This window comes from Eretmochelys imbricata, chromosome 9 (genome assembly GCF_965152235.1).
Source record: "Eretmochelys imbricata isolate rEreImb1 chromosome 9, rEreImb1.hap1, whole genome shotgun sequence".
NCBI lineage: Eukaryota > Metazoa > Chordata > Testudines > Cheloniidae > Eretmochelys > Eretmochelys imbricata.
The window spans coordinates 33,694-1,004,846 of NC_135580.1; the positions used below are offsets into that span (position 1 = coordinate 33,694).

Sequence of the window (971,153 nt, forward strand, 5' to 3'; positions counted from 1 at the left end):
AATCCAAGGACAAAGGGTGGAATATTTTGTACCTTGGGGAACTTTTTGACCTAAGCTGGTAAAGATAAGCTTAGGAGGTTTTCATGCAGGTCCCCACATCTGTACCCTAGCGTTCAGAGTGGGGGAGGAACCTTGACATCCTCATTCTGTCATCTGCTACCACTGAGAACAGTCGAGATCCATCCTCTTTGGAACCCCCTTTCAGGTAGTTGAAGGCAGCTATCAAATCCCCCCTCATTCTTCTCTTCCGCAGACTAAACAATCCCAGTTCCCTCAGCCTCTCCTCATAACTCATGTGTTCCAGTCCCCTAATCATTTTTGTTGCCGTCCACTGGACACTTTCCAATTTTTTCACATCCTTCTTGTAGTGTGGGGCCCACAGTACTCCAGATGAGGCCTCACCAATGTCGAATAGAGGGGAACGATCACGTCCCTCGATCTGCTGGCAATGCCCCTACTTATACAGCCCAAAATGCCATTGGCCTTCTTGGCAACAAGGGCAAACTGTTGACTCATATCCAGCTTCTCATCCACTGTAACCCCTAGGTCCTTTTCTGCAGAACTGCTGCCAACCCATTCGGTCCCTAGTCTGTAGTGGTGCATGGAATGCTTCCGTCCTAAGTGCAGGACTCTGCACTTGTCCTTGCTGAACCTCATCAGATTTCTTTTGGCCCAATCCTTCAATTTGTCTACGGCACTCTGTATCCTATCCCTACCATCCAGTGTATCTACCTCTCCTCCCAGTTTAGTGTCATCTGCAAACTTGTTGACCGCGCAATCCACGCCATCCTCCAGATCATTAATGAAGATATTGAACAAAACTGGCCCCAGGACCGACCCTTGGGGCAGTCCACTTGATACCAGCTGCCAACTAGACATGGAGCCATTGATCACTACCTGTTGAGCCCTACGATCTAGTCAGCTTTCTATCCACCTTATAGTCAATTCATCAAGCCCATTCTTCGTTAATTTGCTGGCAAGAATACTGTGGGAGACCGTGTCAAAAGCTTTGCTAAAGTCAAGGAATAACACGTCCACTGCTTTCCCCTCATCCACAGAGCCAGTTATCTTGTCATAGAAGGCAATTAGATTAGTCAGGAAAGACTAATTTAAGCCCATTGCTTCTTGTCCTATCCTCAGAGATTAAGAAGAACAATTTTTCTCCCTCCTCCTTGTAACAACCTTTTATGTACTTGAAAATTATCATGTCCCCTCTCAGTCTTCTGTTTTCCAGACTAAACAAATCCAATTTTTTCAATCTTCCCTCAAAAATCATTTTTCTATAGATCTTTACTCATTTTTGTTGCTCTTCTCTGAATTTTCTCCAATTTGTCCACATCTTTCCTGAAATGTGGCACCCAGAACTGGACACAATACTCCAGTTGAAGCCTAATCAGTGCGAAGTAGAGTAAAAGAATTACTTCTCATGTCTTGCTTACACCACTCCTGCTAATACATCCCAGAATGATGTTTGCTTTTTTTGCAACAGTGTTAAACTTTTGACTCATATTTAGCTTGTGATCCACTATGACCCCCAGATCCCTTTCCATTGTACTCCTTCCTAGGCAGTCATTCCCCATTTTGTACATGTGCAACTGATTGTTCCTTCCTAAGTGGAGTACTTTGCATTTGTCCTCATTGAACTCATCCTATTTACTACAGACCATTTCTCCAGGTTGTCCCTATCATTTGAATTATAATCCTATCCTCCAAATCACTTGTAATCCCTCCCATCTTGGTATCATCTGCAAACTTTATAAGTGTACTCTCTATGCCATTATCTAAATCATTGATGAAGATATTGAACAGAACTAGACACAGACCCAATCCCTATGGGAGCCCACTCGTTATGCCCTTCCAGCATGACTGTGAACCACAGCTAACTAGTCTCTTGGAACAGTTTTCCAACCATTTATGCACTCACCTTATAGTAGCTCCATCTCAGTTGCATTTCCCTAGTTTGTTTATGAGAAGGTCATGCGAGACAATATCAAAAGCTTTACTAAAATCAAGATATACCATGTCTACCACTTCCTCCCTATCCACAAGGCTTGTTACCCTCTCAAAGAAAGCTCTCAGGTTGGTTTGATACAATTTGTTCTTGACAAATCCATGCTGACTGTTATTTATCAGCTTATTGTCTTCTAGATTTTTGCAAATTGATTGCTTAATTATTTGCTCCATTATCTTTCTGGGTACAGAAGTTAAGCTGAATGGTTTGTAATTCCCTGGGTTGTCCTTATTTCCCTTTTTATAGATTGGCACTATATTTGCCCTTTTCCAGCCTTCTGGAATCTCTCCCATCTTCCATGACTTTCCAAAGATAATTGTTCAAATATCTCCCCAGTCATCTCAGGATGCATTTCATCAGGCCCTGGTGACTTGAAGACATCTAACTTAGCTAAGTAATTTTTAACTTGTTCTTTCCCTATTTTAGCCTCTGATCCTACCTCATATTCAGTGACATTCACTATGTTAGGCGTCCAGTCACCACTAACCTTCTTGGTGAAAACTGAAACAAAGAAGTCATTAAGCACCTCTGCCATTTCCACATTTTCTGTTATTGTTTTTCCCCCCCCATTGAGTAACAGGCCTACCCTGTCCTTGGTCTTCCTCTTGCTTCTAATGTATTTGTAGAATGTTTTCTTGTTTCCCTTTATGTCTCTAGCTAGTTTGATCTCGTTTTGTGCCTTGGCCTTTCTAATTTTGTCCCTACATATTTGTGTTATTTGTTTATATTCATCCTTTGTCATTTGACCTAGTTTCCACTTTTTGTAGGACTCTTTTTTGATTTTTAGATAATTGAAGATGTCCTGGTTAAGCCGGGGTGGTCTCTTGCCAAACTTCCTATCTTTCCTACGCAGTGGATAGTTTGCTCTTGTGCTCTTAATAATGTCTCTGAAAAACTGCCAACTGTCTTTAATTGTTTTTCCCCTTAGACTTGCTTCCCATGGGATTTTAGCTACCAACTCCTTGAGTTTGCTAAAGTCTGCCTTCTTGAAATCTATCCCTGGTCTACAATACAGGGTCAGGTCGAATTTAGCCACGTTAGGTAGATTTTAAAATGAATGCGTCTACAAAACCGACCCCATTCCGTTGACCTAAAGGGCTCTTAAAATCGACTTCTGTACTCCTCCCTGGCGAGGGGAGTAGCACTAAAATCGACCTTGATGGGTCGAATTTGGGTTAGTGCAGACACAATTCAACAGTACTGGCCTCCAGGAGCTATCCCAGAGTGCTCCAATGTGACAGCTCTGGACAGCACTTTGAACTCCGATGCACTAGCCAGGTACACAGGAAAAGCCCCAGGAAATTTTGAATTCCATTTCCTGTTTGGTCAGCGTGGGGAGCTCAGCAGCACAGGTAATCATGCAGTCCCCCCAGAATTGCAAACGAGCCCCAGCATGGACCGAAAGGGAAACACTGGATCTGATTGCTGTATGGGGAGAAGAATCTGTGCAGGCCAAACTCCGATCAAAAAGAAGAAATGCTAATATATATGCCAAAATCACACAGAGCATGGTGGAGACAGGCTACAACAGGGACACACAGCAGTGCCGCATAAAAGTTAAGGAGCTGAGGCAAGCCTACCAAAAGACAAAGGAGGCAAATGGTCGCTCTGGTTCAGAGACCCATACATGCCACTTCTGTGATCGGCTGCATGGCATTCAAGGGTGGGACCCTACCACTATCCCACCACTGTCTGTGAACACCTGCAAGGAGGGAGTCTCATGCAACAGGGAGGACGATTTTGTGGATGAGGAGGAGGAGGAGAATGTGCAGCAGGCAAGTGGTGAATCTGTTCTTCCCGGCAGCCAGGACCTTTTCATCAACCTGGAGCCAATATCCTCCCAAGGTGGGACTCCCGACCCTGAAGCTGGAGAAGGCAGCTCTGGTTAGTGCACATCTGTAAGTACAGTACAGGGTTTAAAAGCAATAGTGTTTAATGTTTGATTTGCCCTGTAGACTTGGAATGCATTCACGGCCAATACAGCTACTGGAAAAGTCTGTTCACATCTCTGGAGATGGAGAGGGAATCCTCCAGGGACATCTCCATGAAGCTCTCCTGGAGGTACTCGGAAAGCCTTTGCAGAAGGTTTTTGGGGAGGGCTGCCTTATTTTATCCTCCACCGTAGGACACTTTACCATGCCAAGCCAGTAGCAAGCAGTCTGGAATCATTGCAGCACAAAGCATGGCAGCGAATGGTCCTGGGTTTTGGTCACATTCAAGGAACATTTGGTCTATATCTTTCTGTGTTAGCCTCAGGAGAGTGATATAATTCATGGTCACCTTGTTGAAATAGGAGAAATTTTGTAAGGAAACAGTAAAAGGACCCCATTCATGCTGGTTGTTTGCGTTTGGCTAAAAGGAATCATCCTGGAGAATAGCCACACGTCGGGGGGAGGGGTGAAGGGATCATCCCTGAGAATAGCCACGTGGTGGGGTGGGGGGAGGTGTGTGCTGCACATCCACCCGAAAACCACAGCCCCTCCTTTTAAATGCGAAACCCAACCGGCATTGCTTGCTATGGGAAAGGATGGCCCTGCAGTTTAAAACCATTCGCACATGTTATGAAAGCGGAAGAAGCCAACCCCGCTTACCATGGCTGCTTGGAAATCGAATTCTGTTTCCCAGCCGTCCCTGAGGTTATCACAGATTAGGAGGCGAAAAAAACGCACTCACGATGACATGTTTCCCGAGCTCATGAAGTCCTCCTGCACTGATAGGGCACAGCTTAATGCATGGAGGCATTCAGTGGCAGAGGCCAGGAAAGCATTAAGTGAGTGCGAAGAGCAGAGGCAGGAGGTGATGCTGAGGCTAATGGGGGAGCAAACGGACATGATGAAGCATCTGTTGGAGCCGCAGAAAAGCCAACAAGAGCACAGACCCCCGCTGCATCCATTGTATAACCTCCTGCCCTCCTCCCCAAGTTCCATATCCTCTTCACCCAGAAGCCCAAGAACGCGGGGGGGAGGCTCCGGGCACCCAGCCACTCCACTCCAGAGGATGGTCCAAACAACAGAAGGCTGTCATTCAAACAGTTTTGATTTGTAGTGTGGCTACAATAAGCAATGTGGCCTTGTCCTTCCCTCCTCCTGCACCCCACCCCACCCGGGCTACGTTGTCAGTTATCTCACTTTTTTTTTAATTAATAAAGAAAGAATGCATGGTTTCAAAACAATAGTTACTTTATTTCCTCTGCCAGCTGTGATCGAAGAGGGGAGCATGGTTGGCTTACAGGGAATTAAAATCAACAAAGGGAGCGAGTTTGCAGCAAGCAGAAACACACATAACTGTCACACTGTAGCCTGGCCAGTCATGAAACTGGTTTTCAAAGTCTCTCTGATGCGCAGTGTGCCTAGCTGTACTCTTCTAATCGCCCTGGTGTCTGGCTGCTCAAAGTCGGCTGCCAGGCGATTTGCCTCAACCTCCCATCCTGCCATAAAAGTCTCCCCCTTACTCTCACAGATATTATGGAGCACACAGCAAGCAGTAATAACAATGGGAATGTTGGTTGCGCTGAGATCTAACCTAGTCAGCAAAGAGTGCCAGCGAGCTTTTAAGGCACATTCTACCACCATTCTGCACTTGCTCAGCCTATAGTTGAATTGCTCCTTACTGCTGTCCAGGCTGCCTGTGTACGGCTTCATAAGCCATGGGAGCAAGGGGTAGGCTGGGTCCCCAAGGATAACTATTGGCATTTCAACATCCCAAATGATAATTTTCTGGTCTGGAAAGTAAGTCCCTTCTTGCAACTGCTCGAACAGCTCAGAGTTCCTAAAGATGTGAGCGTCATGCACCTTTCCCGGCCATCCCATGTTGCTGTCGGTGAAACGTCCCTTGTGATCCACCAGTGCTTGCAGCACCATTGAGAAGTACACCTTGCGGTTTAGGTACTGGTTGGCAAGGTGGTCCGGTGCCAAGAAAGGGATATGCATTCTGTCTATCACCCCACCACAGTTAGGGAAACCCAATGCAGCAAAGCCATCCACTATGACCTGCACATTTCCCAGAGTCTCTACCCTTGATAACAGAACATCGGTGATTGCATTGGCTACTTGGATCACAGCAGTCCCCACAGTAGACTTGCCCACTCCAAATTGATTCTGGACTGACTGGTACCAGTCAAGCGTTGCATGCTTCCACAGGGCTAACGCCACTCGCTTCTCAACTGTCAGGGCAGCTCTAGTCTTGGTATTCCTGTGCTTCAGGGCAGGGGAAAGCAACTCACAAAGCTCCATGCAAGTGGTCTTACACATGCAAAAGTTTCGCAGCCACCGTGAATCATCCCATACCTGCAACATTATGCGGTTCCACCAGTCTGAGCTTGTTTGCCGGTCCTAGAATTGGCGTTCCACTGTATCAACCAGCCCCACTGCCGTCATGATGTCCCAATTGCCACAGCCCGTGCTTTCAGGAACGTCTGTGTCCATGTCCTCATCACAATTGTCCTCATGCTGGCATCTCTTAGCCCAGTTCTGCACATACTCCAGGATAATGCGCAAGGTGTTTACAATGCTCACAACAGCCGCGGTGAGCCGAGCGGGCTCCATGCTTGCCATGGTATGGCGTCTGCATGGGTAACCCAGGAAAAAATGTGCAAAACGATTGTCTGCCGTTGCTTCCACGGAGGGATGGAGGGATGGAAGGGCGACTGACGACATGTACCCAAAACCACCTGAGACAATGGGTTTTTGCCCCGTCAGGCATTGGGAGCTTAACCCAGAATTCCAATGGGCAGTGGAGACTGTGGGAACTGTGGGATAGCTACCCACAGTGCACCGCTCCATAAGTCGATGCTAGCCACGGTATTGAGGACGCACTCCGCCGACTTAATGCGCTTAGTGGGGACATACACAATCGACTGTATAAAACCTTTTTCTAAAAATCGACTTCTATAAAATCGACCTAATTTCGTAGTGTAGACATACCCTTATTCTCTTAATTTTGCTGTCCTCACTCCTACCATTCCTTAGAATCGTAAACACTACCATTTCATGATCACTTTCACCCAAGGTGCCTTCCACTTACAAATTCTTAACCAGTTCCTCCCTATGCATAGAATGATACCCCAGATAAAGATAATACAGTGTTGCGGTTATCTTGTTATGTGGCTTGGATCTTTTCTAGCTTTATCCATTATTTTAATAAATGTATCTAAGGTTTTACTTTGCCCTCAGTGTGCATGTCCTTGTCATCCACCCTGATACTCCCCATAAAATATTGAACTCCATAATGTGAATTCTGTGTAGCCTGATTCTGGGGGAAGAACCCTATCACACTCAGATCAATTGGCCATCAACCCAAACATTACTGACCTTCATAAAAGGTCAGGCAACTATCTGTGAGCAACTAAGACAATTTGCCCTGAATTTGTTGGAACAGGGTTCTTTTCCAAATATTTCCTTGTTCCCAAAAGAAGCAATGTCTGATGGCTGATTTTTAGATCTTAGGAATCTGAACACCTATGTCCTACTGCAGCACTTCAAGATGGTAATGCTAGCTTCCGTAATCCCATCTCTAGATTCAGGGAACTGGTTTGTTGCCCTTGACCTCCAAGACACATACTTTCATGTGGCTATGCATCCCTCCCACAAGCACTTTCTATGCTTTATTATACGCTCAGACCATTACCAATGCCATGTCCTCCCCTTTGGGCTCTCCACAACCCCAAGGTCTTTACAAAGCTTTGCTCAGCAGTAGTGGCTGACCTGTATCAGTGCAGGCATCACAGTCTGTCCATATCTGGATGTGTGGCTCCTCAGGAGCTGCTCTGCCTAAGAGGCCCAGTCAGATAACCTCTAAGACCCTAGCCCTATTTTAGTCCCTGGGCTTGTGCATCAATCTAAAAAAGCCTACATTAACACCAACAGATAGACTTCACTGGAGCCATGCTAGACTCCCTAACTACCAGGGTGTACCTACCCAAGGAAAGATTTTCCACTATGTCCAGCCTGATCTCTACAGTACAGCCGCCAAACAACAGGACAGGCCTGCTTACAACTTCTAGGCTACATGTCAGCATCTATGTTTGTTACACCACATAAAAGATTGCTCCTCAGAGGTCTTTAGGCTTTGCTAAGGACTATATACGCATCAAACAGATTCAATCTTTCCAAATGAAACACTGTGCCCCTGCAAGTACTAGACTCTCAAGTGGTGGAAAGACCCAATGAAAGTCTGCATGGGAACCCCATTCTCATGTCCACCACAGTCAAAAATCTTCATGACAGACGCCTCTCTCCTGGGCTGAAGGTAGGGTTAGGGTGTGCATCTACAAGGGGCCAAAGTACAGGGCAAATGATCCCCACAAGAGATATTGGTCCACAACAACATCCTGGAACTATGGACAGTATGCTGTGTGTGTCAGCACTTCCTTTATGACACAGAGGGACACTCTGTTAGGTAATGTTGGACAACAGGGAGACTATGTACTGCATAAACCAACAATGGGGAGCAAGATCCCAGTCCTTATGTGCAGAATTTCTGAGACTGTGGAAAATGGTGCATTTCCTATCACATAGAAATCTCCCTGGTTTACCTACCAGACCTTCAGAACACAGTTGCACACATCCTGAGCAGGAATTTCCATCAGGATCATGAGAGGGCATTCAACTGTTCTGTCTTCCACAGCATCTGTCAAATCTGGGGCCTCCAGAAGGTGGACCTCTTTGCAACTCCAACCAATGCCAAATGTCACCTTTTCTGCTCCAAGAGACAATATGGCTGTAACTCCTTGGGAGATGCCCTGCTAATATGTTGGCCCAGCATCCTGCTCTACGCTTACCTGCTTGTACCTCTAATTCGCAGAATCTCACTCAGATTGAGACAAGAAGGAGCAAGAGCTATCCGGATAGTGCCCTCATAGCTGAGACAAGTGTGGTATTCAGATCTACATCTCTCTCTCTGTGATTATGCCACTCTGCCTTCCCCTCAGAGAGGATCACCTGTCACAGAGCTCTGGTGCTCCGACCCATCCCAGCCCTTCATCTCTGAACCTGAAGGCTTGGCTCGTTAGTGGTTCTCAGGCACAGAGTTAAATTTATTAGCCAATGTTAAGTCACATATTTTGTCTAGTAGAAAAGCTATTACTCACAACATTTACCTGAAGAACTGGAAACATTTCCATACCTGGTGCTCTCACCACTCTTTGTAAACTTCAGAAGCTTCACATTCAAGGATTTTGGATTACTTTTGGATTTAAAGACACAAGGTCTGTCAATGATCTCAGTCAGAGTACACTTAGTACTATCATGGTCTTCCATTCACCTAAAGAAGGGGTTTAATGTTTGGCCCACCCAAATATGATAAAACCCCTTGTACAATATATTTCCCCCAGTCTGGAACTATGCTCCACCATGGAATCTGAATCTGGTTGTCCAGCCTTAAGAAAACCCCATTTGAACCAATGCCTACCTATTCTTTCTCCCACCTCTCCCTTATGACCATTTCTAATAGCCATCATCTCGTCCAGAAGAATGGGAGAACTCGGGGTGCTCATGGAAGACTCACCATACCCTACTTTCTACCATGATAGTATCACACTATGCCCACATCTTTGCTTCCTCTCTAAAGTCTTGTCAGCATTTCATATCAACCAAGAGATTTGTTTACCAGTATTTCATCTGAAGCCTAATACCTCAAGAGAGGAAGCTAGTCTCCACATATTAGAGGAGCCCTTGCCTTCTACCTTGACAGGACTAAGACTTTTAGCGCTTCTCTCAGACTCTTTGTATCCTTTGCTGAAAGGATGACATTTTCCACTCAAAAGATTTTCAATGTGGGTTTTAGGTTGTATCTTTACATGCTACAAAGTGGCTGAGATACATCCCCCTGGTAGAGTGACAGCTCACTGTACAAGGTCTCAGTCCACTTCCATAGCTCTCCTCCAGGACATCCCCTTAGTGGAAATCTGCAGGACTGCAGCTTGAACCTCAGTTCACGTTTATCAAACATTGTACCATCATACCTGCATCCAGAGTTGATAGTACCTTTGGTGATGCAGTCCTCCAGACTCTCTTGGATTTCCTGCCTCAGCACCCACCTCCATGTTGAGATAGTGCTTGGGAGTCTCCTGTGGTGGAACACTCATAGGGACATATACTCGAAGAAGTTAACCAAGGGACATATACTCGAAGAAGTTAATCAAGTTCCACCACTTGATTTCAAGATATTCTGTCCCTATGGGTGCTCCACCTGCCGCTCTCCTTAACCTGTGCTGAGACGTCTTCAGGCTTTATGGTTAAGAAGGAACTGGAATGGCGGCAGGTCCATGCCTCATTATATGCCATTGCGTGAAAGCACCAGGTGCTGCTCTACACAGGCATAGACCTGAGGACCCTGCTAATTGCAATATCCAGTCAAGAGTGCATTGTCGCACACAGATCCTATGGTGGAGGCACATAGGAGCAAAACATCCCAAGGAACTCAAGTTACAGGTAAGTACAGGTAAGTAACCTCTCCGTCTGTTGTTCAGTTCTGAGGAGCTGCTGTAGACAAAACAGAAGGGAGAGAAGTGATAGGATAGTTAAGATGGAAAAAGACTACTTTTATTGATGTTCTCAGGATAAAGGGCAGCTAGTTAGTCATGGACAGATAAGAACATAAGAACGGCTATACTGGGTCAGACCAAAGTTCCATCTAGCCCAGTAGCCTGTCTTCCAACAGTGGCCAATGCTAAGTGCCCCAGAGGGAATGAACAGAACAGGTAATCATGAAGTGATCCATCCGCTGTTGCCCATTCCCAGCTTTTGGCAAACAGAGGCTAGGGACACCATCCCTGCCCATCCTGGCTAATAGCCATTGATGGACCTATCCTGCTTTGGGCTGACAGGTTGGCCACAACATCTGTTGATTTGGATCCTGACTCACCTCTCCAGAGACATCATCTGGTTGGTCTGGTTAGGTCCTTCTTCACTGGTCCTTCTCAACTGAGCAAAGCTGGATAGGCTGTTTCATCTTGCCAGGCTGGTGCCGTGTAGTTTTCAGGCTCAGGTGAAAAGCCAAGAGAGAGAGATATAGGACAGCCATGGTTAAAAAAAAAAGTTCCCTTTTTCTCTCCCAAAGTCTCTTTTTAAAGGCTGCAAAAAGGCAATGTGCAGAATGGTCCATCCACTTACATTGCCAGCCAACTAGGCCTAATGTCTGGTTCTTACCTCTTCTTGTTTACTAGTCATAATCCTAACATAGTCCTTGAGTGGTATCAGTAAACCCTTTATGTTTAAATTAATTCAGCCTTTCTGTCACCTTTTTACATCTTTTCTTAAACAATTTTATATAACAGCTCATTATGACAATTCATGAACCTTTACCCACTTTTTGCCAGTTAGGCTAACAATTAAAGTAGGCCAGCTAGGGCTCGGCCCCAATTATTACACCACCATCAATGCATGGGGGAAAAAAAATCTGTAAAAATTGACAAAGCTGTCACCTGATCCTTTAAATCCCTCCTTAAAACCTAACTTTACTTACAAATCATTCCCATCTAGTATTAGTTAGGCAAATGACATCTTCCCAACTACCCACACCCTGTTTGTCCATATGTCACATTCTGTTTGACACCTAAACTACAAGCTTTCTAGGGTAGGACCTATATTGTTTGTCATCTTTCTATATGCTGTCTAGCAAAATGGAGACCTGATTCCTCTTTGGTGTTCTAAGGCATTAAATAAATAATAACTCAAAGATCTTGATATGCACACAGAAATCACTATAACATTCATTTTTATTGAAGCAGAAAAGTCACACCTTTCATCTAGACTTCAGGATGACTACAGTCACTTGACGTCACCTGCCTTGTGCTGGAAAAATTGTGACACATCTCTGGTTTAATGCAGTCTGGTCACATTGCTTATTGACACCCCAGTAGAGTGTTAGAGGACTGCTTTATAAAGTGATTCCCTAGAAAAATGAAAATAAAAAAACTGTCCACAAGGAAAACTGCACTAGAAATCTGCTAGTAATAAATGTGTTTAAACATGGTAATAGCTTTCATAGTATTCATCCTAGCCTGGGAAGGGCCTGTAAATGTTAGACTCAAGCAACATGCAGCCCCATAGCCTTAAAACAGAGTGAATAGTAGGCATTACTTTACTCTTTGAATTGTGTCAGTTTATATAATTTGGTTATTATTTTCACTCACTGCACATTTCTTGTCTTTTAAGAGATTTTTTAAGCTTCCATCTCAAGAAGATTAATTCTATTTTTTTCTAGTTTTCCTATTACCCTCATCACCATAGTCTCGGAGCACCTTGGGCTGCTGTTCAAGTCCAGTTTAATTTTAGTAGCAGAATAATTACCTATTTCATACTAATGTCCATTTAAGACCAAATCCTGCAGGCTTAACCAAGTCCAAGCTTCCAGTTAAGTCCTGTTGAGTTCTGAGTAGCTATGTCTGAATTTGTTCCTTAGACAAAGAGATTCATTTTGACACATTCTTAGATGTGAATGGGTTTTTAGTAACACAGAGAAATACAAGTGAAAAAGTTTACTGGTGAATATACCTGTGACGTTGCACTCCATATGTTTATGGAAATAGGCTTATGAGTGTAAATATAATGTAACTGGAATATGCTTTCTGCAAAAGGTCTCTTGTAAGGTATCGTTACAAAGACTATAATCTACTGAGTGCGTTCATCCTATTTGTATGTATGTATCATTCCTGTATCTAAAACTAGAAATATGAAGTTAACTCTGAGATCCTATTGTAATTATGCAAAGTGTGGGCCATTAATGGTGGTTTAGAATCTTGATGGCACCCATTGACTAGGACAATTGGCTGTAGATGGTTTATTTACCTGCAAGCCTTCTTGCGGACATGGGGGCCAGCCTGTGGGTAATGAAGAATGAGGTCTTACAGTGACAAGTGATCATGTCACCTGGAACTGGAATCCATCTTAAACCTGGTGCTTTTCCATTTAGGAGGGGTGGGAACCCTGAGAGACAAAAGATTCCTGCCTTATGCCAAAGATATTAAAGGAGGTGGAACAGAACAAAGGTGGCCAGTCATGAGAAATCCCCTAGTTACCACCTGAGCTGGAACAAGGACTGTACCAGGGGAAAGGATTGGGCCTAGACTAGGAAGGAGTCTAGTCTGTGAAAGAAGCTTATTGGAACATCTCTGAGGGTAAGATTTACCTGTATTCAGTTTCTTAATGTATAGGCTTAGACTTGCGTGTTTTATTTTGCTTGGCAACTTACTTTGTTCTGTCTGTTATTACTTGAAACCACTTAAATCCTACTTTTTCATACTTAATAAAAGCACTTTTGTTTATTAACAAACCCAGAGTAAGTGATTAATACCTGCGGGAGCAAACAGCTGTGCATATCTCTCTATCAGTGTTATAGAGGGCGGACAATTCATGAGTTTACCATGTATAAGCTTTCTACAGAGTAAAATGGATTTATTTGGGGGTTGGATCCCATTGGGAGCTGGGTGTCTGGGTGTTGGAGAGAGGTGACCTCCTGAGTAGTTTTTGGTTAAACTCTGCAGCTTTGGGGGCATGGACCAGACCTGGGTCTGTGTTGCAGCCTGCTAACATGCCTGGCTTAACAAGGCAGGGTTCTGGAGTTCCAAGCTGGCAGGGCGGCTCAGAGGTAGTTTCAGCACATCAGGTGACAGTCCCAAGGGGGTCTCTGTGACCGAACCTGTACAATACCTTTTTTCCTTCCTCTCAAATATGCAAAACATGCTTGGGGTAACATTGTGCTAGATTCTAGATAGACATCTAGTAAAAGACAGTCCTGCCCCAATGACATAAATAACAGTGTATTTTGAAAGTTGTAAAATGTGCCCATTGCACAGTCTTCCAGAATATGTGTTGGAATTATCAATAATATCTGCAATTATTAATAATATGGGAGACCATCAGACATTAATTTAACCATAATTCCTTTATTAAGTCCAAAGGCCAAATGGTATTTTATACAATTGCTCTAAACATGCCTAACAACCTAAAAATAAGCAGTCACTACATCCCAGTACAGTAACAAAGTAGTTGTAAGCATCTGATCAGTATACTTACTTACAGACAGACCAGACCTAAGTAAAAACCCTCTAATCCTAGTGTGCTCCAGCATGATCAGACAGTGTCTCACAACCTTCAGATTCATGGCTCTCTTTATATCCTTCAGCTAATTTTCTATCTTGAGCAAAAATCCCATTTGAAGCAGTATATCCTTGCTATTTTCCTTCCTCCAAGGGCTTCCCTTCTTATCTCCTCCCCATTCCTTGCTTATCAGCAGAACGGTGGGAAGGTTCATGCTTGTTTCTTTTAAGACCGTTTTTGTTTGTTTGTTACTGTAGCTCTTTATTTTATTGGTTATTTTTTGAACCAAACATCCTTCCCACACTACAGGCAATAAGTAATACTACTTATTATTCTCATGGCCTTCTTTTACTTGCTGACTGGGGCCTTTTCCTTACTAGCCACAAACATAAAGCAAATATACTATTTTCTTAACCAGACTTAAGCTAACTTTAATTCTTTTATTTTCATAATTATCCCCACATTATGCAGGAAAGCGTAAAATAAGATATGCAATTTATTGGCAGAATGCAACTGTACTTTCCCCACAATCATAACCTTCAGGCACAAGACTGAGCAGGTTATGCTGTGCCATATCCAGTTCACAGTATAAGAACATAAATAGGGCAGAATTTTCCTCTCAGTTATCCTACATTGAACTTAATTGAGCAGTTCCTGCTTTATTTTCTGAAGAAGCATGTGTCACCATTCAGGGCAACTGTACCTGTACCTCCCTTCTGTGGCACCCAATCTAAGCTTGTGACTCCTGAGCTATCACCTCTCTTGGGCAGAGAACTGTATTTTTCTCCCTCCTGACCAGGGTTTTTTCCAGGTTGCACAGTTCCCCTGCATACACTGTGATATTCTCAGCAAGCCAGACTGCCTAAATAGGCCAGTGTCTGCGCTTTGCTTTCTCTTTGAAAGCTATGAACAGCTGTAATTGCCAGTAGTTATGCATTACCATGCAGCCCTTTACAAGCAAGCACATTTATTCATAAGTTGAAAGCATTACAGAGAAAACATATTAAAAACAATAAAAGGTCCTATATGCATGCTAAAAGCTTAGCAAATGTCCTCCATCAGTCTTATAGAACCTAAGTATACCAAAGATCTTCCAACCCTCCCAGGAAGGATTCGGGATCCTCTGGGACAGAGGATCCTATCAGTTTGTTGGATCAGAAAGAAGGCCCTGAGTCAGTTTAAATTCAGGCTATTTATCTAAAAGTCCACTTTTTGTCTGTTGGTCTCTAGAGAATCCAGCTTGAAACAGTATGTAGGAGCCTCTCCTAGTGGTGGTAACTCTGGAGAGGTTACAACCTGAGTAAATTTTCCAAATCACCCCCACTGTTCTTAGTTCCTGGAGAAGCTGTGTTCGCCCACCCCCATGGAATTACATACAGTGCCTTGCCCACAACGTTACATATTGTGACAAAGCGCTGTCCTTGTCTCCGTGGGTCCCACATTTCCTGGCAGATTTGGCTAGCCTCAGGGGCTCACTGTGACCCTCCAGGAAGCCCTTCTCTCTCTCTAGAGGCAAGGGTCACAGCTTACTAAGCCATTTTCATCATAAGCCAGCAAGGGCGGTGAGGAGAAGCAACCCCCCCTCGCACAGTCTCTGTTGTCTCCCAGTCTCAGTGATTAATCAAGGAAGGGAGGGGGGAGCCCTCTACTCTGGGCTCCAGCCCAGGGACCCTAATAGTAGAAGCTATGGTAACTGACTTTTTGGAAATAGGATGTGTAAAATTCCCTAGGCCACTTCCCCACAGCAGCCCCCACTCAATATCTCCTTCACCGTTACCTCAGGGCTTCCTTCCCTGCGCCTGATATGGATTTGTACTGCTTAGTTCCTCCAACAGCACAGCTTCCCTCCTACAGCTTCTGTCACGCACGCTTCACTGACTAACTGGGAGGCTTTTAACTAGTTCCAGCTAGCCCTTGATTGGGTTCAGGTGTCCCAAGGTACCAGGGATTTGTTTAGCCTGGGGCCAACATACCTGTTCCTCACTACTTTACTATAGTCATCTGGCCTTGCCCCGTCACAATATACTTAAAACAGCAAGATCTCTCAAAGATATTGTAGTAAATTGCAATACCTGTCACAGCAGGCATCTTATGTACAACAGTAATACTTTGCATTTATGGTGCCCCTTTCATCTGAAGATCTCAAAGAACTTTACAATTGGTGTGGTGGCTGTGGTGGGGGCAGAAAGAAACTTCAGTATTAAAATAGCTCTCAGAATGTGCTATTTGAAAGAATTATATAAAATGGTTACTATCTTAATGGGCAATACATCATAATACAGAGGTATATTAACCTCATTTCCCCCCAGGCAGTTTCAGTTGGATATGGTATTTCTCACTGCTTGTTTTTAATTTGTGTAATGTTGCTGTGTGCTGAAGAGTAATCATGGTCCATTACAGTAGCAGCTGAATTTCCTGTGTATACACATAATTTGTGTATCATTTTGTATGCTTGAGATGAAGAATGCTATTGAAATGATAAGATTAAATCTGACACACATAGAGGCTCGTAGTGCATCCTTTGCACACCTAAAAACTCCACTTGATGTCAGTAGGCATTTTAGGTATCCAAAGAATGGAGAATTGGAGGAAAGATGGGTTTGAAATTAAGGAGATGGACTAGCACTCAGGAGAGCCAGGTTCTGTTCTTGGATCTGCCACAGACTGCCTCTGTGACCATAGAAAAGCCACATGATCTCAGTGTACTATAGAGAATAATAGTTCACTACATCAGTGAGAGTTATAAGGCTTTCAGTTATTACAGTGATGGAGGTTATATACACTCCAAGATATAGAAAAGAAGTACAATTCTTTACGAAGAGACTTCACTAAATTTTGCTATGAACACCAAGGAAGGTCTGAAATATTAAACATGGTTCTGAAAAGTCAGTACAACACTCCCCGCTCCATGATACAAAATGTATGGAACAAGATTCTTTCCAGAAATATGTAGCAGCATAGAAAACAAGATAATTAACCTGAAAAATACATTTGGTACAGTATCAAGGTGTTTTCATAACTTCTTTTAATGTTACATAAAACAGCAAAGCAAACACTAGAAAATAAACACACATAACCTACATGCATTTCCACAATTAGGAAAAACAACTTTTCCCCCTAGCATAAAGTGCTTTGCCGAGAACAAAAACTATTTACATTGATCAGAATGCCAAGTCTGGACATAGTCTTCTGTGAAATTTCTGTGAAATTTGGCAAACGATAAATTCTTCATACTGGGACTTGGTCTTGATTTCCCTTTATAACTTGGCCCCATAAACTAACTTCATAGTCTATTATTTGGTCTGCTTGTAAAATTGGCATTTAAGACTTGCAACTTTATGTACCATGCCCATCGTGTAGTATGACCGGCATTTGAACAGGTCCCATTTATCATTGGCAGGTTCATCTGAAAGAGACAGGCTTGACATATAAGGTTTGAATCAGGATTAATATTTCCCCAAAGTCTGGAAGTGTTTGTCCATAATGGCCAGAACCAAACTCCTATATCCAAAGGGGTCACCAGTGAAATTTCTATCCAGATCTTGGTTCAACTTCTGCAATTCCCCACTGTAGTTCAGGGATCTGTGAATCCAGGTTCAGATCCACTCCAAATAGAAAGGCAATTTAAAATATACTGTTTCCACAAATAAATAGCCTTGTAGCAGGAAAAGCTAAATGAACATTAAGACTAAGCAGTGGCTAGTTTTGGGATTGAACCTGGGTCTTCCATTCCTAGGATCTGACTTGCTAGTGATAAAACATTAGACATTACTAGACAATGAAACTAATCCCACTCCCTTTTCAAAGAAAACGATACAATCCCTTGAGAGGATATATCTGATCATGCACCATCCTGTAACTGAGGTGCTTGTAAAGATGAATTGTATATCATGACTGGAGCCTGCTGTAACTACTAGGAGGAGACCCTGAATGCTTAGCTGCAGCATTAATACATATAAATAAAGTATAATCCAAAAGAGACACAATAAAAAAAATCAAAAAAACAAAACAATACACCTGACACGAGAAGAACTGATCCAAAACTATCTGGAAAGTTTTGTGGAGAGAACTTCAGCCTTTTTTCTCTGATTTTCTCCTCTCTCAGCAGCAAACAATGTTAAAACGATGCTGGAGATCGAACGAGCTCACACTTAGATAGCATCCATCCAGAACAGGGCTGAGGAACACCGGTGAAGGTAATAGTGGGGGGACAATATGGGGAAGTTTGCACTCCCACTGTTTGTGCTGTACTTGTGTCTGTGAATAAAGTGAGAGAGTGTCAATCTCCAGAACTGTTGATCCAGCAACTTTCACCAGAACTAAATAAAATTAAAAAGTGAAACATAACTAAAACTAATAACTAAAATAACTAAAAGCTCTGATCATTTCTGTCTATCTGAAGGATGTATAGTCCTAACTGACTTCTCCATTTTTCACTGAATAGAAAGGATATTTGTGGTGGATCTTCCATTGTCAAGTGTGGAAATATTAATGTCTCATTCTTGAACAAAACCCCACATTTTTGTATTGTTGTTCTAACTGTACCGGGGGTTATAACAAAAAAATTACAAGTTCTTTCTTTATCAGTCTCTCTAGTCCCACAAGCAATGTTGTTTGCTAATTGTCCCAGCGTTTGGCAGAGGGTGTTTTCTTCAGTTCCAGCCATATCAATTATTTCTACTAGTGGGTCTCTCTTATTGATACTGAGCAGAAACCTGGGAGGCATATAGGTATGAGCAAAGAGTAGAGTATAGTGTGTTGGATGGTTCAGGGATTCTGGAGAATGTATGAGCTGTTCTAAATGAGACAGGCATGGGATCAGCCCTCCCTGGTGTAAGCACCCAAATAAAAGGGCACCAAGAACATTGAAAATAATAATGATGGGTTTCCACTTCAGGGTTCTATTCTGCTGTGTGATCAATAGAACTAGTGGTAAAATAAGAGGAATGAGGAATCGAGGTTCTTGGTGGCTGAACAGGGAAAGGAATGCCAAAGGAACAAAATAGAATGATAATAATGTTGGATTGCCCTTGGCAAGCACCAACATTGTAGGTGGCCTATGATTATGTAGTCTGATCCATGATAATTGACGGATGTTTATTTTCAGCATTTCTAAACCAACACTGATGGCCAGAATGTGTAGGATCCCAAAGAGCATTATCCCATTGACTACAAAATGAGTAAATCGTGGATGAATCCCATGCTGTGCAAGATTATGGGGATTAAGGTTATAGCGGAGAAAATTAAAAGGGGTCACTATTACTTTCTGATTTATTTGAGCTATGGTGCTTAACAGGCCATTCTTTTTAATGCTGTATAGGCTAATCTCTGATCCAATGGAGGTAAAATATAACGTGTCAGCTGCTGTGAAGATGATGGCAGTGAAAGCTGTGCTTGAAACAAGCTTCAAGAGGTGGTTTGCAATAGTTTTAATGCTGTGCTGAGAAGCGGCATTTAAAACTGCCCAGTAAAGCAGTGGCATTAAAGCAAATGCCAGAAAAGTTGGCCTGTTGAAAAACCCAGCAACTGTTATAATCCCTATGAGACTGCTACTGGTAGGTTTCACCTGGCTGATGTCTGACTTAGGTGCTGTTCCATAACCAACTGCTTTTGGAGATACTAGTACCATCAGCAGGGCAAACAGAAGTCCTTCAAGTGTGTTGGTAAATGTTCTTGTGTAAAATACTAGTGTGACATAGGACCCAGCAAGCAGAACCAGGGCATTCCACTGATCTGCACCCCAGAAAGGAGCTAGCCGATACACGCTATAGTCTAGTATGAAAGAAAAGGTGGTGAGGAGAAGACGAGGTGACACAAGAAGGGTGTAGCTGTTGATGCCATTTGGCCACATGCCCAGCTGTTGCAAAGACTTGATCATCCAGTAGGTAAAGCCAGATGTAATTAATGGGAACACAACGGTTCTACAAGGAGAACTGGAAAGGAATTCCCAGGGATAATAGACTTGTAGGTCTAAAATATCTCCTGTGGAGGGAGAAGAAAAGCAGATGACACATTTTGGTAAATTGACCAGTATATGTGTATTAAAAATACAGTTTAGTGTGAGAAGCAGCATGGTTTAGCGGACAATAATACTGTAACAAAACTATAACCATCTAGGACTTCAGAGTAGTTATTATGTTGTCCATCATGGCTATTTAGAACTTCACGGTGAGAACAGAAAGAGAAATCAGATCTTCCTGTTCCCAAAATAAAAACTTCTACCATCTGAGCTGCTCCAGCCCTGGCAGCTGCTCCGGTTATGGGGGCTCCTTCAGGCGAGGGCCTGCTCCGGCCAGGGGAGATGCTCCAGCCCCAGCTGCTGCTCCAGCCCTGGGGACTGACTCAGCCCTGATCGCCCGGGGTGCTCCAATCCTGGCTACTGCTCTGGCCCTGGAGAGTGCTCCAGCCCCCTGCATCTGCTCCAGCTGGAAGGACTGCCACTGTTCCAGCCCTGGCTGCTGTTCCTGCAGCCAGGGAAGAAGCTCAAGAACTCACAGGGGTCTGTTAAAGTCACAGAATCCATGACCTCCATGAAAAAATCATATCCTTAATTATAATATATACAGAACCCACCTTACATGGGGGTTGTGAGGATTCGTTAGTACTTGTATAGTGCTTTTTGTAGATGAAAAATATTATGAAGGCTAAGTATTATTAATCTAAAAATGTTCAAATGGAGAGTTCAGCTATCAAAATATTTTCAAACAACCTGCCCATTTTATATAAATATACTAGACATAGGTTTGTTATTAATCAATTATAATTCCTAGATAATAGAATTAGGGTCCAATGCTACAGCCACCCAGCATGCAGAATATCCATTATCTTCAATAGGTGTTTTGCATACAGAGAGCCTGAAGAATTCAGAGACTTTAAGGCCAGAAGGGACCACTGTGATCACCTAACCTGACCACTTGCTTAACAAAGCATATAGAATTTCAGTCAATATTTGCTGCATCAAGCCCAATAGCTGTGCATTGTGTGAAGCATTACTTCCTTTTGTTTGTTTTATACCTCCTGCCTATTAATTTTATTAGGTTATTGTGTTATGTGAAGAGGTAAATAACACTTCCTTATTCACTTTCTCTAGACCATTCACAATTCTGTGAACCTCTACCAACCACCGCCCCCCCGAAATCTTCTCTTTTCCCAGCTGAATAGTCGCAATCTTTTTAATCTCTCTGGCAAGCTGTTCCATACGCCTAATCATTTTTGTTGCTCTTCTCTGCCCCTTATCCATTTCTAAGATATCTTTTTTGAGATATGGGGGGAACCAGAACAGCACACTGTATTTAAGGTGTGGGCATAAATGTATTTATATAGTGGCATTATGATATTTTCTATCTTATTATCCATCCCTTTCCTAATGGTTCCTAACATTCTGTTAGCTTTTTAGACTTCCATGGCACATTAAGCGGATGTTTTCAGAGAACTATCCACAATGACTCCAAGATCTCTTTCTTGAGTGGTAACTGCTAATTTAGACCACACCATTTTGTATTTACAGTTGGGATTATACTTTCCAATGTGCATTACTCTGCATTTATCAAACTTGAATTTCATCTGCCATTTTGTTACCCATATACCCAGTTTTGTGAGATCCCCATTGTTACTCTTTGCAGTTTGCTTTAGACTTAACTATACTGTATCGTCTGCAATCTTTGCCACCTCACTGTTTACTCCTTTTTCCAGATAATTTATGAATATGTTGAACAGCACTAGTCCCAGTACAGATCCCTGGAGGACACTGCTATTTACCGCTCTCCATTCTGAAAATTGACCATTTATTCCTATGCTTTGTTTCCTGTCTTTTAATCAGTTACTGATCCATGAGATGACTTTCCCTCTTTTCCCCATGACTGCTTACTTTGCTTAACAGTGTTTGGTGAAGGATCTTCTCAAAGGCTTTCTGAACGTCCAAATACACTATATCTATTGCATCACCCTTTTCCATATGTTTGTTGAACCCCTCAAAGAATTCTAATAGATTGGTGAGGCACGATTTCCCTTACATAAGCCATATTGACCCATTCCCAATAAACTGTGTTCCTCTATGCATCTGATAATTCTGTTCTTCACTATAGTTTCAACCAATTTGCCTGATACTGAAGTTAGGTTAACCAGTCTGTAATGGTCAGGATCGCCTTTGGGGCCTTTTTTAAAAATTGGCATCACATTGGCTATCCTCCAGTCACCTGATACAGAAGCTGATTTAAGCAGTTGGTTTACATACCACAGTTAGTAGTTCCGCAATTACATATATGAGATCGTTCAGAACTCTTGAATGAATACCATCTGGTCCTGGTTACTTATTAATGTTTAATTTATCCATTTGTTCCAAAACCTCCTCTATCAACACCTCAATCTGGGAGAGTTCCTCAGATCTTTCACCTAAAAAGAATGGCTCAGGTGTGGGAATCTCTCCCACACCCTCTGCAGTTGAGAGACTGATGCAGAGAAGCTAAATTTTGCAATTTTGCAAATCTTTGCAATGGCCATATCTTCCTTAAGTGCTCCTTTAGCACCTGGATTATCCAGTGGCCCCACTGATTGTTTGGCAGGCTTCCTGCTTGTGATGTATTTAATTTTTTTTTTTTGACTGTTAGTTTATGTCTTTTGCTAATTGCCCTTCAAATTCTTTTTTGGCCTGTGTAATTACACTTTTACACTTGACTTGCCCGAGTTTGTGCTCCTTTCTATTTTCCTCAGTAGGATTTTACTTTCAATTTTTAAGGGATGCCTTTTTGACTTTAACTGCCTCTTTTATTCTGTTGTTTGGCCATGCTAGCATTTTTTTCTGGACCTCTTTTTTTTTTTTTAATTTAGAGTATACATTTAATTTGAGCCCCTCTTATGGTGTTTTTAAAGAGTTTCCATGCAGCTTGCTGGAATTTCATTCTTGTGACTATTCCTTTTGACTTCTGTTTAACTAGCTTCCTCCTTTTTATGCAGTTCCCCTTTTTGAAGTTAAATGATACAGTGGTGGGCTTCTTTAGTATTTTGTCCCCCACAAGAATGTTAAATTAAATTACATTATGGTCACTATTATCAAGCAGTTCAGCTGTATTTACCTCTTGGACCAGATCCTGTGTTTTAGGAGCAACAGGCAGATTTGCTGTTTATAGATTGAAGACCAGTACAGGGGGCCATCTGTGGACTGTTGTGTTTGTAACCATTCTCACATAATCAGAATAGCACAATAATCCAATCAGAATCCAGCTGTACAATTACATACTTTACAAACATTGATGATTTTAGCCTCAGAGTATATTGACCTAGTGAGGTAGCAAGTACTATATTATTCTAATGTTACAGATGGAAAAACTGAAGCAGAGAGGTTCAGTTACCTGCTCAGAGTCACACTGCCTGTCAAAGGGACAGCCACTTGCTCAACAATGCTGCCTTTTTACGTCTGATAATGTGAATAATGTAATGTTTCCTGCTTAAACCACTAGAATGTAGAGTTCTAAATGTGGGTTTCTAAAAATAACCGTGCACAAATGCAGGAAAATTTACCTGCCATGACCTCAGGTGATTGGAAGAATTCATCAGGATGAAGGTAACCTGTCTGAGGAAGAAGGCACCAGAAAATTCGGAGCAGAGCAAGAATCCCCCAGAAAGTCTTGGCTGACATCCTAAGTTCACTCCGCTTGCCAGAACTGAATGCTGTCTGGGCGAAGTCACAGACTTGGACTATTAGAAACATCAGTTGCCATGGGATCATTAACTTTGACCCTGAAATGGACAAAAAGTTTATTACAGGAACAAATCTTGCCCATCAAAGAGAGAAAAACATTGTCAATCATTCCTAAAAACTATAAAGCAAAGGTACATGGAAGTATGAATGAAAACTAATTAGGGATAAAGTCTCCCCTCTGATGTACAGGTTTATGGCTAATATTGGCCTTGAATGGGTGAAGGCCTTGCACAGCCTTTACGGACACATTCTCACAGCTGGGCCCACAGGATGAATACACCCTATCACATCTTTTCCCTTAAAAACATGAAGTAACTGTAGGCCCCAGTATCCATTTGCAAGCTCATTTTACTCAATTTTCATGCTCAGAGAATGTATCTGCATTTTTACAGACTTATCTACTGCACTCAGCTGGGAAAATAGATTACTTCCTAATAAAATTAACACAACCCACTTAAAACTATGAGAGCATGTACAGTATGAGTATAGCATGTACACTATGAGAGCATGTACAGTATGAGTATAGCATGTACAGTATCAGTACAGCCCAACAGGAACGAATGGACAGCATTTATTTCTTTCAGAATAGCTAGATTAGATTAAATGTTTATTGATGTTCATTAAGAAACAGGTTTCAGAGTAGCAGTCGTGATAGTCTGTATCCGCAAAAAGAACAGGAGTACTTGTGGCACCTTAGAGACGAACAAATTTATTAGAGCATAAGCTTTTGTGGGCTACAGCCCACTTCATCGGATGCATAGAATGGAACATATAGTAAGAAGAGATATAGATACAGACAGAGAAGTTGGAAGTTTCCATATAACTGTAAGAGGCTAATTAGTTAAGATGAGCTATTATCAGCAGGAGAAAAAAAACCAAACAAAAACAAAAAACTCTGTAGTGCTAATCAAGATGGCCATTTAGACAGTTGACAAGAAGGTGTGAGGATACTTAACTTAGGGAAATAAATTCAATATGGGTCACATTTTATATATATATATATATATATATAAAATCTTCTTACTAGATGTTCCATTCTATACAGCCGATGAAGTGGGCTGTAGCCCACGAAAGCTTATGCTCTAATAAATTTGTTAGGGTATGTCTACACTACGAAATTAGGTCGAATTTATAGAATTCGGTTTTTTTAGAAATCGGTTTTATATATTCGAGTGCGTGTGTCCCCACAGAAAATGTGCTAAGTGCATTAAGTGCATTAACTCGGCGGAGTGCTTCCACAGTACCGAGGCTAGAGTCGACTTTCGGAGTGTTGCACTGTGGGTAGCTATCCCACAGTTCCCGCAGTCTCTGCTGCCCACTGGAATTCTGGGTTGAGATCCCAATGCCTGATGGGGCTAAAACATTGTTGCGGGTGGTTCTGGGTACATATCATAAGGCCCCCGTTCCCTCCCTCCCTCCGTGAAAGTAAGGGCAGACAATCGTTTCACACCTTTTTTCCTGAGTTACCTGTGTAGACGCCATACCACGGCAAGCATGGAGCCCGCTCAGCTCACTGTCACCGTATGTCTCCTAGGTGCTGGCAGACGCGGTACTGCGTTGCTACACAGCAGCAGCAACCCCTTGCCTTGTGGCAGCAGATGGTGCAATAGGACTGGTAGCCGTCATCGTCATGTCCGAGGTGCTCCTGGTCGCCTGTGTGAGGTCGATCAGGAGTGCCTGGGCAGACATTGCCGCAGAGACTAAAGTTGGAGTGACTTGATCAAGTCATTCTCTTTAGTCCTGCAGTCAGTCCCATTGAACCATCTTATGGTGAGCAGGCAGGCAATACGGATTGCTAGCAGTCCTATTGCATCATCTTCTGCCGAGCAGCCATGAGATGTGGATGGCATGCAGTCCTTCTGCACCATCTGCTGCCAGCCAAAGATGTAAACGATAGATGGAGTGGATCAAAACAAGAAATAGACCAGATTTGTTTTGTACTCATTTGCAAACCCGCCCCCCGTCTAGGGAACTCATTCCTCTAGGTCACACTGCAGTCACTCACAGAGAAGGTGCAGCGAGGTAAATCTAGCCATGTATCAATCAGAGGCCAGACTAACCTCCTTGTTCCAATAAGAACAATAACTTAGGTGCACCATTTCTTATTGGAACCCTCCGTGAAGTCCTGCCTGAAATACTCATTGATGTAAAGCCACCCCCTTTGTTGATTTTAGCTCCCTGAAGCCAACCCTGTAAGCCATGTCATCAGTCGCCTCTCCCTGCGTCAGAGCAACGGCAAACAATCGTGCATCTGAGTTGAGAGTGCTGTCCAGAGCAGTCACAATGGAGCACTCTGATGGGGCTAAAACATTGTCGTGGGTGGTTCTGGGTACATATCGTCAGGCCCCCGTTCTCTCCCTCCCTCCGTGAAAGCAAGGGCAGACAATCGTTTCACACCTTTTTTCCTGAGTTACCTGTGCAGACGCCATACCATGGCAAGCATGGAGCCCGCTCAGGTAACCGTCACCGTATGTCTCCTGGGTGCTGGCAGACGTGGTACTGCATTGCTACACAGCAGCATCAACCCATTGCCTTGTGGCAGCAGACGGTACAGTACGACTGGTAGCCGTCATCATCATGTCCGAGGTGCTCCCGGCCACATCGGCCAGGAGCGCCTGAGCAGACGGGTGCAGGAACTAAAGTTGGAGAGACTTGATCAGGTCATTCTCTTTAGTCCTGAAGTCAGTCCTATTGAACCATCTTATGGTGAGCAGGCAGGCGATACGGATTGCTAGCAGTCCTACCGTACCATCTTCTGCCAGGCAGGCAAGAGATGAGGATGGCTAGCAGTGCTACTGCACCGTCCTCTGCCGAGCAGCCATGAGATGTGGATGGCTTGCAGTCCTTCTGCACCGTCTCCTGCCAGCCAAAGATGTAAAAGATAGCTGGAGTGGGTCAAAACAAGAAATAGACCAGATTTGTTTTGTACTCATTTGCTTCCCCCCCTCCCCCGTCTAGGGGACTCATTCCTCTAGGTCACACTGCAGTCACTCACAGAGAAGGTGCAGCGAGGTAAATCTAGCCATGTATCAATCAGAGGCCAGACCAACCTGCTTGTTCCAATAAGAACAATTACTTAGGTGCACCATTTCTTATTGGAACCCTCCGTGAAGTCCTGCCTGAAATACTCATTGATGTAAAGCCACCCCCTTTGTTGATTTTAATTCCCTGTAAGCCAACCCTGTAAGCCATGTCGTCAGTCGCCCCTCCCTCCGTCAGAGCAATGGCAGACAATCGTTCCGCACCTTTTTTCTGTGCGGACGCCATACCAAGGCAAGCATGGAGGCCGCTCAGTTCACTTTGGCAATTAGGAGCACATTAAACACCACACACATTATCCAGCAGCACCAGAACCTGGCAGAGTGATACCGGGCGAGTAGGTGACATCAGCGCGGTCGCATGAGTGATCAGGACATGGACACAGATTTCTCTGAAAGCATGGGCCCTGGCAATGCATGCATCATGGTGCTAATGGGGCAGGTTCATGTTGTGGAACGCCAATTCTGGGCTCGGGAAACAAGCACAGACTGGTGGGACCGCATAGTGTTGCACGTCTGGGACGATTCCCAGTGGCTGCGAAACTTTCGCATGCGTAAGGGCACTTTCATGGAACTTTGTGACTTGCTTTCCCCTGCCCTGAAGTGCATGAATACCAAGATGAGAGCAGCCCTCACAGCTGAGAAGCGAGTGGCGATAGCTCTGTGGAAGCTTGCAACACCAGACAGCTACCCGTCAGTTGGGAATCAATTTGGAGTTTCCACAGTATGCATCCGATGAAGTGAGCTGTAGCTCACGAAAGCTTATGCTCAAATAAATTGGTTAGTCTCTAAGGTGCCACAAGTACTCCTTTTCTTTTTGCGAATACAGACTAACATGGCTGTTACTCTGAAACCTGAAATTTGGAGTGGGCAAATCTACTGTGGGGCTGCTGTGATGCAAGTAGCCCACGCAATCAAAGATCTGCTGATATCAAGGGTAGTGACCCTGGGAAATGTGCAGGTCATAGTGGATGGCTTTACTGCAATGGGATTCCCTAACTGTGGTGGGGCCATAGACGGAACCCATATCCCTATCTTGGCACCGGAGCACCAAGCCTGCGAGTACATAAACCGCAAGGGGTATTTTTCAATAGTGCCGCAAGCTCTGGTGGATCACAAGGGATGTTTCACCAACATCAACGTGGGATGGCCGGGAAAGGTACAGGACGCTCACATCTTCAGGAACTCTGGTCTGTTTCAAAAGCTGCAGGAAGGGACTTTATTCCCAGACCAGAAAATAATTGTTGGGGATGTTGAAATGCCTATAGTTATCCTTGGGGACCCAGCCTACCCCTTAATGCCATGGCTCATGAAGCCGTACACAGGCAGCCTGGACAGCAGTCAGAAGCTGTTCAACTACAGGCTGAGCAAGTGCAGAATGGTGGTAGAATGTGGATTTGGACGTTTAAAGGCGCGCTGGCGCAGTTTACTGACTTGCTTAGACCTCAGCGAAACCAATATTCCCACTGTTATTACTGCTTGCTGTGTGCTCCATAATATCTGTGAGAGTAAGTGGGAGACGTTTATGGCGGAGTGGGAGGTTGAGGCAAATCGCCTGGCTGTTGGTTACGCGCAGCCAGACACCAGGGCGGTTAGAAAAGCACAGGAGGGCATGGTACGCATCAGAAAAGCTTTGAAAACCTGTTTCATGACTGGCCAGGCTACGGTGTGAAAGTTCTCTTTGTTTCTCCTTGATGAAACCCCCCGCCCCTTGGTTCACTCTACTTCCCTGTAACCTAACCACCCTCCCCTCCTCCCTTCGATCACCGCTTGCAGAGGCAATAAAGTCATTGTTGCTTCACATTCATGCATTCTTTATTCATTCATCACACAAATAGGGGGATGACTACCAAGGTAGCCCAGTAGGGGTGGAGGAGGAGGGAAGGAAAATGCCACACAGCACTTTAAAAGTTTACAACTTTAAAATTTATTGAATGCCAGTCTTCTTTTTTTTGGGCAATCCTCTGTGGCGGAGTGGCTGGTTGGCCGGTGGCCCCCCCACCGCGTTCTTGGGCGTCTGGGTGTGGAGGCTATGGAACTTGGGGAGGAGGGCGGTTGGTTACACAGGGGCTGTAGTGGCAGTCTGTGCTCCAGCTGCCTTTGCTGCAGCACAACCATACACTGGAGCATACTGGTTTGATCCTCCAGCAGCCTCAGCATTGAATCCTGCCTCCTCTCATCATGCTGCCGCCACATTTGAGCTTCAGCCCTCTCTTCAGCCCGCCACTTACTCTCTTCAGCCCGTCACCTCTCCTCCCGGTCATTTTGTGCTTTCCTGCACTCTGACATTATTTGCCTCCATGTATTTGTCTGTGCTCTGTCAGTGTGGGAGGACAGCATGAGCTCAGAGAACATTTCATCAGGAGTGTGTTTTTTTTTTTCTTTCTAATCTTCACTAGCCTCTGGGAAGGAGAATATCCTGTGATCATTGAAACACATGCAGCTGGTGGAGAAAAAAAAAGGGACAGCGGTATTTAAAAAGACATTTTATAAAACAGTTGCTACACTCTTTCAGGGTAAACCTTGCTGTTAACATTACATACATAGCACATGTGCTTTCGTTACAAGGTCGCATTTTGCCTCCCCCCATCGTGTGGCTACCCCCTCAACCATCCCCTCTCCCCGTGGCTAACAGCGCGGAACATTTCTGTTCAGCCACAGGCAAACAGCCCAGCAGGAACGGGCTCCTCTGAGTGTCCCCTGAAGAAAAGCACCCTATTTCAACCAGGTGACCATGAATGATATCTCACTCTCCTGAGGATGACACAGAGAGATTAAGAACAGATGTTGTTTGAAAGCCAGCAAACATACACTGCAATGCATTGTTGTACAATGATTCCCGAGTACGTGTGACTGGCCTGGGGTGGTAAAGTGTCCTACCATGAAGGACGCAATAAGGCTGCCCTCCCCAGAAACCTTTTGCAAAGGCTTTGGGAGTACATCCAGGAGAGCCGCGAATGCCAGAGCAAATTAATCCTTTCACATGCTTGCTTTTAAACAATGTATAGTATTTTAAAAGGTACACTCACCGGAGGTCCCTTCTCCGCCTGCCGGGTCCAGGAGGCAGCCTGGGGTGGGTTCGGGGGTTACTGGCTCCAGGTCCAGGGTGAGAAACAGTTCCTGGCTGTCGGGAAAACCGGTTTCTCCGCTTGCTTGCTGTGAGCTATCTTCTTTGTCCCCAAAACCTGCTTCCGTGTTGCCTCCATCTCCATTGAAGGAGTCAAACTACATGGCTGGGGTAGTGGTGGCTGAACCCCCTAAAATGGCATGCAGCTCATCATAGAAGCGGCATGTTTGGGGCTCTGACTCGGAGTGGCCGTTCGCCTCTCTGGTTTTCTGGTAGGCTTGCCTCAGCTCCTTAAGTTTCACACGGCACTGCTTCGGGTCCCTGTTATGGCCTCTGTCCTTTATGCCCAGGGAGATTTTGACAAAGGTTTTGGCATTTCGAAAACTGGAACGGAGTTCTGATAGCACGGATTCCTTTCCCCGTATAGCGATCAGATCCCGTACCTCCCGTTCAGTCCATGCTGGAGTTCTTTTGCGATTCTGGGACTCCATCATGGTCACCTCTGCTGATGAGCTCTGCATGGTCACCTGCAGCTTGCCAAACAGGAAATGAGATTCAAAAGTTCGCAGTTCTTTTCCTGTCTACCTGGCCAGTGCATCTGAGTTGAGAGTGCTGTCCAGAGCGGTCACATTGGAGCACTCTGGGATAGCTCCCGGAGGCCAATACCGTCAAATTGTGTCCACAGTACCCCAAATTCGACCCGGCAAGGCCGATTTAAGTGCTAATCCACTTGTCAGGGGTGGAGTAAAGAAATCGATTTTAAGAGCCCTTTAAGTCGAAATAAAGGCCTTCACTGTGTGGACGGGTGCAGGTTTACATTGATTTAACGCTGCTAAATTCGACCTAAAGTCCTAGTGTAGACCAGGGCTGAGTCTCTAAGGTGCCACAAGTACTCCTGTTCTTTTCTCATAAAGAAACAGACAATGAAAAGTACAAAAAGGTAAATGACTTACATCTTGTATGTTTCCAAATACAGTTTATATTTCTTAAGGTACAGTGACACTTTAATACTCTTAGACCTTGCCTATATAAGAGCGAAGTACAGCTCTAAGACCCATTTGGGCCTCCTAGTATACATGTAAAATACCTTGAGTCCACAGACAAAAGTACTCGAACAGTATACATACATGTGGATAAGCCACAAATTAAAGACATCTCAGCCTGCAACATTTTAGTGATGGTGTGATCAGAAGTTGTCATAAACACAGAGCTAAGGGTAGCCTAGAATTCCTCCTTACCCGTAAGGGGTTAAGAAACTCAAATAGCCTGGTTGGCACCTGGCTAACAGGACCAATGGGGAAAGAAGATACTTTCAGATCTTGGGGGCGGGGGGGGGAAGGTTTTGTTTGTGCTCTTTGTTTCGTGTGGGGATTCTCTCTTGGGACTGAGAGGGGCAAGACTGAAATCCATCTTCTCCAACCCATCCCAATCCAAGTTTCCAATATTGCAACCAGTATAGGTAAGCCAGGCAGGGCGGATTAGTCTATCCTTTGTTTTATGTGAATTTTCCCTGTGTTAAGGAGGTTTATTCCTGTTTTCTGTAACTTTAAGGTTTTGCCCAGAGGGGGATCCTTTGTGTTTTGAATCTGAATACCCTGTAAAGTATTTTCCATCCTGATTTTACAGGGATGATTTTTACTTTTCTTTTTCTTTTTTTTTTTTTTTAAATAAAATCCTTCTTTTAAGAACAGGTTTCAGAGTAACAGCCGTGTTAGTCTGTATTCGCAAAAAGAAAAGGAGTCCTTGTGGGTACAAGGAGAATGTGCGCCTGGGGAGTTTTTAAACCTAAGCTGGTAGAAATAAGCGTAGGGGGTCTTTCATGCGGGTCCCCACGTCTGTACCCTAGAGTTCACAGTGAGGAGGGAACCCTGACAGAAGTCATTACCCTAATAGCAGAAAGGCCCTTATATAAAAAGTGACACCCCACCCCACATTGAGATTTTAGAATGCAAAGACTTTACTCTGACTGAGTTAAAGTCTAATGTTTCATCTACATTATATGCGAAAATAATGCTGGTGAAAATTGAGTAGATTAAGGGGGGACAATGATTGTGCATTGTTAGTTCATCATTGTTAGTGTGATACATGAAGGGACGGGGGAGTAGCTCCCTTTGATGGACACCCAGCCAGCCAGTTAGCTGTAAAATCCCTCTTGGTCTGTTCTCTGCTTGCTTTACCTGTAAAGTGTTAACACAGGTAAAAGAAAAGGAGTTGGCACCTGACCAAAAGAGCCAATGGAAAGGTAGAACTTTTTAAAATGGGGAGAGAAACTTTTCCTTTGTCTGTTGTGTTCTCTGGGCTGCAAGGATGGAGCAGCGATGCTGTGTAAGGCTTCAACCAGGTATGAAAATTCATCATCCATACCTAGAAGAAATTATTTGGATAGGGAATGTTTAGACAGACACAATCAGGTTTATTTTGGCTTGCGGATCTCCTCTGTGCTAACCCTAGATGCTTTTGTTTGCTTGTAACCTTTAAGCTGAGCACCCAAGAAGCTATTTTGGGTGCTTGATTTTGGAATTGCTCTTTTAAAAATCTAGCAAAAGCCTAAGTTCCAAATGTAATTTTTTTTCCTTTTTGTTTTTAATAAAATTTACCTTTAAGAACAGGATTGGATTTTTGGTGTCCTAAGAGGTTTGTGCATGTTGTTTGATTAGCTGGTAGCTACAGCTAATTTCCTTTGTTTTCTTTCTCAGCTCTTCCCTGGGGGGCGGGGGGTGCGCGCGCGCCCGGAAAGGGCTTGAGGGTACCCCACAGGGAAGAATTCCCAAGAGCGCCTTCCTGCGTTCAAAGGTTGGGTTTTTTGCATTTGGGTGGTGGCAGCGTTTACCAAGCCAAGGTCAGAGAAAAGCTGTAACCTTGGGAGTGTAATACAAGCCTGGAGTGGCAAGTATTAATTTTTAAAATCCTTATGGGCCCCCACTTCTGCACTCGGAGTGACAGAGTGGGGATTCAGCCTTGACAGTTAGTTTTAAGTAAATTCTATGTTAGCTTTTATAGTATTTCTGTAGCTTTTAGCTCTAGCTTCTTCTAAGTCCTAGAGGCCAAATTTAGGCTGCTAGGTAAGAGCTTCAGAGTAGCAGCCGTGTTAGTTTGTATCCTCAAAAAGAAAAGGAGGACTTTTGCATCCGATGAAGTGAGCTGTAGCTCACAAAAGCTTATGCTCAAATAAATCTGTTAGTCTCTAAGATGCCACAAGTCCTCCTTTTCTTTTTAGGTAAGAGCTTGAAGTCCAGGACCTCCACGGTAGCATTCTCTGAAATGCTTCCAGTTCCAAGCGCAGGGCCAGTTAGACAGGCAGAACAGCAGGGTCTCAATGCATGGATGAGATGATGGTGTAGGGAGGAGGGGTTTAGATTTATTAGGAACTGGGGAAACTTTTGGGAAAGGGGGAGCCTATACAGGAAGAATGGGCTCCACCCAAACCAAAATGGAACCAGATTGCTGGCACTTAAAGTAAAAAGGTCATAGAGCATTTTTTAAACTAAGGGCTAGGGGAAAGCCAACAGTGCAGAGGAGCACATGGGTCGGACAGAGACATCCCTTTGGGGAGGATCTACTAATGGACATTCTCTGTGTCCTGGTAAGAAGGAGAGTATGGAAGATAATAAAATACAGGTAGGATCTGATGAGAAAAAGTCAAATGAAAAAAAAGTCTCATTCAATTACATCATCTAATGGGAGACAGCTAAAAAGTGACAAGTTTTTAAAGTGCTCATATACCAATGCTAGAAGTCTAAATAATAAGATGGGTGAACTAGAGTGCCTCGTATTAAATGAGGATATTGATATAATAGTCATTGGTGGAATGAGGATAATGAATGGGACACAGTAATACCAGGTGTAACATTCTATACCTTGGGGGAGCATGCTGTAACCCCTGTATTCCTCATTTTCATATAATTGTGATCTTACGTATAAAGCATGCCTTGTAAGGTATCAGGAGAAAGGTTACGATCTGCTGAAAGTCATTTATCTGTCCATATATGTATATCATTAATGCATATGAAGTTATGAGAATTGTGTAGTATGGTTGTCACTAAAACATGCTGTAAGTTGGGGAATCAGCCAGATATTAGCTCCCCAGAGGCAACAGCAAGGAAAGTAACCAACACCCAGGCAGGGTGTCAATCAACCCATCAACAGCCATTGTCCAGCAAGGGAGCTACAATGCGATGACTCACCCGCATGAGGCCACACCAGGGGAATTGCTCAACCTTGTTTGGAGAGACTCAGTCATGCTCACCTGACTCTGAAGGGGGGTAAGCAAAGCCAAGATGGAAGAAAGGACAGGAGAGACATTTGCCATGCTGGCTCTCTCTCTTCACCTACATCTACAGACACCACCAAGCACGGTGACAGGTTTCAGGGTGGTAGCCGTGTTAGTCTGTAACAGCAAAAACAACGAGGAGTACTTGTGGCACTTTAGAGATTAACTCATTTATTTGGGCATGTCAAGGTTCCTCCCCCACTCTGAACTCTAGGGTACAGATGTGGGGACCTGCATGAAAACCTCCTAAGCTTACTTTTACCAGCTTAGGTTAAAACTTCCCCAAGGTACAAATTAATTCTACCCTTTGCCCTTGGAATTTCCACTGCCACCACCAAACTTTAACTGGGTTTACTGGGAAACTTAGTTTGGACACGTCTTTCCCCCCAAAATCCTCCCAACCCTTGCACCCCACTTCCTGGGGAAGGTTTGGTAAAAATCCTCACCAATTTGCATATGTGACCATAGACCAAGTCCTTGGATCTTAGAACAACGAAAAAGCATTCAGTTTTCTTACAAGAAGACTTTTAATAGAAGTAAAGGAATCAGCTCTGTAAGATCAGGATGGTAGATACCTTACAGGGTAATTAGATTCAAAACATAGAGAATCCCTCTAGGCAAAACCTTAAGTTACAACAAAGACACACAGACAGGGATAGTCATTCTATTCAGCACAGTTCTTTTCTCAGCCATTTAAAGAAATCATAATCTAACGCATACCTAGCTAGATTACTTACTAAAAGTTCTAAGACTCCATTTCTGTTCTGTCCCTGGCAAAAGCAGCATACAGACAGACACAGACCCTTTGTTTCTCTCCCTCCTCCCAGCTTTTGAGAGTATCTTGTCTCCTCATTGGTCATTTTGGTCAGGTGCCAGCGAGGTTACCTTTAGCTTCTTAACCCTTTACAGGTAAGAGGAGTTTTCCTCTGGCCAGGAGGGATTTTAAAGGGGTTTACCCTTCCCTTTATATTTATGACAGGGCATAAGCTTTTGTGGGCTAAAACCCACTTCATCAGATGCATAGAGTGGAAAATACAATAGGAAGAGAATTATATATACACACACAGAGTACATGAAAAGATGGGGGCTGGTAAGGGCTACTAGGATGATCTGAGGAATGGAAAACCTGTCTTATGAAAGGAGACTTAAGGAGCTTGGCTTGTTTAGCCTAACTAAAAGAAGGTTGAGGGGAGATAGGATTGCTCTCTATAAATATATCAGAGGGATAGGAATTATTTAAGTTCAGTACCAATGTGGACACAAGAACAAATGGATATAAACTGGTCATTGGGAAGTTTAAACTTGAAATTAGATGAAGATTTCTAACCATCAAAGGAGTGAAGTTTTGGAATAGCCTTCCAAGGGAAGCAGTGGGGGCAAAAGACCTATCTGGCTTTAAGATTAAACTCGATAAGTTTATGGAGGCGATGGTATGATGGGATAACATGATTTTGGCAATTAATTGATCTTTAAATATTCATGGTAAATAGGCCCAATGGCCTGTGATGGGATGTTAGATGGGGTGGGATCTGAGTTACTACAGAGAATTCTTTCCTGGGTATCTGGCTGGTGAATCTTGTCCATATGCTCAGGGTTTAGCTGATTGCCATATTTGGGATCAGGAAGGAATTTTCCTCCAGGGCATATTGGAAGAGGCCCTGGAGGTTTTTCGCCTTCCTCTGTAGCATGGGGCATGGGTCACTTGCTGCAGGATTCCCTGCTCCTTGAAGTCTTTAAATCACGATTTGAGGACTTCAATAGCTCAGACATAGGTGAGAGGTTTTTTGCAGGAGTAGGTGGGTGAGATTCTGTGGCCTGCGTTGTGCAGGTCAGACTAGATGATCATAATGGTCCCTTCTGACCTTGATATCTATGAATCTTTTCATGTACTCTGTGTGTGTATATATATATATATATATCTATCTTCCTACTGTATTTTCCACTCCATGCATCTGATGAAGTGCGTTTTAGCCCATGAAAGCTTATGCCCAAATAAATTTGTTAGTCTCTAAGGTGCCACAAGTACTCCTCTTTGTTTTCACCACCACCACCACCACCAAGTGACTGAAGCACTGTTCAAAGGGGAGAGCCTGGCTGAAGAGCAGCCAGCCTGTGGTGAGAAGCATCTAATTTCTAAGGACATTGAAAGTGTTAAGATCAGTTTAGAATGCATTTTGCTTTTATTTCATTTGACCAAATCTGACTTGTTCTGTTTTGACTTATAATCACTAAAATCTATCTTTATAGTTAATAAATCTGTTTGTTTATTCTACCTGAAGCAGTGCGTTTGGTTTGAAGTGTGTCAGAGACTCCCCTTGAGATAACAAGCCAGGTACATATCAATTTCTTTGTTAAATTGATGAACTTATATAAGCTTGCAGCGTCCAGCAGGTATAATTGGACACTACAAGATGGAGGTTCTTAGGGCCGTGTCTGGGACCGGAGATATTGGCTCGTATCATTCGGTTGCAAATAGCTAGGAGCAGCTTACATGCCAGAAGCTGTGCGTGAGCAGCCCAGCAGTAGGGGGTTCTCACAGCAGTGCATGGTAAGGCTGGGTCCCAGAGTCAAGCATTGGAGTGACCTAGCAGATCACTGGTCCAGATAACACCAGAGGGAAACGTCACACTAGGGTACAAAATATGCTGGAAGGTCAGAACACGTCGTGCTAGTGGGGGAGTGGCACTATATGTGAAAGAAAGTGTAGACTCAAATGAAGTAAAAATCTTACATGAAGCAAACTGTACCATAGCATCTCTATGGATACTAATTCCATGCTCTAATAATAAGAATATAGCAGTAGGGATATATTACCGACCACCTGACCGGAATGGTGATAGTGACTGTGAAATGCTCAGGGAGATTAGAGAGGCTCTTATAATAAAAATAAAAAATAATAATGGGGGATTTCAACTATCCCCATATTGACTGGGTACATATCACCTCAGGACAGGATGCAGACAGGGACGGCCCACAACATTTTTGGCACCTGAGGCGGGAAGCTCAAATGACAGCCCATGTCCCCTTGCTTGGGACAAAACTTTGAAAGGTCTCAATTCTGCCTTCTTCCTGTTCTACTCCTCTCATGGTATTGCTCTGCTACCTACCCCAATAAAGGGGAACTAACAACTTAAAATGCCTTGTTCAAAAATTTTAAACACTTAACTTTCAAATGCCTGAACAGCAAATGTAACTTTTCTTGTCTGCATAGTAAACTCTGGCATTTTTATCTGTTTGAATTAATCAAAGTGGTACTTCCCGTGCCTTCTTGGTTGCAGAGATTTGAACTGCTTCCTGAAGGTCCAAAGTCTGGGCCAGCTCATGCTCTATTGAGATGGTTGCAAGGCCGACCAGCCTCTCCTGTGGCATTGTGGAGCGTAGATGTGTTTTATTAACTTCAGCTTGGAGAAGCTGCATTCTCCACTGGCAACTGTTACAGGAAGTGTTAGAAGTATGCACAGAGCAACAAAAGCATTTGGAAACAGGGTGGTCATCTTATCTGTGCACATATATTCCAGAACAGCCTCTGGAGTTGATCCTGCTGAACTGTACCTTGAAAGGGCTTTCAGTTCATCACCTAAATCACTCGCATGTCACCATGTGTCAACACTGTCTCTAGTGCCCTGCATTGCTGGTGTAGGTCTTTTTCAGGTATAGTGAGGAGTTTTGGAATATCATAACATCCCAAATATACTGCTGTGTTCCTTGGGCTGCATGAAACATTCTTCAACTGACTGTATTGCACAATCAAGCACCTGGGTAAAGAATTCAACTTTGAATTGTTGTTTGGGGTCTCTTATGGGATTATCCCGTGCCTCGTAATCAAAATGTCATCTTCTTCAGTCACTCTTGTTTTCTTGAATGGGTGGCAAAATAGCTTGCACAGAATAGCATGCACAGAAGTTCCTCTGCCAACTTCTGTGCATGCTTCAGAATGTTTTGAAATCCCTCATCTGACCGGTAAGACTGTACGTATGACTTTGCTTTGTCCAATTGTTCCACTGCTCCAGATATATCAAGATCGAACACCTTGGAATCTCTTGCTTACAACATTTATTTCAAACAGCATGTCATGCCACACCACTAAGCCACACAGAAATTTGAAGTTATGTATGTTTCTGGTGATTCCATTTCCCTCTGCTACTGTTCTCCTAAGAACAGTTCCTGTCATAGCATTATCCTCCATAATGGCAACTATGGCATCATCTATCTTCCCAATTTGGTGTTTGATAGGCTTTATCGCCTTCACTTGACTTTTCCATTGTGTGGCACTCAGGGGTTTCAGTGTCAGAGAGGATGTTCCCAGATGTTGCTTTAAAATTTGCCATCGATGAGTTGATGCAGAGAAAAATACATAGATGCTTTGAATTACATTAAAAAGATTCAGCAGTCTCACTAGAAGCTGATGCTGCATCACTGACCACCAAGTTCAATGAATGAGAACTGCATGGGACAAAAAAAAGCTTGAGGGTTTAACTCTCTGATCCGTGTCTGCACACCTCTGTTCTTTCCTCTCATGTTGGCATCATCATCATAGCCCTGATGTCTCATGTCAGCTATAGCAATTCCCGTATCTTTCAGCTTTTTAAGCAGCACATTTGTCATACCAGCTCCTGTCAATGTCAATAAATTCTAGAAAATGCTCTGACAGTAACCATTGCTGGGACATTTTCAGTAGGTTCTGCTGTTATTACAAAATGCACCATTAAAGCCATTTGTTCCGTATGGCTGATGTCAGGTGTGCAGTCCAGAACAACAGAGTAATATCTTGCTGACTTCAGATCTGTCACAATCCTCTGTTTGACTTTTGTTGCCCGTAACTGTATGATTTCATTTTGAATTGTTTTCCCAAGGTAGTGGTGTGTGTACATTTCTTGGGTGGCGACTCTTCTTAGATGCTCCTGGAGTACAGCAGCAAACAGCCATCAACTCCACAATTTTAAGGAAGTTTCCATTGTTTGGCACATACAGCTGATCTTAAGTGCCACGCAGTGCTAGGTTTTGGATAGCAAGCATTCTCACAATGGCAATGAGCCTTTTCAGAAAATTTTGCCAGTAAAGAGACTCTGATGCAATCTTCTCTTGATGCTGAACATCCATGGTGGCCTTTAATCTTAGTCCCATCTCAAGCTCTTTCTATGGAATGCTCTCCGGTGATTTGCTGCTTTCTCATGGCATGCCAAATTTCTAGCCAGATTTTTCCAGTCCTTTGTTCCTGTAGAACCCAATGTGGCTGGAACATTAGACTGGCAGAGTTTGCAACAAAAACAGTATGCAGCATTCTGGGTTTTTGATTGAGTACATAAGCCATGGCCTCTCCACTTTGTCACCACTGGGGATTTCATGCCAGTAATGTGTTGGATGGAAACTTCTATTTTCATTGTCTTTGGGGAACATGAAGTTTTTCACTTGCTGTGGCCCATGCAGTACAAGGAAGCCCCTCAGGCTACTGCTCAAGTGCGTCCACCGTCCTGGATCATCTAGACTTAAGGAACTAAACTCAACAGCAGCAGTTTCTTCACCACACTCTTCTCTGATCTACACTTTTCTTCAGGAATGTGCATGGTTACATCCATTTGAGATGGAGATATGGATGCTGCAGTGGCTGCCAGGTCACCTGCACTCTGACTACCTGGAAGATCAGGCATTTCCTCTCTACTCACATCTTAACTGGGGCCAGAAGCCTCACTGTGAACATTTGTGTCTATGCATCTCAGAAGAGCTCCTTCCCGCTTAGATAGAAAAGCTTCCTTTGCTTTCTTTCTTTTTCTAAATGCTGCCCCAGAGGGACGTTTTCTTCTTTCACTCATGACTGCTGTTCTGTGCCAGCTATAGTGGCTCTCAACACTCAATTGAAGGAGACAAATAAGCAGGCTGGTAGCAGGGCCTGAGTGAGGGAAGATATCAGCGTCTTAAGGGCCTAACTCGTTCCTACTACTTCAGTTGACTGCCTGTTCTCCTCAAGTGGGTTCAGGGAAGCAGCAGGAAACAGGAAGCTCCCTGAGAAGCTGGTGTTAATCAGTCCAGGCTCCTGTGGGTGCTAGAAAGTTACATAATAGGCTCCTCCTCCACTCTCCCCCTGCAGCTCCTGTTGCTTTCTGTTATTCCCTCTCACCTTTTCTCCTGCTTGCCTATGTCTCTTGTGCCCTCCTTCCTCCAGCACAGCACTCCACCCTCTCTGTGCATCTAGAGCAGAGAGAATACATATGCACCAGCAGCAGACACAATTTTCTAAACTCTGGGTCCTAGTGGTGCCCCCCCACAGTCTGGCACCTGAGGCAACCTCTTCAGTTTACCTCATGGTAAGGCCAGCCCTGGATGCAGAGATAAAGTTTCTTGATACCTTAAGTTACTGCTTCTTGGAGTAGCTAGTCCTGGAACCCACAAGAGGAAAGGCAATTCTTGATTTAGTTCTGAGTGGAGCAGAGGATCAGGTCAAAGAGGTGAATATAGCTGGACTGCTTGGTAATAGTGACCATAATATAATTAAAGTTAACACCCCTGTGGCGGGGAAAAAAAATCACAATGGCCCAACACTGTAGCATTTAATTTCAAAAAGGGGAACTACACAAGAATGAGGAGGTTAGTTAAACAGAAATTAAAAGGTACAGCACCAAAAGTTAAATCCCTGCAAGCTGCATAAAAACTTTTTAAAGACACTATAATAGAGGCTCAACTTAAATGTATACCCCAAATTAAAAAGCATAGTAAGAAAACCAAAAAAGAGCCACAGTGGCTGCCAGGGTTCCTTCCCCACTCTGAACTCTAGGGTACAGATGTGGGGACCCACATGAAAGACCCCCTAAGCTTATTCTTACCAGCTTAGGTTAAAAACTTCCAAGGTACATGTTAGGATATAGATATTCAGACCTGTCTGTAAAGGCCTATACTCTAAGAATTTAGCTGTATTCTTTATCACTTGGCTAGTTAGAGGTATAAAAGAAAGAATAAAAATCACTGTCTGCCAATGTAAGGTCCTTCTCTTACTGTGACAGTCTGAGGCCCTGTTCTTAGGCTAAGGCCTTTGGCTAAGCAACAGAGGCAGCCATAAGCTGGGAAGTGACCAGTCACCTCCTCACATTCCAAACTAGTCACATTGAAATAAGGTGCTATTGGGCTGTTAGGAATACAATCCTGTCCTGATAATGCCTGTCACCTCCAGAGAAAGGGAAGTGCCTAGAAGATGTAAAAGGAAACTTAGTTTGATAGCATCCTGTCTGGCAAGAACTCACTTATCAATAGCTGGGATGTGAAATCCTCACTTCTGTATTGTTTTGTCATTATAGTTCCCACTTTGCTATTGTCTGTATAATCTCTGTCTGGTTCTGTGATTGTTCCTGTCTGCTGCATAATTAATTTTGCTGGGTGTAAACTAATTAAGGTGGTGGGCTATAATTGGTTACATAATCATGTTACAATATGTTAGGATTGGTTTGCTAAATTTCAGGAAAATGATTGGTTAAGGTACAGCTAAGCAGAATTCAAGTTTTACTATATAGTCTGCAGTCAATCAGGGAGTGGGTGGGTGGGGGATGGGGAAATTGGAATCATTTTTGGCTAAGGGCAGGAATGGGAACAGGGACACAGGTGTAAGGCTCTGTGGTGTCAGAGCTAGGAAGGGGGATACTAAGGAAGGAAACTGGAACCATGCTTGCTGGAAGTTCACCCCAATAAACATCGAATTGTTTGCACCTTTGGACTTCGGGTATTGTTGCTCTCTGTTCATGCGAGAAGGACCAGGGAAGTGGGAGAGTGAAGGAATAAGCCCCCTAACAGTACAAACTTTGCCTTCTCCTTGAACAGTATGCTGCCACCACCAAGCGTTTTAAACAAAGAATAGGGAAAGAGACCACTTGGAGACATCTTCCCCCAAAATATCCCCCCAAGCCCTACATACCCCCTTTCCTAGGGAGGCTTGAGAATAATATCCTAACCAATTGGTTACAAAATCATCAAAGACCCAAACCCCTGGATCTTGGAACAATGGAAAAACCAGTCTAGTTCTTAAAAGGACGGATTTTATTAAAAAAAGAAAGGTAAAAATCATCGCTGTAAAATCAGGATGGAAAATACTTTACAGGGTATTCAGATTCAAAGCACAGAGGATCCCCCTCTGGGCAAAACCTTAAAGTTACAAAAAACAGGAATAAACCTCTCTCTTAACACAGGGAAAATTCACATAAAACAAAAGATAAACTTATCCGCCTTGCCTGGCTTACCTATACTGGTTGCAATATTGGAGACTTGGATTAGGATGGGTTGGAGAAGATGGATTTCTGTCTGGCCTCTCTCACTCCCAAGAGAGAACAACCACGTAAACAAAGAACACAAAACAAAAGCCTTCCTTCCCCCAAGATTTGAAAGTATCTTGTCCCCTTATTGGTCCTTTGGGTCAGGTGCCCGCCAGGTTAGCTGAGCTTCTTAACCCTTTACAGGTAACAGGATGTTGCCTCTGGCCAGGAGGGATTTTATAGCACTGTATACAGAAAGGTGGTTACCCTTCCCTTTATATTTATGACAGTGGCTAAACAAAGTAAAAAGAGCAGTGAGAGGCAAAAAGGCATTCTTTAAAAAAGGAAATTAAATCCTAGTGAGGAAAATAGAAAGGAGCATAAATGCTGGCAAATGAAGAGTAAAAATATAATTAGGAAGGCCAAAAAAGAATTTGAACAGCTAGCCAAAGACTCAAAAAGTAATAGCAAAATTTTTTTAAAATACATCAGAAGCAGGAAGCCTGCTAAAGAATCAGTGGGGCCACTGGATGATCGAGATGCTAAAGGAGCATTCACGGACGATAAGGCCATTGTGGAGAAACTAACTAATTCTTTGTAATGGTCTTCACTGTTGAGGATGTGAGGGAGATTCCCAAACCTGAGCCATTCTTTTTAGGTGACAAATCTGAGGAACTGTCCCAGATTGAGGTGTCATTAGAGGAGATTTTGGAACAAATTGATAAACTAAACAGTAATAAGCCACCAGGACCAGATGGTATTCACCCAAGAGTTCTGAAGTGGAGAGACTGATGCAAAGAATTAATTTAGCTTCTCTACAACGGTCTAGTCTTCTCTGAGTGCTCCTTTAGCACTTTCATTGTCCAGTGGATCCACTGACTGAATAGCAGGCTTCCTCCTTTCTGATGTACTTAAAAAATTGTTTGTGTTTTTTGCTAGTTGCTCTTCAAATTGTATATTGGGCTACCTAATCATATTTTTACGTTTGACTTGCCAGAGTTTATGGTCATTTCTATTTTCCTCAGTACTATTTGACTTCCATTTTTTAAAGGATGCCTTTTTGTCTCCAATCACCTCTTTCACTCTGCTGTTCACTCTGAGTTTTTTGTCCTTTAACTATTTTTTTATTATTATTATTAGTATTATCATTATTATTTGGGGTATTATATTTATTTTGAGCCTCTGTTATGATTTTTAACGAGTTTCCATGCAGCTTGCAGGCATTTCACTCCTGTGACTGTTCCTTTTAATTTTAATTTAACTAGCTCTCTTGTTTTTGTGCTATTCCCCTTTTTGAGTTTAACTCTTCTTTGGTGGGGTTTCTTTGATATTTCCCTCCCCCCGCTGCAAAGATGGTAAATTTAACTACACTGTGGTCACTATTATCGAGTGGTGCAGCTATTGCCACCTCTTGGACGAGACCCTGTGTTCCATTTAGGACTAAATTCAGAATTGTCTCACCCAGTGTGGGTTCCAGCAATACATGATCCAAGAAGAAGTAATTAATGGTGTCCAGAAATTTTATCTCTGCATGCATCCCATCTTGAGATGACATGTACCCAGTCAATATGGGGATAGTTTAAAGCCCCCATTATTATTGGGTTCTCTGTTTTTGTAGCCTCTCTAATCTCCTGAGCATTTCACTAGCATCATCACTATCCTGATCAGTAGTATATTCTTATTGCTACAAGCATGCCATTTCTATCCACAGAGATTCTGTGGTAAACTTTGCTTCATTTAAGATTTTTTACTATATTTGACTCCATGCTTTCTTTCACATATAGCACAACTTCCCCACCAGGGCAACCTACTCTGTCATTCCTATGTATTTTGTATTCTGGTATTACCATGTCCCATTGATTATCATCAGTCCATCAAGTTTCTGTGGTGCCTGTTATATCTTTATCTCACACTGTTGCCATTGTTAACAATTACCATGTTAACTGGGACTAATTATATTCTCATCCTTTAATTCTTTATTGATTGAATCCCATACCATCTTTTCCATTATTTGGGCTGGGATTTTAATCAGAGTAGTTGACTAAATTACCCAGATCATGCTGATTGTCTTTTTGGAATATTGGCATAGCATTAGCATTCTTCCAGTCTTATAGAATTTCCCCAGTATTCCAAGATTGAGTAAAAATTAACTTCAACAGGGCAACAACCACCTCAGAAAGCTCTTTTAGGACTCATGTGTGCATGTTATTCAAACCTGCTAATTTAAAAAATGTTAAGCCCTAGAAGATATTGTTTAACATCTTCCATAGTTACTAATGGACTGAGAAGTACTTCCTCGTGCCCAAGTGATGTGAGTAAAATATCCTGCTTCTTTCTATATCGAGAAATATTTATTGAATTTTACTATCTTAATTTATCAGTGGGTCTACACCTTATTACAGGGGTTCCCAAACTTGGTTCATGGCTTGTTCAAACAAAACGCTTTGTTTACCTGAGCGTCCGCAGGTACAGCCGCTCACAGCTCCCAGTGTCTGCGGTTTGCCATTCCTGGACAATGGGAGCTGTGGGAAGTGGCACGGGCCAGGCCACTGCTTCCCACAGCTCCCATTGGCTGGGAACAGCAAACTGCGGCCACTGGGAGCTGCAAGCGGCCGTACCTGAGGACGTTCAGGTAAACAAAGTGTCTCACGGCCCGCCAGGAGCTTACCCTGAACAAGCCACAAACCCCTGCCTTATTTGGATTTCTTCTGTTCCTGGTGTGGTTAGAAACATCTAGTTATTATCCTTAGCCCTGCCAGCCATGGATTTTTCCGATACCTTTAGCCTTCATAATCAATATTCTACCCGCCATAATTTCTAGTTTATACTGATTGCGAGCTACTTCCCCTTTTTCCATACTATATAGAATGTTTCTCCTTTCTAACTGCTGCCTTTGTAACACTGACAGACCCCAGTTGTCAGTGGGCGGGATCAAACCTGGGACCTTTGGAACTAAATGCATTAGCTGAAAGCCATATGGCTGTTAGCTAAGGTTGTAGAGCAGACTCATTAATCTCTCTCTTTAAGTGGCCTTCGTGCCACTAGATGGGACAGAACGCCACCACACCCAGGAAGTGTGTGGGTTTCATACTTCCGTTAGCTGAGAAAGCCCACCCCGAACTTCAGAGCCTTCCCAGTTGAAATCCCGGACAAGCCCTCTGTAGGGGAACTCAGCCAGGGCTCATCCCTTGGCGGCGTGGTGGGGCACCACACCGCCTCACTACACTCTTTGCTAGGTTGGGGAATACCCAGTCCATGGCCCAGTCCTTCAGGCTGGGTCCCGCAAGCAGTTCAATATAAGCCCAGGCTCTGGGTCAGGGCGGGGCAGCAAACAAACAGTCAGGGGCTCAGGCAGGGACTGAGCCAAATAGTTCAGTAGAAGCCCAGGCTCCTAGCTTTAGCAACCAGGGGGAGGGGGGAGACTGCCACCCGCGAGGTGGGTGGCAGGGGGGACGCAGGCCCACCCACTCCACTGCGTCCCAGCCCGGGGCCCTAGCAGCGGCCAAAGACCCGCTGCTGTGTCAGTGGGGATCCTGGCCACAATACATTGACATTGGCTCTGGCAGTGCTGCAGCCAGACTGGGGTTGGCTGCCCCCAGGCTGCTTCTAGACTCCCCCTCGTAGGGTACCTGGGTCAGGGTGGCATCCTCGGAGGGTTCCAGCACCATGGGCTCCTCTGGGTAGCTGGCAAGGGGTAGGCTCGGTAGCTCCTCTGGGTGTCGGTCAGCATCAGGCATTGGCCAGTCCGGGTTGGCCGCGGCTTGCTGGGATCTCCCAAGCCGGAGCCAGGCCACAGGCGTCTGGCCCCTCCTGCTGTCGCCCAACTGAGCTCCAGGGTTGGGCTTTTCTACTTCCTGTCCTGCGCCTTGACCGCCGGGGGGCGGGCGCAGGATCCACTGGCTCCGCCCACTCTGATGTCTGGGGAGGTTCTTCCCTCTGCAGGGTGGTGGGGCACCACACCACCTAACCACACCCCCATTGTAGCACTGACAGACCCCAGTTGTTGGGGGGGGGCAGGATCAAACCCGGGGTCTCTGGAGCATCTCTCTCTCTCTAAGTGGTCTCAGTGCCACTAGATGGGACAGAACACACACCCAGGAGGTGTGGGGATTACACCCTCACATTGCTTTTTAACCACTATGGGCTTTTAACCAAAGTTGGCCTGATTTGGAATTGTGGCTTTTTGACCATCTCAGTGGTGCTGGAACTAAGGGTGCTACCGCACCCCCTGGCTTGAAGTAGTCATAACAAACACCAAATACATTGTTTCCATCAGCATCCCCCCCCCCCATAAAAACTGTTCCAGCACCCCAAGGACCCCTACTTAACCTACTCCCAATTTTCATCAAATTTGCTATATGATTTTTTTTTACCAATTTCACTCATAATTTTCCTCAGCGTTGGGCAGTTAGCCCATCTGAAGCACCATACACAAATCGGTTTTCACTGTTCAAAGTCACGAGGTGACGGAGAGAGGAGGCAATTGCTAATGGAAGGCAGACTTGAGCAACAGCAATATATAATGCCACTGCACCCAAACGCCCAGCTCAGGGGCCCTGCCTGCACACGGGGCTATGCACCCGCCATGCCAGCCCCCTGCAGCCAGGGCAGGTGCCTTCCGGAGGCTCAGCTGCTCCCCGTGCCTATCAGCAACTGGCTGCCCTAAGGCAGGCGCGCGGCTGCGGCTCTGAGAGATGCGTCTAACCGGTGGGGCGTGTCCACGGGGCGGGGCTACCTCAGAGAGGCGTCGTGCCACACACCTGGGAGCCAGTCAGGCGCTGAGGGCACTCGGCCTGTGCCCATGTCAATGAGCTGCGGGGTGGTTGGACGCCGCCGGTGGCATGGGGCTGCTCCGGACAGGGCTGTGCCCACGTGTGCGGTCGCCGCCTCTTGACTCCGAGGAGCTAGGCTCGCTCCCCCTCCCGCCACAGAGCCGGCGCGAGTATCTGGTCCTCCCAGGCCAGCGAGGCAGCCGGAACCGCAGGCCAGACAAGCCATTGGGAGCAGCCATAGAGCGCGGGGCCTCCGCCATCAGGGAGATGAGCCGAGAGCGGGCGGTTGGGTCTTTCCCCATCCCCGAACCCCCCCTTTCCACCCCGCGCCGCCTTCGGCTCCCCTGCCCTTGAGCGCCCTCTGCTGCCTCGGCTGGAGCCTCCGCCCAGCCGCTACCGCTCCGCCAACCCGCTGGGCCGGGCTTTCCGCGGCTCTGGGGCGCGCGGAGCGTTCACCGCCCCGGCTGCGTCCTGTACAGGCGCTTGCGACGTGCTGCCGCGAAGCGGACCTGGCCGCGCCGGCCCGGCCTGCAGCCGTAGAGGGTGGCGAACAGCGCTGGCGTTTACGTTGCCGTGCGGTTGCAGAGCCAACAGCCCTAGGGCGAGGAACGGGACCGCAGATCGCTGCATCACGTATCCTCAGCTCGCGTTTGATGGCGGTTGTGGGTTTCTTGCAACCTGAAGCGCGGGAGACCATTTCTTTTACAGGGGTAGCTGAGATTTTGGAGTACAAGGAAGCAGCTTCCATTCAATAGTGCTGAACTCCTGCCCCATGATCAGCAAGGTCACTACATATCTACATATACATATGAGGGTACCAAAACAAAGCATGCGTTCCTGTATCTTTCTGAACGTGTGTAGAGCTGATTACTGCGGCACTCTCTTCTTCAGCATCACCAATATCTGCTTCACCTCTCTCAAATTGATCCAAAATATGCCTGATAATTCCTTGTCCTTCAATCTAACAAGTTACTCACCTCTTTGCATCTATCTACTGGTTTCCTCTTGCCCACTGCATCAAGTTTAAAATTATTTTCACCTTCAAGGCCCTGCAACACTCAACCCTGGATCACATCTCAAACCCTCTGTCTTAGATCAATACTGCACCAACAATGTCAGTCTCCACATCCTACAAGTCTACTGTTCACTTACATCTTTTTTTTTTTTTCTACGCATGGAATGCCCTCCCCATCCCTATTTTTCCTAGTTACAACCCTTTCCTCATTCCAGTCCTAAGGACTCATTTCTTCTACAATGCTCATAACTCACAAGTAAATCAAATAATTCAAAAGCCTCTCTAAATTATTACTACTTCCATTTCCTAGTGAGTTTTGTCACATCTAAATCTTCCCAACAGCAACCTCTCAAAGCGAGGGCCTCTCTATTTTACCATCTGATACTTGTCCATGGATGTGAAATTAGTCTGAAACTAGTGCCTAGTGGACATTTATTCACATTACAAAAACTAAGAGTTAGCACCTGTGGTTGAATAAATAACTCCGCTCTCTGTTTCTCATCACACATGTGGGGAAGTTTGCTAAGGTTTATCATCATCTGCTCTGCCATGTCTTATTGTGGCCACAGAGTGATGCAATAGATCACAAAATCATGTATCCGAGCTTCTGTCCTGAAAGCTGACTTTCTGTACAAACTTAAGCAGGTGTGTCTCAATCTCTCTGACACAATGAAGCAAACAGAAGGCAGAATCTTTGTGGGATAAGCTCTACTTGTGGAGAAAAGTACACCTAAAATGGCAGACATGCTAGTGATTCTAAGCCACTGGCTACAGTTATTATCAGGCCCCCATTTATACTCTCTAGTGCAAGACAGGAGAATTCTGAAACTAATGTGCTAATATGAGGTGAAGAAACATAAGGAATCTTAAATAAGGTTGGAACAGCTCAATGCAGGGAACATTGTTTGGAAGAGGAAAACAAGTTCTCTCTCATTTTCAACTCCCAATCAGTTTATTAATTTTAAATTAACTAGTCATTGAACTGAACCAGTTGAATAAATTGAAATGAAGAAAATATTCTCTCTGCCCCTGCAGAAGAAGCTATTGCTGTGAAAAGCTTGTCTAGCATTTCAACAAATTCTGGTTCCAGGTGTTTAACCAGTGACTTCCACCAGGTCAGTGGTTTGACTTTCTTTAAAACTTCAGCAGAAAACGTACTGCTTAATTTTTTTTTCATTTAATTGAGATTATTTTAATAAAGTAAATTTAGGTCATTTCAAATTTAGTAGTACCTGTAGAGGGGCAGCGCTTGAACCTCGTGGCCATAGCCCCTCCCCTGGCCACATGAGGTGGCATCACCCTGACCCCCCCTCAATTCCTGCACACCTAATGCCCTTGAGATCAGACTCTGATGCAGAGGGGACAGAGGGTGGGTCATGGAATATATGTCTGCATCACATCTCGAACAACCACCGATCCAGTAAATAACCATTTCTTTCCCAAGTAGATATACTTGTGTATTCTACTTGGGTGACTTATAAGCAGTACCTTTCTTAGGAGGCGGGGCTCAGAGTCTACCTAAATAAGGATTGCAGGACTGCCCTTTCAAGGCTTGCATCTGCTCTAGTAAATGTAGTAATGGCATAATGCTTCATAAATGTATAGATGGATGACCATGTAGTAGCCCTGCAAATGTCCAATATGGAAATGCCACTGAGGAATGCTATTGACGTTGCTTGTGCTCTTGTTGAATGAGCTCACACCCATGGAGGGGGTGTAGCCAAAGCTATCTCATATGCAGTCTTGATACAGGATGTTATCCATTTACAGACGATCTGTGAAAAGACTGCTTGACCCTTCATGAGATCTCATATGTCACCTTGTGTCTTTGGAGAACTGAGTATGTATGTCCTACTATTTATAGCACCTGAGACATAAGCAGTTCTGGATTTGTACATTAGTGGTAAAGAAAATCCTGTGAATTAAGCTTTGAAATGCCTGTTCCTCATTTCTGACAAGGACACACACATGCTGCAAGAGTGCAATGCACATTCTAGACCAGTGGTTCTCAACCAGGGGTACGCATACCTCTGGAGGTACACGGTGGTACATCGACACATCTAGATAGTTGCCTAGTTTTATTCTGGGCTACATAAAAAGCACTAATGAAGTCAGTACAAACTAAAATTTCATACAGACAATGACTTGTTTATACTGCTATTCCAAATTTATTTATTTTATAATTATATGGTAAAAATGAGGAAAGTAAGCATTTTTTTCAGTAATAGAGTGGCTGTGATACTTTTGTATTTTTATGTCTGAATTTGTAAGCAAGTAGTTTTTAAGTGAGGTGACACTTGGTGGTACGCAAAACAAATCAGACTCCTGAAAGGGGGTACAGTAGTCTGGAAAGGTGGAGAGCCACTGTTCTAGACCAGTGGTTCTCAACCTTCTTTCATTTGTGGACCCCTACAAAAATTCAAATGGAGGTGTGGACTCCTTTGGAAATTTTGAATGGATGTGCTGATCTTTTTGGAAATCTATTGTCTGTATATATAGTAGACTTCTGTTCAGTCAGTTTTCAGTCTAAGTCTTTTGCAGACCCCTTAGACATAGGCTAAGTCATGGGGGTCCGTGGACCACAGGTTGAGGACCACTGTTCTAGACAGTCCCTCCCAAATCATGTGCTTTTATGTTTAACCAATTAGCTTTTCGAAATAAAGGCTCTGCTTAGATAAGTGATTACTCTTCATCTGCAATTTAGCATGATATAAAATTCACAAGTACGGGGAGCAGGGCTTGAATTGTTGGTGCAGGGTTCAGTATAACTACAACTCTTCTAAACTGCCCTTTTGTGCTCCAGAATCTGCATTTTCATTTTACAAACATTTCTAGTCCTTATGGTTATGAAGATAACTTTAAAAATATGATACACATCAATAACCAATGCGGTGATGGCTGCCTAAAGTCTGCAGAGAGTCTGAAAGAATGCCCTTGAGATGGGTCAAATACCCTTGTGCATTTCAGATTAAGCACCTGTAAAAATCAGGACCAGATTCTGTGCTGCATCTCCTGAGACTTTATGTCACCTTTCTGCCATCCAGATCCTGGGCTGCTATGGAGAATGAAATTACTTCCAGCATAGGATAGAGGCCGAGTGCTGAGAGCATGCCATCACACACCCAATTTGTTTTACTTTATTTTATATTATTTTATTTTTAACTGCTGCCTTCACCTCAGAACAGCACCTATGCTAGGGTCTCAGGTGTAGCGGGGGAGGGAAGGGAAGATACAAGGTCAGTCTCATAGACTCTATGCTGATCCTACACTGAGGAACTTCTCCCCCTACCCGTTGCAACCCCTTTACATACTCTATAAGGTGCCAGATTGGCATATGGGGACAGGTGTGGAGGCCAGAATCTGGCTCCATGATTATAAATCCTTTGAGATCCTGGGTTAGTAGGTGTGATAGAAGGGCAAGGGCATAACAACGGTGTGTCTGGTAGAATTTTATCACTATCACACCAAAATTCTGACAAAATTAAAAACAACCCAAAATGTCCTCAGTTTTCCTCAGCAAAATGTAAGGTTCCTGCTTGCAAAAACTGCATCTTGTTTTCATGAAAAATTCAAGGCAAACGAACATGAACTGATAAAAATTTGACTTTTTTTGTTCCTGAGGGTGAGAATTCCCCTGGACTGTAATTTATGCTGATAACCAAATGCAATACATTCATTCCTTGTATTGAAGTGGGGCTACTCATGCAAGAATGTAGTGTGTTAATTGTGAGTAGGTTACAGTTTAAAATGAATTAATTTTATTAATTTGAGTTTATTCTAGTTAATTAATACAAGTCTAACACCACCAAATAACATCTGCCTGTATAATACCTATTTGGAGATCATTAATACTATATAACTCTAAGGCCATAGATCAAAGAGAGACTTTATGGAAAGTGTAGGGGAAGTTACATTTCCAGTTACACATACATTATCTTCAACTCCTACCTGTCTGAGTGTTCAATGCAAAGCTGATATAATGAACTGAGGCTCAAGGGATTGGTGATGGCATTTCACCATTAGATAATTCAAATCAAGCCCGGGGTCAGTGGTAACTAAAGGGTGTTACAAGTGGATAGCTATTTGGTGGCCTATATGAAGAGTCCCAGTTTTTAGTGGCCTAATGTCTTCATCCCCCAACCCCCACATAATTGGTATATAACAGTTCTAGCCACCTACCTGATTATTTGGCCTCCATCCCCATAGTATCTGAGTGCCTCTCAAAGTGAAAAGAAAGAAAAGAAAAGAAATAATAATATAAAGTTACCACAGAGAGGCCAACGATTAAGTTGGTTGTGGATACCAAACTAATATCCCACACTTAGAGGTGATTCCATGAAAACATGGGCGAGGCATATTGTGGGGTAGCTTTCATTGCCTCTTCCTGTATTGTACCTGGTCTGTGAGTATAAGGATGACTTCACTGACTTGGCCTGTGTGTCTGGAGCACTAAATTTACAAAGACAATTTACTTTTGAAAGAAAGTATTAACATGAAATTATTAATAGTGCTGTTCCTTCATACAGTAAAAAAAGGTAACCTTTCTGCCCACATGTTGTCTGCGGCAAGAAGGACCGGTTTCAATTTTCTAGGAGTTCTTTCTGAATGCTTACACCTGCTTAAGCCTCCACCACCCAAAAAACATCGTAAACTATATTTAACCCTGGATGACCTTGATGGTCAATATTTCCCACTAACAAGCACTGAGTCTAAAGATTTAAAACAATGAGAACTTTATTAGGGTTAGGGGAGACAACAGAATGAATTTCGGAAAGCTAGGAATTAATAAATTAACAATATCTATTAAGTAAGATTCCCCTCCCTTTTGTGTTTTTTAATAATAGTCCCAACCTCAGTCCATCTCTTGCAGTTGTGAGTGGCTAATGCATTTTAGTCACTTCCCTCATCCCCAATTTCCCAACTCACAGTTTGTTGGCCAAGATTGGTGGAGTCCAAGAATTCTGGGAGGTCATTCTCTAGACGCAGAGAGAAGAGCTGGCTAGTGTTCTTCAGGGGTCTCTACCACCCAGCCCAGCTGAAGTTATTTCAGCTTTGATTGCTGGGTATGAAGACCTGCACCAGAATCTCTGCTCATTACAGCTTCAGTCCAAGGTACCTCAGCACCATCATCTGCTTCAGCTCTGGTTGTTGCCTTGAAGCCATCCGCTCTTTTGAGCCTAACTCTGTGCTGAGCCTTCAGAAAAGGATCAGTAGTATATAGAACCCTTAACAGAGTCCTCATCATCAGAGAGACACTCCCCATGGAAGATAGAAATCTATCTTTTCTGTCAGGTCTGTCCAGGCTCCCTTCCCTATGGGTGCCTGACTATGGTCTAGTCAGGGTGACCCCTTGCCCCAGGCATATTTCATGCAGTTCTTCCATTTTCCACCAAGAATAATAGTATTTTATTTCCCCAAACGCAAAACTTAACTGTATTTTTACTAAAATGCCCCAAATTGTCACATAACCAAAATGTGAATGAGGCTGGCCTATTCATTTGGTGTTCTAAAGAATCTCTGGGGCACTCTTCTCCTTATTCACCAATTGGTGTCAATAGTAAAGTCCCCACTCTCTAGGGCTTCAGACATGAGGCTTACACCTGGAAGGATATAGGCAGCAAAGCCAATAGTATTAGGTGTGACTTGGGGAAGCCAGGGAGAGAACAGCCTTAGAAAAGGGAGTGAGAACCTGCAAAAGTACCCTGAGATCTTAAAAGGATTATCCACAAGCAAAGGGGAAACAGCAAAACATTTAAAGCCAATATTCATGTCCCTTACAAACACCATCAATGCGGAATGATGGAGACATAGATAGAGAATTCTCCTCTCTGATGTGTGTTTAAAAACATTCTTTATTATTATTCTTTATTATTGCTGAAATAGGGGATCCCTTAAGAAGCAGGCACACTGACCTGGCAACTAAATATTAGTTACACAAATGCATATACATATTGCAGTTGTCTGATTTCTTGTACAGAAAGACATGCAGACCACAAGAAGCAGGGGATCTCCCAATGAAATTAATAGGCAACAGGTTTAAAACAAACAAAAGGAAGCACTTCTTCACACAACACACAGTCAATCTGTGGAACTTGTTGCCAGGGATGTTGTGAAGGCCAATACTACAACAGGCTTCAAAAAAGAATTAGATAAGTTTATGGAGGATAGGTCCATCAATGGCTATATGCCATGATTGTCAGGGATGCAACCTTGTGTTCCTACACCTCTGGCTTACAGATGCTGGGAGTGGACAACAGGGGGTGGATCATTTGATACTTGCCCTGTTCTGTTCATTCCCTCTGACGCATCTGGCATTGATCACTGTTAGAGGACAGGATACTTGGCTAGATGGACCATTGGTCTGACCCAGTAAGGTCATTCTTACTGTAATCTTAGCAGCTGTATGTGTCCCATTGTGACTCAGCTTGACACTGAAGCAGGCCATTAATGTTCCCGATATACTCTTTTATAGGGACTTTATATAGTTGTTTGTGTGTCAAGCTCCGTGTCACTAAAAAAGTGAAAAAAGTTGTATTGAGAAAAAAGTGTGTTTAAAAAAAACACTCAAAAGTTTTAGTCTTGAGTGAGCCCAGCGTGAGTGACAGTGCTATGCTGGGACTCAGAGTCTGACTCCTAATCTCTTCAATCAGGACTTGGGAGCACTAAAGGGTGGCAACTCAGCACTTTGTGGCCTGGGGGGACACTTTGGCGATGGAAGAGTCGCAAGGAACTCTTCATGGCTTAAGGAACAGAAATCATAACTCAGGTCATTTGAAAGTGGGAGGAAAGCAAGTGGTAGAATGGTTTTAAAAAAAGTAGATATACTAACCTAATCAAAACTTCACATTCCCCAAATGAGAAGTGGGTAAGCTGAATTTATCCTGAACTACACTACAAGAAGAGAGTAAGTAATGGGATGGTGAGAAGAGAAGAGGAAACCTTACAAAGGAAGATGCTTATCCATGAAGCTCCTATTCGTAAGTATTTCAACTGAAATTTAGTTCTTCAGAGAACAATACAAAAATGGTGTGTGTGATTCAAGGCCATATACAGAAATTATGCCCACTTCAGGTACTCCTCTGTGACAATGAGAATGACAAATGGGAGAGTGCTACCAGAGGCCTTTAATCTCTTCCATCAGGAAATGTTAAATGTACAACTTGAAAAAGTTTGGATTAAATTCTGAGGGCACCTTTTAAAAAAAAACATGACCAAAAATTATCCGTAGTTGTGGGTATCAGAAACCTGAGTTTATTTTCAGGACATGCAACAGCAGGATTGTATTTGGAGCCTATTTCCTTTGGTATCAAAGTGCCATGGCTGGGAACAGCATCCGTAAAACAAATGGAAAGGGTAAGAGAGGCAGGGAAGCAAAGGGAAGGAAGCCAGGATGAGGCTGCAAACTGCATCCTTCTCCCACCCTCCCAGATCTCCCATTACCTTTATGGATATATAGAGCATCAGGGAATGGTCTGGATAATTCTCCTGCTCTTCACATGCGTCTCTCATTCATTTTACATGTTTTATTTCATCTTATTTATATTATTATTTACCAGTATTTCAGTTTATTATGCTGAATATCTGTTAATCCAAGGAACGGCCTAATGATCACAAGTAGAATCTAATCAGAAGGACACTAGCTGCTGGCAGCACAACGATGTTCATGGATATTGCAGCTACGAATAAAAATACAAATTGAACACTGAGAGTTAGAAGTTGATTTGACTGCTAGCTGATTGTGAAATAGTTATACAGGAGCAGGCTAATCCATTTAATCGGCTCCAAATACAGTTTTTAGCTCCTCAGAGGCATTGACCACACCATGCAGAAAGGTTCTAGAGCCAGATCACACCCAAATGATCACCCAAATCACTCCTGGTGAAGGCTGCGCCAATTTAAATATCACAGAGCAAAATGACATCTTTCGCTAAGCAGGGAACAGTGACACTGAGGTGCAAATATATGCTGATTATTCAAATATAAACAAATTCAGTGAACACATGTACTTGACTCATCTGCTCCTGAGCTCTCCTTCCCAGCTGCAAAACATAACCCCTGCAATCTCCCTAGTTTTCCTCAGCCCCCAGTGAATGCTGGGATTTAGTTGGGGATTGGTCCTGCTTTGAGCAGGGGGTTGGACAAGATGACCTCCTGAGGTCCCTTCCAACCCTGATATTCTATGATTCTATGATCCCTTGCTTCCTTCCAGTGGGTGAAGAGCCTCGCTGAATACCTCTTCCCAGCCACCAGCATCTGCATGATGCAAGAAGCTACTCTGGATTCCACACTTTATCCTCTGTCCACAGCCTGCTCTCCCAGCATACACTCATCCCCTGCTGATTCCCAACTTCTGCCTGAAGTCAGCAACCACACAAGGGGAGGAAGGGGATAAACCAGAACAGAGCCAGTGAGAGTAGGACCATTCCCATCAAGATGGCCAGACTGGATTCACTAGCCAGGAGTCCCAACACTGCTCTGTCTCCCAAGGTCCAAAAACTGTCCCTCCTGCACAGCACAGAAACCCAGTGTCCATGTCATGGAACCTGGGAATTGTCCAGTCCATAAGGATCAGACAGCACCTTACAATTAATACGAAAGAGGAAGAGATAGAGAAAATCATAATCTCACATACACCAAAAAATGCTGGCTCACCTGCCCCAGAGCACTGGGGTGATTGCATCCCTTCAAGAGAATCTACGTATTCACTCCCCAGCCATTCTGCATAGGTTGTTTTCTCTCCTACTGGTACAATCTTAACGGTGGAATCTTTAAAGATCAAATCTGTTCCTAGGAAATCTGAGGAATCAAACATTTTGAATCCATTTCCATTGCTGTCATTTCCAAAGAAATCCTGAAAGCAATGCAGTTTCCATTAGTACCAGAGTTTGTATTATATAGCCAGTGTTATATTCACCTTTAGCAACATACATAACACAGTGGAAACTCACCCTCTCCATTTCTCAGAAGCTCACAGACAAACAATTCTAACTTCAAATTATTTGCCCTTTATATTGTCATAAGTTTTTAAAATCAATTTGGAGTAACATTTTGTGTTAGTTAAAGGAGCGCAATAGAATATTCCAATTAAGGGTGAAAAGCTTCTTCAGTGTCAAGCCCATTCAGTTCAGGGCCAGTCTGCTGAGACTTCCAGTATTGGAGCCAATTAGCAAGGTATTTTCTGTGATCGTTATGGCATAACTTGAACCTTTTTTCTATCTGGAACTCCCACCATAGTTGGCTTTCACATCCATCCATCTATTTAAAATGTAATACATAAGGGCCAAATTCTGCTCCCTGGTTCTGTGTCAAAGTGAAGGCAGCGGTTAAAAATAAAATAAAATAAAACAAATGGGGAAAAAGGAATATAGATAGCAATCACTATAAATTGGAAGTTATGAAGTGTAGAAATTTGCTAAAGAAAGCTAAAAACATCAGAAAAAACCCATGGCCAGCAGTGACAACAAAAACAAGGAATTTTTAAAGAATATTAGGAACAAAAGAAATCCCAACAATGTTATAGGACCATTACTAGTATCTTAGTATTAGATAAGGCACAATTGTTAAAAATGATGAATTCAAATCAACTTCTTCCTCCTTCTCTTCCTCCTCTGTGCTTCCAGGGTGCTAACAGGGGGAGCATGGAGAGTCCAGGAGACAGTCTCCATATTCTTAGTTCCTGCGTGGGGCATCTCAGCCGCCCTCGATAGCCAGTATCAGGGAAAGCCCTGCTCAGCTACTGCATCCCTGCTATGGCACATGTTCAGTGGAGACAGAATCGTCAGAGAATTTAGCTGCCAAACTAACATACCACTACAGAGTACGTGCACACTCAGATTTTCATAAGCTTGTAACTCAGCCATAGTTGGACAGATTTCCAGGGGGCTGGCAAAAGGCACATCCCTGACTATAGACACATCCCTTCCAAATTTCAAGTCCCTGCTCCAAAGCATGAAGTCATTAGCGGTCAACAAAATGGTGTTCTATTAACATGAGCAAAACAATGTATTTTCCTCTAATCTTGTGCTCAGAGAGAGTTGAACCATTTAGTTGAAACTTTCTCAAAACATTCATCTTGAAGCAGACACACAGCATGGAAAATTTTAGTCCCACTTGTTTAAGTTTAGTAAAGTTATAAGCAACTGAAAATAGAGTCTTATAATGGACAGTGTTGGGCAGCCTTAAGTTTAGGTGTCAGTACCTGCACCACCTATAATAAACTGAATAGTTTGAGGGGTTGTTGTTGTTTTGGAGAGTCTGCTACTAAGCCCTGGAGGCATTATGCTTTCAAAAGTCTTCTATGTAATTACAATAATTTATCATACATGCTCTTTTCTCATGTAACTGTTGCATTTCTATTCATGAGTTTAGGAAGATTTCAGGATAAACAAGTATTCTGGTTGTGCACATTTTCTTTTATATTTTTAAATTATGAAATTAGGAGCATTCCTTAGGCTTTTGGAAATTTGCCGTTGCAGCCTGTGATTGGGCCAAGTTTGGATACCCCTGCTCATGATGATCTGAGAACGGCCTGCGTTGACTTCTTATATAGTGCCTAACTACCTCATCAGGTGAACTAATTGTAAATTATACCTGAGCTTTGTCCAGTAGTCCATATACAGCAAAAATGTTGGTGTCCGGGTGGACCATGACAACCTGAGCAGGCACCTGAGCCAAGTGACACTGAGCAAACTGATTGATTTCAGCACGGGCTCCATTTGGACACAGTAACTGGAAATCACTGGACTGCAAGTGAAGAGCCCAGGAATCAGCATTGTTACCTGAAAAAGGAAACTTGCCATTATGACTCACTGAATGCTTTAGAATAAAGACGACAACAAAAATAATGAGTTGTAATAAAAAGTTATATAAAACTAAATACCATCAGTGTTCTCAAAAACTGTTGAGTGCTTGACAAAGGCCACATCACCAGAATCCTCCACCAGACACCTTAAAATAAATAAGACAGATAAAATTCAATGCAATACAATGCAATGACATACAAACTCAATACAGTGCAATGTCATGAATGCATCTTTAGTTTGTATAGTATCTTTCATAAAAACTGTCTACCAAAATACTTCATAAGATTAGGATCTGATATGCCATCATGTGCCAGCAATGCCTCTCTGCCATGTACATTGGCCAAACCGGAGAGTCTCTACGCGAAAGAATAAATGGACACAAATCTGACATCAGGAATTACAACATTCAGAAACCAGTAGGAGAACACTTCAATCTCTCTGTTCACTTGATTACAGACCTAAAAGTTGCAATTCTTCAACAAAAAAACTTCAAAAACAGACTTCAGCGAGAGACTGTTGAATTGGAATTAATTTTCAAACTGGATACAATTAACTTAGGCTTGAATGGAGACTGGGAGTGGATGGGTCATTACACAAAGTAAAACTATTTCCCCATGTTTATTCCCCCTCTTCACCCCACACTGTTCCTCAGACGTTCTTGTCAACTGCTGGAAATGGCCCACCTTGATTATCACTACAAAAGGTCCCCCCTCTTCCCCCCACCGCTCTCCTGCTGGTAATAGCTCACCTTAAGTGATCACTCTCCTTACAGTGTGTATGGTAACACCCATTGTTTCATGTTCTCTACGTATATAAATCTCCACACTGTATTTTCCACTGAATGCATCCGATGAAGTGAGCTGTAGCTCACGAAAGCTTATGCTCAAATAAATTTGTTAGTCTCTAAGGTGCCACAAGTACTCCTTTTCTTTTTGCGAATACAGACTAACACGGCTGCCACTCTGATACCTGCTACTGTATTTTCTACTCCATGCACCTGATGAAGTTGGTTTTAGCCCATGAAAGCTTATGCCCAAATACATTTGTTAGTCTCTCAGGTGCCACAAGAACCTCATTGTTTTTGCTGAGACACATTAACACGGCTACCCATCTGAAACCTTACTGACTTCACTACTTATGTTCTTCTTGTACATGGTAGGTTGCAGGGCTGCTATTAGCAGGTCAGGCTGCTGTATAAGTTATGGACTGAGACAAGCCCTTCTTCCTCAGAGGGATACACACCAGATGTGTTCACTGTAAGATCCGTTAATGTTCTGCCAAGTATGACTGAGAGTCACTTAAATAAAATGTTACACATAGCACCACCTACTGGCTGAACAGAAGAATACAGTTTAGCAATCCGTTTCATCTCCTTTAACTTCTATGTTCTTACCATATATAAAATTTACACTATCATATTGTCTTTGAAGTTCAGTCTGTAACATGTCTCTAAATCATACTGGTTTTCTAACTACACAACTCAAACACATAACAACTTGGTCATCTAGTTGTCGGTGGTTTGTAAGTCTTGAGTCATCGTCTTCTTACTCTGCATCCCCCATCTTCAGAGTTTGCTCTGTTGACTGTATTTTCTGAAGAACAAACTGTAGATGTTGATAGTTTCTATTAAATTTTCCCATGTTGATCGGTGCTGAATTCTTTTCCTTTATGACAGCTGGACATAGGTGGTGTGTGACTCTTTCATTTGGGGAGGCTTATGTGAGCGACAGCAGCTCCCTCTGCCCTGAGGCCCTGCCCCTGCGTGGCCTGTTCCCCTGAGGCCTGCCCCCAAGCCACCTCTTTCCAACCTGCCTCTTCCCCCGAGGCCCTGTCCTCGCTCCACCTCTTCCCGCCCCCCACTCCACCTCTTCCCCGAAAGCCCCACCCACCCACCACTCGATCCTTTGCATCCCCTCTCCCGCCATCACTCACCCTTAAGGCAGGAAAAAAGTGGGAGGGCATAGCCCATCACTTTTAAATGCGGGACGACTAAGCGCTCCCACCTTTTTCCTGCCTTAACAATGAGCAACAGGGGGAAGGGGTGGAGAGGAGCAAGTGGCAGGTGGGGGAATCTTGGGGGAAGAGGCAGGGTGGTGGAAGGTAGAGGCAGAGCAAAAGAGAGGCTTTCAGGGAGAAGAGGCAGGGTGGGGGTGGGGCTTCGGGGGGAAGAGGCTGAGCAGCAGCAGGGTCTCGGGGAGGACCGGGGTGGAGCACAGGCAGGGACACGGTCCAGGCACCGGTGCCCCGCCTACTTCTACGGCTCTTCTGGTGGCAGTGCTCCAAAGGCAATGGGCCAGCACGCCTCCAAAGGGAGGTGACCTGTGCTACAGCTGGCATTTCTTGCCCCCCTGCACGGCCAGCCTTTTTTGGGGGAGGCTAAACCTCCCAGCCTCTTATATGTGCCGCCCATGCAGCTGGAATTGTCCAAACTTCTTCTTCATCCAATTTGATACAAATGGAGACACCAGGTTCTAAACACTGCAATTTTCTAACTGAGTGTCTGTCATCTCTTGTAAAAGCATTCGTAAGCTCTTTTTGCCTTTCATCCAGTATGGCTACTTTCTTCATATCTGTCCACTTGGAGATAGATTCTTTTGCAAATGTGGAACTGTACTTCTGAGCTGTTTTACCCTCAGGAGCTGTGCTGGTCTACATTGACCAATATATGCTAGTTAGCATATCTATATCTATATAAAACAATCAATATTTATATCTGTCTATCTCAGGGGTCGGCAACCTTTCAGAAGTGGTGTGCCAAGTCTTCATTTATTCACTTTAATTTAAGGTTTCACATGCCAGTAATACATTTTGACATTTTTTAGAAGGTCTCTGTAAGTCTCTATATTATATAACTAAACTGTTGTCATATGTAAAGTAAACAAGGTTTTCAAAATGTTTAAGAAGCTTCATTTAAAATTAAATTAAAATGATGATCTTAGGCCGCCAGCCCGCGGTTCCATTCACCTAGGCTGGCAGCAGGCTGAGCGGGGCCTGTGGCCGGGACCCTGGCTGGCAAGGGGCTGGCAGCCAGAATCCCAGACCAGCAGCGGGCTGAGCGGGACCATACACACACAAACTCACTCTCCTGCTGGTAATACTTGGAGAGTGGTCAGTTTGGATGAGCTATTACCAGCAGGAGAGTGAGTTTGTGTGTGTATGGGGGTGGGTTTTTGGAGGGGGGTGAGGGAGTGAGAGAACCTGGATTTGTGCAGGAAATGGCCTAACTTGATTATCCTGCACAATGTGTAAAGAGTTGTCACTTTGGATGGGCTATCACCAGCAGGAGAGTGAATTTGTGTGGGGGGGTGGAGGGTGAGAAAACCTGGATTTGTGCTGGAAATGGCCTAACCTGATGATTACTTTAGATAAGCTATTACCAGCAGGACAGTGGGGTGGGAGGAGGTATTGTTTCATATTCTCTGTGTATATATAAAGTCTGCTGCAGTTTCCACGGTATGCATCTGATGAAGTGAGCTGTAGCTCACGAAAGCTCATGCTCAAATAAATTGGTTAGTCTCTAAGGTGCCACAAGTACTCCTTTTCTTTTTGCGAATACAGACTAACACGGCTGTTACTCTGAAGCATGAAGAAAGGCATTGTAAGCTGTGTACAGCCTTCCTGCCCTAAAAAAGTCCTGATAGGTTAGGGGTGGGGCACATACCACACCCTGGCTTTTTGCCGTTGGCCTGCCTCCCATTGTGGGGGTGGTATAGTAGCTGGAGATTGGCTACTGACCACCTGATCAGCGATCCCCCATTGAAGGGGAGGAATTGAAGGGGAGCAACTGTGGAGAGTCATGCAAGGGGCAGCAGCATTCAGCACCCCAAGCTCCCAATGCAGCCCAGCATCTGTGACTTCAGCAAAGCGCCAGTTGGTACCCGGGATGGGACAAAGCACTCTGGGTCAGTCTTCTTGGGCTTTAAATTGGGTTAGAGAGCATTAAGCATTGGGGGCTGTGCATACTGTACTATTGCTAGGAAATGTGTATATGTAGAGAGGGCTATACTCCTGGAATTTGCCTTGATACTGAGTGAGATTTGCCCTGCTTAGATACGAGTTGTTTTATTATTGAGAGAAGTGTTGGTCCTGGGATTAACTCCTGCTTCTCCAAGGGTGTGTGTGTGTGTGCGTGCGTGCAGGGGTTTGGATAGGAACAAGGGGAGATAGTATTCCCAGACTCATGGTCTAGGATCTAACAGTTAGCCTGGAGTCCAACCCCCACCATCTCAATCAGAAAGGCATGGACAGAAGCAACTTCTTTCAGCAAGATGTGCTGCCCAAGGTTATGATGGGTGCACACAAAGAGAGATGCTTACTGTACCAAAGAGGAGGTGTGTCAACAGAGACGTGGATGACATAAAGTGGCAGCTTTTTGGTATATTTTTATTGCTGGACTTCTGAGAGAGATTTGTGGGACAAGTGCCATCTTAAACTTATTAGACAAGGTGGGTGAGGTAATATCTTTTACTGGCCCTCACCCACCTTGTCTCTAATATCCTGGGACCAACATGGCTACAATTACATTGAATACAATAATGCCTCATCATCTTTTGCAAAATAAGCATCCACATTGCACAATAATTATGTTTGTTCATTACCTGAAGGCTCCACTGTAGCTATAATAACGTTCCTGGGTACTTGCATCACATTTATTGTTTCCACTGTTATCTCCGATGCAAAGCTCACAGAGTTTTAATGGGTAATTGTCCATCTTGGCTGCAGGCACACAGCTAGCGGAGAAAAAGTCACTCACAGCTGAAAAAAGAAAGATGTGCCAACAAAAAGCATGGATAGGTGAGTGTCAGCCATTCACAAAACACCTAGATTACAATATCATTTAATTATATGGCAATGCAGGTTTCACTGAAAAGCCAGCAACATGCATATTATATTAGGCTTACTGGGACTGACTAATTATATCTTTCAAAACATCTTCAAAATTCAGTCTAGATTGTTAGCTGGCGAGATAGGCTGAAGGATAGATTGGATCAGATTCTCCAAGAGCACATGCTAAGCTTATAGTTGGTTAACAGGGGGTACAAACTGCTTTGATTACAATAGACACTTCAGCTGCATTTCTGAAAGTTGGTGTAAGATTTTGCATGTCCATTTTGTTAAAACAAGCAAATCAATTAATTCAGTGCAAAAATGTGCCCCCTATGTAGAAAATACACTTGCACATTTAAAGAAGGCTACGTATAATACTGGGCCTGCCCACTTCTTTGTTCATTAATTTGCACACACATTATTGATTAAAAATGCAATTGCAGGGGTAAAACTCTACTTCGAGAACTACTCATTCTGGGCCAGAAGCCTGCAGACCTTGTTTAATCTTTACTCCAATAAGGTCTTGATGAAATAGAAAGTTTTCAGGATTTGGCCCATGCACAATCTGTACACCCAATTAAGCCACAACTTTTCAAATATTTAGCCCAGAAGTCTGTTCTTGCTCAGTAAACATAGGTTGGAAAATACACCAGAACTGTGGGCCAAATTCTCCACTGACTTCCAGTAAATCCTGTCTGATCATATTGTCTTCATTGGGGTTACACAGAATTTGGCTCTGTGTTTCTTCTTCATTTGGGACTTCCATACAAAGTATCACAAAAAGCCTAATCCTGCAAGCCTTACTTACACAAGCAGCCCATTGACAGCAATTATCTCCAGAGATTCACACTGAGGTATAGCGAGTTCATGACACTGTGTAACCCACACACCTCTTGGGTGTGGTGTTCTGTCCCATTTAGTGGTACCAAGTAGAGAGGGAGATTAATGAGTCTGTTCTGCACCTTAGCTAACAGCTATATGGCTTTTGTCTCATGCAGTAGAGGCTCATGCACTAAGTTCCAGAGGCCCCAGATTCAATGCCGCCCACCGATGACCGAGGTCTGTCAGCATTACAACTGCTTCTGTAAGGACTGCTTGCAGGAGAGGAAGGGCTGAAGGACTGGGCCCATATTGTTTTGCAGTGAGTTAACCATAAGATGAAATGGAAAAAAAGGTTTTTCTACTCTACAAGAGGAATTTCTCATGCATTACTCCCATGAGTCTTCCCAGGTGTAACAGACCTAATCCTCAGGCATAAAGATAAGCATTTAATACCAATATGAAACACACACAGAGCTAGGAAACTTCTCTTGGGACTTTTCTTCCCTGAATAAAAAAGGCACAACCAACCTGTCATTGCATCTTCTGATGTGCAGAACCCTTACCTTGAGGAATATTGCAGTCTGTGAGCCTAATAAAGCCCCTTTTAATTAGAACACCAATAGGGATGTTCCATCCAGCCATTCTCCCATATCCTGTGTGGCAGGACTTTTTCCCTTTCAGATCATTGATGGTGAAAGCATTGGAGGTGTTCCGTTTCACTAATGCCACAGCATAGTACATGTTGCTGTTGTCATCAGCTTGTTGGGAAGAAAAAAAAAATTATGCCTTTTCCTGAGTGGCCTTATTGTTTCATGAAAACCTGATTGATATGGCAGATCAATTATATCTCATTTGCTGCTAAATTCCTAACTCATCCTACATGAAAGAGATTGCACCAACAATTCCAGGTTATGGAACGTCATTTTTCCTCCTTTCATTATAAATACATAATTCTTAATTAGCTGTTTTACACTAACAATCTGACATTCATGTGGAGCCTTTCATTTATATAGATGCCTTTACTGCTGTCTTAATATAGAGATGGGTCTGAATTGCTTTTTCAAATGCCATGAAAATATTTCTATAAGTTTTAGTTTTTAGGAATTACCCCCCATCTTTTTTCCCCTTTTCATTTTGCAAAATCCTCCATTTGGGTCCTAAGCTACATGACTAAGCTGCTTTAAAAAGCACATTGCTCATATGTAACTTTTACAGATTTGGAGGAAAAGCTCTAAACATTTTGCAGATTTCTATAGGCTCACCTTGATGACAAACACCACCACTAGTCAGCCTTTTATCACTCTACTTTTGAAAAGTATCAGTGAGGGGAAGAATTTGATCTCAGCTAGAACTTAAAATGTAAATTACCGTATTATTTTCTTCTGTGAAAGTTCTTTCATTCATCCCCTGGGTGAAAAATGATGTTTGACATAGACAACAAAAGCTATGAACTAACACCATAAAATTCCAGAAACCTTCACATCTTTGCAGAACTGGTGAAAAGACAAAAAGTCACCAGTAACATTTTGGATAAACAATGTTACTCAGCCCTTTATTTGCACCTCATTGCTAAAGCACAAAATATTTGTTGTGGGTGGGTGCACAGAAAGGGCAGTAAGACATGCATGAGGTCAGATCATCAAAGAATAAGCACATAGAGCAGCCAGGGTCTGCCACTGACTTGTTGTGAGGCCTCCCCCCTCTGTGCCTCACTTTCCCTATTTGTAAAATGAGGATAACGATATTTACCCTCCTTTTTAAAGTGCTCTGACATGTATTGATGAAAAATGCTACATAAATACTGTCAAGGTTCCTTCCCCACTCTGAACGCTAGGGTACAGATGTGGGGACCTGCATGAAAACCTCCTAAGCTTACTTTTACCAGCTTAGGTTAAAACTTCCCCAAGGTACAAACTATTTTACCCTTTGCCCTTGGACTTTCGCTGCCACCACCAAGTGTCTAACACCGGTATTATTATTATTAGGAAAAAGTTCGTTTGGAAACGTCTTTCCCCCCAAAATCCTCCCAAATCTTATCCCCTTTTTTCTGGGGAAGGTTTGATAAAAATCCTCACCAATTTGCATAGGTGACCACAGACCCAAACCCTTGGATCTTAAGAACAATGAAAAAAACATTCAGTTTCTTAAAAGAAGAATTTTAATAGAAGAAAAAATAAAAAAGAATCACCTCTGTAAAAACAGGATGGTAAATACCTTACAGGGTAATTAGATTCAAAAAGTAGAGAATCCCTCTAGGCAAAACTTTAAGTTACAAAAAGACACAAAAACAGGAATATTCATTCTATTCAGCACAGCTTATTTTCTCAGCCATTTAAAGAAATCAGAATCTAACGCATACCAAGCTAGATTACTTACTAAGTTCTAAAACTCCATTCCTGTTCTGTCCCCGGCAAAAGCATCACACAGACAGACCCAGACCCTTTGTTTCTCCCCCCTCCAGCTTTGAAAGTATCTTGTCTTCTCATTGGTCATTGTGGTCAGGTGCCAGCAATGTTATCCTAGCTTCTTAACCCTTTATAGATGAAAGGGTTTTTCCTCTGGCCAGGAGGGATTTTAAAGGTGTTTACCCTTCCCTTTATATTTATGACAAATACTAAGTATGATTATTGTGCAGCCCAAGTAGTAAGCAGGCAAAGTCCATTGACTTCTAAGGAGATGTGCACACACTTAAGCAGTGGTGAATATGGCTATGTAAAATATGCCATTGACAAATGCGAAGTTCTAAATGTGGGAGAGACTAATTGGAACTATTCATACACCATACTGGGGGTGTCAGCTAAGGAAAAGAATGTGGGAATCATTGTAGACAGCTCACTGAAGACCTCTGGTCAATATACATCTGCGGTTAAAAAACTAACAAAAATTAGCAATGGAATAGAGAATAATACAGAAAATATTATAATGCCATTATATAAATCAATGGACTGCCTCCACTAGAATACTGTGTGCAGTAATGGCCACCCCAGCTCAAAATGGCTATTGCAGAAATATATGGGTGTGTCAAAAATGGGTTACAAGAATGTTTGGGGCCTGGAGAGACTTTCATATGAAAAGAGACTGAAAAGGCAGGAACTGCTTAATAGATTATAAGGCCAGAAAAGGACCATTGTGATCATCTAGTCTGACCTCCTGTATATCACAGGCTGAATAAGATTTCCTGAATTAATTCCTGGTTGAACTAGAGCAGATCACTTAGAAAAAACATCCAATCTTGATTTAAAAATTGCTAGTGATGAAGACTCCACAACGACCCTTGGTAAATTGTTCAAATTGTTAATTACCCTTTCTGTTAAAAATTTGTAACTTATTTCCAGTCTGAATTTGTCTAGCTTCATCTTCCAGTCATTGTATGTTGCTATACCTTTGTCTGCTAGACTGAAAAGCCCTCTATTATTAACTTTCTGGTCCTCGTGTAGGTACTTGTACACTGTGATCAAGTCACCTCGTAACCTTCTTTATTTTGGTAAGCTAAATAGATTGGGTTCCTTGAGCCTTTCACTATAAGCATGTTTTCCAAGGCTTTAATCATTCTTGTGGCTCTTCTTTGAACCCCCTCCAATTTATCAAAATTTTTCTTGAATTATGAACACCAGAAGTGGACACACCAGCAGCAATCACATGAATGCCAAATGCAGAAGTAATATAACCTCATATAGGCACCAAATTTCTAATCTGCTGGGGGGTGCTCCCACCAGCTCCACCCAGGCCCCTTCCCCACTCCACCCCTTCCCCCAGTGTCCCCCCCACCCTGAATCTTCCCACCCCACTCCGCCCCTGCCCTGCCTCTTCCCGCCCCCACCCCACCTCTTCCCTGCCCAGTCCCTCCCTAGGGTGACCAGATAGCAAGTGTGAAAAATCAGGACAGGGGGTGGAGGGGTAATAGGAGCCCATATAAAAAACAGCTCCAAATATCAGGACTGTCCCTATAAAATCAGGACATCTAGTCACCTTAGTCCCTCCCCCTGCATCCTCACACCTCCTGACACCGCGAAACAGCTGATCCATGGCAGGCAGTAGGCACTGGGAGGGAGGGAGAGGCGCTGATCAGTAGGGCCTGCCGGTGGCAGGAGGCACTGGAGGGAGGGAGAGGCCTTGATAGCAGGGCTGCTAGTGGGGTTTGAGCACCCACCATTTTTTCCCCGTGGGTACTCCAGCCCCAAAGCCCTCATGGAGTTGGTGCCTATGTAACCTCCTTATGTCTACCTGAGAGTCACAGAATCATAGGTCTAGAAGGGACCTGTAGAGCTCATCTAGTTCAGTCCCCTGTCATGGCAGGATTAAGTATTATCTAGCCCATCCCTGACAGGTGTTTGTCTAACCTGCTCTTAAAAAGCTCCAGTGATGGAGTTTCCCCAGCCTCCCTAAGCAATTTATTCCAGTGGTTAACTACGCTGACAGTTAGGAAGTTTTTCCTAATGTCCAACATAAACCACCCTTGCTGCAATTTAAGACCATTGCTTCTTGTTCTATCCTCAGAAGTTAGGAGTAATTTTTTTCTCCCTACTCCTTGTAACAACCTTTTATGTACTTGAAAATTGTTATCATGGCCCCTCTCAATCTTCTCTTCTTCAGACTAAACAAACCCAATTTTTTCAATCTTCCCTCATCGCTCATGTTTTCAATAATTTTTATTACTCTATTCTGGACTTTCTCCAATTTGTCCACATCTTTCCTGAAATGTGGCACCCAGAACTGGACAAAATACTCCAGTTGAGGCCTAATCGTTCTGGAGTAGAGCAGAAGAATAACACTCCTGCATCCGACGAAGTGAGCTGTAGCTCACGAAAGCTTATGCTCTAATAAATTTGTTAGTCTCTAAGGTGCCACAAGTACTCCTTTTCTTTTTACTCCTGCTAATACATCCAGAATTACGTTTGGTTTTTTTGTGTGCAAGTGTTACACTGTTGACTCATATTTAGCTTGTGATCTGCTATGATCCTTGCTAGGCAATCATTTTCCATTTTGTACATGTGCAACTGATTGTTCCTTCCTAAATGGAGTACTTTGCATTTTTCTTTATTGAATTTCATCCTATTTGCTTCAGACCATTTCTTCAGTTTGTCCAGAACATTCTGAATTTTAATCCTATCCCCCAAAGCACTTGCAATCCCTCCCAACTTGGTATCATCCGCAAACTTTATAAGTGTACTCTCTATGCCATTATCTAAATAATTGATGAAGATATTGAACAGAACTGGAGCCAGAACTGATCCCTGCAAGGCCCCACTTGTTATGCCTTTCCAGATTGACTGTGAACCGCTGATAACTACTCTCTGGGAATGGTTTTCCAACCAGTTGTGCACCCATCATCTAGTAGTTCCATCTAGGTTGTATTTCCCTAGTTTGTTTATGAGAAGGTTATGCAAGACAGCATCAAAAGCCTTACTAAAGTCAAGATATACCCCACCTATCGCTTTCCCCCTATTTGTCAGACTTGTTATCCTGTCAACAAAAGTTATCAGGTTGCTTTTACATGATTTGTTCTTGACAGATCCAAGCTGACTGTTACTTATCACCTTATTTTCTTCTAGCTGTTTGCAAACTGATTGCTTAATAATGTGCTCCATTTTCTTTCCAGGTATTGAAATTAAGCTGACCGGTCTAATTCGCCAGACTGTCCTTATCCCCTTTTTATATATTGGCACTATATTTGCTTTTTTCCAGTCCTCTGGAATCTCTCCTGTCTTCCATGACTTTTCAAAGATAATCACTAATGACTCAGATATCTCCTCAGGCAGCTCTTGAATATTCTAGGATGTATTTCATCAGGCTCTGGTGACTTGAAGACATCTAAGTAGTTTTTTATTTGTTCTTTCCCTATTTTAGGCCTGGTCTACACTATGGGGTTAGGTCGAATTTAGCCATATTAGGTCGATTTTAAAATGAATGCGTCCACACAACCAACCCCACTCTGTCGACCTAAAGGGCTCTTAAAATCAACTTCTGTACTCTTCCCCGGCAAGGGGAGTAGCACTAAAATCGACCTTGTTGGGTCAAATTTGGGGTAGTGTGGATGCAAATCAATGGTATTGGTCTCCAGGAGCTACCCCAGAGTGCTCCATTGTGACTGCTCTGGACAGTACTTTGAACTCCGATGCACTAGCCAGGTACACAGGAAAAGCCCCGGGAACTTTTGAATTTCATTTCCTGTTTGGTCAGCGTGGCGAACTCAGCAGCACAGGTGACCATGCAGTCTCCGCAGAATCGCAAACGAACTCCAGCATGGACAGAAAGGGAGACACTGGATCTGATTGCTGTACGGGGAGAAGCATCTGTGCAGGTAGAACTCTGATCAAAAAGAAGAAATGCAAATATATTTGCCAAAATCTCCCAGGGCATGTTGGAGAGAGGCTACAACAGGGACACACAGCAGTGCCGCATGAAAGTTAAGGAGCTGAGGCAAGCCTACCAAAAGACAAAGGAGGCAAACAGTCACTCCAGGTCAGAGACCCATACATGCTGCTTCTATGATCAGCTGCATGCCATGCTAGGAGGGGACCCTACCACTACCCCACCACTGTCCGTGGACACCTGCAAGGGGGGAGTCTCATGCAACAGGGAGGACGATTTTGTGGATGAGGAAGAGGAGGAGGAGAATACACAGCAGGCAAGCGGTGAATCTGTTCTCCCTGGCAGCCAGTACCTTTTCATCACCCTAGAGCCAATACCCTCAAAGGCAGGATCACCGACCCTGAAGGCAGAGAAGGCACCTCTGATGAGTGCACATCTGTAAGTACAGTACAGGGTTTAAAAGCAATAGTGTTTAATGTTTGATTTGCCCTGAAGAATTGGGATGCATTCGCGGCCAATACAGCTACTGGAAAAGTCTGTTCACATGTCTGGGGATGGAGTGGGAATCCTCCAGGGACATCTCCATGAAGCTGTCCTGGAGGTACTCTGAAAGTATTCTGGAATCATTTCAGCACAAAGCATGGCAATGAATGGTCCTGGGTTTTGGTCGCATTCAAGCAACATTTGGTCTAAATCTTTCTGTGTTAGCCTCAGAAGAGTGATATCATTCATGGTCACCTGGTTGAAATAGGGGAATTTTTGTAAGGGAACAGTAAAAGGACCCCGTTCATGCTGGGCTGTTTGCGCTTGGCTAAAAGGGATCATCCCGGAGAATACATCCAATGAAGTGAGCTGTAGCTCACGAAAGCTTTTGCTCAAATAAATTGGATAGTCTCTAAGGTGCCACAAGTACTCCTTTTCTTTTTGCGAATACAGACTAACATGGCTGTTACTCTGGATCCTGGAGAATAGCCACTCGGTAGGGTGGGGGGAGGTGTGTGCTGCACATCCACCTGAAAACCGCAGCCCCTCCTTTTAAATGTGAAACCCAACCCATTGCTTGCTAAGGGAAAGGATGGTGCTGCAGTTTGAAACCATTCCCACATATTATGCGTAAAAAGCCAACCCCACATACCCTTTGCCTTACCATGGCTGCATGGAAACTGAATTCTGTTGCCCAGACGTGTGTGATGTGTCACCATACCAGCAGGCGCTCAATATAAAAGGCAAAATGCGACCTTGTACCTAAAGCACATGTGCTGTCTGCTGTGAATTGCTTGATTCACTGTGAAAGAGTCTCCCTTTTGTTCTCAGAAGTGTAACATCTAAAATTTTACTTTCCCTTGTTATCTCCCTCCATATCATCTCCGTCCCTGAGGTTATCACAGATTAGAAAGCAAAAAAAAAACGCACTTGCGATGACATGTTTTCCGAGCTCATGCAGTCCTCCTGCACTGATAGGGCACAGCTTTATGCATGGAGGCATTCAGTGTTAGAGGCTAGGAAAGCATTGAGTATGAAGAGCAGGGGCACGAGTGCGAAGAGCGGAGGCAAGAGGTGATGCGAAGGCTAATGGGGGAGCAAATGGACATGCACCACTTTGTATAATTAAGTATTCATTGGGCCAGAAAGAGAGACAGAGGAAGACATGAGAGATTGATTGGAGTTTGAGGCACAAGTGGTCTTCTCGTCCATCCTCCCCATGGAAGGAAAAGGCCTAGGTAGAGACTGTCAAATCGTAGAAGTCAATGAATGGCTACGCAGGTAGTGTCGGAGAGAAGGCTTTGGATTCTTTGACCATGGGATGGTGTTCCAAGAAGGAGGAGTGCTAGGCAGAGACGGGCTCCACCTAACGAAGAGAGGGAAGAGCATCTTCGCAAGCAGGCTGGCTAACCTAGTGAGGAGTGCTTTAAACTAGGTTCACCAGGGGAAGGAGACCAAAGCCCTGAGGTAAGTGGGGAAGTGGGATACCGGGAGGAAGCATGAGCAGGAGCGTGCAAGAGGGCAGGGGTCCTGCCTCATACTGAGAAAGAGGGACGATCAGCAAGTTTTCTCAAGTGCCTATACACAAATGCAAGAAGCTTGGGAAACAAGCAGGAGAACTGGAAGTCCTGGCACAGTCAAGGAATTATGATGTGATTGGAATGACAGAGACTTGGTGGGATAACTCACATGTCATGGATGGATATAAGCTGTTCAGGAAGGACAGGCAGGGCAGAAAAGGTGGGGAAGTTGCATTGTATGTAAGGGAGCAGTATGACTGCTCAGAGCTCAAGTATGAAACTGCAGAAAAACCTGAGTGTCTCTGGATTAAGTTTAGAAGTGTGAGCAACAAGGGTGATGTCGTGGTGGGAGTCTGCTATAGACCACTGGACCAGGGGGATGAGGTGGACGAGGCTTTTTTCCGGCAACTCACGGAAGTTACTAGATCGCAGGCCGTGGTTCTCATGGGAGACTTCAATCACCCTGATATCTGCTTGGAGAGCAATACAGCAGTGCACAAACCAGGAAGTTTTTGGAAAGGGTAGGGGACAATTTCCTGGTGCAAGTGCTGGAGGAACCAACTGGGGCAGAGCTCTTCTTGACCTGCTGCTCACAAACCGGGAAGAATTAGTAGGGGAAGCAAAAATGGATGGGAACCTGGGAGGTAGTGACCATGAGATGGTCGAGTTCAGGATCCTGACACAGGGAAGAAAGAAGAGCAGCAGAATACGGACCCTGGACTTCAGAAAAGCAGACTTTGACTCCCTCAGGGAACTGATGGGCAAGACCCCCTAGGAGAATAACATGACGGGGAAAGGAGTCCAGGAGAGCTGGCTGTATTTTAAAGAATCCTTATTGAGGTTACAGGGATAAACCATCCCGATGTGTAGAAAGAACAGTAAATATGGCAGGCAACCAGCTTGGCTTCACAGTGAAATCCTTGCTGATCTTAAACACAAAAAAGAAGCTTGCAAGAAGTGGAAGATTGGACAAATGACCAGGGAAGAGTATAAAAATATTGCTCGGGGATGCAGGAGTGAAATCAGGACGGCCAAATCACACCTGGAGTTACAGCTAGCAAGAGATGTTAAGAGTAACAAGAAGGGTTTCTTCAGGTATGTTAGCAACAAGAAGAAAGCCAAGGAAAGTGTGGGCCCCTTACTGAATGAGGGAGGCAACCTAGTGACAGAGGATGTGGAAAAAGCTAATGTACTCAATGCTTTTTTTGCCTCTGTCTTCATGAACAAGGTCAGCTCCCAGACTACTGCACTGGGCAGCACAGCATGGGGAGGAGGTGACCAGCCCTCTGTGGAGAAAGTGGTGGTTCAGGACTATTTAGAAAAGCTGGACGAGCACAAGTCCATGGGGCCAGATGCGTTGCATCCGAGAGTGCTAAAGGAGTTGGCGGATGTGATTGCAGAGCCATTGGCCATTATCTTTGAAAACTCATGGCGATCTGGGGAAGTCCCAGAAGACTGGAAAAAGGCTAATGTAGTGCTCATCTTTAAAAAAGGGAAGGAGGAGGATCCTGGGAACTACAGGCCAGTCAGCCTCACCTCAGTCCCTGGAAAAATCATGGAGCAGGTCCTCAAGGAATCAATTCTGAAGCACTTAGAGGAGAGGAAAGTGATCAGGAACAGTCAGCATGGATTCACCAAGGGCAAGTCATGCCTGACTAATCTAATTGCCTTCTATGACGAGATAACAGGTTCTGTGGATGAGGGGAAAGCGGTGGATGTGTTGTTCCTTGACTTTAGCAAAGCTTTTGATACAATCTCCCACAGTATTCTTGCCAGCAAGTTAAAGAAGTATGGGCTGGATGAATGGACTATAAGGTGGACAGAAAGCTGGCTAGATTGTCGGGCTCAACGGGTAGTGATCAGTGGCTCCATGTCTAGTTGGCAGCCGGTATCAACTGGAGTGCCCAAAGGGTCGGTCCTCGGGCCGGTTTTGTTCAATATCTTCATAAATGATCTGGAGGATGGTGTGGATTGCACCCTCAGAAAGTTTGCAGGTGATACTAAACTGGGAGGAGAGGTAGATATGCTGGGTAGGGATAGGATACAGAGGGACATAGACAAATTAGAGGATTGGGCCAAAAGAAATCTGATGAGGTTCAACAAGGACAAGTGCACAGTCCTGCACTTAGGACGGAAGAATCCCATGCACCGCTACAGGCTAGGGACTGAATGGCTCGGCAGTAGTTCTGCAGAAAAGGACCTAGGTGTTACAGTGGACGAGAAGCTGGATATGAGTCAACAGTGTGCTGTTGTTGCCAAGAAGGCCAATTGCATTTTGGGCTGTATAAGTAGGGGCATTGCCAGCAGATCGAGGGACGTGATCGTTCCCCTCTAGTTGACATTGGTGAGGCCTCATCTGGAGTACTGCGTCTAGTTTTGGGCCCCACACTACAAGAAGGATGTGGAAAAATTGGAAAACGTCCAGCGGAGAGCAACAAAAATGATTAGGGGCCTGAAACACGTGACTTATGAGGAGAGACTGAGGGAACTGGGATTGTTTAGTCTGCGGAAGAGAAGAATGATGGGGGATTTGATAGCTGCTTTCAACTACCTGAAAGGGGGTTCCAAAGAGGATGGATCTAGACTGTTCTCAGTGGTAGCTGACGACAGAACAAGGAGTAATGATCTCAAGTTGTAGTCTGGGAGGTTTATCTTGGATATTAGGAAAAACTTTTCCACTAGGAGGGTGGTGAAACACTGGAATGCGTTACCTAGGGAGGTGGTGGAATCTCCTTCCTTAGATATTTTTAAGGTCAGGCTTGACAAAGCCCTGGCTGGGATGATTTAGTTGGATATTGGTCCTGCTCTGAGCAGAGGTTGGACTAGCTGACCTCCTGAGGTCCCTTCCAACCCTGATATTCTATGATTCTATGATTGATTCTATAGCCTAGTGGTTAGGGCACTCAGTTCAATCCCTGCTCCTAATCAGAGATTAAACCTGGGTCTCCCACATCCCAGGTGAGTGCCCTAACACCGGGTAGACTGGGACATACACATGTACAGTTAGCAGCCCAAAATCCTGACCTGCTTCTCCTGGCTGTCTTCTGTGCAGTTTAGGCCTGACAGCATGCATACTGGATTGAGCCAGGCAGCTGAAATAGGCTGGGGATTGCCTAGTTTGAGAATCCTGCTGGGTTTTAGGTGTGAGCTAGGGTGCCAAGCAACTTGGTGCCCTCAGGACTTAGGCAACTTTGCACATGTTATAGGGTGATGTGGCAGCTGAGTGATGGTTTTGTGAAGGTCAGTGGTGCCTAAATGTTGATACCTTTGTGCTTTTAGCCCTTTGTTACTAAATGTTGCATCTGACACTATTAGAATGAATGTGGCTAAAATAAGTCTGCCTTATCAAGCAATCCATATTGCTCTGAATAACTGACCTGCCTCCACCGTTAGTTACCACTCTACGAAATTTTTTTGTCATCTGCAAATCTTACTCACAATGATCTAATATTTTTTCCAGATCATTGATAAGATATTGAATAGCATTGGGCCAAGAATACATTGTTGTGTGACTGTGATGCTCTGTACCTCGGGGGAACACCCAGTACCCCCATGTTCATTCTTGTAAAATGATTGTGTGGTAACCAATGCAAAGTTTGTCATGTCGGGTGTCTTCAGAAGGCTCATGATGCACTGAGCATTGTTGTTATAGTTATGTTATGAGTTATAATTTCATGTATATAGTTATGAGGCTGAAAATGTAGCCTCATGGCTTAAAGCAAGCCCAGACAAAAACTCTCCAAGAGCAGAGAGGCAGTTCACACCTCATCAGGGCAGGTATGGGACAAGCCAAGCTCAGCTTCACAGGAACAAAAGACACTGGCTTAGGCAGCAACAAAAGAATCTGTTAGACTCTCCAGGGAGTCACCCCCTTCCTTTGGTCAGTTTGGAATTGTGATGAGGTAATGCTCACCTGACTCTGAAGGGGGGAGGGCAAAGCCAAGAGGGAAGAAAGAACACTATAAAAGGGAGAGAAATATGCCATGCTCTGTCTCTCTCTCTCTTCCACTAACATGTACAGACATCACCACCAAGCGACTGAAGCACTGATCAAAGGGGAGAGCCTGGCTGAAGAGCAACCAGCCAGCCTGTGGTGAGAAGCATCTAAGGGCTTGTCTACACTGGCAATTTACAGCGCTGCAACTTGCTTGCTCAGGGGGTGAGAAAACACCCCCGAGCGCAGCAAGTTTCAGCGCTGTAAAGCTCCAGTGTAGATAGTGCACCAGCGCTGGGATGATACTGTACTAGAGAGATGATACTGGACTAGACACTGGACATGATACTGGACTAGATAGATCACTTGGTCTGACTCAGTATGGCAGTGCCTATGACCCTGTGACTTTAACAAGATCACTCTTTAATAGCACAGGCTCTTTCATGGTGAAGTAAGGTTACAGCTGAATTGTGAGGCTCCCAAGCATGGGCAGCATGTGAACCGCTGGCTGGGGAGGCCAGCTCCAGCCCCGCCCCTTCCACCTGAGGTCTTGCCCCTTACCCCTTCCAGAATCCCCCCCACCCCAGGTTAGCCCATGCAGCCCCAGCCCTGGAGCACCTGGCTGGGACCGCCGCACTGGGGGAGCCGCAGAGGCAGGCCTGGGGTCAGAACTTTGGCAGGGCCATGCCTAGCTGTTTGGGGAGGCACAGCCTCCCCCAACCTATGATACCCGCCACCCATGCTCCCAAGTTATAGCCTAATTAAGGAAGAGTTCATATTGTATTATAAAATGCTAAAACTCTATTACAATTTATCATAATTTCAATAAATATAACAAATAAACATGTTACATAGGGAAAGGTGCACCATAGTGCAGATTAGTTCTCTACACAGTCCTGTACCCTTCCTCCACCAATGACTAATGCCAAAGGGTCAGAGAGAGAGAGAGAGACATAAACTTTCTATAATGCACCTAGTTGTGCAAGACTGCATGTTTTACTGTGACAGTATATTGTAAGATGTCCTAACTGGTCAGAAAGGAGATGGATATTATTGACGTTCATGCTCAGTACATGATGTAAACCTCATTCCCACCTGATTATCTCAGTTAACAGACTACCAGGGCAACCCAGTTCTATCAACACAGAGTCATGTAAGTTCAAGGTGTGGTTTAGCTTCTGTCTGAAAAATGATTTTCCAGACAGGTCCACTGACCTCAAACTACGTTTCTAGAGTGTTTTCAAACAGCCTGGAAATAGAAACCCTATGTTCTCTGCTCTTCTTACCAGAGTAACTTTCCCCAGCAGCTGGCACTAGGCCATACATCTTTCCAGCTATGTAAATATCAACTCCATCCACACTTACAGCATCACTTTCTTTTTTCTGAAAGGCAATGAAATTAATGAGTTGTGTGAAAAGAAATCTTTCCTAGACACAGTGATGACACACATCTAGTTGAAGCATCTCTCAGAGCAAGGATCCAGGAGGCACAATATCAGCTGCCTCATCCTCTATCATCCTAAAAATGAGTCCTGGCCCAGTAAAAATAATACTCCCAGGTTTTACTCCACAGTCCAATCAACTTTAATCAGATTCTTCAGCTGGTTGTGGATAAGCTGAAGTGATTTTTCTGTCAAATCATACCCATAAATTTCAGAATAAAACCTAATAACCAAACAGATGCAAAAATGCAGACATGCAATCTCAGCAGCAACAGATTTAACCCTTAGGACACACTGGCCAGTGTTAAGGAGTTAAGAAGGTTAGATAACTGGAGTCATTGGTGATGCTGTGGTGGGAAGGCTTTTGGCCACTGAAGGTATGTTTACACGGCAAAAATCCCCTGTGGTAGTCAGGTCTCAGAGCCCAGGTCTATAGATTTAGGCTTCTGGGACTCACACCATGGCACGAAAAATAGCTGTGTAGATGTTTGGGCTGGACCTGAAGCTTGGGTTCTGAATCTCATGCCCCTATCCGTACTTCAGTGCTCAAGCTTGAACATCTACAAGACTGTTTAGTTGATTTAGTTGGGGATTGGTCCTGCTCTGAGCAGGGGGTTGGACTAGACCTCCTGAGGTCCCTTCCAACCCTGACATTCTATGATTTTTAGCACTGTAGTGCTATCCTGTAGACCTGGGTTCTGAGACTCACTGCCGCAGAGTTTTTTGGTCACGTAGACATACCTTGGAAGACCCAGTCAGATTATGATTTTTGCTAAAGTGAGTTTCAACAAGTCCCATATCCTTTTGACAGAAACTCCTCTCCTCCATGGCATTCCTCTTCCATTTTCCCACCACTAGTCCTGGCCACATTCTCATGCTAGGATCCAGCCCTTGGATGGTGGATCACAGGGAGCCCAAAGCAGACCTGTGTTCTGACATGGAGGTGAGAATTAACTGGGAAGACATAGAGCTTGTTTTCACTGCAACAGTTAGCTTCAGTTAGCACACTCGAGTCACTGTACTTGAGCTAGCCTCGCTCAAGTGAGAATGACCACACTTCAAAACAGCACTGGAGTTACACATAGTGATTGGATTAGCTGCTTCTGAGTTGTTGTAACTCAAGCTGTTGCATCCTTTCTGCATTACTAGCTCCAGCATCAGCACTGCCTGAGAGCTTCAGCCCCTCCACCCTTGCCACATGGGCCAATTAGTTCACGTTTAGAGCACCATTTAACTTGAGCTCGGGATTTTTGCATGTGGATAGGAGTCGAGTTAGGGGTAACACTTGAGTTACAACTCATGGTAACTGTGCTATAAAGATACATCCTTAGCTGTCTTATTGGGTCATGGGACATGTCTCAGCCTCAACAGGAACAGGACACGGTGGACCTCAGTTTTATTATTGATGTTTTAGCAAGTTTCCTCTAAAATGGACAAATACAATAAGACTGAACTCAAATTCAACTTCAGATTGCTGAAGAATTTATACAGAGGCCATTATTACTTATTTAACTGTAAAATAAATTCTGCCCCATGGATAGTTTCATTGAATTTCTGTGTGTAATCTAGTGGCATTCTTCTCCCTTCAAAGCAGCACAGTGGCCATAGTCATGGTAGCTGCAATTTAATATTGGATGATAGAGGGAGATGCATCTTTTTAAATAAAGTGAGTACATAACTAATCTTGTTTGTAAGTGGCACCGATGGATTTCAGCTGATAAAGGATCTGTGGATACATAATATTGTAACAAATCTATAGCCACCTAGGGCTTCACAGCTATCACAATTCTGCACCTCAGAATTATTCAGAACTTTACAGTGGTAATAGGGATAAAACTCAGATATTCAAGTCTTTCCCATAGCTCTTAAGCTAAATAAATTTCCAAATTTTTTCTTGTAAAACAAATTGTGTAATCCTCATGTAAGATTGCATGATCTTAGACTAATAGCATATATTATACAAGTCACAACTGCATTTGATGCTTACCAGCATGATAGACTGGGATATGACTATCAAATTGTGAAGACTATTTTGTACCTGTATTTAAAATACTGGCATTGTGGCTATGTTAGTTTGGATCTACCATGGAGCAGCCTGTTATGTAATATTCCAGACAGCCACCTTGCCCACAAAAGGCATTTGACACCTTGCTGAAGGACCACCACAGAGCCATCAAGGTTAAAAATCTATTGACTTTGACTCTCAGCTACTCGCATGGAGCAACGGAATTTCTACACAGAGGCCTACAGAGTGAAAGCGGGACAGGCAAGCACACTGGTGTATTTGGAACTTCAGCTGGCACAAAAACAGAGGATCTAGTTAAGAGCAGGGTTCTGCTCTGTATAGGGGGGCCAAACATTGCCACATGTAAGCAGGACTGCAGGAGAGGAGCGCAGGAGGGCTCTGCACAGCCTGAAATACTGACAAACCATGGACTGTACAGACAAGGTAAGCCCAGACTAGAGAGGGTGTGCCTTGGGACTTTTGTTATTTAAAAAAACCCTGTAACTTTCAAGCGCTTTAAGAGTAAAGTCACTGTGGCATAGGTATTGGAACCAGGGGTGCAGCCACGCCCTGGCTGGAAATGGTTTCCATTATAGACAGGGTTTACAGTTTAGTTCAATGGCTCTCAGCACCCGCACTATAAAAATTGTTCCAGCACTCCTGCACAGTTGTTAGGAAATTCTTTTTCTAAGCCTCTGTTCTTTGCTGTCCTGCCATGTTGATCCCAAAAGGGTTAAACAAGTATGCCCATAGCCTAAGTAGAACTGGGGGGTGAGGAGGCACATATAAGCAACTGGCGTGCTCAGGAGGTCTCAGAATCTGATTCTGGATTATAGGGCAGCTGGACAGCAGTACCCATGTTAAAAGAAAGGCATCAGACAAGAGGTCTGAGCCCAGGAGTATGCGCTAGACTGCCAGAGCTAGAAATAGTTACTTGACTCTCCCCAGATCCACTTGGTTTGAAGCACATGGGATCATGCCATTGGGGCCACTTACAACAGACTGGGGATTTTACAGTGTGTTACTGGGCCATTTTTTAACAAGAAATGTATTGACTGGTAAATGATAACATTAATCTATGTAGTGTCACAGAAGGTCTGAAGTCTGCCAGTAATCTACATCCCATGGCAAAGAAAAATTGTGAACAAATTAAAAAAAAAAAAAAAAAAAAGGAGTCTGGATGAGTTGGATAAAGCCAGACAAAATTATCCATGAACTGCTGTACCTGTTGTCAGCAGGTAAGCATTTGAAAGGCAGCTATTAATCACTGTTAAAGGACTTTCTTTCTCTCAGTGTCAGACCACCTGTTGGAGGGTGGAAAGGCAATTGTTTGCCAGCCTCAGTGTTTGTGTATTTATCTTTAAAATACTTTGAGAAAATAGAAGTGCAACAGAAATCAGAGGTTAAGAAATAGGAAACAGATATCTCTCTGGACACAGTAGCATGAGATACTCACCCAAAATCTCAGGCCTCTACCACAAGACCTCCAGAGAATCCTGTATAATCTCCTGGATTTACCAGCCAGTGCCTGCTGCTTACATACAGAACCAATGTCACACAATTGAGTAGTTCTGATTCTATCCAGCAGAGGACAGTTGTCAATATACTCATTAACTAATGCATTACAATATATTTCATAGTCAAGAATCAGTATGGTTCATACAAATCATGGTAATAAACTCACCTGGATCATTTCCATACACTGTTCTGTTGTCTTGGCTGAAACACACTGGATCTCTGGTTTCAAGTTCTTTTCTTTAAAGGCAACAGCCATTTCACTACATTTCCAGATCTCCTCAGTGAGCACAACGCACCATCGCAGGCTTTCTGGTAACCCTGCATTAAATTTGAAAAAAAATAATAGGGATTAAATGTAATAGATGTAAACATGTATATATTCTGCTCATTACCATACACCTGGGCCCTTCACCTTATTAAAAATGCACACTTAGAAATGAACACAATGGTAGTAAACCTCACAGTACACAATAAAGAGGGCTGGGGTGTAATGAACATGAAGACGATTCTTTACTGATACTTATGGCACAGACAGACCGCATGGTTCTCTCTAGCTCCTACACTGAGAAAGCCCTGCCCGTGCTGCTTAATGGTTCCACACAGGGTCTCCCTAACCACTGGGCTAGACTTAGCAGCCACGGAAGGAACTGCTGACTACACTACAAGTCCACTCGCAGAGGGTGGATAAATGACTCCTGCTACTGTCGCCCTACCCAGTGTGCTACTGTGATGCCGACAGACCCCGGTCGTCAGTGGATGGAATCGAACTGGGACCTCTGAAGCTTAGTGCATGGGCCTCTACTGCATGAGCTAAAAGCCAGCTGGCTGGTAGCTAAGGCTGTAGAGCAGACTTATTTTATCTCTCTCTCTAAGTGGTCTTGGTACCACTAGATGGGACAGAACACTGCACCCAGGAGGTGTATGGATTACACTATCTCAAAAGGTAAACCATAGGCCAACCTGAACAGATGCATCTGGTGTGTTCTCAAGGTCAACTAATTCTGGAAAACCAGCAAAGCAGACAAGTTCTGTAGGCAAAGGCTCCCTTACTGAAGATGTTCTGGGTTCTGAGAAGTGAAAGCAAACATGGTATCAGGTGGTCCAAGCTGCCAGGAAAGTTCATTTTCTAGTATAGGGATTTAAAGAATATTCTGTATCATAGGCACTGACTCTGGCTGGAGCACCCATAGAGAAAAAATGGTGGGTGCTGATCACCCACCAGCAGCCCCCCTATCAGAACCTCCACCTCCCCCGAGGGCCTCCAGCCCGTCAGCTGGCCCTGCCAATCAGCACCTCCCCTCCCTCCCAGTGCCTCCTGCCCGCTGCAATCAGCTGTTTCGCAGTGTTCAGGAGGCTGTGCGGGGAGGAAGGAGGAGCGAGGATGTGGCGCGCTTGGGGGAGGAGGCGGACTGGGGCAGGAAGAGGTGGAGTGGGGGTGGGAAGAGGCGGGGTGGGGCAGGACAGGGACGGGGGGGCAAGCCCTTGGGGGAAGGTGCAGCGGAGCCAGGGGCAGAGCTAGGGGTCAAGCAGCCACCAGCACATTGGAAAGTCAGTGCCTGTGTTCTGTATTATAATTAAGGCTGCGACTCTGTCATGGAGGTCATAGAATATCAGGGTTGGAAGGGACCTCAGGAGGTCATCTAGTCCAACCCCCTGCTCAAAGCAGGACCAGTCCCCAACTAAATCATCCCAGCCAGGGCTTTGTCAAGCCTGACCTTAAAAATATCTAAGGAAGGAGATTCTACCACCTCCCTAGGTAACCCATTCCAGTGCTTCACCACCCTCCTAGTGAAAAAGTTTTTCCTAACATCCAAACTAAACCTCCCGCGCTGCAACTTGAGACCATTACTCCTTGTTCTGTGATCTGCTACCACTGAGAACAGTCTCGATCAATCCTCTTTGGAACCCCCTTTCAGGTAGTTGAAAGCAGCTACCAAATCCCCCTTCATTCTTCTCTTCCACAGACTAAACAATCCCAGTTCCCTCAGCCTCTCCTTGTAAGTCATGTGTTCCAGTCCCCTAATCATTTTTGTTGCCCTGTGCTGGACTCTCTCCAATTTTTCCACATCCTTCTTGTAGTGTGGGGCTCAAAACTGGACACAGTACTCCAGATGAGGCCTCACCAATGTTGAATAGAGGGGAACGATCACATCCCTCGATCTGCTGGCAATGCCCCTACTTATACAGCCCAAAATGCAATTGGCCTTCTTGGCAACAACAGCACACTGTTGACTCATATCTAGCTTCTCGTCCACTGTAACCCCAAGGTCCTTTTCTGCAGAACTGCTGCCGAGCCAGTCGGTCCCTAGTCTGTAGCGGTGCATGGGATTCTTCCGTCCTAAGTGCAGGACTGTGCACTTGTCCTTGTTGAACCTCATCAGATTTCTTTTGGCCCAATCCTCTAATTTGTCTGGGACCCTCTGTATCCTATCCCTACCCAGCGTATCCACCTCTCCTCCCAGTTTAGTGTCATCTGCAAACGTGCTGAGGGTGTAATCCACACCATCCTCCAGATCATTAATGAAGATATTGAACAAAACCGGACACAGGCCCAACCCTTTGGGCACTCCAGTTGATACCGGCTGCCAACTAGACATGGAGCCATTGATCACTACCCGTTGAGCCTGACAATCTAGCTTTCTATCCACCTTATAGTCCATTCATCCAGCCCATACTTCTTTAACTTGCTGGCTGGAATACAGTGGGAGACCATATCAAAAGCTTTGTTAAAGTCAAGGAATAACATATCCACTGGTTTCCCCTCATCCACAGAGCCAGTTATCTCCTCATGGAAGGCAATTAGGTTAGTCAGGCATGACTTGCCCTTGGTGAATCCATGCTGACTGTTACTGATCACTTTCCTTTCCTCTAAGTGCTTCAGAATTGATTCCTTGAGGACCTGCTCCATGATTTTTCCAAGGGCTGGGTAGCCTCTGGGCCAGCAGCAGCAGTTTGGGTGCATGGGAGGGGGTAGAGGAAGGGGGGTGCAGGGAGTTTGGGGTGGGGGGCTCCCCAGCTCCCACTGGCATGGCTCTGCAGCTCCTAGGCAGAGGTGCCAGGGGGCTCCATGCGCCCCCACGCAGCTCCCATTGGCTGCGGTAACCGGCCAATGGGAGTTGCACAGCTAGTGCTTGTGGCTAGAGTAGCCCCCTGGCTCCTCTGCCACCTTGGAGCTTCAGAGACATGTGGAGCCTGGTAGGCAGCCCCTGCCAGCCCCACCAACCGGCCCCCCACAGCACCAGCAGGGGTCCTGGGCCACACACTGATGCCCACCCCCCCAGCACCAGCGGGGGTCCCGGGCCACCTCCCCCAGCACCTGCAGTGCCCCCAGACCACCCTCCCCCTCCCGCTACAGCACCTGCGGTCTCCCACCCAAGTTTTAGGTAGGAGTATGTAGTAAAGTCATGGACAGGTAACAGGCCGTGAATTTTTGTTTACTGGTCGTGACCTGTTTATGACTTTTACTAAAAATACCAATGACTAAAATGTAGCCTTAATTATAATCTATAGTCTGAGACAGGAGTGGCAGAAGGCTCCTAAAAAGTGAGAGGGCCACCAGCATCGGAAACATGGCCCCCACACCCACCCCTTCCCCTGAGGCCCTACTCTCGTGCTGTCCCTTTCCCCGAGGCCCCGTCCCCACCTTGCCCCTTCCCCCAAGACTCCACCCCCCTGCTCACTCCTTTCCACCCCTCCTGCCCCCCCTCGCTCACCCTTATGGCCGACAAAAAATGATGGGGCCATGGCCCGCTGGCCACCCCTATTCCAGAGCTCCTGGTCTGAGGCCCAGAGCCTTGGTCCCACTATTGTTAATGTATTTTCCTCACAACACTGGTAGGAAAGTGCTATGAAATACCCATTTAACAGATGGGGAACAGAAGCACAGAGTGGCTAAGTCTCTTGCTCAAGGTCGCACAGGAGTTCAATGGTGGACTTAGTGTAGGACATGAAGCCAAGCCCTACGCTGGTGTTGTAACCACCTCCATCCTCTCTTTATATATAAGCCAGCTCTATACCACCCATTCTCTGCCTCTTCGTTGTAGGCAATAAACTGTGGATGGGACAGCGCATGGTCAAAGTACACTTCAGTCTGGAGATCCCTGGTTGATTTAAGGGCTGTGTGTGGTTGTTACAAACCAGCACAATTTAGAACAGTCCTGAGGCTGCTCATTCAGTCTGGATTAAGGTTTCAGCATTCTAGGCTTATGCCTAGGGCCCTAGTTCATAAAGTCAGATTCTGGGATCAGAATCTCAGCTCTCATTAGAAAAAATAATATTTTTAGGATGCATGGATGCAAAGAAAAGCTTGACAAATCTGAAGGTAACTAATGCCTACCAAAGTGTGCTAGAACAATGGCTTCAACAGGTGTGAGCTGCTTCATTCCTCTTACTCTGGAACCTGCTGCCACTCCAAGAGTGACTGAGCCATGGTGTTGGGTCAGGGCCCTAGTGAGCCCATGCTAAGTGTGCCCAGGGCTCCAAATTGCCTTAATTTGGCCCTGGCTGTTCCAAATTAGCCTAGGAGCTGAACCACTTTCCTGGCCAGCCACTGAAGAGAAGGGAAAGAATGGAAATGTGAGACACACACACAAAGGGCAAAGAGCACTGCTACAAAACACCTGAGTCCTGAAAATGCATTAAAACATCTCATGCATTTGGAAAAGGAGCTTCTTTGTTTCTGCAGCTGGGGGGAAGTCTTCTAGAAAGAAATAAATTAGTTTCTGTCAACCAATTAAAAAAATGAACCATGATTAATTGTGCAATTTAAAAAATTAATCATGATTAATCACGTGATTAATCACACTGTTAAACAATAATAAAATACTATTTATGTAAATATTTTTGGATGTTTTCTACATTTGCAAATATATTGATTTCAATTACAACACAGAATACAAAGTGTACAGTGCTCACTTTATTTTTGATTACAAGTTTTTGCACTGTAAAAAAACAAAAATAAATAGTATTTTTCAGTTCACCTAATACAAGTACTATAATGCAATCTCTTCATCATGAAAGTTGAACTTACAAATGTAGAATTATCTACAAAAGCCTGCATTCAAAAATAAAACAATGTAAAATTTTAGAGCCGTCTAGTCCACCCAGTCGTACTTCTTGTTCAGCCAATCCCTCAGACAAACAAGTTTGTTTACATTTGCAGGAACTAATGCTACCCTCTTCTTGTTTACAATGTCACCTGAAAGTGACAACAGGTGTTCTTATGGCACTGTGGTAGCCGGCATCACAGGATATTTTCGCGCCAGATGTGCTAAAGATTCATATGTCCCTTCATGCTTCAACCACCATTCCAGCAGACATGCATCCATGTTGATGACGGTTCTGTTCAATAACAATTCAAAGCAGTATGGACACATGTTCATTTTCATTATCTGAGTCAGATGCCACCAGAGGAAGGTTGATTTTCTTTTTTGGTGGTTTGGGTTCTGTAGTTTCTGCATCGGAGGGTTGCTCTTTTAAGACTTCGGAAAGCATGCTCCACACCTTGTCCCTCTCAGATTTTGGAAGGTACTTCAGATTCTTAAACCTTCGGCTGAGTGCTGTAGCTATCTTTAGAAATTTCACATTGGTACCTTCTTTGTGTTTTGTCAAATCTGCAGTGAAAGTGTTCTTAAAAAGAACAACATGTGCTGGGTCATCATCTGAGACTGCTATAACATGAAATATGTGGCAGAATGCGGGTAAAACAGAGCCAGAAGACATACAATTCTCCCCCAAGGAGTTCAGTCACAAATTTAATTAACTCATTATTTTTTAATGAGCATCATCAGCATGGAAGCATGTCCTCTAGAATGGTGGCCGAAGCATGAAGGGGCATACGAATGTTTGCACGTAAATACCTTGCAATGCTGGCTACAAAATTCCCATGCGAATGCCTGTTCTCACTTTCTGGTGACACTGTGACTAAGAAGAGCATTATCTCCTGTAAATGTAAACAAACTTGTTTGTCTTAGCGATTGGCTGAACAAGAAGTAGGACTGAGTGGACTTGCAGGCTCTAAAATTTTACATTGTTTTATTTTAGAATGCAGTTATGTAACACATAATAAAAAACCAACATTTGTAAGTTGCACTTTCACAACAAAGAGATTGCACTACAGTACTTGAATGAGGTGAATTGAAAAATACTATTTCTTTTGTTTATCCTTTTTACAGTGCAAATATTTGTAATAAAAATAATATACACTTTGATTTCAATTACAACACAGAATACAATATATATGAAAATGTAGAAAAACATCCAAAATATTTAATAAATCTCAATTGGTATTCTATTGTTTAACAGTGTGATTAAAACTCCGATTAATTGAGATAATTTCTTTTAATTGTGATTAATTTTTTGAGTTAATTGCGTGAGTTAATTGCGATTAATCAACAGCCCTAGAATAAATTTTCAAGCACTGAAGGAATAAACCTGCTAACAGAACATAACGTAGTGGAACCAAACAGTAGGACAAATCCTGCCATTCTTACTTAATCTTTATTCAAGCAAAAGGCCCACCAAAACAATGAGAACCCATCCCATTAGTTTGCCTAAAGGACAGCAGAATTTGGAGCTGTATGTTTCACATGTTTCTGGCTACAGTATGATACTTAACTGACTGAAATGTGGGCACTCAGCATATCAAAATTATACAAAACAAACCCTAAGTGGTCCAGGAAAAAGAAAAGGAGGAGAAGCTGTAAATGAGGGAGTCTTTTCAGGCAACAATACCAATTTACCAGACTAAAACCCCTCCCACTCATATGGGCAAGATGGGTCTACTTTTCATGCAGTTTGCAATGAAGCTCTGCTGGTCCAAATTGCAGTTTGGGGATTTTTAATATGAGTTTGTGGTTCAACACAGAGGCTACAATCATTAATGTGGAGAAGGAAGACTGTCGTGACAGGTGCTCAGGTACCACTGAGAGGGGCATGCTGCAAGAATCAAGATAGAATAGGAAAGAAACATTGAGATCTCATCACCAGTCAGTGTACATTTCAGGACTTGGGAACTACTGATGTAGTTAACACAACACAAATCGGCACATTTGTGCTGCCCCACTTGCAAGTATTGTGCATTCTCAGGGCAGTGCAAGGAGGTTTCATGCCCTAGGCGAAACTTCTACCTTGCGCTGCCCCCCCCGCAGCAGCTCCCTGCCCCACCCCTACCCTGAGGTGCCCTCCCCGCCACCCCCTTCCACGGCCCGGGCAGCCCCCCTGTGGCAGCTCCCCGCCGCCCTCTCCCTCTGCCCGGGGAGCCCCTCCTGCGGCAGCTCCCCACCGCCCCCTCCCTCTGCCTGGGGAGCCCCTCCTGCGGCAGCTCCCCACCGCCCCCTCCCTCGGCCCGGGGAGCCCCCGCTGCGGCAGCTCCCCACCCCAGCTCACCTCCACTCTGCCTCCTCCCCGAGCACGCCGCCACTTTTCCCTCCTCCCAGGCTTGCAGCACCAATCAGCTGTTTGGCGCGCAAGCCTGGGAGGGAGAGAAGCAGAGCGGAGTGGTGCCCGCCCACCCCCCACCCCCCGTTACTTGTTGCAGGAGGCCCTCCCCGCTCCCTCCTGCCCCAGCTCATCTCTGCCCCCAACCACTTGGCACCCCAGGCAACCGCCTAGTTCACCTAGTGGTTGCACCGGCCCTGTGCATTCTGTCTCAGGGCCAAGGATAGATTACAATTAAACGGAGCATCAGTCTAATATTCAAGGGTCCTGTCTCTTTGGTCTCCCTCTGGTCTTTGTACTGAGCTCAGTGATCAGCATTCTGCTTTCTATGCCCACCCTGTGGAAGAGGAGCCACGTCCTGATCAGTTCGCTCAGCACAGCGAGCTCCTATACCATGGCAGGTGGATCCTTGAAGCAGTGTTTCATGGTCCCAAATTCAGAGTGGTCTCCTCTCCCACTGCAGTGTGATGTTTGGGTCTTCATGCTCCAAGGATTCTCCAAAAGGTCAGGATGCAAACATGAATTCAAACAAAATAAAGGTGGTCTCTCTTGTAAGAGCACCTCTACTTGTGATTACAGAGGCAAATCCAAAGGCCCAACTTACTGCTGAGATCGCAGCTCAAGCCTTGCATGGCATGCATATATTCGTCACCCAGCCAAGCCTGGTAGTTCTGATTTGTGATTTGAACCAATTCTGTGGTGGTGTCTTTGAAGAGAAGATTCTTTGCATTGTAAGCAGCAGAATCAAACATCTGAAATCTTTGCTGTAACATTAAGGAAAGAGAAAGTGTCTATAAGGCAAACACACCTTTATCTAATGCTTGGTCTATACTTAAAAAGTTAGATTGACATGGCTCCCTTAGTGAGGTGTGTTTAAAAAAACATACCCCTGACTGACATAGCTCTACTGACCGAAACCCCAGTGGAGATGCAGCTATGTTGATTGGCAATGCTTCCATTGATACAGCTACTGCTGTTCGGGGAGGTGGCATCTTTACCCTGATGGTAAAACTTCTTCTGTTGGCATAGGCTGCATCTACACTATGGGGTTATACCTGCATAGGTACGCCAACATGGCTATACTGATATAATCTTTGTATTATAGACATAGGTCCTGTCTACACAACTGCAGCACAGCTACCAGGCTGCTACTATATTACTGTAGTGCCACAGAGTAGATAGTTCCTACATCAATGGAAGAGGTTTTTCCACTGATGTAGGTAATCCATCTCTCTGAGAAGCAGTAGCCCAGTTGATGGAAGAATCTTTCCGTCAATCTAGCTGCATCTACACTAGGGGTTAGGTCAAACTAACTATGGGGCTTAGGGTGCAAAATTTTTCACAGCCCTGAACGAGTTGCTAAGTCAAACTAAGTTGTAGGTGTACACCAGGCCATAGCCTAAGTAATGTTTAAGTCTGGGGTGAAAAGATCCATGTAGTTGGAAATCTTGGCATTAAGGGCACTATCTCACTTGTACCTTCCCAAGCCATAAACAGTTGCCCCTCAAGAAGTTCAAGTCTTTTTCAGTCTCTTCATATCTGGGGGCAAAGATAGTGGTGTGAGACCACCAGCCACATTTTGTGGCTGAAATCCATCTTTAGGCCTGATCTTCCCAGCTGCTGAGTGCCCTCCACTCCCATTTAATTCTCACTGAGCTGAAGGTGGTCAGCATCCCACAGGATCAAGCCCGGTGGGTGGAAGGGCAACTAAAAAAACAGTACAACAGACACCAAAAAACGTAATCCACCTGCCCCTGCTTAAGCATCTGGAAGATGAGTGACCCATCGGTGTCAGGTCTGACAACAACAGCATGAGCTGGGACTCGGGCCAGGTGGCATTTCCTCCAGTCTGTAACCTCAGCTGTGCTGCCATCGCGGCAGAGAAGTTGGAAGTCCCTGGAGTGAAGCTCTTGGGCCCATGAGGAAGGAGTCTGGCCTGAAATCAAATAGAACACAGTTATGATACAGCTTTCAGAATCACACTGATGGACAAAGAGCTGCTGATGCATCTGTCTCCCTCTGACCCTGCTCTACACATCCAGCCACACTATTTCTAAGGTACCTAATCATATGAGCAGCAATTCTCCACTACATTCTGCCTGATTTTCCCAACAGCTGCATAAAGCAGGAGGAAAGCTGGCTTAACTGGCTACCCAAGAATTCCCCCTGTCTAAGGGTGCTCTCTAAGAGGTGAAAAACCACCAGAGCGGCTGTAGGCCACCCTATCACCTCGTATTCCCCAATGTATGGTTGGGGGGAAATATATTATGGTTGAAGCTATTCCTTTGGCTTCAGATATAACCCTATGAGACTGTAGGCAGTTAAACATAAATTAGAACAGCGTTCAGACAGCTCTGAATTATGCTGGGGACCACAGCAGTGCTGAGATGGTCCTAAAATCCAGGGGCCACAAGGGTGGCCCAGAACAAACTTTTACACCCACACACCCTGGTGTCCTGCACTAAATGGAGCTCCACTGGACTTAAAAATCAGGACCTTGATATCTAAGTGGTATATACTCACAGGTATACTCAATAAGTGCCATGGGTATAAGGGAGGTTGCATTGATTAGTGGTACTACAAACTAAGTTCCCTTCTGCCTGTTTCTGCAGAGATTCCTGCATAGAGAGGAGCCTAAGCCACAATTATTTGTATTCAACTTTTAAAATATACCAAAGACCAAGACTGTTTGGATCCAGGATTTTGGTTCAGGTCAATCTCTGCTTCTAGACTGTAATTAAAGATCCCACTTTACTTTTTGCTGAAATCGCCAGTTGATTTGAAAATGTCTGACTTGGGGGCATTTTTCTTTCCCTTGTGTTCACACAGTGTTCTGGCTTTATTGCTTTATTCCTTGCATCAGAATAAATTCTGAACATATGACATCACTCTGATTGTTGGGGTCACCAGATTTGCAATGCTTTAGAGACTACAGCTGGACTTTCAGTTGAGAGATGAACCCTTACATTACTCACCATCTGTGTTTTCAGACACTGTGCTGTGCTTCACAAAGGCGACATCTCCAGCTCCTTCAGCCAAACACCTACCATAAATCAGACTATATTTATACACTATTAATCGTAAGTATGGAATACTGCTTGGTGACAACAGTAGGCCTGTGCAGTGCAATATACCCAAAGACCACCAGTAGGAAGATGCTGAACTATGCTATTTTTATGCTGTGTGTAAGGATCAAGGCAGAGGCTAATGCAGGGGTGGGCAAACTAGGGCCCACGGGCCAGATCTGGCCTGTCAGGGCTTTGGATCCGGCCTGCGGGACTGCCAGCCCCATGCTGCTCCCGGAAGTGGCTGGCACCATGTCCCTGTGGCCCCTGAAGGAGTGGGGGGACAGAGGGCTCTGTGCGCTGTCTCGCCTGCAGGCACCCCCCACCCCTGCAGCTCCCATTGGCTGGGAACAGGGAACCGCGGCCAATGGGAACTTCGGGGGAGATACCCACAGGCGAGGGCAGCGCACAGAGCCCTCTGCCCCCCACCTCTCCCAGGGACTTGGTGCCGGCCACTTCCGGAAGCCTTAGCCCCGCTGTGCACCACTGCCATCCTGGAGCCACTCAAGGTAAGCAGTGCCAGGCCGGAGCCTGCACCCCAACCCCCTGCCCTGAGCCTCCTCCTGCACTCTGCACCCCCTCCTGCATCCCAGCCCCCTGCCCTGAGACCCCTCCCACACTCCGCACCCCCTCCTGCACCCCAACCTCCTGCCCCAGCCCTACATTCATGGCGCTGCATGCAATTTTTCCACCCAGATGTGGCCCTCGGGCCAAAATGTTTGCCCACCCTGGGCTAATGGCTAGTAGGGCAGGTGATGACAATGCTTGGTGCTATACAAGAGATACATGTCAAATGATTTCCTGAAAAGTCTACAGTCTCGGACAGACACAAGGCGCATTGGAAAATCTGGAATGAGGTGTCACTGTTTAAAATAAAATTATACAGATTTTTAAATTTGTGACATCTGTGGGGGCCTAGTCCAGGCCACGGGGATTGGGAAGGTTGGACACCCACACCCACATGCACACACAGAAGAGAATAAGGCATGCACAGAGGAGTGAGAAAAATAGAGGAAGGAGGTATTGAAGTTGGCATTGGCAAAGTGGAGGAGGGGAGCACAATAAGAGATAAGAGAACTAATTGCACTTGAAATGGGAAGCTTCAGATTTACCAAATAGCTGGCTAAGCCCAATGTTCAGGTGTGAAAACTGTCAGGGTCCATCAGTTCTTGCTAAGATGGCATCAAATCCAAGCATGTTAAGCACTTACGGATCTGTGCTCAGGTGAATATCAAGATTTATTTTCCCATGAGGTGAATATTGATGAAGACAAAAGTAACATCAATGGGATTTCCATGCACAAAACAAGTTATCCCCGATAATGTCACGGCTAACCTGGTGGCTGAACTTTGTGACTTTGTCCTTACCCATAACTATTTCACATTTGGGGACAATGTATACCTTCAGATCAGCGGCACTGCTATGGGTACCCGCATGGCCCCACAGTATGCCAACATTTTTATGGCTGATTTAGAACAACGCTTCCTCAGCTCTCGTCCCCTAAAGCCCCTACTCTACTTGCGCTATATTGATGACATCTTCATCATCTGGACCCATGGAAAAGAAGCCCTTGAGGAATTCCACCATGATTTCAACAATTTCCATCCCACCATCAACCTCAGCCTGGTCCAGTCCACACAAGAGATCCACTTCCTGGACACTACAGTGCTAATAAACAATGGTCACATAAACACCACCCTATACCGGAAACCTACTGACCGCTATTCCTACCTGCATGCCTCCAGCTTTCACCCTGACCACACCACACGATCCATCGTCTACAGCCAAGCTCTGCGATACAACCGCGTTTGCTCCAACCCCTCAGACAGAGACAAACACCTACAAGATCTCTGTCAAGCTTTCTTACAACTACAATACCCACCTGCGGAAGTAAAGAAACAGATTGATAGAGCCAGAAGAGTTCCCAGAAGTTACCTACTACAGGACAGGCCTAACAAAGAAAATAACAGAACGCCACTAGCCGTCACCTTCAGCCCCCAACTAAAACCCCTCCAACGCATTATTAAGGATCTACAACCTATCCTAAAGGATGACCCAACACACTCACAAATCTTGGGAGACAGGCCAGTCCTTGCCTACAGACAGCCCCGCAACCTGAAGCAAATACTCACCAACAACCACATACCACACAACAGAACCACTAACCCAGGAACTTATCCTTGCAACAAAGCCCGTTGCCAATTGTGCCCACATATCTATTCAGGGGACACCATCACAGGGCCTAATAACATCAGCCACACTATCAGAGGCTCGTTCACCTGCACATCCACCAATGTGATTTATGCCATCATGTGCCAGCAATGCCCCTCTGCCATGTACATTGGTCAAACTGGACAGTCTCTACGTAAAAGAATAAATGGACACAAATCAGATGTCAAGAATTATAACATTCATAAACCAGTCGGAGAACACTTCAATCTCTCTGGTCACGCAATCACAGACATGAAGGTCGCTATCTTAAAACAAAAAAACTTCAAATCCAGACTCCAGCGAGAAACTGCTGAATTGGAATTCATTTGCAAATTGGATACTATTAATTTAGGCTTAAATAGAGACTGGGAGTGGCTAAGTCATTATGCAAGGTAGCCTATTTCCTCTTGTTTTTTCCTCCCCCCCCCCCACCCAGATGTTCTGGTTTAACTTGGATTTAAACTTGGAGAGTGGTCAGTTTGGACGAGCTATTACCAGCAGGAGAGTGAGTCTGTGTGTGTATGGGGGTGGGTTTCTGGAGGGGGGTGAGGGAGTGAGAGAACCTGGATTTGTGCAGGAAATGGCCTAACTTCATTATCATGCACATTGTGTAAAGAGTTGTCACCTTGGATGGGCTATCACCAGCAGGAGAGTGAATTTGTGTGGGGGGGTGGAGGGTGAGAAAACCTGGATTTGTGCTGGAAATGGCCTAACCTGACGATTACTTTAGATAAGCTATTACCAGCAGGACAGTGGGGTGGGAGGAGGTATTGTTTCATATTCTCTGTGTATATATAAAGTCTGCTGCAGTTTCCACGGTATGTATCTGATGAAGTGAGCTGTAGCTCACGAAAGCTCATGCTCAAATAAATTGGTTAGTCTCTAAGGTGCCACAAGTACTCCTTTTCTTTTTGCAAATACAGACTAACACGGCTGTTACTCTAAAACAAGTTATGTGAGCTAGAGTTTGTATAGAAGAACAGATATGCCTTTGGCCTTAGTATCTAGTGAAATTATTTTAAGATTACCTCAAATTATAAATTCACTTAGTTTTATGTTTTAACAGATTTTCTACTAGCATTATTCATTGGCTCTCTGAAATTCTGCTGAAAGTCAATTGGGGGTCAGATATCTTGCCAATTGGCACAGCATATACAGACAAATGTTAAAAATTAAACACCAAGACTTTACCTGAAAGCCCCGCTGTAGTCATAATATTGCTCTTTTGAATTTCTTTCACATTTGTTCTGCCCAGATGCATCCCCTTTACAGAGCTGACAGAGGGATTTTGGGTAATTTACATTATTGGCTCCAGGAACACAGCTTGCACTGAAATATTCACTAACAGCTATAAGTAAAATTAAGGTAACAATATTTTAGCAACTAAAACCAAAACCAAAAATGGCAAAAACACATTTTAACAAACCTTAATTATACATTTCTATACATTAAAAAAGTGATAATAGCTTCTATGTATAAACTGTTTTTAAAAGCCAGCAAATACAGTAGGCTAAATTCTGATCTGAGCTGCTTCAGGTCAATTCTCAGTTAGAATGAGCAACAAAAGAAGGGGGAAAAAATCAGCTAGAAGCCAAGGTTCTTGTCCCTGTGAGTGCTTCCGCTATCCAGGAAGCCCATATTCATGCCAGTAGTCAGTGACAGGGACTCTCTGGAAAGCAGGTTACATCCCAGCAGCCCTTACCTTTTGGAACATTGCATCCCATCACTGACATGCGACCACTATCAATGAGGTAGCCAACAGGAACATTCCAGCCAACTGTTCTGTTGATGCCTGTGTGGCATGACCTTACGCCCTTCAAACTGTTGATGCTAATGAAGGATTTTTTTCTGACAACAGCCACTGCATAGTATGAAGTGCCAATTTCTGCATAGGAACAAAAAGGGATCAAAATTAAACTAATGTAGAAGCAGTATTACGATAAGAGACATTGACCTGACACCTTTTCATAATCTTCCACATCCATATTCAAAGGGCACAAAGCTCACACCCCTGGTATGACACCACTGACCTCAGTAATAAATTCTGCCTGTTGTTTCTTCCTTGTGTAAATGTTTTTTGTAAATAAAGCCATATTTAGACTTTAATTTGTAAAAGAAATCCCCCATAATTACCTTCTAATTTAATAATTTTTATTTTATAGCATCAGAGCCCATTAGCACCAAGAGTATGAAGGGGCAAACATTATTTTCACCAGTTTATGGCTGATGTGATTCACAAATTCATAAAGCTTAATGCCACAATGGACCATTAGATCATCTAATTCGACTCCTGTGTATCACTGGCCATTACATTTCATCCAGTTACTTTTATATTGAGCCAAATAATTTGTGTTTGACTAAAGATAACTTGCATTTGACTGAAGCATACCTTCCAGAAAAGCATCCAGTCTTGATCTGAAGACATCAAGGAGAATCCACCACTTCCCTTTGTAGTTTGGTTAATCATGCACACTGTTAAAACTTTGTGCCTAATTTCTAATCTGAAATGTACCTTTTTGTGAATCTTAATCTGGAAAACTCCTGAATGCTAACTGCACAAGTCCCATTATCTTACTCTCTGAGGACTTCAGGATGTCACCTACGGCTTGTCTACACTCACAGTTCTCTTCACGTTTCTCTCCCAACACCCAGCTGCACTAGCAGTTCCACCAGTGGTATTGATGGCAATGGGGGGAGCACTAGTGTAGACCAACTAGCTACCGTTTAACCAGCATCATTAAAGAGCTGCTTTTAGCTGGGTCAGAGGAAATGGAGGTTAAAATGCTGGTGGACTACCTACACTAGTACTTCCATCATGTTATCACTTGGATGGCTGCATCCGTGACAATGGGAAAATTGAAGGAAAATGCTAATGTCTGAGTTCCCTCTTAGTGAAATAGGGTCAGAAGGCTGTACTTATGTTAGTCCCGCTAAATGCCAGGAGAATGATCCTGCTTCCATTGAAATAAATGGCAAACCTCATGTTGACTTTAATGGGAGCAGGATCAGGCCCTGTGGGACTGTTCACGTGAGTGACACATCTAAGACTGGGCCCAAGCATTCTTTCATTAACATATATTAACTTATTTGTTCATTTTTGCGTAGTGTTTGGAATATAGAAAGCACTAATGGCTAAGTATAATTAATATAACCAGCTTCGGATTAATACTGGACCCGTGCTCAGGGGCTCTGGCCAATTTGGGCGCCCCTATAGGAGCACCAGAACCTGTGTAGAAGTGTTGGGGGAGGGCTCTCCGGCGCCAGAACTGTGGCTCTGCCCCCTGCTCCTCCTTTTTCCCCTGAGGCCCCACCCTCTGGCCAGGCCAGAAGCCAGAGGCAGGCCATGGTAATAGCCACCCAGGGAGCCTGTGCCAGTATGGGGAGCTCCAGACCCTCCACCTGCCCTGGGTGGGCAGGGGAAGAGTGCCCAAGAGCAGCCCCTGGCTCATGTCTCTGCCCCTCGGGCCATTCCACCCAGGGCAGGTGAAGAGTCTGGGGCTCCCCACAGTGGCCCGGGCTCCCTGGGTGGCTCTTACCATGGCCTGGCTCCAGCTTCTGACCCAGCCAGGGCCTCAGGGGGAAAAGGAAGAGCAGGGGGCAGGGGCAGCCCATCCATATAGGCAAACTAGGTGGTCGTCTAGGGTGCCAAGTTAAATGGGGCACCAAATTCGAGGAAAAAAAATCAAATTTAAAAAAAAAGAAAAAGATGAAAATAAAATAAAACAACAAAGATGTCATTATTTCAATTCCTGTGCGCGTATCGTGGGAATATGAATTATAATTCTGAGAATTTTTTAATATGTCAAATCTTTTATTTACTGCAAAATAAATAATATTTTAGCAATTTTTTTTTATTTAGGGTCAAGATTACCCACTCCACAATTTTGATAAGCAATAACTCAGCCACAAAGAAACACATTCGCCAGCAGCAAAAGCTGCAATGCTAGTGACACCTAACTCGAATATACGTCAAGGCTGCATAGCCGGAAATTCATGTATAGCAGAGATATTGCGAGTTGATACATGTCAAACGGTCATTTGAACACACGTCGCAGGTAGATGGTTAAGAATCGAGCAAATACTGTGGAAAATTGTGTTTCTTGGTGCCAAAGAATAAAGAATAACATCTTTCAGCATTATAAATCCAAAATGTGAGTATCTTTAAGCATTATTAAACCTTAGCGTTTTTATTGGGCTCTATAATTATGAACTTTTCTTTGTTATAACTGGTTCACATGTAATAAATAAGGTCCATAACAGAAAAGTAACAGCATTAACGCTTAACAGACTACGAAAGTGATGATGTCACACTCCAAGCAAGTAACCGTGAGGAAGCGGATTACTTTCCAAACAATCGGTGTTGGGTTATAACAGGGGTGGTCAACCCGTGGCTTCGGAGCCACATGCGGCTCTTCAGAAGTTAATCTGCAGCTCCTGGTATAGGCACCGACACTGGGACTGGAGCTACAGGTGCCAACTTTCCAATGTGCTGGGGGGGGGGAGGGGGAGCGGTGCCCATTGTTCAACCCCTGGCTCTGCCACAGGCCCTGCTCCCACTCCACCCCTTCCCGCCTCCTTCCTGAGCCTCCCATGTCCTCACTCCTCCCCCTCCCCACAGAGTCTCCTGCATGCCATGAAACAGCTGATCAGGAGGTGTGGGGAGGGAGGGGGAGGCGCAGATCGGCAGGACTGCTGGTGGGTGGAAGGCGCTGGGAGCGGCCGGGGGGAGGGAAGTGGAGCTGATGGGGGCTGCTGATGTATCACTGTGGCTCCTTGGAAATGTACATTGGTAAATTCTGCCTCCTTCTCGGGCTCAGGTTGGCCACCCCTGGGTTATAACGTCAAAAAAGGTTATTTTGTTTCCATGTAAATGCTGTAACTAACTGTTTTAATAGGTAAGTGAGTGCATGTTACTAATCACTGAAACTTTAAGCAGTGAAAAGATGTGTTGGGATGGCTGCAAAGTGGTTTAAATCACCAACCATGTGGTGGGTGTGTCAGCCATCCTTAATGCTATAATGCTTGCAGTCAGGAGCACAGTATATAACAATATTCAAATGCCCCTTAGCAGAAAGAGGAAAAAGAAAACCCTCAGGAGCTCAGTATTGTAAATGAAAGGCTGAGAAGGAAAAGGACTAAGCAAAACTGCCGGGATCCTTCCTGAAATATCTTCTCTTTAATCCAAATAAAGATGGAAGCAGTTCACAGCATCCAGATTAAGAAACTGTACTTGGAGAGGTGGTTAGCTCACATCTGTGTGGAAGCAGTCTAGAACATCAAGATAAAGGTATATTACTTCGAGATGAGGGTAGCTCGTATCCACAAAAACGGAGTTTGGAAACTCAAGATGATCATAGAATATCAGGGTTGGAAGGGACCTCAGGAGGTCATCTAGTCTAATCCCCTGCTCAAAGCAGGACCAATCCCCAACTAAATCATCCCAGCCAGGGCTTTGTCAAGCCTGACTTTAAAAACTTCTAAGGAAGGAGATTCCTCCACCTCCCTAGGTAACGCATTCCAGTGTTTCACCACCCTCCTAGTGAAAAAGGTTTTCCTAATATCCAACCTAAACCTCCCCCACTGCAACTTGAGACCATTACTCCTTGTTCTGTCATCTGCTACCACTGAGAACAGTCTAGATCCATCCTCTCTGGAACCCCCTTTCAGGTAGTTGAAAGCAGCTATCAAATCCCCCCTCATTCTTCTCTTCCACAGACTAAACAATCCCAGTTCCCTCAGCCTCTTCTCATAAGTCATGTGTTCTAGTCCCCTAATCATTTTTGTTGCCCTCCGCTGGACTCTTTCCAATTTTTCTACATCCTTCTTGTAGTATGGGGCCCAAAACTGGACACAGTACTCCAGATGAGGCCTCACCAATGTCATATAGAGGGGAACAATCATGTCCCTCGATCTGCTGGCAATGCCCCTACTTATACAGCCCAAAATGCAATTGGCCTTCTTGGCAACAACAGCACACTGTTGACTCATATCCAGCTTCTCGTCCACTGTAACCCCAAGGTCCTTTTCTGCAGAACTGCTGCCTAGCCATTCAGTTCCTAGTGTAGCGGTGTATGGGATTCTTCTCTCCTAAGTGCAGGACTCTGCACTTGTCCTTGTTGAACCTCATCAGATTTCTTTTGGCCCTATCCTCTAATTTGTTTAGGTCCCTCTGTATCCTATCCCTACCATCCAGTGTATCTACCTCTCCTCCCAGTTAGTGTCATCTGCAAACGTGCTGAGGGTGCAATCCACACCATCCTCCAGATCATTAATGACAGGTTTCAGAGTAACAGCCGTGTTAGTCTGCATTCGCAAAAAGAAAAGGAGTACTTGTGGCACCTTAGAGACTAACCAATTTATTTGAGCATGAGATTTCGTGAGCTATGCATCCGATGAAGTGAGCTGTAGCTCACGAAAGCTTATGCTCAAATAAATTGGTTAGTCTCTAAGGTGCCACAAGTACTCCTTTTCTTTTTGCAGATCATTAATGAAGATATTGAACAAAATCATGGAAACTTACTTCTAGACGAAGCCAGCTCACAGCATCAGGCTGATATGGAAGTGGAGAAAATTTATTCACCTTCAGAGAGACATGCAGAAATTGAAGTAAATGAAGTAGAAGGAACAAAGGATGAGGAAGTTACGAACAAATTACAGTATGGGGACCCAGGTTCATGGCCCAGATGTAATGACAGTGTGCGGCAAATTCTCATGGAACATGAACCCGAACAAGTTCATGAATTTCCCTTTCCTAAGGATGGAAATAAAAGAAAATTCTCTGCTCAGTATTACAAGACAAAACTCATTAATGGGGAAGAAATTAATCAAAACTGGTTACAATATTCAGTGCTGAAGGACTCTGTGTTTTGCTTTTGCTGCAAGTTGTTTAGAAATCAAGCAACTGGTACATCACTTACTGAAAATGGTTTGAAGGACTGGGAAAACATATCTTCAATTCTCTCTTCACATGAAAGAAGTGCAGAACATTTGGAATGTTTTCAAAATTGGAAAGAACTTGAATTACGATTGAAAAAAGGAAAAACTATTGATGAAGAAAATTTAGGTGTGATCAAGGAAAAAGAAGAATATTGGCAACAAATATTAGAGTGACTGATTACTTTAGTGAGAGTTCTCGGTGGGCAAAATTTAGCATTTCGCAGCCGCGGTAGAAATGAAAAATTATATGCTCCAGGTAATGGAAACTTTTAAAAATTTGTTGAATACCTAGCTTTGTTTGATCCAGTCATGAAGGAGCAGCTACGTAAAATAACTGATCATGAAACACAGGTTCATTACTTAGGAAAAAATAAGCAGAATGAACTGATTCAAATCCTAGCAAATGCCATTAAAAAGAAAATTGTAAAAGCTGCCCATTCTGCAAAATACTTTTCAATAATACTGGGCTGTACACCAGATGTGAGTCATGTTGAAGAAGTGACAATGATCATTCGTTTTGTGGATATGGAAAAGTCTGAAGATAATGTTGAAGTGCTCATAAAGAAACACTTTTGGGGTTTCGTACCACTGAAGGAGACGACTGGTGCATTTATGACTGAAACTATTCTACAAGCGCTTGAAACAATGTCATTATCTGTTGAAAACTTACGTGGCCAACGCTATGATAATTGGAGTAATATGAAGGGTAAAGACAATGGTGTGCAAAGGAGAATGATGGAAATCAATCCTAGGGCCTTTTTTGTTCCTTGCAGTGCACATTCTCTGAATTTGGTTGTCAATGATGCTGCTAGATGCTGTTTGGAGGCAAGCAGTTTCTCTGACCTGGTGAAACATGTTTGTGTGTTTTTCTCAGGCTCAACATGCCGTTGGGAGATTCCCTCCCCTCCCCCTCCTCAGACATTCTTGTTAAACCCTGGATTTGTGCTGGAAATAGCCTACCTTGATTATCATACACATTGTAAGGAGATGGTCACTTTAGATAAGCTATTACCAGCAGGAGAGAGAGTTTGTGGGGGGGGGTGGGGGGGGTGAGAAAACCTGGATTTGTGCTGGAAATGGCCCAGCTTGATTATCATACACATTGTAAGGAGAGTGATCACTTTAGATAAGCTATTACCAGCAGGAGAGTGGGGTGGGAGGAGGTATTTTTTCATGCTTTGTGTGTATATAAAAAGATCTTCTACACTTTCCACAGTATACATCCGATGAAGTGAGCTGTAGCTCACAAAAGCTTATGCTCAAATAAATTGGTTAGTCTCTAAGGTGCCACAAGTACTCCTTTTCTTTTTGCGAATACAGACTAACACGGCTGTTACTCTGAAACCTGACTCACCATGTGAATTCTCTGTGAAACCACTTAGTCAGACAAGATGGGAGAGTCACATTAATGCTTTGAAGCCTCTTTGCTATGAATTTGGAAACATTTATGATGCCCTAATTGAAATTTCTGATGATACTACCTTTACTGGATCATCTGCCAATAAGGCACATCCAGATGCAGAAGCTCTTGCAAATGGCCTTTCCAAGTTCAAATTTGTGACTTCACTCATTTTGTGGTATAATATCCTTTTTCTGATTAACCTCACTAGGAAATGTATGTTCAGGAAAAAAACCAGAACCTGAACATACATTCTGCAGTTCAAAAACTGCAACAAATTAAAAATATTCTGGAGGAATTCAGAAGTGATGAAGGGTTCGAAAGAACACTGGCAGATTCTCTCGAGCTTGCTGAAGAAATAGACCTTCTGACAGAATTTGAACCAGAGCCAGTTCGCATGCGGCAAAAGAAACAGCAGTTTTTGTATGAAGGCCGAGACACACTCATTCAGAACCCAAAACAGGTTCAAAGTGAATTTCTACTTTGCAGTCCTTGATACTGCTATTCACTCGGTTAACGAAATATTTCAACAGATGCAGCAGCTAGAGTCAGTATTTGGCTTTTCTATCCACAGCTTGCAAAAGAAAACAGCAAAACAGATACGAGAACTTTGTATAAAACTGGAGTCAGCACTGACTCATGAAAATTCAAAAGACATTGATGCTACAGATTTGTGTAGTGAGCTTCAGGCTTTTTCAGGACGACTTAAGAAACATTACACTCCTGAAGAAGTACTGAGGTTTGTTTGTGAAAATAAATGCACAGTTTTCCAAACATTTTTATAGCTCTACGCATTCCTTTAACTTTGCCAGTTTCCGTAGCTAGTGGGGAACTAGGTGGACTCCTCCTGAAGGTTGAGACAGCAGACTGGACTTCTACATAGAGTGCTTCCGCCAACGTGCATGGGCTGAAATTGTGGAAAAGCAGCATCACTTGCCCCACAACCTCAGCCATGCAGAACGCAATGCCATCCACAGCCTCAGAAACAACTCTGACATCATAATCAAAAAGGCTGACAAAGGAGGTGCTGTTGTCATCATGAATAGGTCGGAATATGAACAAGAGGCTGCTCGGCAGCTCTCAAACACTACTTTCTACAAACCATTACTCTCTGATCCCACTGAGAGTTACCAAAAGAAACTACAGCATTTGCTCAAGAAACTCCCTGAAAAAGCACAAGATCAAATCCGCACAGACACACCCCTGGAACCCCAACCTGGTATATTCTATCTACTACCCAAGATCCATAAACCTGGAAATCCTGGGCGCCCCATCATCTCAGGCATTGGCACCCTGACAGCAGGATTGTCTGGCTATGTAGACTCCCTCCTCAGGCCCTACGCTACCAGCACTCCCAGCTACTTTCGAGACACCACTGACTTCTTGAGGAAACTACAATCCATTGGTGATCTTCCTGATAACACCATCCTGGCCACTATGGATGTAGAAGCCCTCTACAGCAACATTCCACACAAAGATGGACTACAAGCCGTCAAGAACACTATCCCCAATAATGTCACGGCAAACCTGGTGGCTGAACTTTGTGACTTTGTCCTCACCCATAACTGTCTCACATTTGGGGACAATGTATACCTTCAAATCAGCGGCACTGCTATGGGTACCCGCATGGCCCCACAGTATGCCAACATTTTTATGGCTGACTTAGAACAACACTTCCTCAGCTCTCGTCCCCTAACGCCCCTACTCTACTTGCGCTATATTGATGACATCGTCATCATCTGGACCCATGGAAAAGAAGCCCTTGAGGAATTCCACCATGATTTCAACAATTTCCAACCCACCATCAGCCTCAGCCTGGACCAGTCCACACAAGAGATCTGCTTCCTGGACACTACAGTGCTAATAAGCGATGGTCACATAAACACCACCCTATACCGGAAACCTACTGACCGCTATTCCTATCTACATGCCTCCAGCTTTCACCCTGACCACACCAGACGATCCATTGTCCACAGCCAAGCTATACGATACAACCGCATTTGCTCCAACCCCTCAGACAGAGACAAACACCTACAAGATCTCTATCAAGCATTCTTACAACTACAATACCCACCTGCAGAAGTGAAGAAACAGATTGATAGAGCCAGAAGAGTTCCCAGAAGTCACCTACTACAGGACAGGCCTAACAAAGAAAATAACAGAACGCCACTAGCCGTCACCTTCAGCCCCCAACGCATTATCAAGGATCTACAACCTATCCTGAAGGATGACCCAACACTCTCACAAATCTTGGGAGACAGGCCAGTCCTTGCCTACAGACAGCCCCCCTCAACCTGAAGCGAATACTCACCAGCAACCACATACCACACAACAGAACCACTAACCCAGGAACCTATCCTTACAACAAAGCCCGTTGCCAACTTTGCCCACATATCTATTCAGAGGACACCATCACAGGGCCTAATAACATCAGTCACACTATCAGAGGCTCGTTCACCTGCACATCCACCAATGTGATATATGCCATCATGTGCCAGCAATGCCCCTCTGCCATGTACATTGGTGAAACTGGACAGTCTCTACGTAAAAGAATAAATGGACACAAATCAGATGTCAAGAATTATAACATTCATAAACCAGTTGGAGAACACTTCAATCTCTCTGGTCACGCGAGTACAGACATGAAAGTTGCGATATTACAACAGAAAAACTTCAAATCCAGACTCCAGCGAGAGACTGCTGAATTGGAATTCATTTGCAAATTTGATACAATTAACCTGGGCTTGAATAGAGACTGGGAGTGGCAAAGTCATTATGCAAGGTAACCTATTTCCCCTTGTTTTCCTTATCCCCTCTCCCCCTCAGATGTTCTTGTTAAACTTTGGATTTGTGCTGGAAATGGCCCACCTTAATTATCATACACATTGTAAGGAGAGTGATCACTTTAGATAAGCTATTATCAACAGGAGAGTGGGTGTTTTTGGGGAGCGTATGGGGGGGGGGTGAGAAAACCTGAATTTGTCCTGGAAATGGCCCACCTTGATTATCATACACGTTGTAAGGAGAGTTATCACTTTACTTAAGCTATTACCAGCAGGAGAGTGGGGTGGGGGGAGAGAAAGCCTTTTGTAGTGATAAACACCATTTTTTCATGATTTGTGTGTATAAAAACAAACATCTTCTGTATTTTCCACAGTATGCATCTGATGAAGTGAGCTGTAGCTCACAAAAGCTTATGCTCAAATAAATTGGTTAGTCTCTAAGGAGCCACAAGTACTCCTTTTTGCGAATACAGACTAACACGGCTGTTACTCTGAAACCTAGTGGGGAACGTAGCTTCTCAAAGTTAAAATTGATAAAAACATATCTGCGTTCAACAATGGTGCAGGAGAGACTTGTTGGACTTGCCAAAATGTCAATAGAGCATGAAATAGCTGGAAAACTGGATCTAAAAGAACCAGCTAGTGAATGAATTTTCAAAGCTTAAAGCAAGAAAAGTGATGTTTTAAGAGCACAGAGTGTTTTTTATTTGGAGTGTTTTGTAAATACAGGTTAAAATTCATTGAAGAGTTTTCTTATTTCTTTCTGTATTGGATGTGGTGGTAATGGCAGTTAAAGCAGGATAGCGTAATGGATGATTTTGGATTTGTAATAATAAAAATTATAATTAACATTTTAAATGCATTTTTATTTGAAATCGGACTGAAATATCATCTAGCTGTCATGTACAAATCTGATTTGAAAATTTCATGTCTCTATTTTATCTGATCTCAGAAACATTGGTTGGACGGATGGACAAACCAAATAACTAAGCCTCTATTTAAAAAAAAACAAAAAACACTTAAAAACAATAAAAGGAAAAAAGGGGCAAAATGTTTCCCAATTTACCGAAAACCTCAGTCTAGATCTGCCCTTGGAGTTTGGAGGTGGGGGGCGGGGAGTGCGATAGCATGGTTCACCTAGGGCGCCAGTTGCTGGCAGCTAGTCTAGGGCCACCCCTGGCAGGGGGCGGGGCTGTGACCCACCTCAGCCTTTCACCACCACTGGGAAGAGACTGGCGCCACTAGTAGGGGCTTCACTTCACTGCAGGAGAGCTGATCATCTCACCACAAAGTGCAGCCCCTCCTACCATCACTCCACACCTTCATCCACGTTAAAAAGTGGGGGGGCATGGTCCCTCTTCCCCCTCCAGTTCTAGTGCCCCTGATTGTGTGGAGCCCAAATGTTCTTTGTGCCCAGGGCCCGAAAACATCTTAATCCACCTCCGCATATAACAAATCATGTTGTAGGGATGGGGAGCCAGACATAGGAGAGACTAGACTTGAGGAAAGACACATTTTTAATGGAATTTGTAAAAAGCCCTTTGACAACGTCCAGGTACCTGGGAGGAGTGTGGAGAATAGGGGGCAAATAAATTAATAGATTTTAAGACCAGAAGGGTCCCTTGTGATCATTTCCTATAACCGCCTGGATAATACAGGCCATAGGACTTCCCTGAATTAATTCCTGCTTCATGTCCAATAGCTGTGGCTGAATTACAGCATGTCTTTTAGAAAAGCATCCAATCTTGATTTTAAAATTGCCAGTGATGGACAATCCAGTACAACCCTTAATGAATTGTTCAGATGGTTAATTGCCCTGCCTGTTAAAAATGTGCATCTTATTTCTTGTCTGAATTTGTCTATCAATTTCTAGACATTGAAACTTGTTATAACTTTGTCCACTAGATTGATAAATTTCTGTTTGCACTTAGGTGCTTGTAGACTGTGATCAAATCACTCCTCAACTTTCCCTTTGATAAGATAAATAGATTAAGCTCCTGGAGTTTCTAATTACAAGGTATGTTCCGATCTAATAATCATTCTAATGGCTCTTCTCTGAATCACTCCAATTTTTCAATATCCTTTTTCAAGAGTTTACACCAGACCCGGACACAGTTTTTTAGTAGTTGGGGGCATCAGTGCCAAATAGAGAAGTAATATAACTTCCCTACCCCTCCTCTATATTGCCTTGTTCAGACATCACATAGACCTTTTGGCCCCAGCATCACACTGGGAGTTCAGGTTCAGCTTATTATTCAGTGTGACCCCCAAGTCTTTTTCAGAGTCACTGCTTCCCAGGATGAACAAGTGTCGGACTCTTTTTCAGCCTCTTATAATTTCATAGTGTTTAAGTCCAGAAAGGACAATTAGATCATCTATTCTGATCTCATGTATATCAAAGGTCATAATTTTTCAACCAGCTATCCCTATATTAAGACCAGAAACATTAGTTAAACTAAAGTATTTCAGTCCTCAGGAAAGGTAAACTGTGTGCCACATGGATAGAATGGGACAGACCGAAGTGTCACCAATGTACAAGGCCCCTGCAATGGCAGGAAATTGATTAGGTGAGATATACCCAAGTGATCCCAGCAGGTGAACGTATTAAGTAAAATGACTTAAAAAAACCCTAGCCCCCCTCCCCACACATTTCACCCAATTCTCAGGAATCTCTGGATCCTATATCTGGGCATTTTCCGTTCCTCTCTGGCTTGAGGAAATGAGGTGATGGGTTGTTTTAGGAAAAAATACAGTTTCTCCTTTGATGAAAGGACAAGGTTTCCTTTCCCTTAGATATCATCATATTGTGACCTTCCTTAATTTATTATCATTAATTACATTGCTGTAGCACCCAAAATATTCTGGGCACTGCATAAACAGGTAGGAAGACACAGTCTTCACCCCAGAGATTACACAGTACACCTTATTAATTCTTTTGTGTGTATATACCTTGATCATATACTTCTCCAACCACAGGTTTCAGATTATGTTCCTTTCCAGCTTGATAAATGGTGCCACCATCCAATGTCACTGCATCTGCCAAATTGTTCTGTGTAAAAACAAAGTCAGAATTTATATTTCATCACAGTTATTAACATCCCTTCACCAGCTGAGGGCAGAGCCTTCATAAATTCAATAAACCCTTTATGTACATAGTAGATATTAATCTCTAGCTGCCAGGGTTCTCTCTCATAGTCTTCTATGGCAATCAGATTATTAATATACTGACAGAGAATATGTGTCACCAAAAATTTGTATAGTCGGATTTGGGTCTTTAATTTAAAAACAGTGGTGAGGCGGTTCCTACTGCTGCTGAATAGCACAGGACTGTGGTGACCCCCGTGGTTTGTGTACTCCTCATTTTCAGAAAGGTCCCTGCATTTTGCCGGTGTGCCTCCCACCCCCAAGTATTTGTGAGTGAGTTTGTGGCCCCACCATTTTTGATCAGTTGGGCCCACTTTTAGCTTTCCATTCACCTCTAGGTAATCCTCTCAAACTGGAAGGTAGGGATAAGGATAAGGGACCATATTTTTAAGTTAACGAGCTGAGCACTTTTGTGGCAACATTTTGTAGGGATCAAAAATATTGATACCAAAGACAACTGTGCTCTATTTAAAAAAAAAAAAAAAAGTATGCTGGTATAAAATGTAAAAAAAACAAAAAAAAAAACGTCAGCAGAGACCTGGGTATAGTTCTTGGAGAGGAGGGTTTTTCCCCTCGTAACTTTGTATCTGAATGAGTTCATCGTGAAACTTGGAACAAGTGCCATTCATATTCACTTCAAAGAAAACAACAGCTCAGAGTGTCTGCACTCATTTAATTTTTCTCTTCACTCCAAACACTGTTTATCATACTGAACATTTGTTCCATTAGACTGTTTGTTCCTAATAAACAACAAATTTTACTTAGTATAGAAATACTCTTGCACAAATACTTTGGAGTTTGACTAATGAAATAAAAAACTGAGACGTTGTATCTGCCCTAAAGATGATCTTGGACCATTAGGACTTCATATGAAAAACCGGCACTGCCTAGAAAAATACCAGGACATATGCTTCCTTTAGAGAGGGAGGTTTTCTGCTATGGGTTTGGGGTAGGGTTGCCAACTTAATGACCGAACAAAACCGAACACCCTTGCCCCATCCCGCTCCCTCCCTCCCTTGCTGTTTCCCACCCTCACTCACTCACACATTTTCACCGGGCTGGAGAGGGTCCCTTTTTGACTGGGTGTTCGGTTGAAAATTGGACACCTGGAAACCCTAGTCTGGGGCTAAGCACCAATGGATAGACTAATCACTGTGTACGTCAAGGAAATTATGTTACCAATCAGCTAAGAATATACATTCTCTGTCTGATAACAGTTATAGGGCCAATGTGGATAAATTGGAGAGAGTCCAGCGGAGGGCAACAAAAATGATTAGGGGTCTAGAACACATGACTTATGAGGAGAGGCTGAGGGAGCTGGGATTGTTTAGCCTGCAGAAGAGAAGAATGAGGGGGGATTTGATAGCTGCTTTCAACTACCTGAAAGGGGGTTCCAAAGAGGATGGTTCTAGACTGTTCTCAATGGTAGCAGATAACAGAACGAGGAGTAATGGTCTCAAGTTGCAGTGGGGGAGGTTTAGATTGGATATTAGGAAAAACTTTTTCACTAAGAGGGTGGTGAAACACTGGAATGCGTTACCTAGGGAGGTGGTAGAATCTCCTTCCTTAGAGGTTTTTAAGGTCAGGCTTGACAAAGCCCTGGCTGGGATGATTTAACTGGGAATTGGTCCTGCTTCAAGCAGGGGGTTGGACTAGATGACCTTCTGGGGTCCCTTCCAACCCTGATATTCTATGATTCTATGATTAGTCTATTTTATATCTCAAGCAAGTTTGGTTAATGCCTATAGTACTTGTGACCTAAGATGAAGTAAAAGAGGAAGTAGGAGGAGCAAGAGGTTCTGTTATGGCAGATTGTGTTTGGCCTGATGGTGGAGCAGAGACACCTTAAATTTTATCAGTGCCCTATATGCAGTCGTTTCAAGAGCCCTGATTTCTGGGGCTCAACCCACAACTTGCAGTTGTTGCTACATTTTTATTCACTCTACAGTTTGGCCATTATCAGATGAGATGTTTATGTATATGCTGTACCCCCAGGAAGCTCATCCAAGGATATTTTTATTTGCTGTATTCTGAAACTTTTTATCAGCCCTAATTTCTTTTCTGACCCAGATTATATCCACATAATAAATGCTGGTTGCAGTACTGCCTTATGTATTGTTGATGTCAGTGATACTTTTGTGGGAGACATCTAGGGAAAAACATCCATGGAAGTATTTCACATCAGAGTTTTGATAAATATATTAGCAGGGCACTACTTTATCATGTTTACTGTTTTCAGAGAAACCCTGTCTGTCTGTCCCACGGTATTTGTAAAGTTCCCATCACAGTATCTATCTGCCCACTCTCAATGCTGATTCTGTTTTAGTTGGATATTAGTTAGGAACAAAAGGATGGAGCATTTAGCAAATGCTTTTGAAATAGCTTAGGCTATTGATGGAAATTATGTTGTACTTTACCCTTAGTATGAAGCATGTTGGTGGAACTAAGTCCAGGTAACGTGGCACTATAAAACAGCAGACCTCTATCCACAACCCTTACCTACAACACTAGCCCTTCCCTCCCCTCCTCAGAGAGCAGAGTTCAGTATATCTGCAGGCTCAGAGATCACATGCAGTCCTATATGTAGCACAGCAATGAGCAAATGTTTAGTAGATCATTAGCACAGGGAAAAAAAAGAAAAAAAAAACAAACAAACAGCCTCAAGGACAGAGCTGCGCCTAAGGCATAACTGTGCTAAGTTTCCTTGTATCAAAAAGCTATCTATTTGTGTCAACTCTCTGCAGGATTCTGATGAAGTGAGCTGTAGCTCACGAAAGCTCATGCTCAAATAAACTGGTTAGTCTCTAAGGTGCCACAAGTACTCCTTTTCAGTTGATCCAGTAAGCAGGAGGGAAACTTCTGAGTTGATCCAGTAAACAGGAGGTTTAGTTGTGCTCTGAGCATGTTTACCAGATTGTGAATCATGCCAGGGTTTAGGCATGGATTAGGTGCTAAACTGCCTGGCAATGCAGGATTTAGGCAGCTCAGCTTCCAAACTTTAGGTAACTAGCTAATTTAGTCACCTACAGGGTCTGCAGGAGAATGGTACTCGAGGGGAACCAGCATGGGGGCTGAGTGCTCTATACTGGAGAGGGGGAAAGACTTAAAGGCAGCCCAGACAGATGATGAGAACAGGGCCCAGAAGGCAGACTGAAGAAAAGCCCATGAAACGTGGAAGACCTTTTTGTTTGTTGAGACTTTTTTAGTTGGTTTGTGACGTGGCTGGAGGGCCAACCCCCATCTCCAGCACTGGCCCATACTTGTGGAGTTTATTAAGGAGTCCAGAGAAGTTGAGGCACGGTGCTGCAGAGCCACCTCTGGCCCCAAGGGGGTGCTTGGGAGATGGCTGACCCTGTCACATGGCAGTTAGATGCCTAAATCTCCCTTGTGAATACCACCCCAAGAGAATTAGATCTGCTGAGCTTAATTTGTGGAAACTTCACATCTCAGTGTATGAACCTGGGGTAGTCTGCTTCCTAAATCTTTTCTCTATCAGATACCACAATGTCACAGCTCTGCGATTACTCTGGTTTATTGTTGCTCCAGATAAGTGGAAATAACGAATGCCATGAAGAGGGTATCTACATACCAACCCAGAACCTGATACTCTCAATCTCATATCATGATCCTTCTCAGCTCGGTTGTTGTAGCCTTTGTGTTGGAAGTGCAAAGGAATTGCTAGACCACTGCAGTTCGTGTTTATCCGTCCGCAACAAAATCTCTTAGAAATTGCATGACAGAATTTTTTTCCCTGGGCATGTGCTGATCGGGATCCACTTGGGTTATTACATTCAGCACATGAGTTAGATCTTGCATTCTTTTCCCCTTGCATCACAGAAGCAGCTGCATTTTATTGCTGGGTAAAGTGTCTTCTATTTTTATAAGATCAAATCCCAAGGTTCTTCTTTCAATTTTAGTCAGCCCCAGGAATTTGAGTATGGCTTTAGTAAAATTTGAGTAGGCTTCAAGATTTAGCTCAGGATTAATATTTTGCATTTATTTAGCAGCTTGCATATCAGGATATCAAAAAAAATTATAAGCATGTATTAATTAAGCCTCACTATGTGGTAAGGAAGTATAATTATCCCTCTTCTGCAGATGGGGCACAGAAATGACCTGCTCCCTCCCAAGGTCACAAATAATGTATGTGAATGAAGTATTATCTGTTCCACTGAGGCTGAGCAATATGACCAAGCCCTCTGGACTAACCCCCATTAATGCTGCCTACCAAGCCTTTTTGCTGTTTGTGCATATACATGTACTGTAGGGTATTAATAACACTTAGCTCTACTCTAGCACTTTCTCTGTTCCTAGTGCTTTACGCATATTTATTAATTGACCGAGAGAAGCAAGACACGACACTCAACTTGATGGCATTTCTCTGTCTGATAACTTCTGAACACCAAAGCTAATCAATGCCAAAATTTCATGGAATGTTCTAGGCATCAAAAGGCAGACATCTATTGATTTTTGTTGAAAATCTGAAAACGCAAAGATAGACAGAGACAAGCTCAGCTCCCCACACAGCAAGAGCAGCTCCTCCTCACTCAGGGTACTACATGGCACCCTGGACACTTCCACCTCTGCGCAGGAAGGAATCAGGCCAACCCTGTGGAGAAATATACTTCATTGCTTATGACAGGTTTCAGAGTAACAGCCATGTTAGTCTGTATTCGCAAAAAGAAAAGGAGTACTTGTGGCACCTTAGAGACTAACCAATTTATTTGAGCATAAGCTTTCGTGAGCTACAGCTCACTTCATCAGATGCATACTACATGCCTCCAGCTTTCATACCACAGGATTGTGTGGTGTGGTCGGGGTGAAAGCTGGAGGCATGTAGTATGCATCCAATGAAGTGAGCTGTAGCTCACGAAAGCTCATGCTCAAATAAATTGGTTAGTCTCTAAGGTGCCACAAGTACTCCTTTTCATTGCTTATGTAAGCTGAGCTGTAGATCCCTGCTTCATCTTTACACACACCCATGGCTCCAGGTTTCTGCTTCCCCCTCCCTGACCCCCATTCCATTCCAGGTCCCTGCTTCCCCACTCCACACAACTTCCCTTCCCTCTGGGTCCCTTCTTCTTCTCCACTTCCATTCCCCCACTTTCCAGATCCCTGCTTCCCAAATCAGTCACCCCACCCCAACCCTTCCACTCCCTCACCTTCCGGGTCTCTGATTTCTCTTCCCTACTCTGCTGTCCCTACCCCAACTTTCCTCCCCAAATCCTCCCTCTAATGCTTTCAGTTGGGGATGGGTGGAACCAGGGACCCAAACAGGGGTGGGCGCACAGTATGGAGAGGAAAGCAAGGGCCCAAAAGGAAAGGGAAGCAGGGACCTGGAATTGGGGGGAATTCAGCTTAGCCTATAAAAGCAATGAAGTGTGTGACCCTCTAGAAAAAAGGACACATACACACACAGAACCCGTGGCATAGAGGGAAAATGGGGGGTACACAGAGTTCCTGGCATGGGGGGGGGGGGGCTGGAGGAATGAGACGGGAGAGGTTGCAGGGAGTCCCTGAAATGGAGCGGGGTGGGAAGGTGGCACACACAGAGCTTTGGGGGGAGAATGGAGGGATGCAAGAAGCTCATGTTGTGCACAATGAGCTCTGCTGACAGAAGCAACAAAGATTACAACCCTCTAGTTAAATTTCACAGCAACCTTATGTGGTAAGTAGTTAGAATTATCCCTGTTTTACAGATAAGGATGCTGAGGCAGAGAGGTTAAGTGACATGTCTGTAGCCACAGAGGCAGTCTATGCCAGAATTAAAGATTTCCTAATTTCCAATACTGTGGTTCTAAGCTCTTGCCCCTTCACTACCCCTCCACAACTACCTTCCAAGGAGGGTGTTATACAATTGCCTGAATTAGAGGATCTTTCTTTTAAAGGGAAGATTTAAGGTTCTTGTTCATATCCCCAGTGACTGGGTCACAAAATTTCTGTCTGAACAGAAAAGACAGGACCATTTTTTGTTTTAAACCTCAGTCTTATCTACTGAATGCAAAAATAAATAAACAAAAAAACAAACAAACAAACTCCCAAGGCAGGGGATCTTTAAAAGTATAAACACCTGTACAAGAATACTCTTCTGCTTGATTTTATCAGAAACTCAATGTAGAACAGTCAACTTTAGTGACTGGAACAACTGTTTTCGCTCTGTTGCTTATCTTCCAGTAAAGAAAGACCAGGTGGGTGAGGTAATAGCTTTTAGTGGACCAACTTCTGTTGATGAAAGAGACAAGCTTTCAAGCTACACAGAGCTCTTCTTTAGGTCTGGGAAAGGTACCCTAAGTGTCACAGCTAAATGCAAGATGTGACAAAGTAGGAATGTTCTTAATGTTTTCTCTGAATACTGTGTGGGCGCCTCAGGCGGTGGGATAAGCTGTGTGATTGTTGCAGAGCCCTAGAGGGCCAGTGTGATGCTGTCCGCACAGAGAATGGTCGACACCTGGTCTCCTGGCAACTGGTGGCCTGGGCCCCTCCTCTGCAAAGGTGCCAACTGAAGGTGTTAGAGAACAAAGAGATCAGGTGACCTCCTGGCCTGGGAAAGAGACAAAGGCCAGAGGAGGGGTGAGGGAGTTTCAGTTTGGAGCTGGCTGGGGAAATGGAGGGAGGCCCAGATGGGGCTCTGGCCTCCCTGCCCCCACAAGACCGACCTGACTGAGTGGTCCTGTTCTCTGTACCTACAAGCTCTGTTTTAGACCGTGTTCCTGTCGTCTAATAAACCTTCTGTTTTACTGGCTGGCTGAGAGTCACGTCTGACTGTGGAATTGGGGCGCAGGGCCCTCTGGCTTCCCCAGGAGCCCTGCCTGTGCGGACTCACTGTGGGAAGCACACGGTGTGAAAAGGAGATGCTGAATACTCCAAGGTCAAACCCAGGAAGTTCAAAGCTGTGTAAGCTTCTTGCCCTGGAGACAGTCTGGCCACAGAGAGGAGGCTCCCCCAGAGTCCTGACTGGCTTCGTATGGAGTAGTTCCAGAGCATCGCCCAGAGACTCCGTGACACAAGGTCGAACAGATCATGTAGCATAAGTACTTAGTACATATTCTAAGTGACCATGCAAGATGAAGTGGCCTTATAAGGCATAGCAAGAAGCTATATCGACACTAATGTAATGACTTCAAACTCACCTTGATCATATGGATGCAGTTAATGGCTGAGCCGCCATTAACACACAATACGTTGGGAAAGATGTTGGCATCAGTGAAGGCTGCACTCATGTCATTACACTTGGCCTGTTCTTGTTCAGAGACAGTGCACCACCTCATATGCTGCAGGCTCAGAGCTGAAACAAAGCACCAAGGGAAAACTCTGTTAACAAACAATGCCTTTATAACTGCGCTCCCTGCATACTGATTACAGAAGAGCCAGACCACAGAAATTCATGGCCTGTTCAAAGCTATGGCCTTAGGGCCCACTCCTGTTTTCATTCAAATCAATGAGAGTTTTGCCATTGACGTAAATGGGAGCAGGATTGGGTCCATCTCTCATATTGTCACATGCTGATATAGGCGCTGCATGCACGACAAAGCAAATAAGTGCATACAAAGAACCCACACCACCTATGAAAATGGTACAACCTTGATTCCTCTGTATTTTATTTATTCAATCTCCACAGTTCCCTTAGTTGTGTGGCAAAAAGTTGAGCTTTGATGTAGCTAGCACTGTCCTACTCTGAGTACCTTCTAGGATTTGTTAACCTGAAATTGCTAGAGATATTGTAAATTATCAGCAGTAAAATCCAGTCACTTAAGACATGGTGTCTTGGGTTTATCCAACTTTTTATTATCATGAAGAAAAGAAATATCTATTTAAACTACATACATAGCAAGAGTAGTAATATTTAGAGTGAAGCATTTGACCTGAGAGCTGTTGAATTCATCTGTCTGTAGAATCACTGTGAATCTGGGGCACACTCAGAAGGTTTTATCCGCAACCTTAAGAGCTGGAATAATTGTTTAAAATTACACTGTGCAGCAAATGGCTCCTATAGAGAAGTCCCAATCTAGCATAGCACTACGTACTGGCTTGGGTCAAGCCCAGTTCCTTTAGCAGCTTAAACAAGCAAACAAACAAACAAACAATCCCTGGTGCTCAGAGACCATGGCATAAGAATTGGAAGAGAGTAGAAGAGAAAAGTTGCCGACATGATACTGGACCGAAAGAGGTCCTCCCCCCAGTCACTCAATGAGATATACAAATAAATACATGGGAACAGGTCAGACATGGTAGATTTCAGTTACCAACGAAGGAAACTGATCTGGCTATCTAAACTGTACCTGCTAGCTAAACTGTAACACTTGTTTGGGTAAACAGATATTTGCATATGTAACTTGGGTAACTGTACATACAAACGAGCATATCAACTAATCAGTAGCTACAACCAGGTTTTGTACATGTAGCTGGCCTATGTGCCTTATTCACAAATGAAAATTCAATACACACTTTTACAATTTTGACTTTTTATGGACCCGGGTCAGGATTTGCTCTTATTCGCTTGCTACTTGAGGCTTCCTCCCTTTTAGCCTCTCTCCAAACCTAATATAGCTTGTACTCATCCACAGTGGCTGTATGGTTTATAGTCTGTATCAGACTTTGCTGCCTTTGTTGAGACTATTCCACCAGCACTCAACAGGCCAGGGCTATGACAAATTTTCCAGTTTGAAAAACTCTGGGTGCTGCAAATCTAACGACCTCACTAATCCTATAAACTTTGCTATGCACTGCACCAGTTACTAAGACAGAGAGCCTGATGTTACTTACACCACTGTAACTCAGGAATAACTCTAGTGATGTCAGTAGTCTAAAACCAGTGATGACAGTGATTTTACTAAAAAGAAAAGGAGTACTTGTGGCACCTTAGAGACTAACCAATTTATTTGAGCATAAGCTTTCATGAGCTACAGCTCACTTCATCGGATGCATAAACTGGAAAATACAGTGAGGACATTTTTATACACACAGACCATGAGGAAAAAAAAAGTGAGGATGTTATTATATACACAGACCATGAAAAAATGGGTGTTTATCACTACAAAAGGTTTTCTCTCCCCCCAACCCACTTTCCTGCTGCTACTAGCTTATCTAAAGTGATCACTCTCCTTACAATGTGTATGATAATCAAGGTCGGCCATTTCCAGCACAAATCCAGGGTTTAACAAGAACATCTGAGGAACGGGGCGGGGAGGGAGGAATAAACATGGGGAAATAGGTTACTTTTTATAATGACTCAACCACTCCCAGTCTCTATTCAAGCCTAAGTTAATTGTATCCAATTTGCAAATTAATTCCAATTCAGCAGTCTCTCGTTGGAGTCTGTTTCTGAAGTTTTTCTGTTGTAATATCGCAACTTTCATGTCTGTAATCGCGTGACCAGAGAGATTGAAGTGTTCTCCGACTGGTTTATGAATGTTATAATTCTTGACATCTGATTTGTGTCCATTTATTCTTTTACGTAGAGACTGTCCAGTTCGACCAATGTACATGGCAAAAGGGCATTGCTGGCACATGATGGCATATATCACATTGGTAGATGTGCAGGTGAACAAGCCTCTGATAGTGTGACTGATGTTATTAGGCCCTGTGATGGTGTCCCCTGAATAGATATGTGGGCACAGTTAGCAACGGGCTTTGTTGCCAGGATAGGTTCCTGGGTTAGTGGTTCTGTTGTGTGGTATGTGGTTGCTGGTGAGTATTTGCTTCAGGTTGAGGGGGGCTGTCTGTAGGCAAGGACTGGCCTGTCTCCCAAGATTTGTGAGAGTGATGGGTCATCCTTCAGGATAGGTTGTAGATCCTTGATAATGCGTTGGAGGGGTTTTAGTTGGGGGCTGAAGGTGACAGCTAGTGGCGTTCTGTTATTTTCTTTGTTAGGCCTGTCCTGCAGTAGGTGATTTCTGGGAACTCTTCTGGCTCTATCAATCTGTTTCTTCACTTCCGCAGGTAGGTATTGTAGTTGTAAGAATGCTTGATAGAGTTCTTGTAGGTATTTGTCTCTGTCTGAGGGGTTGGAGCAAATGCGGTTGTATCGTAGAGCTTGACTGTAGACAATGGATCGTGTGGTGTGGTCAGGGTGAAAGCTGGAGGCATGTAGGTAGGAATAGCAGTCAGTAGGTTTCCGGTATAGGGTGGGGTTTATGTGACCATCGCTTATTAGCACTGTAGTGTCCAGGAAGCGGATCTCTTGTGTGGACTAGTCCAGGCTGAGGTTGATGGTGGGATGGAAATTGTTGAAATCATGGTGGAATTCCTCAAGGGCTTCTTTTCCATGGGTCCAGATGATGAAGATGTCATCAATATAGTGCAAGTAGAGTGGGGGCGTTAGGGGACGAGAGCTGAGGAAGCGTTGTTCTAAGTCAGCCATAAAAATGTTGGCATACTGTGGGGCCATGCGGGTACCCATAGCAGTGCCGCTGATTTGAAGGTATACATTGTCCCCAAATGTTAAATAGTTATGGGTGAGAACAAAGTCATAAAGTTCAGCCTCCAGGTTTGCTGTGACATTATTGGGGATAGTGTTCCTGATGGCTTGTAGTCCATCTTTGTGTGGAATGTTGATGTAGAGGGCTTCTACATCCATAGTGGCCAGGATCGTGTTTTCAGGAAGATCACTGATGGATTGTAGTTTCCTCAGGAAGTCAGTGGTGTCTCGAAGGTAGCTGGGAGTGCTGATAGCGTAGGGCCTGAGGAGGGAGTCTACATAGCCAGACAATCCTGCTGTCAGGGTGCCAATGCCTGAGATGATGGGGCGCCCAGGATTTCCAGGTTTATGGATCTTGGGTAGTAGACAGAATATCCCAGGTCGGGATTCTAGGGGTGTGTCTGTGCGGATTTGATCTTGTGCTTTTTCAGGGAGTTTCTTGAGCTAATGCTGTAGTTTCTTTTGGTAACCCTCAATGGGATCAGAGGGTAATGGTTTGTAGAAAGTGGTGTTGGAGAGCTGCCGAGCAGCCTCTTGTTCATATTCCGACCTATTCATGATGACAACAGCACCTTCTTTGTCAGCCTTTTTGATTATGATGTCAGAGTTGTTTCTGAGGCTGTGGATGGCATTGTGTTCTGCACGGCTGAGGTTGTGGGGCAAGTGATGCTGTTTTTCCATAATTTCAGCCCGTGCACGTCGGCGGAAGCACTCTATGTAGAAGTCCAGTCTGCTGTCTCGACCTTCAGGAGGAGTCCACCTAGAATCCTTCTTTTTGTAGTGTTGGTAGGGAGGTCTCTGTGGATTAGTATGTTGTTCAGAGGTGTGTTGGAAATATTCCTTGAGTCGGAGACGTCGAAAATAGGATTCTAGGTCACCACAGAACTGTGTCATGTTCGTGGGGGTCACGCGATTACAGCCATGAAGTTGCGATATTACAACAGAAAAACTTCAGAAACAGACTCCAACGAGAGACTGCTGAATTGGAATTAATTTGCAAATTGGATACAATTAACTTAGGCTTGAATAGAGATTGGGAGTGGTTGAATTATTATAAAAAGTAACCTGTTTCCCCTTGTTTATTCCTTCCCCCCCGTTCCTCAGACGTTCTTGTTAAACCCTGGATTTGTGCTGGAAATGGCCCAACTTGATTATCATACACATGGTAAGGAGAGTGATCCCTTTAGATAAGCTAGTACCAGCAGGATAGTGGGGTGGGGGGAGAGAAAACCTCTTGTAGTGATAAACACCCATTTTTTCATGGTCTGTGTGTATAATAACATCCTCACTTTTTTTTTTCCTCATGGTCTGTGTGTATAAAAACATCCTCACTGTATTTTCCAGTTTATGCATCCGATGAAGTGAGCTGTAGCTCACGAAAGCTTATGCTCAAATAAATTGGTTAGTCTCTAAGGTGCCACAAGTACTCCTTTTCTTTTTGCGACTAGAGACTAAAACGGCTGTTACTCTGAAACCAGTGATTTTACTAAGTCACTAGAAAAAAAGACCCAGAAACTTGACATTTCTCAACCAATTTTCAGACCAACATGCATTACTGAAGAGAGAAGCAAGCTTCTCACTAGGCCACTAAGCTATAGGAGGTCTGAGACCCTAAGAACATAAGAATGGCCATATTGGGTCAGACCAACAGTCCATCTAGACCAGTAGCCTGTTTTCTGACCATGGCCAATGCCAGGTGCTTCAGAGGAAATGAACAGAAGACTTAGTAGAAAAGATAAGGCGTCCTGTAGTGGGACAGTTTGGTTTGTGTTAGGTGATCAGGCAGTTCATGGATGCTCAGGGATACATATTGTCTTCTTTATTATTCCATTTACAAGTTCACAATAATAATTTTCTTTCTAGAAGGACTTCTTAGACCCAGGAAAAAGGATTCCTTATCCTTAAAAACTTCTAAGGAAGGAGATTCCACCACCTCCCTAGGTAACGCATTCCAGTGTTTCACCACCCTCCTAGTGAAAAAGGTTTTCCTAATATACAACCTAAATCTCCCCCACTGCAACTTGAGACCATTACTTCTTGTCCTGTCATCCGCTACCACGGAGAATAGTCTAGATCCATTCTCTTTGAAACCCCCTTTCAGGTAGTTGAAAGCAGCTATCAAATCTCCCCTCATTCTTCTCTTCTGTAGACTAAACAATCCCAGTTCCCTCAGCCTCTTCTCGTAAGTCATGTGTTCCAGTCCCCTAATCTTTTTTGTTGCCCTCCGCTGGACTCTCTCCAATTTTTCCACATCCTTCTTGTAGTGTGGGGCTCAAAACTGGACACAGTACTCCAGATGAGGCCTCACCAATGTCGAATAGAGGGGAATGATCACATCCCTCAATCTGCTGGCAGTGCCCCTACTTATACATCCCAAAATGCCATTGGCCTTCTTGGCAACAAGGGCACACTGTTGACTCATATCCAGCTTCTCGTCCACTGTAACCCCTAGGTCCTTTTCTGCAGAACTGCTGCCGAGCCATTCGGTCCCTAGTCTGTAGAGGTGCATTGGATTCTTCCGTCCTAAGTGCAGGACTCTGCACTTGTCCCTGTTGAACCTCATCAGATTTCTTTTGGCCCAATCCTCCAATTTGTCTAGGTCCCTCTGTACCCTATCCCTACCCTCCAGCGTATCTACCACTCCTCCCAGTTTAGTGTCATCTGCAGACTTGGTGAGGGCGCAATCCACACCATCCTCCAGATCATTAATGAAGATATTGAATAAAACCGCCCCCAGGACCGACCCTTTGGGCACTCTGCTTGATACAGGCTGCCAACTAGACATGGAGCCATTGATCACTACCCGTTGAGCCCGACAATCTAGCCAATTTTCTACCCACCTTATAATGCATTCATCCAACCCATACTTCTTTAACTTGCTGACAAGAATACTGTGGGAGACAGTGTCAAAAGCTTTGCTAAAGTCAAGGAACAGCACGTCCACCGCTTTCCCTTCATCCACAGAACCAGTTATCTCGTCATGGAAGGCAATTAGATTAGTCAGGCATGACTTGCCCTTGGTGAATCCATGCTGACTGTTCCTGATCACTTTCCTCTCCTCTAAGTGCTTCAGAATTGATTCCTTGAGGACCTGCTCCATGATTTTTCCAAGGACTGCGGTGAGGCTGACTGGCCTGTAGTTCCCAGGATCCTCCTTCTTCCCTTTTTTAAAGATGGGCACTACATTAGCCTTTTTCCAGTCATCCGGGACTTCCCCGGATCGCCATGAGTTTTCAAAGATAATGGCCAACGGCTCTGCAATCACATCCGCCAACTCCTTTAGCACTCTTGGATGCAACGCACCTAGCACCCATGGACTTGTGCTCGTCCAGCTTTTCTAAATAGTCCCGAACCACTTCTTTCTGCACAGAGGGCTGGTCATCTCCTCCCCATGCTGTGCTGCCCAGTGCAGTAGTCTGGGAGCTGACCTTGTTCGTGAAGACAGAGGCAAAAAAAGCATTGAGTACATTAGCTTTTTCCACATCCTCTGTCACTAGGTTGCCTCCCTCGTTCAGGGGGCCCACACTTTCCTTGACTTTCTTGTAGTTGCCAACATACCTGAAGAAACCCTTCTTGTTACTCTTAACATCTCTTGCTAGCTGCAACTCCAGGTGTGATTTGGCTTTCCTGATTTCACTCCTGCATGCCCGAGCAATATTTTTATACTCATCCCTGGTCATTTGTCCAATCTTCCACTTCTTGTAAGCTTCTTTTTTGTGTTTAAGATCAGCAAGGATTTCACTGTGAAGCCAAGCTGGCCGCCTGCCATATTTACTATTCTTTCTACACATCGGGATGGTTTGCCCCTGTAACCTCAATAAGGATTCTTTAAAATACAGCCAGCTCTCCTGGACTCCTTTCCCCCTCATGTTATTCTCCCGGGGGATCTTGCCCATCAGTTCTCTGCGGGAGTTAAAGTCTGCTTTTCTGAAGTCCAGGGTCTGTATTTTGCTGCTTTCCTTTCCTCCTTGTGTCAGGATCCTGAACTCGACCATCTCATGGTCACTGCCTCCCAGGTTCCCATCCACTTTTGCTTCCCCTACTAATTCTTCCCGGTTTGTGAGCAGCAGGTCAAGAAGAGCTCTGCCCCTAGTTGGTTCCTCCAGCACTTGCACCAGGAAATTGTCCCCTACCCTTTCCAAAAACTTCTCTGGATTGTCTTTGCACCGCTGTATTACACATAAACAGAGCAGCAGATATCAGGGTGATTGAAGTCTCCCATGAGAACCAGGGCCTGCGATCTAGTAACTTCTGCGAGTTGCCGGAAGAAAGCCTCATCCACCTCATCCCCCTGGTCTGGTGGTCTATAGCAGACTCGCACCACAACATCACGCTTGTTGCTCACACTTCTAAACTTAATCCAGAGACACTCAGGTTTTTCTGCAGTTTCATACCGGAGCTCTGAGCAGTCATACTGCTCCCTTACATACAGTGCTACTCCCCCACCTTTTCTGCCCTGCCTGTCTTCCTGAACAGCTTATATCCGTCCATGACAGTACTCCAGTCACATATCCAATCCCTGTGTCTGACACAAGGGTCTGTGAAGATAAGGGTGCATTGGGCAAGGTGTATGATTACCTCTTACATTAATCTGTGAGATGAAAGATAAAAGGCCCCTGCCTAGCTCCACATTCTTCTAGCATGTGTAATCATAGAATCATCAAATATCAGGGTTGGAAGAGACCTCAGGAGGTCATCTAGTCCAACCCCCTGCTCAAAGGAGGACCAGCACCCACTAAATCATGCCAGCCAGGGCTTTGTCAAGCCAGGCCTTAAAAACCTCTAAGGAAGGAGATTCCACCACCTGCGTAGGTAGCGCATTCCAGTGCTTCACCACGCTCCTAGTGAAATAATGAAATAGCATGAATCCACCTCTTTCTTCCTCACTCTGTTTACAGGGGCTTAACTGAAGTTTCTCTCTTGCCAAACTGCAGCTTTTCTCCCAGCATCTGGCCAGGTGCCTACTTGTAACAGAGGATGCCTTTTAGTCTGCCAGTGGGAGTTAACCTATTTGAGGTGGGGCTAGAAACATAGAGATGACTTGTGGTTTGAGTCCTCTGCTACAGCTGGCCAAGCATGCATTAAAACAGCAAGCTAGTCTCTGAACCCAAGTTTACTCAGTTTTCTGGTCTTCCACAGAAGTACAGTAACTATGAGGTGGTGGGGGCTAGTAACTTCTATTTGAAATACATTCCTGGGCCCTATGTTAGACAGACAGGTAAACAGCCGATTAACTCCTTTAGCAACAAAACAATACTAGGTTTGTGCAGTAGTGGTGCAATATACTGCAACTTACACGGTGTCAGGAGAATGTCTGGGACCATTGATATTCTGTGGGACTTTCAACAGGAGCCATCTCAAAGAGGACTAAAACAAGAGTATTTTACACATAAACAGAGCATCTTTCTTTCTGAAAGATTTCAAAGTGCTTGAGAAATAGCCATCCAGTAGGCATAAGAACAGTCAATGCACCTTTGAGCCCCTGAACATTCCAAGCAAAACTGTTTTTCTGCCCTGTGCTCATTGGCTGTTTGCTCCAACCCTACCTCTCCCTCTCCCCTCCCCTCCAATCTCTTTACCACAAATTCACTCCACATTTTCCCCCTCCCATCACCCTCCCCTTCAGCTGATCCCCTCCTAAGTAAACCCACACACTCCTTCAAAAAAGAAAACAAAATTGTGGATGTAACATGGCATTTGCCACTACCTCATGTTCACTCTGTTTGTGTGTTCTACCCCTTCCTGCACCCTGTATCTGTCCTGTCTATTTAGACAATATTGTCTCTTTGTACTCTACCTCCTGTTTGTAGCCATCTGTTGCTGTTTCTTGTTTTATACTTAGATTGTAAGCTCTCTGGAGCAGGGACTGTATTTTTTTTCCTGTGTTTGTACAGCACCTAGCACAACGTGGCCCTGGTCCACAACTGGGGCTCCTAGGTACTACAATGACAAAAATAATAATAAAAAATGCAATCACCTCAGGGGTGAAGGAAAGGCAACACAAAGCATAGTACATAACAGAAAAGGTTGGGGATATTAGGGTATCATGGATCCACAGAATCTATGCTATGCCCCAGCTTTTAAACAGACCTTTGGAGGAAAAGTGTGCCAGATCCCCAAGGGGGTCCCACTTGTTCTTAAGTGTAGGTCAAGGGGTTTGCAACACCTCTGCAACTGAGCCTCTTGGTGCTAGCACTCCTGTTTCACACCCATGAGCTCTGCCCAGCAAGTCCAACTGAGATAGTCTCTGACCAAGACTCTTTTCACTCTTCAGGGAACAATACATCTCAGCAAGTATTGGCAGACACCAGGTAGCCTTTTTAAAACAGAGTAGAATTTATTAGTCAACTGGCATTTATTAGCATAGCGCAATAAAGGTTAAGACATAGTCCATTCTGACCAAGCCAGTATTCCACCTGGCCAAGCTACCATGGAATCCATTTTTGGCCCTTTCCATCTTTGTCAGTCCCACCTGAGAACTGCTGTCTCTTTCCAAAAGCCAACTCTAATCCCAGCCACCTGACACATTTCAGTCCATTGTCCAACACCTGCAGAACCATGCTGAATTCACATATTACACCTGGCAGAGATTTCCGTGGGTACGTATCAGTTGTTCACTCGTTGGGTTTCCCATTGTCTTTGCGGTCCCTCCACTAATATGGGTCTATTTTAGCCAGTTTTTTAACAATCCATTCATTCCACTCTAAACACTTACATAACACAACACCTCATGTTTCCTGCTCTTCCTCACGAGCAGCTTTTTAACGCTTCTGAACTCACTGAGTAGCAATGAGAAGTACAGAGGGAATCCAAGGCACATAACTCAGCTGCCTGTTTTCCCACCATATCCCTCCTTCCTTCAGAAATAAAGTGATTCTGAAATTATTTTAATTCTCTTTGTGCTGTATCATCTCACAGACTAGTCAACCCCAGACGTACCAAGTGGCCCAGTGAACTCTTCCCTCGAGATTACCAGGCACTTACCAGTGTGAAAGAAACAGAGACGACAAAATATGCCCTGGAAGTTCATGATGAGAGCTGCGTGTTCTCTGCTCCGTCTCCAGCCTTCAGAATTCCAGCGATCAATGCTTTTATAGTTTATTCTGGTCAGTCTGCTCTTCTTCAGACCACTCCCTGTTGGAAATCAAGTCCCTCACACTGCATAACAATTACTCTTTGTTACTCCAGCACATTCTAAAGGGAGAGGGAAAAAACTGCATCCGTTTACATTAACTTCAGTCTTGAAAAGGAAATGCAAACTACAAATGCAAAATTCCTGGGACACTGAAACAAATTATGACTTAAGCACCACCTGCTGGGTCAAATGGGTAATAACATGTCGATCATGGGTGTAGAGTGAGATTGCGAAATAAAGTGTCCAGGAATTTTTTTGTTTTGTTTTGAGCAGGTGCTATCAAGCTTTTTCCACATGGAGATCAGGAAGTGCACATTGATACTGTTATGCCTTTCACTCAATATCACAGGCATAGTGGGCATGATTCACAAAATAACTTATGCCTACCTGCCACTTCAGGTGCCTAAATCCCAGAAGCAGGTCCCACTGGGATTCACAAAAACCCCACTAAGCTGCCGCCAAAAGCTCTAGCTACTTAAGCTCCCTTGAGGCCTAAGTTTTTGCTTCTGTGCATGTGCACTGCTGCTCCCATCTAGGCATCCAGATGTCTAAGCCCCATTGTGATGCACAAACCCGAAGATTGCCATTCCTCTATGGGGTCTGATCGGATATGTATGTGCAGAGCTTGACTAATGGATTAGGCCCTATATGAGTGTGCACACAAAACAGCTGGGGCAGGGGCTCAGAAGGAGAATGACCTCCCTCATAAGTTTTACCCCGCGTGGCTGGGGTACTCACCTGGGAGACCCCCCCAGTTTAAGTCCCCCCTCCAGCAGAAAGGGAGCAGGTATTTGAACAGGGACCTACTATCCCTTAGGAGGCCACTCTAACCACTGGGCTATGGGATATTCTGAGGTGGTACTTCCTCAGTATCTCCTGTTGAAGCAGTTCCACTGTGGCATTAAATAATTAGAGAGCCATTGGGCCAGAATAACTCTGTGAAGTGTGGTTAGAGAACTTAGCTATGTGGTGGGAGACCAAGGATCCAGGCCCCGCTTCCCGCGTTCTCATGACTCTTTAAATTATTTATCAGCAGTGGAACAGCTTCAACAGGAGAGATTGAGGGAGCCCCACATCAGCATAGCCTATAGCTCAGTGATTAGTGTATGCTCCTGAGATGTGGCAAATCCTTGTTCAACTCCTTTCTTCCCTCTTCTAGTAAGATGAGGGCCTGAAACATAAGCCTTGTATCAGAGGCCCGGTATGAGGCCAGAACTACAGTAATGGTCAAGACTTTGCTAACCTAAAGGAAAGTTAAGCTGTGAGCCAGAGGCAGGCCTTGCTCACAGAAGTTGGCAAGAAGAAGGCTGCTAATTAGACATATACACATGCCTAAAGGTATCGAGTTCTAGTAAGATGAACATGTGCCAGGATGGCACCAGAACATCCCAGTACAAACACATTCCACAGAGATAATAAGGAACATGCTGACCCATCCTAATGACAGGGACAAAAGGATAATATGATGGATAGAGTTGTTTGTTCAAACCAACATGTACCAGGAAAGAGAGAGCATCCTAACACGTACAGGGGTTGTACCTTAATGGGTCAGGAGCGATGTGTAACTTGTTTGTACCTGTGTATAAAAATGCATCCCTGAGTGGATATCTTTGTCTGGTCTAGGGGGCAGTGGTAAGACCCACCACTGACTGAGCCGGTCCATTGTCAGGGGGCACATATTCGTAGTATGTCCTGTACAGTCTGCGGGAAACTATTACTCTGCTTCATTTGGCAACAAACCTGTCCAGGTGCCTTCATACCTTATTAGAGTCTGTGGTCCTTGGGGTTTCTCTCAGGGTCTGCTGTGTCAGATATCTGCGCAGAGCTGGGGCAGCACACGGAGGGAACACATGCACGCATCCGACTGTTATCAACATTGGACAGAGCAGAGCACCACACTGGTGACGTCTGACAACACTGGTGACCCCGACCGCTGATCTAGTAAGTAAGCGAGCTGTCCGCTGTAGGAATTGTGATCTAACATGACAGAAAACCACGAGCTAGGGAATCCCCTTATCCCCTCCCATCAAACCTCCACAGAGTTTGATAACTCATGGCCCACTGGGTTGCTAGCAAAAGAGGTCCATGTGAATTACAAAAAATATAGTGGGGAAGAAACATGTAATGAAATTTGTAAGGCTAGGGCAGAAACTGTAGCCTTGGAATGTAGAATACTGCAAACTATAACCCATGGCTGTTAAATGGTTAAGACAAAATGCCACAAAATTGATGGGGCAAGTAACAGAAACAAAGAAAGTGTTAAAAGAATCAGAAGATGCTACAAAGCCCTGGACTATTTTCACTCTCCTTGTGGGGTAGTAAGCAGTCCACAGACAGCAAGCACAGGAACATAATAAAACATTGAAAACAGCTGTAAGAAACCTGCAAAAAAGAGATGTGCTGTCCCCGGTTATAAATATTTGTGGTCAACAACAGGCTTCAGGTAGCTACCCTGAGCCTGAAGAATAGGCATAGAAATGGAAAAAGGTGGCCCTAGCAAAATTAAAAGATGAAACGGTGTCCACTGCATTGCAACCACCACTGTATGATAAAAGCCAGGTTCTGGTAAAACCTAAACCTAGATTGGTGCCTGTCAGAACGGGACAAGTAAGTGCACAAGAGGGGAAAGTAGCAAACAATACTGTCACTGAATTGGTAAATCAGATGAAGTTAAAAATGGAATGGTTCACAGAGCACATTAGGAGACAGGAGCTGGGATTCAATGGCAGGGTAGTAAATAAAAAAGAATTTCAAAGTGAAAAACCAAGATTAAGCAGGTTCCCTCCTATAATTAATATATTAACACATGGAGCTGCCCAAAAAACAGTTAACTGCAGCAAAAAAGGGCACTCCTGCAATCCATTTGGCATGCACACAAAAGCAACAGACACTGGGGGAACAAATTCAGGTTTTACAAGAGCAGGTAAACCCCCTCTCTCCTCTCAAAGCCAGGAGAAAAAACAGGGGCGTGGTTCTCAACTGCTTTGACCCACAGAACCACACTCGCACTCATATCTAAAAATAATAACCTTCTTTCTTAAATATTTTTACATACTGCTTAAGTTTTTTCCTTTATATGCTTTCTCAGTTTGCTAAAGTCGCTGCTGCTGCTGTCTGTACTTTCAAATACCTTGATAGAGTTAATCTCTCTTGGCTCAGGTCTCGCTACCTTCCTAGGTTGCTCTTCACCCTCCCCCCTCACTTCCACTCTCTCTCTGTTTTAGAAGTTAAAAGTTATAGTTTTTACAGAAACCTCCAAAAGATAAAGGAATTGAAAACAGAACAACAACAACAAACAGAGAAAACAAGGTAAAAACTTTTACTTTAAATAAATCCAGTAGATTATTTTAACCCTTCAGGAATGCAACAGCTGGAATTACTCCTAACTTTTTTGAAAATATGGTTGCCAAGCAACAGAAATGCAGACTCTGCTTCTAATCCTAACCACTTGTTAGGATATAGATATTCAGGCCTGTCTGTAAAGGCCTATACTCTAAGAATTTAGGTGTAGTCTTATCACTTGGCTAATCAGAGGTATAAAAAAGAAAGAATCAAAATCACTGTCTGCCAGTGTAAGGTCCTTCTCTTACTGTGACAGTCTGAGGCCCTGTTCTTAGGCTAAGGCCTTTGGCTAAGCAGCAGAGGCAACCATAAACTGGGAAGCGACCCATCACATCTTCACATTGCAAACTAGTCACATTGAAAGAAGGTGCTATTTGGCTGTTAGGAATACAATCCTGTCCTGATAATGCCTATCACCTCCAGAGAAAGGGAAGTGCATAGAAGATGTAAAAGGAAATTTAGGTTGATAGTTTTTTCTGTCTGGTAAGAACTCACTTATCAATAGACACAGCTGGGAAACCCTTATGTCTTTATAGATGTAGTTGTGAAATCCTCACTTCTGTATTGTTTTGTCATTATAGTTCCCACTTTGCTGTTGTTTATCAGCATGGTCTCTGTCTGGTTCTGTGATTGTTTCTGTCTGCTGTATAATTAATTTTGCTGGGTGTAAACTAATTAAGGTGGTGGGATATAATTGGTTAGCTAATCATGTTACAATATGTTAGGATTGGTTAGTTAAATTTCAGTAGAATGACTGGTTAAGGTATAGCTAAGAATATTAGCAAAAAGAAAAGGAGTACTTGTGGCATCTTAGAGACTAACCAATTTATTTGAGCATAAGCTTTCGTGAGCTACAGCTCACTTCATCGGATGCATACTGTGGAAAATACAGAAGATGTTTTTATACACACAGACCATGAAAAAATGGGTGTTTATCACTACAAAAGGTTTTCTCTCCCCCCCTCCCCCTACTCTCCTGCTGGTAATAGCTTATCTAAAGTGATCACTCTCCTTACAATAAGAAAAGGAGTACTTGTGGTACCTTAGAGACTAACCAATTTATTTGAGCATAAGCTGTAGCTCACGAAAGCTTATGCTCAAATAAACTGGTTAGTCTCTAAGGTGCCACAAGTACACCTTTTCTTTTTGCGAATACAGACTTACATGGCTGTTACTCTGAAACCTCTCCTTACAATGCGTATGATAATCAAGGTGGGCCATTTCCAGCACAAATCCAGGGTTTCTCCCCCCGTCCCAGCCAACAAACCCACTCTAACTAGCTAACACAGCTGTTACTCTGAAACCTAAGAATATCACTATATAAATTAGGGGCAAACAGGAAGTAAGTTGGGATTCGAAAATAAGGAAAAAGGAACTTGGATTTAAGCTTGCTGGAAGTTCACCCCAATAAACATTGAATTGTTTGCACCTTCGGACTTCGGGTATTGTTGCTCTCTGTTCATGCGAGAAGGACCAGGGAAGTGGGAGAGTGAAGAAATAAGCTCTCTAACACCACCGATTAAGATTTGAAACATGGGCTTTCCTTATTTCCAGATAGCTGAGTTTTAAAATAAAGTTTGATATAAAGTAATAAAAATGCCTTACGTTACTAAATTAATACAAGAAATTTGGCAAATAACTTACTATCAATTTTTATTAAAACTTTTAAATAAAAAGGTAACATCTTTATTTATATGTTTAACCTTTTATTTATTTTTATTTTTTATTTTTGTTTGCCTTATGTTGTATAGTTATAAATAGAATTCTGGCACCATTTGTTTTTAATTGTAAGTTTGTCCTGTATGTTGGCCTGTGTTGTATGTTGTGAGTGTCATGTGACTACTTTCTATTATTTTTATTTTGTTGCAAAGAGTCAAGTTTATACTATTTTTTTTAAAAAAAAAAAGTGGTACCACACTATTTTAAGATTATGGTTGGGTATAACCCTCATATTATTACCATTTTTTTTTCAAAGTTCAAAAAGGTCTCAGTTATAAATATATGTATATATATCTCTGCCTCAACAAATAATGCAATTGCAAACAAAAATAATTTTCTTTTATTAATCTCAGTTTTGTTTTTCATTTTTTTTATTCAAAAAGAAGAAAAATGTAAGGGGAAACCTCAACATTAAGGTTAAGGTAATATTGACAAAACGTTAATTTCTTGTTTGGGTTTTTATAAACTTGCTTGCACTTCTAAATATAGTGATAAAAATGTCATAGCAAAAATGTTTAAACATGATTTATGCATAAAGCTAACCAAACAATTTCAATAGGTTTCCACCTTTCCAACACGCTTCCACCTTTGTCTCACAAACACAACCAAGTGTCAGAAAACTTTAATACCTTCAAATCATTTTCATCTACCTGTATTTAAAGTTCATTTTGGTTTAATTTTTATTCTCTTTTAAGTTATGTTAAAGAGAAGTAGTGGTTGCTAACGTTTGTGCTTCTAAACAGTTAACAAAAGTGAAATTGATATCACAAGCAAATTAACTCTAAAAAGCTTGTTAAAATTACGTTACTAACTCTTTTGCTAAAACAAAGTGTTCAGCAAAGGAAAGCAATACACCTTCTCCTGGAAGATTGTGAGCATCTATTTTAGCGGTTAAGCATTTTATTTAGTATAAAATATTAGTAATGCACCTCAAGTGAAAATGAACGTCTATACAACAATTGCAAAAGTACAGCTTGAGTTATAAAAGACTTGGTCTCCATCACATCGTAAACAAACTACGTTAATCAACTGTATTAGATTTGGATTACTGAAAACAAGAAGAGATGTAAAACAAACAAAAAACTGTGTTATGTTAACTAACTAGCTATTTAAGGCTGAATCCCACAGACCAAAGACACCAGAAATATCACACCACAAAAACACCAGGTGATATCAGTATACAGTGAAGACACCTCCCAAGCATTAAGAAAAGAAAAATGAAGTGCTTTATAAATAAGAGACTGATCATACACCTCTGTCTCCCATATATGGACAATTAAGTTGGCAATCAGCTAGAAATCCCTGTCAGTTAATTTGAATTTGGCTATTGTGTAAAAACAACCATTATTGCTGTATTACTGTATTAGTGTTGTATTATTGCTGTATTACTGTATTATTGTTGTAGTGTTGTATTATTGCTGTATTACTGTATTATTGTTGTAGTGTTGTCTTACTGTATTATTGCTCTATATCATTTACAATGTGCACTAAACCGTTTAACCAACACACAGGTAAAAAACAACAAACGAATGGCAGCAAACAACATGAAGGCAAGGAAAAAACAAAAGTGGTAAAAAAAAAAAAAAGTTACATAGTAACTACAAATTGGGTAAACAAATTGCCTGTTAGTCCCAGTCATAATTTGGGTCAGTGACACTGAAACCCAACTGAGGCACATGTTACTCAGAACAATCTGGATACCAACCCTAAATCCTGACGCAGCAATACCTGATAAATTGGTTACTGTCCATTCAGTAGGTTGTCTGAAAGACGGCATCCATAAACAACAACTGGATCTACGTCAACTATTGGAACAGAGAAGCTAGCAGTTCCTGTTTCCTGCCCAGCAAAGCTTACCAGAGCGTGACAACCAGTGGTAAGGGTAACCTAGAACATAAATGGGCAGTACTGTGTAGTAGCTAATTACAAGACATTTATATATAAAGGCCTCATTTGTAGTGTCATTACTCCAAATTTCTGTTTTACTTCTCATATACATAATACTGAGGAATACACAGAGGGAACACATGCATGCGGCCGACTGTTATCAACATTGGACAGAGCAGAGCACCACACCGGTGACGTCTGACAACACCTCTCAGGTGGAAGGGGACTTGAACTGGGGGATCTCCCACAGCTAGGTGAGTACCCTAACAACTGGGCTAAAACTTGCTCCTCCACCAGGCTTCTTGCAAAAATAGCCTACGTGCCAACTCTAAGAAAGGGGAATCTCAAGCAAATGGAGCAGCCCCACCTTAGGTGCCAAACTGCCCGAGGGACTGGGCTTAGGCCACAGTCCTCACCTTGGCATCTCCCATTGGCTGGGTTAGGCAGGGCGTCACCTAGCATACTGGCTTTTGTGAATCCAACTCTCAGGCAATAACTCTCCCCCTTCATTGTATAGAGTGCCTAACTCAAGCTTTGTGAATCCCAGTGATTTTCTAGATGCCTAAATCCCTTTTTAAATCTAGTCCAGTGTTGTTACAATTCACACGATCCTATTAAGAATAAACACAACTAATAAGCAAACTTTACCATGATGAAAAGTGATGGGTCTTTAAGCACTCTATACGTGGCATACAGTGTGTGGAGGAAGTGTCCCATGAAATTTAATAGCAAATTATAACATTTTGATTAAGAAAATTAGTAGAGAATTATATCCCTCCTGCAAGATGATTATAGAAAGTATCTCATTCACTATGAAATTCTAGGGGCTATTAGTGTAATTTCTATAGAACACTATTGATTTAATCCACATTAATGTAACCCTTCGGAGATGTATTGTCAGCAGCAAAAAGGGTCAGTTTAAGGGTTTTGGGGTTCCAAACACCAGCTCAAGCTCCTACCCAGAAACCTGGGAAACTAGATAGACCACCTTTTGCACCCTTGGTAGCTATACTTCCCCACTTGTAAGAACTGATTCCAGGGGGTTAAAACAAAACGTTACTAAAGGGGAGACAACAGAACAAACTTGGGAAAACCAGCAATTATTAAATTAACAATATTAAGTAAGACTCACCCTCCCCTAAATGTCTTAACAACGGTTCCAACTTCCATCCTCCTCTTGCAGTTGTGAGTGGCTAATGCATTCTAGCTACTTTCCTCTTCTTCCCCTCATAGTATGTTGTCCTGGTTTGGTGGAATCCAAGGATTCTGGCAAGTCAGTGCTGTCTGGGGCTTTACCATTTGAACCAGCTGAGGTGATTTTAGCTTTGATTGTTGGGTAGGGAGGCCCACACCAAAGTCCTTCAAATAGGCTGCTGCTTACTGTGGCTTCAGCCCAAGGTAAATCAGTGCCACTCTGCACCACCCATCCCTTCAAAGCCACCTTAGCTCTACACCACCATCCATTGCCTCAAAGCCACCTCAGCTCTGCACCATCCAGTGGCTTGAAAGCACTTCAGCTCAGTTCTTTAGAGAGGAATCAGTACCATACATGACCCTTAATAGAGTTCTTACCACCACAGAAGCCCTGCTGTATTAATTTAGATGGAATAAATGGGTCAAAGGTGTTTACATGACCTGTCATTGTTCAACATTAAAGTCTATTAAAGAAGTTTTGGCGTTTGGTATATAAAAAGTTCAGCCTGCTAAGTACCATTGCAAACACACCATTAAATTTTTATTAAAAATAAATACATAAAAACAGTTAAAACATTTGAGATGTTAAAGTAACATTAGGCTTACATTCCCCCCCCCCCCCACCCCAAGTTCCCTTTTCTTTAGCTAGAGAGAGTTTTTAGAAGGAAAAAACCCACAACCTTGTTTGGCAGTCTCTTAGATGGCATCAAACATGGCAATAAGTATCTTCTGGAGAAAAGACAAGGATTTATTTGAGATCGGCTGGAGATGTTGTTGCTGTTGTTGTTAAAGATTGACCCCATTTCATCTTAGGTGGTGTTCGGGATTCAGCTGGAGCCAGTAGAGGTAATGATGTTGTCTGGGTCCCTCTCTGACCTGGTCAGGACATCTCTCAGGATCAGGGTGACAAAGGCCTGTGGTCCCAGGAGCTGGTGGTGGAAGTAGCCATGATGGTGAAGCTCACTCCGGTAACCAATTTTTCTCCCTAAGGTCTCTTTTTTTAAGGACCCACAAAGAGAGTGGTGAGCAGAATAGCCCATCCCCTTGTTATTTTGTTCACCAACTAGCCCTCATTTCTGATACACTAAATTTGGTACACTTATTTCTGATTCCACATTTTCTTATCAGACATCATCTTAACACAGACCTTGAGTTATAGCAGTAGGACTTTTTCTGTGGACTAATTCAGTCTGTCTCCCTTCATACTTCCCCCATCATTCGTTATCATGACATCTTATGAACTTTCAAATTTTTTTTTTTACAGTTGAACTCATAGTTAGGATACAACAGCACTCCTAACAAATGATATGTAGGTGAATAGATCAGAGTCAGCACCAACATTCCCTCTAATTTTTTCCATCCATGTGTGGAATAAATTTTGTTATGTGCACCTAGGTATATGCCTATGTGTGCCACCAGCAGAAACAAAAAACCTAGTTATATCTTTTTTTGAAGTTGCCATAGGGATAATTACTCCAGCCAGGACAGGCTAGGCATTTTAGAACTCACTACTCAAAGAATTAAATTTAAGTATAAGAGAAATAAAAATTATGGAATGCATAAACCAGTCAAAACACTAAAATAACATTTTGAAAGAATAAAATTACAGAGACTATATGTGCATTGCAGGAAGTACCAAGAAGTAACAACAACAATAATACACGTATGTGTTGGGAGGTGAATGTGAGAGTGTGTGCGTGTGTGTGTGTGAGAGAGAGAGCTCTCCTGCTCTGTCTTGAGCCCTGTAGTCTCCCCTCCCCTGCTCTGCGGAGATGAGGTACATGGGGAGGGGGAGACTGAGAGAGTATGCGTGTGTATGTGTGTGTGTGTGTGAGTGAGTGTGTGCTGGCTGCTGGGGAAATCTCAGCAATGGTGCACTGTCTCTTTAAGAAAGGCACTCAGACACTCACCATTCTAACTGCAGCAGCTCCCAGTGCTCCTAAGCCAGGCTGTCCCTTCTGCCCTGCGGAGATGGGCACCGGCTGGGGGGAGGGGAATACCCTAACCTCAACTCCCTCCTCCCCCCCGGCCCCACTCTGCACAGCCAGCAGCAGGGCCCTGGGAGCAGCTGCAGGATGGAGCAACGTGGGGGGAGGGGCACCTGACCACACGATGGGGACTGTGCCCGTACCCGCTCTGCGATCAGCTGGGTGGCACGTACATCTCTCCTGTGTGGCAGGCCATGTGCACAGCTTACAGGGACACAGGTCAGCTCTGGGTGCACCTCTCACCAGTCCTGTCCAGGCTCCCTTACCTGATTGCGGACTTTAGTCAGGTTGACCCCCCGCCCTGCCCCAGGTACATTTGATGTAGGTCTCTTGTCCTTTCATGTCACAATAGGGACAACAGTATTTTATGCCTCCCCCCAAAACACAACTGTATTATAACCAAAAGGCCCCAAACTTTCACAATGCAAATAAAGCCTCGTTCAGTCATATTCTCTTGCTCATCAGCACATGCTGGCAGAGAGCTCACTTTCATATGGAGTTCTCAAGCAGCTCGTGATCGCTCTTCTCTCTATTCACCAATAGATGTCAATAGTGAGCTCCCTACTTTACAGGACTTCAGGCCATATGGCTAGGGCCCTACCAAATTCATGGTCCATTTTGTCAATTTCATGGTCATAGGATTTTAAAAATAAATGTCATGATTTCAGCTATTTAAATCTGAAATTTCACAGTGTTGTAATTGTCGGGGTCCTGACCCAGAAAGGAATTGTGGGGGAGTCGCAGGGTGATTGCAGGGGGGTTGTGGTACTGCCACCCTCACTTCCGTGCTGCTGCTGACGGCAGCGCTGCCTTCAGAGCTGGGTGGCCAGAGAGCGGCGGCTGCTGGCTGGGAGCTCAGCTCTGAAGACAGTGTCACCACCAGCAGCCGCGCAGAACTAAGGATGGCCTGGTGTGGTGTTGCCACCCTTCCTTCTCCACTTCTTCCTGCAGAGCTGGGCTCTCAGTCAGCAGCCGCCGCTCTCCGGCCGCCCCGCTCTGAAGGCAGCCGCGCAGAACTAAGTGTGGCATGGTCTGGTATTGCCACCCTTCCTTCTTTGCGGCTGCTGCTGGCGGGGCGCTGCCTTCAGAGCTGGGTGCCTGTCCAACAGCGGCCGCTCTCCGGCCGCCCAGCTCTGAAGGCAGCCGCGCAGAACTAAGTGTGGCATGGTCTGGTATTGCCACCCTTCCGTCTTTGCGGCTGCTGCTGGCGGGGCGCTGCCTTCAGAGCTGGGTGCCTGTCCAGCAGCCGCCGCTCTCCGGCCGCCCCGCTCTGAAGGCAGCACAGAAGTCAGGGTGCAGTACCACAACTGCCCTAAAATAACCCTGTGAGCCCCCTGCGACCGCCTTTTGGGTCAGGGCCCCCAGTTTGAGAAATGCTGGTCTCTCCCGTGAAATCTGTTTAGTATAGGGTTAAAGCACACAAAAGACCAGATTTCACGTGTTTTTCATGGCCGTGAATTTGGTAGGGCCCGACACATGGCATATGTTAAATTATGTAGCACATTTTCATTAGGATTGCCAGACACTGAAACGCAGCCATCCTTGGGACTGATAGCACAGCCGTTTTATGCCAGCAACAGTATGTAACTGCTTTGAGGAGAGGACAGAAACAATGTTTTCATCTGAATTACAGAGAGGAATTTAGTTGAGCAGAATGTAGTTACTTGTGTTGGAATTTGAACAGAATACTGGGATTAATACCCTTTCTCTTGTGAACAGTGCCATAGGAGTTTTGATCGGAAGTAGGCTGGGCCTGTGTTTTGTCTCATGTGACACACAACACCCTATAGTAGCATAGTACAGCTCAACACCATGCTGAAGCATTATGGATTCATAGATATTATGGCCAGAAGGTGCCTTTGTGATCATCTAGTTGAACCTCCTGCAAAACGTAGGCTGTAGGAATTCCCTGAATTAATTCCTACCTCAAGTCAATAGCTGTGGCAGAACTAGAGCATACCTATCTTTATTTAAGGATTTCCAGTGATGGAGAATCCACCATAACCCTTGGTGAGTTTTTCCAATGCTTAATTACTCTCACTGTTAATAATCTTTGGCTTGTTTCTAGTCTGAATTTATCTAGCCTCAACTTTCAGCCATTGGATCTTGTTATACCTTTGTTTGCTAGACTGAAGAACCCTCTACTATCAAATTTATGTTCTACATGTAGACACTTAGAGAGTGTGATCAAATGACCCTGTGACATACTATACCTTGGGGGAGCGTCTTTTAACCCCCATATTCCTCATCTGTATATAACTGTGATATTAAGCATACAAAGCATGCCTCGTAAGATATCAGGGGAAAGGTTATGATCTGCTGAAGGTCATTTCTCTATCCATACATGTATATCATTGATGCATATGAAGTTATGAGAACTGTGTTGTACGGGTGTCACTAAAACATGCTGTAAGTTGGGGAATCAGCCAGATAGTAGCTCCCCAGAGGCAACAGCAAGGAAAGTAACCAACGCCCAGGCAGGGTGTCAAACAACCCATCTACAACCACTGTCCAGCAAGGGAGCTACAATTCAATAACTCACCTCTGGTGCCAAGGGACCAGACTCAAAGAAACCTGCCTATGAGGCTGAGGTGACAGTGTCACACTCAGAGCGGATGCAGAAGAGTGGCCAAACTCTGACCACACTCCACTGGGCTCCCTGGGCTAGACTCTCTTCAGAGTCAGGGAACATCCCTTCTCGGTCCGCTGCTTCTTATGATTTTTCTTTGGCACTGGTGAAGGAGAATCGTGCCGAGAATCTCTCATGATGGGAGGAGCACTCCTCACCGAAGATGAGGTACTGGATGCAGAATCAGACCACCTCAGCTCCAATGAGGGATGGAGCGCCACCTCCATCAGGTGGAACGTCAACCTGTCCTCCCTATCCTTCTCTGTATGGGGCTCGAAATCCTGACAGATCTGGCAGCAGTCCCTGATATGAGGCACGTAAGACAACAGGAGAGCAGGACACTCTTAGGCACGGATTTGCTGCAGGAGGCACAGGGCTTGAGACCCAGGGACCAAGGCATGCCCCGGCACTGGGAGTGGACAAAAAACTCTGCTAACAGTGCGAAAAGCGCCAACTAACTATATACAACTAATCTACAACAGTCCAAACCAGAAAATTAAAGAACTGGGATAGGGAAACAAGGGAAAAGGACTAAACTAAGGTCACCGAGTAAGGGTTTGTCTACACTGGCACTTTCGTCGCTAACACTTTTGTCGCTCAGGGGTATGAATGACAAAAGCGTTAGTGACGAAAAGTGTTGGTGTGAACAGCACTTCGCTGGCGGGACCCGTGCTCCGGTGATAAGCTACGGCTCCTCAGAGGTAGTTTTATTTTGTCGCCGGGAGAGCTCTCTCCCGGGGATAGTGGCCATGCAGCACACCATACAACAGTGCAGCTGCACCGTCGTAAGGTGTGCAGTGCAGACGTAGCCGAAGAGTTTGCCAAAGTAAGAGCAGCTGTTCCAGCGACTGTCACGGGTGGTAAGAAGGAACTGAGATGGTGCGGAGCCAGCCGGGCCCCTTATAAGCACATGGCACTAAAGGGTGCTAGAGCTGGCCCCTGGATGCCACGGAGGGAAAAATTCGCTGGTGACTGTGCATGCAGCGCGTGTGCATCTAACGTGGAGTGGACGTGAGCAAGCGCTCGAAGAAGAAGAGGCCTGAACAATTGAGAGGGAAAGGGATTAGCTCCTGGTTGTTTAAAACAATTAACACCTGACAAACAAACGGGAGAAAAGCTCCATGAAATTGAATTAAACACCCCTATCCTTTCAAATGAAAGTGGAGAGACCTCCATCTCTAGTTCTTCCATCTTGCCAAAACTCCTCCAGCAAAAACAAAGAAGAGAACACATGCCACTCCTGATGGGTAAAAAGGAAGCACAAAAACATTTAAAAAAACAATAAAGAAAAGGCAGTAAGAGACAAAAGCTTTTTTCTTTTGTAAGAAAAACGTACCATCTAAAAGCCTCACTAAGTGACACCTCCAAAAGTGACTAGTGATTTTGAGGGGTCTCAATTTTTAGGTACCCAAACTGAGATACCTTAAAGTAGCCTGATTTTCAGAAATTACTGAGCATCTAAAAGTCACATCCTTTTAACGCGTTTCAAGTTGCGTACCTCAAATCACTTGTTATTTCTTAAAATTTAGGCCACTGGTGCTTTCAGAGCTTTAGCTAGAAGGCTTTAATTTTGATTCATGCTAGTTAGTATCTGATGACAATCTCAGAACACTTTATAATTCCAGCAACAGGCAGAGAAACCCATAAAAATACAGCAAGAATGCACTCTCTTTACTAATCCAGTATACAGCCAAGATGGATTTTTTCACAATCACTGCACATTAGGCTGTACATTTACAGGATTCCCAATCTACCAATATTTTGCAGTACTTTGTTCTCTCACACATGCTTATTACTTTTAACTCCTTGCCCCAAGATCTAACCTGAATTTAATTTAACTACACTGAACTTCTTTGGCCCACATATTAGTTTTTCAATGCTCCTCTATCACATAGTTGCTCATTATTTACTGTTCCTGCCAATTTATTGTTTGCGAGCTTAATTTCTTAATTCTACATCACCTGTATTTCAGATTATCTAATTAAAGACACACAAAAATATGTTGTACAATAAACTTTATTAGCTGTTCTCCTCTTTCTGACAAATGGAATGAATAATATTGATAGGTTCTTTTAAACCATAGGTAATTTGGTTGAGAAACTGCAATGAGGCTGTCAGAAGCACATCTTTTTTTAATAAACAATTGACTCCAAAAGAACCATGAGCAAGTACCAAACAATGTTATTAATAACTGGAGTATTTTTCACCACTGATGTTAGTTCTATATTTTGCAGAAATATATTTATAATTGCTCAGCTCAGAGGCCTGTGTCTCTCCAGTGCAGGGCCACCACGGAAGATATGACACAGATGCAATCTGAGATGTACATGAAAACTGACTGTTGACTCTGAAATCTCCCATTGGTTAAAACATGCACATCACATGGAAAAGAAAAAAATCCCAAAACCAAACATCTGAGATTGTTTGTAGAAAAGAGGAGAACTTGCCCATATTTTTTTCTTGTAGCTAATATCCCCCAGATGTTTTACCCAGCCACCATACCCCATTTCATTTCACATGATTAAGGAAGATAAATTCTAATTTATATTTATTCTCAAAAAAAACAAACAAAAAAAGCTAGGAGTAGGTGGGAAAAGAAAAATATATATATTTTATATATATGTGTGTGCAACTATGTAAAGAAAATAATTCCCATAGGTACAAGTTTATAGTTAAAGAAAGTTTTATAACAAAATAGGCAATTATTGTGAGTAAAATATTCATTTAAATCTGACACCCCTAAGGAGAGACACTATTTTAAACTACAAATCTGACTCTTTTCCTATTGCCTTAATGATCATCCATCACTGCAAGTGTTTTCTGTTTTGTTGCCAAAGAAAATTTGCTATTCATTTGTAAAATATAAGCTTCCCTAGCACCTAAACATGTTTTCGACTCAGAAAAGAGTGAACTTTTGTAAGATACTGTAAATAGTGTTGCATGAGTAAGATTAAAAACATTAAATATCTTTATCCCTAGCAACTGTATATGCAAAAAATGAATAAAAATAGACAATAAGAATATCATTATGAAATTTTGAAAATGAATATCCTTTGTGAATTAATGGAAGTTAATGAATACATTAATTTGGAAATTAAACAAAAGTTACATTAACTGCCTATAAAGAAAAATATTTGCTGTGACAACAGAAAGTCAACCCACAAACTAAAACTTGAAATTAAATGCCTTGACCAACCCATGCTATTATAATTAAAGCGTGCAAAGTTGCTCACGATTTACATCATTGGGTAAGATGCCTTTTCTTTCATATGTGATGCAATTTTAAAAGAATGTATGTAAATCTTTTCTGAAAATCTCTGAAACTTACTTTCCCTTAAACATTAAGGATTTTACCATACAATTCCCCACCCCTATCTTAATAGCTGGTCAGGCCATTTGACCTTCATGTTTGAAAAATGTCAAATGAACGCTACCACACAATAACACAAATTATTCAAACTAAAAGAGACACCAAATGTAAAAAAAATATGGGAACTGCAGAATGTGATGTTTAGTGTGTGACCCACACTGGAAAGAGCTAGAGGCAGGCTCAACTGAAAAGGGTTACAAGTTGTCAATGAGTAAGTGATGTCCGTTAGAAAATGAAAACCAAAAATCTCTCAATTTTCATAATTTTTCCTTTGCTGGTACCCAGATGTAAGGCCCAGACTGTTCTTCTATGATCTGCTTCACCTGGTTGTATATCTCTTCCAGTGTGTCTCCTTGGACAATAGCTGCAAAACATAGTATTACAGTGAGCAAGCATTTTTTACTAGCTTTCACCTTGCGTGCAGACATTCTCAGCCCCCTTCCCAGGGTGGGGATTTAACCAGACTGGAGAAGTAACAGACAACACTGGGATAGTGGTTTATTGTGAGCTAAAGGTGCGTGACTGTTCGGGGGTGTAGGGCTTCCCCAAGGCCTTTGAACTAGCCAGTGTACAGTGTATAGCGTCCTGGGGTCAAGAAGGAATTTTCCCACACTGTAGATTGGCATGTGCAGCTGGGTTTTTTTTGTTTTTTTGTTTTTGTTTTTTGCCTTCCTCAGATACCTCCAAGGATTGGTTTGGGGGTGATTTGTTATTTTCTGATTTTCGTTTTCTTCTAGTCCCAACTTTTGTGCAGGTATTCAGGACAGGAGGGTAAAAGAGCAGGGCTAGTTAATAATCCTAATCCAGACAAATAAATCATTGAGACTTGTAGCAAGTGAAATGGTGGTGTGAGCTTCCATGTAATGTAGATTTAGGAACTGGTCATCTGGATCACGAACCAGGACATGAAAAATAGGTCATCTGGTAGATTCTGGTTGCTAGCAGTGTCCATGATTTGGGATGGAAGGAAGGGGTTGACACATGCATTTCTCTAATCCTCTACATCTGAGGCTTGCTTTAGAAACAGTTAATAAAGTTACAATCTACACTCAGACCATACAGATTGTATATATTATCACTGAGGCTAGAGAAGCACTATAAATGAATTGAGGTGGGGTGTGTTCTGACCCAAATCAGATTAAAGTATGGTCTGATTTGAATCAGGACTAGGGTTCTTGCAACACTTTGGATCCAAATCACAAAAATCTTGATTGCAGCTTCGTCTTAACTGGGGTCTTCACCTCCAGGCTGAGAACCCACTTAATAGAGTTCAATAGGAAAAAAATGTATAATGCTGCTGTTTGGGGCAGGACACTGTATTCCTGTGTTTGTGTTAATACACACCACACTAGTACGATTACTGAGCTCTCATTACATGCTAACAGTTGCCTCTTACTCAGCTTCCTAACTCCCAAAACATTTAAAATCTATGACAGCATTTTATTTTACATTCAATGGTAACAAAGCTTCCTTAATGGCTGTTCTAATTCAATTTACTTGTCAAACCTCTTAGAAGATTCTTATTCATTTTACAATTAAAAATTTATGCCTTCTTTGTAAACACACATACATGCATTCTACATCATACCACTACCAAACATCGTTATTTCTGTTACTTGGCAAAATATTTTATCAATAGTCACTATTCAGAGCATCCCCTGTCGATATGGTGTTATAGGAACCATAGTAGTTTAAAATTATTTCTGATACTTGCATGATCATGTACACTACACATTGTACATGCTAGGTAGTATTATTAGATAAAGGTGAATTATAGGAGCTCTACTAGCTACCGGTATAATTATCAATACTGCAATAGTGCCCAAAAGTACCAATCAGAATCTCCCCAGCTCCTCAACATGTTGGTCCTTCGCTGAAGCTTGCCTCTCTATAGGGAGGATTGTTGAGAAGAGGCAATCAGGCTGTGCTAGACAGGAGACAAGGCAGAGGCAGTGAGGAGACCAACATGCAGCCAGTGTGTTTTGTGGCCAGGGCAATCATTGCCAAAGAGCCCCAGGTATTGAAGGAGAAAAGCTGGGCTATTGCAGATGGGGGTGCTGAGAAATTATTTTTTTTAAAACCAAGGGAATTAAATGTCCCAAAACTTTAAAGTTGTCCAATGCTGCCTTGTGCGCTTTTAGAATGTGGAGAGTGGCTAAATATATACCTCTGAAAACTAGGGAAGAGTTAAGGTATTACAAACTTAAAACTTCTGAAAACTAGGAATACAGAGTTAAGATACATGCCAACTTAACCTCTTTGAGTGATGCCCCAGGTCAGCTTTAACACACATGTTAGCATTCCATGTTTTCAGATAGTGCAGAGCACTCAGGGAATAGGGCACATGATCACTGTAGAGCAGTGTCTAACACTTTATCTTTACTGACACAAAACTTTTGACTTATGTTTAGGTAAGATGTACTGAACAGAAGCTACCTACTCTTGGCTTAGGCTCAAATAGAGTTTGCTCCATAGAAACAACCCCCACTTGCTAAATTTTACAACCCTTCATTCTCTTATACCAAGCCCCCTTCATTCTTATACATAGGGTTCCATTTAACATTAAACTTTCAGGTTTCAGAGTAGCAGCCGTTAGTCTGTATCTGCAAAAAGAAAAGGAGGACTTGTGGCACCTTAGAGACTAACAAATTTATTTGAGCACAAGCTTTCGTGAAATGAGCTGTAGCTCATGAAAGCTTGTGCTCAAATAAATCTGTCTCTAAGGTGCCACAAGTCCTCCTTTTCATTAAACTTTCACTTACCTTTTATTAAATCCACAGACCACTCTCATATCCCACCTCACTGATGATAATCCTATAGCAAGACCACCCCTATGGACTGCTACTGACACAACCGAGAGAACTAGGCACTGACTTGAGGCATAAGGGATCCCTCAAGGTACACATGCAGCCATTTTCTTTGATCACACACAGGGGAGAGGGCACGGAGAAGGGCAAGGCTGCCACAGACCACCTCATGTCACAATCACTGCTCTGCCAAGCTGTTCCAGCTAATCCCTCTACCATTCAAGACAGCTAAACCTATCAGTGAACACAGCTGGAGTGAATGTAGATAATCCCCAATGGCTATTGCCTGCTCCATGGGGGCAGAGTTACGGCTGCCTTAGTGTGTACCTTAACTCTGTATTTCCTTGTTCTCAGACGTTTAAGTTTGCATTACTGTAACTCTTAATTTTCTGGTTTTCAGAGGTTTAGCCACCCTTCACATTCTGGAAAGGCATAAGACACCAGTTGGTGACCTTTACGTTAAAAGTTTCCAGACTTTTAATATATAAATAAGACTAACGTTTCTAGTTTCAACAGCTAGCAAAAAGCGAAAAGTTCTCATGCTCTAAAGTATAAACTGGCACCAGCTTAAGTAAAGAAGAAATTTCGTCTCAATGTTAAACAGTGAATTGATACAAATATTTAATGAACAGTTGCAGTGCATTATGATGGTTTTACATGTTCTAAAACGTTCATCATAGACCAGTATTGGAGACAAGATATATAACTGAAGTTTATGGGCTCAGTCAGTTGTGACAATTCTTATGGTCCAGAAAACACAATTCCACGCTTTGAAGGGAACTGTAATGAGGGATACAAACCTGTGAAATGTTCAGTAAATTCTTGCTCCAGTTTCATGGCTCTCTCAAAGGTCTTCCTGGCTTGCTCCTCTGTTAAACGTTTGTTCATTTCCCTGAGATGAAATACATTATAAAATAATAAGCAGTTACCAAATACTGCTGATTCTTTTGAAATAAGGTTATTAAACTGCCCTCTGAATACGAATCCTAGAAAAAAACCAGCCCCATCCTGTTCCTGAATCTGAGATTTATTAAACTCTTGAAGGGAGACTTAAGTAAAGGGAGATAGTGGGAGTGCTGTAGACTAGCCTTCCATTTCTTGGCATCTGGAAAAGATGCTGGGGTTAACACTGAAACCCACTAAGCAACCTCAATATAAAATTAGAGGTTACCTGCCTGTAACTGGAAGTTCTTCGAGATGCATGGCCCTTGTCTGTATTCCACATGTGGGTAACGCACGTGCACCATGCGTCTTGAGTCTGGAAATTCTAACAAGCAATGTCCATTTTACACATATGTGCAGTAGCTTGCTTCGTGCTCCAGAGAGAGGGCATAAAGCATGATGCCAAAGATTCAAATGGAGGTGTGGTGATCAGTGACAGGACAAGATAGATGTCCCATTGAGGTACAGGCTTGAGAATTGGTGGAAAGGTCCTGATTAGGCCCTTCATTAATCTAACCACTGTAGGGTGAATGAGTGAAAATGGATTACCTGTCTACTGGAGGAAGAAAGGCACTGACTGTTTCAAGATGTACCCGTAGTGAGTTAATGAAGAGACCCGTGTTATTTTAATAACAGGAGATAATCTAAAATGACTGGGATATCAGCAGAGTTTGAGGAAGACTGATGATGTTGAGCCCAAGCACAAAAATGTTTCGATTCAGGTTGGTAGCAGCTCCTAGTTTAATCTTTGCAACTTTGAATAAGAATGGCTTGGATGGCTGTTGAGCAAGAGAGTTCTGATGCTCATCCAAACACCAGGCCATGAGGTGAAGTGGGTATGGATTGGGATATCTGATTTAGCTTCCTTCCAAGTAAGGGGAGCCGAGAAGAGATAGATCCTAACAGGAGGATGGACTGACAGTCTCAGAAGTTCTGGGAACCAAAACTCTTTAGGTCAGTTGAGTGCTAGTGTTGGGATTTTTTTCAAGCCCTTTTTTTACTTGGCTTCCTAAGAACTTAGTTCGACTCCAGCTTTCATCACTCAGGTATTTTTATTTGGCATACAGCAGTGCTATACTGAGTTGATCAGACTCAAACACAGTGGGGATGGATGCAGGATGTATCACAGCTCCAAAATTACACAGAAACCCTCTCCATTTATGTACATTATATTTCTCATTGCATTTACTATACATTGCATTACTCATTTTTGGATTGGCTTGGTTACTTTGCAGGAACCAATTCCTGTGCACGCACTGTCCATACTTCAAATTCATTTTTACCTCATCTTTACATTTACATTTGTCCCTTGTTATATAGTTCAAAGTAATTAGTTCCTCGGGTGTTCTCCCTCTTATCTTAGTTGGCTTAGACATTTTGTAGTCTTAACCTAGTGACCTATCTTATTTAGCACAAACATTTTGTTTTCAACCTGATGAGTCATTTACATCCCTAATTCTATCTTCCAGAAAATGAGGCCACTCTCTATGTGTTAATTACTCACATCGGGCCAGGCCTCAGCTACATTGCTCTGCTTCTGTCTTTCTTTTTATATTAGCATTTGTTTTATTTGCATTACACATTATATATATATATATTTTTTTTTTGTATTACACCATTATATATATATTTATTGCCCAGCAGCACATTTCTAAGGACCACTGTGGCAGCTATTATTTGAATCACCATTAACATTGAGCTTAAAGTACAAACCAGGAGGTGCAAACTCACTTCCTCTAGTATAGCCCATCACAGTGTTTTCTCTGTCCAAACAATATTATTTCTAATTGCTTGCTGCTTGGCTATTAGTTGGGCAATAGGCCCCAACTGCTTGAGTCTCCTTTGCACCAAACTAGTGGTTGTAGTAGGAAGAGGGCCTGAAACATAAACTTATGTATCAGAGGCCTGGTATGAGGCCTGAGGCCTGGGCTAAAGTAGTCAAAATTTTGCTGATATAAAGCAAAGTTAAGTTGTGAGCAGAGGCAGGCCCTGCTCACTGAATCTGGCGAGAACAGGGCTGATACTGCAGAAACACACATTCCTAAGAGGTGCTAGGCACAAGAATATATATGCAAACATATTCCAGAAAGGGGGTACCAGAACATCTCGATACCAAACACATTCCCCAAAGATAACAGGAACATGCTGACCCATCTTAAGGATAAGGTCAGGATGACAGCATGATGAATAGAATCATAGAATCATAGAATATCAGGGTTGGAAGGGACCCCTGAAGGTCATCTAGTCCAACCCCCGATAGAGATGATTTGATCGAACCAACATGTACAAGGCAATGGGTGGTGCTCTAATATGTCAGAGGGCGGCACCCTGATACATCAGAGGCAATACGTAACTTGTTTGTGTTGGTGTATAAAGATGTATCTCAGAGAGGGTGTCTTTGGCCAGCTGAGTGGGAAATGGAAAGTCCCGCCATTCACTGAGCTGCATCCATTGTCACAGGCATACATGTGTTAGTATAACTGTAGACATTGATCTGGGGAGTTAGGACTGTGCTTCGTTGACAATAAACCTGGCTAGCTCCCTTTGAACCTTAATGGATCTTTTGGTCATTGGGCGGTTCGCTCGATGTCTGCTGTGTCAGCTGTCTGCGCAGAGCTGGGACGACATACAGAGGGAACACACACGTATCCAAACATCTGACGACAGCGGTGTTAATGGACAAGGGAGGTACAAGTGCAAAGAGATTGGTCACCGGTGACTCCAAGTCAGTGTTGTCTGTCACATCCTTTGTCACGTTCTCCTTCATCTGCACACTAGGCCATAGGGCATGGGTTCCCATCTGAGTCAGAGAAGTGAGGTTTAGACAAAACCTATCCAGCCTCCCCAGGCACGGTGCTGTCCCCCCTGAGAAGCTGTGGTCTCCCAGAGCACATACTGTGTACCCGAGCTGTACCACCTCTTTAACTCTCCTTTTAATGACTAGTCAGGTGCAACCTCCTTCGCTTGTGGTCAGGTTTATATAGGCTGACCACTCAAAGAACCATCTGTGCCTGATTCATTTACAGCAGGCTGTGTTTATTTCATCTCCTTATGTTGCCATTTTATACTGGAATAGTGCTGTTTATAGGTCCCATTATCTACTGTACACTGTTAACATATACTAATTCTTTAGGATTCCCTGTTCATCTAGGAACAGCAATTATAATTGGCACACTTGAATTACTAATTTTATGTGGTGCCCAGGTCCAGCACCTTTTAGCCTTGCAAATTTTCTTTCCCAATATTATGAATTCCTTCTTCCACTAATGTGGTCCAGGTAAGTGTGCTGTCTAACAACCTTGATTACTCCCCTTGCTTTATCTTTTCTATTCCCTCCATTAAATGCATAACAAGCAGAGCTCTTAGCAGCAGAAACCACGCACCCTCAACCCTGCTGGGCATGCTCTAACTGCTGCGGCAGTATAAAAGGGAGCAGCCTAGCTCAGTCTGGGCTGACAACCGAGGAGGAAGGATACACCTCGCTGGCTCCAGCTGAGGAGCAGCCAGGTACCTGGACTGAGGGAGCAGGAGACGCTGAGGCCCAGGCACCTGTGGATGCTCTAGGGAGATTGCAGCCGCCACCTGAGGCACCCTGAGACCCCGAAGACACCCTGACTTCAGCTACAAGAGTCACGGTAGGAAGTAGCCCCAGGAGGGACTACCCAGGGTCCTGGCAACAGTCGGCGTGTTGCAGTGGATTCCATGCCGAGTTAGTGGCGAACTGCATCGCCACTACCAGGGCCCCGGGCTGGGACCCGGTGGAGCAGGGAGGGCTTGGGTCCCCCAACCTGGCTGCCCCTCCCTTTTGGGAGGGGGGCGTTTCCCATCAATCCCTGCTGCTATGGACTTTGGCCACTGGGCCTTGCTTCCCTGCCACCAAGGGGGGTCCTATCAATTTTGGCCATTAGGCTTTGCTTCTCTGCCATCAAGGGGAGCCCTATTGACTCTGGCCAGTAGGCCGCACTCCCCTGCCGCCCCTGGGGCACCCTACTGACTCCAGCCATTAGGCCACACTCCCCCGCAGATGAGGGGAGCCCTAGTGGTGCCAGCCATTGGATCACACAGGCCTGAAGCTGAGTCCAGTCATATTGACTTAACCGAGGGGCTACCACAACCTCACCCCCCTGTTCCATGTGACAGGGGTGGGAGGTACTGGCCCTGCAACAGAGACCCAAACTCCCGTGCCTCCCAGTATGGTTGCCACAGTGTCCCTTCTGGCTTTATACTTTTTGTGGAACACTTTTTAAAAAACATTTTATGGTAGATCACCATATTTGGGATCAAGAGGAATTTTTCCCTGGGTCAGATTGGCAGAGACCCTCGGGGTTTTTCACCTTCCTCTGCAGCATGGAGCACAGGTCACTTGCAGGTTTAAACTAGTGTAAATGGTAAATTCTCTGTAACTTGAAGTCTTTAAACCATGATTTGAAGACTTCAGTAACTCAGCCAGAGGTCATGGGTCTTTTTCAGGTATGGGTGGGAGAGGTTCTGTGGCCTGCAATGTGCAGGAGGTCAGACTACATGATCATGATGGTCCTGTCTGACCTTAAAATTATGAGTTTGGAGGTGCTAACTTTGGGCTGGGGCAGGGTGTAAAAAATTGTTCTTCTTAACCGCTGAGGATAGCACAAGATTCAGTGGGCTTAAATTGCAGCAACAGAGGTTTAGGTTGGACATCAGGAAAAATTTCCTGACTTGTCAGGGTGCTTAAGAACTGGAATAAATTGCCTAGGGAAGTTGTGGAATCTCCATCATTGGAGATTTTTAAAAGCGGGTTAGACAAACACCTGTCAGGGATGGTCTAGATAATACTTAGTCCTGCCATGAGTGCAGGAGACTGGAGTAGATGACCTCTCAAGGTCCCTTCCAGTCCTATGATTCTATCATTTGTTACTTGCCATTAAAACAGCTGGATTTTATTTACATACATGTTTGTTAATTATTCTGAGCCTGCTAAAGTACAATTGTTTTGCCTTAGAAAAAACCCAGACTTTTTTATATGCCACAACATTCAGCACCTTTTAAAAGTGTCTATTTGGAACATATTAGACCCATAAACTCTCAAACCATACAATACCTTCCCCAGTTGTCCATTTGGGCCCACAGATACCATTCAAATGCACCCCTTGTACTTCTTCAATAGCCTCAGGTACTACCCCAGTGTCCAAAGACAACACATTTTTCAGAAAGGTAGATTGATTTTGTTTAGTTCCAGATGGTGGTTTGTAGACTTTCTTTTTGTTTATTTTTATGGTGCAACTGGAGCCTGTTGTACTTCTGTGATGGTCTTAGGACTGATGCATTACCAACTGGACTGTTTCTAACCCTTGGGACCAAGTCCACACCCTTCACATTAGGGCACACAATGTTGTAAGCCTCCATCACTTCATGGCTGCAAATTTGTAAGACAAAGGGAAGAAAGCATTTCTCACTTCTTTCTTTCCTTACTTAAGTGAGTTTTGAGTTGGGTTATTTGAACCCAACTCTACCCTTTACTTCTCAGGTCTACCAAGCATACAGAGGGACCAAGCTGATTCAACACCAAGCATGAAGTGTACCACTTTGACTTTGGGAAAGGGTGGTAGGGAGCTTGATCCTGGATTATTGCTTTTAGATTCCATTTGATGCTTGGTTAGGTCTCCTTTGGCACTGAACTGCACCTTGGACTTCTGTACTTCCACCTTGTTGGTTGACACATTCTTCTTTCTCTGGTCTTATTACAAATGGCATTTTCCCCCCCAATCTGAACCAGGTGAGTTGCTCCAGTAACTTCCTCAATAAAGATGTTGAGATTTCAAGGTCCAAAATTGGTGTCTTCCATCTATCTTTTTTGGGGCTAACATATAAAAGGAATAGAAGCCTCTCCCTTGATATTGAGGTGGCACTTGATATTGTCCCTCTTCAGAGGAGAGAGTCTGCCTCCTGCTGAAGAATCAATTCATCAAAGTGGTCCCTAAAGTGGAGTCAGGAATGGGATTTGTGGGGAGGGAAGGAGAGAAATTGGATGGTGTAACCTTGATGGACGATTTCTAAAACCCAATCGTGTGTTGTGAGAGAGTCCCAATTATGGGCAAAAAGTGAGAGACAGCTCCCAAAGACAAGGAGGGTAGAAGTGGGTGGCTTCAATAACTGTGAGCACTTGTCATCAGAAGCAGCCCTTGGCCTCTGAACCCTGTGTCTTTTAGGTGGAGGTTTAACTGGACGCTGGTGGTAGAATGTTTGAGGAGGAGGCGGCCTTGACTGTACACCTGTAGTTCGTGTTTTTGTCTTCGGGACTGGAGTATAAATTCCCAGGAAATGGAGGCTCAATCTAGACTCTTTCAATGAGTGTAGGGCCTCATGCGTTTTCTTGATAAACAAATCTGACTTGTCAAAAGGTACGTCCTGTATGATGATCTTGACCTCTCTGGGGAACCCCGAAGAGTGAAAGACTCACACCTCATAGCTATGCCAGTGGCTAAGCTTGTAAGGATGTTTCTGACACTATCTTGCCTTTCTTGATAGAAGGATTGAAATTGGGTTCCACTCTTTTTGAGATGGCCTTTCCCATTTCCAAGATGCTTGGAGGCAGATCACTGCATACAAGTGGATCACAGAGGTCTTAACATCAGGCTACATCATTCACTTTAGGTCTCTCCCTCCTTTCCCTGACCCTCTCCTGGGAGCCCTCTCATGAGCTTTTACTGAGACAAGAAATAGACTCGTTCCTTCGATTAGGAGTGATAGAGCCAGTCCCAGCTCCTCACAAAGGAAAGGGGTTCTATTTGAGGTATTTCCTTGTGCCAAAGAAGGATGGAAGGTGCAGACACATTTTGGATCTAGGGCTACTAAACAACTTTGTAAAGTCTCAAAAGTTCAGGATGGTGACTCTGGCAGCTATAATCCTTTCAGTAGAGGCAGGAGATTGGTTTTTGGCCCTCCACCTACAAGATGCTTATATCCATATAGCCATACACCCACAGTTCTCCTTCACATAAAGAACTCCCTTGACTGGTGGAAAAATCAACTCAACGTTGGTGCAGGCATTCCTTTCGTTTACCCAACTCTAGCAACAACTGTGACAACATATGCATCCCTATTGGATTGGGGAGCTTACCTCGATACACTCATGGCTCAGGATAGATGGTCACCTCAGGAAACCACTCTCCACATGAACCTGTTAGAACTCAGGGAAGTCTGGACTGCTTGCCTTCATTTTCTATCCCTCATCAGGGGAAAATCAATCAGGATCACGATAGACAACGTGGCCTGCATTTTCTAGATCAACAAAAAAGGAGGAGCACGATCTCCCTCCATGTGCACAGAAGCAATAGAGTATAGCCCAACAGATCCAAATTTCAGCCATCTCTCTCAGTAGTGTTCAGAACACCACTCCACTGCCTATACTATAAGCAGGCATTTCTCCCAGGACTGTGAATGGGAACTGGAGTCTCAGTTTCTCCATGGTATATTCCAAAATTGGTGATTTCCAGAGGTGGGACCTCTTTGTTACCTCCAGGGGACCACTTGTACCCAATGCCATGGGCTCCCCTCAGCCACTTGGCCCCTCCTTTTGGCTCTGCTGAGGCTTATGGGACTCCTATTGCAGATGCCACAACTCCATTTTTGAGGCACACCACACATTGCCTACCCAGCATCCACTGGATCCATCAAAATACAAGGAGGAGGATGTTGATCTGCATCCTCAGGTACTGATGGTACTAACAGAATCTCATCCTCATCTCTGGATGAAGCAGTCACTCTATCCTCACCATCTCCACCAGGCAACCAGAGACAGTACTAGGAGCTACCTCAGAAGATAGCCAATAACCTTGAGATCTCATTAGCGAAGGTCCAGGACCCACAACACTGACTCCTGGATATTCTGCAGCCTACAGGTCCTAGCAAGATGGCACTCTCAGTTAATGAGTCCATCTTGGAGCCAGCTAGAGTGGACTGGTATACCCCAGCCTCTTGCACTGCCATACACAAAGGGTTGAGAGATAATATTTCATGCCCACCATGGGAGCCAAATTTCTTTTCTCCCTCCAGCACTCAACTCTCTGGTGGTACAAGCAGCGATGGAGAGAAAAAGGTCACAACATCAGAAGACCACTCCACCTGACAAGGGTTCAAAGAGGTTGGACCTTTTGGGAAGAAAGGGGTGTTTTGTTTTGTTTTCCTCTGGAACCCTGCAGTTCTGTGTCACTATCAGGCCTTTGTTAGCAAAATATGATTTTAACAATTACTCCAGACTCGCAGACTTTAAGACAAGCTTCCCCATCAGGATAGATCCCCATGAGTGGGCTGTGAAGAGGAACAACATTAATCCTCTCGATACTTATCTACTAACTAGCTAGCTCACAACTATCTCATACACACTAGTACTGAACTATAAACAAGAAGCTAGCCAAGGCATGCTCAAGGCAGACACAGTAGGGTTCCATCTCCGGCTGAGGGGTTGAGAAGGATCTAAGGACAGTTCACCTGTGCAGGCCTATAAAGTCTGCAAGTCTGGGTTCTTCGGTGGTGTGTGGCACAAGGAGGTATAGGACATATGTAGGCCAAATTGATTCTGCTAACAGAAAATCTCCAATCAAGGGCTCGAGAAGTGCATGTGCACATGAAGGGACTAGAGTGGAGCACCCCTAGATACACTACTCAAAGAAGAAAAGATGGTTCCTGTCTCACTGAAGTAGTCTCATCTTCCAGTGTGGCAATGTCCCTGGAAGGATCAGGCTAGAGAAGAGAGGGTGACTGGGGGAGAGGGAGATAGATATCCTCCAGGGAAGTGTAAGTGTCCATCCATTCTGGTGTTTGGGGTGTTCCGATGAATGGGACTGACAGTTCCGATGTGTCCCAAAAGATTGCAGTTGGGTGGCCCTTTGAGAGACGGGCCAGTACCGCGAAAGAGTCAGGTCCTGCACTCTTAGATGGAGCCAGCAGATGTCAGTCCTTGTGCTTAGGAGTCAGAGCCACTGATGGATCCTTTTTCTTTTGCACTTTACCCTCCTGACTCGGGGTTTTCAGTGTTCCTGAGCCCTTAGGATCTACATGTGAAGGCTTACCCGACCTGATCAAGAAGGGATCTCATCTTTTATGAACAGATCTGGATGGGGATCTGTCCTTGTGACTGTGAGAGTGCAGCCTACTTTCACTGGAAGCATTGCATGAGGAGTCCTTGAGCTTAGCAGCAGTAGTCTCAGCTCCCAAGCTCGTGCTTGGAGGGACGCTGTTTGCCTCTTGAGGCCAGTGTAGAGTGCAAGCATCCTGCCTCGCATCAGAGTGTGGTCTCAGCCTTTTCCGTAAGGTGTTTCTTCAGTTGAAGCTCAGAAGCTTTGCGTGTTCACGGAGGAAAGGAAAGACAGATACTGCACTTTGCAGATACCCAAATGGTAGAGGCAGCTTTGGTGTTCGTTGTTCACAGTGAAGGAGCAAGGGCAAGAGAGAAACTTCCTGAAATCCAGGAGACTGGGCATAGTCCCAGACTCTGGAGAGGGACTCCCCAGTATGGGAAAAGAATTATACTAACTATACTATATTAAGTAAAACTATTTACTATATCTATTTATAGGCTATAAAGAGAAAACTGGAGAAATCTGTGGACACAGGGATTCTGACTCAGGTCATGCAGCTGTAAGAAGGAACTGGGGAGGATTTAGCTTGCACTGCCTCCTATGCCCACAGTCTGGAGCAAAAGGAGAACTACTGTGCATGTTTGGGCCAATGGATGCAGCTTGTTAGAATTTCCAGTCTCTGGTGGATGGCAAGTATGAGTACCCAACTGTGAAATACATATAGGAACTAGGAATTGAAGAACCACCCAGCCGTAAAATCCCCCTGGGAATTCAATATAGAAAGTTACATACACAAAACAATTTTTTTTAAAAGTGGGTTTTATATTATCTTTCAAATGATTTATAGATATGTTTTAAAAAACCTTCACCATCTTCGAAACAATTGAGCTTCAGGTACATTGTTTTTACTCACATGATGTTTTCCACTGATTTGGGTTTAATAAAAATGGAGATTGGGTACAGCTGGGCTATCTGCAACCTCTTGATCGCATTGCCAGAGACATCAAGAATGCAGTGTTTCCCCTAAAGCAGAAGGGGGCGGGGGAGAAGAAGGGAAGAGCGAAAAAAGTAAAGTCCTCAAGTTACACATGTGCATATTACATGCAATTTAGAAGTGAAAGCCTGGCCCCAATGAAATCAGTGGGAGTTTTGCCATTGACGTCAATGGAATCAGGATTTCATCATCCTAACAGTTTCCAGTTGCTGTCAAATTTATTTCAGTAGTACCCACTGATTAAAAAAATTATATTTAAGGATAAGGCATTATTCCAGTCAAAACTCCAGCCTTTAGAGTTGTGTTGGCCTTAACTAATTCTAATTGAATACGGGTTGATAACACTTTGCTTTATAACTGGAAGTGACACTGGCCTAGCTGTACAATGCCCTATTTTTCACATATCTGTCACATATGTAATGCAGTGTCAGTATTTCAAGAAATTACCTTGCCTTTTAATATTGGTTGGGGATTTTATTCTCTCAGTTTTAAATATACTAGAGAGTTGCACATTTTGTTCCTTCTAAGCATACTAGGCTTAGTGAATAGCACATACCAGGTGCTCCTTGCATTCCTCCATTCGTCCCACAAACTCCATAGGTGTCACCCACCTTTCTCCCTCTATTTCAGGGAAGTCTGTCCCAATGTAATCACCTTCACTGTTAAAATTTGTGCCTTATTTCTAATCTGAATTTGTCTTCGATTTCCAGTCATTAATTCTTCTTATGCCTTTCTCCACTGGATTAAATAGCCCTTTAGTACCTGGTATTTTTTCCACATAAAGGTATTAATACACTAATCAAATTACTGCTCAATTTTTTTTGCATTTCATTTTGCATGTAGTCCTTTAAATCTCACACAGTAAGGCTTTTTTTTGCAGCTTCTGAATAATTTTTGTTTTCCTTCCATACACTCTCCAATTTTTCAGCATCCTTTTTAGGATGTGGACACCAGAACTGTATGTAGTATTCCAGTATTGATCTTTCCTATTCTGTATACAGAGGTGAAATCACTTCCTTACTTTTGCTCACAATGCTCCCGTGTTTATATAGCCAAAGATTGGATTTGCTCGTTTTGCTACAGCATTGTATTGGAAGCTTATGTTGTTTGTTTACTATGATCCCTAAATCGTTTTCATGCATTTGGCTTTATTAAAAACACATTTTGTTTGCATGGACGCAGGTTATCAAGCACTTCAGACAGTTCTGTATATTACTGCCCTGTCTTCATCATTATTTACCATTCCATCAGTCTCTATCATCTGCAAATTTTATGTGCATTGATTTTACATTTATTTGCAGTGAAAAATATTGAATAATGTCAGGCCTATCAACAATCTCCATGGAACTCCATTAGGAACACCCCCATTCGATGATAGCTGCCTTCTGACTACTATTTTTTGATATCTATCAGCTAGTTCTTAATCCAGTTACCGTGTACTTTACTGAAATTGTATAGTGCTTAGTTTTTAATCAGAATGTCATGCGGTACTAAGTCAAGTGCCATTCAAAGCTCTAAGTATATCACATCTCTGCAGTTACCTTTTTCAACCAAACGTGCAGAATGCAAGTTTGAAGAAGATGGAGTACATGTTGCTTTTTGGTATTTATTAGAGATGGGGGGATTACGAAGTGTTAGGAGCGTGTTACTGACAGCACTGTAGGCAATATGAACATTGAAAGGAATGCCAGGGGTCTTTCCCCTTAACTTCTTATTTCCATTCTTTTAAGGTTTTGGGTGGATGAGGTGTATCCTGATGTAACTTTAACTGTCATTAAATGCACTTTTTGTTTGTGAATAGACAAGGTCTTAGTAATATGAGATGTCACTGTATCACTCTGCTGTTAAATCCTTGCTAGAGAAAATAGATCTTTGTGTGTGAAGGAGCAAGGTTTTTCTGTACATAATCGTATTAAAATAGTGGATAGAGTTGGTTGTGTGTATATGTATGTGTGTGTGTGTGTATGTATATATATATAGTATTCCTATTCTCTGTTTATAATTCTATGTATTTATGCTATTTATTATGCATGTTCAGAGGAGCAAGGTATATAAATGAGGACCTACCCATATAGCTGTGAAACTTGAAAATATAAATTCAAAAAATAGAAGTCAGACACTAGCACTAGATTTACCTTTTCTGCTACTTCCCGCACTGACTGGACACTTGTTCCATAAAGGTGATTGTTGTACTGGCCAGCCTCAATGAATTTGTGATCCTGAATATCCTTCTCCATTTGCTCTCGAGAGGTGACAAAGTGGTAATCCCGTCCATCCACCTCATAATCTCGTTTTGGTCTGGTAGTATCTTTAAAGATGAGTAAAAAGCTCTCTAACAAAGCTACAACTTTTACCACAAATTAAATGTTTTCTACAATACTTGGTGGCAAATATTTCCAGAGAATGTCTTCCATTTATACTTTAAAATTGTTAAATGAGAAATGGATACAAATTTCACACTTAAATAATTCTAGGAGGTAAAGACATGTCACAATATAAAAATTATTGAACTCAACACAGAGAGGTCACAGTAGGACTATGACAGAGCTTATTTGATTAAATTCGCTATGGTATTTGCTGGGACTTACGTGGAACGCATGATCCAAATTTGTCTGGAAATTCTGAGATTAAATCATCATTTATTCTGTCTTTCATGGGTCCCAAAACAATCACTGGCCGAGTGTAATTGACTGTTAAAGATAGATTGATAATGTTTCTTCATTATAGTCTGATCATTAAAACACCTTCAAATTTCACCAAAACAAGCTTTATTATAATTCTGATTATAGATTAGTTATATTATATTATACCATTAAGATACAGTTAAAACAGACAAAATTTATTCCTGGTGGGAGAAATTATTGAAGGTTGTAGGCCAATTTATACTCCTGGGGGAATTCTGTGTCACTGCGTGTACAAAGAATTCATATCCCCTGCAGATTTCTTTGCTTCTCCACATAAAAAATGACTTTCTGACAGGGTAGCAAAGGGAAGCTGCAAGAGCAGTCATGCACCACTCCCTAGCAGCGCAGGTACATCGTTTCAGGCAGCTGGCAGAGAGATAAATCACCGCAGGGCTGGGGACACCCCAGCCAGTGGCTTCTATCCTGAACCAGGATCAGCTACTAATCCCAGCTGGGCTGGAGGCAGGAGAGGACAGGACTTCCTTTTCCCCCGCAAGGAGTTGCTTGCGCTGTGTCAGACCCACCTCCAGAAACCTCCCCCAGCTGCAGGAAGCTCAGCATCCTCCCCTGCTTCCTGCCCCCATCTCTTCTCAGCTGTGGGGCGAGGGGTCACTGTACAGGGAGCTGCTCCCCCATCCACCTAACCCCCCCGTTCATCTGGACCTCCCATACCCAGACACCCTTGCCAAGCCTCAGCTGGTACATCCAGAACCTCCCTAGCCCTCCATACCTAAACTTCACCCCACTGAATCTCAACCCCTGCACCCAGATCCCCTACCACCCAACCCTGCACCCAAACCACCCCCCACAGAGCTCCCTGCAATCAAACCCCACCCTGATGAGCCGTACCCCTTGCACCACCCTGAGCCCCCACATGCAGAACCCCACACCACTGAACCCAACTAGCTGCACCCAGACCCCCACCAAACCCAACTTCCCCAGCACTGAGACCCCCACACCCAGACCCCCCTGCTGAGCCTCAACCACCTTCACCTGGAAGCCCCTTGCAGAGTCCCATTGCCCCTGCACCTGGAACCCGCAATGACCCTCTGCGCATCCAGATCTCCCCACATCTAGACCCTGCACTCAGTTGCCTGCACCCAGATTGTCCCACACAGAATCCTTTCACCTCACACCTGGATCTCCCAAAACTGAGCCTGCCTGCTCCACACCTGGTGTGCCTGGCACAGAGGGGCAGGGCCCGAGGGTGTGTCTGGGGCAAGCCCAGGTCTTGTGCTGTGTCAGCGTTGGGTGAAGCCTCACCGCTGAGTCCGTACCCTGGGGATGCGGGGGCTGCAGGGTTATTTTTATTATTTTTGTTATTTAGTAACAAATAAAACTAGCAGAATTTTAAAATATTATGCACAGAATTTTTAATTTTTTGGCACAGAATGCCCTCACGAGTAAATCTATACTGAAGTCAATGTGAGCTGCTGAGTGCTCCACAGCTTAGAAAAATTTATCACTTATTTACATGGTAAAGGGCAAGATTTTCAAAAGAGCTCATCATCCATCAGCTACATTTATGAATCTAAATATAGTTGCTGTATTTTCAGACTTGCTATTCTGAGAACAATGGGACCTGCAAGATGCTGAGTCTGACAAACATTGCAAATATCTTTGGGGACCAAATTGTATTACGTGTATGAACGGTTTATGTATGCAGCTCTGCGATGGCGGGGAGAGTTGCCAGAGCTTTACCAGGAACTATGAACAGTGGGGGATGATTAAGGTGAATCCCTTAGTCTTAAATACCTCCAGAGAGGTACCATTCCCTGGGGAGGCTTGCATATACTGGTTCAAACCAGATTTTGCAGACACCAACAGAAAAAGAAAGGGCTTTTGATTTAAAGCCAGATTTAAACTGACTCAGTGCCTTCTTTCTGATCCAGCAAATGGACAGGACCCTCTTGTCCAAGGGCCCCCAACTCCTGCGGAAGGCTTGGAAAGACTTTGGCCTATTAGGGCCCTGTAAGAGAGATGGGTAACCTCTCATAAGCTTTTAGCATGTGTATCAGAACTTTTTTTTTTTTTTAAAAATTCTCTTTAATGATTTTACCCTAAGAATAAAGATTCTTGCTTAGAAAGAGCTGTGTAGTAACTTGTAACTGCTGGCAATGCCCTCATAGCCCTCGAAGAGAGAAAGCAAAGCATAAGTGCTGGCCTAGAGGCAAACTGGCTCGCTGGGGATATTGCAGTGTAAGGCAGGGAGCTGTGCAGCCTTAAAACACCAGTTAGAAGGGAGAGAGATATGGGTCTCCACACAAGAGAGGTAATGGCCAGGAGTCAGAAACCTTAAGTGGGTGCCATTGAGGGACCATGGAGGGAGAATTCAGGTGCAGTTATCTTGACACTGAGCATGATGCTGATTCTGAGAAATCTTAGGTACTCTGAAGACTCCCCCTGAAGATCTCTGAGGATCAGGATAATTTTTAAAAGTACAAAAGCTTTATCTTGCTATAACTTTAAAGTGGACACTTTATTTCTGATGTACTTTACAAATGCTATTTTAATTATATACTGCACATGCAGAGTATTCTGAACAGACAGCCCTTTTACTTTCAGATTACAAATATCTGGTATAGATCCCGAACAACTCAACACCCAGTACCTCAGAAAATCAGTTCACAAATCTATAGCTATTTGCCTTTGTTCTGACCCCTTTCTAAGTCTGCAAAGAATGAAATGGTGGTTGCACCTAGACATAACTTAAAAATGTTAAAAAGCTGAGCAGGAATTTTGGCCAGTTCAAAATTAACTGTTATCCTATTAAGTTTTACAACATTTTGACCCCCCCCCCATTTTCAGACACATTTTTGAAGCAAATGAAAGTGGTCATGCAAAAATGCTGGGGTGGAAAGGGATATTTAGAGTAGGAACAAATAGCCTCCTTTTTTCACTAAAAGTTTTCAAAAACCAAAACATTTAAAATATTTAAATGTTTCTGTGAAAAGTTCAATTTTTGAAAAATAGTCAAATTCAGTAGAAAAAAATATTTTTACCAGCTACAGCTGGAACTTTAAACAGGTCAATAATTCAGTGAAATATTACTTTTTTTTGCTGTTCTGGAACCGGGAAATGGAATTAGAGCAGATTGGAAGATATTAGAATATTTAAAAATAGGTAATCAAGCTCTAGGATCTGATAGGATTCAAATTCAGATAAAAGTCTTAAAAATAAATTATCCCTGTGTAAAGTCAGTGGTGTATAGATATTACTAGCGACTAGCACTCATTAGTATTAGTGCCATTATAATGTATGTACTGGAATAATATTGTAATTCATATACTGTATAATAGATTTTTGGGGTGTTAAGTGTAATGTCAGTGTCTAGGGCAAGGGTGGGCAATCTTTTTGGCCCGAGGGCCACATCTGGGTGGGGAAATTGCATGCAGGCTGGGGTGGGGGTTGAGGTACAGGATGTGTGGGATGGGGGGAGTGCAGTGTGCAGGAAGGGGCTCAGAGCAAGAGGTTGGGGCAGAGGAGGGGTGCGTGGTGTATGAGGGGGCTCAGGGAAGGGGGTTGGGGTGCAGAGTGCAGAAGGGGGCTTAGGGCAGGGAGTTTGGGGTGCAGGGTGCAGCAGGGAGTTGGGGTGCAGGAGGGGTTTGGGCTCCAGCCCAGCACCTCTTACCAGGAGCGGCTTTGGCGTGGCAGCGGCGTGCATCGGTGCTAGGGCAGGCTCCCTGCCTGCCTGCCCTAGCCCTGCACTGCTCCCGGAAGTGGCCAGCACCACGTCCCTGCAGCACCTGGTGGAGTGGGGCAGAGGGGTCCGCATGCTGCCCTTGCCTGTGGGTGCCTCCCCTGAAGCTCCCATTGGCTGTTGTTCCCCGTTCCTGGCCAATGGGAGCTGCGGGGGGCGGTGCTGGCTGCTTTTGGGAGCAGTGCGGGGCCTGCGGTGCCATGGGGTGGCAATCCTGTGGTCTGGATCCAAAGCCCCGAGGGGCCAGATCCGGCCCATGGGCCGTAGTCTGCCCACCCCTGCTCTAGGGACACTTGGAACATTTTGATATCTCAACAAATATATATATTTTTTAAATTTAATAGGTTCTACAAACCTTCCTGTTGGCTGACTGGTTCGTAAGACAGGACGTATTCTTCTTGTCCACCTAAAAATTTAAACATATACGTAAGGAAATTTGCTGAAGTGGTAAGTAGCTTTTGTTTTAAAAAATTTGGCATACATGTAAAAAATTTTAGTCCTTTAATGAAAGAAAATTAGATCAGAAAATCCTCAACAAAATATATGTCATGATAATACTGATGAAGGAAGTTCTCTATAGAGTGATACATCAGAAAAATCACAAAGATAATCCAAACAAAAATTTCATAATAAAATGGACATACCCGTTTTATTAAATACATAAAGTGTGAATAACCTTATTTACAGCATGAAGATTTTTATGGGAAATGCTGTAAATTTACATGAAGCATGAGATAAGAGAAGTTTTAGGCGCTATTAAATGCTCTTGCAAATGTTTTACTGAACACAATGCATGCATGCTGTCATTCATTGCTAGATGCAGAAGCACTTGCATTGAGATCCTTTCTACACTAGAAGGGCCAGCATTTAGACTGTAGATTTTCTTGTTTTATATTTAAACAAAAAATGCCCAAAACTTGTATACAAATGTCTTAAACTGTTGCATAAGCTTTTTCATAAATTGATATTTAGCCAAAATATCTTTATATAGTACAGTTCTTAATTAAGAAAAGGCATTTTTATACTGTATATGCAAAATAATGCTTATCAACACATTTTATTTGTGACAAAAGAATTTTAAATTTGAACTAGGAAAGATGTAAATACTGAAACTGTTCTCAGCTCCAGAAAGCACATCAGCAGTGAATGAGATAAAAACATAACTTAATACTGACCTTCAACAGCTGCAAGCTTTTAAAATGTCAAATGCAAGGATCTGAAATATACTTCAGCTGCCATCACTGCACTATTAAAAAGTTTAGTGTTCAACATGATGAAAAGCTCTCACAACAAAATTTTATTAAAATCTATTAATCAAGTCAACTAATTGACAGACTATAAAATTAAAAATTTAAAAGCTAGAAATTCAGATTACACATTAATTATTCTTTAAACAAGATATCCTTTTGAATGTTCAACTAATACAACTAATTTGCTTGGCTAATTTTTGGAGAATTCACTGAAGTTCACCAGACACATTTATGTGTAATAAGTGATCCTAATGCTGCTACAATGCAATTGTATATCAATGGATGACATCTGAAGGTCTTTCTAAATTCATATATTGCTATAAATATTCCCCTACCCTCTTTTATTTCAAAGCAAAGAGCATGCTTTTTTAAAAAAAACGAAGTTTGTAATCTCAGAGGAAATGGACATTACTTACCTCCCACTGGAGGTTCTTCAAGATGTGTGGTCCTATCTGTATTTCACATGTGGGTATGTATGGACACCAGGCACCTGAGTCTGGAAATTCTAGCAAATAGGGTCCATTGGTCCACACATGTGCCACAGATTGTCTTGTGCTCTGAACCGAGGGCATGAAGGGCAGCACAGACTGACACCTGTCCAGTTCCTTTTCTTAGCGCAAATCTAGACATGATCCACAGCAGAGGGGGCAGAAGGGACAGATGGCAGATAGAGGACCACACATCTTGAAGAACCACCATTCCAGTTATAAGTAACCAACCTTCATTTCTTCTTCAAGTGATGTCCTCTATGTGTATTCCACACGTGGAAGATTAGTAGGCAGTATTCAAGGAGGAAATGATGGGATGCAGATGTTATGGCTTTCTGCAAGATTGCTGTCCTCACAGCTGTATCTGTAGTAGAAGACTGGACCAAAGCAGTGTATTGTAAAAGCCTGTAAGGAGCTCCAGGTAGCTGCCCTATATTTTTCTACTAAAGGTATGTCTCACAAAGATGCTGTAGAGGTTGCTTGTACTCTGGTGAAATGGGCTGTCACTAGGGCATCACTTGGGATCTCAAGCAGGTGGCTGTGAAGTATAAAAAATTTACCTCATGTTTCCCGAAATTTTCTAACTAAAACAGCAATTCTGCAGCAGATTGGAGTGTCTTGTTCTGTGGGGTGGGGTGGGGGGGTGACTAGAATCCACACCTGCTATGGAGGCCATGCAGGCAGGAGGTGGAGTTTAGGGGCTGGGGGTGTAGAGTAGGATGAAGAGACTTGGCAGGGGGGAGGTAGATCCCAGCAGAGGGATAATGTTGGGGTAGACACCCTGAGATTGGGTCGTGGGTATAGAGGATGGAGTTGGGTGAGCCAAGAGGGGTAGGGGACGGGCCTTAACAGATGTAATAGGATTGGTGGTTTTCTGTGCCATCCCCCCACCCCATGGTAGCATCCTCTGGTGGCCAGGCTGGCCCTTCACTCCAGCCAAATGCCTGGGACTAAGCCAGCCCAGCCCTGCCCCATGCTGCCTCAGGCATTACTAGGAGATGGCAGCAGAGTCCTGGGTGGCACCTGCACAGGCTGTGCAATAAAAAAAGGCCTGGCAACCCTGTTCCCCAGGCCATCACCCCAGTACCCCTTTCCCAGAGCCCGCTCCAAGTCTTCGCGTTACCTCTTCTCTACGGACAGCATGCAGGGAAACCTAGAAAGGCAGCACCACCCCTGCTGATCATTAGTAGTAGCAGCCCGAGCGCCTCTGCCACTGCCGGGGGAAAGGAGGGAAAGGGAGCCTTACCTGCTCCGCACTGCCCTGCCTCTGAGGCCACCCCAGCAGCAGAACTACCAGTCTGGGGACACTGTTCTACCAAGTCTGCCAGGAGTGAGTGTTGGGGGAGGGCTTCACCCCCCTCCACTCCCTGCGGTGGCACTCAGACTCTCACGGCCTCTGCGGGAGGGAAGGGGAGAATGCGAGAGTTGATAGCAAAGGGTAATGCAGGCTGAAATCCATTTAGAGAGCCTCAGGGCAGATACAGCTTGACTCTCTACCTCTCTGTTCTGGTAATAAAAAGCCTGGGTGTTTTTCTAATTGCTTTTGTTTTTTGCAGATAAAAGGCCAGTGCCTGTCTGATGTTTTAGGAGTGAAGACTTCACTCCTCACTGGAGGCCTGCAGCTTTGGAAAAAATATCAGTAAGTAGTTAGTTTGACTGATAAGAAACTCTGTAATTACTTTAGGGGAGAATTTTTGGGAGAAGGCAAAGAAAGACCTTTGCTTTATGAAAAGTAGTAAATAGTGGATCTGCCATGAGTGCTCCCAGCTTGCTCACCCTTCTGGTTCATGTGATGGGGCCTAGGAAGGCAACTTGCATCCTGTGATGGGTGGCTAATAATTTGAAAGGAAGTTTAGTAAGAGCTGACAGAAGGAGGTTGAGGGCCCACTGAAACATTGGCCTTACCAATTGTGGAAAAGATCTAACAAGTCCTTAAAGGAATCTAGTTGTCAGAGGATGAGTGAAAATAGTGTGATCCTCAATAGGAGGCTGAACAGCACTGATTACTGTCCGATGGATCCAAAGCTAACAGAGAGAGACCTGACATCTTAAGAGTAAGTAGGTAATTTAGGATAGCAGGGATCCCAGCGGACTCTGGAGATAACTGGTGTTGTGATGACCAAGAGGAGAAATGTTTCCATTTGGCTTAATAACTTTTTATAGTCGAATCCTTTCTGCTCTGGTTGAGGATGGACTGAACCGCTATTGAGCATGAAAGCTCTACATGTGATGTCTATCCAAATACAATACCAGGCCTTGTGTTGCACTGGCACTGGTTTGGGATGCCTTATTGTGCCATTGTATTAAATCAACAGATCCAGAAATGGTCAGATGTCGATGGGTGGACAGGTCAAAATTCTCAGGAGGTCTGAGAATCAGCCCTGACTTGTCCAACTGAGCTCAATAAGGATGACCTGAGCTCTGTCATGACAGATCTTTTGCAGGACTTGTGGTATCAGAGGGACCGGATAGGAGGTCCCTTCAGGGTAATAGAAGGGAGCTGCCCTTTGAGCCTAAGCGCAGAGCATTCTGGAGTAGTAAAAAAGACGTTTTCTGTTCTCTTTTGAGGCAAGCAGATCTCATGACAGTGTTTTCCCTACTGGCTGAAGATGAAGAGAACAAAATTGTGAATCTCCCACTCGTGGTCTGTTGAAATATATCTGCTGAGTGTCTGCTAGGGAGTTCTACATGCCTAGTAGATACACCGCTAAGAGAGCGATGTGATGTCTGATAGTCAACGTCAAGTTGGTGTATCTCCACATGGAGAGGGAGTGATCTTGTTTCTCCCCTGCTTGTTTACACAGAAGACAGTTGACATATTATCTGATATTACTTGCATGTGACAGGATCAGGAGCAGAAGGAATGTAATGCAGGTCCAACGGACTGCCCTTAGTTCCAGTAAGCTGATGTACATCCCAGCCTCTTGATGGGTCCAAATCCTGGTGTGGTATGATTGTTTGTTTGTAAGAGCTCCCCAACCCAATAGGGAGGCATCCGACTATAGTTGCCTCTGATATAGGAGTCAGGAAAGGAAATCCCATCCCAACTTTCTCCAGCTTTGTCCACCAGGTGAGAGAGACCAAAACCTTGTCTGGAACTGTTACTTTGGCACTGACTTTGTCTTTTTCTGGTGAGTAGATGGATTGAAGCCAAGTCTGTAAACAGCAGAGTTGGAGCCTGGCAATTGGTGTAATGTGGATTCATGAGTCCATGTGGCCAAGGAGGGACAGGCAAGCCCCGACAGTGGTATGAGGTTTGAGGGTGATGTGACATTCTCCACTCCAAGTACCCGATACTTACCATATTGATGTAATTATATGTTTTGTACAAAGTATGCCTTGTGAGGTATCATTCTAAAAGTCTTGATCTGCTAAACATTAATATATCATTGGATTGTATGTGCTGTCATAGTATGCGAAGTTATAAATTTTGGCTATGCATGTGTTATTGAAAGATGTTGTGAAGTTGGAAACACCCAGAACTAGCCTTTCAGGTATCTAGACAGTGCTAGTGGCCCATCAACAAAGACAGTGGACCATAGAAGAGCATATTCTCAGACAGCCTATGGATAATGGATGCTGTGACTCAGCAAGGCATGCAAGGGCATGTGACCAGACCACATGACACTGAACTCCATTTTGGTACCTGTATTTTTCCACAAAGGGGCTGGTAACTTGGCTTAGAACAAAGGGGAGAGTCTTGCCATATGGAGAGACTATGAAAGATGGGGAGCGACATCATTTTGGAGGCTCACTCCCCCCACAAGAGAACACCTGGAAACACCTGAAGAACAAAGACTGAACTGGGAGAAGTGCTGGTCCCAGGCTAAAGTGATTTCTAGACTGTGTATAGAAGCTTGGTGGACTGCTTGTATCATCAGTCAGGGTGAGATATTGCTGATTCAAATCCTATCTAGTATATTAGGCTTAGATTGCAGTTTTGTTTATTTGCTAGCTAATCCACTTTGATCTCATAGAATCATAGAATATCAGGGTTGGAAGGGACCCCTGAAGGTCATCTAGTCCAACCCCCTGCTCGAAGCAGGACCAATTCCCAGTTAAATCATCCCAGCCAGGGCTTTGTCAAGCCTGACCTTAAAAACTTCCAAGGAAGGAGATTCCACCACCTCCCTAGGCAACGCATTCCAGTGTTTCACCACCCTCTTAGTGAAAAAGTTTTTCCTAATATCCAATCTAAACCTCCCCCACTGCAACTTGAGACCATTACTCCTCGTTCTGTCATCTGCTACCATTGAGAACAGTCTAGAGCCATCCTCTTTGGAACCCCCTTTCAGGTAGTTGAAAGCAGCTATCAAATCCCACCTCATTCTTCTCTTCTGCAGGCTAAACAATCCCAGCTCCCTCAGCCTCTCCTCATAAGTCATGTGTTCTAGACCCCTAATCATTTTTGTTGCCCTTCGCTGGACTCTCTCCAATTTATCCACATCCTTCTTGTAGTGTGGGGCCCAATACTGGACACAGTACTCCAGATGAGGCCTCACGAATGTCGAATAGAGGGGGACGATCACGTCCCTCGATCTGCTCGCTATGCCCCTACTTATACATCCCAAAATGCCATTGGCCTTCTTGGCAACAAGGGCACACTGCTGACTCATATCCAGCTTCTCGTCCACTGTCACCCCTAGGTCCTTTTCCGCAGAACTGCTGCCTAGCCATTCGGTCCCTAGTCTGTAGCGGTGCATTGGATTCTTCCGTCCTAAGTGCAGGACCCTGCACTTATCCTTATTGAAACTCATCAGATTTCTTTTGGCCCAATCCTCCAATTTGTCTAGGTCCTTCTGTATCCTATCCCTCCCCTCCAGCGTATCTACCACTCCTCCCAGTTTAGTATCGTCCGCAAATTTGCTGAGAGTGCAATTCACACCATCCTCCAGATCATTTATGAAGATATTGAACAAAACCGGCCCCAGGACCGACCCCTGGGGCACTCCACTTGACACCGGCTGCCAACTAGACATGGAGCCATTGATCACTACCCGTTGAGCCCGACAATCTAGCCAGCTTTCTACCCACCTAATAGTGCATTCATCCAGCCCATACTTCCTTAACTTGCTGACAAGAATACTGTGGGAGACCGTGTCAAAAGCTTTGCTAAAGTCAAGAAACAATACATCCACTGCTTTCCCTTCATCCACAGAACCAGTAATCTCATGATAAAAGGCGATTAGATTAGTCAGGCATGACCTTCCCTTGGTGAATCCATGCTGGCTGTTCCTGATCACTTTCCTCTCATGCAAGTACTTCAGGATTGATTCTTTGAGGACCTGCTCCATGATTTTTCCAGGGACTGAGGTGAGGCTGACTGGCCTGTAGTTCCCAGGATCCTCCTTCTTCCCTTTTTTAAAGATTGGCACTACATTAGCCTTTTTCCAGTCATCCGGGACTTCCCCGGTTCGCCACGAGTTTTCAAAGATAATGGCCAATGGCTCTGCAATCACAGCCGCCAATTCCTTCAGCACTCTTGGATGCAACTCGTCCGGCCCCATGGACTTGTGCACGTCCAGCTTTTCTAAATAGTCCCTAACCACCTCTATCTCCACAGAGGGCTGGCCATCTCTTCCCCATTTTGTGATGCCCAGTGCAGCAGTCTGGGAGCTGACCTTGTTAGTGAAAACAGAGGCAAAAAAAGCATTGAGTACATTAGCTTTTTCCGCATCCTCTGTCACTAGGTTGCCTCCCTCATTCATTAAGGGGCCTACACTTTCCTTGGCTTTCTTCTTGTTGCCAACATACCTGAAGAAACCCTTCTTGTTACTCTTGACATCTCTCGCTAGCTGCAGCTCCAGGTGCGATTTGGCCCTCCTAATTTCATTCCTACATGCCCGAGCTATATTTTTATACTCTTCCCTGGTCATATGTCCAACCTTCCACTTCTTGTAAGCTTCTTTTTTATGTTTAAGATCCGTTAGGATTTCACCGTTAAGCCAAGCTGGTCGCCTGCCATATTTACTATTCTTTCGACTCATTGGGATGGTTTGTCCCTGTAACCTCAACAGGGATTCCTTGAAATACAGCCAGCTCTCCTGGACTCCTTTCCCCTTCAAGTTAGTCCCCCAGGGGATCCTGGCCATCCGTTCCCTGAGGGAGTCGAAGTCTGCTTTCCTGAAGTCCAGGGTCCGTATCCTGCTGCTTACCTTTCTTCCCTGCGTCAGGATCCTGAACTCAACCAACTCATGGTCACTGCCTCCCAGGTTCCCATCCACTTTTGCTTCCCCCACTAATTCTACCCGGTTTGTGAGCAGCAGGTCAAGAAAAGCGCCCCCCCTAGTTGGCTCCTCTAGCACTTGCGCCAGGAAATTGTCCCCTACGCTTTCCAAAAACTTCCTGGATTGTCTATGCACCGCAGTATTGCTCTCCCAGCAGATATCAGGAAAATTAAAGTCACCCATGAGAATCAGGGCATGCGATCTAGTAGCTTCCGTGAGCTGCCGGAAGAAAGCCTCATCCACCTCATCGCCTGGTCCGGTGGTCCATAGCAGACTCCCACCACTACATCACTCTTGTTGCACACACTTCTAAACTTAATCCAGAGACACTCAGGTTTTTCTACAGTTTCGTACCGGAGCTCTGAGCAGTCATACTGCTCCCTTACATACAGTGCTACTCCCACACCTTTTCTGCCCTGCCTGTCCTTCCTGAACAGTTTATAACCATCCATGACAGTACTCCAGTCATGTGAGTTATCCCACCAAGTCTCTGTGATTCCAATCACATCATAGTTCCTTGACATCACCAGGACCTTAAGTGATCTGTTCGCTATCACTTAATTAACTACAGAAAGATAGATTTTAACTTGTTTTGTTTTATCTTAACCAGTGTGTTTTTGAGTGAAGTGTTTGGGAAAAATCTCAGCTCAGTTAACAAAGGCGTTGTGCATATTCCTCTCCACGTAGAGGGAGAGGCGAACTGGGTAATACATTCATACTGGTCAGGTTTTTGACCAGGGCAGGACGGTACAGCTCTGAGGTCCTAGGCTGGGGATTTGGGGGTATTAGAGAGGGTAATAGCCTCCTATTGTTGATTCATGCAGTGGCTGGACAGAGCCGGCATGCAACTGCAGCTGGGTATGTCCCTGCCTGTGTGACTGCTGGTGGGAGTGTAGGACTAGGAGTGGTCTGCAGCTTGTCACAGCAGCACAGTGCGAGAGGAAACCCAGGCTGGTAAGTCAGAGGGGCACAGTGGTACCCCAGTTCCAGTCGCACTCTCGGGGTGACTCGTCACCATGGTAAATATGGGCTACTTTGGAGTGCAGAATGTCAAGGTGATGTGTTTTATTAGATTGCTCATGATGTGGAATCTCTCAGTGGGAAGATAGGCTCTTGCTGCAGTCAAATCCATGGTTGCTCCTATGAAGCCCAAGGTCCTCATAGGCGTCAGAGTAGACTTTTTGTAGTGATGGAAATTCCCAGGGAAGATGGAGTAGGAATGCTGTTGCTGACTAGCCTTCTGTGATGGACCTGTCTGTCGGAAGCCAGTTACTGAGATACAGAATGATAGTAAAACTATTTCATCTCATCCAAGCTGCTACTACCGAAAGAACATTTGTGAAGACTCTGAGTGATGCAGCTAGTGTGAATAGAAGGACTCTGAATTGGAAATGGTCCTGCCCAATGAAGAATCTAGGAAATCTTCTGTGAGAAAGGTGAATATCTGTATGAAAATGAACATCCTTCACGTTGAGGGCTGCAAACTAAGTGCCCTCTTCCAGAAAGGGGATTATTGATGCCAGTGTGACTGTGAGGAATTTCCAGATGAATACATTCAGTTGGCATAAGTCGAGAATCAGTCTCCTTCCATTGGATTTTCTTGGGACCAAGAAATATGGCGAGTAGAACCCAGTCCCTTGATACTGAGGAGGCACTGGTTCTAAAGCCTCTTTCTGAAGAAGAGAGTTTACCTCTTGACGCAGAATTTCCTCCTGAGCGTGGTCCCTGAGAAGGGGCCCGAAAGGTGGTTTGTGGTGGGCAGGCAAGATAAACTCAATTGCACAGTGTTGGTGGTTATGATGTTTAGTACTCACCTGTCTATAGTTATTTCTGCCCAGTTGAGAGCAAAGTAGTAAGGTGACCACCAAAGGCAGGGGGAGTAATGATGCATGGCATCAATGTCAGCATGCTGTCCTCAACCGTATCATCTAAAGAACCCTTTGGTTATTGGGTGGTGGTTGTAGAGGTAGAAGCAGCCATATATCTAGGTCTTTGAGTCCTTTGCTTCTTACATGGAGGTTCATGTGACTGATGATAGAACACCTAAGGAGGTGGTCTGGGTGTATAGTGTTGCTTATGATGATTCCTCTTGGGGGCTGGGGTGTAAATGTCCAGGGAGTATAAGTTTGTTCTAGGGACTTTTAGAGTGCGCAAAGACTTCTCAGTCTTTGCATTTAAAAAGGCTAGACTCACCAAAGGAAAGGTTCTTGATGGTATTCTGGACATCCTTGGGGAACCCTGAAGATTGCAACCATAACTCCTTAGGACTACAACTGTGTTGATGGCTCTAGAGATAGTATCAGCTGTGTCAACTGCCCCTTGAAGTGATGTTTTGGTCATCAGCCTGCCTCTGACAATGAGGGCTTGGAACTGGGCTCTGTCTTGCTAGGGAAGTTTGCCTTTAAATTCTGTACGTTTGGCATAATTAAGGAAATTATATTTTGCATCATTGCCTGGTAGTCAGCAGCTCTGAATTAGAGACTAGCTGAAGAGAATACCTTCCTACCCCAAAGGAAGAGGCATTTAGTGACCTTATTAGTTGTGGGATTATTGGAATACTGAGCCCTGGACTTCTCTGTAGCTGATTGCACAGGTGTTGAGTACTGGATGGGTAAATATGGATTTAGCCCCTTTTGCTGGTACAAAATACCATTTCTCAGCTCTCTTTGGGGTAGGGCAACAAAAGGCAGGGGTGTGCCACAGTGATCTGGTGAATTTCATGATGGCTTGGTTAACTGGAAGGGCCACCCTCGAAAGGCCAGAGGGCTGGAAGGTGTCCAGTAGGCCCTGTTGTGTGTCTTGAATCTCTCTGATGTATCTGCAGCTCAGCTGCTACCCTTTGCAACAACTCCTGGTACAATTTGTGAACATCAGGTGGACAGTGGGATGAAGGGGCAACTGGCTCATCCAGTGAGGAGGATGATATACCATACAGACCAGACTTGATGTCTTCTTCCTCCACAAATTCTGATGGAGCCAGTTGTTATTGGCCAGGAGAGGATTCCTGCACACATCCCAGGCCTCTGTTGTTCGGCTCCTACAAGCCCCAATAAGACAAGCAGAGATCATCCAGAGGGGGAGGAACCAATGGCATCAGGAACCAGTAGTCCCCTGGAAAACCATATTTGGAAGGAGGCGGGAGATTCCAATACCTTTTTTGATCTCTGACTAACCATCCTCCCCTTTTGGGGGTGGGTGGAGGAGCCTCATCAGGAGCATCAGATTCACTTGACATGATAGGCACCTGTCCTACTGGCAGCATCGATGGAACCAGTGGGAGGACGTTAGTTATAGACATCATAGGGGCTGATATTCCTTCCCTCAGGGTGGTTTCCCTGGGTGCAGGAATGTCTCTACAAAGAGCTGGATCTGATAGCAAGGGAGATTGTGGGCAGGACTAAGTGAAGATACCTTCCAGCGAGGTGAAGTTTTCAGTCCTCCTTGGTACCTGGGGGGCTCCTGAGGAAGGTACCTGTGGATCAAAGTCATCCATAGGTCTAATGTTTGGGGGATCCTGCATGGAGAACATTGGAGCTGTTGGATGGGATCCCAGCATTGAAAGCCCAGACAGACGCATTGAGTTCCACTCCTCAAGTTTGTAGGATGGATCCAAAGCCAGAACCAACAACATCAGATCCTTCTCCTTTCATGCCTTTCGTTCTTGGACAGAAGATTTAGGGCTCACTGACTTTGACTGAGATGGAGAGGGGTCCTCTCTGAGACATATCTGGACAGAAATATGACTATGTTCATGACCTGTAGTCTCTTGGGAGAGTTTGTTAGGCTTAAGAGTTTTTGCCTCAACTCTGGAGCTTGCGCTCAGAGGGGTACTGCTCATTATTTGAGGTTGTTGTATGGGGTGGAGATGGGGTGTCTCCCTGGCCTGAATCTGAATGGGGTTTCAGAGCCTGCTCCATGAGGTGCTTCCACAGATGGAGCTCTCATCCGTCCTGAGTTCAGGGAGGGAAAGAATGGCAGATACTGCACTTTGTGGCAATATCCCAGCGCCAGTGGTCATCTCTGATGGAGAAGGAATGGGAACAGGGGAGACAGTTCTTGAACCCTGGAACTCTTGGCGTAATCCTCCTTCAGAAGGAGAAGCATCCCAAAGTGGGGAGTAACTAAAAACTAACTGTAAACTATAAAATATTAAAATACTAACTACTAAACTATTTACAAATTGTATTATAGTTTCACAAAAAAAGGAAGACTGAAATGGACATGGGATTCCAACTCAGGTCTTATGGCAGTAATGAGGAACTGGAGAGACGTTAATTCGCACTGCCCCTTCATGTCCTCAATTTGGAGCACAAGGAGATCTATTGTGCATGTGTAGATACTGCTCATTCGAATTTCTGGACTCAGATTCATAGATACCCATGTGTGGAATACACATAGGGACCATCACTTGAAGAAGAACTGTCTTTTATTTTATTTACTTTGTGGTCCGAGTCTATTATAGCAATAGATGAGTGCACATCAGTTTGAATTTTTTTCTTAGTAGTTAAGACAAGAAACATGCAACTTGGATAACTGAACACCTCAAAAAATAACTCATGCAAATGGACTTAGAGAAAGACAGTATATACTTTCAGAACCTCTTTTAGGCTAGAGAGAGAAACAAAGTCACTCAACTATCAACTCAGCTATAAGGGACTCCAGCTAATATGTAATGAAATACTTTTTGAAAGAAATCACTTTGCTATAAAGTCAAAAATCAGTTAAGCAAAACATTAAACAGAAACAGAAATAGCAAATATAAACAACCCACTGGTTGAGGGCAAAAAGTATATATTGTCAATACTGTTGAACACTTTAGAAAAACAGATATTAATAGAATGGACCTTTTGAACAACCATACTCATCTGTAATCAAGATAACTTTCATATTAGACAGCAGAAAGAAGAAATTAAAGAGGTAACTTTAATAAAAATAATCATTGCTTAGAATTACACATTCTGTTAAATTCCACAGAACATTTATACTGTGCATAAAGTTTTTGCCAATGAAGAATAAAGCCCAAATATCATCACCTATAATGAATCACCGATCATAATAGAAGCAGCACTGATGAAGTGACTGGAAAACTTAAGAAAACAGCAGCTTTCAAGAGACACTGGCAGGTTAATAAAACCCAGTTTTTTAAGAGTAAATTTACCTATGTGGCTAACATTACCAATTAGTTAACTTTTCTTCATCCTTGCTGTTTCTATTTTGTGTTACTCTGTTTCTACAATACACAGTTTTCTACAATACACAGTTTCGCTTTTGTTAATAGTTTCTTATCAATTTCACTTTCATTTTCTCAAGAGTGCAGCAATATCAGGGTTGCAAACACAGAGAATACTTGTTTGCTTAAAATATTTTCTATTAATAATATTTCTATTAGTAAAATTTTGTTTTGTACCAAAATTGACTTGGCAGTGTCCATTTAAAAGGATGCAGAGCTCCCAAACTCATTTACCTGTTGACCCATTCCCCTACCGTCTGTCCAAACTCTATAACAACAGTTACTAAAATATCTTTCAGGAATTTATACTTGGCAAACAGACAACAGGTGGTGAGCCGTGACTAAAACTCACAGTGCAAAGGTATGCCTGTCTGTTTTCTTCTTCAGCTCTATCTAATTTCCTGTATGTTTCATCTATCTGTTCTATTGTACCCTATGTCTTAATCCCCAAAATCACTGTGTTTGGGACAGTCCTGTGCCTGCTTGGAGCCTTAGTAATTTTGTTGGGTGGGGGTCTGGCCATATGAAATAAATTTCAGGATCGAAGCCCTGAATAGTAATCACTTTGGGAAAGGGACTATCTTTTTAACACTACTTTGTTCAGTGCCTAGCACAATGGGGCCCTAAATCCCTGTGTGGGCCTTAAGGTTCTACTGTAATAAAAACAACAATACTTAAACTCAGTCTAGTCTTTAAAATGTATCATGCAATTAGAATGAGACAGTCCAGGGGTTTCATTTAACAACATTAATTCTGGTGCTAAATACCAGTAATCCATTGTATAGCCTTTGAAGACAACTCAAAATAAGCAGCCCTATTTCACAAAACTACTAAGTAAAAGCTCGAAGAGAAGTAGAAATGAACGCTGACTTACCCTCACTTTCATTTAAAATATTTATATATTACACTTTTAAAAAAACAAGTATTCCATATTTAAGCATGCCATGACACACTGAATTTATCAGCTTACATTGTTAGTACAAAACTTACTAAGTGCTTGTCTACAGAAGAAAGCTGCACCAGTTTAACCAAATGTGATATTTTAAACTGATTTAGTTAAACTAGTACAAAAGATCAAGTGGACCCTCTTACTTCAGTTTAAACCAGGCTGATCTTGATTCGGTTTAAGTCAATTAGTCACTCTTATATCAAAATAAGAATGTCCACAAAGGGTTTGCACCAGTTCAACTAAATCTATTAGTAACAATCTATTTAAGTAAAAATGGTGCAACTTTGTGTTGACAAGGCCTAAGTACACTCAGTTATATAAACAGAAAAATTCTCAGCAACTCATCTGAGCAGATAAAATAAGACCACCTGATCAGCTCCAACTGCAATCCATGTTTATGTATCACGTGAATATCTGGAAAAAAATACCCAGACAAACCCAAACTTAAAGGTAGTAACAAGGATTCAAAATAAAGAAGGAACTTATAACACTTACGGTAACTACTTTCACTATCGCTGGCATTAGAAGTTACATGTTCTGAAATTGCAACAGAATGGAAAAATAATGAAAACACACTAAATGATGGGGGTTCAAAAGAAAAACTGACAAACATAATCAAGATGAAAGACAATACTGACACTGATCAAGGATATGAGACCCATAGATAATGCATAAAGTCTTAAGGTATTTCTGATCGCTCTAATCATTTAGCTCAATATTACACAAAAAGAACTGTAGTAATAAAAAGGAAACCATTAAACATTTTTCACATAAAAGTAAGACTATGAAAAAAATATAAATCCACGTTTCATGCCCAGTCCTGCAATCCTTGTGCATTTACCTCATGAGGAATTTTTGCTGTGCAAAAGCTGAAGGACCCCATCTTTAAGGTATGTTATTGTCCAAGCTTGTTACTAATGTAGGATGCACTCTAGAGACATGTCACTAATCTGCACGGAGAGTCTAGCAGCAGAAAATAATAGACTATATACTGAATATAGCAATTAGTTCAGTAGTAGATACTTTACTTTTTATGCTATGTTAATTAACCATTTATAATTTATCTGAGGTGCACTGCAGAATTAAGATCTACTTTGTTTTCTCTTTTGCTTTGAAGAACGTAACAGTCTTGTGCTGAGTATCAATGTGGAACTCACGCTTTTCACATAATAACCAACCCATTTTATGGGTTGTTTATCTTAATAAAAATGTGTTGTGTGGTTTATCTTAATTAAAAATGACTGATTTACCAGATGTGAAAGTTTCTATGCTATATGTTGTTTAAAAGTGAAATATACTTTGCTTTCCATTTTAGAGACTTAAGCACAGCAACAGTTTATTAACACAGGTGAAGGATGTACTGAAATATTAAACTGACATTTAACTTAGATGAATATTTACCTTTATTTTGTTGACAACTTTTGCAATTACTTATAATGATCACAATATTAAAATGCTTGCCATTTAGAGAATGCATAAAGGGTATATAAATCAGCTTTTGATACACTTTCAGATCAAAACAGAAGATGGAAGTTTACATGGGTAGGCTTTTTCTGTGTTCTCTTTATGTCTTAAAGAATAATATACATGTTTTAATAAGAATTTTCTCATTCCCTTCCCAGCTCAGCTTCTCATCCTACAGTGAATTACTAAGCCTGTACTTGCAAGCTTGTTGTCATGGAGAGTATTTGTGATCTCACAAATGCAGCATGGCTCCTTCACTCCAAGATCATAAAGAAAGTGGATTATGAAGGAGGGAATCCATGGTTGAAATATAAATAAGCTTTCAGTGATTTAGCAAATATAATAAAAGTAAGTTATGCACAGCATGACAGATAACCTGATTAATGTTTTCAATATAGCATCTGACCTAGAGGATTGAGTGATAGCATAGTGTTTTGCAAACGTATGCTCTGAGGCCCATATCTATCACAGGAATATTGTTCAAGAAGGCTATAGATGTAGCAATGGCATGTGCAGAGTGGGATCAGATCCCTGGTAGGTGTTCCTTGTTATGCAGTTGACAGCAGAGTTGGATACAAATAGAGGTCCATTTAGATAGTCTCTGGGTTGATATTGCACATCCCTTGGAGCATTCTGTTGTGGAAATAAATAGTCTTGAAGATTTCCAGAAGGGTTTGGTTCTTCCTAAGTAAAATGCTAAGGCTCGTCTGACATTGAGTCTATGTAGGATGACCTCTTGTGAGGTCCCATGTGGTTTTGGGTAAAACAAGGGAAGGTGTATGGGTTGGCTTAAACAGAAAGATGTTGATACCTTAGGCAAAAAATTTGGATGTCATCGCAGCGTGACCTTATCTTTAGTGAACACAGAGTAAGGGGGTTCTGCTATCAGTGCACCAATTTTGCTGGTGAAGTACCAGGTTCAAGTCCCATGGGGTTGTAGGTTGTTGGACTTCTCAGTACATGTTTTGTACACCAGTAAGGAAGTGTCTGTGATTGGGTGAGCAAAGACTGATGTTCCCTCCACCTTGTGGTGAAAACAAATGAGGAGTCCTTGTGGCACCTTAGACTAACAAACTTATTTGGGCATAAGCTTTCGTGGGCTACAGCCCACTTCATCAGATGCATGGAGTGGAAAATACAGTAGCAGGTATATTTATACATAGTACATGAAAAGATGGGCGTTGCCTTACCAGGTGCAGGGTCAGTCTAACGAGACAATTCAATTAATAGTAGAATACCAAGGGAGGAAAAATTACCACTACAAAAATGATGAGGGTGGCCCATTTCTAATAGTTGACAAGAAGGTGTGAGTAACAGTAGGGGGAAATTAGTATTGGGAAAATAGGTTTTGTAATGACTCATCCACTCCCAGTCTTTATTCAGGCCTAATTTGATGGTGTCCTGTTTGCAAATTAATTCCAGTTCTGCAGTTTCACGTTGGAGTCTGTTTTTGAAGTTTTTTTGTTGAAGAATTGCCACTTTTAAGTCTCTTATTGAGTGACCAGGGAGGTTGAAGTGTTCTCCTACTGGTTTTTGAATGTAATTCCTGATGTTAGATTTGTGTTGATTTATTCTTTTGCGTAGAGAGCGGTGGATCATCTGCTATTTAAGAATATGTTTCACTCATTCTGTACATGCTAATTTGTCATGTTGGAACCACGTAGGAGCCATGGGATGATTTAGTTGGGGATCGGTCCTGCTTTGAGCAGGGGGTTGGACTAGATGATCTCCTGAGGTCCCTTCCAACCCTGATATTCTATGATTCTATGCTTTGAGGTGAAGTTTCTCTGGATTTGGGTGGAGAGTCCGATCTCCGTTCTGTGAGAGGAGATCCACCAGCAGGGGAAGAGCTCATAGAGCACATACTTCCAGGTGCAACAGGAACCTAGTTTGTAAGGGAACCTAGTTTGTCTTGGCCACGTTGGAACAATCAGTATGACATGGGCCCTGTAGTTCCTTATCTTGTGAATGAATCATAGAATATCAGGGTTGGAAGGGACCTCAGGAGGTCATCTAGTCCAACCTCCTGCTCAAAAGCAGGACCCATACCCAATTAAATCATCCCAGCCAGGGCTTTGTCAAGCCTGACCTTAAAAACTTCTAAGGAAGGAGATTCCACCACCTCCCTAGGCAACGCATTCCAGTGTTTCACCACCCTCCTAGTGAAAAAATTTTTCCTAATATCCAACCTGAACCTCCCCCACTGCAACTTGAGACCATTACTCCTTCTCCTGTCCTCTTCCACCATTGAGAATAGTCTAGAACCATCCTCTCTGGAACTACCTCTCAGGTAGTTGAAAGCAGTTATCAAATCCCCCCTCATTCTTCTCTTCTGCAGACTAAACAATCCCAGTTCCCTCAGCCTCTCCTCATAACTCATGTGTTCCAGACCCCTAATCATTTTTGTTGCCCTTCGCTGGACTCTCTCCAATTTATCCACATCCTTCTTGTAGTGTGGGGCCCAAAACTGGACACAGTACTCCAGATGAGGCCTCACCAATGTCAAATAGAGGGGGACGATCACATCCCTCGATCTGCTCGCTATTCCTCTACTTATACATCCCAAAATGCCATTGGCCTTCTTGGCAAGAAGGGCACACTGCTGGCTCATATCCAGCTTCTTGTCCACTGTCACCCCTAGGTCCTTTTCCGCAGAACTGCTGCCTAGCCATTCGGTCCCTAGTCTGTAGCTGTGCATTGGATTCTTCCGTCCTAAGTGCAGGACCCTGCACTTATCCTTATTGAAACTCATCAGATTTCTTTTGGCCCAATCCTCCAATTTGTCTAGGTCCCTCTGTATCCTATCCCTGCCCTCCAGCATATCTACCACTCCTCCCAGTTTAGTATCAACCGCAAATTTGCTGAGAGTGCAATCCACACCACCCTCCAGATCATTTATGAAGATATTGAACAAAACCGGCCCCAGGACCGACCCCTGGGGCACTCCACTTGACACCGGCTGCCAACTAGACATGGAGCCATTGATCACTACCCGTTGAGCCCGACAATCTAGCCAACTTTCTACCCACCTTATGGTGCATTCATCCAGCCCATACTTCCTTAACTTGCTGACAAGAATACTGTGGGAGACCGTGTCAAAAGCTTTGCTAAAGTCAAGATACAATACATCCACTGCTTTCCCTTCATCCACAGAACCAGTAATCTCATCATAGAAGGCTATTAGATTAGTCAGGCATGACCTTCCCTTGGTGAATCCATGCTGACTGTTCCTGATCACTTTCCTCTCATGTAAGTGCTTCAGGATTGATTCTTTGAGGACCTGCTCCATGATTTTTCCGGGGACTGAAGTGAGGCTGACTGGCCTGTAGTTCCCAGGATCCTCCTTCTTCCCTTTTTTAAAGATTGGCACTACATTAGCCTTTTTCCAGTCATCCGGGACTTCCCCCGTTCGCTACGAGTTTTCAAAGATAATGGCCAATGGCTCTGCAATCACAGCCGCCAGTTCCTTTAGCACTCTCGGATGCAACTCATCCGGCCCCATGGACTTGTGCATGTCCAGTTTTTCTAAATAGTCCCTAACCACCTCTTTCTCCACAGAGGGCTGGCCATCTATTCCCCATGTTGTGATGCCCAGCACAGCAGTCTGGGAGCTGACCTTGTTAGTGAAGACAGAGAAAAAAAAAAGCATTGAGTACATTAGCTTTTTCCACATCCTCCGTCACTAGGTTGCCTCCCTCATTCATTAAGGGGCCCACACTTTCCTTGGCTTTCTTCTTGTTGCCAACATACCTGAAGAAACCCTTCTTGTTACTCTTAACATCTCTCGCTAGCTGCAGCTCCAGGTGCGATTTGGCCCTCCTAATTTCATTCCTACATGCCCGGGCAATATTTTTATACTCCTCCCTGGTCATATGTCCAACCTTCCACTTCTTGTAAGCTTCTTTTTTATGCTTAAGATCCGCTAGGATTTCACCGTTAAGCCAAGCTGGTCGCCTGCCATATTTACTATTCTTTCGACTCATCGGGATGGTTTGTCCCTGTAACCTCAACAGGGATTCCTTGAAATACAGCCAGCTCTTCTGGACTCCTTTCCCCTTCATGTTAGTCCCCCAGGGGATCCTACCCATCCGTTCCCTGAGGGAGTCGAAGTCTGCTTTTCTGAAGTCCAGGGTCCGTATCCTGCTGCTTACCTTTCTTCCCTGTGTCAGGATCCTGAACTCAACCAACTCATGGTCACTGCCTCTCAGATTCCCATCCACTTTTGCTTCCCCTACTAATTCTTCCCGGTTTGTGAGCAGCAGGTAAAGAAAAGCTCCCCCCCTAGTTGGCTCCTTTAGCACTTGCCCCAGGAAATTGTCCCCTCCGCTTTCCAAAAACTTCCTGGATCGTCTATGCACCGCTGTACTGCTCTCCCAGCAGATATCAGGAAAATTAAAGTCACCCATGAGAACCAGGGCATGCGATCTAGTAGCTTCTGCGAGCTGCCGGAAGAAAGCCTCATCCACCTCATCCCCCTGGTCTGGTGGTCTATAGCAGACTCCCACCACTACATCACTCCTGTTGCTCACACTTCTAAACTTAATCCAGAGACACTCAGGTTTTTCTGCAGTATCGTACCAGAGCTCTGAGCAGTCATACTGCTCCCTTACGTACAGTGCTACTCCCCCACCCCACAATGACTTGTGAAATTAGAGTTATCGGTGGGAATGCATACATGAGTGATGTGTCCCATGAGATAAGGAAGGCATCCCCTAGTGACTTGGGTGCTAGTCCTGCCCTGGAGTAGAAAAGTGGGCATTTGTGGTTTGTTGCTGATGCAAACTGGTCTACAGATGGATAGCCCCATTATTGGAATGTCCATTTGAGGACACTGTCATGTATTTCCCATTCTTGTTCCTTGGAGAAGTGTCTGCTTAACATGTCTGCTGTCATATTCTGACACCCCGGAAGCTAAGATGGTTATGTAGTAGTGAAAGTTCCACAATTTCAGGGCCTTGGTGCAGAGTGAATGGGAGCGAGCTCCACCTTGGCGATTGATATAGAACATGCATGCTATGTTGTGGGTCAGTATGCAGATCGATTCATTCTGTATGATTGGAAGGAAGTGCCTGCACACACTGCATGCCACTCAGAGCTCCAGAAGATTGATGTGGAGCTGAGTTTCCATCGCTGACCACTTTCCTTGTATGGTGTGCTTGTTTAAGAGAGCACCCCAGCCTATCAACGACACGTCGGTCGTGATGATTAGTGACAGAGGATCCAGTTGGAAAGGGATCCTTGTGCAGATGTTTTCTGGTTTTGTCCACCACTTTAGTGACACAATGACCTTTGAGGGTACTGTCACTCTTTTGTTTAGACAATGTTTGCTGGGAGTGTACACAGTGCTCAGCCAGCTATGTAGGCAATGCATATGTAATATCATGTGTCTGACTACGAACGTCGTAGCTGCCATATGACCTAATAGTTGTAGGTAGGTTCTGGCAGATATTTGAGGGCTGCTGGTGACTGTTGCAACAGTGCCCTCTCCTATGTGGAATCAAGATAGGACCTGATGAATTCCAGTTGTTACACCGGGATTAGTGTAGTTTTCTGTATATTTATCTGCAACCCTAGTGTCTGGAACAGTTCAATGACTGTCTGCACCATGTGTGTCGCTTCTTCCTGAGTTGTACCTTTCAGTAGACAATTGTCTAGGTATGGGAAGATCATCACTCCTCTCCTTCATATGTGGGCCACCATTACTGTGAGGGTTTTTGAAAAAACTGGAAGGGCAGTGGAAAGGCGAAAAGGTAGTATTCTGTATTAGTAATGGTTAAGCCCTACCGCAAATCTTAAAAATTGCCTGTAATATGAAAATAAGCATTTTGGAGGTCGAGGGCTGAAAACCAGTCCTGCTTATCTAGCGCTGGAATAATTGTGGCCAGTGTGACAATTTTGAATCTCTCTGATTCTGCACAAATTTGTTGAGTTTCCAAAGATCTAAGAGGGCCTCCATCTGTCATTTTTCTTTGTGATGAGAAAATAATGGGAGTAAAAACCCTTCCCTTTTTATTGAGTTGGAACTTGCTCCACGGCACCCAATTGTAGGACATGGTTCATTTCCTGTTGTAAAAGGTGCTCGTGAGAAGGGTCCCTGAAGAGGGACGGAGAAGGTGATAGGGTAGGGGGTAAGGAGAGGAAGGAGATGGTACAACTCTATTTTATAATCTCCAGTACCCATTGGTTCATTGTTATTGGTGCCCAAGCATGGTAAAACAGGTGCAGGTGGTGGCCAAAAGGTTTGGTAGGAGTATTTGACAGCACAGTATTGTGGGGGATGTCATTCAGACCCTCACCGAAGACTTTAAAATTGTGGCTTGGTAGTAGATGGTTGTGAGGACAAGGACTGAGTTTGAGGGACCCTACGTCTTTGTGAGCGTTGTTTATTTCTATTCTGGTCAAATTACTGTTGTTGTGGGCAATGGAAAGAGGTGTCTCTGCCCTTTTGATATGGTGTGTACCAGCGTTGCTTATCAGGTCACTTATTAGGCCTGAAGTGTGCAGGGTGGCCTGAGAATCCTGTACAATGTGAAGGACGTCGTCCATTTTTGCAGAGAAGAGCTTCTCCTGATTGAAAGGGAGATCCTCCACCTTGAGTTTTAGCTCTTTTGGAATATTGGATGACTGTAACCATGAGTCCCTCCGCATTACGATAGCTGTGGCCGTCATTCTTGCAGCAGTGTCTGCTATACCCATCGAGACCTGTAAAGCAGTACGGGCAATTAATTGTCCCTTGTTCATGATGGCAGCGAACTGGGGGCGTTTTCCTTTGATAGAACCTCAAGGAATTCCTGTAGTTTACTGTAGTTGTCAAAGTCGTACCTTGCAAAAAGGGCTGAGAAATTGGTGACCCAGAATTGGAGTGTTGTCGATGAGTACATGAACCAAAAAGGTCTAAGCATTTGTGTTTTGTCTTGGTGAGTGGACCAGAATTCGGGTTGTTTGCTGTGATGGTTGGCAGCTTCCACCACCAGAGAGCTAGGGTGAAGAGAAAGTCCATCTCTGTAGCTGGTACAAAGTAGTTCCTGTCAGCTCTTTCCCTTGTAGGTGGTATGGTTGTGGGGGTCTGCCTAATATTTTTCTGCTGGCTAGATTATGGTATCATTGATGGGGAGTGCAATTTTGGATGAAGAGGAAGTTACTCAACTTGTGCAGTAACGATGTTTTTTTGAGATGGGTGTCCCTATGGGTGGCTCCACAGTAGGTGTCTGTGTGCCCCGGCACCTCTAATTGGAGACTTTTGATAGCAGTGTCCCATTGAGCCCACACATGTGCTCTCCCCCCCTCATGGTCTGCCTCGAGGCTATTTAGCACTGCACAGGCGAACCCCCCTCACTTCCTTCTCTACCACAGAGCCCTATAGAGAACTTCGAAGTAGAGGGGAGGAGGGCGGGTTGTGGAGCATCCATAGGGACACACATCTCGAAGAACCGTCGTTACTGTACAAGGTGAGTAACTTCCTCTTCTTCTTCAAGTAGTGTCCCTGTGGGTGCTCCACAGTAGGTGACTCCTGAGCAGTACCCACCACTGAAGGCTGGGACTTCGGAGAGGAGTCTTTTACTACAGAAAGTACTGTGGAGTCGAAGATGGTGTCAGCAGCCAAATCTTCAGGGATCACATAATGTTCTGTGAAAGTATGGTCAGAGGCCCAAGTCGTTGCTCTATAGATTGCTGAGGTAGGAGTATCCCTACAGAATGTGATTGAGGTAGAAACTGATCTCGTGGAGTGCGTATGGACTCTGGACAGAAGCAAGTTGCGCCCTTGATAAGTGATTAATGCAACTAGAGACCCATGTGGATAGTCTCTGAGCCGATATCACAGAGCTTTTGGATCTTTTTGTGGACGAAAGGAAGAGTTTAGGGGATTTCCTGAAGTCCTTAGTCCCGTCCAAGTAGAATGTTAATGTCTTCTAATATCTAACATATGCACAATTGTCTCCCAGTTGCTACAATGTGGTTTTGGGAAAAAACAGGGAGATAGATCTGTTAATATGGAAAGTGCAGAGAAAGTAGGGAGAAACTTGGGATATGGCCTTAGAGTTACTTTGTCTAGGGAAAATAAAAAAGGCTGTGAATGAAAAGGCCTGGGTAGAGACCGTCGAATCATTGAAGTCAACAAATGGCTACGCAGGTGGTGTCGGAGAGAAGGCTTTGGATTCTTTGACCATGGGATGGTGTTCCAAGAAGGAGGAGTGCTAGGCACAGATGGGTTCCACCTAATGAAGAGAGGGAAGAGCATCTTCACAAGCAGGCTGGCTAACTTAGTGAGGAGAGCTTTAAACTAGGTTCACCGGGGGAAGGAGACCAAAGCCCTGAGGTAAGTGGGGAAGTGGGATACCGGGAGGAAGCACGAGCAGGAGCGTGCGAGAGGGCAGGGGTCCTGCCTCATACTGAGAAAGAGGGACAATCAGCAAGTTATCTCAAGTGCCTATACACAAATGCAAGAAGCTTGGGAAACAAGCAGGGAGAACTGGAAGTTCTGGCACAGTCAAGGAATTATGATGTGATTGGAATAACAGAGACTTGGTGGGATAACTCACATGACTGGAATACTGTCATGGATGGATATAAACTGTTCAGGAAGGACAGGCAGGGCAGAAAAGGTGGGGGAGTTGCACTGTATGTAAGGGAGCAGTATGACTGCTCAGAGCTCAAGTATGAAACTGCAGAAAAACCTGAGTGTCTCCGGATTAAGTTTAGAAGTGTGAGCAACAAGGGTAATGTTGTGGTGGGAGTCTGTTATAGACCACCAGACCAGGGGGATGAGGTGGATGAGGCTTTCTCCCGGCAACTCATGGAAGTTACTAGATCGCAGGCCCTGGTTCTCATGGGAGACTTCAGTCACCCTGACATCTGCTGGGAGAGCACTACAGCGGTGCACAGACAATCCAGGAAGTTTTTGGAAACGGTAGGAGACAATTTCCTGGTGCAAGTGCTGGAGGAACCAACTCGGGGCAGAGCTCTTCTTGACCTGCTGCTCATAAACTGGGAAGAATTAGTAGGGGAAGCAAAAGTGGATGGGAACCTGGGAGGCAGTGACCATAAGATGGTCGAGTTCAGGATCCTGACACAAGGAGGAAAGGAAAGCAGCAAAATACGGACCCTGGACTTCAGAAAAGCAGACTTTGACTCCCGCAGGGAACTGATGGGCAAGACCCCCTAGGAGAATAAAATGACGGGGAAAGGAGTCCAGGAGAGCTGGCTGTATTTTAAAGAATCCTTATTGAGGTTACAGGGACAAACCATCCCGATGTGTGGAAAGAATAGTAAATATGGCAGGCGACCAGCTTGGCTTCACAGTGAAATCCTTGCTGATCTTAAACACAAAAAAGAAGCTTGCAAGAAGTGGAAGATTGGACAAATGACCAGGGAAGAGTATAAAAATATTGCTCGGGGATGCAGGAGTGAAATCAGGAAGGCCAAATCACACCTGGAGTTGCAGCTAGCAAGAGATGTTAAGAGTAACAAGAAGGGTTTCTTCAGGTATCTTGGCAACTACAAGAAAGTCAAGGAAAGTGTGGGCCCCTTAATGAATGAGGGAGGCAACCTAGTGACAGAGGATGTGGAAAAAGCTAATGTACTCAATGCTTTTTTTGCCTCTGTCTTCACGAACAAGGTCAGCTCCCAGACTACTGCACTGGGCAGCACAGCATGGGGAGGAGATGACCAGCCCTCTGTGGCGAAAGAAGTGGTTCAGGACTATTTAGAAAAACTGGACGAGCACAAGTCCATGGGGCCGGATGCGCTGCATCCGAGAGCGCTAAAGGAGTTGGTGGATTTGATTGCAGAGCCATTGGCCATTATCTTTGAAAACTCATGGCGATCCGGGGAAGTCCCAGACGACTGGAAAAAGGTTAATGTAGTGCCCATCTTTAAAAAAGGGAAGAAGGAGGATCCTGGGAACTACAGGCCAGTCAGCCTCACCTCAGTCCCTGGAAAAATCATGGAGCAGGTCCTCAAGGAATCAATTCTGAATCACTTAGAGGAGAGGAAAGTGATCAGGAACAGTCAGCATGGATTCACCAAGGGCAAGTCGTGCCTGACTAATCTAATTGCCTTCTATGACGAGATAACTGGCTCTGTGGATGAGGGGAAAGCGGTGGACGTGTTGTTCCTTGACTTTACCAGCTGAGCGGCGGCGAACCAGCTGAGCAGCGGGGGACAGCACAGCAGCACACAGCAGGAGTTTGCCTGGGATTGGTGAGTATCCGAGTGCCTGTTTGCTGAGTAAGTATCCGAGCGTGTGTTTGCTGGGAGGGCAGCGTGAGAGCCTGAGCGAGTGTCTGATTGGCTGGTAGCCTGCAGGGGGCGGGCAGTGGGGCGGTCTGTTTGTTTGTTTGTTTCAGGGGAGCCTGGCTGTTTAAAAATAGCCAGAGCTTCGCGAACCAGCTGAGCGGCGGCGAAGCAGCTGAGCAGCGGGGGACAGCAGAGCAGCACACAGCAGGAGTTTGCCTGGGAGTTCGCCTGGAGTGAGCCCAGTGAGGCTTACATCTTGCCAACTTCTCTGAGGAAGCTCATAGAAAGAAGGTGATATGGAAGGGAGGGGTTCAGCTATTGTGACCTGCACTGGATGTGCCATGTTTGTCTTTCTTCCACAGGACAGAAGCGACTTTGTGTGTACAAAGTGCAAGCTGGTCTCCATACTGGAAGAGAAGATTGAAGGTCTGGAGCAACAGATAACGACCCTGCGTTGCATACGAGAAACGGAGGATTTTCTGGACAAAAGTCAGGATATGCTTCTACGGGCACAAAGCTCTAAAGATTTAGAGCAGGTTGCACAGCGGAGCCAAGAGGCCAGTGAAGAAGCTTGGCAACATGTGACCTCCAGAAGAAGAAGGGAGAATGTCCGGGTTCCAGCAACACAGACACAGGTAACTAACCGCTTTCATGTTCTCTCCACAGGTACCGTTGCGGAGAGTGGACCAGATGATATGTCTGGGGGGAGAAAGCAGAAGGAGACTCCGCTGGTTGGAAGGCATGAGATGCGCTGTCCTGAGATGGGGGGTTCCACGACCACCACTCCCAAGAGAAGGAGGCGGGTGGTGGTGGTCGGAGACTCTCTACTCCGGGGGACTGAGTCATCTATCTGCCGCCCTGACCAGGAAAACCGAGAAGTCTGCTGCTTGCCGGGGTCTAAGATTCGCGATGTGACGGAGAGACTGCCGAGATTCATCAAGCCCTCAGATCGCTACCCCTTCCTGCTTCTCCACATGGGCACCAATGATACTGCCAAGAATGACCTTGAGCAGATCACTGCGGACTATGTGGCTCTGGGAAGAAGGATAAAGGAGTTTGAGGCGCAGGTGGTGTTCTCGTCCATCCTCCCCGTGGAAGGAAAAGGCCTGGGTAGGGACCGTCGAATAGTGGAAGTCAACGAATGGCTACGCAGGTGGTGTCGGAGAGAAGGCTTTGGATTCCTTGACCATGAGATGGTGTTCCATGAAGGAGGAGTGCTGGGCAGAGACGGGCTCCACCTTACGAAGAGAGGGAAGAGCATCTTTGTGAGCAGGCTGGCTAACCTAGTGAGGAGGGCTTTAAACTAGGTTCACCGGGGGAAGGAGACCAAAGCCCTGAGGTAAGTGGGAAAGCGGGATACCGGGAGGAAGCACAGGCAGGAATGTCTGTGAGGGGAGGGCTCCTGCCTCATACTGAGAATGAGGGGCGATCAGCAGGTTATCTCAAGTGCTTATATACGAATGCACAAAACCTTGGAAACAAGCAGGGAGAACTGGAGGTTCTGGTGACGTCAAGGAATTATGACGTGATTGGAATAACAGAGACTTGGTGGGATAACTCACATGACTGGAGTACTGTCATGGATGGTTATAAACTGTTCAGGAAGGACAGCAGGGCAGAAAAGGTGGGGGAGTAGCACTGTATGTAAGGGAGCAGTATGACTGCTCAGAGCTCCGGTATGATACTGCAGAAAAACCTGAGTGTCTCTGGATTAAGTTTAGAAGTGTGAGCAACAGGAGTGATGTAGTGGTGGGAGTCTGCTATAGACCACCGGACCAGGGGGATGAGGTGGATGAGGCTTTCTTCCGGCAGCTCGCGGAAGCTACTAGATCGCATGCCCTGGTTCTCATGGGTGACTTTAATTTTCCTGATATCTGCTGGGAGAGCAGTACAGCGGTGCATAGACAATCCAGGAAGTTTTTGGAAAGCGGAGGGGACAATTTCCTGGTGCAAGTGCTAGAGGAGCCAACTGTGGGGGAGCTTTTCTTTACCTGCTGCTCACAAACCGGGAAGAATTAGTAGGGGAAGCAAAAGTGGATGGGAATCTGAGAGGCAGTGACCATGAGTTGGTTGAGTTCAGGATCCTGACACAGGGAAGAAAGGTAAGCAGCAGGATACGGACCCTGGACTTCAGGAAAGCAGACTTCGACTCCCTCAGGGAACGGACGGGTAGGATCCCCTGGGGGACTAACATGAAGGGGAAAGGAGTCCAGGAGAGCTGGCTGTATTTCAAGGAATCCCTGTTGAGGTTACAGGGACAAACCATCCCGATGTGTCGAAAGAATAGTAAGTATGGCAGGCGACCAGCTTGGCTTAACGGTGAAATCCTAGCGGATCTTAAGCATAAAAAAGAAGCTTACAAGAAGTGGAAGGTTGGACAAAAGACCAGGGAGGAGTATAAAAATATTGCCCGGGCATGTAGGAATGAAATTAGGAGGGCCAAATCACACCTGGAGCTGCAGCTAGCGAGAGATGTTAAGAGTAACAAGAAGGGTTTCTTCAGGTATGTTGGCAACAAGAAGAAAGCTAAGGAAAGTGTGGGCCCCTTAATGAATGAGGGAGGCAACCTAGTGACGGAGGATGTGGAAAAAGCTAATGTACTCAATGCTTTTTTTGCCTCTGTCTTCACTAACAAGGTCAGCTCCCAGACTGCTGTGCTGGGCATCACAACATGGGGAATAGATGGCCAGCCCTCTGTGGAGAAAGAGGTGGTTAGGGACTATTTAGAAAAACTGGACGTGCACAAGTCCATGGGGCCGGATGAGTTGCATCCGAGAGTGCTAAAGGAACTGGCGGCTGTGATTGTGATTCCGCTGGTTGGAAGGCATGAGATGCGATGTCCTGAGGTTGGGGGTTCCACGACCACCACTCCCAAGAGGAGAAGGCGGGTGGTGGTGGTCGGGGACTCTCTCCTCCGGGGGACTGAGTCATCTATCTGCCGCCCTGACCGGGAAAACCGAGAAGTCTGCTGCTTGCCGGGGGCTAAGATTCGCGATGTGACGGAGAGACTGCCGAGACTCATCAAGCCCTCGGATCACTACCCCTTCCTGCTTCTCCACGTGGGCACCAATGATACTGCCAAGAATGACCTTGAGCGGATCACTGCAGACTACGTGGCTCTGGGAAGAAGGATAAAGGAGTTTGAGGCGCAAGTGGTGTTCTCGTCCATCCTCCCCGTGGAAGGAAAAGGCCTGGGTAGGGACCGTCGAATCGTGGAAGTCAACGAATGGCTACGCAGGTGGTGTCGGAGAGAAGGCTTTGGATTCTTTGACCATGGGATGGTGTTCCATGAAGGAGGAGTGCTGGGCAGAGACGGGCTCCATCTTACGAAGAGAGGGAAGAGCATCTTTGCCAGCAGGCTGGCTAACCTAGTGAGGAGGGCTTTAAACTAGGTTCACCGGGGGAAGGAGACCAAAGCCCTGAGGTAAGTGGGAAAGAGGGATACCGGGAGGAAGCACAGGCAGAAATGTCTGTGAGGGGAGGGCTCCTGCCTCATACTGGGAATGAGGGGCGATCAACAGGTTATCTCAAGTGCTTATAAACGAATGCACAAAGCCTTGGAAACAAGCAGGGAGAACTGAAGGTCCTGGTGATGTCAAGGAACTATGATGTGATTGGAATCACAGAGACTTGGTGGGATAACTCACATGACTGGAGTACTGTCATGGATGGTTATAAACTGTTCAGGAAGGACAGGCAGGGCAGAAAAGGTGGAGGAGTAGCACTGTATGTAAGGGAGCAGTATGACTGCTCAGAGCTCCGGTACGAAACTATAGAAAAACCTGAGTGTCTCTGGATTAAGTTTAGAAGTGTGTGCAACAAGAGTGATGTAGTGGTGGGAGTCTGCTATAGACCACCGGACCAGGGGGATGAGGTGGATGAGGCTTTCTTCCGGCAGCTCACGGAAGCTACTAGATCGCATGCCCTGATTCTCATGGGTGACTTTAATTTTCCTGATATCTGCTGGGAGAGCAATACTGCGGTGCATAGACAATCCAGGAAGTTTTTGGAAAGCGTAGGGGACAATTTCCTGGTGCAAGTGCTAGAGGAGCCAACTAGGGGGGGCGCTTTTCTTGACCTGCTGCTCACAAACTGGGTAGAATTAGTGGGGGAAGCAAAAGTGGATGGGAATCTGGGAGGCAGTGACCATGAGTTGGTTGAGTTCAGGATCCTGACACAGGGAAGAAAGGTAAGCAGCAGGATACGGACCCTGGACTTCAGGAAAGCAGACTTCGACTCCCTCAGGGAACGGATGGCCAGGATCCCCTGGGGGACTAACTTGAAGGGGAAAGGAGTCCAGGGGAGCTGGCTGTATTTCAAGGAATCCCTGTTGAGGTTACAGGGACAAACCATCCCGATGAGTCGAAAGAATAGTAAATATGGCAGGCGACCGGCTTGGCTTAACGGTGAAATCCTAGCGGATCTTAAACATAAAAAAGAAGCTTACAAGAAGTGGAAGGTTGGACATATGACCAGGGAAGAGTATAAAAATATTGCTCGGGCATGTAGGAATGAAATCAGGAGGGCCAAATCGCACCTGGAGCTGCAGCTAGCGAGAGATGTCAAGAGTAACAAGAAGGGTTTCTTCAGGTATGTTGGCAACAAGAAGAAAGCCAAGGAAAGTGTGGGCCCCTTACTGAATGAGGGAGGCAACCTAGTGACAGAGGATGTGGAAAAAGCTAATGTACTCAATGCTTTTTTTGCCTCTGTTTTCACTAACAAGGTCAGCTCCCAGACTGCTGCACTGGGCATCACAAAATGGGGAAGAGATGGCCAGCCCTCTGTGGAGATAGAGGTGGTTAGGGACTATTTAGAAAAGCTGGACGTGCACAAGTCCATGGGGCCGGACGAGTTGCATCCGAGAGTGCTGAAGGAATTGGCGGCTGTGATTGCAGAGCCATTGGCCATTATCTTTGAAAACTCGTGGCGAACCGGGGAAGTCCCGGATGACTGGAAAAAGGCTAATGTAGTGCCAATCTTTAAAAAAGGGAAGAAGGAGGATCCTGGGAACTACAGGCCAGTCAGCCTCACCTCAGTCCCTGGAAAAATCATGGAGCAGGTCCTCAAAGAATCAATCTTGAAGTACTTGCATGAGAGGAAAGTGATCAGGAACAGCCAGCATGGATTCACCAAGGGAAGGTCATGCCTGACTAATCTAATCACCTTTTATGATGAGATTACTGGTTCTGTGGATGAAGGGAAAGCAGTGGATGTATTGTTTCTTGACTTTAGCAAAGCTTTTGACACGGTCTCCCACAGTATTCTTGTCAGCAAGTTAAGGAAGTATGGGCTGGATGAATGCACTATAGGGTGGGTAGAAAGCTGGCTAGATTGTCGGGCTCAACGGGTAGTGATCAATGGCTCCATGTCTAGTTGGCAGCCGGTGTCAAGTGGAGTGCCCCAGGGGTCGGTCCTGGGGCCGGTTTTGTTCAATATCTTCATAAATGATCTGGAGGATGGTGTGGATTGCACTCTCAGCAAATTTGCGGACGATACTAAACTGGGAGGAGTGGTAGATACGCTGGAGGGGAGGGATAGGATACAGAAGGACCTAGACAAATTGGAGGATTGGGCCAAAAGAAATCTGATGAGGTTCAATAAGGATAAGTGCAGGGTCCTGCACTTAGGACGGAAGAATCCAATGCACCGCTACAGACTAGGGACCGAATGGCTAGGCAGCAGTTCTGCGGAAAAGGACCTAGGGGTGACAGTGGACGAGAAGCTGGATATGAGTCAGCAGTGTGCCCTTGTTGCCAAGAAGGCCAATGGCATTTTGGGATGTATACGTAGGGGCATAGCGAGCAGATCGAGGGACGTGATCGTCCCCCTCTATTCGACATTGGTGAGGCCTCATCTGGAGTACTGTGTCCAGTTTTGGGCCCCACACTACAAGAAGGATGTGGATAAATTGGAGAGAGTCCAGCGAAGGGCAACAAAAATGATTAGGGGTCTAGAACACATGACTTATGAGGAGAGGCTAAGGGAGCTGGGATTGTTTAGCCTGCAGAAGAGAAGAATGAGGGGGGATTTGATAGCTGCTTTCAACTACCTGAAAGGGGGTTCCAAAGAGGATGGCTCTAGACTGTTCTCAATGGTAGCAGATGACAGAACGAGGAGTAATGGTCTCAAGTTGCAGTGGGGGAGGTTTAGATTGGATATTAGGAAAAACTTTTTCACTAAGAGGGTGGTGAAACACTGGAATGCGTTGCCTAGGGAGGTGGTGTAATCTCCTTCCTTGGAAGTTTTTAAGGTCAGGCTTGACAAAGCCCTGGCTGGGATGATTTAACTGGGAATTGGTCCTGCTTCAAGCAGGGGGTTGGACTAGATGACCTTCAGAGGTCCCTTCCAACCCTGATATTCTATGATTCTATGATTGCAGAGCCATTGGCCATTATCTTTGAAAACTCGTGGCGAACGGGGGAAGTCCCGGATGACTGGAAAAAGGCTAATGTAGTGCCAATCTTTAAAAAAGGGAAGAAGGAGGATCCTGGGAACTACAGGCCAGTCAGCCTCACTTCAGTCCCCGGAAAAATCATGGAGCAGGTCCTCAAAGAATCAATCCTGAAGCACTTACATGAGAGGAAAGTGATCAGGAACAGTCAGCATGGATTCACCAAGGGAAAGTCATGCCTGACTAATCTAATAGCCTTCTATGATGAGATTACTGGTTCTGTGGATGAAGGGAAAGCAGTGGATGTATTGTATCTTGACTTTAGCAAAGCTTTTGACACGGTCTCCCACAGAATTCTTGTCAGCAAGTTAAGGAAGTATGGGCTGAATGAATGCACTATAAGGTGGGTAGAAAGTTGGCTAGATTGTCGGGCTCAACGGGTAGTGATCAATGGCTCCATGTCTAGTTGGCAGCCGGTGTCAAGTGGAGTGCCCCAGGGGTCGGTCCTGGGGCCGGTTTTGTTCAATATCTTCATAAATGATCTGGAGGATGGTGTGGATTGCACTCTCAGCAAATTTGCGGATGATACTAAACTGGGAGGAGTGGTAGATATGCTGGAGGGCAGGGATAGGATACAGAGGGACCTAGACAAATTGGAGGATTGGGCCAAAAGAAATCTGATGAGGTTCAATAAGGATAAGTGCAGGGTCCTGCACTTAGGACGGAAGAATCCAATGCACAGCTACAGACTAGGGACCGAATGGCTAGGCATCAGTTCTGTGGAAAAGGACCTAGGGGTGACAGTGGACGAGAAGCTAGATATGAGCCAGCAGTGTGCCCTTGTTGCGAAGAAGGCCAATGGCATTTTGGGATGTATAAGTAGGGGCATAGCGAGCAGATCGAGGGATGTGATCGTCCCTCTCTATTCGACATTGGTGAGGCCTCATCTGGAGTACTGTGTCCAGTTTTGGGCCCCACACTACAAGGATGTGGATAAATTGGAGAGAGTCCAGCGAAGGGCAACAAAAATTATTAGGGGTCTGGAACACATGAGTTGTGAGGAGAGGCTGAGGGAACTGGGATTGTTTAGTCTGCAGAAGAGAAGAATGAGGGGGGATTTGATAACTGCTTTCAACTACCTGAGAGGTAGTTCCAGAGAGGATGGTTCTAGACTATTCTCAGTGGTGGAAGAGGACAGGACAAGGAGTAATGGTCTCAAGTTGCAGTGGGGGAGGTTTAGGTTGGATATTAGGAAAAACTTTTTCACTAGGAGGGTGGTGAAACACTGGAATGCGTTGCTAGGGAGGTGGTGGAATCTCCTTCCTTAGAAGTTTTTAAGGTCAGGCTTGACAAAGCCCTGGCTGGGATGATTTAATTGGGTCTGGGTCCTGCTTTTGAGCAGGGGGTTGGACTAGATGACCTCCTGAGGTCCCTTCCAACCCTGATATTCTATGATTCTATGATTTAGCAAAGCTTTTGACACTGTCTCCCACAGTATTCTTGCCAGCAAGTTAAAGTAGTATGAGCTGGATGAATGGCCTATAAAGTGGATAGAAAGTTGGCTAGATTGTCGGGCTCAACGGGTAGTGATCAATGGCTCCATGTCTAGTTGGCAGCCGGTATCAAGTGGAGTGCCCCAAGGGTCGGTCCTGGGGCTGGTTTTGTTCAATATCTTCATTAATGATCTGGAGGATGGTGTGGATTGCACCCTCAGCAAGTTTGCAGATGACACTAAACTGGGAGGAGAGGTAGATACGCTGGAGGGTAGGGATAGGATAGAGGGCCATAGACAAATTAGAGGATTGGGCCAAAAGAAATCTGGGAGGTTTAACAAGGACAAGTGCAGAGTCCTGCTCTTAGGATGGAAGAATCCCAAGCACCGCTACAGACTGGGGACCGAATAGCTAGGCAGCAGTTCTGCAGAAAAGGACCTAGGGGTTACAGTGGATGAGAAGCTGGATATGAGTCAACAGTGTGCCCTTGTTGCCAAGAATTCAATTGCATTTTGGGATGTATAAGTACGGGCATTGCCAGCAGATCGAGGGACATGATCGTTCCCCTCACTTCGACATTGGTGAGGCCTCATCTGGAGTACTGTGTCCAGTTTTGGGCCCCCCGACTACAGAAAGAATGTGGAAAGAGCCCAGCAGAGGGCAACAAAAATGATTAGGTGACTGGAACACATGAGTTATGAGGAGAGGCTGAGGGAACTGGGATTGTTTAGTCTGTGGAAGAGAAGAATGAAGGGGGATTTGATAGCTGCTTTCAACTACCTGAAAGGGGGTTCCAAAGAGGATGGATCTAGACTGTTCTCAGTGTTAGCTGATGACAGAACAAGGAGTAATGGTCTCAAGTTGCAGTCGGGGAGGTTTAGGTTAGATATTAGGAAAAACTTTTTCACAAGGAGGGTAGTGAAACACTGGAATGCGTTACCTAGGGAGGTGGTGGAATCTCCTTCCTTAGAAGTTTTTAAGGTCAGGCTTGACAAAGCCCTGGCTGGAATGATTTAGTTGGGGATTGGTCCTGCTTTGAGCAGGGGGTTGGACTAGATGACCTCCTGAGGTCCCTTCCAACCCTGATATTCTATGATTCTATGATGGATGTGCCATCAGGGCCGCTATTTCTCCTATGTGCCTAGCTGAGGTGATGGCAATTAGAAATGCTGTCTTCATGGACAGGTGTAAGAGAACAACTTGTCCTGGACTCGAGGGAGGTCTAGTCAAAGCCCTGAGAATTAGGTTAAAGTCCCAGGCTGGAGCGGGTGGTGTCACATGCAGAAAGAGATTCCCAATGCCCTTGAAGAATCTACCCATTAGTGGGGAGCAAACACCAAGTGGGAAGCCGTTTTTGCCAATAGATGTACCTTAAGGGAACTGAGTGAGTATTTAAAATGTAGTGCAGAATCAGAGGGAGGAAAGATGAGGTTGGGTCTGTGTGTTTGGAATGACACAAACTTGGAGTCCTTTCCATTTTGTAGATAAGTATGTCGAGTGGTCAACTTTTGGTTGTGTTGCAACACGTTCAGCTTGTCAGAGCATTCTGCCTCTAAGCCTTGGGACTAAGAAGGAACCAAACCTGGAGGCAGAGGACCCGCGGGTTGGGGTGAATGGTCAGCCCATTGCTTTGAGAGAGCGGGTGAGGAATGGGCTGAAGAGAAACAGAAGGGCATATTGCCATCTGTGTCAGGTAAGGGAGCCATACTTATCATGGTCAAGAAGGGCAATCAGAATAACTCTCGCTTTGTCTCGTTGAATTTTCAACAGAATCTTGGACAGAGTAGGAAACTTGGAAATGACATACAAGTGGCCCCTGTCCCATGGGAATATTAGGGCAACTGCCAGGGAATGTTTCCCCAGGCCGGCACTGGAGCAGTAACAAGGACCTTTATTGTTCCATTAAGTAGTGAAGAAATCCATAGTCAGGGTTCCCCATAGGGCGGATACCTTGAAGCATCTTTGAATTCAGTACACACTTGTTGTGAGAAAATTCCAACTGAGACTGTTGGTTGTCATGTTCTGTATCATTGGTAGATAGACAGCTGAGATGAGCACATTGTGATGGGTGCATCAATTCCAAAGTTTGAGTGCTGTCTTGTACAGGGAGGGAGATCTGGCAGGTCCTTGGCAGTTTATACAAAACATACAGGTCACATTAAGTCCTTCATGACTTTGTGTGTTGTTTTTGATGAAAGGCAGAGAGTATGCACAGGCACTCCTAACAGCCCTTAGCCCCAAAAGGGTGATATGGAAGGTAATTTCTGTGGAAGACCATTTGTTTTGAACCTTGTGGTTGTGTAGATGAGCTCCCCAGCATATTAGGGTGGTGAATGTGGGGTAGTGAGAGGAACGCTCTTGCTTGTACTGCATCAAGTTGGTGCTGATAAAGTCCAGTCACTGTACCGGGGTTAGTATGCCACTACAATGAAGAGAACCTTGGAGAATACCCTGTGTGGAGCAGTCTGTACTGATAATGATCCTGCTCCAAAGGTAAGCAGTAGGAAATCTCCTGTACAATGATTGTATCAAGATATGGAACTAGGCACCCTGTAGGTTCAGGGCTAGAAATCAATCTCTTTGCTCTCGAGCTGGTCTTAATTGCTGTGAAGTAGGGTAAGGTGACTTCTGAATGGCGTGACCGGGTATATAGATTGCCGCTGATGCTGTAAGGTATCATTCTTCAGGCCCTCGACCAGCTCACCAAAAGTACGTATAAGAGGCAGTTTGAGAGGTCATGGACTGGGGTGCAGACTGTTCCCACTTTTGAGCCCTGGCCCTCTTACACTGTGGCTCATAACAGCACTGAGATGGTGGGTATTGAGAAGATTGTGATCTGTTGTGCGGTTGAGAGGTATATCTTCTCTTCTGGCCCACAGTATAGATTCCTAAGGAGTGTAACATGGTCTGAGAATCCTTCAGGATGTGGAGAGAAAATCTGAATTCTCCGCAAAGAATTTGGCCCTTCAAACTGGAAGTCTGTAACTCTTTGAGCAATCTAGAGAGGTGTAGCCAACAAAAAAAAAAAAAAAAAAAAAAAGTGTAGGATTTGTAGCAGCTTGTCCTGGATTTCTTGCACCTCCTTAATGGAATGTCTTGGCTGGCGGCTACTCTTTTAAAGAGTTCTTGAAATTGTTTCAGGTCGTCCACTGTAGTTGGAGGCGGTGGTATGACGGCTTCATCAGGGGAGGAAGATGAATTCTGAGCTGGTGAAAAGCCTTCCTGGTCCAAGCCTTCTTCCTCTTCATCTTCCATGCCTTTGGATACTTCCGATGTGTCCCTACTCTGGGAAGGTGGAGGAGACTGAATTTCCCCTCAGCCTGGAGTCAAGGGTCTAGTATATTGGGCCCTATGTGCCGCCCAGGGATCCTGGGGGGGGAGCACTACAGAGGGAAAGGCATCGGAGGGCAAGTCCAGGACTGCCTGTACCATTGTTGCATCTCTCGAGTTTGGTGGGATGTGGTCTTAACAGCCTTACTTGGAGGTCTCCTCTCCATGGGTGAAGAGTGCTGGCTCCCACATATGTCCTCTTCATCGCTGGAGAGAGGCTGGGGAGCAGGTGAAGTGGTTAGCTGCTCCATTAGTTGGCCTGGCGATCCCTTGGTGCTGAGCAAAGGCAACTGTGGTACCAAAGAAACCACTATGTCTTTCTGGTGTAGGAACTGTTGCGGAGCTGTGTGCTTCCCTGGTGGTGCAGTTGCTGCCGATGCGGTCAGAGCTGTCCTTAGCCTGTCCGTCAGTGCTGATGGGGATGGCACTGCCTGTGGTACTGCTCTCAGTGCCAACTCTGAAATCTGATGAGGTTCAACAAGGACAAGTGCAGAGTCCTGCACTTAGGACAGAAGAATCCCATGCACGGCTACAGGCTGGGGACCGAATGGCTAAGCAGCAGTTCTGCAGAAAAGGACACGGGGATTACAGTGGATGAGAAGCTGGATGTGAGTCAGCAGTGTGCCCTTGTTGCCAAGAAGGCCAATGGCATATTGGGTTATATTATTAGGAACATTGCCAGCAGATTGAGGGAAGTGATTATTCCCCTCTATTCGGCACTGGTGAGGCCACACCTGGAGTATTGAGTTTTGGTCCCCCCACTACAGAAGGGATGTTGACAAATTGGAAAGAGGGCAATGAAAATGATTAGAGGGCTGGGGCACATGACTTACAAGGAGAGGCTGAGGGAACTGGGGTAATTTAGTCAGCAGAAAAGAAGAGTGAGGGGGGATTTGATAGCAGCCTTCAACTACCTGAAGGGGGGTTCCAAAGAGGATGGAGGTAGGCTGTTCTCAGTAGTGGCAGATGACAGAACAAGAAGCAATGGTCTCAAGTTGCAGTGGGGGAGGTCTAGGTTGGATATTAAGAAACACTATTTCACTAGGAGGGTGGTGAAGCACTGGAATGCGTTACCTAGGGAGGTGGTGGAATCTCCATCCTTAGAGGTTTTTAAGACCCGGCTTGGCAAAGCCCTGGCTGGGATGATTTAGTTGGTGTTGGTCCTGCTTTGAGCAGGGGATTGGACTAGATGACCTCCTGAAGTCTCTTCCAACCCTAATATTCTATGATTCTATGACTCCCACACCAGGGTGGTCGGTGCCATACAGGAGGAGTGTCTTGACTCCATTCCGGAGCGGCGGGGCTCAGCAGAGGTCCACAGAGGGACAGTGCCAGAGGTGCCTGGAACCTCAAAGATGCTCACTCTACTCGAGCTCGGTACTGAGGATAACGACCTCGCCAGGCACCTTTTCTTTCTCTGCCTGTCCCTATTAGGGGAGGTTGCAGCTCGCTTCCTGGATGATTTGGAAGACTGAGCACTCCAATTAGCAGAGGTTTTGTTCAGGGAACCATTTGCTGCTGTCGATTTTTGTCCCTAAAGAGGAGGCTGAAGGGACTTTTCCATCAAAATCATCTTGAGGCGGAGATCTTGATCACGCCCAGCCCTGGCTTTAAGGTTGTGGCAATGGGCACATTTTTGAGGGATATGGGTCTCCCCAAACAACGTACACACGAGTGGCTGTCTGAGATGGGTTTCACCTCACGACAAGAGTCACATCATTTAAACCCAGGCAAGCCAGGCATCGTGGGCGTTAAAGTTTCCCAACTGGGAAAGTGTGGGAAAAATAGCAATTAAAAGAAAATATCTATAGTAATTTTTTTTTAAAAGAATAACTAACTAACCAAACTAGACTTACTAAGCTACAGCTAATCTATTTCTATAGAGAGAAAAATAAAGAGGCAGCATGGCCACTGAGTTCCATCTGCATCCCAGGATGGTTGAGAAGGAACTGAATGGGTTGGGTTGTGTGTGCACTACATGAGGTGCCAATGGCACCACAAGATGACTATTGCACACGCACGCCCTGACCGAGCATTGCTACAGAAAATCTCCGATCTGTGGCGCAGGAATGCATCAACACCTAAAGCGGAGCACCCACAGGGACACTACTTGAAGAAGAAAATAGAGAGACAAAAGTCTACCTATAGAGCATGGAAGAAATGCATCCTGCGAAGGACACACCAAGCAGTATGCACCTTGGAGACACCATTTCATCAGTTTATTAGACTAACCAGTAGTGTATGCAGTGTTATGGCTGTGTTGGTCCCAGGATATTAGAGAGACAAGGTGGGTGAAGTAATATCTTTTATTGGACCAACTTTTATCGGTGAGAGAAGCTTTTGAGCTTACACAGAACTCAGGGGTCAAGAAGATCTCTGTGTAAGTTTAAAAGCTTGTCTCTCTCACCAACAGAAGTTGGTCCAACAAAAGAGATTACCTCACCCACCCTGTCTCTCTAATAACCAGTAATATGACACTATAGTAATGGGCACGAGTTGTAAAGGTGTAGGACTGCAGGGCTTAATATCAGCCATGAGAAGAGAAGGAGATCCAACTAGCAAAGACTGCAGCAAAAGCTTTTTGGGAACTATAATGGGATACAAGAAATCTGGTTGGGCTCCTCTGACCCAAGAACCTCTTAATATCAACTGGCAAGGGGGGTGCAGAAGGGTTCAAGCATCTCCTGATTATGATATGCACATTCTGGGTCACCGAAGAATGTCCTTTGAGGTCTCAAATGAAAGCCATCAATATCATTGTGAAAAGTATCTACATGTACTATGCAAAGAGTTATATGTATTAGAAAATTATGTTCTTAAGCATGTAAGTTAAAAGCAGTTCACCAAAAGATGACACTTAGAAAGATTCCTCCAGACAGGAGATAAACACGTATCTCTCTGTTGGAATATAAATTAAGCATTTTAGGCTAACACAATGGATGCTCATTTACTAATGAAGTCAAACACTTACGAAGCGATATGAATTCAACAGGGGTTTAGCTTTTTTATGAGTAAAGACAATGAACATTGGAGGTATTTCTAGAAGGCAAAGAGGGCACTGTGGCATCCTGCACCTACAAACTAAACGGACTGTGTGTTTGCTTTCATAAAAGGAAAGTCTCAGCCAACCCTGGTTGAAAACAATGAACAGGACTTTGGGCGAGAGAAAATGTTTTAGACAGGAGGTTAACCGGTTTTAAGTTTTGTCTCTAGATAGTGTGTTATGATTTTGTTTTATATGTAACCATTTGTTTCCAATATCCTTACTCACTCTTCACGTGAATCACTAGTCTTTGATAATAAAACTTATTCTTGTTTTCACTGCCAGTGTATCTAAGTACTTTGCGTTAAACAAAGTGCTGGTCTTGAGTTGAATCTTACAACCTGGTGCGTACTGTTGCTTTGAGAATATCAGGCCCAGTGCATGAGTGTTCAGTGGTTCTCGAACTTTTGTAGTGGTGACCCCTTTCACACAGCAAGCCTCTGAGTGTGACCCCCCTTATAAATTAAATACTTTAAAAATATTTAACACTATTATAAATATTGGAGGCAAAGTGGAGTTTGGGGTGGAGGCTGACAGCTTGCGACCCCCCAGCTAATAACCTCATGATCCCCTGAGGAGTCACGACCTCAGCTTGAGAACCCCCGGTCTGGACACAGAAAATGCTCCAAGTATTCAGGGGTTGGTGTGTGCATCTTGATACCTGTACAGAGAGTGAGGTCTATGGAGGCCTGGAAGGTAGCACTATGCTGCCAGAAGCTCTTCATTTCAGGAAGCGGTTCCACAGCAAGCACACACAAGACTCCTTGTGTTATGTGAAGGAGTAAGTAACACTTTGCTATTCACTTTTCCACACTATTCATGTTTTATAGACCTCTATCATACCCAACCCCCACCTTAGTCATCTTCTAAACTGAAAAGTTCCAGTTTTTCTAATCTCTCCTCATATGGAAGCTGTTTCATACTTCTAAACATTTTTGTTACTGTTCTCTATATTTTTTCCAATTCTAATATATCTTTTTGGAGATTGGGCAACCAGAACTGCAAACAGTATTCAAAGAGTGGGCGTACCATGGATTTATATAGTGACATTATTATTCTTATTATCTATCCCTTTCCTAATGGTTCCTAACATTCTGGTAGCTTTTTTGACTGCTGCTGCACATAGAACTATCCACAATGACTACAAGATCTCTTTCTTGCGTGGTAACAGCTATTTTAGATCCCATCATTTTGTACTTATAGTTGGGATTATGTTTTCCAATGTGCATTACTTTGCATTTTTCAACATTGAATTTCATCTGTCATTCTGTCGACCAGTCACCCACAGTCAGCTTTGGACTTAACTATCTTTACTAATAGTATCATCTGCAAACTCTACCACCTCACTGTTTACCCCCTTTTTCAGATCATTTATGAATCAGCCTAAAATTTAGTCATGGGTATTTTTGGTAAGTCATGGACAGGTCACAGGCAATAAGTAAAAATTCACGGCCTGTGACCTGTCCATGACTCTAACCAAAAATACTCCGGACTAAATCTCTACTTCTGGGGTCCTGCTGCTCCAGAGACCCCCTGCTCCAGGGGACCACTCTCCGGCCGGCCTCCAGGTGCCCCATGCTGCTGCCCCAGAACCGCTATTTTGGCGGTCCCCAGGGCACCCCCAGAACCGCTGCTCTGGTGTTCCCCAGAGCCAGCCACACCAGCTGCAGTTCTGGTAGTCCCTGGAGTCAGTTGCCTGGGGCCACCCAAGCAGCGGCCAGTGTGGTTGCCCCGGGGACTGCTGCTAAGATGCTTCCCGGGGCTGCTGCTTGGGCGGTCCCCAGGACCAGCTGCACCCTCGGCTGCTCAGGTGGCCCTGAAGTCAGCCGCACTAGCCACTGTGGAAGTCACGGAGGTCGCAGAAAGTCACAGAATTCATGACTTCTGCAACCTCTGTGAAAGGATTGCAGCCTTATTCATGAATATGTTGAACAATACTGGTGCAAGTACAAATCCTTGGGGACTTGGCTATTTACCTCTTGCCACTCTGAAAACTGACCATTTATTCCTATCTTTTAACCAGTTAATGATCCAAGAGAGCACCTTCCCTCTTATCCCATGACTGCTTACTTTGCTTAAGAGCGTTTGGTGAAGAATCTTGTTAAAGGCTTTCTGAATGTCCAAGTACACTATATCCACTGGATCACCCTTGTCCACATGTTTGTTGACCCCCCTCAAAGAATTCTAATAGGCTGGTAGAATAGAAAGTTAGTACTCACCAGAATGTTTTGTCTGTGGCCTCAGAGCCTTACCAATCCAGAAGTATGAGATAATTTGTGTGTCTTGATCACCAATATTTTAAAACTAAGCTACTAAATTTTAACTTTACCTGCAAATTTTATCCTTTGCTGGATTATCATGATAATGCTGCCTGAACACCCAGACAATTATACACAGATAGGTCTACTAAAGTAATTGGTAGTTTTTAAAGCTTGCTGTAATTTAAATTACAAACTAAATTTTTCAAAACATGGCTATTACTAATCCAGCATTACTTATTTAGCATCCCCAGTGCTATTATGCTTCATGTAATAAAACAGATATGGTTTTGTAGGAACTGAAAGTGATACTTATACAGGACATGTGCTTAATAATGACCTCCTTACTATATGATCAGTATTCTTATGTGAGTACCACATAAGAGACAAAATAGATCAGATAGAACCTCCTCCCCATCTTATCTCTGCCAGAATGCATTTTCCATCATGTAAGAGAAAATGAAGCTATTTTTACTGCTGCTAATTTTAAAATATGTAAAGGCATTTTAGTAGTAGCAGCCATTAAAAATACGATATTCTACAATAATAATTAAAAACTGAAGCAAATAAGCATTATTGCAATGGTGTGGCTCATAACTGTAGAATACTGTATTTCTTAAAAAAATTTATGGTAAAACCAATATAAAAATGACGTACTAGAAAAGATACATTAACTAGTTCAGAGAGAGCAGTCGTTATCTGTGACATACAGTATCTTTGCGTAAGCTTCTAAACCAAAAATAAAAAGTGATTGTCACCTGAATTAAATGAAGTTGGAAGATCTTAAAAGATAAAACCCAAGAATGTTACAAATTAAGAAAATTCTATAGAATACTTTGAAATAATTAACCTCCTTACGTCCGCAGAGCAATACCACCAGTCTTAAAATGGATCTATAAAAATTAAGTTTACAGATGGAGGTTAAATATAACTTGGGCGTATTTTGATCACTTACTCAGGCCTTTTGATCCCATGTCGTCAGGGATCTCCTGTAGAGTAGTCCCCAGAGGGCAAGCAATAAAAAGATAATCACAAAAAAAAAAAAAAATAACTGTCAGTAATGTATAAAACTGGCGCTACGGTAAGAGACAGTTTCAAGAACATTACAGGGAGACATAGATCTACAGAAAGTTTTTTCACAGTCAGCTCCTAGGATTTAAAATGGCTAGCAGCTGACGTGTTATCACTGATGCAAAGGCAGAGGGATCTTATAGTAGGTAAGATCTGAAAAATCAACTTTATTTTTATTGTAAAAATAAGATTTCTGTTTCAAAAATACTTTTTTCCAATGAAGGCAATAAAGTATTAAAGAAACACCCTTAAAATTAGGACAGTATTAAAATTAAAGATTAAAATAGAACAAATTTCAAAGAATGAGTCTAAAGTGACTGGTTATAGTTCATTTATAATCTAACAGTTTTAAAGCAGTGCACTCTCTTTATGAAGTTATTGATAAGGTACAATTAACAGAGTAACAGAACTTAGTTATCACCTCCAATTACACACATAATCATCATCCCACAGTCCCATCCAGTTCACTATGAACAAGGCTGCTCTTGGATTCCAAGAACAGTTAGGATGCACTGTAACAGCACATGGATCAATTTATTGATTTAAAAGGCTGTTTTGTCATTCACTTTGTTTGAGTTCCATTAACCTGTTGCAGCTCTTGAAACTGTCTCCAAGGTAACACCCTACTGGAAGCTAGCAGGCCCTTCGGTGTGTGTATGTTTTTCTCTCCACTGGATTCCACGTACTTACGGTCAATATCACTGGTTTCTTGCTCACTCTGGTCCTTGTTCTTGTAGAAGGGAAATTTTCGGGAAAAGAGGTTCTTTTTACGCTTGTCATTGAATGACTGCTGAAGAAGAGAAGGAGGGGCAAAACAAAGGGTGTCTAATGTCTGTGTGTACAAAGGCCCAGCCCCAGCAGCTTTGTGGAAGCTGACTCCTATAACCACATAATGCAGTTTATATTTTAATTTAACATCATCACCCCAGCTCATCAGAAATAGAGTGGGCTTTTGGTTATGCTCAAACCCTCCATATTTTGCAATTGGAAAAGAATTGGAAAGCTGGTATCCATGGTTTATCATCTGTGGCCTTATGCTTCACAATTCAGATCCTTTGCGAAGAGAAAAAAGTGAGAGCCAGTAGGCTGCTAAAACCATCAAAAGTAAAAACCATTTGATAAACAGAATGGAGGAAGTCACAGATATTAGCTAGTACAGGGGTAACCAGGTATTCACAGCATTATCTGCTTGCAAAGGCACAACTAAATATTTGAACGACAGCCAATGTATATGAAAGCAAAATAATTAAATGCTGATACTACTTCCAGAAAAAAGAGTAGTGAAAACAACAATTTTACAAAAAACAATAGTTTTGCTCAGTTAAAACATTCATCATCACTTTAAAAAAAAAATCTCTGCATTTTCCTTAATTCTTCTGCATCAGCAATTCCTCACAAATTCATGGCAAGAAATGAACATTGCAGTGGGAAAGTCCACATCCCAGTGCCAAGGTCCATTCTTAACACTTACTTATTTCATTGTTCAGATTGTTAATTTTTCTTCAGCATTGTGGGGATGGGGCATAGGGGTGGAACTGTCATTTTAGAAATCAGACACTGCAAAGCTCAGGATGGTATTCAGCAAGAATTAGGAATTCTGGTATTGATGCTGAAGGATTTGTACAGCTCAGATGCTTTATCCTGATTTAGTGAGGATTTTTTTTATCACAATTTTTTTCCATTTGAGCTCAAGCTATTATTACAATCCTAGGCTACTTTAGAAATGAGATGAATATACACCTTTATGTACACTGTATGTGGAAGATGGCAACACAGATTTAACTAAAATTGGTGATGTCCACTGCTGAAAATATGATGAAAACCTCCCATCCTTACAGCATAGTTCTATTCTGGAAAGTGGCTATATTAAAATGGAACCTTCTTACTGTGCACAACTGCTCCCTGTATCATTAAGTGACCTGTTTAATAATCAGTCAGTGTGCTTCATCTGGCCTGCAGAACTTCTGTTACTGGTGATGATGTGAAAGGAGTGGCTGAGTTTGCAGAGTTTATTTCTAAATTAAAAACATGTGATATGGACACTGTGCCAGAAGCATGGAGCAACACAATGCCATTTCTATAGAGCCATTTTTCAAAGTAAATTCTTCAAAAGAAAGTACTGATTTTCAGTTCTTGCTATAAGGATTCTATTAATAGTTATTTCTAGAATCTATAGCATAACTGCAATATGCTTTGTCCATCATATTTTATCCAGTTGGACCTTACCCTCCCTTAATCACAATGTGATCCAGATGAAGGTAAGTCTTATGGGAAGAAACATGTACAAAGTGCTTTTTTCTTCCCTTCCGTTACTCCATGTGGAAGGAGATATAGCAGCAATTAGGGGGTCAGGCAGCGCTGTGCTTCTTTGACTTGCTGAGCTCTTTTTTCAGGGCTAGTGCACAACCAGAACAATGATAAGCTTGGCATTTATTCAGTGAATGCCTGCAGAGTATCATGTAGTTTGCACTCTACTACAATGTTCACAGCCTTTCCGGCCATCTGCTTTAACACAGACTTGTTTAGCAATGACAGATGCTGGAGGATGAACTGATGTCATCACTGCCACTGTTAAAATAATGTATTTTGTTGTTTAAATATTACCAGGTGCAAAAAAGGCATATGGTACCAGTGGAGCACACTGAGGCCTGCCAGAGAAGGGAGAGTTCTGGAAAAAAAGCACTAAAAATATTAATTAGGAAGTTCATAAAACCTCTTAACTGGTTGGCATCAGTGACTAGCAAAACTGGTATTCAGCTGTGAAAAGTATTATCCAGACATATGGGCACGAGAACTGGCACCTAACCAATCGTATGTTTGCATGAACTACAGGTGGTATGGGCAGGATTCTGGGCTAAGGTACTGAAGCTCAGGAGGACCAAAGCTGATGGCAGCAAGTCATTGCTACTTCAGCATAGAGGTCTATCAATCATTCTTAAAATTGAAATTAATCCTAGATCTCACAACCACGTACACCAAGCATGTAACATGGATTTCCATAATCGGAGGTTTCACATAACAAATGCAACTGCAGCACAAGGGCAAAGGCCACCATGGAGCATAAGTCAGACAAAATGTTTCAACTTCAAAAGAAGAACGTTATGGAAAGCTCTGACAAAATTTTGGTGCAAGTCAAATAAGGAAGAAAGATTTAGCTATCTTTGACAATTAGAACAACGCAGTGGTGCTTTTAATGCACTTCTGGCAGAATACTCATTTTTGTTTAGATACCTTTTAAAAATATTTGATAAAACTAATCTTTGATTTGACTTCCTCTATAGTAAATTTTATTGATTTAAAACCATTTAATAATAATTTCATATACTGCATATGTAATGGTCAGAGTCAGTTTCATTGCAAAATAAATAGTAATAATGTACCGATTTTAAATAAAACATTAGCCAAAAGATGATTTTTTTAAAAAAGATATGATTATAAAGGCTAGAGAGAATTGCTTATTAATTGTAGACACATTAATTTTATAAATATTTCATAAACCCAATGCAAATGATGGATAGTTTACACAAAAAAGAATTTGTTAAAAACAGAAGCAGCGCAAGCAAAATGAGATAAATGTGTATATTAAAAGAATAGAGAAGAAAAATGATAATCATGCATGCTCCAGTTTCTCAGTTTTCCTTAGAATAAATGAATTGGCATTTTAATGTTTTCTCTCAATATTATATTTAGGGCTGCAATATTTACTTTATCATTACATAAAATCCTTTAAGTAAGGATTCTTGATACGTGATATTTGAAAACGTCAAAGAAGTATAATATAATACATATGTAAAATACTGCAGGTAGATATCTTTCATGCAGTTACATTGGGGGAAAATACCCACATGACAATTAGGCTAAGTCTTCACTATCCGCCAGATCGGCGGGTAGTGATCGATATATTGGGGATTGATTTATCGCGTCTTGTCTAGACGCGATAAATCGATCTCCGAATTGACACCTATACTCCACCTTGGCAGGAGGAGTAAGCGGAGTTGACGGGGGAGCTGCTGTGGTTGACTCGCCGCCGTGAGGACGGTCAGGTAAGTCAAACTAAGATACTTTGACTTCAGCTACACGAATAGTGTAGCCCAGACCTTACAGTGAGATACTAAGGGTATTTTAAAGAGAAACTGAAATATTAAAATTTGCAGCTGAAGCAAAAGACTATGAACAGCTTAAGATTAATGAGTGCTTGGAACAGGAAATGTTATTATAGAGAAAGAAATGCAGTTCTCTATCAATGGCAAGCGTAGTTTGTTTTTCCACTCAGTATTTCATGCATATTTTTGGTGCTGTGTTAGTACACAGTGACTGTGTACAAACTTTGTTACAGTCAACATACAAGACTATGATTTAAATACATAGTTAATTCAGTTAACTGTTTACAATTTTATGGTAGACAAGTTACAAAAACATGCGATTATCTTCTCAAGGAATATGCTGTATGGTAATGTTTTGCAAAATTATTCTAATTTAATTAAAAACAATCACAACAAATATTTAAATGTCTAAGAATATTCCTTTTGCGACTATCTCAGGTTGAGGATGTCAGTTACAAGTAACGTGAAAAACCTGAAGATTAATGTATAACTTTATCACTGTAAGAAAAGTAACCTGCTCAATGGTAAAATGTTAAATGCTATAAAATTAAACAGTAAATTCAAAATATATAAAAATTACTACACCCTCAGTTGGCATGGTATAATATTCCAATATGTAATTTTGCATGTACAAACTGAAAAGATATAAACAATGATCCGAGTAAGTCTCAAGGCAGTATTAAATTTGGCTGTCAGAAAGTCACTACAGGTATTTGTTTCCATCTAAAACAGATTATGTGCAAAAATGCAGATACACATTCAGGTGAATTTTACTATTAATACAACTAATTAAAACTTTCAATATGTAACATGGGCATAGCATGCATTATCTAGTAAGCAGGTACCCAAACAGGCACTGTTTAAACTGCTCTTTTGAAAGCGCTGATTAAACAAAATTCTTTTGAGGTTGCTCAGTTGAAGGTATGCCTAACGGTACACCAAGCTATCTTACAAATACCCATGAAAGGCACATTGCATTTGCTGACAGGAACCATGTAATAAAAGAAAGCAGAAGTTGGTCCAAGAAAAGATAAGTCTTACTTTATCAGGACTATATATTCATATTCTTATTACCTCGTCCCTTCAATTTGATTCTGTGTATTTATAGAAACCATATAAAGGAAATGATTATATCTAATTTACTAAGTAAACACAATTAAAAAGAAATCTTTGGGATCTATAGCAGTAGCCTACTCTGGATATTACTGCATTAGCTCTCTCCACTTTTAAAATGATTAAAGTGTATTTATTTGAACTAGTGTATTTATTTCCAAAAATTATGAAGCATATTTTGGCTAAAATGTCAACAGATTAGTAATTTAGATAAGTCCTTAAACTGAAAATGTATTTTAGCTATGCTTATTAGCATATCAGTAGTTGTAGAAGATCTGGAAACATCTGTTACAATCCCTATTTTACGGGATTTGATTTGACTGTAAAACTGGAGTATTTAGGGAAGATGTGGACAAGTTGGAGAAAGTCCAGAGAAGAACAACAAAAATGATTAAAGGTCTAGAAAACATGATCAGTGAGGAAAGATTGAAAAAGTAGGGTTTGTTTAGTCTCAAGAAGAGGAGACTGAGAGGGGCCATGATAACAGTTTTCAAGTACATAAAAGGTTTTTACAAGGAGGAGGGAGGAAAAATTGTTGTTCTTAACCTCTGAGGATAGGACAAGAAGCAATGGGTTTAAATTGCAGCAAGGGCAGTTTAGGTTGGACGTTAGGAAAAACTTCCTGTCAGGGTAGTTAAGCATTGGAATAAATTGTCTAGGAAGGCGGTGGAATCTCCATCATTGGAGGTTTTTAAGAGCAGGTTAGACAACCACCTGTCAGGGATGGTCCAGATAATGCTTAGTCCTGCCATGAGTGCAGGGGACTGGACTAGATGACCTCTTGTAGTTCCTTCCAGTTTTACGATTCTATGAGAATCATAATCATGGCAGAATATAATTATATTCTAAAATTTGAAAAATGGTTAGGCTATTTTAAAAATAGTAGTAACAGATTCTTCCTGAGACTATTATGCATTATAATTCTGTTTTCTGAGCATTTGTAATAATTTGGTGAAACATTAGTTTCCTAAATATTACCTCAGGGTGAATTTTTATCATTTTTTCCTCTAAAACAACAGTCTTTGACATGCATAAACTACCCTTCAGTTTCTGATGAACCAATAACAAAAACTCTAGGTTAACATTTAACTGACAGTGAGAATCTCTCTCACATAGTCCTTAAGTGACTCAAAATGTAGGTTTATTATCCTCAGACAGACCTACTGACAAAAAATGTTTAGACTTCTTCATTATTAAAAAAGTACTGTATAGGGTAGCCATTTTTTAAAATGAAGGAGCAAAGTCACTCTCTCCCCCAAAAGAGACCATTAAGGCTCTGGTCCACATTAATGACCCATAACTTTCAAATACTACACAAATTGTTTTTTGGCATTAATTTATCACCATATAGGACCATTTCCATTTATGGCTTTCTCTGTATATTATATTATTAGCAAAAACATTCACTCCTAACTCAAAAAAAGTAATTGCGATAAAAAAATTAATTAATCGTGATTAATCGCATATTTTGGATGTATTTCTACATTTTCATATATATTGTATTCTGTGTTTTAATTGAAATCAAAGCGTGTATTATTTTTGCTTACAAATATTTGCATTGTAAAGATGATGAAAGAAATAGTATTTTTTAATTCACCTCATACAAGTACTGTAGTGCAATCTTTTTGTCATGAAAGTGCAACTTACAAAGGCAGATTTATGTAAAACTTCGCAGCCTACAAGTCCACTCACTCCTACTTCTTGTTCAGCCAATCGCTAAGACAAATAAGTTTGTTTACATTTACAGGAGATAATGCTGCCCTCTTCTTATTTACAATGTCACCCGAAAGTGAGAACAGGCATTTGGCATGGCACTTTTGTAGCAAGGTATTTACGTGCCAGATATACTAAACATTTGTATGCCGCTTCATGCTTCAGCCACCATTCCAGAGGACATGCTTCCACGCTGATGACGCTCATTAAAAAAATAACCATTAATTACATTTCTGACTGAACTCCTTGGGGCAGAATTGTGTGTCCCCTGCTCTGTTTTACCTGCATTCTGCTATATATTTCCTGTTACAGACATCTCGGATGATGACGCAGCACATGTTGTTCATTTTAAGAACACTTTCACTGGAGATATGACAAAATGCAAAGAACGTACCAATGTGAGATTTCTAAAGATAGCTACAGCACTCGCCCCAAGGTTCAAGAATCTGAAATGTCTTCCAAAATCTGAGAGGGACTAGGTATGGAGCTTGCTTTCAGAAGTCTTAAAAGAGCAACACTCCAATGTGGAAACTACACAACCTGAACCACCAAAAAAGAAAATCAACCTTCCTCTGGTGGCATCTGACTCAGATAACGAAAATGAACATGCGTCGGTCCGCGCTGCTTTGGTTTCTTATCAAGTAGAACTTGTCATCAGCATGGACGCATATCTTCTGGAATGGTGGTTGAAGCACGAAGGAACATGTGAATCTTTAGAGCATCTGGCACGTAAATATCTTGCGACACCGGCTAGAACAGTGCCACGAGAATCCTGTCCTCACTTTCAGGTGACATTGTAAACAAGAAGCGGGCAGTATTATCTCCTGCAATTGTAAACAAACTTGTTTGTCTGAGGGATTGGCTGAATAAGAAGTACAACTGAGTGGACTTGCAGGCTCTAAAATTTTACATTGTTTTATTTTTGAATGCAAGTTTTTTTGTACATAATTCTACATTTGTAAGTTCAACTTTCATGATAAAGAGATTGCATTACAGTACTTGTATTAGGTGAATTGAAAAATATTATTTCTTTTGTTTTTTTACAGTGCAAATACTGGTAATCAAAAATAAATATAAAGTGAGCACTGTACACTTTGTATTCTGTGTTGTAATTGAAATCAATATATTTGAAAATGGAGAAAACATCCAAGAACATTTAAATAAATGGTATTCTATTATTGTTTAACAATGCAATTAGTCCCACGATTAAGTTTTTTAATTGTGTGATTAATCACGATAACATTTTTTTAATTGCTTGACAGCCCTAAAAATTACCATTTGTTAAATAATAACTTTTAGAATAAACTGGTTTTGTCTGACAGATGTTTTAGTTTTTAACTGTTATCATTAAATAAGGAAAGTTAAATCCACATACATAAGCCACTCAAACATGTTACCACCCATGTTAATGAAAAAAGTAATTAACATTTCATAAACTCACCCCTTTATCTCCTCTCATTTTGGAATTAAATTTCACTGTCTTTAAGCGGGCTCGCTCTTTCTTCTCAACCCTAAAAGAAAAATGCAAAAGGAAAAAACGTTACTCTCTCAACATGATCCTTATACCGCCAATCCTAATGCTATAAAATACTACAGCTTTCATATTCTAATAATCTGTTGAAGATGTGCTTGCAGCATGATGGTATGAGGTGTGCACAAATACACATATTCAGTCTGCACAGGCCAATATGAGAAAAATTGATTTTAATTCTCAAACAATAAACTGTAGATTCTGAATGGCAGAGATCCAATAAGGACAGAGACAAATTAGAATCTTTTGGCTATGAGGCCACAACTTTCTTATTATTCTTTAGTTTAAACCAAAGAAACTCCTTAAGGCACTCTGTCTAGGCAACAGAGCTAAATGAAGGTAAGCAACAGCTATGCTGAGCTGTCACTTTCCTTCCTTCACTTTTGATGCCCAAATTTAGAGCATCCTGTCACTTCCCATGACTAACCCAGGCCTGTAGCCAGGGTGGATAAAAATCAATGATTTAAAAAAAAACAACCAGATTTTATTTTTAAAATCGGATTTGTTTAATAAAATCTTTTTGAGGAAAAAAACCTATCTAAAGATAGTTTTAATTAAGATACATTATTGCTCAAAGATATCTCATCATGGAACAGGGATTATAAATTCTAATTCTATAGTATGAGACACTATATTCATGTAATGTTTAAGAAAAGTTTTGTAAGCGAGTTCCAATAGTTAATGGATTAGGGACCCAATTTTATAGGGTTCTAGGGGCTTCTGTATAGATTATTTAGGTTAATCTTTCTATCTACCCAATAGGACTTAGTGCTCAGTCTAGAAGATACCATCAGAGATGCTTAGTTTTGCAGTTCTCAAACTGTGGATTTGTGTCTCCAGAGATAACATGCTCGTTAACAGCAAAAATGTTTTAAAATAAATAATATATAGAGGTGAGAAATAACAGACCTCAACCCTATTGTCCCTCTGCAAATTTGTGTACACAGAGTCAATCCCTCACCTCTCTCTAAAAGTGACAAGTTTCAAAAAGTTCAGTGAAGATTGTTGGGGGCGGAATAGATCTGGACAAGGAGAAGAAGCCTGGAGATAAATGTGAGAAGAGAGGGACAGGCAGTAGAAACAAAAGTGAAACTGTTTGAGCAGCATATTCCAGAAGCCTTGAAGTCTTTCTGAGTGTAGCTAGCCTTCATTGATTTGAAATCTACCATACCATTCTCTCACTAGAAGGGAAAATCTATAATAGCAGCAGGCTGTTAAAGAGACCCAGTTTGGGAATATTTTAATGAAGTTCCTCTATCTCTGGGTAAGACAGGCATGTGTGCAAAATGCAAACAGTGCAACAAAGAAATGCAAGGCCCAGTTGCCCGAATGAAACAACATCATGAGACGTGTTCCTTCTCAGCAGGGAGCTGCGTTGAAGATGATGAAAGGAACATGTCTGAACATGCAGGATCTTCAGGTTGGTAAACTTTTTTATTTCATAGATCTTTCTTAAGGACTGCCTGTCTTCCTTCTGGACTACTCTTGAATTCTCATGTTTGAGCAAAAAAATGTAGTTGTTACTCTATGGTACTGTCATTTTAGATGCAGTTGTGATAAAAAATAAATAGCTGAAATAAGCAGAACTTCCTTTTTCAGTTTCACCTTTAAAGTAGTACTGAGTGTCAGTGAATGCAATGAGTAATACTAAATGAGCAGTATGGTAATAATGATTAAATAACTGCATTGACTTATTTTGTTTAGGAGACTCCATCCCCAATCCCTTCAGGATTCCAAAGACCATCCACCTTCAAGATCACCATCATTTTCTATAGTTTCAGAGTTATCTGCCAATGATAGTTTTTCAGTCACACCATATATGTCATATAGCCACAGTATATCACCTAGCAAAAAGAAAAAAAAATCTTCATCATCCAGGAACAACCATAGATAAGTTTGTGATAAGAACTAGCAGATTACAAAAAGAGAGGTAATTGATGAAAAAATTGCCCGGTTTGTTTATGCAACGAACTCTCCTTTCCGTATGATTGAGAACCCACACTTCATTAACATGGTTCAGTCATTAAGACCAGGATACAGTCCAATGTTGCAGGCAAATTGCTGGACAAAGTGTATGAAAGAGAAATTGAGCAGTGTGCCAAAGGTCTAGAGGGTGAAATTGTTAACTTGAGTCTCAATGGGTGGAGCAATGTCCACAATGATCCTGTTGTATGTGCTTGTGTGACCACAGAAGAAGGGAATGTCTTCCTTACAGAAACAATTGATACACCAGGAAATGCTCACACGGCAAAATACTTCTAAAGAAGTTGCAGTAAAAGCTATAACAAACCGTGGAAAAAAAATTCAAATGTCTAGTACGCAGCTTGGTCACAGACTATGCCGCAAATGTATCCTAGATGAGAAGAATTTTTTTTAGAAGAGAGTCCCAAGCTAATAACATATGGTTGCAGTGCTCATTTGATGCACCTCCTAGCCAAAGACTTCAGTGTTCCAGAAATAAAGACTAATGTTGTTGAAATTGCAAAAATACTTCCATAACAAACACTTTGCAGCAGCTGCTCTGAAAAAAGTGGGAGGAACCAAGCTAACGCTCCCACAAGACGTGCGATGGAACTCAGTAGTGGACTGTTCTGAGCACTGTATCAAGAACTGGTCTAATCTGATGATAGTTTGGGAACAAAATCGTGAAAAAATAGATGGCACTGTCACAGCCAAAGTTCTCAACATTGGGCTTAAGAGAAACGTTGAACACATGCGAGTACCCTGAAGCCTATTTCTGTAGCCTTGAACAAATGCAGGGAAATAGCTGTTTTATTGCTGATGCCATTGAAATTTGGAAGGAACCGAGTGAGAGCTCAAAAAGAGAAATCTGCAATGACAGAATTAAACTACAAGCATTAAAAAAACGAATGGGACAAGCACTATCTCCAGCTCATTTTCTTGCAAATATTCTCAATACTCGGTACCAGGGTCAAACTTTAACTGCTGAAGAAGAGGAGTTGGCTATGACATGGACATCCAGCAATCATCCCTCCATAACGCCAACTATAATAAACTTCAGAGCTAAGGGTGAACCATTCAAGAAATATATGTTTGCTGATGATGTTTTAAAGACAGTCTCATCAGTGAACTGGTGAAAACTTAAGTACTTGGATTCAGAGACCGTTGAAGTGATAATCTCACTTTGAACAGCAGTAGCTTCTTCTGCCGGTGTAGAAAGAATATTTTCTTCCTTTGGACTAATTCATTCCAAATTGAGAAATCATTTGGAACCTGAAAAAGCAGGAAAGCTTGTTTTTCTTTTCCAGATTATGAACAAACAGGAAAATGATGATGAAGGCGACTGAGTTAGCTGCAGAAGCCAATATTTTAAGTTTCTCATGTTTACCTGGCTGAAATAGTCCATTTAATTTTTTTTTAATATTTAATTTAACTATTTTAATTAAAAACAATTTGAACAAAAACAAACCTGATTTTAAAGAACTGGAATGTTTAACTAAATTCAAAAATTCATACACTTGTTTTGTTAAAATATTATGTGTTTACTGTTGAAGAAAAAAAATCCAGAATATATAACGTTGTTGTTTTAGTTAAATAAAACAATTTAAATGTCTGTCTGGTAGTGATCTCCTCCTAAAAGAGCATGGCAAGAAAATCCTCCAAACATTAATGATTAACCTGTTGAATTGGAGATAGTTCACCTCCCAATGACTTCATAAATATCTGCTTCAATTACCTTTGGTAAATGAAATAACCAATCATTCATTTTGTGATATAGCTGTAAAACTAATCTGAAAAGTTTTCAAAATAAATCACTTTAAAAATGTATTGTGTGTACCTTCTAAAAATGAAACCTACATCTATCCCTGAGTTGTGAAGAATATGTATTGAAGTTATAACAACCAACAAGAATGCGCTTTTATGTACAAATGCATGATTAAATCGTGTCTTCCTGACTAGCGATTTAAATCAAATCCACACTGCCTGTAGCTGTTCAAATTATTAGCAAAGGGGGTAGCAAGGGTGGGATGGAGCAGGAAGAGGCCTGCTCTGCCCCATACTGCATTTTACAGGCCTCCTACGGTGCCTGCTGGCCAATCCCACTCTTTGCCATTGCTTGTCTTCCAACAAGGAAAAGTTGCCAGTGGTTGACAGGTACAGTGATTCCAAATGGGATGTGGCTTATTTTCCCTGCCCCACAATTTGGGCTGGCTTCTTTTTTCTTTCTTTCTTTCAGTAAGACCATGTAAGATCACACTTCCATAACAGACTGATAAATTTGTTATAAATCTCCAACCTACTTAGAAGCTGTGAAACAGAATAAAGACCCAATCTTACAACGGAACCAACATGAATTCAACAGCAGGACTAAGGCCCAAATTTCTAATTCAGTAAAAATGACAGTTCATACACAGAAGTTATATATTGTAATAGGTAGATACCAACATCAGGAATGACGAAAGACTGGACTGTGAAACACCTACACAGCAATATAGGTTTTGCCATACTGGATCAGAACCATGGTTCATCTGTCCACTATCCTACCTCTAACAGTACCCAGCACCAGAGGGGTGCAAGAAACCTCACTTTACGCAAATGTGAGATAATCTGAAGTCTGTATTAGATCTGCTAATCCCGTTAGTTAAATATTGTCTTAAATCCTAAAGGCTGAGATTTAACACCTCTTCCAAAATCTACATTAGCATTGATAACAACAACTTTGGATATTCTTTTTAATCATACAAATGTCAAATGTATTTTGCACCTGTATTTTGGTGTGGAAGGCCATTATTTACAGATTATAATTCTTTAATTACAAATGTGTGCTACAGGATGTTTTCTTATAGTGTGAATTAAATAAACCAGTTGTTTTAAAATAGAAAACTTGAAAATCAATGTCACCTGCAACCACAATTCCCTGCACTTGAGCCATCAGCAAGCTCTGCTTTGTGGACCTTGACATCCCCACTTCAGGTCTCTAGCATTTGAGCTACAGGAGCAATTGCTAGTCTGTATTTAGTTCAGCCATCAGAGGAGAGAAGGCGTGATACACAGATTCCAACTGGGTAACACAACTGCTTGGGAGACAGTATAGCATACTATAGAACCCTGGTTTCTAGCCTTAGCTCTGGGAGAAGATAGTAGGTTAGTGGTCAGAAATAGGATAATCTGAAAAGGAGTTTGGCCTAAGAGAAAAGATTTGTGTCTACCATATTAGATGCCTCTCATGGAATCCTGGCCATATGAGGGCCAATGGGAATGTTGTTGCGGATTTCAATATGGACAGGATTTCCACCCTTGGCTTCTAATCTTGACTGTGCGTACAGCAACTCTATGTAACCTCTCTCAATGGGGTGACACAATGGCTTTCTAGGATTGGGGTTAAGGATCTTGGAAATAATAAGACCAATGAGGTGCATGGGAAAAAAAACACTGTCAGAGATTTTGAACTCATGGGCGCCTGTTTCCCAGCTCAATGAACTTTCCTTCAGACATCTCTTTCCCTCTCAAAGTGGATACGTTACATCATCACTGCTAAATTTAGCAGGTGCAGCTTGATTTCTTTTCAGTTATTGAGAAAAAGTTAAAACTCATGTCACAGATAAACACCTTCAATATAAATTATATTGTACTATTCAGCACACAAGGCGCAACATGTTGAGCGATGCATAGATATCAGAGCGATAGATTTCTTGCAAAGGATATCTTCCCCTCCTCCCCAACCCCCCCAAAAACAAATCCTGTGAAAAACTTTAAAAAAGGGTCAATTTAGAATTACTATTTTTTCTGTATCATCCCATTTTCATCAAACCACAATGAAAAATTAAAATAGTACACAAAGTTTACTACGTTTCATTTTTTGTCATTTTATTGAAATTTTCACAAAATAAAGTTTTAAAGCTCCTGTTAAATTGAAAACTTCTGACTCGACTAACTTTGAAGCCATGACCAACAACTCCATAAGAAACAGTATTACTTTCTACTTCTTAATTTGTAGATGTCAAAGCAGTTAAGGGAAATGAAAAATGATTAAACCCACTTTTAACAGAGGCACAAGAGGTTAAGTGACATTCACAAAGTGAGAGTTGGGAATGGAACCCAGGTCTCCTGTCTTCAGCCATGTGCTCTAACCCAGAGGCTGCAAATGCCTCTTACTAATATGTAATAATCTAGTGTAGTGCTGACTGGCATACTCTTCCAGTTTCTCACAAAAACACTTTGGAGGAGCAGATGAGGGACAATTAAATTGAGAAGACACATTACTTAATTTGTGCATGAATAGAACCACTATTTCAATGGCAAGAACTCAGACTAAACAAATACCATGAAATATACCTCCGTTTGCTCGGAATCACTCCAGTTTCATCACTTTCTCCATCTGGTGTCACCTGCCGTGCCTGCCACCACTCATCATCAGAGGCATTGATGACATGGAGGATGTCGCCAAATCTGAAGTTCAGTCCCTGACTGGGAAGGCCACTGTCTTTAGTCTTGTCGTAGTCAAAGAGAGCTCTAAATTCAGAAAAAAATCATTAAGTATAGAGGACTGGCAGGAACAAAACAGACGAGCCTGAAGAAACCTATATTTTCCAATAAACAAATCACTCAGAAGAATCCATTTTAAATTACTTTTTTGGTTTTGAGTATCTTTAAAACATAGGACTACTGAATTATTGTCATTTTTTACTGAATGCAGAATGCTTGGCTCGCCCTATACTGAGTCATAGTAGTTGCTCTCAAAGAAGTCAATTAAGAAAGATATGGAAAGAACAGCTTAATCACAAGTCTCATTATGGTTGGTGTTTTATTTAAAGCCACAACCCTGGAGTCAAGTGAGTAAGTGAAAAACTTTAGCTTTCGCTACAAAGAAAAGTAATTTCCTAGAACTTGTGACTGTGGAGGAAAAGGTTGAAAATATGACCTGAGTACAACCTAAAGGCTCAAACACCAAAAACCAAATTAGAATACCACAATATTTGTCTTAAATCTCATTATTTTTAAAGCTAATCTCTCAATTTTCTGAAGCCTGACTCACGATTTTTGAATGCATGGGGTTGGCAATTTTGGCTCATGGTCTATCTGGGGGAGTCTTATTACCTCTCTGGTGGCACTTCACATAAATTCATGCATTTTAAGGCTAGAAGGGATTATGATCAACCAGTCTAAGTTCCTTCATTACACTGGGCAAAAAAATCTCACTCAGTGATTTTTAAAGTAAGTTCATAACTTTTTTTTGAGCTATAGCATATCTTTTAATAAAATATCCAATCCTGATTTAAAGACTTCAAGTGATGGAGAATCCATAACATCTCTACGTAAGTGTGACCCAGGGACTTCTAGGTGATAACAGGCAAAGGCTCAGGGGTGCATAGGGTTTTGCATAGATCACTAGGGTCTGATATCCTCATAGCAGTTCACAAAAGGGTGGCATATGAGATCTCTACCAAGAGCCAGTAGCCCACAGGTTGTCATAATTATTGCAAGATGTTTCTATGGGAAATAGTTTAAGAGAGATGTAAAATATTAGGTTCCAACCCTGTTGAGGTAAAGCTTGTCACCTGAGTCAAGGCAAGCCTCATGGCTAACTCAGTCAGTGTACTGAAACATCGACATCCATGGAGACAGGCTATGTTTACTAACTGGATGGTTTACAAAGACAAAGGAACTCCAAGATAAGTCTTGGAAGAGGGGATCTCCTGGGTTAAGAGACAATAGCCTGTAACTGCATAAAAAAAGTGGACAGGGGACAAGATTTTATCCTTCACCCAGGAGGCAAGCTAACAGTGTGGCTGTCCCATGAATAAAAGGGTCAGAGACAGCCTTTTATTTTATAGATAACCATTTGTTTCCAATACCTCTACCTGCAATTACCTGAATCTCTATGCTTCGTTAAATAAACCTGTATTAAGCAAACCAAAGTGCTCTGTGTTAAGCAGAGCAGTTATCTGAGGTGGAACAGGTAAGCTGGGGTATACTGTCTCTTTGGAAGCAGCGAATCTGAGAGTGTCCAGTGGATCAGGGACTGGACACTCCAGGTTGATGCTCAGACAGCTCGGGGGTTGGAGTGTGCCTGCTGCTAACTTGTAGCGAGACAGCAGGGCCTGTGTCGCCTAGAGGGGAATGCTCGTGTTGCCAGTCGCTGGTGCAGATGGAGAGCTGAACCCTAGCAGGCACAGAGAAGGCTTCCTCACACTAAGGGCAGATGCTAGTAGGGTGCTTCATAATCCTGGGTACCCCTTGGGAAGCATCCCTGTAAGTTGATGAGAAGGTCCATTATATCTTATTTCTAGTCTGAATTTTTCAGCTTCAGCTTCCAACCACTGGATCACATAATGCCTTTTTCTGCTACATCAAAGGGGTCATAGTTACCACATTGCATGTTCAATTGGTTATCTGCTGTGACCCAAGTCCTTTTCACAGTCACTGTTTACAAGGGTACATTCCCATAAGTGTGACCTACATTCTTTGCTCCTGGACTTACATTTGGCTTTGTTAAAATGCATGTTGTTCAAATAAGCCCCTTACTAATTGATTCAGGTTGGTCTGTATAATGACTTGGCCCCCATCAATATTTACCTCTCTACCCATGTTTGTATTATCTACAGATTTTACCAGCACTGATTTTATATTTTCTTCCAGATCACTGATAAAAATATTAAATATCATTGGGGCAAGAACAAATACCTCTAGGACCCCACAACAAACATCATCACTGGATGACTGATCTCATAAACTAATTATAAATGGAGAGTAATCAGTTAACAAATTTAAAATCTATTTAATATAATACAAAATCATTGTAGTGCATGCTCATTGTTTTATATATTTTTATACGTAGATATATATATATATAAATAAAAGAATGTCATGGAGGACAAAGTCAAATGCCTTACAGAAGTATAAGTATATTATGTCCCTAAAGAGCGTGCTTTCCATAAACCCATGTTGATTGCCATTGGTATTCATCAATGTTGTATTAATATTACTATCTTTTAATTCTGTACTGACAGCACGCCATACTAGTCTTTCCACGATTTTGCCCAGGACCGAAGGCAGGCTAACCAGACTAAAAGAAAAGGAGTACTTGTGACGATTACTTTAGATAAGCTATTACCAGCAGGACAGTGGGGTGGGAGGAGGTATTGTTTCATATTCTCTGTGTATATATAAAGTCTGCTGCAGTTTCCACGGTATGCATCTGATGAAGTGAGCTGTAGCTCACGAAAGCTCATGCTCAAATAAATTGGTTAGTCTCTAAGGTGCCACAAATACTCCTTTTCTTTTTGCGAATACAGACTAACACGGCTGTTACTCTGTAACCAGACTAAAAGTTTCTTGGATCATCCCACTTTCCCTGTTAAATACTGGCACAACACTGGCTTTTATTCAATCTTCCAGAACTTTGTGATTATTCTAAGATTTGTAAAAAAAAATCAACCTCAATTGTTCAGAGAGCTCCTCAGCCAATTTTCTTAATAATTATCAGCATAAGTTATCTAGTCTTACGGATTTAAAAATGTTTAACTGTAACAGTTACTTTATTATTATTTATTGTTTGTATTACCATAGTGCATAAGAGCCCAATCATGGACCAGGAAACCCCTGTGCCATGTAGTGTACAAATATAGAATAAAAAAGACAATCCCCTGCCTCAAAGAGCTTACAATCTAAGTTTAATATCGTCCTTAATGACTGACAGAATAGAAAGCATTTCCTTATCACTAAAAGATATGAACACATCCTCCTTCTTCTGAGCTCAGAAAAGAAATATTTGTTGAATAATTCTGCATTTTTTGCATCAGGATTGAGTCTAGTATCAGACTTATACCACTGCTAGGATTTTGTTTGTTCCCAATCTATGTAAATAATTCCTTCTTATTGTCGTTAATCCTACTGGCCACTGATTTTTCACTGATATCTTTAGCTTCCCTTATTATCTGTAAGCATTTCTAACTGCTGATTTGTACTCACTGCTATCAGCATCCTCATTTTCCCATGTGTTATATATATAATTTTTTTAAAATTTATTGTTGCTGCCCTGACATCCCATCTCAATCAGGATTTATTTTTTAACCACAGGACTTAAGAACTGTGGAGCTTTTGGGTATTTAATAAAACATTTTTAATTTCTAATTATCATTCACATTTTTATGTTTAAATATTTCCTCTCATTGAATTTTGCTCATAATTGATTTCACCTGTGGAAATTTGGACTTAAGCACCAAATGTAGATATTACTGGTCAGGACTACATTCTGTTTGCTTGCAGAAAATGAAATTAGATTGTGATCACTTGCACCTAGGAACCATCCATTTTTCATTTAGAGATCAATTTATCTTTATCCAACAGAATAACCATGTTGACTGTACACATTTTCTTTACTGGAAAAGATATATAACTCAGCGCTATCAGCTATAAAGAAAAATGTGCACATATTGTTATGGTTTATATATTTGTAAATATTTACTGTGCTATTATATTTCATGTCCATGTTTCTAATATTTAATATTAAACTGAGGCTTTAAGCTTCAAATGAGTTTTCAGCCTTAAAGTTTTCTTGAAATGCAGGCAGTTTTAGAACAAGATCTTTCACTTATATATCCAAAGCTACACTGAGGAATTAAACTCAAGACATCTCAAATTAAAGCAAATTCTTTTGCCAAAAGACGCTATAAATATTTGCAACAGTTGAACAAGTCCGATTCTTAATTCTGAAATAGCTCAGTGACTGCACAAATAACTTTTGAAAATAATAGATTATGTAATTCTAAACCTACACATTCATTCCTCAAACTCTACTTTGCATAACTTTGTTGTTAGAGAAGAACACTGCACACATGTTGATCTTTTACTGTTTCACTGCCTTAAAATTAAATTTCCCCTATTCCATTATGACAGATTTATTTTACTTGTATTTTGACATGACTATTTTAATGCATGATGAAAAACTACTTAGTGTGTAAAAGTTCCTGTTAGTGTTAGCCATAATTTCTACCAGCACTTCTTTTTACTTCTAAGCTTTAGCTTTATTACACAATTATGCTCTCTACCAGCCCTGAGCTGGGCATTACTCCATATGGTCACTTCCCAAGAAGATAACAGGATTAAAGAGGAGTAAAATGTCAAGAGACAGTAAACAATCAAACAGGGACAGATAAAGTCAGCCAACCAGTAAATAAGAACAAAGAGAAAGCTTCTTTCTACCCATTCTTTGCATGTGAGAACATACATCAAACTTTCCCCAAAATCCCTATAAAAGAACTGGCTTTTGCAGAAAGTTTGGGCTATTTCAGACTAAGGACTAAGAGTCTCTTTACAAGAGCAAGCATAATTTATCCAAATTTTTAGTAAAGTTTTCAATTGTAAAGTGTATATTGGAAAGCTGCAAGTGGATGGTGTCGATTTTCTTAAATACCCATTTCATTTACCTAGTTCCATTCCTTTTCAGTATTGCAGGTTTCCTCTCCTTAAGGATTGCTTCTTTTAGACTATATTTGCTGACCGGAACAATCAGTGGGAGCCTATTTTCTGAGTCCTGCATTAGCTGGGAGAAAGTGACTATGTGCCTTCTCTCATTAAATAAGAATCCAACTTATCCTTAGGGACTACATGGTTAGACCCAGCTATGTGGGGGCATGCAACTATACCTGGGAAGGAATTGTAGGGCCCTTCCATGCATACCTCCCCACCTGTTAGTGCCAGGATTCCTTCCCCACCAGATTTAGCTAGTATTTCTCATTACTATTTCAAAGTTGCAACCTTTCCTACCACTCTGAAATGTAACTATTGTCTGCTCTCATTCAAGTATGCTTCAGACCAGTGGTTTTCAAACTTTTTCCATTTGTGAACGCCTAAAAATTTTTGAATGCAGTTGCAGACCCTTTTGGAAGTCTTAGACATAGTTGGTGGACCCATGGGTTCGTGACCCACAGGTTGTAAACCACTGCTGTAGATAAACCTGCATTTTTTAATGATGATCAGGCTTTCCTTTTCCAAAGGCTGATGGATAGGTAATATAATGCAAGCTAATGTGACTGTGGTAAAAAGTTGTGTACTTCTTTGGGAAGAGGAGGTTACTCACTCTGCGCAGTAACTGACGTTCTTCAAGATGAATCACAGAATATCAGGGTTGGAAGGGACCTCAGGAGGTCATCTGCTCAAAGCAGGACCAATCCCCAACTAAATCATCCCAGCCAGGGCTTTGTCATGCCTGACCTTAAAAACCTCTAAGGAAGCAGATTCCACCACCTCCCTAGGTAACCCATTCCAGTGCTTCACCACCCTCCTAGTGAAAAAGTTTTTTCCTAATATCCAACCTAAACCTCTCCCACTGCAACTTGAGACCATTACTCCTCGTTCTGTCATCTGCTACCACTGAGAACAGTCTAGATCCATCCTCTTTGGAACCCCCTTTCAGGTAGTTGAAAGCAGCTATCATATCCCCCCTCATTCTTCTCTTCCACAGACTAAACAATCCCAGTTCCCTCAGCCTCTTCTCATAACTCATGTGTTCCAGCCCCCTAATTATTTTTGTTGCCCTTCGCTGGACGTTTTCCAATTTTTCCACATCCTTCTTGTAGTGTGGGGCCCAAAACTGGACACAGTACTCCAGATGAGGCTTCACCAATGCCGAATAGAGGGGAACGATCACGTCCCTTGATCTGCTGGCTGTGCTCCTACTTATACACCCCAAAATGCCATTGGCCTTCTTGGCAACAAGGGCACACTGCTGATGAGTGTCCCTGTGGGTGCACCACTTCAGGTCAGGGTGCATCCCAGTGCCTTCGACTGGAGATTTCTACAGCAGCACCCCTACAGGCCGTGCACGCGTTGTGCCTGCCTCACAAGCTGTCAATGTTTGAATAGCGCGTGCATGGCCCGGGCTCCTCCGCTCCTTCTCTACAACCGAGGAGAGCAGGTAGTGGAGCAACCACAGGGACACTCATCTCGAAGAACTTCAGTTACCGCATAGGGTGAGTAACCTCCTCCTCTTCTTCTTCTTCGAGAGAGATGTACCTGTGGGTGCTCCACTTCAGGTGACTCAAAAGCAGCATCTCTTATGATGGTTGGGACTTCAGATCAGATAAGATCAGATAAGAAGGCTGCTGACAAGACAGCTCTACCCATCTTGGTGTCAGACGCTGCAGTGTGCATGACAGCATAATGACTGGCGAAGGTAAGTTTCGATGCCCAGGTAGCTGCCTTGCATATGTCAGAAGTATGACCGTATCATAGAAGAACATGGTATACGGAGGTTCCGCCATGAGTGCTCCCATTTCTCCTACTCATCTGGCAGACGTGATTGCTATCAGGAATCTTCATGGATAGGTGGAGAAGGGAGCAGGTAGCCATTGGCTCAAAGGGTTTATCCACCAGGGCTTTGAGGACTAGGTGGAGGTCCCAGGGCGCAGCCGGTGGATTTACATCTGGATATAATGTTTGGATACCCTTCAAGAACCTTTTGGTTACTGGATGGGCAAAGACCGTAGTGTTGTCGAGCTTATGCTGAAATATGGTGATTGCTGCGAGATGGACCTTGAGGGAACTCGCAGAGAGACCTGATGTTTTAAGGTCTAGCAGGTAATCCAGTATCAGTGGGAGCGGGGCGGAAACTGGGGAGGTCTGTTTGGCCATACACCCAGATGTGAACCTGTTCCATTTATGTAGGTAAGTAGTGCGCATGGTGTGTGTCCTGCTGTGTAGTAGGACTGACCAGACTTGTTCAGAACATGCTAACTCCTCATTAGAGAACCATTGATTAGTCAGGCACTCAGGTGGTGTCGCTGAACGTTGGGGTGAAATAGTTGGCCCCTGTGTTGTGATAGGAGGTTGCTGGGGGAGGGGGGAAGAGGAATCGGTGGCTTGACCAACATCCGCATGAGGAAGGGATACCATGGTTGTCTGGGCCACGATGGGGCTATCAGAATGATGTTGGATCTGTCTGTTCTTTTCTTCTGTATTACTCTGTTCAACAGAGATATTGGTGGAAACACATACATGAGAGTGTCGGTCCATGGGAGCATGAAGGCGTCTCCTCAAGAGTATTTCCCCAGGCTGGTTCTGGAGCAGAATGTTGGGCATTTTTTGTTTATTTTTTTGTTTATTGCCATGGCAAATAGATCTAGTTGGGGATAACCCCAGGTCTGGAAAATGGTGGATAGAATGGCGTCGTAAAGTTCCCACTCGTGCTGTATGGGGGGGTTCGACTGAGCTCATCTGCAGTGGTGTTCTGAGAACTGGGCAGGTATGAGGCGGAGATATGGGTATTGTGTTGAAGGCACCAATTCCATAGTTTTACTGCCTCTTTGCAGAGGGAGTGGGACCAGGCTCCCTCCTGTCTGTTCACATAAAACATGCATGCGATGTTGTCTGTCATGATCCAAATTCTGTAGTTTTGGATAATGGGAAGAAAATGGAGGCAGGCATTGCATACGGCTCTGAGCTCTAGTAGATTTATATGAAGCTTGGTTTCCGTAGAGGACCAGAGGCCCTGAGTGGTGAGGTGCCTCATGTGCACTCCCCATCCTGTGAGGGATGCATCTGTAGTGATGGTCAGTGAAGTGGGTTCTTGTCAGCATGGAATCCTGGCACAGATGTTGATAGGAGAGGTTCACCAGAGGAGCGAGTCCTTGACTTTTGGAGGCATAGTTAGCAATTTGTTTAATATGTGGATATTTAGTTTGTATACTGTAGCTAACCACCCCTGAAGGCATCGCATACACAGGCAGGCATTTGGGACCATGAACATGGAAGCAGCCATGTGCCCTAACAGCTGCAGGGAATCTCAGACTGTAACCCGCAGGTAGGCACGTATCTGGGTAATTAGGGTACCCGTTGTGTGGAATCTGTCCTAGGGAAGAGAGGCAAGACCCGCGGTGAAATCGAGGTGTGCCCCGATGAAGTCGATTTGTTGGGTAGGTTGTAAGCTAGTTTTGTTTCTGTTTATTGCAGACCCAGGGTGTGGAAGCAGTGCACAGTTGCAGAAGTTGCTCAGATTGCCTCCAAGCGAGTGGGGGACTTGAGACAATAGTCCAGATAAGGAAAAATGAGGACCCCTTTCTTTTGGAGATGTGCTATTACGACTGCTAGCACTTTTGAGAAGACACGTGGGGCAGTGGAAAGGCCAAAGGGGAGGACCCTGTATTAATAGTGTTCCATTCCCATGGCAAATCTGAGAAAACGTTGATGGGAAGAGTGGATAGTGACAGGGAAATATTGTCACACCCCAATGGCCTCAGGGAGTCTCCGGGGAAGATCAGCATTGTATGTGGCTAACACTGTTGCAAGCATCTCAAAACATTTTGGGGAGGGTCACAGGTGTGTGAGTGAAGAGTGGAAGTTTCCTTTGCAGAATACGAGAGGCTGGGGGGGGGGGGGGGAGAGGGGGGAAGAAGAAGAGCAGAGAATGGGTTAACTCAACACTTCAGCTAGCTCTGTGTGAAGATAAGATGCTGGCCCCAGCCCAAGGTCATGGGCTTGACGAGAAATCAGCAGCTGCCCAGCCGTGAGAAGAGGAGAACCAAGTTGAGCAGAGCTGCAGAGATAGCAGCGAGAACAGTGAGAGCAAATGAGATGGCAACAGCAAAGGACAACAGAAGGGAAAACAAAGTCTCCGGAGCCAGGATGTTTCAGGAAACCGAGGAGGCCACAGCAGGCCGTTTGGACTGGCACAAAAGGCACCAGAAGCAGAGGTCCCTGAGTGGAATGCCCCCCTCCCGCACCCCAAGGAGCCCAGGACTTAAAACCCTCCTGAGAGCTGGAGCAATTCGGAGATCAACAGCGGATCCTCGGACGACCTGGGCACAGAACACCACTCCCATCCACCCTTCCCCCACTCTTCTTCTGACGTTAAACCCAGGCCTGGCCAGTCTTGAGTAATGTGTGTGTGAGTATGAAAGTGGGTTAGGGCTTGGGGCACTAACACTTTTTCCCCCCTGAGTGACGTGGGAGCGTTCCCAGCATGCTCTGCTGTTATTTTATTATTTTATCAATAAAGCTTTAAAACTTAAGACACTTGATGTGTTCCGTACCTCCTCCCCAAACGATCCTGCGGCATCAGCCTGATCACCTGACGTCCCAGGCAGATTGGTAACGAAAATCTGTCACAGTATAAGTCTTGGAGGTTGAGGGTTGAAAACCCATCTCCCTGCTCCAGTGTCGGAATTATCGTTGATAGAGTAACTATCCGGAATTTCTGTTTCTTGACTAAGTTGTTTAGACGTTGAAGGTTGAGGATAGGGCGCCATCCACTGTTTTTCTTTTCTGTCAAGAAGTACTGCGAGTAAAACCCTTTCCCCCTGTTTTGGGCTGGCACCCGCTCTATCACTCCTAGTTGTATGAGGTGTTGTACCTCTTGAATGAGCAACTGTTCACGAGAGGGGTCCCTGAAGAGGGACTGGGTAGGAGGGTGGGTGGGGCGTACGGAGAGCAAGGGGATGGCATAACCCGATCTGATAATTTCCAGGACACACCTTTCCATAGTGATGGCTTCCCACTTGGCAAGGAATGGGTGCAGACGGTGTTCAAAGAAATGGATGGTTCAAATCAACGCTGAAAAGGGTGGGAGGTTTTCTATACCCTCGACCAAGACTTCAAATTTGTTTGTTTGAGGTAGGAGGGTGGGTCGCCGTTGATTGTGGAGGGTGATGTTGTTGGGTTCTGGGTCTATGGCATTGTTGTTGCTGCGTATCATATTGTCTGAAATGTTGATTTTGCACAATAGCATGGTAGAGTGGCTGTTGGTATGGCTGATATCTGTACTGCCTCTTTTTTTGTGGCAGGTGGCTGGATGCCCAAATATCTGAGTGTAGCATGTGATTATTTCATGGAATGGAGGACCTCATTGGTCACAGAGGTGAAGAGCTTGTCCCCATCGAAGGGAAGATCTTCGACAGTTCTCTGTATCTCCTTGGGAAAGGAGGAAGAAGTACGTCATGTGACATGCCTCATGGTTACGGCCATGGATCTGGTGGCTGCATCCGCAGCATCGAGGGCGGCCTGAAGTGCTGTGTGGGAGATCAATTGGCCCTCAGACACCACCGCTTTGAATTGTTGTTGTTTTGTCTTCTGACACATTATCAATAAATTGCATTACTTTAGAATAATTTTAGTGGTCATATTTTGCTAAGAGTGCCGTGTAATTCGCTACTCGAATTTGCAAAGTGGAAGATGAATACAGTGGAGAACACTTCAAACTCTTTGGTCACTCGATTACAGACGTAAAAGTCGCAATATTACAACAAAAAAACAATGGAAATGATTAGGGGGCGGGGCACATGACTTACAAGGAAAGGCTGAGGGAACTAGGGTAATTTAGTCAGCAGAAAAGAAGAGTGAGGGGGGATTTGATAGCAGCCTTCAAATACCTGAAGGGGGGCTCCAAAGAAGATGGACAACAAAAAAACTTCAAAAACAGACTCCAACGAGAGACTGCTGAATTGGAATTAATCTCCAAACTGGACATCATTAACTTAGGCTTGAATAAAGACTGGGAGTGGATGGGTCATTACACAAAGTAAAACTATTTCCCCATGTTTATTTCCTCCCCTACTGTTCTTGTTAACTGCTGGAAATGGCCCACCTTGATTATCACTACGAAAGGTTTTTTTCTCTCCTGCTGGTAATAGCTCACCTTACCTGATCACTCTTGTTACAGTGTGTATGGTAACACCCATTGTTTCATATTCTCTGTGTATATAAAATCCCCCTACTGTATTTTCCACTGAATGCATCCCATGAAGTGAGCTGTAGCTCACGAAAGCTTATTCTCAAATAAATTGGTTAGTCTCTAAGGTGCCACAAGTACTCCTTTTCTTTTTGTGGATACAGTCTAACATGGCTGCTACTCTGAAATATTTCGTAGTTGTATTAGTACAGATTCTAGTGTGGATGCAGTTATACTGGTATAAAGGTGATCCTTGGATGTATAAACAGGGGAATCTGAAGTAGAAGTAGGGAGAGGTTATATTACCGCTGTATTTGGCATTGGTGTGACTGCTACTGGAATAATGTATTCAGTTCCGGTGTCCACAATTCAGAATTGATGTTGATAAATTGGAGAGCCATGAGAATGATTAAAGTATTGGAAAACATGCCTTGCTGTGAAAGACGAGAGGACCTCAATCTGTTTAGTTTAATGAAGATAAGGTTGAGGGTGACTTGATCAGACTTGAACAGATGTATAAGTATCTACATGGGGAAAAGAAATTTTATAATGAGGGGTTCTTCAGTCTATCTGACAAAGGTATAATAGGATCCAATGTCTGGAAGTTGAACCTAGACATATTCAGACTAGAAATAACTTGCAGATTTTTGAGAGAGGATCAATTAACTATTTTCAAAACTGGATGTTTTTCAAAATACATCCTTTAGTTCAAACAGTAATTAATTTAGGAAAGTCCTATATGGCCTGTGCTATGCAGGTCAGACTATATGATCGTAGCGGTCCCCATTGGCCATAATATCTAGCAACCTATAAATAGAGAGGGGTTTTGAAGACATGGGAAACAAACAGTGTCGCTCTGCTGCAAGACAGTGGGAAAGGAAAGAAGGGTGGTAGGAGTCCTTGCAGAAGGTCCTCATTTCCTGGGTACCACGGAGATGTACTCTGCAAAGACTTCATCAGCAGCACTGATGAAGCAGAGATATGAGATCTGGAAGGGTTGATAGACCCAAGACTGCATGGAGTCATCAGAGATTTTTGCCCCATCAAAGAGTAACAGAGCATAAATGGCACTATTGCTGTGAACGGGCTCTCATGCTGCTCCAAAGCCTGAGAAAGAGGATTTATTTTCTCAAACATGGTGGAAGTAAAAGACATCTTGGAATTTTCAGTTACATATTTCTTTATTATTCTGAACTTATAAATCCAAGTCAATTGTCAAAACAATTGGTCGTAGTGAATTTGGACTTGTGTAAGATTTTCTTTTATTAAGGTACCTTTTCTGAGACAATTTAGGGACACAGCTGTTCTGGAATCAAAGATTTAGAAAACCTCATTCTTCATCCCAAACCCTACCTTGTCTGTTAACTCAGCTCTGCTTACTAGTCTTAGTACTTTATGTAGCTCCATCCAATTTTACATTTAAAGCCTGAATTTCATAAACAAATTTAACATACCCTCTAAAACAGTGGCTCTCAGCCTTTCCAGATTACTGTACCCCTTCCAGGAGTCTGTTTTGTCTTGTGCACCCCCCAAGTTTTACCTCAGTTAAAAAGTATTTGCTTACAAAATCAGACATAAAATACAAAAGTGTCACAGCACACTACTACAGAAAAATTGCTTACTTCCTCACTTTTACCATACAACTATAAAATAAATGAATTGGAATATAAATATTGTACTTACATTTCAGTGTATAGTATACAGAACAGCATAAACAAATCATTGTATGAATTTTTGGTTTGTACAGACTTTGCTAGTGCTTTTTATGTAGCCTCTTGTAAAACTAGGAAACTATCTAGATGAGTTGATGTACCCTCTGGAAGACCGCTGCGTACCCCCAGGAGTACACGTACGCCTGGTTAAGAACCACTGCTCTAAAAGAACTATTTTCTCAAAAAAGTCTGATTGGATAAAGAGAGAACAATTTAGTGAAGAATTGGGAAGGATGAACTAGACAGAAGGAACGGCTGGGCAATGGGTAGATACAATACCAGAAAACAAAAAAGCAGCAGTTAGAATAACACTAATGTTTTGTCAGTTAGCCTTACTTATCTAATGTTGTAGTAGTTCAGCCTTGCAAAAGAGTCATGAAATTTTGCTAGTACAAACACAAAATGTACTTGCCTATCCTTCATAACCGTTATTGATAATAATGAAAAACTGGCTATATTTTATTCACCTGTTTTAAGTAAAATTACCCTGGGCAACCAGAAATTTGCTGTACTAGTCTAATATTGATATATCACCCTTTACAAAATGAACAGGTCAAATAAAGTCTGATTTGTTTTTAGCACATGCTTTTGTAACCAAAGTCTATAATTTGAATGTCACTGTGTATGGTAAGCTGCTATGACAGTTCACAGTTGCATATTAAGAATCTGCATTTCAGCAAAAAACCCACACATTTCCTAATAATTTGAAACTCTTTTCATGGTTCTATTTTCTTTTTGCATTTTTTGTGCTTCCTGTTCCATGTGTACAAATTTACTGAAGATATTAGTGCTTGTAAAATAGCTTACTACCTTCAGTGCATTGGCTTCTTCTCCTGATTGCTATGGAAATGATTATGATACAACCAACTGTGAAACCACTAATGGAGAATTAAGATTTCTAAATATAAACTTAAGATATAATTGAATCAGGCTGAAGGAACTATGTTACACAAAAAGTGATTCTGAATGAGTTTGTATTCACATAACATCATAAGGAAAACAGTATTTTCAAAATATTCTCAATATGTAAGGTAAATAGTGAAATTATACTCCCCCCGCCCCCCCCGCCCCCGCAATAGGCAGCTGAGAAGGTGAAAACTACCATAGTTTTGCAAAGTACAACAAATTTGCTTGATTCATATGGTTACTTTTTTTTTGCAGGTATATTTCATTTTCTGCAAATCAATTTTCACTGAAGCCCTTGTACATCTGCATTTTGTGCAATTTAATGAATAAATGGAACACTAGAATGCACACTTGAATTCAGAAACAAAAGTATTTAAGCTTAAAGGCATGTGTGTGAAATTTGGGGAGGAAAATGCTTACCTGACATATAGGGACCTCTTCTGGCTGGTCCGCAGAGATCCTGATCCTGAGCTAATGCTACTGTTCATCATCTGCTCCCGTAAGTCATGTATCTTAGCTTCAAAACGACTGTACTCTGTAACGTGGGGAAAAAAATCAAAGAACCATTTATTTCCCTAAATATCAGCAATTAAGTTATTTGGTAAGATGTTGAGAGATTTATTTTTATCAAATTTTAAAATATAAGTAAACCTCTTTAAATAAAATAACTAAAATGCTATTTTAATTACTAGTAGTTTTGTGCTATGAAAATGATATGTTACACACATTTGCATTAATAGGCATTCTTTGAAATATAAAAAGAAATAATGAAAAATTCTTTCAATAAGAAAAATATTTATGCTTTTCTGACTAATTGTGATGTCATCAATTTAACAGAATTTGGATTCCAGAATTCAGAAAAAAAACCAAATACATCTAAATATTCAGCTTACATACAGATTACATGGGTGGTTTCAATGCACAGTAATTCACTATAATGTATGTGGAATTTTGCTGTAAAGACAACTGTTTTTATTTAAAACAAAAGAAAACAATTAACCATGTTAAATACAAAAATCACTTTTTGCATTAACAAAAAAAGTTTAATTAATCCACATAAACTTTACCCCATAACCAAAAGAAAACCTCACATTATATTATTATTGTGTTTAAAAGACTATTGAACAAAAGATTATCTTTTAAACCTAATAAAAGGTCTGTCTTAGTAACATGAAGTCACTTCTTAAATAAATGGTAGTTTTTAAATGAAAATAGCATTGGATAGGTATTATGTGGAGTTATTGTGTTCCAAATCATATAACGCATTCAGCAGTAGAAGTGAGCAATATATAAAACAAATTTCCTAAAGTGACGTTCAAGAGGGAAAATAATAATGTAAAAGACAAGAAAAAAAACTATCTAGGAATTTTGCTACAAATTCTTGATCCACTTGTAATTCTTATTAGAACCAGACTCCATTTACATAATTATGCACAATGCTAATCCTACTATAAACGGATTGTGTTCTTAAGCAGCACTGTGTGTTAATATAACTGTGCTAAATGCATTTGATTTTACCTACAAATAGAGACAGTAAAATAATAGGATCCTCTTCATTATCAACATCTTCTGAAGTGCTGTACTTACATGTTATCAGCATAAAATGTCCAGTCATAACAAGGCAATTTTTCTTTCAGTTGACTAGTTTGCACTTCAGTATCTGCAGATCACTTCTAAAACCTTTCTGATAAAAAGAAACGTTCCACAGCAACACAAGTCCACCTTGCCTAAAACACCACGTGACTTAAGATTAAGGCAAGTCTACAGTGGGAGAGCTATGATATGCTGGCACAGTCACTGAGCTGAATTTTTTTTTTTTTTTTTTTTACTTCTCTCCTCCCTCATCACAATGGAAATCAAATTTGCCCTGGGAAATATAAGAATAATAAAGAGCTCTTCCTCAATGTAGAAATCATAAGCTTTTCTTTTTTTCCCCTATAACACAATGTTTCTTCAACAACCACATTAAACACTATGTTAGTGATCTCATTACAATTCTACAGAATTTTTTCATAACATTCATCTTTACAAAAATACAGTCATGAATAACCAAGATATTTAGTGTAACTATAGACAGGAGAAAAATCATTTCAAAATCTATGAACAGGCAGCATGGAATATTTTACAAGAGAAAATTCAATGATCTAGGCTTTTTCTATAGCATATTGACCTTGTTAGCCAAAGTAGGAAATAGCTTTCTATTAGTCTAATCAACCAATATGCTAACCATAATGATATCAGAAATACAAGGTGGGTGAGGTAATATCTTATTGAACCAACTTCTGTTACACCTTGTCTCTTTAGTATCCTGGAATCAACATGGCTACAACAACACTGCATACAACAATAATGATAGACAAATGGTTTCCTAAACTATTCTGATGATCCTTAGAAGTGGTCAGTAGCTTTTTTTAAATGGTATGGATGATGTACAGATTTGAATAGTTCTCCAACCCTAATTCAGATGCAGAAGTAGTTCTGCAATAAAATGAACAAAATCCTATAAACAGCAGTTATTCCTGTAATTGTTCAAAGCTGTCCATGTTCAAAGTAATACAGTTCAAAATACTGGGGAGGGGGAATTAAACATTAAGGAAGCAGCATTGTGTAGTGGAAAGACCATTGGACTGCAATTTAGGACGGCTGGGTTCTATTCCCAGCTAGTTACTGATGTACTGTGAGATCCTGTGCAAATCTCTTCCTTCAATGTACCTTCCCCCCCTCACACTGTGTGTCCTGTCTATTTAGAATGAAAGCTCTTTGGGGCTGTCTCCTATATGCACAATGGGGTCTCAATCTAATTAGAGCCTTTAGGCATAATTAATAAAATTATTAATAATAATTCAATAAAATTATAGTCTCTTTTTATAATAGGAGAAAGATACATAACCATAACTTAAACTAAAATTCATTTGGTGTTAAATCACCATCTTGAACATGAGAAGTCATAGACACAAAACATCTTTACAATTAATGGGTTTAAGTGTCTTGGATAGTTTTCTTCTATCAATATCAACACTGCTTATAATAAATTCTCCTTATAGATTTTGCAGCATATAGTCTTGTACCTTTAGTTGGTGTTGGTCCTCCTTTGAGCAGGGGATTGGACTGGATGACCTCCTGAGGTCTCTTGCAACCCTAATATTCTATGAATTTATAAACAGTTTTTCACTTGAGTTTGTCTTTGCTAAATTGGATTTGTTTTGTAGTTTATAAGAGAAAGAACTGTCAAAGAGAAATCAGTGAGTTTTTGAGAGCAAGGATAGTCCTGGGATTAGGGAATTAGTCTAGGACTTGTGAGACATGGGTTTAACTTCCTGTGTGAGCAACTAGAGCGATGTAGTGGTGGGAGTCTGCTATAGACCACCGGACCAGGGGGATGAGGTGGATGAGGCTTTCTTCTGGAAGCTCGCAGAAGCTACCAGATCGCACGCCCTGGTTCTCATGGGTGACTTTAATTTTCCTGATATCTGCTGGGAGAGCAATACAGCGGTGCATAGACAATCCAGGAAGTTTTTGGAAAGCGTAGGGGACAATTTCCTGGTGCAAGTGCTAGAGGAGCCAACTAGGGGGAGAGCTTTTCTTGACCTGCTGCTCACAAACCGGGAAGAATTAGTAGGGGAAGCAAAAGTGGATGGGAATCTGGGAGGCAGTGACCATGAGTTGGTTGAGTTCAGGATCCTGACACAGGGAAGAAAGGTAAGCAGCAGGATACGGACCCTGGACTTCATAGAATCATAGAATATCAGGGTTGGAAGGGACCCCTGAAGGTCATCTAGTCCAACCCCCTGCTCGAAGCAGGACCAATTCCCAGTTAAATCATCCCAGCCAGGGCTTTGTCAAGCCTGACCTTAAAAACTTCCAAGGAAGGAGATTCCACCACCTCCCTAGGCAACGCATTCCAGTGTTTCACCACCCTCTTAGTGAAAAAGTTTTTCCTAATATCCAATCTAAACCTCCCCCACTGCAACTTGAGGCCATTACTCCTCGTTCTGTCATCTGCTACCATTGAGAACAGTCTAGAGCCATCCTCTTTGGAACCCCCTTTCAGGTAGTTGAAAGCAGCTATCAAATCCCACCTCATTCTTCTCTTCTGCAGGCTAAACAATCCCAGCTCCCTCAGCCTCTCCTCATAAGTCATGTGTTCTAGACCCCTAATCATTTTTGTTGCCCTTCGCTGGACTCTCTCCAATTTATCCACATCCTTCTTGTAGTGTGGGGCCCAAAACTGGACACAGTAATCCAGATGAGGCCTCACCAATGTCGAATAGAGGGGGACGATCACGTCCCTCGATCTGCTCGCTATGCCCCTACTTATACATCCCAAAATGCCATTGGCCTTCTTGGCAACAAGGGCACACTGCTGACTCATATCCAGCTTCTCGTCCACTGTCACCCCTAGGTCCTTTTCCGCAGAACTGCTGCCTAGCCATTCGGTCCCTAGTCTGTAGCGGTGCATTGGATTCTTCCGTCCTAAGTGAAGGACCCTGCACTTATCCTTATTGAACCTCATCAGATTTCTTTTGGCCCAATCCTCCAATTTGTCTAGGTCCTTCTGTATCCTATCCCTCCCCTCCAGCGTATCTACCACTCCTCCCAGTTTAGTATCGTCCGCAAATTTGCTGAGAGTGCAATCCACACCATCCTCCAGATCATTTATGAAGATATTGAACAAAACCGGCCCCAGGACCGACCCCTGGGGCACTCCACTTGACACCGGCTGCCAACTAGACATGGAGCCATTGATCACTACCCGTTGAGCCCGACAATCTAGCCAGCTTTCTACCCACCCTATAGTGCATTCATCCAGCCCATACTTCCTTAACTTGCTGACAAGAATACTGTGGGAGACCGTGTCAAAAGCTTTGCTAACGTCAAGAAACAATACATCCACTGCTTTCCCTTCATCCACAGAACCAGTAATCTCATGATAAAAGGTGATTAGATTAGTCAGGCATGACCTTCCTTTGGTGAATCCATGCTGGCTGTTCCTGATCACTTTCCTCTCATGCAAGTACTTCAAGATTGATTCTTTGAGGACCTGCTCCATGATTTTTCCAGGGACTGAGGTGAGGCTGACTGGCCTGTAGTTCCCAGGATCCTCCTTCTTCCCTTTTTTAAAGATTGGCACTACATTAGCCTTTTTCCAGTCATCCGGGAAAGCAGACTTCGACTCCCTCAGGGAACGGATGGGTAGGATCCCCTGGGGGACTAACATGAAGGGGAAAGGAGTCCAGGAGAGCTGGCTGTATTTCAAGGAATCCCTGTTGAGGTTAGAGGGACAAACCATCCCGATGTGTCGAAAGAATAGTAAGTATGGCAGGCGACCAGCTTGGCTTAACGGTGAAATCCTAGCGGATCTTAAACATAAAAAAGAAGCTTACAAGAAGTGGAAGGTTGGACATATGACCAGGGAAGAGTATAAAAATATTGCTCGGGCATGTAGGAATGAAATCAGGAGGGCCAGTTCGCACCTGGAGCTGCAGCTAGCGAGAGATGTTAAGAGTAACAAGAAGGGTTTCTTCAGGTATGTTGGCAACACGAAGAAAACCAAGGAAAGTGTGGGCCCTTACTGAATGAGGGAGGCAACCCAGTGACAGAGGATGCGGAAAAAGCTAATGTACTCAATGCTTTTTTTGCCTCTGTCTTCACGAACAAGGTCAGCTCCCAGACTGCTGCGCTGGGCATCACAACATGGGGAATAGATGGCCAGCCCTCTGTGGAGAAAGAGGTGGTTAGGGACTATTTAGAAAAGCTGGACGTGCACAAGTCCATGGGGCCGGACAAGTTGCATCCGAGAGTGCTAAAGGAACTGGCGGCTGTGATTGCAGAGCCATTGGCCATTATCTTTGAAAACCCGTGGCGAACGGGGGAAGTCCCGGATGACTGGAAAAAGGCTAATGTAGTGCCAATCTTTAAAAAAGGGAAGAAGGAGGATCCTGGGAACTACAGGCCAGTCAGCCTCACTTCAGTCCCTGGAAAAATCATGGAGCAGGTCCTCAAAGAATCAATCCTGAAGCACTTACATGAGAGGAAAGTGATCAGGAACAGTCAGCATGGATTCACCAAGGGAAGGTCATGCCTGACTAATCTAATCGCCTTCTATGATGAGATTACTGGTTCTGTGGATGAAGGGAAAGCAGTGGATGTATTGTTTCTTGACTTTAGCAAAGCTTTTGACACGGTCTCCCACAGTATTCTTGTCAGCAAGTTAAAGAAGTACGGGCTGGATGAATGCACTATAAGGTGGGTAGAAAGTTGGCTAGATTGTCGGGCTCAACGGGTAGTGATCAATGGCTCCATGTCTAGTTGGCAGCCGGTGTCAAGTGGAGTGCCCCAGGGGTCGGTCCTGGGGCCGGTTTTGTTCAATATCTTCATAAATGATCTGGAGGATGGTGTGGATTGCACTCTCAGCAAATTTGCGGATGATACTAAACTGGGAGGAGTGGTAGATACGCTGGAGGGCAGGGATAGGATACAGAGGGACCTAGACAAATTGGAGGATTGGGCCAAAAGAAATCTGATGAGGTTCAATAAGGATAAGTGCAGGGTCCTGCACTTAGGACGGAAGAACCCAATGCACAGTTACAGACTAGGGACCGAATGGCTAGGCAGCAGTTCTGTGGAAAAGGACCTAGGGGTGACAGTGGACGAGAAGCTGAATATGAGTCAGCAGTGTGCCCTTGTTGCCAAGAAGGCCAATGGCATTTTGGGATGTATAAGTAGGGGCATAGCGAGCAGATCGAGGGACGTGATCGTCCCCCTCTATTCGACATTGGTGAGGCCTCATCTGGAGTACTGTGTCCAGTTTTGGACCCCACACTACAAGAAGGATGTGGATAAATTGGAGAGAGTCCAGTGAAGGGCAACAAAAATGATTACGGGTCTGGAACACATGAGTTATGAGGAGAGGCTGAGGGAACTGGGATTGTTTAGTCTGCAGAAGAGAAGAATGAGGGGGGATTTGATAGCTGCTTTCAACTACCTGAGAGGTAGTTCCAGAGAGGATGGTTCTAGACTATTCTCAGTGGTGGAAGAGGACAAGACAAGGAAATGGTCTCAAGTTGCAGTGGGGGAGGTTCAGGTTGGATACTAGGAAAAACTTTTTCACTATCAGGGTGGTGAAACGCTGGAATGCGTTGCCTAGGGAGGTGGTGGAATCTCCTTCCTTAGAAGTTTTTAAGGTCAGGCTTGACAAAGCCCTGGCTGGGATGATTTAATTGGGTATGGGTCCTGCTTTTGAGCAGGGGCTTGGACTAGATGACCTCCTGAGGTCCCTTCCAACCCTGATATTCTATGATTCTATGATCTTCTTCCGGTCCTCCTTGGTGACGATGATGTCTGGTTGCAGTTGGCTATCTGTTCCGGGGATGACGGAGTTTACGATAACCTTCCCCACAGGGGGCGGGATGGCTGTGGCCAGGAGATCTTGGAATGCGTTGTGTCACAGCTGCCAAGCTCTCGAAAGGGACGCATTGAGCCAGGCACTGCGGATGAACCTCCAGTTGGCAAATAGGGTGAAACTGCTACCAGAGAGGAAGTGGTTGCTGGCTTCCCACTTGCACGTCACCTCAAACGCCTTGCCCTGGTCTGGCTTCCATTTCAGGTTTTCCACGTATTGTCAGCGGATGGCACCCTTCAGGGTCCTCTCCAGAATGGTTCGAGCTCTCAGAGTGATGATAGTGTGATTTGTATTCTTCACCTGTGGCACCAGGACTCCCAGCTCCTGGCGTTCCTTGCACCACGTCCAGTGACAGTCAATACAAGAAACCACATCCAGTGGCAGCCGCAACAAGAAAAAGGTCAGGGAAAGTGTGGGACCTAGTGACAGATGATGTGGAAAAAGCTAAAGTAGTCAATGGTTTTTTTGCTTGGGTCTTCACAGACAAGGTCAGCTCCTACACTGCTCTCCTGGGCAACACAGTATGAGGAGGAGGTAAGCAGCCCTCAGTGGTGAAAGAACAGGCTAAGGACTATTTAGAAAAGCTGGACATGCACAAGTCTATGGGTCCAGATCGAATGCATCTGAGGGTGCTGAGGGAATTGGCTGATGTGATTGCAGAGCTATTGGCCATTATCTTTGAAAATTCATGGCAAGCGGAGGAGGTCCTGGATGATTGGAAAAAGACAAATACAGTGCCCATCTTGAAAAAAAGGGAAGAAGGAGAACCCAGGGAACTACAGACCAGTCAGCCTCATCTCAGTCCCTGGAAAAATCATTGAGCAGGTCTTCAAGGAAACCATTTTGAAGCACTTGGAGGAGAGGAAGGTGAGCAGGAACAGTCAACATGGATTCACCAAGGGCAAGTCATGCCTGACCAACTGGATTGCTTTCTATAATGAGATAACTGGCTCTGTGAATATGGGGAAAGTGGTGGATGTGATATATCTTAACTTTAACAAAGCTTTTGATACGGTCTCCCACAGTATTCTTGCCAGCAAGTTAAAAAAGCATGGATTGGATGAATGGACTAAAAGGTGGATAGAAAGCTGGCTAGATTGTCGGGCTCAATGGGTAGTGATCAATGGCTTGATGTCTAGTTGGCAGCCAATATCAAGTGGAGTGCCCCAGGGGTTGGTCCTGGGTCCGGTTTTGTTCAACATCTTTATCGATGATCTGGATGATGGGATAGATTGCACCCTCAAAAAGTTCGCGGATGACACTAAACTGGGGGGAGAGGTAGATACGATGGAGGGTAGCGATAGGGTCCAGAGTGACCTACACAAATTGGAGGATTGGGCCAAAAGAAATCTGATGAGGTTCAACAAGGACAAGTGCAGAGTCCTGCACTTAGGATGGAAGAATCCCATGCACGGTCACAGGCTGGGGACCGACGTGCTAAGCGGCAGTTCTGCAGAAAAGGACCTGAGGATTACAGTGGATGAGAAGCTAGATATGAGTCAACAGTGTGCCCTTATTGCCAAGAAGGCTAACGGCATATTGGGCTGCATTAGTAGAAGCACTGCTAGCAGATCGAGGGAAGTGATTATTCCCTTGTATTCGGCACTGGTGAGGCCACATCTAGAGTACTGTGTCCAGTTTTGGGCCCCCCCACTACAGAAAGGATGTGGACAAATCGGAGAGAGTCCAGCACAGGGAAACGAAAATGATCAGGGGATTGGGGCACATGACTTACGAGGAGATGCTGAGGGAACTGGGATTGTTTAGTCTGTGGAAGAGAAGAATGAGGGGGGATTTGATAGCTGCTTTCAACTACCTGAAAGGGGGTTCCAAAGAGGATGGATCTAGACTGTTCTCAGTGGTAGCTGATGACAGAACAAGGAGTAATGGTCTCAAGTTGCAGTGGGGGAGGTTTAGGTTGGATATTAGGAAAAACTTTTTCACTAGGAGGGTGGTGAAACACTGGAATGTGTTACCTAGGGAGGTGGTGGAATCTCCTTCCCTAGATATTTTTAAGGTTAGGCTTGACAAAGCCCTGGCTGGGACGATTTAGTTGCGGATTGGTCCTGCTTTGAGCAGGGGGTTGGACTAGCTGACCTCCTGAGGTCCCTTCCAACCCTGATATTCTGTGATTCTATGAACCTGGCTTGTTTAGTCTGCAGAAGAGAAGAGTGAGGGGGGATTTGATAGCAGCCTTCAACTACCTGAAGGGGGGTTCCAAAGAGATTGGAGCTCAGCTGTTCTCAGTGGTGGCAGATGACAGAACAAGGAGTAATGGTCTCAAGTTGCACTGGCGGAGGTCTAGGTTGGATATTCAGAAACACTATTTCACTAGGAGGGTGGTGAAGCACTAGAGTGGGTTACCTAGGGTGCTGGTGAAATCTCCATCCTTAAAGGTTTTTAAGGCCCAGCTTGACAAACCCCTGGCTGTGATGATTTGATGTTGGTCCTGCTTTGAGCAGGGGATTGGACTGGATGAACACCTGAGGTCTCTTCCAACCCTAATCTTCTATGATACACTTCTCCAGTTGTCACGTAGTGTTGTGGGCATGAGTCCAGAGCGGAGATGTTGGCACGCTTGCCCGTCCTCAAGGAAGATCATGGGTTCACCCTGCATCTGAAATGGCGTCGCCTGTACCGAATCCCTTCTACTGCCATCGATATACAAGGAGGCACACTTCCTGGCACTGAAGCGGAGTCCCATCCAGCTGGCTGCTGGAGACTCTCAGGGGTGTCTGCCATCAGGACCAGATGGTCCACTACTAGGCAAAGTTCTCCAGCTTTGGTGCACTGTGTGTATGCACACCTGAGTGGACTACATGTCTGCAACCTCTGAAATAAGAACTTTAAATGTCAACTACTATTGCATTGTCCAAGCCTCAGGACATGAGACTGAGGTGGAGAAATCCTATGTGTGGAGGAGTGCAAACTTTCAAGTGGCAAGATGTGGTATGTTTCTTTTTTCTATTGTTTTTTCTGTTATCTGGGGTTATGGCCTCTGTCACATGTGTACAGGTCTTTCCAAGCATATACTGAGCAAAGTTTAAAATGTTTATACAATGACCTACTACTGATTTCAGAGATGGATTGTGGATGTGGAGTGTGCAGAGGAGGAACAGTAGGAATAAATGGTAAATTTTCAGAATGGAGAGGGGTAACTAGTGGTGTTCCCCAAGGTCAGTCCTAGACTAATCCTGTTCAACTTATTCATAAATGATCTGGAGAAAGGGGTAAACAGTGAGGTGGCAAAGTTTGCAGATGATACTAAATTGCTCAAGATAGTTAAGACCAAAGCAGACTGTGAAGAACTTCAAAAAGATCTCATAAAACTAAGTGATTGGGCAACAAAACGGAAAATGAAATTTAACGTGGATAAATGTAAAGTAATGCATATTGGAAAAAATAACCCCAACTATACATACAACATGATGGGGGCTAATTTATCTACAACTAATCAAGAAAGATCTCTTGGAGTCATCGTGGCTAGTTCTCTGAAGACATCCACGCAGTGTGCAGTGGCAGTCAAAAAGCAAACAGGATGTTAGGAATCATTAAAAAAGGGACAGAGAATAAGATGGAGAATATTTTATTTATTTATATAAATCTATGGTATGCCCACATCTTGAATACTGTGTACAGATGGAAAAGGAGTACTTGTGTCACCTTAGAGACTAACCAATTTATTTGAGCATAAGCTTTACAGCTTTACATAAGCTGTAGCTCACGAAAGCTTATGCTCAAATAAATTGGTTAGTCTCTAAGGTGCCACAAGTACTCCTTTTCTTTTTGCGAATACAGACTAACACGGCTGTTACTCCGAAACCTGTGTACAGATGTGATCTCCTCATCTCAAAAGAGATATACTGGCACTAGAAAAGGTTCAGAGAAGGGCAACAAAATGATTAGGGGTTTGGAATGGGTCCCATATGAGGAGAGATTAAAGAGGCTGGGACTTTTCAGCTTGGAAAAGAGGAGACTAAGGGGGGATAGGATAGAGGTCTAAAAGCTTCCCCCCTTCTTTTTCCTTCTCCTTTTCTCCAAGTTCCTCAGCCTTTCCTAAAGTCTTAGTGTCTTAAATACCCCACTTTAATGGACATCATTAGATCTGTCAGAACAGGGATCCTTTGCTGTGAATCTTATATGCCAAACAGATTTAAACTTCTGATGTTTATTTGGGCTGAGGGGGCAGGGAGGTAGAGGATAATTCACCATGAAAAATGTTTTAAAAAAGTTGAGAATCCGACCCCACCAACAGAAATATAAAAGTTTATTCAAAAGTCAAAATAAATTATTAGGTGATTATAAAATCACCAAGAGATCCATTTACAATACTCTCTTACTAGTTATCCATTTTCATTGTTGTGCATATTTTACAAATTTAGGGGGCACTGTTAGATTTGCATGGAAGTGTAAATTGGGTTAGGTGAGAGCGAGTGGTAAAGGATTATATGGTAAAATGGATCACTTCAGTGTTCTTTTCCAGATATTCTAAAGTTTGTTTTTCGTTCTAAGGTGTATAATTTTTGTAAAGTCAGTCATATTGGTTGGGAGCTTTTACTGTACTTCTCTGAAACCTACTTTCGCTATTAACTATTTTTTTACAATCTTTTTTGTTTGCAAATTTTAGTTTAGTGTCAGGAAGGTTTTTAATGCGGGTACTGCTTAGGGAGGTATATTTTCATAAAAATAAATAACTCCTACTTTAATATTCTTAGATAATATTTGCTAATTAAGGACTAGTATATATGAATACAACCTTTAACCTACACAGTATCTGGATACCACAGGAGGTATTTTACAACTACCCAGACAAAATTACTTTTAAAAATATTTGTGGATCAGTTCAAAAACAAGTTTTACTGTAATTTTCTAGGAGCAATTAATTTCTTTGCATGGATACTTAGTGCTTCTATATTAACACATCAAATGAACATAAGAGACAACTATAGATTCCACATACACAGGAGACTTGTTAGTATGCATGAAAGCTGCAAACTGCACCTACTGAGGTTACAATAAGTGATTAGAAAGGCTGGGCCACTAGGTTCGGAACAGATTATGAGAATGACATTTTCATCTTCTCAGGAAGCGTTTCCAAGCACCTTTCCGTTTCAAACTGAGAAGAGATACTTGTACACTGCTAAAATGAGCAATACCATCTGTGACACCTTTATGTTTACTACACTTTTTCATAACTGCATTTATACTTTGTTAAAGGCCAAAATGTATTTAAAAATAAGGAAACTAACAAATTAAAAAAATAGTGTAGAAAATGACATTTGAAAAGGTTAAAACATAGTAAGCCTTCTTATACCTTTGTCTGGGAGGACTATTTTTAACAGAACCCTCTCTCTATTCTTGAAGTACCTTTCGAATCTGTCTCACTAATTGACTAATCTGGATTACTCAAAAATTAACAGAAACAGGTATAATAAACAGGAAAATAATGGGAAACTGCGAATTGCGTACCTAAGAGCTGTGTAAACTGCAACATTGTAGAGAATGTGTTTCAGTTAGTGAACATGTCAGTCTTTCCATCTAGTTTTAATTGTTAAGAATTAACAGTTTCATAACCTAAAGTGAGTGAAGTTAAATCATTTGATGTAAAACAAATACTTGGATCTCCTTAATTTTGCTAAAGTGCTATTGGCTTTGTGCTGCTTTGATTAGCGTCTTAAGGAGTGTACGCAAGATATTTCACAGCCTCTGCATATGAAACAACTCTAGGAAATTCACATATGAATTAAATACTAATTTCCAGAGAACAGGGTTCAGTTGTTTCATTTAACTACGTACATAAGACAATGCCGGGACCAAATTTCAAAGGCAATAGTATTTTTTTTTAAACGAGCACGCGCGTGTACACATGAATTCGGTAAAATCCGACAGAATCGAGCTAATGCCCAATAAAATATAATACCCAATAATAGTGACCCGTCCTCTTCATGAAGCATTTGGCAAGGTAAGGTAGGCATGAAACATATGAAGTTAATTATTTTAAAATGATAATAAGATATAGCACAGATTTAGCAGATGTGCATCTTCTCTCAAACGTTGCTCACTACAATGCAGACTTTAGGATACAGATACCCTTCTGGCTGGTGCCTGGTGTCTGGCTATGTGACAATTTTATCTAATTCTGCAGGAAAAAAAACCAGAATATCTGTCTTCATCAGCAACATTGTGAATTGAATCAGTCAGTGATTTTGACTAAACACTTAAACTGGACTCTGAATACATTCTGCATTGAATACAGAGAGATAAAAAATCCAAAAGAGAAATGTTGTCCAGCTATGTGAATAACACAATTTTAAATGCAGTTTTACAATACAACACCTTCCAATCTCCTCTCTAGCACTTTGATCCATCTTCTCTTAATCACACACTGATCCATCAAGCACCTAAGAATGTTCAACTAATCAGATCACTTAACAGTCTTATTTTCTCTTTTAGAAATGAGGTCGACCTGTTCAGTAGAACTGCAAACAGAAAAACACTTTTACATGAACACTGTGTAATAGGTACCTGATGACAGCTCTTTCGCTATTGGAGTATTACTACATTCTTACTTTGGCCAGTAGCTCTGCTTAGACTTGGGGCCTTTGGGCCTTACCCAAAAAGCACATGCAATAACTCACTAATCGTAATAGCTATATTATGCACATGTATTTAGTACAGAGGTGGGCAAACTACACCCCATGGGGCCATCCTGCCCGACCCTTGAGCTCCTGGCCGGGGAGGCTAGTCCCCGGCCCCTCCCCCGCTGTCCCCCCCCCCCTGCAGCCTCAGCGCTCTGCGAGCGCTCTGGCCCACCACTCCTGCCGGACAGCATGGCAGCATGGCTGGCTCCGGCACGATAAGGGGGCGGGGAGCAAGGGGTCCCGGAAGGCAGTCAGGGGACAGGGAGCAGTTGGATGGGGCGGAGGTTCTGGGGTGGGCAGTCAGGGAATGGGGAACAGGGGCGGCTGGATAGGCGTGGGAGTCCTGGGGGGCCTGTTGGGGGCAGGGGTGTGGATAGGGGTTGGGGCAGTCAGGGGACAGGGAGTGGGTGGGGGGGTTGGATGGAGCAGATGTTCTTGGGGGGCGGTCAGGGAACGGGGGTGTTGGATAGGCGTAGGAGTCTGAGGGGGCCTGTCAGGGGGCAGGGGTGTGGAGAGGGGGCGGAGCAGTCAGGGAACAGGGAGAAGGGGAGGTTGGTTAGGGGGTGGGGTCCCGGGAGGGGGCGGTCAGGGGACAAGTAGCGGGGGGGAGCTGGATGGGTCGGGGGTTCTGAGGGGGGCAGTCAGGGGGTGGGAAGTGGGAGGGGGTGGATGGAGGCGGCGACCTGGTTGTTTGGGGAGACACCGCCTTCCCTACCCGGCCCTCCATATAGTTTTGCAACCCTGATATGGCCCTCAGGCCAAAAAGTTTGCCCAATCCTGATTTAGTAAGAACAGTAGCAACAACTCTAGTTAATATGTGGTCTCTGCATTTCCACCTTCATCCTGTTTTTAGTTACTCAGAACTTTCATCTATCTGGCTTAATTTTCAGGGTTTAGTCCTTGCATGAAGGTGAGTTTTTGGAACATTTCAGCCAAATTGGTCCAGTGGAATGAAGAAGCCAATTTTGCCCATTTAAATAATTCTTGTAGCATTTTCAGGAACAGCAGTACTCCTGAAGCGGCTGGGTACAGAAAGTGGGGAAAGAGGCCTCAGTGAGAAGGTGCTTTTGAGCATTCACGTGAAAACTGGTATTGCTTTAACAGCGTAATCTTACTTTTGCATGCGGGTGTGACTAAATCACATGTATATTGCAAGGCAGGACCATATCCTACTTTTTTGCAGGTTTTAGTATCAGACAATAATAGGATGGTGTGTGGCCTTCCCGGAGCCAACAGAAGAGATGTCACGCTAAGACTAGACAGCTTGTGAAGTGGATGGGGAATGATCCATTGATGACGGTTAAGGCTGTGAGTTTGTCACGGAAGTCACAGATTAAGTGACTTTCTGTGACCTCAGTGACTTCTGCAGCGGCTTGTGCGCCTGGCCCGGACCAGCTCAGGAAGCCCCTGCGCCAGTCGCACTGGCCGCTGCTGGGGCAGTCTCGGGCCACTGCCCACAGCCCAGCAGCAGCAGAGTTTGGGTGTGGGAGGGGGCAGGGGGTTGGGGCACGGGACAGGGTGAGGAAGGCTCTGGGCAGTGCTTATCTGGGGGCTCCCCAGAAGCGCAGAGGCGTGGCCAGGCAGCTCTGCGCACTGCCTCCGCCTACAGGCATCACCCCCGCAGCTCCTGTGGTTTCCAGCCAATGGGAGCTGCCAAAGCCGCTACTCTGGGCGTGCCTCCGCCTAGGAGATGAGCGAGGGGGATGTCACCACTTTCTGAGAGACACGGAGTCAGGTAGGGAGCCTGCTGGCCCTGCCAACCCCCCGCCTCTCCCCCAGCACCAGTGGGGGTCCCAGGCCTTGTGCTGCTGCCCCCCGAACCTCTGCAACGCCCCCCCCCCCGAGCACCTGTGGTGACCCCGGGCTGCCCCCACCCCCCCAATTTATTCAGGGATATATAGTAGAGGTCATGGACAGGTCATGGGCTGTGAATTTTTGTTTACTGCCAATGACCTGTCTGTGACTTTTACTAAAAATACCCGTGACTAAAACGTAGCCTTAGTGATGATTCATATCAGCACTAATGACATTGCATCGCAGAATATCTCACAAATAATAGATGACTTCAGGGACTTGGAAGTGAGCTGAACAAGAAAAATGTCCAACCAATCTTCTTTGAGAGCTTTCCTGTTCCACAAGTGAAGGAAGACAAAAAGCAGAAGATTCTGGAAGCGAATCTCTGGCTAGGTAAGTGGTATAGGATGTAGGATTTTGGCTTTGTAGAACATTGCTCCACCTTTTATAGGGTAAGGGGTCTGTATAGTTTGGATGGCCTCCACAGTGCTCCACCTCAGCAGAAGGGGAACTGATCTCAGGAGAGGCTGGCTAGAAGAGTCAGGAGGGTGTGAAACTAATAATAAAACGGGAGGGTAAAAATAGGGACGATATGAACACTCATTTAGTACAGAATCAAGAACAAAATTCACCAAGGAACCAAAGGACATGAAGAGAAGAAACTCTTGACCTCAAAGAATCAATCTTGAAGTACTTGCATGAGAGGAAAGTGATCAGGAACAGCCAGCATGGATTCACCAAGGGAAGGTCATGCCTGACTAATCTAATCGCCTTTTATCATGAGATTACTGGTTCTGTGGATGAAGGGAAAGCAGTGGATGTATTGTTTCTTGACTTTAGCAAAGCTTTTGACACGGTCTCCCACAGTATTCTTGTCAGCAAGTTAAAGAAGTATGGGCTGGATGAATGCACTATAGGGTGGGTAGAAAGCTGGCTAGATTGTCGGGCTCAACGGGTAGTGATCAATGGCTCCATGTCTAGTTGGCAGCCGGTGTCAAGTGGAGTGCCCCAGGGGTCGGTCCTGGGGCCGGTTTTGTTCAATATCTTCATAAATGATCTGGAGGATGGTGTGGATTGCACTCTCAGCAAATTTGCGGACGATACTAAACTGGGAGGAGTGGTAGATACGCTGGAGGGGAGGGATAGGATACAGAAGGACCTAGACAAATTGGAGGATTGGGCCAAAAGAAATCTGATGAGGTTCAATAAGGATAAGTGCAGGGTCCTGCACTTAGGACGGAAGAATCCAATGCACCGCTACAGACTAGGGACCGAATGGCTAGGCAGCAGTTCTGCGGAAAAGGACCTAGGGGTGACAGTGGACGAGAAGCTGGATATGAGTCAGCAGTGTGCCCTTGTTGCCAAGAAGGCCAATGGCATTTTGGGATGTATACGTAGGGGCATAGCGAGCAGATCGAGGGACGTGATCGTCCCCCTCTATTCAACATTGGTGAGGCCTCATCTGGAGTACTGTGTCCAGTTTTGGGCCCCACACTACAAGAAGGATGTGGATAAATTGGAGAGAGTCCAGCGAAGGGCAACAAAAATGATTAGGGGTCTAGAACACATGACTTATGAGGAGAGGCTGAGGGAGCTGGGATTGTTTAGCCTGCAGAAGAGAAGAATGAGGGGGGATTTGATAGCTGCTTTCAACTACCTGAAAGGGGGTTCCAAAGAGGATGGCTATAGACTGTTCTCAATGGTAGCAGATGACAGAACGAGGAGTAATGGCCTCAAGTTGCAGTGGGGGAGGTTTAGATTGGATATTAGGAAAAACTTTTTCACTAAGAGGGTGGTGAAACACTGGAATGCGTTGCCTAGGGAGGTGGTGGAATCTCCTTCCTTGGAAGTTTTTAAGGTCAGGCTTGACAAAGCCCTGGCTGGGATGATTTAACTGGGAATTGGTCCTGCTTCGAGCAGGGGGTTGGACTAGATGACCTTCAGGGGTCCCTTCCAACCCTGATATTCTATGATTCTATGATTCTATGATTGAGTTGCTTATACACTAGTGCTAAGAGCCTAGGAAGCAAACAAGAGGATCGGGAATTGCATTTATGAGCATAAATTTGATCTAGTTGGCCTTACTGAAACGTGGTGGGATGATGCACAATTGGAATGTTAAAATCAGTGGTTATAACCTATCTTTAGGAAGGATGTAGTGGGAATGGCGCTCTATATCAAAAATAGCATTAAGAGTTTCTGCGTCACTGATAGAAGAAAATCTTCTTGAATGCTTATGGATCATTGTTCTAACAGATAAAGCACAAGTAGGGGTTTTAGCTGGTGTCTGCTACAGACCACCAAATCACCCTAGGGACCAGGATGACCATCTCTTTATGTACCTACATATGATGTGTAGGAAAGTTAGCTGTGTGATCATGGGGGGACTTCACAGGGATTAATGCCCGTAGCGACCACTTGATCTAGTTTGACCTGTATATCACAGGCCACCAACACCACCCAAAACCGCACACTAAACCTAACAACAATGGAAATGAGACAAAAGTAAATGAGACCCACAGGAGACTATATTGTCATGTACCATAAGCAGAGACTAGGAGGGACAGAGGTGTACCAGTACTTGAGGCATCTGCACTGGCAAAGAAATGATTACATGAGTTATACCCAGATAATCCTGGCAAGTGACCAACCCTCACACTTCAATTTGAGTGACATGCTGGAGGTCCAGACCTCAGTGGGGACGGGGGACTCAGGGCTCTGCGCCGGGGCTCAGGCATAGGTGTAGTTTGACTTCTATTTTGGGTGGACAGGAGCCAGCGGGGCTTGAGCCAGCTCCACACGGCGGGGTCCGGGGAGGGAGCGCCACCTCCACCTCCTGACTCACCTCAGCAGGCCACCCACCTGTCTGGGTTGGGGTGGGGGCACAATCAAAATTATAACTCAAAGGTGGGGGCTCAGCTAAAAAAGTCTGAAAACAGCTCAGGGTGAGGGTTAGCTAGGGGCTGTGTGCAGGCAGGAGAGCAGCTCAGGATGCAGGGAGAGGGGTTGCTAGGGGCTGTGTGCGGGCAGGGGAGTAGCTCAAGGTGCAGAGAGAGAGATACTGTGGGCTGTGTGCAGGCACAGGGATAGCTCAGGGAGCAGTAAGAGGGGTTGCTAGGGGCTGTGTGCGAGCAGAGGGGTAGCTCAGGTTGCATGGAGAAGGATAGCTAGGGGCTGTGTGCAGGCACAGGGGTAGCTCAGTGTGCAGGGAGGGCTCACCTGCAGTTCCTGTTACAGAGACAGCCACAGAGCTGGTTCCCCCTGTCCAGGCAGCTCTTATTGGCTGTGTGAGCAAAAGGGGCTGCTTCAACCCCCTGCACCAGCAGGAGACGAGGGAACACCGTAGCTGCCTGCTCCATGGCACCACCCAGAGCAGCAGCTGCCTGCACTGCCCGGCTCTGGATTCCTGACTCCAATCTGGCCAGGGGGTGGGAAGAGAAAGAGATGGGGGGATGAGTGGAGCTGCCCCAGGACTGCCTGGCTCCTGCACTATAGTTTCGGGGGGACGACGACACGCACATGGCCCCCCAACTCTTCCTATGGGCTCAGGGCTTCTGCCCCCTGGGGAGCACCAGAGCTCGGAGCTCCAGAATTCAGCCCTGCTGCTCTTGGCTTCAGCCTCGTGGGAGATGCTGGGGCTCAGGCTCTGGGTTTTAGCTGCGGGGCACCGTGGCCCCCCTGTTGAGAACCACTGTTTTAGAGCACTTAAAACAGTCTCCTTTTAAACAGAAAGTGACACTCAACCTTTATAGTAGAAGTGGCGCTCTAGTGTAACAAAGGTGGTTTTGCAACTAGGAAAGCATCTTGGGCTCTATTACTTTCCTTGATGACTTTCAGCCACTCTCAATACCGCACTGAATAACTGTAATGTTTGTTAAAAATTAATTTTGAAAGTGAGGGAAATTGCACACTGACTCCACAGAGACAAATTAAGGCATGCTTGTTAGAAATAGGCGTGCGTGCTTGCCACATGCACTAGTGCTGGAAGTTTTCCCCCTAGCAGTACCCCTCGTGACCGCTGGAGTGGCTCCTGCCTGGCACGGTAAAAGGGGAGCTGTGCGCTCCCCCAACCCTCAGTTCCTTTTTGCCAGACAACTCTGACAGAGGGGAAGGAGAGCAGGATGTGGAATAGACATGAGCAACACATCTTGAAGAACACCAGTTACGGAAAAGGTAACTGTCTTTTCTTCTTCGAGTGATTGCTCATGTGTATTCCACAATAGGTGATTCCAAGCTATATCTGTTGGAGGTGGGTAGGAGTTCACAAGTTCCTAGGACGGAGGACAGCCCTGCCGAACTCGGCGTCATCCCTGGTTTGGGAAATGATCACATAGTGTGAGGTGAACGTGTGAACTGAAGACCAAGTGGCGGCCCTACAGATGTCCTGGATGGGGACGTTGGCCACGAAGGCAGCCACGAGGCCTGCGCCCGAGTTGAGTGTGCCCTCACAATGGGTGGCGGGGGGACACCTGCCAGCTCATAACAGGAGCGGATGCACGAAGTGATCCGATTGGAAAGCTGCTGAGTGGAAATCGGCTGGCCCCTCGCGCGCTCGGCCAAGGCGACAAACAGTTGCGAGGACTTTCTGAACGGCTTGGCCCGCTCGAGGTAGAAAGCCAGAGCCCACCGCACATCAAGCATGTGGAGACGGCACTCTTCACTGGACGCGTGAGGCTTGGGGCAGAGGACTGGTAGAAAAATGTCCTGACCCATGTGGTAGGCAGTGACCACCTTCGGGAGGAACGCGGGGTGTGGGCGGAGCTGGAACTTGTCCTTATGAAAGACCGTGTATGGCGGCTCGGTGGTCAGGGCCCTGAGCTCCGAGACTCGCCTGGCCGACGTGATTGCAACCAGGAAGGCCACCTTTCATGAGAGGTGAAACCAGGAGCACCTGGCCAGTGGTTCAAACGGGGCCCCATGAGAGGCGTCAACACCAGGTTTAGGTCCCACTGTGGGACCGGGGGTCTAGAATACGGAAAAAGACGGTCCAAACCCTTAAGGAACCGGCCAGTCATAGCATGGGAAAGTACCGTGTGCCCTTGCACCGGTGGATGGAAGGCCGATATGGCTGCCAGGTGCACCTTGACTGATGAGGGCGCCAGACCCTGAGCCCTCAGATGGAGGAAGTAATCAAGGATAAGCTGGATCAGGGTGGCCACTGGGAAGACACCCTGGTCCGCCGCCCACCTAGAGAAATGGCACCTCTTTGCCAAATAAGCGCGGCGAGTGCAGGGCCACCTACTTTCAAGGAGGACACGCTGAACCTGTTCTGAGCACATCCTTTCCTTTTCACCTAACCACTGAGCAGCCATGCCGTGAGCTAAAGCGCTGCTAGGTTGGGATGGAGGTGGTGGCCCCGGTCCTGGAGCAGAACCGGGGGCATTGCTGGTTTTGCTGAATCATGAATATGTCCACCTGGGGAGTTCCCCACCTTCAGAAGAGCCAGTGGGCCACTTCTGGGTGGAGGGACCACTCGTGTTGCAAGAAAAAGTCCCTGCTCAAGCAATCTGCCCTCTTGTTCCGGGCGCCCGGCAGGTGGAAGGCCTTCAAGTGGATGTCATGGGCAATACAGAAGACCCACAGCCTGAGGGCTTCACGGCAGAGGGCAGAGGATTGGGCCCCACCTTGCCTGTTGATATAGAACATCGAGGCCGTGTTGTCCATGAGGACCCTGACTACCTTGCCCTCCAGGTGCGAGCAGAAGGCCATGCACGCCAGCCACACTGCCCTGAGCTCCTTGACATTTATATGTAGGATCAGGTCTTGAGCCGACCACAGGCCTTGGGTCTGAAAGTTCCCCACATGGGCCCCCCAACCCAGGTCTGACGCATCGGACACCAGCTCCAACGACAGGGACCTGTCCCTGAACCAGACCCCTTGGAGTATGTTGTTTGGGGCGGACCACCACCGTAGGGAGGTGATCACAGAGTCAGGCATGTTGAGGACCTTGTCCATCCTGTCCATGGCCTGGGAAAACTTTGAGGCCAACCAGAGCTGGAGGGGCCTCATCCTGAATCTGGCATGACGGACCACGTATGTGCACGCCAACATGTGACCCAAGAGTTGCAGGTAAACCTGGCTGTTGTCACCAGGAACCTTGTGACAAAGTCGATGAGACCTTTTAGGGTCTCAAATCTGTCTGGCGGGAGAGAGGCCCTGGCCGACCCTGTGTCTAGCAGCGCCCTGATAAACTCTATGCACTGGACTGGAACTAATGTGGACTTGGTGTTGTTTACCAACAGGCCCAAGGTGGTGCACATGGACAGGAGGAGCGCCACGTGATTCCCCACCTGCGACCAGGAGGTGCCCTTCACAAGCCAATCATCCAGATAGGGAAATATCTGGACCCCCCGCCATCTGAGGTAGGCTGCTACCGCCGACATGCATTTTGTAAACACGCTAGGGGCAGTAGACAGACCAAATGGGAGGACTGTGAATTGGTAATGATTCTGTCCCACCACGAAACGGAGGAAGCACCTGTGCCCCTCGAATATGTGGATGTGGAAGTACGCATCCTGTAGATCGAGGGCAGCATACCAGTCCCTGGGATCAAGGAAGGGGATGATGGAGGCCAGGGAGAGCATGCGGAACTTGAGTTTCACCATGTACTGGTTCAGACCTTGCAGGTCCAGAATGGGCCTGAGCACCCCTTTGGCCTTCGGGATAAGGAAATAACGGGAGTAATACCCCTTGCCCAGGAACTCCTTGGGCACTGCCTTTATCGCTCCTAGTCCTAGGAGCCGGCCCATCTCCTGCTCGAGCAGAGCTTCATGTGAGGGGTCCCCCAAGAGGGAGAGGGGTGGGAAGGGGGGGTTGGGCGGGGTGGAAGTAAACTGGAAGGTGTAACCCCAGGAGATGGTGTTGAGGACCCATCGGTCCGAGGTTAGCCTCGACCATTCTGGGAGGAAAGTACGCAACCGGTTGGAGAAGGGTAGCTTTATTGGATCCCCGGTGAGGACAGGCGAGGTGCCCCCAAACACCCCGTCAAAAACGCCTTTCCCCCACCTGCTTGCTCTTGGGAGGACACAGGCTGGGGGGGACAGACCGAGACTGCCTCTGAGGGAGTCTCTTATGGTCCCGCAGCTTCTTATGGACTGCCTCATACTTCGGGAGGGCAGCCTGGGCGAGAGTCTGCTGCGACTTGAACTTAGGTTTTGTTGGAGCCAGGACATAGAGGCCCTGAGTCTGGAGGGTCGTGTGGGAGTCTTTCATGCCATGCAGCCTTGTATCTGTTTCCTCCGCAAACAGAGCTTTCCCGTCAAACGGGAGATCCTGCATGGAAGACTGCGCCTTGCTGGACAGCCCAGAGAGCAGGAGCCATGACACCCGTCTCATGCACACCGTGGAGGCCATTGATCGTGTGGCCGTGTCCGCAGCATCAGAGGCTGCCTGCAGGGACGCCCTAGCTGCTGCCCTTTCCTCCACTAGCGCTTTGAACTCCTTCCTATTGCGCTCCTGGAGGGAGTCCTCAAACTTGGGCAGGGAGCCCCACAGAATGAATTAGTACCGGCCCAGGAGAGTCTGATGGTTTTCCACTTGTAACTGGAAGCTCGAAGACTAATACATTTTCCTTCCGAAAGAGTCCAGTCTCCGAGAGTCTTTGTTCTTTGGGGTCGGGGCTGGCTGACCCTGCCATTCCCTGTGGGTGGGTATACAAGTACTCATGCCCTTCAGTGGGTACAAAGTACTTGCGTTCCACCTTTTTAGAGATGGGGGCCAACGAGGCCGGTGTTTGTGTCTATTACGACACAGAATACAAAGTGTACAGTGCTCACTTTATATTATTATTTTGATTACAAATACTTGTACTGTAAAAACAATACACAAAAGAAATACTATTTTTCAATTCACCTCATACAAGTACTGTAGTGCTATGTCTTTACTGTGAAAGTGTAACTTACAAATGTAGATATTTTTGTTTGTTACATAACTGCACTCAAAAACAAAACAATGTAAAAATGTATCCTTCCCCCAAAGCGTTAGTGGGTATCTACAGAAGTGGGGTAAGCCTATTCACCTACAGAGACTGCACTAAAATGGGGGGTGATGCTGATTAACTGGAATAGGGCGAATTGCTGGACAGATTAAAATGGCAGCCCAGAATGAAAGCAGTGGATGGAAACCTTACAATCTCCTTAGGCCAGCTGAATGCACACAGTCAGTGCCTCAGATAAGGGTGGCATTTAGACTCCCCACTCCTTTGCAATGGAGTTGAAATATTCAACTTTACACTGAGCCAGTTGACTCAATGGGGATCAAAGTATGACCCTAAAACAGACTACACAGTACTCGTGGGAGAATTTTGCGCCGCTGCGTGTACAGAGAATTCTCGTTTCCTGCAGATTTTCTTCCCCGCCACAGAAAACACGTTCTGCTGCAGAAGCTCCGGGGGCTGCTGTGGTGCCAGAACAGAGGAAGCTGGCACACTGCTCACCAGCCATAGCAGGCAGCAGCCCATAGGAAGAGAGTAGCGCCTGCATTCCTCACAGCACCCGGCCTGCAGGGCCAGGTGAGGAGGCACGGGGGTGTGGGGACAGACAGAGCAGGGCACGCAGGGCTGTGTGGGGGGTGTCACGTAGACTGGGGTTCAGAAGGGCTAGTTGGGGGGTGCAGACGGGAGTGGAGGGTGAATGGGAGTGGGTTGCAGGGACTAGGGTTGCCAGGCATCTTGTTTTCCACTGAAACGTCTGGTTGAAAAGGGAAACTGGCAGCATCCGGTCAGCACAGCTGACCAGACACTAAAAGTCTGGTTACCTGCAGTAACCAGCCTCCACCACCAGCGTGATGGAGAGCACCAGCTGCTACTGAACCCTGGACGAGCAGCTCTGCTAAGCAACTGCTGCTCTTCCCTTCCCTCAGCCTCATGGAGAGAACGGGCTGGCTCCCGGACTTGGCTTCAAAGTAGGTACCGGCAACATCCAGGATGTGTGTGTGTCCCCATCCTGTCTGCCCCACACCCCAGTCCCTCGCTCCAGAGACTTCCCTGCTCCGCTGTGCCCTGATTTCCCCTTCCCAGCCCCTCGCTCCAGGGACTGAGCCTGCTCCTGTGCCCCCATTTCCCCACCCGGACCCTCGCTCCTGAGACAGACCCCCCCCATGCTGCTGTGCTCTGACCCCTCGCTCCAGGGACTGACCCTCCTGCCCCATGCTCCAGGGACTGCATCCCCCACTCCATTGTGCCCTGATTTCCCAACCTCAGCCCCTTACACTGGAGACTGACCCCTGCCGTGCCCCGCTTGGGCAGGCTCCACATCAGCCCCTTCCACCCTGGCTCTGCAGGTGGTGGATGAGTCCCGGAGGATGGGGGAATGAGTAAAAGGGGCACGGGTAGGGGTTGGGTGGACCAGATGGGGCAGGACCTCAGAGGAAGAGGGCGGGGTTTCTGGGGAAGGGATAGGGTAGGGGTGTTCAGTTTTTAGGGATTAGAAAGTTGGCAACCCTAGCAGGGACACACAGGTACAGGGGGGTGGCTGAGTGGGGGTGCAGTGACACATGACGATGGGGTGGCTGGATGGGGATGGGGAAGGATGTGCCTGACTGATTGGGAGAGGCTAGGGGTCAGCCAGGTCTGCATGGAGGAGGATCTCCAACTGCCTAACAATCTCTCGCACACCCCTCCACCCCTTCAAAAACCTGTTCCATACTTCTCCCGGCCCACACCCAACAACCCTCCAGGTTCACTCCCAGGCTCTTTCCCAGCAATTTCTTCCCTGTCCCTCAGCTCCTCCATTACCCGACTCCTGTATTTCCCGCACCCCTCAGAAGCAGTGCAAAGGTTTAATCAAACCTCTGCACTGCTTCTGAGGGGTGCGGGAAATACGTTTCTGTATTGTAATTTAAATGAATTATTACTCAAAGTTCTGTATTAATATGAAGAGTAAGGAATCTATTAGTGAAAAAACATTTTTGAATCTTTTTTAGTTGTCTGTAGTGTTACAATCATTCTTGTTGAACTGGTATTTTGAAATAAATTACCAAAATAATTGAAACTGGGATGATTATATTGTGTTATTTTGACAAAATACGCAGAATTTTAAAATACTGTGCACTGAATTTTTAAATTTTTTGGCACAGAATTCCCTCAGGAGTAATAGATCAATGACAATTACATTTATTTCTCTCCTTCCCTCAAAGCAGGTCTAAGTTTTCTTGTAAAAACTTTGACATCCATAGAAAGTTAATTTTTAAAACCTTTATGCTACACAGATGTAATATGAATAGGAAGAATTCTCTTGCCTTCTGGACGGTATTGTGCAACAATGGTTACGGCTTGGCCTGCATTCTTCAAGGCTGCTGCTGCTTGTTCATGGGTTGCAGCTTTAAGGTCTACACCATTTACCTACAAATAAAATGTAAACATCTATTTATCAGAGTAAACAATAATGCTAATTGAAATTTATCACAGAACATTGTTTTAATATACAAGTGGGTGAAAATTCATATGAAGCAAATAGGGCTGTCAAGTGATTAAAAAAATTAATCACGATTAATTGCACTGTAAAACAATAATAGAATACAATATAATTTAAATATTTTTGGATGTTTTCTACATTTTCAAATATATTGATTTCAGTTACAACAAAGAATACAAAGTGTACAGTGCTCACTTTATGTTTATTTTTGATTACAAGTATTTGCACTGTAAAAAAACAAAAGAAATAGTATTTTTCAATGCACCTGAACTTAAAATGTATAAGTTTCAGACTTTTTAATGGATGAAAACTCAGGTTCCATCCACTGGTATAAATTCAAGTTTGCATTATACTTTTTGAGACTCTTATTCATTTGTTGTTTAGGTAGTTCATAATTTGCACATTCTTAATGGTCATAGGATATCAAGACTACAGTGTAACTTTTGGTGCTGCACATATCCCGTGAAGCTGCCAATGTTCTGCAGAAACAACTTGACCGATTTTCATCTATCCTTATATTTCAAAATAGTTAAAAGGCATTAATCTACATTATGAACTAATGACCTCCAAAACTTCAATTTAAACATGAAGTCATTTGACATGCAGTACAAAATACAGTACAAATTTAATAAAGCAGCCAAAGCAGATTTATAAATTATCAGAAAAAAAAAAAAAGCTTCAAGCTCTATAATCATAGAATCATAGAATATCAGGGTTGGAAGGGACCTCAGGAGGTCATCTAGTCCAACCCCCTGCTCAAAAGCAGGACCAATCCCCAATTAAATCATCCCAGCCAGGGCTTTGTCAAGTATGACCTTAAAAACTTCTAAGGAAGGAGATTCTACCACCTCCCTAGGTAACGCATTCCAGTGTTTCACCACGCTCCTAGTGAAAAAGTTTTTCTTAATATCCAACCTAAACCTCCCCCACTGCAACTTGAGACCATTACTCCTTGTCCTGTCCTCTTCTACCACTGAGAATAGTCTAGAACCATCCTCTCTGGAACCACCTCTCAGGTAGTTGAAAGCAGCTATCAAATCCCCCCTCATTCTTCCCTCTACAGACTAAACAATCCCAGTTCCCTCAGCCTTTCCTCATAAGTCATGTGTTCCAGACCCCTAATCATTTTTGTTGTCCTTCGCTGGACTCTCTCCAATTTATCCACATCCTTCCTGTAGTGTGGGGCCCAATACTGGACACAGTACTCCAGATGAGGCCTCACCAATGTCGAATAGAGGGGGACGATCACATCCCTCGATCTGCTCGCTATGCCCCTACTTATACATCCCAAAATGCCATTGGCCTTCTTGGCAATAAGGGCACACTGCTGACTCATATTCAGCTTCTCGTCCACTGTCACCCCTAGGTCCTTTTCCGCAGAACTGCTGCTGAGCCATTCGGTCCCTAGTCTGTAGCAATGCATTGGGTTCTTCCGTCCTAAGTGCAGGACCCTGCACTTATCCTTATTGAACCTCATCAGATTTCTTTTGGCCCAATCCTCCAATTTGTCTAGGTCCCTCTGTATCCTATCCCTGCCCTCCAGCGTATCTACCACTCCTCCCAGTTTAGTATCGTCCGCAAATTTGCTGAGAGTGCAATCCACACCATCCTCCAGATCATTTATGAAGATATTGAACAAAACCGGCCCCAGGACCGACCCCTGGGGCACTCCACTTGACACCGGCTGCCAACTAGACATGGAGTCATTGATCACTACCCGTTGAGCCCGACAATCTAGCCAACTTTCTACCCACCTTATAGTGCATTCATCCAGCCCATATTTCTTTAACTTGCTGACAAGAATTCGGTGGGAGACCGTGTCAAAAGCTTTGCTAAAGTCAAGAAACAATACATCCACTGCTTTCCCTTCATCCACAGAACCAGTAATCTCATCATAGAAGGCAATTAGATTAGTCAGGCATGACCTTCCCTTGGTGAATCCATGCTGACTGTTCCTGATCACTTTCCTCTCATGTAAGTGCTTCAGGATTGATTCTTTGAGGACCTGCTCCATGATTTTTCCGGGGACTGAGGTGAGGCTGACCGGACTGTAGTTCCCAGGATCCTCCTTCTTCCCTTTTTTAAAGATGGGCACTACATTAGCCTTTTTCCAGTCATCTGGGACTTCCCCCGTTCGCCACGAGTTTTCAAAGATAATGGCCAATAGCTCTGCAATCACAGCCGCCAATTCCTTTAGCACTCTCGGATGCAACGCGTCCGGCCCCATGGACTTGTGCACGTCCAGCTTTTCTAAATAGTCCCTAACCACCTCTTTCTCCACAGAGGGCTGGCCATCTACTCCCCATGTTGTGATGCCCAGCACAGCAGTCTGGGAGCTGACCTTGTTCGTGAAGACAGAGGCAAAAAAAGCATTGAGTACATTAGCTTTTTCCACATCCTCTGTCACTGGGTTGCCTCCCTCATTCAGTAAGGGGCCCACACTTTCCTTGGCTTTCTTCTTGTTGCCAACATACCTGAAGAAACCCTTCTTGTTACTCTTGACATCTCTTGCTAGCTGCAGCTCCAGGTGCGATTTGGCCCTCCTGATTTCATTCCTACATGCCCGAGCAATATTTTTATACTCTTCCCTGGTCATATGTCCAACCTTCCACTTCTTGTAAGCTTCTTTTTTATGTTTAAGATCCGCTAGGATTTCACCGTTAAGCCAAGCTGGTCGCCTGCCATATTTACTATTCTTTCGACACATCGGGATGGTTTGTCCCTGTAACCTCAACAGGGATTCCTTAAAATACAGCCTAGATTTTCTATGCCACACTGTAATAGTCCAAAGGCACTTTTTACAGCTGCTATGACCCTCTTAAAAAAAGGAATATATAATGGAAAAGCTGACACTAACTTAAGTATATAAGTCCTTCTTTAATTACAATTTTTTACATAACTATCATTTTACAATATAACTGTCCCCTGCAACTAATTCAATAAATTAAGGGTGAATATTAATTTTCAGAGAAAAGGTACAAAAACCTTAGGTCCTTCAATAGAATCATAGAATATCAGGGTTGGAAGAGACCTCAGGAGGTCATCTAGTCCAACCCCCTGCTCAAAGCAGGACCAATCCCCAATTAAATCATCCCAGCCAGGGCTTTGTCAAGCCTGACCTTATAAACTTCTAAGGAAGGAGATTCTACCACCTCCCATTATTAATAAAATGAAAAGACTTTCAGATTAGAAGAATGTAAAACTTATAAAAAGCAATAGATCGTGGTGTGAAAATTAGCAAGGAATTTTATTTTCTATTTTAGTTACTATATTCCAACCACAATACTAACTTCCCCCAAAATCCTCCCAAGCAAAAAAGAATAATCCAAATCATCTCCATTATGTCACCAATGGAATAAAATCAGTCTATATACTCTGCACTAAAACAGTAATTTTTAAATATAAAAAGTAGGGCTGTACATTAATTGCAGTTAACTCACACGATTAACTCAAAAAAATTAACTGCGATTAAAAAAATTAAACGTGATTAATTACACTGTTAAGAAATAAAATACCAACAGAAATTTATTAAATATTTTTGGATGTTTTTCTACATTTTCAAATATATTGATTTCTATAACAACACAGAATACGAAGTGTACAGTGCTCACTTTATATTATTATTTTGATTACAAATATTTGCACTGTAAAAACAATGAACAAAAGAAATACTATTTTTCAATTCACCTCATACAAGTACTGTAGTGCTATCTCTTTACTGTGAAAGTGTAACTTACAAATGTAGATATTTTTGGTTGTTACATAACTGCACTCAAAAACAAAACAATGTAAAACTTTAGAGCCTACAAGTCCACTCAGTCCTACTTCTCGTTCAGCCAATTGCTAAAACAAACAAGTTTGTTTACATTTATGGGAGATACTGCTGACTGCTTATTTACAATGTCACCTGAAAGTGAAAACAGGCATTCGCATGGCACTTTTGTAGCTGGTGTTGCAAGATATTTAAGTGCCAGATATGCTAAACATTCATATGCCCCTTCATGCTTCCATGCTGATATTTGTTAAAAAAAATAGTGCATTAATTAAATTTGTGACTGAACTCCTTGGGGGAGAATTGTATGCCCCCTGCTCTGTTTTACCCGCATTCTGCCACATATTTCATGTTATAGCAGTCTTGGATGATGACCCAGCACACGTTCATTTTAAGAACACTTTCAGAGCAGATTTGACAAAACGCAAAGAACATACCAATGTGAGATTTCTAAGGATAGATACAGCACTCGACCCAAGGTTTAAGAATCTGAAGTGCCTTCCAAAATCTGAGAGGGACAAGGTGTGGAGAATGTTTTCAGAAGTCTTAAAAGAGCAACATTCCAATGCGGAAACTACAGAACCCAAACCACCAAAAAAGAAAACCAACCTTCCTCTGGCGGCATCTGACTCCAATAACGAAAATGAACATGCGTCAGTCCGCACTGTTTTGGACTGTTATCGAGTGGAACTTGTCGTCAGCATGGATGCATATCTTCTGGAACGGTGGTTGAAGCACGAAGGCCCATATGAATCTTTAGCGCATCTGGCACGTAAAAATCTTGCGATGCTGGCTACAATGGTGCCATGTGAAAGCCTGTTCTCACTTTCAGGTGACATTGTAAACAAGATGTGGGCAGCATTATCTCCTGCAAATTGTAACCAAACTTGTTTGTCTGAGTGATTGGCTGAAGTAGGACTGAGTGGACCTCTAGGTTCTAAAGTTTTACATTGTTTTATTTTTGAATGCAGTTATTTTTTGTACATAATTCTACATTTGTAAATTCAACTTTCATTATAAAGAGATTGCACTACAATACTTGTATTACGTTGTAATCAAAAATAAATATAAAATGAGCACAGCACACTTTATATTCTGTGTTCTAATAGAAATCAATATGTTGGAAAATGTAGAAAACAGCCAAAAATATTCAAATAAATGGTATTCTATTATTGTTTAAAAGTACGATTAATTGCGATTAATTTTTTTAATCGCTTGACAGTCCTAAAAAAAGAGAAGGTTTGCTAAGTTATCTGGTACCATCAAATGGTACTGCTACACAACACAGGGGGATCCTGAGAGTCGAGTCGAGGAGGTGTACCGCTTTCCAGTGAGCCACTTTGTTGGGTATATGGAGTGTTTTGACTGTCTTGGAGGTAGCTGTATCCAGCTTTCTTCTGGCAGATGGAACATGATGAATGATATTTGAGGGATGAGGGGTAGGGTGTTCTACTAACAGTTGCAGGATCCATTCTGGGGAGATGCTATGATCTCCTCAAAGACTGGTTCCAGACTGCGATTGTCATGCTTTCTGGGGCTTCCGCTAGATATCATGTTCATTACACAGACATTTTTGGAGCATTATTGCTACGCCTCTCCACCTCTAGAAACAGCCTGTTAAGCAAGCCAGCACTGCTGGGTTGTAAAGATCTGTCCTGCAGTTTGTCATAAGTCTCTGTCTTTCTCTTCTTTCATACTTCTATGGCTCCCATTACTGGAGCCTTACAATCTTAAACGTATCCTCACAACATCCCCATAAGGTAGGGGAGAGCCATTATTCCCATGTTACTGATAGGGAACTAAGGCACTAAAGGTATGTCTCTTACACTAAGCCTGGATCTGTAGGAGCCAGGCGTGTGGACTTCGTGTTTCTAAGCCCGTGCTTGAGCATCCACAGTGTATCGTAAACCTGGGTTTACGACTGTTGGATCCTCACAGCTGTGCTAACATGTCCATACTACACTATGCAGGCCTTCTGCTTGATCTGCATCCAAACTGCAAAATGATGGGGCTTGGACGTCAGCCACAGTAGGACTTGGGCTCTGAGCCATCCCACCTAGCAGGGTTCTAGGATCCAGATTATGAGTGCTTGCTGACCAATGTACATTTATACAGGGATAAAACCCCCATGTCATGGCCCTGTGGTTTGGAGGCCCTCCCACATCACAGGGTTCCACAGCACAGGCTACTTAAGTGGTTCAGGACTATTTAGAAAAGCTGGATGAGCACAAGTCCATGGGGCCGGATGCGCTGCATCCGAGAGTGCTAAAGGAGTTGGTAGATGTGATTGCAGAGCCACTGGCCATTATCTTTGAAAACTCATGGCGATCGGGGGAAGTCCCGGATGACTGGAAAAAGGTTAATGTAGTGCCCATCTTTAAAAAAGGGAAGGAGGAAGATCCTGTGAACTACAGGCCAGTCAGCCTCACCTCAGTCCCTGGAAAAATCATGGAGCAGGTCCTCAAGGAATCAATTCTGAAGCATTTAGATGAGAGGAAAGTGATCCGGAACAGTCAGCATGGATTCACCAAGGGCAAGTCATACCTGACTAATGTAACTGCCTTCTATGACGAGATAACTGGCTCTGTGGATGAGGGGAAAGCAGTGGACGTGTTGTTCCTTGACTTTAGCAAAGCTTTTGACACGGTCTCCCACAGTATTCTTGCCAGCAAGTTAAAGAAGTATGGGCTGGATGAATGGACTATCAGGTGGACAGAAAGTTGGCTAGATTGTCGGGCTCAACGGGCAGTGATCAATGGCTCCATGTCTAGTTGGCAGCCCGTATTAAGTAGAGTGCCCCAAGGGTTGGTCCTCGAGCCGGTTTTGTTCAGTATCTTCATAAATGATCTGGAGGAAGGTGTGGATTGCACCCTCAGCAAGTTTGCAGATGACACTAAACTGGGAGGAGTGGCAGATACACTGGAGGGTAGCGATAGGATACAGAGGGCCGTAGACAAATTGGAGGATTGGGCCAAAAGAAATCTGATGAGGTTCAACAAGGACAAGTGCAGAGTCTTGCACTTAGGACGGAAGAATCCCATGCACTGCTACAGACTAGGGACCAAATGGCTAGGCAGCAGTTCTGCAGAAAAGGACCTAGGGGTTACAGTGGATGGGAAGCTGGATATGAGTCAACAGTGTGCCCTTGTTGCCAAGAAGGCCAATGGCTTTTGGGATGTATAAGTAGGGGCACTGCCAGCAGATCGAGGGACGTGATTGTTCCCCTCTATTCGACATTGGTGAGGCCTCATCTGGAGTACTGTGTCCAGTTTTGGGCCCCACACTACAAGAAGGATGTGGATACATTGGAGAGAGTCCAGCAAAGGGCAACAAAAATGATTAGGGGTCTGGAACACATGACTTATGAGGAGAGGCTGAGGGAACTGGGATAGTTTAGTCTGCGGAAGAGAAGAATGAGGGGGGATTTGATAGCTGCTTTCAACTACCTGAAAGGGGGTTCCAAAGAGGATGGATCTAGACTGTTCTCAGTGGTAGCAGATGACAGAGCAAGGAGTAATGGTCTTAAGTTGCAGTGGGGGAGGTTTAGGTTGGATATTAGGAAAAACTTTTTCACTAGGAGGGTGGTGAAACACTGGAATGCGTTACCTAGGGAGGTGGTGGAATCTCCTTCCTTAGATATTTTTAAGGTCAGGTTTGACAAAGCCCTGGCTGGGATGATTTAATTGGGGATTGGTCCTGCTTTGAGCAGGGGGTTGGACTAGATGACTTCCTGAGGTCCCTTCCAACCCTGATATTCTATGATTCTATGTCTAACAGAAATTTTTCTACCCCTGGAGCTTGAGCCCCGCAAGCCCAAGTTGTAAGCTGTCTGGGCCAGCTGTAGGTTTTCTATCCCCATGTAGAGATACTGTAGTAACTGCTAAAGATCACACGGGAAGTCTGTGGCAGAGCAGGGAACAATACCCATGCCTCCAACGTCCCACTTTAGTGCCGTAACCAGTGCACCATCCTTCCTCTCTGTACACCCACAGGCAGAGCAGACTTGTGTGGCCTGTACACTTACCCATTTTATTTTTATGAATCCAAAAAATTGATTTTCCCCTAATTTTAAACACAGTAATTTTTTTACAAAAACAGGTGGTATCAAGGTTTGTCAGTTGTGGTGTGCATTACACCACCTCCCCACAGAATGTTTGGCTTTTAAATCAGGTCTCTAAATCAGATAACATGAAGCAGAATACTTACTCCTTGTCCCACATTCTCAAAATTAGTCCAACTAGTTCACTAGGTTCCCTTGTAATGAGCCATATAAGCCAACAAAGTAAAACAGACTAAGAGGAGGAAATACATGTTTTTAAATTTAATGAATCCTACCGAAATTATACGATCTCCTTTCCTGAGCTCACCACTCAGATCAGCAGGCCCTCCTGCGAGAATGAAAGAGATGAAAATTCCTTCTCCATCTTCCCCTCCCACAATGTTGAAACCAAGTCCTGTTGATCCACGATGTAGTACAACTTTTCTAGGTTCTCTAAAAGACAGAAAGCAATGATGAGATCCTGGTCATTATTCATGAATCAGTGTCAGAGAATCAGTGTAAGGTTTTCTATTAAAACAACCTTTTTAATAAAATAAAAATGGCTGAAGATTGTCAGATAGCACACTCATTTTAAGGAGCCGTGCACATTTTTTTCTTGAATGCTTACATAAAATACCCACCTTCTGTTACATGTGTACACTCATATTAGTTTTTACAGTGTATAAATCTGTTGACATTCTATTAACTATTTATTAATATACGATATGCATTCTAAATTTAACACAATCCTACACTTCTACTCGCCACTACACTGAGTCACGGATCAGGGCCCCATTGTGCTAGGCACTATACAAACACAACTCCCTGCCTCAAGGAGTTTATAATCTAAGTATAAGACAAAAACCAGCATGTAGATACAACAAACAGAGAGGGAAGCATACTAGTCATCTTAATAAGCAGAGGGCACTGATGTAATAATTGCAGACTAACAGCCCTATCCCAAGTATAAGCTTAACTGTGGGAAACTGGAACATTTAATACCTTTTTTATCCAGTCATCTATAACAAATGTTAATGGGAAAGGCACAAAAGACTGGGCTATGCCAAACAAAAAGGCCTATTGGTATAACTCAGGGACAGTGTTAATGTAAGGGGACTATTGCCCCCTTATTAACATTCAGTGGGGTGTTTTAGTTGCTAGCTGTCAGTACTAAAAAGGGGGAAGGGTTGATGGAGAATCAGGACCCTGAGACTGACAGCCCCCAGGAACAATGGGGAGAGGCTAATGCTACAGGTCAGCCTGAATGACAGGGCGGGCAGGCTAATCAGAGAGGAGGCCAGGGAGGTCCTGTCCTCCATGTGAGCTGTAATTGCCTGGGTGAGACAGAGTGGGGCCGAGCTAAGGAGAAAGCTGGGGCCCAAGCTAAGCCAGGGAGCAGAGCTGTGCCAGATCCAGAGGGACCAGAAAAGCAGCCCAGAGAGAGCAGACCCTGTCCTGGGAGCAGAGCTGCAGCAACCAGAGCCAGAGGGGCCAGAAAAGCAGCCCAGGAAGCAGCTCAGTGCTGGGAGCAGAGTCACAGAAGCCTACAGAGCAGACCTGTCTTGGGAGCAGAGCTGTAGCAACCAGAGCCAGAGGGGCCAAAGAAGCAGCCCAGGGAGCTGGAGGCAGAGCAGCAGCAGCAGCCGTGTTGAGACAGAGTGGTGGAGCTGGGGCTGGAGCAGTCCGGAGCTGGGTGCAGTGAGCAGCTGGGGAGGGTGAGGGGGACCCTGGGCAGTGGGCCCAGCACAGGCAGACGCCTCAGCCAAGACTCTCTGCAGGCCACGATTGGATCGTAACCCCGCCAGGGCGGGGGCGACACTGGGAAGAAGGGTTCTTACCACTTAGAGCCTGAGAGCGTGAGGCCACCACCAGAGCAAATGTCCTGGGACTTACAAGGAACAGACTGTGAACTGCCCTGACATTCCAGAGACACTGTTTGTGATGTTACCTACCACAGAGCGGGTTGATGTGTTTCCTTTAACCTTTCCCATTTTTCCTTATTCTTTTTAAAATTAATTGTTGATTAAATAACTTGCATTTGCTTTAAATTGTATGTAATGGTCAGTGGGTCAGAGAAGTGCCCAGTGCAGAGAGAGAACCTCAGATCCTATCGCTAGCCCATTTCACCGGGGTGATGCAGAAGCCAGGAAAGTTCCCCACAATAGTGGGACTATTCCCCCGCTTACATTAATATCATGTCTGGTAAATGAGAGGAGTGTGGGACCTGAGATCAATGTACCAAAAGTGGTGTGTTGGACATTAGACATACTGGTGGACTATGAGGGAATGGGCTATTCAACCAATCATTCCCTTTTAGGGTCCTTAAAAAAAAGAGACTTCAGGAGAAGGATCAAATAAGTTAAGCAGTTGGGCTAGAAGATAGGTGAACTGGAAGGTGCAAGCTTTACCATCTCTTGGGACCCCAGGATGCACCTGTCACTGTCACCTTCATAGAATATCAAGAATCATAGAATATCAAGGTTGGAAGGGACCTCAGGAGGTCATCTAGTCCAACCCCCTGCTCAAAGCAGGACCAATCCCCAATTAAATCATCCCAGCCAGGGCTTTGTCAAGCCTCACCTTAAAAACTTCTAAGGAAGGAGATTCTACCACCTCCCTAGGTAACGCATTCCAGTGTTTCACCACCCTCCTAGTGAAAAAGTTTTTCCTAATATCCAACCTAAACCTCCCCCACTGCAACTTGAGACCATTACTCCTTGTCCTGTCCTCTTCTACCACTGAGAATAGTCTAGAACCATCCTCTCTGGAACCACCTCTCAGGTAGTTGAAAGCAGCTATCAAATCCCCCCCTCATTCTTCTCTTCTGCAGACTAAACAATCCCAGTTCCCTCAGCCTCTCCTCATAAGTCATGTGTTCCAGACCCCTAATCATTTTTGTTGCCCTTCGCTGGACTCTCTCCAATGTATCCACATCCTTCTTGTAGTGTGGGGCCCAAAACTGGACACAGTACTCCAGATGAGGCCTCACCAATGTCGAATAGAGGGGAACGATCACATCCCTCGATCTGCTCACTATGCCCCTACTTATACATCCCAAAATGCCATTGGCCTTCTTGGCAACAAGGGCACACTGCTGACTCATATCCAGCTTCTCGTCCACTGTCACCCCTAGGTCCTTTTCTGCAGAACTGCTGCCTAGCCATTCGGTCCCTAGTCTGTAGCGGTGCATTGGGTTCTTCCATCCTAAGTGCAGGACCCTGCACTTATCCTTATTGAACCTCATCAGATTTCTTTTGGCCCAATCCTCCAATTTGTCTAGGTCCCTCTGTATCCTATCCCTGCCCTCCAGTGTATCTACCACTCCTCCCAGTTTAGTATCATCCGCAAATTTGCTGAGAGTGTAATCCACACCATCCTCCAGATCATTTATGAAGATATTGAATAAAACCGGCCCCAGGACCGACCCCTGGGGCACTCCACTTGACACCGGCTGCCAACTAGACATGGAGCCATTGATCACTACCCCTTGAGCCCGACAATCTAGCCAGCTTTCTACCCACCTTATAGTGCATTCATCCAGCCCATACTTCTTTAACTTGCTGACAAGAATACTGTGGGAGACCGTGTCAAAAGCTTTGCTAAAGTCAAGAAACAATACATCCACTGCTTCCCCTTCATCCACAGAACCAGTAATCTCATCATAGAAGGCGATTAGATTAGTCAGGCATGACCTTCCCTTGGTGAATCCATGCTGACTGTTCCTGATCACTTTCCTCTCATGTAAGTGCTTCAGGATTGATTCCTTGAGGACCTGCTCCATGATTTTTCCGGGGACTGAGGTGAGGCTGACCGGACTGTAGTTCCCAGGATCCTCCTTCTTCCCTTTTTTAAAGATTGGCACTACATTAGCCTTTTTCCAGTCATCCGGGACTTCCCCCGTTCGCCACGAGTTTTCAAAGATAATGGCCAATGGCTCTGCAATCACAGCCGCCTCCAGTGTAGCACCTCCCTACATGCCCCCTTGACATTCCAGACCACATCCCTACCCCTCTGACTCCACCCTGGGGATGTCATGGACGACTACAGCTTCATATACCCTGTGAGAGGCACGGTCGATGCATGTGTAGCTAAAATGGACATGACTATTCCATCCCCTTCATTAAGATCTAGCCCAGTAATTTATTAAGGTTTTAATATATTTGCTTTTAATTTGCAGAGTATTTAGAGTAAGTGTTTTTGTTACTCAATAAAACTCTATTGTTTGGATAATAATTCCACTTTATTACTTCCCAGCCTATGCTGCAGACCGGCTGGTGGTATGGAAAGCGCCCACTTACTGTTGTTGTGCCCTGTGACACAACTCACAACCTTCCTGAGCCTCAGAGATGTCCTGACTAGAACAAGCCAGAAAGAAGGTCCTTAACGACATCAACACCTCCACTGGTTCTGTCTCAATCCCAATCATCACCTGGAATGTGAAATTTAGGTTTCTGCTGTCACCGCTTCTGTCATACATCATTTTCCATCCCCATGTTATTTTTTCTCTTTCCTATTGCTCTTTTCTCTTCTGTGTAGTAAGAGTCTGGCTTAGCTGGCCAAAACTACACATTTTGTAACACTGCTGAGAACCCGTGCCCTGTGAGGTAGCTAAAAGCAATGTCCTAAACAGCCTGATTCTGGTACAAATTTGCCACATCTTGGAGTGACTGATAAAAGTATGTGTTGTGTCTGTGTTTCTCCAATAGGGAGGATGCAAGTAAATGTCACCACCAAAGACAGAAGCTGGATTTTGTATTTTTGCTGTTCTTTTCTGTCTCCTTTTGTGTGTGTGTGTCTTGTTTTGCCTTCAAGAAAGCAAGACTGGACTCTAACAGCAGCAGCAGCTCCAACCAACCATCTCAGTTAACCTCTCCTTTTCCCCAAAAGAACAGTTATTACCATTTTAATGCCATCTAAAAGACTGCCAAATGTGTGTGGGGGGTGGGGGGGAGGGAAAAAGGAACAGTATTAAAATGAAAGTCTGAGTTAATATTTTATATTTCAGATGCCTGAACTGTTTTTCCTTCTTTTTCTGGATCTTTAATAAAAGGTTAAAAAAATGTAATGGTGTTATTTTCATAGGATTAAGCAGGCCAAAGTCTATGTACTTGAAATGAAACCTTTAACTGAGTTTAATTGTTTAGTGCTATACAGTGACATGTCATGTTAACACTTTTGACTCTCTGTGCCCATTTATTCCAATGAAATTAACACAACAGAACAGGTTTCAGAGTAGCAGCCGTGTTAGTCTATATCCGCAAAAAGAACAGGAGTACTTGTGGCACCTTAGAGACTAACAAACTTATTAGAGTATAAGCTTTCATAGGCTACAGCCCACTTCATCGGATGCATAGAATGGAAGATATAGTAAGAAGATATATTTGTATACTTACAGAGGAGGTGGAAGTTGCCATACAAACTGTAAGAGGCTAATGAATTAAGATGAACTATTACCAGCAGGAGAAAAAAACTTTTGTAGTGATAATCAAGATGGCCCATTTGGACAGTTGACAAGAAGGTGTGAGGCCAAACAGGACAGTCTCTACGCAAAAGAATAAATGGACAGAAATCTGACATCAGGAATCATAACATTCAAAAACTGGTAGGAGAACACTTCAACCTCTCTGGCCACTCAGTAGAAGATTTAAGGGTGGCAATTTTGCAACAGAAAATCTTCAAAAACAGACTCCAGTGAGAAACTGCTGAGCTTGATTTAATATCCAAACTAGATACCATTAACTTGAATAGAGACTGGGAGCGGCTGGGTCATTACACATATTGAATCTATTTCCCTATGTTAAGTATTACAGAATCATAGAATATCAGAGTTGGAAGGGACCTCTGGAGGTCATCTAGTCGAACCCCCTCCCCAGAGCAGGATCAATCCCCAACTAAATCATCTCAGCCAGGGCTTTGTCAAGCCTCACCTTAAAAACTTCCAAGAAAGGGGATTCCACCACCTCCCTAGGTAACGCAATCCAGTGTTTCACCACCCTCCTAGTAAAATAGTTTTTCCTAATATCCAACCTAAATCTCCCCCACTGCAACTTGAGACAATTACTCTTTGTCCTGTCATCTGCTATCACTGAGAATAGTCTAGATCCATCCTCTTTGGATCCACCTTTCAGGTAGTTAAAAGCAGCTATCAAATCCCCCCCTCATTCCCCTCTTCCGCAGACTAAACAATCCCAGTTCCCTCAGCCTCTCCTCATAAGTCATGTGTTCCAGACCCCTAATCATTTTTGTTGCCCTTCGCTGGACTCTCTCCAATGTATCCACATCCTTCTTGTAGTGTGGGGCCCAAAACTGGACACAGTACTCCAGATGAGGCCTCACCAATGTCGAATAGAGGGGAACGATCACATCCCTCGATCTGCTCACTATGCCCCTACTTATACATCCCAAAATGCCATTGGCCTTCTTGGCAACAAGGGCACATTGCTGACTCATATCCAGCTTCTCGTCCACTGTCACCCCTAGGTCCTTTTCTGCAGAACTGCTGCCTAGCCATTCGGTCCCTAGTCTGTAGCGGTGCATTGGATTCTTCCGTCCTAAGTGCAGGACTCTGCACTTGTCTTTGTTGAACCTCATCAGATTTCTTTTGGCTCAATCCTCTAATTTGTCTACAGCCCTCTGTATCCTATCCCTACTCCTCTCAGTTTACTGTCATCCGCAAACTTGCTGAAGGTGCAATCCACACCATCCTCCAGATCATTTATGAAGATATTGAACAAAACCGGCCCCAGGACCGACCCTTGGGGCACTCCGCTAGATACTGGCTGCAAACTAGACATGGAGCCATTGATCGCTACCCGTTGAGTCCGACAATGTAGCCAACTTCCTACCCACCTTGTAGTGCATCTATCCAGCCCATACTTCTTTAACTTGCTGACAAGAATAATGTGGGAGACCGTGTCAAAAGCTTTGCTAAAGTCAAGAAATAACATGTCCACTGCTTTCCCTTCATCCACAGAACCAGTTATCTCATCACAGAAGGCAATTAGATTAGTCAGGCATAACTTTCCCTCACTAAATGGGCCATCTTGATTGTCACTACAAAAGTTTTTTTCTCCTGCTGATAATAGCTCATCTTAATTCATTAGCCTCTTACAGTTTGTATGACAACTTCCACCTTCTCTGTGGGTATTGTGACGAAGTTCCTCCTCTACCTTGGTGGATCTTGCGCTTATTGGAGGATTTGCTTGCCTTGGAGCTTCATGGCAGCCCTCAGCTTGGCCATTTTTCTGAACCCACAGTCCAGGTTGACTCCTCCTGTGTCTGACCAGGAGTTGGGAGGTTTGGGGGGAACCCGGGCATGCCCTCTACTCTGGGTTCCAGCCCTGTGGAATGCAGTTGTCTAGAGTGCCTCCTGGAACAGCTGTGTGACAGCTACAACTCCCTGGGCTGCTTCCCCATGGCCTCCTCCCAACACCTTCTTTATTCTCACCATAGGACCTTCCCTCCTGGTGTCTGATAATACTTGTACTCCTCAGTCCTCCAACAGTCCATGTTCTCACTCTCAACTCCGAGTGCCTCTTGCTCCCCGCTCCTCAGACGCGCACCACAAACTGAAGTGAGCTCCTTTTTAAACCCAGGTGCCCTGATTAGCCTGCCTTAATTGATTCTACCAGCTTCTTGATTGGCTGTAGGTGTTCTAATCAGCCTGTCTGTCTTAATTGTCTCCAGAAGGTTCCTGATTGTTCAGGAACCTTCCCTGTTACCTTACTGAGGGAAAAGGGACCTACTTAACCTGAGGCTAATATATCTGCCTTCTATTACTCTCCTGTAGCCATATGGCCCGACTCTGTCACAGTATATATATCTTCTTACTATATGTTCCATTCTATGCATCCTATGAAGTGGGCTGTGAGAGTGATGGGTCGTCCTTCAGGATAGGTTGTAGATACCCTTCTGGCTCTGTCAATCTGTTTCTCCATAGTGTCCAGGAAGTGGATCTCTTGTGTGGACTGGTCCAGGCTGAGGTTGATGGTGGGATTGGAAACTGGTGGCTGAACTTTGTGACTTTGTCCTCACCCATAACTCCTTCACATTTGGGGACAATGTATATCTTCAAATCAGCGGCACTGCTATGGGTACCCACATGGCCCCACAGTATGCCAACACTTTTATGGCTGATTGAGAACAACGCTTCCTGAGCTCTCGTCCCCTAATGCCCCTACTCTACATGCGCTACACTGATGACATCTTCATCATCTGGACCCATGGAAAAGAAGCCCTTGAGGAATTCCACCATGATTTCAACAATTTCCATCCCACCATCAACCTCAGTCTGGACCAGTCCACACAAAAGATCCACTTCCTGGACACTATGGTGCTAATAAGATATGGTCACATAAACACCACCCTATACCGGAAACCTACTGACCGCTATTCCTACCTACATGCCTCCAGCTTTCATCCAGACCACACCACACGATCCATTGTCTACAGCCAAGCTCTACGATACAACCACATTTGCTCCAACCCCTCAGACAGAGACAAACACCTACAAGATCTCTATCAAGCATTCTTACAACTGCAATACTCACCTGCGGAAGTGAAGAAACAGACTGACAGAGCCAGAAGAGTACCCAGAAGTCACCTACTATTGGACAGGCCCAACAAAGAAAATAACATAACGCCACTAGCCGTCACCTTCAGCCCCCAACTAAAACCTCTCCAATGCATCATCAAGGATCTACAACCTATCCTGAAGCACGACCCATCACTCTCACAGATCTTGGGAGACAGGCCAGTCTTTGCTTACAGACAGCCCCCCAACCTGAAGCAAATACTCACCAGCAACCACATACCACACAACAGAACCACTAACCCAGGAACCTATCCTTGCCAAAAAGCCCGTTGCCAACTGTGTCCACATATCTATTCAGGGGACACCATCATAGGGCCTAATCACATCAGCCACACTTATCAGAGGCTCGTTCACCTGCACATCTACCAATGTGATATATGCCATCAGGTGCCAGCAATGCCCCTCTGCCATGTAAACTGGTCAAACTGGACAGTCTCTACGTAAAAGAATAAATGGACACAAATCAGATGTCAAGAATTATAACATTCAAAAACCAGTTGGAGAACACTTCAATCTCTTTGGTCACTCGATTACAGACCTAAAAGTTGCAATTCTTCAACAAAACTTCAAACAGACTCCAACGAGAGACTGCTGAATTGGAATTAATTTGCAAACTGGATACAATTAACTTAGGCTTGAATAGAGACTGGGAGTGGATGGGTCATTACACAAAGTAAAAACTATTTCCCCTTGTTTATTCCCCCTCCTCCCCCCACTGTTCCTCAGATGTTCTTGTCAACTGCTGGAAATGGCCCACCTTGATTATCACTACAAAAGGTCCTCCCCTCCCCCTGTTAATACCTCACCTTAAGTGATCACTCTCCTTACAGTGTGTATGGTAACACCCATTGTTTCATATTCTCTATGTATATAAATCTCCCCACTGTATTTTCCACTGAATGCATCCGATGAAGTGAGCTGTAGCTCACGAAAGCTTATGCTCAAATAAATTTGTTAGTCTCTGAGGTGCCAGAAGTACTCCTTTTCATTTTATAAACTATGTTGTAAACAGTAAGTACTAATTATATACCTCTCCTGTTTCGCTAAATGTCAACCAATATCCATTTCTTTCTTTTTGCTGAAGATGACTCAGCTGATCTGTTCAGTATTCATGAAGCGGCATGAAGGACTGTGGGAATTTTTAAAAAATTGTGCAAAAATATGATGGGATGGACATGAGGGGACTGTGGGAATTTGACCCCAATTCTCCCACAACTTCCTGAGAGAAGTGCTAGTATCCCCCAACACACTGCAAAATATATCCCAGAAGGCAATGTGCTGGACAGTGGTGCAAGGTACACTGAAATGCCTACATAATGAAGCGTGCCTTTTGCTGTGAGAATGCTTTGCACTGGCAAAGGCAGCCAAGTATGCACGCACTATAGCGAAACTGCAACATCAGCAGCTGAATGCCAGCACAAATACTACTAGTAAAACTTTCTGATGTAGTCATGGTCTTAGTCTTACTGCTGCCAGTGGATACAGTAGCAATGCGATGAAGAATTTCAGTAGAAGACAAGGAATTTAAAAATAGGTGAGAAACACCTGTCAGGGATGGTCTAGGTATACTTGGTCCAGCTCAGCGCATGGGGCCGGACTAGATGACCTCTGGAAGTCCCTTCCATCCCTGCAGTTCTATGATAGTATGAATTTTCTAATATTTAAGTAGAAAAATTCTGCACTACATTCAAATGATCACTAGAGTGCACTAAATAACTAGTCTCTAAACATTTCTGTGTTTGAAGAGTTCCATTGAAATGATGAGCCAAAAACAAGCTGTATTTTTCTATGTTGAGATTCTTGTCTCCTGTTTTTCAGTATCTTTCCAGGATTCTCGATCTGTAAAATACATACTTTCTCCTTGCCTAGACCCCTATACTGACTCATTGTTGAGCCACCAGACTCCTCTCCACCACTCACCTTCAATCAGATTCCTGCCTCTGTAGAGAACTCTCTTGTTGGGATTACAAAGGCATACTGAGTAGGTACCACAATGTTGAATGTGGCTCTGTATGCAGCACCTACTTGTGTTTCACTTATCTAAATCCCTCTCTGTAGGAGCTCCATATGACTTTGTGAATCCTTGATTTTTGGCCTAGGCAAAATGCTGGAGTAAGATTCTTAAAAAAGTTTGTCTTCTCATTAAGCAAACCCAAGTAAGAAAGAGAACTTTATTTTTTCCTAGCTTTTAGTGGTGAAGAGAAGAAAGTAGGTCTTCAGTATGATTCTATTTTAGGGATTTATAAAGGCAACCATTACTTTGGACTTTAAGTGCTGGTTCACTAGGAGGACAAATGTATAGAAAAACATGGACAAATATCAAACATGATCTGCAGGTATGGCATGGTATCAAAAGAGGGGTGGTAGTGTTAAGCCTGCTACCTACAATTTGGGACTGTTTGATAAATCAGAAATCCACAAAGGTTTGCTATTGTCAATTTTGCTCTTTGTATAAGAAGTTCTGAACCTGAGTGTATGTAGGTACTTTAGAGAGAAATGGAAGGACTGGCTATAGGCCATATACATTTTTATTACCCATAGCATACATGTATGTAGAATACAATATCAAAAACTACAAACTACTCCCTACAGCAACATACTTCACAATACAGGACTGATTCAGAGCCATATAGAAAAGCCTCCTTTATATGCCAACCAGTTAACAAGATTTTACAACTGTCAAAAGTTAATCAGCTAACTGTTTCATACTGACATCACTGAACACTACTGTATGCCTTTACCTACACATTACTCCTACTTTTCATTCCTGCTTCTTCATACATTTAAGGACAGCAATAATGGCATTTATCTTTGAACCAGACTAGATGGAGGCTTCTTCAACATCGCAAGGTTTAGAGCGAAAATCAAGGTGAAAGAGCTGGTTCTGAGCGTTTTCCTGTTTGTGGGTGATGTGGCCTTAGTTGCCCATAGCTAATCTTCCCTGCAAAATCTCTTGCATGATGCAGAAAATCTACCCAAGAGTTTTGGGTTGAGAATTAGTTTCAAGAAGACTGTGATCATGTACCAAGGGGCGGAAGAACCAGTCTCTGACGTCACTCTGGAGAGTAAATCTCTTGGTGTCATCGACAGCTTTGGCTACTTGGGTTCTATGATTAGCAGGAATCTTGACCTTCAGACTAAACCGACTAACAGAATCGGAAAAGCAGCTTAAGAATTTTGGGCTATTACAGAGATGTGCATGGAATAACAGCAAACTATCGACTAAGGTGAAGATGTGAATCTACAAGACTTTTGTGCTGTCATCCCTGCTTTATGGTTCAGAAACATGGACTACATATGCTAGGCACATCAGGAGACTGAATAGCTTCCACATGAGATTCATAGATACTAAGGTCAGAAGGGACCATTATGATCATCTAGTCTGACCTCCTGCACAACGCAGGCCACAGAATTTCACCCACCCACTCCTGCGAAAAACCTCTCACCTATGTCTGAGCTATTGAATTTCTCAAATCATGGTTTAAAGACTTCAAGGAGCAGAGAATCCTCCAGCAAGTGATCCGTGCCCCATGCTACAGAGGAAGGCGAAAAACCTCCAGGTCCTCTTCCAATCTGCCCTGGAGGAAAATTCCTTCCCGACCCCAAATATGGCGATCAGCTAAACACTGAGCATATGGGCAAGTTTCACCAGCCAGATACTACAGAAAATGCCTGAGTAAGAGTCTGAAAATAAAGTGGAAAGACAAAATACCAAACACAGAGGTGCTGGAGTGCGCAGGACGAACACAATTAGAAACCACTATCAAGAAGAGCGGGTTGTAATGGCTCAGTCATATCAGCAGAATGGGTGGAGACCATATGCTCAAGAATATTTTGTACAGTGAGATTCGAGACGATTCTAGAAAATGGGGTTGCCCTTTATTGTACCATCACAAAATGTGCAAAAATGATATGAAGTCATTCAGTGTCAATACAGAAAGCTGAGAGGAGCGCGCAGAATCCTGTCCAATTTGGAGGGAATATCTGGCACTGGGTGCAGCTCAACATGAAGTGGCTTTAATCCAGAGGACTGGAGCAAAGCAAGAAAGAAGAAAGCAGCGTGCTGTAATCTTGGACTATAACTCAGACAACATATAGATCTGTGAAATTTTTAACAAGCTGTGTCGCTCTTGAATTGGGCTCGTCAGCCATAAGCGGATTCATCAGGCACCTGATTAGACCTCTTACATGTATATCATGGTCCAGTTTGGATCGATGGTTGCCAATGACCCTCCTACTTTTAAATAAATATATGTTTTCATTTTCAAAGTATGATCTGATGTAACAATTTTAAGTGAAAAAAACTGAAATAAATATCCCTTAAGTTTTTTTCTTGGGGACATTATTTCATACATCAAAAAACAAAACAAAACAAAAAAAACCCCAGAGGGTGAAATGCTGGCCCTACTGAAGTCAAGAAGAGTTTTACCTTTGACTTCAATTGGATCAGTATTTCACCCAATGCATTCTATTTCAGCATGGCACCATTTACTAAATCTCTTATGAGATACATCAACAATTTAAAACAATTTTAATTTAAACAATGGCTATTACAGATGTATACTTCAGTTTTTCCCTTTGCAAATATTTGAATATAGTTGTTTGGGAGTGTCATAAATATAAAGGGAAGGGTAAACCCCTTTAAAATCCCTCCTGGCCAGAGAAAAAAATCCTCTCACCTGTAAAGGGTTAAGAAGCTAAAGGTAACCTCACTGGCACCTGACCAAAATGACCAATGAGGAGACAAGATACTTTCAAAAGCTGGGAGGAGGGAGAGAAACAAAGGGTCTGTGGGTCTGTCTATATGCTGTTTCTGCCGGGGATAGACCAGGAATGGAGTCTTAGACTTTTAGTAAGTAATCTAGCTAGGTACGTGTTAGATTATGATTTCTTTAAATGGCTGAGAAAAGAACTGTGCTGAATAGAATAACTATTTCTGTCTGTGTATCTTTTTTGTAACTTAAGGTTTTGCCTAGAGGGATTCTCTATGTTTTGAATCTAATTACCCTGTAAGGTATCTACCATCCTGATTTTACAGAGGTGATTTCTTTCCTTCTATTTACTTCTATTTCTATTAAAAATCTTCTGGTAAGAAAACTGAATGCTTTTTCATTGTTCTCAGATCCAAGGGTTTGGGTCTGTGGTCACCTATGCAAATTGGTGAGGCTTTTTATCCAACATTTCCCAGGAAAGGGGTGTGCAAGTGTTGGGAGGACTGTTCATTGTTCTTAAGATCCAAGGGTCTGGGCCTGTAGTCACCTAGGCAAATTGGTGAGGCTTTTTACCAAACCTTGTCCAGGAAGTGGGGTGCAAGGTTTTGGGAAGTATTTTGGGGGGAAAGACATTTCCAAACAGCTCTTCCCCAGTAACCAGTATTTGTTTGGTCCACCCAAGGACAAAGGGTGGAATATTTTGTACCTTGGGGAAGTTTTGACCTAAGCTGGTAAAGATAAGCTTAGGAGGTTTTTCATGCAGGTCCCCACATCTGTACCCTAGCGTTCAGAGTGGGGAAGGAACCTTGACAGGGAGTAATGATATATCTATAAGAAGATAAAAATTTATGCGATTTACAAGCTGCAGACTCATCAAAATATAGTGCTAGCTATATAGTATAGTCAAATCTAATTTTTAGGCAATTTCATGACATAAAAAGGTTATACACTGAGCACAACTAGTAATAGCTACTATTGTGCTTGTGCTCAGTCTCATAGAGGCCCAATTTAAGAGCTGCACATGGATGTGTTCCAAGCATTTTTCAAGGGTGGAACAAATCTTTTGTGTATCTGTACAATCAGATCATGCAGCTTTTCATATATTTCAGGCAACTGAAACGGCAGAAGCTATAGTAAAATTCTTATTCAACTTTGTAAGTTGAGAATTTTTCAGTAAATAGAACGAGAGCTCAATATTCACTTTTAAATGGCCCTTTTAGAAAAAGAAAAATTACAGGTTTCAGAGTAGCAGCCGTGTTAGTCTGTATCCGCAAAAAGAACAGGAGTACTTGTGGCACCTTAGAGACTAAAAAACTTATTAGAGCATAAGCTTTCGTGGGCTACAGCCCACTTCATCGGATGCACAGAATGAAACATATAGTAAGAACATATATATATATACACACATACAGAGAAGGTGGAAGTTGCCATACAAACTGTAAGAGGCTAATGAATTAAGATGAGCTATTATCAGTAGGAGGAAAAGACTTTTGTAGTGATAATCAAGGTGGCCCATTTAGACAGTTGACAAGAAGGTGTGAGGATACTTAACATAGGGAAATAGATTCAATATGTGTAATGACCCATGTTATTTTAATTATAATAATTACAATATTGAATCTATTTCCCTATGTTAAGTATCCTCACACCTTCTTGTCAACTGTCTAAATGGGCCACCTTGATTATCACTACAAAAGTTTTTTTCTCCTGCTAATAATAGCTCATCTTAATTCATTTGCCTCCCACAGTTTGTATGGCAACTTCCACCTTCTCTGTATGTGTGCGTATATATATATATATATATATATATATATATATATATATATATATATATATATATCTATATATCTATCTTCCTACCATATGTTCCATTCTATGCATCTGATGAAGTGGGCTGTAGCCCACGAAAGCTTATGCTCTAATAAGTTTGTTAGTCGCTAAGGTGCCACAAGTACTCCTGTTCTTATTGTAGAAAAATTAAAGTTTTCATAGAATCATAGAATATCAGGGTTGGAAGGGACCTCAGGAGGTCATCTAGTCCAAATCCTTGCTCAAAACAGGACCAACCCCAACTAAATCATCCCAGCCAGGGCTTTGTCAAGCCTGACCTTAAAAACTTCAAAGGAAGGAGATTCCACCACCTCCCTAGGTAATCCATTCCAGTACTTCACCACCCTCCTAGTGAAAATTTTTTTTCCTGACATCCAACCTAAACCTCCCCCACTGCAACTTGAGACCATTAGTCCTTGTCTGTCACCCGCTACCACTGAGAACAGTCTAGAACCATCCTCTTTGGAACCCCCTTTCAGGTAGTTGAAAGCAGCTATCAAATTCCCCCTCATTCTTCTCTTCTGCAGAATAAATAATCCCAGTCCCCACAGCCTCTCCTCATAAGTCATGTGTTCCAGTCCCCTAATCATTTTTGTTGCCCTTCGCTGGACTCTCTCCAATTTATCCACATCCTTCTTGTAGTGTGGGGCTCAAAACTGGACACAGTACTCCAGATGAGGCCTCACCAATGTTGAATAGAGGGGAACGATCACGTCCCTCGATCTGCTGGCAATGCCCGTACTTATACGGCCCAAAATGCCATTGGCCTTCTTGGCAACAAGGGCACACTGTTGACTCATATCCAGCTTCTCGTCCACTGTAACCCCTAGGTCCTTTTCTGCAGAACTGCTGCCTAGCCACTCGGTCCCTAGTCTGTAGCAGTGCATGGGATTCTTCCATTCTAAGTGCAGGACACTGCACTTGTCCTTGTTGAACCTCATCAGATTTCTTTTGGCCCAATCCTCTAATTTGTCTACGGCCCTCTGTATCCTATCCCTACCCTCCAGCGTATCTGCCACTCCTTCCAGTTTAGTGTCATCTGCAAACTTGCTGAGGGTGCAATCCACACCTTCCTCCAGATCATTTATGAAGATATTGAACAAAACCGGCTCGAGGACCAACCCTTGGGGCACTCTACTTAATACGGGCTGCCAACTAGACATGGAGCCATTGATCACTGCCCGTTGAGCCCGATGATCTAGCCAGCTTTCTATCCACCTTATAGTCCATTCTTCCAGCCCATACTTCTTTAACTTGCTGGCAAAAATACTGTGGGAGACCATATCAAAATTTTTCCTAAAATCAAGGAATAACAAATCCACTGCTTTCCCTTCATCCACAGAGCCAGTTATCTCCGCATAGAAGGTAGTTAGGTTAGTCAGGCATGACTTGCCCTTGGTGAATCCATGCTAACTGTTCCTGATCACTTTCCTCTCCTCAAAGTGCTTCAGAATTAATTCCTCCTCCTTCCCTTTTTCAAAGATGGGCACTACATTAGCCTTTTTCCAGTCATCCAGGACCAACTCTGATCGCCATGAGTTTTCAAAGATAACGGCCAATGGCTCTGCAATCACATCTGCCAACTCCTTTAGCACCCTACTCTTTCACTCCTTTATATACATACATGCCTCAGAAAAGTGGTAGCTTATAATGATCTGGACATATAGAAACCAGTTTTCAATGTGCACACAATCACAGGGACAGACGTGGTGGGTGTGTGTGTATAAATTGGAATGTGTGTGCAAATGGCCAAATAGCTGCATAAGTGTACATCAGTGCATGCAATTCCCCACATAGCATGCACAAAGTTAAACTGTTTACATGAATATTAGATACGCAATTGTGTGGGCAACTGCATGAAAAAGTTATGCTACTGTGCCAAGTTTTTTATGTAATATTATTTGTAAGACCTAAGAATACTACCACTGAAAGATTAGTAGGAAAATATTTTCCTCTTTTTTTTCCAGTTTACTTTGTGCATTTGACAGCGTATATTTTAAAGCCAGAAGGGACCATTAGACCATCTAGTCTGACCACCTATAACAAAGGCCATAGAATTTCACCCAGTTCTCTCTGTCTTGAATCCAATAACTTGTGTTTGACTAAAACATATCTTCTAGAAAGGTCCAATCCAAGTCTTTGATTTGAATACTTCAAGTGATGGAAAATCCACTGCTTCCTTGGGTAATTTGTTTCAATGGTTAACCACCCTCACTGTTAAAAAACTGTGTCTAGTTTCTAATTTGAATTTGTCTGGCTTCAGCTTCCTGCCATTGGTTCTTGTTATACCTTTTTCCACTAGAGTAAAGAGTGAGTGAGTTAGATGAGAAATGAGGATTTTTGAAGCTGAATCCAGCAACCACCTCCACCAGCCCTGGTTTGTTTTTGGCAGCTTTCTTAGCATGGACATATTATTAGAATGGAAGTCTAATGAATTCCAAAGCTTGTGTATGAAGGAACACTTCTACAGAGCTGGGAATCACAAGATTGCCAGTAACAGACATAAACTGAATATACAACCAGACCACCCCAAGCAGCTTGCCAAAGATGGATCTGGATGATATTCAATTTGCAAGGAGGTCACACACCATTTTGATGATGATCAGAATTCAGCATTTTGTCCTTGTGAAGACACTTATACACTAATCAAATCATTTCTCAATCTTGTTATAAATTTAATGGATTGAGCTCCTGAAGTTTCCCACTATGCATCATTTTCTCCAGCCCACAAATCATTTTTGTGGCTCTTCTCAGCACTCTCCAATTTTTAAACATCCTTTAAAATGTGGACATGGAATTCCAGAATCATCCTTATCAACACAGTATCCAAAGGTAAAATCACCTCCCCCTAACTCCTCTGTTTATACATCCATAAATCACATTAACCCGTTTTGCCACCATATTACACTGGGAACTCATAAGACCCCTAAATCCTTTTCAGAGTCACTGTTTTCCAGGATATAGTCCCTCAATCTGTAGTATGGTCTACATTCTTTGTTCCTATATGCATTTGGCTGTATTAAAGTGCACTTTGTTTGAATGGACCCATCTCACCAAAGTATCCAGATCACGCTGAATGACTGCCCTATCCTCATCGGTATTTACCACTTTGCGTCACGTGCAAAATTTTATCAGCACTGATTTTATATTTAATTCCAGATCATTGATGAAAATATCGAATAGTGTCAAGCCTAGAACCACGCCCTGAAAAACCTGTTGTATTAATTTCTAAATTATTACAACAAACCTCAATAGAAACCCCTTCATTTGATGATGATTCCCCACTGACAACTAATTTTTGAGATTTTCCAGTCAGTTCGTAATCTGTTTAACATTTGCTACACTTATGCTGTATAGTGCTAGTCTAGCACTTTAGGTGTAGTCAGTTTCACTGCTTTTAGTGTTGTTTCATTTAGCAACAGGGGAGAGAACAACATTTAAAATAGGAAAATGTGACTGTAAAAATTATAACTGAGGTATCTGAAACGACTTAACTCATTTTCGGAAACTGCTAGATGTCAAGTGGATTGTGACTGTTTCTTTAAAAAGTTTGGAACTAGAGTAACTAAAGGTGGTTAAACTGCCCAGAAATGGTATGAAAATTATGAGTATTTTTATTATTAAATCAGTTATGAGTAGATATATGTAATTCATATGCAGGCAGGGAAATGTATATATACCACTCTGGTTTAAACTAATAGAACAAATCTGTGTGTAAATGTCTATAATCTGTTGCAGTAGAAAGGGAACTTTTTCCCTTTAACAAAAAGAGGTCAAAGTCCAGTTAAAAGGTCTCTAATGGAAATCTGCCGTAAAGAAGTAAAACAAAAAATATTTCTGAATTCTGCAACTTGGAAGGGAATAAACTTAAATTTTTTAGTAAGTGTCCCTCATTTATTTTTTAAAATTTCAAGAAATAAACAAATCATTTTGTAAATCAATGTGTAAAAACTGCACCTAACCTAAGACCACGTATACTGAGTCTCACTTTAGAGTAATTTTTGTATGAGGAAATTACTAATCCCTAAGATCAAGGACTTGTACAGTCCGCAATGAATGATCCGTAATTATATATTTATTTATTTCAATTTTAAAAACTGCAGATAGACCTATCTAAGGCTCTAGGTGCCCTTACACACATTAATATAATTTAAGTATCAGCAGCATTAAATGATTAATTCAGCAGAAGCTCAGCCAGCCATCTACAAAAGTTCCTCCCAACGTCTTCATTATTGAGGAAGCACACCTTAAACACACCTTCTCCAAAAACCCTACTACAAAGATGTTTTTTGCAGTGTGCCTGGAAGGTCACCAAATTCAGGCTATTTGCAAACAAGGAGGAAGCAAGTTCCCTTCTTTTTAAGAACATAAGAGCGGCCATATTGGGTCAAACTAAAGGTCAATCTAGCCCAGTATCCTGAGACAGTCAGGATTTACTAGTCCTGCCACCTGAAACAAATCTGCTGCCTGAGCTTTTGCAGCTTCTATGTTGGAGAAAAATAACTTTTTCTTTGCCTTCTGTACAGCCACAACATAAAAGTTAAAAATATTTATGGTGCAGCTGTTCAGCCTCTGCATGACATTTCCACCACTAGTGTACCAGCCCTCTTCCCTCTTGCCTCATTTGTTGTATATCATCTGTACAGCAGGATGACCTGAGAAAATGATGTTGGCAAAGAGGGCATCTACAGGCCACTTCTTCAAAGCTGCAAGATAGAAAAGTACAATAATTTTCTACCAAACTACTGAGGGACTGGACTGTTAGGGGCTCTCACAACAAATTTTTTGATGGCCTCAGAGTGCGGCCACCAACTCTTGATGGTGGCTGCTATGACAATTTTTCCTAAAATACTTAATTAACTTTAGGAAAAACAAATAAATATGCACAGGCCCAAATCATACTGGTTGCTTTATTAGGTTTTTTTTCCCCATAATAAAAATAATGTACAGTTGTTTCTATTCTTTAGTGGACCTAAACAGAATAGAAACACAAATAAGGTGCTTTGCATGTTCTTGTCTTTTGTTGTTGTTTCTTTTGCTTTTTTGGTTGCAGTTTTTTTAATACTTGCTAGCTAGTAAGTCTGCTGCTTTGAAAAGTGATATTTGAATGTTTGTTAATATCAGTTTTTGCAGCAGCAGACTTGCTAGCTAGCTGGGAGGCAGTGAAAAGTGATTTAACAAACATACAAATATCACTTTTCACAGTAGACTTACTCAGCCCTCTCAAGCTGGGTGACAAATTAAGTCTTGGGTGGGGAGGTGGGTAGGGAGGCAGCAGGGACCGGGGGTGATCGGGGGGGTGGTGAGCCCGGAACCCACTGCTGTGCTTGAAAGCCCAGAGCCTGCTGCCTAGGCCCCGCAGGGCTGAAGCCAGAAGCCTGAGCCCCATGACCTCCGGGAAGGTGGGGAACTCACACTGGCTGTCTGCTCCTCTGGTGTTTGTGGCTCCAGAGGGGAACAGGGCCCAACCCCTCCAGGCGACCCCGGCGGGGCTGCAACTTCTCCCCAGGAGGCTGTGGCTGCAAGAAAAGCCCTTGATGGCCGTATTTGAAAAACGCTGTTGGTAGAACAAGATTCACCCTAAGAACCCTCTGGAACCTTTTTGGTCCATTAATCTTTGAGGGCAGACCATTAGAACAGCTCCCTCACCCTGACAGGAGAGATGAACCCCAACCTGAAACCATGAGAGGGAACAATCACTTTATGACAAATGTAAGCTTTCTAGGGACAGTGACTGTCTTTTTGTTCTGTGTTTATCCAGTGCCCAGGTGCTACGGTAATACAATCAACAAAGCAACCAACCGCCAAGCCTCCAGTTCCAACCCCAAACCCAAATCTTAAGCGTGGCCAGCTCTCTGAGTTGAGCCAGTACCTATCTGGGATAACCCCATAGTTGTCGTGATGGCCACGAAATCCTGAGCTGCTTCAGAAAAATCATCATCTACATGCAAATTCAACATAATCAGTCTTTGCGTTTCCAATGCCAATATAGTGAGAAATTCAATCAGCTCACTACGTGACTTGGCAATGCAGCAGAGTGAATGCTACACTAAAAGCAGTGCCATCTTAATTCCATAGTGGAACCCACATACTGAGTGGGCACAGTATCTGATCCAGTTTGGAGAGGGGGACCTTGTATACTTTAGGCTGAATGCGATCAGTATGGCCACAACCACAGCAGTATTAGTGAGCACAACTAGAATAAATCACCAAACAGTTTATAGGTCTTATGGAAATATTCACCAGTATTAAAAATATTGTTAGATTTACGTTTATTTCTTGAAACATCACACACTGACATTTTGATCATTTACACATAAAATGTTAACTTTCCTGATTAACTAACCTGAACTCATCAATTAAAGTTGGATTAACCACTCCTTACCTGGTAATTTCCTCATCTCCAACCATTCCCTTAGGAATTGGGGAATATCTTCCTGGTGATGATGGTGGCAAAGATTGTCCCAAGTAAGTAGCTGGACTGATATGGTTATCCACTGGCTGAGAATAAGCTTAAAATAAAAGAAGTGTTTAGGTGATTTAAAAAAACGTAAAATTACTTGTGCAAATGTAAAATACAGTATTATAGGGGGTTGTTTTAAAAACAAACGTATGTTTCTCTTCAGTCTAATAGTTTATTTAAAATGTCTCAGGTTTAGGATACTGTGCCATCATGGAAGCTAAGCAGATTAATGCAAATTTCCCATATTGCTTCCTCCCATATGTAAATGAGTAAGTCAAATAATTGTCAATTTGCTTGACTATAACTGCAAACAGTCTTTTTTATTTATGCATTTATTTTTTAAACAACAAGCATTGCAAATAATAAGCACCAGTGAGGACAGGAATTATCTTTTTTGGCAAAGTGGCTATAACTTTATTGAACCCAAGATCTAAAAGCAACCTGTCCTGGTAGCAGTGAAAAGAGGTGGGGATTTAAGATCACTGCTACTGCAGGCTGTCACCAGTTTCCCACCCTTTCAGTACATAGATCCAGAGCATCCTAACATTTCCTAGGCCCACCTGGGCTAACCTGATTCCCAGACCTAAACAAAACCATGGTATCCTGCACAGCCACTGCATGAGGCAATTCCTGGGCCTTGTGCAAGTACCTGTAGGTCTCTGCAAATCCAGCCTCCTCCTCTGGTGAAGCTGATGCCACATTCACAAGAAAAGGAAGGGGAATTAGTCCAGCTCCTGACATCTGTGGGATTGGGCGCACCAATCACCACCATATTCATTTTATGTCCACTGTGTGAAAATCTCATCCATGCTGCCAGCACCGGCTGCCACATATTTACAGATTCATAGATTTTTAAGGTGTGAAGGGCCTATTATGATCATCTAGTCTGACCTCCTGCCTAGCACAGGCCAGAGACACTCATGCAGTGATTTCTGCATCAAGCACATTCACTCTGACTGAGCTATAGCACAGCTGTTAGAAAAACATACGATCTTATTCTGCTAGGTAAGAGATTGAAGTCCAAGACCTCCATGGTATCATTCTCTGAAATGCTTCCAATTACACATGCAGGGCCAGTTAGACAGGCAGAACTGCAGGGTCTCAGTGAGTAGATGAGATGATGATGTAGGGAGGAGGGGTTCTGATTAGGAACTGGGGAAACTTTTGAGAAAGGGGGAGCCTACACAAGAAGGATGGGCTTCACCTAAACCAAAATGGAACCAGATTGCTGGCAAAATTAAAAAAAATTTAATTTTTAAAATTAAAAAGGTCGCAGAGCAGTTTTTAAACTAAGGGCTGGAGGAAAGCCGACAGGTATGGAGAAGCATGTGGTTCAGACAGAGAGATCCCTTAGGGAAGGATCTATTCCTGGAGATTCTCTATGTCCCAGTGAGGAGGAGAGGATGGAAGATAAAATACAGGTAAGATCTGATGAGAAACAGTCAAATGAAAAAAAGTCCCATTCAATTACATCATGTAATGGCAGACAGCTAAAAAGTGACAAGTTTTTAAAATGCTTATATACGAATGCTAGAAGTCTAAATAAGAAGATGGATGAACTAGAGTGCCTCGTATTAAATGAAGACATTAATATAATAAGCATCACAGAAACTTGGTGAAATGAGGATAATCAATGGGACACAGTAATATCCAGGTACAAAATATATCGGAAAGACAGAACAAGTCGTGCTGGTGGGGGAGAGGCACTATATGTGAAAGAAAGCACAGAATCAAATGAAGTAAAAATCTTAAATGAACCAAACTGTACCACAGAATCTCTATGGATAGTAATTCCATGCTCAAATAATAAGAATACAGCAGTAGGGATATACTACCGACCCCCTGTCCAGGATGGTGATAGTGACTGTGAAATGCTCAGGGAGATTAGAGAGGCTCTAAAAATAAAAAACTCAATAAAAATGGGGGATTTCAGTTACCCCCATACTGACTGGCTATGTCACCTCAGGATGGGATGCAGAGATACCTTAAATGACTGCTTAAATGATTGCTTCTTGGAGCAGCTAGTCCTGGAGCCCGTAAGAGGAGAGGCAATTCTTGATTTAGTCCTAAATGGAACACAGGATCAGGTCTAAGAGGTGAATATAGCTGAACGGCTTGGTAATAGTGACCATAATATAATGAAATTTAACATCCCTGTGGTGGGGAAAACACCACAGTAGCCCACCATGATAGCATTTAATTTCAGAAAGGGGGACTACACAAAAATGAGGAAGTTAGTTGAACAGAAATTAAAAGATGCTATGCCAAAAGTGAAATCCCTGCAAGCTGCATGGAAACATTTTAAAGACACCATAACAGAGGCTCAACTTAAATGTATACCCCAAATTAAAAAACAGAGAACCAAAAAAGTTCCACCATAACTAAACAGCAAAGTAAAAGAAGAAGTGAGAGACAAAAAGCATCCTTTTAAAGTGTAAGTTAAATCCTATTAAGGAAAATAGAAAGGAGCATGAACTCTGGCAAATTAAGTGTAACAATATAATTAGGAAAAAGAAAAGGAGTACTTGTGGCACCTTAGAGACTAACAAACTTATTTGAGCATAAGCTTTCATGAGCTACAGCTCACTTCATCGGAAAGCTTATGCTCAAATAAATTTGTTAGTCTCTAAGGTGCCACAAGTACTCCTTTTCTTTTTGTGAACACAGACTAACACGGCTGCTACCCTGAAAAATAATTAGCAAGCCCAGCAAAGAATTTGAAGAACAGCTAGCCAAAGACTCAAAAAGTAACAGCAAAAATATTGTTAAGTACATCAGAAGCAGGAAGCCTGCTAAACAACGAGTGGGGCCACTGGACAATCAAGATGCTAAAGGAGCACTGAAGGACAATAAGGCCATCACGGAGAAACTAAATTCTTTGCATTCATCTTCACATCTGAGGGTGCAAGGGAGATTTCAACACCTGAGCCATTCTTTTTAGGTGACACATCTGAGGAACTGTCTCAGACTGAGGTGTAATTAGAGGGGGTTTTGGAACAAATTGATAATCTAATAATAAGTAACCAGGACCAGATGGTATTCACCCAAGAGTTCTGAAGGAATTCAAATGTGAAATTGCAGAACTGCAAACTGTGATATGTAACCTCATTTAAGTCAGCTTCTATACCAGGTGACTGCAGTATAGCTAATGTGACGACAATTTTTAAAAAAGGGCTCCAGAGGCGAACCCAGCAATTATAGGCCGGTAAGCCTAACTTCAGTATGGGCAAACTGGTTGAAACTATAGTAAAGAACACAACTGTCAGACACACAGATGAACATGATTTGTTGGGGAAGAGTCAACATGGTTTTTGTAAAGAGAAATCATGTCGCACCAATCTACTAGAATTCTTTGAGGTGACTAACAAGGATGTGAACAATGGTGATCTAGAGGATATAGTGTTATGAGATTTGCAGAAAGCTTTTAACAAGGTCCCTCACTAAAGGCTCTTAAGCAAAGTAAGCTGTCATGGGATAAGAAGGAAGGTCCTCTCATGGATCAGCAACTGGCTAAAAGATAGGAAACAAAGGGTAGGAATAAATGGTCAATTTTCAGAATGGAGAGAGGTAAACAGTGGTGTCCTCCAAGGGTCTGTACTGGGACCAGTCCTATTCAACATATTCATAAATGATCTCGAAAAAGGGGCAAACAGCGAGGTTGTAAAATTTGCGGATGAAACAAAACTACTCAAGATAGTTACGTCCAAAGCCGACTGTGAAGAGCTACAAAGGAATCTCACAAAAATGGGTGACTGGGCAACAAAATGGCAAATGAAATTCAATGTTGATAAATGCAAAGTAATGCACATTGGAAAACATAATCCCAACTATACATATAAAATGATGGGGTCTAAATTAGCTGTTACCATTCAAGAAAGAGATCTTGACGTCATTGTGGATAGTTCTCTGAAAATATCCACTCAATATGCAGCAGCAGTCATAAAAGTGAACAAAATGTTGGAAATCATTTAGAAAGGGATAGATAATAAGAAAATAGAAAATATCATATTGTGTTGAATACTGTGTGCAGATGTGATCGCCCCATCTCAAAAAAAGATATATTGTAATTGGAAAAGGTTCAGAAAAGGGCAAAAAAAATGATTAGGGGTATGGAACAGCTTCCATATAAGGACAGATTAATAAGACTAGGACTTTTCATCTTGGAGACAACTAATGGGGGGATATGATCGAGGTCTATAAAATCATGACTGGTGTGGAGAAAATAAATAAGGATGTGTTATTTACTCCTCATAACACAAGAACTAGGTGTCACCAATGAAATTAATAGGCAGCAGGTTTAAAACAAACAAAAGGAAGTATTTCTTCACTCAACGCACAGTCAACCTGTGGAAGTCTTTGCCAGAGTATGTTGTGAAGGCCAAGACTATAACACGGCTCAAAAAAACACTTGATAAATTCATGGAGGATAGGTCCATCAATGGCTTTTAGCCAGGATAGCCAGCGATGGTGTCCCTAGGATAGGCAGGGATGGTGTCCTGTTTGCCAGAAGCTGGGAATGGGTGACAGGGGATGGATCACTTGATGATTACCTGTTCTGTTCAATCCCCAATGAAGTACCTGTCATTGGCCACTGTCGGAAGACAGGCTACTGGACTAGATGGACCTTTGGTCTGATCCAGTATGGACATTCTTATGTTCTTAATTTAAAGATTTTAATTGATGGAGAAACTACTACACCCTTAGGTAAGTTATTCCAGTGGTTAACTCTACTCACTGTAAACATTTTTCACCTTATTTCTAGTCTGAATATGTCTAGCTTCATCTTCCATCCATTAGATCTTGTCATGCCACTGTCTGCTTCCATTTGACTGTATTAAAATGCCCGTTCTTCAAATGAACTCACCTTACCACCTGTCATCATTCCATAAGAACGACCATACTGGGTCACATCACGGTCCATTTAACCCGGTATCCTGTCTCTGACAATGGCCAGTGCCAGATCCTTCTGGCAGTAGGAGCTTTATGGACGTCCAACAGATTGGGTTGTATTACCTAACCATGTTGGCCAAATGTCATTGATGGGACTATCCTCCACGAATTTACCTAATTTTTTTTAACCTAGTTATATTTTTGGCCTTCACAACATCCCATGGCAATGAGTCCCATTAGTTGATTATGCTCCATGTGAAGAAGAACTTACTCCCCTATCCCCCCACCACCTGCTGTCTATTAATTTCAGCAGGTGAATCCTGGTTTTTGTGTTATGTGAAAGGGTCAACAGCTCCTTCTCTATTCACTTTCTCCATACCACTCGTGATTTTATAGACCACGATTTTATGGACCATGATTCTTTTCCACTCCACCCATTTTTGTGTGTGAGGCCCTCTGCTAGAAGACTTGTGCTCCTGCCACACCCCGCCCCAGAAAAGGGCAGTAGAGAGGTCCTCCAGGCTGCCTAGAGCGGCTGTGTGGGAAGCAGCCAAACAGGGTCCAGCAGGTTAGTATAAGAAAAGCTGCAGGGCCAGAGCAAGTTCCTTGCTCGAGCTGGAGGAGAGTGGATGGTGCTCCAGGCTGGCTGCTAGGACTCCACAAGGACAAGGCCCTGAGGTAAGGGTGAAGAACATATGGGAGCCATGGGGAAATGGCCCAGGGAATTATAGCAGCAACACAGTTTATTTAAAGGGACATTGCGAACAACTGCTATCTATAGGGTCCCTGGGCTGGGACCTGGAATAGCCTGCCCCCCCGCACCAGCCGCTGGTGAAAGTGGCCTGGACTTTGAGGCATCCCAGAAGGGGAACAGAACCATAGTGGCCCAGCTGAAGAGCTGGGGCCAGAAAGGCCCTGAGATGGCAAAGACACTGACTCCAGGGAAGGAACCCTGGGACACTGCAATATTCCGGAGCAGGGACAAACTGAGAGAGACATATGTTGAACTTTTCCCAAAATCCCCGAAAGGGATTTGTGTTGCTTTTATCTCACAGACAGATTGTGTATAACTTGGCAGGAGGGCTGAGTCACTGAAGACTCACCACAAACAGAGAGAGAGTGCAACCATATGCACTCGACCCGGAGGCGCTTGTGAGAGATGAGTGCCACCCCATTACAGTGTCTTTTGCACATTTTACCACTGGTGATGTTAGATATTCATCTGATCGTTAACTGAATAGTACGGTCCCAAAAACAGATCCTTGAGGAACTACAATAGGAACAACCCATTGGTTGATGATCCCCATTTACAATTACTTTTCTAGATCTGTCAGTTAACCGGTTTTTAATCAATTTAATCATTAATTATACTGTCTTCCTTTTATTCTTTATCGACTACTTTGTGTATCAGCCTTTCCATGATTTTGCTGGGGACTGAAGTCAAGCTATCTGGCCTATAGTAACCCAAATCATCCAAGCTACCCCTTTAAAATACTGGCACAACATTAGCTTTGCTTCAGTCCTCTGGAACTTTCTCAACATTCCAAAATTTGTTAAATATCAACATCAATGTGTCAGAGAGAGTGCCTCTACTCACTATTTTAAAATTGTTGGGTTCAAGTTTTCTAGTCCAGCAGATTTAAAAGTGTTTAATGTCAGCAGTCACTGTTTAATAGTTACTGTTGAAATAGAAGATAATTCATTGTCACTGTAAGCTGTGAATAAGCCATCCAGCTTCTTTCCAAATATAGACCAGAAATATTTATTTAACACTTTAGCCTTTACTATATGATTACTGACAGTTTTACTATCTCTATCTAGTAATAGGTGTATAACATTCCTAGAGTTTCTTTGGTTACTGTTATATTAAAAACGTTCCTTCTTGTTGTCCTTAACCCTAACAGCCGTAGCTTTTTCATTGATACTTCTAGCCTCAAGCTTAGCTGGCACACCTCACCAGATGCCAGGACTCCGCATATCATATTACTACATCCAAGAGCTCTACACCATCTAAACATATTAGTTAGAGACATTTGCAAGAGATGTGCTTCCATGTTGATGTCCAGTCTCTGGCCGAGCAGGCAAAAACCTCCAACTGGCTCATCAATAAAAAGAAAAGGAGTACTTGTGGCACCTTAGAGACTAACCAATTTATTTGAGCATGAGCTTTCGTGAGCTACAGCTCACTTCATCAGATGCATCTGATGAAGTGAGCTGTAGCTCACGAAAGCTCATGCTCAAATAAATTGGTTAGTCTCTAAGGTGCCACAAGTACTCCTTTTCTTTTTGCGAATACAGACTAACACGGCTGTTACTCTGAAACCTGGCTCATCAATGTAATTCATCAGGCAACTACCATCAATTTGTGCACACCTCACCAAATGGTAACCACAGGTTGTATGATATCAGCACAGGCAATGCAATGGCCACCTAAGTCTAGGCAGATCCTCTTGGTTTTCTGAAAGAGCAGCATGTTGCTCCTCAATACAACTACATTAGCATCTGTAAGCCAGGCATGATGAACCTGAACATGCATGAGTGGGACTGAGGCTGCAGTTTATCAATCAAGAGGATCCATACATCAAAACCACCTATGGAAGGCCTTCCTTGATCTGTGGTGCTGAACTGTGGGTCTCCTGAAATCCCACGTGGTACACCATACCCCATAATCCTCATAGAAATAGTAGGCTTCTGATTTCTCCCATCATTCCCTCCTGCAAAACTGGGGAAAGGGTATAGAGAATAGATACAGTTCCTTAGCAAATTCAGACTAGGGAAAAGTGCTAAGCAAAGGCATGCTTGTTACTGGCAAGAGGCCTGAGCATGTGTGACTGAAGTCTGAAAGCATGATGAAAGTGAACTTTTTGGAGGCAGAATTGCATTGGAACACAACCCCCAATGGGGTTTGTGGCACTGGTGGGCCTGGCCTGGATTTCTTGTTCCCAACACTGAGAATTGAGGGTTCTGTCAAATATTGATGCACCCAGCCAGAAGTGATTGCACTGTTTGCTTTGTTCTGAAATTATTGGTGAAAGAATAGGATTGGTTTTATGTCAGTGCTAAGGTTGCTGTGTTCTGATGTGCATTAAACCACTTTTAACACATAAAGAATGTTTACTGTATGGACAGTGTAAGATTTACCATGTCCTTAACTTCCTACTTCCTTGCTTTTCAGAGCTTAGGTTTTGTAAATGATGTGACGGTAAATATACTGTTGTCATTCAGCAACCATAACTGGTTCTTTAAACAGAGCAGTTTGTTTTCAGAATTTCCAAGTTGGCCAGTGTGTGCAAAAAAAAAAAGTGTGTCTATTTTTACAAAAATCTCTGTCTCACACCCTTGTCATTTTTCTTCTTTTTTTTTGGTAGTAAAGACACAATAAAAAAAATTAAATAAGAGGGATGGGATATGTCCCCAGATTAAGCAAGTGAGTGGTGCTGACCAAACTAATAATCTCTCCTGAAGAGCCTGAGCCCTGCTTAATTCAAAACAACCCTGACAAGATTACACATTTATATATGGCTACATTAGCCACACACACGTTATCGGAACCTACGTTCAATTAGCCCTGGTCTGCACTACAAGGTTAGGTCGAATTTAGCCGCATTAGGTCGATTTTATAAGCAATGCGGCTGCACAACCAACCCTGTTCCATTGACCTAAAGGGCTCTTAAAATCGACTGCTGTACTCCTCCCCGGTGAGGGGAGTAGCACTAAAATAGTCCAGACGCAATGTTGTGCAATTTGGGGTAGTCCAGATGCAGTGTTGTGCAATTTGGCGGTATTGACCTCTGGGAGCTATCCCAGAGAGTTCCAGTGTGACAGCTCGGGACAGCACTTTCAACTCTGATGCACTAGCCAGGTACATAGGAAAAGCCCTGGGAACTTTTGAATTTCATTTCCTGTTTGGTCAGTGTGGTGAGCTCAGCAGCACAGGTGACCATGCAGTTCCAGAATTGCAAATGAGCTCCAGCATGAACTGAATGGGAAACACTGGATCTGATCGCTGTATGGGGAGAAGAATCTGTGCAGGCAGAACTCCAAACAAAAAGAAGAAATGCTAATATATATGCCAAAATCACACAGGGCATGGTGGAGAGAGGCTACACCAGGGACACACAGCAGTGTCGCATGAAAGTTAAGAAGCTGAGGCAAGCCTACCAAAAGACAAAGGATGCAAACAGTCACTCCGGGTCACAGCTCCATACATGCTGCTTCTATGATCAGCTGCATGGCATTCTAGGGGGGAACCCTACCACTACCCCACCACTGTCCATAGACACCTGCAAGGGGGGAGGATTTTGTGGATGAGGAGGAGGAGGAAGAGGAGAATGTGCAGCAGGCAAGTGGAGAATCCGTTCTCCCTGGCAACCAGGACCTTTTCATCATCCTGGAGCCAATACCCTCCCAAGGCGGGTTCCCGGACCCTGAAGGCAGAGAAGGCACCTCTGGTCAGTGAACATTTGTAACTACACTACAGGGGTTAAAAGCAATTGTGTTTAATGTTTGATTTGTCCTGAAGAACTAGGATGCATTCGCGGCCAGGACAACTACTGGAAAAGTCTGTTAACATGTCTGGGGATGGAGCGGGAATCCTCCAGGGACATCTCCATGAAGCTCTCCTGGAGGTACTCTGAAAGCCTTGCAGAAGGTTTCTGGGGAAGTCTGCCTTATTTCGTTCTCCACGGTAGGACACTTTACCATACCAAGCCAGTAGCAAGTAGTCTGGAATCACTGCAGCACAAAGCATGGCAGTGAATGGTCCTGGGTTTTGGTAGCATTCATGCAACATTCAGCCTTTATCTTTCTGTGTCAGTTTCAGGACAGTGATATTGGGGGATTTTTGTAAGGGAACAGTAAAAGGACTCTGTTCATGCTGGACTGTTTGTGCTTGGCTAAAAGGGATCACCCCGGAGAATAGCCATGTGGAGGGGGGAGGTGTGTGCTGCACATCCAACCCAAAACCACAGCCCCTCCTTTTAAATGGCAAACCCAACTGACATTGCTTGCTATGGGAAAGGAGGGAGCTGCAATTTGAAACCATTCCCACATGTTATGAAGGCGGAAGAAGCCAACCCTGCATACCCTTTGGCTTACCATGGCTGCCTGGAAACTGAATTCTGTTGCCCAGCCGTGTGTGATGTTTCACCATACCGGCAGGCGCTCAATATAAAAGGCAATATGCGACCTTATCCCTAAAGCACATGTGTTGTCTACTGTGAATTGCTTGATTCAGTGTGAAAGAGTCTCCCTTTTGTTCTCAGAAATGTATCTTATATTTTACTCTCCCTTTTTATCCCCCCTATAGGTGCAAATGTTTCTATGCTCCCCGTATCATCTCCGTACCTGAGGTTATCGCAGATTAGAAGGCAAAAAAATGCACTCGCGATGACATGTTTTCTGAGCTCATGCAATCCTCCCACACTGATAGGGCACAGCTTAATGCATGGAGGCATTCAGTGGCAGAGGCCAGGAAAGCATACAGTGAGTGTGATCAGAACACGCAGGAGGCGATGCTGAGGCTAATGGTGGAGCAAACGGACATGATCAGGCGTCTGGTGGAGCTGCAGGAAAGGCAACAAGAGCACAGACTGCTGCTGCATCCATTGTATAACCGCCTGCCCTCCTTGCCAAGTTCCATATCCCCCTCACCCAGACGCACAACAACGTGGGCGGGAGGCTCCAGGCACCCAGCCACTCCACTCCAGAGGATGGCCCAAACAACAGAAGGCTGTCACTCAAACAGCTTTGATTTGTAGTGCGGCTACAATAAGCAGTGTGGCCTTGTCTTTCCCTCCTCCCCGACCCCACCAAGGCTATCTTGTCAGTGATCTCCCTTTTTAAAAAATAAATAAAGAATGCATGGATTCAAAACAATATGGACTTTATTTCCTTTGCCAGCTATGGTCGAAGTGGGGTGCGGGATTGGCTTACAGGGAAGTAAATTCAACAAAGGGGGTGGTTTTGCATCAAAGAGAAATGGACATAACTGTCACACTGTAGCCTGGCCAGTCATGAAACTATTTTTCAAAGCCTCTCTGATGCGCAGCGTGCCTAGCTGTGCTCTTCTAATGGCCCTGGTGTCTGGCTGCTCAAAATTGGCCGACAGGTGATTTGCCTCAACCTCCCACCCCGCCATAAACGTCTCCCCCTTACTCTCACAGATATTATGGAGCACACAGCAAGCAGCAATAACTATGAGAATATTGGTTGCGCTGAGGTCTAACCTAGTCAGCAAACAGCGCCAGCAAGCTTTTAAATGTCCAAAGGCACATTCTACCACCATTCTGCACTTACTCAGCCTATAGTTGAACTGCTCCTTACTACTGTCCATGCTCCCTGGGTACGGCTTCATGAGCCATGGGAGCAAGGGGTAGGCTGGGTCCCCAAGGATAACTATTGGCATTTCAACATCCCAAATGATAATTTTCTGGTCTGGAAAGTAAGTCCCTTCTTGCAGCTGTTCAAACAGCCCTGAGTTCCTAAAGATGTGTGCGTCATGCACATTTCCCGGCCATCCCACATAGATGTTGGTAAAACGTCTTTTGTGATCCACCACAGCTTGCAGCACCATTGAGAAGTTTTATGCGGTTTATGTACTGTTTGGCAAGGTGGTCTGGTGCTAAGATAGGGATATGCGTTCCGTCTATTGCCCCACCACAGTTAGGGAACCCCACTGCAGCAAAGCCATCCAGTATGACCTGCACATTTCCCAGAGTCACCACCCTTGTTAGCAGAAGGTCACTGACTGCATTTTCTACTTGGATCACAGCAGCCGCCACAGTAGATTTGCCCACTCCGAATTGTTTCCTGACTGGCCGGTAGCAGTCATGTGTTGCAAGCTTCCACAGGGCTATCGCCACTCACTTCTCAACTGTTAGGGCAGCTCTCATCTTGGTATTCCTGTGCTTCAGGGCAGGGGAAGGCAACTGACAAAGTTCCATGCAAGTGGCTGTACGCATGCAAAAGTTTCGCAGCCACTGTGAATCATCCCATACCTGCAACACTATGCGTCCCACCAGTCTGTGCTTGTTTGCCAGGCCCAGAATTGGCGTTCCACTGTATCAACCTGCCCCACTGCCGCCATGATGTCCCAATTGGCACATCCTGTGCTTTCAGGAACATCTGTGTCCATGTCCTCCTCATAATTGTCCTTGTCCTGGCATCCCCTAGCCAGGTTCTGCACATTCTGCAGGATAATGTGCGAGGTGTTTACAAATGCTCACAACAGCAGCAGTGAGCTGAGCGGGCTCCATGCTTGCCATGGTATGGCGTCTGCACGGGTAACCCAGGAAAAAAGGCACGAAACGATTGTTTGCCGTTGCTTTCACGGAGGGAGGGAGGGAGGGAAGGAAGGAGGGGAGACTGATGACATGTACCCAAAACCACCTGCGACAATGTTTTTGCCCCATCAAACATTGGGAGCTTAACTCAGAATTCCAATGGCAGCGGGGACTGTGGGATAGCTACCCACAGTGCACCACTTTGTGAGTCAATGCTAGCCACGGTATTGAGGACGCACTCCGCTGACCTACTGCGCTTAGTGGGGAAATACACAATCAACTGAATAAAATCGATTTCTAAAGATCGACTTCTATAAAATCGACCTAATTTCATAGTGTAGACATACCATTAGAATGTTGATTAACTGCTCTTAAAAAGTCTTAGTGAATTAAAGCAAATCCACAAGGATGTTGATACTTCGGAGAGGGTTCAGAAAAGAGCCATAAAATGATTAAAGAATTAGAAAACATACCTTATTATGATAAACTCAAGAAGCTCAATTTTATTAGCTTAAGAAAGAGAAGGTTAAGGGGTGACCTGATAACAGTCTCAAAGTACCTACATGGCGAACAAATATTTGATAATGGCCTCTTCAATCTAATGGAGAAAGGTACAACAAGATCCAATGAAGCAAAACAAATGCAGACTTACAAATAAGTAGGGCTGTCAAGAGATTAAAAAAATTAATCACGATTAATCGCACTATTAAACAGTAATAGAATACAATATAATTTAAATATTTGTGGATGTTTTCTACATTTTCAAATATATTGATTTCAATTACAACACAGAATACAAAGTGTACTGTCCTCACTTTATATTTATTTTTATTACAAATATTTTCACTGTAAAAAACACAAGAAATAGTATTTTTCAATTCACCTAATACAAGTACTGTAGTGCAATCTCTTTTTCATGAAAGTTGAACTTACAAATGTAGAATTATGTTAAAAAAAACCCCTGCATTCAAAATTAAAACAATGTAAAACTTTAGAGCCTACAAGTCCACTCAGTCCTATTTCTTGCTCAGCTAATCGCTTAGACGAACAAGTCTGTTTACATTTGCAGGAGATAATGTTGCCTGCTTCTTATTTACAGTGTCATCTGAAAATGAGAACAGGCGTTTGCGTGGAACTGTTATAGCTGGTGCTGCAAGATATTTACATGCCAGATGCGCTAAAGATTCATATGTCTCTTCATGCTTCAACCACCATTCCAGAGGACATGCATCCATACTGATGATGGGTTCTGCTTGATAACTACCTAAAGCAGTGCAGACAAACACATGTTCATTTTCATCATCTGAGTCAGATGCCACTAGCAGAAGGTTGATTTTCTTTTTTGGTGGTTTGAGTTCTGTAGTTTCCGCAGCGGAATGTTGCTATTTTAAGACTTCTGAAAGCATGCTCCACACCTCATCCCTCTCATATTTTGGAAGGCACTTCAGATTCTTAAACCTTGGGTCAAGTGCTGTAGCTATCTTTAGAAATCTCACACTGGTACCTTCTTTGCTTTTTGTCAAATCTGTTCTTAAAATGAACAAATGCTGAGTCATCATCTGAAACTACTATAACATGAAATATATGACAGAACACGGATAAAACAGAGCCGGAGACGTACAATTCTCCCACAAAGAGTTCAGTCACAAATTTAATTAACACATTTTTTTAATGAGCATCATCAGCATGGAAATATGTCCTCTGGGATGGTGGCCGAAGCATGAAGAGACATACGAATTTTTAGCATATCTGGCACTTAAATACCTTGCAGTGACGGCTACAAAAGTCCCATGCGAACTCCTTTTCTCACTTTCTGGTGACATTTTAAATAAGAAGTAGGCAGCATTATCTCCTGTAAATGTAAACAAACTTGTTTGTCTTAACGATTCGCTGAACAAGAAGTAGGACTGAGTAGATTTATAGGCTCTGGAGTTTTGCATTGTTTTGTTTTTTAGTGCAGTTATGTAACAAAAAAAATCTACATTTGTAAGTTGCACTTTCACAATAAAGAGATTGCACCACAGGATTTGTATGAAGAGAATTGAAAAATACTATTTTATCATTTTTACAGTGCAAATATTTATAATCAAAATAATACTATAAAGTGAGCATTGTACACTCTGTATTCTGTGTTGTAACTGAAATCAATATATTTGAAAATGTAAAACATCCAAAAATATTTAATAAATTTCAATTGTTATTCTATTGTTTAACAGTGTAATTAAAACTGCAATTAATCGTGATTAATTTTTTTTAGTTAATCACGTGAGTTAACTGCGATTAATCAACAGCTCTACAAACAAGGCATAAATTTTTAACAGTGAGGGTAATTAACCATTGGAACAATTTACCAAGGGTTGCAATGGATTCTCCATCACTGGTCATTTTTAAATCAAGATTGTATTATTATTATTTTAAAGTTATGCTCTAGTTCAAAAGGAGTTGTTCTGGGAAGGTTCTATGGCCTATGTTATACAGGAGGTAAGATCACCATAGTGTCTTCTGGCTTTGGAATCTATGAAGTGTCAGACTCAAGACCAGAACCCACACTGTTTATTTCTAGAGCCACTATGCCAGGATTCCTCCTAGTCAAGTTACTGAACCCCTAAGCCTTAGCTATCCTGTCTAAAAACCTGACTAATAATAATAATAATAATACTTTGCACTTACCTACTGCATCTACATGTGTGGATCTCAAAGCAGCAGATAATTAACTATCTAACTAAATACAGATATTTGACAAATGTTTATATGTGCCAGGTAGGCTCCAGTGGATAAGGTCTATGGCCTGGGTCTATTGCTTTAGAAATCAGGCTTGTATTTCCAGTCTGCTATAAGCACCCTATGTTTTCTACTTCTCCATTACTCAATCTGGAAAATAGACCTGTCCACATTCTTGCTAGACACAGGGAACATTTTCAGTGAGAAACACAGGAGTGACTGAAAAGTATCTGTGACCAATTTTGAAGTCAACAATGAAAATATTCATTGATAGTTTTTCCTTCACAGAGAATCATATCCAGTTTTCAAACAACAAGCAATTTATTGAACATTTTGCTATGCCTGCATTAAAAAACTTTATCTTGCATTAACCAATGTTAGTATCTGCCTACATTTCGAATTTTAGGGTGCAGTGTTTTAATTTGGTCACATCAAAGAATACGAAGAAACAGACACTGGTAAAATAACCCGAGCTTCCATAATAAGCAATGCTTTTCAAATGAAATAATTACTGAACTGCACAACACAATAAAAGATACTATATATAAATATTGGCTGGAAAAAATATTTACTGCTCAAAAATATGCCAGCATGTTTTGATTTCTATGTGTCTGCTATTCTTGTTAAAACAAGTAGTGCTTTAAAATCAACCATAATATACAAAATTAAGTTTCTATTTTGCTTTACTCACTTTCATTAGAAAATTATACAGTTCAGAATCTGATGGTTAGAAAAGCATAAAAAAAGAGAAATGTGGATTTTCATCAGCTAGTTTGCAATTAGTGGCAAATGTGTTTTAACAAGTGACTACCTATGCAGTAGTTCTGTATATACTGTTCACACACTACAAATCTTTCCATTTCACCCAAATGAATTTACATTTGTTTTTTAAACAGAGCTATTATAATGCACATCTTTTAGTAAGGCTGTCATTTGGTCTTTTTATACAAAAATTAAAATGGTCTTTGCTGAACTGGTGTTTTTCTTAAAAAAGTTTGTTCAGATATACTTTTTTAAATCTGATTTTCACAAGGAAATTTTGTGGGTTAATGTTAATAAACGTATGTATGTTTAGAAATGTATCATGAAGATTTAAAACAACTGAACTTGGCTGTCAAACAATATATTCATTATAGCTCAGGGTCTTATTCCACATCAGTGCTGGCCAAATCCTTTATATCGTAAATTCTTTGGGGAAGGGACTGTCTTTTTGTTATGTGTTTGTACAGTGCCTAGAACAATGGGGCCCTGAACCATGACTGGGACTCCAAGGTGATATTGCAATAAAAAGATAAATATTAAGTAATAATGATTAAAAACCTGGTGCAAAGAGGAGGCATCTGAAAAGTCATGGTAAGCTCCTGTGCAGCTTATATTTTCAGTAGTAGCATTATCATAGCATATAAGAGCCCCAGTCATAGCCCAGAACCCCACTGCACTAGACCAGTGGCTCTCAACCTTTCAAGATTACTGTATCCCATTCAGGAGCCTGATTTGTTTTGCATATGCCCCAAGTTTCACTTTACTTACTTACAAAATCAGAAATAAAAATACAAAAGTGTCACAGCACACTATTACTGAAATATTGCTTACTTTCTCATTTTTACCATACAATTGCAAACTAAATCAATTTGAATATAAATATTATACTTACATTTCAGTGTATAGTATACAGAGCTGTATAAACAAGTCATTGTCTGTAAGAAATTTTAGTTTGTACTGACTTCGTTAGTGCTTTTTATGTAGCCTTGTAAAACTAGGCAAATATCTAGATGAATTGATGTACCCCTGGAAGACCTGTGCGTACCCCTGGTTGAAAACCACTGCACTAGACGCTGTACGAACAGAACAAAAACACTGTCCCTATCCTAGACAGCTTAAAATCTAAGAGTAAGATTAAGAGTAATAGTTTACAATATAGGTTTCAGAGTAACAGCCATGTTAGTCTGTATTCGCAAAAAGAAAAGGAGTACTTGTGGCACCTTAGAGACTAACCAATTTATTTGAGCATAAGCTTTCGTGAGCTACAGCTCACTTCATCGGATGCATACTGTGGAAAGTTTAGAAGATCTTATTATATACACACAAAACATTCCACACAAAGATGGACTACAAGCCGTCAAGAACACTATCCCCGATAATGTCACGGCTAACCTGGTGGCTGAACTTTGTGACTTTGTCCTTACCCGTAACTATTTTACATTTGGGGACAATGTATGCGGGTACCCATAGCAGCGGCACTGCTATGGGTACCCGCATGGCCCCACAGTATGCCAACATTTTTATGGCTGATTTAGAACAACGCTTTCTCAGCTCTCGTCCCCTAACCCCCCTACTCTACTTGCACTATATTGATGACATCTTCATCATCTGGACCCATGGAAAAGAAGCCCTTGAGGAATTCCACCATGATTTCAACAATTTCCATCCCACCATCAACCTCAGCCTGGTCCAGTCCACACAAGAGATCCACTTCCTGGACACTACAGTGCTAATAAATGATGGTCACATAAACACCACCCTATACCAGAAACCTACTGACGGCTATTCCTACCTACATGCCTCCAGCTTTCACCCTAACCACACCACATGATCCATCGTCTACAGCCAAGCTCTGCGATACAACTGCATTTGCTCCAACCCCTCAGACAGAGACAGACACCTACAAGATCTCTCTCAAGCATTCTTACAACTACAATACTCACCTGCGGAAGTGAAGAAACAGATTGATAGAGCCAGAAGAGTTCCCAGAAGTCACCTACTACAGGACAGGCCTAACAAAGAAAATAACAGAACGCCACTAGCCGTCACCTTCAGCCCCCAACTAAAACCCCTCCAACGCATTATTAAGGATCTACAACCTATCCTGAAGGATGACCCAACACTCTCACAAATCTTGGGAGACAGGCCAGTCCCTGCCTACAGACAGCCCCCCAACCTGAAGCAATTACTCACCAGCAACCACATACCACACAACAGAACCACTAACCCAGGAACCTATCCTTGCAACAAAGCCCGTTGCCAACTGTGCCCACATATCTATTCAGGGGACACCATCACAGGGCCTAATAACATCAGCAACACTATTAGAGGCTCGTTCACCTGCACATCCACCAATGTGATATATGCCATCATGTGCCCGCAATGCCCCTCTGCCATGTACATTGGTCAAACTGGACAGTCTCTAAGTAAAAGAGTAAATGGACACAAATCAGATGTCAAGAATTATAACATTCATAAACCAGTCGGAGAACACTTCAGTCTCTCTGGTCACGTGATTACAGACATGAAAGTCGCTATTTTACAACAAAAAAACTTCAAATCCAGACTCCAACGAGAAACTGCTGAATTGGAATTCATTTGCAAATTGGATACAATTAACTTAGGCTTGAATAGAGACTGGGAGTGACTTAGTCATTATGCAAGGTAGCCTATTTCCCCTTGTTCCCCCTCCCACCCCCCACGTTCTTGTTAAAACCTGGATTTGTGCTGGAAATGGCCCACCTTGATTATCATACACAATGTAAGGAGAGTGGTCACTTTGGATAAGCTATTACCAGCAGGAGAGTGAGTTTGTGTGTGTGGGGGTGTGTGTGTGTGTGTGTGTGTGTGTGTGAGAAAACCTGGATTTGTGCTGGAAATGGCCCAACTTGATTATCATACACATTGTAAGGAGAGTGATCACTTTAGATAAGCTATTACCAGCAGGAGAGTGGGGTGGGAGGAGGTATTTTTTCATGCTTTGTGTGTATATAATAAGATCTTCTAAACTTTCCACAGTATGCATCCGATGAAGTGAGCTGTAGCTGTGAATAAATTGGTTAGTCTCTAAGGTGCCACAAGTACTCCTTTTCAGTTTACAATATAAGAGACAACAGATGGGGAAATACAAGGAAATGACGACAATATTGATCAGCATGACAAGCAATGGTCTCAGCACAGCAGCAGTCTACCGCTGTCAGTTTTTTTGTAGGCATCATAGAAATGCCCTTGCTACCTCCCTATGCATTTGGGTCAGGGGTCACAGCAAGCTCATACTTTTCCCCTCAAGCATTTGAAATCAAGAAGGAACTGTAAGAGAGAGGAACTGTTGGACAGGGAAGGCAATTTGAGCATTTAATTGTCTGACTGATTGGTGGTGGGTTATGCTGAATTGCACTGTTGCATTTTAGTTTCATCGGGGTATTATTTATGATGTATTTTCAAGTTATGGGAAGGGATCCCAGAGGGTATGGATAGCTGCCTCTTTTAAAACATATAAACACTAGAGCTCAGATACATAAGTACACACTACAGTGCATTGTTTTGAAGGAGCTTGGGGCAGAGAGAGGGAAATTTGACAATACAGTTTTCTTCTGAAATAGCAAGAAATTAGATTCAAATGGAAAAAAAAGATTTTTTTTCCTTCTGAGGTGTATTGTGGTCACTTACAAAGGCCCAATCAGGATCCAGACCCCTGCTGACTGTCCTGGCCTGAACCTAATTTACATTGGCCTCACCATTTTTGTAAGTATGATTGACCAAGCAGACATCACTGCAGGCTGGGCCACAGAACAAGTTAATAATTATAAGAATAGGTGACTGCATAAAATGACTATATCAACAAGCCTCACTGCTACACATCTAGCCATTGTCAACTGGCAATTTCCTGTAGGCATGATGGGAGAAACGAGTTTTGAGGAGAGAATTAAAGGAGAGCCCAATAGCTTTAATAGACTAGATTGGGATGACATTCCAAGCATAAAGAAGGCACACAGATATCTGAAGGAGAAGCTTAGAAGCTCAATGTCTTGCCGGTCAACCTAGACATTTGAAATAGCATCCTGTAATCCCATAGAAACCTGGTATCTGGGGGAAGCTGGTTATTGTTGACCACAGCTCTGAATCATTGTATTTAGAAAGATGCTCATGTACAGGTAAAAACAGGTAAAACTCTAACATAAAAGTTTTTCCCATAATTTGGTCTCTCTCCATTGGTCCCTGAAAAAAAGTGTACAAACCCCCAAGATTTTCTACGCCACCTGCAAGGTTTAGAGGATGCACAGCAAAAGGAAACAAAGGTTCTTGAAATGAATTGTAAACCTTCACAGTAAACACCTAAATTGAACAAAAGTTTAAACATGGTCATGACTTTAAGCCCCAGGGACCTTGGTTTTAGAACACTGTTTTTTACAATGAAAATACAAATATGGAGGAGTTTATGAGACGATTTGGATTCAGTGTTGAGGTGATTTGTGATAGTGGAAATTTCATAGTCATTTACAATTATTAAAACATACATAAATCATTTCAAATTTTGAGTGTAGGATGATACTTATGACAACAAAATGAGGCAGATGAGCCTGGCATCCATCCACAGATAATGGCTTAGCCATGGCATTAAGGACATTGGTTGATGAAAAATGTACTTGATCTTAGACCTTTACATGATAAATGACTCATTCTTTTTCATACCCCACACTTTGACAGAAACTTTCCAATGATGACCACTGCAAGATTTCTCCACCACTTTGAGTTTGGATATGTCTACACTACCTGCCGGATAGTGATCGATCTATCAGGGATCGATTTATCGCATCTAGTGTAGACGCAATAAATCGATCCCCGATCGCTCTGCGGTCGACTCCTGTACTCCACCTTGGTGAGAGGCGGAAACGGAGTCATGAGGGAGCGGCGGCAGTCGACCCCATGCCGTGAGGATGCAAGGTAAGTCGACCTAAGATACATCGACTTCAGCTACGCTATTCCAGGGGTCCGATTCTGAGTCGGTCTCTGGTGCCGATCGTGTCGGAGCCTGGGATCGACCCTCAGAAGCTACCAATGGCACTCTCCTGGGAATATGTTCCTGGCATATGAGAGAACCCCCAAGACTCCAATAATGCCATTGGGGTGGCCATGACCCTGATGGCGGGCCTGCCGCAGACTCTGGCCTGTTAGATTGGCGTCGGCCTCGGAGGAGAGCCAGGCTTACTCTCAGACTCCAAGAACTCCTCCTCCTTAGGAGACCAGGGTGGAGCTGTCGCAGTCACATACTGGTGGCTATGTAGGATGGAGATCGGTGCCACACCGGGGACCGGTGCCGTGGGACCAGAAACTGGTGTTGCAATGCCAGGGACATGTTACATGGTGCCGGAGACCAGTGCTGGGATGGTGGAGACTGGTGGGCTGAGGAACGCTGTCTTGGTGATGGGGAGCATTAAGCTGGTGATCAGTGCCACTATGCTGATCGGTGCTGCATCAAAGGCCAAGATGGTGGCCTCATTGACAGTTCCCCCTTAGAGGGGACTGCCCTTGAGGACTCCCCCAAAGTCGGGCCCACGTCTCGAGGTGACATGGGGAGAGATCATTGTGGCTTGAAAGGCATCTGGCATCAAGGAGGCCAAGAGATGTAGTGGGCCCCAACCGCTCCCAGGAGTCGGTGGCAGTTCCTGAATTGGGCTCTGTCCCATAGGTGGCATCCCCTCCACCAAGCACAGCTCCGGGGATGACGAATGGCTCAGCACGGGTCTCGGCTCATTTGGGGACTCCTGTGTAGCTGTCCGTGGTGCTGGCGAGCGGCCTTTATCTGTGACCATGACTTCTTATGCCTCTTCTTGGGCATGGGAGAAAGGTAGCGGTGCCAGGAAGGGCCCGGTGCTGGTGGAGCACTCCTCACCGATACTGATGTTTTCAGTGCCGAGTCGGAGGGGCATGGTTCCAACACAGGGCGTGGGCAGCCTCCATCAACAGGACTTTCAGCCAAATGTCCCCGTCTTTAAGAATGCAAGGTCTGAAGCTTTTACAGATCCTGCACTTCTCTTTAACATGTGCTTCCCTGAGGCACTTAAGGCAGCTTGTGTGTGGGTCACTCACTGACATCTGCTTATGACATGCTGCACACAGCTTAAACCCCGAGGACCAGGGCATGCCCACACCTTGGGGCTATGTCCCTGATAAGACTCCAACTACTAACTAACTAAGTAAATACAACACTATAACTAGAACTAAGTAGAAGAAAAAAAATCAAAGAATCCAAAAATGAAGACCACTATGGGAGCTTACGAGAACAAGGAGTGTTCCAACAACTGTCACAGGCAGTAAGAAGGAACTGAGAGGACACGAGGCCAGTTCTGCCCAATATACCGGTGCATGAGTGCAGGGCTCCGGGGGGTGCCAGAGCTGGCCCACTAAGGGAAAGACATCTGGACAGTAAAGCTATCTATCCTCCCTGGTGGCAAGAGGCTTTGGGAAGAAGACAGAGACATGAACAGTATGATTTATATAAAATACTGATATCACTTTGGGGGTAAATTTGGGTAAATCTTAGGGAAACTATGTCCCTATGGAAGACCATGTAAGGCAGAATCAGCCACGAGTGCCCCTAGATCACCCGGGCTAGAGTGATGGCCATCAGAATGGAAAATTTCTTATGGATAATTTCCTTTCTGCTAGCAGCGTCTCCCACAATTCTGGACTGGATCAGCATTTTGGCTTCACATGGTCTGGCCATGCCCCAACTGCTCCTGCTTGCTGCCTGATGAGTTTTTCCCAAGCTGTAAAACTTGAATACCATTAACAACAAATATTCCAGAGATTACAAAACACTGTATACATCAGACCAAGGAAGGCTGTCATATGATAATGACTCCAATGAATATCTCACCCTTGAGCACCTTCCTGCCAAAGGAGGCCTCTACAGAAGATGGAAGGTACACCTTGTAGTGCTTACTGAAGGTGCTTCGCTATGATCAAGTGGCCACTTTGCACATTTCCGAAGTAGATGCACTTACTCATTCAGCCCATGAGGTTGCTAAGGCTTCCACAATAAATAGTTTTCAGAGTAACAGCTGTGTTAGTCTGTATTCACAAAAAGAAAAGGAGTACTTGTGGCACCTTAGAGACTAATCAATTTATTTGAGCATGAGCTTTCGTGATACCACGGTATGCATCCGATGAAGTGAGCTGTAGCTCATGAAAGCTCATGCTCAAATAAATTGGTTAGTCTCTAAGGTGCCACAAGTACTCCTTTTCTTTTTACAATAAATAGTCTAATCCATCTAGCAATGGAAGTCTTGAAAACTCAGAGTCCCTGGCATTTTGGGTGGAAGGACATGCATATGGAGCCTGATCTTCTCATGGATTCTGTATGCATGAGACAGATGTTCAACATCCTCCCGACAACTAAGGTATGCCATGCCTTTTCAGTTGGATGTTGTGGTTTTGGACAGAATGATGGGAGCACAGCCTCTTGGAAAGTGTGATAGGAGGAATTTACCTTTCAAAGAATGGATTCTTGGTGTCTTGAGCACCACCTTGTCCTCATGGAACATGCAATAAGGCTGACAGCTGCAATACTCACCTGGAAGATGTGACAGCTACTAAGAAACAAGTCTTGATGGATAAATAAAAGGCTGACATTGAAGTCAGAGGCTCAGAGGGATGCCTTGTGAGAGCCCTCAGAACTTGCAGAAGATCCCATTTTGGGAAGAGTGGGCTGGCTACCAGTCTGTCTATTCGGACTGCTCAAAGGAACCTGGCTGCCCATGGATGTACTGCCAAAGAGCCCAAGTATCCTATGAACAGCATGCTACTAAGACCAGACAGCTGATGCACAACGATACTGGGCTGAAGGTATCGGTCTATGCCTTCTTGGAGGAAGTCCAGAATGGTTGGAATGCCAGGATTTCTGGGATTTGCATTGTGCTCTTGGCACCAGTTGTTGAATCAGGAACACAGAGAGGCACATGCTTTTAATGTTGATACTCTCCTAGCTGAGAACAATGTCTTAAAGACTCTGTGGGACAGACTGAGACTTTCTCGTGCTTCCCTCTCACTAGCCAGGCTGTTAGTTGAAGCCAATTCAGGTCTGGATGAAGAAAAGGACCTTGGAGAGAGGACATCTGATCTTCACAGAAACAGTGGAGGCTCAGGGAGGGTTTAAACCCCCAAACATGTAAACGAGCCAGGGAGGACAAATATCAAGGAGCTAGAACATTGCTCCCACTGCTCAAAAAGCTAGACAGAAAAATATAAATAGAAAGAGAAAAAGAAACTTCCACTGTCCGCTGCGGCAGAGTCAGAGAATCTGGCAGCAAACAGGAATTTAGGGGGTGTGGCTAGACTGTGAGGTGTCAAAATGTTGATCCACCTGCATGAGCTGCAGACAGAAAAGCAGCCCAGACATCCAGAATGTGGGAGGGCTAAACAGCATGTAGCTAAAGCTTCAAAAGGAGCCCTCATTTCAAACGGAAAATGAAGTGTAAATTTTTAACAGTGAGTAATTAACTACTGGAACCATTTACCAAGGTTTGTGGTGGAGTCTCCGTCACTGACAATTTTAAAATCAAGACTGGATGTTTTTCTAGAAGTTATTTTGAGGAAGTTGCATGGCGTATGTTGTACAGGAGGTCAGACTAGACAATGAGAATGGTCCCTTCTGGCCTTAGAATCTATGTTTCTGTAACAGCTGAGAGGACTAGATTGAGGTCCCAGGTTGGGATAGGTTTCAGTACTGGGGGAAAGGTTTTAATGATAGCATTTAAAAAACATATTGTCATCAGATGGGTAAAGATCAAGTGGCTGTCAACCAGCGGGCAACAGGCACTGCTAGCTGCCAAGTGTACCTGTAGGGAGCTAAGGAATAGACCTGAAATCTTTAAGGAAAGAAGCTATTCCAAGACTACAAGATGTCTGTCTTTTTAGTCAGCAAATTGTTTTTTTCAAGGGCAGATCCTCCACCGTGGATTGGACTTCTTTGGAAAATCCAGAGGATTGAACGCACAGCACTTGACACATGACTATAGATAGCGCCATCGAGCAGGAGGCTGTGGGTATGTTTACACTGCAAAAATACCTACACAAGCACACAGCAGCAAGCCTTAGAGCCTGGGTCAACTGACTCGGGCTTGTGCTAAGCGGCTAAAAAATAGCAGTGTAGATGTTCCCACTAGGACAGGAGCCTGGGGACCACCCTCCTAGCCAGATTGCAGAGACTGGGCTTCAGCCCAAGCTGGAACGTCTACACTGCTATTAGACTAACAGATTTATTTGAGCATAAGCTTTCGTGGGTAAAAACCCCATTTCTTCAGATGTTAAGGTGCCACCGGACTCCTTGTTGTTTTTGTGGATACAGACTAACACAGCTATCCTGATATTTGTCCACTGCTATTTTTATCCTGGTAGTGCAAGTCCAAATCAGTTGACCCAGGCTCTGAGAATCACCATTGTGGATTTTTGTTGTTGTTTTGTGCAGTGTAGACATACCCATACGCTGCTGCATCAACCGAGGCCTGCAGGGACCATTTGGTAAGCAATTTGCCCTCCTTGATGAGTGCATTGAACTATAGCTTTTCCTCCTGTGGGTCTTTGTCAGTGAATTCAGCAAACTTAGTATAATTAATAAAATCATACTTTTACATTACTTCCTGATACACTGCTATGAAGAACTGTAAGCTGGTCAAAGTACTGTACAAACTTTTATCCCATAGAGGTTTAAGCGTTTAGCTTCTTTATCAAAAGGGACGCCTATAGTATGAAGTGTGAAGTTTAGAATGTGAGCAACAAGAGTGATGCAGTGGTGGGAGTCTGCTATAGACCACCGGACCAGGGGGATGAGGTGGATGAGGCTTTCTTCCGGCAGCTCGCAGAAGCTACTAGATTGCACGCCCTAGTTCTCATGGGTGACTTTAATTTTCCTGATATCTGCTGGGAGAGCACTACAGCGGTGCATAGACAATCCAGGAAGTTTTTGGAAAGCGTAGGGGACAATTTCCTGGTGCAAGTGCTAGAGGAGCCAACTGGGGGAGAGCTTTTCTTGACCTGCTGCTCACAAACCGGGAAGAATTAGTGGGGGAAGCAAAAGTGGATGGGAATCTGGGAGGCAGTGACCATGAGTTGGTTGAGTTCAGGATCCTGACACAGGGAAGAAAGGTAAGCAGCAGGATATGGACCCTGGACTTCAGGAAAGTAGACTTCGACTCCCTCAGGGAACGGATGGGTAGGATCCCCTGGGGGACTAACATGAAGGGGAAAGGAGTCCAGAAGAGCTGGCTGTATTTCAAGGAATCCCTTTTGAGGTTACAGGGACAAACCATCCCGATGAGTCGAAAGAATAGTAAATATGGCAGGCGACCAGCTTGGCTTAACGGTGAAATCCTAGCGGATCTTAAACATAAAAAAGAAGCTTACAAGAAGTGGAAGGTTGGACATATGACCAGGGAAGAGTATAAAAATATTGCTTGGGCATGTAGGAATGTAATCAGGAGGGCCAAATCGCACCTGGAGCTGCAGCTAGCGAGAGATATCAAGAGTAACAAGAAGGGTTTCTTCAGGTATGTTGGCAACAAGAAGAAAGCCAAGGAAAGTGTGGTCCCCTTAATGAATGAGGGAGGCAACCTAGTGACAGAGGATGTGGAAAAAGCTAAGGTACTCAATGCTTTTTTTGCCTCTGTCTTCACGAACAAGGTCAGCTCCCAGACTGCTGCACTGGGCATCACAACACAGGGAATAGATGGCCGGCCCTCTGTGGAGAAAGAGGTGGTTAGGTACTATTTAGAAAAGCTGGACATGCACAAGTCCATGGGGCCGGATGCGTTGCATCCGAGAGTGCTAAAGGAATTGGCAGTTGTGATTGCAGAGCCATTGGCCATTATCTTTGAAAACTCGTGGCGAACGGGGGAAGTCCCGGATGACTGGAAAAAGGCTAATGTAGTGCCAATCTTTAAAAAAGGGAAGAAGGAGGATCCTGGGAACTACAGGCCAGTCAGCCTCACCTCAGTCCCTGGAAAAATCATGGAGCAGGTCCTCAAAGAATCAATCCTGAAGCACTTACATGAGAGGAAAGTGATCAGGAACAGTCAGCATAGATTCACCAAGGGAAGGTCATGCCTGACTAATCTAATCGCCTTCTATGACGAGATTACTGGTTCTGTGGATGAAGGGAAAGCAGTGGATGTACTGTTTCTTGACTTTAGCAAAGCTTTTGACACAGTCTCCCACAGTATTCTTGTCAGCAAGTTAAAGAAGTATGGGCTGGATGAATGCACTATAAGGTGGGTAGAAAGTTGGCTAGATTGTCGGGCTCAACGGGTAGTGATCAATGGCTCCATGTCTAGTTGGCAGCCGGTGTCAAGTGGAGTGCCCCAGGGGTCGGTCCTGGGGCCGGTTTTGTTCAATATCTTCATAAATGATCTGGAGGATGGTGTGGATTGCACTCTCAGCAAATTTGCGGATGACACTAAACTGGGAGGAGCGGTAGATACGCTGGAGGGTAGGGATAGGATACAGAGGGACCTAGACAAATTGGAGGATTGGGCCAAAAGAAATCTGATGAGGTTCAATAAGGATAAGTGCAGGGTCCTGCACTTAGGACGGAAGAACCCAATGCACTGCTACAGACTAGGGACCGAATGGCTAGGCAGCAGTTCTGCGGAAAAGGACCTAGGGGTGACAGTGGATGAGAAGCTGGATATGAGTCAGCAGTGTACCCTTGTTGCCAAGAAGGCCAATGGGATTTTGGGATGTATAAGTAGGGGTATAGCGAGCAGATCGAGGGACGTGATCGTCCCCCTCTATTCGACACTGGTGAGGCCTCATCTGGAGTACTGTGTCCAGTTTTGGGCCCCACACTACAAGAAGGATGTGGATAAATTGGAGAGAGTCCAGCGAAGGGCAACAAAAATGATTAGGGGTCTGGAACACATGACTTATGAGGAGAGGCTGAGGGAACTGGGATTGTTTAGTCTGCAGAAGAGAAGAATGAGGGGGGATTTGATAGCTGCTTTCAACTACCTGAGAGGTGGTTCCAGAGAGGATGGTTCTAGACTATTCTCAGTGGTAGAAGAGGACAGGACAAGGAGTAATGGTCTCAAGTTGCAGTGGGGGAGGTTTAGGTTGGATATTAGGAAAAACTTTTTCACTAGGAGGGTGGTGAAACACTGGAATGCGTTACCTAGGGAGGTGGTGGAATCTCCTTCCTTAGAGTTTTTAAGGTGAGGCTTGACAAAGCCCTGGCTGGGATGATTTAATTGGGGATTGGTCCTGCTTTGAGCAGGGGGTTGGATTAGATGACCTCCTGAGGTCCCTTCCAACCCTGATATTCTATGATTCTATGAAGGTGTCTGCCTCTTTCAGCGACTGCTTGAACTACTAATGAATTCAGAGCAGGGTGTGTAAATAAAAATTCTGCTCCTTTAGATGGCATAAATATTTCTTCTTCATTCTTTTTGGCGTGGGGCATATGTGGCTGGGGTTTGCCAGACCACTGCTGCTTGTTCTAAGATGGCCTCATTAATGGTCAGTGTCATTTTTCTGGGCCCCACGCACTGAAGAATCTCTAGCAGTTTGAGGAGTGACCCTCAATTCTCCCAGAGGGATGTGAAGTATGTCTGTGAGCCTCTTTAGCAGGTGTTGAAATTGCCTGTAGTCATCAGGTGATGAAGGGGAGCACAGTGCGACCACCTCCTCTGGGGATGACAATAATAACCCTGTGAGAGCTAGTGGTTCTCTCAAATCTGCTTCTTTCTCTTCCTCCATTGGCTCATTGGTTCAGGATCCTCTCTGTGAAGAGGGGGCTGTTTGGATTTCCAATCAGATTTACAGTCTTGGAATAATGCATGAAGTCCACAGGCCCCAGTAAGGCCAATGCAAGGGGTCATATGGAAATTGAGGTGTTCCCCATGGAGTAGGGTACCGATGGTCCCAAAGGGCATAATCTCTCCTATGACATAAGGATGGTGCTCAAGAGACTCTGGATCCTTTATTTGGACTGACCCCTTGTCTCTACAGGAGTGATGATGTTCTCCCATTAACACACAACTTTCAGAAGAGGCGACAGCTTCCAATTCCATGGGCAGGTCCATCAGCAGGGGACTTTGTTATGCCCTGGCTGGCAGAAGATACCAGTGAACGACTCTCCCTTCCATGCACCCTCTGGACTCATGGTGTGGGGATTTTTCTTGTCAGGATTGGTTCCAACAGGATTGGGGATTCTGAGTTCAAGATGATGTCAATATCCTCAGGAGTGGTGTATCTATCCCCCGCTGTGAGGGAGTGGAAAAAGACTACTTTCTTTTTGTGGAACTGACAGAGTTGGTCTTGTCATGGTCATCGGTACTGACAACTCCATATCATGGGACAACAGCAGTGTTAGTGTAGGAGTCATCCATTGTTTCTCTCTTGCTGAAACTGGGGAAAGTCCTGCATTTGAGACTAAAACTGGTGTCGGGGAACTCTTGCTCTTCAGGCTGGGAGACTGGTACTGTGCTCTTCGTGAGCTCCTGGCACTCCCACCCTTGAGCATGGATTCTCACCTGACTTGGAGGATGTTGGAGAAGAGATCCTTTTCTTGGATGAAGACCCAGAGGGGGATTTCTCTCACATCTTGTGAAAGTGTTTCATAGCTTCCTTATGCCCCTGTTTTGAGTAGTCCTTAGCACTACTCTTATCAGCCCCAGACCAGACGTCACTGTGCTCAGAGGAGCACTTTTTGATGGCTCTGCACAATGTATGGGGGGGTCTTATGGGCCAGGGTCAGACTGTGGGGTCATAGCATGATCCATTTGGAATCTCTGAAGGCTATACTCATGGGCTTGACTGAGGTATTGCCTGATGACTGCGAAGGCCCACGGACAGGAAATGCAGTTTGTAAATACTGGGATGCTAGTCATCCCATACAAGGGATTGCGGGGGCAGGAAGACCACCAAGGCTCTAACCACTAAAAATGAGACTAAACTATAAAATCTATCTAAAGCTGTGTATTATCTAGAAACTATTTAAAATATTTACTGTTTGATGCGGAAGCAGCCAGCAAATGCAGTGGAGACTGAAGAGGTTCCATTTCTGACCGTGGTCAGCAGAAAGGAACTGAAGAGGAAATCAGTCCACACTGCCCCTTATACAAGCAGGAGAAGGGCTAAGGCACAAACCAACAGACTGATAGCAAGAACTTTCTGGTCTCAGGTGCACCAAGAGCATGTGCAGCCAGAGCAACACACATACGGACCATCACTTAAAGAACAATATGTAGTATTCTCATTTTCAGATTGGGGAAACGGACTCAGAGATTAAGCATTTAGGCCAAACCCACACAGCAAATGAGAAACACCACTAGGATTGGAATTTTAAAGTTCCTGGAACTCAGTCCTTTGCTCAATCCACTAGACCATTTCTGGCTCACACTGTATGTCAGAAAGTAGAATATATGTAAATTATTTACAATGTAGATTAAATCTGTAATCAGTAACGTAGTTCACCACAAGTTTAACTGACCTTCTGTTCTAGGTGAAAGTATTGATTATTTCCTACTGCAACCCCATTCCAAAAATCATTCTCCTCTTTCACTGCATATACTATCCCTTTAAAGACCTCACCAGTCTTATAGATATTCTATTCCCTAGTCTCTTAGCATGTTTCTCATCATATTATTATATTGGTATTAATGGCAGTTGCTGAAAGTGGATGACAGGCTTGCATAATCAATATACTCTGTTGCACTCTGTTTTGCCTAACAGCAGCATTGACTACTACTACACATCAATAAACTCATTTGTTGATTACAACAAATAAGGGAACAGCTAAAAGCTGCTTATGAGTCAGGGACAGAAAATGAAAATCACTATATATATATTATATATATATACACATTTGTATGCACAAATAAGGACATGTTACAGTAAAGAATGTACTAGTCTGGCACGCAAATGTACTTATTTTATAAGGCACTGAACAACAATAAAAAGGCCAACTGCCTTTCTGTCCAACCCTAACACAAGTAAAATACCTAATTTTGCAGACTGGTACAGAAATGTATTCACACGGAATATATATTGATATGAGAATATTTTAAGTTTACAATATTTCTTATGAAACCCACACCACAGATACATTAATAAAATACATGCTTGGTAATTTATTATTCTTAAAAATTAAAGACAACAATCCTACAGGTCAAGATATTAACTTTTTAAAAAAGCCTGCAAACTACAAGTTACAGAAATACAACACTGAAATTGAATGTCTAACGACAAGTGTTTTCTTTTCTACTGTTCATTATATTTGCATTTAGCATCAATTTGGAGGGAAAAATATTGCAGTATTTAATAAGTTTTGTGTGAAAAACTGCTTAAGGTTCTTCTTAAATATTACTCAAAAAATGAATGCATCACATATACAAATATACATATACAAATTCCCTTACTCCGCTGACCAATTTTTTTCGGAAGGGTAAATTTTGCAATTTTGGAAAGATTATTCTCTAATTCAGCGACAAAAATAATTTGATTTAAAAAAATGAAAATTGAAGATATTCACAGTTATTTATGTAGGCTATGTTTATCTGTAACTCTTATTTTAAATATTATTTTAGTTTAGGAATATAGAGGAGATCCATGTTTAGCTGGAAAGGAGACATAAGGACAATTTAAAAAAAACAAACCCAAGCAAGATGATTTATAGGAAAATCAGAAGCTAGTTTATAACATAAAATTTTAAGAAGCCCTTAATGAAGAACTATTTCCCAAAACTTAATATAAATGTGCAACTTTAAACGGTAATTGCTCAGAACCAATTGGATGTTTTATGACAAATGGAGTGAATTCCTAAAGTTAACTCAAACAGTAATTGGTAAAGCAACAAATCCAATTCAGTGCTTTTCAACGCCTCATTTTTATAGGAACATGAAAGACAGAGAAGATGAAAATTGAAACCTGTGTGTTGCCCATTCTGTGTGACTGATATACAGTTCCACAATTATTATTTTTTTTAAACTTTGCAAAGTGTATTATTGAGACATTATTTTTTGCTTTGTTCTACTTCTATCATAGAAATTCTTACATGCTAGCATGCTGACCCTTTGCACATCTAGCACCTAAATGAAATGGTGCCAACAATTTTGGTGGGTTTTAATGTAACTGCCACCATTTCATTTCTTCTCCATCACAAGTTCCAAGAATGGGATGTGAGGCAGAGGGGAAGAAGGGTAGGTAGTGCACTACACATAGGGACAACACATCTTGAAGAACTCCAGTCATTTCCATGTGAGCACTCTCTCTTTCTTTGAGTACTTGTCTCCATGCATAGTGAACTTCAGGTGATTCACAAGCAAAACTCCCTTTGAGGAAATGGGTGCCTGGAGTCTTGTCTCACAGATCACTGAAAGACTGCTCTGCTCAGGCCGGTATCCACAGCATCTGCCTGAGCCAGGGCATAGCGCTTTGCAAAGCTATGTGTTGGGGTCCACATCTCTGCCCTGCAGATGCCGGTGGTGGGGATACCTCTGAGGGATTGCTACAGAGGTTGCCTGGGGTCTTGTTGAGTATGCTCTCACACTGCCCCCAAGAGGGACCTTGTTCAGTTTGTAGCAGAGCACTTCTAGAACAGCACTCCCCTCTGCAGGAAAAAGGCCAGGGCCCTATGCACATCTAAGACATGCGAGCTTATGTCCTCCTTATTGAGGTAAGGCTTACGATAGAAAACAGGTAAGTAGGTGTTCTGAATGATATAGATGTCCAACATGACCTTAGGGATGAATCTGGGGTGTAATTTCATTGACACCTTGTCCATGTGGAAGACCATGAGGGAGAGGTCTGCCAAGAACACCTCCTAAATTCCCTTACTCCGCTGGCCAATGTGATCATGACTAGGAATGCCACATTCATAGAAAGATGCAGCAGGCAGCATGATATCAATAGTTTGAATGGCACCCTACTAGAGTTAAGATCTAGTTCAAGTCCCAAGCCAGTAGAGGCTTCATTGCTGGTGGAAACAGTCTAACTAAACCCTTCAGAAACTGGCACACAACCAGGTGCAAAAAGCAGTATAGCTGTCCCCTGATGGATGAAACACACTGATGGTAACAAAGTGCACCCTCAAGGATCTGAGGGACAATCCTGAGAACTTTAAAGTAATCCAGCACATCGGATGACCTTGTCAACAGTAGAGGAATTCCCCATTGGTCACACCAGATCGTGAAACTCTTCCACGTTCCATCATAGCATTTTCTGGTGGAGCCTTTCCTGCCTACTCCTCAGAATGGCTTGAACATCCTCTGTAGGCTAGGCCTACAAGTGAAGTAGCCTGGAGTAGTGGAACTGAGAAGGCTACCCCAGTGCTATAAGAATTACCTTTGCCTCAAACTGTCTCATCTTTCTCAAGATCCTCAGCAAAAGAGGCATTGGTGGGGCACTGAAGAGGCATACCTCAAGGCCTCTGACCATCACATGAGAAAAGCATCCCTGAGTGAACCTGGGCTGTGACCTCCCCAGAGCAGAATTCCCATCACTTCCTACTGATGTCTCAAGCAAATAGGTTTGTAATTGCACAACCCCATTCCTGAGACCCTTCTTGTAGAATTAGGCTATGGAGCACCTACTCATGATCTACGGAGAAGCGTCTGCTGAGGGAATTGGTCAGGGCGTTCTGAACTCCTGGCAGGTGGATGGTAGTCAGAACTACCGATAGAAGGATGCACCAATTACAGAGCATGATGGTTTCTATGCTGTGAGAACTTCATCAGATTTGTTGATATACCAAACTGCCATCATGTTGTCCACAACACCTGGATCAAATGGCCTGAAATGCATGCAAGTAAGTGCTCACAAGCAATCTAAACTGCCTTTAACTCCAGCACACTGATGAGGAACATCACTTTTGGCTGAGTCTACATGCCCTGAGCCATCTGACCCCTCAAATGGGCTCCCAATACAGCAGGGATGCATCCGTGGTCACAGTCCTCATTGGCAATGGGACACTCCCCACCCACCTTCTCCCTGTCCTTAAGAACATAAGAATGGCCCTACTGGGTCAGACCAAAAGTCCATCTAGCCCAGTATCCTGTCTTCCGACAGTGGCCAGTGCCAGCTGCCCCAGAGGGAATGAACAGAACAGGTAATCATCAAGTGATCCCCTGTCGCTCATTCCCAGCTTCCACTAATCACGGGAATCTATGACATTTCAAGGATGTTTTTCTAAAAGAGCTGCTCTTGGAATTATTTTGGGGAAGTTCTATGGCTGTATTATACAGGAGGTCAGACTAAATGATCACAATGGTCCCTTCAAGCCTTAACATCTATGAAGGATTGAGATCAGCATGTCAAGGCTGTGTCTGTCCTTAACCATGCCTGCAGACAAGGAAGGTGGAGCCTTGCAAATAGGGTCACATACATGCTTGCAGCCACATGCCCCCACATTTTACTGATGTCCTGGGACACAAGATTTGCTATATAGCTCAAAAATTGTCTGAAAATGGTCATCCGATAAGTATGCCTGGGCTGAGACTGCATCGAGCTGCCCCCCAATAAATTCTGTACTTTGTGCTGGTTCCAGGGTGAATTTACCCAGGATAATTGTGAGACTCAGCCTCTCAACATGTCCAGGAGTGTGGCAGTTACCTGCCATGCTTCCTGGTAGGACAGACCCATGAAAATCCAGTCATAAATTTAAAGAGACACTACTGCCCTGGGTGACAAAACTACAAGTACAGGGGAACACCCTGTACTGGTAGTGCTTTCAGCCACCACTAAATCTCAGGAAGCTTGAGTGCACTGGGCAGATGTGTATGTGGAAATATGCTTCCCTGAGATCAAGAGCTGTGAACCAAGCTTCTGAGTCTAGCAAGGGAATAATCAAAGACAGGGTAACCATCCTGAACTTCAGGAGATGGAGAAACGTGTTCAGCTTCCTAAGGTCCAAGACAGATCTCCATCCTCCCTTCTTTTCAGGGATGAGGAAATATTTTGAGTGGAACCCTCCCTCCCCGTGGGGGGAACTCACTCTATTGCTCTTTGTTGCAAGACAGACTCTACATCTTGTAGTGAACCCTCTCATGAGAAGGGTGCCAAAAAGGGGTGGGGAAGAGAAGGAACAGACGAGGAGTCCAAACTTGTTGGAATGGTTGGTGCAAAGCTCTTGACAACCTTTTCAAAACGTTGATTTGGTAGCCTGTGTTGGCAAGGAACCAAAGGAAGACTGCCCTGGGACAACACTCCTCTGTGTCTTTTGAAGCTTACGCAGCGGCTGATCCTACCATTGATGACAGAATACCAGAGGGTGGGCCTTTTCTATATTGCAACCTGTCAAACTTCCTTCTTGTTGCAGGCCTGTAGACACCCAGAGAGTGTAACATGGCCTGGGAGTCCTTCACAGAATGGAGAGACTTGTCTGTCTTTGTGCTAAACAATTTATCACAATTAAATGGAAGACCAGAAGGGACCATTGTGATCATGTCGTCTGACCTCCTGTATTTCACAGGCCAGAGAACTGCCCCAAAATAATTCCTAGAACAGACCTTTTTGAAAAATATCCGATCTTGATTTAAAGATTGTCAATGATGGAGAATCCACCACAACCCTTGGTAAAAATGTTTCAATGATTAGTTCCTCTCACTGTTAAAAATGTCTGCCTTATTTCTAGTCTAAAATTGTCTACCTTCAATTTCCGGCCACTGGATTGAGTTATACCTTTTTCTGCTAGATTGGAGAGCGCATTATTAAATATTTGTTCCCGATGTAGTTATTTATCGACTGTAATCAAGTCACCCCTTAACCTTCTCTTTGTTAAGCTAAGTAGACTGAACATCTTGAGTCTATCGCTATAAGGTATGTTTTCTAATCCTTTAATCATTCTTGTGGCTCTTCTCTGAACCCTCTCCCCCTGTTTAATCAACATTCTTCTTGAACTGTGGGTATCAGAACCTTACACAGTATTCTAGCAATAGCTGCACCAGTGCCAAATAACCTCTCTTCTCCCACTTGAGATTCCTGTTTATGCATCAAGGATCGCATTAGCTCTTTCGCCTCATTATCACACTGGGAGCTCAAGTTCAGCTGATTATCCACAACCCCCACATTTTTTCCAGAGTCGCTGCTTCCAATGATACAGTCCCCCATCCGGTAAGGATTTACATATATCCATGTTAAAATACAGATTAGCTTGTACCAGTTTATCGAGTGAGCTAGATTGCTCTGTATCAGTGACCTGTCTTCTTCATTATTTACCACTCCGCCAATTTTGGTGTCATCCGCAAACTTTATCTGTGATTATTTTGTTTTCTTCCAAGTCACTGATAAAGATGCTAAATAGTTTCTGGCTAAGAACCAATCCCAGCAGGAACCCACGGGAAACAGATCCATTCAATGATGATTCCCTGTTTAAAATTACATTTTGAGACCTATCAGCTAGCCAGTTCTGCATGAGGAGAGACATGAGGAGATCCCTTCTTCACCACGAACTTTGCCATAGACCTCACTGCAGTACCTACTGCATCCAGGATGGCCTGTAGGATGGATCTGGCTACCAGTTCACTTTGTTGATCCGGGCCTGAAATTACTCTCTACTGAGACACCTTCTCAAACACAGTGAGACCGTTGTAAATTATGAAATCGTACTTGGCCATTAGTGACTGGCAGTTTGAAATCCAGAACTGGATGGTGGCCGATCAGTAGTGCTTCCTCCCAAAGAGGTCCACTCTCTCAGCCTCTTTTCATGGGCATACATCTTGCCTGGTGCTGCCTGCTACCATTACGACCAGCAAATTGGGAGATGGGTGTGAGAAAAGCACTCTTCACAGGGACCAAATATCTCTCTTCTGACCACCTGGATGTCAGGCCTATAGTAGCTGGTGTCTGCCAGATCATCCTGGCCAGCTTGAGGATGGCCTTGTTAATTGGCAATGTGACGTTGCTCAGGATCCAACTGTGCAGGATTTCCAGTATTATATGCAGAGCCTCTTGGACCTCTTTCAGGGGAATATGGAGACACTCTGCCACCCTACTCAACAAGTCCTGAAAGGCCCTCTGGTCATCAGGCTAAGATGGGGGATCAGGATCATTGTATCATCTGGGGAAGATGAGGTCATGGTCACGAGAGCCAGGCTATCCTCTGCTTCTGGCTGGTCCTTCCTTTAAAAGGGTTGCCACTGGTCCAGGAAGGCTGAGGGAATTCCTCCTTTCCCAAGAGAGCCTTTTGCTTCCAGGGCTCCCAATCCACTCACTGTGGCTGTGTGGGGATGCAGGTCCCCAAGGCCCCAATACTGCCATATTGGAGACTCAGACCCCAAGTGGGAAGGGCTCCAGTACATATAGAGTGGGTACTCCCTGGGCTGAATACTTTGATATCCTAGAGACCTGAGATGTCTGGGCTAAACTCATGTGAAGGCCCTCTTGGAAAATAGTCTGTGGACAGACCTTCCTGCCCCCAGTAGTCCTCAGCAGATTTGGAAGAGTGAGTCCAAAGGGGGAGCCCTTGGACTGGAGGAAGCAATGACCTGCCTCTACTTGTGGATAGTACCAATGGAGACCTCGCTTTGTTCTGGCTGGAAGAGGGAAAAGGGAGCTAGGTATCACACAGGGATGGTACCGAGCGCAATCTCCACACAGCAATAGTGTCTCCAGTTCCAGAAAGATTAGCAGATCATCCAGTGGGGGAAGGGTGGCAGCTGGTCCTTTCCCTACAGCCAAGCTGCCTGGTACTGCAAATACAGGTGATGACGCTGCCAAGCTCGACAAGGCTGCAGGAGGTGCTCTAGTGCTGTTTTTGGTACCGGCTGGCATTGAACTCTTGCCCTTGGTCAATGTCCCAGCACCTTGATCTTCAACAGAATCAGATGGTACCAAGCTGGAATACAGGGTTCTCACTCAACCCCAGGGACCTCTGCCTTTTTTTGAGGACTTGGGAGTGTCTGTGTTCCCGTCTTCTCTGAGCCCGTGGGAGGTCAGGGGCCCTGGATCTGGTTGAAGCCATGCTCAAAGGGGCCCTTCTTGCCATTCTCAGGCCAATATACAGTTGGGGGTCTATCCAGTCAGAGTTCAGGTCTTCCCTCAAAGGCATGTCCATAAGGAAGATCTTGAGGTGCATCTCCCACAATTTCTTCATCCTCTGCAGAAACAACCTACAAATATTGCTCCTGGATGGAATATGGATTTCTTCCAGGTACTACAAACAGGAGTTGTAGTTGTCATTTACTGGGAAGGGGCACAGACAGATGACACCGTTCTTGAAGCTGGGGGGAGGGATGTCTTTAGTATACTCTCCACACTGGAAAAAGTGAGTGGCAAAAGAGGGGAACAACACCCCCAGAGAAAAGAGGATCCTACGGGCACCCCTACAAAAATAACTTTAACCATTAACTAACTGAAAACTATTTCTAACTATCAACAGATAAGAGCCAGAAGAGTATGAGGAGAGCAGGGTTTGTGCACGGACCAAGCAGACACTGCTAGGAAGAATTCTCTGCTCTCATGGGCATGCATAACCTGAAGTGCAGTACCCATAGAGACAAGAACTCAAAGAAGAATTACAGTTAGTCATGACAGCAGTACTTTGAACCCCTACCAACTTGGTAAAGGTGTGGTGCCCTGTGAGTAACACAGTACTTGCCACACCTGATCCTTCAGAGGAAAGTGCAAGACACCTTGAAGCAGACAGTTGCAGAATAATGCACCCAAAAGGGGAGTTTCTTCTTAGCCCCCAAAAATTTAAAGGGCATGTTATGGCCTGAAGTATGAAGGTTTAGATGCTGTCAGAAAAACCTCTTTTATTACTGTTGTGGCTTATTTTAATTAGTATTAATCCTTACTATTAAAACAAAATAACCCAAAACGCCAAAATCACAAAACGTTAGTTAAAATCACCCTGGATAAGAAAGGAAGTGAAAGATGCAATAAAACAAATAAAAAATAACAGATGGAAATGGCAATAATTACAAATATGGAATTATAAAATTAAGACAACTGATAAAGTCAAATGTATCAAGGAAAAATCCATGGCCAGCAGGGCTGAGGACAATAAGAAGGAATTTTTAAAATATATCAAGAGCAATAAATAAATAAATGGTTTCAGAGTAACAGCCGTGTTAGTCTGTATTCGCAAAAAGAAAAGGAGGACTTGTGGCACCTTAGAGACTAACCAATTTATTTGGGCATAAGCTTTCTTGAGCTACAGCTCACTTCATTGGATGCATACCAGGGCCTGGAGGTTCACTCCAGCAGCAGCCAGTAGCACCAGACAAAACACCTGCTACTGCCTCCTTCTTCAGTGCTGCTTCCCTGCATAGTTGGTCTGCAGAAGCCTAACTGAATGCCGTGACTTATCGGGTGGGGGGTCCAAGTTCTGAGGTGGGGGGGGTGGGGGGGACTGTTATTATTTTAAATAACCGAGGCTGCGGCTCCCGCAGAAAATTCCCTGGCCGGCTCCCCTGCTGCGGCCCGGCAGGCCCCGCGCTCGGCCGCCGTTGCTTCTGCTTCTTCTATGCCCCGCTGGCCTCTCTCCCCCATCAGGAGCGAGCCGGGCCGAGTGGACGCGTCAGGAGCCGCTCCCCGGAGCTGCCGGTGGCCATTTTAATCCGCCTCCGCTTCCCGAGTGCCCGGCTCCCAGCACCTCCTCCCGCCGCTCCGCCTCGATCCCTCCCTCTGCCTCTCTCCTCCCCTGCCGGAGTGGGAGCGGGAAGGAGAGAGAAGTGAGGTGGGGGCAGGTGGCCCGCTCCCAGACAGCACTGGGAGTGCCCAGGCGCTGCGAGACTGGAGCGGGGTCAGGGAGGACTCCAGCGGGGGGAGGAGAGAGGCAGATGGAGGGATCCAGGAGAGAGGCGGCAACGCTGGGAGCCGGGCACTCGGGAAGCGGAGGCAGATTAAAATGGCCACCGGCAGCTCCTGACGTGTCCATTCGGCCCAGCCCGCCCCTGATGGGGGAGAGAGGCCAGCGGGGTGTAGAAGCAGCAGTGGCCGAGCACAGGGCCCGCCGGGCCGCAGTGGGGAAGTTGGCCAGGGAATTTTCTGCGGGAGCTGCAGCCTCGGTTATTTAAAATAATAACAGCCCTCCTCCACCCCCCTCGGAACTCGGACCCCCCACCCGATAAATCATGGCATTCAGTTAGGCTTCTGCAGACCAACTATACAGGGAAGCAGCACTGAAGAAGGAGGCAGTAGCAGGTGTTTTGTCTGGTGCTACTGGCTGCTGCTGGAGTGAACCTCCAGGCACTGGTATGCATCCGATGAAGTGAGCTGTAGCTCACAAAAGCTTATGCTCAAATAAATTGGTTAGTATCTAAGGTGCCACAAGTATTCCTTTTCTTTTTGCAAATAAATAAATAAATAAATCCTAGCAATGATACAAGTTACATGCTAGATAGAGATGGTAAAATTGCCAGTCATGGTACAGAAAAGGCAGAAATTTTCAGTAAATATTGCTGTTCCGTATTTAGAAAGGAGGTGGGATGATGTATTCATATCTAACTGTGATAATGAAATACCTTCTATGCCAACAATGACTAGGCAGCAGATTACACAGCATATACTCATATTAAACATTTTTAAGTTTGCAGAACTGGATAATATGTGGACCAAGGGGATCCAGTGGCTATAACGTACTTAGATTTTCAGAAAGCCTTTGACAAGATCCCTCACCTAAAGGTTCTTACACAAGGTAAGCTGCTATGGGATAAGAGGGAAGGTGCTCTCATGGACTGGTAACTGGTTAAAAGACAGGAAACAAAGAGTAGGTATAAATGGTCAGTTTTCAGAATGGAGAGAGGTAAATAGTGGTGTCCCCCAGGGATCTGTTCTGGGACCAGTTTTATTCAACATATTCATAAATGATCTGGAAAAGGGGTAAACAGTGAGGTGGCAAAATTTCAGATGATATAAAGATAGTTAAGACCCAGGCAGACTGCGAAGAACTACAAAAGGATCTTTCAAAACTGGGTGACTGGGCAACAGAATGGCAGATGAAATTTAATGTTGATAAATGCAAAGTAATGCACATTGGAAAGCATAATCCCTACTATACATATAAAATGATGGGGTCTAAATTAGCTGTTACCATTCAAGAAAGAAATCTTGGAGTCATTGTGTATAGTACTCTGAAAACATCCACTCAATGTGCAGCAGCAGTCAAAAAAGCAAACAGAATGTTGGAAATCATTAAGAAAGGGATAGATAATAGGACAGAAAATATCATGTTGCCTCTGTATAAATCCATGGTATTCCCACATCTTGAATACTGTGTGCAGATATTGTTGCCCCATTTCAAAAAAGATATACTGGAATTGGAAAAGGTTCAGAAAAGGGCAACAAAAATAATTAGGGGTATGGAACGGCTTCTGTATGAGGAGAGATTAATAAGACTGGAACTTTTCACCTTGGAAAAGAGATGCTAAGGAGAGATATGACGGAGGTCTTTAAAATCCTGATTGGTATAGAGAAAGTAAATAAGAAGTGTTGCTTACTACTTCTCATAACACAAGAACTAGGGGTCACCAAATGAAATTAATAGGCAGCAGGTTTAAAACAAATAAAAGGAAGTATTTCTTCACTCAATGCACAGTCAACCTGTGAAGTCTTTGCCAGAGGATATTGTGAAGGTCAAGACCGTAACAGGGTCCAAAAAAGAACTAGATAAATTCATGGAGGATAGGACCATCAATGGCTATTAACCAGGATGGGCAGGAATGCTGTCCCTAGCCTCTGTTTGCCAGAAGCTGGGAATGAGCGACAGAGGATGGATCACTTGATGATTACCTGTTCTGTTCATTCCCTTTAGGGCATCTGGCACTGGCCACTGTCGGAAGACAGGATACTGGGCTAGATGGACCTTTGGTCTGACTCAGTCGGGCCATTCTTATGTTCCTATAGTGTCACAAGAACCTTAACTGTACATTTCCATACTTCTACTCTGCATAGGTTCATATACCACCCTCACCATTGTAAATTTTGAGAATTTTCCAGTGGAGCATTAAGCGATATGACCAGGCATCTGTCACATAAGGTTTATTCTCTAGCTCATGCTCTTCCCAAAAGATAATTGTGTCTGCAGTGATGTTGTGTTCTTACTGGGGAAAAGCAGAGAGAATGCTCACATGTTCAGAGTTAAGATAAATTGAAAAGAAAAATCTAGTTTCTGGGTTTGGAATCTTTTTTTGTGTGATAGTCAAAACAAATCTGTAAGATGTTTTACTCTTCAGTTACTGATACGTTTCTCCTCTACCTTAACTCCAGCTTAACGTGTTTTGCTTCGTTTTTTGTCTGGGATTTATAATAATCATGTTAGAACTGAGACGAACTTCTGAAAAAATTGGAGACTTTCAATTTCAGATATTTATTAATGAATTTGAAAAAAAAACCCACGTTGCTTATTTACATCTTTGTATATTAGTTTGCCCATTAAAGAGACACAGAGGAAATATATGCAAAGTTCAGACCTCTGTGAAATCTGAGGTGAAATTTGGATGCAAGAAAAACAAGCAAAATGAAAAGTTAAAATGTCTCTAAATTCGACCCAAAACAATATTCTATCCCTTTACCCATTTCAAACACCACACCATGCACACACTGCTTTATGAATATCAAATAACCCTCACAATATCCATCAGAGGGAGGCAGTATTCCCATCACACAAATCTGATATTGAGACAGAAATATTAAGTCACCTGCCCTAGGCACAACAAGCCAATGGCAGACCAAGAATTATTACTCAGGAGTTCCTGACTGTAGACTCATGCTCAACATGCTAGCCCATGATGCCTTTCTGCTTAATTGTTATAATTCTTCTGATAACATTTTCATACCAATCAATAAAATTCTTAATTTTAAAACTTGAAATAAATGTTTAAAATATGTTAAATATTTTGTGTTAACTAAAATTTTAAAGACAGATATGTCTATTAAGAGCTAAGTAGTAAAGACAAGCTAAACTTACAGTTTGTGATGTCTGGAGGGACATAACTATCATTCATGAACATGCTGGTGGGTTTTGCAACTTTCAGATAAACAAAATCAGATGTGTTTTTTAAGGCAGTCACTGCTTCTTCATGTGTAACTTCTTCTAAGCAAACACTGTTCACCTAAAGATAAAGAATAAATGAACTCATCCTTAACATAAAACTGTAAGCTTTCATAAAGTTTCACAGAAAGTTTCTCTTAAACTTTTTGGAGCATTCCAGGATCAGTAATCCTTACTTTTGGTCCACAGATCTATTAGGTCTTACAGCACCATAGTTGATGTATGATGCTTTGTTTACAAATAGAGATGGCAAGTTCCTGAACAAAGAGTAACATAATCTATGTTGGACATAGCATAGCAAAGGATGGCATACGTGGTTTTCAGATACTGGATGAATGAATGTTACTAAGAAGAGCTTCCCATAAACATCCATGAATCTACTTAATTAGCCTCCTTCAAATCCCTCCTTAAAAACTCTCCTTTGCAGTGAAGCCTACAAAAAAACCTGACAAAGGTTAGGCCACTGTTGTGTTGATACCACTGCCTGTCATGCTGACCAATATTGTCTCGCTGTTTCCTTGTATTCCCCCATCTGATTGTATCCATCTTGTCTTCTACTTAGATTGTAAGCTCTTTGGAACGGAGACTGTCTTTGTTGTGTATTTGCACAGCACCAAGCACAATGGGGTCCTGTTCTATGACAAGAGGTCTTATACGCTATGGGGATGATAATAATAGTAATAATATATCAGAATTTGCTTTTATTATGATGGTGTCTAATTTGTTCCTTATGAATACAGAATTTTTATGTATAGTAATTTTCCATTTTCCATGAGTTAATGTATTATAGTTATCTGAGTCACCAAATTCCTCAAGGAATTAAGGATTAAAGCGGCAGTCAGCACTGGAAGGTCAACTGAAGACACACTATTCATATCCAAAACTGGTTGTACTGTTGAAGAGCCTAAAACTAAAATCAAACAGCCAGCTGTTTCTAACCTCGTATACAAAGTATTCATTTATTCCTGTTTTTTGGCAATCAACACAGTAATCTGATTTCACTGTATTTTAAATAGAAAGAGTCCAATCTAGGCTCATGATTGTCCCCTCAGTTACCAGCACATAAAGTACTTGAAACGGAAATGCCTCTTTGTCTAAAGGTATGTTTTATGTCAATTAGTAAACTGTGAATTAGTACACAGCAAATAGTGAACTGCATATGGCTTGAAAGCTTCTGCATGAACCAAAGCCAAAATATTTAAGTATATTTGGATGTATGTTTTAAGAACACCAGCAAAAGCAGAGGATCTTTAAAGCACAACTTCAATCTGAAAAGAGATTCTATAAAATGGTACCATGGAGATCTAGGTTTTTCTTTTAGGGACTACCACATCAAAAAGAAAAGGAGTACTTGTGGCACCTTAGAGACTAACCAATTTATTTGAGCATAAGCTTTTGTGAGCTACAGCTCACTTCATCGGATGCATTCAGTGGAAAATACAGTGAGGAGATTTATATACACACACAACATGAAAAAATGGGTGTTTATCATGCACACTGAAAGAAGAGTGATCACTTAAGATGAGCTATTACCAGCAGGAGAGCGGGGGTCGGGGGGGGGAGAGAGAAAACCCTTTGTAGTGATAATCAAGGTGGGCCATTTCCAGCGGTTAACAAGAACGTCTGAGGAACAGTGGGGGGTGTAGGGGGGGAATAAACAAGGGAAAGTGTGTGTGGGGGGAAATAAACAAGGGAAAATAGTTTTAGGGTATCCAATTTGCAAATTGGATACAATTAACTTAGGCCTGAATAGAGACTGGGAGTGGTTGAGTCATTACACAAAGTAAAACTATTTTCCCTTGTCTATTCCTCTCCCCCCTCCTTCACCTCCCCCCCACTGTTCCGTTCTTGTTAACTGCTGGAAATGGCCCACCTTGATTATCACTCTCCTTACCGTGTGCATGATAAAAACCCATTTTTTCATGTTCTGTGTGTATATAAATCTCCTCACTGTATTTTCCACTGAATGCATCCGATGAAGTGAGCTGTAGCTCACGAAAGCTTATGCTCAAATAAATGGGTTAGTCTCTAAGGTGCCACAAGTACTCCTTTTCTTTTTGCGAATACAGACTAACACGGCTGCTACTCTGAAACCTACCAGATCAAATTATCTCAATTCAAAAGCAAAAGACTTTTTCTAAGTGCCACAATTTTGCACTCTGGCATCTGAAGATCATACGGAGTTCTTTCAGGTTCATGCATTATCACTAGAAAAAGCAGTTACCTACCTTTCATAACTGTTACTCTCTGAAATATGTTTCTTGTGTCCATTCCATGCTAGGGTGTGAAATGCCATGGGCATGTCACAGAGATTTTTTTTCTCCTTAGTGGTATCCGTAGGGCCAGCCCTAGTGCCCCCTGGAGCCCTGCACATATGCACTGGTACAAGGGTCACTGCTGGCCCCACACCCTCTCAGTTCCTTCTTGCTGGTACCTCTGATAGAGGAGTAGGAAGGTCTGTCATGGAATGGACATGAGAAACACATCTCGAAAAACAGTTACGAAAGGTAGGTAACCGTTTTTTCTTCTTCAAGTGCTTGCTCATGTCAATTCCATGCTAGGTGACTCCCAGGGGTTCAGGGGCCCCTGGGAGGAAGGGGGGGGCATGAACAGGTTTCAGGGGGGCTGCCAAGTAGAGCCAGCTTAGACTTGCTGGGGCTCAGGATAGAAAGCTGAAGCTCCACTGCATGGGGCTGAAGCCCAGGGTCCTGAGACCCGTCACCTGGAGCTGAAACCTGAGCTTCACAGGGGCCCCTGTGGCATGAGACCCCAGGCAACTGCCCAGCTTGCTACCACCTAACACCGAGCCTAGCTTTTATATACAGAAAACCAGTTATTGTGGCACAGGAGGCCCGTGGAGTTTTTATAGCATATTGAGGGGACCTCAGAAACAAAAAGGTTGAGAACTCCTGGCATAGTGGGATGCGAAGGTATGAATGGATGACCATGTCACGGCCCTGCAGATATGAGTGGGTGGGTCGTGACACATGATATTAATTCTGACATCGTTCTGAACTGGGCTTCTGGCAGGTATGCTCTGGCCTGCATAGTCTAACACCGCTCCTATAAATTCTATTCCCTGAACCAGTACTAGTGTTGATTTTTGCTCATTTATTAGCAGGCCCAGCTCTTGACAGGTGGCCTACACTAGGTCAATGCTGCTCTGAACCTGAGTCTGCGAGTGGCCTTTAATTAACCAATCATCGAGGTATGGGTAGATCTGGATACCTCAATGCCTCAGATAACCTGCAACCACTGCCATACACTTTGTGAAAATTTTTGGGGCTGCTGACAGTCTGAAGGGAAGAGAGGTGAACTGGTAAAGATGTTGGCCCATCACGAAACAGAGGAATCTCTTGTGTCCACGGAAGATGGAAATATGTATCTTTTAAATCGAGGGCGGCATACCTTCTCCTGGATCCAGGGAGGGAATGATGGAAGCCAGGGAGACCACGTGGAACTTCAACTTCTTGAGGTATGTGTTGAGGTGAAACAGGTCTAGAATGGGCCTGAGGCCCTCTTTGGCCTTCAGGATTAGGAAATATCAGGAGTAAAACCCCTTCCCCGTCAAGTATTGAGGAACTTCCTCTATGGCTCCCACCCATAGGAGAACTCCCACCTCCTAGATGAGAAGTTGCTTGTGAGAAGGATCCCTGAAGAGGGATGGAGAGGGAGAGACAGAAACTGGAGGGTGGGACCAGCTGACACCATACTGAGCACCCAATGGTCTGAAGTTATGCAGGACCATGCAGTATGAAGGGAAACAAGTGGCCCAAAACCAAAGGGGGAGATGGATCCTGGGTCGAGTCTGTAACACCGTCCTCAGGTGTACCTTCAAAAGGCCTGCCTAGCTCCATTGGGGTATCTACCCGAGCCCGACTGTGAGGCTGAGGTGTACAGCTGGGGTTGTTGGCATTTATAGCCATTGCCCTTCCTCCTATAAGGCTCATGTTTGGAAGGCCCTGAGAACCTGGGAGGTGGTTGTGGGCGGAAATTCTTCCTGGAGGTTGGGTGTGTGTATAAGCCAAGGAAGCATAGTGAATCTCTCAGGCCGTGAATCTCTCATAGTGAATCTCTCAGGCCGTGCAGCTTGTCATCCATCTATTCATAGAATAACGCATTGACCTCGAAAGGGAGGTCCTGGACCAACTGCTGCACCTTGTTGGAAAGGCTCATCGACTGCAGCCACGAACATTGCCTCATAATGACTGCCGTCGCCATTGTTCTCACTGTCAAATCAGCCACGCCTAGGGCTGTCTGGAGAGAGGTTCTGGCAACAGTCTTGCCCTTCTCCAGGATGACAGTGAACTCCTGCTTAAACCCCTGTGGTAGGGAGTTTAATTTTTTTAATCATGCCATTAGTCGTGATTAAATTTTCTTAATCGGTTGACAACCCTAGCAATAATATAAAATGAACATTGTACACTTTGTATTCTGTGTTGTAACTGAAATCAATATATTTGAAAATGTAGAAAAACCTTCAAAAATATTATAATAAATTTAAATTGGTATTCTATTATTGTTTAACAGTGTGATTAAAACTGTAATTAATCACCATTAACTTTTTAAATTGAGTTTATTTTGTTTTGTGTTAATTGCTTCAGTTAACTGCAATTAGTTGACAGACCTACTTTATTCTATGAATAGCTTCTTTGCTTTTGCAGAGTAAGATGCTGTTCAGTGTGAATAGATCTGGCCATGAGAGCTGGAATTAGAACCTGTCTCCTAGTCTCATGCTGAGATCACTAGAGCATGCTCTGAACACAGTAGGATTACTGGTGACATCTGGGGCAGTTGAAAATTATTTTTCTTTCTTACACACTGAAGTCAGCTTTGAAGTGTTTGCTTTGAGTGGAAAAACAACAACAACACTAAATAAACCAGTGATGAATGACAGTGGATTTTGTAAACTAATATAAGAAGATGCATCTAATTCCAGGCCAGCCATCCCTAGTTACTGGTATGCAGAAAATAAGTAAGTGGGTTCCTTACCCTTCAGGGATTTTTAGTGCAGTAGATGGTAGTGTTACCAAAGGCTATTTTAAACATTAGAATTGCCCCGTGCCTCTAGAGACTTAATGGCAAACTCTGGAAATGAGGCATGTTCATTGCTATAGGACACAGTTCTGGATTTTTAAATAGAACATTTAACCCAGTTTGAGATCTCAGAGATTTTCTGAGTTGAGAGGGACTGAAGATGGAGAATTTATTTTAATATTTACATTTCTTGGTAAGACTCAATTTGTACTAGAAACAGTATGTATGACGCATATGTCTTGCCAGGCCTATGGACAGCTCCCTTAATACTTAGCTGAATTATGGCATTGTTTTGTATGTACCAATAAGTAGTATGTGCAGAAGGGAAAGTACAGCCTTTACTTACAGCTAGAAGTTTGTCTCCAATCTGAAGTTTGCCATCTTTATGTGCTGCACCTCCTTCAATAATTTTGGTTACATAGATACTGTTGTCACCAGGAATATGTTGATTTCCAACACCACCAGCTATGCTGAACCCGAGTCCTGCTTGAAAATAAAGTCATTTTTCCAGAGACCTTTTAAACTTTTAATATCAATTTGATGTCATTCACAATATAATTGTGCCCCATGCAACTATGGTGCTACAGAAACAATTATAATTTAATATGACACAGGTTATTGAGCAGGTATAGTACAGCTGTTAGAGCAGTAACTAATGTTTTTTAAACACAGTAAAATGATCAGAATTCCTCCCAAAAAAGAGATTTAATTTTTGATGGAGAAGCAACAAACATTTATAGAGAAAGGTAGGTGAATCACTCAATTGCAACCACACAGCTCAATTACAGTAATTGTAATGATTACCCAAGTCTACCACTTCAAAGAATAGTTTGTATCATCTGTAAGTATGGAAAGAAGCAGAATGGTTTCTTCAAGTAGTTTTTTCCACCTTTGAAGAAATATCCAGAGATTTCATATGAAAAGTTTATTCCAGTGCTATGACCAATGTATTCCTCTTAAAAATGACTATATTATCAAGGAAGTGATTTAAGTCTGCACAAATTCCTTGCTTTTAAAAGAAAAATATTCTGCCACATGGATGAGGGCAGGTCTTTGCCAGAACTATTGATAGCTTTACTACTGCATTTAAAATTTATCTGTCTTCATTTGCATTATTCTGATGCTGCCAATCCTCAAATGTTCCATTAGTAATGTGAACTAATAAAATTTTTGTGTACTCACCGAGGAATAATGACCTGCAACCTACTGGCAACTTTATCTTATTTTGTATAACAGCAGCTTTATACTTGCCACATACCTTTCGGCCCTTTCACAAGTTTTATCTCCATTATTTTTTCTGTGACTGGTTTTCTTCTTTTGACATACAACCGCACAATGGATCCTGCCTCCTTTAATGCTTCAACTGCTTTGCTGTGTGTCACATCACGAACATCCACTTCATTTACTCGTAATATGCAATCGTTAACCCTGAAGACACCAATGCTTTCATTTAGTTGAGGTATGATAGTTAAGGCTACGTTAATATCACGGTGGTCATGGAAGTCACAGAATCCGTGACTTGCAGAGACCTCCGTGTCAGCAGCGGGAGGGAGCCCGCTGCAAGGTTACAGCGACGGGCAACAGCTGTGGGGGAGGGGGTCGGAAGGGGGAGCATGCCTTGGGCAAGTGGCTGGGGGTGTCCCGTTTTCTCCACAATGGTGGTGGGGGGAACCATGGAGCCGCAGCAGCAAAAGTCACAGACAGGTCACGGCTTCTGTGAATTTTTATTGCCCGTGACCTGCCCGTGACTTTTAATAAAAATAACCATGACAAAATCTTTGCCTTAATTATAGTGTACTGAATATATTAGGTGTCCAACAGCATTTTAACCAGCTGACACTGTCAATTAATACAATTCATTACACTATTTTTTGAAAATATATGGATTAAATGTTATTCTTTAAAATAAAAACATTACTGAAAATGCAACATAAATAAGTCAGAAGGAAATAACAAATGATTTTAAAAGACTATTTTGTTTACAACTAAAGATCAAAATGTTTTCTGATAAAGAGGAGGTTACTTACCTGTAACTGGAGGTTCTTCGAGATCACAGAATCATAGAATATCAGGGTTGGAAGGGACCTCAGGAGGTCATCTAGTCCAACCCCCTGCTCAAAGCAGGACCAATCCCCAACTAAATCATCCCAGCCAGGGCTTTGTTAAGCCTGACCTTAAAAACCTCTAAGGAAGGAGATTCCACCACCTCCCTGGTAACCCATTCCAGTGCTTCACCACCCTCCTAGTGAAAATTTTTTTCCTAATATCCAACCTAAACCTCCCCGACTGCAACTTGAGACCATTACTCCTCATTCTGTCATCTGCTACCACTGAGAACAGTCTAGATCCATCCTCTTTGGAACCCCCTTTCAGGTAGTTGAAAGCAGCTATCAAATCCCCCCTCATTCTTCTCTTCTGCAGACTAAATCATCCCAGTTCCCTCAGCCTCTCCTCATAAGTCATGTGCTCCAGCCCCCTAATCATTTTTGTTGCCCTCCGCTGGACTCTTTCCAATTTTTCCACATCCTTCTTGTAGTGTGGGGCCCAAAACTGGACACAGTACTCCAGATGAGGCCGCACCAATGCCGAACAGAGGAAAATGACCACATCCCTTGATCTGCTGGCAATGATCCTTCTTATACAGCCCAAAATGCCATTAGCCTTCTTGGCAATAAGGGCACACTGTTGACTCATATCCAGCTTCGCATCCACTATAACCTCTAGGTCCTTTTCTGCAGAACTGCTGCCTAGCCGCTCGGTCCCTAGTCTGTAGCGGTGCATGAGATTCTTCCTTCCAAGGTGAAGGACTCTGCACTTGTCCTTGTTGAACCTCATCAGATTTCTTTTAGCCCAATCCTCTAATTTGTGTGGTCCCGATCTGTATTCCACACATGGGTATGCATGCATGCCATGCGCCTGAGTCGGAAGTGTTTCTTACCAGTGTCCACTAACCCGCATCTGCATCCCCTCATGCTCCCAGCCCAAAGTATAATAGGCAGTGTGGGTCGACATCTCTCCAGTCTCCCTCTTGCTACCTTAGAGTGTAGTCCGAAGCAGAGGGGATGTAAGGCAGTTAGTGGAATATAGATAGGGATCACACATCTCAAAGAATCTCCTGTTACAGGTAAGTAAGCTCTTCCTCTTCTTTGAGTGATGGTCCCTATGTGTATTCCACATGTGACTCACGAGCAGAGTTGGTTGCAAGGATGCTAATGGAAGTGCGGTCATGAGTGCAGTTTAGCCAACCGCTGTGTCTGTAGCTGCCACTTACTTTTGTGATGGCATACTGGTTATGAAGATGTGGACAGAGCATCAGGTGGCTACATGACAAATGTCTTGTTAGCGGATGTACCCTGGCAAGGCTGATGTGGCAGCTTGTGCTCGTGTAGAGTGAGCCATGATTCTATCAGGTGTGGGTACTTCAAGCAAGTTGTAGCATTCCAGGATGCACCCCAAGACCCATTTGGAGATTGGTTGAGAGGAGAGGGCTTGACATGTGGACCGTTTGGCAATGGCCACAAAGAGCTTTAGCGATGTTCAAAAGGGTCGAGCACTGTGAAGGTAGAAAGCCAGTGCATGACGGACCTTGTCAGTGGGGGAGATGTGCAGTTTGGGGCAGAAAACAGATAGGTGGATGCACTGGTTCAGGTGGAATTCCCAACATGACCTTTGGGAGGAATTTAGGATGGAGCTGAAGGGACACCTTTCCCCTTGTGAAATATAGTGTAGGGGGAGGATCTGCCATCATGACTATCAACTCACTGACCCATCTGGCTGAAGTTATGGCTACCAGGAATGCCACTTTCATCAAGAGATGGGAGAGGGAGCATGTTGCCAACAGTTCAAAGGGTGGTTTCATGAAGGCGGAGAGGAAGGGATTAAGGTCCCACGCAGGTGTGCGCTTTAGTACTGGTGGAGAGGTGTTGAACAAACCCTTCACGAAGCAAGCAATTGTGAGATGCATAAACACTGAAGTGCCACCCACAGGAGGAACAAAGGAGCTGACTACTGCCAGCTGCACCCATATACAGGTGATGGCTGGATGTTTTGAGGTCGAGAAGGTAGTCCAGAACAACTGGTATAGATACGGTATTCAATGAGTGACGGTGAACCCATAGCATGAAGCATCTCCATCTTGCCTGATAGCAATTCTGGTGGATTCTCTCCTGCTCTGAGTAAGGATTCACCACACCAGGATGGAGCATGCATGGTCCACCGTCAATCCCCAGCCAAATACCAGGCTGTGAAGTGAAGTGGCTCGGACTGGGATGCAATAGTCTCCCCTGATCTTGTGTGAGTAGATCTGGGAGTGTATGAAGGCGGATTGGTATATGAGTAGAGAGTTAAAGAAGGTCCATGAACCAGAACTGACAGAACTAGAATGGGGCTATGAAGATCACGGTGGCTCTGTCCAGGCAAACTTTGAGGATTACTTGCAGGAAGTGCGGAATGGGAGGGAAAGCGCAGTGTAGGTCTCCTGTCCAGGACAGAAGGAGGGCGTCACCCTGCATGTCCACCCATACTGCACCTCTAGAACAACAGAGGGGCAACTTCTGTTCTCATGAGTGGCAAAGAGGTGCCGTAGTTCTCGAAGAGGCACTGTATCATGGCATTGTGCAACCCCCACTCGTGATTGATATAGAGTCGGCTGAGCACATTGACTAGGGAGTTCTCAATGCGTGGGAGGTACATGGCTTGAAGTATTACATGGTTTTTGATGCACCAGTTCCAGGGGCAGATGAACTTGGAGCAGAGGGAGGAAGGCTTGGGGCCACGCTGCTTGTTGCTGTACATGACTTCCGCGATGTTGTTGGAGAGAAGTTGAACATAGACAGATCAAATAAGTGGAAGAAAGGGCCAGCATGGTCAATGGATCACCCGGAGCTCTAGCATATTTATGTGCATCCTGGCCTCCCACGGCATCCACATGTTCTGGGCTGTGTGGTGGTCTACCTGGGCTCCCCAACCCGTGAGGGAGGTGTCAATTGTTAGGGGTGACCTGGGATGTGGGTAGAGTGAAGGGGGTGCCAATTAAGACTTTGGAAGGATTGGTCCATCATGTGAGTGAGACTCTGGGTAATGAGGTCTCTGGTCTGCATATGGTCCATGCTGGGTTTGTAGGTGAAAAAGAGCCACACTTGGAGGCAACGCATGTGGAGACGTGCGTGTGGTATCACATATGGCTGAGGAGAGAGAGAGGCAGCAGTGGACCATGGTACCAGGCCTGCAAGGCAGGTCTGTAATGACAGACATCAGTGTTGCGAAGTGGTCTGGTGGGAGGAAAGCTCTTGCTGTGATGGAGTCAAGACATGCCCCAATAAATGGTATTGTCTGTGTAGGTGTAAACATCAACTTGTCCTCGTTGATGCAGATACTGCAGATGCCAACAGTGTGCAATGGACGAGGACTGTGGAGGTTACTTCCTGGTGCGAAAACCCCATGAGGAGCCAGTAGTCAAGATAGGAGTATACAGCAAAGACCTTCGTGAACACTCATGGAGCCACTGCTATACCAAACAGGAGGGTCTAAACCTGGTAATGGTGGTGTCCCACTCAAAAATGGAGAAACTTGTGGTGGGCCAGGTGGATATCTACATGGAAGTAAGCATCCTTCATGTAAAGAGCTGAGAACCAGGCTCCCCGGGGGAGGGATAATCAGTGCCGGTATTACCACAAGGAATTTGGATTTCCTGATAAAGCTATTGTGCACCCAAAGGTCTAGAATACGACACTGCCATCTAAGATGCCCTTCTTCGGGATGAGGAAGTACAATGAGTAAAAACCCCGTCTACTGTAGTGACGTGGGACAGGCCCGATGGCCCCCTGGAAAAGCAGACTGCCCACTTCTTGTTGGAGGATGCATTCATGGGAAGGGTCACCAGAGGAAATCCGGGGTGGGGACAATGAGGTGGAAATGAGAGGAATTCTATTGAATATCTTTGATGGATGATCTCCAGTACCAACTGCCATGTGGGAGTAAGAGGGAACTGGTGAGGCATTAACCCTCACCATGTATTATACTCTCAGCTGGGAGCATGAGGGGATACACATGCACAAGGGGGGGTCAGTGGACACTGCTAAGAAACACTTCCAGACTCAGAAGCATGGTGCACAAGCACATACATGTGTGGAATACCAATAGGGACCATCACTGGAAGAAGCAGCTTCAGTTTCAAAGTATTTTAATCAGAATGTTGCACAAACTATTTTTTACTTGCAAAAAAAATGTGGTCAGCACTTAAAGGAAAGAGTAGCTAACTACTGTTCAGCAAACTAGGAAGCACAGGAGAAAAAGAAGTAGAGTTTTAACCCGCACTTTAACAAAGAACTTCCTCTGCTTCTGCTGTAAAATGTTTCCCTCCTGCTTTGGCAGGTTAATTAGGTCACTGATGGCTTTGCAGTCCATTTAATGTGCTGCTGGTGCTGTAATGACATTGTACTAAAATAAACAATGTCTAGACATACCTGATATGCCTGGTCTGACTGCCAGCAAGTTCTGGCAGATGTCAGTTGTGCATCAGACAGCAGTCAACAGGTTAACATGGGGCCCTGAATGACATGTATTAAGATTCTAAAACAGCAACCTGCTGCTGTCCTGGGGTGCCCCCTGCCCAGATCCCTTTAGTGGCACAGACCAGCTGCATCTGCCTTGCCCCTCAGATACAGAAAGGCAATGCACTCCAACTACTTCAGGAGAGATTTCTGCAAGCCTACCTTCACAGAATTATTCAAACATGCCTGTGTCCAGATGCCACTCACCCATAGCTCTAACAACATCCCTCTTTCTGCATCACAGCATCCATCCTCTTCATCCTTCCTTCTCTCCAGTGGCTCCATTTCCTCAGCCTTCCCCTCTATAGTTTCCACCATACTTCTTCCCCTCCACATCCCAATCTCTACCTTCCTCCTAACAGCACAAATCCAGAACCCACATCCACACCCTCCTCTGCCTATCCCTCACCTCTGACAACATCTACTCCAACCATGGCCTTCTCTCTCACACCAATTCCCGCCACCACCTCCGCCCCTTCGGCGCCACCACTCTGAACCTCATGGCCATCCCTCTCCTTCCCTTCTTAAGCTCCCTCTTTAAAAAGATCTCATCCATGACCTCTTTATCTCTTCCTCCCTTCAAGTTTCCGGCTCCCACAGAGACCTAGATCCCTTCATCTGACACGGCATCTGCCCTCTGACACACCTCACCAAGATATCACCATGGGCTTCTTTCCCATTCTGATGCTTCCAACCCCACTCCTCCTCCCCCTTCCCATTTTCTCCTTTTTTGAGCATCGCGTCTGACTCTTCTCTCCTCCTCCATGCTGCTGTCACCTACAGTCTACCCCTGGCTCTCTTCCTGTCCTCGGTCTCCCACACTCACTCTAGGTGACTTCAACTTCCATGCTGATGACCCACTGATACGTTAGCTTACATTTCTTCACCCTCACCTCTTCATTCAACCTGCAGCTCTGGTGCAACACTGCCATTCAACAAAAGGGCCACTTGCTTGACTTGGTCTTATCCAAGCACTGCTCTCTCTCTGAACTCTCTGTTACTGAGTTTCTCCATAGTGACCATCACCTAATCTCTTTCAAAATCACCCACTAGTCCTCACTCATGACCTGTCACTCAGTTGTTCTCTGACTTCCATCCTATCAACATTGATGGCTTCTCGTCTGCTCTCAGCCCTGTCCTCCCTTCCCTGTCTTCTACTGATATAGTTGTTGACTCTCCCCATGCTTTGCTCTCCTCCACCCTTAATCCTTTTACCTCTCTCTCCTTCAGCATGTCCTTCAGAGGATCCTTCTAATACCCTCATACTCTATCTTGGTCTCCTTCTCCCTCTATACCTTATATCGGGGTAATCTCATCTGCGAAAATGAATTCGACTACCATTTCTATGTGGATGACTCAGATTTCTCTCTCTACTCCAGACCTGTCTCCTTCTGTCTAAATTAAAATCTCAGCTTGTTTCTGTGATATCTCCTAATGGATGTATAGCCATAAGATCAAGCTCAACATGGCTAAAACACAGCTCTTAATCTTCCCTCCTAAATCCAATTTGACACCTACTGTCTCATTCGTTATGGACAACACCACCACCCTGCCTGTCATCTTCAGATGAGTTATCCTTCTAGGTTCTCACATCCAGGATATGTCTAAATCTTTCAGAGTCTTTTTGCATAACATCTCTTAAGATACAGTCTTTCCTATCCATCCACACAGATAAAACTTCCATCCAGGCTCTTATCCTCTTGCATTTGAATTACTACCTCATCCTTTTTTTTGGCATTGACAAATGCAATCTTGCTCCTCTAATATCCATTTAGAATGCAGCTGTGAAGATCCTTTTCCTAGATCATCACTTTGAACATGTAACCCCTCTGATTGCATCTAGCTCCTTGTAAACATCCACAAAACTAACTCAACATCCTCCTTAAAACTCTACTCTGTCATAAAGCCTACAAAAACTGTGACAATAGTTAGGATGCTAGTGTGCTCAGACCACAGCCTACCATGCTGACTAGTATCGGCTCATTGTTTAGTTGTACACTCCCACTGGTTTGGCTGTATCCATCTGTTGTCTCTTGTTCAATAATTAGATACTTTTGTTCTGACAATGGGGTCCTGGTCATTGACCGGGGCAACTATGTGTCACGATAATACAAATAAATAATAATATGCATAATCAATTCCAGAACTAGCTCTGTAAATATATATTAGAAGGAACACAAGTTTATCTTAAAACAGATTTTTGTTTTGCACAGTAATGCTGGCAAATTCTTGAGACTGTTCAGAATTAACAATTCCATAAAGACTTTTAGAAAAACCATTCATTTCAAAATGCTTTTAGCACAATTCTGCATAAATCAGTGAATACTACCTAACTAACGAAGTGCCAACATTTTGACTAGATATAATGAAGCATCTTAAATCTAAGCCTTTAATTTATTAGTGAATCACCTGTCAGAGAATTATTTTCCTTTCACTTCTAAATATTACATCATAAAAATGAGTTTGTATGGAAGACAGAGAGTAACCATACAGATGAACCTGGACTACAAAACTAATAATAATTTATTAGCAAACCTGCCAAAATTGTCCAATTCATTGATCAAATCTTGTTTGCATGATCCGATGAGTATCTGGGGCAAGACGATATTAAGACTAGTTTGCAAAGAAACATGTAATAGTTAAACCTGAATTCTAGAAAAGGCTGAGCTCCTGGAATAATTACAGAATCACTTCGCCCAATCCCCCCTCCATACTGAGGCAGGACCAAGTAACCCTGGACTAGACCTAACAGCCGTTTGTCCGTCCTGTTCTTCATATTCCAGTGCTGAACTATCTTTACAGTTAGCAAGTTTTTCCTGATATCTAACCTAAACCTTCCTTGCTGCAGGTTAACCCCGTTACTACTTGTCCTACCTTCAGTGGATACGGAAAACAATTGATCACCATCCTCATTATGATAGCCCTTAACATATTTGAAGACAGTTATCAAGTCCCCTCAGTCTTCTTTTCTCAAGACTAAACATGCCAACTTTTTTTTAACCTTTCATCAGAAGTCATGTTTTCTAAATCTTATCATTTTTGTTGCTCTCCTCTGGGCTTTCTCCAATTTGTCAACCTCTTTCTTAAAGTGCGGCACCCAAAACTGGACAGAGTACCTGAGCCTGAAGCCTCACCAGTGCTGAGCAGTGTGGAACAATTACCCCTCATGTCTTACATGTGAGTCTCCTGTTAATACATGCCAAAATTATAAAAGCTTTTTTTGCAACTGCATTACGTTGCTGATTCATTCAATTTGTGATCCACTATTGCACAAATGCAAGGAGTATGGGAGGAAAAAGCAGGAAGAATTGTAAGTATTAGTATATAAGCCAAATTATAACTTAATCGGCATCACAGAGCCTTGGTGGGATAAGTCTCATGACTGGAATATTGGCATAGAGGGCTACAGCTTGTTCAGGAAGGACAGGTGGGTAAAAAGAGAGGAGGTGTTGCATAATGCATCAGGAGTATATACACTTGTTCTGAGATCCAGAAGGAGGTAGACCAGTTGAGAGTCTGTGGGTAAAGGGTAAAAAATAGGGGTGACGTTATGGTAGTGGTCTACTATAGACCACCAAATGAGGAAAAGGAGGTGGATGAGGCATTTCTATAACAAATAACAGAAATACCCAGAACACAAGACCTGGTAATAATGGGATACTTAACTAATCAGACATCTGTTGGAAAAGTAAAGTGGCAAAACACAAAATTTCAAATAAGTTCTTGGAATGTATTGGGGACAACTTTTTGCTCCAGAAAGTAGAGGAAGTAACCAGTAGGACAGCCATTTTACACTTGATTCTGAACAACAAGGAGGAATTGTTTGTGAATCTGAAGGTGGAAGGCAAAGTAGGTGAAAGTGATCAGGAAATGACAAATTTCATGATTCTAAGGAAAGGAAGGAGAGAGAGCAGCTTAACAAAAAGGCAGACTTTAACAAACTCTGAGAACTGGTGGGTAAAGACCCATGGGAAGAAAATCTAAAGGAAAAAAGAGTTCAGGAGAGTAGACAGTTTCTCAAGGAGATAATATTAAAGACACAACTGCAAACTATCCCAATGCCAGGGAAAGATAGGAAGAATGGTAAGAGGAGCTCTTTAATGACCTGAAAATCAAAAAGAAATCCTACAAAAAGTAGAAACATGGACAAATTGCGAAGGAGCCATAAAAAAGAACAGCACAAGCATGTAGGAACAAAATCAGAAAGGCTAAGCCACAAAATGAGTTATACCTATCAAGGGATATAAAAGGCAGTAAAAGGAAGTTACTCACCTCATGTAGTAATGATGGTTCTTCAAGATATGTGTCCCTATGGGTGTTCCATGGTAGGTATGCTTGTGTCCCTGCACTGCTGATCAGAGAACTTCTGTAGTAGTGTCCATTAGGCCCACGCAGGCACTGTCTCCCCTTGTGCGGTGCCACGAGGCTAGCCAGCACATGCGGGATAACCCTCCCCAGTTCCTTCTCTACCGCAGAGTCATTGACAAGAACTCCAAAGTAGAGGGGAGGAGGGTGGGTTTTGGATCACCCACAGGGATACACATCTCGAAGAACCATCATTACTGCACAAGGTGAGTAACTTCCTTGTGGTGCTCCATGGTAGGTGCCTTCTGAGTAGTATCCCTACTGGAAGGCGGGGACTTCAGAGATGGGTCAGTTACAGATGACAGTACTGTGGAGCTGAAGATGGCATTGAGGCACAGTCACCAGTGAGCACACAGCGTTTTGCGAAAGTGTGTACAGACACCTAAATTGCCGCTCTACAGATCTCTGAGATAGGGACATTCTTGAAGAAGGCAATGGATGAGGAGATCAACTTCATGGAGTGTGTACGAACAGAATCTGGAGGGGTCATGTTGTGAGCTTGGTAACACCGTCTAATGCTTTTTGAGACCCATTTAGACAGCCTTTAGGCTGATATTGTAGATAACCAGTAACCAGAGTGTAGCCATGGAATCCTTCAGGGTGCAAGGGGAGGCATCAGTCTTCTCCGCAAAGAGCTTTGTGCCCTCAAAGGGGCGGTCCTCAACAGTTGACTGCACCTCTTTTGGAAAACCCAACAGAGAGCCATGACGCTTGTTGCATCACCGTGGAGATGGACCTAGCTGCTTTGTCTGCCGCGTCAAGGGCAGATTGCAGCAGTGCACTACCTGTCCCTCCTATATAATGGCCTTAAATTGGTCATGATGTAACTCTGGCATCCCCTCAGCAGGGCCAGCTCTAGGCACCAGCAAAACAAACAGCTACTTGGGGCAGCACATTCCTAGGGGTGGCATTCCAGCACTGGCCAGGCCGCCCCTAGGAATGTGCCCCCGCCGCCCCAGCTCCGCCTCCATCTGCTCCCCTGAGCGCGCCCGCCACCGCTCCGCCTCTCCCCTCTCCCTGCCAGGCTTGCCGCGGCGGCACTGGTGGAGCGGAGGTGAGCTGGGGTGGGGAGCGTTACTTCCTGCGCTCCCCCCACCCTCGCTCATCTCCGCTCTACCTGCTCTCCTGAATGCGCTGCCTCTCCCTCACCTGAGAGGCAGGGGGTAGCAGGGGGGAGCCGCAGGAAGCAATGGGGTGGGGGGGAATGCGGCACGCCCAGGGATTTGGGGCAGAGCTGGGGGACATGAAAAAAAAGCGGGGGCACCAAACATTTTTTTGCTTGGGGCAGCAAAAATCCTATAGCTGGCCCTGCCCCTCAGTAAAGAAGACTGAGGGGGGATTTGTCAACTGTCTTCAAATATGTAAAGGGCTGGTATAAAGATGTCAGTGATCAATTTTTTCCCATGTCCACTGAAGGTAGGACAAGTAGTAACGGGGTTAACCTACAGCAAGGAAGGGTTAGGTCAGATATTAGGAAAAACTTTCTAACTGTAAAGATGGTTACGCACTGGAATATGTTACTATGGGGGGTTATGGAATCCCTGTCACTGGAGGTTTTGAAGAACAGGTTGGACAAACATGTCACAGATGGTCTAATTTACTTGGTCCTGCCACGGGCAAGGTGCTGGACTTGAGTTCTTGAAATCCCTTCCAGCCCTACATTTCTATGATTCTATAACCCCCAGAGTCTTGTCCGCAGCACTAACACGGTATTCTCCATTTGCATTCATTCATCTCCATTTTTCCTTCCTAAGTGTAGTACCTTGTACAGTCCTGTATGGAATTTCATCTTCTTGATTTCAGACCAATTATCCAATTTATCAAAGTCACTTTGAATTCTAATTCTGACCTTCAAAAAGCTTGCAATCCCTCTCAGCTTGGTATCATTCCCAAATTTTATAAGCATACTCTACGCTCCATCATCCAAGTCGTTAATGGAATAGTACCGGACCTAGGACAGACACCTATGACACCTTACTAAACATGACCTGACAATCTGATAGCAAACCACTGATAACTAATGATATTTAGTAATGATAATTTGTAAATAGTTTATAATGATAAACATTAAGATTTCAGCTAACTTCTACAAGAAGCATACCACTAGAAAGTGAAGTAAAGAAGTCCAAATGGTGAAATCAAAAATGGAACTAAATTAGTTCTATCTGCAGAACTACACTGTGTAAGTATTATTCACTGACAAAAACCTTCATTAATGCAGTTAAGATTGCCCAGAGTTATCTCATGCCCTTCCAGAAGGTCAAGTTTAGCAAAATTCAAACCTCTGCAAATCAGGAAATACAGAATTAAGGCACATGCCATTGCCACCTTAGTCACTGGAAATGATCTGAATGGACTCCAGGTGCATTCACTGTATTAGGTGTAGCTGTGCCAAATGGTGGAAGCAATAGCTGGAGCAGCTTAACTGTGATATGAGATCTGCAAAGGCCTTCCCCACCTTAACTATAGCTCTCCACATCCATCTGCTGCATAGAGGACTCAGAGAGACATGGTGAGTCCCATTATTCTCAATGAGATGGTCTCAACTGAATGGGAACACCTCCTGCAGACGCATGCAACCAGAAACAACAGCTCTGAGATGTGTTAACTGTTCCTTTTATGTCAGCGGGTGTTCCCATCCCCTCTCCCCAGTGCTGGAGAGATTGTGATATGCATCAAGCATGCTCATTCTCAACTCCTCATCCCAGTCTCAGCAGTGAGTTCTCCGTATATTCTCCCACTTTGCAGGTTCTCGGCTCTCCATCCAGAGGTGCAGGGCTTCCCTAGATAGAGCATGGTGAGGTGCTCAGACACCCTTACAGGGACAGGGTCCCTCAAATCCCAGTTCACATGAATTGGAGCAGGGAGAGGGGCTTAGACCCTCCAAACACCTGGTTAACAATAGGGGGTGGAGAGTTACACCCACACAGATGAGCAGCCCCCACTCAGCATACACACAAGGAGGCAGGCCCCCCAGATCCCAGCACTCACACAAGGGGTCAGGCAACCCAGATCCTGCCTCACACATATAGGTGGAGGGAAAGGAAACAGCCCCTTCCCCTCTGATCCTAGCAGACACACCGCACACGAGTAGGGAGAAAGCAGGGCTAAGAGAACCCTCTGCCCCTATTCTCCCCAAGTCACCCTGCCATTCACCTGCATGTCCCGCTTCACTCCCAATCTCCGTTCCCAACCTCTCACCTGAGCCTCCCATCCTTCCTTCCCTACCATACATCCCCATTTATCCACCTCCCCATAATCCTTCCTCCCCTCACTGCAGCCTCAAACATCTCTCTCCTCCTCCCCCGCCACCGACTTGTACAACCCCTCATTCTCCTCTCTTCCTAACAAGCATTCAAATTTCTAATTCCTCCATCACTCAAATATTTTGACTATATTCACTCAAAGTCTTAAAAATAAAATAAAAGCAGTCAAACAAAAAAAACCCAAAACCACACCCTGACAAAGGCAGATTTTAGTAATATGCCTTCAGACCTTTTCCAGATTCCTGCCTTAGGTGGGACTCAAACTGACACTGGTTGGGTGGATCAGGTTCACAGCTGACTGCTTATCCCCTTCACCTATACAAATGTTGAATGTGTATGGAAGAAAATGTTGGAAAAAATACATAAACCTTAAGAAAAGCTGTTTAATTCAGTGACTGTATCTTGGGAACCCTTGGCAAACTGACCCCAAATTTGGATTACTAACCCCACCCTGTGTCCCAATGAGTTCAGACTCAGGGCATCTGAAGAACTGGTGTAGAAAAGAAAGGTGCCTTTTTACTCCCACTCTCGTAGGCTGGCTTGGGGACGGTCAGAATTTAGAGATGCTCAAGGTGTGCTCTAAATGGCAAGCTATAGAGGTCCCATGGGGATTTTTGTGTTGGTCCATAATCAGAAGAGTGCTCTGCCTCCTTCTGACATGACTCTTTCCCCAGGGTGTGTGTAGAGTGGATGATAGAGATGGACTCTACATCACCTGTGGATTCCCTGTCAGGCCAGAGCCAGGGTTGAGAATCTGTCCCAATCGCTTCTAGACAAGGGATGCTCTTAAACTAAATACTTACCTGTTGTCAACAGTCCTATTGAATTAAGGAAGACCAAGAAATTGGTACAATATATTTACACCATGTAACAGAAAACTGAATTCACTAAATTAGAGATGTTGGATTATATACAAAACAAATAAACCTTGTTTAATTTACGTAAAAAATTATTTATGTTACTTACTAAATAAACACTGCATAAATTATAGAGTATTGTTAATTTTAAATTATACCAGTAGAAGAAAAAATAATAAAACCACATGAAAATGTTTTGTCCTTTCCCTTCTAATAACAGGCACTGCATTCAATAACACAGTTGACATACCGTAATCTTCCATCCTGAGCAGCTGCACCCCCTGCTATGATTTTTGTAATGAAAATACTTGAGTCATCCCCAATGTGTGGGTTGTCCGTACCACCTGCAATGCTAAAGCCAAGCCCTGAATTTCCCTGAAAAATAAATATCACTTAGTTGCATAATTTTCTTTTAAAAATAAGTAGGGTAAAAGCAAATCAGGAGAGAAAACATTTTATGTTTTATCAAACAGATATAATTCCACTCCTAGTGGAATGCTGCTGAGCCTATATATTATGTACTACAGGATAACATTTATTTTTATTATTTTGGAAAAAATGGTGAGAAACTGACATGCCTTTCAAAAATAACAGAGAAACAGTTTCTACTATGGTGTAAACTCCAATTTGTTTATCGTTACAGGAACAAGTCAGATTGTGTCAATGTTCATGTTAACAATAACAACTAATCAATAAAGCTACTGTGGTTTCCTCTTTTGAGGCAAAAGAATCCATCGGTTGAAAAAACGCTCCAAACACACACACTCTCCAAGAACTGGAATGTCGGATTCTGATATTTTGTTGAAATGCTACAAATTATAGACTTTCTTATCCCATAAGCTCTGCAGAAATCACGTGCTCATTGTTTTCAGCAAATACCCTTCTCTCCTCCTGTTATAGTTTCAAAGGGGAAAAAACTATGTGGAAAACATAAAACATGATGAATGTTAAAGTATATGTTTTTAAGCCTGATCTAAATTTACTCTATTTGATTTTAAGTATCAGCTCACTGCTGACTTGCCTATATTACTGTCCTAAACCGTCTGTGGTTCACACTGCAAATTACTGTGCTATAAAGCTACACTGTTAGAGACTTTCTAGAGATGCTTTCCCACCTTGTTCTGTACAAGTGTCTCAGTCTTACACTAACACAGAAGCTGTTTCAGTATCTGTCTTCTGCCAAGTAGAGTAATCATGGCCACATGGCTGACAGTTTTATAAAGTGGATAAATGAGTGGACTAGACTGAGACTACTTTTGCTTCACTTGTGAACTTAGTCAAACTAGAACAAATATTGCAATTATGCAGCTCAAAGAGATTTTAAAAATTCTCAAATGGAGAGAGAATTAGTTACTGTGGCTACATCATTTGTGTCTCTATAACATGTTTGTTTTTCCAGTCACTGAAGTATTAATATTTTCATTTCATTTCAGATTTATTTTTGAGGTAAAGGAGAAAGTACAAAATCTTTATATTAATTTTGGATTCTTTTATACGCTATTTTACCCAAAGATATTTGTTGCTCCCTACCCCCACAAATCCTCCCAGGGGACAAAAGGGGAGTAAACAGTTTGCACCACAGATGAAGCTGTGAATTTCCACTATTTCCCTTGCTGTAAATCACCACTCTCCACATCAAGACATCATAACAGAAATACAAATTCTCCTTTCCTCATTAAAATATGAACTGAAATTTATATTCTAGAGCTTGTCAACTTTACTGCTTGAATGAGAAGGGTCCCCGTGGAACACCTCCATTTCTGCTAATTGATTATAAAAGAGGGTAGGTGCATTAACAAAATCTGGGTCTCCCACTCTCTGCTATTTACTGAGTACTACTACTCTGCTAGATTTAGAGTCTATTTATTTTATTTGTCATTTACAAATAAGCTGCAGGGCTTGTTTGATAATGCTATGGCTCTAAGTGGAATGCAAGCTCATGGAAGGACAATGGAAATTACAACAATGACAAATGAGCTTTATTGTTAAATGGGGAATGCTCAAACTGTTAAGAAAAATCCAGAAATCTTGAGCACAAAAATATCACTGCAGTTGCCATATACACTGCTCGAGTCTAACAGAACCTGGAATGCACATAGATGTAAAAATGCTTGTTTTAACTGCAACATAAGGGTCCATTAGAGCAATGTGTATGAGAACTGTAGCGCCATTTTCATGCTTAAGATTTTGAGATTTTTTTTTAAACCATTTGAGTTTTTCACAGTACTCAAATGTCAGAAAATCTCAAAAACAAAATAAAACTAATTTATTTAAATTAACTATATTGCCATAGCACTGCAACAATACAGAGTCAAATATCACCATTTAATATTACAGATTAGATTTTCAGTCTACAATGTAAAGTACAATATACTATACTGTTAATGAATTCTCTGTTATTCTGTTAAAATGTTTATTAGGTAGGTAGATAAGAAAATCAAGTCATGACCTAATATATGTACAGATATCAAAATGTTTGGTTTAACTGCAACATTTAAGGATTTTTGTCTCACCCAATCTAAAATACAAGAGCAGCTGGTAGACAGACTTCAGTACTTCTGCTGTCTATACCAGTGCTTAATTTGTAATTAAACAGATGCCAGGGCTCAAGCAATCTTTTTACTTTCACAACTGATGAAGCAAGCCCAGGGTTGCCAGGGCTATGAACTTCAAGCTTCACATGCCCTGGCACGAATTAAGCACTGGTCTAAACTGTACTGATATAATTATCAAAACTCACAAGACAGCAATTTTGGAATGGCTATGGAAGTTCCAGCTCAGTTATCCGAACAGTATTTAACAAGTATTAAATTAAGAATATAAAGCGTGTGCAAAAGCAATAAAATTTGTGCCCCTTTCATACTCACTATTCAATATATTTCATATTTAGGTTAAATTAATAGATCTAAAAATAAATAGCATTGCTGTTTAACCGCAGGCCGTCAAGAGGCCAATCTTGCCATATACAAATAGTATGAATTTCCTTTCAAATACAATTTATGGAATAGCATTTAGAATATTACCCTTTCAAGTGTAATTTCTTCATATTCATAATCTGCATCCGTGCCATTAACCTAAATGAAGGAAAAAGAAAAAACGTTCTGTAGAATTTTACACTCCACATAGCACAGAACATTTGCTCAGTACTCTGATGGCTTACTCCCCTCTCTGCAGATTGATTCAAATTCCCCTGTAAGCTTGTATGCTTCCCAGAGTACCCCCTACTCTAACCACTAGATTACGTACTGTACACTCACTTAAAATCTGAGTTTCAGCCAGGCTGATTTAGATTTAAGTTTTTAACCCCCCGGATGTATCAGTATGCATGTTAAAGATACAAGTTCTACATACTTTGGAGCAATAATCTTCTTTAATGACTTTGAACAAAATGAAAAAATCTCTAGAGATGAAATGATTTATTTTATGTTTAATCTAAAGAGATGCTGAGACCATCATCCTTGCCACTGTATCTATTCCTGCTAAGTGGCAGCAGGGAAATGGCAATTCTGCATATTGTCTGTCACTGGAAACTAATAAAAATACTTAAACTTTTACTCAACACTCACAGTAATATTTGTCATTTATTATAGATTGTAAACCTTCAATAAAAAGAATAAAATAAAACAGAATATTTTGTAAATTAAACTTAAAACTCATATATTCTTTCCAAGTTTTGTTCCAGGATTTGGTGTAGCATGTTTCCGTCTTTAGAAATGAGTTGCAGTTAAGAGGAATTGTTTCAGAGTAGCAGCCATGTTAGTCTGTATTCGCAAAAAGAAAAGGAGTACTTTTGTGGCACCTTAGAGACTAATCAATTTATCTCAGCATAAGCTTTCGTGAGCTACAGCTCACTTCATCGGATGCATTCAGTGAAAGTTAAGAGGAAAGCTTCCTCACCCCAAGGTGAGATGCCTGTTACTGACTGTGTTGGAGTTGAAATCCTGTGTCTTTCTTGGAGTATGAAGACCCATTAACAATTCAGTGGAATTTGGCAGTAGCTTTTTGCTCCTTTTGCTGTGTTAGGGGTGCTCCAAGCAATGTCTTCAAAGCAGCTGTGTTGCTAAGCCAGTGTCTAAGCAAAACAGCATAGCTTCAACCCTTTGTCAGCAATAACAGCTCATTCAAGTTAGGCTTGGATTTCTTGGTGCCTCCACCTGACTGTTTAAGGTAGTCAGGAACCTTACCTTACCTCCCCTCATAGTTTCAACTATCCCCAAACTGGTATTTATCTCTATGATTAGCCTGATACCTTGTAGATATACTCTACTGACACCTCCGTACTCATTGCCAGTTGTTTACTACTACTAACTACTTTTGAGTACCATTTGACTCAGTTAGCTCTACCTTGTTTTTCAGTTTCTATTATCTATTGCCCTCTAGGTGTCTCTGTCAGTCACCTACTGAAACTGAAATACTGGTCTTTGTCATATTTATCTTGTGTTTCCTTTACTGGAAATAGATGATTTTACCTCACTTCTATGAGCATTTTGTAATTCTTTTTCATGCCTTATTTGATTCATTTAATTTTATAAGTTGGACAGACAACTGCCCAGATCTTCTGATCTCAAAGCAATATTGTCCATAACTTCTGGCCTCATTTGCAGTCCAATTCTCTAATCACATTTTAATTTTTCTCTGTGTTTAAACAGTTCATTCCCACTTCATCTGACTACAGGGGCTTAAAGTGACTTAAGCACTGATTTTGATAAATTCAAGAGTGAATCCTGTAGTCTGTTGTACTCTTTTTTCCCCGCTAATGTCAATCCTTAAGTGAATTCAATTATATGAAGGCATGGGTGAGGACTTCATCTGACACTGTATTGAGGAAAGCAATGTGTGGGAGTGATATAAAGAGAAGGAAAATTCAGATTAAAAAGTAAATACCACCTTTATAGACATCATAGGCAGATGGAAGGTTTGAGTTGAAGAGAAAAGGAGTACTTGTGGCACCTTAGAGACTAACCAATTTATTTGAGCATAAGCTTTCGTGAGCTACAGCTCACTTCATCGAAAGCTTATGCTCAAATAAATTGGTTAGTCTCTAAGGTGCCACAAGTACTCCTTTTCTTTTTGCGAATACAGACTAACACGGCTGTTACTCTGAAACCTGAGTTGAAGAAACAAGCCAAAGAGGAGGAGTTGTGTTTGAAGATGATCCTTTTGCCCAAATGAAGCACTGTTTAACAAAAAGAAAAGGAAAGGCACTGAATGCATCCGAGGAAGTGAGCTGTGGCTCACGAAAGCTTATGCTCAAATAAATTGGTTAGTCTCTAAGGTGCCACAAGTACTCCTTTTCTTTTTGCTAATACAGACTAACACGGCTGCTACTCTGAAAACTGTTTAACAGTTAGCTGGTTGGAAGTTGAGACAAAGTCACAACTTTCTAGGAGAGTAAAGGTTCATTAAAAGGCATTGAAAGATCTGTATGACATTGACAGCTAAGTAGTGTACGACTGAGATCTTATTATTCCGTGAATCATGTTGTTTGAGTGTGCTTCTAAAATTGTCAGTTTAATGAGCAACTACTTGTTAATGCCAATTCCTTGTTGCAATACAAGATGTTTTCCTCTATAATATTTTTAAATAGGCTGGTCACAGTTAATGCCATTTTCAAAGATACTATATTAAGTTCTAACTGTCATTTTACTACTTTACTTTCAATTGCTTCAAAGCTGATTCATTACACAGATTTTGCCACTTCTTTAGTCTTCCTCTGTTTCTCAAATCTGGGTTCAAAGATGCCCATTCTACAGAAAGCTTATCACAAAGCTTTGAACGATTTGATCACCTCAAAGATCACAAGGCCTAACTTTAGCCTTAACTTTGCTAGATTTTACGGTATTGTGACACAGCCTGGCCAGAGGGCAGCAGGAGAGTGTTAGACGGGAGCCTTATTCTCTGCAGAAGGAAGAAAGTTTGCTATAGATTAATTAAAGCACCTGAAGCCAATTAAAGCACCTGAAGCCAGTCACCTGATAAAAAACCCCTGCTTCAGTCAGACAAGAGGAGGAGTTGAAGCAGAGTGGTTTGATGCTGGAGCAGAGGGCAGTTTGGAGGGAAACAGAGGAGAGTTTGGAGAAGTGCTGCAGTGGGCTAAGACCACCAAGACACCAGGTAAAGGGACACCTGGTTTGTGCAGAGGGAGGGCAGGAAGCCCCACAAGCTGAAGGACAGGACAGGGAAGTAGCCTAAGGGAAGGAACCGCTAGTTTAAGTGGTTTACCACTATCCCTACGGCCCCTGGAATGGGACCCGGAGTAGAGGGCGAACCTGGGTCCCTCCCTCTCCACTCCCCTCCTCTAGAACACTAGTGGGGTAGTTAATACCCCAGTTCAGGAGCAAGAAACGGTGCCCTGAACCCCCACCCAAGAAGAGAAAGTGTGAGACCCATCATAGTAGTGCTGGCAATTTGCCGCACGTGGTGTCCGGGGTGGGATCTATGTGCTGGGGACTTAAACCAGGGTTAGCCAAAACCCTCCTCCCTAAGATGGACGACATGGTCAAGGCCCTAATACAAGCCACTGCAGCCCAGCAGCAGGCTATCTGGGTCCAAGCAACTGCCCAACAGGAGGCAACTTGGATGCAGCAGGAGACTAATCGTCTGATGAGTAAGGCTGCCCAGGACCAAACCAATGACCCGCTGTATGCAAATGTGAGGGAGGAGGTAGTGGAAGTTCTCAAGGTTCCTCCCCCACTCTGAACTCTAGGGTACAGATGTGGGGACCTGCACGAAAACCTCCTAAACTTGCTTTCATCAGCTTAGGTTAAAACTTCCCCAAGGTACAAATTAATTTTATCCTTTGTCCTTGGAATATCCACTGCCACCACCAAACTCTAACTGGGTTTACTGGGAGACGCAGTTTGGACACGTCTTTCCCCCCAAAATCCTCCCAACCCTTGCACCCCACTTCCTGGGAAAGGTTTGGTAAAAATCCTCACCAATTTGCATAGGTGACCACGGACCCAAACCCTTGGATCTGAGAACAATGAAAAAGCATTCAGTTTTCTTACGAGAAGACTTTTAATAGAAATAGAAGTAAAGGAATCATAGAATCATAGAATATCAGGGTTGGAAGGGACCTCAGGAGGTCAACTAGTCCAACCTCCTGCTCAAAGCAGGACCAATCCCCAATTAAATCATCCCAGCCAAGGCTTTGTCAAGCCTGACCTTAAAAACTTCTAAGGAAGGAGATTCTACCACCTCCCTAGATAATGCATTCCAGTGTTTCACCACCCTCCTAGTGAAAAAGTTTTTCCTAATATCCAACCTAAACCTCCCCTACTGCAACTTGAGACCATTACTCCTTGTCCTGTCCTCTTCTAACACTGAGAATAGTCTAGAACCATCCTCTCTGGAACCACCTCTCAGGTAGTTGAAAGCAGCTATCAAATCCCCCCTCATTCTTCTCTTCTGCAGACTAAACAATCCCAGTTCCCTCAGCCTCTCCTCATAACTCATGAGTTCCAGACCCCTAATCATTTTTGTTGCCCTTCGCTGGACTCTCTCCAATTTATCCACATCCTTCTTGTAGTGTGGGGCCCAAAACTGGACACAGTACTCCAGATGAGGCCTCACCAATGTCGAATAGAGGGGAACGATCACGTCCCTGTAAAATCACCCCTGTAAAATCAGGATGGTAGATACCTTACAGGATAATTAGATTCAAAACATAGAGAATCCCTCTAGGCAAAACCTTAAGTTACAAAAAAGACTCACAGACAGAAATAGTCATTCTATTCAGCACAATTCTTTTCTCAGCCATTTAAAGAAATCATAATCTAACGCATACCTAGCTAGATTACTTACTAGAAGTTCTAAGACTCCATTCCTGGTCTATCCCCGACAAAAGCAGCATACCAACAGACACACAGACCCTTTGTTTCTCTCCCTCCTCCCAGCTTTTGAAAGTATCTTGTCTCCTCATTGGTCATTTTGGCCAGGTGCCAGTGAGGTTACCTTTAGCTTCTTAACCCTTTACAGGTGAGAGCATTTTTCCTCTGGCCAGGAGGGATTTTGAAGGGGTTTACCCTTCCCTTTATATTTATGACAGAAGTAAATGGCGTACCCGTGCAAGGAAAGACCAAAGGCCCAAGGCCATATTACGTGCTCAAACGCAATCTGTGGTACAGGATAGTGCAAATAAGAAGGGAAGAAGTAGAGCAACTATTATTCCCACGGAAATACACAAGGGCAGTACCAGAGTTAGCTCAGAGTCACCTATTTGGGGGACATCTAGGAGTAGACAAGACACTGGATAGAGTCCTAAGAAGGTTTTATTGGCCAGGAATACATGCAAAGGTCCAGCGCTATTGTGCCTCCTGCCCTGAATACCAGTTGCATAGCCCCTGACCTCACTTGCAGGCCCCATTAGTACCTTTGCCTATTATTGAAATCCCTTTCGAGAGGATAGCCATGGACATAGTGGGCCCACTGGAAAGATCGGCACAGGGCCACCGAAACATACTAGACATCCTTGACTACGCCACGTGGTATCCAGAAGCCATCCCTTTAAGAAACCCCACATCCAAGGCAATAGCAAAAGAACTACTCCAGGTTTTTGCCAGAGTGGGCATCCCTAAGAAGATCCTGACAGACCAAGGAACCCCCTTCATGTCAAAATTAATGAAAGACTTATGTACCTACTCTGCATCCAGGCCATACGGACCTCAGTCTACCATCCACAAACAGATGGACTGGCCAAGCGGTTTAACTGTACCCTTAAAAGTATGATCTGGAAGGTGGTAGCACAGGACGGAAAAGACTGGGATACCCTTCTACCGTATCTAATGTTTGCTACATGGGAAGTCCCCCAGGCGTCCACTGGTTTCTCTCCCTTTGAACTACTACACAGACACCACCCACGCGGAATATTAGATATTGCCAAGAAAGATTGAGAAGAACAACCCAACCCAGGAACGAATGTCACTGAGCACGCAACACAGATGAGAGAGCAAATAACTCAAGTAACCCCTATAGGACGAGAACATTTGGAAAAAGCACAAGAGGCCCAGCAGACATATTACAACCGTCGGCCGAAAGTACGGAGATTTCAGCCAAGGGAACGGGTGATGGTGCTAGTGCCGACAGCAGAAAGAAAACTCCTAGCCAGCTGGCATGGACCATATGAGATACTGGAAGCCCTTGGGGAGGTGGACTATAAGGTCAGACAACCAGACCACCAAAGGCCAGAGCAAATCTACCACATCAACTTACTGAAGCCCTGGCGTGACCGGTCATTCGGGGAGCTCCACCCCAGACAGACGACCCACAGGGGCAGGTGAAGATATCTCCTGAGTTAACTCCAGAACAACGAACAGAGGTCATTGATATGATCTAATGGAACCAAGACCTGTTCTGTACACAGCCGGGCTGTACAACACTGGTCCAACATCATATTGTCACCAGTCCCAGAGTAAAAGTGACAATACGACTGTACCAAATACCGGAAGCTAAAGGGAAGAAATTAGGACAGAAGTGAAGAAGATGTTGGAACTCAGGGTTATTGAAGAATCCCATAGCCAGTGGTCCAGCCCTATCGTCCTAGTCCCCAAGCCTGACGGCATCCTGAGGTTTTGCAACGACTTCCAGAAATGGAATGAAGTATCCCAATTCGATGCCTATCCGATACTATGCATTGACGAGCTAGTTGATCAGTTAGGCAAGGCCCGATACCGAACCACTCTGGACCTGACCAAAGGATATTGGCAAATTCCCCTGGCTGAGAATGCCAAGGAAAAGACTGCCTTCTCTAAACCCGATGGACTGTTCCAGTACACTGTCCTCCCTTTCAGACTCCATGGGGCCCCTGCAACATTCCAACAACTTATGGACAAATTGCTGCAACCCCATGCCAAGTATCCCGCTGCCTATCTAGATGACAGTCATCCATAGCCCTGACTGGGAAATGCACCTAGGAAAAGTAGAAATGGTGCTAGATGCCCTGCGGAAGGCCGGCCTCACTGCCAACCCTCTCAAGTGCGTGATAGGACTAGCTGAGGCCATATACGTCGGGTATGTAGTAGGGAGAGGTTTGGTGAAACCCCAATGAAACAAAGTGGAGGCAACACAAGGTTGGCCTCAACCAGTCCGCAAAAAGCAGGTCAGAGCATTTCTAGGGATAGTAGGATACTATCGGAGATTCATACCTCATTTCGCCACAAGACCAGGGCCATTGACAGATTTGATAAAGGCTCACGGCCCTGAGATAGTAAAGTGGACTGATGCGGCAGACGGAGCATTTGCAGATGTAAGGACAGCCCTTTGCTGCCATTCAGTACACACAGCCCCAGACTTTGAGAGGGAATTCATCCTATAAACAGATGCCTCAGAGGTAGGGGTGGGAGCCGTCCTTTCGCAGATGGTAGGGGAGGAGGAACACCCGATCTTGTACCTCAGCTGGAAACTCCTCCCCAGGGAACAAAAGTACGCAGCCGTTGAAAAGTAATGTCTAGTGGTAAAATGGGCTATGGAGACCTCTCTGCTACTACCTACTGGGGTGGCGGTTTACCCTTGTGACAGACCACGCCCCACTCCAGTGGATGCACAGAAACAAGGAGAAGAACGCAAGGGTGACTAGGTGGTTCCTATCCCTGTAGCCTTTCCATTTCCGGGTACAGCATAGGGCCGGAAACAAACACGGCAACGCTGATGGCCTATCACAACAGCACTACCTCTCGTCCCAAGTAGTCCAACCCCAGGGTGTTGTGCAGGGGAGCGGGATATGTGATACAGCATGGCCAGAGGGCAGCAGGAGAGTGTTAGACGGGAGCCTTATTCCCTCTAGAGGGAAGAAAGTTTGCTACAGATTAATTAAAGCACCTGAAGTCAATTAGAGCACCTGAAGCCAGTCACCTAATAAATCTCCCCTGCTTCAATCAGACAAGACGAGGAGTTGAAGCAGAGTGGATTGGTGTTGGAGCAGAGAGCAGTTTGGAAGGAAGCAGAGGAGAGTTTGGAGAAGTGCTGTGGTGGCCTAAGACACCAGGTAAAGGGACACGTGGTTTGTGCAGAGGGAGGGCAGGAAGCCCCACAAGCTCAAGGGCAGGAGAGGGAAGTAGCCCAGGGGAAGGAACTGCTAGTTCAAGTGGTTTACTGCTATCTCTAGGGCTGGGCTGGGACCCAGAGTAGAGGGCAGGCCCAGGTCCCTCCCGCTCCACTCTCCTCCTCTAGGACACTAGTGGGGCTGCTAATATCTCAGTTCAGGGGCAAGAAACAGTGCTCTTAACCCTTCCCCCACCCCCAAGAAGAGAAAGTGCAAGACCCATCATATTAGTGCTGGCAATTTGCCACAGTATTTAAGACAGTATTCTCATCTATTGTATTACTTGTTTTCTATTTTGGAGGTCTCAGTCTTCCTGTATAGTGTTAGATATCTTTCTTTTGTAGCCATTGTTTTCATGACATTTGTAAAGGGACTTTTTCCTGTTGTCATATTTCTGTTGAATGCTGCAGAACTCTGTTCATAATTCAGCTACACAGACAAATACCATTCTATCACGGACAATTATGAGGTTTAAATTTTCCTACTTTTCTGATGTCTGCAAATATCAAGACTATGTCTGTATAACAGTATATACAGTATACAGTATATAAAATTAGTATAATTTTTAATTAAACACGTATGACTAATATTTTGGTTATGTTCTTAGAGATTCCTATTGATTTATCTTATTTGCTATGTCTACAGATCAACTATTTAAAGTATATCTCCAGAATGTACCGAGAGCTGCTTTTTCATTTTAATTTCAAAATTGAGTGTTCACATTAACTCAGTTGGTAACTTGTCAGTTTTACTTGTTGATTATTATAAACATGTGACATTTCACTCCTTGGCTAAAATCCATGAAGTACTCTTATTAGAATATAATACTACTGTAATGTCCATCTCACTAGGCTTCCTCCTCCATCAGTGCTCTTCAGTATATTTGGGTTCACACAACTAACCTCATTGCTCAGATATGGATATTTTCATGGTTAGCCATTACTTTCATACCTTTCCTAATTACTGACATGTTCAATTAAGTTTAACATTTATCAGTGGATTATTAAATTCCACATACCATTTCATCATTTCATCTGCACAATCTACTTCGCATTCTATTAATAATTTATCATTAGCTTCCTTCTTTGCTTCCATTTTCTGGGTATCACGGATTTCCTTTTCTTCCTTGGAAAGCTCTTCCAAGAGACAATTGTTTTTAAATATTTTGGATTGTTTACATTTTAGCTGATAGTAATGAATATAAATAAGAAGTTAGGAATTATAGAAAATTAATAAGAGAAGCCAAGGGACACTAGGAGAAACCTATGACTAGCAAAGTTAAGGACAATAAGGGAGTTGTTAAAAAAATATATTAGGAACAAAAAAACTCCTGACAACGGTATTCATCCATTACTTGGTGGAAATGGTAATATTATCCGTAATAATGCAGAAAAGCCAGAGATGGCCATTAAATATTTCTGTTTTTTCATTTGGGAAAAAATCAGATGATACAGTCTCATCATATGGTGAGGACAACACTCTTTCCATTTAATTAGCAGCTCTGGAGGGCATTAAACAGAAGCTACTAAACATAGGTTTCAGAGTAACAGCCGTGTTAGTCTGTATTCGCAAAAAGAAAAGGAGTACTTGTGGCACCTTAGAGACTAACCAATTTATTTGAGCATGAGCTTTCGTGAGCTACAGCTCACTTCATCAGATGCATACCGTGGAAACTGCAGCAGACTTTATATATACACAGAGAATATGAAACAATACCTCCTCCTACCCCACTGTCCTGCTGGTAATAGCTTATCTTCAGGTTAGGCCATTTCCAGCACGCAATCACAGACATGAAGGTCACTATCTTAAAACAAAAAAACTTCAAATCCAGACTCCAGAGAGAAACTGCTGAATTGGAATTCATTTGCAAATTGGATACTATTAATTTAGGCTTAAATAGAGACTGGGAATGGCTAAGTCATTATTCAAGGTAGCCTATTTCCTCTTGTTTTTTTCCTACCCCCCTCCCCCCAGATGTTCTGGTTTAACTTGGATTTAAACTTGGAGAGTGGTCAGTTTGGATGAGCTATTACCAGCAGGAGAGTGAGTTTGTGTGTGTATGGGGGTGGGTTTTTGGAGGGGGGTGAGGGAGTGAGAGAACCTGGATTTGTGCAGGAAATGGCCTAACTTGATTATCATGCACATTGTGTAAAGAGCTGTCACTTTGGATGGGCTATCACCAGCAGGAGAGTGAATTTGTGTGGGGGGGTGGAGGGTGAGAAAACCTGGATTTGTGCTGGAAATGGCCTAACCTGAAGATTACTTTAGATAAGCTATTACCAGCAGGACAGTGGGGTAGGAGGAGGTATTGTTTCATATTCTCTGTGTATATATAAAGTCTGCTGCAGTTTCCACGGTATGCATCTGATGAAGTGAGCTGTAGCTCACGAAAGCTCATGCTCAAATAAATTGGTTAGTCTCTAAGGTGCCACAAGGACTCCTTTTCTTTCTACTAAAGATAGACATTTTTAAATTAGCTGGTCCAGACAACTTGCACCCAAATCTTAACAAGTTTAAAAGAGCTGACTGAGGTTGTTGCTGGATCACAATTGTAGTTATCACAGTTCAAGAAGGATGTTGTTAAACTGGAGAGGGTTCAGAGAAGAGCCACAAGAACCCTTCAATTATTAGAAAGCATGCCTTATAGTGATAAACACAAGGAGCTCAATCTATTTAGCTTAACAAAGAGACTGTTAAAAGGTGACATGATGATAGTCTATATGTACCTACATGGGGAAATAATATTTACCAACAGGCTCTTCAATTTAGCAGAGAAAGGTGTAACATGAGCCAATGGCTGGAAGTTGAAGCTACACAAATTCAGACTGGAAATAAGGCATACATTTTAAACAGTGAGCATAATTAATCATTGGAATAATTTATCAAGTGTCATGGTGGATTCTCCATCACAGACAATTTTTAAATCAAGATTGGATGCTATTCTAACTGATATGTTCTAGGACTTATTTTGGGGAAGTTCTATGGCCTATGTAATACAGGAAGGCAGACTAAATTATCATAACGGTCCCTTTGGGCCCAAATCATCTATGAATCTAGATTTAGTTGTTGTTTTAACATTAAGTGGATGACTTGAATGTTAAGTCAATTTCCATTGCTACTGAAACACAGTTTTGTTTAATATTATAAAGCCCCATGGCACATTAGATTGGCTTTCAAGGTACGTTAATACAAAATAGTAATTACTATCTTAAGTGCATTTCCTATATTCTTAACACCCTAAAAATCACAGCTTGAAAAACATTAGCTAAAACTAAACCCCTCCATAACATTTATGCAAAACTGTCATCATATAAAAAAACATACAGCATTTGTAAACACTGCCACAGCCCAGTACCTGAGATACCAGTTTTCTCAATACTTAAAAGGCAAAGTAACTATTGAAACTTGGCAATTTAAAATAAAATGGTGACCACAGTACTGCATGCACATATTCTTCATTTAAAATGTGAGAGACAACAGTATTGATAATTATTTGTTCTTTGTAGAAAAATGTGTACATTATATTGAAATTGTTTCTATTCCATATGAAAATGCTTTTCTTTTTACCTCTTACATTTTGCATTAAATGTTAAAAATAAAGGCTAGGATTTTCACAGGAGCCTACTGCCATAATTTCAAAGGTTTAAGGCAAGAAAAGACCATTAGATCATCTAGTCTGACCTCCTGTACAGCACAGACCATTATATTTCATCCAAATATCCCTGTACTAAGCCCAACAAGTTTAGACAACAGTATTTTGGTCCTCAGGAGTCTAAATTGTGTGCCCAACCCACCGCTCACACAGGCCATAGACTTTCTAACAGAAACTGGATCAAAGCATATTGAACATATTTTCTAGTTCAAACAGAAATTATTTAAGGGAAGTCCTACAGCCTGGATTCTAGCTTTTCTTATTGGCTACATCTACACTGCAGACCTCTTGTGGCAGTGTCTAATGTAAGTGTAGCTACACACCACAGTGAAAAGTAGGCTGTGTCCACACTGCAGTGTGTAATCAGGTCAATGAAAGGCTCTGGCAGGGAAAGGCAGCAAGAAAAGGCTCAGCAGAGGGGAAGTTCCTGGAACCTTTCCCCACTGCCTCCCTTTGCCAGAGTCTTTCACTGCAGCAGGTAAAGGCTCTGGCAGCTCCCCATTACTGGAGAAGCCGCTGAAGTCTTTTCCCACTGCCGGAATCTATCATAAATTTAGGGTAAAAACATGATAGGGACGTTATAATTATCCAAGCACTACAAACTCATGACATTCAAAGTTAAGGGGTTACATTAAATCCAAACATATTAAGATACGTAAACACACAGTAAATGTGCCAAATAACCCAAATTCCACCCTATAGTGACAACATAAGGAGAAAAAAAATGAGTTTAAAATCCAGTTTCTTTCACTCTAGATATCGAAACACTATTATGAACCAAGGTTTCAGAGTAACAGCCGTGTTAGTCTGTATTCGCAAAAAGAAAAGGAGTACTTGTGGCACCTTAGAGACTAACCAATTTATTTGAGCATAAGCTTTGTAGCTCACGAAAGCTTATGCTCAAATAAATTGGTTAGTCTCTAAGGTGCCACAAGTACTCCTTTTCTTATGATGAACTAATTATAATTAGATGTTTATTGTACTGTTTTACTACTGGGTGTATTAATTTTGCATTACCATACTTCAACACATTTTGACCTTAGCCAGGAATAGTGCTTGAAACACTAGAACAGCTGAGCAGAGTGTTGCGTGAATACTGTGCTCCCCGCTGAATGAGACTGTAGAGAAAGAACAGGTAGGGGTTTTTTTACACCTGAAATCAATAAGCAGAAGAGGAAACAGATACTTAAGTTACTAAGCTGAGAACCTTGGCTTCCACATGTAACTGTGATCAGGGAATCTTATGTCTCCAGAGAAAGGGCTGTTTGTGAGACATGATTATAACTTAAGGGAGCAATTACTGATAAAAAGAGATCAAACCTTGGAGAAATGCGTCCAAATAGCAAAGGCTGTTAAACTAACCAAGGAAAGGATCAAAACAATAACAGCCACCAATACAGAAAAAGTACACATACTCAAGCCAAAAGAACTTAAGGGGCAGGACAGAGACAGACCAACAGAGAGTGGAGGTATCATAGTCTAGAATATGTACTGGAAAAATGTCCAGACTATGGGCAATGGTGCAAGGAGGGTGGGAAACCAATCTACCAAAGAAAAATTCCAGCAGTTCATGCTGTGACACAAGAAACAGAAACTATCTTCAGTGTGACCATGGTAAATCCGAAGTCTCTCAATGTACATGCACTGGAGAAAGCAACTATCAGCTATTCAACCTCCATATTTGCAAATATTCTATTAGATCAATAACAAATGTGGCTCCAGATGAATTGTGAAACAACCTGCAACGTAGTTCAAGGCAGGGCAGTGCAAGCCATAGATTTGGTTGCAGGACAGCACGAGAAAATCCTCAACATGACAGAGAACAGGACAGATTCTAACGACATAAAAGGTCATATTCCAAGGAGATATACATTTAAAGGACAAGCTTAAGTTGGAAGTGGCATTCCTATGTGCAACCCATGAGAATATCAAAACACAAAACTGCATTACCCCTTGTGGAGCCACACAAGAAGGAACTGGAATACCTGCAAACAAGAAGCATCATTTGCCCCACTGAAACTAGCACAGAGTTCATCAGCAGCCTAGTAGAGGTACAACAACCTTCAGGTAAAAAGGAGGTACAAAAACTGAGAAACTGTATCCCTTGGAGCACGGAAAAGCTCACTTACCCATGACCAACAACCAGGGTGGATTTGATTTAAATCACTAGTCAGGAAGACTTGATTTAATCAGGGATTTCTCCATAAAAGTGCATTCTCGTTGGTTGTTATAAACTTAATATACATTCTTCATAACTTAGAGATAGATGCAGGTTTCGTTTTTAGAAGCTACACACTATACATTTTTAAGTGATTTACTCTGAAAACTTTTCAAACTAGTTTTACAGCTATATCACAAAATGAATGATTGGTTATTTCATTTACCAAAGGTAATTGAAGCAGATATTTATGAAGTCATTGGGAGATGAACTATCTCCAATTCAACAGGTTAATCATTAATATTTGGAAGATTTTCTTGCCATGCTGTTTTGGGAGGAGATCACCACCAAACATACATTTAAATTGTTTTATTTAACTAAAACAACAACGTTATGTATTCTGGATTTTTTTCTTCAACAGCAAACATAATATTTTAAAAAAACAAGCATATGAATTTTTGAATTTAAACATTCAAGTTCTTTAAAATCAGGTTTGTTTTTGTTCAAATTGTTTTTAACTAAAATAGTTAAATGAAATATTAAAAAAAAAAAAATCAACTATGTCAGCCAGGTCAACACGAGAAACTTTAAATATTGGCTTCTGCAGCTAACTCAGTCGTCTTCACCTTAATTTTCCTGTCTGTTCGTAATCTGAAAAAGAAAAACCAGCTTTCCTGCTTTTTCGGGTCCCAAATAATTTCTCAATTTGGAATGAATTACTCCAAAGCAAGAAAATATTTTTTCTACACTGGCAGAAGAAGCTACTGCTGTTAAAAGTGAGATTATTACTTCAATGGTCTCTGAATCCAAGTGCTTAAGTGATTTCCACCAGTTCACTAGTGTGTAACTTTCTTTAAAACATCATCAGCAAACATATATTTCTTGAATGGTTCACCCTTAGCTCTGAAGTTTATTATAGTTAGCATTATGGAGCGATGATTGCTGGATGTCCATGTCATAGCCAACTTCTCTTCTTCAGCAGTTAAGGTTTGACCTTGGTACTGAGTATTGAGATTATTTGCAAGAAAATGAGCTGGAGATAGTGCTTGTCCCACTCGTTTTTTTAATGTTTGTAATTTAACTCTGTCATTGCAGATTTCTCCTTTTAAGATCTCACTTGGTTCCTTCCAAATTTCAACGGCATCAGCAATAAAACAGCTATTTCCCTGCATTTTGTGCAAGGCTACAGAAATAGGCTTCGAAGTACTCAGCGTGTGTTCAATGTTTCTCTTAAGCCCATTGTTGAGAACTTTGACTGTGACAGTGCCATCTATTTTTTCACGACTTTGTTCACAAACTATCATCAGATTAGGCCAGCTCTTGATACAGTGCTCAGAACAGTCCACTACTGAGTTCCATCTCACATCTTGTGAGAGCGTTAGCTTGGTTCCTCCCACTTTTTTCAGAGCAGCTGCTGAAAAGTGGTTGTTATGGAAGCATTTTGCAATTTCAACAACATTAGCCTTTATTTCTGGAACACCGAAGTCTTTGGCTAGGAGGCGCATCAAATGAGCATTGCAACCATATGTTATTAGCTTGCGAATCTCTTCTAAATAATTTCTTCTCATATAGGATACATTTTTGGCATTGTCTGTGACCAAGCTGCGTACCTGACATTTGAAATTTTTTTTCAGTTTGTTATAGCTTTTACTGCAACTTCTTGTAAGTATTCTGCTGGGTGTGCATTTCCTGATTTATCAATTGTTTCTGTAAGGAAGACATTCCCTTCTTCTGTCGTCACACAAGCACATATTGTGGACATTACTCCATCCATCAAGACTCAGGTTAAAAATTTCACCCTCTAGACCTTTTGCATACTGCTCAATTTCTCTTTCATACACTTTATCCAACATATCCTGGTCTTAATGACTGAACCATGTTAATGAAGCATGGGTTCTCAATCATACAGAAAGAAGAATTTGTTGCATAAATAAATCAGGCAACTTTTTTCCTCAATTAACGCTTTTTGTAATCTGCTGGTTCTTATCACAAATTTATTATGGTTGTTTCTGGATGATGGAGATTTTTCTTCTTTTTGCTAGGTGATATACTGTGGCTATATGACATATATGGTGTGACTGAAAAACTATCATTGGCATATAACTCTGAAACTATAGAAAATGATGGTGATCTTGAAAGTGGATAGTCTTCAGAATCCTGTATGTTGAGGATGGATTCTCCTAAACTAAGTCAATGCAGTTATTTAATTATTATTACCACACTGCTCATTTAGTATTACTCATTGCATTCACTGACACTCAGTACTACTTTAAAGGTGAAACTGAAAAAGGAAGTTCTGCTTATTTCAGCTGTTTATTTTTTATCACAACTGCATCTAAAATGACAGGACCATAGAGTAACAACTACATTTCTTTGCTCAAACATGAGAATTCAAGAATAGTCCAGAAGGAAGACAGGCAGTCCTTAAGAAAGAACTATGAAATAGAAAAGTTTACCAACCTGAAGATCCTGCATGTTCAGACATGCTCCTTTCGTCGTCTTCAACACAGCTTCCTCCTGAGAAGGAACACTTCTCATGATGTTGTTTCATTCGGGCAACTGGGCCTTGCATTTCTTTGTTGCACTGTTTGCATTTTGCATGCATGCCTGTCTTACCCACAGGTAGAGGAACTTCATTAAAATACTCCCAAACTGGGTCTCTTTTATGGCTTTCTGCCATTATAGGTTTTCCCTTCTAGTGAGAGAATGGTATGGTAGATTTCAAATCAATGAAGGTTACACTCAGAAAGACCTCAAGACTTCTGGAATATGCTGCTCAAACAGCTTCACTTTTGTTTCTACTGCCTGTCCCTCCCTTCTCACATTTATCTCCAGACTTCTTCTCCTTGTCTAGATTTATTCTGCCCCCAACAATCTTCTATTCATTGAACTTTTTGAAACTTTGCACTTTTAGAGAGAGGTAAGGGATTGATTCTGTGTACACATTTGCAGAGGGACAATAGGGTTGAGGTCTGTTATTTCTCACCTCTATATATTATTTATTTATTTAAAAACATTTTTGCTGTTAACAAGCATATTATCCCTGGAGACACAAATCCACAGTTTGAGAACTGCAAAACTAAGCATCTCTGATGGTATCTTCTGGACTGAGCACTGAGTCCCATTGGGTAGATAAAAAGATTAACCTAAATAATCTATACAGAATCCCCTGGAACCCCATAAAATTGGGTCCCTAATCCACCAACTATTGGAACTCATTTACAAAACTTTTCTTAAACATTACATGAATATGTTGTTTCATACTATAGAATTAGAATTTATAATCCCTATTCCATGATGAGATCATCTTTGAGCTATAATGTATCTTAATTAAAACTATCTTTAGATAAGTCTTTTCCTCAAAAAGCCTTTTATCCAAAAAATCCAATTTAAATTAAAAAAAAATCAGATTTTTTTTAAATCATTGATTTTTATCCACCCTGCCCACAACTGAGGATATACCTGATATATCCAGCCACCTTAACCATCTATGGTACACATTTGGGCAGGAATAGCTTTGGCAATCAGTCCAGCCCCAGGGCTGTTGCAATGTAAATCTCTCTCCAGATGGAAGCTGTTCCATACCCCTAATCATTTTTGTTGCCCTTCTCTACACCTTTTCCAATTCTAATATATCTTTTAGGAGATGGGGTCACCAGAACTGCATGCAGTATCTAAGGTGTGAGCATACCATGGATTTATATTTTGAGATTATGATATTTTCTGTTATTATCTATTCCTTTCCTAACAGTTCCTAACATTCTATTAGCTTTTTTCATTGCCACTGCACATTTCTTAAAGCATTTGATCAAACTACCCACAATGACTCCAAGATCTCTTTCTTGAGAGGTAACAGCTAATTTAGACTCCATCATTTTGTATGTATAGTTGCGATTATGTTTCCAATGTGTATAACTTTGCATTTATCAACACTGAATTTCATCTACCATTTTGTTGCCCAGTCCCCCAGTTTTCTGAGATCCCTTTGTAAATCTGCAGTCTACTTTGGACTTAACTATCTTGAGTAATTTTGTATCCCTGAAAATCTTTCCACCTGACTGTTCAACCTCCTTTTCTAGATCATATTCATAAATGTTGAACAGCACATGTTGCTTTACAGATCCTTGGAAGACCCCTCTATTACCACTTTCCATTGTGAAAACTGACCATTTAGTCCTGCTTTTTGTTTCCTATCTTTTAACCAGTTACTAATCCACAAGAGACCTTCCCTCTGATCTCATTACTGCTTATTTTGCTTAAGTGACTCCGGAAAGGACCCTTGCCAAAGGCTTTCTGAAAGTCCAAGTACATGTTATCCACTGGGTCTCCCTTGTCCACGTGCTGGTTGACACCTTCAAAGAATTCTGAGATATTGTTGAGACCTGATTTCCCTTTACAAAAACCATGCTGACTCTTCACCAACATATTGTGTTCATTTATGTGTCTGACAATTCTGTTCTTTATTATAGTTTCTACCAATTTACCTGGTACTGAAGTTAGGCTGATTGGCCTGTAATTGCCAGGATCGCATCTGGAACCATTTAAAAAAAAAAATCAACATTGGCTATTCTCCAGTCACCTGATACAGGGACTGATTTAAGCTACAGGTTACATACCACATCTAGTAGTTCTGCAATTTCATAGGGGAGTTCTTTCAGAACTCTGGGGTGAATACCATCTGGTTCTGGTGACTTATTATTATTTTATCCATTTGTTCCAAAACCTCCTCTATCAACAACTCAATCTGGGACAATTCCTCAAATCTGTCACCTAAAAAGAATGACTTAAGTGTGGGAATCTCCCTCTCATCCACTGCAGTGAAGACTGATGTAAATAAGTCATTTAGTTGCTCCACAACTACTGTGTCTTCCTTGAGTGTTCCTTCTGCACCTTGATAAACCAGTGGCTTCACTAACTGTTTTGGCACGCTTCCTGCTTCCGATGTATTTTTTTTAAAAAATGGTTGTTTTGTCTTTTGCAGTTATTCTTCAAATTATTATTTGACCTCCCTAATTATACTTTTACACTTGACAGAGTTTATGCTCCTTTCTATTTTACTTAGTAGAATTTAACTTCCAATTTTAAAAGGATGCCTTCTTGACTGTAGGCATCTCTTTTACTCTGCTATTAAGCCATGATGGCCTTTTTTCAGTCCTCTGACAGTCTGTCTTTTTAATTTGGGGTATACATTTAGTTTGAGCATCTATTATGATTAAGGCTAAAATTATATCACAAATGTTATGGAATCTGGGACATTTTCTGCTCCAGCCCTGGGATGGTGGGGCTGGAGCTGTCAGCAAATGGGGTGCCCCATGAGTTCCCAACTGCCATGGGGGGACCCAGAGCTCCCAGCCGCCAGCCCCAGAGCTCTCAGCCGTCATGGGTGGTGTGGGCCCCCGGGACTCCCAGCCACCGCGGGCACCAGGGAGAACCCGGAGCCCCAGCCACCTCCCTCTCTCATGCAGCAGGGGTCAGGCTCAGCCCCATTTGGTCCCAGTTATTTTTTCGTAAAAGTCATAGACAGGTCATGGACTTATGTTAATTTTTAGTTATTGCCCATGACCTGTCTGACTTTTACTAAAAATAACTGTGACAAAATCTTAGCCTTAAATACGGTGTTTTTAAATAGTTTCCATGAAGCTTGCAGGCATTTCACTCTTGTGATTGTTCCTTTTAATTTAGAACATAAGAATGGCCATACTGGGTGACACCAAAGGTCCATCCAGCCCAGCATCCTGTCTACCGACAGTGGCCAAAGCCAGGTGCCCCAGAGGGAGTGAACCTAATAGGTAGCGATCTAGTGATCTCTCTCCTGCCATCCATCTCCACCCTCTGACAAACAGAGGCTAGGGATAAATAATTTCCATTTACTTCCTCATTTTTGTATAGTTCCCTTATTCGAAATTAAATGCAAAGGTGTCGTTTTCTTTGGTATCTGCCCCCTCTGAATGATGTTAAATGTAATTTACATTAGGGTTCCTGCTACTGAGTGGTCCAGCTGCCTTCACCTCTTAGACTGTCACCATCCTGGTCAAGTCATAAGCAGAATATTCCTACTATTATAATCTTATTATCAAGCATGGAATTTCTGTCCATAAAGATTCTATGGTGCAGTTTGATTCATTTATGATTTTTTTACTATTTGACTCTGCTTCCTTTCACATATAGTGCCACTCCTCCACCAATGTGGCCTATCTGTCATTCCTGTATATTTTGTACTGTGCTATTACCATGTCCCATTGATTATCATTGTTGTACCAAGTTTTTTTGATGCCTGTTATATCAATTTCCTCCTTTAATACCAGGCACTCTAGTTCACCCATTTTAGTATTTAGACTTCTTGCTTTTGTATATAAGTACTTGTGCATTTTGTCAATATTCAGTTGCTTGCCTCTCTGTGACATAACTGATTGGGACTCTTTCATTTGTCTATTTCTCTTCAGCTCCTACCTCTACTTTCTCAACTTCTATTCTCTCCTTTTACTAGGATATAGAGAATCCCCTTCAATAAATCCTCCCCGAAGGAATGTCACTGTATGAACCATGTGCTCCTCTTCACCTGTCAGCTTTCCCCTAGCTCTTAGTTTAAGAACTCCTCTTTTACCTTTTTAATTTTATATGCCCACAATTTGGTTCCATTTTGGTTTAGGTGGAGCCAGCCCTTCCAGTGTAGGCTCCTCCTTTCCCAAAAGGTTCCCCACTTCCTAATAAATCTAAATCCCTCCTCTCAACACCATCAACTCATCCATGCATTGAGACCCTGCAGTTCTACCTATCTAACTGGCTCTCTGAATGGAACTGGAAGCTTTTTAGAGAATACCATGGAGGTCCTAGACTTTAATCTCTTACCGTGCAGCCTAAATTTGGTTTCCAGGACCTCTCTTACCTTTCCCTATGTCACTGGTTCCATGATCACTGGTTCCTCCCTAGTACTGCACATAAGTATATCTACATGTCTTAAAAGCTCTGCAATCTTAGCATCCAGCAGGCAATTCACCATGTGGTTCTCTCAGTCATCACAAACCCAAACTATCTCTATATTTCTAATAATCGAATCCTGCATTACTATTACTTGTCTCTTCCTAATAACTGAGATAACCTCTCCTGGAGGGTTATACTCAGTATGAGAGGATATCATGATACCTGAAAGGAGGGTCCCAACTACGGGATGGTTTCCCTTTGCTCCAGCTTTTCCTTCCCCAAGACTTTCAACAGCACAGAGTCAGTTACACTAGGGGTGGGATATAAGAATGGCCATACTGGGTCAGACCAAAGGTCCAACAAGCCCAGTATCCTGTCCTCTGACAGTGGCCAATGGCGGGTGCCCCAAAGGGAATGAACAGACAGGTTATCATCAAGTGATTGATGCCCTATCACCCAATCCCAGTTTCTGGCAAACAGAAGCTAAGGACACCATTCCTGCCCATCATGGCTAACAGCCATTGATGGACCTATCTTCCATGAATCTATCTAGCTCCCTTTTGAACCCAGTTATAGTACTGGCTTTCACAACACCCCCTAGCAAGAGCCTGTACTTGGTCTCGGAAGGCCACGAGTTGCTTCCACCAAATGCGCACATATGCCACCTACCCACAAGGCAGGTAATCATACACGCTATATCCAGGTAAACAAAGCCATCAAGCTAATGAGCAGGGGAAAATACAGCCTAATGATCACAACAAGGAACAGATTCTGCACTCCAGGAAACCTTCCTGGCTCTTGAAACAGAGACAAAAGACCATGGGTCACATAAGGGGACAGACATTTCAATTATCCACCATTAGGGCTCTGTGTTTGTCATGGAGGTCGCGGAAGTCAGAGATTCCATGACTTTCTGCAATCTCTGTGACGTCTGCAGGAGCCAGTGTGGCTGACATCAGGGCCGCCCAAGCAGCTGACTCTGGGGCCAGCTGGTCAGGTGGCCCCAGCGAAAGGCAACCCTGAAGTGGCTCTGCAGCCAGCTGCTCTGGCACTGGCCACTGCTTGGGTGCCCCTGGCAACAGTCCGCATGTGGCCGGAGTAGCTGCTTCCCTGGGCAGCCCCTGGCAGTGGTGCCCGGGCGGCCAGTGCAACCACAGCCTGAGGTGGTCCCTGGATGGCTGGTGCAGACGCTTCCCCAGTCAGTCCCTGGCAGCGGTGACTGGGTGGCCGGAATAGCTGTTCCTCAGGCAGTCCCCGACAACTGGTGCTACGGCTGGCCCCGCGTTCCCCCCCAGAAGCAGCCCCTCAGGATGCCCCTCAACGGCAGCCCGTCGGGGTATTTACAGTATAAGTCATGAACAGGTCATTAGCCTGTGAATTTGTGTGTCTTGCCCATAACCTGTCCATGACTTTTACTAAAAATACCCATGACTAAATCATAGCCTTTATCCATCACTGAGGGGATGATAGCATACATCACCCTCTGAGCCTTTGAAAGCTGAATCCTCTTGGTCGGGAAGGCAAGAGTTGCTGGATTCATAGAAGATTAGGGTTGGAAGAGACCTCAGAAGGTCATCTAGTCCAACCCCTGCCTAAGACAGGACCAACACCAACTAAATCATCCCAGCCAGGGTTTTGTCAAGCTGGGCCTTAAAAACCTCTAAGGATAAAGATTCCACCACCTCCCTAGGTAAACCATTCCAGTGCTTCACCTTCCTAGTGAAACAGTGTTTCCTAATATCCAACCTAAACCACCCCCACTTCAACTTGAGACCTTTACTCCTTGTTCTGTCATCTGCCACCACTGACAACAGCCAAGCTCCATCCTCTTTGGAACCCTCCTTCAGGTAACTGAAGGCTGCTATCAAATCCCCCCTCATTCTTCTCGTCTGCAGACTAAACTAGCCAGGTTCCCTCAGCTTCTCCTCGTAAGTCATGTGCCCAGCCCCCTGATCATTTTCGCTGGCCTCCACTGGACTCTCTCCAATTTGTCCCCATACTTTCTTTAGTAGGGGGCCCCAAAACTGGAAGCAGTACTCCAGATGTGGCCTCACCAGTGCCAAATAATCATTTCCCTCGGTCTTCTGGCAATGCTCCTACTAATGCAGCCCAATATGCCATTAGCCTTCTTGGTAACGAGGGCACACTGCTGACTCATTTCCAGCTTCTCATCCACTGTAATCTCCAGGTCCTCTTCTGCAGAAGTGCTGCTTAGCCACTTGGTCCCCAGCCTGTAGTGATGCATGGGATTCTTCCGTCCTTGTTGAACCTCATCAGATTTCTTTTGGCCCAATCCTCCACTTTGTCTAGGTCACTTTAGATCCCACCCCTACCCTCCAGCGTATCTACCTCTGCCCCCAGTTTAGTGTCATCTGTGAACTTGCGGAGGGTGCAATCCATCCCATCATCCAGATAATTTATTAAAGATACTGAACAAAACCAGCTGCAGGACCAACCCCTGGGGCACTCTGCTTGATACCGGCTGACAATTAGTGATCAACAGCTTGATGTCTATCTGTTGAGCCCAACAATCTAGCCAGCTTTCTATCCACCTTCTAGTCCATTCATCCAATCCACACTTTTTTAACTTGCTGGCAATACTGTGGGAGATCGTATCAAAAGTGTTGCTAAAAGTCAAGATATATCACATCCACTGCTTCCCCCATATCCACAGAGCCAGTTATCTCATCATAGAAGGCAATCAGGTTGGCCAGGAATCACTTGCCCTTGGTGAATCCATGTTGATTGTTCCTGATCACCTTCCTCTCCTCCAAGTGCTTGAAAATGGTTTCCTTGACGACCTGCTCCATGATTTTTCCAGGGACTGAGGTGAAGCTGACCCGTCTGTAGTTCCCCGGGTTCTCCTTCTTCCCTTTTTTAAAGGACCTCCCCCAACTGCCAAGAGTTTTCAAAGATAATGGCCAATGGCTCTGCAATCACATCCGCCAACTCCCTCATCACCCTCGGATGCATTAGATCTGGACCCATGGACTTGTGCATGTCCAGCTTTTCTAAATAGTCCTTAACCACTGAGGGCTGATCATCTCCTCCCCATACTGTGTTGCCCAAGACAGCAGTGTGGGAGCTGATCTTATCTGTGAAGTCTGAGGCAAAAAAAGCATTGAGTACTTCAGCTTTTTCCACATCATCTGTCACTAGGTTGCCTCCCCCATTCATTAAGGGTCCCACACTTTCCTGGACCTTTTTCTTGTTGCTAACATACCTGTAGAAACCCTTTTTGTTACCCTTCACATCCCTTGCTAGCTGCAACTCCAGTTGTGTTTTGGCCTTCCTGATTACACCCCTGCATGCTCAAGCTATATTTTTATACTCCTCCCTAGTCATCTGACCAAGTTTCCACTTCTTGTAAGCTTCCTTTTTGTGTCGAAGTTCATTGAAGATTTCACTGTTAAGCCAAGCTGGTCGCTTGCCACATTTGCTATTCTTTCTGCACATCGAGATGTGCAGACTTAATGGAAGTGAGAAACATGCTTAGACAAGATTGTAACTTCCGGAAATTAACTTTTAGTCACTAGAAAACATGTTTTGTTTTGCTTGTAACTATACCAGTCTGTCTTATTCTTTTCAGAGTAACAGCCGTGTTAGTCTGTATTCTCAAAAAGAAAAGGAGTCCTTGTGGCACCTTAGAGACTAACCAATTTATTTGAGCATGAGCTTTCGTGAGCTACAGCTCACTTCATCAGATGCATACCGTGGAAACTGCAGCAGACTTTATATATACACAGAGAATATGAAACAATACCTCCTCCCACCCCACTGTCCTGCTGGTAATAGCTTATCTAAAGTGAGCAACAGGTTAGGCCATTTCCAGCACAAATCCAGGTTTTCTCACCCTCCACCCCCCACACAAATTCACTCTCCTGCTGGTGATAGCCCATCCAAAGTGACAACTCTTTACACAATGCACATTGTGTAAAGAGTTGTCACTTTGGATGGGCTATCACCAGCAGGAGAGTGAATTTGTGTGGGGGGTGGAGGGTGAGAAAACCTGGATTTGTGCTGGAAATGGCCTAACCTGTTGCTCACTTTAGATAAGCTATTACCAGCAGGACAGTGGGGTGGGAGGAGGTATTGTTTCATATTCTCTGTGTATATATAAAGTCTGCTGCAGTTTCCACGGTATGCATCTGATGAAGTGAGCTGTAGCTCACGAAAGCTCATGCTCAAATAAATTGGTTAGTCTCTAAGGTGCCACAAGGACTCCTTTTTCTTTTTGTCTTATTCTTGTTTAGTATCACCTAAACCTCTATTCTTTAATAAGTTAATAAACTTATTCTTGCTGTATTACAAAACAACCTCAGGGCTGTGCGTTAAACTGGAGGCGGAGTCCTCAGCTAGCCAAAAAGACTGGTGAATTCTCTGTCTCATCAGAGGAAGACAACTTAATTTCTGTGAAAGTCCACTGAGAGGGACTGAATACTCCAGGAAGACGTCCCTGGTAAACTCAGAAATGGGGATTCACTGACTGTTACCTGCAAGGCAGGGTTTGGATTGACGGAGTCCGATGAGTTGGCTGGCAAGCCAGACAGGCTGGTGTGTGAGGAAGCCAACACACGGCTTAGTAGTAGCAAAACACTCACTTGCTGAGGCAGAGAAGGAACACAGGGCTCACAATTTAGGGTACCCCAAAAAAGACACCACAGTACCAAATCAAATATGTCACAGAATTATATTACATCAACATTACCTTTATCAACTAATCTTGTAATTTCATCAAAAATATCCAGTTAGTTTGACAGAATCCATTTTCCATAAAGCCATTTTGATTGGTATTAGTTATCTTACGCTTGTGATTCTTTATTAATTGATTCCTATATTAGCTGTTCCATTATTCTGTCCAAGATCCAAGTCAGACTGACAGGTCTATGATTGCCTGGGTCGTTCTGTTCACCCTTTTAAAATATTGCGACAACACTAGCTTTTGTCCAGTCACCAGTGTTCCAAGGGTTATTGAAAATCAACATTTTACAGTCCAGCAGGCTCCTTTGTCAGCGGGCAATGACATGGGTTTCACTGAGGCACTGTTGTTACTCACTGCTCACGGAAAAGAAGCGTGGGCATGAAGCACAGTTTTTGAAGCCAACTTGCTGGGGCATAATCCCCAGGAGAGGAGGTCTCCCTAACAGTGGAAGAAGTCTGAAAGCAAACCTAACTAACTAAAACACTAATACTCAACAAAAACAAGAAAATTACTATCTACAACTATATACAAGAAGGAGGAACAGACAACCAACTCTCTTAGCTAGGCTAAGAACACAGAGGAACAGAGGTTCCAACTCTGGCCATGCAGCAATAAGAGGGAACTAGAGGTGCGTCAACCCGCATAGCCTCTTATAACCTCAGCTGCAGACACGAGGACAATACACAACTGCTACAGAACTGTTCTGGCTGCAGCACGTGGCACACATGCGTACCCCATGTTTGGAATCCATATAGGGACCATCACCTAAAGAAGGACTTTTGGATACAAATTATCTGGACCCTCTGATTTAAAAATGTCTAACTTTAGAAGCTGCTTTTAACATCCTCCTGAGCTACTACTGGAAGGTAAAGTGTTTTGTCATCAGACATGACAATATCATCTTTTTCCCCCCAAATACTGAAAAGAAATATTTATTGAACATTTCTGCCATTTGCTTTACATAGAGATATTTAATTTATAACTGCCTTCACATTCCCTCTAAGTCAGGTTGTTGTTTCTAAACAGTGTGGCCTCCTTGATTGCGGCTTTTGGGGCATCTAGTAACTGGTGTCTTGAGCCTAATACCTTGTATTAGGCTAAAGCATCTTTCAGAAAGACATCCAAATTTGACTTGAAAACTTCAAGAGACTGAGAATCCACCACTTCCCTTAGTAGTCTGTTCATCTTCGCACCACCCTTACTGAACTATTCCTAAAAGCTATTGCCAGCTCTAGGAGGCAGCACTGTAGAAGTGGTGGGTACTTTAAATCTCTGAAAACCAGGACATACAGAATTAAGAAAAGGAGTACTAGTGGCACCTTAGAGACTAACAGATTTATTTGAGCATAAGCTTTCGTGAGCTACAGCTCACTTCATCGAATGCTTATGCTCAAATAAATTGGTTAGTCTCTAAGGTGCCACTAGTACTCCTTTTCTTTTTGCGAATACAGACTAACATGGCTGCTACTCTGAAACCATACAGAATTAAGTTATCCAACTCACCATGTTCTGGAAGAACATGAGGCACTACTTGGCCAACCTTAACTCTGCATTAACAAAGTTTTGGGCACTCAATTTTCTTGTTTTGTTTTTTTAAAATCATTTCTCAGCCTCCCCATATTTCACAGTACAACCCTCCTCCTCCACTGCTCCTGATTGCTTGGCAACGTTTATCTCAGCCACAAAATGCAATGGCTGCATGTTGGTTCCTTCACTGCCTCTGCATCATCTTGTCTTCTCTCTGCTTGCCCAGCACAGTCAGGCTCTCCCTCCTCAGCCCTCTTCCACTGGATAGGCAGTCATAAGCATGGGGCCCAGAAGCTGAGAAGATAGGGAGAGGATGCTAGGACTAGCATGAAGTCCGTGGGAGCATTTTTTGAAGGGAGGTAATGAGAAGGAGGATGATACAGAGGTCAAGATCACAGACTTGGGAAACCAGGGTCCAGTCCCTTGCTCCAGACTTCCTTTTGTATGACCTTGGGTAAGTTCTTTAGTCTCTGTGTCTCAGTTTCTATCTGTAAAATGGAGAAAACAGCACATTCCTAACTCCATTGTACAAGGAGGGTGCTGTGAGGATAAATACATTAAAACTGCAAGGTGCTCAGAAGCTACAGTGTGATGGGGTCCAGACAGATACCTGTCATTGACAGAGGGATGTGGGGGTTTGGGGAGGACAGAACTGAAGTCCCTTCCCTCACCCACTGTACAGCATTGACCCCTCCTTCCACCCAGCTCTTTCCTGCACTCTTCCAATTACTCTTCACACACACACACTCTCTCTCTATTTCTCCTCACTGCTTTGATCTCCATCTCTCTCCAGTTACTCAGACTCCCCTACTACTGCTCCAACTCCTTCAACATTCCCTCCATCGTGCTCGCTGCTCCAAGACCATCCATCCCCAGTTCCACCCTCGTCCTTGCCATTTCATGCCCCTGTTAAACTTGTGGAGATAGGAAGATGGAGGGGCTCTGAGGAGTGCATATACCAGCAGGAAGCTGAAGGAGAGTCGTGATGCAGAATCCATATCCTTGAGTCATTCACTTAGTGACAGACTGCCTGAAAACTTTGATTGTTACAAGAGCCCTAGTCTTGCTGCACATCCGCATTTTAATCTGTTTGGGAAAAGTGACTTGTAGATTCAAGCTCTCCATTTAGTAACTTAATTTAATAACTAATCATTTAATTTAGCCATACTCTAGCTAAGATAAATGCTGATAGAATGAGATAAATTGGGGGATTATTAGAGCCATGGTTTGAGCCCCAAGTGTGCACAAAAAAATCTTTTAAGAACCATTTGATTTTCATATATGTTTTTTGGGAGGTGGTACCTCAGAAAGCCCTTGCTAAATGACTCCACTGCACTACCAACAGTACCTTGCACAGCCAAAACCATGGCAAATTTCAAGATGATGCAAGTAACCATATGGAGCTTGGAGCACTTAAAATAGCTGACCTTAAAACAGAAAAAAATGCTCAACCTTAACTGTAACAGAGCTAATGCTGTGCTATAACAATTCAGAAAATTATTGTATCCATATGACCAATTCCATTTTGAATCTCGTCAAGTTCTTGGCCTCAGTAATTTGTGGCAATGTGTTCCACAATCTATGCGCTGTGTGAAAACATATTTCCTGTACAGTAATCAGTTTTAAATTTGCTGCCTTTCTATTTCATTGAATGTCTCAATGTTCTTGCATTATGATATAGGGAGAACAGAAGTTCCAGATCTGCCTTCTGTAGACCATTCACTATTTTGTATACTTTTATCTCGTTCTCTTATTCATCTCTTTTCAAAGGTAAGCAATCCCAGCCTTTTCACTCTCTCTTTGCATGAGTTTTTTTTACCAGGCCAGTTAACATTGCTGTTGCCCTTCTCTTAACCCTTTCTAGTTCTGCAATATCCCTTTAAAATGGAGTGCCCAGTACTGCATGCAGTATTACAGATGAGGCCACATTACTGCTTTATATAAAGTCATTAAACTATTCTTTATTTTATTCATCATCCCATTCCCTGTGTGTACTAAGATCTTGTTAGCTTTCTGGACTGCTACTGCATGGTGAACAGAGGTCTTCACTCAGATGTCTAAAATGATACCCTGGTTCATTTCTTGAGGTGATACAACTCATTTAGAACCTTGTAAGTTGTAGGGAGTTGTTCAAATTTTTTCCCCCAAAATGCATTACTTCGCATTTATTTACACTGAGTTTTATTTGACATTGTATTGTCCATTCAGCAAGCTTGGTCAGTTCTTCTGAAGTTCTTCACAGTGTTCTCTAGTCTTGACTAACATAAACAATGTTGTGTCATTAGAAAATTTTGCTACATCACTACTAAATGTCTTTTCCATGTCATCAATGAATATATTAAAGAATACTGAGACCTGACACACAACCTTGTGGCACTCCCATTGTCAACCATTTGTCATGAAGCAAACTGACTCTCAGATTGTACACTCTATTTTCTCTCTCAGCCAATTTTTGACCCATGACATTTTTCCTCTCATCCCATGACTCTTAGTTTCTTAAGCAGCCTCTTATAAGGTAGCCTTCCAAAGGCCTTTCGACAGCCAAAGTAAATTATGTCTTCCAGTTCTCCTTTTTCCACTACCATACTGACATATTCAACTAATTCTAAGAGAACAGTGAAAGACAAATTTCCCTTGCAGAAACTGTGCTGGATAGACCCTACCATACTATGACCTTCCAGGTGTTTTATTATTCTTTTTTAAATGATCATTTCAATCAATTGGCCAGTTACAGATGTAAGCCTTACTGGTGTGAATTCCCTAGATCATCCCTAGAGCCTTTTAAACAAAACATTTACAACATTTGTCACCCTCCAATCCTTCAGAAGAGTAGCAGTATTTTAGGAGTCTGCATATTATTGCTAGCAGCTCACTAACTTAATTCTTAAACTCCTTCAAAACCCTGAAGAGCATACTATCTGGGCCTGATGACCTATTACTTTTTAAATAATCAATTTTGTTCCAGCATCTCCTCTTCCATTATTCAAAGACTTCAGTTTTAAATAAGAATTTGAGCATAATTGGTCTTCCACTGTATAACCATAAAGCAAAAGACAGACAGAGTCAACAGTAAAGACAGCCAAGAGACTGATAGCAAAGACAGGAAGATTTCCCTACCTGGCAGTGTTGGACCATTGCAATACTTCCTCCCAGGAATTAGAGAGGAGCCCAAGCACAGGCACTGATGGGACAGAGAACCAAGAATGACTTCCCATGAGGATTCTGCTGCAGCCCCACAAAGGAATGCTGACAGTACAGAGAAATACTTAAGAGAATGCCAAGTTAGGCAGCCAGGCGCACTATAACAAAGGAGCCAAGGACCTGAGACCATTACACACAAGGGAACATGTCTGTTTTCAACAATCAAACTGCTACACAAAGCAATGGCAAAGGCAGCAGTCCAAGATGCACTGGGACACAGGTCTTATGATGTAGCTACAGACGCAAGACAACAGTGGAGATGAAACCAAAGCCAACTGCAGGGTAGTGGCAAACAGCTGGCACAGATCAGGCCAAGGACAAGACCAGGAGGATTTGAACTCACCTTGACCATCAGCTGGCCTGATGTAAGCGAGTAAGAAGCATCAGGGTATATGGACAATAAAGAGGATCAATAGAACACCACCCAAGAGAAAAAAGGCAGCAACATGTCTGAAGCACTGGTATGTATTCTCAATTTTACTTCACTTTAATGTAATTTTTAATTGGGAATTTCCTTGATTTTAAAATTTAAAATTTCATAAGTGAAGACTAAAAAAGAACCCCCCCCAAAAAAATGTTAATGGGATATTTCTAATTATGTTAAGATATGTAGCAAGAATCTTACTTTTTTTCATTTTAATTTTAGGGCCAGATTCACTAGTACACTCTGGCTACTTTGGCCCAGACTCGAGCAGTGGCGAGATACCATCTTAGTGAGAGCACACCTTGCCTTCACTCTTATTAGGAGCAATGCTCTCTAGAGACAGTAGCCATTTTGAAAAGGGGCACTTTTGCTAAGGGCCACTGTGGCTGTAGCTCTACTGAGAACAAAGGGAGCTGATATCCATTTTGAAAGAGGGCAGTTCTGTGTTGAATGCTCTGTAGAAGAAAAGTATTCATCAGCCTATACTAAGAGATAAGATTTCAGCTATGAAAAATAACGGCAAAAAATTACCACTAATCTTAAAAAATAATTTTCTAAAGTAGCCTGTGGACAAGATTTCAGAGAGTTAACCACACGGGGAAGTATGAAGACTCATTGGGTATTAAGAACATTTAGGAGAAAAAAGATCCAGCACCAGGTGCTAAATTTCTTCCATGACTGATTTTTAAGTGATTACAATTCAAACTAATTAATGGATTTAGTTGTAAATTCTCAGAAAACTCGTTCTGTACTCAAAAAGAGTAAGTACTGTAATTTGAGACTATATTGTATTCTTCATATACTTTATAACAAAATGGTTAATTCCCTCCTTTAAGTGCAAAACTCAGCTCATCTTTAACTACAGAACTGTGAGCAGTGCTCCCACAGCAGGTAAAGATGAACTGAAATTAAGACTAATTTTCATCCCCACATATCTACAGTTATTGATTTAATGATTCAGGCAGAAATAATACAATATTAATGCATACTTTTAGAAAATTAAAAGTCTGATGAAACAGACTGCAGAAACTGCTACCACCATAAGATCTCAAGCTGTGGTTCTCAAACTTATTATATCAGGGCCCCCCGACCCCTTCTTTGTGTCTATACTCATTTACGCCCCCCTCCCCAAGTACATATACTGCCACTCAGCTCTGAAGGCAAAGCAGAGAGCAGTGGCTGCTGGCCGGGCCACGTCAGCAGCAGCAGCATGGAAGGGAGGCAGTGTGAAAAGTGCTATTTGTCCATATCGCTTTTCACAGCAGGTTTAGTGCCCCACTGCCACCTTTATTTCTGCGCTGCTGCTACAACCGCAGAACCCCACTGCCTCCAGATGGGTGTGTATGGGGGGGGGGAGGGGGAATCCCAAGCCCAGGTGGTGGGGCTCCGGCTGTCAGCCCCGGGGCAGTGGGGTTCCAGCTGTCCCCTTTATCCCCACCTCCCTGATAGGCATGGCCCTTCTGCATGAGCCCCAGCTACCTGGGGCTGAGAGCCACAGCTCTTTAAAAAAACAAAACAAAAACAAAAAAAAACATATATACACACACAGCTCACACCTCCCTTGATATATTCCTGTGCCTCCCTTGGGAGGCCCACCCCATAATTTGAGAACCACTGGTCTCAGGGGGTCATGTGACATAGCAGAGGTATAGTGGTGAAGAGGTCTATTTATTTCACCTTATGGAAGAGTCTGACACAAACAGAAATTCTCAGGCTGTAAATGTTATTTGAGACATGGCCACTATTCTATTATCTTTGAACCACCAGCATAAATTTGAGGTACATTAGCTGTACTCTGTAACATATGGGATGCTGCAGGCTACAAGGCAAACACTACCATAGAGTAGGTCATGATACATGCTTTCTCTTTTTAGTGACAGAAGAAAAACTAAACACTTGTGCATTAATATTTTGTTCTAAACACATAAAATAGTTGAAAGCAAATATAAGCTTACGTATGCTGGAGTCTCCAAAGCATCTGTATTCACCAGTACAGGAGGAGGATTTGCCTTTAAAGGAAAAATTTTTAAAAAAATGTAAAAACAGGAGTCAGAGGAAACATAACTAAAAGATTTTAGTAGAGATGAACACAGCAAGGAAATGCACTCTATAAGGATGTGATTTCTAAAGTATACTAATGTGTTACACAATTAATTGGTCCATGTAGACACTGCTGGTATGCTCTAACGTGGTGCTGTTTGAAACAGTACTGTGTTAAAGTGCACTAGGGAACCTTTAGTGCAAACCAGTAGGGTGAACTAGGACCAATTAATGAGCAACACAATCTGCTCCTCTGACAACCCTAGTTTATTAATGTAAAGTAATAAAAAGGACAGGTTAAAATTTGAACATTTAAAAATCTATTCTCCACTTAATCTACAAGAGAATAGCATGCATAAAACTACTTTACATTAATAAACTAGGGTTGTCAGACAAGTTTTAATTTGTAATGTTGGAAAAAAAAGAACAAATTAGTCCTAAAGTTGAACCAAGTGTTCTTACATTTTACACAGTACCTGCAACTCTTTTATTATTAAGACTAGATATTCTGTAATATCTGTTAAAATAATTAGAACTTTTCCCAGTAGATGAGATTTCTACAGCACTGTAAGCTATATGGAGATGATTAAACATTTCCCATCATTAAGAAAGTGGAGAAACACCAATGAAATTGTAGCAAAAGGTATAGAGGGTTTTTATAAAGCTGAAGTTGTTACTGCCAATTTTAATTCAATTTTCTTATATAACAGACTCATGGTTAAGATTTCCTTCTTAAGTTCCCTTTAGAATAGGAAAGTTAAATTTGTTTCTAATTAGAGATGGAAGGGGCTATGTTATAGTTATATACTAGAAAAGTCACTATACTAAGAGAGTTAGAGCTATATACTATCCCTGTACAGAGATCATAAGAACATAAGGACGGCCATACTGTGTCGGAAAAAAGGTCCATCTGGCACACTACCCTGTCTTCTGACGGCAGCCAATACCAGATGCCCCAGAGGGAATGAAGAGAACAGGTAATCATCAAGTGATCCATCCCATTGCCCGTTCCCAGCTTCTGGCGAACAGAGGCTCGGAACACCATCCCTGCCCATCCTGCCTAATAGCCATTGATGGACCTATCCTCCATGAATTGCTCTACTTCTTTCTTCAACCCTGTTATAGTCTTCGCCTTCACAACATCCTCTAGCAAGGACCTATGCATTGTGTGAAAAAAATACTTCCTTTCGTTTGTTTTAAACCTGCCTATTAATTTCATATCATAGAATCACAGAATCATAGAATATCAGGGTTGGACGGGACCTCAGGAGGTCATCTAGTCCAACCCCCTGCTCAAAAGCAGGACCAATCCCCAATTAAATCATCCCAGCCAGGGCTTTGTCAAGCCTGACCTTAAAAACTTCTAAGGAAGGAGATTCTACCACCTCCCTAGATAACGCATTCCAGTGTTTCACCACCCTCCTAGTGAAAAAGTTTTTCCTAATATCCAACCTAAACCTCCCCTACTGCAACTTGAGACCATTACTCCTTGTCCTGTCCTCTTCTAACACTGAGAATAGTCTAGAACCATCCTCTCTGGAACCACCTCTCAGGTAGTTGAAAGCAGCTATCAAATCCCCCCTCATTCTTCTCTTCTGCAGACTAAACAATCCCAGTTCCCTCCGCCTCTCCTCATAAGTCATGTGTTCCAGACCCCTAATCATTTTTGTTGCCCTTCGCTGGACTCTTTCCAATTTATCCACATCCTTCTTGTAGTGTGGGGCCCAAAACTGGACACAGTACTCCAGATGAGGCCTCACCAATGTCGAATAGAGGGGGACGATCACGTCCCTCCATCTGCTCGCTATACATCGCTATACTTATACATCCCAAAATGCCATTGGCCTTCTTGGCAACAAGGGCACACTGTTGACTCGTATCCAGCTCTCGTCCACTGTCACCCCTAGGTCCTTTTCTGCAGAACTGCTGCCTAGCCATTCGGACCCTAGTCTGTAGCTGTGCAGTGGGTTCTTCCGTCCTAAGTGCAGGACCCTGCACTTATCCTTATTGAACCTCATCAGATTTCTTTCGGCCCAATCCTCCAATTTGTCTAGGTCCCTCTGTATCCTATCCCTCCCCTCCAGCGTATCTACCACTCCTCCCAGTTTAGTATCATCCGCAAATTTGCTGAGAGTGCAAGCCACACCATCCTCCAGATCACTTATGAAGATATTGAACAAAACCGGCCCCAGGACCGACCCCTGGGGCACTCCACTTGACACCGGCTGCCAACTAGACATGGAGCCATTGATCACTACCAACTAGACATGGAGCCATTGATCACTGGTGATCATTGATATGGTGACCCCTAGCTCTTGTGTTATGAGAGGGAGTAAATAACACTTCCTTATTTAATTTCTCCACACCAGTCATGATTTTATAGATCTCCATCATATCCCCCGTTAGTGGTCTCTTTTCCAAGCTGAAAAGTCCCTGTCTCCATAATCTCTCCTTATATGGTAGGCGTTCCCTACCCCAATAATTTTTGTTGCCCTTTTCTGAACCTTTTCCAATTCCAGTATATCTTTTTTGAGATGAGGTGACCACATCTGCACTCAGTATTAAAGATGTGGGCATACTATGAATTTATATAGAGGCAATAAGATTTTTTTATCTTATTATCTATCCCTTTCTTAATGACTCCCAAAGTTCTGTTCACTTTTTTGACTGCCACCACACAATGAGTGAATGTTTTCAGAGAACTAAGGTTTGATGTTGATAGATATTTGGCTGCGTGTGTGTGTTCCCTCTGTGTGCCGCCGCAGTCCTGCACAGACAGCTGGCATGGCAGACCTTGAGCAAACCACCCAATGACCACAAGATCCGTTAAGGAACGAAGGCACTCAGCCATGTTTACTGTTGACAAATCATGGTATTAGTATCCCGCAGACTCTACCAGACCACTAATACATGTATGCTCATAACAATGGACGAGTTCAGTGAACGGTGGGAATTTCCGTTCCTCACTAAGAAAAAAGATAAAGATACTTCCTCTGAGATACATCCTTATAACTCGATACAAACAAGTTAGTACTGCCCCTTTGACATAGTCAGTTATCACCCATCATCTTGTGCATGCTCGTTTGATCAAAACATCTCTATTACGTACTGTCATCCTGACCTTATCCTCCAGAAGGGTGAATCTGCTCCTGCCATCCTTAGGGAATGCCCTGTACCATCCTTGATATTGGGATGCTCTGGTACCACTTGACATCGGGATGTGTCTGCGGGAGCACTAGCACCTCCCAGAAATGTGTATTTCTGCAATATCAGCCCTGTTCTTGCCAATCTCTGTAAGCAGGTTCTGCCTCACACCAGGCCTCTGACACAAGGGTTTATGTCTCAGGCTCTCTTCCTACTACAAGAACTATCCACAAGGACTCCAAGATAGAATCACAGACCTGGAAGGGACCTCGATTTGTCATCTAATCCAGTCCCCTGCACTCAAGGCAGGACTAAGTATAATCTAGACCATCCCTGACAGGTGTTTGTCCAACCTGCTCTTAAAAATACCCAATGATGGTGTCAAGGTTCCTCCCCCACTCTGAACTCTAGGGTACAGATGTGGGGACCTGCATGAAAAACCTCCTAAGCTTATCTTTACCAGCTTAGGTCAAAACTTCCCCAAGGTACGAAGTATTCCACCCGTTGTCCTTGGAATGGCCGCTACCACCACCAAACTAATACTGGTTACTGGGGAAGAGCTGTTTGGACGCGTCTTTCCCCCCAAAATACTTCCCAAAACCCTGCACCCCACTTCCTGGACAAGGTTTGGTAAAAAGCCTCACCAATTTGCCTAGGTGACTACAGACCCAGACCCTTGGATCTTAAGAACAATGAACAATCCTCCCAACACTTGCACCCCCCCTTTCCTGGGAAATGTTGGATAAAAAGCCTCACCAATTTGCATAGGTGACCACAGACCCAAACCCTTGGATCTGAGAACAATGAAGAAGCATTCAGTTTTTTACAAGAAGACTTTTAATAGAAAATAGAAGTAAATAGAAATAAAGAAATCCCCCCTGTAAAATCAGGATGGTAGATATCTTACAGGGTAATTAGATTCAAAAACATAGAGAACCCCTCTAGGCAAAACCTTAAGTTACAAAAAAGATACACAGACAGAAATAGTTATTCTATTCAGCACAATTCTTTTCTCAGCCATTTAAAGAAATCATAATCTAACACATACCTAGCTAGATTACTTACTAAAAGTTCTAAGACTCCATTCCTGTTCTGTCCCTGGCAAAAGCAGCATGCAGACAGACACAGACCCTTTGTTTCTCTCCCTCCTCCCAGCTTTTTAGTATCTTGTCTCCTCATTGGTCATTTTGGTCAGGTGCCAGCGAGGTTACCTTTAGCTTCTTAACCCTTTACAGGTGAGAGGAGCTTTCCCCTGGCCAGGAGGAATTTCAAAGGGGTTTACCCTTCCCTTTATATTTATGACACGCCCCCCAAATCTCAGCTAGGGTGAAACACTGGCTGGGATTTCTTCCTGGAGCTCTAGGAAAACAGAGTTAATAAGACACATGCATCTCTAAATATACTACCAAGTACATAAAGACTAACAATATTTTCCACATCTCAAGGACGATTTTAACCAGTTGATTCTGGGAAACTTTCATGGGAGAGTGCATCAGCCACTTTGTTAGAAGCTCCTGAGATGTGTTGGATGTCGAAATCAAAATCTTGGAGAGCTAAACTCCACCGAAGAAGTTTTTTGTTAGTTTCTTTGACGGTGTGAAGCCACTTCAGTGCAGCATGGTCGGTTTGCAGGTGGAAACGCCGTCCCCAAACATATGGGCGTAGCTTTTCCAGAGCGTAGACAATGGCATAACATTCTTTTTCAGTGACTGACCAGTTGCTTTCCCTCTCAGACAGTTTTTTGCTGAGAAACACTACAGGGTGGAATTCTTGATCAGGTCCTTTCTGCATTAAAACTGCTCCCACACCACGCTCGGATGCATCTGTGGTTACTAGGAATGGTTTGTCAAAGTCTGGGGCCCTTAGTACAGGGTCAGACATGAGTGTCGCTTTAAGCTTGTTAAAGGCCTTCTGACACTTTCCGGTCCACTGAACAGCATTTGGCTGTTTCTTTTTGGTTAGGTCTGTTAGTGGGGCAGCGATTTGGCTGTAGTGCGGTACAAATCGTCTGTAATAACCGGCCAAGCCTAAGAAGGATTGAACCTGTTTCTTTGACTTTGGGACAGGCCACTTTTGGATAGCATCCACTTTGGCCTGTAGGGGGCTGATAGTTCCTTGACCCACCTGGTGTCCAAGGTAAGTCACTCTGTTTAGGCCTATTTGACACTTCTTAGCCTTAACAGTTAGTCCTGCCTCCCTTATGCGCTCAAGGACTTTTTGTAGATGTTCCAGGTGGTCTGCCCAGGAATCCGAAAATATGGCCACGTCGTCAAGGTAGGCAACTGCATATTCTCCTAATCCCGCTAGGAGACCATCTACAAGTCTTTGGAAAGTGGCGGGTGCATTTCGCAGCCCGAAAGGGAGTACATTAAATTCATACAGCCCGAGATGTGTGATGAAGGCTGACTTTTCCTTGGCAGATTCATCTAGCGGTACCTGCCAGTACCCCTTGGTTAAGTCCAAGGTAGAGATGAACTGGGCCCGTCCCAGTTTCTCTAATAGTTCATCTGTGCGGGGCATTGGATAGTTGTCTGGGCGAGTTACAGCATTTAGCTTACGGTAGTCCACGCAAAAACGTATTTTCCCATCTGGTTTGGGAACTAGAACCACTGGAGATGCCCATGCACTTTCAGAGGGGCGGATTACACCCATCTGTAACATATCCTGGATCTCCCGTTCTATAGCAGTTTTAGCTTGAGGAGACACCCGGTAAGGTTGGACCCTAATTGGGTGAGCATTACCTGTGTCAATGGAGTGGTATGCCCGTTCAGTCAGTCCTGGGGTGGCTGAGAACGTTGGCGCGTAGCTAGTGCACAGCTCCTGGATCTGCTGTCGCTGCATATGCCCAAGGGTCATGGAGAGGTTCACCTCTTCCACACCACCAGCACATTTCCCTTCGTAGTAGACACCTTCAGGCCACTCAGCATCATCTTCTCCTTGGGCTGTAAACTGACAAACCTTTAATTCTCTGGAATAAAAGGGCTTTAGAGAATTAATATGGTACACCTTAGGCTTTCGGTTGGAGGTGGGGAATGCTATGAGATAATTAACAGCTCCCAGGCGCTCCTGGACCGTGAATGGCCCTTCCCACGATGCTTCCATTTTATGGGCCTGGAGCGCCCTTAAGACCATGACCTGGTCTCCTACTTTGAAGGAACGCTCTCTGGCATGTTTATCATACCAGGCTTTTTGCTCTTTTTGAGCATCCTGTAAGTTTTCTTTAGCAAGGGCTAAAGAGGTTCGGAGGGTGTTTTGTAGGTTGGTTACAAAGTCCAGAATGTTAGTTCCTGGAGAAGGTGTAAATCCCTCCCATTGCTGCTTCACCAACTGCAATGGCCCCTTAACCTCACGGCCATATACAAGTTCAAATGGGGAAAACCCTAAACTGGGATGTGGTACAGCTCTGTAGGCAAAGAGCAACTGCTGCAACACTAGGTCCCAATCATTGGAGTGCTCATTTACGAATTTACGTATCATGGCCCCCAAAGTTCCATTAAACTTCTCCACCATGCCATTTGTTTGATGGTGGTAAGGAGTGGCAACCAAGTGATTTACCCCATGAGCTTCCCAAAGGTTTTTCATAGTTCCTGCCAGGAAATTAGTCCCTGCATCTGTGAGGATGTCGGAGGGCCAACCTACCCTGGCAAAAATGTCTGCTAGTGCCTGGCATACACTTTTAGCCCTGGTGTTGCTTAGAGCTACTGCTTCCGGCCATCGGGTGGCAAAATCCATGAAAGTCAGTATGTACTGCTTTCCTCTGGGTGTCTTTTTCGGAAAAGGACCCAGAATATCCACAGCTACTCGCTGAAATGGAACTTCAATGATGGGGAGTGGTTGTAGAGGGGCTTTGACCTGGTCTTGGGATTTTCCCACTCTCTGGCACACCTCACAAGACTGGACATAGGTAGAAACATCCTTGCCCATTCCCTCCCAGTGGAATGATCCCCCCAAACGGTCTTTGGTCCTGTTCACCCCAGCATGGCCACTAGGGTGATCGTGGGCTAAGCTCAAGAGCTTGGCCCGGTATTTAGTTGGAACTACCAACTGTCTCTGAGGATGCCAGTCTTCCTGGTGTCCACCAGAAAGAATTTCCTTGTATAAAAGTCCTCTTTCTACAACAAACCTGGATCGATTAGAAGAGCTGAGAGGCGGTGGGTTGCTCCGTGCCGCCGTCCAAGCTCTCTGGAGGCTTTCATCTGCTTCCTGTTCGGTCTGGAACTGTTCCCTTGATGCTGGAGACATCAGTCCCTCATTGGATTGTGGACCTAGGCTTGGTCCCTCTGGAAGCGATATAGGGGATGGAGCTGTTTCTGTTGACTGTGCACCGCTCTCCGCTGGTGCGCTATGTTGGGATTCAGGCTCCGGCTGAGCCTCTTGTGTTGGGTTATCGGCTGCTGCCAGTTCAGGTTCGGTGGGGCCCTCTGATGTTGAGGTTACAAGTACTGGATTCAGTGCTGACACTGGGTCTGGTGTTGGTTGTTCGGCTGGTTCCGGTTCTGGGACTGGTTCCGTCTGGGTCTCTGGGACTGGATCCACTACTGCTGTTGCAGACATTGGCCTGGGGTCCGGGTCCATCACCTCTGACCGGGTCCTGATAGAAGTTTCCGGAACAGAGCTAGGCTTCACGGCTTGTTTAGCCTGGCTGCGGGTGACCGTTCCCACCCTCTTGGCCTGCTTCACATGATTGGCCAAGTCTTCCCCCAACAGCATGGGGATGGGATAATCATCATAGACTGCAAAAGTCCATGTTCCTGACCAGCCCTTGTACTGGACAGGCAACTTGGCTGTAGGCAAATTGAAAGAGTTGGACTTGAAGGGTTGAATCGTCACTTGGATCTCTGGGTTGATTAAATTGGGGTCCACTAAGGAAGCATGGATAGCTGACACTTGTGCTCCGGTGTCCCTCCACGCGGTGACCTTCTTCCCACCCACACTCACAGTTTCCCTCCGCTCCAAGGGTATCTGGGAAGTATCTGGGCCTGTGGACCTCTGGTGTGATTCCGGTGCAATGAACTGTAATCTGTTGGGGTTCTTGGGGCAGTTGGCCTTCACATGCCCCAGCTCGTTACACTTAAAACATCGTCCAGCTGACGGGTCACTGGGGCGAGGAGGGTTGCTGGAGAACGGGGTGGTGGGACGATAAGGGGTCTGGAGGGTTCTTTGGGAGGTAGGTGGGGCCTTGGGCGGCCCCCGGTAATAGGGTGTGGTCTGGGGTGGTCCCTTCTGGTCTCCGCTCCAACTGCGACCAGTTTTATTCTTCTCTGCCACCTCCAGCCATCTGGCTCCAATCTCTCCTGCCTCGATTACAGTTTTGGGTTTCCCATCTAGGATGTATCTTTCTATTTCCTCGGGAACACCCTCTAAGAATTGTTCCATTTGCATTAGGAAGGGCAAATTTACTGGAGATTCAACACTTGCTCCTGATATCCAGGCATCCCAATGTTTCACAATGTGGTAGGCATGTCGGGTAAATGACATGTCTGGTTTCCACCTTAGGGCTCTGAACCTCCGACGAGACTGCTCGGGTGTTATCCCCATTCTGATTCTCGCCTTGGATTTAAACAGTTCATACTTGTTCATGTGTTCTTTAGGCATTTCAGCTGCCACCTCAGCTAAGGGTCCACTGAGCTGCGGCCTCAGCTCTACCATGTATTGGTCAGTAGAGATGTTGTACCCAAGGCAGGCCCTTTCGAAGTTTTCTAGGAAGGCCTCAGTATCATCGCCTGCCTTGTAGGTGGGGAACTTTCTGGGATGGGAAGTGGTACTTGGAGAAGGATTACTAGGGTTTGTTGGGATATTCTGCTGAGCCTTTATCTTCTCCATCTCCTCCACATACTTCCTCTCTTTTTCCTTCTCCTCCAGTTCTTTGTCCCTCGCTTCCATAGCTCTCCTGTGAGCAGCCGCTTGGTGTTGTTCTGCCTCCCTTTCTTGTTCCTTCTTCAGCTGCATGAGTTCTATCTGTCTTTCATGTTCCCTTTGTCTTTCCTCAGCCTGAAATTTGGCTAATTCGAGCTGTAGTCGAGCCGCGGATTTTGCCATTCTAACCTCTCTGTTTTTAACTAACTTTACACCCGAGGTTTAGAAATAAACAAACAAAACTTGGCTGTAAAATTTTGCTGTGCTGGAATAGAATACCTATTCTCTGATAGTGATTGTCAGCCTACAGAAAAAGACAATTCCCTTGTCTCTGCTCTGGGCCCAAATTAAAGCAAAAAACCTCCAACTACTTGGAAACCTGCTTACCCAGCCCAAAGAAAAAAAATTCCCTTTCAAACCTGTGCTCCTTGTAAAACAAAAAAATCAAAATCCTAAAAAAAAACACCCTGCCACTTTTGTCTCCAGGCAAATGGGTAGAGCACACCCCCCCATTTACTTTTTGGAAGAAAAGAAAAAAAAAAAACTCTGGGTTGGAAGACTGTGAATTTCCCTGCAGGAGTTAAGTACCCTGCCTCCAGGCAAAGAAAACCTGCAATTCACAAAGATAATCCCCTTTTGTCTCTGCTTGGCCACAAAGCAGGGAAAACCCAAGCTGCTTTCAGTTTCAAAGCTGCTTCAAAGCCACAGGAAAAAAAAATTCCTTTTTAAAATCTGTATTTCTAGTTCAAAAAATCTCAACTGGATCTCAAAATGATTTCAGGTTAATCCCACCACTATGCCACCATGTCAAGGTTCCTCCCCCACTCTGAACTCTAGGGTACAGATGTGGGGACCTGCATGAAAAACCTCCTAAGCTTATCTTTACCAGCTTAGGTCAAAACTTCCCCAAGGTACGAAGTATTCCACCCGTTGTCCTTGGAATGGCCGCTACCACCACCAAACTAATACTGGTTACTGGGGAAGAGCTGTTTGGACGCGTCTTTCCCCCCAAAATACTTCCCAAAACCCTGCACCCCACTTCCTGGACAAGGTTTGGTAAAAAGCCTCACCAATTTGCCTAGGTGACTACAGACCCAGACCCTTGGATCTTAAGAACAATGAACAATCCTCCCAACACTTGCACCCCCCCTTTCCTGGGAAATGTTGGATAAAAAGCCTCACCAATTTGCATAGGTGACCACAGACCCAAACCCTTGGATCTGAGAACAATGAAGAAGCATTCAGTTTTTTACAAGAAGACTTTTAATAGAAAATAGAAGTAAATAGAAATAAAGAAATCCCCCCTGTAAAATCAGGATGGTAGATATCTTACAGGGTAATTAGATTCAAAAACATAGAGAACCCCTCTAGGCAAAACCTTAAGTTACAAAAAAGATACACAGACAGAAATAGTTATTCTATTCAGCACAATTCTTTTCTCAGCCATTTAAAGAAATCATAATCTAACACATACCTAGCTAGATTACTTACTAAAAGTTCTAAGACTCCATTCCTGTTCTGTCCCTGGCAAAAGCAGCATGCAGACAGACACAGACCCTTTGTTTCTCTCCCTCCTCCCAGCTTTTTAGTATCTTGTCTCCTCATTGGTCATTTTGGTCAGGTGCCAGCGAGGTTACCTTTAGCTTCTTAACCCTTTACAGGTGAGAGGAGCTTTCCCCTGGCCAGGAGGAATTTCAAAGGGGTTTACCCTTCCCTTTATATTTATGACAGATGGAGATGCCACAACTTCCTTAAGCAATTTATTCCAGTGCTTAACTACTCTGACAGGTAGGAAGTTTTTCCTAATGTGCAACCTAATCGGCCCTTGATGCAATTTAAGCCCATTTCTTCTTGTACTATCTTCAGAGATTAAGAACAACAATTTTTCTCCCTCCTTGTCACCAGCTTTTCTGTACTTGAAAACTGTTATCATTTCCCCTCTCAGTCTTCTCTTCTCCAGACTAAACAAACCCAATTTTTTCAATCTTCCCTCATAGACCCTGTTTACTAGACCTTTAATAGTTTTAGTCACTCTTCTCTGGACTTTCTCCAATTTGTCCACAACCTTCCTGAAACGTGGCGCCCAGAACTGGACACAATACTCCAGTTAAGGCCTAATCAGCGCGGAGTAGAGCGGAAAAAACAGTTACTCACCTTCTCATAACTGTTGTTCTTCAAGAAACGTTGCTCGTATCCATTCCAATTACATGTGTGCACGCTGCATGCACAGTTGTTGTAAAGTTTTTCTCCTAGCAGCACCCGTCGGCTCGGCTGTGAAGTCCCCTGGAGAGGTGCCTCCATGGAGCTTAAGATATGACCCTGCTGCCTCAGCACCTCCTCAGTTCCTTCTTGTCAGATACTCTGACAGCGGGAAAGGCAGATGGGTTTCGGATGGATATAAGCAACACATTTCGAAGAACAACAGTTACAAGAAGGTGAGTAACCATTTTTTCTTCTTTGAGTGATTGCTCATATCGATTCCAATTAGGTGACTCCCAAGCCTTACCTAGGAGATTGGCTCGGAGTTATGGAATCGCAGATTGGAGCACCACTCTGCTGAAGGCTGCATCATCTCTAGAATGCTAGATGATAGCATAATGACAGGTGAACGTATGTACCGAGGACCAACTTGCTGCCCTGCAAAATTTCTTGGATTGGGACATGGGCCAGAATGCTGCTGATGAGGCGTGTGCCCTTGGAGTGTGCCGTAAGTGCCGGGGATGGTATCTTGGCCAGCTTATAGCACGTGGGGATACAGGACGTGATCCAGTACGATATTCCTTGAGATGAGACCAGTAGTCCTTTCATCCAGTCCGCTACCGCAAAAAACAGCTGATTCGATTTCCTGAACAGCTTGGTGCGTTCGATATAGAAGACCAACACTCGCCAAACATCCAAGGAGTGTAGCCTCTGCTCACAGCTACTGGTATGTGGCTTTGGATACAAAATGGTTAGGAATATGTCTTGGCTGGTATGAAAATGAGACACCACTTTAGGCAGAAAGGCTGGGTGAGGTCTCAGCTGCAGCTTGTCTTTTGGAAAACTATGTAAGGTGGGTCTGAGGTAAGGGCCTTCAATTCAGACACTCTTCTTGCTGATGTAATGCCCACTAAGAAGGCTACCTTCCATGACAGGTAGAGGAGGGAGCAAACAGCAGTGGCTTGAATGGGGGCCCCATTAATTTGGAGAGGACCAAATTAAGGTCCCATATAGGAACAGGCTGCCTAATCTGGGGATGTAGCTGCTCCAAAAAACGGCAAAAACGGAGCACCCCAAGATTCTGGGGTGGAAAGCTGAGATAGCACCTAGGTGTACCTTTATGGATGACACTGCCAGACCTTGCTGTTTCAGGTGCAGAAGGTACTCCAGAATAAGAGGTAACTTTGCCTGAAGTGGGGGTGTAAAATGCTGGTCACACCAGCAGCTGAATCTCTTCCAATTCACCAGATATGTGGCCCTCGTGGAGGGCTTTCTGCTGCTGAGTAAGACCTCCCTCACCTGCTCCGAGCACAGCAGTTCCATGGGGTTCAGCCTTTAGGCTTCCAGGCCATGAGGTGGATGGACCGGAGGTCTGGGTGATGAAGACGACAATAGTCCTGAGTGATCAGGTCAGGGAGGAGTGGAAACTTCATCGGCATCTTCACTGACAGATCCAGGAATGTGGTGAACTTGTGTTGCCAAGGCCACGCTGGTGCCACCATAATTATCTCCGCCCCCTCCCTGCGAACCCTGAGTAGGGCCTTGCGAGGGATCGGAGGAAAAGCGTAGAGCAGACGGCCTCCCCAGGGTAGCAGGAACATGTCTGTGACTGGGGGGGAGGCATAGCTCTGTGGTTTGAGCATTGGCCTGCTAAACCCAGGGTTGAGCTCAATCCTTGAGGGGGCCATTTAGGGATCAGGGCAAAAATTAGGGATTGGTCCTGCTTTGAGCAGGGGGGTTAGACTAGATGACCTCCTGAGGTCCCTTCCAACCCTAATATTCTGTGATTCTGTGATTGAGCCCGGGCTGCTTTCCTGGAAGGAGCAAAACACTGGGCACTTCCTGTTGCTCCGGGTGGCTAACAGTTTGAACTGGGGAAAACCCAACCTCTGGAAGATGGAGTGAATGACAACCGGCCGGATGGACCACTTGTGGTTGTGGAAAGACCTGCTCAGGCAGTCCATCTGTACGTTCTGGACTCCAGGCAGATATGATGCTTCCAGGTGAATCGAGTGGGCTATATGGAATTCCCAGAGTCTGAGAGCCTCCTAACAGTGGGTTAAGGAACAGGTTCCACCCTGCTTGTTGCTGTAAAACATTGCAGTGGTGTTGTCCATCATGACTGTCATGTACTGGTCTTGCAGTTGAGTCCGAAAGGCCTGGCATGCGAGATGCACAGCTCTCAGCTCCTTGATATTGATATGGAGAGAGAGCTTGTCCTGTGACCACAGGCCCTGCTTTTGGAGATCTCCCAAATGTGCGCCCCAACCTAGAGCTGACGCATCTCTAGCTAGAGACAAGAAAAACTGAGGACTGTTGAAGGGGACTCCTCGGCAGACTATTCGAGCATCGAGCCACCACTGGAGTGACTCTAGCACCTGTTGCAGAATCGTGACCACTAGGTTCAGGCTATCGTGCCTCAGGCGGTATGTCGAAGCAAGCCACAACTGCAGAGGCCTGAGGATCAACCTGGCATGCCAGACCACGTATGTGCAGGCTGCCATGTGACCCAGGAGACTCTGACAACTCCTCACTGTAGTGGTTGGGTACTTCCTCAGGCTTCGAATGATGCTTGTCATGGCTTGGAATCAGGACACCAGCAGACTTGCTCTTGCCTGAATTGAATACAACACTGCCCTGATAAACTCTATCCTCTGGATCGGTGACAACGCTGACTTATTCATGTTGAGGAGGAGACCCAGTCTGTCGAACATGGATATGACCAGATGGACCCTGCAACTCCACCTGCTCTCTGGTGCACCCCCTGAGCAGCCAGTCGTCAAGGTAAGGGTATACCTACACCTGCCTCCTTTGGAGGAAGGCTTCTACTACCAACATGCACTTGGTGAAAACTCGTGAGGCTGTCAACAGGCTGAAGGGGGAGGACCATGAACTGATAATGTTTTTGGTTCATCACGAACCTTAAAAAGTGTTGGTGTGCCGGCCAAATAGCTCTGTGGACGTATGCATCTTTCATAATGAGGGTGGCAAACCAGTCTCCCGGATCCAGAGAAGGGATCATTGTACTGAGGGAGACCATGTGGAATTTCAACTTTACCATGAACTTGTTGAGTCCTCGCAGGTCTAGAATGGGTCTGAAACCCTCCCTGGCTTTAGGGATTAGAAAATAGCGGGAATAAAACGCCCTGCCCCTGAACTCCTGAGGAACCTCCTCCACCGTTCCTACAGTGAGAAGCGCCTGCACCTCCTGGATAAGGAGTTGTTTGTGAGAAGGGCCCTGAAGAGGGATGGGGAAGGGGAGTTGAAGGGAGAGTAGGAGCAGAATTGGAGAGAATATCCCACTTCTACCATGCGAAGAACCCAGCGGTCCGATGTTATTTGTGACCAAACACCGTAGAAGTGGGATAGACGGTTCAAAAAACACAGGGAAGAATCCGGCGTTGAGACTGGTGCTCCGTCCTCAGGCATACCTTCAAAATGTCTGTTTTGAGCCCAATGAAGGCTTAGTCAGACCATGTCCCCTTCCTGACAGAGGGGTGGGAGGGCTTGCGCTTGCCATTCTTACCCCTGCGCCTGTAGAAATCCTGCCTCGGCCGAGGAGAATAAGACCGCTCTTGCAGCAGTTGTGGCTTAAAGAGCTTTTGTTGGGTTGCTGGGGTATGGATACCCAAAGATTTCATTGTTGTCCTAGAGTCTTTGAGGCTATGCAGCCTGGATTCAGTCTGTTCAGCAAGCAGACCTACCCTGTCAAAGGGTAGGTCCTGCATAGTTTGTTGAACCTCAGATGGGAGCCCCGAGGCCTGCAGCCATGAGCTACACCTCATAACTATTCCTGAGGACAAGGTGCACGCTGCCAAGTCCACAGCTTCCAATGAGGCCTGTAAAGAGGTCCATGCCATTGCCTTGCCCTCCTCAACAATTGCCCCAAACTCCTCCCTAGACTCCACTGGTACCAGCTCCCTAAACTTCAGCATTGAGTTCTAGCAGTTAAAACTGTACCTGCTCAGGATTGCCTGCTGGTTGGCAATCCTGAGTTGCAAGCCCCACATAGAGTATACTTTGCGTCTGAATAAATCCATGCACTTGGCGTCCTTAGATTTGAATGCTGGGGCTTGCTATCCCTGATCTCTTACTGATTTACTGCCAACACTACCAATGAGCAAGGCTGTGGGTGAGTAAACAGGTAATCGAACCCCTTGGAGGGATCCAAATACTTCCTCTACACACCCTTAGCAGTGGGAGGGATGGAGACGAAGGTCTGCCAAATGGTCTTTACATTGGCTTGAATAATTTTGATGAGTGGTAGAGCAACCCTGGAAGGTCCTTCTGGTGCCAGGATGTCCACCAGAGGCTCCTCCGACACTACCACCGCCTCGGCCTGCAGGTTCATATTGCGTGCCACCCAGCGCAGGAGTTCCTGGTGGGCATGACTATCTATAGGGGGCGGTCCCGAAATGGAGGTGCCCGCCACCTCCTCGTCCGGGGAGGACGATAAGGATGCTACTGGTGGACCTGGATCCTCCAGATCTCTTGGTCCTCAAGGACCTTCTGCCCCATCTCAAGCTCCATACCGGCCACTCCAGGGATTGGCTCAGGAACAGGAGTGGGACTGACTGTTGACTCCTCTGCACCCCTAGGCGTAGGATGAATGGCCGCTGCCTCCAGCACCCTAGGTTCGGATGCCATGGAGCGTGAAATCTTGCATTAAGCACCTTAACCCTGGTGGTATGCCCAAGGGACCCAAAAAGGCCACTGCGGTGGCCCGTGTCACTGCACAGGCCATGGCTCTGCACCCACGTCAGGCCTTGTCATAAATATAAAGGGAAGGGTAAACCTCTTTAAAATCCTTCCTGGCAAGAGGAAAAATGCTCTCACCTGTAAAGGGTTAAGAAGCTAAAGGTAACCTCGCTGGCACCTGACCAAAATGACCAATGAGGAGACAAGATACTTTCAAAAGCTGGGAGGAGGGAGAGAAACAAAGGGTCTGGGTCTGTCTGTATGCTGCTTTTGCCGGGGACAGACCAGGAATGGAGTCTTAGAATTTTAGTAAGTAATCTAGCTAGGTATGTGTTAGATTATGATTTCTTTAAATGGCTGAGAAAGGAACTCTGCTGAATAGAATGACTATTCCTGTCTGTGTGTCTTTTTTGTAACTTAAGGTTTTGCCTAGAGGGATTCTCTATGTTTTTAATCTAATTACCCTGTAAGGTATCTACCATCCTGATTTTTACAGAGGGGATTTCTTTACTTCTATTAAAAGTCTTCTTGTAAGAAAACTGAATGCTTTTTCATTGTTCTCAGATCCAAGGGTTTGGGTCTGTGGTCACCTATGCAAATTGGTGAGGATTTTTACCAAACCTTTCCCAGGAAGTGGGGTGCAAGGATTGGGAGGATTTTGGGGGGAAAGATGTGTCCAAACTCCGTTTCCCAGTAAACCCAGTTAGAGTTTGGTGGTGGCAGTGGAGATCCAGGGACAAAGGATAAAATTCATTTGTACCTTGGGGAAGTTTTAACCTAAGCTGGTAAAAGTTAGCTTAGGAGGTTTTCATGCAGGTCCCCACATCTGTACCCTAGAGTTCAGAGTGGGGGAGGAACCTTGACAGGCTTGCTGCACATATTTGGAACCCACCTCCAAGCCCAAAGATGGGGACCGAGACCATGATGTCAATGGCAGGGCCAAGCACAGCTGAGCCAGGGAGCGGTGCCTTGAAGCTGAGGAGCGGTGCCGCAACCTAGATCGGTACTGCGATCTGGAGTGGTCCTGCTAGCGAAGTCTGAGCAGGGAGCCAGATCGGTGCGATGGGGCGGTGCCAAGATTGGGACTGACTGCGCGAACGCAATCTGTGTTGCGAGTGGATCGCCAGTGGGATCTGGATTGGTGCCACGAGTCAGACCTGTGCCACAAATGCGACTGGCGACATGAGTCCAAACGGTGCTGGGAATCCGAGTGGCGCCGGGACTCCGTGGGCTGAGTCAAAGGACAAATCATCACCGGCTTTCCCCGGGATGGTGCCACCTGTTGCGGTATTGGAGGCTTAGTGTGAAGAACCAGGGAGCTTGGTGCCGTCATAGCAATGCGGTCTCTGGCAGCCTCAAAGGTGTCAGGGGTGGAAGACAGTTCTGCCTCCTCCACCACCTGACCCAGGGAGTCCAACTGCACCGGACTCAACTGTCCCCCTTGCAGGGCTGAAGTCAACGGTGCAGGCTCCGAAAATTTTGGCACTGGGGGTTCCGCCCTGGGATGCGCCCAACTGGCTGGCTCCGAGGGGGTGGGTCCTGAAGTCAGGGAACCACTCCTTCCTTGCTTCTGGTGCCACTTCTGTGCCCGTGAGTGGGATCAGTGCCGCGCCAGTCCCACCATCTTCTGTGCCGGGGAGCAATGGTGCCACGCGTCTCGACCAGACTCCTTCCACAGTGCCACTTCGGCCACTGCTGAGGGGGCACTGCACACTGATGAACTCGGTGCTAGGTCCTGCTGCACCGATGCAGGTTAGGTCTAAGTGCTGACTCCATAAAGAGCTGCTTCAATCTAAAGTTCTGCTCCTTCTTGGTTCGGGAATGAAAGCCCTTACAAATCCTGCACTTCTCTAACTGATGTGCTTCCCTCACACACTTTCCACAAGCATCATGAGGGTTGCCCATTGGCATGGACTTGTTACAGGACTTGCAGGGCTTGAATCCCTGGGACTTAGGCATGTAAGTCCCCAAAGGAGAATGCAGTCAGTGTGGAGGGTAAACCCCTCAGCCCAACAGCTAACTAACTAACTAGAACTACAGTCACCAAGAACTAACTAACTATAGAATACAAACAGTCTGAATCAAAACTAGGGAAACGTGGAGACCTTGCACAGCATGACACCACAGTTCCAACGACCATCACTGGCGGTAAGAAAGAACTGACAAGGCGCTGGGTCGGCAGGGTCATATATTGAGCGCCATGGAGGCGCCACTCCAGGGCGCTCCACAGCTGACCCGACTGTTCCTGCTAGGGGAAAAACTTTTCGATGACTGTGTATACAGCACACACACACCTAACTGGAATTTATATGAGCAATCACTCGATGAAGAATTACTTCTCGTGTCTTGCTTACACCACTCCTCCTAATGCATCCCAGAATGATGTTCGGTTTTTTTTTTCCAACAGCGTCACACTGACTCCTATTTAGCTTCTGGTTTACTATGACCGCCAGATCCCCTTCCGCAGTTCTCCTTCCTAGGCAGTCATTCCACATTTTGTATGTGTGCAACTAATTGTTCCTTCCTAAGTGGAGTACTTTGCATTTGTCCTGATTGAATTTCATCCTATTTACTTCAGACCATGTCTCCAGTTTGTCCAGATCATTTTAAAGTTTAATCCTATCCTCCAAAGCAACCCCTCCCAGCTTGGTATCGTCCGCAAACTTTGTAAGTGTGCTCTGTATGCCATTATCTAAATCACCGATGAAAATATTGAACAGAACTGGACCCAGAACTGATCCCCGCAGGACCCCACTCATTCTGACCTTCCAGAATGTCTGTGAACCAAAGATAACTCATCTCTGGGAATGGTTTTCCAACTAGTTTTGCACCCCCCCTTATAGTAGCTCCATCTGGGTTGCATTTCTCTCATTTGTTTATGAGAAGGTCATGTGAGACAGTATCAAAAGCTCTACTGAAGTAAAGATATACCAAGTCTACTGCTTCCCCCATCCACAAGGCTTGGTACCCTGTCAAAGAAAGCTAACAGGTTGGTTTGACATGATTTGTTCTTGACAAATCCACGCTGTTACCTATCACTAAGAGAAGGTTACTCACCTTGTGCAGTAACTGAAGTTCTTCGAGATGGTTGTCCCTATGGGTGCTCCACTTTAGGTGTCTTGGCACCCTGCGCTTGTAATCTGAGATTTGTAATAGCAGTGCCCCAGTTGGCCGCTACAAGCAGCTACTTAGCATGCACAGCCAACCATCCCTGGGTTCCTTCTTTACCCCAGAGAGTCAGCGTGAAACTCTGAAGTAGAGAGGAGGGAGGGTGGGTAGTGGAGCACCCACAGGGACAACCATTTTGAAGAACTTCAGTTATTGCACAAGGTGAATAACCTTCTCTTCTTCTTCGAGGAGTCTCCCTGTGGGTGCTTCACATTAGGTGACTATGGAGCAGAATCCCTCGATGGAAGGAGCTTCGGAGTATCTTTGTTTATGGTGGATAGCACTGAGAGTCCGAACTGAGTGTCAGCAGAGGAGTGTTGTTCCAGGGGATAGTGTTTGGTAAACGTGGGGGCTGAGGCCCAGGTAGCTGCCCTGCAAATATCTACGATGGGTATCATAGAATCATAGAATATCAGGGTTGGAAGGGACCCCAGAAGGTCATCTAGTCCAACCCCCTGCTCGAAGCAGGACCAATTCCCAGTTAAATCATCCCAGCAAGGGCTTTGTCAAGCCTGACCTTAAAAACCTCTAAGGAAGGAGATTCTACCACCTCCATAGGTAACGCATTCCAGTGTTTCACCACCCTCTTAGTGAAAAAGTTTTTCCTAATATCCAATCTAAACCTCCCCCACTGCAACTTGAGACATTACTCCTCGTTCTGTCATCTGCTACCATTGAGAACAGCCTAGAGCCATCCTCTTTGGAACCCCCTTTCAGGTAGTTGAAAGCAGCTATCAAATCCCCCCTCATTCTTCTCTTCTGCAGGCTAAACAATCCCAGCTCCCTCAGCCTCTCCTCATAAGTCATGTGTTCTAGACCCCTAATCATTTTTGTTGCCCTTCGCTGGACTCTCTCCAATTTATCCACATCCTTCTTGTAGTGTGGGGCCCAAAACTGGACACAGTACTCCAGATGAGGCCTCACCAATGTCGAATAGAGGGGAACGATCACGTCCCTCGATCTGCTCGCTATGCCCCTACTTATACATCCCAAAATGCCATTGGCCTTCTTGGCAACAAGGGCACACTGCTGACTCATATCCAGCTTCTCGTCCACTGTCACCCCTAGGTCCTTTATTATTGGGAAATTATTGAGAAATGCTACTGATGTGGATAGCGCTCCAGTGGAGTGTGTATGAATCCCAGCTGGAGCAGGAATGTTGCTCTGATAGCACAGGTGGATGCAGCCAAAAATCCACTTAGTCTGTCTTTGTTTAGAGATTGCCTCACTCTTTGACTGCTCTGTGACTGAAAGAGATATCACGATTTTCTAAATGTCTTTGTTCTTTCCAGGTAGAAGGCCAGAGCTCTGCAGACGTCAAGAGTATGAAGGGATGCCTCCCTGGTGTCAACATGGGGTTTCGGAAAAAACACAGGTAAGTAAATGGGTTGCTTTAAATGAAACGAGGCTACTTTATGTATAAATTTAGGGTGGGCTCTTAGGATCATTTTGTCTTTATGAAATGTGGTATAAGGCGGATGTGCCATCAGGGCCCCTAGCTCCCCTACTCTTCTTCCTGAAGTGATTGCGATAAGGAAGGAGACCTTCACAGAAAGATGTAGCAATGAGGAAGTTGCAAGCAGTTCGAATAGTTTCCCATAAGGGTACATAGCACGAGGTTAAGATCCCATATAGGAGCAGGATGTTTTAGAGGAGGGTAGATGTTGGTCATGTCCTTTAAGAATCATTTAGTTGTTGGATGAGCAAAGATTGTGGTTCCATCCACCCTACCATGAGCGATGCTAAGTGTACCTTTATGGGACTACTGAAGAGGCCCGCCTTTTCAAGGCCTAGTATATTGTCCAGGACTCTGGGGCAGAATGAGGAGACAAATGGTGAGCCTTGCACCAGGTGCAGAAACGTACCCACTTATGAGCATATGTTTTGCATGTGCTCAGTTTGCGACTATTCAAGAGAATGTCTTTAACCTCCTCAGAGTAATCCTGATCCAGACCCATTAGCCATGGAGTAACCAGGCCTTGAGATGGAAAACCGCTAGGTTGGGGTGAATGACGTGGCTGATGGCCTGTGTCAGGAAGTGAGGAAGTTGTGGAAGGGTTCAAGGAGGTTTCATTGCCATCTGTGTTAGGTATGGGAATCACATCTGTCTGGGCCACGTTGGTGCAATGAGTATGACCCTGGCTTTGTCGTGTCTGATTCTGTATAACACCCAGCAGAGTAGAGTAATCGGGCGGAACACGTACATTAGCAGTGCTTCCCATTTTGTGAGCAGAGCATCGCCCAGTGAGTGGCGCCTGAGCCCCGCTTAGGAGCAATATTGAGGTATTTCATATCGTGAGCTGTTGTGAATAAATCTATAGTAGGGAACCCCCACTGGTTGAATATGGTCACGGGGGTTGGGTAGCCCATCTCCCACTCACAGGTTTGTAAGAAATGTCTGCTCAGATGGTCTACCATGGTATTCTGAAGTCCTGATAGGTAAGCTGCAAAAATGTCTATCTTGCTGGATATGCACCATCGCCATAGGTGCAGTGGCTTGATGCAGAGATGGTGTGATCGAGCTCCGCCCTGTCAGTTTATATAAAACATGCTGGCTGTGTTGTCCATGAGGACTTTGATGGTATTGTTGTGGATAAGCGGAAGGAAGTGTTCGCATGCTTTTCCGACTACTCGGAGCTCTAGAACATTTATGTGTAGGCTGGTTTCTGCTGGGGACCAGCGTCCCTGGATGGCGGTGTTGTCCAGATGGGCTCCCCATCCTCCGAGGGAGGCATCTGTGGTAATTGTTATAGTTGGAGCTTTTTGTTTAAATGGGACCCCCAAGCAGATGTTTTGTGGTTGCATCCACCATTTGAATGAGTCCTTCACTCTGCGGGGCATAGAGAGCCATTTGTGGTGGGAATGCTTGTGCGGTATATGGCAGGTGCGGAGCCAGGCCTGTAGGCATCTCATATGCAGTCTGGCATCTTTGAATACATAAGCTGTAGAAGCCATATGGCCAAGGAGTTGTAGGCAGGCCCTGGCAAACGTTTGGGGACTGTCTGTGATCACTGTTATCAACCTGGTTAGTTTGAGGAATCGCTGTTGGGGTAATCTCGCTTGTGCAGAGAGGCAGTCAAGGTATGCCCCTATAAACTCTAGTTGCTGGAGAGGGACCAAAGTCGACTTTTGGATGTTTATTTGAAACCCTGGGTTGGTGAAGAGGGTTATATTGGTTTGTGTAGCTTGTACTGCCGTCTGCTAAGTTGGTGCTCTTACGAGGTAGTCATCCAAGTATGGGAAGATCATTTCCCCTAGCCTTCCGGAGGTGAGCTGCGGCGATGGCTCAGACTTTGGAGAATACCCTTGTGGCTGTCGACAAGCCGAAGGATAGTACTTTGTATTGGTAATGTTGATGGCCTACTGTGAAGTGCAGAAATCGCCTGTGTGCTGGATGAATAGTGATGTGAAAGTAGGCGTCCTGTAGATCGAGGGACAAGAGCCAATCTCCTTTCTTTAGTGCCAGAATTAAGGTTGCCAGTGTAACCATTTTGAAGCACTGCATCCTTACAAACTTTTTGAGTTTGCGTAAGTCCAGAATGGGAGCCACCATTCTTTTTCTGTTTGAGAAAATACCAGGAATGAAACCCTCTTGCCCTGTGTTGAAGTGTACTATTTCCACAGCTCCTAGTTGCAAGAGATGGTTTATTTCCTGCTCAACAAGGTGTCGTGAGAGGGGTCCCTGAAGAGGGACAGGGAAGGTGGGTGGGGTAAAGATAAATGGGATAGAGTAGCACTTCTGAACAATTTCCAGCATCCATTTGTCTCTAGTGATGTTCTCCCAGACAGGGTAGTGTGGTAGCAGGCGGTCTCCAAAGAGACTGGAGGTCATCTGATAATCTGGAATGGAAGAAGATTGAGGTCTCAAGCCCTTGACCAATACTTCAAAACGACTGATGGGATGTTGAAGATTTGAGATGTGACAGGTTGATCCTGGTTCTGCCTACACCTCACTTGTTTCTGGTTGCCGCGTTCATCATATTATCTCTGAGGTTGGGAGTACGGGGTGGGACGGAATCTTTGGGTATAAAATCTGCCCTGTTTTTTCTTGTTGGGGGGGGGGGCATAAATACCTACGGTCTTCAAGGTGGTTCTTGAGTCCTTTAAGGTATGCAGACATGCATCTGTGCTTTCTGCGAATAGTTTTTGTCCCTCTAAGGGCAGGTCCTCAACTGTGGCTTGTACTTCCCTAGGAAATCCAGAGAGGTGGAGCCATGATGCTCAACACATGACCATGGACGTGGCAATAGACCGAGCTGCTGTGTCAGCGGAATCAAGGGAGGCCTGCAGGGCTGTTTTGGCAATTAAGGAGCCCTCTGCAATGTTAGCTTTGTATTGCTCCTTTGACTCCTGCAGCATTTGTTCAATAAAATGCGTCATCTTACAGGAGGGTGGGACAGTGGCAGGTGTCTCCCATATTATCTTTGCAGGATCCATTATAGCAGTGTTGATGGGCAGAGCTATCTTTGCTGATGGGGATGACTGCTAGATGTCAGTAAATTTGTGCTGGGTCTCTGGCTGCTCTGCTAAAAAGACGTTCATAGATTCTGCAATTCTTTTAAGTAAGTCCTGGAAGAACTTGAAGTCATTGCCTTTGGTGCGAGACAGTGGTATAACTGTTTCATCTGGGGACAAAGATGAAATATGGGTGGGTAGTATTGTGTCGTCTTCACGAACCTCTTCTGGCTCCGCCCCCTCTTCCTCCTGGGCCTCCGATGGCGGTGGGTTCGTGGGTGAAGAGGACACGGTGGCCCTTGATGCTGGTGGGTTAGGGGGTTTAAGATTCTGGGCTCTCTAGATTAACCGTGGGTCCCATTTTGGCAAATTGGGTGGCATAACAACAGGCGGTGGCATCCATGGTTGTGCCTGCCAGCTTTACCCTTGCATAGGTGGTTGTTGCTGAGAGGATCCTGGTTTCAGGGAGGAATGATGAGGGGTAGAAAGAGCTGAATCACCCTCTTCATAGTCCTCACTAGATAAAGGAGGTGCATATCCACGAGGAATGCCTATTCGGCTATGTCCTGGTCTGACTGGGGTACCGTCGGTGCCAAAGACAGGGGTTCATGGCGTGGAGGAGATTGCTAGCAGGGATTTGGAGCAATCAAAGTTTTGAATTGCTCTGCTCCGGCACCAATAGTGACTGCTCCAGCTCCACTCTGACTCTGCTCTCCAACTCAAATTAATTTTTAATTAAATAAAAAAGTGCATACCGTAATTTTGAGAAAACATTTTTATTCAGACTTTTAAAACAATTTAAATGTCATCAACAATGATACAAATTAGAATCATTCATGATTCATTCTGTAAAAAATTATTGCAGCAATCAAGTCATCTTTCATAGCCTGCCGCAAATCGTTTAAAGTTAACTTTTAAGCCGAAAACAGTCGCTCTATACTAGCTTGAGCATGCTCGAAGCAATTCTACAGGCAGCCTGAATGCGGTGTGGGTAGTTGTGAATGGCCTCAAAAACAGACTTAACTTTTAGCCTACCAATAGGCTCCATCACCTCACAATCTTCCCGAAAGTTTCTCTCGAATAATGCTTCATTACAATTATGAATCGCAGAAACTTACCAGCGTCTTTCTTGTTTATCCAATTCCTTTTCAAAGGCGCCATCTTTTGAAAAATTGGTGCTTGAATTATCTCCATTTCCCTGTGATGGTTGAAGACATCTCAGGGATGGACACTCAAACAAGTTCAGAGTGGAGATGGACGTTTGAGAACAGCCTGCTATTTCTGAAGGATGTGAACTTTCCGAAACTGCAAATTCGACTGTTGAGGACTCCTTTTGTTGTGTTTCGTTTTCTTCAACCTCTTTCGCAGAGTTCAAATGAAGCAATAGATTTTGTTTTTCGAGTCGTTGAGCAATATCAAGGAGCCCTTCCTTTGCATTTGGTATTTCCCTTGAGGTAAGAAGAATCCGATACCGTGGGTCAACATAAACTCCAGCAAGGAAATGAATATTGTCAAAAAGCTTCTCTTCGCATTTCTGCATGGAGGATAGAATTCCTTCTGCAATTTGTCCACCATTTTCTTTCAAGAATTTTGACAGTTTTCGCCATTCCTTCGTTAAAACTCCTGGGGTTACATTGACAGCTTGAACATTCAAGGTTGTTTGGATCTGCTTTGCCAAGAGGTCTCGCAGATTCTTCACTTCATCCCATTCAGCGATTGTTAACTTGAGTTCTCTTGTTCCAGCGGCAGCCACTTGTTCACAGTAAGATTGAAAAACGAGAAGCCAATCAATCATCACGTACGTTGAACCCCAGTGAGTCACAGTATCCAATGATTGAGTTACCACATGTAGATCAAGCAGAACACTTCAAATACTTGGGGTTTGTAGTTTGACAACAACTTGTCAAATTTTTGCCAGAAATTTCTTCACATGTTCTTTGTTCAGTCCATCCCAGATTGCCAACTGAAGAGTGTGAATACCACACCTCATCATTTGGACTTCTGAGTCGTCCTCATGAAGCCATGTTGGAAGTATGAGGCTAGGGTCATTAACCCATTGCGCAGCAGCATCCATGTTGAGTTCATCCATTCCTTTAGTTCTTTCATCAGGCAAAATAGCTTCAGTTCTGTCCACACATCCCTGTTCTCAGAGGTAGAAATGGTTTCATTGTCCTCGCTGAAATTTTTGATGGCACGTCATGTTTGCCGCATTGTCAACGCAGATGCTCAGCACTTGCATTTCACTGATCCTAAATTTTTCTAAAATAACTTTTACTTGACTTTTCACGTACAACAAATTGTGACGCCCTTCAGTGTAGATTATGTCCAAGGTTTTTACCACAGCTTTATCTTTTCCTTCTTCGTAGTACCGAGCATTGATTGCAAGGAAATTTCTGTTTCCACAGGTTGCCGCATCCATTTTCAGGGAGCACAATTTTTGCTCCAAAGCTTTCTTGAGCTCTTCGCGACCAGACTCAGCTGTGCTGACAACTAAATGATAAACCGCATTGTGCCCCGTCAAAAAGCCATTTCACCTGCAATTTTTTGGAATCCTTTGTTCTTTAGTCTGAAGGTAGTGAGCGGTGTTGAACTCAAGCAAACCATTTCCATCAGCCCTTCACAGAAAGTACTGGCATCCATGGTGACTGTAACCTTTGAGGACTTCAAATATGAGTCAAGTTTTGTTTGCTCAATTTTAGATTTCTTTTCAGATGAAGCTCTGCAAAAAATCTTTTCTCCAAGAGTTTTCAAAGAGCCAGATGAACATCATTTAGCCACGTCAGCTTTCTGTTTTGTCTCATCTTCCTGGTCCTCTTTTGTAACCAGAGCTGCATAGTTTTCAGGATGGTTACATTTTACATGCTGCCAAAGGTTGAAACTTTTCACGACACTTGCTTCACTTGTCTTGAAGCTACATGTTTTGACAGACTTGCAGCCGCATTTATTACCAGTACTTTCAATGATACAAAGAATGTCACAGTTAGTGTTTGCTGGTTACTTGTGATCCTTCTGCTGGCTTTGCAATAGCAGAACAATTCACATTATGTCATATAACGTTTTTCTTTAGTTTTTAACAACACAGCAAAAAAAAAAAATCATTTTCATAAACATTGCCAGAGAGATAGTCCTTGAGACTGCATCTTATTTATCCATGAAACATGGTGGTCAGTGGAAGTTTTCTCATACTATTCCACCAGTGTGCCTCAACCCTGTGGAAGGAAAACCACCTTTAAGGTTGAGAAGTAGTTCAACTTTCAAGTTTCTCTCTTAGTCTTTCTGCTGAGACTGCAAGAAAGGGTGCCAATTTTTATGTGAACACCTGTCCACTACAAATTGGATAAACCACAATGCAGCAGATGGTAATGACTTTCAATCACTATTAACCGGGCCCAGATTTAAACTGATAACCTAGATATAAAAATCTTCACACCTGTTACAAAAAACTTGAACCATCTAACCCTCTTTTTCTTAGTTCGTTTTACATGGCTTTTTACACTATAGAAACTATTCCCACCATATTCTTAACAATTTAACACCTGACAGTGTTCCTTTAACGTCAAATATGACATGATTATGAAAACATCCGCAAATAAAGATTTCTGAAAATCATACATTCATGATTTGAAAGAGACAGTTGTATTGAAAGTCAAGAAGTCGCAGTCATTGTGAAAAGAGGGGGAACCAGGGAATGGAAAATTTGCATGTTTGGCGTACAGAAATACAGATCCTCTTTCACCCTGATTACCCCACTGCTGGCTGTGACCAAATGACACTGTTACACATTCAAGATAGAAATTCAAGCCCTTATTTCAGGTTTGCCGCTTCACATTCACTTGGCCATCTACCATAGCTTACTTCCTTCTGTTAAAATTATACAATCTGACTGATGAAGATCCAGAAAGAGTGTTGGTTTTATAGGCCTGAGAATAATGTGGTGGTACTGGAGGAAAACTGTACTAGAGCGGTAATAAATGTATTATTGGTTATGTGTACATGATAGAGCAGATGAAATACAATACATCTAAAATCAACAGTGTCTTTTTTGACGGGCATGTGGAAAAGGGAGTGTGGGAATATGTGAGAGAATCCTAGTTTTTCTAGCCCTTCCATATTTGTTGACTCTAAGTAATTGTTATTATTCTTTTCACACTATGAAAATTATAAAAGCAATACAAGCAATAAGCAATACCTTAGAGACAAAATACTAGCATAATAAAATAAAATGTAAAAAGGAGTGAGCCACATCATCACACTGCACTGACAGAAACAACGGCTTAGTTCTCAGTTTTACTCTTTTGCGTCCTAATTCAGAAAAGACTGACACTATACTAAAGAGTAGCACTGACAACAGTGACGGACTGAGGCTGGAACACTGGCATGCCAGAATCTGGGCTTTGTCTCTGCATGGGTCATCTGAAGCTATCCAGCTAAGGACAGTGCACTACTGGTAACAATTAACGATATTGGCTAGTGGTGGGAATGCAGCAAGGATAAGAAACAGACTTGATGGGAGAAGTGGTTAGCTGCCTCCACATCTTACCCAGGAAAAACAGGGGAGCAGTGTTGGCCCACATCCATGTATCTGTAGCAACAACACCATTCGCCTAATTCAGTACATAGTATGCATGGCAAATGAGAAGCATGAGAACCCACACTTCCACTTCAGCCTTAGCCAGGTGTGTGGCTTATATTTAGTTTTGGTGGAATAAGAGAACTTAGCTAGCCAGTGAGGGAAATAAGCCAATAGTGATCACAGGCATCTAGGAAAAAAAAAAACCCAATAACCTCAGCACCAGAACTCTCCACCAGCTAGCAAGATCTCCTTTCAGTGGTAGTGTGAACTCAAGCTCCAAATTCATACTTCTGTGGAAAGATAGTGGCATTCCTGCTGGGATTCTTAAAAGGAAGTGTATTAAAATAAAGGAAATTAGAGTCTGTAGAACATGCTCCTTCCGCCCTTAAAAAACCACAAATTAAAGACCACATAAGTAGAATGGAAAGCCAGCGCCTTCTACTTTCCAGATTCCTTATTGTATATACAATTATTTCCTCTACTGAACCTCTGCTCCTGTCAGAGAAACCATTACATCATTAGAATACTGCAAGGACTGGATAGTGATCTACTTATTCAAAACATTACAGTTTTTATATATTTAATTTCTCCACTGAGTAGAAAAGGGTTTACTCTGATTAACTGATCATTATTATTTCTGTTGGGACCAGAGACTGAGTAGAAGACAAAGTTGCAGACAATAAGAAATTCAGAAGTTTAGTCTCAGCTTAGTCTCCTTTTTTGCCTCCCATCTCATCTTTTTCTTAGAATAATGTTGCTTATCTAGTCCTTAGCATTTCATAGTAACTTAACTGTTTTATAGTGACTTTTGAAAGTCATATGTTTTTTGAAGCCCAGAAATATTATTCAAATACGGGTATTTTACCCTTTTTCTGTTTTTGTCAGAGTAGAAAGTTCCCACTTATCTTCAATGGTGTGATTTTTCCATTAGACTTCAGTATCACCTAATATGTTGAGAACTTTTTAGAAGTTATTGTCAGAGTATTTAATTCTACATGTAACTTGCACTGAAGCAATTGATTATGCACACTCTGTAGGGTCACTCCCACATCCAACAATCTTCAAACAATTCTTACATACTTCTATAGTGCTACATATGATTTTAAACATATTGATCATTTAATGACACTAAAATTTATTTCTAATTAATTTATTTCCATGATAAACACCCTCAATAGTATCTCTGAAATATTTCAGCCTCCTTTGCTGCTTTAGGATATAAAACCTAACTAACTTGAAAGCCAGAGAACACAAATTAAGTTACAATGGTAACCCCAGACAAGCTGACACCTTGAAACAGGAATTTCTGGAAATAGTAATGTCCTGATCCGGCAAACATTTATGCACAACTTCCTTAACCTTAAATGATCTAAAAGATACCTCAGAAAGGACACTCTCTTAGGCTTACAGAACAACAGATTTTAAAAAGAAAGTTGTTCTTATATTTACAACTTCAAGCACAAACTGCAGTACTTCCTTTGCACTGTATATGGATTCACTTTATAATGCATGGAACACACCTGACTGCAACAATGGAAAAATGTTATTTAAAAGAACAGCTATAAAAATAAATAAAAAATGGGGAAAAAAAGAGAATAAAAACCTGTGATGTAGAGGATGGGATGACAGTGGTCTCAGCAGGGACTGGCGGGACAGAGATCACAGGGAGAATGGGAGAAGAGGGAGGAACAGCTTCTGTTGGCTAAAAATCATCAATAAAAAAGGTCAAAAAGGTGATACAAAGTAGAAAAACACTGAAACAAATAAGACAAATTGAGGAAATGTGCAACAGTCATTTAAATGGATTTAGAGATTAAAAACATTTAACAATAAAAGTTGATATCTTTGAACAACAGACTCTTAAATACATAAAGATGTTATCTTACAATACATAGTGCATTCCACTATACAGTACCTACAAACACAGGGCTCCAAACTGAGACGTGATGTCTGCCCACAACATCTATTGTCAACAAGTCACTAACTTCACAGGAGCAGGAAGGGCCTGATCCAAACCCCACTGGAGTGAATGGAAAGACTTCAACTGACTTCAGTTGGCATTAGATCCAGACCACGACACACCATATGTTATCTACAGCATAAAGGGCAAGTGAAAGGAAACAACTGGCAAATTGAACAACTAATGTAGTTTCTGGTTACTTCAGAAAGAAAAATAGTAAGGTCTGGACTACATGTTCTGCACTGATTTAACAAAACTGGTAGAAAAACTGATTTAGTGAAATTGGTGCAACTCCCTAGTGTGGATTCAGTTTTACCAATATAAAGTAGGGCTGTCAAATGATTAAAAACATTAATCATGATTAATCGTTGATTAAAAAAATTAATATTGAACAATCACGCTGTTAAACAATAATAGAATATCATTTATTTAAAATTTTAGATGTTTTCTACATTTTCAAATATATCTAATTCAATTACAACACAGAATACGTGTACAGTGCTCACTTTATATTTAATTTTTAATACAATTATTTGCACTGTAAAAAATAAAAGTGTTTTTCAATTCACCTAGTACAAATACTGTAGTGCAATCTCTAACATGAAAGTTGAATTTACAAATGTAGAATTATGTACAAAAAAAATCTGCATACAAAAATAAAGCAATGTAAAACTTTAGAGCCTACAAGTCCATTCAGTCCTACTTCAGCCAATTGCTCAGACGAACAAGTTTGGTTACAATTTGCAGGAGATAATGTTGCCCCCGTCTTGTTGACAATGTCACAAAGTGAGAACAGGCGTCCTCATGGCACTGTTGTAGCTAATGTCACAAGATATTTACGTGCCAGTTGCGCTAAAGATTCATATGTCCCTTCATGCTTCAACCACCATTCCAGAGGACATGCGTCCATGCTGATGATGGGTTCTGCTCGATAACGATCCAAAGCAAAGTAGCATATTCACTTTCATCATCTGAGTCAGAGCCCACCAACAGAAGGTTGATTCTCGTTTTTGGTGGTTCGGGTTCTGTAGCTTCCATATTGGAGTGTTGCTCTTTTAAGACTTCTGAAAGCATGCTCCACACCTCGTCCCTCTCAAATTTTGGACGGCACTTCAGATTCCTAAACCTTGGGTCGAGTGCTGTAGCTATTTTTAGAAATCTCACACTGCTACCTTCTTTGTGTTTTGTCAAATCTGCTGTGAGAAGTGTTCTGAAAACAAACATGAGCTGGGTCATCATCCGAGACTGATATAACATGAACTATACGGCAGAATGCAGGTAAAACAGAACAGGAGACATACAATTCTCCCCCAAGGAGTTCAGTCACAAATTTAATTAATGCATTATTTTTTTAACGAGCATCATCAGCATGGAAGCATGTCTTCTGGAATGGCGGTTGAAGCATGAAGGGACATATGAATGTTTAGCATATCTGGCACGTAAATACCTCACAATGTGGCTACAAAAGTGCTATGTGAATGCCTTTTCTCACTTTCAGGTGACATTGTAAATAAGAAGTATCTCTCGTAAATGTAAACAAACCTGTTTGCCTTAGCAATTGGCTGAACAAGAAGTAGGACTGAGTGGATTTGTAGGCTCTAAAGTTTTACATTGTTTTTGAGTGCAGCTATGTAGCAAAAAAAAGTCTACATTTGTGAATTACAGTTTCACGATAAAGAGATTACACTACAGTACTTGTGTGAGGTGAATTGAAAAATACTATTTCTTTTATAATTTTTACAGTGCAAATATTTGTAATAAAAATAATAATATAAAGGAGCACTGTACAGTTTGTATTCTATGTTGTAACAGAAATCTATATATTTGAAAATGCAGAAAAATATCCAAACATTTAATAAATTTAACTGCTTAACAATGCGACTGGGATTAATATTTTTAATTGCAATTAAGATCACGAAAGCTTATGCTCAAATAAATTTGTTAGTCTCTAAGGTGCCACAAGTACTCCTTTTCTTTTTGCAATTAATCAACAGCCCTAGTTTAAAGGTGTTCGTAACAAAAGAAAATATACAGCTATAAACAGCTTTATGGGGGGGTTACTCAGATTTAATTATATCAGTTTAGGACCCGAATTAATTAAGTCAAAGGAACAAAATTTATAGATAAGTGCTAAAACAATTTAGGCACACCCTTCTGTGCTAAAATTTCATGGAGTTAAATAATTTTTAAAGGTACATAATTTAAAATACTGTTCCACCACCAAGCAGTAAACAATATGAACTACAGGCAACATCCATTAAAATACTGATCCGTGTAATAGCAGAACAAAGTTAAGACTTACTGTATATCAAAACATGATTTTCCAAATAAATTTAAGATAACATGATTTTAAGCGCAACAATACAAAAAACAGCAAAAATTTTAAACCATTTTAAAGAATGATTAAATAGAACAAGAAGATTTCAAAATTATGCATAATATATTTTAAATATATTTCTGCCTATTTACACTATAAGAAAAGGCATTTCAGTAACACTTCAAATATTAAACTCTTAATATTAGAAAACAATGGTTTAACATTTTAAGGGATTACTACTAAATTGTTCTCTCAAAGGTATCAGAATATCCTTACAACTTTAAATACACAGCCTCACAATTTTTAAAATATTACATTTAACTGTAGAAACGAGATGCCTCTAGAAAGTTGATGGTACACAGATGTATCCAAAAGTAACAAAAGACAAATACATGCACAATATAACAGAACTCCAGTTATCAACAGGTCTTGGAGACATATGTTACCTTAGATAATGGTGATCTAGTTAACTATCTTGAGAAGTTACATATACTATAGCCTCCTGTATACAAATCTCTGGTCACTTCTTCAACCAACCTCACTTGCACGTCATTTCACTCATTTTGGAATGCAAAGACGACAACCCTTTTTAACCACAATTTGAGCTATCTGTATTATACACTAAGAGCTACACTAAAAGAACATTAAGGTTGTAAAATAAATCCTCAAAAGTTAGGAAATTACATAATTAAAACTGTCTAATTTATTTTTAATAGTTTTTTGTTTGTGACTTCCTAGGTTTTTAAAAATGCAAATTGAAAATGATAATTTGATCCTGTGGCATTGTATTGACATCCAAATGGTTCATCAGTGGGATTGGAGCCTTTAGATCTCTGCCACTTAAGCTAAAGGAGTAAACCAGTGATTCTCAACCGTTCCAGACTACTGTACCCCTTTCAGGAGTTTGATTTGTCTTGCATACCCCACATTTCACCTCACTTAAAAATTACTTGCTTACAAAATCAAACATAAAAACACAAAAGTGTCACAGCACACTATTACTTAAAAATTGCTTACTTTCTCATTTTTACCATATCATTATAAAATAAATCGATTGCAATACGATACTTGAGCCTGTTTTTCACTTGTGACCAGTGTCTGAAACCCGAGCCCTGCCACCTGGGGCTGAAGCATGTAACTTAGCTTTGTGGGGCCCTGGGCAACTGCCATGCTTGTCACCCCCTAATGCCGACCCCGAACTTGTGACCATCCTAAACCAGTCCTGTGACCCCACTGAGGGTTGCAACCTCCAGGTTCAGAAACTCTGATCTCGATTAGTTGAATACTCCCTGGAAGACCTCTGCATACCCCCAGGGATATGCACACCCCTGGTTGAGAACCAGTGGACTAAACAATAGCAGCAGGAGGTTGTCGTTACCATGTGGACCAGTCGATTTGTTTGTCCTTTCTCCCATCGGCTCCTAGGCTTCCCTTCCCTGCTCCAATGTCTCCCCCACTCTCTGCCACTGGCCCCAGGTGTCCTTCCCCAGTCCTTCTGGTGAAGCACTGGAATGGGTTACCTAGGGAGGTGGTGGAATCTCCTTCCTCAGAGGTTTTTACGGTCAGGCTTGAAAAAGCCCTGGCTGGGATGATTTAGTTGGGGATTGGCCCTGCCAGAGGGTTGGACTAGATGATATCCTGAGGTCCCTCCCAACCCTGATATTCTATGATTCTCCAGGCTCTTACTCTCCACCTTCAGTCTTATTGCCCAGCCATTCACAGCTTCTCACCCTGTCTTCCCAATACCCCACTCCTACCCACTGGCTCAGCTCCAGCATCCCATCCCCCTGGATCCCTGGCCCAGTTTCCTTTCCAGGCCCTGTCTCTCCTTCAGTTTCTTCCCCCCCCCCCCTTCTACAGTTAGTCTCAGTTTTTTCTTTGCATCCCCCTCTCCCCACACCGCTCCTCATCCAATCTGTCTTCCCACTGGAGCTACACGCTTACTCCAGCCAGCTTCCAGCTGTTGCTCCTCCAACATGAAGTGCCAATCCACCCCTACTTGAGCTCCTCATCCCAGTCTCCTTGACCAACAAATCCCAGTTCTCCCTCTGGCCCCTTGTCCTGTGTAAGACAAACCCCCATCACTGTCTCCTAATCATCCTCTTCTGCATCACCAGGATCTTTGTCCCAGTCTCCACCTCCCATCCACCTCACATGTTCCCCCTCCCTCCATTTTTCTCCTGGCTCCCTAATCCAGTCTGCCCCAATCTACCACCCCCCTACTCCCAGGTTCTCTTTACCCTTACAATCTACCAGCTCTCAGTCCCAGTCTTCCTCTCCCGCAGCCCTCAGTCCCTTTGGTCCAACCTATTCCCCACACCGCATCCCAGTCTGGCTCTTGTCCTCTCTATATTTGAGACAGACTGCTTCCTCCCCCATGATCCCTGGGCACTAGGAGGGCACTGAGAGAATAGGAGACAACCTCTCTGCTTTCAGTTCCTGTGCCTGAGCCAACAGTGGCCCACAGCAGTTAGGAACTACAACTCCAGGGGAAGTCCTGCTCAGTCCCTGGAGCCCTGAACTGGAGTATGCTCAGTGCAAACAGAATCTTCAGAGGTTTTAGATTCTAGTGAGCACAAGTGAACTGAGATTTTTCAAAGGCTTATAAATAGGTCAAATTTTCACAGGGATAGCAAAAAGCACTTTCCTCACACAAGGATGACCTTTCCTCGTGCCAAATTTCAAGTCCCTGCCCCAAAGCAGGGAGGATCTAGCGTTTACAACCAATTTGTTAATATGGGCAAAACAATATATTTTTCCCTAATCTTGTTCTTGGAAATGCTGAACCATTTTTGCTAAAGCGTTCAAAAAAACCTGAGCCGGAGGCATACACCTGACATCATCTCTTAGCTGGAGTATGAAGCGTTCAGCTAGGAAACTCCAACCGGTACTGAATGCTGCACCACATCTCCTCAGCACCATTGGCTACCACAGACACATCAGATCTGTCCTGCACTCCCTACATTGGCTTCCCATGGAACACTGAATCAAGTTTGAGGTCCCAGTACATATTTTCAAGGTGCTCAATGGCCTTGGCATAGGAACAAAAGCACCACAATGAAGATTGGAGTTGACCACTTCCCTCCTCTCATACAATGAACTTCCTACAGTTAGGTTAAAGCTCATCTGTGTAGCAGACACAGCTTTCTAAGGGGTTCTGAAAGGAACTTCCCCAGGAACTAAGACCACCCAGGAATGAAGGCCCACCACAAACTTCACCACCTGCCACTCTAAGTGCAAGGTGAATTTTTTTGACCTTGTCTTCTCTAACATACATACAGGAATGTGGGCGGGTATGGGTGTGGGTAATGTAAAAAAGATCCTAAACAAAATACTGCACTGCGCACACAATCTGAAGTATGCAAGGAATGAGATTTTTGCCTCGCCATAACTGCTCCTGCTACTCAGGGGGAAACCCATTGAGGGGGAAAAAAACAGTTACTTGTCATTAGTGGTGATCCAATTCCTTTCATGAGTACTGAACCCACACAAATTTCTAAAAACTGAAGTTTATGGCTATTTTCAAATTATCTTCAAATATGCAAATTATCCCACTAATTTGCATAAAGTGTGATAAAGCTGAGCAAATCATGGCAGCTAAGCAAACTGCTGCCTCGTAAGACTCAGTCTTATTTATTTAAAAAACAAAACCGCAGCTCTTTCTTCTATGTACAACTAAAGCAGTATGAAAGTGTTGAGACTTAGTAACAGTGGTTGTAGCAGTGTGCTGAAACCATCCTCACCAACACTGACTACTGTTATAGAATGTTTCCAGAATCAACTGAGTGAGGCCACAATGTGGTAGAAAGGTCTCTGAGATACATACAGTACCTATCAACAAATCCTATTAGATAGATAGAGATACAGTATCAGGCTTTGTTGAAGAGCACATATCAATTTGTGTCTTTTTGTGAAGAAATACCTAATACCAAATTTCATCAGTTTCACATGAAGTACATAGTTTTCACAGTTGTCAGTTCACACTAATCAACATTGAAACTGAAATGATAAATAACTTGAACTACATTCACAAAGATTGTGTGGAAATTTATATTTTTTAAAGACATCAAAAGTTTAAATGAGTTGGTGGAACAGGCACGCAACACATAATAGCCTAAAAAACTTTGTATAAACTTGCATTGTTTCCCCACAAATTCTCCTATCGTGGCTTTTGATATACCACTGTGTGAAATATAAATATCTTTAACTGGTGGCATTATGATAGCATAGAGGCCTAAAATTTTTTTGAATCCCTGGTAAATTTAAAAGAAAAAATCATATTTTAGAATATAAAAATAGCATTTTGAAATGTGTAAGAATTTTGCAAATATTACACTGGTTTTGAAAACCTGTGTCTCCCCTAAAAAAAGTCTTCATTTAAAAATCGTTTATACTAATTTTCTCTTTTAATTAAGGCATTTAAACCCTGCTTTAAATGGATACAACACAACATGACCTACAGCATCAGTAGGGGGTTTATATATTTTGAATTGCATTTGCAGATTATGTATTATAATTTGGTACAATTTCTATATAATATACATTTCAGAGGAGCAGCCATGTTAGTCTGTATTTGCAAAAAGAAAAGGAGTACTTGTGGCAACTGAGAGACTAACAAATTTATTTGAGCATAAGCTTTCGTGAGCTACAGCTCACTTCATCGGATATACATTGTTTTATACAGAAATATATATTACCACATTTTATACTACTAGTGTACTTCTTCTAGTGTTAATTTTTTTAAGCTATTTTAGAAATTTGCCTTAAAGGGAGTTTTGTTCGATAATGTTGAAACATTAAGATAAACAACCTAATTGTTATCAGGTAAATGCATAGGGATTTTGCACTGGAATAGGCTAACCTAATTTTTGTAACCAAAATCAAACCATTTAAAAACTAAAGTATTAGATGTGATTTGCTTTATAAATAGATTATTTAAAACAGAAATAATCAATACATCAACTGGTGAGGCCAATGTAATGAGCGCTCCAGAATTTTCCATTAAACACCAAGAATTTAGCAAAACAAGAATACCCTCCTTTCCCCATCCCCAACAAAACAGAACAACGAAGCAGCACTTGAACTGAAAACTACAAAAAGTATTGTGTGCGCATCCCAAAAAATGGAATTAAAACAGGGCATACTACAGCACTGCTACAGTACAAGCGTGGGATGAATTCCACTGCAAAAGGAATTCAGCCCTCCCTCCACCTTCAAACAAAATGCTTTGTGGAAAGCAAAGTGCAAATTTGTCCCTTATGGCACAAACAATGATTAGCAAAATTCCATAAAAGCATGACACCTAAAATTTGGGAATATACCTTTTTCAGTGTCTCAAAATGGAATTCAAATGAAACATGCAGTAAATGGAAATTTGAAGGAAATATTACAGATAAGCTAGAGAAAACAAGAATATTAACATTTTCTACAGTTCGTACAGAATGCCCATTATACACTGTGTAACTTCATTTCTTTTCTGAAGGCATAAAATAATTTCCTAAGGAAAAACAACACTCTTTGTATCTAAAAACATGTGCTACTTTAAAAATACATACCTTTTCTAAGGAACAGTTAGGCCACGATCCATCAGAGCACCAGCCACTACTAGCTCTCACTTTGGCTGTGCTTTTTGTAGGACTCTTTTTTACACTATCACGTAGGTTTGTGAACTTGCCTCTGTGTATTGAGGACACAGGCAATGTTGCTGAACTAAAAGACTTATGAAGACCCAGTGCCTGCTGCTGATGCTGGAAAGGATGCTGTGGCCGTGCAAAATGGACACACTGAGGCATTTCCATCCTGGGATTCCTTGTAAAATCAGCAAGCCTGATGGTTCCGATTTCACAGCCATCTGGAGCATCACATTTGTGGCCATGACAGTAAGAGGTCATCAGACAGGTAATCCACGCAAGCCTTTTCAGAAAATTAATGTATTTTTTTTAAAAAAAATGATGTATGCTTATTCTAGAAAGGTTTCAAAACACTGTTTTCATTTTGTGAGTTATCCGATAGGAAAACAAAGAGCAAAATGCTATTTTAGCCAGTACTATGCATGTGTGCACACGCGCTTGCTCTATTTAAAGAGCATCATTAAGCTCTACACATAACGGTCCCTTTGGAAGGCACATATAATCAATGATGTGCATGGATTATTGAGTAGATGGCAAAGGTCTTCTGACATTTCCACAGGTCTATGAAAAGCAGAACATTATCATTTTGAGACAAATTTATTCCTCCCCTAAACTTCTTTACTTTGTATTGGGACTATTTAGGCACTTTTAACCACAAAAGAATTTTATGAACTGCATAAACTGCTTGAGATTCAGTGTGAAATAGTCTCCACAGTTATCTGATGGTTTGGATATTAAGATACAAACAGGAACTGACAGCTACTCCTCTAATTATCATAGAGCTGCCATGTCTAATAATAGAATCATAGAATATTGGGGTTGGAAGGGACCTCAGGAGGTCCGCTAGTCCAACCCCCTGCTCAAAGAAGGACCGATCCCCAACTAAATCACCCCAGCCAGGGCTTTCTCAAGCCTGATCTTAAAAACTTCAAAGGAAGGAGATTCCACCACCTCCCTAGGTAACCCATTTCCAGTTTCACTACCCTCCTACTGAAAAAGTTTTTCCTAATATCCAACCTAAACCTCCCCCACTGCAACTTCAGAAAATTACTCCTTCTTCTGTCATCTGCTACCACTGAGAACAGTCTAGATCCATCCTCTTTGGAACCCCCTGACAGGTAGTTGAAAGCAGCTATCAAATCACCCCTCATTCTTCTCTTCCACAGACTAAACAATCCCAGTTCCCTCATCCTCTCCTCATAACTCATGTGTTCCAGTCCCCTAATCATTTTTGTTGCTCTCCGCTGGACTCTTTCCAAATTTTTCCACATCCTTCTTGTAGTGTGGGGCCCAAAACTGGACACAGTACTCCAGATGAGGCCTCACCAATGTTAACTAGAGGGGAATGATCACGTCCCTCGATCTGCTGGCAATGCCCCTACTTATACAGCCCAAAATGCCATTGGCCTTCTTGGCAACAAGGGCACACTGTTGACTCATATCCAGCTTCTCGTCCACTGTAACCCCTAGGTCCTTTTCTGCAGAACTGCTGCTGAGCCATTCGGTCCCTAGTCTGTAGCGGTACATGGGATTCATCCATCCTAAGTGCAGGACTCTGTACTTGTCCTTGTTGAACCTCATCAGATTTCTTTTGGCCCAATCCTCCAATTTGTCTAAGGCCCTCTGTATCCTATCCCTACCCTCCAGCGTACCTACCTCTCTTCCCAGTTTAGTGTCCTCTGCAAACTTGCTGAGGGTGCAATCCACACCATCCTCCAGATCATTTATGAAGATATTGAACAAAACCGGCCCCAGGACCAACCCTTGGGGCACTCCACTTGATACTGGCTGCCAACTAGACATGGAGCCATTGATCACTACCCGTTGAGCCCGACAATCTAGCCAGCTTTCCATCCACCTTATAGTGCATTCACCCAGCCCATACTTCTTTAACTTAATGGCAAGAATACTGTGGGAGACCGTGTCAAAAGCTTTGCTAAAGTCAAGGAACAACACATCCACCGCTTTCCCCTCATCCACAGAGCCAGTTATCTCATCACAGAAGGCAATTAGATTAGTCAGGCATAACTTGCCCTTGGTGAATCCATGCTGACTGTTCTTGATCACTTTCTTCTCCTCTAAGTGCTTCAGAATTGATTCCTTGAGAACCTGCTCCATGGTTTTTCCAGGGACTGAGGTGAGGCTGACTGGCCTGTAGTTCCCAGGATCCTCCTTCTTCCCTTTTTTAAAGATGGGCACTACATTAGCCTTTTTCCAGTCGTCCGGGACTTCCCCCAATCGCCATGAATAATCTTCTACTGAAGATTACTTTAATCTTCTGCTGAAAGTGTAAGTAATCGAGCTGTACAATAAGAAAAGGAGTACTTGTGGCACCTTAGAGACTAACCAATTTATTTGAGCATGAGCTTTCGTGAGCTTGAGCTGTAGCTCACGAAAGCTCATGCTCAAATAAATTGGTTAGTCTCTAAAGTGCCACAAGTACTCCTTTTCTTTTTGCGAATACAGACTAACACGGCTGTTACTCTGAAACCGAGCTGTACAATGTATCACTTATGCAATGTTGAAACAGAGTGTCAAAAAAGGGATACTTCGATCTAAAATTCCACATGATTAGACAAGCTGATGGTTTGTTTTATTTATTTATTTATTTATTTAAACTGTGTAGGGGCCCAACCCTGCAACCACCTGCTGCAGAGTATGGCTCTTAAAAATGTGAGTAGTCCAATTGACTTCAGTGTGACATGTCACATAGGTAAAATTACAGTGGAACCAGGAGTGGAACCAATCATGCTAACACTGTATAAGAACTGACAGGTCAATATATCAACAAAGCACTAGCACAAAACTAAGCCACTATCCACTGAAGATCTTTATGGTAATTTGGTCTTTTAAATTGTCATAAATTTAGTATTTAATCAGGCAGTTCATGACCTCCTTTTTAAAAGTATCTTGTACTAAAAAAAAAACTTTAGATGCCTTTTTTTTGTAATTAACTTCTATTTTTAAAAAATGAAAGCTAATATTGTATTAAGACTCCACAAAAACAATCATGTTCTTGGCTCCCTCCTGTTGGCTTTGTAGCAGATATCAAACATTAATCCCAAATATTGCTACTATCAATTAATTTGAACAAAACCAAAAATTATGTTTTTCCACTCAATTTAACATAAAATATTTGTTAAATAGAAAAAACTTTAAATGATAGCCATTATGAATCATAGTAGTCTTTTCCTAATGTAAGAAGGGCTAGAGGTAGCTGACGTTTTATAGTTCATATTCATTGTATACTTTATTAATCAAAGCACTGGCCTTGCTCTACCATGTCTTTTCTTTGAACTGTCTGCTAGAGTGCCATAAGATATTAGCGCAGTGGCTCTCAAACTTTTGTACTGGTAATCTCTTTCACATAGCAAGCCTCTGAGTGTGACCCCCCCCTTATAAATTAAAAATATATTTTTATATATTTAATACCATTATAAATGCTGGAGGCAAAGAGGGGTTTGGGTTGGAGGCTGACAGCTCACGACCCCTCCCCCATGTATAACCTCACGACCCCCAGTTTGAGAACCCCTTAGCTGTTTCAGTGACCAGGCATGGTTTTGAGGACTCTGCACACATTTCCCAGTGAAGACTAAACACGACAATTCAGATCAACATTTGGGACCGTTATCTGTTCGACGGTCTGGAGCGGGTGGTAGTTATATCTGCCACCCCTCTCTCCAGGAAGATCAGCATTTGCAAATACTGTAACACTAGCCACTGAAGTCTGTGATAGTAACCCCTGCTATGAGGTAACTACAAAATATAACTTTTTGTAACATTGAGCCATGTTACTGGCAGGGCCCAGGAAATAAAAGAACAGCCTCTTACCAGAACTCCAGCAAGTCACATCTTTATTGTGGTATCAGATGTAAATATATATTTGGCAAAAATTTAATAACTTAAAAACCAAATGGATCCTTCAGCCTCGAAGGGAGTTTGGCAGACAGCTGGAGGAGGTGCTGTCAGTGCTTCCCTACTTTGAAATCTGTTGGGGGTAAAAACTTCCATACTGCTCTGTGGCAGGACCAGGCAATGGATGAAATCTATAATACAGTTGAGTGGGAGCACGAGCATAATTTTTGTTCTTCGAGATGTGTTGCTCATGTCCATTCCATGTTAGGTGTGTGTGTTTGCCACATGCACCAGTGTCAGAAGATTTTCCCTCAGTGGTATCTGCAGAGTACCAGCTCTGGTGACCTCTGGAGTGGTGCGCATATGCGTCAGTATAAGAGGTGCCACCGGCTCCCCCCACCCTCAGTTCCTTCTTGCTGGAACTCTGACAGAGGGGAAGGAGAGGAGATCATGAAATGGACATGAACAAAACATCTCGAAGTAAGAAGTAACAGTTATGAAAATGTAGTAACCCTTTTTTCTTCTTCGAGTGCTTACTCTTGTCCATTCCATGTTAGGTGACTCCCAAGCAGTATCTCCAGAGGCGGGTAGGAGTTCATGGACCTGTCGGTTGCAACACCATGGGTCGTGAAGGTGTGCACTGATGACCACGTTGCAGCCCTGCAGATGTCTTGGACAGGGACTTGCGCCAGGAAGGCTGCCGACGATGCCTGAGCTCTGGTCGAATGGGCCATCGCTATCGATGGAGGTACAATCTGTGCCAACTTGTATCAAGTACGGATGCAGGTGGTGATCCAAGACGACAACCTTTGAGAAGACACTGAAAGGCCTTTCATCCTGTCAGCCACCGTGATGAAAAGTTGAGTTGATCTATGGAAGGGTTTAGTACGCACTAGTAGAAAGCCAAGGCCCATCTAATGTCCAGGATGTGCAAACGCCTCTTCTCATTGGACGCATGAGGCTTCGGGCAGAAGACCAGGAAGAAAACATCCTGGTTAACATGAAAAGGCGACACCAACTTTGGAAGGAAAGCAGGATGGGGATGCAACTGAACCTTATCCTTGTAGAACACCATGTACAGGGACTGACATAAGAACTTTAATCTCAGAGACCCACCTCGCTGAAGTTAGAGCCACAAGGAAAGCAACCTTCCACGACAGATGTGAAAGAGAACAGGAGGCTAGAGGCTGGAAGGGAGGGCCAATAAGCCGAGAGAGGACTAGGTTTAGGTCCCATTGAGGCACTGGGTTCCAGACCGGTGTAAAAAGTCTCTCAAGGCCTTTTATGAACCTGACCGTCATCTTATGCGAGAATACTGATCTGCCCTAGATGCAGGGACGGAAGGACAATATGGCCCCCAGGGGCACCGTGATCAAGGAGATAGACAAGCCCTGAGGTTTCAAATAAAGCAGGTAATTCAGAATGGACTGCAGAGAAGACTAGGTCAGAGAGATCTTCTGCTCCAATGTCCAGCAGAAGCACTTCCACTTCGCCAGGTAAGTCACTCTAGTGGAGGGCTTCCAACTCGCCAACAGAACTCGCTGGACTTGAATACAGCAGGCCTGCTCCTCCGGGTTCAGTCACACAGCATCCATGTTGTGAGGTGGAGAGAAGCAACGTTCGGGTGCAGCAACCTCCCATGATCTTGAAAGAGCAGGCCTGGATGGTTGGGAAGCGTCCATGGGGGCGCTGTTGCCAAGTCCATGAACTTGTTGAACCAATGGCATTTTGGGATGTATAAGTAGGGGCATTGCCAACAGATCGAGGGACGTGATGGTTCCCCTCTATTCAACACTGGTGAGGCCTCACCTGGAGTACTGTGTCCAGTTTTGGGCCCCCCCACTACAAGAAGGATGTGGAAAAACTGGAAAGAGTCCAGCGGAGGGCAACAAAAATGATTAGGGGTCTGGAACACATGACTTATGAGGAGAGGTTGAGGGAACTGGGGATGTTTAGTCTATGGAAGAGAAGAATGAGGGGGGATTTGATAGCTGCTTTCAACTACCTGAAAGGGCGTTCCGAAGAGGATGGCTCTAGACTGTTCTCAGTGGTAGCAGATCACAGAACAAGGAGTAATGGTCTCAAGTTGCAGTGGGGGAGATTTAGGTTGGATATTAGGAAAAACTTTTTCGCTAGGAGGGTGGTGAAACACTGGAATGCGTTGCCTAGGGAGGTGGTGGAATCTCCTTCCTTAGAAGTTTTTCTAAGGAACACCTGCATGGCTGTGCACAACAGAATGAAGGACAACACACCTAATTAGTGGAGCCGCGCAGACGTGGCTCCACTAATTAGGTGTCTCCTGGACCCTGGAGAGAGGACATGGAAGGTGAGGTGGTGGGGGAAAATAGTGTGTAGATGGGGAAACTAAGTTTGGGGCATCCCAGGACTCCCAGCCCCAGCTGGGCTGCATGCGGCAGCCAAGGAGAGATGTGGCTTTCCCCAGCAGCCACTTCTCTGCAGCCCTAGCTGTGCTGTCGCGGGAGGGAGAGAGGAGGGGAGAGTGAGTCTCAGTCTCTCCCAGCTCCAGTTGGGCTGTGAGGGCTCGGAACACCATTTCCTACTAGTACTGGTCCTACTGAAAGTGGCTGGCAGCTGAGCTCACTTAGTAACTCATGGCTTCTAGATCACTCAGGTGCACTTCCTTAGCCTGAGCAGTATCAGCCACTCAGACTCCAGTTGCTGCAGCTGGGAGGGGGCTTGGAAAGCAAATCTAATTCCTGCAGGCAGAATGTGGCTGTGCAAGGGTGGCTGGGCTCCCTGAGACTTCCTTCGTTTAACTAGAAATGGAGCCATTCTTCCGGCTGATAAAGCTACCACTGCTCGTTCGGGGTGGGGTTTGGTTTTTTTAATCACCAGAAGAGCTCTCCTCTGGCGATAACCTATGTCTACACTGCCCGCAGCACTGTAACATGGGCCGAGTAGACATACCCTAAGTGTTTGTACTTTTATTTGTATTTGGGGATGCTGGGCAGGAGGGAAAACAATTAAATGCTCCAGTGCCTTTCTTCCCCTTGAGCTGTAATGAGACAGTGCATTCAGTTCTGGGCACCAAGATACTTACAGATGAGAGGGCGCTTGTAGAAGAGTGACAGAAACAATCCAGGGACTGCATTATGAGGGAATGACTGGAAAAGCTAAATACATATCACTTAGCAGAATGCTGCTTAGAGAAAGCATGTGACAGTCCAGGTTACACCACTGAGTGGGATTGCTGAATATGGCAAAGCGCTGAGGGAGAGTAATTATGAGTGACTGAATGAACTTACGAAAGGGAGGGAAACGTTTAGGCAGATCAGGAAAGCTTTGTGAGCATGCAAAAGAGTGAGTGAAAGATTATCCCATTGACTGATCTCTGGGTGGTGGCCTGGGAAAGAGGAGAGTTCAACTATCAGTCTCTCCTAGCCCTAGCCGGGCTGTGGGGGTTGGGAGAGACTTCTGCTGGAGAAAAAACAGTTACTACTTACTGCAGTTAGTTTTTTAAGAGGAATCCAAATAATCTCTTCTCCTCCCCAAAACTGTCATTAAAAATCACATTTAATAACTTTTTTTATAATCAAAAAAGTGACAATGTATTATTTATGCCTAGCTTTTTCACTGGATGGCATTTGAGAATTGCTTAACTGTTACATAGGTTAATTAATCTAGTTCCTAAAATGAATGCTACCTCCACCAGCTGCTTAAAATGTTTGGATTTAGCTTAGTCTGGAAACATGTATTACAGCAGTTTTAAAGTTTGATTTGCAGTATCACTCTTGTATTTTCTAACCTGTCATGTCCCAGTCCCAGCCCCAGCTCCAGGGTTACAGTGGCCAGTGCTTCATCTTTTGACAGCAGCTTTCCCTGAAGATTTAGTGGTCTATTGTAGGAGTAGGTTATTAAATTGGGCCTCTGGTACATATTATTTATGCTTTCACTTAATGGCCATGCCTTTGTTTTATTTATATAGCTGTTTTCAGTATGCCACATTTTGGTGTGTTTACTAGCTTGAGTTGTTAGAAAGGATGATAAAATCCATGTACTCCAAGGGCAGTGTTAATTTTTTTTATTTGATTTCATATTAAACAAACATCTGAAGCAATGCACCTTGTTAATTAGCCCTTATTTTAATATTCTTTCTCCTTCCATATCTGTGAACTTAAAAAAATCATATATATAGGTTTTTTGTTTGTACTGGTGGAGCATATCCGCACATTACCTCGATATTGGTGCACATACCAAAACGCAATCCACACATGGATGGAAAAAATTAGAGGGAACATTGCTCCGCACCCTTCAGCTGAAGCAACTACTCCAGTATATTATGGAGTGGGGCCATGACAACGAGTATATTATTTCTTTCCGCCAACGAGGAGAACCTTCTCAAGGTCAAAATACATAATTTTCTACTTGACTCTTTTCGTAAATCAATTAAAACATTTTGAACTTCTGTTGAGCATGAGAGTTCCCAGTCTGTCAGAAACCTATGGCCCATGAGGCCACATGAAGAGACCCTGGGTCTGTAGGGTAGACTCGCCAGAACCAAGTGATGGAAAGTATCTTGAAGATTCCCCGCTAAGTTAAGTAGATCTGGGAACCACTTCTGTCTGACCTAAGCATGTACAATTAGAATAATTTTGGCTTGTCTGATCATGCAAATTATTTTCTATAAGAGGGAATTGGGAGTGGAGGGGGCAGAAGAGATACAGGTGCCCTTGACTCCATGAAATAAGGAATACAGCTGATATTGGTTGACTGTCCTTTCCTACCCTTGAACAAAACTTCTGACAATTCCTCTTCAGTTTGGTCACAAATAGATCCACAATCAGGCAACCCATTTTCTACACTACTGACTCTTTCAGTGACCGCTCACGAGTGTCTACACTGACCCTGCTCAGTTGGTCTGCTACAAGATTGTTCATTCACACAGGGTGTACCACTACTGGGAATGTGAATTATGCACCATTCCTGTAACGCTTCTTTGCGAAGATGCGAAGAGAGGACATCACCTTATTTGTTTATATAATAAACCACTGTAGTATTGTCCTTGACTACTTAAACAACTTTGCACTGTACATGAGGCAGAAATGCTTTAAAAGATGCACAAATTGGCCCAAGTTCTAGTAGGTTTATATGACATCATGTCTCTAGATGGGGACCAAAGTCCTCTGGGTGCAATGAGCTCCTAATGTTGGATGTAGCTGTCGTCACTTTTAGGGATGGAGATTGCGGGATGAATGATACTACCTTTAACACAGTCTGGGAATGAGCCCCCTTTGCTAATGAAAGTAGGGTTTTGGGGGGGGATATTCAATTTGTGATTACAGAATAATGACACCCATTAGTTTGAGAGACTTGTATTCTTTGCGGGATGGGGGAGTGGTGTTGGAAATTTAATATAATAATAATATATAATATAAAGGGAAGTGTCTTTGTAGGTTCTAAGGTCAATTTCTTCTAATTTATCAGAAAACCTAGGTTCTGGAAGAGGATGCTTGTGTGGGGAAAAAACTTCTTTAAGATGATCTCTTGTTGATTCTTTCATTAGCCAAGTATGGGTCAACATGTAAGCCTACTCTTCTTAAATGGTCTACTACCATAGGGGTATTTTGGAAAAACACTGGGTGCTGTGGACAGACCAAATGGGAGGATTTTGCACTAGTGAAGTTCCTTCCCTATAATAAATCAAAGGTGCCTGTGATAAGAACACCTTACAAAAACATGGAAGTGTGCATCTTATAGGTTGAGGTCTGAAAACCAATCCTTCTCAGAGAGGGAGGGTATTATAGAGGCTAGAGTTAACATAAGGGATATATAGTACAGATATGCCTTGAATGATTAATGGAGAGACAAGGAGGGTGAGGTAATATCTTTTATTGGACCAAGTTCTGTTTGTGAGAAAGACAAGCTTTTGAGCTACACAGAGCTCTCCCTCAGGTCTGGAAAAGGTACTGAGTGTCACAGCTAAATGCAAGATTAAACAGGAAGATTAGCATAAGTAATTAGCAGATATTCTAAGGCGGGCTAATCAATTATTTTTTATCAAGGTCCAAATTTGTTCATCAAGGTATAATCAAGGTCCAGACTCAAGAGAAAATTTAAAAAAAAAAACAATAATGATATTAAGTAAATAAAATGATTTTGCGGTCCATTCAAAATCATCTGGCAATCTAAATTTGGCCCGCGGCCTTCCTATGTACTGCCCCTGTTCTAAGGGACCATTCAAGGTGAAGTGGCCTGTTATCACCCCTGTAGTCACAGGACAAAAGCGGGGACTAGTGGGTTATAGATTGTTGTAAAACCATAATCCCAGTGTAGTGATTGAGTCTAGACACACCAACTCAAAGCAGCACCAGACCGTGACAGAACAACAGATACAAAACCAGCAGACATATCTCCACTGCTCCCCCCTGCCCAACATACTTTTCAAGATCCAAGAGTCCTAGACACGCCTACCACACCATGTGGTGTACCTTATCCAGTGCACTAAATTTCCCAATAACAACTACGTGGGTGAACCATGACAATCACTGCGCTCTCGAATGAAGTCGCACAGGAAAATGATAAAAGACAAAAACACCCTGTCACCTACGGGTGAACACTTTTACCAAAGCGATCACTTCTATATCTGACCTATCAGTCCTCGTCTCAAAGGAAACCTACACAACACTTTCAATAGACAAGCCTGGGAGCTTAAATTCATAACTTTGCTAGACACTACAAATCATGGTCTTAATAAAGATATTGTATTTACAGCTCATTACAACAATCCCATTTGCATTTCTTAAGAAAGATCTGGACCAAAGGTAGGTTCTGAGTCTGTCAAAGATCCTGGCTGGAAGGAACTGAGGTGGCCGGAGCATCATTTCCTTTTACGGCTTTGCTGTAGAATGCTCGCGAATGATGAGGGAAGTAGTAGGAGGGGGCATGAAAGAATTCCAGTTGTTATAGTTAAAGTTTGTACACTGTCGGGGTGCACCAGCGGATGAAGCCCTATTATGGCAGATATACAGAAGCAAGTTTACGGAGAACTGCAAAATTGTGAGATAAAGCATCATGACAGATGTGAGTTTTAAGGAGAGATTCTTGAGAAGATACTGGCTATGCAGACTGTTTCAGGGAGTTATTCTAGTATGCATAAGGACCTCATGCAAGTACTGTAGTGCAATCTCTTTGTTGTGAAAGTGTAACTTACAAATGTAGATTTTTTTTTTTTTTGGTTACATAGCTGCACTCAGAAACAAAACAACGTAAAACTTCAGAGCCTACAAGTCCACTCAGTCCTACTTCTTGTTCAGTCAATTGCTAAGACAAACAAGTTTGTTTACATTTACAGGAGATAATACTTCCCTCTTCTTATTTACAATGTCACTAGAAAGTGCAAACAAGCATGTGCATGACACTTTTGTAGCCGGCACTGCAAGGTATCTACGAGCCAGATATGCTAAATATTCATATGCCCCTTCATGCTTCGGCCGCCAATCCAGAAGACATGCTTTCATGCTGATGATGCTTGTTAAAAAAATAATGCTTTAATGAAATTTGTGACTGAACTCCTTGGGGGAGAACTGTATGTCTCCTGTTCTGTTTTACCTGCATTCTGCCATATATTTCATGCAATAGCAGTCTTGGATGATGACCCAACACATGTTCATTTTAAGACCACTTTCCCTGCAGATTTGACAAAACGCAAAGAAGGTACCAGTGTGAGATTTCTAAAGATAGCTACAGCACTCGACCCAAGGTTTAAGAATCTGAAGTGCTGGCCAAAATCTGAGAGGGACAAGGTGTGGAGCATGCTCGCAGAAGTCTTAAAAGAGCAACACTCCGATGCGGAAACTACAGAACCCGAACCACCAAAAAAGAAAATCAAGCTTCTGTTGGTGGCATCTGACTCAGATAATGAAAATGAACATGTGTCAGGCTGCACTGCTTTGGATTGTTATTGAGCAGAACCCGTCATCAACATGGACACATGACCACTGGAATAGTGTTCAAAGCATGAAGGGACATACGAATCTTTAGCATATCTGGCATGTAATATCTTGAGACACCAGCTACAACCATGCCATGAGAACCCCTGTTCTCACTTTCAGCTGACATTATAAACAAGAAGCAGGCAGCATTATCTCCTGCAAACAAACAAACTTGTTTGTCTGAGCGATTGGCTGAACAAGAAGTAGGACTGAGTGGACTTGCAGGCTCTAAAATAGTACACTGTTTTATTTTTGAATGCAGTTTTTTTTTGTACATAGTTGGAAGTTCAGCTTTCATGATAAAATACTGCACTCCAGTACTTGTATTAGGTGAACTGAAAAATACTATTTCTTTTCTTTTTTACAGTGCAAATACTTGTAATCAGAAATATAAAGTGAGCACTGTACACTCTGTAATCTGTGTTGTAATTTAAATCAATATATTTGAAAATGTAGAAAACATCCAAAAATATTTAAATAAATGATATTCTATTATTGTTTAGCAGTGAGATTAATTGTGCGATTAATCACAATTAATTTTTTTAATCGCTTGACAGCCATAATAAAAACCCATTCTGCCACATCAGAAACCTTGATTTAAATCACTGATTTTAATTGTGTTTTGCATTTGTACTTTCAGTTATGTTTGATTTGCAACTAAATATATCTTTTACACTAAATTTGGTGCTTCTTTTTGCTAATCAGGAGGATGTACACTATATATATATATATATATATATATATGTATTTATTTAGCAATTATACATCTTAATTTACATTTATTCAGATTCTTACGTTTTATATTTGTATTATGTTAGAAAATAGCCTATGGCAGGGGCCAGCAGACAGAGAGCAGTCTCTTACCCATACTTCTATGTGCCACTGTTTGGTATTCCTCTATACCTAAAGCCTTACCAAATTAGCGCCCATGAAAAACGCATCACAGACTGTGAAAACTGGTCTCCCTCCATGAAATCTGGTCTTTTGTGTACTTTTACCCAATACTACACAGATTTCACGGGGGAGACCAGTGTTTCTCAAATTTGGGGTCCTGGCCAAAAGGGAGTTGCAGGGAGGTCACAAGGTTATTTTAGGGGTGTCACAGAATTGCCACCCTTACTTCTGCTCTGCTGCCTTCAGAGCTGCGCAGCAGGAGAGTGACGGCTGCTGACTGAAGGCCCAGCTCTGCAGGTAGCAGCACAGAAGTAAGGGTGGAAATACTATACTATGCCATCCTTAGTTCTGCGCTGCTGCTTGTTGTGGTTCTGCCCTCAGAGCTGGGCTCTTGGCCAGCAGCTGCCCCTCTCCAGCTCTGAAGGCAACATCACCACCAGCAGCAGGAAGGGTAGCAGTACTGCAACCCCCCCTACAATAGCCTTGTGACCCCACCACCACCACAACTCCTTTTTGGGTTGGAACCCATATCATTACAACACCATGAAATTTCAGACTGAAATAGCTAAAATAATGAAATTTATGATTTTTAAAATCCCATGACCATGAAATTGACCAAAATGGATTGTGAATTTGTTAGGGGCCTATCTATACCAGTGGCTCTCAACCTTTCCAGACTACTGCACCCCTTTCAGGAGTCTTATTTGTCTTGCATAACCCCAAGTTTCACCTCACCTAAAAACTACTTGCTTACAAAATCAGACATAAAAATACAAAAAAGACTCAGAGCACGCTATTACTGAAAAATTGCTTGCTTCTCATTTTACCATATAATTATAAAATATATTAACTGGAATATAAATATTGTACTTACATTTCAGTGTATAAAAAAGTCATTGTATGAAATTTTAGTTTGTACTGATTTTGCTAGTGCGTTTTATGTAGCCTATTGTAAAACTAGGCAAATATCTAGATGAGTTGATGTACCCCCTAGAAGACCTGTGTGTACCCCTGGGTTGAGAACCACTGCTTTATACTCAGTATACTCAACACTTTAAAACAATTAATTTCTGTACCACAGACAAAATACTAGGACAAATTCTGCAGTAATATCATTGTGAATCCGAAAACAGCTGCACTGAAATCAATGGAATATTTTGGATTTCCTCAGATTAAACTGAGAGTAGGAATGAGTACCATTCCTCTAATTGTACCTTAGAGAGCACTTTTTCAACTGCACATCATTTTTCCATTAAAATAACATTAGTGAAAATTCCATTTTAAAGAAGCACAACTGAACTTTAATGAGGGTGATTTGTTTTCCACTCAGCCAACAAATTGATTCTCTAACCTAGTTTTCCCCACTGACAGTACAGTGCAATTAACTCATCTGAACTTAAAACTAAGCAAGACAACAATGAATAAATAAACTGAAAGAGAAAGTAATGACAGTAGAATCTTGAGAAGATATCAATACTGGCGAAGATTACTTGAAGTAACTTAAATGCAAAAGGGAAAATTACGCATTAGTATTTTTTGGCTGTAAGTCTCCTCCCCCCGCCCTCCCTCCCCCATTCTACAGAAAGACGGCGGGGCCAGTTTTTATGATGACTCCCCCTAGCAGAAGCAAGGAGACAAAGAATTCAAGAGAAAGAGCATGAGTGCTCCACTAAAGCCCAGTCAGCTCCCCACTTCTTCAGTTGGAAACAATGTGCAGAAAGCAAAGTACAGAAAGCAGAGTCCAATACATGCCTGACTAATCTAATCGCCTTCTATGATGAGATTACTGGTTCTGTGGATGAAGGGAAAGCAGTGGATGTATTGTATCTTGACTTTAGCAAAGCTTTTGACATGGTCTCCCACAGTATTCTTGTCAGCAAGTTAGGGAAGTATGGGTTGGATGAATGCACTATAAGGTGGGTGGAAAGTTGGCTAGATTGTCGGGCTCAATGGGTAGTGATCAATAGCTCCATGTCTAGTTGGCAGCCGGTGTCAAGTGGAGTGCCCCAGGGGTCGGTCCTGGGGCCGGTTTTGTTCAATATCTTCATAAATGATCTGGAGGATGGTGTGGATTGCACTCTCAGCAAATTTGCGGATGATACTAAACTGGGAGAAGTGGTAGATACGCTGGAGGGCAGGGATAGGATACAGAGGGACCTAGACAAATTGGAGGATTGGGCCAAAAGAAATCTGATAAGGTTCAATAAGGATAAGTGCAGGGTCCTGCACTTAGGACGGAAGAACCCAATGCACCGCTACAGACTAGGGACCGAATGGCTAGGCAGCAGTTCTGCGGAAAAGGACCTAGGTGTGACAGTGGACGAGAAGCTGGATATGAGTCAGCAGTGTGCCCTTGTTGCCAAGAAGGCCAATGGCATTTTGGGATGTATAAGTAGGGGCATAGCGAGCAAATCGAGGGACGTGATCGTCCCCCTCTATTCGACATTGGTGAGGCCTCATCTGGAGTACTGTGTCCAGTTTTGGGCCCCACACTACAAGAAGGATGTGGATAAATTGGAGAGAGTCCAGCGAAGGGCAACAAAAATGATTAGGGGTCTGGAACATATGACTTATGAGGAGAGGCTGAGGGAACTAGGATTCTTTAGTCTGGAGAAGAGAAGAATGAGGGGGGATTTGATAGCTGCTTTCAACTACCTGAGAGAGAGGATGGTTCTAGACTATTCTCAGTGGTGGAAGAGGACAGGACAAGGAGTAATGGTCTCAAGTTGCAGTGGGGGAGGTTTAGGTTGGATATTAGGAAAATCTTTTTCACTAGAAGGGTGGTGAAACACTGGAATGCGTTGCCTAGGGAGGTGGTGGAATCTCCTTCCTTAGAAGTTTTTAAGGTAGGCTTGACAAAGCCCTTGCTGGGATGATTTAATTGGGTATGGGTCCTGCTTTTGAGCAGGGGGTTGGTCTAGATGACCTCCTGAGGTCCCTTCCAACCCTGATATTCTATGATTCTATGATTCTACATCAACATTCTTCTTCAGAGTTGAGGAGGGGAGAATACAGGATGGTAGAAAAAAGAGTCCTTTGGAAGTAGTTCTGACTTGTTGTACGTCCATTTTCTTTCATACTACAGAAAGACAGTGAGGACAACTGGCAGATGTAGCAAGTAATACCTGAGGAGGGCTTAACCTCTTTACAGGCGGATAAGTATAGGACCTTTTGGCCAAAGGAAGTATCCGGCACAGGCAGAGGGCCCAACTCATACTGCTTATACTCTTGTACAACAGGAAGTTCAGCACTCTCTTCCCAGTAAGTGGATATTTCCAGAAGACCCTGATATTTGAGAGATGAGGGCAATTAGCCTGATCAAAAGCTAAAGTCTAATCACAGACACTCCTTAATCCAACTAATGATCTTGAGAAGGTTGGGTTGGAAGTGGAACATGCCATCCATCTTGGATGCTTTAAACAACAAATCCTGCATCTTGGTAGGGGCTAGATTAGATGTCCCTGGTGGTACCTTTAAACCCTATACTTTTATGAGACTAGGGTTATCTGATAAAGTTGCTCAAATAGCTCAGGGAGAGACCACAGCGTAATCATAGTTAGGTTCATGATACCTGAGAACCAAGGGTGACATGGCCACCAAGGAGTCAGCAAAATCACCCCTCCCATTTCTACGTGTGCAAAATGTACAACATCAGGTCTTATGTATGTGCTCCCGAGATTATGAACGAAAGTAGAGGCTAGAGAGTCAGAATTATGTTCAGTACAGTCGTTTGTGGCAAATATATTTCACTTAAAATCTTTAATCATTAAAATGTCAAGTTGTAACATTAAATAAAAAAGATTTAAGTCTTGTCTAACCTTTAACCCTCTCTCAATGAGGGACTTAGTCTTGTGCTGGAAGGACTACCACTAAGGGTCAGAGTTCAGTTTCTGTGCTCATCAAAACTAAGATTATTTGCTAACCAAGTATCACATTCATTCCAACTGTGAAGATGTTCCTCCGCAAAGTGGAAATTGTGGAGTTGGAACTGGAGTAAGATCACCAACTCATTTCACCTGTGATCTGACAGCTGTTGTGATAACCTAAAGTCTCCAGTCACTAATAACCTCATGCAAATTTGAACTGACATTCCAATGACTCAAGTCCCACAGCCCATTACCAATCTATTCTACTCCCCATAGACTTAATTGTATCAACCTTTTAGCTTTCATATTCTGTGTTCTAGTACACTGAAAAATACTGTCTGCATAAGAGGCAGGGCTTCATCTATCCTCAGCACCCACAGCTTTCATTGTCTTTAACAGAGTTTTTGAGCACCGAACTCTACTGAAAGTTAGGCCCATCATAAAAGTTGCTTTAAAATCTCAAATTATAATCGCACACATTTTCTTGACTGTAAGTATCATCATGAAGAGTTTTAATGTCAGTTTGAACAAAGCCATTTTTTGCAGGCAATAAAGAAGTACCAGCAGGAGAGTGAATTTGTGTGGGGGGGTGGAGGGTGAGAAAACCTGGATTTGTGCTGGAAATGGCCTAACCTGATGATCACTTTAGATAAGCTATTACCAGCAGGACAGTGGGGTGGGAGGAGGTATTGTTTCATATTCTCTGTGTATATATAAAGTCTGCTGCAGTTTCCACGGTATGCATCCGATGAAGTGAGCTGTAGCTCACGAAAGCTCATGCTCAAATAAATTGGTTAGTCTCTAAGGTGCCACAAGTACTCCTTTTCTTTTTGCGAATACAGACTAACACGGCTGTTACTCTGAAACCTGTCAATATACAGACGGTTTAACATTTCTTTCTTTTAGAAGTCAACCCAGACCATAAGTTCAAAACAGAATATGTTTTACTGAATGGTTTAAAGTGCTCTAGATAATTCAGCATTTCAAGTTTGGATTTTTTTCGGCACTACATGACTGGAATCAAGCTTATTCATTTCATTTACAATTTACACAAACCCTGTAAGACCTAGAAAGCACCATATCAACCGTCAAAACAATTAAAGTCTAACACCATTCCAATCTATTGCTACAGAGCCCACTAAGAGCCAACTGTAAATTAAATATTAGCCCCTTTGAAAGGCCAAATGGAGTCTAAATGGACTAAGATGAGCTGAAGTCTAAATCACAGTAAGATGACGCCAGCTCTACAATGCCCAAAATACCTCTTTGAGATGACTCGGAATGCTGGCATTGTGTGCCGGAGGAGGGAGCATTTTATTTAATTGGCTATTCTAGGGAAAGCCTGGCTATTGAACCGCAGTAATAAATAACAGCTCTTATCTTACATATTTGTTCGAATAAAAAGATCACTTCTGGTAAAGGATCTTAATACACATATCACACACATGTTCCACATTCCCCCACATGTTTCCTGCTTTACTGATAACATAAGAAAGGCCATACTGGGTCAGACCAAAGGTCCATCTAGCCCAGTATCCTGTCTTCTGACAGGGGCCAATGCCAGGTGTCCCAGAGGGAATGAACAGAACAAGTAATCATCAAGTGATCCATTCCCTGTTACTCATTCCCAGCTTCTGGCCAACAGAGGCTAGGGATACCATCCCTGCCCATCCTGGCTAATAGCCATTGATGGAGCTATCCTCCATGAATTTATCTAGTTCTTTTTTGAACCCTGTTATAGTCTTGGACTTCACAACATCCTCTGGCAAAGAGTTCCACAGGCTGACTGTGCGTTGTGTGAAGAAATACTTCCTTTTCTTTGTTTTAAACCTGCTGCCTATTAATTTCATTTGTGACGCCTAGTTAAGGTAATATCACACATGCTCACATGCCCTTCCCTCCTTTACTCGGGAATATTTAAATCCTCTTAGACAGTACATCTGCTTATTCCTTTATAAATCATTCTACTGGAAGAGACTGATCTACCTCTGTTGCTGCTCTGTGAAGAGAAAAGGAGTACTTGTGACACCTTAGAGACTAACAAATTTATTTGAGCATAAGCTTTCGTGAGCTACAGCTCACTTCATTGTATGCACGAAAGCTTATGCTCAAATAAATTCGTTAGTCTCTAAGGTGCCACAAGTCCTCCTTTTCTTTTTGCGGATACAGACTAACACGGCTGCTACTCTGAAACCTATGTGAAGAGAATGAGCCACTCTCTCATATCAGGAGCGTTCGAGTGGCTACTCTATAACTACCTTCCTACCCCCCACCACCATGCAACACACACAACACAAAAGTTTTTTAGTGTAAAGTTCTTGTAATAGTCCTCATGCAAAATGCTATTAATGAAATATGAACAGAGGATTCAGCATATTAAGCAATTTTAAAATTTTAACAATATGCTGAGCAAATATATTCTTCCCTTCTCTAGAACTATGATGTTATTTTTCTGATGAGCTCCATTTGCAGCCCTCTGGATACACAAATCTAAAGATAAACCCTTCACCACATGACTAGTATCTGAGCTGAGTTGATTCACAGTAACACCATGGAAACACTGGCAGCTGCCTTCAGAGATTTGCTTCCATGAGATAAGGATACAATATTAATGCAATCTCAAGGTAATTACATTGCACAATACAGCCAAGTTCTGTATAATAATATGAGTATTAAAGCTCTATAAAAATTAAACATAGGTAACCTTTTTGCAGCGTTTAACAATCACTGTCTGCAAGCAACATTGTTTTATTATAGTAATTTCTTTAATTAAAATACTACCAATAATTATATTATTGTATGTTTCATTGCTATTTAATGTTACTCAAAGTGATTTTTATTTCATAAGTAAATAAGATTATTATTAATAATAAAACCAGACTTTGTGAGCTACAAGTTTCAAAGTATTTCTAGTAGGGCTGTTGATTAATCGCAGTTAACTCGTGTGATTAACACAAAAAAATTAATTTGGATAAAAAAAATTATGATTTATCACACTGTTAAACAATAGAATACCAATTGAAATATATTAAATATTTTGGATGCTTTTCTACAATTTCAAATATACTGATTTCAGTTACAACTCATAATACAGATGGTACTATGCTCACTTTATATTATTTTTATTATACATATTTGCATAGTAAAGAATGAAAAAAATAGTATTTTCCAATTCGCCCCATAAAAGTACTGCAGTGCAATCTCTTTATCATGAAAATGTAAGTAACAAATGTAGATTTTTTTTTGTTATATACCTGAACTCAAAAAAAAAAAAAATGTAAAACTTTAGAGCCTAGAAGTCCACTCAGTCCTACTTCTTGTTCAACTAATCACTAAGACAAACAGGTTTGTTTACATTTATGGGAGATACTGCTGCCTGCTTCTTATTTACAATGTCACCTGAAAGTGAGAACAGGCGTTCGCATGGTACTTTTGCAGCCGGTGTTGCAAGATATGCTAAACATTAGCCACCATTCCAGAGGGATGCTGCTCGTTACAAATTTAATTAATGCATTATTTTTTTAATTGAACTCCTTGGGGGGGAATTTTATGTTTCCGGTTCTGTTTTACCCGCATTCTACCATATATTTCATATTACAACAGTTTTGGATGATGACCCAGCACATGATCGTTTTAAGAACACTTTCGCAGCAGATTTGACAAAACACAAAGAAAGATATCATTTTGAGATTTCTAAAAATAGCTACAGCACTCGACCCAAGGTTTAAGAATCTGAGGTGCCATCCAAAAATCTGAGAGAGGCGAGGTGTGGAGCATGCTTGCAGAAGTCTTAAAAGAACACTCTGATGAAGAAACTACTGAACCCAAACCACCAAAAAACAAAATCAACCTTCTGCTAGTGGCATCTGACTCAGATGATGAAAATGAACATGCGTCAGTCTGCTCTGCTTTGGATCATTATCGAGCAGAACCCATCATCAGCATGGACACTTGTCCTCTGGAATGGTGGTCGAAGCATGAAGGGAACACCTGTTCTCACTTTCAGGTGACACTGTAAACAAGAAGCAAATTGTAACCAAACCTGCTTGTCTGAGAGACTGGCTGAACGAGAAGTAGGACCGAGTGGACTTGCAGGCTCTAAAGTTTTACACTGTTTTATTTTTGAAAGCAGGTTTTTTTATACAGAATTCTACATTTGTAAGTTCAATTTTCATGATAAAGAGATTGCATTACAGTACTTATATTAGGTGAATTGAAAAATACTATTTCTTTTGTTTTTTACAGTGCAATTATTTGTAATAAAAAATAAAGTGAGCACAGTACACTTCGTATTCTGTGTTGTAATTGAAATAGATATATTTGAAAAGGTAAAACATACAAAAATATTTAAATAAATGGTATTCTATTATTAACAGTGTGATTAATCACAATTACATTTTTTAATTGCTTGACAGCCCTAATTTTTAGCTTCTTTGGGGAGGAGGGGCCCTGTGCTATGGAAAAAATTTAAATAATTTTGTGACAATGGAAAAGGCAAGCCCAGGCATCATTTAATTCTATAACACTGAGAGTGTAAATAAACTCGATTTTAAGTTCTAAGATCCTAAACTACAAAACTATTGAATTATTTTACTGAAAAAAATTGGATCTGTTAAATATTTCACATAGAATCATAGAATGTCAGGGTTAGACGGGACCTCAGGAGGTCATCTAGTCCAACCCCCTGCTCAAAGCAGGACCAATCCCCAACTAAATCATCCCAGCTAGGGCTTTCTCAAGCCTAACCTTAAAAACTCTAAGGAAGGAGATTCCACCACCTCCCTAGGTAACGCATTCCAGTGTTTCACCACCCTCCTAGTGAAAAAGTTTTTCCTAATATCCAACCTAAACCTCCCCCACTGCAACTTGAGACCATTACTCCTCGTTCTGTCATCTGCTACCACTGAGAACAGTCTAGATCCATCCTCTTTGGAACCCCCTGACAGGTAGTTGAAAGCAGCTATCAAATCACCCCTCATTCTTCTCTTCCGCAGACTAAACAATCCCAGTTCCCTCAGCCTCTCCTCATAACTCATGTGTTCCAGTCCCTTAATCATTTTTCGTGCCCTCTGCTGGACGCTTTCCAATTTTTCCACATCCTTCTTGTAGTGTGGGGCCCAAAACTGGACACAGTACTCCAGATGAGGCCTCACCAATGTTAACTAGAGGGGAATGATCACGTCCCTTGATCTGCTGGCAATGCCCCTACTTACACAGCACAAAATGCCATTGGCCTTCTTGGCTACAAGGGCACACTGTTGACTCATATCCAGCTCATGGTCCACTGTAACCCGTAGGTCCTTTTCTGCAGAACTGCTGCCGAGCCATTCGGTCCCTAGTCTGTAGCAGTGCATGGGATTCTTCTGTCCTAAGTGCAGGACTCTGTACTTGTCCTTGTTTAACTTCATCAGATTTCTTTTGGCCCAATCCTCCAATTTGTCTAGGGCCCTCTGTATCCTATCCCTACCCAGTGTATCTGCCACTCCCCACAGTTTAGCGTCATCTGCAAACTTTCTAAGGGTGCAGTCCACACCATTCTCCAGATCATTAACAAAGCTATTGAAGAAAACCGGCCCCAGGACTGACCCTTGGGGCACTCTGCTTGATACCGGCTGCTGCCAACTAGACATGGAGCCATTGATCACTACCTGTTGAGTCCGACGATCTGGCCAGCTTTCTATCCACCTTATCGTCCATTCATCCAGCCCATACTTCTTTAACTTGCTGGCAAGAATTCTGTGGGAGACCGTATCAAAAGCTTTGCTAAAGTCAAGGAATAACACGTCCACTGCTTTCCCCTCATCCACAGAGCCAGTTATCTCGTCATAAATGCTTATACAGTTTAATGTTTCTGAAAAGACTTCAAGGTCCATCCATTTAATTTAGGCTTTTTCTCATATGAGACAGTTTTAGATCTCTCTTCTCTGATGGATTTTGGATCCTTCATTCAATTAATCTTGACCATAGGCTAGTTTAGACAATCATTTTTGTGTGTTTTCTCAAATGCTGTGTTTCAATACAGTTAGGGTAATTAAAATGTGCTATATACGAAACTGAAAAAAAAAAAAAAAGGCCAAAAAAGGTAGCACCCACTTCACAAAATATGCAACAAGATAAATAAGAAGAGAACAGAAAGTTGTTCAAAGATGACTTGCAAATGAAAAAATTAGTGTGTGTGTGCGGTGTATATATGAGATAAACTAATTTTTTCATTTGCAAGTCATCTTTGAACAATTTCCTCTGTGTGTGTGTGCGCGTGTGTATACACACACACGTGCACACACACACAGAGTTATGATGTTTAAAAGTCTGAAAGAACACCCCAACTTTTAAATCTCCTTTCCCACCCCCAAAAAAGATGGAGGTGCTTATTATTTTAAAATTTTGATTCAGACTGAAATTTTGTGGGGCTTATTTGTTTTGATTAACTCCCATTTAATTCCAACTAACACACACTCATTAGAAAAGATGCTTTCTGGGCCAAGAGGTGAATATAGCTGGACCCCTTGGTAACAGTAACCATAATATAATTAAATTTAACATCCCTGTTGCAAGAAAAACACCACAGTGGCCCAACACTGTAGCATTTAATTTTAGAAAGGGGAACTACACAAAATGAGGAGGTTAGTTAAGGTGCAGAGCCAAAAGTGAAATCCCTGCAAGCTGCATGGAAACTTCCTGAAGACACCATAAAAGAGGTCAACTTAAATGTATACCCCAAATTAAAAAACATAGTAAGAGAACCAAAAAAGTGCTACCGTGGCTAAACAACAAAGTAAAAGAAGCAGAGACAAAAAGGCATCCTTTAAAAAGTGGAAGTTAAATTCTAGTGAGGAAAATAGAATGGAGCATAAATGCTAGCAAATGAAGTGTAAAAATATAATTAGGAAGGCCAAAAAAGAATTTGAGGAAGTTAACCAAAAACTCAAAAATAGCCAAAAAAAAAAAAAAAAAAAAAATTTAAGTACACCAGAAGCAGGAAGACTGCTAAACAACCAGTGGGGCCACTGAACGATCAAGATGCTAAAGGAGCACTCAAGGACAATAAGGCCATTGCAGAGAAACTAAATGAATTCTTGCATTGCTCTTCACAGCTGAATATGTGAAGGAAATACACAAACCTGAGCCATTCTTTTTAGGTGACAAATCTGAGAAACTGTCCCATTTTGAGGCAAGAGGCGGATTTACAGTAAAACACAGGGTACTATGGCACAGAGCACCCCCACGACCCCAGTCCACGACCCCAGTCCACACCACCAGCCCCCTGCCCTCCCTGACTCCTGCACCCCCTATATATACGCAACCCCCCATACCCCATGCCCTGACTTCTGCAACCCCCCCATCCCCACACTGAGCACTAAACAGGAGCTCCTGCACCACCCCCCACATTCCCACCTGCACCCCTCACACCAAATGGGAACTGCCCCAGGTAAGCACTCCACACCCCAACCTCCTGCCCCAACCCTGAGCCCCCTCCCAAAAACCTAATTCCTGGCCTGCTCCTGCACCTTAACTTCCTCCCAGGCCCTGCACCCCCAGCCCTGAGCCCTCTCCCGCACCCTAAGTCCTGGCCAGACCCTACACTCCAACATGTTTTTACCTTTTTTTTTTTTTTTTTTAAAGTGCTCTTATTCAGAGTGCTTTACAATAGTTAGCTAATGGTACAAACAATATTTGAAAAGATCATTAAGTGGTCCACCAAGACCCTCAGCAATTTTCAAGTGGTCTGTGGAAAAATGTTCAGACTACAAAAACAATCAAGGTACCTCACTATATTTTCCTTTACATCCTGTTACTTATAGGAGGAGGATGAAGAAAAAAAGAATGAAAAACGGAAGTGGGGGGAAAATAAGAGAGAATGTTCTCTTTCTTGGCTGGGTCACAAGGAGGGGCCCCAAAAACGAAGCTGAGCACAGGGCCCCACGAATTCTAAATTCACCACTGGATTGAGGTGTCATTAGAGGAGGTTTTGGAACAAATTGATAAACTAAACAGTAAGAAGTCACCAGGACTGGATGGTATTCACCCAAGAGTTCTGAAGGAACTCAAATGTGAAATTGCAGGACTACCTATAGTAGTCTGTAACCCATCATTTCAATCAGCTTCTGTACCAAATGACTGGAGGATAGCTAATGTGACGCCAATTTTGTAAAAGGGCTCCAGAGGTGATTCCGGCAATTACAGGCCAGTAAGCCTGACTTCAGTACCAGGCAAACTGGTTGAAACTATAGTAATTGTCAGACATACCGATGAACATAATTTGTTGGGGAAGAGTCAACGTGCTTTTTGTAAAGAGAAATCATGCCTCACCAATCTGCTAGAATTCTTTGAGGGGGGTCAACAAGCATGTGGACAAGGGGGATCCAGTGGAGATAGTGTACTTAGATTTTCAGAAAGCCTTTGACAAGGTCCCTCACCAAAGGCTCTGAAGCAAAATTGGCTGTCATGGGATAAGAGGGTAGGTCCTATCATGGACTCATAAAAGACAGGAAACAAAGGGTAGGAATAAAAGGTCAGTTTTCAGAATGGAGAGAGGTAAATAGTGGTGTCCCCTAGGGGTCCGTACTGGGACCAGTCCTATTCAACATATTCATAAATGATCTGGAAAAAGGGGTAAACAGTGAGGCAGCAAAATTTGCAGATGATACAAAACTACTCAAAATAATTAAGTCCCAGGCAGACTGCAAAGAGCTACAAAAGGATCTCTCAAAACTGGGCAACAAAATGACAGGTGAAATTCAACACTGATAATGCAAAGTAATGCACACTGGAAAACATAATCCCAACTATACTTATTGTGACGGGGCAAGGCCAGATGGTTATAGAAAAGTAGTGGGAGATAGATATATTGGCTCTAGGCTAAACAAATCCCTGGTACCAGGATAAGTGAAATGGAAGCTGCTCCAGGTCAATTAAGACACCTGGGGCCAATTAAGAACTTTCCAGAAGGCAGGGAGAACGGTAGGTTGATTGGGACACCTAAAGTCAATCAGGGGCTGGCTGAAACCACTTAAAAGCCTCCCAGTCAGTCAGGTGGGTGCGGATATCAGGAGCTGTGGGAGGAAGTTGTGCTGCTGGAGAGGCTGAGTAGTACACACCATATCAGGCACAAGGAAGGAGGCCCTGAGGTAAGGGTGAAGTGGAGCTTGAGGAAGTGAGGGGGAAGTAGCCCAGGGAATTGTACATGTCATGTTTCTAAAAGGTCAGCTACCATAGCTGATACTATTAGGGTCCCTGGGCTGGAGCCCAGAGCAGAGGGTGGGCCTGGGCTCCCCCCACCCTTTGCCCCCTGATTAATCACTGAGACTGGGAGACAACCAAGACTGTGCAAGGAAGGATAACTTCTCCTCACCTCCCTAGCTGGCTTATGATGAAAATGGCTCAGTAGACTGTGACCCTTGTCTCTAGAGAGAGAAGGGTTATGTGGAGGGTCACAGTGAGCCTCTGAGGCTAGCGAAATCCACCAGGAAACGCGGGACCCACGGTGGCAAGGACAGAGCTTTGTTACAATATAAAATGAAAAATTAATCTAAATTAGCTGTTACCACTCAAGAAAGAGATCTTGGCGTCACTGTGGATAATTCTCTGAAAACATCCACTCAATGGGCAGTTGCAGTCAAGGAAGCAAACAGAATGTTGGGAATAATTAAGAAAGGGATAGATAATATCTTATTGCCTCTATAAACCCATGGTACACCCACACCTTGAATCCTGTGTGTAGGTGTGGTCTCTCCCTGTCAAAAAAGATATCCTGGATTTGGAAAAAGCTCAGAAAAGGGCAACAAAAATGATTAGGGGTATAGAACAGCTTCCATGTGAAGAGAGATTAATAAGACTGGGACTTTTCAGCTTGGAAAAGAGACGACTAAGGGGGATAGAACAGAGGTCTATAAAATCATGACTGGTGTGGAGAAAGTAAATAAGGAAGTGTTATTTACTCCTTTTCATAACACAAGAACTAGGGGTCAGCAAATGAAATTAATAGACAGCACATTTAAAACAAACAAAAGGAAGTATTTCTTCACACAATGCACAGTTAACCTGTGGAACTCTTTGCCAGATTTTGTTGTGAAGGCAAAGACTATAACAGTGTTTAAAAAAGAACTAGATACATTCATGGAGGATAGGCCCATCAATGACTATTACCCAGGATGGGCAGGGATGGTGTCCCTAGCCTCTGTTTGCCACAGCAGGGAATAAGCAACAGGGAACGGATCATTTGATGATTACCTGTTCATTCCCTCTGAAGCACCTGGCATTGGCCACTGTTGGAAGACAGGACACTGGGCTAGATGACCTTTGGTCTGACCCAGTATGGCCATTCTTATGTTCTTATAAAAGATTCAAACACCTTAAACACTGATATTGTTCACAGTTCAAACATGAAACACTGTGACTGTCTCTAGCAAAGTGAGGGAAGACCAAACTTAAGATTCCTGAACTTTCTAACAGTAAAAACACAGCATTATTTTAACAAAACCTCTCCGACTTCTTTGCTACCTTATTACAATGTGTAAAGATGTGTCTGGACCCACCCTTGCCCACAGCAGCTGACAGCAGCAATTACAGCAAAAGGCTTTTAAAGAAAGGTCTCAAGAATTTTTTTTAAAAGAGTAAAATAATGTGTTTTCTTTTCATGGAAGCATCTGAACAGTTTTGGATGAAATTTTCCAAAATTGATATGCAGTATGGAAAAATTGAACGCAAACAATTAAAGTTTGGCAAAGTTATAAAATAACTGAATATAGGGTATCATAAAGGGAAATGTTGGGAAACCTTAACAATAGATGGCAAACCCTCTAATACTGAATGACAATAACTACCATTATTTAGACTGGAAAGGGGAAAAAAATTAAGGAAACTTGAAAAATACTGTATAATTTTAAAAATCACAACTGAAGTCCTATCACCAAATTGTTTTCGTTCTTTCTTTAAAAGAAAAACAAAATACCTCAATCCACCTGACTGATTCAAAAATTAGAATGATATAAAATTAAATGGCATATGTTAAATGGATTAAAAGGTAGCTAAATGATAGGTTTCAAAATGTAATTATAAATGGGGGATCATTATCAAGCAGGTGTGTTTCTAATGGGATAACACAGGGACTGATTCTTGGCCCTGCGTTATTTAACATTTTTATCAATGACTTGGAAGAAAACACAAAATCATTGCTGATAAAATTAGCAGATGACACAAAAATTGGGGGAGTAGTTACGAAGAGGATAGGTCACTGATTCAGAGTGATCTGGCTCGCTTGGCAAGTTGAGCGCAAGCAGCAAATATGCATTTTAATATGGCTAAATGTCAATGGAACAAAGAATGTAGGCCATCCTTACAGGATGGAGGACTATATCCTAGGAAGCAGTGACTGAAAAAGATTTGGGGGTTGTGGTGGATAATCAGCTGAACATGCATGAGCTCCCAGTGCCACACTGTGGCCAAAGGAGCTAATGAGATCCTTGGATGCATAAAAAGGGGAATCGAGTAGGAGTAGAGAGGTTATTTTACCTCTGTATTTTGCACTGATGCTACTACCACTGCTGGAATACTGTGTCCAGTTCAGGTGACCACAATCCAAGAAGGATCTTGATAAATTGGAGAGGGTTCAGAGAAGAACCATGAGAACGATTAAAGGATTAGACAATGTACCTTAGTGACAGACTCAAGGAACTCAATCTATTTATCTTAACAAAGAGAAGGTTAAAGGGTGTCATGATTACAGTCTGTAAGTACCCACTACAAGGGGAACAAATCTTTAATAAAGGGCTCTTCATTCTAGCAAAGAAAGTATAACATGCTCCAAAGGCTGGAAGTTGAAGCTAGACTAATTCAGATTGGAAACAAAGCATAACAGTGAGAGTAATTAACCACTGGTTACAATTAACCTTGTAAATTAACCACAGTTTACAAGGGTCATGGTGGATTCATCACCACTGACAATTTTAAAATACAGACTGGATCTTTTTATAAAAGATCTATTCTCGGAATTACTCTGGAGAAGTTCTGTGGCCTGCGTTGTACAGGAGATCACTTTAGATTATCACAATGGTCCCTTAAGGCCTTGGAATCTAAGAAAAACTGCACTGAGTTTGAGATAGAAGTGGGAAGCAGACCTGTTGAAAGTCTATGGACAAGGACAAAAGAGGTACAAAACAAGGGTGATGTCATGGTAGGTGTCTACTATGGACCAGCTAACCCAGAAGAAGAGGTGAATGAGGCTTTTTAAAAACAATTAACAAAAACATCCACAACACAGGACTCGATGGTGATGAGGACTTCAGACATCTGTTGGGAAAATAATAGAGCTGGGCACAAATTATCCAACAAGTTCTTGGAATGCACTGGAGACAACTTTTTATTACAGAAGGTGGAGAAAGCGACTAGGAAATGATTCTAGATTTGATTCTGACAAACAGGGAGGAACTGGTTGAGAATTTGAAGGTGAAGAGAGGTTGGGTAAAAGTGATCATGAAATGATACCTTAGAGACTAACCAATTTATTTGAGCATAAGCTTTCGTAAGCTATAGCTCACTTCATCGGATGCTCACTTCATGCATCCAATGAAGTGAGCTGTAGCTCACGAAAGCTTATGCTCAAATAAATTGGTTAGTCTCTAAGGTGCCACAAGTACTCCTTTTCTTTTTGCGAATACAGACTAACACGGCTGCTACTCTGAAACTTGTCATGAAATGACAGAATTCACGATTCTAAGGAATAGCAGGAGGGAAAACGGCCAAATAAAGACAATGGATTTCAAAAAGGCAGATTTTAGCAAACTCACAGAATTAATCGTTAAGATCCCATGGAAAACAAATCTAAGGGAAAAAAGGGCTCAGGAGAGTTGACAGTTTATAAAGAGACATAGAATCATAGAATGTCAGGGTTAGACGGGACCTCAGGAGGTCATCTAGTCAAACCCCCTGCTCAAAGCAGGACCAATCCCCAACTAAATCATCCCAGCCAGGGCTTTGTCAAGCCTGAACTTAAAAACCCTGTAAGGAAGGAGATTCCACCACCTCCCTACGTAACCCATTCCATTGCTTCACCACCTTCCTAGTGAAAAAGTTTTTCCTAATATCCAATATCCATTATTTTCCTAATGCTCTTTATTATGGGCACAAGAGTAAATCTATCCCAGTGCATAGCAAGTATGGTAAGAGACGATCCTGGCTTAACCAGGAGATCTTCAACAACCTGAAACTCAAAAGAGTGTGTGTCAGGCAAAATATGGAAACTAGATCAAATTATGAAGGACAAATATAAAAAATAACACAAGCATGTAGGGACAACGTTAGAAGGGCCAAGGCAAAAAACTGAGATTAAACTACCTAGTGGCATAAAGGGTAACAATAAAACATTTTACATATACATGAGAAGCCACAGGAAGACCAAGGATCAGGCAGACCCATGAGGACAAAAAGACAATAACAGAAAACACAGCAATGGCTGAAGTATTAAATGCCTTTTATGTTTCCGTTTTCACCAAAAAAAATTAGCAGTGATTGGACTACTAACACAGAGAACTTCAGTGTAAATAAGGTAGGATCTGAGGCTAAAATAGGAAAAGAACATGTTAAGAATTACTTTAAAAAGTTAGAAGTCTTCAAGTCAGCAGGGCCTGATGAAATACATCCTAGAATACTGAAGGGATCTCTGCACCATTAGCGATTATCTTTGAGAATTCACGCAGGACAGGAGAGATCCCAGAGGAATGGAAACGCGCAGAGAAAGGATCTATTTATAAAGAGAGTTATCAGGACAACCTAGGGGATTATACACCAGTCAGCTTAACTTCAGTACCCAGAAAGATAATGGTGCAAATAATCAATTTGTAAGCACCTTGAAGATAAGAAGATTATAAGTAATAGCCAACATGGATTAATCAAGAACAAATCATGTCAGACCAACCTAATACCTTCTTTGAAAGGGTAACAAGTTTTGTGGATAGGCGGGAAGCAGAAGATGTCATATCTCAACTTCAATAAGGCTTTTGATACTATTTCATATGACATTCTCAAACAAACTAGAGAAATATAACCTAGACAAAGCTGCTATATGGTGGATGCACAACTGGTTGGAAAAGCATACTCAGAGTAGTTAGAAACAAATACTTTACTGTAACTGTGGTTCCTCGAGACGTGATGCAGACAAGTATTCCACCTAAGTGTGTGCATGCCCAGTGCGCTGGAGCCAAGGAATTTTGTCTAGAAGTATTGCTCACCCTTCGAGTTCGGAGATGACCATGACATCTCTGGTTGGTTTGGTTTCTGTGAACACGTGAGTGGCTGATGAGGCCAATTTGAGCTTTGAACTGTCAGTGGCACACTGAACAAGAAATGTCGCTATGGATTACATGATTAACAGCAGACATGTTAGAGGACTTAGAAAACCTTTGTGCCTACTTAAAGCACTACAGTTACTGTTCTGCAATAGCCTATAATGGAACCTCTATAGACTTTCTCTTCTATCATCTCTCATTAATTTATAACGATATAAAACTGAAAGTGAAATCTGATCTGGTCATGAAAGACATCCTATTTATTCTAAATAAGTCAAAATAAAAATAGCAGCTAACAACAGCTAGGATATTGTTTACACTTTGAAACAGTTATGGATTTGCTATAGAGGTAAAGATTCCTAGAGCACACATTTGTAAATATATCTAAATATTTATATTTCTACATGTTTTCATAGTATCCCATGTTAAATAAGCTAAGGAAGTTGGTTGTTTAGATAGTAAGAAATGAGTTAAAGTAAAAGCTGAATCCAGCTCATCAATAAGCAAAATGAAGCTAAACTCAATTTTAATACAGCACTTCTGAAATCTCCATATTTTCCCGGTGCTCAATGTTGCATTAAATATTATCCACAGACATATACTCATTGTAATGACATTACTCCTTTTCCAAAAATGTGAAGTTTCATAAACTTTTCCGTTAAAGTCCCTTTCCTTCTGACTTCTCCAAAAAGCCCACAGAACCCAAATCTGTCATCCTACATCCTCTTTAGCTGTGTTTCAATATGGAATCACTCTCCTACATAAACGTGGCACTGGGAACATTTTAAAAACAGTTACATAGAAATTTTACTCTGTAACAAAGTGTATGCTTTTATATGTAAAACCTAAAAATGATAATACTAATGTATATTCCACAAAGAACTGTTCTACTATACACATTTTAATCTCATTTGTAGATTGCTTGTGCAGGATTAAGCATACAAGTATAACGCAGTAGTTTTGCTGTATAATGAACATTTATAATCTGTTTAAATCCCTGCAATACATATGTTTAACTGACAATATCCATCCTGTTCATTTGAATTGTTATCTTGTAATTATGTTAATAATTGACAATAACACATCCTAATTATTTAACCTAATTTTTTTTAAACTGGACATTGAATTAAACCCTAGCATACTAGCTCGATTTTTCAATGTCACTAATTCATATTCAATTTTATATTTTAATGGTTTCCGTTTCAAGTGAGACTATTTAAAAAATGATAGGGCATTTTTGATATAATGTTAAATCAGTTTAATTCCATTTTCATGCAGTAATCCTAAAACATACTACGTCAAACTTCATTTAAAAGATTTAGAAATGAAAAGATAGATACACAAACGTTACTTACAGATTACATAGGGAATGTATATATTACAGCCTGCTATTTCTGAATTATTAGTAACCACAGAATGTACATACAAAATAATTTCAACAAGTCCTACATTACCTGTGTGGAGCTGGCAGCTACTGAAATGCAGTCAATGAAACCGTGTCCCCCTGTGAAAAATGCCAGTATCTGCTGCCAACGAGAAGGCTGAGCCTCAGCTTGTAGCTTGTCTATCGAGCCCTTTTTTGCCCACTGCTTCTGTTTTGGGCCTACAAAGCTATGGCTGGAGACAGTGTTGCTGCCTCGATTGGCACGAGAGTACAGGAGCGTGTTGTTTCCGAAAATGTAATTCATCTCTGCAGCTCTGCAGGTGGTTCCCAGGCAGTCTTACTTCCCTACCAACTGCTCAGCAATGAATGATCAGTAAAAACTGCAGCTAGAATTACAGCAGCATCATTTGTAAATCATGGAAACAACAATCTCTATAACTGAGGCTCCTTTTTTCCTCCAAGTTGTATCTATTGGCATGTAAATCTTCTATACCTGTTACTCATCTGAGAATGTACTCATTATTGCAATCAAAAATCAATCAAACTTGATTTTCTTTTGCACTATTATCCCTTCCAACGTCTGCAAGGATCGAAAGCTCTTGTTCTTTTGTTAGCCGGTAACTAGACAGACTGAAAGCCAGGAAGTGAGTCGATTAACAGGTACAGTAGGATGCTACAAGCGCTGGACTATGAAGACCCTTGGTGGCTGCCTGAAAAAATGCACTGGATGGATCTTGGATCACAAAATTACCAAGTTTCAATCACTAACAGTAGTAAAATCCAATTATATCTTGTCACTGCTTAAATTATAAACATGAAATGAACAAAAACAGAGAACATATATGTAATTGCACTTTTTCACTAACTGCACTAGTAAAATGTTTTTAACTGAACAACTAAAATAAGCTTATGGCATACTTACCCAAGACAACATTCCAGGAAAATGCTTACATTACCATTGATTTTCTTTTTTAGTTAAGCAAATATTTTGCTTTAAAAACAAGGACATAAAGAGATGGGGAGAGGAGGATATCCATCTTTACTGCAGCACAATCACTTCGTTCTACATATTTATATTTAACCTATTTACAGTGCTTTTGGGAAGCATGATTAAAGGCAGGAAACCATTAATTAGCAAAACTAACACTGCATTGCATCTTACAACTGATGGATGTACATTTTGACCCCAGGTGGGACTAAGGTTCTAATCCATATCAACAATGTCATGTATGGTTATGGTTATTTTCAAATTTGTTTCAATGAGAACTAATTCCATATTATTTTTAATAACTTAATATCTAACAAACTTATGCATTTAAAATCTATTTTAATTTTAATGTGTATTTCCTCTCCTAAACCTTTTCTTCAGAACAGATGTTTTTAAAAACTCTTCTCTGAAATTCACTGGAAGACTTAGCCGCTTCTTAATAAAACAAGACTGAGATGCACTATTGCTACTGGGATTTATGTTTTACTTGCTCTACTTATCTTCATGGACAGAAATAAAAGCCTCATATAAGAAACCTCTAAAAGGTCATTTACAATAAAAATTAACTTTGAGAATTTACACTTCAGATTTTTATAGCCAGCCATTCATAAAAGATATAGAACACCTCCTCTAATAGTGAGACTGAAACGAGTAATAAGGGAATGGAACAAAAATATAAAAGGGTTTAGCTTAAGCCTGTCTTTTTTTTTTTTTTTTTGGATGATTGCAGAAAAGTCTACAGTACGTTTCTATATAAGATTATTTATAATGATATACAATCCAGTATGAAAATCTATTTAATAAAATAAAAGATCTGAAACCACAACTTCCTGACAAACAGTGGATGAATCACCACAACGCATACTTACATGGCTACCACACATTAAGAAGGATGCATATAAACAAATAACACAAGTATGTAGGGACAAAATTAGAAAGGCCATGGCACAAAACGAGATTAAACTAGCTAGAGACGTAAAGGGCAACAAGAAAACATTCTGCAAATACATCAGAAGCAAGACGAAGACCAAAGACAGGGTAGGCCCTTACTCAAGGGGGAAGGGAAGGGAGGAACAACAACAGAAAATGTGGAAAGGGCAGAAGTGCTAAATGACATTTTGTTTCAGTTTTCACCAAAACATTTAATAGCAATTGGACATCTAACAAAAAGAATGCCTGTGAAAATGAGGTAGGATCAGAGGCTAAAATAGAGAAAGAATAAGTTAAAAATTACTTAAAGAAGTTAGATGTTTTCAAGTCACAAGGGCCTGATGAAATAAATACACCCTAGACTACTCAAGGAGCTGACTGAGGAGATATCTGAGGCATTAGCGATTATCTTCAAAAAGACAGGGAAGATGGGTGAGATTCCAGAGGACTGGAAAAGGGCAAATAAAGTGCCAATCTATAAAAGGGGGAAAAAGGACTATCCAGGGAATTACAGACCAGTCAGCTTAACTTCAGTACCCGGAAAGATAATGAAGGAAATAATTAAGCGGGAAAGATGTGGACAAATTGGGGAAATTCCAGAGAAGAGTGTCACAAGTACTCCTTTTCTTTTTGCGGATACAGACTGACACGGTTGCTACTCTGAAAAATGATTAAGGGTCTAGAAAACATGACCTACCAGTGAAGATTGAAAAAAAAAATGGTTTGTTTAGTCTGGAGAAGACTAAATGGGGGCATAACAGTTTTCAAATACATAAAAGGTTGTTACAAGGAGGAGGGAGAAAAATTGTTCTCTTTAACCTCTCAGGATAGGACAAGAAGCAATGGGCTTAAATTGCAGCACGGCCAGTTTAGGTTGGACCTTAGGAAATACTTTCTGTCTGGGTGTTTAAGCACTGAAATAAGTTGCTTAAGGAGGTTGTGGAATCTCTGTCACTGGAGATTTTTAATAGCAGGTTATCCTGCCAGGTAAAATCTACATAATAATATCTACATAATATTTAGTCCTGCCGTGAGTGCAGGGGACTGAACTAAAAGACAAGCAGAAAAGGGGGATTTTGACAGACAAGAAAATGATGAGATAATACACATCATTTGGAAAGGCAGTGGCCACAGTCTGCCAGATGCCTAGCAGATTTTAAGATTTCTTAAGGCACAGTGTCAGAAAAGAGTTTGGAGGAGGACAATGAGGTATCTTTGTGGATGCTTAGGAGAACTCATTCCATACATAGCAGGTGGCACAAGGGAAAGCACAAAGAAGTTTGTTTCAAAATGTAACATATGGGTTATGATTGCTGGCATCACTGGCAGAGAGGAGTTGGGAGTCAGTATCTCAATAGCATTAAAGAGATAATAGAAAGGTCAAACATAACCCGAGAAGGGCCTTGAAAGCAACGACAAATAGTTTGTTTTTGATACAGCTGAGAAAGGGGAGCCAGTGGATGGATGCAAAAAGAGAGGTAATGTGTTTGAAATGACGGGGTCAGGAAAATTATCTTTGCAGCTGCACTTTGAATGGATATAGCCAGGGTAAAATGATGTGTGAAGGCCATAGGACAGTAGTCAAGAAGCAAGATAAGGGCTTAAACCAAAGAGTTTCATCTGTGTGGACAGAGACGAAATCTGGATCTTAGATGTGATGCATGAAGAAGCAGAAAGAATCTGAAGATACAGAGAAACGGCTGAGACAAACACAACATTTAGTTTACAGAACTGAAGAACATGAAGAATGGTGTTGATCACAGTGACTAAGGAAGGAGGGATGGAAGGGAAAGATCAAGACCTTTGTTTTGGACGCACTGAGGTTAAACATTGGGCTTGATATCCATAAGGAGATGTCAGAAAAACAGGCTGATATTTCAGCTTGGACAGGAATAGACAGATCTGTAGTGGCAAAGATCTGAGACTCATCAGAATAGAGGTGGTAGTTGAACTTCCCAGCATTCAGATGCAGAGAGAAAAGTGAAGAAGGCCAAGGATGGAGTCTGCTGGAACTCCCACACGAAGTTGGAGAGGGGATGAAGAGGTTACTCCAGATGAAATGCTGAACAAAATTTCACAATATATTTTGTAACTAATGCTAAAAAAAGGCCAGCTTAGCTATTGATTTTTGTAACAATAAATCTGACATGTCTACAACTAAGCAACATAACTAGGGCCCAAATTCACGGCCAAGAAAAATGCGTCACGGACCACGAAATCTGATCTCCCCCATGAAATCTGGTCTTTTGAGTGCTTTTATCCTATACAATACAGTTTGCATGGGGGAGACCAGCATTTCTCAAATTGGGGGTCCTGACCCAAAAGAGGTTCTGGGGGAGTCCCAAGGTTATTGTAGGGGCATCACAGTATTCCCACCCTTACTTCTGCGCTGCCTTCAGAACTGGGTGGCCAGAGAGCGGCGGCTGCTGCCCGGGTGCCCAGCTCTGAAGACAGTGCCTCCCCAATAGCAGCGCAAAACTAGGGTTGGCAATACCATACCATGCCACCCTTACTTCTGTGCTGCTGCCTTCAGAGCTGGCGGCCAGAGAGTGGCGGCTGCTGGCCGAGGTCCCAGCTCTGAAGGCAGCAGCACAGAAGTAAGCATGGCAATACCATACCATGTCATCCTTACCTCTTGCTGCTGCTGGAGGTGACACTGTCTTCAGAGCTGGGCTCCCAGCCAGCAGCCGCTGCTCTTCGGCCACCCAGCTCTGAAGGCAGCGCTGCCATCAGCAGCAGTAAGAGTAGCAATACTGAAACCCCTTACAATAACCTTGTGACCTCTCCTCCCCCACAACCTTCTTTTGGGTCAGGACCCTACAGTTACAACACCATAAAATTTCAGATTTAAATAGCTGAAATCATTAAATTTACGATTTTTAAAATCCTATGACCATGAAATTAACCAAAATAGACTGTGAATTTGGTAGGGCCCTAAACATAACTACAATTCTCATGCATGTAACCTACCCAGTTAAAAATAAAGAGGAGATCGATACTCCTAGTGTACACACATTACTAACGATCAATTATTACCTGTTTCTTTTCATCCTAAATTTTCAACCTCAGTTAAATGAGCTGAGAGGTTTGTTCACATCTTGCAGTGTACATACTACTGCATCACTTGCACTTTCTATATTTAACAAGGACTCTAAAGAACTGTTTACTGTACATTGTACTAAAGCTCACATGTTCCAAATACAGGTTATACATCAACACATAGAACAAAACTGTTTAGATTATGTACATCTTCAACATCAATTTGTATTAACATGCTAGAGAAAACTATAGTGTGGCGTAACATAGTGTTTTATATCACATTCCTGAAGAACATATATCAAATCATGAAACCAAAATAGATTTATTCTTGCACATTTAATTGAAATCTTAGCATATTCTATAATGAACAATGACAACTGCAAATGACAATTACATGAAAATAATTACTTATTTTGACCAAAGACAGCCAACTGCTTGAAAATCTTGTGTATAAACTACACTGACTAATAACATGCATCATCTCTTACTATCAATTAATATAATTAATTGTATCTGGAAAACTAAAATAAGCAGAGCAAACCTAATGAACTAACTGATTTACTTTATATAGGGAGTGCAACTTTTCCTAGAGAATAAGTAAACAAATTTGGATGTTTACAATCAAATCAATATAGAATAAAATAGATCGGTTATTTTTAGTTCCTTTAGCCTAGGGGTGGGAAAACTTTTTGGGCCAAGGGCCACATCTGGGTGCAGAAATTGTAATGCAGGGTCAGGGCAGGGGGTTGGGGTGCGGGAGGGAGTGCGGGGTGTGGGGGGGGTGCAGTGTGCAGGAACAGGCTCAGGGCAAGGGACTGGAGCAGAGGAGGGGTGCAGGGTGTATAAGGGGGCTCAGGGAAGGGGGTTGGGATGCAGGAGGGGGCCCAGGGCAGGGGTGCAGGAGGGGTGCGGACTGTGGGAGGGAGCTCAGGGCAGGGAGTTGGAGTGGAGGAGGGGTGTGGGGTGCAGCAGGGGGATCAGGGCAGGGTTCGGGCTCCAGGGTGGCAGCGGTGTGCACCGGGGCCAGGGCAGGCTCCCTGCTCGCCTGGCCTGGCCTCACGCCGTGCTGCTCCGGGAAGTGGCCGGCACCACATCCCTGTGCGGCCCCTGGCGGGTGGGTGGGTGGGTGGGGGTGTGTGTGTGTGTGTGTGTGTGTGTCACAGGGATCTGCGCGCTGCCCTTGCCGTGCCTCCAGGTACCTGCCCTGAAGCTCCCATTGGCCGTGGTTCCCCGTTCCTGGCCAATGGGAGCTGCGGGGGGTGGTGCCTGGAGGCAAAGGCAATGCACAAAGCCCTCTGCCCACCCCTCCCCCCCGGGCGCAGGGACGTGGTGCCGGCCGCTTCTGAGAGTGGCGTGGGGCACCACAGGGGGCAATCCCGCAGGCTGGATCCAGCCCGCGAGTGTGAGCTGTAGTTTGCCCACCCCTCCTTTAGCCTCTTTAAAACAAAATTCCAAGGAAGTGCAATATTACTACAATGTAAATTTGTATACTCCTAAATATAAGCCGGTATATCTGAAATGTAACAGATCTGTACAACTAGAAAAAGATATCAAATAATTAAAATTAACATCTTTAACACTGCTTGCTTATTAAAATATCTCATTTTAATATAGTTCGAACTGCTAGCTTAATACCCATGTTTTATGGCATACTGATTTTCGTCTTATTATTATGTTATAAACCATTTCAGTACTTGAATGCTAAGAAATTATCAAAGCCCAGCAATGCATGCATTAGACATATTTGTAAAGAACACAGCTAAACATTTATTTCAGATACACAAAGCAATAAGAAATATGCAAGTACAATTATATTAGCAAATCTATTCCAGTGCAGGACTATTTGCACAGGGCAATAAATTTATAATAAAATATTAATAACATCTCAACTGACCTACCAAAATGTGTAGATTAAACTGTCCGGATTTCCATACATTCTTAATAAATTTCCTGCTCATCTTTTTAGCATGCCACATCGAAAAAAACATTCTGACCTTAAAGCAATTTTTGAGTTTTCTTGATGTACCAAAATCACCCAAGTCACTGAAAACCCAGAATGAAGATAAGCAGTTATAAAGATGACCAGATGCTGACTGATGTATCCTACTGCTGTTGCAGTCTCTTAATTAATTTAAGTTCCATCTGTTACAATTTTTCCATTTTTGTCTCCTCTTCAGATTCTGTTAATTATGCCCATACTAAGGAAGGGCAGATTTGAACAGCCACTCTAAACCAGATGTTCTATCATGGGGCAAACAAAGTCAGTTGCATCTTGATTACAAGAAAATATCAAGTATGCATTTTAATCACAGGCTGCTTCTTTAAAAAAAAAAGATTATTGAATCAATCACTTAATGACTGCCTTGAATTTGTAATGTATGTGTAGCAGAGAAAATAAGTACTCCTTATGGAGCAGACGTGACAGAAGAAGAAATAATTTGATCTATTGTTCTGTTACAAACATTTTAGATGTCAGTAGGTAGTAGAATGGCGCAAACTGTCTGTTCAAAGCTGTGGTGAGCTGAAATGAGGCTTTGTATCATCTATTAACGACTGAACAAATGAGACTTACTAAACACTGACTAAGTAAAAGCTGAACATTCTGCTTATGATGCTTATTCAAAATAACAAGAGACATATGAACACATTTTGTGTTTCTGCACAGCAATCAGAAAGACAATGTGGCCTTTTAAGAAAATATTTGATCATTTGCTTATGGAAGAAACTCTTTGCCCCAGAGTTCTATATTAATATTCTACAGTCTTATGCAACAAATAAGATGTAAATAGCTTCTGTAACTTCCCCAAGACATCCATTTAACACTAGAGAAAAAAGAGAGGTTACTTAACTTGTTGCTTGAGTGACCTCTTTTTATTCACTAGTGGGATATGGCACCCAAGGAATTGTCTTGAAAAGCTAAAAGAAGAAGGACTCATTGGTTTTTTTGCTGATACAGATTAACATGGCTACCACTCTGAATCTTGAAAAGCTGTGTCTGTTTGTTGTTTACAAGCAATCTTCTTGATTTACATAAGGAAATGCACTCCCAGATCAGTTTCTTTCTTCCTAGACTGCAGAATCCTGATGTTGAACACTGAATAGAGGGGAAAGTGGGCAGGTAGTGTGAATGCACAGATAACTCTTGAACAACAACAGTTAACTGGTAAGTAACCCCTCTTTCTTCTCCAAAGGCATTTGTGCCCCATAAAGCGGAAATGGTTAAGGAGGTCTAGTTAAATAGACACAACTAAAGTTGCTGCTTTATATATCTTCACAAGGGACATAGGCCTATGGCATGCTACTGAAGCTGCTATGCCTCTTGTAGAGTGTCTAAGCCATGAGGCACTGGTACTATGTGTAAGGCGTAACAAAGCTCTACACAGCTCCTCATTCAGTGAGAGTTAGTAGATTGTACTTTACATCTCTCCCCATAATATAATATATTGGATTTTCTAATGGGCATAGTCTTTTCTAGGTAGAAATAAAGAGTGCTGTATACCTGAACTGTGTAGACAAGATTAAATGGTCAGTTTTCAGAATGGAAAGAGGTAAATAGTGGTGTCCCTCAGAGGTCTGTACTAGGACCAGTCCTATTCAAAATATTCATAAATGATCTGGAAAAGGGTGTAAACAATGAGGTGGGAAAATTTGCAAACAATACAAAATTACTCAAGATAGCTGTCTGCTATGGACTTAACTAACAGTTAAAAAGGAATCTCATAAAACTGGGCAACAAAATGGCAGATGAAATTCAATGTTAATAAATGCAAAGAAATGCGCATTGGAAAACATAATCCCAACTATATATGCAAAATATATGGGATCTAAATTAGCTGTTACCATTCAAGAAATATCTTAGAGTCATTGTGGATAGTTCTCTGAAAACATCCACTCACCATGCAGCGCAACTCAAAAAATCTAACAAAGTTAGGAACCATTAGGAAAGGGATAGATGAGAAGACACTAAATATCATAATGGCTCTATATAAATCCATGGTAGGCTCACATCTTGAATACTGTGTGCAGGTCTGGTCACCCCATCTCAAAAAAAGATATATCAGAATTGGAAAAGGTACAGAGAAGGGCAACAAAAATGATTAGGGGTATGGAACAGCTTCCATATGAGGAGAGATTGAAAAGACTGGGACTTTCCAGCTTGGAAAAGAGACAACTAAGGGGGAATATGATAGAGGTTCATAAAATCATGAATGGTGTGGAGAAAGTAAATAAGGAAGAGTTATTTACTCCTTCTCATAACACAAGAACCAGAGGGTACCCAAAGAAATTAATAGATGGCAGATTTGAAACAAACATAAGTAAGTACTTCTTCACACAAGGCATAATCAACTTATGAAACTCGTTGCCAAAGGGTGTTGTGAACGCCAAAACTATAACGGGGTTCAAAAAAGAATTAGATAAGTTCATGGAAGACAGGTCCATAAATGGCTATTAGCCAAGATGGTTGGGGATGCAACCCTATGCTCTGGACATCTCTGGCTTCTGACTTCTGGAAGCTGTGAGTGGATGACAAGGGATGGATCACTCGATGATTGCCTATTCTGTTTATTCCATCTGACGCGCCTGGCACTGGCTTCTGTCAAAGGCCGAAAACTTGGCTAGATGGATGACTGGTGTTGATCAAGTATGGCCATTCTTATGTGTAGACAGATGTGCAAATGCCTCTTCTCATTGGACACACGAGGCTTCGGGCAGAAGACCAGGAAGAAAACATCCTGGTTAACATGAAAAGGCGACACCAACTTTGGAAGGAAAGCAGGATGGGGATGCAACTGAACCTTATCCTTGTAGAACACCATGTACAGGGACTCTGACATAAGAACTTTAATCTCAGAGACCCACCTCGCTGAAGTTAGAGCCACAAGGAAAGCAACCTTCCACGACAGATGTGAAAGAGAACAGGAGGCTAGAGGCTGGAAGGGAGGGCCAATGAGCCGAGAGAGGACTAGGTTTAGGTCCCATTGAGGCACTGGGTTCCAGACCGGTGTAAAAAGTCTCTCAAGGCCTTTTATGAACCTGACCGTCATCTTATGCGAGAATACTGATCTGCCCTAGATGCAGGGACGGAAGGACAATATGGCCCCCAGGGGCACCGTGATCAAGGAGACAGACATGCCCTGAGGTTTCAAGTAAAGCAGGTAATTCAGAATGGACTGCAGAGAAGACTAGGTCAGAGAGATCTTCTGCTCCAATGTCCAGCAGAAGCACTTCCACTTCGCCAGGTAAGTCACTCTAATGGAGGGCTTTCTACAAGCCAACGAACTCGCTGGACTTGACGACAGCAGGCCTGCTCCTCCGGGTTCAATCACGCAGCATCCATGTTGTGAGGTGGAGAGAAGCAAGGTTCGGGTGCAGCAACCTCCCATGAACTTGAAAGAGCAGGCCTGGATGGTTGGGAAGCGTCCATGGGGGTGCTGTTGCCAAGTCCATGAACATGTTGAACCAATGGCATTTTGGGATGTATAAGTAGGGGCATTGCCAGCAGATTGAGGGACGTGATGGTTCCCCTCTATTCAACACTGGTGAGGCCTCATCTGGAGTACTGTGTCCAGTTTTGGGCCCCCCCACTACAAGAAGGATGTGGAAAAATTGGAAAGAGTCCAGCGGAGGGCAACAAAAATGATTAGGGGACTGGAACACATGGCGTATGAGGAGAGGCTGAGGGAACTGGGGATGTTTAGTCTATGGAAGAGAAGAATGAGGGGGGATTTGATAGCTGCTTTCAACTACATGAAAGGGGGTTCCAAAGAGGATGGCTCTAGACTGTTCTCAGTGGTAGCAGATCACAGAACAAGGAGTAATGGTCTCAAGTTGCAGTGGGGGAGATTTAGGTTGGATATTAGGAAACACTTTTTCACTAGGAGGGTGGTGAAACACTGGAATGTGTTACCTAGGGAGGTGGTGGAATCTCCTTCCTTAGAAGTTTTTAAGGTCAGGCTTGACAAAGCCCTGGCTGGGATGATTTAATTGGGGATCAGTCCTGCTTTGAGCCTGAGGTCCCTTCCAAACCTGATATTCTATGATTCTATGATTCAATGCTGGGAGAAACATGACAACTCTGCCCTTGCCCCTCTTGATCTTCCGGAGGGCCCCCGCTGATGAGCAGGATTGCAGGAAGGCATACATCAGGTCGGCTGGTCAAGACAGTAGAAAAGCACTGGAAAACGATCTGCTGTCGAGCCCCTGAAGGGAGCAGAACCGGTGGCACTTCCTGGTCTGCCTGGTGGAAAACAGGTCCACTTGGGGAGTTCCCCACCTTTGGAAGGTCATTTTGACGACCTCCGAGTGGAGGACCACTGGTGATGAGAAAAAAATGACCTGCTGAGGCGATCCGCCAGCATGTTTTGGATGCCAGAGAGATGTAGAGCCTCGATATATATGGCATGCTGGATATAGGGGGAACACTGATCGAGAGTAGAACCCTTTCCCTCTTAGCCCTGGTCTGCACTGGGGGAGAGTGGGGAGGATTGATCTAAGTGACACAGCTTCAGCTACGTGAATAACATAGCTTAAGTTGACATACTTAGATCGACTTACCGTGGTGTCTTCACCGCGGGGAGTCGACTGCTGCCGCTCCCCCATCGACTCCACCTGCGCCTCTTGCAGAGCTGGAGTACAGGAGTCGACAGGAGAGTGCTCAGGGATCCATTTATCGCGACTTGACTACACGCAATAAATCAATCCCCGCTGGATCCATCGCTGCCCGTCAATCCGGCGGGTAGTGAAGACATACCCTTAGATGCATGGGGACTTCCTCCACGGCCCCTACTCGCAGGACAGCTTGCAGCTCTTAGGCGAGAAGTTACTCGTGAGAAGGGTCCCTAAAGAGGGACAGGGAAGGGGAGTGGGGCGGGGGGATAGAAATAAACTGTAGGGTATACCCTACTGCCATTGTGCTGAGGACCCACTGGTCCGATGTTATATCTGCCCATGCAGGGAGGAAAGGAAACAGATGGTTTGAAAACAAAAGGGATGCAGGATCCTGGCTGCAGACTGGAAGGTCACCCTTGGGCGCACCCTCAAAACGACTGCTTGTTTCCAGATGGAGAGCGGGAAGAGCCCGAGTGGGAGGACAAGACTGGTTGTTGGCCTAGACGGCGCTTGTAGCCCTTGCCCTTTTTACGATAGGGCTCCGGTCGGGCCTGACCACTCCATCTTTGAGATTGTTGTGACTTAAACCTCTTTCTATCAGGGGCTGGCATATAGAGACCTAGGGAACGCAGAGTAGCCCTAGAGTCCTTAAGCCCACATAATCATGACTCTATGTATTCTGCAAACAGGGCTAGGCCATTAAAAACAGTCCTGAACTGACTGCTGGGCCTCCGTCGACAGCCTTGAAGATAGCAGCCATGATGCTCATCTCATTGACACAGCCAAAGCAATGGAGCTGGCTGCTGAGTCCACTGCGTCAGAGGCTGCCTGAAGGGAGGGTCATGCCACATTCCTCCCTTCCTCTAAAATAGCCAGGAACTCCTGCTTGGAATTCTCCAGCAGCGAGTCTGTGAACTTGGCTACAGACTGCCACACGTTAAAGTCAGACCTCCCAAGTAAGGCCTAATGGTTTGCCCCATTTATGAAAAAGTGATAAGGTTACTGTTTGTTTCATAGAATCATAGAATATTAGGGTTGGAAGAGACCTCAGGAGGTCATCTCCTTCAATCCTGTGCTCAAAGCAGAACTAACATCAACTAAATCATCCCAGCCAAGGCTTTGTCAAGCCGGGCCTTAAAAACCTCTAAGGATGGAGATTCCACTACCTCCCTAGGTAACCTATTCCACTGCTTCACCACCCTCCTGGTTAAACAGTATTTCCTAATATCCAACCTAAACCTCCCCCACTACAACTTAAGACTGTTGCTTCTTGTTCTGTCATCTGCCACCACTGAGAACAGCCTAGCTCCATCCTCTTTGGAACCCCCCTTCAGGTAGTTGAAGGTTGCTATCAAATCCCCCCTCACTCGTCTCTTCTGCAGACTAAATAACGGCAGTTCCCTCAGCCTCTCCATGTAAGTAATGTGCCCCAGCCCGCTAATCATTTTCGTTGCCCTCCGCTGGACTCCCTTCCCTCCATCTGCTGGCAATGCTCCTACTAATACAGCCCAATATGCTGTTGGTCTTCTTGGCAACAAGGGCACACTGCTGACTCATATCCAGCTTCTCGTCCACTAGAATCCCCAGGTCCTTTTCTGCGGAACTGCTGCTTAGCCACTTGGTCCCTAGTCTGTAGCAGTGCATGGAATTCTTCCTTCCTAAGTGCAGGACTCTGCATTTGTCCTTGTTGAATCGCATCATATTTCTTTTGGCCCAATCCTCCAATTTGTGTAAGTCACTCTGGACCCTATACCTACCCTCCAGTGTATCTACCTCTCCCCTCACTTAGTGTCATCTGTGAACTTGCTGAGGGTGCAACTAATCCCATCACTGAAATCATTGATAAAGATGTTGAACAAAACCGGACCCAGGACCAGCCCCTGGGGCACGCCGCTTGATATCGGCTGCCAACTAGACATCGAGCCGTTGATCACCTACCTGTTGAGCCCGACAATCTAGCCAGCTTTCTATCCACTTTATAGTCCATTCATCCAATCCATACGTTTTTAACTGGCTGGCAAGAATACTGTGAGAGACTGTATCAAAAGCTTCGTTAAAGTTAAGATATATCACATCCACCGCTTTCCCCATATCCACAGAGCAAGTTATCTCATTATAAAAAGTAATCCAGTTGGTCAGGCATGACTTGCCCTTGTTGAATCCATGTTGACTGTTCCTGATCACCTTCCTCTCCTCTCTTTTCAAGGACCACCACTCATGTTTGACCTGAAACTTTGTTCTGATTAAGTCACCTTCTCCCACTTGCTGGAAGTGATGTTGAATATACCAGAAAAAGAGTTTTCTAGTTTCTGTGGTCAGAATCTAGGAGTGTGCTCCCCCCCTTGCTGATGTAGTACATGGCCATGGTACTGACTAGTACAGGTACTCACAAACAATGGTGTAGGCATGGGCAGAGGCCATGAGGACCCACTATACCACTCTGAGATCAAATATCGTTATATGGACTCTGGACTCCAGAGCATTCTACTGGCTGTATACTTGGGAGATCCTGGTAGCATTCATCCCAGCCCAGACTAGCAGTATCATTACATTAATTTTTGTACTATTAGAGGAGGGAGGGTCTCCCTTGAGGACACTGTCTCTGTTCTCCCACAAACGAAGCTGCTAAAGCTCTCAGAGACATAGCTGAAGATGTCTCATTCGCATGCGAGCAAAAGGTGCAACTTTGGCAGATGAGGGTAGTAAAACAAGGAATATACAAAAAAACTGTGTGGTTTGTACTGTTTTTTTCCTGAGGATTACCAGGAATCTGTCCTTTAAGACATAGTTCCGAGTGGAGTCTAGGGCTGCTCCAGTGAAGGTGATCCTCTGTGCAGACTGGAAAGACGATTTCTCCCTGTCGTTTAGCAGTCCCAAAGATTGCAGGAGGTTACATATGTAAGGAATCATAAGAAAGAAATTCTGCTGAGAGCTGGACCTTAGGAACCAATCATCCAGTTATAGGTAAACGAATATGCCTTGGCATCTGAGGTGTGCAGCTAAAAGGCACTCAATGAAGACTTGGTGCTGTAAACAAGACAAATGGAAAGACTAGGAACTGGTAGAGGCTTGCCCCTACACAGAACCTGAGGTATTTAATACAGGTGCATCTGATTACCACATGGAAAAAGGTTTTCTTTAAGTTGAGAGCCGCATACCAATCTCCCTGGGACAAGAAAGGAATGTTGTCCCCTAGTATGAGCATCCTGACCTTGAATGTTTATGAATTTGTTGAGGTTTCTAATGTCAAGGATGTTCTTGGGGATTAGGAAATAACAGGAGTGGAACCTCTTTCCCGAGTTTTGCTGTGGAATCTCCTCTAGGGCTCACTTTTGTAAGAGGGAATCCACTTCCTCTAATAGGATTCTCTCATGAGATGGCTCCCTGAAGAAGGAGGAAGAGGGTGGATGGACATGTGCAGCAGGTAAAGATACCATGTCTGTCTGGGCAAAGCTGGGGCAATAGGTATGACCCTGGCCTTGTCCTCTCTGATCTTGCGCAGGACGCTGTGTATCAGTGGGACCAGTGGAAAAGCATACATGAGTGTCTTTCTCCATGGAATCAGGAACGCAGAGTAGATGGCATTTGTGGTTTTGTGTTATGGCAAACAAATCTATCGACGGGGTGCCCCAGTGGGAGAAGAGCTGTTGTAGTATCGTGGGATGAAATTCCCATTCATGTTCTTGAGAGAAGTGTCTGCTGAGTGTAGTGTTGTGACATCCAGGCAGGTAGGAAGCAGTGATCTCCATGTAATGTTTTATGCACCAATTCCATCGTTGGGATGGCTTCTGTGCATAGGGAGTGCGATCGCGCTTGCCCATCTGTTGATGTAGAACATGCATTCTATATTGTCTGTCAAGACCCGAATAGATTTGTTCCATATGATAAGGAGAAAGTGAAGATAGGCATATCTGACTGCTCTGACCTCTAGAAGATTTATGTGCAGACACGTCTCTGATAGGGACCATCGGCCCTATGTCATGTAATCTCCTAGGTGTGCTCCCCAACCTATCAGGGAAGCATCCATCGTGAGCATGAGCACAGGAGAATTTTGATGGAAGGGGATGCCCTTGTATAAGTTTTCTGTTTTTGTCCACCATTGTAGGGAGGCTAATACCTTTGCTGGAGGAGTTAGCGTCATACGGAAGCTGTGTCTGCTGGGTTTGTAGCTGGAGCTGAGCCAACCCTGAAGGCATCTCATATGTAACCTGGTGTATTTGACCACAAAGGTGGTGGCTACCATGTGGCCAACAAGCTGCAGGCACATTCGTGCCTCTATTCTGGGGCGGACGGAGAGCGTGCGCACGAGTTGCGTAATAATGAGGAATCTGGTGTGTGGGAGTGAGGCTCTGGTCAGAATTGAGTCCAGGAGAGCTCCGATGAAGTTGATTTGCTGCATGGATATCAAGGTGGATTTTTGGAATTTTATTTGCAGGCCTAGACTGTGGAAGAGGGAGATGGTAAAATAAGTTGCCTTTAATGTCTCGTCATATGAACCGCCTTTGATAAGGCAGTCGTCTAGGTAGGGGAAAAGTACAATTCTATGTTTGCATAGGTGGGCCACCACACTACTGCTAAAGTCTTGGAGAACACTCTCGGGGCTGTGGAGAGTCTGAATGATAGCACTCTGTATTGAAATTGGTCATGTCCGAGTGTGAATCGCAGGAAGCGTCTGTGTGCTGGGTGAATGGATATGTGAAAATAGGCATCCTGTAGGTCAAGGGCTGTGAACCAGTCCCCCTGTTCCAGTGCGGGTATTATTCTGCCCCATGTGACCACTTTGAATTTCTGTACACGTACGAATTTGTTCAGTCTGCATAGGTCTAGCATAGGTCGTCATCCTCCACCCTTCTTCTAGGTCACAAAATAGCGAGAGTAAAACCCTTTTCCCCAATGTGCCAATACAGATTCCACTGCACCTAGCTGTAGAAGATGAGCCACTTCTGCTTGAAGTAGATGCTCGTGAAAGTGGTCCCTGAAGAGGGACTGGGAAGGGTGGGCGGGCATGATATGAAAAGGATGGAGTAGCCTGACTGTACTATGTCCAGGACCCATCAGTCCTGTGTGACCTGTTGCCAGACATGGTGGAAAACCTGAAGGCAGTGGCCAAATGGGGAAATAGGCGGTGGTGCCGAGGGATGGTCACACAGACCTCTGACCAATGCTTCAGAATTGTTTGTTTCCCGATGTGTGGGATGTAGTTGGTTGCACATGATTTTGCTTGCGCCTGGGACGTCTGTTGCGGTTCCTCCTAATATCATATGGTCTGGACTGGAGCCGGTGATATTGTTGTGTGTGGGACCTCTGATAAGGTTGATACCATTGTCTCCTGGGGAGGGACAGGTATATCCTCAGTGTGCACAGAGTGGCCCTAGAGTCTTTCACGGTGTCAAGGACTTTTTTTTTTTTTTTGAAAAAGGTTTCTCTTTATCAAAGGGAAGGTCTTCCACTTTGGTCTGCAGATCTTTAGCGATACCGGATGCAGACAGTCAGGAAGACTTGCGCATCACCACTGTGGTTGCAGTAGTGCGGGCTGCTGTGTCTGCCATGTCCAGGAATGCTTGTGGCGCCATCCTAGACACCAACTGACCTTCGACAAGGACTGATTTAAAGTCCGCTCTTCTGTCCTCTAGGATAGGAGCAGTAAAGTCAAATAGCTTATTGTAGTTTTCATAGTCGTAGCTTGCGAAGAGGGCGGAGTAATTAGCAATTCTGAACTGCAGAGTGGAGGAGGTATAAACCTTGCAGCCCAGAAGGTCAAGCTGTTTGAGTCCTTGTCTTGTGGAGTGGTCCAGTATTGTGGCTGTTTTGTTCTGTGCATCGCTGCAACCACCACAAAAGAGTTGGGTTGTGGATGGGAAAATAAGAATTCTACGTCCTTACAGGTACATAATATTTACGTTCAGCCTTTTTACATGTCGGTGGGTTGGAGGCAGGGGTCTGCTATAGAGTGTCAGCAGGTTCCAAGAGGGCTTCGTTTATGGGTAGTGCGATCTTTGAGGGAGCAGACAGTTGGAGGCTTTTGAGGAGTCTGTATTGTGTCTCCTGCAGTTCCTTTAATGGAATGTCCTGGCTGAGTGCCATCCTCTTGAAAAGTTCCTGGAACTGCTTAAAATCGTCCACGTTCTGTGGAGGTGGAGAGCTTCATCTGCAGCTGATGGGGAGTTTGGAACAGGTGATTCAGGGAAAGGGAGGTGGTAGAATCTCCTTCCTTAGAGGTTTTTAAGGTCAGGCTTGACAAAGCCCTGGCTGGGATGATTTAACTGGGAATTGGTCCTGCTTCGAGCAGGGGGTTGGACTAGATGACCTTCTGGGGTCCCTTCAAACCCTGATATTCTATGATTCTATGAAAGGTTCATAGCCCACATCTTCAAGGGGGGGTTCAGGAACTCTAGATGTAGCTGGAGATAGAGGTGCAGAGCAGACTTGTGGCTGGTGGAGGGTCCGAGAGAAGGAGTGGCAGGAGGGGCCGACCAAGGGTACCACTGAGGCCAGTGCATAGGGTAGGAAAAGTGGGGCCCCGTCCATGGGGGGACAAAGTAGGGAAACTGAGGCTGGTTCTTGTGAGGTGTCATGCCTTGAAATGGGTATGGTTCTGGTGTGGGTGGAAATTTAGGCAGGGAAAACTCTGCCTGCTGCTGCATGTCATTCTCACTGTCAGTGAGGGCGGCCAGGTTGGTTGGTGAGAGCGACTGTTCAAAGAGTGAACGCTCGTTGCCTAGGAGAGTCAGGTTCTGGGGCCACGGAGATATCATCCTGATTTAAAACTGTTGCTGCTCCATGGGCTGCAGTGCTGTGGGTCATGGAGCATGAGCCAATGTCTGCAGCAATTTTGCCTTAGCCTTAGTGGGCGCCAATGGCTGTTTACAGGCACCCTGCAGGGGTTCCGCATCTGCTGCAGGGATCATCGTCAGGCTCAGTGCCGACATTCTTGTCGGCACCAGAGTGGAACGCGCCACCTGTACTGGGTCCATCCTTGGTGCCGGCGGGACCAGTGCCGAGGAGAGCTGCCCGCTGTGGGAGGTCTGGGAATAGCTAATTGTTGCTGCTTATACTTCCTTTTTTAAATTAAAATAAATACATTCACTTTCCAATTTACTGAAAAGAGCCAATCTTAATTCATGCAGTTCATGTAGCTGTTATAATAAGGGATGCAGACATCCTCTGTTGTAGCAACACCACCTAGTGGCTGAGCTCTCTGAAAATGCATTGACATCAATTACATTGAAGTCAAATTACTCTAATCAATTTTTCTACCCTAGCAGTTTTCAGTATTTTCAATATTTCTACAAGAGAAATGTTTCAGGACTCTCCTCCCATCAAGCCATAAAGAAGGAAGGGTGCTTGCAACTCCGCAGCTCCTACTTTGACAACCCATATTCAAGTTATTTTTCTTTCTTGGGAAGTAGGGATTATTTCAGTATTTTTCCACCATATTAATTACAATAGTTTGAATAGCTACCACCACAAAGAAAAAGATTTTGCAAAGAAAAAAGTATAGAAATGTTTTCTATTTAATTTTTCTCTCCTTCCTGCCATTGCTTTGCAGATATTCCTATTTCCTCCAGTGCTTCTCCTGTAACCCAGATAAGTTTTTTCGAAAAGCAAGGGACATCTGCATTACATGTATGCACCTTGTTAAATAGTGTCTAATGTACCCTCTCTCCTCCTTGGACCTCCGTAATTCATTCAAGCAATAAGGTCTTTTGGCCACTGAGATGAAAGACACCAGCTCTCTACTACAGGAAGAATTGGCCTTCAGAGCTAAAACTTGTGAAGAGCTCAAGGGTGCTATGAGGTTCTCCCTGACCTCAGGAAACTCAAGTGTTCTTCCAGCTTCCCTCAAAGAAGAGAAGTTGGCCTCACAGAATTGTGAGTCTTCATTATCCATGTTTGAAAGAGGTTTTCAAAGACACAGAAAGGCAGTTAGCTGCAAAACTCCTATTAAAAGGCTCCTAACTCCCTTTCAGGATCTCCCCCTTCTGGCCTTCCTTTTAGGTTTCTTTGTAGTAATTGTTTTTGAAACCATTGCCACTATACCCAAATTGAAGAATCTGGCAAACAAATGGACAGTGGAGGTTTTGAAAACTGACAGCAGTTCACCTTGTGTGAAGTATGCCCATCCACACATATCTTCTCAATCATCATATCTCAGCAGAGGGGGATGGAGCATGTTGACCCAGCTGAAGCCATTCTTGCTACCAGAACAGTTGGGTCCATGCTTGGGTGTTCTGTTACAAGGACTGATTGGTGTCCAAGCTGAGGATCTGACAAGATGGCCTTCTTTTCCTCAGATGCAGAGGAGTCCATCCCAGCACAGGGATAATAATCAGTGCTCACTCTTTCAACAGTATGACTGCATATAAAGCAAACTGAACCCTTAATGATTGGAATCAGTGGAATTTTATCTAGGGGATTTTTTTTATTTTTTTATTTTTTATTTTTTTGCTATTTCTGAAGCTTTTCTCTGTTGTTTTAGCTATAAAGAAACTGGATGCTGCTCAATCTGCCTCTGAAGAAGCAGAGAAAAAACAAAGCAACAGAGTTGGGAGCACAGGTAACCAAAACATGTTGAAAATCACTATTCAGTACAGTAGAACACCAAAGTTACGAACTGACCGGTCAACACCTCATTTGGAACAGGAAGTACGCAATCAGGCAGCAGCAGAGACAAGACGGAAAAATTAAAAAAACGCAAATACATGTGCTAAATGAAACTACTAAAAAATAAAGGGAAAGTTTATATAAGATTTGACAATGTAAGGAAAGTGTTTCCGTGCTTGTTTCTTTTAATTTAAGATGCTTAAAAACAGCACTTTTCTTCTGCATAGTGAAGTTTCGAAGTTGTATTAATTCAATGTTCAGTTGTAAACTTTTGAAAGAACAATCATAACGTTTTGTTCAGAGTTACAAACATTTCATAGTTACGAATAACCTCCATTCTCGAGGTGTTCAAAAATCTGAAATTCTACTGTAATTGGCTCCCATGCCTGTAATGCTGAATGACAGTCAAAAACAGATGTTACGAACTGGTGCCCAGAACACGCGACAGCCATCTCCTTCCATCCATGCTTACCTAAATTCCCTGGCATAAAAATCTTCCAAAAAGAAATGGGAACTCACTTTAACTAAATGCTAGCATATATTTGAAGAGCAGAGCCTGTGGTACAAATTTAGCACACCTCAAAATTTCACAAAGTTCCCTACAGATGTACTGAAAATGCTCACCTAAGACAGTATGTGCTCCTTATACTAACTTCTCCTCCATCTCAGATTTTCTTACATTTCAAATGAATTTCAGAGTACAACTTACATTATGTAGTTCACCATGAGTGCAGGGGACTGGACTAATTGACGTCTCAAGGTTGGGGCTCAGTGGGGGGAGGGGGGACTCCTGATCCAGGGGGTGAGGCTCGGTGAGGTAGGAGGTCAGGGGGGCTCGGTGGGGGGTTCTGGGTGTGGTGGGCTCCTGATGTGGGGTTGTGGGGGGGGGGGTCACTGTGCAGGGAGCTGCTACACCTGTCCGCCCAATCCAGATGCCCCTGCACACAACCCCCTCCCCTCCACCCCCCAGAACACTCCCCCAGACCCCTCCCCACGGTGCAAAGCTTCCTGCAGCTAGGGCAAGTTTCTGGGGGTTGATCTGAGTCAGCCCTGGCTGCTCTGTGCAGGGAAGGAGGAGGGGGAAATCTATCTCCATCCTCCTCTCCCACCCCAGCTGGGACTAACGCCCCGGGGCATTAGTGGTGCATGCTGGTGCATCCACAGACTCCCCCTCCCCCCAGTAATATATTTCTTCCCCCACTGCCCAAACAGATATGTCTGAGCTGCCAGGGAGGGGTGAGTGAGTGAGCACTGGTGCAGCTTCTCTTTGCTTCCCCTCAGAAACCATTTCCTGCAAGGAAGCAAAGAGAATCTATGGGGGGAGAGCATTTTTCTGCTGCGCTGCAGTGACACAGATTTCCCACAGGAGTAATATTAGTAGAAATACTGTCTCACAGGATTATCTCCTCTCCTGTTTGTGATCACACAGCTCATTTCTCCTCCATTTCTAATTGTATAACTTCCATGGGGCAACTACAGCAATTGCTTACTTTTCCAGGTAATAATTACAATGTTCTTCCATATTTTCAGCTGTCTTTATAAACATAGAATCATAGAATATCAGGGTTGGAAGGAACCTCAGGAGGTCATCTAGTCCAACCCCCGCTCAAAGCAGGGCCAATCCCCCACTAAATCATCCCAGCTAGGGCTTTGTCAAGCCTGACCTTAAAAATATCTCAGGAAGGAGATTCCACCACCTCCCGAGGTAACGCATTCCAGTGTTTCACCACCCTCCTAGTGAAAAAGTTTTTCCTATTAGCCAACCTAAACCTCCCCCACTGCAACTTGAGACCATTACTCCTCGTTCTGTCATCTGCTACCACTGAGAACAGTCTAGATCCATCCTCTTTGGAACCCCCTTTCAGGTAGTTGAAAGCAGCTGTCAGATCCCCCCTCATTCTTCTCTTCTGCAGACTAAATCATCCCAGTTCCTTCAGCCTTTCCTCATGAATCATGTGCTCCAGACCCCTAATCATTTTTGTTGCCCTCCGCTGGACTCTTTCCAATTTTTCCACATCCTTCTTGTAGTGTGGGGCCCAAAACTGGACACAGTACTCCAGATGAGGCCGAACAGAGGGGAATGATCACATCCCTTGATCTGCTGGCAATGTTCCTACTTATACAGCCCAAAATGCCGTTAGCCTTCTTGGCAACAAGGACACACTGTTGGCTCATATCCAGCTTTTCTTCCACTGTAACCCATAGGTCCTTTCCTGCAGAACTGCTGCCTAGCCATTCGGTCCGTAGTCTGTAGCGGTGCATGGGATTCTTCCGTCCTAAAGGCAGGACTCTACACTTGTCCTTGTTGAACCTCATCAGATTTCTTTTGGCCCAATCCTCCAATTTGTCTAGGGCCCTCTGTATCCTATCCCTACCCTCCAGCGTATCTACCTCTCCTCCCAGTTTAGTGTCATCTGCAAACTTGCTGAAGGTGCAATCCACACCATCCTCCACATCATTTATGAAGATATTGAACAAAACCGGACCACCAACTCCTTTAGCACTCTCGGATGCAACGCATCCAGCCCCATGGAGTTGTGCTCGTCCGGATTTTCTAAATAGACCCGAACCACTTCTTTCTCCACAGAGGGCTGGTCACCTCCTCCCCAGGCTATGCTGCCCAGTAGTCTGGGAGCTGACCTTGTTCGTGAAGACAGAGGCAAAAAAAGCATTGAGTACATTAGCTTTTTCCACATCCTCTGTCACTAGATCTTTAAAGAGATGAGTTTGATCTTTTAAGCATGCTGCTTCCTTTTGCTCTTCATTTCATCTCCCTTCCCATCTTTTCTCACCTGTAAATGGGCAGAGCCAGCACCATGTCACCAGCTGCTCCAGACTTAAGAAACTTTAATATGGCTATTAGCCAGGATGGGTAAGGAATGGTGTCCCTAGCCTCTGTTTGTCAGAGGGTGGAGATGGATGGCAGGAGAGAGATCACTAGATCATTACCTGTTAGGTTCACTCCCTCTGGGGCACCTGGCATTGGCCACTGTCGGTAGACAGAATACTGGGCTGGATGGACCTTTGGTCTGACCCAGTATGGCCATTCTTACGTTCTTAACAGAACTATTTCAAATTAAGCAAACACACATGACCCAACACTCACATTGAGTTCTCTACTCCAAACAATATCTGAAATACATATTCTCTATGATGAGAGTCATTTTTATCATATTTAGTGTGAATACGGTTCTTGATGCAACTTTATAGTGACAAATCTGGGATTGTTTTGCTCTTCATTTACATCTGTTTGACTCACAGGTGTTAATTTGGGTAGATAATTTTTGAAATGTTCCCTGATGAAAGGTCTCATTCTTGTAGGATGCAGAAGAGGCTGGACACATGACATGCATAGTTAGCACAAAGGAGGTTAGTGAAATGGGAGAAAAAAGTAGCTCTCCTATGCTAACCAAGAGTTCACATCAAGAAGTTTCCTAGAATAGACAGGGCCACTGATTGAAAGAACGGATAATCCTGATTAAATTGGGAGTGCAGCCTATAGCTAGATGAAACTCAGGGGCACAAATCTAGTCCAGATTCAGAATATTCTTATAAAATTCTTGAATGCATCTCTTTTTGGTGTCAAATTAATGTACATTTTTAAGATAGTTAACTAGGCTCATGTAACACATGTATGAATGGCAAGGGCAAAAGCAAACACTCAGCTGACAAGCTGTTCAAACGATGGGTGTCACAACCACATGGAATACCACTGGTTTGCTTGTAAACTAAGATTCTCAAATATCTAGCCTCTTTATCCTGCAAAATAGATACCTCTAATTATGCTGTGACTCCAAGTACCAAGAAACAGGAAAAAAGTCTATAGGTCCCTCCGCCATAAAAAGGATGATCCATCCATCACCTCTGCTGTTGAAAAATAGATAAGGAATGTCGAAGTATAGACACACCCTATGAAGTTATAATTTGGAAGCTTCCACTGAAACCATTAATAATCATGTAAAACGATCTTTTTTTGAACTGGATACTCTTACATGAGATTAAATAGATGTCTGAATCCTTAAACCTCCTTCACTGAACACTCAGTTTGACCTTAAATCATAGACTCAGAAATGTAAGGCTGGAAGGTATCTCAAGAGATCATCTGTTCAGTCCCCCACACTCAGGCAGGACTAATTAAACCTATACCACTAAGATACCTGTAAGCTGTGCGCAGACACCTGTAAGCCACGCAGCAGACTATTTAGTACCGCACAAGCACTCAGGGAACCCGCCCAAGGACCTGCCGCAGCCAAGGAGCGGCCGGGGGAGGGGTGCCCCTTCCCCGGCCCCAACTCTGCTGAGGTGCGGCCCAGACCCAGACCCAGACCCAGCCGCGGATGGAGTACCCGGACCTGCTGGAGCGGAGCAGACCAGGCCCAGCCTTATCATAGAACCATAGAATTATAGAAGATTAGGGTTGGAAGAGACCTCAGGAGGTCATCTAGTCCAAACCCTTCTGCTCAAAGCAGGACCAATCCCCAACTAAATCATCCCAGCCAGGGCTCTGTCAAGCCTGACCTTAAAAACCTCTCAGGAAGGAGATTCCACCACCTCCCTAGGTAACCCATTCCAGTGCTTCACCACCCTCCTAGTGTGAAATAGTGTTTCTTAATATCCAACCTTAACCTCCCACACTGCAACTTGAGACCATTGCTCCTTGTTCTGTCATCTGCCACTACTGAGAACAGCCGAGCTCCATCCTCTTTGGAACCCCCCTTCAGGTAATTGAAGGCTGCTATCAAATCCCCCCTCTTCTCTTCTGCAGACTGAACAAGCCCAGTTTCCTCAAACTCTCCTCATAAGCCATGTGCCCCAGCCCCCTAATCATTTTCGTTACCCTCTTCTGGACTCTCTCCAATTTGTCTACATCCCTCCTGTAGTGGAGGGACCAAAACTGGATGCAGTACTCCAGGTGTGGCCACACCAGTGCCGAATATAGGGGAATAATCACTTCCCTCAATCTGCTGGCAATGGTCCTACTAATACAGCCCAATGTGCTGTTGGATCAGGCCCAGCCTTGGCCAGGGCGGCCCGGCCTGGCCCAGCCCCCCGGACCTGCTGGGGCGGCGCAGGTGGACTGTCCCGGGCCCAGCCACAGGCAGCTCGGCCCCGTTCGGCCCCAGGCATGGCTGGGGCTGCTCTCCCCTGGCATGCTGGAGCTGGGAGAGGGGTTCCTATCCTGCAGGGTCCTTACTGTAATGACAACCTCACTACCATAGCTCATCTCGGGGCCAAACCCTCTCAGACTACTGTATACTACACCGCTAAATTCTAGTTAAATTTCAAAAGATAGAACAGGCTAGTTACCTTCAGTGGACACAAAGAACAATTGATCACGGTCCTCTTTATCAAAGCCCTTAACATATTTGAAAACTAATCATGACCCCTTTCAGTCTTCTTTTCTCAAGACTAAGCATTCCCACTTTTTTTAAACCTGCTCTACAAGGTCAGATTTTCTAAATCTTTTATCATTTTCATTGCTCTCCTCTGGACTCTCCAATTTGTCCACATCTTTCCTAAAATATTGCACCCAGAACTGGACACAGTAATCCAGCTGAGGCCTGACCAGTGCTAAGTAGGTTGGGACAATTACGTCCTGCGTCTTACAAACACTTCTGCTAATACACACCCGATGATATTAGCCTTTTTCACATACTGGAGCACATTGTTGACTCATTCAACTGCAATCCACTAAAACCCCCAGATCCTTTTCAGCAGTACTACTGATTCCCCATTTTGTACTTGTGCATTTGATTTTTCCTTTCCAAGTGTCATACTTTGCACTTGCTTTTATTGAATTTCATCTTGATTTCAGACCAATTCTCTAATACATTAAGGTCATTTTGAAATCTAGTCCTGGCCTCCACAGTGCTATCAACTGCTCCCAACTTGGTGCCATCCACAAGCTTTATAAGCATACTCTCCACTCCATTATGCAAGTTATTAATAAAAATATTGACTAGTACCAGACTCAGAACCAACCCCTGAGGAACCCCACTAGACACATCCCTCCCCAGTTTAACAGTGAACTATTAATAACAATAGTCCTCAACCCACGGCCCGCATGCGGTCCAATTAGCACAAAGCTGCAGCCCCGCTGTATGCTAAAGGCTGCCCAAGTGTCAACTGCAGCAGGATCTAGGGTCCTGGCTGCCCAGCCCGGTGGGGTTCAGGGTCGAGAGTCAGAGCTGCTGCCTGGTCCCATACAACAAGGTCCAGGTCGGGGCTGCCAGAGGCTCCAGGTTGTGGTTGGGGCTGCAGCACAGCCCTTCACAGCTGGGTTCGGGTTGCCGCCCAGCTGCCCTACCAACCAGCCCCGTGCCCAGGACTCCGCTCCTGGCCTCACTCTGTTGAGGGGTCTCTGGGTGGGGGAGGGCATAGGGGTCTGTGGGAGGGCTTGGGGAGACACTGTGGTTCTCAACCTGTGGCCCAGGTAACACATTCATAGATATTAAGGTCGGAAGGAAACACCATGATTATCTAGTCCGACCTCCTGCACAATACAGACCACAGAATCTCACCCACCCACTCCTGTGATAAACCTATGTCTGAGCTATTGAAGTCCTCAAACCATGGTTTAAAGACTTCAAGGATCAGAGAATCCTCCAGCAAGTGACCTGTGCCCCATGCTACAGAGGAAGACGAAAAACCTTCAGGGCCTCTTCCAATCTGCCCTGGAGGAAAATTCCTTCCCGACCCCAAATATGGTGATCAACTGAACCCTGAGCATATGGGCAAGATTCACCAGCCAGATACCCAGGAAAGAATTCTCTGTAGTAACTCAGATCCCACCCCATCTAACATCCCATCACAGGCCATTGGGCCTATTTACCATGAATATTTAAAGATCAATTAGAATATTTAAAGATCATTGCATCCCACAATGATAAATAAGTTGAGAACCACTGATTAATAACTACTCTTGAGTACACTTTCAACCAGTTGTGCACTCATCTTTTAGTAATTTCATCTAGACCACATTGCCCTAGTTTGCTTATGAGAATGTCTCGTGGGACTGCGTCAAAAGCCTTATTAAAAAAATCAAGATACATCACATCCATAACTTCCACACACTCCAGTAGGCCAGGAAATTTGATTGGTTTGTCATGATCTGCTGGACTATTCCATATAACCCTATTATAGGTTTAATAATTTCTTCCAGTATCTTTCCAGATATCAAAAGTTAGACTGTCTGAGCAGTCACATTTAATTTAGAAGCAAGTGACATACAAAATATTATTCTTTTTTTAACTTCTAAACTAGCTGTTGCTGTCAGACTACTGAAGGAGCAAATTCTCTACATTGCTACATTTATCAATAGCAGATTGCACTTGCCACAAAATTGAGAGCCATTTTCTCATAATTTTTTTTCTTTTAAACCCAGCGGGGTTTTGTAAAATGGAAAAAGACTTAGGTGGATTAGGAACATGATGACTTTTTAATCAGTATTAAATAAACTCTTAAACCAAATTTTGTACTTGGATTTTCCTAAATTTCCCCTTTCATATGTTTTTTCTAAGATGACTGCTATGACTCAGATTAGGTTGTCCATATCTCTCTTTGTAACTAAGATAAACTGCTCCTTGTTAAGCAAAAAAAACCCACCTGGGTAAGCTGACAAGGCTGCTCTTCCTCCTATGAAACTGATATGCTTCTTCACAGAAAAAAAGCCTCCACTCTACTTAGACAACTAAATATATCTTGCATGTCTCAGCTCTTCACAAAGCCCACTACACTGAGCCATATATTTTGTTCAAGGTTATAGCAATGCATGGTACAGTGCAATAAAATCTACTTTTCACAGAGACTGGTTTTATGACCGTCTGCAGTATCACTATGAAGAAAGAGCGAAGTATGATTATGCAACACAGACAAGCCATGTTCGTATCTAACAGTACATTCTCAAACTGTTTAGAAGAGGAAGGTACATCTAAAGTTCTGAATGCATTCAGTTTTGACAGTTCAAACACAGTAACTTTGCTGTTAAAGAGACACTGTTCCTATCAGAATGATAACATGCAACATTTTTATGCCCCTTCCCTGCACCAGTTTTACAACATCCTTTTAAAAATGTGGACAGCTGAACCACACATAGTACTCCAGTACTAGTTTCACCAATGCCATATAAAAAGGTAAAATCACCTCCTTACTCATACTGACTACTTACCGTTCATATCTAAGGATTGCATAATAGTCCTTTTTGCCACAGCACCATGATGGCTGCTCATTTTCAGTTTCCTGCCCATTATGATCTCTAAATCCTTTTCAAGTCACTAGTTTCCATGCTACTCCCGCAGTCTGTAGGTACAGTCCGCATTCTCTGTTCCTACATATACAACTTCACATTTGACTGTATTAAAATACCATTTTGTTTGAAAGGACCCTGCTTAGCAATTGATCCAGATCATTCTGTGCTACTGCCCTCTTCTCAGCATTATTAACCATGCTGCCAACCTTTGCACAACCCACAAATTTTATGAGCAATGATTTTATATTTACTTGCACAACATTGATAAAAACATTGAACAGCATCAGACCTAGAACTGATTCCTAGGGAAACTCACTAGAAACCCTCCCATTCAATGATGATTTTCCCATGACAACTGCTTTTTGAGATCTGTCAGTTAGCCAGTTTTGATCCTTTTAACATGTGTTTACTGATATTTTGTTTTTTAATAATTTTTTCACTCCGCATGTTATGTTACTAGGTTAAACACCTTACAAACGTCTAAGTATATTTCCACTGAATGCATCCAATGAAGTGAGCTGTAGCTCACAAAAGCTTATGCTCAAATAAATTTGTTAGTCTCTAAGGTGCCACAAGTACCCCTTTTCTTACTTCAACATAGTTACCTTTATCAACTAAATCTGTAATCTCTTAAAAAAAAGAGGTTTGTCAAACAAGACCTATTTTCCAAAATACCATAAGTTGTTAAAGCAATAATTCATTGCCTCAAACACCTATTTAAAATAGTTTACATTAAAAAAATCCCTACCTTTACTGGTGAAATGTGACAGTGGGAAACAAATCCATGTATATTTTCAATCTGTGATAGGTTCTTCTCTGATACATGAACCAACTCTGGACCAGTCACCTCACTGGTAACGTGTGAAGAGCTATGCTCCTGTGAAGGTGTATCTTCATCCTGACACCGATATTTCTGTAGAATATACAAAAATTTCATTTTAAATATTAGCCCCATACAGATGGTTACACAAACAAAAGAATTCTTAGGAAAATTACTGTGGTAGATAGAGTAGGCGTGCTCTGGTGCCAATTCCACTATTCAGAGATCAAAGTACATTAAATTCAAAGGAATACCATCAACTTAAACATCATGTCTAAATGTTTTATCTACTACTGTTACAAGCAACCTCTAAAATTCCTGTAACCAAAGACCTGTTTGTTTTCTTTGTGTATTTGACAGCAATTTGCATATAAGTACATTTCACTATCTCCCTGGCATAGTCAGTTTCCCCCTTATTTGTGAAATCTTTCACACAGCAAAAAAGGATTGAAAAATATTTTTAACATAGGAAAATGATCATAACACAAAAATCAACAGGGGATTCAGATATTGGGATAGTAACAAACTACTTTTAATTCTTTTTTTAGAACTCGGTAGATTTCAAATTCATGGTGTTCATTTAATGTTAAACATTTTTAGATTAAAACATAGTGGAAGGATAACTATTCTAGCCTTCATCTTCTCAAAATACATTTTTCCATGAAGTCTACAAACTTTAGCCTTCCCAACAGAAAAACAAATTCATACATGCACTGCAAAAAGTATTCTAAGCCCCCAATAATACTTACAAACCAAAGCAAACACATTATCTTGTTGCCATTATTCTTGTCCTCCCTTCCTCCCAGGTTTTAATCATTTATTTTAGATAATAAACTTTTCAGGTCATGAAATCTGTCTTTCAGTTACCCACTTGAACCACAGACATTTATGATACTAAATAATAGTGCTAAATTGTAAATTGTATCTCCCAGACTTTTTCTAAGTCAGCAACAAATAAGTATACTTTTGTTTTCAAATTTTTCACACAAATGAAGCACTAAGGAAAGCTGAACAAATAAATCCTATATATTCACAGACTGGTACAGCACTAGTGCAAGCTTATTTAGTGCCGTACTGAAATGTCTCAGCATTGCCATAGAACGACAACAACTCAGTTGCCCACTTTTAGTCTTGGCTTCTCTGCCAAGGCTCCGAATAAAGATGACTATTAGCCCTAAGTGTAATCGTGGGTTTTAGAAATGGACAAACCACCAATTCATTTCCCCACGAAGCCGCTAAATGGTCGCAACTTTCTCACTACTTACCTGGCCAGGATGTTAACCAGTGGCTTAAATATAAAGAAGTTATTTCCAGTTTCCTGAACTGTAAGTCCCCAAAAAGCCTACTTTTCACCATGCTTTTGAGTTTCTTTTGTCACAGAAAGTTGTCATTTTCCTAATTTTCTAGACTAAGTACATTTATCTAATATGACTTAGTCGTGTGTCCATAAGAAGCACTTCAAACTAACTGCCATTTTGAGTTTGCCAAACTTAACACTCTTACAAATCTGTTTTACCCGATTACAATGAAAGCTTAGCAAGGACTAATGTTTCTTCTGTCCACCACGTTAAACTAACATGAAAAATTAAACTTTCTAAGTTCCTTATAAGCAAAATAAGCATTAAACGTTGTTTCTACTATAAACAAGGTCTATTTCCAATTAAAATGAGGCTAAACATTTTTCAAATAAATTGTAAGTGTCCAAATAATAGATATTTTAGTTTCTTAAAAATCTACAATAGTTGTATTAGGATTATATTTTTGAAAAGCCATTACAGCTATAAACTTGAGAGTATCTGAAAATAATATACCACAGAGAGAGGAAATAAAAACCTCACACCACACACACACAACTAACTGGATCTTTCAGTACAGCAGCCAGTTTCAGATTATCAATTTTTAACTTTAAAATTCATTTCCAAGAATTAGCAATAGCATCAGAAAATACTGGAATTTCCCTCTTACACAGCCACACATGAAAAACACCCAAGCAACATCTTACCCTCACTACTGTCCTTCATGTGATAATGAAAAAGATTCTAATATTTCATGTCTACAAAGTTTACTAGATGCATAAATTAAATTAGGAAAGCAATAAAAAACAAAAAACTGACTCAACTGATCAATACATAAGTTACCACGTACGACAGAGTTTAAATGTTCAAAAAAAAATTTCTACGGACTTCTCCATACAGAACAGAACACCAGCCATACTGGGTCAGACCAAAGGTTCATCTAGCCCAGTATCCTGTCTTCCAATAATGGCCAATGCCAGGCCCCAGAGAGAATGAACAGAACAGGTAATCATCACATCAGTGATCCATCCCATCGCCCATTCCCAGCTTCTGGCAACCAGAGGCTAAGGACACCATCCCTGCCCATTCTGGCAAACAGCCATTGATGGACCTATCCTCCATGAACTTATCTAGGTCTTTTTTGAACCCTCTTATAGTCTTGGCCTTCACAACATCCTCTGGCAAGGAGTTCCTCAGCATTACTGTGCGTTGTGTAAAAAATACTTCCCTTTGTTTTTAACCTGCTGCCTGTTAATTTCATTTTGTGACACCTAGTTCTTGTGTTATGAGAAAGGAGTAAATAAGATGTTTCATACCCCTAATTATTTTGTTGCCCTTTTCTGAATCTTTTCCTATTCCAATATATCTTTTTTGAAATGGGGCGACCACACCTGCACACAGGATTCAAGATGTGGGTGTACCATTGATTTATAGAGGCAATAATATATTTTCTGTGTTATTATCTATCCCTTTCTTAATTATTCCCAACATTCTGTTCACTTTTTTGACTGCCGCTGCACACTGAGTGGATGTTTTCAGAGAACTCTCCACAATAACTCCAAGATCTCTTTCTTGAGTAGTAACAGCTAATTTAGACCCCTATCATTTTATATGTATAGTTGGGATTTATGTTTTCCAATGTGCCTTACTTTGCATTTCTCAACATTAAATTTCATCTGCCATTTTGTTGCCCAGTCACCCAGTTTGTGAGATCCCTTTGTATTTCTTCGCAGTCTGCCTGGGACTTAATTATCTTAAGTAGTTTTGTATCATCTGCAAATTTTGCCACCTCACAGTATACCTCTTTTTCCAGCTCATTTATGAATATGTTGATTAGGACTGGCCCCAGTACAGACCTCTGGGGGACACCATTATTTGCCCCTCTCCATTCTGAAAACTGACTGTTTATTCCTACCCTTGGTTTCTTATCTTTTAACAAGTTACCAATCCATGAAAGGATCTTCCCTCTTATCCCATGACAACTTAATTTAAGTAAGAGACTTTGGTGAGGGACCTTGACAAAGGCTTTCCGAAAATCTAAGTACACTATATTCACTGGATCCCCCTTGTTCACAGGCTTGTTGATCTCCTCAAAGAATTCTAGTAGATTGGTGAGGCATGATTTCCCTTTACAAAAACCATGTTGACACTTCCCCAACAAATTGTGCTCATCTGTGTCTCTGACAATTCTGTTCCTTACTATATTTTTAACCAATTTCTCTGGTACTGAAATCAGAATTACTGGCCTGTAATTGCTGGGATCACCTCTGGATCCCTTTTTAAGAACTGGCATCACATTAGCTGTCCTCCAGTTATTTGGTACAGAAGCCGATTTAAATGATGGGTTACAGACTTCAGTTAGTAGTTCTGCAATTTCACATTTGAGTTCCTTCAGAACTCTTTGGTGAATACCATCTGGTCCTGGTGACTTATTACTGTTTAATTTATCTATCTATTTGTTCCAAAACCTTCTCTAATGACACCTCAGTCTGAGATAGTTCCCCAGGATTTGTCACCTAAAAAGAATGGCTCAGGTGCTGAAATCTCCCACATTCTCAGCCGTGAAGACCAAAGCAAAGAATTCATTTAGTTTCTCCACAATGGCCTTATTGTCCTTGAATGCTCCTTTGGCATCTCCATTGTCCAGTGGCCCCGCTGCTCTGCGAGTGCATTACTACGCCATTCAAAGCTGATAAAGAAGGACCAATTATGATTTTTAGTTAAATCAGTGTAAGTGATCAAATTCAGGTCCAGTAAGGGGAGAAATAAGAAATGTTGAAATGAAGAAGGGACTTCCGAAGAAGGAATATGACTAGGATAATAGGTACAGGTTTATCCTATATGAAAACAGGTATATCCTATATGAAAACTAACTCAGTCCTACTTCATGTTCAGCAAGTCGCTCAGACAAACAAGTTTGTTTACATTTGCAGGAGATAATGCTGCCTGTTTCTTGTTTACAATGTCACCTGAAAGTGAGAACAGGCGTTCTCGTGGCACTGCTGTAGCCAGGATCGCTAGGCATTTACATGCCAGATGTGCTAAAGATTCATATATGCCTTCATGCTTCAAACACCATTCCAGAGGACACGCGTCCATGCTGATAAGTTGTGCTCGATAATGATCCAAAGCAGAACGGACCAATGCATGTTCATTTTCATCATCTGAGTCAGATGCCACCAGCATGAAAGCATGTCCTGTGGAATGGTGGCTGCAGCATGAAGCAGCATACGAATGTTTAGCATATCTGGGATGTAAATACTTTGCAATACCGGCTACAAAAGTGCCATGCGAATGCCTGTTCTCACTTTCAGGTGACATTGTAAATAAGAAGCAAGCAGCAGTATTTCCCATAAATTAACAAAGACTTGTCTTAGCGATTGTCTGAACAAGAAGTAGGACTGAAGGACTTGTAGGCTCTGAAGTTTTTCATTGTTTTGTTTTGAGTGCAGTTATGTAACAAAAATAATCTACATTTGTAAGTCACACTTTCCTGATAAAGAGATTGCACTACAGTACTTTTATGAGGTGACTTGAAAAAAACTATTTCGTTTTTTATCATTTTAACAGTGCAAATATCTGTAATCAAAAATAATATAAAGTGAGCACTGTACTTTGTCTTCTGTGCTGCAATAGAAATCAATATACTTGAAAATGTAGGAAAACATCAAAAAATATTTAATTAATTTCAATTGGTATTCTGTTGTATAATAGTGTGATTAATGGCAATTAATAAACTGTGATTAATCAACAGCCCTAATATATATATATATAAATATTATATAAATAAAAGGTATGGAGAACCAATTATAAACAGAGTAATACTACAAAACTTCACAGTGGTCAGACTTCTTACAAATAGGCTTTGTCCGCAATCAAACATAATAAAAGATTACAACAGACTCCTCACTGAGGGGGATGATATTAAAAGCAGGTGGAGAGGTTACTGTGACAACCTGTATGCCTCTCCAGTGTCATTCATAATTCAGGAAAACAGAAAAGCGTGGACCCAGAGCAGGAACCATCAATCCTGCGAGAGTACATGATACATGTTTTATGTAAATGAAACCACCTGGTATAGACAAAGTATCTGCAGAACTGTTAAAAGCAACTGCTGAATGCGGTACTGATCTTATGCAAAAAATTTGTAATGATGTATGGATGACTAGAAATTGGCCAGAAGACTGGACAAAGGGAATTTTTCTGTCCTTATCAAAGAAGGGAGACCTAATAGAGTAGTAACTATTGTACCAGCTCCCTCACATTGCACAAAAGCAAAGTTCTGCTCTACATAATCCAGGATTGCATGAAAGCACAACTACCACTACAAGAAGCTGGTTTCAGAAAAAGTCAAGATACATGTAACCAAATCACGAATATCCACCACATAATTTAAAAATGCAGAGAGTATACAAATTGCCCATAAATCATGTGCTTCACTGGCTACTCAAAAGTGTACGGTATCACCCAACATGATCATCTTTGGAGGACACTGGTAGACAAGGGGATTCCAAAGCATATCATTGAACTCATCGCAAGTCTCTACCACTGCCAACAGACCATGATGTGAACAGCAGTACGTGACAGTAAGTAGTTTCCATTAGGCAAGGTGATGTGAAATAAGGGCATATTTTATAAGCATCTAACATATACACATAATTTAATGCGAAACAAGACTTGCAAGATTTTTGACAAAATGAAAGGAGCTGGGATCTCCACTGGCAAACGCATCTCAACAGACCTCAGATATACTGATGACACAATGCTCTTTGCCACAATCACTGAGGCAATGTAACAAATGTTGGCGTATGTAAAAACAGTTAGTGAGGAATATGAATTATTCCTGAATGTGATAAGAACAAAATGCATGTACATTGACATGACTAAAAAAATGCACGTGGATATCATGATTAATAGACAAGCTGTAGAAGCAATAAACGAATTTAAAAATATTTGGGATCATATATAGCCAACCAAGGAGGCTATTCCAAAGAAATCAGAAGACACCTAGGGATGGATCATTCAGATATGGCCTCCCTTAAGTAAGTGTGGAAAAAACTGTGGACCCTTGAAATGTACACGGTGCACCTGGGAAAAACCTAACTTTTTCCACAATTTATGTATGTGAATCCTGGGAAGTTAAGGCTGCTGACAAGAAGAAAATATTTTAAAAGTTATGATGCCAGTGAAGACTCATGTGCATCTCCTGAACAGAAAAATGACTAATGCTTATGTTAGAAATAATCAGCATGGATTTCATTTAAATCAAATTATGATTTAAATCAAATTGAATTAAATCACTAGTCAGGAAGACTCGATTTAATCATGGATTTCTACATAAAAGTGAATACTTGTTGGTTGTTATGATCTTAATACATATTCTTCACAACTCAGAGATAGATGTAGGTTTCATTTTTAGAAGGTACACACAATACATTTTTAAAGTGATTTATTATGAAAACTTTTCAGATTAGTTTTACAGTTGTATCACAAAATGAATGATTGTTTGGTTATTTCATATACCAAAGGTAACTGAAGCAGATATTTATGAAGTCATTGGGAGGTTAACTATCTCCAATTCAACAGGTTAATCATTAATGTTTGGAGGATTTTCTTGCCATGCTCTTTTAGGAGAACATCACCAGACAGACATTGAAATTGTTTCATTTAACTAAAACAACAACGTTATATATTCTGGATTTTTTTCTTCAACAGCAAACAGAGTATTTTAACAAAACAAGTATATGAATTTTTGAATTTAGTTAAACATTCAAGTTCTTTAAAATCAGGTTTGTTTTTGTTCAAATTGTTTTTAACTAAAATAGTTAAATGAAATATTTTATAAAAAACAAACAAAAATTAAATCGACTATGTCAGCCAGGTCAACATGAGAAACTTTAAATATTGGCTTCTGCAGCTAACTCGGTCATCTTCACCTTCATTTTCCTGTTTGTTCATAAACTGGAAAAGAAAAACCACATTTCCTGCTTTTTCAAGTCCCAAACAATTTCTCAATTTGGAATGAATTACTCCAAAGGAAGAAAATATTCTTTCTGCACCGGCAGAAGAAGCTACTGCTGTTCAAAGTGAGATTATCACTTCAACGGTCTCTGAATCCAAATGCTTAAGTGACTTTCACCAATTCACTGATGTGACTGTCTTTAAAACATCATCAGCAAACATATATTTCTTGAATGGTTCACCCTTAGCTCTGAAGTTTATTATAGTTGACTTTATGGAGGGATGATTGCTGGATGTCCATGTCATAGCCAACTCCTCTTCTTCAGCAGTTAAAGTTCGACCCTGGTACCGAGTATTGAGAATATTTGCAAGAAAATGAGCTGGAGATAGTGCTTGTCCCATTCATTTTTTTAATGCTTGTAATTTAACTCTGTCATTGCAGATTTCTCTTTTTAAGATCTCACTTGGTTCCTTCCAAATTTCAAAGGCATCAGCAATAAAACAGCTATTTCCCTGCATTTTGTGCAAGGCTACAGAAATAGGCTTCAAAGTACTCAGCGTGTGTTCGACATTTCTCTTAAACCCAATGATGAGAACTCTGGCTGTAACAGTGCCATCTATTTTTTCACGACTTTGTTCACAAACGATCATCAGATTAGGCCAGTTCTTGATACAGTGCTCAGAACAGTCCACTACTGAGTTCCATCGCACGTCTTGTGAGAGCGTTAGCTTGGTTCCTCCCGCTTTTTTCAGAGTAGCTGCTGCAAAGTGGTTGTTACGGAAGTATTTTGCAATTTCGGCATTAGCCTTTATTTCTGGAACACTGAAGACTTTGACTAGGAGGTGCATCAAATGAGCACTGCAACCGTATGTTATTAGCTTGCGACTCTCTTCTAAACAATTTCTTCTCATCTAGGATACATTTGCAGCACTGTCTGTGCCCAAGCTGCATACTAGACATTTGAATTTTTTTTCCCACAGTTTGTTATAGCTTTTACTGCAAATTCTTTTAAGTATTCTGCTGTGTGCACATTTCCTGATGTATCAATTGTTTCTGTAAGGAAAACATTCCCTTCTTCTGTCATCACACCAGCACATAGAGCAGGATCATTGTGGAAATTGCTCCATCCATCAAGACTCAGGTTAACAATTTCACCCTCCAGACCTTTTGCACACTGCTCAATTTCTCTTTCATACACTTTATCCAGCAATTTGCCAGCAATATCTGTACTGTATCCTGGGTGGACTGTATTCTGGTCTTAATGACTGAACCATGTTAATGAAGTGTGGGTTTCTCAATCACATGGAAAGGAGAGTTTGTTGCACAAACAAATCAGGCAATTTTTTCATCAATTACCTCTTTTTGTAATCTGCAGGTTCTTATCACAAACTTATCTATGGTTGTTTCTCGATGACGGAGATTTTTTTTTCTTTTTCTACATGTGATATACTCTGGCTGTGTGACATACATATTGGGACTGAAACACTATCATTGGCATATAACTCGTGCAGTTTCCAAGGTATGTATCTGATGAAGTGAGCTGTAGCTCACGAAAGCTCATGCTCAAATAAATTGGTTAGTCTCTAAGGTGCCACAAGTACTCCTTTTCTTTTTGCGAATACAGACTAACACGGCTGTTACTCTGAAATCTGAAACTATAGAAAATGATGGTGATCTTGAAAGTGGATAGTCTTCAGAATCCTGTATGTTGAGGATGGATTCTCCTAAACAAAATAAGTCAATGCAGTTATTTAATTATTATTACCATACTGCTTTTAGTATTACTTGTTGCATTCACTCACACACAGTACTACTTTAAAGGTGAAATTGTAAAAGGAACATCTGCCTATTTCAGCTGTTTATTTTTTATCACAACTGCATCTAAAATGATACTACCTTAGAGGAACAACTATATTTTTTGCTCAAACATGAGAATTCAAGAATAGTCCAGAAGGAAGACAGGCAGTCCTTAAGAAAGAACTATGAAATAAAAAAGTTTACCAACCTGAAGATCCTGCATGTTCAGACATGTTCTTTTCATCATCTTCAATTCAGCTTCCTCCTGAGAAGGAACACTTCTCATGATGTTGTTTCACTCGGGCAACTGGGCCTTGCATTTCTTTGTTGCACTGTTTGCATTTTGCATGCATGCCTGTCTTACCCACAGGTAGAGCAACTTCATTAAAATATTCCCAAACTGGGTCTCTTTTATGGCTTTCTGCCATTATAGGTTTTCCCTTCTAGTGAGAGAATGGTATGGTAGATCTCAAATCAATGAAGGCTACACTCAGAAAGACCTCAAGACTTCTGGAATATGCTGCTCAAACACTTTCACTTTTGTTTCTACTGCCTGTCCCTCCCTTCTCACATTTATCTCCAGACTTCTTCTCCTTGTCCAGATCTATTCCGCCCCCAACAATCTTCGCTGAACTTTTTGAAACTTTTCACTTTTAGAGAGAGGTAAGGGATTGACTCTATGTACACATATTTGCAGAGGGACAATAGGGTTGAGGTCTGTTATTTCTCACCTCTATATATTAGTTTATTTTAAAACGTTTTTGCTGTTAACAAGCCTGATATCTCTGGAGACACAAATCCACAGTTTGAGAACTGCAAAATTAAGCATCTCTGATGGTATCTTCTAGTCTGAGCACTGAGTCCCATTGGGTAGATAGAAAGATTAACCTAAATAATCTATAAAGAAGCTCCTGGAACCTCATAAAATTGGGTCCCTAATCCATGAACTATTGGAACTCATTTACAAAATTTTTCTTAAATGAACATATTGTCTCATACTACAGATTTAGAATTTATAATCCCTATTCCATGATGAGATATCTTTGAGCTATAGTGTATCTTAATTAAAACTATCTTTAGATACTTTTTTTCCTCAAAAAGCATTTTCTCAAACAAATCCGATTTAAATCAAACAAATCTGATTTTTTATTTTATTTTTTTAAATCATTGTTTTTTATCCACCCTGGAAAATAATACTGGAAAGAAGCAGACCCTGAAGTCGAGATCAACAGATGCAAACTGATGTACTTTGAGCACATTAGGTGTAGAAATGAGAAAGTTATGGAAGGAATGGTGGAGGATCATCATAGTAAGGGATGACCAGCGAGGAGACAGTTGTATGGCTTGTAGAAGACCACTGGAAGGTCACCAGCTGAGGGCTTGAAGTTAGTGAAGAATTGTGAAGGCTTCTGAAAATTCTACTATGACGACAATGATATTCAGACATGAATACACAGATGTGGCAATTACAGGCCAGTAAGCCTCATTTTAGTAACAGGCAAATTGGTTGAAACTACAGTAAAGAACAAAATTCTCAGACACATAGATGAACATCAGTTGTTGGGAAATAGTCAACATGGTTTTTGTAAAGGGAAATCATGCCTCACCAATCTACTAGAATTCTTTGAGGGAGTCAAAAAGCATGCGGACAAAGGAGATCCAGTGGATATAGTGTATTTAGATTTTCAGAAAGCCTTTGACAAGGTCCCTCACCAAAGGCTCTCAAACAAAATAAGCAGTAATGGGTTAAGAGGGAAGGTCCTCTCATGGATTGGTAACTGGTTAAAAGATAGGAAACAAAGGGTAGGAATAAATGGTCAGTTTTCAGAATGGAGAGAGGTAAATAGTGGTGTCCCCCAGGGATCTGTACGGCGGCCAGTCCTATTTAACATATTCATAAACAATCTGGAAAAAGGGGTAAACAGTAAACAGTGAGGTGGCAAAATTTGCAAATGATACAAAACTACTCAAGATAGTTAAGTCCCAGGCAGACTGCGAGGAGCTACAAAGGGATCTCACAAAACTGGGAGACTGGGCAACAAAATGGCAGAAAAAATATAATGTTGAGAAATGCAAAGTAATGCACATTGAAAAACATAATCCTAACTATATATATACAATGATGGGTTTAAATTAGCTGTTTCCAAGATCTCTTCCTTGAGTGGTGTCATTGTGGATAGTTCTCTGAAATCATCCACTCAATGTGCATGGTTGGTAGTGATGATGTATGAGAAGAAAAGAACTCAGCTTGACTCCCAAATCGAGTTCACAGGTCTGGCAGTTAGATTTTTGTTAAGTTTATAAACTGAATACATTTGATAGTAAATCAGTAAGGCAAACACAAAAAGGTATTATGGGTTTTCTACAATACCTGTTCAAAGTACAACTAATATTTTAAAGTTCTTGTACAGGATACGAGCACAATAAATGTAATGGTATTCAACTTATCCATTCAACCCATCAGAATTCACACCTTCCAGAGAGTATTTGAAACCTGATACATATATCACTAAGCCCTCCCCTCCAGGGATGAAGGTTTTTTTTTTTTTTTTTTTAAATAACCGTTCTTTTAATGGCAAACCTCATTAAAACAGACGGCAGCAACAATCTCCATAGACAGCCAAAAACAACTGAAGCGGTTAAAACCAATAGCCTTAAATTGCAACTTCAACATAACCACATCAACAAAGAATTCAGCTTCTTGATAGACTTACGGAGACAACAGTCCAGATGGTTCATCAAGCAGAAAGTGAATTAATCAAAATCACATGTCCTCAGCTACCAGTTGGTCCACTGACAACACAAAAGACATGCATCCAATGAAGTGGGTATTCACCCACAAAAGCTTATGCTCCAATACGTCTGTTAGTCTATAAGGTGCCACAGGACTCTTTCCTGCTTTGACAACACAAAAGAACTGTGATAATTAAAATTCTCTCAAGAATGGAAAGAATGTTACATACAATGTAATCTATCTTAAAAGTATACAGCACCCCCACCCCACACACACACAGTAATAAATCTTCACTAAGTGTTGTGGCATCTCAGTATTAGTTGAAGAATAGCAGCTCATCTTCTGCACAAATATAAATATAAAAACAACAAAATCTCTAAAAATTAGGGCCAGAATTTTAAAAATATGGCCTTGGGTTTTTTCCATTTAACACATTTGCAACTAATGTTTTCACTCTTGCACTCAACATTATGATTTCCATGTTATCAAATAGTTCAAAAGAAAAAATGATAAACAAAAAAGAAATCAGGCAAACAGGAACATGCACACTGTAAGAAGAGGAGGGTATCCTTTTCCGTATATAAAATCAAAATCTCATTTTGGCAAGGAAGTCAGTAAATGATCTGGGGAGGTCCAGGATGACTCATGGCGATCCCAGGAGGTCCCGGATGACTGGGAAAAGCCTAATGTAGTGCCCATCTTTAAAAAAGGGAAGGAGGAGGATTCTGGGAACTACAGGCCAGTCAGCCTCACCTCAGTCCCTGGAAAAATCATGGAGCAGATTCTTAAGGAATCAATTTTGAAGCACTTAAAGGAGAGGAAAGTGATCAGGAACAGTCAGCATGGATTCACCAAGGGCAAGTCATGCCTGACTAATCTAATTGCCTTCTATGACAAGATAACTGGCTCTGTGGATGAAGAGAAAGCAGTGGATATGTTATTCCTTGACTTTACAAGCTTTTGATACAGTCTCCTACAGTATTTTTGCCAGCAAGTTAAAGTAGTGTGGCCTGAAGGAATGGACTATAAGGTGGACAGAAAACTGGCTAGATCGTCAGGCTCAACGAATAGCGATAAAAGGTTCCATGTCAAGTTGGCAGCCGGTATCAAGCAGAGTGCTCCAAGGGTCAGTCGTGGGTCGGTTTTGTTCAATATCTTCATTAATGATCTGGAGGATGGCGTGGACTGCACCCTCAGAAAGTTTGCAGATGACACTAAACTGGGAGGAGTGGTAGATACGCTGGAAGGTAGGGATAGGGTACAGAGGGACCCAGACAAATTAGAGGATTGGGCCAAAAGAAATCTGATGAGGTTCAAAAAGGACAAGTGCAGAGTCCTGCACTTAGGAGGGAAGAATCCCATGCACCGCTACAGACGAGGGACCGAGTGGCTAGGCAGCAGTTCTGCAGAAAAGGACCTAGGGGTTACAGTGGACGAAAAGCTGGATATGAGCCAACAGTGTGTCCTTGTTGCCAAGGAGGCTAACGGCATTTTGGGCTGTATAAGTAGGAACATTGCCAGCAGATCAAGGGATGTGATCATTCCCCTCTGTTCGGCCTCATCTGGAGTACTGTCTCCAGTTTTGGGCCCCACACTACAAGAAGGATGTGGAAAAATTGGAAAGAGTCCAGCGGAGGGCAACAAAAATGATTAGGGGTCTGGAGCACATGATTCATGAGGAAAGGCTGAAGGAACTGGGATGATTTAGTCTGCAGAAGAGAAGAATGAGGGGGGATCTGACAGCTGCTTTCAACTACCTGAAAGGGGGTTCCAAAGAGGATGGATCTAGACTGTTCTCAGTGATAGCAGATGACAGAACGAGGAGTAATGGTCTCAAGTTGCAGTGGGGGAGGTTTAGGTTGGCTAATAGGAAAAACTTTTTCACTAGGAGGGTGGTGAAACACTGGAATGCGTTACCTCGGGAGGTGGTGGAATCTCCTTCCTGAGAAATTTTTAAGATCAGGCTTGACAAAGCCCTAGCTGGGATGATTTAGTGGGGGATTGGTCCTGCTTTGAGCAAGGGGTTGCACTAGATGACCTCCTGAGGTCCCTTCCAACCCTGATATTCTATGATTCTATGAAGTGTAAGATGAAGATAATAATCAAGCTATATGATCATCTATTAAAATCAATTTTTTTCAGAGGTCCTGATCGTTTGCAACATGTGGTACAGTGGGGGAGGGAAGGAAGGAAGGAATGGTACAATCTGGCTTTATGCCACTTGTACATGCCCCCAAAATCCCAAATCTTTGGGCTGGTTCACCGCTGGTCCAATCTGCCATTCTCACAACTGAGGACTGCCAGAACACAATGAGCCCTTTTGCCATGCTTTCAACACCCCACCCCACAGAGGGACCTGAGAGGGGATGCATCATAAAACCACATATGACAGCTCTACAACACCTGAGAATTTCACTCACACCAGAAAAATCCCCAAATAGCCTGTTTAACTGTCATTTCAACTACTTTGCACCACAAAGACACACTAACCAAAAAAGTAGAGGGGTAAAGAGCTGAACTAAAATTCCTAAAACTACCTCTACCCTTAGTTTACATTGTGTAAAAAAAATACAGTTCAGAAGGGGTCGAAGACATGATTTTACTAGACTATTTTCGCAAAGATCAGATTAATTGGCAAGTTGTGAAGGTTATGTACTCTACTTTTATACTTCAAAAAATGACTTGTTTTGGGTTTGACAGTAACAGACACAAAGTGACTGAACATGAGGTTTATCTCAGATTAGTTAGTGCCTTACTGGTTATGTCCTGTTTATATTTTCCCTAGTACGGATCCTAAAAAGCAGCAAAAAGGTGACAAAAACATCCCAAAAGCAGCACTAATTCTTAAACTCTTTCAGTACAAAGACTGGGCAACAAAATGGCAGATTAAATTCAATGTTGATAAATGCAAAGTGATGCACATTGGAAAACAAACCCAACTGTACATATAAAATGATGGGGTCTAAATTAGTTGTTACCACTCAAGAAAGAGATCTTGGCGTCACTGTGGATAGTTCTCTGAAAACATCAACTCAATGTGCAGCGGGAGTCAAAAAAGACAACAGCATGTTGGGAATCATTAAGAAAGGGACAGAAAATAAGACAGAAAATATCTTATTGCCTCTATATAAACCCATGGTACACTCACATCTTGAATACTGCATGAAGATGTAGTTGCCCAATCTCAAAAAAGATGCATTGGAATTGGAAAAGGTTCAGATAAAGGCAACAAAAATGATTAGGGGTTTGGAACAGATCCGTATGAGGAGAGATTAATAAGATTGGGACTTTTTATCTTGGAAAAGAGATGACTAAAGGGGGATATGATAGAGTTCTATAAAATCATGAGTGGTATACAGAAAGTAAATAAGGAAGTGTTATTTACTCCTTCTCATAACACAAGAACTAGGGGTCACCAAACGAAATTAACAGGCAACAGATTTAAAACCAACAAAAGGAAGTATTTATTCACAAAACGCACAGTCAACCCATGGAACTCTTTGCCAGAGGATGTTGTGAAGGCCTGGACTATAACAGAGTTCAAAAAAGAAGTAGATCAATTCATGGAGGATAGGTCCATCCATGGCTATTACCCAGGGTAGTCACAGAATGGTGTAAGTAGCCTCTGCTTGCCAGAAGCTGGGAATGGGTGACAGGGAATGGATCACTTGATGGTTCCCTGTTCTGTTAATTTCCTCTGGTACAGCTGGCACTGGCCATTGTCGGAAAACAGGATACTAGGCTAGATGGAGATTTAGTCTGACCCAGTATGACCATTCTTAAGCCTAGGCAGTTGGTCTATGGAATTGTGAGTTCATCTGGGGCTGAAGAACAGTGGAAGAACAAATCTTCCCTAAACCTCTATTTGGAAAAGTGGAAGCTTTGGGCCTCAGGGACTAACTCCACATAAAGGGAAAATGCATGATGTCCAAACTAAAATATCAGTCTATCTCCCTGAAATCTCATGGATGTCTAGCTGTCAGCTCAAGCCATCTCCACTCCCTCCTTTCTCAATCCCTGTGGACACCACCACCATCTTAGCTATCAGTGAGGCCCATAACCTGGGTGTCATCTTCGACTCAGACCTGTCCCTAGCTCATCAAATCCAGGCTATGTCTAAGTCTTTTAGATTCCTTCTCCACAACATTCCTAAGATATAGCCTTTCCTATCCATCCATATAGCTAAAACTCTGTTCCAGGCTCTAATCTCATGTCTCAATTACTGTTATATCCTTTTCTCTGGCTTGAACAAATTCAATCTACCCCCACTCATATCTTTCAAAATGCTGCTGCAAAAATCCTTTTGCTAGCTCGTCACTTTGACCATGCCATCCCTCTCTTTGCTTCCCTCTACTGGCTCCTTCTTCGTTCTCATATAAAACATAAGCTGCTTCTCTTCAGTTTCAAGGCTGTTCACAACCTCTCCACACTCTCCCTATCTTCTCTCATTCAGCAACAAAACATCAGCTCTTGACTCCGATCACCCCATGGTGTCAGCTTCCATTGCTCACTTGTTAAATCTCCAAACAAGCATCTTTGTACTTTTTCCCATATGTCCCTTACATCTGGAAAGAGCTTGATGCCAACAAAAAAAACCTGAGAATGACTAGGCTACTGCTAGTCGAGAGGTCATCTAGTCCAGTCCCCTGCACTCAAAACAGGACTAAGTATTATCTAGACCATCCCTGACAGGTGGTCGTCCAACCTGTTCTTAAAAATCCCCAATGATGGAGATTCCACAACCTCCCTAGGCAATTTGCTTAACCACTCCAACAGTTAGGAAATTTTTCCTTATGTCCAACCTAAACCTCCCTTGCTACAATTGAAGCCTGCTGATTCTTGTCCTATCTTCAGAGGTTAAGAAGAACAATTTTTCTCCCTCCTTGTAATAACCTTTTATGTACTTGGTAACCAATACCGTCTCTGTTTCTTTGTACTCCACCATTGTTCTGTCTGTAGCCATCTATCGTCTTGTGTCTTACACTTGGTTTGTAAGCATCTGGGAGGAGGCAGGGACTGCCTTGTGTTCTATATTTGTACAGCACCTAGCACAAAGGGGTCCAGGAAGGAAGCTTACAAGAAGTGGAAACTTGGACAGATGACTAGGGAGGAGTATAGAAATATTGTTCGAGCATGCAGAGGTGTAATCAGGAAGGCCAAAGCACAACTGGAGTTGCAGCTAGCAAGGGATGTGAAAGGTAACAAGAAGGGTTTCTAAAGGTATGTTAGCAACAACAAGGTGGTCAGGGAAAGTGTGGGACCCTTACTGAATGGGGGAGGCAACCTAGTGACAGGTGATGATGAGCAGGTGAGCAGCCCTAAGTGGCGAAAGAACTGTTAAGGACTATTTAGAAAAGCTGGGCATACACAAGTCCATGGGTCCAGATCTAATGCATGCGAGGGTGCTGAGGGAATTGGCTGACGTGATTGCAGAGCCATTGGCCATTATCTTTGAAAACTCGTGGCGATCAGGGGTGGTCCCGGACAATTGGAAAAAGGCAAATATAGTGCCCATCTTTTAAAAAGGGAAGAAGGAGAACCTGGGGAACTACTGACCGGTCAGCCTCACCTCAGTCCCTGGAAAAATCATGGAGCAGGTCCTCAAGCAAACCATTTTGAAGCACTTGGAGGAGAGGAAGGTGATCAGGAACAGTCAACATGGATTCACCAAGGGCAAGTCATGCCTGACCAACCTGACTACCTTCTATGGTGAGATAACTGGCCCTGTGGATATAGGGAAAGTGGTGGACGTTATATAACTTGACTTTAGAAAAGCTTTTGATACGGTCTCCCACAGTATTCTTGCCAGCAAATTAAACAAGTATGGACTGGATGAGAAGGTGGATAGAAAGCTGGCTAGATCATCGAGCTCAACAGCTCGATGTCTAGTTGGCAGCTGGTGCAGTGCCCCAGGGATCAGTCCTGGGGCTGATTTTGTTCAACATCTTCATTAATGATCTGGATGATGGGATGGATTGCACCTGCAGCAAGTTCGCAGATGACACTCAGCGGGGCAGAGAGGTAGATATGCTGGAGAGTAGAGAGAGGGTCCAGAGTGACCTACACAAATTGGAGGATTGGGCCAAAAGAAATCTGACGACGTTCAACAAGGACAAGTGCAGAATCCTGCACTTAGGATGGAAGAATCCCATGCACCGCTACAGACTGGGAACAGACTGGCTAAGCAGCAGTTCTGCAGAAAAGGACCTGGGGATTACAATGGACGAGAAGCTGGATATGAGTCAGCAGTGTGCCCTTGTTGCCAAGAAAGCTAACGGCATATTGGGCTACATTAGTAGGAGCATTGCCAACAGATCAAGGGAAGTGATTATTCCCCTCTATTCAGCACTAGTGAGGCCACTTCTGGAGTATTGCATCCAGTTTTGGGACCCCCCACTACAGAAGAGATGTGGACAAATTGGAAAGAGTCCAGTGGAGGGCAACGAAAATGATCAGAGGGTTGGGACACATGACTTAAAAGGAGAGGCTGAGGGAACTGGGCTTGTTTTGTCTGCAAAAGATACAAGTGAGGTGGGATTTGATAGCAGCCTTCAACTACCGGAAGGGGGGGTTCCAAAGAATCACAGAATATGAGGGTTGGAAGAGACCTCAGGGGGTCATCTAGTCCAATCCCCTGCTCAAAGCAGGACCAATCCCCAACTAAATCATCCCAGCCAGAGCTTTGTCAAGCCGGGCCTTAAAACCCTCTAAGGATGCAGATTCCACCACCTCCCTAGGTAACCCATTCCAGTGCTTCACCACCCTCCTGGTGAAACAGTGTTTCCTAATATCCAACCTAGACCTCCCCCATTGCAACTTGAGACCATTGCTTCTTGTTCTGTCATCTGCCACCATTGAGAACAGCCTAGCTCCATCCTCTCACCTAGGTTGTTCTCAGTGGTGGCATAGGACAGAACAAGGTGCAATGGTCTCAAGTTGCAGTGGCAGAGATCTAGGTTGGATATTAGGAAAAACGACTGCACTACGAAGACTTTAATATATGCCGCCACCATGTTCCCTTTCTGAATCTTTTCAGATGACTATAAAATAACGCAATATCCCCAGAGGTAGTCAATTATTTTTTGTCAAGATCCAAATGTCTTGGTCAAGGTACAGTTAAGGTCCAGGTTTCAGAGTAACAGCCGTGTTAGTCTGTATTCGCAAAAAGAAAAGGAGTACTTGTGGCACCTTAGAGACTAACCAATTTATCTGAGCATAAGCTTTCGTGAGCTACAGCTCACTTCATCGGATGCATACTGTGGAAAGTGTACCAGATCTTTTTATATACACACAAAGCACGAAAAAATACCTCCCCACTCTCCTGCTGGTAATAGCTTATCTAAAGTGATCACTCTCCTTACAATGCGTATGTTAATCAAGTAAAGTAGGGGCGTTAGGGGACGAGACCTGAGGGGGACGAGAGCTACTTGCGCTATATTGATGACATCTTCATCATCTGGACCCATGGAAAAGAAGCCCTTGAGGAATTCCACCATAATTTCAACTATTTCCATCGCACCATCAACCTCAGCCAGGACCAGTCCACACAAGAGATCCACTTCCTGGACACTACAGTGCTAATAAACGATGGTCACATAAACACCACCCTATACCGGAAACCTACTGACCACTATTCCTATCTACATGCCTCCAGCTTTCACCCTGACCACACCACACGATCCATCGTCTACAGCCAAGCTCTGCAATACAACCGAATTTGCTCCAGCCACTCAGACAGAGACAAACACCTACAAGATCTCTATCAAGCATTCTTACAACTACAATACCCACCTGCGGAAGTGAAGAAACAGACTGGTAGAGCCAGAAGAGTTCCCAGAAGTCACCTACTACAGGACAGGCCTAACAAAGAAAATAACAGAACGCCACTAGCCGTCACCTTCAGCCCCCAACTAAAACCCCTCCAACACATTAAGGATCTACAACCTATCCTGAAGGATGACCCAGCACTCTCACAAATCTTGGGAGACAGGCCAGTCCTTGCCTACAGACAGCCCCCCTCAACCTGAAGCAAATACTCACCAGCAACCACATACCACACAACAGAACCACTAACCCAGGAACCTATCCTTGCAACAAAGCCCGTTGCCAACTGTGCCCACATATCTATTCAGGGGACACCATCACAGGGCCTAATCACATCAGCCACACTATCAGAGGCTCGTTCACCTGCACATCCACCAATGGGATATATGCCATCATGTGCCAGCAATGCCCCTCTGCCATGTACATTGGTCAAACTGGACAGTCTCTACGTAAAAGAATAAATGGACACAAATCAGATGTCAAGAATTATAACATTCATAAATCAGTCGGAAAACACTTCAATCTCTCTGGTCACGCGATTACAGACATGAAAGTTGCGATATTACAACAAAAAAACTTCAAATCCAGACTCCAGCGAGAAACTGTTGAATTGGAATTCATTTGCAAATTGGATACAATTAACTTAGGCTTGAATAGAGACTGGGAGTGGCTAAGTCATTATGCAAGGTAACCTATTTCCCCTTGTTTTTTCCTACCCTTCCCCCCTTCCTCGGACGTTCTTGTTAAGCCCTGGATTTGTGCTGGAAATGGCCCAACTTGATTAACATACACACTGTAAAGAGAGTGATCACTTTAGATAAGCTATTACCAGCAGGAGAGTGGGGTGGGAGGAGGTATTTTTTCATGCTTTGTGTGTATATAAAAAACATCTTCTGTATTTTCCACAGTATGCATCCGATGAAGTGAGCTGTAGCTCACGAAAGCTTATGCTCAAATAAATTTGTTAGTCTCTAAGGTGCCACAAGTACTCCTTTTCTTTTTAGTTAAGGTCCAGACTCCGGAGGAACATGTTTTCACACCACAATAATGATGATAATAAATAGAAAGATTTCACGGTCTGTTCAAAAGTGTCTGGCGGTCCAGATTTGGCCCATGATCCACCTATTGACTGCCCCTGCCCTAGATGCAGAGGGATGCAGGAAGTTGCCTTTATGAGATGAGATCACTTATTTCACATTTAGTCATTGCATTTGATGGGTCAGATTGTGACAGAGCTTGAAATTTAGGCCAACCTCCCTGCAGGAAGGGCAATGTTTTCTGTTGTCAGGAGCAACAAATCTTGTTTTGGGGAGGAACAAGAAAGAGAACCTACCTAGTATCCTGGGATTTTATTTTTTTTAAACAGGAAGTAATCTCTGCCACAAAAAGGGTCAATTTAAAAGAAAGCTCAATATTAAAGATGTTTCTGATATACTCCCTAAAATCCTATGGATAAGTACCAGAAGGAAAAAGTAAAACTGCAAAAATGGAAAGACATGGGATAAGCACATTCAAAAAAGAACTACGCTGTCATGAGACAACATCTCATCATAACATAGGACACTGGAACAAATGTCTCAGAGAAACTACGGAGTAGTGGAGGACATGAAATCCCACCCAATATGCAAAGCAGGTGGTAATCTCAGCTGTAGAACAGATTAATCTCCATTTTTTTTATTGTGTTAGCAGTCATGGAATACCTCCTCCAAATAAACATCCATTTACTTTTCACAATAATTTGTTGGTTATAAGAGGAAAACCCAAAAATCTGAGTAAAATTAATTGTTTAAATATTCTCTTTCGTGTTTGCCACTTAAGGAAGGGAAAGTTTCGCTGCTTGGAGCAAACGCCATTTCAACCAACACAGGACACTATACATGAAGATCCTCAGCTAAACATACCTTTCCTGTCACTAATGAATCAAGAGCCTCCTGGCAAGCTATTAAGATCCCATTCCTCTACTCTCCTTCACAGTTATACCTGACACTTATAGTTTCAGTTTCTCACATCCTCTGCAAGTAAGTACTCAAATAACCAGGCATAATCAAAATATTATGTATTATATACCTGCCTTTTAAATATTCTACATGCAAACGTGACCAACTTGCTCATTTTATAACAAAGTATTAAGACAATATAGTAGTAACAATTAAATAATTATTTCCCTCGACAAATCAAACTTAAAATAAACGCTTATTTTAAAATGTTGTAAATCCGATCAGATTCTATTTGATGCAAGGGATCCATCTATCAAAGGTTATCCGCTTCTGAAAGTTTTAGAGGAGAAATAGAGTAATTTCCATTTAAAAAAAAAAATAATAAAAAACTTTCACCGCCAACTTGCTATCAGACAAATACTGACCAAGCTAGTGAACTTTCTCCTTCCCTGTACTTCTTGCTGTAACTTATTATCCTGTCTTTAGCACAGAGGTAGACAAGCTTCATTACTAAACATTTTCCACATTTTTTTTTCCTCTCTCACTTATTTTTGCTTGATTCACTCTATAAATCTCTGTTCAATTAAGCTGTGGGTTAACAGTATAGTTAAGATTTTATGCATATGTTTTCACATTAACAATGCATTCCAAACCAGAGACTTATATCTGAATATAAAAGCTAACTCAACATGCACTCACCAATCTTACCATTTAAAGCAAATTATAATGAACTAAATACAAAATCAGAGGAAGATTTTAGAGAATCATAAAAACAGTCAGGAAGGTTCTACTGTAGGCTTATGACTAGGCTTATAACTATTGCTTTATCCATGTACTAATTAGCCATTTATGTTTTTCTGAGCACGTCAAAGCCATGCACCAACTCTTAAAATTGCACAGCTTGGACTTCTTCACCATGAAGGAGTAATTCCTACAACAGCTCTGTTAAACTGCTTTTTACAAAAAAGAAATTGAGGGGAACATTGTTACCATACCCTCACCACCAATTTCCCTTTTTAATAAAACCAGTTTAACACAATAGACCTAGAAGATTTTCTTTTTACAATCTTTAGTTGAAAAGGCAGCCAAGGACCATAGTGCTCCCTCCTATGTCAGTCAACTCGCCCTCTTATCTTCCCCATTCCATCCACGCTCCTAATTCTTTTTGAAGTTTACAGAATCAAAAGACAAACAGGCTATGGGCTTCAAGTGGGCTTACAGAAGAACAATGGAGATAAGGAAGAGCTATTTCCACCTCTCCACTACCTGCCCATCTTATTTTAGTTGCCCTTTCAATAGTACTGTTTCCAAGTTCTTGGGTTCATTTTAACGTAGGGAAACCAGGGCTTTTCAGTTTCTACAAAAACTACTGAGTTGAGAGTGGACTTGAAATGCTAATGAAAGGCCAAAAAGGCTCCCAGGAGACAGACAGCAAGTAAAACAATGGCCAAATGAGGCCTGGGAACATAAGAGAAATAAGAGAGAATATAATATATTTTGAAAATTGCACCCAAGGTGTTTTATATAACCTACTACTCAGTATTTCCTCCGACTGTTGTACTGCAAGGTAGTTTTCATAGTGGAAGGATATGATACATACATCCAAGAAAAAGCGGTGTTAAAACGTTTTTGTTTAAAAACAATTTGAAATTGAAGGTCCTCACCAACACCAACAAAACAGCAGGTACATTACTGAGCTGTTGGTGCACCTCACAATACACTCAAGCATACACCAACAGCATACTAATGTACTCCTTATAGCCTACAGTGAGGTCCTGTCAACTCTCTGATGAATAAGGCTTTAAAAATAACTGACATATTAAGTTTATTTATGAATGTGAGCATCCTCCTAACATGCTTTGGTTTTACCATACATTTATATTCCTTGAAATTTTTAAGTAACAAAATAATTAACTTACTGCATGACAGATTACTGAATCTATTCTTATTCCAAATACAAAACAAACAGCAAATACAGGTCAATACACAGTGCCTCTGTCCAATTAAAAGTCTCAACACTGCCAATATAGCAAGGACAAGGGGGTATGGTTGGTGTACTCCAGGATCCTATATATAAATTGCCACTTGTCTAAAAAAGAAATAATATATTAGAGCATCTGGGTCTCAGATAAGCCACAAGATCTTGTTTTCTGGTATCCAGAGTATCTCCTCCTTTGAAGCATGTATATCAAGAAAATAGACCCCTCAGATGCCTACAAAAGTGTTCATGTAGATTTTCATTTTGCCCAAAGGGTTGATCATAGTAACAGCTGCAATAAAAACAACCTGTTACTGAATAAAAGATCAGTGTTTAACATCTTACTGAATTTACTAACAGTTACAAAATTGTATAAGAGCAGAGAATTATCCTACCAGATTGAGTCTCATGGTTTGGTGTACTCAAACCCAGGAACCTGAGGAACCTTTTGTGGAATAGGTGAGTGTCCACATAAAAGCAAGAATCCTTCGTGTTGAAATCTGCAAACCATGTGCCCTTCTCCACAGAGGGGATTACTGATGCCAAAGTGATCGTGCAGAATTTTGATTTTCTAATAAAGACATTCAGCTGGAGTAGATCGAGAACTGGTTTCCATCCAATGTTTTTTTTCTTGGGAACTAAAAATGTAGGGAGTAGACATCTTTCCCTTGATGATGAGGTGGCACATGCCTTACAGCTTCTCACTGAAGAAGAGAGTCCACCTCCTAACAAAGGATCTTCTTTGAGAGTGCTCCCTGAAAATGGGCTGGGAATGGGGTTTGTATGATTGGGAGGTGACAAACTCAATTACAGAGGCAGAATCAATCATCTCTAACACCCACGTGTCTGTCATTAGTGACCTCCAATTGTGAGCGAAGTGGGTGAGGTAGCCACCAAAGATTTGGGGGGCAGTGTAAAATGGCATTAACACAGGAACATAGTGCTCAAACATCTTGTAAGAAAGAAACACTTAGCTAGAGGGTAAGGCTGAGCTGTGGCAGAAGATGTGGAGAAAGCCAGGTGCCTAGGTCTTTGTATCCTCTGGCATTTATGCTGTGGTTCATAACAGTGCTGATGACACAATGGCTGAGGGTGGGGTGTCTTGCTCTGTATGCTTGTTTGTGGCATCTCCTTTCTGGAGCCAGCATATAAATGCCCAGAAAACAGAGGGCTGTTCTAGAGTCTGAACAAGTGAAGAGACTCAGGGCACGCCTTCACTTCCGCAGCAGAACTTTAATATGGCTGTGTAGTCGCAGCACCAGTGCTCGGAGCTCACAAAAGCTTATGCTCAAATAAACTGGTTAGTCTCTAAGGTGCCACAAGTACTCCTTTTCTCTCTCTAGAGCTCTCCCAGCGCTATAAAAAAAACCCACCTCCACCAGGGGAGTAGCTCCCAGCACTGTAGCACTGTCTACACTGCCACGTTACAGCGCTGAAACGTGCGGCGCTCAGGAGGTTGTTGTTTCACACCCAAGTGAGGAAGTGGTAGTGCTGTAAAGTGGCACTGAACCAATTACCCTTATTAAATGTCAGCTCTTCAGTAATATTTGATATTACTGAGGAACCCCAAGGAATGTAGCCAAGATTCATGCCTCATGATGACTGGCCAAGCTATCCCTCCAGAAGCAGTATCAGCAGCATCCACTGGAGCCTGTGATGGTTGGTGCGATCCTTTCATTTGTGTGTCAAAACTGAAGTCAGTACTTACACATCCTTATTATTTCAGGCCATACTCATGTGTTGACTAAGATGGAGTCAGGGATGGATCTCTTCTTCTAGGAGCAGATTTTGAAGAGGTTCTGTCTTTGTGCTTGTGAGTGCGCCCCTTGCTCTTGTGAGAAGCCTTGGGAAGGGATTCCTTGGGCTTAGAAGTTGTTACCTCAGCTCCTGAGCTTGTGCTTGGCGGAGCATATTAACATAGACATAGGATGTCCCTGGTCCTGATCCAACTAGGAAATGTTTTGATAGTTAGAGCTCTCAACCCTCATAGATTCAGGGAGGGAAGGGGCAAAAGTTGCTTGACATAGAGATGTGAGCCTCGCCAAAGCAGTGTTTGTCACTCATGGAGAAGGAGTGGGGGCAGGAGATACAATTCTTAAACCCCCGGACTCTGGGCACAGTCCTTGTCTGTGGGAGAAAGAGAGTCCCCAAAGTGGGAAGTCTAAGGTATACTAAATCTAATAAATACTAAGAAGTATTTACTATATATATATTTATTTACAGACCAAGATGAAAAAGATGGAGGTAACTGTGGACACAGGATTACAACTCAGGCTATGTGGCGGGAAGAAGGAACTGGAGAGGCAGTGGTCCACAACACTCCTTATACCCTCAGTTCCAACTGCACAGGTGCAGACCAATGAACATCGCTTGTTAGAAATCTCCAGCTTCAGGTGCATGGCACATATGTGTACCCACATGTGGAATGCCCATAAGAGCCAGCACTCAAAGCAGAAACTAGAATTTTCTGGAACTCAAAACAGCCCATCCACTTTAAGGTAAGGGTTTTTAAGATATTCTAGAATGATACCATAAGTTGATAAATTTTAGCCTGGGATGATTTTTCTGTGGCCAAATTATAAAACCATAAAAATATGGAACTAACAGTTGAATCTGCAACTCACCTTAGCTAAGGTTCAAATGTGCCTCTGTAATACAAACAATAATAAAAGGAAGTGTTTCTGTAGCTTGTGTGTTTTCATACATTTCTAGACTGATCAGGGTATAAGGAATTCAAATATACATGGGAATTAATGCCCAATACATAACAATTTCATCCAAAAAGTTTATAATTCATATTCAACAACACTAACATGGTAAAATTTTGTATTTTGTGAATAGGCTTTTGCCATCAAATAATGGTGCTGGTGTTTCCTTTAACAACTAAGACAACAAGGGAGATGCCTCTAAGGCAGTAGCATAAGGCATCTGTCCAGTTCAGATAAGGGAGACAACCTCTTGCAGTTGCAGAATAGTTTTTTCTTATGTGAAACTTCAAAGAAAGCATGAAAAGCATGCATAATTTCATTGAAATGCAGAGATTTTATGTCAGTTTCAAAAGAGACAAAAATGTAAATACAAACAATTGCAAAGGCATCAACAAAAACTTGTATGTGACAACTTCTATTTGTTCTCGAATTTCATCAGGAGCAAATAACTATCAAATTCTATATGGACTAATCAAGGAATCATGAATTTTCTTATCCATTTGAGTGTGTAGGGAAAAGATACTGCAAAACGGAAAACTTTTCATTTAATACAACTCTCCACATGAGCTCAGTTTGCTCTATGTGTGTGGAAATGAAAAGCTTATTCTCCCTTACTGCACCATAGATGCAGCTGATCAATATACTGTCATTTAAACATTAATTCTTCAGCTTTTTGATAACCTACAGTATTCAAAGTGGTTCATGTTTGAAGGTAATATTTTTACACTTATAAAAGAAATAATATAATTTATTAATGTTTTTCCCTTTTTAACATTTCACAAAATTCACAAATTAGGATTTCCAAATTACATTACTTCTGCATTATCTGTGCATCAGTCACTTTAATAAACAGTCAGTGAATTTAAGATTTGGGATTTGCATGGCTGCAATACAAAGGACATAGGTGCTGCATTAGCAGTAGTAATAATCTGTGCCTTTAAAAAGGAATAAAAAGACTGATGTTTAAGACAATTTGAGAACTATAATAAATGTGGAACTGCTGGGAGTTTTATTACACTGAAAGGAAATATTCTCTTATTTTTCTGTCAGATGCATTTCAGTTTAAATGAATATTAGATATCCAAATAGCTTCACTAAAATCATTAAAGTTCTATGATTACGTTCGAAATCAGACCTTTTAAAAAAAGCCTCCTAGTTGTTCCTATTTCTGCATAGGTTGAAAGGATTAGTACTGGCAGCAACATCACTACAGGCTCCCCACAGCAAGGTCCTACAATGTTCTCTATAAAATTGCTTAAAAATACTTTTTCCTATTGTTCCACCAGGGGGCAACCATGACCCTCAACTGGTATTTAGAGACCTTGAAACTGTAAATGGTCATAGCTTCCGTTTCCACAACATATAGCAAGGCCAAGAATCAATCCAGAGCCTATAATACACATATCATACCTCTTCTACACACAGACACCATACCAGATATAACTTATTAAAGTTAAGGCTAATATAATTGGTCTATTCATCATCGTCATCATGTTCCCATTACGTCTCTGGCGATTAGGGCAGCGAGGAAGCTCCTCCACTCTTGTCTGTTTCTGGCAAGTCTTTCAATGGTTCCCCAGCTGTGTCCCAGGTTTTTCAGCTCAGCTTCCACAGCTCTTCGCCATGTTGTTTTCAGGCGGCTTCGTTTTCACTTGTGTTAGGGCACCCGTTAAAAAAAAAAAGCAAGGAATTTTACTATATATTGAGTCACTCCCACCAAGCCCTTTAGAGCGGAGACAAGTTTTATAAGTTTGTAAAGTGCTATATAAATTTGTGCCACTATCAGAGATCATTAATAATAATATATTTGGACAGATGTAAAAATACAGATGCACAAATGAGAGCATGTACAGTGAAAACCGTCACCACTCATATCTGACAGAAAATAATGACTTTCAAAAAAAGAGGGTAGCTTCTAGATGTTTTATTTTGCACTTAAAAGGAAAAGGTTTGTCTCCACAATTTTTATATGGCAGACTTTAAGAACATTACATATTTTAAAACATTTTAACTCTCTCCTTGGATAGCATCATTCTTGAGTTACTACATATTACAGAACCTAGTACAATCAGAAAGGGCTTTTTGTTTGTTTTTTCATTTATTTAAAGGGACAACGGGAATCTCATTAAGTAATGTCTATTCCAGTTTTTTTATTTATATAAAAAAATTAATTTTTCAGACTCTCTAAAAGCATGCTGCAGAGGATTTGTTTGCAAAAAAAAAACAAAAAAAAAACACCTAGCTAAATCCTTGTCTAATGGAAATGAAGGATTCAGATTTAAACAGTATGTTTAGATAAGCAAATTAAACCCATTCATATAAATTTAGATTTACACTATGAGAAAATTCTTTGTGCACCATTCTAGGTATGTATTTTTTCTCTCATAAGTAACAAACCCATTCCATTTTCAAATATCCCTCAAATCATTAACAGACTACATCAACCTGATTATATATAGGCACAAAACAAGTATTTCTAAATCGTAATGAATTTACCTGAAGATTGTATTACATAAAGTTAAATGTAAAATTAAAATACATGAAGTCTCAAATTGCTGTGTTTTCAAACTACCTGTTTCATGTTCTGTTAAATTATGAACTTTGGTTTCAAAAGTAACTTTTACCCACACATATTCAATCTTTTCAACAGAAGGCTTTCAATGTCTTGAGTTCTATTAATATAATGTAATATATACACTAAACTTAGTACAATAAAATAAATATTTTGGAAAACACTGAATTAAAGATATTTCATTTCATTATTAAGAAAATTATTAAAGTGTATATATTTTATTACTCTATAACCCAAACAGTTGATTTCAACCTAAAATGACTAACAGCCTGAGGGCACTGTTAAACCCAAACCTGCCACTAACATTTGCTTCTATCAGTATGATGTCAGGAGGCATTTCCAGCCCTGCATATCAATGGAAGTCTCCTGTGTATTTAATTCTTTACAGCTGAAGAAAATGAAAGCCAAGTGCAATAAACGATTACATGATGATTAATGGAGAATGACGACATTTTACATGTAGCATTCAGCAAATTCAAAAGATCCTTTTGCATAGCATCTTAACAGCAAATGTATATAATTCATTACTTTCGTCAGATTCACAGAGCACTGGTAATTGACTGTAATAAATGGAATAAAATACACACCATTTAATCTGAATCTTAATATATAATCACATTACTTTAACAACATAATGACTTAATCACTAAAATTCTATTAAAAATTAAACTCAGATTTTCAGGAAAGCCTATTTAGACCCACCTTACATCCAAACATTAAGGATATGGTGTTGTTGGTGCATGCCACTTTACAGTGGCAGAGCATCGGAGAAAAGCAATCCAAGTTTTTGATGCTAGGAGACATTTTTTCAGACCTTGGGCACTTCAATCGATCTGTTATCGAGATTCCAGAAAAATGCCTCTGTAAATGTTGCTTGCTGCTTGTTTTTGACATTTAATCCAGGTCCATAATGCTGAAAGATAAGCTTTTATATAAAAATAGATTGCATTCTTCAGGAAATTTTTCTCCCTTAGAAATCAGTTCAGCATTTTAGGACTGCAATTGAAAAATCCTTGTGTCCATTTTCAAAACATTAGACCCCTGCTTTCTATTTAATTATAGTGATAATATCAACATGAACGGACAACTGTACCAAGGCCCAAAGTCTTACTGGGATCCTCGCAGCCAGAACCAAGACTCAAATCCACCAGGGCAGCTCCACCTGCTGCAGTGCAAGGTCTGCTATCTCCTCCATAAGAACACAGGCAACTCTAGCAAAGCCACTATGCTGGTTGCTTAGGGGGAGGGGCACAAGATGTTGCAGCAAGGGACTCATTACATGGCCCGATAGAGATGAACCCAACACTCTTCCTGGAAGGTGCTTTCGCACTGCACCAGTGACCATAACAAAAATCTGATTTAAACACACATATGCATAACTATAAAAAACGGAATCGGTATGTTTGATGATATAATGTGTAATTTATATTAGCTCTTTCAGGGAAAAGATACAGGCAACAGTGAAAAAAATCTAGCTTCATACATACATAATGATCAAGATCTTAATCCTGAACAATTCCATCAAATAAAAATCAGATGAAAAATTAATATTGATCAGATATCTGTCACTATGTTAAAACAAACTATTAAAGATGGTTTAAGAAAGTTTTAGTCAACTCAAAATGTCCTCCCAAATTTAGTAGAACTGTTAAAGTTAAAAGACACAGCTAAGAAAATAAGTGTATTTTCTTGTAAAACACTCTGAACCAGATACTCTATAGATTTTTTTATTTTTCTCGACCTAACAAACCATGCATAATCTAGACTATGCAAACCATTCGATAAATACTAGGTTTTACACAGATATTCTACTTATTCAAGCGAGAAGACATCTAAACATATTTTAAGTATTTTTTTAATTCAAAGACCACTAAAGCATTTTTCCCTAAAGCTAAAGATCTTTTGCTTTGCATTTATAGTATGTCAATACTTAGCTATTGCACATTTTAAAAAATTAATCCTTGTTGATCCGTCAGGGTCCATACTAGGACTAGAAGTATAGCAGTATATTTTATATTATACATTTCAATTTACCTTTTTTTTAAAAAAAAAAACACTACCAATGCACTGGTTGTCAGAATTTCTAATGTAATGCATTAATTCCTTACAAATAAATTATTTATATTAGATACAGAGGAGAATGTGTCCCCAAGGGATTAATATTGCATGATTTTTCCTGCTTTCTCACAGCATAAGCTAATTAAGATTTTTTTAAAGACTTTCTCTTAATTACTAGTATTCCAGCCACAATGCATCTGTTTTTATACTGACAGATCACTGTTTAGGCTCCCCCGAAGACCTCTTCCACTTGGCTCCCCAAGAATTCAGTTCAACTCGAATCTAATTACTGAGATTCCTCTATTTGGCATACCGCAAAGCTACACTGAGTTGATCAGACTCAATATCTTCATAAATGATCTGAAGGATGGTGTGGATTGCACTCTCAGCAAATTTGCGGATGATACTAAACTAGGAGGAGTGGTAGATACGCTGGAGGGTAGGGATAGGATACAGAGGGACCTAGACAAATTGGAGGATTGGGCCAAAAGAAATCTGATGAGGTTCAATAAGGATAAGTGCAGGGTCCTGCACTTGGGACGGAAGAACCCAATGCACTGCTACAGACTAGGGACCGAATGGCTAGGCAGCAGTTCTGCTGAAAAGGACCTAGGGGTGACAGTGGACGAGAAGCTGGATATGAGTCAGCAGTGTGCCCTTGTTGCCAAGAAGGCCAATGGCATTTTGGGATGTATAAGTAGGGGCATAGCGAGCAGATCGAGGGACGTGATCGTTCCCCTCTATTCGACATTGGTGAGGCCTCATCTGGAGTACTGTGTCCAGTTTTGGGCCCCACACTACAAGAAGGATGTGGATAAATTGGAGAGAGAGTCCAGCGAAGAGCAACAAAAATGATTAGGGGTCTGGAACACATGACTTATGAGGAGAGGCTGAGGGAACTGGGATTGTTTAGTCTGCGGAAGAGAAGAATGAGGGGGGATTTGATAGCTGCTTTCAACTACCTGAGAGGTGGTTCCAGAGACGATGGTTCTAGACTATTCTCAGTGGTAGAAGAGGACAGGACAAGGAGTAATGGTCTCAAGTTGCAGTAGGGGAGGTTTAGGTTGGATATTAGGAAAAACTTTTTCACTAGGAGGGTGGTGAAACACTGGAATGCGTTACCTAGGGAGGTGGTAGAATCTCCTTCCTTAGAAGTTTTTAAGGTCAGGCTTGACAAAGCCCTGGCTGGGATGATTTAATTGGGGATTGGTCCTGCTTTGAGCAGGGGGTTGGACTAGATGACATCCTGAGGTCCCTTCCAACCCTGATGTTCTATGATTCTAAGAATAATGGGTGTGCATAGGGCAGTGGTGGGCAACCTGTGGCCGGCAGGCAGCCCATCAGGGGAATGTGATTGCAGACAGTGAGACATTTTGCTGACATTGACCATCCGCAGGCACGGCCTCCCCACTCCCCCCCCCCCCCCCCCCGTAGCTCCCAGTGGCTACGTTTTGCCGTTCCTGGCCAATGGGAGCTGCGGGAAGTGGTGGTCAGCACGACCCTGCAGCCTGATGTTTCCCACAGCTCCCACTGTCTGGGAACAGCGAACCGTAGCCACTGGGAGCTGCGGGGGGCTGTGCCTGCGGATGGTCAACATCAGCAAAATGTCTTGCGGCTCACAGTCAGATCACCCTGATGGGCTGCATGCAGCCCGTGGGCCGCAGGTTGCCCACCACTGGTATAGGGTGTACCACACATCCAAAGTTACACAGCAAACCTCTTCCTTTATATACAGTTATACATTAGATTGCATTTACTGCACACTATAACACATTTTGGGACTGGCTTGGTCACTGTATAAAAACCAATCCCTGTACAGCCCACACTTTGTCCTTGCCCGACTTATTCTTTACCTCATCTTACCTTCCAAGCTTATCTTATCCCATTGTTATCTTGTCCATTGTAAATTATTCCCTGGATGTTCCCCCTTCTCTGTTGCTACTACAGACATTCTGTTTCTAGCCCTGATCCTTCCTCCCAAAAAATGAGGCCCCACCTGTGTCCAATTACTCACATCAAGCTAGGCCCACAATCACACAAAATGTCATCTAAAATAGAACACCCAAACTTTAAATAAAAAAATTGAGACTTGCACATTTCAGTATCTTTTAAAGCTTCTTCCCATGATCTCATACCCCCTCAAAACATACCTCTTCACCTAAACTCAGAACACTAACTTCACTGCCTGCTCTGACCTTTCACAATCTCCCTTTTAATTCATTCAGTTTACCTGGTAAACTCCTTGAGGGAGGGACTTTGTCTACATATTGTAAAATGGTAAACACACTTCTTACATTAGAAGTGAATAATAAAATTTCATAAGATCATGAAGTTACAATGACAGGTTTCAGAGTAACAGCCGTGTTAGTCTGTATTCGCAAAAAGAAAAGGAGTACTTGTGGCACCTTAGAGACTAACCAATTTATTTGAGCATGAGCTTTCGTGAGCTACAGCTCACTTCATCAGATGCATACCGTGGAAACTGCAGCAGACTTTATATATACACAGAGAATATGAAACAATACCTCCTCCCACCCCACTGTCCTGCTGGTAATAGCTTATCTAAAGTAATCTTCAGGTTAGGCCATTTCCAGCACAAATCCAGGTTCTCTCACCCTCCACCCCCCCACACAAATTCACTCTCCTGCTGGTGATAGCCCATCCAAAGTGACAACTCTTTACACAATGTGCATGATAATCAAGTTAGGCCATTTCCTGCACAAATCCAGGTTCTCTCACTCCCTCACCCCCCTCCAAAAACCCACCCCCATACACACACAAACTCACTCTCCTGCTGGTAATAGCTCATCCAAACTGACCATTCTCCAAGTTTAAATCCAAGTTAAACCAGAACATCTGGGGGGGGGGGTAGGAAAAAACAAGAGGAAATAGGCTACCTTGCATAATGACTTAGCCACTCCCAGTCTCTATTTAAGCCTAAATTAATAGTATCCAATTTGCAAATGAATTCCAATTCAGCAGTTTCTCGCTGGAGTCTGGATTTGAAGTTTTTTTGTTTTAAGATAGCGACCTTCATGTCTGTGATTGCGTGACCAGAGAGATTGAAGTGTTCTCCGACTGGTTTATGAATGTTATAATTCTTGACATCTGATTTGTGTCCATTTATTCTTTTACGTAGAGACTGTCCAGTTTGACCAATGTACATGGCAGAGGGGCATTGCTGGCACATGATGGCATAAATCACATTGGTGGATGTGCAGGTGAACAAGCCTCTGATAGTGTGGCTGATGTTATTAGGCCCTGTGATGGTGTCCCCTGAATAGATATGTGGGCACAGTTGGCAACGGGCTTTGTTGCAAGGATAAGTTCCTGGGTTAGTGGTTCTGTTGTGTGGTATGTGGTTGTTGGTGAGTATTTGCTTCAGGTTGCGGGGCTGTCTGTAGGCAAGGACTGGCCTGTCTCCCAAGATTTGTGAGAGTGTTGGGTCATCCTTTAGGATAGGTTGTAGATCCTTAATAATGTGTTGGAGGGGTTTTAGTTGGGGGCTGAAGGTGACGGCTAGTGGCGTTCTGTTATTTTCTTTGTTAGGCCTGTCCTGTAGTAGGTAACTTCTGGGAACTCTTCTGGCTCTATCAATCTGTTTCTTTACTTCCGCAGGTGGGTATTGTAGTTGTAAGAAAGCTTGACAGAGATCTTGTAGGTGTTTGTCTCTGTCTGAGGGGTTGGAGCAAATGCGGTTGTATCGCAGAGCTTGGCTGTAGACGATGGATTGTGTGGTGTGGTCAGGGTGAAAGCTGGAGGCATGCAGGTAGGAATAGCGGTCAGTAGGTTTCCGGTATAGGGTGGTGTTTATGTGACCATTGTTTATTAGCACTGTAGTGTCCAGGAAGTGGATCTCTTGTGTGGACTGGACCAGGCTGAGGTTGGTGGTGGGATGGAAATTGTTGAAATCATGGTGGAATTCCTCAAGGGCTTCTTTTCCATGGGTCCAGATGATGAAGATGTCATCAATATAGCGCAAGTAGAGTAGGGGCTTTAGGGGACGAGAGCTGAGGAAGCGTTGTTCTAAATCAGCCATAAAAATGTTGGCATACTGTGGGGCCATGCGGGTACCCATAGCAGTGCCGCTGATCTGAAGGTATACATTGTCCCCAAATGTGAAATAGTTATGGGTAAGGACAAAGTCACAAAGTTCAGCCACCAGGTTAGCCGTGACATTATCGGGGATAGTGTTCCTGACGGCTTTGAAATAAAAAAATAAAATACACAAACTGATGAAACTAAAAAAAAACCGCCATATATTCTGGAGAATAAATAGCACCACCAACCCACCTAATAGATATAGCACCAGTAATAACACACAAATGACGCCTCTGCTTCTGAAGACACTCCCTTTTCCAGTAAGACAGACAAAGATTATAAATGTCAGCATCCCTATACTTGGAAGCTTGGGTTTTATTTTCAACTTGCCCCTAGTACCTAATCAATATCTCCAACTTCCCTTCAAGTTTTCAGGGAAGCAGTACATGAATTTCAGATTGGGGGTAGGGGCAGGAAAGGGGGGGGGGGGGGAAATCGCACTAATAACTATATTGGAACATTATGGAGAAAGATATTCACAATAATCCACAAAAAAACTCGCAAAGATATTAAATGATCACTCTATTCCCCGTTTAGCTACATTCTCACTATTTCGTGGAATTTTTCTACATGTACATCCAAGCCCAAGGACAAGCCAGAAGTGTACTAAAGAGCCCAGTCAATTTTAATAATTTAAAAACCTCTGCTCCTTCTTCAGCAGGTCAGAATCACAGTATGCCATTTGTAGTCAGGGGATAGCAGGGCTGGCAGAGCAAATTCAATGCACATCACTCCAAAACAAAAAATGGAAGACAATCTGTTAGTCATGGATCACTGACTGTACACCAACAGTGCAAGGAAGTCTCTGTCCCATAAATAAACCCTTTTCCAACCAAGGACACAAAGCAACAAGCAATCTTACTTCCATACCCCTAATGAAGTAACTCTTGGTAAAAAGAAAAAAAGTCATATTATATATAAATGACCATTTCATGATAACAAATAGGGTGAAAACAAAGCCAAATGTGGTTCTGAATGTTGCAGAAACAGCTCTCCAAGATGCAGAGAGCATAAGCTCTACTGTGCTATGGGCACAGCAGAATCAATAAAAAGGAAGATATGGTGTACACAACTACAAAGGATTCTATCAGTAAGATATAATGAACAGAAAGCTTCAGTAACTTCAGGCAATTACATCTACATGGTTGATGAAGGCTACATACAGACTCCAAATAACTTAGCCATACATCTGCAGCTGTAAACAGAACCTTATATTTCTGTATAATATTACTAATCCTTATAAAACAAAAATAGAGACAGTTCAGAACTTTTAAGGAAGTATCTTTCAGTGCACACATAAAAATTCAATATAATTGATCTTACACCACTAATATAACCCCATTCAATTTAATGAAGCAGTGTGAAACTTTACAGGGCCAAATCATGGGATTGAGGTTGATGTTGCAGCTGCTACTTTTTTTCAGTCAAAAATGTGTTGTATTGGTTGAGGCTTTTTGTACACACCATGCAATGAATGTTATTTGCACTCATTTCAGACACTGTAAAGGCAGTGCTGTCATCAATTATCTGGTTGTGTGCAGAGAAGAGAGATATTCAATGCACTCTAAAACCTAGACAAAACATGAGGAGCCTGCACTGGAGCACTAAAGCTGAATAACCTTTTTTTAATTAAAACTAAACTATCACCATATCTTAAAATAGGATTTTTATTATTTTTAAAACAGTAAAATCCTAAAAAGACTAGACTGAGAAAAACATTTAAATACCATTAAGACATTAGTTCCTCAAGTTTTAAAGCTTTTTCAGTGTCAGTGAAACCATTTGAGAAATGTCTAGTTTGCAAAGTTTCAACCACATTTTACAAGAGCGCTAGCTCCCTTCAGAATGGAACTATTACAATTTATACAAAATGTTATACTTCTTGACATCATATGGAACATTCAGACAATGTTTTATAGATATATTTATAATTTGCATACTAATGTACTAGCACTGTGGAAAGGAAGGCACAGGGCACTCTACAAGCAACTCAATCTACATCAGGTTTCAGAGTAGCAGCCGTGTTAGTCTGTATCCGCAAAAAGAAAAGGAGTACTTGTGGCACCTTAGAGACGAACAAATTTATTTGAGCATAAGCTTTCGTGAGCATCAGTTTCAACTAGACAAGAGGCATTATTTCAAGGTCCAAATTTTAAGTGTCTTATTTATTTTTAATATAGAGTAGGTATCTGGTGGGTCAGTATTGAAAGATCTTACAGCATTTTAAGGAGCACAGTGTCCACAGAATTCTTAAGATTCTTAAAATAGCCATGGGACATGTAGTAATAAACTGAATTCTTGAGTGTTCTTTACTACCATAAGCCACAAGAACAAACTGGCATTCACGGTAAACATACCAGATGACCATAGAGATAGTCTAATAGAACTACCTATCTCCCTGCAGAGGTCTTTTCCATGTTTCATTTTAACATACAAAGTCAACATACAAAGTTAGTTTTCAGGAAAAAGCAGCAAAAGAGGTCAAAAGAAACACACTTTAAAGCTTTCAAAAAAAAAAAACCACCTGCATATGTTTAATCAAAAAGATACCAAAACTGACAACTGTTCTGCTTATGACTGCATACATAAAATAAACTGCTTTTATTCTACGTTTATTTAACAGTAATTTGCATCCTACCTTAATAGGCAACAAAAATGACTCCCACTGCCCAATTAAAAACACGAACATCTAGGTGTTTAATTAGTGAGCAGGATTTATTTATTACAAACATTCTTAAGACAGGCAGAAGTAAATGGCTTCATTTTACTTGGTTCTCTCTTTCAGGCACCCCAAAACTCCATCATTAAGTTTTCTTCATAATTTTGGGAAATATTCATTGATGATTATTAGCTTGAAAAGAAATGGTTGTCTTTAGCCTTCTAGGCCAACTAATTTTTCTATATTTAAATTAGGAAGTCATGTAGATTTACATTTAAAGAAGAAAGGGGGGGGAACTGTCAGTGGAAACAAGAAAATAAATGTTATTTTTAGTTACATAAAAATAGTATATAAAAGTCTCTTAATAAAGAAAACTATTCCTTTTTTATCCTAATTTCAATTACTTCAACTAGATTCTAAGTATGGTTGTTTGTAATGACCAGACCTAGATGTGCCAACACTGTAGAAAAGTATTATATATTTACATTTAAGATTAGATTTCTTCTAAAGGATGCAATATTGTTCTTCCATACCACCAATTACTCTTATACTTTGCAATTATTATTTTTATTTGTATAGCATTTCATACACTTTAAAAAGGAAACAAACATCTTGTTTTAGATCCTTTTCTAGCACAACCTCACTTGGACTACCATGATGGATCTTATACAATTTAAAGCAGGTCACATGCAAGTATCAGTTCTTTGGCTACAATTTAAATAGCATTTACCAGCATTATGAAAAGCATATGACGTTCTATAATTCATAGATTTTAAGGCCACTGGAAGGGACCGTTGTAATCAACTAGTTTGACCACCTGTAAAACACAGGACACAGAACTTCCACAAACTAAATTCATTTGAACTAGAGCATATCTTTTTTTTTTTTTTGAGAAATCCAATCATTATTTTACATTTGCCAGTGATGAGGAATCCATCATGACTGCTGGTAAATTATTCCAATGGCTAATTACCCTCACTGTTAAAAATGCATGCCTTATTTCCATTCTGAATTTCTCTAGCTTCAACTTCCATCCACTGAATCTTGTTATACCTTTGTCTGGTAGATTAAAGAGCCCATTATTAAATATCGGTTCTCCATGTAAGTACTTACAGACTGTGAACAAGTCACTCCTTAACCTTCTCTTTATTAAGACGATAAGACTGAGCTCCTTGAGTTTATCACTATAACGGAAAATTTCTTACCAATAATTTCCTTTCTGGTAAAGGCATCTTCCACAAGTCTAGACTTCTGGGCTGATCCCCCCTCTCTGCAGCTTCCCAGAGACAAATCACTGTTTTGGCTCCACATACTCTGACCACGCCCCCTCTGCTCCTACTTGCCACTACATGAGTTATTCCCAAGCTATAAAACTTGCATAACATCATTAACAAAAAAATATTCCAGACAGAATAATTATGTACATTAGACCACAGACAAATGGTCCTACGCTAATGGCTGCACTTAATATTTTATCCTTGGCTCATGAGCCATCTAGCATGTGTAGAAGTGTGGGAGATGCCGCTAGCAGAAAGGAAATTATTGGTAAGAAAGTTTGTTCTGAAACCCAGCATCTTCCACAGTTCTGAAGGTCTGGGAAGTAATCAGACGTAGGGAGGGATATGAAAACAGGAGTTCAGTATATGAAAAGTACCCCCCCATTTTAAAAAAGCAGAGAGTGGTCTGGGTGCAGGGGTGGGGGGTCTGGATGCAGAGGCTCAGGAGGGGTCCGGAGGCAGAGAGTTGGTAGGACGTCCAGCTCGGTGGGAGGCTCCAGGTGCACGGGGTGAGGCTTGGCAGAGTGGGGGTTCAGGTGCAGGGGGCTCAGCAGGGGTCTGGGTATGGGGGTGTTCAGATGCACAGGGGTTGGATGGACGGAGGAGCAGCTCCCTGTACAGTGACTGCTCTGCCCGTGGCTGAGGAGCTAGAGGGAAGAGTGTGTGTGTAGTCAGGGGAGGTTTCTGGGGGTAGGTCTGACATAGCCCTAGCCTCTCCTTAAAAGGGAAGAGGAAGTGCCGTTCCCTTACCCCCACCCCATCCCAACTTGGACTAGCAGCTAAGCCCAGCACAGGGTAGGAGCAACTGGACGGAGCTCCCCCAACCTCATCCCCTGCATGATTTATCTCTCCGCTGGCTGCTCCGGGCACCTGAAACGATGTGCCCGCACTGCTGGGGAGGGGCGTGACTGCTCTTGCAGCTTCCCATTGCTTCCCCATCAGATTTCTGTGGGGAAGCAAAGAAACCTACAGGGGACATGAATTCTGCATGTGCACAGGGGCACAGAATTCCCCCGGGAGTAATAAGTCTTTAACTCACTGTAAATTAAAAAAAGAAAAGGAGTACTTGTGGCACCTTAGAGACTAACCAATTTATTTGAGCATGAGCTTTCGTGAGCTACAGCTCACTTCATCGGATGCATACCGTGGAAACTGCAGCAGACATTATATACACACAGAGATCATGAAACAATACCTCCTCCCACCCCACTGTCCTGCTGGTAATACCTTATCTAAAGTGATCATCAAGTTGGGCCATTTCCAGCACAAATCCAGGTTTTCTCACCCTCCGCCCCCCCCCCCCACACACACACAAACTCACTCTCCTGCTGGTAATAGCCCATCCAAAGTGACAACTCTCTTCACAATGTGTATGATAATCAAGGTGGGCCATTTCCTGCACAAATCCAGGTTCTCTCACCCCCTCACCCCCCTCCAAAAACCACACACACAAACTCACTCTCCTGCTGGTGATAGCTTATCCAAAGTGACCACTCCCCCTACAATGTGCATGATAATCAAGGTGGGCCATTCCCAGCACAAATCCAGGTTTTCTCACCCCCCCACCCCCATACACACACAAACTCACTCTCCTGCTGGTAATAGCTCATCCAAAGTGACCACTCTCCCTACAATGTGCATGGTAATCAAGGTGAGCCTTTGTCCTTACCCATAACTATTTTACATTTGGGGACAATGTATACCTTCAGATCAGCGGCACTGCTATGGGTACCCGCATGGCCCCACAGTATGCCAACATTTTTATGGCTGATTTAGAACAACGCTTCCTCAGCTCTCGTCCCCTAAAGCCCCTACTCTACTTGCGCTATATTGATGACATCTTCATCATCTGGACCCATGGAAAAGAAGCCCTTGAGGAATTCCACCATGATTTCAACAACTTCCATCCCACCATCAACCTCAGCCTGGTCCAGTCCACACAAGAAATCCACTTTCTGGACACTACAGTGCTAATAAACAATGGTCACATAAACACCACCCTATACCGGAAACCTACTGACCGCTATTCCTATCTACATGCCTCCAGCTTTCACCCTGACCACACCACACGATCCATCATCTACAGCCAAGCTCTGCAATACAACCGCATTTGCTCCAACCCCTCAGACAGAGACAAACACCTACAAGATCTCTGTCAAGCTTTCTTACAACTACAATACCCACCTGCGGAAGTAAAGAAACAGATTGATAGAGCCAGAAGAGTTCCCAGAAGTCACCTACTACAGGACAGGCCTAACAAAGAAAATAACAGAACGCCACTAGCCGTCACCTTCAGCCCCCAACTAAAACCCCTCCAACGCATTATTAAGGATCTACAACCTATCCTGAAGGATGACCCAACACTCTCACAAATCTTGGGAGACAGGCCAGTCCTTGCCTACAGACAGCCCCCCAGCCTGAAGCAAATACTCACCAACAACCACATACCACACAACAGAACCACTAATCCAGGAACCTATCCTTGCAACAAAGCCCGTTGCCAACTGTGCCCACATATCTATTCAGGGGACACCATCACAGGGCCTAATCACATCAGCCACACTATCAGAGGCTCATTCACCTGCACATCCACCAATGGGATATATGCCATCATGTGCCAGCAATGCCCTGCCAAACCTCGGGACAAATTAAGCCCTGAATGAGGGGCTGGGGGAGGCAGCAGGGTCCTAGAGCCTGAAGCCCCACCGTCAGAGCCTAGGGCCTGCCACTGTGCAACCAGAGCCGGGACTGGAGCCCAAAGCCCTACTGCCAGAATCTACCAACCCATCGCCCCTGGGCTGATGCACAAAGCCTGAGCCCCACAGCCCCTGGGCAGGTGGGGAACTCACCGCCTGCCTGCTCCTCCAGCGTTGTGCTCCAGGTGTCTCTAGAGGGAGGCAAGGCCCAACCCCTGCTGGCGGCCCCAGCAACCAACACCAAGGTGGTGCATCCAGGAGCAACAGGGAAAGGGAGGGCTGTTACTCCCCACACACATACACAGCCCAGGAGGCTGTGGCTGCAAGAAACACCCCTGGTGGTTGCATGCAGCCCTGGTGGCCACATTTGAGAAACGCTGTCTAGGATATATTAATAGGAGAGTTATATGTAAGGCATGAGAGGTAGTTGTTCCACTCCACTTGGCACTGGTGAGGCTTTAGCTAGAATACTGTACCCATTTTGGGCACCACACTTTTAGAAAGATGTGAACGAATTATATAGAATCCAGAGGACAGCAACAAACATGATAGGTTTAGAAAACAATACCTATGAGAAAAGGTTGAAAGAACTGGGCATGTTTAGCCCAGACAAGAGAAGGCTGAAGGAGGACATAATAGCACTCTTCAAATATGTAAAAAGTTGTTATAAAGAGGACAATGATCAATTGCTTTACATGTCCACTGAGGGTAGGACAAGAATTAATTGGCTTAGTTTGCAGCAAGTGAAATTTAGGGTGGATATTAGTAATAACTTTCTAACTGTCTAAGGACAGTTAATCACTGGAACAAGTTACCAAGCAAAGTCGGAGAATCCCTATTACTGGAGATTTTTGAGAAGAGTCAAGACACACACCTGTCGGGGATGATCTAAATCCTGCCTCATAACCACGGGTATGGACTAAATGATCTCCTCAGGTCCCTTCCAGCCCTACATTTTTATGATTCCATGAACAATTAATTAATGCTTGTAATATTCACAGCTTCAAAAAAGGCTTATTTTGGTTGGATCTAGATCTGTGGATCCTTCAGGAAACAATTTTATAAACAAGCAGTAAGGTAGCCTCTAGCATTCTCCTGTATGTCAAAATATGACACAGTATTATTTAGAAACAGACCGAACCTGAGGCTACATAGCATTCCTTAGGTTTCGGTGGCGATCACCTTTACTGGAGAACAGCAGCGAATTACGTAATAGATTTCAAACTCTAGAATAATTTTTTTCAGTCATCCTTCTACCACATTCAGATTTATCTCAAACAGACCATCTACAACCTTCTGAAATAATCAATCATCTTTCATTCTGCCTTTCAGTGAATATCAGTACGTGACATGCCACTGACATAATTTTACCTTGGGTGAAAAATTACAAAGATACTTGACAAGCCTAGCAAGAGAAACTGGTCAACTGATTTTTAGAATAATACTTAAGTTTTTGGTATCCATGAAAAATCGTTTTCTCAACAGTAATGTCCACAAAATGTAAAGCTACTTTATACTGTAGCAGATGCAATACAAGGAGGTTCTGCCTCAGGTACCTTCTTGTCACAGGGCAGCAGCATATTCAGCTAAGCCAACAAACTCAAACAAATTAGCTCAAGCATAATTTTTACTAGTTTTCAATATAAAGTAGGGTTGTCAAAACAAATTAACTAGATTTTAAAAAATAGTCGCGATTAATGACCGTTTTAATTGCACTGTTAAACAATAAGAGAATACCAATTTAAATTTGTAAATATTTTTGCATGTTTTTCTACATTTTCAAATATACTGTTTACAACTACAACACAGAATAAAGTGTACAGTTCTCACTTTATATTATTTTTTATTACAAATATTTGTGTTGTAAAAACTAAACAAAATAATATTTTTCAATTCACCTCATACGCAAGGACAGTAATGCAATCTCTTTATCATGAAAGCATCTTACAAATGTAGAATTATTTCTTTTTTTTACATAACTGCACTCAAAAACAAAACAATGCAAAAGTTTAGAGCCTACAAGTCGAAGCATGAAAGGGCATAAGAATGTTTAGAATATATGGCATATATTCCTTATAGAATATATGGCATATATACCTCCTTGCAAGACGAGCTATAACAGTGCCATGCGAATACCTGTTCTCACTTTCAAGTGACGTAAATAAGAAGCAGGAAGCATTCTCTCCCATAAATGTTAACAAACTTGTTTGTCTTAGCAATTGTCTGAACAAGAAATAGGATTGATTGGGTCATGAATTATTGATTACTACATGTAATGGGTCTTCAGCCAATAAAAAAAATTTTAAAAGTGTTTCCAATACACTACAATGCATTTATGAACGGTGTGGTTCCCCTGAGTTCATTATTATTATAACATAAAGTGTTAGGATAAAAACAAATGACAATACCTTAGACTGTTCATCAGTGAATTTTTCCAAATATATCACCACCTATTTTATGGTAGCACAGAAGGCAAAAATCTGAATTACAATAGATACATAAAATGTTATTTTTGAACTATGCTTTGTATTTAAACATTTCAAGTGCTGTGCAATCATGAAAGCTCTTACTACAATTAATATAACAAAACACATATAAAATTATTAAAATATAATACATGTATAGTGAAATACTGCAGAGGCAACATAAGCCATAATTTTAAGAAGTGAATATTAATGACATTGTTTCAGTGACATGACTTCCCTAACATGGAGATTAAGTTCACTGTACCAGGGAAGTCATAAGGTACTGTTATGGTCACCTAGTCTACCTATTTAACATTAGGAAAAAGCTGGATATAGTTCGATGATGATGATGAAGTCATATTATATGACTAGGATGAAGTTCTTTCCATTCCAACAGTAACAATGGCTGTTAAACAGCAGCTACTGAGGTCAGACATTTTAAAATCAGCAGATAAGGGAAACTTGCATCTGAGAGTTTTAAAAGAGCTGGCCAAGCAGCAACCTGAACCACTAAGGTTGATTTTCAGTAAGTCTTCGAACACAGGGGAAGTTCCAGAGGACAAGAAGAAAGCTAAAGTTATGCCAATATATTAAAAGGGTAAACATAGGCCTCTCATCCTGACATCAGTCCCAGTCAAAATAATAGAATGGCTGATATAGGACTTGATTAATAAAGAATAAAAGAATAATATAATTCATATCAATCACATGCACGTATGGAAAATAGATCCTGTCAAACTAACTTGATATCTCTTTTCGACGGGTTTACAAGTTTGATTTATAGCGTAACAGAGTTGACATAATAGACTTAAGACATTTGAATTGGTCCTCGCAATATTTTGATTAAAAAACAAGAAGGATACAAAATCAACATGGCGCATATTAAATGGCTAAAAACAGGCTGACAGGTCTCAAAATGTAACTGTAAATGGGGAATCATCATTGAATGTGCATGCTTTTAGTAGGGTCCCGCAAGGATAAGTCCTTGGCTCTACACTAAACATTTTCATCAATGACTTGGAACAAAACAAAATCACCACTGAAAGTTTGCAAATGACACAAAAATTGGGGAAGTAGTAAATAATGAAGAGGACAGATCACTGATACAGAGCTATCTGGATCGCTTGGTAAGCTGGGTGCAGGCAAACAACATGCGTTTCAATACAACTCTTCTTCTTCTAGACTTAGACCATCAGTTCTCATATGTGTTTTAATACAATCAAAAGTAAATCTATTCATGTAGGAACAAAGAATGTAGACCATATTTACAGGATGGAAGACTCTAGTTTGGGAAGCAGTGAATCTGAACAAGACTTGGGGATCATGGTGAATAATCAGCTAAACATGAGCTTCCTGTGAGATGCTGTGGCCAAAAATGCTAACACAATCCTTGGATGCATAAACAAGGAAATCTTAAGTATGAGTAAGGAAGTCATTTTACCTCTGTAGTTGGTACTGGTGTGACACCTATTGGAATACCGTATCCAGTTCTGGCATCCACGGTTCAAGAAGGATGTTGATAAATTGGAGAGGGTTCAGAGAAGAACCATAGGAATGATTGAACAATTAGAAAACATGCTTTATAGTGAAAGACTCTAAAGTTGCAATCTATTGAGCTTAACAAAAAGGAGTTTAAGGGGTGACTTGCTCACAATTTGTAACTATTTACATGGGGAACAAATATTTGATAATAGAGAGCTCTTGAGTCTAGAAGACAAAGCTATCATAAGAGTCAATGACTAGCAATAAGGCACATGTTTAGGATAAACAGGCATAAGAGATAATATATCCTAACAATTACAATAATTTACCAAAGGTTGTGGTGAATTCTCCATCACTGGCAATTTTAAATCAAGACTGGATATTTTTCTAAAAAATATGTTCTAGTTCAAACAGGAATTAATTCAGGAAATTCCTATTGCCTTGTTATACAGAATGTCTGACAAGATGATCACAATATCTGGCCTTATAATTTATTAATTGTATACAATATGGGTTTTACCTGTCTTTATGACTCTTCATCCCCTCATTCTTTCAGAGACCAGGCAACTATACAATTTTCCCCAAAAAGCTACAGATTTCAGACCTTCTATGAGCCTATGGGGAAATACCCTATGATTAGCTTCCATTCTTCCCTACCCACTTCTCTCCAAGGAAGGCAGCAAATCAGAATTGTTCCACGTGCTGAAGAACACACACCCTAGTTCCTCAGCAGAGCTATTATATCATGTTCCTACCAGAGACCCTCCTCATGGTCTGGAATTGCTTAGAGCAGTGTTTCCCAGACTTGGGACGCCGCTTGTTCAGGGAAAGCCCCTGGCATGTTTACCTGCCATGTCCGCAGGTTCGGCCAATCACGGCTCCCACTGGCCGTGGTTCGCTGTGCCCAGCCAATGGGGGCTGAGGGAAGTGGCGTGGGCTGAGGGACATATTGGCCACCACTTCCCGCAGCCCCCATTGATTTAGACAAAGAATCAGGGAAAGGACCACTTGGAGTTCCTGTTCCCCCAAAATATTCCTCCAAGCCCTTATACCCCCTTTCCTGGGGAGGTTTGAGAATAATATCCTAACCAATTGGTTACAAAGTGATCACAGACCCAAACCCCTGGGTCTTAGGACAGTAGAGAAATCAGTCAGGTTCTTAAAAGAAGGATTTTATTTAAAAAAAATAAATAAAAATCGTCTCTGTAAAATCAGGATGGAAAATAACTTTACAGGGTAACAAAAGATTCAAAGGTTTCAGAGTAGCAGCCGTGTTACCCTGTATTCGTAAAAAAAAAAAGGAGTACTTGTGGCACCTTAGAGACTAACAAAGATTCAAAAAACACATTAGAACTTCCTCTAGGCTTAGTTTCAAAATTACAAAAAACAGGACTAAACCTCCCTCCAGCAAAGGAAAAATTCACAAGCAGAACAAAAGATAATCTAACACGCCTTGCCTGGCTTTTACTTACAATTTTTAATAGGAGAGACTTTTAGGATGGTTTAGAGGAGAAGGAGTTTTCTGACCTGATGCTTCTCTGCTTCCCAAGAGAACACACAAAACAAAACCTTCCTCCCCACCCCAAGATTTCAAAGTATTTTCTTTCCCCATTGGTCCTTTTGGTCAGGTGCCAACCAGGTTATTTGAGTTTCTTAGCCTCTTACAGGTAATGAGCAATTCTAGGCTACCCTTAGCTGTATGGTTATGACAACCTCCATTTACTATTATAGTATGTTCCATGTAAACAGCAGTAATACCATCAGCAGAATCAATCCTCTTTTAACCATAGGTTGATTTGGGGGGTTTTTTAGCTCTTAAGATCATTTAGTTATTTACTATGCTTTCAAGGTATTGTAAATTATGAATAAAACACATTCACTCTTTAAATAAAGTTTATGTGGGAACAGAACTTACAGGATTTCTTCCAAGCAAAATGCTAGAGAATGATTATTTAATATTACTGCACCTGTCTTTCCCCAGTGGTGCCACCAGCATGGAATAGAGAACTAAAATTGTGTCTAGTCAGTTTCACATGGCTGATGCCAGAAATGTGCTAATGTGCAGCAACACAGGTGTTTGTAACCACTGTGTACATTAATTATCCACTACTACTTACTTTTGGGGCTCTCAAGCCGAAATAATTCACCCCAGGAAGGCAAGAAAGGCATGTGTTAACTGGTGAGAGGTGAAGGGAAACAGAAGGTATGTTGGAAGGGTATATGTGGCTGATGATGGCTGGGAAAATGGAGAAGCAAAAGAATCCAACAAAAAATAGCCACAAATACACTTTTGCAGTGTACGTATAAGGATACAGGAATTAAAGAAGTATACCATTTAAAAAGCGGTTTGAGAACAAAGAAGGCTGCATATATTTTGTTCTTTTTTTAAAAGGGTGAATACATTTTACAAGATTTAAAAAGATAGATTGATTATCCAAGTGCCCTAGAACTAGCAAAATGCTCAGTAGTTTAGCCACTTTGTCCATCCCAAAAAGACTCTCCTAGTTCAATGTACTGTAGTTTCATTGAATGATGAAATTGTCTCTTCCCTCCCCCGCCCCCCCATCCTCAAATTAGGTCATCAAAGGTTTCAAAACCTAGAACATATAGTAGAAATCATGCATTACTGTAGGAATCCTGTGAATATGTAGATTTGTGTTTCCCTCATTTTGTTTACTTAATGAGATATATGCTTAGTAAGCAGCAGAGGGCAGCATTTCTTCACCATTACTTCAGCTTACGATCCCCAACAGAGTATTTTGCTCATTAACAGTAACACTGTCATGGTCTTGATAACATCAAATGTGCAAAGAAGACCATGTCTTCAAGATGTCTTCAAGTCACCAGGGCCTGATTAAATGCATCCCAAAATACTCAAGGAGCTGACTGGAGATATCTGAGCCATTAGCAATTATCTTTGAAAAGTCATGGAGGACGGGAGAGATTCCAGAAGACTGGAAAAGGGCAAATATAGTGCCAATCTATTAAAAAAAGGGAAATAAGCAAAACCCTAGGAATTACAGACCAGTCAGCTTAACTTCTGTACCCGAAAAGATAATGACAGGTTTCAGAGTAGCAGCCATGTTAGTCTATATTCGCAAAAAGAAAAGGAGTACTTGTGGCACCTTAGAGACTAACCAATTTATTTGATGCATCCGATGAAGTGAGCTGTAGCTCGTGAAAGCTTATGCTCAAATAAATTGGTTAGTCTCTAAGGTGCCACAAGTACTCCTTTTCTCTTTGCGAAAAGATAATGGATCAAATAATTAAGCAACGTGCAAACATCTAGAAGATAATAAGGTGATAAGTAACAGTCAGCATGGATTTGTCAAGAACAAATCATGTCAAACCAACCTGACAGCTTTCTTTGCCAAGGTAACAAGCCTTGTTGATGGCGGGAAAGCGGTAGATGTGGTATATCTTGACTTCAGTAAAGCTTTTGATACTGTCTCGCATGACCATCTCATAAACAAATTATGAAAATGCAACCTACATGGAGCTACTAAAAGGTGATTGGTTTCAGAGTAACAGCCGTGTTAGTCTGTATTCGCAAAAAGAAAAGGAGTACTTGTGGCACCTTAGAGACTAACCAATTTATCTAAGCATGAGCTTTCGTGAGCTCATGCTCAAATAAATTGGTTAGTCTCTAAGGTGCCACAAGTACTCCTTTTCTTTTTTAAAAGGTGATTGCAACACTGGTTGGAAAACCGTTCCCAGAGAGTAGTTATCAGTGGTTCACAGTCATGCTGGGAGGGCCTAACAATTGGGGTCCCGCAGCTATCAGTTCTCGGTCCACTTTTGTTCAATATCTTCATCAATGATTTAGATAACGGCATAGAAAGTACACTTATAAAGTTCGCGGACTATACCAAGATGGGAGGGGGGTTGCAGGTGCTTTAGAGGATAGGATTAAAATTCAAAATTATCAGACCATTTCTTCAGTTTGTCCAGAAGTAAACAGGATGAAATTCAATAAGGACAAATGCAAAGTACTCCATTTAGGAAGGAACAATCAGTTGCACACATACAAAACGGGATATGACTGCCTAGGTAGGAGTACTGCAGAAGGGGATCTGAGGGACACAGTGAACCAAAAGCTACCTAAATATGAGTCAAAAGTGTAACACTGTTGTGAAAAATGCAACATCATTCTGGGGTGTATTAGCAAGAGTGTTGTAAGCAAGACACAACAAGTAATTCTTCCGCTCTACTCTGCGCTGACTAGACCTCAACTGGAGTATTGTGTCCAGTTCTGGACGCCACATTTCAGAAAAGATGTGGACAAATTGGAAAAAGTCCAAAGAAGAGCAACAAAACTGATTAAAGGTCTAGAAAACATGACCTATGAGGGAAGATTGAAAAAAACTGGAAACTTAGTCTGGAAACTTAGTCTGGAAAAGAAAAGACTGAGCGGAGGCATGGTAACAGTTTTCAAGTACATAAAAGGTTGTTACAAGGAGCGGGGAGAAGAATTGTTCTTCTTTACCTCTGAGGATAGGACAAGAAGCAGTGGGCTTAAATTGCAGCAAGGGAGGTTTAGGTTGGACTTTAGGAAAAACTTCCTAACTGTCAGGGTGGTTAAGCAATGGAATAAATTGCCTAGGGAGGTTTTGGAATCTCCATCATTGGAGATTTTTAACAGCAGGTTAGACAAACACCTGTCAGGGATGGTCCAGATAATATTTAGTCCTGCCATGAGTGCAGGGGACTGTACCAGATGACCTCTCAAGGTCCCTCCCAGTCCTATGATTCTATGTGCTTAATGTTTTCAAGTTTATCTTTACAACGATTAGGTCCCACTCATAGTACAAATGCACTTCATGTGCATGAGACAGTAATCTTTGAAAAGCAGAGTTCACAACTTGGACCACACCTGTGCTGTGGCATGTTCTCATGCCGCCACACATCCACTCAAGGGCATAACAGGGAAGGTGGCTGCAACCATCCCTCGGTTCTCTCACCTGTTCAGAATCCCAAGGTAAAAGGATTTCAAAAAGAAAAGATAATGGGCGGGGCATCCAATCCTCATGTAGGACATCATCTCAAAGTAAGCATTTTTAATTTGAGTATGTTTTCTGTATGGATCCCACTCTGGGTGACTGATATGCAGTTCCTCACTTGTAACCAGATTGAGGACACAGTTTTAACAAAAGTGAGGGGATTACTGCAAGTAGCTCGCTACTCCAAGTAGCCTCTAATTCTTTGTTAATAGAGCCCAAATTAATCATTCAGTTATTTTGCCTGGGGTCAACATTAGACTAGCCTGTTTACAGTCCCATGGTCATCCCTTTTACCCTTTTGGAGTATCGGATTTACACTGGCAGTCCTTCAATCCTTTGGAATTTCCCAAATTTTCCAAGCTTTGTTAAAGATTAACTTTAGTGACATAAAAATAATTCTCTCTTCTCATTATTCTATATCTGCAGTCCATGTATTTGTGTGACATTAGCCACCATACAATCTGGACTAACAAACAGCTGTGTCACCTTAGTACTCCAACCTGGAGTGCCATTTACACTACTTTGCTATGAGAGCTACCATTTCTGCTCTGCTCTCACACTGCCTCCGAGCATGTAAGTTACTCCCAGTTATGTTGTAGGAGTGCAATAGCCAGCCACTTTTGAATTGCACTGCAGACCAACACCAGCAAATTCCCAGTCCCAGACTTTCCACAGAAATATATGTCTTGTATTGTCCAGCTCTCTCCTGGAGAATACAAGCTCATATAAAGTCCGTCCTTTTATTAATAGAAACAGATATGCACAAATCCTGTTATTCCAAATGGAGTTTTCCAAACCCTTCAATCCAAACACAATGGTTTTGATAAAACAATAAAACCAGTTTATCAACTACAGAAGGATAGATTTTAAGTGACGACAAGTAAAAAGGCATAAATGTCTGAATTAGTTACAAGAAAATAAAAATAAAACATAACTAATGCCTAGATTAACAAGCTACGGGCTGGTCAACACTACAGGGGGAGATCAATCTAAGTTACGCAACTTCAGCTAAGCGAACAATGTAGCTGAAGTTGACATACTTAGATCTACTTACCATGGTGTCTTCACTGCGGTGTGTCGGGGGAGACGCTCTCCCGTCGATTCCCCTTGCGCTTCTCATTGAGGTGGAGTACAGGAGTTGATGCTAGAGTGATCGGCGGTTGATTTATTGTGTCTGTACTACACACAATAAATCGACCTGCGCTGGATCGATCACCGCCTGTTGGTTCGGCCGGTAGTGTAGACATGCCCTATGTGAACTCAAAGCAAAGATCTCTTTCATCGCATTTCAGTAGTCTTACTGTGTGAATTTCTTTCAGTCAGGATCCCTCCCCCAGTCCAATGCTGCTTCCTTTGTTCTTCAAGTGTCGTGGGTAGAGAGAAAGGGAAAGAATAATTTGGGACATCTAGTCTCCCTTCTTATAGTTATTTCTCTTCTTTGAGAAACATCTCTAGCTGAGGTTCAGGTGAGAGAAAGTCTCTATAGATTGAAATCTTTGTCAAGATGTAGATTTTTCACCCTCACCCTCTTTCCTACCAAAGAATGGCCACTTAACCAGGTGATTTTGTTAACACCTGGCTGGGGTGTCAAGTAGCCTTTTTGTATCTCGGAAACTGGTTTGAGACTGCTCTCCCTAGACCATATTTTAGTAATTCAGGAGATTCTTATAACTTTACATACAATCTTGCCAAACATTTTACCAGGACAATAATGGTCAACAAATTATGAGCTTTCAAATGATACCTCACAAGGCATACTTTGTACAAAATGTATCATAGTCCCGTAAAAGGGGTGAACATAAGGATACAAACTGTCACTATTTCCTATTTCCCAAATCTGTACATTAATGATAACGTTTGTTTTACAGCTGTCAAAAAGGAATAACTTCTTATCAAAGCATTCATAAATCAAGGATTGCATCCAAATCACTTGGATGGCTTTCCAGTAATAGCTGTACCTGAGCAGACATAAGAACGGCTATACAGAGTCAGACCAACTGTCCACCTGGCCCAGTATCCTGTCTTCCGACAGCGGCCAATTCCAGGTACTTCAGAGAGAATGAACAGAACAGTTAATCATCAAGTGGTCCATCCTCTGTCTCCCATTCCCAGCTTCTGGCAAACAGAGGCCAGAGACACTCTAGAGCATAGTTTTGCATACAGCTTTGAAGCTATTTGGAAATTCAGTGCCAAACTAAAATATGGTTCTCTGAAGTATCTTAATCTATCTACAGTAACAAAAGTAGAACTGGAAAAAACCTGCCCTTTCTGTTCCCCGTGCAAGATGAGAAGTCTCTGAATCGGATGTCATATATTCTTTTTAGATATCTCTTACATACCTGTTTGACATGCAGGTCACGTTTTTCTCTTAATGGCAGCAGGGATAAGAGCGAGGGCAGAAAGGGTAAAATCAACTACTCAGTGAAGTGAAAGGAAAAAAGAGATACCTTTGACCTATAATGAAGTACTGTTCCAAGCAGAATCTGGAATAGCAAGGAATTAACCTGGGTTAGGTAGAAGGAGCTTTCCACTGCTGGGATCTTTAAACCAAGGAATCTGTTCGTTTTGCTTCTGTGCGCACCCACCACAGCTGACACTGCTTTCTGCTGTATAGAGGTATGGGACCTCTAGAACAGTCTGACCTTCACATACACAACCCTAATCTGTCATGAGAGAACAAAGGGGGCTCCTGTAATACCACAAGTATTCTAATTTTTTCTTTTTGACTTCTGCTCTTTCAAGAGAGTTTCAAATGAGCGCCTGAGAAGCTTTTATGTACTTCCAGAAACGTGTCAGTCAACAGGCTACGGAACAATTCAGCCGAAGGCAAACAAGATTCTTAAAGAGAAGGAGATAGTTACTTAAAACCTGAGGAGATCTGCCTATATTTGCCAACAGGGAGAAATTATACACAAACGTGGTTATTTTGCCTAACCTGAAGATAAAATCCCCATACTTTTCTAGGGAAAAAAAACCATTGGGAAAAGCCATTTAAGTTTTATTAAACACATTCACTTGGTATGCATATTTATTCCTCACACTTAAAGATACACATTGTCCAAGATAAAAAGTTACAGTACTGCTAAGTAAAACAAGAACACAATAAATCAATTCCCCAGAAAACAAACTAATTAGCTACCACTTTCTGTACCTTCCCCTTGACACAGGCCTGCTTTTTGCAGCTTGTTTGGTTTTTCATCTCCTACTCAGTTACAATCTTTGGACCAAGCCAATCAAAATGTACTACAGACATGTCACTGAGCTGGCTGGAGAGGAATAAAGATCTTTTAAAAATCACAATTCTGAATTCAACTTTCTTGTCTTCTATGAATTTGCTTCCACAATTTTCCACCATTTTGAAGCCAGAAACCAAAACACAAACTCCTTTGCAAAGAGAGGGGGTAAAAAAAAACTCTTCAATTTTAAAAACTAGAAGAAAAACAACTAACCTTTGGTTTGGGAGATTCCCAAACATGAGCCGTCTTTTGTAGGTGACAAATCTGAGGAATTGTTACAGATTGAAGTGTCACTAGAGGAGGTTTTGGAATTAATTGAGAAACTTAACAGTAACAAGTCACTGGGACCTGATGGCTTTCACCCAGGAGTTCTGAAAGAACTCAGATGTGAAATTGCGGAACTATTAACTGTGGTTTGTAACCTGTCCTGTAAATCAGCCACTGTACCCAGTGACTGGAAGAAAGCTAACGTAACACCAATATTTAAGAAGGGCTCTAAAGGTGATCCTGGCAATTACAGACTGGTAAGTCTAATGTCAGTATTGGGCAAATTAGTCGAAACAATAGTAAAGAATAAAATTGTCAGACACATAGAACAACATAAATTGTTGCGCAAAAGTCAACATGGTTTCTGTAAAGGGAGATCATGTCTTACTAATCTATTAGAGGACGTCAACAAACATGTGGACAAGGGAGATCCAGTGGACGTAGTATACTTAGATTTCCAGAAAGCCTTTGACAAGATCCCTCACCAAAGGCTCTTAAGTAAATTAAGTTGTCATGGGATAAGAGGGAAGATCCTTTCATAGATTGAGAACTGGTTAAAAGACAGGGAACAAAGGGTAGGAATAAATGGTACATTTTCACAGTGGAGAGAAGTAACTAGTGGTGTTCCCCAAGGGCCTGTCCTAGGACCAATCCTATTCAACTTATTCATAAATGATCTGGAGAAAGGGGTAAGCAGCGAGGTGGCAAAGTTTGCAGATGATACTAAACTGCTCAAGATAGTTAAGACCAAAGCAGACTGTGAAAAACTTCAAAAAGATCTCACAAAACTAAGTGATTGGGCAACAAAATGGAAAATGAAATTTAATGTGGATCAATGTAAAGTAATGCACGTTCAAAAAAATAACCACAACTTTACATACAATATGATGGGGGCTAATTTAGCTACAACTAATCAGGAGAAAGATCTCTTGGAGTCATCGTGGATAGTTCTCTGAAGACGTCCACGTAGTGTGCAGCGGTAGGCAAAAAGCAAACGGGATGTTAGGAATCATTAAAAAAGGGACAGAGAATAAGACAGAGAATATCTTATTGCCCTTATATAAATGCATGGTACACCCTCATCTTGAATACTGCGTACAGATGTGGTCTCCTCATCTCAAAAAAGATATACTGGCATTAGAAAAGATTCAGAAAAGGAAACTAAAATGATTAGGAGTTTGGAACGGGTCCCATAGGAGGAGAGATTAAAGAGGCTAGGACTTTTCAGCTTCGAAAAGAGGAGACTAAGGGGGGATTTGACAGAGGTATATAAAATCATGAGTGGTGTGGAGAAAGTGAATAAGGAAAAGTTATTTACTTGTTCCCATAATATAAGAACTAGGGGCCACCAAATGAACTTAATGGGTAGCAGGTTTAAAACAAATAAAAGGAAGTTCTTCTTCACTCAGCGCACAGTCAACCTGTGGAACTCCTTCCCTGAGGAGGTTGTGAAGGCTAAAACTATAACAGGGTTCAAAAGAGAACTGGATAAATTCATGGAAGTTAAGTCCATTAATGGCTATTAGCCAGGATAGGTAAGGAACGGTGTCCCTAGCCTCTGTTTGTCAGAGGGTGGAAATGGATGGCAGGAGAGAGATCACTTGATCTTTACCTATTAGGTTCACTCCCTCTGGGGCACCTGGCATTGGCCACTGTCGGTAGACAGGATACTGGGCTGGATGGACCTTTGGTCTGACCCAGTATGGCCATTCTTATGTTCTTAAAAAGAAAAGGAGTACTTGTGGCACCTTAGAGACTAACCAATTTATTTCAGCATAAGCTTTTGTGAGCTACAGCTCACTTCATCAGATGCATACTGTGGAAAGTGTAGAAGATCTTTTTATACACAGAAAGCATGAAAAAATACCTCCCACCACCCCAGTCTCCTGCTGGTAATAGCTTATGTAAAGTGATCACTCTCCTTACAATGTGTATGATAATCAAGTTGGGCCATTTGCAGCACAAATCCAGGTTTTCTCACACACACACACCTCACACACACACAAACCCACTCTCCTGCTGGTAATAGCTTATCTAAAGTGACCTCTCTCCTTACAATGTGTATGATAATCAAGGTGGGCCATTTCCAGCACAATTCCAGGGCTTATCAAGAACGTCCGAGGAAGGGGGGGGTAGGATAAAACAAGGGGAATAGGTTACCTTGCATAATGACTTAGCCACTCCCAGGCTCTCTTCAAGCCTAAGTTAATTGTATCCAATTTGCAAATGAATTCCAATTCAACAGTTTCTCGCTGGAGTCTGGATTTGAAGTTTTTTTGTTGTAATATCGCAGCTTTCATGTCTGTAATCGCGTGACCAGAGAGATTGAAGTGTTCTCCGACTGGTTTATGAATGTTATAATTCTTGACATCTGATTTGTGTCCATTTACTCTTTTACGTAGAGACTGTCCAGTTTGACCAATGTACATGGCAGAGGGGCATTGCTGGTACATGATGGCATATATCACATTGGTGGATGTGCAGGTGAATGAGCCTCTGATAGTGTGGCTGATGTGATTAGGCCCTGTGATGGTGTCACCTGAATAGATATGTGGGCACAGTTGGCAACGGGCTTTGTTGCAAGGATAGGTTTCCGGGTTAGTGGTTCTTTTGTGTGGTATGTGGTTGCTGGTGAGTATTTGCTTCAGGCTGGGGGGCTGTCTGTAGGCAAGGACTGGCCTGTCTCCCAAGATTTGTGAGAGTGTCGGGTCATCCTTCAGGATAGGTTGTAGATCCTTAATAATGCGTTGGAGGATTGGGGGGGGGGGTGAGAAAACCTGGATTTGTGCTGGAAATGGCCCACACTGATTATCATACACATTGTAAGGAGAGTGATCACTTTACATAAGCTATTACCAGCAGGACAGTGAGGTGGGGGGAGGTATTTTTTCATGCTTTGCGTGTATAAAAAGACCTTCTACACTTTCCACAGTATGCATCCGATGAAGTGAGCTGTAGCTCACGAAAGCTTATGCTCAAATAAATTGGTTAGTCTCTAAGGTGCCACAAGTACTCCTTTTCTTTTTGCGAATACAGACTAACACGGCTGCTACTCTGAAACCTGTCTTATGTTCTTACGGTTCATGTTCCCTCAGCCATGTTTCAACCACTATTTCATGTTCTTAGCTTAACAACTATGTTCTCCTTGGCTTAGATTCTATCACTTCTTTAATTTGTTCTTAAGTTTTGTCCTTATGTGGACCTAGTTCTTTGTTAATAAATTTGTAAGTCTCTAAGGTGCCACGGGTACTCCTGTTCTTTTTGCAGATACAGACTAACATAGCTGTTACCCTGAAACCTAGTTCTTTGTTGTTAATTAAATCAAACTGGATTTCATACTAGACTGCAACAGTAGCATCACCAGCGTATAATCTGTTAAATCCTTATGAAACCTCCGTCAATTGCTTTCATAAATTTAGTTCCTCTGTACAGAGTTCCTTGTTCTGTAAAATGTATGTCACGTGCTACGCTTTAATCAAAGTCTTCCCCAGTGCAGAGAGGGAATTTCACTAAAGTTACGGTAACTGGATGAAAGCGTAGACACACACAGTTCCTGAAAATTCCACCAAATATCCACCAAATACTTGAAAGTTGGTACATCCATCCTTCCTTTGAAGTCAACTATGAACCTAATGGTGCCTACAGAGGAACTTTTGACATTTCACAAGGTATTACTTTTCTCTCAACAAGGCTTAAATAGCCTACTATACACTAACTGCACCTAAGAAGTTCTTATTTTCTTCATTTTATTTTCCCACTGACTAAATGGCCTCCTTATCAGACTTACTCTGAATTCCTGGATGGTATCTTCATCAATTGGACACAATATTCTGTCAGGCATCTTTTCAGATATAAAAATCAACAGCATGAAGAATGAAAAGGAGTACTGGTGGCACCTTAGAGACTAACCAATTTATTAACTGGATGCAGTCAAACACGCATTTTAACACACACAAATGCAATGTCATACATCTAGGAACAAAGAATGCAGGTCATACAAGATGGGGGGGGTGGGGCTGTATCCTGAAAATTAGTAATACTGAAAAGGACCAAGGAATGTTAGCTGGTCATCCAACATGATATCCCAGAGCAATTTTATGCCTAAGAGCTAATACAGTCCTTGAATACATAAACAGGTTAATTATCAAGGAGTAGGAGGGATGCGGTATCACCTATGAATATAGACTGCTTAGGTAGCAGTTTTCCTCAATGAACTTGAAGTCCTTCTTTGGGAAGGACAATTACTCACCTTCTTGTAACCGTTGTTCTTCGAGATGTGTTGTTCACGTCCATTCCAAACAGGTGTGTGCGCACTGCATGCCCAGTTGTTGGAAACTTTTTTCCTCAGCAATTCCTGTCAGGTCGGCCAGGGAGCCCCCTGGAGTGGCGTCCTCAGGGCGCTCATTATATGACCTTGATGACCCGACCCCCTTCAGTTCCTTCTTGCCGGCTACTCCGACAGAGGGGTAGGAGGGTGGGTATTGGAATGGACGTGAACACCACACCTCGAAGAACAACAGTTACAAGAAGATGAGTAACCATCTGTTCTTCTTTGAGTGCCTGTTCACGTCAATTCCAATCAGGTGACTCCCAAGCTCTCTTGAAGGAGTGGGGTCGAAGTTAAGGAATCACTGATTGGAGAACCACCCTGCCGAAAGCTGCACCCTCTTTAGCATGCTGGGTGATGGCATAGTGGGCAGTAAATGTGGGCACCGAGGACCAGGCTGCCACTCTGCAAATCTCCTGGATGGGCACGTGGACCAGGAAAGCGGCGGAGGAGACTTGAGCTCGTGTCAAGTGGGCCATAATAGCCAGGGCTGGGACCCTGGCGAGGTTGTAGCAAGTACGGATGCAGTCCATGATCCAGGAAGAAATGCAATGTGAGGAGACCAGAAGCCCCTTCATTCCATCTGCCACAGCTACAAACAGTTGGCTCAAATTCCTGAAAGGCTTTGTGCACTCAATGTAGAATGCTAGCACTCTCCGCACATCTAGTGAGTGAAGCCTCTGCTCCAGTGCATTAGCATGTGGCTTAGGATAGAAGACTGGTAGAAAAATGTCTTGGCCAGGATACCACCTTGGGCAGGAAGGAAAGGTGAGGCCTGAGCTGCACTTTGTCCTTATGTAAGACTGTGTAGGGGGGGTCAGAGGTTAATGCTTTTAACTTTGACACCCTCCTGGCTGATGTGATGGCAACCAGGAATGTCACCTTCCATGAGAGATACAGAAGGGAGCATGTAGCCAGTGGTTTGAATGAGGCCCCCATTAGCCTAGCAAGGACCAGACTGAGCTCCCAAGCAGATAGGACTGTGTATATAGCCTTTCAGGAAACGGCGAATACCGAGCGCCCCAACTCTCCCAGGTGGAACGCGAAGACGGCCACGAGGTGTATTCTGATGGATGATCCAGCCAAACCTTGCTGCTTCAGATGCAGTAGATACTCCAAGATGAATGTATAGATGCCTGAAGTGGAGGTACGCAACTCTGCTCACACCAGCATGAGAACCTTTTCCACTTAGCAAGCAAAGTGGCCCTGGTGGAAGGTTTCCTGCTACCAAGCAGCACCTCCCTCACCGATTCCATGCATTGGAGCGCCGTTGGGTTTAACCATGAAGCTTCCAAGCCATGAGATGGAGGGACTGGAGGTCCGGGTGAAGGATGTGACTGTGGTCCTGTGTGATCAGATTGGGGAGGAGCAGCAGTGCAAGCGGGGTGTCCACTGACAGCTCCAGAACCGTGCTAGAATCATAGAATCATAGAATATCCGGGTTGGAAGGGACCTCAGGAGGTCATCCAGTCCAACCCCCTGCCCAAAAGCAGGACCAATCCCCAATTAAATCATCCCAGCCAGGGCTTTGTCAAGCCTCACCTTAAAAACTTCTAAGGAAGGAGATTCCACCACCTCCCTAGGCAACGCATTCCAGTGTTTCACCACCCTCCTAGCGAAAAAGTTTTTCCTAATCTCCAACCTAAACCTCCCCCACTGCAACTTGAGACCATCACTCCTTGTCCTGTCCTCTTCCACCACTGAGAATAGTCTAGAACCATGCTCTCTGGAACCACCTATCAGGTAGTTGAAAGCAGCTATCAAATCCCCCCTCATTCTTCTCTTCTGCAGACTAAACAATCCCAGTTCCCTCAGCCTCTCCTCATAACTCATGTGTTCCACACCCCGCATCATTTTTGTTGCCCTTCGCTGGACTCTTTCCAATTTATCCACATCCTTCTTGTAGTGTGGGGCCCAAAACTGGACACAGTACTCCAGATGAGGCCTCACCAATGTCGAATAGAGGGGGACGATCACGTCCCTCCATCTGCTCGCTATGCCCCTACTTATACATCCCAAAATGCCATTGGCCTTCTTGGCAACAAGGGCACACTGCTGACTCATATCCAGCTTCTCATCCACTGTCACCCCTAGGTCCTTTTCTGCAGAACTGCTGCCGAGCCATTCGGTCCCTAGTCTGTAGTTGTGCATTGGGTTCTTCCGTCCTAAGTGCAGGACCCTGCACTTATCCTTACTGAACCTCATCAGATTTCTTTTGGCCCAATCCTCTAATTTGTCTACGTCCCTCTGTATCCTATCCCTACCCTCCAGCGTATCTACCACTCCTCCCAGTTTAGTATCATCCGCAAATTTGCTGAGAGTGCAATCCACACCATCCTCCAGATCATTTATGAAGATATTGAACAAAACCGGCCCCAGGACCAACCCTTGGGGCACTACACTTGACACCGGCTGCCAAGTAGACATGGAGCCATTGATCACTACCCGTTGAGCCCGACAATCTAGCCAACTTTCTACCCACCTTATAGTGCATTCATCCAGCCCGTACTTCTTTAACTTGCTGACAAGAATACTGTAAGAGACCATGTCAAAAGCTTTGCTAAGTCAAGATACAATACATCCACTGCTTTCCCTTCATCCACAGAACCAGTAATCTCATCATAGAAGGCGATTAGATTAGTCAGGTATGACCTTCCCTTGGTGAATCCATGCTGACTGTTCCTGATCACTTTCCTCTCATGTAAGTGCTTCAGGATTGATTGCTGTACCAATGCTGGCATGGCTACACAGGGGCCAGCATAATTGCCTCCGCCTTGTCTCTGCGGATCTTGAGCAGTACCTTGTGGACGAGTGGTATCGGCAGGAAGGCATACATTAGACGGTCTCCCCAGGATAGCATGAACACGTCCAAGATAGAGTCCGGACTGTGTTTTTGGAAAGAGCAAAACAATGGACACTTCCTGTTCCTCCTGGTGAAGAACAGGTCTACCCAAGGAAACCCCCACCTTTGGAAGATAGAATGTATGACATCCGGACAGATGGACCACTCATGGTTGTGGAATGACCTGCTGAGGTGATCCACAAGCTCATTCCATATTCCAGGGAGATGGGACGCCTCCAGGTGAATGAAGTGGACTACACAAAAATCCCACAGCTGGAGAGCCTCCCGACAGAGGGGAGGAGCGGGCTCTGGCCTGCTCGTTTATGTAAAACATGACGGTGGTGTCGTCAGTCAGCACCGCCACGCACTGACCCCGTATTCTAGTCCGGAGGGTCTGGCAGGCTAGTCTCACCACTCTGAGCTCCTTTATACTGATGTGGAGCGATATCTTAGACTGATGCCACCTGCCCTAAGTCTGTAGATCTCCTAGGTGGGCCCCCCAACCCAAGTCTGACACATCCATTACTAATGTCAAGGACAGCTGAGAGGTGCTGAATGGGATTCCTTCGCAGACCATGTGAGGGTCCAGCCAGCAGCATAGGGTATCTAAGACTTGCTCTGGCATTGTTACTACCGAGTCCAAACTGTCTCGACCTGGGTGATAAGCTGAGGCGAGCCACGCCTGGAGTGGCCTGAGCCTCAGCCTGGCATGCCTGAACACATAGGTGCATGAAGCTATGTGTCCAAGGAGACTGAGGCCTGTCCTCATGGTTGTGGTGGGGTATCGTCTGAGAGTCTGAATGATGCCTGTCAGTGTTTGAAATATGAACTCTGGTAGTATTGTTCTTGCCTGAACCGAGTCCAGCACCGTCTCAATGAATTCTATTTGTTGGGTGGATGACAACGTTGACTTGTTCAGATTGAGGAGGAATCCTAGTCTCTGGAAGGTATCTCTGACTAACCGGACCTGGGACTCAACCTGCTCTCTGGAGCGCCCCCGCAGCAGCCAGTTGTCAAGGGTAGGGATATACCTCTACCTGCCTCTTGCAGAGAAAAGCTGCGACCATGGACATGCACTTGGTGAACACCCGAGGAGCCACTGATAAACCGAATGGGAGCACCATGAACTGACAGTGTATGCAGTTGACAACAAACCTCAGGAAACACTTGTGGGCCGGCCAAATGACTATATGAAAGTACGCGTCTTCCATGTCAAGGGCAGCGTACCAATCACCCAGATCCAGGGAAGAGATAATTAGGCTCAGGGAGACCATGCGGAACTTCAACTTTACCATGAACTGGTTGAGTACTCGCAGGTCTAAGATGAGTCTGAGACCCCACTTTGTCTTGTGGATTAGGAATCAACACGAGTAGAATCCCTTGCCCCTACGGCGAGAAGCGATTGCACCTCCTGGATAAGGAATTGCTCATGAGAGGGGGTCACTGAAGAGGGACGAGGAAGGGGGGTGGGAGGGAGGGGGAGGAGCAGAATTGGAGAGAATATCCCACTTCTACCATGCAAAGAACCCAGCAGTCCGATGTTATATGGGACCACGCATGGTAGAAGTGGGATAGATGGTTCAGAAAGTGGGGGGGAAGGATCTAGGATAGTGGCAGGTACGCCGTCTCGGGTGTCCCTTCAAAACCCTTGCTTGGATCCCCACGGTGGGTTGGTCAGGCCCTGCCCTTGGCCTGAAGGCAGGTTAGGTGGTCTACGCCTATTGATCCTGCCCATACGGAGGTACGTGTCCTGCCTCGGGCAGGGCTGATATTGCCTCTGCTGTTGCTGGGGTTGAGGCTTGAAGGTCTTTCTCTGGGTAGCAGCTGTGTGCATCCCCAGAGATTTCATCGCTGCCCTCAATTCTTTGAGGCTGTGAAGCCTCAAGTCTGTCTGGTCCTAAAACAGCCCTGCACCCTCTAAGGAAAGGTCCTGCAGGGTCTGTTGAACTTCCGGGGGAAGCCTGGAAGTTTGGAGCCATGCGGTCCTCCTCACGACCACCCCAGAGGAGATGGTATGTGCTGTTGAGTCTGCCGAGTCAAGGGAGGCCTGCAGGGATGTCCTGGCCACTGCATTCCCTTCCTCGACCAGAGCTGAGAACTCTGTCTTTGACTCTGCAGGGAGCAACTCCTTGTATTTGGACATAGAGTCCCAAGAGTTAAAGTTATACCTGCTGAGGATAGTTTGCTGGTTGGCTATCCTCAGTTGTATGCCCCCCGCGGCATATACTTTCCTGCCAAAGAGGTCCATACATTTGGCCTCCTTAGCCTTGGATGCCGGTGCCTGTTGCCCTGGCACACCTTCTCATTCACCACCACGACCACCAGGGAGCAAGGGTGAGGGTGGGAGAATAAAAACTAATATCCCCTGCAGGGAACAAAGTACTTCCTTTCCACCCCCCTGGCGGAGGGCGGAATGGAGGCTGGAGTCTGCCGCAGGGTATTATAATTGTTATGAATAGTTTTAATGACAGGCAACGCCACCATGTAAGGACCCATTGGGGTGAGAATGTTCACCACTGGGTCCTCCATTCGATTACTTTTTCTGCCTGTAGGCCCACATTACGGGCAATATGGCAGAGCAAGTCCTGGTACATCCTGTGGTCAATAGATGGCGGACCTGAAGCTGACCCTCCTGCCACCGCCTCATCAGGCGAGGATAACGAGGAAGCGAGTGTGGGTACAGGATCCTCATGGCCCTCTATCTGCCCGGGTTGCTCCTGGGTTACACTGGACTTCTCTAGTGGTCCGACACTGTCGGATGTGACCTGGGCTATGGGTGGGTCTGGAGCCGGTTCCACTGTATCTTCTGTAGTATGAGGATGCAGTCTGCAGAGTGTTGCTTCCGTACCCCGAGGGACAGGTCTATCCATCGGTGACCAGGAAGGGTGATATACCAAGGCCACCAACTTATAAGCCCTCGAAGGGGTACCCTGCGCCTGATGGTAAGCCGAGGGGGTCCAGAAGGGCCATTGAGCAACAGGCAGCCGCTGCAGCTGCCAGGCCATTTGTACGTCTCTTCGGCGCTTATTGGACCTATGTCTACTGCACCTCAAGTAATAAGGGTCGGCCTCTGAGTCAGAGGATCCCGAGGGTGATGACCATGGCAGTGCCGATGACCCAGCGATCAGTGCCATGAAGAGGAGGTCGAGGATCGGTGCTGCGATGATCACATTGAGGATCAGCACTGGTTGTCCCGTGACCGAGACCGGTGCTGCGTGTCCGGTGCTGGGGAACGGCGACTATGCTCTGGTACCATGTGTCGGTGTGGGCCCTGCAAAGAGGTTTGCAACTGGTGCTGAACCCTCGGAGCCGAAGACAGATCATCGCGCTCCTGGTGCCGGGCAATCTTGTACCAAGGCAGGTGCCAGAGTGTGTTGCAGCGATGGAGACCTGGAACAGTGCCGGTCTGGCAACAAGGAGAGCCTCATCATCGCGGGCTTGCCTCTGGACAGCACCCGTCTAGGTGGTGCTGGAGGCTTCTCTCTAACGGCCAGGGGCAGAGCCGCAGTAATTTCGATAAGCTCCTTAGCAATCTCAAAAGTGTCTGGGGTGGAGGGGGGCTCCAATACCTCCACCAGGCACTGCCCCGCCAGAGAGTCACTAAGCACCGGGCTCAACGGTGCTGCCTGGGGCACTGAAGTCAACGGCAAGAGCTCTTGCTGGTTGGGAGCCAAGTCCTTCCTCTGGAGCAGCAAAGCCTCCCCTGATGGTCTCACTCTCTGAGGAGTGTGTCCTCTGTCTGCCTTCTTATAGCACTTGTGGGGCACTGGAGACATGGATCAGTGCCAGAGCATTGCTCCTTGCTGCCATGCTGGGGATCTTTGGTGCCGAAGGTCTCTCATGCCAGAGTCCTTCCTTGGCACCGATTCATGGACCGATACCGGGGTGCTCCGCACCGAGCTCGGGCCCAGGCCTTGGCGGTCAGGTGCTGCTGGATGGAGCATGGCTTCCATCAGAAACCGTTTTAAATGGAAGTTGTGCTCCTTTCTACTTCTTTCCGTATACCATATCTCTGCAGACAAGAAGAAGGTAGCAGTTCACTCTTGACATTGAATTTGCACCATCTAAAGCCACATGAAGAGATGATCCTGCTAACAGGCAACCCTCGCTGAGCAGTGCCTGATATTCTCTCTACATCATCTAGTCTCTTGTCCACAAACTTCATCATTGTGTTCCAACTGGAGATATAATATCAGGCTAAAACAGCCTGATGATTCGCAATACTGAACTGTAGTCCCAATGTTGAATAAACCTTTCTATCTAATAAATAATTCAAGTCCTTATCTTTGGATATAGACAGACATCTCATTTTCTCATTCACAGCAGTCACTACCAAAGATGCAAGGCTTGAGTGCAAATAAAGATACTCATGACTCTGGGAAGGAACTGGACATCTCTTTTCCATTCTCTTAGCCCTAGACAATAAAGGAGTCTGCCAAAGAATTTTAGTAAGTTCCAAAATGACCTCATCAATAGGTAAAGACACTCAAGCAAGCCCTGAGATATGTAAAACGTCCACAAAAACGTAGGTGGTTTGCTCTGCACAAGCTCGATCAAGATATTAAGAGAGCTTGCCACACTTTCCAGGAGCTCCTGGTAAGTCTTGTAATTGTCAGGAACAGGTGATGACAATTCCAACATGGCGACCTCTTCAGGAGAAGATAAGGAAGTGTTTGTTGAGTACAACACAGGGTCTACACCTGCTACAATGACTGCTGAACCTGTCAGATGGCTCATGTACCAAAGATGTACCTTCCACATCCTGGTCAGTACTGGGATCAGTACTGAATCAGTACCAGGCAAAACCTTTCATCTCTGAATGGACTTGTGTTGCAAGGTCTAGGAGAACCTGACCCAGAGGCACACCCTACGGGTTGCAAAATGTTACTGCAGAACATTACATGGCATCAGGGCCTAATCCCTTTCCCTGGATCTGCTCTTACACATAGGTACCAGAGTTTGTGACAAAGGAAGGCTTAGTGCTAAAACCTCAATGTCCTGCAACAAAGGAGAGTCTGAAACTGAGAAGCAAAGGTGGAACGTGGGTGCCACATACCCTCTGGCCTGGAGGGTACCAAGAGGAGAGGTTGGATTGAGACACACATGAAAGAATGTTGATGCTGTAGAAGGTCCCAGCAGTGGAGTCACTCTTAACATTACTGAAGTCAGTGCCAGATTCAATCCTCTAACATGGAAGCTGGAGTACTATGTGGAATCAGGGAGCTCCTAGCAGGAACAAGCGCTCTAGCCTTGGTATCTGACTTCTCCTGTGTGACTCCATCAGAGACCAAGACCTCATGGATGAAGAGGGCTTTTTAGGCCTCGAAAAATTAGAGGTATCCGACCTGTGTCATTTGCATGGTCATGGAGATAGAGAATGACACCTTCTCTCCATTTCCCCCTGAGGAGGGGAGACAGCAGTCGAATTTGAACCACCGCATACTATGCACCTGGGTTCCGAAGGGAGGGACAGTGCCACTTCTATAAAGTGGTGTTGGAGTCTTACCTCCCTGGATTTTCTTAGTTCTGCTTTTAAAACTCCTGCAGATTGGGCATCTACTCTTAATGTAAGCCCCTCTCAGGCACTTTAGGCACCATGAATGAGGGTCACTGAGTCACACAGTCTTATTACAGTCAGAACAGAGCTTAAATTGAAGGGATGTAGGCATATCCCAGTACAGAGCATCAAAGATGCTAAGCACATGTCCAAAATATAAGAAAAAACTGGTAATGAATACCATTAACACTATAACTATACTATTTACAAAATAAATTAGGAAAATATTTTGAACTTGGGGGGTAGGGGGAGGGAGTTCAGTGACAAGACCCAGATTCGTTGATTCCGTGGCCAGAACGGATCATTGTACTCATCTAGTCTGGCCTCCTGTACAACATAGACTATAGAACTTTCTCAGAAGAATTCCTAGAGCACACCTGATCCTACTACTGCCTGTGGCTGGTGAGAAGGAACTAAAGTGGGGTCATAGTGCTCCCACCCTTTGTATCGTGGGCTGGCAGCATGAGTGTAAGGAGAGCGCAAGCACAATTTCAATGGATACCACCATTATGAGGGAAAAAATCTCCAGCTTTGGTGCACATACACCTGAAATGGAATGGATATGTGCAATCACTCATTTCAGCTATAATTGAATGACAATGTTTTGAAAAATGTCTTTGAATTTTTTATCATACAAATAAGACATTCTACTCCTTTTCTTCTGTAGACAGTTACATTCAGTGCCACACCTGATCTTGAAAACTCAAACACTGATTTCCTACATTTAAGGTGAACATGAATCCTAGTTTGCTATTTAACTATTGAAAATGTTGCTATTTTAAAAGCAGCATCTGTTTGTCACTACAGTGTTTCCTAACACTTCCTCCAACTTTACACATGTTGAGTCAGATATATTTACACCTTGATATTTGATAACTAATCACCAACTTGTGGTATTGATCAGCAGCTTTCACATTTACTAGAATTAGCAAGAGAAAGCCATTCAGTGAATTCATGTGAAAATTCTTTAAAATAAAATGAGTTAGCATAATTTTATAAAAAGCTGGCAATCAGTAGGGCTCTACCAAATTCACGGTCAGAGGATTTTAAAAATCGTAAATTTCATAATTTCAGCTATTTAAATCTGAATTTCACAGTGTCATAATTGTAGGGGTCCTGACCCAAAAAGGAGTTGTGGGAGGTCACAAGGTTTTGTAGGGGGGGTTGCAGTACTACTACCCTTACTTCTGCACTGCTGATGGCAGTGCCGTTGCCTTCAGACCTGGGCAGCTGGGGAGCAACAGCTGCTGGCCAGGAGCCCAGCTCTGAAGGTAGAGCCACCACCAGCACCAGCGCAGAAGTAAGGATGGAATGGCACGGTATTGCCACCCTTACTTCTACGCAGCTGCCGCAGAGCTGGGCCCTCAGTCAGCAGCTGCCACTCTCCGGCTGCCCAACTCTGAAGTAGCAGCGCAGCAGTAAAGGGTGGTATGGTATGGTATGGCCACCCTTTACTTCTGCGCTGCTGCTGGCAGGGCGCTGCCTTCAGAGCTGGGCACCTGGCCAACAGCTGCCGCTCTCCGGCCATCCAGCTCCTAAGGCAGCCCAGAAGTAAGGATGGCAATACTGCAACCTCCCTAAAATAGCCTTGTGACCGCCCCTCTGCAACTCCTTTTTGGGTCAGGACCCCCAATTTGAGAAACACTTGTCTTCCCTGTGACATCTGTATAGTATAGGGTAAAAGCATACAAAAGACCACATTTCACGGGGGGGAGACCAGATTTCACAGTCCGTGACACATTGTTCACGGCCGTGAATTTGGTAGGTCCCTAGTTATCAGATACCTATTAACCACCTTCCAGATGCTTCTAGTCTAGCCCTAACAGCTCAAACTTCATCACGCCTCTTCTCCAACATCCAATAATAACTGATCCTAGAAAACCTGTGGTTTTTCATAACCTTGATACTGACAGTTTTGGGAGAGATGTCATCAGCAGAAGGACTCACAAGCCTGCAATCATTCAGGAACTGCAAGAAAATGTCTTTAAAATAGATTGGTGCTTTGACAATAAAATAGTTCCATTTTTGAAGCATGTGCCTGGAGAAAAAAAACACTGATGTTGCTGCAACAAATTACAAACAAACGTATACGTTATCTTTAAGCGATATGGCAAATAGCACTGTACATCTGTTCAGTTTATAATCAAGAATCGTATAAAGATACACCTACCACTACTTTGATTCTAAAAAACTGTACTAAATGTCAGAATATATGTATTTGAGTTATTTTTTAGAATTTATGCAAGATAGCTATTATCCTGAATAGCAGTGTTACATTACTAATACAACAACATTTCAAACTCACAGCTGTTTCACTGGAAACATACATTAATGTTACTGGTTAAGTAAGATAAAGTTGACTGCTCAAAAGCAAGTTTCTGATGCAACAGAATTTGAAAAAAATTGGTTAAAGATTCAATATTTTAAAGCATACGGTGCAATCATACAAAATTGAAAGCTATTTAAATATCATTGCTTTAGCTCAACCCACATTCCTGCTCTTAAAGAGTATCCATGGTTGCAGTGATGAAAATATGCCTACCTACACTAACACGCAGTGTGCCCACATAAGGAAAAACAAATTCACTCTGATTAATCTTTTATTACCAACTTCCAAAGCTAAAGCAGAGCAAGTTGGTAAGCCTTAAACATACAAAAAAGTAGTATTGTAAAGAACAATTTGCCAGCCAAAAAGATAGCCCTTCATTCTGGACTAACAGGTAAGTTAATCTGAACGATCAAAGATGGTCATTCATATTTCCACAGCAGAGGAAAAATAATATTCAGTTCTTCAGAAAAGTGTGAGCTCAGTAATGGAATTTTTCTTCTGTTTCTACTAAACATCAAAAAAGTGTAATTATTTCAAACAAGCTTTCCTAGAGGCAGAGAGACCAGAAAAGTATTTATTCTTCTTTCCAAAAATGTTGTTTTAAAAAACTTTCAAAGCTGCTCCAACCACTTTGATTATGTTCATTTATTTTTACTTCTAGGTAAGAGAACCAGATATGTATATAACATTAAAGAACACATGCTATATCTGGACGTACACATCCCTAAACCTTATACATGCACACATTTGTATGGAAGCAACTGGTCCCGTGTACAGTTATCCTTAAGTTAAGTAATCTTCCTTGAGAGGAAAGAGGGCACACTGGGGAATTATTTATTTGAATGAACTCTGCTCAATGAAAAGTGTAACAGATGCAAATACTGTCTCTTGTACTAATAAGCAGGTTTGGCAAGTATACAATACAGAATACCAGCAAAAGGCCAGGACATTTCTGTCATCGGCTCAAAGGGTAGTGATCAACGGCTCGATGTCCAGTTGGCAGCCGGTATCAAACGGAGTGCCCCAGGGGTCGGTCCTGGGGCCGGTTTTGTTCTACATTTTTATTAATGATCTGCATGATAGGTTTAAATTGCACCCTCAGCAAGTTCGCAGATGACACTAAGCTGGAGGGAAGAGGTAGATACGATGGAGGGTAGGGATAGGGTCCAGAGTGACCTAGACAAATTGAAGGATTGGGCCAAAAGAAATCTGATGAGGTTCAACAAGGACAAGTGCAGAGTTCTGCACCTAGAAAATCCCATACACCGCTATAGGCTGGGGACCGACTGGCTAAGCAGCACTTCTGCAGAAAAGGACCTGGGGATTACAGTGGACGAGAAGCTGGATATGAGTCTGCAGTGTGCCCTTGTTGCCAAGAAGGCCAAGGGCATATTGGGCTGTATTAGTAGGAGCATTGCCAGCAGATCGAGAGAAGTGATTATTTCCCTTTTTTCAGCACTGGTAAGAACACACCTGGAGTACTGTATCCAGTTTTGGTCCCCCCATTACAGAAGGGATGTGGACAAATTGGAGAGAGTCCAGCGGAGGGCAACGAAAATGATTAAGGGGCTGGGACACATGACTTATGAGGAAACGCTGAGGGAACTGGGGATATTCAGTCTGCAGAAGAGAAGAGTGAGGGGGGATTTGATAGCAGCCTTTGGAGCTAGGCTGTTCTCAGTGATGGCAGATGACAGAACAAGAAGCAACTGTCTCAAGTTGCAGTGGGGAAGGTCTAGGTTGGATATTAGGAAACAGTATTTCACTAGGAGGGTGGTGAAGCACTGGAATGGGTTATCTAGGGAGCTGGTAGAATCTCCATCCTTAGAGGTTTTTAAGGCCCGCCTTGGCAAAGCCCTGGCTGGGATGATTTAGTTGGTGTTGGTCCTGCTTTGAGCAGGGGATTGGACTAGATGACCTCCTGAAGTCTCTTCCAACCCTATGATTCTATGATTACTTACATTGCAGCTCTTTGGGGCAGGGAGGACCATCTCTTTGTAATGTTTTTGTACAGTGCCGAGTACAATGGGGTTCTGGTCCATAAATGAGGCTTCTAAGTACAATAGTAATATAAATATCACAACCACACCACATCTAGAACTTCACATTCACCAGACAAGGGTGAAAATTTGATAAAAAAAATTAGTTTCTCCAAATGTGCCAGGAAGAATAAACTCCTAAACTCTTAGAAACCAACTGCAGCCATTGGAGACTCTCATAAACCCAGCCAAGAACTGAACAGCCAAGCAGAAAAACTGTTTCAAGAGAGGGCCCTGGCTGGCTCTTTACTACAGTGGTATACAAACACAAGTAATTCTACAGAAGTCAGTGGAGTTACTTGGGATTTATAACAATGTATTCAAGGTGAAAATCTGGCCCAGGATGACTAAGTAGGTAAATCAGTCCTCAACTTCTCATTTAAAACATTGTTGTCTCACTCTTCTGAGTGACTGGAGAAAGGAAAGTAAATCCTTGCCTGAGAGAACTAAAGTTAAAAACAAATGATCTCTCTGTTAAAAAAAAAAAAAGCTAGCATATGTGTCCAAATATATTGTTAGTTACTATGCAAAAATATTCTTACCAAATTCTTTATTAAGTACAGTAAAATAAAATAAAATAAAATAAAACAAAACATATGGAAACTAATTGCCAGCCAAGTAAAGGAATGAAAAGCTTATGTTTCCTATCATTTTACTTTAATAAAGGTGACAGTCTAAATGAAAGAACAATGGCAGAAATGCACCAACTGTGAATTTAATTAATCAAACTTTGGACTTTTACACCAATGTGTTTTATTTTTGACAATACTGAGCTCAGACATCAAAAGGAAAGGCATCTGGTGAAAGATGATGCGACTTCACCCACTCTAGTTGTCAAGGATGAATCCTTTGAACAGAACTGTATAAAGAGAATTAACCTAAATCGTTAGAAGTTGCACTTCTTACTGCCTATCCAAAAGACTCATAGGCATCCCTATTCATTGTCTTTAACAAAGGCTGTCACCAGTAAACCAGAATATTTTCCTTAAAAAGATGTAAAATATTATTCCAGTTTCTCAGAGAAAGACTTTCTGTATCACTTATACTACTACGTATACACTCGTTATTTAGGTGTTGTTGAAGATAGCAGTTGTTTTTAAAAATAAAAAAACCACTTCAAACAACATGAAGTAATTATTAAAATATATATTTATTTACAGGCAAAAGAGCAGAGCAATAGCTTGCCATTCCCATAAAAATGTTTCCAAAAACTAGTTCCACTTTCTCCACTTACATTCACATAGTGACACTGCATTCAGTTTATACGATCAGAATATTTAGGTTTAAGAATTGTAACTGGCTGTACTAGAAATGATTGCCAAGCATAAAGCATTACTCTAGTACCTCATGGATAACAACAAACTATCTGGGAGTCTATCTCACAAAAGATAGGATGCCAAAATTACAGGATATTTTTTTAAAATCAATAATCCCTAATAGTACTTTCTCAGACTCAGACAACTATTTAAATAGGAAAAAATATTAAACATGTTCTGGGAAAGGTTATATAAATATAACATTTTGATTTACTCATTACAGAAGAAGCTGCTGTTACTTTAATGCATTCAGAATTTTAAATTTAGATAGAATAAACAGATATTTAGATATTATTTAGATAGAATAAAGATAGAAAATCTTGCTGCTGAATGATAAGAAATGCATCAGTTAAAAAAAAAAATCAGTGCAGCAAAGTACTGCCATAATTAGCTCTTAGAGACACGATATTTACAAACAGTACCAGACGCTCACCTTAACTATAGGATTTAATCCAGCAAAAGAATTCAAATTAAAAATCAGACGACAGAAAGCTGTGACAAGGTATTTCCATTATAATTAGACAAAAAAAAAATATTTACAATAGGATTAGAAGGACCCAAAAAAATCTTGTTAACAACTAGTTCAAAGACTTTAGCATCTTACCTTGGTTGTTACAATACATAAGCAGTCCATCGTTTCAGCATAACAGCTATTTTTCTAGACATGAAAGTAGTTTATTACAAATCTATTGTAACTAACCACTGACTAACAAAGAACTCAGGACTGAGATAAGGTGACTCATTCGAGGTCAAAGCAGAAGAACTTATGGCAGGTTCTCTCCTGGATCCACACAGAGGTAGAAACACCAGCTACAAAAAAATATTTTAAGTGTCCTAAAGCAGTCAAACTCATTTACTTTGATTATCTGTATCGGAAGAGCTTGAATTTATCCCTGAACTAAAGCCACAGAAGATGTTAGAGTTTATTCCATACCAGTTAACTGTTTCCTGATATGCTGTTTTATTAATCACTCCTCTCCCAGGATTGCTTAACCCATGAGGTTCACAGGGAGTCATTTGATGAAATGCAATACAAAATGGTTTTCCACTGCACAAGATCTGAAACTGGTTTTCCCTAGCCGGTCACATTCTTTTTTTAACACCCCCCCCACACACCCAAAAAAAATTATAACTGCAAGTAAAGATTTTTCCCATCAAACCATTTCAGCATCTGCAGCCTGCAAAATAATTGACTTTCTTAGGCAGTAACGAATGGAATAGTCCATGTAGAATTTTAGAAGAGGGGAGCAGGGAAACTGAAACTCATGCAACTTGCAAAGGGAAAAGACAGTCTTTACTAGAATTCTCACCAGCAACCACACACCACACAACAGAACCACTAACCCAGGAACCTATCCTTGCAACAAAGCCCATTGCCAACTGTGTCCACATATCTATTCAGGGGACACCATCATAGGGCCTAATCACATCAGCCACACTTATCAGAGGCTCGTTCACCTGCACATTTACCAATGTGATATATGCCATCATGTGCCAGCAAGGCCCCTCTGGCATGTACACTGGTCAAACTGGACAGTCTCTACGTAAAAGAATAAATGGACACAAATCAGATGTCAAGAATTATAACATTCAAAAACCAGTCGGAGAACACTTCAATCTCTTTGGTCAATCGATTACAGACCTAAAAGTTGCAATTCTTCAACAAAAAAACTTCAAAAACAGACTCCAATGAGAGACTGCTGAATTGGAATTAATTTGCAAACTGGATACAATTAACTTAGGCTTGAATAGAGACTGGAAGTGGATGGGTCATTACACAAAGTAAAACTATTTCCCCATGTTTATTTCCTCCCCTCCACCCCCCACTGTTCCTCAGATGTTCTTGTCAACTGCTGGAAATGGCCCACCTTGATTATCACTACAAAAGGTTCACCCCGCCTCCCCCCCACTCTCCTGCTGGTAATAGCTCACCTTAAGCGATCGCTCTCCTTACAGTGTGTATGGTAACACCCATTGTTTCATGTTCTCTATGTATATAAATCTCCCCACTGTATTTTCCACTGAATTCATCCGATGAAGTGAGCTGTAGCTCACAAAAGCTTATGCTCAAATAAATTTGTTAGTCTCTAAGGTGCCAGAAGTCCTCCTTTTCTTTTTGCGGATACAGACTAACACAGCTGCTATTCTGAAACCTGAGATCTTTTTGAAGTTCTTCACAGTCTGCTTTGGTCTTAGCTATCTTGAGCAGTTTAGTATCATTTACAAACTTTGCCACCTCACTGTTTACCCCTTTCTCCAGATCATTTATGAAAAAGTTGAATAGGTTTGGTCCTATGACTGACCCTTGGGGAACACCACTAGTTACCCCTCTCCATTGCGAAAATTTACTAGTGGGGGGGGGTGTCACAAAACTAAATGATTGGGCAACAAAATGGAAAATGAAATTTAATGTGGATAAATGTAAAGTAATGCACATTCAAAAAAAATAACCACAACTATACATACAATATGATGGGGGCTAATTTAGCTACAACTAATCAGGAGAAAGATCTCTTGGAGTCATCGTGGATAGTTCTCTGAAGATGTCCACGCAGTGTGCAGCGCCGGTCAAAAAGTAAACGGGATGTTAGGAATCATTAAAAAAGGGATAGAGAATAAGACGGAGAGTATCTTACGCCCACATCTTGAATACTGCGTACAGATGTGGTCTCCTCATCTCAAAAAAGATATACTGGCATTAGAAAAGGTTCAGAAAAGGGAAACTAAAATGATTAGGAATTTGGAACAGGTCCCATATGAGGAGAGATTAGAGAGGCTAGGAGTTTTCAGCTTGGAAAAGAGGAGACTAAGGGGGGATATGACAGCAGTATATAAAATCATGAGTGGTGTGGAGAAAGTGAATAAGGAAAAGTTATTTACTTGTTCCCATAATATAAGAACTAGGAGCCACCAAATGAACTTAATGGGTAGCAGGTTTAAAACAAATAAAAGGAAGTTCTTCTCCACTCAGCGCACAGTCAACCTGTGGAACTCCTTCCCTGAGGAGGCTGTGAAGGCTAGGACTATAACAGGGATTAAAAGAGAACTGGATAAATTCATGGAGGTTACATCCATTAATGGCTATTGGCCAGGAAGGGTAAGGAATGGTGTCCCTAGCCTCTGTCTGTCAGAGGGTGGAGATGGATGGCAGGAGAGAGATCACTTGATCATTACCTGTTAGGTTCACTCCCTCTGGGGCACCTGGCATTGGCCACTGTCGGTAGACAGGATACTGGGCTGGACGGACCTTTGGTATGACCCAGTATGGCCATTCTTATGTTCTGTTCATTTCCATGTTTGGATTGGTGTTAAATTTAATCCTCACTCTGACTTAACTACATTTAAACAACATACCTGTAGTGTACTTATCTTAAATGACTGATATGCACTCTGTAGGCTGGTGGGCTCCCTCACCAGACAAGGAAAAACCAGGGCCTCTTTCTGGCCCTTTCTTCAGGGCACAGTTTCAGTCTCTAAAAATGAAACTTAGACAAAACAAAGCAGCAACTCTGCCCACCGCAGGCTAGAGCTCCCAGAAGCTTTTCCCCTTGCTTCTCTCAGGGCTAAAAAGAAGACGCACTCTTTCCTTAAATTCCCCAGCTTCACGGCCTACTGCAGGAGCCCATCTCCATCCTGCAACTCCTGCTCACCAAACCCTCAGCCTTTTATAGGGATCACAATGCACAGTGAACCATGCAACTATTTGCCAGAGGATGTTGTGAAGGACACAACTATAACAGGGTTCAAAAAAGAACTAGATAAGTTCATTGAGGATACGTCCATCAACGGCTACTAGCCAGGACGGTGCCCCTAGCCTCTGTTTGCCAGAAGCTGGGAATCGGCAACAGAAGATGGATCACTTGATGATTACCTGTTCTGTTCCTTCCCTCTGAAGCACCTGGCATTGGCCACTGTAGGAAGACAGGATACTGGGCTAGATGGACCTTTGGTCTGACCCAGTACGGCCATTCTTATAGGGTTTTTTTGTTTGTTTATTTTTATGTTTACCTGACCACTTCCCAGCTGGGTCTGATAATCTATCAGTGTTGGTGGTCCCAAGCCCTCTGGTTCTTAAAAGGGGCAGTCCACTTCATTACACACACTCAACGGTAATACTATTTTAAAACTTTTTCTTTGGGAATTTTTATTGTTTAATTATAAGTTTCACATGTGAACTGAAAAAATGTGACAATTTGGAAAATCTGTCGATGCACAACTTATGAATTCTAGTTAATGTCATAAAGTTGCTGAACCCATGGACTGCTTCTGTGGTTGCAGAAACAATCACCTGCTGTCAGGACTATAGCACATCCCCCCTGGACCAAGTACAAGGGGGGCAGGGGGAGGAGTAAGACCATAACAGTAGGCTATTCCAGTGGAATCACCTTGGTTATAATGGGTTGGCTGAAACTGGAAAGCCAGTTTTCTCCAACTTTTCCAGAAGCTGGGGTTTGGAAAGTGGAAAATCCCCCAACGCATAAGGAAAGAGAGTTTACTTACTTCTACAGTAACTTGAGTTCAAGATGTTTTGTTCCTATGGTGCTACACCATAGGATGTGTGCACGCCAATGCACTCCCAGCCAGAGATTGTAAACAGCAGGGTTCGCAGATCCAGGCCTGTGCAGAATTCCACACAGTGCTTATGAGGGTACATAAAGAGGCACAGAACTGCTGCCACTCCAGTTCCTTCTCGACCATGAAGCTTAGAGAATCCACAGCAGAGGGGAAGGATGGTGGGAGGTAGAGCACTCATAGGGTATGTTTACACAGCAAAGAAAAACCCGCAGATGGCCCACGCCTTCCACACTGTATGGTCCTAAAGCGTGGGCCCAGAAGTCTATACAGCAATGAAACAGCCTCACACCCAAGCTCCATGAGCCCAAGTTAGCTGGCATGGGCCAGCCACGGGTAGACATATCAAGAACTCAAGTTACTGTACAGGTAAGTAACTTCTCCTCCTTCGAGTATATGCAGTTCATGCTATTAGCCAGGATGGACAGGGATGGTATCCCTAGCCTCTGTTTGCCAGAAGCTGGGAATGGCCGATGGGATGGATTTCTTGATTACCTGTTGTGTTCACTCCCTCTGGGCCACCTGGCATTGGCCTATCAGAAGATAGGATACTGGTCTAGATGGACCTTTGGTCTGACCCAGTTGGACGTTCTTATGTTCTTGTGTCCCTATGGGTCCTCCAACATAGGAGCTCCCAAGCAATATCTCAATGTGGAAGCAGACGCTGAGGACGTAAATCCTTGCAGGACTGTCTCAAAGGCAGTGTCAGTTCTGGATGCAGGTATAATGATGTAATGTTACGCAAACATGTGAACTGATGACTAGGTGGCAGCCAGGCAGATTTCTGCTATTGGGACATCCTTAAGGACTATAGAGGTGGACTGAGCCCTACAGGAGTGGGCTGTGACTCTGTGTGGGAGATGTATCCCAGCCATTTTGTAGCATGTCAAGATACAATCAGAAACCCATTTTGAAAGTCTGAGTGGAAACTGGCTGATCATTCATCTTTTCTGCAAAGGATACAAAGAGTCTGGGGAAGGCCCTAAAGGTCTTAGTCTTTTGAAGGTAGACGGCAAGGGCTCTCCTGACATTTAATATGTGAAGACTAGCTTCCTCTCTTGAGGTATGAGGCTTTGGATAAAATATCAGTAAATAAATACCTTGGTTGATATGAAATGCCAACAAGATTTTAGAGAGGAAGAGAGGATGTGGGCACAACATGACCCTGTCACGATAGAAGGCAGAGTATAATGGATATGCCATGAGTGCCCCACTTTCTCCCATTCTTCTGGCCAAGGCAATGGCTATCAGAAAGGAAGTCTTGAAGGGAGAGGTGGGACACAGAACAGGTAGCCATTTGTTCAAAACGGGGTTCTCCTAAGGCACCGAGAACCAGAGTGTTGACTGGGCCGCTTGGCCAGAGCAGCTCCTGGGGAGCCAGTTGTCTAGATATGGAAAGACTGCAATGCCCCAATGATGCAGGTGAGCCGCTACTGCTGAAAAACACCTGTGGAGAGCCCACAGGTGAGGGGACATACTGGTAATGTTCCAAGAACAGAAAGCACTTGTGCAAGGGATGCATAGCCACATGAAAGTACGCATCTTAGAGGTCAAGAGCAGTGAACCAGTACCCCAGATCTCGGAATGGCATATCGGTAGCTAGCATTATCTTTTTTAAGTGCTGCAATAGGGCATAGGTATTACGATTCCTCTTTTGGAAACCATGAAATATTTGCAACAGATTCCTCCCTCTGATTTACTGCTTAGCAAGAGAGAACTGGCTCAACTTCCCCCAAATGCAGGAGGTACTAGACTTCCTGCTTTAGAAAAACCACACAAAAAGGGTTCTGAGGCATGGGGTGGAGGGGCAGATGGACTGGAAATGAATAGAGTATCCTACAGCAACCCCCTCCAGGATCCATTTGTCTGAGACAATGAGCTCCCCAGCTGGTAGGAAGTCAGACAAGTGGTCTCCTGAAGGAGGTGCTAGATGACTGAATCTAGCACCAGAGCATCCAGAGGGAGAAGTTGTTTGAGTCCCACAACCAGGTTGTCAGAATGGTTTCTTAGAAGAAGGTGTAGAGGATGGTGTTCCCCTTTTTAAGGGTCTGCGTCTCCTTCTTGGGTACTCTGGAGATCTAGCATAGATCTGTTGTGAATGGTACTGGAATGGTCTAGAGTAAGTGCTGTCTGAGACTTGCTGAAATGTCTGTTTCGGGCACATATATTCCCAGCAACTGCAATGTTGCCCTCGAGTCTTTAAGGGTGTGGAGCAAGGAGTTCATGTCATCACTTAACAACTTAGGCCCTTCAAATAAGAGGTACTCCACAGTATTTTGCACTTCCTCTGGAGGCCAGAAGATTAGAATCAGGATGCCTGTCACGTAACTACTGCAATGACTAAGGACAGTGAAGTCATGTCAGTATTGTTGAAAGATGCTTACAGAGAAGACCTGGTGACCAAATGAGGGCCCTTGTGACAGTTGTTCAACAAAACAAGCAAAAACTTTGAATAATTGTTTAAAAAAAGTTATATTTTGTCATCAAGGCCTGGTAGTTCACAACTCAAAATTGAAGAGCTGCTAATGAACAACATTTCCTACCCAAGAGATGTGGGCATTTAGACTCCTCCTCAGAAGAAAGTCTGAAGCATGTTTGACTACTTTTCCTTTACTGCATCTTCCCCCAGGGAGTTGGGAGTAGGATGGGAGAAGTAATACTCCATTCCCTTGGCTGGAATGTAATATTTTTTATCTGTCCATTTGCAAGTGGGAAGAATAGTGGCAGGTGTTTGCCACAGAGTACATGCCGGTGACAACAGTGCCTTATTGATATGTAGGTGATCTTATCCTGGGGAGTTATATCTAAAATGTCCTCGGTGACTTAGAGGTGTCAGACAGTACCGAGGTAAGGGCTTCTCAGTGCTAGTTAGCTTACGGTCTCTCAGATCAGAGCTTCTTAGGGGGTATCAGGGCTTCGGTACCAGTGTCAGCTGGAGAATCGGCTGTACCCAAGGTGGGACAAGAGTCTTCTGAGAATCAGCTCTATGAGGTGACTTGCCCCTCTTTCTAGAGCCTCTAGAAAGGTGCAATCTGGTTTTTGAGGGTTTCATCTCTGGAACTGTCCTTGTAGCTCCAGAAGTCACTGAAGCGGCCTAAGAGGTTGAGGCCAACATACCAGGTGGGGCAGGAGGAATAGGGAACATTCTATTAAGAGAAGTTTCAGTTTAGCCTCTCTATCTTTGTGGGACCTATCTTTGAACCACAAGCAGACTTTACACTTTGATGGTTCGTGAGTTTCCGAGATACTAGAGACAACTTGAGTGCCCATCACTACGAGGAAAAGACCTGTGGCAGTTCTGATAAGGCTGGAACTCCAGAGTCTTAGGCATAACCCGGGGAACTGCCAGAGACCACAAGGGGCAAGAAATTTGGGGCAAACCCTAATGTGCTACAACTAAAAAAAACAAATAACTAGAAAATAAAAACTATAACAAACAAAACAAAAAAGGGAAGTAAACAATCAAGGCAGGAAGTAGGTTGAAAGCAGCAAAAAAAAGTTACTCCATCTCAAACCATAGGCAGTCAAGAAGGAACTGAAGTGGTGGCAGGTCCACGCCTCCTCATACCCCTTCACATGGGAGCACAAGGCACTGCACGGCATAGACCTGCAGACACTGCTATTTACAATCTCCGGTCAAGAGTGCACATGCACAAACACATGTTATAATGGAGCACCCATAAGGATGTACACTCGAAGAACAACCAAGGTGTTGATGTTAGCTTTTAAAACCAGACTGGGTGCCTGACACTTAGGCTGGTCTACACTTAAAGTTTAAGTTGACACAGCTATGTTGGTTAAGGGTGAGAAAAACCCACATCCCTGACTGATGTTGCTATGCCGACCTAACCACCAGTGCAGATACAGCCGGGCTGAAGGAAGAATGCTTCCATCAATCTAGCTACCATTCCTCAGGGAGGTGATGTACCTAAACCAATGGAAAAAGCCCTTCTGTCAGTATAGGTTGCATCTACACGACAGGATTATACCAGCATAGCTATAGTACTGTAGCTTTGCTGATATAGTCTGTATAGCTTAAAGCATGCCTACACTGCAGCCGTGAGCAAGCCTCCCAGCCCAAGTAGACAGCCTCACGCTAGTGGGGCTCAAGCTGACACCCTAAAAATAGCATCCGATTCCTTATGCACTCTAACCCCACCCCACCCCTTTTTTTTTTTTTAATCATTATGGTACATTGAGCATGTTTTCATTAAGCTAACCGCAGTGACACTCGGGTATTTTTCCTGAATGGTTACAGGTCATTAAGAACCTACTAAAGCATACATGAAAAGTTCAAACTATTCATTTAAATGTGCACTACTTTACATGTGTCAACACAAAATTTCATCTCCCAATGCACATTCACCTACTTTGTAAGGTCCCCTCAGATGTTCTCCAGTTGTCTCTCGTCATGAAGAAACTCAATATATATTCTGCAAATTTTGCCACCCTATTTTTCATATTAAACAAAGAATCTTGGAGCATTCTTTACTCTTTTACCACGATGAAAATTTACCTTTTATTACTTTTTTCCTCTCTTAGTTAGTGTCTACTTCTCTCTCATTGCGTGACAGCTTCCACAACCACCTTTTATAAGAGATTTGTCAAAGCCCAAGTGCCAGCACATTCTCCTTTATTTTGTTCACATGCTCACAGTTTCTAGTAGATTAGAGACATGAACACGTGATGTGTAGATCATCTAGATGTCTTACAATTCTAGTTTTGCCATTTCAATCACTTTTGTTAAAAAATAGGTAAGGTTCATTGCTCTACTTCCTAGAATCATATCTAGTGTATTTTTAAAGATATGTACAACATTTGCTACTTTCGATAAAACATGGAACCCCGGAACGAGGATTTTCAGCACAAACCACACTCTTTAAAAGTGATAAACATAAAAATTTTAACGAGGAAAGAATTCTAACTCCCCCAGGAGTAACAATATCCTAGTGCTAGCAATTTACACTGTCATATGGGAAAAAGTTATTTCAAGACTGAGATTTGCAAAGCCACCTAAGAAATTTGGTCCTCAAATTTCCTTTAAAATTAATGTGAATTGGATATCCAAAACTCCTGTATGGCTTTGAAGATACCACAGAGAAAAGGGCTGGAATTAATGTAGAGGCTGCACACTCAGCTCCTGTACTAGGAGGGAACGAACTGCTCAGCTTGACTCAGCCAACTGGACCTTTCTCCATTCCTTGATAAGGGTAGCAGCATATTCTTAAGGGAGAGGGCCACCAATACCAATTGCTGGGATTTTCAAGCAAAGCATTTCAATGGAGTGAAATGCTGATAGATAGGAGCCAATGCTGGTAACATGTTCTACGCATGGCTAGATCTGATCTCAAGTTTGCATGGCTAGGCGTGGCGATTCTGAATTCATTAGTTATTGCAAAACTCTGATTTGAGAACAAGAGCCCTGTTTAAGGATACAGTCAAGAATCTGGAGTGCATACACCTCTTTTTGTTTAGTAAATACTCTCTCATATCCAATATTTTAAAAAGTTATTTCTATAATAGTCCTCCTGTGACTAAGATTGTTGATGGAAAAAAGTAATACAGGAATTTTTCCCAGGAATATAAATACTTCTGACAAGAAGAGGGAGTGAGGAATAAGAACAAAACTATACACGAGTTGATATCTTCAAACCAGCAGCGGGTTACAGCTCATAATACAGGAAATGTTTGATCAAGAACTGAGATAAATAGGAACATCAAACACACCATACCTCTATACTTGGGCTAACGCTGCTTGGCAGTGTTTCTGATGTCACTGTTGTGCTTGGAAGGCTGGAGAAATCCCAGGTATTCACAGGTTGTACTGGTTCAGATAGCTTAGAGTGATCAATACATTTTGGATTGTCCAGTAAGGTCACTTCATAAAATTCTTGAATATCTAGAAATGTAAAAATGGTTCAGAAATGAGATTTTATATCGCAGTACAATTATATTAGTAGTTACTTTTAGTAAGCTTTAAAACAATACACAAGACTATAAAATGTTTTAGAGCCATAACCAGAATAAAAACTGAGATGTAAAGCAGCATTGCCTTGGTAAAAGCAGTACATATCACTGATTGACTAATTAATACAATACAAAGCTAACAAAAAACAAAATTACTTACCAGTTACAACATTTCCAATTTTAAGCTTCAATTATCTTCTTGCAAGAAAAAGGAATGCATTTTTTTCATTAAAGAAAACTCAAATTCTGCAAATGTTTTCAGAATTATATATATTTTTAATTCCTAAATGTGTTTTTATGGTGTCAGAATCCAGGCTTTGGGATAAATTCTGGAACTATAGCAGTGTTTTGTAACTTGTTTTAGCTTCAAGAAGAACTGTTTGCTTAATTTACTGGCATTAAATCGTGGAGCAGGTCCTCAAGGAACCAATTCTGAAGCACTTAGAGGAGAGGAAAGTGATCAAGAACAGTCAGCATGGATTCACCAAGGGCAAGTCATGCCTGACTAATTAAATTGCCTTCTGTGACAAGATAACTGGCTCTCTGTGGATGAGGGGAAAGCAGTGGATGTGTTATTCCTTGACTTTAGCAAAGCTTTTGACACGGTCTCCCACAGTATTCTTGTCAGCAAGATAAAGAAGTATGGGCTGGACAAATGGACGATAAGGTGGCTAGAAAGCTGGCTAGACTGTCGGGCTCAACGGGTAGTGATCAATGGCTCCATGTCTAGCTGGCAGCCGGTATCAAGCAGAGTGCCCCAGGGGTTGGTCCTTGGACCGGTTTTGTTCAATATCTTCATTAATGATCTAGAGGATGGCGTGGATTGCACCCTCAGCACGTTTGCAGATGATACTAAACTGGGAGGAGAGATAGATACCCTGGAGGATAGGCATAGGATACAGAGGGACCTAGACAAATTAGAGGATTGGGCCAAAAGAAATCTGATGAGGTTCAACAAGGACAAGTGCACAGTCCTGCACTTAGGACGGAAGAATCCCATACACCGTTACAGACTAGAGACCGAATGGCTCGGCAGCAGTTCTGCAGAAAAGGACCTAGGGGTTACAGTGGACAAGAAGCTGGATGAGAGTCAATAGTGTGCCCTTATTGCCAAGAAGGCCAATGGCATTTTGGGATGTATAAGTAGGGGCACTGCCAACAGATCGGGGGACGTGATCGTTCCCCTCTATTCGACATTGGTGAGGCCTCATCTGGAGTACTGTGTCCAGTTTTGGGCCTCACACTACAAGAAGGATGTGGAAAAATTGGAAAGTGTCCAGCGGACGGCAACAAAAATGATTAGGGGACTGGAACACATGACTTATGAGGAGAGACTGAGGGAACTGGGATTGTTTAGTCTGCGGAAGAGAAGAATGAAGGGGAATTTGATAGCTGCTTTCAACTACCTGAAAGGGGGTTCCAAAGAGGATGGATCTAGACTGTCACACATTTGCCTAAAACACAGCAGAATAACTGGCTGTGAATTATAGTTTTTTTTAAAATGTTAGGTAAGAGTTCTAGATTTCTTTGTTCCAAGTTAGGTTTTACCATGGAGAATAAAAACAAAATTTAATATTACATTTAACACCTTCTCTGATTCAATGCACTTGAAGGCTGAAAGAAGTTACATATCTGCGATTTCAGATGGATTTTGGACACGTGCCCATGTATACGCCCAGATTCTGTATGAAATTAATGCCTGAGTTCATCTAGTTGCATATTTTGTACCTGGACATTTTTAAAAATTTCACTATGTATCAAGACAATAACTAGCATACAATTTAAGGTGCACTTTTTTCAGTGACAGCGTCCAAACTTTTTTATTTTTTTTTTGGGGGGGGGGGGGGGGAGATGATGAACAGTTGAAGAAAAGCAGCACCTAAGGCAAATGGACACACTGCTCAATAAGGATTTCTTTGGTGTGTATCATGACTGCTTCCACCATGGATATTCTAGTTATGTGCCCGGAGAGTAAAGGTGAGCCTGTTGTGTTTCTTGTGTCTGATATTTATAAGGCTTCCTAAAGGTGCTTGGTGTATAAATCCCTAGTGACTTCAGGGCAATCGTCTTTTAAGAAGAGTAGTGCTTCCTCAGTCCTTGTACTGAAGAGCTCTATCACCTCAAATGGAAGGTCCAAAATGTTACCTCGAACCTCTGTGTCCTAGTCACTGCTGTGACCATCAACGTTGCAACTGTGTCAGAAACATCCATGGCTACTTGAAAAGTTATTCTGGCAGCCATTTTGCCTTCTTTGATGATCTCCCTTTGTGTCTTATGGTACTCTTGACAAAAAGGGAGTCACACCCTTTATTGCTAAGTATAGCCTAAACAATGCATGATATCTTGCCACCTGAAGTTGCAGTGAAACAGATGATTATGTTTTGCATCCAAAAGGTATAATTTCTTGAGATCCCTTGGGCGTGACTTTTGTTGATTTCAGCTTCTCCTGAACTGCTGTGAGTACTAAAGATCATGCATTTGGGTGGAAATGAAAGTATTCAAAGTTTTTCAGAGGTACTTGATAGTATTTTTCCACCCATGTGGACCCAGGCTGCATGGCGGCCAGCTTTACCAAAGACTCTTTAGGAGTATTATCATACACTCCTTAAAGGGAAAGAACGATCCAACCTTGGGCTGATGTGGTTAGGATATCAGAGAGTTAATTGGGATCTCTACATTATGACAGTCATTTCTATATCCAGGGTCCCACCAACGAAAGCCAGGAGATCCCATAATATTTACGATTCTCCACTATCAGGGCAGAGGCTGGTGTGACGTAGGATGCAGGTTTTTTTGCTACTGCCAGCTCTTGCATGCTGATGTCAGGCTCAGTTGTTGAGGTTGTCGGCAGAGATCTACCAGAGAGCCTGATCTCTTCTTGGAACTGCAGAAAGGAGACCTACTACAGAACACATGGGATAGTGGACCCCAGAAGGGTTATAATGGCCTGGGTGGCAAGGTAATTGGGCACTAGACCAGCTGCAGCTGGTCATTCCATTGCCATTCACACCTCTGCTGGGCTTGCACCCTGTCAGAGGGATGCCCAGTGACAGGTCTAGGTTCATTCTTGTATGGTAGAGGAGAGGCATCCCTGCTTGACATAAGAGAGAAAGTTTGATCTGGTGACAATGACAGAGTAATCCTCTTTGAACAGTGGTGCCCTATGGTAACAGTCTGGGCCCAGGTACAGCACTGGACATCGCCCCCAATCCAAAGGTTTCCCTGGAGGGGATCTAGGTGGCTCTCCAAGGGTGCATCTCAGGCCTGTAATTGGCACAGTTCAGCAGCCTTTGTTGGTGCCAATTTGCTGAGCATCACTCCCACCTAGGCAGAGGACTTAGGCTCCCTATCTCTGAAGGAGTGCTATCATGTTTGTTCGGATATAGATATTCAGGCCTGTCTGTAAAGGCCTGTACTTTAAGAATTTAGGTGTATTCTTATCACTTGGCTAGTTAGAGGTATAAAAGAAAGAATCAAAATCACTGTCTGCCAGTGTAAGGTCCTTCTCTTACTGTGACAGTCTGAGGCCCTGTTCTTAGGCTAAGGCCTTTAGCTAAGCGACAGAGGCAGCCATAAGCTGGGAAGCGACGGGTCACATCCTCACATTCCAAAGTAGTCACATTGAAAGAAGGTGCTATTGGGCTGTTAGGAATACAATCCTGTCCTGATAGTGCCTATCACCTCCAGAGAAAGGGAAGTGCATAGAAGATGTAAAAGGAAATTGAGGTTGATAGTTTTCTGTCTGGTAAGAACTCACTTATCAATAGACACAGCTGGGAAACTCTTATGTCTTTATAGATGTAGTTGTGAAATCCTCACTTCTGTATTGTTTTGTCATTATAGTTCCCACTTTGCTATTGTTTGTCTGTATAATCTCTGTCTGGTTCTGTGATTGCTCCTGTCTGCTGTATAATTAATTTTGCTGGGTGTAAACTAATTAAGGTGGTGGGATATAATTGGTTACATAATCATGTTACAATATGTTAGGATTGGTTAGTTAAATTTCAGTAGAATGATTGGTTAAGGTATAGCTAAGAATATTACTATATAAATTAGGGGCAAACAGGAAGTAAGTTGGGATTCGAAAATAAGGAAAAAGGAACTTGTATTTAAGCTTGCTGGAAGTTCACCCCAATAAACATTGAATTGTTTGCACCTTTGGACTTCGGGTATTGTTGCTCTCTGTTCATGCGAGAAGGACCAGGGAAGTGGGAGAGTGAAGGAATAAGCTCTCTAACAATGTTCATTGGATAGGGCATTCCCAAATGTTTGGAGACATGTCTAGGCTTGACTCAACCATACCTTTCAATCTCACCCTTATATTAGGACACTGGTGCTGGTTCCAATAATCGAGTTGTTAGTGCTGGGGGTGCTGGTACTGAAGACACTGGCATGTCAGTCAGCCCCAGAGCCAGTAAGGTGATCAACAACAGTGTCAAGGTCATGGCCAGGGCCAATTAGCCTAGTGCAGAGTTGGTCAGAATCACCATTTCCAGTATCAGTTTTGAGAGCATTTTCTTTCCGACTTTCTAGTCACTGCTCGACCCCAGGGTGTGGTGTCTATTCAAGGGAGCATTCGCTGAAGATGATTTTTTCCAGTTTGGAAGTGATGCATTTCAACTTCACATCCCTTGACTTCAGAGTCCTGGAGAAGGATTTGCACATTGCACTTACTGGGAATGTGACTTGCCCACAAACAGAATAGGCATCAATTATGCCTTTCAACCAGTAAGTACATCAGAAGTTGGGGAGGGTTTAAACCTTCACTATTTGGAGTCTGTCATGTCAATAGGTACAGAGTGCCTAGCCCCGCTATGCAGGGGGGGCATACAAGTCGGGTCTTTTGTTTGGAAACATCCAAAAATAAAGAAATAAATAAGGTGGTGGAGACAGACACCCTCACAAAATAGTTCAAAACAGGATAATTCTGAAGTTCAATATGAGCAGCAGATCAGACATCCACTGAGTATGAAAGAACTGAAGGAAGGTCGCCTGCAGTGGGATCCACACGCTCACCTTCAAAGGGTGAGTTTATTTTAAAGACAAACCTTGTAAAAAATCACTTGTACTGGAGATGTTTGGAACAGAAAATTGATAGGGTCTGAAAAATGAAAGTCATTACAAAAGCATATTTGCCTTTTGAGATTAACAGAAGACTAGACCAATGGTAAAGAAAAAATTAAGGCTAAACAAGCCAGTTTCAAGAAAGGGACATGCTAAAAGACAGCGACTCTTGTGCCAAATAAACTGGGGTTTAAGAAAAAAAAATCCAAGTATCTCAAATATGTTTTGTGGCGGGATACAAGCAAACAGGAGCGTTTCACAGGGAGTAGCTGAAAATCCTCTGACTGCAGCTACAGATAGTTGGTGAGTTATATGTTTGGTCTGTTTGTTATTTGTCTCCATAAAGGTCACACCAGGTGAGACAGCTCTGTTTGTGTCTGTGAAGATTATATGGCTGGCACCATTGGGTCTCTGATCAGACCCAGCATTTGACCTCTGAATGGTTAATCCCTCCCTGACAGCAAGGAAATAGAGCAAAAGCAGCATCACTTGGTATACAAATCAGTAGCCAAGCAAACCCTTGACCAGAATGGGGTAACAAACAGGGGACTTTCAGAGGGTGTTTTCAGGAGGAACTGTGATTCCTTGTGTTCCAGTATGGATCTACCACAGGTAGTGGATACGAACAACAAAAGAACTTCTGTGAAATGCCTTGGGTTTGCTATCTTTCTTTCTGTCAGATGTCAAGAGATTTCTGGTGCAAGATGTGTAAGGTGGTGGCAATACTAGAACAAATTCAGAAAATCGGTGCTACAGACACCACAAGGAGAAGATCAGTGATAAAGGAATTGGAGAGGCAGTAGAAACTGAAGAGATAAGGTTGATGAGGTAATATCTTTTATTGGACCATTGGTCTCTCTAATAACTTGGGACCGACACAGCTACAACTACACTGCATAGAAACTGAAGCAGCTGACAGGTAATTTGATCAAGAGGGGAAAGAGAACCAGAAGCCATTCAACCCAGCTAGAAGTATTGAATTATCAAATATTCAGCTAGCCATCAGTGATGAGCCCATCACTGAAGAAACAAAAATCAAAGTTACAGGGGACATACTGATACGCATCCTTGTGATATGAAGCAAGAAACTACAAAAAAGGGTTTTCAACCATCCTAAGATGGCAAGCAATAGTCATTGGTGACTCCATATTAAAAAAAGTAGACAGAATTCAGCAAGGGATACAAGGACAAGATGTGTACTGAATCCAGACATTAGGGTTTATAAACAAACAGAAATAAGCACACATTTTTAACAGTGAGGGTGATTAACCAGTGGAAGAAATTATCAAGGAAGGTAACTGAAACACTGGATACCTTTCTGGAAGATGTCCTTCAGCCTAACACAAGTTACTGGGCTCAAAACAAGAGTAACTGGATGAAATTTAAATCATCTGTGAAACACAGGAGATCAGATTAGATCAGGGGTGGGCAAACTTTTTGGCCCGTGGGCCACATCAGGATGCAAAACTGTATGGAGGGCCGGATAGGGAAGGCTGTGCCTCCCCAAACAGCCTGGCCCCTGCCCCCATCCACCCCCTCCCACTTCTTGCACCCTGACTGCCCCCCTCCGAACTCCCGACCCATCCAACCTCCCCTGCTTCTTGTCCCCTGACCACCATCTCCCGCAGGACCCCGCCCGCCCCCCCGGGACCCCACTCCCTATCCAACTGCCCCTTCTCCCTGTCCCCTGACTGCCCCCAACCCCTATCCACACTCCTGCCCCCTGACAGGCCTTCCAGGACCCCGCCCCCTATCCAACAGCCCCTGTTCCCTGTCCCCTGACCACCCTGCCCCCTAAACATACCCCCGCCCCCTGACAGAGCCCCTGGGACTCCCACGCCTATCCAACCCCCTCTGCTCCCCGCCCCCTTACCATGCAGCTCCAAGCAGCAGGAGCTCGCAGCCCCACCGAAGCCAGCCACGCTGCCTGTGCGGCGGAGTGGCTGCGGAGCAGGGGGGACAGCAGGGGAGGGGCCAGGGGCTAGCCTCACCGGCCAGGAGCTCAACAGCCAGACAGGACAGTCCCGCGGGCCACGCTGTACTTTACCCACCTCTGGACTAGATGATTAAATAGTAGCTTGTGGCTTTTCACTTTATAAATTAATTACTCCTCAGGGAATTCTGCACCACTGTGCAATGCAGAATTTTGCAGAAATTAACGCTGTGTGTGCAGAATTTCCTTTCCCCCACAGAAATGGGCTGCAGTGCTACTAGTTGCCAGTAGGAGCCACTGGACTCAGCAGAGCCCAGCTTGCACATAGAAGACAAAGCTGGGGGAAAGGAAAGGGAGCTAGAGGGTTCCTGACAGCTGCAGTTCCCAAAATGCCCTGAGGGAAGGAGAAGGTGGCAAAAAGAAACTCTGTGCAAGCCTGGGACCAAACATCAGGCTGTTTCTCCCTCTGGATCCCTGGGCTCTGGGGACAAGTGTCTGGACAAGGGGAGACCTCGCAGCTGGGTTCTGCAGAGGAAGAGGGCGTGTGGGTATCTGGGCTGGGGATAAGCGATGTCAATGAAGAATTGATATCCCTTCACATTCCAGTGCCTTCAGTGCTTTAAAGCAATGCAGTGCACCATTCTACAACTTACATGCTGTATCTACTGTAGGTGTTAAATTTTATGAATTCCACAATCCCCCATTAGCTTGTAAAATAGGGGTTCATCGATCCATAGATTTCAAGGCCAGAAGAGACCACTGCAATCATCTAATCTGACCTCCTGTCTAACACAGGCTACAGACCTTCCCTAAAGTAGTTCCTGTTTGAACTAGAGCCCATCTTTTAGAGAAAAAAAAATCCAAACTTGATTTTAATATTACCAGAGATTGAGAATGCTCCACAACACGTGGTGAGTTGTTCCAGTGGTTATACTCCGTGTTAAAAATTTACACCTTATTTTCAGATTGAATTTGCCTAGCTTCAACTTCCAACAACTTGATCTGTGTTTGCTAGATTGAGGAGCCCGTTATCAAATATTTGTTCCCCACGTAAGTAAACTAATCAAGTCACCCTTTAGCCTTCTCTTTATTAAACTAAGCAGATTGAGCCTCAAGTCTTTCACTATAAGGCACGTGTTCTAACCTTTTAATCATTCTCTCTGTTCTTCTCCAACCCATCTCCAATTTATCAACATACTACTTTAATTGTTGACACCAACAGTATTCCACTAGTGGTCACATCACTGCCAAATACAGAGGGGTTATAACTTCCCTGCTCCTAGTTGAGATTCTTCTGATGATATATCCAAGGATCACATTAAGCCCTTTTGGCCACAGAATCACACCAGGAGCTCATGTTCAGCTGATCATCCACCACAAACCCCAAGGCTTTTTCAGAATCATAGAACTGGAAGGGGCCTCGAGAATCCCCTGCACTCAAGGCAGGACTAAGTATTATCTAGACAATCCCTGAGAGGTGTTTGTCCAACCTGCTCTTAAAAATCCCCAATAATGGAGATTCTACAACTTCCCTAGGCAATTTATTCCAGTGCTTATTCACCCTGACAGTTAGGAAGTTTTTCCTAATGTCCAACCTAAACCACCCTTGCTGCAATTTAAACCCCTTGCTTCTTGTCCTATCCTCAGAGGTTAAGAACAACAATTTTTCTCCCTCCTCCTTGTAAAAAATCTTTTATGTACTTGAAAACTAATCATGTCCCCTCTCAGTCTTCTCTTCTCCAGACTAAACAAACCCAATTTTTTCAATCTTCCCTCATAGATCATGTTTTCTAGACCTTTAATCATTGTTGTTGCTCCTCTCTGGCCTTTCTCCAATTTGTCCACATCTTTCCTGAAATGTGGCGCCCAGAACTGGACACACTACTCCAGTTGAGGCCTAAACAGAGCAGAGTAGAGCAGAAGAATTACTTCTTGTGTCTTGCTTACAATACTCCTGCTAATACATCCCAGAATTATGTTTGCTTTTTTTGCAACAGCATTACACTGTTGACTCATATTTAGCTTGTGATCCACTATGACCCCCAGATAGAGGAGTCCACTGCTTCCAAGGATAGAGCCCCCCATCCTGTAAGTATGGCCTACATTCTTTGTTCCTAGATGTATACATGTACATTTTAGCCATATTAAGAGGCATAATGTTTGCTTGAGAACAGTTTACCAAGCAATCCAGATCACCCTTTATCTGTGATCTGTCCTCTTCTTTATTTAATCACTTCCCAAATCTTTGAGTAGTGTGCAAATGTTGTCAGTGATGATTTTATGTTCTCTTCCTAGTCATTAATAAAATAGCATAGGGCCAAGAACAAGTCCCTGTGGGACCCCATCTAGAAACACACCTATTCAATGATGATCCCCTGTTTACAATTACAATGAGACTTGAGACAAGGTAGGTGAGATAATATCTTTTACTGGACCAAATTCTTTTGAGACCTCTTAATTAGCCAGTTTTAATTCCATTTAATGGAAGTCATTTTAATTTTGTTTTATTCTGTTTTTTTTTAATCAAAATGTCATGTATCATGAAGTCAAATGCCTTGTAGAAGTCTGTTACATCAACACTATTATCTTTATCAGCTTAACTTTTAATCTCATTTTAAAAGGTATCAAAATTGACAGGATCTATTTTCCATAAACCCATGTTGACTGGCATTAATTATATTACCCTCCTTTAATTGTTTATTAACCAAGTGTTGTACCAGTCCTTCCATTCGTCTGTTCGGGATCAATGTCAGGCTGACAGGTCTATAATTACTTGGGTCATCCCATTTGCTCTTTTTAAATATTGGCACATCATCAGCTTTCTTCCAGTCTTTCCAAACTTCAGTGTTACGAAAAAAAATCCATGTCAATGGCTCAGCTCGTTTAAAACTCTTTAGTGCAAGTTATTGAGACCTGCTGGTTAAAAAGTGTTTAAAATCTTCCTTATTTACAACTGGAATGGAAAGTCTTTCATCATGGGGCATCTTTTTTCCACCAAACACAGAACAGAAATACTTACTAAACACCTCTGCTTTTTCTGCTTTACTATTGACAATTCTACCATTTCCATCTAGGAATGAACAAATACCGTTGTTATGATTCTTTTTTGTTCCTAATATGCTTTTAAAAAATCCTTTTTGTCCTTTACTCTGCTGGCTACAGATTTCTACTTGTGTGCTTTTTTCCCCTTATCAGTTGTATACAATTCCTAACTTCTGATTTATATTTGTTACTATCAACTTCCCTTTTCTTCCACTTTTTTTAAAATACATATTTATAGCCAGCATTACTTCCTCCCTAAGCTAGGTTGATTTCTTGATTGTGGATTTTTGGGCATCAAGTAAAGAGTTATTAAGCACTTACCAATAATCATTCACATTTTTCTGATTAAATTCTTTCTTCCAGCAGATCTGGCTCATAATTGTTTTCAGCTTTGTGGAATTAGCCCTTTTAGACAACAAAGTGCGTGTCTATACATATGGAAGGTTTGGACTTTCTGTTTGCACATAACAAATGTGATCAAGTCATGATCACTTGTAGGTACACTATCATCAATTTTTAGTTCTGCGATCAATTCCTCTTATCTGCCAAGACGAAATCTCCACCATGTTGGATGCAACATTTTCTAAGTTAGAAAATAGTCATCTATAATATACACATTTCAAGGATGTTTTAGTACTGATAGCATGTGACTACCAGCATGTGTCATTCAGACTGAAGTCCTCCATTATAATGTAGCTTTTTTTTTTTTCCTCCACATTGTAAGTAGGCGCTTAAGGAACCAGAAGGAACCAGTGATCCTATTCCCTAGCGTGATTTGGTGGTACAGAGCAGACACCAACTCTAGTACCCCATCTTGAGCTTCTACACACATAGTGAGAAATTAAAGTTAGCAAGCCACCCTCCTAACATTTACATCAATTACTGTACCAAAATTTAAATGGTTTTAAAAATATATTCGGGGGGGACGGGAGAGAGAGAACTTCCTACAATTCCTGCATATTTTCAAAACTGTTCACGTAAGGGGGCCATGTACTTTTCCTGTGTCAGTAAATGAGTTATTTCACAATTTTCTTGCATTCCTCATACCCATGGTATGTTTAAAAAAGGAATATTCATTCCACGTCAAATGTCTTGCTTTCTGTGTGAAAGCAGAGAGCAGGTAATGTGCACTCATGACTTTTCTTGAGACTGATCACTGCTTCATAAAGACCAAAGGGTCAGTGTGTTATTTCAGAGCAGGGCAGGCAATTCAAGACATGTGTGGCATTTGCCAAGCTCTCAGCTGCTCAGGATAATGAAGAACTAGCAGACGAAGTATAAGCAGAATCACATTGGCTCTCAGAATAGTAGAAAAATTCCCAAAACCTACAAAGGTATTCAGTCAAAAGTTCTGAAGAAATTTCAGCTCTCTACTGCTCCTGCACTAATCTATCCTTTGTGCTTACCCCACCTCCTACATCCAGTTTAAAATATCTATTTAATTCAGGTGACTCAGGGAATGTTATCAGCATGATAAGTGGATAAAAAGGGAAGGCAGGTGCATGAAATTAAACTCTCTGGAATATCTTTTTCAAAGCTAATTCCCCAACAAAGCTATATATTCCCATCCCTTCCCCACCACCACCCCTGTCTTTTGCTATGGTCCCCTGTGTAAAAAGTGTCAATGTTAGCATTGCAAAATGGAATTGCTGTTGCTCCATGTAACCTCTTCAGTTACAGTATATCATACCTCTTTTTATAAATTTTATTTCTCGAAACTAACTAATACTGCTGTGCACACTTATGCATATATGTTTTTAATTGACAATATGTAAGGCTAAGATTTTATCATGGATATTTTTAATAAAAGTAAGGGACAGGTCAAGGGCTTCCGTGAATTTCTCTTTATTGCCCGTGACCTGTCCGTGACTTACTAAAAATATCCAGGATAAAATGGGAAGGAGCTGGGCAGCTCTGGGGCCCCCACCACCCATGGGGGCTCAGAGCCGCAGGGATCCCCCTGCCCCGACAAAATAAACCACCTCCAACGAAGGGCAGGTAGCTTTGTTGGCGGGAGATGAAGATTTTTAATCTGGATTTGTCTAGCTGAATTTGGATGGAAACTGGAAATCAGTTAATGTACAAAAACAGCATTTTAAAATTGACAGGTTTCAGAGTAACAGCCGTGTTAGTCTGTATTCGCAAAAAGAAAAGGAGTACTTGTGGCACCTTAGAGACTAACCAATTTATTTGAGCATGAGCTTTCGTGAGCTACAGCTCACTTCATCAGATGCATACTGTGGAAACTGCAGCAGACTTTATATATACACAGAGAATATGAAACAATACCTCCTCCCACCCCACTGTCCTGCTGGTAATAGCTTATCTAAAGTAATCGTCAGGTTAGGCCATTTCCAGCACAAATCCAGGTTTTGTCACCCTCCACCCCCCCACACAAATTCACTCTCCTGCTGGTGATAGCCCATCCAAAGTGACAACTCTTTACACAATGTGCATGATAATGAAGTTATGTTATTGTTATTGTGTAAAGAGTTGTCACTTTGGATGGGCTATCACCAGCAGGAGAGTGAATTTGTGTGGGGGGGTGGAGGGTGAGAAAACCTGGATTTGTGCTGGAAATGGCCTAACCTGACGATTACTTTAGATAAGCTATTACCAGCAGGACAGTGGGGTGGGAGGAGGTATTGTTTCATATTCTCTGTGTATATATAAAGTCTGCTGCAGTTTCCACAGTATGCATCTGATGAAGTGAGCTGTAGCTCACGAAAGCTCATGCTCAAATAAATTGGTTAGTCTCTAAGGTGCCACAAGTACTCCATTTCATTTTAAAATTGTTTTTGTTAGTTAAATAAAAGTACCTTAAATGTGCTGGTAACAAGAAAAAACAATATCAAAACACATTTTGCTTTTAAAACTATTTATTAAACAAAGTATTAACTGCAGCTAGTGAACTGACTGTTTCTGGACACATTGGGTCAGTTTTTCAAAGGTATTTAGGTGTCCAAAGATGCCGATAAGTGCCTACTGGGATTTTCAAAAGTGCCTAAAAGCAGGTTAGGAACTTAACACTTAACGATTTCAATGGCTGTTAGGCACCTAACCTGCCCAGGTGCTTCTGAAAATCCCAGTAGGCACCTGCATGCATCTTTAGGCACCAAAATAAATACCTTTGAAAATCTGGCCCCATGTCCTTCAATATATTAGAACTCATAGATCTTGTTCTCTCCCACCTGTGTTTTATTCCTCGATTGGAAGAGGAAAACAAGATTTCCTGCTTTTTCAACTCCCAATTGGTTTCTCAACTTTGAATGTACTAGTCCAAATGAAGAAAATATTCTCTCTGCATCTATTAAACTAAAACCAAAAGTAATTAAGGCAAAAGCATTTCTGTGCAACAGGAACTGATATTTACATTTGGAAAAATGTAAGTATCTGCCTTTGTACCATTGCAAAGACTGAAAAGAATATTGATACTTTGCAGTTCATAATATTGAGACACTTAACACTTGAGTTGACCTCAGACGTTCCCTTCTAGTTGTGTATATAATAAAAAAGCAGCATCCCTTTAACTCATTAAAATTTGAGGGCTCATTGACGCACCATATATTTTTATTTATTTAAATGATTTTAATAAATTATACTAAGTTTAGCCCTTAACATGGGTTTTCATAACTTCAAATTTAATTGAACAGGTTTATTTTTAAAATAAAAATAGTTTAAATTGGATTTTTATTTAAATTAGAAAAAACTGATATTCTTTAAAATCAGCTTTTAATCCACCCTTATGTGAACACAATAAATCAGGGAAGGTCAGAGAGAAGTTGGTCTTCTGGACATATCATCTATTATATCAGATCTGCAACCCCAGGCTCTACATGTCCATAAACCTCTGACTGCCAGAAGCTAGAACTAGACAACAGTGGATGGACTTGATAATTGTCCTGCTATGTTCACTCCCTCTGAAGTATTTGGTACCAGCCATTGTCGGAAGGCAGGATACTGGATTAGATGGACCATTGGTCTGACCCAGTATGGCCATTGTTACGTTATGTTCTTAGGTACCGCACTGATGGGCATAGATACTGAATAGATTATTATGCCAAGGGCAATGCAGCTTGTTTCCGAAACACATGCAATACCTAGACAAAATGGAGGGAGTTCAGATTCACATTTAACCCTAAACTCTGCATTTCCTTGTGTTTTTTTAATGTAAGTTTGGTAACCTAATGTCTGTCACCTTTTCTATGTAAGGCTCACCGCCGAAAAGTGCTATTGTCATTACAGGTTTCTTTGGACATGAAATTTCAGTGGAAACATTCAGTGGACAAGTTTTAGATGCCTGTGATATGCTTTTAGTATCATATATACACACACATAATGACTTGTATATGAGTGCATAGCAAATATTATGGCTTTGTTAATGTGCACTTATGGTACATAACTATCCCTTTCCTATTGTATTATAAACACTTTCTCTTCGCATACAATGTATGAATGTTAGTGAATGGCATAATACTCAGTGAATGATTTACAAAGATAAAAAGAAAGAATCTAAATAAATGGATGTTCAACTGTAAAATTATTTAAATATATGTATACACGTGTAGCGTATCCTCCTGGCTAGCAAAAAGATGTGCTAACTTTAGCGTTAAAGCTATATTTGGTTGTAAATCAACGTTTTAATGATTATACCAACCAACAGAATGACGCTTTCTTGAAGAAAATGACTAAAAAGTACAAATGCAAACCAAGTTTAACATCATTTATACCAAGGTTTCCTGCCTGCTGATTAAAACTGATGATTTACATTAGCTTGATCTTAAAATCATTCCACCCAGGGTTACACCAATCTTACTGTTATTTCAGCTATAGATTTGAGACTTATAATGGACTTGGAATAGCAGACACGCCCTGGAGTTATTTTTTCAGTCATCTAGTCAGTATACTAACACAGTGTAGAATCAATTAGGTCCGGATCCTGCAAAGGCAGCATCCACAAGGCATATCTTATGCCAGTAGTTTTCAAACTTTTTTTCTGGGGACCAAGTTGAAGAAAATTGTTGATGCCCACAACCCAACAGATCTGGGGATGAGGGGTTTGGAGGGGGGAAGGGGGGGGCGGCTCAGGGCTGGGACAGAGGGTTGGGGTGCAGGGGTGAGGGCTGTGGGATAGGGCTTGGAATAGGGGTTCAGGGTGTGGGAGGGGGCTCTGAGCTGGGGTAGGGGCTGGGGTACGGGAGGGGGTCAGGGCTCTGGGCTGGGGCTGAGAGATTCGGGTGCAGGAGGGGCTCCAGGTTTGGGGGGTGCTCAGGGCTGGGGCCGGGATGCGGGAGGGGGCAGGGCTCTGGGCTGGGGATGAGGGGGGTTTGGGATGCAGGAGGGTCTCTGGGTTTGGGGGGGGGGGCGCTCGCTAAGGGCTGGGGCAGAGGGTTGGAGTATGGGATGGGGTCAGCGCTCTGGGCTGGGGGTGCAGTCTCTGGGGTAGGGCCGGGGATGAGGGGTTTGAGGTGCAGGAAGGGGTTCCAGGTTTGGGGTAGCTCAGGGCTGGCGCAGGGGATTGGGGCATGGACTTACCTCCAGTGGCTCCCGGTCAGCGGTGCAATCGGGGTGCATCGCGGACCACACTGCTCCCTGGAAGTGGCCAGCAGCAGGTCTGGCTCCTTGGTGGAGGCAAGCAAGTGGCTCCGTGCAACTCTCAACCACAGGTGCCGGCCAATAGGAGTGCAGAGCCAGTGCTCGGGGTGTTGGCAGCGCGCGGAGATCCGTGGCTCCCCTGCCGAGAAGCTGGACCCACTGCTGGCCGCTTCCAGGGCACAGCGCTGTGTCGGAAAAGGTAGGCACTAGCCTGCCTTAGCTGGTCAGCACCGCCAACGGGACTTTTAATGTCCCAGTCGGCAGTGCTGAACAGAACAAGACAACCCAAGACAACCCAGCGCCTTACTTGCTGCAACCCAGTAGTGGGTCATGACCCAAGGTTTGAAAAACACTGCCTTATGCCCATGCCAAGTCCAAGTGAAGTTGGTGGGCTTCTGCCTGAGCATAAGGCCCACCTATGTGGATTCCAGATACAGATGTAGTAGCTGAACTTTCAACAACTAAAAATGTTTTCTCTGAAGGTGAAGAATTAAAAAGAAAATATATTTAACTCAGTCTACACATTCTTAGCTACAAAATGACTTAAAATTGCTGTATTACTTTGCTTGGAGTCAGAGAACAAAACTGATGCAAAAAAAAGAGGCAACAGAGCCAGCTCTCTACTGCCATGGTATAGAAAGAGCACTCAAGTTCCACTTTGCTTTACATCTGTGCTGATGAAAAAGGAAAGGAGCACTTCTGGAATCCACTCGCAGGAGAATGGACAATTCAGCAAATAGAAAACTGTCTCCTACAGTTATAAAAGAGTAGCATTTTCAGAAGACCATTTCCATTAAGTAGTCTTGCTAAAGCAGAAATGCCATTAAACAAAACAAACAGGTTTCGGTTATAAAAACAAATGATTTTCTCTCAGTTTATAAGCAGAAATCACACTCTCTTTTTCCTGATAGCATCAGATCAGTTATGTAAATATACACAAATTCTTCCCTCCAGCCTTCCATCTAATTAAGATCAGATGGACATCAAATTTTTAATCAAACTAAGGTTAACAAATCCTATCCCTTCTCCCTCTATCACTTAATAAACTAAACCGCGACAAGAGAATTACTCAGAGTAGCTAAAAAAGGCTATTCTAAATACAACTAGGAAAACACAAACTAAGAGAAGTTACTTATATTGAGAAAAGCTAATCCGTTATGAATGTCAATTTAAACTACACCATTCATTTTCAAACTGACATTAAGGTCACTATATTTGTATTAATTTAATGTTACCAGAATCCACTGCGGAAAGGTAGGTCTAACTGGATTGATTTCTGGGAAAATGGCAATTAAAGCAAGTCTAAATAAAAGCATTTCACAGAACTCTCTAAACTGGAGATAAACATGTGCTTAACTACCTCATTGTTTAATTTGGAAGTCTCCAGTAAAACGTTCACTCCTGGAAATACAGTTTTCACCGGATTCCATATGCAGTCTGCCTTTTGGAACCTTCACAATGGCTAAAGACATCTCCAAATTCAGGGGGATGGTTCATTCACACCCCTGAGTGACAGAAGTTATACCAACGTAAGTGGTAGTGTAGACATAGCCTTAGAGGTATTAATGTACTGCAGGATCAATCTGCATGAGAAAATTTACAATAAAAACTCTCCAGAAAGGAAAAACTGAAGGTCCATTCCACTGCCACAGACAGCAATCTTTATCTTTACAATCAAAATGGCTGAAGTTTGTTTGCTAAATTAAAAAAACATTTAAAAATGAGACTGCATTAAAATTCATAGAACATTCTTAAAGGCATGAGTTTCCTCATCTTTGGATGTGGATTGCATCCCATAAAAACAATGAAATGCCAACTGAAGAATGACAAACTATTTCTCTCTCACCTGTTGTGGAACAGGCAGTTCCTGAACCACTGTATGTGCTACAATGCCTTCACACAAAGGGATGTGGGGTGAGCATATTAACTCAATTACTGTTACAGTAGTGGAGAAACGAGGAATGCTAGAACTATACAGAATCATCATTCAAAAGACACTACATTGAAATATTTTTAATGAATGAGAAAAACAGGTATCATAGAACTGGAAGGGACCTCGAGAGGTCATCTAGTCCAGTCCCCTGCACTCACGGCAGGACTAAGTATTATCTAGACCAGTGGTGGGCAACCTGCGGCCTGTCAGGGTAATCCGCTGGCGGGCCACGAGACAGTGTTTACATTGATCATCCGCAGGCAAGGCCGCCCGCAGCCCCCAGTGGCCACGGTTCACCATTCCCAGCCAATTTATTCCAGTGTTTAATCACCCTAACAGTTAGGAAGTTTTTTCTAATGTAAACCTCCCTTGCTGCAATTTAAGCCCATTGCTTCTTGTCCTATCCTCAGGAGGTTAACAACAACAATTTTTCTCCCTCCTCCTTGTAAAATCCTTTTATGTACTTGAAAACTGTAATCATGTCCCCTCTCAGTCTTCTCTTCTCCAGACTAAACAAACCCAATTTTTTCTATCTTCCCTCATAGGTCATGTTTTCTAGACCTTTAATCATTTTTGTTACTCCTCTGGCCTTTCTCCAATTTGTCCACATCTTTTCTGAAATGTGGAGCCCAGAACTGGACACAATACTCCAGCTGAGGCCTAATCAGTACGGAATAAAACGGAAGAATTACTTCTCGTGTCTTGCTTACAACACTCCTGCTAATACACCCCAGAATGATGTTCGCTTTTAGTTTTTTTGCAACAGTGTTACACTGTTGACTCATATTTAGCTTATGGTCTACTATGACCCCCAAACCCCTTTCCCCAGTACTCCTTCCTAAACAGTCATTTCCCATTTGTATGTGTACAACTGATTGTTCCTTCCTAAATGGAGTACTTTGCATTTGTTCTTATTGAATTTCATCCTATTTATTTCAGACCATTTCTCCAGTTTGTCCAGATCATTTTGAATTTTAATCCTATCCTCCAAAGCACTTGCACCCCTCCCAGCTTGGTATCGTCCGCAAACTTTATAAGTGTATTCTCTATGCAACTATCTGAATCACTGATGCATTTGAGCTGACAATTTGTGCGCCATATTGTATGCAGTGTAGTTATAGCCGTGTCAGACCCAGGTTGTCTCTCTCACCAACAGACAAAGTTGGTCCAATAAAAGATATTACCTCACCCACTTTGTCTCTCTAACTTGTGCACCAAGCAGTTTCACCAAATTTGATCTGAACAGGACTAGCTATAAAGCCCTGCAAAGTGATTCATAAAAGCAACATTGACAGACCCCTTACTATAAATGCTACACATTGTCTGGTTAGTGCCACTTGCAGCAACACATCCTTGCTTCCTCCCCTTGCAAATAGAAGACAGTGCATGTTACTTCTCCTTTATATAATGTAACATCAGATCCAGATTAAAGTTTTGCAAGTTACAACAAAGCTGATAAGACTACTTTCCTACTTAACATGTCGATAGCGTGAGAGCATAAATGAAAAAAAGCACCATGGTTCACAAGCTACAGTATCAAAAGCCAACAACTGTCATGCAAGAGACCAGAATTTAGGTCAGAAGTGGCCAACCTGTGGCTCCGGAGCCTCATGCAGCTCTTCAGAGGTTAATGTGCGGCTCCTTAGACTCTGGGGCTGGAACTACAGGCGCCAACTTTCCAAGGTGCCCGGGGGTACTCACTGCTCAACCCCTGGCTCTGCCACAGGTCCTGCTCCCACTCCACCCCTTCCTGCCTCCTCCCCCTCTCCCCCCAGAGCCTCCTGCACACCACGAAACAAGCTGATCAGGAGGGAGCGGGAGGCGCTGGGAGCGGGGCGGGGGAGCTGATGAGGGGCTGCTGATGTATTACTGTGGCTCTCTGGCAATATACACTAGTAAATACTAGCTCCTTCTCAGGATCAAGCTGGCCACCCCTGGTTTAGATCCTAAGAACCAAAGCAGACAGCAATCAACTGTCTTGTCCTATACTGCTGTGAATCTCTGATCAGTTGCAAGGAGTGGCATTGAATGGTTTTGAGCCAGATTCAGCTGCTTTGGCCTGAGGGAAAGTCATTACATCTCTGAGTGGGAGCAGTTAGAAAAAACAATTTCTTGTTTGCTGGAGAGAGGGATCAAAAGGTAGAATTCTATTTTAGGGACTTCCACTGAGAAAAAGAATTGTAAGTCTGCTAGCCAATACAAAGTCTTCCAACTAAAATACTACAGAAAAGAAGTGCAAAAGGGAGAGAAGCACTACTTAGTGCATAACCCCAAATGCCTTAGGTGTAAAGCTTCAGAAGTTTGACCCACAAATTAACCCTGGTACATGTGTCCCTCAAAGCTTGGCTTAGCTTTTCACCACAAGATAGACTGCACCCAACTGACTGGCAAAGAGAAGTACCAGAAAAAGGTCTGAACTGTTCTGAATCAGAAATGTAAACTTGTGTTTGTAGAGAGCTTCTGAAATGGAAGTAAGCAATGAAGATGAGGTCATTGTCACGAGCTTTTCTTTAATGAGACAAACTCAAAGCAAGACTAGGGTTTGTCAGAGGAAAAGGAGCAGGGGAAAAAACAAGTACATGCGTGCTTTTAAAGAAAACGCTGAAAACACAGTTCTGCTTATTTTGATTGCCCCTACGTTTCTACAACAGAACCTTGGTAATTTAAATCTTTTCCATTTAAACCTGTTACACTAGAGTCACACTAAAAGTATAATACTCTGTTATAAGCTGTCCATCATACCACTATGTATATCTAAGGCTGTGAGCAAAAACTGGAATGAGTGTACGAAAAAGTTTTGACATCTACCTATCAAAGCCTGGAAAAGGTTGCTCTGGAAAATATTAATGACACGCTCTATGGAGTTTCTCAGCTGTCTGTCCTCACTTTGGCTCAATTTGGAGCGGTATTCCTCCAGGAGGCGCAAAGCTCGCTGGGTATCTGCAAAAAAAAAATAAAACAAAAAATTAAAACTAAACACCACCATAACATAAGGGGAAAACGATCAGAACTGCACCAACTTTAGTCCATACAGCAATTCTTTATATCACACCCTCAATTAACCCAACTTAAATAACTGCCAAGTTCGTCAGAAGTTCTTTATTACCGGTTTATAAATTGCACAAATAAATGTGTTTTTTCCAACAAGGCAGAAGATTTTTCTAAAGCAGGTTTTTTTTATGAAAGAATTACGTTGCCCACGTGCACATCTAATAAAACTATCCAGCTGCCTCCTCCTTAACCGGCTCATCGGGTCCCAGGGTTTCAGGAACAAGCTGCACAGCTTCACACTTTAGCGGCACGAAAGTGGGGTGCAGATTTCCGCTTGGCGGACACGGATTTCCCCAGTACAAACACAGGGCAGGCTCTGTGTTACGTGAAAGAAAACGGCTGGAAGCGGAACCCCTGGCGCGCTCAGCGAGCGCTTGCGTGAGCGGGGAAACGAAGAGCGGCACAGCCGGCCGCAGGGGCGGCGCGCGCGGGCGGAACAGCGGCTGAGGCGCCCCGAGCGCGGGGACTCGCGCGGCGGCGCTGAGAGAAAGTTCGCGGGGGGCAGCTCCCGCCGCTCGGGGGCAGCGGGGCCTCACCTTGCTTCCGGACGGGCATGGTGCTCCCCGGCCGCCGCCGCCGAAGCCGAAGGGACGCCCGGGAGCGAGGCACGGCCGGACCCCGGCCGCTCGGCTCGGGCAGGGCGAGCACGGCCGCCGCCGCCCTCCTCGACTTGGCGCGGGGCACGGACCGGCCGCCGGAGCCGCCCGGTCCCGCCGGAGCCTTTCCCCGCACTCGCGGGCGGGCGGGACGAGACCAGACCCCGGGGCTCCGGAGCGCAGCCGGGACGGGGCAGCCCGCTCGGAGCGGCGGCGGCGGCTACCCGCGGGGAGAAGCGGGCCCGAGACTCCCTCAGGGCAGGGTAGGGCAGGGCGGCGCGGTGGGGGCTGCTCTAGCGCGCGCTCCCTCCCACCGCCGCCTCGCCCCGCTCCGCTCCGCTGGAAATTCCAAACTTTCCAGCCAAGATGGCGGCCTGGAGGCTGTGGAGAGACTCGCAGCCGCCACGTGACCGGGCCCGGCGGCCGCCCAATCAGGAGTCAGCTCGGCCCGGGGCTGGCACCTCAAGGGGGAGGCAAGGTGAGTGCGCCCCGCCGGCTTAAAGGGGCCGCGCCCGCCCCCCGGGGAAGCCGCAGCCGGAGCCGGAGCCGCGGCGGCCCCACGCGCTCCCGTCTTCACAGAGGCGCAGGAATGTGCCCTGCCCCGCCCGGCTGCCGCGTGCGGCGGCCCCGCAAAGCCCCGGCCACAGTGAGCCGAGCAACAGGTGCGGGGCCGCGCGGCCGCTGCGCAGCTCCAGGGAGCAAGCCCGGGCTGCCGGCTGGGGTGGGCCGCGCACGCCGAAGTACCGAGGCGGGGACGCAGGGCAGGCTCCTGTTCTTAGGGTTATGGGTTGGTCAGCCGCTGTAAAAAGTAGCGGGGGCTGCAAGAAAATTGCCGCGGGTCCCGCGCTCTTGCAGAGCCGTTCGTGGGGCGGCAGGGCTTCATACGGTGCTGGGGCTGCGGGGTAGCCGCCCGTGCTCGCACGCGCCCTGTGCCTTCGCCGAGCAGTTAATACCCGTTCAGTAGTGGTGCACGAAGTGCTGAAGGCTGCTGGCCCCCTGTCACCACCCACACACAATTAAAAGCCCATCATAAGGAATTTCTTAAAGAGACACTCAGGAGTGTAGACATTAAGGACCATAAACGTGTCTTTGCGCTGTCGTATTGGAAAATCTCAGCGACTCCCTCCCAAGAGCATGCAGTGTCTCAGCTGATGCAACCTACCGAGGAGAAGCAGGAACTAGTGGGTGAAAACAGCATGTGGCCCTAAAGCACTTAGATGCATAGGTTTTTAATGCCAGAGGGGACGATTATGATCCTCTAGTCTAACCTCCTCTATAAGGTTTCAGAGTAGCAGCTGTGTTAGTTTGTATTCACAAAAAGAAAAGAAAAGGAGTACTTGTGGCACCTTAGAGACTAACCAATTTATCTGAGCATAAGCTTTCGTGAGCTCAAATAAATTGGTTAGTCTCCAAGGTGCCACAAGTACTCCTTTTCTCCTCTATAAGACAAACCAGAGAATTCCACCAGTCCTTTAATCAAGACATAACTTCTCGGTGAGCTACAATCTCTCTTTTAGAAACACATCCAATGGCTTGAAGGGATGACAAATCTATCACATTGGTAGGTAAGTTGTCCCAATGGTTAATGACTGTCACTGCTAAAAATTAGAGCCCTTTTTCTACTCTGTATTTGTCGACCTTTAACTGCTTGGCATAGGATCTTATGATTTTGTCTGCCAATTTAAAGAGTCCTCCGCTATCAGAAATCTTCTCCCTTTATACATATTTTTATACCATAATCAAATCACCTCTAAACCTTGGATAAAATAAATAAACTGAACTTCTTTAGTCTTCCTCTGTAAGTCAAACTTTCCAGACTTCAAATCATTCTTGTACCTTTTTTTCTGAATCCTTTCTAGTTTTTCAACATCTTTTCACAGTGTGGACATCAGAAATGGACACAGTATTGTAGAAATGGTCTCACCAATGATGTACAGAGATGAACTATCACATGATAGAAAAAACATGACCATCAGACAGAATACAAAATGAAGTTGACTTCCAACCTCCTGTGAAAAGTTAGCAACTGCTCTGTAGGTCTTCACATTAATAATCAATTACATAAATACAAAATAGGAAACAACTGTCTAGGAAGGAGTACTACAGAAAAGAATCTAGGAGACAGTGGATCACCAACTTAAATATGAATCAACAATGCAATACTGTTGCAAAAAAAGGCAAACATCATCCTGGGATGTATTAGCAGGAGTGTTGCAAGCAAGACATGAAGTAATTCTTCCACTCTACTCAGCGCTGATAAGTCCTCAACTGGAATATTGTGTCCAGTTCTGGGCACCACACTTGGGGAAAGATGTGGACAAATTGGAGAAAATCTAGAAGAGAGTAACAAAAATGATTAAAGGTCTAGAATACATGACCTACTAAGAAAGTATGAAAAAAATTGGGTGTGTTTAGTCTGGAGAAGAGAAAACTGAGGGGGGACATGATAACAGTCTTCAAGTATGTAAAAGGTAGTTATAAAGAGGAGAGTGATAAATTTTTCTCCTTAACCACTGAGCACAGGACAAGAAGTAAGACTGCAATCATTTAACAGGTTTCAGAGTAGCAGCCGGGTTAGTCTGTATTCGCAAAAAGAAAAGGAGTACTTGTGGCACCTTAGAGACTAACCAATTTATTTGAGCATAAGCTTTCGTGAGCTACCGCTCACTTCGTCGGATGCATACTGTGGAAAGTGTAGAAGATCTTTTTATACACACAAAGCATGAAAAAATACCTCCCCCCACCCCACTCTCCTGCTGGTAATAGCTTATCTAAAGTGATCACTCTCATTACAATGTGTATGATAATCAAGTTGGGCCATTTCCAGCACAAATCAAGGTTTTCTCCCCCCCCACATACACAAACCCACTCTCCTGCTGGTAAATATTTGCCCACAGTTGCTACCCAGGAGTACCTAAGATACTGCACCCATTCCAGAGGTTTTCAAATTATGGCCCAGGGAGCATTTGTTGGTGGTGTGTGGAGAGCTGGTAGGTCAAATGGTTCTGGCTGCTCCTCATTATCGCTGGCTTATAAATAGCAGTAAAAGATGCTAAAAATACATTAGTTTCCTAATATAACTTTATCATGTAAGCATTTTTCAGTATTTGCCAAGGTGATGTTATATAATCAGACATGGGAAGAGGTTGTGACAAATATGGAAATTTCCTGCAATATCCTTGAAAGACTGTATTGTATTAAGTGTATGTATTATTGTGGGTTGGGAGTGTATGTAACCTTTCTGGGGGGAGATGTGACAGATACTGCAATGGGGTCCATTGTTTTAAATGAATGGTTTATGTATGATTGTGTTCTACACCATGGCGGAGGGCTACCACAGCTCCTCCAGGAACTAAAAACACCAGGTGGTGACTAAGGTAAATCAGGCAGGTTGTAACTGCTTTCCCGTCACCCCACACAGAGGTATCAGCTTCTGGAGATGCTTGTATGTATCAAATCAAACTGGATTCTCCAGAGACCAATGGACAAAGAAAGGACTTTTGGATAAATTGCCTGAGTTTAAACTGACTCAGGGCTTTCGTTCTGCCCAAGACAGGGAGCCCAGTCCTTGCAGAAGGATTGGAAGGACTGACAGCTATCAGAGCGCAATGTTGGAGTTGGGGGTGACTCTGGTAAGCTTTTTAACATGTGTTTCGCATGTGTGTTTTATTGTTTTTAATATGTTGCTCTGTAGTACTTACACATTAAGAATAAATGTAATTGCTTAAAAAGAGCCGTATGGTAATTTATAACTGCAGGACATTACGCTGTTAATAGCCTCTGGAGAGAAAGCAAAGTGCAATGCTGGCCTTTTAGGCAGACTGGCTTACTATAGATAACACAGGTTTCAGAGTAACAGCCGTGTTAGTCTGTATTAGCAAAAAGAAAAGGAGTACTTGTGGCACCTTAGAGACTAACAAATTTATTTGACCATAAGCTTTCGTGAGCTACAGCTCACTTCATCAGATCCATACTGTGGAAAATACAGAAGATGTTTTTATACATACAGACCATGAAAAAATGGGTGTTTATCACTACAAAAGATTTTCTCTCCCCCCACCCCACTCTCCTGCTGGTAATAGCTTATGTAAAGTGATCACTCTCCTTACAATGTGTATGATAATCAAGGTGGGCCATTTCCAGCACAAATCCAGGTTTTCTTCCCCCACACACACACAGACCCACTCTCCTGCTGGTAAATATTTGCCCACAGTTGCTACCCAGGAGTACCTAAGATACTGCACCCATTTCAGAGGTTTTCAAATTATGGCCCAGGGAGCATTTGTTGGTGGTGTGTGGAGAGCTGGTTGGTCAAATGGTTCTGGCTGCTCCTCATTTTCGCTGGCTTATAAATAGCAGTAAAAGATGCTAAAAATACATTAGTTTCCTAATATAACTTTATCATGTAAGCATTTTTCAGTATTTGCCAAGGTGATGTTATATAATCAGACATGGGAAGAGGTTGTGACAAATATGGAAATTTCCTGCAATATCCTTGAAAGACTGTATTGTATTAAGTGTATGTATTATTGTGGGTTGGGAGTGTATGTAACCTTTCTGGGGGGAGATGTGACAGATACTGCAATGGGGTCCATTGTTTTAAATGAATGGTTTATGTATGATTGTGTTCTACACCATGGCGGAGGGCTACCACAGCTCCTCCAGGAACTAAAAACACCAGGTGGTGACTAAGGTAAATCAGGCAGGTTGTAACTGCTTTCCCGTCACCCCACACAGAGGTATCAGCTTCTGGAGATGCTTGTATGTATCAAATCAAACTGGATTCTCCAGAGACCAATGGACAAAGAAAGGACTTTTGGATAAATAGCCTGAGTTTAAACTGACTCAGGGCTTTCGTTCTGCCCAAGACAGGGAGCCCAGTCCTTGCAGAAGGATTGGAAGGACTGACAGCTATCAGAGTGCAATGTTGGAGTTGGGGTGACTCTGGTAAGCTTTTTAACATGTGTTTCGCATGTGTGTTTTATTGTTTTTAATATGTTGCTCTGTAGTACTTACACATTAAGAATAAATGTAATTGCTTAAAAAGAGCCATATGGTAATTTATAACTGCAGGACATTACGCTGTTAATAGCCTCTGGAGAGAAAGCAAAGTGCAATGCTGGCCTTTTAGGCAGACTGGCTTACTATAGATAACACAGGTTTCAGAGTAACAGCCGTGTTAGTCTGTATTCGCAAAAAGAAAAAGAGTACTTGTGGCACCTTAGAGACTAACAAATTTATTTGACCATAAGCTTTCGTGAGCTACAGCTCACTTCATCGGATGCATACTGTGGAAAATACAGATGTTTTTATACATACAGACCATGAAAAAATGGGTGTTTTGTAGTGATAAAGATTTTCTCTCCCCCCACCCCAGTCTCCTGCTGGTAATAGCTTATGTAAAATGATCACTCTCCTTACAATGTGTATGATAATCAAGATGGGCCATTTCCAGCACAAATCCAGGTTTTCTTCCCCCCTCCATTGGTAATAGCTTATCTAAAGTGATCACTCTCCTTACAATGTGTTGATTATCATACACATTGTAAAGAGAGTGATCACTTTAGATAAGCTATTACCAACAGGAGAGTGGGTTTGGAGGTGGGTGGGGAAGGGGTGGGGAGAAAACCTGGATTTGTGCTGGAAATGGCCCACCTTGATTATCATACACATTGTAAGGAGAGTGATCACTTTACATAAGCTATTACCAGCAGGAGAGTGGGGTGGGGGGAGAGAAAACCTTTTGTAGTGATAAACACCCATTTTTTCATGGTCTGTGTGTATAAAAACATCTTCTGTATTTTCCACAGTATGCATCTGATGAAGTGAGCTGTAGCTCACGAAAGCTTATGCTCAAATAAATTGGTTAGTCTCTAAGGTGCCACAAGTACTCCTTTTCTTTTATAGATAACACAGAGTAGACAGGAGACAGTGCAGCTGGTGAAAACCCTGGTCATGAAGGAAAGAGATGCAGGTCTCTGCCCAAGAGAGGTGATGGCTGAGGAGCAGGGAACCTGCAGTAGGTGCTGTTGGTGGACCAGGATGGAGGAATATAGATGCAGTTGCCCTGAACTGTGACAGAGAGAACCTGCCCAATTGTGAATGGGAAGGCAGGTGGCCTGAGTGATAGTGAATGCTGGGAAGTACTCATGAGACAATATCCATTTTATAATGTGTTTTGTGCTAAAGAAGCTTAAGAATCATTGTCCCCTTCTAAGCATAAGCAATAACTATGGCTTCTCAGATACCAGTGTCTGGTAACTGTGCAAATGTTGACTTCTTAATGGTGATCACTGTTTGATTATTGAAACTGAAATAACTTTTTAAACCTAATTCACCTTCATTATGTTTGGCTTTTGTTAATTTTTGCAGTTCACAAAGCTTGTGTAAGCAAAATGCACTGGTCAGTTTCACATTTATTTTTAATCACTTTCACTTTCTGGCTCTCATGTATGAGCACAATCATGTAATTCTTGGGTTGGAAAAATTATGGGGGAATTCAGGAAGAATGTTGATATATTTGAGAGGGTTCAGAGAAAGGTCATGAGAATGATTAAGGGATTGGGAGATATGCTTTACAGTCAACAATGCAAGAATCTTCAACTGTTTAGGTCAGTGGTTCTCAACCTATTTACCACTGTGGGCAGCATATGCAGCTCTCTGTGTGTTATGTGGGCCACATCCACACAACGTATATATTACCTGTATGGCCCTGAGGAGGTCACATGGGCTGCATATGAACACCAGAGTTACGAACTGACTGGTCAACCATACACCTCAGTTGGAACCAGATGTACACAATCAGGCAGCAGCAGAGACCAAAAAAGAAAAAAAAATACAGTACCATACTGTGTTAAACATAAACTACTAAAAAAATAAAGGGAAAGTTTAACAAAAAAGATTTGATAAGGTAAGGAAACTGTTTCTGTGCTTGTTTCATTTAAATTAAGATGGTTAAAAGCAGCATTTTTCTTCCCTACTAAACTTTCAAAGCTGTATTAAATCAATGTTCAGTTTTAAACTTTTGAAAGAACCATAATGCTTTGTTCAGTCACAAACATTTCCGAGTTATGAACAACTTCCATTCCCGAGGTGTTCATAACTCTAAGGTTCTACTGTACCTGGGGAACAGAAATTTTATAATACAGGGCTCTTCAATCTAGCAGACAAAGGTATAACATGATCCAATGGCTAGAAGTTGAAGCTAGATAAATTCAGACTGGAAATAAGGTGAAATTTTTAACAGTGAGGGTAATTAACCATTGGAACAATTTAGCAAAGATCATGTTGGATTTTCCATCACTGGCAATTTTTAAATCAAATTTGGATATTTTTCTGAAAGATCTGCTCTAGGAATTATTTTGGGAACGTTCTGTGACCTGTGTTATACAGGAAGTCAGACTAAAAGATGATCACATTGGTCCTTTCTGTCTTGAACTCTATGAAGATATGATATGGGAGGAACATGCATACAGGAAGAGGAAGAGCAGATGCTGCTGAGTAGTGCTATGGGGGAAAAAAATCAATGATGGAGCCAACATGAAGGATCAACAAGCCAGGAAGCAATTATTCAAACCTTATTGCACCTGAGAGAGTATTGTTAAGTTCCCAGCATTTCTATTTCAGCTATAGGAATAAACTATTAGGGTAAAGTTATTCCAGGATTCCGAGGAGTAATTGGCACATGAAGAGAAAATCTTCATGAAAGGAAGAGTGAAATTTTATTAGCATGTTTGGGGTGAGATTCTGTGCTGTGCCTCTTAGAGGCACAGTGCAGAATTCAGTGTGGGGGAGAGGGGATCAGGTGGATTTAACTAAGCCACGCCTTTGTAACCTCCCAGTTCTGGGTTGTTCCAGGGGCTGAAGAGGCTGTAATTTAGACACCCTTGAGGGCTTGTCTAACTTATGGCACCTCCCAGGGCAAGAAATTCTGCGGTGCTGCGACCCCACCTCTGACACAGCCTCTCATCCCAGGCCCCCACACTATGCCAGGCCTTGCAAGCAGCTCTTAATGAGGCCTTATAGCAGGGGTGGGCAAACTTTTTGCCCCAAGGGCTACATCTGGGAATAGAAATTGTATGGTGGGCCATGAATGCTCACAAAATTGGGGTTGGGGTGCGTGAGGGTGTGAGGGCTCTGGTTGGGGGTGCAGGCTCTGGGGTGGAGCCAGAAATGAGGCATTCAGGGTGAGGGAGGGGGCTCCGGTCTGGAGCAGGGGAGTGGGGTGCGGGGGGGAGGGGGTGATGGCTCCAGCTGGGGGTGCGGGCTCTGGGGTGGGCTGGGGATGAGAAGTTTGGAATGTAGGAGGGTGCTCTGGGCTGGGACCAGGGGTTTGGAGGGTGGGAAGGGGATCAGGGCAGAGGGTTGGGGTGCAGGTTCTGGGGTGGAGCTGGGGATGAGGGGTTTGGGGTGCAGGAGGGTGCTCAGGTCTGGGATCGAGGGGTTTGGATGTTGGGAGGGGGAATCAGGGCTGGGGCATGGGGAGAGACTCAGGGGTGCAGGCTCTGGGAGGTGCTTACCTCAGGTGGCTCCCGGAAGCAGCGGCATGTCCCTTCTTCAGCTCCTACGTGGAGGAGACCATTGGAGCACATCCATGCCGCTGCTTCCGGGAGCCAGGTGGAGTGGCACCCGACCCTGCTCCCTAGCTGGAGCGCCGGACAGGAGCCATGCCATGGCTTCTGGGAGCCACATGGAGCGGCCCCCAACCCTGCGCCCTGGCTGGAGCACTGGAGTGGGGCCATGCGGCTGCTTCTGGGAGCTGCATGGAGCGGCCCCAGACCGCGCTCCCCAGCTGAAGCTCGAGGGCCAGCTTAAAATGGCTGGCTGGCTGAATTCAGCCCGTAGGCCGTAGTTTGCCCACCCCTGCCTTATAGGTATCCTCCATGGTCCCTGAGCTAGTTAACAAGATACAGTTGCTGCTTTTCAAAATACAGTCCCCCATTCTATAAGACTGGTCTACATTCTTTGCATCCAGACGTATTACCTTATATTTGGCTGTATTAAAACAGATTTTGCTTCAATGGGACCAGGTTCCGAAACAATCCAGATCACTCTGTATGACTGCCCTTCCTCATCATTAATTACCACTCCACCAATCTTTGTGTCATCTGCAAATTTTATCAGCAGTGATTTTATATTTACTAGATGATCACTGACAAAAATAGTGAATAATGTTGAGCTTAGTATGACTAGAAACATCCCCCATTTGATTATGATTTTCTGTGGACAAGTACTTTTTGAGACCTATCAGTTAGCTTGATCTTAATCCATTTACTGTTTGCTTTACTGATATTGTATAGTGCTGGCTTTTTAATCGGAATGCTATGCGGCACTGAGTCAAGTGCCTTACAAAAATCTGAGTATATTACATTTACACAATTATCTTTATCAACCAAATTTGTAATCTCATGAAAAAATTATATCAGATTTGTTTGACAAGACCTATTTTCTATTATTATATTCCTATCTGTTAATTCTATATTAATTGAATCTCATATCAGCTTTTCCATTATTTTGCCTGGGATTATTTCCTGGGTTATCCTGCATGCCCTTTTTGAATATGGACAGAACATTAGCACTCTTACAGTCTTCTGGAATTTCCATGGTATTCCAAGGTTTAGTAAAAATTAACACCCATGAGCCAGACATCACTTCAACCAGCTCTTTGAGACTCTTGGGTGCAAGTTATCTGGGCCTGCTACTTTAAAAATGCTTATCCCTAGTAGATGCTGTTCAGCATCCTACTTAGTTACTAACGGACTGAGAAGTTAATCATCCTCATGGATACGAATACATCATCCTGCTTCTTTACAGTACAGTACAAAAATATTTTTGAGCCCTTGAGCCTCATCTGCATTAATAAATTTACCATCGCTATCTAGTAGTGGGCCTATTAGATGGTTAGGAATTCTTTTATTCTGGATATACTTAAAATCCATCTTGTTTTCTTTGCCCATGCCTGCTATGGAGTTTTCCCTAATGCCTATAGCTTTCCTTATCAACTTTCTACACTTCATAACTTCTAATTGATATTGATTGATATCTATTTCCCCTTTTTATAAATGATTTATTTTTATATATAATTTATTTCTAATTGCTGCCTTCACTTGCCAACTGAACCAGGATGGGCTTTTAGCCAATATTACCCTCTTTTTCAATTGCAAAATCATGGCTTTATAGCCATCTAATAAACTCTTCTTAAAGAATGCCCAATTTTCATTCACATTTTTTGGTCTAAATTTTTCCTCCCAAAGAGATTCACTCAATTTTCCTCTGCTTTCGGAAAATAGCCCTGTTGATGCATTTACTAATTGGGACTGTCCTCTGTTTGCCCATAACAAATGTAATCAAATCCTGAACACTGGTCCAAGGGCCACCAACTTCCAATCTAGGTATCAATTAATCTTCATCCATTGGAGAAAATTAATTCAATTTAATGGGGGATTTTGATATTTCAAAGTTTAGCTCTGTTCCAATTGGAAACAAAACCTAAACTTTTCTTAATTCTCCACAAAAGGGAATGGAGTCCCAGCTTTTGGGCAGGCTGACTGGCAAGTTGACCTGGAGGTGAGACTCTGGAAGTCCTGGAGTCACTGGCCCTGGAGTAGTCTGTATGGTGGGCTGCTGATCCTGGAAATCCAGGCTGCCAATGAACTAGACAGGTAAGCTGGCAGGAACCTGATTGGCAGGCAAGATTTGGAGCCCTACCTAAATTCTATCAAAACTTTGACAAAACTGGAACATATCCATGAAACAGTCCGATTTTGCAAAATCACAAAATTCTGACTAACCAAATTTTTCCAACCAGCTCTAATAATAAGTTCCAAAATAATGTTACCTTGTGTAGGTGTCATGGAGTCCCTGGGCATTGCTCTGGAACTGCTCCCTACGAAGCCAGTCAGGACTCTGGGGAAGTCTCCTCTCTGGGAGCAGCCTGTCTGCAGGGCAAAAAGCTCACACAGCTTCCACCTTCCTGGATCTGACCTCTGAGCATTCAGCATCCTCTGCCCCTCCGTGTGCTTCCCACAGCGAGTCCGCCCAGGCGGGGTCCTGGGGAAGCCAGAGGGTCCTGCCCCCCAACTCCGCAGTCAGACATGACTCTCAGCCAGCCAGTAAAACAGAAGGTTTATTAGATGATAGGGACATGGTCTAACACAGAGCTTTTAGGTGCAGAGAACAGGACCCCTCAACCGGGTCCATTTTGGGGGGCAGTGAGCCAGACAACCCCGACTGCACTTCACTCCATGTCCCCAGCCAGACCCAAACTGAAACTCTCTCCAGCCCCTCCTCCTCTGGACTTTGTCCCTTTCCCGGGCCAGGAGGTCACCTGATTCCTTTGTTCTCCAACCCTTTAGCTCTCACCTTGCAATGGGGGAAGGGCCCAGGCCATCAGTTGCCAGGAAACAGGGTGTCAACCATTCTCTGTTCCAGACCCCTGCACACACCTGCCCTCTAGGGCTCTGCAGTGATCATACACCCTTATCCCACCACCTAGATACTTAAGAACTGCATAGGGGAAACTGAGGCACACTCACAATATTCAGAGGAAACATTAAGAACAGTCCCGCTTCGTCACAGTATGTGCCATATCTTTGGTGTTAGAAAATCATATATAATTTTTAGAAACTCTAATGATTTTTACTACTGACTCATGAAACCTCCAGCATATATCTCCCCAAAATGAAGTCCCCCATTACAACACAATTTTTCTTTCCACATATTGCTTTAGGAGCAACTTATCCTGTTTTCTGGTTTGATTCAGTGGTCTCTAACAGGCCATGTGACATTCCCCAGCATGTAATCTGGTTGAACAGCTATGTCCTCTCAAGCCTCCAATCTGAGGTGCCTTTCACACTGCTTTGCCTGTTCACACACAGCCTCTAGCATACAAAAATCACTCCCAGCTGAATGATATGAGTGCTGTAGCAGTCATTCCTGAGTTATATTGCAGAGCAACACCAGCAAATTCTCAGTCCCAGACTTGTCCCCAGAAATGTGCATCTTGTACTGCCCAGTACACTACTGGACAATACAAGCTCACAGAAAGTCCATCAGTTCATTAACAGAAATTGATATACACAAACCCTGTTATCTCAAATGAAGGTTTCCAAACACTTCAATCCAAACAGACTGGCTTAGGTAAAATAGTAAAACAAGTTTATTAGCTACAGAAAGATAGATCTTGCATGATTACAAGTAATGAGGCATAAAGTCAGAATTGGTTTCAAAGAAATAAAAGTAGAACACGAACTAATGCCTATTTTAACAAACTAAGTGATTTTAAAGCAAAAGGTTTCTCTCACCATAGGCTTACAGCAGTCTGGCTGGATTTCTTCCCAGCCAGGACCCCTTCCCCAGGTCAATGATGCTCCTTTTGTCTTTCAAAGGTTGTTGATGCCATGAGTGGTTCAGACAGAGATATGCCTTAGGGGAGGATCTATAAATAGAGATTCTCTATGTCCTAGTAAGGAGAAGAGGATGGAAGATGATAAAATACAGGTAGGATCTGATGAGAAACAGTCAAATGAAAAAAAGTCAAAAAAAGTTACATCAGGTAATGGCAGATAGCTAAAAAGTGACAAATTTTTAAAGGCTTATATACCAATGCTAAAAGTCTAAATAATAAGATGAGAGAACTACAGTGCCTCATATAAAATTAGGATATTGATATAATAGGCATCACAGAAACTTCTTGGAATGAGGATAATCAATGGGACACAGTAATACCAGGGTGCAAAATATATCGGAAGGACAGAACAAGTCATGCTGGTGGGGGAGGGGCACTATGTGTGAAAGAAAGCGTAGAATCAAATTAAGTAAAAATCTTAAATGAACCAAACTGTAGCATAGAATCTCTATGGATAGTAATTCCATGCTCGAATAATAAGAATATAGCAGTAGTGATGTATTACCGACTACTTGACCAGGATGATGATAGTGATTGTGAAATGCTCAGGGAGATTAGAGAGGCTATTAAAATAAAAAGATCAGTAATAATGGAGGATTTCAACTATCCCCATATTGACTGGGTACGTGTCACCTCAGGATGGGATGCAGAGATAAAGTTTCTTGATACCTTAAATGACCACAAGAGGAGAGGCAATTCTTGATTTAATCTTAAGTGGAGCACAGGATCAGGTCCAAGAGGTGAATATAGCTGGACCGCTTGGTAATAGTGATCATAATATAATTAAATTTAACATCCCTGTGGTGGGGGAAACACCATAGCAGCCCAACACTGTAGCATGTAATTTCAGAAAGGGGAACTACACAAAAATGAGGGGGTTAGTTAAACAGAAATTAAAAGGTACAGCGCCAAAAGTGAAATCCCTGCAAGGTTCATGGAAACTTTTTAAAGACTCCATAATAGAGGCTCAACTTAAATGTATACCCCAAATTAAAAAACATAGTAATAGAACCAAAAAAGTGCCACCGTGACTAAACAACAAAGTAAAAGAAGCAGTGAGAGGCAAAAAAGGCATCCTTTTTAAAAGTGGAAGTTGAATCCTATTCAGGAAAATAGAAAGGAGCATAAACTCTGGCAAATGAAGTGTAAAAATATAATTAGGAAGGCCAAAAAAGAATTTGAAGGCCAGTTAGCCAGAGACTCTAAAAGTAATAGCAAAAAAATGTTTTAACTACATCAGGAGCAGGAAGCCTGCTAAACATCCAGTGGATCCACCAGATGATTGAGATGCTAAAGGAGCACTCAAGTACGATAAGGCCATTGCAGAGAAACTAAACAAATTCTTTGTATCAGTCTCCATGACTGAGGATATTAGGGAGATTCCAAACCTGAGCCATTCTTTTTAGGTGACAAATCTGAGCAACTGTCCTAGATTGAAGTGTGATTAGAGGAGGTTTTGGAACAAATTGATAAACTAAACAGTAATAAGTCACCAGGACTGGATGGTATTCACCCAAGAGTTCTAGAAGGAACTCAAATGTGAAATTGCAGGACTACTTACAGTAGTCTGTAACCTATCATTTAAATCCGCTTCTGTACCAAATGACTGGAGGATAGCTAATGTGACACCAATTTTTAAAAAGGGCTCCAGAGGTGATCCCAACAATTACAGGCTGGTAAGTCTGACTTCAGTACCAGGCAAACTGGTTGAAATGATAGTAAAGAACAAAATTGTCAGACACATAGATGAACATAATTAGTTGGGGAAGAGTCAACATGATTTTTTTAAAGGGAAATCGTGCCTCACCAATCTACTAGAATTCTTTGAAAGGGTCAGCAAGCATATGGAGAAGGGGGATCCAGTGGATATAGTATACTTAGATTTTCAGAAAGCCTTTGACAAGGTCCCTCGCCAAAGGCTCTTAAGCAAAGTAAGCTACCACGCAATAACAGGGAAGGTCTTCTTATGGATTGTGTGACAAAGTTCCTCCCCTACCTTGGTGGGTCTTGTGTTTATTGGTGGATTTGCTCGATTTGGAGCTTCACGGCAACCCTCAGTTTGGCTGTTTTCATGAACCCACAGTCCAGGTCGACTCCTCCTATGTCTGGCCAGGAGTTGGGAGGTTTGGGGGGAACCCGGGCACACCCTCTACTCCGGGTTCCAGCCCAGGGCCCTGTGGAATGCAGCTGTCTAGAGTGCCTCCTGGAACAGCTGTGCAACAGCTACAACTCCCTGGGCTACTTCCCCATGGCCTCCTCCCAACACCTTCTTTATCCTCACCATAGGACCTTCCTCCTGGTGTCTGATAATGCTTGGAGGACTGAGGAGTACAACAGTATGCGTTCTCACTCTCAGCTCCTAGCACCTCTTGCTCCCCGCTCCTTACACGCACACCACAAACTGAAGTGAGCTCCTTTTTAAACCCAGGTGCCCTGATTAGCCTGCCTCAATTGATTCTAGCAGCTTCTTGATTGGCTGCAGGTGTTCTAATCAGCCTGTCTGTCTTAATTGTCTCCAGAAGGTTCCTGATTGTTCTGGAACCTTTTGTGTTACCTTACCAAGGGAAAAGGGACCTACTTAATCTGGGGCTAATATATCTGCCTTCTGTTACTCTTCTGTAGCCATCTGGCCTGACCCTGTCACATATCCACCCCCTCTGCTCAACACTACGGGGTTGGGCAACTTGGGACGTCAGGCAGTGTACTCGTGACAAGCCATCTGCATTGCCATGGTGGCTTCCAGCCCGGTGTTGTATGGTGAATTGGAAAGGTTGTAGGGACAGGAACCACCCTTGCATTCTTCTCTTTATTTCGCTGCATCCACTGGAGGGGTGCATGGTTGGTCACAAGGGTAAACTGTCGTCCCAGAAGGTAATAACGTAGTGTTTCCATGGCCCATTTCACAGCTAGGCACTCTCTTTCAACCACTTCTGCTCTCTCGGGAGGAGTTTCCTGCTGAGGTAGAGGATTGGGTGTTCTTCATCTCTGACCATCTGTGATAGGACAGCTCCCAATCCTACTTCACACGCATCTGTTTGTAAAATGAATTCTTTTTGAAGTCTGGGGCTATAAGCACAGGGTTATTGCAGAGGGCTGTCCGTAGATCCATGAATGCTTTCTCTATAGCATCTGTCCACTTCACCATGTCTGGACCCCGGGCTTTTATCAGGTCTGTCAGGGGACTCACTCTGGTAGCAAAATGGGGAATAAATCATCGGTAGTACCCCACCACACCCAGGAATGCCCGGACTTGCTTTTTCCGATTCAGCCAGGGCCAATTTTGGATAGCCTCTAGTTTGTTTAGTTGGGGTTTGACCATGCCCCTTCCTACAATGTAGCCAAGGTATTTAGCCTTGGCTAGCCCTATAGCACACTTGGCTGGGTTGGCTGTGAGGCCAGCCCATCTTAGCGTGTCCAGAACCGCTTCCACCTTTCCTAAGTGGGTTTCCCAGTCGGGGATGTGAATAATCACATCATCCAGGTATGCCGCTGCATAACTGGTATGGGGCTGTAGGAGCTTGTCCATAAGACGCTCGAAGGTGGCAGGTGCCCCATGCAGTCCAAAAGGAAGAACTGTATATTGAAACAGACCCTCTGGTGTAGAGAATGCCGTCTTTTCTTTCGCATCTTTGGCAAGGGGAATCTTTGGCAAAGGGGAAAGGGTGGTCAAAAATCGGGCATTGCCCAAGCGGTCAACTAACTCATCGATACAGGGTATGGGGTATGCATCAAATTTGGATATCTCATTCAGCTGGCGAAAGTCATTACAAAACCTAGTGGTGCCATCGGGTTTGGGCACCAACACGATCGGGCTTGACCATTGACTGTGGGACTCTTCGATGACTCCCAGCTCCAACATCCTTTTTACCTCTGCCTTGAACTCCTCCCTTTTTGCCGCTGGGACCCGGTAGGGCCTTAAAGTTACCTTTGCCCCAGGGTCTGTGATAATGTGGTGATATGTTTCAGTGGTCCAACCTGGTTTGGTTGAAAACACGTCCTGGTATCGGCTGATCATCTCAGTTACCTCCTTCTTCTGGTTTGGTGTCAGATCAGTGGATATCCTGATTTGCTCCTGCATGTTATTTCCCTGGATCGGGGTCTCTTGGGCCACTACACATGCCTCTTGTTGGTGCCAAGGCTTTAAGAGGTTAATGTGATAAATTTGTTCTTGTTTCCGGTGTCCTGGCTGCCGCACCTTGTAGGTTACTTCCTCCATGGGTTCAACCACCTCATAGGGCCCCTGCCATTAGGCCAAAAGCTTGCTTTCTGCCGTGGGTACCAACACCATCACCCAATCCCCTGGTTGGAACTGTCGGACTTTTGCCTGGCGATTGTAATGGGTTCGCTGGGCCCCTGCGCCTTTTCCAAATGTTCCCGTACAATAGGGGTGACCCAGGCTATCTGTTCTCGCATCTGCAACACATGGTCAATTATATTTCTCCCCTCATTGGGGTTCCTCTTCCCAGATTTCTTTTGCGACATCTAGTATGCCACGGGGGTGGCGTCCATATAATAATTCAAAGGGGGAAAACCCAGTTGAGGCCTGAGGTACCTCCCGGATTGCAAACATAAGGTAGGATAGTAGGGTGTCCCAATCCTTCCCGTCCTGACTTACCACTTTCCTTATCATTGCCTTGAGGGTTCGGTTAAACCTTTCTACCAGCCCATCAGTCTGTGGATGATAGACTGAAGTTATCAGGGTATGTATATGGAACAGCATACAGAGGTCCTTCATTAGCTTCGACATAAATGGGGTACCTTGGTCTGTTAATATCTCCTTTGGTAGCCCCACTCGGGCAAAGATCCCCACCAACTCTTTAGCTATCGTTTTAGAGGCCGTGTTCCGCAGGGGGACAGCTTCTGGGTAGCGAGTAGCATAATCCAGAATCACAAGTATATATTGGTGGCCCCGGGCTGTCTTCTCCAGAGGTCCCACTAGGTCCATGGCTATTCGCTTGAAGGGGACCTCTATGATGGGAAAGGGTACCAAAGGTGCCCTCAAGTGGGGACGAGGACTGTGCAGCTGACACTCTGGGCAGGATGCACAGTACCTCCGCACTTCTTCATGTACTCCGGGCCAGAAGAATCGTCGCAGGTCCCCTGCCAGGGTCTTCTCTACCCCCAAATGCCCCCCAGAAAGATGACTATGGGCCAGACTTAATACAGCATTCTGGTGTTTTTGAGGTACTAGGATCTGCTGTACCTTCTGCCCCTCTACTAGTGCAACCCGGTATAAGAGATTCTTCTTTATTATGAAGTAGGGTCCTGGTCCCTGGGTTTTCCCTTCCACGGGGACCCCATCTATTTCGGTCACCTTCTTCCTAATGTTGTCGTACCTTGGGTCTTCAGCCTGGTCCTGTCCAAAATTTCCTCTCCCAGGGCTAATCTGCCCGAGATCTAGGTGGCCAGTCTCTGTTGCCTCTACGGGTTCAGAGGCATTAGGGTGTGGGTCAGACTCAGGTGCTTCTCCCTCCTGGGTGGCCTCCTTTTCAGCTGCTTGGGTCCACCTACCTATGAGAACAACCCTCTGGCTTTGGCCCAGTATTCGGGTTCCCAAGGCCTTAGCTGCCTTTCTTTCCCTTTTCGTCTTTCTACGCTGTCTGGGAGTGGAGAACAAATCTGGGGATATTTCAGAGAAGGTTGGGGGATGACAGTCTACTGTGGATGCCTCACTACTTTCAGGGCTTCCCCCTTTCTCCAATTTCCCTACCGGGAGTAAATCTTCAAACCCTGGTAAGTCCTTCCCTATGAGCACCCGATATGGGAGTTTAGGGACTACACCTGCTGCTACCTCAGTAGTGTTCCCCTGAATCTCGATTTTTACTGGGATGGTGGGGTAATAACCAACTGTCCCATGGATGCATGTTATCCCCGTACGCTTAGCCCACAGCAGCTGACTACGCTTCACAAGCATCCCCGAGACAAGCGTGATAGCACTCCCCGAATCAACCAGTGCTGTGGTCTCTACCCCATTTAGCTTCACTGGTCTGGTGTACATATGTGGGGTTAGTGAGACCCCCACAAGGTGGATTAAGGAGCATGGGTCTGCCCAGTTCCCCAGGTTACACTGCATAGGCTCCTCGGCATTGGGACACTGTGCAGCTATGTGTCCCCACTCCCGGCAGGCATAACATCTGTATGGAGCCCTAGGCGTTCCCCGGTCTCTGGGTTTGGGCAGTCTAACATCATGATCCTCTTCCCCCTCAGTGCTCTGACTCTTTGTGGCTTCTGGTGGGCCTTTAGCCCCTCTCTTTTTCCACCTGGGCTCTCCTGGTGGCCCAGGCACCCGAGCTCTAGGGCTTGGTGCTGCTAGTTTAAGCCAGGGTGTTTCTTCCTTAACTGGTCGGGTCAGCTCCCTTGCCGTCCTTCACCTTTCTACCAGCGCGACAACCTCGTCGTAGGGGGAGGGTTCGTTCTGGCTTATTCAGGCGCGAAGGTCTGGCGGTAGTCCTCTCATGTACCGGTCAATGACCAGAACCTCCAGTATCTCCTCCGGACTCCGGGACTCAGTTCGTAACCACTTTCATGCAAGATGGATGAGGTCATGTAATTGGGACCGCAGGGTTTTGTTTTCTTGGTACCTCCACTCATGATGTCGCTGGGCCCACACTGCGGTCGTTACCCCAGATCTGGCCAGGATCTCTGCTTTCAGCTGGGGGTAGTCTGCTGCAGCCTCTTCAGGCAAATCATAGTAGGCCTTCTGGGCCTCCCCACACAGGAATGGAGCAAGGATGCCAGACCACTGTTCTCGGGGCCAAGCCTCCCTAGGGCTGTCCTCTCAAAGGCCAGGAGGTATGCCTCTACATCATCCTCCTGTGTCATTTTCTGCAACCAATTGCTGGCCTGCATGATCTGCGTCCCCTCATGGCCACGGTTCAGCTCTGTAAGGGCCTTTACCTGGTTTACCAGTTCCCGCAACATAGCCCAGTCTTGAGCAGCCTGGTCCATCAACAGGCGATTAGTCTCTTGCTGCAGCCGCACAGCCTCCTGTTGGGCGGCTGCCTGGACATGAGTAGCCTCCTGCTGGGCAGCTGTAACTTGTATCAGTGCCCACACTACCTCCTCCATTGTGGTGGGAAAAAAATAAACCCTCTCCCTTTTTTTCCCTACCCCACCAACACCCTCCTTCTTCCGCCACACTGTGGACACCAGATCCCACTTCTCATACCAGTTGTGACAAAGTTCCTCCTCTACCTTGGTGGATCTTGCGCTTATTGGTGGATTTGCTCACCTTGGAGCTTCACGGCAGCCCTCAATTTGGCTGTTTTCGTGAACCCACAGTCCAGGTCAACTCCTCCTGTGTCTGGCCAGGAGTTGGGAGGTTTGGGGAGAACCTGGGCCCGCCCTCTACTCCGGGTTCCAGGCCAGGGCCCTGTGGAATGCAGCTGTCTCGAGTGCCTCCTGGAACAGCTGTGCAACAGCTACAACTCCCTGGGCTACTTCCCCATGGCCTCCTCCCAACACCTTCTTTATCCTCACCATAGGACCTTCCTCCTGGTGTCTGATAATGCTTGTACTCCTCAGTCCTCCAACAGTATGCGTTCTCACTCTCAGCTCCTAGTGCATCTTGCTCCCCGCTCCTTACACGTGCACCACAAACTGAAATGAGCTCTTTTTTAAACCCAGGTGCCCTGATTAGCCTGCCTTAATTGATTCTAGCAGCTTCTTGATTGGCTGCAGGTGTTCTAATCAGCCTGTCTGTCTTAATTGTTTCCAGAAGGTTTCTGATTGTTCTGGAACCTTCCCTGTTACCTTACCGAGGGAAAAGGGACCTACTTAACCTGGGGCTAATATATCTGCCTTCTGTTACTCTTCTGTAGCCATCTGGCCCAACCCTGTCACAATTGGTAACTGGTTAAAAGATAGGGAACAAAAGGGTGGAATAAATGGTCAGTTTTCAGAATGGAGAGAGGCAAATAGTGGTGTCCCCCAGGGGTTTGTATTGGGCCCAGTCCTATTCAACATATTCATAAATTATCTGGAAAAAGGGGTAAACAGTGAGGTGGCAAAATGTGCAGATGATACAAAACTACTCAAGATAGTTAAGTACCAGGCAGACTGCAAAGAGCTACAGAAGGATCTCTCAAAACTGGGCAACAAAATGGTAAATTGAAATTCAGTGTTGATAAATGCAAAGTAATGCACATTGGAAAACATAATCCCAACTATATATATAAAATGATGGAGTCTAAATTAGCTGTTACCAATCAGGAAAGAGATCTTGGAGTCATTATGGATAGTTCTCTGAAAACATCCACTCAATGTGCAGTGGCAGTCAAAAAACTGAACAGAGTGTTGGAAATCATTAAGAAAGGGATAGATAAGAAGATGGAAAATATCATATTACCTCATGGTACACCCACATCTTGAATACTGTGTGCAGATGTGGTCGCCCCATCTCAAAAAAGATATATTGGAATTGGAATAGGTTCAGAAAAGGGCACGAAAAATTATTAGGGGTATGGAATGGCTTCTGTATGAGGAGAGATTTAATAAGACTGGGACTTTTCAGCTTGGAAAAGAGACGACTAAGGGGGATATGATAGAGTTCTATAAAATCATGACCGGTATGGAGAAAGTAAATAAGGAAGTGTTATTTACTCCTTCTCATAACACATGAACTAGATGTCTCCAAATGAAATTAATAGGCAGCAGATTTAAAACAAACAAAAGGAAGTATTTTTTCACATAACGCACAGTCAACCTGTGGAACTCCTTGCCAGAGGCTGTTGTGAAGGTCAAGACTATAACAGGATTCAAAACAGAACTAGATAAGTTCATGGAGGATAGGTCCATCAATGGTATTAGCCAGGATGGGCAGGGATGGTGTCCCTAGCCTCTGTTTGCCAGATGCTGGGAATGGCCGACAGGATGGATCACTTGATGATTCCCTGTTCTGTTCATTCCCTCTGGGGCACCTGGCATTGGCCACTGTCGGAAGACAGGATACTGGGCTAAGTGGACCTTTGGTCTGACCCAGTATGGCCGTTTTTATGTTTTTATGAGTAGAGCTGAGGGGAGAGAGGTGATTTGTGCTCTTTGTTCTCCCTTCTTACAGAATCATCTCCAGATGGGGTTGAGGCGACAGCAAGTCTGTTTGCCAAGATGTAAATTTCTTGTTCACATCCTTCTTCCTGCCAAAGAATGGCTGCTTAATCAGGTGATAATCCATTTGATTTTGATGACATCGGGCTGAGGCATTAGTTTGCCTTTTGTCTCTGAAGAATTGGTTTGGGCTGCTTCCCCAGATTTGGATTATGCCTTAGTAACATCATAGAGTAGAATCTTATAACTTTACGTACAATGTTGCCACACATATTTTACCAGGACAATAAAGATTGGCAAATCATGAGTTTTCAAATGATACCTCACAAGGCATACTGTACAAAATTTATCATAGTCTTGTAAAAGTGGTGAACACAAGGGTACAGTCTGTCATAGGCCATCACAAACAAATTACAAATTTCATCCCTTCTCCTTCTTAGCCCTTCTGTTCATGGTACCCTGAGTTTGAGTTAGTACCACATTTGTCCCCTTAACACACTTCCCTTGAGTTGTTAGTTTAACATCCTCACAACTGCCCAGTTAGTGCTGGACTACTGAATGTTATCTTCCTGATAGATTTCTGCTCTCTGCGGGAATACGGCAAATTCTACTGGACCATAGTGAACGTCTAGAAATGGGACTCTCCTGCAGGAAATATGGTTGTCCTCCTATCTGTAGTATTCTTCTAAGTCAGTGATACTCAAACTGAGGGCACAACCCCCTGAGGGGTGCAGAGGAACATTCGGGGGTCCAGCGGGCCCGGGCCAGTCCCCACGGGGGCAGAGAGTGAGCACAACCCAGCCCTGCACACAGCTGCGGCCCCGGCTCCTGGCCCCACTCCCAGCCCCCGACCCTGCCTGCAGCCCTGACCCCAGACCCACCCCCAGCTGCAGCCCCAGCCTCAGCCCCCTTATCCCTGTCCATGGCGCCCCCATGGCGCCACTCCCAGCCCGGGAGGTGCAGACAGAGTAAGGGGGATGTGACCCTGAAAAGATTGGGGACCAGTGTTCTAAAGGAACAAACAAATGATGACAGAGAGGAAGTGAAACATCACACCTACCTGCTAATGCTATTCTTTTCTCTTGCAAATCCCTTCCTGGTTCTTCATCACACAGATTTCTGTGTTTTCTCATTCACAGAAACTTTTAATTGCAACACTTGAATAAAAGAAGAACAAAACTACTCCAGGCTGAATTCTGCTCTCAGTTACAAGATTGCAACTCCCATTGAACTTGCTGGAAATGGCAACTGGGTAACTGAGGCTAGAATTTAGCCCTTTGTCTACGGTGAAATCTATTGGATTTCTGTAGTACTAATATCCCTGATATATGGCATTTTCACTATACAGCAAAAGGTACATTTAACTATAAATATTGTAACCTTATGCATCAGAATATTCCTTGATCTAAAATGGCATTGCCAGGGTAACCATAAATCATTTAGTGTCATCCATTTAGAAACAGAATTTTCCATTGAACATACGCCCCAGTCCTGAAGTTGGACCTATGAGGCTCTATGCAGTACAGAGGTCTGCCTGCACAGATCCAGTTGCAGAACTGGAGCCTTCATATTGCATCTGTTTTGGGGAGGGACAGTCTTTTTCCTGTGAAGCAACTATTGGGCATTATTTTGAAAATATAATATGAATTTAAATTAGGACCAAATTGCAATCGCCATTTTTATTCTGAGTACCTTGCACCATGACTAGTCCTCGTGAACTCAGTGGGACAACTTATGGAGTAAGGTACTACTCAAGGGGATTGTAACCTATTTCTTACTGGAGAGTTCTGCTTAAATGGAAAGCATGATATGGCAAAATATTTCTATCCTCTCTTTGTAATACTGAAACAAACAGGCATCGCTAATTCTCATGAGACTTGTAAAATGAAAACTATTCTCTTCATAAAAATATAAGATTATTGTGCCACATAAAACCACATGAAAAGTCATGCATATACATGTCATATATAAATCCTTACCTGGTGTTTTTTGACTGATAATTTTCCCGTCTGTGTTATATACTGTTGCTTTGTATAAATTAGAAGTGGCCATTTATAACATGAAGAAGAAAGCTTAATGAATCAATATAATATGCTCTCAGCTCCTATAAATAACTGAAGTGAATTCCTCTTAGCAAAATCACAGTTTTATTACCATCACAACTGAACTCTTAAAGGACCATCTTAATCATTTCTCATTATTTCCTTGTAACCTTACTTGCACAGAGAAGCCAGTGCCCCAGCATACCCACACCTTTCTGTTTACATATTTTCACGTCGAGTAAGTCAGAGGAGTTCAAAATATTTATTTCAGAATGTATTGAATCCTATCTCTGTTTTGGCCTCAAACCTGAACCCGTAGCCTTGCCTAACTGGAGCTGGATCTGAGCAGTGCCTCGTTGGCACATGCCCAATGGTCCTTGTATTTTTGCAACTAGCTGAGTCTCACTGAGTATGACCATAGAAGAATATATGTCCTTGTTTTCATGGAGGAAGAGAGAGAATTAGTATTTGTATATACATTTCTACAATTGTGTACTTTATGTATTTTACAGTTACCTGAGGAATTGTTGAATTAATACTATACTAGCATGTGTTTAAGGTCATCTGTTCATTCATTTGCCTTGGGTACCATAGGATCATTGCTGAGTCTGGGACACTTACTCTTTATTTAGGGACAGTTGACAATCCCACTGTTCTGTAGGTTTTATTTCCCAGTAGTCTCAAACAATTAAAAACCACAGTGAATTTGCAATACATATTTGGCTTGTAATTAATTTTCAGTGTGTTTATTACAATATACAGGGATTTCTATTAACATGTGGAATTCAGTTGCTGGCTGGTAACACCCAATTGCTTTCTGCAAGGCTGTCAAATATCAGACACAAAAGTCTATGAAGCAAAATATATCCATTCATCTAAATGCCAACAATTACCACCAAGATGATAAGCATCAAACTGCATCTTCCTCCACATTTTCTATTATCAGGACTGCATTACATAATAGCAGCTTAACAACTTCTTACTTGACTTCCTGATATAAAGATACACATCATTATATAACCTGCATATTTTAACTTTCCAAGTCAAATAAATCAGATATGTTGGCATTCTGTACAATCTGTCTGTGTGAAAAAATAACCTAGGAGGCAACATGTAGGAGCTAAGAGTGAATTAATTTAGCAGTGATGGTTTTGTCCTATGAGAAGTACAGCAATCACTTTGGTACTTGCGTGATATGTGAATCTGTCTAATAGTTGCAGCTGACTTTGGGAAATGAATTGCTGAAACTCACTTATACAACCAGGTAAACTCCAATTAAAGTGATATCTATTAAAAATAAACTTCAAGCCACAATATAAACCAGTTAAAAAAAAAAATCAGAATATATAACCCAATAGGAAGCTGTAAACAAATGCTAGAGGCATGTAGCTAGTCTGTAGTTCTGAGGTGCATCTCCCCATACGGAGCCCTGGAGGCATCCCGACACAGAGAAGCAGAAGGCCTCCTGGAGCTTCTTGGTTCACAGGAGGCAGCACAGTCTGTGACGCCCCTTTAAGGGTGCAGCCAGGCAGGGTCTGCGAACTCCATGCTGCCTTCCAGGCACATTGCTCCCTGGAGAGAATGTTTCAGTAACAGCACTTGCACTCTCCTAACACAGAGCCTGCAATTCTGGCCAGTCTTACACAGGCATTGTAGACGTCTGTACTCCTTCCCCTATTGCCCAGTCATACAAGCCTATTTCTGGGTTATGAGACACATGCAGGAGTGGCCCAGTGAGGAACTGGGAGGGTGGATTGGTGTATTTTCCCTGCTTTTGGTGGAGATCATCCCCTTCCAGAATGACTAAATCATATTTACCAGAGGCTCCATTTTTCCTAGTAGCTCAGCACAATACTTCCAGAATGCAAAAATTTACACCAAGCAACAGGTATTTTTAAGGAAGTTTCTAGATAGGACACTCAGCTGTCTGGACTCTCTCAGCTCCCAGACTCCTAATATTAAGCACCTCCTCCCTCCAGTATAACAAAGTATTTTTGTTCAAATGGGAAAATTAATAGATTTCCCACTCCTCCCCTCAAACTCATGCCTTTTTGCTGTATAGGTTTTACAATAGGCTAAGGAAGAACATATTTATGGGAGCCCTTAGTTCAAATGTTGGCAGCAGCTTACTTCTCAGGCATTCGTAAAAAGACCTTATGCTTGTCACCTGCTGCAGGTTACATGGTGGTGTTACCAGTTACAGATAGGATAAGCTTCTCAGCAATATCTGAGAAAAATGTTAAACCTAAACAAAAAATTGTTACTGTATAACATGCTCCTCAACCAGAACCGGACACATTGCCCAGGGAAGAAACATACATTGCAGGTTAGGTTTTCTGCGGGGAGACACTGTGGAATACTTTTTGCTCTGTCAGCTTGATACCTGCACTAAATTCTGACTGGAAGTGGTCTATGCTTGTGTATGAAAGATTACAATAGAGCATGTTGCATTACTAAATAATTGCCTTAAGTTTCAGCGTCCAATAAGCAAAAACAGCAGCTCATAGCCAATTTATTCCACTGGGGGGAAAGGATTCTTTAGCCTTGTTCCAGCTTTCCTTGCTACTACTGCAAGTATTTTATGGTGCTTCTTATTAAACATATAGTGTCAATGTATGGTCTTGGTTACATCAGTTTAAATCTGGAGGAATTCCATTGATCTCCAAGAGGCTATAGAGTCAGAGATTTTAAGACTAGAAGGGACCCTTATCATCTAGTTTGACATCCTGCATACCACAGGGTATAAAATTTCATTTGTAATTCCTGCATCTAGCCCAGTAACTTCTGGTTGAGCTGCAGCAGATCTTCACACTGTGTAACTCAAAAGGAGCCAGATTCTGAGCTGTCTCTCAGGAGATAATAGTTCAGGAGGCACAGCCTGTGGGAGGCTGCGTGTAAGCCAACTTTATGCCTCCTAAATTCTGGGCCTTGCTTGAGATTTGCATGGTCCCTAGCATAAATCAGAGCAGCCTCTGGTCCCACTGTCACCTGTATGCTGTCCTGCAGACCAGAATAGCTGGAGCACAGAGCACTCTGGCTACAACCCAGGACTGCTGCTAGCATGCCCCTACAATAAAGGTTGCAAGGGGGAGTGAATCCGGGCCATCTGCACAGCCCATACACTATCCAGGGACTCCCCCGCAACACTGGGGGAATTTCCAGCTGATTGAGTCTGGCAACTTTCCAGCCCATATATGGCACAAGTTTGTCTGCAAAAATGCACATGTAAATCTTTGCATTTGCACACAAATCTGGGAACTGAACACGCACATGCAGTCACCTAATTTACACGTGCAACTGCCGCAAGGGACCCAAGTTTGAAATTTTTAGTCTAAGTGATGTGCTCAAGATCAAAAAATGAGTCAGAGGCATAACTGAGATTAGAAACCTGAAGTTCCTAAGGATCAGCCTATTAACCTATACTATTTCCCTTATGTAGGCCACCATTTCATAAGCAGCAAAAAGGTTATAGTAACCTTAAATCTTCCCTTTCTGTAGTGTTATTTCAACATGCAAGTAAACCATCTCACTCAATATGGGGAAAGGCATTTGCTGTATTCTTGATTACTCAGTAGCAATGAAAAAGCTAATCTTCCAATGTGGGTTTTAATAACTTCCTCAAACAGGTAGCTTCCGAGCTGTCTTCATTTCTGTATGACTATGTTAAACAATACACATGGATGAAAATGTACAATTAACGTCACGGGTACCTACTTCGTGGGTACTGTCTTCCTGTTGAATGCTTTTCATTAAGCCACCAGTTGAGATGCACTTGAAACAAAACACCTGATCAGAGTACATAGGAACCACGGGACAGTTTGGATCCCAGACTGAGTTGTTTGAAATCTGCTATCTTCGTTGTATTAACGAGTATTTTGAGCATACAGTATGTTTCTGCCTCCTGTTTGGAAAAGCATAACTTTTAGGCCTTACTACATGGGAAAATTGCACTGATGTGACTTAAATTGTTTTTTTTTAAGTATTTATGTTAAACCAGTGCAAACTCCTGGGTGGACATTCAAGTTTTGATTTAAGAGTGGATTTATTTATTTAGCTTAAACCTGTTCCCAATCAACTTAAGCTAAACCACAATAAGCAACTCAAACTGAAATAAGAATGGTCACACAGGGATTTGCCCTGGTTCAATTAAATCAGTTTAAATTCATGCCTTATGTTTAAACAGTGCAACTTGCTTGCTAAAATAAGCCACAGAATCAGGTTTCCAAAGTAAGTCCTTGAGAATCTGAATTCAAAGCCTATGTTTTCTTGAATGTTCTCCAGCCTATGTTTAAAGTGTGCTCTTTCTGTGACCGTTAACACCAGTAAACTCATTCACTAGAATATTTGCAGAGTGAATGCAAAGGGGGTGTGAATGCAGCAAAAATGAATGTGCTTAAAAAAAGCTGAACCCATATTTAGAGAGATATTCTCAGTGCTCACCTTGCTGAACAGGGGAACCTCAAATATGTTAGTAAATGTTTTTTCCTCTGACTGGTGTTTTTGTGGATCCACCCACCTAGGCCTGAGAAAGGACCTTGTCTGAAAGCTGTATGCAATATATCATCAGCTTTCTCTAGAATTGCTCCTCTGAATCCCCTTTGGTATCTATGTTTATTTTCTGCTTTTGCTGAATGTATGGGAGATTCTCCAGGTACCATCTACACTGCAAAGTAAGCCCAAAATGCATCACCGACTCTCACACACATCTCCATTTCTGTGGACAAGATAGGGTTTTCATGAAGTGCCTTATCTGAGGGCTCTCCTCTGCTTGTTCAAACACTAACTTGCATTTGTGTGGTTTTCTTCCTTCCTCCACCACAAGTCAAAAATTACTGCAGCTGAAGTCAATAGGAGCACATAGAATCATAGAAATTTAGCACCTCTGAAAACCAGAACCAAGGTGCCTCATGTTGGATTTTCAGAATTAGATGCCACTTTTGAACATTCTGGGCCTAATCATTTTGTTGCTCTAAGCAACTGCCAGCACGGACTATGGTTACTAATACAGTAGCCACACTAGGGCTTAGAGATCTAGTTCTGTGTTCCTGAAAGGCTCCAAGTCTAGCCACAATAAGCAATCTGACTCTCCCAGAAATGACAAGTTACAAGTTGCAGTGATATTTATATCCCTGGTTATTTACCTCCCCATTTTACTCTCTTCCCTCACCTATTTGTGATTAGTTCCAAGATCAACTGAAGCCTTTTCTTACAAGTGATCATTCTAAACTGTTTTTCCTATTTGCAGTTTCATAAAGAAAAAAAGGCTGTAAAATATCTTCAGCAAAACATACCTACAGTTCCTGAAGTATTTTGTTTGGAGTCATGGGTGTGTAGCAGCACAGAGGCTATACCACACATTCCCCCAAGCTCACACTATTGTGACAGCAAAGGACACAGTACTGTACCTAGTCTACACAATGTTCAGTACCAAGAATGACTAATGTGCAGTGAAGGTTAATTGGTACAGACATCTGTGTATTTGCAATGCTTGTATAATTTCCTCATGTGTGCACAAACAGTTATTTGGCAGAAGATAATTGTTAACATGTGATCAAATGGCTGTATGCAAGACCCTCCTCTCTGAAATGGTTTTACTACAGAGGGTGAAATACCAAAATAGCTGCAAAAAGCTTTTTTTTATTTTTGTCATGGGGGAGCCCACGTGAACTAGGAAAACAAAATTATTTTCCTGTTTCCCTCATCGGTAAGTGGTACAGATTTATGGAATGTTACCAATGGAGTTTGAAGATTTTCTGGACAAAAGACACCCAAGGTTACACACTACTCTTGATCTAGATTGAAAATGGAGTGAATTTCGACAGCCAGGTCCAGGCTATGTCTGAGCTTCATTTAGTGCAGAATAGGAGCCAAGGGTAGCTTAAGCTACTCATATGCCTTCCCCACCCCCACCCTGATGCCCTCTAGCTACTGGGCAAGACCCCAATGTAGAGCAGCCCTGACGCTGTTTTATTTTGTGTGTACTGCCAAAAAACCTTAAAGACCATTTTAGCAGCTGAGAATTGCCATTCCCCCTAACGTAGGGCTGTTGGTAGGATCTCACTTCATCTTAGCATGTGGGTAGCATAGACGCTACATAACCTCAGGGCTTTCCAGCTGCTTGAGTGAACAAATCAGCTACAGTGGAGATCAGGCTCTGGCCTCATAGTCCCATTCACAAATGACACCATGGGCTTGATTCTGAGCTCACACTCATCTACCACCTGTGTGATTCCACCTCTTCAGTGAAGTTATTCTGGATTTGCACTTCTGTTCAAGAGTAACACTTTCCAAGGATTGTAATGAAAAAATAGGGTGTGTGCTGAGCTCAAAGTATTCAAGGCGAAGGAATGGAGACCCTGGTGCAGTGTCACTCTACAGGCCAGCTGCAGCTCATAGGCGTGGATTAAAGGACATTTACCTAGTTTCCTATTCAATGAGATCTTGCTGTACTGTCTCTTGGCATAATACGGGAACAAATGCATGTGTGGACACAGAGCATAACGCCTGGTGTTTCCAACTGGATTTTCAGATTACAGAGAATTTACATTTATTACCAATTAAATCCCCTTTCATTTTGACTAACACACACACACACACACACACGGATTTAATTGCTCACAGTTAATTTGGACCCTCTCTGAAGATCTTCTGTTATTTAGAACAAAACCAAAAGTCAAAAGAAAGAAAACTGTATACTTATTTACAGCATTACATTGAAGTTCAGATGGGATTACTTGACGCTGTTTCTGATCTTTACTATATGATGAGATATGCTTGCTGTGTTATAGTTTATTAAGACTATTTAGGCAGGATAAGTCTTTGGCACAGCAGTAGTGTGATTCTGATGTGCTCCTATCTCTACAGGCTTCTTTCTTCTTTGGTTTAATATTACTAAATGTGGGTGTGATACAGTCAAAGGGTTTCTATACAAAACCAGCCATATTCTGGTGCATATCCCCCCACAAAAACAACATATACCTTAAAGAAGTAATAACTTCCATTTGTTTATTTTTATTTGTGGTTGCAATCAGGTAGCTAGATGTCTAAATGGCATCAGTTATGGATGCATTTATTTGGACCCCAAATTGCAGGCACAAAAGGAGAAGCTGCATCTAAAAAGCAGGCCCTTAAGAGCGCAATCAGGCAATTCTAGCTCTATCTTTCTGAAATCCAAACAAACAATCAGAGTCTGCTTAGAAAACCAAATAAAGTCACTCAGTGTTCAATTGTCCTGCCTTCTCTGGCCCCACATTGTCCTTCATTTGTGCCTGACTCTTTCTGCCCTCCACAAAAGGAGCAAGCTTTATCTGGCAAGGTGACAAGGGGAACTTTCTCTCCAAATTCTGCCTGCATTTGTGTGGGACACACAAGCATATCATTTAATATACAACTTTTTGAACAACAGTCTAATCTCTGAGGGAAAAGAAGGAGAATGAGGGAAGACATGTTTGCTAATCTCATGAATGGATCCCAGCAGAGGATCAAAAAGAAGACAGGAGAACATAAGAACGGTCATACTGGGTCAGACACAAGGTCCATCTACCCCAGTATCCTGTCTTCTGATAGTGGCCAGTGCCAGGTGCTTCAGAGAGAAGGAACAGAACAGGCAATCATCGAGTGATCCATCCCGTCACCCATTCCCAGCTTCTGGCAAACAGAGGAGGGAAGGTTTCATGATAAAGGACAAGAATGAGAGAGAGGACAAGGATCACTGTGAGAAGCTGTCAAGGGGACTCACAGAATACCTGGACAGCTCACACATTGCACCCTAACCAAAACACGGCCTGTAGATATGTCATTGTCGGAGCCCCCTTTCATGCTCCCAAACACAAGACACAGGACCTTCCCCCACCATTGTTCTCCCCCCAAGACAAAGAACAGCTATGATTCACCCATCTATACATTCTTGTGACCTCATGTGCACACTCCACAGTTTGTGCATTTCTGCTCCATTTCTAGTCATTTTAATTTTACAGTCTCGTTACATGTGAAATAAAAAAAACTTTTTAAAAATTACTTTCCATTACACTTGGTTTCGTTTCACTTGACTTTCATTAATCCCTTCCTCACATACATTCCTAATAAAATTATTACAGAGCGCTTATTCATGTCATTCAATTAATCTATTTCATTAGTTACATTATTCATTTTCTTCCAGTACACACCAGTCTTGAAGGGAACAGAATACTTTCCTAACCCTGTTTCCTTGACCAGTTGGGACATTTTGCAAAGGCACGCCCTCTCCCCCTCCACCTTCCACCCGCTGGTGAAGCTCTATCCCTTGTTCTCACAGATGTTGTACAAACCCAGCAAGTACCTATAAGATGAGGCAGATATTGCTCAGAAGCTTCCAGCCTTGTCCTGAGACTTTCCCTTCAGTCTTCTGAACACACACTCTGTGACCATTCTGCAGCTACTCTGGGTAGATGTTAGCAGCTTTTTTCTCCTGTCCAAATGCCTAGGAAAGGGCTTTATGAGCCTGGGAAGCAGAGGGGTAAATTGGGTCTCCTAGAATGACAGTAGAAATCATACTGTTAAGGTGCATAGTGGTTTGGGGGGGGTCAAAAGTTCCATTTTTCATTGCATAAAAGTGGGGTGTGTTTCTAAAGATCCTGGCATCATAGATATTTCCAGAACACCCCACATTAATGTTAATGAACCTACCATAGTGATCAGCCAGACCTGGCAGAACTATGGAGAACTCAAAGCCCTGGTTGGGAGCAACAAGTAATAAGCATTTGGGTTCTATCAATGGCTTCTATACAATTTGGGAATCCTAACTGTGCAACTCCATCAATAACGTCCTGTGCTTTGTCCTGCTTATGACCCAGGACAGCAGAACCTTCTTAATAGTATAATCCACACACCTCCTGGGTGTGGCACCCACCTGTAACACAGACAGACCCCGGTCATCAGCGGGATCGAACCTAGGAGCTCTGGAGCTAAACACGAGTCTCTACTGCATGAGCTAAAAGCCACATGGCTGTTAGCTAAGACTGTAGAGCAGACTCATTAATCTTTCTCTAAGGGTATGTCTACACTACGAAATTAGGTTGATCCTATAGAAGTCGATTTTTAGAAATCAATTTTATACAGTCGATTGCATAGGTCCACACTAAGCGCATTAAGTCGGCAGAGTGCGTCCACAGTACCGTGGCTAGCGTCGACTTCCGGAGCGTTGCACTGTGGGTAGCTATCCCACAGTTCCCGCAGTCCCTGCTGCCCATTGGAATTCTCAGTTGAGCTCCCAATGCCTGATGGGTCAAAAACATTGTCACAGGTGGTTTTGGGTACATGTTGTCAGTCGCCCCTCCCTCCGTGAAAGCAATGGCAGACAATCGTTTTGCGCCTTTTTTCCATGCAGACGTCATACTGCTGTCAGCAGACAGTGCAGTAGGACAGCTAACCGTCGTCGTCATCCGCTGCTACCGCTGCAACTCTGCTCTGCTGCTCTTGTCTCAATAGCGAATTTCTCCACGTTGTCTGTCATGTGCTCCCGGGTACTTGTGTTCTTCCTTGGGAAATGTGCACGGTGCTAACTGTTGTCCTCCACCGCTTCCGCTGCAACTCTGCTCTCCTGGTGCCATGAATCCACCTCGCAGGTCCTCTCGTCGTTCTGTATAGATATCTATTCTCGTGGCATCTGTCATCATCCACCGCTTCCACTGCAACTCTGCTCTTCTGCAGATGCCATACCACAGCAAGCATGGAGGCCGCTCAGTTCACCGCTGCTGTTGTGAGCATTGCAAACATCTCGTGCATTATCCTGCAGTATGTGCAGAACCTGCAAAAGCTGGCGAGGAGGTGACGATAGCATGATCACGATAGTGATGAGGACATGGACACAGATGTCTCTCAAAGCACGGGCCCTGGCACTTTGGACATCCTGGTGGTAATGGGGCAGGTTCATGCCGTGGAATGCTGATTCTGGGCCTGGGAAACAAGCACAGACTGTTGGGACTGCATAGTGTTGCAGGTCTGGGATGATTTTCAGTGGCTGCGAAACTTTCACATGCGTAAGGGCACTTTCATGGAACTTTGTGACTTGCTTTCGCCTGCCCTGAAGCGCAAGAATACGAAGATGAGAGCAGCCCTCACAGTTGAGAAGCGAGTGGCGATAGCCCTCTGGAAGCTTGCAATGCCAGACAGCTACCGGTCAGTCGGGAATCAATTTCGAGTGGGTAAATCTACTGTGGGGGCTGCTGTGATCCAAGCAGCCAACGCAATCATTGAGCTGCTGATATTAAGGGTGGTGACTCTGGGAAATGTGCAGGTCATAGTGGATTGCTTTGCTGCAGTGGGGTTCCCTAACTGTGGTGGGCTGATAGATGGAACGCATATCCCTGTCTTCAGACTGGACCACCTTGGCAGCCAGTACGTAAACCGCAAGGGGTACTTTTCAATGGTGCTGCAAGCACTGGTGGATCACAAGGGACGTTTCACCAACATCAGCGTGGGATGGCCAGGAAAGGTGCATGAAGCTTGCATCTTCAGGAACTCTGGTCTGTTTGAACAGCTGCAGGAAGGAACTTACTTTCCAGACCAGAAAATTACCATTGGGGATGTTGAAATGCCTATAGTTATCCTTGGGGACCCAGCCTACCCCTTAATGCCATGGCTCATGAAGCCGTACACAGGCAGCCTGGACAGTAGTCAGGAGCTGTTCAACTACAGGCTAAGCAAGTGCAGAATGGTGGTAGAATGTGCATTTGGATGTTTAATAGCTCACTGGCGCAGTTTACTGACTCGCTTAGACCTCAGCGAAACCGATATTCCCATTGTTATTGCTGCTCGCTGTGTGCTCCACAATATCTGTAAGAGTAAGGGGGAGACGTTTATGGCGGGGTGGGAGGCTGAGGCAAAGCGCCTGGCAACCGATTACGTGCAGCCAGACACCAGGGCAATTAAAAGAGTACAGATGGGCGCCCTTCACACCAGAGAAGCTTTGAAAACCAATTTCATGATTGGCCTGGTTACGGTATGACAGTTCTGTTTGTTCTGTTTGTTTCTCTTTGATGAAAACCCGCCCCCTTGGTTGACTCTACTTCCCTGTAAGCCAACCAACCTCCCCCCTTTGGTCACCACTTTCAGAGGCAATAAAGTCATTATTGTTTCAAAATCATGCATTCTTTATTAATTCATTACACAAATAGGGGGGGAACTCGCAAGGTACCCCGGGAGGGGTGGGTGAGGAGGGAAGCACCGGGTGGGGTGGTGGATGAGGGGAGGAGGGAAGGACAAGGCCACACTACAGTTCAAAACTTATTGAATGACAGCCTTCTGTTGCTTGGGCAGTCCTCTGGAGTGGAGTGGCTTGGTGCTTGTAGCCTCCCCCCCCCAAGTTCTTGGGCATCCGGGTGAGGAGGATATGGAACTTAGGGAAGAGGGCAGGTGGTTATACAGGGGCTGCCACGGCAGCCTGTGTTCCTGCTGCCTTTCCTGCAGCTCCACCAGATGCCGGAGCATGTCAGTTTGCTCCCCCATTAGACTCAGCATTGCATCCTGCCTCCTTTCATTGTGCTCTTGCCTCCTCTCATCGCACTCCTCCCTCCTCTCATCGTGTTCATTTAACGCTTTCCTGGTCTCTGCCTTTGTTTGCCTCCACGCATTCTGCTGAGCTCTTTCAGTGTGGGAGGACTGCATGAGCTCTGAGAACATTTCATCGGGAGTGCATTTTTTTCACCTTCTAATCTGCACTAGTCTCTGGGACGGAGATGATAACGGGAGCATAGAAACATTTGCAGCTGCGGGAGGAAAAAAGGGGCGAGTAGTATTTAAAAAGATACATTTTAGAGAACAAAGGGAAGATTATTTCACACTGAATCACGTGATTAACATTACATAGCACATGTGCTTTTGGTACAAGGTCGCATTTTGCCTCTTATATTGAGTGCCTGCCGGTTTGGTGTGAGACATCACACGCTCTCGGCTGGGCAACAGAATTCGGCTTGCAGTCAGCCATGGTAAAGCAAAGGGTTTCGGCTTCTTCAACCTTCATAACATGTGGGAATAGTTTCAAACAGCAGCGCCTTCCTTTCCCATACCAAGCAAAGCCCTTTGGGTTGGCCATTTAAAAGGAGGGGCTGCGGTTTTAGGGTGAATGTGCAGCTCAACCCAACCCCCTTCCCCCAATTCTCTGGGATGATCGCTTCACACACACCCCCACACCACATGGCTAGTATCAGGGAAGATCCCTGTCAGCCAAACGCAAACAGCTCAGCATGAACAAGCCTCCCCACACTGTGTGGCTAACAGCAGGGAAGATTTCTTTTCAGCAAAAGGCAAACAGCCCAGCAGGAACGGGCACCTCTGAATGTCCCCTTAAACAAATTTCCCGTATTTGAACCAGGTGACCATGAATGATATCACTCTCCTGAGGCTAACACAAAGAGATAAAGAACGGATGTTGCTTGAATGCCACCAAAGCCCGTGCCAATTCGCTGCAATGATTCCAGACTACTTGCAATTCGCTGCAGTGATTCCAGACTACTTGCTACTGGCTTGGCGTGGTAAAAGTGTCCTACCATGGAGGATGGAATAAGGCTGACCTCCCCAGAAACCTTTTGCAAAGCCTTTGGGAGTACCTCCAGGAGAGCTTCATGGAGATGTCCCTGGAGGATTTCCACTCCATTCCCAGCACGTTAACAGACTTTTCCTGTAGCTATACTGGCCATGAATGCACCCCAAGTCTTCAGGGCAAATAAATCATTAAGCATGCTTGCTTTTATACCCTGTATTATATTTACAAAGGTGCACTCACCAGAGGTGCCTTCTCTGGCTTCATGGTCCGGGAGCCTGGGAGCCTGCCTTGGGTGGGTTGGGAGGGTATTGGCTCCAGGGTGATGAACAGTTCCTGGCTGCCGGGGAGAAGGTATTCTCCTGCCTTGCCTGCTGTGTGCTCAACCGCCTCCTCCTCATCTTCCTCATCCACAAAATCCTCATCCCTGTTGCGTGAGACTCCCATCTGCAGGTGTCCATGGACAGTGGTGGGGTAGTGATAGGGGCGCTCCCTAGAACTGCATGCAGCTCATCATAGAAGTGGCATGTATGGGGCTCTGACCTGGAGCGACCGTTTGCATCCTTTGTTTTTTGGTAGGCTTGCCTCAGCTCCTTAACTTTCACATGGCACTGCTGTGTGTCCCTGTTATAGCCTCTGTCCATCATGCCCTGGGAGATTTTGGCAAATATATTGGCATTTCGTCTTTTGGAACGGAGTTCTGGCTGCACAGATTCTTCTCCCCATACAGCAATCAGATCCAGTGTCTCCCATTCGGTCCATGCTGGAGCTCTTTTGCGATTCTGGGACTCCATGGTCACCTGTGCTGATCAGCTCTGCATGGTCACCTGTGCTGATCAGCTCGCCACGCTGGTCAAACAGAAAATGAAATTCAAAAGTTCCTGAGGCTTTTCCTGTCTCTCTAGGCAGTGCATCTCAGTTGAGAGTGCTGTCCAGAGCGGTCACAATGGAGCACTCTGGGATAGCTCCCGGAGTCCAATACTGTCGAATTGCATCCACACTACCCCAAATTCGACCCAGCGAGGTCGGTTTTAGCGCTACTCCCCTCGCCGGGGAGGAGTACAGAAATCGATTTTAGGAGCCCTTTAAGTCAACAAAAATGGCTTGGTTGTGTGGATGGGTGCAGAGTTAAATCAACCTAACGCTGCTAAATTCGACCTAAACTCGTAGTGTAGACCAGGGCTAAGGAGGAGTGTGGGTTGCAATAGTATTGCACACTTCCATGACAGCAGCCTCAATGGTGGATTTACCGACGCCAAACTGGTTAGCTACTGAGCGGCAGCTATCAGGGATGGTGAGCTTCTGAGTGTCAATGGCCACACACTTCTTCACCCCAAAGGGAACTCTCAAGTTGGTGCCCTGCTTCTGCACTGATCTTCAGGAAAGTAGCCTACTGCACCCTGAAGTTCTGCAGCCATTGCTGGTCATCCCAGTTCTGAAGCATTATCCGATATCACTAGTCAGTAGCTGGCTGAGCCCAGAAGCAGTACTCCACCAAGTGATGCTGCTCAAGAAAAATGTCATGCAGAGCTAATTGGCTGGTTTCATACTCCTCTAGGAGTATCCGCATAGCGCTATGGTGGTAATGAATTCCACTAGATGCCACCAGGAATCCCACAATGCACTGCAAGAAAAATCCCAGAAGGCATTGAGACTAACAGTGGAAAATTGCATTATGGGATATCTACCCAGAATCCTGAGTGGTTATTTTTAAAAAAATGCAGAGCTGTGTGGACACAATGACTCAAAGGAAGTAGATTAAACTGGCATAAACAGAGTGGTGTGGACATGGTATTCCAGTATAGTTATACTAACATAATTATGGCAGAAAAACTTATGTCAGAAAATCTCTCCCACACAGACAAGCTCTGACTCCTGGTCGAATCATCTACCTGACTGCAAGCAGGGTGCTAGATGCCACCATGCTGATTTGTTCGTGTTTTACACCCACTTTGCACAAATGCAAGTGACGCCATAGGAAGGAAGTCAGGGAGAATCTGAACCTGGTCATTTAAAAAAAAATAAATCTTGGACTCTGAGTTATCATTTACACCTGTGTAACATGGGAGAAAACCTACCAAGTTATAAATCTATGCTCGTTTGTACATATCTTCGTTCCTGCGTCCCCGGTGATGTTAATCAAGGTGCAAGGCTTTTCCAGCTCCTAAGAGTTCCACATACTCAGGCATTTTATTGGGCCTTGCTTCCTGTCTCAGTACAGAGGACACTTATGATTGAGAGCAGAATTTGACTCCTCATACTCCCTTAAACTCAGTGAGCAAATCAAAAGATATGTGTACGGATAGGAGGAGAGCCAGATGCACATATAAGGCAAGTCCATGAAAGCAAATCTGTCTAAGAGAATTTAAGGAAGTTTATGGGTGGCTAGACGGAATCAAAGTATCAATACTATGTTTGTTGTGGCTGCAAGAAGCTGTAAGTTACACCAGTTTAGACTCATTTCTGTAGTCAATGCAGCCACTCTGATTTATACCAGCTGAAGGCTTTCACCTTTGACTATGCCTCTTAATTTCTTGCTTATTCCTTAGTTAGCTCTGTAAAAATATTTTTAAAATAAATCTGTAAAGCATTTTGGAATACATTTTCTATAAAAGATACTGCTACACAGATACAATTGCACTGTAGCATACAAGTACAGTAATAGAATCCAGGGTATGCATGGAGACAACTTGCCCTTTGAGCTTTTTTATGCATCCATACTACTTGCACATATTCCCTTAGCTTTCACCTCCTGCATTTTATTTTTGCTTGCACACAATATACCTTGCCAGTCATTAAATAAAATATAATTGAAGCAGTTTTTACATATTTTTAAAATGCATTTAGAGTTTGTGAAAGGCTCCATGTGGACATCTCTGGAGCCTCATGTTCCCTGCTTATACAGAGGACAAGTTCTGTATGGGTAGCAGCAATACAAGCTTCTTCTACAACATCCTATCAAAGTACCTCATCCATGCTGTGGAAGAACCCCATTAAAGGTGAGCCATTCTCCCTGACCCATTTACTCCTTGCCTCTTTGCTGAGACGGATATTAATTGTTGCCATATGTGGGGATGGTTCTGTGGCACAGATACGTGTCTACTACGAAATGGACTGAGCCCAACTCATCTCATCTGTACCAGAACTGCCATCAGATGATAAAACCTTTCCATCACTACCAATGAATAGTATTACAGCAGAACCTCAGAGTTATGAATACCTCGGGAATGGAGGTTGTTCGTAATTCTGAACAAAAACATTATGATTGTTCTTTCAAAAGTTTACAACTGAACATTGACTTGATACAGCTTTGAAACTTTACTATGCTGAAGAAAAAGGCTGCTTTTACCCATCTTAATTTAAATTAAACAAACACAGAAACAGTTTCCTTACCTTGTCAAATCTTTTTTTAAACTTTCCCTTTTATGTTTTTAATAGTTTACGTTTAATAATACTGTATTTGCTTTTTATTTATTTATTGTCTCTGCTGCTGCCTATTGCGTACGTCCGGTTCCAAATGAGGTGTGTGGTTGACCAGTCAGTTTGTAACTCTGGTGTTCATAACTCTGAGGTTCTACCATAATTGATTAAATATTGCATACGTTTCTCATGTTTCCTAACAGGTTTTCTTTAGAAATAGTACATTTGAATTTTTATTCCCATGGAAATAGCATCTTGAAACATACTGAATGAGGGCAAGTCTCAGAGCTGGACTCCAGATCTGGATTAATGCTTCAGCAATGTTCTGGTCTGTTCATTTCTGGTGTTTCAGATCAGGCCCTTCTCATTTGTGAGAAAAGAAATTCTAAAGCATTAAAGTGTTGCCAAATTCTGTGCTTCCACTTGCCTCCAGTGAGTAATGTTTTTGGACAGTGAGTAAAACATCATTTGTTTTCTCACTATCCTCAGAATAAGGACAAGTGAATAAATTTTGTGCTTGCTCTACTGAATATTCATGACATTTTACTAGGCTGAATTTCCATATAAAGTTCTCTACAACCTCTCAGTGGTTCTTTCAATGCTTTAAACTCTCAGAGGCAGGCAAAAGCAACAAGGAAATGGCCACTACAATTCATTATGCAAGGTAGCCTATTTCCTCTTGTTTTTTCCTACCCCCCCCCCCAGATGTTCTGGTTTAACTTGGTTTTAAGCTTGGAGAATGGTCAGTTTGGATGAGCTATTACCAGCAGGAGAGTGAGTCTGTGTGTGTATGGGGGTGGGTTTTTGGAGGGGGGTGAGGGAGTGAGAGAACCTGGATTTGTGCAGGAAATGGCCTAACTTCATTATCATGCACATTGTGTAAAGAGTTGTCACTTTGGATGGGCTATCACCAGCAGGAGCGTGAATTTGTGTGGGGGGGTGGAGGGTGAGAAAACCTGGATTTGTGCTGGAAATGGCCTAACCTGATGCTCACTTTAGATAAGCTATTACCAGCAGGACAGTGGGGTGGGAGGAGGTATTGTTTCATATTCTCTGTGTATATATAAAGTCTGCTGCAGTTTCCACGGTATGCATCTGATGAAGTGAGCTGTAGCTCACGAAAGCTCATGCTCAAATAAATTGGTTAGTCTCTAAGGTGCCACAAGGACTCCTTTTCTTTTTGCGAATACAGACTAACACGGCTGTTACTCTGAAACCTACAATTCTTTCTGGTTGCATTAGGCCAACACTGTCACTGATTTTGGCCATACTGGTGGGAGGATGTATGTGTCTTTAATACAGACAATCAACTAGTACTTTACCTAAAGGTTTACTCAGTGATTCCGATACTCCCATTAGACCCATTACAACTTATTTGCAAGTCTCTGTTTAAAGGAGAAAATAAACTAGGTGCTTCTTGCTTTTATTACTACAGGGTAACAGCTAAACAAAATTCATACTCATTTGACCCCCAACCTCAAAGGCAGCAGCAGTGAATAAAAAAAAAAAAAGTCTCATGGGCCCAGTGCTCAGCACTGAGTACAGGTGCACGGGCAGCTTTACGCCATCGCTCTGCCCCCACTCCCCGCTCCTGAGCGTGCTCAGACCGTGCTAGTTCCTTAGCACAAACTGAATGGCCTGAAAGCTGCTCTGACTTGCTCCTTCTGCCAGTAACCCTGAGGTATTGTAATGACAACTAAGGATCACAGTTTGCCCTGCTCCCCCTGTGTACTGCCTACTAAGAGAGTTAGAAGGGAGGTGGCACTATTGGAAAAGGACTGAGACCCCCACATATGGTCAGGTGTCCTTGGTGGGATGCATCTTAGTATCATAGAATCATAGAAATCTAGGCTGGAAGGTACTTCCAGAAGTCAAAGTCCAGCTGTCTCTGTTGTGGCAAGACCAAATAAACTTTCCCCAACGTTGCAAAAGTTTGTAACTGGATCACATCTTTGCAGCTTAAGAGTTGGAGCCTAACTGCCTTTGAAAAACTTGTCCTAATTACATATGGGTTAAGACTGGTTTAGGAGGAAAATTATCCTTCCTAATAAAGATGTGGGCTAGTGTCCCCAAGAGAAGAGCTCGGTCTGTGTGCTATTCTCTTAGAGACAAGGTGAGTGAGGTAATATCTTTTATTGGACCAGCTTCCATTGGTGAAAGAGACAAGACTTCCAGCTACATACAGATGCTCTTCAGGTCTGTTCAGGTGTTGTTCTCCTATACTTCTGGGGAGGCCTGGGCATAGTTCCGTCTGCAGACCAATAATGGCATTCCTATGTCAATCAAAGGCTATGTCATAGCATGGGTGATTGCAATGCTTATGTTGCATTACTGTCCCAGATGAGTCCAGAGTGTGATATACCCCATTAGACCACCAGCCCAGTCAGAAACCTTTTAAATCACTGGAGACCATCTTGTTTATATAATAGACAAGAGAATGCAGGTAATGGCAAACTGCAACAGAATAATGATTTAGCTGTGTAGGCCTCACGGTAGGAGTTCTACTCAGAGGTAGCAGATTTTCAGAGGCTTGTGGCTTATTAAATTTAGGCTAAACCTAATAGCTTGAAGGCCAACAGCAACTGAGAGTCTCTTTCCCTGTCTCAGTCTGCAAAGTCTTATTGACAGCGTGTGAGATGCCCACAGAGCCTATGTGCGTTCAAGGGCTACCTGCAGAGATTCTGCACAGAGACAATGAATTGCACAGGAGAGGAGAGCGATGGCTGTTCCGTACCCTGAAGCGACTTAGTGGCCCCAAATGCACATTGTTCACTAGGCCAGATGTTGTCTTGTCTCCCCGATAATCATTGCAGGCCATGAAGTTTGAGAATGAATTTCGCAACTCTTACAGAGGTTTTGTAAGGGCTTGATCAAAGGTGTCAAATTTGAAGAGCACCACTTTCCTTACAATATGTAATTCACAACCTTGCGCAGGTGTCATAGCCTGCTCCCAACACAACTTGCAGAGTGGATGTAGCTTGGTCCCATCTCTAATGACTTTAATTCCTGCAGAGTGCTCTGACCACAGTCTCATGAGAGTGGATGTTAGTTCGGAGCTGCTTTGATATCGATCAGAGGATCTTTTATCTTTTGACCATTTATTTAAGCTGATATTTTCCTTGATAGGAAATCAATATCCTCAACTGTTGTCATTCCTACCTCAGTTTCTGATCTTATAGTTTTGGCCAGATCGGCCACCTCATTCTGGAATGCAGCAACGTGTGATGGAATCTGTTGAAGTCAATGCATTGCCTCAGTCTCGGATCCTCCAAACTTCCCCCTATGAATTGCATTGGTGATAGCATTCTGATTTCTTCTAAAGGGACAGAGGGTCACTGCCCGCGAGTCAAATATAACATCCATCCCTATTTCTGCTCTATTTCCTGTAGTGCAGTAATAACTTTCATTTCAGCCACATAGTTTGAGCCAATATATCTCAAATTAAGGAATTTCATATAACCTGTTCTTCATTGAATTCTCCAAATTAAAATACCCCAGGCTTCCAGTAAGGCATAGCCCTTCTCCCTTATTACCTAGCCTGTCTCTCTCCATCTGCACGTGGCACATTCCCTTGTTTCCAGAATGAAGGCAAGGGTCCTGCTCCAGCTACAGCCAGAATGAGACTTGCTGCTCCTCTTCAACCAAACGAAGAGGGTATCCGACAAAGTGGGTATTCACCCACGAAAGCTCATGCTCCAATACGTCAGATAGTCTATAAGGTGCCACAGGACTCTTGGCCGCTTCTTCAACCAAAGAAATGCAAGCCTGTCTACCTGAATGACTCACGCTCGGAGGGGAGAGTTGGCCTATGTGAGTCCCTGTCTTCCAGCCATTCCCCTTCTCATGCCGGCTTCATTTGTCACATTATCAGGTGAGAAAAAAAAGAATTTGTAGGGAGGGGGAATCTGGAGAGTCGAGTTGCAGTGGTGGGATGACTCAGTTTTGCTACTCGAGTAAACATTTCAGCAAATGTAGGCAATGGTCAGAGTAGTCTTTTTACAGTATGTTAGCAGCAATATATATGCCATTAATCATTGCATTTTGTTCCGATTGGTATCTGATCTGGAATCTGAGTTAAAGGAACTAGCATAGCTTCATATATCTTGTATCTTTTGGCTCATACAGTACTGGCTCAAATTTCCTGCATTTCATAAAATCAGGAGCCTTTCAGCATCCAAAAAAAGAACAGGAGGACTTGTGGCACCTTAGAGACTAACAGATTTATTTGAGCATAAGCTTTTCTGAGCTACAGCTCACTTCATCCAACTCATTCATAGAGGATGTAATCTCTTGGCACAGGCTCTTTCCTCACTTCTGGGATACTTCTATTGTTCAGTCTCTGTAGATTCCTTAATACATCTTTCTTTTGGTAATTTTCAGTAAGGCTGCCCTTTGATGACTGAGGTGACTGGATGTCAGCCAGGCACTGTTAATTGAATTAAAATGTATCTGAATCTTAATTGCAGGTACACCCCTCCGATTTTCTCCTCCACTTCTATGAGCAGCAGTAAAAGGCATACTGTAGGCTCACTGCACCATCATTCTGCCTTTTCCACCTTTAAATCCTCAGTTTGTCTCATTACTTCCCTCCCTCCCTTCCATGAATTTGTATTAGGACCCTAGGAATGAAAGGAATTATTTTAGGGAGGTCAAAAGGAGCAATGAGATAATAGAGAAAGACAACATAGGCTGGATATCAGGGAAAGCTTCCTGGCAGAGAGATGTGTCAGACTGTTACTCGGAAGGAAGGCCATGGTGACCATTTAGCAAGCAAAATTCTACAACTCTGGTGTGGGCTTGGGTCATCAGGTTTTGTTAGGAAACATACATGTGTAAAGGTACATTCACCTCAAGTGCCACTGACAGGCTGGGTGAGGTACTGTAATCCTTTCGTCATGCCTGGTGCTCCCTGAAGGCTGCTGGCCAACCTTGACTGGTCTTCAGTGGCTTGGACCTCCTCTGGCCAAGAAACAAAGTCCAAGATGTTAGAGTCCGTTGGTCCTCACTAGGGTCTTCAGCCCAGCTCTGGGCCCTTGAAATTCAGCCCTTTGTTCAGGCTCCCAAATAAGCCCTGTCCCCTTTTGGGGTTTATGCCACTTTACCTGTGGTGGTTACAGGAACCTGGGCCTGCCCACTAGTCCAGGTTCCAGCTCAGGGACTCTATACACAGCAGCCACATACTGCTCAACTTCAATCCACTGCTGCTATTTTCCTGGGCCTCTTCTAGGGTGACCAGATAGCAAGTGTGAAAAATTGGGACAAGCGGGGTGGGGAGTGGGGGGGGGGGAAATAGGTGCCTATGTAAGAAAAAGCTCCAAAAATTGGGACTGTCCCTATAAAATCAGGACATCTGGTCACCCTAGCCTCTTCTTACCGGGCCCTTTTATCTCTAGGCTTATCTCAGGACCAACATCCTCAGATTCTTGGCTCTCTGCACTCCTGGCTATGTAAGGTCAGCCAACCATAACTGTCTGATTATTGGGCTCCTTCGGCCAGACAGGACCACCCTTCTTTACTCCACTAGTCCCAGCCAGCAACTGAAATGCTAAAAGTCAAGTAGCTCCTTTTATCTGGGACAGCAGGCTTCTAATTGGCTGTTGCTAGTCCCACTAGCCCTAGAAGGACCAGGTTACTGTAGATTCCAAAATGGCTGCTCCAGAGGGCCCTCTCTATGCAGGCCTTGAGGATACACCTTCACTGCTCCGCTTCTCTCACATTGCTGCTTCCCGGGGCAAGGTGTAGGAAGACTGCAGTGTCTCCTGTAGGGAGCTGGAAAGGCCAGGTACACCCCATCAGATGGTAATTCTTATGTTTCATTTGAGCACTGACCATCTATTACTGTCCTTTGTCTAGCATGAATTCCCTGTTGAGACTGTTGACCTGATGCTGCTCCCTCTGAAATCAAGGCAAAACTCCACTGGAGGAGGAAGTCAACAAAGTTCAATGATTTTTTTCTTCTTCCAGATCATTGATAAAGATATTAAATAGTGTACGGCCAAGAACCAAACCTTGTGGGACCCCACAGAAAACAGACCAGCTCGGTGACTGTGATGTTGCACTCCATAATGTTTTATGGAAATATGCTTATGAATGTGAATATAGTGTAACTGGAATATGCTTTATGCAAAAGGTCTCCTGTAAGGTATCATTACAAAGGTTATAAACTACTGAATATATTACTCCTATTTGTATGCATGTATCTTTCTTGTATCTGAAGCTAGAAATATAAAGTATAACTCTGAGGTCCTATTGCAATTATGCAAAGTGTGGGCCATTAATGGTGGTTTAGAATCTTGATGGCTCCTATTGACTAGGACAACTGGTTATAAATGGTTTATTTACCTGCAAGCCTTCTTGTGGACGTGGGGGCCAGCCTATGGGTAATGAAGAATGAGGTCTTACAGTGACATGTGACCATGTCACCTGATACTGGAATACATCTTAAACCTGATGCTTTTCCATTTAGAAGGGGTGGGGACCCAGAGAGACAAAAGATTCCCGCCTTGTCCCAAAGCTCTAAAAGTGGGTGGGACAGAACAAAGAGGGCTGCCAGTCATGAGAAAACCCCTAGTTACCGCCTGATCTGGAACTAACAAGGACTGTACCAGGGGAAAGGACTGGGCCCAGACTAGGAAGGAGTCTAGTCTGTGAAAGAAGCTTATTGGAACATCACTGAGGGTGAGATATTATCTGTAATCAGTTTCTTAATGTATTAGGTTTAGACTTGCATGTTTTTGCTTTATTTTGCTTAGTGACTTACTTTGTTCTGTTTGTTATTACTTGAAACCACTGAAATCCTACTTTTTATTCTTAATCAAATCACTTTTGTTTATTAATAGAACCCAGAGTAAGTGATTAATACCTGGGGGAGCAAACAACTGTGCATATCTCTCTATCAGTGATATAGAGGGTGAACAATTTATGAGTTTACCCTATATAAGCTTTATACAGAGTAAAACGGATTTATTTGGGGTTTGGATCCCTTTGGAAGCTGGGTATCTGGGTGCTGTAGATAGGTGACCTGCTGAGCAGCTTTTGGTTAAAGTCTGCAGCTTTGGGGGTGTGGATCAGACCTGGGTCTGTGTTGCAGCAGGCTAGCATGTCTGGCTCAACAAGGCAGGGTTCTGGACTTCCAAGCTGGCAGGGAAAACAGGTTCAGAGGTAATCTCAGCACATCAGGTGACAGTCCCAAGGGAGTCTCTGTGACCAAACCCATCACAGTGATGATGCCCTATTTACAGTTACACTTTGAGACCTATCAGTTAGCCAGTTTTTAATCAATTTTATATTGTTCTAATCTTTTAGCCAGAATGTTGTGCCATACCAAGTCAAATGTCTTACAGCAGTCTACGTATATTATGTCAATGTTATTCCTTTATCAACCAAGCTTGTAGTCTCAACCAAAAAAAGATATCCAGTTAGTTTGACAGGATCTATTTGCCATAAACCCACGTGGATTTGCATTAATTACATTACCTGACTTTAGTTCTTTATTAACGGAGTCCTGCTATCAGCCACGCCGTGAACTTGTAATCAATAAACTGCTGGGCAGTTTGGGTTGCTTCTCAGCCTGCCAGTCATGTTCTAATTGATACTGCATTCTCATAATCAAGTTTTGATTGCAGCAACATTACTGTAAAGAGCAGTCACAAAATGTCATCTTCTCCAGCTGCTGTTAATAAGACAGGTTCAGAAGAGGCTGAATGAACCCAGTTCTGCAACAGGACCAACTGGTGTGACAGGCGATGCATCCAGGAAACCTGTCACAGGCACTTTGGTTTTATTTTTCAAAGTCCAGTTGTGCAAGTGTCCTCTCCCATCTGCAGCCCAGACACAGAGAACCACTCCATGGATGGGAACCGTGGACCCCATTTTCCAATTACACACTGGACTCCCAGGACTAGATATTACTTAAAATGTAAATGTTAAGTACTGCCTAAAGGTCACAATCAAATTGGGTCCTATTGTGCTAGGTGCTGTACAGACATACAAGTGATATAACCCACTGCTGAAGTGTGCCTGCTGGGACACTTACAGGAAGTGCTTGCAATGGAAAGTTGGGTACTGCTCACCCTTGAAATCTGAGCTCCTCATGTCTATAGGAAACCTGGAGGTGGAGGAGGTATGTATGTATTTGTCACAGGGTGCACCACTCACCACCTGACTGGCAACTTCTCCAGGTACTCTGGTGATTAGCATGAGGCTAACACCTCCTTCCCCCATTCACAGTTGTCACACTGGCAGTGTTCAGAGTGGTAGCCGTGTTAGTCTGTATCAGCAAAAAGAACGAGGAGTACTTGTGGCACCTTAGAGACTAACAAATTTATTTGAGCATAAGCTTTCGTGGGCTAAAACCCACTTCATCGGATGCACGCAGTGGAAAATACAGTAGGAAGATATATATACACACACAGAGAACATGAAAAAATGGGTGTTGCCATACCCACTATAACGAGATTGATCAGTTAAGGTGGGCTATTATCAGCAGGAGAAAAAAAACCTTTTGTAGTGATAATCAGGATGGCCCATTTCCAACAGTTGACAAGAAGGTGTGAGTAACAGTAGGGGGGAAAATAAGCAAGGGGAAATAGTTTTACTTTGTGTAATGACCCATCCACTCCCAGTCTTTGTTGAAGCCTAATTTAATGGTGTCCAGTTTGCAAACTAATTCCAATTCAGCAGTTTCTCATTGGAGTCTGTTTCTGAAGTTTTTTTTGTTGTAGTATTGCGACTTTTAGGTCTGTAATCGAGTGACCAAAGAGATTGAAGTGTTCTCCAACTGGTTTTTGAATGTTATAATTCTTGACGTCTGATTTGTGTCCATTTATTCTTTTACGTAGAGACTGTCCGGTTTGGCCAATGTACATGGCAGAGGGGCATTTCTGGCACATGATGGCATAGATCCCATTGGTAGATGTGCAGGTGAACGAACCTCTGATAGTGTGGCTGATGTGATTAGGCCCTATGATGGTGTCCCCTGAATAGATATGTGGGCACAATTGGCAATGGGCTTTATTGCAAGGATAGGTTCCTGGGTTAGTGTTTTTATTGTGTGGTGTGTGGTTGCTAGTAAGTATTTGCTTCAGGTTGGGGGGCCTGTCTGTTGGTGTCCCCCCCACCCCCCTTAAGGGGGAGATTTCGCTCCTCAATAATCCTAGGCAGTCCTCTCACTCAGTGCCTCAGTGTCACTCGCCCCGTGGCTGGTCAGGGAAATTGTCTCTCTGGCCTCACTACACTTCCTGCCACTGGGTCCCCTTTTCTTCCTGGACCTACCAGTTCCCAAAGCCTCCTCCCTCATCCCAGGGAGTGACTGCAGACTTCAGCCTGCCCAGAGTGTCTGTCTTTTCCTAGCAGCTCCTTCTGCTTTCAGCTCTTCGGCTTTTCTAGGCCCCACCTATTCCTCCACAGCTGAGCCTCCTTAATCAGCTGCCTAATGGGTTAATTGGCCCATCTGGCCTTCATTCAACCCTGCAGGGTGAGTGTGGGGCAGTCACCCTGTCACAGTGTATAATGAAATGCTACATAATTGACATAATGTCTTTAATGTGGGCTGCTATTGAGTCATCTGACACAGATGACAGCCACAGCAGAAGTGAGGCCAAAGGTGTCTGACAGCTGGAGAAGCCCTTTCTTATAAGTATTCTTTGATGCTATGAATATGATCCTAGTTACACTGCCAGAAAAGAGAAGGGAGCATTGCCAGCAGATTGAGGGAAGTGATTATTCCCCTCTATTCGGCACTGGTGAGGCCACATCCGGAGTTTTGGGCCCCCCACTACAGAAGGGATGTGGACAAATGGGAGAGAGTCCAGCAGAGGGCAACAAAAATTATTAGGGGGCTGGAGCACATGACTTATGAGGAGAGGCTGTCGGAACTGGGCTTATTTAGGTGGCAGAAGAGAAGAATGAGGGGGGATTTGATAGCAGCCTTCAACTACCTGAAGGTAGGTTCCAAACAGGATGGAGCTCGGCTGTTTAAAGTGGTGGCAGATGACAGAACAAGGAGTAATGGTCTCAAGTTGCAGTGTGGGAGGTCAGGGTTGGATATTAGGAAACACTATTTCACTAGGAGGGTGGTGAAGCACTGGAATGGGTTACCTAGGGAGGTGGTGGAATCTCCTTCCTTAGAGGTTTTTAAGGCCTGGCCTGACAAAGCCCTGGCTGGGATGATTTAGTTGCTGTTGAGCAGGGGGTTGGACTAGATGACCTCCTGAGGTCTCTTCCTAATCTTCTATGATTCTAAGGGGCAACAATTACACAACCCAAACCTGAATCCAGGGCCCAGCATCCAGCCCTGCTCTCTGACAGGGCAAGAAGGTCTCCCCAAGCCCATATGCTGAACTCAAACAGGGAATTCCAGGCACAACCCCTGGTCTGGATCTGCATGTCCCAATTAGGGCCCAATATGTAATGATCCAGGCTGAGTCATTGAGTCTCAGCCCGCATTTGGGGGTTGAGGTTTTCAAATTCAGACCCAAATCTAGACCTTGTTTTGTGGTATGAACCCAACCCTATTTGTATTTGAATAATATTTACATATTGTCAACGAAAAAGGCTTGGACTGGCAGAGAAAGTGAGTGAAAGGACAGTGCATGGGTCCAAACCCACATATCAATGAATTTGTATTTTTCTTGGGTTTATTTGTCTCAGGGAGTTTATTTGTCTCAGGGCTGAGAGAGCGAAAGCATGAATACTGCCATCTTGGCAGACACCAGGGGCTGAACCAGGGCCCTCCAGAGCTAAAAACATGTCCACATTGCAATCAGACACCCAGAACTGTCCACGCCAGCTGACTTGGGCTTGGGGGCTCAGGCTAAGGAGATATTTAATTGCGCTATAGATATTTGGGCTTGAGCTGGAGCCCAAGCTCTGGGACCCTCACATCTCGCAAAGTCCCAGAACTTGGGCTCCAGCTGGAACCTGAATATCTATGCTGCAATTAAACAGTCCCTTAGTCTGAGCCCCTTAGCCAGAGTCAGCTGGCATGGACCCGTCATGGGTGTCTCATTACAGTGTAGACATACTATATACCTTGAGCAAAAGAGCCAGGCTGTCTAGCTGTTGGATGTACCAGACACACATCCTCTGCAGATAAGGCACCGGTGGGGGAAGGAAAGGAGGAGATAGACATAACACACTGAGCAGTGAGTTACATGAGATCTTGCCATCTCACGATATTTCCATCATTTATGACCTCGGCATGTGTTGAAGAGACCACGTCTCAAAATATTTTGGCCTCATAAGTGTCTTCATGGGACACGGGAAAAGCATTATCTAAATAAACAGATATTAGACTCCACACACACCATTCGACAGTGACACAAAAGTGCTAGAATACATTCACCTCTTGCGCAAGTGCTAATTCATCTGATTGAAGGGAAATGGGGGAGCACCACTCTTAGATAATAAGGGAGATCATGCATTGACATGTCCCACATTCTGTTTCCCCCTGTAGTCCTCTCATCAGGCAGAACGCAGACAGGCTCCAGATCTGTACCTTCATATTATCAAAAAATCTAGTGTGCCTGTGGGATATGAACATACACCTGTAATCAGCATGTGCAAAGAGGTGGGGTATTTAATCTTAGGAGCAGGCAAGGAAGATGGGCTTTAAGAGAGGTATTTATGATTAAGTGCGTAGGCAATGAGTGAGAGGCACATTGGAATGCATAGATAACATTAGATTAGATTAAATTAGATTATGAAGAATACCGTAAGAACTAGGGCCTAGACCGTTAGATGTGGCTAAGGAGCACAGAGTGTACCTCACAAGGAGAATGGACAAACTGCTCGGAGCCACTTTTAGGCTCCCCTGATCCTGGACTAGCTAAGTGCCAGTCAGGTCTCTGGGACAGATTACGGTAGTCTGAGGGTTGCCCTACTTTATGGCATCTGCTAATGGCTCAATATGGCAACCAGAGATTGCTGAAGAAGCAGGTGGACCGTAGAGTTCCATTCAGTCAGTAAAGTTTAAGTTTCAGGTTTCATAAACTTTTGAGCTTTGTGAAACATTTCCCCTTTAGATTAAACATTTTTTTCCAGGATAAAAATACATCTAACTATGCCAGAGTCTGCACTATGCCAACAATAATAGCATCTCATTTGAAATGAACGCTTGGACAGTTTCTAGGATGACATGGGACATAAATTAAAAGCAAACACACACACAGCAGCCTGGAACATAGTTTATTTTGGTGTCTGCCTATTGACAAATAGAAGGTGAGCTTCTGAGCCTCCAAGTTCTAGTCTGTTAGAGCCCATTGTTTCTGAAAAAAGAAAAGGAGGACTTGTGGCACCTTAGAGACTAACCAATTTATTTGAGCATAAGCTTTCGTGAGCCACAGCTCACTTCATCGGGTGCATACCGTGGAAACTGCAGAAGACATTATATACACACAGAGACCATGAAACAATACCTCTTCCCACCCCACTGTCCTGTCCCATTTGTGCTGGAAATGGCCCAACTTGATGATCACTTTAGATAAGCTATTACCAGCAGGTCAGTGGGGTGGGAGGAGGTATTGTTTCATGGTCTCTGTGTGTATATAATGTCTGCTGCAGTTTCCACGGTATGTATCCGATGAAGTGAGCTGTAGCTCACGAAAGCTCATGCTCAAATAAATTGGTTAGTCTCTAAGGTGCCACAAATCCTCCTTTTCTTTTCACCTTTTAATAGGGTCATGCCCAGTCTAGCATCACCCCCCTCTGCTGCCTCATTTTACCTTTTATCACACATCAGAAACCAGCACAGCTGGTGTTTTCACACTGCTGCTCCCCTTCTAGCTCTGTTTTGTTGCCATGTAGTAGCACTCTTTCAGCCCTCTTCCACAGGCTCAGTTAGATTTTTTAGTTTATAACAGACTTCAGCAGCCACATGACCCACTCTTTGGATTCTTTATCAGGGCTTATGTTTCCCTGCAACCCTCCTAGCTGACAGCTACTCCTTACGGACTTGCATTCCCCAGGCCCTTTACCTGAGAGCTAAGAGGACTCTCCACCTACATCACAGCTCAAACAGCTTTCCTTCACCTTGTGAATCTCTCCCTTTCTGACCTCTGACTGCCATTTCTGTCTCCTAGCAGGTCTGATTCTGACCCACATACACCAACTGCACAACCCCTGGACTCATTCCCTTCACCTGTGGAGGTGAGCTATCCCTGGCTCAGGTGAGGCTGAGCCCCAACCCTCTTAAAGGGCCAGCTCACACTGTGACATCTGAATAGAGCAAAGAAAGCTCACCTAATTCTGAGAAAAATTGATAATTCCCAACTTTTTATTCTGTTCCCTTAATGGGAGGGCAGAATGTTACTTAGTGCAGTTAATGACAGCTGCATTTAAATCAAATATAAAGAAATACAAATTCACCTAAAGCTGAAAAGTCCATCCATGGACTTGCTTGTCTCTTATACCCAGATCAACAAAGGGACTTATGTATTGTGAAATCAAACTTTTAGGCACTTGGCCATCCAGTGCAATATACAGACCCTAGATTAGGCACCTAGACTTCCTGTACAATGAGTGGTGAGAGATAGGCACCTAAGAATTGGATCCACAAAAGCCAGCAAGTTAGGCAGGGAGCTGCCTAAGTTAGCCAATAGCAGATGCTGATGAGAGGGGTGTGTGCTAAGCCCTGCTCCCTCCAGGGAATTAGGAACCTAAGGCAAGCTGGACTGAGATGCCTGTCTCTGCTTAGGATCCACAGCTCAGAACCCTCTGCTAGAGAGAGGTACCTAAGCCACTTCTTGCAAGAACAAGGGGGAAAAGGCCTGCATTATGATCTTTAGGTTAGCAGTTAGAGAGTTGATGTGGGACGCCCTACTTCAATCTCGCATCTCCCCATCTCTCAGGGGAGTGCTGCAGTGATGTGAGCACTCAGCTGTGAAAAGTGACTGAAAGTTCATAAGCTGTCACAATACCCTATGCAACTAAATGTTGATGCAGAAAGGTCCAAAAGGGAGACAAACTGAATTACTCTAAACAAAAGGACCTACTGATATAACTCAGGTTTCAGAGTAGCAGCCGTGTTAGTCTGTATTCTCAAAAAGAACAGGAGAACTTGTGGCACCTTAGAGACTAACAAATTTATTTGAGCATAAGCTTTCGTGAGCATGCATCTGATGAAGTGAGCTGTAGCTCACAAAAGCTTATGCTCAAATAAATTTGTTAGTCTCTAAGGTGCCACAAGTACTCCTTTTCTTTTTGCTGATACAACTCAAGGACTCTGTTAAGATCATGCTTGGTAAACAAGAGAAGTGTGGGACTAGAAATCCATGAACCAAAATTGATGTGTGGGAAACGATGCCTAACTAGTGACCCAAATAAAGCAGGGATGGGCTATTCCACCATCACTCCCTTGTGGGGGGGTCTTTAAAAGAAGAGACTGTGTGGGGAAAGCTAGCTATCATGACTGAAAGAAGAGGAAAGAGTAAGCTTCACCATCATAGCTGTGACACCCCCCACCCCACCATCTTCTGGGATCCCAGAGCTGCTGCTTCTCTATCCTGAGAGATGTTCTGGCTAGATTGGCCAGAGAGAGGGAGCCATGACCTCTGCTGACTACAGCTAAATCCTGAACACCACCTGGACTGTGAGACTTTCTCTTCCTGCTCCCACCTCATGTGTCCTTTTATTTCCCTACGTTGTTTCTTCTTTCCTAGCTCTCTCCTTTTTCCTTCTGTCTCCGGATAGATGGCCACAACTTTCTTTTTTCCAACATTTCTGCAAGCCTGTGACTAGAATGCTGCTAGCAGTTTGCCAGCTCTCAGAGTGGTTGATAAACCCATGTGCTGTTCCTGTGTGTTCCCAGCAGGGAGGTGCACATGAAAGTCAACACCAGAGACAGAAGCTGCATTTTCTCTTCGCTATTTTTTATGTAACCCTTCTGCCCGTCAGAGTTGGCAGCAACAAGGGCCGGGTTCAATATCTAGGGGTTCCATTCCAATAACACAATGCAAACCGGCTCGAGCCCCCACCCAGTGACCTGGGACAAATATATACCACCCCCGCTGGGCGCCTCCAAGAGGCAATACTTCCCCTCTCGCAAGCACATAGTCTGAGTGTAGCAAAAGCCTTTTAATAACAGAGAGAAACAATGTGGCATTATGTTGGGGAAACACCACCAACAGGATTCATAACACAACCCATGAGCAAAAAAAAAAACCCACCCCAGGCAAATTGGGGCATGCCCTTTTCCCTTTGGTTCTTGAGTCCAGCAACCCCAAATCACCCAAAGTCCCAAAAGTCCAATGCCCCAAAAGTCTCTGTCCCTGGTCAGGGCAGCCCCAGAGTTCGAAAGTTTATCTGCGGAGCTTTACCTCCCAACCTGAGTGGAAATGGGACGGGGGTAAGAGGCACCTTACATGATCTGAAGCTGACCGCCCCATAGCTCCATAGCGGCGCTCCGCTCCGCCAGCCGCCCCACGAACTCCTTCGCTCAGCTGCGCTCCGCTCCGCCAGCCGCCCCACGAACTCCTTCACTCAGCTGCGCTCTGCTCCGCCAGCCGCCCCACGAACTCCTTCGCTCAGCTGCGCTCCGCTCCGCCAGCCGCCCCACGAACTCCTTCACTCAGCTCCACGGCCCACAAGCAGCTCCTGCCATCCACACACTGCTCCGCGTCAAACTGCTTCACCAGCCGTCCTGCAAACTGCTCCACAATATATCTTCAGGCTCCCCCACTACTTAACACAACACTCAGTGATTTCAGCTCTTAGGTGAATTCAGCTTGTAGTAGGGGAGCCCCAGTGCTGGTGCACTGTCAGCCCAAAGTGAGCTCAGCAGCCTATAACTAGACTTCAAATGAAATCAAAATTAGCTCTGATATTCCACAGTGGAGAGAGAAGGAAGTGCAATTAGCATGTAAGGCCCTCACCAAGGGGCCCATACCACCAAATATTAATACTTGTCCCCAGCCTCTCTCCATTCACACAGTTTTGGAACCCATGACCCTTGCCTAGCGAGTGCTACTTAGTTGATGGTGAATCCCTCCATCATAACAAAAGGCCACGTACAGTTCCAAGCACAGTTCCCATAATCAGGGTAATAACAATTTATTCTTCCTGCCCCAATAACAGAGACACTGGGGATCCCACAGCAGCCAAAGTGACCATTTGGGCAGCTATGGTCTCATTCTAGGCGTGGTGGATGTGCCTATGCAAATGAGATCGGCCCCTGAAGTTCTTTTCCACAACTTGCCACACCTCACCACCAGATGTCAGGGTGGAGCTCATCCTGACACTGCTTACATTTATTTTACCTTCTTTTGTGTGTCCCATTTTACCTTCTCGGAAACGTGTTGGACTTTAACAACAGTTGCAATGGGCTAGAGCTGTCATTGTTTCTAACTTCTCTTTTCGCAAAAAGTTATTACTATCTTTAATACCATAATAAGAGACTGTCAGACAAGGGGTTTTTCCTTCAAAAGACTTTCTCTCCAGCTAAAGGGAACGGGAACAAGGGATGTTGTTAAAATGAAAGCCTTACTTAATGGGGTGTTTGCCCTGGTGCTAGTCCAGCTGAGGTCTCTCTATACTAAGCCCTGCATTGTTTAATGTTGTGCAGTGAGTGACAGGGTTAACACCTTTGACACTTTGGACCCTTTATTGCAGCTAAATTAATAGAACAGTAGCCTAACCACTGGACTATAAAGTCATTCTCACTAGCCCAGTGCATATCCATTTATTTATATGAAGTGGAATGGTTTGAACAGGACAGATTGAAAGAGACTCTGATCATAATATCCCATGAGGCCACTTCCCCAAGGGGTGGGAAACCCAAGTTCAAATCCCTTTGCCTTAGCAGGCAGAGGGGGGACTTGATTTCAGGACTCCCACCTTCTGGGTGAGTAACCTAACCAACAGGCTAATCGTTTTAAGGGAGGCCTTCTCCCTGACCATTTTATGTGGAGTTAGATTTGCTTAGACCTCATTTACCAGACTGACCTCCACAGGTAAGACAGGTGCAGGAACACCTATCTTCACTGGGTTGAAGGATTGTGCTGAGGCATAGGCATGAGCTAGGGCCCCAGGCACCTAGAATGAGGCAGAAGTGCAGATGCCTAGGCGGAGAAACTTAAGCACCTAGGGAAATTTTACAGCAAAAATTTAAGTGCTGAGTGAGTTTAGGCACCTACAGGGCTTGACAGCAGCTGCGTGGGGGTTTTGTGGATCGCACTAGTACCTAAAACAGATTTAGGTGTCTTAATCTGGTGTTTAGGTGCTCAAATCCTGTAGTGGCTCTGGGATTTAAATGCAGTAGCGGAGCTGTATGGGAGTGGAAGTTTGGGTAAAGATGCTACCTAGAATGAGGCATAAGGATGCCCTCTGCACCCTGTGTGCTTTGCAGAGGTGACTGATGTGCAGCTACTAGAATGAAGAGAGCAATGGTCCCAGAACAGGGTGGGCCAGAGGGACAGAACCCTCCCACTTTTTGAAAATGGACAGGCCTAGCCTGTACACTTTTCTCCATGACGGACCCCACCCCCTTTCCCTTCTCTTCACCCCAATGCCACACCCCCTGGCCAGGCCAGTGTGCAGCCCGGGCCGTTGTGGGAGCCATGCGGACCCTCCACCTGCCCGTGGTTCAGGGGGCCCATGTCTGAGAGCAGCCTGTGTCCTTGGGCTCCCAGCCCAGTGGAGGGTCCATGATTCTGCGCCGGCTCCCCCCAGCTTCCCGCATGGCTCTGTCCCCAACCTGGCTCTGGCTGGGGTGGGGGGCCTTCAGAGCTGCAGCCTGGGCAGCTGTGGGGAGCTGTGGATGGAAAGCTTTGACACCATTTATGCGGATCTGTTTGGTTGCTTGCTGGTTGGGGTGCGTGAATTCCAAGCCCAGTCTGTCTAAAACTTGATTGCTGGATGAGCTCCATGAGCTGCATCCACCTCAGTCCATGGACACTTGCAGGCCAGGGCAGATCCTAACTTCGGCTGGGTTCTGGATTCTAGTCAAACAGTTCCCCAAAACGTCATTGTCAGTCTGAGTAATTCACACACACACAGGAGATCAGAGACTCTAACCCTGCCTCAGCATCTAAAAGTGGCAGGGGAATTTAACACCATGTTGCCCAAGAAGCAGTAGTAGCTGTAAAAGCCAGGGCAGGGAAATAGAATCTCATGCCTGAGGGCATCAGCTGTCCACGCAGGATGTGTGTGAGACAGGGAGGAATTCCCTCTGCCTTCCATACAAAGCCCAGTTGGCGAGGTTCACTCTGCGGGTGGGGGCTTTGCTTTCCTCTGGAGCATTAGGTAGGAGCCATAGCAGCTGAGGCAGGCTATGGGACTGGTTGGATTATTGGTCCAGTCTGGTAGGTCTGAGCTCAGAGTTGCTCTAACAGGATTTGCAGCCTGAAAGAGTAGAGTACAATCCTTTGAGAGAGAGAGAGAGAGAGAGAGAGAACAACAAGAAGCTGAGAAGGGATTAGATTCATGCTTCACTGGCTTCTCCAAATTAAACCAACTTCTCAGTCAGTGAACTTACTTCTCCCGGAGTCCTCCTTATAGTCTAATCATGTGCTGGTAGTTTTCGTCTCCACCCCGCTGACTGGGTCAAATTCTTTCCAAATCCTTTTTTCACAAAAGTGAAAAAAACTATACAGACACCAATCCAGAGCTTCCTGGAGTCCTCTTTTACAGGCGTAACCCCAGTTGTGGAGAGATTAACTCTTACTGCAGAAATACCAGACTCTGAAAACAAGTCAAGTGGCCTGTCATTCTAGACTTGCTTGGAATATTTAGCAATGGCAATCAAGGGCTGGGAAGGGGGTCAGGTATTCCTCTCTACACTAATGACAAATTTTCCAGTACTTACAATAAAGAGGTTTTATAAGCACTTTTAAACAAAAGAGGAATGCTCCTTTCTTTGTCTAAAGCCAATATGCAGATTTCCATGGTGCAGATCAGATCAATTCAAGGGCTCTTTAGGGACAAGCAAATTCTTTAACTGGAAAAAGGTACTTCCAAGAAGGAATCTTTCTGTTCTGCTGTCCACTCTAACTTACTATTCAGCCTCACTTCCCAGAAACAGCATGAATCATAATAGTCAAACAGAGCCCATCTGCAAATATCTGGGCTTCCATAACTGATAAGGAATGTAATAGATAAAATACTTAAGAAACAGCTTCCAAAGAGAGACCTCACTTTATAAACAGTTTTCCTCAATTTTACATTTTATATTCTTTATCAACGCATCTCTTTTTTTCTTATTTCCCTTCCTGTGCATTTATTCCAACCATGATTATGACCTACTGCAACGTTAGCTGCATTAATGTAAAATATTTGCACAACTGTTGAATTATTATGTCTATTAGAGAATTGGAGCTGATTCAAATGGGTGATTTACTAGTAGTTTTACCAAGTGACCCATCGGGGGTACAGAATGGGTAAAAGAAAGTTGTTTTGGGGTTTGTTTTTGTTTTTTTGAGAGAGAAGCTAAACAGGTATGGATTGGAGCCAGCAAAATCTTTCCAATTTACCTTTTGCTAGCAGCAGCAAAAATTAACAATGAGAATCTCTTGCATTCTTATAGTTCTTTTCATACCAAGAGACCCTGAAGCACTTTAAAAAAACAAAACAAACTTCACAGACGCACAGGTGGAGAAAAGGGGACAGTTGCATATAGGAGAGTCTATGTCTATCTGGTTATTTGTATTCTTGCCGTATCTACCATGTGCTGGGCACCCACTCCTCGCCCTGAAAAGATTATAGTTGTTGAAGTCAGTAGACAAGGATTCAGCACCTCTAGAAGTCAGGGTACTTTCATTTAGGTGCTGACATGTGGATTTGGGAGCCCAACTTTAAGAACCCAGGTTTGACAATTTAGGCCTAAAAAGTTTAATTACCACATAAAGGCATATTCTAGCCTTGATCTTTGTGCAAACTTCCCACTGCTATCAGTGGGAGGGGAGTATATGGCTCTAACTTTGTAGACCAGGCCAATTAATCATAATAAAAAATGTATTCAAATAGCATTCAAAGAATGGGTTTCACACCATGATCTAATCTCTCTTTTCATAACTGTGAGGAAATATCTTGCACTCTTTTCTTCCTAGTGCAACAAGCTGTGTCCGGGTCCAAATGTGGCTGCCTTTGTGCAAGCAAACAGGTGCAAAGTACAAAAGAATTGGATATTTTGGATATTCAACCCTTCACTCCCTAACTGACACACGAGTGTGACATTCAGAGATACATATTCTACTGTCTGTGAACAAGGGCAGCATCTAGCTAGCACTACTGCCAAAGAAAAGCAGACTCCCCCCCGCATTTCCATGAATGAAATTACAGGCTCAGCTGTTTCACCATCTCTCTTGTTCCCATCCTCTCTGTTTTGCACTGAGATTATCTGATGAGGTCTGAAAGGGGTTGCCCTTGAGCTTTTGGATGTTTTGTTTCCCAGGTGTAGCTGTTTTCTAAATTGTTGTAGCTACTGTACAAAAGCATGTTGGGCTCAGCTCGTCTGATCACAGGAAGGGGCTTGTGAAACCATCTGCTGCTAACAGTCTTCTCACATGTTGCTTTTTTTGAGGGTGCTTTTATACAATGCACCCAAGAAATTTAAGAGTTTTGGCTTTACCAGGTCAGCACAATCTATTGCCTACACCACAGTTCCTCAGTTAAAAAATAGCACCAACAAAATTGCTGTAGGCGGGTATAATAATTGCTGTATATTGACATTACTGTGTATGCATGCACACACATGGATTAAAAACCCTAACACTTCATAGAACCATAGAATATCAGGGTTGGAAGGGACCTCAGGAGGTCATCTAGTCCAACCCCCTGCTCAAAGCAGGACCAAAACGAAATAAATCATCCCAGCCAGGGCTTTGTCGAGCCGGGCCTTAAAAACCTCTAAGGATGGAGATTCCACCACCTCCCTAGGTAACGCATTCCAGTGCTTCACCACCCTCCTAGTGAAATAGTGTTTCCTAATATCAAACCTAGACCTCCCCCACTGCAACTTGAGACCATTGCTCCTTGTTCTGTCATCTGCCACCACTGAGAACAGCCCAGCTCCATCCTCTTTGGAACCCCCCTTCAGGTAGTTGAAGGCTGCTATCAAATCCCCTCTCATTCATCTCTTCTGCAGACTAAACAATCCCAGTTCCCTCAGCCTCTCCTCATAAGTCATGTTCTCCAGCCCTCTAATCATTTTTGTTGCCCTCCGCTGGACTCTTTCCAGTTTTTTCACATCCTTCTTGTGGTGTGGGGCCCAAAACTGGACACAGTACTCCAGATGAGGCCTCACCAATGTTGAATAGAGGGGAATGATCACGTCCCTCGATCTCCTGGCAATGCCCCTACTTATACAACCCAAAATGCCATTGGCTTTCTTGGCAACAACAGCACACTGTTGACTCATATCCAGCTTCTCGTCCACTGTAACCCCTAGGTCCTTTTCTGCAGAACTGCTGCTGAGCCATTCGGTCCCTAGTCTGTAGCGGTGCATGGAATTCTTCCGTCCTAAGTGCAGGACTCTGCACTTGTCCTTGTTGAACCTCATCAGATTTCTTTTGGCCCATTCCTCTAATTTGTCTAGGTCCCTCTGTATCCTATCCCTACTCTCCAGTGTATCTACCATTCCTTCCAGTTTAGTGTCATCTGCAAACTTGCTGAGGGTGCAATCCACACTATCCTCCAGATCATTTATGAAGATATTGAACAAAACTGGCCCAAGGACCAACCCAGTAGATATCGGCTGCCAACTAGACATAGAGCCATTGATCACTACCCGTTGAGCCCGATGATCTAGCCAGTTTTCTATCCACCTGATAGTCCATTCATCCAGCCCATACTTCTTTAACTTGCTGGCAAGAATATTGTGGGAGACCGTGTCAAAAGCTTTGCTAAAGTCAAGGAATAACACGTCCACTGCTTTCCCCTCATCCACAGAGCCAGTTGTCTCGTCATAGAAGGCAATTAGATTAGTCAGGCATGACTTGCCCTTGGTGAATTCATGCTGACTGTTCCTGATCACTTTCCTCTCCCCTAAGTGCTTCAGAATTTATTCCTTGAGGACCTGCTCCATGATGTTTCCAGGGACTGAGGTGAGGCTGACTGGCCTGTAGTTCCCCGGATCCTCCTTCTTCCCTTTTTAAAGATGGGCACTACATTAGCCTTTTTCCAGTTGTACAAGACCTCCCCCGATCGCCAAAGGGTATGCCAAAAAGGTAACGTATAACACACAGGTGACATTCAAAAGAAAATACGTTTAAAGTAATTTTTTTTTAAAAGGGAAGATTACTGGGAATATGGGAGGGTTGACTAGGGATGGGAATGGGGTTTGAAGCAGTATCCATAGAATGGAACCTTTCTGCAGATCCTGTATTCAATGAACCTTTTTGGAAGGAAAGGAATACTTGTGGCACCTTAGAGACTAACCAAGGTGCCACAAGTACTCCTTTTCTTTTTGCGAATACAGACTAACACGGCTGTTACTCTGAAACCTGTCTTTTTGGAAGGGACACTCCTCCAAGAAAATATGGCTAATCTGGAAAAACAATGCATTGGGCACCTTCGGGAACACTTGTGCAGTAGGTCTGGTGCCATCGGGGCTGGAATGTAATAGCAGTATTTGCACTAACCGTTCATAGGACCGTTCAGCCGAATAGTCAACACACCCAAGGAAGGCAGTTATTACCCAAATATTATAGAAAGGGAAACTGAGGTGCTGACAAGCTGAGTGACTTGCTCAAGATGAGTCAGTGCATCAGGAACAGTATCCTTATTCCAAGTCTGCTTTTCTCCCGGCATACAGCAGGAAGATTTCTGGTGTCAGCAACAAACATGGTGAACTGCAGGGCCAGGCTCAGAGGTGAGTGAAGGGAAAAACTTGTGACATGGCTAACAGTAGAAAGAGAATCTTTGTGCAGGTGAGTTAATGAGCATGCAAATTAGGGAGACAGGGGATTGGAATCACAAAGAACCACATCTGTACAGGGGTGCTGAATAATCAACTTGCTTATTTTCTAGAGCAGAAGTTTTGGGGAGTGAAGAGACCCCTTTGTGGCATCAGTTCAATTAGAGCCCCCTTTCTCGTATTTATCACCTACTGTAAATCACGGCTTATATTAAGCTCACATCCGCTTGCTTAGTTCTGTTCTTCTACATCTCGCTGCCTGCTGCCCAAAGCAGACGCTGCCGTTGCCGCAGTAGCATAGTACAGAGCCGTCGGGCAGCGGGGAGCGCTAGTGCTTTGTGAAATGTTCAACCCAAGCTGCAACAGCACCTCGCAAAGAGCCCAGCTCTGCGTTCTGCCTGTGCCACGCACTTCAGGAACGATCCCTAAACATGGCCGGACGGCGACTGCATGTAGGAACCTGGCCAACCCTCCGTTACCAGGTGCGACTGCGTGTAGGAACCTGGCCAACCCTCCGTTACCAGGTGCGACTGCGTGTAGGAACCTGGCCAACCCTCCGTTACCAGGTGCGACTGCGTGTAGGAACCTGGCCAACCCTCCGTTACCAGGTGCGACTGCGTGTAGGAACCTGGCCAACCCTCCGTTACCAGGTGCGACTGCGTGTAGGAACCTGGCCAATCCTCTGTTACCAGGTGCGACTGCGTGTAGGAACCTGGCCAATCCTCCGTTACCAGGTGCGACTGCGTGTAGGAACCTGGCCCAACCCTCTGTTACCAGGTGCGACTGCGTGTAGGAACCTGGCCAACCCTCTGTTACCAGGTGCGACTGCGTGTAGGAACCTGGCCAATCCTCTGTTACCAGGTGCGACTGCGTGTAGGAACCTGGCCAACCCTCTGTTACCAGGTGCGACTGCGTGTAGGAACCTGGCCAACCCTCTGTTACCAGGTGCGACTGCGTGTAGGAACCTGGCCAATCCTCTGTTACCAGGTGCGACTGCGTGTAGGAACCTGGCCAACCCTCTGTTACCAGGTGCGACTGCGTGTAGGAACCTGGCCAATCCTCTGTTACCAGGTGCGACTGCGTGTAGGAACCTGGCCAACCCTCTGTTACCAGGTGCGACTGCGTGTAGGAACCTGGCCAACCCTCTGTTACCAGGTGCGACTGCGTGTAGGAACCTGGCCAATCCTCTGTTACCAGGTGCGACTGCGTGTAGGAACCTGGCCAATCCTCTGTTACCAGGTGCGACTGCGTGTAGGAACCTGGCCAACCCTCTGTTACCAGGTGCGACTGCGTGTAGGAACCTGGCCAGCCCTCTGTTACCAGGTGCGACTGCGTGTAGGAACCTGGCCAATCCTCTGTTACCAGGTGCGCTGCTCCTCAGCCCCAGAGCATGTGCTGCCACACCCAGCCTCGGTCAAGGAGCTTTATTTCTTTAACTGAGGTTATCAGCCCCGCAGAAAACGGTCTGAACTCCAGCCTTGTGCCCAGGGCCACCCCTCCCAGGGTTCTCCTGGCAGCTTCCCAGCCGCAGTGAGTTCTGCTCCCTCGCTAGAGCAGGAGGTGCAAGGCTGCTTGCTTGAGCCCCTGGCTCCGGAGACCCACCCCAGAAGCTAGCTCCACTCCAGTGTGGCTTTCCCTGCCCAGAGCACAGCCGGTCTTTGGCCGTCCTCCTCCACCCACCTACGAGTAGCCCAGCCCTCTTGAACTGGCTCACTGGATTGGCTTCATCTGCTCTAGTGAGGGGAGCTGGGCTTAGTCTAGCCACAGGGAGCAGTTGTTCTGCGACACCCTCCTGCTGCAGGGCCACCCGCTCCCCATCCAGCCTCTGCTGAATTAATTTGTATTGAGGAGGTGGGTTGGGGTGTAGGGTTGCCAGGCATATGGTTTTGACCAGAATGCACAGTCAAAAAGGGACCCTGGTGGCTCCACTCAGCACCGCAGTGGGGGCCCAAGGCTAAGGCAGGCTCCCTCCTGCCCTACCGCTGTGCAGCTCCTTGAAGTGGCTGCCAGGTCCTTGCAGCCCCTAGGCTCATGAGCGGCCACCAAGGCTCGGTGGACTGTTCCCTGCCTCTAGTGGCAGCTCTGCAGCTCCCATTGGCCAGGAATTGCAACCAATGGGCACGGCGGGGGCAGTGCTTGCAGCTGCACAGAGCCCCACTAGCCCATCCATGCATCTAGGGGCTGCAGAGACATGGTGGCCACTTCCTGGGAGCCGCAGTAAGCACTGCCGGGACCCCATGCCCCGAACCTCCTCCCACACCCCAAGACGCCTCCTGCACCACAAACCCCTCAACTCTGGCCCCACCCCAGAGCCCACACCCCCAGCTGGAGTCCTCACCCCTCTCTGCATTCCTGCTCCAGCCTGAAGCCCTCTCCCATACCCTGAACCCCTCATTTCTGGCCCCACCCGGAGCCTGCACCCCAGCCTAGAGACCCCTCCTGCACCCCCAGCTGGAGACCTCACCCGAATCCCCTGCTCCATCCCGGTGAAGGGGGGAGGGGGAGAGTGAACGACAGAGGAGGGGGATGGAGCGAGAGGGGGCGGGGCCTTGGAGAAGGGACTGGGCAGGGCCTCTGGGTGTTCAGTTTTGTGCGATTTGAAAGTTAGCAACCCTATTAGGGTGCTTATGGGGGGAGCAAAGAGCCAGCAGGAGGGTGTGATGGGTTTCTCCCCCACTCTGCGGTGCCACCTGATGTACTGGGGTCCCACTGTGCCTACCTGTTCCACCAGCCTGGGCTCCCTATCCTGCTGCTCCAGGCCCTCCAGCCTCCTCTAGCAAATACACAGGTAGGGTCACACCCAGCTGCAAAAAGACACAGACACTGAGGTCAGCTCTGTGTGGGACGACTCAGCTTAGGGATTGCCCAGTACTCAAGTGCACACCCCCTCTGGAGTGTAAACCCAAAATTGTATTGTCTTGCACTGCACAGAAAACTATATAGTGTAAACTCATAAAATTAGCTCCCTCCCTCGATGTGGAGAAAGATATGCACTGCTTTTTGCCCCCCTACCCCCATTATGAATTGCACAAACTAGGTCAAACAGATCAAAGTAGATTACTGAGCAAATAAAGCAAACACGCAAACTAAGCTTAATATACTAAAGAAACTGGCTACAAGTAGTAATTTCTCACCCTAAGTATTGTTTTAAGCAGGTTGCAGAGATTTTTGAAGACAAACTTATTTTGCTTGCAGCTTAGAATTCCAGGTTTTCCTTTCACAGGCCAGACACCTTCTAGCATGGGTTCAATTCTTCCCCAGTTCAGTCTTAGGTGTTTTTAGCTGCCATCTTGGGCAGCGATCTGGAGAAGAATGAACCCGGATTAACTCACTGCCCAGCCTTAAATAGGATTTACATATGGCAGGAATCCTGTGTTTCCCAGTTTGATCCCACCCCCTACTAGTGGAAAAATACCAACAGTCCAAGGTGGTGTCCAGTGCCAGGTGACATAATCACAAGACCCTGCAATGTCAAAGCACTATCCCAGGGAGCTTCTCAGGAATGTGGGAGATTAGCATCTTCAAAGACCTATTCTCCCTAAAGTTTTATTGACTAACCAGCCAGACTGATTGCATTATATTTGGTGGGTGTGCCCTACGTGCACACACTTATGCAATTGATACATAGTCAATATTCCTAACTTCAGATACAGAAGTGATACATGCATACACATAGGATAATCACATTCAGTAAATCATAACCTTTCCAGTGATATCTCACATGACCCATCTTACGTAAAACATATCTTAGTTATGCCATATTCATATTATAACTATCTCTATGAAGAATATGGGGTATAGTGTCACTTCCCCATCAGAGTTTGAGTTTTGTACTTGAAACCCAAGTAAATCCACAGCTGTCAGTTCCCTCTGGGACAAAGTGCAGAATTAGCTCTGTCAGGGAGCTGCAGTGTTTGCTCAGGGTGAGCAAAGACCATGTCCACAAGCTTCCTGCTAGTTCAACCCTAGGTGCCCTCTGGGTGGCTCTGAAACAAGAAAACTCACAGTAGGAGGAATTCATATCCACACAGAAAAGAGGAGAGAAAGTGTATGAAAAATGCTGGTATCTCCTTATCCTGTGGATGACACCACTAGTATTGCATCATAAAGCACAGTGCATGCAATCTCCACTGTGCGCCCGTACTCTAATGGTGAAGACAGAGGAGTATGAGCCTCTGGCCCATGATACCACTTTATAATAGTTATGGGGACAAATATTGGTTCCATAAGAACATAAGAACGGTCAGACTGAGTCAGACCAAAGCTCCATCTAGCCCAGTATCCTGTCTTCTGACAGGGGCCAATGCCAGGTGCCCCAGAGGAAATAAACAGAACAGGTAATCATCAAGTGATCCATCCTGTCACCCCTTCCCAGCTTCTGGCACACAGAGACTAGGGACACCATCCCTGCTCATCCTGGCTAATAGCCACTGATGGACCTATCCTCCATGAACATATCCAATTCTTTTTTGAACCCTGTTATAGTCTTGGCCTTCACAACATCCTCTGGCAAGGAGTTCCACAGGTTGACTGTGTGTTGTATGAAAAAATACTTCCTTTTGTGTGTTTTAAATCTGCTGCCTATTAATTTCATTTGGTGGGCCCTAGTTCTTGTGTTATGAGAAGGAGTAAATAACACTTCCTTATTTACTTTCTCCACACCAGTCATGACTTTATAGGTCTCAATCATATCCCCCTTAGTCATCTCTTTTCCAAGTTGAAAACTCGCAGTCTTATTAATCTCTCCTCATAAGGAAGCCATTCCACATCCCTAATCATTTTGTTATTGCCCTTTTCTGAACCTTTTCCAATTCCAATATATCTTTTTTGAGATGGGGCAATGACATCTGCATGCAGTATCCAAGATGTGGGTGTACCATGGATTTATATAGAGGCAATATGATATTTTCTGTCTCTCCCTTTCTTAATGATTCCCAACATTCTGTTAGCTTTTTTGACTGCCACTGCACATTGAGTGGATGTTTTCAGAGAACTAGCCACAATGATTCCAAAAAGAAATGGAGTACTTGTGGCACCTTAGAGACTAACCAATTTATTTGAGCATGAGCTTTCGTGAGCTATAGCTCACTTCATCAGATGCATACCGTGGAAACTGCAGCAGACTTTATATATACACAGAGAATATGAAACAATACCTCCTCCCACCCCACTGTCCTGCTGATAATAGCTTATCTAAAGTAATCGTCAGGTTAGGCCATTTCCAGTACAAATCCAGGTTTTCTCACCCTCCACCCCCCCACACAAATTCACTCTCCTGCTGGTGATAGCCCATCCAAAGTGACAACTCTTTACACAATGTGCATGATAATCAAGTTAGGCCATTTCCTGCACAAATCCAGGTTCTCTCACTCCCTCACCCCCCTCCAAAAACCCACCCCCATACACACACAGACTCACTCTCCTGCTGGTAATAGCTCATCCAAACTGACCACTCTCCAAGTTTAAATCCAAGTTAAACCAGAACATCTGGGGGGGGGGGTAGGAAAAAACAAGAGGAAATAGGCTACCTTGCATAATGACTTAGCCACTCCCAGTCTCTATTTAAGCCTAAATTAATAGTATCCAATTTGCAAATGAATTCCAATTCAGCAGTTTCTCGCTGGAGTCTGGATTTGAAGTTTTTTTGTTTTAAGAAAGCGACCTTCATGTCTGTGATTGCGTGACCAGAGAGATTGAAGTGTTCTCCGACTGGTTTATGAATGTTATAATTCTTGACATCTGATTTGTGTCCATTTATTCTTTTACGTAGAGACTGTCCAGTTTGACCAATGTACATGGCAGAGGGGCATTGCTGGCACATGATGGCATAAATCACATTGGTGGATGTGCAGGTGAACGAGCCTCTGATAGTGTGGCTGATGTTATTAGGCCCTGTGATGGTGTCCCCTGAATAGATATGTGGGCACAATTGGCAACGGGCTTTGTTGCAAGGATAAGTTCCTGGGTTAGTGGTTCTGTTGTGTGGTATGTGGTTGTTGGTGAGTATTTGCTTCAGGTTGGGTGGCTGTCTGTAGGCAAGGACTGGCCTGTCTCCCAAGATTTGTGAGAGTGTTGGGTCATCCTTTAGGATAGGTTGTAGATCCTTAATAATGCGTTGGAGGGGTTTTAGTTGGGGGCTGAATGTGACGGCTAGTGGCGTTCTGTTATTTTCTTTGTTAGGCCTGTCCTGTAGTAGGTAACTTCTGGGAATGATTCCAAAATCTCTTTCTTGAGTGGTAACAGCTAATTTAGACCCCAGCTAATTTATACCTGTAGTTGGGATTGTTTTCCAATGTGCATTACTTTACATTTATCAACATTGAATTCCATCTGCCATTTTGTTGCTCAGTCACCCAGTTTTGAGAGATCCTTTTGTAGCTCTTCGCAGTCTGCCTGGGACTTAACTATTTGAGTAGTTTTGTATCATCTGAAAATTTTGCCACCTCACTGTTTACACCTTTTTCCAGATCATTTATGAATATGTTGAATAGGACTGGGCCCGGAACAGACCCCTGAGGGACACCAATATTTACGTATCTCCATTCTGAAAACTGACCATTTATTCCTACCCTTTGTTTCCCATCTTCTAACCAGTTACCAATCCATGAGAGGACCTTCTGCTGCATTGCTGGACTTTTAGTGCCTAATAGCCTTTGGTGAGGGAACTTGTCAAAGCCTTTCTGAAAATCTAAGTACACTATAGCCACTTGTCAATATGCTTGTTGACCCCCTCCAAGAATTCTAGTAGATTGGTGAGGCATGATTTCCATTTACAAAAAACCATGTAGACTCTTCCCCAACAAATTATGTTCATCTATGTGTCTGACAATTTTGTTCTTTACTATAGTTTCAACCAGTTTGCCTGGTACTGAAGTCAGGCTTACTGGCCTCTAACTGCCAGGGTCACTTCTGTAGCCCTTTTTAAAAATTGGCGTCACATTAGCTACCCTCCAGTCATTTGGTACAGAAGCTGATTTAAATGATAGGTTACAGACTACAGTTAGTAGTCCTGCAATTTCACATTTGAGTTCCTTCAGAACTATTGGGTGAATACCATCATGTCCTGGTGACTTATTACTGTTTAGTTTATCAATTTGTTCCAAAACCTCCTCTAATGACACCTCAGTCTGGGACAGTTCCTCAGATTTGTCACCTAAAAAGAATTGCTCAGGTTTGGGAATCTCCTTCACGTCCTCAGCCATGAAGACTGATGCAAAGAATTCATTTAGTTTCTCCGCAATGGCCTTATCGTCCTTGAGTGCTCCTTTACCATCTCAATCATCCAGTGGCCTCACTGGTTATTTAACAGGCTTCCTGCATCTGACATACTTAAAAAAATTTTTACTATTACTTTTTGAGTCTCTGGCTAGCTGTTCTTCAAATTCTTTTTGGGCCTTCCTAATTATATTTTTACACTTCATTTGCCAGAGTTTATGCTCCTTTCTATTTTCCTCAATAGGATTTAACTTCCACTTTTAAAAAAGGATGCCTTTTTGCCTCTCACTGCTTCTTTTACTCTGTTGGTGGCACTTTTTTGGTTCTATTACTATGTTTTTTAATTTGGGGTATACATTTAAGCTGAGCCTCTATCATGATGTCTTTAAAAAGGCCATGCACTTTGCAGGGATCTCGCTTTTTGTGCTGTACCTTTTAATTTCTGTTTAATTAACCTCCTCATTTTTGTGTAGTTCCCCTTTCTGAAATTAAATGCTACTGTGGCGGGCTGCTGTGGTGTTTTCCTCGCCACAGGGATGTTAAATTTAATTATATTATGGTCACTATTACCAAGTGGTCCAGCTATAGTCACCTCTTGGACCCAATCCTGTGCTCCACTTTGGACTAAATCAAGAATTGTCTCTCGTCTTGTGGGTTCCAGGACTAGCCTCTCCAAGAAGCGGTCATTTAAGGTGTTATCTCTGCATCCCAGTCTGAGGTGACACGTACCCAGTCACTATGGGGATAGCTGTAATCGCCCATTATTATTGATTTTTTAATTTTAATAGCCTCTCTAATCTCCCTGAGCATTTCACAGTAACTATCAGCATCCTGGTCAGGTAGTCGGTAATATATCCCTACTGCTATATTCTTATTATTTGAGCATGGAATTACTATCCATAGAGATTTTACAGTTTTACAGTAAATCTGTAAAAAATATTTTACAGTTTGGTTTATTTAAATTTTTTTATTTCATTTGATTCTATGCTTTCTTTCACATTTAGTGTCACTCCCACCAGCACAACCTGTTCTGTCCTTCTGGTATATTTTGTACCTTGGTATTACTGTGTCCCATTGATTATCTTCATTTCACCAAGTTTCTGTGATGCCTGTTATATCAATATCCTCATTTAATATGAGGCACTCTAGTTCATCCATCTTCTTATTTAGACTTCTAGCATTTGTATATAAGCACTTTAAAAACTTGTCACTTTTTAGCTGTCTGCCATTACATGATATAATTGAATGCGACTTTTTTTCATTTGACTGTTTCTCATCAGATCCTACCTGTATTTTATCATCTTCCATCCTCTCCTCTTGACTAGGACATAGAGAATCTCCATTAGTAGATCCTCCCCAAAGGGATGTCTCTGTCCAAATCACATGCTCCTCTGCCCCTGTTGGCTTCCCCCCAGCCCTTAGTTTAAAAGCCCTTAGTTCCACTGAAGTCAACAGGAATTTTGCCATTGATTGCAATGGGAACAGGAATTATCCCATAAAAAGAGAACTTTCAGTACAAAAGATTTATCAAAATATAATAGAATTCCCATTACCTTCATCTCGTTCCCTTTTCCAACCTTTGTCCATTAACTCCCAAGGCTGAAATTGTATCTTAAGACATTGCTTTTTCATAAGCAGCTTTAAGCACCGGCATATTTCAAAGAGTTTCTGAGGAGGTGCTACATCAGGAAATGAAATATGTGATACAGTGGACACAGCTGGATAAAGGTCATAGCAAAACCATCCAAAAATCAGCGTTTCAGCCGGTGAACCTCCCTTTCCACATGTTTGGTCTGGTGGATATGAATTTTTGCACTGGGTACCTATGTCAACCCTTTTTTGGAATCAGACATAACTAACAGAGTGTGCATAAAGATGGCAGTTATATGCCATATATTATATATTGGAGATACAAGAATATGGACTGCATACATAGGGAGTATCTTATCTAATCAGGATTTGAACTGCCTTATGCCTATGCCTAGTTACTTTGCTGTGCACAGATTAACCTGTTGCTAACACATACTGCAGTTATTGCTGTATTCACCCCCAAAGAGGCACAATGAGATGGCAAATTATTATTTATTTTCTGTTATATAATACCTTCATCTGAGGATCTCAAAGCACTCTGCAAAGATTAATTTAGCCTCAAAGCAATCCCTCTGAAGTTATTCGGTTATAAATGGAGGCAAAGCAAGATTAAGGGACCTGCACAGGACACATGATAGAGCTGGGACTAGCCTTTAAAGGGGGGGGTAAAGTCCAGTGAGGTAAAGGGTGAATGACTGCAGATGCCAATGAGACCAGAAGTTGAAAAGGCTGAATGCATACTTATAAGTGTCACAAAAAGAGAGGGATTAATGTCCCTTTTGAAAGAACCATTCAAAGACAATAGAAATTTGCTGGTTTAAGAAGGAAACAGTTCTGCCTCAGAAAGACACAAGCAGCTATTATGCTGTTTGAACAGGATTCTTTAACGTTCCAGTGTCTGCAAACCACAACTTGAAAATCCTCCCTGCCACATAACATGCCAGACCACAATTGCATGAAACAAAAAAGTCCTGTTAGAAATTTCCAGAGCTGTCTGAAAACCGTGGAAAGTTTTGCGTCACATTGCAAAGGCTTTTCCTCTGGAAAAAATATTTTGCAACTTTCTATTAATATTGTTCTTTACTGTCAGTTGATGCTGGGGCTTTAAACTATTCTGGTTTCTGAGGGTTTTTCATGTTGCTTGGTAAGAACTTTGAATGCAACTTTATTTTGTAGCATTTCTCCTTTTCCATTAAGCTGACTCCTTTGTGTCTCCCCCATCGACTCTTCAGCACAAGTCAGACACTGAAGAGGATAGGAACTGAGATGCATGGAAACAGTGAGGTCACAGGCATGAGGAACTGAATGGCACAGCTGCACAGTCACCTAGGTCCCTGCAGCAATCAGTTGATGGCCTGAGGAGTTAACAATAAAAAGAACATTTTTTTTCTTATGTGAAGAACATTCCCACAAAAATCTCTGGGGCCTCACCAGCCTGTGATTCTTTATTTCAGTTTTCTGTCATGAAAATTATTGTGCAGCATAAAGGAAAAACAAAGATATGGTTTTCAGTGTTCTCCAGTGCTTTGAAGTCTCTGGCAGCTTACCACGATATCAAACATAAAAGACTGTGGCCCAAATAAATAAATGCCTTTGGGAGCGAGCAAAACCTCCTGCTTAATACAATACATATCTGCCCTGATACGAAACAGAATTGCAAAAAGTTTAAAAGGGGAAAAAAATTCTCCCTGCATCCTCACTATTGTTAAAGCAATGCACTTCTCTAGCTCAAACAGGAATTAAATCAACTTGATGAGCAGGGTGAGTGAGACAGAGAGCAAGGAGAAGGAGAAGGTCACAATCACAAGGGGAAGGGTGGTGGGCAAGGGAAGAGCAGAGTGGACTGAAGAGTGACCAACACAGTGAAGTAATGACACAAGGAAGTGTGAGTAGAGCTAAAAGCTGCTCAGCAGGCAATCCCAGTATCATCTGCTCAAAGAGCTCGTGGGGATCTCAGGTGCTACAGGCCCACTAAAGCTCTTACTCAGACAATACTCCCACTGGAGTTAGTGAGAGCCGCCCCTGCCTGCAGGCCTGGGGCCTAATATATGAGTGAAATAGAAGAATGGGGTGTGGAGGGGCACAGGGGGAAAGAACAAAAAGACTCAGTCACAATGGACATCACAATGGACATTTCCTCTTGTTTTTTCCTACCCCCCCCCCCCCCCCCCCGATGTTCTGGTTTAACTTGGATTTAAACTTGGAGAGTGGTCAGTTTGGATGAGCTATTACCAGCAGGAGAGTGAGTTTGTGTGTGTATGGGGGTGGGTTTTTGGAGGGGGGTGAGGGAGTGAGAGAACCTGGATTTGTGCAGGAAATGGCCTAACTTCATTATCATGCACATTGTGTAAAGAGTTGTCACTTTGGATGGGCTATCACCAGCAGGAGAGTGAATTTGTGTGGGGGGGTGGAGGGTGAGAAAACCTGGATTTGTGCTGGAAATGGCTTTTAGATAAGCTATTACCAGCAGGACAGTGGGGTGGGAGGAGATATTGTTTCATATTCTCTGTGTATATATAAAGTCTGCTGCAGTTTCCACGGTATGCATCTGATGAAGTGAGCTGTAGCTCACGAAAGCTCATGCTCAAATAAATTGGTTAGTCTCTAAGGTGCCACAAGTACTCCTTTTCTTAATGGACATCAGTAGGGTCCCCAAAAATCTAACATGTTGCTGCCTGAAAGGTCCGTGAAGGCTCCTAAAATTTCCCTCTCAAGGGGAAAAATCTTTATGAATCCCAATTCTGAGATTATGCTGCCATCTGAGGGCAGGACCCAGGGCTGGTGGGTAGGAGGGTGCAGGTGAAAAGAGTGCTAAGCTCCTGCCCAGGGGACTGCTGTTGAGCCTGCAAGTCCAGGACGTGAACAGGCTGGAAATCACTTCCTCCCCACCCCCTGCCACTCCAGAGCTTAGCAGAGGGGCGGAGAGGCTTTCCCATGCCAGCGCTGTGCAGGGCTTTGGCACATGTAGGGCTTGGTTCTTCCTGGCCAGCGCCCCAAGCCAGAGGGTCTTGGGCTTTCCCGGGGCACCAGCCTAGCCAGACTCAAGGGGGGAAGGAAGGAGCCTGCTGGCCAGGCTATTGGTGAGCTGAGCGCTCCCACCAGGGGCTGGTTTGCCACACAGCACTGGGAGTGGGACGCACCCTGCCGGGGGGGATATGCAGGAACAGCGGGGCTGGAGTGGGGGTGAAGAGGCAAAGCAGGGAGAGGACAGTGAGAGGGGGAGCACATAATGGGCCGATGGGTGGGCAGCAGAGGCGACACATAACTGGCCACCACCTGGTGCCTGCCAGCACTCACCAGCCACTGCAGCTCACAGCCAGTGCCCCCTGGAAACAGGACCGGGGGAAAGACCCTGCTGGCCAGGAACCGGCACACAGCGGGGGCTACGCTGATGAACCAGCAGGGGGAGCGGCCAGCCCGGCACGCTGCATCTTTGCCTCCCCACCAACCTTGAACACCCACCCCCATCGTCAGCCACTGGACCCCCATAAGAACATAAGAACGGCTATACTGGGTCAGACCAAAGGTCCATCCAGCCCGGTGTCCTGTCTGCCAACAGTGGCCAAACTCAGGTGCCCCAGAGGGAGTGAACCTAACAGGTAATAATCTAGTGATCTCTCTCCTGCCATCCATCTCCACCCTCGGACAAACAGAGGCTAGGGACACCATCCCCCTTGCCCCCCTTCCCCACTCATCGCTGGTGGGTGGGTGGCTGGTAAGCAGGGATCTGGCCAGCAGCAGGATCTGCCAATACTGATGGGGAGAGAGACAGAAAATACAGGACAATTTGCCCGTTTTAAGAAAAAGTCAGGACACCTGCAGAAGGGCTTAAATATGGGACTGTCCCTTTAAAAATTGGACGTCTGGTTCCCCTAGCCATGGGGGGGGTGGGGGGGGCAGGGAGCTCCACACACTGCCCCTGCCTTCAGGCACCGCCCCCGCAGCTCCCATTGGCCTCAGTGCCCGGCCAATGGGAGCTGCAGAGTTGGTGCTTGGGGTAAGGCCAGTGTGCCAGCTGCTTCCAGAAGCCCTGCGGGGCCAGAGCAGGCAGGAAGCCTGTCTTACTCCTGCTGCATTGCTGGACTTTTAGTGCCTAAAATCTCCTGGTAGGGCTTCAGTAGCCTACGGAAGATAGAGCCTGATTCCGTGAGACTCCCAGCAAAAGCAGGAAGATTGGAAACCCTACAAGCAGCTCAAATTTCAATGGAGGCAATTAGCCTGTTTACTAGCAAAAAGCACCATGAGCCCGCCACTGAGTATCCACCACCACAAAGCAGGCAATTGAGTTCCTGCCACAGCCAATACGTCTTCCCACAACGGGGCAACAACAGAAATGGGGAAGGGTGGAGCGCACTGGGAGGGGCAGAGCTGGGAAGGTGGAGTGGGCAGGCATCTGCAAACGTTGCCATCTCACGGTTTACCCCCTTTTCGAGATCATTAATGATTATGTTGAACAGCACAGCTCCCAGTACCTACTTTTATTCCTGTGTTCCCTTGTTTATCATTGTTCTACCAAGTTTCTGTGATACCTATGACATCAGTAAACTCGTTTAATACCACCCACTCAAGTTCATCCCTCTTACTATTTAGACATCTCGTATATTTATACAAACACTTGTAAAATTTGTCAATATGTGCCATCATGTGATGCAAATGAATGGGTTTATTTTTCATTGGCCTGTCTCTCTACATATCCTACCAGTACTTTATCAACTTCTTTACTCTCCTCTTTACTAGGATTCAGAGTGTCTCCTGTAATAAATCCTACCCTAAGGGAGGTCTCAAACCACCTGCTCCTCTGCACTTTTTGGCTTTCCCCCAGCCCTTCGTTTAAAAACTGCTCTACGACCTTTTTATTTTACATGTCAGCAATCTGGTTCCATTTTGGTTAAGGTGGAGCCCATCCTTCCTGTATAGGCTCCCCCTTTCCCAAATGTTTCACCAGGTCCTAATAAACCTAAATCCCTCCTCCCAACACCATCAACTCATGCACGCACTGAGGCACTGCAGTTCTGCCTGTCTAACTGGCCCTGTGCATGGAACTGGAAGCTTTTCAGAGAATGCTACCATGGAGGTCCTGGACTTTAATCTCTTATCTAGCAGCCCAAATTTGGCCTCTAGACCTCTCTCCTACCTTTCCCTATGTGACTGGTACGTACAAATCTCACAGCCACCAGATCCTTCCCAGCACTGCACATAAGTCTGTCTAGATGTATTGAAAGGTCCGCAACCTTCACACCTGGCAGGCAATTCATCACACAGTTCTCTGAGTCATTATTAACCCAGATATTTATATTTCTAATAACTGAATCCCCCATTACTAGTCTCCTTCCTAATAATTGGGGTTCCTGCTCCTGGAGGGGTATCCTCAGTGTAAGAGGATATGACATCATCTGGAAGGATGTTCCCAATTATGGGATTGATTCCCTCTGCTCCTCCCCAACAGCACAGAGGCTGTCAGATGAGGGGAGGGCCCCACTCTTCTGTGTCCTGGGAAGTCTGGTCTATGTACCTCCCTGCCTCCCTTAAGGCCTCCAGTTCAGCCCCTCTGGTTTGCAGAGCCTGTACTCTGTCTCTGAGGGCCATGAGCTGCTTGCCTGAAATGCGCACACCTGGCACCTGCCCACATGGCAGGGAATCATACAGCTGCATTCAGCACAATAAACTGGGTAGTCCTCAGTGTGCTGCTGGATTTCTGCCAGCGTCACTTGTACTCCTTCAGGGTTTTTTGTTTGGGTGTTATTGGGTGTGGGGGATATTGGCCTAAGTTTAGAGACTGTTTATTGGGTGTATCTGGCTCTCATGCTCCCCTCTAAACTCCCTCACCAAACTCCCCTGGTCACTAGCTCCCGGGTCACTTGGCAGCTGGCTTTTTAAACCCTTGTTCTCCCTCAGTTAGTCCCACCCCTTTGTCAAGGGATCAGGGATCAAAGGATGGCAGGCTACAGCCTTGTTGGGAAGCGCTCAGCCTTGCCTACCAGGCCACTCGCCTCTGCACATGGCTCCCCAAACACTGTACTCCTTAGGTAATGGATGTTTCTCACCCTGAGCAGGGAGTAGGTACTGGAAGTACATATGGAACTAAGAAAGGGGATATAGGTGTACAAATACAAACAGAGTAGCAAAAATTATAGGAGTTTTGTTTTGCCGACAAAGAGAAAGCTGCTAAGGATGCTCCCTGAAATGAAGGGCTCTGATCGTTGGCTTTATTTACACAGGCTCAGTCTGCTGCAATGTATGTTTATAACAGGAATGAATTTTAACCACTGGACCAAATTTAGCCCTAGGATAAACATGTGCACCTCCTTTGGCCTTAATGGAGCTGCATCCACTTACCACAGGGGTGAATTTGGCCTGTTATATGTCAGTTTTATGGGCCTTTTATAAAAATAGCTTATAATTATCCCAGCATGTTGATTTTATTTTATTTACCATATGTATTTATCCCATACAACATGACAGTACTGAAAGAATAATTATGCAGTGCACTGCATTATGCAGCACATTGCTGCGAAACATCCACACTGCTCAGATTTTGTGAAGCATAAAACTTTCCCAGTTTTTATTATTACGGAATAATGCTTTGCACCTATGCATTATGTATCATTGGAATGTCTTGCAGCTTTTGTACACTTTGATTAATGGAGACTTACATCACCCCTGGGAAACTGAAGCACAAAAAGAGGTTAGGCATTCCTTACCAACGCCAAAGTCATACAGTAAGTCAAAAGTAACTAGGAAAAGAACCCAGGGGTCCTGATTCATAGGCCTTGTCAACATGAGAAATCTGTTGGAAACCAATTTAGTTAAATCAGGGGTTTCCTTTGTGTGGACTGTTGTAATAATCAGGTCTACAATTTTACCCTAATTGTCAACTCAACTGTGAAAAGTGAGTAAGTCCATACGAAGTCAAAATAACCAATAACAACAAATGTTGATGGGAAAAGGTACAAAAGGGAGAGAGAAAGACTGATGTAGCCCAAACAAAAAGGCCTACTGATATAACTCAAGGACCGTATTAAGATTATGCCTGGTAAATAAGAATAGTGTGAAACCGAAAATCAATGAACCAAAACTGGTGTCAGAAACTTGGCCTATAGTGCAGGGATGGACAAAATAGACAAAATAGTGCAGGGATGGACTATTCCACCCATCAGTCACTTTTGGGGTCCTTCTAGAAAGACACTTTAGAGAAAAATCTGGGAGTGAGATTTGCTATCATGTCTGCCACTCCATCTCCTGGGATCCCAAACCTTCTTCTTTCTAATCCTCAGAGATGTCCTGACCAAACTGGGCCAGAGAGAGAGGGACCCACACGACATCGTCCCTGACTGACTCCAACTAGCTCTGGTTGAATCCCAAACACCACCTGGGACGAAACAGGACTGGCCTTTGACAACAGCAGCTCCAGCCCGCAGCAGGTAACCTCTTTTCCGCCAAAGGACAGTTCTTACTGTCTTTGATATCATCTAAGAGACTATCAAACAAAGACTTTTCCTTCTAAAAACTCTCTCCAGCGAAAGGGAACAAGGGATGCAGTTAAAATGAAACCCTTACTTAATACTTTACATTTCAAATGCTTTAACTGTTTTTCCATCTTTGCTGTATCTTTAATAAAAGGTTCAAAAGATTTTTAATGGAGTGTTTGTACCACGGTACTAAGCAGGCTGAGGTCTCTGTATGCCAAACCCCAAACTTTGACTAACACAGTTTAATGTTGGACAGTGACAGGTTATGTTAACTCCTTTGGCCCATTTATTCCATCTACATTAATACAACAGATTTGTATATAATTTGTATATAATTTGTAATATAAGGCACTCTTACACCACAATACAATACAATTATTGTGGTCTAAGAGTGCCTTATATTGACATAGCTTACATTGGTAAGGAATGCATTTACGCTGAAGGCACTCAAACTGGAATGAGCGCACCCATCCCATGTGGCTGTATTAATTTAGTTAAGTTGGTACAATGGTCTTGTTGGTACAATGGTCTTGAAAAGAAAGGCATAGTACAATACACTGACCACCATTAAATGCAGGGTACTTACTACCTATAAAAGTGCTCTAATATGAAAATTCTGCTACCCACTCGTGTCTACACATAACTTCTACGTGATAAAGGTCTAATAGCATATTCTATTAATACTTCAGAGTTGCAGCCTCCCATTTATTAAGGGTGAAGGGCCTAATTCTTGTCTCACTTACATTGCTTGTAAATCCAGAATAGCTTCACTGGAGTCATCAGTCAGGCTGGTGTGAGAGGAGAAGTAGGCCCAGGGGGTTCGGAAAGCAGGCGATTCCAGAATACAAAAATTCTCTTTCAGCTGTGTACAAGTGATGTGAATTGTAAAAGAAAAAAAGCAGAGTAACAAAAGCCTACACCAGCTTTACAGATATACAGGCACAGAAAGCACGTGGTATCGGGCAAGTCAAATTAACCTAAATCCCAGTCATGTGCTCGCACCACTAAACCACCATTCCTGATGTTAAAAGCTGAATTTAGAACATACTGGAAAGCCAGAGCCTGGGCGAGGTGAGTGGGGAATGGAAGCATTCAGTACTTCCAGCTATCTAGCTAACAGGGGAAGCACTGCTATTAACTACACAAACCAGCTGCTCACCATCCTGACAGCTGGGACAGTCACAGATCTGGTGATGGCAGCAATGGGATATCAGGCAGATACAGGGGGAGAGCGTATTTGTATTTCTAGCTGCAGAGCTGACTAATTAGGATCACACCCGTGATGGGGCTGGAGCAGTTTCTGAATCCTCAAAGGAAGCGGCACAAACCCTTAGGCTTTGCCTACTCTACCACCTTATGTTGGTATAACTACGTTGCTTTGGGTGTGCAAAATCCACATCCCTGAGTGACACAGTTATGCCAACCTAACTCCCAGTGTAGACAGCACTTTGTCAATGGGAGGGCTTCTCCTGTTGCCATAGCTACCACGGGTGCTGGCTTCTAATTTTCACTGAGGGTGCTCAAGCCCCTCTCAGCTCTACACCCCACCCCAACTCTACCCCTTCTCCCAAAACCTCATTTCCGCACCACTTCTTTCCACCCCCGCTCCCATCCCACCCCACCCGATTCTGCCCCTTCCCCCAGGCATGCCCATCCCTGCTCCTCCCTCTCCCTCCCGGTGCCTCCTGCACGCCACTGAACAGCTGTTCCACAGCATGCAGGAGGCGCCGGGAGGGAGGAGGAGGAGTTGATTGGCAGGGGCTGCCAGTGGGCAGGAGTTAGAGGCGGGAGGAGACCTTGGCTGCTAGTGGGTGCTAAGCACCCGCTAATTTTTTTCATGGGTGCTCCAGCCCTGGAGCACCCATGGAGTCAGTGCCTAGGATAGCTACTGCCTCTCGGAGAGGGGGAATACCTACACTGACGGACATAGCATCTTCACTAAGCACGACAGCGGTGCCGCTGCAGTGCTGTAAGTGTAGACAAGCCCTGAAATGCCTTTTACAGGGAACACGATGCTACTTCATTTGGATGAGCTCTACCCTGACGTCTGGTGGCGAGTCATGGTGGGTTGTAGAAAAGAACTTCAGGGGCTGATCTCATTTGCATAGGCACATCCACCCCGTCTAGATGGTCACTTTGGCTGCTGTTGGAGCCCCAGTTTCTCTGTTATTGGGGCAGGAATAAACTGTTATTATCCTGATTATGTGAATCAAGGACAGTGGAACTGTACTTAGCCTTTTGTTATGATGGAGGGACTCACCATCAACTAAGCAGCACTCGCTAGGCAAGGGTCATGCATTCCAAAAACCCAGTGAATGGAGAGAGGCTGGGGACAGGTATTAATACTTGGTGGTATGGACCCCTGGTGAGGGCCTTACATGCTAATTGCATTTTCTCCTCTCTCCACTGTGGAATATCAGAGCTAATTTTGATTCTATTAGGAGTCTAGTTACAGGCTGCTGAGCTGAATTCGCTTTGGGCTAATGGTGCACCAGCACTGAGGCTCCCCTCCTACAAGCAGAAATCACGAAAGAGCTAAACTTACTAAGAGCTGAAATCACTGAGTGTTGTGTTAAGTAGTGGGGGAGCCTGAAGATATATGGCGGAGCAGTTTGCGGTATGGCTGGCAGAGGAGAGCGGCTGGTGGAGCAGAACAGTTTGTCGGATGCCTGGAGCAGCTCATGGGGGTGGTTGGCAGAGCGGAGCCCCATGGAGAGGTGGGGCAATCAGCTTTGGACCACGTAAGGTGCCCTTTAACCCCCCCCCAATCTCCACCCAGGTTGGGAGGTAAAACTCTGCAGATAAACTTTCGAACTCTGGGGCTGCCCTGGCCAGGGACAGAGACTTTGGGTGATTTTGGGTTGCTGGACTCAAGAACCAAAGGGAAAGGACATGCCCCAATTTGCGTGGGGTGGGTTTTTTGCTCATGGGTTGTGTTAGGAATCCTGTTGGTGGTGTTTCCCCAACATAATGCCACATTCTTTCTCTCTGTTATTAAAAGGCTTTTTGCTACACTCAGACTCTGTGCTTGCAAGAGGGGAAGTATTGACTCTTGGAGGCACCCAGCAGGGGTGGTATATATTTGTCCCAGGTCACTGGGTGGGGGCTCGAGCCGGTTTTGCATTGTGTTATTGGAATGGAACCCCTAGATACTGAACCCGGCCCTTGTTGCTGCCAACTCTGACGGGCAGAAGGGTTACACTTATTCATGCACTTGGATGGGAGTGGGCGAAACCAAAGGACACAGGGGATTTTGGTCTGGTCATGTTCTTTTTGGGTGTGCCCATGGCCTCTTTTGCATCACTGAACAAGCAAAGTGCTTGGAAGTGCTAAGGACCATAATAGTGCTTGCACTTAAATTAGTGTGTTCTATACCACTTCACTTCCCTTACATGCTGTGCAGGGGATGGGACAGTCAGCACCTTAGCTAAACATTTAGCACATATGACAGAAAGAGAGTGAACGAGAGAAACTGACTGTACCTCTCAGTCAGGGTGAAAAGCATAATGTGGTTTATAAAATAATAACTGAAGATTTATGGCAAGTCTACACTAAAAAATTAAGTTGACCTAAGGAACATCGACATACAGCGACCGCAGTAACTGAATTGGTGTTACACGTCCACGCTACGCTCCTAGTGTCAGCAGTGCTCATCCTTACCAGGAGCACTTGCACGGCTTTAACTGCATCAGGGACATTGCGGGATGGTTTCTGAAAGGCAGCAACAGTCGATACAGGCAAAGCACCGTCTACACTGACATGCATCAACCTAACTACATTGATTTAAGCGCCATGCCTCCTGCAGAGGTGAAGATATTAAGTTGATGTAGCAGGCAAGTTACAGTGGTGGGAGCTGTATTTTAGTGTAGACACTTACAGAGTTAGGGTAATGTAAGCTGCCTTACGTTGACTTAACTCTGTAGTGTAGACCTGTAGAAAGGATTCCCTTTGTGTTCTGTTTAGGTAAACAAAGTGAGGAGGGAAATGTCTCAGACATCACCAATCTGCCTATTACACATCACATTGTTCACATTTCTTTTCTTGCTTAAAAAAACCACAATGCAACATTGACACAAGAGGCAGGAACCCCTTTGCCATCAAATGGTGAATAGAAACAATCCCTCTGCTCACTGCCTCACTACTCACTGGAGGGAGTGACTGGCCGAGTCACCACTACCAAGAGGTCAGTTATCCCATTGCCTCCCATTCAAACTCCCTCATGCAGGGACCGGATGGAGAAGCAGATGTTAAAAATCCTCACCTACAGTGAAATATTCAGTCAAACATTCATCAGTGAACAATAGCACTAAAGGGGGGTTTGATGAACAGAGCCTCTGAGCAGAGACCATATGATTGGTCCAGCTGACTCATCCTCTTCTTCCCCTGCTTCCTTTGGCTTTTGGGATGGTTGGGTTCCAATGCATGAAGACAATACAACAGCAAGGGTCAGCCCTGGGAGGACTCTAGATCAGAGGAGGCAGCGCAAATAGACAAGCACCTATTAGGAAATTGCTTTGCACGGCATTTTTTCTTCCCCGTAAAGCTCTCATAAATACTTGCTTTCTTTTTAGCAAACAGTGCCAACGTGACTCAGTAAAAGAAACCTCACTTTCCCCATACAGGCATTTACATCTCCTTCGTCTTCAGGGAGGGAAGGCATGAAATTCTTAATTCTTTATACAGGGCCAAGAGTTTGCTAAGCACTTTGCAGACAGCATGAAGGGAGGATCGCTGCCCCGAGCGCTTGCAATTTAAATATGCTCACACACACACACACACACAGAGCCAAAATCTACTCGAAACAAGGGAACTGAACCCAAGGGCAGGAACACCCCCCCACACACTTCACCCCACCGCCAACCCAGTGGAAGTTCTTGTCTGCAAAATCTGTGAAGTAGCCTTTTTGACATCAATGCTGTTACATCAGGGATGAATTTGGTCTGGTATGTCTATCTCTCAGATTCCCTTCTGTAGCCATTATGGTACTGTAGGAAGACTGGCTTACCTGATCCCTCAGCAGATGTACGGCTATGCCTCACTTTCCATGGAGTGAGTCTTCCTGGGCTGGTGTGTGGATTTGAGACTTTAGTCACAGTCCCCCACCTCTCCCTGCAGAGGCAATAAAAGGCCAAATAATAACACATGCTCCTTCAGCTCACCCTGGGATCAAATAGTTCCCTTGGCCCAGCCCAGATAAAGTCCTTCCCCATGATCACAGGGGCTCCCCCTCCATAGGGGAATTAGGACCCTCCCTCAATTCAAGGCTCCAGGCTGGGACACAAAGCCGCTGTTCCAATCTGCCTTGCCGCATAATTCCCTGGGCCACTTCTTGCCCGCTCCCTGGAGACTTCTGCCAATCGCAGTCCCTCTACTAGCTCCCCCTCCATGGAGAACCACTGCAGGTCTCACTCCAGGCCCCCGGCTACTGGTGTTCCACAATTATTACTCAATCCCTTTGTACCTGCCTCTCCCGCCCCCCAACATTCTGTCCCCACTTACCCTTCCTTAGGTCACTTACCCTTCCAGTACCGCCAACCTCCAGAGATCAAAGATCATGAGTCAGACCCCCAGAAATCATGAGATTGGCCAGAAAAGTCATTTTTTTTAAAAAAAGACTATTGTTATTTTTGGTGTTTTGATTTTTGACACACCCCTTTGCCCATTGTATGCGTGTGTGCATGTGCCTGAGAGAGACAGAGATTTAGTGTTGCCTACTCTCCCCAGTTTATTGGGTGAGGTGATGTCAGCCCCTGTTGCAGGAACTCTCACCCCCACATCTGCCCATCCCCTGTCCAGCAATAAATTCTGTCCCCAGCCCAGCCTCACCTCGTCTTCTCCTGTGACTCTTTACCCCCCTTTCCTGGGGCAGGGTGCATCAGGGTCTCCCCTCTTTCAGGCCGGGGTGGTGGCTCCAGAGGCTTTTCACCCACCTCTGCCCCTTCCCATGTGGGCGCTGAAGGGAGGCAGAGGAGCAGAGATGCCATCCTGTCCCCATTGCTCACAGGAAGGAGGGGGAAGCACCACCTTCAGCTGCTGGGCTTTTGCTCCAACAGCTTCGGGTTGCTATGGGGAGAGAAGAGAGAGCTCTGCCTGCAGCAGATCTGGTTGGTTAGTCTCTCCTAGGAGGCGGGCAAGCAACCAACCAGAGGGCTCAAATTCACAAGAAGGCGGGAGCTTTAGGAAGCATTGCCAGACTGGCTACAGACTCCAGCCCAGCCAAAATTCCCTCATTACCAAAAAGTTGGCAGTGGTACTAGTACGTTTTCCCAGCTCCACTCACCCTTCCTATAATGGCTTCCCCTCTCTTTCTACCCAGCTACCCCACATCAGCTATTGCAATGCATCTTCTGTGCCTTGTGAGACACTGGGTGAACAAGTATCAGAAGGGTAGCCGTGTTAGTCTGGATCTGTAAAAGCAGCAAAGAGTCCTGTGGCACCTTATAGACTAACAGACATATTGGAGCATCAGCTTTCGTGGGTGAATACCCACTTCGTCAGATGCATGTAGTGGAAATTTCCAGAGGCAGGCATAAATATGCAAGCAAGAATCAGGCTAGGGATAATGAGGTTAGTTCCATCAGGGAGGATGGGGCCCTCTTCTAACAGTTGAGGTGTGAACCCCAAGGGAGGAGAAACTGCTTTTGTCGTTGGCGAGCCAGTCACAGTCTTTGTTTAATCCTGAGCTGATGGTGTCAAATTTGCAAATGAACTGAATTTCAGCAGTTTCTCTTTGAAGTCTGGTCCTGAAGTTTTTTTGCTGCAGGATGGCTACCTTTAAATCTACTATTGTGTGACCAGGGAGATTGAAGTGTTCTGCTTCAGGTTTTTGTACATTGCATTCCTAATATCTGATTTGTGTCCATATATCCTTTTATGTAGGGACTATCCAGTTTGGCTGATGTACAGAGCAGAGGGGCATTGCTGGCACATGATGGCGTATATTACATTGGTGGACGTGCAGGTGAATGAAAAGGTGATGGTGTGGCTGATCTGGTTAGGTCCTGTCATAAATATAAAGGGAAGGGTAAACCCCTTTGAAATCCCTCCTGGCCAGAGGAAAGCTCCTCTCACCTGTAAAGGGTTAAGAAGCTAAAGGTAACCTCGCTGGCACCTGACCAAAATGACCAATGAGGAGACAAGATACTTTCAAAAGCTGGGAGGAGGGAGAGAAACAAAGGGTCTGTGTGTCTGTCTATATTCTGTCTTTGCTTGGGATAGACCAGGAATGGAGTCTTAGAACTTTTAGTAAGTAATCTAGCTAGATATGTGTTAGATTATGATTTCTTTAAATGGCTGAGAAAAGAACTGTGCTGAATAGAATAACTATTTCTGTCTGTGTATCTTTTTTGTAACTTAAGGTTTTGCCTAGAGGGGTTCTCTATGTTTTGAATCTAATTACCCTGTAAGGTATCTACCATCCTGATTTTACAGGGGGGATTTCTTTATTTCTATTTACTTCTATTTTTATTAAAAGTCTTCTTGTAAGAAAACTGAATGCTTTTTCATTGTTCTCAGATCCAAGGGTTTGGGTCTGTGGTCACCTATGCAAATTGGTGAGGCTTTTTATCCAACATTTCCCAGGAAAGCGGGGGGTGCAAGTGTTGGGAGGATTGTTCATTGTTCTTAAGATCCAAGGGTCTGGGTCTGTAGTCACCTAGGCAAATTGGTGAGGCTTTTTACCAAACCTTGTCCAGGAAGTGGGGTGCAAGGTTTTGGGAAGTATTTTGGGGGGAAAGACGCGTCCAAACAGCTCTTCCCCAGTAACCAGTATTAGTTTGGTGGTGGTAGCGGCCAATCCAAGGACAAAGGGTGGAATATTTTGTACCTTGGGGAAGTTTTGACCTAAGCTGGTAAAGATAAGCTTAGGAGGTTTTTCATGCAGGTCCCCACATCTGTACCCTAGAGTTCAGAGTGGGGGAGGAACCTTGACAGGTCCTGTGATGGTGTCACTGGTGTAGATATGTGGGCAGAGTTGGCATCGAGGTTTGTTGCATGGATTGGTTCCTGAGTTAGAGTTACTATGGTGCGGTGTGTCATTGCTGGTGAGAGAGAATATGCTTCAGGTTGGCGGGATGTCTGTGAGCGAGGACTGGCCTGCCTCCCAAGGCCTGTGAAAGTGAAGGATCGTTGTCCAGGATGGGTTGTAGATCACTGACGATGTGTTGGAGAGGTTTTAGCTGAGGACTGTACGTAATGGTCAGTGGAGTTCTGTTGGTTTCTTTCTTGGGCTTGTCTCGCAGCAGGAGGCTTCTGGGTACACGTCTGCCTCTGCTGATCTGTTTCCTTATTTCCTCGTGCGGGTATCGTAGTTTTGAGAATGCTTGGTGAAGATCTTGTGGGTGTTGGTCTCTGTCTGAGGGGTTGGAGCAAACGTGGTTGTACCTCAGAGCTTGGCTGTAGACAATGGATCATGTGGTGTGTCTGGGATGGAAGCTGGAGGCATGAAGGTAGGCATAGCGGTTGGTGGGTTTTCAGTATAGGGTGTTGTTAATGTGACCATCGCTTATTTGCACCGTGGTGTCTAGGAAGTGGACCTCCTGTGTAGATTGGTCCAGGCTGAGGTTGATGGTGGGGTAGAAGCTGTTGAAATCGCGGTGGAATTCTTCCAGGGTTTCCTTCCCATGGGTCCAGATGATGAAGATGTCATCAATGTAGCGTGAGTGGACGAGAGCTGAGGAAGCGTTGTTCCAGGTCAGCCATAAAAATGTTGGCATATTGTGGGGCCATGCGGGTGCCCACAGCGGTGCCACTGGTCTGGAGGTTTATATTGTCACCAAATTTGAAATAATTGTGCGTGAGGATAAAGTCACAGAGCTCAGCAACTAGTTGTGATGTGGCATCATCAGGGATACTGTTCCTGACAGCTTGTATTCCAGCTGTGTGTGGGATGTTTGTGTAGAGAGCCTCTACATCCATGGTTGGGTGAACAATGCACTATCAAATTAAATTGCATTGTTAAGAGGAGAAGGAAAGGACATTTGGACCGCAGAAGCTTGTGTATTATAAATTGTTTGTTGATGCAGGGAAAGATTATCACATTATCTCAGTTGTCAACAGCCAATTAAGCTCTAAGACACACTGGAGGCCCTTGCAATGATCATAACTGTCAGACAAATATTTCATAAGAATAAATAAACAGAATCATACAAAATGTTTTCCAGACACATTAAGCTTGGAAAAAACAGGTCTTTTAATTTTTTTAATCAAAGTTCTACCTAATGGCAGTTTGTAAATCATATTTTATGAGCTATTGCTTAGAAGAAAATATCATCACTATACAGCCTAATGTCAAGCTAGTCAGTGTCTTCTCTTATGTTTATCTTTAGTGTCCATAGGGCAGAAGGAAAGACACAGGGTAATACAGTCTCAATATGTCTAAATATGCCCATGAGCTCGTTTCCAATAAGCCATAAACACTAGCAAACTGTATGCCTTGTATTGAGCCAGGTCACCATAGCGTAACATTGCAAAAGTGTCTTGCTAGAAAGGAAACCAGTAGCAAACAATATCTGGGGTGCATACCACCTCCTGCTTCAAATTGCCCTGCAAATATCAGCTCTCCCCTCTTGTATTCTGGTCAGTATTTGGCGAGCACTGTGCCATTCAAGTTCTGTAGCAAAATGGCTGAAATGCACATAGATGTGTGAGAGATAAGGTTAGAGGTAATATCTTTTATTATCACAGAATACCAGGGTTGGAAGGGATCTCAGGAGGTCATCTAGTCCAACCCCCTGCTCAAATCAGGACCAATCCCCCACTAAATCAACTTCTGTTAAATTAGACCAACTTCTGTTCATGAGAGAGCTCTGTGTAAGCTTGAAAGCTTGTTTCTCTCACCAACACAAACCGGTCCATTAAAAGATCTGACCTCACCCATCTTGTCTCTCTCAGATCCTGGGACCAACACAGCTACAGCTACACTGCCTAAATAGATTTGTTAACACTCATACTCTGAAACAGGTGACTATAGGTATGACCCTGTTCCCATTGATGTCAAAGGGAATTTTGCTATTGAATGACTTCAGTCAGAAGAGGGTTTGACCTAGTGTCTCTAGCCTATCATTGTACTGCAGCTGACCTTTACATTATCCTTAGCCACCGGCAATATTGCATTTATGCATTTTCACATTTGCTTGTTATTCTTCATCAGTATATAGAGACACTGGCTATTTTAGCTAGACAGGAATGGGGTGGGAAAGGGGTTCAACTCTGGTTTACTTTGATTGCAAACCACACCATCTAGGAAATTCCCAGTTCCCACTACAGGCAAGAATGTATTAGCCTGATACATGGCTGTTTGCATTATAGTGCAAAAAGTGCTGTCTTACAGATAGGACATATAACTGAGGTCCCAATAATTTGTGATTAAAAATTTTCTGGCACTTTTCATTGGAGGGAGAGTATTAAGTCCAGGTGTCCTGACTAGATTTCAGTTCGATAATTACAATCTGCCAACCTGTAATATTCCCTGCAAAAGCTCTGGGGCTCTTCTGTTTCTGTTCTCAGCTGTTTGTATTTGGCAGTTTTCATCCATAGCTCTGCTTTACAAAGAAGTGGAAAGGTCATCTCCCATTCCCATTTTACAAGAAGGAAATCTCAGTGTCCTATTTTTACAGGGAAGAACTCACATGCTAAATAAATGGAAAAGGTAGGAACAGAACCCTGGCTCACAGTTCAGTTAAACTAATGACCAAACCCTGTTGCCTCCTAATCAGTAGTACTATTGTACTCCATTTAAAAGACTCTGTATTGTACTTCCCTCTTGTAGAAGAGAGCAGAATGCTACTTTCTTGCAAGCCATCACCATAGCGCAGGTCCATGAGAAATCAATAGTGAGCAAAATGAAGCCTTCCCTGTTTATCGCACCTGCTCTTCCCCAAAGCTGAAAAGCATTCAATTTCATACAGCATGTTCTTTCTGGACAGATGTCTCATTCCAAGCAGAAAGGTTCATTTAATTAAATATGAGATACTAGGAGAGGAAGATATGATAAGTGTGCACTGTGGCATTTCATGGTCATGACGGGCAGGGGGTATGCCTACACAGCAACAGCTGTGCACATGCCAGTCTACCCAACATAAGTGGAATCCAGTTAGTGTAGGTAACAATCCCAGTGAAGTCAGCATGACCCAGGCTTCAGAGCAGAGGCATACCGAGGGCCCATGCAGGGCTTGTACTACCCATGCTGAAGCCCATACCAGCTGTTTTCATTGCTGTTGTTACCTGTGCTAGCTAAACTCAAGATGGCTTGGCTTGAGCATGGCAGCCATGCACATCTTTTGCAGTGTAGACATACCGTAAGAGAAAGGCTGGTGGCACCTGCTGAAAGAAAGTAAAAGAAAAAGTACCAGTTCTGTGTGTTGGTGGTCTGTGTGCATTATAGTTTGCTATGGTAGGGTAGACATAACATCAGTCTAATATCAAATGTGTGTGTGTACTGGCAATATTTCTCTGTGAAATCTCTTATTGGTTTATTACTGTAAAAAGAATAAAGTTACAATTCCCATGTCATAATGTTGTTAGATGAGATTGCTGTTATTGCATTGAGAGAACTCTTACTGGGTGACAAACATTCCAAATGGATGGATTAATGTCTTTAAACCTCTTAGCTGACACTGCATAGTCTGGTTACTACTGAAAAGACTCCAGCAAGGATCAAGCAGTAAGGTGTTTGAAAGGCAAATAAAGAATTATCATAATGAGCATCTCTTAAAGAGGTAAGCCTGAGAAACATCAACATGCCAGTTGCAAGCTTTACCTATCTGATTAACTGCAAATTGATTCCACCTTTTCTAAAAGTCTCCCCTGAAGTAAACAGAGAAGGTACGAACTTATTAAAATTACTTTTCCATAATGTGCCAAGTAATAATATAGCACCTAAACAAGGAATGTGATGCTTGTGAGAATATGCTCCTCCCCTCCCTTGGAATTTAAATGTACTTACATATGCTTGGTGCATCATTAACTCCAGGGGGAATGGTTCTCTCACAATAATTATACCCTCCGCTGTGCTGGAGTGCCTACTAATTGCAGTGGCAACCTTCTCATTTTGGAATTTTACAGTCAGAAGTGGAAAATGGGTATTAATGTTCCTTCTGACCCTGTTCTGATTTGAATAAACCTTTTCTAGATGGGCAATTTTATCCCATTAAATAATGTTTGGTTATTATTCTATTTATAATATTACTAACCAGTCACAAATGACAAGGTTGCTATTACATCAAGGGGTTCTACTGACATTTCAAACCATGAGGCTACAGCTGGAGGGGTTGTTTAGAAGTCATTAGAATCTCAAGCAGGTGTTAAATGATTTTAATTTCAAAAGTTATATTACATATAGTCATATTTCATATTACTTCCTAATGCATTTCCTTAATTGTACCATGCCAACATTCTTTGACTTATCTTAGTAACAAAATAAAATAGCACTTTACTCATGAGACCCTCAACACATTGTATATGTGTTCAGAAGCCTCAGTAAATCCCTGTGTGGTGAGCAGCATTATCCCCATTCAGAGAGGGTAACCTGAAGCGCGGAGAAGGTATGTCTTGCTGAAGGTCACACAAGTGTGGTGGTGGAGCAGGGAAGAGAACTCAGGAAAACCGTCTCTCAGCCCTTTGCTCCAACAACAAGGCAATAGTCTCTCTCATTCACAGAGGGAAATTTTGGCTTCCCGAGATACCACCTCCCTAAATGGATTGTCCAAAAACAATAGTGAGAGCAGAAAGAGATACCTCTGGGGAACGGCCAGCCCAAGTAACAAAGTAAGAGACAAGAGAGCTGTAACATTTGGTCTAGTTCTCTTTGTTGGGCTTGTTGTGGGCTGGTGTTTAGGGGCCTGCGACATACAGGAGATCCAGCTATATAATCCGGTGGTCCCTTCTGGCCTTAAACTCTATGAAAAGACAGTAAGGGACATCCCACACAGACTACAAAAAGCAAGTCAGCTGAAGATCAAGGTGTCTGGATTGCTGGATCCATGAGGAAGCCAATTCTTTTCACTTGTTTAGTGTTTTTCATCAGAGGATCTCAGGTTGGCAAATATCCTCATGATATAAGTGGGGAAGCTAAGGCAAAAAGAGGAGAATGGTTTGCATAATGACCAAATTGGGAACAGAGACTCGGTCTCCTCATTCCCAAGTCCCTGGCTCTTCGACTCTTCTGACACCTAGCCTTTGTCTTTTTCATATTCCACAGTAGTCTGGCAGCTGGCGAGAGACCCGGCGGTACCGTGCGCTCTGGGGCATGAGGAAGTCTCTTGTATTGTGCTGTTGCTGTTCAATTGTCAGATGCGTTCACTAGTTTTGGGTGCCCACTTTGAGATGCCTAAAATCCAGGCTGGGCACTCGGAATTAGGGGAAGCTTCTGGCAGTATCAGCTTCAGGGTCCAAGGCCCTGCACACAAGAAATGTGAGCTTGGGCAGATGGTTCCGGTTTGGGCCAGTCTCAGCAGCGCGCTCCATTGCAGGGCTCTGTTAGGCGAGCAGAAATGGGGAGCAAATGAAATGAAGTGCATTCTATTTAGCACTCAGATAACGCTTTCCCTGCTCAACAGGCTTCACAGACATTATCCAGTTACCCTGCATAACAACTGCCTGAGGCAGGCAAGTGCAAGAATAGGAAATTCCCCGGGGCATGGAGGGCATACCAGTCCTATGACCCCAACCTTGTGTGTGGTGCTGTCCTCGGTCTCCCAAGCAGCCAATATAACCTTGATCCTGAGCTTCCCCCACCCTTCACTGGGACAAGCGGGGGCAGCTGAGCTGACATTAACCCCTTGTTCACCAGGAAGCAGGCCCTGTCACAGGGCTAAACTCACCCTGATCTGAATACACCCAAACTTTGAGGAATCTTAAATTTTACAGCATATCTGAATTTTACAGCTAGGCCCATCTCAAATACAGTCTGATTCAATGGGAAGGTTTTGTCTGTGCAGCAGCTATTAGCGTTAGAAGGAGGTATGGCTCTGCTCCACGACTTGACTTAGAAATAAACCTCTAATAGCATCCTTTGATTGGGAAGAGAAACACATTCTTGTCACAAATGCTATATTATGATTTTAATTATGAATGGCTATTATGAATGGGCCAGTAAAAACATAATTGTTACAACACTAATCCAAGCCCATGTTCAAACTCTGGCTCAGATCGAGCTGTTAATGTTCTTGAACTTTTCCAGAGCTTGGGTCTAGAGTTTTGGTTCAGTTCCTTCAAGAGAAGTGCTGTCTGCAGAATGTGGATCTGCATTTGATTTGCACCAAAGTTTGGCTATGTTCAGTCCATCTGTAGCTTCACTATTATCAACGTCAAATGTTAAAAAAATTCTGAGTCAGGCCCCAAACATGTTCCTCATGAGATTTTTTTTTTCCTGTAAGACACTTAAGCAATTAAAAAATGTAATACACACTGGGTTCTTTTTGTCTGCCTGCTGGTTTCTGAACTTTTAGAGTACAGTCAGGTAAGGTTTTCAGGTTTTTCTTCACAACCAAAAAGAGCTGGAAACTTTTTTTTTCTTTTTTAAATAAAGTGACAATGAAACCCAGGTTCTTCTGTAATCACTTGCCTCCAGAAGCAAATCTTATGACTAGGCTAGGACTAGAATGGGAAATATGGACATACTGCAAGAACACCTGCTCTCAAAACATGATCAGAAGTGGAATTCTAGGAATGTTGCAAGGGAGCTAAGTCCTCAAAAATCACAGCCCACTATTGCTAGACCCAAGAACCCACTAGCAGTGGGATAAGCCAGAATATTGGGAAGCTTCTCTAAACTGAGCCAGCAAACTGAATTTCACCCATCAGTGATTAGGGGACCGACACTGCTCCTCATAAAGCAATTAGGAGTTTGGCTATTGACTTCAACAGGTGCAGGAGCCATCTCCAAAACAAATATTAAAGCAGAAAATTTTTTTCAAGTCAGGCTCCCCATTGTGTGGGCTACAAGTGTATACACCGGTATGTTTAAGTTGCATGCAGTTACCATGAATGCACATCAGAAGACTGCATAGATGCACACTATACATGAAAGCGCATACTGCACACACTGGCTCTCATGGGGCACCCCCAACTGGAGCACCGTCCTGTGGCAGGCCACAGCATGACAGGCACACCTGCCTCAGTTTTTCTCCTTCAGAATCCAGAAATAGTCCAAAGCATCTTCCCAAGTATAAATACAGCCCTTGCAAGGTTCATTTATTATAAAAGAAAGCCCCAGGGCACACAAACAATAGCCCAGGTCTCATAGCCATAGTCCAGACAATACATCAAGTAGAGACAGAGCTCCCACACCACTTACCATGCCCCAGCTCTCTGGTACAGCTCCTGCATCCCTCACCTTCCTTCTCACCTTCTCTGGCCCCGAGATCCATCAGGCAACTCCCTCTGCTTCTCTCAGCCTTCAGCTCTCTTCCACTTTCTCTGGCCATAGCTCTCTGGCTCAGAAAGGCAGTAGCCTAGCTCTTCCATTAGCTCTTAGCCCTTTTCAGCCTCCCAGCACTGCTCAGAAAAGTCAACCAACTAGCCCCTTCACGGGTTTCCTAGCCCTCAGCTCTTTTCAAACTTCCAGCATAGGCTTTGACTATTGAAATTAGCAAGTCAGCCCCTCAACTGACTTCCTGATGATTTCTCCCTCCTTCCGGAGATGGTCTGCAGAGAGCTGTCTGTTTTCTGAAGACTCTGTAGTTCTCTCAGGCAGCCCACGCCTTAATTTACCACTCTACCCTTCAACTTCCCTCTATCTCATCATGTCTCTCCTATTTATATGGCCCAAGTGCCCTCTCTTAAATTCCACTTGGAGTAAGCTGGTGATTCACAGGTGCACAGGCCCTGCTCCCTCTTAAAAGACACTGATTGTATTGTCCATGCAATAGATGTCCATCATTTCTCAGCTATGTATGCAGTTACAGTAACTGATTAAAAATCAGCCTTACATGTTTCCCTTGTTCATTTACAAACATTCTAAAGCTCAAGACACTCCTTCTTTCAATGGTGAAACAAACATTCTTGCAGGCCCCCAGGAATTATCTTGTGAATTCATTTTCTTGTTGCTCTGTCAAACCAGTCGTGCATCATATTGAAAAATACACTGCAAAATCTAAGTAATCCCTTCAGGTTAGGGGTAGGACAGTACTGTTTTGGAGATGTAGTTTTCTGGAATGTTCATTTTTATGTGAGTTTAGGCATAGTGAACAGCTTCTAGAAGAGAAAGGATGCACAGGTTGTATCAGGACTCCTGGCTTCTTGGGGACTAGTCTGTCAGGTGGAATGGAAGTTTGCACACAGATATTTCATCCCAGCAAAAAATGAGTTTGCTTGACAGGATTGTTCCTCAGTGAATATGGAAAAAGAGAAAATACACAGATAAATAGTTGGAAATGTGAAACTCCCTGAGGCACTTTATTTATTGGAACAGGGCAACAAAGAACTGAAGTTCTCATTAGATGCTAAAAGGACTCCAGGAGACACTAGCCCTTTACACTTCCAGGGCCTGATTCTTCTCTCACTCACACACATATAATCAATGGATTCATTCCCAATTTAAACTAGTGTAAAGGCCCCTAGTATCTCATGCTAGCAGAGCACTAATGATTCTCATCTGTGACAGCACAGCAGGCTTTCCCAGTGGGGAGAGAAAACAGATCAGCAGCATAGGGCCATATGCCCGGGGCACAGTGCTGTATTCAGAATTGCATGCTCTAGGCCAGGTGCTACATTCATTCAGGCAGATTAGACTGAGAATGTCACATTTAAAGGATATCAAAATGTTACTGCCATAAATGTATAATGCCCTAGCCTACCTCAAACCTCCATTCACTCTCTGCTCCACCACAGTAACAGTAGCAATGAGGCAGGGCAGGAACTTAAAGCCAGGGAAAAGTGAGTTCTTGCAGCTAGCCCATGCAGCTGCCAGACTGAGATGGCTCAGCATAGCAGAGGAAACTGAGTCATGTATGCTGGCTGCAGCATGTGCAGATGGCAAGGTGACCATTGCGTACACAACTGCATGCAGTGTTCCTCATCTCGGTGCCTCAGTGACGTTACATGACTTCTTGTTGTTCTCTAAAGCTCCACTGAAATAAAATAATTATTGTTCAGATTCAATTCTAGTGTAATTCCCCTGAATTAAATGGAGTTACACCAGAGTTTAATTTGTCCCAATATTTTAGATCAGAATCACTTCTGGGCCCGCCATGCCACCTGCTCACAACCCTCCTTGGAGCTGTGACTCCAGGGCTGAAAACTGTTGCCATAAGCATGTGTAGTCGCATGTCTGCTTCACTTTGCTGTCTCATGGACTTTAAGGTCAGAACGGACCATTGTGATCATCTAGTCTGACCTCCTGCACATTGCAGGCCACAGAACCTCACCCACCCACTCCTGTAATGGACCCCTAACCTCTGGCTGAGTTACTGAAGTCCTCAAATCATGGTTTAAAGACTTCCAGTTACTGATAATCCATCATTTACACTAGTTTAAACCTGCAAGCGACGCGTGCGCCACGCTGCAGAGGAAGGTGAAAAACTCCCAGGGTCTCTGCTAACCTGACCATGGGAAAATGCCTTCCCAACCCTAAATATGGTGGTTTGTTAGACCCTGAGCATGTGGGCGAGAAGCAAACATGATCTCAAGGGTGGGCAGAGGAAGCACTAAGCAGAGAGGATTACTACACCAGCCTTAGCATGCTAAGCTATGCTATGCCCTTACCCCCAAACCTGTTGAGAACACATGTCAGGGGAGCCAGGGGTTCCTCATGTATATCAGCCCCATGTTGTGTACAGGCTATGCACACTCGTTAAGCCAAATGGATACGGTGCAAAAAGAATTCATTTCCTGGACCAAAGCCTGAGCCCGAGCAGGGAGTTTTCCAAATGGCCTAGGAGTGGAACAGAACCTTCCAGTAGCCCGCAGAGCTGAGCCATGGTCACGCCTGCATCCCAGGGCACCTCCCCATGTCTGGGTCACAGGATTTGGACCTAAATGCCAGTTAATGTAGACGCTCGCAACAATGGGTACGAATCACAGTTCTACCTCCCTAGACATCCAAAACAACAGGAGTTAAAACAACATCTCATCTGACAGAAAGGCAAGGAAATTCAGTGACCATTCCCCAAGCAATAGGAGACCCTATTCACTGAGCACATTAGCTAGCTGCATCAGCCTGCCCATGAATGGGGAGTCAGGAGCTGAGGATGAGTAATGTCAAGCTCAGCCACAACAGCATTACAAACAAAGAGACAATTCATTGAGCCTCATGGGCAGGGGACTTGCAACTCTCCCAGTCATAGTGTGGTACCAGTCTGCGCACAGCGGCTCAGCAACATGAGGAGGGATCAGCTGTGTTGTCTGTCCATTGTACGAGAGGCTGAACTCTCTCTCACGGATATGTCTCCTGTTGTTCTCTGCCCTCCCGGCACTGAAAGAGACCCTGCCGAAACCAGGGGGCCTAAGACGCACGTCCCCCAAAAATTGCACACAGCGTCTTTCAGGGGATTCATCCACAGTGCAGCAGCGGCAATAATGGTCTGCACGGCCGTAGCGAGGGGAGCACTTCGTGAGCAGGAAAGCCTGGCTTCCCAGCACCCCTGAGGCAGCAGTTACTGTCCCATGGAAGCATCAAGGGGTTAGTGGCTTCCCCAGGCCATGAAGAGGAGGTGCTGGGAAGAGAATCTATTTAAGGTCTAAAGCTCATGCATCCAGATTCCCAGAGCCCTGCTCCTCAATGTCAGTGTATCAGACACACGGCTTAGTGAGCACTGCATTGCACACGCGCGCTGCTCCTTCTCAGGTGGCTCCGTGGCTCCCTCCAATGACACTGCTCTTGTACCTGGTCACAGCCAGAATACCCTGTGGTGATAGCAGGCCATGTGGCTATTCTAAGTTTATTCCTGCCCTTGGGGTTTACCTTTGCAGCAGGGCAGGAAGGCGGGTCATTAGAGACAGGCTCATTAGGGGAAGAATAGTTAAAAGGGAAATGTGGGAGGAAATTCAATGTGTGGAGAACTGAAAAAGGACAGAGTCTCCCTTACCTGTAGGGATACAGGCTGGGTGAGGAAGAATACAGCTGGACCCAAATCAAGGGACTGGGCTGCTGAGCCTTTCTGGCTCAGCAAGGGGTCCCCAAACCTCTTGGTAGCACAGCTCAGATCTTAACAGAGGACCTGACTCAAATGCACCTTCCCTCCCATTCACAGTCATATGGACCTCTAGGGGAATCAAGTGCTTCTGGAGCTCTCCACACTGCAGTTTGAAGGCTGCAGCTGGTCCTGCAAACCCTGTTCAGGTGGCGGTGGTTTGCTATTTTAGACAGAATGATGGAGCTAGCCTGTTTCTGACAGTTCCAAGGTGGGAAGCTGTGTCTCTCTCTTTAAGAGAAACTGGCTGAGGCTTTCCTTGGCATGATTTAGTTAGAAGAAAATTGTTTGCAGCATGGAGGTACTTCTAAGTCACCTTCCTTCATGCACCTGCATGCAGGGTAACAACTAACACCCAGTAGCTGGGTTTGAAAGGGTGCTGCTTAAGCAGAAGGGAAGAATGCTTTCGGTATAGATATGTGCACAACGGCTAATCTAGGAACATTAACCCCCCCCCAGCCGCCTATCTGAAGCATGTCATTCCTTGTGTTTTATGCTGAGTACCTGAAACCAGAGTTACCCCCTTCCCATGAAGTCCTTCAGTAACTAGGAAACCAGGCAGCTTATCTGGCTTCTAAGTCTTCTATCTTCTGAGGGTGGGTCAGTAAGCATGTCTGGTTCCTGATAGGCTAAATTCCTGAATAGTGATTGCATCATGTGACACTGGGTGGGGGATAAGAGAGCTGGGAGGTTTCATTTCTTGTGTGTTAGTTGTTGGGTCTTGTGCTCTCTATGTTCCTACCTTCCCTTTTTTGAGTTTCTGTCTTCCTGGTTCTTTGGAAATTATTGAATTGTGGCTTTTAAGTGTGTATATCAGACTTTTAGTTCTTGAGTGTGGCTCATTTTGTGAGGAAAATGTTCGGCTTTGCCTTAGAGAATAACAGAAAAAAGTAAAACCTTTCTTGGGGCTCTCCAGATTCAGATGTCACTAGTTCCCACTGTTCTGCATATGATCCCTTGGTTGTCAGGCTACTGCAGAGTAAGACGGGGAGCCTAGCTGTGAACTGTTTCTTTTCAACAGCCAAAGGACAGGCGCTCTGAGTCAGAATAACCTTTAGTTTAGTTTGACAACAACACAGAACATGAATGAAGTCTTTGTAAGAAAGCACTTGCCTATCTCCTCTATTAAAAAAAACAATAAGGAGTACTTGTGGCACCTTAGAGACTAACAAATTTATTTGGGCATAAGCTTTCAGGGGCTAAAACCCATCTGATGAAGTGGGTTTTAGCCCCTGAAAGCTTATGCCCAAATAAATTGGTTAGTCTCTAAGGTGCCACAAGTACTCGTTGGTATTGCTGATACAGACTAACACGGCTACCACTCTGAAACCTACCTCCTCTATGAGGGCCCTCAGCAACAGACTGCAAAATGACACAGCAGAGAGCAGACCCCTCAGAAGAGCACTGCACAAAACAAAGCTATTTGCAGAGCTGAATACCACACCTTTGGAATCATCTGAAATCTGTGTTCTAAAAGCTCCTATCCACAGACAGGAACCCCATGCAATTACTGTTTCTCTCCTGGTATAGTCTATAGAGGACACATTATAAGTTAGTTACATTTTGTGAAATAGGGTGGCTACTCTTGCTGAGGAATGATCTTCCCTAGATCCAGATGCTGCTAAGACAGTCACACAGACTATATGCTGCAATATTTGTACTCAAGTACATAAAATATTGTCAGTGAATGTATTAGCCTTTTTTCCTAACACACTTTACAGATTAATTGTAGGGCTCAGCTGAGAGCACATTGATCATGCTGATTAATGAACTTCAGGATACATGAGGGATCTCTCAGCAACACAAAAACAGAAGAAGGGTCAAGAAACATGGGAAGGATAAAATGTGAGAGGAGGAAGAAAGTGACATTCTTGGGAGAAAACTGGAGATAAAATGCATTTAATTTAATTTATGAAATTTATTCAAAAAATCACACCTTCTGTCACTGGCTGTAAATACATTCAAAATATGAGATCAGTTCACAAAAAAATTAATTTGTAACACCTCCTGCCTGCCCATAAGCAGAATTCTGCTCAATTGAACAACTATTCTCAAGCAAAAGGCTCGACACATAGCTAGATCTGGTGTATCCTTAAAGTAAATAACTTGGATTTTCCTATAACAATGGGGGAAATGAATTCCAGAGCTGAGGACACCTGGCCAGGTACCACCCACAAGGATTGAAAGCAAAAGGATCTCAGTGGATCTCACCAGCCTTTGAGATGGTCCATGAGGAGACAGGCAAGTCTCAAAGGTAGCCAGGACACATACAGCATAGGGCTTTCTTGATGAAAATCAGCACCTTGACGTGCACCCAAAACCAAAGCAGTTCAAAGAATCTGAAAAATTTAGATGTTCTTTTGCTCTGGAATACTAACAAACTTTTTAAACTACAGGGGCTGTCCTTTGCCTTAGTACTCAGCAGGGGAAGGTGTCTTTGAGAGGTCCAAAGGAAGTTAATTAAGAAATTAGCTAGTTAACAAATCTGAGGAATTGTCCCAGATTGAGGTGTCAATAGAGGAGGTTTTGGAACAAATTGATAAATGAAACAGTAACAAGTCACTCTGACCAGATGGTATTCACCCAAGATTTGGCTCTAGATACAAACACTGTCAGTTAACAAAGCGCAACCTGGTGAGAAGATCGTTGCTATCTACCCGTCCCAAACACTTCCAACCAGCTACCACAGAAAATGCTCCATTAGTCTGGATCCTCCCCCTCACCATAGCTCTTATTGGTTTGCATTATATGCAAGTGACATAAAAACATAATGAGCTGTCTTAAGACAAGGCATAAACCCAACCCAACCCTATGCATGAGTTGGCAGTGCAAATCATAATCCACAATATAAAGTGCAGGCAAAGTGCTGAAACAGACAAAAATCCAGGCAAATAAGCAAACTCACAGGCAGAAACTTTTGAGAAGGGAGAAAAAAATCCCAAAGTTCTTGGAGTTTCTGTCCATATATAATTCCTTATCAGTAACCCCAAGTGTTCAGAAATCATGATCAAGTAGTGATCAATGGCTCCATGTCTAGTTGGCAGCTGGTGTCAAGTGGAGCGCCCCAGGGGTCGGTCCTGGGGCCGGTTTTGTTCAATATCTTCATAAATGATCTGGAGGATGGTGTGGATTGCACTCTCAACAAATTTGCGGATGATACTAAACTAGGAGGAGTGGTAGATACGCTGGAGGGCAGGGATAGGATACAGAGGGACCTAGACAAATTGGAGGATTGGGCCAAAAGAAATCTGATGAGGTTCAATAAGGATAAGTGCAGGGTCCTGCACTTAGGACGGAAGAACCCAATGCACAGCTATAGACTAGGGACCGAATGGCTAGGCAGCAGTTCTGCTGAAAAGGACCTAGGGGTGACAGTGGACGAGAAGCTGGATATGAGTCAGCAGTGTGCCCTTGTTGCCAAGAAGGCCAATGGCATTTTGGGATGTATAAGTAGGGGCATAGCGAGCAGATCGAGGGACGTGATCGTTCCCCTCTATTCGACATTGGTGAGGCCTCATCTGGAGTACTGCGTCCAGTTTTGGGCCCCACACTACAAGAAGGATGTGGATAAATTGGAGAGAGTCCAGCGAAGGGCAACAAAAATGATGCGGGGTCTGGAACACATGAGTTATGAGGAGAGGCTGAGGGAACTGGGATTGTTTAGTCTGCGGAAGAGAAGAATGAGGGGGGATTTGATAGCTGTTTTCAACTACCTGAGGGGTGGTTCCAGAGAGGATGGTTCTAGACTATTCTCAGTGGTAGAAGAGGACAAGACAAGGAGTAATGGTCTCAAGTTGCAATGGGGGAGGTTTAGGTTGGATATTAGGAAAAACTTTTTCACTAAGTGGGTGGTGAAACACTGGAATGTGTTACCTAGGGAGGTGGTAGAATCTCCTTCCTTAGAAGTTTTTAAGGTCAGGCTTGACAAAGCCCTGGCTGGGATGATTTAATTGGGGATTGGTCCTGCTTTGAGCAGGGGGTTGGACTAGATGACCTCCTGAGGTCCCTTCCAACCCTGATATTCTATGATTCTAAGTTACCCAAAACCATGAGTTTAGTTTCAAAATCATGAGATTAAAAAAAATCAGGGGAATTATTTGCCTTTGTTTTCCGAGCCACTAAGATCACGGTTTCAAGATTTTCTGTGCAACCATGAGGGGTAGAAAGGTCCTTTAAAAAAAAATTAAAAAATTAAAGCTGAGATTCTCACCTAATCACTTGCCTCTGGGAGCTGGAGTTTTAACATAAACTTTAAATATTGGTTGGTTTGTGCTTGAAGAGGAAAAAGCTCACCTTGCACAGTCTATCAGGATGAAAACTCATGAAGTCAGAATCACCAGCAAGAATAAATCATGAACCATATCTGAAAATAAGTTTATTGTAAATTCACTTCCTGCTAGATGGGAGGGGGAACCTCTGATCTGGTGTCAGAACCTTCCTCATTCAAAGGAGCCACGGCAATTGCTCCATGCATCCTCCAAGGGTCTCGCAATGGATGCAAGCTGCATGGTACTCTTGAAGTACTCCAAGCCCAGGGTCTTGCAGTTGTGAAGTTGGATCCCCTCTATCATTACAACAATAAAATAGCTAGAAAGGGGCTCACTTTTACAGGTCTCATGCTGTGTCATTTCTTCCATCATTGTAAGTTTATTGAATTTTGTACAGGATGTATTCCTGTCCCAGGAGGCCATTTTCCAGCTTGATTGCACCAATAACTGGTAGCTTAGGATGCCATTTATTATCAGAGATGGGCTTCAGCTGCCAAATTCAAATCTAGATCATGAAACACAGGGTCTGGGGTTTCTAGCCCATTATAAAAATAGGAAAATACACATATGCATCTGTGCTGAGGTTTCAAGCTCCCACAGAGTTCATAAGATGTTTATATATGGAGGTTTCATTCAGCCCATCTACTTATTAGAAGCTTTATTTCCAGGAGCGTTTGCAGTCAGAAGCACTGCTCAGAATTTGACTTTCCTTAGCAGGGCTGAGCTAAATGAACTGAGTTTTTCCCTTTAAGAAACAAGCTCAGTTCAGTAGAACACTTTTAAATGTGATTTCTATCAGCAGAATTGGTTCCCAACCTTAACAATAAGAAAAACATGATTTCTAAGCTCCTTGGGGAAAGGACTGTGCCTTCATCTCTGCTCTGTACAAAGCTGTGCAGACTGACCGTGCTAAATAAGTAAGGATTTGGCTGGGGGAGAAGCAGCTGGGAAGTGGAACAGAGCGGCATCCAGTGGCACCTAGAGGAATGTGAACTGAGAAATAAGAAAAGGAGTACTTGTGGCACCTTAGAGACTAACCAATTTATTTGAGCATGAGCTTTCGTGAGCTACAGCTCACTTCATCAGATGCATACCGTGGAAACTGCAGCAGACTTTATATATACACAGAGAATATGAAACAATACCTCCTCCCACCCCACTGTCCTGCTGGTAATAGCTTATCTAAAGTAATCATCAGGTTAGGCCATTTCCAGCACAAATCCAGGTTTTCTCACCCTCCACCCCCCCACACAAATTCACTCTCCTGCTGGTGATAGCCCATCCAAAGTGACAACTCTTTACACAATGTGCATGATAATCAAGTTAGGCCATTTCCTGCACAAATCCAGGTTCTCTCACTCCCTCACCCCCCTCCAAAAACCCACCCCCATACACACACAAACTCACTCTCCTGCTGGTAATAGCTCATCCAAACTGACCACTCTCCAAGTTTAAATCCAAGTTAAACCAGAACATCTGTGGGGGGGGTAGGAAAAAACAAGAGGAAATAGGCTACCTTGCATAATGACTTAGCCACTCCCAGTCTCTATTTAAGCCTAAATTAATAGTATCCAATTTGCAAATGAATTCCAATTCAGCAGTTTCTCACTGGAGTCTGGATTTGAAGTTTTTTTGTTTTAAGATCGCTATCTTAAAGACCTCCCTTAGTGCAGCAATATTGCCGGCTGCTGCGCTAGCTGTACAAGCAATCCACCAGGGGACCCAAACCAGGCGGGGATTCTCTTTATGGCTTCAGGCAGACAAGCTGCTTTTACACTCCATTAAAAAATTCATAGCGCCATGGATTATGCAAGAACCACCTCCAACAACAACATCAGTTTTCTCTGCAGTTAGAAAGCTTGGGTTTAAACTTCCCATGTAGTTTTAATTGAACCTGGGGAAATTAAATTATTTTCATAGTCATTATAAACTAAACCCATCTTGGTGGCTGAGTTTATATTTTTAAATCACTGTTTGAAAAGAGAAAACGGCATTTCTGTGATTCGTCAATGTCGGAGTTCTTACGAGGGTTCTGAGTAGGACTCCCTGGGAGCCTAGGCAATAAATAGCTTAGGCAGCACAATAATCAACAATTTAATTTCTTCTAAGGCTGACAGTCAATTTTAACTCAGGAAGCTGGTCTGACCTCAGGCAGCTTTTTCAAACGGCAGCTACATAATACTCTAAATCCACAATGCGCTTCACAAAGCAAGAGCGCTGTCACCCCTAGAAGCTGCTTTTGGAGGAAGGAAATATTAAGAGAATATTTGTCTCTTTAAAATAAATCTCAGCTATAGATTTGATTAAAAATGTTTTCTGACAGCTGAGTGCCTAAACTCTATAGCTCCATTGTGGAGGGAGTTTGGTACAATGGTTAGCCCAAAGGATGGAGATCCAGGGCACCTAGCTAATCTATCTGTTGAAGGATTTATATTGCTACCTGTCACCATAGTATCTGAGTGTCTTCCACATATAATCAATTCCACTAGTGAGGTCCCTGGACTTTATGAAGTCTCTGGCAGGTCTTTCTTTTTGGAGTAAAATTCTGCTGGGGGTATTTTTTATTTGTTTGGCTTTATTTGTTGGCCAGCCAGAACATATTACCCTTGTACCCCAGAGCCTGCATAGGTTGCCAATCAACTTTGGGGTGGTGGTGGGGTGGTTGTTCTTCTCTGGACTTTCTCCAATTTGTCCACGTCTTACCCGAAGCATGCTTGCCGTGACCTTGTGTAGCCATTGCACTAGCTCAAAGTGAGTGTAAAATTGTGTTTTAACACCCTGTTTGCACCATAAAAGGTGCAGGACAACAGAGACGCAAGCCCAATCTCTTCCTGTCTGCTCCACCCCATTGGCATTCATCTGATATGCTTTTGCTGTATTTCCCTAGGGTTCAAGGGATCCAGGCTCATGGTGTTCCCTTTAGCTCATAGGTTCCCAAACTGTAGGTCATGACCCAAATGGGATCATGCCATCAGCAGATGGGGTTTGGGTCCAACGGGCCAGATTTGGCCTGAGAGATGATGCCGTCTGCCCCCGAAAGACGGCATCAGGAAGCTGCCATTGTGCTCTATAAAACAGCAGCCTCCTCACAGAGTGCCCTCTCAAGTACAGTGCACGTGAGGGCATGCTGTGTGGAGGCTGCCATTTTACAGATCAAAATGGTGGCCTTTGGTGCGGCGTTTGTGGGGCAGGTCCGGACGCGTTCGGCAGTCTCGTGGCGCGGCGTTTGTGGGGCAGGTCCGGACGCGTTCGGCAGTCTCGTGGCGCGGCGTTTGTGGGTCAGGTCCGGACGCGTTCGGCAGTCTCGTGGCGCGGTGTTTGTGGGGCAGGTCCGGACGCGTTCGGCAGTCTCGTGGCGCGGCGTTTGTGGGGCAGGTCCGGACGCGTTTGGCAGTCTCGTGGTGCGGCGTTTGTGGGGCAGGTCCGGACGCGTTTGGCAGTCTCGTGGTGCGGCCTTTGTGGCGCAGGTCTGGACACACTGGCTGTGCAACAGTGGCTGTGTGGGTGCCAATTTAGCTATTTGCACCATCCAGCTGTACAAGTATCCAGCTGAGGGACTTGCATGCACAAGATCCTTGTCTGTGGACAGCAGCCTCATCAACAGAGCATCCTCTTTGTTTGAACTGGTAGGACCCTATGCTAGCCTTTTCTGAAATGGGACTCTGTAGTGGCTTGTATGCGCCTGAAGGCAGGGCCCATGTCTTGTTTTATACCACCCTGAGTACCCTGCTGGGACCACCATTTCGGTAAACCTAATTACAAGCCCTTCCCAGAGCAGTCAACTCACCTGGAGACGGAGAATGAGAACCTTTCCGCGTGCAACATTTACAGAAGATTGTCAATGCTCCTTAGCTTGGCCATGCCACAGTTCCTTTGGTCTTACATTTACACTATGGTATTTGTTCTTTTTTTAATTCATGTAGTGTAATTTTTTATCTATAGTCTATATAATAAAACAGAAAATATCATAACGCCACTACATAAATCCATGGTACACCACATCTTGTATTCTGCTTTCAGTTCTTGTTGCCCCATCTCCCAAAAGATATATTAGAATTGGAAAAGGTTCAGAAAAGGGCAAAAAGCTACACAGACAGGCTGATCCGGGTGCGAAGCTGTGCTGCGTGAGACAGTAGTTGGAGGACTGCTGGATGTGGAGTCGTTAGGAATGTATCCACATGTACCTGAACCTAAACTCACTGCAAAGTGGAGATCCTCATGTTCCGAGGCGGGTTACTTATTGCGACCTAGGGCCCCAAATAATTAGCTTTTAAAAGCTGTTGTGTGGGGAGGCAAGGCACTGTAAAGCTAGTGGGCTGTACCATGCCTGCGCAGACAGGCCTTCGTCTGAGGTAGTGGTGTAGTGGCAGGGGCTGTGGTATCTGGGGGTCCCTCGTTACATGCCCCTTATCTGTAATGTTATTTGCTCTCACTTCAAAACCTGTCAAGTGCCTCCAGCCACGATGGGACCTTGTAACTGACCAATGGTTGATTTGTAAATGGGCGACTGTGCTGGTGCGAGCTAGGAACCACTGCTCCACGTCATGCTTTGTGGGGTGCTCCACGCTTCCCCTCACAATCTGAGGGGGACATCTCAGTGCTGGGCCCTACTGCAATGCTGCTGCTACTTTCTGTTCTGCTGGGTGCCCTGTTGCTTGCTTCAGGCCTCAGGCTGCTCCACACCCCACACAGTAAGGTCTATATCTGGTCACTCCGGATTTAGGCAGCCCGAGGGATCTGGCACCCAGGAAGTGCCAGTGACCACTGACCCTGCCAGTGATTAAACCTGGAGTAGAGGAACTCTTGAGGGCCCTCCCGGCCCTACATTTCTGTGATTCTATAGCCACAGGGTTTCTAGTATCAGTGGAAATAGTTTATTGTCAGGACTGAACATTGGGGACCAAATTCAGCTCTGGTGTAATCAGTCACACGTCCCATTGACATCATTGGGGTTATACCACAGCTGAATTTAGCTCATCACCTCCTGCTAGTAAGCTCTCTTAGTTGCTAAATGTGTTTGGATGCTGAGCCACTGGCATTGCAAGCTGAGGTCCTTTCCTTCGAAGCGCAGGGTCAGCTGGGTCTGCGCTTACTGCTAAGCAGAGAAACCAGCACCTCACAGCCTCCAGCATCTCCCTAGGAAGTATCAGAATGCAGCACAGGATGGCCAGCCAGGTAATGTGGGTTAGTTGGTGATACTCTGAGCTATGCAGATTGTGTAGTTCATTATCTCCAGTTCCAAAAGAGCCTTCTAAGACTTTTCACATAAACTGACAGCTAAGGGGACATTTCTGCCTCTGTGCATCTGAAGACTCCAACTCCATCAAAACGGGAAAGCATTTTACACCCTAGTAAATGGTCCAGCTCTGGAATGAGTGGTGTATTAAGCCCCCAGGCATGAAAGAGTTGAAGCACCAGCTTTTGAGAAACTAGCAGGTTATCTGCAGCTCAGCTCTGACAGAATCCTACTATCTTCCACCCCAATGACAGGTGAATGTCAAAAGATACAGAGTCTGACTTTGATGCTGATCAGCTTCCGAAAGCCGACCCTTATCCAAATTATTCTAACTTTGTGGGGCTGAAATTTACAAGGAACTTTCCTGGTAACAAATTTTCTTATGAAATTTCTGTTACTTCCTGCTTCTGAGAAGTCTGGAATACCAACAGAATGATCTTTCCTGGGTACCCCAGTATTTCTATGGTGGAGCCCCGAGGAGCAGAGCAGAGCAGAGCTGAGTGAAAGTGAAAAATAATGATTAAAAGAAAGAAAAACAAAGTTCACCACATACTTCCAAGTCTCCAGAAAGGTTCCATGTGGATGTGAGGTTTTGGCAAAGGTGGGAAGGAGGGGCAGGGACTCGGACACCTTTTACTCACTGACACATGGTTCTGGAAAGCAAGGTGTTGAGGGATGTGACCCTTACTAAACAATGCTCTATGAGATTTACTGGGATATCCCGGTATGTGTACCTTGTAGTTCAGATGTGGGAGTTGTAGAGAGAAGTGTTCTTAGCCCACCACATAACTCATTCTTCTTCTGCTACCTGTAAATTGCTTCACTTAAGTTTGATTCAGGACACTGAGTTGTCTCATACATTAGGTTGTGTCATAGCAATGGGACCGCTTGCACTTCTGTCCCTTCTCTAGTCTGTGTGCATCCCCTCACGTGTTGGCCTCATCCCCTCACTTGTCTTGGGGTGGAATTTCATAATTTTCCCAGTGTTAGAATCAGAAATGATCTGGGTATCTTCACCCTTTTCTGGTGGTAGCTGGATGTACAGGTGTTCAAAGCAACATATTAGCTTATCCGAGTACCTGCAACGAAGACCCTCATGTAGATCTTTGCCAATCCCTGGAAGAGGAGGACACAAAAAGAAAACATCTCATCAGCAGGCAGCATCTATGTGTCACACAGTTGAAAAGGAAACTGGGCCACAGTCCTCAGACCCCAGGCCTCAGAAGGGTTCCAGGCCAACATTCAGCATAGAAGAGCCAGATTCATATCAGAAGAATAACTGGGCATCAGTTTGGGAACTACCATGGCTTGGCGGTGACCAAAATGAGCACAGTTGTCAGCTAACAGATTGTGAATGCCACAGGGGAGGAGGGAGCCCAAAGGCCAGGCTTTCAGAGAGTGTCAGAAGAGTTGCAGCACACACCTGCTGTTCAACTCTGGTTTCAACCTCAGATTCGCTTAATGGTACACCACAGTCAACAGGAAGGTACATGCAGGGACTGCGGCAGCGTGTGCTTTCCCTTCAGTGAGATGTGTGCCATGTGCCACAGAACGCTACTCTTGCCACTGCTTTCTTTTGCAAACTAGTATCTTGATGACAGATGGCTTGAATGAGAGGCCAGAAAGGGAATTACAGAGTTTCTGGCCTACTTATGGTATGTGACATTTTTATGTTACCCAGTCTCGTGGAATCCTCTTTTCAGATCACCTGGAGGGACTTTGGGCTTCCTGAGGAAACATCTCGCAGGTGTTTCAGGACAGGCACGTCTGAGCCAGGAAGACGGTAGGAAAGAGCCCTGCATAGGCAGAGAAGGTCACATAGACAAAATGACCAAATATATTTTTCCTCTCTATTTTTTATTATATCATAGTTAGCCATGCATTTTGCTTGTCTCAGCTGCTGCCCTATGGCCCAGAGAGGATCAGACAATGGCCGCATCTCTGGGGCTGGGGGTGGGGGTACTAACAAAGGTTTTGTGCAGAGAATGAAAATACCCCTGCCTTGCAGTGCGTCATTCTCTTTTCCTGTATTCATTAATGTGAGAGGGGGAAAGACTCCACCCACAAGCCTGTCAGCTCCTTACTGAGGTTGAAATAGCTGTTTTTTAATTAAATGCTCAGTAATCAGCACAAGTGCCAAATTCCATTAAATACTTTGCTAGCACAAAGCCAAAGGTTCAACTATCAGGACAGCTTTTGCTTTAAATACACATTTGCAGCTTCCCAGGGGTGTGTGGCAATCCACTAAGCCCCTGCAGCATAGGGTGGGGAACTTGTAATTGTAGAGAAAAAACAAAAGAGAAGCACATGGAGTTTTCCTGCGAGTGAACTGAATTGTGGGGAGGTACAGGCCCTCTGTACACTGTACCTGTAGGTCACAATCTTTTCCCTCCTGGAAAGCTAGCCAGAAACCGCCCCTCCCTGCATCCTGTTTAGAGGTCACAACCCATGATTTGCCTACAGCTGAATATACAGTTTGCAGCATGCCCTCCCCTGGCTTTGGTAGAACTGCAGAGCAGCAGGCCCCCATGATCACTGTGTTTGTATATTTTGACACCAATCATTTATATTATGGTGTAACCCTTCTGCCAGGTGGAGCCAGCAGCAACCAGGGCCAGGTTCAATATCTAGGGGTTCCTTTCCATTGATCCAACACAGAACTGGCTCGAGCCCCGACCCGTAACCTGGGAAATTTACACACCATGCCTGGGTGCCTCTGAGAGGCAATATTTCCCCACTTGCAAGCAAAGAGCCTGAGTGTAGAAAAGAAACTTTTAATAAAAGGAGGGAAGTAACTCGGAGTTAATTTGGGAAAACACCACAAACAGGGTTCATAAATAATAAAGTGTGAGTAAAACACCCACCCCCAAGTAGGTTGAGCAGTGTCCTTTTCCCCTCTGGTTCTTAAGTCCAGCAACCCAAAAGCCCCTTTCACATGCCCAACCCTTCTCTGCACCCCACTCACAGTCGCTGTCCTTGGTCAGTGCAGACCCAGAGTTCAAAGGTGTGTCTGCAGCGTTCACCTCCCCCCGGGAGGGGTAAAGAGGTACCTTACTCGCTCTGCTGCTTGGGCACTTGCTTGCCGCCCCTCTCCGCCAGCCACTCTGCTGGCTGCTCACTGGCTGCTCCTGCTGGCCGCCAGCTCACCACTCTCTCCGCGCCTCTCCACCAGCCACCCTGCTGGCCGCTCATCATGCCTCTCTGCCACACCAGCCACTCGTTCACCAGCTGACTGTCATTTGCCTTCTGCTGCCATCTGCCTCTCTGCTGTGACCTCTGCACAGCTGTCTCTTAGTCATTTTCAGCTCTTTACAGGCTGGGCAAAAACACTGCCCCATCCCAAGTGATTTCAGCTGTCACTGATTTTTAACTCTTAGCAGGTAGGGCAGAAACACAGTTCTACCACAACTGAGTTCAGCTCTGATTGAGCATTTAACAAAACAAAGAGGCTCCTAATGAAGCCTATTTAGCTCTATTCTTTGAACAGTGGGGAGGAACAGGTTAAACAAGTCTATGGAGGACCCTTGAGAATGTGCAGTCTCCTGGCTAGGGATACTTGTCCCCACCCCTCTTACTTTCACAGGGCTCTGACATTCGAGCCCCTGCTTAACAAGGTTCTTTCGACTGAGGGTGGCCCCCCTCTTTTGGGACAGGTTAAGCACAGTCCTGCTTTCCTGTATTCCTACAATAATTACAAAATTGGTAACCATATTGCACTACCCTGCATTCAGTACAAGGTCATTTGTACCTAACACCAGACAAAGTTGATCCTTTGATACAGCTGTATCAGTTAGCTACTTCACAGATGATGATCTTAACAACATGGGTTACTTCCCATCATTGGGATTCAGAGTCACCAGGCATTACTACCTGGGTTACATTTGTTCCTGTGCTGAAGGGACTGTCACTGGTCCATCTCTCCCACTCACATATCCTGAAGCATGGTTGACACTACCAACTTCTGTTGGTATAACTACATCGTGGAAATCCACACCCCTTAGCGACACAGCTTTACCCATCTAACCCCTGGTGCAGACAGCACTATGTGACGGGGAGGGCTTCTGCTGTTGGCATAGCTACCGCCTCTCGGGGAGGTGGATTAACGGTGCTGACAGGAGAAGCTCTCCTGTCAGCATAGGTAGCATCGTCACTAAGCGCGAGAGTGGCACAGCTGTACTGGTGCAGCACTGTAAGTGTAGACAATCCCTGAGCCTTCCTTTCCCCAGGAAAGTGCCTTCTCTCACCAGGATGTGTATGCCCCTGCTACGGGCAGCCCCCTGCTTCCTTGCCTCAATGACTAGCTGTGGCTGGAAGGGTGGAGTGGGGGAAGGCTAGCAGGTCTACCTTCCATGCCTGACCCCTCTTGCAGGTGCTGTGGGTGAGGCTCATGTAAGTGCCCATCTCCTGGACAATAACCTGCTCCTGCCCTTTTAGCGAGGAACCTTTCTCCCTCTCTCTTACCTGACTGCACATGCAGATGGACATCATGCCCATGGGAGAACAGCCAAGGAGGGCATGGAGTGTGCCCTGCCCATGTACAGAGAGGGCCAGGGCTGCAGACAACAGCATAGCTACGCAGAATGTGGGGAATTTATGTGATATTCACATTCCCACAGCTGCTCCATGCTTCCCTGCTGAGCGGACCCTGTGGTCCCATCCTCCCGCCTCACACCTCAGGCACATCACTCAGGGTAAGCGCATCAGTGCTCAACTTACTTTCTCAGATGCTCACTTCAACAGGCCGGGAGAGCTAGCTGGGCCGGGTCCCTCAACTAGCACAGCTTGACTAGAATTGGGAGTTTCATCCTGGAATTGTCCGATGTGGAAGTGCTGGCTAAGGTTCAGCTCCAGTGTGATCTAATTTAATGGCTACAGAATAACTCTGTCCAGACAGTGCAGAAAACCCACCATTAGATCCAGATGACACGTTAATAAGCAGACAGAACCTTGTTTCAAAACATTTCAAAACAAAACATTACATTCATCACCCGAAAAGACAAAGACAGACAACAGGTCCTGAAAGACGGTGAAACCTCATGTTTTCCCTGATTAAGACCTGAAACAAAATGTAACAGCTGTGGTTAAAAAATACCTCATCTTTGCTGCCTTCCACTCCATCAGGAAAAACTATATATAGACTGAAATGGTCTTTACATAGAAAGCCTTGGTGACAATCGTCTTTTTTCCCTGGGAGCTGAAGCACACTGAGCCATGCAGTACTGCACCTAGAACAGAGAGATCCATGACAGCCTTCAGCGCTCGCACAGTCTGTGTTCCATAATTTAAGCAGTGAGTAATTATTTTCCCTTTTAATTTGATAAGACAAGTGAAGGCAGCTGCCTACATTTCTGTCAAACAATAATCAAAGGGACCTAATTTCCCTGCAAAACTGCATGCTGCAGTCGGCCCCAGATCACTCTCAAGTATTTTTGTGCCAACTGCCCTTCAGGTAGAGGCTGGACTGGCTAAATTTCCCTTCTCCATTTACTATAGCTATTTATTCCACAAACTGGCTGATAAAATCAACTTCGAAGTGCAAAAGAAGCTATAGCTAATAAGTGGAAAGCCCAGATGTTGCAGTATATAGCAATGGTTGATTGTTACATCAGCACTGAATGTCTTAACTTCGTACTAGGGGGAGATGTGATGTGCTAGCATTTTTCAGACAGGACCTATGCAGAGGATCATCTGGCCAGATGGTCATTAAGTGACAGAACACAGTGGTTGAACGTATTCATCTGCAAACTCACTCCTCAGAACTCCAGCTGCCTTGCAGCTACCTAACTAGTCCACAGATTTGCTTTGCAGCTGTCAGAACCCTCCCGCTGCCCGTGTAGCCGCCAGACCCATCTCCTAGCTGGTGACCACTTCCAGTTTCCAAGAGTCACCTATCCAGACACTAGCTATCAACCTCAAGGTAAAAGACTAGGAGGACTTGTGGCACCTTAGAGACTAACAAATTTATTAGAGCATAAGTTTTCGTGAGCTACAGCTCACTTCATTGGATGCTGTAGCTCACGAAAGCTCATGCTCTAATAAATCTGTTAGTCTCTAAGGTGCCACAAGTACTCCTTTCCTTTTTACGGATACAGACTAACACGGCTGCTACTCTGAAAGGTAAAAGACTGCATACCACTTTTCACAAGAGCAGGGGTGTTAACCCCAGTGTACTGGCCAAATTCCAACTCAGCTAATTAGATTCTGCCTCCTGGACTTCTCTGCACTACACTGCTGTGCACATTGTGACATTTCTTCTGCAGAAGGAAGTGTCTGCATTTCAGTGGTGGGGTGATCTCTGTGTGGGTAGCCTGCAAAGTACTTTAGAATTCTTTGTGATAAAGGATGTTTTGTAGATGTCAAGTGCAGTATCGTTATTTGGGTTTCCTGTCTGGCTAAGAACAAGAGTGGCACTGCTTCATGTCTGACGCATCATCTCTTCGGGATCTGCATGCTGCACTGTAGAGAGGCAGGCTCAGCAACCTCACTGATCCGTGCCATGTCTAACTTTAATCATTCTGTATTAAACCAGATGTCACCTGTGCCTGGTGCAGCTTGGTGTCTGGCCTGCTGAACAGAATTACCTGTTCTGGGGTCTATGGATATTTTGAGGTCAAATACTTAGATTAAGAGAACTGGATTTTAAAGTATCTGGCAATGAACTGCTGTGTGACTTTGGTTAGGTCACTGCCCCTCTCTGTGTCTCAGTTTCCTCTCTTTTTCTGTCTTTTCTACTATGACTGTAATCTCTTTGGGGCAAGAACTGTCTCTTGGTGTGTGTGTCTGTGTGTACGCACTAGCCAGCACAATGGGGCTGGGCACCTTCCTAAAAATCATCAATAACAGATTAATAGATTCCAAGGCCAGGAGGGACCAGTGTGATAATTTAGTCTGACCTCCTGTACAGCACAGACCAGAGAACTGCCCCACAATAATCCCTAGAGCAGAGCTTTCTGAAAAACATCCAACCTTGATTTAAAACTTGTCAGTGATAGAGAATCCAGCACACCCCTTGGTAAATTGTTCCAGTGGTTAATTGCCCTCACTTTTAAAAATGTACGCATTATTTCCAGTCTGAATTTGTCTGGCTTCAACTTCCAGCCATTGGATCCTGTTAGACCTTCCTCTGCTGGACTGAAGAGCCCATTATTAAATATTTGTACCCTCTGTAGATACTTACAGACTGTCACCAAGTCACCCCTTAACCTTCTCTTTGTTAAGCTAAATAGACTGAGCTCTTTGACTCTGTCACTCTAAGGCAGGTTTTGGATTTGTGCTGGAAATGGCCCACCTTGATTATCATGCACATTGTAGGGAGAGTGGTCACTTTGGATAAGCTATTACCAGCAGGAGAGTGAGTTTGTGTGTGTGTGGTTTTTTTTTTTGGGGGGGGGGGTGAGAAAACCTGAATTTGTGCTGGAAATGGCCCACCTTGTTTTTCATACACATTGTAAGGAGAGTGGTCACTTTGGATGGGCTATTACCAGCAGGAGAGTGAGTTTGTGTGTGTGGTTTTTGGAAAAAAAAAAAAGGGGGGGGGCAGGTGAGAAAACCTGGATTTGTGCTGGAAATGGCCTATCTTGATTATCATACACATTGTAAAGAGAGTGGTCACTTTGGATGGGCTATTACCAGCAGGAGAGTGAGTTTGTGTGGGGGGGGGCGGAGGGTGAGAAAACCTGGATTTGTGCTGGAAATGGCCCAACTTGATTATCATACACATTGTAAGGAGAGTGATCACTTTAGATAAGCTATTACCAGCAGGAGAGTGGGGTGGGAGGAGGTATTGTTTCATGGTCTCTGTGTATATAATGTCTTCTGCAGTTTCCACAGTATGCATCCGATGAAGTGAGCTGTGGCTCACGAAAGCTTATGCTCAAATAAATTGGTTAGTCTCTAAGTACTCCTTTTATTTTTGCGAATACAGACTAACACGGCTGTTACTCTAAAAACTTTTCTAACCCTGTAATCATTCTTGTAGCTATTCTCTGAACCCTCTCCAATTTATCAACATCCTTCTTGAATTCTGGGCACCAGAACTGGACACACCATTCCAGCTGTGGTCACACACCAGTGCCAAATACAGAGGGGAAAATAACCTCTCTACTCCTACATGTGATTTCCCTCTTTATGGATCCCAGAATCACATTAGCCTTCTTGGCTACAGCATCACACTGGAGCTCATGTTCAGCTGATTAACCCCTCCCCCAAAACACTGCTTCCCAGGTTAGAGTCCACCATCCTATAAGATGGTGTGACCCATAGCCAGAAAGGGTTAAGCAGCTTGCTAATTGACCCAGATTCAACCTTTAGGGACATATTGGTAGATAATGTTTGTGGTTTTGTGTGTTTACATATATATTGTTAGAGGTTAACAATGTAATCAAGCAGTCCCTGTCTATGCTGTATTCTGTTAATTCAGAGATCAAAAGGAAACACTAGCATTTAACAGAGTAACAGCCGTGTTAGTCTGTATTTGCAAAAAGAAAAGGAGTACTTGTGGCACCTTAGAGACTAACCAATTTATTTGAGCATAAGCTTTCGTGAGCTACAGCTCACTTCATCGGATGCATACTGTGGAAAGTACAGAAGACGTTTTTATACACACAAACCATGAAAAAATGGGTGATTATCACTACAAAAGGTGAGTAAGGAGAGTGATCACTTTACATAAGCTATTACCAGCAGGAGAGTGGGGTGGAGGGAGAGAAAACCTTTTGTAGTGATAATCACCCATTTTTTCATGGTTTGTGTGTATAAAAAGATCTTCTGTACTTTCCACAGTATGCATCCGATGAAGTGAGCTGTAGCTCACGAAAGCTTATGCTCAAATAAATTGGTTAGTCTCTAAGGTGCCACAGGTACTCCTTTTCTATTAACATTTAAATGAACTGTAAACATAGTGATATCACTGTATTCATCTCTCTTTGAAATGTACAGCAAATCACCTACGAATGGTGGAAAACAGGCAATTGCCTTATATTAATCCATGTAGCTAATTACTGGTGATGCTTAGAAAATAGGTTAACTTCAAAGTTTCTAGGATTCCCTATTGTTCGCCTAAGGATTGCAAGCTGTCAAAAAAGACATGGAACTGTATAAAGATGTCTGGGGTTCTGATCCTGTCATCTCAGATCTGCTTGATGCTTCATGCAGGGGAAGCTTAAGTCACAAGACTGAGATCTCCAGTCCTAATCTGGATCACCCTGAATATGAACATTGGACTATAACCTATGGACTAATTCTGAAAGACCTCTTTGCAATTATAAAGCTTACCATCTCTACTATTAATCTGATATCAGAACTGTACTCGTGTCTGTATGTGTACTGATCTTTTAACCAATACTCTCTCTTTTTTTTAATAAATTTTAGTTTAGTTAATAAGAATTGGCTGTAAGCGAGTATTTGGGTAAGATCATTAATTTGGGAGGTAATGTGTCTGATCCTTTGGGATTGGTAGAATTTTTTTATATGGTGAATAAGATTTTCAGTAATCCTCATCATATTTGACCTGGGTGTCTGGGTGGAGGCCTAAGGCTGGGTTGCTTTAAGGGAATTGTGTTATTGGCTTCTGGGCGACCCGTGAGATATCACAGAAGCTGTTTTATGCTGGTTTGGTAAATCTAAGTGTTGGAATATACACCAGCTTTGGGGATTATTTGCCCCATTCTTTGCAATTCACCCCAATTGAGTGACGTCAGTGCAGCTCCCTGGGGATCCTGATCACAGATGGCCTGCATTCTTTGTTCCTAGATGGATATGTTGCCACACCCCCCTCCCCCGCCTTCCTGGGTTACTCTGGGGCAGGCAACACTCCCTTGTGTGCTGGGGTGCCTGACGTTGACAGTAAAGGTGATCCTGAGTCTCCCAGTGGTGATGGTGGGTAGGTGGGGATCTGCTAGCCACCCCTCTGCTGCAGCCCTTTTACTTACAAAGGAAATGAAGCTTGGTGGTGTCTCCACCTAGCTGGGTCCTGTACACTCTCACTGGCCTGCCTTGGGAGCCTTCAGGAATATACCTGAGCTAAGCTATGCAATGGTCTAACCCAAAAGTACCAATTATAAACAATATACGAACAATGTACAAACACCCCTTTACTTAACCATCTAGAAAAACATGATACAAAAGACTGACAATTAAAATGTCACAACCACTTTAAATCAGCAGGGGGCATGTTAATAAATAATTTAATAAATGCAGTTTACAGTAGTAAACAGAGCTTACCCAACTCCCATTTACACTGGCACCACTTACCCCACTCCTGAGCGTGCAATCCTCTGACTGCAGAGTTGTGGGTGCGTGTGAAGACCTTAAAGCTGGGGCCAGCGCTCCATTGGTCTGGCTGAGACAACACGGGGCAGGGCGATTCTACTGTGAGATCTTTCTATGCCGCTCAGCCCCTCTGGAGATGGAAGCTGTTCTTCCCAGAGGCCAGGAACCTGGCTCCTGGCTAGACGACAAGGCCACTTCGTCTCTTCTTAGACTCAGGCATGCCCTTACAGTCTTGTCCCTGTCCCCCTTCCCCGTAAGCACTTTCCCAACCAAGACAGGAGGTGGTTACTCCCACTGCCTGCACTGCAGGCCCGCCTCAGTCAGCTCTGGGCTCAGCAACAGTCTCTGCCCCTCTGCTGACACCCAGCCGCAGGCTCCCCGCCTGCACGATGCCCCTGCAGACTCTCAGCAGCTCGGACAGAGCGCCACAAGCTGCCTGAGTCCTCTGGCCCGGCTCTCAGCTCCCCCCACACCAGGGAGCCTGCCGCACGCTGCCTCTGTATCCAGAACGAGGGTCCCTTCGCCGCGGACGCAGAAGTCTCTCTCTTCCCCAAGGCATCACGGGAACTGTCATCTCTGAGGGTGGACTGCAGCGTCCCAGCTGGAACACTCCCAGTTAAGTTCCGAGGCCCTGCTAATAGAGGGGCCTACATAGACATTTAGCTGCATTAAAAGGAATATTGTTGACTTGCACCCAGCTTATCAAGCGAGTCAGATTGCTCTGTGTTAGTGACCTGTCCTCTGCAGGCCTCCCCCAGTCTTTGGGTCGGCTGCAAAATTGGGAGCTTCAGCTTTTCCCCTCTTCTGTTTCCTCAGCACAGATACCGCCATCCCCCCTCAAGAGTGTGTACAGCATACGGCTGGCCGGGGAACGGATGAGGCCAATGTGTTCTGGCCAGCACTGAGCGCAGCAAGGACGCTAGCTGCACCACCGCTAGCTGCAGACGCCTTGCAGTGGTGGGTATCGCATTTGCCATTCAGACCAGCCCACTGGGTCCAGAAATTGTGCCTCTAGCATTGTTAATGCCGGATGCTCTAGAGGAAGGTAGCCTGCCTCAGGCCCCCAACAAACATCTGACAAACTACGGGTATTGCCCAGTACTTTGGGGGTGAGGGGGGTTCTACCTGACATGGCTCTTGCCCCTCCCTTCCCCACGGCAAACAGCACGCACCCTGAAGCATGAGAGTCAATTGCCCATTTTAACTCAGCCTGCAGCGCTCCAGTGCTCTTGGCAGCCCGGAAATTGCTCAGCCCTTTAAAGACCCCACCCACACTGTCTGACTGGCTGAGCCCCGGCTGTGGTGATTAACGCACACTGGCAAGCATCAGATACGGAGAGTGGGCAGGATTCCCTGGGTAGTCCAGGAGAACCCCACCCCAAAACACAGATCTCCACTAAGCTCTGCTTGGTCATCACAGCCCTCCCTCTGGGCCCTACTGGATCAACCAAGTCCATTCCCCAGGTAAGACGAGTGAGAGACTTTGTGCTCCAATCACTTCCTGAAACAGAGCAAGGCTTGGGCCAGGAAGTCATGCTGCAAATCACAATGGTGTAGGGATGGATTCTCCCTCACTGACCATTTTGAAATCAAGACGGGATGTTTTTCTAAAAGCTCTGCTCCAGTAATGACTGTGGGACAGTTCTCTGGCCTGGGCTGTACAGGAGGTCAGTCTAGATGATCACAATGGTTCTTTCTTCTTCACTCAGGGCACAGTCAAGCTGTGGAACTCCTTGCCTGAGGAGGTTGTGAAGGCTAGGACTATAACAGGGTTTAAAAGAGAACTGGATAAATTCATGGAGGTTAAGTCCATTAATGGCTATTAGCCAGGATGGGTAAGGAATGGTGTCCCTAGCCTCTGTTTGTCAGAGGGTGGAGATGGATGGCAGGAGAGAGATCACTTGATCATTACCTGTTATGTTCAGTCCCTCTGGGGCACCTGGCATTGGCCACTGTCGGCAGACAGGATACTGGGCTGGATGGACCTTTGGTCTGACCCAGTATGGCTGTTCTTATGTTCTTCTGGCCTTGGAATCTGTGTGTCTATAGCCAGATCAAGCCCATCATATTGGTAATATGCTCCTGTATGCGCTGAATCGGGACACAGTGGCTGGGAATCCCACTAAACCAAGGGGTCCTAAGCTTGGCAACATCAAGTGCTGCATTGGCAGCTTGCCAGGAGCCCAGGGTCTGAGGCAAATATGCATATAAATGTTCCTACTGTAAAATAGTAACTAAAAATGCACATGACCATGTCTGCATGCACTTGCATTCTCCTTGACAGAGATGTAGAAATTGCTAGCTTGAATTCATTAGCAATAAATACAAAGCAGTGCACACACATCGCTAGTTACTGTTTCAAACAGAGCCATGGTCTGGGTCCAGTTTATAGATCTCCATGCGGATATGGTGGGGCACCCCAGCACTCACAGCTATTGAGTCTAAGGGGTAGGCGCCCTTTGAATTGCTGAACCTGTCTTTTGTACAAGCCACCTTCTCTGCTGTGTTCCATTCATATCTGAGAGCGCATTCTCTGGCTCTGAGCCCCTGTAATCAGAACCCTGAGAACATATCTGTCCTACCTTTGTAGATAGCTCTGTGTCTTTAGGAAAGACTCCTTCCTTTCCTCATTGAAACAAACACACTACAAATGAGACAGAGCGCTTTGTTCACAATGTAGTGTCACGTTTTCTTAGCTGAATGTGGGATAATTCAACAACCAGAGTTTTCAACACCTTCTTTGAACTTATTTTTAAAAGTGGCTCCTCTTCACCATTAAAATACTGACTTGCTGACCCCTTAAGCACTGCCAATGCTTGTTTAGGATCAACAATCCTCGTTAGGGGAAATGTGAGCCAGAGATCTCAATTTAACATGCTTAACTGATTTGAACATAGTTAATTACTGAATTAGTCTGGCATTCTCATGGATGCTTTTTCTAGGGGGCTTCTGCCCAAACTCTACACTTCTGAGTGTATCATGGGGGTCCTACTCCTCCCCCCCAATGCACATAGGATGGCCACTGCTGCATCCCCAGACTACCAGACAGTCCGGTACTTCCAAGGATGGAGTAGGCCTACCCCTCCGGCGTGACCCTGCCCCTGCTGGCATGCCCTCATGCATACAGTGCCCACAGAGGGTGCCATTTTGAAGAGCACTGGGCCTGATTCTGGGAGATGTCCTGACCTGACCGAGTCAGAGAAAGGGACCCAGATGACATCACAATCTCCACCAGCTCAGCTAAATCCCAGCCAGCACCTGGCATGTGTCATTTCCTTCAAATCCCCCCCACCCCCAAGTTCTTTTCTCTCTCTCTCTCTCTCTCTCCTTTTGCCTTCTGTTTAATAGGAGTCTGGCTTTGCCAGACAAGACTGTATATTTTGTAATGTTGCTATAAGCCTCTGACCAGAGAGGGAGTTAAAAGAAATGCCATAAACAATCGGCTCCCGATACAAGTTTACCAGGTCTCAGAGTGACTCTTATACTATGTGCTGTGGCTGTTTCTCCAGCAGTGAGGATGCAAACGAGAGTCGAGACCAGAGACAGAAGCTGCATTTCCTGTCTTTGTTGTCCTTTCTCTCTCCTTTGTGCCTGTGCATTGTTTTGTCTTTTAGGAAATGGGATCGGACTTCAGCAACAACAGCTCCACCCCATCTCAACTAACTGCTTTCGATGAGCACATCGACTGTCATGCTATCTGAAAGAGCGTCAGGCAAGGTGTCTTTCCTTATAAAACTCCCTGCAGCTACAGGGAAAGTAAATATGGTTAAAATAAAGGCCTTATTTAATACTTTACATTTCAAATGTTTTAACTGCTTTTCCTTCTTTTTCTATAGCTTTAATAAAAGGTTAAAAGTTGTTGAAAGGCGTGTTTGCCATGGTACCAATCAGGCTGAGGTCGCTGGATGCCAAACCCCGAACCTTACTGAAACCTGTTTAATGTTGGACAGTTTCAGGGTCCTGTTAACATCTTTGACACTCTGGGCCCACTTATTCCATCAAATTAATGCAACATTTTTGGTGTCCCTGGTTAGGCTCAACAGGGCTCAACCCTATAGCTTTTTAATGTGTACAGCTCTCATTGAAGTCAATGGGCATTTTACACAGAATAAGACCTAGATGTCCGGGTCTAAGTAGTCACTATGTGTGAGTCCGGTATTTGTCATGAGATAGACTAGACTGATTTAATTACTTATAGTCAGAGTCTTAAAGAGCCCAACTTGGAATTTAGAAGACCACAGAAACCTATTACAATTCAACAGCTGTGTAAAGTGTGTGCGTGCACATGTCCTCTGGTACCAAACCTGCAGAACTCAGGTGTTAATGTTGGGCCAAGTCCAGATGTAAGCCTCTCACCTTAAATATCAAAAAACAAAAAGCTGGAGCCTGTGGACTTTATCACCATTAGTTTTAATGTTAATCAAGCCAAAGGATATTTTGATCATTTCCTCTTTCTACTTGCTACAGTACTTACAACAGTGCAACAAATCCTCTCTCTCCATTTTCTCTAAGAAAATTAACTCGCAGTTACATTTTTGCTCACCTCCCACGCTTGAAAAATGTAACACTCAGCACTCCTCTGAGAAAGGCTTTTTTGTTGCTGGTGTTGATTTTTATGGATGTATTTTTCTGGTTTTTTTTTACAGTACAAAATAATGTTTCTAAGTAAGGCTGCGATGTTGGCAATTCTTTTAGTAAATTTCATGGCAGAGGTATGGGGGAAAATGTATGAGTCACAGAAGAGGAGGGGTGGGAGATTGAGCCCACCCCACACTCACCTCATGGCAGTGGCTCCTGTCCTGTGCGGCAAGGCTTGGCTCCCTACTCCCAGCCTTGTGACCTGGCACAAGAGGTCTCAGTGCCATTCAGGTTTGGCCCTTTTGCACTTTTGTAGAGGGATCAATGGGCCAAACCTGAGTGTCACACCATGGATTAGGTTGCAACGTCACTCAGGTTGGAGGCCTAGTCAAATGTGTTTTTACAGCCATTTCCAGTATTTCATGGACTTTATTCAAATTCACAATTTCTGTGATCACTATGACCTTTATGACAAAATCGTAGCCTTATTTCTCAGTCATGTAAACATAATAACCATCATGGATATTAAACTGCCCTTAAAGTTTATTCCTTTTTTAAATTGATTTTCTACTGAAGATCATATCCAAACTACATTAGCTAGACAAATGTTTCAGCTCCATGACTCCTTCCATGTAAATTATTACTCTTATTATGTACGGTTTGTACTGCAGTAGGCCTAGAAGACCCAATCAGATCAGAGCCCCATTGTGCAAGTCACTGTTCAATCCGTGCTAAGAAGGTGATGTAACTCTGAGGTCCCAAGTGAAAAAATGACATTCATCCGTCAAGGTGAATGTAACGGTTGGTTCTGAATGATCCTGGCAAAATACAGGAAAACTGGTTCTCATATGGAAATGGGTCAGTGCTGCTGCTGCACTACATTACGTCAACACTAGTGCAATTAAACATACTTCAAAGCTTTTTACTTTGAAGTCACAGCGTTCAGCTACTGCTGAAGAAATGAGAAATATTAACATGGGCTGATCCTGCAGCCTTACTCGCCTCTGCAATGCTTCTCACACTCATTGGCCTCAATGGAATACTCATGTGAGGAAAGAACAGCTGAGAATAAGGGCTTCAGGGTTGGGCACATGATCTATCCAACTCCTTGGAAAGGAAGTGTATGGGAGAGAAAGACTGAACAGCTCCCTTTGACACAGTTTCCATCTTCGTAAATGTAATGATTAAAGGACAGGATCAGCTGCTAATTTCAGTGCTTAGAGTGCTATAAGATGGGATCCCTGAATTAAAGAAACCAGCAGGATCTTGTGCTATTATGACCAGTCCCCGTAACAATCTTTGCAGCCCTTAGCCATCAATCTGCAGCAATATGCTATGGCGACAGGAGGGCCTGCGGTCTGTGGTGTGAAGGCTGCCTCCGAGTCAGGAATGGTCAAAGCTGGTGTAACTCAGTCAGTGGAAACTAGACTGAAAATCCCTTCAGAGCAATTGTAAATTCAATGAGGAGCGTAACTTGGCATCTGATTTTGGAAAAAAGAAGGAATATTTGAAATAAATAGTACAGAGCTGAGTCCCTACAATATACATAAACACATTCCTGCCTACGAAAGGTCCCATGCAACAATTACTGCCTTTTAAATTACATTCAAATGTTTAAATTAACCTTTTAGATCTAAATTATGGTACCTTGAAATCAGCTAAAAAAAATACAAAAGTGACTAACGGGAAATTTGTACAACATGCCCTTTGAAATTAACCTCCCACCTTGGCAGCCTAGCGACGAGATGCCTCAGTAAATGTAGATCCGATCCGAAATAGCAGCAGGCAAGTGCGTCATGATCTGCACGCGCAGCCACCAGTAGTAATCCATGGGGTGGTAGCGGGTGTAGGGGGAGGACGACGTCAGTGCATGGGTGATGCTGTCGATGACTGGCGAGGTGTCTGGTGAGCCACTGTTGCAGTAACTCTCCATCTTGGTGATTTGCTCATCCAAGTACTTCCTGCCATAGTCTTTGCGCACAGTCTCTGGAAGCTCCTTCCACATTTTCTCTGCTATGGCTTTAATTCGCTCAGGGGTGTACAGGTTGGTGGCCCCTATGAAGTTCCCAGGTTCCACCACACAGATCTTCACTCCTTGGGGGTGCATCTCGTACCGCAGGCAATCGGAGAAGGCTTCCACCCCAAACTTAGTGATGCAGTATGACGATCGAGCAGGGCTGCCCATCCGACCCATCATGCTGCTGATGTTCACCACACGACCTAGGAAGGTGCCAGGTAAATCACAGGGACATCAGCAGAAGGAACGAGCACTACATACTCAACACATTCGATTGACTTCAGAGCCTGTTCTGATGCTCCTGAAATCTCCTGGGCCTTGGGCATTTTTTCTAGTTAGGTGTGGAGTACTGTGTGTAATCACTGTGACTGTGTGTGCAAATGGGATAACAGTGCATGTCAATTGCTAATTGTGGTAATCAGCAAACCAGGGACAAAAGGCTACTCAGCCAGTGAAGCTGACATGCCAGCGCAGGGAGGGACTCAGGACAGCTGATGGAAGCAAAGGCACCCAGTGCAAATTTCCTGAGAAATACAGGGCTGAGACCAGTTTCCTCATAGTTCCTTGGGCTCCTCTCAGTTCCAAGTCCCCAGCCCTTGCCCTTTTGCCCAGCAGCTAATCTCACCCCGCAAGGGAGGAGAATGGTCAGAGATTATCCCTGTGCTGGGATAAGCTGAATTTCTGTCTCATGTTTTTGTTCAGTTTTGCTAAACCAGAGGGTCTGTCTGGATTTTCCCTGGGAGGGGTGGGGCAGTGCAGCTGTGTTGTCAATCGTACAGGTATGTGGCTGCACAGAGATACACAGTCCAGCTGCACAATGTGTTTCAAGGATGCTTAGTACCTGGGTTGTATCCAAATTCATTATTGTTGCCAAAGGCACGGCAGCAGTGTGACTGTACAGCAAAGTGCACCAGTCGTTACAAGATAGTTGCATATGGGCTGCAGCATATAGAGAGATTGGAGGGTCATCAGCAAAGAGCTAGATCTGCCTGAGTAGAAAACAGCCGCCAACCCACTGGAAGGGAGGAGGGTGTTTTGCAATCTGCCCCTCTGCCTGAAATACCTTGGAGATCATTCCTCTGTTTCCATAACAGCTGGCCATCAGTCACAACCCTTTCAGAAACGGTGTTTCAGCCACATGGACTGGCAGGACAGAGCTAATCACCAGAGCTAGGCAGGACTCTAGGGTCTCTCTGAGCACCAGCCCGGGCATGCTGAGTTAGCAATACGAACACAGGAAAACAGCCAGCTCCCAGCAACAACCTTAGAAACCAGAGGCAACTCACCAACTTCAGTGGAGTGGCTCCGAGTTTCTGAGTGGGTAATCGAGAGCACAGTTTGGTATTTCATAGTGTATGAAAATATGAACAGAAGCAGTTAGGAGCTAAGTCATTCCCTGGGCATCTAGGAAACCTGTCGCCGGGCTGCACCGAGAGGCCTCGTGGGCTGCTGACCCCTGATTACAATTGCAGTCTGAAGACAGATTTAATTCTGTTGGTGGCTCTAGCTGTGGGTTGTTGCAGTGCAGGATGGGCACGTGCCCATGGAAAGCAGTGCAGTGCTCTCGACAGCCACCCGCCTGCCATGGAGTTTACATTGTTCTCCAGGAGGCAGATTTAAATAGCAAGTTAGAACTGACACAAAGTTACGTTCTCTAAATTCAGCTCCTCCTGCTGCCTCTGCTGCCCTTCTGCGTCACTGTCTCGGCAGGGAAGCAAACAAACCTGCCGGCTGCAAGGCACTCGTGGGCGTGTGCTGATTCCCACACAGCGAGGCTGTTGGCATAGCTGCTCCCAGAGCAGCACAGGGTAGTGCAGCCACCCACATACCCAGCATTCCTGCGCCTGCCCAGGGCCGAGAACTACTAGGAAGAACCGGGAGCAGAACTCTGCGGCCAAAGTCAGCCTCACCCGGCATGTCTGACAAATGCAAAGACTGCAAGGAGGAGACAGCTGCAGGACATGCCCTTAGATTCTGACCTTCGTCACATCAGAATCAGCACTACATGCAGGGTGACAGTGAGGCACTAAGCAGAGGTTGGGACGAGGAGCTGGGCCAATCCTGTGCGGTGGGAATTAAGGGTGCTCAGCAGCAGGCCTTTATGTAACTCTCAGACCACATGAATGGCTGTCCTCAAAACCCCTGAGTTTGTACAATAGTGAGGATAAAAGGTCCAGGGTGACGCAGGCTGCCAGGAGGAGACTTCCTGAGGACATGGACATGCAGTGAGTGGAGCAGCCTAAGGGTCCTTGCTGGTTTGGCAGCACCAAGTGCTATGAGCACACCTCTGCTGGGCTAGCAGGCTGGGCCCATGCCGGCGGGGTGCAGCCCTGGAGGACTCTTTTCCTGCGATGGCATGGCTCGGATGCCCCCGGCCCGCGGTTGTGCCTAGAGGCCATTTGGAAACCTCGGCTAGTGCCATTTAATTGGATGTTGTAATTTCCTGCACTTTCTGTCTCTCACTGCTGTTAGTGTAACACCCCAGACACAGCTGTCATACCTGTAGTGTGCTTTGAGGTTAAGAGTTGAAATTTAATAGCTTAGCTGGCTCAATATGGGACTTTCTTCCCCTTGCGTCTCTTTGCAAAATCCATGTGAACCCCAGGTTTGTGATCTTTAGTTTAGAAACCCCATTGCTGGCAGCTCCGCACTCACTATAACGAGCCACCCGACAGTAACAGTCCCCGTGTCAGCTGCTCCGCACTCACCAGGACGAGCCAGCTGACACTAACAGTCCCCTCGTCGGCCGCTCCGCACTCACCAGGACGAGCCACCCGACACTAACAGTCCCCGCGTCGGCCGCTCCGCACTCACTATGACGAGCCACCCGACACTAACAGTCCCCTCGTCGGCCGCTCCGCACTCACCAGGACGAGCCACCCGACACTAACAGTCCCCGTGTCAGCTGCTCCGCACTCACCAGGACGAGCCACCTGACACTAACCGTCCTCGTGTCAGCCGCTCCGCACTCACTATGACGAGCCACCCGACACTAACAGTCCCCGTGTCGGCCGCTCCGCACTCACCAGGACGAGCCAGCTGACACTAACAGTCCCCGTGTCGGCCGCTCCGCACTCACTATGACGAGCCACCCGACACTAACAGTCCCCGTGTCAGCCGCTCCGCACTCACCAGGACGAGCCACCCGACACTAACAGTCCCCTCGTCGGCCGCTCCGCACTCACCAGGACGAGCCAGCTGACACTAACAGTCCCCGCGTCGGCCGCTCCGCACTCACCAGGACGAGCCAGCTGACACTAACAGTCCCCGCGTCGGCCGCTCCGCACTCACCAGGACGAGCCAGCTGACACTAACAGTCCCCTCGTCGGCCGCTCCGCACTCACCAGGACGAGCCACCCGACACTAACAGTCCCCGTGTCGGGCGCTCCGCACTCACCAGGACGAGCCACCCGACACTAACAGTCCCTGTGTCGGTCGCTCCGCACTCACCAGGACGAGCCACCCGACACTAACAGTCCCCGCGTCGGCCGCTCCGCACTCACTATGACGAGCCACCCGACACTAACAGTCCCCGCGTCGGCCGCTCCGCACTCACTATGACGAGCCACCCGACACTAACAGTCCCCTCGTCGGCCGCTCCGCACTCACCAGGACGAGCCACCCGACACTAACAGTCCCCGTGTCGGGCGCTCCGCACTCACCAGGACGAGCCACCCGACACTAACAGTCCCTGTGTCGGTCGCTCCGCACTCACCAGGACGAGCCAGCCGACACTAACAGTCCCCGTGTCGGCTGCTCCGCACTCACTATGACGAGCCACCCGACACTAACAGTCCCCGCGTCGGCCGCTCCGCACTCACTATGACGAGCCACCCGACACTAACCGTCCTCGTGTCAGCCGCTCCGCACTCACCAGGACGAGCCACCCGACACTAACAGTCCCCGTGTCGGTCGCTCCGCACTCACCAGGACGAGCCACCCGACACTAACAGTCCCCGTGTCGGTCGCTCCGCACTCACCAGGACGAGCCACCCGACACTAACAGTCCCCGTGTCAGCCGCTCCGCACTCACCAGGACGAGCCAGCCGACACTAACAGTCCCCGTGTCGGCCGCTCCGCACTCACTATGACGAGCCACCCGACACTAACAGTCCCCGTGTCAGCCGCTCCGCACTCACCAGGACGAGCCAGCCGACACTAACAGTCCCCGTGTCGGCCGCTCCGCACTCACTATGACGAGCCAGCCAATAGTAACAGTCCCCATTTTGGTCGCTCCGCACTCAGTGTGACTAGCCACCCTACAATAACAAACCCAGGGCCACCTGAGATGCAGCAGGAAACAATTTCCCTGATGCCACTGTAGCTTCTCCAGGCCAGCAAGAGCAGAGCCAGTTTATTTACAGAAGGGCAACTCGGGAGGTGCTTTTGCCACATATCTACCATGTCCAGCAACTCCAAAGCAGTTAAAAGGAGTTATGAAACCCATCTGGTGATGGACTAAACCCTGCACTCAGATATGATGTGATGGACAATAATATAGAACCCTGCCCTGCGGGGGAAAGTCACTCACAGACTGTTTGGGTGGCTTCTCTGTTGCCCTTCACTGAGTGGTGTTCTTTTGCACCCACTGTGTCCAGGTGTGAACACTGCCCTTTTCAGCTGGTAGCATTTCACACATCCCTCACACCAGGAGCAGGACAATGGGAATCGGCCCTTCGTCCAATAACACACCCGAGAAGCAGGAGAGCAGGGTTACAAACATGCTTGGAGGATGCTAACATGCAGGAAATCACTCACCTTTGGCCCTCCGGATTAGAGGGAGGAAAGCCTTAGTGGTTCGGATTGTCCCCCACAGATTCACTTCAGCTACCTCCTTGTAGGTCTCCAAGCTGGTGAACTCTACTTCTCCGAACGTGGAGATCCCAGCATTGTTCACCAGCCCCCAAAGCCCTGCAGATTAAATCCAGCACGAAAAATCACCACTTTGCGATTAATGACAGAATCCTGGGAAAGGGCTTTCTAATGGATTATCGAATCATATTGTGCATCTTTTAATTACAATAATACCAAGGTCTGATAGCACTTTTCATCTGTGGCTCTCAGAGCACTGTACAGAGGAGGTCAGCATCATTTCCCCCATTTCATAGATGGGGAAAGTGAGGCACAGAGACGTGATGTGATTTTCCCAAGATCACCCAGCAGGCCAGTGGCAGAGCCAAGAATATAACCCAGGTCTCCTGAGTTCCAGACTATCCACGAGGCCTCACTGCCTTCCCATCTTAACCCATAAAGATGAATTCCAGAGTGGAAAGAACCCAAATCTGTGCTCACCTAACTGAGCAGACCATCGTCACAATCTGTTCAGCAACACCTAACTCAGGGAGAGCATTACAAATCATGTTAATGAAATTCTAAATGAAATAAATACAGAATCTCCTTCCTTCTCCTTTATCAGATTAAAACATAGGAAAAAAAAATCCTGTCTCCAAAAGCAAACAAGAACTGGTGAGATCGAGCAGAGACAATGGAGTGTTGTCCAGAGTTAGTTACGTGCCGCAGTGCAGGCATACAAGGAAAGAGACACTGGAAAAAGAAAATGCCAAACAAACTGTCTCTGTAAATCCAAATTTATCATAGCTAGACTGGGCTGAAATGTCATGAGATCATCACAAGAGCATTAGTTCTCATACAACACATAGCTGCCCATATTTCCCGTGGCCTGCAATACTGTAAGAGCCTAACAGTACTTTGGTGCTTCCACTCAGGAGGTGCAGAGATCCTGAAAATGACTGAAGGGAGAAAGATCAAAGTTTGAGATCTGGATGCAGATTCAGATTGTCCCTTCCTCAGACCTCCATGTTATCTTCATGGTGAAATAAAACCCAGGTAACCACATTACAGGGCACAGTGCAGATCTGTGCCACTTTATTTCATAACCCGAGAAACATTCTTTGTGAATTGGACTAAAAAGAAACTACATCCAAAAGCAAAAGCCAGACATCCTCTCCATAAAGGGCTTATCTGCAATAGAGCTTTGCACCGCAAGGTTGTTAACGAATTTGTAAGGGCTAGTATGAACACTCCCCCAAGCCCTAAGGTAAATGACAAACTTTTGTAGTCTGGAACAAACATGTAGGAAGTGTCCAGACTAGCTTTTACAAATGGATTAACTGCCTCAAAGTAACTGTCAATCCGCTAATTTGAGCTAAAAACTCTAGTGCTAACATAAAGCCAGAAGGTTTGCAATGCCGGGGGAGGGGAGTGTTTGATATGTGCACATCTCTCCTGCCTCTTCCTTTTGTTCTTTCTTCTAGGAGAAAGCAGAGGAAACTGACCACTGCTGTTCTCATCAGGCGTCAGTGATTACTGAATGGCTAGAGGAGGAATGTGACATAATTTGAACCAACTTGATACAGGAATCTACCTGCCATAAAAGACTATTGCCAAGTCCCATGAGATGGCTTCGCTTTGTTGTCTAGTAAAAGCCAAATGCTACCTGCTGATTGGGGGTGTTTGACAGAGCCCATGTTCTGGAAATTAAGCCACAGAGGGCAAACTCCTAATCTGCAGCTGAGAATTTTGGGCTGTTGGACGTTTAGACATGTACTTAATCACAGTAATGTGTTTATTTTATACAAATTACGGAACAATTAGTCTCTGGCTTCCTCTGTATTACCTCAGTTAGAGCCTTACTCTTCCCCGTGGCAGTTCTCTGCTACCAGGGCTGAATTAAGGACATTCTTTAGGGGAAGGAAATTGCCCGTTATCTAAGTGTTCCTAACTTTCCATCAGATGCCCGTGGGCAGCTGTGGCTTTCACAGAGCAGAAGCTCAAGTGCTGTCCTCTCCTCACAGTGAGGTGTTTCCGGTGAGTACACGTCTTTCTCACTCAGTCTGAAGACAAGTCAATTCCGGCCTCCCCGCTGGAGCCTGTACAATCTGAGAAAGCGTTAACGGTCCGAACCAGCTTTGCAGGAAACTTCCCAGAGGGGTCTCCGTTTCTATGAATTATTTGCTTAGCTGATGTGGTCTTCTAAAAAACATTGTCTCTAATCTCCAGTCGTCCAGACGTGGCCTCATGATTGCCCTTCTGGGTTTACAAGAGAGCAGTATGGCATCCACTATTGGCCCAGCTCAGCACATGAATATGGGAAGGGAATCCATTAATGATCCTCCTCCCCAGGCCTCTGCTGCCTCTGAATGGGGCTAATTATGCCTGTTACTTTACAAGCTGCAATGTATTAATTAATAAACAAAACATAATTAGCACCGATCTTCAACTCTTTTCACCAACATTTGTCCCAGTCCTGCATGCCTTGTGCATCCAGAACTGTTGTGGATTTTAATGGCCTCAGTGGGAGTTCTGGGTGCACGAGGCCTTTAGGACTGGCTCCACTAACTAGTTAATGTTCACAGTGCCCTTGTGCAGAAGGCAAGCCTCAACGTCTGCATTGGGCAAATGAGACACAGCCTCAGCGGATGACTTGCCGTACGTGTCAGACCTGAGACTAGTACTCAGAAATTCCTCCCTCTCCCACTAGGGCATGGCCGTGTTCCCCCTCCACCCACCCTCTCTCCCTCCCTGTAAAGTGAACACCACAAAGACACAATGGTCTGATATAGCAAATGAACAGTGCAAAACAAAACTGCTGGCAGTCTTGGGATGGACAGCTCCAGAGACTGAGGGATCGCTCCTTCTAGGGGCGGAGCACTCTGGCCCCAGTCTAGCAAAGCACTTAAACTGGTGCTTAACTTTAAGCAGGTGAGTGGAGCCCCACTGGCTGCTGTTTATTCTGGGAATGGAGCAGCCTTCACTGGTACAAGCTTCCCCACACTGTCCTGGGTGCTTCAGCCGTGATCTTCCAGGATGACCAACTTCGGAAGCGAGTTCTCTCTCTACATCTCCACTGGCACTGCCAAGGAGGGTACCAATGCTGACAGGATTACTTTGCGATGTGGTCACCTCTCTGTTTGAATCTGGATGGAGACCCACCAAACAAACGTGAGGTGGTAGCAGCTTTCAGCTATACACACAGCCAATCTGGACTAGATTCCAATGGGCAGCCTGCAGGTGGGAGATGTGGGTTCTGCTTCCCAGATTCGCTATATGACCTGAGGCAGGTCATTTAACCTACTTGTAAAACGGGACTAATGACGCTCGCTCCCTAGGATGTGGGGAGGTTTGTGAGGCACTGGGAGAACACAGACACAGCAGCACAAAGAGCCGTTATTACAACCCTGCAGATGAAGTCCCCTCAGCTTCCAGGAGGCCTAGCAGATGAAGTGAATCCGGACAGAACATGAGGAAACTTCTCCAGCCTCACAGTGGGATTTATAATAGGGGCAGATTACACAGCTGGTTCCATGCCAACCTCTCCCCTAGTTTACTAAGAGGCTGAGCTCTGGCACGGCACCACCTGGTGCCCAAAGCGTGCATGGCACCAGTCCTGCTGATAACACAAGCAGGTTTTCCATTCAGGATGAAGAAAGGTTTGGCTCATCAAAACTCAGGGCCAGCACCCAGCTCGAGCCTGGCACCGCTGGCATGAACCGGTGCCCTGCCGCCACTGGAATTTTGGGGGGATTTTTTGAAAGCCTGAAGAGGGGGTTTCAGGATGGGGTCCCTGTTGAGTATGGGTTGTAGTTGTTTGATGGTACCCCATATGAGGGGTTCCAGTGAGGGCAGGTAGGGGACAACTAGGGGTGTGAGGTCAGAGGGGGTTTTATTTCTGTACTGAAGCAGGTTCTCTTGGGATCTTTGGGTGGCCTGTTTCAGGATACAATCCACTACATGGACACCACTTGACACCCCAACATCATCAATTTATCAGCGCTACCCCACGCCGGCGCTGAATTATCTGTCCTCTTCCAGGGGCTGAATTTCTGACCCACTACAGACCCTGATGTCATACTAACATTCGGAGGACTAGAATTCCAGTAACTCTGCCTCAAAGAATTCTGTCACAGCAATCATGAGATCACCCACACTTACCATGCCCCTACCGACAGGCATAAGAAAAGAGAGTCATCTGACTGGACACCCTACACTCTTGATCGTTACATTGACTGCTTCAGGGAAAACATTGACTGTGAAACCCTAACAAACACCATATCCACACAATCTCTCCACTGCTGGGAGGGTAGCTATAAAGCCCCTGAAATCCAACTACCAGAGAGTGACCAAACCAGCAGGCAAAGGGGCCGCCATCGTAGTCCTCAATCATGATGACTATGCTAATGAGGCCAAACGACAACTCTTCACATAGCACCTGCTCTACAGAACTCAGAGAAGACCCCATACCAGAATTCACCCAGAAATGTAAGGATATCATCAAATCCTTCCCCCGACAACTCCCAAAGAAATCCTACAACCTCATCCCCCACAAGCCCACCACGGGGACCTTCTGCAAGCTTCCCAAGACACACAGACAAGGGAGCCCAGGCAGCCCCATAACTTTTCTAGGCCCTAAAAATTAAGATTTGAATAAAGAGACCGTTGGAATAAGACATGAATCTAATCTATAATCCACTAACACACCCCCGTACACACACAGCTGCCGCCCTCCCACTTCCCTTCTCCCCATGACTGGAGAGGTGTTAACAGGCTACTTCCCCTGAAACGGTCCCTTGAAATATGTGTTAACTCCTTATGCTAAACAATCTGTTCCACCTTGTGTATAGCTGTGACAGCTGAGTTCATCTCCCAGATCTGAGGGAGAGCTCTGTGTAAGCTCAAAGGCTTGTCTCTCTCCCACAACAGAAGTTGGTCCCATAAAAGATATTACCGCCCCCACCTTGTCTCCCTTATAATCCCCAGTACACATACAAAATGATGGGGTCTAAATTAGCTTTTGCCGCTCAAGAAAGAAAGCTTGGCATCATTGTGGATAGTTCTCTGAAAACAGCCAAAAAAAGCAAACAGAATGTTGGGAATCATTAGGAAAGGGAATAGATAAGACAGAAAATGTCATATTGCTCCTATATAAATCCATGGTACGCCCACATCTTGAATACTGCCTGCAGATGTGGTTGCCCCATCTCAAAAAAGATATATTGGAATTGGAAAAGGTTCAATAAAGGGCAACAAAAACGATTAGGGGTTTGGAACAGCTTCCGTGTGAGGAGAGATTAATAAGACTGGGACTTCTCAGCTTGGAAAAGAGACAACTAAGGTGGGATAGGATAGAGGTCTATAAAGTCATGACTAGTGTGGAGAAAGTGAATAAGGAAGTGTTATTTATCCCTTCACATAAGAATCAGTAGTTACCCAATTAAATATATAGGCATCAGGTTTAAAACAAACATAAGGAAGTACTTCTTCACACAATGCACAGTCAACCTGTGGAACTCATTGTCAGGAAATGTTGTGAAGGACAAAAGTATAATTAGGTTAAAAAAGAATTAGCTATATTCATGGAGGATAGGTCCATCAATGGCTGTTAGCCAAGATGGTCAGGGACACCCCCACGCTCTGGGTGTCACTAAACCTCTGACTGCCAGAAGCTGGGAATGGGCAACAGGGGATGGATCACTTGATAATTGCCCTGTTCTGTTCATTTTCTCTGAAGCACCTGGCACCAGCTGCTGTTGGAAGAGAGGATACTGGGCTGGACGGACTATTGGTCTGGCCCAGTATGGTCGTTCTTAAATCATGTTGTGGATATAGCCCTAAGTTTACCCTCACAGGCAATTTGCAACAGCATCCTCCTACTGGGGGTTTCACCAAATGGGGGATGTTCTCCCTTATGCTGGGGCTCCATGGCAGACCTCCAGGGGAGACTGTGAGATACACGCATCCCCTGGCCATTCTGGATCACTCACTTTTGGAGCTGTGCTGGCCAACTGTTCTCAGCTCCTGAAGGGAAAGTGGGAGGTTTCAGGTGCTTTGCTCTCCCCTCCTGCAGGACTTTCCTCAGTGGGCCCCATGTGTTGGACTGTGCTGGCGTAGCCCAGGGCCAAAGCTCTGTACTAGGAGAGTGTAGAGAGCCAGTGGGAGTCACTGTTTAACTGGGAGAGTGCGGGAGACGGGGATGAGTAACTGAGATAGCAGCTGGCACCCAGTTGATTCTTAACACATATTTCAAAATGTAATTCCCGTTCAAACCATACCCTGCTGTCTACATTGCTTCAGGTGGCTCCTGCCCCACTGGGATGCTCCAGAAGATGCCCTGCTGTGCCTGGCAGTCACGGCAGGGCCCTGCTGCAGCATGAAAGAGGCTTATAAAGGCTCTGGCTGCATGCTGCAGCAGCTCATGCTGAGGTATCAGGGCAGAGCTGGAGGTGGGCAGCACAATTCCCATGGGGCCTGAGCCATGTGGGGCACTCAGCATGCTCCTGGCAAGTCACACATTCGGATAGGTGAGGCTACTTTTAACCTTAGTGACAGAGAGTCTCACAGTGATCTGGGGGGTCTGGATGGGACAGCCTGCTTAGCACTGCTGCTGCCTGAAGCTTTATCCCCTTCACACACAGCTTTTGGAGCCTGCCCTGAAAATCACTTGAGGCTGAAGCCAAGAGAGTTCCTTGTAAGTCTGTGACACAAAACCCAATGAACAATCTCCCACCTTTCTGGGGGTCCTTCAAACTGGCACCCATATGCTCCACCGCTCGGTCAATCTCTTGGCTGTTGCAGACATTGAGCTGGATAGTTCTCATTCGCTCACTCTTCATATTGTCCAGTTCTTGAGAACCTGCTTCTCCTTGGTCCTAGGCAGAGGAAAAAAATCAGTTTACATCTGTTCGGGACTCGTGTGAAGTTTGTGTAAGAAGAAAAGGGCCAAACACAAGCCAGCTGCTAAAAGAAAACCATGAGAGTTCAGTGGGTGGTTACTGGATGGCTGGCTTGCCCCTGCAGCTCTGGGGTGGAGGGGAAAGCTCTTTTCATAAGGAGGGAGTTACTCCCCCTGGAAAAATATCCCTCTGGGAGACCCTCCCCTGACCATTTAGCCCTGGCTGCTGAGTCTCCCACTTAATCTGCTTTGAAGAACTGCTCCTTTCTGAGGGAAAGAGAGAGTGTGAGATTTACTTCCACATGACTCAGACTTATGGGGCTTCGGTAATGCCCCACACTGAGAGCGAAAGGGGGCTGGGTCCCTCCTTCCTTTGGGCAAGTAACTCAGCTGAGTTGAGTTGAGTTGAGACTTGCTCTTTAAGATTCATGTTTGGCTGGGAAACTATAACATATCGTGTGCAGAAAATCACCCAGCAGCAAGAGTGGCTGTAAGCTTAGCACAAACCCGTCCTTAATCACAGAATCAGGGCTGGAAGGGCACTGGGGCACGTAGTCCAGCCCCTCATAACGTGTGGGCATCTCTGCACCCTTCTTTCCTATAAGCCACTGGCTATGCTGGGTTCTCACACACAGAGGTGAACATGCAGATCAGAGGTGCTTGTGGCCCTGCTACTGCTCAGGATGGTGCCTCGAGGCCAAAGAACCTGGCTGTCCCTCTCTCTCTCAGCAGTTTTCCCAGAACAGACAGACCGTGGAAGAGGCTCTCCCCAGGGCCGGCTCCTGATCACTCCCTCTCTCTGTTCCTATCTCCCCTTCTTGGCACCTTTCTTCTCAGCTGAACATGCCCAATCCCCTCAGTGGGTCCTTTCAGAATTTACATCTTAACCCCTTCACCATCTTTATTGCCCTTCTCTCCAGCTGATCCAGGCCATCCGGCAGCAGGACACTCCAAACCGTTGACACTGCTCCAGAGATCACACATGGGCACATCCCCTTGGCTGCATTTACTCTCACTGCATCCTTTTATTACACACCTCTTTCTCAGCAAGCTCGCTCTCATTGATATGTCTGCTCTGAGCGGTTCCCCCAGCGGTGTGGAAATGTGGGCTGTGTTCACGTAACCACCTGGACTCTCATTCGGTCACGTTTTACACTGTATTCTAAGCTCTCTCTGCTCTTGCCTCCTGTCCCCCAGCACACGCCGCAGCTCCTCCCTCTCCACATGGCACGGTTTGGACCTGATGCTGAGATGTGGCTGTGAATTTCACAGGCTAATCCCTTCTCAGGACCAGTCCCTTGACTGGCAAGACAGCACTAGCTACAGGACAGCTGTGGCCATTGCACAGATCCCTTGGTGACGATGGTGAAAGTCTGGCTTGAAAAAGCCTTGTGTCCTCTCCTTATTGCGAGAAACTCCCTCTGCCTCCCCTCCACAACGTGTCATCGGGAAACAGTTCTCTTTTTCTTCTGCACAAGCCAGTCACACAGCTCGTCCCTTCTGTGACGGCAGCTGAGCTCCAGTCTCCTTCCTGCTGTACCCTCTCTAGCTGGCTCTGCATTAGTTCCCTGCTGGTTAGCGTTAATATGCAAGCACTTTAGGGCTCTTCTCTTCTGACCTTTTACAACTGATTTGGCAAAACATCCCTGAGAGAATAAAACTGCCCTCACCCTCCTCTCTAGACTTGTAGATGAGAGAGCTGGGAGAGACCTGTCAGAGCACCCAGCCCACAATGCTGGGGCAGGCCAGTTTCTGTGGCGCATTCTCCAGTGCTTTGTACTGTCTAGTTCTAAATAGCCCAAGTGACAGGGCTTCCCCTGCTTCCCTGGGCAGGCTATCCACCGCCTACGTTCTCCCTGAGACTGAGGATTGGTCTCTACTTGGAAGTGATATCAACATAAACTACACCGGTCATGGGTGTGAAAACCACAAATCCCTGACGGATGTAGCTATTCCGTGCTTCCATCAACACAGGGAGGTGGTGTTCCTGCACAGACAGAACAACCCCTTCCATCGGTGTAGGCTGTCTACACACTATGGGGCTATGCCGACATAGCAATGCTGATAGTCTCCATAGGGCGGACATACCCTCAGCCTACCTTTCCCCTAGCTCAGAGCCCACTCAACCAGAAGGCTGATCCTCCCATCTGTCCAATCCCAACATCTCACTGTGTTGGCAGAATGATGGCCGCTGGTCCCTGCACTTCTGCTTCTTCCAAGGATTCTCCTGAAGGCTCCTCCTTTCCCAGGCCTCATCTGCTCTGGTTCGTGGTAGGATTTCTCTGGAGTTCATTAACTCATATCTCCGATGTCTTGTCTATTCTCTTCTCCATCTTTCCTTGGCATGCCTCTCCTGTTCCAGTGTGGGCTGTGTTAGCAGTGATTAGTATTTGCCCTTATAAGAAGGCATCATGTGCTTGATTCACACAGAAACATTCTGAAGAGATGCATATGAAAATGCAGCATGTTCAGACCCATGTGTAGCTTTTTGGATTGCTTGTTTTGATTGTGATTGGAAAGACAGCTTAGTGCAGACGTTGGTTGCTTGCTCAGACACAGGTGGTGCTGAGGTCACTGTGTATAGGCCAAAAAAGTCAAACAACACACATACAGCACATCTAGAGATGCCAGGAAGAAGTCACAAAATGCAAGCATGCAAATTCCTCACAATCAGAAGACAGGGCCGGAAGAAGTAAGAGAGGACAAGTGAAACAAAAAAATACCTCTCCCTGCCCCCACGGCAAACCTTGGAGAAGCTGGGAAATCAACTCCCAGAGAAGAAAATCGTGCAGCCCAGGTTCAGTGGGGTGGGTCACAATGACCATTTCACCAAGTGCTGGAGGTACTGGCCAGGACTACACAGAGAAACAGGCATCTTTTGTGAGACTCCAGTTCCCATTGCACAGCCCCCAGGCCTCTGTGCCACAACTACTTCTAGAGATACTTTTCAGCATCGTAAGGTCTCCTGGCCACTTCACCACTGCCCCTTCTCCCTCCCACAGCTACAAGCTACCTTGGCAGGACCAGATTCTTCTGTCCCCCCACCCGACATGTTGAGCTAAACCCCACATTGACCCGTGCTGAGAAAGGGACAAGGGGTGGGACCCTGATGGCCAGGGTGGAGAACAAGCAGTGGCCAGGGGACACAAGGATGTAGTGCTGCCCCCTCTGGAAAGGAGCGGAGTCAGTTGTGCTGATCGCAGATGCCCTCGCCAGCAGACTATGCCCTGTTGGGGATACGGTGCATGGGCTGGCGCGGTACTCTGTTTTCATCTCCTAGTGACCTCTGGAGCAGTATCCAGACATCCTGCCCTCTGCTATGTGGAGAGGAGATGCTGTCTATGCCATTTTCCCCATTGCATGCTGGCTCTACAGGGGCAAGATTTCCGCCCCGGATCTGAACCCTGCTGCCATCTTTCTGTTTCCCGGTTACCCTCCAGTGCCCCCGGGCTACGACCTGGTGGCCCCATCAGCCTGGTCATGGTGGCCCTGCAGTGCAGCATTCATCTTCGAGCCCTGGGAGCCTCCTGTGCCATCCTATGGGCCTTTCAATAAACTGTTCACATGCTCATTTGCTACCCCATTCCCCTGGCTACTCACTCCCTAACAACGCCATAAGGCCTGAGCACGTGAGAGCAAAGCAAGCAAGGACTCCATGACACGCCTAGCAGCTGTGTAGATATCAGAGAGGTCCAATGGAGACAGATATGTTGCTGGAAAAATACCTTCTTCATCTTGTGTCATCTGGCTCCTATAGCTATTAACCAAAGAGGTGAAATAAGGCTGCTGCAGGGTGATGCTTACTTGGATCCAAGCTGCCATTATCTTTGGCAAGGAATCAAAATGTTTGGAAGCACCTGGTTGTGAAATGATGCATTTATAGAACCACAGTGGCAGATCCTCAGCTGCTTACTTGGTTTCCACTCATTCCTGATTCAAGACAAAACTCTCCCTGACTGCAGTTTGAGTTTCCCTGTGTAAAAATCAAGCAAGGAGCTCAGGGTTTGACCCCAACAGAAGATTTTGACTAATTAAAAAGTAGCACCAGATGTTCATTGCACACACTCTATTTATTTGCATGTGGAGGAGGCCGCGGAAAAACGTTGTCAATCAAACCTATGGCCTTGAAGTGCAGCTATACTCTGCAAAGGTGACAACGTGAAAATGATACTCTGAAGTACTGCATTCATTTTCCACCAATCACTTCTAGATCAATTCACTTAATTTACATACTAAAAGACAACTCTTCTTATTCCCACCTCTAGAAATTCTATCTGGGATCTGAAAACCGTGCTGGGTTTCTTTCTGCCTCTAAGATCATCACCAGTATAATTGTTCTGCAATCAGAAGTTTGCTCAGTTTTGCTAATGATGCTTGAGGCATGAATCAAATTCAGGTCTCTCTCCCATAGCAGTATTGGTTCTGCAGGGCTAACAACAGAAACTTGGATTAGTCCATAATGTCAGGATATGACTTGAAGACTCACTGGGAGCAGATCTGCTGAGTAGGCTTTTGCCATTTTCACAGTCACTTTTCTGCTGATAACCCCTTTGAAGGCCTGTTGGCAGCACTTGCTATGGTCTCACTCTTTGAAGAACACACCAAGGGGAGTCCAGCAGAAAGTGCTACATCTAATTCCTGAGTGAGGGGCATTATGTGGAACACACTCTGCCGAGCGTTGGAATGGCGTTCACAACAATGCATCCCCAGAGCCACTGCCAGGCAGTTCAGGCCCAAAACATGGCTTATGTGGGAATTGTCACAGGCCAGGGTTTTCCGAAGTGACAGAGATTGTAGGTGCCCAGCTTGAGACACCATAAAGGAGCCTGAGTTTCAGACAGTGCAGATCACCCACCCTCTGAACATCCGCCCCTTTAAGGTCTCTCAGGTCGGCAGCCAAAAACCAAGGCCCCCCAAATCACTAGTCGCTTCTCAACATTTTTGCCGGATCTGCCCAGGTGCTGATGTTCATTCTACATCTCTTTCATCTTTAGTATCAGAGGGATAGCCATGTTAGTCTGTATTCACAAAAACAACAAGGAGCCCGGTGGCACTTAAAAGACTAACTGATTTATTTGGGCATAAGCTTTCATGGGTAAAAACCCCCCACTGAAGAAGTATTCTACCCACAAAAGCTTATGCCCAAATAAATCTGTTAGTCTTTACGGTGCCACCAGACTCCTCGTTGTTTTAATCTTTAGCTCTGCCACAGACTACACTGACAGACCATAATGTTTATCTTTTATTGCAAAAGCTCAGTAGAAATACTCAGAAAACAAGCGGCCACTGTTCTGTCCTTCAGGTAGTTTTAAAACAAGCAACAGTTTCCATGGACCTACAGTCCTCTTATGTTCTTTTGCTGCATAGCCAGTAGAGGGAGCCGGAGTTAATAAATGAACCCCTTTTCCAGAGCTGCACTACCACAATTGACAGAGATGCTGAAAATCAAATTTCCTTCATTTGAAACAATGCAGGAGGGGGAAAAAATTATACAATTTAAAAAAATAAATGAAAAGGCAAAAACGAGGGAATTATATTGAAAACATTTTAAAAGTACCTGGCAGTGTCTCTTTGAAGAAAATAATTTGGACGTGGGCACAGTTACCACTCTTTGGCATCCTACTGAGAACAAAGTATGTTCTCACAAGAAACTGGGTTGGCAACAGGTTTCTGAATACCTAAATAAGAAAGTGGTAATGTGTTTGGACTTTGGAGGGGTGGGGGCAGGGATAGCTCAGTGGTTTGAGCTTTGGCCTGCTAAACCCAGGGTTGTGAGTTCAATCCTTGAGGGGGCCATTTAGGGATCTGGGGCAAAAATTGGGGATTGGTCCCCCTTTGAGCAGGGGGTTGGACTAGATGACCTCCTGAGGTCCCTTCCAACCCTGATAGTCTATGATTCTATTAAACCATTCCAGGGCCTCAGGCTGACACAGTGGTCTGCATTCTGGCCCGTCTTACACCCCATTGAAACCCTCACTGTAATAAACAGGAATATCAAGACAGAATTTGACTAGAATACCTAGGAATTGACTTCACTTCCATCAGTACTACTGCCTTCACTGGAGTCACTCCTGATTTACACTGGGGATTAGATGTACCTCTGATTCTGGAAAATAGTAAATTTGCACCATGTGTCATCTAGTCACCAGAGGGTCAGGGGGTGGGTGCACTAATATATTAGTCAAAATACACTTTAAATAAATAGGCTTTATCAGATTAGGTCCAAAGACCCAGCCCGGAATTGACTCCAACATTCTGATTTGAGACAGTCCCAAGTTACTGTGTCCAGATTTTAGGTTCTGGCCCATTTTTAAATTGGCTCAGAGCCATGACATTTGGATCTGAATTCAGATGTGTAATTCCCCCAAATCTCAGGGTGGGTAGCTCTGGGGTTCTGGTCCTGGCCCATCTCCGATTCTCATGGAAGTGAAACAAATGCTTGTGTCATTTCCTGGGGTGACACCCACTGCTCGGAAATTGCGCAGTGTGTTACAGTGCATGTGAATTAGATGAAGGACCAAGCTCTTTTATTTCCCTACCTTAAACAGGCAGCCAGCAAAGACAATGAAGCCTTTGGAGTGCAGGTGTTTGGCTAAAGAGAACCCAAATCCTGAGTCACAGCCAGTAATGAGCACAGCTTTGCTACCAATCTGTAAAACGAGATAAAATAAATAAAACATATTAAAAGAGAGTGTTTGAAACAAGTGAATTGCAGAGAAGGGATAAAACCCATATATGAGGTTAGAGGCATCCTCTCCCAGGGACGTCCTCCCAACTGTGGGCCAGTTAGTGGAATCTGGCACATCCCAAAGGCACCAAATATTAACCGCTGTATTCAGGGTTAGCTGAACCGAGCAGGAATGAATAAATGCAATATGCAAACAAGAATTTACAGGGGGAGAAATATGTCAATGTGATTAAAGAAAGGTTGTAGTTTAATCCTACTCACTGCTTGTTTCCTGTGGCCAACCTATAACACACAAACCCTCTAGTTACAGGTTTTAGAGTAGCAGCCGTGTTAGTCTGTATCCGCAAAAAGAACAGGAGGACTTGTGGCATCTTAGAGACTAACAAACTTATTTGAGCATAAGCTTTAGTGAGCTACAGCTCACTTTATCGGATGCATTCAGTGGAAAATACAGTGGGGAGATTTATATACACAGAGAACGTGAAACAATGGGTGTTACCATACACACTGTAAGGAGAGTGATCAGGTAAGGTGAGCTATTACCAGCAGGAGAGCGGGGGAGGAATCCTTTTGTAGTGATCATCAAGGTGGCCCATTTCCAGCAGTTGACAAGAACATCTGAGGAACAGTGGGGAGTGGAGGGGGGGGGAATAAACATGGGGAAATAGTTTTACTTTGTGTAATGACCCATCCACTCCCAGTCTCTATTCAAGCCTAAGTTAATTGTATCCCGTTTGCAAATTAATTCCATTTCAGCAGTCTCTTGTTGGAGTTTGTTTTTGAAGTTTTTTTGTTGAAGAATTGCAACTTTTAGGTCTGTAATCGAGTGACCAAATACACTCACATATATCACATTGGGATTGACAGAGCCAGAAGAGTACCCAGAAGTCACCTACTATAGGACAGGCCCAACAAAGAAAATAACAGAATGCCACTAGCCATCACCTTCAGCCCCCAACTAAAACCTCTCCATCGCATCATCAAGGATCTACAACCTATCCTGAGGACGACCCATCACTCTCACAGATCTTGGGAGACAGGCCAGTCCTTGCTGACAGACAGCCCCCCAACCTGAAGCAAATACTCACCAGCAACCACACACCACACAACAGAACCACTAACCCAGGAACCTATCCTTGCAACAAAGCCAGTTGTCAACTGTGTCCACATATCTATTCAGGGGACACCATCATAGGGCCTAATCACATCAGCCACACTATCAGAGGCTCGTTCACCTGCACATCCACCAATGGGATATATGCCATCATGTGCCAGCAATGCCCCTCTGCAATGTACATTGGTCAAACTGGACAGTCTCTACGTAAAAGAATAAATGGAAACAAATCAGACGTCAAGAATTATAACATTCAAAAACCAGTCGGAGAAGACTTCAATCTCTTTGGTCACTCGATTACAGACCTAAAAGTGGCAATTCTTCAACAACAAAACTTCAAAAACAGACTCCAACGAGAGACTGTTGAACTGGAATTAATTTGCAAACTGGATACAATTAACTTAGGCTTGAATAAAGACTGGGAGTGGATGGGTCATTACACAAAGTAAAACTATTTCCCCATGTTTATTATCCCCCCCCACCCCCCCACTGTTCCTAATGCCCTACCTTGATTATCACTACAAAAGGTTTTTTCCCCCCCGCTCTCCTGCTGGTAATAGCTCACCTTAAGTGACAGGTTTCAGAGTAACAGCCGTGTTAGTCTGTATTCGCAAAAAGAAAAGGAGTACTTGTGGCACCTTAGAGACTAACCAATTTATTTGAGCATAAGTGATCACCCTCGTTACAGTGTGTATGGTAACACCCATTGTTTCATGTTCTCTGTGTATATAAATCTCCCCACTGTATTTTCCACTGAATGCACCCGATGAAGCGAGCTGTAGCTCACAAAAGCTTATGCTCAAATAAATTTGTTAGTCTTTAAGGTGCTACAAGTCCTCCTTTCCTCTAGTTACAATTTCAGCAGATCTCATAAGCTAAGCAGAATCTGACTGGTTTAATATTTGGATGGGAAACCAGTTGGTTAATGTAAGATATTATTTTGCCTAGCTATTTTTCATTATGAAGGTCAAAAAGGGAAAGTTAATATTCACGTCTCCTCCTAAGAACATTGAATGGCTGGAGGTCAGTGGTGGAGGATGTTCAAATCCCTGTAAGTAGTGTGTGAAGTGCTCTGACATCCTTTAGGAGCAAAGGAATTGACTTCGCCATTTTGATTAGATATAGGCCCAGGCCACTGTGTCTAGGTTTGATGTGCTGGCCCAATTTGCGCCAGGCATTACACATAGAGAGGGTGCTGCTATTGGTACCATTAGTTAAGAACCATTTACTGTGGCCTCTGTTGAAAACTAGACACTTGGCTTCCCTCAGGGCACACTGGGGCTGAGCGACAATGACATTAGCTAGTCTGACCGAACTCTCCACAAGATTCCGTCAGCCACTCGGGGTTGGAGCAGCATCTGTGATTAATGCAGTCAGGAAATTTTATAATGTCAGGCCTGTGCCATGTGCAACGGCAGGAGGGTACAAGCAGCTTTCCCTTCCCTATGCCTGGCCACAAGCATATCGGGGAACATGGCCCTTCCGGTGCTCCAGCAGGTAGGCACTAGCTGTCGGGAAGGAGATGAGGAGGGATGGGGCCATGCCCCTGATCAGCTAACAGTGCTATCTGTGTACCAAAGGGGGAGCACATGGTACCTTCACTAAAGTGAGCGTGGGGGAGGGTACTGCTCAGCCAGTACACCCCAGTGATTCCCAGGAGGCATTTGGGCAGGCTGATCTAGCTGTGCTCCTGAGGACTCCAGCAGGTGCATGGCTGCCCACCACGCAGGGCACAGGGCAGGATCTGACCCTTAATTAACTGTAATTTACAGCAATACAAATAATTGTGCCTGGTACTATGGCCATGGAGATTTTCTGTCAGAAAACACGTTTTAAACACTGCCCCGTGGTGAGTGTTTGGGAGGTGCACTATGCACATGGAAAAATGCTACTTGGCATTTACATGGTGCTTTCATCCCAAAGTGCTTCACAGACCACAATGCTCCCAGCCCCTGAAATCCAGACACCAGGGCACCCAGCACAGTAAGAAGGTAGAACTGTGACCAAGGACACTATCTATGGCAGGTCCCAAGACCAGAGCGTGTGAGCGACGCACAGTCCTTGAAGTGCTGTATCCTCACCACAAGTGCTATTATTCCCAAAAGTCAGTGGGCTCAGTACCAGAGTAACTGGGTCTGTGTTATACAGGTGGTCAGACTGACGTAATGGTGCTGTCTGGCCTTAAAATCAAGGAAAGAATTTCACACATAGGGATGTGAGAGACTAAGTGACTTGCCCAAGGTCACCTAGGAAGCAAGTACCAGAGCAGAGAACTGAACCTAGGTCTTCTGAGTCCCAGGCTAGCACCCTAACCACTGGGCAATGTGTCCGCTGTAAACCCCTCTTCTTCCTCAAAGTGCCACAGAACATATTGTCAGGTTTCAGAGTAGCATAATGTGGAGCTACACCAATTTCCACCAGCAAAGAATTCTGCACCTAAAATCCACTCACAGGGGGCAGGACTATTGTATATAGTCCTGTATACACTGTATAAACTTCCTTAGAGGGGAGCTTTCAAACTGGTGACTTCCTAATGTAGTAGAAAAAACACTGGTCTGGGTGTTCAATTCCCCCATTAACAGCACGTGTTCTTCTCCGTCAGTGGACACTACACACTAGGAAAGAATGTGGAATATGCTGGAGAGGTCCAACACTGGCTCTGTAGTGCAGATCAGAGAGGAGAATTTTGTCACAAGGTTTCTATCTTTGTGTTAAAAATCCTAGCTCGTCAGAGACAGCTGTTTTAAAGTACTGTCACACTCACCTGATTTATTTCACTTGCATAAGAACGTCTGCCACTTGGAGTCAAGAAAGGAAAGCAAAATCCTTGCACAGGCCTGCAAGAGAAACGAGAACAATCAGATACAGACTTTCTCCCAGCCACCGACCTTGAAACCTTGGCAAGAGCCACAAAGAGGTAATTTAGTTTTGCTCCTGTCCATGGCATAGGATGTAATCTGAGAACAGAGGGCTCGGTCTGCAAATCTCCCTATACCTATTTCTTCTCCACTGTGTCAAGCATTTTTTCCCAAAAGACTTGTTGCTATTCCCAGTAGCTGAAGCTGCCAGGATACCACTACTGAACCTTATGAAACAGTCACTAATCTAACGCACACAGATACACCCAAACATGAAATGGACAGTACACAGAAAGCAGGTTTGGTGGCAATCATTCCACAGTCCAATAAAACTCACTGTTAGGAGACGGTCTGTGATATTCAGCTGAGGGCTTGGCTACGCTTGTGAGTTACAGCACAAAAAAGGAGCCCCGGGCGCACTAGCTCACTACCCGTCCACACTGGAGAGGCACGTAGAGCGCTCTGACTCCGCAGCTACAGCGCTGCTGTGCGAGTAGAATAACGTTTGCTGCGCCCCTGCTGGAGCGCCATGGCGCCAGTGTGGACGAGGTCTTGCATTACTGCGCTCTGATCAGCCTCCAGAAACGTCCCATAATTCCTTTAAGTCAAGTGGCCACTCTTGTCATTGTTTTGGAATCGTTGCAGGAATGCGGATATGCCCTTTGAAAGCTCCGTTTCTGACAGCCAGTATGCTTACCTGCTCCAAGACAAAGCAACCATTAGTGTGAAATGCTGTCAGAGAGAGGGGGAAGGAGAGGGGGAGGCGGGGGCGGGGAGGGGGGTCTGCTGCTGTCTGAACTTACAAGACAGCATGCTGACATGCTCTCAGCCCCCCAAAACCCCACTCTCTCTCTCCCCTCACATACACACAACACACTCCCTGTCACACTCCACCCCACTCCCATTTGAAAAGCAAGTTACAGTCACTTGCATGCTGGGATAGCTGCCCATAATGCACGGCGCCCAATGCTGCTGCAAGTGCCGCAAATGTGGCCACACCAGTGCGCTTGAAGCTGTCAGTGTGGACAGACTGCAGCACTTTCCCTACTGCGCTCTCCGAAGGCTGGTTTAACTCAAAGCGCACTACATCTGCAAGTGTCACATGCCCTTAAAATTTCCCTTACTCAGTTCTACCTCATTACCCTTAATTACAGCCCCTCCCATCCCCTAAATAACACCTCTCTTGCCCTGGCGTCTGCACCAATCAGACGCTCTTATGGAGTTCTCACATCCCCTCTTAATAATTAACTAAGAGCTTGTGTGGCTTTGAGCCATGCCTGCCATACAGGTTACAATCCCCTCTGTACAGTTTATCTCCAGACGTACTGCATTTCCAAATGCAGTGTGGCATGGAAGAGATGGTGCTTTCCACGGAATGAGCATCCATTAGAAAAGCTGTGTGACTGGCAACAACTCACTCGCTTAGCTCTTCCCTCAGCTTACAAAGATCGTTTAAAGCCAGGGCTCAGTCAGAACATCCATGAGAGCAATCCAAATTCCTTCCCCAAGCAATCATCTCTCCTCTGGGCTGTGTCAGTTTCTTTCTGTTTCCTTCACTCACTGTTATTGCTGCCTCTGGGCTGCATCTTGCTACAGTCTCCTGGCTCTCTCCCCTCGGTTCCCTGCAAGTATTTCAGCTTCCCTCTGTGCTTCATTAGCTATCCCCTGGCTGGGTCTCTCAAACACTTTTCCCCAGGGAGCAGTGCTCTCTTTCTCTCGTAAATTGGTTCAGCTACTTGCAAGCAGATTCTCATCAGATGCCAGAGGTCCCCCCTAAACAATGCGTGTGACGCTGCAGCACGTTGTACAAAGATCTACACATACTCAGCTTCTTCTGCTGCATCTAGGGCTGGATGGAGCTGTGACAGGAAAGGCGCTACGAATCAGTCGGGTAAGGTGGAATCCTCTCCTAGTTGGACGGAACTGATATTGGCAAGTTTGACCGATCGGGTTACTACAGTTCACCTGCCATTCCACAGGCCAGCTCCTTCTCTACCTCAGTTGCAGAGTCACAAGCCCTGCGTCCTCTTGAAATAGCAGAAGCCAAGCATGAAGAGGGTTAATTGGTGCGGAGGTCAGGTGCAGGTCACAAACTGGCTGTGTCTAAGAATACTGAACTGAGATCCTGGCCTGGGACTTTCATTTCTCTAGCTAAACATCTTTATGTATTCTACCAGCTCACAACCTTTTCATAATGTTCATCGTAGTTGCATGAAACATTTTTATTTTTCAAAGTCATCTTTCGTTTGCGATTTACTTAAAACACATTGATTGACTGTTGTCTCTGTGCTGTTTGCAGAGCAGAGCAATCTTTTGCAGATTACTGTGAATTTGGTCTACAATAAGTTCTCACTTAAACTCATCCCGGTTAACATTGTTTCGTTGCTAATCAATTAGGGAACATGTTGCTAATCAATTAGGGAACATGCTCGTTTAAAGTTGCGCAATGCTCCCTTATAATGTTGTGGCAGTCGCCTGCTTTGTCCACTGCTTGCAGGAAGAGCAGCCCGTTGGAGCTAGCAGGTGGGGGCTTGGAGCCAGGGTGGACCAGCAGCCCCCCGCATCAGCTCCCCACCCCCCTAAGTTCCCTGTGTGGCAGCCGCTGGCCAGGCTACCGCTGGCCAGGCTACCAATTGCCGGCAGTTCAGCTGACCCTCCCCCCACTGCCATGTGCTGCTCCTGCTCTCTGCCTTGGAGCTGCTCCTGGTTACTGTGCGGGGTGGGGGGAAGAGGAGGGCTAATGTCAGGGTGTCCCCCTCCCCCCACTCCTGCACCCAGCTTACCCCTTCTCCATATAGAGCAGGGTGGGGACATGACAGGGCTCAGGACAGAGGAGCTTGCTGGCCGCAGCTGCTCTCTCAACTTGCTGATCTACTTAAAAAGGCAAAGTACTTAAGTGGGGTCAGCATACTTAAAGGGGCAATGCGTGTGTCTCTCTCTCTCTCACACAGGGTAGAGTGTGAGGCTACGTTAACAATGTGTTAACCCTTGAGGGCTCAGCCGAATGCTAGTTCATCATTTTGCAGTAAGGCATTCCCTGGGAAATATCCCACCCTCTTACTTCACCTCCTCAGCCAAGCTTCACACTCATCATTGCTGTATACAGTATTAAATTGTTTGTTTAAAACTTATACTGTGTGTGTGTGTATATATATATGGTTTTTTTGTCTGGTGAAAAAAATTTCCCTGGAACCTAACACCGCCCCCCCCCCCCATTTACATTAATTCTTAGAGGGAAATTGGATTCGCTTAACATCGTTTTGCTTAAAGTTGCATTTTTCAGGAACATAACTACAGCGTTAAGTGAGGAGTTACTGTATCTTGTTTTGTGGGGTAGCCGAGTGAAATGAAGGTCAGTTGCTGATCAGTACTGATGCCAGCAAAGGAAAGTCCCAGCAAATGTGCATGATGCTCGGCCTCTTAATGTGCTTTTATGGTGTGAAGTAGGTTTAATCAGCCTTATACAACAACTGAATTCTAGTGAGCACATCAGAGACCTTTGACTCTACAGTGAGCTGAGGGTTATGGAATTTAATTTGTCCTCTTTAATCTATTAGCTTTGATTAATTTATCTAATGCAAATCTCAGACAGAATTTGTCATGATTCAAGTGTGCAAAACGTTATCCCATTGCATTAAAGCATTGACTATGCAACAGCACTACCATTCATGTCAACGGTGAGACTTCCATTGCAGCTCTGGCTAGCAGTCCATGTGTGCGTTAGAACATGCAGAGTAGAGAAACAAGGTGTGCATTTAGGAAACAGAAATGTATTGTGAGCAAAGGTGACCGTAGCCCCACTGGGCTCCTCCTGGGTGCAGGTGTCTGCCTGGGTGGGGCTGACTGCAGTATCTGGACCAAAGTTTCATGCTGTTTGTACAAGAAATCTCTACAAAGTTGTTCAGTCTTCAGTGTTTAAAACTGTCAGCTCCATGAGCCATCTGCGAAGTCATTAGTAACCAATGCCAAAGCTTCCAATGTTTTTTAGGGTCCAATCCCACACTCTTCACTCAGGCAACCCCCCGCCCCCAAAAGTCCAAGGCCCTCTACCATCAGCAGGGGCAGACTCAGCGCCTTTCAGGGCTGGGCTCAAAGTGAGATGGTCTGATAAACAAAGTCAGTGGGAGTTTTGCCTGAGTGAAGAGTCCAAGGCTGGGCCATTACTGACTAGTATTGAGGGGCCACAAATGCAAAGCCTGCGAGCTGCCATTGGTTTGATGTGGCCCCCACATCTTCCAGACACACAAGGCAAATGGAACAGAACTATTTCCTGGTGCTTCCTAGGAACCTGAATGCTTGGTAGGTGGCTTCCTGGGAGCCTGGCCGCCTCTCTCCCCATGTACCACCACAGAGTCAGGCTGTGGCCCTCCTGGTTTGGCCTGGGCGGGGCTGCTGGCACAGTGTTCTCTGTGAAGCCGCCCCCTCCCACCCGCATCCCTGGAACTCACCTAGGGCCATCAGAGCCAGAACATAAGAACATAAAAACGGCCAGACTGGGTCAGACCAAAGGTCCATCTTCCGACAGTGGCCAATGCCAGGTGCCCCAGAGGGAATGAACAGAACAGGTAATCATCAAGTCATCCATCTTGTCGCCCATTCACAGCTTCTGGCAAACAGAGACTAGGGACACCATTCCTGTCCATCCTGGTTAATAGCCATTGATGGACCTATCCTCCATGAACTTATCTAGTTCTTTTTTGAACCCTGTTATAGTCTTGGCCTTCACAACATCCTCTGGCAAGGAGTTCCACAGGTTGACTGTGCGTTGTGTCAAAAATACTTCCTTTTATTTGTTTTAAATCTGCTGCCTTTTAATTTCATTTGGTGACCCCTAGTTCCTGTGTTATGAGAAGGAGTAAATAACACTTCCTTATTTACTTTCTCCACACCAGTCGTGATTTTATAGACCTCTATCATATCTCCCCTTAGTTGTCTCTTTTCCAAGCTGGAAAGTCCCAGTCTTCTTAATCTCTCCTCATACAGCAGCCGTTCCATACCCCTAATCATTTTTGTTGACCTTTTTTGAATCTTTTCCAATTCCAATATATTTTTTTGAGATGGGGTGACCATATCTGCATGCAGTATTCAAGGTGTGGGCGAACCATGGATTTGTATAGAGGAAATATGATATTTTCTGTCTTATTATCATCGCTTTCTTAACGATTCCCAACATGCTGTTCAGTTTTTTGACTGCCGCTGCACACTGAGTGGATGTTTTCAGAGAACTATCCACAATGACTCCAAGATCTCTTTCTTGAGTGGTAACAGACAATTTAGACCCCATCATTTTATATCTATAGCCAGGATTAATTAACTTTCCAGGTATGCTGTAAAGTACTTCTTTCTTCATGAAGAAGAGCTCATTTCTCTCACCAACAGAAGCTGGTCCAATAAAATATATTCCCTCCCCGAACTGGTCTCTCATTTATCTTGGACATTCAGGGCTTGATCCAAGCCCATTGAAGTCAGTGGCAAGACTCTCATTGACTTCAGCCAGCTTTGGATCTGGCCCTGGCGTGGGAGGTGGATTTAGGAACAGCAGATATAGTCAGTTGTGGGCACATTAGAGTTAATATTACTGTGACAGGTCAATATCGTGCATTATGAATTTGGAGGAGGACTTGGTTGTGTGTCAGTCCTCATGCCCTGATTCTATTGTTATAAAGTACGATTTAATTGTTGTAAAAGTGCCAAGAGGAAAGGATGGAGATTTCAGTGTAAATCTAAAAAATTACATAAAAGAAAACAAGTGAGTTCTAACAACAGTTCTTGTTATTTAACTTGAGTTGGAAAGACGATCCTTCATAACATTTAAGTCCTTTTTCAGGGCCTGATCCTGCAAACATTTGCTACTAAACATTGTCCCATTGACCTTAAAGGACTACTCACGGCAGCAAGTGCTATGCTTGGTCAGAAATGTTAGCTAGAATTGGCCCTGAAAGTGAACAAATGCAGCCATTTTTTACACTATAATTTAAAATGAAATTCTGCTGGGCTACAAACATCTGACTTCATTATCCAACACCTGTCTTTATTTATAAATCAGTAACATATTTAGACAGCATTTGTGGGATACAGGAGTTTAGACTCCAACCTAATTTTCCAATTTGATTCCTCCATTCAAATTCCTGAATTTCAGACCAAACCTTGCAGTCTTAGCTCAAGCACAGCTCTCACTGCGAGTCCAATTCTGAGAACAAGTCCTGTAAAGTGAGGGGAGTTACTCTGAATTTAGACCAGTCAAACTCAGATCAGACTCTGGGTCCGAATTAAGAGGGTGTTTTGTCTGAGCCAGGATTATAGATCTAAATGGTTAATCTTCTGCTTGCATTTAGAGAGAAGCAACTTCATTACTTTGCCCAGGTCATCTTCATAAACAACTCCCTCCCTCCCTTCCAAATTTCTCTGTTGTTTTATTTGTTTCAGTACTTGTTTAATAGAGTCACAGAAATACATTGCAGCTGAGGAACTGGGACTAACTCTTACAGACGCAACTGGTCCCTACTCACGCAAATAACTAATCCCATTGAAATGAAGGAGCCACGTTGGAGCCTTGATGTGTGTGTCACGCTAGACCTCACACTCTCCCATGCCCCCCAGGTTCCTTACCTGAGACCATTTCCAATGTCCCTGAAATTCAGAGTTTTCATAGATAAAAGTGACAGAGGCCGGGATATCCTGGTAGCCAGCATCATTGCAATCCACAAACTGTACCAACAGCAAGCTCTTTCTCCTTTAGCTCTGAAACACAAGAAAGCACCTCTCCTTTATTTGCTCTGTACTTTTATAGTCATGCTGACTCCTAGTATTTTAACAATAAAATGAAGTCCAAAGTAGGCTCATCTTTTCCCCCCTCCACTCCACACAGAGAGATAAATAGCTCAAGCAACATCTACCAGTTTAAACTACATTTTTTTTTTTTTTTTAAAGTGAAGGGGTTTAAGCAAACAGAAAAGCAATGGGTCATTTTACAAAAAAAATCTCCATTTTCATTGATTTATTGCTTCCTAAGCTCTGCATTTTCTTAAACATTTAGAAAAAAAATAAATTAATTCCTCAAGTAACATAGTTTTAAGTCAGCTGTCTGAAATACTTTACCGTTTTAATGTAAATCCAGTGTACTCAGCAAAGTTAAATCCTATATTTTCAAAACATTCCCTGGGCTTTAATGCCAGTGGTAGCCAGTGGGCTAAAAAATGTGTGCAGCTCTTTGAAATGTAATGCCCCAAATGGCTGGCAATACAGATCCAAGCCCAGGAAGTCACTGAAAAGGGTATTCTAAAAACGAAAACTGCACAAAAGCAGGAGATAAGAACAAGGGGCCTTTCCAAGAGTGAATCAATTTTGTATAAAACAAAATCTGATCTCAATTTTCTCCTAAAACCTGAATCAAACCTTTTTTCTTTTAAGCTGGAAAATACTGGTCCAGTTTTAATGTGTGTGTAGATAGACAGATAGATATTTTATTTTACGCTGTTATTGCACTTCTGGGGTCTGTCTGGAAACAGAGGTTGGCCAGAAATGAGAACATTCCATGAAAGGTGTTGTTGTGAGGGCCTTTACAGTTTGGTCAGAAGAGGGAAATACTGGAAATCTTGCAAGAAAGCCTGTTCTCATGAAAGTTTGTGCTAGACAGCTTTACAAACTCAGGTTTTCCGGGTTCCCATAAGCATCTGAACTTCGGGGTTCTCATACAGATCAAAGGTTCCATCATTGCTCAGGTCTGTTCTGCCACTGATGCTCAGGTGAGAAGATTACTGCATGAAACTGACGGGCAATACATTGAGAAGAAAGGAGAGGAATACCTTCTGTGGTCAGACAGTGGAGATACAGTGGCATAGGGGTGAGCAGAACTACTAATGCTGTCTAGATTTTTTTAAAAAATCCAAGAACATTTTATGACCATTCATAAACTCTACATCTATGGAAGCAGAGATAATGATAACGAGGGTAATAAACCCTCAGGCTTCAGGGTATGAGCGTTTTGTGTAGAAGAATTTTAACTCTATGTACATCATTGCACAACTGCCAAAGTGCAGAGCAGATGGATTTCAGCCCAGGTCACATGGAGCCTGGCTGCATGTCATGGGATGGTTGCAAAGGAAGGGAAGATGATTGGGGTTTTCTCCCCTGATTTGTACTCGCTACTTCCAATGCTGTCCATCCCATCCCTTTCCATGGGTGGGAGAGCAGCTTTCTGCCCATACTCTGAACTCCCCCCTTGGTGTCATCTGTCTGCCCCACACAGCCAGAGCCAGGAACAGCTGTTACATTAAACAGAAAAGGAGTACTTGTGGCACCTTAGAGACTAACCAATTTAGTCTCTAAGGTGCCACAAATACTCCTTTTCTTTTTGCGAATACAGACTAACACGGCTGTTACTCTGAAACCGTACATTAAACAGAGCGCTCTCTGGAATGACAGCTACCTCCCCTCTCTCCTCATGTGTCTCAGGGAGAGCCAGCTGTGTTCCTGATGGAAGTAACACAGGAGGGAAGAAGGTTATGGTGCATTCCCATGTGACTTGGAGGACTGGAGAAGGGGGTTGGTGTCTCCCAGTCGATTTCCTCTTCCTTTGCTTCTCTTCCAGCTCTGTTGTGCCTGCTCTGCCCCTCCCTGTTACATCTGCTCTTCCTCCCATCCTCACCCCTATCGTATAGGCACACTCAACTCCCCATTCTACCTGCTCTGCCCCGCCCCATCCTCTGTTCTATCTGCCTTCCCACCACTAAATCTACTCTGCTCCTTCGCTTTAATCTGCTGTTCCCCTCTCCTCACCCTTGGTTGCCCTTCCCATCTCCCCCAACCCCCTCTCTGCTCTTCTCCAGGCCTGCTCACGCCCACAGGCTCCCTGCACTAGGGACTGCCATGTGAAACGTACAGTACTAGCTTGCTGCCCCTCATATTGTCAATGGAGAGTGACCGGTCCAGTAAAACCTGCTTTGGAGCACAGCATGCAGGAGACACAACAGTCTGTGGGTCTGAGCAGCAGGCCAGAGCCTGGCCAGTAAATGAGGGCTCAATCCTGTGCGGTGCTGAGCACTCCAGAGGGATTAGCTGGGCAGTAGATACTAGAGCAGACGGGCATTGGTCCCATGTGATATTGAAAATCCCATGTGCCTGCTCGAGATTTTTGTGCCTGAGTCCCCCTGCAGTTAATTTCTGCTAGTTGTAAACCCGTTGTATTGATGGGAGAATAGCTTTAGAGCTGTGTCCAGGAGCAGCAAAGGGGTTCTCATTGAATGGGAGCTGCAGTGAGCCCAGAGAAATTGCAGGGTGATGCCCTAGCCCGGCAAGGGTGACTTTGCACCATGCATTGCGCTGTCAGGGCTTGGTCACATCAGCCTCGTGATACAAACACGCCAGGCTGGTTCAGACTGGGTTGCCAAAGTCACAGCTGCAAAGGCCCAAGCCCCGCCTCCCCAAGGCAGGCTTCGATGCTACTGTATCTGCTCCAAAGCCAGGTACTGTGGAGGGGGCAGGTCGGGTGCAGGCTCCCAATGTTCTTTGCTTACCTTGTTATTTACACTTTTACAAACACTGCAAAGCCGCTGGCTGCCGCACAGGGCTCCCTGACTGACCCTCCCCCCAACCTGTCCTAGTCACAGCTCCCATGCGCGACCCCTCCAGCCCCTGGGGTGGCTGCTCTGTGGGCAGGAGAATGTCTCTCCTCCAGTCTCTGCTGGGCACAGCCAGCCTGAGGCCCTCAGTGGGAAGAGGTGACACCTCGGTGCCTCAGGGAGGGGGGGCGGGCTGAGGAGAAACAGGGTGATTAGCTTCTCCCCCCTCCTCTTCACTCCCCCCCTACAGTCTCTGCCCCTCATTACTTCCCTCCTTCAGGGCCTGTACACCCTGCCCCCATGCCCCTCTGGAGCCCTATCCCCAAGTTACATCCCCCGGAGCCATGTCCCCCATTACACCTCCCTTCCTGGGCCCCCCCACCCCCGTTATGTTCCCCCTCCCGGGGTGCTCCCCGGTCTCCACTTGTGTCTCTCCCTGCACGCTGGATGAACTGCACTCCCAGGAACCTGTGTGTGTGGAGAGCTGCACACACGCAATCAGGAGCCCCACAGGAAAGGGCGGATGGGTTGAGCCCACATCTGGGAGCCCTAGCCATTCTAGCCAGTGAGCCGCTGGAGAACCATGGGTCTGCAGGGGGCACATCGCAGCCCCTCCCCCAGCTATAATCTGATCTCTCTCCACAAACCCACACCCTTGTTCTGAAATGACTGCTCCCCGTAAGGGAGTTACTCCTTTGTCTCAGAGGCCTGCACTGGTAATGTCCAATGCCAGCCGATGCCCCTGGCAGGGTGGGGGGGCGGTCATTACACCAGCACGCTGAATTTAGGGTCTTGCTAACAAGGAGCTTTCCAGCGAGGCTTGGTTGTTCTTGAACCAGGCCTATGTTAAAGCAATGGCAGGCTGCATTTATTCTGTCTCCCTCCTTTGCTCGCTGTCACATGGAGGAGGAAAGGCAATGGGGGGTGGGGGGGGGAGAGATGACTGCTTTCCCTCTTCCAAGGCTGCTGGGAGCGAAAAGCAGGGATCCCAGCAGCTCCACTTCCTCAGTGCCTCTCCCCGGGATGGACGGGTTTAAATCCAAGTGATTTTAAATCACTGATTTCAATAATGATTTAAATCAAGAAGCAGGAAATCCTTCATTGAAGTAACTGATTTTAATCTTGTTTTGCATTTGTATGTTTTAGTTCTGTTCCTAAACATTCTCATTGGTTGGTAATCATTAAAATGTGTAAAAAGAACAGGAGTACTTGTGGCACCTTATAGACTAACAAATTTATTTGCGCATAATGTGACAGGGTCAGGCCAGATGGCTACAGGAGAGTGAAAGAAGGCAGATATATTAGCCCCAGGTTAAGTAGGTCCCTTTTCCCTGGGTAAGGTAACAGGGAAGGTTCCAGAACAATCAGGAACCTTCTGGAGACAATTAAGACTGACAGGCTGATTAGAACATCTGCAGCCAATCAAGAAGCTGCTAGAATCAATTAAGGCAGGCTAATCAGGGCATCTGGGTTTAAAAAGGAGCTCACTTCAGTTTGTGGCATGCGTGTGAGGAACTGAGAGTGAGAAGGCATACTGTTGGAGGACTGAGGAGTACAAGCATTATCAGACACCAGGAGGAAGGTCCTATGGTGAGGATAAAAAAAAGTGTTGGGAGGAAGCCATGGGGAAGTAGACCAGGGCACACAGCTGTTCCAGGAGGCACTCTAGACAGCTGCATTCCACAGGGCCCTGAGCTGGAACCCAGAGTAGAGAGCGGGCCTGGATTCCCCCCAAACCTCCCAACTCCTGGTCAGACAAAGGAGGAGTTGACCTGGATTGTGGGTTCATGAAAATGGCCAAACTGAGGGCTGCCGTGAAGCTCCAAGGCGAGCAAATCCACCAATAAGCGCAAGACCACCAAGATAGAGGAGGAACTTTGTCACAATATATACACAGAGAACATGAAACAATGGGTGTTATCATACACACTATAACGAGAGTGATCAGGTAAGCTGAGCTATTACCAGCAGGAGAGAAAAAAAACAAAAAACCTTTTGTAGTGATAATCAAGATGGGCCATTTCCAGCAGTTGACAAGAATGTGTGAGGAACAGTAGGGGGGAAAAATAAACATGGGGAAATAGTTTTACTTTATGTAATGACCCATCCACTCCCAGTCTTTATTCAAGCCTAATTTAATCGTGTCCAGTTTGCAAATTAATTCCAATGAGCAGTCTCTTTTTTTCCCCCTACTGTTCCTCACACGTTCTTGTCAACTGCTGGAAATGGCCCATCTTGATTATGACTACAAAAGGTTGTTTTTTTCTCTCCCGCTGGTAATAGCTCACTTTACCTGATCACTCTCATTATAACGTGGATGATACCCATTGTTTTATGTTCTGTGTGTGTGTGTGTATATGTATATATATATCTATATCTATATATATATATATCTATATATATCTTCCTACTGTATTTTCCACTGCATAATCGGATGAAGTGGGTTTTAGCCCATGAAAGCTTATGCTCAAATAAATTTGTTAGTCTCTAAGGTGCCACAAGTACTCCTGTTCTTTTTGCGGATACAGACTAACACGGCTGCTACTCTGAAACCTGTCATTAAAATGTGTGGATTTCCAAATAAATAGAGCCTTTACACAACATTTTGTACTTCCTTTTGCTAGCCAAGAGGATGAATTACATCTGTACACAGAGAGCTAAGCAATTATATATCTTGATATACTTTTTTCAGATTCTTAATTTTTTACTTTTTTATTATGTTAGAAATTGGTGAATAACACATTTCTGATTTCCTAGATGGTAATTGTTTACTTGGGATTTGTGTCAAGCTGCCCTGGAAACTGAAATTCAATTAAAAATGTAGAAAGACAGCATTTTTATTTTTATTAGTTAAAAAATTATCTTAAATGTCCTTCAATACACGAGAAAAAAAATGTTTTGCATTTAAAATTAATTGATTTATTAAACAAAGGAAATAGTCACGGTAGCTAGAGAACTGACTTTCTTGACACCACGGGCCACACTGTCAATGGTATTTAGATGCCTAAAGATGCACACTGGTACCTACTGGGATTTTCAAAAGCACATAAGCAAGTTCAGTGCCTAACTCCCATTGGAATCAATGGGAGTGGAAATCAAAGGGGGTTAGGCACCTAACTACAGGTGCTTCTGAAAATCCACTAGGTGCTTGTCGAAAAGAAAAGGAGTATTTGTGGCACCTTAGAGACTAACCAGTTTATTTGAGCATAAGCTTTCATGAGCAAGCTTACGCTCAAATAAATGTGTTAGTCTCTAAGGTGCCACAAGTACTCCTTTTCTTTTTGCGAATACAGACTAACACGGCTGTTACTCGGAAACCTGTCTAGGTGCTTGTCTGTATCCTTAGGTGCCCAAATCCCTATGATGATCTGGCCCCACATGCTTCAAGGCTTTTAGAGCTAGTCTCCCACCTGTCTTTATTCAATGATGAGACGACGAAAACAAGATTTTCTGTTTTTTTTCAATTCCCCATCAGTTTCTCAACGTTCAATGAATTAGTCCAAATGAAGAAACTATTCCCTCTGCACCTGATAGCTAAATTAAAACCAAAAGTAATTCAGGCAAATCCATTTCTGCACAAGAGAAACTGAAAGTACTTATATTTGGAAAAATGTAAATACCAGTACTCACACCCCTGAAAAGACTGAATATAATATAGGAACTTAATGCAGTGAGGATATTGTGACATATTGAAAAGGCCTGAGTAGACCTCAAAAGTTAAAGATGTTTCCCCTTCATTCTGTATATAAGTAAAAACGCAGCACCCTTTAACTCATTCAAATTTAAAGAAGGCTTATTGATGTAGCATATTTTAGTCCCTGCCCTAAAAGCTCAAAGACAGGGAGGGGATTAAACACACCAGATAAACCCATATCAATGGAAGGGCTCCTCTGCTCTATTAGGATCACTGTGTATATAGTTACAGAAACATACATCAATGTAGCTGAGATTCTGCTATCTCTAGACATAGGTACATATTTACCAGTTGTTGTTTTTAAGTCCCTAACTACATAGAGAGATCCAGGATTACTCTGAAGAAGCCTTTGCAGCCATGAAAACGTGGATGGAATATGCATTCTCTGCCTAATTAACATCTTACTGTTTATATAAAGGGTTAGATTCTCAGCTGAGTCCAACTTTCTGTGTCAGGAGGCTGGTGGCAGCTTTCCGGATGCATACCACCAAGCCCTGGTGTAAATCAGAGCACAACCTGACACACCTTCCCACTATACCAGGCACGGGGAGATTGTGGTGACAGCCTCCTCCTGGGCCAGCAGAGCTAGGCCATCAAAGAGCTCCCCTGTGTGTGGGGTTCTCCATGTGCCAGTTTATGTCAACTTTGTTCTGCTCAAGTAGCACAAAATGGACTTAGCAAACCAGAGGCCAGCACTAAGAATGTTTACACCGGTTGCACCTTAGCATAGATGTGCAGCAGTGGTGCAAAGCCCTAATGCAGCTGTGCAGCACTGGTGCAAAGCCCCAGTGTAGATTCAGAGATGTTCAGGCCAGACGGGACCATTATGATCATCTTGTCTGACTTTCTCCATTACACAGGCCAGCAGACCTCACTCTGTAACTTCTGCAGCAAGCCCATAACTTCTGGCTGAACATGTCTAATAGAAACACAGCCAGTCTTGATTTAAAGACTGCAGGTGATGGAGAATCCACCACAGCCCTAGGTACGTTGTTCCAGTAGTCAATTACCTCAGTATCAAAAATGTGCACTTTATTTCCAGTCTGAAATAAAGTTCTAGCTGCAACCATTTCCAACCATTGGATCTTGTTAGGCCTTTTTCTTCTAGATGAAATAGCCCTCTGCCATCAGAAATCTCTTCCCAGGTAGGTAGGTGTAGACTGTGATCAAGTCCCTTCTTAACCAACTCTTGGATAAACTAAATAGATCAAGCTTCTTATGTCTCTCATATCAGGTAGGTTTTCTAGAAGTGGAATCATTTTTGTAGCTCTTTTACTATTTTTCAACATGGTTTTTGAAGTGTGGTCACCAAAACTGGACACACTATTCCAGTAATGATCTTGCCAGTGCTGTTACAGAGGTAATAGCACATCCCTACTCCTGCTTATACACTCAGGATTGCATTAACCTTCTTATGTACCGGACTCATGCTCATTGGCTATCTGTCGTGACCTCTACGTCCTTGTTGGTGTCACTGCATTCCAGGATACTCACTCTGACCTACAGTCTTTGTTCATATGTGGATTTGGCCATATTAAAACACGTTGTTCAAATGAGCCACCTTACCAAGAAGTCCAGATCAGTCTCTATAACTGATCTGACTCCATCAATATTTGCCACACCACCAATTTGTATGCTATCTGCAAACTTTACTAGTAGTGATTTCATATGTTCTACCAGATCAGTTATAATAGTTGACTGCATTGGTTGGACAGGGTTTACACCAGTGCAATTATCCCAGTTTCAGATTAGGGGAAATCCCATTGGTGCAGTGTATTTACAGTGGGGGGGTTGCACAAGTTCAGCTGCACCAAGGCAGCCATTCTCACGTAAAAAATCCCTAATGTAGACAAGTCCTTATACGGAACAGACTGGGGGCATGTCTACCCTTACCCAGGATCAACACCATGGCGATCAATGCAGGTCTAGAGAAGACCCACAAAACTGACCGCAGATCGCTTTCCCGTCAACCCAGGGTGGTGTAGACACCACAGTAAGTTGACCTAAGGTATGTTGCGTAACTTAGGTCGACTTACCTCTGTAGTGTAGACAAGGCCTGGAACACAAATTGTGTGAAAGTGTAGCAGTGATTGTTAGATTTCCAGCACCAAGTCACCTGAAGAAGCAGTGAAAACCTGGGCCCTCTTTTCTTCAGTTGTAAACTTGGTTCATACAGGAAACCCAGTGCTGTCTAGGGGCTAGTTAAGGAGACAGACCTGAATTCCATTCCCAGCTTCATCAATGACTTGGTGTCTGACCTTGAGCAAATCAATACAAATTTCTGTGCTTCAGTTTACCCGTCCATAAAATGGGGTCAATAAACTTCCTAATTTCACAGATGCTTATTGGGAGGCTTAATTAGTAAATATTAATAAAGATCCTGGTAGCAGAAATGCTGTGTATCATTAATTGTTTTGTGATTAATAAGGGTGAAAAATGGTCAAAAATGGCAAAAATATTTACATATTCATAAACTAATAACGTTTAACAGGTTCAGGTTGTGTAGATTTTTTTTTAATTTAACAAAATGAGGGAAATACATTGGAAGATCTATTTAAAAGTACTGTATCAAAGAGGATAATAATATAAATTAAACCTCGTCCATTTAGGGCCAGGCTCTGCCCTTGATGCTTGCCACTATTTCCCACTGAAAAAAAAAAAAAAGTCTCGTCTCATGCATAAAGTTACTCACGACACAGGGCTGGTGCCCTACTCTTACACTAACCCACGCACTACATCCACTGGGCCTGATTCTCCACCCCCTTTACACCTGGTGTAGTCATCTCCCCGCACAATGTGGGTATTAACCATGGCTGCTGGTGTGAGTGAGGGGGGAATTCTGGTGTGGCAGCATTTCCCCTCTCCCTAACACAGGTATAAATGAAGTCAATGGGAGACATGAGTGTGTTTTGTTTGGATCAGCAACAGTCCCTTGGCATCCGACTTTCTGGTTCCAGCGACACACTGCAGAGATCCGGTCTGGGCTGGCTACACACCCCAAGCACCCAGCACAAGGCTCAGACAAAGCAGAGTCCTTTAAACCTGCCCGGCCACATTTCAGCACAAGCAGCATCCCGAGCGCACACCCTGGGCTGGCAAGGGGCCAGGCGGAGCCAGCCCTCGGCATCTGACGAGGTGACGTGCCAGCCTCAGAACTGCATCATCGGCCTATCGGAGCAGGGGCGTGGGATGGAGGCAGCCTGGGCCTCGTAAGGAGGTGCCCTTGCTTGCGTGTGTCTCCACATCACGCTGCCAGGGACGCACAAGTGGTGCCAGCCCACCCGTCACCAGGGACAACAGCCAGCTCCCTCCGCACGCCCCTCCCGGCCGGCTCGCTGCCAGAGCGGGGCGCAGGTGGCATCGCCCTGTCTGACCTTCATTTATCCACCAGGCCCGACCTGGAAAGTCCCCCAGCACCTGTGTGTGCGCGCCCCTCTCTCTCGCTGTGTGCGCGTGTTGTGGTGCGTGTGCGTGCCTCTCTGTGCGTGTTGTGGTGTGTGTGCGCGCCTCTCTGTGCGTGTTGTGGTGCGTGTGCACGCGCGTCTCTCTCGCTGTGTGCGCGTGTTGTGGTGCGTGTGCGTGCCTCTCTGTGCGTGTTGTGGTGCGTGTGCGCGCCTCTCTCGCTGTGTGCGCGTGTTGTGGTGCGTGTGCGTGCCTCTCTGTGCGTGTTGTGGTGCGTGTGCACGCGCGTCTCTCTCGCTGTGTGCGCGTGTTGTGGTGCGTGTGCGTGCCTCTCTGTGCGTGTTGTGGTGTGTGTGCGCGCCTCTCTCGCTGTGTGCGCGTGTTGTGGTGCGTGTGCGTGCCTCTCTGTGCGTGTTGTGGTGCGTGTGCGCGCCTCTCTGTGCGTGTTGTGGTGCGTGTGCGCGCGCGTCTCTCTCGCTGTGTGCGCGTGTTGTGGTGCGTGTGCGTGCCTCTCTGTGCGTGTTGTGGTGCGTGTGCGCGCCTCTCTCGCTGTGTGCGCGTGTTGTGGTGCGTGTGCGCGCCTCTCTGTGCGTGTTGTGGTGCGTGTGCGCGCCTCTCTGTGCGTGTTGTGGTGCGTGTGCGCGCCTCTCTGTGCGTGTTGTGGTGCGTGTGCGCGCGCGTCTCTCTCGCTGTGTGCGCGTGTTGTGGTGCGTGTGCGTGCCTCTCTGTGCGTGTTGTGGTGCGTGTGCGCGCCTCTCTGTGCGTGTTGTGGTGCGTGTGCGCGCCTCTCTGTGCGTGTTGTGGTGCGTGTGCGCGCCTCTCTGTGCGTGTTGTGGTGCGTGTGCGTGCCTCTCTGTGCGTGTTGTGGTGCGTGTGCGCGCCTCTCTGTGCGTGTTGTGGTGCGTGTGCGCGCCTCTCTGTGCGTGTTGTGGTGCGTGTGCACGCGCGTCTCTCTCGCTGTGTGCGCGTGTTGTGGTGCGTGTGCCCCTCTCTGTGCGTGTTGTGGTGCGTGTGCCCCTCTCTGTGTGTGTTGTGGTGCGTGTGTGTGCCCCTCTCTCGCTGTGTGCGCGTGTTGTGGTGCGTGTGTGTGCCCCTCTCTGTGCGTGTTGTGGTGTGTGTGCGCGTGTTGTGGTGCGTGTGCGTGCCCCTCTGTGCGTGTTGTGGTGTGTGTGCCCCTCTCTGTGCGTGTTGTGGTGCGTGTGCGCGCGTCTCTCTCGCTGTGTGCGCGTGTTGTGGTGCGTGTGCGCGCCTCTCTGTGCGTGTTGTGGTGTGGTGCGCGCGTCTCTCTCGCTGTGTGTGCCTGTTGTGGTGCGCGCGCGTCTCTCTGTGCGTGTTGTGGCGTGTGCGTGTGCGTGTGCCTCTCTGTGCGTGTTGTGGCGTGTGCGCGCGCCTCTCTCTCGCTGTGTGCGCATGTTGTGGTGCGCGCGCGTCTCTGTGCGTGTTGTGGCATGTGTGCGTGCGTCTCTCTGTGCGTGTTGTGGCGTGTGTGGGTGCGCGCGTCTCTCTCTCTCGCTGTGTGCGCGTGTTGTGGTGCGTGTGTGTGCCCCTCTCTGTGCGTGTTGTGGTGTGTGTGCGCGTGTTGTGGTGCGTGTGCGTGCCCCTCTGTGCGTGTTGTGGTGTGTGTGCCCCTCTCTGTGCGTGTTGTGGTGCGTGTGCGCGCGTCTCTCTCGCTGTGTGCGCGTGTTGTGGTGCGTGTGCGCGCCTCTCTGTGCGTGTTGTGGTGTGGTGCGCGCGTCTCTCTCGCTGTGTGTGCCTGTTGTGGTGCGCGCGCGTCTCTCTGTGCGTGTTGTGGCGTGTGCGTGTGCGTGTGCCTCTCTGTGCGTGTTGTGGCGTGTGCGCGCGCCTCTCTCTCGCTGTGTGCGCATGTTGTGGTGCGCGCGCGTCTCTGTGCGTGTTGTGGCATGTGTGCGTGCGTCTCTCTGTGCGTGTTGTGGCGTGTGTGGGTGCGCGCGTCTCTCTCTCTCGCTGTGTGCGCGTGTTGTGGTGCGCGCGTCTCTCTCTCTCGCTGTGTGTGCCTGTTGTGGTGCGCGCGTCTCTCTGTGTGCGTGTTGTGGCGTGTGTGCGTGCGTCTCTCTGTGCGTGTGTTGTGGCGTGTGTGTGTTCGCGCGCGCCTCTCTGTGCGTGTTGTGGTGTGTGTGCGCGCGTCTCTCTCTCTCGCTGTGTGCGCGTGTTGTGGTGCGTGCGTCTCTCTGTGCGCGTTGTGGCGTGTGTGCGTGCGCCTCTCTGTGCGTGTTGTGGTATGTGTGCGCGCGCCCCTCTCTCTCTGTCTGTGCGTGTTGTGGCGTGTGTGTGTGCGCGCGCCCCTCTCTGTGCGTGTTGTGGCGTGTGTGTGCGCGCGCCCCTCTCTGTGCGTGTTGTGGCGTGTGTGGGTGCGCCCCTCTCTGTGCGTGTTGTGGCGTGTGTGGGTGCGCGCGCCCCTCTCTGTGCGTGTTGTGGCGTGTGTGGGTGCGCCCCTCTCTGTGCGTGTTGTGGCGTGTGGGTGTGTGCGCGCGCCTGTCTGTGTGCGTGTTGTGGTGTGTGTGTGTTGTGGTGTGTGCGCGCGTCTGTGTGTGGGTGCGCGCGCCGCTGTGCGTGTTGTGGTGTGTGGGTGCGCGCGCCGCTGTGCGTGTTGTGGTGTGTGGGTGCGCGCGCCGCTGTGCGTGTTGTGGTGTGTGGGTGCGCGCGCCGCTGTGCGTGTTGTGGTGTGTGGGTGTTGTGGTGTGCGCGCGCGCCTGTGTGCGTGTTGTGGTGTGTGTGCGCGCGCGCGTCTGTGTGTGTGCGCGAGTCTCTCTCTGTGTGATGTGTGCGTGCGCGCGTCTCTCTGTGCGTGTTGTGGTGTGTGTGTGCACGTCTGTGTGCGTGTTGTGGTGTGTGTGTGTGTGTGCGCGCCTCTGTGCGTGTTGGGGTGTGTGTGTGTTGTGGTGTGTGCGCGTTGTGGTGTGTGTGCGCGCGAGTCTCTCTGTGTGGGGTGTGTGTGTGTGTGTGAGTCTCTCTCTCTCTCTCTCTGGGCGCGAGTCTAGGTCTCCCGCGCGGCGGCGGCTCCATCCCCTGCCGGCAGCGGCGGCGGCTCGGTGCTCGCGGAAGCGCCGCCCGGTCTCGCCCGCCCGGCCCCCGCCCGGCCCGGAGTTACCTGCAGGAGCCGCGTGTCTGCGAGGCTCGCCCGGCGCCGGCCACTGTGCGACCCGCCTTCCCGCCGCGGGCTGAGGGGGCCCGGCCGGCCCGGAAGTGACCTCACTCCGCCCCGCCCCGCCCCGCCCCGCCGCCATGGTGCGGGCCCCGCCGCCGCTGCTGCTGGGCCTGGCCCTGGCCCTGGGGCTCCTGGGGGTCCTGGTGCTGGCGCTCCCGGGGCTGCCGCTGCCGCCCGGCGGGTCCCCGGCCGCTCTGCTGGGCCTGGGCGGCGCCCTGCTGCTGGGGCTGCTCCGAGCGCTGCTGCCCCGAGCCGCCCGCCCCGTGAGTACCCGCCGCCAGCCCCGCACCCCGCCCCGAGCCCTGCACCCCACCGCCAGCCCCGCCGCCAGCCCCGCACCCCGCCCCGAGCCCTGCACCCCACCGCCAGCCCCGCCGCCAGCCCCGCACCCCGCCCCGAGCCCTGCACCCCACCGCTAGCCCCGCCGCCAGCCCCGCACCCCGCCCCGAGCCCTGCACCCCACCGCTAGCCCCGCCGCCAGCCCCGCACCCCGCCCCGAGCCCTGCACCCCACCGCCAGCCTAGCACCCCGCCCCGAGCCCCGCCCCGCACCCCGCCCCGAGCCCCGCACCCCACCGCAAGCCCCGCCCCGAGCCCCGCACCCCGCCCCGAGCCCTGCACCCCCCTGACCCGCACCGAGCCCCGCACCCCGCCGCTAGCCCCGCCCCGCACCCCGCCCCGAGCCCCGCACCCCACCGCCAGCCCCGCCCCGAGCCCCGCACCCCGCCCCGAGCCCCGAGCCCCGCACCCCCCTGACCTGCACCGAGCCCCGCACCCCGCCCCGAGCCCTGCACCTCCCTGACCCGCACCGAGCCCTGCACCCCCCCCGACCTGCGCCGAGCCCCGCACCCCGCCGCTAGCCCCGCACCCCGCCCCGAGCCCCGCACCCCACCGCCAGCCCCGCCCCGAGCCCCGCGCCCCGCCCCGAGCCCCGAGCCCCGAGCCCCGCGCCCCGCCCCGAGCCCCGCGCCCCGCCCCGCACCCCCCTGACCTGCACCGAGCCCCGCACCCCGCCGCTAGCCCCTCCCCGCACCCCGCCCCGAGCCCTGCACCTCCCTGACCCGCACCGAGCCCCGCACCCCGCCCCGAGCCCTGCACCCCCCTGACCTGCACCGAGCCCCGCACCCCGCCGCTAGCCCCGCCCCGCACCCCGCCCCGAGCCCTGCACCTCCCTGACCCGCACCGAGCCCCGCACCCCGCCCCGAGCCCTGCACCCCACCGCTAGCCCCGCCGCCAGCCCCGCACCCCGCCCCGAGCCCTGCACCCCACCGCCAGCCCCGCCGCCAGCCCCGCACCCCGCCCTGCACCCCACCGCCAGCCCCGCCGCTAGCCCCGCACCCCGCCCCGAGCCCTGCACCCCCCTGACCCGCACCGAGCCCCGCACCCCGCCGCTAGCCCCGCCCCGCCCCGAGCCCCGCACCCCACCGCCAGCCCCGCCCCGAGCCCCGCACCCCGCCCCGCCCCGAGCCCCGCACCCCCCTGACCTGCACCGAGCCCCGCACCCCGCCGCTAGCCCCGCACCACGCACCGAGCCCTGCACTTCCCTGACCCGCCCCGAGCCCTGCACCCCCCTGACCTGCACCGAGCCCCGCACCCCGCCGCTAGCCCCGCCCCGCACCACGCACCGAGCCCTGCACCCCACCGCCAGCCCCGCCCCGAGCCCTGCACCCCGCCCCGAGCCCTGCACCCCACCGCCAGCCCCGCCGCTAGCCCCGCACCCCGCCCCGAGCCCTGCACCCCCCTGACCCGCACCGAGCCCCGCACCCCGCCGCTAGCCCCGCCCCGCACCCCGCCCCGAGCCCCGCACCCCACCGCCAGCCCCGCCCCGAGCCCCGCACCCCGCCCCGAGCCCTGCACCCCACCGCCAGCCCCGCCCCGAGCCCCGCCCCGAGCCCTGCACCCCACCGCCAGCCCCGCCCCGAGCCCCGCACCCCCCTGACCTACACCGAGCCCCGCACCCCGCCGCTAGCCCCGCACCACGCCCCGAGCCCTGCACCCCCCTGACCCGCACCGAGCCCCGCACCCCGCCGCTAGCCCCGCCCCGCACCCCGCCCCGAGCCCTGCACCCCACCGCCAGCCCCGCCCCGAGCCCCGCACCCCGCCCCGCCCCGAGCCCCGCACCCCCCTGACCTGCACCGAGCCCCGCACCCCGCCGCTAGCCCCGCACCACGCACCGAGCCCTGCACTTCCCTGACCCGCACCGAGCCCCGCACCCCGCCCCGAGCCCTGCACCCCCCTGACCTGCACCGAGCCCCGCACCCCGCCGCTAGCCCCGCCCCGCACCACGCACCGAGCCCTGCACCCCACCGCCAGCCCCGCCCCGAGCCCTGCACCCCGCCCCGAGCCCTGCACCCCCCTGACCCGCCCCGAGCCCCGCACCCCGCCGCTAGCCCCGCCCCGCACCCCGCCCCGAGCCCTGCACCCCACTGCCAGCCCTGCCCCGAGCCCCGCACCCCGCCCCGAGCCCTGCACCCCCCTGACCCGCCCTGAGCCCCGCACCCCGCCCCGAGCCCTGCACCGCCCGCCAGCCCCGCCATGCACCGAGCCCTGCACCCCCCTGACCCGCACCGAGCCCCGCACCCCGCCGCTAGCCCCGCCACGCACCGAGCCTTGCACCCCACCGCCAGCCCTGCCCCGAGCCCTGCACCCCGCCCCGAGCCCTGCACCCCCCTGACCCGCCCCGAGCCCTGCACCCCCCTGACCCGCCCCGAGCCCTGCACCCCCCTGACCCGCCCCGAGCCCCGCACCCCGCCCCGAGCCCTGCACCCCACCGCCAGCCCCGCCCCGAGCCCCGCACCCCGCCCTGAGCCCTGCACCCCCCTGACCCGCCCTGAGCCCCGCACCCCGCCGCTAGCCCCGCCCCGCACCCCGCCCCGAGCCCTGCACCCCCCGCCAGCCCCGCCACGCACCGAGCCCTGCACCCCCCTGACCCGCACCGAGCCCCGCACCCCGCCGCTAGCCCCGCACCACGCACCGAGCCCCGCACCCCGCCGCTAGCCCCGCCCCGCACCCCGCCCCGAGCCCTGCGCCCCCCGCCAGCCCCGCCACGCACCGAGCCCTGCACCCCCCTGACCCGCACCGAGCCCCGCACCCCGCCGCTAGCCCTGCCCCGCACCACGCACCGAGCCCTGCACCCCACCGCCAGCCCCGCCCCGCACACCGAGCCCCGCCCCGAGCCCTGCACCCCCCTGACCCGCACCGAGCCCCGCACCCCGCCGCTAGCCCCGCCCCGCACCACGCACCGAGCCCTGCACCCCACCGCCAGCCCCGCCCCGAGCCCTGCACCCCGCCGCCTGCCCCGCACCCCCCTGACCCGCACCGAGCCCCGCACCCCCCGCCAGCCGCACCACGCACCGAGCCCTGCACCCTGCCGCCTGCCCCGCACCCCCCTGACCCGCACCGAGCCCTGCACCCCGCCGCCAGCCCCGCCACGCACCGAGCCCTGCACCCCGCCGCCAGCCCCGCCTCGCACCGAGCCCTGCACCCCGCCCCGAGCCCCGCCCCGCACACCGAGCCCTGCACCCCGCCTCTTGCCCCGCACCCCCCTGACCTGCACCGAGCCCTGCACCCCGCCGCCAGCCCCGCCCCGCCCCACGCACCGAGCCCTGCACCCCGCCGCCTGCCCCGCACCGAGCCTCGCACCCTGACCCGCACCCCGCCTCCAGCCAGCCTTGCCCGGCACCCTCCGCCCTGCCCGCAGCCAGCCCGGCCCTGGCCTGCACCCCCCGCCTGCAGCCGACCCCACGCCTACTGGTGCCATGCGGTTCCCAGGGCAGTAACCCTGCACACCTGCTTCAATGATGGGGACAGGGACCCACACATGTGCTTACCCCCAGGGAGTGGCTGGGACCCACACATGTGAAACGGAGCTCATTTCTAGTTCAGGCCCATCTTTAAAAAAAAAAAAACTTTCGGAGAAACACTGCAGGGAAGGGTAAAGACTGAAGGGCAAGACCAAGGAATCCCTCACAGTAACTCCACCTTCCTTCTCTGCCCTTCCCTGTTCTCCCTTCCTTTCCTCTCAAGGTTCACTTCCATTAATCTTTTATTTGTGTCTTTCAATCTTTAGCCTCTTTAACTGACACAGAAAAGCTACTTTAACCTGACTCTTCTCTCACACCAGCGTAAATCAGGAGGAACTTCACTAACAGCAGTGGAATTATAGATTCACAGATTCCAAGGCCAGAAGGGACCATTGTGATCATCTAGTCAGACTTCCTGGATAACGCAGGCCAGAGAACTTCCCCACAGGAATTCCTAGAGCAGATTTCAGAGGCTCTTGTTGAGCCCTGGGCTGTACCTGCCAGGAGAGAGATGTAGGACACGCAGCCACCATTTGAAATAACTGTGCTGCCCTCGCAAGGAATGCTGCATTTCAGGGGCCTTTGAGATACATGTACTAACCACCTCCTAAGTGTCAGTCGCGGTATTAAAGGGCGGTTGGAATCATTCCCCAGGATCAGACCGTGCAGAGAAATCTGGCTGTTTGCAGCTGACACCAAGCAAATTGTCACCGAATTTCTAAGATTTTCCTCAGCTCCTAATGGGCACTGCTGTATTTATGCTGCTGTTCCTGGCTTCTGCAACATACGGCCACATCCCCTAGCCACTGAAACTAATGCGAGCCTTGCCATTGACTTCAATGGCAGTAGGACCCGGCCTCTGAGTTCTGTCTAGCGTGCCTGACAAGCAGCAGTAACTCAGCTGTCTCCAGGATTCCTACCAGAAATGCACCACCGCCAAACAGAGCATTCGCTCTTTGCAGCTCTGCGCAGAGTCCTAGCCTTGCTGTCAGATTGTTCTGTGCTGGTCCTGGAATTACACAGAACAGTCAATCACATGGGCCAGAATAAATATAATTGGCCCTGGAGCCACACTAGGCTGGGCACTTGAGGATTTCACCATCCCTGCAGCACAGGAACGACCCTGCTGTTGTGTCCTGGCCTCGGCTCCTTCCTTCTCCCGGCTGATGCTGGGTCACACAAACACGTCCTGGACATTCTTCCTCTTCACATCTGTTACCTGAGATGGGTCACATGACAGTCAGAGCAGGAGCAAGCATTAGCCGTTTCCTGGGACGTTGTGTGCCTTTTCCTCAGCCGCCTCATGTTCCCTAGCAGCAAGCACGACCCGGTCAGTTCTGAACCCTTGGCATTTGGACGAGCTGGTGGGATTGAGCAGCGCATCTCTGTTAACTAGAGTACATCTGTACTCAGTGGTATGTGGGAGAGGGGCCTTCCACTATTTCCCTTCCCCAGCTGCCTATAGGGCCCCGAGAACCCTGGGCCACAGCCCCTTCTCCAATCCGAGGGACCTGAAACGTAAAGAACCTTGGCCATAGGCTGGAAGTGCCAATGGGCAGCCAGTCCCAAGAGCTTGTTAGAATCATAGAATATCAGGGTTGGAAGCGACCTTAGGAGGTCATCTAGTCCAACCGCCTGCTCAAACGGGACCAATCCCCAACTAAATCATCCCAGCCAGGGCTTTGTCAAGCCTGACCTTAAAAACCTCTAAGGAAGGAGATTCTACCACCTCCCTAGGTAACCCATTCCAGTGCTTCACCACCCTCCTAGTGAAAAAGATTTTCCTAATATCTTTCCCCAAGCTCACAACTCACTCCAGTGCTCTCACAGTTGCCCTGGGCTGCCCTTTACAGCCCATGAAGAGCACGGCTGAAGGTCTCTCCATTTCTGGGAGGACCCAGGTCAGTTCACTGGGCAGGGATGCAGTCCTGCTCAGGGTGCAGCTACCGCAGCTGTTAGCACTTCACACAGCACAGCAATGTACATTTTTCTTATATTTGTCCATTAGCTGCAGCCCTTTAGTGCAACTTACATTGCAGTGACCACAGAACCTCCCTTATGTGCTATGCTCCAGCCTAGAGCGGATGCTTCTTTATTTACAGCCACGTTCTAACCTCAGTTATGAAAGCGCTGACACAGCTCTAATGATTTCCACTCAAGTAAAAGAAGGAGCATCTCAGCAGCTAGCTCAGGAAGCAGTTAATCATGGAGAGCAGAACCGTATGAACCGAAAGAGGGATTTGAAATCCCACAGAGTGGAGATCTGCCCCCCTGTTTTTGGAGTTGACACTAATATGAACCAACCCAGATGTTAATTCCAGTAACATACTTCTACCTGGTGCCTGATGACTTTACCACCCACTAGGAGAGTAGAACTGATGAAAACTGAGCCTATGCAAGGGCTGTTTTCCTTTGTTGCTTCCTGGGTTTCGCAGAACGATATTAATGAGATATTAGCGAACCAGGCCCATGAGATGCGTGTGTGAACTTGTTCCCATGCAGAGTCCATATTTGCACTGTGTGGTGGGGAGGAATTTGGTGATCTCAGTTCAAGGTCCACAAAACCCACCACCTCAATTGCCCTGAGTTAGTGAAACTACTATCTTCAGCAGACAGACCAAGGAATGGGTGAGCACAGAAGCCTAAATTGCTCTCTCATGCCTAACAGCTGGGCCAAACTGGGGTAAGTCAGAAGAGGATCAGGTCCCTAGGCTGAAATCCTGGCCCCACTGAATCAATGGCAAAATGCCCTTTTACTGCATAGTAGCTAAGACTTCATCTCTAGTGGTTTAGTTGGGAAGTTCTCGTGTGCAATTTAATACCACGCAGCACTGCCTGGTCTGTTAGCAATTATAGAGATTCATTGGCTGGATTCAAACAGATAGCATTACAAGATGAACTATCCCTCTGAGCCCAGGTTCTCGCCCTGTGCATATACCAATTTAAGGTGTATGTGATGTAAAAAGAAGTACACATATAACACAGATACCAGATCTGATCTGGCAGCTGCTTGGAATAAAGAAGATTTAGCAGAAATGCTATTGTGGACATTACAAAGATGGGACACTTTAGTTAAACAGTGAGGTGGCAAAGTTTGCAGGCAATACTAAATTACTCAAGATAGTAAAGTTCGAAGCTGAGTGCGAGGAGTTACAAAAGGATCTCACTAAACTAGGTGATCGAATTTCATCTGCCATTTTGTTTCCTAACGTTGATAAATGCAAAGGAATGCACATTGGAAAACATAATCCCAATGATTCATACAAAATGATGGGACCTAAATTAGCTGTTACCACTCAACAAAGAAATCTTGGAGTCATTGTGGATAGTTCTCTGGAAACATCCACTCAATGTGCAACGGCAGTCAAAAAAGCGAACAATGTGAGGAACCATTGGGAAAGGGATAGATAATAAAAGACAGAAAATATAATAATGCTATTATGTAAATCCACACCTTGAATACTGGGTGCAGTTCTGGTCACCGTGTCTCCAAAAGGTAGATTAGAATTGGAAAAAGTTCAGAGAAGGAAAACAAAAGTGATGAGGGGCATGGAACGGCTTCCGTATGAGAAGAGAATAAAAAAGACTGGGACTGTTCATCTTGGGAAAGAGACGACTTGGGGGAGAGGACAGAGGTCTATAAAATCATGGCTGGTGTGGAGAACGTGAGTACGGAAGTGTTATTTACCCCTTCACGTAACACACTAACCAGGGGTGCACCCAATGAAATTAACAGACTGCAGGTTTAAAAGAAACATAAGGAAGTACTTCTTCACACAGCACACAGTCAACCAGTGGAACTCATTGCCAAGGGAAGTTGTGAAAACTGAAAGTATAACTGGGTTCAAAAAAGAATTCGCTATGTTCATGGAGGATAGGTCCATTAGTGGCTATTTGCCAAGATGGTCAGGGATGCATCCCCATGCTCTGGGTGTCCCTAAACCTCTAACTGCTCCAAATCACTGACTGTTAGAAGATAGGGTTGGACAACAGGGTGGATCTCTCAATAAATTGCCCTGTTCTGTTCATTCCTTCTGAAGCATCTGGCACAGGCCACTGGACTAGAGGGCTATTGGTCTGACCCAGTATGGTCATTCTTGTGTTCTTATGTACAGATGTACCTGAAGCATCAATATTTGGAAGAATTTTTTTGAAGTCTGTCAACTCTTGTAATAAGTGGGAAAAGATTGCATGGTATCTGGGATGCTGCAAAACTGAGCACTCTCTCACACAACTAAGACCTCGATTTTACTTAACAGACTGATAGTGAAAATAATGGAAAAAATGATTTTTAAATTTTTTTTCACAGTACTGTAAAATTAGAAATTGGTAGAAGAAAAAAGTGAACCTAGCGACTGGCACAGAATTGCAGACCTGATGTCCCACTTTATACTTTTTGAAATGAAATGTCTTTTGGTTTGTTTGTAAGCTTTGACAAATGTGCCAAATTCTGCTCTCCCAGACAGCACCACTGTAGTCTGTGGGGAGTATGTGAAAGTGCGTCCTGTGCTTATACAGTGACTCAAACTCTATGCTTGGTCTTGCTGCCACTGGAATTGCTCCCTCACATTGTGTGTCTCTGCTGTCTAATAATCTCCTGCCCCTCTAGTTCTTGTTCTCTGCCACCTGCTCAATCTCCCTGCTCCTCCAATGTTTCCCTGACCCCCACCCCTTTTATTCTGTTTCTAAACTGTAGAGCCCAGTGGAGGTGGCTGTCTTCCCCAAAGACAGCTGGGGAGACGGTAGTCATCTGTACCTCACTGCTATCTCCAGAGGCTGTAGGGAAAGGCTGTCTTAACTGGAGGCAGTTGTGGCTTCAATCAGTTGAAAGGGGAGGTAGATGGTCCAGAACACTAGCCTATGACTTTGGAACTGTGGGTTCAAGTCCCGCTTTGCTACAGACTTCCTGTGTGCTCTTGGGAGCAGGTCACTTACTCCAGCGTTGCTTAATATATTAAAGATCTGGGAAAGGGGTGAGCAGGGAGGTAGCAAAATTTGCAGATGACTCAAAGTTACTTAGGATAAGAGACGTCTGTGAGGAACTTCAGAGACCTAAACAAGCTAGGTGAGTGGGCAACACAATGGCAAATTAATTTTAATTTTGACAAAGGCAAAGTAATGGAAATTGGAGGGAAAAAATTACTCCTGCCACTCTCATGGTTCTAAATAAACTTTCTCAACTTGTCAGAGGGTGGCTGGCCCCTTTAAGGGAAAATGGGGCTTCAGTCTAACCTGTGACAAGGTCAGCTCACTTCCTCAGATGGCTGAGGTCATGTGATTAACTCAGGCCAGGCCTGGGGAGATGAGGGAGGAAAGGACAAGAGACCTGGGATAGTCATTGCAGAAAGGAGCTAGGTGGGGTTAGGAGTATTGATCTGGGGTTAGGCCCTGAAAGGCCAATGTGTGTAAGGACTAAATAAAATGAACCCCAGAGGGGAAGAGTTTTAATTACCATGGGACTGTGATGTGGAGTTCTTAAGGGGACGTGAGCAGAAGGAGAAACCGAGGCAGGGCACTGCAGAGAAAGGGACTTGGGCATTATTATGGATAGCTCAGTGAAGACTTCTCGATACGCAGCTTTTGCTAACAATCAAGCAAGATGTTAGGATGCATGAAGAGTGGGATGCTGAATAATATCAAGACTATTTTAATGCCTTTATTTAAATCAATGGTGTGTCCCCAGCTGTAAGTCTGCGCGTAGAACTGGCCACCCCATTTCAGAAGGGATAGTGCAGAACTAGAGTGGGTTCAGAGACGGGCAACAAGAACTATCAAGGGCCTGGAAAAACTCTAGTACAAAGAGAGATTGAAAAGACTGTGACTGCTATGCTAGAAAGGAGATGAGCGAGAAGGGACATGATAAAAACTATGTAGAATGATGAGTTGTCTAGAGAAGGGAGATCAGGAACTGTTTTTACTGTCTCATAGCACAAGTACAAGGGGACATTCAATTAAATGAAATGGTGGGCAAATCAAAACCGATTAAATTGAAACACTTTATGATTAAACACAACATGATTAAATGTGGAACTCGTTGCCCTAAGAAATCATTGAAGCCAAGAATTTAAGATTCAAAAAAGGACTGAGCATTTATATGGATATCAAGAATATGCAGACTTATAATTAATGATAAAAATCCTGTAGAAGGGACATCAAACCTTGCGCCTCAGAGCTTAAGACTGTCTCTAATGATTAGAGATCAGGATGAGCCATAATGTTGAAGGCAGTATCCCACATCTGCTGCTGTGGGGTTCTTACACCTTCCTCTGCAGCATCTGGTGCAGGCCCCTGTCAGAGGTAGGATATTGGACTAGATGGACTCCAGGTCTGATCGAGGTTGGCGATTCCTGTGTTCCTCAATGAAGAGAAATACACTTACATTTTTAGGAAACTAAAGACCCGCCACTTTTACATAATGAACTTGTCAGAAAATGTATAAAATAAGCCCCTGTGCCTTTGCTGCCAGGAGTCCACAGACCCCAATCCTCACTGCATTTTCATGCAGTGTGTGCAGAGTCCCCAGGAGAACCCAGCCCATGCTCTGCTACCCGTGGCCAAGAGGAGTAAATCTGATTTGTGCCACTGAGATCAGTGGATCTGGCTGAATACACAGAGGGACATGGGTGTTGGAACTTGGCGTGCTGGGGGTTCCGCCGCACCCCATAGCTTGAAGTGGTTTCCATCATAGACAGGGTTTACAGTTTGGTCCAATGGCTCTCCACACCCCCACTATACACATTGTTCCAGCCCCCCTACACAGGGAGCAGACCTCCTAAGCAAACAGAGATTCTTTTCACACACAAACTTCTCAAAGCAGCACCACCCTGTTACTCCCTAATTCATATTATCAAGAACATTAGAAAAATCAGCAACTCAGAGGGGGGATCAGCATTCAGCAGAGGAATGTTACCAGACTCTGGATCGTCTCTCAGTAGTTATAATCCAGATTGGTTCATATTTTGTGAAGTTGCCTCAGTATTATGGTACATTTGAAATGGTTCTGTTACTAGGACAGAAGCCCTTAAGTGCCTGGTAAAGCAGTCTGAAATTAAGTGTTTGTTGTCGGAACAGACAAAGTTCAGTATTGTAACTGCTTGTTTTGAACTTAAATGAATCCATGGTGCACCAGATAATAAGGAGGGTGTCAAGGATGGGTTCACAGGGAATGGGACCTTGAAAAACAAATGACAGCGAGAGAGGGAATAGGAAAAAGTCTAGACGAGTGTGTGGAGGTTCTCAAATTATCTGGAAAGGCTGAGGTTATCCAGCTACTTTGCTTAACTTTGCCTCTGTTGCAATCAGTGGATCTAATTTTGAGCATGTGTGGAAATTGTTCAGTTTATTTTAAAGAAAATCAGACCCTTTTTTGAAAAAAATAAGTAAACTGTAAATGTGTTGATGTAGGTGCAGGTTTAAGTGAATATTTATTGTAAAGTACTTAGACACACAACTTGCCTTTGTGGAAAATGTCATCTAGATATAGCAGTGCCGTGCGTATAGATTAGTGAGCTAGCACACGTGATATCACTGAGTCATCCCACCAAAGCCATCACTAAGCCAAGAGTTCTGTGTTCCAGCATGTCAGCAGCTCCAAGGTGCACTGGCAGAACTATGTGGGGTGAGTTACCTACACACTGGTTACTCTGTAACACCTGCTGTCTCCAAGCACTGTACAAATATTGGTGAGAGAACCCTCACCATCCTTTGAGCGGCAGCTAACTAGTAGTATCTTCGTTTCACAGAGGGACAAACTGAGGCATGGAGAGGCTAAGTGATTTGCCTGAGGTCATTCCAGCAACTCGGTGTCAGGAATGTGGCCGGATTCCTGAGCTGCCTGCCAACCATGCTGCGTCTGCCTGCTCTACTCGGGACTGTTGGACCTTCACATTTACAAGCACTCAGGGCTTGTCTACGCTTACTGGGGATTAATGAGCAGCCGGCTATCAATGCATTGGCAGTCGATTTAGTGGGTCTAGTGAAGACCCACTAAATGGACCGCCGATCACTCTGCCATTGACTCCTGTACTCCACTGGATCAAGAAGAGGAGGGGGAGTCGACAGAAGAGTGTTTACGTCTCGTAGCGTGGACCCAGCAGTAAGCAGATCTAAGCTACGTCGACTTGAGATACGCTATTCACGTAACTCAAATTGCGTAGCTTAGATTGAATTTCCCCTGTAGTGTAGACAAGGCCTCGGTTAACCTGATTTTAAAATGTTCAGGGGTGCTGCTTGGGTGATGGTCATTTGAATATCTTATGAGCAGTCTTTCCATGAGCTGGAATAAAGAGCAGGAACATGAGGTATTTACACAGATCTATTTTGAAAGGTGTACATTTGCACAGCCACAACTCTGAATGGGTGTACAACACTGTGTGTGAGTGTGTGTGCTCATGGTGTTTGCTCACACAAACCAATCACTTGTACACAAACACTGGGAGATGTGTGTGCAGTGCGTCTAACTACTTCTATATCACAGTAGTATCCAAATACCTCACAGTCATTAATGTATTTATTATGCTCATGGCACCCTGTGAGGCCAGGCAGTGCTACTGTCTCCATTTTAGATGGAGAAAACGGAGGCACAGAGCCACTAAGTGATTAGCCGCAAGTCACACGGAATCTGTGGCAGAGCCACGCATTGAACGTCCTGAGTCCCAGCCTAGTGCTTTATCACAAACACCCCTTCTCAATGGGCTTATTGTTGCTGGGAGGAATGGTAGATACGCTGGAGGGTAGGGATAGGATATAGAGGGACCTAGACAAATTGGAGGATTGGGCCAAAAGAAATCTGATGAGATTCAACAAGGACAAGTGCAGAGTCCTGCACTTAGGACGGAAGAATCCAATGCACTGCTACAGACTAGGGACCGAATGGCTAGGCAGCAGTTCTGCAGAAAAGGACCTAGGGGTTACAGTGAACGAGAAGCTGGATATGAGTCAACAGTGTGCCCTTGTTGCCAAGAAGGCTAAAGGCATTTTGGGGTGAAAAAGTAGGGGCATTGCCGGCAGATCGAGGGACGTGATCGTTCCCCTCTATTTGGCGTCCGTGAGGCCTCATCTGGAGTACTGTGTCCAGGTTTGGGCCCCACACTACAAGAAGGATGTGGAAAAATTGGAAAGCGTCCAGCGGAGGGCAACAAAAATGATTAGGGGACTGGAACACATGAGTTATGAGGAGAGGCTGAGGGAACTGGGATTGTTTAGTCTACAGAAGAGAAGAGTGAGGGGGGATTTGATAGCTGCTTTCAGCTACCTGAAAGCGGGTTCCAAAGAGGATGGATCTAAACTGTTCTCAGTGGTAGCAGATGACAGAACGAGGAGTAATGGTCTCAAGTCGCAGTGGGGGATGTTTAGGTTGGATGTTAGGAAAACCTCTTTCACTAAGAGGGTGGTGAAGCACTGGAATGGGTTACCTAGGGAGGTGGTGGAATCTCCTTCCTTAGAGGTTTTCAAGGTCAGCCTTGACAAAGCCCTGGCTCGGATGAGTTAGTTGGGAATTGGTACTGCTTTGAGCAGGGGGTTGGACTAGATGACCTCCTGAGGTCCCTTCCAACCCTGATCTTCTATGATTCTATGATTCAGTGGGTAAAGGATGGGATGTAACTCGTTCCCTTATCAGTTTCTGCTCTGCCTGCTTCTGTCTATGATCTGATCCTTATCACACTGTAGTTCTTCCACATTAATCCCCTTACCTTATTATTGCTACATACATCAGCAAAAACAAAAAATAGGAGCATGAGCATCTGGAAGGGACAGCTGGACAAGTTGCCAGAGTGCGAGGCCCTTATTCCAGAAACTGTCTCTTGTAGCGTAACACAGGGAATATTGGGTTGCAAGCCACTCCCCAGAGACATTTTAAACCTAAGTTCCTTATTGCTTCCTCTTACTATTTTTTATTGTATATCATCATCACCTGAAAGATAGTGCCGCAAGGAAGCCTATACAAACTCTATATTATACAGCCCTAGCTTCAGTTTGGAGAGCTATAGAACATTACAGTCATAAACAGGACACACAATTTGGTGTTGCTGGCTCACTTAAGCTTTTAAATTTAATTGTTTCACATAACTGACAGTACCATGATGAACAGAATAGGGGACGGGGAGTTCAGTCAAAGGGGGAAGGAGTATGTCCTAGGGGTTAGAGCACAAGATTGTGTGTTTAAGGACTTCTGGGTTCTGTGCTCAAAATTACCACTGGCTTACTGTGTGACTTACTGGAATTGGAAAAGGTGCAGAGAAGGGCAACAAAAATTATTAGGGGCATGGAATGGCTGCCATATGAGGAGAGATTAATAAGACTGGGACTTTTCAGTTTGGAAAAGAGACGACTCAGAGGGGATATGATAGAGCAGGGGTCAGCAACCTTCAGCACACGGCCCATCAGGGTAATTTGCTGGTGGGCCATGAGACATTTTGTTTACGTGGACCGTCTGCAGGCACGGCCCCCCGCAGCTCCCAGTGGCCATGGTTCACTGTTCCCGGCCAATGGGAGCTGCGGGAAGCGGTGGGCCACAGGGATGTGCTGGCCGCCACTTCCCACAGCTCCCGTTGGTCAGGAACGGTGAACCGTGGCCACTGGAAGCTGCAGGGGCCCTGCCTGTGGACGGTCAATGTAAACAAACTGTCTCGCGGCCCACCAGCAGATTAACCTGATGGGCTGCGTGCCGAAGGTTGCCAACCCCTGTGATAGAGATCTATAAAATCCTGACTGGCGTGGAGAAAGTAAATAAGGAAGTGTTCTTTTCTCCTTCTCATAACACAAGAGAAAGAAAGAAAGATCTTGGAGTCATTGTGGATAGTTCTCTGAAAACATCCACTCAATGTGCAGGGCAGTCAAAAAAGCTAACAGAATGCTGGGAATAATTAAGAAAGGGATTGATAATAGGACAGAAAATATCATGTTGCCTCTATATAAATCCATGGTATGCCCACATCTTGAATACTGTCTGCAGATGCAGTCGCCCCATCTCCAAAAAGATATATTGGAATTGGAAAAGGTTCAGAAAAGGGCAACAAAAATTATCAGGGGTATGGAACGGCTTCTGTCTGAGGAGAGATTAATAAGACTGAGACTTTTCAGCTTGGAAAAGAGATGGCTAAGGGGAGATATGATTGAGAAAGTAGATAAGGAAGTGTTATTTACTCCTCATAACACAAGAACTAGGGCCCACCAAATGAAATTAATAGGCAGCAGCTTTAAAACAAACAACAGGAAGTATTTTTTCACATAACACACAGTCAACCTGTGGAACTCCTTGCCAGAGGATGTTTTGAAGGCCAAGACCATAACAGGGTTCAAAAAAGAACTAGATAAATTCATGGCGCATAGGTCCATCAATGGCTATTAGTCAGGATGGGCAGGAATGGTGTCCCTAGCCTCTTTGCCAGAAGCTGGGAATGAGCGACAGGGGATGGATCACTTGATGATTCCCTGTTCTGTTCATTCCCTCTGGGGCACCTGGCATTGGCCACTGTCGGAAGACAGGATACTGGGCTAGATGGACCTTTGGTCTGACCCAGTATGGCTGTTCTTATGACATTAGACAAGACATTGAATCATTGTGCATCAGTGTACCCACCCATTGAAAAAAGATAATACCAATCGAATACCTTAAAGCCAGATTAAGTGTTCATGTACTGGCAAGTTGGACTTTGCAGTGTATCAAAAAGACCTGCTAACATACATTCTGCATTCTTGCATGCCCTGTAGAATCACTCTAAAATATCATTAAGTAAGGTATTCCACAGAAATGATCAAACAATTAGAAAACCTGGCCTATGAGGAAAGGTTAAAATACTGGGCATGTTTAGTCTTGAGAAAAGCAGACTGGGAGTGCGGGGCGGGGATCGGATAACTGTCCTCAGATATGTTGAGGGCTCTTATACAGATGACAGTGATCAGTTGCTCTCCATGTCCACTGAAGGTAGGACAAGAAGTGATGGGCTTAATCAGCAGCAAGGGAGATTTAGATTAGCTACTAGAAAAACTTTCTAACTACAGAGGTAGTTAAGCTCTGGAAGAGGCTTCCAAGGGAGGTTGTGGAATCCCCATCACTGGTGGGTTTTAAGGACAGGTTGGATATACACCTGACAGGGTTGGTCTAGGTTTACTTGGTCCTTTCTCAGTGCAGGGGCTGGACTAGGTGACTTCTCAAGGGCCCTTCCAGGCCTACATTTTTATGATTCTATCTTTCCTATATTGCAGCAATAACTGACCAGTTGTTTTCATTTTGAACATGTGAATAAGAATTCACAGGTCTGTTTATACATTAAACACAGGTTAATCTTTGTGAGTCGTTCTTATTATTTTAGTTTTGCACTTGCTCTTCACATGTACATGAGCAACTTTTGTGTCCATCCTGATGGGGAGCAATAACAATACCACCTAGCTCTTATACATCATTTTTTCATCCATCGAGCGCAAGCAACATAAGTAGCATTAGACCCATTTTTTCAGGTGAGGAAACTGAGGCACAGAGCAATGAGGTAACTTGTCCATGGTCACCCAGCAGGGCAGAGGCAGGGCTGTGAATAGACCCCAGGTTTCTGAAGTCCCAGTCCACTGCTCTTCCCAACTGCTGTGTCCAGCCTACTAGATGAGTCTGAATATGTTTTGTGGAATTTTGGTGTCATCTTCTCTTGTTGCTGGTGTCTGAAATTTTGCTGCCTTTTTCTGTCTCTCTACGTTGATTTACTTTTTAAAAAGGGAACTGTTGTCAGTGTCATTGTAACATAAATCTGGTTTTCTTGTTAGAATGGAAGCATGTATTATGTGTTGTACAGTGCATTTTCAAGAGAGAGCTCATTGCATTTCTGGACAAAAATGCCCACATTCTGATCTCAATTACACTGGTGTCAAGCAGGAGAAAGTCAATGGTGTTAGACTGGTGTAAAATCAGTGTGACAGCAGTGTCAGGCCCATTGTGCCTTGCAGCTGGTGGTGTCATTTACAGCTGTGCACAGTAGGTGTGAAATGCTATAAATGTGTAGAGGGTTTTGAGTCTGGTAATGTCTCACACTCACTGTGCATGAGTGTAAATGGAAGTGCAAGGGGTGGGGTAGAATCAGGACAACTTCAAAACAACTTAGGGCTTGTTGACATATGGTGTAGCCAATATCCCTACTAAAATACTATTGACATGTGCTAAGCCTACTCGTTGGGCTGCGAGCTGCACCGGTGCTATGTATTGTAATTTTAATGGGCTTCTGCAGCATTGTAATAGCTCTTGCTATCACAGAGTGTATCCACTCCCTCTGAACTGTTGGCTTCCCCTGCACAGGTTGACGGGAAGGCAGTGCTAATAACAGGCTGTGACAAAGGCTTTGGACATGCCTTGGCAAAGCAGCTGCATGCGCAGGGATTCACTGTCTTTGCTGGCTGTTTGCTGATGGTGAGTACTATGTTAAGTTAACTCTGTTAGAGGTTGTGAAGGGCACATTTTAATGGGATAGTAACATGCTGATTTAAAGCCTGTGATCAATGAAAATGTCTCTGCATTTTTAAAAAAAATTCAAATTAAACATATTTTTACTTAGACTTCCACATTTCTTGCTCAGCATTGCGGAGTCAAAGCAGCTAGCTGTGGAAAAGCCCTAACAGACTATCAAATCAACAGGTCTTTCAGCCAAGAAAACCATCCCACTCGAATCTCTTATTAGAGACATCATCGACAGAAGCAAATAGATGCAATGCCAGGTGGAACACTTTCAGGAACTCTGTTAATGTGAAACCACTGTTTCTGAAGTAGCTCTAAATGAGATCTCTAGATTACCCAAGATCTTGATATAGAACCGTCTGTAAAGTCAGTCACCTCCTAGCACCAGGAATGGCTACAGGAAAAGACGGAATTCCATCTGAAGTACAGAAGAAAGGAGGACAGGTGTCAGACTCTCTGGGCAGCCAGCTGAGACAGGAGCTGGCTAGCATGGAAGCAGGCAAAGGCCAGAGCAGGCTGCAACAGGATCAAGGGCTGGATGGAGTAGAAGCAGTCTGTCAGAATTACTAGGCAATGGGTGTGTTCCCGGCCTGGTAGTGATGTTGAGCAGACTGGAGAGACTGCTTCCCTTAGGAGCCTGTGTACCTGTCTTGGAATCAGCTGGGTGGGTCCTCACCTGTGGATTGGCTGAACCCTGGTTGGATGTGTGGGGCCTACCACAGGATGCTTCTGATGACTCATCAGGCTTAGGCAGGCTCAGAGGTAACTCCGGTTTAGGAAGGTTCAGGCCAGAGGTAACTGGTCACACATCAGATTGTGCATATGTTTAAGCACAATGTCTTGCTGTCCTGCCTGAGGGCAGGAGGAGGACCGCAAGACATGAAGGACACCAACATCATAATGTTGAACAAAAACAAAGGAGACTGGAGTGATTTCAGCAGCTGCAAAGGAATCTCCCTCTTTAGTGTTGGCAAGGCATTTGTGTGGGTCATTCTCAAAAGACTGCAAGTTCTTGCTGAACATGTATATCCAGAGAGTCAGTGAGGCTTCTGTCCTGACAGATCAACCATCAACATGGTCTTGAGACTGAGGCAACTGCAAGAAAAGTGTCAAGAACAAGGAAAATCTCTCTACGTTGACTTCATAAATCTAACAAAGGCTTTGAACTGATCAGCAGAAAGGGCCTTTTCTGAGTACTAGAGAGGATTGGCTGGCCCCCAGTCCTCCTCAGTCTGATCTTTATCTTTCCATGATGGCATGAAGGCTACAATCCAGTGTAACGGTGATCAATCCAACAGCTTTGAAATCTGCAGGGGTGTCCAACAGGGATGTGTTTAGGCACCAACACTCTGATATAGTCTTCTCTCTCCTGCTTGATCATACTTTCTCATCTAGTACCAGGGCAGTACATTCCCGTACAAGATCAGATGGGAACGTCTTCAACATCGCATATCTTAAGAGCAAAAAGCAAAGTCAAATGCATGATGATAAGATAATTTTTTTATTTGCTGTTGCTCAGGAATTCGATTTATTAACCATTCATGATATTGTAACATGACACACAATATCTGAACTGCTTCAGTGCTTACACCATTGTCTGTTGAGACAGATGGCTGCCATGTATTTATTTGTGTTACTGTAGTGCGTAGGAGTCCTAATCATAGACCAGAACCCCATTGCACTAGGTGTTGTACAAAAACAAAACAAAGTGACAGCCCCTGCCCCAAGAAGCTTACAGCCTCAGTATAAGACAAATGACAACAGGATACAGATAGATGGAGGAGAAGTATACAATGAAAGAATATTGCTTGGCATGACAGGCAGTGAGCTCTGCACACCAGCAGCCTAACCAATGTCATGTTTTTTGTAGGCACCTCAGCAAAGTGGGGCACGGGGGGGATTTGAAGGGGATAGTGAGGTAGCTAGTGATATTATCATTGTCCTACTCACCCTCCTCTGCCTGTGTGTGCCCCTCACTTGTTCTGCCATATCAGTGTAGACTCTAAGTTCCTGGGCAGCAGCCAGAACTCTTGTGAACTCTGCTTGGTTGGCGGGAGAGGCCACGTAGCATATTTGGGGTGTTGAAAAGCAACGCAGGGAGAGACTTCCAGAGCTTCAGACAACTCAGGGCAAATGTGCGGCCAGCAGGCCACTCTCCTCCCCCTCCTGCGGCCCCCCGGCTTTAAGCCAGGGCTGTGGTTAGCTTAAGTGTCTCCAACAATTGTAGCTGTAATTGTATCCACAGGCACTGACTTTCTTCTTTCCAGGTGGGTGCTCCACTCCTGCTCCGCCCTGAGGCCCCGCCCCCACTCAGCCCCTTCCCAAGGCCCCACCCTCACTCTGTCTCTTCCTGCCCCTGCTCTGCCCCCTCCTCCCACCGCCTGCTGCCGAACAGCTGATATGTGGGGCCCCCCCCGGAAAGCTGATTGGTGGGTGCTGAGCACCCACTATTTTTTTCCATGGGTGCTCCAGCACCTATGGTGATATCCCCTGGGCAGATATGGATCCCTCAGGAAGCTGGATCCCAAACGCTCTAGGGTCACTGGCTGTGAGTACAGAGTATGGCGCTCCAGAGCAACATGCTACCAGAATGGCGGGCAGCACCTTTCTGCTCTGACTTCATCTTCCAAACAGCCCCCTGGGGTAACCCCAGTGCAGGAGACCTGGGGAATGACATGGCCTGTCTATTTCCATGGGCCAAGCCTAGAGGAAAATAAAAAAAGGAGCAACTGGGAGGGCCAAGTCAATTCAGGTTTTGATATAACAATTGAAGATTTTACTAATAACAGATGAAACGAAATGCAGGAATTTTTATATATTTTTTACTTTTCTGTGTTCCTTTAAGATAATTTAAAGCTGACTAGGAAATATTTGAAGGTGGCCATTGTATCCAGATGATATGTCTGGGGGGAGAAAGCAGAAGGAGACTCCGCTGGTTGGAAGGCATGAGATGCACTGTCCTGAGATTGGGGGTTCCACGACCACCACTCCCAAGAGAAGGAGGCGGGTGGTGGTGATCGGGGACTCTCTCCTTCGGGGGACTGAGTCATCTATCTGCCGCCCTGACCGGGAAAACCGAGAAGTCTGCAGCTTGCCAAGGGCTAAGATTCGCGATGTGACGGAGAGACTGCCGAGACTCATCAAGCCCTCGGATCGCTACCCCTTCCTGCTTCTCCACGTGGGCACCAATGATACTGCCAAGAATGACCTTGAGCAGATTACTGCGGACTACGTGGCTCTGGGAAGAAGGATAAAGGAGTTTGAGGTGCAGGTGGTGTTCTCGTCCATCCTCCCCGTGGAAGGAAAAGGCCTGGGTAGGGACCGTCGAATCGTGGAAGTCAACGAATGGCTACGCAGGTGGTGTCGGAGAGAAGGCTTTGGATTCTTTGACAATGGGATGGTGTTCCATGAAGGAGGAGTGCTGGGCAGAGATGGGCTCCATCTTACGAAGAGAGGGAAGAGCATCTTTGCGAGCAGGCTGGCTAACCTAGTGAGGAGGGCTTTAAACTAGGTTCACCGGGGGAAGGAGACCAAAGCCCTGAGGTAAGTGGGAAAGCGGGATACCGGGAGGAAGCACAGGCAGGAACGTCTGTGAGGGGAGGGCTCCTGCCTCATACTGAGAATGAGGGGCGATCAGCAGGTTATCTCAAGTGCTTATATACGAATGCACAAAGCCTTGGAAACAAGCAGGGAGAACTGGAGGTCCTGGTAATGTCAAGGAATTATGACGTGATTGGAATAACAGAGACTTGGTGGGATAACTCACATGACTGGAGTACTGTCATGGATGGTTATAAACTGTTCAGGAAGGACAGGCAGGGCAGAAAAGGTGGGGGAGTAGCACTGTATGTAAGGGAGGAGTATGACTGCTCAGAGCTCCGGTACGAAACTGCAGAAAAACCTGAGTGTCTCTGGATTAAGTTTAGAAGTGTGAGCAACAAGAGTGATGTAGTGGTGGGAGTCTGCTATAGACCACCGGACCAGGGGGATGAGGTGGATAAGGCTTTCTTCCGGCAACTCGCAGAAGCTACTAGATCGCTCGCCCTGGTTCTCATGGGTGACTTTAATTTTCCTGATATCTGCTGGGAGAGCAATACAGCGGTGCACAGACAATCCAGGAAGTTTTTGGAAAGTGTAGGGGACAAACTCCTGGTGCAAGTGCTAGAGGAGCCAACTGGGGGGAACTTTTCTTGACCTGCTGCTCACAAACCGGGAAGAATTAGTGGGGGGAGCAAAAGTGGATGGGAATCTGGGAGGCAGTGACCATGAGTTGGTTGAGTTCAGGATCCTGACACAGGGAAGAAAGGTAAGCAGCAGGATATGACCCTGGACTTCAGGAAAGCAGACTTCGACTCCCTCAGGGAATGGATGGGTAGGATCCCCGGGGGACTAACACGAAGGGGAAAGGAGTCCAGAAGAGCTGGCTGTATTTCAAGGAATCCCTGTTGAGGTTACAGGGACAAACCATCCCGATGAGTAGAAAGAATAGTAAATATGGCAGGCGACCAGCTTGGCTTAACGGTGAAATCCTAGCGGATCTTAAACATAAAAAAGAAGCTTACCAGAAGTGGAAGGTTGGACATATGACCAGGGAAGAGTATAAAAATATTGCTCGGGCATGTAGGAATGAAATCAGGAGGGCCAAATCGCACCTGGAGCTGCAGCTAGCAAGAGATGTCAAGAGTAACAAGAAGGGTTTCTTCAGGTATGTTGGCAACAAGAAGAAAGCCAAGGAAAGTGTGGGCCCCTTAATGAATGAGGGAGGCAACCTAGTGACAGAGGATGTGGAAAAAGCTAATGTACTCAATGCTTTTTTTGCCTCTGTCTTCACTAACAAGGTCAGCTCCCAGACTGCTGCGCTGGGCATCACAACATGGGGAATAGGTGGCCAGCCCTCTGTGGAGAAAGAGGTGGTTAGGGACTATTTAGAAAAGCTGGACGTGCACAAGTCCACGGGGCTGGACGAGTTGCATCCAAGAGTGCTAAAGGAATTGGCGGCTGTGATTGCAGAGCCATTGGCCATTATCTTTGAAAACTCGTGGCGAACGGGGGAAGTCCCAGATGACTGGAAAAAGGCTGATGTAGTGCCAATCTTTAAAAAAGGGAAGAAGGAGGATCCTAGGAACTACAGGCCAGTCATCCTCACCTCAGTCCCTGGAAAAATCATGGAGCAGGTCCTCAAAGAATCAATCCTGAAGCACTTACATGAGAGGAAAGTGATCAGGAACAGTCAGCATGGATTCACCAAGGGAAGGTCATGCCTGACTAATCTAATCGCCTTCTATGATGAGATTACTGGTTCTGTGGATGAAGGGAAAGCAGTGGATGTATTGTTTCTAGACTTTAGCAAAGCTTTTGACACAGTCTCCCACAGTATTCTTGTCAGCAAGTTAAAGAAGTACGGGCTGGATGAATGCACTATAAGGTGGGTAGAAAGTTGGCTAGATTGTCGGGCTCAACAGGTAGTGATCAATGGCTCCATGTCTAGTTGGCAGCCGGTGTCAAGTGGAGTGCCCCAGGGGTCGGTCCTGGGGCCGGTTTTGTTCAATATCTTCATAAATGATCTGGAAGATGGTGTGGATTGCACTCTCAGCAAATTTGTGGATGATACTAAACTAGGAGGAGTGGCAGATATGCTGGAGGGTAGGGATAGGATACAGAGGGACCTAGACAAATTGGAGGATTGGGCCAAAAGAAATCTGATGAGGTTCAATAAGGATAAGTGCAGAGTCCTGCACTTACGACGGAAGAACCCAATGCACAGCTACAGACTAGGAACTGAATGGCTAGGCAGCAGTTCTGCGGAAAAGGACCTAGGGGTGACAGTGGACGAGAAGCTGGATATGAGTCAGCAGTGTGCCCTTGTTGCCAAGAAGGCCAGTGGGATTTTGGGATGTATAAGTAGGGGCATAGCGAGCAGATGGAGGGACGTGATCGTTACCCTTTATTCGACATTGGTGAGGCCTCATCTGGAGTACTGTGTCCAGTTTTGGGCCCCACACTACAAGAAGGATGTGGATAAATTGGAGAGAGTCCAGCGAAGGGCAACAAAAATGATGCGGGGTCTGGAACACATGAGTTATGAGGAGAGGCTGAGGGAACTGGGATTGTTTAGTCTGCAGAAGAGAAGAATGAGGGGGGATTTGATAGCTGCTTTCAACTACCTGAGAGGTGGTTCCAGAGAGGATGGTTCTAGACTATTCTCAGTGGTAAAAGAGGACAGGACAAGGAGTAATGGTCTCAAGTTGCAGTGGGGGAGGTTTAGGTTGGAGATTAGGAAAAGCTTTTTCACTAAGAGGGTGGTGAAACACTGGAATGCGTTACCTAGGGAGGTGGTAGAATCTCCTTCCTTAGAAGTTTTTAAGGTCAGGCTTGACAAAGCCCTGGCTGGGATGATTTAATTGGGGATTTGTCCTGCTTTGAGCAGGGGGTTGGACTAGATGACCTCCTGAGGTCCCTTCCAACCCTGATATTCTATGATTCTATGTATCCAGGTGTTTGGATGGCTGGAGACCACAGCTGTACTCCCAGAAACCCCCGCAGTACAGTTCGAACATAACCCACCTGGCTGCCCAGTGTCAATGAAGGTTACGTTCTGTCATTGCACCAGAGAGGAAAGTTGGCCAGGCCAGATACCCCAGCTGACATATTTCATAACCTGGCAGAAGAAAGTCCTGTTGGACAACTGCCGTTGTGTGAAAATTTCCATCCAAAGACTCTGTAAATCCTCTCTTACTAGCGTCATGCGGTGCTTTGAACTGGCCCTTCGCTGCTGCATCACTTTTCACTGCAGCGTGCTCAGGCATGGGATGGGAGCAGCAGGTGGAAGGATGGAGTGAATGTGGAATCATTCTTAACAGGGAGGGCTATTTCAGGAGATATGCACACCAGTGGAGAGCAGAGAGGGCATTTGAGGGAAAATAAATGAACTAAGTTGACTCCACAGTCAGCCAGACTATCTCGAGTTCTGTATGACCAGTTTGGTCATTTTCAGAAGCAAGGAAGTTTCACCTCTTGGTCACAAGTTAAAACCTGACCCCAACCGGTATTGGCCTAGGAGGCAGAGTGGTCCAGTGCAGGGTTTCTCAGTCTTTTAGGTTGGTGATGCCTCCTTTAAAGTAAAAAATTATTTTCATCACCCCCACCATTCCTTACACTTACTATAAAAGTAAAAATAAAAAATGTCTCACTGATAACCATCCTAAGCCTACAGGACTTACAGCTGGATGTGTTTCTAGATGTTGAGAGCAAATACTTGACCTTGAAGGGAAAAGTTTATGCAGGGAGTGGGGCAGCAAGTTTTTTTTTTTCGCTTTAGAGATTGTTATAAATTTTTCAACCCCTTGCAACATCCACAGCACACGTCCCTTGCTTGCCTTTCATGACGCCTTGGGGTTGTGGTCCATTGGTTGTCTAGCATTTAGAGGTGGGGTCAGGGAATCAGGAAACGTAGGGTCGATGCCCAGTGGTATCATTGGCTTGCTGCATGACCTTGAGCAAGTTACACTAGCACTCTGTGACTCAGTTTCCCATATGTACAAAGAATGTAATAATACTCACCCGTCCTTGTAAAGTGCTCTGAGATCCTTGGAGGAAAGGTCATATGGAATCATCACTATCACCTGTCTGTTTTGTGGCTTGCTGTTGCTTGCTTTATCAGAGCACAGGGTTTTTATTCTTGTTTCCCTGATGCTGTCACGTTCCAGAAACCTTACAGTCACTGAGAGGTCTCCACTGCCCCTTCAGCAATGGACGGTGGCGGGGTCACATTCCAAGGGAGCCATACCCCATATCTGCTACTTCTCACAGCTCCCGCAGTACATTTTGGCCCCCATGGTAGTTATCGGGGCCCAAGTCATTAAACACTTCCTCTCCAGCTCTGTTTTATAGGCTGTAGCTCCAGATTGTCCTGCTGAGACAAATGGGCACAGCTGTTTTAAATTGCAGCACTTCCTCTGTGGGTTCCTCAAACAACAGGGATATGGCGGAGCAGCCTCTTGACTTGCGTGTGAGGTGGCAGCGAGGGCGTGGTACAGGAATGGTGAATGGAGCCCCTCAGAGAATAGCAGCCCAGGCAGGGAGCAGCTGTCCAAGGCTGTGGGACCTGTTCGACACTGGTGGAAGTTGGGAGCACCTGGCACCCCCTGAGGTCAGGCCCTTCTGTAGTAAGATGCTGGTCTTCAGCGTTTCTTCCGAATTTGCATTAATGGGCAGCATTTGTGAAAACTCCCTGGTAACGGGCTTTGGGCTAAGGAGCCAATTTGGACTAAGCTATCACAAGTAATCTGATTCCAATAAGAATGGAAACATCCTGCGTCAGAGCTGGTGTTAGAGCCGTGTGAAGAGTCAATCCTCTAGGTCTCCCATGGCATCTTGGAAGCAGCGCTGATTCCTGGGCTACTCCCAATAAAACTCGCCACAACCACCCGGGCCTCCCCACATCCCACCTGCCCCACGACTCTGTGCTCCATGGGCCTCATGGTGACCCCCCCCCCCCGTCCCTCCCTGCGACACCGCACTCCACGGGCCTCCTGGTGACCCCACCACATCCTCCCTTGTGACTCTGCCCTCCGCGGGCCTCCTGGTGACACCTCCCCCACCCCACCCCGCCCTGCAACACCGCACTCCACGGGCCTCCTGGTGAAACCCCCGCACCCCACCCCACCCTGCGACACCGCACTCCACAGGCCTCCTGGTGAAACCCCCGCACCCCACCCCACCCTGCGACACCGCACTCCACAGGCCTCCTGGTGACCCACCCGCCCTGCCCGGTGATGTTCCACAGGCCTCCCCGCGATCCACCTATGCTGCCCAGTGACATTGTGCTTCACAGGCCTCCCTCTGCGCTGCCTGCTCCACATCATGACACCATGCTACAAGGACTTCCCTGTGCCCTTCCCACCTCACGGTGCTGCGCCCCCCTGAGCATCCCCACCCCACGACACTCCACAGGCCTCCCCATGCCCTGCCCATCCCGTGACATGACCCCACAAGGGCATCGCTGAGACCTGCCTGCCCCATGACATGACCCCACACCACATGGGCCTTGCTGTGACCGGCCTGACCCACATCATGGTCCGTGTCAGGACTGAATGGGCACTTCCCATCCCCAGAGAGAGGCGAGAACTGAAGGAAAGAACGAAGAGACTTGCCCACATGGAGGGGAAGGTTTGCTCTGCTGCTGGCCCCCAAGCACCAGAGCAGCCCCCGAGCAGAGGGGGTGGCGAGGACTGCGCTGTGAAGGGCTGTGATGACACAAGCAGGCAGGGCAGAGCAAAGTCAACTCCAGTGAAAGGCGCCTGTGGTGAGCAGCTGGCTGCAGGCCCAGAGCTGAGCAGCTGCAGCAAGGAGGGAGGGCGAGCTTCCCAAGGGCAGAGGGAGGGAAGTGCGCGGGACATGGCTGTACCAGGTTAGCCACCAAGGAATAGCAGCAAAACGGGCACTAGCCACCACACTAAACTTTACTGTACACAAAGTGTAGCCTGCCTCCAACAGTCTGCCAAGATGTGTGACTGGATGCTTCACCCAGTGCCACCGAGTGACTACATGTTATAAGGCAGTTTAAGCTTCCCATCACATCTCCCCCCTTTTGGTTTTTTCTGTATTTTAATAACTTTAAAACTCTAAAACTGTTTTTTTTTCCAAACTTACTTTTTGAATGTCAATACATGTCTGTGTGTTACTCATCCCTGAATCATACTGGTTCTTCATATAGCCACAATGGGTAACATCTTGGTGACTAGGCTGTCTTTCCCTTGCAATGGCTCGCCTGGCACGTTCGGAGTAGATTCATCTTCCTCTTCCTTGTTCTGCATCTTGTTCTCAGTTGATTATTGAGTCTCAGGAACAAACTGAAGATGTCAATAGTTTCTGCTGAACTCCCTGCCATCTGTCTCAATGGTGTGTGACCTGGGCGCTGCATTCTTTTTCTTTACAACAACTTGAGTTCTCCATCCTTTTCCTTCATGGCCATCGGGTTCCAGATCAGGCGATTCTAAGTGACATTGGTTCTAAAAATGTTCATAACCAGTTTTTGCCTTTTGATCTAATTCAGCCACTCCTCTCTCTAGCCACTTTGGGGCTAGATTTTTTTCCAGGGTTAGAACAGTACATATGAGTTGCCTTCCCATCAGGAGCTGGGCGGGGCTATGCCCAGTAGTTACTACTGGTGTTGGCCTGTACCTGGGAAGAACAAGGAATGGATCTTCCTGCTTCAGTATTTCATCACTGTCTGTACTGCCCTCTCAGTTTCTCCATTTGCTTGTGGGTAATGCGGTCTGCTAGTGGTGTGTTCAAAGTCATACTTTGGAATGACATAAATTCAGCTGCAGTGAATTGTGGTCTGTTGTCTAGCAATAATTGTTCTGGAATACCAGAATGGGCAAATGCGCTCTTTAATTTCTTGGTAACACTGCAACACGTTGAATCTTTCAAATATATTATTTCAGTATATCTAGAAAAATGATCCATTTCAACTAGGTAATGATGTCCTCTGAATATGCATCAATCTGCCGCTAGCCTCCTCCAGGGACTGTCTGGTAAAGGTGTTAGAGAGACAGGTGAGGGAAGTAATACCTTTCTTTGGACCAACTTCTGCTGGTGAAAGATGCAAGCTTTTGAGCTACATAGAGCTCTTCTCCAGGTCTGGGAAAGTTGGTAGAGGTATTGTTATTAGAGACTCTTTGTGTTATGTTGGTCTGTTAGTTCTGCAGTGTTCACATGAAGACATTTTATTCTTCATGTCCTTGCTGATTGCAGGCCACCACACTGACTGATTGGCTCATTCATGGCATTTTGCTAGTCCTTGATGTCCTGGATAGATGAGGTCTAGAATTTCTCCTCTCAAAGCATTTTGGATGATAGTACAATCACCTTTAATCATTAGGCCATTGGACTTGCTTAATTGTCTGCGTACAGCAAAGCAGTCTCTTGTCACAGCTATTGTGTTCTTCAGATACTAGGGCCAACGTGCCCAGATGTAGCTAAAAACTTCTTAATGTTGCTCTTTGCAGCGGGTATAGTTTCCTACCTGACACTTGTCTGTAAATTCCCACAGCATCTACAAAAACCTTTACATCATCTTCTATCCCACAGATATTTGAGTGCAATGTGGGGCTCCATGACAATGTGTCTGCTGTTACCAGATTTTTTACCAGGACTATATTCAGTGATTGGGTTAAATTGCATGAGCCTGTTCAAAAGACATTGGCATCTCATTGATACTTGATAAAGGTCTTTTCCGTTGATAAATTTAGAAGAGGTTTATGGGCAGTTATCAGTTTAAAGGAACGTAATCCACACAGATATCTGTAGGAGTTCTCACATGCTCATACCCGTGCCAAGGCACTCCTTTTCAATCGGTGCATATCATTTTTGAATGCAGCTGGTTTCCACTCAGACCCACATACCTGCAACAGTACACCACCAAGGACATAGCTACTGGCACTGGCAGTGATCACTGTGTGTTTGTTTGCATTGCTGAACATTGAAACTGGCCCTCATAAACTGGATGTATTGCACTATACTAGTTCATTCAAGGATTTTGTCACTGTAGAAAGGTCTTGCAGGTATTAGCCAAAATAATGTACCATCTCCATTAAGCATCTCAGTTCTGGAACAAATGCATTCAATTCTCTAATTGCTTTTAGTTTCTCAGAGCGAAGACTAATTCCATCTTTGTTTATTATCTGTCCCCAAAATTCATTTTGGTGTAGGTGGAAAACATACTTTTCTTTATTTAGCTTGAGTCCAGGCTCACTGATTAAGCTCAGAACTTTACTGAGGGTTTTGTCTTGTTTTCCACTGATGACCCATATACTAAAATTTTGTCCATAAAAATGACAACCTCATTTATGTTCCTTAGCCGCTCTGCCATCTTTCTTTGGAAAATGTCAGGAATTCAGGTAATCCCAAAATGTAATCTTTGAAAGCACAGTCTCCCAAATTGTGTAATTAATGTAGTCAGTGTAGCACTCCCTTAGAAACCACTTGAGGCATCAAGCTTGGAGAACACAGTAGCAGCTGCCATGTAAGGAAGAAAGTCTCTGGGTGCTGGAAGGATATATTTTTCTCTTGTTACTGCTACAATAAGTCTTTTAAGATCCATGCAAGTTCGTATTTTTCCCTATAACAGGTACCATCGGTGCAGACCATGCAGTTGGCTCAGAGCTTTTCTCAATTCTGTCACTCTTTTCCATTCTCTTTAACTCCATTTCTACTTTATGAAGTAATGGGATAGGAATTCTGTGGGGCATATATATACTATGTAGTTCAGCAGCATTTCTACTGCATCTCCTTTTAAAAATCAAGTACACCAAATAGTCTGTCTCCTTCTTCCATCTTTCTCACTCCACCCATCATGGCAACCACACTGAAACAGAGGAGATTGTCAGCCTCTGATCACATCCACGGTAACATTAAAGCTTTTGTCTTTTGTGACAGGGTCGGGCCAGATGGCTATAGGAGAGTAATAGAAGGCAGATATATTAGCCCCAGGCTCAGAAGGTCCCTTTTCCCTGGGTAAGGTAAAAGGGAAGGTTCCAGAACAATCAGGAACCTTCTGGAGACAATTAAGACTGATTAGAACACCTGCAGCCAATCAAGAAGCTGCTAGAATCAATTAAGGCAGGTTAATCAGGGCATCTGGGTTTAAAAAGGATCTCACTTCAGTTTGTGGTGTGCGTGTGAGGAGCTGGGAGCAAGAGGCACTAGGAGCTGAGAATGAGAACGCAGAATGTTGGAGGACTGAGGAGTACAAGCATTATCAGACACCAGGAGGAAGGTCCTATGGTGAGGATAAAGAAGGTGTTGGGAGGAGGCCATGGGGGAGTAGCCCAGGGAGTTGTAGCTGTCGCACAGCTGTTCCAGGAGGCACTCTAGACAGCTGCATTCCACAGGGCCCTGGGGTGGAACCCGGAGTAGAGGGTGGGCCCGGGTTCCCCCAAATCCTCCCAATTCCTGGTCAGACACAGGAGGAGTTGACCTGGACTTGGGTTCAGAAAAGCAGCCAAGCTGAGGGTTGCCGTGAAGCTCCAAGGCGAGCAAATCTGCCAATAAGCGCAAGACCCACCAAGGTAGAGCAGGAACTTTGTCACACATTGTAGGTTGTTTCTGTGAAAAACTGTCCAGTGCTGCCAGAGTACCTGGGGGGTTATTTAGGACAGTATCTGCTGGTTTCAGCTCTAGGAGAGGTTGAAGGTGATTAGAAGGCCCTTCTGGTATGACGGTTGCATCCACACCTGAATCTATTTTAACATTAAGTCTTGCCTCAAATACTCAGTTTCACCTTCCAGTCTGGCTCTGTGTCATTACATGTGACTGAGCCCAGAAAAAAGGTCTCTTGACTCTCAGTGTTCACTTCCTGTACTGCCTGTGTACAGCAGGGTGATGGGGTATGCAGACCCCACATGGACAACATGGGGTTAATGAGCTAGTGTGGGCTCAGGTGTCGCTGCCCCATAGCAGGTGTGAGAAATGGCAGGTTCGGAGGGAGGAGATGAAGAGGGAGAACCCAGCTCAGTTGTTGGCAGACCAGGGAGGAGAGCAGACCTTCAGTCCTCGGCTGCTGCAGAGAGGGCAGACTGGAAGCAGAGCTCCCCAGCTGACTGCTGCCCAACGGCCCCTTCCTAAGGGGAGGGAGGGTCAGATGCTGACTCACCTTGAGAGGGAACCACTGCCTTCTATTACCTGCAAATGCAGGTTAGGGCCCTAGACTGATGAGTGTCCTCTGAAGGAAGAGAGCCTTGACCCAGCTTTGGGATGAACATCTTTGTTAATTCCCCTTGTTTTTGTTCATTAACTACCCAGAAGAGGAGAGACTTTAAAGTGACCTGGCTGATGGTCCAAGTCACAGGAAGAGGCAGATGACCACAGCACTGGAATGACCAGCAGCAGAAGGTACATGATGTGGAGAGAATTGCTATGCCACGCCCAGCCAAAAGAAGGTGCTATTTGAGAGTCAACCCCTTCATGGGCAGACGGTGGCAAAATGTCCAGTTTTTGTGCATTTATGGCATGTGGCTCCTTTGGGTGGACAATCACCTCTTGGATTGTGACTTTTCCTACATCATACGCAGCAATTGTAATAAATCCTCAAAGCCCCAAACATTGCCTTTGAGGATTTATTGAATTGCTTTTTACAGCTGTGCTAATCTCCTGTCGTCACTCTGTAAGTCACTTTCTCTAGGTCTCTTTCTGGAAGCCTCTGGTCTCTCTTGATTTTTAGTCCTCTCCAATTGTCTTGTCATTTCTGTTGCAGTTTGAAGGGTTACATAGAATCATAGGACTGGAAGAGACCTCGAGAGGTCTTCCAGTCCCCTGCACTCATGGCAGGACTAAGTATTATCTAGACTAGTATTATCTAGAAATCTCTCTTCATTTGCAGTTTCTCTGATAGTCTGTTGCTAAAATGCCAGGCACTGTCTGTAGTCTGCTCTTCCCTTTTATCCTCAAAATCACAATTTTCTGCCGTGTCATACAAGCCTCCTATAAAAGATTCCACAGCCTCCCCCGTGTTTGGACATGCTGGTAGAAACACACTCGCTCATAAACCACATTAGGTTGAGGTATAAAATGCTCATCAAACTTAGCCAGCCCCCGCAGAGTAATTGTTCTTGTGGCTCTCGTCTCCAAAGGCCAAGGATTGAAAGACACATTCAGCTTCCCTGCCCATGGTACAGATGAGAGAACTAGCTTTCCCCTCCCCTGTCTCGTTGTGGAGTTTAGTTGTAATGCAAAAACATGCAAAGTGCTCCGTCCAGTTGGGCCAGTCGGACGGTCTGTTGAAGCTGAGTCTCTCTGGAGTGGGGGACCTTTAGCGTTTTGACAAAATTCTGCCGTTTCTGTTTATCTTCTGACCCCATGTTGTGTTAGTCACACACACAGAGGCAAGATAGGTGCTAGTCACAACAGTTTTATTGTAAAAAAAGAGTGTCGACTGCCTCCGTCACTCAGCAAAGATAGGGTGCAGTATGCTTCATACAGTACTACCTCATGACTAAACATTTCCCCAAACCCAAAGAAGAGCTCTGGGATGCTCGAAAGCTTGTGCCTTCCACCCACAGAAGTTGGTTCAATAAAAGATATCACCCCCTCACTTTGTGTCTGTCACACATTATAATGCAGTTTAAACTTCCCCTCCCAGCCTGAAAGCACAGAAGCCGTAGAAAGAACAAATAAAACAAAGAGCAGGCGAAGGGGTAGAAGTTGTGTCTGCTGGGTGATGGAGATGCTGCTGTTGGAATCCGGGCACCGAGCCCAGACTCTGCTGATAAATCAACACGGCGACATGGACGAGGTTTTGTGGGCACTTTCATTTAGCATGAGGATCTGTCTGCAAGAGGGACGAGTCCCCTGTATGGACTCACCAGGCACCAGGAGAGAAAAGGAGGCAGATGGCGCACTGGGAATACCAGGTCTGTATGCTTCCCTCCGTGTTTTGTACCTAATGTCCATTCTTTTGGACGACCTCTTTTCCCCCCCAAAGACCCGAGGGGACATCATGGTGCAGAGTCAGGAGCAGCGAGGGTCAGTGACACAGCCCTAAAAAACCACCCAGGAGGCAACTCAGGCAGACCCTTCAGGAGACACTGGGAGTAGGAGGCACAGAGCAGAACCCTTGGGGGGATATGGTGAGACACCCCAACAGTCCTGGGAAGCGTGCCTCGCCTGAGCACTCCCGCAGCCCTCCCAGAGCTCACATCGCCCCAGAGGGGTAAGGAAGAGGTGAACCATGGAGGGGCAGGGCCAGCCCTGCAGTGGGCAGCCATGTCAGACAGTTATTCTGATGCTTATTTGATATAAAAATAGACCTTCCAAATCAGTATACTCTCTCAGCACTGAGTGATTTGCAGGAGTTTAGGGCAGTAACTGATCCTCCTTGGCTGAAGAAGAAAATTCTTGTTTTAGGTGAGAAATACTAAAGAGCAACACTGTTTTTCCAAGTCATTGACCAATGGCTGTTTGGCAGAAGTACTGGAAATGTGTTTCTTTTTATTTTAGTTAGGGCTGAGGGGGGAGAAAACTTGCTTAGGGAGCCCTGGTTCTTAGAGCTCTGAGCTAACAAGAAGTGCCTTGAGCCCAGATACAGTAAGTCTCTGTTCGTGAGCTGGATGGGCTTCATTTCGTTCACTGTGAAGCAGCTGAAAAGCTCTTTGTATGATCCAAAGCTAAGTTTTAACAACGTTTTCCCAAGATACAGTGAGCAGCAGTGTACCGCATATAAACAATTTGCTTTAAAAGGGAGCATAACATTGTGATGCTGACACAATGCCTACCAAAATGCCAACATCACACTTTGGGAAGTTTCCTTTCACGTACATAGAAAGGTGTGAGCAGTGCTGTCGTGTCTTGTGTCCAGTGACCCAGGAAGTTCAACTGCTTCGTCCTGTGTTTCTGTGATGCCTGGAAACATTTAAGTTTTAAAAGGAAATGTTGTGGGACCAGATCCTGATTTCAGTTACACTGGTGTAACACTGGAGTAACTCCACATTGAAGTTAATGGAGTTACCCCATCTGTATCAGCATGACTGAAGTGGGAAGTTAGGCCATTCTGACTAACCACATGACCCTTTTGCTTAGCTGAAGTTGTCAGAGGAAGGCACTTTTGAACAGGAGACAGGTAATCTGCAACACCAATAAAAGCAACTAAGTAAATATGCAATATTTACTTCAGCCTTCCTGCCAAGGCAGTCGAGCAGGTACCTGTGGGGTAAGACAGGCAATCTCCTCACCTACTGTAACATGATGTGGGACTACACTTGACTTGTCCTTTTTGCCCACAATAATTGGAAGCTAGTATGCAAGTACAGGAGAAATCAGATCAATCAGAAGTGCATCTGAAGAAGTGAGGTTTTTACCCACAAAAGCTTATGCTCAAATAAATGCTAGTCTTTAAGGTGCCACCAGACTCCTTGTTGTTTTTGACTAATAGCAGCCCATCAAAATGCAAATGTCTCCTCCCTGATAAAATTGATGATAAGAAGGAGGGGTGACCTAAATATCAGCTCTAAGATGCTAGCAGATGACAGAACCTGAAAGGGGGTTCCAAAGAGGATGGCTCTAGACTGTTCTCAATGGTAGCAGATGACAGAACGAGGAGTAATGGTCTCAAGTTGCAGTGGGGGAGGTTTAGATTGGATATTAGGAAAAACTTCTTCACTAAGAGGGTGGTGAAACACTGGAATGCGTTACCTAGGGAGGTGGTAGAATCTCCTTCCTTAGAGGTTTTTAAGGTCAGGCTTGACAAAGCCCTGGCTGGGATGATTTAACTGGGAATTGGTCCTGCTTCAAGCAGGGGGTTGGACTAGATGACCTTCTGGGGTCCCTTCCAACCCTGATATTCTATGATTCTATGCCTGGATTCCCTGGAGTCCATGGCTGAGCTAAGGGAAATTGAATTCCACCTTGTAGAGGTGTTTGTTTTTTGTTCTGTTTTTCATTCCTTCCCCACTCCCAAAAAGACCTTAAAGCCAAGTCCCAAATCCTGCCTGCTTTGCCTGGCAATGACCAGGTACAATTTGGAATTTGGTCTCAAATATAAGTTTTGTTTAATAAAAAAAAAAAAATACACAGCAACAAATACAAAATACACACAGCAACAAAACCAAAAATAACCCCAACAAAACTAAGCACCTAAGAACGGTTTCCATTATTCTATTTAAAATTCCAGGGGAAATATTGTCCCTCAATTTTCATTTCAGTGCTTGCAAACTAAATATTGCAGCTTTGTGCTATTGCATGAGATCCTGGAAGTAAAACTGGACAAGAAGCTGGTCATAAAGAAAAGTGGAGTTGACCTCATTATTCAGGGTGGAGTAAGCTTTTATTCTGATGTCCTTACCCAGCGTTTCCTTTTCCCATCTTGCTGTGAACCAGGTGTCTGAATGGCTGCCACTCTCCCCACAGAGGTCACTGCATCTCCCTGATACTTCCATTACTATGCCTCCTGATCTCTTTTGTAAAAGATGCAAATTGTTATACAGAATGTTCACCTTTCAGTGTTTTATACCTTTCCTTTCTTATAGCACTAGACTGTTTGCTCTCAGACTCAGCCAGCAAGGAATTGCCTTTGGCATTGTAGTCTTGCATTTGCTTCTGAAAGAGAATGAAAGAATACATTTAATTAGAATGGGTAGGAATTTTGAGAGTGAGCTATTCAGAGAAGCTGCCAGAAAAGCCTTTACTCTCAAGTCCAGAAAATCTGGACTTCTGTGATCCTTTTGAAAATGTTGGCTCTGTTACCCACAGAGCACTGACACTGGTCAGCACTTACCTAACTCTCTACACCCTCCAAGTGCGGGGCAAACAGTTACCAATGAGTCCACCTGTGAGGAAGGGAGAAACAGAGTCAGTCTATTTGCTGGGTGGGGAAATTGAGACAGAAATGGGAGGTAAATTCCCGAAGGTTGGACTCGCATTGTGTGATTGCATAGGCCATCTGGGCGCCGCCTCTGTATGCACATTTCCAACAGCGCAAGCCTGTGTCCTTGGTGCGGGGCTAGATTACTGCTGTTCTGTCTGAGCAGGGCATCCTCTCTCTCCTTTCTCTCTTGGGCAGGGTGAGAATGGAGATGGCACCAGGGAGCTGGAGAGCATGAAATCAGATCGCATGAAAGTGCTGCAGCTAAATGTGTGCAGTGACCAAGAAGTGGCTCAGGCTGTGGAGTTTGTGAAGAACAATCTGAAGGAGCCGGAGAAAGGTAGTGGGGATAACATTACAAGCTGGGGGAGCCTTTGCTCTCAGGCCAGTTGCCTTTTTAATTCACTTACATGAACCCTTGTTAAGGAGGAATTACCCCACTAGGGCAGAGTTAAGTTTATCTGAGTGGCTTAGTAATGGATCTGACTGTTGTGTGGGAGGCATTTCCTGGCTTTAGTTTTTTGTTGTCACATTCTGGAAGGTGCAAAGGGGAGCTGGACTGTTGCATGACAGCAGACACAAGCTGGCAGACAGCAGCCACCTCTTACCATAGGCAGCGACTTCCCCCCTTCTGCCCCCAGCCCCATCCCCAATCCACCCCTTCCATGAGGCCCCGCCTCTTCCCACCCCTCCCTGCCCCTATTCCAACTCCTTCCCCAAATCCCCACCTCAGCCCTGCCTCTTCCCCGCCTCCTCTTCTGAGTGCGCCACGTTCCTGCTCCTCCCCCTCCCTCCCAGAGTGTGCTAACGCTGTCAAACAGCTGTTTGGCGGTGGCTGGGCAGGAAGCGCTGGAAAGTAGGTGGAGGAGCGGGGATGTGGCACGCTCAGGGGAGGAGGAGGAGTTGGGACGAGGGGTAAGGGGAGCTTGGCTAATTTTTCCCCGTGTGTGCTCCAGCCATGGAGTCAGCACCTATGCCTCTTACTACGAACGGCCTGGCTCCTGCTTGATTTGAAGAAAGTTACTACTCGGCAGCACTGCAGGTAACCAGGCTGGCTGTGGGGAATGGAGCTTGAAATGGGACCTCCCTGTGCCTCTCCATCTCTCCCCTCTGTATCTGAGCCTGCTTCGGGGAGTTTGTGAGGGTTCTTGGCCCCAGTGGATCACACTATGCCTTTTCCACTGTATTCATAGAGCCTGATCGGCCACCCACATGGGAGTAAACCAGCCACCAGCCTCAGACCAGGACTGATGATAAGCACATGACATGTCAGGGTAGTGAGCATCTCCTCACAGCTTTCTGTCCAGGGACATCCTCACAGGAGCACTTGGGGGTTTGCTCCATCCAAGAGGTGGGGTAGGGCCAGAAGTAGCTTTTTCCTTGGTCCTGGCAGGTGTTAAGGTGCTGGGCACATTAAAAGTGTGGCAGAAAGATAGTCCCAAACTTCATTCAAAGTACACAACAAGGTCCTTAATCCCTACATGAATGATGCTATTAAATATAAGGAAGAAATAACCAGAAGTCAATTCCCACCTCCTCCCCTGAATGTGCTTTCTCTGTGCACAATTCTGTCCTTCCTGCACAACCATTCCACACCTGCCCTGTCTCATCAGATTCCTCTCCACACCTTCTCACACCTCCCCAAACTTTTCACGCAGAACAGGTTAGCAGCAGTGGCCCAGAGCTATGCTGTACAGAATGAGAGCTTTCAGGCAAACCTCACTGTTGCTTCTCAGACAGTGGCAATGAGATAAAAGTCTGGTTCCTAGCAGGGATGGGCACAGTATCTCTTGTGTACTTCTCCATCTGGATAGGTGGGCAGTCCCTCCTTCGTGGAGATTTATGTAGTCACTCACTGCCATAGGCATGCTAATGGCGGCTCCCTCTCACTGCCATCTTGGGCCAGAGCCATGGGGGCCTGTTGGGATCAAGACTTCAGGGCAACACCATGTCTGGGAGATTGTGGTCCAAGGTCATTTTTGCTGGCTATAAGTGTGGCCTCCAAAACAAAGAGATCATACTGCCCTTCTGAAAATTAACGGAGTTAGACCTGGGACAAGACTGAATTCTACTTGGGCAAGAGATGTGCCTATGTGTACAGTACTAAACACCACACCGTGACTCTTGGTGGCAAGCCCAACACAACACAAGACAGCTGGGCGAAAGTAACACATGCCCATAGAAACAGTGGCTTGCTTTGTGCTAAGTTCCAACCCAACCTTCTTGACAAAACCAGGGGGCACAGAATCAGAGTGATGCTGTGTCCATTTAGAATCTCAATTTTTACTGAAAATATAATTCAGAATTTTACTCTTGGGGGAATTCTGCACCACTGCACATGCTCAGAATTTATGTTCCCTGCAGATTTCTTTGCTTCCCCACAGAAAAATCATAGAATCATAGAATATCAGGGTTGGAAGGGACCCCAGAAGGTCATCTAGTTCAACCCCCTGCTCGAAGCAGGACCAATTCCCAGTTAAATCATCCCAGCCAGGGCTTTGTCAAGCCTGACCTTAAAAACCTCTAAGGAAGGAGATTCTACCACCTCCCTAGGTAATGCATTCCAGTGTTTCACCACCCTCTTAGTGAAAAAGTTTTTCCTAATATCCAATCTAAACCTCCCCCACTGCAACTTGAGACCATTACTCCTCGTTCTGTCATCTGCTACCATTGAGAACAGTCTAGAGCCATCCTCTTTGGAACCCCCTTTCAGGTAGTTGAAAGCAGCTATCAAATCCCCCCTCATTCTTCTCTTCTGCAGACTAAACAATCCCAGTTCCCTCAGCCTCTCCTCATAAGTCATGTGTTCTAGACCCCTAATCATTTTTGTTGCCCTTCGCTGGACTCTCTCCAATTTATCCACATCCTTCTTGTAGTGTGGGGCCCAAAACTGGACACAGTACTCCAGATGAGGCCTCACCAATGTCGAATAGAGGGTAACGATCACGTCCCTCGATCTGCTCGCTATGCCCCTACTTATACATCCCAAAATGCCATTGGCCTTCTTGGCAACAAGGGCACATTGCTGACTCATATCCAGCTTCTCGTCCACTGTCACCCCTAGGTCCTTTTCCGCAGAACTGCTGCCTAGCCATTCGGCCCCTAGTCTGTAGCGGTGCTTTGGATTCTTCCGTCCTAAGTGCAGGACCCTGCACTTATCCTTATTGAACCTCATCAGATTTCTTTTGGCCCAATCCTCCAATTTGTCTAGGTCCTTCTGTATCCTATCCCTCCCCTCCAGCGTATCTACCACTCCTCCCAGTTTAGTATCATCCGCAAATTTGCTGAGAGTGCAATCCACACCATCCTCCAGATCATTTATGAAGATATTGAACAAAACCGGCCCCAGGACCGACCCCTGGGGCACTCCACTTGACACCGGCTGCCAACTAGACATGGAGCCATTGATCACTACCCGTTGAGCCCGACAATCTAGCCAGCTTTCTACCCACCTTATAGTGCATTCATCCAGCCCATACTTCCTTAACTTGCTGACAAGAATACTGTGGGAGACCGTGTCAAAAGCTTTGCTAAAGTCAAGAAACAATACATCCACTGCTTTCCCTTCATCCACAGAACCAGTAATCTCATCATAAAAGGCGATTAGATTAGTCAGGCATGACCTTCCCTTGGTGAATCCATGCTGGCTGTTCCTGATCACTTTCCTGTCATGCAAGTGCTTCAGGATTGATTCTTTGAGGACCTGCTCCATGATTTTTCCAGGGACTGAGGTGAGGCTGACTGGCCTGTAGTTCCCAGGATCCTCCTCCTTCCCTTTTTTAAAGATTGGCACTACATCAGCCTTTTTCCAGTCATCCGGGACTTCCCCCGTACGCCACGAGTTTTCAAAGATAATGGCCAATGGCTCTGCAATGACAGCCGCCAATTCCTTTAGCACTCTTGGATGCAACTCGTCCAGCCCCGTGGACTTGTGCACGTCCAGCTTTTCTAAATAGTCCCTAGCCACCTCTTTCTCCACAGAGGGCTGGCCACATATTCCCCATGTTGTGATGCCCAGCGCAGCAGTCTGGGAGCTGACCTTGTTAGTGAAGACAGAGGCAAAAAAAGCATTGAGTACATTAGCTTTTTCCACATCCTCTGTCACTAGGTTGCCTCCCTCATTCAGTAAGGGGCCCACACTTTCCTTGGCTTTCTGACTCTCTGAAGGGAAAGCAAAGGGAAGCCACAAGAGCGGTTATGCGACCCTCCCCAGCAGTATGTTTTGGGTGCCCAGGGCAGCTGGCAGAGAGGTAAATCACTGTGGGGCAGGAGGCGGGACTGGGGAAGACCTGGCTGGTGGCTCCGACCCTGTGCCAGGCTCAGCTGCTAGTCCCAGCTGGGCTGGGGAGAACGGGTCTTCCTCTTCCCCTGCACGGCATCTGGGGCTGGGTCAGACCCACCCTCAGATTTCTCTCCCAGCTGCAGGAAGCTCTGCAAACTGCTCCCCCCTCCCCCCAGCTTCCTGCACGCATTGCTCCTCAGCTGCAGGGGGAGGGATTCCTGTAGAGGGAGCTGCTCCCCCACCCACCCAACACCCATTCATCCAGACCCCCTCATACCCAGATCCTCTCACTGAGCCTCACCCTCCTGATAAGCCCCACTCCCCTTGCACCTGGACCACCCCAATGAGCCAGGTGCACCTGGATCCCTATCCCACTGAGCCCCAACCAGCTACACCTGGATCCCCACCGCACTGAGCCCCACTCCCGCAGCATCTGAACCCCCCACTGAGTCCCCCACCCAGACTATCCTGCCAAGCTCTATCCCTCCTACTCCCAGGCTCCCCCACCACTGAGCCCCAACCACCTTCACCTGGACCCCCCTGCAGAATCCCATTACCGTTACACCCAGAAACCCCCAACAAGCCCCTGTGCATCCAGATCCCCCCTGCAACCAGATTCCCCACTGAGCTGCCCGCACCCAGGTTGCCCCACACAGAGCCCTCTCAACCCACACCTGGATCCCCCCACATTAAGCCCCTCCACACTTGAATCCTGTCTTGCTGAGCCTTCCTGCCCACACAGAGGGGCAGGGCCCTGGGGTGTTTCTGGGGCAGGCTGGGTCCTTGTGCTGTGTCAGGGTTAGAATCATAGAATATCAGAGTTGGAAGGGACCTCTGGAGGTCATCTAGTCCAACCCCCTTCCCAGAGCAGGACCAATCCCCAACTAAATCATCCCAGCCAGGGCTTTGTCAAGCCTGACCTTAAAAACTTCTAAGGAAGGGGATTCCACCATCTCCCTAGGTAACGCATTCCAGTGTTCCACCACCCTCCTAGTGAAAAAGTTTTTCCTAATATCCAACATAAACCTCCCCCACTGCAATTTGAGACCATTACTCCTTGTCCTGTCTTCTGCTATCACTGAGAATAGTCTAGAGCCATCCTCTTTGGATCCACCTTTCAGGTAGTTAAAAGCAGCTATCAAATCCCCCCTCATTCTTCTCTTCTGCAGACTAAACAATCCCAGTTCCCTCAGTCTCTCTTCATAAGTTGGGTGCAGCCTCACTGCTGAATCCATGTCCCAGGAGGCAGCTGCACAGTGATCTCCCACCTCTGTGCAGCCACTAGCCTGTGCTCTCCAGTGCCATGCTGGAGCCTCCACATTTATTTGACAAATAAAATTTGCAGAATTTTAAAATATTGTGCGCCAAATTCTAATTTTTTTGGTGCAGAATGCCCTCAGGAGTAGAATTTGTTCCAAAACACACAGAAAGCACAGCATTCCAGACGGAGTGTCTGGGCTTTGAGATGCTAAACTCTTTGGGGTGGGTGGTGTCTCTATTTCTCTTTGGTCTTGGGCGGCACCCACCAATGTTGACACTGAACAAATAATAATGATAATGCTCTTTAAACGTGTGCCAGATGACTATCAAAGTTATGTTACAGACTACTATGATATGATTGACTAATGATGGAATCTCATAAAGGATTAACTGCTTTAATTAGCTTTTTCATAAATGGTTCTAAATGTACTAAATTTATTATACAGGCTCTGGTTACAGAGAGACCTGTTCCAGAACATGGCAGGGAGCCAAGAACTCCTGTGCCAAAGCTCTGCTGTAAGCCCTGTTCTCTCTCTGCCTCGGGGAAGTCATGACAAACTCATTCAATGCAAGTCTCTGCCGAACTCTCTGACTTCTGTGAAATTACACCAGAGATTAATCAGGCACTCTGTGTCCTAATACCGTAGTACTCTTATCATTATTTATTATCTGTGGGTGCTACCCCTACACAGACCCTTATCAGGATCGGGGCCTCATTTAGCTGGGTGCAGCTCAAAGATATAATTTAAGATAGTCTCTTCCCCAAGGACTTTACAGTCTACAATAAGGACAACGCTTAGCAGGTGGGTGTGTAACACAGGGAGAATGTGTCTAGGGGATGGGAACAGTATGTATAGCAGAAACAGAGACACAGCGTTGCCTGGATTAGCTATTTGTATAATTTACAATCTTCAATTAAAAATAATCATATGTACACAGACACCAAAATAAATGAACACGAGGTTTAAGTGGCTCTTCCAACAGGCCACCTGCCTACCTGTTACCTGAGCTAGCTAGCTGAGACCATCACAGTAGAAACGGGATTTGAGAAGTGATTTGAAAGAGGGTAAAGGAACTGAATAGGAGCGAGCGTTCTAGGCATAAGGAGCAGCATGGGAGAACTTGCTCAAAGAGGACAAGGGACATTGGAGTCTGCCATGGTTGGCTGGGCAGAGGGGCTTGTTCATTATGTGGTAGGACAGGTGAGCAGATAAGTATAATGGGGACCCTGATAATGATGGCCCTACCACAACAGAAATAATAATAAATACATGACTAAATAACTGGTCAGAATTTTGCAATGTCTGATCCTTGTTTTCCTATTGTTTGCTCTGTCATTATCGTTGGTTATTGCTTACATCACACCATATGGATATAAACAGGACTTTAGAAGAAAGACAGAGTCCTTACTCTGAAGAACGTAAAATCTAAGGACTCAATCCTGCAGACAATCCTAAAGACAACCGTGTCTTTAGTGCAAACGAATGAGGTTCTGCTGTAGTAAGGATTGAAAGTAGCCAAATTGTGGGCTGGTTACAAGTTGCTGCCCTCTGCAAACACCGGAGAAAGAACTTGGATGGCAGAACCCTGCAGAGGTGCCACGGTTAAGTCAGGACTTTCAAAAGTGGCCTCTGATGTTTTGGGTGCCCATCTTGAGCCTGTTTATTCAGAGGTGCTGAGCACCCTCATTCCCCCACAAGTAGGTGGGACCCATGGCTGCTCAGCCCCTCTGGAAATCAGTCCCCAGGTTAGGCTCCCCAAATCAAGTGTTATCCTTCATCTTCTCTGGCTGGAAGAGGTCACTGTGCCGCTGCTGGAGAGCTCTTGCCGATTTCTCTTGTTTGTGCTCTTCAGTCAAACACCAGCCAGAGTGGGCCATGGTTAGTGGGACAGATACAGGTCCATCCCAGCCTCAGGAGAGCCAACGACATCACAGCAAGCAACGTTCCTGAGGGTCAGGTGCTGGCCCCTCACTAACTTCCCTGATGCTTTGAGTCAATGCCTTGATGCTCTTCTGTCTCTCCAGTTTAGGGATGTAAAATGTTAACCGTTAAGCATTTGTCTTACTGGTTAACCCGCCTTAACTGTTAACCCCCACGCCGGCTGGAGCAGCCCCAGCCATGCCGACTGGCCCTTTAATCGGTTAACCGTTTAAATGAAATATTTTTAATCGTTTAAACAATTAACTTTTAAAACAATATTTACATCCCTACTCCTGTTATTCCCATGTTACAGTAGCCCACTGCGGTGTTGTTGGTGTATTTCACTGTCCTAGATGAAAAAGTCCTGTTTTTGCCAGCAGGTTGTTTTACCCTGAGAGAAGATGAAATCCCGGAAGAGCTGTTTCTCCCTGAGGGACCCCCACTTAAACCCTTTAACTCTTTTGTTTATTGTCAGGTCTCTGGGGCTTGGTGAATAATGCTGGAGTATCAGCCTTCGGAGAGGTGGAATTCACAAGCATAGACAAGTACAAGGAGGTGGCTGACGTCAACTTGTGGGGAACTGTCAGAATGACCAAGGCTTTCCTGCCCCTTGTTCGCAGAGCTAAAGGTACAGATGGCATCTGGCATGGCCGCAGTCAGAGAGAAGCTTTGCAAAGCAACAGGGAAAAGCCACTAGAAACCATCTCAAGTTCTGCCTTCAGTGACACCTGTGCAAGCCCCTGAGGCTGTACAGGCATGATGGAGAGCAGTATTTGGCCGTAATATGAGCACTTTGCAGATCTATAGCAAATCACCTTGTGTAACTCCTGTTGTTGAGGGGACCTGAGCTATAGCAAGGATGATAAATGAGGTTATAACAATATCTATGCACAGAGCCATTTTAGATGCTTCCCAAAAAGCCAGCCCAGCTAAACATGCCAGTGAGGTAATAAATATGAGGACTTTGGAGGCAGTAGGCGGATGCAAGCCCAGCCTCCTGCTCTGGGAAGGGAGACACAGACACACAAGAGGTGACACTGAGATGTTTTTTCCAGATATCATTTATATTGTGTGCTGCTAAATATATCCCAGCTGCCCTATAAGTAACTGCCCAGCCAAGTTTATATATTGTTATTCCTGTTCCGTTGTCATGGTGAAGGTGCATACAGGGTGTGAACAACAGTGTAGAAACTAAATGTGCCACTCTGCTCCATGTGGCTCTAACATTTCAAGCCCCAAAGCTTGGCCCCATAAAACTCCTTATTACTGCAATAGCTGAGAGGATTTTCAGGGTCAGTTCAGCTAATGTAGCTGAACATGCGGCTGCAGGCTCCCCAGGGCACTGCTCCCCAGGAGCTGGATGAAACGCTAGAGGAGGTTTACTGCTCCTGCTCCCAGCCCTGCTGGAGTACAAACCACTTTGCGCTGACAGAGCACTGTGGTGAGTATGGGCTGTCCCTGAGGGATCAGGATGTCTCTCCTTTATCATAGCTGCAGCAGGGCCGCAATCACAGCTCCCTCCCCTCCTGTTTAACAGGAAAGCTCCATCCCTCTCCCATCACTCTCCACACACGCACGCCCCAGTTCCAGACACAGACCAATATGTGAATGGGCACCAGAGAAACCTCCCCTGCACTGGCATGGGGAAGTGGGGGTGGGAGAGAAGGCCACCTAGAGAGTCCTGGGGCTCCCAGCTTTGGGCCCCAAATGCTCCTAAGCTTGCCCTGTCTGAGGTTTTGCTCAGTATTCATTATTACCTGGAAATGGGGATTGCAGCTCTTTGGTGAATTTATGGAATGGATGGAGTGGCCGTGGCCCTCGGAAATCCCCATCCATGTGCCCACAACAAACATGGCTGCCTCATCTTCTGTCCCCTGCTCCTCCTTGGCTAACACCCAGCTAGCAAATACAACGTGAGTATCAATGGAATTATTCCTGGTTTGGAGCTGGAAAGGGGCAAGGTCTTCCAGGCACAGGAAGGAGAGGGGGTAGACTGAGAGGATGACCGGTGATGAGATTAACCATGTTTGTGTCGGGGAGCCCTGACGACAGCGTGATTTCTGGAAGTCAGTCAGCAGCCAGGGCTGAGGGAGAGGATGTGTCAGTAGCATGAGGATCAAAGGAGGGTGCTTGCTGCCATGTCTTGGCTGAGGAGCCCCTTGTCCTCCAGCACAGAGTTTATGTTGTCTGGAGATTATTCCCTGAACAGGTTATCCTGTCACGAGTCTATTCGGGTGTCTATCCTGCCTAGCTCAGAACAGAGGTTACCAATTTCCTTTTCCTATCTCTGTCCACTCCAGGTCGTGTGGTGAACATCACCAGCATGTTAGGGCGGATGGCCAGCCCTTCCCGCTCCTCCTATTGCATTTCCAAGTTTGGCGTGGCAGCCTTCTCTGACTGCCTCCGGCAGGAAATGTATCGCTGGGGAGTCCGCGTTATCCTCATTGAACCCAGCAACTTTGTAGCTGCTACTGGTATTCTGACACGTGAGAGCATCGAAGCCCAAGCAGAGGAGCTGTGGAGAGGAGCCAGCAAAACTGTCCGGGAAGACTATGGGAAACCCTATTTCACACGCCAGATAACCCTGATGAAGACCTTCATTAACAGCGGCCTGAAGGACATGTCACTCGTCCTGAACGACATCACGGATGCGCTCACTTCCAAGTACCCTTACACCCGGTACAATCCCATGGAGGCCCACTGGCGCGTGAGGCTGCACATCATGACGCACCTGCCCACTGCACTTGCAGACTGGCTGTATATTTACTGAGCCACACTTTAAATAACTGGCCTGACAGCACCCACTCACTGTGTGTATTCGGATCTTAAAACTGATCAGTGGTAGCTAGAGACGGACCGGCTCTGGAACACCACGTCTCTCTGCACGAGGTGGTTGGGGCAGGATCAGGGCTTCGGCCCACATCTGTGTTGTGGAACACTGAGAAAAGACGGGGTCTGGCCCCTTCCTAGTCCTCACTCCGTCATACTCCCTGTTGTTCCAAGGGCATTTTCCACTGCGCTGTGGAGGAGGCAGGGGAAGGTTTGTTATAATGGGACAAATCTGTTCCTGGTGTAAAGAGGCCAGCTGAGCTCCCTCCAGGATGGATTTCTCTCATTAATGGGATCTTGCCAAGGGCAGGCTGGTTGTGGCAATGCTCGTAGATATCTCAAAGAAAAGAGCTAAAATGGGAAACAAAAGCAGCCTTTTCCATTAGATCAGAACTAGGTCAGTCACAACTTCTCTGCTTCCCGTCCTCGTGATATTGCTGAGTCACACGGCTCTCTAGGGATAACAGCAGCATGACCTCTAAATGGCTTAATTATGCAGGGTCAGGTTAGGAAAAAACTAGACAGCTCCGCAAGTGCAAAATCTCAGTAGAGAGAGGCCGTCCTCTCCAGGCACTGTAACCAGGGAGCAGACGGAACCACTACTAGAGCCAGGGCCCAGACGTGGGCTGGGAGGGAGCAGGTCTAAAGGGGTTTGGAACCTTCCCTGACTCTCTCATTGGCTGCTGGAGTGACAGGCCCTGAGACCAGGGCTTAGATAGCCCTAGAAATGCCCCTTCGTGGGCAGACTTTCACCGCTGGAAGACAAACAGGCACTTGGCTTCTGGCCCAGTTTTGGAATAAAACCACATTCGGGCTGCCCCGGCAGCTGCTCCCATCTGGCACAGCTGCTCCTGCCCTCCGGCCCCAAAGACACCAGTTGTTCCTACTGAGAATCTCCCACCCAGATCCACTGCCCTGGGGATGGGCCGGGCAGATTGTCACATCCCGTCCATTGTGACAGAGTTCATGGATCCTGCTGTAGCTTGGCTCACTGGATCCCATGGAGAAAGCCATGCTGACCAAGCCAGCAGCATGGAGATTTATGGGTTAATAATCCCTGTCAGGGGCTTGAGCATCTCAGCTGTGCACCTGGCTGAGCGAAGGCTCTCATGCAGCTGGGCCTCCTTAGTGCTCACTAGAGGGCTGGATGAGGGCCCTCAGAGGGAGAAGCAATGGTTTGCTGATCAAAAGTCAGGACAGGGCTCTCTGGAGATGGGTGGTGCTTCCTGGGATCTTGGCTGGCAGTTCAGTGTTGAGGTCATTAACTCTGTGAAGGGCTGTAGCCAGGGACTGTGCCATTCAGGTCTGTTGGTTAAACAAGAACCCCTGTAGGAAACAGCAGAGAGGGATTGTTGTTGTTGCTTAACCCAGGGTGTCCTGTGAGTACTTCCCGATCATGCAGCCCCCAGCCCTACTGCTGTCCTGGACCCCCTCTGGGTTGAGAGGGTAGGGATGCCACAGTCACTGGGTGCTCAGTGTGCTAGGGAGAATGAGTTGGGGTGGGGGAGGTTCAGTCCAGCTCCCAGTGGGTGGGTGTCCCCAGCACAAATAGCATCCTCATGGCTGGCACTAGCTGGCCCCCCTTTGGCCCTGCCTAGCCTGCCTTCTCAACAACCTCCAGACACCCACACTGAATAAGAACCATCCCCACAGGACACTGAAATGCCTGGATAGTCTGAGTACAAAGCCCTGAGTGGATGCTGCAAGGGGCACCATTTCTTTCCTTTTATTAGTATTTCACAGTGAAATGGCAATATGACAATAAGTGTCTCCTCAGAAACCTTCCTATTATCTCTGCAGCTAATGAGAGTAGATGCGTCTGGTAACTCGGGGATGGGGCCTGTTGTTCGTACCATCGGGGTGCTTTGTCTTTGCTAGTGCTGGAGTTGCTCAGCACCTCACCCCTTCTCTAAGGAGTGACTGCTTGTAAGACCATGATCTGACTCCCGGCACTGCTGGTCAGGTTGGGGATCGATCGTCCAACTTCAGCACAGGTATACAGCACACACGCCCCCTGCTGCCGCTGTTTGTTCTGTTTCAAACTGATGTGAGATAAAAGTGAATTTCAAACCAGTTTTCAGAGTAGCAGCCGTGTTAGTCTATATTTGCAAAAAGAAAAGGAGGACTTGTGGCACCTTAGAGACTAACGGATTTATTTGAGCATAAGCTTTCGTGAGCGACAGCTCACTTCATCGGATGCATTCAGTGGAAAACCAGTTTGTCACTCATCCCGACCCTGCCCTCCTACATGAGTTACAGCATTTTATAGGACTCAGATTGTACGTGTGGCTGGATTCCAAATCCAGCAGTAAATGCTGTTCGATGTTGTGAAACCTCTTGAGAGTAAGGGAGGCTTCACATGGAGCTTGTGTGGAGAGGGCATGTGTTATAAATAAGGATTGGAAACGCTGGGCTGTAGGGCTATTTTCCATTGCAGATCACAAGTGTACAGAGAATGTCAGGGATGCAGGATGCCTGTTACTGGAAAAGATAAGATACCCTGGTGTCAAGCTACAGCACTGCACTTCTGCTGTCCTCTGTATCCTTTGTGTCACCTGCACTGTGAAATTCTGGGAACACTAAGTACCACTTCATTACACAGAAGGGAAAATAAAGGAGATTTATAGAGAACATGTTTTTTCCAATTCTTGTATTTTTTACATTTTCTCTTTTTCTCTGTGGGCTCTGTCACAGATCAGGGCATTTCTGGTCCAGCACAGCAGCCGCTCTCAAGCTCCCAGCTCCTCAGCCGCCACCTCTCTTAGGTGGAGACCTGTGTCTCTCTCCCTACTGAGCTGCACAGCTCCCTGCCTCCAATGTGAATTCCCCAGCAGTCAGACTGCCTGAGCTGACTGCTGTGCCTTCCCCTCAGAGGCTCTCAACAGCATAATTATCCATAGGTGTAAGTTACTGGGCAGCCCTTTCTAAACAAGGGCATGCTTGGGGTGAAAGCAGGACAAAGAAAACACTGAAAACAATAAAAGAACCTATATGCATGCTGAAGAGCTTACCAGTGATCACCCCAGCACCGGCTCTGGTAGGAATCAGTCCTTCAAATCCCACACCGGGGTCTTCCTGTGGGGACAGGTTCAGAACAAGCACCCCCGGGAGTAGGTCAAGTCCCTTCAACCCTGCCCAGAAAGGAGTGGGGCCCCTGCCTTGGCTAGAAGGGCCTGTCCGGGTGCTGGATCAGAAAGCAGGCCCTGAGTCACTTTAGAATTTAGATGCAGCCGATTAACCAACAAAGAATGTACTTTTGGATAATCTAGAGCAGTGGTCTCCAAACTGGGGTGCGCGAGAGGATCCCAGGGGGTGCGCAGCAGCAGGACCTATGCCGGACGGCACTCTGCCATGTTTTTTCTTTGGCGGCAGCTCTGCACGTCCACAGATGGTGTTCCCCTCCGGTGGCCTGCCTGTGGCTGGTCTTCCGGTCGTCTTCCGGCAGTGGCGCGCCTGTGGCTGGTCTTCCGGTCGTCTTCCGGCAGCAGCGCGCCTGCGGCTGGTCTTCCGGTTGTCTTCCGGCAGCGGCGCGCCTGCGGCTGGTCTTCCGGCAGCAGCGCGCCTTTGGCTGGTCTTCCGGTCGTCTTCCGGCAGCGGCGCGCCTTTGGCTGGTCTTCCGGTCGTCTTCCGGCAGCGGCGCGCCTTTGGCTGGTCTTCCGGTCGTCTTCCAGCAGCAGCGCGCCTGCGGCTGGTCTTCCGGTCGTCTTCCGGCGGCGGCGCGCCTGCGGCTGGTCTTCCGGTCGTCTTCCGGCGGCGGCGCGCCTGCGGCTGGTCTTCGGGTCGTCTTCCGGCGGCGGCGCGCCTGCGGCTGGTCTTCCGGTCGTCTTCCGGCGGCGGCGCGCCTGCGGCTGGTCTTCCGGTCGTCTTCCGGCGGCGGCGCGCCTGCGGCTGGTCTTCCGGTCGTCTTCCGGCGGCGGCGCGCCTGCGCTGGTCTTCCAGTCGTCTTCCGGCAGCGGCGCGCCTGCGCTGGTCTTCCAGTCGTCTTCCGGCGGTGGCGCGCCTGCGCTGGTCTTCCGGTCGTCTTCCGGCAGCGGCGCGCCTGCGCTGGTCTTCCAGTCGTCTTCCGGCGGCGGCGCGCCTGCGCTGGTCTTCCGGTCGTCTTCCGGCAGCGGTGCGCCTGCGGCTGGTCTTCCGGTCGTCTTCCGGCAGCGGTGCGCCTGCGGCTGGTCTTCCGGTCGTCTTCCGGCGGCGGCGCGCCTGCGGCTGGTCTTCCGGTCGTCTTCCGGCAGCGGTGCGCCTGCGGCTGGTCTTCCGGTCGTCTTCCGGCAGCGGCGCGCCTGTGGCTGGTCTTCCGGTCGTCTTCCGGCAGCGGCGCGCCTGCGGCTGGTCTTCCGGTCGTCTTCCGGCAGCGGCGCGCCTGCGGCTGGTCTTCCAGTCGTCTTCCGGCAGCGGCCTGCCTGCGGCTGGTCTTCCAGTCGTCTTCCGGCAGCGGCGCGCCTGCGGCTGGTCTTCCGGTCGTCTTCCGGCAGCGGCCTGCCTGCGGCTGGTCTTCCGGTCGTCTTCCGGCAGCGGCCTGCCTGCGGCTGGTCTTCCGGTCGTCTTCCGGCAGCGGTGCGCCTGCGGCTGGTCTTCCGGTCGTCTTCCGGCAGCGGCCTGCCTGCGGCTGGTCTTCCAGTCGTCTTCCGGCAGCGGCGCGCCTGCGGCTGGTCTTCCGGTTGTCTTCCGGCGGCGGCCTGCCTGTGGCTGGTCTTCCGGTCGTCTTCCGGCAACGGCGCGCCTGTGGCTGGTCTTCCGGTCGTCTTCCGGCGGCGGCGCGCCTGCGGCTGGTCTTCCAGTCGTCTTCCGGCAGCGGCGCGCCTGCGGCAGGTCTTCCGGTCGTCTTCCAGCAGCGGCGCGCCTTTGGCTGGTCTTCCGGTCGTCTTCCGGCGGCGGCGCGCCTGCGGCTGGTCTTCCGGTCGTCTTCCGGCGGTGGCGCGCCTGCGGCTGGTCTTCCAGTCGTCTTCCGGCAGCGGCGCGCCTGCGGCTGGTCTTCCGGTTGTCTTCCGGCGGCGGCCTGCCTGTGGCTGGTCTTCCGGTCGTCTTCCGGCAACGGCGCGCCTGTGGCTGGTCTTCCGGTCGTCTTCCGGCGGCGGCGCGCCTGCGGCTGGTCTTCCAGTCGTCTTCCGGCAGCGGCGCGCCTGCGGCAGGTCTTCCGGTCGTCTTCCAGCAGCGGCGCGCCTTTGGCTGGTCTTCCGGTCGTCTTCCGGCGGCGGCGCGCCTGCGGCTGGTCTTCCGGTCATCTTCCGGCAGCGGCGCGCCTGCGGCTGGTCTTCCGGTCGTCTTCCGGCAGCGGCGCGCCTTTGGCTGGTCTTCCGGTCGTCTTCCGGCGGCGGCGCGCCTGCGGCTGGTCTTCCGGTCGTCTTCCAGCAGCGGCGCGCCTGCGGCTGGTCTTCCGGTCGTCTTCCGGCAACGGCGCGCCTTTGGCTGGTCTTCCGGTCGTCTTCCGGCGGCGGCGCGCCTGCGGCTGGTCTTCCGGTCGTCTTCCGGCAACGGCGCGCCTTTGGCTGGTCTTCCGGTCGTCTTCCAGCAGCGGCGCGCCTGCGGCTGGTCTTCCGGTCGTCTTCCGGCAACGGCGCGCCTTTGGCTGGTCTTCCGCTCGTCTTCCGGCAGCGGCGCGCCTGTGGCTGGTCTTCCAGTCGTCTTCCGGCAGCAGCGCGCCTGTGGCTGGTCTTCCGGTCGTCTTCCGGCAACGGCGCGCCTGTGGCTGGTCTTCCGGTCGTCTTCCGGCGGCGGCGCGCCTGCGGCTGGTCTTCCAGTCGTCTTCCGGCAGCGGCGCGCCTGCGGCAGGTCTTCCGGTCGTCTTCCAGCAGCGGCGCGCCTTTGGCTGGTCTTCCGGTCGTCTTCCAGCAGCGGCGCGCCTGCGGCTGGTCTTCCGGTCGTCTTCCGGCAACGGCGCACCTTTGGCTGGTCTTCCGGTCATCTTCCGGCAGCGGCGCGCCTGCGGCTGGTCTTCCGGTCGTCTTCCGGCAGCGGCGCGCCTTTGGCTGGTCTTCCGGTCGTCTTCCGGCGGCGGCGCGCCTGCGGCTGGTCTTCCGGTCGTCTTCCAGCAGCGGCGCGCCTGCGGCTGGTCTTCCGGTCGTCTTCCGGCAACGGCGCGCCTTTGGCTGGTCTTCCGGTCGTCTTCCGGCGGCGGCGCGCCTGCGGCTGGTCTTCCGGTCGTCTTCCGGCAACGGCGCGCCTTTGGCTGGTCTTCCGGTCGTCTTCCAGCAGCGGCGCGCCTGCGGCTGGTCTTCCGGTCGTCTTCCGGCAACGGCGCGCCTTTGGCTGGTCTTCCGCTCGTCTTCCGGCAGCGGCGCGCCTGTGGCTGGTCTTCCGGTCGTCTTCCGGCAGCGGCGCGCCTTTGGCTGGTCTTCCGGTCGTCTTCCAGCAGCGGCGCGCCTGCGGCTGGTCTTCCGGTCGTCTTCCGGCAACGGCGCGCCTTTGGCTGGTCTTCCGGTCGTCTTCCGGCGGCGGCGCGCCTGCGGCTGGTCTTCCGGTCGTCTTCCGGCAACGGCGCGCCTTTGGCTGGTCTTCCGGTCGTCTTCCAGCAGCGGCGCGCCTGCGGCTGGTCTTCCGGTCGTCTTCCGGCAACGGCGCGCCTTTGGCTGGTCTTCCGGTCGTCTTCCGGCAGCGGCGCGCCTGTGGCTGGTCTTCCGGTCGTCTTCCGGCAGCGGCGCGCCTGCGGCAGGTCTTCCGGGTCGTCTTCCGGCGGCGGCCTGCCTGCGGCTGGTCTTCCGGTTGTCTTCCGGCGGCGGCCTGCCTGCGGCTGGTCTTCCGGTCGTCTTCCGGCAACGGCGCGCCTGTGGCTGGTCTTCTGGTCGTCTTCCGACGGCGGCGCGCCTGCGGCTGGTCTTCCGGTCGTCTTCCGGCAACGGCGCGCCTTTGGCTGGTCTTCCGGTCATCTTCTGGCAGCGGCCTGCCTGCGGCTGGTCTTCCAGTCGTCTTCCGGCAGCGGCGCGCCTGCGGCAGGTCTTCCGGTCGTCTTCCGGCGGCGGCGCGCCTGCGGCTGGTCTTCCGGTTGTCTTCCGGCGGCGGCGCGCCTGCGGCTGGTCTTTCGGTCGTCTTCCGGCGGCGGCCTGCCTGCGGCTGGTCTTCCGGTCGTCTTCCGGCGGCGGCGCGCCTGCGGCTGGTCTTCCAGTCGTCTTCCGGCAGCGGCGCGCCTTTGGCTGGTCTTCCGGTCGTCTTCCGGCAGCGGCGCGCCTTTGGCTGGTCTTCCGGTCGTCTTCCAGCAGCGGCGCGCCTGCGGCTGGTCTTCCGGTCGTCTTCCGGCAACGGCGCGCCTTTGGCTGGTCTTCCGGTCATCTTCCGGCAGCGGCCTGCCTGCGGCAGGTCTTCCGGTCGTCTTCCGGCGGCGGCGCGCCTGCGGCTGGTCTTCCGGTTGTCTTCCGGCGGCGGCCTGCCTGCGGCTGGTCTTCCGGTCGTCTTCCGGCAGCGGCGCGCCTTTGGCTGGTCTTCCGGTCGTCTTCCAGCAGCGGCGCGCCTGCGGCTGGTCTTCCGGTCATCTTCCGGCAACGGCGCGCCTTTGGCTGGTCTTCCGGTCGTCTTCCGGCGGCGGCCTGCCTGCGGCTGGTCTTCCGGTCGTCTTCCGGCGGCGGCCTGCCTGCGGCAGGTCTTCCGGGTCGTCTTCCGGCGGCGGCGCGCCTGCGGCAGGTCTTCCGGTCGTCTTCCGGCGGCGGCGCACCTGCGGCTGGTCTTCCGGTTGTCTTCCGGCGGCGGCCTGCCTGCGGCTGGTCTTCCGGTCGTCTTCCGGCAGCGGTGCGCCTGCGGCTGGTCTTCCGGTCGTCTTCCGGCGGCAGCGCACCTGCGGCTGGTCTTCCGGTCGTCTTCCGGCGGCGGCCTGCCTGCGGCTGGTCTTCCGGTCGTCTTCCGGCAACGGCGCGCCTGTGGCTGGTCTTCTGGTCGTCTTCCGACGGCGGCGCGCCTGCGGCTGGTCTTCCGGTCGTCTTCCGGCGGCGGCGCGCCTGCGGCTGGTCTTCTGGTCGTCTTCCGGCGGCGGCCTGCCTGCGGCTGGTCTTCCAGTCGTCTTCCGGCGGCGGCCTGCCTGCGGCAGGTCTTCCGGTCATCTTCCGGCGGTGGCCTGTCTGCGGCTGGTCTTCCGGTCGTCTTCCGGCGGCGGCCTGCCTGTGGCTGGTCTTCCAGTCGTCTTCCGGTGGCGGCGCGCCTGCGGCTGGTCTTCCGGTCGTCTTCCGGCGGCGGCGCGCCTGCGGCTGGTCTTCTGGTCGTCTTCCGGCGGCGGCGCGCCTGCGGCTGGTCTTCTGGTCGTCTTCCGGCGGCGGCGCGCCTGCGGCTGGTCTTCTGGTCGTCTTCCGGCGGCGGCCTGCCTGTGGCTGGTCTTCCAGTCGTCTTCCGGTGGCGGCGCGCCTGCGGCTGGTCTTCCGGTCGTCTTCCGGCGGCGGCGCGCCTGCGGCTGGTCTTCCGGTCGTCTTCCGGCGGCGGCGTGCCTGCGGCTGGTCTTCCAGTCGTCTTCCGGCAACGGCGCGCCTGCGGCTGGTCTTCCGGTCGTCTTCCGGTGGCGGCGCGCCTGCGGCTGGTCTTCCGGTCGTCTTCCGGCGGCGGCCTGCCTGCGGCTGGTCTTCCGGTCGTCTTCCGGCGGCGGCCTGCCTGTGGCTGGTCTTCCAGTCGTCTTCCGGTGGCGGCGCGCCTGCGGCTGGTCTTCCGGTCGTCTTCCGGCGGCGGCGCGCCTGCGGCTGGTCTTCTGGTCGTCTTCCGGCGGCGGCGCGCCTGCGGCTGGTCTTCTGGTCGTCTTCCGGCGGCGGCGCGCCTGCGGCTGGTCTTCTGGTCGTCTTCCGGCGGCGGCCTGCCTGTGGCTGGTCTTCCAGTCGTCTTCCGGTGGCGGCGCGCCTGCGGCTGGTCTTCCGGTCGTCTTCCGGCGGCGGCGCGCCTGCGGCTGGTCTTCCGGTCGTCTTCCGGCGGCGGCGTGCCTGCGGCTGGTCTTCCAGTCGTCTTCCGGCAACGGCGCGCCTGCGGCTGGTCTTCCGGTCGTCTTCCGGTGGCGGCGCGCCTGCGGCTGGTCTTCCGGTCGTCTTCCGGCGGCGGCCTGCCTGCGGCTGGTCTTCCGGTCGTCTTCCGGCGGCGGCCTGCCTGTGGCTGGTCTTCCAGTCGTCTTCCGGTGGCGGCGCGCCTGCGGCTGGTCTTCCGGTCGTCTTCCGGCGGCGGCCTGCCTGCGGCTGGTCTTCTGGTCGTCTTCCGGCGGCGGCGCGCCTGCGGCTGGTCTTCTGGTCGTCTTCCGGCGGCGGCGCGCCTGCGGCTGGTCTTCTGGTCGTCTTCCGGCGGCGGCGCGCCTGCGGCTGGTCTTCTGGTCGTCTTCCGGCGGCGGCGCGCCTGCGGCTGGTCTTCTGGTCGTCTTCCGGCGGCGGCGCGCCTTTGGCTGGTCTTCCGGTCGTCTTCCAGCAGCGGCGCGCCTGCGGCTGGTCTTCTGGTCGTCTTCCGGCGGCGGCGCGCCTGCGGCTGGTCTTCTGGTCGTCTTCCGGCGGCGGCGCGCCTGCGGCTGGTCTTCTGGTCGTCTTCCGGCGGCGGCGCGCCTTTGGCTGGTCTTCCGGTCGTCTTCCGGCGGTGGCCTGCCTGCGGCTGGTCTTCCGGTCGTCTTCCGGTGGCGGCGCGCCTGCGGCAGGTCTTCCAGTCGTCTTCCGGCCGTCTTCCGGCGGTGGCCTGCCTGCGGCTGGTCTTCCAGTCGTCTTCCGGTGGCGGCGCGCCTGCGGCAGGTCTTCCGGTCGTCTTCCGGCGGCGGCGCGCCTGCGGCTGGTCTTCCGGTCGTCTTCCGGCGGCGGCGTGCCTGCGGCTGGTCTTCCAGTCGTCTTCCGGCAACGGCGCGCCTGCGGCTGGTCTTCCGGTCGTCTTCCGGTGGCGGCGCGCCTGCGGCTGGTCTTCCGGTCGTCTTCCGGCGGCGGCCTGCCTGCGGCTGGTCTTCCGGTCGTCTTCCGGCGGCGGCCTGCCTGTGGCTGGTCTTCCAGTCGTCTTCCGGTGGCGGCGCGCCTGCGGCTGGTCTTCCGGTCGTCTTCCGGCGGCGGCGCGCCTGCGGCTGGTCTTCTGGTCGTCTTCCGGCGGCGGCGCGCCTGCGGCTGGTCTTCTGGTCGTCTTCCGGCGGCGGCGCGCCTGCGGCTGGTCTTCTGGTCGTCTTCCGGCGGCGGCGCGCCTGCGGCTGGTCTTCTGGTCGTCTTCCGGCGGCGGCGCGCCTTTGGCTGGTCTTCCGGTCGTCTTCCGGCGGTGGCCTGCCTGCGGCTGGTCTTCCGGTCGTCTTCCGGTGGCGGCGCGCCTGCGGCAGGTCTTCCAGTCGTCTTCCGGCCGTCTTCCGGCGGTGGCCTGCCTGCGGCTGGTCTTCCAGTCGTCTTCCGGTGGCGGCGCGCCTGCGGCAGGTCTTCCGGTCGTCTTCCGGCCGTCTTCCGGCGGTGGCCTGTCTGCGGCAGGTCTTCCGGTCGTCTTCGGGCGACGGCGCGCCTGCGGCTGGTCTTCCTGTCGTCTGTGGGCGGCGGCGCACCTGTGGCTGGTCTTCCGGTCTTCTTCCGGCGGCGGCCTGCCTGCGGCTGGTCTTCCGGTCGTCTTCCGGCGGCGGCCTGCCTGTGGCTGGTCTTCCGGTCGTCTTCCGGCGGCGGCCTGCCTGTGGCAGGTCTTCCAGTCTTCACCCTGGGGGTGCATCAACCAAAAAGTTTGGAGACCTCTGATCTAGAGAATCCAATTGGAACCAGTATCTGTGAGCCTTTTCAGGCAGTGGTGCCTGGCGGGAGTTGTTATAACATGAGTGAATTTGCCCCCCACTGTTCTTAGTTCCTGGAGACCCGAGGACTCCCTCCCTGATGGAATTACAGACAGCCCCTGGCCCACAATGACACACACATTTAACTCAATAAGGTTTGTCCAGGATATTGCCAGGTCTATCACAGGTCTGCAGCACTTACTTACCTGAGTAGCCCCATTGGAGTAAAGGGACTCAGGTAAGTAAGGGCTCCAGGATTGAGTTTTATGTGGCTTTTAAAATCGAAGGAGTTCATATTCTGTCACTGAAACGGACCTGCACTCTATGGTGCCGATAGGGAGGGAAGGATGAAGAGGTATGTAGCCTGCCCTGGTAGCGTGGTTGTCAGCTACCACACGCCCCCACACACCCCATGCACTGAACAAATACTGCCGTGGCTCAGCGCCATTGAGGCTCTTGACCAGCGGTCTCAAACGCAAATGACCACGAGGGCCACATGAGGACTAGTACATTGGCCCGAGGGCCGCACCACTGACCACCCTGCCCCGCCGCCCTGGCCCCACCCCCACTCCACCCCTTCCGTGAGGCCCTGCCCCTGCCCCATCTCTTTCCACACCTTCCCTGCCCCCATTCCAACCCCTTCCCTGAAATCTCTGCCCCCTCCCTGCCCCCAGGGGGTGCAGAAGGGGTGGAGGGGGCTCAGGGCAGGGGATCAGGGTGTGGGGTACGGCAGGGGGCTCAGGGCAGGGGGTTCGGCTGCAGGAGGGGTTCGGGGACGGGTCCAGCCCGGCGCGCACTGGGGGCAGGGCAGGGTCCCTCCCTGCCTGCCCTGCCCCCGCGCCGCTCTGGGAAGCAGCCGAGGCCTGGGGGGGCCGGCACAGGGGTCTGTGTGTTGCCCTGGCCGCGCCTCCAGGTACCTCCCCCGAAGCTCCCATTGGCCGTGTTTCCCTGTTCCCGGCCAATGGGAGCTTCCCCCGCAACACACAGCCCCCTGTGCCCCCCCCAACAGGTTCCAGCCGCTTGCCAGAGCGGCCTGGGGGCAGGGCGGGCAGGCAGGGAGCCTGCCCTGCCCCCGGTGCGTGCCGGGCTGGAGCCGCTCTCGGTAAATGCTGGGGGAGCTGGTGGGCTGCAGAAAATAACCCCGCCAGCCGCGTGTTTGGGACCCCTGCTCTTGACAGACCCCCAACGCATGGCTGCAAACACCAGAGCAGGTCAGCATCCATCAGTCGAGGGCTGCGGTTCACAGGCTCCCCAGCCAATTCTGCTCATTATTGTTTGGTTTAGTGGTGTTATGGTTGCCCCTGAAGGCCACATCCAAGATCTGGGCCCTATTGTGGTGGGTGCTGTGCAGATGTCCAGTGAGGTCCCCAGCCCCACAGATCTTAGGGTCTACGTAGGCAAGACAGAACAAATAAGGATTATTATCCCCATGTTATGGATAGAGGCAAAGGGGGTGACTGACTTGTCACACCAGGAGTCTCTGGCAGAGGGGGCTGTTGAACCCAGGTTTCACGAGTCCCAGGCCAGGGCTTTAACCACCTGCCCATCCCTCTGCCCTGGGTTCGCTGGGTTATTGAAGACTGCTGTGCAGGGGAGCTTTCCTCATGCAGTCCCAGTTGGTGCAGATGGGTGGAAGAGCTCCAGGGTCAGAGAAGTCTTACAAAGCCTGAAACTGAGCGGGTGTCCCAGAAGGGCTTTCTGAGTCTTTTCTCCGCATCCAGACTGGGCTTGGGAATCATTTCTTGTTGGTGGAACATCTTTAATCTTTGTGGTAGCAAGGAAACGTTCCGCCCAGCTTTGCTTGTCTGCTCGGGTCTCTGGTCGTGGGGATGTAGCTGATCACTAAGCCACTGCTCCGTCAGTGCGCAAGGAAGCTCAGCGACTCAAACCGCAGCTTTATTTTATACTTTCCATGTCGGGTTGCCAACTTTCTAATCGCACAAAACCGAACACCTCCTGCCCCGCCCATTCTCCAAGGCCCTGCCCCAACTCGCTCCATCCCCTCCCCGTCACTCACTCTTCCCCACACTCATTTTCACTGGGCTGGGGCAGGGGGTTGGGTGCGGGAGGGGGTGTGGGCTCTGGCTGGGGGTGCAGGCTTGGATGGGGCTGGGGATGAGGGGTGTGTGGTGCAGGAGGGGGCTCCGGCCTGGGGCCAAGGGGTTTGGGGTGTGGCGGGGTGGGCTCTGGGGTGGGGCTGGGGATGAGGGGTTTCGGGTGCAGGAGGGGACTCTGGGTTGGGGCAGGGGGCTGGGGTGCGGGGGGATGAGGGCTCCAGCTGGGGGGGTGGGCTCTGGGGTGAGGTACAGGGGTTGTGCGGGATCCCAGTGGCGCTTACCATGGCTCTGAGGAAGTAGTAGCCAGGTCCCTGTGGCCTCTAGGCGCTTGGGTGGCCGGGCGGCTCTGCAGGGCATGCACTGCCTTTGTGTCTTCAGGTGCTGACCTCTGGAGCTCCCATTGGTCACAGTTCCCGGCCAATAGGAGCTGCGGAGCCGGCACTGAGGGGGGGCAGTGTGCAGAGCCTCCCAGTCCCTGGCCACCCCAGTGCTTAGGGGCCACAGGAACCTGGTGGTCGCTTCTGGGACCAGCACAGACCAAGGGCAGGTAGGGAGCCTGCCTTAGCCCTGGCCCCCAGCTGCACTGCTGACCGGACTGTTAACAGCCCAGTCGCCAATGCTGACCAGAGCCGCCAGGTTCCCTTTTCGACCGGGTGTTCCGGTTGAAAACCAGACGCCTGGCAACCCTATTTCCATGGTGCAATTTTCTCAGAGCACCGCCATTCAAGCTGACTGATGGTGCGCATTCACAGCACTGCTCGTCGGCTTAGCGTTCTGCAGACAATCACACAGACACAGAGCTATCGGGCCAGATAGAATTATCCTCTTTTCACAGATGGAGAATTGAAATTCAAAGGGTCTGTGACTTGCCCAAGGTGTCACTGCTAGGATTAGAACTCAGGAACTTCTGGGTTCCCAGCCTGTCCTTGGACTGCTGCTGCATGCCTCTTCTCCGCCCCTTTAAGAACTCTCAGATGAGAGGTCAATCACCAGTATCTCTTCCTGTTGGGGTGACAGCTCTGTGCAGACAACTCCCACCACTGAAAGGCTCAAACTTGCAGTTCTGGAATAACAAGTATCAGATAAATACTTCTTTATTAACAGTGGAGGGAGTTACGTGAACTGTGAGCAGGCAGGGGATGGCTAAGGTGGCCCAAGTGTTCCTTTCCATAGCTGGGTTCATGATTCTGTTGGTAGTCACAGTATGCCATGAAGTTAAACTTTTGTTCTTATTATGGGGCTCATTGCTGTGCCTCCTCATGTACGGTGGCAGTGACTTTTCTTTCTGAACATGGGAGTATGTAATTGTTATGTATGCAGACAGTCATGGGCGTGATAAGGAAGTTACAAGCTACAGTCAAATGGAAGTGCCATTGTGTTCACTTAACTTACATGTACAAATATCCCATTGTGTGCACCCAGTTTTCTCATTTGATGCACACATGAGCACTTGGACACATAATTGGTCCTGTGCACATGCAAACACCAGATCTGGGTGGGCTTACTGGGCACTTGCATGGGTGACTAGGTGTGTGCAAAGGTGTGTTCGCTGTTGGATGTGCTGCACTTTGAAAATCTGGCTCCATACCTTTACTTTTTAGAGTTCACCAGACGGTGACTTGTTCTCCTTTGTCACCAACTGGAGCCAGGCACCAAGCTGTGGAAGCCAAAAACTCCTTGTAGTTCTTATTGAATCTGCTCTTTATACTTCTGCTAGGTATCTCAGTAGCACAGGGATTGGTATGTTTCTGATCTGAATCCCTAATGCTACTTCTTGGAATTAAAAGGAGTTTTGCAATTGACACTGACTTTGTAATACGAATAGAAAGGTCAGATCTAAAGAACTGGACAGAGAGGAAAGCAGGACAGGAAAATACTGGGGAACCCGAGGGTTATAATAGCCATAGCATGAGAACCGTAGTGGCTGTTATATGATCAACAGTAGGTAACATAAAGATGCTAAAGCAGTGGTTCTCAACCAGGGGCACGTGTACCCCTGGGGGTAATCAGAGGCCTTCCAAGGGGGGACAACTCAGCTAGAGATTTGCCTTGTTTTACAACAGGCCACATAACAAGCACTAGCGAAGTCAATGCAAACTAACATTTCATACAGACGCTGACTGGTTTCTACTGCTCTCTGTACGATACTCGGACATGTAAGTACAATGTTTATATTCCAATTGATTTATTTTATCATATGGTAATGAGAGAAAAAACAATTCTTCAGTAATAGCTTGGCTGTGACACTTCTGTATTTTTATGTCTGATTTTGTTAGTTTTTAAGTGAGGTGAAATTTGGGGGTACACAAGACAAATCAGGCTCTGGAAAGGTTGAGAACCTCTGCACTAAAGAGACCCCTGTGGATGGAAACATGGAAGCTCACTGGATATAGACAGTCTGTGGAAGGTTAATGGAAAATGAAGCAATTGCAGGAGCTGGCCATTTGTTTCAGTCTCTGGTTACTAAATGCAAACACAGTATAAAAAAGAATTCATTCCTAACCAGCCTGAATCACTGCAGCCGTAAAGATACACGCTCTCGTGAATATTTGCACAGTAAACTTTTCATACCAGATAAGAAAATACTTAACCAACTGCAGAGAAATAGGAGTTTAAAGCAGGTGGGTAGAGCTGACTGGCCTTTCATCAGTTCCTAAGCCAGAGCAGGTTAGTTAGACCTGCCCTCGTCTACAAATAAATCAGTTACTTTCCTGTTAGGCTGCAACGGTTTTTAATCCGCCTTGGTTTATGAAGGAAATCTGAGTGCTATTTACACAGCTGCAATTTCTCTGTGCTCTTTCCCAGTTTTAGTCAGAGTGGGGAGAAGAAAGTGACTTCCTCAGCATGGCCGACTCTGCCAATTTTGCCGCCCCAAGCAGCCGCCGCTGAATGGCCACTGCCACAACAACTGCCACGGGACACGGAGCTGCCGCCCCATTCTAATTGCCGCCCCAAGCACCTGCTTGGAAAGCTGGGGCCTGGAGCCGGCCCTGTTCCTCAGAAATCTCTTGCAGACAGAGGCAAAAATCCCTGAAATAGGTCAGAGAAACTAAGTTCCTTTTGGATGAGGCAGAAAACTGAGGTCATGGTGACCTGTGGTTATTAGAGCCCATGAAACACCTTGCAAGCGGAGGTGAGTTGGCCAAGTGTCTTGGCCAGATTCCAGGTGTGTAGTTGCTGGCTATCTGCACTCCCCTGCTGTTTTCAGCTGGATGCTGGATACGTCTGAGCCGTTGTGGTCTTTATCATTTCCTAAATGCACTCCCTGAACTGCTGCACAGGGAAAATGCTGTTTCACTTCGAGAAGTGGTTCCTCGTGGTGGTGGAGCATTGGAGCATTTGCTGACACTCATTAACTTGTGCATCCCAGTTTCCCCCCCCCCCCCCCCCCCACGTGAGTCACATCATGGCAGTCTCTGATCAGACTCTGTTAGCAGGGCACATTTTTCTCCCGCGGGTTGCTGTAACCCCGATGGCACAGTGACTGATCCACTCCTGCTGTCGGTCTGGCAGCTCTTGTCTTGCCTTAGTTTGTCAGGATGAGTATTTTGTACTTAAATATGTAACTCATCATAACTTCAAAATGGGTGAGTTTGGCTAATGGACCACACTGAAAGGTGCCCGTTTGCGGTGGTGCCGAGCTTTGCCCCATGTGCACACTCTAAATGTTTAAGGTGCCCTGTGTCAGTCTGAGCCTGACCCTGCTTCTGTGCTGTGACGCTCCTTGCGTAGCGCACAGCAAAGGCACTTTCTGCAGCAGCCACCGCAGCAGCCAGTTCCGCCCTCCAGCAGCGAACCAACCTACCACTGGGAGCAGGATGCGGCCTTTGGGAGGAAACATTGTCTCTCCCTCCCCGCAGAGCATCTGTGCTGCTTTAGGGCCTGACTCCTCATTGGAGCAAGGGCTGCAGGGGTGGGCCCTGGTTTCTCTACCTAGGAGTAACACAAATGCACACAGAGCTGGAGGGGACCAGGTGAAGGAAAATTCCTTGAGTTTTCCTTGCAGAGTTCCTGCCAAACCCTGCTGCTGGGGGGTTCTGACCTCAAACCTCACAGATCTCCTAGGTTGCAGGAAAGCACAGGACTAGCTGTGCAGAGGTCCCTTGCCTCCCATCTGTCCGTGGGGTCCCACCAGGCCCAGGGTGGCGCAGCCCTGAAGGAGCTGGGCTGCCAGAGATTCCCCATGGTCCATATTAGCTGCCCGGTGCACAGGGGCCCATAGAACTAGATCAACTTTTCCAGGTAGTCCATGTAGAGCTCTAGGGAGGACTAATGCACATCCTCTGCCCCCCTCACAAATGCTGCCCTGTGGAGAGCACCCCTGGCTCCCCTTTCTGCTCAGCAGAAGGGGGATTTGTGCACAGATCTGGGGAATGTGATGGGACTTGTTGTGTTTAGGTTTTCCCCTAGGGATTGCTCTAGTTCTATTCAGTGCAGGAAAGACCTCCCAGAATCTTTAACAGGGAGCAGGGTGCATCTGTCTGGACAGCCTGGTGCACTCTTAATAGCCTAAGGTTTTGTCTGTCTTGACCACAAAACAAAATTCCAAACCCCACAGCAGCTGTGATTCCAGCCATAACTCCAGCACTTCTCAGAGTGAAATAACAAGTAATACCAAAGGATACAAGGAATCAAAATGCACAGGGGAGAAAATATGTGTTCAGAAGAGATGTGAACAAAGATTGTGAGCACAGGAGGCTCTTCTAGGTGTCTGGAACTGCAAAGGAAGTGGCTTGTGGCAGGCTGTTGACATGGTTTCTATTTCTAGGCACTCGCGTCAAAGTACTGAGAGAGACAGCAGGCAAACAGCAGCTAAGGTTGCCCCTTCTCCATAGTCTTGTAGTGTAGTTTCATTTTTTCAGTGAGAATTAGGACAATGGTGATTGTACAATACTGAATGTAAATTATGTAAAGTTATTGGGAGTCACCGGATGGTGATGTTACAGACAGTGCTATATCTTACTTATTTTAACATGTAGGCATTAGAATGGGGAGAAATGCTTATTGTCAGCTGTGATGCCCATCCTCTTAGAAGCTCAGAATGTAACCAATCAGAATAGTTCCCTGTCTTGTGTCTGTCTCTCTGAATTGTTCTTGGGTTACACCTGTGCAAGCAAACAAACCACAGTGGTGCCAAAATAGTAGCAAGTGCTGCTGTCTTCCACTGTCTACAGGGCTTCAACTGAGATTGAAATTGAGGTCTCAATAAATGGCAGGATTTGTGGACCACAGTCATACAGTGGCTGAATCTCTATTACCCACCTGTGTTCCTAGTACCACCTACTGATTCGTACTTCTTTGGCAGACATGGTAACATACCCCTTGTAATGTCTGAGATTCTCGGCACACAGCATGAGGAGTGTGTTTCGAGTTATAACATCCTGGGCCTTGCCTCGCTAGCGTGTGGGAGAGACGCTCGGGATGTGCCTGCTCTTAGCAGCAGCACTATGGGGCACCAAAGCAGGACACTCAAAGACCATCTAACCTGTGACACCCCTGACATACTCTCTCTCCTCCAGCACCGGGGTGCAGGCCCACTCCCCGTATGGAGATTAGCATTGTGCATTTATGTCCGTTGTCAAAGCTTGCTCACTGCAGGTCCCCCAAGCCCACAGCTCTCTGACCCTGCTGTGCTTGTTGTCTCAGCAGTTTAACATACAGAGCTCACTGCATCTTCCTCCGTGTAAATATTTGATGTGGCAGCTACAGAATGCACCAAAAAACTCAGTCAGTCAAGGTGCCAAAATGAACATCAGCTCCGAGGCTGTGGATATTGACACCATCTCTTCTGTGCAAGTTAAACGGGGTTGAAATGAACCTCTTGGGCCTCTCTGTTCACAGCTACCCACTGCAAGGTGTGCTGTCCAGGAGAGGAGGGGAGGAACAGAAGTAAAAACCTGGCCCCATTGGGTATGTAGGCAGCAGGAGGTGTTTCAGGTGAGAGGAAGGGTCCTGCCCATGGCTGAGCCAGCCTGAGCCTGTGATCACATGTTCTGCTCACCTGGGCTGCACAGACCCCTGGTTCATCCTGCCCCTTCCCTTACATCAGTGATTTAAAGCAGAGCCCTTACTGCTTGGAGATCTCACCTAGCTCAGGGAGCATTAGAGCTTACACCTGCTGTGGGCCAGTCCCCTCTGCTGGCTTTCCCTGGTCTCTCATATCAGACACAGGCTGCTTGTCTTCACCGTCACGGCCTGTCCCCACCCTACCGATCATCTCTCACTCGATATCCATGTATCAGCTTCTAACTCCCGTCAGCCCATGAAGTCAGCCATTGTTGACCACCTGTTTAATTTTCAAACAGGCACCTTCATGCTTTTTTCCATGCTGCTCCTCATGCCTGGGAGGAGCTCATAAACAGCCACAAAGCTATCTCACCCTCCTCCAAATCCCTCCTCAAAACTCTCCTTTGCTGTGATGGCCACAAAAAACGTGACAGCAGTGACCACAGCCCATCATGCTGATCTGTATTTCCTTGGGTTCTTGGACTCCCCCATCTGTCTGTATCTGTCTGCTGTCTCTTGTCTTATAGTTAGATTGCACGTTCTTTGCAGCAGGGATCGTCTTTGTTCTGTGTTTGCACCATGCCTAGCACAATAGAGTCCTCCTGGTCCAGGACTGAGAGCTCTGAGGTTCTTTGATAACACAGATAATTAATGGTACATTTTGTCCATTAAATAGAGTGGCTGTTTATTTAAAATAAAGAAAAGTGCCTACAGTTATACACCAGACTTCTTCATTGGCTGATGCTGCCAAATTGGAGGGAAATCAGAGAAGAGCAAAAAAAATTAGAGAGAGACTGACTTGTAAGGAAAGGCTAAAAGAACAAAATGTGTCCAAATGATGGTGATGGGAGGGTTGTAATAAACATCCCTCTGTAGGTGAAGGGAGCAAAACAATCATGGGAAGGAGAATGGGGGAACCAAGGGGGTAGGAGAAGGATGGAATTAAACCCAGCCAAATAACAAAAATCCCACTTTGAATGAATCTGAGGGAAAACCCAGTAAGATGTGTGGTATCTGGCTGTGCAGTGGTCTCCCAAGGGACGTGTTGGAAACCTCACTGCACTGCTTGGGACAGTTAAAACTCAGCTGCACAAAGCATTCAGGAATCCATGCAAATTCTTCTTTGGCAAGGGGTGGACCATGGGCTTGGTCTTGCAACAAGCTGACCACTCTGGATGCCCTTAAGTGCCTAGTTAATTGTAAGCCCATAAATAGCCCCATTGAAGTCCAACTTTAAAACTTTTTATACAAATGATTCTTCTGAAAATAGTAGGTAAGTAAATCCACTTGATGTGACTTTAAATCAAAGCTTAATTATATGTCATAAAGGCTAGCGTGATGGTGATACAGGGCTCAAATTCCGACCTGTTCTGCCGTGTACATCTCAAGAGACTCTTGTGTAAGTCAGTGCAGTTACTCAAGGGTTGTGCTGGTGTCAAGGAGAGCAGAATGCACAGACTGAAGGAGATGTGACTATCCCAGATCTTTCTAGCTTCAGCCCTTGTACTCTGAACTGCTGACGTGTAACTCCCTCTACTGGCGGCTCCGCTACAATTCAGTATACGTGGGAATCTGCTTGAGCAGTAGACGCCAAGCGTTAGACCCCAAAACACCTGTGCATAGAGGTTGCCTCCCTGAATGAGGGAGGCAACCTAGTGACAGAGGATGTGGAAAAAGCTAATGTACTCAATGCTTTTTTTGCCTCTGTCTTCACTAACAAGGTCAGCTCCCAGACTGCTGCGCTGGGCATCACAACATGGGGAAGAGATGGCCAGCCCTCCGTGGAGATAGAGGTGGTTAGGGACTATTTAGAAAAGCTGGACGTGCACAAGTCCATGGGGCCGGACGAGTTGCATCCGAGAGTGCTAAAGGAATTGGCGGCTGTGATTGCAGAGCCATTGGCCATTATCTTTGAAAACTCGTGGCGTACGGGGGAAGTCCCGGATGACTGGAAAAAGGCTAATGTAGTGCCAATCTTTAAAAAAGGGAAGAAGGAGGATCCTGGGAACTACAGGCCAGTCAGCTTCACCTCAGTCCCTGGAAAAATCATGGAGCAGGTCCTCAAAGAATCAATCCTGAAGCACTTGCATGAGAGGAAAGTGATCAGGAACAGCCAGCATGGATTCACCAAGGGAAGGTCATGCCTGACTAATCTAATCGCCTTTTATGATGAGATTACTGGTTCTGTGGATGAAGGGAAAGCAGTGGATGTATTGTTTCTTGACTTTAGCAAAGCTTTTGACACGGTCTCCCACAGTATTCTTGTCAGCAAGTTAAGGAAGTATGGGCTGGATGAATGCACTACAAGGTGGGTAGAAAGCTGGCTAGATTGTCGGGCTCAACGGGTAGTGATCAATGGCTCCATGTCTAGTTGGCAGCCGGTGTCAAGTGGAGTGCCCCAGGGGTCGGTCCTGGGGCCGGTTTTGTTCAATATCTTCATAAATGATCTGGAGGATGGTGTAGATTGCACTCTCAGCAAATTTGTGGATGATACTAAACTGGGAGGAGTGGTAGATACGCTGGAGGGGAGGGATAGGATACAGAAGGACCTAGACACATTGGAGGATTGGGCCAAAAGAAATCTGATGAGGTTCAATAAGGATAAGTGCAGGGTCCTGCACTTAGGATGGAAGAACCCAATGCACCGCTACAGACTAGGGGCCAAATGGATAGGCAGCAGTTCTGCGGAAAAGGACCTAGGGGTGACAGTGGACGAGAAGCTGGATATGAGTCAGCAGTGTGCCCTTGTTGCCAAGAAGGCCAATGGCATTTTGGGATGTATAAGTAGGGGCATAGCGAGCAGATCGAGGGACGTGATCGTTCCCCTCTATTCGACATTGGTGAGGCCTCATCTGGAGTACTGTGTCCAGTTTTGGGCCCCACACTACAAGAAGGATGTGGATAAATTGGAGAGAGTCCAGCGAAGGGCAACAAAAATGATTAGGGGACTGGAAAACATGAGTTATGAGGAGAGGCTGAGGGAGCTGGGATTGTTTAGTCTGCAGAAGAGAAGAATGAGGGGGGATTTGATAGCTGCTTTCAACTACCTGAAAGGGGGTTCCAAAGAGGATGGCTCTAGACTGTTCTCAATGGTAGCAGATGACAGAACGAGGAGTAATGGTCTCAAGTTGCAGTGGGGGAGGTTTAGATTGGATATTAGGAAAAACTTTTTCACTATGAGGGTGGTGAAACACTGGAATGCGTTACCTAGGGAGGTGGTAGAATCTCCTTCCTTAGAGGTTTTTAAGGTCAGGCTTGACAAAGCCCTGGCTGGGATGATTTAACTGGGAATTGGTCCTGCTTCGAGCAGGGGGTTGGACTAGATGACCTTCTGGGGTCCCTTCCAACCCTGATATTCTATGATTCATGCATGTGGTCCTGCAGTGACTGTGCAGAGCCAGGTCCTATGCTGTATTCAGAGCAGTCTGGAGGCTGCTGTAAATTAGGCCACACCGCAATAGCCACAAGAGGCTGAGAACACAGCTGAGTCTCTGCATAGTGCAGGGACACCCCAGCCACACCCACTTTCCACTCTCCCTGGCAGCAGGAAGGGTGTCTGCTGTCAGAGCCCTTCGGTTGGCTCCAAGCCACTGCAGAGCACCCACACATGGAGCTGATCCTCCTGGGAGGAGCAAGCCAGTTTTATGGCTGGAGTCAGTCAGGGGGTGCAGCGCTGCCAACCCAAGTGCCCAAAGGGTACGTTTACTCAACTGGCTCGGGCTGCGGGGCTGTAAGATTTCTGTGTAGGCAGCCTGAGTCCGAGCTATGGGAGCCCATAACCCTGTGAGCCTGAGTCAGCTAATCTGGGCCAGCCGTGGCCATGTGTCGGGCCTTTTATTCCAGTGTGGACATACCCAAACAGCACAAGACTGGCTTTAAAACTGAGATTTTTTAAACTAAGAAATGTTGGGTGGTTTTTATTTGCTTTCTGGGTTTTGATCCTTTTTGTCTTTCCACTGTAAATCACTCAATCCCACCTTTGTGGGTCAGATGTCCAGATATGTGTGTTCAACTTTTTGCTGCAACCACCCGAGCTAGAAACTTACTTTTAAAAAATGCAAGCTGAGATTCTCACCTAATTTCTTGACTAAAGGAGCTGGGGCTTTTAGAAAAATTGCACATACCACAACAGTTAATAACATAGGTCTTGCCCCATCTCCAGATGCTTCACAGGGAATGAATAGAACAGGATAACTTTGAGTGATCCATCCCCTCTCATCCAGTCCCAGCTTCTAGCAGTTGGAGGTTTAGGGACACCCGGAGCATGGGGTCACATCCCTGACCATCTTGGCTAATAGCCATTGATGGACCTAACCTCCATGAACTTATCTAATTATTTTTTTAACCCAGCTATACTTTTGGCCTTCATAACATCCCCTGACAATGAGTTCCACAAGTTGACTGTGTGTTATATGAAGAAGTACTTCCTTTTGTTTGTTTTAAACCTGCTGCCTATTAATTTCATTGAGTGACCCCTGGTTCTTGTGTCATGAGAAGGGGTAAATAACCTCTCTTCATGGTGAAAACTGACCATTTATTCCTACCCTTTGTTTCCTATCTTTTAACCAGTTACTGATCCATTAGAGGATCTTTCCTCTTATCCCATGACTGTTTAGTTTGCTTAAGAGCCTTTGGTGAGGGATTTTGTCAAAGGCTTTCTGAAAGTCCAAGTACACTGTATCCACTGGATCAGCTTTGTTCACATATTTATTGACCCCCTCAAAGAATTCTAATAGATGGGTGAGGCATGATTTCCATTTACAAAAGCCATGTTGACTTTTCCCCAGCATATTGTGTTTATCTATGTGTCTGATAATTCTGCTCTTTATGATAGTTTCAACCAATTTGCCTGGTACAGAAGTCAGGCTTACTGGCCTCTAATTGCCAGGATCACGTCTGGAACCTTTCTTTAAAAATAGGCATTACATTAGCTACCCTCCAGTCACCTGGTACAGAGGCTGATTTAAATGATAGGTTACACACCAGTTAGTTGTTCTGCGATTTAATATTTGAGTTCCTTTAGAAGTCTTGGGTGAATACCATCTGGTGATGTATTACTGTTTAATTTACCAATTCATTCCAAAACCTCCTCTACTGACATCTCAATTTGGGACACGTCCTCAGATTTGTCACCTAGAAAGAATGGCTCAGGTGTGGGAATCTCCCCCACATCCTCTGCAATGAAGACTAATGCAAATAATTCATTTAGCTTCTCAGCAACAGCTTTGTCTTCCTGGAGCGCTCCTTTGGCCCCTTTTCCACCCAGTAGCCCTGCTCACTGTTTGGCAGGCTTCCTGCTTCTGAGAGACTTAAAAAACATTTTGCTGTTACTTTTTGTGTCCTTAGATAGATGCTCTTCAAATTCTTTCTTAGCCTGCTTTATTACACTTTTAGATTTGACTTGCCAGAATTTATGTTCCTTTATATTTTCCTCAGTAGGATTTGGTTTCCAATTTTTAAAGGATGCTTTTTTGCCTTTAAGTGCCTCTTTCACGCTGCATCTTTGGTCTTCTTACTGTTTGTTTGTTTGTTTGTAATTGTGGAGTATCCATTTAGTTTGAGCCTCTAATATGGTGTTTTTAAATAGTCTCCATGCAATTTCCAGGCATTTCACCCTTGTGACTGCTTCTTTTAATTTCCATTTAAATTGCTTTTTTATTTTTGTATAGTTCAGGGAATTTAAGCTATGCACATTGATAACCAACACCACTATATACTCGCATTGCTGCAACCCTTCTCTCTTCCCCCAGTATTCAGTACCTTCCCTTGTGAAGTCTTGATAAAGGGCCCGATCCTGCAAACCTGTGTTCATGGGGTTATTTATGGGAATAAGGGGGTTGCAGAAGTGGCCCCTTTGCACCCAATTCTATTCCCATTTCAGTCAGTAGGAAAGTTCCCACTGACTTCAGTAAGAGCACGATTGGGCCCTGGTGCTACTACATGGCCAGAAAGGGTTAATCTCTGCTACCCTGCTGTACGCTACCTTTAATGCAGTGACTGCAGATTATTACACAGATGTAGATTTGGCCTTTGGTCTCCTTTTTGCATGGAAGGCATCATGTACCCTATGTCAGCATGTAAATAACAATAAAATCCTGCCTGGCTATGTGAGGTTTCCACATCCACACCTCTGGCAAATAAGGTTTGAGTTTAACCCTGTAATGATGGCTGTGATGATCTATACATTCCTGTGACTACCTTGTGCCATCCAGATCTGGCTTCCTACTCCATTTTCTACCAATCCAACTCAGGCCTGCAGAGCAAGGGTGAATAGCATCACAAGAGGCAGTAATGTATCTGCAGCTGAAACCACATAAGCAAACCAGGAAATGCAGCATTTGCTTATTTCTCAAACCCTATTCTGGACTGGTACAGCTAGGAGCACAATTTATGATGCTAATTATCAGGCATTTCCATTCTGTTGGGGTGTTCTTTATTCACAATGATCTGGAAAAGTTCAGGATGTTTATGTGTCACTAGGTAGCATCAAACGATGCTTGGATGAGTTATTAGTGGAGAGAGATGTGCCTAAAGTGATCCCAGATCTATTTCCTCCTCCTTAAAACTCTCCTCTGCTGTCAGCTTATGACCAGCTAGCAGTGAGTAGGCAGGTGGTGCGATGAGACTGCTGCTTATCATGGATAACTTCTTGCTCATGTCACAGTTACCTCATCTTCCCTCTTTTCCCCACCTCTACTCCCTATTTGTTTATCTCATCTACCTGTTGGTTCTGATTACCAAGACTACTAGCTCGTCGTGGCTGACCTTTTATTGTATGCCTATGCAGCGCCTAGCATAATGAGGCCTTGATTCTTGATTGGTTCCCCTGGATGGTAATAGAATATAGATAATACAGGTGATGACATCATAATACCCTGAGTGACATCACCCCTGAAGCAATGATGTCACATTGCAGAAGCAAGCACTTCTTTATCAAGATTCCACGGCAGAAAAGCTCTGTGCCAACCTACTCAGCAAGGTGTTCCTCCCAGTGGCTTTCTAGGAGTAAGTCACAAGCCCACTATGGGATCGGGGCTGAATTTTGGGATGGGAAATAGTGAAGATCCTGTATAGGCTACACATGCCATACAATGGAGGCGGGAAAGCCCTGGTAGGGGCTATTTGGGATCAAGCCCAAAAAGGAGGGGTTGGGGGAAGGCTGTTTAGAAGGGAGATAGGTCCCCTGGTGATGTTGGCCTTGACTGGAGTGATGAAATGGTTCAGATTTCAGGATAAATTGCTACATACACCTTGTCTTGTGTTCACCCTCCTCCTTTTTCCGCAGAGGAAGTGAGCTGAGCAGTGCCTGCAGAGAGAATGCTTCGTTTGATCAGGACTAGACTGAGTGCCAGCTGGTGGAGGCAACTTTGGGCACAAGCTCTGGCTACGCCCCACTTCAGGTAGAGTAAACTGAGCTCAATTTATGAGTACAGCTGGCGGATTTGAAATCTTTACACCGTGACTTGAGGAGTTCAGTAACTCAGCCAGAGGTGAGGGGTCCATCACAGCAGCGGGTGGGTGAGGTTCTGTGGCCTGCCATGAGCAGGAGGCCAGACTAGATCATGATGCTCCCGTCAGGCCATAACGTCTATGAGTCTCTGTCCTTGCGCCGTAGCTAAAATGCAGTAACTCCCTTCGTGGAGCCTGGCCCTGGGGGCAGCGCCAGGGATTCTTCGCCCCCTCTTGCCCTTTCCAGCACAGCTGGGCGGGGATGGAGAGGAGACGAGGAGGGAGCAGGCTGACCCATTGTTTGTATGTGTGTGTGGAGGGGGAGAAGCAAGCTGACCCATTGTTTTCAGGGGGTGGGGGGAGCAGGCTGACCCATTGTTTGTGTGTCAGGAAGCAGGCTGACCCATTATTTGTGTGGGGTGGAGAGCAAGCTGACCCACTGTTTTCAGGGGGAGGGGGGAGCAGGCTGACCCATTGTTTTCACAGGGAGAAGGGAGCAGGCTGACCCATTGTTTGTGTGTGTGTGTGGGGGGGGAATTAGGCTGACCCATTGTTTTCACAGAGAGAGGGGAGCAGGCTGACCCATTGTTTGTGTGTGTGTGGGGGGGAAATAGGCTGACCCATTGTTTTCAGGGGGAGGGGGGAGCAGGCTGACCCATTGTTTGTGTGGGGGGGAGCAGGCTAATCCATTATTTGTGGGGGAGGGAGCAGGCTCACCCATTGTTTGGGGGGGTAGAGGGGGGAGAAGCAGGCTGACCCATTATTTGTGGGGGGGAGAGCAAGCTGACCCATTGTTTTCAGGGGGAGGGGGGAGCAGACTGACCCATTGTTTACAGAAGTAGAGGGGGGAGCAGGCTGATCCATTGCTCACAACATAGAACAAACCGATATGTTATTCTTATAAAGGACAAAGAAACACATGTGCCCATAACTTCCATCAAAATCAGTGGGAGCAGGATTGGACCCAAAACTACACACAAAAATAATCATCCAGTTTGCTTAATTACAGCCTATTTTCTTCAAAGCTGGCTAGCGCCGCACTCCAAGGAGCTGTAACTCGACCGTGAGGGTCCAGGGGCCAAACCAGAACAAAAAAAATTAAGAGAAGTCAGAGCTTCACCTCAGGGCACTTTAAAGCTCTGTAACTCAAAGACAGGTTGACAAGCTTTCTTCAAGACTTTGGACGGTATCTGGCAGGTATCAGATCAAACTTATAAGACAAAGTTAAAGGAGGGCTTTATGGAAGCTGTTTCTAGCTAACACTTCAAATATCGAAGTATTTTTGGTGTGCCCAGCACCATAATACCTATGCAGCAAGACAGATGGAGTTAGATTCTAGAGGTATGTCTTCATTGCGCCCCCCCACCCCTCCAAAAATATGTGTGCTTAACCCAGGTTAGCTTGCTGGACTAAAATAGCAGTGAAGACATGGCAACTCTGTGTTTAACCCAGTTAGCAGGTCAAGTCAACCCCAGGCTCCCCTATCGGCTTTAACTCGAGTGGCTAACTCAAGTTAAAAGCCAAATTACTGTGCTTCACTGCTGTTTTATCCTGGGTTACCTAACCTGAGTTAAGAACATGCCCCCCCCCCTTTTTTTTTAAAGCGAAGACGTACCCTAAAAATCCAACTCCAGTGCTAGTTCCCAAGATCCATATCTGTTTGGGGAGCCTGAGTAGTTAATTACTCTTACTAAATGAACTCCCGTCTGCCTGTTTTCCCCAATAAAGTACCAGCTGGCGAAAGAACCTAAAATACTGCTTTTGTGCAAAATCCCTGGTAGTCAAGATGGAGATCGGAGATGCCATCGAAGCAGATTCCTTTTACAGTTTTCCAGGTGGTCTCTCGGGCTTTCTTTAAAGGTGCTGTGCCGTGACCATCAAACCGCAGACACATGCCTTCCACTGCTGACAGTCACCCAAGTAAATGCTTGTGACTGATGGTGAAAATTGCACTTGCATGATGTCACAGCGATTTTGTTCTTTTCCCCAGACTGACATCGCCTCCATACTATATAACACATCAAAAAGGGAGATACTCAAATAAAGCGAACAAGGTAAGTCACACTGCTTGTATAATTTTGCTTTGAAAGCCTTGGGAAGTGGCTGCAGGTCTGCGCTCAGTGCTTTGTCCCGGACTGTGTTAATGACTGATGTTGAGACTGCCACTGTCCCCAGGGGGGACTCCTCCATACTTCATAGATACTGTGGGCCTGATTCTCAGCTCACTCCTCTCCCATTGACTTCAGCTGGGCGTGGCAATCAGATCTGGTCAGCCTCAGAGGCAGTGAATAGCATTGGCATATAAAAAAATAAAGCACCAAAGAAGAAAATAAAGTGATGCCTGATGCTGCTTCTGCTGGCTCTAGGGTAACACAGCGGGTATGGTACTGTAATGGTGCCAAACCACACAAGCGTGGAGGCCTGACGTCTGATGAGATTCACGTTGTGTTTGAGGCAAGTGTGTGAATAAGAACTGGGAGGAAAATCTGAAAAGCAGCTCAATTCTTAACAGCCTCCCCGTCTGCTGCACAATGACAGTAAAGGGGGGTCTTGGCAGCCTCTCCCAAGAGGCCACACTGCAGAGTGACAATATGCCCAGCCAGTGAAACACGAGGTGGAAACATGACATCATCAGAACAGCTGTCCGTGATCTTGAGAGCTCTGAGCCTCTGAGAACAGGTGGAACCTCTCTGTGGGAGTTGGGTGCACCACAGTCCCGAGATCTCCGCAAAGGCAAAAATACCCTCTTCACTTACGCACATTTTCACTGTGCTTCTCAGCATGTCCTGCAGGGTGCCATGGTTCTGCAGTCAGCACAGGAGCGGTTCTCCTCCTGGACTCCCCATCTCTGAGCTGTGCAGAAAGCATACCATGAACTTCCCTCTCCTAGTATCACTCCGCTCTGCAGGGCTCATGTGTGTAAGTGCTCTTGTTATCATCTGTCTCCTCCAGGAATCCACATCCTTTGTCATGAACCTGTTCAACGGGAAGCTTATACCTGACAATGTTTTTCCTTTTCCCGCAGGTAGGATATTTTTATTTAAAATTTCCTTATGGATTTAGTGCTGATGGTGACCTTTGCTGGTTTAATGGCATAGCAGACCAAAGCCACCAAAGTCACAGAACACAGGCCATGTGCTCCTCCCACCCCCAGCGAGAGGCTAGTTGAGTTTCCATGGAGCTCTCGGTTCAGTCTGCTGACCAGGCAGGGCCATCCCTACCCATACGCAAAGTATGCAGCTGCGTAGGACACCTGCACTGCTGCGTGCTGCTCTAGCCCCCCTCCACCTCTTCCCCAAGACCCCTGCCCTCCCACCCCTTCCCCAAAGCCACCGCCCCTGTTCACCCCCCCGCCCTTCCTGCCCCAGCCCCGCCCCATTCCACCCCTTCCCCAAAGCCCCCGCCCCTGTTCACCCCCCCGCCCTTCCTGCCCCAGCCCTGCCCCATTCCACCCCTTCCCCAAAGCCCCCGCCCCTGTTCGCCCCCCTGCCCCTTCCTGCCCCAGCCCCGCCCCATTCCACCCCTTCTGGACTACAGCAGATCTCTTAGACAAACATCCAGTCTTAGAAGGTGCCTCCTCACATAAGGGTGTTTGTGTCAAATCATGTAATAAAGTGATGAGGGTTAGACACATCCTGCTAATCTAGCTGTAACTTTGCCCCTCCCTAGTGCTCTCAATGGAGCAGATGCAGTTCCTGCAAGCCCTGGTAGATCCCTGCACCCGCTTCTTCAAGGTTAGTGGCAGTCTGCTGCCTGTTTGATTACGGAATAGCCTGAAGTGTGTGTTGTAAACAAAGGAAAAGGACTCCGTCTTCCTTAGACAGTGACGTGGGACGGCTGGCCTCACCACCATTAAAAAAAATTACTTCTCCTGGCGAATCTACCCTCTTTCTGAAGCCTGGAGGATGCACAAGCACACATCCACGTTCTCCTCCTGATTGTGATTTCCTGAGTGCCTCTAATGCCCATGTCTCATACAACGCGCCACCAGTCTGTCAGACCCAGCCGTGGGTTACCTGTTTGGGTGTTGGCAGTGAAGGAGTTCATGTGGGAGGCCTTTCCGCAGGGATATTTGAAAGACAGGGTGGCTCTGCGAGGCCTGGCCCTCCCCAGAGATAGAGAACAGGCTTGGAGGGAGGGAGGGAGCGTGGGGCAGAGGCAGAGGGGAAGGGCAATCAGGTCATAGATCGCTCACTCCGAGGCTTACCCCCCCCACACACACACACTGACCCTCGGGCTCACTCGCACAGCAACAGCAGGACACTAACACACCAGTGCCCAGATTGCCTGCTCTAGGATCCAGCAGCTCCTTGGTGCCCGGTAGGCGATGCGTAAACGTCGACTTTGCTGGCCCCTCTGGCCTTGCCCCATGCAGCGTTCGCCTCGGCGTTGCACCTGCCTTTCACTCGCTCCCTTTCGTTACTTGAAGGAGGTCAATGATCCTGTGGAGAACGAGAAGCTGGAGAGCATTGAGAAGACCACCCTGGCGGGGCTGAAGGAGATGGGAGCCTTTGGGCTGCAGGTGCCTGAGGAGCTGGGGGGAGTTGGGCTGACAAACACCCAGGTAAGACAGAGCCTTGGGGATGCAGGCATGATGGGAAAGTAGGGGCCGGGATCTGAACTCGCCCTGAGGTCGGGTGTTTGGAGCGTGTCTGGCTCAGGCCTGTGATGGGGGGGCCAGGCATGGAACTCAGATCCAGCCTCCCCCAGGTTTGACTCGGAGCATGAGAGCTGTCCTGACCTGGTGGGCAGGTGGGCCCGTTCTCTCTTCTCGCGGCCCCTCCCCCACTGTAACATGGTAGAGTCTCTTCCTGGAGGAGGTCGGGAGCAGAGAAGAGCGGGGCCGTGATTCAGAGGCGAAGGGGCAGTGCTTACTTTGTGCCAGAGCCTGGCAGTTCAGAGCCCGCCCCGCTGGACTTGCTGCATCAGGTATGAAAGTAAAAAGTTGCTGGATCCCAGGCACCTCTTTCATTCCGAATGAAGCCCTGCCTGGGGAGCATGGCCGTGCTCAGCCTGAGAGCAGCCCGACGCTGAAGTGCGTGACGTTCCATTCCTGTGGTCCTGTGCACCGGGCATATGAATCCAGCTTGCTGCGTGCTCTCAGTCCCCAGTGAGCCACAGACAGCTACGTGTCAGTTTGTGCGGACAAGCTTCACCTCCCTATGCAGCGTCCAAGCTCTACCAGGGTTTAGTTGTAACAGCACAGAAAAGATGGTCAGCCAGTTTGTACCCACCTGGCCTAACCCTCTGGAAGATCTGAGAGCTCTGAAGCCATGTCACCTGTCAGCCCCACACAGACCAGGGCTGTCCCTACAGGCAGTAGACCAACAGTCACTGGAAAGCCTCCAGCTGCTGTGCTGAGCTCCACCAATCCCTCCAGCTAGGTTTTTATCCTGTGCCCGTTATAGTAGCTAGGGAGTGTGAAAATATCACCTGGATAGTTCAGAGGTGAGGCAGTGTGGGATAGGGAACCAGCGTGGGAGCCGGGAGAACCAGATTCTGTTCCCAGACCTGGTTTCCTCTTGCTATATGACAGTAGTCTAGTCACTTCCCTGAGTCTTGCTTTCTAGTAATTCCATCAATAAATATTCATTACCATCAATTCTGCAGTAGCGCATGGCTGGGTGTTGCTCGGCCAAACAGTCAGAGGCAGTCCTTAAATAGACAAGACAGACACAGTGGTAGACAGATGATGTATCAGTAACATCTCCAATGTGCATATCTCGCTAGGTGTGGGTTTTCTTTTTCCTCTTTTAAAAAGTTCTACCCAAACCTTCTCCTACCTCCTCCCCTCTGCCCTTGTGAGCCAGACACAGTGCGGGGCAGGGATCAGCCAGCTGAATGGGCCTGAGAGTGTCTGAAGGCTCCTGATGACTGGTCTATGCCCCCAGTGTCCTGCATTGGGCCCTGGCAGGGGTGATTAGGAGGAGCAGATGGGAGCAGTGTTAATATTAGTGTTGATGTGGAGTGTTTGCTAGTCCCCAGAAGCTGTAGTATCTGAAGGTCAAACTGGGCAGTGGTTCCAACCTAATCCCCGTCCCCACCATTTCTCTTTTGCTTTCCCTTTAGTATGCTCGGATGGTGGAGGTGGTTGGAGTGCACGACCTTGGTGTGGGCATAAGCCTTGGTGCTCATCAGTCAATCGGCTTTAAGGGAATCCTGCTCTTTGGGACCCAGAGTCAGAAGGAGAAATACCTGCCCAAGTTAGCATCTGGTAGGAAACAGGGCCTGTTTTCTTCACTCTGTTGTGCCCTATGAAAGGTATAATGTAGATCTTTACCCACCCTCCTGGCTTCTTGCAGGTCTCCCAGACACTGCTCTGAGCTGGGCTTTCAGCACTCTGCTTGCAGGTTGTGGGGAGGGGTGGTGACGGCGGGTGGCTGACAGCAGTGGGGAGAGCTAGGTGTAGCACAGGCAAGCTCTGTGCAAGCTTCTCTGCACTGCTCTGCCAGTTCAGTGCAGAAGCCATCAAGCCCCGTCAGAGCACAGCCTTCGAGCTCACACTGCAGGCTGGCATGTCGCTGTGCCAGCAGGGGATCTGCGGGATACCCAAGGCAAGGCACCGGTTGAGTTGCAGAAAAGTGCAGCTTTCTGTAGTTGTCTGTTTACATACGGCCAGCTGGTTGCCCTGGGGTGTGCATGGATGTACCCCACCCCATCCTCATCCCGCCCGACGTGCCTGCCCGCCATGGACTCACTCCCTGCTGTGTAGGTGGGGAGTCCTCAGGGCAGTGCGGGTCCTGGGCCCCCGGCAGAGCCCTGGCTGCGTGTGGGTTCTTTTGTGTTCTCTATGCTGTTAAAGTCTGTGCCATCAGTGACCGTTCTGCTCCCTTCTGCAGGAGAGACCATCGCTGCCTTCTGCCTGACGGAGCCGTCTAGTGGCTCAGACGCAGCATCTATTAAAACCCTCGCAGAGCTCAGCGAGTGTGGGAAATTCTACACCCTGAACGGCGGGAAAATATGGATCAGGTGAGAGAAGTCGGGAGGCCGAAAGGGTTCCTCGAGGTCCCATGAGAGCCGGGAGATTCTGCAGGCCCCAGTGACACAGGAAGCATCCAAAGCCATCAGAGCTCTTGCTCAGTATAACAGCAGGAAATGCACTTCGACTGGAGCTCCCAAAGCCTGTGAGGTCCGGCCCAGGGTCCTCGGCAGCGGGGACGGGACGAATCCTGCAGCCTGGGCCCAGCCCTGCTTGGGGTCAGCCTCCTGTGGCTCCTCCAGTCGCTGGGGTTCAAGCAGGCCTGGGGAGGCTCTGAATCCCAGCACAGTCAAGGGCTGTAGCTGGCCCTCCGCAGGAGCTTCCCAGACAGGTCCTTGCCTACAGCCTCCAGCCCAGAACGAGCTGGGCTTCTTCCCTTTATATTGCTAGAGCATCTGGAGCATGCCCAGTCCCGCCGGGGAGGCAGGACTTCCGCTGTCAGTAATATGGACTTAACCCTGTCTGGGCTCGTGCGGGGTAAGCAGACCCCGTCACACCCTGGTACAGAGAGGCAGTTGTGGGCCTGGAAGGAGGAGGAGATGTGGGACTTCCCCAAACCTTATGGTGCAGAACTGGAGTGATGATTCAGGAGAGTAGTTTCTCACGTCGGTTGAACCAGCTCCCCTGCCCCTGCTGTTTAGGGTGTAAGATGTTAGAGCATCCGTGATCAGGGCTAACTATAGTCCTGAGCCAAGATAGCATTTCAGCGCATGCTTAGGTCCCAGTGAATGAATCAGGATGTTTTCCTGTGGCCCAAGGAGAGGCAGTGTGGTAGAGTGTACTGAGCACCATGCTGGGAGTGAGGCGCTCCTGAGTTCTAGCCCCCATTCTGCCACTGAGTCCCTGTATGGCCTTGGGCAAGTCCCTTGTCTTTCTAGGTCACGTTCTAAGGTATGTAATGGGTGGTTCCAGCTGTATGTCAGTAATCAGGTGTCAGGGAAAGTTACGGTGAGGGGGTGGAAGAGCAGGTTTATATCAGGGAAGACAGCCAGCAGGAAGGTATAACAAGGTCTTAGCTAAAAGAAAGGGACTCGACTTTACCTTACCCATCCCTGGCTCCTTTTCCTGCTACAGCCTTCCCCTTCTGCCCCATAGGCCTGGTCCACACACAGGTTTGGCACTAGTATAACTTTGTCAGGTAGGGGTGTGACTTTTTACCGAATTGCTCACACTGGTACAACCTCTGGTATGCACTCAACTCTATTGGTATAAAGGGTCCGTATGGCGCTATAGCTTATTCCTCCTCCCATAGTGTCTGTACTAGGGGCATTGTATCACTTTAACTAGACCGGTGTGGGTAAAGCACGACAACTTGTGTATATATGCAAGCCTTAGTGTGTGGGATGCACTCATTCAACCAGGGTGTGTAATTTATCCACCATCTGCCTCACCTCTGAATTGTCTCTGGATAATGCAGTCTAATTACCTCCCTCTAAGGAGGAGAGGAAGATGAATTATTGTTTGTCTCTGACAGCATGAAGTGTTGTGCTAGGGCTAATTACACACAGGCTAGCTGCTGTTGTTATTAACTGCAGTAAAAAAGTGTGCGTAAAAGGATGTAATGGAAAAAGGGAAATCACTGAGAGGGAAAGAGAAGAGCCTGAGTAAATACAGGTGGTCGGGAGCTGGGACTCACTGTTTCCCTAATTGCTTTGGGTTCCAGTAATGGAGGCATAGCTGAGATCTTCACAGTGTTCGCCAAGACCCCGGTAAAGCAGCCAACAGGGGAAGTGAAGGACAAAATCTCAGCCTTCATTGTGGAGAGAGCGTTTGGGGGCGTGACCAGGTGAGAGAAGTTTATAACTTAACAGGCACGGTTTGAGGAGATATTAAAAGGACTGGGACTGTTCAGCTTAGAAAAGAGACTCAGCAGGATATGATTGAGGTCTATAAAATCATGACTGGTGTGGAGACAGTGAATAGGAAAGTGTTACCCCTTCACATCACACAAAAACCAGGAGTCACCCATGAAATTAACAGGCAGCAGGTTTAAAACAAAAGGAAGTATTTCTTCACATGACACATAGTCAACCTATGAAACTCGTTGCCAGGGGACGTTGTGAAGGCCAAAACTATAACAGGGTTCAAAAAAGAACTAGATGAGTTCATGGAGGATAGCTCTATCAATGGCTACTATCAGAATGGAACCCGACGCGCTGAGTGTCACTAAACTTCTAATTGACAGAAGCTGGAACTGGGTGACAGGGGATGGATCACATGATAATTGCCAGATTCTGTTCATTCCCTCTGGGCACCTGGCATTGGTCACTTTCGGAAGACAGCATTCTGGGCTAGATGATCCTTTGGTCTGACCCACTATGGCAGTGGTTCTCAAACTGTGGGTCCGGACCCCAAAGTGAGTCGTGAGCCAATTTTAATGGAGTCACCAGGACTGTCTTAGACTTGCTGGGGCCTGGGGCCGAAGCCTGAGCCCCACCTCCTGGGGCTGCAGCCAAAGCCCATGGGCTTCAGCCCTGGACATTGGGGCTCAGATTACAGGCTCCCTGCCTGGGACTGAAGCTCTTGGGTTTTGTCCTGCCATCCCACCCAGGGCAGTGGGGCTCAGATGGGCTCAGATTTCAGTCCCCCCTCCTGGGGTTGTGTAGTAACTTTTGTTGTCAGCAGGGGGTCGCGGTGCAATGAAGTTTGAGAACCCCTGCACTGTGGCCATTCTTATGTTCCTATGCCCTTATGTTTACAAGGCTCAGCCTAGGACTAAGATCCAGGAACCGTGTTTCCAGCACTGACTTGTTGTGTGCTCTTTAGCAAGTCTCTTAACTGCTGTATGCCTTGAGTCCCTTGTCGGTTCAAGGGTGATAGCAATACTTCCCTGCCACCCAAAAGTGGTGTTATCATTGGCCAGTTTGTGCACTTTTAACAACAAAAAGTGTAATAAATATTAAGTGTTGTTATTTATTGCTATTTTCCTCATTGCATTATGCTTTTCCAGGATGATGGGTAAACATCCTCCCCATAAAAAGACAAAAAGTGGGGGAATGTAGAAGGAAGAGAGACTGAGACATAAGGCCTTGTATCAGAGGCCTGGTATGAGGCCTGAGGCCTGGGCTAAAGTAACGGTCAAAACTTTGCTAATATCAAGCAAAGTCAGGCTGTGAGCTAGAGGCAGGCCCTGCTCACAGACTCTGTCAAGAACAGGGCTGATATTGCCAAAACACACGTTCCTAAGAGGTGCTGGGCACAGAGCACTTGCACGAACACATTCCAGAAGGGTGGTACCAGAACACCCCGATACCAACACATTCCCTAAAGGTAACAGCAGCACACTGACCCATCCTAAAGATAGGGTCAGGATGACAGTGTGATGGATAAAGACGTACAAGGTGATGGAGCGTAACCGTCTACGTCAGAAGGTGTCAACTAACTACCTCAGAGGGGCAGTACGTAACTTCTTTGTATTGATATATACAATCACTGCCTTAAAGGGAGTGTCTTCCCCTGGCCGAGGGAGGAACAGAAAGTCCCGCCGTTCACTGAGCTGGTCCATTGTTACAGGCATACAAGTATTAGTGGTCCAGTAGAGTCTGTGGGATACTAGTACCATATCAACAATAAACCTGCTTGGGTGCCTTCGTACCTTAACAGATCTTGTGATGATTGGGCAGTTTGCTCAAGGTCTGCTGTGCCAGCTGTTTGCACAGAGCTGGGACAGCACACTAGGAGAACGCACACTCGCAGCCAAACATCTGACCACACCATCCTGCCATGCCAAATGCCATGCCTGATCCTGGAGGGACTCAGCACCTTGTAGGGTCAAGCACCATAGTGTGGGACTTTAACCAGGGATGCTATAATGATTATCCAGCTATCTATCAGGTGCTGACGTCCTTGGATCTGCTTTCCAGGCCTCCAGCCACAAGAGGGTGCTAGACCATTATGTTCATGCACCACTTTCACTTTCCATTTATAACAAAATATAATCCATGCTCCTTTAAACTTCCCTCTGCTGAGCGATTTGCTACAATGAGTATGACAAACATTAGGAGAGAAGTGTTGGCATTACCAGGGGCACAGTGCTTGAGATTATGCAGCTACATGGTCTGGCATAGGGTACAACGTTCCAGAGCCTTTAGAAATGGGCAATGGTTATTTAGTTTATGTTTAAACTGCTCCCTGTTTCTATATAAGACATTGTGTTAACATTTTATTGGCACACAGAATTACCACATGTAAATGTGCACCCACCTTTGCACACTGCCAGGTTTTATCACATGTTTATCATTTATCATTTATCATGCCAGGTTTATCACATTTTATCAAATAACTTGGATCCTACCAGAAGCTGAGTCGCCTCAACTTCCATTGACTTCACTGTGAGTTCGAGGGCACTTGCCCCTTTGCAGGGTCAGGGCCAGGGTGCGCAATTACCAGCACGCACGTGAGAATGCTCATTTACAGGCACAAATGCAGAAACTGCACGTGCAGATAGGTGTGCATGTCCGAAGGTCACAGCCAGGCTGAGGTCATCTCTCGTTTCCTTCTGTTTTGTCAGTGGCCCCCCGGAGAAGAAGATGGGGATCAAGTGCTCCAATACAGCTGAAGTGCACTTTGATAACGTGAAGGTGCCAGCAGAAAATCTGCTCGGGGAGCTTGGAAAAGGCTTCCTGGTCGCCATGAACATACTGAACAATGGGCGCTTTGGGATGGCCTCCGCCCTGGCAGGCACCATGCGTGGAGTGATTGTCAAAGCCGTACGTTCTTGTTCTTGAAACAGGATTAGATCACGCTGATGGTTTGTGCAGGGCAAGTGACAATGGACTGTCTACTTGTCCCACATGTTAACAGAGCGTAGTCAGTGAGACGCAAGGGTCAGTTATTCTGTGCGACATCCCCATGGGGGAATGGCTCTGGGAAACCCATGTTACATGTGTATCCAGAGAGAGAGATAGGAGCTGATGCTGGAAGAGCCAACAGGTCAAAGGTCTGCATTTAGACAAATAGAATTACAGTGAAATGTCTGTGTTTAATTTTAAGCATATGTCTGGTCCTGATGGCTTCAGTGGGATTCTCCGCATGCTTGTAAGACGTGTCCAGATTTGGGGCCTTAGTTTACTTAGCTGCATATGTTGGTTAGTCTTTTAGACAGAAATTCTTCTTGTTCTCTCTTTTGTGTAATGGGATGAGATTGGGCTAAGGGCTGGGGTTTTGGGGCTGGAGTTAAGTTGATGGCCGAGCTTACAAGACCCTTAGAATTAACTTGGTGGTGTTTCTGGTTGGATGTAATGTGATACCTTTGGAACGCTGTATCCAATCAATTGCAAAATTTCAGAAATTTTTCTAGGCATCACTGGGCAGAAGCCTATTGATTTTGGTGGAAATTGGAAAACCCAAAAGGGGGAAATGGAATATACACAGAGCCTGTGGCCTGGGGGAGCGAATGGGAGGGTTGAAATGAGTCTCTGCACTAGAGGGGGTAGGAGGTGGCTCACAGGGATCTTGTGGGGATGGGAGAGACGCCAGAAGCCCTTGGGGTGTGCAGCAAGCTTGGCCGACACAAGCTACATAGGGCTTGACATCCTAGTATAGATATTCCTATAAACATTAGCTAACTTGATTTTGTTTAAAATTGAAATATATGGTCAAATCCTGCAGCTTGGACACAGACTAAATTCCTCTTGTCTGTATTACGTTAGCTTCTTGCTGTGATCATGGGTTCTTATGTAACACCAGGTTGATCATGCTGCTAATCGTAAGCAGTTTGGAGACAAGATCAGCAACTATGGGGCTATTCAGGAGAAAGTTGCACGGATGGCCATGCTGCACTATGTTACGGAGGTGAGAAATTCCTTTTAATTGCAGGATCAAGACCATGGTCAACAACTCCATTTTACAGGCACAGCAGAACTCTCAGGGTAAAGCTTGTCTGTTCAGGAGACAGGGCGTTCTGGGGGGCTGGTCCCACCCCAGACTGTGGAATGAAGTTTACCATGAACTAAGAACCATCCCACACCTCCCTGCTTCCTTCTCAAGCCCCAGGCACATTCTCTGACCTGCCTTCTCTGATATAAACACAGAGCAGTGTTGTCATATAAATAAACACAATGAAAAAACAAAACAGTCCACTGCACACCCAGTTCTCCCTCTGGGGAGTGGATGAGAGAAAGTGACCCACACTTGATATTAGATGTTATTTAATGCATAGGTGGATGGCGCTCAGATACTACAGTGATGCAGATGGTATAAAAATCTATATCAAATAGAACAGATTGTACCTGCTGCCATCCCAGTTTGTGCTGGTGTCATATCTCAGAGGCTGAGCTGGCAGGCTGGGTTGGTTCAGTGTTTGGATGAGACTTCCAGGTGGTGTTGGCAAATCACTGGGCAGCCCTCATTTCTCTGGGCTTGATTCTGTGCTTGCCTACACTGGTGTAAAGTGGGAGTCGTGCCATAAAGACTCTGGCATAAAGCTGGCCTGAAACCCATGTGCATTTGGGAAGAATCAGGCCCTCTGACTCTGAGCCAGTGCCCCAGAGTGGTATTGGGAGCCCTGTGCTGAGTTTCGGCAATGTTCCCATAGACCGGTTCATAGGACTGGAGCTGTGTTAACCTCAGCATCCCGGCCAAATTCCAGCGTGAGTAATTCCATGCTGCCCACAGCTCTGGCCCTTTAAAATTCCTCTTGTCCTGTGGATTGGAAGCAGCCTTGGGTTTAAAAAAAACAAGCAACCCCAATCCTCCCAACAAAACTCCTCTTTCCTCTCCCATCCTGGCCAACCAATCCAGGAACTCACAATTCCAGGGAATTCACCCTGCAGGAGAGGAGGACTATATCTCTCTCTGTCACCCACACAGCTTCCTCCCACTATTACCTGAAACATGCATTTTCCCCTAATGGCTGTGGCCCGTTGCTGAGCTGTGCAGGAGCGGCTGTACCCCCTCGGGCAGTTGTGTGCTCGCCGAGGGTGAAGCGGGCGGCAGGATGACTAGCAGCCGTCTCTGTTATGAGCTGGTTTAAGGTGGTTTTTATTGCAGCAGTGCCCAGCTGCCCCAGTCAGGATCTGGTCCCCTTGTGCATCTGAGCACTGGGAAAGGCCTGGTCCCTGCCCCAGCATTTACAGTCTAATTGGAAATGAGATAGAACAAATGAGCGTAACGACCCCTGGCGGTGTGTGGTGGGAGGGGGATGAGGCTAATGATGACAAGATCCCAGGGTTACACAGGTTTGAAATCCACTGCATCTTCCTGCCCCTCAGCTTGCCCTTCACTGACTGTCTGGCTTCTTGTGTGCAGGGCAGGGAATTGGGCTGAGGGGGGATGAAAGGAGGAGAGGGTAGTGCCCTTATGAATCAGGTCAGGACGAGCCTTATGCCTGCAGGGGACAGCATGGGAGGACTAGATTTTGAGATGGGACCTCTGATGGGCAGTGCCCACTGCAGAAGAGAGGGAGAGGATGGAGCCAAGCCAAGCCAGGCCCTCCATACAGCATACCTTGGGGTGTGGGATGGTGTCTTTGGCACATACACCATGTAACCAAAGGGAAATGGCTGGCTTCCCTGCAGTCGATGGCCTACGTGGTGAGCGCCAACATGGACATGAAGGTGCCCGATTACATGCTCGAAGCTGCAATCAGCAAGATTTTTGCCTCAGTAAGTGTGTTTGATTCCCAGCGCGAGATGTCTCCGCAAGGAGGGGTTAGAGCAAGCATGGCCTGTCAGTGTCGGGCTCATGCTGCCCCGTTGCTGAGCAGTAGCAGGTGTCAGGGCTTTGCTACGTCGGTGTCCCACTGGAAGGGAAAGGCGTGCTGCAGAGACAAGCTATTCTCTCCTCTCTGGTGGCACTGCATCCCAGGGATTGCACCCGCAGGAACCCCGCCTGAGGCATCAACCCTGGAGCCAGAGAGCAGCTCCCTCCCGGACTGCGATCGGCCTCTCCTGCTTCCAGCAGGCGGCTTGTTCCTGTTCCACCCTTCTCCTGGAAGATCCCTCCGCCCCAAACCACCCAGTTCTCATTGCGCTCTCACTGCTGGGCATGGACAATGCAAAGGGAGACTGCTCAGGCAGGTGTGACTAAGCAGTGTCCACTGGAGCTGGCTTTCCTACAAGTCTCTCTCCAGACCAGGCTGTTTCCCCCAGCACTGCCTGCATTGACTGCCCAGCTGCCGCCACAGTCCCGTGCTGTCGCAGCCCCTGTGGAGTCAGCAGCAGAACCCGGCAGTTCGGTACCTGCAGTTCTTCGTTGAGTGATTGCACATGGCCAGGCCACGTCAGGTGTCTGCATGCCCAGCGTGCTGAAGCTGGAGAACTTTTTCCCTGAGTGGTACCCGTCAGGGCGGCACGTGCGACCTCTGCACGCTCATGCTACCAGCTGATGGTATAAAGGGGCAGAGCCGCCCCAGCCCCCCTTCAGTTCCTCCTCATCACCCCATGGTCGGGAGGGGGCGCGTGTGTGCCTGCTTGCACAAATCTTCCCTTTTCCTCTGAGCGAAGTGTGTAATTTGTTGTAAATAATTTGGTTCATTGGTTAGATAGTGGCTCATTTCCGTCCATTTTCTCTTGGCTTTTCAGACTTGTAGTTAGCCCTGTCGACGCGCAGTGCCAGGGCATGTCTCAGTCCCCAGGTGTTAAACAAAGTTCTGGCTCTAATAAGCCTCTGTCTGTCCGTGACTCTCACTACCGGTGGCTGAAGGGTTTGCGGGAGGGCCATGTTCGGGGTAGGTACCTGATTTGTAGTGGGTTCAGAATTAGGACCAAACCATTTCAGGAAGTGAAATTTTCTTGTGTTCTGATGCAAGCTGACTTGCGTCCTCCCTCCGAGCCCTGTTGCTTGGCACACAATCCTTGGGGCTCTACTTCCACCATGGGGTGACCTCCGGACGTCTCCGTTATCCCTCCTCAGAGATGTTCAGAAGGGAGACATCGTTCTCCCTCCCCAGGGCCCCAGAAGAAGCTGAATCCTGTGACCCACATGCCTCTAAGCCTAACAGATCTTCCTCATCAAGGATCTCCCAGTCCCTGAATGGCCCTTCCAGGAGTCAGTCAGGTATGGACCAGCCCTGGCTACGTGCTCCTCAGTACCACATGCTTCCTTGGCAATATGTGTAGAGTCTTGGACTCTGGTACTATCCTCTGTACCATTGAGACCAACTCCTTGGCCTGGACCATCTGTATTGTCTGCATACGGGTACATGGCATCCTCGACACCAACAACAGCCTGTACGCAGCAGCGAGAGACTTGCTTTGCCTTTTGATACCAGACTCCCCGATTGTACAAGAGCTAGAGTCATAGGTAGCAGCTATTTCTTCACAAGCTCTGGAGCTGTCTACATCATCAGTGACGTACCATTCGATTCTGGCTTCAGCACGGCAAATGTCGGTACCTACGATGAGCAGCTGGAACTCGAACACTTGGTACTCTCCCGGGGTCAGCCACCATGCTGTCCCACTACTGCCACATCCAGCCACAAGTCCCAGTCACCTGCACCATGGAGTACTGTGCCTCCAAGGAATCTTATGCATCCCAGTCCTGTTGCAGGAGATCTCATAATTCTCTATCCTCCTCGCAGAGATCCAGAGCTTGGTATCCGGGCTCTCTCAGGGGCTGGTCTAGAGACAAGGGGCCAAGGGCTACTTTTCACTGGGGCCCCAGGACTTATCCATGGGCCCTCTGGAACCCATGGAGCGTTCCATCCACTTTACGTACTTCTCCGAGACCTCACTTGTCTAAGTCACCTCTGAGACAAGGAGAAATGTCTGGAGAAATGTCTTACGTACCTCAGGACCTGGTAGAGTAGCTCTACTGATTAATTAAGCCATCTTGGAGCCTACAAAAATTATATGGCAAACACCAGGATCACTTCCTCCCACTGCCAAGAGAACAGAGAGCAGATACCAAGTGCCATTCCAAGGTCATGAACATTTCTATTCTCACCCTACCCTGGGCTCGGTGGTGAGTGTAGTCAATGATAAATCACGCCAAGGTCACGCCAAATCCACCTCAAAATAATGACTTCAAAAAACTCTTTTACTGCAAAATCTTTTTGGAAGAAACATTTATGCTATGTCAGGGTTACAGGTCGGGATAGCAAATCACCAGGCTCTCCTGGTCAGATACAGTTTCCCAGTCTCTGTTAACAGGCTAACTTTATTGACAAACTGCCAGAAGATGTTAGACAGGAATATTGAGTTGTGATTAACAAGGGTTGTCCAATCTTCCCATCATGCCGTCTTGAATAGGCTGAGGCTAGAGTGATGGCATCTGTGCCTATGATGTGACACTCTTTGTGGCTGCAAGCATCTGGGATTCCAGCAGAGATCCAACTGACAATTGAGGATCTCCCATTTAAAGGCCCTAATTTATGTTTACAGGGAAAACCAATGAAATGCTGCATTCCCTAAAAGATTCTAGGGCAGCACTTAGATCGCTGGGAAGGAACGTTCAGGCACTTTCATCATTAGACAACCCAGTGGTGCCATTTTACCCTTAGAGGCAGCCTGATCAAGCAGAGATGACATAAATTCCACAGGATAAGGCCACCTCCTCCTCCATCTGCTTCAACTTCATCAAGACAGTGTTCGACCTCTAAGCAGCCTATTGGACTTCTTAGTCGAGGCCAAAGTACCACTGTGTCTGGATCTCATCTCTCCTATCACTCCCTTTGGCAGCAGATTAGGCCACTTCCTAGCTGATTGGACCCATATTTCAGCCAGATACTGGATACTGAGCACTGTGGAATGAGGATATTCCCTGCAGTTTGTCTCTATTCCCCATACCTACCTACCCAGCCCCAGTCCCTTTTCAGGGGCCAATCTCACAAGGCTTTTCTTATCCAAGAAATACAGTCTGGTTTACAGTTGGGAGCCAAAGAGGTCTCTCCTTAACGCTGGGAGAAGGGATTCTGTTCCCATTATTTCTGAGGGAAGACTCAAACCTATTTTGGACCTGCAAAACCTAAACAAATACATAAAGAAATAACATTTCCCCTGGTAACTCTAGCCTCCGTTATCCATCTCTAGATCCCAATGACTGGTTTGCCACTCTCAGCTTGAATGATTTCCACAAGGCTATCCACCAGAGCTGCAGGAGAAAGATTCATCATGGCTAACATTCATTATCCATTCACTGTCCACCCTTTCAGTCCATCTTCAGCCCTGTGAGTCTTTTCAAAGTGCATGGCTATGGCGACAGTGTATCTCAGAAAGGCAGTTGTCCAGGAATTCCTGTACCTGGATGACTGGTTGATTCAGGGATGCTCCAGGCATTAGGGGGAGGTTGGCATCAACAAGATCCAGAGACTCCTTCGTTCTGACAAGGATAAGTGAGTTCTCACCCCTGTGTAGAAAATCGGGCTTATTGGGGCAGATCTAGACTCCACTTTGGCAAGCGCGCACTTGAGCCTGGCCAGAGTCCAAGCAAGACAGGACCTCTGTGCAGACCTCAGCGCCCATCCTTGCACAGCAGTAAGGAATCGCCTGAGACTTCTTGGGCACAGGGCAGCTGGCACATATGTGACTCAGCATGGCAGCCTTTTCACCACAGAGGCATGCAAGGCAGGTGGAGTCAATCTACTGACCATCTCATCACCCATTGGACGTGCTGACTCACGTACCTGCGAGCGGCTAGATTGGCGGGTGTACCCTGCCAATGTATGCAAAGGGGTTCCTTTCTCCTCGACTCTGCCCTCCGTGACATTGGTCACAAATGCTTCATCCCTGGGGTGGGGATCCTACCTAGAAGACCATCAGACTCAGGGTCTTTGGTCAGATCAAGAACTCTCTTTCCACAGAAATGTTCTGGAACTACAAGCTATTCACTTGGCATGTCAAGCCTTCCTTCCACACCTTGAGGAATGTACAGTACAGGTCCTCACGGACAACACTGCTGCTGTGTTCTATGTGAACAGGCAGTGGAGTGCCAGGTGGGATCGCCTTTGCCCAGAGGCTGTAGATCTATGGGGGTTTGAGGGTTCCATCAAAAATACAATCACACTCAAAGCTTCACACCTACCAAGGTGTTCAGAACTGCCTGGCAGATTGTCTCTGCAGATCATTCAGCAGGGATCACAAGTGGTCCCTTAGAGCGGACATTGCAAGATCCATCTTTCAGTCGTGGAGGGTACCAGAAATCAATGTCTTGGTTACTCGTCTGAACAGGAAGTGTCACCTGTTTTGTTCCAGAGCAAGTCACAGCCCAGGATCTATATCAGATGATTTCCTGTCGTCATGGAAGGACAAGCTACTAGATGCCTTTAATCCCGTCCCTCAGATTCCAAGAGTGTTATGCAAACTTGGGCAGGAGAACACCTTTATAATCCTCATCCGCAGCCATCCCTGTCGGTCTGAGGCCTTCCCCTTATCTCCTCAGTTATTCTCAAACCAAACACCCTCCCTCCCTCATTCCTTCTGGCCTTGCACCTCATTCTTTTCAAGGCCTTCCTTCTACATGCAAGTCAGGGCCTTTCTTCATATTACAGATATTTCCTTAACCAAACTTAAGGTAATGCTAACTCTTTAATGTCGTATTTATCCTACAGCTTTTGCCGGCTCTAATGGTTCCACCTTTTGAGCCGATGGCTCCACATTCCTTGCTCCATCTCTCCATGAAAGCAGCATTCCCGGTGGCCAGTGCTTCTGCCAGCAGGGTAGCAGAGAGGAGTGCATTAGGTGCTGACCCTCCAGATGTAGTTTGCAGATGAGGTTGATTTGCATCCTTACCCTACATTTCTGACCAAAGTTGTCTTGCACTTCCACCTTAATCAGGCTACCTACTTACAGAGCTTTTTTCTGAAACCTCGTAACGATGAGGAGGGCTCCATGCTTGGGATGTCCAAAAGGCGTTGGCTTGTTACTTGCACAAGACCAAACAATTTAGGCTGTTTCCTCAGCTGTTCATTTCTTTGTCTGCCAGACTGAAGGGTTACCCTGTCTGTGGGCAGAGAATTTCTTTCTGGATCTCGTCCTGCACCCTACTGTGCTCTGCCACAGCTAAGGCCCCTCTGCCCGGAAGAGTTTCAGTGCGTTCTACAAGAGCTCAAGCAGCGTGAGCTGCATTCCTGCATCAGGTGCACATTACTGATATTCGCAGAGCTGCAGCCTGGTCATTGGTGCCTCCTTTCACTAGACATGAAGCTGTTTCCCAGGCACTGTGCGATGGTGATGGGTTTGGATGAGCGGTGTTGCAGTCCTTGCTCAGACAGACTCCAAAACCATCGTCCTTGCCAAAGTGCTTGTGCGTCACCTGATGTGGAATGGGGATGTGCGATCACTTGAAGAAGAAAAAATGGCTACTTACCTGTTCTGTGACTGTTGTCCTTTGAGGTGTGTTGCACACGTCCGTCCCACAACCCACCTCCTCCCCTCTACACTGGAGTCAAACCCACTCAGGAGGGTTCTCCCTTTATACCCGCACCTGGTAACATGACCCTGGGGTGTGCGCATGGGCTGCCCCAAGGGGTTCTGCCGGGGAAAAGGGTCTCTGGTTTTGTTGCCCTGGGTGTGCACCCACCTGAAGTGGGATGGACACGTGCAGCATGTCGCTAAGTTACAGCACAGGTAACTAATAGGTAACCACCTTTGCCATTACAGTATTATAACAAACGCAGGCCCACCTAGGACTGCCCAGAGCCACCGGGCTAACTGCTATTATGCTGACACATCTGAGTTATCACATCGAGACTAGAAACATTCCCCTCTGCTGCACTGTGATGTTTTTATCTTTAGGAAGCAGCCTGGCACGTCACAGATGAGTGCATCCAGGTCCTTGGAGGAATGGGATACATGCAGGTAAACGAGCTTGGCTCCATCCGCCCCGAGCAGAACCACATGCATAATTTTTAAGGCTGTATTCAGGAGCTCGCAGTGCTCTGCCAAGGCAGCTGTGGTGCACTCCTCTTGCAGGGATCACTTGAGTCTATTAAGGTCTTTGTTTGCACAGGAAGCTGGTGTCGAAAGAGTCTTGAGGGACCTGAGGATTTTCCGCATTTTTGAGGGCACCAATGATATCCTTCGCTTGTTTGTGGCACTGACGGGCATTGAGGTAAGGGGCTGTCTGTGGGCAAATACCTCCCCTTAAAGGCCTTGGCATTTTCCGGCACAGAGCGAGCATTGCACGGCCCAGCTGGGAGAGGGGGCCAGGAATCTGCCCTGGGACTAGGAGCAGAGTCCCTGCACTGCTCCAGTGCCTCCTCCAGCAACAGCCTCTCCACGGAGTGCGGAGGGAGCCAGGGTGGGGTGCGGGCAGGGCTATGCCTCTGCCCCACACTGGCCCGCTGGGCTGGCTGGATGCAGGGGGGAGCACTCAGGCTGGTGCAGCTGGCTCTGAAGGGATTCTAGTGGAGTCAGCTATGAACCCTGCAGCCATAGTGCAGCCTCCTCACACCACCCACAGCGCAGAGCGTTAGCCGCTGCTGAAAGCCCTCTCCAGAATCGCGTGGGAGGGTAATGTATGGGCTGTAGAGATGGGCCTGAACCAAATGTGCTCAGATCCGAACAGTCCCAGCACTGGGGGTTGAATCTAAACCCAGATCCAGATCCACACTTCATAGCTGGAGGGAGCCGTATGAAATTGGCTGAACCAAACCCTCCGTCCAAACCCCCGAAGCTGTGACAGGAGGGGCTGGGTGGGGGGTTGGGCCGGGGGTGGGCAGGGGGATGTTTTGGAATTTGGAACCTGATCTGAATTTTGTGGCAAAAGTCCATTGCTGATGGTATGGGCCAAATTCTGCACTCCATTGACTTCAGTAATAACAATCGTACCCAGCTCTTGTGCTGCTCCCATGTGGAGGGGTAAATAACACTTCCTTATTCACGTTCTCCACACCAGCCGTGATATTAGAGACCTCTACCACATTTCCCCTTCGTCGTCTCTTTCCCAAAATGGACAGTCCCGGTCTTTTCAGTCTCCCCTCATAGCTGTTCTATAACCATACTCATTTTTGTTGCCCTTCTCTGTACTTTTCCCAATTCTAATTTATCTTTTTTGAGATGGGACGACCAGAACTGCACGCAGTATTCAAGATGTGGGCGTACCATGGCATAGGCGCCGACTTCTACTGGCGCCGGTGGGTACTTGACCCCGCTCTGCCCCCGGCCCCACCCCCTCCCTCATTCCAGCCCCTTCCCCAAAGTCCCCGCCCCAACTTCACCCCCTCCCTGCCCCTATTCTGACTCCTTCCCCAAATCCCCACCCCCGCCCCGCTTCTTCCCCCTCCCTTGCTTGCTACAGCTGTTTGGCGGTGGCAAGCGCTGGGAGGTAGGTGGAGCAGCGGGGACACGGCGCGCTCAGGGGAGGAGGCAGAGGTGTCTTATTCTCTTATTTCTGTCTTATTATGTATCCTTTTCCTAATGGTTCCTAAAATTCTGGTCGCTTTTTTGACTGCTGCTGCGCATTGAGCAAATGTCTTAATAGAACTATCTATGATGACTCCAACATATTTCTTGAGTGGTCACAGCTGATTTAGACGCTCTCATTTTGTATGTGTACTTGGGATTATGTTTTCCGGTGTGTATTACTTTGCGCTTATAAGCATTGAATTTCATCTGCCATTTTGTTGCCCAGTCACACAGTTCTGTGAGATCCCTCTGTAACTCTTCACTGTCTGCTTTGGACTTAACTATCTTGAGTAATTTAGACGTATTGGAGCATAAGCTTTCGTGGGTGAATACCCACTTCGTCAGATGTATGACAAAGTGGGTATTCACCCATGCAAGCTTAAGCTCCAATACTTCTGTTAGTCTATAAGGTGCCACAGGACCCTTTGCCGCTTTTACAGATCCAGACTAGCACGGCTACCCCTCTGATACTTGAGTAATTTAGTATCAAATGGAAACTTTGCCACCTCCTTTGTTCACTCCCTTTTCCAGATCACTTATAAATATGTTGAACAGCTCTAGTCCCAGTACAGATCCCTAGGGGACCCCGCTATTTACCTCTCTACACTGTGAAAACTGACCGTTTATTCCTACTCTGTGTTTCCTATCTTTTAAGTAGTTACTGATCCATGAGAGGACTTTCCCTCTTATCCCATGACTGCTTACTTTGCTTAAGAGCCTTTAGTGTGAGATCTTGTCAAAGGCTTTCTGAAAGCCCAAGTACACTATATCTACTAGATCACCCTTGTCCACATGCTTGTTGACACCCTCAAAGAATTCTAAGAGGTTGGTGAGGCAGGATTTCCCTTTACAACAGCTGTGTTGCCTCTTTGCCAAAATATTGTGTTTATCTTTGTGTCTGATAATTCTGTTCTTTACTATAGTTTCAACCAATTTGCCTGGTACGGAAGTCAGGCTATCCAGCCTGTAATTGCCACGATCTCCTCTGGAGCCTTTTAAAAATAAACTGTGTTATATTAGCTACCTTCCAGTCATCTGGTACAAAGTCTGATTTAAATTACAGGTTGCATACCACAGTTAGTAGTTCTGCAATTTTGTATTTGACTTTCTATACAACTCTTGGGTGAATACCACTTGGTCCGGGTGACTCGTCACTGGTTGATTTATCAGTTTGTTTCAAAACCCCCTCGGTTGACACCTCCATCTGGGACAGGTCCTCAGATCCGTCACCCATCTTAGACACATTCCCATCCCAATTTTTAATGCTGTAGACTTTGTTCTCCTCTGCAGTGAATGGAGCCCCCTTGTTGGGGGTGCTGTATATACAAACACTTAGGTGAATGGACAGAACTCTGGGTACCATGTAATGTTGTAATGCAGAAATGATTCTTCATAAATCCTTCATGAATCCAAGCAATCTGTTCCACTGAGCTAAGGCCCTGAAATATAGTTTAGTTGCAGAAAATAAGGTGGTAGATTTTCATATTTCGCTACTGCAGGGGTTCTCAAACTTTTGTACTGGTGACCCCTTTCACCTAGCAAGCATCTGAGTGCGACCTCCCTTATAAATTAAAAACACTTTTTTATATATTTAACACTATTATAAATGCTGGATGCAAAGCAGGGTTTGGGGTGGAGGCTGACAGCTTGTGCCCCCGCCCCCCCATAATAACCTTGTGTCCCCCTGAGGGGTCCCGACCCCCAGTTTGAGAACCCCTGTGCTACTGTATAGTTAACCCAGAGATGCCCGGCACAACTCGGAACCTGCTGTATCAATCCCCTGAGGCTCATCCTGACCATGTCCCTTTGCAGGGGTAGCCCTAAGAGTGTGTGTAATTAAATTCCTTTAATCATTTTTAAAACATTTTCAGTATGCTGGGGTCCAGTTAAAGAATCTGCGAACAACTGTCATGAATCCATCAGGGAAAACTGAGACCATCCTAAAAGATATTGGGATGAGAGCAAAACGGTAAGCAGCACAGAGAACCTGTTACAGTTTGCCTTTCAGTTACAGTGGTGTAAAATAACATACTGCTTCTACTGGCAGGGCGATGGAATAATGTTTCTGTATGGCGGGAGTGCAGAGAGCCGTTGAACCAAACTGTAAACCCTGTAAATGATGAAGCCTGCAAACTGTAAACCCTGTCTATGATGAACACCACTTCAAGCCAGGGGGTGCAGTAGCACCCCCTCCACCCTTAGTTCCAGCCCCTCTGGTCCTGAGAGCATGCAGTGAAATCAGAAGTGATGCTTGCGATGCCAGAGCAGAGGCTTAATAGTGAGCCAGTCTTCCAGCACGGAACCAGGGGCGCTGTGACACTGATGGTGCCTCCTTTCAGACCAGCTGTAAAACCAAATTCCTGAGCATTTGTGGTCATAAGGATCCTATAGCTAGGGTGCCCAGGTGCCTGGTTTTCGACTGGAAAGTCCGGTTGAAAAGGGGGCCTGACAGTGTCCGGTCAGATCTACTGACCAGACACCCAAAGACCAGTTTCTGCGAGTGGGAGAGGCGAGAAGGCACTGGTTCATCACCTGCTCCAGCCCTTACTCAGCCAGGACCTCCTCCTACCTTCATCAGGCAGCTGCAGCCCTAACCCCAGCTCTGCAGGCAAGTCCCTCCTGACCCAGGCGGTGGGGGGGTTGGAGGGAAAAAGCAGTGAGCAACAGGTGGGAGGGGTAAGAGGAGTGGACAGAGGCAGGGCCTCAGTGGAAGAGGTGGGGTAGGTGTGAGGGCTTAGGGGAAGAGGTGGAGCAAGGGTGGGGCTTTGGGAGGAATGGGCGGGGCAGGGGTGGGGCCTTAGGGGGGATGGGGAGAGGCAGGGGAGGTTCCAGCACTCCTGCTGAAGTGTCTGTTTTTTAAATATTACCAAGTTGGCAACCCTCCTGTGATTGGTTCCCTCTGGGGTGCCACTTGGAACTGGGATACCACTGAGCTCGCAAGTCCCACCAGCCTGGGTTCCCCTTACTCTGTGCTGCTGTGACAGGGTCTCAAGCCCCCTTCCATCACACACACACACGGCTGCAGCTTCACACAGGTGCTGGGATCAGTTCTGCATGGGAAAACTCAGCTAAGGAATTGCCCAGCACCCAAGTGCACACCCCCTTTGGAGTGTAAACCCAAAATTGTGTCGTCTTGCGCTGCAGAGAGAACTACAGAGCATAAGCTCATTGAAATTCACTCCCTCCCTCAATGTGGAGGAAGATATGTACAGCCTTTTGTCCCCCAGTTATGAATTCCACAGACTGGTTTTAGAGAAAACAAAAGCAAGTTATTAACTACAAAAGATAGATTTTAAGTGATTATAAGTGATAGCAAACAGATCAAAGCAGATTACTTTAGTAAATAAACAAAAACTGCAAACTAGATGGGTAAGATATAAATTAGCAAATTCTCACCCTGAGTGATAAACCGGCTGGAAGATTCTCAAGGTACAAGCTGCCTTGGCTTTCCCAGGTTTTCATACACAGGCTAAAAATCCTTCTAGCCTGGGACCATCACTTCCCACAGTTCAGTCCTTGCCCCTCAGGTGTTTCCAGGTGTTGCAGGGAGAGTGAGGTACCTTTGTGATGTCATTTCCCCCTTTTATATCTTCTTCCCACTTGCTGGAAAGTTCTTTTGCTGTGACTTGGGTCAGACAGTTCCCACTGTGTCCCTGAGAGGTTTTTGTTGTACACAGTTCCTGGGTGTGCCTGCAAGGGTGGGGGAGATGGGGGATACCAGCGAAAGGATGACACTCAGGCCTGAAAACAGCAAGCTATGCTTTACTGAAGGAAGAAGTTACGCTCCAATCTGCGCGGGGAGTCCCTAGGGCATGCAGAGGGGCTGCAGGGGACTCTCGCCGTTCGGGAGAGCTGACCAGGCAGGACTCCGCTGGGAGCAAGTCCTCTGCAGTGTTATATTCTCTGTGCTTATCTCGGGGTTACATAGGGTCAACAGCTGGTTACGTTCTTACATGTATGATTTATGCTTGTTATATAAACTGACTTGTTTACAGGCAAAAAACATGCTGAGCTATGCTAAGATATATATTTTGGCAGGGTCTGTCGGACAAAGGTCATTGAAACTGCCTGCCTCCTCCGCTTACATTCAGTCATGTACGCGATCCGCCACTTAGCTCCTCGCCAATCTTCCGCAACTTTGCCTCTACAATGGGGTAATCCTGGTGCTCCTGTTCACACTGGGGTAATCCTGGTGCTTGTGTGCATTTCCTCAACAAGCCATTAACCTTGTTTGGCCATTTTACTGTTGTACCTGAAACGCTGCTTGTGGGTGTGTTCAACCTCAGAACAGGTTTGAGTAACACACACAGAGCCAAACTTCATAACTTCACATACGATGATAGCATGTACAATCCAACGAGATATTACTGTCTAGCAGATCCAGACTTTTAGAATGATACCTCAAGACATACTTTGTACAAAACATATCCTAATTACATGACAGTGGTGAATATTGAGGTGTCAGGGTGTCACACCTGCCTATAGCCCTTTTTGCAAGAGTTGGGGTCAGGGATGGCAAAGCCTTCCCAAAAGTGGGGGGCCAGGCCCCTTGCCCCTCTATGGCTCCATCCTTTGCCCCTGAGGCCCCACCCCCAGCCAAGCTGGAAGCCAGAGCTCGTCCAGGGAGCTGAGGACCCTCCACCTACCCGGGGTGGGAGAGCCCAAGAGCTGTTCCCAGCCTGTGTCCCCACCCCCAGGGCAGGTGGAGGATCTGTGTCTCCCACATGGCTGCCCGGGCTCCAGCTGCCAGCCTGGCCCCCCCAGTTCCAGCGCACCTGGTTGGGGTGTTAGACCAGGTGGTCTGGCCAAGTGTCCATTTAAGTGTTCACACTTTGCTACCTCAGTGGGAGTTTTGCAAGGTCAGACCTAATGTCCTGTGCCCAGAATGGTGTGCATGGTATGTCACATGCGTCATGTGATAAAGGTGGGAGGAAATTGTTCATGTAGAAAGGCTGATCTTGGTATGGGCACTTCCTGGAGATCGTGCACTGCCGGGTTTAGCTGCAGTTGTTTGAACTCAAACTCTTTTATGGTAGGAGTGAACCTTAGAAATGAGTTGTTGAAATAAGCTGACCAGATGTCCCAGTTTTATAGGGACAGTCCCGATTTGTGGGTCTTTTTCTTATATAGGCTCCTATTACCCCGCGCCCCCATCTCGACTTTTCACACTTGCTGTCTGGTCACCCTATGTTGAAATGATCCTGGGCCAAATTCATCCCTGCTTTACCTCCAGCTCCAGGGTATGTCTGCACTAGGAACCTGGCAGCATCAATAAAGACACTTACTACAGTGACACAAGGGGTTCTTCACTCGCTGTAGTAAATCCAGCTCCCCAACAGGTGGTAACTAGGTCGATGGAAGAATTTCACCTAGCGCTGTCTGCACCAGGCTTAGGTCGGCTTAGCTACATCGCATAGGGTGTGAATTTTTCACTGCCCATAGTGATGTAGTAAAGCGAACCTAACTTTGTAGTGCAGAATAGTCCCCAGTGACTGCCATGCAGTTGCTCCTGGATGAGCTGCTGCGTTGTGTTTTAAACCCTTTGTCCTTTCATTTTTTTGCTCATCTCTTTTCTCCCTTTGCAGTAAAGTTGGGATTCCCACTGGCTTGTCTCTGGAGGGAATCGTTCACCCAGGCCTAGACAACAGTGCATACCTGGTAAGGGAATTCTTTCTGAAAGATTTATTTCTCAGAGCCTGACCCTGCAGCTGTTGGAGTCATTGGTAAACCTGCTGTCATCTCCAGTGCTGCAGGGCCTGACCCTTAAATTGTCTGTCGTATTATGAGATCTGAATTATTTTGTATGTTTCTTGCATTTTTAGCCTTAAAGCAAATAATTTTCATGACAGCATCTACTCACCAATGATGACGTTTTTGTGATTCACAGCATTCATCTAGCATCTGCTTTAGATGAAGTTCATGCAAGGAATGTTTCTGTAGCCTACAGTTAGGAATGAACCTGGAAGCCTGTGTTTTAAATGAAGTGTTAGCTATTTAAAAAGTCTTTGCTAAATATGAACTTTCAAGATTCAGACTGAAACATCATTTTCACGTTTAAAATACCATTGCCCAGCTGTCATTTCACTCTTTCAGATTTGTCAATCTGATTTGTCAGATTTGTTGTCTCTGGCACAATAATAATAATTTACATTTTTAGTAGCATTTGGCATCAGCAGATCTCTAAGCACGTTCCATCACTCACAGTGTTAGAGAGGGACACACATGGATGGACATGCACACACAAATGGCCACACATGAATGTGAACACGGATACACACACACACTCTCTCTCTCTCTCTCTCTCTCTCTGTTTTCTTGTAGGGGCTGTACTTTCTCCTGGGGGTTTTGCTTTACTTCATTCTTGTTGTTTTCCCTTCATCTAAGATAAAAGAAATTGTGGGCAAAGCGCACATGGAGACCCACAAGACAAAGCTGCCAGTACAGGAGACAAGCGTCCCCACGTACTGCCATGGGGGCTGGAACAATTTGTATAGTGGGGGTGCTGAGAGCCATTGAACCAAACTGCAAACCCTCTATATAATCGAATCCACTTCAAGCCGGGGGTGTGGCAGCACCCCCAGCATCCCTAGTTCCAGCACCGATGCATACTGCCCTGCCAAAGTGATTGAGCTGTGCCCTTGCGGGGCGAGATGGCCATTCTGTCTCCATGGCCCATTCCTTTACAGGCCTCACTGCTGAGCATATCCCCAAGGGCCCAGTTGTGATGGTGGTTTCTGGTCTGCGGAGGACCCCAAACCCTCAGCAGCTCTCCTGGGACCCTGGGATCCTATGTCACCGGCAGAGCTAGGGTTCTCCCTAGCTGGTTCCTGAGCGCCAGCTCCCCAGCCCCACCCTGTTCTCTGAGTTTCAGTGACACCCAGAGGGCCAGTCCCCAGTGCCCGCCTGGGTGTTTTGTGTTGCTCAGGCAGCATAAAGCACAGGGGCTGCTCTGGGGGCAACTGGGGAATCCCCTGGCCAAGAGAATCCTTGGGTGTTGTAGAGCAGCTGCAGCTGGCTTCAGACCGCGTGCTCCCAGCCCTCATGGTATGGAGGCAGGGCAGGAGCGCCTTGTGCTCCAGCAATCCCCAGCTGATAGAGTGCCCCAGGAGGCCAGTCCTGCCAGTGGAAGTTGGGGCAGCCTTGAGGCTGCTCAAAGTCATGCCAAGGGCTGAATCAGCTCCAAGCTTGGGGCTGGAAAGTGGCTTAGTGCCAATTCGCCTCCAGGTCCGAACACAGCGCAACTGGTCCCCAGGATCCAGCCCAGTGCCCTGTGCTGGACGCGCTTTTCCCAGCGCTGCTCCCTGATCCCCAGAGGCACCCACTCACCCAGCAGTGGTTGCTGAAAGTTACAGCTGTCTTGGAAAGGAAATGAACTGTTCTTCTGTGTCCATGTAAAGGTGACGAGGGCCATTGACCTGTTTGGTGAAGCTATTGAGAGCCTCCTGCTGAAGTACGGCGAGAAGGTGATAGGTGGGTGCCTCTGTGGCTGCTGTCAGCCCGCTTCTAACCAGCCATCAGATGACGTTAAACGACATTCCACCATTTGGCCTGTCGTAAAACCCATCACTGGGGCACCGAGCCAGGGCCCAGGGTGTGCTCCCACAGCAGCACTTCTGTCACCTCCTGCAACGCTCTCTTCTCTCCCCTTCATCCTCTCCCCATTTCCCCTCTGAATTCCTTCCCGCGTCACGCTCCTTGCTCTGCCCACCGCACCTCTCTCTGAATACAGACCTAGGTGGTGTGCGTCCATCCCTTGGGGATCGATATGGGTCTCCTCACTGCGGCACGCCGGGGTGAAAGCTCCCCCCGTGCCAGCCTGGAGCGTCGCTGGGCTGCAGGACTGCAGTGCAGCTGGGGTGTCCGCATGGCCCTGTGTACCTGCTCTGCATCCAAAGCCCCACAAAGCTCCGCAGGCCAAGGTCTGTGTGTAGCACCAGCATCATGCAGCCCTGATCCTGATGGTCTCCCAGGGCTCCTGAACAGCTGTACGTGAGTCGTATCCTGCCCTCAGTGTGCCCATGACATTTCATTAACACCCAGGGGAGCTGAGTGCGCAGAGCCAGGATCCAACAGGGGCACCAGAAGTGATTGACCGATGGGTCTGGCTGGTTTGTTTAATTCGTTGGGGGCTGGGGCCGCACTGCAGGGTGCTGCTGAGCATTTGGCTCAGGAAAACGCTCCAGTCTGCGTGTTAGAGCCAACCAGCTCAGTGAGCGCCCTGTGCCAGGCTCCGGCGGCATCACCCCCCTCCCAGGGTCTCCAGTCAGTGGGTGGGTCCTTGTAGCAGTTTCTGGCCTGCCAATGTATCTGCGCAGTGAGAGCCGGTTCACTGGCTTCCGTGCAAGTGCTGCGGAACTGCTGTTAGTTTTCACTAGTATAACACGTGCGTGTGCATGCATGCCCCGTCTCACCAACGTCTCTTCTCCCAGACGAACAGTTTCATCTGAAACGCGTGGCCGACGCTGCCATTGACATCTATGGCATGGCTGTGGTGATCTCCAGGTACGTGTGGCTAGCAGAGGAGAGCGAGTGCTTGGGAACGCCGTTCCTGGCCTGGCTGCCCTCTGACCCTCCCAGGCTGCGGAAGGCGCTTGTGGGCACTTGGTGCTTGTGTAGACTTGTCCCTGCCCCAATAGCTTGTCTGCCCAGCAGCCAGTGCAGAGCGAGTGGCGGTAGGAGAGCGCCTGACACACGTGGGAATTTCTGTGCACGTCGAATGGGCTCATCCCTGTAGCACCTGGGAAGCCAAACAAAACCGAGTGAGATCCTATGTCCCTCGAAAGCCAGGACTGTGCCTTTGCTCGCCCAGTCCGGGCGTCTCTAATACAGGGTCAGATCCAGCCGCTGGTGTCGGGGTGAGCATGGTGGGAATGAGTGGGACATGCCACAGCTGCTCGTTCTCCAGGGAAGGGCTCCAGGGAAGCAGGGGAGTCCAATCCTGTCCTCTGGAACCTGGTCGCTTTGGGGCGATGCTCTATGGCTGGGCTTGTTCCGCTTTCCTGCTCCAACCCGTTCTGACAAGTGCATTTTCTGCGCTCACAAAGTCCTTTGTCCCTGTGGCCCCTCCCTCGTGGCCACCGTCTTGTCTCCGCAGGGCCAGCCGCTCTCTGTCTCTGGGACAACCCACCGCTGAGCACGAGAAGCTCTTGTGTCAAACGTGGAGCCATGAGGTAGGCTACAGGCGGCTGAGGGGCCGGGTTTGGTTCACTCGCTGTGGCAGGCTTATGGGCTTGTCAACAAGCCAGCCTGTGAGCTTGCTGCCAGTCTCTGCAAGAGAGCCCTGCATGGCCAGTGTGCGTGCCCTGGGCCCCACACACGCCCTGAGGGCTCCGCCCCCCGTGCATCCTGGGCATGCCCTGGGCCTCCCCCACACACCCTGGGCCCCTGCATGAGAGCTCCACATGCCCCCCCCCGTGTGCCATGAGTGCCTCTCTGCATGCCCTGAGCTCCCCCATGTACACCCTGTATGAGAGCCCCGCGTGGACCCCTGGGCACCTTTCCACGTGCTCTCTGTGTGCCCTAAGGCCCTCCCCCCCGCATGCCTTGGGCACCCTGCACGAGAGCCCTGCATGCCCTCCATGTGCCCAGCACCCATGTACAATATGCTGCCTCTGCCCCCATGGCCTCAGTGCGGGCTGCGTGAGGAGTGTTGATCTGCCATATGGCTTGTGCAGGGAGAGAGGTGTTGATCTGCCGTGTGGTCTGTGCGGGGCCGTGGCTACGTGCGGGGTGTTGATCTGCCATGCGGTCTGTGCGGGGCCGTGGCTACGTGAGGGGCGTTGATCTGCCATGTGGTCTGTGCGGGGCCGTGGCTATGTGAGGGGTGTTGATCTGCCGTGTCATCTGTGCGGGGCCGTGGCTACGTGCGGGGTGTTGATCTGCCGCGCGGTCTGTGCGGGGCCGTGGCTACGTGAGGGGCGTTGATCTGCCGTGTGGTCTGTGCGGGACCGTGGCTACGTGAGGGGTGTTGATCTGCCGTGTGGTCTGTGCGGGGCCATGGCTACGTGAGGGAAGTTGATCTGCCGTGTGGTCTGTGCGGGGCCGTGGCTACGTGAGGGGCGTTGATCTGCCGCGTGGTCTGTGCGGGGCCGTGGCTACATGAGGGGCGTTGATCTGCCGTGTGGTCTGTGGGGGGCCGTGGCTACGTGAGGGGCGTTGATCTGCCGTGTGGTCTGTGCGGGGCCGTGGCTACGTGCGGGGTGTTGATCTGCTGCGCGGTCTGTGCGGGGCCGTGGCTACGTGAGGGGTGTTGATCTGCCGTGCGGTCTGTGCGGGGCCGTGGCTATGTGAGGGGTGTTGATCTGCCGTGTCATCTGTGCGGGGCCATGGCTACGTGAGGGGTGTTGATCTGCCGTGTGGTCTGTGCGGGGCCGTGGCTATGTGCGGGGTGTTGATCTGCTGCGCGGTCTGTGCGGGGCCGTGGCTACGTGAGGGGTGTTGATCTGCCACGCGGTCTGTGCGGGGCCGTGGCTACGTGCGGGGTGTTGATCTGCCGTGCGGTCTGTGCGGGGCCGTGGCTATGTGAGGGGTGTTGATCTGCCGTGCGGTCTGTGCGGGGCCGTGGCTACGTGAGGGGCGTTGATCTGCCACGTGGTCTGTGCGGGGCCGTGGCTATGTGAGGGGTGTTGATCTGCCGTGTCATCTGTGCGGGGCCGTGGCTACGTGCGGGGAGTTGATCTGCCGCGCGGTCTGTGCGGGGCCGTGGCTACGTGAGGGGCGTTGATCTGCCGCGCGGTCTGTGCGGGACCGTGGCTACGTGAGGGGTGTTGATCTGCCGTGTGGTCTGTGCGGGGCCGTGGCTACGTGAGGGGAGTTGATCTGCCGTGTGGTCTGTGCGGGGCCGTGGCTACGTGAGGGGCGTTGATCTGCCGCGTGGTCTGTGCGGGGCCGTGGCTACGTGAGGGGCGTTGATCTGCCGTGTGGTCTGTGGGGGGCCGTGGCTACGTGAGGGGCGTTGATCTGCCGTGTGGTCTGTGCGGGGCCGTGGCTATGTGAGGGGTGTTGATCTGCCGTGTCATCTGTGCGGGGCCATGGCTACGTGAGGGGTGTTGATCTGCCGTGTGGTCTGTGCGGGGCCGTGGCTACGTGCGGGGTGTTGATCTGCTGCGCGGTCTGTGCGGGGCCGTGGCTACGTGCGGGGTGTTGATCTGCCGCGCGGTCTGTGCGGGGCCGTGGCTACGTGAGGGGTGTTGATCTGCCACGCGGTCTGTGCGGGGCCGTGGCTACGTGCGGGGTGTTGATCTGCCGTGTGGTCTGTGCGGGGCCGTGGCTACGTGCGGGGTGTTGATCTGCTGCGCGGTCTGTGCGGGGCCGTGGCTACGTGCGGGGTGTTGATCTGCCGCGCGGTCTGTGCGGGGCCGTGGCTACGTGAGGGGTGTTGATCTGCCACGCGGTCTGTGCGGGGCCGTGGCTACGTGAGGGGCGTTGATCTGCCGTGTGGTCTGTGCGGGGCCGTGGCTACGTGAGGGGTGTTGATCTGCCGCGCGGTCTGTGCGGGGCCGTGGCTACGTGAGGGGTGTTGATCTGCCACGCGGTCTGTGCGGGGCCGTGGCTACGTGCGGGGTGTTGATCTGCCACGCGGTCTGTGCGGGGCCGTGGCTACGTGAGGGGCGTTGATCTGCCGTGTGGTCTGTGCGGGGCCGTGGCTACGTGCGGGGCGTTGATCTGCCGTGTGGTCTGTGCGGGGCCGTGGCTACGTGAGGGATGTTGATCTGCCACGCGGTCTGTGCGGGGCCGTGGCTACGTGAGGGGTGTTGATATGCCGTGTGGTCTGTGCGGGGCCGTGGCTACGTGCGGGGTGTTGATCTGCCGCGCGGTCTGTGCGGGGCCGTGGCTACGTGCGGGGTGTTGATCTGCCGCGTGGTCTGTGCGGGGCCGTGGCTACGTGAGGGGTGTTGATCTGCCGCGTGGTCTGTGCGGGGCCGTGGCTACGTGAGGGGCGTTGATCTGCCGCGTGGTCTGTGGGGGGCCGTGGCTACGTGAGGGGCGTTGATCTGCCGTGTGGTCTGTGCGGGGCCGTGGCTATGTGAGGGGTGTTGATCTGCCGTGTCATCTGTGCGGGGCCATGGCTACGTGAGGGGTGTTGATCTGCCGTGTGGTCTGTGCGGGGCCGTGACTACGTGAGGGGTGTTGATCTGCTGCGCGGTCTGTGCGGGGCCGTGGCTACGTGCGGGGTGTTGATCTGCCGTGTGGTCTGTGCGGGGCCGTGGCTACGTGAGGGGTGTTGATCTGCCGTGTGGTCTGTGCGGGGCCGTGGCTACGTGCGGGGTGTTGATCTGCTGCGCGGTCTGTGCGGGGCCGTGGCTACGTGCGGGGTGTTGATCTGCCGCGCGGTCTGTGCGGGGCCGTGGCTACGTGAGGGGTGTTGATCTGCCGCGCGGTCTGTGCGGGGCCATGGCTACGTGAGGGGTGTTGATCTGCCACGCGGTCTGTGCGGGGCCGTGGCTACGTGCGGGGTGTTGATCTGCCACGCGGTCTGTGCGGGGCCGTGGCTACGTGAGGGGCGTTGATCTGCCGTGTGGTCTGTGCGGGGCCGTGGCTACGTGCGGGGCGTTGATCTGCCGTGTGGTCTGTGCGGGGCCGTGGCTACGTGAGGGATGTTGATCTGCCACGCGGTCTGTGCGGGGCCGTGGCTACGTGAGGGGTGTTGATATGCCGTGTGGTCTGTGCGGGGCCGTGGCTACGTGCGGGGTGTTGATCTGCCGCGCGGTCTGTGCGGGGCCGTGGCTACGTGCGGGGTGTTGATCTGCCGTGTGGTCTGTGCGGGGCCGTGGCTACGTGAGGGGTGTTGATCTGCCGCGTGGTCTGTGCGGGGCCGTGGCTACGTGAGGGGCGTTGATCTGCCGCGTGGTCTGTGCGGGGCCGTGGCTACATGAGGGGCGTTGATCTGCCGTGTGGTCTGTGGGGGGCCGTGGCTACGTGAGGGGCGTTGATCTGCCGTGTGGTCTGTGCGGGGCCGTGGCTACGTGCGGGGTGTTGATCTGCTGCGCGGTCTGTGCGGGGCCGTGGCTACGTGCGGGGTGTTGATCTGCCGCGCGGTCTGTGCGGGGCCGTGGCTACGTGAGGGGTGTTGATCTGCCGCGCGGTCTGTGCGGGGCCATGGCTACGTGAGGGGTGTTGATCTGCCACGCGGTCTGTGCGGGGCCGTGGCTACGTGCGGGGTGTTGATCTGCCACGCGGTCTGTGCGGGGCCGTGGCTATGTGAGGGGCGTTGATCTGCCGTGTGGTCTGTGCGGGGCCGTGGCTACGTGCGAAGCGTTGATCTGCCGTGTGGTCTGTGCGGGGCCGTGGCTACGTGAGGGGTGTTGATCTGCCACGCGGTCTGTGCGGGGCCGTGGCTACGTGAGGGGTGTTGATATGCCGTGTGGTCTGTGCGGGGCCGTGGCTACGTGCGGGGTGTTGATCTGCCGCGCGGTCTGTGCGGGGCCGTGGCTACGTGCGGGGTGTTGATCTGCCGTGTGGTCTGTGCGGGGCCGTGGCTACGTGAGGGGTGTTGATCTGCCGCGTGGTCTGTGCGGGGCCGTGGCTACGTGAGGGGCGTTGATCTGCCGCGTGGTCTGTGCGGGGCCGTGGCTACATGAGGGGCGTTGATCTGCCGTGTGGTCTGTGGGGGGCCGTGGCTACGTGAGGGGCGTTGATCTGCCGTGTGGTCTGTGCGGGGCCGTGGCTATGTGAGGGGTGTTGATCTGCCGTGTCATCTGTGCGGGGCCATGGCTACGTGAGGGGTGTTGATCTGCCGTGTGGTCTGTGCGGGGCCGTGGCTACGTGCGGGGTGTTGATCTGCTGCGCGGTCTGTGCGGGGCCGTGGCTACGTGCGGGGTGTTGATCTGCCGCGCGGTCTGTGCGGGGCCGTGGCTACGTGAGGGGTGTTGATCTGCCACGCGGTCTGTGCGGGGCCGTGGCTACGTGCGGGGTGTTGATCTGCTGCGCGGTCTGTGCGGGGCCGTGGCTACGTGTGGGGTGTTGATCTGCCGCGCGGTCTGTGCGGGGCCATGGCTACGTGAGGGGTGTTGATCTGCCACGCGGTCTGTGCGGGGCCGTGGCTACGTGCGGGGTGTTGATCTGCCACGCGGTCTGTGCGGGGCCGTGGCTATGTGAGGGGCGTTGATCTGCCGTGTGGTCTGTGCGGGGCCGTGGCTACGTGCGAAGCGTTGATCTGCCGTGTGGTCTGTGCGGGGCCGTGGCTACGTGAGGGGTGTTGATCTGCCACGCGGTCTGTGCGGGGCCGTGGCTACGTGAGGGGTGTTGATATGCCGTGTGGTCTGTGCGGGGCCGTGGCTACGTGCGGGGTGTTGATCTGCCGCGCGGTCTGTGCGGGGCCGTGGCTACGTGCGGGGTGTTGATCTGCCGTGTGGTCTGTGCGGGGCCGTGGCTACGTGAGGGGTGTTGATCTGCCGCGTGGTCTGTGCGGGGCCGTGGCTACGTGAGGGGCGTTGATCTGCCGCGTGGTCTGTGCGGGGCCGTGGCTACATGAGGGGCGTTGATCTGCCGTGTGGTCTGTGGGGGGCCGTGGCTACGTGAGGGGCGTTGATCTGCCGTGTGGTCTGTGCGGGGCCGTGGCTATGTGAGGGGTGTTGATCTGCCGTGTCATCTGTGCGGGGCCATGGCTACGTGAGGGGTGTTGATCTGCCGTGTGGTCTGTGCGGGGCCGTGGCTACGTGCGGGGTGTTGATCTGCTGCGCGGTCTGTGCGGGGCCGTGGCTACGTGCGGGGTGTTGATCTGCCGCGCGGTCTGTGCGGGGCCGTGGCTACGTGAGGGGTGTTGATCTGCCACGCGGTCTGTGCGGGGCCGTGGCTACGTGCGGGGTGTTGATCTGCTGCGCGGTCTGTGCGGGGCCATGGCTACGTGTGGGGTGTTGATCTGCCGCGCGGTCTGTGCGGGGCCGTGGCTACGTGAGGGGTGTTGATCTGCCACGCGGTCTGTGCGGGGCCGTGGCTACGTGCGGGGTGTTGATCTGCCACGCGGTCTGTGCGGGGCCGTGGCTACGTGAGGGGCGTTGATCTGCCGTGTGGTCTGTGCGGGGCCGTGGCTACGTGAGGGGCGTTGATCTGCCGTGTGGTCTGTGCGGGGCCGTGGCTACGTGAGGGGTGTTGATCTGCCGTGTGGTCTGTGCGGGGCCGTGGCTACGTGCGGGGTGTTGATCTGCCGCGCGGTCTGTGCGGGGCCGTGGCTACGTGCGGGGTGTTGATCTGCCGTGTGGTCTGTGCGGGGCCGTGGCTACGTGAGGGGTGTTGATCTGCCACGCGGTCTGTGCGGGGCCGTGGCTACGTGCGGGGTGTTGATCTGCCACGCGGTCTGTGCGGGGCCGTGGCTATGTGAGGGGCGTTGATCTGCCGTGTGGTCTGTGCGGGGCCGTGGCTACGTGCGGGGCGTTGATCTGCCGTGTGGTCTGTGCGGGGCCGTGGCTACGTGAGGGGTGTTGATCTGCCACGCGGTCTGTGCGGGGCCGTGGCTACGTGAGGGGTGTTGATATGCCGTGTGGTCTGTGCGGGGCCGTGGCTACGTGCGGGGTGTTGATCTGCCGCGCGGTCTGTGCGGGGCCGTGGCTACGTGCGGGGTGTTGATCTGCCGTGTGGTCTGTGCGGGGCCGTGGCTACGTGCGGGGTGTTGATCTGCCGCGCGGTCTGTGCGGGGCCGTGGCTACGTGAGGGGCGTTGATCTGCCGTGTGGTCTGTGGGGGGCCGTGGCTACGTGAGGGGCGTTGATCTGCCGTGTGGTCTGTGCGGGGCCGTGGCTACGTGCGGGGTGTTGATCTGCGGCGCGGTCTGTGCGGGGCCGTGGCTACGTGCGGGGTGTTGATCTGCCGCGCGGTCTGTGCGGGGCCGTGGCTACGTGAGGGGTGTTGATCTGCCGCGCGGTCTGTGCGGGGCCGTGGCTACGTGCGGGGTGTTGATCTGCCGTGTGGTCTGTGCGGGGCCGTGGCTACGTGCGGGGTGTTGATCTGCCGCGCGGTCTGTGCGGGGCCGTGGCTACGTGCGGGGTGTTGATCTGCCGCGCGGTCTGTGCGGGGCCGTGGCTACGTGCGGGGTGTTGATCTGCCACGCGGTCTGTGCGGGGCCGTGGCTACGTGAGGGGCGTTGATCTGCCGTGTGGTCTGTGCGGGGCCGTGGCTACGTGCGGGGCGTTGATCTGCCGTGTGGTCTGTGCGGGGCCGTGGCTACGTGAGGGATGTTGATCTGCCACGCGGTCTGTGCGGGGCCGTGGCTACGTGAGGGGTGTTGATATGCCGTGTGGTCTGTGCGGTGCGTGGCTACGTGCGGGGTGTTGATCTGCCGCGCGGTCTGTGCGGGGCCATGGCTACGTGCGGGGTGTTGATCTGCCGTGTGGTCTGTGCGGGGCCGTGGCTACGTGAGGGGTGTTGATCTGCCGTGTGGTCTGTGCGGGGCCGTGGCTACGTGAGGGGCGTTGATCTGCCACGTGGTCTGTGCGGGGCCGTGGCTACATGAGGGGCGTTGATCTGCCGTGTGGTCTGTGGGGGGCCGTGGCTACGTGAGGGGCGTTGATCTGCCGTGTGGTCTGTGCGGGGCCGTGGCTATGTGAGGGGTGTTGATCTGCCGTGTCATCTGTGCGGGGCCATGGCTACGTGCGGGGTGTTGATCTGCCGTGTGGTCTGTGCGGGGCCGTGGCTACGTGAGGGGTGTTGATCTGCTGCGCGGTCTGTGCGGGGCCGTGGCTACGTGCGGGGTGTTGATCTGCCGTGTGGTCTGTGCGGGGCCGTGGCTACGTGAGGGGTGTTGATCTGCCGTGTGGTCTGTGCGGGGCCGTGGCTACGTGAGGGGCGTTGATCTGCCGCGTGGTCTGTGCGGGGCCGTGGCTACATGAGGGGCGTTGATCTGCCGTGTGGTCTGTGGGGGGCCGTGGCTACGTGAGGGGCGTTGATCTGCCGTGTGGTCTGTGCGGGGCCGTGGCTATGTGAGGGGTGTTGATCTGCCGTGTCATCTGTGCGGGGCCATGGCTACGTGAGGGGTGTTGATCTGCCGTGTGGTCTGTGCGGGGCCGTGGCTACGTGCGGGGTGTTGATCTGCTGCGCGGTCTGTGCGGGGCCGTGGCTACGTGCGGGGTGTTGATCTGCCGCGCGGTCTGTGCGGGGCCGTGGCTACGTGAGGGGTGTTGATCTGCCGCGCGGTCTGTGCGGGGCCATGGCTACGTGAGGGGTGTTGATCTGCCACGCGGTCTGTGCGGGGCCGTGGCTACGTGCGGGGTGTTGATCTGCCACGCGGTCTGTGCGGGGCCGTGGCTATGTGAGGGGCGTTGATCTGCCGTGTGGTCTGTGCGGGGCCGTGGCTACGTGCGGGGCGTTGATCTGCCGTGTGGTCTGTGCGGGGCCGTGGCTACGTGAGGGGTGTTGATCTGCCACGCGGTCTGTGCGGGGCCGTGGCTACGTGAGGGGTGTTGATATGCCGTGTGGTCTGTGCGGGGCCGTGGCTACGTGCGGGGTGTTGATCTGCCGCGCGGTCTGTGCGGGGCCGTGGCTACGTGCGGGGTGTTGATCTGCCGTGTGGTCTGTGCGGGGCCGTGGCTACGTGAGGGGTGTTGATCTGCCGCGTGGTCTGTGCGGGGCCGTGGCTACGTGAGGGGCGTTGATCTGCCGCGTGGTCTGTGCGGGGCCGTGGCTACATGAGGGGCGTTGATCTGCCGTGTGGTCTGTGCGGGGCCGTGGCTACGTGAGGGGCGTTGATCTGCCGTGTGGTCTGTGCGGGGCCGTGGCTACGTGAGGGGTGTTCATCTGCCGTGTGGTCTGTGCGGGGCCGTGGCTACGTGAGGGGCGTTGATCTGCCGTGTGGTCTGTGCGGGGCCGTGGCTACGTGAGGGGTGTTGATCTGCTGCGCGGTCTGTGCGGGGCCGTGGCTACATGAGGGGCGTTGATCTGCCGTGTGGTCTGTGCGGGGCCGTGGCTACGTGAGGGGCGTTGATCTGCCGTGTGGTCTGTGCGGGGTCGTGGCTACGTGAGGGGCGTTGATCTGCCGTGTGGTCTGTGGGGGGCCGTGGCTACGTGAGGGGCGTTGATCTGCCGTGTGGTCTGTGCGGGGCCGTGGCTATGTGAGGGGTGTTGATCTGCCGTGTCATCTGTGCGGGGCCATGGCTACGTGAGGGGTGTTGATCTGCCGTGTGGTCTGTGCGGGGCCGTGGCTACGTGCGGGGTGTTGATCTGCTGCGCGGTCTGTGCGGGGCCGTGGCTACGTGCGGGGTGTTGATCTGCCGCGCGGTCTGTGCGGGGCCGTGGCTACGTGAGGGGTGTTGATCTGCCACGCGGTCTGTGCGGGGCCGTGGCTACGTGCGGGGTGTTGATCTGCCGTGTGGTCTGTGCGGGGCCGTGGCTACGTGCGGGGTGTTGATCTGCTGCGCGGTCTGTGCGGGGCCGTGGCTACGTGCGGGGTGTTGATCTGCCGCGCGGTCTGTGCGGGGCCGTGGCTACGTGAGGGGTGTTGATCTGCCACGCGGTCTGTGCGGGGCCGTGGCTACGTGAGGGGCGTTGATCTGCCGTGTGGTCTGTGCGGGGCCGTGGCTACGTGAGGGGTGTTGATCTGCCGCGCGGTCTGTGCGGGGCCGTGGCTACGTGAGGGGTGTTGATCTGCCACGCGGTCTGTGCGGGGCCGTGGCTACGTGCGGGGTGTTGATCTGCCACGCGGTCTGTGCGGGGCCGTGGCTACGTGAGGGGCGTTGATCTGCCGTGTGGTCTGTGCGGGGCCGTGGCTACGTGCGGGGCGTTGATCTGCCGTGTGGTCTGTGCGGGGCCGTGGCTACGTGAGGGATGTTGATCTGCCACGCGGTCTGTGCGGGGCCGTGGCTACGTGAGGGGTGTTGATATGCCGTGTGGTCTGTGCGGGGCCGTGGCTACGTGCGGGGTGTTGATCTGCCGCGCGGTCTGTGCGGGGCCGTGGCTACGTGCGGGGTGTTGATCTGCCGCGTGGTCTGTGCGGGGCCGTGGCTACGTGAGGGGTGTTGATCTGCCGCGTGGTCTGTGCGGGGCCGTGGCTACGTGAGGGGCGTTGATCTGCCGCGTGGTCTGTGGGGGGCCGTGGCTACGTGAGGGGCGTTGATCTGCCGTGTGGTCTGTGCGGGGCCGTGGCTATGTGAGGGGTGTTGATCTGCCGTGTCATCTGTGCGGGGCCATGGCTACGTGAGGGGTGTTGATCTGCCGTGTGGTCTGTGCGGGGCCGTGACTACGTGAGGGGTGTTGATCTGCTGCGCGGTCTGTGCGGGGCCGTGGCTACGTGCGGGGTGTTGATCTGCCGTGTGGTCTGTGCGGGGCCGTGGCTACGTGAGGGGTGTTGATCTGCCGTGTGGTCTGTGCGGGGCCGTGGCTACGTGCGGGGTGTTGATCTGCTGCGCGGTCTGTGCGGGGCCGTGGCTACGTGCGGGGTGTTGATCTGCCGCGCGGTCTGTGCGGGGCCGTGGCTACGTGAGGGGTGTTGATCTGCCGCGCGGTCTGTGCGGGGCCATGGCTACGTGAGGGGTGTTGATCTGCCACGCGGTCTGTGCGGGGCCGTGGCTACGTGCGGGGTGTTGATCTGCCACGCGGTCTGTGCGGGGCCGTGGCTACGTGAGGGGCGTTGATCTGCCGTGTGGTCTGTGCGGGGCCGTGGCTACGTGCGGGGCGTTGATCTGCCGTGTGGTCTGTGCGGGGCCGTGGCTACGTGAGGGATGTTGATCTGCCACGCGGTCTGTGCGGGGCCGTGGCTACGTGAGGGGTGTTGATATGCCGTGTGGTCTGTGCGGGGCCGTGGCTACGTGCGGGGTGTTGATCTGCCGCGCGGTCTGTGCGGGGCCGTGGCTACGTGCGGGGTGTTGATCTGCCGTGTGGTCTGTGCGGGGCCGTGGCTACGTGAGGGGTGTTGATCTGCCGCGTGGTCTGTGCGGGGCCGTGGCTACGTGAGGGGCGTTGATCTGCCGCGTGGTCTGTGCGGGGCCGTGGCTACATGAGGGGCGTTGATCTGCCGTGTGGTCTGTGGGGGGCCGTGGCTACGTGAGGGGCGTTGATCTGCCGTGTGGTCTGTGCGGGGCCGTGGCTACGTGCGGGGTGTTGATCTGCTGCGCGGTCTGTGCGGGGCCGTGGCTACGTGCGGGGTGTTGATCTGCCGCGCGGTCTGTGCGGGGCCGTGGCTACGTGAGGGGTGTTGATCTGCCGCGCGGTCTGTGCGGGGCCATGGCTACGTGAGGGGTGTTGATCTGCCACGCGGTCTGTGCGGGGCCGTGGCTACGTGCGGGGTGTTGATCTGCCACGCGGTCTGTGCGGGGCCGTGGCTATGTGAGGGGCGTTGATCTGCCGTGTGGTCTGTGCGGGGCCGTGGCTACGTGCGAAGCGTTGATCTGCCGTGTGGTCTGTGCGGGGCCGTGGCTACGTGAGGGGTGTTGATCTGCCACGCGGTCTGTGCGGGGCCGTGGCTACGTGAGGGGTGTTGATATGCCGTGTGGTCTGTGCGGGGCCGTGGCTACGTGCGGGGTGTTGATCTGCCGCGCGGTCTGTGCGGGGCCGTGGCTACGTGCGGGGTGTTGATCTGCCGTGTGGTCTGTGCGGGGCCGTGGCTACGTGAGGGGTGTTGATCTGCCGCGTGGTCTGTGCGGGGCCGTGGCTACGTGAGGGGCGTTGATCTGCCGCGTGGTCTGTGCGGGGCCGTGGCTACATGAGGGGCGTTGATCTGCCGTGTGGTCTGTGGGGGGCCGTGGCTACGTGAGGGGCGTTGATCTGCCGTGTGGTCTGTGCGGGGCCGTGGCTATGTGAGGGGTGTTGATCTGCCGTGTCATCTGTGCGGGGCCATGGCTACGTGAGGGGTGTTGATCTGCCGTGTGGTCTGTGCGGGGCCGTGGCTACGTGCGGGGTGTTGATCTGCTGCGCGGTCTGTGCGGGGCCGTGGCTACGTGCGGGGTGTTGATCTGCCGCGCGGTCTGTGCGGGGCCGTGGCTACGTGAGGGGTGTTGATCTGCCACGCGGTCTGTGCGGGGCCGTGGCTACGTGCGGGGTGTTGATCTGCTGCGCGGTCTGTGCGGGGCCGTGGCTACGTGTGGGGTGTTGATCTGCCGCGCGGTCTGTGCGGGGCCATGGCTACGTGAGGGGTGTTGATCTGCCACGCGGTCTGTGCGGGGCCGTGGCTACGTGCGGGGTGTTGATCTGCCACGCGGTCTGTGCGGGGCCGTGGCTATGTGAGGGGCGTTGATCTGCCGTGTGGTCTGTGCGGGGCCGTGGCTACGTGCGAAGCGTTGATCTGCCGTGTGGTCTGTGCGGGGCCGTGGCTACGTGAGGGGTGTTGATCTGCCACGCGGTCTGTGCGGGGCCGTGGCTACGTGAGGGGTGTTGATATGCCGTGTGGTCTGTGCGGGGCCGTGGCTACGTGCGGGGTGTTGATCTGCCGCGCGGTCTGTGCGGGGCCGTGGCTACGTGCGGGGTGTTGATCTGCCGTGTGGTCTGTGCGGGGCCGTGGCTACGTGAGGGGTGTTGATCTGCCGCGTGGTCTGTGCGGGGCCGTGGCTACGTGAGGGGCGTTGATCTGCCGCGTGGTCTGTGCGGGGCCGTGGCTACATGAGGGGCGTTGATCTGCCGTGTGGTCTGTGGGGGGCCGTGGCTACGTGAGGGGCGTTGATCTGCCGTGTGGTCTGTGCGGGGCCGTGGCTATGTGAGGGGTGTTGATCTGCCGTGTCATCTGTGCGGGGCCATGGCTACGTGAGGGGTGTTGATCTGCCGTGTGGTCTGTGCGGGGCCGTGGCTACGTGCGGGGTGTTGATCTGCTGCGCGGTCTGTGCGGGGCCGTGGCTACGTGCGGGGTGTTGATCTGCCGCGCGGTCTGTGCGGGGCCGTGGCTACGTGAGGGGTGTTGATCTGCCACGCGGTCTGTGCGGGGCCGTGGCTACGTGCGGGGTGTTGATCTGCTGCGCGGTCTGTGCGGGGCCGTGGCTACGTGTGGGGTGTTGATCTGCCGCGCGGTCTGTGCGGGGCCGTGGCTACGTGAGGGGTGTTGATCTGCCACGCGGTCTGTGCGGGGCCGTGGCTACGTGCGGGGTGTTGATCTGCCACGCGGTCTGTGCGGGGCCGTGGCTACGTGAGGGGCGTTGATCTGCCGTGTGGTCTGTGCGGGGCCGTGGCTACGTGAGGGGCGTTGATCTGCCGTGTGGTCTGTGCGGGGCCGTGGCTACGTGAGGGGTGTTGATCTGCCGTGTGGTCTGTGCGGGGCCGTGGCTACGTGCGGGGTGTTGATCTGCCGCGCGGTCTGTGCGGGGCCGTGGCTACGTGCGGGGTGTTGATCTGCCGTGTGGTCTGTGCGGGGCCGTGGCTACGTGAGGGGTGTTGATCTGCCACGCGGTCTGTGCGGGGCCGTGGCTACGTGCGGGGTGTTGATCTGCCACGCGGTCTGTGCGGGGCCGTGGCTATGTGAGGGGCGTTGATCTGCCGTGTGGTCTGTGCGGGGCCGTGGCTACGTGCGGGGCGTTGATCTGCCGTGTGGTCTGTGCGGGGCCGTGGCTACGTGAGGGGTGTTGATCTGCCACGCGGTCTGTGCGGGGCCGTGGCTACGTGCGGGGTGTTGATCTGCCGTGTGGTCTGTGCGGGGCCGTGGCTACGTGCGGGGTGTTGATCTGCCGCGCGGTCTGTGCGGGGCCGTGGCTACGTGAGGGGCGTTGATCTGCCGTGTGGTCTGTGGGGGGCCGTGGCTACGTGAGGGGCGTTGATCTGCCGTGTGGTCTGTGCGGGGCCGTGGCTACGTGCGGGGTGTTGATCTGCGGCGCGGTCTGTGCGGGGCCGTGGCTACGTGCGGGGTGTTGATCTGCCGCGCGGTCTGTGCGGGGCCGTGGCTACGTGAGGGGTGTTGATCTGCCGCGCGGTCTGTGCGGGGCCGTGGCTACGTGCGGGGTGTTGATCTGCCGTGTGGTCTGTGCGGGGCCGTGGCTACGTGCGGGGTGTTGATCTGCCGCGCGGTCTGTGCGGGGCCGTGGCTACGTGCGGGGTGTTGATCTGCCGCGCGGTCTGTGCGGGGCCGTGGCTACGTGCGGGGTGTTGATCTGCCACGCGGTCTGTGCGGGGCCGTGGCTACGTGAGGGGCGTTGATCTGCCGTGTGGTCTGTGCGGGGCCGTGGCTACGTGCGGGGCGTTGATCTGCCGTGTGGTCTGTGCGGGGCCGTGGCTACGTGAGGGATGTTGATCTGCCACGCGGTCTGTGCGGGGCCGTGGCTACGTGAGGGGTGTTGATATGCCGTGTGGTCTGTGCGGTGCGTGGCTACGTGCGGGGTGTTGATCTGCCGCGCGGTCTGTGCGGGGCCATGGCTACGTGCGGGGTGTTGATCTGCCGTGTGGTCTGTGCGGGGCCGTGGCTACGTGAGGGGTGTTGATCTGCCGTGTGGTCTGTGCGGGGCCGTGGCTACGTGAGGGGCGTTGATCTGCCGCGTGGTCTGTGCGGGGCCGTGGCTACATGAGGGGCGTTGATCTGCCGTGTGGTCTGTGGGGGGCCGTGGCTACGTGAGGGGCGTTGATCTGCCGTGTGGTCTGTGCGGGGCCGTGGCTATGTGAGGGGTGTTGATCTGCCGTGTCATCTGTGCGGGGCCATGGCTACGTGCGGGGTGTTGATCTGCCGTGTGGTCTGTGCGGGGCCGTGGCTACGTGAGGGGTGTTGATCTGCTGCGCGGTCTGTGCGGGGCCGTGGCTACGTGCGGGGTGTTGATCTGCCGTGTGGTCTGTGCGGGGCCGTGGCTACGTGAGGGGTGTTGATCTGCCGTGTGGTCTGTGCGGGGCCGTGGCTACGTGAGGGGCGTTGATCTGCCGCGTGGTCTGTGCGGGGCCGTGGCTACATGAGGGGCGTTGATCTGCCGTGTGGTCTGTGGGGGGCCGTGGCTACGTGAGGGGCGTTGATCTGCCGTGTGGTCTGTGCGGGGCCGTGGCTATGTGAGGGGTGTTGATCTGCCGTGTCATCTGTGCGGGGCCATGGCTACGTGAGGGGTGTTGATCTGCCGTGTGGTCTGTGCGGGGCCGTGGCTACGTGCGGGGTGTTGATCTGCTGCGCGGTCTGTGCGGGGCCGTGGCTACGTGCGGGGTGTTGATCTGCCGCGCGGTCTGTGCGGGGCCGTGGCTACGTGAGGGGTGTTGATCTGCCGCGCGGTCTGTGCGGGGCCATGGCTACGTGAGGGGTGTTGATCTGCCACGCGGTCTGTGCGGGGCCGTGGCTACGTGCGGGGTGTTGATCTGCCACGCGGTCTGTGCGGGGCCGTGGCTATGTGAGGGGCGTTGATCTGCCGTGTGGTCTGTGCGGGGCCGTGGCTACGTGCGGGGCGTTGATCTGCCGTGTGGTCTGTGCGGGGCCGTGGCTACGTGAGGGGTGTTGATCTGCCACGCGGTCTGTGCGGGGCCGTGGCTACGTGAGGGGTGTTGATATGCCGTGTGGTCTGTGCGGGGCCGTGGCTACGTGCGGGGTGTTGATCTGCCGCGCGGTCTGTGCGGGGCCGTGGCTACGTGCGGGGTGTTGATCTGCCGTGTGGTCTGTGCGGGGCCGTGGCTACGTGAGGGGTGTTGATCTGCCGCGTGGTCTGTGCGGGGCCGTGGCTACGTGAGGGGCGTTGATCTGCCGCGTGGTCTGTGCGGGGCCGTGGCTACATGAGGGGCGTTGATCTGCCGTGTGGTCTGTGGGGGGCCGTGGCTACGTGAGGGGCGTTGATCTGCCGTGTGGTCTGTGCGGGGCCGTGGCTATGTGAGGGGTGTTGATCTGCCGTGTCATCTGTGCGGGGCCATGGCTACGTGAGGGGTGTTGATCTGCCGTGTGGTCTGTGCGGGGCCGTGGCTACGTGCGGGGTGTTGATCTGCTGCGCGGTCTGTGCGGGGCCGTGGCTACGTGCGGGGTGTTGATCTGCCGCGCGGTCTGTGCGGGGCCGTGGCTACGTGAGGGGTGTTGATCTGCCACGCGGTCTGTGCGGGGCCGTGGCTACGTGCGGGGTGTTGATCTGCTGCGCGGTCTGTGCGGGGCCGTGGCTACGTGTGGGGTGTTGATCTGCCGCGCGGTCTGTGCGGGGCCATGGCTACGTGAGGGGTGTTGATCTGCCACGCGGTCTGTGCGGGGCCGTGGCTACGTGCGGGGTGTTGATCTGCCACGCGGTCTGTGCGGGGCCGTGGCTATGTGAGGGGCGTTGATCTGCCGTGTGGTCTGTGCGGGGCCGTGGCTACGTGCGAAGCGTTGATCTGCCGTGTGGTCTGTGCGGGGCCGTGGCTACGTGAGGGGTGTTGATCTGCCACGCGGTCTGTGCGGGGCCGTGGCTACGTGAGGGGTGTTGATATGCCGTGTGGTCTGTGCGGGGCCGTGGCTACGTGCGGGGTGTTGATCTGCCGCGCGGTCTGTGCGGGGCCGTGGCTACGTGCGGGGTGTTGATCTGCCGTGTGGTCTGTGCGGGGCCGTGGCTACGTGAGGGGTGTTGATCTGCCGCGTGGTCTGTGCGGGGCCGTGGCTACGTGAGGGGCGTTGATCTGCCGCGTGGTCTGTGCGGGGCCGTGGCTACATGAGGGGCGTTGATCTGCCGTGTGGTCTGTGGGGGGCCGTGGCTACGTGAGGGGCGTTGATCTGCCGTGTGGTCTGTGCGGGGCCGTGGCTATGTGAGGGGTGTTGATCTGCCGTGTCATCTGTGCGGGGCCATGGCTACGTGAGGGGTGTTGATCTGCCGTGTGGTCTGTGCGGGGCCGTGGCTACGTGCGGGGTGTTGATCTGCTGCGCGGTCTGTGCGGGGCCGTGGCTACGTGCGGGGTGTTGATCTGCCGCGCGGTCTGTGCGGGGCCGTGGCTACGTGAGGGGTGTTGATCTGCCACGCGGTCTGTGCGGGGCCGTGGCTACGTGCGGGGTGTTGATCTGCTGCGCGGTCTGTGCGGGGCCGTGGCTACGTGTGGGGTGTTGATCTGCCGCGCGGTCTGTGCGGGGCCGTGGCTACGTGAGGGGTGTTGATCTGCCACGCGGTCTGTGCGGGGCCGTGGCTACGTGCGGGGTGTTGATCTGCCACGCGGTCTGTGCGGGGCCGTGGCTACGTGAGGGGCGTTGATCTGCCGTGTGGTCTGTGCGGGGCCGTGGCTACGTGAGGGGCGTTGATCTGCCGTGTGGTCTGTGCGGGGCCGTGGCTACGTGAGGGGTGTTGATCTGCCGTGTGGTCTGTGCGGGGCCGTGGCTACGTGCGGGGTGTTGATCTGCCGCGCGGTCTGTGCGGGGCCGTGGCTACGTGCGGGGTGTTGATCTGCCGTGTGGTCTGTGCGGGGCCGTGGCTACGTGAGGGGTGTTGATCTGCCACGCGGTCTGTGCGGGGCCGTGGCTACGTGCGGGGTGTTGATCTGCCACGCGGTCTGTGCGGGGCCGTGGCTATGTGAGGGGCGTTGATCTGCCGTGTGGTCTGTGCGGGGCCGTGGCTACGTGCGGGGCGTTGATCTGCCGTGTGGTCTGTGCGGGGCCGTGGCTACGTGAGGGGTGTTGATCTGCCACGCGGTCTGTGCGGGGCCGTGGCTACGTGCGGGGTGTTGATCTGCCGTGTGGTCTGTGCGGGGCCGTGGCTACGTGCGGGGTGTTGATCTGCCGCGCGGTCTGTGCGGGGCCGTGGCTACGTGAGGGGCGTTGATCTGCCGTGTGGTCTGTGGGGGGCCGTGGCTACGTGAGGGGCGTTGATCTGCCGTGTGGTCTGTGCGGGGCCGTGGCTACGTGCGGGGTGTTGATCTGCGGCGCGGTCTGTGCGGGGCCGTGGCTACGTGCGGGGTGTTGATCTGCCGCGCGGTCTGTGCGGGGCCGTGGCTACGTGAGGGGTGTTGATCTGCCGCGCGGTCTGTGCGGGGCCGTGGCTACGTGCGGGGTGTTGATCTGCCGTGTGGTCTGTGCGGGGCCGTGGCTACGTGCGGGGTGTTGATCTGCCGCGCGGTCTGTGCGGGGCCGTGGCTACGTGCGGGGTGTTGATCTGCCGCGCGGTCTGTGCGGGGCCGTGGCTACGTGCGGGGTGTTGATCTGCCACGCGGTCTGTGCGGGGCCGTGGCTACGTGAGGGGCGTTGATCTGCCGTGTGGTCTGTGCGGGGCCGTGGCTACGTGCGGGGCGTTGATCTGCCGTGTGGTCTGTGCGGGGCCGTGGCTACGTGAGGGATGTTGATCTGCCACGCGGTCTGTGCGGGGCCGTGGCTACGTGAGGGGTGTTGATATGCCGTGTGGTCTGTGCGGTGCGTGGCTACGTGCGGGGTGTTGATCTGCCGCGCGGTCTGTGCGGGGCCATGGCTACGTGCGGGGTGTTGATCTGCCGTGTGGTCTGTGCGGGGCCGTGGCTACGTGAGGGGTGTTGATCTGCCGTGTGGTCTGTGCGGGGCCGTGGCTACGTGAGGGGCGTTGATCTGCCGCGTGGTCTGTGCGGGGCCGTGGCTACATGAGGGGCGTTGATCTGCCGTGTGGTCTGTGGGGGGCCGTGGCTACGTGAGGGGCGTTGATCTGCCGTGTGGTCTGTGCGGGGCCGTGGCTACGTGAGGGGTGTTGATCTGCCGTGTCATCTGTGCGGGGCCATGGCTACGTGCGGGGTGTTGATCTGCCGTGTGGTCTGTGCGGGGCCGTGGCTACGTGAGGGGTGTTGATCTGCTGCGCGGTCTGTGCGGGGCCGTGGCTACGTGCGGGGTGTTGATCTGCCGTGTGGTCTGTGCGGGGCCGTGGCTACGTGAGGGGTGTTGATCTGCCGTGTGGTCTGTGCGGGGCCGTGGCTACGTGAGGGGCGTTGATCTGCCGCGTGGTCTGTGCGGGGCCGTGGCTACATGAGGGGCGTTGATCTGCCGTGTGGTCTGTGGGGGGCCGTGGCTACGTGAGGGGCGTTGATCTGCCGTGTGGTCTGTGCGGGGCCGTGGCTATGTGAGGGGTGTTGATCTGCCGTGTCATCTGTGCGGGGCCATGGCTACGTGAGGGGTGTTGATCTGCCGTGTGGTCTGTGCGGGGCCGTGGCTACGTGCGGGGTGTTGATCTGCTGCGCGGTCTGTGCGGGGCCGTGGCTACGTGCGGGGTGTTGATCTGCCGCGCGGTCTGTGCGGGGCCGTGGCTACGTGAGGGGTGTTGATCTGCCGCGCGGTCTGTGCGGGGCCATGGCTACGTGAGGGGTGTTGATCTGCCACGCGGTCTGTGCGGGGCCGTGGCTACGTGCGGGGTGTTGATCTGCCACGCGGTCTGTGCGGGGCCGTGGCTATGTGAGGGGCGTTGATCTGCCGTGTGGTCTGTGCGGGGCCGTGGCTACGTGCGGGGCGTTGATCTGCCGTGTGGTCTGTGCGGGGCCGTGGCTACGTGAGGGGTGTTGATCTGCCACGCGGTCTGTGCGGGGCCGTGGCTACGTGAGGGGTGTTGATATGCCGTGTGGTCTGTGCGGGGCCGTGGCTACGTGCGGGGTGTTGATCTGCCGCGCGGTCTGTGCGGGGCCGTGGCTACGTGCGGGGTGTTGATCTGCCGTGTGGTCTGTGCGGGGCCGTGGCTACGTGAGGGGTGTTGATCTGCCGCGTGGTCTGTGCGGGGCCGTGGCTACGTGAGGGGCGTTGATCTGCCGCGTGGTCTGTGCGGGGCCGTGGCTACATGAGGGGCGTTGATCTGCCGTGTGGTCTGTGCGGGGCCGTGGCTACGTGAGGGGCGTTGATCTGCCGTGTGGTCTGTGCGGGGCCGTGGCTACGTGAGGGGTGTTCATCTGCCGTGTGGTCTGTGCGGGGCCGTGGCTACGTGAGGGGCGTTGATCTGCCGTGTGGTCTGTGCGGGGCCGTGGCTACGTGAGGGGTGTTGATCTGCTGCGCGGTCTGTGCGGGGCCGTGGCTACGTGCGGGGTGTTGATCTGCCGTGTGGTCTGTGCGGGGCCGTGGCTACGTGAGAGGTGTTGATCTGCTGCTCGGTCTGTGCGGGGCCGTGGCTACGTGCGGGGTGTTGATCTGCCGTGTGGTCTGTGCGGGGCCGTGGCTACGTGAGGGGCGTTGATCTGCCGTGTGGTCTGTGGGGGGCCGTGGCTACGTAAGGGGTGTTGATCTGCCGTGTGGTCTCTGCGGGGCCGTGGCTACGTGAGGGGTGTTGATCTGCCACGCGGTCTGTGCGGGGCCGTTGCTACGTGAGGGGCGTTGATCTGCTGTGTTGTCTGTGGGGGGCCGTGGCTACGTGAGGGGCGTTGATCTGCCGTGTTGTCTGTGGGGGGCCGTGGCTACGTGAGGGGCGTTGATCTGCCGTGTGGTCTGTGCGGGGCCGTGGCTACGTGAGGGGCGTTGATCTGCCGTGTGGTCTGTGCGGGGCCGTGGCTACGTGAGGGGCGTTGATCTGCCGTGTGGTCTGTGGGGGGCCGTGGCTACGTGAGGGGCGTTGATCTGCCGTGTGGTCTGTGCGGGGCCGTGGCTATGTGAGGGGTGTTGATCTGCCGTGTGGTCTGTGCGGGGCCACGGCTACGTGAGGGGTGTTGATCTGCCGTGTGGTCTGTGCGGGGCCGTGGCTACGTGAGGGGCGTTGATCTGCCGTGTGGTCTGTGCGGGGCCGTGGCTATGTGAGGAGCGTTGATCTGCCGTGTTGTCTGTGGGGGGCCGTGGCTACGTGAGGGGCGTTGATCTGCCGTGTGGTCTGTGCAGGGCCGTGGCTATGTGAGGAGCGTTGATCTGCCGCGTGGTCTGTGCGGGGCCGGGGCTACGTGAGGGGCGTTGATCTGCCGTGTGGTCTGTGCGGGGCCGTGGCTACGTGAGGGGTGTTGATCTGCGTGTTGTCTGTGGGGGGCCGTGGCTACGTGAGGGGCGTTGATCTGCGTGTTGTCTGTGGGGGGCCGTGGCTACGTGAGGGGCGTTGATCTGCCGCGTGGTCTGTGCGGGGCCGTGGCTACGTGAGGGGCGTTGATCTGCCGCGTGGTCTGTGCGGGGCCGGGGCTACGTGAGGGGTGTTGATCTGCCGCGCGGTCTGTGCGGGGCCGTGGCTACGTGCGGGGTGTTGATCTGCCGTGTGGTCTGTGCGGGGCCGTGGCTACGTGAGGGGCGTTGATCTGCCGCGTGGTCTGTGCGGGGCCGTGGCTACATGAGGGGCGTTGATCTGCCGTGTGGTCTGTGGGGGGCCGTGGCTACGTGAGGGGCGTTGATCTGCCGTGTGGTCTGTGCGGGGCCGTGGCTATGTGAGGGGTGTTGATCTGCCGTGTCATCTGTGCGGGGCCATGGCTACGTGAGGGGTGTTGATCTGCCGTGTGGTCTGTGCGGGGCCGTGGCTACGTGCGGGGTGTTGATCTGCTGCGCGGTCTGTGCGGGGCCGTGGCTACGTGCGGGGTGTTGATCTGCCGCGCGGTCTGTGCGGGGCCGTGGCTACGTGAGGGGTGTTGATCTGCCGCGCGGTCTGTGCGGGGCCATGGCTACGTGAGGGGTGTTGATCTGCCACGCGGTCTGTGCGGGGCCGTGGCTACGTGCGGGGTGTTGATCTGCCACGCGGTCTGTGCGGGGCCGTGGCTATGTGAGGGGCGTTGATCTGCCGTGTGGTCTGTGCGGGGCCGTGGCTACGTGCGGGGCGTTGATCTGCCGTGTGGTCTGTGCGGGGCCGTGGCTACGTGAGGGGTGTTGATCTGCCACGCGGTCTGTGCGGGGCCGTGGCTACGTGAGGGGTGTTGATATGCCGTGTGGTCTGTGCGGGGCCGTGGCTACGTGCGGGGTGTTGATCTGCCGCGCGGTCTGTGCGGGGCCGTGGCTACGTGCGGGGTGTTGATCTGCCGTGTGGTCTGTGCGGGGCCGTGGCTACGTGAGGGGTGTTGATCTGCCGCGTGGTCTGTGCGGGGCCGTGGCTACGTGAGGGGCGTTGATCTGCCGCGTGGTCTGTGCGGGGCCGTGGCTACATGAGGGGCGTTGATCTGCCGTGTGGTCTGTGCGGGGCCGTGGCTACGTGAGGGGCGTTGATCTGCCGTGTGGTCTGTGCGGGGCCGTGGCTACGTGAGGGGTGTTCATCTGCCGTGTGGTCTGTGCGGGGCCGTGGCTACGTGAGGGGCGTTGATCTGCCGTGTGGTCTGTGCGGGGCCGTGGCTACGTGAGGGGTGTTGATCTGCTGCGCGGTCTGTGCGGGGCCGTGGCTACGTGCGGGGTGTTGATCTGCCGTGTGGTCTGTGCGGGGCCGTGGCTACGTGAGAGGTGTTGATCTGCTGCGCGGTCTGTGCGGGGCCGTGGCTACGTGCGGGGTGTTGATCTGCCGTGTGGTCTGTGCGGGGCCGTGGCTACGTGAGGGGCGTTGATCTGCCGTGTGGTCTGTGGGGGGCCGTGGCTACGTGAGGGGTGTTGATCTGCCGTGTGGTCTCTGCGGGGCCGTGGCTACGTGAGGGGTGTTGATCTGCCACGCGGTCTGTGCGGGGCCGTTGCTACGTGAGGGGCGTTGATCTGCTGTGTTGTCTGTGGGGGGCCGTGGCTACGTGAGGGGCGTTGATCTGCCGTGTTGTCTGTGGGGGGCCGTGGCTACGTGAGGGGCGTTGATCTGCCGTGTGGTCTGTGCGGGGCCGTGGCTACGTGAGGGGCGTTGATCTGCCGTGTGGTCTGTGCGGGGCCGTGGCTACGTGAGGGGCGTTGATCTGCCGCGTGGTCTGTGCGGGGCCGGGGCTACGTGAGGGGTGTTGATCTGCCGCGCGGTCTGTGCGGGGCCGTGGCTACGTGCGGGGTGTTGATCTGCCGTGTGGTCTGTGCGGGGCCGTGGCTACGTGAGGGGTGTTGATCTGCCGCGTGGTCTGTGCGGGGCCGTGGCTACGTGAGGGGCGTTGATCTGCCGCGTGGTCTGTGCGGGGCCGTGGCTACATGAGGGGCGTTGATCTGCCGTGTGGTCTGTGCGGGGCCGTGGCTACGTGAGGGGCGTTGATCTGCCGTGTGGTCTGTGCGGGGCCGTGGCTACGTGAGGGGTGTTGATCTGCCGTGTGGTCTGTGCGGGGCCGTGGCTACGTGAGGGGCGTTGATCTGCCGTGTGGTCTGTGCGGGGCCGTGGCTACGTGAGGGGTGTTGATCTGCTGCGCGGTCTGTGCGGGGCCGTGGCTACGTGCGGGGTGTTGATCTGCCGTGTGGTCTGTGCGGGGCCGTGGCTACGTGAGAGGTGTTGATCTGCTGCGCGGTCTGTGCGGGGCCGTGGCTACGTGCGGGGTGTTGATCTGCCGTGTGGTCTGTGCGGGGCCGTGGCTACGTGAGGGGCGTTGATCTGCCGTGTGGTCTGTGGGGGGCCGTGGCTACGTGAGGGGTGTTGATCTGCCGTGTGGTCTCTGCGGGGCCGTGGCTACGTGAGGGGTGTTGATCTGCCACGCGGTCTGTGCGGGGCCGTTGCTACGTGAGGGGCGTTGATCTGCTGTGTTGTCTGTGGGGGGCCGTGGCTACGTGAGGGGCGTTGATCTGCCGTGTTGTCTGTGGGGGGCCGTGGCTACGTGAGGGGCGTTGATCTGCCGTGTGGTCTGTGCGGGGCCGTGGCTACGTGAGGGGCGTTGATCTGCCGTGTGGTCTGTGCGGGGCCGTGGCTACGTGAGGGGCGTTGATCTGCCGTGTGGTCTGTGGGGGGCCGTGGCTACGTGAGGGGCGTTGATCTGCCGTGTGGTCTGTGCGGGGCCGTGGCTATGTGAGGGGTGTTGATCTGCCGTGTGGTCTGTGCGGGGCCACGGCTACGTGAGGGGTGTTGATCTGCCGTGTGGTCTGTGCGGGGCCGTGGCTACGTGAGGGGCGTTGATCTGCCGTGTGGTCTGTGCGGGGCCGTGGCTATGTGAGGAGCGTTGATCTGCCGTGTTGTCTGTGGGGGGCCGTGGCTACGTGAGGGGCGTTGATCTGCCGTGTGGTCTGTGCAGGGCCGTGGCTATGTGAGGAGCGTTGATCTGCCGCGTGGTCTGTGCGGGGCCGGGGCTACGTGAGGGGCGTTGATCTGCCGTGTGGTCTGTGCGGGGCCGTGGCTACGTGAGGGGTGTTGATCTGCGTGTTGTCTGTGGGGGGCCGTGGCTACGTGAGGGGCGTTGATCTGCGTGTTGTCTGTGGGGGGCCGTGGCTACGTGAGGGGCGTTGATCTGCCGCGTGGTCTGTGCGGGGCCGTGGCTACGTGAGGGGCGTTGATCTGCCGCGTGGTCTGTGCGGGGCCGGGGCTACGTGAGGGGTGTTGATCTGCCACATGGTCTGTGCAGGGCCGTGGCTGTGCAGGGCTGTGGAGGTGTGTGTGCGGTGCTCTGTAGCACTGTTTGCCTGGCCTGCGTTCGAGCAGGAACGTGCAGCCCGACGAGCTGGGAAGGCAGCAAGAGCAGAGGCCCAGATGCCTTTGCCTTGATCCTGCACTGCTGACGTCATTGGAAGCTTTACCCCGACTAGGCAAGTGACGGGTTAAGCCCTTCCTGCTTCGAGTAGCAAGTGGGCGGGAGGTGTGTGGCCCCCCGGCTTTCCTTGCAGACACCTACAGAACCCATGGAGGCTGGGCAGAGAGGGGAGGGGTGGGAGGGGCGGGCACACCGAGCCCCCGTGAGCTCAGGCAGTAAAGGGGGCAGAGCAGCAGAAGGAGGGGAGTGATGAGGAGGGAAGGCCCCCAGCCTGGATGGCGGATTCCAGTGGGCTGCCCTTTTCCTCAGCTGTGTCCGCAACAGACCCTGGCCCTCTGGCTGGCTCGGTGCATGGGCTACACAGACAGAGTTCAGAGTGGAGTTTGCTGTCAGCATGTGCGTACTGGCCACATGTCAGGCTTTGGCTGGCCAGCTCCACATGCTAGCACGTGGATCTCCACGTGGACGTGGGCCCTCCTGGTGGCCAGGAGTGGAGATGGGCTGTTTCCGTAGCCCGGATGGCACAAATGGCCTGGCCCGGCACAGTCGTCTCCTGAGGCTGCCTGTGACCAAGATGGTGATTTCCTGCACTAGCCTTGGGAGACTGACTGAATTCATTGTCAGTCTCTTTGGGGTCCGTAGTTCAAGGAACGGTTTATGAATCCCTCTGAGCTGGGGTTGTATGTAAGCCCTCCAGGGGTAGATGGGACAGAGGTGAGGCCTGGGGGATCTAGGGACGATAGTGGACAATGTGCCAGAAAGGAGTGGACTCTTGGACCAAGAAATGGTAGGTGGATTTCCCAGGGAATGCCTAGGAAGAGGTGGATGCAAACTCCGCACCCTCAGTGTCATGGTTTGGGGTGCAGTTCAGATGTGTGACTGGTTGTGTCACCACTTGGCCTGTAACCCCGAGGCCCGTAAACTGCTCTGCTACTGTTGCCACATGTCTGGACTCTGCGGCCAGCGGCCCTGCATGTCTGGGTGTTATGCAGCCCTGGGCCAGCAGCTCCAGCCGCCGGCTTGTTCTTCCACAGCCACACCCCGGTCTCCACCAGTGACCCCAGCGCGCTCCCAGTCCCGAATTTCCCCCAGACCTACTGCTCTGAAATGGCCAGCCCTATCTTGGGACGTTCAGAGGAGTAATCGGTCCATTGCTCCTTTAAAGAGACAAAAGCTGAGCAGTTTAACTGGAGTTAATAATCATGTCAAGTCAGACGCGGCACAGGGTTGGTTTAGAATAAAAGTAAAATAAGTTTATTTAATCAAAAAGAGAGGTTTGGTGTGAGTTCAGGTATGAGGGATACAGTCAGAAACGGCTACAAACAAAGACAAGTGGAAACATGCATCTACCAGGCCTAAACATAACCTAGCAAGATACAGTCTTTGTTCAAGATGGTTTCTCTCACCCCAGTCTCCTTTCCAGCTTTTTACTGGCTCGCCTGCCCAGGACCCATCCCAGATCAAATTGCTCGGTTTCTTTGTCTCCTTAAGGTGAAGGATACCATATAGGGTTGCCAGCTTTCTAACTGCACAAAACTGAACAGCCTAGCCCCGTCCCTTCCCTGAGGCGCCCCCTGCTCACTACATTCCCCCTCCCTCGGTGGTTCGCTCTCCCCCACCCTCACTCACTTTCACTGGGCTAGAGGGGGTTGGGGTGTGGGAGGGGGTGAGGGCTCTAACTGGGGGGTATGGGCTCTGGGGTGGGGCCAGAAATGAGGGGTTCAGGGTGCGGGAGGGGGCTCCAGGCTGGGGCCGAGGGACTTGGAATGTGGGAGGGGGCTGCAGGTTGAGGCAGGGGGCTGGGGTGTGGGAGGGCATACGGGCTCTGGGCTGGGGGTGTGGGCTCTGGGCTGGGGCCGGGGATGAGGGGTTTGGGGTGCATGAGGCTGGGGGGGGGTGGGGATGAGGGATTTGGAGTGCGGGAGAGAGCTGCAAGTTGAGGCAGGGGGTTGGGGTGTGGGAGGGGGTGAGGGCTATGGGCTGGGGATGAGGGGTTACGGGTGTGGGAGGGAGCTCTGGGCTGGGGCAGGGGGTTGGGGTGTGGGGGTGTGAGGGCTGTGGGATGGTGGTGCAGGCTCTAGGATGGGTCCAGGGATGAGGGGTTTGGGGTGCAGGAGGGGGCTCCAGGTTTGGGGGGACTCAGGGCTGAGGCAGGGGGTTGGGGCACGGGCTTACCTCCGGCAGCTCCCAGTCAGCGGCGCAGCAAGGGTGCTAAGGCAGGCTTCCTGCCTGTCCTGGCACTGCGGGCTGCGCTACGCCCTGGAAGCGGCCAGCAGCAGGTCCGGCTCCCAGGCGGAGGTACCCATGCGGCTCTGCGCGCTGCTCTCACCTGCAGACATCGCCCCTCCCCCCCACATCTCCCATTGGCCTGTTCCCAGCCAATGGGAGTGTGGAGCCAGTGGTCAGGGTGGGGGTAGCATGCGGATCCCTGTGGCCCCCCTGCCTAGGAGCCAGACCTGCTGGCCACTTCTGGAGCACAGTATGCTGCCAGAACAAGTAGGGACTAGCCTGTCTTAGCCGGGCAGCACTGTCGACTGGACTTTTAACGGCCTGGTCGGTGGTGCTGACCGGAGCCGCCAGGGTCCCTTTTCAGCCGGGTGTTCCAGACACCTGGTCACCCTAGTACCGTACGTACCATGGAGGGGGAATACAGGTGGAGTTGCACTGACCTGTGACACTGGCTTCAGTTTCTCTGTCATTAGCGTCACTGTAACAGCTCAAGGTGTGAATTCTGGATCTCTGCCTGTCCAGCTCAGGGACCCTAGCTCCTGTCACAAGCATTGCACTGGCTGCAGGAGGTGACTGATCTCTGATACCAGAGCACCAAGGGGATTTCTGATCGAACGTACGTGTGGCTGCAGAATGATAGTGGCTGCTTGTTGTATGCACATGGAGCCAGTCCTGAAAGCTTGGCCCACTGCATGTAAAATCACTCCCTCGGTCTGACTGCACAAGAGTTACAGCACGTGGTTTAATAACAAGTAAGTGACTGGGTGTTTCTTTGTCCAATGCAGGCATTTGAGCGAGTGAGAGAGAATCTCCGAGCAGTGAAATCGTCTACGTGGAATCAGTCCTTTGCTAACATGAAGCTAATATCTAATGCTGTTGTACGGAACCAAGGGATCCTAGCCGCACACCCACTGGGCTTCTGAACAGAAATGCTGCTTTGGTTGACAATGAGCAAAAGCTACAAATCAATCCTATTATATAGAGAAATATTACATGACACACAGTTGGCTTCTGTCTGTGAGAAAAGCCAACACTGTGCCACGGCGTCACTGCATGCGGGCTGCAGCGAGGGGCCGTGCGTCTGTCCCGCTCTCTGAGAACCCTGAGCACATGGACATAAAGGCCCCCCACTGTGGGTTGTTGGGGCAGCCTGCATGCATAGCAGCTCCCCGCCACTCCTCCATCCTGGTCAAGGAGATTAATTTGGGCCACATGGGTTCCAGCTGAGGGCAGGTTTTAACTGCCTCTTGCCTGGACTCTTCTAGCCTGCTCCAGGGGTCCCGCTGAGGCCTTTGCTGAGGGATAGAGAAGGTCACCCCAAGATGCACTGAGCCATGGCTGCTAGGTCCCCCCATTGTGTCCGTGGTTCTCTGGGTGAAGGGGAGAGGATCCTGGCTAAGTCAGTGCACACAGACTCCTGGCCATCTCCCGGTCTTCTGCCTCGTGCATCACCGAGGGCTGCTGTAGGGTGAGCCTGGGCCTGTTGTGATCTTTGGCCGAGGGTTTTACTGACCCTGGCGCAGTGGACTGTGAGCTTCTCGCTGTCTTTACATGCCACGTGAGGTGAGCTCTGGTTTGGTGGGCTGGGATCTGGCTGCGGGAGGTGCCTTCTCCAGCCAGGGCTGCGTGCAGCGTGGGCCTGCATGGGCATGCTGGCTTTGGGGGTCAGTCTTGGTGACTGTCTCTCGGGGAGATGCTGCCAGCTGCCTGCAGCTCATGCAGAGATTAGATTCTGCCTGCTTGTGGGCTGGCATCAAGGGGAGAGTCCAGGCAAGCAGCCCTCATCCCTGTGAACTCGGGGACTACCTTGGCAGGGCTAGCTCAGGTCGTGTGTGGTGGATGTGGGCCCCGGGGCTGGAAACGAAGGGGCTCGTGTTCTGGGAGGCCACGTTCTCCAGTGTCTGGTGGGCACATCCCTGCAGCTGTCAGCCTGCAGGCCTTAGGGGCACAGCCCAGTGACTCTCTGAGGCACACGTCCCTTGGGGCATGTGCACTGGGGTTTGCTCACAGAGGGCTGCATGGTATCAGCGGTGGTAACGTTGTTGAGCACTGCTAAGAGGCTGCTGCATCTCCATGATGGCTGGGGCAAGCCCTGCTTCTGATGTGTGTTGAGGGCTTGGTCCTCTTTGGCTGAGGTGAGCTGTGCACCCAGGCCCAGGTGCCGGGAGCAGCTGGGGCCCTGGTGATCTAATTCAGCAGAGCTGATTTAGGTCAGATACTAATTAAAATACTTCATGAATACTACCATTAGAGAGACAGGGTGGGTGAGGTATGTCTTTTACCTTCATTAGCGCTGTGTGGCTCCAGAGCTTGCCTCTCTCTCCAACAGACATTGGTCCAATAAAAGACAGTCCCTACCGCATATCCTGGGAGTGACATGGTTACACCACCACGGCGTATCACCCTGACTGTGTGAAAACAGAAAGAGAGGTGCTGAAAGCAGGCAGCCCCCAGGGGGAGCTCAGCAAGGCTGACACTCCACATCCAGTGAACCAAGAACACAAACCTGTTTCCTAATCAGGTCCCGCACGTTGGGCTCTGTGCTCGGTGGGATGTTTCCCACTTGGACACTCATCCGCCTTTGTCTCCTCCACATTAAACAATCGAGCACGTATCATTTGGCAGATTTAAATGCGGGCTCAGCCAGGGCTGCAGTCTCCCCCGCTCCCTAGAGGAGCCCATTGAATCTGGACCCCTGACACGCAGCACTTCCCTTTGTCTCCCGTGCAGCTGAGCTGTTTGAATGCTGTGTGATTCAGAGGCTGGTGCAGCGTGAGTTGTAGATTCCACAGGCAGTCATACACACAGAGCTCGCTGGAAATGAGGCAGGCCCAGGTGCTGCGGCCAATGACACATTTGGGGGCGAGGGTGCTGTACAAAAAAGATTTTTGTGGAATGCCACAAATTATTCATCTTGCAGCAAACCCTTGTCCGTGTGCAGGCAGCATCCTGGAGGCTGGATGGCCCAGATATGGCTTGGAAAGCAGCTGCTGTTCTAGCAGAGTGGAGCAGAACTCTGCTTTAACAATAGAGCAGCTGGCCCTGGAGCAAGGGCAACACACTCCCACAATCAGGGTGTCTCCCCTGCTCCCCATTGTGTCTCCAGTACATTTCCTTGCCACATGGGGGAGATGTGGAGCAACCTGGTGGGAGGTTGCATGCCCATGGAAAGGCGTACCAGAAGCCATGCCCCATGCTATGGGAAGCAGCACAGGATACATGGGGGAAATAAATCAGTCCCATGATCCTGCCCTCGGGCCAGATTTTAGAAGGGCAGAGCCCCTAGGACGGCAAATAAGAGCAATGTCTGCAAAACAGGCTCAGCACCTCTGAAAGATCAGCCCCAGCTCACGCACTGAGCAGGATGGGCAGGTCTGGGTGAGAACCACGCGGGAGTGGAAGGGGGTGAGCCTAGCACTATGTGTCTCCCCAGCGCATACACACCTGGGCGCTGGGGAGCAGCCCAGGAAAGAAGCCAGGTGAAGTGGCTCTCGGGGCTTGTAGATGCAGGGTGGGCACTGGCCGGGGGAGGGCAGGAGGCTCAGCCACTGGGAGGCCAGGCTGACATCTCAATCCCGGCCTAGAGGAGGCCCCGTAGCACTAGTGAATGGTAGCAATCTGGAGCAGCAACTTCATTGTCATGCTGGCCCCAGGGCTGCGAAGTGCCGCTCCCGGAGGGGTCAGTGGGGACCCTGGGGGTATGGGATTGAATAGACACAGGAAGGGAATAAAGGGAGGGTGGCAGCACCAAGGAGCCCATCACAAGCAACTGATGGACGGGATCCCGACAGGGCAGTTGACCTGCTGTCTGGACACAGGATGTGGCCATGGGCACTGCAGTCCTGGAGTGAATGGCACTGGCATGGTTGTACGGCACAGTGCTGGGGGCCGGGGCCAGCATGCCAGGGTCGTGGGCAGACAGTGAGCCGGTGGTGGTCTCCAGGACAGCATCTTCTTGGGGCAGGCCATGGCTGACACACAGAGCAACAAGCCCGCGCAGCGGTCTTGAACAGCACAGGTGAGAACAGAGATGCCCCGCGCTGAGCACACAGCACAGTGTTCATGAGCTGCAAGCAGAGGGCATCCAAAGGCAGGAGCTCCGTTGCACACGACTGACTGATCCCAGGAATGCCTGGCCCTCGGCCAGTACGCCCAGGCCATGGTCCCAGGTATGTTCATGTTAGTGTCATGGTCACAAAGCCGGCTCGGCACGTCCCAGCAGGCAGGCAAATGGCAGATAGAGCAGCGCAGGGCAGCACTGGCCAGAGCGGGGCAGAGAGTCACGACTCAGCCTGCAGCCCAGCCAGGCTCTGGCCACCTAACGAGTGCAGCTGGCTGTAGCAGGTTGCCTGACTGGCTTCGGCTGGTTGGTTGGAGAAGTCAGCAGACCGGCTCTGAAGCAGCAGCTGGAAGAGGTTCTCTGCTTGCTTGTTGCCAGCCCTGCCTCAGACCAGGTAACCCAGTCCTGGCACGTCACTGATTTCTGCCTTCCACTCTGACCTTGGGTTCTGGCCTCTGGCTCGGTCCCTGACCCCTGCTGCAGACGCTGGTCATGGGGGCCGTGGCTGGTCACGGAGAAGGCTGCTGCTGAAGCTTCTGGCTCTCCCAATGATCCACTGGTGCAAAGCCCTGGCAGGCACATGTGGTGTTTAGACAAGGCTCAGAATCCCAGGGGCCCAGGGCAGACCAGGCCTCCCCGGCGCAGGGGTGCAGTTACCATCGCTGTGAGCACATGAGGAGGCCGATGCTGTCAAGTGAGATGCCACAGTCTGGCATCACGTTGATTGCCCGAGGCTGAGCACCCACGAGCCCTCTGGAGCCAGCGGGTGCTGCAGGGACCCTGCATCTCTGGCACTCAGGCTGGTTTCGTTTTGGTGCCTGGATCTAGATGTGGGGAACACGACTGCCATGTTGGCCTGGGTGTGTGGCCAGCTGGCCGAGAGCCATCGTGTGGGGGAAGGTGCCACACCCCTTGTTGCACAACCCACGTGGTATCACAGGGCCGACGCAGGCTGGAGGACTAAACGGCTCCCTAGCCAGGCACTGCAGTAGGCCAGGCCCAGCCGGGTGCGGGGGAGGAGGCGGCGTGACCTCCCTGACTGGCTTTTCTGCAGAGCACAGAGGCCATGCTGTGAGGGGGGCTGCGGCCCTGCGTGCTGCTTTCTGCTGCACAGCACTGCGACATGCAGGCAACTGCCGTGGCCGAACTTGCTGCCAGCTCCCTTTGTGTGGGAAGGGCAGCGTGGTGGCTGCAGGAAGGGAGAAGGCAGAACTGGGACAGGATTAGCATGCGGGGGTGGCTGAATAACTGGGGTGTGGAGCATGGGCGCACCGGGCCTGGCTGAGTGCATGCATGTTTTCAATGGTGTTTATGGCCATCCCTTGCCGATGGGAGGACGGAGATCTTTCCGCGAGCGTGGCCACTGGCTCTGGCTGGTGTTGGCCAGGCTGTGGCCCAGCGTGGTGTGGCAGAACGCATGGTTTGCAGGGGCTGCTTCTCCCCTGTGCGTGCGTGCGTGTGTGGGCACAGCGCATGCAGACCAGGGCATGAGGGTGGGTTTCCCTAGGCTGTGGATGGGTGGCCGTCTGCCAGCCCACTGGGCTGTGCTCCCCAGTCACCGGTTGTCACTGTGCCTCAGTGGGTCACGCTGAGGATGCCAGATTCAGGACAAACTGCTGAGAAATAGGGCAGACTCACCCGCAAGTGGTGGTTATTCTTCCATAAGCTGTAACAAAAGCAAACTTCTGTCTCACCAGGCTGGCTAACGAGAAGTCAGGCATGCAGTATCCTGAGGAATCCCAGCCCTTGTCACAACCCAGACACCAGATGTAAGGATGAGTGGTTATTGAAAATCAATTTCACCAAACGGTTCTTCTAATCTCGAGATGTGTCACATACCCAGCTCAATGTATAACGCAGATCTTACCAATAATCACGCTGTTGCCAGTCCTTTTGTATCTAATATCTAAAGATTTATTTTAGGGCTGTCAGGGGATTCAAAAAATGAATCACGATTAATCACATGGTTCAAAAAATGACCCTACAAGAAATGGGCTGCGGTAATGCAGTGCCAGGCCTGGAAGCAGATGGAAAGCAGTAGGAACATCTCCTTCCTCCAGGTGCATTGCTGTGAAGATGCTTGCCCGTCGGGGAGGGAGTTTTAAAAAGAGCTTTAACAAGCAGTAGGGTGACCATACAAAGGGCAAATGGGACACCAGGCAGGGCCGGCCCGAGGTCCCCCCCACACGGGGCCAGCCTGAAGCCACCTTCCCCTGTGGGGTTGGCCCAGCCCAGCCTGCTCTCCTGAGCCCTCCCTCCCTTCCACTCAGGGTTGGCCTTGCCGCTCTCCCACCTGCACATTCCTCCGGGCCCCGCTAGGGGTCGCACCCCACTTCTGGGGCAAAACTGGTCATGTGTCCTGTTTGCGCTTGCCATCTGATCAGCAGCTGGCAAGAGCTAATGGGACATATGCCCGGTTTTGCCAAAAAGCGTTGGGATGGGTGGGACAAGGCTTAAGAAAGATCTGTGTTGTGGACGGTGGCACGGCGGAGCTGTTGCTGTGGGACCTGTGATGCCAGTAGTTGGGAGGGTCAAGGGGGTGGGGAGCGTGGCACGGGAGCCTTCGCATGGCTGCTCTGAGCCACTCCCTTGCAAGCAGCCATCTCGGCGGGGCTGTCACTTGGGGAGAGGGAAGGACGGTGCAAGGGAACCATTCAACCCATGTGCATGCAAACACACACACACGGAACCAAACACTGAAGTTCTCCAAAACAAGGCATTCTCAGCAAGCTTTTTGCAGAGGGAGGGAAAAGTGAAAAGAGGAGTTTGCTGATTAGACACATTTGACAGCCAGCGGTACAAGACTGGAAGCTGCATGCAACTGCACTCCAAGAAATATCGCACCTTTTTCAATTATTCTGCATCATTCCTATAGCACTATAAGTGTGTCCAATGATTTACAAAGCAGAGGAGATCTCTTCGCTGCCCCGAAGTCCTTTCAATTTGAAATCCGAGCCCAGAATCCCATCTCACCCAGAGCCACACGGCCTAGGTTTATCAGACTCTCCCCCCCCGCCCCCCAAAAAAGGAGAAATTAAATTTCACACCAGTGCTCCCTATCTTTGTGATACCATCTGAGAGCAGGGCTAATCCCTTTGATTGGCTGAAGTGAGGGGGCGGGTCAGAAAGCTGGCAGCAGACTGCATTTCTACATGTGCCTGGCACATCTCTAGGCTGAGCTGCACAACTCTTCACTGTCATGAGTACGTGTTGCACAAAGATTGAGAACTTCATTATTCCTAAGGGAAACATCTTCAAACATGTTAAAAACAGTTGTCTTCAGTAAGATCCTAGTCCAGGGGTTGGCAAACTTTTTGGCCCGAGGGCCACATCTGGGTGGGGAAATTGCATGCAGGGCCATGAATGTAGGGCTGGGGCAGGGGGTTGGGGTGCAGGAGGGAGTGCGGGGTGTCGGAGGGGGTGCCGTGTGCAGGAAGGGGCTCAGGGCAGGGGGTTGGGGTGCAGGAGGGATGTGGCAGGGGGCTCAGGGCAGGGGATTGGGGTGCAGGAGGGGTGTGGGGTACGGCAGGGGGCTCAGGGCAGGGGGTTGGGGTGTAGGAGGGGGTGCGGAAGGAGGCTCAGGGCAGGGGGTGGGGTGCAGGAGGGGTGCAGCAGGGGCTCAGGGCAGGGGGTGGGGTGCAGGAGGAGTGTGGGGTGCAGCAGGGGGCTCAGGGCAGGGGGTTGAGGTGCAGGAGGGGTGCGGCAGGAGCTCAGGGCAGGGGGTGGGGTGCAGGAGGAGTGTGGGGTGCAGCAGAGGGCTCAGGGCAGGGAGTTGGGGTTCAGGAGGAGTGCGTCAGGAGGCTCAGGGCAGAGGGTTGGGGTGCAGGGAGGGGTGTGGATGCGGCAGAGGCTCAGGGCAGGCGGTGGGGTGCAGGAGAGGTTAGGGGTGAGGGCTCCGGCCCGGCGCTGCTTGCCTGGAGCAGCTCTGGGGTGACAGCGGCATGCAGAGGGGCTAATGCAGGCTCCCTGCCTGCCCTGGCCGTGCGCTGCTCCCAGAAGCAGCTGGCGCCATGACCCTGTGGTCCCTGGAGGATGGCGGGGCAGAGGGCTCCACGCGCTGCCCTCGCCTCCAGGTACCTCCCCTGAAGTTCCCATTGTCCACGGTTCCCCGTTCCAGGCAAATGGGAGGTGCAGGGGCGGTGCCTGCAGGCAAGGGCAGAGCACGGAGCCCTCTGCCTCCCACCCCTTCCCTAGGGGCCGCAGGGACATGGTGCCGGCCGCTTCTGGGAGCGGCGTGGGGCCTGCAGCGCCATGGGGCTGGCAATCCCGTGGGCCGGATCCAAAGCCCTGAGGGGCCAGATCCGGCCCGCGAGCCATAGTTTGCCCACCCCTGGCCTAGGACATGAGACGATAGATGGAGACAGACGAGGTGCGCAAAGAAATGGTGATACAATGATCGGTCAGCATGACTGGCAGTGGTCTCAGCACATCATCAGCCAGTTACTCCAGCATAAATCCAGAGCAACTGCACTGGCCTTCTCTGGCGTAATTGAGATCGCAAGCTGGCCCCGATCTCCAGTCCCCAGCGGGGCTGGGAGCAGTTCCACCAGTGAGAGCGACATTTAAAGTCACCCTTTTAAAACTGGCTGTTTCAATAGCGCTGACAGCCCCTTGCCACGCAGTCGCTCGCAGCTGCAAAGTACCGCTGCGGCTGCAAGTGCTCTGCCTAGAAACACGTCTTCCCTTGTCTCCCTTCGGGGAGTGGCTGAAAGACAGAAAGTCTCTGCAGTTTTGCATCGGGTGCAGATTTAAGCCATCCGAGCTGCATTCCAAAAAAACAAGCGTGTCAGGGATCCGGGTGTGGCTTGTGCCAGCGTTAAGGAATGATGACCCCAGCACACTTATAAAATAAGTGAGGGCAACTCGCTAGACAGCTGTTCCTCATAACCCGGGCCTCTATCAACAGGGCTGAGCACTTTGCTTCTGCTTCTCAGCAAAGGTATGTTGCCAAATTAATTGATTGAAGGTGCATGTCAGTATAAAATGGGAGCTGCTTTCTTGTGCCCTGTGGTTGTCGTATTCCTTGTAGACAGGGGTGCTGACACTGTATTTCAAAAATAAGGGACTGTTTTCTTAGCACCCCTGCCCCACCCCATCCCGATATTTTTTATTATTAATCCTTAGCAGGACTCACCTTCATTCACCAGGGATATTTCTTGCTGCTTTTTGCAGCACTCAGCAACTCCCGATCTTGTCCAGAAGAAATCGTAAGTGCTGGAACGAGGGGTGCTGCGGGGGGCGCCACCCTGCTGCCTTGAAGTGGTTTCAGTCATATACAGGGTTTACAGTTTGGTTTAATGGCTGTATTCGTGCCCCTGCCTGCAAGCCAAAAATGCTTTGATTGGATTTATTTTTAATGTATGTTTTGGAAGTGTGCTGGGACAGCCAGGAAAGGTTAAGGGCTGTCTGCCTGTCAGGGGTAGGGGGTCTAGGGTTGAAGATTTTCCTCGTATTGTTGCCAGTGAGTTGCACACCCTCTAATGCCTGGTGGAGGTGCTCAGCTTTGAAAGGGAGAAAAGAGAAATACACCAGAGCTCCTTTGGGTGCCGCCCAGCAAGAGGAGAGCGAGAGCCACCAGGAGGGAAACACCAGGAAAGGTGGCACTAAAGGGTGGGCTGCATTCACCCGTGGAGCCCACTGCTCTGTCTCTTTCGCTAGCTCTCCTGTCTGCTTGCTTCTGTCCCAGAGAGCCCCAGCCACAGGCAGCAAAGCCAAAGCCCCCTCTCTGTTTACAGACCCACCCTCAGGATGGGGCCATTCATTACAGCCCCTCAAAGTCATTCACTGACACTCCCTGGGAGCAGGTGGTGGTGGGGTTTCTTCTCTAACTGCCGGTCAGTGTTTTACACAAAGTACTGATGCAGCTTCCCCTTGGATCAGGGCACTAGCCCAGCATTTCTCAAATGTGGCCACCATGGCCGCGTGTGGCTACCAGGGGCTTTTCTTGTGGCCACAGCTTCCCGGGCTGAGATTGAGGTGCCAAAGTAGCAGCCCCCCTCCCTGGTGCTCCCGGATGCACTGCCTTGGTGTTTGTTGGTAGCTGGGGCCACCATCGGGGTTGAGCCCTGCCCCCCTCTGGATACACCTGGGGCACAACGGTGGAGGAGCAGGCAGCCATGGGTTCCACACTTTCCCAGGGGCCATGGGACTCAGGCCCTGGGGTGGTGGGGTGACAGGCTCTGGATCTGGAGCAGGGCTTCAGGCTTCAGTCCTGGGATCCAGCTGCGGGGCGGCAGGCTCCGGGTGCATGGCTTTGGGCTCTGTCCTCTGGCCATGGAGCTTTGGGCCCGGCCCCCCGCTGTCTTCCTGGCCCCAGCTGCCTCCCCCGATCCCCCATCCAGGGCTTATTTTGTCCCCAAACTTGCCAGGGCTGAGTAAGTCTGCTGTGAAAAGTGATACCTGTATGTTAGTTAATATCACTTTTCACAACAGACTTACTAGCTAGCAATAAATAAATTACGATTTGGACATGTATATGTGCATATTTATTTGTTTTTCCTAACTCTAAGTAAGTATTTTAGGAAAAAGCGTGAGAGCAGCCACCAGCAAGAGTTGGTGGCCGTACTCTGTGGCCACCAAATTATTTGTCCTAAGAACCCCAGCACTAGCCTTAAAGCGCAAGCCTGGGAGGTGCTGAATGCCCTCAGCGCCCCTGGATCTCACTGCCGGTCAGGGCTGTGCAGTGCCTACAAACCATTGTTTCCAGGTTGCTGTTGCTCTCCTCACCATATGCAGACGCAGGCGTGGCAGTTTGCTTCACCAGGAAGGATTGGGGATGGGCTTGGCCATGCTCGAGGTAGGCACTGGGCTATTGGCCATTTTAAGACTGCCTTCGCAGCAGAGTGCTGGTGGTTTCCGTCCTTCCACTCCTTTTCCTCTGACTGTGGTTTTAACCTCATCCTGTCGCTAACGCTCTGTTTGTCATCGTGTCACCTCGTGCACAGATTTGCTCCTCCGGGAGACCAGGCATTCTATGTTTTATTTCTTTTTAGCTCCGGTTCCCATTTGCATCCACAAGTGACCATGCCAGGGACTTTGGCGCTGCTTTCAGTTCTGTTCAGTCTCCTCCACATCACCGAGGGGCAAACGTTCAGCTGGGGACCGTGTCCGGATCCACCAGTCCAGGAGAACTTTGATGTTACCAAGGTGTGAAGAACTCTAAAATTCTGCTGGCTCAAAGCAATTAAGGCAAAGAGGGTGTGTAAAGATCTGCGAGCCTGCCAGGGTGGCTGAACAGTGGAGCAGATTTTGTGCTCCATGTGCTATGCCTTCCCTTGTGCCCACTCCACAGAGGACGTGAGTCTAATAGTGACACCCTTCGCTCTGTGACAGTGCTTTTCATCCATAAGTCTCAAAGCGATTTACAAAGGAGGTACGTACCATATCCCCATTTTACAAACGGGGAAACTGAGGCACAAAGGTACATTGACTTGCCCATGGTCCTACAGCAGGCTAGTGGTAGAGAACCCATGTGTCCTTAATCCCAGTCCGGCGCTCTCTCCATTAGGCCATACTGGTACAGCCTCTCCTGCCTACAGAGCCTGGCTTTCTAGCTCAAGTTGTAGGGACACATGCATTTAATTCTAAAGGTTGCCAGTTTAGTTCCTTCTGTGGACCAATGTGGTTATTCTCACACAAACGTAGAAAAGTTTCTTTGAACTGAGCAGAATAAGGACAATGTTAATGAAGGAACTAGATTGCCCTGTAGCCTGTTGATCACATCCATTGAATCCCTGTGAATCTGAGGACACTAACAAGGCTTGTTCTGGGTTTTCTTTTTTCAGTATGTTGGGAAATGGTATGAAATCGAAAAGCTGCCTGCAAGCTTTGAGAAGGGAATCTGCATCCAGGCCAATTACTCACTGAAGGAAAATGGGAAGATTAAAGTGGTAAATCAAGAGCTCCTGTAAGTACCTTTTTCCAAGCTTGTATCCTTGCTGCAGCAGGATCCCAATGAGCCTTGAGTTTTCTTGCCGCTGAGCAGAGAGAATCTCTTAAATTACACTAACTGGCTGATATTGTCTTTCTCCATATCTGCCAACGCAGCCTCATCTCACTTCCAGAGGGCACCATGCAATGCAGAGGGGATGCTCACCTCATGGTTTCAGTAACTCAGCTGGCAGGACAAGCCAGAGATCTGTTGTCAGAGATAATGCATGGCCCAGCCGCACTTCATCCCTCTCCTTGTGCTTTAGCTTGGGTCTCTGGTCTCTGTGCTGTACCCTTTGAGCACCGGCATGTCTTGTCGCACTGCAAGCCTGACCCGCGCATAGGAAATACATCAGTGCGTACAGCCACTGGTAAAAGAGCATGCGCTGAGTATTACGCGCTATCCTGCAGCCCTCGCTGGCCTGAACCTGACGTGACTTTACTAGTCTCAGGGTGACGTTCATCCCTGTGCAGAGGCAGCACGAGGCCCTTGCACCGCTTGGTGCGGAACAGGCTCCTGGGCCCTGTGCTGGCCCCTTGCTCACGGGCGGATGCCACCAAAATACCAGATAAGAGGCCACAAACCCAATCCAAGTATATTGGCCATTTTCAGTGAAGCAAGTATTTGTAAGTCTGTTTTTGCAGTATTCACTTAGCTCTGGTAGTACCTGCTGTGTAATGTGTGCCAGAAATAGCTACCCAGGTAAATCAATGAGCATTGTAAATAGATTGTTTGTGGTATTTTACTTGCGATTTGCAAGCCCAGAGCTCTTCTGAATTTTTGCAGAGACTGGTCCAGGTGTTTTTTCTATAGTGCTGTCAGATAGTCTCAGCTTTCACAGGAGGCTGTTGTGAGTGAATGAATGAAAGGTTCTTTGCATTCCCTGGCATGACATGGTGGCTTTGTTCTACTGCACATAACAACATTTCAGTCCATTCTTTGTGCTTGGCAGATGAGCAGTGCCCGTTTGCCTTTGTGCCCATTTTCCTCTGTATCTGCTTAGCACTGTCTCCTCTCCTTCTTTGCCAAAGAAGGGCCTGACAAACAGCAGGGTAATTCATTGAGTCCATATTAAACTGCAAGAGATGGGGGAGGTTGTAATGTGACTGACGGTCTGTGTAATGATTTCACTCTGTTCAGGATCCTGAGAGCTCCAGAATAACTCGAGCTGTTCGAGGTAAAGAACACCAGCCCTCCTGTGCATACAGCCCTGAATGCAATGGCAGATGGAGGAGGCTGCCACGAGAAGGAGCCAGGGATGTTTTTTGCTGCTTGCATAGACCCATACATTCTCAGCGCTCACACACACTTCAGCCCCTTCCAATCTCTCTGCTCTTGGTGGGGCAAGGCAGCAACCATAACAGATAATACTTGTCATTTTCTACCATTTTGTATGTTCAAAGCACTGTACTGGTACTAACAAACTAATTCTCACGATGGCCCCAGGAAGCAGGTGGGCAAGTATTATAACTTTCTCCTTTTTACTGATGGGGGAAACTGAGGCAAAGAGGTACAATGACTTGCCCAAGGCCACAGAGTCAGTGGAATAGGGAATAGAACTCAGGATCTCTTGTCTCGTAATCCCATGCTCATTTCTTCAGACCATGTGACCTCTCCCTTGCCAGTCCCCAAAAGTGGGCAGTTCTTGTTATAGGGGTTTTTGCTGTTGAGTGGAGGTGTTGGGACGATAGTTCAGAGTCTGTAATTAAACAAATCTTACTTTATTAAACTGGGACATGTAATAAGCAAGGGGAATAATATGCTTTAATCTAAGTAGGACACGGGCAATTAGACAGGTGTGAACATGTGATACGATTGCTGGAAGCTGGGCAAGTTCTGTGGGAGTCGGAGGAGGGATGTCAGCATCTCCTACCCTTTAACAGCAGAGGCCTGATCCCCACTGCCTGGCATTGTGTGTGTGGCGGTTACATCAACCTCGCTCTGTCAGTGTCTACTCACTACAGTATTGCTCCGGCCGATGCAAGTCGCCCACTGCACCAAGCTAATAACTCCACCGCCGCGAGAGGTGTTGCGCTTCGGTCGATGTAGTTAGGTCAACGCAGTGTCAGCACTTCCATCGGTCTGTTCTGGCTGTCAGCCCCAGCAGCTGAAACCAATGTAATTACTACGTTGGCTGTATGTCGACATGACTTAAGTTTGTCACGTAGACTTGCCCTGATTCTCCTGTCGCTTACACTGACCTTGCGCCCCGCCTCTCCATTCAGTGGTGTGTGTTTTTTTGTTTTTTTTTTCTCAACAGCGGTGTCAGCAGCAGTCCAGGGAAGGAGCACTCCAGCCGGCAACAGCAGCAGCTCAAGGGAGGGAGAAGGAGCTCCAGCCAGCAGGGCAGCCAGAGAAGAGGGAGGGCTCCAGCCAGCAGGGCAGCCTAAGCGGACTGACCCTCCCTCCTGTACCTATTGGGTTCCGGGAAGTGGGTGGGCGGAAGCCCGCCCACTGCTATAGGACCCCCCACCCCCACCCCAGCCTAAGGGGAGGATCCACAGGACCTGGAAACCAAATGATTCCGGGGGACAACTAATGAAATAACAGGGACAGGAGTGCGGTTAAAGGGTTAAAAGAAGGGAGCCTGACGGGGACACCGAGCAGAGAACCCCGGACAGTGCCCACTGCTCCTCAAAGGCGTCAAGGGAGCCAGTGGACGCTGCCTGTTACTCCATATTCACACCAGTGTGAGTGAGAGGAGAGCTAGTGTCCTTGTGCTGCACCTCTTTCACCCATGCAAAGTGAGCGTGAAGTGCTGTCAAATCTGAATGCTCCAGACACTTAGCTTTTTATACCCTTTTTGCACAGGTATAAGTCTCCACCCAAAGCACAGGAAAGTAGAGAATTGGTCCACAGATGGTGGAGAATCAGGCCCTGGGGGCTATTTTATTATGAGTTAACTTTGTAAGGAAACCAGGACAGGGAAAACTGAAGCATCGTGGAAAGAACAATGACAATTTCTGAATTTTAAGCAGATCTGGGCCTGCTCAGGGGTTGGGATCTCAATTTCAGAGAGAAAGGAGAAGTGAATAGGAAATGATGTCTCTTAAACATTCCCTGCACAATGTGAGCACATGCAGGGCTATGCAATAGGATGGAGTGCCAAACAAGTCACACTTCCCCTTCCTTCCCCTCCTTCCTATTATTATTATTATTATTTTAAGGTCAGGATTGACAAAGCCCTGGCTGGGATGATTTAGTTGGGGATTGGTCCTGCTTTGAGCAGGGGGTTGGACTAGATGACCTTCTGAGGTCCCTTCCAACCCTGATATTCTATGATTCTATGATTCTATTATTTGCATTGTGTTGGATCAGGGTCCACTGTGCTAGCCACTGTACAAACGGAGAAAAAAGGGCAGTCTCTGCCCCGAGGAGTTATCTCCTCAATCTTATCCTCATCACTGTCATGTCTGAGAGCTTTCCAGCAGTGTAGTAAGCTACATGACAAACATCTGTCACTTGCTTGGGTTTTTTCTCTCTTCGTCTCCTACATGACAATTTGGGGATTTTTTAATTTCTTTTCTTTATATTAATAGACTGTACACACACTATACCATGGGTTTATAGTTGCAAAACACACACTGACATTCTGCTGACACAAGCTGTTCAGTTCAGCAACATACAAAGCAGGAAAATACACCAGAGAGGCAGTTGGTTGTTCTGGGCTAAGTGGCCCCCTGCTCTGATCCTGTATGGCAATCCCGACGTTCCTATATTGCCATCTAGATTGCTCTGCATGGCATGACATCTAGAGTGTGCTGTTACTGGAAATCGAAACATGTCATCTAAAAGTTGATTCTGTGCCTATTGGGAAGCTGCTGTTAACTGGAACACACGTTATGTGGGGTTTTACTTTGGATTTTAACCGACTATATGTAGATTACCACCTCAAGTGAGTGAGTTACTGGAAATAACTGTTTAAATGTGATTGCAAACCTGTGCCATTAATTTCCAAACCTCTTGTTCTCCCCTTAGCTCTGACGGCAGAATTAATCAAATCGAGGGGGAGGCTGTCCAGGCAGACGATGAGCTGGCCAAGCTGGGTGTCAGCTTTTACTGGTGTAAGTGTGTTTGTTTAAAGGCTCATCCTGGAAGAAGTTTAAAGACATTCCCTGCACTGGGCCAAATCCTGCTCCTAGGGTCTTGCTATTGGCTTCAGTAGCACCATGAATTCTGCCCAGAGCTGGGTCCTGATTCTGTTTGCACACTGGTATAGATCAGTGGAGTCCCATAGGTGTAAAACTAGTTCAAGTGAGAGGAAAGCAGGCCCAGTGGTAAGGCCCGCAGATGAGAAACGGTTCAGGATAAATGTTTCTGTGGTGACTAGGAAGTTGGACAATGATTTTATTTTAATTTAATTATGTGGCTTTTTTCTTTTCTTTCACTTGTTATCATGCCATCAAGGCTTCTACCATCGTTGTTACATGCCCGTTTCTCCTTGTGCACAATATTGTTTCAGAAAGTATTCCCTTTGTCCACCTTTACACTTGTTCCTCACACCTTCCTGCTGCCCTGTTAGAGGTTTGATCGCTGCTCTGATGTCTCCTGTGTGCGTGGAGTGGGGAAGAAGACTATTCTTATTCACAAAAAGTAATCCAGGGAAGGGCTAGTTCTGCGCTGCCATGCACGATGTCACTCGCACACTGGGGGAGTGAAACGTGCTACCATTTTTCTTGGTACAAGGCAGTGGAGAATCAGGTCTGGATCAAGGGATGAACCCTGTAACCTGTGTTCTCACGAGTACGTCAGGCTGGACCAAGTTCCCTCCATCAGACTGATGTCAACCTGACCTAACTCGAACTCCATTTAAGTCAACAATCTAAATTTAGACCAGTCTCTTCTAACGGAGAGCAGAATTAGGCGTGTCATCCAGATCCTCAATGAATAAATGGTGTTACTGTATCCCTATGTAGAGGGGGCTCTGGCTTCCCTGGCAGCCGGGCCTGGGCGGGGGGCAGCCTGCCACTGCCTCCCCAGCCAGGCTTTCTCAGGCAGCTGCTGCGCTGCATGGAGCAGTGACCCAGAATGGCTGGTGGCATGAGAAGTGTCTGGTCCCACCCCGTCCGCTCCCCCCTGGGCCTGACTGCCAGGGGCAGAGTCTGCTGGGGGACAGGCGCAGTGGGAGGACAGAGCCCCTCTCCCGCCCTCCCAGTGGCCAATCGGGGGGGGGGGCACTTGACCACTCCCCCCGTGTTGCCCGCGTGTCTTTGACTGAACATCATGAAATAAAAACAGGAAAAGGGAATTACACTATATGGCTTTAGCTGCAGGTCTGACCCAGTGACTCTAAGGGGACAGGGGCAGGCACCAGGTGTGAGGTGTGGTGGAGTCATCTCTGGGCCTACCAACATGACCGGTACCCCCTGATGTCTGTTCTCATGTGCACCAAACTCCCCTTCATTCCAGCGTGTGGGGGGGTTTTGGTTTTTAACTGTGGATTAGCTGTTGGCACTAGGCTGTATTACACATCCAGCATAACTAGTAATGAGTCTTTAGTTCAAAATTCTGTTGGCTTTCTTGAATCTATCAGGTGTAACATGAAAGCTCTACATAATAACTTCCTGCCCTTTCATAGGTCACACAGCAAGTCAGTAGCAAAACTGGGAAAAGAACCCAGGAGTCGTGACTTACCGTAACTCCTCTAACTGCTTAACATACACCAAGGAAAATCAAATGTTGGTTAATCATATTTTCTAATGATGCCCCTGCTGTTTTTCTAGTCATGCCCTCTAGCCCTTACTGGGTACTCTCCACTGACTATGAAAACTACTCCATGGTGTATTCCTGCACTACTTTTATCTGGCTCTTCCACGTTGAATATGCCTGGATTCTGTCAAGAACTCCCCAGCTGCAGCCAGAAACTGTGGAACGCCTGAAGAACCTTCTCCATTCCTACAAGATTGACACTGAGAAAATGAGGCCAACTGATCAAATTAATTGTCCTCCTGAGATGTAGATCCCACTGTTTAGAAGAACAAGTCCAGGATAGTTATGAACTCTGTTGCTTTCTTAGTGTTGGTTAAAACCTCTTAATTTAGAATAACAAACTCTTTTGCTAATGGTAGCTTGTAAACCCTGACTGTAATGTCTACTTGTGATAGCAGCTACGTAGCATTGGTACTCTGCCTGTGTAACCTCTCTCATGTACTTTGAGAAGCCTGAGTAAATTATACCAAAACCCTTTCCATCCTTACTGTTCTTTCAGAGTTAAATAGGCTTTGAGTGCCGATTCTGAAGTTCTGTGGCCAATACAAGTTCTCAGGAATGGATGCAGGAGGATGTAGGCTGTAGCATACAAATGTCCCCTGGGGAAAACTGTTCTCATGGCATCTGGCAGGCTTGTTTCTTCGCATTTGTCTTGATGTCTGGTAGGGCTGTTATCAGCACATGGCTCAATCAGCAACATCATCACTATCGTCTCTCTAACAGCATCCTATTGACATAAGAGGGATTCTGTAGGGAGGCCAGAATTTGGGAGCCAAGATTCTCTACAGGGAGAACTTTTGTCCATTGTTTACGTTGGCAGCTCTATGGTGAGAGATGTTTATTTTTACTTGAGGAATGTAATGGCTTCGCCAGCATGGGCATAAGCTGCTGTGAAGGCCACAGAACTCTTCAGTGATTTCACTGGTCTTTGGGTCAGGCCTTGTATGTCCAAATCTCAGATTGCTAAATACATCCCAGAGTGTCTGCACCAGTCGCCCATACCCCTGTCTAAGAATGTGCCCTCTCCTATCTGTAACTATGATGGGAGCAGTTTTGTAAGGGGAGAAGGGAGCAGCGTCTATTCTGTGTCCTAACCTAAACTGCTCTCAGCTTCTGAGATCTGTAAACAAGCAGGGAGAGAAAGAACATCTTCCCGCTGCTAGAGGCTGACCAAGTGCCAGGCAAATGGAGCTCTAACCCTGCCTTGTAAGTGTATTGTACTTCAAGGATTTCATCTAAATACTCTGTCAATGGAAGGCTTTCATTCACATCCTGCTTGCTGCTTTTTTATTCATTGGGATATAGCCGGGACATCACCTTTTCCCCTGACAGATGTTCAGGAGTCAAGATGACTCTGTATACATAGTAACAATACAGCTCCTTACAAATGAAACCAACGTACCTGCGGTACGGCTGCATAGACTTTTCCTTCAGACATGGGGAATTGGGGGTGCATAGTCCTTCCCCAGAACGCAGACTCTGCCTCTCCCTGTAATGAAACACCGCTGACCAGTATCCACCCATTCCAGATCTTCCTATGTGGCTCCGCTCTCATTAGCTCTACGCCTTTGTCTCCTTTGGAAGCAAAAGGTGTTTTCCAGGAGAGCAGAAAGATTTACCAAGGTGGAGATTCCTTTCTGTTTGGCCATAAAAAGAAACAAAGCCAAGTCCACAGTGACGTACAGTAGAAAGCCTTTTGCTAGAAGCAGGTATCTCCTATCTGATGATGTAGTGGGGTGGTACTTGGAAAAGGCTTGGACTCTTCCAGCTGGTTTAGTTCAGGCTCATTCTCCAAGTGTTGCTTCCTCAGCATCTGCTTCTGTCAATAATAATTGCAATTATATACATAGTGTTTCCTCTACAGATGCACTTTACAGAAGTGGGATAAGCCTAATTCTCCCCCTTGATGGTATTTTATACAGATGAGGTCACTGAAGCTAAGTGACTTGCCCAAGGTTGCACTGTGACCTCAGTGGTGATACCAGGTATAGGCCCCACATTTCTTTGTTGCCAGTCTTGTGCTCACTCTGCTAGACAACAGCTATCCCTTGTATGCCATCCTGTGCTGGGAACAGGGGGAACCAGGGTCACATTCTGGATCCTAGGATAAAATTAGGGTGATCAATCCCCATCCTATTTGCCCCCAAACACAGTAGATAATGGTCATAACCTTTGCTAGGTGTCCCAGGGCACTGTCTTCACAAAGGAGATAACTTTCTGCAAGCTGTGTGTGATACAGACTGCTGCTGCAGCCTGGCCCCTGGAGGAGGAACCGCTACTGTGAACGGGATTTCCCTGGAAACAGTCACAACAAATGTTAGTTCCACAATAGCTGCAGAGAGAAGACAGGTGTGGCTGATGCTTAAAAGATGCCTGCAGGTTGTCAATGAGAGCAATTGTCTCAGGGCAGGTGCGTGCTGGGTCAGTGCTGCTCAAAGTAAAGCTGCCTTTGAACATACCTGTATCTGGTTTAATTCCCTTTGGCCCCAGATACTGCCCGGCCATGGGGAAGCTCAGAGACAGAGTGTGGCTGCCTGGTGTACGGGGGTGGGGGGAAGCATAAGCAATGCAGCTTCCCTAGGCCACACAGCTTCCTAGCCCTGTGCATTCATGCAAAGAATCATAGAATGATAGAAGATCAGGGTTGGAAGGGACCTCAGGAGGTCATCTAGTCCAACCCCCTGCTCAGAGCAAGACCAATCCCCAACTAAATCATCCCAGCCAGGGCTTTGTCAAGCCTGACCTTAAAAACTTCTAAGGAAGGAGATTCCATCACCTCCCTAGGTAACGCATTCCAGTGTTTCACCACCCTCCTAGTGAAAAAGTTTTTCCTAATATGCAACCTAAATCTCCCCCACTGCAACCTGAGACCATTACTCCTTGTTCTGTCATCTGCTACCACTGAGAACAGTCTAGAGCCATCCTCTTTGGAACCCCCTTTCAGGTAGTTGAAAGTCACTATCAAATCCCCCCCCATTCTTCTCTTCTGCAGACTAAACATCCCCAGTTCCCTCAGCCTCTCCTCATAACTCATGTTTTCCAGTCCCCTAATTATTTTTGTTGCCCTCCGCTGGACTCTTTCCAATTTTTCCACATCCTTCTTGTCATGGGGGGCCCAAAACTGGACACAGTACTCCAGATGAGGCCTCACCAATGTTGAATAGAGGGGAACGATCACGTCCCTTGATCTGCTGGCAATGCCCCTACTTATACATCCCAACATGCTATTGGCCTTCTTGGTAACAAGGGCACACTGTTGACTCATATCCAGCTTCTCGTCCACTGTAACCCCTGGGTCCTTTTCTGCAGAACTGAAAAGGCCAGGGACAGTCAGGCTGTGAGAGGAAAGTACCATCCTGTGCCACTGAGTTTCTCTGTTCTGCACCTCTCCTACCTACCCCTTTTGTCTGGGGCTGAAAAGGGCTTCCTGCCAAACCCTCTGATTAGAACAACCTCCCAGCTACTGTTTACTGAGGTGCCTCCTGGGCAAAACCTCCACCAATCCACCCATGCTGTGAAATGCATCAGCTAGAGCCAGCGCACCTATCTCTGTGTGGTCCCCATGGCAGGGATGTGTGGCAGGGAAGCTGTTTACAGTAGACGGTGTGTCACAGGTGTTACGTGCACACTTACAGCTCAGCATGTGTACACTTACAGAGCTACCGCTATGACAAGAGCAAAAAAACGTGAATGTCCCACCTGGTTATCTGAATTCTGGGGAGGCTGAAGTGTCAATGAAAATTCAATACAGGTCAAATTAGTCTCCAGAAATCTTGTCTATTAAACGTGAGCACCAGCTAGTGCACTGGAAAAAGCATTGTGACAGCCTTCATCCTTGTTAAAGACAGACAGCAGGAGTCAACGTTTGCCATCTATTCACTACTGTAAACAGGGGCTAATGCACAGCTGCTTACGGGATATTTATGGGACATATTGGTTCCTATGTCAAGAAACAAATGAGCGTGCTCAAGCGTGCAAGGCACCCTGTATCATCCACTCAGTCAGTGGGAACCCCGGTCATTCAGCACTCTGCATCACTAGGTCTGTAGCAAATTCTGAGGGTGGACTGCAGCGAGGCAGTGGGTGAGGATTCCATATAGCATGCAGGTGCCATTGAGGGAGTACCTGAGAAGGCAACAGATTCAGAAACCTGACACAGGAAAAGGCCAAGAAAACATTATTGTCAAAAGCAAAACTAAATGCAACCGACATGATTTCAAGGTAATTGTGTGCTTGAGCGAACACAGGCTGGCAGCCGTCAGAATCTTTGTAGTGATCCCAGGTCCTGGCAGTGCCAGCTTAATTCAGTAGCTCAGTAATTCCAACAAACCCATATATTTGTTTTGGCAAGGCTGGCAATTGGCAGTAGTTTTGTTTTGTCATCTTTGCAATCAGCTACAACTGGCTAAGCTGGTACATACTCATTATGCGAGGATCCCTGATGTGTGTGGAGTACATGGCAAAGCATGCTCTTGCACTGAGGCATCCTGATAACACTGCAGGGAATCAGCACTGCATAAATACTTTGTCTCCAAAGGGAGGGATCTTGTAGCGATCAGAGATGCCTGCCATGTTTAATCTGTTATCACAGGAAAGCCCTAACTCCTACTGCCACAGCTGTCCTTGATGCAAAGTCTAGAGCCATATTCAACTGCATTTACAAACTGGAGCCCAGAACTACTATTCAGGAAAAGGATGCCCAGGCCATGGTGTCAGGAGAGCTGGGTTCTGCTTTCACTTCTGTTACGTACCTTAGGAAAGTGATTTAAACTTTCTGTGCCGTATTTCCCCATCAACACAAGCGAGATGATGATAATATATACCCACCTCTCAGGAGAGTTGTGAGACCACATCCATCACTGTTCACAGACATTCTCAGATGGCAGATGCTATAGAAATGTCACTCGGTAACATACATTAAATAACTAAACAAAGGGTTCTTGCCAATTCTTTCAGAGGCGGAAAGAGAGAATGTTGGCTGGGGGCAGGTGCAGTGATGGCAGACCCTGTATAAACTTCCCAGTACAGCTCTGACTAAAGCACCTTCGCACTCAGTCACCACCGGGGCTATGCCTGGGCCTTTCTGAAGGGAACAACCTACCTACTGGGCTGCCTTACATGTGCCTGGCTAGCAGGGATTAGCATGAGGGCACCCAGCTCATTTCATATTTTATAATACACATGATTGAGCACAGATGTGGTAGGACAAAAGGCTGTGTCCATGTGACCAACAGTACTCTTCCACAAGCATGATTTATAAATGCAAAACTGGAGGTAAGAAGGAGAGGGACTTGCAATGAGTGAAGTTTTGTTTAAAATCGCTATAAGAACATCCATGCTGGGTCAGACCAATGGTCCATCTAACCCAGCAGCCCATCTTCCAACAGGGGCCAATGCCAGATGCTTCAGAGGGAATGAACAGAACAGGGCAAGTATCGAGTGATCCATCTGCTGTCGGCCATTCCCAGCTTCTGGCAGTCAGAGGTTTAGGGACACCCAGAGCATGGGGTTGCATCACTGACCATCTTGGCTAATAGTAATTGATGAATCTATCCTTTATGAACTTGTCTAATTCTTGTTTGAATCCAGTTATACTGTTTTCCTTCAGAACATCTCCTGGCAACGAGTTCCACAGGTTGACTGTGCATTGTATGAAGAAGTACTTCCTTATGTTTGTTTTAAATCTGCTACCCGTTAATTTCATTGGGAGACCCCTGGTTCATATGTTATGTGAAGAGGATAAATAACACTTCCCTATTCACTTTCTCCACACCAGTCATGATTTTATAAACTTCTGCCATATCCCCCCCTTAGTCCTCTCTTTTCTAAGATGAACAATCCCAGTCTTTTTAATCTCTCCTCATATGGGAACTGTTCCATCCCCCAAATCATTTTTGTTGCCCTGCTCCGTATTTTTTCCAAGTCCAATAAATCATTTTGGAGATGGGATGACCAGAACTGCACACAGTAGTCAAGGTGTGGGTGTACCATGGATTTATATAGTAGCATTCTGATATTTTCTTTCTTATTATCTATCTCTTTCCGAATGGTTCCTAACATTCCATTTGCTTTTTTGACTGCCGCTGCACATTGAGCAAATGTTTTCAGAGAACTATCCACAAAGTTTACCACTTTTTCCAGATCATTTATGAATATCTTAAACAACACTGGCCCAGTACAGATCCTTGAGGAATCCCACCTCTCGCCATGGTGAAAAATGACCGTTTATTCTGACCCTTTGTTTGCTGTCTTTTAACTAGTTACTGATCCATGGGAGGACATTCCCCCTTATCTCATGACTGCTTATGAGCCTTTGGTGAGGCACCGTGTCAAAGACTTTCTGAAAGTCCAAGTGCACTCTATCAACTGGATCACCCTTGTCCACATGTTTTCTGACCACCTCAAAGAATTCTAGTAGCTTGGTGAGGCATGATTTCCCTTACAAAAGCCATGTTGCCTCTTCGCTAAAATATTGTGTTTATGTATGTGTCTAATAATGTCTGTATGAAGAGATGTCCCTGATCATCTAGCAAGGATTCAGGAGAGCAAAATGGGAGGTGTTGTCTTATATATAGGCAAATTCATGTATGGAATTTGAGGTCCATATAAGAGAGAGAGCCAGTGGAGTGCAAATAGGAGACTGAACTGGCTTTGATCTACGGAGGAGAAGGTGGTTGAACAAGGGACACAGAGAGTGAAGTCTGCCCCCCCCCGATTTGAACTGAGTGAAGATTAAAAAAGATACTGCGGGGGCAATCTGAACCAGAGACCAGGTAAACTTTATAATCTACATCCCAGTGGCTAATAAAGACAGAATTATTGTTAGTGTAAGCGGCTGGTTTTGGAGATAGAGAGCACTGAATCCTCACGCAGGGATGTTAATGTCAGTTTTTCTCTCTAATTAGAGTGTCATAATAGCCAGAGTGAACGCTGCGGGGAGGGGAGTGAACACTGTGATGGGATGAAAAGCCTTTGCACAGCAGCCTGCAACCCACTCTGCTCGCAGGAAAATGTATATTTTAAAAAATGAATGTAAGAAATGACGCTGTGATCATGTGCAATCACAGCTCCTTGTCTCTCATTTCTTCACTGACTGTAGGAGAGATGGAGAAGAAAGGGTTCCAGGAAGAGCTTTATGAAAGGTTCCTAAAACAGGTTTACAAAATCCAACTTGCTGGCTCTCCTGCACTAGGGCTTTTGTTCCTTTTCTTTTAGCCAGTGCATAAAATATCAGCAGGCTTTTTCTCCCCTAGTTCTCAAGACAATTTTGCAAGGCCATGGTCACAATCACAGGTGGCATTGTGCTCAGAAAGTCTCTGTGTTATTGTTACTTCCCCACCTTCCCCTATCCCTTTGTTTATTTCATCATCCTGTTGTGTCATTTCTCTAATCTAAATTGTGAGCTCTGATACTGGGCTTGGATTTTTAATCCCTAGTTACACAGTGCCTAGCACAACAGGGCCCTGACTGAAGACTTAGGCACATACTGTGATGTAAACAATGAGTAATAACCAGATAAGCAGTAGACTAGGGCACGGGATGGGTTGCTCAGCACTGCTCCATACAGTGTAAGTAATGGCCATTTGGAACTACATATGCAAAAATCTTAAATCAGGGAATCAGTGTTGTCGTGCTGGGTCATGACTGTGAGTGCCAACCTCAGGGCAGACCCCCCAGACTGAGTGTAAGGTCTATCATGAGATTTCACCCACCCAGTAACAGATGGGAACTCCTGAAGCACTGTAAAAGTCTTACCATGGAGCCACAGACCGTCCCCTTGGGTACTCCAGTCTGTTGTACCATCCAGGCAAGCTGGAGTTAGTGACAGTTGGTTGCCATACGTCAAAGATCTCAAAAGATTCACATTGCTTCCAGTCCCAAGAGACCAGTCACTTACCCTGTCTCAATTTGTATCTCAGACCTCATACCAAAGACAATACATATAGCCAGTCCTAGAGTAAACTAACTAAGGATTTATTAACTAGGAAAAAGAAATGAGATTCATTATAGGTTTAAGCAGGCAGCCTATCTAGACAAATGAGTTACAGTCTATGGTTCCAAAAGGTTACAGAGCTGTAGTAAATTTGCCAGCACTAAATGTCTTTTAGGGCTAACCCAGGTTGATCCTTGAAATCTTTGCTTTTCTTTCCTAACTCCGGCCCTATGAGAGTCCAAAGAGTAAAAGAGATGAAAAATTTTCATGTCAGCTATCTTTATTTCCTTCTTCCATAATTCATGTTGATGGGACAAGCTTTCTTGCAGGTAGCACCTTCATGGGAGTCAGAGGGCCATCAACCCAGTCTTTGTATTGTGATGTTTCATAATGGCCTGTTTAGTTTTGATGGTCCTTCTTGATGCATGCATGACTAGGAGAAGGCAACAGTCCCCTGATTCCAGGAAGAACAGCCCTAAATGGTGGAGAAGAGTAGAGAAATCCAGCCATACAGTGATCCAGCGGTGGTGGAACATTCTCAAAAGTGGGAGGGACATGGCCTCTGGTCCCCCACCAGTTCTGATGCTCTTGGAGTGATCCATGCATTTGTCACCTCCTGGCTGGATTACTTTAGCTCATTGTATCTGAAATTGAATGTGAAGATGATGTGCACGCTCCAGGTGGTACAGACTGTGTCTGCCCGCCTTCTGCATGGCTCAGGCTGCTGTGAGCATATCAGGCCAGTGCTCTCTCTCTACTGGACCAGTCAGCTTCCATTGCCAGTTTAAGGCCTTGTTTCTCATTTCTGAAGCAATTAATGGATTAAGCCCCACATCCTTGGCGACCAAATTTTGATCTATGAACCATTGTGACAGCTGTGGGTTAGAAATGTGGGTTAGAAATGTGGCTCTGGGAAGAAGGATAAAGGAGTTTGAGGAGCAAGTGGTGTTCTCGTCCATCCTCCCCGTGGAAGGAAAAGGCCTGGGTAGGGACCGTCGAATCGTGGAAGTCAACGAATGGCTACGCAGGTGGTGTCGGAGAGAAGGCTTTGGATTCTTTGACCATGGGATGGTGTTCCATGAAGGAGGAGTGCTGGGCAGAGACGGGCTCCACCTAACGAAGAGAGGGAAGAGCATCTTTGCCAGCAGGCTGGCTAACCTAGTGAGGAGGGCTTTAAACTAGGTTCACCGGGGGAAGGAGACCAAAGCCCTGAGGTAAGTGGGAAAGCGGGATACCGGGAGGAAGCACAGGCAGGAACGTCTGTGAGGGGAGGGCTCCTGCCTCATACTGAGAATGAGGGGCGATCAGCAGGCTATCTCAAGTGCTTATATATGAATGCACAAAGCCTTGGAAACAAGCAGGGAGAACTGGAGGTCCTGGTGATGTCAAGGAATTATGACGTGATTGGAATAACAGAGACTTGGTGGGATAACTCACATGACTGGAGTACTGTCATGAATGGTTATAAGCTGTTCAGGAAGGACAGGCAGGGCAGAAAAGGTGTGGGAGTAGCACTGTATGTAAGGGAGCAGTATGACTGCTCAGAGCTCCGGTACGAAACTGCAGAAAAACCTGAGTGTCTCTGGATTAAGTTTAGAAGTGTGAGCAACAGGAGTGATGTAGTGGTGGGAGTCTGCTATAGACCACCGGACCAGGGGGATGAGGTAGATGAGGCTTTCTTCCGGCAGCTCGCGGAAGCTACTAGATCGCACGCCCTGGTTCTCATGGGTGACTTTAATTTTCCTGATATCTGCTGGGAGAGCAATACAGCGGTGCATAGACAATCCAGGAAGCTTTTGGAAAGCGTAGGGGACAATTTCCTGGTGCAAGTGCTAGAGGAGCCAACTAGGGGGGGCGCTTTTCTTGACCTGCTGCTCACAAACCAGGAAGAATTAGTGGGGGAAGCAAAAGTGGATGGGAATCTGGGAGGCAGTGACCATGAGTTGGTTGAGTTCAGGATCCTGACACAGGGAAGAAAGGTAAGCAGCAGGATACGGACCCTGGACTTCAGGAAAGCAGACTTCAACTCCCCCAGGGAACAAATGGGTAGGATCCCCTGGGGGACTAACATGAAGGGGAAAGGAGTCCAGGAGAGCTGGCTGTATTTCAAGGAATCCCTGTTGAGGTTACAGGGACAAACCATCCCGATGAGTCGAAAGAATAGTAAATATGGCAGGCAACCAGCTTGGCTTAATGGTGAAATCCTAGTGGATCTTACACATAAAAAAGAAGCTTACAAGAAGTGGAAGGTTGGACATGTGACCAGGGAAGAGTATAAAAATATTGCTCGGGCATGTAGGAATGAAATCAGGAGGGCCAAATCGCACCTGGAGCTGCAGCTAGCAAGAGATGTCAAGAGTAACAAGAAGGGTTTCTTCAGGTATGTTGGCAACAAGAAGAAAGCCAAGGAAAGTGTAGGCCCCTTAATGAATGAGGGAGGCAACCTAGTGACAGAGGATGTGGAAAAAGCTAATGTACTCAATGCTTTTTTTGCCTCTGTCTTCACTAACAAGGTCAGCTCCCAGACTGCTGCGCTGGGCATCACAACATGGGGAATAGATGGCCAGCCCTCTGTGGAGAAAGAGGTGGTTAGGGACTATTTAGAAAAGCTGGACGTGCACAAGTCCACGGGGCCGGACGAGTTGAATCCGAGAGTGCTAAAGGAATTGGCGGCTGTGATTGCAGAGCCATTGGCCATTATCTTTGAAAACTCGTGGCGAACGGGGGAAGTCCCAGATGACTGGAAAAAGGCTAATGTAGTGCCAATCTTTAAAAAAGGGAAGAAGGAGGATCTTGGGAACTACAGGCCAGTCAGCCTCACCTCAGTCCCTGGAAAAATCATGGAGCAGGTCCTCAAAGAATCAATCCTGAAGCGCTTACATGAGAGGAAAGTGATCAGGAACAGTCAGCATGGATTCACCAAGGGAAGGTCATGCCTGACTAATCTAATCGCCTTCTATGATGAGGTTACTGGTTCTGTGGATGAAGGGAAAGCAGTGGATGTATTGTATCTTGACTTTAGCAAAGCTTTTGACACGGTCTCCCACAGTGTTCTTGTCAGCAAGTTAAAGAAGTATGGGCTGGATGAATGCTCTATAAGGTGGGTAGAAAGTTGGCTAGATTGTCGGGCTCAACGGGTAGTGATCAATGGCTCCATGTCTAGTTGGCAGCCGGTGTCAAGTGGAGTGCCCCAGGGGTCGGTCCTGGGGCCGGTTTTGTTCAATATCTTCATAAATGATCTGGAGGATGGTGTGGATTGCACTCTCAGCAAATTTGCGGATGATATTAAACTGGGAGGAGTGGTAGATACGCTGGAGGGCAGGGATAGGATACAGAGGGACCTAGACAAATTGGAGGATTGGGCCAAAAGAAATCTGATGAGGTTCAATAAGGATAATTGCAGGGTCCTGCACTTAGGACGGAAGAACCCAATGCACCGCTACAGACTAGGGACCGAATGGCTAGGCAGCAGTTCTGCGGAAAAGGACCTAGGGGTGACAGTGGACGAGAAGCTGGATATGAGTCAGCAGTGTGCCCTTGTTGCCAAGAAGGCCAATGGCATTTTGGGATGTATAAGTAGGGGCATAGCGAGCAGATCGAGGGACGTGATCGTCCCCCTCTATTCGACATTGGTGAGGCCTCATCTGGAGTACTGTGTCCACATCCACACTACAAGAAGGATGTGGATAAATTGGAGAGAGTCCAGCGAAGGGCAACAAAAATGATTAGGGGTCTGGAACACATGACTTATGAGGAGAGGCTGAGGGAACTGGGATTGTTTAGTCTGCGGAAGAGAAGAATGAGGGGGGATTTGATAGCTGCTTTCAACTACCTGAAAGGGGGTTCCAAAGAGGATGGCTCTAGACTGTTCTCAGTGGTGGCAGATGACAGAACGAGGAGTAATGATCTCAAGTTGCAGTGGGGGAGGTTTAGATTGGAGATTAGGAAAATCTTTTTCACTAGGAGAGTGGTGAAACACTGGAATGCGTTACCTAGGGAGGTGGTAGAATCTCCTTCCTTAGAAGTTTTTAAGGTCAGGCTTGACAAAGCCCTGGCTGGGATGATTTAATTGGGGATTGGTCCTGCTTTGAGCAGGGGGTTGGACTAGATGACGTCCTGAGGTCCCTTCCAACCCTGATATTCTATGATTCTATGACTCTATGAAATCTTTTGTCATCACATTGCCATCTTTAGGAAATGTTGCAAAGATTTCCGCTTGAGAATCTTTCCACTATACATGTCACTCTCAGTTTGAACATCCCTTTTATTCTCAAAACCCAATCCATGAGCGCTGACTGTGTGGGTGCTCCGGGGCTGGAGCACCCATGGAGAAAAAGTGGTGGGTGCTGAGCACCCACTGGCAGCCCTCCTATCAGTACCTCCCACTCCCACAAACGCCTCCTGCCTGCCAGCAGGCCCCGCTGATCAGCGCCTGCCCCTCCCTCCCCGTGCTTCCCGCCCACCACAATCAGCTGTTTCATGTTGTGCAGGAGGCTGGGGGGAGGAGCAAGGATGCAGCACGCTTTGGGGAGGAACGGAATGGGGAGGGAAAGGGTGGGGTGTGGCATTGAGGGAAAGGTGGTGGAGTGAGGGAGGGGCCTGGGGCAGAGCTGGGGGTCAAATATCCCCTGGCTCAATGAAAAGTTGGGGCCTGTGACCTAAGCAACTCCTCCCAATCTTCCCTGCCAAAACAAAACAAAACAAAACACAAAAACATACCCCAATCAGAGTTTTGACCCCATAAAGGGAGATGTGCCAGAGACTCCATGAAGTCCACGAGGGACTTCGCTATTCTATTGACATTATGTGGGAGGCACTCGATACTATAGCGATGGGTGGCAGTATAAATCCCTAACATAGATTAACGGGGGGAAAATAGAGGTAGAGCTCGACGGCCTCCCTATACGTCTTGAGCAAAGGTAATGGAGCCTCTTGCAGCTGCAGTTCTGGATTTGAACTTCACAGGACAGAATGATCCACAACGTCCTTATTTAGTTTATCTGGCTTTACTGAGCTTGTTTCAACAATATCTCTTTGGGGTTTTTCCTCCTACACAGAATCATAGAAATGTAGAGCTGAAAGTGACCTCAAGAAATCCTCAAGTCCAGCCCCCTGCACCCAGACAGGTCCAACTAAACCTGGACCAGCCCTGACAGGTGTTTGTCCAACCTGTCCTTAAAAACCCCCAGTGATGGGGACTCCACAGCTTCCCTTGGAAGCCTGTTCCAGAGCTTAACTACCCTTATAGTGAGAAAGTTTTTCCTAATATCTAACTTCAATCTCCCTTGCTGCAGATTAATCCCATTATTTCTTGTCCTACCTTCAGTGGACACGGAGAACAATCAATCACTCTCCTCTTTATAACCACCCGCAACATATCTGAGGACAGTTATCAGGTCCCCCCTCAGTCTGCTTTTCTCAAAGCTAAACATACCCAGTTCTTTTAACCTTTCCTCGTAAGTCAGATTTTCTAAAGTAAGTCAGATTTTCTAAACCTTTGATCATTTTTGTTGCTCTCCTCTGGACTCTCTCTGGTTTGTCCACATCTTTCCTAAAGTGTTGCACCCTGAACTGGACACAGGCCTCACCAGCCTAAGTAGAGCAGGGCCATTACCTCCTGTGTCTTATGTACACCACTCCTGTTACGCTTTATTTCTTTGACAAAAAGAAAAGGAGGACTTGTGGCACCTTAGAGACTAACAAAAATGTATTTGAGCATAAGCTTTCGTGAGCTACAGCTCACTTTATCGGATGCATTCAGTGGAAAATATAGTGGGGAGATTTATATACACAGAGAACATGAAACAATGAGTATTACTATACACACTATAACGAGAGTGATCACTTAAGGTGAGCTATTACCAGCAGGAGAGCAGGTGAGAGGGGAGCCTTTTGTAGTGATAATCAAGGTGGGCCATTTCCAGCAGTTGACAAGAACGTCTGAGGAACAGTGGGGGGGGGGGGGTTGGCATAAACATGGGGAAATAGTTTTACTTTGTGTAATGACCCATCCATTCCCAGTCTCTATTCAAGCCTAAGTTAATTGTATACAGTTTGCAAATTAATACCAATTCAGCAGTCTCTCGTTGGAGTCTGTTTTTGAAGTTTTTTTGTTGAAGAATTGCAATTTTTAGGTCTGTAATCGAGTGACCAAATACGCTCAATTGCCAAGCAATATCTCCCTCTACTGTGTCACAGTAACATAGCAAGCTAACCCATCCACTCTTTGTAATCATCCCACCCTTATTCACAGCAGGTGAGATTCCCCCTTGTGCAGTAGGCTAGGACAAGGCCTAGGTACCACTTCAGTCCCACACAGTGCTCTTTTGAGAAGTCCCTTACTCTGTAAGAAGTCCCACTGATTACAGTGTATAAATAAGGACCTTGGAGCCACTCGCAGAGGTAAGTACTACTCAGTGTTAGTGAGGGGGGCAGAATCAGGCTCTTGGAAAGCCTCATAAGCTATAGTAGTGCAAAGTAATATCCTTCTCCTTCTTCTACAAACACCTGTCCTAGATATACTCTGAACAGTATTCTCAGGGAGCAGCAACCTGGTCACTCTCTGGATTGCTCTCTCTGAGGCCTAATTAAGAGAAAGTTTGCAACATTTCTCAGATCCTGGATCTGTTCTGAAATCTCCTGGATTTTGCTGCTTTAGTCCTGCTTGTTTTCACTTCTTTCCATGGTTTCAACATTTTTTTCCATAATAACCTTACTCGAGGAGAGGGGTGGGGGGTGTCACTGTGCTCTGTGTATTGATTCTTTGGTAACTGGTGCCTCTTAACTTCAGGTGACAGAGTAACATTACCTGAGGTGATAGACTCCTCTAAAAAATTATTTTGTATTAATGTAGGGCTGTGCAAGGTGTCTAAATACCTGCCTCACACTTCCACACAACCCCTCGCTGCCTCCACCCAAGCCATACAACCAATCAGAACAAACGTTTCCTTCTCCCTCTCCCATTTTCATGCCTTCTTCCATGCAGCCGTATCCCTGAAACTTCACCCTCTCCCGCTTCATGTTTCTCCTTCAAATGCACTTCATTATTTGTATTACCATAGCACATGGGGTCCTAGTTATAGATGCTGTACAGACACAGAACAAAGAGATGGTCCCTGCCCCAAGGGCTTACAATCTAATGATAAGAGAAGAGACTACAGTTGGCCAGAGACAGACTGATGGAGGAAGGAAACAAGGAAACAATGAGACAACGGTCAGTGTAGTAGCTGTAGTCTCAACACACCAGCAGTCTAACTGTTGTCAAGATTTTTGATGGTATTATGGCAAAGGGAAGTTTTAAGGAGGAATTTTAGGGTGGATAAAGGGGTAGCTGTGTGGAAATTTACAAGAAGTGCCTTCCAAGCCTGTGGGCCAGCATGGGAGAAAGCACAAAGGTATAGCATTAAAATCTTAAGAAGTGGGCAGATAGTGGAGGCAAGCATCAGCAGCTTGACAGTGAACCCCACAAAGCTTCATCTTCCCCCTTTGAAACATTATGAAAAACCACCACACTCCCTCATGCACCCCTGCTGGAGCAGCCAGAATTGGTCCCATAGTGCCTTACTGTCCACTATGAAATTTGATCCTGATCCATGGTTTTGTGGTCAACACAGTCAGAACAAACCAAATTCAACATCATGTCAGCTAATACAATTGTCAAGAGCTGTGTTCACACCTGGTACAGTTTTGTAGAATATGCTGTCTCTAACACTTCTCATAAATATATAAGAATGGCACTACTGGGTCAGACCAAAGGTCCATCTAGCCCAGTATCCTGTCTTCCGACAGAGGCCAGTGCCAGGTGCCCCAGAGGGAATGAACAGAACAGGGAATCATCAAGTGATCCATGCCCTGTCGCCCATTCCCAGCTTCTGGCAAACAGAGGCTAGGGACACCATCCCTGTTCATCCTGGCTAATAGCCACTGATGGACCTATCCTCCATGAACATATCTAGTTCTTGTTTGAACGCAGTCTTGGCCTTCACAGCATCCTCTGACAACGAGTTCCACAGGTTGACTGTGCACTGTGAAAAAATACTTCCTTTTGTTTGTTTTAAACCTGCTACCTATTAATTTCATTTGGTGGGCCCTAGTCCTTGTGTTATGAGAAGGAGTAAATAACACTTCCTTATTTACTTTCTCCACTCCAGTCATGATTTTATAGACCTCGATCATATCCCCCTTAGTCATCTTTTTTCCAAGCTGAAAAGTTCCTGTCTGATTAATCTCTCCTCATATGGAAACTGTTCCATACCCCTAATCATTTTTGTTGACCTTTTCTGAACCTTTCCCAATTACAATATATCTTTTGGGGTGACCACATCTGCACAGAGTATTCAAGATGTGGGTGTACCATGGATTTATATAGAAGTAATATGATATTTTCTGTCTTCTTACCTACCCCTTTCTTAATGATTGCCAACATTCTGTTCAGTTTTTTGACTGCCACTGCATGTTGGGTGGATATTTTCAGAGAACTATTCACAATGATGCCAAGATCTCTTTCTTGAATGGTAACAGCTAATTTAGACCCCATCATTATATGTATAGTTGGGATTTCTGTTTTCCAATGTGCACTACTTTGCATTTATCAACATTGAATTTCATCTGCCATTTTGTTGCCCAGTCACCCAGTTTTGAGAGATCCTTTTGTAGCTCTTCGCAGTCTGCCTGGGACTTAACTATCTTGAGTAGTTTTGTCTCATCTGCAAATGTTGCCACCTCAGTGTTTACCCCTTTTTCCAGATCATTTATGAATATGTTGAATAGGACTGGGCCCAGTACAGACCCCTGGGGGACACCACTATTTACTGCTTTCCATTCTGAAAACTGACCATTTATTCCTAACCTTTATTCCCTATTTTTTAACCAGTTACCAGTCCCTGAGAGGACCTTCCCCCTTATGCCATCACAGCTTACTTTGTTTAAGAGCCTGTGGTGAGGGACCTTGTCAAAGGCTCTCTGTAAATCTAAGTACACTATAGCCACTGGATCCCCCTTGTCCACATGCTTCTTGACACCGCAAAGAATTCTAGTAGATTGGTAAGGCACGATCTCCCTTTACAAAAACCATGTTGACTCTTCCCCAACAAATTATGTTCATCTATGTGTCTGACAATTTTGTTCTTTATGATAGTTTCAACCAGTTTGCCCGGTACTGAAGTCAGGTTTACAGTCTGTAATTGTCGGGATCACCTCTGGAGCCCTTTTTAAAAATTGGCGTCACATTAGCTATTCTCCAGTCATTTGGTACAGAAGCTGATTTAAATGATGGGTTACAGACTACAGTTAGTAGTTCTACAATTTCACATTTGAGTCCCTTCAGAACTATTGGGTGAATACCATCTGGTCCTGGTGATTTATTGCTGTTTAATTTATCAATTTGTTCCAACATCTCCCCTACTGACATGTCAATCTGGAACAGTTCCTCAGATTTGTCACCTAAAAAGAATGGCTCAGGTTTGGGCATGTCCTTCCCATCTTCAGCCTTGAAGACCAATGCACAGAATTCATTTAGTTTCTCTGCAATAGCCTTATCATCCTTGCATGCTCCTTTAGCATCTCGATCATTCAGTGGCCCCACTGGTTGCTTAGCAGGCTTCCTGCTTCTGATGTACTTAAAAAAATTTTTGATATTACTTTTTGAGTCTTTGGCTAGCTATTCTTCAACTTCTTTTTTGGCCTTCCTAATTATATTTTTACACATCATTTGCCAGAGTTTATGCTCCTTTCTATTTTCCTCACTAGGATTTAACTTCCACTTTTTAAGGGATGCCGTTTTGTCTCTTACTGCTTCTTTTACTTTGTTGTTTAGCCACAGTGGCACTTTTTTGGTTCTCTTACTATGTTTTTTTAATTTGGGGTGTACATTTACGTTGAGCCTCTATTATGGTGTCTTTAAAAAGTTTCCACGCAGCTTGCAGGGATCTCACTTTTGATGCTGTACCTTTTAATTTCTGTTTAACTAACCTCCTCATTTTTGTGTAGTTCCCCTTTCTGAAATTAAATGCTACCGTGTTGGGCTGGTGTGGTGTTTCCCCCACAACAAGGATGTTAAATTTAATTATATTATGGTCACTATTACCAAGCGGTTCAGCTATATTCACCTCTTGGACCTGATCCTGTGCTCCATTTAGGACTAAATCAAGAATTGCCTCTCCTCTTGTGGGTTCCAGGACTAGCTGCTCCAAGAAGCAGTCATTTAAGGTGTCAAGTAATTTTATCTCTGCATCCCGTCCTGAGGTGACATGTACCCAATCAATGTGGGCATAGTTGAAATCCCCCATTATTACTGAGTTTATTTTAATAGCCTCTCTAATCTCCCTGAGCATTTCACAGTAACTATCACCATCCTGGTGAGGTGGTTGGTAATATATCCCTACTGCTGTAGTCTTATTATTCGAGCATGGAATTATTATCCATAGAGATTCTGATACAGTTTGGTTCATTTAAGATTTTTACTTCATTTGATTATAAGCTTTTTTTCCACATATAGTGCCACTCCCCCCACCAGCACGATCTGTTCTGTCCTTCCGATATATTTTGTACCCTGGTATTACTGCGTCCCATTGATTATCCTCATTCCACCAAGTTTCTGTGATGCCTGTTATATCAATATCCTCATTTAATACAAGGCACTATAGCTCATACATCTTATTATTTAGACGTCTAGCATTTGTATATAAGCACTTTAAAAACTTGTCACTTTTTAGCTGTCTGCCATTACATGATGTAATTGAATGCAACGTTTTTCATTTGACTGTTTCTCATCAGATCCTACCTGTATTTTATCATCTTCCATCCTCTCCTCCTGACTGGGACATGGAGAATCTCCATTAATAGATCCTCCCCTAAGGGATGTCTTTGTCCAAACCACGTGCTCCCCCGCACCTGTCAGCTTTTCCCCAGCCCTTAGTTTAAAAACTGCTCTATGACCTTTTTAACGTTAAGTGCCAGTATTCTGGTTCCATTTTGGTTTACGTGGACACCATCCTTCCTGTACAGGCTCCCCATCTCCCAAAAGTTTCCCCAGTTCCTGATAAATCTAAACCCCTCCTCCCTACATCATTGTCTCATCCATGCATTCAGACCCTGCAGTTCTGCCTGTCTAACTGGGCCTGTGCTTGGAACTGGAAGCATTTCAGAGAATGCTACCATGGAGGTCCTGGGCATGAATCTCTTACCTAGAAGTCTAAATTTGACCTCCAGGACCTCTCTCCTATCCTCCCCTATGTCATGGGTACCTACATGTATCAAGACCACCGGCTCCTCTCCAGCACTGCACGTACGTCTATCTAGATGTCTCAAGAGATCTGCAGCCTTCGCACCAGGCACCATGCTATTTTCCCGGTCATCACAAACCCAGCTATCTATGTTATCTATGACAGGAGCTCCTTCCTGCATACATATGCCACCTGCCCATCGGACAGGTAATCATTCATGTTGTATCGGGTGCAATAAACTCGATAGCTCCCACTCTGTTGCTGGACTTCTGACTGTATTCTCTTTTTACTCCTGCAGCTCGTTCCTTTGTTGTTCTTTTGTTTTATCAGGGGGTGTTTATGGCTTTAAGTTTAAAGAATGTTAAGTGTATCTAACCCCCCCCACACACACACTCTGCCTCTAAACTCCCTCCCGTTAGCCGCACCTGTTCCCTAGCTTCTCTGGTTGCTTAAGAGCAGGCTTTTTAAAGCTCTAGTCTTCCTGAGTAGCCTTGCCTCCTGGTTAAGAGTTGATGGGTGCTAAAGGGCTTAGGGATCAAAGCCTCGTTAAGAAGCTCTCAGCCTTGCTTAGTAGGCTGCTAGGCTCAGCCCATGGTACCCCAAACAAACAGACCATACGATATATTTCAGTCAAGCAGCAAACACACCACCACAAACACACACACAACAGACAACAAACTTACCTCAACAGTCACAGAATTGCTCCTTCTTCACCTGGAGAACTCCCTCACGAAACTCCCGTTAGCTGCTCTTGTTCGCTAGCTCCCCAAATTAATCATACAATTCTCTTATATAAAAGCAATAAAATAATAATACTGTTTATTATGCCTTCTTTATCAAAGCATAACAAAAAGAAAATTAGAAAATAAATCCAAATTCCAGCATAATCCAAATCCACACAATTCTTGAGCACCAGCATCTCTGGATTCTACTTGTCAAAATTTCTGAAGCCCCAAAGGGGTAACTCAGACTGGGCGCTAGTGAAGCTGAGGGTAGGGGCATGCTCCCCAAAGTGGCTATTTGTTAACACCCTGATCATTTTCCTTATTGCACAATTTGTGGCTCTTGTTTTTGTGGCAGCCCCATGATGCTAGAAAGCAGCACATGGAGCTGCTCTAGGTGGGGTAGCTTCCTCAATGCCACCAGCCGAGTCCCAGGTGGCACCAGACAGGCTGAGGGGCCATCAGCAGGCTGACCAGAGCCTGGAATTGCAGGGGAGCTGCAGGAGCTGGCTCCCCACGCAGGGGTGCTGGAACAGTGTGTGTAGTGGGGGTGCTGAGAACCATTGACCCAAACTGTAAACCCTGTCTATGATGGAAACCACTTCAAGCCAGGGTTGCAGCAGCACCATCAGGACCCCTAATTCCAGCACCTATTTGTCCACGCTGCATGGAGAGGAGGCTGGGAAGCTGGTATATAGGGGGTGGGGAGTGAGCCTAGGGTTGCCAGGCGTCCGGTTTTCGACCAGAACGCTCGGCTGTTGAAAAGGGATCCTGGTGGATCCGGGCTGTTAAAAGTCCGGTTGGTGGCGCAGCGGGGCTAAGCCTGCCCTGGCTCCATGCAACTCCCAGAAGCAGTTGGCATTTCCCTCTGGCTCCTACGTGGAGGCACGGCCCAGGGGGCTCTGCGTGCTGCCCCCCAGTTCTGGCTCCGCAGCTGCCATTTGCTGGGAACCACAGCTAATGAGAGCTGCAGGGGCAGCGCCGGCGGGGGGCACGCACAGAGTTGCCTGGCCTTGCCTGCGCCTAGGAACTGGATGGGGGGACATGCCACTGCCTCTGGGAGCTGCCTGAGGTAAGGGCCACCCGGAGGCCTGACCCTGAATCCCCTCCTGCACTCCAACCCCTGTCCCAAGGTGGGGGAGAGCGAGCAACAGAGGGAGGGGGGATGCAGGGAGGGTGCGCAGGGCCTAGGGGCAGGCAGGGGGAGTTCTGTTTTCTGCAGTCAGAAAGTTGGCAACCCTAGGCAAGCCTGCATCCAGAGGGGTATGCAGGGGAGGGCTGCAAATGGGAGCAGCTGGAGCCCAGGGCACTGACCACGTAGGACACTATTGCCCCCAGCACATCATGTCTATTCCTGAGGACATACTGCACCAAAAAATTATAAATTATGCACACAGTATTTTAACGTTCTGCAGAATTCTGCAAATTTTATTTGTCAAATAAATGTGGAGGCTCCAGCATGGCATTGGGAAGCACAGGCCACTGGCTGCACGGAGATGGGAGATGACTGTGCAGCTCTCCTCCAGGAGACGGGCTCAGCAGTGAGGCTACACCCATCTCTGACACAGTGCAAGGACTGGGCCTGCCCCAGAAACACCCCAGGGCCATGCCCCTCCATGCCAAGTGACCAGGTGTGGGCAGGCAGGCTCCGCAAGGCAGGATCCAAGTATGGAGGGGCTTAATGTGGGGGAATCCAGATGTAGGTTTAGAGGGTTCTTCTGTGTGGGGCAATCTGGGTGTGGGAGGCCCCATGGGAGATCCGGGTGCGGGGGAGAACTGGATGCACAAGGGCTTATTGGGGGATTCTGGGTACAATGGTATTGGGAATCTGCAGGGGGGTCCAGGTGAAGGAGATTCGGGCTCAGTGTGAGGGTCTGAGTGTGGGCGGGATAGAGCTCGGCAGGGGGCCTGGGGAGCTCAGTGGGGGGGGATCCAGATGGTGTGGGAGTGGGACTCAGTGGGGTGGGGATCCAGGTGCAGCTGGTTGGAGCTCAGTAAGGTGGGGATCCGGGTGCCTCATTGGGGTAGTTCAGGTGCAGGGGATGTGGGGCTTGTCGGGGGGGTTCTGGCTGTGTGGAGGGGTGAGGCTCAGCAGGAGGGTCTGGTTATGAGGAGGTCCTGATTTACAAGGATTGGGCGGATGGGGGAGCAGCTCCCCTGCAGCTGTGGAAGGATGGGTGGAGGAAGCATGGGAGGGACAGTTTGCAGAGCTTCCTACAGGCAGGAGAGAAATCTGGGGGTGGGTCTGACACACCCCTGATGCCATGCAGGGAAAGAGGAAGTCCCGTCCTCCCCAGCCCAGCCAGGACCAGTAGCCGAGCCCAGTGCAGGGTAGGAGGCACCAGCCAGGTCTTTCCCAGTCCCGCCACCTGCCCTGCCAGTGATTTACCTCGCTGCTGGCTGCCCTGGGCACTGAGACATCCTGCTGGGGAGGGTCATATGACTGCTCTTGTGGCTTCCTTTTGCTTCTGTGTCACAGTCATTTTTCTGTGGGGAAGCAAAGAAATCTGCAGGGGACATAAATTCTGCGCATGCACCGTGGCACAGAATTCCCTCAGGTGTGCATGTCCCAGGCCCAATGGGTGCAAAGGGCGGTGCAGGGTCAGGTCAGCGGCTGATGGGTGGCCCTGCAGCCTGAGGAGCATGTGCAGCGCCATGCACTCCACCTCCAGTGCAGTGAGGCCTCCCTCACCATCATGCCCTGCGCTACCTGCTGGGGAGGGGTGCTTGGCCTGGGGGGACTCCTCCTCAGGGGGCAGCTCGTTGGCGGGGGCGCGTCCTCAGGGGGCAGCTGGTGGGAGAGGGGCGGCTCGTTGCCGCGGGGGCGCGTCCTCGGGGGCAGCTCGTGGGAGAGGGGCAGCTCGTTGGCGGGGGCGCGTCCTCAGGGGGCAGCTGGTGGGAGAGGGGCGGCTCGTTGCCGCGGGGGCGCGTCCTCGGGGGCAGCTCGTGGGAGAGGGGCAGCTCGTTGGCGGGGGCGCGTCCTCAGGGGGCAGCTGGTGGGAGAGGGGCAGCTCGTTGGCGGGGGCGCGTCCTCAGGGGGCAGCTCGTGGGGGGAGGGGCGGCTCGTTGCTGCGGGGGCGCGTCCTCAGGGGGCAGCTCGTGGGGGAGGGGCGGCTCGTTGCTGCGGGGGCGCGCGTCCTCAGGGGGCAGCTCGTAGGGGGAGGGGCGGCTCGTTGCCGCGGGGGCGCGCGTCCTCAGGGGGCAGCTCGTGGGGGAGGGGCGGCTCGTTGCTGCGGGGGCGCGCCGCGCCCTCCGAGGCGCTGACCCGGCAGTGGCGGGGTGTGGGGGCGATGCCGCCAACGGGCGCGCCGCCTCGGTTGGGATCGCGGTAGCCGCTGCGCACGCAGCTCCGGCCCAGCCGCCCGGCCCCGCCCCTCGCCGATTGTGACGGAGGCGGGGGCTGCGGCGCGCGTGTCCTCACGGCGCAGGCCTGGCCTCCCGGGCGCATGCGCAGTGGCGGCGCGGCGCGGGCGGCTGTTCTGTGGCGCCTGGCGTGGGCCTGCGAGTGAGCGAAGCGGCGCGGGGTCCCCGGAGCCGCCCCCGTCCCCGCGTGAGAGGCCCGGCCATGGCGGCCCCGGCCCCCTCCACGTCGGGCGCGGCGGGGCGCGGGCCCATCAAAGGCATCCTGAAGAAGCGGGGCTCAGGCGGCAGCGGCCTTCGCAGCAGCGCGCAGCCTCCGGCGGCGCCGCCGCCCCCACGCCGCCCCAGCCCCGCGCCCGGGCCCTTCGAGGACGAGCAGGGGTGAGCCGCGGGCGGGGCAGGTTCCCGACTCCCGTCAGAGCCGCGGGTAGCCCAGGGCAGGGGGAGAGAGCCGGAGGGCCCGCCTCCTCCCCGGGCCGGCCGCCCCTCCCGACCCACCCCCGTTCCCCCCCCCGGGGCCGGCCGCCCCTCCCCCAGGCCTGGCCCCAGCCCGGCCGCCCCTCCCCTCCCCGGGCCGGCCGCCCCTCTCTCCCTGCCTCCCTTGCGCGGGGAGCCGCCGGCGTCGGGCGCCCCCCGGGAGCAGCCTGCGCCGGGCCCAGGAGCCCGCCCCAGGGAGCAGCTGAGGGGAGCCCTGGAGCAGCCGGCCCTGGGGCGGCAGGCTTGGGGCCAGTCTGCTCTTGGGGCCAGTCTGCTCTTGGAGGCCAGTCTGGGTTGGAGCGGGACTGGCCCTGCAGGCCACCAGCCCCTTCTCCTTGCGGGGCGGAGGAGTCTCTGCCTGCCCCTTAGCCCAAGGCCCTTGGGCACTGGTGTGTGGGCGCCTTGGGCTGGCGCTGGCCCATGCGAGCTCTCCTCCAGTCAGCCCCCTTTCCTCGCCCAGCCCGGTGACAGGAATGGATCCGTTGGGTGTTATGCCCCTGTTGGTGAAAGTGTAAAATCAAACCACATTAATAGCTAAACTTCAGGAGTCTTGCTTCAGGTGGTGTTAGTGGCACAGGCAAAGGATTCACTTTAAATGCATGGGGTTTGTTCTGAAAGTGTCCTTTTAAAACAATTCCTATACTTATTTCATTTCACAGTGTTTCTGAAAAGTAAAGGTGGTATATACACTGAAGACTTGCCAGGAACCTCTAGAGCCCTGTGAACACTTTACAGATCAAAGTGGCTTATAAGTTATTGAGTGCCCGTGGTGTGCATGGTACTGTACATACATAAACGGGTTCTGTGCCCCAAGGAGGTCACAATCTTAATCATATATATACACACAGTACTGCAGGGATAGTCAGTTATTTTTTTGCCAAGGTCCATGTTTCTTGGGCAAGGTTTAGTTAAGGTCCAGATTCCAGACAAGAGTGTAATAAAAATAACATTAATAATGATCAGCAAATAAAATATTTGAGGGTCTGTTCAAAAGCATCTGGCAGTCTGGATTTGGTCCCCCCGATCTACCTATTGACTACCCCTGCAGTACTGTACAATATGATAGATTGGTGGGTACAAACCTAAAGCAATACATACATGTCTGCTGCATATTCACAAAACAACATTCTGTGGCTTTACTGATGCATCTTCAGTTATTCAGGTGTGATCACCACTACAGTACTTTGCCTGCTCTGTGATGTTCTGCTCTATATAGGTTTTTATGTAACGATAATCTCCTTGGTATCTGAGTGTTTTTTCTATGTGTATGTTATGTGATGTTCATTCTCTTTCCAGAGGGAGAAGCATGTGGAGTTGTCTTTTCTTTTCTTTTCTTTTTTTTTAATATACCTGTTGCTGTGTGTTTAGATTAGAGAAGGCAAGGTCAAAGAAATGCGCCTTGCAGTTGGCGGGGAAAGTGATGAGGTTTGTGTTAGTCCTTAGTTTCTGGAGTAGTTTATTCCGCAGTCTCGGATCACCCCTGGAGAAGAGTTCTATTGTGCCAGAGGAGTGAAGTTGCTGACCACGGTCTTTGTCCCAACCCATTAAATGGTCTTTTAAGTGTGCTGGGCCCAAGATATGGAGTGCTTTGAAGATAAGGACTGAGATCTTGAAAATGATTCAAAATTCAGTGAGAGGCCAGTGAAGAGAGCAGAAGACAGGTGTGATGGTAGTCTGTTGCTGAGGAGGTGCGCTGCAACTGTTTGTAGTAGTTGGAGTTTCCTAAGTGCTGAAGGTTTTGTGTTCAAGTATTTCCCTTTGCTGTAGTCCAGCCAAGAAGTGATAAAGGTGTGAATCTTTACCTAGGGAGGTGGTAGAATCTCCTTCCTTAGAAGTTTTTAAGGTCAGGCTTGACAAAGCCCTGGCTGGGATGATTTAATTGGGGATTGGTCCTGCTTTGAGCAGGGGGTTGGATTAGATGACCTCCTGAGGTCCCTTCCAACCCTGATATTCTATGATTCTATGAATAACTGAGGCTAGGTCTTCATCTGCCAAGATAGGTTGGAAAGCATTGGTCCCAGATGTTAAAAAGCATTACTTGTGGACATTGCAATGTGAGAGCTCAGTGTCAGCAAGGAATTCAGAAATAGTTCTAGACTACGGACTGAATTGGCCAAGTTGGGGTGTGGACTTTCTGTCAGAGTGCACCATAACTGCAAACTCTTCAAAATTCTTTCTTTTGCCTACAAGCATCACTTCTGTTTTTCTCAGGTTCTGATTCAGCCAACTGATCTCATCAAGCATTGTGCCATCTTGGTGGCAGTAGTGGTGTGCTCGTATACCGTGAATGATAGGTAGAGAGTTGTGTGTCAGCTGCATATTGCTGGCACGTGAGTCCATGTTGACTAACCAGTTCATCTAATGGTTGCATATAGATGCTGAAAAGGACTGAAGAGAGATTTGATCCTTGTGGAACCCCATGAATGAGGGGTCTAGTAGGGTGGCGGTGCAGTTTACTATCACTGCTTGTTGGGTGCATCCGTCTAGGAAGGACTCAAACCATTTTAGCACATTACCCTAGACTCCTGTCACTTCTCTCAAGTGACACTGTTCCCACGTGCTGAACCCACATGCTGGCGGCTCGGTCTGTAAGGCGTTATACCTGGACATGTAAGTGTCCGCCAGGTGCGACTAGCAATAAAAGTCTTGGGCTTCCCAGACCTTCTCATTGTCTTGCAGCAGTAATTGAGGAGGGAAAACAAACCATATGGGTTGTATTGCTTTCCAGTACTCCGAATGGTAACATTCCTAAGTCCGCCCCCACCCCCACACATGTAACTTAATGGTTTGGACCCTTGTTCAATATTTTTTATCCTGCACCAATTAGGGTTACCTCCCTTGTACCAAATTTTTACTTCTCTGTGGTGATAAAAGGACATTTTTTCTTGCTTTATATCACTTCAGGCCACTTTTATTTTGTATAGCATGTGTCTTCCATGTATTGCATGTTACTGCTTTTGTTTTTTACCTTATATGGTAACGAATTAACTTTATCTTGTACTTTATTGTAAACAGTTACATTGTATATTATATACAGTTAATAAAGTGTCATTAATGAGCCCTTGGTTTTACTCATTCAGTGCATGCTGCTAGCTTCTACTGAAATGCCTTGTCATGTTCCTCCAGCGTATCTATGTCAGCTTGGTTTCAGAGTGACATACCAGTCTAAAACAGCTCAGCTCCCGTGCTGATCCTGTCAGGTTTCCTCCCATTATGTTGCTGCCCCATCTCAGCGGATTTATACATTTTAAAGTTTAAATTTTTCTCCATAAAGTTCTTTCAACAGTTCTTTAACCATTTTTGACCAGTTTCAAGTTGGCACAATTCTTTAGATGGCTGCAGATCGGTAAAAGTTAATAACACTGGCATATAAATAAATTGAATATTATTATACTGTATTTCCTTAATAGATTTAACCCTGAGGGTGTCTACACTGGCAAAGTTACAGGACTGGCAGTTACAGTGCCTCTTAGAGAGCACTGAAGGGAAACCTCTGTTGTGTGTTCACACTGTCAGCTGCCTGCACAATAGCACGTTGGCACTTGCAGTGGTATTCAGAGCGGTGCACTCTGGGGAGCTATCCCACGAAGCAGGTATTCCTTTTCTGCCGCTAAGAGTTGTGGGAAGACGGAGGGGGTCGCGGGGCATCCTGGGTCCTGTCCCAATGCCCTGTGATGCATCGTTTTGAATCCCAGCAATCCCTGTGCTTCCATCTGCATTTGGGGCTATCTTTCAACGGTTTGCATACTGTGCGCTCTCTGCCTCTTCGGTCTGCAGGAATGGATCCCAAACTGTCGACCAGTATGCTGCTTGCTCTGACTAACACGTCATCATGAGTGGCAGTGGAGTTATTCCTTAAACTGCAAAGGCAAGAGGAGTGCAACATTGATCTCGCTATGACACGAGATTCCTTGTGGCATTCATGAAGGTGCTGACCACAGTGGAACGCCACTTTTGGGCTCAGGAAGCAAGCACTGAGTGGTGGGATCACATCGTGATGCACGTCTGGGATGACGTGCAGTGGCTGCAGAACTTTCGCATGAGGAAAACCACATTCATGGGGCTGCACATTGAGCTCGCCCTAACCCTGCTGCACAAGGACATGAGAATGAGATCTGCCATTGGAGAAGCATGTGGTGATTGCACTGTGGAAGCTGGCTACTCCAGACTGCTACCGATCGGTCGCTAACCAGTTCGGAGTGGGAAAGTCGACTGTTGGACTTGTGTTGACGGAAGTGTGCAGGGCCATTAATCGTATCCTACTCCAAAAGACCGTGACTCTGGGCGGCGTGCATGACATCGTGGATGGCTTTGCACAAATGGGCTTCCCTAACTGTGGAGGGGCGAGAGATGGCATGCATATTCCAATTCTGGCACCAGACCACCTAGCCACCGAGTGCGTTAATTGCAAGGGGTGTTTCTCAATGGTTCTCCAGGCACTTCTGGATCACTGTGGGTGTTTCACAGACATTAATGCAGGCTGGTCTGGAAAGGTGCATGACACACGCAACTTTTGGAACACTGGCCTGTTCAGGAAGCTGCAAGCAGGGACTTCTTCCTGGACTAGAAGATCACCATAGGGGAAGTCTAAATGCCCATTGTGATCCTGGGAGACCCTGCCTACCCCCTAGTGCCATGGCTTATAAAACCATACACGGGGCACCTTGACAGCAGCAAGGAGCAGTTCAAGAACAGGCTAAGCAAGTGCAGAATGACTGTTGAGTGTGCTTTTGGCCATAATATTTGTGGAGGGAAAGGTGAAAGCTTCACTCAGGGCTGGACTGTTGAGGCTCAGCACCTGGAGGCTGAGTTTGAGCAGCCAGAGACCAGGGCTATTAGAGGGGTGCAGCGCAGGGCCATAAGGTTCAGGGATGCCTTGAGGCAGCAATTTGAAGCTGAAAGCCACTAATATTTGTTGCTATGCTCGGGAGTGCGGTGCTTGTAATGCTAGGAGGTGATTGCGATTGATGCAGCCGATGCAATATGAAGGTTTAAGATAATTGTCTGTTGCTTTGCAGGGCTCTGTTTGTTTGTTTTCAGTTAACAGAAAAAAGATTGCTTTCAAACCAACACAATTCTTTTATTAAAAAACAGCCGGAGAGAGTCAAACAAAAAAACACATCAGCACTGAGCGGGATGGGGAAGGGAAGGTGCCAGGAAGAGGTGGGGTACCGGGATGGTTAAAGATTTATGCATGTCCAGGGATCATATCCAGCCTTCTCCTTTGGAGTACAGTGCAGGGGGTACTGTACTTCAACAGGGCCAAACTGCAGAGGGATGGCTGTTGAGTGCAGTGGGAACGGGGGGTCCGCAGTGCTGTACTGTGATGGGGGAGGAGTGGAATGCTGCGGGTGCAGACTGGAACCAGGAGATTGATAAGAGTGTTCTGGTGGTGTCTGGGGGGTGCATGGGAAAGAGTTCTGTGACAGTGGCTGCAGGGGAGTGCGGGTGCGGAGCTGCTTGTTTTGCAGTGCTAGTATCAGTTGGACCATGTCTGTTTGGCGCTCCGTAACGTTTAAGAGCCGCTCCATTCTGGCTTGCTGCATTCTCCTTTCAGTCCCTCTTCTCGCTGTCCTGACACTCCTTCAATTCCTGTTTTTCTGCCGCAGAGTGCATCATAACATCACGCAGGAAGTCCTCCTTAGTTCTTCGTGGCTGCTTCCTAATTCCGCGCAGCCGTTCAGCTGGCGATATCAAAGAAGGAGGCTGGGATCCTAAGGTTATCTCTGTGAAGCCAAAATGCAACATTTTACAGAAGCAGTATTGTTTTCAAAACACAGAACACTGATTTAGTGATTTAAAACACAGCCACTATTCACATACCTGTCACTAACTGGCTGACCCCAGGCAAGCAGACATGAGCCACAAGGCCCCCAAAATGGTGAGTAGCCTCAGGGGCAGGGTAAATCACTGTTCCCGGACCCTACTGTACACTGGGCACGTGGCCCTTGGGGATAGCTAGCACTGTATGAGGGACCCTGAAAATCATTCCTGTCCCCACATTTCCCTCAGGCTGTGTTCATTATGGAAGATATCTCGTGGCTGAGGGTGAGCAGGAGGGAGCAAGGGAGGGTGAGCAAGGGAGGGTTTTCTCCATGACTGTGGCTTCTGCCTGGCCCTTTTGTGGCTTGCCTGTGTGAACCAGTGGTCCCACCGTGACGGCAGATTGATGTGGGAAACTTACTGTTATTGGGGCAAGAAACAAAGAAGCTCTGCCAAAGAACCTGCAGCAGCAGATGCTAAGTTTCTCAATGAGAGTTTCCCGGAGGTTTCTGAGGCAGATTCCCATGAAGTGAGGGAGTTAATCAACAGCCTGTTCCGCCGCTCAGACTAGGCATGTGGTGGTACACACATCATACAGGCACAAGTCTGCTTTCTGCAACCCTCCTGACCCCAACAACTTGTTTTAGCAATTCCCAAAATCAAATCCATTTACCAGGGGCCTCCTCTCTTGTTTGTGCTTCTCCAAGATCCGAGGGCTGTGACTGGCTAGCTTCTTCCGGGGTAGAAAAGAGCTCCTGGCTGCATGCATCTCTGACCTCTGCCTCTGGGTCCCCGTGCCCCTCAACATCAAAATCCAAGATTTCCTCGTCCTGGCTCGGTCCACTCTCGACTGGCATGTGAGCCACCAAAGTATCCACAGTGGCCTTTGCAGTGGAGGTGGGGTTGCCACCGAGTATTGCATCCAGCTCTTTGTAGAATCGGTAGCTCATGGGCGCAGCACTGGAGCGGCAGTTTGCTCCACAGCTCCTTCACTTTGACTCTGCATGGCAGTGTGTTCCGGTCATGGCCCCTTTCTGTCATGCTTCGTGAAATCTGGCCATAGGTGGTATAATTCATGTGGCTGGAACGCAGCTGGGACTGGACAGCCTCCTCTCCCCAAATGCCCGATGGGGTCCAGCGCTCAGCATTGCTCCAAGAGGGGGATCGCTTGATGCATGGAGCAGGCATGGTCACCTGGAAAGATGCGCTGAGACCACTGCACGCATCACCGAGCAAACAGGAAGGGGACTTCCAAATTTCAAAGGAATTTACAAGCTGATGATGACGGTTGGTCACTTGTGGGCAGGGCAGTAGAGTTCAAACCGATGACCAGAGAGGCAAGAACAGATATTGTGGGACACCTGCCAGAGGCTAGTTGCAGCGCTGTAATCGACCAGGGTGTCTACACTGGCCCTGCAGTGCTGTACTCCTGGCGCAGAAAGCTGTACACCTCTCATTGGGGTGGTTTTTTTACAGTGTTGCAACTGCGCAGTTTCTGTGCACTAAGTGGCTTGGCAGTGTGTGTGCCTCGGGAGTTACAATGCAGAAAGCTGCTTTACTGCACAGAAACTTGCCAGTGTAGACAGGGCCTAAGTCATTTGGACCTGTTTCCAGTTTATGGCATATCAATCTTTTTTTTTTTTTTTTACTATTTTTAGTTTTACCTGAAGTGTTAAAATAAATATTTTTAAAAATACATATTTTTAAAATTTGTACAATTGATTCAAAATATTAATTCCTAGTTTTAATACACGTTTTTTTTTGTTTTTTTTCAATTTACAAAACGTCACCATATGGTTTTTCACTTCCTAGTAACATTTACTTCACACTACATTTGAACAGAACTTTTGGGTAGGATTTTTAATGTTGAGATCTGTTTCTTATGCTTAGTGAATTTCTTTGGTGCTGGATTGGTTTTTGCTTCCAAAGCACATTAGTCATCTGAAAAAGAAAACACAATCAGTTGTAGCCCCTCTTTGGTGCCCTTGCAGATTTTGTGCCAGCAATGCCCTTCTCCCAGACAGTCCCTACGTAAAAGAATAAATGGACACAAGTCGGACATCAGGAATGGTAACATACAAAAGCCAGTAGGAGAACACTTTAATCTTCCTGTACATTCTATAACAGATTTAAAAGTGACTATACTTGAACAAAAAAAACTTCAGAAACAGACTTCAAAGAGAAACAGCAGAACTAAAATTCATTTGCAAATTTAATACCATTAATTTGGGCTTGAATAGGGAATGGGAGTGGCTGGCTCATTACAAAAGCAGCTTTGCCTCTCCTACGGAAAGGATGTGGACAAATTGGAGAGATTCCAGCAGAGGGCAACAAAAATTATTAGGGGTATGGGGCACATGACTTATGAGGAGCGGTTGAGGGAACTGGGGTTATTTAAGGCATGGCTACACTTGCAGATGTAGAGCGCTTTGAGTTAAACCAGCCTTTGGAGAGCAGAATAGGGAAAGTGCTGCAGTCTGTCCACACTGACAGCTTCAAGCGCACTGGTGTGGCCACATTTGCGGCACTTGCAGCGGCATTGGGAGCGGTGCATTATGGGCAGCTATCCCAGCATGCAAGTGACTGCAACGTGCTTTTCAAATGGGGGTGGGGTAGGGTGGAGTGTGACAGGGAGTGTGTTGTGTATATGTGGGGGGAGAGAGTGGGTTTTTGTGGGGCTGAGAGAATGTCAGCATACTCTCTTGTAAGTTCAGACAGCAGCAGACCCCCCTCACCCCTCTGCCTCCCCCTCTCTCTCTCTCACAGCATTCCATGCTAATGGTTGCTTTGTCTCGGAGCAGATAAGCATACTGGCTGTCAGAAACGGAGCTTTCAAAGGGCATATCCGCATTCCTGCAGCGGTTCCAAAACAATGACAAGAGTGGCCACTTAACTTAAGGGGATTATGGGACATTTCCGGAGGCTGATCAGAGCGTAGTAATGCAACACCTCGTTCACACTGGCACTGCAGTGCTCCAGCGGGGGCGCAGCAAATGTTATTCCACTCGCCGAGATGGAGTACCAACAGTGCTGTAGCCACGGAATCAGAGTGCTCTACGTGCCTTGCCAGTGTGGACAGGTAGTGAGCTAGTGCGCCTGGGGCTCCTTTATTGTGCTGTAACTTGCAAGCGTAGCCAAGCCCTTAGTCTGCAGTACAGAAGAGTGAGGGGCGGTTTGATAGCAGCCTTCAACTACCTGAAGGTGGGTTCCAAAGAGGATGGAGCTAGACTATTCTCAGTGGCAGATGACAGAACAAGGAGCAATGGTCTCAAGTCGCAGTGCGGGAGGTCTAGGTTGGATATTAGGAGAAACTATTTCACTAGAAGGATGGTGAAGCACTGGAATAGGTTACCTAGGGAGGCGGTGGAATCTCCATCCTTCCAGGTTTTTAAGGCTTGGCTTGACAAAGCCCTGGCTGGGATGATTTAGTTGGTGTTGGTCCTGCTTTGAGCAGGGGTTTGGAGTAGATGACCTCCTGAGGTCTCTTCTAACCCTAATCTTCTATGATTCCATGACATTCTTATAAGTAAGCTGGAGAAATGCAGGCTCAGTGGAACTACCATTAAGTGGGTACATAATTGGTTAAACAACCACAAACAGAGTAACTATTAATCAAAGGATGGCAGATTGGAAGGAGGTCTCAAGTGGAGTTCCACAGGGATTTGTTCCGGATCCGGTGAGAGAAGATGAGATCTATTTAATTTTAAAACCCTGGAGGATATGTGGTCAGATCTTAGGGGCCTAAAGATGATCAGGCATCTGGTAGGATTTTCTAACATAATAACCAGCACCTGAGGCTCCGCATTGGGGGTTAGACTAGATGACCTTTGCAGTCCCTTCTAACTCTGTGGTTCTAAGTTCTTGTTTAGTGTAATAGTCCTTATTGTGAACAGAGATTATAGGGAAAACATTCATGTGTACCCCATGACAGTGTAAAAATACACATGATAACTAAGACTTAAGTTGTATAAATACTCCTGACAGGCAGAAGACTCAGTAATTCATACTCTTCTACCTCCATTTTTCATAACTTGCTCGGTCACTGTCTCTCCATTTAGCAAATACTTAATAGCAGAGCACTATAAAGAGGTCTAACATCTATTTTGCAAAAAATATTGAAAACAGCTCACTTACTAGAACTATGAAGTTATAATTTATAACAGTGCTTGTCTCAAAATATATTTTATTAGTTTTTTTCCTTGCTTACTAATTCAAGGAATCTCCCAGCCATCTGCTTGACCTTTCCCTATTTGTACATGTCAGGAAATGGAAACCAAAGGAGGACCTGCATGTTCTGCTTCCTTGTCAAAAGAGAATAAAATTTCTTTTAGCATATGGGGAAACTAACTTTCTTTGTTTTCTCATTTCAGTAAAAAGTCCCAAAAGTGGGATGAAATGAACATCCTAGCTACGTACCATCCAGCAGGCAAGGACTATGGTTTAATGAAAATAGATGAACCAAGCACTCCCTACCATAGGTAAACTCACTTAAACATTCTTTAATAATTGAGTATGACGCAATACTTGACTACACCTAAGTAGTTTAGCAGCGTACTTAAGCTTGTGAATGATACTGAATCTGCTAGAACTATAGCTGACTGCATGACAGGGTTCAGGTAATCCATCTGAATTGTAAGTGATGAGTTAATGAGAGTTGGATGAGACAACAGTAACTTAGGGTACATTTGGAAGTATGTTACATGTTTTAAACAAAGGCTTAGGGTGAATATTTTGTAGCATTTTTAATGGGGATAAATTGATGTTGAGAAGCTTTAAATGTTTTAAGCTTTACACATTTTTGGAATTCTGTCTGTAGATTACATTGCAGGGTCTTGCAATGAATAGACTTAGTATCTGTGTAACAGGAAACAAAACTGTTTGCATCAAAATATTTAAACCAGAAAAAGAAAAACCTGGAATTGAGTTTTAAAGGAATAGTTGAACTGAAATAAGTAAAGCTGTCTAATGTCTGCACTACTGATCAAAATGTTTATCAGAGATAGTTTAGAATTAATTCTCTTGCATGTTTGTCTTTCTAGTATGGTTGGAGAGGACGATGAAGATGCAGTGAGTGATTCAGAATTGAATGAACCTGTAACAGCAGATGTGTTAGCTAAAAAGTAAGTGGTGCTGGCAATAGAATATTGACAAAGTTTGAAAATTGTCTGTCTTCAGAGTAATTTCTTGGTTTCAGGTAGATGTTACTGTTTTTATTAAGAGCTGGATTTTGCTATGACTACTCATGCTGAGTAGTAGCTTCCTATGCAAATGACACCATTGAAAACAAAACTTTTTGCAGAGTAAATTCGAACTTAACTTGAGACACTAGTCCTAAATGATGGACAAAAGTATCTTTATGTATACCAGAAGGTTTTTTATGTATACGTACAAGCTGAGTACTTAATTGTTATGAGATGTTGATACTCTGCTTCAGCACGTCTTCGTGTACGTTTTTGTTAGGTTAGTGGCAGCTGAAGGTAAAGGACCCAAGATTCTAGCTCAAGAAGAAGAGTGCAGGGAAGAGGAGGAGGAGGATGAGGATGAAGAGTTAACGCCTGAAGAACGAGGTAGGTTTTATTTTTTCTGTTGTTGAATAGTTTGTTTCTTTCAGTAAGAAATGTCTGAGGAGGAAGAGATGTACCATCCATCAGAAAGATGCTGTGATCTGAAAATGGAGAAACAGCTCTCTGGAGGTAACTTAGATTCCTTGTTAACTTGGATACTTCCAAATTTGGTTTGATTAAATTGCAGCTACTAAACTAGTCTGGGAGCAAGTGCATAAAGATCAGGCTCACTTGTCTTGGAGGAGCTCTTGTAAGATGAGGGTAATGGGAGTAGTTTCCACAAATGCTAGTGTATTGACCCAGAGATGGTTTTATTTTGGAAGATTACCCCTTAATCTGCACACCTTTCAGTTGGACTTAATTAGGGCTGTCAAATGATTAAAAAATTAATCGCAGTTTTAATTGCACTGTTAAACAATAATAGAATACTATTTAAATATTTTTGGGTGTTTTCTACATTTTCAAATATGTTGATTTGAGTTACAACACAGAATACAAAGGGTACAGTGCTCACTTTATATTGTTTATTACAAATATTTGCAATTAAAACTGATTAATCACCATTAATTTTTTAATCAGGTTAATTTGTTTTGAGTTAATCGCTTGAGTTAATGGCGATTGACAGCCCTAGACTTTATCACTAATACCTGTCTATTGCTATCTGTATAGCACTTTTACCTCTCAATGGGCAGGAAAAGCAACTACACTTTCCAGCCAATGTAATTCCATGAATCAGCTGGAAGAGGGAGCTAGCAGGCTATCCGTAGCGATTCCTCAGTAGGTTGTTTCAGTATAGCTTTAAAGCAGACACTACTCTGAATTAACTTGGACTATAGCATTTTAACAGAATGGTCAAGCCGTGAAACATCTTGGGTTTCAAACCCAGGTGTGTGTTGTAGACTGCAGAGAGGTATTGCTGTTTCTCATTTTTTCTGGTCCCACTTCTCCATTTCTAGAGTTTCAGAGTAACAGCCGTGTTAGTCTGTATTCGCAAAAAGAAAAGGAGTACTTGTGGCACCTTAGAGACTAACCAATTTATTTGAGCATGAGCTTTCGTGAGCTACAGCTCACTTCATCGGATGCATACCGTGGAAACTGCAGCAGACTTTATATACACACAGAGAATATGAAACAATACCTCCTTCCTCCCCACTGTCCTGCTGGTAATAGCTTATCTAAAGTGATCATCAAGTTGGGCCATTTCCAGCACAAATCCAGGTTTTCTCACCCTCCACCCCCCCACACAAATTCACTCTCCTGCTGGTGATAGCCTATCCAAAGTGACAACTCTCTACACAATGTGCATAATAATCAAGTTGGGCCATTTCCTGCACAAATCCAGGTTCTCTCACCCCCTCATCCCCCTCCCAAAAACCACACACACAAACTCACTATCCTGCTGGTAATAGCTCATCCAAAGTGACCACTCTCCCTACAATGTGCATGATAATCAAGGTGGGCCATTTCCAGCACAAATCCAGGTTTTCTCACCCCCCCACCCCCATACACACACAAACTCACTCTCCTGCTGGTAATAGCTCATCCAAACTGACCACTCTTTAAGTTTAAACTTGGAGAGTGGTCAGTTTGGATGAGCTATTACCATAAAGAGTGGTCAGTTTGGATGAGCTATTACCAGCAGGAGAGTGAGTTTGTGTGTGTATGGGGGGGGAGGGGGGGGGAGAAAACCTGGATTTGTGCTGGAAATGGCCCACCTTGATTATCATGCACATTGTAGGGAGAGTGGTCACTTTGGATGAGCTATTACCAGCAGGATAGTGAGTTTGTGTGTGTGGTTTTTGGGAGGGGGGTGAGGGGGTGAGAGAACCTGGATTTGTGCAGGAAATGGCCCAACTTGATTATCATGCACATTGTGTAGAGAGTTGTCACTTTGGATGGGCTGTCACCAGCAGGAGAGTGAATTTGTGTGGGGGGGTGGAGGGTGAGAAAACCTGGATTTGTGCTGGAAATGGCCCAACTTGATGATCACTTTAGATAAGCTATTACCAGCAGGACAGTGGGGTGGGAGGAGGTATTGTTTCATATTCTCTGTGTGTATATAAAGTCTGCTGCAGTTTCCACGGTATGCATCCGATGAAGTGAGCTGTAGCTCACGAAAGCTCATGCTCAAATAAATTGGTTAGTCTCTAAGGTGCCACAAGTACTCCTTTTCTTTTTGCATTTCTAGAGTGTGAACTTTCAGTTTCACTTCTGACAAGGAAGTTGAAGCTGTACTTGGGGCTGCCAAGAAGCAAAGATTAATATGGTTGTGGTGAATTGTCATACCGTAACCAGGCACCTATTTCATAGGGAAAAACTACGGCACATGTTCAGAGGTTGGGATCTTAGGGAAGGGTGGAAAGAGGTTTTCTTCTACGATTGGAAAATATGCCCCTGGTAGCTGCCTCTTGGCAATTAGCTGGCAAGCAAGTTAAGCCAGCTCTAGGGCTTGATCTGCTGGCCTCTGCAGTGATTTGTTCAAGTTCTCTATAGGACTAAAGAGAAGTTAGTCTTGCATCACTTAATAGGGGCAGGTATGCCGTTGCATTCCCCGAATGAAAAGTTCCCATGTGTTTTTGTTTGGTCCAGATTTCATCACTTATGTTTGGTGAGTAGCAGTTAGACTTTTAAGACACCCTCAAATCCATTCAGATTTCCTTCTTTGGGGAAGAAGCTGACTAAAATACGTCAGGATTTTTTTCTTAGTGTCACCTCCATAACTGTTTATGGGTAATTAAGTGGCAACAAATCTAATTCTTAAATTGTTGTTCTTCCCATATTTCCTGTGGCTGTATCTCTAAATCTCCCCAAAACAGAGTTAATCCCCTAGTAAGGACATGTGAGGAGTAAGTTGTGCCCCACTCTACTGAGATGACATATTTTCACTCGGCAAAATTTGTATGGCCATCTTGCTAATTGTTAGTTTGACTAGTAATTAAGAGCACTAAGCTATAGTTTGCTAACACAGAATCCTTCCATAGAGTATTTTAAACTAATTACTTAAAGAAAACATTTTATATTCGAAACATACAATAACTTAAACGACATAAAGATTACATACACTCTGGGAGAGGTAACTCCTACCTGTCAAACAGTGATATGTTGGAATGTTTTCAAAGAACTAGTGTAAGAATATATCTAAGAATCTTTTCCTGCTCTTTCCACAGAAAAAAAGAAACAGTTTGAAATGAAGAGAAAAATGCATTACAACGAAGGACGAAATATCAAATTGGCTAGGCAGCTAATTGCAAAAGAACTACATGGTGAGGAGGAGGATGAGGAGGAGGAGGATGATGATGATGAAGATCAAGAAATGCCTGATGCTGGAGATGTAGAAAACATGAGTACAGAAACCATTGAACCTGGTGAGCAGCTAATTGTCAAAGGAATGTTTAAGCATGGTGGTTCTTTGAACTGCCAGAATTGCAGAAAAGCAAAGGGGTTTACCCTTCTCTTCCACTCAATTTGTAACCATAAAGGCTGAGAATATCCCCTTCCCTCTGCTATATTTATATAGCCTCCATCATTGTAGTATCTAGGCACCATCTTGACATCTAGGTTCTTAGCTTTAGAAATACACCAAATTGGTATTGTTGCTGTCCCAAATGCAGGGGTTCTCCTTCGTGGTGACACAATGGACAAGTAAGCCCATTTGTTTCAAATACGTCAGAAGTTCTCTACAGCCAGTCCTACTTCCTCTGAGCAAGCTGACCCTTGTTGCAGCAGCTGCCAGTACTTTGACTGAGGTGGGAGCAAGACTTGTACTGATGACTAAAATAAGCACTGGGCATGTCGGAGTGTCTCTTTGCACTTGCTTTCCACTGTGCTGCCATACCACTTTGTGGGCTGGCACCACACCTCATAAGTACTAATCTAGTGTTAGAGTAGAGCAGAGCAGGTCTCTACCATTCTAGCTAAAATCTTCCACTTACATTACTGCAACTTTGCAACTAAGCAGTTAGGACATTGGTATGTGGTTTCCTATTTTATATAATGACTTTACATTTCTGTATCTGCACTGAGAAGCCCAGCCGCCCTGCATTCTCACCTGCTGGAAGAGTTCTGTGGTTTCTAGCTGGGTGCTGTTTATGGAATCTGTTTCAGGACTCCATTCTTTGTATCAGCTTCGGGCTAGCAATTTTTTATAAATATGAAGTTTCATCCCACTTCTAGCTGTTGTGGGGAGAGAGGGAGAGAGAGCGAGCACGCTTTCTCTTTTCATCTCTTACCCTGCTGCTCCTTCCCCCCAGACTGTTTTTGGGGTGTCCTCCCCATTAAGAACTATAGTGCCTACTTTTGCTGCAGCTCAGCTCTTTGAAACAGCTGTGGGCATCATGAAGTTGATGTGTTCTCTCTCTCCCCCCCGCCCCCATTTCACTGGTGCTCGCAAGACTGTAGTAGCCATGAATCTGAAGTCTTAACCTTGCTGAGCTGCTGCTTGGCAAAGTTGTGAGTAGCAGAGGCACTAGAGCTGTCAGCAGACTCTGGAAGGTGTTGCGTTAGTTTACATTTAGTTGATATTTGGAAGGTTTTCTTCCCAACACTATAAACTACAGTCTTTTGTAAAATGAGAAATTCTATAGAAATAGTCTAGGCTCCCACCGTCTCCAGGAAAGGTGACTGGGCAACTGGTATTTTCAATTCTTGACTAAAATCACATATTTTGGTACCAATATGTATTACTGTGGGGCTAAAGCTCACAATAACTGCTCTTGGGGAGGCATCTTTTGTCATTCTCAGTCCCACTGATTGTTTAGCTTTCTATGGTAACGCATAGGGCCCTACCAAATTCATGGTCCATTTTGGTCAATTTCACGGTCATAGGACTCAAAAAATCATAAATTTCATGATTTCAGCTATTTAAATCTGAAATTTCTTGGTGTTGTAATTGTAGGGGGTCCTGATGCAAAAAGAAGCTGGGGGGAGGGTGTCACAAGGTTATTATAGGGGGGTGCGGTACTGCTTCCCTTACGTCTGCATTGCAGCTGGCGGCGGTGCTGCCTCCAGAGCTGGGCAGCTGGAGAGCGGCAGCTGCAGGCTGGGAGTCCGGCTCTGAAGGCAGAGCCGCCACCAGCAGCAGTCTGAAGTAAGGATGGTATGGTATGGTATTGCCACCCTTACTTCTGCGCTGCTGCCCGCAGAGCTGGGCCCTCAGTCAGCAGCTGCCACAGTCTGGCCACCTAGTTCTGAAGGCAGCAGTGCAGAAGTAAGGGTGGCAATATCACACCATGCCATCCTTACTTCTGCGCCGCTGCTGGCCGTGGCTGTGCCTTCAGAGCTGGGCTCACGGTCTGCAGGCACCATTCTCTGGCCGCCCAGCTCTGAAGTCAGCGTAGAAGTAAGGGTGGCAATACTGCAATTCTCCTAAAATAGCCTTGTGACCCCCCCGATGCCCCCCGCAATTCCCTTTTGGGTCAGGACCCCCAATTTGAGATACACTGGTCTCCCCTGTGAAATCTGTATAGTATAGGGTAAAAGCACACAAAAGACCAGATTTCATGGTGGGAGACCAGATTGCATGGTCCCCGTGACGCGTTTTTCATGGCTGTAAATTTGGTAGGGTCCTAGTAATGCATAATCCTAAGACATATAATGGCTATTTACTAGAGCTTCACTCTCCAGGGGAAAGGAGGACACCAGTAGGAATCTTTGTGGCCTTTCTCCATGGCTTGAAGCTGCCATCTTCTTTCTGCTCCCTGCTATAAAGCAGGGAGGCAGCTCCGCTCCCCAGCTGCACTCTCCAGGGGAAAGACGGGCACGCGTTTGCAGTATTTTTCCATCTCTGCTGTTTGACATCACTCCATCCTGCTTCATAATCTGATTTCTGAGCTGCATCTGGTAATTATCAATTCTTGACTGACTGCTCATGCCCAATTAACTGTATAAGTTTCTAACGCTTTATTTACCAGCTTACCAGTCCAGTAACTCTCCTAACTAGTTTAGCTTGAGTTTTCCTTTTTGTGAACTAGTTGCTTAACTTTCTGCAGTTTAGTTTATTCTTTCATTTATATCACTGTGCCTAATCCAGTGAAATACTTCATCACCTTTTAATCTCTACGTAATAGGCTGAATATCTGATTCACTTTTGCTCCATTTGCCTAATTATTTTTCTCTTGAAAATCCAATCTCTCTTCATTTTTATCTTTGCTAGTGGATTGAAAGTTCTCCCTTGAGTAACTGATTATATGTATAGTTTTTAGGGGAGTAGGAATGATAAAAGTGGAATTAACTTTAAGCAAACCTGTGTTAGTAAATGTCTTGTCCCTGTCTTAAATTCCTACCAACCTTCCGAAAATTGTCTGTAATGAGGCTAATGTTAAGAGAACCGACAGCTCTCAGTTAGGCTTTCAGATTTAATAGGTCTACAGGCAGGCAACAACTCTTGGTTATTCTTCAAGTGATTGTGGACATACACATTCAACTGTAGGTATACACTCAATGCACTTGAGTTGGCGATTTTACCTGCAGTACCACAAAATGGCGTAGATGCCCAGACTCTCCTCCTGTGTTGAGCTGAGCTGAGGACATACAAGGGGCATTGTTGCCACTTCTCTCTCAGTTCCTTCTTATTACGTATGGTGAGAGTTGGAGCTCCCTGTAGCTATTTAGCTTTGGTTCACTAGCCTCTCTAAAGAGTTCTTCTCGCTTTATATAGTTCTAGTTAAATTTAGTATAGTATGGTTTAGGATAGTTAGATATTGTTTCAGAAACTCATTAACATGGAAAAAATACCCAGGGTTTAAGCAATGTGCCACTTGCAGGACCATGATCCCTGTCACAGGTAGGTACAAAATCTGCTTAATTTGTCTAGGTGGGGGAGACATTCAGTTTGTACCTCCTTCCATACCATACCAAAGAAAGAGAAGTCTTCTTCGGAACTGGACCCTGACAACAAGAGGACGGACTCTCCATCTATAAAACATGCACAGCTTTGAGACTAAAATTGAGAGAGAAGCACCAAGAGCTCCATGAACATCTCCTCTGTTTACTGAGGGGAGTTACATCTTCTCTTCGGACTTGGGCCCCAAGAAGCCAGTTTCTTCTCTGAGGTCTCCTAGGTCACATTGCAGACCTCTCTCCAGGGATAACAAATCTAAAAGTTATGATTGACTCTCTTACAAGGCCCTGGTGTGGCACCCACCACATTGCGGGGCAGTATGAAGTGTAGAATGCCCCCAAGGGAATAGTCATACTGGGCATCTTGGACTACTCCAGTAAGGTCTAGACCTCCACCAGAGTCTAAAAGGAGGTCACCTTCACCCATAGCAGGGACCTCTAGGGAAGCCCCTTCTACAGTCCCTCAGCCTCCTCCCTTGTTGGAGCCTACAAAAGACAGGGCAATACTGGAGGAACCTGTAGATGTTCTCTCCCCGCTCCCCCACCAAATATTTCATCTTCTCCAGAAGAGGCTGTCACCCAGAAGTCAACATCTGTTTCGCTTCTGGAGGATTTTAAAGTGTTCTAGGATCTTATGAGAAGGGTGGCCACATCTCTGGGAGCATGGGCAGAGCTTGCAAAAGATAACTGGCACAGGTAGCTAGGTATCTTACAGAGCCCTGCCCTGGGAAGGGTCACCCTTTCCAGCCTTGCTGGAATTGGCCAAAACCCTCCAGCAAATGTCAGCTTCTGTCCCACCCACTGCCAAACAGGTGGACGGAGGCTATCATGTTCCTCAGCAAAACTTCAGTTATTTCTTTGCCCACCTGATTAGACTCTCTCATGGTCATGGCTGCTAACGAGCATTCCAGGCTGTCTCACTCCAGGCCACTCTAAAGACGGGGATTTTAAAAGGCTGGACTTAAATGGCAGGAAGACCTGCACCACAGCCAGTCTTCAGAAGAGTGTCAAATTGCCAGGCACTGTTGTTTTAAATACACCTTTACTAATTGGTCAGCAGTCTCCAAATTTGCAGAGTGCCGGCGGAGTACTGAGGACAGCTCTTGGCCATAGTTTCTGAGGGACACTTTGCTAGCTGTTCATCACTTCAAGTGGCCACCGACCCTGCAGATACTGCCTCGTGCTCCATGGCTGCAGCCATCTTAATTGAAGGCTCCTCTTGGCTGTGGCCTCTTGTGTCCTGAGGGAGCTGCAAAATACAATAGAAGATTTACCCTTCAAGGGTTTCAGACTGTTTTCCCAGACAACAGGTGACTCCACGCACACCTTCAAAGATTCCAATGCCACCCTTCATTTAGTGGGGGTTTAAACCACAGTAACAAAGAGGAAATCTTTTAAACCTCAGTTATACTACAGAGCTTTATATCAGCAGAGGTCTCAGGACACCTTCAAAAGAAGGCCTAAGTCTCCTAGACGTTGCCAGTCAGCATCATCCCCAGTGGGCCCTTCTCATCAGACTACTTCAGCCTTCAAGCAGCTATTTTGACTGTTTGATCAAGGACAACACGCTGACCATATCTCACCTCCCTCCCTATGGAAAGTGCCCAGCACTGTAAAGGAGGGACATGTCATCCAGTTCAGCTCCCTCCTATCCCTTACCATGGACCTATCTCACAGGACTGTGTATTGCTTCAGGAAGTTGTCTCTTTTTTAGAATTATGTGTCCAGATATTTCCGTACCTGGATGATTGTCTGGTTTGGAGAAGATCAGTCACTCTTGTCCAAAACCACATCATTGTCATGAGATTGTTATTTTCTTGTGTAGGCAAGAAACTGAATGTAGGCAAATCAACATTACAATCAACACAATGAATAATTATTATAAGAGCAGTGCTTGATGCTCCAGCCTCCATGGCTTACCTTTGAATGGGCAAGTTTCAGTCCATAGTGCCTGTCTGGAAGCCTTAAATCCAACCTATGGACAACAGCTAGCTTCTGCCTACAACTACTGGGGCACATGACCTTGTGCACATATGTGGCTCTGCATGCTGGACTTCACTTCAGATGTCTACTTACATAGCAAGGAAGGCTAACTTCTTCCGTTGCTGGATATACTGGGTGAAATTCTGTGGTCTGTTATGTGGGAGGTAAGACTAAGTTTCATAGTAATTATTTATGGGCTTAAAATCTGAGTCCGTATAATAAGTCTCCACCCAAAGTTTCTGATAAGGCATCTTCTGTTTTGGCTAGTAAGGAAACTGATACATCCTGTATTTTTTCCTGTGTTGGCTTTTAGTCAAATTTCTGTTGAGCCCTTGGCTTTACTTAATTCACATTATACCAGTGAGAGTCTGTTGATGAGGTTTCTCATTCATCTGTCATATCTCTGAGATGGCACATAGATCTAGCAGAGTCTCTTCTAATTTTTTCTCTTCTCCCATGGTATGTAAGCGTGGGGTGTCTCTTACTCTCTTGTGGGGAATGATTTGGCTGCCGAAAGTCTCTATCTTAGGAAGCTGATTCAGTTATATTTAGGTGTGAAGATCTGGACTTTTCATCTGTGCTTTTGTAAAAAAGCTGAGTAAAACGGTGTCTTCAGCATTTCCTCTTGATTAGGACTCCAGGCAGTGGCAGAGTCCATTGGCAAACATGTGACATTATGTTCATGACTATCCCTTCATCCTTTTTTTATACCACTCCCACCCTATGCTCTCTTCCTTCCCTTGTGGATTCCTGCCCTTCTGTTTTATCCTAAGGCTAATGAGTTTTAACCCTACCAGTCCAGTGTCCTTTTTCTGCATTGTTAAAAGGTGAGGAAATTGTCACCAGAACAGAGGTCTTAAAGAGATGATAGTCTTACTCAAGCTCCATCTTAGGTCCTGCTAATTTAAGAGTTGCCCTTGTCAGTGCATATGATCTCACACAACCTACAATTATCTGAGAGAGATGAAGGTAATCAATCCAGTTCAGTAACAGCCAGACCACCTAATGTATATTTGTGCCTTCCTGTTCTGTCCTTGAATGTTGTGCGTTTGTGGGCCAGACTGTTAAATCATTCCTTTCTGGTGTCAAGTGACCCTGCTTTCAGGTATTCTGGATATCCTTGTCATGTGGTGTTTTTTTTTTTTTTTTAATGCAAAGCATGGTGTTAATAGTTGTGTAGATTTGCTTTAGGATTATATACTGCATTACTTCAGTTCCTTCTGAATTGCCCTGTCTACTCTCTCTTTATGGCTTCTGTTTGTTGGTTAGGGTCCTCAGACAAGATAAGGTTCCCTGGATGTCAGTCAACTTGTATCTGCTTCCTGAGACAAACTCCCTTTGGGATCATCTGTAGGAGAGAATTTCTACCTCATGGACTGTTTGCCCAACTGATTGATTTATAGATTGTAACTTCAGTGCTTGTTTGGGTTCTGATCAGGACACTGCTTCTGGAGACGTCTTTTATCCCTTTGTGGGGCTCTGATAGTTCCTTCTGAGGGAAATGTTAAGTAAGTATAGGATCCAGTTGGGCCATCTTCTTTTGTAATTCTCATCCAAAATGGGTTTTTTCCCTCCCCAGGGACTATCAATAAAGGATGTTCCAGGGAGACCAGTTTTCCAGCTAGAAATGGGGAATATTGATTAATCCTAACAACTGAGTTAAATTTTTCATACAGAAGGTGTTTGATAGGCCAGGTCATGGTCTCTTTCTCCTCTCTAGTATAATCAGAGAGGATATAAAACAAACAGTATTGCCTTGGTCTATTTCACTTTATTCTATTAAGATTTTTCTATTGCATCCATCTTGTACTACATCTTGGTTCAGTTTGATTTCCCTCCCCCCCCCCCCCCCTTGCTCTTTTTAGGGGAAGAATTAGTGTATTTCACAGTTCACTCATTCTATTAACAAACTAGCAAAGGCTCGAATTCAGTTGTTAAACAATAATCTTTTGGCTTCTGGTGTTGTAGATTTTGGTCAGTCATTTTGAAGCCACTTTATATGAAACGTAGGCTGATCTCATTGCTACCTGGTTAAATCCAACCAAATCAACTCAACTCCGATTTGAGTGCAAGAGGAAACAAAGTTAAAAAATCTTGTACAGGCTTTTTAAATGTAAAGGAGATAAAATTTGCTTAACTAGGTTTTATATCCATTTAGGAAGAAACACAGACTTTTCACAACAGATTCTTCACTCTTTGCATTTGTGGGCGTGTTTTCAAAAAGGCGGACTTGAGAACATTTGGCTCGACTGACTCAGGGATATGAGTATTTTGAACCTAAAATTTCCTACTAGTGATAAAATGGGAAAACCACAGTTGTGCTGTGTGCCCTCTGAAATCTCCCCTGCGCAGATCAAATTCCTGGATAGAACTGGGTGTCATAGGCAGCTCTCAATGCAATTGTTCATTGATTTCCCTCCAGAAACAGTAGGGCCACTAGTTAGGCTTTTGTCCTTGCTGAGGTTTACCACTGTATTGTTTTGCATAACCTATTAAGCACAGGAAACTTTATTTTATAGATCTAAAATCTGCCCAGGACTGAGTCACAAACTTCTATTGTATGGAATTCATGCAGCTGTGGAAAATTTAGTTTAGTGACTGTAGTCAAAGCTTTGCCCTGTAGCAAGGTTTTTTAGGTTAGATGTGGCTGTGCTGGCAGCTTGACTAATCCTTTTCCTGTAGCAAAGGGGTCAGGGTGTGGGGAAGCCTTTCTTTTTTAAAGTTCATATCAGTGCCACAAAGGATATCTTCACTCCCCCATTTGATTGCTCAAAAGACTTTATCCTTGTATCTCAGACTCCTTTTGGCATTTGGAGGCTAACACTTTCCCCGATACCTTTTAAATTGGGCTCTTCAAATCATTTATCAAAGACAAAAGTTCTTATTCTTGTTTTTAAATTTCCTTGTTTGTTCTAGCCACTAGACAGTTGCTTTGAACCAATTAATACTTGGGTTGCATAAAAATACTTTAGGACTGCATTCTGCCAAGATGGTAAGTGGGAAGCATTGTTTTTTTGGTGTTCTCTTAAGCCCTCTGGGATTTGCAAGATGGCGTTAGTTACTTATAGGGTTGGAATAAGATCATTCTTTTGTTGTATTGTGTGTGTTTAATGCAAAAGTTTCTTCCGTAATATTGTATGGAGCTGAAATTTGGGTGTGTCTGATTCAGAAATCCTTTAAGGAAAATCTTAGAAGTCATGGGTAATGTGCTAGTTTCTTTAATTCATATAGTGTGGTGAGGCTGAAATAGCAAGTGAGGGCATGTGTTAATTGTAACTATACTTATGCAGCGTTTCACTATAGTACTGTGCTGCTTCGTTTCAAAACTCTGTATAGGAGGTCCACCCAGGAGTAAAGATTGAGCTAAAAAGTGGTGAGTGTGCCTATGTTTCAGGAATTTTGTATGTTGGGCTCTGCAAATGAGTAGCTTCTCAGAAATTTTGTAGGATATATCAGGGTCCCACGTAGTGCAGCAAGGATCCTGTGTTCTCACATGCTGTGTATGTGCGAAAACAAGGGTGGCCAACCTGAGCCTGAGCAGGAGCCAGAATTTGCCAATGTACATTGCCAAAGTGCCACAGTAATACGTCAGCAGCCCCCCATTAGCGCTCCCCCCTGCTCCAGCACCTCCTGCCCACCGGCAGCCCCACCAATCAGCACCTTCCCCTCCCTCCCCACACCTCCCGATCAGCTGTTTCCTGACCTGCAGGAGGCTCAGAGGGGTAGGGGAAGGAGTGAGGGCATAGCAGACTCAGGGGAGGGGGCGGGAAGGGGTGGAGTGGGGGCAGAGCCAGGGGCTGAGCAGTGAGCACCACCCAGCAGATTGGAAAGTTGGCACCTGTAGCTCCAGACCCGGAGTCGGTGCCTAGACAAGGAGCCGCAGATTAACGTCTGAAGAGCCGCAGGTGGCTCCGGAGCCCCAGGTTGGCCACCCCTGTGCTAAGAGGTTCTGTTTTTTCAGCATTTTAGGAGAAAATAAAGTGAACTATTTGGGAGGGTTTTGGTAGTGGCTGAGGTCCCAGAAAAAAATGCAGGTTGCAGAGGGTATGTCTACACTTCAACGTAAGCCCATGGTTAGTATAACTTGAGGTAACAGATCTTGGGTTTGTTAACCCTAGGGCTTGATAATCTACTCTCATTCGCTGCATCTACACTGCAAAGTAAAAGGGCTTGAACCTGGGTCCTGACTTGACTTGGGCTTGCACCCTCCACGCTGGTGGGATTCTGGGACCCTGGTTTAGCACAATTTGTATGTAGATGGAAGGGGGTGGGGTAGGCTTGAGTCTGAGTTCAAACCCTGGGCTTACATTGCAGTGTAGACATACCCTGAGTCAAGTATGTTTCAGGGTTGCCAAATGTTACGTCTGCTCTTTGTGGCAACAAAGGAATGCCTTGTGAGTGCATGTGGTTCAAACCATGAATATTTATTTAAATCTGTTTCATAATCTCTCTCCTTTTTTCTCTTATACAGCGCATGCTACTAGTGACCAGCTGGAGAATAGAGTGGACAGCATAGAAGAGATCTGCCCAGAACTGTAACTGCTTGTCAAAGCTACAAACTTGTACGGTGCTTCATGGTTTTGCGACTCTTAAGTATTGAGAGGCATGTCAGTTATAGTGTTGTATTGCCAAGAATGTTAACTTTAGAGACTCGTATATTAGGCAGAAAAGCTGCCTAACTGGTTATTCTTGTGCCTAGTATTTCATGGAGAGTACAGCTTCATAATCCATCAAACCAGAAATTTGAGACAAATTAACTTGCGTAGCGCATATTGTCACCACGTGCTTTAAACTATACAAAAAATCAGTATCTTTGCTTTTGTTGATTATTTATTTGACTCTGTTGTGGTATCTCTTGTAGTAGAAGGGTTCTGGAATTCATGAACCAAGCAGTGCAGCAAACAGGCTGATATGTACTATCAGGCGAATTTAGCAGTTAAAAAGGGATGATTTTAGTAGCGTAACTTTTTGTAGAATTTTTTTGACCTGTTACTCTAGATGGAGGTATGTCATGACTCCTATTTTCTCAATCTTTATAAGAGCAGAGCTGCATTATTTTTGTGGTCTAAAAAGAAATCTGTTTGGAATCGGTTACTAGTTCCTGACTAAGACAACACTAACAACTGGTGGGATATTTGTACACTGGAGATGTGCAGACCTTGATTTTGCATCTGATTGTGATGCTCTCTTCCCTTGGGGATGGATGGGTTTTGGAACTTTCCTTATTTATCTGTTCAGATCTCAAAACTTCTTTCCAGTATTTTCCCCCTCAGGCCCCCCAAATGTCACTCTCTGCTGATTCTCTTAAGATCTGCCTTAGGATCCTTTGCACCTTCTGACTTGCTGTGATGTGAACTCGCGCTGCTAGCATCTGAGGATAAGTATTTATCTGAGCAAATCTACTTCAGTGCTATGGAGATGGAATGGCGTAGCTTTGTATCGTGCCAGCCTTCCACTCTGCCTAGTAACTGCTGATGACCTAATTCCTTCTTGGGACTTGTAATCTGTATGTTGAAGACCACTGGTTTAGAAGTTTCCTGATCCAATGTAACTTGCAGCAGCTGCTTTTGTAAGATGAAGGCTATTTGGAAGAATAGAAGGGAGATTGTCCTATAATGTATAATTTATGTGCTGTTAACAGTGTGGTTCTATAGCCCTGATGGAGAGAGAGTACTGAACCTACAGATTACTGTAAACAATAACATCCCACTCAAAAGATCTTGACTATGGTGTGGATGTACTGGTATTCAGAGTAGTACTTGGTTTTATTCCGCAAATGAAGTACACTTAAAGCTGTGGGTTGGTCATGGAATATTTTGTATTCAATTATGTCTGTATTTCTCTTAAATTTGAATTAAATTTGATACGTTCCAAACGTCTGTAATTATACGGACCTATTTTAAAGTGACTTCCTGTCCAAAATGTATTTATGAAGTCTGAATAAAAGAATGAAAAAGTTACTTTACAATTATTTTGAACTCACGTGTGAGCTTTTCTGAAACACTAGAATGCCATATTTATCACTGGAAAAATATAATCACGTGGAATGTTTCAGTAGATTGAATCTTCTGCCAAAAGTGTGGGGATGAGCTATTCCGAATTAGTGTGTGGATTCCTAAGTCTCTGGTCAATGTCCCATTTTGTAGATAACTGTGTTGCCAGCTCTTATAATATTTAGTATTTCTTAGCCCCAGCTCCTGGATTTGTGTGAGTGGTGAGAATCTCAACTTTCATTATTGATTAATAAAAACATTTCTAGCCCTCATGGTTGTGGAGTAAAAATTTGAAAATGTGAATCCTAAAGGCTCAATCATGAAAAGGCAAACAAAAACCTCATAATTTTGGTGGAGGCCTGATTTGATTTCTGGCTGTAATTGTCTTTTCCATTAATTGGAAGTAAGGAGCAATTGTGTGAGCCATCTGTTTTTGCTTGATTATATGAAAAATAGTTGCTTTATTTGCTACAGTTTTTCCAGTCAATCTTTTTTTTAAAGATCATGTTATTATTGCACAAATATTGATTGAAACTTGATTCTGGTCACCTTTGGCTGAACCATGAGAGATGCTGGGGCTCCCATGAGAGGTGAGGTGATTAGTGGGAGCTGACATCCATTGGCTTGATTAAGTACAGGAGTTGAAGGGCACATAGCATTCAAGGATTAGACCCTCTCCAGTTCTCTTGATAGATGAGAATTTTTAGCATCTGTTCATATAAGAAAGCACTAACTGCTAGACACCTGTGCCCATGAAGGATGGCGTTCTCTTCCTTCACCTCTCCACTCCTCCCCCTGCCAAAACAAGAGCCAGGATGTGGCTGTTGGAGTTCTTTGCTGTGCTTGTCTTCCTAAATGTGTCCATTTATATTGTTGGTTTGTTAGATTTACAGGGCCGCTCTGTGGATGGGTTGACATCACTTATGAACAAACTGTCCAGTTACAAGAAAGGAGCTAAACAGCTGCTGAATGGTGTTGACCCGCTCCATAGCAGTAAAGCTACAGTTTCAATGCTGCATGTGCTGTCTATCACTCAGTGTCAAACGTGGCAGTTTCTATAGACTAGATTGGGCCAAAGAGCGAGCAGTTTAAGCCACTTGTTCTCTTTTGCCCCCCTCCCTCCTGCCCCCCTTTTCATTCTTGCTTGTACGGAATCGCATTTACAGCCAATGCCCCAAGGGGGTGCTGCTGTTAGCATCCTCAGTACTACCTGGGCAGGATTTTCTTTATAGACACACACATTGTTTACTTCTAAGTAAACAAAGGTAGATCTTAAAAAGAATCCGTTTTCCATGATAAGCCATAAAACACCAGGTATGGGTGGGCTGTACTATCCTGGCGGAAGGGTTATCGTGAATTCCTTATACACCCCTAGCTTTCATTAACTTTGGGCAACTTGTTTTGAGCACATAGGCTCTTTGATGACTAAGGGATCTTCAAAAACAAGCTACTCATGATCTCCCTGATACCTCAGTTAGGGATAAATTAAGTTCAACTGAAATACAAATCTATCTTTTTCTTAAGTGGGTTTTTATTGATAAAGATGATCCTCTGTTACATTTTCTTTAACACTTGCCATCACTATAAAAATATTATTGTGTGTATATTTTCTGTTTTATTGCTGGTGGTTGGTTCATTTCATTTGTTTTGGGCACAACTTGGTGTTTCTTAAACGTTGTTTCAATCTGGAAACTGGGATTACTTGGCTTTATCCACACCAATATCTCAAGACATTTGAAAGGCTAAAATTAGGTAAACTTGTTTCAAAATTTGTGATTATTGCAATGCAGTATATATAGTTTTTTAAAAAAACTGTACAAGGTACCTGCCATTTGTTGTAAATCTGCCATATTGAAAAATAGCCCACCTTTTGCGGGTGGGGAAAAGGAGAGGGAGAGGAAAAGGGAAAAAAGTCTCCTTAGCTTGTCTAATAGGAAGAAGATCGTCAGATTGCTTATAGACTTGTAATATCATGGTGGTTGTCAGGTGCTGAGTATTGCAATGTGGTGTATAAAAGCAGAGAAATCCTCTTCCTCTGGATATGGAGTCTGGGGCACCTCCTCTCTGCTCCATGCTTTCAACAGCCAAACTGTCTCAAGAACAGCTAGTTGAGGGGGAACACCCCATTTAAAGCTGGGCCCTTCTGGTTGGCTGGCCCCAGGGCCAAGAGTTCTCTTTCTACAGGGAGCAACTGAGGAGCTGCTGTTTCTGACGACAGAAGTGCCCTGCAGCCAAATCCCTTCCCTGAACCCTTTGTCCAGTGTCTGTCATGGCTGGGGGTGCCACCCACCCACAGGCTAGCCAGAGCCTGCACTTGGTTGCTTTAGCACAGGGGTGGGCAAACTTTTTGGCCCAAGGGCCACATCAGGGTTGCAAAACTGTATGGAGGGCCAGGTAGGGAAGGCTGGGCCTCCACAAACAGCCTGGCCATGGCCCCCTATCTTCCCCCTCCCATTTCCTGCCCCCCTCAGAACCTCCAACCCCCTCTGCTCCTTGTCCCCTGACCCTAACCGCCCCCTGGAACCCCACCCTCTATCCAACCCCCCCCTTCTCCCTGTCCCCTGACTGCCCCCACCCCTATCCACACCCCCGCCCCCTGACAGCCCCCTTGGGACTCCCACCCCCTATCCAACTGCCCTCTCCCAGGACTCCCCACCCCTAACTGCCCCCTGGGATCCCACCCTCTTATCCAAACCCCCCACTCCCTGTCCCTTGACTGCCCCCCGACTCCAATCCACACCCCTGCCCCTGACAGGCCCCCCGGGACTCTCACCCCCTATACAACCTGCCCTGTTCCCTGATTGCCCCGACCCCTATCCACATCCCTGCCTCCTGATAGGCGCCCCAGGACTCCCACTCCCAACCCTCCCTGTTCCCCGTGCCCTGACTGCCCCCCAGAACCTCCGCCCCATCCAACCGCCCCACCTTCCCTTTGATTATATCACCTCTCTCCTTTTCCAGGTAACAATCCCAACCTTTCCAAAGGAGTTGTTCCCATGCCCCTAATCTATCTTTGTCCTCCTCTGACCCCTCTGACTCTGAGATGGGGTGACTGCGCACAGTATCCATGGATTTATACAATGGTGTGTTTTCAGTATCATCCTTCATCCCCATTCCTTACACATCCTGACATATTAAGTGCAGCTGCAGTGTTTCAAAAGATAATTTCTAATGTAAAAGCTTCCTCATGTGTAGAAAAAACCCAAACACACACACACACTTTTCAAACTACTTTCATACTTCATTAAGGAACAACCTTCCCCGTCTTCCAGCTTTTTCCTTTAGAGGTTCCCTTTTAACTTTCATAACAATAAAAGCTGCATCAGCTATCCATCACTGAAGTCTAGCAACATATACAAAAGTGTAATACACACATCCTGCTGCTTTAACCAGTATCTGCAGCCATAAGTCTTAGTAGGGATCCCACTGTAGGTGCACAGGCTCCTCGTGCATGAGATCAGAATGTTTTGAATGGCAGCGGCAGGAACCAGGCAGGCACCCTGTGCTGGGCAAAAGGGGCGGTGTGGCCACAGCCCTCCCTGAATTCCCTGGCATTGCCCAGGGCAGCACGATGAAACCTGGAGAGTGGCCAACTGGCTAATATGTGACTAATGTCAAACTCGGCCTTTTCCTGAAGAAATCCATCTTCGCTCTCATCGTAATTAACTTTTCATTGAACATTGCAAAGAAAAAATAAAAGGTTTGGGGGAGACACCGCTGTGCACCTCCTGTACGGGAAGCGTGAAGCACTGCGGCAGCTGGTGGCACAGCAGACCTAAATCCATGTGGTTTAAACCCTGTTCATCAAGTAGTGGTCTTATGCCCTTAATTGATGTGCACAGCAGGTGTCTCCTCTGCCTCAGGGAAGGACACATCCCACGAGTTTGGATCTGTTCCTTCTCTTCCCGCATCCCAAAATCAAGAGACATTAAGCTTAAGTGACATCTGTTGGAGTAATCCATGAAAGTCACGTCTGATCCTGGAGAAGAGACATCCTCCAAGCCAGAGCTATGGCAGCTATCAATGCCACGTACCCCAGTAACCAGGCACCAGAACCCTGGTTTCATTGGGGAAAAAGCTGAAAGGATTCCAATACCGCCACCAGCAGCCCTGGCAGACATTGGCACCAGCTCCAGGGCAGAGAGATCTGGCAGCATGCCATCCACTTCAGGCGCCAAGGAACATACCCGCACTGAGTGCAAGCTTAGCACAGTGTGCTTGTCCCCTGAAGGACTCAAAGTATTCTTTCAAAGGCAAGTCTTCCAAATCCTGCTTGACACTGAGGGACGGGAGCAAGGCCCTGGTGAAGAAGGTTTGCGAGACAGAGGTACCGGCACCAATGTTGATGCAGACACCTGCCCTGGTACAGACCATCAAGCCCTTCCAGTACCAAGATATGCCTTCAAAGAACTGCCTTTGCCCCTTGTTTTGACAGCAGGACTGACAGTGATGGTGCAGGTGTTCTGGACCTGCACCCAATGGCACCACTGTTACCAGAAATGTACTTTGTTCTGTGGAGGTGGTGCTTACATAGTGTCCATCGAATGCAGACACATGACTATCATAGAAGACATTCTATATATCCATCAGTTCATCTCTAGAATCAATCCTTTTCCTTTTTTAATTTTGAAGAACTCGTTACCAGGACATTTAACTTGTGTTTCAGTCATGAAACTGCCTCTGCAGCTCTCCTCAACTCCATGAGACTAACCAGCAGTAGACATGCATCCAGGGAGGAAAGTTGAGGAGAGATTAAAGAGGGAGAGCTAGCCTTGGCAACGAGATGAATGCTGGGTGAGGTAGTAATAATGGGACCTACAAATATACCCTAATTGTGAGCTGAACTATGAAGAGTGAGTGAAAGTTCATAAAAGACACAATAACCTACAACAGTAAATACTGCTGGGGAAAAGATGCAAAAGGGAGGTGGACTGAATTAATCCAAATGAAAAGTCCTACTGTTATAACTCAAAGACTATGATAAGATCATGCCTGGTAAACAAGAGAAGTGGAGAAGAGAAATAATGGACCAAAATTGGTGTCTCAGAAATTAGGCCTACTTGATGGACAAAATAGTGAGAGGATGAGCTATTTCGTTCATTATTCCCTTTTGGGGTCCTCTGAAAGAAAAAAAAGTTAGAAGGAGAATCAGGCTGTTGGAAAATTGCTGCCTCAAGGAGCTCAATCTATTTAGCTTAACAAAGAGAAGACTTAGGCCAGAGTTACAGCACCGGCAGGTACAGTGCTGCTCAGAGAGCACTGAAGGGAAACTGCTGTTGTGTGTTCACACTGTCAGCTGCCTGTGCAATAGTGTGTTCACACTTGCGGCACTTGCAGTGGTATTTGGAGCATTGCACTCTGGGAAGCTATCCCAGAAAGCATGTCTTCCTCTTCTGCCGCTAAGAATTGTGGGAAGGCTGATGGGGTCGTGGAGCATCCTGGTTCCTTTCCCAATGCCCCGTGAGGCACTGCTTCACATCCCAGCAATCCCTGTGCTTCCGTCCACATTGGGCGCTGTCTTTCAATGGTTTGCGTACTGTGTGCCCTGCCTCTTTGGGCTGCAGGAATGGGTCCCACACTGTTGACCAGTATGCTGCTCGCTCTGACCAACATGTCACGAGTGGCAGTGGAGTTAGTCCTTAAACTAAGGGGAGGGATAGCTCAGTGGTTTGAGCATTGGCCTGCTAAACCCAGGGTTGTGAGTTCAATCCTTGAGGGGGGCCATTTGGGATCTGGGGCAAAATTTGGGGATTGGTCCTGCTTTGAGCAGGGGGTTGGACTAGATGACCTCCTGAGGTCCCTTCCAACCCTGATATTCTGTGATTCATTCCATACAAAGGCAGGAGGAGTGTGACATTGATCTCACCACACACAGTAGCTACGAGATTGCTTGTGGCATTCACGGAGGTGCTGACCACAGTGGAACGCTGCTTTTGGGCTCGGGAAATAAGCACTGAGTGGTGGGATCACATCGTGATGCACGTCTGGGATGACAAACAGCGGCTGCAAAACTTTTGCACGAGGAAAGCCACGTTCATGGGACTGTGTGCTGAGCTCGTCCCAGCCCTGCGGCACAAGGACACGAGAATGAGAGCTGCCCTGTCGCTGGAGAAGCATGTGGCAATTGCACTGTGGAAGCTGGCTACTTCAGACAGCTACTGATCAGTCACTAATCAGTTCGGAGTGGGAAAGTCGACTGTTGGATTCGTGTTGATGGAAGCGTGCTGGGCCATTAATCGCATCTTGCGCTGAAAGACCGTGACTCTGGGCAATGTGTGTGACATTGTGGATGGCTTTGCACAAATGGGCTTCCCTAACTGCGGAGGGGGCGACAGATGGCACGCACATTCCAATTCTGCCACCAGACCACCTAGCCACTGAGTACATTAATCGCAAGGGGTATTTCTCAATTTTTCAATTATTTTCCAGGCACTTCTGGATCACCATGGACGTTTCACAGACATTAACGCAGGCTGGTCCGGAAAGGTGCATGACGCACGCATCTTTTGGAACACTGGCCTGTTCAGGAAGCTGCAAGCAGGGACTTTCTTCCTGGACTAAAGATCACTGTACGGGAAGTCAAAATGCCCATTGTGATCCTGGGAGACCCTGCCTACCCCCTAGTGCCATGGCTTATAAAACCATACACGGGGCACCTTGACAGCAGCAAGCAGTGGTTCAAGAACAGGCTGAGCAAGTGCAGAATGACTGTTGAGTGTGCTTTTGGCCATTTAAAGGCCCACTGGTGCTGCCTATATGGGAAGCTGGACCTGGCTGATGACAATATTCCTATGCTTATAGCTGCGTGCTGTACGCTCCATAATATTTGTGGAGGGAAGGGTGAAAGCTTCACTCAGGGCTGGACCGCAGAGGCTCAGTGCCTGGAGGCTGAGTTTGAACAGCCAGAGACCAGGGCTATTAGAGAGCTGCAGCGCAGGGTCTTAAGGTTCAGGGATGCCTTGAGGCAGCAATTTGAAGCTGAAAGCCACTAATATTTGTTGCTATGCTCGGGAGTGCGGTGCTTGTAATGCTAGGAGGTGATTGGGATTGATGCAGACGATGCAATATGAAGGTTTAAGATAATTGTCTGTTGCTTTGCAGGGCTCTGTTTGTTTGATTTCAATTAATAGAATAAAGATTGCTTTCAAACCAACACACTTTTATTAAAAAACAACAGCCGGAGAGAGTCAAACAAAAAAACACATCAGCACTGAGGGGGATGGGGGAATGGAAGGTCCCAGGAGGAGGTGAGGTCCCGGGACAGCTAAAGATTTGAGTATGTCCAGAGGAGAAGGTGGGATATGATCCCTGGAGTACAATGCAGCAGGTACTGCACTTCAGCAGGGCCAAACTGCAGAAGGACGGGTGTTGAGTGCAGTGGGTACTCGGAGTCCACAGGGCTGGACTGTGATGGGACAGGAGTGGAGTGCCGTGGGTACAGGCGGAAACCAGGAGGTTGATAAGAGTGTATTGGCGGTGTCCGGTGGGAGCATGGGAAAGAGTTTTGTGATAGTGGCTGCAGGGGAAGATGGATGCAGAGCTGCTTAGTTTGCAGAGCTAGTATCGCCTGGTGTGTGTCCGCTTGGTGCTCCATAACATTTAAGAGCCACTCTGTGGCTTCATTCTGGCGTGCAGCATTCTCCTTTCGGTCCCTCTTCTCGTTGTCCCGCCACTCCTACAATTCCTGTTTCTTGGCCGTGGACTGCATCATAAGGTTATGCAGAAAGTCATCCTTAGTTCTCTTTCTAGTTCTGCGCAGCCGTTCAGCTGGCGATAACAAAGAGGGAGGCTGGGCTCCCAAGGTCATCTCTGTGAAGCCAAAATGCAACAGTTTACAGAAGCAGTATTGTTTGCAATTCACAGAACACTGATTCAGTGATTTAAAACACAGCCACTATTCACATACCTGTCACTAACTGGCTGACCCCAGGCAAGCAGACATGAGCCACAAGACCCCCAAAATGGTGAGTAGCCGCAGCGGCAGGGTAAATCACTCTTCCTGGACCCTACTGTACACTGGGCATGTGGCCCTTGGGCACAGCCAGCACTGTATGAGGGGGCCTGAAAATCATTCCTGTCCCCACACTTTCCACAGGATGTGATCATTATGGAAGATATCTCGCTGCTGAGGGTGAGCAGGGAATCAAGGGAGGGTCCTCTCCAAGACTGTGGCTTCTGCCCTGGCCCCGATGTGGCTCGCCTGTGTGCAGCAATGGTCTTCCCCTTGCCCCCTCGGTGCCCCTTGCCCCCTCGGTGTCTTCCCCCCCGTGACAGCAGAGTGGCACGGGAAAGTTGCTGTTATTGGGGCAAGAAACAAAGAAGCTTTGCCAAAGAACCTGCGGCAGCAGGTTGCCCAGTGTCTCCGTGAGAGTTTCCTGGAGGTTTCTGAGGCAGATTCCCGCGAAGTGAGGGAGTCAATCAACAGCCTGTTCCGCCACTCAGACTAGACATGTGGTGGTACACGCATCATACAGACACAAGCCTGCTTTCTGCAACCCTCCTGCCCCCAACAACTCGCTTCAGCGATTCCCAAAATCAAATCCACTGTCCAGGGGCCTCCTCTCCTGTTTGCGCTTTGCCAAGATCCGACAGCTGTGACTAGCTAGCCTCCTCCGGGGTAGAAAAGAGCTCCTGGCTGCATGCATCTCTGACCTCCGAGTCGTCCTCTGCCTCTGGGTCCCTGTGCCCCTCCACATCGTCGTCCAAGATTTACTCCTCCTGGCTCAGTCCACTCTCGACTGGCACAGGTATCTCAGTGGCCTTCGCAGTGGAGGTGGGGTTGCTGCCGAGTATTGTGCCCAGCTCTTTGTAGAGCCGGCAGCTCATGGGCGCAGCACTGGAGTGGACGTTTGCCTCCCATGCCTTGTGGTAGGCGTTCCACAGCTCCTTCACTTTGATCCTGCACTGCAGTGTGTCCTCGTCATGGCCTCTTTCTGTCATGCATCATGAAATCTGTCCATAGGTATCATAATTCCTACAGCTGAAGCGCAGCTGTAACTGGACAGCCTCCTCTTCCCCAATGTTGATGAGGTCCAGCAGCTCAGCATTGCTCCAAGAGGGGAATCGCTTGATGCATGGAGCAGGCATGGTCACCTGGAAAGATGCGCTGAGACCACTGCACGCATCACCGAGCAAACAGGAAGGGGACTTTCAAAATTCCAAAGGAATTTACGGGGCTGGGATGATGGTTGGGCAGCCTGAGGGCAGGGCAGTAGAGTTCAAACCGATGAACAGGGGCGAGAACAGGCACTGTGGGACACCTCTCAGAAGCCAATTGCAGCACTGTAATCCACCACGGTGTCTACGCTGGCCCCGCGCGCTCTAGTCCCAACGCAGAAAGCTGTACGCCTCTTGTCAGGGTAGTTTTTTTTACAGTGCTGCAACTGCGCAGTTTCTGCGTACTAAGTGGCTTGGCGGTGTGTGCGCCTTGGGAGTTATAGCGCACAAAGCTGCTTTACTGCGCAGAAACCTGCCAGTGTAGACAGATGTCACGTTTTTCCTGCCAGAACGGATTTCCTCCAAGTGCAAGCTGGTGGCTGCACTGGAAGAAAAGATTTGTGGCCTGGAAGGACAAAGTACAGACATGACAGAGCATCAGAGAGGTTAAGGAGTACTTGGACAACCTGATTCAGAAAGGTTTCAGAGTAACAGCCGTGTTAGTCTGTATTCGCAAAAAGAAATGGAGTACTTGTGGCACCTTAGAGACTAACCAATTTATTAGAGCATGAGCTTTCGTGAGCTACAGCTCACTTCATCAGATGCATACTGTGGAAACTGCAGCAGACTTTATATATACACAGAGAATATGAAACAATACCTCCTCCCACCCCACTGTCCTGCTGGTAATAGCTTATCTAAAGTAATCGTCAGGTTAGGCCATTTCCAGCACAAATCCAGGTTTTCTCACCCTCCACCCCCCCACACAAATTCACTCTCCTGCTGGTGATAGCCCATCCAAAGTGACAACTCTTTACACAATGTGCATGATAATGAAGTTAGGCCATTTCCTGCACAAATCCAGGTTCTCTCACTCCCTCCAACACGAGTTTCTACAAGCCATTACCCTATGATCCCACTGAGGGTTACCAAAAGCAACTACAGCATATGCTCAAGAAACTTCCTGAAAAAGCACAAGATCAAATCCGCACAGACACACCCCTGGAACCCCGACCTGGGATATTCTATCTACTACCCAAGATCCATAAACCTGGAACTCCTGGGCGCCCCATCATTTCAGGCATTGGCACCCTGACAGCAGGATTGTCTGGCTATGTAGACTCCCTCCTCAGGCCCTACGCTACCAGCACTCCCAGCTACCTTCGAGACACCACTGACTTCCTGAGGAAACTTCAATCCATCGGTGATCTTCCTGATAACACCATCCTGGCCACTATGGATGTAGAAGCCCTCTACACCAACATTCCACACAAAGATGGACTACAAGCCGTCAGGAACAGTATCCCCGATAATGTCACGGCTAACCTGGTGGCTGAACTTTGTGACTTTGTCCTTACCCATAACTATTTCACATTTGGGGACAATGTATACCTTCAGATCAGCGGCACTGCTATGGGTACCCGCATGGCCCCACAGTATGCCAACATTTTTATGGCTGATTTAGAACAACGCTTTCTCAGCTCTCGTCCCCTAAAGCCCCTACTCTACTTGCGCTATATTGATGACATCTTCATCATCTGGACCCATGGAAAAGAAGCCCTTGAGGAATTCCACCATGATTTCAACAATTTCCATCCCACCATCAACCTCAGCCTGGTCCAGTCCACACAAGAGATCCACTTCCTGGACACTACAGTGCTAATAAACAATGGTCACATAAACACCACCCTATACCGGAAACCTACTGACCGCTATTCCTACCTGCATGCCTCCAGCTTTCACCCTGACCACACCACACGATCCATCGTCTACAGCCAAGCTCTGCGATACAACCGCATTTGCTCCAACCCCTCAGACAGAGACAAACACCTACAAGATCTCTGTCAAGCTTTCTTACAACTACAGTACCCACCTGCGGAAGTAAAGAAACAGATTGATAGAGCCAGAAGAGTTCCCAGAAGTTACCTACTACAGGACAGGCCTAACAAAGAAAATAACAGAACGCCACTAGCCGTCACCTTCAGCCCCCAACTAAAACCCCTCCAACGCATTATTAAGGATCTACAACCTATCCTAAAGGATGACCCAACACTCTCACAAATCTTGGGAGACAGGCCAGTCCTTGCCTACAGACAGCCCCGCAACCTGAAGCAAATACTCACCAACAACCACATACCACACAACAGAACCACTAACCCAGGAACTTATCCTTGCAACAAAGCCCGTTGCCAATTGTGCCCACATATCTATTCAGGGGACACCATCACAGGGCCTAATAACATCAGCCACACTATCAGAGGCTCGTTCACCTGCACATCCACCAATGTGATTTATGCCATCATGTGCCAGCAATGCCCCTCTGCCATGTACATTGGTCAAACTGGACAGTCTCTACGTAAAAGAATAAATGGACACAAATCAGATGTCAAGAATTATAACATTCATAAACCAGTCGGAGAACACTTCAATCTCTCTGGTCACGCAATCACAGACATGAAGGTCGCTATCTTAAAACAAAAAAACTTCAAATCCAGACTCCAGCGAGAAACTGCTGAATTGGAATTCATTTGCAAATTGGATACTATTAATTTAGGCTTAAATAGAGACTGGGAGTGGCTAAGTCATTATGCAAGGTAGCCTATTTCCTCTTGTTTTTTCCTACCCCCCCCCCCCCCCAGATGTTCTGGTTTAACTTGGATTTAAACTTGGAGAGTGGTCAGTTTGGACGAGCTATTACCAGCAGGAGAGTGAGTCTGTGTGTGTATGGGGGTGGGTTTTTGGAGGGGGGTGAGGGAGTGAGAGAACCTGGATTTGTGCAGGAAATGGCCTAACTTCATTATCATGCACATTGTGTAAAGAGTTGTTACTTTGGATGGGCTATCACCAGCAGGAGAGTGAATTTGTGTGGGGGGGTGGAGGGTGAGAAAACCTGGATTTGTGCTGGAAATGGCCTAACCTGACGATTACTTTAGATAAGCTATTACCAGCAGGACAGTGGGGTGGGAGGAGGTATTGTTTCATATTCTCTGTGTATATATAAAGTCTGCTGCAGTTTCCACAGTATGCATCTGATGAAGTGAGCTGTAGCTCACGAAAGCTCATGCTCTAATAAATTGGTTAGTCTCTAAGGTGCCACAAGTACTCCATTTCTTTTTGCTGATTCAGAAAGCATCACAACCCCAGGTTCAAGAAAGAAAGGAACCAGCCACTAAGGAACTAGAGTGTGGAGACCAGAGAGGGTGGTGGGCAGTTTACCACCAGACACAAGAGGACCAGGTGGCATTCCGCACTGCTAGCGGCAGATGTGGATGAGCAGGCCGCAACCACCAGACAGAACAGGACCAGGAGGAATTACACATAGGTAGAAGTGTACAATCATTATCAAGTTCTTAGCATGGAAACTGAAGAAAATATTGCTGATGATCTGGTTGATCTAATGGAATAAAGAATTGTATGGGACCTGGATGGCTACAAAGCCCAACCCAAAAGACAAGCAACTGCGCCCACAAAGAGATTTCCAACCATCCAAGGAGGACAGACAATCCTTGTTGGGAATTCTGTCAGAATGGTCGGACCAAAGGCCCATCTAGCCCAGTATCCTATCTTCCGACAGTGGCTGGTGCCAGGTGCTTCAGAGGAAGCTAACAGAAGAGGCAATCATCCAGTGATCCATCCCCTCTCTTCCAGTCCCAGTTTCTATCTTTCAGAGGCCAGGGATACCCAGAGCATGAGATTGCAAGCCATTGATAACCCATTAATTTATCTAGTTCTTTTTTGAACTCTGTTACAGTTTTGGCCTTCACAACATGCCCTGGCAACGAGGTCCACAGGTTGACTGTGCATTGTGTGAAAATATACTTCCTTGTGTTTGTTCTAAACCTTCTGCCGATTGATTTCATTGTGTGATCTTGTTCTTCTGTTATGTGAAGAGGTAAATAACATTTTCCTATTGACTTTATCCACACTATTCATATTCCTCCCTCTCGGGTGTCTCTTTCCCCTGCTGTACCGTTCCAGTCTCTTTAATCTGTCTTCCCTATCATCATTCACATTTTTTCCTTTACATTTGCTCTCCTAGCTTCCATGGGAACTGTTTAAGAATACATTACTAATTGCCCAAAATGCCACAACTGAGAGAGAAGGCTCAACTGGTATTAAAAAAACAACCTTATAGGGGAAATAAAAGCAGCTATTAAAAAAAAAAAGGAGAAACTGATAGCGATAAATATCAGAAGCTAAAATTGTGCAACATGACACAAGAAGGGCTAGCAGAGTTAAGGACAGTGAAGAGTTTTCAAAGTGTATTAGGAACAAAAGGAATCCTAACACGGGTATGGTATTGATCTATTCCTAGAATTACTCCTGGGGGAATTCTGTGGTACTCCACAGAAAAGGCCCCCACCCCCGCAAGATTTCTGTGCTTCCCTGCAGGAAATGACATGAAAATTCCACCTATTTGTAACAACACTTTGCATAGCTGTGGATCTCAATGTTTTTAGTGCTATCATTTTTTACACTGACTATTAATTATGCAATCATATATTTCTGTAGTGTTACCCAACTCTATTTGTCTGTTAAGCTGTTTATCTTGTCAGAATCCTAGAGCCATCGAATCCTAGAGCGTGGTGGCTCCAAGGCAGGGACTGATTTTGAGTTACTTGTCTGTACAATGCATAACACAAGGATGCCCTGATCCTTACTAGAATAAAAATATTAATTCCAAATTAGTTAAGTTCATGGAGGATAGGTCCACCATCAATGGCTATTAGCCAAGATGTGCAGGGATGCAACCCCTTGCTATGGGTGTCCTAAGCCTCTGACTGCTAGAAGCTGAGACTGGATGACAGGGGATGGATCACTTGAAAACTACCCCATTTTGTTCATTCCATCTGAAGCATGTGGCAGCAGCCGCCACTGTCAGAAGACAGGATATGGGGCTACATTCTACCAGTATGCCCATTCTTCTGTTCTCAATTAAGGAAGCTTTGTAATATCTACATGAGGTAACGATTACTATATTCATTATACAGAGGGATAAACTTGAGTCAGAGACTGAGCAATCTGTCCAAAATCACATTCTGAATTGTGTAACAGTTGTTAATCAAACCAAGGATGTTTCTTCTTCCATGTATGTGTAATGCACAAAAATACTAAATGTAGATAAAGTCCAGGCTGCTTTAAACGTATAAAAATAAAGAGCAAATTTAAGGGGACTCGGGGTTTCTGTGATGACTTGAACATCACAATTTACAATTTTCCTCGCAAACTAGTAAAACTGCATCTGTTTCTCTTTATGACCAGACCAGAGGCTTGACTGAACCCTTCCCTAGAGTGAGTCAAATCACCACAGGAGCATTGTCTTAATAGGTTGTCAGTAATTAAATATTTACTCACTGCTTTTAAAATACAGCAGTTACTATTCACATGGTACTAGGGCGTTTGCTTCTTGAATGCTTACGGAAGTAGTTCATGGGTAAGAATCCCCTGAATTCGAAGGGTCTAAGTATGAGTCAGGACTGTGTGCAAAGGTCAGGCCTGTAACTGAGGTCTGTCCTGTGGTTTCTGTCTTGCACCAGGGCGGCTGTTTGCGGGTTGTAGGATAACACACCTGTACAGGGCTGGTTACTGTCTCATGTTCTTGCTCCGCCACAGCAGGGCTGTTAACGTTGGTTGGAGGAATTCCTGGAGATTTCATCACGTGCCAATCTTTAATTAAAGATTAATCTTTAATTGCTGGAGACTGCAGAACAATGCTGGAGGGCTGCAGCAAGCTCTCCCGGGGGGCAGCTGCCGTGAGTTGCAGGGACCAGCTCCCTCGCTGGCGGGCAGGGCTCTCGCCCCCAGGGCTGGGTTTAACATGAAGCGACACGAGGGGCGCAGCCCAAGCCGGGCTCGAGCTAGGGTCACCCGACCGCAACGGCGGGAAAACGGGACGGGGCTGGGGGGGCAATAGGCGCCGCTCTACGAAGAGCCCCCGCCGCGGGACCGCCCCACAGAGACGGGACCTCTGGTCGCCCTAGCCAGGGCAGCCC

The 971,153-nt window shown here is 45.7% G+C and overlaps 8 protein-coding genes, 2 long non-coding RNA genes and 1 pseudogene across 31 annotated transcripts; 6 read left to right on the plus strand and 5 right to left on the minus strand.

The window, feature by feature from the left end:
* Positions 1-18,418: 18,418 nt before the first annotated feature.
* Positions 18,419-47,426, minus strand: PIGZ (phosphatidylinositol glycan anchor biosynthesis class Z (Gwada blood group)). Its single transcript, XM_077826833.1, has 3 exons — positions 47,225-47,426; positions 23,566-23,784; positions 18,419-20,031 (listed from the first exon to the last, which is right to left on the minus strand). Exons 1-3 carry the CDS (start codon positions 47,424-47,426, stop codon positions 18,419-18,421), a joined length of 2,034 nt encoding a protein of 677 aa, XP_077682959.1.
* Positions 47,427-55,747: 8,321 nt separating this feature from the next.
* MELTF (melanotransferrin) lies at positions 55,748-125,756 on the minus strand. Its single transcript, XM_077826834.1, has 16 exons — positions 125,669-125,756; positions 115,910-116,064; positions 108,585-108,684; positions 96,220-96,402; positions 95,709-95,865; positions 92,217-92,284; positions 90,990-91,177; positions 89,846-90,005; positions 81,971-82,122; positions 78,126-78,222; positions 65,154-65,348; positions 63,540-63,696; positions 59,019-59,086; positions 58,730-58,917; positions 56,792-56,990; positions 55,748-55,815 (listed from the first exon to the last, which is right to left on the minus strand). The coding sequence occupies exons 1-16, from the start codon at positions 125,754-125,756 to the stop codon at positions 55,748-55,750; spliced, it is 2,223 nt and encodes a 740-aa protein (XP_077682960.1).
* A 15,335-nt stretch (positions 125,757-141,091) lies between these two features.
* On the minus strand, positions 141,092-592,730 carry DLG1 (discs large MAGUK scaffold protein 1). Of its 17 annotated transcripts, none has more exons than XM_077826691.1 (26): positions 592,442-592,730; positions 591,663-591,794; positions 571,053-571,219; positions 488,219-488,383; positions 418,516-418,614; positions 388,735-388,788; positions 372,465-372,521; positions 356,177-356,227; positions 353,404-353,528; positions 339,373-339,542; positions 338,461-338,597; positions 332,994-333,138; positions 290,358-290,484; positions 269,134-269,290; positions 260,851-260,953; positions 235,198-235,312; positions 220,831-221,007; positions 214,444-214,513; positions 206,764-206,863; positions 177,283-177,324; positions 162,999-163,049; positions 158,848-158,949; positions 158,395-158,567; positions 156,179-156,288; positions 146,068-146,159; positions 141,092-142,824 (listed from the first exon to the last, which is right to left on the minus strand). In XM_077826691.1, exons 1-26 carry the CDS (start codon positions 592,458-592,460, stop codon positions 142,718-142,720), a joined length of 2,847 nt encoding a protein of 948 aa, XP_077682817.1. In that variant the 5' UTR covers positions 592,461-592,730; the 3' UTR covers positions 141,092-142,717. The 17 variants fall into 17 exon arrangements, with proteins under 17 accessions (XP_077682817.1, XP_077682824.1, XP_077682818.1 ...); XM_077826698.1 differs by lacking the exon at positions 206,764-206,863 and adding an exon at positions 205,958-205,991 and having other exon boundaries at positions 338,461-338,600; XM_077826692.1 differs by having other exon boundaries at positions 206,764-206,860; positions 338,461-338,600.
* On the plus strand, positions 592,729-671,156 carry LOC144270317 (uncharacterized). Its single transcript, XR_013347145.1, has 3 exons — positions 592,729-592,979; positions 654,676-654,732; positions 670,857-671,156. It is a non-coding gene; the product is annotated as an uncharacterized LOC144270317 (long non-coding RNA).
* A 43,249-nt stretch (positions 671,157-714,405) lies between these two features.
* BDH1 (3-hydroxybutyrate dehydrogenase 1) lies at positions 714,406-758,718 on the minus strand. The gene is made up of 7 exons (XM_077827045.1): positions 758,664-758,718; positions 745,508-745,639; positions 738,805-738,877; positions 734,778-734,888; positions 728,074-728,215; positions 721,308-721,460; positions 714,406-716,752 (listed from the first exon to the last, which is right to left on the minus strand). The coding sequence occupies exons 2-7, from the start codon at positions 745,591-745,593 to the stop codon at positions 716,283-716,285; spliced, it is 1,035 nt and encodes a 344-aa protein (XP_077683171.1). The 5' UTR covers positions 745,594-745,639; positions 758,664-758,718; the 3' UTR covers positions 714,406-716,282.
* A 79-nt stretch (positions 758,719-758,797) lies between these two features.
* On the plus strand, positions 758,798-807,242 carry LOC144269917 (D-beta-hydroxybutyrate dehydrogenase, mitochondrial-like). The gene is made up of 5 exons (XM_077825979.1): positions 758,798-758,983; positions 775,805-775,915; positions 794,517-794,658; positions 802,258-802,410; positions 804,083-807,242. Exons 1-5 carry the CDS (start codon positions 758,798-758,800, stop codon positions 804,550-804,552), a joined length of 1,062 nt encoding a protein of 353 aa, XP_077682105.1. The 3' UTR covers positions 804,553-807,242.
* On the plus strand, positions 796,267-801,812 carry LOC144269898 (large ribosomal subunit protein eL33 pseudogene; annotated as a pseudogene).
* Positions 807,243-820,429: 13,187 nt separating the features above from the next.
* On the plus strand, positions 820,430-890,813 carry LOC144270351 (very long-chain specific acyl-CoA dehydrogenase, mitochondrial-like). Of its 4 annotated transcripts, none has more exons than XM_077826751.1 (20): positions 820,430-820,449; positions 830,608-830,722; positions 832,762-832,825; positions 833,724-833,796; positions 834,441-834,505; positions 835,201-835,335; positions 836,841-836,985; positions 837,611-837,740; positions 839,414-839,536; positions 842,261-842,459; positions 843,439-843,543; positions 845,268-845,354; positions 851,424-851,486; positions 851,638-851,739; positions 854,906-855,003; positions 858,620-858,692; positions 860,432-860,504; positions 861,464-861,536; positions 862,129-862,204; positions 889,237-890,813. In XM_077826751.1, exons 2-20 carry the CDS (start codon positions 830,640-830,642, stop codon positions 889,372-889,374), a joined length of 1,905 nt encoding a protein of 634 aa, XP_077682877.1. In that variant the 5' UTR covers positions 820,430-820,449; positions 830,608-830,639; the 3' UTR covers positions 889,375-890,813. The 4 variants fall into 4 exon arrangements, with proteins under 4 accessions (XP_077682877.1, XP_077682878.1, XP_077682880.1 ...); XM_077826752.1 differs by lacking the exon at positions 820,430-820,449 and adding an exon at positions 828,418-830,327; XM_077826754.1 differs by lacking the exons at positions 820,430-820,449; positions 845,268-845,354 and having other exon boundaries at positions 828,418-830,722.
* An 8,721-nt stretch (positions 890,814-899,534) lies between these two features.
* On the plus strand, positions 899,535-906,569 carry APOD (apolipoprotein D). The gene is made up of 4 exons (XM_077827047.1): positions 899,535-899,657; positions 900,296-900,417; positions 904,420-904,505; positions 906,165-906,569. The coding sequence occupies exons 1-4, from the start codon at positions 899,535-899,537 to the stop codon at positions 906,398-906,400; spliced, it is 567 nt and encodes a 188-aa protein (XP_077683173.1). The 3' UTR covers positions 906,401-906,569.
* Positions 906,570-929,487: 22,918 nt separating this feature from the next.
* On the plus strand, positions 929,488-955,982 carry PPP1R2 (protein phosphatase 1 regulatory inhibitor subunit 2). 3 transcript variants are annotated; one of them, XR_013347072.1, is made up of 7 exons: positions 929,488-929,768; positions 939,998-940,105; positions 940,667-940,747; positions 941,088-941,194; positions 944,359-944,556; positions 946,814-947,029; positions 954,483-955,982. XR_013347072.1 is itself a non-coding variant. In XM_077825968.1 (6 exons), exons 1-6 carry the CDS (start codon positions 929,593-929,595, stop codon positions 954,548-954,550), a joined length of 738 nt encoding a protein of 245 aa, XP_077682094.1. In that variant the 5' UTR covers positions 929,488-929,592; the 3' UTR covers positions 954,551-955,982. The 3 variants fall into 3 exon arrangements, 1 of the variants encoding a protein (XP_077682094.1); XR_013347073.1 differs by lacking the exon at positions 929,488-929,768 and adding an exon at positions 938,423-938,706; XM_077825968.1 differs by lacking the exon at positions 946,814-947,029.
* On the minus strand, positions 934,924-936,968 carry LOC144269913 (uncharacterized). Its single transcript, XR_013347074.1, has 2 exons — positions 936,301-936,968; positions 934,924-935,590 (listed from the first exon to the last, which is right to left on the minus strand). It is a non-coding gene; the product is annotated as an uncharacterized LOC144269913 (long non-coding RNA).
* Positions 955,983-971,153: the final 15,171 nt, after the last annotated feature.

Coding starts and splice junctions, on each gene's coding strand:
- MELTF (XM_077826834.1), bottom strand. CDS start 125,756: ATGGTTCTGCAGGTGTTGGACAATGGACTGAAATGTGTCAGGTGGCTG. Junction 96,403..108,584: donor TGGAGAAGTATATGATCAAG/GTATATACACAC, acceptor GTTCCTATGCAG/AAATTGGCACTTCATACTAT. Junction 92,285..95,708: donor GACTACAGCGGGGCTTTCAG/GTAAAGTCTTGG, acceptor GATTTATGGTAG/GTGTTTGGCTGAAGGAGCTG.
- LOC144270351 (XM_077826751.1), top strand. CDS start 830,640: ATGCTTCGTTTGATCAGGACTAGACTGAGTGCCAGCTGGTGGAGGCAA. Junction 834,506..835,200: donor CCTGCACCCGCTTCTTCAAG/GTTAGTGGCAGT, acceptor CGTTACTTGAAG/GAGGTCAATGATCCTGTGGA. Junction 851,487..851,637: donor GAGGAATGGGATACATGCAG/GTAAACGAGCTT, acceptor TTGTTTGCACAG/GAAGCTGGTGTCGAAAGAGT.
- APOD (XM_077827047.1), top strand. CDS start 899,535: ATGCCAGGGACTTTGGCGCTGCTTTCAGTTCTGTTCAGTCTCCTCCAC. Junction 900,418..904,419: donor GTGGTAAATCAAGAGCTCCT/GTAAGTACCTTT, acceptor TTCTCCCCTTAG/CTCTGACGGCAGAATTAATC. Junction 904,506..906,164: donor GGGTGTCAGCTTTTACTGGT/GTAAGTGTGTTT, acceptor CTGTTTTTCTAG/TCATGCCCTCTAGCCCTTAC.
- PIGZ (XM_077826833.1), bottom strand. CDS start 47,426: ATGGGGAAAGACCCAACCGCCCGCTCTCGGCTCATCTCCCTGATGGCG. Junction 23,785..47,224: donor AAGAGGCGGCGACCGCACAC/GTGGGCACAGCC, acceptor TGTCCATTTCAG/GGTCAAAGTTAATGATCCCA. Junction 20,032..23,565: donor ATCACCTGAGGTCATGGCAG/GTAAATTTTCCT, acceptor CTCCCTCCACAG/GAGATATTTTAGACCTACAA.
- BDH1 (XM_077827045.1), bottom strand. CDS start 745,593: ATGATGCTGGCTACCAGGATATCCCGGCCTCTGTCACTTTTATCTATG. Junction 734,889..738,804: donor ATGCAAGTGAAATAAATCAG/GTGAGTGTGACA, acceptor CTCGTTTTACAG/ATTGGTAGCAAAGCTGTGCT. Junction 728,216..734,777: donor TTGCTGGCTGCCTGTTTAAG/GTAGGGAAATAA, acceptor TCCTCTGCCTAG/GACCAAGGAGAAGCAGGTTC.
- LOC144269917 (XM_077825979.1), top strand. CDS start 758,798: ATGGTGCGGGCCCCGCCGCCGCTGCTGCTGGGCCTGGCCCTGGCCCTG. Junction 794,659..802,257: donor TCTGAAGGAGCCGGAGAAAG/GTAGTGGGGATA, acceptor GTTTATTGTCAG/GTCTCTGGGGCTTGGTGAAT. Junction 802,411..804,082: donor CCTTGTTCGCAGAGCTAAAG/GTACAGATGGCA, acceptor TGTCCACTCCAG/GTCGTGTGGTGAACATCACC.
- PPP1R2 (XM_077825968.1), top strand. CDS start 929,593: ATGGCGGCCCCGGCCCCCTCCACGTCGGGCGCGGCGGGGCGCGGGCCC. Junction 940,748..941,087: donor GCAGATGTGTTAGCTAAAAA/GTAAGTGGTGCT, acceptor CGTTTTTGTTAG/GTTAGTGGCAGCTGAAGGTA. Junction 941,195..944,358: donor GTTAACGCCTGAAGAACGAG/GTAGGTTTTATT, acceptor CTCTTTCCACAG/AAAAAAAGAAACAGTTTGAA.
- DLG1 (XM_077826690.1), bottom strand. Junction 235,313..260,850: donor TGCACAATACCGTCCAGAAG/GCAAGAGAATTC, acceptor CCCACGTTACAG/AGTACAGTCGTTTTGAAGCT. Junction 146,160..156,178: donor AAATCAGTGGAAAACATCAT/GTGAGTAAAAAC, acceptor ATTTCATCTCAG/GGAAATGAACAAACGTTTAA.